Source organism: Miniopterus natalensis, chromosome 9 (assembly GCF_054644295.1).
Source record: "Miniopterus natalensis isolate mMinNat1 chromosome 9, mMinNat1.hap1, whole genome shotgun sequence".
Lineage (NCBI taxonomy): Eukaryota > Metazoa > Chordata > Mammalia > Chiroptera > Miniopteridae > Miniopterus > Miniopterus natalensis.
Window position 1 is genome coordinate 31,060,496 of NC_142089.1, and position 1,133,006 is coordinate 32,193,501.

General features: G+C 46.8%; 17 protein-coding genes, 1 long non-coding RNA gene and 4 pseudogenes across 26 annotated transcripts; 10 read left to right on the forward strand and 12 right to left on the reverse strand.

The window, feature by feature from the left end:
* The first annotated feature begins 21,848 nt into the window (after positions 1 to 21,848).
* LOC107535423 (transcription factor A, mitochondrial pseudogene) lies at positions 21,849 to 22,537 on the forward strand (annotated as a pseudogene).
* Positions 22,538 to 31,939: 9,402 nt separating this feature from the next.
* CPT2 (carnitine palmitoyltransferase 2) lies at positions 31,940 to 43,693 on the forward strand. The gene is made up of 5 exons (XM_087820444.1): positions 31,940 to 32,091; positions 37,893 to 37,973; positions 39,564 to 39,670; positions 40,733 to 42,037; positions 42,952 to 43,693. The coding sequence occupies exons 1-5, from the start codon at positions 31,940 to 31,942 to the stop codon at positions 43,281 to 43,283; spliced, it is 1,977 nt and encodes a 658-aa protein (XP_087676570.1). The 3' UTR covers positions 43,284 to 43,693.
* CZIB (CXXC motif containing zinc binding protein) lies at positions 40,224 to 50,087 on the reverse strand. Its single transcript, XM_087820445.1, has 8 exons — positions 49,895 to 50,087; positions 49,598 to 49,681; positions 48,796 to 48,852; positions 48,367 to 48,448; positions 48,141 to 48,172; positions 46,858 to 46,935; positions 45,997 to 46,062; positions 40,224 to 45,093 (listed from the first exon to the last, which is right to left on the reverse strand). The coding sequence occupies exons 1-8, from the start codon at positions 50,072 to 50,074 to the stop codon at positions 45,016 to 45,018; spliced, it is 657 nt and encodes a 218-aa protein (XP_087676571.1). The 5' UTR covers positions 50,075 to 50,087; the 3' UTR covers positions 40,224 to 45,015.
* Positions 50,088 to 53,007: 2,920 nt separating this feature from the next.
* Positions 53,008 to 59,730, reverse strand: MAGOH (mago homolog, exon junction complex subunit). Its single transcript, XM_016210877.2, has 5 exons — positions 59,610 to 59,730; positions 57,322 to 57,380; positions 56,039 to 56,149; positions 54,584 to 54,666; positions 53,008 to 53,266 (listed from the first exon to the last, which is right to left on the reverse strand). Exons 1-5 carry the CDS (start codon positions 59,695 to 59,697, stop codon positions 53,167 to 53,169), a joined length of 441 nt encoding a protein of 146 aa, XP_016066363.1. The 5' UTR covers positions 59,698 to 59,730; the 3' UTR covers positions 53,008 to 53,166.
* A 7,494-nt stretch (positions 59,731 to 67,224) lies between these two features.
* LRP8 (LDL receptor related protein 8) lies at positions 67,225 to 136,845 on the reverse strand. Of its 3 annotated transcripts, XM_087820446.1 has the most exons (20): positions 136,740 to 136,845; positions 135,854 to 135,973; positions 102,619 to 102,741; positions 94,757 to 94,885; positions 91,340 to 91,714; positions 90,416 to 90,538; positions 89,528 to 89,650; positions 86,217 to 86,336; positions 86,017 to 86,142; positions 84,263 to 84,437; positions 81,979 to 82,206; positions 80,921 to 81,039; positions 80,529 to 80,668; positions 78,727 to 78,868; positions 77,720 to 77,872; positions 76,447 to 76,671; positions 74,770 to 74,838; positions 71,191 to 71,363; positions 70,030 to 70,206; positions 67,225 to 67,815 (listed from the first exon to the last, which is right to left on the reverse strand). In XM_087820446.1, the coding sequence occupies exons 1-20, from the start codon at positions 136,843 to 136,845 to the stop codon at positions 67,777 to 67,779; spliced, it is 2,985 nt and encodes a 994-aa protein (XP_087676572.1). In that variant the 3' UTR covers positions 67,225 to 67,776. The 3 variants fall into 3 exon arrangements, with proteins under 3 accessions (XP_087676572.1, XP_087676574.1, XP_087676573.1); XM_087820448.1 differs by lacking the exons at positions 89,528 to 89,650; positions 91,340 to 91,714; XM_087820447.1 differs by lacking the exons at positions 70,030 to 70,206; positions 89,528 to 89,650.
* A 67,967-nt stretch (positions 136,846 to 204,812) lies between these two features.
* LOC107535421 (solute carrier family 25 member 3 pseudogene) lies at positions 204,813 to 205,814 on the reverse strand (annotated as a pseudogene).
* A 12,610-nt stretch (positions 205,815 to 218,424) lies between these two features.
* Positions 218,425 to 224,949, forward strand: DMRTB1 (DMRT like family B with proline rich C-terminal 1). Its single transcript, XM_016210872.2, has 4 exons — positions 218,425 to 218,947; positions 220,952 to 221,157; positions 223,317 to 223,521; positions 224,885 to 224,949. Exons 1-4 carry the CDS (start codon positions 218,431 to 218,433, stop codon positions 224,947 to 224,949), a joined length of 993 nt encoding a protein of 330 aa, XP_016066358.2. The 5' UTR covers positions 218,425 to 218,430.
* A 26,035-nt stretch (positions 224,950 to 250,984) lies between these two features.
* On the reverse strand, positions 250,985 to 820,658 carry GLIS1 (GLIS family zinc finger 1). Its single transcript, XM_087820001.1, has 10 exons — positions 820,400 to 820,658; positions 326,678 to 326,855; positions 323,245 to 324,124; positions 273,445 to 273,606; positions 268,425 to 268,535; positions 264,710 to 264,842; positions 259,409 to 259,562; positions 254,620 to 254,795; positions 253,840 to 254,007; positions 250,985 to 251,506 (listed from the first exon to the last, which is right to left on the reverse strand). The coding sequence occupies exons 1-10, from the start codon at positions 820,656 to 820,658 to the stop codon at positions 251,349 to 251,351; spliced, it is 2,379 nt and encodes a 792-aa protein (XP_087676127.1). The 3' UTR covers positions 250,985 to 251,348.
* A 21,076-nt stretch (positions 820,659 to 841,734) lies between these two features.
* On the reverse strand, positions 841,735 to 882,617 carry NDC1 (NDC1 transmembrane nucleoporin). Of its 2 annotated transcripts, XM_016219813.2 has the most exons (18): positions 882,513 to 882,615; positions 880,891 to 881,011; positions 877,969 to 878,070; positions 876,090 to 876,264; positions 874,409 to 874,547; positions 871,739 to 871,847; positions 871,114 to 871,165; positions 868,389 to 868,524; positions 867,021 to 867,113; positions 864,911 to 864,992; positions 862,942 to 863,100; positions 860,565 to 860,810; positions 860,363 to 860,472; positions 858,414 to 858,464; positions 856,560 to 856,623; positions 855,445 to 855,545; positions 847,404 to 847,564; positions 841,735 to 844,453 (listed from the first exon to the last, which is right to left on the reverse strand). In XM_016219813.2, the coding sequence occupies exons 1-18, from the start codon at positions 882,567 to 882,569 to the stop codon at positions 844,390 to 844,392; spliced, it is 2,022 nt and encodes a 673-aa protein (XP_016075299.2). In that variant the 5' UTR covers positions 882,570 to 882,615; the 3' UTR covers positions 841,735 to 844,389. The 2 variants fall into 2 exon arrangements, with proteins under 2 accessions (XP_016075299.2, XP_016075300.2); XM_016219814.2 differs by lacking the exons at positions 841,735 to 844,453; positions 855,445 to 855,545 and having other exon boundaries at positions 847,480 to 847,564; positions 882,513 to 882,617.
* On the forward strand, positions 869,219 to 869,392 carry LOC148092434 (U2 spliceosomal RNA; annotated as a pseudogene).
* A 7,709-nt stretch (positions 882,618 to 890,326) lies between the features above and the next one.
* YIPF1 (Yip1 domain family member 1) lies at positions 890,327 to 914,873 on the reverse strand. The gene is made up of 10 exons (XM_016219824.2): positions 914,670 to 914,873; positions 914,224 to 914,303; positions 909,971 to 910,131; positions 906,442 to 906,522; positions 906,124 to 906,211; positions 902,443 to 902,559; positions 899,333 to 899,499; positions 898,713 to 898,895; positions 894,069 to 894,166; positions 890,327 to 890,467 (listed from the first exon to the last, which is right to left on the reverse strand). Exons 2-9 carry the CDS (start codon positions 914,252 to 914,254, stop codon positions 894,077 to 894,079), a joined length of 918 nt encoding a protein of 305 aa, XP_016075310.2. The 5' UTR covers positions 914,255 to 914,303; positions 914,670 to 914,873; the 3' UTR covers positions 890,327 to 890,467; positions 894,069 to 894,076.
* Positions 914,874 to 918,703: 3,830 nt separating this feature from the next.
* On the forward strand, positions 918,704 to 931,284 carry DIO1 (iodothyronine deiodinase 1). 3 transcript variants are annotated; one of them, XM_016219810.2, is made up of 4 exons: positions 918,704 to 919,025; positions 924,662 to 924,805; positions 929,031 to 929,230; positions 931,200 to 931,284. In XM_016219810.2, the coding sequence occupies exons 1-4, from the start codon at positions 918,704 to 918,706 to the stop codon at positions 931,266 to 931,268; spliced, it is 735 nt and encodes a 244-aa protein (XP_016075296.2). In that variant the 3' UTR covers positions 931,269 to 931,284. The 3 variants fall into 3 exon arrangements, with proteins under 3 accessions (XP_016075296.2, XP_016075298.1, XP_016075297.2); XM_016219812.2 differs by having other exon boundaries at positions 918,704 to 918,845; positions 924,659 to 924,805; XM_016219811.2 differs by lacking the exon at positions 924,662 to 924,805.
* A 4,565-nt stretch (positions 931,285 to 935,849) lies between these two features.
* IFT25 (intraflagellar transport 25) lies at positions 935,850 to 955,623 on the reverse strand. Of its 2 annotated transcripts, XM_016219819.2 has the most exons (7): positions 955,536 to 955,623; positions 949,700 to 949,770; positions 948,871 to 948,983; positions 943,681 to 943,787; positions 941,529 to 941,597; positions 937,707 to 937,750; positions 935,850 to 936,060 (listed from the first exon to the last, which is right to left on the reverse strand). In XM_016219819.2, the coding sequence occupies exons 3-7, from the start codon at positions 948,966 to 948,968 to the stop codon at positions 935,947 to 935,949; spliced, it is 432 nt and encodes a 143-aa protein (XP_016075305.1). In that variant the 5' UTR covers positions 948,969 to 948,983; positions 949,700 to 949,770; positions 955,536 to 955,623; the 3' UTR covers positions 935,850 to 935,946. The 2 variants fall into 2 exon arrangements, with proteins under 2 accessions (XP_016075305.1, XP_016075306.1); XM_016219820.2 differs by lacking the exons at positions 941,529 to 941,597; positions 955,536 to 955,623 and having other exon boundaries at positions 949,700 to 950,483.
* On the forward strand, positions 945,029 to 945,506 carry LOC107542500 (large ribosomal subunit protein uL15 pseudogene; annotated as a pseudogene).
* Positions 955,624 to 956,160: 537 nt separating the features above from the next.
* On the forward strand, positions 956,161 to 975,581 carry LRRC42 (leucine rich repeat containing 42). The gene is made up of 8 exons (XM_087820450.1): positions 956,161 to 956,316; positions 961,559 to 962,045; positions 967,431 to 967,562; positions 968,765 to 968,883; positions 970,127 to 970,215; positions 970,387 to 970,500; positions 973,734 to 973,818; positions 975,083 to 975,581. The coding sequence occupies exons 2-8, from the start codon at positions 961,573 to 961,575 to the stop codon at positions 975,355 to 975,357; spliced, it is 1,287 nt and encodes a 428-aa protein (XP_087676576.1). The 5' UTR covers positions 956,161 to 956,316; positions 961,559 to 961,572; the 3' UTR covers positions 975,358 to 975,581.
* Positions 975,582 to 983,037: 7,456 nt separating this feature from the next.
* Positions 983,038 to 991,634, reverse strand: LDLRAD1 (low density lipoprotein receptor class A domain containing 1). 2 transcript variants are annotated; one of them, XM_087820003.1, is made up of 6 exons: positions 991,614 to 991,634; positions 991,190 to 991,244; positions 988,429 to 988,554; positions 986,611 to 986,748; positions 984,566 to 984,694; positions 983,038 to 983,389 (listed from the first exon to the last, which is right to left on the reverse strand). In XM_087820003.1, exons 1-6 carry the CDS (start codon positions 991,632 to 991,634, stop codon positions 983,241 to 983,243), a joined length of 618 nt encoding a protein of 205 aa, XP_087676129.1. In that variant the 3' UTR covers positions 983,038 to 983,240. The 2 variants fall into 2 exon arrangements, with proteins under 2 accessions (XP_087676129.1, XP_087676128.1); XM_087820002.1 differs by having other exon boundaries at positions 988,429 to 988,557.
* Positions 991,635 to 996,934: 5,300 nt separating this feature from the next.
* On the reverse strand, positions 996,935 to 1,018,876 carry TMEM59 (transmembrane protein 59). Of its 2 annotated transcripts, none has more exons than XM_016219817.2 (8): positions 1,018,647 to 1,018,876; positions 1,013,547 to 1,013,652; positions 1,011,923 to 1,012,017; positions 1,010,252 to 1,010,404; positions 1,008,018 to 1,008,099; positions 1,007,071 to 1,007,149; positions 1,003,045 to 1,003,153; positions 996,935 to 997,561 (listed from the first exon to the last, which is right to left on the reverse strand). In XM_016219817.2, exons 1-8 carry the CDS (start codon positions 1,018,833 to 1,018,835, stop codon positions 997,406 to 997,408), a joined length of 969 nt encoding a protein of 322 aa, XP_016075303.1. In that variant the 5' UTR covers positions 1,018,836 to 1,018,876; the 3' UTR covers positions 996,935 to 997,405. The 2 variants fall into 2 exon arrangements, with proteins under 2 accessions (XP_016075303.1, XP_016075302.1); XM_016219816.2 differs by having other exon boundaries at positions 1,007,071 to 1,007,152.
* Positions 1,018,877 to 1,019,314: 438 nt separating this feature from the next.
* On the forward strand, positions 1,019,315 to 1,050,821 carry TCEANC2 (transcription elongation factor A N-terminal and central domain containing 2). Its single transcript, XM_016219821.2, has 5 exons — positions 1,019,315 to 1,019,404; positions 1,019,998 to 1,020,141; positions 1,029,261 to 1,029,402; positions 1,042,170 to 1,042,363; positions 1,049,785 to 1,050,821. The coding sequence occupies exons 2-5, from the start codon at positions 1,020,040 to 1,020,042 to the stop codon at positions 1,049,971 to 1,049,973; spliced, it is 627 nt and encodes a 208-aa protein (XP_016075307.1). The 5' UTR covers positions 1,019,315 to 1,019,404; positions 1,019,998 to 1,020,039; the 3' UTR covers positions 1,049,974 to 1,050,821.
* A 6,756-nt stretch (positions 1,050,822 to 1,057,577) lies between these two features.
* LOC107542494 (uncharacterized) lies at positions 1,057,578 to 1,059,205 on the forward strand. The gene is made up of 3 exons (XR_001603720.2): positions 1,057,578 to 1,057,759; positions 1,058,806 to 1,058,832; positions 1,058,932 to 1,059,205. It is a non-coding gene; the product is annotated as an uncharacterized LOC107542494 (long non-coding RNA).
* Positions 1,059,206 to 1,073,903: 14,698 nt separating this feature from the next.
* On the reverse strand, positions 1,073,904 to 1,088,295 carry CDCP2 (CUB domain containing protein 2). The gene is made up of 6 exons (XM_016219808.2): positions 1,088,217 to 1,088,295; positions 1,083,584 to 1,083,931; positions 1,081,414 to 1,081,749; positions 1,080,066 to 1,080,419; positions 1,076,877 to 1,077,055; positions 1,073,904 to 1,074,230 (listed from the first exon to the last, which is right to left on the reverse strand). The coding sequence occupies exons 1-6, from the start codon at positions 1,088,293 to 1,088,295 to the stop codon at positions 1,073,904 to 1,073,906; spliced, it is 1,623 nt and encodes a 540-aa protein (XP_016075294.2).
* A 10,092-nt stretch (positions 1,088,296 to 1,098,387) lies between these two features.
* CYB5RL (cytochrome b5 reductase like) lies at positions 1,098,388 to 1,114,462 on the reverse strand. The gene is made up of 6 exons (XM_016219809.2): positions 1,114,186 to 1,114,462; positions 1,113,141 to 1,113,289; positions 1,110,475 to 1,110,562; positions 1,106,968 to 1,107,072; positions 1,104,271 to 1,104,474; positions 1,098,388 to 1,100,380 (listed from the first exon to the last, which is right to left on the reverse strand). The coding sequence occupies exons 1-6, from the start codon at positions 1,114,378 to 1,114,380 to the stop codon at positions 1,100,177 to 1,100,179; spliced, it is 945 nt and encodes a 314-aa protein (XP_016075295.2). The 5' UTR covers positions 1,114,381 to 1,114,462; the 3' UTR covers positions 1,098,388 to 1,100,176.
* Positions 1,114,463 to 1,119,505: 5,043 nt separating this feature from the next.
* Positions 1,119,506 to 1,131,941, forward strand: MRPL37 (mitochondrial ribosomal protein L37). Its single transcript, XM_087820451.1, has 7 exons — positions 1,119,506 to 1,119,872; positions 1,120,686 to 1,120,869; positions 1,120,963 to 1,121,078; positions 1,124,404 to 1,124,589; positions 1,126,826 to 1,126,983; positions 1,129,880 to 1,130,083; positions 1,131,747 to 1,131,941. Exons 1-7 carry the CDS (start codon positions 1,119,527 to 1,119,529, stop codon positions 1,131,822 to 1,131,824), a joined length of 1,272 nt encoding a protein of 423 aa, XP_087676577.1. The 5' UTR covers positions 1,119,506 to 1,119,526; the 3' UTR covers positions 1,131,825 to 1,131,941.
* The last annotated feature ends 1,065 nt before the right edge of the window (positions 1,131,942 to 1,133,006 follow it).

Below are 1,133,006 nucleotides of genomic sequence, written 5' to 3' on the forward strand. Positions count from 1 at the left end.
TGTGCATAAGGGGATGGAGGGGGTGGAGGGGATGGAGAATGGAGAGCACGGGTGGGGGTGGGGGGGTACAAGGAACTGAGGGGGGCTTGGGTGGAAGGGTTAGGGTACAGGCCCTGAAGCCCTGGGCAGAGCTTCCGACTCAGAAGGGACCCTCTGATTCTAGTCCCACCTTAACCAGTTCTGTGGCATTGCCCTCTCTGGGCCTCAGTCTTGCCCTCCTTAGAATGAGAGGAATTGGCCAGGTGCTTTCTAACAAGCCAACCTTCCAAAGCCTTTATTTCTTGCCAGTAGCTTTGGGGGTGTGAGGGTGGGGTAGATACAAGTCTGAGAGTTTTATTTTTTTCCCTCCAACTCCAACTCTTAAAACCAAGAATTTTCTGAGACACATTCAACTCCAACAAATGCCTTATTTTCCGATTAACCAGGTGGCTTAGTTACTGTCTAGAAGAGAAAACATTCTGAGTATATATTTGAATTTGCATTTAGAGCAAATGGCCTTTAGCCTCGCCATGAAGTCCTGCTTTCCAGTTGGACTGCAATACTCTGTTCCCATGGCGCCCCCACAACTGTTCCTGCCTCCTGTCCCTCCCACTCCAACACTACCACCATCTGCTTCCCAGAATATAGGCCTTTCTTTCTATTGCTCCCACTGTCTTCAACAGGGGAAATTACAACTCATTCAAGCAAATGTTCTTGTAGCAACATCTCATGTCACTCCTTACTGGGGACCCAGCAGTGAATAGATATAGTACTTGCCCTCAGGGAGCTTAGAAGAAAATGAGGAGGGGCTCTAAGAAAAGATGAATTCACACTAAGGTGTAAGTGACTGATAATGAGCTTACTAAGGATATTTGCAAATCAAATCAAAAGCCTCCTGGATAAGAAGCCTTTAATAGTTCCCCATTTCCCACAGAATCTGTTGCTTTACAGTGTTATAAGATATGCAATTTCCCCCCATAATTAAAAATAAGTTGAGAAATGCTGGATGAAACAAAGTTAAGCAGGTTCTTTATTCCAGGACAGCTCAAAGTCAGACTGCTCAAGTGCAAATCTTAGCTCTACCACTTACTAGCTGTGTGACCTTGCGCAAATTCTTAACCTCTCTATAAAACAGGAATAATGCGACAGTACTGTTTGTAGGGTTGTGATGTGGGTTAAATATGGTGAAACATGCGAAGTGCTAAAAGCATTGCCTGTGCCTTGCAGACATTCACATGTAGTTACTCTTCATTTTGGCAGAGCCTTTACAACACTAACATATTTTGGAGGAAGTCTCCAAGTGAGGGACACAGAATCCCAGCCCTCTTCTGCAGCAGAGAATTCCATGGGTCTGGTGTTTGGAGAACTCACTTTGGAACACTCCAGCCTCTAAAATGAAGTCCCTGCTCCTTCAGGAAGTGTTGAGCTCCTCAAGGACTTGCATTTGCTCACCTCTCCAACACACCACCTTCTCTCTCTCATCATATCTTGAGTTTCTACAACACCAAAGACTTCAAGTTCCTTAAGTCCTGCACCCTCTCTCAGGCCTCCACACCTGTCCCATGCTGTTCCCTCTACCTAGAAGGTTCTTCTCTCTGTCTCTAAAGCCACAGGTCAAATGCCCCATCTTCCCCGAAACCTTCCCTGACTACCCCAGACACAGCAACCCCCCTTCTCCTCCAACTCAGCCCCTTCAGCAATGCCACCTGGGGACAAACCTCAGTTCCCTTGTAAATGGCTCTGATAGGAAAATAAAAATCTATGAGAACCAATTTAAGCCTCTGTCTGTTCCCATGTCATCTGAAAACACCTTGATGGGTCATCCTCAAAGTTGGAGGTTATATTGGGGGGACCTGGGGAGCACCCCAAGGATCAAGGAGTTGCCCTCCAGAGCAGCTGAAACTGATGGGAAGCAGGAGGCCCAGAGGCGCTCCTTGGGAGACTTGCGCTGCACAGAATAAGATGCTGTAGGCAGAGAAGAGAAAGAGCGTTGTTGAAAGTGAGCCCCAAATCACAGCTCGCAGGTGCAGCCGCCCCACTCTGCAGAAGTGAGTTTGCAGCCAAGCTGTTGCAGGCTGTGCGGGGGGAGAGAGCAGGGTCCATTTCTCTGCCAGTGATGAATGACTCTCCAGGGCTCAGCCCGGGAGGAGGGTGGAAGAAGGCTTTCCAGAGGAGGGGCCATGCCGTCGGAGACCTGGATAAGCCAGGAGTTCACCCAGAGCAGAGGGTGCTGCTCAAGGGGGAGGTGAGAGGAAAGCTTATTCTGAAAGAGGGGCCCAGGCTGGAGGCGCTAGCACTGGTCTGGGAACCTGCAATGGGTCCGTGGGCTGGAGCGGCAGAGGCCTGGGGCCTCACCCCTTCCACTGAGCATCAAAAGGAGTTTAGGTCAAGCTGTCTGAGCTCCCAGCTGGGCTTATGGTGATGACAGCTCTGAGTTCCTTGGCTGCTTTTCTGACACATACCAGAGGCGCCTTGATATCCTCCCGACATGTCTCCTAAGCTCACTATAGGCTGGGCCCTTACGGGAAGGTTTTCTGTGGACAACGGCCGCGGGTGTGGATTCCTTTGAGCCTTAGTCACCAAGGGGCTGTCCTGACCTCCACTGAGGCGGGCTCTCTCCCACATTGGTCTCAGAGGATGGGATAAGGTAGCTCTTGTGGTGGGCTCTCATGTCACCTTCCTTCTTCCTTTTCCTGCCCCTCTTGTCTAGATTTTTAAGCTATTGAAACTGGGCCTGGGCACCCATGAAACTACTGAGCTGCTGTTTGTTGAGCACCTAGTATGTGCCAGACTCTGTTGAAAAGCCACATGCTGGAGGGAGCCAGTGAGTGATTCAGCCCCTCCACAGGCACTCTCGGCAGCAGCCAAGTGTCCAGGGTGCAAAGCAGGGCACAAGTTCTGGATTTGTGCATCCAATACGTCAGCACTAGTCACACTGTTTAAATGAAAATGAATGAAAATAAAATGTTTAAAATGTAGTTCTTTTGCTGCACTAGCCACATTTCAAGAGCTCAATAGCCACACATGCCTAGTGGCTACCATATTGAACAGTGCAGTGATGGGACATTTTCAGAATGTTCTAGCAGACTTTCTAGAGTCAATGAGCCAGATTTAAATCTCAGATCTTTTCCTTGGGATCTATGTGACTTTGTCCAAACTAGAGACCTTTCCTGAGACTCTTTCTGCACCTATAAAAGCCTGTGTTCCTTACATTGCATCACACTTCCACTCATTTGAATATAATAGTCGGAGCAAAGTATAAAGTGGAAATCCCCAGCAAGTTCAAATTACATTTTCAAATAAGTTAGGACTCTTGTTAGCAAATAACAGGAAAGTAAATCAAGCTGGTTTAGGTACATAGGGAATTTATAAGCAAGGCTGACTATAATTTGTGGGGCCCAGAGCAAAATGAATGTGGGGATTTTTGTTCAAAAAGCAGGAAAAGCCAGGCTGGGTAGCTCAGTTGGTTAGAGCGTCATCCGGATACACCAAGGTTTTGGCTTGGATCCCCAGTCAGGGCACATATAAGAAGCAACCAATGAATGCATAAAGAAGGTGTTTAAAGAATGCATAAAGAATGCAAAATGGTGTTTTTCTCTCTCTGTCTCTCTCTGTCTCTGTCTCTCTCTCTGTCTCTCTTCCCACAGTCCCCTCTTCTAAAAAAAAAATCAATAAATTTTTTTAAAAAGTGCATTAAAGGTACTAAAATGTGAAGTTTTTTTCTTTCTTCCAGTCTTTTTCTCAATTTATTATGGTATGTTTTTATTTGCTACTTGATGTCATTAAGTAAATAAAAAATAAAAATTTTCAATTACTAGTATGAATTTTCCCAGTCATCTTTATATTTTTAATGTCAGTTTTAAATGCAAATGTATAAGCATTTAACTTGTATGCAGAGCCACCAAAATCACACAAGTTGTGTTTAGTAGCTCATGCATTTGTATGTATTTTGTTCTTTACCAGAACAGTGGAAATGCTGCCCCGAAATAATTCAACTGTTTTTATTTCACTTCTTGGTACATATGCATCCTACGAGTACATTCTCTGCCTTTGGCTTACTGGTGAGTAAGGAAGGACTGAAAAGAAAAGAAACTATGGATAGCCCTGTCTTTCCTTTGTCTTCGATATCATTGTCAGTGTAAGTGGTTGGCTAATACAGAAAAGTTACACCAGTAAGAAAGGATGTTCTAAGATTCCTGGGCCATTTGTGTTTCCTAGAATTCCATTGTCTCTTTTCTGTGTTTGAACCATTTCTGGTTCGAGGAAAGTGTGGTTTCTCGTGGCTGTCAGCACCCCTGGTTACTCAGTTGCAGACATAACATGCTTTCCTTGTACCGCCTTTGAGTCTTGCTGAACTCCCAGGACTCTGCAGCTTGCCTGAATTCTGAGTTCGTGGGGCATCGCATATACTATATGCAAATGGAGTGGCGAGGACCAGTGCGGGACATTTCTATTGCATGTATCTTGTTTGCTCACATGCATACCCCATTGTCTTGTCAAACTTTGCTTATAAAATGCAAGTTCAAAGAGAAAATTAATAAGAATTTAGAGATGGCGAAAGCACAGCATTAAATCAATCAAGGGACCCTTCTGATGTCCATGAAACAAGTCCTGTTTACAAGACTGGTTGGTGACGCTTTCACAGAACTCAGGGACAAGACTGGGACTGAGCTGCAAAGACCATCTGAACTAGGAGCTCAACCATTAACATAGTTTTCTCTCAGCAGCTCTCCCTTTTGTGAGCCTGCTTCATTCATTCCTTCTTCATTTAACACTGTTCAGTAAGAGGTGGGTAGGACAGCGATTAAGAGCACAGACTCTGAAACCAGATGACTTGTGTTTGAATCCTGGCTCCTAGACCAACTATCTGTGTGAATTTAAACAACTCACCCACTGTCTCAGTTTTCTCATGTGAAATATGGGAATAATAATGTCCTACCATATAGGGTTGTTAGAGGATTAAATGGACGACGTGTGTGAAGCACTTGGTATAGGTGTCTGATCACTATTCACATGTCCCTATTATTATGATTTTTACTCTGCACCAGGCATATTCTGGGAATACAGCAGTAAACAGAAGTAGGCAATCTCTGCTCTTGTAGAGCTTACATTTTGGCGGGGATATTTGTGCTACCTTATTATTTCTCTAATGGAGAAATGGAGCATTTCTGCCACTGCTCTGCTCCACGTGGAGGAAACACGGAGTGATTTTTGTACCTGGATCTTGTATCCTGTTGGCTTCCTAAATTCCCTTAAACTTTTGAGGTGTTCTGTGTACACAAGCATATTGTCAGCAAACAATGATAGCTTTGCTTCTTCCATTTCAGCCCTTACACATTTTATATCCCTGCCTCCCCCCAATGCCATGGTTAAGATCTGTAGTATAAAGTTGAACATAAAATCATGATTTGAGGCATCCATATCTAATTCCTGATCTTAAAGAGAAATACTCTCAACATTTTACCATTAAGTATTGTTATTGTTATGGGTTTATTTTTGTGTACATACTTTTTATGGGATTAAGTTGTTCTCTTTTATTTTTAGTTTGGTAAAAGGGTTTTTGCTTTTTAAAATATGTATGGCCCAGCCAGACGTGGCTCAGCAGTTGAGTGTCGACTTAGGATCCAGGAGTTTGCGGTTCGATTCCCGGTCAGGGCACATGCCCTGGTTGCGGGCTCGATCCCCAGGTGGGGGCGTGCAGGAGGCAGCCGATCAATGGCTCTCTCATCATTCATGTTTCTATTTCTCTTCCCTCTCCCTTCCTCTCTCTGAAATCAATAAAGATATATTAAAAAAGAAAAAAAAGTATGTTTCTAACTCCCTATCATAAAGTTTTCCTATTTATCTTGTTATTTTTTAAAAAGCTTTTTTTTTAGTATAATTTACATACCATATGATTCACCCATTTTAAGCATACAATTCAACGGTTTTTAGTAAATTCATTGAGTTTTGTGATCCTCACCACAATTCAATTTTAGAACATTTTCATGTTCCCAAAGAGACCCTGCAGGCCAATGTTTAGTCAATCCCCATTCCCACCCATTCCCAGGCAAACACCAACCTCCATAGACTCTGCCGTTCCCATGGACTTGCTGTTTCTAGACATTTTCTATAAACGGAATCTACAACATGTGATCTTTTTTTTCTTTTTTAAATATATCTTTATTGTTGAGAGTATTACAGGTGTCCCATTCACCCCACCCACCAATTGACCCTCTCCACTTCGCTCCCACCCCCTCCACAGGCCTTCACCCTGTTATTAACTGTGTCCATGGGTTATGCATATATGCATACAACTTCTTTGGTTAATCTCTTCCCACCCTCCACCCCCCTTCCCTCTTTCCTCTGAAATATGATCATCTGTTACATGCATCAATGTCTCTGGATCTATTTAGTTCATCAGATTCTTTTGTTCATTAGCTTCTTCTTAAAGAAGACCCTTAAACTTTTCCTGTAGTGCTGGTCTGGTGGTGATGAACTTCTTTAGCTTTTTCTTATCTGTGAAGCTCTTTATTTGACCTTCAATTCTAAATGATAGCTTTGCTAGGAAGAGCAATCTTGGTTGTAGTTCCATGTTTTTCATCACTTTGAATATATCTTGCCACTCCCTTCTGGCCTGCAAAGTTTCTGTTGAGAAATCAGCTGACAGTTGTATGGGTGCTCCCTTGTAGGTAACTAACTGCTTTTCTCTTGCTGCTTTTAAGATTCTCTCTTTGTCTTTAACCTTTGGCATTTTAATTATGGTGTGTCTTGCTGTGGGCCTCTTTGGGTTCCTCTTGTTTGGGACCCTCTGTGCTTCCTGGACTTGTAAGTCTATTTCTTTCCCCAAGTAGGGGAATTTTTCTTTAGTTATTTTTTCAAATAGGTTTTCAATTTCTTGGTCTCTTTCTTCCCCTTCTGGTACCCCAATAATATGAATGTTGGGCCCCTGGAAGTTGTCCCAGAGACTCCTTATACTATTTTCATATTTCTGGATTCTTTTTTCTTTTTGCTCTTCTGGTTGGGTGTTTTATGTTTCCTCATGTTCCAAATTGCTGATTTGATTCTCAGTGTCCTCTACTCTACTGTTGGTTCCATGTAAATTATTCTTCATTTCAGTTCGTGTAGCCTTCATTTCAAATTGGTACTTTAATATGTCATTGATTTTCTCAATTATTTTCATCATACTCTTACTAATATCCTTGAGCATCCTTATAACCATTATTCTGAACTCTGTATCTGTTAGCTTGCTTGGATCTATTTCATTTAGTTCCTTTTCTAGAGATTTCTTCTGTTCTTTCCTTTGTGACATGTTTCTTTGCCTCCACATTTTGGCTGCTTCCTGGTGTTTGTTTCTATGTATTAGGTAGAGCTGCTATGTCTCCTGGAATTTATACAGTGGCTTTGTGTAGTAGGTGCCCTGTAGGGTCCAGTGGCTCAACCTCCCCAGTCACCTGAGCTGGGCCTTCTAGATGCTCCCCTGTGTGGGCTGTGTGCACTCTCCTGTTGTAGTTGAGCCTTGGTTGCTGTTGGCATCACTGGGAGGAACTGACCCCCAGACCAATCAGCTGTGAGGACCAGCTGCAGCTACAGCCAGAGAGCTGCTGTGCTGGAGACACCCCTATGGAGCAGGATTTACTTCAGTGGGGCTTTGGTGTTCACCAAGTGCGCCTCTTGAGTGTCACTTGTGGATGTGGTAGGGCTGTAATCCAGCGTGGTCGAGTCTGACCACCAGGTACACTGTCTCTGGGGCCTCCTGGGAGGTGCAAAGTCAGCCTGTGCCAGTGCCTTGCCCAGGGCCACCCAGCATGAGCTAGACAGCAAACCGTAGTTGGCTGCTACTTGTGCTGGGCTTGGTGTTGTCCAAGAGAGGCCAAGCTATGAGCCAGTGCAGCTGCCGCTAGTGCCAGGCCTGGGGCTGCTTATCAAGCCGTATGGGGCCCGCTGCTGCTTGTTTGGGAGATTTTAGGAAAAGTCCTAAGCATGAGGCTCGAGAGGCCATTTGCACAGAAAAGCCCCTGGAAATGGCCTGGATGAGCTGCAGGTGGGGAGGGCGGGGCCTCCGGGAATCACGGGGCGGGGCCAAAGGTGGGAGTCAGGTGCTGGCGATTCAAACATGGCGCCTGCCTGCCGGCTGTGTGCGGGGAGGACTCGCCACAGGAGCCATGGCCTCCGCCAGCTCCTCTGCCTGGGAGGAAGCTGCCCCTCCACCTGTTACCCAGATTCCAGGCAGGTTAGTTCCTCCCCGAGTGTCCCAGGTCCTTTCAGGCTGCTCCCGGCGCTGGGCTCAGAGGGAGCGTCCGAGTGAGTCCGCGCCGGGCCCTTTAGAGGAGCTGCTGGGGCTCCCGCAGCCTCCGCGACCCTCAGCGACAGTCCCCGCTGGTTTCACAGCCTGGAGTTGTGGGGACGTCTCTTCCCGACCCTGGAGCCCTGGGCTGGGGGCCTGCTGTGGGGCTGGGACCCCTCACTCCTCCGGAAACCTCCACTGCCGAGATTCCCTCCAGGGTTTAACCCGCAGCACCGGGTGTGGGCCACCGCCCGCGTCTCCGCCCCTCCTACCGGCCTCGGTGCTCCTTCAGCTCCCTGGCTGTAGGGCTTCTGTTCAGCCAGATGTCAGGAGGCTCTGAGTGATGGTGGTTCTGTGTTTTAGTTGTGATTCTGATGTGTTTGCGGGAGGCGGTGGGTGCATCTGTTACCTACGCCGCCATCTTGTTTCTCTCTGGTCTTGTTTTTTATTTGACTTTTTTCACTTAGCATAATGTTTTTGACGTTCATACGTGTTTGTAGCATGTAGTGGTAGTTTGTTCCTCCAACTGATTGAAGGGTGTTACGTTGGACAAATGTACCGCATTTTGTTTTTCCCACTCACCAGTTAATAGACATCTGTATTGGTTCCATTTTTTGACTTTTATGAATAATATTGCTATGAACTTTCATGTACAAGTCTTTCTGTGGACACATGTTTTCATTTATATTGAGTAGATATCTGTGAGTCAAATGACTAAGTCGTTAAACATAAATTTATGTTTAACTTTTTAAGAAACTGCCAAGCTGTTTTCCAAAGTGGATACATCATTTTACATTCCTGACAGCAATGTACGAGGATTCCAATTACTTTACATCTTTTCTTAGTTATTGTTTGCCTTTTTTATTAAAGCCAACCTAGTGAGTATGAAGTGGCATCTCCTTGTGGTTTTAATTAGCATTCTCCTAATGACTGGTGATGTCGAACATCTTTCAATGTTCTTATTAGTTATTCATATACAGTAGTTCCCCCTTATCTGCAGAGAATACATTCCAAGGCTCCCAGTGGGTCCCTGAAACCATGGATAGAGCCTAATCCTACATATACCATGTGTTTTCCTATACGTACATATCTATGATAAAGTTCAATTTATAAATTAGGCAATTGCATAGATAGAAGTTTTGTTCTTACCATAGATCTTAGCGAGCTCAGCATACAATTTTTGTCTTTCTTTACTAAGTTAATAACTTTCACCTTTTCACTTAAAGGAAGCACTTGACAACTTCTCTTTGGTGTATCTGAATTGGGCATCTCTACTCTTGTGCTTTGGGGCCATTATTCAGTAAAAAAGGGTTACTTGAACTCAAGCACTGTGATACCACGACTGCTGATCTGATAACCTAGATGGCTATGGAGTGACTAAAGGACAAGTGGTGTATAAGCCTGGATATGCTAGACAAAGAAATGATTTGCATGCCAGGCGGGACAGAGCAGGACAGCAGGAGATTGCATCATGCTACTCAGAATGGCATGCAACTTAAAATTTATGGATTGTTTATTTCTGGGATTTTCCATTTAATATTTTCAAACCGAGGTTGACCATAAATAACTGAAACCGCAGAAAGTGAAACGGTAGACAAAGGGAGATTACTGCATCTTCTTTGGTGAAATGACTATTCAAATCTTTTGCCTATTAAAAAAATTGGGTTGTTTGTCTCCTTGAGTTGTAAAACTTCTATATATTATAGGCCTTTATTAAAATTATGATTTGCAAATATTTTCTCCCAGTTTGTGGGTTATCTTTTCATTTTCTTAACTGTGTTTTAAAGTAAAAAAATTTAAATTGAGTTCAATTTAGCAATTTTTTCCCTTATGGATCATGCTTTTAGTGTAATATCTGAGAACACTTTGCCTAATCCAAAGTTAAGAAGATTTTTCTCCTATGTTTCCTTCTAAAAGTTTTATAGCTTTGGCTCTTAATTTTTGTCTATGACCCATTTTGAATTAATTTTTGTGTGTGGTATGAATTAAGGGTCTAAATTCATCTTTGCATGTTGCTATCCAACTGTTTTAGCATTGTTTGTTGAAAAATTTTATTATTGATTTCTAATAACCCTATCGTGGACAGAGCATGAGGACATGTGATAGCAATCTTTTGAGGTTAGTGGAGGTTTGCTTTATGACCCAGTAAATGTTCGATTTTCATAAACAGTCCACATATGCTTGGAAAGGATGCTTATTCTGCAGATGATGGATGCAGTGTTGTGATACATCCATTAAATCAAGTTTGAGAACACGGTAGTTCAAATCTTCTATATCTGTATTCTATCATTTTTGTGTCTTCTATCAATGACGGATTGAAGTATGTTAAAAGCTACTGATAAGATAGTGGATTTGTCTTTTTCTTCCTGTCATTCTTTCCATTTGTAACATATATTTTAAGGCTGTATTATTAAGTTTTATACAAGCTTCTTTGTGACTTGATTATTTTATCATTAGGTAGTGACCCTCTTTATCACTAGCACTATATACATATTTTTTGCCTATTTTGTCCGATGGTGATATCTTTCAGGGAGAAAGTCCATGGGCCATATACTTGGGAGGTTTGCACAGCACCTTTCTCCCCTCCCCCTCACCCCACAGGCTCGTTTCCTTTCATTAATCTGAGGACATCTTCACCGAGTAGTCAGCAGCCTCTCCATGGGATGCCAGAGCACACTAACACTTTTAACAGGTTGTTCAGATCACTTGCTGTTTGATATAAGGAAGCAAAAAATATGACAGAGAAAGAAGCTCTGCCTTTCAAAGCCAGGCAGATGCAGGAAACTTCAGTTTGCAAATAGAAGTAGATGTATGTACTAGAGGAATGCGAAACGTTTTGGGTTCTAGATTTCTTTTCTACAGTTCGAGATTTCTTCTTCACATTTATAGAATGCAAAGCACAGAAACTGATGCCATTGCCAGCTTCTCCTGCAGTCAGACCTGAGAAAAGGCATATCCAGCCATGTTTTCATAGACTCCAAGGCAGTCAGACCAGTCAGGTAAGTGGGGATGAGACTTTCTCCCTACCCAGACATCATCCCCTACACAGCTAAGGAGAGGGCGCCTCCTCCTTCCCCCTGCTTGATGCTGAATTTTTTTTGCGGGGCAAGGGGAGGGCTAGGAGAGGAGATATCGCACCCTTAGAGAAATAATCACCTCCACTCTGAATGAAGGCTTTGGTCTCAACCAGCACACCAAGAGAAAACCTACTATTCGTCACCTATTCTCTGCTGAGTCTTTGGCAATACATGATTTTATCCGATCTATACAACAACCCCATGAGGAAGATATTATTATTTTACAAATGAGAACCATTATTTTACAAATGAGAACACTTAAGCGGAAATAAATTGACTTTCCAGTGTACACTTAGTTAGAAGTAGAAGAGCCAGGATTTGAACCCCAGCACTTCTTAATTTCCCATTTGAAGGCAAAAACAGAGAACCTGACTTCTGTAGGGAAACATTTTCAATCTATATGGAGCAGCCAGGAGAGCAGGTGGGGGCGGGAGGGAGGTGTGGTCACTTTTCCTCTCATTCCACTCTGAACCCTGGTACTTGGTATAGTGGGACATCAAGGTGGCACATGGGCCCAGGAGAGACAGGAACCTAGGTGTAAATCCTGCTCCACCACCCTCCCAGCTGGATGACATTGGGCTAGTCACTTACGTGCTCAGGAGCCCAGTTTCCTCATCAGTAACTAGTGGGGCTAATAACAGTTCCTTGTTCAGAGGACAATATGAGCATTAGATAGCATTACAAATGAAAAACACATGTTCTGTGTTTTCTTAGGTTCTGTATTTCTCTGTTTGGCATCCGTTCATCACAGGGCCAATTAAATGAACTCAATTTTCCTGTTTTCTTGATGCTCTGGCATCAGCAGCTTTACAGACTCAGGGAGAGACCGCCCCCCCCCCCCCCCCCATGGCTAGCTAATTTCTAAAGGCAATAACAACCTGCTCAGGAGCACACCTTTCTCATGCAAACCAGCCAATCTTGAGTCTATACTCCCTTCACCACCTCTGAATCTAACTCACACACACACCAAGCCAGCATTTCCCCTGCCCTAAATCATCCCAGGGTCAGGTACCAGGCAACTAGAGACCATCAGAACACTGAGCTGCAGACATAAAATGCACCAAACCACTGTTGAAGCTACAAATGGGCTGCATCCCAGAATTTCACGTGTGAATCCGTATTTGGTTCTACAAAAATTTGTTCTTTGGGGGATAAAAAGTTATACACTCTACTGTATTTTATATTCCTTTCCCCCTCAATGGAAAAATATTTAACACATAATTATATATAGTGACATATATTCATAATAAAAAATTGTTAAAAAATGTACAGGCTCAATAAATAAATAAATAAAATGCTTTGCTCCTGACACATGGTAGATACTACATAAATGCTGGTATACAAATATTGCAGACAAAAACTAACTTTTTTTTGGTCTCCTCTGCCTTCGTCAGGACTTGGTCACTGATAAGCCCTGGTGAGCTTTGCAATTAATTTTGGATGAGTTACTAAGTTCAGATTTTCAAGAACAAAATTTTATGTAGAAAACAACTTTAAGAATTAAAAATGAAAGTAAAACAAAACAACTCAATAAAGGCAAGGAACAAACTGGGAAAAATTATTTCAACTCATATCACAAAGGATTAATCCCCCTAGTATATAAAAAGCTTCTAGACATAGAGGGAAAAAAGATGGGCAAAGACAAGAATGGCTAGTTCACAGTTAAATACAGATGGCTCTTAAATACATGCAAAGGTGATCAACTTCATTCAAAATAAGAGAAATATAGAAACTACACTAGGCTACAATTTTTTACCTAACAGAATGGCAAAAATCTGATACATTCTGTTGATGAGTTTGTGGCGAAGCAAAATATTCTCATTCACTGCAGATGAGAAAGCAAAAAGCTCTGTGAGCAGCAAACACTGTCTTTGAAATGTCCAAGTTCATTTACCCTTTGATCCTACATCCCACGTCTAGGAATTCATCCTCTGAGTTGCATCAATGTGAAATGACACATGCACAAAGTCATTAACTGTGGTGATAACAAATAGGAATAGCAAAAGATAAAAATAACCTACAATCATTGGGTGGGAGTAGGTTAAGTATTCTCTGGTATATCTACGCAATGAAGTGATAGGAATGTATAAAAAATAATAAACTTTTTACCTATATGGAAAGACCTCTAACATATATTAAGTAATAAAACTAAGGTGCAGGATAGTGTTTGTGAAAGAAGGGAGAAAAGAAGAATGAATATTGGTGTTATTGGTATTTACAAAGAGACACCGGAACGATACATAAGAAATGAAGAGAAATGTTTATTAGACTGGAGCGGTGGTTCTGAGACTTCAGCATGGTCCAGAATCACCCGGAGGGCTTGTTAAAACACAGATCACTGGCTCCCACTCCCAGAGCTTCTGACTTTGTAGGTCTGGGATGGAGCCTGAAACTCTACATTTCTAACAAGTTCCCAGGCTGCCAGACAGGGGATCATATTTTGAGACCTACTGGGTCAGAAAATGGGATAGATAGGGTCAGTGACTGGATCAGGTCGTCTCAGAATATATCTTTTTTATCATTTTGATTTTTGAAAAACATGTGCATGTACTAAAAAACAAATCTTAATCTAAAACAAACAAGTAAGTGTTCAATTAAATAACTTGTTCCTCCAGCACTCTTTATCCCATTAAACGGTTTTATTTTTCTTGATAACAACTGTTATACCTAAAATGATGTTATTTATTTTATTTGTTTTTCTTTCTTGCCCCACTAGACTAGGGTAAGGACATTGCCTTTTTATTGCCTGCTGTATTTCCAACACTAATATTGCATCTGACATATAGTAGGTGCTCAAGAAATAGCTGTTGATTAAATAAAGTACCTGCTGAATTCTCCTAGTATACAGTAGATCAGTGATTGTTAGTTCATCATCTGGGGAGCTTTTAAAACTAACCGGTGCCCCCATCGAATCCCCACTTTTGATGTAATTGTTTGGGGGCGGTGGGACCCCGTATGGGTTGAGGATGATGGGAGCCACAGTTCTAAACCACAGCAATGTAGAGACTTATGGTTTGGATTATTAACATAAGTGCTGCATTTTTGTACACTGCTTTTGGAACTGGTTCCGAGACCCTTTTTGATTTGGAGCCTCTGGTGGCCTCTCTCTCCTTTCTCTTTAGGCTGCTTATTCCAGATTTGGAAGCCTTACTGAAAAGATACCCTAATGCCCAAGACCCTCTTTTAAGCAAGGACTAAATCAGGCATTGACACTAATGGCCTTCATGTAGGTTTCCACACTTGTGGAGCATGGCAGGGCGACAAGTCTGAACACTGGGCCCTCTGCCCATTGTTTGGCATTTTAGTTCTGCAGTGAATCCAGGGGCTTGTGGGCACAGCTGAGACCATGCTGCAATCTTTCCACACCATCAGAGTGAAGAGAAGTTGGGTCTGGGAGTCAGCGAGACATGGCATCCACCGTTCAGCTACTCACCAGTTTTGTGACCTTAGGCATCTCTGGGCCTTAGTTTCCTCATCTGTAGAATGGGGATGCTAACGCCTATCTCTTGGGATTGCTGAGAGAATTAAACACTATAATGTACACAATACATAGCACCCAATTACTGTTAGTTACTTCTTGGCTTTTCAGTTTTGTTATTGCATCAGCTGTTTTCATCGTTTCCCCCCCGCTTGGTTTATTAAGTAATAGTTGTAAAAGTTTGTAACAAGACACAGATTGGCGACCTGAACCCTTATGTTGATTGGCTCTCAAAGTGTTTTATAAGAATCTGACTCAATTGCCAACATTTAAAAACTAGAGATCATACATAAAAGCCTGGATTTGTGGCTTCATTGAAAACATCTGTGTGACCGCAATCGCTGGAGCTAAGTGCTGGCTTCTCACTCCGCTCAGTCCCCGTGACTCTCTACCACCTTCCCCCTCATCCCCCCTCATCTCCCTGGGTTCCCTGCGCCACTGGCCGCTAAAGGCTTTGAGTCACAAGCCTGAAGCCCCAGTTCGTACAGTGCTTTCACTTACTTCATCTCACTTGAACTTTACCCATGAGGGAGATGTTACTATTACCCTGTTTTACAGGGGAGGAAACTGAAGCGGAGCTGTTATGTGACCGACTTGGGTTGTTAATATCAGCAATAACAATAAATAGCTAACCTTTACTAGGCATTCAACATGTGCCAGACATTATTCTAAACACTTTACATCTGAGTTAGTTTCATCCTCATGATAATTTTACTAGATCTTTTTATTATCCCTATTTTACAGATGAGGAAATTGAGGCACAGAGAGGTCAAGTGCCTTTCCCATGGGCATACAGCTAGAAAGCTCAAAATAAGCCCAAGCCTTCTGAGTCCTAATCTGCACTTATCCCACTGTATTGCAACACAGTCTTCCCTTCCTGCCTCCCTTTCTTTTTTTAAAAATAGACAAATCTATGGGCCCCAACTTTCCGTAAGATTTTATAGTTTTTTTTGGGGGGGGTAGGTAGGGTTACATTTTGTAACATTTGTTCCCTGCTGTATCCCCAGTACCTAGCACAATGCCTGGCATGTAGCTTAAGCATAAGAAATATTGAAAGAATTTAGAAATAAAGGCATTATCATCAGTCAGTAATACCCCCAGTGTCTATAAATAAAGTAATTGGTTAATTAATTAGCATAAAGACGAGGACCTACTATGTGGGCATATGGTGGTTCCCTGCTCTTGAGTAGCTCAAGTCCAGGTGAGAAATATTGATACATAAAATTCAAATACAAGATATATGTGAATGTAAGTCACTTGCCAAGAAAGTTACTTTTCCCCTTAGAAATGATCAGTGATCCACTTGTGCTATTTTCATCAATTTAGTTGGCTTACTTCTAATTTTTTGCTATTCTATATAACGCTGGAATAACCTTGTGAGTAACATCTTTGAAAACATGACTGATTATGACCTGTAGATAAGAGTGTGTACAGTGTTTGGGCCTTTGGTACATGCCCCTGGGCCCTTTTTACAAGCAGCCTCCCCACTCCCTCCCACCGCCCGGACAGTAGGCCTGGACCTGAGCAGGTCGCTGCCCAAGCACCGGCCCCTTAAGACCAGAGAGCACCGTGATGACCAGGTGTCCCTGCACCTCCTAGGTGTGAGCACTGCAGGGCTCCTGTAACAGAAGCTGCTCAGATCTCACACCTGCTCACCTGTCCTGGGGTCCTTGCTTGGGGCTCTCCCCAGGAGGCCAAGTTGAACCTCTGTGCCATGTGGCAAAGGAGTCTTCACCAGAGAAAATTGGCTTAAACAGAAATATGCTTAAACTAGATCAAACAAAAGTGGGGGACTTATGAGAGGGGAAATGGAGATCCGTCAGAGACCCTGAGGACAAGGCCGCTTGGGCTTCACAAGGGTCTAGAACCAAGAACTGAAAAGTGAGGAGCTCTCCATCTTCTAGAGCCATCTGCTCTCTCACAAGTTTCTCTCTGTGTGTCCCCTTCAGTTTTCTCTCTCTTTCTGTACAAACCAGGTTATTTTCTCCAGCATGCCCTGGTGGACCATTGGTTCCAGACCCAGTGGAACCTGAACTCTCCACTACAGCATCATCATGAGGAATAGTGGTCTCTGGGTCCCAATCCCAAATTCCTGGGAGAGGGCGCCCTTCCCTAGATGAGGCATCCACCTGGGGAAAGAGGTCAGGGTCCACGGAAGCCCAGCCCACTCCTCACACAGAAGTCACGGCTGGAGGACTGGACAGGGGCTCAGAGAGGTCTGCATCCTGCCTGGCAATTCTCTCTTGTACTTTCAGATCTCAGGCCGAGGAGGACAGAGAGTGGATGCAGTCGGGATGGTACAATGGAAAATAACCAGCCCAGGTGGTATGATGCTACGTTTTTAGGACACGATAGGCATTTTACCCCTGACTTTTTCATCTCACTCCTGGGGACATAATTTGAAGATATGGTGCAACTTAAAAATTTTATTTGTTAAAAAAAAAAAATTTATTTGTACTAACTTTTGGGAGGCAGTATGGCTTAATGACAAAGCCTAGGTTTTGGAGTCGGACAGATCAAACTGCAATCCAGGCAGGCATGTCGATTTACCCCTCAGAGCCCCATTTTCATTATCTGTAATATCCCTAGTCTCCTTCAAACACACTCTTTTCTGCTTCAAAGAATTACTGATTGAGAGACTTAAATAAAACCATGTAAAGTGAAGTGTCTGAGTGTGGGCTGTCATAGGCGCACCACAAATGGGGTTATTATTGCTGTTATTTTTCATTGCAACATTGTCTGTAACAAAAGGTTTGGAAATAGCCTAGATACCTAACAATAGAGGAATGATTGCAGCTCCACTCCATGAAATATAAGCGTGAATACAATGTTGAAGACAATGAAGCCACATGGGACAATGTCTCCATTTTAAAGTTAAATGGACATGGAGAGTTGCAAATACTAGTTTTATAATACGAATTCATAAATATAATAAATGGAAGAGAATATTAAAAAAAATAGAAATTATCAATGTTCCTAGTGAGGATCTGGGGTTTGTTTCTTTTGGGAAAATAATTTAGGTGATTTTGACAATGTTTATATAAACATAGCACTCAAAAGTCACACAATTATTTGACCCGACCAAAAGTAATTTCCTCCTATGGAAGATTGTATTTGCTTCCTGTGGCTTCCATAATAAATTACCACAAACTTGGAGGCTTAAAACAACAGAAATTTATTCTCTCACAGTTGTGGAGGCCAGAAGTCCTAAATCAAGGTGTCAGCAGGTCCGTGCTCCCGCCGGAGGCTCTGGGGGAGAACCCGTTTCATGCCTCCATCCGAGCTTCAGGAGACTCTAGCAGTCCTTGGTGTTCCCTGGTCTGTGGCTGTGTCGCTCCAATGTCTGCCTCTGTCTTCACATCGCTTTCTCTGTGTCTGTGTGGTCCCCCTCTGACTCACTCCTATAAAGACACTTCATTGGGATTTAGGGCCCACCCGGATAATTGAGAATGATCTCCTCATCTTAAGATCCTTAATTACATCTGCAAAGACCCTTTTACCAAATAAGGTCACATTCATAGATTCCAGGGATTAGGATGTGGACATAAACTTTCTGGAGGGGCCACCATTCAACCCGTTACAACCCATTTAAGAGAATTCAGAAACTGGAGGGAGGAAGACCAGGCTAAAACATGAGAGCAGATGATGGTCGCTGGGGGAAGAACTAAGAGGAAACGAAGACAACGTGAACACAACAACAAATGAAAATATCTGTTGAATGAACGGAATGAGTTGAATCGAGGATGGGCTATAATGGAAGTCTGAAGTCCTAGACGGTCCGAGACGGTCTCCCAGCTTTGGTATGGGCTTATTAAATGTTAGCTTTCTGCCAAACTCACCTCTTCACTTCTTAACCCAGTTTTGCCTCTAGTGTGTGTCCTGTTTGGTAAAGGTATCCAAGAGTCTAAAAAATGACTATGAAAACCAGGGATGTGTGTGTACTGAGAGACTGAATATATAAATAGGCAATGGCCAGATTATACATGACAACTGAATTCTCACCCACGATCTCTGCAGCAACCAGCTTGGGAAGCAAAACCACAACCTCTGCAGTAATCAGCCCAGACGGTGGGGACTTGGTCAATGACAGTCAGCTTTCCTAGTCTTTGCTCCCATTTCTAACTCAGGACTTGCCAGAGAAAGCCAAGTAAGCTCCTCAAACCCATCACATAAAGATGCCTTCTTCAAATCATCTGTTTCCAGCTTTCCGTTGCCAATAATCTCCTATCAGAGCAGCCCTGAATCCTCTCCACTCCTTTTTTTTTTTTTTTTTAATATATCTATTGATTTCAGAGAGAGGAAGGGAGAGGGAGAGAGAGAGAAACATCAGTGATGAGAGAGTCATTGATTGGCTGCCTCCTGCAGGACCCCAACTGGGGATGGAGCCCGCAACCCGGGCATGTGCCCTGACCTGGCATCGAACCGTTATCTCCTTGATCCTAGGCCGATGCTCACCTGCTGAGCCATACTGGCTGGGCTGTCCTTGGGCTTTTTTTTTTTTTTACTATAAAGCTTCCCTGCTCCCCCCGCCTCCCTTGTCTGGGTTTTTTCCCACAGGGCAGTCTTTCCATTCTGCTCAACTGAGTACACGTAGGCTCCTACCCCTTGGCTATGACCATTGGCTATGAAGTTGAACCACAACAACCAATGCAGTGCCTGGCACATAGTAAATGCTAAACAAATTATTGTCAAGTGAATGAACAACCCTCTAAATTAAGATGGAGTGTGTTGCTGTAGCTCCAAGTTCTTAGATTACGTTCAGGAGAGTAAGTCCAAAAGACTTGCTCTTAGGAAGATTCCAGTGAATGCTCGGTTGTTCTGAATTCTTTGGAGAGGGTCCAAATGTCCTCAAATATGCCCCTCACTGAACAGACCATAGTGTTTTTTTAATTTTTATTTTTTTAAGTTTTTCATTGATTTTTTTTTTAGAGAGTGGAAGAGAGGGAGAGAGAGAGAGAAACACTGATAAGAGATAGACACATAGATTGGTTGCCTCCTGCAGGTGGCTGGAACCTGTGACCCTTGGGTCCGAGGGCTGAGGCTCTAACCACTGAGTACACCAGCCAGGGCAACCTTAATGCTTTTTAAAGATGCAGATGGTGTGTTATAATTTCACAAATATTGTTGTGAAAAGTCTCTAGTGCCACACAAAATGGGGACAAGTCGGATGGTGCTGGTTGTGGGGCTACATCGGCCCTGGGGGCTGTGGCTGAACTAGATGCCCAACAGGAGCCTGTTTTCCTATTATTTATTGCTCATAAAATTGAATGCAAACTACTCTCATACCACCCCCACTCCATGGGGTTCCTTGATCCTCTTGGGTGTTTAGATTATGGATAAACAGTCTGTGGCTGTTGAGTGGTTACTGGAGGGAAGGGCTGGCGGCAGCAGAGATGAGGAAGACAGTGGCCTGCAGGAAGAAGACTCAGAGGCTCCTAAGAGGCTGTTGTGCCCAGGAGATGCTGGGACCACAGGACCCCTTACTTGTGTTAACTGCAATGTAGAAAGCACTGTTCCCAAAGCATGGAGTAGACAGTTCCCCTGAAAAGAGCAAAAAATTCTTCTGACTTTGCCCCCCCCACCCTTTTTTATTTATAATTCAAAACATCTTCCTTTTCAAGCTCTGTTTAGGTCTTTTCATAGCTGTGTTTAGACAAGCCGAACCAATGAAATTTACTTAACACTTCAATTGCAGGGCCTTTGGTCCATCACTGCATATTCTCTTTTGAATAAAATTTTGAACTTGCACATCAGCAAGAATTCTGCCATGAGAATTTACTTGCCACAAAAGCCAAAGACTATTCTCCTTGCCTCCCCCTCTCTTTACTTTCCCTCCCCTTCTCCCTCTTGCCCTTGCCCCATCTCATCATTTCTCCTGCACACACCCTTCCTGTCTGAGTCTTTGCACATGCTGTTCCCACCTGGAATGCCCTCTCCACTCACTCCATCTAGTGAACCAAACAACCCTTTAAGACTAAACACAAGAGGGGCCTGGGAAGACAGTATAGTAGGAAGCACCTTGTAGACAACAAGTATGCTGGCAGAATCTATCTAATGTAACTACAGTTGACCCTTGAACAACTGCAGGAGTCTATTTATACGCAGATATTTTTCAATAAGTATACAGTTGAGCCCTCTGTATCCCTGGGCTTTGCATTTATGGATTCAACCAGCCACAGATCAAACACTATTTTTGATCTGTGGTTGGGAATCCCAAATGCAGAGGGCCACCTGTACACATTGTTCTATGCCATTTTATACAAGGGACTTGAGCATCTGTGGACTTTGGTATCCGTGGGTGTGGCGGAGGTCTTGAAACCAATCCCCTGCAGATACCGAGGAAGACTGAAGTTAAGTTTTGGGGGAGTCAAAAGTTATATGTGGATTTTTTATTGCACGGGGGGTGGGAGTTGGTGCCCCTAACCCCTGTATTGTTCAAGGGTCAACTTTATTTTGGAACTCTGGAGTCTGTTCAAGGCTTGCAATATCCAGGAGAAAGACTGGATGGTAAATTGCAATTAATTTTAGTTAATTTCAGCTCTTAGCACAGTAGCAGCTGCCCATCCACCATCCGTGGCCACATGGCCAGCAGCTGTGCATGCATTCCCAGAGCAGCCTGCACACAGCTTGCAGGAGCCAGAGTGGGCAAAAAGGATCCTGTCCTCCAAATATCTGGGATCTGCTCTGATTGCTTCTTCTGATCATAGAGGTGCAGACAAAGAGGTGGGCCACAATTTTTGTCACACCTCACCCCACTGTTGCAAGCCCCCACCCACCAGGTGAAATGACTTCCAGTGAATTTAAAGAACTGGTGCCCTTTCCTCCCTACACACCCCTCTTAATTTTTCTTTTTTTCCTCTTTTATGTGACAAACATTAAAGACTAGGACATTCAAAGACAACTGTATATCATTGAAAGTTTTGCATGATAGCAAACTTGGGAGGCTCGCATGCGGGTTCAGGTTGTCACTGTTAGGGTTGTTCTGTTGGGCCAGAGGGCTGCCTGAGATTGGGGCCTGGTCACTGCCTTGTCAGCAGGTGCAGTGGCGCTTCTCTAAGGCATGTGGGGTGTGCTGAGTGCCCTGGGAAAGTTGGGAGCAGATGTCTGCACACGCCGTGGGAGTCAACTGCGCTCTCCTTTCATTTTTGTATATGTACCGAGATAGTTTTCACCCACCTTGAATAGTTATCCAAAGAAACCTATGACTTCATACATTCAATTTTCTAAAGAACAATTACCCATATTTAAAGCTCAGAACTCAGATGTGAAAATTTCAGAACTGATTTTTAAAAAATCACTGAGCTATGGAGGGAACTTCCTGATTTGGAGAAAGCAAGGCAGACTGGCAGGCTTACAAAGAGGAGATAAATAGAATTCGAGAACAGCTCACTCACTCCAAGTCAGAGGGTATCTATGGGAAAAGAAATCATGCAAACATATTTTAAAAAGAAAATGATAATAAAAAAGAGTTACCAATGCTTGAAAAAACCAGAAAGACCTTGCTCAGCTTATAACATTTTTATATCTGAAAGCTTCCAGGAAGCTAAGGATGGTACATCACAGTTAAAGCTTAAGACTATAAATGAAAACTAGAAAGATCTCTCTACTTCTCAACAGCAAGTATATATTCAACTTGCTGAGGATGATAATGGTTGTTATTACAATGAAATGAAATCTTCTGAAAAACAAATGGATGAAGTTGGACAAAGTGATCTCCATCACAAAATGCAGCCCTGAGGAGTGTTAAATAAAAGATTTATAATGGATATAATGGATAAACACAAGAAACCAACTAGAATTCAATACCTGAGGCTGTTGTACAATTGGAAAGAATAAAGTTGGTAAACATTCCATACTTAATTTTTCTTTAGCTCATGCACTTCTGCCAGTTCAATACATATTGTCATAGTATTTTGTTTTGGAAAACCCAACCAGATAAAAGTTCATGTGAATTTTACTTTGTGTTTAGGAACTACTGAGGATCAAAATAACCCATGAAGTGTGGCAGTAATCATTTTACCTTTGATAAAGGTAAATCAGACAGTGAAGTTTTTTTATACTTGATGACTGTGGAAAGAGTATTCTCGTTTCCCTAAATTATGGAGGCAGATTTTTCCTATTCAAAAGTGTCTCAAATTGTAGAGCCACAGTATTCTATGATATAATTGTGCTTTTCTAAAGAGCACCCCAAACTCGTGCAGGTATTCCAAATCCTAGGTATAATTCATATTAAAGTCAGAGTTGATGGTTGTACATCCAAGGCATTGCTGGTTTCAGTAGCAAATTTTTATAAAAGGGATGGAGAGATTAATAGATCTTTTCCTCACTGCCTTTTTTCCTAAAGTAAAAACTAAGAAATTATATACCAAATCTATGCATATTGTTTCATATTGCATAGAATAAACATTTTGTGCTTCCTAATTACATGTTAGTATCATCACAGCTCAGCTAAATATCATCTCTCTACTCAGTAAAGCCTACTGTAGCCTCCACTGCTCTCTCCAGAGGCCATTCACTGCTCCCTCTCCAGGGATACCTAACATTTCACACTTACCACTTTCCTCATTTATCATACTGAGTAATAGCACCGACACCACTCATCAAGCGTTTACTCTGCTGAGCATGTGCAACCACCCTGTGGGCAGATTCTGTGGTATCACCATTGGCTCGGGGTCAAGTACCTCTCCCAGCCTCTCGTGGCTCAGGAACTTAATCACTTACAACCTCAGTGCTGGGCACCTACCTGACCCAAAGTAGATCGTAAATGTTTGTCTCGTGGAACTACATTTTTCAAAGTGCGTGACTTTGCAAGCTGAATGGAATGGAATCAAATAAACTAGAAGAATCTGTCAGGGAAGGCTTCACAAGCAGAGGGCATTTGCTTCTCTTCTGTCACCACTGACGTTTCTTACTGTCTGGGAGAGGCCAGGAGGGGGACGCCAGGCTGTCTCCTCCTCGGTACAGGTCCCAGCGCCTTACTGCCACCAGATGACACAGAGTGGAACTCGGCAGCTCAGCAGTCACCCGTGTGAGCAGCTCTCCCGGGGCCCTGTGCCTGTCCCTTCTGTGTGCCAGCTGGGGTCTCTCCTGGCTGGAGCTGGCCCTGCTGAATGCCAAACATCTGCAGACGGGATTTTCAAACAACTGGCTCAAAGTTCTGAGCTTTTGTGGTCTCATCCAAGTGCCCAGCCGTGGGGGGCAGGCTTGCTTTCCTCGGCTACCAGCTCCAGGGTGATGGAAAGTAAACTAGACTTGGACTCAGAAGTTTGGGTTTGGGTCTCAGCCCTGCCACTTTTCAGCTAAATGACACTAGACCTCAGTTTCCTTCATTGTAAAGTGGAAATGATGAGTGTTCCTACCTCACAGGGTTATTAGAAGTAAGACGATACATGTGGGATGTGCTTTTAACTGCCTTTTGCTGTAACGTGTGAGAGACTGTCGGTAATTCAAAGAAGCAAGAGTTCCTCAAGCCTCAGTCTCATGGTGATGTACCCAGCATGGTGAGTACGCCCTTAAAACGGCAAATGCCAAGCTGTCTAGACAACCCGGGCAGTTTATCTGAGTTCATTACTGAGATCACATAACAGGAAAACTACTTGTTGAGCTTATTGGACCAGATGGAGTTATATATAGAGTCACCTTGGAACTAGCCCAGGATGTGGAGGCAAAAATTCTGGAAATAAATTCTAGACCCTCAGTTTCAATGTGTGTGACCTAAGCATTATTTTTTCAGCTCTAAAACTGGAACTATAATCTCTGCTTTGCATGAGCCCTGCGACCCAACAATCCTGCTCTGGGATTATATCCCAGAGAAGTTTTCTTACAGGTGTGCCAGGGGACATGGGGGAGGCTGTCCATCGTGGCGGTGTCTGTGGGGGCAGACAGCAGAGCTACTGAAGGTTTTTGCCACCAGAGGAATAGATGGGTGGTGGTGGATCTAATTATGGAATTCTGACAGCAGGCAGAGGCAACGGGCCAGATGTACATGCAGCAACATGGATGAGGCTTCCAATGTTGGGTAAAAACAGAAGAGGCAGAACCCATGTGTCACCACACCATGGACATAAATAGAAAACACAAGCACACACAAACCAAGAGAACGCACTCTACATAGGTACATGCTTATTCATAGACCTATATCACATGCATTAGAATGGATGCCTATGAGAGCTGAGGAAGAGGGGTGAAGTTTAGTGATGAGGGGGAAAAATAAAGCCAGAAAAAAGCATTGCATGGACCAGTGACAATAGTGGGCTATTAACCAAGAGGCATGATCAACTCAATTTCCTGCATCAGGAGTTTAAAAAAAAATCCCTACCCCAAGGTGTTGTCAGAATTATACGAAACATTCGCAAAGGCCCCTGGCACAGCACTTGGCACATGGTAGATGCCCCAGACATGGCAGCTTTTTTTGTCATTTACTCATTGAGCACATAATGTACCAGGTGTCTACTTTGTGCTGGATGCTGTGCAAGGAGTTACAGAAGAGACGAAGTCTGGGCGTCTTTCAGGGCCTTGAGCACGGCAGGAGGGGCATACTGTCAGCAGAAGGAAGAACGCACCTGGGATTGCAGAGATCCTGCTGTCAGACCCCCTCATTGAGGCTGAAAGAACTGACTTGCTCAGGGTCACACAGCCAATTAGTGACTGGGTTAAGGACAATTGTCCAGGTCTCCAGGGCCCTTTCCAGATCATGATCCAAGCCAGTACCTCAGTATCCTAGACCGGTGAGAGGCATGTATTTCCTGTCCTGCCTTTTACCCCAACAATCTTCCCTGAGGCCCCTCCTTTGTTTATACACCCAACCATGTGTGTGTTTGTGTATTTAATGGAGAAGTGAATTAATTGATTGTTTTAAAAATGCAGTTTGATAGCTAAAAACCTTTCAGAACTGGAGGTTGATGGGGAGCAGGTGAAAAGGTGACACAGAGTTAATGACTCGCCCAAGATTACATTACTGGGAAGTGGTGCGAGCAGGAGGATTTGAATCCAGTGTCTCCATTCATAGTCCATGTGCCTAACTGCTAAACAAAACAGCTGCTGAGCCTTAGTCTGGTCTTCAGGAATCTCCCAGCACGTGGCTGATTATGCAAGATAAACAAATGCTTTGCACTCAGGAGGGGAATCCAAGCACCCATGGATCAGTGCTCATTTTTCCTTAGGAATATTTCTTAGGGAAATGCATTCTAAAAAACATCAATCTACAGCCTCTGTAGCATACTTTTGCTTTCTATATTCTTAGTATTATCTTTAATATTTTATGGTGTGCCTGGCCGGTGTCGCTCAGTAGTTGAGCACTGACCTATGACCCAGGAGATCGCGGGTTCGGTTCCAGTCAGGGCACGTGCCGGGGTTGCAGGCTCCGTCCCCAGTGAGGGGCGTGCAGGAGGCAGCTGGCCAATGATTCTCTCATCATTGATGTTTCTCTCTCTCTCTCCCCTTCTTCCTTCCTCTCTCTGAAATCAATAAAGATATATTTTAAAATATATTTTTCATGGCGTGCTTTCTGCTAGTTAAACCACAGAGCAAATCGTGGGGTTTTATCACATCTAACTTCCCTTCCATTGTAATTAATTTTCAGCAGTGCTTTTCAGCACTCTCAGTAGCACCACCGCTAATGGAATGTTTGGATAACATTGTTGTAAGATATTTTAAAAGATTTTAAAACTCAAAAACTTAATAAAAGCCACCACAATTTTCGAAGAAATTCTGGTGCCTGTAAACCACAGCCTGGTTCACGCAATACTGACAAAAACCCGGCTCGGATTTCTGTTTACCGGCTGAAGTGGCGCCACCGTGTGGCAAGAATGTAACACCGTTCACCATGTACTTGGATACCAGCTTTAAAATTGTGTCCTGATTAATTTTTTTTAATAAGGGAGGGTTGCATTATTTCAAAGTTGTACACATAAAGTCAGGATTTATTATCATCTCATATTACACTATTTCAAATGATCAGGGAAGCTGTGAAGCCTCCTTCAGTTGATCAAAGAAGCCATGTGAGGTAGATAGAAATTTTGATAACCTGAGATTAGGTGTATCACAGGGCCTTGGTTACAACCCAGCTGGCAAGTCTTCAAAAATATGGTAACAGACTGACGTTAAGTGGCATTCTCAAATTGAACCAAAGAACCTTGGGATCTCTAGGCTGAAAAGAATGTGAAAAATAGTACAGTGGCCCTTCAGGAAGGGTACATATTTAGTCATAGTCATAAACTCACTCTGGCTGGACAGAGCATCTTTACATATATCTGATTTGAGAGCCCACCGTGGATAGATGTCACTGGTCAGGCAGAGTTCTGGGAGCATCAGCTATTACCCAAAGCCTATCTCATGAGGATTAAAGAATTTTTTATTGCTTTTACTTTTACTATTTAAAATGTGCTTTGTAAATTACAAACTGACAAATGTACAAATATCATTAACAAATGTTCCTTGTTAGTATGAGGTGGATGAAAGACCAGTGTTTTCCAAAAGCTAACATATCTTTGAATCACCTGGGGATCTTGTTAAAATGCAGACTCTGTTTCAGCTGACCTGGGGTGGTGCCTGAGAGTCTGCATTTCTAATAAGCTCTCCGGTGATTCCAGTCCACTGACAGCACTTTGAATAGCAAAGGTATAGAACAATGCTTTTAACCAGACTGCACATTAGAACTGCATAATGAGATTTGTAAAATATGGACTCTCAGCCCCTACACTAGATCTACTGGATCAGAATTTCCAAGGGTGGGGCTCAGGCATTTATAGTTTTAATAAGCAACCCCAGTGATTCTGGTGCTCAGCCAGGGCTAGTATTCTTCTTAAATCTGCTCTCCAGCTAATTCTGGTTCATTCAATCAGCTGACATTTGTTGAGCTTCTACTTTGAGCCAGGCATTGAATTTGATGAGAAGGACAAACAGAAGAGCCAGCATTGACAAGCATGTGATAAATTCTGGGCATGAGTGCTCTATGCGGGAGCCCAGGATGGGAGTGTGGGATTCTGGCAGATTGTTCAGTCAAGGGCAAGGAAGGCTGCTTGTGGGAGGTGAAGTTAGGACCAAGTTAAAAAGATGAATAGGACTAAGTTAGAACAAGAAGTATAAAATAACATAGCACGTTAGGAAAGCCCTGGGTTCACCCGTGGGAAGGGGAAATAAATAGGTTAGAGCAGAACATAGGATTAAGAACACACGGGGCTGCTAGGCTAAAGCGTTTGACCTTAAATCTGAAGTCTGGGGTTTTAAGAAGACTCAAAGTTCCTGGCAAATATCAGACACAATAAATATTAGCCCTCATCATTATCATTGTTATAATAATATTATTATTGCTAGATTTGTGGTTTAGAAAGATGAGACTAACAACACAATGGAGAGAACTGGAGGAGTTCTAGACTGGAAACAAATGGTCACAAACTATTGTGTCATCCAATTAAGAAATAGGAAAGATATGCCCAGCCAGGGTGGCTCAGCGGTTGAGCATCGACCTATGATCTAGGATTCCTGGTCAGGGCACATGCCCGGGTTGCGGGCTCAATCCCTAGAAAGGGACGTGCAGGAGGCAGCTGATAAATGACTCTCTCATCACTGATGTTTCTCTCTCTCCCCCCCTCCCTTCCTCTCTCTGAAATCAATAAAGATATATATATGTACATATTTTCACTATATTTATAAAAAAAATAAATAGGGAAGATATGAAGGAAGTAGATTTTATGACTTGGAAGACTTGGTTCCTGCAATAATTTAAAAATTCATAAGTGCATGAGGGATTTCACAAATTCCTTTCACAAACAAACTTGAGGAGGAGTCAGTGTAAGGATTAGTCCAATTTTACTAATAAAGGAAACTGAGGCTAAGAGATAAACTGCTTGTTTAAAGTCACATGATAAGTTTGGGGGAGAACCTGGTCTATCTGATTTCACACCAGGCACTCCTGCTGCTGCTGCCCACAAAGTGCAGAAGATAGAAACCTTATATGAACACTGGGAAGGTTGGGGACATTCCTCTTGGTGTGTGGAGTTGACTGGCATGGCCTCGAAGGGCCCCAGAGTTCAGTTCTTGCTGCCATTAGCTCCATATTCCCAGATATGAAAATCGTGGGGAGCTCGAGTTCCCAACATGAGGATCCTCAGACACTTTTGAGAGGTACCCAGATGCGGCTCTCAGCTTTTCCAAACACGGTCTTGGATCTGATGGGATAGTCACAGCAAAGCAGCAGTAGCGGAAGTACAGGTACGGAGCAGGTGGCAGAGGTGAGTGGTGAAGTTATCTTGACCCATCCTTGTCTTCTGCCTTTCAAAGACACGCCCCTTCCTCTAACCCATTCTCCCTCATTTCCTCCAGAACTTCCTCCATTAATTTCCACCTGTCTTTAATCTCTGCCTCTCCACCGGCTCTTTCCTCTCAGTCTTCAAATTTGCTCCAGCATCGCCCATCTTTAAAGGGTCATCCCACTTGAGTCCTGCATTATTCTCAAGCTACTGCCCTGTAGAGTTAACAACTCCACCCATGTTGCAGAGAGGAATGAAGCTGCAATCTGGCTTTCACCTCTGGCATTTGGGTAAGTTCTCTGATTATCCTTAGTTCAGAGTTGGCTTTCTGACTACTATGGCTCCTCTTTAGAACTGAGAGTGGCTTACAAATTGATCCCTATAGCCACACATTTGTTCATTTGGTGTTTCATGGACTATATCTATGTAAACTTAGTGATACATTGCCTTACTCTGAGGAACAGTGCATCAATTAGGAATCAGTTTGGTTGCTATTAACAGAATAATGCAATTCCACTGGCTTGAGCATAATATGATATAGACAGATTGATACCCTAACAGCTGTTTGTATTCACCCCTCCTACCTGTCCAGGGGTCTTGGCAAAGAGCCACAAAGAGACTGGGGCCCAAGGACCCAGTGAAGAAACAAAAGTTTCCATTGGAAAATGGTCTTTTATAACAATCCATCACACCTTGTAGGCTGGGCCAGGCCGTTATTTCTGTGTCTTAAGAGTTGCCCTACTTCTCTCTGTCCAGTGCTGACTTGGGGCTGTAGGTGGAGAGGCCTGCCCCACCAGAGAAGTCCACAAATGAAAATGGTGACAGTTGGAGGATGCTGGAGTTGAGGTCAACCTTGATCACTTGGAAGAGCTGAGTACAAACAGGAGTAGAGCAGAAGAAAGGAATCTATTGCCACAGGGTCCAGAGAGGGGCCAGTGCCTCCCCAAGGAAGTGTTCTGAGCTGTGGGTGAAGTCTGTACCCCGCCCCCTGCCACACACACACACACACACACACACACACACACACACACACACACACATTTCACAGCCTCATTCTCCATCGCATCATTTTAACCAGGGATCCAGAGGCCTTCCAGCTCAGATGACCAGAACTCATGTCTGAGATGCATGAACTTGGTCCTTCGGATCCCTCAAAAGTGCACCTTCTACCCCTGTAGACTTTCATGCAGTAAGCTCTCTATGCTCTGGCCATTAGTTCTTTTTCGCCAATAGTTCTGAGTAATGCTTCAAAAAGTGAATTCAGCTTAGTTGTAAGTTAAAAAGAACAGATTTTTTTCACATATGAATTCCTCATCTTTTGATTTAATCAAATTTCTAGTGTATTCATAAGTGCGTTTTTTTTGGTGTATTAGTCAAGGTTCTCTAGAGAAAGAGAACCAATAGGAGATAGATGATAGATAGATAGATAGATAGATAGATAGATAGATAGATGATAGATAGATAGATAATTAGATATTTATTATGAGGAACTGATTCAAGATTATACAGGCTGCGAAGTCCATCTGCTGGCTGGACTCCCAGGAAAGCCCTGAGTTTTAAGTTCAGGTATTAAGGATTTGTAGTCAGCACTGAATGAGTGTCAGAGCTGGCTAGTGATCTTCCTGTTGAACCAGTGGTTACCAACTAGATAAGAACAGAGCTGAGACCAAAACTCAGGTCTCCTGACTCCCAGTCCAGTGCTTCCTCCAGTGTGCTCCAGCTTCTGGCTCTGCTTAGCTAGTTATGGGTCAGACCAAATGTACTTGGTACCTCAAATCCACAGAGCCACGATAGAGGGCTGGAGCTAAGGGAGGGCTGTTTCCAGAATGGAATTCTGTACCTCAAGCCAGACAGCATGTCTTAATGTCTTTTGATACCTCCCTTTCTTCTTCTGTAAAATGGGAGCAGAGCTTATTTAATCCTTTGGCTGCAGCTGACAGCAGGGATTAGTGTGTGGCGGGGTTGTTTGTTTTGTGGTGGTTAAGGGATGATGAATCTTTGTTCAAGTTGTATAATCTTAAAGTCAGAGTTGGAAGGAAACTTAAAAGTGATGTGTGGTGGTGACAGGCAGCTTCATATGGTCCAGTGAGCATGGAAGGCTCCCTACAGCCGAAGGCCGAGCTTCCTGTCCCTGGAAATGTTCAAGGTGAGAAAGGTGTTCAAGCAAAAGGGAGCTGCGCTCTAAGGGGTCTTTCTGCACAGAAGAGGTGACTGCATGGGAGACTCCCTGGTTTCTGGCACATTTTCTCTAATGATGGCCCCGGTGAGCTCGCGGGGCAGCTGTGCCGCGTTAAGCAGGTCAGGCGTCCTCTGCTGGGTACACGGAACCCGTTGCTTAACAACAGCTGCCACCTTTTACTGCCCACAGCGCCGGGCACTGTCCATCCCACGTTAATTCATTTCATATCTAGGATCGTGGAGGTACGCGGAACGGTCATGATCTCTGTATCTCAGCCGAGGAAATAGAGGTTTAAAATTTTGCCCACGATCTCCTAGGGACGGAACCTGGATCAAATTCCGGTTAATCAGATTCCAAAAGCTTTTTCCGGCTTTTCTTCAGCTCTGGATTCTATCTTGCTCCAAACAAGGAGAAGGGAGTGGTTTCGGAGCTGCGTTTCCCGCAGCCGGGAAGCGGCGCCGAGACGGCGGAGCGGGCAGGGAGCAGCCACACCCGCCGCGCGGAGGGACCCGCGCTCGGAGCTCCGGAGACAGGCGCCCGGGGCGGCCCGGGACTGAGCTTCCCGTGGGCGGGGCCGGAAGTGGCTCTGAGACCTCTGGGAACTGGGCGGGAGTCCAGACGCTGCGTCGCGGGCGCCCGAGGGGGCGGGGCTTGTCGCTGTTCAATCCGAGCCCCGCACCCCGCGTCCCGCCGCCGCAGTCTCCGCGGACGATGGCGGCCCGCCTGCTGCTGCGCGCCCGGCTCCGGGGCCCCGCCGTGGGCCCGGGAGCCCCCCGCCGGCCCCTGAGCGCCGGGGCCGGGCCGGGCCAGTACCTGCAGCGCAGCATTGTGCCCACTATGCACTACCAGGACAGCCTGCCCAGGTGAGCCCGGCCTCCCGGCCCCCCCCCGTCGGCCCACTCTCACTCCAGTCACTCCTGACCCTTCTCCTGACCGCGCCTGCCCCCAGCCTCCTACGTGGGACGCTGCCACGTCCCCGGTCTGGAAATCCTGTAACTTTCAAAATCTCCTATTCTAGAACGCTCCATTGCTCTCTCAGATTCTCCATCCTGAACCCTTCTCGGACTCTCTCCAATAACCCAACTTCCAACTTCCGGGTACCCTAAGAGTTCCTCACCTTTCCCCCCTGAAAAATACCCAACCTGCATGTCTCCAGCTCCACTCTAACCCCTCCACCTGGGGTGTTCCCTGGAGTACTTTCATGACTGCCCCACATCCCTGCCCAAAATATGGACAGGCCAGTTTCCGATGCATAATAGTTATCCCTCAACTTCTCCCAGCACCGCGTCTTCATCGCTGTTGCGCAGAACCCTCAGCCCACTCACATGCCAACAGTACCGTGCTCTTTTAGCACCCCCATCAGTCCGCCAAGCACAGTCGAGTGTTCATCTTACTCTCCCCTAAGTTCTAAGCCCAGTCTTCACCTGAAAACTTTTCACCACTATTAAACCTTCCTCAACACTCCCCCTAAAATATCCCTAACCCCCATTACTCTCCAATTTAAGCCCTTCCTCACAGAATTCTAGGCACCACCCTCAATACCCCTCCCAGAGTCTTATTCAGATTAGATCCGGAGCCCACCCAGATCCTATCTATTCCTTCACTCTGTAGGCTACCCCGGCACCTAAAACACTTCACCTAGAATCGGCTTCCCCTAAGAAAACAGCCCCTGCATTCTGCCTCCGGGGAGCACTCCGGAGCCTTTCCCCTCCCCCTCTTCTTCCTCCCGACTCCTTACCTTTACCCTTTTCTCTCCTAAGTTCCAAGGGCCCTTTGCCTCTGTAACTTTATAAATAAACTTTCTCTTATATATATAAAAAAAAAGACAGTTCCAATAAATCTTTACCTTTCCCTCACCCAGTATTTTCTTTCATTAAGTTTCCAGTTTTCCTAGCCTTCTCAGCCTTTATCTGAGCTGCCAGATATCCTTCTCCAATATTAGAAATTTCCCCAAATTCCTTTACCCTCTAAAATCAGACTTTACCTTCTCTGCTCACCAGTTAGTTAGCTCCTGGGGCCATATTCCAAATTTGTATCAAAGATTTTTCTCTCTTTCTCTCCAAACTGCCATCAGGAATCTCCTGGTCCGGGGGCTGGAGGCTAGCGCTCCCCAGCACATAAATAGAACAAAGATTATATCCCAGGCATCGCCCCAAACTCCTAGGTTGCTGTTTTTCTTCACATACAGCAACCCCTGAACCTACTGTCATCACTGCCTACCCCACCCTCTTAGGAAAATCAACCAAGGTGATTCTTGTGAAATTACACTGTGAAGGCATCTAAACAAAAACAAATTAAAATGAGATTATCTAGCCTCAAACTCGTCGTTTAAATTTGTCAAGAGGTAGGGGGAGAGGAAGAAAAAAGTATCTTTGTGCCTGTCATTATAAGCCTGGGACACGCCTCCTCCTTGACAGCCTGTGTGTGAGCTGAGCCTGTAAGTGGGGCAAAGGTGAGGAATGACATAACCTGTCTACATTTGCCAAGTCCTGCTGCAGGTGGCCCTTGACTTTGCAAGATCAGAGAGATTTTCTCTATTTTAGAATTGGAAAGCTGGGAAGAATATTCAAGATCATTTCCTGCAACCTATAGTACAAAAATATGTAGGAATTTGAAGCTACAAACAGTAGCACCGAGTCATCACCCATATGTAACTTTAAACAAGGACTCCTCACAGGCCTCCATTACCTCAGCTGTAAAGTGGGCTTTAGGTAAAATGAGATTCCTTTTATCCCTGAGATTCTAGACTGGTAAAATGTGTTATCTCTGACACTCATTTTGTTGTAACACTTGGTGAAAAGCCCTGGCCTTGAAGTCTGGTAGAACTTGATTTCAGAGTCTGGATCTCTGTAACTTCAGGCAATTTGATTAACTTCTTTGAGCCACAGCCCTTACCTGCAGGGTAGGAATGGAACACAAACTTCATTCGGCTGTTGTGGTGATAGAGTGAGATAAGATGCCTAAAATACGGAACTATCCCAATTAGTTGGCCAGAGTGGTCGGTCCCTTTGTATTAAGCGGTCCAACTGGATCTCCCTCCCCCTTCTTATTCCTGTGATGTTACTGCTGCCTATTGACCAAGTGGCCTTGGACTCACTTTTTTCTAGGAACTCTTGCACTAGCATTTGTTTGTTTTTTAGAATGTTATGTATTTTTCTTTGCTCTTTTTTTAGTGTGGTAAAATATACATAAAATAAAATTTACCATTTTAACCATTTTTAGGTGTACAATTCAGTTAGGTGTGTTTTTTTTAATGGCTATGTTTATATATACTGAACAGTTAATTTCAGAATATAAAACTGGAAGTTCTGAGGAGACAAAGGGTGGGTCAGCCTCACCTACTCATTCACATTATTAGTTTGATAAACATTGATACGGATTTGGAGACTGATCAGTCACGGTGAGGAGCTTACTATGTAATGGGGGAGATTTGACAGGTAGACAGATAGTTCAGATGTATTATGTAAGTGGAAAGCCACATTTTATGGTGGTTAAGATCATGAAACAGGAATCAGATGTGATTTTTAATCCAGCTTCTCTTCGTACTGGCTGCATGGCTGTGAGCAAGTCATCCAATCTAAAAACTGGGATTGATAGTATTTGTCTCAGGATTGTTAGAATTAAATACCCTGATATAAAGCACTTAGTACAAAATCTGGAACAAAGTAAGTACTCAGTAGATAAAAATTCTTCCTGCAAGAGCGCAGCTAAAAAGCCTTTTGTATTTTTATACAATATAGTTATCATTGGGATAAAGTCATCCTAGATGTCAAGACAGTCTATCTGAAGGGCATGCCTTTGGGGCCAGAATATTACTGTTTTTACCTGTTATCCTCTATATATTGGTAACTCTGGCCTTACTTTTGAACTCTAGAGAACCCGTCCATTATATCTGGAATACAAGTTATATAAAGCAGCGATTTTCAATCTTTTTCATCTCATGGCACACATAAACTAATTACTAAAATTCTGCAGCACACCAAAAATATATTTCTTTGCCAATCTGACAAAAAAGATAGGTATACTTTTGATTCATTCACACTGGGCAGCTATTGTTTTGTTGGCTGTCATCATTTTTTTTTTATTTGGGAATCTAAAGTCTGTGCCCCTGACCAAATAGGTATTTCGTATTTTAAAAATTCTTGAGGCATACCTGTTGAAAATTGCTGATATAGTGATTAGTCAGAAGAGGGTAGAGGATCCAGTCTTGAGAAAATGTGCACTTTTAGGCCAAGAGGATATAAAGGTGACTCAGAAGAAGATGGATCAAAACCAACAGGGTGGGAAGAGAATTTCTAACTGCATCTTCTACATTCTTTAAGGATATAACAGCCTGCAGTCTGATGAGGGAAAGAGACACAAATACATAAATGCCACTAAATGTAATAGAGAAGAGTGCGGGGTCCTGGGACGGGTAGTGGGTTGAAGGAAGGAGTAATCAGCTAATTCATTTGACATACATTTATTAAGTACCTATTCAGTGCCGGCCTTGTGCCCGTGGAGGTCAGAGAGGTTTTAGAGGAAGACTCCCCTATTTGTACATTACCATAATCATGAGAGCCAACTCTGTGCATTTCTTCCCAGCTCCCCCGTCAGTGACATAATGTTAGTACCTTGAAATTGGCCTGGTGGGAGATTTATAGAAATTGATAAATGCTACAAATCAGGGCTTCACCCTCTACCCACCAGGGAGCTGGTTTATTAACCCACCACCCCTTGGAGTAATAACAGATGAGGATGCGGATAAGGTGGTACAATTGACTTGGAGAGGAAAGAAACTTGTTTAATGTTGATGGCGGGTGGTGGGGGTAAGCAGGGTGCTAGTCCTTCCTAGAAGTTGGGGAGTGGCTTTCTATGGAGAGAAATTTGAAAGCAAGTGGTATTTTTAGAATACAGTTGTCTCAGTATCTGCAGGAGATTGGTTCCAGGACCCCTTGTGAATACCAATGTCCACAGATGCATAAATCCTTTATGTAAAATGGGATAGTATTTGCATATAATCTATACACATCCTCCCAAGTAATTTAAATCATGCCTGGATTACTTACAGTACCTAATACAATGTAAGTGATATGTAAATAGTTGTTATACTGTATCGTTTAGGGACTAATGACAAGAAAAAAGTTCTATATGTTCAGTACAGATGTGAAACCATCATAGGCCTAACTACAGAGTACATTTCAGCAATGTTACTTTTTCCCCCCAAATATTTTTACTCTGTTGTTGGTTGTGGAACCCGCAGATAAAGAGAGCTGACTATAGTCAGAATTTAAGAGAGGTGAGGAGGTAGGTGAAGTACTGAAGAAATTATAGAATATAATTTTGAGAACAGAACGGGGGTTCTAAAGACATAGTGGCAGCAGCTAGTGAAGAATAATAGCTACATGGGACCAAACTGGATGTTGCTGAGCAGATGGAAGGAAATAGTAGCAATAGGCTTTGTGCCTAAGGTGGAAGCAGGAAACTAAGAGGGAAATGGAAAGGAAATAGAGTGAGCTATTTACAGATATGGATAGATACCTGGATGTCTCTAAATATATATTCAGTGTCTTTAATGCTTACTGTATGTCAGATACCTTCCTAAATTCATATATATGTGTGTATACATACATATATACATATATATGTATATATATATAATTTCATTTAATTCTCATAATAGCCCAGTGAGCTATTATTTAACAAATTGAGAAAGGAGGACCAGAGAGTTAAGAAATTTGTCCAGGATCACATGGGTCATAAGTGACAGAATTCAGGCTGCAAACTCAGATCTGTGAGATTCCAAAGGCTGTGAACTTAACCTCTCCATACACTAGGTGTGTTAGTGATAAACTTGTGCTAGGTGGGGTTGGAACTTGACAGGTAGGATTTCAGATCTCTCTGTGAGGCAATTCTCTCCAATCCATAGATCAGAAATGGAGTGTGAAGACCATCGAGTAATTTGCCACCTATAACCATATAACTAGAAACTAAGTGGCAGAGCTGAGACTCAAGCCTAGGAGGTCTGATTCTAAATTTCTTTCTCTTTTACTGTGTTAGTAGTTCTTATACTTTAGACTTCACAGATCATTACAATTATGGGGAAAAATGGTTATCAATGCTGTTTCTTAAAAGAACTGACCTTTAATGACTCTCATCCCCCATCAAAAAAAGGGGGACACTCTCAGCCTTAAGGACAGACTTCTAAATTAAGCAAATTAATCTTTATGAAAAGCTCACTGTTCTATTCCTGTTTTTCATTTCACTGTAAACTAGTAACTTCATAACCATGGCCATTGTCTACTAAGTATAGGTATTAGATAATCCATTGATGTGGACTGCATTGCTGTTTGGTATTTACATTTGAGACATTTTACATAAAGCAAAAATATAGACTTGGTAAGTTTATCATATTCATTATGTTATCTTTAATTTGTTTTTATAGAAAACAGGTGGTTTTTGTATCTATGATAAACATTTTTATACAGAATCTATACTGCCTCAGTGTAATTTCATCGATAACTTACATTAGTAAATCCATCAATTCTGATTTGTCTGTGGCTTCCCATTGTTGGTTTTTTTTGGAAGGTAATTATCCAGTAATCAGCTTACTAGTTTGGGTTGTGAAGCTAATAAACCTGTTTCACATATTGTCACCCTTACATTGACTTTGCTATCTCCTCAGGCTGCCTGTTCCCAAACTTGAAGACACCATTAGGAGATACCTCAGTGCGCAGAAGCCTCTCTTGAATGATGAGCAGTTCAGGTAAATGCTGAGAACCCTGAATGACCATGGTTGGGTGGTTCAAGAGAAGCTGACAAGTAATGGTAGACTGTGCTTCAGGAAGTATCTGTGATTTGATTGGGTCTCCAGGAACCTGAGGCCTAGTCTCTATATTTGCAAATTCAGGAAATAGTTTTTACTCAGGAAGGGCTGACCAAATCTCTCTAACCAGACTCAACAGGTGATGGTTTATAAGCCTGAATGCCAAGTTTGTACTGTATCTTGGCAGGCCTACCTGGTACTGGTACTGGTCATTTGCAGTAGGCATGTGCTTCTGGTAGGGAGATCCATTGAGGAGAGCATATGGCAGACCAGAAGTTTGCTTGGTGAGCGTGTGTACTGGGTTGGATAGTGTGCCCCCAAAATTCATGTTCTTTTTGGAACCTCAGTATATGACCTTATTTAGAAGTAAGGTTGCCCAGCTGGGCGTGGCTCAGCAGTTGAGCATCGACCTAGGATCCAGGCGATCGGGGTTCAATTCCTGGTCAGGGCACATGCCCGGGGTTGCGGGCTTGATCAATGACTCTCTCATCATTGATGTTTCTATCTCTCTCTCTCCCCCTCTCGTTTCCTCTCTCTGAAATCAATAAAGATATATAAAGAAAAAAAAAAAAGTAAGGTTGTTACAGATATAATTAGTTAAGATGAGATTAATTCTGGCCAATGTGGCTCAGTTGGCTGGAACATTATCTGGTGCACCAAAAGGTTGTGGGTTTGATTTTTCTGGTCAAGGCACATAACCAGGCTATGGGTTCAATTCTTGGTCGGGGTGCATACGGGAGGCAACCGATCGATGTTTCTCTCTCACATCGATGTCTCTCTTTCCCTCTTCTCTCTCTAAAATCAATAAATAAATAAAAAAAGATGAAATCATACTGGAGTAGGGTGGATCCTTAGTCCAAGGTGACTGATGTCCTTAGAAGAAGAGGAGACACCGAGACAGCCATGTGATAATGGAGGCAGAGATTGGAGTGTGTCAACAAGCCAAGGAATGCTGGGGATAGTTGGTAACACCAGAAGCTAAGAGAAAGGCATGGAATAGGTTCTCCCCTAGAGTCTTCAGAGAGAATATCGTCCTGCTAACACCTTGATTTTGTACTTCTAGCTTCCAGAACTACAAGAGAATAAATTCCTGTTGTTTTAAGCTGTCCAGTTTGTGGTACTTTGTTATGGCAGTCCTAGGAAACTAATACAGCCTGGGATTGGAAAATAGTACTAGATATTGTCAAAAAGTGGATTGCGTTAAGCTCTTACATCCTAGGATAGTACTCTCTTTTACACCTGAAGAAACTGAAACTCATATCAAGTAACTTGTTTAATGTCCTTTTCTCCATGCCAAACTGCCTCCTAGATTACAGATAGTTTTGAGATGTTGATTTTCCCAATCATCATTTGAAAAAGATACCCTAGATTTATTCATTTTAGATTTATCCTTCTTGTTCTTATCAGTCCTAGGTTCTAGGAATATACTATAGGGGACTGAAAGCTCTGTGTATGAGTTTTGGGCCATGAATCTAAAAATCATGAATTTTTCTGCCATTATTTGATTCTATCTTTTCTCAAACATTTTAGGAAAACAGAAGAGTTTTGCAAGAGTTTTGAAAATGGAATTGGAAAAGAATTGCACGATCAGCTCGTTGCTCAGGATAAGCAGAATAAACATACAAGCTACATTTCAGGTAGGTAGGCTGGGCTGTGGGTATAATTTTCCCCAGAGCCCTCCATAATTGAAAGTAAGGCAGCTCTCTCCTGTTTAGGTCCCAAAAATATTTTTGATGGGACAGCACTGAAATAATGTATCATTCTCTCTTCCTGAGGTAAACACTAAGGCTGAGTGGTTCCTCCTCCACTAAGATGTTGACTGGAGTTATGCCCAAGAGCAATGGCTTGTTTCCTCTGTAGGTGGGATCAAGCTGGAACCTAACCATTGGTTCTGTCTGGAAGGGATGCAGGATTAAATCCCTGTGCGTACCATTCTCGATCCTTCACAGTCTGCCCTCTCCAGCCTTTTCTCTTACCATTCTCTCTGACACACTTCATGTTTCAATAAAACGGAACAACTCATTCCCTCCCTAAGGAGATGGGATGGGAATTAACAGCTGTTCTGTTCCAGTATGAATGCAAGTGAGGTGTTATTTTATTTTATTCCTTTAAGAGTCAAGAAAGGAAACAGAATGAGGAAGAAAAGGCAATTAATAAACCTTAGGGAAATGCAAATCAAAACCACCATAGTTATCCACCAGGCTGGTTTCAATCAAATAGACAAATAACAAATGTTGCCAAGGATGTGGAAAATTGGAATCCTCATGCACTGCTGGTGGTAATGGAAATTGGAAGATACCACAGCAGTTCCTCAAAAGGTTAAACGTAGATGTACCACATAACCTAGCAATTCCACTCCTAGCTATATCCCCAAGAGAATTCATAATAACCAAAAAGTGGAAACAACCCAAATGTCCATCGACTGATGAATGGATAAACAAAATGTACTATATCTATATAATGGAACATTATTCAGCAATAAAAAGAAATGAACTGATACATGCTACAACATCCATGAACCTCAAAAACATTATTGTGATAGGAACCAAATGTAAAAGACCACATAGTGTATGATCCTGTTTATATAACATGAATTATTGCAGAACAAAAGTAATCAGGAAATTCCTCCCTCTGGAGGTTGATGTCATTTCTTCTGCGTCAACTTTTTATGTTGTTCTTTTTTTATTTTTATATTTTAGGCCCCTGGTTTGATATGTACTTAACTGCCCGAGACCCCATTGTCCTGAACTTTAACCCATTTGTGGCATTCAACCCTGACCCAAAGTCTGAGTATAATGACCAGCTCACCCGGGCAACCAACATGACCGTTTCTGCCATTCGGTTTCTGAAGACACTCCGGGCTGGCCTTTTGGAGCCAGAAGTGTTCCACTTGAACCCTGCCAAAAGTGATACTGATACCTTCAAGAGACTCATACGCTTTGTGCCTTCCTCTCTGTCTTGGTATGGTGCCTACTTAGTCAACGCATATCCATTGGATATGTCCCAGTATTTTCGGCTTTTCAATTCAACTCGTTTACCCAGACCTAGCCGGGATGAACTCTTCACTGATGACAAGGCCAGACACCTCCTGGTCCTAAGAAAAGGACATTTCTATGTCTTTGATGTCCTGGATCGAGATGGGAACATTGTGAGTGCCTCTGAAATCCAGGCTCACCTGAAGTACATTCTCTCAGACAACAGCCCTGCCCCTGAGTTTCCACTGGCCTATCTGCCCAGTGAGAACCGAGATATATGGGCTGAGCTTAGGCAGAAGCTGGTGAGTGGTGGTAACGAGGAGACTCTGAGGAAAGTGGACTCTGCTGTGTTCTGTCTCTGCCTAGATGACTTCCCCATTAAGGACCTTGTCCACTTGTCTCACACCATGCTGCACGGTGATGGCACAAACCGCTGGTTTGATAAATCCTTTAACCTCATTATAGCCAAGGACGGCACTGCCGCTGTCCATTTTGAGCATGCTTGGGGTGATGGTGTTGCAGTGCTCAGGTTTTTCAATGAAGTGTTTAAAGACAGCATTCAGACCCCTGCCATCACTCCACAGAGCCAGCCGGCCAGAACTGATTCTTCTGCTGCTGTGCAGAAACTCAACTTCAAGCTGAACGATGCCTTAAAGACTGGCATCACTGCTGCTAAGGAAAAGTTTGATGCCACCATGAAAACCCTCACTGTTGACTTCATCCAGTTTCAGAGAGGAGGCAAAGAATTCTTGAAGAAGCAGAAGCTGAGCCCTGACTCAGTGGCCCAGCTGGCCTTCCAGATGGCCTTTATGCGGCAGTATGGGCAGACAGTGGCCACCTACGAGTCCTGCAGTACTGCAGCATTCAAGCACGGCCGCACGGAGACTATCCGCCCCGCCTCCATTTTCACAAAGAGGTGCTCCGAGGCCTTTGTCAGGGAACCCTCCAAGCACAGTGCTGGAGAGCTTCAGCAGATGATGGCCGAGTGTTCCAAATACCACGGCCAGCTGACCAAAGAAGCAGCAATGGGTGAGATGGGTGGGGAGCATTCCCTTGGGTCTTGTTGCCCTCAGCACTGGGGGTAGGCTTCAGTAATATTCTACCTCACATCTCATTTCCACCCTTTCGCTAGGTTTAATCCATCTGCCAGCTCCCAGGGATGGGGAAGTGCATCTAACTGTATCCTCATTGAAGGTCAATTTCAGCTGTGACACATGAGTCTCTATTATTTATTGGTCATTAAATTCAGTTTGACAGTTTAGGATTTCTAAGCCTGCAGCCCCTCTTCACCTCAGATGTAGCATGTTGTGTCCCTGTAAACAGGTCATCTCAGAACTCTTTCCCAAATCTAAGTGTCATCCTTTTTTGCCTCTTTGTGGCAAAACTTGATACCTGGAAAGGACCTGGAGGATCACATAGTCCAATCCTTTCATGCAGCCAAAAGTCCTGGAACTAAAAGGTACCTCCAAGACATTCTGGTCTCATCCTTCCCCATTTTATAGGGAGGCAACTGAGGCCACAGGCCCAGGGCTACATAGCAAATTAGCAGTAAAGATGAGATTAGAACTCTTTCCATTTTCTTTTACTGACTCATTGCTCTTTTACACTTGACTTGGACTTTGGGTTTTATCTTAGTTTTTGAGTCCATAGCTCTCTTCATGTACTTTTCTTGACTGATTAAATTGACTTAGTTTCAGACTTTTAAAAATCATGCTTTCATTTTAGGCTCACTTTTGACTCAGCCATTTACAGTTTTTTCTTAAGAAAATGCTCTAGAATGAACTGCTCCAGAGGTTAGTGAGCTGGAGGTGTGCATGCAGAGGTAGACCTTCCTTCCAATCTCAAGGATGCTGTTCAGGGGATTCCTACATGGGTGGGAGGTTTTACTAAGGCTCATTTCAGTTAGAGTCTGAGACTCTGTTTTTTTGTTTTGTCTCTGACAGGCCAGGGCTTTGACCGACACTTATTTGCTCTGCGGTACCTGGCAGCAGCCAAAGGAATTGTCCTGCCTGAGCTGTATCTGGACCCTGCATATGGGCAGATAAACCACAACATCCTGTCTACTAGCACGCTGTCCAGCCCAGCAGTGAACATTGGTGGTTTTGCCCCCGTGGTCCCTGATGGCTTTGGTGTTGGGTATGCTGTTCATGACAACTGGATAGGCTGCAATGTCTCCTCCTACCCAAGCCGCAATCCCCGGGAGTTTCTCCAATGTGTGCAGAAGGCCTTAGAAGACATGTTTGATGCCATGGAAGGCAAATCCATCAAAACTTAGCTTCTAGGAGGGTTAAAAGCCTCCATCACTTCATTGACATGAAAATTGAGGCCTATGTAGCCAACAGGTGCTATTCTGTGACTAATTGAACTAATTAGGAGGTGCCTGAGCAGCCAGAGCTCTGAAGCCTAAGCTTTAAAATTGTGGTTTTAAAACTAAACATGCAATTTCCAAGTGGAATTAGATCACAGTTAAAGATAATGTGAGATTTCAATTTTGAGGGCATTTGATCAGAAGGGTAGGATTTGGAAAATTAACTCAGGTGTATTTATTGTTGAAGCAGAAATAAAATTTAATTGTATCTATCGACATAATCTTTATTTTTTTCCTTTTAATTAATGATTTTTTTTGGTTTTTACCTCCTGAAAGATGAGATGGTAATTTAAAATATAAACAAAACCTATAGATCCTTTTGGTGTTTATCTTTATGAGCTTAACACACACCGACTGGAACAGAGACTGAAAACTAGAAAGGCTGCTTACCCAGCCCATTACTTCTACTTACTTGCTTTCAGGCTGGGCAGTGGACTAGACCCAATGGGTAGGGGGCTGGAAGGCCTGCTGGCTGAGTGAGGGTTGAAGTGCTGCTGTCAGGTACAGAGAAGAGGCTCACAGGGAACCGGGAATACAAGACCTACAGGAAAGGAGATGTAGCTGCCAGACTGGAGAGGGCACAAAGTAGGCGTACCTCTTCACCACTCTTGGACATGACCCCCTTCCTAGTACCCCACAACCAGCCATTCAGAAAATGAAGATATTAATTTTACTTCCAAAGAATTCCAGGCCCCAGCAGAACACTGGAGAAATAAGGTCTCTTATAACAGGTTTTCCAAATGGATTCACTAGTGAGAAGGCATGAACATGCCCTCATGACCTAACTGTGCATTAAACAACTCTGTCCACTATGTAGGGGGTCTTCAGACCTATGGAAACAGGCCCATGACTGTTGTCTTTACACCTCCACAGGGCTGTCTGGGGGCAGCACACAGAAGTGTGACCACAAAGGGGATAAACCAGGACCAGGAGCTAATGGGGGCATAGAGGCTTACGTAGAGTAAGAACTTTCATATTGACTTCTGTGATGGGAGGAGACAGCTCCATCGCAGCCAGTAAGCAAAGACCTAAGGACTACCTGGTTGGAATTTTATAGAGCAGATTCATGATAGGACTGGATTCTATACTGACTTCTATAGTATAGTCCCTTCTAGCCCTAGAATATGAAGTGACACCAGCTAACAGAGATGCCTGCATTTACTGAAGAGCCAGGCTAATCAATGCAGTATTTTGGCTCAGGATAATTGGGCTCATGGCATCATTGCACAGCTCAGCTGCACTTCATACCATTGGCCTTGACACCTTTGGTTCTTCGGATTGATCTGCCCACCCATGAGCTAGACAGCCCTTTGAAGCTGTGTGCTCCTGCATATTTTGCAAATTGAACTGTGTAAGACTCCATGTTGTGGGAAGCTGTCAAAAAGCAGTAAAAGACCTCCAACATGAATTCTTATTTGTGTTAGGAGTGGCTGTTACCTGACTACCTTCACGCATGAGTACAGCACAAACGGGCTTTATTGGTGGGGCTTGGGAAGCTGTAAGAGCCCAGCATGCAGACGGTGAGGGCTTGGACGGCTGCCAGGAGACAAGGGGTGAGGAGACCAGCCTTAGTGGGCTCTGCTGCTTGGGGCACATTGTCCCTTCTCAGTTCTTAGAAGCAAGTGTGCAGGAAGAGGGTTCAACACTTTACAAACTGGTGGGTGACCTCGTAAATTCCCACAGACTCCTGAGCCTTTTCATCATAGTCAGTCCAGTCCTGTGGGGGAAAAATGGCAGTGTTAGACTCATGAGGCAGCCTAGGACAGTGTGGAGAACTGGGACTTAAAAGGCCCATTTCAGGCTTTGACTCCGCCATTCATGAACATGTATGACCTAGAACAGCCAGACCGCTCAGGCCTGAATTTCAGCTCTTCCAGCTTTGTGATTTTGGGCAAGTCGCTTAACTGTTCTGATCCTCAGTGCTATTCTGTTTTTTTAAAACGGACAATAGATTTCATGTTGAATGCTGAAAGAATGAAATGAGGTAACACATATAAAAATACTTAGCACAGTGCTGGGTACATGTAAGAGCTCAATAAATTCCTGTTACTGCTATTATTATATGCTGTGCAAATGGAAAGAAGTTTTCATCCTTCCTTTGAGGCCTGGACATACGTAAGGTTTCCTTATCTGCAAGGCAGTGCCATGTCCAGCAATACAGCTGGTTCTGATTATTTGTGGTAATTATGTTCTGCAAAGTTATTACTGAATTAGTGAATAATGAACTAATGCTCGCAGGGAAAATACAGGGTTAGGTTCTTGGGAGCATCTGATCACAACATGCTCTTCAACCAATCAATACATAACCTTGTTTCATGTATGATTCTGTTTAAAACACCTTTTTAATATATTGTTGATTCATTAAAATTGAACTCACAGCCAACAGCATTATAACTCATGCCTGAACAAGGCTTATCTGTTACATATTTTCTCCAGCAGGCACATCCCAGTGTTCTTGCATGTGGAACACTAGACAGAACTTCAGCGTTATCATGGGACCATCTTAAACACCAAAATCACCAACAAAATGCACAAAGATGTGCAGTCAGCTTTCCATTGATGAGCCTTGTTCACCAAAAAAGGTAATTTCCACACCCTGCAAGGCCCCCAAGTCCCGTACCTTCTCCTGCAGATTAACATCACTGAAGACTGTCCCCGATTCCACACCCTCAGCAGCAAACCCAGCCTGTAAGGGACAGGAAGGCAGCAGTGAGTCTGAGGGAAAGGAGGCACTGGACTGGACTGACATGTGAGCCTGGCCAGGGAACTGGCTTTTCTCACAACACATTTGGGAAGGGAAAAGTGAGATGCAGTGTGGGCAGCTGTTCTGGAATAACTACTGAGCTTCCAGGGCCTGGCAGCTGCCCTAGGATTAGAGAGAGTGGTTCCTCCAATTAGAGCCTTGACCAGAAGGCAGGAGGTACAAGGTAAACCTTTCACTATCCCTGATTGTCTAAAAGACAATCTAAGCTATAAAGTCTCCCAGGAGCTGCAGCCTTTTGCTAACCATCAGCCATCTGGGCATGTCGCTTCCCTCTCTGGACCTTAGTTTTCTTATTTATGAAATGGGGATGATAATACTGTCTCTTCTGCCAACCTCACAGACTTCTCGTGAGGTGAAAATGCTGCACCAATAAAGTGGGATGAGTACTGGCTCTAGAGTCAGAGACACCTGCATTCAAATTACAGCTCCATTGCTTAATAACTGTGTCACTCTGGGCAAGTTGCAAAACCTTTGAAGTTCTTTCCTTGTCTGAAAAACAGTACAAATAACTTCACAGCATGACTGTGAGAATTAAATAAGGTAACATGTAAAACTGACCAGCATGGTGCCCAACATATAGTAGCACTTAATAAATAAAAACAGTAATTCTTACAAAGGAGAATTCCTAGTCCATGGTCTCTGTAGGAAGCAAAGTTCCACTATTACTTCCTATATGCCCTCCCCAAAGATACAGGGTCCCCAAGAAGACACACACACCTGGGGCTGGAAATCAACTGGTTCAAGGCCCCGGCACTCAAACTCTACTATTGTCTTGAACTTCTCATTGTCTTCAGCCTGGAAAGGAAGTATATTGAGGAGGCAGGCCCAAATGGGCCCTCAGGATAACCCCATTGCCCCTACGCTTCCTGCCAAGCAGGTCCTTATTGCTCCTGTGAACCCAGAATGGGACTCGGGACCAACTCACCCCTTCTGGAAGAAGCCTGCCTTAGCCACTTGCTCCCCATAAGACCTTGGACATGGATACTACAGAACAAAGAGTGTGGACTCTGGGGTCAGCCTGCCCCAGATGTGAGGCAGAGCTCTGCCTTTCTTCCCTTCTGGGCCTGAGACTATCAAATAGAGGTGAGGAAACCACTGCAGGTTTATTGTAAGAACTTGAAATATGTGTAAAGTGTCCAGCACAGTACCCAACACTGCTCAGTAAATGGTAGATATAATTATCGTCACAACTATGAATAAGAGTGTTAAGCTACAAAGTCTCCAGATCATCCAAATGTCCCTAGTACACTTAACTGTAGTCTTTTGCTAACCATCTGCTGTGAAGGCAGGGGCCTAACTTAAAGCCTTTGAAGTGAGATTTACTTGTAGAGGAAGCACCTATAAGTGGGGTGGTATAGCCAGGAAATTCATGCCTACCTGACCTGTGGGCCCAGACAGCCCAAGGGCCATAGCCACACATTCACTCTCATTCTGTCAGTCACTGTAAAATCATTTCCTGCACACCACCATGTGCCCCGCACTGCTCTGCTGACCCTAGTTTGTTTTTTGTTTGCTAGTCTGTCTCTTCCACTAGATTACGATTTACTTAAGGGCAAGTCCTCATTTGATCTCTAACTTCGGAACAGAGCTGAGAATTTGGCATAAATCAAACACTTTTCAAAAATACCAAATAAGGAACGGATAAATACAATTTAAATGCCCTTCTTTAAACACACAGACCCAAAGCACACATACCCTCCCTCACCTTTGGACTCATCTGTTGTACAGCAATGTATAACTACCTAATAACATGGACAATATCAAGGGTGGAAGGTACCATTTGAAGGATTCTCCCACCCATGGTTTCAGAGAAGGCTCACTAGACCCATTAAGATGTAGATAAGGCAAGTGTTCCCAATGATGGAAACTGAGTGGCCAGGTTGGGTCAGAGGGTCCTCTGAGCTCCCATAGCCTACCACTTATAACTCTAGAACCCAGGTCTCCTAGCTCCCAGCTTGGAATTAATTCCACCATGCCTGCCACTACAGGAGGCAACTTACATTGTAAGATTTGATGGTGCTGCTCAAAATCTCTGAAACATAAAAGAGAGGGCAAAATTGACTTGAGTCCATACCTTGGCCCTACCCCAGGTCCCCAGATGTGGCTCTGAGAAAGAGTCTGCTGCAGAAACTTGGGCACCTTAGGTAATATGAGCCTGCTTTGGGGTCTAGTATCAGGAAGGTAGGGGCTAGCCTGGCAGAGCTCCATATTCATGGCCTGACCTACCAATGGAGTTTTCCCTTGCACACAGCTTGCACTTCTGGACCATGGAGGCGCTGCCACGGCCCCCCTTCAGTGCCACACTGTCCTAGCAAGGAATAAACAGAACCTCTTGTCACATATCTATTAGAAGAGATCCAGTCCCACCACTTATTAGCCAATTAAAGAGACCAAGAGAGGGTGACTTGCTAGGACAAGAATCCTGGGGAGGCTTCTTGAGACCAAGGAAAGGGCTTCCCCTTGATTTTGAACTCTTGTCTCATATCCCAAAGAAGCCTGTTCCCATTGTTGATCACACTAATGCCTGCCCTCCCAAACCACAAAAAGCAAGGTCCAAAGACCATATAGATTAGGGTCACAGATTCTCCAAATTCCAGCCTAGAGGTGTACGTGTGTGGGGTGGGTATGGTGGGTAGGGGGGGCAAGAGCAGTTACCATCAGCCGAATGTATTGCCACTTCTCTGAAATCTCACCACAGTTGCCACATTTCATCTTGGGGGAGAAGAGAGTATTAGTAAAGTAGTTAGCTTAGTTAGGAGACAATGAGGGAAGGGTAAGAAGGCAGGCTCACAACCTACTTCCCTGTCAGCAGTCTCATCTCATCCTTACAACCAGTCCCACCAAGGACATAACCAGACTTACCTCTGGGCAAAGAACAGGCCCAGGTGCTTCTCCTGCTGGCATCCCCATTCCCCTTCAAGAAGGGCCCAGTCTAACTGCTTATGTGGTGTAGAAAGGGTCTCAACAGGCCCCCCACCCACTCTGCTGTGTTCCTACAGGCCCTGTAGGCCCCTGTTGTATTTATGTATTTGCTCTTATTTCTGGGTCTCCTTCCCTAGACTCTGTGTGGTTTTTTAAACCAAAGAACATAAGTTCCCCAAATAAGTCCTGGCACTTGGGCTTCAAAATATATGGAATTACAAGAGGTCAGAGACTTCCTGAAAGAGAAAAGGCTTTTGCCAGGTACTGAAGGATGCTGAGATTTAGACCAGGAGAGAAACAGGATTACGCAATAAACTTTAAAAAGCAAACATAAAATTGTACCCAGAAAAAAAAAAAGAACGTGTAATGGTTAAACACTTCTAATCCTGTTGGAGAGAGCTGTTAACACTTAGATCAGGCTGGGAAACCTTTTCCCGGGCCCGGCCGCTGGCGCCCCCTCCCGGAACCTCGAAGTGCCCACAGCCTCTCGGGGCTCCTCCCCTTCCCCTTCAGGGGCCCGCCCCTGCAGCCGCACCTTTAGGTACCACCGGAAGTCCTCCCCGACAGGCCGGAGGTTAGTGACATTCTCCAGGGTGGCTTTGAGCTGCAGCGCGATTTTCTGAGAGGGGAGGGAGGGCCAAAGCGACGACATTAACCGCGCCTGCGCAGCCCCACGCCTAGCCCCGCCCCGCCCATCCCGGCTGGAGCACCGCCCCTCCACTTCTTTCCAGCGCGCTCACTCCCCTCATTCTCTACAGGAGCGGGGCTTCCGCACCCCAGATCCGCGCCACCGCCCCGTCCCTGCCCCGCCAGCGGTTCGGCCTCGTCTCACCCCCATTGCGGCCCGACTCAACCCGGCGCTAGCGGCGCTCGCTCCTTTCCGGCCTGTCGTAAACCGAGGGCGCCGCTTGCGCACCCTTCGTACGAGCCTCGGAGTAGCGTGGGGCGGGGCGCAGGGCGTGGGGGCGGACCTCCGTGCGCCGCTCCTTCCGGCGCACGCAGGTTTTATCATCTATCATCTGTCTGTCCTATCTATCATCAATCTATCATCTATATCATCTATCTATCATCTATCTATCTATCTATCTATCTATCTATCTATCTATCTATCTATCTATCTATCTATCTATCTATCTATCTATCTATCATCTGTCTGTCTGTCTGTCTGTCTGTCTGTCGTCATCATCATTCATCATCTATCATCTATCTCTATCATCTATCTCTATCATCTATCTATCTATCTATCATCTATCTATCTATCTATCATCTATCTATCTATCTATCTATCTATCTATCTATCTATCTATCTATCTATCATCATCTATCATCTATCTATCTATATCATCTATCTATATCTATCATCTATCTATCTATCTATCTATCTATCTATCTATCTATCTATCTATCTATCTATCTATCTATCATCTATCTATCTATCTATCTATCTATCTATCTATCTATCATCTATCTATCATCTATCTATCTATCTGTCTATCATCTATCATCTATCAATCATCTATCTATCATCTATCTACCATCATCTATCTATCGGTCTGTCTGTCATCTATCATCATCAACTATCATCTATCTACTTTTGCATTAGTTGAAGAAAACGTAGGTAACCTGAATTCGCAATTAGCCTGCCTCCAGTCATCCGTAATTCCAGGTATTGACTGAACGCGGGTCTGGTGCCAGCACTAAGCTAGTCTGAGGGACAGTGCAGCAAACGTCTTCCTGCTCCTGTTTTCCTTCCTGGCTCTTCAGTACTCTGCCTTCCCTTATTCAATTCCCCGCTTGGTTCCTGCCTGCTCTGAGACTTATTAGATCGGTTCTCCCTGCCCAGGGCCAGCTTCACAGATTTGGGGCCTTTTTCTTCTCTAACTGCTGCTCCTTCTTTCCTCCTCGGGACCTGCTTTCAGTTGTCCCGTGCCTCGTCCTCATTGTGGTCCCCAAGACTGGTCACCCCTTCACTTGACTCTTCTCTGGGCTCCCATCTCGTTTATCCTTATACATTTACTGAACCTTGTTTTAGTTGCCCTCTTGTCCAAGGCACATCTGAGACCATACAGGCACTATGAACATTACAAGGAACACCTCATTTGAAACTCTTATACCCTTCTGAGCTCCTCACTGTCATTTCTTTAAAATTTGGAGTGACTGTTTTTGATAACTACTTTACCAACTTGCCTCACTGCCCACAGTAACCTTCTGAAGTCAGAAACCCTGACATATCAGGTGCCAGATCTGCACCTAACCTGCTGTCCTGGTATCTTTGAAGGAGGCAGAGTAGGATGTGTATATGCTGGGAGTGGTAGGAGCACTGGCCTAGGAGTCAGAAGAGTTGCAACCTTGTCTGAAGTTGGCCTATCTTGAGGGATTCGAGCTTTGCCCAATCACTTCCCCTTAGTCAAATGACTTAAGGCCCTGCTCTGTCAGTGCCCACAATCTATTCAACCAGCAATCTGCCTAAGGAATTTAGCATCAAAAGTTCCTACATAATTACTTAACAAATTTCCATACTGTCTGTACCCACTAGGTCTCAATTCTTAATGGCTGTTGGTATTTTTTAAAATGTATTGGAAAATTTTACTGAGACTAGGTATTTTATCCCTTGTAATACATTACTTTCTTCCATACTGAAATAGCTGTAAGTATATCTATAAAAGATGATTTTTAAAAACCCAGCCTTGCTTGGTGCAGTGGTTGAGTGTCAACCCATGAACCAGGAGATGGTGGTTCGATTCTTGGTCAGGGCACATGCCTGGTTGCAGCCTTGATCCCCAGGAGGGGGCGTGCAGGAGGAAGCTGATCAATGACTGTCATCATTGATGTTTCTCTCTCCCTTTTCCTTCATCTCTCTGAAATCATTAAAAACATATTAAAAACATATTAAAAAACAAAACAAAACCCAACTTCAATTATATCCCAATAAAGCTGGAGGAAAACAACCCCAACCACAATACCATTTTACACTTAAAAAAATTAACAATACTTCATTAATATCAAATATCCAGTGCTCAAACTTCTGTAATGATGCCAATTTAAAATTTTTTTGAATCATTATCCAAATGGGATCCATTGTATTGATTATGTCTCTTAAATCTTTTAATCTATAGGCTCCTGCTCCATCCCTATTTTGTTTGCAATTTATTGAAGAAACCAGAGCCCCTGCCTTGGATTTTTCTCTTGATATTGCTGATTAAACTCCCACTGTATTTTCTAACATGTTTCTCTATTTTTAAAATATTTATTTATTTTTTTAAATATATCTTTATTGATTTCAGAGAGAGGACAGGAGAGGGCGAGAGAGATAGAAACATCAATGATGAGAGAGTCATTGATCGAGCCCGCAACCCAGGCATGTGCCCTGACCGGAACTGAACCCCAATCGCCTGGATCCCAGGTCGATGCTCAACCGCTGAGCCACGCCCGGCCAGGCTAAATTTTTATTTATTGATTTGAGAGGGGCAGGGGAGACAGGGAGAGGAAGGGACATCGATTTATTTCACTTAATTATGCATTATTGGTTGATTCTTATATGTGCCGATTGGGGACTGAACCTGCAACCTTGGTGTATTGGGACAACGCTCTAACCAACTGAGCTACCAGGCCAAGGCTCTATTTTCTTATTTCCTATGAATTGGTAGTTTTATCTACAGAGTTGATTCAATTAGATTTTGGGGCAATATTTTACACATAGTGTTTTAAAAAGTAACTGAGCCTTGGCCAGGTAGCTCAGTAGTTGGAGTGTTGTCCTGTACACCAAAAGGTTGTAGGTTTGATTCCCGGTCAGGGCACACACCTAGGTTGTGGGTTTAATCCCCAGTTGAGGCACATGCAGGAGACTGCTGATCAATGTGGTTTTTTTTCCCCTCTCTCTCTAAAAATTAATAAAAACATATCCTCAGGTGAGGGTTAAAAAAAAAAAGTTCACACGTTCAGATCTTTATAAAACAAGAACCACATTTTGTTATGTATTTATTAAAGACAATCATTTACAGTTTATAAAAAAGAAATATTGGCCTGATATACACAAAAATTTCCTGATAATGGTAATTAAAAACAGCTACTCCCATCCCCCTTGTGTCCACACCAATATTCAATCTAGATTGGTTTAATCTTGAAGTGTAATCCAATAAGACTGAAGACCAAACACTTCAGGTCCTGGACAAGATAATAAAATACTCGTAAGCCTTCTGGGTCCCTAAAATGTAAAAGGAAAAAAATGTTTAAAAAGCTGAGAAATACTGGCAAGATAATATCATTTAATAATGCAGATTATGTACCGAGATATTACTCATAAAGGTATTTACAGAATTAAAACTTTGAAAACAACAGTGTCCAAAAAGGAGAAAAAGGCTACATGCTATATATTAAAACAGAATATTGCTCAGCTGGGAGTGGCTCAGCGGTTGAGCATCTACCTAGGATCCAGGAGATCAGGGTTCGATTCCCGGTTGGGGCACATGCCCGGGTTGCGGGCTGCAGCTGATCAATGACTCTCTCATCATTGATGTTTCTATCTCTCTCTCTCTCCCCCTCCCTTCCTCTCTCTGAAATCAATAAAGATACATTAAAAATAAATAAATAAATAAATAAATAAAATAAAACAATATTATGAGGTCATTTAAAATGTTACGGTTTTTTAAAATGGGAAAATGCTTGTTAAGTGAAAAAAATCATTAAAATAACGTTGATCTAAATATTTTTGTGCTTTTAAAAAAACTATATATTCTTTAATGCACAGAAAAAAGAAAATAAATACTTTAAGATATTAATGGTTGTCTAATTGACAGGTTTGTGGGTGATGTTTCCCCTAACTTTTGTTTCCTTTATTTTCTGTAATGAGCATGTGTAAGTTTCAGATTTAGGAAAACTTTTTTTAAATAGTACTCGTCAGGATCAAGAGGCTGAAGATTACTGTAGCATAACCAGCTAAGAAAAAAGAGACTGTCCAAAGGAAGACAATTATGCCTACCATGTACTGAAAGTAAGATATATCTAATCCAAAATCCTCAAAACACAAGAGGCAAAAAGGTTTTCAAATTCTGGGGACTCTGTAGCATACAGATTCATGTCCCAATTTTATAATTTTCCCTACTACAACATGAATTTTTAAATTTATATTCCAAATTTCAAGTTTCACCCAATCAGACTTTAAGATGCGCTAGTCTGAATGACTTAACACTGAGGAAGGTATTTAGAGTCAGTGACTCTACAGTTTATCTCAAGTTTGTATTGGCATATTTCATTTTTCTGTTCCAGACAGATTCTTACCCACTTCGGCTGCTCCTATGGCATTACTGTGTGTGTCACTGAGAAGCTCTTATTAGTAATAATTGGACAAAACACCAAAAGCAATAGGAGCAAGTCCTTGAAAATAATTCAGTCTCTCTCCAATGACCCCCTTCTGTCTTGCATCTGTATCAGATCTTACCATAATGGTCCCAATTTGGTTAAGGTTTCATATTTATCTGCTGTAAAGCAGACCCATCAGGACATAACGATCATGTACACTTACTTGGATTGATTAACATCAATAAGGGAACCAATTTTTGATGTTGTGAAAGAAATGTGTTCATCTCCAATGACGATTTCAAGCTCCTAGAAACATTTAAAAAAACTAAGTCAAGCCAAATTGGATTCATTAAGCACATAGGAGGAGGGTTCATCTGCCAAATCACACAACTCTACCATGCGTAAACAACACCAATTCACTCTGAGCACTAAACTGTGCCAGGCACTAGAAACAAAGAGATGAATTAAATACTGGTTTAGTCCTTGAGTACCTCATACTCAAAGGAAGTTGTGTCTGTAAGGCTCCACCATCTGAGATTTGGAAGAAATTACATAATTGTTTTGTACATGAGTTTTCATTGTTAACAGTGTGGAATAATAAGTATAAATCAAGTTTTACAAATACCAAGAATCTAACTTTTCTGGGCAACACGAGACAATTTCGGACAATGATAAATGTTATGAAGACAAACAGATTTTTTTTAAATGATGGGGAGGGGTGTTTTAGATTTGATGGTCAGACTTCACTGAAGAAGTGACAAATGAAGACCTTGATAATAAAGTCTTGGGTAGAATATTCCAAGCAGCATGTAGCAAATACAAAGGTCCTAAACTAAGAACAACAGGTATGTCTGAAGGACAGAAATAAGACCAGTGAGGTTTGAACACAGCCAGAGATTGTGAGAATGGCAGAAGATAAGGTGGGAGTTTGGATTTTAAATGCAGTGGGAAACTACTGGAGGGTTCAAAATCAGTGGAATACAGTAAGTACTTACTTAAAATTCTGCAACTTTAAGCAAAGCGATGTAGTATAACAAAACCAACTTTATCATAGGCTAATTGATAGAAACAACAGTTAAGCTGATATGGCATCTCATCAACATTATGACGAAGTCACATTGAACAGAATGATGTTATTTGAAGAGCTGCTATACATAAGCAAATTTACATTTTACAAGATTATTCTGGTTTCAGGATGGAAAAATGGGCTGTACACGACAAGAGGAGAAACAAGGAAATCAATTAGAAGTTTGGCTTAGGACAGAAGCAGATGAGGTTGAAAGAAATCTCTCTCATATATTTAGTTGCTTGCATGATTTTCCTTCTATTACACTGTTAAAATAACTATGTTCCTTTTATCTTTGTATCCTCACAATGCTTTCTCTATAGCAGTTAGTAAGTAAGGTGGGCAGCAAAAACTCTGAGAAAATGGGGAGAGGGGATCTCAAGAAGAAATTCAGGGCTGGGCTTAGGTGGTCAGAAGCACTTGCTCTCTCTGTTCCTCCCTGCAGGATTACTGCTTCCTTAGACCAAGGTGCTGGTAATCTGCTTTGTGTAGGGCTCCATAATACATGCAAGCACAGGCACCACAAGTGGAGGATTCAATGTCATATGCAAAGTAGTCAACTTATCTTTTTTGTAAGATTTCTGCACTGTGGATAGCTGCTAAAACACTCACCTGCCGGCCCACTCGGTCAGGAGGAGGCCACAAAGCATCATCCTCTTTGGTAATTTCACTGTCATCAATTATTCTCTTCAGTTCCTCCATCACACTTTTATGTACATAAGCCTGAAAGCCAGTTAAAAAACAGAATTTAAGTTGTATTGCTAAGCAGCATTCTGCCTCAGACAGCAATTAAAGATTCAAAAAAGACAGCTCCTGAAAACTTATTTCTGGCACCTCTGCAAATGGGAAGACATTCAGGCTTGACCTCAGCATGTGAAGAAGGCAGGGTCAGAAGTGCCCAATGCCTACACCTCAGTCCCTCATATAGTTGTTTCTACTTCTTGGCACATCCTATTCACATGGGCCTTCTCCTTGCCTACACACTCAACCCAGATCTAAACCCAAAACAAAAGATCTGTGAGTAACCCTGGTTATTCTTAACTAGATGACATGCTTCTGAAGAGCAGACTCATGTCTTTTAAATATACTTTACATATTAGTTTACATTAAAAAAAAAAAAAAAAAAAAGGATGTTGACATGTGGGTAAGCATAAAACTGACTGCAATGAAATATAATAGTATGAAAATATATTGACTAAGATATTTTCAAATGTGACAAAGTGGTTAAAAGGAAAGTGTAGCTTTAATGAAGACTTAATAGTATGATAGAAACCACACCAAAAGGTTTGAATTCCTGCTCTATCCCTTACAAGCAGGGGTGACTTTGAACAAGTCCCCTAATTAATATCTGGGCCTTCATGGTCTTATCTGTAAAGGGTATTTAATACCACCCATCACCCAGGCTTACAATCAGGGTTAAATAAGATCTTGTATGTAAATATCTAGTGTCCTGCCTGGCATCTAACATGTAATCAATATGTTAACTGTTTTCCCATGCTCCCATTCAAATGCAAATTAAAAAGCTTTATTGAGTGCTGTGTACCAGGGAATATACCAAACACTATGAGTGGGCAGTAGCTCTTATTTGGTTTTGCAGATGAAGAAATGAAATTTACCAAGTTCAGCTGAGGAATTTGCCCAAGGTGACATGGTTAGTTAGCAGCAGACTCATGGTTCAAGCCAAGATCTGCAAGACTTCAAATGATTACCAGTAATTGATTCACGGCTGTGAAAGAAAATGTATACTAAAAGATTTGAGAAAAACTTTAGAAGCTGTCTACAGACATGTCTATAATTTCCTAGTCTTTATCTTTTAATACTCCTCCCAGGAAGAACAAAAAAAGACAAAAGGCTAAACTGTAGTGAATGAGAAAGGCTCTCAGAAGGCTCATTACCTCTTTTCTGATCATGACATCGTTTTTGTAATTGCTGTTGTTGGCATATCTCAATTTCCCTGTGAGGAGCAAAAAACAAATTCAATATACAATAAAAACATATGAACAAACCATAATTAGCCTACTAAGACTATTAGCTGTTGCTTAAAATGTATTCTAACTCCCCCCTCAAGGTCTAACATTTTAATATTTGTATCTTTAGTGTTTCAACAATACATTTTTTCAGTTCTTCATTTTAGGCTATTAAATAGCCTCACAGCCAAAAATACAGCTGATGCTGAATTACAGTTCTTGCAAAAGGTAGCTCAGGTGTGATAAAAGAACAGGCAGATTCTTTTGTGACTCTGGCAAATCCTATCTCTGCAGGTTAATGTCCTTAGCTGAAAACAGGAATAGTAATTGGTAACTTTCCTGCACACAGGCCTGCTGAGGCTCAAGAGAGTTGTGAAAGCCTTTTGCAAACCATAAAATGCTGTTTATGTACATTATCTTGTGACTGTGTAACATTCTGATCCATTCCTGTGATGGAAAAGTTGTGGTTTTAGCCCTGGCTGGTGTGGCTCAGTTGGCTGGAGTGTCATCCTGTGCATGGGAGGGTTTTGGGTTCAATTTCCGGTCAGGGCTGGTACAAGAGGCAACTGATCAATGTTTCTCTCTCTCTCCTTTCCTCTCTCTCTAAAATCAATGAACAAGTCCTTGGGTGAAGATTGAAAAGAAAAAAGTTGTGTTTTCTTTATTTAGCACATTTGGTATACAAGGTCCTCTGTGCACACATGCATTCAATAGGCTAATTTGGGTACATGGTGCGTACAAAGAAGATAAAAGAGCCAAATTAAATGATACCTCACTACACTCTCTACCTCAAGTCTCCTTCCTTTCAGTTCATTCTCCACACAGTGATTAGTAACAGACAGATCTGATTATATTACTCTAACACTTTGATACTGACAATAGCTTCCCATTGAATTCTTGACAAAATCCAAGTTCAACATGGCATACTACTAAGCTGAGCCTCTGCCTGTGTTTCCAGGCTCACTTCTGCAACAGTCATCCCTCTCATAGCTTGAGTTAGACTACTTGGTTTCTACCTGAAACATCCCATGCACTTTTTGGTTTTCAGCCTCTTTGCCGTTAATGCTGTCCAAAATGTCTTAACTCTCATCTGCCTAAACAACTCTGAATCCTCAGGCTAGATTAAGTGCCTTCTTACTGCTCCCATAGTCCCTTCTGTTTCTACCACAGCACCTAATATACTGTCTTGTCACTGTTTACAAATCTATTTCCTTCACAAATGCAGCTTGTGAGATTCATCTTTGTGTCCCCATTCAGTGGGAGTTTTCTATCATTTTAAATTCCTTTTCCTTCACCACTGTGTCCCCTCCCTAAATCCTATAACTGACAGTCATATTGGTTCTGCCTCTAACAGTAACCTAAATCTTCTCTCCACTTTTACTATCACCCTAGTCCCAGCCAACATCCCTTTTGTCTGAATAACTGTTAACTGTCTCCTAATAAGTAGCTCTTTTCCACTTTTACATATTCTGTACCCAATAATTAGAACTTTTTTTCAAGAACAGATCACATCTCTTCTCTGCTTAAAACTTTTCAATTGCTTCCTGTTGCATTAGAATAAAATCCAAACTCTTTACCATGGCCTACAAAGACCTACATGTTGTGACCGCTGCCTACTTATCCCACATTATCTTCTACTATTCTCCCCAGAGCTCACTATTCTTCAGCCATGTTGGCTACCAGGGATGCCTAGCTCATCCCTGCCCGGTGGCCCCTGAGACTTGTTACTCCCTCTGACTGGAATGCTCTTTTTTGAGCTTCACAAGGCTGGCTCCTTCTTGTCAATCAAGGTTCAGTTCAAACATCACCTTTTCAGAGGGCTCTCCAATGGTCACTCTATTTAAAATCAGCCCATCACTTTGTTTTATTTCCTGACTACTCATCCCTATCTGGAATCTTTTTTGTTTATGATTTCTCTCCCAGCCCTAGAATACAAATTCCACGAGAGAGGAAGCTTGTCTATCGTTCATTCCTGTATCCCAGATTGTGAAACAAAGTGGTAAAAATGGGCGTTCAATCAAAGTTTGTTAAGTATTCTGGTCAAAAATGTCACTATACAGAAGACCCTGCACCTGGACAAAAAGAACCAGTTGGGGGGGGGGACACAGAAATGTTCCTTCCAGATCCGTCCCTTCCTCTAGTTCCCCGCAATTCCAGACCCCTGGCCTCCCCGCGCCCGCCCTAGGCCTAGTTCCCGCTCCCGAGAGCGCTCTCACCATCCGGTCGGAACTCAAATTCCAGGAATTCGTGGCCGAACTTGCCCTTGTGACCCACGTAGTAACGCAGATAAAAGTCACTCTCCATAGCTAGCGAAAGGCCTCGGAGACCGAACTTTAATAGCAACACGTACCGGGCTGTACGCGCCCAACAGTGACGTTTGGTGGCGCGCGGAAGTGACGTAAGGCAACGCCGCCGCCGGTAGCGAGGGCGCTCCTCTCCCGCCCCGCCCGGAGGTGGGAACAAGGCTGCCCCGCCCCTCTCGGCGGAAACCCGGCCCCTTGCACTTGGAGGCGGGGTCCGTGTAGCCACGCCCCTCAGCCCGGTGCGGGGACGAGGCTGAGGGTTACCAGCGCCCCTTCTCCCAGCCGTGAGGCCGGAAGTCACGCAAGGTATTGAGGGCTTAGCAAAGGGTTTCTAGACCTCTGTTTAAAACTTCGGGCTAAAAACACACACACACAAAAACAAAAACAACAACTTCGGGCTGAACATCCTGAGCTCTGCGACCCTCCAGGCCCAACCTCCATTTAAAGGACGTTCCACTTGTGTGAGGCAGACAAAGCCCCTCACTGTCTCTGGACCTAGGTTGTCTCAACAGGAAAATGGGGTTAAATGACCAGACCCCACAGAAGAACTGAGTGCGTGATAGTACATGTGTCCAAAGTTGGCTCCGGGCCAGCCGGTGTTGCTCGGTGGTTGAGTGTCAGCCCTTGAACCGGGAGGCTACGGTTTGATTCCTGGTCAGGGCACATGCCTGGGTTTCAGGCTCCAGCCCCTGCACAGGATGTGGAGGAGGCAGCCATGATTCTCTCTCATCATTCATGTTTCTCTCTCTCTCTCCCTCTCCCTTCCTCTCTCTGAAATCAATAGAAACATTAAAAAAAACAAGTTGGCTCCGACCTGACTTTGCTGATTAAGAATCAGTTCGAGAAAAACCTTCTCAGGGTGCTTTTCCTGAATCCACAGTGGTGGAGATTACCATTTCCCTGGAATTAACTTGCCCGCATTTATCCCCCATTTTCTCTCTACCTTTTCTTTCTACCTCTCCCTTTCTACTACACTGGTCTCTAGAGTAGGGGCCATGAGTAGAAGTTGGGTTGAATATTTTATCTCCCGCTCCCCAGCCATCTATGCACTGCTTACTCAGCAGTGATCTCTCAGCCCTGGCTGCACAATGGAGTCACCTGGGAGCATTTAAAAAATACCCATGTTGGGCCCCACCCCAAACCCAAATCTCTCACGGTGGACCTGCGCATTGGTGTTTTTTATTGTAAAATTCCCCAGATGAGTCAGGGTTGAGAACTACCTAAGAGACTCTTATCTTTTTAGGCCTAAGTGGTTGACTCTGTGAAGGCTTTCTGGCTGTGGAAAAAAATTTTCTTCTTGATTAGGCCAAGAACAATCAAAATCCTAATTATAAGAATCCTGCTTTAGCTCATCTAAGTTCCAGCCAGAGGGGGAATGGAATTGGTTCTAGAGATAATGTTGACATGGTATCATTCTTGGGTCTTGGTAACTATAACTGTATATTATTCTGTGTTCAGACCAGTGGTCTCTGATTCTCATTCCTAATCTTGCCATTATTCCTTTTCTGCCTGAAAAAGCATTGATAACAAAGTGTAGAGTGGGTGTGATGGAGGAAAAAATCACTGGTGACTTGTATTAAAATAATCCTCTGTGTGACAATGATTCACTGTGCTCAGAGGTGAACTGAATGAACTTTTTGGACCTCAGGTTTCTTATCTTTAAAATGAGCATAATAATGTTATACATCTGGCAGAACTGTTTTAAGGATAAGAAACAATGTTTAAGAAATTGGAAAATGCTTTCAAACTGCAAATTACTTTGAAACCATATGGCATTTTATTTAAAAACAACAACAACACCGGATATGGGTGGTAACAAAGGAATTGTATAAAAAAGAGAAGGGAACTTCCAGGTATTAAGCACCTAATAACTGTCAGCCCTAGGGCTGAGCCCATTTATTAACGCTTGTTCTTTGAATCCTCACAGATGGTAACTGGAGCTAAGTAGAGACATTGGATAATAACCACAAGGTTATTTTCCAAGAATGAAATTATAAAAATTATAATGTAACTGGTGTATCTGGGTATCTGCAGGTGTGGCAAATAGCAAAAGTGCTAAAAAACTTAAAGGACACCAGCCATAGGGTTTTATAGTAAAGCAGGCTGTGAAGTGATCCAGGTTTGGGGGTATGAGACAGCGTGTTCTAGCTGAAAGAGCATGATCTCTGTGGCTGATGTGCTGGAACTCAGCATAATATACTGAGCATGTACTGTGTGTCATGTGCTGGGACTACCACAATGAGCAAGGCAGATCTTTATAGAGCTGAGCACACAAGCAGTTATAATGTAGGGATAAAGGTTACAAATAGGGGAAGCACAGAATACTGTGGAAGCACATGGAGTGGCTCCTAATCCAGTCTAGGGGCTTTAAGGGAAATCTCCTGAAGGAAATGTTCCAGAGAGAGGGCCCAGAACTGTGTGGTCAGAACGCAGAATGAGGTTGTGAACATGGTAACAAGGTTGGAGAGGGGGCAGAAGCTAAATTATGAAGGACTTTACAAGACATTAAGGATTTGGGGCTAAAACTCAAGGGTATTGGATTTTAATGCAAGGGAAACAGATAAAGGCCTTTCAGCAGGAAAGTAGAGAGGGGTGGTTGTGACATGACCTGTTGCATTCTAGAAAGATCGCTCTGGCTACAGTGTTGTAGATAGGATTGGAAAATGGAAAGATTAGAAGTATGAAATTCAGATAAATAGTTTTAAAGTAACCTATGATGGTGACAATCCAAGATGATGGTAATATATACTCTGGTAATAGCAATGGCGATATAAAAGTAGATGGGTTTGAGATGGAATACCATAATTTAAAGGGTGGACAAAGGATATTAAGATGTGGCCAGAGAGGTAGAGAGAAAACCGGGTGTATGGTGTCAGGTAAACCAAAACAAGAGTATCCCAAGAAAGGTGTGTGAACAATGTTAAATACTCCTTCCAAGGTCCAGGAAGATAGGACTAAAAGTATTTACAAGATTTATAATCAAAGAGGTCCTGGGTGACCTTGATAAAAGCAACCTTAATGAGAAGTGGGAGTGAGAAGTAGGGCAGAAGTATTGGGATACAAGTAGGCCAAGTTTATTGTGGAGTTATCTAACCCTATGAGTCAGGTCTGGGTCTGAGAGAATAGACAGTGCTTCCTGGAGGACTCAAGGACAATCAGGAGTAGGCCCGATGAAGAGCAGAGAAGGAAAATCTAGGCAGAGAGTGCCCGGTGTACATGAGCACATGTGCTACATGTTCTTTGGGGACATAAGCATAACTGTGACTTTGGGCAGTTCCTTCACCCATTCCTCATCTATAAAGTGGGAATTATAATATTGATAGTATTTACCTCACAGGATTGTTGATGAAGATTAAGGTAATTTATGTGGAATACTGGGTACACCTTAGGGACTCAATCAACGACTGTTCGTTCACTCTCCCCTCCTTAAAACATCACAATGAAACAATACTTTCGGATTTTAAAAAATGAATTTAATCTTTCTCTAGAAACAGTGCACTGATTTTACAAATGTCCACATTTGGTTTTTAGTTCACCGAGATGATGCCAGTACAGCTAGTGAGATGCAACACACCACCCTTTGCCTCTGGAAGAGAAACCAGACTGCAAAGGTGACTGAGTACAGAGTCAACGGAACTCGGAATGATGAGACAAAAAGAGCAGGAATGGTTAGTGTGAGCCAACATTCTAACATGCCTGTTATATCACATCAAATATGGTAGTTTTGGGGCATGTGTGTGGGAGGGTGGGGGGCAGACAAACAAGAAAAATTCATTTGGGTACAGTGTGATGGAGTTTGCAAATGAGTACTTCACCCCCAAACTAACAGCTTGTATAGAACAAAATGCTATTTTAATTTTAAAACACATGGTTTGTACAGGTATTTGTTTTCTCTTGTAATTTTTGTAAAAAAGTATCAAAACCTTCATGTCTTTAAATATATATATACATATACAGGTGGCTCTTTTAAAATTACTTTTTATAGCACAAAGTGTTTGCAGATACAGAGGGTTTCTGCTGATTCCTGACTGTGCACATCGTTCATAGCCTGAATGAACAGTGTGTCCTGATTTCTTTTATTAACTGAAAATTTGAAGCTGTAATTTTTCCACCCCGAAAGTCTCCATATCCTGAAAATCTCCAATACCCTAAAAATACAGTGTAAGAAGACTGCAATACTTTATTTTCATGCACTGAAAGGAGATAGTTTACTCTGAAACGTTTAACTGCTAACCATCTCTATTCTGTGAAATGATGAGTGTATGGCTGAAGTTAGGGAGTGAGGTGGGGAGGCTCACACTCCTGTGCCCTCTCCCCATTCCCATCAGCGCCTAACTGGATAGTGGTTGGGGCCCCCTCTGCAGACTCCACGTCATCAAAGTTTCCAGTTTTCTTTCTCACAGTTGAGAAAAATCTCAGAGGCTCTTGACAACATGGAACCTTCTGTGAAAGTCCCACTGCCCTTATATTAGTTTTCATTGACCATATCAAAGAACTTCAACTCAAATATATGAAAAGCAGTCACTGTTTCTCTTTGGCCACTGGAAAGCTTGAGGCTGAAGCCTGTCATGTCTGCAAGTGCTGGCAACGCATCCTGATGAATTTCCCATGCACCTGGTGCCTCGTCCACAGTGAACGACCAAGAAGTGTTTGCTTAATGGAACCAGAAGTTAAACAGAACATTCTATAAAGTGCTTATACTGAACCTGTCTTTCCACCCAGCCACATCTCTTGCTAAGTCCCCAAGAGCTTTTTGTTCCTTATAATGAATTACATGCAGTTAAAGTCCCCATGCTCTTTCATGCCTGTCTTGGTTCAGTGTTTCCTCTGCCTGAAGCAGCCTCACATCCCTACTTAATTGTTAAGACTTAGCTTAAGGTCACTTCCCCTATGATGGCTTTCTTGACCCCATTCTTCATCTCCTTCGGGAGAAATGATGACTTCGTACCACAGCTGTTCTCTGGAAAGAATCTATTCCTTTTTTGTTTCCACATATGTCTTCCTCCACTGCTACTGTGAGCTCCATAAGGACAGAAAACATTCAGTTGACCTGTACATCTGCAGTGCCTGACACTTAGTTGGTACCGAGCAAGTGGTTTCAGTGAATGAATATATTGCAATCGCAAGGAGAGAATTGGAGGGATCAATAGTGCGTATTGCCGTAAGTTTAAATCCAATCTCATTCTGACATTACAGGTTATCTCCATCTGTTTTATAAATAATCATGCTATCGAAAGTGAATAAATGAAATTTTAGTTTCCACTGTTTCTGGAAGGCCATTTCTGCCAGTGCCTTCATAATTCCATTGGAAACATAGGTAGCAGGTTTGGTACAGTGTAAAGCAACTTGCTATTGCAGAGTTCAGGCAGTGCAAAGTTGTCAACTGGAGAAGAAAAGGGAGGAAAAGGACCGGGACCAGTTTGTTTTAAATAGAGAAAAATTGTCTGATAAAATTTCTCCCCTCCTGGAGTCATCTCTAAGCTCCCTTCCAGCTCTACAGTCCGATGACTGACCCATTCTTGACTGTCGATATATGAATGCACAGGGGCAGAAAGCAACAGAAATGCAACTAAACCTCAGAATGGGGCTTAAAAGCCTTAAGGACTAGAAGATGGACCTGGCTCCTCAGATTTCACCTATTTTAGTACCATCCAACATGTATTCCACAATTTTGTTTTTTGTAGGTTGCTCCCATAGCTGCCTCTTTCAAACTGCAGTTGTAGCATAGTCAGAAAATATGAGTGTCTCTGAGAAAGCTGTATCTTGTCATCATTTTGAGATCTCAGGCTGAATCATCCTGACCTTATTCATTATTTTTTCTGTAAAGGCCAGGATCTGACTGAAAGTTTAGATATTATGCATTAGTCACTGTTATTATTTCCACAGGAAATTCTATTTCTTTGGAAGCAGATTGCAGAAAAAGTTGCTTTTTTTGTGTACATTTCAATGATTTTTCACTTTCATCGTTTGTCTTCAGTCAAAAATTATTTTACTTTTTATTCTTGAAAGAATAGTAGTAAGTGATTAAGCTCCATAGGAGCTGGCCAGCTGTTTTTACAATTCTATTTGGTAATGGTCATTCTAGGTCAATTGCATTTTCCTTCTTAATTGGTGTTTCAGGACTGTCAACACGTACATATCATGAGGAAATTGCTGGTCTGTTCCCAGGCTCCAGAATACAGTTGTTTTCTCAAGATTTAGGAGACCATGAGTGACGTAGAAAAAGGTCCTAGGAACAGGGTGATAAGCTGATGAGACATCCAAGCTTCATTGAGTTGGGGGCAACCAGGAAGCAGGAGAGAGAAATTTGCTTAAATGTGTCAAGTTCCAGGTATGTTAAGGTTAAATACATGTCCTCTGCTCCTACTTAAGCCAAACACTTCTGTGTCACATCTTGTCCTTCACTCCAGTGGGGAGTGAAGTGGTAGAACAGCAGAGTTAAGAAAAGACCTCGGATGAGAGAGCCAGTGGAGACTGAACTCCTTCTGGGACTGTCCGATTATTTTCCAATGGTAGACCCCACAAAGGGGTCTACCCGCCTCCCCCAAGGCCCAGGAGAAGCAAAGAAAGTGTCCATATGGGGAAAAAAAAATCTGTACATATACCTAGAGTTTTTCCTTTTATTTACAAAGCAGTAAACCAAATCCCTGTGTGAACATATATATCCAGTGTACTATAATATTGCGTATGCCATTTCCCCCTCAAATAGGACTTTAGGTTTGGCCACTTTTTCTGACTTAAGCCCCAAATTAGTTTCATCTATGTGAACACATGAAGGCAACAAACCTGTGTATTACACTTCCCCGCCTAAAGGAAATGGTAGAAGGAGGAAGGAAGAGATGGAGATGTAGCAAAACCTATTCCACTATCTTTATCTTCATCCATAGCATTATTTCAGGGATTCTGTACCTAAGCCAGTCCCTAGAGTAAACTTGGGCGGTTCTGGAAACATCTCCACTTAGCTCTCTATAAGTAGGTACCCGCAGGGTGCTTCAGAGGAACCTTGATGAATTCAACCAAAGTGTCCTGAAGGAAAATGAAGTTACTTGAAATGCTGAACTTTAAAACAAGGAGTAGCCAAGGTTCAGGCGTGTTCTCACCTGAGCTCACGAGGATTTCTGACATGGTGTAAAGTCTGTACCCTGGCCTTAGCCACACAAGAGAAAGCCCAGGTAGAAGTCACAGCAGCCATGGGTGAGCTGGAGGGTTTTTCCTGACTGATTGGGGCCCAGGAATAGCCAGAGGTGGAAAGATTCTGCCTCTTCTGCTACACGTTTGCACAAACCACAGTATCTGTTTTCTGAGCCAAATTTCCAAAGGCTTCTCTGAAAACTCCAGATACCCTCTTGTGGACTGTCTTAATGTAGGTTTATGTCTATGTACTTGAACAACAGCCATAGGTGCGCCTCCTCTCTCGATTTTTCTCTTGCACACACATACAGACAAACATAAATGCATACAGAGTCTGTGTGGTGGGCCAATCATACCAAAAATAAATACTCTCATGTCTCTAAATTATTTATATAACTAACCTTATTTTTGAAGTTTGTTAATAAATAATCTAAATTGGGGAAGGAGTTGAGGTGTTTTTTTCTTATGTTGATGGATAGCCACAAAGCATAATCATTTTATTTACAAAAAAAACAAACTCCAAAACCTAAGAAAGCCCCCCCAAATCAAATACTCTCTCTGTAAATATAGGTTTTAAGTGATGAGTAAGCTACTGTACCATCGGCCCCATTTGGTTATGTACATCATGTTAGTCACTCAGCAGTAGCCATTCCATGAATTCCTCATGGGTAGTGCAACCAGTTAAAAAGTGTATAAAACATTATACATATAAAAACTCTCACATCCTTTGGATGTTTGCAGTTCATCATAACTTTGTGGTTACCTTTCTGCAACATAAATTAAAAAAAATTACACACACGCGCGTACACACACACACACGCACGCGCATGCATGCGCGTGCGCTCTCACAGACCCATATACAGAAATCCTTCCATCCAGGCATACACCATCCAGAGAGTGTAGTGCATGGAACTGAATTCCGTGAGGCATGAAGGGAATGGTCCCATCCTTAGGGCAGTCCATCATCTTCAAGGCTTAATGCCACTCGCTGGGGAGACACAGCAAAGAAACCATCATTAGACCCATAGGAGTTATTTATTGAGTATGCCTGAGGTACCAGAGAGAATTCTATTACTTTACAGGCGTTAATTCATATAATCTTCAAACTACCCCAAGAGACAGGTTTGTCATAGTTATTTTATAGATGAGAAAATTGAGACTCAACAAGCTTAAACATTTGTCCTGGATCACGTAGCAAGTGGGTGAACTAAAATTTGAACCCAGATCTGTGTGAATCCAGAGTGTTAGTTTTTCCATCATTCTGTTCTGCCTCTTTGTAAAGGAGGGCTGCAGGGATCTAAACTTTCTCAGTCCTTTCTTATAGGATTTTAGGTTTGCATATGTTTTGGCATATGTTTAATCCCACGTCATTAGCTGCTTGTCTCTAGCATGCTAGTCACAGTTAGGAAGGTGATCTGCTGTACCCCTCCCAAATGATTAACAGAATCGGAAGGCAATGCAGGTCAATGAAATTCAATACCTCTTCCCTTCACACCGCTACTTTCTAGTCATTAGATGCTAGACTTCCCTTTGTGACAAATGGCTGACCACTGGATGGTGAGCCCACTAATCCCTGGGCCAGTCTATTCCATTGTGGACAGTGGACTTAAATTCTCTCCTATATTGATATGAAATGTTTCTTTGTATCTTCTGATGTTCCCTGATTCTCTCTCTTAGACTCAGAGAGTTCTACACAGACAACACTTGAAATTTGCAGTGTTTGAGTTCCTTCCTTCAGAATGTTTTCTTCTCCAGGCTACACATCTAGCCTTCCCCAACTGGTCTAGTTGTAATCCTGTTTCCCACCCATCCATTTCCTGGATACCCTCCTGTGGACAGATCCGTGTTTCAATATCGTCTCACGGCAATTGAATGTGGGCTAACCGCTTCACCTCTCTGAGCTTTGATTTCATCATCTGTCAAATGGGAATAATAATAGGACCTACCTTCTAGGGTTGTTGGGAAATTAAATGACATAATGTATGTAGAATGCTTAACACACACAGGTCCAGAGTATTCTAGGTCAACCTAACCAGCACGAAATACAACCAGACTAGCATTTTCCACCTCTGGACAATCTACACATAATAAAAGGTAACTCCACTGCCTTTCAAATCATCTTTTGGTTATTTGTGGTTTTGCATGAATGCCATGGCCTTGCTCCACTAGTATAGATATTTGAGAGTATCTTTTTCTAATCCAGTTACCCTCCCACTCTCTCCAAGACAGTATAGAGCTACCTGAGAAAGGGACAGAGAGGTAACAGGTTATTGAGAATACTGGTTTCCAGAGCTTCAAGGCTATTTACCCCATGATAGAGTGGGAAAAGCATGGGCTTTGTATATATACAGACTGGAGTTTGAATCCTGGTTCTGCCACTTCCTGGTTGTGATCCTAGGCATTATTTAATTTCTGAGTCTCAGTTTTCTCATCTGCAAAATGGGGCTAATAATATCAACTTTACAAGGCCACTGTAAAAACTAAAGGAGAAGAGGCATGTAAAACACTGAGTGGTGTCTGATACATGGCTGATTTCCTCACTGTCCTTCTATTTCTCTGCAACTGGCAGGAGGTTATTCCTTGGTTCTAGATTCCTCAGGAATAGCCCCTCCTGGACGGTTTCTTCCTTCTCTGGAAACAATGCTACCTCCCATGTACGGAGTGCTTTATAACTCACAAAGCTCTCTCACGTGTGCTGTCTAGCTTGAACTTTATAAACTTAAGAGGCAGATAGAGGGGGGGGGTGTGTTATTCCCATTTGACAAATAAAAGCAAGCAGAGAAGTGACTAAGATCACAGGGCTGTGGAACAGTGAAACTGGGAGTCATCTCCTTACTCCAAGCTCAACATTTCTTCCACTGTGCCCTCTTTGATCTTTAAAAATTGGTTAAGCAACTATTTGCTTTGATTGGCCCAGGCTAAGGATCCTCAAGGCCACCTTCTAGCCCTCTTCACTTGCTCAGCCTCATTTCCCGTGTCTCCCCTTCATGAACAATTTGCTTCAGCAGCAGTTCTGTCTGCCCTGCTCATACTCAATCATTTCTTCCACATGCCATTTCCTCAGTCTGCAACTCACCCAGCTTTTCTCTTTGTGCCAATACCCAGCCTTCCAGAACCAGAAAGCTTTCTAGCATTGGCTGTACCTGCCTGGGTTCACACCCTCACTCATCAGCCCCTCAGACTCAGAGTGGCACTGCCCTACCTTGCACTTGACGACAGGAAGCTCGGAAAGAGGGTTCTTCGGGAGTTGGTGCAGCTGTGACCTTGGTTCTCCCGGCAAGACAAAAAGCTCCTTGAGGGCAGGGGCTGGGTCTTCCAGTTCTCTGGTCTCCCCAAGACAGGGCTCTGCCCACAGTGGGCGGTCAAAGCTGCTGATTGCCTGACAGGGGGATGGACTGGGTGACCTATGAGGTTACACTCAGCCCCCTGACTGCTAGACAACCATGACACCTGCTTCAGCCACTTTGCAGTCCTGCTCCCCCAACAAGCCATGCCCTGTGGCGCCTCTCAGCTTTTGCATGTGCTTCTTTCTGGAATGCCATTCTCTTCCTTCTCTTTCAAGGACGTGGTTTATCTGTCACCTCCTCTGTGAGGCCCTCCCTGCCAAATTCCCCAAACAGAATTAACAGCACCCTTGTTGATTTGTTCAACAAATATTCACTGGGAGCCACCTATGCTGTGCTGGGCATCAGGGAAATAGATTAATCAGATAGTCCTGCCCTCAAGGAGCTCACGGTCTAGTGGGAAGACCAAAGAGTAAAAAGACAAGTTGGCCAGAGTGTGACAGGTGCTGTGATGGAGAGAAGCTGTGGGAGAACATAGAAAGCCAGGGAAAGTTTCTTAGAAGAGAGGACTCCTGAGCTTCCACCATGGCACTTGGCACACAGCTGTACAATAGGAAGTGACGATCTCTAACCCCCGCCAGCTCCTTGGGAGCAAGCACATTCCTTCCTTCCTTTTGAACACTTAATACCTAATGTGGTGCTTGGCTCATAACTGGCATACAGTGCTTGTTGCAATGAATACATTTGAATTGAATGGCCCTAGGTCAAAGGTTCTGAAAACTTACTCAGCAGAAAGACAGACATTTGGTCTTTACTTCCAGGAAGAGCCTCTAGGTACAAGATGGTCCTGATACCCTTCTACCCCAACTGCCTGCCTCAACGCTTCTGTGTCCCCAGGGCCTAGAACAGTGCCTGGCACATGGTAGGTTCTTGATAAATGTTTGAAGGAAGGGAGGAAGGAAAGAAGGGAGGAAGGCAAGGAGGGAGGGAGGAAGGAAAAAGGAAGGAAGGAAGGAAGGAAGAAAGGGAGGGAGGGAGGGAGGGAGGGAGGAGGAATTCTTTGAGCAAGGAGTGCTTACCGCGGGGTAGACGTGGCCGACCTGGGCAGCCCTCCCTATGTGGAGCTCATCTTCGTCATCCTCTTCTGTTGTTTTCCTGTACACGGGGTTGTCGAAGTTCATGCTTTTGGTGTTCTTGCGCTTCCAGTTCCTCCAGATCAGGTAGCCACTCGTGCACAGGAGGGCTATTACCGCTGGAGGGAGACACCATACACTGACCTCCAGCAGCCCCAGCCCGCTGCTCAGAAGTCAGTGTGTCTCTTGCCACCTCTTATTTTACTGCCCTTGTCCCTTGGGTTCTGTTTCTACGTGCTCTCTCTGCTGCTTGGAAGCCCTCTTCCCATCTCTTCTTTCATTAACTACTCACCCTTCAAATCCAGCTGAAAGTGAAGTCTTGCCCAGCCTCTCAAGGTAGAGTCAGTTGCTCCCTCACATGCGTTCCCAGGCCATGGTACCATTATTTTACATACATGTACCCCAACCAGACTGAGCTCTTTGAGGGCAGGGACTATGTCTTTTTCTCTCTCTGTGCCCAGTGCCTTGCACCGAGTAGGTGCTCAGTGACGTGTGCTGACTGAATGAGTGAATTTCTTCACCACAGCTTTGCCCTAATGCCGCTGCTTCCCTGGGTTTCTCTGAGAAAACCATTCTCTCCCCAAATAGGAGGGACTCTGCAAGAAGAGGAGCATCTCTAGAAGAAGACAGAGCAGGGAAATATAGGCTCTGAGTTAGAATAAATGAATATATTAAGTGTAAAGGAGGAAGTTCTCAAACAGAGCTGGGCACAAATGGGGCAAGCATCTTCATAAGATAGTAAGCAGTCGCCCTGAGCATTCACGTATGGGCTGGATAATAGCTATCCAGGATGCCACAGAGAGGGTTTCTTACTTTGGTAAGATTAAAATAATTGATACCCATTAAAGACACGAACAAGGCAAGCATGCTTATTACCACTGCTACTACTTATTGTCCTGGAGCTCTAGCTATGCAGAAGACCAGATAAGGAATTGAAGGATACATATATGGGAAAGGGAAAACCAAACCGTTATTCTTAGCAGATATTGTATGCTTGGAAAAATCTTAGGAAAGCAGATGGAAAACTTTTAGAAATAATTTTGGTTAATCAAGAATCCACATAAAAAAATAAATAGCTTTCATATTAATCAGCAGCTACTAATTAGAAAATGGAATGGAATAAGAATACATTCATAATGGCCCAAGAAACTATAAAATACCTGGGATAACCCAATAATATACATGCAAATCCTACATCACCCACAAAATTATACCAAAGGAGGTTTGAATAAATAGAGAAGCTTTCTGGATGGGAAGCTTCAACGTTGTAAAAACGTCATTTCTCTCCACACCAATTTATACATCCAAAAAATAAGATTCTATCTTACTTTTTACAGATTAACAATATGATTTCATCTCAAAGAGAAATACAAATAGCTAGGAAAATGTTGCAAGGATATTATTGCCCTATTAGATATGAAAACCTAGCACAAAGTTGTGCTTCTCGTATATGGGAATGGACAGGGAACCGGTGGGGGAGACTAAACAGCCTAGGAGCAGATGGGGTGTGCACGGGCATGTAGCTTATAGTAAGGGTGACAATTCAAGTCAGAAGGAAAGCACCAACTACTGAGCAATGGTCTTGGCAAACTAGACAGGCGTGCGGAAAAAATAAAGTTAAATCTCTACCTCACACCATACTCTAAAATAAATCCCACGTATAAATACTAAAAAAAAAATAAAAATGTTTAAAGTAGCAGAATAACATGTAGGGAGCTATTTTAATATTTTAGAGGGAGGCAAACCTTCCTAAGCAAGACTCAGAAATCATAACACAAAAGATGAACATATACTTAAAATTTTCAGTTTATGCACTGCAAAAGATACTATAAACAAGGTTCGAGTGGTATTATGGGAGAAAATATTGGTAACATGTTTAACATTGATTATGTATAAACATCTCTATAATTAAGAATAAAACAAAAAACCAATAGAAAAATTTTAAAAAGACTGTGAATGGGCAATTCATTAAGGATGAAATATAAGTGGCCAATAAGCTTATGAGACAGAAAAATATCAGGGAAAGAATACTCATCATTTACCCCTCAGATTAGCAGAAATTTAAAATATTGACTATATTGGAGTGGGTTATTGTCAAGGAAACGGCACACATGTGCCCTTCTGCAGAGCAGAGGATGCAGGAACGGGGTTGAATTCTCTCTCACTAAACAATGCTCAGAGCATTTTCCTCTTAGTCCACTCAGTATAAGCCTGGAACAACCTCACCATCATCTTTACTGTTGAACACTTTCAAGGCTAATTCAAATGCCATCTTCCCCAGAAGCACCATTCCCTCTTCTCCACAGGCACCAAGCCTCTATTGCAGCACATAATATGTATTAGTACGTCTTGTGTAATCACTTTTTTATGACTAAGTCTGATTAAGGACTGAAAGCTCTTAAAGTCTCTTTTTCTTCCCTGGGTCCTTGGCACTTGGCACAGCCCCTTGCTCACCGTAGAATTTTTAAAAAACATTCACTCACTAACTCACCACCATATTGGGGATTCCCAGGATAAGTGGGCAAAGTCCTTGTCCTTGAGGTACTACTCATGGGCAAGTGAGAGAGATAAACCTATGATGGACAATCACAATCCAAAGATCCCGCCAAAAGATGACAAGGATGAGAGACAGGATGGACAGGATGCTATGTGAACTCCAGGGTGGGAGGGAATGAATCAGCCCCTGGGGTTCTTCGTGAGATTTAACCAAATGTTATATATCCTGGCCACACTGAACTCCTTCTAGCCCCCCCCCCCCCCCCCCCCCGCCCATGCCATTTCCCATTCCTGGCTTTGCTCATGCTGTCTTCACTGCTTGGCTGACTCAGCTCAAACGTAATTTCCACCTGGAAACCTTCCCTGCCTGCTTCTCCTCTCTCCCAGTTCTAAGTTAAATGCTTCCTTGGCTCTTCCACTGCACTATAAAGGGCTTAATTGCAGGACATACCACATTATAATCAAATTATCTGTGTAAGTGTGTCTTTCTGACCAGACTATACACTTGGAGGGCAGGATCCATGTCTTATCCACTTTTAACCACCTTCCCTCCCCTTATCACAGAGTCTGGTACATCATAGCTGTTTGATAAATGTTTGTTGAAAACCAAACAGAAAGAAGCAAGATGGCCTGATTACAGCAATGGCAAGCAACTCTACTCATTAATTCAATAAATATTTCCTATCATGTGCGACACTGCTGGGAGCTGGGGAGAGTGGGGAGCATGAGAGACGTCACCCGTGTCCCACAGAGCCTACAGTTCAGCTTCCCATGGCTGGATGCAGAGTGTGAATGAGGGGGTCGTGGGGGTGCATCTGGAAGGTTGCCTGGGGCCAGGCCCTAAAGGGCCTCGTGTGCCAAACTAAGAAACCAAATTATATCAGGACTGGGAGGTGGGCAGGAAGGCCGCCAGGGCAGAAAAAGGTCATGGGACAGGTCAGCATGCTGAGTGCTCTATCCTTCTAGTGCTTTTCCCAAACCCTGAGCAGGTTCTCTCTTTTCTCCCCAGTGACTTGGGGCCGCACTCACCCATGGGCACAATTATTCCAATGACAGCAGCAGTGACTGTTGAGCCCATCTTGCCGCCTTCGTTCCCATCTGCAAAACACCAACATTTGCAGGATGATGTCTCTCATTTCTGGTGGTCTTTCTGGCCATCTGTATCATCAGTTCATTTGTAAAAAGTAATTAAAATGGGACACAGTATCATGTAGTAGAATCAAGAGCACAGGCCCCTGAATCAGACTTCTCGGGTTCAAGTCCAACTATGCTACTCATTATTTGTGTGCCATGGGCAAGTTATTATATATTATAAATATATTTCTTTACCTTTAAAATGGGACAGTGATATTATATACCTCCTAGGGATACTGTAAAGATTAGATGCGGTGATTCATGTAAAATGCTTACTTAGCTCCATGCCTGGCACAGCCTTGCTTAGTTCAAAGAGGGCAGGGAGGGCGGTAGGGTATTGTGAAGCCTAAATAAAGTCGGGTATATAAAAGTGCATTCTAAATGGAAAAGTGCTTGGAAAGTGAACCGTAGTTTTTAAAAAGTATGTCGTGTCATCTTTTCCACTCTCACAGCTATCTTCATTGTAACATTTGTACAGCACTTTGTAGCTTAGAAGGCATTTCTCCCTTGGATCCTCATGACAGCCCTCTGAGCATGAAGAGAAGCTATCATCTACTTTTGCTCCAAGAGGGGAGATGACTGTCGCCTAGCACTGGCCCAGAAGCCACCCTCTCAGTGTGTCTATTTCTCCAGGTCACTCTGAGGGAGCCTAGCTATTAAGGGAGAACAGAGCTGCACTGCTTACAAAGCAGCTTCTGTGGCAACACGGCTGTCCTCGCCCTCGGGGCCCAGCAAACACTGGATAAGCAACATTAAAGCCTGGAGCATGAAGAAGCCGGTGGGGACTCCTGCTCAGAGGCCTTGCCCTGGGTGAGAGGAACGGGAATTCACACATGGTCCACCTGCCTCTCAAACTTCCAGGTAGACGCTCAACTCTGAAAGTCCAGCTTGTGCTGGGAGGACAGGCCCAGTTAGAAAGGCTGCCGAGCTGCTGGGTTTCTGGGCCATGCGTGCATGGGGAAGTTTATTCTCTTAAATAAACTCCCCTTGGCAGGTAACTCAATTAAAAAGGTGTTTGCTGGTTAATGAGATAGAGCTTTTCTAGCAGTGATAATTACTGCTCCTGATGATTTAACAAGTGGTGAACTTAATTACTTTCATCCCAGGGTTTGGGAAGAGGCACGAGCAGACTAGTTACAGATATTACTATTGAGGGTGCTGAGAACTAGACCAGAGCTTCTGAAATTTCCAACTCTAAGGGACACTCCCTCATATATGATTACATGTCAGTGACATGTGATACAGACACATCAGCAGAGGCTGTGGTGAGTACTTCCATTTACACGGTCTCCTTCCCTCTCCTGGCAATCTCGTGAAGCAGGTGGGAGAAGGGTTATTATTATTTTGCTCTGTAGATGAGATTGAGGCTCAGAGACAGGAGTAGCTTCCTTCAAGACCCTCTGTAAGTTAGGGGCACCTAAGACTCCTAAATCGCAGGTAGGCACACTCTACCTCCTGTTGCTTCCTCCTTGGAGATTTCCAATATTCAGCTCTGGTATGATCTCTCCTTCCCACACATTCCCCCATTGTGACTTCCCACATCAGGAAAGAAGGCAGAACTCATTTCCTTACAGTGCTGGGAATGGTTGCTGGTTGCAGGGCTTGGGGTAGACGGGGGGATGCTGGAAGCGCTGGGGACATTAACTGAGCTCGGGACTGCAGCTGTCAGGCTTGGCGTCTCTGTGCTGTGATTCTGGTAGGTGGGGCTGTGGATGGTGGTTCCAGGGGCTCTTGTGGAGTCGGCTGCTGTCCTCGTCGTGGTAGAGGCTAACATCGTAGTTGAGGTAGATTGAGGTGCTGGAGGGGAAATACCATGGAGGTCACTTGGACAGAGAATTTTGTTGATTTAGTGCCTAAATTATTGCTTCTGTGGACTATACGTATGAACTTATCCTCATGGCTCAGCTCACGTGCGACATCTGTGAAGCCTTCCCTAATCCCCCTGCATGGGCTAAGATCTTTTCTTTAGCTGAATCCCAAGCACTGTGTCTGTATTTCTACTGCATGCTGATTTGATAAAGGCGAGTGATTGTAACAATGCTGTAGAATCAGGTGTGGGCAAGACCACTGTAAAAGCCTGGGAGGAGGGGAAATCATATAAATCTAGAAGGATTTTACACACATACTATTATATCCTTAGGGTTAAACTCTCACTCCACTTTAAACAATTGAATCTGGAAATTATAAATGATATAGCAGACTTATGCTCAAACAAAAGGCCTTGGCCCTTCATCAAGACTCAGGAATGAATATGAATTTATAAGGTTGAAGTATGAACCATTAGTCCCAATCATGCCACAAAAGGGCTTCTATGTAGTGTGTTAAGTTCTGGGCAAGAAATAAGAAAGCTCATGGTCACCTGCATATAAACAGTGACTAATGCCATGTGGATCAAGGTTGCTGTTTTTAAAAATTTATTTATTTGAGAGAGAGAGAGAGAGAGGGAAACACTGATTTGTTGTTCCACGTATTCATGCATTCATTGGTTGCTTCTTGTATGTTCCCTGACCAGAGATCAAACCCGCAACCTTGGTGTATTGGGATGATGCTCTAACCAACTGAGTTACCTGGCAGGGCTGATCAAGGGTTCTTAATTTGAAGCCCTGCAGGGGTCCCAGAAAGCCCCTGAAATGAATCTAAAATGGCTGTACATGTGCATTTTGGGGGGAGTGAGAAGAGGAAAGCCTTGGAAGGACCCTGAGGGACACCAGCATTCAAGGAAGGTAAAGGAGAGCAGCCTGCAAAGGCAACAGATAGCCAGAGTAGATGGAGGGAAACCAGGAGCACAGTGTCCCAGAAGTCAAGGGAGGATTTCAGCAGGATGGGCCCTGGTAGGCCCACTTACCTCGGTAGCACCTCTTCATGTCTGGGCCCAGCCACATTGTGTCAGGACAGGCACAGGTGTACTTGGGAGAGTGGCTGGAGGTCTGAGGAGCAGGAAGGCACAGGTACTCACAGCCGCCATTGGGCTGGGCACTCAGCTCGCAGGCATCTCCAGCTAACGGGAGGGAGGGAGAGAGGAGGCACCTTCCAGCACTGTACCTGGTGTTTATCCCACTTTCATTTAATCCCAACACCAGCTCTCAGAGGTAGGTATTAGGCCCCAGATTGACAGATAAAAGACACCTAGGCTCTCAAGGAGAATAAACTTGTCAAAATACCTCTAGGAATTTTGGAGAGAGAATTTAAACTGAGGTCTATTGGACTCCGAAGTTCATGTTTTTCCCCCATGCCACATGCCATTTCTCTTATTTAAATTCCTAGATCTGGAATCAGGCACCAACCTTATCTCCTTACCTCCCTATGTTTTCCCACCTTCCCCTGGCAACCAACCCCTCAGTTACAGTTAGATTTAGTATCTCCTAGTGACAGAGGAGGGGACAACCAAGTACCAGGAGTCCTGGCTTCTATTCCCAGCCAACAAACTGAATTACTGTCTGGCCCTAGGATGCATTATACTACTGTCAAATGGGTACAAATAATAAATGAGAAGCGATGTGCTCCCATAGCAGAAGGAGCTCTGGAATCTGAGTTTAGATTTGAGTTCTGCCACCTGCTAACAATATTTTACCTCTTCCTCAATTGTTAAATGAGAACAGTAATACTCACACTTTGTAGGACTGGCAAAGAGGGCATTTATGTTTTCATTTCTTTATACCCAGGCTTATTTCACCAAAAGCTTGCTTGAGATAAAATGAAATAAAACGTGTGCCAGCAAAGCACTCTGCCACTAAGAGGGGTTGCTGTCACTGTTCCCGGGGGGCTAAGACCTCACGTCACACAAACGTGAACCAGTCTGCCCAGTGGAGGGAGAGGACATGGGCAGGGGACCTAGGGCCGGGGAAGGCTCACCTCTGGGCTGCTTCAGCTCATGGAAGATGACAATGTCATGTGGGTTATTGAGATTCTCAGCCAGGATGGAGATTTCCAGGCCATTGAGCCGATTCGCACTGAAAATGGCCTCATTCTCCAAGTCTGTCCAGAACACCTTGTCCTGTGGGGTACAGATGCAAAGGATGGGAGGCCGACAGCCTAAACCCATGACCTGTCTGAGGGTTCAGCCCCATACTGTAGTCATAAGAGCTGCCCTGCCATCTCCCCTGAGCTCTCCTGTCCACCGGTTCACAGGGGGACTCTCAGCCTCTGACCAGTGGCAAGTACTCTGGTTCCCTCCGTCTCAGAGGGTTATTCAGTGATTTTGTGCTTTGGCCTGGAGGCTGCTCATTAATGCTTAGCTAGGCCCGCTTCCTGGGGCCCAGCAGTAACTCAGGTTTGGGTCTCTATTAGTTGTTATCATTACTGGGGCCCAGAACCATGATTGGAGGGAATGGGTGAGCTACTGAGGACTATTCCCTGCTGGGCCTCCTACAGCCTCTGGGTGTAACACATATGCATCCAATGGTTAATCCATATAAGCCTGGATGTGCATCTGCAGACATACCCACATTGACAGGCACAACCATGCAGCCTCGTGCACAGATCTGGACACATACCCACGTGCTCATCTACACACACAAAGACACACTTGTACCTAAATAAGCACTTGTCTAAAAATTGGTATATATATTTTCACACCACAAGCACCACCATATACAGGAACTCACGCTTTCTTTTTTTTAAAATTGATTTTAGAGAGGGATGAAAGGGAGAAGAGAAAGAGAGAAATATCGATGTGAGAGAGATGCATCGATCAGTTGCCTCCCATACGTGCCCCAACTGGGGACCGAACCTTTGACCTAGGTATGTGCCCTGACTGGGAATCGAACCCACGATCTTCCGGTGCAAGGGACGATGCTCCAACCAACCGAGCCACACTGGCCTGGGCAAGGAATGCATGCTTTTAAATGCATTCATGTACACACATGCACATACATATATTCTACACGTACGTGCCACAAATACGCACAAGCACATACACATATCCGAACACACCTGTCTCTTGAAGCAGGGGCTGGACTTGCAGGTGGGGCTTTGCCCATAAATTCAGAGCATTGCTGGGTGATGTCGCTCCAAGCAAATATTGCCAATGCCCACCAAAGACCACTGTCCCTTTGCCTTCCCTCCCCTTGTAGTTAGTTTTGGGGAAGAGGTAGGTGTGTGAGACTTTGGGTGGTTCTCACTTCCTCATTCCCAGAGGAGAACGGTTGTTAGGGTCAGAGCACAGGAGGGTTTTAACTCTCACACTCCTGGGAGCTTCTTGGACTGGGATGATGTTTGATTCACTTCCATGACCCCAAGGTCCAGAAAAGGTCAGTAAAAGTATGCTGAGCTGAATAGCATCTCTCAGAGCATTTCCAACAATAAATGATTGTAAGGAAATATAGATTCCTTTCCTCCCTCCCTCCCTTTATTGGGTACCTTCTGTATATGTGGGCACAGTGCTGGGTGCTGAGAGTTCCAAGAGAAAACATACGTGGTCTAGCAACTTACCTCTGAGCATGCTTGGGAAGGGAGCACAGGAAAGGCTGCCAGGTGGACAACGGGCTGCAAAGCCTTTGCATGAGGCAGCTCACAATGTATACACAAACAGATCAGTTGGCCTCCCTGTCCCTTTGTTTCCATGTGGACAACTCTCAGGGAGCCATCCTATCTGAATAAACCTTTTCTAGGCTTCAGCTTCTTGATGGGGCCATGCCTCCCCTCATAGGGCTCACCTCAAACACAGCTACCCCAAAAGGGTGGCTCAGGAAGTCGGGGGAGGAAATCAGCATCTTTCTGTTGCCTCCGCTGAAGTCAATGCTGGATAGCTGGTGCAGCTTGGAGTCTACCCAGTATAAGCGCTGGTTCAGCAAATCTTAGGGAGGGAAAAGGGGACAGGGGATCAGGTCACGAGCCTGGGACCACAGCCTTGATCTCTGCTCTTCTGTGCCCTGTTCCTGCCCACATCTCTGGGCCAGGCCTCCAGCTGAGGCCATCTGGGGGCAACCAACAGGAAACACAGGCACTGGTACTGTGAGGGGATGTAGAAACGAGACCCATAGGGCTCAGGACAGTGCTCAGGACCAGGTGCTAGAACAGCCTCCAATCTAGGGAAGGTGGAGCTCACCCAGGGTGATTCCGTTGGGCCACTCAATATTGTCTGACACCAGTGTTTGCCGTTCCACACCGTTGAGCCCCGACTTCTCAATCTTGGCCTGATACCCCCAGTCAGACCAATACATGAACCTAAAAGAGAGAAGAAACCAATAGGGCTTCTTGTCAGGGACATGATTGGGGTGGTCTGGATCACAAGGGCTCAATGACCTACTGAATGTTGAAGATTATGCTTAGTAAGGACTGAGAAGACCTCTGAAATCTGTTGGAGCCATCAATCTTAGCATTGGCAGGCACTTTAGCCTTTACCTCATCTGAGTCCTGGGAAGCCTGTATCCCTCGAGTGTCCACCCAGCCTCTGCTGGAAAGCCTGGGAGCCCATCTCTCCCTTCCAGCAGCTCCAGCTGGAGCCCTAGCACTTCAGAGTGGAAAGGGCCCTTGTCCACCTTCTCTTACTATTCTGGTCTACAGAGAACGTGGATGATCTATCAGGGCCACACAGCTAGAACTGTCCAGGGCTTCTTTCTTTTTCCTGAACATTTATTGAATACTGACTGGGCTGAGTGGTTTCACCTCATGTACTAACATCAGGACTATGGAGGAAGTCAAAGGGAGGAACATTTGGGAACATGAGAAAACAGACCAAACAAAACAAAATAATACTTTCCAATGGGCAGAACTATACTGAAACAAAACAGGCCCCAGGGGAAAGAATGAGCTCCTGTCGCTGGAAGTGTGTGAGCAGCCACCAGATGCCCACCTGCAGTGTGAGTCCAGACTTCCTGCCCAGGGGCTTCTACCAGGCAATCTCTAGAGCCCTATTCTGTTCTGAGATGCTCTGATCCTGATATGATGAGTGAGTGGTAGAGTCCCGGAGAACCCCGAAACCAATGCCGGAAGATCCCTTGGTCAGTGGTTAATAGGCTAAGGGGCCTGCACGAACTTTCTTCCCATGGGCTATGTCTATAGCTTTCCAAAGTCCTCAAGATAGATCTTGTGACAGACACATGAGGCCTGAGTAACTGCGTGCCTGCAGTGGGAGAATGGGAAGTTCCAAGTGAGGACACTCACCCTTGCAGGGGGTCAACAGCGATGGCCCGGGGTTCACTGAGGTCATGGCTGAAAAGAGTGCGTCGGCGGCCGCCATCGACTGTGGCCACTGAGATGGTCTTGTTGCCTGAGTCAGTCCAGTAGATGTGCTTGTGGACCCAGTCCACCGCCAGGCCCTCTGGCGAGTGCAGCTGCTCATCAATGAGGACCTCCTGCTCTGCCGGGTCGCTGGCCTTGTCCATGTACGCACTAGGAGCAACCAGAGCTGGCCATGGGGTAGGTGCTCTGCACATGCACCCCTCTGGAGCTGCCTGTGCACTCTCCTGATCTCTTGCCTCTGGGTTATGGCAGTGGGTTTTAGAGGAGCTTAGCTAACTTTTATTCAACACATTCCCTGGGCCAGCCACCAGAGTGAGCATATAGGCCTAAATCAGCCAGAACCTCTGGCCCGGAGGAGCTCATTTTAGTGGGGGACAGAAATCTATAGCCAGGTAATTACAGTATAATGTGATTACAGAAACTACTCGGGGCTATAGCAGCAGAGAAATGAAGACAACATCATCCTGGAGGGTTGCAGAAGGCTTTGTAGTTGAGTCCTAAAGGACCAGTTCATTAAGAACACAAAGAACAGCATGTGCAAATGCCCAGAGGTCTGTGCTCTGGAATACGGAATATGATGAGACATTCAGTGGGTTATAAGACTAGAAGTGAGTGTAAGAAGGGGCCAGATCAGGACCGGCTCTGGGTGGCATGCTAAGAAGCTGGGATTTTCTCCTGGAGCAGGAAACTGAACAGGTCAGAAGACAGGGTCAGATAGGCATGCTAGATCACCGTGGCACCTGTGGACTATGAGGTGGATCGGAAAGGGCGGGAATGAAGGCAGGGCAACTGGTGAGGAGGCTGTTTACTGCATCCAGGTGAGATGAAGAGGGTCTGCAGGAGGGTTGTGCCAGTAAGAATGGAGAGAAGGGGCTGAGAACATAGGAGACACTCTGAGGGCAGCATTAACAGCCCTTCTGTCTCCCAAATGCTGTTTCTCACAAGGTTTTCTTCTCCCCATAACCTTTCTCTGGGCAGTTAGTTCCACAGTGCCTGCCGCCATCCATAACTCTGACTCTCCCATCCTGATAACCCTCTTAAGCTCCAGACTGTAAAGCCAACTGGCCCCCCTTGGATGTCCATGGACACCTTAAACTCATCAAAATTCCTCATCTCCACTCCCTTCCCTTGGCCAGCCAGCCAGACTGCCCTCCCCTGCTGATACTCCTCCACAGCTCCCACATCAGAGCAGCATTGTCCGCAGAACCTCCTGAGCCAGAACCTAAAACTCCCAGAATGAACCTGGGAGTTCTTCCTCCTCAGCCCCATTTTCAGTCGGTCATCAAATCCTGCCTCTTTCAGTAACAACTGTTGGGCAGGTACTGCGCCTTCCGTTTCTCTGTGTGTGTGTGAACTGAGTGTGTGTCTGTGTGTGTTGGGGGGGTGGGCACTGAGTTGTCAGTGAGTAGCACTTGATATATTTGTTTTTACCTATCCATCCATCTGTCTATCTGCCCATCTACACACCCATCCCATCATTCTTCCAACAGTCTCGCCAGAGCCTGGTCATTGGCAGGTCTGCTAAGTGGCTGGATCTCAGAACAAAGAAAGGCTATGACTGCCCAAAGGGGCCCAGGACATGCAGGAAGGCAGGCCTGCGGTATCTGAGAAAGAGCGAGGAGAGAACTTTGTGTGTGAGGAGCCTTCCTGAGAGCTGAAGTCCACTGGCTGTGGTGTCACAGACACAGTGAAGGGCTGGACTGGGGGTATTGCAACTGGGAAGATTTCCCTGACCCCCAGATTGGGTCAGATGCCTCCTCTATACTTCTCCCTCATGATCATCACAATGGATGTCACTATATTATGAGTGAGCCTCCAGGCAGTCTGAGTCATCTTTGAGCCCTCAGGATCCAACACACAGATGTGTGAAGTGTTTTGAAAGTCCTCACCAAAGCCAGACATTTCTTTCTTCGTGCCCCGATTTCCTGTGTCTTGTACTGACTGCCCCACTAGGCCGCCAGAGGGCAGTCAAAGCCCAGGCATGTGGCGCTCAAAGCTGCTCTCCCAACAGAGCTCACGGCCTAGGCGTCAAGCAAGTGAAGTCCTGGCAGTTCCATAACCACTGTGATTCTGTGTCCCTTCCTAAGCCCTAACTCTGTCCTGGGGAATTCTAGGGGCAGAGGGGGCACAGAGGCCACCCTTCCTCTCTTCCTCTGTCAGGCCCTGCCCCGCAAGGCCTGGCTGATGGACACCTGTCACTGCTCACCTGTAGATCTTGCGGTAAGAGAGGTCACACCAGTAGATGCGATTGGTGGCGACTTCGACGTCTAGTGCCACAACGTTCTTGAGCATGGGGATGAGGCGCGAGTAGTCCCGCTTCACCAGGTCTATCCTCCGCACTTCATGCCGGTTGGTGAAAATTAGGGACGGGCTTCTGCCAGCTGCCATGCAGGGAAGGTTGAGAGAGAAAAGGTCAGCGCAAGAGGTGGGGAAGTGGAGACTGAGTCTCTGCCACTGTTTTGCTGGGTGATGCCTCATTTTCCTGTAGAACAGAGGTGACAATTCCTACCTCACAGGTTAGAGGAGCCGACGAAACAATTGTTACAAAAAGCGTAAGATGCAAAAGAACCAAACATAACAAGGAATCTTTGTCTTTTTATTAGATACAAACTCTCCCAAATCTTTTATGACTCCCCATTTCCTCCTTACGCTTTTCCTGAAGGCAGTGGGACTCCAAGTGTCATCACTCATCCCTCTAACACACCTCAATTCCAGCCACCAGATTACTGTCATTACCTGGCCGCGGCAGAGCTTTGCTGCCTCAGGGCCTTTGTTCACATTCCATCTACCTAGAATGCATTTCTCCACAGCAACTACCACCTCCTCTGCTTAGGGCCCCACTGCAATAGTTCAAGAAGGGGCAACATGAGCATTAAGTGTTTCAGAAAGATGACTGAGGATGGAGGATGGAGGACAGACATCGGAGCTGGGGGTGAGACTTGAGGGAGGAGATTCAGGGAGGTCACTGTGAGTCTTTAGTTTATGCAGAGTGTATCTGGGGACATGAGAGATAAGGCTGCAGAGGCTGGCAGGGACTAGACCATGAAGTGTGCTGTCAGCTGTGTGAAGAGTTTGCATTTCTTTCTGAGCCAACAGCAGGGGTGGGATGTGTATAATATATGACACAGATTATGTATGTGCAATGGGACAGCACGCAGCTGCCTGTGTACACACAAAACCCACTTATGGACTTCGGATTGGATTTCAGGAAGGTCATCAGTGACCTAGACATTCCTGGCTACTGAGAGGCCCCCCGCCTGTTTTGAGATGTATCAGGCCACTCTCAGGCACCCACGCTGTCTGAGTGGTGACACCTGTACCTGGAGCTGCCTGTGCCTCCTCTCCTTCTTGTTTTCCGGCTGACACTTCTGTAGGCCACCTGGTTCCTGTCACTGTGCATCTGTGCTAGGCTAATGTGTCCCCAGGGGCAGGGTGGGACCAGCACAGAGCCATGTGGGGCCCAGGGCTCCTGTGTGACCGGTATGTAATGATGGAGACTATTTCAGAGCAGGGTGGGGTGAGAAGGAAGGAGTGGCACAAACAGAGTATAGGAAAACAGGGCTGCAAGTGCAGATGAGGATTTGTGTCTGTTTTGCTTACTGCTGAATCCAGTGCCTACGTTAGGCATCCAGTATAAAGGATTAAATAAAGTGAATGAATTTAGTTGGCTGAACTGACCAGTTCGGTCTGCACATGGCATGCTCTTTGTGTGGGCTGCCTATGGTGTATGTGTAGTCTGCATGGCCCCGTTTGTCTATATGTTGTGTGTTGTGTGGGTGCAGTTTCTGTGGGCTGTACTGGGTGGCTCTGTGTAGTGTCCATGTGGGTGTCAGTGTGCAGTGTTGCGTGTCTGTGTACACTCCGAACACTGTGTGTGCACATTCACTCCTCACACATATGGAAGCACACTGCTTTCTCTACCTCCTCAGAGCCCCCCGCCCCCGCTTGGGGTATCCATACCGACAGCCTTGCAGTTCTTGGTCAGTGTGTCCATCTCATAGCCTTGGTGGCACTCGCACTTAAAGTAGCCCTTGTAATTGACACAGATCTGGCTGCAGGCATCTGGGTCCTCGCATTCATCAATGTCTGTGGGGAGGAGCAGAGGTCAGAACTGGCAGGAGGGTCTGCCTCTGCTTGGGGGCGTGAGGGGAGGGTCTCACCGCCGCAGGTCTTCTGGTCCAGGAGCCGGTAGCCTGCTGGGCAGGTGCACTCAAAGCCGATTTTGAGGTCAGTGCAGATGTGGGAGCAGCCACCGTTGTTGTGTAGACACTCGTTTAGCCCTGGAAAGGGACACGGGCTCCTGAGGGTCCAGGAGCCCAGCCCGGGTGGTGGCCAGACAGAGGTGGGCCCGGAGCTGAAGCAGAGACTCAGGGCAGCGGGACTCCCATGGAGCCAAGATGCTCTGTGGCCTCACTGAGCCTCAGCCTCATTAACCAGGTGACTGGGCAAGAGGGGGGTCAAGAGGTGCTTAAGGCCAGACACGCAGACAGGGAAAGAGTGGAAGCAGAACTCAGGTCCTTTGCCTCCCAGGCCAGAGCTCTGCCCACCGCCAGGCTGGAGGCAGCTAGGCTGCCTAAGGTCTTTCCTTCACAAACAAGTTTCTTCCAGCTCCTCCTTCCTCGTGACCTTGGAGTTGAAGGGGCCTGCATGCACTACGTCTAACCCTCTGGATACCCCAGTAATCCCTTCTGAAACACCCTTGCTTCAACGTCTGCAGCCTCAGAAGCCGTCTTCCCTCCTGAGGCAGCTGGCTCCACCTGAACAAAGTTCTTCCTCACAGGATCGGCCTCCCTGTAGTTCCTGCTCCCCCTCCCAGCTCTGCTGTGTGGGGCTGACAGGAGTCAAATGGCTTCCTCAGAATCTCCTTAAAGCGCTGATTTCTGATTCCCTACTGATCAGGTACCTTTTTCTGGATATGCTCCCTTTGTCCATGCCCTGCCCTGGACCAGGCCCAGAGCTAGCCCACCACGCAAAAGTCTGAACAATCTTCCTGCATTGAGCTTGTGGTTATCTAAGACTCCCAGGCCTTCTACACTGAGCTGTTGCTAAGTCACTTCTCTCCTACCATGAACTACGATGGATTTTCTCACCTCTCCTCTCAGCACCTGTCTATTCCCACACTTAGTCACAGGCCTGGTCCCAGGACTACCAACTGCTGCAAGGGATGAAGGGATGCCAGGAGGCCATCTGGTCATCCATTCCTGCATCTCCTTCTGGCAGGGTCTTAGAGGAGGTCAGAGAGGCCAGGACCAAGGCTCACCAAGTTCCCACAGCATCTTCTGAGCTTTAGAATCACAGAGGTTAATTCTGCAAGCCAAGGGAAGGTGCCATACCACCCTCTGCCCTCCAGGCTCATGCACCGCCACTCCAGCCAAGCCAAGCAGAGGTGAGCGGAGCCAGCCATGGCCATACAAACAGCTTGTGTGAGCTGCCTACCCCAGGCCATGCACAGCTGTGGGTGCCCCACCTCCAGCCTAAGCCATGCTTGGGGAATGTTCCCCTTTACCCCTGGGCCGCCTCCTGTTTCCCTGAGATGCTGGCAGAACTGAAAGAACAAGACCACAGCAACCCCATGACTGGGGAGGCCTGGGGGTGACTCAACTAGGCCCAGCCCTGGAAGCCCCAGCCCCTTGGCGTGGGCTGAGCCATGGTACCTTTGGGGTGATCTCTGTGGGGCACCACCTCCAGGAATCTGTCACTCCAAGCCCTCCCTGACCTCTCCCATACCATATTATTCCCTCAGTGCCATCCATTTGTTTGTTCACCCACTCACTCCTTGCCTCATGCATGCACCCACTCACTTCCTCTTTCTCCTTTTGCAGGTAGCAGCAACTCAACACTTGTATTTACTGAACACTGATAGAATGGCACATGTAGGATGGCTTGGAAAAGGGAAAAGGGAGAGCCCAGAGTCCTCCAGGGCTGAGGTGGTCAAGGCAAGAATGGGTAGTGGGTCTGGACCTATCTATCCCTGTCCACCCTTCCCGGAAGGCTAGCACCAAGGTGGAGGCTAAAGGGGGATTTCTGGGTCTCCCCAGTTCTATCTAGCCTGGAGGTAATTCTTCTGGGGAACCTGCAGGGAAGGAGAGGGGCATGTGGTCCAGAGAGACCTGAGCAGCACCAGGTCTCCCATGGAAGGAAGGGGCTGTCACTTCCCCAGCACATGTACACACCTGCATGCACACACACACCAGCTTACATGCAGAGGCACAGACAGGCCATGGGCTCCACAGACACATCCACACAGACGTGGGAACACACACAGAGACCATGATGCAATTCCCTTGCCTGACTCCGAGACTGGCCTCTCACCAGCACAGAGACACAAACACATGCGTACATACTTCTCTTTGGTGTGTCATGCAAAAGACAAGAGAGAAGAGAGTTTAGTAGGTTAGTAGTCCTTGGCTAACTCCAAGTCTGGGTGGTGATGAGGTGGGGCTTCGCTCAGTAGCTCCTGCTTCCCCATCCTCTCTTCTATAGGTTTCTTCTTCTAGAACTTTTCTTGGCAGGGTCTTGGGTGGGGGGAGTCTGTGACCTGCAAGCTCAGGTGTAGGCTGTAACCTTTACCCAGCTACTCTTCCTTTCAAAATTGATTTTAAAATCTTCAACAGAAGCAGAAACATGCTGTTCCTATGGCGCTCCAAAGAATGAAGCTCCCCTGAGTGCCCAGGAGGGGAGATGCTGGGTGAAAAGGGGCCTGCCAGGCAGGGATGGAGGGAGGGTCTGACCTAGGCTCTGTCCTCCCAGGAATCCTCTGTCCAAACCTCTGACCTCAGAAATGAACGTTCCTGGAGCCCACACTGGGTTTTCTGCATGTTCCCTGGGATGCCCATCCACCTATAGCCCAGACTCTCCTGTTCTTCCAGCATGGAACCTACCCTGACAGCTCTGGTCATCAGGACAGCCATCTCCTTCTGCTCCTCACTCTTGTCCAGCCTATGAGTCTGGGTCCCAGGAAGTCTAAGCTCCTCAGGGCTCAGGATGAGGCCACCCTCTGCTGCTGGTTCTGTTCTCCCCTCCCCCAGGCCTAGCCTGAGCCAGATGGCCTTAGCATGTGCCTCCACTGGCCACCTGCCTGCTCTTCCCCACCTGTCCCTCCTGTGGGGGGGTGGAAGGCCTCAGAGGCCAGGGTCCTGGCTAGGTCAGCAGGGCAGAAACACTGAGTTAGAGAGAAGGTTCCAGAGTGAACACACACTCAGAGGTTGGAATGTGGAAGGAGTGAGGAGGAGAGGCTGGGTTTGTGAGAGGAAGCATAATCTTTGAGCTTCTGGGCTGGAAAGGAAAGGCCCTTATATTTGTAGAGATGCAGAACATGGAGGCCCCAAAGGCAAAGAGCTCCCTCAAAGGCCACAGGACAGTGCAAGAGTCCAGGGAGAGGGTAGGAGCAGGCGAGGGCCTTGGCCTGGCGGCTAGGAAGGGGCATGGAGGGAGGGTTAGTCCAGCAGTTGGATGTAGACAGGTACTGTACCACACTCTTTCAGAGGCTCATCTGACCAGTCCCGGCAGTCCCTCTGAGAATCACACACTTTCCCGCCGTCCACGCACTCGCCACTCTTACACTGAAATCTGCGGGGACCCTCACATGTTGACTCTGTCAGGCCAAACAAGAGAGTGGACAGCACCTGTGAGACCTTCAGCAGGAAGGGCTGGGCTGGGCCCATGGAAGGTTGGAGAGCTCCAGCCCCAGCGTCTCTGGAGGGTGGCCCAGGACAGACAGCTGAATGCAGGGCTGGTGGGAGCTCTGCTCATAGGACAGGACCCCAGGGATGATCAGGATGCCCAAGCATCATGTAGCTGGGCAGGGCTGGGGGTCTGTGTCTGATATGGTAGCACGGAGGCCCAGGGAGGGAAAAGCAGCAGCTCAGCAGAGACCCTGGGGCTGGACTGATCACCTCCTGAGGGAGATGTATGTCTCAGGGGCCCTGGTTAGGGGAAGCTGCCTTCCTGCCCATTTCCCCAGATGACCAGTAGGTTAGGGTCCCTGCCCCTGCAGGGGGTGAGTGATGACTAGAAGAGCCATCTGAGAATTAAGACCCCTTAGGACAGCCTCTGCTCAGTCTGGGAACTAGTGAGGAAAGTCCCTTGGAGACTTGGACGTGGACAAATGGTGGGGCTGGACTTCCTGCAGTGCCCTTTCATGATCCTCTAGGCTTTTTTCAGCTTTTGCTAAGTCCTTAAAAATCTAGGATCCCAGGGAGGGGATCCAGGTGGTTTGGGGGCAGATGCTGCTCTGGGGAAAGATGCATCTCAGGCATCAAGGGGAGGCAGCTTCCAACTCTGCTCTCCCTGTTGGAGTTAGGGGAGAGCCTGGGATTCTCATGGAAGATGCTGCCCCTCTGCCTTTGACCACACGCACCCTTTAGGCAGCCAGCTTCATCACTCCCATCCGGACAGTCCTGTTCCTGGTTGCAGCGCTTGATTGCAGGGACACAGGTCCCATCCCCACACCGGAATTCGTCTCCACCGCAGGTCCCCAGTGCTGCCAGGAGAGGGCAAGGAGAGAGGGTCAGGGCCACATGGTGTTGGGACAGTTCTCCTGCCCCCAACTCCATATCCACCCCTGGCAAGAACAGAACCAGTGGCTGAGCTTGGGAGTCCCTGAAGGACACCTGACCAAGGCACTACCAGTGTATAGATGGGGAGACTGAAGCTCAGAGAGGGGGAAGGCCTCACCGAGGGTCACACCCAGAGCCGGGACTAAAACAGGTCTCCTGTTTCTCCACTGACTGCCTCCCCAGGGCTACCCCTCCAGCGCGGACACATGGCCTTCTTTTCAGTCTTAGTGCTCACCTCTGAATGACCGTCCCTTCAGCAAACCCTTCCCGCGCCCCCCTGTGTGCCAGGCGCTGAGAACCCAGAGACTACTAAGAGCTTCCCCATCGTCTAGGAGATCGAGGGTGAGGGTGCAGAGGCGGGCTGAGGAATGGGGGGGGGGCGCACCACAGCGAGCCCAGGGTGGAGGCCCCGCTCGGCTGGGAAGGTTGGAGGATTCGGGGAGACCCAGCGGGTAAGGGGGTGGCGCGGGTTCCCGAGTGTACCAAGGTCTCCCCGCGCGGGAACCGTGGTGGCTGCCCGGGACCGAAAGGGGCGGGGTGGGAGGGATGACGGGGAGGGCATCCGCCCAGGACACGGGTCCCACTGAAGACCTTTGACCCTGCAGTGAGACCTGAACTCCGCAACTTAGCAGCCACGTGAACTCGGAGAAGCCGCTTCACTTTCCCAAGCTCGGTCCCGCCACGAGGGGGAATCCGGGCGGGCGCGGGCGCGGGCGCGGGCTTACGGCAGTCGGCCTCGTCGGACCGGTCCTTGCAGTCGCGGTCGCCGTCGCAGCGCCAGCCCCGGTGCACGCACTCGCCGCTGCGGCAGGCGAACTGGGCGGCGGCGCAGGCGGCGGGCGTGGCCGCGGCCCCCGGGCCCGCGCGGCCGCAGCGCTCGGCCGCCTCGTCCGAGCGGTCCTCGCAGTCCAGCTGGCGGTCGCAGACCCAGCGCTCGGGGATGCAGGCGCCGCCGCCGCAGCGGAACTCGCGGGGCCCGCAGGCCGGCCGGGCGCAGCCGCGCTCGTCGCTGCCGTCGCCGCAGTCGTCGTCGCCGTCGCACACGAACACGGCGGCCAGGCACGAGCGGTTGCCGCACTGGAACTCGTGCGGGGCGCACACTGCGCGGGACAGAGAGCCGGTCGGCCCGCCGGCCCCGCCCCGGCCCCGGCCCCCCGGCCCTGCCACGGGGCCCCGGGACCCTCGCCTCGGGGCAGAGTGAGCCCTGCTGGGGGGCTGAATGGTGGACGGGACGTCAGGGACAGCCCAGGCGGCTTCCACTGCGGGCACTGCCAGGGTCGCGGCGGGCGGGCACTGCCAGGGTCGCGGCGGGCGGGCCCTGGGCAACGCACTTGCCCTCCCTGGGCCGCCCCAGCCTCCCTGGGAGGGGGACGCCTGTCCTGCTGCCGGCAGGGTGGTGGCACTAGGAGAGTCTCTAAAGCTGCAGAGGCCACCTGTCGTAAAGGACTTTGCGATGTCCCTGGGAGGTGGTAGGGACCGTGACACTGACGCTTCCCCGGAACAAGGCCTGGGACTGTTTCCTTATAGCACAGCTCAGGTTCCTCCCCACCCTCCCATTTGCCTGCACTGTACCATCTAAGTCCCCTGGCCCGGCACCCAAGGCCACTGGCATGGAGCCCTTACCCACTTCACTCCCGCACACCCCCCGGTTTCAGTCATTCTAGACCGTTTGCACACATTCCACCTCTGGGCCTTGGCGCAAGCTGTTCCATCCGCTGGGTACATCCCTCTTGCCCACCACTGTCTCTGCACTTTACAGTGATGAGTTCTCATCAGTTGAGGGCCCAAGTTCCACCTCATACTTCCTGCTCCCGATTGGGAAGCCGCCTTCCTAGTCTTCTGCCCGGCACCTCTCACATCGTGCTCAGGTGTCTGGGTCTCATATCCTTCTCCGTCTCCCTGTGACCACAGGTGGCATGGGACTGGCTCTGAGATTAACCCAGCATTGTCCTGAGGGCCTGGCACAGAGCTCCCTGCAGTGGGTGGGTGTGTGGTGAATGGGTGCTGGACCAGCTCAGGTGTGAGGACTAATTTAGGGATGTGTGGTAGTTAAGGGCAAAGGTCACTGGCCCTGCCTGGGGTCCTGGGCTTCCCCTCTCTGGTGGGTTGCTCAGAGGCTGGGAGGGCCTTAGAGATCACCAGCCCAACTTCCAGTTTACAGATAGTGAACCTGAGGCCCAGGGAAGGGAGCAATTTTCTCAGGGTCACACAGTCCAGGGTGACAAGGGAAACAGAACTCAGGTTTGGGGCTCTTCCTACTCTAATTCCTCCCAGCTTTCAGGTTTTCTCCTGGAGTGTAAGCTGTTCCTAGAGCAGTGACCTCCTTGCCTCCTTCCTTCCTTCATTCCTACACAGAGGTGGTAGCACCAGATCTCTCCACCTGGGGGCACCAAGAGTCTGTGTTTTTAATTTCAAATGGAAAAATGTCATTTTTTCATTGCTATTGAACATAAAATAGAATGATACCTTCAGTTTCACAATATAGACAGCTCATGTCACATGTTGCTGACAGTTCTGCCAAATTTCTGACAGATGCATTTTTCCCCCTTCTGGGCTTTGGGGATGTTGGGGCATTGGTGGGAAAAGCACACACCATCCTGTGATGTCTGCCCCTCAAGATTATGCTGATTAGCTCCCCTTCTTCCTGTCCAGACTCAACTTGTACATGTTCAAGGGAGGACTCACTGTGTTCAGAGTTCTGGGAGAAAGTACTTTATACTAAATTCTCTCCAAGGTTTTGAAGCTGACAGCAACTTTAAGATCTATAATCTCAGGCCTATGCCCAGAGACCCCACTCACAGCATTCACAAGTGGAAGAAACTCTGAGGGATGGAAGAGGGGAGCATTCTTTTTCCTTTGCCCAGGTGGTTGGTTGGGAGCTGTAGCAGAGAAGCCCACTAAAACCTTCCAACACTCCTATGTATGATTAACAGGGAACTTTCCTGCTACAACATGCCCTTAGTTAGAGCTGTTCCCACCCCTGCAATAGTGGCCAATGGCCTTTATGACCGAGGAAACACCTGACTATGGCGAGAGAGGATTCTCATGGGCAGTGAGGCCCCACAAAATTATCCAGCTGAAGAAAAGAGCCAGTGTCATCATTGGGGCTTTGAAACTGCTGGCCCCAGTCAGTATCTTTTCCTACCCCCAGATGCCTCCTGCTTCAGACACATCAAACTGCAGACTTAGAATCTCACAGAGCTGTGACTCAGAAACCCCCTGAGGAGATGGCATTTCCCCTGGGCCTGGAAGGATGGGTAAGATGCAAATACAGAGGTTGGAGGAGGGAGTGGGGTGGAAGACAGTGGTGGGTAAGTGCCTGGCAAAAGCTTCAAGTGACCGCCCAACCTCACAGCCTAGTTATTGTCAGCTAGTCTCTCTCCCCTTTTAGTCATGAGTTCCCAGAGAGAGGACTGTGTAGGGCTCGCCTCTCGTCCCTTCCAGAGCCTGGCTCAGGCCTTGCACACAGTAGGTGCCCATCAAACTGAAACCAGCGTGGCCCAGCCACACTCCCCACTGGCCCAGGACCTGCTGGCCTGCTCCCGGGGATGGAGATAATCCTGTGTTTGAAGCTCAGTGATGTGGAACCGTCCCAGTGACCACTTCCATCTGTCCCTGCCGAGGCCGCTGGGAATGTCTTCTCCACCCTGTGACATTTGTGCTCGCATCTGAGATTTCAGCAAGAGTCCTTCACACCTCAGGAATCTGTTCTCTTCCCCACCCCACCCCCATCTCCTCCTCTGCCAGTGCCCTGACCCAGGCCACCACCATTTCTTGCTACAGCCCCATCTGTTCTCCCTGCTCTTGCTTGGAGACCAGTAGAGAGATGGAATGGATGAGCAAATGTCAGGCATGGTAAAAAAACTCATGGGCTTTGCTGTCCAGACCTGAATTTGAATCTCTTTTCCATCATTCAGCCTTGAGTATTTTCCCTCACTTGTCTGAGCCTCAGTTTCCTCACCCATAAAATGGGAATGATAATGGCTGTCTGTGAGGTGGTTGTGAGGATGAAAGAAGAAAATGTCTCCGAAGTGCCTGGCATCACTAGTGTCCTGATCATCGCCCTTCCCTCTCCACCGACCAAGCCCCCGGGGGCTGCCTGACTATGTGGGGCAGACCCTAGGGATCTGATCCCGACTCACAGGTGGCACAGCCGGCCTCGTCCGCTCCACTCTCGCAGTCCTTCTCCCCGTCACAGCGCCACGAGGCAGGCACACACTTGTGGCTGGTGGGTCCACAGCTCAGCTTCTCTGCAGGACACACCTGCTTGGCTGTGGAGACAGACACATGTGCATGGCTTGGCCAAGGAAGACACAGGGCATGGTGCCAACCAGTCCTACTGCTTGGCCCCAGCCATCTGGCCTGAGGCCCTGGGAATCCACCAAAGCCTTCCTATTCCGTGTCTAGTTTCTTCATCTGAGAAACCCCTGTCTGCCGTGAGACTTTCTGAATCTTATATCTGACTCCACTGCTGCCCTGCTTAACTCCCTTTCATGCCGCCCTCGTCCCTGGCACTCAAACCTCCTTGATATGGTCAACCTCTGCCTGTCTCACCAGCCTCACCTCCCACCCCTCCAAATCTCCCCTTTAAGCTCCAGCAACATGGAGCTGCCATGCCCTGGGTGCATCTCTGCCATTCCCCAGCTGTGTGTCCTTGGGCAAGACATGCCCCATTTGGGCCTCAGTTTGCCTTCCAGATCAGTGACTCCATGATCTGAACTTGCAGATCTGAAGGATTCACCAAGGCCTCAACAGCTCCCCCAGTACAACCTACCCCCTCCAAGGCCCTCTCCTGGCGGTGGTGCCAGCCGGCTGCTAAGAGCAGCCACTGCGTGGCAGGGCCCAGCGGGACCACACAGCTATAATTACTGCAGCTGCAATCAGAGACTGACTCAATCAGGGGCCTGAAGCCCCAGGGTTGATTCTCAATTTGGAAGAAAGAATGAGAACCCCGATCAGGGCTGGGGATGGCTCTCAACCTGAGCATCTCAGGATGACCCACGTGGCAGACCCAGCCAAGGCAGACGCCTCTGAGACCGTGGCGGCTGTCTCCTGACTGCCTTTCAGTGTGTACCGGAGGCCTGAACGCAACGGTCTCTAGGATGTGCCAGGCAGTCTTCGTCTTCACAATAACTCAGGGGGTAGGGGGGCGGATTATCTTGTGGCCTCCAGCATGGGGATCAAGGGCATGGGCTCTGGAGCCTGGCTGCCTAGGTTCAATCCTAGCTTGGTCACTCATTGGCTCTCTACCTTAGCCAACAATCCTCATCTCTGTGCCAATAAGTGGGGACAATACTATTCCTTACCGCATAGGATTGTTACGATGACTAAGTTAATGTCTGGAAAGAACTAAAACGCCCAGCCCTGTGTGCACTAATGTTACCTAATCCACATGTAACAGATGAGGACTGGTTTATTCTCTCAGTGAGTATCTATTGAGCACTGCTGTGCACCAGACACAGTGGTAAGTCACACAGCTGGTTAAGAAAGGAGAACTCAGAGCCAGCTGTGTCTGATACCAGCGACTGGGAACAGTCGTTATACCTGAAGATTACCGTTGCCAGACCCTCAGCTCTTCTCTCTGATCTCAGACCTGTTTGCTCTCTCTTTACTTTCATAGCTGGGATGAGAGGTCACAAGGGATGAGAGGCCATAAAGGGCATAAACAAGATGGAGTGGGGTCTCAGGTGTCTGAATCCAGGCCTGCAAACATTACTATGCCATGAGAGAGGAGTTCCTTGGACCCCAGGATGGACCCCAAAGTTATCCTAGGAATACATTTCTTGAAATAGAAGGCAACCCATTGGCAATACAGGATTCACAGGATTCATTTTACAGAAATTTCCCTTAAGAAATAACTGTGGGGTTGAGCCTGGGGCAGCCTTGGGATTGCAGTGCAAGGTGGTGGAGGGCCTGGGGTTGGGGAGTGAGGCTCCTCCAGAGCACCTCTATCACAAAGCACCATGGGACCTCAGTAAGCACTTTTCCTTTGGGCCCATCAGAACATGAGGGAGCTGCAGCTGACCAGCATTTCCCAGAGTCCTGACTAAGGGGTGAGGGTGTGGGGGCTGTTGGAAATGCCCCAGCCCATACTATACTGAATCCAGACTTTGAGAGCAGAGCCAGGAATCTGTATTTTAGCAATTCCCCCACCTCAGTGATTCCCATCCACTCCCTTTGAGAACCCCCAGGTTATCATTCTACAAGTCCAAAAGATACAGGATATTTCATCTCTTTTAAATTTACTCCCAGAAAAGTGATAGGGTTGTTGTTTAAGTCTGCATGCCCCTGAGAGAGCAATGGGATGCAGGGGCAAGCAGACCGTATATCCCTGAGCCAGGCCTCAGGAAACTCCTGACTCCAACACACAGGGGAGTTGGAAGGAAGTCATGCTCCCTGAGCACCCTCAGTGTATCAGGATGTCCACGCAGAGCATTTGATGTTTTCCCATTTGACTGCTGCCAGGTAAACAGGCCCTGCAGGCATAAGCATAAACTCCAGGGACACCATTCATACAAATCATTATGTCAGTGTTGCCCATAGAGTGCAGCAAGGTAGCAGTCCCTCATTCATGTTGCAGATGAGGCAACTGAGGCTCAGAGAGACCAAGTAATGGCCCAAAGATGCACAGCAGTCAGAGGCAGAGTCCAGGTTCCTCTGATTAGAGCCCTTCCCTTCCCATGAAATCTCAATGTTCTTGTGGTTGGAGAAGTGGCTCAAGAACCAGTTCCAGACTCTGTCCCAAAGCCCAGGTGACTGGCATGTCCCTTGACCATCCGCACCACCTCAGGGAGCTTGGTTCTGCAGACCCCAGTGCAGCAGGCAGCTGCTTGAACTTTAAATGAATATTTATACAGTTAATTGCATAACCTTTCAGCAAGGACAATGATTAAACAATCCGTCTGCTTCCTTTCTTTATAATTAATAAGACGTTTGCTGTGTCCCTAAATAGACAGCTCTAATTACAGGCTCTTGGGGATTCAACAGTGCCTGACAGCAGCCCTCCTGCCCTCAAAGAGCCAAGGCACCATCTTGGAATGCTAGGACTCCTTGGGGTCACCTGGAGGAGCAGCCATTAGAGTGACAGGAGAGAGGAGCCTGGAGAGGGGAAGGGACCTACTGAGGATACTGGATGCTGGCTGTTCCAACTGCCTCTCTCTCCTGGAACCTCCCTGTCTCTGTTGGGATGTAGCTCTTCCCCAAAGCCAGGACTCGCACCTCCAGGCTCCTGGGCCAGGCCTCTTACTGTCTTGCCCTGGGAAGTGCAGTGTCTCCTTATGAGGCGGGTACCATCATTACTGACATTTCATGAATGAGGAGAGCAAAGCCTGGGGAAGGTAAGCCATCTGCTCAAAGTCTTGCAGTGAGGGGCAGAGCTGGACTCCATCCCAGGTCTCGACCCCAAATGCAATGCTTGACTTTTTTGCACTTAACCCTTTACCACTGCAAGAGAAAAGCCGGCCCCATTGGTCCCCACCATGTCAGTCTCCCTGGCATTCCAGGGATCGAGAGGGGTACTGGAGGAAGGAGGCTCGCGGAACCTCTGCCCAGGCAGCATCCGCAAGATGGCAGATGGCCGTCTGCTGTCCACTTTCAGGATGACTGAAGCCCAAGGCCTCAGGCAGCACGAGGCAGGAGATAGAGCGTGGGTTTCTCTAGTTGGACAGACGTGGGTCCAAATCTCATTTATTAACATGAAGGTCCCTTCAGCAAGTCACCTAACCTCTCTGCACTCTGGCTCCCCTCATCTGAAAATGGGGTTACATAGTCGTCTAGAGTTGGTGAGTGGTTTAGGTGGGGAAACAGGGAAATCCCTACACTCAGAACCTGGAAGACACTCTAAGCTCAAAAAACAATGGCCCTTGCTTTAGTTCACAAAACGCAAAGGGCTGGAAGGGCCCTGGTCTCAACCCCTGGGGATGCATGTTATCAGAGTCCACAAGGCCCTCGCTCTAGCCCCCACCCCGGAACACGTGTGTCTGTCTCTGTCTCTGTCTCTGCCTTTCTCTCTCTCTTTCTCTTTGAGACAAACACCTGAGGGAAGCCTCTGGCCTGCTGTCCAAGTCTCCCCAGGTTCCAAGAAGCAGGAGTGAGGAACCCACTGTCTCAGATGTTGGGAATCCTGCACAGTCAGTAAGGGCCCGGCGCTGCACGCTGGAGTGGCTGTAGGCATTGATACATTTCCAGAGAATCCTGCCCTAGAAATCCAAACCCATGGGTACTTTCTCTAATTCATAAGCTCACAAATTAATAAAAAGGGAAATGTCTGTTGAATAAAAGAATGAAAGTACTTGGCGGCTGCTTATTGAGCGAGTGCGTCTGCCGTGTTAGGTCACGTGAGGCTCAGGGGCAGACAACCTCCAAATGGGGACTGCCAGCTCCAAGGGGCCCAGAGCTCAGCTGTGGGAACTATCAGTGTCCAGCTGCTGCCCAGCGTGGAAGCACAGCATGGGACCATCCACCGTGCGGAAGGGGCAGTTAATACCTGCTCCTTGACATGGGGTCAAATACTTGTAGCTGCATCAACCCCTAACTTGCCGGGTGATCTCAGAAAATCTCTAGGCTTCCACTTCTTATCTATAAGAAGGTGCACTTGGTTAATCAGTGAGGTCCTCTTCCAGGTGGAAAGGTTTTAAGATTCATGAATAAAATCTTGTTTTCAATAAGCAGCACCCAGAATCGTAACTCATTCACCTCGAACCAATCTCCCCACCCCCGCCCCTCCAGAGGCCTGAAGGTGGGTCAGAACCATCCCCAATCAAGGGAGCTATAATTAGAGCTGAAGTGCTACTTTCATTAGGCAAATGTCCCAGACTTTCCTACTGTGACTCCTGGCTATATTTGATAGACACAGAATCCAGAACCAGCAGGAAACAGAGCTGGGAGCAACTCCAGCAAGCTAGGGGAGAGGACATAGTGGAGGAACGCAAGAATGGGGAGCTGCTCCCAAATCCCTTTCCCTCTCGATGCAACCCACCTCATTTATACTATTCTAAGATTTTAAACTGGTGTATGTGAGGGAGAGGCCGGAAATCAAAATATAATAATGAAAATAACACTGCCCATTGTTCCAGCACTAACACTTTGCGTGCATTTTTTCACTTGCTCCTCATGTCCTCGGTAAGGCAGGTAGCATTATCCTCATTTTAAAGATGCAGTGCCCGGCCGGGCGTGGCTCAGCAGTTGAGCGTCCACCTAGGATCCAGGCGATCGGGGTTCGATTCCCGGTCAGGGCTGCAGCCGATCAATGACTCTCTCATCATTGATGTTTCTATCTCTCTCTCCCTCTCCTTTCCTCTTTCTGTCATCAATAAAGATATATTTTAAAAAATTAATTAATTAATTAATTAATTAATAAAGATGCAGTAGGCCAAGGCCCAGGGACATTGGGCATTTTGCCTGAGGCCTCACAGGTTAGAGGACCTGAACCCAAATATATCAAACACCATACGCACCATACTTTAATACTGCCTATAATCTTTGTTTGAGGGTGGGGAGGGGGCTCAATCCTGGGAGCTGGCACAATCCCCAGAAAGCTGGTAGGCTGTGAAGGTTGCTATGACAACACCAATTAAATGGGCAGTGGGTTGGCTGCGGGGTTCCTGCTAGGTCAGGAAGCTGTGAGCAAGCCTGCTACCAGATCCTGCTGCCCCCAATTCTGCCTGACCCTAGAGGTGCCACCCCGGCCAGCCTCCTCCAGGCATCCTTCCCCACCCATAGGCCCTGTCCGTCTCATGGCTCTGACCATGGAACTCTGCCTGGGAAGTGGGGTCCTGGGCCTTGGGTCCCAGCTGGGCACAGGCAAGGGAGAAATAGTGTCTCAGAATCCTATGGGTCTAGGAATCTTAGAATCATGGTCTTTGGAATTCTGGGATGTTAGAAACCAGGGCCCACAGAAGGGCAGGAAAGTATGCAGTACCTCATAGCAAATCACTAGGAGAGCCCAGAGAGCTGGGCCTCCTGACTCCCTGGATGCAGCCTTGGCTGTGCTCCCATGGGTGCTCTCTCAAGCCTCAGAGAGCCTGTTGAGCCTGTTGTCACGGAAAGCAGATGAGCCATGAACAGCCTTGTGTGTCTTGGAAGCAAGGCCCTGCACTCCTCTAGGCCTCCAGTTACTTGGCTGTCAAACAGCAGTGCCCAGAGCTGGGTGTGAAGCAAGCCTGGGAGGCAGGAGGTTGAGAGCCGAAGGCCCCTGCACAGCCCCAAAGATGGGAAGGCAGCAAGTGCTAAATGGGCAAAAGGGACACGGACAGGGAAATATGGGGCAGGGCATGAAGAAGAGGGGCAGGCATTGCAGGGAGGCAGCCCAAGAGAGCAGGGTAGGGCAGGAAGGACCCTGGTGGTGGGGTTGGGGGGCAGGTGAAAAGGGGCACCAACACAAAGAGTTGTGGGGAGAGAGGAGCACAGCTCTCAGCAAGACAGATCCCAATAATAAGAGTGATGAGGCTCCCTCCCCTCCCCTTCTGCCCCCAGTGTGCAGGGTAACTGCTGGCATGAGGGCTGGATGGCCCAGCTGGCTGACTGCAATGGTAGAAAAGCCCCCTGTGGCCACAGCCCCCTCCCCAAACACACACCAGGCTACTGTGGCTGCAAAAGACTGTCCTGCTTTAGTTGGGTAGCCTTGGGCAAGTAGGTGAACCAGTCCCAGCCTGTTTTCTTTTCTCTAAATGGGGATCCACTCCCACCTTTGTGAGGATGAGAGTCACAGTGGGTGTGGCCAGGCTTTGTTCCTTCTGAAGCTCAGGGCAATGCTCTGGCTGCCCCCTGCCCAGGCACCTCCGGGACAGCGCTGGATCTGGCTACCTAGTGGGCTAGTGGGCAAAGAAAGGATAGGGCCTGGGGCGATGCAGGGAAGGCAGGGGCAGCCGTGCAAGGGACTGAGGGGGCCCCTGTCTCAGGCAGGGTTGCTCTCCCTCTCACTCTTTCTCTCTCTCCCCCTTTCTCTCGCACTGGAGACTGGTAGCTCTGTTGCTAGGAGACAAGGAAACCCAGTTATCACTAGCTGCAGCCCTAGATGGGACTAGATGGGACGATGGCCTCCATTGTCCCTGCCTCTGCCTTTGGGGCAACTGTGACCCCTAACAAGGACATGGGGTTGTGACTCGCAGGTCTCCCCCCAGCCCCACCATCCTCCACGTGCTTTACTATCCCCCCCCACCACCTTTTGTCTCAGGCTCACTCTGCTGAAGCTCCGCTTCCAGGACCACTGGGTCCTTCCCCACCCCCTTCTCATCTCCTTTTTAATTTAACAAATGTCACAGAATGACCTGCCTGGTGTAAGTTTGCTTTGAGGATTAGGGCCTAGAAAAGAAATCATGGAGAGACAAAGCCCTGAGTGTGGGAGGCAGGCCTGGGGCTCAGCTCTGGCTTTCCACCTCACCTCTGGCTACTTCGGTTGCCCCCCAGCCTGTCATGGAGGCTGGGGCTCCTGGGCACCTGCCCAGGGCAGAGTAAAGAACTGAGGCCTTAAAGTCCTGGCTTGGGAGCCTTAGGCCACTCACTTAACCTCTCTGAGCCTCGGTGTCCTCCTTTGCGAAATTCAGTAAGTGCCAGTACCTGCCTCACGAGGCTGCTGTGGGGATAAGATGAATTATGCACCCAGTACATGCTGCACAAGCACCAGCTATCACTAGTACTATCAGAATTAATATTAGAGTCCTCAAAAAATAGTGGAGGCGGGGGGGGGGGCTGGGAGGATGTGCTACGGCTACTTCTGGGCAAAAGGCTCAAAGGGGCTATTTCTAGCTCTTGGTACTACAGGAGCAGGGCCCAGTGTGGAAGAGAGCTGTGAAGAAAGCCCAGAACAGGTCACTGGACACCAGCTACTAGATCCACCTGCTGTTGGCCAGGAGTCCCCGAGGCCGCAGCACCGAGTGAGCCCGGAGCTGTGTTTGACAGGTCACCTCACTCGAGCCTCAACCTCCCAACAAGGAAGATGTGTGATGAGGAAACTGAGGCCCAGAGAGCCCCCCACCCCCACCCCAGCCTGAGGGACAGGACTCACTGCAAGTGGCCTCGAACTCATCAGAGCCGTCAGAACACTCCTCTTCGCCATCGCACTTCCACCGCTCTGGGATGCAGTGGCCGTTGTCACAGGTGAAGTCACTGTCCATACAGGTCTTCTTGGCTGTGGGGCAAGGAGAAGAGCGTGAGGGGCCTGGTGGGCACAGGAAGCTCTTCTAGGACAGGTCACTACGGGGTGACCAGAAAGTCCTGGATGACATGGCCTTCCATGGCCCCGCTAGGACACAGGGCATCCCGCCCCATTGACCAAGAGGAGAGAACAAGAGAGAAAGGCTTTTACTGAGCACCAGGTGGAGACAGGTGACACCTGTCCTGCCCTCCAAGTTCAGAGCTCAAGTCCAACAAAGGTGACAAGATCCATCCACAAAGGGAATGCCTGTCCCCTTATCACACCTCTCTCTTCCCCCAAAGTCCAGTTCCGCTGTCAAAGCCTCCAAGAAGCCCCGATCACCCCTTCCACCACTTCTCAGTCCCTTTACCTGCCTGTCCTGCTCTCCATAACCAGACCAAAGTCAAGGCCTCTTCTGTAAGCACCAGAAAGCTGGTGATAATAAATCATAAAGGGAAATGATCTTGTGGTAAGATTAATGAGGCATCCTCTGTTCAGGGTGGTGGAAATAGAATCTACCTAACTGGCAAGACACCCAAACCAGTCTCTGCCCCCAGGGAGTTTCCAGTCCGGAGAGTGCTTCCAGCCTCCACATGGGGGGGGCGGGGGGGCGGGGTCTGAATCCCAGCTGTGCCTCTTTCTGTCAACCTGACCTTGGGGGTTGTTACTTAACTTCTGAGCCTCCGTTTTCTTATCTATATAATGGGAAGAAGGAAACAAAGGACTCTGAGGGGGAGTAACAAGAAGTTATAATGTATGAAGAATACGCAGCAGAGATCCTGGCACACAGCAGATGCTCGGTAAGTAGCAGCAATTGCTGTTTTTATGGTCTGAAGTCTTAATTAGAAGCAAAGGCAATGGGGTGTTCCGTGGTCTCCCAGGGGATGTATGTAGCAGGCTGAGCTCTCACAGCTGGTAGCAGAACTGGGACAAGAACACCGGGTTCAATATGGTTTGCTCTTCCCCCTGCCCCTCCACTGGCCTGATGCTCCCCCAGTGTAGGTGCCATGTCACATGTGGCACAGGACCTAACTTGGGGTAGCTCTCAGTGGGGGCACAGAACTCAATGGAAACATAGCTGCCCAGCCTCTGCTCACACACATCCAGGCCCGGGGCTGCCCTTCCCAGGAGCTTCTTCCCAGTGCCAGCCCTGGATCACATACATCCTTCCACAGGTGCTCTGGCTGTCTCTGGAGTGACGTGACTGGGTCTCCTGAACCCCTTCCTTTTCTGCCTTTGTTTTCAATGGAATCCTTGCAGTACATCTCCATTCTAAGACGAGTTTTCTTCACACTTTCTATAGAACACCTTTGTCTATGCAGGGCTAGAAGAAACTTGAGGAATCAGAATCCACCTACAGATAGGGAGCCTGAGGCCCAGAGAGGGGAAGGGTCAGCCCAGGGAAATAGCAAGGCAGGGAGCAGAATCAGCCATGCTGACTCCCAAGGCGGGGTCCTGAGCAGCCCTCCCTGAGCCCTGCACTGAGGGGTCATGGCAGGTCATAGATACCAATACTGCTTGTTGGCAGATCATGGCCCATAACCACCTGAAAGTAAGTACAGTTATGAACCACAGCACCTGGGGCTTTTCCCAACATGGACAGCAGAGTTTTTTCTCCACCAGAAGCCCAGCATCCAAAAGAGAAACGTATTTTTCCTGTTCTACATCCTCTGAGTGTATCCTGTGTGCCAGTCTCTGTGTGAGGTAACCTTACCAGGAAACCCCATGACAGAGGGACCATATGTCCCACTTGTCACACGGAAGATCCTGGGGTGCTAAGTTACATGCCTAAGGTCACATATGGGCCACAGTTTGACCTCACAGTCAGATACCCTGGTAGCTGCGGTTAATTCCTTTTTACACAAGAGGAAATTGAGGCTCAAAGAGGTGAGGGTGGTAGGTGGCAGAAGTAGGATTTCAATTCCATGTGGCAAGCTTAGGCTCCCTCCACTAAGGCCCTCAGCCACCTCAACAATGCCAGGCTGAGAGTAAGGACTCCAAAGAGGCAAATGCAGTGTGACGAGGTCCTAGAGCCTCCACACGAGGCAAATCAACCATAGTAGGGAGGTGCCTACACGAGGTGCTCCCCTGGAATGTTGCCATAAGTGTACAGCAGAATAAACCTGGGCTTATGATGACGTGAGCCCTGCTAATGGACTGTCCTGGGGAAACTGAGGCAGGCAACTTTCAGGTTGGGGCCTGTCTGAAGTATAACCATGTGAAAGGATTTGGAGTCAGACCTGAGGCTGAATCCTGGCACAGCCACCTCCTCTCTGGGTGACTCTGGGCAAGTTTCTTCCCTCTCTGGGCAAGCGGGGGGGACGGTGGCTTTCCCGTGCAGCACTGACACAGAACAAAAGGCAAAAAGGCTCTCCTGGGGGATCTGAGCAAGCATCCTGGTGCCAGGTTGTTCAGGGAATTGAGTCCGACAGCCCCTCATCAAGAGGCTACATCTGCACTGCCAAGTAATGAGGGCTGGGCAGTCTTTCGAGGCTGTCGGAGCAGGCCATGCCAGCCCCCACTCTCTTGGCCTTGGCAGCCTTGGCTCCAGCTCCCAGGGTGATTCCCCAGCTGGGCTGGAGGCCGTGGCTCCGTTTCTAGGGATTCATGTCCCTCCATGCTAGTCGCCCCTTGGACAATGCCCACCTCTGTGAATCCCTGTACTCCACAGCCCAGGAGCAGTATATAGTCATCCAGGGTCTGCGACATCATAATCTGGTGCCATGGCAACAGATGAGCTACCACAAAGGACTTGGGATTCCAGAGGGCGGTGGGAGGGGCTGACACCAGGGCAGAAGTGGGGGAGAATGGGAAATCCAGGACAAAGGAAGCGGGAGTTGCTATTTATAACAAGAACCCCGGCCAAGGAAAGTGTCAGACAGTCCATGGTTAATCGAACTCTGCTCTGCCACGGTGGGCTGTGTGACCTCTTGCAAGTTACAGAACTTCTCTGAGCCTCCTTTTCTTCATCTGCATTCAGGGATACTATCCCTGCTTCACCACACAGGATTGTTGTGAGGAGCCAAGGGGCTAAGGATGGTGCCAGTGCATAAACTGAAAAGCATAAAGGTGTAAGTTTGAGGTGCGTGAAGTCAGCAGCCCCAGCTGCTGTGTGTGTGGCATTGGGCCCATCAGTCCCACTGGGCCTGCCTCCTCATATGGAAATGCAGGTGTGGTGCTGACTGAATCTTAAGCCCCTCTCTGCACCCAGTCTACGATCTTGTGAAATTATTATGATCACTCACACCTGCCAGCTTCCCCAGAGCATCCTTCCCTGAGACAATATGCATCCTTCATTCTGTTGCTCCCCACCCACGCTCACCCCACAGCCCCAGTACACACAGGGGGCTTCAAAACAAAGATTAGTCGGGGCTGCCAGGTGGAACTGCTTTGTGTGGCTTCCTCTTAGCAATCACAGTGCTTCATGTCAGAGCCCTAAGGCCTCCATACAGCTCTCCCGTTCTATAAGCCAGAAGACCAGGGACAGGGAGAAGTGGCTGCTCAAAGTCACAGCCACCCGTGGGAGGGCTGCACCTGAACCTAGGGATTCTGACTCTCGGTCCCACCATGTCTAGGGGTCAGAGAAGGCTTCCTGGAGGAGGGGACTGTATTCAAGGAAGAGGAGTCAGCCAAGCTGTGGGAGTGAGGAGAGCAATGAAGGGCATTCAGGGTAAGGGATAGCAGGGCCTGAGACATGGAACAGAATGGCCAGGCAGGGTTGGGGACCTGGGAGCTCCACTAGGCCAGGGGCCAACTCGCCCTGCCTGGCACAAGGCTACTCCTACGAGGCCCAGCACAGGGGCCTGGCTTTTCCTGAGCTCACCCAGAAACTCACCCAACCTCTGCTAAGCCCAGGGTTGCTTTCTAGCAGCCAACAAAACCCATGGCTCTAAGCTGCTGGGGCTTCCTTCAGGGTTTCCTAGCAGAGCAGGAGAAAGGCAGAGGTAGGAACTGAGAGCAGGTGGCCATCCACCCAGATGTTTGGGATGAAACACTTATTTCGCCCTTGGAAAGATGCATGATTTCCCCTGGCTTACGAAAGGCCCTGAAAAAGCCTACAGAAAAGGCACTGAATTAAATTTGTTTCTCCAGCACTTGCCAAACTTATTTAGCGACGAAACTTCTTTTTTGATTGCCATGTGTGTTAATTTCTCAAGAAACAAGTGGTCCAATGAACCACACCCAAAATACCGCTGCAGATAAGATGAAGACCAGAGAGGGGAAGGACTAGTCTATGGTCACACAGCAGAGGTTCGTACTCAATTTTCTGTCTCGGGCCAGTTCCACCAAGCAGTGAAAATAGGGGAGTGTGTTCACAGAGTACTCTGCCCAGAGTGAAGCTGAGGGGATGCCCCAGTCCTCAGAGCAGGGACATGTCTGGAGGAGAGCCCAGGATTGGGGAGGGGATTGATACCAGGCCACCTGGGACAGGGAGATGAGAGAGATGTCACGGATGCAGCCTCTGTCTGCTCTCAGGCTTCTGCAGACAGGTTGTGGGCGCCAGAGAATACTGTGAGGGCAGAGACCCATAGGCAAGGTGGATGCCCATCAATATTGTTGCAGAGCCAGCTGGGGCATGTCCCCTCCGCTCCCAGGGCAGGCGAGAATCTGTGAGGGCAAAGATGTAAAGCCTAAACTTGGCGGTCAGCGCACAGAAGGGACTCATCTGCTCCCACGTCCTCTCCCAGGCCTGGACCAGCACTGGGTAGCCTGGCTCCGGGTGGCCTGGCTCTGGCCCTGCAGCCCAGCCCTAAGACAGCTGGGCCACTTGTACCCGAATCGGAGATGAAAGGGCTGCTCCCCCCATGGTTACCCTTCTGCAGAGCTCCGCGGGCACTGGCGTTGCCAAGACAACGGCTGCCAGCAGAATGAAGATCCGGGGTGGGGGCAGGGGGCGTGCCAGCCCGCCTCTGGCCTACTAACCTGGCAGGCAGATTTAAATGACAGCCCAGGAAGCTACTATTAAACTGTCACCCCAGTCAACGGACGACAGACCCGGAGTGTTCTCTGGCTTGGGCAACAACACAGCAGGAGTGAGCGGGGGAGGAGCCGGTGGCCCAGAGCAACCTGCACCCCCTCTTGGGAACCCCGCCCCGCCCCCGGGCCTGCTCACCCACCACCAGAGCCAGCCGGCCTCTCGGGCTGCGGCAGGGCTGGCATGGGGCTGCGGCACAGCGCAGGGCCCAGAAAACTTACTCTATTTTTAAGCAGAGGAATTCTTTTTCCAAGTGAAACCCAACATAAAAGTGAAGCTGCACTACTGGAAGCAGGGTGAGGGGAAACCCATCAGCTGTTTCCCCATTATCCCCCCACCAGGCCTGGTGGGACCATGAAACCCCAGGCTCACCCCCTATCACCAGCAGCTCTGGGTTCACACCCTGACCCTGATGCGTATCGGATGTGTGATGCTCCTAACAACCCGGGTTTAAAGATCCGTGGGCCTAATAGAACATTTAGAACAGCTGCCCTGCGTCAAGGTTCTCACTCTCTCATAACCCAAGATGCTAAGACTGCGCTTCTCTGATCCGCTCACCCTCAGCCCTGCGATGGGGCTCATCCTCGAGCTGTGACGGGGCTCCAGGATGGTCACTGCACGAGTCAGACCTATCAGTGAGCTGTGGGTGCCCCCCTCACCGCCCCCCATTCCATCTCTTCAAGGGACTGTGTCCCTGAGTACACACGGACAGACTCAAGGTTCTTTTCGGTGCCAGAGAGGCGAACAGTTCCCACAGTGTCCTGACACCCACAGAGTGTAGTGGGCGGGGCTCAGCTCTCCGTTTTGTGGGGCTCAGCGGGCTCTGGGGCTCAGGCCACCACCATCCATCAGCAGGTGACATCTGAGTCTGCTTCCTCAGCCACCCTCTCACCCCACTTAGGGGGAAAGAGGAAACAAAGATGAAAGAGTGAAGGGGTTAGTGTGAGGACTGCTCTGGTGAGGGCATCTTTGCTTCTAAATCAGGCAATGTTCTCAGCCTCGGGGTCCACCTGGCCCCACAACGGTGCTTTCCCATCATTTCCTTCATCTCAGTGTCCCCCTCACATGGCCTCACACAAGAAGGATCTGACCCCAAGTGGGTGCTCCAAGAATACCTACGGCCCCACACCTCTTACAGACCGTGTGACCTCTTCCCACTCTGGGCCTCAGTTTCCTCATGTGAACAAATCTTCCCCACCAGCTGACATTCTGGGTGTGTGACTTTAAGACACAGATGGGTTGTGGTTCACGGTGCTGCCTGAGGCCCCTCCAGAAAGGTCACCTGGGGCTTCCCACAGCCAAGCCCCTCCTCCAGACCCAGCACATCCCAGCTGCTGTCGGATGCTGCCCGACCCCAGCCCTGCTGTCACCAAGGGAAGTCCAAGCCCTCGCTGGGGTATGTGGGACACCCTGTCGCCACGGGGAAGAGGAGCGTCTCCGAGGTACAGACGACAAAGGGGTCTTCCTGTCGCAGTGATTTGTGGATGCAGGGGGTATTGAGCCAGTGACAGCTGTGAGGGGGTGGGGGAAATGGGTGTGGGGGAGATGGATGGAATCAGCAGGGGTCCCTGGCTGGTGTCTGCAGAACGACCAAGCACCACGCAGGGGTGCTGCTTAGAGGAGCGGGCAGCACACAGAGGGTACCCACGGCCCTGCCCATCTTTTAGGCTAGGACTGCCCACCCTGGATTTGGGTCACCCACTTGGAATTAGGATTTTAGGTCCCAAGGAAACAGCTAGAGGGAAACTCATGGTCCTCAGAGTGGAAGCCTCCAGAGGACAAGTGGCTCCCACCACACACATTGCCCCTTCACTTGGGCCGGAGCACTTGCTGGCCCCAGTGGAGACTCAGCCTCCTGTAACCAGGGGACCTTCCTATCTAACCCCAGGCAGACCACCCGAGCTAGGGCGGCAGGGGGGCGATCCATGGCTCCACCTCCCTCGAGCAGACCTGAGAGCCTGTCAAGGACCCCCACCTTCCAGACCCTGTTCTCCTACCCCGGCAGCCCCCGGTGGGAGGAGAGGCAGCTCTTCTACCTCCTCTTTTGCAGTAGAGGAAAGAGCTCCAAGTCTCATCATTCCAGCCCGGCTCTGCCACCAGCATGCCAGGTGACACAGGGCAGGCCTCTCTGGGCTCTGCTATCTTCCTCCTTACTGACTTCAAGTGGGAAAACCAGGACTGCCTGGGCAGAACTCTGCATTCAGGAGCAAGGAGGTCAGACCAGGGGGGCCTGAGAACCCATGCAGGGCAGACACTGCCTCAGTCAACAGCCTGGATGGGGTTTGCTGAGGGAGCAGGAGACCAGTATTTCATTCATGCCCCACAGCCAGGAGGCCTGAGGAAGTGAATGATGAAGAGATGACCCTGTCTGTCTGGGGGAATCCCTCCTCTCACTCCACGGGCAGTCAGGGCACTGGCCCTGCAGAAATGTCCATGCAGCACCCTCTGGCCATGAGGCAACGGCTGAACATTGCTGGGAAGCAGTGCTGGCTAAGTGTAAAATGCAAATGATTTTACCAATTAGGCTGGACAGAGAAGCGTTTCTGGGAGGAGCCCTACTGGGCCACCCTGGTGATAAATGGACAGTGACACCCTATCATTGGGAAATCCATCTCCTGGGACTGGATGGGTCTCTCAGGGGCACCCCTGCTGACTGGCCCTGGGCTTCTTGCTTAGGAGGCTGGTATGAGTTCTCCACTACCCCCAGCTCCTCAGTGGCCAGCCAGGGAGCCTGGGGCCCAATGTGTGCCCAGCAGGCCTGAAGGTTAGGCCATCACTCTGTGAAGCTTCTCAGGCCTGTGCCAGGGAGGCTGCTGGCTTTTATTTGGAGAAAGGTTAAGATTATTTCACTGTGAACTGGATTAGCATTGGGTTCTCCCACCCCTGGCCTGGGGCCCTGGCTCTACTGTGCAATCTTGTGTAAGTCCTCTGCCTTCTTTGTGCCTTTCTCTCTTCCTCTGTGACATAACTGGATTGGACAAGATGATCTCTAAGTTCATTTCCTTTTGAGGTTCAGGGTGAGGTTGACAGAGGGAGGGAACCATGGCTCAGTCCCCAGGCCCTCCCAGTTACTCCTGCGGCTCCAGCTGGGGGTCTATAAATCCAGAGTTAGTAGCCACTGTCCTGCTGAGGCCTCCCCATAATCTGAAAGCCATTTTTCTTTATTCTGCTGGGTTCCCATCTCCCCTAGAATGTGATCAAGTGTCTTAGCAGGTACTCAGGAACATGTCAAGCTGCCCTGATGCCTGGACCTGCTCTGGCCCACCCTTGGCTACCACCGCGTCCCATATTCACTCAACGGTCATGGACAAACCGTGGGCCTTCCCACCAGGTGCAGCTCCACCAGGCAGGAGACTTCTTCCATCTCCACTGGAAAAACTCTCTCCACTCCTCCAGGCCAGCTGAAACCTCAGTTGTTGATAGTGTCTGAAAACACGCTCCACTTTCAACAAGGCCAGAAGGAGTAGAGCCCCTGCCCCTGGTCTGTGGGGCCCAGACCACCAAGGGCATGACATTGGCAAACTCAGTTCTCCACAAGGTGCTTATTCTGTTGCCATAGTTTTGGCAGGTCAGACCTGGGCTGTGCCCGCAGCAAGCCCTTCCAGGCTGCGCCCACCCTGGCTGTCACCGCTGAGGTGAAGATCTATAGCCCTGCTGGACAGCACTTGTCTCCCTGTTGGCAGCCTGAGGAGGCCCTGGGAGCCCTCCACCAGACTGAGCAGGCTCATAAGTCATCCCAACAGCTCTGGGAACTGGGGACACATGGCCTAGCTACCACCTCAGAAGATGCAAACCTTCCCCTCTCATTGTAGCTGGGCTCTGGGTTGCGGAAAGCCCTTCATAGAGCTCTGGGGGAGTTCCACAAACTCAGGCTGGGTGTGTGTGAAGGAGCCTCTAAATGGTATGGGCCTCAGAGTCCTGGGCACTGCTCCAGGCTGCCCTTGACCTCTGAGTGATCTCAGAAAAGTCCCTTACCCTCCCCGTGCTGTATGGGGGAATGACTCAGCACAGGAATCCAGACAGCTGCCCTCCAAGCTGTATCCCCGGAGCCAGCACCCCTAGATTCTCCTCACACAGCTCCAATTCACTCTGCTCTCCCTCTACCAGAGCTCAAGGTGAGTGGCTGCATACGAAAACTTTGTATGTTGGCCCTTTAAGAGGGTGCCTGCATTTCCAGCCGTCTCTTTCTGGCAGACAGAAACCTCTTCTGCTTTTCACAGCCACATATTATGTGGGTACCTTTCTCAGTTCTGGTGCTCTGGGCTCACGAGCCCAGCTTGAGGTTTTAGACCCCAGAGTTCTCAGTGGGAAACCTCACAGCTGAGATATCCCTCCAGACCTTCAGCAGCTGCCCGTGGGAGCCCAGCCAGCCCTCTCATGCTTCCACACTTCCTACCACTCTCTATGCAGCCTCCACTTTAGGTCCTTAGTTATGAGGGTGCTCTCTAGCTAGTCTTCAGTTGATTATTCAGGATGGTTTTTCTACTTTAGTTGTAATTCCAGTTTGGACCTGAGTGTCCGTGTAGCTTCCATTTAATCTGCCATCTTGGAATCTCCGAGTTAACCTCTCAGAGCCTCAGTTTCCTCACCTATAAAATGGGGTTAACAACCAATAACTACACCCCCAGGGGGGTGAGATTAAAGAATACTATAGATGTTGAAATTGTATGGTGAACTGTAGAGCACACAAAGGCACTAGAGCTCTTGTCAATGATCTGGTTTGTTTTTTATCATTGCCCCACTGGCTTTCCTACTGGGACTTTGGAGGAGAGCGGGTTGCCTTCCTGCTGGAATCAGAGAGGGCTGGGGGCAGGTGAACAAGGGACTTGGCTCAGATGGGAAAAGCTTCTAGGTCCCCTGAAGTGCTAGGGGGTGGCCAGTGCAGATGGGGTGGGGGTGCTCAGAAGGTGCCAACAAGGGCGGGAGGTCAGACCCTGGAGGCCTTCTGGTCCAAATCTTATATTTCATAAATGGGAAAAAACTGAGGCTAGAGAAGGCCTGGGCTGGCCTGAGGCCACACTCCCAAGGCAGCCTCAGCAAAGCAATCACACTCCCTTCCAAGAGCTAGTCACAGAGCAGAATTGCAGCTTAGGAGGCTCACGGAATCATAAAATAGCCTTAGAATCACAGAACAGAATCTCCGATTCCAGGAGAGGATCTTGGAATCTTAAAACGCACAATTTAAAAGTACTTAAACTGCCCGGCCAGGTGTGGCTCAGTGGTTGAGCATCGACCTAGGATCCAGGAGATTGCAGTTCAATTCCTGGTCAGGGTACAAGCCGGGGGTTGCAGGCTTGATCCCCAGTCAGGGGTGTGTAGGAGGCAGCCGATCAATGACTCCCTCATCATTGATGTTTCTCTCTCTCTCTCTTTTCTTCTCTCTGAAATCAATAAAAGGTGTATTTTTTTTTTTAAAAAGTACTTAACCCTAAATGTCCCAATGTTAGGACCGTGAATTCACAGAATCTTTCCAACTTTGAAATCATAGGGAGAATTGTAATCTCACAGGCAGAAAACAGAACCCTAGAAGCTTCATGTCACAGACTCTAATCCAGGCACCAGGAGTGGCAAAGGCCTCCTCCTTCCTCCCACCCGTGTAGGAATCCTCTGTTCCCACTGCTGACATATGGCCATCCCGCCTCCTTGAATGCTCTCAGCGACAGGGGACTCAGTCAGCTGTTCCTGCTGGAGGCTGGACACGTTCCTTCCTCTTGTACAGGGAGGGAAATAAGTTCTCAACAGGAGATCCCCACTTCGTACAAATGGATTTTTCACCCCTCCTTGTTCTTTGGCTCTGATCGGAAAGATTCCTAGGGAAGTGGAAAGGAGCCAAGAGCTGCCACAAAATGACTTGAACCAGCAGACAGGCTGGTAATAGGTTTCGGTGGGAAAAAGGAGGGAGAGGGACGATTAATTCCAACTTGCTATGCGGTAAAGGAAATTAAGGCATAATACTGAGGAGGCAGCAGTTCTATTAACCTGTGGGGGATACCAATTACTCCAGGCTTCTCAAAACTGCTAGAAATAAAGAGAAAACCCAAAAAGGGACTGTGATTGTGGCCCCGGGCTCATCTGGACCAGGCTGTTTGTTTGCCCTGGCACCCTAATGATGGGAATGAGGGAAAAGTCCCTGTTCTTGGGAGACAGCTATGCAAGGGGGGAGGAAAGGCAGGCCCATGCATTGCCACTGGACTGCTTGGCAAGTGCTCAGGGCAGAGGAGGTCCCCAGGCCCTGTGCAGGGAGAGCTTAGTGTAGGGGCCATCGGGGCCTCCTCTTGCCCAGCTCACACCCTTAAGTCCTGTGTCCTGGAAGGGAGCAGGGAGGGTGGAGCTTCTGATGACCCCTCTTCTAATTGGAAAGTCTCAGGTCTCTGCTGCTGGAAACCAAAAGAATCAAGTAGGTGGCCTACTGTGTGCCTGGTGCCCTACTGGGTGCTAGCAAACCATGCAGTTAGGTAAGAACTTAAGAGGTGGCCATATCCTGCAAGGCTGGGGCTCAGGGCTCTGGCAAGAGACTCCCCACCCATGAGGCAGGCAGTGTGGGCAGAGTCAATGGCTGTGGGCCACAGCTCAGTGCCTCTGGCGAGGTCCCAGCAGGATGGCTGTGAGACTCCAGGACAGAGCTGGGCAAAAAGAAACAGACATAGCTGTGGGAGGTGAGCAGAGGGAGGGAGGTGCCAGCAGATCCTCACTTCCCAATGGCATCCTGGCCCAGACCTCGGCCACCCCTGTCACTTCTAGGAGCGCCTAAGACTGGGTGCCCATCACCCTGAGGTTCTGAGTCAGCGTGGTTCCCCCAACAAGACAGGTCCACAGCTTGGATGAAAGAAAAGCCACTTCTGAAACAGCTGGTTCGAAAGCATGCCTGTTACCCTATGACAATCCCACCCACATCGGGCTTTTCTTCAAGTGACCATTTTCTCCCAACCCAGAGGTCTGGAAGATGCTAGTCTTCTGGCCGCTGTGGTCCTCCTCCCACCAGGAGCAGGTTAAGAAACCAGGGCTCAAATCCTGGCTTTGTCCCTTACTGGCTGTGTGACCTCAGGCAGCTTACTTGACCATTCGGAACCTGCGTTTTCCTCACCTAAAACCGTGATGATGAATTCTGACTTGCAGGATAGTTGGTTGTGAGAGAACATATATATCAGTGTCCAATGTAAGGCCTGGTACTTAGAAAATAGTGATAGAAGCTCCTCCCAACTCTTCTTGGTTGCTCCCCAGCCCCAGGCTTTGCACATAGCAGGCCCTCAGGAAGTTTTTGTTTCAATTGTTAAAGGCCATCAGGAGGCCCGGCCCGGTGGTCCTTCCTAACATGGTTTCTCCAAGCATAAAGTAGAAGGGCTGTTCCTTGGAGAAAAAGGTCCAGGTAGAGCTGTTGCCAGACAGCCAGCTGGGTTCACAGGACAAGCTGTTTTAGAAGTGGTGTCCCCAGCTAATCCCTCAACGATTATAAACCTTGGCAGAGCCAAGACTGGCCCACCTAGACGTACAGTTGGTGAGTGGAAATCACAGGGAGGTCCAGCCACCAACATTCCCTGCCACCTCTGCCCCTGCCCCCACACTGGTCTCTCCTGAGCCCTACTGAGAACCAGGGTCCTCAAGGGGGGCCTCTCCTCCACTCGTGTGTGGGCCAGAGCCCAGGAGAGCTGTGTGGGGGAGTAGAGGGGAAGTGAAGCTGGAAGGTAGCCACTCCCCATTTCTGGGTGAGTGGTGAGGCTGTCCAAGGTCGAGCCCATGTGAGGCTGGGGGCCCAGGGAGTGTGGTAAGCACATCTTCCTCACTGGGAGTTGAGAGTGGAGGGCTCCCTCCCTGATTCCACTGGGAAGGCTTCAGTGACCCCTGTGGGATCTGAGACCTCTTCTGGCTACAGCCTTATCACCCTGTGTTACTGTCACTCAGCTCCCTTTCCCCACTAGACTAGCAGCTCACTGGAAGCAGGATGAGGTCTGCATGAGGCACTGGGGGAATGCTTGGAGTGCGTGCTGAAAGAATAAATGAATGAATGCAACTTTGAGGCTTGGGGCTTTTCTATTTATACAGAACGTACCGCCCAAGGTAGAAACCATAATCACCATCCTGCATTCCACATACATATTAAAAACAACAATCATCAAAACATTGCTTTAAAAATCCTTCATTCATGCATAATGATTTGGGGTTCCAGGGGGTCCCACGTTCTCTACAGTTGGTTGGCACTGCCACATCCTTCCCTCCAGGCACAGGAACCACCTCTTTCTCCCTTTCCCAAAACTCAGCAGGGCAGCACCAAGAACAGAGCCGGGGCCGGCTGGTCCCAGATGTACCCTGAGCTGCTGTGTGGCCTGGAGCAAGCTATTCACCTGTTGGATAGTGGTGGGTCCCACTGCTCTCTGAGCCCCAGTCTTCCTCTAGTTCATGACGAGCCACATGTGGAAGACTGGAGCTGGAGGGCAGTGCCCGCACCAGGCAGATGGTTCTGGGAAAGGTTCACGGTCCGAAAGGCTGGGGAGGGCATGAGACTGTCTGGGACCCCACATCCTGGCCTGTTCCTCAAGGAACCTCGAGGACACGTGGCCCTGATCGTAGTGCGGTGGCACCTCTGGGACAGGGCCTCATCTGTCCACTGCATCTTGAGGTTTATGAAGCCCTTTGTATACACCTCCTCATTTAGTTCTTAAAACCACCCTGTGAGGGTTAGAAAGGGACAGGATGGGCTCAGGACCATTCATCAGCCCAGTATTCTGCCTTGACACCATGACCGTGGGCCAGGCCAGCAGCCCAGCTGCCTCCTCCACGAAACAGGGAGGATCTGCAGTGCAAGTCCTGACCTTGCCCTCTGAGCAACCCTGAGAAAGGGGGGTGACAACCTCTCAAGAACCTCTCTGAGTTGCCATGAAAATCCACCAGCAAAAAGGTGGCAAAGGCATGAAGCACTGGCTGGGGCAACAGTCCACTGGAGCAGAAAGAGCACTGCACAGGGAGCCCCAGTCCTGGCTGACCTCCAGTCCTGGCCCCTTCACACCCTGGTTCTGTGCTTTGGGGAGCCTGGGTTTCTCCATCTGTCAAACGGGACAAGAATCCTGCCCTGCTTGCCCCTTGCAGGCCTGCCATGCACTTGCTAAATTTAACCCTGCCCCACTGCTGGTGGTTTGTGACCACCACCTGAGCCAGGAGGGGACGAGAGGCTGCCCCCTCTCTGCACACAGCGCAGCCTGACTCACTACACCAAAGATCCAGGCCTAAGCACAGAAGTGGCTCAAGCAGACGTGTAGACACTCAGGCCCATGCATACAGCATACATATGTGCAGATGGGCACACACATTTGCACACTCAGATGTGCACAATATACTGCACTGTGTACACATTGCAGCACATGGACCACACACCCACACATGCACAGGTGGCTTCATATGATGCTCACACACTACAGTCAAATATTCATAGATTTTCCTGCCTTTCCTGTGACAAACAGATGGTGGGATTCTCCCAGAGGGCTACCATTTAATGCTCTAATTAATTTAAAAAATATTCTAGGAACCCAGGGCATGGGTTTGTTCCAAATGTCCCAGGCATGGCCAGCCTGAGGCCAAGGAGAGAAGCAGGTCCTGGGGGGGGGGGGGGGGGGGCAGGGAGAGGGAGGGGCTCCCACTGCACTCAGGAGAGGCTGAGCACTCATCTCTGAAGGATCCACAGGGTTGATGCCTAGTCTAGCAAGGAAGGCTGGACTCAAGATGTGGGCCTGATCCTGATTCCAAGAGTGCCCCATGACCTCAGACAGAGAGAGACCCCTTAGTGGCACCCTGGCAGGGTTGTCTGGCCCAGCCTGCACACCTCAGCATACAGGGAGCTCAGTCCCTGCAGGGCCACCAGGGCTCCTGTCAGACTGTAGTTCTGGGCTTACGACCAGATCCAAACCTGCCCTTTATGAGCCCTACTGTGTGACTTCAAGGCATTGTGAGAGCAAACAAAGCATAGAGCCACCTCAGTCTGCTGTGTGAGATGGATGAGTTGGAAAGATGATGGGCTGGTCCAGAGGGACTTGCAATGCTCCCTGTCCTCCTGTTACATGCTTCCTGTGATGGGGAGCTCACTACGTCTCCAGGCAGCCTGTTCTGATTGGACCAAAGTCCAGCTTCACCCAGGTCTCTGGGTGAGCTCTGGCCTGTTCTCTGGGCCACGAGAGCATGGTGGTTCCGGTTGGCAGCACTTGCCTTCCAGGCCTTGCCTCTGCCTTCTCCAGGGGTGCATTCTTTGCTGCTGAGTGTTTGGGGAAACACAGCAATAAATTTACCGCCTCACTTATGAGTAATTTGCTGTCAGGAGCTCTGCGTAAGCAGAGGGCTGAATTAACAAGGCTTAATTAACATTAATGTTGTGACAGATCTAAACCAGAGCTGGGAAATCCCCCATCCTTGCAGCACAGGCCCTCGACTGCCACTTCCCTGCTCCCGTGGGAGGTGAGAGGCCTGGGGAGGGCTCTCAGAGCTGCTGACAGACGTGACCACAGGGGCTGCCTCTCTCCCAGGATTAGGAGAGATTTGGGATCTGGGGGATCAGCAAGGGAAGCCAGGAGCCTCTGCAACTCTAATTCCAAAGGAGCGTTCAGGCTGAGCTCTTTGCTCCCACCTGGCACAGTGGCAAATGCACAGGCTTCAGAGTCTGAGAGACCAGGGTTCAAATCTGCCACTTTCATGCTGAGGAATCTTGGAGTCACCTCACCTCTCTGTGCAAAGAGGACAGGACAAATCCCCTCTCGAAGGGCTGTCAGAGGATTCTGGAGTCACGTGTGAAGAGCACAGGTGCTCTGAGATCCGCATTTCCCTCCCTCCCCCGTCATAAGCATCAGGGCAAACACTGATGATCACTGTCCCTGTGCTCATCATCTCAGTAAATCTCCCAGTAGCCCTTGGGGGAAGGGACTATTATAACCTCATTGTACAGATGAGGAAACCAAGGCACTGAGAAGGGATGCGATTTGCCCAAGGCTGCATGGATAGTCAGTGGGGGTGAGGGGAACACAGCCCCCACTGCATTCACTGGAGAGCCTCTGGAAGGATCCACAGAGCCAAGGGGAGGGCTCTATGTGGAATCCATCTGTGGATGATGAAGGAAGGGGAGAAGTGTGTTTTTTAGCAGTGAGTATCCCACCAGAGAGGTCTAGGCACCTGTTTTTCAACCACTGAGATTTTATTAAGCTTCCCGCAAGTGCCCTGTCAGGCCCTGAGGAAGAGATAAATGCATGGAAGGTGCAGCCCTACTCTCAAGATTGGTATCATCTCTTACTTCTCTCAGCTTTTTCCAGGGTACCCAGCCCAGCCCTGGCATGGGGCAGGCACACCACAATTCATCATTAATGATTGCCATTATTAATATTAATGAGGAAGACACCTCTGACCTGAGCCAAGTGTAAGCGGCAGCAGGAAGGAGGCCCAGCTCCCATCCCCCCATCCCAACACATCAGGCCCCAGCCATCATCCTGCACACATCTTGGGTCACTGAACAGGTCAGGCTGTCTTAAGGTCCTTGGGCTCCACCAGGAGCACCCCCATGCCCTGGTCTCCAGGGGGCAGGAGGGGCTCTGGGTCCCAGGGCCCTAGGTCTCACCTGAGGGAAGAATCTGCTTGCGAATCACGTGGGGAAGGAGGGGGCCGGCTGGGGCATATCTATCTCTTGGCTGTGACTGCTTTTCATCCCTGCCAAGCCATGTACCCCCAAGCCCTGCCACAATCCCCTGTTCCAGGAAGCCTTCCTGGCCCCCTCTGCCAACCCCCACCTCCTGACTCAGACACTAGCCATATGACCTTGAGGAAGCCACTCATTACCTCTACCTCATGGCTCTCCTCTGTAAGATGGGGAACAAACAGTACCTATCTTATGGGGCTGATGTGAGGATCAAATGAGAGACCACCTGGCACTGAATGAGGGCTCAGTGACTGACAACTGTGACTGCTGACAACCGGAGATTAGTGCATGAAGACCCAGCCTGCCAGGCACCACCGAGGAACAAGGCGGGCTCAGGGGGTTTCCAGTTGCTACAAGGCTGCTCTAAGGCAGAGAATTGGCCAGGGGGTCTTTGTATGGCTCCAGTGATGGGCCTGGGACCCACAGGACCTCTCAGAACAGAATCAGAAAGAACTTTGTCTCTGGAAATAGAAAGAACTTCCTTAGAAAAAATGAAGTCTCCATCCCAGGAGGTGTGCAGGCATTGGATCCTTCTATTAATTCAGCAAGTATTCATTGTCCCCTCCTCTGTGCTGAGCCCTGTGCTGGGCACTGGGGGTGGGGGGCAGTTGGGAAAGAGAGCATGAGATCCAATCCTGCCTGGAAAAACCTACACTCTAAAAAGGCAAGAGATGCTAAAGATGCCAAACAGACGCCGAGTCAGGCCTGCCTCCCCCCTACCCGGTAAATGTGTGAGAGCCTGGAGAAAAAAGAAGAGGCACTTTGCCATGAAGGAGGCTTGGGAAACACCCAGGGCAGCTCACAGAGGGGCTGAACTCTGGCCCAGCAGACATGAGGCTGGGTTCTACCCTGCTCTGAGCCCCCCATGGCCTGTGACTCCAAGGGTCTCCTAGTGCCCAGTGCCACCCAGTGTCTCCCAGTGCTCGTGCTCTCCGGGCTCTGGTCCACCTTGACCACACATCAGTGCCAGCCCCCAGGGCTCCTGCCTACTCCTGATACCCAGTGAGGGACAGGTAGGAGATATCCTTGGAGGGAGGGGCCTGCTAGCAGCAGCGTGTGGAAGAGGGAGGGGTGGCTGTCTCTGCAAGGGCACGGCCAGTCCCAGGCAGGTGGTGGGCTCACCCCTTGCCCACTTTTCTGCCCCACAGTATCCATGCCCCCCCAACCATGGTTCCCGGGGAGCACGCTCCAAGGAGGCCCAGCAGCCAGACCACCAGCTGCTGCCCCCTCCCCATACAAACCCTGGTAACAAAGCACCCTCCCCCCAACTCTGCCCGCCTGCGGTGACAGCCTCTTGGCACCAGCTCTCCCCTACCCTCCATCTGTCAGGAATCGGTGCAGACAGACTGTGAGAACCACAAGAGTAAGCAGCAACTCTGCTTGGACCCCTCCCCCCGCCTTCCTAGCACTCTCCCCCAATCCCACGTTCCCTCTCTCCCCGCACCCCTGTGCCTTCCTTTCCCTTCTGTGTATCTGCATCTTTCCTGCTGATGAAGACATTGACAAAGTGGGAGTGGGGAGGGGAAGAGGGCCAGCCAGCAAGTGACCACCCACTTACTTGTAACCCCCACATACCACGGCCACAGCAAGCCACCCATCTGTCTTCATCCCTTACCTCTCCCTGCGCATTAAGGGGTCAGAATCTTGTGGGATTGTGGGCTCAATGTCCCCATCTGTACAGCTGAGCAGTAAATTCTGCTGGGCTGGCCTCCAAAGGACTACCAGGAGCCCAGAGGCAATATGTGGCAAGGGCTTTGTGAATCACAGAGCCTTATGCAAGCAAATGTTTGGTGTCCCCAGCTTCTTTCTGTTTAATGTGGAATTAAGATCCAGCCTGCCCTCCTCCTGGAAGTGGAAAGGTCAGAACGGTATAAGAACTGGCAGAAAAATGTCCTGAGGGATAAATGGCAGCAAGAACACAAGGCAGGGCCACCAAGGTAATGATTCTCCCCATGTTAATGTGAGGTGCGCAGGGCAGTGCTGGGGAAGCTGAGGCCCAGAGAGCAGTCACACAGCTGTGCTAGAGGCAGGATCGGGACAGTGGCCAGGCCTCCTGGACCTGTCCACACCAGCACCCCAAACAGGATGCTCGGCCCTGATTCCTCCACACCTTCCTTTCAAAGGGCTCTGTTTCTCCCTGAATTTCTCCAGAACATGAGGAAGAAACCAGTTCTTTACCTTTTGGGAAGTTTCCTGGAAATGGAGACTCTTGAGGTAAAGCAGGGTCAGACAAGCAGAGGAAGGGCCTTAGGCAGAGGGGAACCACATGTGAGAGGGTGACGCTTCTGTGACATTTGTTCTCCTTTGAGGTAAGGCTGCAGCACAGAACTGTGAGGTCTGGGACTAGAGAAATGTCAGGTGCATGTTAGGTCTTGAAGGGCCCTGAATGGCAGTCAAGCAGACTCGGCCCTATGAGCGGCGGATGTCACTGTGGGATGCTGAGCAACAGCAGGGTGGAACTGTGTGTCCTGAAGAGCACTCAGCTGCAGAGCGGAGCATGGTCAGTGCTGCTGCAGGGACCAGAGAGGCTGCAGCGGGATGGGGAAGGGGCTTGGACTGGCAGGTAGCAGGAGAGGAATCTAAGGATTTGGTGGCTATTATAGGTGAGGAAGAGAGGGGCTGTGACAACTCCCATGTTCCTGACCAAGGCCCAGGTGATATCCATGCTGTGGACTGGTGCCAGAGGCAGAACTGGTCCATACTCAGCCCCCGAGTGCCTGTGCACAGGTCATCGTAGGGTCTGGGCACTGCCACCCTGCTGACCAGGAAACCACGCTGTCTACAGAGATGTCACCTTTACCTTAAGGCACGGCACATCCGTCTTCCCTGGCAAGTAGGTTATAGGAGGCAGCTAGTGTTTATAGAGCCCAAGAGTGTGCAGCCCACCAGCCCCTGAGAAGCAGTGGCTTGAGAGAGGATGGGCCTTACCCAAGGCTACACAGCATGTCAGCTGTCACAGGCTGGGAAAGGACCTGAAGCAGGCTTGGGGTGAAGGTGGGGGGCAGTCTCTGTGAGCACAGGCCCCAGAAACAAAGGTGGGACCAGAGAGGGACAGGACACTCATAGGAGGCAGATCTGGGATGGAAAGGAAGACAGATTTTCTAACAGGAAGAGCTGTCCAGGGACAGAAGAGGCTATCTGGCCAGTTAGTGAGTTCCACATCCCTGGAGGTATTCAAGAAGAAACTGGAAACCCCTCCACACACCCCACCCTGGGGCTGCCAAGGGAATTCCTGCATTGGGATGAGAGTGGGGAGGCTGCTTTGGCCAAATGAGGATGCTGCTCCAGTCCCAAGAGCCACAGTTCATTCATTCGCTCAACACACTTTCACCAAGGCCTGCTCTGCCAGGCTGGGGACAATGGGCAGAACCAGAGAAGCCTCCTCTCTCAACTTTCCCCACCCCCATCAAGTGGGCAAGGCAGGAGCAGGGCAGGGGACAGAGGATGGAGGCGCTGGCTGCCCACGTTCCATGTCACAGGTGTATCCTCTCCTCTAAAGGAGCGAGCACAGGGCCAAGGGCTGGGCAGGGGCAGGCACAATGCAACCTCCTCCTGCACCCCACTCCTTCCAGAGGTCCCTGAGGCTCTGGGCTCATTTCCTAATGAGGTCCCTGGAAGGACTCTTCCTAATTAAACGAGGACAGTAAGTTATGGCCTGGGGCCTCAGGGAAGAAGGGGAGACAAAGGGGGGCCCTAGCCCCTCCCATTCTACCCAGCAGTGAAGAAGCAAGGCCTGGAAGGGAATTCCTGAAGTGCAGACAGGAAATGAAGGTTCACAGAAGGTCAAATGAGCTTAGCTAACCTTGACTTGAGCACCGATCTTGAGCCAGGCACTGCTCTGAGTGCCTTTTGTAAATTAACTCACATATCCTCCAGCCACCTTGAGGGTTAGGCATTGATGGCTCCAGTTTACAGATGAGGCAAGAGCTCAGAGAGGTGAAGCAACTTGCCCAGGGTCCCACAGCTAGGAAATAGTGACCCCAGGCAGCCTGGTTAGAGGCTTGGCTGTTATCTGTGCCACACAAGGAGGACTCTTATGGGTGAGGTGACACATACAGGAGCAGTCAGGGGCAGGGGAGCTGGGAGGGAGAGGAAGGTGTCTTCACATCTATAGCTCCCACCTGGCTGCACAGCAAACAGAGGTTTGGAGTCAGGCCTGGAAAGAGTCCAGGAAATCTGAATTTCAAAAGCTGCCCAAAGTGACTCAAATTCTGCATCCAATCCTAATATCTTCCCAGTACAGGTGAGGAGGCTGAAGCCCAGAGAGGAGCAGAGACCTGATCAGGTCACTCAACAAGTCAGTGACAAGGTGAGGCTACCTGGTTCCTGGTGGGGCTGAGAGCCAAGAGTGTGGGTAGGAGTGGCAACAGGGTTCAGTTAACCCACAGAGATAAGGGGGGAGACTCTGCAAGTGTGGGAGGGGTCCAAAACCATGGAAAGAGAAGAGGAGGGGTCTAGGAGACGTGGGGGCACAGGGAACAGGGCTGCAACCACAGGCTGGCAGACCTGTGTGCCCTGGTGTGGCCCAATTCCTGGTGTAGGGTTAGGGTTAGGGTTACTGTGGGACCCAACAAGGTTTTAGGTACTTTATACACACCAGAAATGACCACATCTGGGGTTCAGGTTCAAGGGACTTGCCCCAGGCCCCCCAACTAGGATGCGGAAGAATTGCAGTGGCAACCTAGGTCTGGCTGACACTGGGAGGCCACACTTGTCCCTGCTCCTTCTGCTCCCCTGAGAAGGAGACAGTTGTGGCCTGTGGGGGTGAAGGGTTGGTGGGGGTGGGGGGGGGGGTGCAGGAAAGGGAGACAAAAGAGTGTCACAAGCACAGCTGATATAAAGTTTGCTCTGCTGGCCTGGTCAGACTTAGCAAAAAAATAAACAGGTAGAAACCTTTGAGTGAAGGTAGGTTCAGCTAATAAGTGGTTGGTTCCGGCTCTGCGTGTAAGTTTAGGCCATGTCCCCTGTATAAGCGGTTGGATTTCACAGTCCCTGCCCCCTGCTCCAGGCCTCCTTTCACCTCCCCACCCCCACCTGGGGTTTGACTGTGGGGGACTCCTGGAATGCCCTGGATCTCACGGAAAAACAAAAGAATCCCAGAGAATTAGGCCAAAAGAGGCCTGGAGATGCCTGGCTCCCCATGAGCAGAGGCCCCAAGAGGGACAGAGGTAAAGCAGAGGTGGGTCTGTGTTCTGGGCCTTGGTGATAATATCGACCTCAGCTTTCTAGGTGGGGGCTAGGTAGTGGGCTCAGGCCGTGGCTTGATGGGGAGAGGCTGCTGTGGGGGGGAGGGCCAGGCTGGGAACAGAGATTGCTGGTGCCTCTCCAGCTACAAATAATTCCCCATCACAAACGGCCAGTGGGGGGCTTTGGCTTTGGCTGGGCCGCCTTGGCCAGTGTGGGAGGAGGAAGAACGTCACCTTGGCCCTACAGCCTCCATGTGTCCATAAGTCACCTCCCTCTTGGAGCACCCTCTTCGAGCACGCACACACATGCATGGTGCTGGGGCACACAGTTGAGAGGGCTCTGAGGTGAGGTCGGCAGCAGATGGCAGCTCGGGGTCCAGGAATTGGAGAGGGAGAGAGGAGCCCTTGCCTGCAAGTCCTTGGATTCAGGCCACCAGGAAAGCCCAGCCTTGGTCTCCAGCTATTCACTTGAGCAGCTTAACCTGGGCCTGGTGGGGCCTTCCTGCCTCTTATCAGCTGCCAACTCTGATGTGAATTTGGACCCACTGGTAAACCACGATCCCTCCTAGATAGCCAACCATGCCAGGTCTGGCTGGTTAACCAGTTCTCCTTGGCTCCCTCTGCGGAACTAGCTCCCCCAGGCCACCCGAGAAGCAGCCACCCTGGGGCTCCCAATGCAGATGGGATGCTTCCTACAGTCCCTTCCAACTGGAGCAGCTGCTGTTCTCCAGGCAGCCAAGTTCTCCCAACTGGCCAGTTGACCTACATCTCTCCTGCTGCTATTTCAGCAGCTGCCCTCTTGTTGTGTCCTTGGTGGCAGAGGAAGAAAGCTGCTGCCGGTCCCTTCTAGTCAGCTGTTCCCCGTGCAGGGTCACAGGCTTGGGAAGGGGAACGACGATGCTCACTTTCAGGACCAGGGGCTGTGCAGAATGCTTTGCGTCAGCCTGCGCACCTTCCCGAGCTGGGCTTATCCCCTTTCACAGACCAAGGACCTAAGGCTCAGAATCTAAGACCCACACCAGGGCCCCTGGCCCAGTGGGTCATGGGGCTGAAGGACCTGACTCTTCTTTTCTCCATCACTCCACTGCATCCAGCCCAAACATGGGCATGGGAAGAAGGCAGAAGGGGAAGTAGCCCAAGGAAACTGGGCCTAATGACTGAGTTCTGGAAGTGGACCCTAAGAAGTCCAGCTACCCTCCCTCTCTGCCTGCCCAGAATCCACCCACCAAGCCAGCCAAGCTCCTCCAATCCTCACCAGGCAGTAAGGAGCTTGAGGGCCACAGGTCACCCATCCCCAGGCCAGGACCGGCCCTGAGCCCAGCTCCAGGGAGAAGGAATCTGCTCAGGGTGCTGGTTGCAGTGTAGGTAGAGCAAGGACCAATGGCCAAAGGGGAAACGAAATTCAGAGCGAGCGAGCTGTTCGCCTAGGGTCACACAGCAGCTTGAAGGTAGAGACAAAACAAATATAATGCTGTGGAGGAGATGAATTCTACAAACATCTTAAGAAGGACGAAGGCCAATTTTGTTCCCTTTTGTTTTCTTCAGTGGGGGCGGGTAGTCCTTGGGGCCAGAACACAATTGTCCTTTCTCTTTGCTTTGCTTTGTGCAGATGAGATCTGGTTACTTTGTCTGCCCTGTGAACCCAGGACAAAGTGGCCCTGTGCTCAAGGAAGAAGGAAGTCCTGTGGGCCGCCTGGCTGGAAAGGGCCATGGGGCTTTAGGTGGTGTTGTGAGATGGGAAAACAGTCTCCTCGAGAGAGCAATGCGGCTTTCTTCAAACATGCACACATTCAGCAACCCCTTTGGTAAGAATTTATCCTAAGGAAAGAATCAGACAAACGCACAAAGATGTAGCTCAAGGATGGTAATCCCAGCACTGTGTGGAAAAGAAAAACGGCCAACCAGACACACGCCTGTCAGCAGGAGACGGTATCATTCGCTTGGAATGACTCATGCAACAGAATACTACCCAGTCCTTTAAAACGATATGAATCTACTGTTGTTGACGTGGAAAGACATGGATGACGTGGGGAGAAAGAATTGGCATAGTACATCCTCATTTTTGTTTAAAAAAATAACACGTGTTCCCATCAGCTCACATGCAGAGGAAAACCTCTGGGGAGATATGCCACCTCCATGGCGGTGTAACCAAGGGTGATTGTTACCATCCTTTTTGCCTTTCTGTATTGTCTGTGTGTTTTTTTTAATTACAAGTATGAAATTACTCTTATATAATCATAGTTACTTCCTCTGGAAAAATAAATAAATAAAATCAGCTGGAGCGAGTCTTAGCATCAGCACTTCCGAAATTAGCTGTGTGGCCCTAGGGGAGCCCTGTGCCCTCCCTGAGCCTCAATTTCCTCATCGGGAAAATGGGGGTAATAATGAACTCCTGTACCACCTGCCTCCCAGGATGACTGTGAGATACAAACTGGAAAAGGCTGAGAGGGCTAGAAACTGAAATAGTCTCGAGTGACTGGCCTAAAGTCCCTTGTGGCAACTGAAGTGGCCACATGACCACTCCCATGGACCCCCAGACCCTAGAGAGGCTTTGGGCTGTCTGTCCTGCCACGTTCCAAGAGGCGAGTATGTAGAGGCCGTGAGGGATCATGGGAACAGAAAGCCCCATGACTCTGGCTTGCTGGGTGATCCTCTCAGTCACCAGAGGGCATTCTGAGGGACCTGATAGTTTGCTGGGTTCCACACCCCCAAAGAGGCCAGCTTGTGGGCATCTGTGTGAGGCCCTGCTAGGGACACAGAGGTCCGACCAGGTGCAGTGGATGGGGAGCTCATAGTAGGGGCTTTTCCCGAACCACTCCAGCTGAGAGGCTATGCCTGGGGTCTGTGACATACAGCAGCTTCGAGAGGAGCCAGGTGAGCATGGCTGGGGATTAAAAATGGTTGAGGGCACACAGCCACTGACCAGCCAAACCACCTGGAGCGAGTGAGCTTTGGCTCTTTCCTAGCCCTGGTTGAAAAAGTTCTTCTATGAGAAAGCCCCTAGCAGAGCTGCTCAGGAGGGAGCCAGTATACCCACTGGTGGGCTGGCTAAGAGGGACACCTGGAGTGGCTGGACAGGAAGGGAGGCCACAGCTCATCCCGTGCACCACTCACACTGTTGTGACCGCGATGTGTGAATGTGGAGTGTGTATGTCTTTCACCTGCATCAGACTTTACAAGCAGATAGGCCTGGCCCAGTCCTGCCACTGACCAGCCAAACCACTTGGGCGAAGTGAGCTTTGGCTCTTTCCTGGCCCTGGCTGAAGAAGTTCTTGTATGGGAAAGCCCCTAGCAGCCAACATGCTCGTTAAATCATTATTATTTTAGATGAGTTCCTGGCAATTCAGGGGTGCGTAGGTAGGGCCAGCCAGGGGTAGTGGTGCACCTGAAGACCCCCAAAGCCCTTTCTGTGTGCAGAAGCCTGTGCCCAGCCTTTAGCCTGGGAACACCTTGTTCAGGGAAGAGAGAGGGCAGGGGTGGTAGGTGGGTGCTACAGGGGGAAGGTGGAGGGAGCATACTGTTCTGATTTGAGTCCTGCCCAGGAACTGAGGACACCCTGGGTCTCTGTTGACACCTGGAGCCATTTCCAGTCACCAGGCCTTGGTTACACCTTCTGAAGCCTGGGGCTGGAGAAGCTCACAAGTCTGCAGGGTGAGCTCTGAGAAGTCCACGTGCCAAGAGGCAGCCCAGGCCCTGTGTGACTGCCAATAAGTCGCTTGTGCTCTCTGGACTTCAGGTGGCCTAAGAGGGAGCCTGACTATGTATGGTCTCTAGGATACCCAGCTCCCTTCTCCAGCCTCAAGGGCCCCTCAGGGCCTTCTCAGAAGCTCCTTGGCCCCCACACCTGATCTATCAGCTTTTCACCCTCAAAAGTGATTAACATTTCCTCAGTCCCATTTATTCATTCATACGTCATTCCCCAAATGCCGCCTCTGTGAGAGGCCCTATGGTCCTGGGGTCCCTACCTCAAATTGCTCACAGACACTCCCAAGGCACCTGGAGCTCCTATGATGGGCTATGACAAGGGTGCACAAAGCCATAGGCATCCAGACACGGGAGAGGTGAGATAACACCAGGAAGATGAGGAAAGCCTCATGGAGGTGGAGATGAGCCAATTTTGAAGGATGGATAGGAATCAGGGAAGGGATGATCCTAGCAGAGGAAACAGTATGTGCAAAGACCTAGAGTCAGGGAATTGCATGGAGGAGCGAGGGGAGTCAGAGAAATGAAGACTACACTGTGAATAGTCTCGATGACTTGGGTTCTTGGGCTTTTCTGAAGGAAGGATGGTAAGTAGGGAATGACACTCCTAGTACAACTGGGGCTGATCCTCCTTGAGGTCACTTGCATCAGTGACGTATTGTCGGGTCCCCAGTTCCCCTATCTGTACCATAGTTGGAAGAGTAATCACCATAAGCAATGGCCAAGAGAGGCCTTCAGAAATGGTGGAGAGTCATGCCCCGGGAGGCTAGAAAAGGGGGGTTTTATGTTGGGGCTCTGAGGGGTCTCCAGAGATAAGAGTCCCTCCCAACCCTATTCCCAGGCTGCAAACCTGTAGCCCAGGGAGGCACAGCTGGACACTGTGGCCACCTACCCACTTCCTCCACACCCTCTGAGCCCCAGGCCTCTGATCCCAGCAGGGTAGTCAGAGAGCTTGGGAGGAAGAGCCTGTCCCCAGAGCAGACAGGCCTGGGTAAAATCCTGGCTCCACCACTGAGGGATTAATAATAAAACATTCTCACAGGGTTGTGAGGAACAAAGCTAACAAATGCTCATTGCCCAGCATTGTGCCAGGCATGGGTAAGTAGCCAATATCTGCTATTATTAATTTTTTGGAGGGAATTATTTATTTTGGAATCCCTAGTGCCCAGCACAAGGTAGGCAGAGTGGACAGTGTGGAGTAGAAGGGTCTGAGGCTGAGGGAGGAACAGGGACTTGTTTTGGGAACTGAAGAACTAGGAGGCTAGAGGACAAGGGGTCAGGGAAGGCCACCTGGAGGAGGTGGCATCTCTACCAGGCCTTCAAAGACTGGGTGATCTGGATGTAAGGCATCTGTGAGCAGGTGTTATCAATGCTGCTTAGAACTGGGGCCCCAGGGTCTGGCTCCACAGCCCCCAGAACACAGCCAATGCCCTCCCATAGGCCCAGGACTGGCTTCCTGGGGGAGCCTCGGGGCATTACTTCTCACCCTGGGGCCAGGAAAGCTTCCACTTGGTTATATCCCTTGATGGGCACAAAAAGTCCACACAGTCCTGCTCCATCAGCCCTCTGGGTTCTCCCTCTCCTTATCCTCTCCCTGGGGACAACTCTCTGGCTTCACCTGCAGCTGACATTTCCCCAAGGAGGGAAAATTGTCAAGTCAGTGACCTAAAGACAACTGGGGAGGAGGGGGCCAACCAGCCCCGAGGCTTGCTGCACTTAGGATCCCCAGCAGGCCTGAGAAAGCCCAGGAACTCAGGGAGGGGAACTGTCCCAGGAGGGTCCGTGGGAAGGCCCATTGGGCAGCCTTCAGCGAGCACTCCCAAGGCCTGCCAGGGCCAGCCCTGGGGGCACAGACCTGGGCCTGGAAGAGAGGGAAACTTGGGGCCTGCTGGGTAGAGCCCTGGGGGTGTTGGGCTTCCCCAGGCACAGCCAGTGAAAAAGGAGCAGAGGCCAGATAGGACAAGAACCAGCCTTGGGACAAGCACAGGCCTGAGGGAAGCCATCCTCTGCCCCTCCTAGGGCCCTGTTCACCGAAACCAACCAGGCCTACTTGGCACATTTCTTCCTTCAGCCCCTCCCTGGGCACCTTTCTCCCTTCCAGGTCCAAAGCTGAACGGCCTTCGGGCAACCTCCACTGGGGCCGTACAGCCCACTGGCTGAGGACAGCCCCAGCTGCAGGAGCCTTCAGACGTCTGGGAAGCAGGGGCGTCTCGTAGTCAAGAACCTAGACTTCAGTGAAAATCCTCCCTCCAAGAACAATGATACTAATCGCCATTCATTGAACACCTACTGCTTACCAGGCACATTATCTCATTTAATCCTCACATCATCTCTGGGAGGGAGAGACTGTAATCATTCCCAAGCCCACTCAGCCAGAGGCGACAGCAGCATAGAAAACCAGGTACATCTGATTCAGGGCCCCACTGAGCTGTGACTTCAACACAGGTCCCTAAGTCCCTCTCCCGACTCCTGTATCTCAGCTTTGGGGAGAGAGGGTAGCAGGGAGGGCTTCCCTGAGGAGGTAATATCTGAGATGAATCTTCTAAGGTGACAAAAAAGAAGGTAGCCAGGAGAGGAAGCAGAAAGAGTATTCCAGGCAGACAGAATGGCACGTGCCTCAGCTGGAGGTGAGAAGCAGTGGGAAAGCGAGAGTGAGACAAAAGTTACAGTGTGGTGTCACGGGCTCATAGAAGAGACAGGAACGGGCCAGAGGAGAGTGGGCAGCAGGAGCCCGTCAGAGTCTCAGAAGGACTGTGAATGATGGAGTTGCCTGGTCAGATGAGGAAACTGAGGTTTAGAGAGGAGCAGCATTATCTATCAGATGACTCCATCCAAAAAAGGAGATGAAGCTGGGCCTGATGTCAGGGGTGTGAGAATGGGGCCAAGGCCGGGCGGCACACTGAAGGGCAGATGCAGGCCGCAGCCCCAGCTGGGAGCTGTGGCAGAGTTTTAATTATTTACAAGGCTGCTTCCCAGCAGGGCTCAGCGCTTCTGCAGCCTGGCCTTGCCCAGCTAATGAACTCTCAGCCATGGGAGAACTCGCTGCGGCCACTCTTTATTAAACCTGGGATGGTGGGTGATGGGGGCTGGGAGAACATGGCAGCTTAAAGGAGCCAGAACAAGGGAGAGGAATCTGAGCACAAAACCAGTCCACTGGACACCCAGCCCCTCAGCCCATCCACAAAGAGAAACACAGAGTTCTTCCCAGAGCAGGAGGGACAGAGGGGGGTTTGATGTCATCTCAAGATGGGGAAACAGGCCTGGAAAGACTTGCCCGAGGTCACCAGCTAGTGCTGGTGAGACAGCACGGGTTCCATAGTCGGGTGCCTGCATTCACTAACCGGCAATTTCACTAAAATATCGTATACCCTGAGCTGGTTACTTAACTCCTCTGTGCCTTTGTAAAATGGGAATGATGCAGGTACTTCATAGAGTGACCCCATTTTACAGAATCAAGAAGCATGCGGTAATGCACATAGAAACTCAGCACAACAAGTGCTGCCTGGTCCACAGCAAGTGCTCAGTAAGTGTTCACTGTTGCTGTTACTCTGGGAGCAAAGGGCTGGCCAGAAACCAGAGGCCCCATGTCTGCCCCCAGACACTAAGGAGCAACAGGAAACTGAGGCCAAGGGGCCAGCTGGCCTACGTGACCCAGGTCCACAGCTAGGGACCCACCCAACTTCCCCTGGCTGGGCCACCCCTGGGCTTCCAGCTTCCAGACTCTTCCTACACTTTGAAGGCCCTTTGAGCTGGGAACTGAAGCTCCGGGAGACTTTCCTTTCCCCAGCCCGCCCGCTCTATCCCGTATTTCCAGAGAGCCAAGTCCCACCTGCTGTGGCTGAGGATCAGGGTTTAAAAGGCCTTAGTTTGAGTGCTGCCTCCAACCCTGAGAAGCTGTGTGACTTTGGGAGAGTCATTTCACCTCTCTGACCCCAGTTTCCTCCTCTATAATATGGGGATTATACTATCTATTTTTAAATGGTAAGCTCCAAAGGGATGGTATTAGTTACTATCTTTCAAGGCTTGGCCTAGCTGACTCCTCCTCCAGGAAGTCTTCCTATGCTTCCTATTATATAAGCTCCCTTCCTCAAGCCTCCATCAGCTCTTGGTATTCACAGGCTGCATTCTGGGTCCCCCAGGAGCTTGAATTCATTTTGCCTCACACAGACTTCACTTACAAATTGCAACCCCCATTTTGCAGGTCAAAAGGTACAGAAGTGGGGCAGTTCTCAAGGAGTGGAAGGACTGAAGTGCCAAAGAAAGGGGTCAGATATAAGGCAGGGAGAAGCCAACAGCATTGAGGGGAGGATAGTTCAAAGAAATGCAGTTTGGGCAGGTGGCCCAGAATGGGAGGAAGTCCCAATACAGGGAAGGAAGGCATGAGGAAAGATACTTTCAAACAGCTGGCCCAACACAGCCACCCAAAGGCCCCAAGCTCTTTCTTCAAGATTTCTCTTTGTGGCTCCTAGCGGCCCCTTTCTAAAGACCTTGGAGATGTGAACAGTCATCCATTCCCTTCCCTTTGCCAGCCCTGTGTGAACACTTTTTACGCATGTAACCTATGATGGAGGAACAGCTACTCCCATGTGGCAGATAAGGAGGAAACAAGCTCAGAGAAGACAAGTGTGTGGAACTAATAGTTGCTACTAACTGAAAGCCCCAACCCCTTCCACTCCAAGCCGTCAATGTTATTTGTTTTTGTTCACTCTCTGCCTATGATTCCACTCCATCTATCTCAGAATGAAAACAGGAACTCAGATTGGCCATCAGAGCTCCCTTGGTCCCATGTGGGGTTGTAACCAAGCCACCCACTACTTCACACCTTCATCTTACCCAGAGCCTCTCATAAAGATGAAAGGACAGGCTTAACATTCAGAGTATGACTTTATAGATCCTGGATCACTCTCCTAGATCCTTCCACACCATGCCCCCCACTGAAACAAATAGTGCCCCTGAGCTGGGAGGCAGGCAGATGTCCTGACCAAGTTCTATCATTCTCTGCTGTGTGACCTTGGGCAAATCACTCAGCTTCTCTGAGCCAGATCCTTATCTACAAACAGGATGACAAGAAAAATGTCTGCTCTTCACAGCCACTCTTGACAGACTGCTGTTACAAAGAATCAGGGAGGTAAGTTTAAACTAGCCCAGAAACAAAGGTTTTTGTTTTTGTCTTTTAATTGATTTGAGAGAGAGAGGAAGGGAGAGGGAGAGAGAGAAACACTGATGTGAGAGAGAAACACCATCTGTTGACATGTGCATGCACCCCAACTGGGCACCAAACTTGAAACATGGCCATTTGCCTTGACCAGGAATTGAACAGGCGACCTTTTGGTGCAGGGGACAACGCTCAACCAACACCAGACCAGGGCTGGTTTTTTGGTTTTGTTATTTTTAAATCCTCACTTGAGAATATATTTTTATTGATTTTTTTTTTTAAGAAAGAGAGAGGAAGGGAAAGAGAAACATCGATATGAGAAACATCAATCGGTTGCCTCCCAATTGTGCCCCGAAGGGGCTTGAACCTGCAACCTATGTATGTGCCCTGATCAGGAATCGAACCCACAACCTTTTTTGTATGGGAGGATGCTCCAACCAACTGAGCCACCTGTCCAGGGCCAGAAGTGCAGTTTTTATTTCCTGCCTCACCCTCAGCACTCCTGCTGTAAGGGGACCACAGAGAACAATTCCGTGATGAGACTCATAATCTTTTACCCCAGCTCAGCCATATTCATAACTTCAACAGCACTGGGAAATAGTTGAATCATGATTAGTCTAAGAACTCTGGAGTAAGATGCTTCAATTTAAGTTTCTACTTAGCAACTCAATAGCTGTGGGGCAAGTAACTTCATCTCTCAGTGCCTCAGTTTGTTTAGTCTGTAAAACAGGACTATTCTGAAGATTAAAGGAGTTTATATAGGATAAGCACAACCATAGTAGTTGGCACACAGCTAACAGTCAGCACCTGTTAGTCTCATTATTTCCAATTACATTTCTAGAACTGGTCCTCAAAACCAGAGCAGGAATCATTAGCCCGGTGGTCAGGTGAGGAAACTGAGGCAGGAGGAAAAGATGTGCCCCAGTCACAGAGCCTACTCTGTGTTGAATCTGAGAAAAGGAACCCGGAGGCTGGCTGGCAAACCCAGTTTAAAAACCAACCAACCAACCAACCAAACAAACAAACAAAAACCTTTCCGTGGCCGGTGTGGCTCAGTTGGCTGGAGCGTCATCCCACGAACCAAAAGGTTTCGAGTTCCATTCCAGTCAGGGCACATACCTAAGTTGCAGGTTTTATCCCTCGTTGCTTGTCTTTCTTTCTCTACCCCTCCTTCCTCTCCCTCTAAAAACCGATGAACATGTCCTCCAGTGAGGATTTAAAAAACACAAAACCCTGAGGTCCCAGCAGACAGTGCCTGTCTAGGTGCTCCCTCGACCCCACCCCACCCCCGCCGCAGTGTGGAGCTGTGGGTCTGTGCACCCATCGCTCTCCTCCCTCAGCCCCGGTCCCCCTGGCCAGTGGGGTGGGCCTGCTCTCCAAGCGCCCCAGGGCCTGCCCGCAGGAGGCGCCCAGTAACGGAGAATGAATAACCGCCTGATTCTGTTTCCAAAAGGTCCTGATTTTCTATTCCTGGAACTACACTCCACCGTGGGAACTGCCTGCTAACTCGCTTCTGGTCCCGCAGACATCCGACACTGTGTGCACCCCGAGAAGGGACTTCCAAAGCAGTCGCCCCCGGGGTGCAAACACCATACTCAGAAAAGATCGCCAGCAACCAACACACAGCCGGGGGTTCACACGCGGCCTCGGGGTCCTCGGGTCCCTTCCGGGGAAACAAACTTTCCTCCTGGCTCGCTCTTTCCTGGTCTGCCCCATGGCTCATGCCCGGCTCGGTCTGGCTGGAGATCGCGGTCGGCTAACCCGCGTGGCACAAAAGGGCTTCACCGTGACTAAGCGGAAAACCAGCCGCTCCAGCTCGCGGGTCCCGCCCACACCCACTGCCCGCGAGGTGAGCGTAGGGGTGTGGCCGGGGCGGGGCCAGGGCCAGGCCCGGGCGCCCACAGAGCCGGGAAACTACACACCCGTCGGCACCACGATTGGCCGCTCCGGCCGCGGGGGCTATGGGGTGGTCCTCGCCCAGCCAATCAGGGGCCCCGGGGAGCCCATTCATTCACAAAAAACGAGCAAGAAAAGGAGCGAGCGGGGCTCTGCGCTGCGTGGAACTTTGAAAAACACGCGCGTTCCGTGGAGCCGAGGCTGGAGTGCGGGAAGGCAGAATCGCAGGCAGCTGGACGCGCGCAGGGACAGTCGCGTCCTCGCCCGCAGCTCCCGCCCAGCCGCCGGGTGCGGCGTGCCCTTCTCCCGGGCCACCCCGTCCCGGGCTCCGCCCCCGGCCCCTTTAGGACGCGCCTGCAGCCCGGCTCCCACCGGGTCGCTGAGGGCACACGGCCCCCGGAGAGGCTGTGCGGGGCTGGGGCTGCGGCTGCCCGGCCGAGGTCCCCGCGGGTGGCCCGGCGGCAGCTGCCACCACGTGCGCGCTGAGTATGGCGCCCCCGCCGTTCCCTCCGCCCCCGCTGGCTACTCACGGCAGTCGTCCTCGTCGCTGTTGTCCGTGCAGTCGTCGTCCTCGTCGCATCTCCACACAGAGGGGATGCAGCGCTCGTTCTGGCACCGGAACTGGTCCTCTTCGCATTCCTTGACCAGCCCTGCCCCGGGGGGAGGGGGCGTGAGCCGGGTCCGCGGGCCATGCAGGCCCGGCAGCGGGTGGGGGTCTCCTGGGGTGAAGGAAAGGGGGTGATGCAACGACTCCGGGGACCTCGGGCACCTTCGCTCAGGAAGGAGGGGAGGAGCGTTCCTGGGATGGCGGGCAGTTCCGTGGCACGACGAGGCCAGGCACACACAGTGGGTGTCCCACGACTTAGGCACACCCTCCATTCCGTCACACTCGCCCGCACCCTCGGCCCATAGTCAGGGATCCACGCGGACACCGCGCACAGGGAGCCCCCAAACACGCCGAGACACATGCACTGGGCGCCGCGGGCACATCTCTTGCACGCAGCCCCTCTTTCTCCGCGGCGCACAGGGGTCCCCGGAAACGCATTGTCAGGCGGAGAAGTAGCCTGGTTCCGCTCCCCGCCGCCGCCGAGCGCGTGTCGAAGACGAGAATCATGTAGCTCGCCCGAAACCATCAATGACTACCCCCGCCTCACACCTCCCAGCAAAGTTCCCCGCCCGCCGGGCCCCCACTGCGCCCAACCCCCAAGGGCAGGTGCGGTTGGACAGAGCCCACAATACAGAGCCGCGAGGGCGCGAGGCAAATTAAAAGATGGGTCCCGAGGAACCTCTCCTACCGGGGCGCCTCTGCCAGGCCCGGGCTGGGTGACCCTGGTGCAACCAGCTCCCTGGCCGGGGGCCGCGCTTTGTTGGAGGCTGCGGTGGCTCAGAGCCTGGCCGGGGACCGGCCGCACGCACCTTGGCCGCCGTGCAGTGAATCCGCCGCCGCCGCAAGATGCTGGAGTCGCAGCAGCAGCAGCAGCAGCGCCAGCGGCCGGAGCGCGCCCCATTGGGGGCGGCCCATGGCGGGCCCCGGGCTCCGGCCGCCGCGCCCCGCACACCCCGTGTCGCCGCCGCCGCTGCGCTTCAGCCCACCGAGTTCTTGCCGCGGCGCCGGGGCTGCCGCTGCCCCCGCCGCCGCCGCCGCCGCCGCCCGCCCTGGCTCCTCGGCTGCATTTCAAGCAGGTTCCGTGACGCTCGGCGGCGGGGCGGGCTCAGGCTGGGCGCGCGGCCCCGGCCTTGGGCGGCCGCCTCCGGCGCGCGCGCCCCCTCCCGTTGCCGCCTCCGCCCGATGTCCCTCTTGCTGCTGCCACCTCTCCCTCCTCCCTCTTGTCCTTGGTCCACTCCTCCCTCAGCAGGCTCTCGGTGACCCTGCTCAGGCCGCGTGCTGGGCGCTGCAGAAGCTGGGTGAGCCAGGCGAGGCCACTGTCCCCAGAGGTAGCAGATGGTCCAGGGGAAGTAGCACAGGCTGCCTGGAGGAGGTGACAGGCTGATAGGAGGCTGATGGAAGCCTAGGGGCGGAACCTGGGGGAGAAGGGAGATGACGTTCCTGGGTGCACAGGTGCACATGCACATGGTGCTGAGGTGGTGGTGGATAGGAGTTTAGGCACCAGGGTGTGCATGATGGGAAGAATGGGGGAGTGGGACTGGATCTCTGCACCCCTCATGGGCTCCAACCTGGATATGACACATCTGAGTAGCTCGTTAATGAGCCCATGTATACAGCAGATACTCAGGCCATTACCTCTTCTATCCTTGTTCCTTCGGTCATACAACAAACGTATTTCAGCCCTGCTCTATGCCAACCCTGTCTTGGGCCTAGAGGTGGTGCCAAGGTGAATAAGACATGGTACCAGCCCCTGTGAGGTCCCTGACTGGTGGGGAGACAGACCATCAGCAGACAATGAAATACAGGCATGTTTTCAACAAAAATTTATGGAGCACCTACTGTGTGCCAGGCATTGCCTGAGGCCGGGAGATACATTGTAGAAATCTTTCTCTCCTGTAGCTGATATTTTAGTTGGGAGAGGCAGACACAAAAGCAAGAAGAAGAAAAAAAGAATTTCAGATAATCATAACTACTCTGGAAAAAATAAAACATGGTTATGTGAGAGTGATGGCAGGTAGCTTTAGAGAGGTAATCAGGGAAGGCCTCTCTGAGGAGGTGACATTTCACTGAATGGCAAGAAGGGGCCTGCTATAGGTTGAATGTTGGTGTCCTCCCAAAATTCATATGTGGAAACCTAATTCTCAGTGTGAGGGTATATGGAGGTGGGGCCTTTGGGAAGCAACTAGGACATGAAAGGGATTCGTGCTTTTATAAGAGACCCCAGAGAGATCTCTGCCCCTTCTACAGGAGAACGCAGTGAGAAGAGGGCTGTCTGTGAACAAAATATTGGGCTCTCACCTGACACCAAATCTGCAGGCACCTTGACCCTGGACTTCCCAGCCTCCAGAATTGTGAGAATTAAATTTCTGTTGTTTATAAGCCACACAGTTTATGGTGGTTTTTTTATGGCAGCCCAAAAAGACTAAGACAGAGCCCTGTAGTGACAGATCCAAGAGCAAGAAAGACAATAAGGAAGAAATGATGTCTTTTATGACCTAACTGTGGAAATCACAAAATCATTTCTGCCATGTCCTATTAGTTACACAGGCCCGCCCTATTCCATGTGGAAAGGGACTCTACAGGGTTGTGACAGCCAGGAGGCAAAAATCATGTGGTCATCTTGGATCCTGGTTGCCACGCTATCTCATAGGATTTGTGAGAATGAAATAAGTTAATATATATAAAGTGCTCAGAAGAGTTTTCTATACATAGCACACCCTATATAAGTGTTCGCTTATTATATTATTATGTTGTCTCTGGTACATTGTAAGCACTCCACAAGGATTATCTATAATTACCATGAACATTACTGCTAGTAGCTGCAGAACCCCTTCACTATACAGAGGGAGACACACAGGAACTGAGAGGGTGAAGGTGTCACAGGGTTTCAGAGCAGACTAGAGGCAGAGCAGGACAAACCCAGCCTTGATTTCCTGCCTGTTGGCCATGTGCTCTCAGGAGAGCTGGTGTCACATCTGCCCCCTTCACTGCCTGGGCAGGTCCCTTTCCCCGTCTGGGCCTGGGGTACCCATCCCTAACACAAGTGGTTGGACTAGGTCCATATTTTCCCCTGGAACTGCCATACTATGTTCTTATCGCCATTTCTACTCACCTCCTCGACTGCCATCCTACTATTTTTCTTTAAATCCTTTCACTTAATAAGCTTAGCTTTATCCTAAGCAATAACCTCCATGAAATCACATGTTTGATATGCTAATTATATTTTTCCAATGCACATTAAAGTAAATGTGTGCTTATGCAAATAAACAATGCTCCTTTGTCTATCCAGATGTGTCTCACTTCTCTCAAGGCCTCCAGCTCTGTGTCTCCCATTTAATCTGGGGGAAAGGATGGAGGGCAGGAGCCCTGGCCACTCTGCCCTTGATGACAGGTTCCTCAAGGTGACTTGGAGGCCACCAGGCCCTGGGTGCCCATTGCCTGAGTCACAGGGCCTTCTAGGGGAGGTTCAGCAATTTTCCATATGCTTTTGTTTTGGTTTCATTTTTGTTTTATATTTTCTTATCAAAGTTTTAGTTCACATAGTTTAAAGAATCAAATAGTTCTGCAAGGCTGGTTATGTAAAACTTAAGTCATTCACTCCTCACCTCCATTTCCTTCTCCCCAGAGGCAAACATTTTCAACTCTTTGGGCTGATTCTTTTCGTATTTACCTCCTTATCATGAAATAACACATTTACTTCTATTTCTTAATCTTTTGGTTTTAGGCACTGTCTTTTGACTCCCACCATGAAGACAAAGATTTAGCTCTCTCACACACACCCCAGGGCCCCGAGCACATACACATACAGATACCCACACACTCAACTGTCTGTGTGTCAGCTCTGCCCATCCTTCCAATGTGGTTGCAATTATGTGATTTTAAATGTCTTTTTATTTTTAACTGTGGTAAAATACACGTAACATAAAAATGACCGTCTTAATCATTTTTAAGTGTAAGCCCAGTGCCATTAAGTACATTCACATCACTACCACCCATCTCCAGAACTCTTTTCATCTTGTGAAGCTGAAACTATGCCCATTACACAACAACTGCCCGTTTCCCTTTACCCCAGCCCCTGGCAACCACATTCTACTTTCCGTCTGAATTTGACTACTCTAGGTACCTTATAGAAGTGGAATTATACAGTATTTACCATGTTATGATTGGCTATTTCATTTAGCATAATGTCCTCAGTGTTCATCCATATTGTAGCATATGTCAGAACTTCCTTCCTCATTAAGGATGAGTAATATTTCATTGTATGTATATTCCACCCTTTGTTTATCTATTCATCCATTGATGACACTTGGGATGCCTCCCTCTCTTGGCTACTGTGAATAGTGCTGCTGTGAACATGAATGTACAAAAATCTCTTCTAGTCCCTGCTTTCAGTTCTTTTGGGTATATATCCAGAAGTGGAATTGCTGGCTCAGATGGTAATTCTACTTCTAATTTTTTGAGAAACTACCATACTATCTTCCATACTAATTGCACCATTTTCCATTCCCACCATCAGTGCACAAGGGTTCCATTTTTTTCACATCCTTGCCAACACTTGTTACTTTCTGTTTTGTTTTGGTTTTGATAGAAACCAGATGGGTACGAGGTGGTATCTCATTGTAGTTTTGGCTTGCATTTCCTTGAGGAGTGATGTTGAGCATCATTTCATGTGCTTATTGGCCGTTGTATATCTTCTTAGGAAAAATGTCTGTTTCAGTCCTTCGCCCATTTTTTAATTGAGTTGTTTTGGGGTTTGTGGTTGTTGTTGAGTTGTAGGAATTCTTTATATATTCTGGACATTAACCCCTTATCATATATATGATTTGCAAATATTCTCTCCTGTTCTGTGGGTAGCCTATTCACTGTATTGATTGTGTTCTTCGATACACAGTTTTTATTTTGTGTAGTTCAATTTATTTTTATCTCTTGTTGTTTGTGCTTGTATGTTGGTGTCATATCTTGAAAGGGCTTTTATGTGATCAGAGCAAAATAAATGCTATTCACAGTGTGCTGTAATTAATATTTTTCCCTGTACAACTTTGTGTTTTTCCTGGACTTGATATTTTTCTTATATTTTTTGCTTAGTTTTCTATGTATTTATCCCTTATTTCCAAACTCCCTCATTTGTGTAAATCTCCTCTTAATACAATTACTCATATTAAGTATACTACTTATTCACTTGTCCAGAAGTCCCAGCAGATTTCTGACTGCTCCATCCTGGCCAGGTCAATGGCAAGGTCAGCTGCCCAGCTCTCATTGTTGGCTCTCCCTTCACCATCTCCTGGAAGTGTCTTCTTCTTTGTTGAATCTCTTACTGCCTAGATCCCATGTCTTCCCTCTATACTCACTACCTTATTTGGGGGAACATCTACTTGTAGCTTTCTAAAAGTTGATATTTTAGGTAAATTTTTAGAGACCTTGCATTTCTAAAAGTGCCTCACATTTCATTGATAGTTTGACTAGTTACAGAATTCTAAGTTGGAAATAATTTTCCCCCCTGAATTTTGAAGGCTTGCTCCATTGTCTTCTAGTTTCTGTTGAAAAGTCCAATGCCATTTTGTTTCCTAATCTTTTCTAGAAACCTTGTTCTTTCTCTTTGGAAGCTTTCAGGCCCCTATGTCCTGAGTGTGTCTGAGAGTAAATCTCTTTCCATTCATTGTGCTGGGCATGCAGTGGGTCCTCTCATTCTGGAAACAAATCTTCAGTTTGGAGAAAATTTTCTAGAAATACCTTTATAATGATTTCCTCACCTCCATTTCCCCCTTGTTTTTCCTTTCTGGATATCCTTAATAATTTTAATACTGGCCCTCCTGGACAGTTCTTCTACATTTCCTTCCCCACCCCACCTCACACTTCTTCTTGTTCTCCATTCTAGAAAATTTCTTCAACCCTCTCCAGTTTTCCTTTTTCTCTTATCATATTTCCAAGAACTCAATGCTTGTTTGCTGACTATTCCTTTTTTTCTCTTGCTTTTTTTTCATGGATGCAATATTTTCTCATTTCTCTGAGGACATTAATAATGTTTTGTCATTGTTTCTGTTAAAGTGTTTATCACCATTCATAGTCTCTGCTTCCTCCAAGTTCATTTTTTTCTGATGGTTGAAAAGACTAGCCACAAATCGGGAGACTCTATTACAGCACAAATAATGAACAAAGCATTACTACCCACAATATATAAAGAACTCTTACAAATCAATAAGACAACTCAATTAAAATTAGCAAAAGATATGAACAAGCATTTCACAGCAGAGGAAATATTAATGGAAAATAAACCTAAAGAAAAGGTGCCGAACCTTATAGTAATCAGGAAAATGCAAATTAATACCACATGAGATGTTTTACAGAAAGGGAATCTGACAGTGACAAGTATTGGTGAGGATGTGAAGCAGCAAGAATCCTCCTGTGCTCCTAAAGCAGTGAAAATTGTTACAGCCACTTTGAAACTTGTGATTTCATTACTAAGTGGAAACCCTAGAGAAAGCCTTGCATAAAAGCACCAGGAGACCCATACAAGGATGTTCATAGTAGTGCCATTTATAATGGCAAAAACCTGGAAACCAAGCTAATGCCTTTAGCAGGAAAATGAATTAATAAATTATGCCCTCTCCATATACTGAAATCCTATACAGCAGTGGAAACGAATCAAATATAGCTGCAGCCAACTAAGAGAAGGAATCTTAAAAATATAATGCTGAGTGAGAAAAGCTTGCTGCAGGAGACTACATACAATATAATCCAACATTTATAAGGCTCAAAAACAAGCAAAATAATTAATATCGTTTAGTTTGTCCTACATATGTGATACAAGTTTGTTTTTTCTTATTGAGGAAATGATTCACACAAAATTTGAAATAGTGTGTAATATTCTAGGGGAGAGGGGGATGAGATAAAGAAGAAGCCCACAGTATTAGTCACACACTTATGATTAAATTGGGTTCAAAGGTGTCTGTTATTACGCTTCATATCCAGGGTGGCCATACATCTGGTGTTCCCAGGACAGTCCCTATTTATACCTATTGTCTGAACCTAATTATTTATTACAACCATTTCTTTCTCAGGAAAGTCCTGATTTGGATAATAAATGATATGACTTGTCTATTTAATTCTTATAAAAATGCAACATGCATCTCTTTTGTATGTATCTATTATTACATAATATATGTAATGTTTAATGCCAGGGCCAGGGCCAAGTCACGGTCAAATAGGATGTTTGTGGTTTGGCCCTAGCATTCTTCTGAACCCGTCTGGATATCTGTTCTTGGGGCCTCAGTTGAACACCTCTGGCCATTCTGACCTCCCTATGCACTAGTCCTCACACCCTACTCTACCCTAGGTCCCACCCTATCCTCTTCTCCACCTGTCACTCTGCGTGGGGCCATCCTCCAGTGGTCCCTGAAATCTTGCCTCTAATCCAAGCCTGTGCATGTTCACTGATGTCCCTTCTATGCCAGATTTTGTGTTGGGGACCCTGTCTGGGCCCTGCCTTTGAGGAACTGTCAAGGGTCAGCTGGAGATGGAGACTGTGACAACCCAGAAGAGCAGGACAGTGACAGAGCTTGGGCTGTGGCAATGCCGGGGAGAGAACATAGCCCAACCCAAGGACCAAGGGAAGGCTGCCTGGAGCTGGGTGGGAAAAGTGGGGAAGAGTGCTCCAGGTAGAGAGAAGAGCATGTAGAGTCATGGCGTGGGGAGGAGCCAGCTGGGCTCAGGGAGGGCTGCTCACATGTTCAAGCTAAGCAGAGCACAGAGCACAGGGCAGCACAGAGGCAGGAAGCAAGATCACGAAGGGCACCCCTTGGGGGCCTTGAATGCCAAGCCTAGGATCTTGGGCTGTATCCTGAGGGCAGTGAGGAGGCACTAAAGAATTAAAGCAAGGCAAAGAGAACTGTGAAGTCAGGAAGAGTCGTATCAACTGAGGTTAAGGAGGAAACTGGGGAGAGACTGTCCAAGAGACAGAAGGAGACAAGGCAACAGAGAATTTTACTATTCTGCTTAGGCTTGGAAGCCCACTCCCCTGCCAGCCTCCCCTCCCCCATCCTGCACCCACCACCCACACACCTACACATACGCACAAGATCTGAATAGCTCTGTGGTCTTATGTGCAGGCACCGGGATAGGACTTCCTGGGTTCAGACTCCAGCCTTTCCACACGTCCTACCTGCATAGCCTTGGACAAGTCACTCAACCCTTCTCGGCCTCCAGTTTCCCACCCTGAATAAAGAAGATATATATATTGATCTATAGGATATATATATTATATAATAATCTACCTCACTGAATCTGAATTAAATCATAAAGGGCCTGGAACACAGTAAACTCTCAGTGAGTATGAACTGTCATTGTTATTGGGGCAGACACCACCCCTTCTCCTCCAAGACAGAAGAGAAGGTCTGACTGCACTGACTATCCTTGTGGCCCAGGATCCAGCACAAGGCAGGATGTGTTCCCACCAGTACATACACCCTGAAGCAATGACTTTGGTGTGTTGCTGCTGGACCCTGTGCCACTAGAGCAGTGACAATAAATATTATTGCTTAGTAAATGAATGAATAAAATTTTATGACTTCCAGGGGCCCCCCTTGAAGTCTCTCTTGTGTTCTTGTCTGGAGCGGGTGTCATGGGTAGAATGTGCATCGTGATGTCAGTGTATCCCTGAAGCACAATCTCCTCACTTTACAGTTTGCAGTTCCTCGTTGATCCTCACAATACCCTATAGGTGAAGCATCACTGCCTCTTCTTTACAGTGAGGACACAGAGGCTCAGAAAAGTGGGAAGTCTGCCCAAGGCCACGCAGCCAGGATATATGACCAATAAGACTCCTGGCTTCCACTGCCCACAGCTGCCTGGATAGGGCATCTCAGGGCCGCAGGGCTGGGAGGCCCAAGAGAGGGCATTTCAGATGTGGGATTTTAGTCACAGAGTTCTTTTTTCAGTAAAAATCCATGTGAAACCTCACAATGTAACATCCATCAAAGGGGAGTATATTAGCTATGCTAGTCTGGGCCCTGCTGAGGTAACAAATAAACCCTGAAATCCCAACGGGCTGACACAATAAAAGTTTATTTCTCGCTCACACAGATACAAAATGGGTCAGTGGCTCTCCTGAGCATCTGTTTCTCAGTAGATGCTCAGGAAAGCCTCTCCTACGTGACTACTCAGGGACCCAAGTTCCTTCCATCTTACAGTGCCACTGAGTAATGTGACTTCAGTACATAGTCACTGTGGGAGGCAGAGGAAAGAGCCGAATGCCACACTAGGGACTTCAAAGCTGGGCCTGGGGACAGTGTACATCACTTCTGCCTACTCCTTCCAAAGAACACTGTAAACAGCTTTTGTCACTTCTGCAAGATAGGTGAGAATGCATTCCTGTGGGCTCCGGAAGAAGAAATAAGGCTGATGAGCCTGTTGTCACACTGAGTGCTTCTGATTGATGAAGGAGGGAGAGGAATCCTAGAGCCCCATAGCTGGCAGCATTCCACCCAAGCCCCCACTCCAAATGGGGAACATACATTTAAAATCTGCGCTCAAGTTCAGTGACCAGGGAGGCTGAGGCCCAACTATGGGCAAGATTTGTCCGGTCTCATTTAAAGAGTCCCAGGACAAGTGTCCTCAGGGTCCTGGGAGGGTTGAGGGGAACACAGGGCCCAGGCCGGGTTGGGCCTGGAGTAGTTTCACGCTTCTACTAAACCTGAGTTCTGTCTTCTCCTGGTTGTCTTGCTGAATTCTCAGCTAATCAGCCTGGCGTGGAGCTTTCTTAGTTTTAAGCTTTTCCTGTCATAATCTCTTAAACCCTTGGCGCCGGCTCCAGCTGTTGTCCGGCTGTGCCCAGGATAGCCTGAGACACTCAGCTCCTTTAGATCAGGACTTCAGGAGCCTGGGCTCCCACTGGGACAGGCAAGGGCTCACTGGGCCCAAGGGGGTCTGAAAGCACAAGTGGCAACAAGGAACCAGGAGCCAGGAATCAGCCCAAGAGTCCCCCTCCCACACAGGACCCTCCACCCAGGAGCCCAGTAGACACATCATTTATCTTCCCCTCCAGGCATGAGCTCCAGCCGGAGGTGGTGGCCTGGTTTCCCAGGGCCTGCTATGGGGGCCAGCCTGTCTCCAAGGAGATGAGGAGACGTCCTCCCAGCCTCAGGCCAGAGCCAGCTGACCCTGGGGACTGACTCTAGTGTGTGTGCTGTTGGGTGATGCAGCATGTTTATGCGTGGTTATACATTTGTATGTGTTCAGGAGAGTAGAAGGCTATGTCTGCAAGTATATTATTATGTGTGGATAGCTGTGTCTCTGTGTGCTGGGAGGTATGGTGTGTGTGTGTGTGTGTGTGTGTGTGTGTGTGTAAACTCACAGACATTACACTGTTGCTTGTTGAGTATACATGGGTATCTTGGTTAGTGGGTGCATACGTGTGTGCATGTGCCTTTGTGTAGTTTGGGCCTTCAGATGTCTAGATGTACTTAGGAGAAGAGGGCAGTGTATATATTTTGGTGGAGGGATCAAACCATTTTATTGAGGGTCTTCGGGGGAGGGTCAAAGGGCTGGGAGGACAATGAGAGCCAGGCCGGATCTCCCCAGCTTCACAGCTACGGAGAAAGGAGAGAGCAGTGGTATGTTTCTGTGTGGCCGCATGTTTCTGAGTGTGCTGCTGTATGTGTGGAGGGGATGGTGTGCTTGCGTAAAACTACAGGTGCACAAGCCAGGGTTGAGACAGGCTCATATCCAATGACAATAATGTGTGATGGGGGTGTGACAAGGGCCTCGGGGCAATGAAGGAAGGCAGGACAAACTCTACTTTCAAGGAAAAGAGAGCTTTTTCCCGAGGGGTGTGGGAGAGCCTTCAGGCAGAGGGAATAGTCCCAGCAAAGGCCCAGAAGTTGCAAAGAGCATGTTGAAACAATGTTGTAAAATTGTCCTCACTTAAGGGGACTTGGAGGAGCCGGATATAGGACAGGAAAAGGCAAAGAGTATGGTCATGGCCTCCATGGGGCCTGCTGTAAGGTCCCAGGTCTAGGCTCAAGGAACTGAGAGGGAGGGAGGCCTGGGGATGCAGAACAGGAGGAACATGCCTCCTCCTTCCCCACGTGGCTGGGCCAGCCCTGCCTCTGGCTTCACGGGAAACGAATGGTGTGGCTCCTGCATTGTCCTTGGCCTGTTAATTCTCCGTCCTGGTGGTTATGTCTTGTGCACCAGACCAGACCCTGGGGTGGGGCTGGACTGATGGGGGTGGGGAGCAGTCTGGGACAGGCACGCCTGGGAACTTATCCTCACTTCTGGCTCTGCCGCCAACATACTAACGGAGGAGATGAGCCCATGCCGGTTTAGGGTCCAGCACATACCATCACACACAGTGCTCTGTGTTTATAGGGTTGTGAGTGAAAACAAGGACTCTGGAGCCGAAAGCCTGGATTCAAATCCTGACTTCACCACTCACTAGTTTGTGACCTTGGGTATGTCACAACCTCTCTGTGCCTCAGTTTTCTGATCTATAACAGGGAGATGATGACGGTAGGACCGATGCCTGCTGATAGTGCTAATGCATGGGTTGGACAACTGAATATGGTAAAATACTTAGAACAGCAGCTGGCACCGTAGTTAACAGCTATGAAGGCATTAACTACTATTTTATCTTTATTATCTCAGGACGGATCCATATTATTTTCTTCATTTCAAGAATGCAGGCTTTGGACTCGCCCAGACCTGATTCTGAATTCTGACTCTCAGTCCCGCTCCAGGTGTGTGACCTTGGGAAAGAAATGGGACTGAATAAATAGAATGATACATACAAGGCTTTCAGCCCAGTGCCTGGTGCAGCATAAACACTTTAATGGGTCATTAAAGATGAGAAAACAGAATCAGAGCTGTTAAAAGACTTGGCCAGGGTCACAGAGCTAGTAAGTGGCAGGGTAGGGATGAGCGTGATGGGTCTGATCTGAAACCCATGCACCTCCACACCAGGCTGCCTCTCTCCTGGGCCTTGGTTTCCCCATCTGTAAGGTAAGGGGTTAAACTGAGAGGGTCTGCTGGGTGGGTCAATGGGGATGGAGGCCCCTGAGCTCAGGCTGCAGGATGGCAGCCTCCAGACACCAGCCGCAAACCTGGGAGGGAATGGCAGAGCCCTTTGCCTGACTAATTGCACGACCACCCCACAGTTCTCTCTCTTCCACTCTTTCCCCCACGGTCCTTCCTCCGACCCAGCCAGAAGGATCTTTCTAAACCTAGATATGACCTTGTTGTTCACCTGATACCCTGCCATGCCCCCCCCCCCCCCCAACCCTTGTTCACATTCAAGACCCTTCTCAGTTTGGGCCTTACTACATTTCCCCAGCTCCCCTTCCTGCTCGAGCCTCTCCCTTTAGGAATCCTACATTCTGAGGCATCTTCCTCCTCCCCCTTCCACACCCCTGAGCCTTTGCGTATGCTGTGCACCCTTTCTTTTATTCATTCTTTGTTTAGCCAATATTTGAGGTTACTGTTCATAGGTACTATTTAGGCACAGAGATATAAAAGCAAACAAAAAGGACAGGCCCTTCCCTCATGGAGCTTACATTAGTGGTAGAGCCAGAAAATAAACAAATTTAAAGTACATCAGATGGTAATAAGGACTATGTTAAAAAATAAAGCAGGGATTGGGACTGGAAGTGCTGGGGCAAGGAGGATGCTGGGATCTTGCACAGAGTGGCCAGGGAAGATCTTGCTGGGCTCAGCCTAGGACCTTCTCACCTTGGGAAAAACCCATGTGCCTGAGAGTCAGGAGCTGAATCTGCGCCATTCCAGGAGGGCTTCCTGGAGTATGTGTCCTGATGCTGACCTTGAAGGATGGGTAGTCACTATGCAGAGTAGAAGGGGGATTCTTGATGGAGCCTGGGAGTTAATTCACATCTGAGCCATTAGATGCCAGGCACGAGGCAGCCTTCACCCCAACACTGAGTCTTAACCAGGCTACTGGTTAGGGCACCTCATCCCCAGGAGTTCCTCAAGTCCCACCAGACCCAGTTCTTCTGAATCAGAAAATGTGGGGCTGAGCTGGGGTGGGGCGGTGGGGCGGGGGGAGCACATCAGGTAGGAGCATGGCCTAAGCGAAGCCTGGTGCCCAGGCTCTTTGTGGCCTGTGGGTAGGGGAGGTGGACAGTGGGCCTTCCAAAGGCCCCTCTGGGCCTGCCAGCCCCCAGCCAAAATGGCCAAGGAGGAGTTTGAAGCCCAGTTGCCACAGCCCACTCCGACAAATATGTAAACTTATTTTGTCTAATGCATCCCTCTGACAGCTCAGAATGAGGCTGCTGCAGGGTCCCTCACCTGGTTCCTCCTCCAGAGTTCTGCCTGTGCTTAGGCAAACTGGGCCTGGAGGTGTTTCTGTGCTGCTGATTTGTGCCCGAGGCCTCTGGAGATGGGGTGGTACAGTTGCTATTTGCAGAAGGCCCCTGGGACTTGGAAATCTGACCTAGTACAATTTCTTATCCCGGGATTCAGAACAAGTTCACCGTCCCCATTTTACAGGTATGGAAGGCAAGGCCCAAGGTTACACAGTGAGTCCATGGCAGAGAGCCCAGCACTGAGGCATCTCCCTCATCCCGCTCAGGATCCTGTCAACAAGGCCTCCCAGCCAAGAGACGTTCTCATCTCCCCACCAATAGGAATGGATGGAGTGAGGAATAAACTGGAGGTGGGGGGAAGGCAGTGAGGACCCTATGGGCCCAGAGCCTGATGGAAAACTGGGTTCTTGCTCAGAAGTAATGTATAATGGGGGTCCAGAGAAAGCAGAGGGTCCTTGCCCTCCCTGAGTCTCATTTCCTCAGGGAGTTACATTACTGTTTGAAATAAACATAAGTTTCAGGTTTTGGAGGGACATAAAAAATCATATCTATGGAAAAATCTAGAAACTCCCCAAATGTGGTCCCCTTTCAGGAATGTAGGGACTGAGATCGCCGTCACAGAGTGCATGCATTCAGAGGCTGGATTGCCCCTGGTGATGGCATCAGGCCTAGAGTCTGAATCTGAACCCCATGCCACTGATTCATTCATTAATCCACTCATTCAATAATCATTTATTTAGCATGTGCTTGTATTGGGTTCTATGCCAGGCACGTGGGTGTAGCACTGAATAGAGACATGTCCCTGCCCTTAGGGAGTTAATAGGTGAGTATAGAAAACACTGTCATGATTTGAAACACTTTGATGAAAAATGAAGCAGGTTAAGCGGCATGGGGGACACTGTAGTTTCGTGGTCAGCTAGGCTTCTTTGAGGGACATTTGAGCAGATACCCAATTAAAGGGAGGGAGGATAGCTCCAAATATGAAGGAAGAGTGACCAGGCTCAGGGAGCAACCAAAGCAGAGCCATGTCTGCACTGCACCATGGCCTCCTTCTCAGTCTAGGTGGTTAACCCTAGGACACCTCTGTCTTCCCCACCCAAACCCACAGTATCTTTTCCACACAGTCCCCAACCCTGCCACCAGAGGGACCTGGTGGGTCTAGGTGGCATTCTTGTTGAAAATAACCAGAGATCTCTGGAGATCCCCCCACTTTGGGACCTAATTTTCCCAGCATGTGGTGATCATACCAGTGAGGGTGCACAGGGTGATTTTAGGAGGTACATGAAGAAACATCTCCTTATTTTCACAGTAATGTATTTATTTTAAAGTGTATTTAGAGAAAACAAACAAAAAACAAGCACATCAAACCTTGTATTATAGCCAAGGACACATGGAGAAAGGCTTCGTTTGTTTTCATTCAAAACATAATTCGTACACATAGAGAGGGAGGGTTGACAATTGTTGAATCTTGGAGGAGATAGGGTTTTCATTTTCTACTCTTTCACCTTTTCTTTGTAATTAAAAAATTTCAGAGTACAAAGTTGGTGGGGGTCAGGGGATAAAACTGAGAAGTTCTCCCTTGAATTCCCTTCTGAAGATAGTCCTGTTCTTTCTGTAGCAGAATACAGTGATTATAGGTGCAGGCTTGGGAGCCCCACTGCTTGGACATGTCTCTCAGCTGTGACCTTGAATCGGCTACTTAACCTGCCTCAGTTTCTCCATCAAAAAAGTGAGATGATAACAGTACGTACTAGCTTGTCAAGTTGTCCTGAGGCTCTGAGGAGTCAATAGATTAAGTCATCAGAATGGCGCCCAGCAGAGGCGAGTGCTCCATGGACAGCGGCTGTGCTGTGGCTGGCCCACTCTCTGGAGAACGCTTGGCAGGGCAGGGGCATTGACATGGGTCCTGGTGGAAAAGCACCTGGCGATGACCCTGCGCTGGGAGGGCTTCACGTCCCGCCTCCTCTTTTGCCAAGAACACGCATGCACACACACACACACACACACACACACACACCAGCCAATTTTGTACAGAATGTATTTTATAAATCAATCAGATTTATTACTACTTCTATTGGGCTGTTAATTTTTTATTTCAATTTTAAAAATTTAATAACATTGTTTTGTTTTCACTGTTCATTTTCAAGATTAAAGTCTATTTGAGGCAAGTCACGCTTGTTTTTCATTTGCAGGAATAATGAAAACTTTCCGTTTAGAATAAAGTTTAAGAAGTGAGTTGGTCTCTGAATTACTTTCACAATATTTCCATAAATCTAAAACTGTTCTAAAATTTAAAAAATTAATTAAAGAACCCCAGAATCGATGTTTTTTAAAAAGTTTTTACATAAAAGAGAGTTGACTAAAGGGAAATATTAAACCCTGGCTCTGGAGGTCTGCAGGGACCGTGGGTGGGAAACTGCTTTGCCGGGAACCAGTTTGATTGGCCTTTGCTGCCAACCCTGACCTGCCGCGTTCGCAGGAGAAGGGCGTAGGGGGCAGGGAGAGAGAGGGGAGAAACTGTGGGTGATGGAGCACGGAGAGAGCTCTTTGGGGGCAGGAGCAGCCTGTGGGTGGGTGTCTCTGCGAGGGTCCCTCTCAGTTGTGTCTAATGACAGAGTAAGAGATGGTGAAACACCTGAGAGTAGCAACAGTGGGGAGCAGTCAGCAGCCGAGGGGCTAGGCAGGCAGTTCTTGCTGGAGTCCCCTGAGGGCAGAGGTTCTGGGGGAGGGCCACCCGGAGGAATGCCACTGGCCTCACGGAGAAGCACCAGGGAGCAAACTCCCAGCCTCTCTCTCCTCTCACCCTCCAAGCTGCTGCCTCCCCCTGGCTGAACCAGCCAGGGGCAGAGGGCCAGGGAGCTGATGTGGTGCAGACTGCGCAGCAGAGAGAAGGGCAGAGCGTGAACCTGCAGGGACAAGTGGAGAACAGCCGGTCCAGCCTGGGCAGTGGGGCTGGGAGGGCTGGTGCAGGCATTCAGCAGATGTGTGGAAAGAGCCTGGGAGCCGCAGTCAGACTGCTGGCCTCCCACCTACTCACACCTGCTGCATCGTACAGGACAGTCACTTCCCCCTCTGTCATGGGGGAGCAAACACTCCAGGAGTGCGGAGAAGCTGAAGTCAGTCAGTGAGACTAAATATAAGGGGCACAGTAAGTAGGCTTGTTGGTCAAACCAGAACATCGCCTGCCTTTTCCAAGAGAGGACAGAGCCCCTCCCATCTCCTTTCTGCTCCGTGGTGCCCAGCTGGCTCCCCACAGCCTCTTCTGGGGTTATAATGTCCTTGGCACAGCTCATGGTTGGTCCTGTTACTGCCAATTTGCTCACACCAGGCCTCCTGGCTGTCTCAGATCCTGCCACACGGCTTCTGCCCGGGCCCACCCCCTCACAGTATAGACCAGGGGCAGAGGCCCAGAGAGGGGAGCAGTTAGTCCAAAGCCACACAACAAGTTAGTGGCAGTCAGTGGATTTAAAGGGGCCTGGTTGGCCAGGACATATAAGCAGGGAGACCATTTCCTGGGACTGGCCTGATTTCCTGGCCTGAGGAGCCTCTCCAGGAGGCAGGGAATCCTGGTCAAGGCTTCTGGCTGTCTATAATTTTCCAGCCTAATTAAACACCTGCAAATCCATTTGCTACTAATGATATAGAGGGAGCTCAGGGAATTTTTGAAGGAAAAAACCCCCACACTAATCATTCAAATTGAAAGAATAAATAAACCCAGTTCTGCATGAATGTAGGCGCCAAGGGGAGTTTTCATGATTTCAACACATCCGTCTCCATCAGGTCATCCCTCCCCATTCTTTTACGGATACTTGATGGCCTCTTGGTCTTAAGTAAAGAGGTTGCAAAAGTACCTTTAAGCCCCCCTTCCTCCCATGGCCTTCCTGGGCCCAGCAGGAAAGCCCTGGTTTTAATCCCTACCCGTGCTGACTGGCTGTGTGGCCTTGGGCACATGTCTGCCTTCTCTGGGCCCCAGTTTTTCTCACCTTATATAGGTCCCTCTCCTGTTCTCATCCTGCCAGGTCAGGAGATGAGAAAACACTTAGACCTAGCCATTCTTATCTCTCCCCCACTTTCTGACAGCCCTGCCATGCTCCAGTCGCGCTGAGCTTCCTGCCACTCTCCAGCTAGACCCCATGAACTGGAGAAGGTGTCTCAGTTTGATTTGTGGTATAACAAACAACCTCCCCAATGCAATAGTTGGTTTAAAACAATAAGCATTCACAGATCAGCTGGGCTTATTGCTGTACCTGACTCAGAACTTTCCTTCTGTGACAGGTTGATTACAAAATTGGCCCCAGTTCTCCACCCTTGGCCCCCACATCTGTGCCCCATGCGATGTGACTTTACAATTCCTCCCATCAGGAGGGGAGGCTATTTCCTACCTCCTTAATCTGGCTTGGCCTTATGACTTGCTTTGACCAATAGAATGTGGTAGAAGTGATGATGGGCCAGTTCTGAGCTTGGCCTTAAGACTTCTTGCAGGCTTCTGCTCGCTCTGGGACCTTTGTCACTGCTACCATGACAACAACCTGGGCTAGCCAGCTGGCGGATGAAAGGCAGGAAGGAGAGGGGCCCCAGCCAGCCTAGCCCAGGCTGCCCAGACCTGACAGCCCCAGTCAGCTAGGGTGACCAGCGTTTCAGTTTGCCCAGGCTCTAGGGGTTTCCTGGAATAAGTGTCTTTCAGTGCTGTCCTTGGGACAGTCCTCAGCAAACCAGGATGGTTAGTCACCCTGCAGCAGGCTGAGCAGCTGAGCCAGGTGCAGGAATTAGCAACAACAATTGTTCCTTCCCCTGGGCTCTAAGAATTTCTTTTCTCTCAAAACTAAATCACCTCCTCACTGGCCTCCTGCCCTCCAAAGGGACTTTCTTTTTTGAGTTTTTATTTTAAAAATTATCATACAGTAAAATTTACTTTTTTCCTTTGATGTACAGTTCTATGAATTTTAACACATGTGTAGATTTGTGTAACCACCACCATAATCAGGACATAGAACAGTTTCATCACCCCAAGGGACGTTTGTCCAAATATGTATTTCTTTATTTTAAAATTTTGTAATAGATAATACATATACTTTGTTAAAACAATATTTAAAAGTATAAAAGTTACTCAGTGAGAACTGTCTCCCACTCCCTATCACTCCTCAGATGCAATCTCTAGTCTCTGGTGCCTTCTTCTAGAGATATTTTATGTATATGCAAGCATAAACATGTAGGGCTCTCTCACACATCCTGGTTTTATACAACTGGAATTGCATTTTGTTTTTTTTTATACTTATTATATTTTGGAGATTGCTTCAGATCAGTAATAATTATAATCTACACATACATGGTACTTACCATGTGCCTGGCACTGGTCTAAATGTCTTAAGGCCAGGTTTTTTTAACTTATTTACTCCTCAGCACAATATTTTAAGGTAAGTGGCATTATTACCACTGCTACTAATCCCATTTTAGAGATAAGAAAACTGAGGCTCACAGAGGTTAGGTTAGGCAACTGGCCCAAGGTCACATAGCCAGTAAGTGGCAAAGCTAGGGTTAGGACCAAGGCATTCTGGGCTCCAGAGTCCATGTGTGAGTGACCACATTAATCTGTTGTGGTGCACTTCAGGCACCTTCATGGAATCCCATTATATCCAGACATGGTCATTTATTTAACCAGCTTCCTCTTGATGGCCATTATTTGCCACTGTGAACAAGGCTGCATTGGGTATCTCTGTCATTCGTCTTTCTGGACATGCAGAAGTGTATCTGCTGAATTAATTCCTAGAAGTTGAATGCCTGAATCACAGGGTAGGTGCAGTTTTATATTTGATAGATATTTCCAGATTGTCTTCTCAAGAATTGTAACAATTTATACTCCCATCAACAATGCATGAGAGAGCTTGTGCCCTACACTCTCACCAACACAGGATATTATCAAAACTTTTGGTCTATGCCATCTAATATGGAAACAGTAACTCGATGTAGTGATGTAGTTTTTATTGGCATTTTTCTTACTGTAATTGAGCATGGACATTTTTTCATATATTTAGAAGCCATTTATATATACTTTCTGTGAACCATCTGTCCTTGTCTTGTGCCCATTTTTATTTTGGGTTATTGATCTTTACAAAAAAAATTGGCATGTGGTCTCTTATATCTATAAGATAGTTTGTTCATTTTTTAAAGATTTCATTTGTAGCATTTTTTAAAATTGGACATATTCAGTTTTAGCGGCTATATTCACATTTTCTTCTATGGTTTCTGGGTTTGAATCATTTTGACAAAGTCTTTCCCATTCCCAAACCATGAATCACAAAAGAATTATCCATATTTGTTTCAGTACTTTCATGCTTTATTTATTTACTTTAAAATTTTTGATCCATCCAAAATTAATGTTGGTGGAAGCAATACCATGTGGTCCCAACCTATTTTCTCCAGATTCTTCAACATCATTTATTAAGTAATCCATTTTACCCACTCATTTGAAATGACACCTTTATCAAATTAAAATCTCATGTGTTTGTGTCTAATTGTCAATTATTTTTTATCATCTTACCAGCCATTCTTTTCATTTTTGTGTAAGTGGCATGTAATAAAATACATAGAATTTAAGTGTTCAGTTCAGTAAATTTTGGCAATTGTATCCATGCATAACCACCACTCAAAACAAGACAGAAATTTCCATCATCCTAGAAGTTTCACTCATTCTCCTTCCCAGTCATTCGCCACCTTAACCGACCCAGAGGCAACAACTTTAAGTTTTTCCATCTCTTTAATAGATATAAGGCTATTTAGGTTTTCTATTCCTTCTTTAGTCAGTTTTGCTACAGTTGCATTTTCAGAAGCCTTGTCAATTTCATCTAAGTTGTCAAATTTTGCATAAAATAGTTTATAACATTCCCTAGCTCTTCTCGAATGGTTTTCATGTAAACTTTAGAATCTGTCAATTTTCCCATGACAAAGTGTATTTCTAACTTAATTCCATCATTCCCTGAGCACCCAGATAAACCACTTACACTAGCTTTTTTTTGTAGTTAAATATGGTCATATGATGGAGTTCTAGCCAATGAAATGTGAGTGAAGGTGATGTGTACCACTTTGAGGATTGGCCCATAAAAACGTCCCATGCTTAAATCATTCATGTTCCTCTGCCAGCTGCAGGCAGATGATCACAGTCGCCTTGGAAAACATATGTTGAAAATAGCAGAGGAAAAGATTAAAGAAGTCTGATTGAGAGACACACACACAGATGCCCACCAATCAGGAACATCTATTTGGGGCTTAATGTAAGCTAGAAATAAGCATCTGTCATGTTCTAGCCACTATTTTCTCCTAGTCTGTTTGTTAAAGCAATTAGCCTATACTAATTAATACACACTCCTAAGAACCCTATTTTTATTTTTATTGGAATTATTCTGAATGTACATATTAATGTAGGGAAAACGTATGTTTTTTTACTGTCTTCCTAGCCAAGAACAGAGACTTTCTTTCCATTTATTCCTGGTTGTGTGTTTTTTTAGGTGTCCAGTAGTATTTAATTTTTTTCCATATAGATCTCGAATTTTTCTTATTAAATGTGTTGCTAGATATTTTATCTTCTATATTTTGGTATTTTGTGGGGTTTTTTTTCTTTCTATTTTAGGATGAGCTTTTTCTTTACCTTTTATAACTCATTGTTCTTGTATAGGGAAGTTATTTTTATATTTTAATTTTGTACCCACTTATCTTACCAAATTATCTTACTTGTAATAATTATTCTATTTTCTTGGGTTTTTCAAATAACAATACTTTTGTCTTTTGTCTCTTTCTAATATTTATGCCCCTTATTTCTTGTGAAATTATAGTGCTAATATCTCCAGAGTAATGTTAGATAAGACTGGTAAGAGGGGACATCCTTGTCTTGTTCATGAATTTATCGGGAATGCTTTAAGTTGCTAAGCATTATACATACTGATAGTGGCTTTTGCTTTGATATGTATTATCCCATTAAGGAAGTACCCATCTATTTCTATTTTATCAAGAGTTTTAAATAATCAAGAATTAATGTTGAGTCTTATCAAATGCCTTTTTCACTATCTCTACAGAAAATAATATACTTTTCTTCTTCTTTTGATCTATTAATGATGACATTTTGTAATATTGCATTCTTGATATTAACCTACATTAGTAGGTTTTCTAAAATTTAACCATGCCAAGATTAGTTATAAACTTGTGCTATTTTCTTAATGTGCTTTTGGATTTAGAACGATATTCCTGTGTTAGTCAGAGTTCTCCAGAGGAACAGAAGAAAGAGAGAGAGAGAGGGAGGAAAAAGAGACAGAGAGAGAGAACTGGCTCATGTAATCATGGAAGCTGAGAAGTTCAGAACCAGGAGAGCAGATGGTGAGGTTTCAGTCTGAGGCCAAAGGCCTGAGAATAGGAAAGCTCAGGGTGTAAGTTCCAGTTCTAGTCCAAGTGTGAAGGCAGGATTTCAGTGTCCCAGCTCAAAGACAGGCAGAGAGAAGTAATTCTCCCTTCCTTTTGTTCTGTTGAAGCCCTCAGCAGATTGGATGAGGTCAATGCGGTGGGCAATCTGTTTTACTCGGTCTACTGACTCAAGTGCTAATCTCATCCAGAAATACCCTCAAAGACATACTCAAAATAATGTTTGACCAAATGTCTGGGCACCCTGTGGCCCAGTCAAACTGGCATGTGAATTACCCATCACAATTCCTAAAACTATTATTTTACTTAGGATAGTCACTTTCCCAATATTTATGTGAGATTCATTTATTGTTTTTTATTTGGTGCTTGGTTGTGTTTTGTTATCAATATTAAACTGTCTTCATGAAAATAATTGAAAGCTCTCCTTCCCTATGCTCCAGAACAGTTTCCTTAGCACTGGAGTTATCTCTACCTATAAGAAAATTCACCTGTCCAGAGCTCCCCAGGCCAAGATAACCAAGGCCAAACTCTTTGGACTGGTTGCTGCCCACTTGGGGGCCCCTGCTAGGACCTCAGTTCTACCAGGCCCTGTGTGGAGATTCCAACCTGCCATGTCCAGTCATCCTCTACCCCTTTGCTCAGGCTGCTGTGCTCACAGGTGACAGCTTGCCTTCACCTGAAGAGAGTGGTATTTAACCTTCAAAGACAGCTCATGTGTCTCTCCAGCACCTCCTCCAGGAAGCCTCCCTTGACTGCCCTAGCATACAATGACCTCCCCTTCCTCTGAGTCTCCTGTATCTCACTCCCTGTGTGTCTCAGCCACTAGACAGTGAGTGCCATGAGGGTGGGGACAGGGTCTGGCTCAGTTAGAAGACCCAGTACTCCAAGAAGGCCTCTTGGGCCAGCACTGGGTTTAAATTGTATCTCAGTCACTTTTAAGAGTTTTAACCAGTCTGAGTCTCAGTTTCTCATCTACACACAATGGGAATAATATCAATGATCTGTTCCAGATTGATTGCACAGAGGGAGTTGTACTTCTTGAACTCCTTGCACTTGAGCTAGCACTAATCAGCAAAGATTTGGGCTTGGAGCCCAGAGCCCGGAGCTTGGCCCCGGATATTAACTTATTAAACCTCAGCCTTATCACTGAGTTTTACAGCTGCTCCCTGTGAAGTCCCTTGTCACCATAATCTTCCTTAGTCCCCACCTTTTTCCCAGAAAGGGAGGGGCTATCCCACTCTAAGGCCTGGCCTTGGGTGCTGAGCAAGCCGAGCCCTGGGAGCCTGGAGGGAGGTGCTGCGTCTGGGAGAGCCTCTGATCCACCTACCACCCAGAAAGGCTTCCCTCCCAGGGCGGTGGGGGCTGGGACCTAAGGGATAATGGGGGGTGGTGGTGGGGGGGTGGATGTCACCAGGTGAAGGGAAAGAGGAATTACAGCACTGAGCCAGCTTCCTGAGGCCTGTGCATTCACATAGGGCCCTGCAGTCAGAGGGGTGCAATGCTCTGCAGTCACCACCTTGAAATTCTTAATAATGTTTTGACGGGGGAAGGGGTTACATTTTCATTCTACACTGCGTCCTGCCAATTATGCACTAGTCCTACGTGGGGTGGGGATGAGACGCACCAAAGGGGCTGGGAAAACAACAGAATAAGGGCAGGATTGGGGTCACGACTTATCCCTGACACTGTGTGACCCTGGACAAGTCCCTTTTGCCCTCTGGGTCTCAGTTTCCCCCATAGGAACAGCAGGAGGGCAGTTAGATGGTGAGATGTAAAAACTTTAGAGTGGGGTGGTGGGGAAGACTAGGAGACTTCAGATGGAGGCCTTTTCTTGCCCACTTTCCATCCTCACCCCATCCTCTCACTCCTGGGCCCTCCTGCAAGCTGCTCTGATTAATCCTGTGGAATGTGCTGATAGTGCCAATGGGTCCCCAGGTCTCCCTGCAAACACTGTTTGCATGATTCAGGGGTCTTCATTCCTCTGGGGACTTGGTTGCCATCCTGGAGGGACTGCAGTCCCCTGCAGGCTGTGCAACAGTGCCCCTCCCTGCCTCTCCCACAGCTAAGCCCTCCATGGAAAGCCAATCTCTAAAGATCTCCCCCTGTCTGGGAACAATGCTGTGGCCCAAGACCTCCCTAGGCTGCCTTCATAGAGCCTGGTCCCATCCACAGATTCCGTGAGTCATACAACAACCAACCTGGTGGCCCTGAAGAACTGGGAGAAGCCCAAAACCCCTGGTCCAACACAGCTTCAGCTACTCTTGGAGCCCACAACAGCCCATCTAAGTTATCCTGTGGTGGGTGAAAATGTCTGGACCTTTACATCCTAGCCATGATCAGTCACTGGTCTGCCTTTCTAGAAAGTAAAGGGAATGACAGCTCCCACCTCCTAGGTTAAAAGGTTAAATGAAAAGCTCTGGGCTCACATCTGCCATCTATGATGACCCCAGGATGCAGTTCTTTACATAGGGGGAACCAAGGCTCAGAGAGGGCAAGCAGCTTTCCAAGGCTGCACAGTAAGTAAGGGCAGAGCCAGGACTCAAACCCATATGTGCCTGCTGCTGGAGTCTAAGCCCAAGACAACTGGCCCAGCTGAACTCAGGAGCCCTACGGGTGCCTCCCTCCTTACCCCACTCTTCCCCTCTCGCTTCTCTGGCCTACCCCTGTTTGTCTCCCTCCCAGCCATTTCCCATTGGCCTTCCCCTGCTCCAAACCTCAGAAAGGCTCTCCATATCCTGTGGGACCCCCAGGGGGCTGCCTTGCCTCCCTCCCCTCCCTACTCTTATGGCTGATGCCCCAGGACACCTCACAATCCTCTGGGCACTGCCCTGACCCACTCTGCCTCCACGCCCTTGCTCCTGCTTTTCCCATGCCTGGAATGCCCGCCCCTCATCTCGCCTTTAACCTGGTGCACAACAGCCCAGATGTCCTGGTCAGACACTTTCTTCTCCCTCTTCCCGAGATACCTTTGATTGGAATCTCCATCTCCCAAAGAAAACAGTTTATATCTCCATCACAGCTGCCTTGGGTCTGGTATGAATCTGTTTCCTCCAACTGATTAAAACTTCCAGGAGGGCAGAGGACTGCTTCAAGTTAGCTCTGACAAGGCCAGCTGTGTGGCCAGGGCCGGCCACTTTCTCTTTTCTGAACCTCATTTCACTTACCTGTAAAATCGAGCTAATGGCCCCAGCACGTTACCAGGCACAAAACAGGTGCTCAGTCAATGCTGGCTCTAGCCTTTAGCCTGTATGCAACTTGTATCACCCACAGGGCTTAGCCCAAAGCCTGTGAATTCTCCATGCTCAGCTGGCCCCACGGCTTTCAATTGTACCTTTTCTTCCCACACTCTCCAGGCCTCAGTTTCTGCTCTGCAGAGGGGCAGTCATAACAAGCTCACACTGCTGGTTTTGTGAACATGAAAGGAGGCGGTGCTTTCTGGGCCTGGTCCAGCAGAGGTTTTGTACGAGTGTTGCTTCCTTCTTTCCACCCTTCTGACCAGAAGCCAGGTGGCCCTGACACCGCGACCTCCCACGTGGCATCAGCCTCCAGCATCCCTCCCAGGGCAGCAGCTGCTCTTTACCAGAGAAGGTTCTGGCAGGGGGTGGGAGGAGGCCCCAGTGACAGTAATGCAGATCTGTGCCTCCACGGGGCTGGAGGCAGGGCAGCTGCTGCGTGCTGACAGCCTGTCCTCCCCACCCCAGCCCGCTCCCAGACCTCCCCTCCTCCTCCACAATCCCACCCATAGCTCGAGCATCCTGAGTCCTCAGGTTCAGCCTCCTTCAGGTCCACTTTGCCTGGGGCCTTGGCAAGTCTTTCCAGTGCCTGGGCCTTAGAGGGTAGCCAGGGCTAGCTTTGACAACCCAAGAACTTGGAAAGCAAATCTTCCCCATCTCCCGTCACTCACAGTTGTGAAGAGTGTTGACTCTGAAGCCAGTTTAGCCACTATTATCCACAATTGACCCTCTGTGCCTCTGTGTCCTCATCTGTAAAATGGGATAGTATTACCTACTTCACAGGGCTGCTGTGTGACCTAAACGAGGCTACAGATATGGCTTTTAGGGCAACAGGGCCCCAGGAAGCACTCTATAAGGATGAGCTGTTATTATTTTATCTGTATCCTGTGAGTGGGCAGGGCAAGGACTATGATTCCCACTGATGGTAGGAAAGCTGAGGCCCAGGAAGGGGCCACGGCTTCCTAAGATCACAAAGCACCACGAACTGTGGCTGGACCTCACTCGTAGCCTCCTCACTTCCTAGACCAGTCCATCTACAGCCACAGCAGCTCTCCACCCTGCAATCCTCTGGGTCTCAAGAATGCCTCTAATTTGCTGCGTGCTGGAGGGACTCACACCAGCCTAAGACTGGGCAGGTCTAAGGCCATGGGAGGAGGAGCGTCAGGAGAGTGTACTTTACATGAAAGTTACAGATGAGATGGGGGAGGCTCACGGAGGTCAGAATACTGGTCCAAGGTCACACAGTTGGCACATGGCAGCCAGTGAACCCATTTCCCTTAAGTTCTTTGCCCCAAAACAGAAGCTTTTCAAGGATACCCTAATCAGAGTCCACCAACTAGGCACCCACTTTCCCTGAGACTCAGAAAGAGACCCAAGACTCAGGTGCCCATTCCCCAGCCAAGAATCTTCCTCCGTTACTCCTGCCCAGGGCTATAGGCCCTGCCCCACCCCTTGCCCTTACCTTGATGTGGAGGAGGAATAATCTTGGTAGCCCCTAAAGAATGCTGCTGATTACAGAGGGCAGGAATATCACTTGAGACAACACTTTCTGTTTTCCTCCTGGCATTTCCCCCTCTCTTCCCTCTTTCAAGCAATAGCTCTGTTCTCCTGGCCCAGGGGAGTTTGTGGCAGGGCCCAGAGCTGAAGTTGTCTGCTAGACACTTCCCTTCCCTGTTTAAATTTTGAAAGTTCATTATGCTTGTGAGGGGGTCCCCTGAGGAGAGCTTGGGGAGAGAGAGAAGACAGCAGCCCTGGAGGTGAGGCGGGGGAGGAGATACGTGAGCCCTGAAATAACAGGACTTGCCAGCACCAGGGGCTGGGGACAGTAAGACTGGGCAGTGACTGGTTGCACCCACCTGTGCTTTAGCCTTGGCCACAAAGCCCTTCTCACCATCTTGAGCAGATTAAGTCGATTCTTAGGAAAAAAACAGGAAAGTACTCACGCCTACAGGACTTGCTTTCCTTTCCTCCCCACACCTGGTGACATGAGGAGGCTGTGCTGTGATCCTCCACGGAAAGAGAGCAAGTCACTTGCCTGAAGCCTCTGCCCGGTCGTGTGGAAGGACTGTTGGCATTTCACAGACACAACCGGGACCCAATCTGCCCCCAATTCAAAGGTGTTTCTTCAGGCAACAATCACACCCTGTAGGAGGTCCTCCACTCTCCACAGAAGCTCCCCCATCCCAACCCAGACCTCCCTCCACCTTGTCTCCACAGGATCCCCCACACCTCTCCCTGCACTCTGCTCCACAGGGACCCCCAACCCCGGTTCCTCAGGAGCCTGCAACGCCGATGGGCCAGCCCTGCCTCTATCAGGAACCCTTTCCCCTTGGGGAGCTCCTGGGGGGCTAGCTCTCCCTCTGGTCCACTCAGCCTGTGACCCCGGCCTGTTTTCCCTGCCCCATGGTTTCCTGCGGTCCTTTGAGCCCAAAAAGCAGGGCGATCCCCACGCTGCCACCCCCACACACTACCACCCGCGTTGTCCGCTCCCCCCAGCACTGCCCGGTGTAATGAACAGAGATTGCGGGGCAGGCACCCAGAGGGAGCCCCTTGAAACGGTCACAGCTGGTGCAGGGTGGGGGAGCCGTGAACCTCCTCCAGCCCCCACTCGGTTATCAGCCTCTAGTTTCATCTCCACCTCGCAGAAAGTCGCTTAAATAATTTATTCGGACGTTATCACAAACCCACTCCCGGCGCGGCGGGAAGCACCAGAGAGAGGAAGCTGCGGCCGAGGCCGGAATGACAAGCAGGGCAGGCAGGCTCCCCCCGGGGGCCAGGCACCGGCGGGGGGGGGGGGGGGGGGGTGCAGAATGCCCGGTGGTGGAGAGAGGGGCCTCCGATCTCAGGGCCTGTCAGTCTTTCCCCAGGCTCACCTGCAAAATGGGCAAAGTCATACTCGTCCTATTCCTCTCACGAGATAAAGAGACACCACAGGCCCGGGCCACAGTGGGTCCTGGCACCTGCAGCGCCCTTCTCTCCCCTTCCAGCAGTCTCTGCTGGCTACGCACTCTCAGTGGTACCCCCAAACCCGCTCAGGGCTGGCAGACAACCTGCTTGGTCTGTCTTCCTCCCTCCCTTTCGTCTTCCCTTCAGCAATGCCAGGCATGACTGTGCACACTCTGGGTACAGCAGTGACCACGACAAGGCCCTTTCATCACGGGGCTTTGCAAATAAGTAAATTACTAAATAAGATAATTTATTGAGTAACTAAAACAGGGTGATGGGGCAAAGTTACTCCAGTAGGGAGGCCACCTCAGCTGCGCTGAGACTGAAAGATGATGGGAAGGTGTGAGGAAGGGAGTTTTCGACAAAAGGAACAGTAGATGCTAATGGAGAAACAGAAAGACATCAGAGAGATAGGCCAGGGAGGATTATTTAGAGCCTTATAGGACAGGTAAGGAGTTTTTCTGTTCCTCTCTCCCTATAGCTGAGGCTGGGCAAGGAGCAGGTGGTAGAGACCTGGGACTTGAGCCAGGGCAAGAGGAGCCTGGATATATGAATGTGGAGTCCCAGGCAGCCCCCGAGCCTGGGCCAGGCTCTAAATCTGGAATGAATGATCAAGGTCTGTGGTCAACCTCCTGACTCCTTAGTTGAGTCCCTAAGCCTCTGTTTCCTCATCTGTAAAATGGGAATAATGATCGTACCTCCCATAGAGAATTGAGATAAAAAATAATAACAAATAAATAAATGCTATCATTTTTTTGTTATTATTTTAATAGCTAACCCTTTTGAAACACTATGTGCTAGGCACTGTTCTAAATGCAATTAAAATAATTACTGCAAGGTGCGTAGCTTGGAGCCTAGTACTCAGCAGGTGCTTAGTAAGTGGTGGGCAAGTGAACTGAATGAACATTCCCAGTTTTCAAGGACAAGTCATCCACTTACAGACCAACATGCACAAGGGCCTACTGTGTGCCAGACATTGGGCTGTGTGTTATAAACCCCACTTTTGCCTCCCCCGCAGATGGCAGGATGCTGTTGCAGGTTGTCAGATGTGGGATGTAAAGAGTGAATGCTGAGGCTGCTGTAATATGTCATAATTGTTTTAACCGGTCTTCCCCACAGTTATTTGCTCAACAAAGACAACTGACCACATTATCTGCTGTTGGCCAGGCCTCGCGCAGCTTTGGGTACTGCAGAAGGGGAGGAGGGCCATTCGCTCCGAATATGGCTCACTGGCAGCCTGGCACACACTCTGATCAAATATTTAGGGCCTCAGGTGTCCTGTCTGCAATATTAATGTGGTGGGCCAAAGGCCTCGGCTGCAGCCGTGCTGAGGGCTGGGGCTTCAATAATGAACGAGGGCTTCACCTGGAGAAACGCGAGCTGCTCTGGCCCGTGAATAGGACACAGACACCGCCGGAGAACGTCTGAGATGACCCCTCAGCGCAAACTCACGCACGCGGGGCCATCCCATGGCAGGCGGCGGCATGGCGCTTGGTAACAGGCAGCTAGAGACTTTTTAGAGGCTTTTTAAAAGTTCGTACAACTTTACCCCTGGGTTTTCCTTGGAGCCTAGATAAAGGGAATAATAAAACATGTGGGAAAAGCTTTATGTTTAAGAATGTTCATTTATTATTTATAATAATAAAAATTTAGAAATATCCGAAATTCTAAACAATAGGGGTTAGAGAAATAGTAGTATAACCTCTGGGCAGAATATTCTGTAGCCATTAAAAATTATGTTTAAAAATACTTATAGTGACTTGGAGATGTGATCATGATATAGTTAAGTGAAAAGGGCAGGATAAAAAAAATGCTACATGCAGTCCACACAATTATTAAGGTAATTGTTTAAACTTGAGCAAATTTCTTCATCCCTCTGGACCTCTGTTTCCTCATATTAAAAACACGCACGATACCTGCCACAGGGACTGTGAAAAAGAAAAATATGAATTTGAAAATGGCCTAGGACAGTGTCTGCAGTGGACAAACAATACCTGGTTCTTGCCATAAACATTTTAACACAAGGGACTAGAAGACACTATCCCAAAACATTAATGATGAGCTTTTTTTAAGTGGTAAGACCATAAACTATTTAGATTTTCATCTTTCTTTTCTGTTTTCCATATTTTTTACAACATGGTAGATAGACTATTTTTACAGTGAGAACATTTCTAATGACTTAAAACTCATTCAGCAAAAATGTATTGAGTGTCTACAATGTGCCAAGCACTGTTCCAGGCTTTGAGATGCTGGATGAACGAGACGGACAAAACCATCTGCCCCTGCCTTCCTAAACAGGGGAGCACTGAGCAGTGGACAGTGAATAAGGAATCACGTAGCTGTGAGAAGGTAGCAGGGGCAGTGGGGAGAAAAGGAGAGGAAGGGAAGGAGACCAGGTCTGCTTTGCTGGGGAAGGCAGGTTGCAGGGCTGAAGAGGGTGGTGGGGTTCCAGGCAGAGGGAACAGCCAGGGCAAAGACCCTGAGGTGAGAATGTGCCCGAGGGCACCAGGAGCAGGCAGGAGGCCAGTGAGGTGAGAACCAAGTGAGTGGGGGAACCAGAGAGAGGACTGGACCTGGTCAGGTGGGACCTGAGGGACACAGGAAAGACTTAGGTGAGCTGGGAGCCATGCAGGCTCCTGAGCCCGAGGGCCTGTAACCTGGATTTGCCCAGGCTCATTCTCAACACTGAGCTGAGAAGAGACTGCAGAGGGCACGGGTGGAAGCAGGGAGACCAATGGGCAGTCACGGCGAGTGGGGTGCCTGGGTGGGGTGCTCAGGCCAGGGTGGGAATGTGGGAGATAACTGAACCTGAAGGAGGACCCACAGACCTGATGACTGAATGTGGGTGGGAGAGGCAGAGAGTCTCCCAGGATGTTCCAAGGTTTCTGGCCTGGGCACCTGGCAGGAAAAACCGTCCCTGCAGGTGGATTAGGAGGTGAGGAAGGAAATGAGTCTATTTGAAAATAAAACAGAGCACACACAGCAAGAGAAGTTTGGTGTGCAAGGCGGCCAGGGTGAAAGGAGCGGGGCAGGAGTGGCCCTGGGCGAGTGTGCATCTGGGGGAATGCCCGGGCGGCTGAATAACAGAGGAGGCTGCGCCTTTGATGAGGAGAAGCTGCTGGCAACCAGGATGGAAACAGTTCTGTGATGGGCCACTCCAGGACTCCCAGGGGACCCTTTCCCCCGAGGGGGCTTCCTCTGTTTCAGCAGGAGTAAGGCTGTGACTATTCAAGGAGCCTGGAGCTTCTCTAACACAACTTCCACCCAGGCAGGACTTCCCGCTACAGCTCTCCTGCCAGCCTGTCCTCTATCCTTCTTGTCCCCACCCTCACTGCTCCCCAGGGGCCCACCCAGCTTCCTGGAGACTGGACCCAGGTAACGGCCTCTCCTGCCCTCGACTGGAGGCCCTGGGGAGCCCAGGCTGGGGAAGTCCAGTAGAACACTGAGCTGGAGGGATGAAGCCTGACTCGGTCTTCTGCTATTAACTTGTGCCTTAACCTGCACCCTCCCAATTCCTTCCCTTCATGACCCTTCCATACCCTTCTCACCTGTCTGTATATCCACATAGTTAAAACCCATCCAGTTGCCTTCTGTTCCCCCATCCACCCACCCCCACCTCAGACAGAGTAGATCTGAATACTTGGCCTGACCACCTGCTGGACTGCCCTTTTGGGGTCTCAGTTTCCCTCTGTGAAATGGGGGTATTAATACATATTTACCCAGCAGTGATTGTTGGGAGCATCACATCACACCTTGTGCAACACCCAGCACACACCTGGGAACAGCCAGCACTTGAGGGTGACATTTCCTTTCCTTTCTATCCGCTCTGCAGATGCTTCCTCTGTGGCATCCCAGACCCCCTGTCCTGGCCCACCCCCCACCCTACCCTGCCCCCACAGGGAGGTCCCCAGCGCGTTCCTGTTCCTCCCTAAACCTACCCAAAGACAGAAGGAGGCCAGCAGGGTGTCGAGGAGAGGAGGAGCCATGGGGTGGGCACCTGCTGCTTCTGTTCCCGAACATTCCATTCTGGGAAGGGACAGGAGGAGCCCAAAGGCTTAAGATAAAGAAACTGGGCTCTCACGGTGGCATTTTAGGCAGCAGTTCATAGGTGAGGGGAGGATATTGACTGAGTCATATTCCTGGCAGGGAAAGGGCCTTTGTTAGCTGTAGAATTCTGTGCAAATGCAAGCTGTTATTATTGTAACGACTTCTGTTTGTTTGATCCTCAGAATAATACAGTGAGGTGGGAGCGGCCACTGCACTCATCTGAGATCAGAGGAAGCCAAAGCTCAGAACTAGCAGCAGGCAGCTGGCACTGGTCCCTTCAGGGTGCGCCGCCCACCTCCACCCGTGCCTCTGCCGCACTGGAGCCCCACTGGCTGGTGCACTCGGCCTGGCCTTGGTACAGGACCCGCCACTGCTGCGGGTTCTTCATGCCAGGCAGCCCCAGTCCCGCCTGTGCAGAATGAAGATTGCACCTTACGAGTGTCGCTTGTCATGAGGCAGAGGTTCCCTCTGGACCGCCTCCTGCCTGAGTTTATAAAAAGCAATTTACAATGTGTCAAGTAATGGCAGGCAGGAGATAGGAGGAAGGCACCGCTCTGCACTGCCTCGGGCATCTGGCTGAGATGGTAGGCTGCCAAGCAGGGGGCTCTGCATTTTTGATTAAAACTGGGAAGGAATGGTGCCCGCGGGCCCAGCTGAGCAGGGAACCAGAAACCTTGAACAGCTCTGCAGACTTTGAAAGGGCCCATCCCAGTCACACTTGCCAGCAGGGTACCCTCCCAGAGATGCCTCAGCTCTAAGTGCTGAGCCAAGGGCAGGGCTCCCGATCCCTACCAGAGCCATCCCTGCCCTCCACGGAGCCCCCAGCTCAGGGCCTGGGCACACAGACCTGACCCTAGTGGTCTGAGTTAAATGCTAAGGATTTTGGACTTAATGAGGCAGAAGGTGAGGGTGGGGAGGCCGGAATCTGTGTAGTCCTACTGAGGTTCTGGATAGGTTTGGAAAGAATTCAGGGAAATTCTTAATAGTAGATAAGCAGTGGGTTCCTGAGGGAAGCAGAAAATGTCACCTTTGAGACTGACATCAGGGAGGCCAAACGTGAGCCTTCTCAAACCCCTGCTTTGATGTCCTCTGTGCCAGAAATAAAACCTACTCAGACATCCATCCATCCATCCATCCATCCATCCATCCATCATCCATCCATCCATCCATCCATCCATCCATCCATCCATCCATCCATCCATCCATCCATCCAATACAGAAAGACTCTTGGCATATTGTAGCATGAAGTGATTCTTCGAGATGCCAGATTTAGTGTTTCCCAGGTTGGAGAGAGGCAGCCATGGCACATTAAAAATGACAGCGAGGAGTGTAAATTATCAGGCACAGCTGCTTAGGTTTATGCACTTTGTCCATAATTCTTGCTCCATCCTGGTGTGATCAGAAATGAAATACGTCCAAACTTGCCCGTTGTGGTGTGTGGGCCTAGCATCTTCTGGCTTATTTATCGTTACTAATCCACTTGGCAATTTACGGGCCTGCTAAAAAGCCACCTGCCACTTCACCTGCTGGAGTTTTTCAGCTGAGGATCATCTCTCCTCCTCACCTGCCACGTGGCAGAGAATGGAGAAAGGTGAGAGTTCACCTGCTATGGGAGCAGCACCCCATAGGCTCTGACACAACCCCTCTGCAGTCGGTTCCCTCTGTGACTAAGAGCAAGGAGGCAGAAGATTAACTTGTTAAATGACCTACAGCGCCCCTGAGCCTGAGTCTCCATTTCCCCATGTGGGATTGGATTTAGTAACACGCCTGCCACTCCAAAGGCACCCGGGGTTCTCGGGGAAAGATGCCTGTTTGTTCAGTAGTGCCCAACGTGGTCACCACCTAGGAGGAGTGATGCTATACACTCCATGCATTTACCATCCCTAACAGGTGCCTGGAGGGGCCTTCCACGTCTGACACCCGGGCCCCTGTCAACTTCTCTGTGTAACAGAAGTGATTGTATTCCTTTACTTGTAAATTTGAGGGTTAGACCAGGACAATCAAAGTTTTCCTCTGTGCTCCTGTAGCATTTTGCACATGCCACTGTTAGCTGATGTGAGCCACACGTTAGACTAGGGATACTTTGAGGCTGGCATCTGATTTGTTTCTGGGTCCCTGGCATCCAGCACAGAGCTTGGTACAGAGTGGGCAGCAGTGAATGTTTGATAAATAAACAGATAGATCAGTGAATACTTGGAAAAATGAATGAGTGAATGAATAAATAACTGTTCATTCAGCCTCACAGGGTGTTAGCGAAGATTGACTCCACATTGTTAAGGGTCATGGGAATGGGGAAGGGAAATGGAGTGTGAAAGATAAGATGTGCAGAGTGTTCAGAGCGGTGAGCAGGAGGAACAAGGACATGAGAGCAGGACGTGGAGGGAGTGTGCGTGGGCCTGCGCCCTGTCTGGGAGATAAGCAGGCCGGGGCTCCAACAGAGGGCCAGCTAGCAGCGGGCTGCCTGTGTCACAGGGCACTGGGACAGGACACAGATGCTGGTGATTTGGGTTTTGTTTAGCAAAGTGTGATTGCCCTTGTTGATTTCTCTGATAATCTACATAATAGGTTCTCCTGGTAAAACATTTATGCAAAACAGAGAAAGTACACAGACCCTCCCCCCAAATCAGGTAGCCACTGGTAAGATGCAGGTGAAGCTTTTGCAGATATATCTTTATGCACTTAAATAGATACCCGCATGCACATATATCACATATGAACACAAAGCTGCAAAAATGAGATGCTACTCTGCATGCTGTGCCGTAACCCAATTTTGTCACCCAACAACAGCATGTTAAAACGTATTCATCTGTGCCATCATTTTAAAAGTGGAGAAACTTCAGCTCAGAGATGTGAGGCCATTTGACATGTCCACCCTCTGGGCTCTTTCCCCTTCCTTCCTTCCTTCCTTCCTTCCTTCCTTCCTTCCTTCCTTCCTTCCTTCCTTCCTTCCTTCCTTCCTCCCTCCCTCCCTTCCCTCCCTCCCTCCCTCCCTCCCTCCCTCCCTCCCTCCCTCCCTCCCTCCCTTCTTCCTTCCTTCCTTCCTTCCTTCCTTCCTTCCTTCCTTCCTTCCTTCCTTCCTTCCTTCCTTCCTTTCTTCTCCACCCCCCCTTCTTTTCTTCTTAGAAGAATGGATTCCTGGAAGCATGTATGCAAGTCTTGCCATAGAGCATGTAGATGGATGATTTTTAAGTGCTGTATTTGACTCCATACCCAACGAGCAGTCTGAATGGATTTGCACTGCTGCTGTGCAGACAGGCACAGGTCTGTCTCTTTCCTTCTGAAGAGCCCAAAGCCTTAACTGAAAGAGCAGCAGTGCGTCCCCATGACTTGGGAGCTGGCAGATGTGATGCAAGCAGGACCTTGCAATGTGCTTCGTAGTGGGGCTTACATGCCCTGCCACTGATAGGAAAAGTGTGTGTCCCAGCTGGCCTGATGTCCCAGGACGAGGGAGAGACATAGAGCAGAGCCACTCCAGCCAACCCACAAGCTGTGAGTGAGAGATAAATGCTTATTGTTTGGCTCCGCTGAGATTGTGAGACCACTTGTTCTGCAGTAGCGGTTGACCAGTATGTCAGGGATTCGCTGCTGAGTCACTCAGACTCTCCAAGTCTCAGTTTCCTTCATCTGAAAAACAGGGAGAGTAAGGACCTACCTAATCGGGTTGCTGCATGAGTCCAATGGGCTCCTGCCTGCACAGTTGGTAGTGAGTGCTCAGTTAATATTAGCTAATACATGACGTTAGAGTGAAGTATTTCAAATCACACAGCCCACTCATGGGCCATGGAAGCAACTTAGTGCTTCACCACTGGCATTTTCTTTTGATAGACTAGAATAGAAAGCTATCACAATGTTTTGAAATTCAAAAGGGTGAGTATTGTTTTTGTGGGACTGTTGTTTCAGAGTGTGTATACAAAACAAGTTTCTTTCTGTGGTCACAAACAGATTTAAAAGCCTTGCCTGAGCATGGTCAGGTCATTTCCTTCCCTGCTGGCTGGCTCTTGGTGATGAGGCAGGAGTGGAGGAAGGGGGACACCGAGGGCACCGATACACTCCCCATGCCTCCCCCAGGCTGCCCCTCTTGTCACCGAGCAGCCAGGCAGAGAAAGCACTGGACATGCATGGAAGAAACCCAGAGGCTGCCCCAGGCTGGCCTCTTAACCTTCCCTTTTTCAGCAGCTTGAGGGGGTTCCCTGGGCAGGTTAACCAGGACCCCCCCCTCCAGGTTCCCCTCGCTGCACTCTCCCCCAGTCCTCCCATGGCACTTAGGTCAAATCCAGAAGGGTGGTATTTGCATCAGACTTGGGCACAGAACCTGGCTCTACTCATTGCTAACAGAGGAAACTTGGCCCATTCTCCCCTTGATAAAATGACGCCATGTGGTTCTTACCTCAGGGGGAGATTGGATGAGTATTTATTGAGCTTCTCCCACGCAGTGGTGGTGGGACCACGTCTGGCTTACAGTGAACACTTAAGACATGCCAGGCATCATTATCATCATTATTACTGTGTTGTTTCTAGTGTTTTTCTAGTTTTCACTTCATTCATTCACTCATTCACTCATTCATTCATTCATTCATTCATTCATTCATTCATTCATTCATTCATTCACTTATTCAGCAAACATTTAGTAAGAGCAGAGTGCTGGGGACATAAAGATGACCCAGGGGTGGCCCCTGCCTCTATCCAAAGGTAGATTCTTTGTTGACTGACCTACATCCTAGTGGGGGGTATGAGCTCAGAGTCTGGAACCTGACCACCTGAGTCTGAATCCAAACTCCACTAGCTTCCAGCTGTATAACTTTGGCCAAGTGACTTACCCAGTTGTGCCTCCTCCATAAAATGGGGCCATCAGCAACAGGTCGTTGAATGGATTCAGTAAGTATTCATGTGGGCTGAGTACTCAGAATGCTCTGACCCACAGCAAGCACAGAGCAAGGGTCTGTGGGGTGTTACTAAGACTCTCAAAGTTCAAGTGTGTGACCTGGAAGGGACCCAGGAGACTGCTCTAGCCCAGGGCTGGCAACACGCTTCATCTCCAGTACCAGTTGCCTAAAGTGCTCTGTTGAGAAGGATCCTGAGACCAAACCTGGGCTCAGCAAGTAAAAGCTTTGAGTGATTAGAGATGTAGTCATGGGCAAGAGGGGGAAGAATCAGGGTGCAGGTTTCATATATTTGCCATCCCTGACCCAGCCTGACTTCTGATTTTACAGAGAGGAAACTAAGTCCCAGAGACAGGAAGGGACATGCCTCAGGTCCAAGTGGTACTTAGGCCAGGACTTTTGACTCAGTTCAGGGCTCCTGCTGACTGTCCTCCTGCCCTGGGGGGAACCAGAAAAGCCAGATGGCATTTTCTAGGGTGCCGCTGCAGCATCTCCCCTCCATGCTTGCTCTGCTGGGGTTCAGTAGCTTGCACCTGGCTTAATTGGGCTTGGGAACATTTGAGGTGAAACATAGGCCTGTGGAAAGCATTCACTTAAATGGCACTTTTTGTGATGATAAATGTGCTTGTTTGGTTTTGAATGGACCGAATCAGCAGATACGGTATTGCGCTGGAAACCAAAGGGGTGGAGAACTCTCCTTTTTTCCCTTGAAAAAGCATGATTTTTTTATATTGCAATTAAACAGTCCTTTGGGCTGATTTTGCTTCTCTCTTGCTGACATTGAAAAATGCCAAACAAAGATAGCAGCTCTGCTGTCCTTGAGATGCGACTCCAGGGATGGGAGGCAGCCATTCCCTCTCTCAGGAACACAGGGTGAGGGATGCTGACACCGTCCTGGGAGAATGTGGCTTCCAGCCTGTATGGAAATGGCCCCTGGGCATCTGGGGGACCCCACCCAGCGGTCCCCACGAAGGACCACCAGCCCATGCCACAAGTTACCCATTCTACCCTGGAACCCAGGACTGAACCTGTTTGCTGAGGATTCCAAAGTCTGTGTATCTAGATTCCTATCTGTGGGTCTAAAATTTTAACTAGACATGGCAGACAGCCCTCACTAGGTGTCATCTCAGTCTGTAGGGACACTAACATTTGAGGGTTACCCAGCATCTAGATCTCCTTCTGCATGGGGTGGGGGAGGATCTCAAGATAGTCGAGACGCAGGGCATGCCTCCCACCTTGGAAACTGAGGCAGAACAGATGGTCTCCTCTCCCTGCAAGCTGAGACATGGGCTTGGCTCAGAGCTGTGCTAGGACTGTGGACCCTGAAGGGGGGACACAGAGCAGAAAGGACCATCAGAGATGGTAGCACCGTGGTGGTTGAGAACGTGGGTTGCAGAACAAGCCAGCCAGACGGACCCCTGGCTCTTCCATTTACTGGCTGTTAATCTCGGGCAGCTCTCTTCACCTTTCTGTGCCTGTTTCTTGTCTATAAAATGAGTTAGTTCAGGTAAAGCACGTGGCCTGTGCCTGGACCTGCGGAGGGCCCAGTGAAGGTTTGGTGGCGACTTCAGAGTCCTGCCAGTGGGGTGGGTGTTCCGTGGGACTCCCGATGGTGGTGCAGGGCCACCAGGCGGCGTGGCTGTGTCTGGGTCCTCAGCGGCCTGGCCTCCCTCGGCTCGAGCCAGCACCCTTCCGACAAGCCCGTTTCTGCTCAAGTTGCTTACGTCCAGTTTTGTTGTCCTTAATCAAGGCCCCTGTCGGGGACACACCACAGAATGGCTTGGAGGGAGCTTTGGGAATCAATCTGCGTGGTCAGGGCTCCCTGGATTAGGGGTGTAATCTCCGTTCTCTGCCTGGCCCTTGGCTCACCCCCCCGGGAGAAGAGGGGCACCTCCTGTCTCCAGTCGCTCAGCAGGCGCTTCCAGATTCACAAATGAGATACGGGACGCGAAGGCTCCTTATCACGGTGAAGAATTTCACCACCGGCAGTGTGACAGGACCCTCCCCTCAGACTCAGTTTCCTCCTCGGTGAAGCTGGGATGCGAGGCCAGGATTCGGGGAGACACTCACACCCGTGGAGCGTGGGCTGGAGGCACAGCCACGGCCTCACCGACGGATTTCCTGCTCCTTCAGCGTGGGCAGGAAAAGGCCCTGGGACTTGGGGACAGGCATGGGCGTGGGGCAGGAGAGACCTGCGCTGGGCAGAGCCTACAAGGCTGCGGGGTGGCACGGGCGCCGTGTGGCTCTTCACGTTAGGTGTGCTCAGGCCGGGCCGGGATGAGTTCCAGGATTGCAGTTTACTTGGGGCTCAGCACTTTTCAGGCTGTGCCACCCACCCAAGCTCCCTTTTGCTCCTTGTGGAGAGAAGGGTGGAAGGGAACTGGGGGGAGGGGCCTTCTACTAGCTAAACAAATTATAGCGGTTAAAAGAAATGTTTTTGGAGTTCAGAGTATCCAGGTTAGAATCCCAGTAACACCACCTGTGTGACCTTGAGCAAGTCTACTCACCTCTCTGAGCTGTACTTTCCCAATCTGCCCCTCACAGGGTTTTTGTGAGGACTGAGAGCTTAGCACTGAGTCTTAATAAATGGCAGTAGTTAGTATTACCCTGTTGCTGAGTTTATCTTGTCAATCCCTTTGTAACATGTTCCATGTATCTCCTCCCCCAGGTCTCTGCCAGCACCAGAGAAAAGGAAGCCTGGTTAGGCAGGAGTTCAGCTAACAGACCTTGGCCTGCTCTGGGGTCCCAGGAGAGGCCTTCTTGGGGTTCACCGGTCTCTGGAGCAAACCACAGACTGGGTCTGGTGCCCAAGAGGGTGCTTGGTGTGCAGACAGCGAAGGCTCCCCAAGTGGGAGCTATAGTTATTATTTTGGGCACATGGCTTCATGCACAAAGTGGATGAGTTTAATTACAGAAACATTGTGAAGAGTGTGATCTTTTCAGTCCTGTAACTGTGACTTTCAGACACCTGCTCCATTCAGGAAAAAAATAGGTTTAAATTGAAAAGCGCTTCTTCTGCAGCCCTTAATCACCACCTCATTGAAGTCTGCATACAAAACGTCTTCCTCTGAGGACGTGCATCAGAGTGATGGGCAAAGTCTGAGGAGGGAAAGCAGAGCTCCCCGCATGGGAGGGGCTGCACCTCCTCTTACTTGGCTGGGATAGGGGCTGTCCAGAGTGAGGGGTCAGGTTAACGCCCTCAACTGGATATTTTGAATCCCTCACGATGACATCTGTGGAAAGTTTACAGTCCTGTGAAAACATTTATGTTAAAACGTTGAGTGAGAAAAACAGATGATCCTAACTACCAAACACTGACTAAATTTCTCAAGTTAAAAAAAGCCAAACTGGAACTTCACTTCCATCCAATGTGGAGTAGCAAGGACCAGATTCACTTTTCTGCCTGAAACAACTAAAACACTAGACAAAATATATGAAACAATGGATTTCAGGCATTGAACAACAGGTAGCAGAGAACAGTGACCCCTGAGAGAGGAGACACCCCTGAGGAAGGAGCGTTTATTGCCCCAGTCTCCTGACTGCAGAGAGTTTTCAGACTGCTGTGCAGGGCGGGGTCCCAGGTGGAGCCTGTCCCCTGAGTTGAGGAGACAGAGCGAAAGTCAACAGAGCCAAGAGTTTGCAGAGAAGAGGTAGCTGCCCAGAGGGAAAGCTCTGGAGATTCACCTCCCTCATGCCTTAGCTGAGAACTGATCAGGCCATGTGGTGAGGAGAAAGAGCCACCCAAAGGAGCAGGGACACAATGTCCAGGCTCACACACGATAGTGTTCCCTACCCAATGTAGAGGTAAAATTCTCAACACAATTTTCCCAAATGGAATTTAACAATATATAAAAAGGATAACATATCATGACTAAGTAGAGCTTATCCTAGGAATGAGTTTATTTTAATATATAATATAAAAACAAATTAGTGTAACTCACCATATTAACAGATTAAAAAATAACATATGATCATCTTGATAAAAGAAAAAAGTTTTGACAAAATGTAGTCTCCATTCATGATAAAAATTGCTCTCAGAAAACTAAAGATAGAAGGAGATTTTCTCAACCTGATAAAAGGAATCTATTATCTATCTATCTATCTATCTATCTATCTATCTATCTATCTATCTATCTATCTATCTATCTATCTATCTATCATCTACCATCTATCTATCATCTAGAGACCTTTACCTACTATACTTAATGGTAAAAGACTAAATTCTTTCAAGGAAAACTAAATGCCTTCTAAGGTCAGGCACAAGGTAAGGATATTCTCTCTGTCACTTCTGTTCAACATATGCTGGAGGCTCTGGCCAGTGCAATAAGGCAAGAAAACAAAATAAAATGCTTACAGATTGGAAAGGAAAAAAAAAGACTTCTTTATTTATAGATAACAGGATCATTTATGTAGAAAATCTTATACCTTCTACAAAAACTACTAAAATAATAAGGGAGTTTAACAAGGTTTGAGAATACAAGGTCAATATACAAGAATCAATTCAATTTCTATGTACTATAAACAGTTGGACATTGACATTACATGTATCACATGACAAACATAGTATCACATGCCATAGCATCAAAAACATGAAATACTTAAGGATAAACTTGTCTAAAGGTATTCAAGATTCAAACATTGAAAATTACAAAGCATTGCTGAAAGAAATCGTAACCTAAATAAAAGGAAAAATGTACTATGTTCATGGATCGTAAGACTATATGGTTAAGATGTCAATTCTTCTCAAATTGATCTATAAGTTCAATGCAATCCCAATCAAAACCCAGAGGCTTTTTTTTTTTTTTTTTTTTTTGCAAGTATGTGGGAATTGACAAGCTGAGTCCAAAATTTGTATGTAAATACAAAGGATTTGGAACAACCAAAACAAATATGAAAGAGAACAAACTTAGAGAATGTATACTACCTGGTTTCAAGACATATTAGAAGGCCACAGTAATCAAGACAGCATGGTATTGGTATAAAAATAGACAAATCAATGAGACAGAATAGCCCACAAAAAGACCCATACATATACGGTCAATTGATTTTCAACAACGGTGAAAAGATACTCTTTTCCACAAATGGTGTTGGAACAATTATGTGACCAAAATGACAAAAAAAGTGAACCTTGGTTCTTACCTCACACCCTATACAAAAATTAACCTGAAAAAGATCATGAGTATAAGAGCTAAAACTATAAAACTTCTATAAGAAAACACAGGAGAAAAATCTTCATGACCCTGGGTTTTGCAAAGATTTCTTAAATATAACACAAAAACTACAAGTTACAAAATAAAAAAATAAATTGGACTTCATCAAAATGATAAAGGTTTGTTCTTCAAAAGAACGTTAAGAAAATGAAAAAGCAAACCAGACCCTGGGAGAAAATATTTGCAAACACGTATCCAACATGATGATCAACGCACAACTTTGTGAATATACTAAAAGCCACTGAATTATACATATTAAATGAGTAAACTTCATGGTATAAGAATTATATCTCAATAAAGCTGAAAACAAAAAAAAAAAAGCATATATCCAAAGAAGAGCTTGTATCTAGAATACATAAAGAACTCTTGCAACTTAAGATGAAAAAACTCAATTTTAAAAATTGAGCAAAAGATTTGAACAGACACTTTACCCAAGAAGACATACAAAAGACAAATGAGTTCATGGGAAGATGCTTAAGGCCATCAGTCCCTAAGGACATGCAAATTAAAACCACAAGGTGATACCACACTCACTAGGATGACCCCAATTTGAGTTTCCTTATGTTGGCTCCCAGGAAGTTCAGTCAGTTTGACTCACCAGCTCCTGGTGGTTTGAAAGAGTCTGTCTGCCCCTCTTCTCCACCTGTGGCTTCCATCCTGGCACCCCAAATACCCACCTGCCATTTACAGGAGTTCACTTAACTCGTTTGGGCAGGAGTGTCTGGATCCCAGGCAGGTGGGAAAGGAGATGAAATAACAAAGGCAGACCCTGCAGTCCAGGGACCAGGGTGGGAGTGGGGGGTGAGGCTGATTCCTACCTCTCACCTCTCACCTCCCACCTGTAGTGTCATCCAGGGAGCTTGGGGGCCAGAAGAAGAGGAAGGGCAAAGAGTGAGTATGAACCCACCAGATTCAAGGGCCTGAAGTCAGACAGGGACTGAGGAAGACTGAAGTGGGCAGATCTGAGAACTTTGCAGGCAGCATCAAAGGGGCTGGATGAGAAATTGAATTTGGGTGGGTGGTGGGTAGGGAGAGGAGTGAGGATAAGCCAGGGGGCCAGGGTCATACTATTCGCCAAGGCAGAGTACAAGGAAGAGCGGGTACATGGACAGACACTTTGCAGCTGTGTGGTTTGGGTACCCCTGGGCATCTGGGCATTTGCCCAGTGGGCTGCTGGCCGTGTGGGTCTGAGCAGGCACCACAGTGGTCAGCAGAAGGGAATATCTGGAAGCCTGGAGAAGGGAGACATTGTCCGCGGAGTAGCGAGAGGAGCACAGAGGAGCTGGAGCCAAGCGCTGAGGGGCACCTATGTTAAGGGAGAACCAAGCCCTTGGAAAGGAAAATGAAAACAAGTGGCCTGTTACCCTGCCAGCTCCTTCCTGGCTGTGACTTGAGATGGCATAAGGGAGGTGGGGGGAGGGAGGAGGACTCTGGTCCCCCAGTTGGAAGAGACAGCCCCTCTCAGAGGTGTCAGACAGAAGTGCCCACCCCAAGAAACAAGCCAACCTGGTGTCCTAATGTCCCAATCTGATTTTTTTGGTAAGAAGTTGGACCAAATTCATATCTGTAGTCCTCCAGCTCCACTGCTTTTTCCTTTTTCATCCACTCACTCATCCAGCAGCCAGCTATGAGCTCCCATCGTGTGTCAGGTGTAGGCTGGTGCTGAAGGAATGGTTCAGACACAGCCCCTGCCCTGGGACAGGCTGGTGCAGCCAGGTCACTGCAGGACTGGCAATGACTCTGGCGGGGCTCTCTGGAGTTTTCACCTCCAAACTCTCTTCTTTTTCAAACCCTCTGCCCCCCTTCATGTAGGTGCCCCTCGGCACCTGGCCCTGGCCGCTCTATCTTTGTCTCCTCTCTGGAGAGGAATTCTCCAGACCTCCCTGACCCTCAGACCCACATGGCCAGCAGCCCACCAGACAAGTGCCCAGATGCTCACAGGTACCCAAACCACTCATTTGCAAAGGGGAAGCTGCTGGTGGTGGCATACATCTCTCTTCCTCGGACTCTCTGCCTTAGCGAATAGCACCTGCATCCCTGGCTCATCCTCACCCCCTCTTTCCATCTCAACAAATCCAGTCCCTCAAGGAGTCCCACTGATGCCTGCTAATTCTTCTTGGACCTGTCAACTTCTTTCTCCCTGGTACCTGTTCAAGTTCAGGCCCTCATACCTGACTGGTTCCCTCTCACTCCTCACCTATTTTTCTTTGGGCTTAATCTTTCCTAATATACAGCAGACAGGAGATTTTTAGTTGCCAGTGACATAAACTCAACTCAAATTGGCTTAAGAAAAAAAATTGAATTTATTGGTTCACATACCTAAAAAGTTCAGAACTGGCTTCAGGCAAAGTGAATCCAGGAGCCCAAACAATGTCGATAGGACCTGGTTTCACTTTGTTTTTTCACCTCAATAAGTACAACTTGGGTTGGCCTTTCTCCACATCAAGGCCAGCAGAAAGTTTCTTTCTTCCCTACAGATCCAACCAGGGTCCTAGAGTTGAGTTTCTTTGACTGCGACTAGGTTGCATGCCCATCCCTACACTAGTCACTGGGGCCCAGGTGTGTGCAGTGTTCTAACTGGGCATGTCTGAGGTTGGTCATGGGGCCCACACCATGTAAACCACATGGGCTGCAAGGAGAAGGAAGGTTCTTCCAAGAGAATCAATGTGTCTGTCAGGATGGGTAGGATAGATATGAAGCTGATGTCAGGAGAAACCATCCACCCTGCCTCAGGAAAGCACGAACAGGGGACAGGAAGCTGTAAAAAGGTTGGCTGAGCAAAGCAGCGTTAATTATAGTCATTTACACAACGCATTTTCTATTTCTGCCCAACTATCATGCCGCACAATCACCATCACACGTGTCTTTAAGGAGGTGTGGGATTAACTTTGTTGTATGTAGTGTTTAATTACAGCGCTGAACTCTGCTCATAGGATGCTTATCTGCACAGCTCATTGACAGTCCTGAGCAAGGCTGTCTGCTCACACCCTAAAGTAACTAGAGACCATGTCCCGCCAGGCCCTCAGTACCCTCTGCCACCCCAGGGCAGTTCTGGAACTATCATGAGTGGAGGGTCCCAAGATTCTGACATTCCTCCCGACAGGCAGATCCCCTGAGAGTGAGGGGCTTAATGAGGGAACGGGCTGAGTAGGCTCCAAGAAATGGCTCTGGTGAATGCTAACAGGGCCCCCTGGGAACCCCTTCCAATCAGCATTCTCCCAGCCCTCTTTCTAAGATGATCTGTCCTGCTTTCTTGATAAATGGAACTGAATATTTTGGAAAAAACTGCTGGTGGGGGCTTTTCAAGGACCTCTCACTCTAAAGGGCTGGGCCTGGTCAAGTGTATTAGGTGCAGAAGGCCTAACATGATTTCTGACCACCTGGGCTTTGGGAAGAAGAGGGAGAGCAAGGACACTGGTTGAGAGATCCCATTCCCGGGTGAGGCGTTTGGTAGCGCCCAAAGTAGTCGTCTGTCCTGCGGCGCCCCCTGCTGGCTATAGGAAAACGGCTTCCTGCCAAGCTCAGGTCTCTGTGGTGTGGACAAAGGCTTAGAGGGTGGACGCTGACCTGCTCTGCTCTTCAGGCCTGGGGCCTTCCAGACAGGCCAGGCAGTCCTCCTCAGCATGGGCAAGAGGCACCCTAGGGGCTACGGCACCAAACTACAGAACACAGAAGTGTGTGAATGACATTTCCTCTGCCCCTTTAGCAGACAGGATGGAGAGGGACATACCAGGCTCCAGCCTTGGTCCACACAAAATGACTGGGACCCTGGAAAATCTCTCCATCGTCTGTCTACCCACGAGACAGGGTTCAAACTCTTGCCAACTTCACGGGGTTGTCCGAGGTAGGTCGTCATAACTGCATAATTCACAAAGTGCTTCTGTGTTTGTTACCTGAATAAGAGGGGACTCTCACAGTTCTTAGTGGTAGGCACAGCTAGCATATGGAAGACCTGAGTTCAAGTCCCAGCTTGTACTCGCTGTGGGGACCTGGCCAAGTTGTTTAGCTCCTCTTGACTCAGTTTCTTCATCTGTAAAGTGTGAGGTCTCTCAGGTGTTCTGAGAGCAGAAAAACCAAGGAGTCGCCCCATACCCCCTGTTTGGTCTGGGCGTCGTGGGCCCAGCTCCTCACTTCTCTTTTCTGAACATCTTTACAAGGGTCATGATGTGCATCTCATACATGCACTAGTTGAGTGTTCCCAGGCCGGTATCCTTCTAGAGATTAGGGAGCCAATATCCTTAAAACCAAAATTTTAGATTAGTGGTCCATTAACAATAGCACTTCTCTATTGATTCCTCTTGCCAGCATCTCAACTCTCTCCCCCCTCCCCAACCATGTATGTATGACTTCAAGCAAGCTACTTAACCCTCAATGCCTCAGTTTTCTCACCTGCAAAATATGGATTATATTATATCCCTCATAAATAGTACTAAGCTTCATAGGGCTTTTGTGAGGATTAAACAGGATGTACATGAAAGATGGGAAGTGTTTCAAACATTGCCTAGCACAAGGCGAGCACACGACAGAAGCTTGCTGCTGTGACGATGATGGTGGTAGTGAGGACCGTGGTGGTGGTGATGGGTTTGTCCTTCAGCAACCTGAACAGATCCAAGATGGGGCCTATACCTGGGCAACCAAGAGAGACTGGAGGACTCGTCACCTGCCATCATGCAACTGTACCTACACCTATTGGAGACACCCGACCCTTACCCCTGTGCAGCCTCTGAGAGCACCTTCTCACACCACATCACCACTCTCTGCCTCCACTGGGAATGGCAGGTACTGGTTATGAAACCAAACCCTCTAAAATCAAGAGAACTTGGGTCTATATTCTAAAAGTTAAAAACTCAACTAACAAAACGTGTCCTTAATGTTTTACTCCCTCAATGTCATACTCTCCTTTGTTCTGGGTCAATACCATGACTTCCTTTCTTTTCAAATGAGTATCTGCATTTCCTTTCCAATATATATTTATTCTACTGTTTATTGTTCCTCCCTGCTTTCAAAATGTATATTCAGAATGCCTTTCAAACAGTTAAAATTTGCTTGTGAGAAAAGGCCTCTCTCCCCTGGGAGGTCACAAAACAATTTCTGGGAAGGGGGTGAGGATGGGCCCACCTTGGGCTGGACTCATGAGCAGGAGGCTTGAGCACTGCGGTGGGCTCGTCCCTGCAGGCAGCGGGTGCCTTGGCTTTTCTTGCACACAGGACTCGAGAACGGCACCCTTCCAGGAACCGTGTCTGTCTTCTCAGGATCCGGCTGCTAAGCAGTACCTGGTGCGCAGAAGGTTCTCAGGAAAGGTGTGAGGAATAATCCTTTTCTCATCGTTACTATCTATGAAGGCTCCACTTTGCCGTGAACACCTCACTCTTATTCCTTTTCACCCTAACAGCAGCAGTCAGGGGTGTTACTACATTCATTTCACGGTTATCCTCATTTTGCAAAAAAACAGGCTCAAAGCCCAAACACAAGTAGCCCAGTTGCAACCGCAGGCAGAGACAGGGTGAGAGCTTGGGGGAATTCTGGATTCCAGAATCCACTGTCACTGAGTAAATCTGTGTGGGAGTGAGTGATGGGCCATCACTGTGTCTCCCCATCTGCCACATGCCTTTCCATTTCATGTCTTGCTCCCTTGTACCAAGTCTTGTACACTCGACTGCATTAATAGATTTCTTAACCATGGAATCTTCTGTGATCTTTTTGTGTGTGTTCTTTGATGTTTGGCATGTGCATGCCCTCTGTGAAACCATCCCCACCATCAAGAGAGAAAACATATCTATCATCCCCAGACGTTTCTTCCTACTCCTTTGAAATCAATTCCTCCTGGCCCCTCCCAGCACCCCCTCCTCAGGCAACCACCAGTGTGCTCTCTGTCACTATTGATTAGTGTGCACTTTCTAGAGTTTTATACGTATTCTTGTTTTGTCTGGCTTCTTTCACTCAGAATAATGATTTTGAGATTATGTATTAATGGTTCATTTCTTGGAATCTTTCTTGATGCCTGTGATAAGCGCTACTTGGTTGTGGCCCAATAGTCTTTTAACACTCTGCTAGATTTGGTTTGCTAATTGACTACCTAGGACTTAAGCATCTATATTCCTTAATGAGGGCATTGAACCAAGATTTGGATCCAGAAGAGACCAACCAGATCGAAAGGAGCAGCCTAGAAAAAACCTGGTAGAGGCTTCAGGCACTGGCAGCGAAAATTTAGGAAATGGTGCAATTGCGTGATACTGTGGTCCCTGCACAAACACATGGCCGTGGCAGGCCTCTATTAGCAAGGGACCAACAATTGTCTCCTCCACTGGGCATGGAGTGGACTCAAGCTGAATTAACTAACTCATCTCAGTTTGGGGCTTCCTTAGAAGGAAGAAACAACCAGGGTTGCTTTTTAAAAAAACAAACAACTTTATTAATTCCAGAGAGAATTCAGAAGGGTAAAAGGCCAAATAATTGTTATGAAATGCTTAAAGAAAGCAGAGCCAATCCATGACAAGCTGGGAAAGAAAGCTGTCTTGTGGTCCTGGAGCAAAGCAGAGACTCAGGATTTTTCTAGTTCTTCCTGATCGTTGCATCTGAGAAAAAATGGTGCCCTCTGGGCAGATGCCTAAACAAGGAGGGGGAGGCAGGACAGGGGTTGGGGTGAGGGGAGTGGGGAAAGAGGGGACTAAGAGGCAGAGCAGAGAGACAAAAACAACAGAGGTCCAGGGAGAAGGGGGAGAAGAAAAAAAAGAGGGAGAGGAAAGGGGATGGGAAACAGAAAGATGTTAGTCATTTACAAAAGCATTGAGCAAGGAAAGCCAGTTAGCACCCTCTCTCAACCTTTAAGCAAAATAATGGACCCTAGCAGCTCAGAGGGCAGGAGAGTAATGAGAAGGGGTCAGTTGGGGGTTGGATTGTGTCCCCCCCAAAAATATGTTCAAGTCCTAAATCCCACTACTTGTGACTGTGACTTTATTTGGAAGTAGGGTCTTTGCAGATATAATCAAGTTAAGCGAGTCCCTATTGAATTAAGGTGGGTCTTATCAGAAGGAAGTTTACACACAAAGGTGCACAGAGAGGCGAATGCATGTGAAGATGGAGACAGGGGTTGGAATGATGTGTCTACAAGCCAAGGAATGCCACGCATTGCCAGAAAACCCCAGAAGCTGGGAGAGGCAAAGAAGGAACCTCCCAAGAGCCTCTGGAGAGAGACTATGGCCCTGCCAACACCTTGATTTTGGACTTCCAGCCTCCAGAATTGTGGGCCTAATCAGTTTTGGTTGTTTTAAGCTACCCAGTCTGTGGTCATCTGTTATGGCAGCCCTAGGACACTAATACAGGGTCCTCATCAGAATAAAGCATCAACAGGCCCCAGTTATAGGCTGAATTGTGTCTCCCCCAAATTCCTATGTTGAAGTCCTCACCCCCAGGACCTCAGAATATGACTATATTTGGAGATAAGACCTTTAAAGAAGTGTTCCAATTAAAACGAGTCTATTAGGCGAGCCCTAATCTACCTTATAAGAGGAGGAGATTTGGATACAGACAGACAGAGGGAAGACCATGTGAAAACAGAAGGTGGCCATCTGCAAGCCAAGGACAGAGGTTTCAGAAGAAACCCAACCTGCTGACTGATAGCTTGATCTTAGAGTTCTAGCCTCAAGAACTTGAGAAAATAAATCTCTTTTGTTTAAGCCACCCAGTCTGTGGTATCTTGTTGTGGCAGCCCTAGCAATTAATATACCTCCCACAAACCCCAACATTCACCAGCCCTGCTGGGTAGGAGAGCAGTTGGAGCCTTGTCTGCTTCCTGGGCTGGGCCTCATTGGCTTCCATGAGCTCGCTCAAGTTGGGGTGGGGAGTGTTAGCGCGCAGGGTTGTGGACTCTGCCTGGCACCTGCCCAGCTCTTTCAGGAGCACAGAGGCCTCATCCAGAGCCCAGGAAATCAGTCCAGGGGGCTGAACAGCCTGCTTCCCTAGGCCGCTCCCTTGCCAGGTACCCTGCAGTGCATCAGCCCCCTGTCCCTACCCACTCAGTGACCTGGAGATTCCCACACATGGCTTTGGACAATCTTTGACCACTAACATGATGTGAGGTTGAAGTTGGTGTCCACCAAAGGGCAGGGTAATAATGGTGACAAAATAGGGCTTCTACACCTGGGTAAATGGTTTCATGTTTCAATTCTGGGTCATTTTCTTCAAGGTCTGGGAAGTCATCTCTCAGAGCTGCCAGCTGTTGAGTGAAGCCATATTCCTGAGGACAAGGTCGGAGCAGAAAGATCAGCCTCCTTGTATTTTTGTTTTGTTTTAAACAGATGAGGCTATCAAGGCCCAGAGAAGGGAAGCGACTTGCTCCAGGTCACACAGCTATTTGGGGTCTAATTGAATCCAGAACACTAGGCTCTTGAAGTCATCCAAGCCCTCTGCATGCTTAAGCTAAGGGCCTTTCAAGTTCTCAGACAATCCAATTAAGTCACTGTTTTTCCCTGCCTAATAGTCATATTAAGATTTGGGATGGGCTGCAGAGTTTTTTTTTCCTTTCCAATTTTAAAAGCACTTCAGCATCTTATTTATCACAGAAAAATCCAGTTCACACCACTGTTAATAAAACTGTGATTTAACAAAGAGATTTTATTACAAAAATAAATTTCAGTAATAACTGCTCAACCAGACACTTTGCAATTAAAAATAAAACTCTGTAGTAAAGGGAAATGCAATTCACAATAAACAAAGTTGTTCCCTCTCTTGCCCTTCACCTCCTGAGCTCACAATATTGCTTCTCAATTTCAAACCATTTGTTGGTATTAGGCTGTTCAGTACTGCTCTGTTCTCCAAATAATTGGAAAATTTCATATTTTTAGCTCAAGACTGATTCCCCAACTCATAGTCACAAGTCCTTTCAATCCATAACAGCAAGCTCTACCAAGAAAACAGGGAGACAGTGATGCCAGGCCTTACCAGCTGGTCAAAGGCAGTATTGTCACTGCCTGCTTGGCCACTCGAATGTGTGTCTTTGTTTAATGTAACCCCAAATTCTGATCTCATCACTATAAGATGAAACTTCAGGGTGTGAGTACCCCATTGTATTTGTCTGCTCAGGCTGCCATAGCAAAATACCATAGACCAGGTGCCTTAAACAACAGACACAACTCTGGAGGCTGGAAGTCTGAGAGCAGTTTTCAGCATGGCCGTGTCTGGTAAGGGCTCTCTTCCTGGCTTGCAGATGGCTGCCTTCTCACTGTGACTTCACAGCAGAGAGAGGGGAAGCAAGTTCTCCAGTCTCTCCTTACAAGGTTACTAATCCCATCACAAAGACTCTACCCTCATGACCTCTTATAAACCTACTTCCCTCCCAAAGGCCCCATCTCCAAATAGCACCACATTGAGGGGTAGGGCTACACGTGTGGATTTGGAAGAGAACATCACCCACCTACTAAAATGATGACTGGCTATTGATTGGCATAGTGCTCATATTTGCAAGAATAGTTTTTCCTCCTGCATGTCTCCCATGCAAAACTCTTTTTCCTCCAAGCTATTTCCCCTTGGGTATGCTGGACACTTGAAAAGGAATGAACTATGTTTAAATTCCATTAGTTAAAAGCATTCAGAAGAGTTAATTGCCATTCACAGCTCTGGAACTGCTTTTTTTTTTACCTACAGAGGCTCTGAACCACTCCCAGTAGGAGAACCCCAGGGACCTCTGATAATTTCCCCTGATTATTGCTGTATTAATCCCTCACTTCAGTAACCTTGCTGTAGTTTATGGGTGAAATAGCTCTTAAAGAAGTGAAGATTTAGGCAAATGCTTTTGACCATAAGCACAGATAATACACAGCCCACAGACTTTCTTTTGTGTGTTTTTCCTATACATACTGACACAGCTAATCTTCGCTTCTGCAGCATGTACATAAATATTACCCAAAATGATTGGCATATGGTACTGTTATGTGTCTTTTAAGAAAACCTCTAACCGAATCCAATATTTCCCATGTGGCACCTGATACACTGTGGGCGTGGGATATTTATAGAACAGTAATGATGATATTTGAAAACACTGAAATGTCTAAAGGCTCTGTTTTCCTGCAAATTTCATCTAGAAGGCTGCATTTTGCAGACATAAGCTTCTGCCAGCCATTCACAAGGATTGCTGAGATGCCAAGCATTGTCAGGATTCACAAAATGGTCATTTTGAACATTGTTGCCTCTAAACCCTTCAGAAGAGAAGTCACCTTCCCCTGTGGGTGGAAATATTTGCAAGCAAGGACTTGCCACATGATTTGGTCTTCCAATACTGGTCTTTTGCCCTTCAATAGAATTAAGTTTTGGATACAAACTAAAAACCTCAGTAGAGCTTCATGAAATTGTTGAATCAAAGACTCTTAGGATAAGATGATCTGTGAGCTGGGAACAAACCTCGTTGCCATTGAAACCAACCCCCCCTCTTTAAACCAATGAGGACATTGGTTTGGTGACAGAGGTAGAACTGGGTCTTTTTGTTTCTATCCCAGTGAGCATTCCATTACTCCTCTTGTTCCTACAGCTAATATAATAGCGCATCTTTTCATACTCAGTCCTGTTCTGTTTAATTTGATATGTGTTTACCTAAAAGCCCACTGGAATAATAGATCCTACTTTTAAGTGTCTGCTATGGGCAGACCCACCAGGTCCTTATCTGAATCACCTCATTTAATTTTTATCAGAACCATATGAGGGAGGCATTATCATCCCCATTTCATGTGCAGGAAAACTAAGGCTCAAAGAGGCTGATCACAAGTGCAGATGATACACATCCCACAGACTTTCTTTTGTGGGGGTTTTCTATGTATATTGACACAGCTAATCTTTGCGTCTGCAGCATGTACATAAATATTACCTAAGATGACTGGCATATGGTACTGTTATGTGTCTTTTAAGAAAACCTCCAACCAAATCCAAAGCCCCAAAACTAGTAAGTCATTGAGTCAGTCTTTGAAGTTGAGACTGTCTGACCCTGGAGCCCTGCTCCTGCCATCAGAGTTGAAAAGGAGCAGAAGATGAAGTTGGGGTAAGGTCCTTCCATGTGAGCAGAAAACGTGATTCCTTCTGGCCAGCCCAGCAGTGTGGGCATTGGATGTTCACATTCCAGCCTGAGCTCCATCATGAATTAGCTGCTGGCCACTCACTATGTGCCCCTGCCTTGGAAGTACACTCCAGCTATGTGAGAGACAGACATGTAAACAGATGACAATAGCACCTTGTGATCCAGGCTGGACAGAAAGACAACCTAGAAGTTGCAGATGGCTCTGGGAAGTGGCAATGCAGGAGCTGGGTCTAGAAGGATGGCAAGAAGTCAGCCAGTTGAGGAGGGGCCTGGGAAGGGGAGGTAGGCCTGCCAGGTAGGGGAACTGCATGGAGATTGCCCCAGGAGGTCAGAGGGATAGAGAGGGATGACTAGAGTGGTTGGCAGAGACCAGATCACAGAGGGGAGGGTCATGTATATAATGCCAAAATCAGGGGTAGAGTCCACCCAGGAGGACAGGGCAGCACTGAGTCATAGATGGGGAGGGACATCTGACTTAGACAGATAACCCATTCAATGCAGGGGGAGGATGGGTGAGAGGGTCAGGCTGGGGCAGGATGCCCATGAAGGCTAGTATAGGAATCAGGGCCAAAGGTGATTGTGTTCTGAACCAGGGTGATCGTGACCATGGGAACCAAGGGAAGGTAGTCTGTCAAGGCCTCTTTAGAAGAGAGAATGCACAGAGGTTGAGATTTCTCAGGGATAGCTGGAACCAGGGGGTGGAGGGGGTGAGCAGCGGGTTCAGGAGAGGAGTGAGGGGTTGAGCTGGAGTTTGGGTAGAACAGGGAATGACAGTTCTGAACAGCCCAGCAGTGCTGAGAAGCCAGCATTGCTCAGCAGTGGGGGTAGGCATGGAGGGGGGATCACTGGACTGACCTTGGGTAGGTTTTGCCAGGTGGGCAAGAGGAAGGACTAGACACAGGTGTCTGGGCCTGGTGAGGAGAGGAGTGGGGCCAGGATGTGCTCACAGGCTATGAACTTTGAGGGATCTGAAAAAAGCCAGAGATGATGCTCATGTCACGTAAGTCTCCAGACAGCAAGTGTGGGTGCCAGGACAATTTGTATTCAACCTGCTAGGGAGCTCCCCAGTCAACATGGGCCGGACCCCCAAAACAGCTGCTTTAAGCACAGCATTTGCTGTCCACCTTCCTTCCTGTGCAAGGCTGGCAGTGTTTCTGGGGCAGCAGGAGCAGCATATCTGAACAGTGTTTCCCTGGGCAACCACACTTCAGGACATGCAAGCCCAGGGCAGCATGGAGAACAGAAGGAGCACTGGATCAGGAGTCCAGGGACATCGTACAGAGCTCTGCCATGGCCCTCATTACCCCATCCGGGACCCAGATGACCAGTACAGTTCCTTCTGGCTCTTTGAAACCATTGATGGCAACTATGAAAGGTGCACACACAAAAGGAGAGGGATTTTAAGAGAAGCAGTCACTAGGCAGACTGCAAGCTCTCTCACAGGGTAAGCTAAGTGGATCCGCAAGGGAGTTTAGGCCCATGTACTTACTAGGACCTGGCTGGGAGTTTCAAACTGTTGGAGAGCCCAGTGAAAGGTGAATCCCTGGGCACTCGGGAGTCAGGAAGGCCTCTCTCCCTGAAGGCCATCTGTTTCTGATTTCAGTAGTCTCTTAAATACCAGGCAGGTGGCCTTCTTTGAGACCTTGATAATAGAGTCCAGTATATAGGACACCTAGAGTGCACCAGGTGCCATCATAGGTGCTGTCCGTGTGCACATCTGAGTCTCACAATCACCTTTGGAGGTGAGTAATATTATCTCAGTTTTTCCTATGAGGAAATCGAGGCTCAGAGAAGTTAGGGAGCTTGCCCAGTGGCTATGCTGGAATCTGAACCCACCGCTGTCTGGCCCCAGATCTGTTTGTCCCACAGGGAGGCCCAGGGACCACAGGAGACTCATCAACCTGTCCAGGCAGAAGAAAGATCACTGCTGCTGTTGTATCAGAGGTTCCAATGTATGCACCAGATGCTGATTCACCTGGATGGGCCAGCCATCTACCCTCAGGGAACTCAAAGTGTGAGAAGCAACCTTGGGGACATTTTAGGGAAACTGCTTCTATGGGGTTTAGACCCTTGGGAGAGGTGAGCCCTCTAAATACCCAGTGTCAGGGCCAGCCTTGCAGCTACTGATAGACCGTCACCCTTTGCAGAAGCTCGCCCCAGCAGCCACCCCATTGTGGCAGCATCTCAACTGTCTGTCCACACACACATCTGCCCGCTTGCTCTGCTGCTGACAATGGGTATGACAGGTCCAAGCCGGAGGGAGTGTGAGCCCCATGTGTCTGGAAGGAGAGGCGGCGTTTGGCTAGGGGTGCTCCTCCTCTCCTCTCACAGGCCCCCCAGAGCTGGAGCACGCAGACTTCCATCTGTGCCAGCATCACTCATTCCTAACGCAGCCTGGCAGGTGCTCTGGCTGAGGGGAAGTAGGATTAGGGTCTGGAAGTGGCGTTGATTCATTTTTGTGGCAGGAAATTGATGAGATGTTTGAGGGTGACTGGATGCACTCCTGTCTGCCGCCTTCAGGAAAGGATCAAGCTGGTGGAAATGAATTCAGTCATTCTGATTTAGGAAAAGGTGTTTTGAGGCCTTTCCTTTCCTTTTTGTATCATTCCTGGAGTCTTAAACCCTAAATTTTTATTCAAAATGAATTAATTTCTGAAGTGTTGGCCCATTGTCATTTTAGAAACTTTACTCAGAGTTGAGTTTAAGGAACTGGTCAGGTGCCTTCTAAACACAACTTGGGACTGCAAATGACCTAGTGCACTGCCTGATTTTGGTTTTAGAAGGATGTGTTTAATGTTCAGACTTTATCTGACTGTCATGCCCACTACAATTACAGATAATTATTATGTCTTGCTGAGAAATCACAGTGGGATATGGGCTATGCAGAAGAAGACAGACTGACACATACGTCCCTGCTTGGTACTTCAGACTCTAAGTAGTCGAGATCTCAGTAATGGTGTGGAACAGGAGGAATGTTCTCATGCTGTGTGTGGGGGTGGGAGTAGAGTCACTAAAATTATTTCTAAAGGGAAAAAGTGCTTTCCCAACAGTGCAAGTAGAGGTAATCAGTAATCTAAAAGGAGGTAAGAGACAAGGAAATAAATAAAGGGCTGAAAAATCAGGACATTTTAAAGCTGAAAATGGGGCTTTGTTTGTAACATGCACACAAAAAGAATGTCAATCTTTCAACAAAGGCTGCAATTACCAGAATGACAGGTCTCTGGTTCTCATTCCTTAATGTGGCAAATATTGATCAGGCGCCATGTACCAGATTCCAAGCATTCCCGTTTTTTAAAGTAATAGAAATTTCTTAATGTCAAATTCTATTGCTACAATATTGCTATCACTGATTGATAAGGCACATTTTAAAATTAGATACATTAGATTTATAAAGGTTGATATGCTCTTTTACTTAGTGATTCAGATCTTGGAACAGATTCTCCCAAGGACAAACTGTTTTTTAAATACAATGTAGGGATTTGTCATGTAGAATAATCCTGGCATTTGGCATCGTGGTGCATTTCTGATTTGGACCACACACTCTTGGTGAACCAGAATTATGTAAGGGAGGGGCCTGCACAGACAGATGGAGGTGAGAAGGCTGGGGCAAGGGCCTGGATGGACGAAGCGGCTGAGGGAGTTGGTGGGCCTGGAAGCAAAGCAAAAAGGGGCCCACAGGAAGGAGAGGAGATAAGAGGTGGGTACTGGGCTGAGCCAGCTAACACGAGAGAGGCTCATCTCAGGTGAGGTTCACATGTAGCTTCCATAGCCTCAATGGACAATGTCTGACCTCTTTCCAAACCCCCACAGTGAAGCCTGACTCATAGTCCTGTAGCTTTCTAGCTGTGTGACCATGAACATGTTACTCAGTTCCTTGTACCTCAGTTCTCATCTGGAGAATCAGGCCCTTTCTTATAGGCCTGTTGTAAGGACTCAATGAGTTCATCCATTTAAAGTGCTTGGCACAGTGCTCAGTAAATGTTAGCTATTATTATTCAGAGGGATAAAGTGGATATTTTTGAATTTTGGAGCACCCAACATCCGAATCTCTTCCTTTTGCATGGGTCCTGGTGGAGGGCAAGGCTTACCTTGCACTAAGGAAGAGGAGGGTGGGCCTGGGGGCAGCCAAATACATGCCCCCTTCCGGGATTTTATTCCTGAGGGAGTGAGATGAAGGTGTCGGACCATGCTTACAGATGACTTGCAGAGCTGGTGACTGTGGGGAAGGGTTGGCTGGGCCAATGTGGTGAGGTAGCCAGACTGTCCCTGTGTTAACCTGGCATAGCCACAGCTGCCTAACCTCCCTGGCTCTTGCACTAAATTCTTTTTCTGCTGAGTTAGCCAGAGGCAGTCCAATGGTGTTGTTGAACACCACTGCCCCCTAGAGGCCAGGAGGAGGGGAGCACAGCCCTCTGGAGTCCCCTCAGACTAAAGCAAAAAGACAGCCAGCCCTAAAATCCACCACAGAATCCAAAACAACTGCAGAGCCTCCCAGCAAGACTCCAGTGCAGAAATTCTGCATAGGGAGATCTTGGCAGACTGCCCAGAATGCCAGAAGCAACGTGACCATGGCCATGGAGGACAAGACTGGGAGAAACCACACACTATACCTCTGAACTTGGAGATGGCAGGTGGCTGGGAGGCCAGGGGGTAGGGGAGATGAGCAAACATTTACCCAGGACCTACCCCACAGTGTTTTGGTCTCTAATCCTCTATTACTGTTTTCTGTCAACAGCTTCCTTGCAGGGAGCATGAGATTTTTCTGCAAGTGGGGCAAGGGTGTGTTTATCAGCTTGTTGCAAATTACATGGTAAACACTGGTCCCCCTGGTTGAGGCAGTTACTGAGTCTCTTTGTTAGATTAATAAGATTACAACAATCTGGGCAGACATTCAAGTGTTTATTTTCAAAACTAGTAACACAGTACCAGGCCTGACTGGATTTTGGGGGTTGGATAGAGAGAATTTTTGTTCTAAGAGTGTATTTATTCACATATTGGGGGGGGGGGGAGTCAGTACCCTACAGCCCATTTTGTGAGCAATGGTTAACTTTTATTTTAACACCTGCAAGATTGTGGGCCTTGTCCCACAAGACCCTAAAGGGCTTTGAAAGGGGTCACCACTACAGGGAAGCATTTCTTGCACTTTAAAGCTTTTGGGCAGCCTGATTGACAGTCCTTCAGTTTGTAATTACATGCATATCAGCAAAACTTACTCGAAGTGAAATTCTGTCACATAAGTACTAGTTTCCTGTTGATTTATTTTATTACATTATGGATATTGTAGCTCCTTGGCAAAAACATGCTGCCTCCACTCCTCAGTGCCGCCAGGAGGATTCAGGGGACATAGAGGCACAGCATGGTGGTGGCCGGGGTGGCTCCCCTTGCTGAACTCTAGAACTTCCCAACAAGACCTCTCCTCCAGACTCACTGTGCAGCGATGTTCCCTTCATGCTGCAAGGATATGACTGAAAACCTTCTCTGCCTTCAAGGAGCTTTCAGCCCACCTGGGGCCACAGAACACTTTGCACCTCCCAAGCACACAGGCACTGAGAACCTTTGCCCCCAGGCCCAGTCTGCCTCTCCAACCTCTTGTCCTGCTGCAGTCTCCCCAGGCCTGCCCCTCCTCACCCCCTGTATCCTTCCCTCTAACTCACAGCCCCAGGTGCTCATGTCCTTGTTCCAACACTGCCATTCCCCCACACTCTAAGCTGCCTCATGCCCCCTGGTCCAGGTTGACCCAGGTCCCTCCAACTGCCACCTGTGTCCCCACTTGGTCACATCCTTCCAGACTTAAGCACAGGGCAGTTCTTCCTAAACTCATCCCTAAGCTCTCAGCCTTTCCTTATTCCACAGCACCCAACTTGGTCCCAGGGTTCCCCACATGGCTTTGGACTTGCCTCCCTTCCTGTCTGATTCTCCCATGGGCCTGTGTTCAAATTCATCTTTCTATTCTCCATGCTGAGGTTAGGATGCACCAAATACTGGGAATTTAGTGAGTGTTAAACGAGCAAATAGATGAATGAATATTACTAGATACAAATAATTAGCTTTATCTAAAGGGCTTTTTGATTTACAAGAATTACGTACTTATCAGTTACATGATTTTCATGGCAAGTTAGAAAGGTAGTTACTATGCCTGAATTTCATGAAGGGGTTAAATTATAACAATAATAATAGCACTAATGTCTGGGGACCGGCTCGGCGTCAGGCACTCAATAAACCTGCTCCGTTAATCCCAGAGCAACTGTGCAAGGTAGACAGTCATCTTCTACAGTTGGGGAAACTGAGTCTCGGAAACTTGTCTAAAGACAGAGCCAGGGTTTGAATGCACATCCTGGAACTCCAAAGCCTTCCTTTACTCCCTGTCACCATGGTGACAGGCAGGAGGGTGAAGCCAACCCCAGGCAGACAAAGGGTGTACTAACTAAAGCTTGAAGGACTGACGTGGAAATTGGTAAAGATCAGTGGACAGCCTGGCCAGGGGGGATGACATGGGCAAAGGCCGGGAGATAGAAGCAAGCAGGCCAGGCTTGGGCCTGGGATCTGAGGGACAGCGTGAGGTGTGGGTAGTGGAGCGGGAATTGATCAATGCCAGTGGCCAGGAGGGACTGAGTCAGAGAGTCCTCAGATGCTCTGGGGTAAGGTGCTTTGACTTTATTTTGTCCACAGTGGTACTGATATAAGTGGGGGGTGAGTTCTGCAGGGGCCTTTGAAGTATTCTTCTTTGTTAGTGGGGGGAGAGGCTAAAACCGACAAGACCAGTTACAGGCTATGGCAATAATTTGAGAAACCATAAGGTAACCTACCCTGGATAGTGGAATAGAAATAAAAAGGGGAAACAGATACATGAGATGTTGAGAATATTTCCCATACATGTTCCCTTCTCTGTTCTTAGGCCGAAGAAATTTCTCCATTGAAAAACTTCCCTCTCCTTTGCTGGCCTCTATGCCTCTGCACTTATGTTCCCTCTGCCTCAAGTGCTCTTGGCCTCCCCACACCCCACATATCTGGACAACACCTAGGCATCCTTCAAAAGCTTGCTCAGATGTAATCCCTCCAAAAAGTCCTTCCTCACTACAAGCATGATGGAATTAATGGAATCGCATCTTTGTACCACCTTTATACCTCGTACACACTTCTGCCGGGACATCAGTGTCTGTGTAGCTTGTTTACATACCTGCCTCCCCTGGTACAGTGAACTCCTCAGTGGTTGAAACTATTTTCATCTTTGTGTTCTTGTGCCCAGGGCAATGCCTAACATACCAAGCAGGATGTGAATGAATGAATGTATGAATGAGTAGAGTAGATGACTGAAGACATTACCTAGTCTCTGCACTCTTTTCCAGCTATTTGTGATGTCCAATAGAAGCAAGTTAAACTTGTCATTCTCTCTCAGATGAGGTACTTGGTTTTGAAGAATACCTTCAATTTAAGATTTGTTTCTGTAAAATTAATGAGTGTCTCATTTGGTAAGTTTGAAACACCTAAAACAAGAAGAAAAAAAATCCTGGGTGGAAGGGACAGGAAAGAAGAGGAGAGAGGGGAAGCATGATAGGGCCATTGGCCTACACGTGCTGTTTTTTCCTGAGCATGATCAGGAAAAGCGAAACACCCAGGGCTGGGATCCTCTGTTATAAGGTACCTCAGACAAAGTTTTTACACCTCCTTCCATTAACTCACAAAAGGAACCAATTGAAAATGGTAAGGAACACCATGAAAGGGACATATTATTAATTCTTCCCTGATGGAAAAATACGGTCTTGTGAATAAAATGCTAGCTTCTCATGCTCCCCCCCCCCAAAAAAGATGATTTTAATATCAAATGTATTCCTTTCCCTCACTAAGACATACGTTAATTAGGAAGAAAACGTTTTCAAACGTATAAACGTCAATCTGTTAATAAGCACAAATCTTCACAGAAAAGTAGGAAGTATATGGAGGCTAGCAGCCTAACCTTAGAAGCCATCTGTGACTTTCAAACAGGCATTTTTACTAACTGGAGGTGGCACACTGTTGTGAAATGCTAAATTAAATACCACTAAACATTATTATGGCTTCAAAAAGTAGATATAGGCTTCAGTAAGCACACTTTTATCACAAGAACGCACAATCTAAAGCCAAAATAGTTAAGTTTAATGTGCCAAAAATATGCTCAGCCCATACATTGTTAGGAAAAGAAATCTAAAATTTGCTGCTAATTCATTTGATGGCAGCCAACATCTCCTATCTTCCTTGGCAAGAGGGCCATTTTTCTATGCTGTATTTTGCACACAGAAATCTGCATGGAGTGATTTGCATACCAAAAACACGTTTGTAAAAGAAACGTTTTCATAGAAGTCAGGGAGGGATGGGGTTGCCACTGTTGGCTTCTATACACACAACATCCCCAGGCTACTTGCTTTTCATTGCCTATGTGCTGCATTTCCCACAAAGGGCTATGTACTTTATGATGCATTAAAAATTAAAGCAAATATATCTTGTATATATCCAAGAACAACCATAACAACAATATCAACACAGGCTAAATCTTTCCATGTTAACAGCCTTCAACTTTTTACTAAGGGGCTGGTACTGTGTTATAATATATTGAGCTTTTGTTTTACATTATGTGTTTTATATAACTTATTGCTAATTATCATAACCAGTCTTCAAGGTAGGTGCTGTGGCTCCCCATTTTACACATGAGGAAACTGAATCTTGGGGAGGTAAGGTAACTTGCCAAAGCCATGCAAGCCAGCACTGGTGAAGCCTGATTTGGAAGCCAGGTCTGATTGCTCAGTCCTTTCTTGCACCCCTCTTCCCCACCCCCCCCCACCCTACTGCCTCTCTTTTTACTCAGTTTTGCCAAATACCATTGTTTCATAACCAAGGGTAGAGTCTACTAGTCTGGGGATGGGGGTGGGGAGCCATGCTGGGAGGGGTGTACCACTTGGTTTCCTGGCATTATTTTTCTGACCAGAGCTTGAAAGCAGCCAGTCCCAAGGCTCAGTGACGGTACCCAATAAACTAGCTCAGTGACAGACATGGGGTAAACGGGCAATGGCCTATGATTCAGAGGGTGTCACGGGGGAGAGACGGATTGGTCGCTGCACAAAGAAGGTACATGGTAGTTGAGATGCAACGGAACCCTCCCACTCGGTGCCCATGTGCTATCACCAATTCAGTGCCAGCCCAGCTGTATTCTTGGAAACACAGAATGGTTTTGTGTGTGCTTAATTATAATGCTACTTACAGAGAATTTATCAGCAGCAAATCAGATGCTTGATGCATTTCTTAAGGAAAAAAGTTGGTAGTGGCTCTTTGAAATTTGTTCATCTGATGAATCCTTTGGATTATTCCAGTGTATTGCATTTGAAAGAAATCAGCCATTTCTGGAAAGTCAATGGGGAGAAAAGTGCACAATGAAAAGGCTGAAGATGACTGTAAAAAAAGGATTAGAAACATTTGCTTTCTTTTAAGATGTTTGTCTCTGGGTGTTTTCTTCTCAGCTATTTTCTCTTTTTCAGGGCATGATAGCAACATTTTTAACTAATCATTTCTCATTACCTATGTATCACCATTGTCCAGAGATTCCTGGCTTTAATACTTTATTATGTATTTGTCTCTGTTAGAAAGCAGTTTTCCTGACACTTTTAGTAATAAATCCCTTTTGATATGATCTATAGCAGCTCTGCCTCATAGTAAGTTCTAAGCTAAAGCAAACTGTTCTGGAGGCAGACAGGTCTGGTTTAAATCCTGGTCTCATCACTACAGTTTTACCTTCTTAATCTCTCTGACCCTCAGTTTTCTCACCTGTAAAATAAGAATAAAAGGGCAGGCCCTGATTGCCTGCCCAACAGCCATGTCCCTTTTCTTCCCTGCTAACAGCAACAGCAACAACAAATCCTGATTTTGTTCAGGTCTGGATGTACCTAATCCCAGCAAATGCTACACTGATCTAAATTCTCCATACCTGTTGTCAGTGACTGGCTTACAGGGTCTACAGGAAACTATGGGACCTACCTCTGGACAAATGGGAAATCTTCCAGAAGCTTCTGAGAAAGATTTTCCTCTCTAATAAAGCACATGAAGAGAAAGCCTGTCTTCCTTTGCCCTGCACAAACTCCCTGATCTGGATGCTGTGGTTGGAACGTGACGTTTGGTGTTACAGCAGCCATCTCTTGAACATGAGAGGAATCAACACTGACACACTAAAAATGGCAGAGCAGAAGGACTGAAAGGGCCTAGGTTTTTGGGTACAACACTGATCTATTAACAACTTTGGTCCACTATCTCCAGATTTCCTGTTAGCAATAAATAAATGTCTTTTTGGTTTAACCTGTTGTGCATTGGGTTTTGTGTTGGCTGCAGCCCCCCCCTCCAAAAAAAAAAAATCCTTATACAAATACCAACCTCACAAGATGGTTGTAAATAAATGATACGTTGTTTGTAAAATACTCAGCACAATACCTGGCACAGTAAATGGTTGTTAGAAATATTAGTAACATTTACAGAAATAGGTAATGATCTAAAAGATCAAATGTTTCAAAACACAACAGAAAACTAAGATGAATGGCACTGACTCAACACAGCGATAAAGCTTTATATTCTTGGTAAGGATGGGGAGAGACACTGAGGTAAAAGACAATGATTACAGCAATGAATCCTCATATCTGGGAATAAGACATAACTACAGCTAGAATACAAATGCTATTGGGAGATGAAAGGACTGTGGTTCTTTGCCAGGTTTTCATCCACCCTCTTACAAACGGACAATCACCCTGTCAGCAGCTCCAATTCATGTCTGAAGACTAACAATTATGTGTATGTGAATTACCAGCCTTGCAGAGGGGCAGAGTTCTTTCAACCCACATCATGTCTTTCTAGAATAACAAAATTTACTACTATTTTCTAAAAACATGGTTTATTTCTTTATGGCAGGAAAGATAGATACACTGACGTACACTAAAAATACTCATTGAGGAATATAATTTTCTTAGATATAGCCTACCATTTTGGAGCAGCGTGGTAAACTCACAGGACTACGTATAATTTACAGATGAAATCACTAATTTTTGAAACAGCCTTCTACAACACAAAGTAGGAATACAACAAGATGAGTGAAAGATCTAGCATGATAGATGTAATATCATCCAGTAGATAATAAATAATCTTAAAGTAAACCAGATTTTTTCTTCACTTTATATTTCAGCAAAGATGCAAATGACAAGATTTCCAACTAACACTGAAGATTAAACACACACATACTCACGTCCGTATCCACTAGGGTCACTGTACACCCATCCAAAAGCCCTGCACCTTCCACAGCCATGGCACCATACAACAAGCATTGATTTTCATGACTGATGGCTATGTGGCTCTGTAAGTCCCCAAATTATTAATCATATTCAGCATATTGTAAAAGACAAGTAATCAGACAGACAAAAATTCATCAAGAACTGAAAACAAAAGGGGATTTCTGGTTACCCTGCAGTTAAGATTAAGTAAAACCACCAATTCCTGAACATTTTGGTTAACAGATTTTTCTTGTATGCTCTACACACCACATACTCGCTTTTTTCAAAATCTATGTTTCCTTTTCTTTACAATAAAGGGCAAAATTGTTGGTAGCTCAACTTCTCACATTGTGAAATGATTCTCCCAAATTTAGACATCTCTGCATCTCTGAAGATTAAGATCGCTTTCATTCCTTAAAGGCAATTTCCAGACTTTACAACTTGGTAGATTTTTCTTACTCATTGGTATGAAATTTAACACGACGATGTCAGAGCCAGGAGTTTACTTTTGCAGAGCTAGTCTTAACTTGAACTGAATGAACTGCAAAGCCTAGAGCGATCCCCTTCCTGTTTACCTTTCTCTCTTCATTTCATACCATCCTCTCTGCAGCTGAGTGGCTCCAGCCAAACGGAACTTCTCTCAGTTCCCTGAAACCATCAGGCTTGGTCTTTCTTCAGGGCAGGTGCACACACTGTGTCCACTGCCACGTGCATTCTCTAGGCCAGTCGAACTTCTGCTTATCCTTCAGGTCTCATCTCAGACATCGCTTGGATGTACAATCTTAAACACCCTGTACTTCTTTGCAGCACTTCGCATAACTGTAATTTATTTTTCCTACTAGTCTGTGAGTCCCACAAGGGCAGAGCCATGTACAGTTGACTCTTGAACAACATGGGTTTGGACGACGTGGATCCACTCATACACGTATTTTTATTCAATAAGTACTGCAAATGTATTTTCTCTTCCTTATGGTTTTCTTAATAACATTTTCCTCTCTCTAGCTTACTTTATTATAAGAATACAGTATATAATACACATAACATTCAACATGTGTGTTAATTGACAGTTTATATTATCAGTAAGGCTTCCAGTCAACAGTAGGCTGTTAAGCTTTGAGGTAGTCAAAAGTTATACATGAATTTTTTGACTGCATGGGAGGTGGGCACACCTAACCTCCATGTTGTTCGAGGGTCAACTGTATTATGCTCACTACAAAAACCCTTCTGCATAGCACAGTGCTTGGCACATGGTAGATGTTGATCTATAGCGTTAATAGGTGGACATGGGCAGAATTACCGATTGCCTCTAAAATTTTAGATACTCTTATCACTAAAGGTCTCAAAATATGGTAACCAAAATGGACACGCACACACACAAACCTGAATTTTAATTACATTGTTAGTACCTTCCCTACTCACCCACCCACCCACCCAAATAGTAGCATTCAGGTAAACAAAATAAGGCCTTGTAAATAATAATGAAACTGAAATTTCCTTTCAAACAGTTCTTTGCTCATGATTTAAAAAAAGCATTGATCTTTAAGACCACATAAAACAAGCATACTATAATTGAATGGCTGCCCATAAAAATGTGATCATCTGACTTCTATGATTATTCTTGCCTTTGACAGGCTCAAAAGAAATACTTCCTAAGGACGCCCTTGTATAGCAAAAAAAAAAATACTCATAACATTAATCCTTGATTGTTTTCTGTCTTTATCGGTGTGGTACTAACATGTAAGTATGGCCTTTGTTTTTCAAGATTTTACCTACTCTCTCTATTCACTTCTCAAAGGACAGATCAATGGATGAGATTACAGTGCCCTATCATAAAATTAATTTCATTTTGTAAAGGAGCTTGAAAAAGCTACTTTAATCAGCATCTGGGGGAATAAATAACCTAAGCCAGCTTTTTTAGCCATAGGAACTAAAGATTAGGAAAAAAAAGAAAATGTGATAGAATAAATCCTCTTGTTAAAATGGCAGTACCACAATTTTCAAAAAATTTAAAAAGCACAGTTTTTATGATCATCAGTTCCTTTAAGTTAGGACTGAGACACTGACCTGGTGTGGAAAATAATTTAAATATTAAATTAAATGTATTTAAGTATTTTGCAGTTTGATTACTTCTAAGTAATTATGACATAGGTTTTTCACAATTGAGACATACAGTACAAATTTTCCATTAGTGAAAGGTTAGGAAAGTTTATAGTATATACAAATAGAAAAATTAAAAAAAAGTAATTTGGAGGTACTATAAAAAGCAATTTATGAAAAGGATAGTCATTGGTTAAAAAGTTGGACTAGAGTAATAAAAATGCGAACCCTTATTCAGACTCTATCACTTATCTGACTTTGAGCAAGTTACCTAGCCTCTGAGTATATAAAATGGACCACTACAATGACTGAGATTATGAGAAAATGAGTATGTCTGACAATACAAGATGTATACTATGGCTTTTCTAATTCTAATAGAAATGCATGATTTCACAGAGTGGTTATTATAAACAAGGTAAAGCACTGAATAAAAATTTAAATTGTCCCAAAGGAATAACTTAGGAAAAAATTCCTAGTGATTCTGAGCTCACATTTTCTTTATTTAAATTACCTTTTATTCTTGTTAGTTGTCCTGGTCCCTATTTATTCAAACATTTGTAAACTACCACAAACAAAAAATGGTGAAAAGATATCTGGTGACTAAACATGAAAACTGTTGACACAAATTAAGCAAGCCCATTTTCTTGACCATGTCCATGACCGTCAGAATCATGGCAAACAGTTCTCCTTAGATTATACTTCCCTATACACAGAAATTATCTGGTATTGTTAACAGAACAATCATGAAATACCCACACACCAGAACAAGTGGTCTCTTACTACTTTGAAACCCCATAGATTTTGCAGTAATCCCCTAAATTATATTACTGAGAGAAAATACTTTAGTTAATAAATTGTTGACCAAAGAAACTTCCTACAGCTTACAAGACTACACTAGATGGAAATATATTTGTTTTAAAGTCTTGCAAAAATGAACCTGCACAGTTTAGTTCCTTGAAATGTTTATCATTCTTCTTCATTGAAAACTATTATTTTCAATAAACCTGAACACTAACCACTTATGAAAAGGTAATGTGTCTTAACTGCTAATTACCTTTCCCCTGCATCTTCCCCCAAAATAAAGAAAATAGAAGCACTAAATATAAATTTAATTCCACCTCATTCACAAGTTATTTTCTCCAAGCTCTTTATTATCCAACCATGACAGTTCAAACATACTTACTTAAATCTAGACACTTTTTAACTTCTGTTAACCATTAAGCAACTTATCACATAGTTGGAACACTAACATATTCTAAGTTTGTAGTCTTTAACACATATTGTTAAGGCAATCATGTAACATTTTGGTAAATTATATCAAATGTAATGTTTATTTCTTATTCACATTTTACAAACATCTCTAATTCACAGAATTTCACTTGTTTTATAATTTTCCCAGAGATGTGAAGGTTACAGAAAACTGAACATGTGCCTTATGAACCTCAATCACTACAAAGATCACAGAAATATCTACCAAATTAAATGAATGGCATTTGTTACATTAAAAGTGAGATTTTTTCCTTCCCAAGTCACCAAAACCATTCTTTAATATTCAATAAAAAATAGTTGGAATTTGTAGGGTTTTGTGTGTGTGTTAATGTTAGGATGGTATGATCTTCTTTGGATGTATGGCTGTTGAAAGCTGAATTATACAGAAGAAATAATAGAGAACAGAGGCTTTTCTTTACATATTTATTCCCATTTTGGTTTTCACATTGATCCAATTGTAGCACTTCCTGGAGAGAGCTATGTCCTAACTAGCAACATCAGGAAGAGAACTGGACAAAGCAAAATGAAAAAATGCTGATCGTCTCATGTCATGTCTCTGAAAACAATGAATACATTCTAAGCTATCAAGCACTATAAGCCACAATTTAACCTTTAATAATTTTTACCTGTAACTGACATGAACAGGAAATATAGAATGAACCCTGTATCTACTCAATAGGTGCACGGTTTCTATTGAGATGAATACCATGTAGCAGAATTTTACTTTGTTCCCTCTCCTGCATAGTTGTGCTGACCTTAAAACCTCATCAGCAGGCTATTCAGCAGTGATGCTTGGACAATCTCCATGGAATGGTGAATCAAAGGAGATACAATGTAGAGACATGAAATTACCTAACATTAATTCCTGTTAAGAGATCCCCCCCCCTATAATTGTTGAAAAACAATATATTGAGTTAAAGCAACCATGCCCGCTCTTGAAAGATAATGGTTCAAACCCCCAAATCAAACGGTTGCAATCCCCTTGGATTGTCGAAAAGGAATCATTTAAAGAGAACTAGGACTGCATAGTAAATCCCTCTCCAAAAACGTTAACGTTTTACACACTAATAATGTCTGAAAGCAGTCCTCCCACTGGATCGAAATACGGGCCAATGGTGGGGCTATAACACTTGGCAATATCCACACCTATTTCTGCTTCCCGTGGGATTCTGGCGCTTGAGCGACCGGAGGGCGAGGCAGCTTGAAATAGACCTTGACAGAGTCGTAGATGAACCACTGCAGCGCTGTCAGGGTGCCAATCATGATGATGCGGGCGGACAGGCCCTTCCACACGCCCCCAAACCCCAGCTTGCGGAGAACTCCAAAGGCTGTGCTGCCTTTCTCTTTGTTCAAAACGGAAACTACGGAATCGGCCGGGTGGGACACGACGGCGCAGAAGACGCCAGCGACGTAGCCGGCCACGAAGGTCACGGCGAGCTGCTCGGCTTTGGTGCACTGGCTCTGGGGCTTGGGCACGACGTACTTGTAGAGGGCCTCCACGGTGCGCTCGAAGCAGGCGAACTTCATCATGGTGTAGGGGATCTGCCTCATCCAGAGCGGCGCCACGCCTTTGTAGAAGGCCCAGAGGCCCTCCTCGCCATACATCCTGGGGGCCGCAGCCCGCAGCGTGCGGGCGTAGCCCGGCTGCGTCTGGATGCGGACCTTCACGGCCTCCATGGGCGCCAGGGCCATGTCGGCGAAGAACTCAGCGCTGGCCGAGGCGGCCAGGTACAGGCTGGTTCTCCACTGGTAGGCCTTCTCCGGGCCCAGGAGCTCCGCGTAGCGGATCTTGAAGACCTCATAGAGGCCGAATTTGAAGAAGCCCTGCATGGAGTAGCCAAAGAAGGTCGGGGCCCAGCCTCGGGCCAGGCCGCGCAGCCCGTCGTCCCGCACCGTTACACCGAAGCCGCTCAGGATACCTTTGTACTTGCCGGGGTCCACCTGCATGCGGCACTTGACCAGGTCCAGGGGCACGATGGCCGTGTGCGTCAGGCCGCAGCTCAACATCCCGCCCAGGCCGCACAGCAGCAGGTATCTGGTAGAGCCGTATTCGTAGCTTTGTTCCTCCCAGGCCGCCGCAGTCCCCTTGCTTCCGCGCGTGCTTCTTGCCTGCAAGTCTCGGCTACAGTCATCGTCGCAGTCACACATGGCCACTCTCCGTCTCGCCACACAAGTCCCTTAGCCTGGGCTCTTTCCTCCCTCAGCGGCCGCGGCACAGGTGCGCGTACGTAGTGAACTTCCCCCACGCGCCCGCCAAACCAACGGTCAGGGAGAGCCCGCTACCCAGCCTGCACCCACGGGTTTACTGCCAACGCTTCAACGGCGCAGGCGCAGCGCGTACCGGCAGGGTTGTGAAGGCCGAAGCCCCTCGCGAGAGTTTAAGTAGGAGAACTGCCCTGCCCTTCGCCCCCGGGACTGCACTGCGCCCCTCCCTCACCCTTTCCGGCGCAGGGGCTTCCGGTAACGGCTGGAACCCCGCCCCTCAGCCCCTCTTGCTAACGGCCCGCGGTACCTGGGTCTTCCTCGGGCGGGCGTGAGGCTTCCCGTGCCCAGGTGGCCGCCCTGTTACTTAGTCCTCCATGAAGATGCTAAAAAAGTAAACTAACAGGTACAAACACGAGTAAACGCAGGAATAGGCGAGTAAATAGATGAGGAGGTTGTCGAGAGGGCGGAGGGTCGCCATGCGCCGCTGCCTTCCTGAGAGGCCTTTCTGGGGCCCTCACCCAGCTGTGCCCACTTCAAGCAATGGCCATCTCCATGGCAACAGTATTCTATTGGGGGAACCGGCGGAGAGAACTAAGAACCTGGCGCTGGAGGCCCTGCCTTGAGGCTTCAGGCCTTACATAATACTCCCATCTGGCAGGTGGGGGTGGCCTTTTCCTCGCCCCAGCACTCATACTTCATTCCTGTTTTCCCTCCAAGAGCTTAGTGAGGGCTTAAGAAGCATGCAGGTAAACTGAGGGTGGAGGGGGTGGGGATTATTTTCATTCCTTAGGTATTTTTTCATTGACTACTGAGTCCCTGCCATGATTTTCGATATTATGAAATAAGTCAGAAATCCTGTCTTCTCCAGAGGGGGCCTGCCGTCTCACTGGCCTGGAAAGGGAGAACCAAGCGGCTCCAAGTGCACATCGGTGGCCCGCGCTCAGTTCGTCACCCACCGTGGGCTGGACTGTGCAGAGCTGGGGGATTAGGAAAGAGCTAGACATGCTGCTACTTACTTCCGAACAATGAGGTTTTTTAAAAATAGGTATTGTGTGGTCAGTATTGTAACAAGAGTTTGAATAAAGTTCTGGATAAACAATGAGGGGGCAACCGATTCTGCCTGATGAGGTTAGGAAGACTTCCCAGAGGAGAGGACAGCATGGCTAAGCCTTGAAGGATGCAGAGGCATCTGCCCTGTACATAGGAACAGGAAGGTAATTCCAGATAGGGGTAACCCTGAGTGCACGACCTGTGGAGGAGAGTGAGGAATTGGACAGGGTGGAAACCAGCAAGGGTGGAGTCTGGAAAAAAAAGAATTGGGTCAAATTAGGAAAAGCCTTACTGCCTTGTTCAGGACTTTGACTTTTACTCTGTAGGGAGGCCAGTGATTTTCAGAAGTGTGTCCCATCAGAATTACCTGGGACGCTTTATTTAAAATCCTAGATTATATCCCAAACCCTCTGAATAAGAATCTCCTGAGGGTAGGGATATACAATTTTAATAAGCTCGCTTAGGTGTATCCTTCATTAAACTTCACTAAAGTTTGAAAACCACGGTATGTGGATGACAGGAGGTCAAGAATTTAAGTTTCTCTGATCAAGAATTCAGTAATTAAATACCGAACTAGTTATATATACAACTCCGAAAACTCATCAAGCTGTACACTGAGGATTAGTGCACATTATGTGTATTTTACCATAATTTTTAAACATGGCTGGTATAAAATTCTAGCCACAAACTAGGGACGATGGCCAGAGCAGAGGCAGATACAAACTGTCTCAACAAATTTTATTGAACTCATCTCCTTATTGTAGTCTCATACAAGTGTTAAATTAATTAAATGAGCAGGGCATTCGATTGAGGTGGTTCTGATGCCCTAGTAGGCTACATAAGAGAACCAAAACCTACGTCTGTAAACTCCTCAAGGTTAAGAAATTGAAACCTAAGGACAGCCAACGAAGGCAGCCAGCTGCAAGCAGCCAGTGAGGCTTCCCCAAATAAGGCAACCACTGAAGCTATAGCCAGTCAAATAATTTCCTTGCTTTCCTTCGGCATCTTCTCTGTCCCCAGCTCCTGTCAGTGGAGCACTTCTAACTATTTCCCATTTGGTGCTACTTGATTGGATTAGATTTTTGTTCAAATAAACTTAAAAATTTTAAAAATATGTTTCAGTTTATCTTTTAACACCAGGAAGTTCAGTATTAAAGAAAAGACACTCTCCTTGAGTTATAAGGGAACAATTAGAGGGCAAAAAATTTAGTACAATAGTTTGTGGTGCTACAAAACTCAACTCTACCCAACAAAATCTCATTTCTTAGTATTTAATTTGGGGCAAGGGGAAGGAAAGGGGGACAGAAAGGAGTGATTAGAAAAAATGTCTAAAAAGGCTCCTGGGGAAGGAGGGCCAATAATGACTAAAAGGTTGAGAAACACTGCACTACAGCGTCCTCTTGGAGATTCACAGGGCACATGAACATATTAAAGAGAAGTTCCATAGTTAGGGTTTCCTAATTTTACTGGATCTTAAACCCCCTTTTTTATATGATACCTATTCACATTTTACAGACATAATCTTCCATGGAGCATATTTTGGGAAATGCTCAACTCTATCAAAAATAGAGTTTACAGAAAACAAGGAGCAGGACTACAGTAATAATAGCAGCTACCATTTACTTAGGCCTCTATTTCCTAAAGGTACAACTTGTACAGTTTGCTGGCATATAATACAGATCACTGGCTATTTTATGAAAACAGAGGTCAAATCACTTTATCTCATTTGTATGAGATACTTGTTCTGTGCCATTAAAATATTGTGAAATAAAATGTAGAAGTTGAAGAAAACCACCTAGGAATCTTTAGGATCAAAATTTTCTCGGACAATTCCTAGTTCAGTAACCTGACTGCAATACAGCCATACGATCTGTAAAAACTGAAAATAGCCTAGAAGAATGTTTTGCCATTACAGTGAACACATCCACCACTATGAAGTTTATCTCCTTGGCACTTATGTAATACAGGGCAACATTTATGTTTTGAAATCATTATTTCACTTTTGCTGTGTTCTTCCTACTAATTTGAGTTAAAAAGTAGAACCTTTCCACAGGGCCACATGGAGACTTTTATGTTCTCTTTTTTGTTATACTTGAAGAGAGTTAAAATATATTCATCCATTCTTTCAACAGATTTTTATTAAGTTCCTATTATGTGCCAGGCACATTTTGAATAAATATACCAAGGCAGAGCTAATAATATTCCATATTGTCCCCAAACAGAATTTTCATAAGCTCTAAAACAGAATCATAGAGTGCTCAGATAAAACAAGAGCAAATACTTCTTGAGTACATACTGTTTGCCAGGTGATTTAAACAACCATACACAACAGATATTCTTTCCATTTTATAGATATGACGTGGCAGACAGTGTTGTCGACCCAAAAGCCAATTCCCTATTCCTCTTTGCTAACAGAACCTCTGCCTGTTCAAGTATCTGGCAGACATTTTTTATCTCTATATCATATTTACTCGCTTCCTTCTCATCACATTTTAATTTACATGTAGGGTATTTGATTAATGGGCCATAAATACTTAGGCCCATTAATGGTGTCTCCACTCCCATTACACAAATATATATATGCAAGATGTCCTTATTCCTGTCCATGTATCTGCGTGTGTCCTTCCACTTTCCTCTGCCATTTCAAATTGTCTTTCAGAATCAGGGGCAAAGCATGTATGCCAGAAAACTTTCCTTTATTAACCCACTTCTCTTGTGTTTTTCTGATAATTACAGTATTTAAGTAGTATGCCTGACATTCATTTGTATTTAACCTAGACTGGTAAATTGCCATTAAAAAAAAACAGTGTAGGAAGTACTTCAGACAAACCTGTAAAAGCATTGCTTACTTTGTTTATGTTTCATCTCATTGTTCAGTGTTCTGTCTAGTCTCAGTGAGTACTGGCCAACTCATCAGTGAGAGTGAATTGGAGTAGTTACCTGAATTATTCTCTGAGCTTAAGCAGGAAACTTCATCTCCCATCATGAATCTCTATACCCATCATAAGAGTTTGGAGGATATAGTTTTTGGTATGTTATTTTATTTTGAAAAGCAAATGAAGAACATTAAGATTATTAAATATAAGTTATTAGGAACTTAATGGGAAGGGGAACTCAATGTTTATTGAGCACTACTATGTGTCATACACTATGATATAGTGGAAAAAGTCATAGCTTTGGGCAGAAATAAATTCTGAGTTCACTTTTTTTTTTTTTTTTCCTAACTGTGTGACCTCAGACAAATTATTTAGCTCTTTCTGAGCTTCATTTATTTCATTTAAAAATCTGTAATTAGGGTTAATTATAACCTTTTAGGGATATTATAAGAAGAGATAATGTGCACACAATACCTAGCCCTGTGCCCTGTGTACATAAATGAATATTCTATAAATGTTGATTATGTTACCTCCCTTTTCTGGCCTTCCTTAATCCTCATAGAACTCATATTTCTGTGATGCCACAGTCTCTGCTCTTTCCCTCCAGTTAATGAAATTCCAACTGACTTTGATGACTTAGGACAGGAACTGAAGAAGTCATAACTGGCAGAATTGTAAACTTCTTTGACAATGCCCCAGATGTGTCATGGTATAAAACAAGTAGGAGAGAGATTGCTCACCTGTGGCACAGAGAAGAACAGGACAGACAACTGGACAACCTTCTTCCCTCCCCCCCAAAATAACCCTTCCAGCCTGGTTCCTTATTCAGTTGAATTCCAGCTAGGGTGACCAGCTCAACAAGGCTTGCCTCGGACTCTCCCAGCTATCACACTGAAAGTCCAGTGTCGCTGAACCCTCTCAATCCCAGGCAAATCAAAATGTTTGGTCACTATACTTTTAGGAATCTGAACTGTGCCCACACACTTGTCACTGCCAGCATACCACAGTATAAGAATCACTGGCTTTGGAGCTAGGCATACCTGGGTCCAAATCCTGGCTTATTCCACATCTAGCTATGACTCTTGTAAAGGTTATTTAACTTTCTTGAACCTCAGTTTCTTCATCTATAAACTTTATCCTAGTCTTTCCTGAATTTGTAATGAAATTCATATTATTATTAAATTAAATTATAGCACAGTACTTGCAGTGTTGTAGCCCTCAATGAATGTTAGTTCTTTCCTTCCTGACTTCCTTATACTTAATAGTTTCATCATCGCCTAGGGTACCATACCTCAAAAAATCCCTGAAATTTAGGGAAGGTGACCATCAGGCAGCAGGGGGCACTGTTGCCACTATTCCTTTCTCCAGGCTTCTCCATGCTCCCCTATCCTCACGCCAAAGCAATAAAGCTTTAGTAAACCAATGATCAAAGATGCTAAACTCTAAACCCACACTTGGTTTTAACTTATCTAAATGTGTCCCACATGCCTGCAATAATGTTCAGGGTGTATCAAGACCATTTTAAATCTTGTACATTTATCATCTTTCTCATTCCAGGAGGTTTATGATGTGCCAGGGGGTCAAATGTTTATCCCTAGAATTATTTAACCCCAATCAACTAATTATTCTGATGAATTGTATACTTTTTTTTTCTTTTTTCTTGACCAGATTGGAAACAATGACAGGCATTCAACTGGGATTTATTTGTAAAACTCTGACAGATTGGGAATTACGGAGTTCCTTAAACTGTCTCCTAAAATAAATATTCCTGGCAAGTTAAAGGGGAAAAAGCAACAATCTCCAAACTCATTAAACTAAGTGTAACCACGTTTAAAGAAAATGTTGTGGTACGTAATGATCCTGCATGATTAGATGAAAACTGTTCATAAGAAATCCTCATGCCTTTTTTGTTTGTTTGTTTAGGGAATTATTTGTGCAAAGTAACATTAGTGCTCCTAGTGGTAATGGTTTACCTGGGGTGGGTTCTGGGGAAGAAGGGCATAAATCAAATAATTTTTTATTAATTTTCTAGAGTTCCTAAAATATTAAATGTCCAAAGGACTACATTTATCAAGCAGTATGTAAATAATCAACCCATGCCCTCTGGTTGGGATCTTAGGAGAATCTGATGGTTTATGTATCACAGGAATGGTGTAACCTTAGTATATGACATCCTTCTTTTATTTCTAGCTTATACATTATTTTACTGGTAATTACCTAATAAGATAAATATGAATATATTCCTATAAAAATAACATCAGTGCATTTGAAGGTTCAAAATGCAAACTGAGTTTTATTAGGTCCTTCTAGCTAACATAATTTAGTAGTTAGATAAATATTTCCATTTCTAAAGCATGAGACAGTGTTGTGATTCCATTAGAAAGGCCCTAAATTGCAGAGTACATTCAAGTTAGTGAAGGTAATCTAACTAACATGAGGAAAGGACCTGGGAAGGTGGTATATTTCCCATGGCAACAGTATAACAGCTTGAATTTGAGCTGCTATTGAAAACCTGGTCTTTGAAAGTCGAAGGAGGACTGTGCAGCCAGGTCTCTAGTTCAGTGCTGTCTAATAGAATACAATGCAAAACATATATGTAATTTAAAATTTTCTGGTAGCCACATTTAAAAACTAAAAAATAAACAAACTAAAAAACACATTAAAAATAGTGTTATTTAACTCAAAATATCCAAAATATCATTACTTCAATATGTAATCTACATAAAGTTATTGAGATACTTTAATTTTTTTCATAACATGTCTTTAAAATCTGATGTGTACTTTATACTTTCAGCACATCTTAATTTGAATTGGCCTCACTTCAAGTGGTCAATAGCCACATGGGGGTAATAGCTATGGTATTGGACAGTTTAGGGCTTAATCTATGGGTGGAGAGCCTGACTCTCCCCAGAAAGACTGTGCACCTTAAGCAAATCTTTTGGTTGGAGGTAGCCTTGGGCAAATCATAGATACCACTTCTTTCTCTTCATTTCCCATTCCTTTTCCCCTTTCTCCTCCTTGATACCATGTACTACATGCTAACCATGTGCCAGATACTGGACACTGTGCCGGGCATTCTAAATGCATTATCTCATTAATTCCACAAGAACTAGAGATCTTTATAAAGTAAATGAAATAACTAAATGATGGTAATACAGTGTAGTGGTTAAGAATACAGGCTTGGAGACTATTCATACATGTTTTTGCCACTTCCTAGACACCTTGGGTAAGAAATTTCTTAACTTCTCTAAGCTTCAGTTTTACCATTTGTCAGATGGACACAATAAAAGTACCTCCCTTATAGATGTTGTTTTGTAGTTTAAATGAGACCATGCCTGCAAAGCTGTAAGCATTCATGAAATATTAACTGGAATAAATGTGGGGCACTGGAATTTGCAGTACCATGTACAGATATTTTTACTATTGTTACTACTACTGAGACCCAAAGAAGTTAAGTGATTTAGCCAAGGTAACACAGCTAATAAGTACTGATCAGGCTCTCACCCAGTTTGCCTGTCTCTAGAGCAGTTTTTCTTGCCATCTGTTTATAGTTGTAACATGGACTGAGTTTTTACTGACTCTGTGACATAAAATGAAACGGTCTCTTGAAAGATAAATTCCTGATATCTGCTTGCCATTTTCATAAAAGCAGAATTCAGGGGGGAATTCTGGGCACTCTCTCACTCATTCTCTCTTTTTAATAAATAGGAATTTAATGGTTTCTCTCTTAATAAATAGGAATTTAGTGTTCTAAGAAACTAGATAATGAACATACATAGAAAAAGGGAGATTAAATTTAATTTTCTTTGTTCCTTTGTTCTTTTTGACTCTTAATTTTACTAGGAAATAGTGCCCTGCATATATTGGCATTAAATTTATACATGCTGTGTTAAATTGAATTTGCATTTGAACAAAGAACAGAGATATTAAAGCTATTATTCCCTTTTAATAATGTATTTACAGGACATGTGCCTTGTATCTTTTAAGATAAAAAATTCTTGATATTTACAGAAATTTGATAGTACTATCAAAAGTACACATATTCTAATATATATTTTGTGAACGTTTCTGTGTGTAAAAATACTTTTTTCATCAAATTAGCAAGTAAAAACAAAACCAAACAAATATCAGTACTATTGAGTCTAATTCAGCTAACAATATCACTTTGAGCATGCCCTCTCTGCCCTGATGTTGTACTTTTTATCTGCTCCACATAATTGTTTGTTCCAGTCTTTACCTATATATAACCACTTCAACTGCTTTCTGTTTGATTTCATCTCTTCTTTTCTCTCACTCCTTTGTCTTCCATCACTGCTGCTTTGTGCCTAGCCTCTTTATGATTCCTAGGAGGCTCATATGAATCAGTCAGCAAGGGTTAGGAGGAACAATCCTGTCTACCATTGAACTAGTTCAGGGCTATAATTAACCTTGACTATGTGCCCCACCTGGGCCACCCATCTCCCCAAACCCCCACTCAACTCCATTTTAATAATGCAATACCTATGCAAGTCCTAGTTACTTATTGTTCCACTTTCTGAAAGAAAAACCAAGGGCAGGGAATAGAAGTCTGGATATGTGGATTCTAGTTTGGCTGGCTCTTGCCATGTCATTTTCTCTCCTTAGTCTTAGAGAGCAACTCCTATCTTTTTCCCCAAAGATTCCCTCCAAGACCTGGCTACTGCTTAACCTCTACACCTCATCTCTTTCCAGTTTCCTGACCTCACTGTATTATAGCAGGCCTTCGAATATGCTGTTCCCTCTGTCAGAAACACACCTTTCCTGATCCTGTACCTGGCTAATTCCTGCTCAACCTTTAGACCTCAGCTTAGAAATCAGCCCTTCAAGGAAGTCTTCCTTAATTTCTTGATCCAGGTTAGGACTCACATAGTATCCTGTTCCCTCCTCTACCCCTGCCATTCCCCTTTCATTTGGAATTATTTACTGTATGGTTTGCCAGCTAGAATGTATGCCTAAAGGTAGGATCCTGTCTTTTTATATACTTCGGTGTCCCTTATGATTAGCACATAGTTGGTATTCAATAAATATCAACTATGGGTGGAGGAAAACAAGTAAGCAGGGTGTCCTACAAACTTTCCCCAGGCTGCTACCACATTCACCCCTTTTTGCCCCAACTGTAATGGAGCATATAATACAACAGACATTTCTATTCACCAAAGTTTTCTTAAGGAGAGCACTGTGTTTGTTTAAAAGAAATATTGAGTTAGCAGATATATGGTTAAGAACATGGAATTTGAGGATAGATTTTCTGGTTTTTAATCATGGTTCTGCCATTTAATGGCTGTAAAACTTTGGGCAAGTTACCTAACTTCTCTAGACCTCAATTTCTTATGTATAAAATAAGGGTAAAAATAATAGCACCTGCCTTCGAGGGTTGGTGTGGGGATTAGATGAATTAATACACATAAAGGACTTAAGAATTATTGGCACATATAGACACAGTGCTAGCTATTACTATTGCTGTTATAAAAACATCAGGAATAGGGGTGAATTTAAGGAACCAAAGTTTTCCCCCAAATTCTGCTTGTCAGGAAAGTGGTCCTATTCACTCTGGACTTTCTGTTTTTTTCAATGTTTGGGAAAAATGGCTGAAGCCAACTTGATTTGCTTTGCCAATTATAACTTTGACATTGGCAGGAGAGGGAGGCAAGATTCATATAATCATTCAACAAATATTAACTGAATGTCTATTTTGTGCTAGACATAAAGGAAAATAAGATAGTCACAGCTGTTACAGAGTTCTCAAAGATTCAGGAAAGAGAAGCTAGAAAGGCTGGGTAAGGGAAAGGAGGAGGAGAGGGAAGACACCAGTGTCTCTCCAATGGGTGTGGCACAGCAGAAGAGGATCTTGAGAAAACAGAAATGCTTAGGCAGGATTTTAAAGCATCGACTATAGGATGTGACATTCCCCTCCATTCCCTACAAAATCTTCAGTAAACTTCATTGCTCACTCGAGAGAGCCTGAAGAAGGGGAAGATAGCAGATACCTGGGTTATAGCTGCTATTAGCAAAAAACGCCTTCCTTACTGTGTGCTAACAGTAAGGAAACATCACAGTGCATGCAATATTTAATGATTATAAATGATACCCCATGTATTGCATAATACAGGGTTCTTTAAAATGAATATGAATTAAACAGTACCAATAGCAACCATATTAACCAAAGAGAAGAGACAATTCAAGGTAGGAAACTTGGGACTCTGAGGGAAAAGGGGCCACTACTGAAGCTGGGAGTCAGTCAGACCACAAACCAGACCTTTTATAGTTAATTAGTGAAACTGCTGATTTCCTCAGCAACTATAACTTGTTGTTTTATAAACCATTGCTTAGGATGATGTAAACTTTCTTAAACATAAATTTCCTAAGGTTTAGGTGTGGGGAAGGAAGGAGAATGTTGTGTACTTATTGCTCCCATCCTTTTGACTTCCAGTTTTTCACTTATATGTCATTACCATCTGTTACCATCTTTTTAAGGAACAATTTAAAGAAATGTGTATATTAGAAAAGCAGCAGCCTAAGAAGTAATCAGTCCTCAAGCTAAATAAAACAAAACTACCCATTTGCCTCAATTTCCAAGAGTGAAATAAATAAAGCTCTGTTGGAATTTACCTACACAAATTGAGATTTTTGTCAAGGAAGAGAAATAAACTAGTCTCTTTTTTTCTTAGATTTATTTATTGTATAAACCCTGGGGTTTCTACATCTTACAATGTGACTACTGATTAAAAAGATATATGGTTGTTTGTTAATGTTCTCAAAGCACTATGCAAATTCACATCATCTTGGGTATATTTTGTCCCTAAAGCTATGAAGTAAATATGGAAGCATTTTGTAGTTAACAAGGCTAAAATATGTTAATTCAAATAGTTGGCTTTGAATAGGATTTTACTTTAAATCATTAATAGGAAAATGAAGAGCGCTTGGGTGGTCAAGTATAAAATATAAATGAGAGTGCTTTTCTTTTTTAGGTCTTATCATCTGATGTCACCTGATGTTAAAAATTTTAATTTGATAATGCAGAAAATTACCTTATAAAACAATGAAGCTTATGCCCCAGATTTTTTGACAGAAGTACTGAAACTATGATTTTTAAGTACCACTTTCAAATGACAGGGTCAGTTAAAAAATTAGATATTTTGAATTGGGTAGAGACAGAAAAGAGCTTGCCTGTCCTTTTATCTATGGGACCATGCTTTTTAAATAAAAAATTAAGACAGAGGATGTTAGAACAAAGCAGAGACAAACCTAGATCTCTTTAAATGGATGTAAAATGACTAGTGAAATTCCTGAAGGGCCAAATAATAGAGAAGGATATACTCCTGCCCTCTTAATAAGATAGGAATATATTTTTTTAAATCAGAAAAAGAGGCTTTACAAACCCCTTTTCAGCCTTCCAGTACATAATCAGCCTCAGAGTGGCAAACATTTCCTGTTCTCAGGCAGCTGGTGAGATATGCATAGTTCTGCTGCAACCAGAGGCACAGGAAAATAAAGGTGGACATTAGGCCTTAGCTTCTACTATTCTGCGACTAGAGAGAGTTTCAGAGAAAAGGCAATTTAAAGTGCACATGTTTTAATCAGGTGTTAACCATAGCTACCTCCTTAAATATGATTGATTCTATGATTATAAGCTTTCAATTTGGGGTATGAGTGGCCCCTTTTTTTTCTTTTTCTTTTTTGGGACCTGAAACAAACAAAAAACAAACACAAAACCCTAGGGTGTTAAAATTTTCTATCAAACAAGAAAATGAAGTAATTTAATGGCCTTGGGAAACTATGAAATTTATGCCAGCTTTTTAGGCGTCCCAAGATTTGGGTTGTTTTACAGGTATAACTAAATTCATGGCAAAGTTAAGCAATGATTCAAACTAATGCTAAAATATCCTATTTTACTTTAAAGCATTCTAAATATGCTTTACTTGGGAAGACATCAACACACAGCAACACGCCATCTTCCAGAAATGAACTCCTATACCAACAAGACTCTTAAATGGGAACTACTAACAGGACACACCCTTGAGCAACTATCACTCTGCACTGAGCTCTTGAGAATATTCTAGAAGCATCACTGTGAATGGCTGCTTCTCTGCAGGGGAGAGAAATGAAATGTTGCAGAAGCAGCAGCTTTTGGAAGGAGAAACACTGTTTTCATCTTGGAATGCTTTTCTCCTGGAACGGGTTTACTGAGAGCGACGTTCCTCTGGAGCTTTAAATCTGTGGACCACTGAATATCACTCCCCCTATTTTGAAGTTACAAAATACCGTGTCTCGGGGGTAACAAGAATAGAAACTTTGGAAAATTAAATGCCTAAACCTTCAGATAACCCAGATGACATACATGCAATAGCATTCCATGTAGAACTTACTCAACTCAATCCCTTGCATACAATTAAGGCGCAGAAACTCCAAATTGTGCACCCCCCCGAAGTTGGGAAAATGCAAGGGTCTTGCTGCAGTTCCGGGGATGTACTGAGAACCACTTTGTTACAAGTGTATCCAGTGTCCCCTGCACCAGGGACTTCTGGGGCTCTGCTCCTCCCCGCCTCACTTGCTCTGCAGCTCCCAGAGGCGGCGGTTGTGTTACGATGGCAGACCCCGCCAAGCTGGCCGACAAGATGCTGCGCACCCCCAACTGCTCGCGGTGCCGGAATCACGGTTACCTGGTGGCAGTCAAGGGCCATGCAGGCAAGTGCCGCTGGAAGCAGTGCAATTGCGAGAAGTGCTACCTCATCACCGAACGCCAGAAGATCATGGCCGCGCAGAAGATGCTCAAGAAGCAGGCCTCCGAAGAGGACCAGGAGCTGGCCTCCCGGGCCGCGGCTATCGCCCCGGCTTCCAGCCTCCGCCCGCTGCCTCCGCTTGCCGCTTCCGGAGAAGTGGAGCCGGGCCCCGAGGGCCGTGCGGCCGCCTACTTGCTGGAGAGACCACCGCGCGGCCCAAGCCCGGGCCCTAGTGCCTTCCAGCCAGTTGTGGCCGGTCGCGGCCACACGGGTCCAAGCGACCGAGCTGCCGTGGCCATGCCCGGTTTTGTAGGGCCCCAGCTCGGGGCGGAGGCCGCAGGCAGGGGAGGCCCTGGCCACTTGGAGATGCGCAGGCCTCTGCGGCCCGTGCCCAGCCCGCCGTTCGCCTTCGGTAAGAGTCCCAGGCCCCACACGGCCTTGTCCCGCCGTGGGTTTCTCTCAAGGCTGCAGTCTCCCGCACCCCATGCTGGCGTCCCTGGAGGGACTTCGGGGTTGGGGGTGGGGAAAGTACTTTCTGAGGTAAACTTGCTTTGAGAAACCTTCCTCAGAATACGGATTGGGGTTGAGAACCTTTTTGCAAAAAGATAAAAGAGATAGGAAGGAGTGGGTGGTGCAGACGGCTTTCAATATTTAGCTACAATTTTTGCCTTTCATCTTGCAAGAAAAAAATGGCCTCCAGCCCGCTTCCCTGGGGCTTCTTCTTGCAGAGACATTGGCCCTACTGCGTTTGCGCACCTCTTCCCGCCCTTTTCTTGGGCCGGAGGCGCCTCCTCCCAGAACGTCTCTGTGGGTGGGCCAGCGCAATTATCACCGCGCCTGCGCACTCCCGCCCCCCATTTCCAAGGGCTGGAGGCTTTTCCCAGAGGCCCTCCGTTCCACTGTGCCTTGCTCCCATCCGCCTGCGCGCCTTTTCCCGCTCTTTTCTTGGCCCCGCAGCTCCGCTCACATGACTTCCTGCGGAAGTGCTTTCTCGACCGTGACTGCGGCTGTGTGCGCCCTGGAGGCCGAGCCCTGGCTCAGTGCGCCTGCGCACATCATTTCTACCCTTTCCCACTCTTTCCCCGGGCGTGGGTGGGAATGGTACAGCTTTTCTGCTCCACGGAGGAGAGAGTTGGTTCTTTGAGTTACTATTTTTCTCCTTTGCACCGTGTGTATAAGTTACATTGTTCCTTATGTAACAATGTAAATTATACTTTCATTCTTAAAGTAAAACTTCAAGTCACATGTAGGTCTGAGGCTTTTAAAAAATGGCTGTTTTTGCCCTAGCCTGTTTGGTTCAGTGGTTAGAGCATGGGCCTGCAGACTGAAGGGTTGAGGTCAAAGGCACCTACCTGGACTGCAGGCTCCCCTGGTCCCAGGCACCTGGGGGAAGCAACCAACCCATGTGTCTGCTTCACATTGGTATTTCTATCTATCTCTCACCCCCCCTTCCACTGTCTGAAAAGCAATGGAAAAAAATACCCTCAGGTGAGGATTTAAAAAATAAAATAAAAACAAAACAACAACAAAATAACGGCTGTTTTTGAGTACAGACCCCTGTTGGTTTTCCCTATGGTGTGTGATACAAAGAGCACAAGTCTGAGTCAGGAGACTGGGGGTTGCTCACTCTGTCACCTTAGGCAAGTTGCTTCTTTCTGTGTCAGTCTCTCTCCTGTATGTGCTAAGGAAATTGGCTTGGATGCTCCCTGAAGGCCATTTCCGTCTTTTGGGGTAGTCTAGGAAAATTTGGTCCCTAGGGAATTTAGATGAGGAAGACAGATCTGAAACAGCCACCCTATAAGAGAAGAATACCTTTGCACCGACACAGTGCCTGCCTTTGTTCCCCCTCTCCATGAACAGAGACTGAGCACTTAACTGTGTGCCAGACACTAGTGATGAAAAGGTGTGTGGGGGGGTCAGAGTCTTTGCCCTCAAAGGTCTTGTCCTTGTGAGAGGAACAGCACTAATCAAAGAATCACACAAATCAGTGTATGGAACTCTGATAGTTAATGGCTTAGGTGTGGTCTTAAAGAAGAGTAGAAACAGTACTGAGGACTTCAAAGGCAAAATGGGTTTAGGGGAGAAAGCCTTCCTAGACTAGGGAACAGCATCTGCAGAGGCTTTGAGGTGGATGAGAAAGAAGGAACTGCTAGGTTATAATACTGGAGGAGGCTGGAGTGAAGGCAGGAATCAGCCCTCATGGGGCTTCATGACTGTGCTGAGGACTTTTTCTAAGAACAGTGGGACATGGTTGAAAGGTTTAAAAAGCAGGGAGCGTCAAAAGTATAATGGATGTGGGAGTTCTTTGTAAACGGATCTGAGTGTTTACTATACTGCTGTCTTTGGACAGTATTGCGATGCTTTTCCCCCCAGCTCTTTGTGTTTTTAATACTTCCCTCATTGCCTTCCTTTTCAGGGCTCTCTCTGAGCATCAACTCAGATACTGTGGTGGGGTCTGAGTACCTGGAGAGAGAGCCTTCTAAGCTGTATCCCAGCTGCTCCAGCATGTATTCCTATCGCTCATTCCCGATGGGCTACCAGGATCCATCCCCGGGCCTGGGGATCCCCCTGCAGCAGGGCTTCCGGCATGTGTCCTTCAGCCACTACCATGGAGGAGGCTCGGTGAGTCCCATCCTGACTGCTTTCCAGGTTCCTCTTTATTCCACCTGCCCTGCTGCTCTTACATATATATGCTCAATCCCAGTTGGTGTGCCCACTCCGTGTCAGGCCCCTTGGTCTTGATCATTTCTAGGGTGCCCACTGACCCTTATTTGAGCCTTCAAGGCATGTGTTATTATTCCATTGTAGAGTAGAGGAAGGAGGCTCAGAGAAGTTATGTATTTGTCCAAGGTCACAAAACTGGTGAGTGAGGGACTGGGATCAAAATTGCACAGAAGGTCAGTGACGGAAACAGGATGTATACCTGGGTTCCCCTGACTCTGGAGCCCAGGTGCTTTCTGCTACCCTAAGCCTGTCTCTCAGACAGAGGTAGAGGAAACAAGACTCTCACCACCACCCTGCCCCACCTGAAATCTGTGGGTGCTGGCCACCCCCTTGCAGCCCAGGGACAGCATGGTGGCTCTAGCCTCCACACAAAGAGAGGGGTTCTGGCCAAGTGGAGCACACACACACCGTCTGCTCACACAGAAGCCTGGAGCCCGGGGCCCAGAGCAGGGCTCTGATTGACAGGCCTGCCAGACGGCCATTGTTAAGAGTGTGATCTCAGTTGGTTTCTCTGGGCCTGAGCTGCCACCACGGGCCCCAGGCAGGAGCTGTGATCCAGGGAGAAACTTGGCCCAGTAGCTTGGAATTAAAGCTCTAATAATCCCCCTCCTACCCCCTTTATGTCTGGATAGAGGATCCAGTATTTATTTGTAAAGCCGTTTCAAACCCAAGAGCCTATGAAATGCTTTCCTCCTTGTCTTGCTCCCCGTGCCCAAGCTCCCAGAAACTCCCAAGAGACGTCTTCCACCTTCTCCTGTCTCTGTGCCACCTGCTGCTGCTTTGCTTCCTTTGTTCTCTTCCCACAAAAGATCGCAGGCCTGGAGTTGGACAGACCCGGGGTCCAATCCTACTTCTTTTTATTAGCTATATGGCCTGCGGAAGTCACCTACCTCTAAGGACCTCAGGTTCTTTGTACAGCGGGGGTAAAAGTACCTATCTTGTGGGGCCATTGATAGATTAACTAAGGTGTAATGCATGTAGGGTGCCTGGCACAGGGTCTGGCATACAGTAGGTGCTTAAAAATAGTCTTTCTTCCCTTCTTTGTGGTCAAATTAAATTAGGAAATGCTGGGTTAATCTAAGGAGATTTTTGCATACTGCCTCGAAGCTTTAATATGCTCAAATGTGACTCACCATTGTGGAGGCAGTATGTGAGTTTTCTCAAACTACCCTGACAAAGAACACTTAAGAGCTCTTAATATCTTGGAGGACTACAGGGTTCTCCGGAACACAGCTTGTGAAGTGCTGCTGTAAAGTATCTGGATGGAGAAGTAAATAATAGGAACTACATCTGAAATTCATTACTATTTTTTATTACATTCATGTCTTTCTCTGTTAAACTTTGAGCTATTGAGCTATGTAGTCATCACCCCTCCAGATCCCTTCCTTCCAGCCTTGAGATCCTGTGGCATGGAGTTAACTTCCGTCTTCTGAGGAAGTAACAGAAGCACAGAATGGCTGATGGCTGAAGCCACTTTTCGTGAGGTCACCCAGCTTTTCTGACTCAGTAACAGCTGCACTGCACCCAGGCAAAGGCCCCCTGACTCTTGAGACTATGTCATTACATGTGCCAGGCAATGGGACCACAAGTGATTGGGAATGCATTCAGACCCTGGCCCAGCCCAGAGCAGTAGGGTCAGGTAGACTTGGGATCCAGTTCTGCCTCAGTCACTCATCAGCTCTGTGGCCCTGGGGCTGTAGTTTATTCCACTGACCCTGTTTTTCATCATTATAATGAGGATGGTAAGAAAACCACCCTCCTTGGGTCATAAGGATGAAATGAGGTAATGTGTCTAAGCAAAGATAGAAAGGCTCAGTCAGTGTGACTAAATGGCTGTTCCCCAGGCTTATATGAGGTGTGCCTGTGTTCCTTCTTGCCTTCAATCATTTGGTGGATGTTTGCTGAACGCCCCATTTCAAGTGCCTTGTGTCCAGGTGTTTGGGCCACATAGGCAGATCTAGCCCATGGGAGCCCCCCCATTTGGGAGAATGGGTCAGGTTTGATCAGCGCATCTGGCTAACCTCCTGTCTGGCTTCTCTGCTGAGTGTACCATGCAGGAGCCAGTTGAAGACTTCCAGCCAAGCTACCCCCCGCCGCCGCTGCTGCCGCCACCACTGCTGCCACCACCGCTATCACCACAGCCCCAGTTCCTCCCACCAGGCTTCCTCTCTGGGATCCATTTCCTTCCACCACTGCCACCACCACCACCACCAGCGTCTTTCTCGCTGACTGTCCTATCTGATACGGACCAGGAGACCACTGGTAAGTGAGCACCAGTCTTCTAGTTTGTGAGGGAGCCAGGAAGACTTTCTGGAGAAAGCGAGGCTAGTCAAAGTAGATGTGGACGGGAAATTGAGAACAGAATTAAAATGTGTCAGACCTGGGATAAGCTCTTTCCTTATACCCCTCCCCTAAATGCCATAGGCAAGTGTCAAGGAGGTGGGACCGCATTCTCAAGTGGGGAAACCAATAGAACCCTAAGGGATTCTTGTAGATGTAAATGGCAGAGCTCAGATTTCAACAGAATTCTCTGGCTCTATCAGTGCTCATGGACAAAGACGTAGAGGAAGGTGTGTATGCAGTGTGCTCAGAACAGGTACCAGGCCTTTGACTGGAGAAGCAGCAAATGCTGAGCCTAGAGCAGCAGCAGGAACTGGTTTGGGTCTGGTAGGAATGATTCCTCTCTTCAGGGCATTCTGGAGAGAGAACCTCATGAGCTAGAAACCCTGTCCTCAGCTCTGCCACTGGTGTACTGGGTGATCTGGGTCACTTACATACCCTTCTCTAGTCTTCTCATCTGTAAAATGGGCCCCTTCATAGGGTTACTGTGAAGGTCAGCTGAAATTTCAGATGTGAAAATGCTTTGGGTGTTTGTTTGTTTTTTGAGGGCCCTTTGCATTGCAGAATGAATTTAACCATCCCTAGGTTGTGTTACTTTTACATTCAAGGATTTTTTTTCCTTTCAATCTTCCCCTGAGGTTAGTCTGGTGATATCATTCTCATTTTACCGAGGCGAAACTGAGGCCTGTTGCACACCTGCTGTGTATGAGATGCTTAGATTTGTTAGCTGGAGAGATGGCCTAGTGTGGCTTGAAGCATGCTGGTTCTGGTGCTGGACAGCCTGGGCATAAGCCTTGGCTCCAGCCCTTACCAGCTATCTGACCTTGGGCAATTTAATTCATTCCTTAGTGCCTCAGTTTCAGTATCTGTAAAAGTGGACTAATAATGCTCCCTACCTCATGAGGTTATTCTGAGGATTAACCAGAGTCTGAAACAATGAAGACATTAGTGAAAGTTAGTTCTCACTGTCTCACCTGATCCCCACACTGACTGGAAGTTGCAAGGTAGGTAGGTATCATCTCATTTGACAGGAGGAGCTGTGGTTCAGAGCTTTGGGATAGCTTGTTTCATGCCACCAGCTGGTGACAGGCAGAACTGGAGTTTGTACTTGAGCCTGTATCATATGAGGACTAGAATTACCTCCTCCTGGCACCTAGCAAATTCAAGGCAAATTAATTCTCTTTAGGGCCTGGGAATGATGAGAATGCCTTGTAGAAAACTTACACCTGAAAATAGATAATTTTTCCTATTTCTAAATGCAGTGCCTCTCTTTTGTTCTTTGCAGATGACCAGGATGCGGAGGTGCCTCGTGAGCCCAGCCAGCCATCGTCTCAGGAGCAGTCCAACTAGGCCCAGGCCCTCGGGCCAGCAAAATGGGGCATTGGGAGGGGTGACAGCAATGATTTTCTTGTCTGTGTTCAGTGATGTGCAGGGAAGGAGGATAGTGATAGATATAAGATAGAGTTAATTCCCATTTCAAGATAGGAAAGAGGGTGGCTTCTAAGTTTCAATCCTGAGATGTAGGCTGGAACTGGAAAATGGAGGAGGAAGCTATCAGGAGAGGGCCAGGACTCTGAGGGGTGGGGAGCTGCTGGAAACTCACTTTTAGGAATGAATTTAACCATCTTTGGGCTGTGCTACCCTTTATGCGACTCTCCCTCAGAGGAGTTCTTTGATTTCTTCAGACCCCACTGCAGGGCAGGAGGCACCATGTATTTCAGCCTTCTGCCCCTGCCTGGCCCCCGGCTGGGGGCAGCACAAACATCAAGCTTCCAACACATCCAGTGGCTAGTGCGAGCAGCCAGGACCGGGGCACTGACAGCAGGTTCTGGAGTGTCCGTCTCTGCTGCCCTGTCTCCCATGGCCTACCTGGCCACTGCCCCTCGTCCCTTCTCCAAGGGGCTTTACTAGTAAGCATTGTGACCACTGGGCTGCTTCACCTCCCCTCCATAAAGTTTAAGCCATTTATAGGCATTATTTCTGGTTTTAAGAAAAATGTATTAACGTTTTATTATTTGGTGTTTTTATAGTGATTGCCAACTTAAAAAAGTAGGCTATTTGTAAGCACTGATGCAGTTCTCACAGAGTAGGATGGTGCTTCCAAAGCACCTATGATGTCAGCAATTTCTTCTCTGGGGACAGTTGACTGTTGAAATAAAATGAGCAATGGAAATCCTTGTGGAAGGTTTATTCTCTCTTTAAATCCTTGCAGAAGGCCTGGGTTTGTGGCCTGTCAGCCTGCTTCTATGTGTTTGCTTAGGCAAGTCCTTCCCTGCTCCCCCTTCCTTTCCCTTCCCTTCACCTCAGTTATCAAGTGAGAGACTTAGGGAGGAGTTAGTTCAATTATTGTTGTTATTATTTTAAGAAATGGAAAACTCTTAAGGTAATCTGATGCAGACACTAAAATGTAAACGTGTCTTTTTGTTTCCCTTCCCCAGCTCCTTTCATGGTCCCTGCAGAGGGACATGGTTTTAAAAAACAACTTGGTCCCATTCTGCTGATTTAGGATCTTGGGCCTCTTTCTCTGATTTCATTTGCTCCTTCACTTAAAAATCATCCTCCATCTCTACTAGATTCTGAGCCTGGCAATCACCAGCTCTGCCCACGGGGAGTGTGGAATTTAGTAGAAACAAATACTGTCCCATGGCATTGGGACTGGGACGGGGGGGGGGAGGGGGGTGTAGTTCAGAGAAAGCCTGGAGAAGTCAAGGCCTCATCTGCCTTTTAAAGGACAAGAATGAGTTAGGTAAAATAGACACTCCAAGTAGGTGTCAGAAAGAGGGTAAGGGACCTGGAGTGAAGGATTCCAGGGTGAGGAGCAGCATCCTGCTCTCTGTCCAGGAGAACAGGCTGACCTTCCTGTCCTGCCTGTGGGCATGGGTGCCCAAGCATCCTCCTAGGACAAGTAGCAGTAGGACCACTGCGAAGTAATACTCTGTTCCCCTCATCAGTGTGGTGGCTGGGGTCCAGGGCCTGCTCTGTTGAAAGGCATTGGTGCAGGTACAGTCATGGGAATTTTTCAGTTACTGCATTATAGACACAAAGTAGTTTCAGCAGGGCAAAACCAGGCATTGGCTTCAGTCTGGACTTGATGGTGCAGTGATTTTGTACTAGCCTGGCTTAGAGGGTGAAACTATCAGCCACCCCAATGTTGGTCCTGCCCCCAGGGCAATAATGATACAGAAGCCCCATTTGGGTGGAAGGCCTGACTTCTGGTTCCACTTAGCCTCATTCACACTGCCTTCACTGGTGTCTGACCTGTCAGGATGGCCAGGTGGGGCTGATCAGCCCTTGCTTATTTTTTTAAAATCATATATATTTTTTAATCCTAGACTGTTTTGAAATATTTTTCAACCAAGCTGCGTTAATAAAGCTATTTTTCCATTTCTGATGAAGGCACACAGAGAGGTATAAGACAGTCTGTGACCATTCCAGACGAATGTAAGAAAACAGGATGTTTAGTTAGCCTATGAGGTTTGAGGTGGGAAGCTCTGGCCTGGTGAGAAGAATGTCTTGTTGCCCTGTTGTAGGGATCCATATCCCCTTCGAGGAATGGGAAGATTGCTCAGTTCTCCAATAGGCCTGTTAGCTGATGAATCTCCAGAGGCTGGTCCTCATCTTTCCTAGAGCCTTGAATGTGCCTGCTGGGCTGAAAAGACCCAGCTGTGGGGCAGGGTGGGAGGCCTGCCTTCCTTACCCCTGGTGTGAAAGGCCAAGTTCTGTCCTTTCCTGTGGGCTCTCACCATGGTTACCCTGGTGGGGTCAGTGGACCCCTGATCCCTATAGCCTTTCCAGTTAATCCAACCCAGCTCCTGAACAGCCTGCTCTTCCAGGCTGTTCTCCAGCCACAGAACGGGCATCAAAAGAACAGATCTGCGCATGTTACTTCCCTGCTCACATGTGTTTCATGGCTCCCTACTGCTCTCACAGTAAAGACCAGCACCTTCAAACCAACCTGCCTGTCCACCTTTCCAGCCTCTTCTCCCCCGCTGGCTGGCCCAGCCTAGGTTCTTCAGGGGTGGAGTCAGCCAGGCTCAGGCAAAAAAAGATGGACAGCAAAGAGAACGGTGGCCAGGGCGGGCATTGCTCATCCCAAATGACCGAGGTGTGGCTGTGAGCCAGGAGGATGTTGGAAAGGCCCCAGGCTGGCATTCCCAGACTCCCATGCACTTGCACGGCGCGGCCAGGAGAGGGCGTGAGCAGCAGCTGTGGGCGGGCCCACGGAGGCCAGGCCACGGTGGGGGCGGGGCCTTTGCCTAGCAACCTGCATCCAAGGAGAGGCTGGGAGCCCGCCTGACTGGAGGAATAGGTTTCTAAAGCCCGGGCTTGAAGCGACCATCCAAGACCTGTGCTCTTCCTGGAAAATCAAAATGATAAGCCTGTAGGCTAAGCCAGCAAGTTTTCATCTTTTTCATCTTGGCACATACAAACTAATTACTAAAATTCTGCAGCACACTAAAATATTTTTTGCTGATCTGACAAAATAGGTATAATTTTGACTGTTGTCATTTTTTTTTTATTTGACAGTCTCAGGGAAGAGAGGTCAGTTCCCCTGACTAGTCAGGTATTGAATGTTTTAAAAATTCTTGCAGCACACCGGTTGAAAATCATTGGGCTAGGCTAACCTCTCAGCAATCACCGATGCATTGCCCTGTCTGTGAAATCGATGCCCTCCCACCTGTCTTCAGACACCAGCCCCAACCCCAACCCCTGTGTCCCATGACATATCCCCGGCTTTCTCTCCTTTGCACTTTTGCACACGCTGAGTCTTCTGCCTAGATTCCTACCTTCACCGACTCTCCTGCTCGTCTTTTCAGACTAAGGCCAGGAGCCCCCTCCTCCAGACCTCCCCTTCCTGGATTAGGAGGCTCTATAGATATCCCTCCTACAAGTCTGTGGGCTTCCTGGAGGCAGTGACGACAAGGTCTCACTTGCCTCTGTGTCCCCAGCTCCCATCTGTGGAGCTCAGCATTGGTTAGGTTGGTAGTTACTGAGTGCCTATTGCAGAATAAATGGCTGAATTTCTGGGCCAGCTTGTGGATTTTGGGGTGGAGGGTTGACTTGCTCTGCCTCTGGCCACGCACACAGCATCTTTTGCCTTACATTTGTGCTCTGTCTGCTGGGACCCCACACAGAGTCAGCCTTCATTGAACCCTTCCCTCATTTGATCCTCACAACGACCCAGGGAAGGCATGTGTTGTCATCTCTATTTTATGAAGGAAAGTGACACATAGAGAGGGGTAGTAATTTGTCCAAAATCACACTGCTTGTAAGTGACCAAGGGCATGCAGAGGCTAACATACGTCCCTGGGCACCAGTTCTAGAGTTTTAAACATCCGTTTTGCCCTGAGTTTCCATCTTGAGATTTTTTTGAACATGGGCCGAGTGAATGCACTCTAGATTCTAGGCAGATTCTAGAACAGCACAGGGAGAGCAGCCTACAGACATTTGCCTCCTGAAACCACTCCCACTCCACTGCCCACAGCAGGCAGCCTCCTGAGAGAAGGCTGAGATAGGCGTCCTGGTGATCAGTGAGGGTCTCCTAGCGCCTGAGCTCCCACCATGACATGGGCTCACCACAGGCCCCACTGTGCAAGCTGGAACTGAGAGTGCTTGTCCTTGTGGCCAGAGTGGAGCAAGAAGGTGCGTCTTCTAAGGCTGCACCTCTAGGTTTTTGCCCCCCAAACCCCCCTGAGAGAAGCCCTCCAAACCATGATGCCCCTGGTTGTTCTTCAGAGTGGGGTGGGGGTGTTCTGCATCCTCTTGGAGACAAAACATACCTCTCTGGGCCTCGGGCAGGGGATGAGAGTCTCTGCAGCCCCGAGGCTTCTTAAAGCCCCTTCTACTTCTGGACACTGTGGCTTTTGTGGACTTGGGCCCAGGCCTCTGTTACTGCGGAGCTGCTCAGAAACCCAAGAAGGAGCCGTGGTCTCTCCTCCTGGGCCCTGCTCTTCATCCTTGCCTCTTCTAGCCATGTGTTCCTGGGCACATCTCGTAACCTCTCTAAGCCTCACTCTGCCCTTGGTAACATTGGCTCAGGGGTCTGCTGAGGATGCAGGGAGTTCTTGTGTGAAATACCACCTCCGATGTCACCTGTCAGTGCACAAAATATGGTACCTGTGTTGTCATCCATGTCAGGAGGCTGAGGCCCACAGCGTGGTTCTTTATTTCCTGGTGCTTCCCACATGCCAGGCACTGTGCTGAGTGCTTTCCACAAATTCTGTGAATGCTCATCATGACCCATCCAGGCAGGCACCATAATGCTCCCATCTTACAGACGGTGAGACTGAGGCCTACAGAGGTTAGATTCTTGCACTTGGGATGCTGTCTATAAGTGGCAGAGCTGGGATTAAATCCAAGTTCCCCGACTCCAGAGCTAAGTTTCTAACCACATTGTGCTCTCCTGCTTCTCAGGGAGGGTGAGTTGTGAGCCTTGGGGACGTTGTGGTCCCTCAGGACTTGCTACCCTACTGCAGTCCACCCAGCCCAGCCGGATTTCAAGGCATGTGGGCAGGCTAAATAGAAAGAACCTAGCTCATGTCTTATACAAGGAATGAAATCATTTTTTAAAAAAATTCCAAACCCTTTTTGTTTTGAAAATAAACAAAGCATGAAGCTGATTTTTGAAAAAAATGAGTATTAATAGTATATTAAAATTTAAATCTAAGCCTTCTCATAAGGTAGATGGGAAATTTATCAATAATAATGTTCTTGACTCAAATGTAACCTAGGAGACAGTTTTGATTTTTACTGAGCTAGTTTCTCCTTAGGCTCATTTCTTCCTCTTTCTCCAGACCTTTTGTTTTTGTTTAAAAATAATTGTGAATATAAGTAATGCATGGAAATGGTAAACGATTTAAAAGGACAACTCTCCTCTGTTACCCATTCTCATTTCTCTCCTTGGAGGTGTCTCCCTTTTTTGTGATGATTTGTACAAGCTCAACTTGTTTTACTCATCTTTAGTTTTGAGATAATTCTAGATTCACATGTGGTTGTAAGAAATGATACAGAGAAATCTCATGTACCCTTCACTCAGTTTCCTCTAATGATAACATTGTACAAAACTATAGTGCAGTATCACAACCCAAACACTGACATTGATGTGACCCATCCAATTTATTCAGATGCAGTTTAACATTTTGCATTTGAGTTCCTTTTTGTGTAAGATATGAAGTTTAGGTTAAGGTTCATTTTTTTTGCCTCTGGATGTCCAAATGCTGCAACATCCATGTTGAAAGCTATCCTCCCTCTACTGAATTGTTTTTGTGCCTTAGTCAAAAATCAATTGAGCCTGTTTGTGTGGGTCTATTTTTGTTTTCTAATCTGTTCCATTGACCTGTGTTTTTTTTAAACACAAAACAAATAACAACAACACGCAAACAGTAGCACATGATCCACACTGTTCTGCACAATTTTCTTTTCATTAACACCAGGCCAGGGTTTCTGAGCCTTTTTTGTGCCATGAATCCCTTTGTCAATCTGGGAAAGCCTATGACCTTGTTTCCAAGCAGTGCTCTAAATGCATAAAGTGAAACACATAAGGTTGCAGAGGAAACCAATTATGTTTCATATATTTGTCAAAACTGAGAATACATTTGTGGGTTAGTAATACATGTACTTCTTCACGGACACATTAAATAACAAGATCTAGTGGTGAGTGCAATCACTCTTAATAGTTTCAAAGTAGTGATGTCACTGATGTTTTGAGATACCTGCGACAACTGTCAGGTGATAGGAGAAAACCTGTGATTTCTATCGGTGACCAAGTCACTGCCAGTGCTGCTGGGGCTGGTGGCCTACATTCATAATGGAAAGAGACACTGAATTTAGTTAGAGGTTAGTGAAAATCAAGATCTGATTTTCCCTGGCCAACTTCACGAACCCTTCATTCTCTTCAGGACCCCAGTTGTGAGTTTCTGCAGTAGAGCTTGGAGATCTTCGTTCCTGTCAGTTGCTGTCTAGTATTTCTTTGAATGGATACACCTTTATTGATTTAACCAGTGCCCCAGGAAGAGGCTTTTAGGTTGTTTCTGATCTTTTGCTATTACTGCTAATTTAATTTTTAAAAGCTCTTCTGCTCAGATTTTATTCTCTAGCAGGGCCACCAAGCTGGCCCGTCAGCCTTCAGAGACGTCCTTGGGTGGCGATCCATACACAGCCCATCTGCAGAGGGGACCTAGCAGAGCAGGCCCCAGCGCCACCTCTCCCGCCTCTGGGGCTGTCCACCCTCCACACCACGACATCCTTTGCCCCTACTCCCCAAAGCCCACGCTGGGGATTCCACGCCAGCCCTGGTGAGTGAGCAGTAGGTGGGCGGGGGGGGGGGGTGTCCCCAGGCTGTGCAGCATCCTGTGAGCAGATGTCCAGCTTCTCTGTGCCTTTGTGCTACATTTTATTAACAGCAGATTGCAAGATGCTAACATTCTATCATGTCAGCTCTTGCATTTGAGCTAGCACAGGCACTGGCCTGTCAGTAATTAGCTGCTGGGTGGTGTCTTTTCTTCATTTTTTTTTTCTTCTTTTTTTAATTGGAATCAGAACATCTTTTTCCTTTCTTCCTTCCTTTCTTCTTGGTAGTAGATGCAGTCCACGGAACAGTGTGTGTGGACTTGGCTGTTTTTCCACATTCATGGGTAATTAATTTCCAGCTATAATCCAGTTACCCAGCAAACACGGAGTCGCCTCCCAGCACCGCCAGCCATTTGCTGGAGCAGTTGTTCCCCTGCCGCTCTCCACTTGGGCCAACAAGACAATAACACCTCATTCTGCCGTGTGTGAAACGTACCTGGTTTTGAAACCCTTGCCATTCTGATTGTTGGTCTTTAATGAAGTCAGTGTTTTTGAACATCTGGCTTTTGTATCTTTTTTCCAATTTGGAGTGAATTTTTTTTTTTTACCACTACATATATTAACACCAGTCATGGGGTGATGTCCACCATCATCTTCAGCATCAGCAACGGCCCATATTCTGTCCACAGGGTCAGTCAGCATTTACTGGGTACCTAACGTGGCCCAGGCTATGTGCTGGGCTCCCAAGGATGAGGCGGATATTTCCCTCCTGCATCCAGGCCTGGGAGTCCTTGTACCCCCATCTGAGCACTTCTCCCACAAAAAAACCCTCTCTGGCTCCCACTGCTCTGGGAAAGCCCCAGCTTCCCAGGCTGGCCTTTCACAACCCACAGCCCAGCTGCCTGTTCCATAATCTGTGCCTCTTTGTGTCCATCACACTAGAATGTCCCCAGATGCCTCCAGGCCCTGTCCATGCAGGGCTCTCTGCCTCCCCCGCCCCATCCCCTGCCTTGTCGGCACCTCCACGGAGCCTGCTCTGAGCCTCCCCATGCAGTCCAGCCTTGCTCTTCTTTGAGGCCAGGTGTGCCCCAGAATTACCCCTCCAAGACTTACTGCACTTACTTGCCTTTTCTGTGGGTTCATTGCAAGTCAGGATGACATCTGACTCACCCACCCATAGAAGTCACCAGATACGACCTCATGGCCAAATCCAGTGGTCAGTTCTCTGTGCTCTGCTTCCTTGGTCTCCTAATATGTTTTACACACATCTCTCTAGACTTCTGGACACTCTTCTCTCCGGATTCCTGCCTCACACCTTCCTCCTTCCATTGGCCCTCTTCTCCCTTCTCTGCCTGCCTTCTGGGTGCCAGTGCTCCCCAGGTGGGCCCTGGACACTCTTTCTTCTTGCCAGGGCTCTAGCTGCTCATCTAGGTCCATGTCTTGGCACTCCCCTTGGCATGCAGGAAGGGCTCCTGTAGGACATATGTTGGACTTTTGCAACCACTCTAACTGCACGTCCAAAAGGTGTCCTGGCAGTGAGAGTTCTGGCAGGAAACAGAAACCAACTTGGAAGGTTCAAGAGATTTTAATGAGACATTTTTTCTCAGAGGTGTGAGCAGGGTTAAGGAACCAACAAGAGATACTGAGGTGCTCAGAGACTAGCAACATGGGAGCAGTTACCATCCCAGGGAGGAAGGGACAGGGGAGAAAATAGTGTTCCTGGATCCCGGAGTGAGCTGGAGCCTGTGGAGGAGGGTGGGCCATGCAGGGGTTGTGGTCCTGGAGGATAGAACTGCAGCCAAAATAAATAGCTCAGGAGTATGGAGGAAAATGGGTAGAAATAGCCCTGCCTTGCTCTCCTCCTGCCCTCTGATCTGCTAGGGCTTTCCATTGACCGACCCAATGGGAAGCCAGAGGCAAAGGAGCCTGGGTAATGCAATTCACAGCACTCTGGCTGGGCTCCTTGGGCACAGATGGGGCACGGAAGAGGTCGGGAGGGGCAAACAGAGAGCTACTATCGCCGTCCACCCCTGTGCCACTCAGCATCCTTGCCCTTGTCTCAGAGCAGGAAACTCTCATCTCCAAAGTGGGGGAAGGGACGCAAAGCCCATCAGTGCTGTGTGGTCACAGAGCAGTACCGGTTCAGTCACGCTCCCAGCCGCAGCCTCGACTAGGACATTAGCTAGATGGCAGGAGAGGGGAAGGAAATGAATCAACACAAGGCTTAGACAGCGGCTGCGGTCACCATGCCCGCGCTGACGGACAGGCAGAGTCAATCGTCATTACTTCTGTTTCCTCGCGCTCAGTCTGCGTCCACCCCCGCCCCGGACTCTGCGCACCTCCGCTGCTGGAGTCCTGTCGTCCAGTGGTCATTAGAGGACACGGAGGCACCTCTCCCTGGCCTTCCCGAGTGGACCCCAGGTTCCTGGCAGAGTCCTCCTTTCCCTGATGCGCAGCAGAGCCGCTGCCCTCGGTAATGAAGGTCACCCTGCCAGGCCAGCAGGGCAGCTCTGACGGTCAGTTCCACCTGCGAGGAGCTCCAAGCGGCCAAGAGGAGGCTGCAGCTGCTAGTTCAGTGGAATCACGCCTTTCCCGGTGGAAACCCTGGACAAACAGCACCTCCGTGGTTTCTGTTGCAATTTGGCCTCAAGAGCAGATGCCGAGGTGAGGTTCTGTGAAGGAAGCGCTTTCTGGGGAAACCAGGGAGGGAGAGCGGGGAGCAGGACAGGGAGGGGAGAGGAGCCGGAGCACCCCCGGGCTTGCCGGTCCAGGCCAGCTCTCGGCCTGAGTCTGACCCCACCGAGGGCTCTGCCGTGTATGCGACATCTTGAAGTGACCTGGACTTGAGGCAAGAGACCTGGGCTTCCACACCTCTTCACCCTCAGTCACTGACTATGGGCTGCCCCAGGCGTGGTGCAAATAAATTCCCAGGCAGCTCCAGCTGTCTGAGCCTATGGGCCAGGCTCCGGCAGCCCGGCGGACATTCTCTGAAAAAGAGCCTCAGGTGTGCCTGTTGGAAGCAAAATCACACCGAAGCCAGGAAGGGCCCAAATCTGGAGAAAAGGAATCCGAAGGAATCTGGGCAGAGCTCCAGCACAATCTGTTATATCGCAGGAACAGGTAACAAAATCCCGTAAGCACATTATTAAGGCATGAGAGTGAGTGGGCTGTGGCGATGGTTGCACAGCTCGGTGCACTGAGAACCACTGTGCACGAGAAGGTGAATTGTATGGCCTGTGAATTATCTCTCAACAAGCTTCTATTTTTTTTTTTTTTTTAATGGGGACATTCCTAGTGACTAATTAAGGCACATACCCCATCCCATGGGATAGACCCCCTACCTTCCAGGGTGCTGTCTCCCAGCGGCGCTGTCGCTGAACTCCCATCAGGCCGTTCTGCCACCCCCTCAGGCGAGCTGCTAGACGCAAGCTCACGGCCACACTTTCTCCCCATTCATTGCGTTCCTGGGTTGGAGGCACTGGAGTGAGGCATGCCATGGGGATGGGTGAAGCATTCTGAATGGCCACAGATGGTGGTACTGGCAGAGTACACAGCAGAGAAGGCAAATCTATACCAGACTCCATGAGGATTAATTTATACGCTCTCCATGATGGAGGACATCCAATATTATCGACTTGCCATCCTTGTGGTTTCGTGGGGAATGGTGCCGTTTGGGTGCCATTGGGCAGCAGTGGGCTGTGTTTATTGGCAGTTTGGGCACACAACAGTAGCAGTGACCGGATCAGCTTTGTAAGGGGAAATCCATGTTGTTGAGCCTGTGAAAAGTCTCTATTCTTGCTGTTATGGACTGAATGGTTGGCCATCCCCTAAATTCATATGTTGAAGTCCTAACACCCAATGTAGCTATATTTGGAGATGGGGCCTCTAAGGAAGTAATTAAGGTTAAATGAAGTCATAATGGTGGGGCCCTGATCCAACAGGATTAATGTCTTTATAAGAGGCAGCAGAGAGCTCCCTTTCTCTTTCTCTCCATGCATACGAAGGAGAGGTCATGTGAGCAGCCAGCCAGATTGTGCCACCTGCAAGACCAGAGAAGAGGCCTCAGGATGAAACCTACCTTGCTGGCGCCTGAATCCTGGACTTCCCAGCCACCAGAGCTGTGAGTAATAAATTTCTGTTTTTTAAGCCACCCAGTCTGTGGCATTTTGTTATGACAGCCTGAGCAGACTAACACACCTGTTGTCACAGTCACTTTTAAAATGAGCCATTGAGCAAGGGTAGAATTAGCTGGGGAAAGAGAGGAATGATGCCCACAGGATGGGTCATCTCATGCCCCTCGTTACTAAGTGTCTCTGCTGTGCATTTACAGGGCACATGAATATCTTCGCACATCACTTATTTTGAGAATCCAGCCACATACCTGCCTCCTTGTCACCAGTTTTCCAATCTCGTTCTTTCCAAGTCCCTGAGCAGCCAGCTAACCCATGGGCTGTCTCGCACCTCAGGCTGTCTCTCCTTCCACTGACATGGGCAGTCAGGTACCAGTAGCAGTTCTGCCCCCAGGAGGATCTCCTTGTACCACCGCCTTTCAGGGCCGCCCCTGAGTGGGACTGGAGTGCAGCCTCCACCCACCTCTGGCTGTGCTGGCGAACCATGTGCGCCCCATGCATAAACCAGGATCCCAGTGGTTTCCCCTTTGCTAACTGGTCAAAGGGAATTCCCCAAAAGAGACGGCAAAGCAGCAGCAGCAGGCTCCACGGGCTGCTAAGTGTAGTGTTCATATGATTTACATGTGCCTGGACCTACTCCGCCCAGTTTCGCGGGAGCATTTGCTTTGAACACGGGGCATGCTGCTGCGCACACCCAGCTTTATGATTGGGAGAAGCAGATAAACCCAGCGTGCTCACTTTCTATGACTGCTCAGCAAATGACTACAGATGTAGTGGCTTAAACGGCACCCATTTACTATTTCAGTTTCAGCGTAACTGTGTGACTGGGTTCTCTGTTCGGGGTCTGGCCAGGCTGAAATCAAGGTGTCGCCAGGCCTGCAATGTCATCTGAGGCTTAGGGTCCTCTTTCAAGCTCTTTCAGGTTGGTGGCAGAATTTGGCTCTGTGCAGGTGTAGGACTAAAGTCCCTGTCTTCCTGCTATTGACTGGGAATCACTCCCAGCAACTAGCCTCTCACTTCATGGCAGCTCACCTCTTCAAAGCCAGCAGGAGAGTCTCCAGTCTGCTATGACAGTCTTACCTACCGTAACCACAGGAGTAATGGCCCCATCAGATTTAGACTCAAGGGGACAGGGTTGGTTATACAGGGCATGTACACCAGGGAGCCGCGTCCCTGTTTCTGGAGCTTCTGACTTTTTCAGGTCAGTGTGAATGGAGGACGACATGCCAGGCACAAGGGACACAAAATCTTTCTGCTTTCTTGACTTTGAAGGCAGGAATAATGTTATGGGGGAAGCACCAGCTTTGGAGCCAGGAGACCTGAGTTCTAATTGTGAGCTTGCCCGCTAAATCAGCTGTGTGACCTTGGTCAAGTCCTGTCTCCCCTCTCTGAGCCTCAGGATACTCTGCTGAGTAGATGGATAGTAGTGCCCTGTCCTAGTATGCTGTGAGGCTCCAGATTCTGCATAGTGGGGAGGGGGTCATTCCTTGGAGTGTGGGAGCCATGGCTTGAAGGGGTGAGAGTGGGGGTGGGAGATGTGGAGAAGAAGCTGGCCCTCTCTCCAGTGGTCCAAGCAGCAGCCGGGGTGTGAACCGGCTGGGTGCCTGCAGGGCTCAGAAGGGCAGGACTGGGTGGTTGGGCCGCTGTGCTCACAGCCCTCTGCCCAGCAAGTCCAATGACTGTCACCACGGGAACATGTGTTTGCCACTATGGGCCTCGAATGTCTTGTAAAACTCACAATTTGTTCAAAAGAGTAAACAGCATGAAAGGGGATGCGGAGCCTTCACCCAGGGCTAGGGCTAGGGGTGGGGGTAGGGGTGGGGATGGCAGTGGGGTGGGCAGGGAGCTGCTCAGAGGCTGGTTTCCATTTAAAGCAGATTTGCAGGAGTTGGTTCTCAGCTTTGGGAAGCCCTGCCTGGTACAGACTGTGTGCTTGGCTCTGGCCTTGGATGAAGGACACAGGCCTCACTTTCTCCATCTATGAAACAGGAATAACAATAGCATTATTCTATACAACATAGGATTAATACACTCAAAATGTTTAGAACAGTACCCGGAGGATGAGCCATTACTCTTATAGGAGACAGACATGAATGCATTTCATGACACCCAGAGGGATCAGCACTGGGGCAGAAGAAGGCTGGGACCTGGGGGACCTGGGAGGCTTCTGGCCAGATTAGAGAGGTGGAAGTTACCTGGAGAAGGGCACACCAGTTTCCTGATATAAACTGGGGACAGGTTAAACAGTGTATCCAAGGGGCATGCAGGCCTCTGTCCCCTTCCTCCACCCAGGGTAGCCTCCTGTAGCTTGTCAGGACCTAGGTCTCCTCCTACCAGCCCTTTAGACACAGCAGGCTGGCCAAGTGCTGGTGGCAAAGCTGGAGGAATGGCCACTAGGGGGCGCCAGGACCCAAGCCAAAGAGATACTCTGAGGAGAGTGTGCTCCCTAGTCTATTTTTAATTTTAATTTTTGTTGTTGTTAATCCTTACCCAAAGATACTTTTTCCATTGATTTTTTTAAAGAGAGTGGAAGGTAGGGAGGGGGAGAGAGGGGAGAGAGAGAAACATCAATGTGAGAGAGACACATTGATTGGTTGTCTCCCACATTCGCCCTGTCAGGGGCCTAGGAACTAACGTGCAACCCGGGTGGGTGCCTTTGACCAGGAATTGAACCTGCGACCCTTCGGTGCATGGGCCAACGCCCTAACCACTTGCACACTGGCCACGGCCTCCCTAATCTTCTTGCAATTGGAAGGGGCTATTAGCTGTAATGAGAATCTCAAAATTTGTCATGCCGGAGGGCTTATGCTGTCCTTGAGAGGAGGCAGGAGGCCCACCTCAATCCCCGGTTCTGCCAGAGACTCTGGGAAAGTCTCCTGCAGTGCTTTTTGGGCCTGTTTCCCATTGGTCAACAGTGGTGCTGTCTTCACTTAGGGGTGTGTGGGAAGTAGAAGCAGGTGCCGGTGCCTCCCCATCACGCAGTGATCCAGTGCCTGGCCCCCCCACCCACTGCCCCGGAGGCCTCCTTTAGTGCTCTCGGTCATGAGGCTGCCTCCCTGCTCTTCAGCTGAGGATGTTTCCACATTGGCCTAACCCTCACTACCCTGTGGGAAGTCAGGGCAGGAGCCCTGGCTGCTGGTATGGAAACTGAGGCAGAGAACTGAATGCTTTCAAGTCCAGCAGGCCTGAAAATGCCCACAGCAGGGGAGGTTGAGCTCTGGGCCTTGGGGCCAGTGCCCTGGGCTCTGTTTCTTCCCCATTTGCCATGCTTCAGGGAGGCAGAAACCCCTGGGACCAGGGTTAGCGGCCACTAATATACTCCTCAGTCCTGTGGAAGTCTGCCAGGCTGGAAGAAGGGTGCCGAGCCCAGAAAAGCCCTGGAGCATGGGCTGCAAAGCTTAGAGGGCCTTGGGGGGTGGAGAGGAGCAAGAATCTGCATTTGTACCAGTTCCCCACGTGGCTGTGAACAAGGGCCCCCAGACAATCCTACGAGAAACCACTCTGTAGGCTCAGGTGGCTTGTCCAGGGGGCACCAGGCTGGACACACCTCCTAGCCCAGCCTTAACCGACTCTGCTCCAGGTAAGGCCCTCAGTGCCACCACCCCTGGTCCAACCTCTGAGAGACTCACAGCATAAAGGGAAACATGCCCACATACAGCAGACGATGCAGGATGCTGTGACCAGTGCTGTGGCCTGGGAAGCTAAAGAAAGAGTGTTCCACAAAGAGGGAACAGCATGTCCAAAGACCTGGAAACAAGAGACATAACTGAAAATAATGGGGGCTGGTGAGAGAGGAGGGTGTGATGGGAGGAGGGTCAGGGCTGTGATGTGGAGGGGCCTGAGGCCTCACTAAGGCCTTTGAACTTTATACTGGGGATGGGGGAGCTTGGATGTCTTAATTGCCCTTTTACTTGAAAGTCCCTCACCAGCTTGGGGGCTCCCTTGCTGATTAACTTCATGAGCTCTCCTCTAACAGAGGCTCTGGCATCCCCCAAACATTACACCTTAGTACTGAGCTGCCCTCACCAGTGTGCAGATTGGGAGGGGGGCAGTGGAGTGGGGCGGGTGGGAGCTAAGATTGCAAAAGTAGGTGGTGGGGGGGCTGGAGGGGAAGGGGGAGGGCTGGGCAGGGAGCAGCTGATTTGTTTTAGAGCAGAGGCTCTGGGCTGCTTTCTAAACTGTAGCATCAAAGGCTGCATGGAAACGTGTACAGAATAAGGTGGAATATTATGGAAATTGTCTCCTCTGCTTTGTGGCCTGGGAATTCACGGTCATCGAGAAGAATTTCCCCTGGTCCCATATTTCTCCCTCTTTGAAATAAAGCTTTTGGATCAAATAAATACAAGTTATGGTCATACGGTTCTTCTGAACTCAACTGGCTTCACCAGCCATAACATAAATGGACTGAACTTTTTTCAAACTGCTCTTCCAGCAGTGGTGGAGGGTCAAGCTGGCTTGCCTTTGAGATTCTATATGATAACATTCTAGTTTTCACCTTTCCCGTGACCATTGCTTATAGTCATTGGCACCTGAGAACCACCTGGCCCTGGGGGACCCAGCTCCTGTCCTGACTTGGCTGCACTAGGGTCTTGGGCATGCACCTTAGACTACGGAGCATGTGTCTTCACCTACCAAGAGGAACTAATTACACTGACTGCTCACTCATTTTTATTTTTCTCAAAGAGATACAAACATATTGTTTCAAAAAGTGAATTAGTATACTATGGGCTGAGAACCAAAAGGAATCAGCCCAGTCTCAGGCAGCCCCAATCCCAGTTACACTTTCCGGAGGCAGCTGCATTCAGCCCCTGAAGCTGTTTTCTTCTGTGTTCACTTTCATATTTCAACCTAGAATTCTAATTGCTGTTTCTCCGCTCCTCACTTTGAGATAGTTTCCATTGGCTTCCTGGGGAGGGCGGTGATAACCTTTCTTCCCACGTCCCCGCCACTTCCCTGTTCCCCAAACTCCCAGTAGTTAGAGTACATACATTAAATAGATATTCATTAAATAGATATTCTTGCATTTATGTTATCACGACTGTGTAAATATGTACAAATCCAAGTACCGTACTATATTCTGGTTAGTTTCTTTCTCTCATACTTTTACCATTTGTTGGAATGAATAATTCACTTGTTTCTCATTTGTCTAGTTTCCTGTTCTTATTGCTAATTCTTCCCAAACCCTTCCAATACCATGTAAAACACCTCTCTCTGTCTCCGTGTCATCAGCCACCTGCCAAGCGCATCGGTGTCCCCGGTTCAGCTCTCTGCCCCCTCGCCCTGCTGCACAGCTGTCCCCTTGGCCTCCCCTTGGCCTCTCCTCTCTGGATTCCTTGTTGGCAACGTCAGATGGTTCCCCTTCTTGCTTTAATTCCTCCGTTTAGCGGAGCTCATCCTCCAGTAACTTTTTGAAAAATACTGCACAAAAAATATTTTTTCTGTAGTTCTGGCATGTCTGAAAATCTCTTTTACACTCACCCTTGATTAATAGTTTAGCTGGGCATAGAATTCCAGGTTGAAAACTGTTTTCATTCAGAATTTTTAAGGCTTTTGCTGTACACTTGTCTGTCTTGCTGCGTTGCTCTGAGAAATTCAATGACATTTTGATCCATGTCTCTGTACTTTCTGTTTCTTTTTCTCTTCCTCTTCCTCCTGCCCTTTGAAGGCTCCCTCCTTTATCCCTGGTCTTCTGGAGTTTTCAAATGACATGTCCTGGTGGGGTCTTTCGTTCACCTTTCTACTGGGCTCTTAGTGAGCCCTTTTGAGGTGGATGCTCACATCCTTCTGTTTGGAAATTTTTCATGTTTCTTTGATAACTTCCTTCATTTACAGTAAAACCTTGATATGACAGACAAATTTGGGTGAGGGGGTGTGTCCATTAAAGCCGAAAGTCAGTTATATAATTAAGTAGGTTTTCCAAATGCGCATGTTAAAAAATTGACAATTTAGTTTACCTGCTTTTACTTATGTAGACACGTTTGTGTAATAAATTAAGTATATATGAAAAGTTTAATTTCACAGAAGTTTTCTAGATGTGTTACAGTAATTTTAAATTTATACTGAAATTTATTACATATGTTGGTGAAATTACTACAGTGTTTTTTCCAACATATGGCCTGTTCACTAAAATTGTTAAAATTAACAGTGAATTAATAACAAAAAAAACCCCCTATTATTTCATTATAAGCAAATCTTGGTTAAAATTAAAATTTAATTTTAATTTTAAAATTAACAGGGTGTTAACTTACACATATGACATACAGATCGGAAATCTTTGTCCATTAAATCTGAAGTCTGTTAAATTGAGGTCCGCAGAATCCAGGATCTACTGGACTTTGTTTCTGGAACTTTTATTTGTCAGATATATTGATCCCCTGGATTGATCCTCAATCCTTATTTATTTTCTCCTGTCCTCTACTTCTATATCTTTTTGCCTGCTCTCTGAGAGATTTCCTGGACGTTACCATTCACATCTGTCACAGGTCTCAGTTACCTTGTTGGTTTGTTTGCTTCAGTTTCTCTCAGTTGCCTGCATTCTCTGTTTCCTCCAGGGTTTTTTTGTGTTTGTTCCTGGTGATCCTTACAGGCACTAAAAACCAGTGGGAAGCTGTGTACCTGATGGGGGTGGGGGGGGCCTAACGGGGTGACCTGGTGGCAAGTCAGCTTTATTAGGGGAGGCTCCCAATGCCTATTTCCAGAGGCCTGTCACTCCATCCTTCTGTCCTTTGGGGGCTCAGCTGCTCAGGGTTTCCGGGTCAGGACCCCTCTGATTCTGTGTCTCTGGAGAATCTCCTAGTCTCCTGCGAGGGGGCAGAGAGTGGGAGGGGAGGACTAGTTAGTGGTCTGCATGGGTTGGGAAAGGGGTACTAGGGCATCTATCAGGTCCCACACTGAGTTTCCACCAGCCTCCTTTTTTAAAATCCGCTCCCCACCCCCACCTTCCTTAACATCTGGTGCCTCTGAGTCCTGAGCAGTTCTGGGGCTCCGTGGGAGACCCTCTCACATCTGGCAGTGCGCCCTCCACAGACACTGAGCTGCTTCCGCCCGGCTAGCTCAGGCTCCACTCCCCCACCAGCCACTGGCTCCTCTCCTGTTTTCACGGTCATTTTTAGTCCTGTACTGTCACCTTAATGGAGTTTCAGGAGGAGATGAGGTCAATGCTTATGTCCGGTCTCTCTCTACCATTTCAGTTAGACTTTGCTTGTGTCAGGCAATCAGGGGAAGCCAACGAAACATCATCCTCATTATAACAGCTAATATTTATCCAGTGCTTGCTCCATTCCAAGAGCCCTGTTAAGCACGTTACAATGTATTATTCTCATGGGATTCTTACTGCCGCCATGTGAGGGCAGACACAGATGTGCAACTGGGCTCAGATCTGTGGGTGACTTGCCCAAGGTCACCCATCAAGACTACCCAAATTCCCCGTCAGGAGCCAGAGCCCTGGGTGGTCCCGGACCTGACCCCTCCAGCCTCCCTCCCTCCCCACCCCTGCCCGCTGCCGGGGACTGAACTGTCCTCAGGGCTCTGTCCCCCGTGCTCCCCTCTCACTTCCACACCTGTGCACAGGCTGGGCCCCCGGAGAAGGCACGAAGGGCACTGGGGGGAAGCTTGCTTGTAAGAACAAGGATTATCCAGGGTCCAGGGGCAGCGGCGAAGCCTCGACGCACCTCCCATCAGCCCTGGTCTGTAAGACGCCTTTCCAGGTGTTTTTTTGTGGTTTCTCTATACACAGGACCCTTTCCATTAATTATTCTGCTTTGTATAGAAGGTTTGCTTCAGCCTGTGCCTGAGATGTACACCCTTCCTGGACATACCTTTTTTGCTTTTTTAACTTGACAAGGGCTGGGTTTTTGTTTTTTAAAAAATAATTAGTGCCTTACCTGTCAGCTTCCTGCCTCTGAGGTGAGAACGCTGACCACACAGGGACACGGGTGCACACGGATGAGAAACGCAGCGTCAGCGGGAAAAATAGATTAGTCATTTAGTGCAGCTGCCAAGACAGTCACTTAATTGGACTGCATGGAGTCTGTCACCAGAAGGACAAATTCAGCAACAGCCTCTCAGTGGCTTTATTGAGATGTAATTTACATATCATGCAATTGACCCATTTAAAGCGCGCGACTCAGTGCGTCTAGCATGCTCACAGAGACCCCACACCCGTTAGCAGCTACCCCCAAGCCCCTCAAGCTCCCATTCCTGGACAAACAATAATCTACTTTCTTTCTCTGGAGATCTGCCTCTTCTGGACATTTGATATAAAGGGAATCACAAAGCATGTGGTCTTTTGTGACTGACTTTTCCCCCTCAGCCTGTTTTCAAGGTTTGCTCGCGCTGGGGCAGCACTTCTCCTTCCTGCTGAATGGACATACCGCATTTTGTTTATCCATTTGTCAGCTGACGGACATTGAGTTGTCTTTGCCTTTTGGCAGTTACCAATAACACTGCTATGAACACTCGTGTAAGATTTTGTGTGGACATATTTTCATCTCTCTTGGGTTTTTCTTCCACCTAACAGTAGAATGGGCAGGTCAAATGGCACATCCACGTTTAACTTTACGGAGCTGCCAGGCTGTCTTCCAAGCGGCTGCCCTGTTAGGTCCCACCAGCGGTGTCTGCGGGCTCCGACCTCTCCACTTCCTCCCCAGCACTTGTTGTCTGGCTTTTTGAGGACAGTCATCCTAGTGGGTGTGAAATAGTATCTCACTGCGGTTTTGATTTGTTATTAAGTATTTTATTCTCTTCAATACTATCGTAAATGGATTTTTTTTCTTAATTTCTTTTTTGGACTGCTTATTGCAAATGCATAGAAATTCAATTAATTTTTGTGTATTGGTCATATATCCTGCAACCTTGCTGTATTTATTTATTAGCTCTAATAGTTTTATTGTGGATTTCTTAATATTTTATTTATACAAGATCATGTCATTTGAAAATAGAACTAGTTTTACTTCTTTTCCAAACTGGATGCCTTTTATTTTGATTTCTTTGCCTAATTGGCTCACATCTTTTGAGAGCCACAAGCTTCCTCAACCTCAGTTTCTCCATCAGTAAAAATAGAGCAGTGTGTGCCACATTCCAGGCCTCTCTGGGGCATGTAACCACTTGTAAAGCCAGTTCCATGGAGACAGCTGCACAGCACACGGTGCCTTGCTCGGGAGGGACTGTGTCCAGGCCCCAGGAAGCCTGTGGCCCTGGCAGTCTGCCCCTCTCAGGACTTAGTGACTTCACCTGGGGCCTACTCTCCACCTCTGCCCTTTGCTTTTTAATAGGAGACCCCACCTCACTTCCCTGGGCCTCAGGTTGCTCAACACCTGGTGGTGGAGGCGTGACTGACGGGATAAATCTTAGGTGAGATTAAAGGCCGAACTTCTGGTGAAAATACAGCCCCCCTGGGCGCAGCCTTACCTGGTTTGCAAAGTAGATCTGCTCCACTACAGCTCTCTATTCCCCAGGAGCCAGGAGGGCTGGTGTATGGTTCCCATTCTACAGATGAAGAAATTGAGCCCCAAGTGTGAAACAATTTGCCACAAGTCAGTGGTAGAGACAGGTTGTAAATGGGGTTGACACCTGATCCTGCGATCTCATCTCAACGTGGCATGTGCCCCTTTCTTTAGGAGTCTGGAGACAGCAAACTGCTGAGGTTCAGAGGTTGGCCAAGGGCTTTGCAGTCAGGAGGACACTAGTCCAAAACCTGGCTTGGCCATGTGTGATCCTGGGCAATTTCCCACATCTCTCTGGCTGTCAGTTTTCTCATCTGTAAAATAAGCTGGGTAAAGATTAAACAAGTTACACGTGTAAATGGTCACCATCAGCGTCACCTCTGGGCTGGAGAGGCCATTAGAGGTTGTGCAGTCCAGCCCTGACCCAGTATCAGGACTGCTTCGTAGCTCCCTGACCACTCCTGCTGCACACCCTCAGGGATGGGGAGCTCACTCCATTCCCAAGGAGTTGTCCTGCTTTAGAAGACTCTGCCTTTCAGAAATATGAGATTTGGTCCCAGCCTGCTTGGGGAGGGGTTCTCCCAACATAGTCAGCTCCCTCTCTGCAGGCACCCTGCAGAGTTTGGGATTTGGGTCAAGGTCCCCTGAGTCTCTTGTGCTTCCCGGCACACCTCCAGCACCTGCAGCCACCCTCAGCAGACCTCTCTCTGTCCTGGCCCTTGTTCTGTGTAGATTCTTACTTGTCACTGGCAAATTCACCCATACAGAGAAGCGTATATTAAACCCCAATTGTGTGCCAGGCCCTGTTGCTGGGCACTGGGGACACAGGGCTACCAACATGGTCCCTGCTGTGATGAGGCAGTCACAGTAAAAGTGAACTCGGGCCCCAGATTTGCTGAGCTGAGCCTCCTGTGCCCATCCAGGCTGCCAGGCCAGCAAGATAGTCCCAGCCTGGCAACGCTAGGACCACGTCAGTTTTTTCTGGAAAATTTCAAACATACACAAAAATACAGAGACCAGTATAACAAACTGCAGAGAATAGTATCGCGGGCTCATCCTCCAGTTTCGGCATTTTCAACTGGAGGTGAGGCCTGTATACACCCCTCTGCTCCCCCACCTCCTCCAAATTAAGTTGAAGCCTGGCTGGCTGCTCCAGTTCTTTACTCTGCCCTAGAAATCACCTGGGGGACTCAAGTCCAACACCAGACCTTGCGCCCTCAGCCCCACCCTCCTGCACAGATGAGCACATCTCCTTGGTGGCAAAGCCCAGCTCAGGGCTGCCTGGAGGCCCGTTTTCTCGCTGGCCTCTTGCTGGCCCTTCTGCAGGGTTGCTTGCACCACGGGGCCCCTGGGAATAAATCGAAGAACTTTGGCTCTGCAGCCACAGGGCTGACAGGGCTGGCAATTCCTTCCCAGTTCATGTTCAACTTGCGTTTCCCTCCAGAGACAGGATCACTTAGAAACCTATAAACCCTTGGCAGGGCTTTCGGCCCAGGCGAGTATATAAACCGGGACTTGTAAAAGCATAATGGCCCCCTCTGGATGGTGGGGGAGAGGGGTGTGTGCCAGAACTCCTACGGACCAGTCCTGGTCATGTAAAGATCAGCAGGGGCAGGGGTGGGACTGGGGCCGGGGGCTGCCCTGGAATTCCAGCTCTGCCCTCTCTTGGTTTCAGGCAAGTCACCTCTCTGAGCCTCAGTTCTTTCCTCTGTGGAGTGGGGCGATCACGCTTACCTCACAGATGTTGTAACAACATCACGTACGTCTGTAGGAGTCATAAGCATGGGATGCAGTAGTTCTTCAGGTGACTGACAGGATGAAAAGAGCGTGGCTGGGCACCAGGAGGCCCGGGTTCTCCACTGCTGGTCACTGGCCTGCTCTCTAGCTGTGGGCCCGTCTCATTTGGGAAACAAAGGTTGCACAGGGCGACCAGTTCACAGGTACTTGCTGTGGCCCCCACTGTGCATGAGGTGCTATGCAGACAAGTCCTTGTTTCCCCGGCTTCCGCCTCTCCTGCTCCATTGAGGTATTTAACAAACAGGCACCGGGCGCCTGCAGTGTGCAGTCAGCAGCGAGAACAGATCAGGACCTGCCCCCATGGGTGTACATCCCAGTGGGAGCTTCTCGATCCGTTCCCTCCACAGCAGTGGGAGGGAGGGGGCGTCCTCAGGTATGAATCTGCCAGGCCTCTCCCCACTGCCCCCTTGCCTGGCACCCCATTTCTCATCGGTTTCCTCCCCCGTGAAGTGAGAGGGGTGGATGTGGTGGCCTCCAAGGGCCCTCTCAGCCCCCACAGTCTGGGTGTGGGTGGGCATGGGGGGAACACAGTGCCAGAGGAAAAGAGAATTGGGAGGCAGAGGGAGTCCCTAGAGGGCAGATCCAGGTATGGGGAATCCCTGTGCCCTGCATCAAGGGGACCGTGGGCCTGGCCATGAAGGGCAGGAGCAGAGATCCTAATACTCGTTCACCCTAAGACCAGTGGCAGGTGGAATTCAGGCGGAGGAGGGGTCACCCTGCCCTACGGCCTCTCCCACCAGCACTTCAGCCCTCCGCTGCCCCAGCCACCAATGCTCTGTGTCACCTTGGGCAAGGGACTGTCTACCTCTGGGCCACAGAGGGTTAGGGAGACTGAGCAAAGAGGAAGCAAAGAGGCCAGTAAGGGGAGAGAGAAGAAAGATTCCTTATTTTGGATCTGACCGTGCAGTTGAAAGAGGGCAAGAGAAAGAGGAAATGGAAGAATAGACAAAAGGAATGAACTGGGAGGGGTGGGGAGAGGGAGGAAGGAGAGATTTGGGAGGGGAGGAGGGTCAAAAGGGTATCAGCAGAGAAACCGCGAGACAGAGACAGGGAGGGCAGAGAGACAGAGACGGAGACAACCGCAGGGGAGCGAGAGGGAGAAGCGAGGGAAGGCAGAGAGGCTCTGGAGACCAAACGGGACAGGGAGACGGAAGGTGGGACTGGGTGATGGAACACAGAGGAACAGGGAGACAGAGGCAAGGCAGCGGGGAGACGCCGGCCTCGGCCTGGGCTGGGCAGACTGGGGCCGCAGGGGCCGCCTGGAGCGTCTGGCTTGGAAGGGCAGCGTGGGCACCTGGTCGGCCCGGGCGCTGTTCCTGCACCTGGGTCCCCCCAGTCTTGGCCAACACCCAGAAGCTCTCCGGGTGAGAAATACCAGCCCCCTCCACCTGCCGCCCAGCCCTCTCAGCCACGCCTCCTGCCAGTGAGGAGCAGTAATCACCATGCCCCCTGGGATGGTACGAACTCCGGCTGCAGTGTCCCTAGCAATTGTCAGAGTTCAGGAGGGGCTGCGGTGTTTTCTAAGTAGTGGACTAAGAGAGCTCTGGCTGGGAAGGAAGCTGAGGTCCAGTTTCCCCGTGGGACCTAACCAGGGGCCCTGCCCGCTGATGAGCTGAGCCTAGACTAGGAGGGAGACCAGGTGGGCTTCAGAGCGTTGGGGCGGGGGGTCCAAGTATGTCAAGAGGAGGAGCGGAGGCTCAGAGGCCCGGCGGAGGGGCACAATCACATTTCCAGCTCTGGGGCATAGCGAAAGCTAAGGCTTACTGAGGCTAGTGTGCCGGGCTCCAGGCTAGGCGCCTGCCTTCATCTCCTACTCACTTGTCTGTCGTCTCTCTCTCTCTGTCTCTTTGTTCCTCTTTGCCTTTGTCTCCTTTCTCCCTTTCTCTGTCTCTCTGAAATTAAATGGGATCCAACTGCTGGCTCCCTGTGTGTTCTGCTCATGGATCAGCCCTTTTCATTATTAACAGAAATATGTCCTCATTGTACAGCTTAATTCTGCTTATCTGGAGTGGATTAAGTGCTCACAATGACATGCAGTATTGAATCCTGAGCATCCCTGTTAAAGGAATTTTGCCACAACCTAATTAGTTCCATAAAACCAGTGGGGGATGGGATGAGGGAGCAAGGGAGCCCGGGTGGGAGTCAGGAGCCCGGGGTCCTCAACCCAGATGCTGGGACTAACGTCCGGTTAGTCCCGCCCCGAGGGGCTCGCACAGGCACTGCTCTGGGAGGCTGGGGCTGGGAGAGGAGGTGTGATCCAGGTCACCCCCAGTCTTCAAGGGGTAGGCAGTGCAGTGGGTGAGAGCCTGAGTGCTGGAGCCAGAGGCTGGGGTTTGAACCCCAGCTCTACTACTTGAGGCTGTGCCTTACTTTACCTTCCCTCAGTCTCTGTATCTGAAAAATGGAGTAACTGTCCAAACAGCCCTCTAACTCGGGCAGTTGAAGAGGGTGAAGAACAGGGTATCAGGCAGAGGAGGGGAGTGCAGTGCCCTGACTTCCCTGAGACTAGGCTGTGCGGAGAGGGCCACCTGGGGAACCATCAGTCCCTCTTCTCCTCCATCCCATGCTAAGCTCTGCCTTGGCTGCAGCCAGCCAGGAGCCAGAGGAAGGGAGCCCCAGACACAGTCCCCACGGGTGGGCCTGGACACAGAGAGGGGTGGAACATGTACCTGGGGGGTGAACAGGCGTTGGAGAGCTGAGCCACGTGAAGCATACGCAGGACTGACAGAGTTGCACTCCCTCGGTTAGGTGTAGTCGGGGCCTCCCTGGATTGTGGGGAGGGACCAGGTTCTTATCACCTGGTTCTTTCACTACATGGCTGGGTGGCCTTTCTGAACCTCAGGTCCTTCTCTATAAGGAAGGGGTTGCCTAGATCTTTCCATCTCACTTTGCCTACCTAACCCAGCTATGTGCTACAAAGAGGGGATAAAAAAATGCCTTCGACAGGGTTGTTAGGAGCACAGGGGAGGGCCTGGCACACAATAGGTACTCCATAAATGTGATCTCTCTTGAGGAATTTTTTCTACCAGGTGACCTTCAGGGCAATATGGTGAGATGCAATATGGTGAGACACTGTCCAGGGTCCCTGCACAGGTCTGGATGGTGGGCCTGTTCCCGGTGCTGGTCACTGGGGAGGGAGACAGGGAGAGGAGGGCGGCAGCCCCATGGGAGCCTTGGTGTCCTCGAAACTGGCCTCCTCCCGCCTCCCTGGCCATTTGGGCTGGGGTGAGGCTCTGCATGCAAAAGGTGCTCTTTGCACCCTGGGCCATCTGCAGGGACCCTGCCTCTTCCCCTTGCCTTTGGAGGCTGTTTGGGCTCTGTCCCTGGGAGGCCCTCTCACGGCCTGCCTGCTTTATCCAAAGCTACACCAGAATTGGAGCACATTTCCCACCCACTGAGAGGTCAGTGCAGGTATCCAAGGTCTGGGTCAGATGGATCTGGGTTCCAATTTCAGTCCCAGCCTTGGCCATCCTGCCCACTAACGGGGATCAGCCTGTCTTTCATTGAGGCCCTGAGACTAGTGTGGGTGTCTACAAGGCTCACAGCATGTTGGTGGGGCCACGTGACTCAGGCACCTATCCCCACCGGGAACCCAGGGCCCGAGCTGGTCTCCAAGTGTTGTGAGCCCCCCATACACTGCTGCACATGCCTCCATTACACACCCCTCCACCATCCTCCTGCTCTCAGCCTCTAGGCTGGACCACTAATGCAGAACCAGGCCCCCAGTCTCATTTCCAGTTTTTAATGTTTTTCTTGTAAAACCAAAAATATAAAACTGGCAGGGGAATGGAAAACAAGTTCTGTACACTTTATATACACTATACACGAGGTCTGTGATTTTAAAACAATTGGGGAGGGAAAAGGAAGACACAGTCAAGGGACTGGCACAGGCTGTGGATCCTGCTGGCACCTCTGAGGGCCCAGCTGGGGCTCAGACGACTGCTCCCAGCCAGTGCTGGGCGGCCGCAGACCCAGACCCTGCATGTGTGGAGAGCTCCGATCTGGCTGCTCAGTCTGGGTGCAAGGAGGGTGGGAACACACTGGGTGGGCAAAGTGGGAGAGGGTGGACTGGTGTGGGCAGGGCCTTCCTTTAGGTGTCCGTGTAGATGGAGGGGATGTGACTCAGGCAGTGGTCAAAGGCCCCACTGGGGAAGAAGCTGCAGTCCTCAGGGCCACTGGACACGATGTCTTCAGATGGCTGTGGTGGCAGTGCTGTAGGGCAGGAGGCCTCGGCCAGAGCCTCGTAGCCTGTGGGGGTACAGGGTTGGGGCTAGAGAACTCAGGGTTATGCCTTGTCATCTTTACCTAGCTCCCAGACCCCACCCTCCTGCCCAGGGTCCCTCAGTAGGGCCTGATCTGAGTCCTCTGCCCTTCCAGGTTGGGACTGGGGACAAGGGGCTTGGGAGGAGGTGCCCGAGGCCTTGCATTCCCAATGGGCCCAAGCTGGGGAGATAGGCACAGGCTGGCTTGGGGAATTCATCACCCAGTTCTGGGCTGTGGGGCAGACTGTGGGAGGCAGCTCTTGCCTGGAGGGGCTAGTCTCCTCCTGGCAGATGGACCTCAGCCCACCCCACTGTTTCAGGTTCCTTCACCCCGCCAAACAAAAGAAACCCAAAGAAGGGACCAACACTCACTGGGCACTTAGTAAGGGCTTGGTGAAGCCTTATCTCACATAAGCTTCACAACAATCCTGGGAGATGGGACTCATTATCCCATTGTAGAGCTGAAACGACAGCTCAGCGAGGGCAATACACCTCCCCAGGTTCAGTGGGAGAGGTGAGCTTCAAACCCAGGTCCACCTGGCTCTTCCACTGGACATGAAATCTCAGAGTGGAGTCCTCAACCCGGGAAGGGCCTGGAGAGGTCGCCTTATCCAGTCCCTGCCCTAAGGACTCTGCCTGAGCTGTTGACATGAACTTTTGCAGCCTAAGACAGGTGGGCCTCTGTCTTCCCATCTGTGCAATGGGATCAGGCTGAACTATTCCTGAGGCCCCAAGGTGCCACCTTGTTCAGTCCTGCGTGGTTATTCTCAGTTTGGCAGAGGATATGTGGGCAGCTGAGCAGGGCCTGGAATGGGCACTGGATGCTGGGCTGCCACCCATATAGCAGGGGACAGGGGAGGTCAAAGACCCCCTTGCCTTGCTGTGGGGGCATGAAAGCCACCTCTCAACCCCTCAGAACTATTTATTATTTCAGGCCTTGCTGCTAAACCAAGAAATCCCACCTTGGGCTGGCTGGGGGCTGGGTGGAGGATGGGTCGGTGAGAGCTAGCAGTGCTGGGGACAGTGGCCAGTGCCTAATCACACACCAATCCATGTGCTCTCAAACATGGTACACACCTACCCTGTGACTGTGCACATATGGTGCATGTATGTGACATGTGTCCACCCCAGACATACTTACACCACACTTGAACACAGTCTGTGTGCACAGACAGGGTTACAGGATGGGGAGCACATGTGTGTGTACATGGATGGGTCACATGGGAACACAGGTGTGTGCACAGGTGGGGCATGAACATCAGCACAAGCATAATGTGAGCACATGTGTGTATACATGAGCACATGTGCCCTGCAAGCTCCTTACACACTCATGGGGCTCACACTGCCTGGAATCTACCTGTGCCGGCCCCACATGCACACACACATAGACATGCTCCACAGACACGTGAAGAAAGAAGACATACATAGACATGGGAGCATGTGTGTGAACAGGAAACATGGCCCACAGCTTTGTGTGTGCTTGTCTGTGGCCTTGGTGCTTGTCCCTATGTCTTTATGCCTCCAAGCCCAGCTGCCCAAGGGGCTTCCAGAACAGGGTCTCAGGCTCCCCTCTGTCCCAGGATCCCCACATCCTGCCCTGGCCTTGTAGCTTCCAGCTGGACCTGGGCCCTGGGGCTGATCTGGGGCGGGGCTTAACTTGGAGAACTCAGGGAGGGTCCAGCCCCACCCATCTGTGCCCCTTCTCCGACCAGGACTGGCACTGCTGGCCTGAGCCTGACTGGACCTTGGGCCTTGCACGGCCCTCCCCTCTCACTGGGCTTCTCCACCCCAGCCAAGGGCACTACCTGGGGAAGGCGCAGGGCCCTGTAGGGGACACAGATGTGGCACAAGAACAAGCATGCCCTCCAGGCTGTCCCTTCCTAGCAGTGTGGCCCCTCTGGGCCTCAGTTTTCTCATCTGTTAAATGAAGATCACTGTTTGTCTCATTCTCTGCTGGATCCCCAGGGCCTACAACTGTGCCCGCACATAGTAAGTGCACAGTAAATATTCAAAGGGAGCATCAACTAGACTGTGAACTCCAGTCTGGTTCTTCTCCATGTCCTCAGAAACCTGCCAGAATCCAGACATATGAGCTGTGTGAGACTGTGGGGAAACACGGACTTTGGGTCAGGCAGGGTGCAAATCCCCATTCTGTGGGGTCCTGGGACCTCTCTGAGCCTTCCATTCCCCTCTGTAAAGTGGGGATGACTCTGTCTCATGTGGCTGTCCCAAGGCTGTGGGACAGCGGGCATATAGCACCCAGCACAGGTTGGGCCTTGGTGGGCGTTCAGGGAAGGGAGTCATGCAGGTGGGGCTTACCTGTGGCAGGCAAAGGTGCACTGAGGCTGTGGTAGCCATTGGGCCGCAGGGGGTTGAAACTGTGGGCCTCTCCAGCCAGTCCGTCCCCACTGGTTGCTGGCTCGGCTATCCGGTAACAGTCGCCATAGGGGAAGCAATTCTGGATGGAGTGGAAACTGCCCTGGTACCCTGAAGAGGGAGGCGGCAGGGGCTGCATTAATGAAGGAAAAATGCCCAGGGTGGGGAGGAGACTGTCTCTGCTATACTGTGTAGCCTCCACTCCATGCTGTCCTATCCAGGCATGATGGGTGTGACAAAGAGGGAAGCCCCAGGTTGGAGAAGGTGCCAGGGGTCCTGGGCCCCTCTCCCAGCTCTGCCCTGCACCAAAGGGAGTGGGTGACACCTGACTCAAGTCATTTGTGGCTGATGAGAGTGCTCTGGGAGAAGGGACTATAGGTCCTCCACCCTCTTCCCCTCTGAGATAACCAATCACTCACTGCTCCTCCAAGCAGCAGGCTGTTCCCTGCCACTGCTGATGCTGTTCCCTCTTCTGGGAGAGCCTTTTGATGCCTTATCCATGGAACAAACTTTATCACTCACCCCTCAGAATGAATTTCCTCCAGGAAGCGCCCCTGACTAGGTGTGTTGGGTCACCTGACTCAGGCTTCTTCCAGTGTGGCCCTCAGTGTCCGCTATCGCTCTGTTACCCACCTGCCTCCTATAGGGCAGTGTCCCATTCCTCTTGGGCACCCTAGCAGGAGTCGGTGTGTGTACAGGAGAGGGCCCCCGGCCAGAGCTTACCTTGTGGGCTGGGCAGAGGGGGTGGAGGGCTCTGGAAGGGCGGGAAGGGTGGCTTGCTGGGGAGCATGGGGAAGGCCTGGCCCCCCGGAGAATGGCTCTGGGAGGATGGTAGTAGTGGTGGTGGCCCAAGCCCCTTCAGTGGGCTGACCATGGGTGAGAGGAGGCCGGGTCCCAACCTGGAGAAAACAAAGACAGCTGTGAGCGGGATGGGTTCTGGGGGATGTGGGGGCCAGAAGCATGGCTACCGTTGCTTGCTTCCCTCCAGCAACGGTGAGCTCACTAGATGATCTCTAACTTGTGACAGAAGGTTTTATTTCTGATTATGGTCAAACTGGAATGAAATTTTTAAAATCTTATAAACATTAGAGCCCCCAGAAATCAGTAAAGAAAAACTCCTGTTTTTTAGGACTGATAGCAAGGAATGCTGGTTACAAGCATAACCTTTGGAGTCTCAGAACTGTGTTTAAAGCCGTATCTGCTCTCACTGGCCAAGTGACTTCAGGCAAGATGCTTAATGCCTCCGAGCCATGGCTTCCCCAAAGGGTTGTTATGTCTTCTACGTGACACGCTGCATCTCTTATTACTCAGGGCTAAATACCAGCCACTCCTGCTGGATCCCGACCCTAACTACATGCAGCTCTGGTGCCTGGAGCATGAGTCCAGGAACAGTCACAGTGAAAGTCTCAGCAGTTCCTTAGCAGGAGACCATCCCACAGCACTAACAGTCACCATTTCTTGAGCCTCTGCTCCACCTTGTGTCCTCCCAGATCAGAAAACCAAGGTTGAGAGAGGTTGCCTAAGTTAGTCTGGCCACACAGCACTGACATACACAGTTACAGTGAGAGTAAAATAGATAAAGCAATGTAGACAAAGTACCAGTATGATGTCAGGTACATTCTCAGCCACTCTATGAATCATCATGATTATCAAGATGAAGGGAAGGAAACCTAGCAGGTAGGTCTGATGTCCAAGTTGGCCCCATGCCCTGCACAGTGCACTTTTAGTGACCTCTGTGTCCACTCCTGGCCATCTCTCCTGCACTTGCATACATCCCGTGATGGGGCACTCATCGCCTTCCCTGAGGGGATGCAGGCCTGTGCTCGGGAAGCTCATGTTCCGAATCAAGGCTGCAACGGTGAGCTATGCAGTCACCGGAACCCAGCAGAGCCTGGGTGGGCCATCTAATGGGACTGCACATCACCGTAAACCAGGTTCCTTCCTTCTGCCGTCTTCCTAAGGGGTGGTGGCCTGTTCACAGGAGTCTAAATGACCGTGGGCTCAGCTGGACTCAGGGACTCTTGGGACCAGGCTGAAGGGTCCCAGCTTATAAGCATGTATGTGCAACTGCGGAAAGAGGGAGAGAACTTGGGCTCCATTTCCTTGTTTGCATTTGTGGATTTTTTGGACCAATCACATTAAAATTCACTGCAAACTCAATGTCACAGCTCCAGGTGACCTTTGCAGGCTAGCGTGTTATCCTGGCCCACCTCCAAGACATGAGGCGTTAATGGGACAGATCAGTGCCTCTCTGGGGAAGCAGGACTATCTTCAAATGGGGAAAGGGGATTTGGGGAGAGATTGGGGGGCTCCATGTCTGTAGCTCTGTCCCTGTCTGCTCCCTCCAACCTGGGCATCCCGCCGCCACTGCCCTCCACTGTGCTGTCCACTCATGTCTGGGACCCTCACCGCTGTGAGTGCCCTGAAGGCGCTGCGTGCCAGGTCCCAAGCCCAGCATACAGCACCTGTCGGCACAGCCTCCTTAAGTTAATGACCTCATCGAGGCTCCATGAATGAATTATCATCATTGTCCACAGTAATATTTTTAGGCCTGTCTCACAGGGCCATCAGGTGGGCCAGGGTCTTTCGCTGTGCTCTATAAACTGTGGAGGGCTGTACACAAGCTGTGTGCCCTCATAACCAGTTCTCCCGGCTGGGCCGGGCGGAGGCGTGGCCAGGAGGTTGAATCCTCCTTCGGGCATGCTGGGTGGTTCCTGCCTGCCTGGCACCCACACTGCAGCTCATCCCTGATTTCCTGCGGGACCCCTCCTGTGTGGAGAGCCAGGTCTCAGTCCTCTGTGACGTGGTGCTCAGCCCTGGGCCTGGCACACAGCAAACAGCTGATAAACACTAACAACAGGTTTCTGAATTGCTCAGCTACAAAACCCAGAGATTAACGGCACTGCAGAATTAAGGAGAACCAGATCTGAAGGGGGAAAAACATGCGTTTCCAAAGTTTGTTTTTCCTGTCTCAAACCTGCCATAAATCCACATTTGCCACCTTCACAGCCAGTGAAATTAAACAGAACACGCTCTCTCCGAGCAGACGTGAGGGCTGGGGTTACGCTGCTCTACCTGAACCCTTTAAAAGGAAAAAGATCATCTGGAGCGCCTCTTCTGAGTCATGCAAATGACTCCTAAATCAAATATTTTTGCTCCAATTGGAACCTATAAAAATTAATATGAAACCTCACTGGCCTGGCAGACTTAGGACTTCATACCTTGTGCTGGGCCAGGGTAAAATACCACCCTATTTGGCGTCTTCTCTGAGCCAGAATAAATAAATTTGGTCATGAAGTCAGGCCCTCTTAGCATATTTTTGAGTGAATCAGATAATTCTGTCAGGCTATTTAAACGTCCCAGCAAACCGCTGGGGAACCGCGAGTGGCCTTCCCTGTTGACTTTGGCAGGAAGGGGAGGCTGAAGGCCTTCCCCCCACCTCTTCTCAGGGGTTGAAAGAAGAAACCCATTCAAGCTGAGCCTGGGCCTGGTGTCAGGCGTGAGGGCCCCTCTCTCCTGCAGCCCAGAGGAGCCTGGGCGCCTGGTGGTGGGGATGACTCGAGCCCGGGCTCCCGCAGGCGCGGGTGGGCAGGCGAGCCGGGGGTCCGTCTCGGTCTTGTCATCACTCTGCCTCTCGTTGCAGGAACTCTTGACGGGCACTTACGCAGGCGGCAGGCAGGTGATGAATGAGGCAGAGCAGGGCGCACATGCCCGAGGGGGAAAGGCCTCTGTGGTTTGTTTTCTTTGGTTGGAGATGTTCTGGGCTGGTGGGTGAGCAGGTGGCCTGAGCTGGTGGGAGGGGGCTGGTGTCCATGGAAGCTGTACCAGGTGACACATACGGTGTCAGCACATGCAGGGATCTCACCACCTCCTCCAGGAGGGCACTTTAATGCTCCCTTTACAAAGAAGAAACTCAGGCTCCGGAAGGACTTGGTTCTCTGGGTTCCCCTTTGCACCTCGCCAGGCTGCCTCTTGGTGGTCCTTCATGCCCTCACCACCAGTCTGCCCTTGCTCCATGAATGGCACTTCTGCCCACCCAGGGGCTCCCCACTGACAGCCCCTCCTCTCTCCACCAGCCAGAGATTCCCTAAATCCTGCTTGTTTTATGTCACTAATGCCTTCTGGGGGTCCTTCCTGCCCACCCAGCGGCCCTGGCTCACGCTGCCATCCACCCCACATCCGATGCTGTGCCCCACAGTCTAGGCTCACACTGCAGGCCGCATGTTCTCATCCCCAGACCTGACTGCATTACTGCTCAGCGCCCTTCACGTAGAGTCCCATCACAGGTCTTGTGATCTGGCCCCAATGACCTCTCTCTTGAGCTTGTCACCCCACACGAAGATTCCAGTGTTCCAGAACACACAAAGCTCTCACCACACTTGCCTTCACTCCTGCTGCTCTTTCCTCTCAGCCTCCACTCTGCTAACTCCTACTTAACCTTGGAGGCCCGGCTTAGCATCACCTCCAGGAAGCCTTCCCTGCCAGCCTCCCCCACCACGCTGGGTTCTCCTCTGGGCTTCCACAGTTTCTTCTGCTTCTTTCTCTCAGAGTGCATGTCTGTATAGTTAATCTCTGCAGGGCTGTCCCTGTCTCCTCCTCTTGGGGTTCTTCTCCAGGGTGGGAGGTCATCAGTGGTGCAGGGCCTGACCACACCAGGGGCTTAAATGGACTTTGAATAAAAGGGTGAGTGAGTAGGAGGAGCAGAGTTAGGGGCCCTGGAAAATAAATTGGTAATAAAGCCAGGTCAGCCCCAGGCATAAGTAGGCCAAGACTGCGGCCTTGGGGAAGAAGGTCAGGGGAGGAGGAAGGCTCTGGAGCTAGGCCCTGGGGGCAAGTTTAATCAAGTCCTGCTGGAGATAAGCAAAAGTGGCAGGGAGAGCAGGAGGCAGGGCAAGGAAAACAGATTTTGGCAGCATTAGAGGCCAGCAATTAGCACATTCACCATTTCCAACCAATTAGGCAGCCACAAAGGGAACCACATTGAATGCAGGAAGAGGGCACCCCTCCCTACAGTGATCCTACAGTAAGTAAGGGCTCCTGGACAGTCCCACAGGCCCGGCAATGGGTCACAGCTGCAGTGGCAAGAGGTGGGGCGAGGCCCAGGTGGGCATCTCTGGAGTGGGCAGAGGGTAATCTGTTTACCAAATGCAAGGAGCGAGCCAAAGGGAAGCCAGGGTGAGGCTCCCAAAGAGCCCTGGGTGTGGCAGCCCAGAGGCAGGGGCTGGGTGAGGACACAGGACCACCCCCACAGGAGAGGACAGCTTACACAAGGTGAGGCATCAAGAAGTCCAGGAGGCAATATCATCTACCTGGTAGGGTTACTGTGAGGCACCAGAGAAATCGTGCACAAAAAGAGTTTGATACAGACGTAGTACATAGTTAAGCACTACCTAAATGTTGGCTATTTCACGATTAGTAACAACCATTTATTGTGAGGGACGCCTGCCCTCACCTGCCTCCCATGCAGGTGCCCACTTACTGCCTTGGAGGAGGGCTGGCTTGCTGTACATACCCATCCCTGGTGCTCTCAGCCATGGGCAGAGGGGACAGATGGTGGGAACTGATGGTGGCGTCCAGTGGGTGGTGCCTGGAAGGGACATCGTGCGTGGAGGGCAGAATGCCTGGTGCAAGTCCATTATGGGGGGTGATGGAGCCAGGATACACGCCTGCAGGGAAGCAAACAAATATCACTGGGCTTCAGCCACTCCCTAGAGATGGCTGTGGACGACCCAGAAGCTGTGTGCCTGCTACAGAGAGACAAAGACAAGGAGGGGAACCAGGGAGGTTGTGTTAATAGGTTAGGGGCCCAAACAAGGGAGAGGCGATGGATCCACTCTGCCTTCTTGAAGGGCTGTGTGCAGAGCTGAGGCCGCCCTGAGAGCAGAGGTCTGACAAGGGCTGTCAGAGGTCCCGTGTGTGTGTGTGTGTGTGTGTGTGTGTGTGTGTGTGTGTGTGTGTGTTTTTACAGGGACAGGAGGACTGTATGGAGCAGGCTGCCTCAAATCTCTGGGGCTATTCTGGGAAAGAAGGGGCTTGCTTTGTGTGTCTGTGTAGCCCCAGAAGCAGACAGGGATCCTGGAATGGAGAGAAGCAGGCTGTGGCTAGGCCAAGCTGCTGTAGGGTAATGGGCTGCCTTTGGGAAAAATGAACTCCCCATCATCCCGGAGATGTGCGAGCAGAATCTGGATGTTCAGTGTGAGGCGTTCCAAAAAGAGGACGATGGAGCTAGCTGATGGCAGGCCAGCCTGGGAGACCTCTGAGAAAGGACGTCACGGACGAGTGAGCAGGCTGCACACTGCACAAGCGTCCCACCGAGGAGAGGGGTCAGCTGGGCTCTAGTTGATTCTGAGCCTCTAGAGACACCTGCAGGTGGACACCACTTTTTATCACCTTTTACTCCCAATAGCCTTACCCTGGTTAAGAAGGTAACTGGGCACATGAATCAGATGGGCACTAGGTCAGTCAGATCTTGCTCCAGGGGCCCAAGTGAGGGCCTGAGTGTAGTTGCTGAGAACAGTGATTCCCAAATGCTTTCACCAAGGAACCCCAATTAGAGAAGAGAATGAACCCCTCTGGGACTGGAGCCTGAGTGGGACATAGCAAGGGCTGCAATTTTTTGATATTCCTATTTTATCTGAAAAAATGGGGCCAAATTTATTTTTTTTAATCCTAACCCGAGGATATGTTTTTTTATTGATTTTAGGGGGAGTGGAAGGGAGAGAGAGAGAGGGAGAGAGAGAAACATCTGTGTGAGAGAGAAACATCAATTAGTGGCCTCCTGTATGCATTTTGAGGGGGGATCGAACCCACAACCTGGGTATGTGCCCTGACTTGGAATAGAACCCATGGCCCTTCAGTACAGGGAATGATGCTCCAACCAACTGAGCCACACTGGCCAGGGCAGTGAGGCCACTTTTGTACCCCTTCTTTAATCTGGCCATGTTTATTTGACTTTTAGTAGAAATTGACATCATTTTCCCAGAAACCAATTCATCATGTTGATGCCCTGGGAGGACTCTGTGGACCTGAGGGCAGTGCCCAGAGCTGTACTGATGCTGTGTCAACTCTGATTAGTCAGAGCTTACGCTGGGCCAGCTGTTACATTTTAAGTATCAATCTGGTCATAATGGACCAGACGCCATGCTTTTTTATCACCTCATGAGGACCACCTGAGAAGACATCACACTCTTTCACGGATGGGGTAAAGGAGGAACTTTTACTTCCTTGGCTGTTTAGGGTTCCAAGGCTAGCCCATCCCAGGCTGGCCCCTATGGCCCAGGCCTGCAATTCAGGGAGCTACTACAAGGAATGGAGCAGGGCTGTGGTAGAGATTGTGGTCTCAGTGCCTCAGGTGGCATGGCAGGGAGCAACACAAGTGAAACTGTGGAGGTTACAATAGGGAGTAGCAGAGACTGTGGCAAAGTGGACAGACTGTGCCCCCTAAGTCCTTTACATTGAAACTGTTAAAAAACAAAAGTGAAATACTGTGCCTATGAAACCAAACAGTTTACCACCCCTGGCCTGAAGTTAGAGCAGCAGACATCCTATGGATGGGTTTTACTAGGTAAAATTCTACTCTTACAATAAATGTGTATAATTAATAACAGAATATTAAGAATATACTAACAGTTAATATACTAACAGTTAATTAAGAATATACTATGTGAGCTATTTTTCCACACTGGCTTAACCATCTCAGTAACTCAATTATGGGGAGATAATACGATCCCATTTTAAGATGAAGAAACTAAGTCTTAAGAACTTCAGTGATTCGTTGAAAGTTACACAGTAGACAGCTAACCAGGTCTCCCAAGTAATACCAAAAGAAAGTCCATTTAAAGGCAGGTCCAGGAAATGGCCTGGCTCCAGATCAGGTTATGGCCTGGAAGCCTCTAGTTCAGGCTGCACTGAGGGCTGAGTGTGGGACCCCAGGGCTGTGGATGGGATCCTGAGGGCCCTCTGCCTCTTTGCCCCAGTCCTTACCCCCATGGCAGCACAGCCTGCCCACCCACCCATGGCCTCCCTCGGCCACACATCCTTCCCCAGCTCGGTCAGGAAGGACCTGGAGGGGATTTCTGTGGATGGAGCTGGCTTGGCGCTGCTTACGGCTTGCTCTGCTCACCGCTCTTGCTCACCTCACCTGCCATCTTGAACCAATTTGGGGGCCTGACAGCTCGGAAGACCTAGAATCCTGATAAATCCTGCTCCCTCTCCCTCAGCCATGCTGACCTCATGCTTCTCACGTCCTCACTGCCCTGGATCTGTGAAAGGAGGCCTGCCAGACAAGCTGCCGAGGGTTTCCTATGAAGACAGCAGGTTCTTCCTGATGAGACAAGCTCGAGGGAGCTTCCTATAGTCAGACAATGAGAATTCAATGTCACCCTCACCAGCTCCTGCCTTGCCCTCACCCTTCTGTTCGGGACTCTTCTATCCTAACACTGCTTGAATCTATCCCCTGCTTCCCCAGTCTTTGCCCTGCCCTGGTCCAGGTCCCTGCTTGTCCTGCCCCCTGAGGATGAACACATGAATGAGACATGTTGAACATGTGGACAGACAGAGGATGGAAATGAGGGCATCACCGCATCATGATGGGCGGCGAGAGTGGGGACGCCATGGGGCTGGCCCAGCCTCTCCCCAAAATGCATCACTTCAGGCTGTAAATCAGCATCATCAATCATCAGCCGTGAGCGCTTAACCTCTGGCCCTAGCATCTGTTGCCAACTGTGCTTCAGGCATCTGCCGGCGGCCCGCAGCAGACTTTGGCAGCCGATCCGGGACTCCTGGGTTTGCCTGGTTGGTCCTTCCAGGCTGCACGAGAAGCTGCTCCAGGTCGGGGACCAGCACAGGGCCTGGCACACAGTAGGTGCTCAATTTGGCAAGGTGTAGTCTTAGCAGCAGACAGGCAGCAGACTATTCAGTTAAGGGCACAGCCTGCAACCAGACGGCCTGGGCCTCTGCCATTTACTGGCTGTGGAAGCTCAGCAAAATGTGACTTGACCTTTCAAGAACTCAGTTTCCTCACTGGAAAGGAAAGCGCACATGAGCACGTATTTTCTGAGGATTGTTAGTTAACATGTGCGTGTCTAGTACCTAGAACAGCTCCTGCACACGCTCCATAAATGCTGGCTGTGGCATGACTATGAGATGGATAAGTACATAGTTACTCCTCTCATTCACCGTGAGCCACAATAATGATGACGATGACAAAGTCATCAGTCACATGGAGTTTATATAAGTGACCACGTCCACAATCACATTTGTCATCACAGCAGGTCCGGGGGGACCTGATGCTCAAGGCAGGGAAGACACAGCTGTCAGACAGGCCTGGGCAGGCTGCTGTTACCTCAGTGCTGCCTCCTCAGTGGTGTCACCTCAATGACTTTGTTTCTCGTCTGTAGCCTGGACTTACTGGGAACTGAATGAGATGATGTTTGTAAAGTGACCAGCCCAACCCAGTGCTCAAGAGATGGTTATTGCTGGCCCTGGCCCCTCCCTCTGAGGTAAGCCCTGGGCTGGCATTTGGGAGAAGCAGCTTCCAATCTGGATCTGCTAAGGATGTCTGATGACCTTGGATCAGTCCTGCTGCTGCCCAGGCCTGAGTCCTCCCAGGGTAAAAACAATGGGGCTGCGGGATCTCTGTCCAAGGCAGCTACTGCTAATCAGTCACAGCCCTCCTTCCTGATGAGCCTCAGAATCCTTCCTAACACAGAGCTCCATGTAGTCACTACCAGTGTAGGGAGCTGGCACTTGAGATGTAAACCTTCATCCCTGGGCTGGGTTACCCCTATGGTCCCTTCTCACCCTGCCCTTTCAGCAACTCTGACCCTGTGAGAAGCAGCCCTTGGCTGGAGGGAGAAAGGTGTGGAGCCATCCTGAGGCGTCCTTGCCCTTGTGGGCCTGTCTGTGCGCACACTAAGTGTTTCGATAGTTTGAAATCTACTGCTACTTCAATGCTGAGAGGAAGGAATAAAAAATTGGAAAATAAAAAATGTTCAAAATGGTTGGCGTAATTCAAGAAATCCCAGATGGTGGAAAGAGCTTTCTGCTCTGATACTGTGGTTTCTTTGTGGGGAGGGGAGAGCACAACTTTGTCAGTTGGGATCCATAGGCCACACTGCCCTCCATAGATTCCTAAGCCAAGCAGCCAGGAGCTCCTGTCGGGCCTGAGACTTGCCCCATGGCTTGTGGCTGTGGGGAGGGACATACAGGCTGCCTCGGCTGGACCAGAGGCTCTGAGTGTCTGGCTGGCTGGGCCTTTAGGGATCCAGGGGTTTGGGGGGGTATCTCTGGGCCAGAGAGTTTAGGAAGGAGCTGGAAGTGATTATGGCCAAGGTGCCCACCCTCTCAGAGCCTCAGCTTTCTCCTCTGAGAGAAGGAGTCATGGTGAGGAGCACATGGGGCTTCAAGTTGAGGCCCAGGCCTGAGCCCTAAGGTGGGTCCTGAAGGAAGGGAAGGAGCTGCCTTAGTGGAGAGGAGGAGAGAGGAGGCTGGCAAAGTGTGTACAGTGGCTTGGAGGAAAGAGGGAGCACAGGGTGTTCAGGAAACTGTGTCCAATGTGCCAAGGGTGGGCCAGGAGGCTTCCAGGAGAGCCTAGGCCCCTCCAGGCCTCGGAGGCCAGGCTGGGAGGAGGAGCCTGGGCTTCATCCCTTGGGCAATGGGGAGCCACAGAAGAGTGTGAAGGAGGGTACCCCTCAGCAACTCATGCCTACATGGCCTCTGCTGGCCCACAGAGCATCACTGTCTTCCTATGGGACTGGGGGCAGTGAAGGACCCTACAGGCTGTGAGCCTGGCCCTGCCTCCCAGCACGCATACCTGGGAGCAGCTCCTGGCCCAAGGCTCGGCTGCCCTTCCCGTCGCTGGCAGCCAGCTGTGTAGACGCATGAAGCTGCTGCAGGGCCAGACACTCTGTCAGGACGTCGGCCTCAGTATCAGGGCCCGCGTGCATCTGGGGAACAAGCACAGGGAGAGAGGGTGTTAGCATGAGACAACCTGCCCTCTAGCAACCCTCGCTTTAGGGGAGACAGGGCAGGAAAGACAGTGGCCCCAGGGCAAGACCCTTCACCTCACTGTGCCTCAGTTTCCTCATTTGTAAAATGGAGCTAACTGTGTACCTTTTGAAGGTTGTGTTAATTTGGGTGTGAGAAGCAGATGCTAAGACAAGACTAAACATGCAAGGGTTTTAACAGGGAATGTTTATGTGAGAGTGTTGGGCAGGCTGCGAGAGCCATCAGACTGCGTTACAAGTCTGACCCCAAGGGAAGGAGGGAGGAAAAGGAGGTTGGTCCTCAGGGAGCCAAAGTCTGCTGGAAGTTAGGGGGGGTCCTGTGTCTTGCAGGAAGGGGTCTTGCCTCAGCACAAACATTAAGATGGGTGTCCCAGTGCAGCTGGAGGTCTGTGAGGCATGGAGGCTGCCAGGAGAGCCTGTGACAGGGGTGAATGAATGCGGTGCAAGCAAAATACAGTAGGTACAAGGAGTCTTTCCCTCCTTCCTCTACCCGCCCCTACCATTTTCTTTCTTTCTGACATAGGTGCAGTCAAAATAGTCCAAGGCTAGGGACAGAAGACCTGGGTTTATATCCCATTCCATCTCCTCTTCCTCCCTGTGTGACATTGGACAAATAACCTCTCTGGCTCTCCCCTCCCTGCCTATAGCAACAATCATCCCCTTGCCCCCAGCTGCTATGAGGAGTAACAAATGATGGGTGCAAACACCCTTGTTGAATGTGCTGTGTGAAGGGCTAGCTGACTCCGGTTGGCCAAGTCTCGCCTGGTCCCATGACAGGGGGCATGCTCGATACATATATGGACCTGAGGTCATTGACTAAGAGCAAGGCTGGGCTGGCACAACCCTCAGCTGTCCCTTAAAGACAGACGAGAGCCTGACACCTCAGAATGTCTTCTGCTCTCCAGATGGGGCCAGATGGGGCCAGGGAGGAACTGATTGGGGCCCTAGGGACATTGGGTGAGGAGAGGGCATGCACCTGGATAGGAAGGGCCCCTTCTCCCAGGGAAATTCCAAAGCCTGACTGCCAGAGCCCTGAAGATTGATTTGTCCAAATCCTCATTTTACCCAGGACAAAACCAGCTCAAAGAAGGTGAGAGCCTTGTCTCATGTCACACAACAGCTGAGAGTCAGCCCTGAGGGTTCTTGCACCCTTTCAGCCCAGAAGGGCCAGCACCCAGGTTTGGGGAAGGCATGCCCAGCCTTGCAATGGGCTCTCAGCTCCTTGACCCAGCAGCTGTTTTCCATGTAAATTAAGTTTCTGGCAAAAGAGGGCCCAGGCATGCCTCTCAGACCGCAATGTCGATCGGATTAGGAGCAGCAGGAGAGGAGAATTAGGGAAGGAAAGCATTTCTAATTCTCCCTGAAACGCAGTGGGGCTGCCAAGGAGCTGTCATAATACAAGGGTCGCTTACCCAGAAAGATACACCATCCCCGATGGCTCTTAATGGATGCTTATTGTTGGGAAGTTTGCAGATCCGTGGCTCCAGGTCCCTGGGGCTCAGTGTGAGCCAAGCATGGGGCCTGGGAAAACCAGGGCAGGATTCTGATCCTCAGGCACCAGTCCGCCGGGGACAGAAGCATCCCTGGCATGGAGCCTGGGCTATTCTCTGTCCTCACTCAGGCCCCTGAACCTGAGAGCGGTGTAGAGAGCTCAGGCTCTGAAGACGGTCTGAGATGGCACCCTGGCTCTGTCACCCCTGTGCTGCACAACTCTGGGCAGATTTGTGAACTCTCCAAGCCTCAGTTTCTACATCTCTAAAATGGGGGAAAACAGTGCCCACTTCCTAGGACTGAATGAGATACCGCCTGTGAAGCAACAGCTGAGCCTTAAACTCAGCCCTCCGTGCTCTTCTGCTTCCGATGGCACCACTGCCTGCAGGATGAAGACCAAAGTCTCAAGCCCGGCTGTCTCCCCACCACTATCTTCTCCATCGAAGCCTGCCTGCTCCAGGACCCTATCTCTGTACCCCAACCCATGAGACTAAAGAGGTCTGCTTTTTCCAGCTTCCAGGCCTTTCTCTGCCTTATCTTCAGCCGTCCCCACAGTTCTGAGAACAGTGCCTGGAAGACTGGGTGCTCCACAAATCTTACTGAGCAAATGAATGGGTTCTCCCCCCTGTCATGTCAATGCCCCTGGATTGGGCCCTGATGTTTCTCTTCACCCCCATACCCTCGCTGGCACTGAGGTGTGCCAACTCCCATGGCCCCAGCAGTCCCCAGGAGTACAGGTTAATCCCAGCCAGCTGGCTCTGCCCCAAGTTGCAGTCCTGTCCCCCCAGCTGCACTGGGTCTCTCAGCAACTCACACACTCCTTGTCCCAAACAGAACCCGCTGCTTTCTCCTGCAAACCTGCTTCTTTCTCAGATTCTCTGTCCTGGTGAGGGCAACCACCATCCATCCTGCCTCTCAAAGTCTGACACTGGTGCTCCTCTGCCACTTCCCACCCAGCTTAGCTGTCACCAAGCCCAATCCCTCCCTCCCACTCTGGCCCAGGTCAGCCCCCACCATCTCTCCTGCTCCCAGCACTGGCCTCCCTGCCTCAGATTTCCCTCCAACCACCCCCAACCCATTCTCCAAGTGGCCCCCAGAGCCACCTTTCAAGGTGACATGTCCCTCCCTGGCTTAAGACCCCTCGATGGCACCCACTGTCTTCAGGGCAGCCCAAACTCCTCTGGCCTCTCATGTCTGTCCCACCCCCCCACCTCTCCTCCTTGCCCACTGGGCCTCACACAGTGTTTCACCCTTTAGCCACTCTGAGGTGCACTCTTGCATCCTTACCCGCCCAACGCTTCCTCCCCCTTCAAGACTTAATGACAAAATGCACCACCTTTTGTTCTGAGCTTTTACTTTGGGCCAAGTGTTGTTCTAAATCCTTAACATATATTTACTCATTTAATTCTCATGACAACCCTTTAAAGCAAGTCCTCGATTGCCCCACTGAACAGCTGAGGAACATGAAGAATGAAGGTGCTAAGAAACGTGCCCAAGGCCACGGGGTAGGGGTGGTAAGCCTGGCAGGCTGGCTCCAGAGTGCACACCACTGTGTCTACTGCTCTTGGTATCATTTCTTCCATGATCCTCCTGTTCCCACCCTGATGGGCTAAGGCCCTTGACTATTCTCTGCACATCTCTATTGCATTCTTTATTATGTTATCCTGAATTACCTCTTTACATCTGTGTCTCACCCTCCAGGTCCCCATTGAAGGTGGGGACCACGGTTTTCCATTTTTGCATCTTCAAGCCCTACACAGTGCCTGACATCAAATGTTTAATAAGTGAACCACAGTGAGTGGGCAGATGGATGAGAGAGGGGTTGGGAGGTCTGTCTGGCTGTCTGGGGGTGAAGTCGTACACTCAGGGGATGGGTGGGAGGCAGATGGTGGACGATGGGCCTCAGCATCCCCAGTGTGTGGAAGGGTGAGTGCATGCAAGGAGTGTGGGTTCCTGGCTTGATGCTGGACATGGGCTGAGAGGCCAGCAGGGGTGTCTGCAGAGGTGGGCCTGGAACAGAGGCCGTCTTACCTTCTTACGCACCTGCTGCTCTTTGGCGGAATGGGCCTTCACGTGCTTGCGGAGGGAGCTGGGGTCCGTGTAGCGCTTGGAGCAGCCAGGAATTTGACAGGCGTATGGCTTCTGCAACATCAGAGGGCAGAGGGTGAGTGAGGGGACACCTGCCAGGCCCAAGGTCCTGCTGTGCGGCCTGTGGTGGGAAGGATGACTGGGCAAGGGGCAGGCTGCAGGCTCACGCCCTGTCCCTCCCTCCATGTCCCCAGCCAGTAGGGGTCTGACTCAGCCAGCCCTGCTCGTGAGTGTGGGGAAGGTGCCTGGCCTAGGAGTGAAGGAGGGGATCTGTGTCTTGATTCCACCCTCATGTGGGGACCTCAGGTACGTTTCCTCTCCTCTCTGAGTCTTGCTTTTCTCCTCTGCAGAATGGGGCCCACTGAGGATTCTCCCAGCTCTGACACTGACTCTTAGAAAGAGCTGCAGGGAACCAGCAAGGGGACACGGAGTGAAGTGAGGTGGGTGCCTTGGAGAGGAGGAGAGGGGAACAGGGAGGGACAGCATGGCGCAAGGGGGCACGATCATGGGGTTAGGCTGGAGGATGGCAGGACTCCTGGCCGGGAGCAGCTGACCACACCCGGCAGTGGTGCCAGAGTCCCCAGGCTCCTCTCTGGCCTCCGACAATCACGGGAGGCCAGAAAGGAACTGGGTCTCAGACACAGACCTGGGGAGGTTGGGTGTCTGTGCCCTTTGTTTCCCCTACCTATCACTCTTCTAGAACAAATCCATGCCTATTGCCTCCCTTGGTTCCTGCCTGGGCCCCACCCTGCCCTCTGTGCCTCCACTCTTCCCTCGCACTCAGAGCCGGAGGGCCTTTCTCACAGAGGCAGCCATGCTCTTCCAAACTCTGCATGACTCCCTGGTGCCCTGGGATACGGCCCATCTCTGGCCAACAAAGGCCCTTTGTCACTTGGGCCCTGCTTAAGTTTTCACCCCTCCTCTTGCCCCTGCCTCTAGCTCTCATCACATCCTCTCCAAGCCCTCCTCGAATCTCCTTCCCACCTCTACCTCCTGAGCTCCCCAGGGCCAGCCCTGCCCACCCTGCGCTGCTGCGTTCGTCCACTGTCCACCAGGTGGTGAGTCTTCCTCAGGGAGGGTCCTTGGTTCCTCTCAGGTCCCAGAGACTGAGCCAGGGCAGGGGCTCCGTGGACATAACCGGATTCTAAGCTCTCCCACGGGGGCTTCCACACACCCTGCTTAAGGACTCCAGCTGCTATTGGGCTTGAGCTCCCTATGGCTTCCCTTTTTGAACATGTCCAGTGGCTCCGATTTCTCAGAGCCCTCTGGCCTCCAGGGACTGTGGGGGTCAGGAGAATGTTTGCAGTAGGTGGTACCTCTCAGATTAAGTACCAGGGAATGCTGTGCCCCCCCAACCACTAGGTAACTCTGCCTTCTGGACTGAGGTGAGGTAGGTTGACCTCAGACTCAGGGACCTTGTGGGGAGAGGGAAGCAGAAAGACAACCATACCTTGGTGCTGCCACGGAGAGTTGCCAGTTAAAGAAATGGAGGAGAGCAAAAAGAGAGACAGAGCAGTGAGCACTTGCCTTGCCGGAAGGGAGGTATGGGGTGGGAGGGTAGACAGTACTCGTCAGACTGACACCCACCCAACCTCACAGAGAGGCAGACATTCATGCACGTGCAGACAGACACACACACGCACACACACACAGGGCTCCTCTCCCACAGGCTCGACCCCCCCGCACCCCAGCATATGCAGAGATACACTCACACAGCCCCTCTCTCATGGGCCTCACCCCCACCCCAAGTCCCTTCCCCCCCTTCTCTCGCTCTCTGGCTCTGCCCTGCATGGCCCTGGGCCCTGTTCCTTGGGGATGCTGATACAAATCCACACGCTTTTGTCAAAAAGCAAACAAACAGCTCCGTGTGTGCAGGCACACTTGCCGGAAAGAGGGCACAAGGCCCATCTCCGTGTTTGTTTTTCCAGGGCTTGACGTGTGTAGAACATTCCTCCGGCCCAGCTCCCCCGCGAGCCCTCAGGAAACCCTGCGGGTGTCCCAGCAGCAGCCAAGTCCCAGGCCTGGAGTCACTGCACAGGCTCCAAAGCCTGGTTACTAACAAGGGCTCTCAGGGTCGTGCTAGGAGGCCGAGCAGTGCAGGTCACAAAGCCCTCCAGGTCTGTGCTCCAGAACAAGAGCCCCCCCTCCCCCCCCAGCAGGTCCTGTGCCGAGCACCTGCCATCCCTGGTCTTCCAGTCTCACACCCAGCCTGGGAGAAGCATCTCCACTTGGCAGGTGAGGAAATTGAGGTTGATGCTTTGCCCAGGATTTCAAAGTAGGAGTGCCCGTGACACTCCACTGGGTGCCTTCTCTCGAGCTCATAGCCCTGAACAGTCCAGGGAAGTGGGCAAAGGAGAGATGATCAGCCCCATCTTGCCGATGGGGAAACTGAGGCCAGAGTAGGACAGTGGCCTATTTAGGGAATCTGTGCAGTCAAGAATTGAGCCTTATACTGGGTGCCTGGGATGTGGCCATATTTGGACAGCATTCTGTCAGCGAGTCATAGGACGGGAAAGGAGGGACTTGTATTTGCTGTGTAGACTGTGTCAGGCCTATGTGTCTGTCATTGCTGCCGATTCCCATTTCTCTCTTATAAGGCAGGTATTTGAGGAAACTGAGGCCCAGAGAGGCTAGATGACATTTCTTGGACCTCTGGGGTAGATGGAGGGCCAAGGTTAGGACCCAGGCTGGTCCTCTCTAGTCTGTTCCACCACTTTCCTACCCATGGAGAGAATCCCATGTTCTCTGGTGCCACAGAGGAGATGGAGACAGACCAGGTTCCCTCTGGAAAACAAGGCCCAGACTTCAAGGGGCTAACTAACCCTCTAGGCTCTGAATCCCAGGTGCTGGGAAAGCAACCTAGCCCCTTGGAGCTGCCTGTGATGTTTGTGGAGATGGGTGCAAGCAGGGGCCGAGTTTGGCAGCTGTGTCTCCCAGGCTTCACCAGGACCTTCTGGGACAATGAAGGCCTGAGATGACCCTGGGGGCTCATTCTGGGCCTGACCTGACCTAGTCCTGGAGCTCTGTTCACACACCAGTGGGGGCCAGAGGCCTGTTGCTTTGGGGCTGGGTCCAGGAAATGCAGTACAGAGGGAGGGAGGAAAGGGGGTAAGTCAGGGTGGGTGACCCTGAGAGGCCTGGAAAGACATTGCCTGAGCCTGGGGGGAAGGGGCTCAGGGAGGCCTAGTGTTGTTGGTACTCCCTGTGGCCTCTGGGAGACATAACCAGGGTGCTGGGGCAGATAGCGCCTCTCAGGGCCTGGGCTTGGCCCCAAGGGGAAGGGCTGGGTATACGAGAAGGTAATGAAAGTGGGGGATTTGTTAGCATACTCCCTCACTTCATGTCCCCAACACAACCTGTGTCTGTGCAGCCTGAGAGGGGAGAGGTGGTGAAAGGGGTCAGGTTCAGGTTGGGGACAGGGCTCTTTCTTCTTACCCTCATCCCCTCTGCTCAGCTCCACCTCTCCAGGGTGGCTGACAGCCCTACTTTTCCAACAAGGGCACTGGACTTGGAATAAGACAGACCCAGGTTGCATCCCAGCTCTGCCACTTACCGGCTGGGTGACAGTCAATGCCTTCATCTCTCTGAGTCTCCGTTTCTTTGTTTATGGTAATGGCCCCTACCTTGTGGATTGTTACCAGGATTAAACTGGGGGAGGGTTTGTGTGATATGGGGTTCCGGGGAGATGTGTAGGACATTCTGCTCAGGGCCTGACCTGGACCCAAACATGACATCCCTGCTATTTTCTGCTATCCTCTCCCATCTTTTTTGCTTTTGTTTTCCTAGCTATAAAGAAATGGCTTGGACCAGAAGGCCTCCAGCTCTGATCTCTGTTGCTTCATGGACTCCAGCTTTCCCTGAAGGGGTCAGTTGCCCTCTGGGGCCTCTGTTTCCTCATCTGCATATCTCTGCACTGGACAGGCTGAGCTGGATGGCCGGCTACTCAGGTATCCCAGCCACCCACCTGCAGAGTTCCCCAAACATCTGCATGAAGTGCAGAGACAGGCAGGCTGGGGGCCCAGATGTGGAATCTGGCTACAGACCCATCTTCTGCAGCATGCGGGGGCTGGGGTCCCCCAGGCTGTGTGCACCCTCTCACACAGGCCCTGTGGGACTGGTGTGAGGCCCACTCTGAGTCAGCTCTGCCTCTTTCCAGCTGAGCAGGCTCTGAAACTCCCAGAGTCCTGCTTCCCTCATCTGTGAAATGGGTTAATGACCCCTGACTGGCAGTTAGTATGAGATCTCAGAAGAATATAGGAAGTGCTCTGTTAACCGCTGAGGTCTGTAGGTACAGAGAGAATGCTGGGACCCACCCTGTGAAAAGCTGCGGGTCATCTCACTGTTCAGCACAAACAAGGGAAAGGAGGAGATGTACAGGCACCTGGGGCCAGGTCACTATTCCAGGAGCCCAGAGTCTTAGGCCCTGCTCACCTCAACTCTTCACCCACTCAAGGGGCTCAAGGGGTAAAGAAAGGCCTGGAAAGCCTCTGGTCTGTCTCCACAGAGGGGTTGGGGTGGGAAGAGCAGGGAGGGCCTGTTCTGGGGGTGGCTTGACCACTCAGGCCTGGGGAGAGGATGTGGGATGCCAAGCCCACCCTCTCCGTGGGGAGATGCAAAGATGCTGGTGCCTGGTGGCACCCACAGGCTAAAGCAGCGGTTCTCAACTGGGAGAGACTTGACTATCTCCTCCCCAGGACATTTGGCAGTGTCCAGAGAAACTGTGGGTTGTTACAGTGGGAGATGGGAAATCACTATCTAGTGGGTAGAGTCCAGGGATCTGCTAAACATCCTCTAATGACAGGATGTCCCTCTCCCCACAAACAATCACCCTGCCCAAAATGTCAATAGGGCTCCAGGATGAAGGTGGGGTTTCTGCACGGACTCTGGCTCCCGTTCTGCATTAGACAAGTTGGGGAGCATGCACACGTCCCCTTTTCCCACTGTCCCCCACCCTTGGGCCTACCGTATCGAGGTGGGTGCGCTGGTGCTTGGCGCGGTCACTGGAGTTGCTGAAGGCCTTCTGACAGCCTGGGTGCTGGCATAGGTATGGCTTCTCGCCTGTGTGGCTCCGCAGGTGGATCTTTAGGTTCTCCAGCCGTGAGAAGGCCTTGCTGCAGCCTTCAAACTGTGGGAGAGGCTGGTGAGAGGTGCTCTGCAGCCCCTGGAGGGCCCACCACCAGCCTGGACGTGGGCCCCAGCATCCTCTGCCCTCCCCACCCCCCTCACCCCACCCACCTCATCCGACGTCTCCAGGCACCCCAGTTAGATCCCCATGAAGTGGTCAGGGCCCAGACACTATCTGGGAAGCCTTGGCAGGTGCACCCCTGGCTTAGAAATGGCCACCTGGGCTGGAGAAGACAGTGGTCTTTCCATCTGTGGATCTGGAAGGATTCCCTCCCCAGCGGCCCCTGGAAATGATGGCTGCTCTGACAGCAGCCCAGCCCAGAGTGGACCGATGGCAGGGACACCTTGTAGTGCACACAGCCCTGGGTTTGACAGCCTTTGACCTCCCTGTGCCTTATTTCCTTGTGTGGCCACCACTCAGGGCTGATACAAGGGTCCCAAGGAGCAGGACATGGACTGTCAAGGGCCTTGTCCATCTGGAGCGCAGACCAATGCTGACTGAGGTCAGAACAATGACCACGTTGTAAACTCAGTGTCTTTGATTAATCGTTTGGCCATTTAGCTGTCCCATGCCCACCATGTACCAGGCCCCATGCTGGGCATGGACATGCAGTGGGTATAGCACAAACGCACGATGCCTCTGGTCAGAGATGGGGGTGGGGATAGACAGAGAGCAACAAACACAGCACCCTCCTCCTGTGGCCCCAGGCTGTCCTGCTCCGGGCAGTCTCTGCCCAGCTCCGATCTCCCTCCTAGATCCTCCCTCCCTGTTCTCCACACTGCCGCCCAGAGGAAGGCTCTGATGCAGAAATGCATCTGGCTGAACTCTGCTTAAAACCCTTTGGGCCTGGCATTTGAACCCCTTCTTGCCCCTCCTGACTCCACCCCACACTTTGGGAACAACAGGAGTCTACCAGACAACTTCAAGCCTTTGTTCACGCAAGTCCTTGAGCAAGGAATGTCCTCTCTTAACAGTTCATCCAATCGGCCCTCAGCCTTCAAAGTCCAGCTCAAACACTGCCTGGCAGAGGCCAACTGTGGTCCTCTGGGGTGACTGGCTGCCCCTTTTGTTTTCCCCCACTATCTGGCTATGTTCCTCGTGGTCCATGCCGTGGGTAAGGGGACACCAACACTGACCCGCACCTGATCTGTCCATCCAGACCTGGTGTTGGATGTTTAACAACTAACCCATGAAGTGTGTGGCCTCAGTGTCCCCACCTCAGAGATGAAGGCTTCCTGTGGTGACCACAGGACTGTGACAAGGCAAAGGCAGGCCACAGGCCACATCTGATGCCAAAGTCCAGATAGGCAGGGGGAGGCGGCCCTTGAGGAGTATAAGACCAGAGGAGGCCAGTTCCCTCGCCAGAGTGATTGGTTTTAGCCCCCAGGCTAGGGCTGAACTGCCAACCAGATCAGAACCCAGGCGCCCCACGGCTCTGAGCCAGGCCAGCTGTGTCCCCGAGGGCTAGCACTTCCACAAAGGCTCCTCCCCACCCCTTCTCCAGGCTTATGGGGGGGGGGGGGCGGCTGATAGCTCCTGCCCATGTCCACACTTGGAAGACATGACTTCCCTCTTCTGAGCTGGGCACTGGGCTCCTTTTGCCCCCACCTCCCAACTTTAAAGGTACCTTATGTGTTCGTGAATTTACGGGTGGGAGCCTGGAGGGGACTGTGGGCAAATTCAGACCCAGCAGTCTACCCAGCCTATTTTCTCAGCCCTGAGAGGTCAGTGTCCCATCCAGGGCAGTTCAGAATATTTGGTGATTTTCAGTACACGCTGTTCAGTTGGACAGATCGGCTCCAGCCTTGTGCTGGGTAAGGCAGAGACAGGGAGAGAACCCAGACAAGGGTCCTACTCCACAAGGGGGCAGAGCCCACGGGGAGGCGCACACACATCCACACACCCTGTCAGAACAGATCACAGCCGCCAGAGCTGTTGCGGAGGGAAAATGGGGCCTGCAGCAGCACAGAGGGAGCAGCCAACCCAGCCTGGGGAAGGAGAGGGGTGGCAGACTGGGGGGGCAATATGAGCTGGGGGAGACATGTAGTCGGTCATGCTAACACTGACGCATTCACTTCATTCAGTCCCAGCTGAGCCCTGAGCAATGACCAGGACACCAAAGAAGAGTGGGGTGACCAATGTTGAAGGCCTAGGGGAGGCAGGCCTAGAGCCACCACAGTGCCGGTAAGGCAACGAGTCCCTGTGGGGGCCCCTCTAAGGCTGGGTGTGGGGTATACGGTAGGGATGTGGGGTGTGCTCTAGTGGGTGAGGAGCCTACAGGGAGATGGGAGGCCAGGGAGTGGGGGCTCAAACAGCAGGCTGAAAAGTCTGGACTCCACCCCAGGGGGAGGGAGACCATAAAAGGGCCTTAAGAAGGGAGGGCACAGGGTCAGACATGCACTTGAGGAAGCCTCCCCCCCCCCCCCCCCGCATGCACACTGGTGACAGCTGGGGCTGGGAGAGGAGCCCGGGGAATGGTGGGGAGAAGGTAGGTGTAGCATCACAGATGAGGGCGAGTGAGGCTGGACCCAAGGCAGAGGTGGCGGGATGGGGTAGAGGCCAGGCCAGAAGTGCCAGGCCAGATGTGAGGACAGGAATCAAAGGCAACAGCCAGTCTGGGGTGAGCCCCCTTCACACCTCACCCTGAAGGCGCAGCCGCAAGTGCGGGTCGTGCCCTTTTGGGGCTGGTCCAATGCAAGCTGACCACAGCTGGATTTTAGAGGCTGTTCTGCTTCCTGCTTCCAGATGTTATGCCTTTTCCATGCATCAAAACCAGAAGAAAATCCTTTTTGAGGAGTAGATAAGCCACAAGCTGCCCCGTTGCTCTTCCACAATGGCCTTATGCCAAGGTTCACCCCAAAGAGAGGTGGGGGAGCCTCTCTGGAGAGAGGGCTGCCTCTCAGCACCTGGCTGGTCCCTCTGCTACTCTCTGGCCGGAGCCAGGAGGGTAGACACCTGAAGCCAAAGGGCAATAACTCTGCACATGCTGCATGATTTCTGAGTTTGGGAGGGTCCACCAGACACTAAAGATCAGTTATCATCTCCCCACAAGGGTCTGTAAGCTGGTCTGGCCAACCCCCTGTTTCAGCACTGTTGCTCCCAGATCCCAGGCTGTGCCCCTTCTCAGACACCTTCCCTTCTGACTCACTGACAATTTAATTCATACATTTTTCAAAAGTCCTGGATCTATAGCTTGGTGTTCACAGTCTTCCAACACCTCTCTCATCTGCATACAGCCAGGTGTCATACTTAAGCCACAGGGAGTGAATGGCTGAACCTGTGCTGAACTGTCATGCCCAGGCCTTTGTGGAAGCTGTTCCCTCAGCCTGGACACCTTTCCTTCCTTCATTCATCAGACTTGCTCAACCTTCCCCAAGCTCCCGGCTCCTCCTTGGCCACACCCTGAGCGTGCGGGTTAGGTTTTCACTGCACACCCACTGTGCTCTTCTTCCCACACCTCCAAGCTGAGGGTTCCTTGAGTGCAGGGCTGGCGTCTCATTCAGGGGGCAAAGGGTGGGTTAGAAATGTGATTGAATGGGGGTAAGAATAGGGGTGGCAGAGCCTGGGGTGCACTTCCTCCCTCCAGTGTTCAAGGTATCCCATACCTGTGCATGTGCCCTGTGCCCATCCACGCCCAGCCTTGTCCTGCCCCCTGAAACTTCCCAGAGCTGAGTTACAAGCTGGGATACAAGAAGCAGGCTGTCCTGATTTGGGGGACTGTCTCTCTAGGTAGAGCCAGGGGTAGCAGCAGGTGGAGAAGGGGTGCTGCCCACTGGGACTGGTCTGGGAAGAGATGCTGCAGGGACTTCCGGCAGAGCCATGCCCCCATCAGGGCCAGTCTCCCAGCCACACCAGGGGCCCTGAGGGTGTGTGGGCTCCGCTTGCAGCGGCCTGCCAGGGTCCCCGCAGTCCTCCCGGTTCAACAACCACACAAATGGGCTAACAAGCAGAGATGGGGACAGGAACGCTCATGGGGTCAGCACCCGTGTGCGCTCGCTCATCCTCACTCTGCTAGGCCTGAGGCCATCACTAGTGTGCTCTCTCTCCACCCCCCAGCCTGTGTGACAAATACTCCTCCCCCACTGTTAGGAGCTGAGGCTGGGGGCAGGGGGAGCGATCAGCACCGTGGTTACAGACATGGACTCTGGTGTGGGATGACTGGGCTTGTGTTTTGGCTGCTCCACTTGTGAACTATCTGAAGCAAGTCCCTTCAACTCCATGAGCCTCAGTTTCCTCATCTGTAAAATGAGGTGAGTTCTACCAAGCATGGACAGTGGTTGTGAGGACTGAATGAAATAATGCACAGTAAGTGCTTATCTTGACACCAGGTTCCTGCGCAATATCATCACTGTAACTCATTTAAGGTCACAGAGCAAGTAAATAGTGGAGCGACGTTCTCCCTTAGCTGACAGCTCCCAGCTGCCCCTCTGCAGAGTTGGAGGGGGCATGTGTGTGATGTCCCACTGGCATGATGGGCTCCCATGTCCCCCCCATGTCCTGTTTCCACCTCTTACTCCTTAACCCCTCACCTCATTCCCCAGTTAGCCCTGGGCTGTTCTAGTTCCACCTCTGGAGGACACCAGTGTGGGTCAGGTTTCACTGACCCCACAGTGAAAGAAAAGGGACCCTGGTTGATGTGTTTGCCATTGATTGGTCTGGCCCTAATGCCTTTGCCATGCCAAGTCCATGGGGCGCCCTTTGGGTACCAGGAGCAGCCTCTACCTCCAATGAGAGTGAAGCAGCCTTTTGGGGTGGGAATGGTTTGAAGGGGCCCATCCATCAGCTGTGTGGGGGCTGGGTGGCAGCAGGGAGAGGGGTCCCACCACTGCTGTGTTGTGGGGGTACAGAGGCTGCCAGAATGGAAGTGTGGGTCTTGAAGTAGACGTGGAGCCAATAGGCACATTCTTGGCTTTGGGCCTGAGGGGGATGGTGGAGGATGGGCCCCTCAGGCAATGCCACTGTGACCCAAGGATGTATTGATGCTTCCATGGAGTCTGTACCCCAGAGGGCGGGGCCTTCCTGACATTCTTCTCCCATCCCCCAGTCCCCTGAGTTTCTAGGGCAGATTTTGCCCTGGACAGACCCCTTCCTCCCTGCTGTTAGTGTCCAAGTGCAAAACCTCCTGGGATGCCCCCCACCAATCGCAAGGGTTTGGTATCTGTACATAGGGGTCAGGGAGGGGAAACTGCTCCCACTGAGCCAGAGGGCACAAAGCCTGACTAAGTCACAGTCAGACTCACCGTCTCCTCCAGAAAGAAGTGATCCATCACCTTCAACGCAAGGCAGCAGTGCTGGACCAGCCTGCAGCTCTGTAAGCCTCTGGTGCTCTCCCTTCCACGACCCCAACCTCATCACATGCCCCCCCACCCCTGCCTTGCATCCCTCCATCCTTCCAGCCGCCCGCTTCTCTAATTCGCTCCCTCAGCCTCGCGTCTTTTTGCCCGTTGGTTCATATCGATGCCCTTGCCTCATGCAGCTCCCCTGTGAGCCTGGCAACATGCTAGGGGCCGAGGCTTTAGGGCAGCAAAGACCACAGGGCAAGAGAGGACGTATTAAGTCCTAAGAAGGGGCCGACTGCCACACAGGGGCTACCACAGGGGAGGACAGGGGGTCACTAAAACTTCCTTGGGGGAGCCAGGCCTGATGCCTAGGCAGGGTTTAGACAAACAGGTGGAGGGCACAGGGGACAGGGCAGGGTGGCGAATGTTCTGGAGGCAGCTAAGGATCTGCTGAGCCAGAGTGAAGGGAAGCAAGGAAAGGAGAGGAGGAAGTAGAAATGGGAGTTTTGGGGGCTCCTCCCATTGGAACCCAAAGGTCGTGATTCCAAAAGACTCCACAGGAACCACCCTGAGCAATCACTGATGTGGCCCAGCAAGTGGGGTGACCTGAGGCTTTGCATTTGAGGGACTCGTGCTGGACTCCCCAGCCCCTGACCTCCCACCTTCCACCAGAGTCAGGAGCCTGTTCCCTCCTTCCAGGTCCTTGCATCCAACCAGCCACCAAGCCAGGGAAATGCCACCTCTTAAATATCATTCACACCTGCCCTCTTCTTACCTGCCTGCTCCCCTGGTCCACTCTTGCTGCCCTGCTCACCACGAGATGGTGCCAGCCGCTATGCCGCCTCTCGCCCTGTCCTGCCCTCCCCTCCCCACTCTCTTCCACATGGTACCAGTTTCCAGACCAAACACTCAAACCTACGGTCTGTCCAAGTCCCTCTCTAGCTGGTGGACTGGCCCCTGATGATGTCTTGGTAGTGCCTGTCCCCTCCAACTCCCACACAGCTGTGTTTCAGCATGAGAGAGGGCTGGATGCAAGTATGGCCTCCACGCTTCCCAAGTGAATGACCTTGGGCAAGTTCATCAACTGTCGGAGCCCAGATCCCTCATCTGTAATGGGCACACCTGTACCCAGGTGTGTGAGTGGGGTGCTCTCTGTGAACTGCAAGGTGTACACAGCATCCTGCAGCCTGGGGCCCTAATGCCATCTGCGTTCACCCAGAGAATTTCCTGGGCACCTCTTACTCAGGTTGAATTTGAAATGCACTGGCTCCAATAACCAAACACACAATAGACTTATGTGGCCAGAAGCCGAGGCTCACATGCTGTGGGTAACAGAGAGGGTGGCTACTGTGGGTAGGGGGCACACAGAGAGAAGAAAAGAAACAGAAGGGACATCTAACAGTCCAGAAAAAATGTAAGAATGGGTGTCAGGTTTTTATTATTTAGCTTAAAATGCATAAACATTAAAATAAATCCTCAGATGAAACTGGGGTGAATTCAGACAGATGTAAGTGACTGGATGACACCCTCTCAACACCCATCAGGGGCGGGGGCTGTGTGTGCTGCATTTAATCATGTCGACACTCCCTTTCGATGTCGAAACTGAGGTGATATGACTGGCCCCAGGTCACACAGGCAGTAAGTGGCTGAGCTGGGATTTGATATCAGGTCTGACTGGTGTGCAAGGCTGTCTGTATGTGTCCCTAACCACTCTGGCACTGCCTTAGAGTCCCCTGCACCAAAACCAGGACTGGCGCTCAGAGGCCATTACTGATTTCCAACAGAGCCCACCTCTAAGGTTCCCTTCCCAGGCAAAGGCCAGCCCATCAGATGCAGAGCCAACACCAAGAAAGGAGGGTGCCCTCCTTCTGCCTGGCCCCTGCCAGAGAGGCGATGCCACCACCCTGAAAGGAAACTCGGGGCGGCACAGCAGAGAAGAAAGCCCCACTGAGGCACAGAACGCAGAGGCTCGAAAAGCCCCCTTCCCACATGTGGGGTGTGTTACCAAAGAAGATTAAAATAATGGGGGAAAATACCCCGGGAACCGTGAAGCTCTAGACCATCTGGAGTTTTATAGTAACAGGCAGGGGAGAATCAGAACCTAATTGAAAAAAGTCCACTGCAATCCATTACTGCTGCGTGCAGCTCAGAGAACCAAGGGCAGGAGATGAAAGACAGAGGGGAACCATCCCGGAGCTGGGGAGCAGGCACCCTCTTCCCCTCCAGGCCAGGCCCAAGGACCCTTCGAACTCTGGCTGGGGGAGGGGAGGGCACTGGGTCAGATGTCAGAATGTGCCCTCCCTCAGCCTTTCCCTCATGAGTGGAAGGGCTCTGCGAGATCATTCAGGGAAGCCCCAGCACGGTGCCAGCTGGTGCTGGGCATGGCCCCGCTCTGCCTGTGGGCCCTGGGGAAGGGTCCAGGGCCCTGTTACACAGGCGAGGTGTGGGACACTGTGCTGTAAGCTGAAGGTCATGAGGCCACACTGAGGTTTGTGCTGGGGCTCCACCAACAGCCACAAACTCGCACAAGTCACCTCCCACCTCTGTCCTCATTTTTTCTCTCTCTAAAGTGGGGGCTACCACAAAGGGCTGTTAGAAGTAAATGAGAAGACATGCCCAGCCTAGGAACTGGCACACAGTGGGTGCCTAATGAATGTCAAGTTTCCTCCCTGCGGCTGACATGGCCCAAAGAGGAGGGAGGCCCTGGTTTCTCATGCTCTGCCTAAGGATCTCGGCACAAAGGGCAAGGAGGGGGTTTGGGGAGCGGGGCACGGGTGGGGACAGGGGAGGAAATGCCTCCAGTTTTGGCATTTGCCAGTGACTTGCTTCTAAACAAACACATTTCTGGTTTGAGGGCAGAATATATTGGGTTACAACAGTCTGGCAGGCCATTCGGGGATCAGCTTCCCATTTTTGTACACTTTTAACTTACTTTGCAACAATGATGTGGATGGGAGAACCATGTGGTGCCAGATCCTTCTCCAAGATGTCAAACAAGCCTATGTTTGGCCAGCTCGAAAGGCCAGCCAGCCGGAAGCTGTAGTCCATTCCTCAGCCCATGTCCTGGGAGGGGGACACTGGCCCTGAAGTTATTGTCCAGTGGGCCCCTAAGGGGTTTCCACAGGGTTCTCCTTGGAGCTTTGTGCTTTGCCAGCCCTCGGGGGAGGTCGAGGCAGGAAGGGGAGGGACAAATGTGGAGAGAGTCCTAGGAGGTGAGGCTGGAGGGCACTGGCCCATTTGCTCTATTCTTGAGGGTCTGGCCCAGCTTTGGGTACACAGAACCATCTGAATAAGTGAATGATGGGGCAGATGTGTGCAGGAGGGAGATTAAGACCGTAGCAGCAGTGATCACATTTACTGTGTACCTGAGACTGGACCAAACTCTCCTTAAACACAATCTCCTCCATGCCATTAGGCCAGCACAACATCCTCCTTGTACAGAGGCAGAAAGCTAAGCAGGTGGAGTTTATGTGCGAGAGTCCCAGAGCTCATGAGGGAAGGAACTTGGGCTTGCCTCCAGCACTTGAGTTCTGTGCTCTGGGCCACACCAGTGTCCTCAGCAGCTACGACTAAGGGGGTGCTGTGAGATCCAAGGCCGATGCCAGGAGCTCTTTGCATCGGTTCAGCTCTCTAGGCCTTTATGCCATCTAGAGGAGCTAGAGGCCAAGGGGCAGGGTGGCGACACAGAGACAAAGGGAGGAGGGGCCAGAGGCGTGAGCACAGATGTACCCTCCCAGAGCAGGTCAAGCTGTGCCTGCCCTTGGAGGGGGTTTCCAAGGCTGGTCAGAGGGACTGCAGACCTCTTGTCCTTCTTCACCAGGACTACACTGAAGGCTCTAGGCTGGTCCCTTCTCCAGTAGAAAGTCCTGTCCAAGCAAGAAATGGGTTCCCGTTCCCAGCCATCAAGGGCCAAGTGGGCTAGGTCACCCTTCCAGGCATGTGTGTAGTCTCCCAAGGTAGGAGTTGCAAGTGGAGGCTGAGTCTGCTCACCAAGCAGACTGGTGGAATTCAGGGGAGCTCCCAGGGCTGAGTGGTGGCTGGACATTGTTTGAGACGTGGAGAGAAGTTCCGCTGGCAGCCAGGGCCCAGCAGAAAGCAGGCTGCACAGAGTGGCTGACACATACACGGGCCAAGCCACCAGCCACAGACCCGGAAATGCAGACACACACAAATCCTGACACCTCCCTCCCAGCCAAGCCACACATCTTAGATACAGTCCCAGGACACCAACACACAGCACCGACTCCCCCACACATGACTCACGTCACAGGGGCACACAGGCCAGCACACACATGCTCAAGCATAGACCCAAGGGCACTCAAACCCCAGGCCCCACCATAGGCACAAACATACAAACTCCCTAGACCCCAGATACACTGACACATAGTCCAAGACACAGCACAGCACAACCTCATGGTGGTTTGGGTGCACACGGAGAAGACAACCTGAGACAACCAGAAAAGGCTTCCAAGAGGTCAGTGGATAGAGACATGTCCTTACACCAACATCTCGGCACCCAGCACAGCCAGATCTGGGGACAGATGTGGAGAGAAGCTCGGCTGGAAGCCAGGGCCCAGCAGAAAACACCAGAGTGTGGCCTTGGTACTCGGCACAGGACAGTTAGTCCCCTTTTAGCTCTTCTCTTGAATTCCAAAAATAAACATCATGATGTGATGAACATCCAGGTCTGAGACCTGATTCTAGCCCTGGCTCTGTCACAGGTCGCTATGTGACCTTAAACCAGTCACCTGCTTTCCCTGGACTTAATTACCCCAGGGTCACCTGCCCCAAACCTGGGGGGGGGGGGAGTGGGGTGAATATGCACCAGGGTTGAACAGGTGGCAGCTGCATTAATTCCCAGCCCTGCACGACCCACAGCATCCTGGGGCTGCCAGAGGAAAGAAACCCAAAACATTACCACCATCACCTCACATCAGGAAAGAAAACCTCACATCAGGTCATGGGAATCGCTGCAGACGTACAACAGGCACGGTTCTCGTGGGAGGTCGTGAGTGGGTGTAAGTAACCTGTCCAGTGTGCACCTGGGGCTCAGACTCCCACCAGGATGTCCCAGGAGGCTCTGGGCCCCGACCTGGTGAGGGGACAGTGTTCAGACCAGGCCTGTGAGGGGCAAGGCAGGGCTGGGTCAGACCACCAGTGTGGGCAGCAGGGAACTGTGGAGGTCATGATGAGGGTGGAGAGAGTCACAGAGGCCTGTGTTCAGTGTCAGGAGCACGCTATTAGGGGAGGAGGGGAGAAACCCGTTCCCAGGTGCTCAGGTACAGAGCCTGGGTGATAACATGCTCATCAGGGCAGTTTGGAGGGTGCAAGATGGTTCCTAAGTTACCTTTAGAGCCATCCAACGGGTGTAAATTGGATTTGACCTACCACCTGGGCCCAGGGGGATAAACAGTCAGACTGACCTGCTTCGGCATTTTCACCACTCTGCCATCCACCACAGATCAACTGGGGAGCCCCAAGGTGGGTGGCCCTGGGCCAGTGACTGGATTTATGCTTAGTAATGGTGAATGGCAAGAATGGTGACAGCCCAGCTTCCACACTCGACCTAATGAAGTAAGGTCAACTGCAACTAGGAACCAATTATACAAACAGCAAAACAAATGAAATCCAACCCATGGAGAGGATGAGAAGTGGGAAGAGACAGAGGCAAACCTCTCTAGTAGCAAGTGCCTCAGTCTGCAGAACAACTCTCTTCCCCGGTCCCACCAGCATCTCAGCAACCCCAAGAGAGGCAAGACCAGGTCACAGAGGCTCACGCTGGGCCTTCTCAGCAGCCAGAACATGCTGCAAATGCCTCTCTGCCCCAGGGTGCAAATGACATCCATTTACAAGCGAGCAGCTGGCTGGTTCAGACATGGAGGCGCCCCCTGGGCCAAGTATCCTGGGAAAGTCCCTTTCCCTGCTGGGCCTCAGTTCTCATCTCTCAAATGGGTATATATGGAAGAGCATTGTTCCTCTACCCAAGTGCCTCAAGGAAGAGATAACTTAGAAATTAGAGCAGACAGGACTGAGTGCCTGGCTTTTGGATTTCAAAATCCCAGGCTTCAGGGCCAAATGGAAAGAACTCTGGAGACAGAAATGAGTCACACACAGTTAATATTTCAAATAACTTTTTTGCCATAACCCATCTGAGAGTGCCCAACACTGGGCCTGGCACAGAGCAGGCTTTTGTGAATATCTGTTAATGAATGAAAGAACCAAGCAACAAACAAATGAGCCTTGAGGGAAGCATGGTGCAGGGCGGGGAGCCCCTCAAATTAGTGGAGGCCAGGAGAGGCCTTGTGGGGAGGAAGGGCCAAGCTCCCTGGGCTCCTGCCCCTGGAACGATGCTCCAGTTGGGATAGGGACACCAAGGGGAAGGAACATGCATGTAGACTGCAGGGGTCTCTAAAAGTGGGGAGGCTCTGAGCGTTTTTGCCCCTGGGGCCAGGGCTTGGGGGTACTGCACCCCCAGCTAAGCCTGTGGGACCTGAAGCAGGGCTCCCTCCAGGTGGGGCTCATGCCCTTTGTGGGCAGGGCTCCGACGTGTCAGGAGGTCCCATGGTCAGCACAGTGGGAGAGACGTTGAGTCCGTCCTGGCCCTGAGGCAGCCTTTCAGATGGATGGAGCCAGGTGGACTTGGGACCCCTCGGTTCCGTGTAAGCCCCCCACACTCCAGGACTCAGATATAACTTAAAGAAAAAATGGACAGTGGTCTGTGACCTGCCTGTAATTTGCTACCCAGCATTTGGGCGCTTAGAATAGGAAGCGAGTCAAGGAAAACATTCAAGTTACTCTTTATTTTTCTCTCACTTGAGTTCGTGGATGTCAGGTTCAAAACTGACCTCAATGAATGAGACTGTTGTCTGTATCCCCTTACAGGGACGTGGAAAAGGGAGAAGGGGGGAAACTGCCGCTGAAAGGCGCACCTGGATCAGCCTGAGCGGCACCCATCTGCCCTGCCTCGAGGAGTCGGGGGCACCCTGGAGGGAAGGTGCTGTGTCATCCCCTTGCACAGAGGAAACAGAGGCTCCCACAGAGCCTGGGCTCAGGGCACCCAAGGAGTAAGGGCAGCATATTCAACGAAAAGCAGGGTGGCCTACAGACTTGGGAAACATCAGGCCATGGGAAATGAATGACTAGAAACAAAGAATGAAATGTTTCACGTCACCAGAAAATAACAACACTACCAATAACAGCCACTGCATCATTTTTCATATATTCTCTGAGTGTATTTCCCTTAAGACCTAAATTCTCCGGCTGTTCAGATCAACACCATTGGAAAACTCTGGAAGAGTGTGGGGGAGGCATCCCAGCCCTTAACTGTGCCCGGGATGCCTGGGAAGGCCTGAAAGGGAAGCTGTGCCTTCTGCTGGGACAGGCAGGCCCTCCCTCTGGCCCTCGTGGGAGCCTTCCACCCCTTGGGCAAGGGAGAAATACCCTGTGGTCACCACATAAGAGAACTGCCATGTAAACTGGAAAAAAGTTATAACTAGATGATAAACGAGAAGGGGTCCTTAAGGAAAAACTCACTGCAAGGCACTTCTCTGAGAGCCAAGAAGGTGGCAGGAGGGCATTCTGGGGAGCAGATGCCTGGCCTGGCCACACTGCACCGCCCACTCAAGGCAGCACCTGGAACCCATTAGCATATGTCAGGAATAATGTAAAATTAAAACATTTAGCTTTGGCTTCTAAAATTAAGGACAAAAAGAAAAGGATGCCATTGTGCTGAGCCACTTGGGCACCAATAATTTACAGAAAATAAATGGCTGCTTTGCACTTGGGCCCAGCCAGGGCCCTTGGTTGCCAGCAGAGGCTGAGGACTGAGAACGAGCCTATAGCTCTGTCCTGGGGGAAGCAAGTTGGAAGCCTGAGTGGGGGCCAGGGGCCCAGGGCCCAGATGAGGCTTTCCAAATGCTTTCTGCCCATGGCAGTGCCAGTTATATGCACCCCACCCCGCACTTCTCTTCACTGGCCTCCCTGTTTCTACCCTAGCCATTGCCCCCAATCATCCACCCTGCAGCTAAAGAGATTCTTAAGTTGAAAACATGTCCTTGTCATTGCTCAAAACCCATCGATGGCTCCCTACTGCCCTTAGGATACAACCCAAGGCCCCCAGCCTCCCACCATCAGACTCTGTGGGCCTTCCAGCTGTGGCTGGCTCCCCAGGCTCCTTTTTCCTCTCTAGGATCCAGTTACACTGACTCCTTGGGCTATCAGAACTTCCAGTACTTTTTGTGCTTTTGCATATGCTATTCCCTCAGCCTGGACTTCCTTGAGGCGTCAGGGCTCAGTTCTAATAATGACACCCCTGCAGAGGCTCTGGGCTTTGGGGCAGGCCCTGGGCCAGACTCCTCTCTGAGTCTATTCTGGTCTTGGGGTAAAAGCAGGGTGGTTGGGCCAGGCTGCACGGGAACCTGAGACTCATACAGTGACAGGACTGGCAGAATCTCAGAGGCCCTTGTGTTACAGATGGGGACATTGAGGCAGCCCAGAGGGGGCAGGACTGATTTAGGTTTCTCCTGCCTTCTCCCCAACTTTTTAGGACTCTTCCCATTCTCCCATGTTCATTCTGGCATATAGAGTATTCCAGAGTCACCCAGGCCTGAGTTCAAATCCCAACTCCCTCCAACTCTATGACTAGCAGAAACTCCTTAACCCCTCTGGGAGTCAGCATCTTCATCGGTATTATGAGGATGGTAAGGAAAGCAGTGTCGGCCCCACCCAGGGCTGTGGAGAGTCAGCGTGAGGCACCCACAGTCCCCTGTGCAGATGGAGAAACAGTGCCAAGGCTAGAGGACAGGGGGTCAGTGACAGGATAGAGGAGAGGGAGGCTCCTGGTTCTGGGAGGGCAGGCTGGGCAGTTCACAAAGTCTGACTTGTCCAGTGGCCAAGAGAGCAGCCTGCAGTTCATTCATTCACTAGCCATTCATTCATTTCTTCACTCACTCTCACTCACTCAGCACATTGCCAGATGTCCAAAACACTGTTAGAGAAAAAAGAAAGTTACCAAACAGTAAAAGTATTATGATTTCATTCTAGTAAAGAGTATAATTATCATACACACAGAGGAAAGTCTGGGAAAATACTCTAAAATGTTCCATACTGGTCATTTCTGCACAGTATAGTTAAGGGTAACTTCTCCTTTCTTCTTATGCTGTGCTCACTACTTTCTACTTCTTGATACTTTACACTTATTGCTTTAATTTTATACTACTCTGTTTTGTTGACATTTTTAAAAAAAGTCACAGAGGGCAGTATAATACTTCCTAGAGAATCTAGGCTGCAGAATCAGATTTCCTTCTTAGTTCTGCACGTGACTCTGGGTGAGCTGTCCTGTGTAACAGGACGTTCCCACCCTTCCACATGGGCCAGAAAGATCTGAGTCAGGTCTGAACTGACGCCTGCTCCTGTCCTATGTGACGTGAGCAAAGGACTCCTCTCTGAACTCGGCTTCTGCATAAATATATGGGGACAATCTGATGACCTCCAGAGAGGATCTGAAGATCAAAGAAGACAAGGATGGTGGCCAACTTTCAAAATGTCTGGGGATGAAGCCCATGACGATGACAGCTGTGTACTTGCATCAAGGAACCTGAGTCCCACCCCATTGAATGCACTGGGGACACAGATGACTGACTCCTCACAGGGTTCCACAAGTGGTGACTAGTGATGACTGAGGAGTCTCAGGAGACAGAGTGGCTGGTTTAATGAAATAGTGGTGGTAGATGGGCTCATTCCCAGGGCAGAGAACATACTGGCAGCTCTGAGCTACAGGCCTGGACCAGGCTGCATTTTACTCCCCAGCAGCAGCTATAGGCACAGAGTGCCAGGAGGGAGCAACTGCTCCTTCAACACCCATCTCCACAGCCTCAGCCAAATGCTTGGGGACACATCTCTGAACCAGCTGGATGGGGTGTGGGCTTTGGATCAGGCAGATCTGGGTTCAAATCCCAGCTCTGTTTCTTACTGGCTGTGTCCTTAGGCATGTTACTAGCCTCTCTGGTCTGCTGCTGTCTTCTGGAAAACAGAGTTAACACTCCTTCCTTGTAGGTTTATTGTAAGGGCCAAATGAGATAAGAGATGGCAGGGCCCACCACCTCGAGTTGGGACAGGGCTCCACCCAGCAATACAACATGCCAGAGATGGGTGTCACACCCCATGCAGCCTACACCACAGTGCCTCTGCTCCTGTCACTTTCTACCTAGAGTGCCCTTCTCCTGTCACTTGACTTGATAAAATCCTGCTCATCCTCCAAACTTTAGCTCATATGCCATGTCTTCCAGGGAGCCTTCCTTGATTTCCTTATTATTGGGGCTAGGCTCCTCTGGGGTCCCATAGCCCTGTCCTTCCCTCATCACAGCCACTAGGACTTTGGATTCTAAGTGTCAGCATCTGTGTTCTCTCCCACCAGCTAGGGGTGTGAGTCAGACATGAGATGGTGCTGGTCCCACCAACTGGCCTCTCACTATAGGGCCCAATGGACTAGAGACACAATAGGGACTTAGGGCATGTTTGCTGACTAGAACAATCTGCTCAGTCAGGGTTAACCACTCTTGCCCCATCCCTCCCTTGGGTAGGGGAAAGGTTCTTTTTATTTAAAATCACAGGTCTGAATTGGAAGGGGTGTTGAGGAAGCTTGCCCACTTTACAGATGGGTAGACTGGGGCTGCAGAAGGAGAAGAGACTGGCTCAAGACTGCCCATTAAGTCAGTGGTGACATCAAGACAGGGAGCCAGGTCTCCAGGCAACCGCCCTTCCCAGTGCTCCATGACCTGTGGCCTCGTTGTCACACTCTCCTCCTCACATCCAGAGAAAGGGCAGCAGGGTCATCTTCTCCTACATCCTCACAGAAGTACCTCTTGACTGCTGGGTCCTGAGCTTTGCAACTTTTCACCGCCTGTTACTGCTTTTACTGTGAGGTCCTATTTCTTAGGCCTTGACCCAGACAAAATCCCCCCTAATATACCTCTCCTCCCAAAACTTCAGTAGCCACAGTTCTCTGGTGGACCCTGCAGGACCGCTCAAGCCTGGAAACACAGGGCCCTGCTTTAGAACACATTTGTTAACTGCATGCACCACAGTGGGTTTCCATCATCTTTGGAATGACTATACTTTCTGGAACACAAACTTGCTGAGCTGAGCTCAGACCAGGTCTGACAAAGTCTATTTCCCTGCCTCTCTCTTCGTGTTGAGCCAAACCTGGGCTACCAGGGATGGCTAGAGCAGGATGATGGTAATTTCTCATTAGAGATATGCTTCATAAAGTCCATTTCTATTTTACTCAAGGAGCCAGAAGCAGCCCTAAGAGGTCCACTTGAGGCTCTCTTTATGAGGGGGCAGTAGGAATGACCTTTGTTTTCTTCTAAATCTATGTGTATTGTGTTTTCCATATTTTCTGCAATAAGCATATAAAACTTCCACAAATATTTATTTTTTAAAAACTTAATAACAGAATCTTCCTGCTTTTCTGATTCTTCCCTGCTGGCCTGCCTCTCTCTTTGCTTCTTTACATAGAGGCAGCTTCTGTTGAGCACAGACAGACTCTCCCCTCCTGGGCCTGCACACTTTACCTTCTCAACAACTCCACATTTTAAAGAAGGCTCTTGCCCAAGGCCACCAAGGAGTCCTGGCTTACTGGGACCTGAATGCAAGCCTCTCATTCCAATGTGTTTCTTCTTTTCTACTATACCTTTCTGGGCCTGAGTTTCCCTAGCCATAAAATAAAGGGAGAGGACCAAAGATGGTCCCTCAGGTCTCTTCTGGCTCTAGTATGGTACATCTAGCGTGACTGGCTTCTTTCATTTAGCATAATGATTTCAAGGTTCATCCATGTTGTAGCATGTATCCGTATTTCATTCTTTTTCTTAAATATGTTTTTTTAACTGATTTTTAAAAAAATCTATCTTTATTGATTTCAGAGAGGACAGGAGAGAGAGAGAGAGAGAGATAGAAACATCAATAATGACAGACTCATCATTGATCGGCTGCCTCCTGCACACCTCCAATTGGGGATCGAGCCCACAACCCAGGCATGTGTCCTGACCAGGAATCGAACCACGATCTCCTGGATCCTAGGTTGATGCTCAACCACTGAGCCATGCCTGGCCGGGCTAATTGATTTTTTTTTAAGAGAGAGGAACGGAGAGGGAGAGAGGGAGAAGCATCAATGCAAGGGAGGAACATCGATCAGCTGTCTTCTGCACGCCCCCCAACCAGGGATCACATCGGCAACCTAGGTATGTACCTGGACTGGGAATCAAACCGGCAACCTTCTAGTGCATGGGACTACACTCAGCCAACGGGGCCTCACTGCCAGGGCGTGGTTCCTTCCTTATGGCTGAGTGATATTCCATTGTGTGGACATGCCACATTTCATTTATCCATTCATCAGTTGATGGGTATTTAGTTTGTTTTCACTTTTTGCCTATTATGAATAATGTTGCAATCAACATTCATGTACAAGATTTTATGTAGACATATGTTTTCATTTGTTTTGGGAGCATACCTAGGAGCAGAATTGCTCAATCATATGATAACTCTATGTTTAATTGTTTTCAGACCTGCCAGGCTATTTTCAAAATCAGCTGCACCATTTTACATTCTTATCATCCGTGTATGAAGGTTCCAATTTCTCCATGTTCTTGCCAACACTTATTACCCCATCTTTTTTATTTTAGCTATCCGAGTAGGCATGAAGTAGTATTTTACTATGGCTCTGATTTGCATTTCTCCAATAGCTGATGATGTTGAACATCTTTTCATGTGCTTTTAACCACGTTTTTTCATTGGAGAAATGTCTATTCAAGTCCTTTGCCCTTCTAAAAATTGGGTTATTTCTCTTTTATTATTAAAATGTAAGAGTTCTTAACATATTCTGGGTACAAATCCTTTATCAGAAATGTGACTGAAAAAGTAAAGTCATTTTTGAGCTAAAAATAACAATAGCTAACATTTATTGGGAGCTTACTATATGCTGGGCCCTGTTTCAAGTGCTTTACATGTAGTGTGTTTTAATCCCCACAGCAACTCCACAGGTAGGTCTTCTTGCTGTTGTTACTGTTTTTATCATCCCCATACTACAGACAACTAAACGAGTCACAGAGCAGCACCTGCTCAGGTTACCCATCCAAGAAAGGGCAAAGTGGAAACTCTCGGGCATTAAGGGAATGCCCCGTGCCTTCTGGAGCTCACCCGACAGGAGCTAGGGCCACCACATTGAGCCCACCTCATGAGGTTTTCAGTCTCTTTTGCAAACCTCGGGGGATCTGGGTTAAATTTATTCAGGAAAGATTCAGTTCCCATACAGCCGCACATGCTCAAATTGGGTGAAAAGGGAATTTTCTCCCAGGAGCTTCCAGACTCTGGCTCAGGAACCAACCCACTGCAAATCACGGACGATGATGTTTTCAAGAAGCCAGCACCAGAGGAAGCCTAGCCCATTAACACATTAGCAAGCGAGCATCCTTGGCCTTTCTCTGCAGTCAGCCTGGGCCAGGAGGGAGCAGGAGGCAGTGCTGGAGGAATGTCAAACCCAGAGGGGAGGAAATCTTGCCCCAGGGGCTGGAGGGTTAGATATGACTGTACACAGAGCAAACGCGGACTCACACAGAGAAGGTTCCAATCGCCCTTTGACATTCCAGGCTGGAGATCAGAGAAACTTTATGCAAGGAGATGGCTGACGAAATATTTTTGTTAAGAACTAGGAATAGTGGAAGTTCAGGGACAGCCTAGGTATCTAACAGTATGAGCACAGCTGGGTACACTGTACCCCAGTCTGCATGATGGACTGCCTGCAATACTGCTACAAAAAAAGATGGTCGTGATGTTCCATGGAATCCTGGGAAATTTCTTAGATATAGTGCTAAACTTATCAATGCTAATTATCGTCAATAATCCTCTTCACAACCCCACTGGGAACTTGAAGCACAGAGAGGTGACTGCCTCACCTGAGATGATGGCTGAGCCAGGATCTGGACCCTTTTCACTTTAGACTCCTGGCAATGAATTTTAAGTCACCCTTGCTGAGCACTTACTATGTGACAGACATCATGCTCAGCACTATGCCACACAGGACAGGAACTGGCCCAAAGAAAACATCCCTCTCTGGTGGTTTAGAGTCATCTGCTCTCTTTTTGGTTTTGCAAAATTTCTAGCATATGTCACATTCATACAGAGAAATTCAAAACACCGGCAACTTGGGGAGACAGTGAGGCCTGGGGACATTATGAGGCAGCACGTTGGGAACTGTGGGGTCTACCTACACTCAGCACCCCATGCGCAGGATGGAGGCCTCTCTCAGATGGTGGAAGACACCAGGTTGAAGAGGAGGAGGCCCTCCACGGAGACCCAAGCCTTAGGCTGCTTCCTCCCTCGGGTCCCGTGTTCTCATCTGTCAAATGGGATAACAATCCCTGCCCTATGGCCTCCCTGGGTGCTGGGAGAAAGCCAGGTCAAACAGCCACTCAGAGCCTGGGGGAACCAACTGAGGCCTCAGAGACCCTATGAGTACTTCACAGAGCCCCTTTTGTGATATTGCCCTTCCAAGGGCCTCTTCCATCCGTGAGCTCTGCAGTCTGGCTTGTTCTAGCTCTTCCTCCCTCAGTCTGCAGAGTTAAGTCCTGTTCCTTGGCCTGACAAGCCCCCCACTTCCTCTGACCTCCCTTACCCTGCCCTCCACTCTCATGCCACTGCTTTGCCTGGACGAGCTGGGTGACCTCCTGCCTCCTGGCCCCTCCGCTTGGAAGGTCCTTTGACACTGGTGCTCTCTTCACCCCTCCAGGCCCTGCTTGCTCTCATTCCTTCCCAGGAATATCCCCAGATTGTCCCTTGACTTGAGGAGAAAGGAATGGGGGCTACAGGCTCCTGGGTTCAAATCACAGCCTGGGCTGGGCCTGAAAACTCATCTCCCCTAGCCAGTGTGAGCTCTACTCTAACACCTATACACCCAACACACACACACATCCAACATCCCACACCACATATGAACACACACAAACCCAATGCCCACAGGCATTCCCATTCCCAATGCACATGTACATACAAAACAGATTCTCCAAACACATGCATGCCAATGCAACACCATACACCCAACACACACCACACATACAACACATACCCAGACACCCAACCACACTCTCAAACTACCTTCCCTTCATATAGGCACATACCTAATGTGCCCCCCCCAAACTCAAATTTCAACACACACACATACACATTCAGTCAGTCATACACAATATGAGTATCTATAGAGAAGTGTGTCTGAGAGTGTGGTATGGGAGTACTGGGTGTGGGTGTATTGAGTGTGGGGTTGTTGAATGTGTGTCTGGGTGTGGTGTTGAGGGTTCTGGGTATGCTTTGGGTATAGATGTATACAGGGGTCCATGGGGTGTGCAATGGGTATATGTCTATCTCCAACATACACTCTCCCAAACACATCCCCAATATACACATACCAATTGCATAAACTCCCCCATCTCACGCCAAACCTCATACACACTCCAGTCACATCCCAAACATGTACATGCAACTGTACATGTTCCAATCACACTGCAAACAACTCCCATACACACCCTCACAGAACTGATTACACACACACACACACACACACACACACACACACATACCTGCTCTCTCCTATTCCCCCCAACACTTCATACACACCCAGGCATAGTCAATCACACACATCACACTCCCATGTCCAAAGATGAAATCCCCAAACACTCCTCTACCAGCTCCCCAGGCCTTACCGCATACCCCAACATTAAAGTTTATGAGAGGAGAGTGCATCCCCATGGGAGTGGGACCAGGCAGGCCCCTGTGATCCTGCAACAAACCCTGTGTATGGGCCGGCTCCACACAGGGCTGGGGGGGCCCAGGTGGCAGGCGGTAGCCCCACCAGGCTTCTCCTCAGGTCCCCTGGCCACATTCCTGCCTGCTCCAGGGGCTTATTCTTCCCTTGTTCATTGGTGATTAAAATACTTTTAAGCCAACCACAAAGATTGTTGTCTTTCTTTTCTTTTCTTTTTTTATAAAAACCAACAGATGCTTTTGGGGACCCTCTGATTTTCCTCCAGGGTGATTTACATGACCACAACCAGCTCTCGGAGAAGAAAAGCAAACATTCCGGGGCCTAATAGGAAATTCCCTTCAACCACCCATCCTCTCGGCCCCTCGCTCCATCCCGCCTGAAGGCCCAGGGCTGGAGGAGGAGCTGGCTGGACTATGGCCGCAGCCTCACGTGAAATTATCTCTAGGAGGGTTTTTCTGTTTTTATTTTTATCATCAGCCCTGGAGGAGGAAGTTGGCCAGGCAAACTACCCCAGCAAAGGAAAAGGAGATGAACATTTAATCAACAACCCTGGGCGGTAGGTACTAATGTTATCTCCATTTTATATACAAAGAAACTGAGCTTAGAGGTAATAAGCAACTTGTTCAAGTCTTCAACTGGGGACAAGTCCCAACCAAGTCAACGCAGAGCTGGCATTCAAGCTGAATCCACAGCCCGAGCAGGAGGACCACTGACCTTCTCTGGGCCTTTCTTCTCTGTTTCTTTTCACCCCACCCTGGTCCACACTGGCTGGTCTGGCAGATACAGCCAACCCCACCAGTGGAAGCCCTGCTGAACACAGGCTGTGCTTCAGATCTGGGTGCACCAGGAAAGCACAGCCAGGTCTGCAGGGACTTGTGGGAATCCAGTCCATGGCTCCCTGCCAGGGACCATTCCCCCTGGCTTACACACCTGCTGAGTTGGTGCTCCCACCGGAGGCAGCCTCTCCTATCCATCCACCAGCTCTCCATCCAACTGTACCTGTGCATCCACACACTCACCCACCCATCATCTATCCAATGTGAAGTGCCTGCAAAATGCTGGGGACAGAGTGGTAAACAAAACATGTAAGGCCTCTGTTCTTATGCAGCTCACATGCTGGGGTGACACAGATACCAACCAAGTAAGCAAATAAGTAGGGTAATGTCTGACCATGTGAGTGCTGTGGGGAAAAGCACTTGGCCTTGAGATGTGACAGGAGTACTGTGGTGGGGAAAGGGGTGGCCAAGGAAAACCTCTCTTAAGTGGCATTTGAGCTGAGATCTCTAGGATGACAACTTCCTTTTGTCAGATGAGGAAAAAGAGGCACAAGGAAGTGACGCATCATCTGAGATCACATGGTGAGCAAGACTTGAACACAAGCCCTTTCTTCAGGGTGTCCAGACGACTCCACCAACCCCACCACAGTCCTGTGGTTAACGTTTGGATAACTGAGGTAGTGGCAGGCAGTAGGGGCCAGGCTATTTACATAGCTTATAAATAGGGGTAGTTGACCTGCCCCTATTTACAGTTGCCCTGCCCCTCCACAGCAAATCTGAGGAGGAGCCAGGACTTGACTCAAGTCTGACACCACAGGACTAATCAAGCAGCTCATTAGTTCAAGCAAGTTTCCTCTTCTGATGCTGATTTGCACTCAGGTTTGAGCCTGTTGGTGACAAGGGCTGGATAAAACATGTGGGTGTGGGTGGGTCACATCAGGTAAGCAGTGACATAGACCCCTCCAATTCTGACCTGTCATCAGGCCCCGGGGGCCCAGCTCTGAGAAGCTGGGGATACTTTTCTGAGAGCCACAGCCTTGGGGGGCTCAGGAAGGCTCCCCACTTTGACAACCCAGCTGATCCTGCTGAAGCCACCACTAAAGGACATTCTGCCATCCTCCCAGCCCCCATTAGGGTCTGTAAGGCTTGAAGGGGACATGCTTTGGGGTGCAGAATGGAAAAATGACAGAGGACCTAGGGATCTGAGAGGGGCTGGCAGTTCCCAAGCTCCTGATGCAGATTTGAGTGCTGCCCACTGGTGGCTTCTCTAGGCTCAGCGGCCTGCAGGTCTGGCATGTTCCAGAAAGCTCCACAGGGACTCTCAAATCCAAAAACTAACAACCCCTTCTCCCCCCTCAAGTGACTAGATCACTCCCTGCCCCAGAAAGCAGTGTGTGTGATAAGATGGTCCACAATGATTCTGTAAATCCTCTATCTCAAACCTTGCTTGTGGCTCTGAAGGCTGCTGAAAGAAGCAGGGCACTGCCACCCCGGCCGTAGCACAGAGCAGGGATTGAACGGGACCAGGAGAAGCCGTGCAAGCGTATTGTGTGTGCAAGTATATTGTGTGCATGTGTGCATGTGGTCTGTGGTACTGTGACTATGTTGCTGGGCTTCAGGAGACACCCAAGAAATGAAAGCCCTTGACCTGCTGGGTGGCTCACACTAAACTCTGCAACCAGGCCCACGGGGAAGCAGCACTCAGCCAAAATGCGGAGAATTTACTTCCAGGCTGGGGAGGAGAGGGCTAAGCTGCAGACCACGCTCATCCACCACCCACAGCCAGTGTGACCACCCTCAGAGACAGCGGCCCGGAGTTCAGCGTGGTGTGTGCACAGCACAGGCCAGCACCACAGCCCTGCTCACCTCCCTAACCCCCAAGGCGATCCTGCAACCAGGACTGGGACTGGAAACAAGTGAATCATTCAGCCACACTCATGCCTTATATGCTGGATAACCCAGACACTCTGTACATTCTGTCATCAAGTCCCCAGAACAGCCCCCGTGGTGGGCGTTAGCACCAGGACCCCCATTTTACAGATGAAGAAACTGACGCACAGAGCACTATGTAACTGCCATGTCCCTCAGACGCAAGTAGCAGTGATAATTGGGATTTGACTCAAGCAGCTTGGCTCGAGACAGGTTTAGGAGGCCAGGTCATTGGCACTTGGTGACCGGATGTAAGGAAGCAAGGGAGAGTCCGCACAGCCTCTTGGGGTTCTGGAGGAGTGGGGAAGGGCGGCTGAGGCTGGCTGGGGAAGGACAGCCCTTTGGCCCCTTCAGGTGTGCCCTGAAACAGACACAGAGCAGATTTCAAGGGCTTGGGGTACCGTCAAGCAGCTACCATGAAATATCTTGTCACTCCAATTCCATTTCTTAATACCTCCCTAATTCACTTCCTGTAAAATCATACAGACTAAGTAAATATATATATATTTTTTAATGAAGCACGTTATAGTACCTAAATGGTTTTTATCAAGTTCTTTCCAGTCTCTTGCAAAATTTCTGATTTCTAAATAATCCCTTATTCGTTCCATATGCTCCTCTGAAGTCTTTGTTAACAGAACAGCAGAAAACACATAAATAATCTTCCCTTTTGCATGAGCTTATGGTTTACTCTAGTTACTGCCAATCAAACATCCTTAGGAGAGCCCCAAATCAAAGCAGGACGGAGCCAAAACTGAGATGGGGACTGGGGCTCTGGATGAAGAGGGATGGGGCCGGTGGGGGCTGGCAGTGCCAGGACCGCATGGGCGCTGCTTGTCAGGCTAGAGGGGCACACTGTCAAATGCACACAGTGTGTCAACAATGTGACGGGAGCCTCAGTTCAGGCAGTGCAGCAGCATGTGGGGGTAGTGAGCCAAAGGGACACACTCAAAGGGCCCAATGCAGGGAACGTGGTCCAGAGTCATGCCGAGTGCTATCCCCCGGGGTCTAGCCTCCTTCTGTCACTACCAGTGATCTTTTGAAAAGCCACTGATGATAGCACTTCTTCGTGGATCTCCAGTGTCCCCTTCCTCTGTGTGTAGTCTAGGCTCTGTGTGCCCCAGCCCAGCGGGCCTTTCTAGTCTCCTATCTGCTGCTCTCCGCCACACGCCATCTAGTCTGACCCAGCAGACTCCTAGTCTTCCCAGAACATGGCACTCATTCCTTCACACTGTCCCCACCTCTTCCTAACAAACTCCCACCCCTTCGGCCAATCCACATGTCCACTTCCCTTGCTTTAGTGTGTGGCTTCCCCACCAGACTTGGGGCAAGGTCGCGAAGGCTGTCCCATCCACGTCATGGTGCTCAGCACCAGCTCACAGCCTGGCCCAGGGGAGCTCTTGGTAAAGGCTGAGTGAGTGAGCCAATGGATGGCCACCTTCCCCTCAGGTGAACCATTTAGTTACGGGGGTCCATTCAGGACCCTGTATGTGCAGCACATCCGTAGCGTGTATTTCTTTACTCTTCTGTCCTGGGCCATGAATCCCCTCGCAGCACCCAGCCCGCTCCCTACCTCAGTGTTGGGAGCTCACTCCCTGCTTATGGGACAGAGCTTCCACTGTTGGACAGTTCTGATTGTCAGAACCCTGTCCTCAAGCTGAACTGAGTGAGCTTCCCTCCAGTGCCCCTGAGGGCAGACGCTGCGGTGGAGAGGGCATAGGGGTCATAGGGAAGACTGGAGACAGGGTCTGGGTTTTCTGGTTGGCCTAAGGGCACATCAGCACAGCTGGCTTTACCACGACTGCAGCAAACTTTTGTTGAGGGCCTGCGATGAGCCCAGCACTGTGCTAGGCACTGGGGCAGCTGTGCACACAGAAGGTGCTTCAAGAAGGCCTCAACCACACAACCTGTTCAGCAGACTGCTCAGAAACAGTCCATGGTGGTGGGGACGAGTCTGTGGTCTGACTACATGGTGGAGCACCCACCCAGCCTGCCCAGCACCCACTCTAGGCCCTACTGGCTGAAGGAACACAGGGAATATACTACATTCTACTGCCCCCTGCTTCTCCCCTGCCAGGCAGCTGGGCAGCCAGACAGAGTACCAGGAAAGAGGCCAGTTCCCAGCTGGATTTTTGTTGCTTTCAGAAACTCCAACATATACTCCATTACTGAGCACCTACTATGTACCAGGGCCTGTGATGAATATCTATAGCCATTACCTAGTTTGATTTCCACAAAGCAGTGTCCACTACTCTTCCTAAGTCACATTCTGCCACATTAGTCAAGTTACAGATGAAGAAATATAGGCTCAGAGAGGTTAAACAATTTGCCCAAGGTCACACAGCAAGTAGTAGAGAGCCAGGATTGAAACCAGGTCTCCCTTTCCAATAATCTCCTGGGGTCACTTTAACAAAGAGCTAGGCCATGAGGGCTCCAGGACTTGCAGGTAAGCTGAGCATCAGGGCAGCTAAGAATATACTGCATTTATAAGTGGTGCACGACTTTACGAGCCTTCAGCTATAATTTCATCATAGCCCAGGCCCTGGAAAGTCTGCATAATCCTGGAAGGCGCTGGGTTTCAGCTAAAAGACGGCTGTGAACACTAATTGGGTCCTCGGCCTACACTGTAAATCAGACCAAAGTGTGGGCACCTAAATGCAATCCTTTTTCAAACAGGCACTGTATGTCTTTACATTACTGTTGGCCAACCAGGGCCTTAAATAGTTTCTGTGTGACCAAGTTCATAAATCTGCCCTCACTCCACGGCTGGCAAACGCTGCCGGAGAGGAGACCATGCTCCCAAGGTAAACAGTTGGCTGGCAGCTGCCTCCCAACCAGCCAAGAACTAGAGCAACGGGCCCGCACTGGGGAAGCCTAAGAACATGCTGGGCTTGGCAGAGGCTGAAGGAAACTGGTGGACTCAGCAGTCCACGAAGTTATCGCCCTAAGGTGCGGAGCCAAAGGAGCTCAGGCACGGGGGAGCCAGAGAGGTCTGGTGGTGGAACATGCCGGCAAATAGAGCAAGGCCAGAGGCTAACCAGGGAAACCATGAACCTACTACAGGGTGCAAATCTCTCTACACTCCTGGGAGGCTGGCTTCACTCCCTCCATTTTAGAGGTAGGGAGACTGAGGCTGGCAGAGGTTACACCATTTGTCCACAGAGCCAGTTACAGAGATCACATTTACCAAACCAAAAACCTGTCTACCAGGAATGACAAGGACAAGTGTGGTCATGAGGGAAACGCGACAGTTTGAATGTGGGATGATGCCAGAACACAATACTGGGGGGAGGAGGAGGAGTGCACTTCCCAGGTGAATGAGCAGAGGCTTACAGGATGCTGCTGGTTCCCGCAGGATGCGGTAAAGAACATCATTGTTCAGTCCTGTGTCCATCCTCTGCCAAACAACCGTGGTGTGCCCAGCCCTCACCAGGTGACAAAGGCCCAAGAAGAGTCAAGTGCCTGCCTTCAAGGAGCTGAGTGGTGTACAGAAAACACGCACCAAGAATTTCACTGCACACAGAGATGAGACACAGAAGGAGCCTGGGACTTCACAGAAGGGTATCCCACCAGGGAAACAACTGGGGCTGCACCTCTGTGGTGACTCACGATGTGCAGAAATACACTCCTGCACCCACAGCTCACTCCTCTGCTCCTAAGAGATGAGCAGACTGAGATTCCTGTAGCCGGCACCCCAGACCGTGAGCTGAGCTGGCTCAAAATCACCCAGCAAGAACCTGTCAGAGCCACAGTCCTACCCTTTCTCCTGAGTCCCAGTGCAGCGCTCCCCATTGCACCACACTGCCCTCAACCAATGGGCAGGCCCCCACTCACTCCCTCAGACCCTGGTTTACCCACAGGGTCTCATTTCTACCTCCTCCAACAACATAGCAATAATGATTGTAATAACCATGATGCCGATGAACCTTTACCACTCAAAACCTCAATTTCCTCATTTGTAAAATGGAGGTGATGAGAGAACCAGATCTGGTAGAGGATTAGAAGATAAATTGCATGTAAAGCACTCAGCATCATAAAATAGCAACATGTAGCAATTATTCTTAAAATAACACTTTTATGATGCTTTGCTGTATATAATTTCCTAGTATTCTTATGACAGCTTGCGGGGCAGCTGTTGTTATTACTGTTATTATTCATGACCATTTTATAGATGAGGAAACTGAGGTTTCCAAAATGACTAGATTATGTATAAAACATAGTTTTTGTTGAGTTGCTTGTATCCTGAAAGGTAAGGGAAATCTCAGAGGCTAGGGGAGAAATGAAAGGAGGAAGCCGTGAGCTAATACTAGACTGGTAACGGGGTGGAGGGGTTACCCTGAAGCAGGTGTTGACCTCAGGCCTGCAGCTCCTAGGCTGGTTCTAGGTGCTCCCTGACTTCTGGCGAAAGCCAATGCTAATCCTCTAGGGAGGAAACCAGGCCTCCCTCATGCCCAAAGACAGAGATCAAACACATCACCTCACACTCAAAATTACCCCGCACACAAGGAGAAAAGCAGAGGGGAACCTGAAGAAACAACAAAACACAAAATAAGATGGCCTCCTTTCAAGGAATTCAAATTTTAATACTATCCTCTTAGAATATAAACTAATATGGGCAAAATGCTTAAAGAAATAAAGGATGGAACCACAAAATATGAACAAGTAATAAGAGACTGTCAAAAACAACCAGTGAAATTTGGAAAGGGTCAAACAGAATTTCTAAAAATTAAAAATATAATTGTTGAAATAAATTTTTAAAAACCTAAATGGGTGGAACAGCAGATTAAGCACAGCTGAACTGGAAGAGCTAAAAATGTTGCACACAATTTAGATCAGAGAAACAAGCAGCCAGAAAATAAGAGCTGTGGAGGCCAGAATAAGAAGGCATGCTGTACCTTTAATCAAAGCCCCAAAAGCAACAAAGAAAGAATGGAAGAAGCAAGATTTGAATTTCCCAGAGCAGCGAGGAGGAAAAAAAGAAATCTGCACTTACAGAGCAGTGAAAATTCAGAACACCAAAGGAGAAGATCATAAAAGAAATAGAGAGAAAACATGTCAACCCACAAAAGAGTGACAATTGTATCAATAGGCTTCTCTACAACAAAATGGAAGCCAGAGGCAATGGAATAATACAGGGTGTCCCCCAATATTCCCATGGGTTAGATCTGAAAAGAAAGAAACACAATTGAGCTATCAGCTGTTAAGTTTGTATACATTTTTGGGGGACACCCTGTATTTTCAAAGTGCTGACAGAAGATAACTGTCCACTCAGAGCTGGGTATGCTAAAGACTATCTTTCAAAAAAAAAAGGGGTGGAAAAAAAGATATTTTCAGATACAGAAAGATGCCAGGCGGAGGCTGACTGACTCAAGAAATTTCTAGAGGATGAACTTTAGGAAGAAGAAAAATGATCCCAGAAGGAAGGTCTAAAATGTGCAAGAACTAATGATGGGCAAATATATTTGTTAATATGTAAATATGTAGGTAGAGTTAAATAACCATTGTCTTTTAAAATAATAAAACTCTCTAATTTGTGGTTGAAACAAGGACCGAACTAGAATGCGAACTGTACCACAGCAGGTATAAGTTTGGAGGGAGGAATTAGAGACAGTGTTCTGAGGTTCTTGTACTGCTGGGGCAGAGGTTAAGGTATTAACTTTAGGCTACTTTAGGTTAATAACACATGATAAAATTGTAACAAATGTACCACTCTGGTGGGGGATATTGCTAATGGGGCAGGCTATGTGTGGGGGTAGAGGATATATGAAAACCTTTAAAACTTCCTCTCAATTTTGTTTTGAACCTAAAAGTGCTCTAAAAAAAAATATTAAAGTCTCTAGAAAGAAGAAAAAAAACAATGATAAAAATTCAAAGATAATCACTAAAAGAAAAGATTTGGAGTGCATAACTTCTAAACCAGCAGAGGAGGAAAAAGTAATAAGGAGGGAGGGGGGAACTTTCCCTTAATCAATCATAAGAGTAAAATAAAACAAAACAAATAACAACAATGCTAAACCAAAATAAACAAATAAAATAAGGAAGCATAGAAAAAGCAAAAGTAGAAAGCAAAGTGTAAGCTATAAGAAACACATCCAAATACACTGTAATCACAATAACCGAAAATGGACTAAACTCTAAGAGAGCTTGTCAGAATAATCTAAAGAAACAAAACAAACCACACCTCCCACTATTTGTTAGTTATAACAAACACACCTAAAGCATAAGGACATGAAAATGTTGAAAGTAAAATGTTGAAAGTGAAGGAATAGAATAAGATATGCCTTGCAAATGCTATCCAAAACAAAGCTGGCATAACCATATTAACATCAGAGTAGAATTTAAACAAAAAATGATTAAGGATATTTATTTAATGATAAAAGTTTTACACTTCTAGGAACCTAATGATGTTTCAAATATAGACAGAAATGCAAAACCTCCCATCTTGGTGGGAGATTTCAACATCTTTCTCTCAATTATTAATAGGTCAAACAAAGAAAAAATTAGTAAAGCTACAGAAATTTTGAATAATACAAGACTTTTGATCTATTGAACAAAAATAGAGTGTACATATTCCTCTTAAGCACATTGGAACATTTACAAAAAACTTCTTTATACAGTCATAGTGACTGATATTATATAAATAAATGTTCAACTACAGTGAAATTAAATTAGAAGTCAATAACAAAAAGGGAAAAATATTTCCCTAAGTTTGTAAATTAAAGACTCACTGGGTCAATCAAAGCATTATAATGGATATTTAAAATACTTAGGACAGAACAATAACGTCAACACTACATATAAAAAGTTCTGAGATGCAGTAGAAGTAGCATTAAAAGAGAAATTAATTTTGCAAATGATTATAGTACAAAAAGAGAAAGTCTGAAACTTAATGTGCTTGGCGACCCATTTCAGAAATTAGAAAAGAGGCAGAAAAATAAAGTAAAAAATATAAAAGGAAGAGGATAATAAATATAAAAGCAGAAATTAATGCAGTATAAAACAAAGATACAATAGAGAGAACCAACAAAGCTAGGAATTAGTTCTTGAAAAGACTAATAGAGAAAAACTTTCTGGTGAAGTAAGTTTTAAAAAAATAGAGAAAAGGCACAAAAAAGCGTAATATTAGAAATAAAAAGAAAACATAACTACAGATCCAACAAATATTTAAAAAATAAAAAAGAACATTGTAACTAATTTTATGCCAATAAATTTGAAAGCACACAAAATGGATAAATTCCTAGGGGAGGGAGAAATGACTTCAGAAGAAGTAGAAAGCCTTACTAGTTCTATGCTAATTAAGGTAATTGGAAGAGTAGTTTAAATTTTTTTCACAAAGATAACACCAGACTCAGTTTTATAGGAAAGTTCCACCTGATATTTAAAGAACATGTCATTCCAATGTTATACAAACTCTTCAAGAAATTAAAAAAAGAGGAATACTACCCAACTCAATCTATGAGGCCAATAAAATCCTGATACCAAAATCAAATGAGCAAAGTATGGTAAGGGAGAACTATAGGCAAATACCACTCATGAATAAAGATGTAAAAAATTAGGATCTTCTATTCCAGAAAAGCACTATAAAGAAAGAAAATGGAAGTCACAAACTGGCAGAAAACATAAAGAATCCCTATAAATCAATAAGAAAAAGACAACCAACTAATAGAAACATTGGCAAAGGACATTAAAGGCATTTCACAGAAGAGGAAACAGGAATGGCCTACAAACTGTGAGAAGGTGCTCAATCTCATAGTAATCAGCTAAAGGAAAATTAAGACCACCACCAAATACCGTTTCACACCCACCAGACTGACAAAACTATGCAATGTTTTTTGAGGAATTGGAACAACAGAACTTCTATATACTGTGGGTGGGGGTGAAAATCAGTACAGCCACTCTTGAAGAAAAAAAAAAAATTGGCGCTATATTACATTCTCCGAGCCAGCAATTCCATTTCTAGGCACACATTCTAGTGAAACTCTTCCACTGGTCCAAAAAGACACACGAAGAATTTTCACAGCAGCACTGCGAGCTAGCAGAAACAAACAACCCAAACGCCCATCAACAAGGGAATGCTTAAAGTTTTAGATTATTCACACAATGTAATACTGCACAGTAGTGAAAATGAATGAATGGCTACACACAATAATATGGGTGAAATCTTAAAAACATAACATTAAGTGAAAAATTACAAGGACCACATACAGTAAGATACTATTTTTGTAAAGTTTTAAACCAAGCGAAACCAAACAATACATTGTTTATGGATATGTATGTGTGATGAAACCATGTTAAGAAAAGCAGAGAATGCTCAACAGAAAATGGGCAGCAGTTCCAGAAATTCACGGATGTTCATTTTGTTATGCTTTATTACTTACACATATCTGCATGTATTCTTTAGAGTGTATCAAATATGATATAATTTTTAAGGAAGGGCTCTGGGGCTAAACAGTGTAGTTTGAATCCTGATGTCTCTACTTTCTGGTGTGTGACCTTGGCAGGTCTCTTCCCTTTCCTAAGCTTCAGTTTCTTTGGCTATAAAATGGGGATAGTGACACCCCTCGTGGGGTGTTGGGAGCCAATCCTAACTTAGCAGTGTCTGGCATGTATTAAGCACTAAGTAAATGTTTGTTATTTTCATTATTACTATTAATAATGAGAAACATAATGGCAGGGCAGGGATCCAGGCCACCCCCATCTCTCAATCCGGGTGCTTCTTCTACCTGATGCCCCCAAGTGGCTAAGGCAGGGTGACTCTTTGCAGCCTTGTCAGAGGAGCAACTGCACGAGGCAGCACCATGGTCAACGGCCCCCATGCAGTCAGCAGATGTTTACATTCCTGGTGGATTAAACTCCTCAGAGGGCACTGCAGTGGCCTCCGGACCTTGGTGATTAATAACGTGGCCTGGTGCTAAGAGCTCTCAGAGGATGCCTGGCAGGGAACAGGCCGGATGGCATGGGCACCTCGTGGATTCACATGAGCTCTGGGGACAGAAATGAGTCTCTCCAGGCCCTGTCCGGCACCATCACCTGGAGCTAGGGCAAGGCAGGGGGGCCAGCAGATCGAATCCTGACTCGGGGATGGGGTTCCACTTCTAGCCTTGCCTCTGCTTGCTTTAGGGGCCCCAGCAAGTTGCTTCAATCTCTCGTTTGTAAAACAGCACCTGGCTCAAATGCATTAGTGAGCTTAGATTAGGGCTGCCACAATACACGCTGCATCCTTTTAGCTCCATCCTTTCAGCTATTATTATTCCCTTGGGGATCCAGTCTCAAGGATTATCATCATTAATTTATGGGCCCTGGAACTCAACCTGAATTATGTCTGTGTCCCAGGGCCCAGAACAAGGCCTGATGCAGAATAAGAAGTTTTGGGGGATGTTTGCTGAATACAATTGCCAAGTGGCAGGCCAGCCTCTGCTCCCACACTCGGGGGTGAGAACCGCACCCTTCCCTTCACTGAGGAGGGAAGGTCTTGCCTGTTAGAAAGGCCTTCCCGGTACTGAGCTGAACCCTGCTTCCTGACACCTTCCTCCTTCTGAGTTTTGAGAACGGGGGCAGGAAAGTGGGAAGAGAAGCCCCCACCCCCATTTGTACCCCCCCTCCAGGGCCCGAATCCAGCCTGCCCTTCTCAGTGGTGCTCCTTCAACCCCCATTCACAGACACATATTGTATGGACACACAGAGATGTGCAGACATGCAGTCACACAGTCACAAACCAAACCACTGTCAGCAACACACAGGACACCTTGGCCCCCAGAGACACATTCAACCACACAAAAGTGCCCACAGATACTAGCATGCAGACATACACCTACGCACACATTCCCATGTGTGTACTCACCCCCCCCCCCCCACACACACATACCCCGCGAGCATATATAGAGACATGGTGTTGAGCACACACGGGCAGGCAAACGCATTCAAACATGGGCCTTCAGAGGCATTTGGGAACTTCAGCAGCCAGAGAGCCAGGGTCAGAGCTTCTCAGGGAAGGAGGGCTCTGTGTTTTCCTAGAAATGGACTTGGCTAACCCTGAACACATCCCCTTTAGGGCAGCTCAGGGTAATGCTGGTGATCACAGGTCTCCCCTTGGTCACTCAGCAAGCCTGACATCTGAAGGGCTTTTTAAGAAATGGAATAAATATTCAAGGCATAATGTCTGCTCCATCCATGCGATTCAAATTACCACACAAATTGCAAGGCAATGACAACTATAGAGCAATTGTTGCAGGCCAGTTTGCTTGTGCAGAGGCCTCGCTACCCCCTACACCACCCTGTAGCCTGCTCCAAGCACTCCAGACAGCAGGATGCTGTGATATGGGGCAGGCCTCACCCACCCGAGGCCATCTGCACTTCTGACCTCCATGTCTGCGGTCCTGGCTCTGAGTTCTGTCAAGGTCACTCTCCATGGGGCCCTGGTCAAGCACAGCTCTGAGCCTCAGTTTCCCCAGATGTCACTGGGCCTTTGGTCAGCTTCCCATGCAACCTATCCACCCAACTACCTTTTTCCCAGGTCCCATTAACCTCTGACCCTTGTACTTCACACATTGCTGGGCATATTCCAAGGACTCAATAAAGAACTGTTGAAAGAATGAATGAATCCCTTCTTCCCCCTGGAAGACACTTGTGGCGGACCCTCCCTTCCGGTCTCCCCTGGGAGACCACCTGTACACAAATCCTCCTCCAGGCCTGCTTCTGGGACACTCACCTAAACACCATTTCACAGACAAGGAAACAGAAGCTTCAGAAAGGTAAAGTAACTTCCCAATGTCACACAGCACAGCCTGCCCTTGGAGGTTAGTTCTAGGGAGGGAGCTCCCCCATCCCTCATCTGGGGATGCTGGTGAGGTCTGGATGTCTGTTGGTCCCTAATGTGGGTGAAGGAAGCAGCCCCACTCAGCCCTTATGTCCAAGCCACATTCTTGGTTCCAGCTGTACCATTAACGAGGGGCACTGTGATCCTTGCCTGGCCGTGGGGTCTAGAGGTGAATGTAGTTAAGAGGAGGGGAGCTGAGTTCAGCCAGGGTTTGACCACAGGCCTGCTAGAGGGATGACACTCACCCCACCCAAAGCTTGGGCCCCTACCCTCTCAACAAATGGTGCAATCACTCCAGGGGCAGAGTGGGTGGCCCCGTCTGGACCTGACATCTTGTCAGGGGTCCTCACTGGACACCCTGGCGCAGCACAGAGGATTCTTGGGCCAAGTTGGAAAACCGCATGCAAGCACAGTGCTCTCTAGCAACCTATCTAATCTAGAGCAAGGGGTATTAAACCCTGGGAAACTGCAACCAAAAACACTAACCATGTTCTTGGAAAAGCCTCTAGAATCAAGTAATTACCTGTTAGTTACCAAGGGGGGGGGGGCAGCGATTTTAAGTAATCCTCTGGCATGAGTGTGTGCACGTTGGCCCTCATGAGGCACAGGAAGCACACACACACCTTTGTTCACACGCACTCACGCCCCTCTGGCTTCAGCCCAAGCTCGGGGCTCAGCCACCCTCAGACAAAGTTGGAGCTCCCCATCCGACACATAACGTCCTCTGTTACCAGTCCGCTCACCTCCCCATCGCTGTCCCCATCACCCAGTGTTCTAAGCCGCTCACAGCTCTCCAGGCCTTTCCTTATGCTGCGCTCTCCTTGGGATACCCTTCCCATCCTTCCGCTCCTGGATAACTTACCTAGCTTCCTTCCAAAAGCCTCCCTACGCTGAATTAAGTCCTCTTCTCTGGGTCCCCATTTATTTTCCTTCAAGGGATTCAGCACGGGGTCCTGTAACTCAGGCCCTTGAGTCTATGCCCACTGTAGACCATGAGCATGTCCAGGGCAGGACCCCTCGCTGTGTGGCCAGCGCTCAGCCCCAGGTAGGCACAGAGAAGGTGCGTGGCGGTGAATGAACACACACCAACAGCTGCACACACACAGAAGCTGTTCTTAGCTGGCCCTTGCGCCGGCCTAGGGTACTAAGGATGGTGCGGCACCAGCCACACAGGAGGACTTCCTCAGGGCCCGGTCTGCCGGTCTGCTAGCTCTTCTTGGAGACAAGGGTAAGCTCAGGCGGTGGGAGATGGATGAGAGTCCAAGAGGGCCCAGGAGAATGAACAACCTGAAACATCCCTACGGTGGGTCTACCGGGAAAGGACAAGCAAAATCGTCACCCCACAAGGCTCTCAGTGCATTGTTAGAAATACAGTCTCCTCCAGATTCCAGGTTCAGCCTTTTGTTTGTATTTTCTCAGTGAGTCTTTTGATGTTGGTATTATCCATTTTACAAATGCAGAGACTCAGGCTCAGAGAAGTGCTGGGATTCCAAACCTTGGCCTCCCACCACTTTAGGATAATCTTCTAGGGATTTGGTATCCAGACAAAACTGGCTCTAATGCACAAGCTGGCTGGCCTGCTTCCTCTCCCAGACAATAAGAATTCTGCAGTTCAAAAAGTTGCCTTCTTTGCCTTGGTTCTTAGGAAGCTCCAGGAAAATGCAGGGTTCAATCACAATAACGAAATAAGCTTAGGTTTTTTTCATGTATTTATGTCCTTTTCTCTGTCAGTTTAATTACATATAGATTTTTTATTGTAAATCCCCATGAGTTCATTTTTTATTGATGAGAGAGAGAGAGAGGAAGGAAGGAAGGAAGGAAGGAAGGAAGGAAGGAAGGAAGGAAGGAAGGAAGGGAGGGAGGGAGAGAGAGATTCGCTGCTCCATCCACCCATGCATTCATTGGTTGCTTCTTGTTTGCACTGTGATTAGAGATCCAGGCCAGTGTCTCATGAATTCTTTTTTTTTTAATCCTCACCAGAGAACATGTCCTTTAATTTTTATTTTTAGAGAAGAAGGGAGAGAGAAAAACATCAATGTGAGACATAAATATCGATTGGTTGCCTCTGGAACATGCCCCAACCGAGACCAAACCTGCAGCCTAGGTATGTGCCCTGACGGGGAGTTGAATCGGTGACCTTATGGAGTACAGAACGACATCTGACCAACTGAGCTACCCAGCCAGGGCCCCATGAATTCTTAATAGAAGACAAGAGCTCAGTAATAAAGAATAAAATGGACTAGAACAGAAGGGAACAGACTAGAACATCACAGGGATTTTCTGGTGTTTCCTCCACCTATTCTCCTTCAGGGAATGAAACTCAAGCTCAGAGAAGGGAAGAGGGGGCAACACATCCACTGTACCTCAAATACTCCCAGCCGCTGTGGGCCTTGTTTCTGGGCTGACATCCACTGGGCACAGCAGCCATGGTACCTAGAGTTCACATACAGTGACCCTTGAACTACACGGATTTAAACTGCAGGGGTCCACATAATATAAGTGGACCCAAGCAGATCACACCCGAGTTGTTCAAGGGTCAACTGACTCATGAAAGTGTTTTATTTTAAAATAAAAAAATACCTTTTAAGTCAAAGAAAATGCTGTCCTTACACCAATGCCATTATAAAATGTAATTTTTAATATTTTTTATGGAGGAAGGGGTCAAAGCCAAAAGTGCTAACGTCATGAGTGTCACAGGAGGCCATCGCACATGTTCTCCATCTCCCCTTGAGTATTGGAAGCTCCTACTTCCCACCTGCTGGCTCCCTGGGGTGCAGGCCTACTCTGCACTTTCCTCTCTGTCAGGATCCAAATGGAGTGTTTTCTCGAACATTCCAGGGGAAGTCGGGCCTTGCCAGGTGAATCTAATTTATACCCTGCAGTAACCACCTCAGACAGCTCCTGAAAGGCTGAAACCAGCCGGCTGTGGGAGGGGATCTCCTGGCTGATTTCACCAGCCAGTTGTCAGGACAAACCTTCCTGGCTTCACAATGTGGAGACAATTAGAGAGCTGGAGCTTTGAAGGCACGAGTCGAGAACTTCCTGACAGAGGTGTTGACTGCGGGCGGCAGACCCTCCGTTCCTCTTGCCTGAGGACCACACCTCATCTTCCTCAGCCCAGAGCTGGGCTCACTGTGGGGGTAAAGGGGGAGCAGAGCTGGCCTGAGAAACAGGGACAAGTGGCAATGGAAGAGGAGAGGTATGGCAGGGGAATGGCCTGAGTTGGGCATCACTGCTGACCCCGAGTGACCCTCTGCTGGCTATCCTACCTCTCCAGGCCCGTGTCCTCACTGGGAAGATGTGGCCATTGCCATAAGGCTGTCTTGAGGATGATATGGGGTGAAGGACAGTAAACAACCCCAGGCGGATGAGACAGAATTATAATTCCCACTGAACAGATAAAGAAACTGAGACCAGAACAAGGAAACAGCTTGCCCAGCCAAGGTCCCAGTGAATAAGGGGTCAGGCCAGGCCTTGGGTCCAGGTCTTCCTGAGGACTGGCTTACTTGGATGTAAATCCCCACAAAGTTCTTACTGGTTGTGGGACATCCCTGCATTCTGTCTTCTGCCCAGTGCATGTAGTCACAAGCCACAGAGTCCCTCCATCCTGGCCTGGTTCCCTCACCCTTTCTCAGGGCTGGAGCCCTAAGCAGCTGTCCCCAAACCCCTCCCTTCCTCTGCCTTCCCCAACCTGTGAGGTCAGATATCTTCCTGTAGGCAGAAGCCAGGGAAGTAAGGGACCCATGGTGCAGAGTCTTGATTCAGCAACTCCCACCTGGTACAGGTTAAGTGGAAGGACTGGTTCCTGAAAGGCTCAGATAACATGTGATTGCTCCTGAGGAGTCACAGTAACTAATTAAAGTAACTTGTCAGGGGTTCGTTGGGGTGAGCCCAATGGAAAGGGAGTAATCAGCGCATGCTCGGTTACAGAAACTCACGTTGACACAGGGTATCCTGGAGCAGTGGTAGGCAAGGATTTTGAATCCCAGCACTTAACTTCTCTGAGCCTCAGTCTCCTCATCCATCAAATGGGAGAGTAATGCCAACATCAAAAGAGTCACTGAGACGACACGGACCAAAGAGAGCACATTCCTAACAAATGCCACTTTCTTTCCTTCCCCACACTCTAACGTAGCTGCTCGGGGTAGTTTAATCATTTCCCCTGCTGCATCCTTGGATGTAATAGTCTTTTTGTCGTCAATTAATACAAAATTGTACTCTTGCTCTATCTTTGAGTCATGATCATAAAAATTGAGTGTGTGGAGGCAGAATTAATAATAAACAGCTGCAGGGACAGCAGCTAATTACTGAACATCTATATGGAGGACTTGACTATAAATTTCTCTCCAAGCCCCAGAAATAGCGTGGGAACCTGGATGAGAACTTCTCCTTTCTGGGCCTCAGTTTCCAAATTCATAAACGGATTGAGCCAGATGGTTTCTAAGTTCTTGTCTGGGCCTGAGGTTCCATGAGCTGGTGGACTCCAGGTGAGGCCTCTCCTTTACCCTAATACTACAGATTAAGGAGGAAGGTTAATCAGGATGAGGGATGAGGTAGGAGGAGTAAACTAACATGTGCTGAGCACCTACTGTGTACCAGGTGCTGTGCTGGGCTCTCTGGGCACATTATCCATCTGCCCTACCCCAGAAATGCCTCTTGGACAGCAACCTGTGAACTCCTCACCATAGCCCTCTGAGTTTGTTTAAAAAAACCTAATTTTACAGAGCAACTCCTGACTCTCAACCTGGGCCCAATCCATCGCTTCTGCCCCGCTGAGCCAGACTCTCCCCATCTTCATTCAATCATTTAGCAGTTGTTGGCCATATTACTTCCAGACATTAAAGATGCAGCAGGGGAACAAAACCTAAAAAGATTTAGAGTTCATAGAGCTTACATTTGAGTGGAGGAAACAGATCACAGATAAACATGTCAGGTAGTATGAGGGGCAGAAAGTGGCTGAAGATGCTGCTTTATAGACAAGTGGTCAGGAAAACCTCCTGAAGGAGGTGACATGAACTTCCATGAAAACCTCTATGGGCCTGCGTAAATGGAGGTGGGGCTGGGGCAAGGGCATTCCAAGCAGAGAGAATGGCCATACACAAAGAGCCTGAGGTGGGAATGAACTTAGTATGTTTGAGGAACAGCCTGGGCTGGGAGGCAAGGGACTGAGCTCAGTTCTTGAGATCAACTTTGTTCTGTAGTCTTCCATGAGCCACCTCCTCCTGTCCTGGATACCTGGTGAGAAGGGATGGGAGCTGGCGGTGTGGGGTGAGGGGGAGAGAGATCTTGAGGAAGTATCTGAGGCACAGACTGGTTTTTCTCCCTGGGGCCAAACCTCTTGACTTCCAACTGCTATGTTCATTGGCAACCAAACCCGGTCAGAAATGACCCCATAAGGCCAAAGTGACTCCTAAAACTTGGGGTTCAGCAGATTCTGGGAAGCACAGGCTCATGGTTAAATGGGGGTACAGAAGGCAACTTTGGGCAGTGGGGCAATCACAGAGCAGGGAGCAAGGGATATAAAGTGAAGTTCCAAGTGTGACAACTGGACAGGTAGCTTCTGCTCTGTGGATTTCAGTGGCCCCACTGAAAGCACGGATCCTGCCATGGCCTTGTGTGTTCCTGGAGCACAGGAACTACCCATCCAAACTCCGCATCCTGGGGCCCTGCCCAGGGTCTGGCCACACCTGGTAAGGTGCCAATGTTATTTTCAGCTCAAAAACTTATGCACTTTGGCTCCGATAAAACAAAAGAGGCTGGTGGATGGTTCATCAGTGGAACCTACACTCACTGGGTGCTTGCCTTGCTCCATGTGCAGCAGAGAACTCCTGGTCTTGCCCCCAGAAACGCACAGTCCTGCAGAGACCTCCAGTCCCATCATCCCATCTGCAAGAAATGCACAGCCCAGCACCACCGTGCCATCTGCCTTCTGAGGTTTAAGCCCTCACCATGCAGATATATCAAGGGAGGCTGGGGGGGTACGTGGAGGGAGAAAGAGCAGACTGTGCTTCTTCAGACAGCCACCTCCCAGTCCTTTGAAAATTGCCACTTGCAAGGTCACGGAGTCCCAGTGACAAACTCATTTTATCATTAGCCACGCCGGAAGAATGCATGGTGAGGAGGCAGCGCTGCACGAGTCAGTCCGTAATCACTTGCAGACCACGCTGGCCCCGGTCTTGGCAGTGGAGGAAGATTTATTGTGGGGACGGATAGCAAACAAAGAACAGTTGTGCAAACTTTACGGAGCTACATTATGGGAAATGCCTTTCCTGTTTCCCACTGGTAAATGTGCTGGATGCTATTTCCAAAGGGAACTGGGCTCCGTTAACCAATGGGGTGCAGACACTGTGCCCCAGCATGGCTTGCTGGGCTGAGCTGCCTGGCCCATGGTGCCAGGCCCTGCTGTCTGAGGGGACAGATGACCGCTCCTTCCTGGGCCTCCATGTCCTCATCTGCCTACTGTCATTCCCCCACCAACGTAGCCTCCACCACATGACCAACATTCTAAATGTTAACAACGATTGTGTCGCTCTCCTATACAGAACCCTTCCACCACTCTCCCCACTGCCCTCAGGGTAGAGTCCAAGCTTCTCATACTGAAGGCTCTTTAAGGTCCAGTTCCAACTGCCATCTCTGTTCCCAGCTCCCATGCATGTAATGCACTGCAAGCACAAAAGGATTCTAATGTTTTCCCCAGGGGTCAATGCTGTCTCCTCAGAACTTTTACATATGTTGTTCCCTTTCCTTGAAATGCCTTTCCTTGTGGTCTGCACCTAAAAAGGTCCTTCCCTCCCCTCAAAGCCCAGCTCTGATGACGTCCTTGGGAAAGTCTGTTCCCTCCTCTGCGTGTCTGCAGCGTTGGATTAATTCCCTCACCACCAGATCCTTCCTCATTTCACGCTGCACCCACCCCCTGCTTCTAGTGCAGAACCTGGCACAGTGTGTATCCATAAAGCTGTGTTGAAAAGGTGGCCAGAAGGAGGGGGTGACAATACAGATGACCCCAGGGCTGAATCATGGGGCTGGTGCTCGGGCAGTGGGGGGAGGGCCTGGAGGGAGGGACACAGGATTTGGGTCTTAGGGTGTCCGAGGTGACTGAGGCCATAAGGGCTGTTTGACATATCACCCACTTAGCAGATGAGGACAGGACGCTGAGGTCTGTCTCTGCAGCAGTCCAAGTGAGGCACATAAAGTTAGCTCAGCTGACCCATCTGCCATCATCGGAGACAGAGCCTATTAATTCTCAATATGAAGTTTACCATTTCCAGGATGTCCCTCTTAGAAAACATGGTCTGGACGCTTTCTTAGAGTCACTGTTGATTTTATCTGACTTTCTCATTCCAGTAAGAGAATCATTTCAATTCCATTTACATTGAACTCAAAAGCTCTTCCCTCCCCTTTATTATTTTAAATTCAATTCAGAAGGTTGTGTGTTTTTATCCTTAATTTTTTTCATATTCCATAAAGCAGTGTTCATAAAACTTGGCCAGTGTTCCTTAAGTGTGGTGCTCCCAGGAATTCTCATCTTGTGGAGAGCTTGGGTTTGATGACTCAAAAAAAAAAAAAAAAAAAAAAGAAAAAGAAAAAAAAAGGAACAAGGGCTCCTGTTTTCAAGCACCAAGTATTTGCCAGGCATGAGGTAAGTGCTCCATATACATGATCTCATTTAATTCTCACGACACTCCCCCCTTTACACAGACAGGACACTAAGTCTCAGAGAGGCCTTTGACTTATTTGTATCTCACAGTTGGTTAAGGAGCAGAGTGGGGATTTGAAACCCAGCAGTTATCCTATGTGCTTGGCAATTGGTCCACCCTGGCTCACCAATTCCCAGCTCCAAATTTAAATAAGATAGGAAGGGAGGGGTCAGGGATGAAGAGGAGGTAGGACTGGGGATGGGAATGGGAATGGAGTGGGGTGGGGTGAAGGTGAAAGTAAGGGGGTGGGGGCTGGGGGCTGGGGTGGGCTGTAGGGCAGGGAAGGAGGAGAGGGCAGGAGAGCTGCAGGCACAGGTCTAAAGGCCAGAAACTGCACTACATACCTAACAGGAAACCCATCTGGTAAGAACACACTTAGGGTGACTGTGTACTCCGAGGGAAGAGCACTGGACTGGGAGTTGGGAACTCAACTTCATCCCCTCTATGGAGCGCTCTGCAGTGTGCAGAGCACAGCCCCTCCATCCCTTACAGAGACTCTTCTGGGGTAAGCAGAACAAGCCCCATTTTACAGATGCATACACTGAGACTCGGGAGTGAAGGGGCTTATCCGAGATTGCATAGCTAGTGAGCAGCTGAGCCATGACGAGTCTCCAACTCTACCTATCTTCAGTTCCTCTGCTTTTCCCAGGCATGCCATTTCCATCTGTACTCAGTTTCCCCCTCATACACTGACAAGAGGGGGCCCTCAGGGTTGTAGGCCAAAGCTTCAGAAAGCTCAAATTTGATTTTTAAAAACTAGAGGCGAGAAGGAGGCATCCCAATATAAGCCAAGATCTGTGGAGCTGGAACCTTGGCTTCAGTAGGGGAAAAGGCATTTGCATCTGAACATTATCCCATTTCACAGCTCAGGACACTGAGGCTCAGAACAGCCAAGCCCCATCCAAGGTCATATAGCCTATCCATGGCAGAGCTGGCACTTACAACAGTCTTTTCTGTTCTTTTGGCGACACTGCCTACTGCATGGCCACTGTCCATTTTTATTCTTCCTTTTCTCCTTTCCTAATGCAAACTGCCCAGAACAGTCAGACCCATCCATTGTGCATTTACTGTATGCCAGGCACTGTATGAGCACCTCATGTATAGTGCCGCATAGAAGCCTGACCACAGTTCAATTCCCTCCACTCGACAGGTAAGAAGACAGAAGCTTGCAGAAGCCAATTTACACACAATCACAGGCTGATAGATAGCAAAGTCAGATTTCAAGTGAAGGCTTTTTTTGCAGAAAAACTTCAAGCCTCAAATTAGGGGGTGACCATGACCATTTTTAAAGTCCCTCTAATTTTGTGACTTCACAGAAAACTACTCTGGAGGATAGTATTCAGGCAACTTTACAGCCTCAGAGCAGAGAGGTTGGATGGCCACCACAGCCTCGACTAGGGAGCAAGCTCAGCTCCTCTGCCTCCACGGCCAGGCCAGGTGTCAAAGAGCATGTGGTCCCCAAGACATTCAGCCACACCAAGAAACACTATTATACAGGGGGCAACACATTCTGAAAGAGCAGGAGACACGGAGACATGGGGAGCAGAGGATGGAGACACTGGACCGGGTTGTGAAGGATGGTTAGAAATTTTCTGCCCTGGGAAAGGCATTCTAGACAGAGGGACCAGCAAAAGCCAAGGCCCAAAGGAGGAAAAGGAGCTGGAGTGTGCAAAGACTCTCAAGGAGTCTGGGAGGAGAGGAAGCCTTGGGCAGGGAGAAATAAAGCAGGCATTCCAGGGCTACTGTTAACTCCAGGTGACATGGGGCCATTGGCACCGCTCTCTGGGCTTCAGCTTGCCCACCTAATAATGAGTGGACCTGAGAACTGACGTGATCCCAAGAGAGATCCCAGAGGGGTCGTTAAAGAGGCACATCTGGATGCCAACTTGAAGGCTGACTTTGCCCAGAAAGGTTTTCTTACCCAGACCCTTCCTCCCTGAAACGAGGCAAGGCTTAAACCCCCATTTCCAAAGCGGTGGACTTGACAGACAGCCTGAACGGGCTGGGCCAGCCTGGCCTCTCTAGGCTCATTTACAACAGGATTTTCCAGGGGTTTAAACCATGTTCCACTTTGCACTTTTTTAATCTCTCCAGAAACCCCAGCCTCCACAAAGAAAGCTTGTTTTCAGGTGACTTATTTTAAATGTGAAATGTCTTACCCCTCACCTCATGAGCACTCTCTATAGAACCTCAGGATGGAGCCTGAGATGTTGAGGTAAGTCAGGGGTGGCTGCCGGCCTAGAAATATGCCCCACCCACAGGGCTGGTCTCGGGCCATGAGGGGCAGGGAAGGAGCAAATGCCCAGGGACTCGTCCACCTCTATTTAAAAAGCACAGAGGGCTCTACTCTTTGGAAGGAAAGGGCTCTACTCTTTGGGCAAAGGAGGGCAGGTGGAAGGCAGCGTGGCCTGTGGAACGGTCCAGGCAGCTGAGCCAGGGGATACAGAACAGGCCATTTGGTCTCTGAATGTCAGTTTCTTCTTTGTAAAATGGGCTTGATAACTCATGGCTGGGCGTAGCATGTCTCAGAATATTTTAGTTCTCTCACAGGACTTCCTATGAGATAGGATCCCAGACCGCCAGTCAAGGCTCTCTCTCTCAGCTCAAACCCTGGCTAGGCAGATATGGTCAGTATCTATCCCGACAGGTGGCAGACTATGTGACCTTGGGAAATGATTTAGCCTCTCTGGGCCTCAGAGTTTTGACCAGTTTTGTTCTGAAGACGGAATGGGGATTGCCAACACTGAGCCAGAATTTAAGAATCTCTAAAGCTCAATAAACTAGCAACTCCCTCTATCACCTCCACCCCTCCCAGCACCCAGAATTTTGTTTCTCAGGGGGGTGGGAAACTGGGGCAAAGTAAAAAGAGGAAGCCAGAAGCCCCAGGATTATGGAAAATGAAAATAAGCTTGGCTTGGTCTGGCCGTCTGGGATATGAACAAGGCCCTCCCAGGAGGTCTAGCCAGGTGGCTGGTGTTCCGATTGTCTTGTCTGGTTAAGACCAATCAATAATGCTCAGCTTTTGGTCGGATGCATTTCCCTGGCCTCAGGTCCAATGGCACCAGAGATAGAGTGTCAAATAACAGAGAGGGACGAGGACCAGTCACCAGTGTGACTGCAGCTGCCAGAGGAACCTGAGCAGGATGCAAGTCCAGCCTGGAGGCTCCAGCTATTCATCAGGATGGGAAGGGCACAACCAGAGCCTCCTCCTTGCACCTCCGCCCCATCAACCCTTCCACTCCAGTCGCCCTGGACAGGCACTTGGGCACAGAGCAGGCGCTCTGCATCACTAGCAGACACCACACAAGGCCAACGGCATGTGTGACAGCCCTGCCCACCTCACCAACAGCAGAGGCTGCTGGAATCAGCCAATGTCAAGTCCAGGCTCCATCACTGACTGCCTACCAAACCTGTTCCCCCATTTGCAAAAGAGCCATAAATGATCCTGTCCTAACTCCTAGGGCCAAAAAGCTCCTGAGATGATCAGTGTGGAAGAGTGTGACGCGGGAAGGAGAGAATTAACTAAGCACGTCCCCAGATCATCTCTTCTAATAACAATAATCCTGAAGGCACGTACTATTATCGCCCCATTTTATAACCAAGCGTGCTTCAGTTCAGAAAGGCCACCTCGCCTGCCTGAGGTCACAGAGCTGGTAAGTGTCAGGGCCAGGCAGGGACTTGTGACTCCAGACCCAGGCTTTTCACCTGTCTACACACAGTTTCCATGCTGCACTCACAGCTTTAGTGAAAGCTCTTCACGAAAGTCAGGGGCTGTTGTCATTATTTCTTACAAAACCCAAGGCTGTGAGAGGTTTTTCTTTTCACTCTGCCTCTCTTTTTCTTGATGTGAAGAAAAGCAAACTACAGTCTGCTAATTTCTGCAGTCTCAGACAATCAGAATTCCAACCGTCTGGGAGAGCCAACCTAAGAAAGCAAGAATTAATCTTTTCAAAGCTAACGTCTTGGAGGCGTCACATTAGTATTTGGGTTGGATGTAACCTTGCTATCGTAACGCAGATGAAACCCCAAATTTAATAAGGCTAAGACAACTCCGACAACATAAGAAACATAACAGGATATTGCAAAGAGATTAGGGGGCTTCCTCTGGACTGCGTGGACGAGCTGGGGTGGGGGATGGATGTTGTGGTCTACTCTGGAAGCCAGTGAGGTGGGTCCAGGTCCCAGGCCTGGCTGAGGGCTAAGAGGCCTGGGCAGAGAGGAGCTGGGCTCCTCCTGACACCTCAAGGCCCGAGGCCTGCCTGGTGCGGGAGTGGAGGCTTCACACTTAGCTAAATGTAAACCAGCTGCAGGACCGGAGTGCTACAGTTGGATGGGGTGGGGAAGGCTTACCTCATGAAAGGACTGTGGAAACGGCTGCTGGAAAGATAATAAAAGGATTAACTGCTATTTTAGTGGGCCATTTACTCTTCAATCAAAGTGTCTCATCTATTTCCTGTTCTCCAGAGGCTCTGGGTCCAAAATTCCTTTGTCTATTACAGCACATGGTAGCAGAGGCCTGTCATGAGAAATTAATAATTTTACAGGGAAGGATGATTTTATTTATCTGGGTGCAGGCTGGAGGCCGCCCCTTCCCAGGGGTTGCCCGCTGTGCCAGCATCTTAGGAAAGGGGGCGCGCTCCCATAGCGGGCAGGGAGGAGCTCAGGGGAGACCTCTGCTACCATCTCCAGACGGTGGGACCTAGAAGGTCTGGCCCCACGACCCCAGAGAATAATCAGTTGAACAGGAGAAAATCTACAAAAATGAGAGCAACACAGTTTAGAAAGATGCGGTTCAAATTCCACTCCAATGGTTACTAGCTGGATAACTTTGGGCAGGTGATATTTATTTATTGTTGTTATTATTATTACTATCATGATTACTAGCCACTATTGTTGTTGTTGTTATTGTTCATCTCTAGCTGTGTGACCTGGGCAAATTATGCAATCTCTCTGAGCCTCAGTTTCCTCATCTGTAAAACGGGGGCTCTAATAGTATCTACCCTAGAGGGTAGTTGTAAGGACAACACAGAGTTACTGATCAGAAGAGCCCCTGAAACACGGTCAGCACTCAGAAGCTGCTTGCCAGTATTATCACCATAATCCCAAACTCCAAAGAGGCAAGACAAAGTGTTCTTATAGTAGCAAGTGGAAGGCCAGCTAGACCCCATTGAACCTTTGTTTCTTCACCTGTAAAAAAAACTTGGTTTCACAGGATTCTTGTGAAGATGACATGGGTGAGTATAGTCACAGCTTTAACATCACTTCCTTAAAGCCCTTCTGGGCCTCCCCTCCTTGAACCTAGGCAAACTCCATCCCAAAACCTGTCACTGATCTCCACACCCATCTCCCACCCATCCCTGACTGTGAGTGCCCCCAGGGCAAGAAACTTGGCAGGCCTGGGTCTGGGTACCCAAAGCCAGGCATGAGCCAGGTGTAAGCCAGTGTGTTCTGTGGAGTCCCCTGAATCAAACGAGATCCTGGCAGGCTGGCCCAGAAGAAAGAACTCTAGAGAGAGATACAGAGACTACACTGAGTGATCTGGGTTTCTCTGACCCACTTGCTGGTCCTCTATTTACCAAACTAGAAAATGGGCAGTGAAAGCCTCAATCATTTCCAAGGGTCCTAATGTGCAGCACAAATACTCCTGGATGCTGTGGTTCCACCAGAAAGCCCTACTGTGAGAAGGCCACCGACCGCACCATGCCAGGGATTAGGCCATGTAGCCTCCACAGAGGTCCCCACATACACCAGTGGGATCACCCACAGGAAAGAAGACATGAAGGAGAACTGTAGCTCAGCAGCTGGCAGCTCCAGGGTCTCAGAGAGAGACAGGGTCCTCTGTCGTCCAGCAGCCCTGGGCTGTGATGTCTATTGGTCCTCTCCTTCCAAGCAGAGACATGCCTTTCAGTAAGCTACATGTCATGACACCCCAAGTGAACTGGAGCATCCCCAGAGTGTAGCCCGGTCACCAGCTCTCCCTCCAGCATACTCTTGGGCCAAAGGCATGTGATAAACTCAAATTCTCAGTCTGCTCACTCCAGCCTCTCCCCACAATACCAGCACAACAACCACACAGGTTGTTCACTGCCCCTCACTTGTCTATAAAGTGACCCCCTCATCCTCAAGGCCCAGCCTCCTTGCAGCTGAATAGCCTGGGTCAGTGGATGCCCCCCTCACAGCAACACAAGCAGGCAGGGACCAAAGGGCAAATACCTGATCCCAGTGGGATGGAGTTTAGGCTGCCAGTTGCCAATGCTTCCTGCCTCCTCCTTGGTCCCTTCAAATGCTGCCCTGGGCTTTGAGCAGGGACAGATATGTGCCCGTTCCCACTGCACCCATTCCCATAGAGTGCCTGAGGCAGGGCCCAGTGACAGTGACAGTGACAGTGACAGCACAGTGTGGAGGAACTCAGTCTTGGCTATGACACTGGCCTACAGACAGACACACTGCTTCCTCCCTCTGCCTCTCCAATGCCCTAAACGGTGGGTACTGGTAGTTCCACCAGCCCTTCGACTCCAGGCAGGTGCCTCTCCTGGTGGGCTGTCTGGGCCTTGGTGATAGTGGCCCAGCTGATAGTACCAGGGACTCAGCCTGTATACTTCTGATATGGATTTCCACCACAGTGAGAGCAGATATAGAAATGGTTAGTGGGAATGACCAGAGGACCAGGTGCCTGCAGTTGTGTGTGTGTGTGTGTGTGTGTATGTGTATGTGTGTGTGTGTGAACCCCAGCCAGAACACTGCAAGTGCTATCCAGGGCCTCATCTGTTAACCCTCGGCCATATCCCAAAGCCTGACCCAGAGACCCACAACTCTTAAGCTGGATCCCTATGAGGACCTGGTGCTCCTTACAGGAAGCCCGTCAAGCCTACAGGCTTCTCTAGGAAGCCCAAGGAGCCTCCCTGGGAAGGAAGCTGGGTGAAGATCCAGCAGGACAGCTTGCTCCCCACAACTCATTTGGCCATCAGCACATGAGACACTGAGCAAATGCATGTAAGAGAGAGTGCTGGTGAGCTTACCTTGAGCTCAGAGCATGTGTGTCACCACTTAACCATGTGTGTGCAACACCAGGCCACGTAGTATGCCTTCGGGTGGGGGATGGGGCACATGGTAAGTACGAGGGGCCCTCTGCCAAGCTTCCCAGTAATAGGTGCACTGACCGCCCTGACCAGTGGCCACAGCCATAGCATTCTTCCTTCCCTCCTTACTCAGCCACAGGGGATCTCAGCCAGGCCCCTAGGTAAGGAGGCCCAGGTATGCCTCTCAGGCAATGAGATGGGTGCTGCTCTGCCAGGGTCGGGCTAGACATGGCCTAGTGGCCATGGGAACTCACCATGCACTTGTTGGGCTTCTCACCGGAGTGCACCCTCATGTGGATGAGCAGTTTGTAGCGGGCGTTGAAGGGCTTGTAGCGGCGCACACAGCCTGCCCAGAAGCAGGTGAAGTCCTCACCCTTACGCTGGTCGATGTGGCTCTTCTCAATGTGCCGCACCAGCTCCTCCTGTTGCTCGTAAGCTGCACAGCAGTCCACCCACCTGCATGCCTGCCGCCCAGCCACCCTCCCTGCCAGGCCCAGCCCCAGGCCTCCAAGGCCAGGGCCTGATGGCAACTGGGGCAAGGGGTAAGGGGGCGGCAGGCCGGGCTGGTGAGGCCCAAAGAGCTCTGAGAACTCATCCGCAGGCTCCTGCTTCAGGAAACCGGACTTCCGGCAGGATTCAAGTTGCAAACTGGCCTCATGACTCTCAGTGGTTGCAGGGCCTGGCTGGGTGCGCTTGGAAGGGCCCCCCAGGTCTCCCGGCAGAGGGGGGCTCCGGAGTCCATTTATGCAGGTGACCAGAGCAGTCTGGGAGGAGCGGATGATGGAGGTGATGTCGGAGGAGGCACAGGGTGAGGAGGAGGCCGAGGAGGTGGCGGGCAGGCCCAGGAGGCAGCAGCGCTTCAGGCCGCCCTCGGAGAGGTGGGCCTCAGGTGGGGGGCCCAGGCCAGAGCCGGGTTCGCTGCCTAGAAGGTAGCAGGAAGGTGCGGGGTTGGTGAGGCCTCGGCCTGGGAGGTCCAGGTCTGTGTGCGGGCCGGCGGCTGGTGGGGCCCGGCAGTGGGCAGGCAGGGGTACCCGAGCTTCCATCATGGCCCGGTAGACCGGCAGGGATTCCTGCTTGATGTGCTGTGTGGCCGGGAGGCTGCCATTCACATATGTGGCCTGGGGTCTGGGTGACCTGGAAGACAGTGGCCAAGAGGCCATGAGAGGGTGGGCACTCCACAGCGGGGAGGCCCAGGCAGGGGATGGTAAGGAACCTGAGGGTTGGGGGAGGGGAAGCCCAGAGCTGGAGAGGGAGGAGGAGGGGATGGAAGTTGGGGGGGGGGGGTGAAGGAGGGAGAGAAGGGAAGGAGGACAGAGATTGGTTGTCTGACCAGCAAGGAAAAGTATGGAGGGAAAGGGGAAAGAGAGGAAGAGGAGTTGGGCTGGGGAGACGTTCTAAAGAGGCAGGCGGTCTGAAGAGGAGAATGCCGTAAAAAGCACCATTTCACCCTTTTACGGAGTCTAGCCCAGATGCCATCCTGCCCTGCGACTCCGGCCTCCCTGACCCCCTCCTTCTGACCGGCTAGTGAGTTCCAGAGGAAGAAGGCCGAGGCTGCAATATCAAGATATTGCTAGTTTCTTAAAACTCCTCACCACTTGCTGGGTGACCTCCAGGTAGTTTTATAGCCCCTCTGGCCTCAGTTTCCCCACCCTACTGCAGTTGTGGGCTGAATGAGTCAACACAGGTAAGTGCTTGGCCTGAGGTGTGGCGAATAGTAAGTGCTCCAGGATTGCAGCTTATGAGCAGTAGGACCTGGGTCTCCTGGGGCTGTGTGGATTAAATGAGAGAAACTGCACAGGCAGCAGTCACTAATAATAAGCTATTGTATTAGTATTAATTAGTATTAGTATTAGTACTAGTCTAGTACTAGTATTAGAAAGCTGGGCTGGAGGCAAGGAGGTGGCTGGTGTGTCTGCTGCAGGAACCCAGCAGTGGGTCAAGGCGCCAGAGAGCAGGAGGGGACACAAGAATGGAGAGGAGGGGCCCCAAACACAAGGCAGTCCTGTGGGAGGGAGAAGGGGCAGGATTTGCCTGGTGTGGAAGAGGGGCTGGACCCCCTTTTTGTTTAGGAAAATGCGGGAGTCTGAAAGTGCCACGTTAAATTCAATCACTTCGGTGGTCGGATAGCAGCCACTTAGACTGATGCTGGTGTAGGGCTCTGGGTACAGACTCTCCTATGCCTTAAATTGTCAAAATCACATTCAAAATGACAAGTGATATTTCTGATGGTCTCTATCAAAAACCAAAACACTTGCCTAGCTTTCCCTAGTTTATCATAGCTTCTACCCTGAAATAGAAAGAATTTCACTGGAGAAACTGGATGCTGCTGGGAGCCTCAGTGATAATCAAGCAGGCACATGTACTTGACTGTTGCCAAGCAATGCACAGCTTGAAATCTAAAGGATGCTTGGTCCTGCTATGTGCTGAATTGATATGTTGAAGCCTGAGCCCTCAATGTGACTATATTTGGAGACAGAGGCTTAAGGGAGGTGATTAAGGTTAAATGAGGTCATAGGGTGGGACCCTAAACTGAAAGGACTGGTATCCTCATAAGAGGAAGAGACACAGAGAGTGTGCACACAGGGAAAGGCCATGGGAGGACACAGCGAGAAGGCGGCCGTCCGCAACCTGACAGAGGCCTCGGGAGAAACCAGACCTACTGACATCTTGATCTTGGACTTGTAGCCCCCGATCTGTGAGAAAATAAATGTCTGTTGTTTAAGCCACCCAGTCTGTGGTGTTTTGTCATGGCAGCCAAGCAGACTAGTACACTATCAATCAGAAGTTTCACTGACATCAAGGAAGGCCAAAGGGAATCTAAATTCTCAAAGGAAAATGGTTCCACATGAAGAAAAAGCTATTTAGTAATATCTCCCATGTGGAGCTCCCACTGGAAAGTAACCTCCATCAGGGAGATCTCTGCTTCCTCTGCCAGGGAACCCCCAGCTCCCCACAGTGCCTGGCTCATAGTAGGCTCTTGATAAATGGGTGGTGAAGGGATACATTGTGAACAGGCAACTGGGCCAGTTTTTAGACTCTCTCATCTGTGAACAGGCCTCAGGTCAGCAGTGGGGTGAGGGCCCTTGGGGCCCAAGGGGTAGGTACGGAGGCCTGCCTGAGGTTGGCCTCCACCTGCCAGCAAACCAGAGAGCACAGAGGCACGGGTGAGACACCAGGAGAAGCCGCAAGAGGCAGATTTCATGTAATCTAATGGAACATTTTGCAGGGGCGGACGTCACTGGAAATGTGCAGGCCTTGGATGATGCTGGTTACTTGGCAGGGTTCTGAGAGGCAATGGCTCCCTGGGGCGGGAGATGGCCCTGTGGAGGAACCCGTCTCCGCTCTGTAAGTAGCCCAGGGTCTGACAGTGTGAACCCTGAACTGAGGTTTCCCTCCCCAACTCCCTCCAAATCTTCCTCTTCTAAAATGACTTATTCTCTGTGAAAAGCCACCTCAGCTGCTGCAATGGGGAAACACACCTCAATAAAACCATCTTTGTCTCTCATGAGGCCCTGTAACTCAGGAGGTGCGGGGCCTAGACAAGGCAGCCATCATTGTGCTACTGGGCTCTGGCTGGTCCCTGGCAATCCTGGGCCAGGCAGAGTAGGTGAGGTCTGGAGGCCCTCAGTCCTTGGCCCCCAGGGAGTGTCCACAGAGGGCAGCTGATGGTGGGGATGGGGCACATACCTGCTGGCGTGAGGAAAATGAAGCAGCCTCTCACAGGCTGGAGGGTGGCCCCGGGGTGGTGGGGTTCCCGCCGGGAGAAACAGGCCCTGGCGGCAGGCGGGGCCAAGGCCCTCGGCAAGGTCCAGGTCCAGCAGGCTCTTCTCCGTGCCCGGCGTGCAGTGGCCGTAGCTCCCGTTCACTAGGCAAAGAAAGACAGGAAGAGGAGACAAAGTAAGTGGGGAGAGCCTGCAGGGGTGTACAGGGAGAGGGCAGTCATTGGGTACAGCATGCCACAGAGCACCCTTGAGCCAACACTAGCTGAACCCCTGCTACGTTCCGAGGCAAAGGGATACCTCATTTAATTCCCATAATCACCAGCAGGATCAATAATAGTACCAGACACTACTCTAGGTGCAGGAAACACTTGGGAACTAGACAGACAAGCTCCTGTCTCTGGGAAGCTCAGCATCTACGATCCTCACATTGATCACCTAATGCTCATTTGACAAGCTGCACGGCCCTGTGCTGGAGCTGCCAGGCTAGAGCTCTGCTGCCCAGCAGGCTGAGTGAGAGTCATTGACATTATACATCAAGGAGCAGGTGTTGACTGAACAGCACCCATTCTTGTTATCGCCAAAGCTCAATCTACATTGTTTTCCAAATTGCATTATGCCATAGAAACACGGTATACAGTTTTCACACCTCTGTGTCCTCCATGGTTCTTTGACAGACCAACTATCTGCCTGGCCCAGCTACTGGGTTTCTGTGAAGACTAATTGAGGCAGCAGCTGTGAAAGTCCTTGAAAAACTACATAACATGTAACAAAAACGTCAGGCATGATTGTTAAGTTACTTCCGCTCCCTGGGCCTCAGAGTTTTCTAACCTATAGTGTGAGGAGGGTTGATCCGGAAACTCTACTTCTTAGGCTTTCTGCCCTGGCACCTGGCCTGCTTATGCTAAGGAGGAAAGGATATACATGGGCTTGGGGGCCCTATGGACCTCAGTGTGAGCCCCTACGGCTGCCCCCACCCCCGACTGGGACTGACCCTCCCTGAAGCTGACCCTCAGCCCCCGGTGTGAGATGGAGAGCCACACCAGTTCTCCAGAGACGCTGTGAGGTTCTGAGCACTGAGTTGCAGAGCCACTGGCACAGTGCTGGCACCAAGTAGGTGTGCCGGGAGTAGAAATTGTTCTTACTGTCATATAGCACTTTGAAAAGCATCAAGTACCCTAGAGAGGTAATAAAGCATTATTAACAGGCCCAAGTGCTGTCCAGGTACTGTCAACACTTGAGCAAGCTACACCATTAAGATGAAAAAAGAACTGACACCAGAACGCCCTGAAGGTAAGGACCAGGAGAATGACAGAGCACCGCTTGCAAAGTAGTGTGTGCAGGCCCTGGCTATCCACTGGCCTCTGAGGGAGGTATGGGTATATTACCCCCATTGTACAGAAGAGAAAACAGAGGCTCGGGGAAGTTAAATTATTCCCCCAAGATCACACAGCTAGTAAGAGTCTGGGCTGGATCTCTGACTCAGGCCTGCCAGACCCAAACCCCACATCGTAATTTCGATGTAATGAAAAGTGGCCTCTTAGCCAAAAGTCCAACCCCACCCTAATTCTAGCCCACCCCCAAGGCCAGACACTCTGAACTAATTCAACATGTGCCCATAGCTCTGGACAGGCAACAAGCATTCACCTGCCAAGCACTTTACAGTTTGCAGATGAGAATGCAATGCTCTCAAGATCTTAGGGCAGGTAAGGGGCTCAGACAAATTTCCAGGTTCCCAGACAAGCCTGCTGGAGAGGGCTTGGAGGAACATTTGTTCAGAAGCTGCCCTCTGGGTCACCTTCCCAGCCAGAGCCTGGACCCATGTCCTGCTGTGAGGAACGCTCTCTCCCACTGGCTTTGACTGCTGCTCAGCCAGCCTCTCACAAGCTTATTTTTTAATAACTTGGTTGTTTTTTAATTAAAAAGAAATCCCTGGTAACAAATGTGAATGGCCTGAGCTAATGAGAGCAGGCTGCCGCTCATTTAACTCTGTCTCTGCTTGGCGGTCTTTGCCTTTTCCAAATCGTTTCTGCATGGGATTTTATTGTCCCAATGAGGCAAACCATGGGACTGGGCCTCAGAAACTGTGGATAATTTTATGACCATTAATAGTATTTGGAGCAGAGAGAGCTTAATCATCATGTAGGGCTGTTTGGCCAAGGTCTTTCTCCCAGAGTCTTTGGGTTGTAAGGCAGTTCTGAGCTTCTTTCAAAGACCCACCAGGCCCATTGGGGACCTCTGAGTCACTTTACCCTCCTTCACTTAGGAGAATGTGTGGAACGATGGCCAGTGAGCCCCCGGGAAGGCGCCGGGGAGCCCAGCATTCCTCAAGCCCTTATTCATCCATCACTTCCTAGGCCCAGGCACATTCAGTACTTTTGAATGTCCATCCCTGTGAGGTGGGCCCATTACAGCCATTTTACAGATGAAAAAAGTTGAGGTTTGGAGAGATTAGGGGCCTTCGAGGGGAGATTAGGGGTCTGGGTTTGACTTATGGCCCCACCCAGGTCTCTCAGACTTTAAAGCCCAAGTTCAGTCCTGCTGCCCCTCAGCCAAGTGATGCACAACTGGGCCCCCCCGCCTGCACAAACATCCCCACCTGTGACTCCAGTGAGGATCATATTGGGAGGCCTTTGGGGAAGTCGAAGCACCACCATTACAATGACTCCTAAACTCTGCAGGTGGCAGGATCACTCCATCTACAGACGAGCACACAGAGGCTCAGGGAAGTTTAATGGTTTATCCAAAGCCACACATGCAGCCAGTGGCTGAGCTGAGATGTGGGAAGAGACAGTCATTTCTTGATGAACAATTGAGGCCTGTTGGCTTCTGCCTGATACATTTAGAGGTTTTTCTATAATAAATAAGCAAGCCGGCTCTGAGAGGGAGGAAGGAAGGAGCCCCTTGGGTCACAGTTTGGCACTGCTTAGGGCTCCAAGCCCATCAAACGCTGTCTTGTGTAACCCTTGCAGATTCCGGACGAAAGCATGGGCCTCCCTACCTTGCAGAGGGACTTAAGCACCAGGGCTGGCAAGTAGCTGCCCAAGGTCACATGCTAATTGTTGGCATAGCCAGGGCCCAAACCCAGGTATCCCAAGGCCTATGCCAAACCCTACCCAGGGCCACCTGCTTTCTCAGAGGCTGAAAATTAAACTGGAAACTGTAATATGTTTCCCAGAGATGCTGCCACCACTAGAAAGACATGGGTACTGACACTGCTGTCCACCCCAGACCCAGGTCAGCCAGGAGACCCACTGCTGTCCCGTCTTTTGGCGTCTTGCCTCTCTGTCCCCAAGTGCATCACAGGACCCACTCCCACTCACTCTCCATCTCCAGGGAGCAAGGGTGGAGTCTTTCTCAAGGAAGGCAGGGGAAGGAGAGGGGCACATCAGCCCTGCTGCCCTGAGGCAGGCTGGGGATGCCCTGGGACGGGGCTACACCCAGTAGCCATGCCTCCCTCTGTGCCACAGGGGACCAGACCCTGAACCTGGCTTTGCCCATGTAAATGAATCTTTTTTGGAGGATTGGAGGGTGAGGGGGTCCTGTGTTCATTTTTACTAGTTGATGAGAAAACCTAGAATATCAGGGCTGGGACTGACCGACCATTTGTTTCACTAATAGATGAAGAAACTGAGGCTCAGAAAGGGAAAGGACCTCTTGGTCACACAGCAAATCCATAATAGAGCCTGGACTGGCACCACAGGGACTAGGTAAGAGTTTGGTTTAGCTTCCTCTTCAAGTCTCAGTTTTCTTATCTGTAAAATGGTGCTAACACCTACTTCACAAGGTTCTGTAGACAATTAGGTGAGATGATGAACACAATGTGTTTGGCATGGTGCCTGGCTCACAGTAAGTACTGTGTAACGGTGATGATAATGATAATTCTCTCCCATTTATCCTTGAGCTTGGGATGGGGCCAGGAGGCAGGGCCCTGTATGAGAAGTATTCTATCCCCAGGAAGGTCAGGTCTGAATGACCTTTAATCCAGATTCAAAAGGACAAGCCCCCAAGGCTCAGGGGTCACTAAATGCAGGACCAGACAGCCTGAATGAGGTCACAGCCAGCAAATCTGAAGCAAATGTCTCCAGTTACACACCACAGAGCTTTGCAAATTACCGTAATGACTTGGCTATAAAGCGGTACCACATATAAGGTGACTCCCCACAGGAATTTTAATGTACGCTGAGACCTGCCAAGTCTGCATGAGAGGGACAATGATGCATTCAGCATCTCAGGCCCAGATGCCGCCTCCTTGCAGTCCCAGGAGCAGTCAGAGGCCGGGTCTAGGACGGCCTACACAACTGTTCCTCGTTCACGGACAAGCAGAGCAGACTTCTAGGTCCCACCAGGCGCCAGACTGCTGACAGGGCACTGCACCTTACAGTCTACAAAACATTTTGCAGCCATCACCTATGAGCTTCACTGCAACCCTGAAGAGTAGGGTTGGGCAGGCTTGAGAGGGTGGTCACACAATTTGCTCAAGCTTTCAACAAATGTAGGGCTCAGAGTTACACTGGATCCCCTGACTCAGCCACCTTGTCTGCAAACTTTCTCTATAAATGGCAAGACAGTAAATATTTTAGGCTTTGCAAACCATACAGTCTACTGTCATAATTATTCAACTTAGACTGTAAAAAACAGCCATAGACAATATGTAAACAAATGAGTGGAACTGTGTTCCAATAAAACTTTATTTAGAAAAAACAGCTCGCTAGCCCTGGCCAGTTTGGCTCATGGTTAGTGTTGGCCTGAGGACCGGAGGGTTGCAGGTTCGATTTTCCACCAAGGGCACACGCTTCGGTTGCAGGTTCAAACCCCAGCCCCGGGAGGAGCGGTTTCGGGAGGCAACCAATCGATGTGTCTCTCACTTTGATGCCTCTCTCTCCCTCCCCGCTTCCACTCTCTCTAAAAATCAATGGAAAAAATATCCTCGGGTGAGGATGCATTAAAAAAAGAAAGAAAGAAAAACAGCTCATTGGCTCTTGGACTGTAATCTGCCAACCCCTGAGCTAGTACAGCAGATAGAGACAGGGCTTTGCAGTTAGAAGGATTTTCCCACATCTGTAAAATGGGGAGAATTTTACAGGGTGGAGTTGATGGTGTGAAAACCACTGTCAGTATCTGAATGCAGGGCTGGCCCCTGGTGGGCATTCAATAAATGGAAGTGCCTGAACATGTCTCAGGGCCCCAGAGCCTGGGCTCACCCCTCACCTGGGCGTTACATCACACTCCCACGATGCTCTGCTGCTGTGCTGCACATGTCCTCACCCATCCAGCCAGGGTGGCCTGACACCTCAGAAACCCTCTGAGTACTCAGGGCTCAACAGAAGTGCATCTCCTTCTGGAATGTTCCCTGGTCTCTCCTGCCCTCCCTGAGCCCCCCACCTCAGCTCACTGCAGTCTGTGTGAATAGCTGCAGTTTAAGGGGCACCTTCTTGCTGCACACCCAGCATATGCCAAATACTCCACATGTTTGATCTCTGAATCTCCACGACATCACCACAAAGTCAGGACTATAACACTCCGTGCTGGCACATGAATGCTTTTAAGTGCAATAAGCTCCTGCTTCCCCCCGGAAGCAGTGAAGTCAGTCCTTCAGGACAAGGGTCTTGGGCCCCCAGAGCTGCTCAATGTCAGAGCATCCAGGACATGATTTTGCCCAATTTACTTTACATACAAAACACGGGGGCCCAGAGGGGGAAAGACTTGTCCTAGTCGCATAGCGAGCAGATTCTTTAGACACCTGGGCCCCACTGGCAATACTCCCCTCATTCCTAGCACATGGTTAGACCCACGGGAGGCGCTTGGAGACACTGGGAAGGTAGGTGGCTGAAAGGACTGTCCGAAGTCCAATTTCATGCCTACTACATGCCAGATGCTGCCACTTAGGGAAATGGACCAACCTTTTGTCACACACACACCTGGGTTGAAGACCTGGCTCCACCATTAACTTTCTGGCTGTTTGACCCTAAATGAAGGTCACCCTTCTAAGCCTTAGTTTCTTCATCTGTAAAATGAGAATATGAAACCCAGCTCCAGGGGTGGCTATATTAAATGAGATAATATATGCAGAGGCATAGTCCCTGGCAGTCAGCACTTTAGTAAGGTGCCTAGTTTTACTTTCTTGGCAGGTGGGGAGACAGGACCATGGCCTCCCTGGGGTGATCTGTGTCTCCAAAAATGGAGACTTGCTTTCCCAGGCAGTGAGCACCAGTGGCCACAGAGGGCAGCCTCAGTCTAATGGGGCCTTGAATCTCAGCCTGGGCTCTGCCGGCTGGGTCTGTGCAGAGCAGGCCCTCAGCCCTCTCTGAGCCTCCCCAGCTTTCCCCTCTGAGCAGTGGGAGTGCCAGGCAGGGCAGGAAGGAATCTAGAGACCCCAGAGAATGGGAGACACAAGGCTCTGCTTCTCAGGCCCAGGGAGAGTGAACAGCTTTCTAAGGATACACAGCAGAGTCTGAGCCCACGCTGACCCACACTCCAGGCTCTCTGCCTCACCGCACTGCCTCATCATTCCCTTTCTCCCTTCCCGACCAAACCCAAATGTCTGGCGGCCTCAGCCTGGTGAAACAAACTAACTGAGGCCCACTCACTCAGCCTGGAGCAGACTTGGGGGGTTCACAGTCACTGGGGGGTGGGGGACTATAAGCTTGGCAGGGCCTCCAGAGCTACAGAGCCTGATGCTCAAGGCCTCATGCCAGGTTTATGGCCCGTCGTCTCTCATCCTAGATCACAAAAACTCCATAAATTCTCCTTTAAAGCTAAGCTAGATTTACAGGGACTGAGGCCAGTAAAACCTGAGCAGGCTCACCTCAGGAAGGCACCACAGAGAAACCAGAGGGAGCCCTCTGCTCTGACCCAGTCCAGGGCCAAGACGTGAGCAGCCCAGGGCCGGTTTCACATGTAGGTGCAGGCAGCTATGTACAGAAACACACATATTGGCTGAGTTTTTCTTAGACTCTGGTATTGCTACCAAATGAACACATATTTGTTGGATGAAAAAATTAGAAAATATACCTAGGCAACTAACTATTAGAAAATAAATGTTACCTATAAAACCAACAACCGGAGAGAGCCACTGCAGGCATGATGACACACAAACCCGTGTATTTCCATACGCATATCTATATATTTTTGACAAAAACCAGCCAACCAACCAAACAAAACAGGAAGACATACTTATTTTCTTATACTCTGCTTTTTATTTTTTTAGTACTGTATCATGAATACTAAAGTTCATAGAGTATCTGTTATATGCCAGGCCCAGTACGAGGCTCTTTCCATGCCAGTATTGCTAATGCCATTTTCCAGAGGGAGAGTGACTTGTCTAAGCTCATGCAGCTGGTAAACGGTGCAAGCCCAGCTCTCTCAGGCTTAGAGGGCACTGCTGGCCCAGACACTGTTCCACATCATTAAGGGATTCAGAGATGGCACAGCTGATTATTTTCCTAGTGTATGGGTCTGCTTGGGCTGCCATCACAAAATACCATAGACTAGGTGGCTTAGACAACACATTTATTTTCTTACACTTCTGGAAGCTAGAGGCTAAGATCAAGATTGCTGCTGGTTGGGTTTCTGGTGAGAGCTTGCTTCCTGGTTTGTAGATGGCCACAATCTCACTATGTCCCTCATATGGCCTTTTGTTGTGCATGCATGCAGACAGACAGCAAGAGTGCAATGTACTCTGGTGTCTCTTTTTATAAGGGCACTAATCCTATTGGAGGATCGGGGCCCCATCTTTAACCTCATTTAACCTTAATTTAACCTAATAGAGGTCCCATCTCCAAATAAAGCCACACCGGAGGTTAGGGTTTCAACATATGAATTTGGTGGGCAGGTGGGAGGGGGCACAAACTACAAACATCAAGTCTACAGCAACTCGTATTCATTCCTTCCTTTCCCCCCACAACAGGGCCCCATATTTCCGTATCTACCTATAGGGCTTAAGAAGGAGAGACAGCATGGTATAGCAGATAAGAGTGCAGATTCTGAGGTCCGACCAACTAGGTTTGATTCTGGTTTTGCCATTTACTAGCTGTGACCTTGTCTAAGTCACATGACTTAGCTTCTCTGTGCCACAGTTTATTGAAGTGGGTTCATATACCATATGTAAAGCATCAAGAACAGTACATCTGGCACATAGTAAGCACCATGTGTGCTGGCTCTCATGGTTGTTCTTGTTAATCCCACTCCAGGTGAGCTTCAGAAGCCTGGACCAATTAGCATGATCTCATCCCCCCAGTCACAGGGCCACAGTGACTGGCTCTGAGATAGGCACACAACACAAGTTAGTTAATTAGACAGAGGCCTGGAACTTCTGTTTGATGACTGGGGTGAGAACAGCCTCTCATTCTCTATATGTGAATGAGAAAGCATGTGGCCCTGGTAGCTAGTAGAAGCCATCTACTTTGTCATACCAAGGGAAGTTGTTTGGGGACAATGTCAGTAAACCAAGGCATCTCAATCAGGACAGTAGGGAAATTAAGTCACAGCACTGGTTGCATCAAGAACCTCTTGGTGAATAGTAAAATTTCTGCAGTGTATTAAGCTTGTCTCAGAAGTATTTTAGGCCACTTACAACCAAAAGCATCCTTATTAATGCAATATTCTTCCATAAAATAAATTCTATCCACTCTGACAATTTTGTTTTTAATTTGAGTATTTAATCCATTTATACCATTTACCTTTAATTAAATGTAACTAACTTATATTTGGGTTGAAATCTACAACCTTACTATCTGCTTTTTTTTTTTAATCCTCATCCAAGGATATTTTTTCCATTGCTTTTCAGAGAAAGTAGAAGGGAAGAAGGGAGGGAGGGAGAGAAAGAGATAGAGAGGGAGAGAAACATCGATGTGAGAGAGACACATTGATTGGTTGCCTCCTGCACATGCCCTGACTGGGGCCAGGGATCAAGCTTGCAACCTTGGCCGGAATCAAACCCAGGACCCTTCAGTCCTCAGGCAGATGCTCTAACTACTGAGCAAAACCAGCTAGGGCAGCTATCTGCTTTTTATTTGCCCCACCTATTCTGTATGCTTTTTCTCCCTTTTTGTGCCTTCTTTCAGATTAATCAAGTATTTTTTATTATTCTATTTTCTCTATTAGCTTGCTAAATACACATTCTTTTTATTAGTAGTAGTTATCCTAGCAATTATAGCATCTGTCCTTGACTTATTACAGCCTAATATAGAAGAGTACACTTACTACTTCTTGAAAAGTGCAAGAACTTCAGGACTCTTTGACTCTATTTTCTCTGTCTCTCTCTCTCTCAATTATTATTGTTGTATATTTCAGTTCTACATATTTTTAAACCACACCACATATTATCCATGTTTTGTATAGTCAATATTTATTTAAATATTTTCCCTTCTTCCTGCTTCCATACAGAATCCTTTTCCTTATGCATGAAGATTTTTTAAAAACTGTGAGTCTACTGGCAAAGAATTCTCTCAATTTTTGTTTGTTTTACAATGTTATTCTTTCACCTTTATTTCTGAAGGATATTTTCACTGGGTATAGTATTCTAGGTTGGCAGTTATCTTCTTTCAGTATATTACAGATTTTTTTCACTGTCTTCTAGATTTCACAATTTTTATTGAAAAGTTATCTGCAAATCTTTTGAAGACACTGTATCACTCCCCTCACTCCTGACTATTTCTAAGATTTTCTCTTTCTGTTTAGTTTGCAGTAGATTGACTATGACATGCCAAGGTGTGATTTTCTTTGTATTTATTCTGCTTGAGGTTCATAGGGCTCTTTTTTTTTTTTTTTTTAACTCCTCACCCAAGGATTGATTTGAGAGAGAGAGAGAGAGAGAAAGAGAGAGAGAAACATCAATCAGTTGCATCCCCCACCAGAAATCAAACCTGCAACCTTTGGTGTATGGGATGACACTTGAACCAACTGAGCCACCTGGCCATGTCCTATATATCTCTTATGGTCTTTTCTGAATTTTCCATCCTTTCTTAACTTTTTGCTTCGGTCTAGACATTGTCTACTAACCTATTTTCCTATTCATTAATCTTCTCTTCAGTTAGCTGTTAAGAGGAAGGACACCCAGGAGTCACCACAGCCCTAAAGGAGATAGGCACATTCACATGAGATAAGGTGGCTGACAGGAGGGATGCTCTGTCCATTGTGTCTCAGGACTCAGGGCTCCCTCTCCTCACGGTGGGTCTGAGGGAGCCTCTGCCCTCTCCCCTCTCCTACTGCCTCCAAGGCCTCTCTCACTTCCCTAGCTCCTAACCTGGAAAGGCTGCACCCACACCAGGTGTAAATGACTACTAGTGTGCCTCCTGGGGGAGAAGGAGAACAGAGATTCTATGTTGAATCAGGGAGGGAACAAAACAAGCTGTGGCTCAAGGGCTGGCAGAAGAAAGCACTGCGCATATTTAGCTGATTTAAGTATCTCCCACGGGTGGGGAAGAGTAGCCTAGTAAAGAAATTCTGATATCCCTTAAAATTCTCAGATTCTACATTTCATCATACTGAGCCATCATGATTCTAAAATTTAAGGTTAGAAAGTTCCACGCATCTGGGATTCTAAAATTCCATGATTCCCTCATTCTGAGATGATGCAATTTTATAAAGCTAAGCATTTACATTACTATGGTTCTAAGATTCTCTGATGTCCTGGATCAGACATGAGATTCTCTGATTCTGAGACTGTAAAATCCCAGACCTCTCTGATTAGAGATCCATCACTTCTTAGGGTGCCCTGAGTCCCACAGGAACCTGTGCCTGGCCCAGTTCATCAGGGAGCAATAGTGATGGCCACCAAAAACCCTTTGTTTTTGTCCAAGCCCAAAACAGCCAAAAGAGTAATGAAAGACAAGAAATCCAGAGGAAATGGCTGTTGAAATCTATAAAAACTTCTCAAAGACAAACATTTCCATCTGTGTTTTTTCAGTAAATACAGAACCATAAATGTTTATGTCAGGCATATATTTATTATTTCATGTTTGGCCTTTTTTTTTAACATCCTCCACTTAAATCAAGCTAATTAGTTAACTCCTATTCATGGCCATGCTGCTCCTCCCCCTACCCTCCCCCGTTCCCTGCTAAAAAATATATAAAGAAGGAAGACATAAGGGCAAGGGAGGAAATTCACAGCTCCAGCACCGAGGGGGGGGGATGGTGGTACACATGAGATGACAGCATCTTAAAATCCCTTCCCTCCATTTTGAGTCTCTCTGGAAAGGATCAGTTGTTCTGAGAAAATACCACCGTTCTTCGGAAAGACACCTCAACCTCCAGGAAAGGGCACCATCAGAAATACAACACAGAGCAGGCAGTAGAAACGGTTCCTCATCCCTCAGAGAGGCTCAGAGTCTCTAGACACTGTAGAAAAGACAATTTGTTCCACAGTATGGCCAGAAAGGCTGGCAAAGCCTACCAGGAAAGCCACAGAAGTTGTTTTGGTTTTAGGGAAAAAAACCCTTCCCAGGGCCTCAGCTCTGAAAACACTCAGTTCCCAGAGCCCCTGGTCCAGGAAGCCCTCCTTGACCAGCCCTGTGCCAAGAGCTTTTTGTTCTCTTCCTCTGCCCTCCTTAAGGACCTTTAGCCAGTGCTCCAGTCGGCCTCCTCACCTACTGGGGCACAAGGGGCATAATGGCAGCGAGGGTTTTCTAGGGTGGGAGTTCTATCCCAGTGGGTATACTTAAAATCATTGCAAGGGGGTGAGGTTGGGAATTCTGGTGGTCACAATGACTGGGAGCCACTCATGGAAGAGCCAGAGATGGACAACTCACGGCCAAGGTTGGTCAGCCCTACACTAACTTTTGAATATCTTGCCAGGTATTCAAAATAACTGTAAACAAGCAACCTGGTCAGCTAAGCCTGAACACAGCTCCATTTACACATAAACACAAAGTACTTTTTTCATGGTTTTAACATATACTGAATTTTCCAGGAATGGAACTACCATGTAAATTGAGGAGAGACTATACTGTGTTTTGTTTGGAACTTAAACAGGAGGGGTTCACCATTTCAGAAAATCACGTCACTCTTGGTGACTCTGCTTGTGACATTTGTGTGTCTGTAGCTGACAAGTTTGGGGATGCTGCACACAGGGTGCAAGCAGCTGACGACTTTACCCCGCCTTCGGCACAGTTATGCCTAAGCACTTACATGGGGAACACACATTACCTATGAGTTCTTTCCCTTGTATTTCTTCTTTATAATGCAACTGAAACATTATATAGAATTTTTAAGAATTTGGGTGAAGGCGGGTTACATTATCCATGAATTTTACTTCAGGGGGGTAAAGGAGGCCCTGTTAGAAAAGGAAACACTCTGAGAACCATTGGCCGAGGCCAACTCCTCATTTTTCAGATGGGAAAGTGAGGTGTCATCCCAAGTCACACTGTGGGGTGATACGGGAGAGCCAGGACTTGGTCAAGTGTATCTGACTCAACAGCATTGAGACACTCCCAGGGCAGGGCTGTGTCTCTTTTTTTTCCCATTTTTTAATATCTTTAAGTCACAGTTGGCATTCAGGTATACAGCATAGTGGTTAAACATCTATATAACTTATGAAGTGATTTCCCCCAAAAGTCTACTATCCACATGATCAGGCCCTTGTCTCGATATCTTTGAATCCCAGGGTCTGTTTGTGCATTCAGTGACACACAGAGAGCCCTGAGCTCAGAAGGACCCGTGAGAAGGCAGGCACACGATCCCCACACGGGCTCTCTAAACTGCAGCCCCCAGCGGGTCCACCAGGCCGCAGACCCCACTCCAGCCATTACAGCTTTATTGGTTGAAACCCACTGACTTCCCTGGAGAGATGGGGGATGGAAACGTAACGAACATTTCCACAAATATGTTGGAGGGAGCATGAAGCAGCACCTAGCAGTGTTTTCATTCTACACAGGAACAGGCCCCTGGAAGGCTGGGGACAGCAGACTTAGCCAGGCCCAGCCTAGGCTCCGCTCTGGGCTGCACTGGCCCAAGCAGGACCACACTGCTCTGACATCTGAGGCTGTAAGGGAGGATTTCTAGGCAAATACAGCTGATGAGGCACCCCATCCAGAGAAACTCACGCTGGGCAGATGCAGAGGAGAAAGCCTGGCCAGAGGTCACATCTTGCCTCCATGGGAAGGGAGTCTGGTTCTCACCAAAATATATGAATCAATACTCGTGTGTTTTGGTCCAGTAGCTCCCATGTTCAGTCCCAGCCCCCTTTTTCACACTTTGGTGTGAGAGTCCTAGCAAAGGCCCCCTGGGCAGGAAGCAGAGCCCAGTGTTCCAGGCTTCCCTGAAGACTCACTATATGTCTTGGGCAGCCCCCAGTCCTTGGGACTCAGTCTCCTTTGCTGTAAAACAAAAGAAGTAGACTGGGAGTGTGGCTAAGTGTTCGTGTTCTCTTCTAGGCCCAGATAGCCTTCATGAATCCCCTGTCAAATCCTCATGACCCAGAGGAGCGGCTGGTACTGGACAGAACCTACCTCTCTCCCTCCCCAGGTCCCAACATTTGGGATGCCTCACCACCTGACAGGCCTGCTACTCCCTACAGAAACCTAATGCTTTCTCTAGAATAGCTGAAGACAGACCTGGGCTCTGGGCCACAGAGATGAGCCAGGCACCTGTGCTCTCCTCAGGAGCCCATAGTCTGGTAAGTGACACAGACCCTTAAACAGAAAAGGATGTCAGAATCCATCGGTGCTAGGGCTAAAATTTCCCCTCCCTCCCCAGGATGAAGGAGCATACCTCCCTTCCCTTATCTCTCCTCCAGTGCAGTCACTGCCTCCATGAGGCTTTCCCTGGCCCTGCCACCCTTTCCCCACATGGTTGGCCACTCTCGTGCAGGCTGGAATCCCTCCCTTGCAGCCTTTACCATGTGACGCAAGTGTTGTGTTTGTATCTCAGAGGGCAGAGCACTATGCTATGTTCATCTAAGCCTCTCAACAGTCTTGCTAGATAGATCAAATAGCCCATTTTACAGATGAGAAAACCAAGGCCCAGGAAGATGGACTTCCTCTGAGTAACACACAGAGAAAAAAGTAGACCTGGCATTCAATCCCAGGACCAGTCATTCCAGACTACAGTCCTTAAGTGGGGTTACACTGATCACCCCATGACTCACCCACAGGGCTGCTCAAAGGCCCAGATTCCTAGGGGAACAGCACACTTCCTGAGGAGATTCCCTCAATCATTCTATTGTAAGATGTCAGGGCTAAAATGGCCCTGAATGATAATCTAATCTCAGCCTCCTATTTTACAGAAAAGGGAGACTGAGGCCCACAGAGAGCAAAAGGCTTGTCCAAGGTTACACAACCAGTAGCCAAGTCAGGACCATGTGTCTGGATCCCCGTCAGTCATTCACTCCAAAGCACCTCGCTGATGCCTCATACAGGCGGTCAGAGAGGGTAGCATTTTCCTTGGCATCCTGGAAGAGATGGGACACTTATAGGGACTTGGTTTATGAGAGCTTTCCAAAGGCTCTCCATCAGCTCTGCAAGGCAGAGGTCATCGTTAGCCCTGCTAGAGAGATGAGAAAATTGAGTCTAGCAGGTGATGGGGCCATGCCAGAACTCAAGCCAGGTCTGTCTGGGATAAAGCTGGGGCTCTCTCCAGGATGCCCTGCCAACCTTCATGACACTTCACATGTACATAGGTGATCTATCTCATCAGTCCTCACCAAGGCCTGTGGGCAGCCCTGATCTGTGCTTCTGATGCCAGCTCAGGGCCCAGCATCTTTTCTTCAGACCAACTCTGACGTCACAGAGCACCACCTTAATGGAGGCATTTGATTAGAGACTAGGATGATTAGAAAATGGGCCGGAGGGCCGCCCAAGCTCAGGGCATGATTTCCCCAAAGTCTGCCTGCCTTCTTCTCGCTCTTCTCACTGCCAGGTTTTGCCGGGTGAGCTGTGGCAGCTCACTGCCAAGCACGGGGACCCTGTCAGCGGCTGGCCATGAATGAGTGCAGTGTTTGGGACCAGTCAACAAGATGGATGTTGTTTCGTTTCGGCTCCGCACACCGTAAACATTCTGGGGCAGACGAAGCTCCAGGTGGCTCGCTGGCTCGCACTCGGCAGCTGGGCCGGTTTGCAAAGGCCCATTAACAGGGACATAAACATGGAGAGCTGGGGGATGGAAGGCAGGGAGGCCACTGGGGTCTGTCCCACTTTTGGAGACAAGAACACAAAGGAAGAAATCCAGAAGCCAGGCTGGAGGTGGAGGCAGCGGAGCGGGAAGGAACGAGGCCCCACCTGGTTCCAGTCCTAACTCTTACACGGATTCCGTATGGCCTTTGACAAATCTCATGCCTAGCCCAGGCCTCAGTTTCCTCTTCTGGAGAAACAGGAAAGGGCACCACTGTCAAGTTGCAATGAATGCGCTGACGGCACCAGCAGTTGCTTGAGTACAAGGACTACATCTGATCCATTTAGGTCCAGCGGTTAATAGCATGGACTTTAGAGACAGACACCTACGTGGTCTGGAATCAAACTTTGCCATTCACCCTCTGGTTGCCCTTGGCCAGGTAACCTAACCTCTCTGAGCCTCCCTTCCCTTATCTGTCAAATGCAGACTGACCGAGCTTATTGCAGGGGGTTGCTGTGAGGGTCAGATGGGATAATGCCCAGAGATTGCTTCACTCAGGGCCCAGCACACGGTAAATAAAATTCACTCTCTTTCTGTTAGTATTTCTATATCCCAAATCTCACACAGCCTCTTCCGGAGGAGCAAGCTCTCAGGATGAAGTGGATGGCCAAGGCTGAGCAATGGCCAGGTCTTCTGGGATTCTCCCTTCCTGGTCTAAGATGATCTTTGAATCCCAGACCAATAGCTCAGCCTGCCAGGCGCCCATGTGTGCCTCAGCCTGGCCCCAGACATCAAGCCCCAGGCCCATGTGGGAGGCAGTCCAACTAGACAAACATCAAGTCTCCAAGAGCCAGTTGGCTAAAAATCAATGTGTCAAATGACCAATTCATCAAAAGCCAATTAGCCACAGATTACCTCGCCAAATGGCTACATTCCCAAATTAGCCAAACAGTTACCCAAAACTTGTTTATTTGAACCATTTATAAAGATGACAACAATTTGTGTTGCAGGAGATGGTTCTGGTTTTAGGGAATTTGGGAAAAGGGTCTTTGCAGATGTAATTAACTTAAGGATCTTGAAATGAGGGGATCTTCCACGATTATCCTGATGGGCCCTAAATCCAATGAAGAGTGTCCTTATGAGAGATACACAGACAGAGAGGAGGAGACAACAGAACCACAGAGGTAGAGGCTAGAGCAATGCGGCCACAAATCACAGATGCCAACCACCACAGGAAGCTGGAAGAGGCAAAGAATAGATTCTTCCCTGGAGCCCCCAAAGCTAGCACCTTGATGCCAGATTTCTAGCACCGGGAGAGAATGAGTGTCTGTTGTTTCTAAGGCACCAAGTTTGCGGTCATTTGTTACAACAGCCTCAGGAAACTGGTTTACATTCTTAAGTGATTATTTTATGCCATTTGCTACTTTGCCAACTCTTACCTTTTTTTAAAGGGCTCCTCTGCTACTTTCTCAAGGAACTTATTAACTTTAGGTTGTTTATTTCCAGCAATTAACACACAACTGTGATATGGCTGCTTATACAACTTCTTCATTTATGTATTACTTTGCCCATCATTTCGGACTTCTTATGGTTTACAACCAACTTTTAAAAATTATTTCTTTAAAATTTCATATTGATGGCTAAAATATATAAAATTTGATATCTACTCTTTTTTAATAAAGTATAGTTGACATACAATACTATATTAGTTTCAGGTGTACAACATAGTGATTCGACATTTATATACCTTATGATGTGATCACCATAGTAAGTCTCTTACCCATCTGTCACCATACAAAGTTATTACAATATTATTGCCTATATTCCCTGTGCTGTACATTAGATTCCCATGACTTAGTTATTTTATAACTGGATGTTTGTACCTCTTTTTAAAAAATTAATAAAATGCAGCAATATATAAAAAAGATAATTCATCATGACCAAGTGAGTTTTATCCTCAGAATGCAAAGTTCCAGATCTGTCAATATAATTCACTAAATCAAAAGAATAAAGAAGAGCCATATGATCAGTGAAACAGATGCAAAAAAAGCAATACCTACTCATGATAAAAATTCTCAGCATACCAGGGATAAAAAGAATTTTCTCAGTATAATAAAGCACATCAATGATAAATTATCATTAATATCATGCTCAATGGTGAAACACTGAATGCTCTCTCCTAAGACTGGGACCAAAGTAAGGATGCCCATACCCACCACTCTACTCAGGATTATATTAGAGGTCCTAGCTAGTGTGTTTAGGAAAAGAAAGAAAAAGGCATGACAATAGGAAAAGGAGAAGCATGACTCTTTATTCTCCAATGACATGGCTATTTACATGGAAAGCTCTAAGGAATCTCCAAAAACAAAAACACAAAGAGATAAATTAACTTATCAATGTGGCGGGATATAAAGTCAACATAAAAATCAATTGCAATTCTATATCCTAGAGAAAATAATGGGAAAATGGAATTCAAAGAGCAATACCACATAAAATAACACCAGAAGAAATATAAAATGCTTAAAAACAAAGTTAACAAAAGTTGTGTAAGACCTTTACAATGAAAACTACTAAACCCAGCTGAGAGAAAGAAGACCTAAATGAATGGGGAGAGATGCTATGTTCATGAATGGAAAATTCAATATTGTTAAGATGTTAACTCTATCCAAATTGATCTATAAATTTAATACCATCCCAACCAAAGTTCTAGCAGACTTTTTGGTACAACTTGACAGGGTGACCCTAAAATATATATGAAAATATTAAGGATTTAGAATAACCAAAACTATTGAAAATGAAGGACAAAGTTGTAGGACTCACACTATCTGAATTCAAAACTTTCTATAAAACTACAGTAATCAAGACAGTGTGGTGTTGGCATAAGAATAGACATATAGATCAATGGAACAAATGCAAAGTCTACAAATAAACCCACACTAATAGGGCGAATTCATTTTTCTCAAAGGTGCCAAGACAAACCAAAGACGGGAAGAAGTCTTTTCAACAAATGTTGCTAGAACACTAGTGGGCAAATTTTGAATCAGTCCAATTCAACAGCTTTTTCTTTTATGTTTTCTGCTTTTTGTGTTCTATTTAAGAAATACTTGCCTATCCCAAGGTGTGCTCTCTTCTAAAAGTTTTACAGTTTTAGCTTTAAGTTTAGGTTGATGATGCTTTGTGAATTGATTTTTGTGTATGCCTGTGACTGTCTCTCCCATCAGAAGTAGAGCCACCGTCCCTTATAGTGGTACAGGCAGGCCACAGATGCCCAGGCTGAGTGACCTTGGACTTGGTCTCACTGACTCCCTTTTCTAGGGCTCATGACAATAGATGTTCTGTCCCTTTGCCTCCTGGTAGAACTACCAGGCCCAAAGTGGGGCAGTTCTTGGGAATGGCAAAGGGGACAGGGCACGGTGCCAAAATCCAGCCCCTCCACTCTAAGCCTATACTCCTATTTGGCATAACCAGACCCTGCCCAAGTACTAAAGTTGCCATTATTGCAGCTAGTGGGGTCATTAATCCAGTTAGAGGCAAGTCAAATAAACAAACAGCTGATACAGCCCATATCTTCCCCAGGAGCCAGCCTCCCCACACTCGTTTCTGGAGCTCCTGCCAAGTCTATCCTCGAGAGCCTGGCAGCCACATGCTCTGCACACTGCCACCTCACCCCCAGGCACCTCCATCTCTGCTCCAAACACTCTTCAGCTGTCCCCACTCCCCAGGCCCGATGGCCCTCACTTACAATGTAGGGGATCCCCGAGCTGGCTGAGCTAAGTTTTCTGCCTCCTTATCAGCGCCTCATTGCTCTGCCTCTACCACACTCACTGTTATGGACTAAATGCCTGTGTCTCCCCAAAATTCACATGTTGAAACTTTACTCCGATGTGATGGTATTAGAAAGTGGGGCCTTTGGTGGGATTAGGAATAGATGAGGTCATGAGGGTGGAGCCCTCAGTGCCCTTATAAGAGTCAAGAGAGCTTGTCCCCACCAGACACTGAGTCTGCTTGTGCCTTGACCTTGGACTTCCAGCCTCCAGAACTGTGGAAATAAATGTTGGCTGTATTTTTGTCACAGCAGCCTGAATAGGCTAAGAACCCCACTTCATCCTCCAAACACTCCTCAGGAGCTTTGCATCTTCCAGTCTCTGGCCTTTCCTCTCCCAGGTCTGAGCAGTTCCTTGTCACTATTCAAGTCTTGGTACAAATGCTACCTCATCTTGGAGGCCCTCCCTGACACTCTGGGAATCTCACCATCACACACAGCACTTATCATTATTTAGAAGCATCTTGTTTCTTTGTTCACATCTTTATTTCCTACTCTCTGAGGACATGGACTTGGTCTGTTTTGATCACCACCCAGGCCCAAGAACACTGCTTGGCTCATAATAGGAATTCAACAAACATCTGTCCCATGCATGAATCCTCAAGATGTTGCTTAAATGACACCTCCTCGGTGAGACCTTCCTGTACACCCTTGCTCGGCTCCCTCAGAGGTGCAGACCTCACCATCCCCCTCCCTCATCTCTCTCAGTTCTCCTGGTGCTTGAGGGCAGGGCCATGGCTGATTCATCCCCACAACAGGCCGCTAACACAGGGACTGGTATGCCACGGGGGGGCTGACTACATTTTCACTGAATAAAAGAACGCAATTCAGCTTCCCCACCTGCATTAAATGTGGAAGGGCTTTGTAAACTGTAGAGTGCTATATGCACACATACACTCCAGGGCCTGGCAGTCCCAGGACCTTAACACAAGTCTGCTGGACTGAATTCTGGGCAGTTTCTGCCTGTGCCCTATCTCCGAGTCTCACAACCACAGCCACAGTTTGCGTGAGTCTTGAACCACTCGTTCATTACCTGAGCGGCCCAGGAGGCAGAGGTTAAAAAAACCACAGAGCTGAGTGCCCCCCAGTCCTGGGAGGGGGAGGTGCGGCGAGCCGCCTGAACATGTGAGCAGCAGATGGTCAGCTCTGCGATCGGGAGGGTTCTATTTCAGTGACAATTCATTTTCAGTAATTATCCCTCTCTCCTTTAAAGTCACCTAAGGCAGCTCTCGTGGGCACAGTGGACCTCTTCCCTGGGCGAACCTTCAAGTTATTTGCACTTTTGGAGATGCGTAGAATTAAAAGCAGATGTGCCAAATTGAGCCTCCCGCTTGCCGCTCCATCTCTGACTTTTTTCCCTGCCGGCCCACTGTAAATGTTTTTAAAATGGGACCCCAGTACTAGACATGTCAAACAGCTGAATTCAAGGTAGAGGAGGCTGCCAGCAAGGAAGACGGATGAAATTTAAAATCTTTTTCGACAGATTAACTAGAGACACTTTGAAGCCATAAATCATGCAGACAGTCTAGAAGAAGCTAATAATGGATTTCGGTTTTGTTCGTATTTATTATCTCAAAGAGATAGCAGAATGCAGGGCCACTATGCCTGGCTGGGAAACCCACTGGGGACTTCCTAAGGCTGGTATCAGCCAGAGAAGAGCCGGGACAGGACAGGAGGAGGGACATAAGAACTAGCATCAGTTTTGTTCCTGCCTGCTGTGTGCCAGGTACTGAGCTTGGCATAATTTGTTTTGTTTAAGCCACAGTGCCAACCATGTGAAGAAAACAGTATTGTCCCCACTTAAGGATGAGGTCTTTAAGATGCTATAAGAAAACTTGTTCCAGGCCATATAGTTCCTGGACTTTAAAGCTCTTCTCTCTGCACCCAAGAAATGAAGGAAAAGAGACGGCCCAACATGAGAGCACCGAAGGTCTGGGAGAGACAGTCAGACAGACAGTCCACGAGCCCCGCGCCCACCTGTGCACTTTCCCGCCGTTGGTCCTTTAGCCTTGCTGTGCCCCTACCTGGGGCGCCTTCAGTGGTCATTTTCTGAGCTCATGCTCATGACAGACCTTGGCCTCCTCTCAAGACGTGCCCTGAATTACAGCATGTTTTTGTTTGTCTTATTTATCCCTAAATTTATTTGCCTCAAATAAATATGACCTTATCCATCCCCATATCCTCCTGTGGCCACACAGAAAATGTTCAATGCTGTCGAGAGAATTCTCTGATGCCCCAGTACCCCGAACACCAGCATCACATCCGCCAAGGGCAGGGGAGTGGCTAGGGGAAGGTTATATTTACAGGGTACCTCGCTGACTCATTCAACTCACATTTTTTGAGTACCCACTCTGTACCAGCACCACGAATCTAACCGTGAACCAGACAGAGTGCCCATAGGGAGCTTATACCCGAGTACCAGGCACTTTGTAAAATACTAACTTATCCTTAACAACCCTAGGGGGCAGGAATAATTACTGCCACCTACCAGACAAGGAACTTGAGGCTCAGAAAGTGAAGCAGGTGATCAAGTAAGAGGCACACCCAGGACACCTCTGCCCCAGGCCCTCCCTGCCCCATCACCAACCCAGTAGGTCTAAGTGCATCTACTGTGTGCTTAGCATCAGGGGGCCAGTAGTATGAGATGCAGGATGGGGACAGAATGGATTTAATGACCAAAGGCTCAAATCCAGTGGCAGGAAATAACCCCCTGAGAGGCCAGAAGGGGTGACCATCGGGGAAGGCTCCCAAAGCAGAGGACAAAGTCCTCCCTGTTTGCAATTCTCCGTGATTCTTTGTCCACAGCAGTGGGCCCCAAACTCTCTGACACACCAGAATCACCCAGGGAACCTCTGAAAAATATACCTGGGCCCTGCCCTAGACAGATCAATCAGAGTCTCAGGGGATGTAGGCCGGGAAGCTGTACTCTTACGAGTGCTCCCGAGTATCCTGCTGAGGCCCGCCTGGTGCCAGCCCTACCTATTATTTGGCCACCACTAAACTTCAAGAGAAGGTCTCACCTGTTTGGCCAGCAGTGGCACATTCAATGCCCTTCACAGCCTGACTCCAAACTACCACCTCTCTGGTCTGATCTGCCAGGGCTGCATGCATGTGAGTACACACACACACACACACACACACACACACAGTCAAATAGTTCAGGCCTATCAGCTATTTACCATTGGCCCAATATGCCTGAATGTGCAACCCCATCCCCACCTCAGGCTTCATGCTGCTCCCTCTCCTGCAATGCCTTTCCACCAGCTTCAACCTGGTGAACTCATTTCTACTTATCTTCAAAGCACAGGCACACACGCCCCCCCCCCCCCCCCCCCCCCAGTTCTCCTCTGTACTTCACAGCCCCACTGTATCCCACCCAGCCTGCTGTCCCCATCACTGGATGGTTGGCTCCTCAGGGCCTCTCTCCAATCCTCCCTCCAGTCCTCCCTCTAGCCTGGCTGCCCGGCCCAGCACCTGGCTTAGCATGGTGCCCTAGAAACGAATGAGGCATGTGATGGTCTTGGAGAACAGACCATGACCCAAAGATAAAAGAGGGGAGGGAGAGGCCTCCCTGGGATTCTTGTTCCACTCTCCCCACCACGCTGCAGCGCCCTGGCCTCGGCCCACACCGGGAGCTTGCTCTTCCTGCTGGGCCTCCGCACGAGCTGTTTCCTCTGCCTGAGGTGCTCTGCCCCCAGACAGGGCTTGAGGATGGCTGCTCGTGGTCCTTCAGATCTCACTTCCTGTGAGAGGCCTCCCCTGACCTCCCCCAGACCCTCTCGCTCACCGTTCCCTCATCTGCTTTGTTTTTCTTCTTAGCACATGCCATTACCTACAGAGCATTCGGTCTGCTCATGGCCTGTCCGCTCCGCTTGAACACAAGCTCCCTGAGGGCAGGATTCTCCCTGGACTCAGTAAACAATGGCTGAGTCAACCGGACCCGATTATTCCCGCACACACAGGCCTGGAGAAAGCCGCCCTAGACCTCGGTATGTGAGGCTTCCCTTTGATATACATGCAGAGGTGGGCAAAGGGAGGTTTACGGTTGTGAGTAGGTGACGCACAGAGTTAAAGTTATCGTAATAATCATAATCTGCATGTCTTTTTCCATACGAGTAACTGTAAACCTACTCTTGCCCACCCCTGTATGCGACTGACTATACATGTTCATTTGTGGTGAATTTTAGGACAGAAAAAGAAAACTCCAAAATTTTTTTTAAATCTCATCATTCCATCTTTCAGAATGCTTAGATTCTGATATGTTCATTTCTTTCACTATACCTATGTGTGTGTATATATATACACACACATATACATATACAAATATTTATCATCTTACTGCATTTTGACATTTGTTTAGTATTTGTTCCACTCAATATCAAATTATGATCATTTTTCCCTTGTCACCAAGAATTCTTTTTAAAAAATCCTTTTGAACAGCTGCATAGTATTCTGTTATGGGACTACACCACAATTTATTTAGCAATTCCCTGTTGTTAGACATTTTGGTTGCTTCCCACTTTTTGCTATTATAAATAATGCTGTGGTGAGCACCCTTGAACATAAATCACCGTCTGCATCTCCAAATGTTTCCTCAGGATAACTTCCAAGAAGAGGAATTCCTGGGTCAAAGGGACTGAATATTTTCCAGGCTCAGGGAACACATGGTCAGAGTGCCCTCCAGAAAGACAGCCGGGTTTACACTCCCCCCAGTGACTGGTCAGAGGGCCAACGTCGCTGCACATCGCAGCAACACACAATAGGCTTTCCTTCATCTTCGCAAATTTGTGAGACTGAAACGATACTTTCATTTGGATTTTATTACTGGTAGGGGTACATACTTGAAAATATTTTTGGCTCTCTGTCTTTCTTCTTCTGTCAACTGCCTATTCCTGTCCTTTCTCTCTTTTTCGTATCATTTTGGGGTTGCTCTTTAATATAGTAAAGATACCAGTGAGCTCTCTGTAGCAAACACTTTTCTCAGTTGTTGACTGCTTTTAATTGATGTTTCTAAATTTTTACACGTAGAAGTGTTCTAAGATTTCACATAGTCGTATTTAATAGTCTTTAGCTGCGATCACTTCCATGGGCTTTATGTGCAGCTAGTCCTTTTCGAACCAGACGTAAGATAACTATTTCCCTATAATGCCTTCTAATTTTTTGTGTGGCTTCATTTTTCACTCTTAACTCCTTAATCCATCTGGAATGTATTTTGCAGGATAATGTAGGTGAGGATTTAACTTTATTTTTTCCCCCCGATAGTTAACCAATTGTCCCCATCTGTGTGTTTTTTCAAGACCCTTATGGCAGGGTTTCTACCATCTCCTTTAGTAGCACCATAGTGTAATAATAATCACAAGTATCACATGTATGTACTTATACTTTATAAAACATTATTCATTCATCATTCATTCATCACATTTTTGTTGAACGCCTGCTATGCACTAGGGACTATTCTAACTGCTAGGAATACAGCAGTGAGTGAAACAGATAATACTCTCTGCTCTCATGGAGCACCCCTGCTAATGGGAGAGTGTGTGAAATAAAGAAAATAAATAAGTAAATTATACAGAATGCTAGTGATATGGAAAAAATAAAACACGGAGGGGGATAGGAAGTATTTGTGGGAAGGAAGTACTTCTACACAGGATGTTCAGGGAAGGCCTCATTGGGTAAAGTGTCACTTGGGTAAAGACCTGAAGCAAGATGTGAATGTCTGGGCCTTCCAGTGACTCCATCCAGGATGGAAGTGTCACCATCCCCTCTGTGAGCCCCACCATAACTATCAGAATTGCTGAGCACTCACCATGTGTCAAACAATGATGGACAGATATGTGCCAAACAGGCAGGGGAGAGAAGGGTGATCCTGAAACAGGACACGTGTGAGCAGAGGACATGGGCATGAAAAAAACTGGTGTTTCAGGGGCCTGGCAGGAGGGTCCAACGCCAGGACACTGACTGCACATGTTGGGAGAAGCTGGCCCCTGGGCCAGATGCCAGAGTGTGAACACTCCTGAGGGCAGGAGAGACCCAGGATCCAATGCAGGTTTAGAGGAATCCCTCTGGTTGCATGTGAAGATGGATCCATAACTGTATCGTTGACTGCATGCTGTTCAAGGGGAGTCCGACCTGAGAGAGGCAATATCTATGGGAGGGGCACCAGGCAGGGCATCTCTGTGGAAAGGGGGTTTTCTTGTTTCTTTACATTTTGACAGACAATAACCACAGGCTGCCTTGGTGTTAGACATAAAAAATGTAAAGGCAAGGGTGCCACCCACTCATTACCATCACAGCCACCGAAATGGGTGTTGGCTGCAGGAAGAAAGGGCTGAGCAAAATAGATATGGGCCCAAAGGACGGGCTTCATCCAGGTCAGCCTAGGCCCAGAGCATCAGGAGTCCAGGGCCCTCCCTCAGCCGGCAGATGACAACTAGACCTATACAGGGTTAACCAGGGGCCACTGGAGTCATAGCATCTAGAAGTGGCCACGACCATCCTGAACCTGGTCTGTCCTCTCCCTTTCCCCACCTAGGCTGCCTCCCAGCTCCAGAAGGGCCACTGAGTCAGTGTGGAGCAGCGGCAAGGACCCAGGAGTCCCGTATCCACGTCCCAGCCGCACACTGCTCTGTGCTCCTGGCCAGCTCACCTCACTGCTGCCTCAGATCAGACAGCTGTCAGGAAGCCCCTTTCTAACCCCACAATGTCACTCACCAGAGGACAAAGAAGGACACACTGGGAGTGACCCTGGAAGGGAATGGTCAGGGAGGCCATGGGAAGAGGTGGGCCTGACCAGGGAGCTAGAAAACAGCAAGGCCAGCAGGAAGGGGGCTGCTGGGGTCCCGGGTTTGCCTCGACCCAGGGGAGACTACAGGCAAGTCACGGACCCCCTCGGCGCCTGGACTTTCTCACCCACAAATTGGGGGCAGGGAGTGGAAGGTGAGGGAGAGAGTTGGACCAGATGCTCCCAAGGCCTTTCAGCTTCATGCTGACAGCACAACCTCTACATGAAAGGATTAAAACCAGGATCTGCCACTGGGAGCTGTGTAACTTGATGCAAATCCTTACTCTTTCTGAGCCTCAGTTTCCTCATCTATAAAATGGGGATAACAACGCCATCCCCTTAAGGTTGTTCTAGAAATTAAACTTCACCAGATGACACGGAGGAAGATGGGGATGCCCAGGGAGTGTGTGGCCAGTGGGCTCCTCCAGGCCTGGCTGCCTCTCTGAGTTGTACCAAGTCTGCTGCCATCAAAAGCCAGGCTGCCGGGGAAACCTCTCGGGCTGCAGCCAGCTTCCCCCTTCATTCAGAGGAATTCTCCTTGGTCCCCAAGGATTGCTCTCCCTCTCTTCTCCCCTTGGTCCTCAGGATGACAGCTCTGAGAAGGCCAGTCCATCTCCCCGGGGCTGGCAGGACCGCCCTATAAATCAATCAATAAATTCCAAGCAGACGCGCACACGTTGTTTGGGTTGGAACCCTTGTCCTTTTCTGCGGTTGCCGTGAAACCAGACTCTCTCAGGTGATTCACAATTTGACGGGGCCGGGCCTGGATCCACCAGAGGGTGACGATAATATTTTCTTTCCTGTCTTACCTCGGAGACAGGGTGGGGTTTTTTCCAGCCCTCTCTCCTGGGCCGACAGCAAACCCAGGTTTACTCAGTGCATATTTATAGACCCCCGGGCTTGGGGAAGCCAGTCACCAGGACAGCCAGCAATGCTGTGGGCTTCCAAGCCTGCAGACGTCTCCCACAGGGCTCCATTTTCCTTGCAGCTACCCCTAAAGCCCTGCCTGAGGCAACTAGTAGAGTGTGGATGTGGTGAAAGGCTGGGGCTTTGCTGCCGATGGTCCTGGGTTCCAATCCCATGTCTGACACGTCACTGAGCCTTAGTTTATACTTCTGTTTTATAAATAGAGATAATATGTATACTTAACAAATCATAATGAAGTAAGGTTTAAATTAAAATAAAATACATGACTAGCTTACACAGGGTCCAGCACATTTTAGATATTTGATAAATCGTCACCATTAATATTAATAATATGAGCGCTCAGAGAAGGGGCACAGCTAGCCCTGTAACAAGGTCAGTGCAGTCAGTAGTTCAGACATCTGGCTCCTAGATCCACGCTCCTTCTCAGCTTTCTCCATCCTCTACTGGGTGGATCAGCCCTCCCCCAATACAGGGAGCACCAGGGAGCAGTCAAGGAGGGAAAAAGGAAAGAAAAATGCACTGCAACCGGAGAGCCTACGTGCTGGCCCCACCCCCATGAAGCAGGGATGTGACCCCACAGTCAAGAGTTGGGGAGCTGTGCCCAGTACCAGTCAGCTGGTTCCCGGGCAGCCAGGTTTCAGACAGGGCAAACACTGACCTTTCTAAAGTCCCACAAACCCCCTTTATGAAGAATGCCCAGAAAGAAAGAAAAATATCTGAGTCTGCATCCAGAACAAATTAGCAACCAAATAGGAGTGAAAGGGGCCATGAGTCTGGTTTAAAAACAGGCCAGTTACTCAACACATCTTTTGGCTAAAATCCTGACCTGCCCTTCCTCTGGTCTCACTGTTTTGTTTGATGGCAGGATCTCTGAGGTCCCCAGTGCTCTGGGGCCTTCTCTGGGGCTTGGATCTGAACCTGTTTGTCTGACGGGTGTGTGGAACCCAGCAACCAGTCATTGCTGAGCACGTACTTGGACTATCGCTTACTCCCCACCACAGCCCTGGGAAGCAGGGAGCACCGCCACTGTGCCCACTGCACAGAGGGGGAAAGTTCTGCCGAAAAGTTAAGTACCCTGCTCAAAGTCATCAGAGAGGTAAGGGCTGGATTTGAAACCCAGGCAGTCTGGCCCCTGAGCCCTCTGCTGCCCTGTCCCCCTACACACACACACACACACACACACACACACACACTCATGCCTATGCTGGGGCAGCCCCCGGAGCCTGGGCTAGGGCTGTCCAGATTAAACTACATCAGATGACATAGCTTCAGAGGTGAACCCGACGCTTCCTCCCCAGCCTTAGGAGTTAGTGGGACAGCCAAATATGGAGAATTATGATGAGATGCAGGCGGCACAGGTCTCAGCCTGGCCCTCAAGGCCCTCTATAGCTTGACCTCTGCCTGCCTCTCACCATGACCTGCTCTCAGGATGCAGTCACACCCAATCACCTACCGAGCAGTCTGGCTCTTTGCTGCCCCTGGGCTTCTGCTCTCTGAGCCCTCTCTGCCAGGAATGTACTTCCTCACCCCCTTCCTTGGTAAACTCCTACTCATCCTTCAGAAGTCAGTTCAATAGCCACCTCCTCCAGGAAGCCTTTTCTGACTACTACAGGCTATGTCAGTGCCTCTTCTGGTGCTGGCCACTCTCAGCCCCTCTCCATCCCAGCTCTGCTCACCCTGGGTTGACAGAGCCGTTACACACTCTCTCCCACTACACCAGGCTCTTCCAGGGCTGATGTTGTATCTGTTCACCTGGGATCCCCAGCATAGGGCCTGGCCCAGAGCAGGTGTTCAGTGGACGTTTATGTCATGAATGAGCCCGTAACTCAACAGATGGATGAAGCAGGGATGGGTGGCCAGAGCGCCTCCCTGAAGACCTGGCTCTGTGCCTCCCCCACTGTGAAGCCCTCTCCACTCCCTGACAGCATGTGACTCTTCCACCTCCCATGCACTTCTCCTTAGGGCACCTGCACTGACACCTTCTCTGGGCTGGGAATGTGGAAATGAACCAGAGGGATCAGAGGGTCTGTAAACTGCAGGTAATAGTGTTCCATTAGGCTTCCACATCAACCACCAGCACTGGGAGGGCGGTGCCTGGGACTCCCGCTGGCCACCTGCTCAGCCGCACAGTGTGGCCAGGCCGGGCTGCCAGAGCTGACTCGGCAAAGAGATAAAAGCCGGGGAAACAAGAGCGCACAAGGGAGGGAAGAGAAAGGGAGAGAAGAGAAAAAAATAATAAAAAAGGGTTCTTTTGGTATTTGTTTTCAAAGCCACTGACAAAAACCAGATTTGAAGTTTAGGGGAAAAAAGGGATTTAGGCCTTTCAAATTCCACTCTCCACTAATTGACTGCAGTTTCCTTTGAAAGAGCCCCCAGCTCTTCTGAAAAATCAGCGGCCCAGCTGGGACTCGACAACCAGCGGCATCCAGGCCTCCTGGCTCCAGAGGGTTGCCCCGGCTTTGTGAGCTCTGGACAGACAAACGGTCACTGGGGCACTGGGACCCTCAAAATGAACACCTAGAGTAAGACCCTGTGCAATGCTCTTTCCATGGAAAGAGGCCAGACCAGGACTCAAACTCAGATCTGTCTGACACCAGATCTGTCTGCTATCATTTTGCCATTTCGATGCCTGCCTCTCTAGGCGCTTGAGGTTTATATGAGGCAGTAGGGAGCCATAGCAGGTTCAAGCACAAAACTCCTAGAGAGTGTGTTTTCTGGGAGGAACAGAAAACTGCCTGATCCAATGCCTGAATGAAAATCTTTACAGGGTTATTCATTTCATCACACACATATGCACACGCTCGTGCACACACGCGCACACATACACACACACAGTGCTTCCTCTGCACTCAGCCAGTGAAACTGCTCTGTTCCCTGTTCTTCTTCTCCCACCAAAGTCAGGAATGCCTCCCAAATGAAGCCTGTTAATCCCCTGCCGCCCCTTGCCTGGTCTTAGAGCATTTGACCAACAGCTTCTCTTTTTTTGGCCAAATGTCCCTACTTCCAGTTTGCACTCAGAGGAACCTAAACCCAAAGGCAGGAGAATCCCAGACACCAGGCGTAGGAAAATCCAGGGGCCTCACACCGAAAGGCAGCTCAGACCATTCACAACCCCCTACCTCGTGTCTCACACAGAGGTCCAGAGGGGCAGAGGGACTTTCCCAAAGACACACATCAGTGCTTGAGTTAGTGGGATCTAAACCCAGACCTGCCTGCAAACCCCACACCCTTTTCGCTGGTCCAGCCCATCCATCTGGACAAAGAGCCTCACTTGCCTTCCTGAGCCATTACCCAAAAGGGATCTATGAGCAGCAAAACCAGAATATCCTGGAAATGTCAGCAGCACTACTACAAATGAATAGGGCTGCCATCCTTCAGCAAAAGTGGGCCTCCTGGCTTTTGCACATGCTAGTCCCTCTGCCTGGGAAGCCCCTTTGGAGAACTCATACGAGGTTTGCTCTGATACTCACCTCCTCCAGGATGTACTCCCTGACCCCGTCCTGTGCTCCTGTGCTGTCCTCTCTTGTGCCCTGCCTGGCACAGTGTGGAATGACTCTGCCCATCTGTTGACCCCCATGGACTAGCTCCTCTAGGGCAGGAACAGCTTTCCTATCGCATGTCCCACTGCTCACAGTAGAGGCTCCAGCAGTGTCTGGTGATAGAGGAAGGCTGGGAGGGCCAGAGGAGCCAAGCACTATGGGAAGAGTCCCAGGTGCAAGTCTTGACTCCATAACCTGTTGACTATGTGACCTTGGGGAAGTCACTTCCCCTCTCTGGGACTTGGGCTCCTCACCTGAAAAAATGTGGGTAACAAACTCTGCCCTGTGGGGTAGTTACACATAGAAAATGAGATTAAATATGAAAATACTTTGTGAATTATAAAATTTAAATAAATAATGACAATGGGGGGTAGTGATGATGATGGGGAATGGGCAACCTCAGTGGTAGAGTGAGGGTGATAGTCCTGTCTTTCTGATACATGTCCACCTCTCCTCAAGCTTCTCGAGAAGGAATAGTCTGTCCATCTGTGCTGGGCATTGCCACAGCTAGCACCTCAGTTAATCCCCCAGTCCTGAGGAGGTGTGGGTGCCCAAAACCTCCCTTTCTCAAGGGGACTACTGAAGCCAAGGAGTGAGGTGCTTGGCCCAGATCTCACATTTAGGGCAGTTTCACCCCAGAGCCTGTACTTTTCCATGCCTCCCACCCAAGGCTGAGCCCAAAGCTGTCAGGTATGGGGCCTCACAGGCTGCTCCTGGGGCCAGCTGGCCAGAGTCAAGACATCGTAGGGGCTGGGCAGGCCCTGAGTCCCTAGGGCTAGGCCCCACCCACCCTGGTGAATCCCCAGGCAGCACAGTGCCTGCTTCTGTTCCCTATTATGAATGAGGACCATTGCCCGTCAAATAAATCAGGCTTATGAAGTCTGATGAACAAAGATTCTGATGGTGGGATGCTGTAATTATAAACATCAGCAGCTCAGCAATCTGGGATCAGGGAGTGCCTGACTTTGATGGGGGCAAGCAGCAGAGCAGCTCGATTTAGATCGTTCCAGACATCGCAGGCAGGAGTCAGGGTCTTCTGCACCAACTTCCCAGCACTCGGCTAGGGGGTTTCAGGTTGCTGCATGGCCTTCCTCCATGGCCACCCCACCTCTCCGTCCCACCTCTGCAAGACCTCACTGGAACTGCTCATCACTACCCACACTTGCCATGCCATTTCACATTTCCAGGACTCTGCAGAGGTTATTCTATGGCTAATGAAGTCCTATCGATCCTATAACACCCAGCTTAAATGCCGTCTCCTCCAGGAAGCCTTCCGTGTGTCGCACATAGTAAAGCACTCCCTCCTCCTGCTCTCAGGCTTGTCTCTCCAGCCTCACAGCAGCTAAGCTCCATCTTTTCTCTTGTCTTTGCATATCCCATTCCCTCTGCCTTCCTTGCAGCTTTAACTCCAACTCACATTTCTCATCTCAGATTAGATGTCATATCCTCTAGGACATCCTCCCCGATCTGCCATCTGCCTGTCTTGGGTGCTCCCCAGGTACCCAATTCCGTGCACCTGTCCCCTGGACTCCAGTTGTCAGTTTGTGCCCCATCCCAACCTGGAAGCTCTGTCCCTGGTGCTCAGCACAGGCCCCCAGTAGGTTCTCAGAGAATGTGTGCTGAAGAAATGTGTTCAATCACTATCAAACAGCCAAGGGGCAGGGCAATCCACGGTCCACAGACTGTGATCTGGGTCCTCAGCATTCTGTCTTCTCAGACTGACAAGAAAACCCAGTTTCTAGTAATTAAATAAATGAAATGACCAAGAACTGCCAAGACCCAAAGGCAGAGGGCTTCATACGGAAGGAATCAAGAGGACTAAGGAATGAAGTATCCGTTGGAACAGACACTTTATTATCCAGGCCATAAACCTGATTTACACTCAGGTTCCTTCTTTCCAAAAGCTCTGTAAAGTTTTACCTTTGCCCCAGCAAGCCTTGGAAACAAACCTTCAGGGCAACAGGAAATCACCCACTCCTCTGGGGAAGGAAAAAGACTCTCCCTGATGCTCCTATCCTCCAGGTAACCCTACAAGCCAAGCCACCGGAACAAGTGCATCAGATGGGACCTAGAGACCTGGGTTCAAGTACTGACTGTGCTATACACATGGGTGTGGCTTTGACAAGCTACTCCCCCATCTGGGCCTCAGTCTCCCCATCTGCAATGACCACAGGTAAGGAGGTAAGGTTAGGCCAGATCTAGAGCTCATGTCCAAAGAAGCAGTGTAACACAGCAGCTGTGGGTTCGAATCTTACCAGCTGCATGACTTGGGCAAGTCTGCACATCTCTAACACGGGGAACTGTGTCAGGATGGCATCTACCTCCGAGAACTGCTATGAGCACTGAAGGGCTCACGCTGGAGAAGGTGCGGACCAGCACTTTGCACACGATGGTGAGCCCTCTCCACTCTGCTCCTGTGCGTTGTCTCCCACCACCGCAGCCATCAGATGCTGACAAGTGGAGATAAGGCCCTTCCAAATCCATTGTCCAAATTCATCCCTCAGACAAGCTAGGAGGTACATAATGTTACCTCCACATTAGAGATGAGGAGGATGAGGCTTAGAGAGCCCTTAACTTGCCTGTAATTCAGTGATTTGGGAGCCTGGCCCTGGACTCCCAATGCCAAGCCCAGTGTTCCTTCCCTGACAGTTAATGTTCTAGACCAACTTGTTTTCAAAAGAATGGGGGCAAAGTGGAGGGGGCGAGGGGGCGGGGGAGAATCCATCTTAGGGTCAACTCACATATATTGAAAAATATATCTAAAAGACACTGTTTAGAGTCAGCTCATTTGCCTCTATTTCTCTCTACCCACCCACCCCAATCAGTAGCTCCCACTGGAGTCAGGCTGCCTGGACACCCTCCCTCACTCCACCCAGATCTCTGCTCAGATGATACCATCCCAGAGGGCCCTTCCCACGCAGCTAAAACAGCACCCGCACCTCTCAGTCTCCAGCCTCTCACCCTGCTTTTTATAAAATCACCATATATCATACTACCAGACACTATCAAATTTTCCTTCACTAAACAAATATTTATTGAGCACCTATTATGTACCAGAAGCTGTTGTAGATGTTTGGGAAATGCCAGTGAACAACAGACAAAAACCTCTGTCTTCCTGGAACTTACATACCAGAAGGGGTGGTAAATCATAGATAATCATAATAAATAAATAAAATATATAGTATGGGAGAATGTGAAAATTATTTGAAAACGTTGAGCAGTGTAATGGGATTAGGTATACCAGGGTGGGACAGGTACAGCACTTTTAAATCAGGTGTTTAGGTGGGCACCATAGATAAGGGGAGGAGTTGGTCCAGCAGACATCTAGGGGAAGGGAATTCTAGGCAGAGGGAACAGACAGTGTGAGGGCCCTGAAGAGAGAGACCTCTAACTAGCAAAATTTTTAAAAATTTTGATGACTTAAATGAATTGAGGGATATACATATTCATGGGTCAAAAGATTGCAAATGTGACTTTGGAAATTCCAAATTTATCTTCCCAAATGTATCTAGAGATTCAATGCAATCAAAATAAAAGTCCCAGCAGATTCTTTTCGTGTGTGGAAATCACCAAGTTAATTATAAAATATATATTAAATCCAAATAGCCAAGAATAGCCAGGGTAATCCTGAAGAAGAGCAAAGGCGAAGAGCTTTCACTACTAAATATCAAGCCTTATTGTAAAACTGCCATAATTAAGACTGAAACTGGCACAAAGATAAACAAATTCACCAATAAATGGAATAGAGAATTCAGAAATAGACTCGCTCACTGAACTGATTTATGGCAAGAGAGAGTGGAGAAAGGACAGTGTGTTCAATAAAAGCTGCTGGCTAAATCCGATTTCTATATTTAAAAAAAAAAGGATACTTGACCCCTACCACACACCATACACAAAAATCAAATCCAGATGGATTACAGATCTAAATACAAAGTGTAAAACAAGCAAGGGTCAAGAGGAAAATTCAGGAATTTTCACAATTTGAGGCAAAGATTTCTTAAATAGGATATAAAAAGCACTAACCGTAAAAATAAGGATGAATAAAGTAGACTGTTTTAAAACTAAGAGTCTCTTTTCATCATAAGGCACCAGGAAGAGAAGGAAAGGAGAAGCCAGGGTGGGAACAGATATTTGTAGGACACCTGACTAACAAAGGGCTCAGATCTAGAATAAAGATCTACACATTAAAAGACAAATAAAAGAATTTTTAAGGGCTTGAAGAGGCATATCACAAAAGAGACTATTCAGTGGTCAAAAAAACATATAAAATGGTGCTTCATATAATCGACCGTCAGACAAATGCACATCAAAGCTGCAGCGTACCACCACATCTCCACCGGGACAGCTAAGATCTAGAAGACAAGCAGCTCCAGGTGGGAGCAAGGATGAGGCAACGGAGCTCGCTGCTCCGCTGGTGGAGGGTTACGACGGCCGGTCGCCTTGGAAAACTGCTTGGTATTACACCCTGAAAACGCACAGACCCATACTGTACAGCTAAGCAATTCCATTCCTACCCAGACACCCCACGGAAGTGCAGGGACAGACGTATTCATGGGAATGGTAGTCATAATGGTCAAAAACTAGAAACAATCCAAATGTTCACTCCCGGAAGAAAAGGTGAGCTATAACACTATAAATACATCAATGAAAATGAATAAGCCATAGCCATACAGCATCACAGATCTCAGGAACATGGTAAAAGAAGCTAGACACGGAGAGTATGTTCAATATGACCCTGGCTATATAAAGTTCAAAAACAAGCAAAACCACTCTGCAGTGCTAGGAGCCCGGCCTACGGCTTCCTTAGGGAAGGAGACAGAGAGCAGACAGTGGGAGGAGGTGTGAGCAGATCTGTCTGGGGTGACAGTAATATTCTATTTCTTAACCTAAGTTATGTTCACACCGTGATGTTCATCAAACTGTACACTTATGACTTATGCACTTTCTATATATAAGATTTACTTGAATAAAAAGTATAATTAAAGTAGAATAACAGAACAGAAGTCGGTAAAGTGTTTTACAGACTGGAGACAGTGAAAGCATACAGGAACATGTGTTTTCTTGTTAGTTGTTCAAATGAGGGAGTGGGGTAAGAGAGGTGGACACATTCATGGACCAAAGAAGACAGTGACACAAACTAATAATTGTGCTAATTCAATTCTATGCATTTACGATTAAAAACATAAATACATATAAGGACCACACTCCAGGGAGAAATCACTGGAATCAGAACACCATGACCCACCTCATGGAGCCAGAAGACAAGTAAGAGGTGCAGTGCACTGTCAAAGCTAAAACAAAATAAATATTAGTTTCTTGAGTTTTATTCAGCATCTAGAACAAAGCAGACCTCCAATAAATAATTACTGAATGAAGAGATGGATGTTCCAGTTATAAGATTAATGAGTTCTGAGGATGTAATGTACATATGGCAACTACAGTTAACAATACTGGACTGTGTATTTGAAAGTTGCTAAGAGAGTAAATCTAAAAAGTTCTCATCACAAGGAAAAAAACTTGTAACTATGGATGTTAACTAAACTTGGTAATCATTTCATAATAAATACTTATATCAAATCATTATGTTGTACACATAAAAAGAATACAATATTGTATGTCACTCATATATCTCAATAAAACTAGAAAAAACAGATGAATGAAGAAATGAATAGGTGGGACAGGACATGTCTCACCCCAACCATCCACCAACAACCTCTTCCCATGCTTACGTTCCTTTTTGGCTGGCCCTGGCTCAATTAGGGCAGCCTCTATTAAAACCTCTTTACCACCCTCTCTCCGGCATCACACACTGGCCCAGGGAGCCCTGGACATTGGGCCAAATGAGTTAACAATTTCCTTTCAGCCCTATGGCATTTCTCAAATGTGAGTCCATTTTTTCACAGTCTGAAAGAGCCGGAGACTTTTTTAACAGTCCGGTTCTGGGCTGGATCTGTCACCACGACAGTAAAAAATAAATTTAAAAAAAAAAATAGTTTAAGTGCATCGTGTGCTTATAATAAATAGTTTGCACAAAATTATTCATTCCACATATGGGCAGAGTGATGCCTTTAATGTGCACACTGTGAAAAGCCGGGAACCAAGGCTGTTACTAGGCAGAATGTGGAAGTCGTTTTCTACTATTAAATAAAGAAAACAAGGTTCTCATTTTAAAATTAACTCAATGAAAACTATTAAGCAGTTGGCCATGAATGCCTCAGTATTTTTTCCAAACTGATACTAATAAGGGCTCCCACTCCTAGTCCTGTCTAAACAAAAACACAAAATTAACCACATAATTTCCAAGAACATTTCCCCAGTCTTGTTGTTGTTCAGAAACACATAACCAGGAGGAGTGTGCAGATCCTACCAAAACTGAGACCCTAGTTCCCAGGACACTGTCTCTAGGTGGGTTTGGATGGGGTGGCTGCCTCTTGGTGCCACTGAGTGGAGTGTTGTTCCCTCTTTGCTCAACAATCAGTTGTGTGGGGTGTGCTAGGCCCTGGGCTCCACCTGAGTGTTGAGGGTCGGAGGGACCCAGGGTGAATGAGACAAATGTAAGTCCCCAAGGCCTTCCAGAGAAATGTGGTCAGCAAGTACTGACAGTGAGCTGGTAAGGAAAAAAGACTGCAGGACTAGAAGTCCAATAGACACAGATTTAAATCTCAGGCCACTTCATAGCTTGATGGTTTCAGTGTCTTCATCTGTAAAATGAGGCTGTTTTGTGAACTGGATATGACACTGCTTGTAAAGAATCTAGCACAGGCTTGGCACATAGCAGGTGGTCCTCTGATGCTGGGCCCCTTTGTCCCTTCTGTGCCAGCTCTGCACTGAGGATGCAGAGACCAGAGTCAGCCACTGTCCCCCATGGAAAGCCAGCTCATTAGGGCAGAAGCACAGTAGGCTGTGGGGGCTCGGGGCAGAGGAGGCTGGATATGAGGCTCAGGGGTGAGTCCCGCATGTGCCTTTCCTAAAGGGGGGGGGGTCCTTAGCTGCCAGCCACTCAGACCAGTGATGACCAGGAAATGGGGTGGCAGGACCAGCTGAGGAGGCCAGGCCAGGATGACATGGCCAAGCTCTCTCTGGGATCCCCAGACCATCCTGGGATAGATAGTTTATATGTCCATGTCCCCCAGGCCCTGTGACCATCAGCTCCCTGAGGGCAGGGATAGTGTCTGACTCAGCTCTGAGTCCTCAGCACCCAGACAGTCTGGGAACAGACCAAAACTCAGTGAAGGTTATAGATAAACAAATAAGTCCTAGACAATATCTTCCATATGTTTCCTGTGGTTCAGGAGGGAGGTCATCTTGGGTAGAAGCCTTGATCCCTGTGTAATACAGGCCTCCCACATCTCCCCTCTTAAAACTGAGATCCAGGGAGTCATGGGAAGCCAGGGGGAGGGGGACCTCTGGGGCCAGGATAACACAAGGACAGGCTACTGCCACCAAAAAGGAGAAGGGAGCCTCCGTCAGTGAGCTTCCTCTTCCTCACTATAAGTGGGGTGATGAAACAGCATTCCTGCCTCCCAGGGCTGCTGAGAGGATTGAGTGACAGAACAGAAGGGAATGGCCAGTGCTGGATATGCGCGAGGCTCCCCATTCCCCTCTCTGCTGTCTCTCTGTCTCTCGGCTGATTCTGATTGCGAACCTACTGTGGGCAAGGCCCTGGGGCCCACAGGGAAGAGCCCAGGCTAGAGGTCGGGCTGGAGGTGAGCATCAGGGTCTTAAGAGGAGGGGAAAGAAAAAGACACACAGTGCCTGGCACAAATGGCAGCTTAGTAAATATTGGATTGATAGGCAAACAGATGGGAATAAATGGGAACAAGGGAACGGGGGAATACATTCAAGCATCTACTGTTCCGTTCCTTTCCTCCCGTGAGGTGGTTTGCGGTGCCCGGCCCCAGGTCCACACTCTTCCCGTAGCACTCACCCCCACCCCGCAATGCCCGTGAGGCCCCCCAGGCCTCTGCCCTCCCTCTCTGTCTCTGCTTGTCTCTGCCTGAAGGTCGCTCTCTTCTGTCTTTCCATCTCTTTCTCCGGGTCTCCGACTTTCTGTCTCACTCTGTCTTTCTCTGCAGGTGGGTATCTTTCTCCTCTCTCGAGTCTCTCCCTCTCTTTCTGGCATCTCTTCCCCTTTCGTTTCTTCTCTCCTCCCCTCGCCCCCTTGCCGCCTGTCTTCCCGGTTCCCCTGTGAAAGCCGTGCTTCCCACAGGCACAGGTGTGCCTGCAGATGTTTTATCCAGAGAGACCCTGCTTGTAAGCAGTGAGAGAAGATGGGGTGAGACAGACACCCCTGTTGAAAGGGGGCGTGGCCCAAAGCCCAGCTGTGAGCCAGGTCGCCGTCAGGAGGAAACCGGGTATCCCTGCCATGCTCCCCTCCGTGCATTTCACCTCCTCCCCATCCCTGTGTCTCCCTTGGCCAGCCCTCCCGGTGCCAGCAGGGGGGGAGGAAGAAGAAGGGCACCCGGGGAGAGGTCTCCACCTGGATCAGACCCTAATGTATGGGTGCATGGGACCACTGGGCTTCGTTTTCACGAAGGGGCTCCCTGAGTCAAAGTGCTGCCACCCCAGCCGTGGGACACAAGCATGGGGCTCTCTCTGTGAGGGACAAATTCCACCTGCTTTGGGACTGAGACCAAGACATGCAAGATACCCTAGAACAACAGCAATGCAGGTCACCTGAATGTGTGGAGCCCAGCGCTTCTCAGTTCCCAAGGTCCTGACAGCCCAGCCGTCCATTAGACAGATACTTCCTGAGCACTCACTACTCTGTACCAGGCACAATTCTAGGTCCTGGGACAGAGGAGGAATAAGATGGACAAAAGGCCCTGCCCACGTGGAGCTGACACCTTAGTGGGGAAAGTGAACAACAAGCAATGTACGTCATCAGAATGCACAGGACAGTGATGATGGGGCTGACGTTACTGTGAGGGGAGCAGGTCTGGGGGCCAGAGTATCCCTAGCTTGGTTTTTGTTGTTAATACTCACGTGAGGATATTTTTCTTTTTCTTTAACATATCTTTATTGACTTCAGAGAGAGGAAGGGAGGGGGAGAGAGAGATAGAAACATCAGTGATGAGAGAGTCATTGATTGGCTGCCTCCATGCCCCCCACTGGAGATCAAGCCCGCAACCTGCGCATGTGCCCTGACCAGGAATTAAACCATGATCTCCTGGATCATAGGTTGATGCTATGTGACTGAGTCATGCCAGCCAGACCCAAGGATATTTTTCCATTGATTTTTAGAGAGAGTGGAATGGAGGGTGGTGAGGGGGGCAATGAGAGAGAGGGAAACACCAATGTGAGAGAGACAGAGACACATCGATTGGTTGCCTCCTACACGAGGGATCAAACCTGCAACCCAGGTACATGCCCTTGACCAGGAATCGAACCTGTGACCCTTTGGTTCAAGGGCCAAAGCTCTCATCACTGAGCAACACTGGCCAGGGCCCAAGCTTGGTTTTAATCACATTAAATCTGGGGTGCCGCCTGGACATCCACGTGGGGATACAGGGAAATCAGCTGGAAGTATAAGCCTGAGCTCCAGGGGAAGGTCTGGGCTGAGAGGACAAATTTGGGAGTCATCAACAAACAGATGTTCCTCAAAGCCACATCCTGAATGAGATCACTGAGGTGAGAAGGTCAGATAGATGAGATGGACCCAGGGAAGGGGGCAGGAGGAGCAGAGAGGTGGGGAGATGGGGAGAGTGTGGTGTCAGTGAGGAGGGCAGTTGAGCACAGGCAAACGCTGCTGATAGGCAGAGGCTGAGCAATGATGGCGGCCTGGGTGACACAGAGGCCACTGGGACCCTTATAGGAGCAGAGTCAGAGCAGTGGTGGACGTGAAAGCCTAGCGTGGGCTCAGAAGAGAACAGAAGAAAAACAGGACGTAAAAGTGGAGCCTTTCTTTCAAGGGGCTTTGCTCTGAAGGAAGGAAAGGAAAGAACGGAGCAGTATCTGAAGAGGGAAGCGGGTCGAGAGGTTTGTTGTGTTTTGTAATGTGGTAGAAATAACAGCTTGCTTATGTGGGGACAGGAGTGACTCAGCAGAAGGGAAGCGCTGACGCCCGGGAGCAGGCCATGCCCTCCGGCAGGTGAGCAGCACCTGGCGCCTGGTCCCTCCGATGCGCGTGCACCACAGAGGCTGGCGGGCCTGTTCTTTTTTCAGATGAGGACACTGAGGCTGAAAACGTTAGCCCGCACCTCCAGAACACTCAGCCCGGGGTCTCCCTCCCCACCTGCCCTGTTTAAAAATCTCTTATACCCCCACGGTGGGGCAGGAATCTGCACTTTAGCCTGCTCCTTAAATGCTTCTCATGCACGGTAAAGTCTGGCAATCACTGCTCCAGACCGGTGGCCTCCAAACTTGCTTGATCACATATCCCTATCAGGAGAAAACGTAGTCATTTACAAATCACAGATATAAACTATTATTTATATATATTATCAGAAACACTCTACCACATGCTAGGTATACGGCCTTGGGCAAGTTGTCCAAGTAACCGCTCTGTGTCTCAGTTTCCCCATTCATAAAATGGAAGATAGTAAGAGCACCCACCTCATGGTGTTGTTGTGAAGACCACATGAGTTAAAAACACATGCAGCACTCAGATCGATGCCTGACGCTTAAGATCATTATTACTCCTATCACACTAAAAATGAGATAGGCCATAAATATAGACTACATTCTAATCTTGTGCCCCAGCTTAGTGATCACTGGTCCACACAGTGAGGTCCTCAAGAACAAGGACCAGGTGTTTGTTCTTTTTATGTTCTCAGAATATTTTTTAATTTATTTTATTTACTTATTTATCTTTTATTTCCAGTGCCTAGCCCAGGGTTTGGCACACAGCAGGTAGTCAAAAAGCTGTTGCTGGAATAAAGAACCACCATTTATTGAGGCCCAACCGTGAGCTGCACATCACTCAATCCTTGCAACAACCACTGAGGTGGGGGATCAATATTTCCTTTTACAATGGAAGAGACTGAGGCTCTGAGGGGTAATGTGATTTGTCTAAGGCCACAGAGCAAGTTATAGCAGAGCCTGGGGCCCACACCAGAGCAGATAGGTGTCTAGTCCCATGGCTAATGGCCTCCCCCCATCACCAGGGGTGTAGCCAGCATATACAGCTGGAATCTGGCTGCTTGGGGGCAGGGATTGACTCTCAGCTTAATTGTCCTCCTGCCCCTAGCAGAAGAGGAGGGGATAGCTGGCTGGGCAGATGCATAACACCTCATAATTAGCAGAAGCACAGAGGAAAATAGAGCCTAGGTATAGCCAGGAAAGGCGGGTCAGACCCAGCCCACCCCCGCCCAGCCCCAGAGCTGAGCCCAGCCTGAGCCAGAGCAGCATTGCTGCCATTTGGGAATCTGCACCTTCCCTTCACCTCACGCCTCCCTCCCAGCCAAGCTGCAGATCAGCCGGCACGGCTACATTAACGGATTTCTGAAATGTCACCAAGAACAAAGCTCCTCTTTCTGCCAGCCCCTAGTATTTACAAGCAAGCACAAATCTGTGAGAAAATTCAATTGAATGCAGATGGCAGGAAATTCCTCTAAAATGACAGTGGCCAAATTCAAACCACAAGACATGAAAATAACCCAACATACTAGACATGAAGAACATATCTTATAGACTTCTCCTCGTGCGATTTGCAATCTGTGATTGATTACCAGGAAGACAGACTGCAGATTTATTGGACTTCTGTAGAACACGGATTCCATTTGCAACAATTAAACCTTCCGTGGTTGAGAAAGGGGTCGGAGGGGGCTAACGGGAGATGGTGAAGTTAAGGAATGTGGTGTGAGGCTGATAACGGCTGGTGTTAGCACCACAGAGCTGGGCGTCTGTGGCTCAGGTACCGGCTGGCAGGGAAGTGTCCAGGTGTGCTGTGCATCGGAGACCCAGGCACATGTCATTGGGTTGGACGTCCAGCTTGTGGCATTGGGTTGGGAGCAGAGGCATGCTGACAGGTTTCTGAAGGGATGAGTATATGCAAATCTGCTGACCCTCTGGGTCTCCATGGCTAGACCAGAGCTATGGAGGGAACTTATAATGGCAGTGGTCCTGGAGGTGCTAAGGGGAAATGAACCACAGAGTCAGTGAGTGGAGGGACAGTGACAGCGCCTCTCCTCATGCCTTGGACAAAACAAATATCACTAATAAATCACACCATCTCCTTCCTGCTGAGCTTGAAATCCTTCTCAACATAATTCTCCAGGCAGCACTAGTAAGTAGCCAAAGCTGAGCTAAGAGCAGAAACCTGTTTGCCAGCCCTGGGCTCATGCACTGGGTGGGACCTGTGGTGTTTTGGGGGCTGGAGCACCAGCAGTGTGCATTAAACTCTTAATGATCTTGGTGGATGCTCAAAGCTGGAAGCTCGGGGATGTGTAATGGGTCAGCAGTTGAGGTGAGTGCTAACAGTTCAGAGATTCAAATCTGTGCTAGAGAGCTAATTTTCTTTAGCAAGTGGCTGATACCCACCCTCTGGATGATTCCACCTCTCATTCCTCAGAGGGGCTCAGATCTCTCGAAGGCAGATGGGGCAGGGGTTGCATGTGGATTAAAGATGGCCACAAATTCTTTGACAGTCCTCCCATGAAGAGATAAGTCTGTGCCCCTCTCTGCATCTGAGATGGCTTGTAACTGCCTTGACAAATGGGGCATGGTGGAAGCGATGCTGGGCCTGTTTATGACCCTGCCTTTCTAAGCCTTCTCTTGGTCTGCTGGAGCCCTGAGCCACTGAATGAGATGTGTGACTACCCTGCTGGAGATACCCCATGGAGACTGCATGGAGAGGGAGAAGGGCCCAGCTGAGCCCAGCCTTCCAGCCACCTGTGTGCTAACATATGATCAATCTGTCCTGGACTCTCCAATCAGACCAGCCCCCAACTGAACACCACCAAAGTAACCCCAGTTAATGTCCCATGGAGCAGAAGGATCACCCAGAAGAGCCTTGCCCCAAATTTCTGACCCACAAAATTGTGAAATATAGTGAAATTTTTAGTGATTTAAGCTGCTAAATTTTGGGGTATTAATTGGATTATCCACCCTTGCCCCCTTCCTCCCCATCCTCACTGTTCCCTCCCTCTCAGTCTCATCACCTCAGCGCGGGGGACCACCCTGGCCTGATTCCCAGCTTCCCACTTGGTCCCCTACTAGTCACACTCTCCCTGGCCTCCAGTGACCTTGCTAAACAGAGGCTCTAATCACACCCAACTTCAAAGCCCTGCGGAGTCATGACCACCTCTCTAGCCACCCGGCCCACCACTGCCCTCCCCACCCCTGTGCCTACCATTCCCCAGATGGAGCACACTCTTGAAAGGCCCCTGTGCTGTTGTATATGCTGTTCCCTCTGCCTAATGCCCTGCTCCCTACTGTCTGCTTAACAAACTCCTATTCAACCTTCAGTGCCCAGCTCAAATTCAATGTTTTCCTCTGGGCTTTTTTAGTCTTCACCATCTTGTATTGTTGTTTTTCTACATTAGGTGGGGAAGCAACTTGAGGAGAGGACAGAAGCTCTTGGGTTTTTGTCTGCCCAGTGCTAACATGGTACCTAGCATAGAATCCAAGAGAGTTTCATTGAATAAGCTAATAAAATAACATGTATGATGCAGGAAATTCAATGCAGGTCCTGGCTATCTATAGGAAAGGAAAACACGAAAAGTTGAATATCAACAAACAATTCTGACAAGCAGCACAGCAGTGATATGGACCCAAGGTCAGCGAAGGGAAAAGCCACTGGGGCCTGGATTGTCAGGGAGGACTTCCTGGAGGAGAAAGTCTGAGTATCCTCCTCCAGGAGTTCTCCCAGAGAGCCCCCTGGGCTGAGGCTACAGCTTGCACTCCCACTAGCTGCACTCACCTGACTGCATCACAGGGGCTACTCACATTTCCTGCCCCCCACTCACTGCTACATCCACAGTGCCCAGTCAGGGGCTGAGAGTCAAGCTGATCTCTCCCATGGCATCATAACTGTCTTTCCTCCCTCTGAGCACTCAGTTTGGCTCCACGTGGAGGAGAGCTGTCCAGCATGGGGATGGGCTGATGAGACAGGTAGTGGTCTGCCCATCATGAGACATTCAACAACTGGGTAACCTCTTAAATTGAGACTGTCGGGGCTGGAGGGACTTTCAACCTTCCTCATTGTACACATAGGGAAACTGAGGCCCAGAGAAGCAAAAGGACTTGCTCAAGGTTACATGGTAAGTTGATGACAGAGCAAGGCTTGCACTCTGGTCTCCCTACTCCCAGTCCAGACACCACTTCACACAGGCTCTCCTCAGCTGACCCAGAGCCAATGGCATTTCTGAGTGGGCCTATAGGCAAAATCCGCCTCCAGATCCCTCCCAAAGCCCCCTTCCCACTAATGCTGAATCCTAACCCCAAGGCTCTGCGGCACTGAGAAAGTTGTGCCACCCTGGGAAAGTTGTTCAGCTACTTCAAGCCTCAGTTTGCTCACCTGTAAAATGGAAATAATAGGCCCCACCTCAAAGGGTTTATGCGAGGATTAACAAGATAAAATGTACTCGGAACAGGTCCAGTATGTTTCAAGGGCTCAATAAATGTCAGTTATTAACTTGTTTGTTTTTTTTAACTGTTTGAGGCCCTGGAAGAGGAAGGATGCAGCTCTGCTCCCTTCTGGCTGGGTGACCTTGGGAAGGCCTCTTTTACTCAGTCCTTTTGCTCCATCTAAAGTGAACAATTAGGCTAAGTGACTGCAAAGGTCCTGGCCAGCTCAGAAGTTGTTCACATCCACTTTAGATTTCCCCAGATATTCTCCAAGTTGGGGAGCCATCTCGTTAGCATGTGAGAAGCCTCACCCCTTTTCCAGACACCTCAACATCCGAAAGGCATTAGGGCCTCCCTCAAGAGGCCAGGGATCTGCTGTCTCATTTCTATCTTCCAGATGGAAGTCTTTCTTGGCTCACTTCACCACAACCCCCACCCCCAATACCTTTCTCACCCCCAGTCTTCCTCCCTTCTCAGCATGGAAGGAGCTGGTTTCTCATCAATAGAGTAAGGAGAGCTAACCTGTATTCAGTATCTATTAAGTGCCAGGTAAGGCACCAGGCCCTTCACCTATGTAATATCACCTAATCACAGTAACTCAGGGATGGGAATAGCATGCTCCATTTGTGCCAGCTCAGAGAGGGGACATAACCAGCCCTGATCACCCTGGTATGTGGCAGAAAAGTATACACTCCACCCTTAGGTGCCTTCCAGAAACCCTAAGCTGAGTAAGGGTAGAGGAGGGAGAGAGCTTGGAGCAAAGCCTCCTTAACTTGAGCCCTGGCCTGGGGTGGGGAAAAGGGGAGAAACTGAGTGGTTCTGGAGTGGGACAGGGAGAGGGGAAAAGCACAGCCCCAGGGTCTGCATGCAGATTGGGACCCCTGAACTGAGCCCAGCCTAGACAGTCTTCCCTCTCATCTTCTCATCTGACTGGATGGGGGAGGTGAGGGCTTTCTGCTGTGCTTGGGTTTATAGGAATGTGTCCCTCAGGGCTCAGTGGGGAGAAGCAACTACAAAGAGCAGTGGGTCACTGCAAATCAAAGCACAGTCCACCAACAAGGCCGCTCACCCAGCTGGGCAGCGTGGACCACAGTCAGCAGCCACAGCAGGATTCACTGGGGGTGGAGGGGGTGGGATGGGGCTGGCTGGGTGGCATGGAATGCGCATTGGCAGACTCATGTTTGAACTGTGGCTCTATGATCCATCTCCTGAGTGGCCTGGGCACAGGGTTATAAGATTAAGCAGGGAGATGCACACATATGTTTGCGTACATATTTTTTTGAGTATTGCCTGGCTTATAGGACAATCAGGAGAGGTCAAAGTGAGAAATGTTAATTTCTTGGGGATCTGGGACAAGGCTGGGGTCCAGGCATGTTAGAAAGACAAAAAAGCAAATGGTTGGTGACAGAGATGCCTGAGGACTATAGGAGCCCAGAAAAAGGCCTCTCATCCCGTCAAGAAAGTCCAAGAAGGCTTCCTGGAGGAAACAGTATTTGAGGTGGGCAGGAGGGCAGGGGGTGGGGAGATTGAGGGCAGTGTATTCAAGGCAGGGGGACAAAGGATTGGCTGAAGAGGCAGGCCAGACCCACCATGTAGGACTTGTTTGCTCAGCTATACATTTGGCCCTTGTCCTGGAACAAAATTCTAATTTGCTTTCAAAAAAGTCTAATTTTCTTTCATCAAAAACAATCCCCCAACACTGAAAACCCCCAAAATGCATGGTCTTCTAAGCTCCCCTAGACTACTCCACACAGGCCCACACAATCAGAAGGATCTTAAAAGGAAGGAGTTGGGGAGGATATGACTGAGTTTCTAGGAGTCTGGGAGGGCTAGTGAGGCACTTTAAAGACTTTCTAATTCAAGGAGGCCTAGGAAGGTGCTGAGTTGTCAGGAACAAACTGAACCCAGACCCCTAGATGCCCAGCGCAAGGCTACTTCTCACCGTCACTCCCCACATGGTCTCTACTCTGTCCCTCTCTGAGGAAGCCCCAGGATGTGCCCCAATGGGGGGCAAGAGAGCAGAGACAGTGGGACAAAAACAACACAAAGCTGAGAACTAAGCTGGGGAGGGGAAGCCTGGACATCACCTGGTCATTTGAAAGGCCATTCAATTCCACACAAGACTGCACATCAGAGGAGACATACCTCCTGTCTGGATGTCTCACCAGACCACACAGCTAGGACCAGTGGGAGGAACAGAGAGCCATGCATTGGGGGACAGACCTCTGCTCAATCAGATGGTGAGCTTCCCATCCCTGGAGCTATGTAATCAAGTGGCTGAGCTTCTGCTACAGAAGGGAGGCCTGCCCTGTAGGAAAGACTAAACTGAAAATGAAGATGCTATAAGCCCCCATTCTACCACTTAAGTCCCAGCCTCATAAACTGGGACACCTCAAGCAAGTCACTGGAATTCTTGGGATCTCAGATTTTCTTGTCAAATGCGATGTTCATTCCATCAGGGTTGATGTGCCCTGTAAGGAGCCCATAGTGAGGGCTGAATGCGAGCAGGGACATGAGGGCACTTTGCTAAGTACAAAACACTGTAAAAATGTGCAGCATTATTATCATTTGAAACAGACTTTCAGCGGAGTGGGCCCCACAGGACCCCAGAGAAATGCATCCTTTGCCTTCTATTGGAACCATGTGTTCCCAATGAGGTAATGGATGAGAAAGCACTTTGTAAGAAGTAAATCCCCACACAAATGGTAGTTGTTATCATTGCTATTATCATGATGATGATGGTGATGATGATCACTGCTTTCCCATCTCCTGTCTCAGGGACCCCGAGGGAACAAAAATTATCAACCCGTGGACCCTGAAGGCGGACCTGTCACCTGTGGGGTGCCATCAGCCTCCTGGTTCGGAGGCGGTTGGGAGGCAGTTTCTGGCAGTCCCCAGAAGGGCCTCCTCATCTCCAGGAGATGCCCCACAGGCACCCTGGATTCAGCCAAGCTCCTTCCCTTGCCACCCCTATACCTTCTCCTCCTTTCTCACCTCCAGCCACCCAGAGGGACACCTCTCTCTGCCCCAGTCCCCCACCTAGGGAGTCACCAATAATAGTAATAGCAACAACTGTTTACTGAGCACCACACATGTGCTGAGACTGTTCTAAGCCTATCTCAAGGCTATCTCCTCTAGCCCACAAAGAAAGCATGGTTAGCACTCCCACTTTATGGATGAGGAAACTGAGGCACAGAAAGAATAAGTAACCTGCCCACAGTCACACAGCCGGTAAATAGTAGAGCCAGGGTTTGAGCTCAGGCAATCTATAGCCAACAGATTGCCTCTTCCATCTCCTAAATGTCTCTCGCATCTCTCCACTCTGCTCCATGACCACTGGCACCACCCCAGTTCAGCACCTCTCATCTCAGCCCATATGACCACCTGTTTGCCACACCCACGGTGAGTAGTGCAAGTGCTCAGACCTGTCTGGCTCTTTTCTAGGTTTCTAAATTCTGACATAGGGCTGGGCCCAAAGCAGGCAGGCATTAGTGAGCGCTGAGTCCAAGGAACCAAACCAAACCCGCTCAAGAGGCCTGGGGGCTGCTGAAGCTGATGAGGGGGTCGCAGGCAGCAAACAAATGGCTCCTGGGTGTCAGGCAAGGGCTGAGCACTTTCATGCATTACTCTGCATTTCATTCACACAAGGACCCCTCCAGTTACAATTGTGCTACTGGACAGATCAAGGCTCCTTCTACTCTACCAGCTGGAGATTTCTCCTCTAGACCACAGGGGTGAGTGATGGGCATGATTTAGGATGGGAGTTGAAGCTTATCTCGGGGTCCCCCTCACTGCCCTTTCCTGCTCTGTGCCTCAGTTCCCTTATCTGTCCTGTGGGGCGAGCCATCCCTTCCCAGCTGGGTGGTCAGGGCAGCCTGAGGAATGAACATCAATGAATTGCAGGCTGGCTTCCCTTCTCACTCACTTCCCTTTTGGCTTCTCCTGCCCAACTGATTGGGAACGGAGCAGGGAACACAACTCAGAAAAAGAAGGGCAACCCAGCATGCTCTTCACCTTGTCAAGCCCCTGCCAGCCAGAGGGTCTGAAACAGCCCTTCTGAGTTCTGCACAGCATCCATTCCAGGGGAGAGTCCAACCCCACCAGAGACTCTGCTGGGCAGCCCCTGGAAGGTTCTGAGCAGAGCAGTGGGCTTACGTCAGAACAGGACGCCAATTGCAGGGAGGCCGGATCAGAGGCAACTTCAATCATCCAAATGGGACTGGTGGAGGTGCGGACCAGGATGACCTCAGGGAAATGATAAAGGGATCAGATTCTCCTGTGTGGTGAAGAGAGAACCAATAAGATTTGGGGATGGATTCGATGTAGGACTTGGGAGAAAGAAAAAAGAAGGGACCTCAAGGATTCAGGCCTGAATAACTCATAGAAAAATGGAGGAGCCTGGGGCTAGGCTGTGGGGCGTTACCAGGAATTCAGCTCTGGATGTGCTAGATTTGAGATAGCTGTTTGGGCATCTGGTTGAAAAACAGGGCTCAGAGGCGAGGTCCCAGCTGGAAGTATATATTTGGACCTTCACCAGGTGATAGTCAAAGCCATGAGCATGGAGGAGAGCCCCAAGAGGGTGCATGCAAACAGAGACTGGAGCCCTGGGGCACACAAACATCTAGACGTCAGGAGAAGGAGCAGCAACAGGCAAAGGCCAGTGAGAGGCAGCTGCCACGGAGGCAGGAGGAGAACCAGGAGATGTCCTCAAAGCAAATGCAGAGGGAGGAAATGTTTCAGGGAGGAAGGAGCGCGCAGCTGCATGAGACACTGCTGAAAGGACCCCTGCATCCAGCAGCTCAGAGGGCACTGATCCCCCTGATTGCGGTGACCTCCATGATGGGGCTGAGAGTCTGCGTAGAGTAGATTTAAGGGAGAGCAGGAAGAGAGGAAGTAAGTATTAACTCACTCCTCAGGGCAATCCTAGGAGGTCAGTATGACTTTTCTCATGGTTATGGTTATAAATTAAAAACAACAAAATAAAAGAGAGAGGGCTAACCACAGGGTCCAAGGCCGCCCAGCCATCAGGCGGCGAAGCCAGGCTTTGAACCTGGGCAGGCTGGCCCTAGGGCCGCTGGTCGCAACCGCTGTGCTCTGCTGCCCCTTACTCTAGGCACACACAGCCGCCTGTTTACTGAGCCCCTGCTGCGTGCAGGGCTAGGCTTCCCAAACACCACCCAAAAGCTTTGTGTCTCCCCTCCACCAGCGGCAGGTCGTTTCTTATTTCCCTACCTTGCAGCTGGGTTTCTCAGACTCAGACTACTGATATTTGGGGGCCCGGGAATTCTTTATTGTGGGGTTTGTCCTTTTGTCCTGTGCACTACAGAATGTAAGCAGCACCAAGACTCACCATATATATGATGAAAGTTAGGATCGGGTCTGGGTCCCTCTGCAGCCCTCACTTCCAAAAGGCACACTACATTTTACACGGTGCTTCCATAATCCCCCTCAAACCCCTTTTCCACATTGTAGATGAGGCACAGATGAGGGAAGCGACCTGTCCAACGTGACACAGCTAGTCAGGGGAAGAACCAGGACTAGGGGCTGATATTCTCCCAGCCAGTCTTCAGTTAACACTAGTCTTTCCTTGCTCAATACTTTGGTAGCCATTTATCTGGGCCTCCTCTCACATGTTCACAAGGGTCCTTGAACATGTCCTCTGTCCTTGGCCCTGTGCTGGGGGCCTTCCCATCCTGGAGGAGCTCTAGGTAAGAGGCATGGACAGAGCTGTGCACTGAAGCGTCATGGGGGCCATGATGGAGAACCCACAGGAATGGCGTGGGGTATGGACAGAGCTCCATGTCCTCCCTGGGGGCCCATGAGCAGCCCTCTGTATATCCAGTTACCAGCGTGGGGCCTGGATTTCAGCAAGTGCTCAGTAAGGGAGAGATTGGAGAAAGAAAAGACAAAGGGAGGGAAGGAAGATTTTTTTTCTACCAGGTAAGACTAGGTGATGACTGATTCCCATTCAACCTGGATACTCAGGCTGGGTCACACACTGCCCAGTCATTCATTTCACAGATATTTACTGAGCATCTACTCTGTCTCTGGCAGCATGCTAGGTGCTGGAGGTACCTAGAGAACAGGCTAGACACAACCCAGCCTCTGTGGATCCTACGGGCTGCCCAGATGTCTGGGCTTCATAATTCCCTGCTTTCCTTGATCCCAACCTCTCCCACCACAGTCACAGTCTCTGTCCTGGGTAGACTGAGAGCTCCCTGAAAACAGAGGCCAGTCTAACTCCTCCCTGTGTCCTCACACCCAGCATTCAGCACGAGCCTGGCTCTGAGTGGACCATTTACTGGTAGAACTGAACAAGTGGTGCATCCAAGGCTTGGGCTGAGGGCTATTCGTTTGCTTTAGAGAGGACGTCCGGACAGGGCAGCCTACAGCCCAGCACTGTCTGTCAGGCCAGCAGCAGACACATGAAGTCACACAGCCTCATAACAACACATGGAGATGACTGGTCTGGCTTTTTATCTGCCTTTATCTAAGTGACCCAGAGCATAAAACAAAAGTGGCTCAGCAGCCACAGCCCAGGTGGGAATCCTATTTCTGGACTGAATCTCTCTCTGGATTCAATAAAGACATTCAACCTGGCCAAGAAGGGCTCAGCTGACAGGAACTGAGTGCTCTCCCAGCCTGAGCCCACATCTCCAGCGAGGGGAGACGGCTTCCAAGTCACACAGCACCTGGCCAGAGGTGAACAGAATAACTCGGGCAGCACGAGGTTTTCCAAATGAGGCAACAACTCTTTAGACTGTAAATCCCCCCAAAGTGAGACTCCCTCCCCCAAGCCCCAATCCGATGCTTCCCTTTTCTAAGCCTTCTAACTTCTTAATAAGTCAACTTAGATAACCACCTGTTTTACCAATAAGACTGTACAAAGACAGGGGTGAGTCTTGTTTATTTCTTTTCTGCTCCAGATCCTAGTACACAGAAGTGCTTGATAAAAATTTATGGTTTCCACATCTTAGCAATTCTCTAAAAGGAAGACACCTGCCATCCAACCCCTCAGACACCAGCCAGATAAAATCCTAAAGTGATAAACGTCAAGTCCCATGGTGAGGTTCAAATTGCTACATGCTGGGCCTCCGAGGCCTCCAAGCAGGGACCCAGCCCCTGTGAACACTCCCAGGGAACCTACCAGACTTCCCTCTGTTCACACATCTGTCTCCCCCACCCTGCTCCTCCAAAGTGCCGTGTTCATCTTTGCTCCCCAGCACCCAGCACATCACCTGGCCCACAGGAGTTTACTGTTCCTTTTAAAATGAATACGTTCATCACATTAGTATTTACAGTAGTGAGTGAAGAGCAGGAAACAACCTAAATGTCCAGCGATGGAGGAAATATTCCATATATCAGGGTATGTCCGGGTAATGAAACACTATGGCCATTATTTTGAGAGGATGTAGCTCATGAAAAATTAATTTTAAGTCGCAGAGAGAAGTATCATTGATGCCATGATTCAGACTTTTAAACCATGCATTGTGGACAGAGGTCAGAAAGGGTCAATGAGCAGGGGAAACTGCTGATTTTTGGTGAGGGTGAACCTGTGGAAAACTCATCTCACTTTGAATTAGTTATTGCTATAGTGTTATCCGTGAAGAATAGTTTTAAAATAATTGACAGAAGGACAGGGAGGCAGAAACCTGTGTTAATTGCAGAGGATGTTTGTAAAGGACAGAGGGTTTCGAAGGATGGGGATGTTTGTATACACTGAGTCATAAGCTGATGAGATCTGAAGCTGCATTGCCTGGGAAAGTTTGGGTGTAAAAACTCCTCCCAGTTGGGCCCTGCAGGGTCACCTGGGGCACTAGGCTCAGCTCCTGGCACCAAATCCTAAAAGGAGCTTAGTACCTACTTTCTGAGAAGAGCCCAGGGCTGACAGCTCCGAGAAGTGAGAAGGGTCACCCCCCCTCCAATGCCTGAGGATCAATGCAAAAGGCTACAAGGGGTCAGATTTCACAGTATAAGAACTATCTTTTTTTCAATTACATACAATATTATATTAGTTCTTTTCAGTTGACATACAATATTATATTAGTTTCAAGTGTATAACATAGCAATTAGACATTTATATAACTTACAGAGTGATCCCCCCATTAGTCTTGTACCCACCTGACACCGTACATAGTTATTACAACATTGGCTATGTTCCCTATGCTGTACTTTACATCCCCATGACTGTTTTGTAACTGCCAATCTGTACTTCTTAATCCCTTCACTTTTCCACCTAGCCCCCCAACCCCCCTCCCATCTGACAACCATCAATTTGTTCAGTGTAAGAACTGTATTGAAGGTAGAGAGCTCCCCATCACTAGGTGTATTCAGGGACAGACTGGAGCCTTCCATCAGGAATATTTTAGGGAGATGGGCAGATGAATTTCATGTATGCTATGGAAAATAAAACATTTATCGAGCATCTATATAAATTGGAATGTACTTTAAATATGTTATTTCATTGAATCATCACAGATTTTCACAGATGAGAAAACTGAAACTTACGAAGGTGAGGTGGTTTGCTCAAGCTTTCAAAGCCCACCAAGGCAGAGCAGGGATTCAAACCCAGATCTGCCCTACTCCAAAGCTCCTTCCCTACTCCTTCCCCACTCCCGACTTCTAACTTAAATATTTCATTCATTAGCAAGAAGAGACTCTGAATCCTCATGCAGACTTCCTCCTACTGTAAGATGAGGGAATTCTCAACCTCTCTGTCAGTGAGCTGTGGCCTGGAGAAAACAGAAGCCCCTGGCCAAGCTGGTGGAGTAGGACGGTCAAGGTCAACGAAGTCAAGCCCTGCCTCCAGGCAGCTCTGACACCACCCTACCCAGCCATTCCCACCAGTCCAGGTGCTAAAATGGAACAGAAGCCCAGGGCACATCCTAAGCTTTCCCAGGGCTACTGTGGATATTTGAGAGTAGACCCAGAAAGCAGTGTGGTGCAGTGGGAAGAGCACCAGGTGAGAAATCAGGAGAAGGCCTGGCCGCCATGACCGTGAGCAAGCCACTCTACCTTCCCAAGCCCAGCTTTTCCTTTGTGCAAAATGGAACCATTCTACCCACCTGGCTCAACTCAGAGCTGCATGGGGTTCTGCCTGCAATGCCCTCTCACCATCCTGTCTATGAACTCTAGATAGCCTTTGAGGCCCAGCCCCAATGTCACATATTCTGTGAAGCCTTCCCTGATCACCTTCTACCCCTGGGCCCAGAGTGAGTTATTCTGTGCTTCTCTAGTATTCAAAACATCCCCAACCCTTGGACTATTTATTTGACTATGGGCCTTGGAGCAGGTGCCATGTGCTGCACAGACTGGTGAGCTGGATTGACAACAAGGCCTCTGTGCCAACCCAAAACCAATGCGGCCTTTAAGGTCTTGCATTTGCAGATCTCTGTGAAGTCCAGCTGCTGCCTCTGAGAGCAGGTTTTCCACCTGCCCCTCCTACCCACCTCCCTCCCACAAGCCTGTTTACTCTCTCCTTCCTATGCCACAGGGTACCCAGCTCAGGGCCAGCCACCTAATAGTACCACACCTCCCGAAATCTATCTGTCCACAGCAGTGAGAGTGCCCTGGAGCTACTGCAGCCCCACCCTGCTCCCTGCTGGGACTAGCTGCCAGGTCCTTCACAACTCATTACCCCAGCCACCAGGTAGAGGCAGTGTAGGCCTGCCCCCAGGCAGAGCCCAGCCAGACTGTCCCCAGGTCTCTGCCCAGCCGGGTTACTCCAGTGTTGAGCACATTAGTCCCTGAGCTGGCAAGCACGCCATGTTCCCCACAATCTCGTGCCTATAAAGGCCAGAACGGCGCCTGTGGTCATGGAAGCCTCGTTCCAGTCTGCATCCCCATGTGCCCCCCCTCCATCTCCCCAAGCCCACAATTTTCGACCATAAGCATTATGTCTTTAACTTCTCGTCCACACTGTCCCCACAGAATTTTTTTATTAGTGGAACATGTGAGTGGTTTAGAGAGATAGCAGTGATAAAATGACTCTAAAAGGGCCTGGATTAACATTGGGGCCACTTGCCCAGGAAAAACCTACCCCAGATACAGAGGAAAAACAAAGTAAATCCATGCCTCCAGTTAGACCGTGTTGAGAAAATGAACCAGCATGGAGAGGCAGCACAGTGCAGGGCAGAATTGGCTTCAAGCCCTGATTCTATCCTTATCAGCCACATGGTCTTGGGCAAGTCACTTCCTCCAGGGAGCCTTCCCTGATTCTGCCCCCACTGGCCTTTATCTGTGGGAACCCACTACCCCTGAGCTTCTCATGCATCTCTTACTATACTGGGATTTCTTCCCAGTCAGGACACCCAGCTCAGGGTGGGGGCAGAGGAGCACCAGTGGGCATTTGTTGGATGAACAGATAGTTAGATGGATAGAAAAGCAAAAGAACAAAGTTCAACCCTATGGACCTGTTTTTTTATCTTTAGAACAAGAATTAAGCCTGCATCCACTATATTCCTAGTGCCAAGCACAATGCCTGGTGTGAGGTAGATGCTAATGACCAAATGAGGGCAAGAACGAACAGAAACCTGTGTCTCGTGGCTCCTCAGGGCTGTGGCAAGGATCAGCTGAGATGGGGGTGAAAACATTGAAAATACCTGTATGAGGGTGGTTTGGATCAGGGCCACCCAGAGTGTGGGCCACAGGCCAGCAGCAGCATAACCTGGGTACTTGCCAGAAATGCAAATTCCCAGGTCCTACCCCAGATCTACTGAAGCAGATTTCTGGGCACGGGGCCCAGAAATCTGGATTCTAACAACCCTTTCAGGTGACGTTTCTGCACAGGAAAATTTGAGAAACGCTGGTTTCGATCATAGGTCTAAATTCCTTACATTCTCTGTGCCCCTATTTCCTTCTTGGCAAAATGATGACAACACACGTACACATGCTCAGGACAGTCACAGGCATGCTACTGTCACTAAGTGCCTACACCAGGAGACCAGCACCCAGGAGAGACACAGACGCAGTGGACACAGCTCAGGCTCCGGATAAAAGCATGTTACACCCAAGGGGGATATATGACGTGCTCAACGGTGTGGCTGGGGTCACATGAGTGAAACTTCAAGGCTGCCCCAGAGGCCGTGGAATTGAGCTGAAGCTGTTCTCATAAGGGATACTAGGAACCTACAGGAACCTGGAAGCTTCATTCTACACAGGGGGAAACTGAGCCCAGAGAGGGGCAAGCCTGGTCTGAGGTCACCCAGCAGTGTGGGTAAGCCAAGCAGGAGTGCCCACTGAAGGACGTCTCACTCACCTCTGCCCAAGAGCAGTGAGGACAGGCTGCCTGCACGCAGTAAAGGCCAACTCAGTACCCTCAACTTGCTCCTGGCCACGAGCCTCACATGGGCTGACGTGCCAGGTGAGGAGTCACAGCATCTCACCTGGCAGTGGTTGTTGGTTCTCTTGGGCCTCCTGTTTTGCTAGACTAGGGTTAACGGGAGGGGTCCACAAATTCCAGCAAGCTGGAATCCCTCAAAATAGCCTCTTTCCCCAACCCTGACTCTTAAACTCACATTCATTCTTCTACTCATTCGACAATTATTCCCTGAGCATCTCCTGTGTGTCAGGCTCCGTGCAGATGGCTTTAACCCCAGCAAAGACAAGAAATTTGTTTATATGAGATTATTATTCTGCTTTTAGAGACGAGGCTCAGAGAGGGAACGTGACCTGCCTGAGAGAGGCAGAGCACAGCTTGAGAGAGGCAGAACAGGGTGGGCTGGCACAGAAGCTCGTTCTCCACCGGTGCTCTTGCTGCTTCCCCGAATTAGAAGGTTGGGTCTGTGCCTGGCTGAGCCCCAAATTAGATCCCAGATTAGGCAAGTCACAACCCCACTTTGAGTGAGCCCAGATTCCCCAAAGCCAGCAGGGAAAATATCATCTACTCCTAGGGCTTGTCTGGAGAAATCTAACAAAAGGTGGAAACAAGGAAATGTGCAAACTATGGGTGTCATTGTCTGGTCACTGCTCACTGCTGGCTGCAAGACACTTTCAGGGGATAGCTCCTCACAACTCCGTACGCAAGGGGATTGTTTTCCTCGATTTAACAGAGATTTAGAGATGTGTAGCTCTCACAGAGGCACGCAGCAGCAAAACCTGGATTTGAATCCAGGTCTTCTGGCTCCTGGGCCAGAGCCCCTTCCACCTCACTGTCCTCACACCTCGTTCACCACCTCCCCCACAACCACCTCCGGAACAGCACCCCTTGCCACCCCACTCGACCCCACCTCTCTCTACCTGGCCCGGAGAGTCCAGCCTGGAGCCAGCAGCCACCAGGACCCTGTCCAAGAATCCCCAGGCAAAAGCAGAAGGGGAAAAAGAGGCACAGTTAATATTTAAAATTTCTTGAACAGACCTTCTTTTATTTTGAGGAAGAAATTGTCGACTTGGTTCACAGTTCAGGAAAAAAAATAATTCTTGGATTTGGTTTGGGATTCAGCAAATTAACACCATTTGCTCTGGTCTGGGGTTTGAGGTTTTTGGTCAAGTCTGGGAAGCAACAATTGGGGAACCTCATTCCACAGACCCCAAAGGCATCGGTCTCAGTGGCCTCATTTGAGGAACAGGGACTACGAAAAGACCGATTAGGCAGTAGTCCTGGCTCTCCTTAGAGCTCTGAGAGCAGTGGGCCCAGGCCTGGATAGAGAAGCACCCTTCCTGGCCCAGCTTGATCTCCCCTACAGCCTGGCTATGCTGGACCAGCCCCCCAGCTGCTGGGGGACAGCCCAGTGTCACCCCCCACACACACTCTGGCACCTTCAAGCTGAAGACTTCCAATCGCTCCCCCATCAGTAGGCCCTGATCTTCCCCAATGATCTTTCTATCTCCCCTCTGCACCCCGGGGCCCCTGCGGGCAGGCCCCCATGCCAGGCACAGGTGTGGCCACAGGAGGTCCTCAATTAGATATCACCTACCCACTGGGCCTGTCACAGACATGTTCTTTAAGGAAATTCAGACAGAAGCAAGCAAGGCACCAGTCCTCCAATAATCAGGCTGAGCCTTCCAGTGTTCAATGTTTGTGTCCTGGGGCCAGGGCATCATCCATCCCAACCTTCCCGAGTGCCCTGTACCACCCTCTACAGCTGAGCCATGCCTGTATCCCCCCTCCTTGGCCTCATTTAGGAACTGGGAGCTTTAATAACCAATTGAAGTTATTAAAATTTATCTCTCACTCTTGCCTCACACCAGAAGGAGCATGGGCTCTGGACAAACGTGCCTTTGAATCCCACTTAGTGGTCATGCAACCTTGAGCAGGCCCTCTGGCCTCTCTGAGCCTTATCCGCAAAATGGGAATATCAAAAATACCTATTCTTCAGGGTGTCAGGGGTTAAGTGATGTGACCTCAATCTCAAGGATTAAGTGATGCTCACAGTAACCCAAGCTCTTTTTCCTCCCTTCCCCTCCCCCAGGGTGCAATCCTTGTTTCTCCCTGTGAGGACAAGGCACACCCCTATCCACAGCTCAATTATAATGCACGTAAGGAATATGAGCTTCATGCTGGGGTGAATGGTGTCATCAACAGGGTGCAGTTTGTAGATTCTTCAAAATGGGAGATAATGATGGCTTTTCACCAATAAGCCAGACTGGTGGCACCAGAGAGGCTCTGTCCATGCAGGGCACATGGTCATCCCCATCTTCCGGGTGAGAAAATGGAGGCGCAAAGCAGCCAGAAAACTGGCCAAAGTTGCCAGCCAGTGGTGACGGAGCTGGGACTGGAATCCGGGTCTGCTGGCTCCAGGGCCCACCGGGGAGAAACACCCTGTAAATGACAGCCGTGCTTCACCAACACCTCAGCCTGTTCCCAAAAGTTCTGCTCCCGAGCCTGGCCGTGCAACGCTCCACGGCCAGCGGAGGAAAAACAGCTCCGTTTGGAAGGCAATAAAAATGTGTTTTTTCTTGCTAAACAAATTAGTTTACATCTGGTGATGTACAAATAAATAGAGGGGCCTTGGCCAGGCCTAGACCAGACGTCTCCCAGGGCCTGGGCCCCGCTCCGATTGGACTTGGCCCCGGCTGCGAGGAGCACCCTCACTTCTCACTTGCTCTCACACCATCTCTGGGATCTGCATGCCTGCTTGCCTCCTCTCTTCTCTGTCATCACCTCAAGAAACTGACCTTCTGTAGGAGTGCCTCCAGTCCTTCCTCTCCCTCAGGGGAGGAGCAAGGTCTCAGGGAGGTCCCTCCCTGCTGCGAAGCCTCAGGGTATTACTTTTCCCCTCTGAGCCTCAGTCTCCCTGTGTGTGAAATGGGGATAATAGTGTCTTCCTGCCAGAGCTGTTGTGAGAATAAAAACACCTGAAGTCCCTACCACTGTGCCTGCCACGTAGAAAACAACCCCAAATGTAGTATTCGCCCAGTGATCCATAGCACCATAGGCTCCTTGGGGAACACAGTCTGTGGAGGGCCAGGAGCTCAGCTGAGCCTGTTCCCCCCATGCTCCTGAGGCAGTGAGTTCCCACCATCTTTTTATCTGCACTCCCCACCATATCAGTCCCTGGAGATGCCCTGCCACCCCTTCCTGGAGATCAACACTATGTACCAGTACACCACACTCCTGAGGGAGCCTATGGACAAGAGCCTCACTACAGAGTTGTCTCCAAAGCACAAAGACAAATGATCAGTTCTCTGACAGCTCAGCAGATACTGACCTGAAATGGGCTGAGGCTGTTCAACCCCCAAAGGATGCAGAAACTGAAGCCCAGAGAGGTTAGATCTCTTGCCTGGCATAACGCAAAACAACAGGTCTCTGGACCCCAGCCCCAATATCTTCTAATTCATACTCATGAGACAGAGCTGGGACCTGCCACCCAAGCCATGATGGAGAAGCCACTGTGGGGAGGCAAAAAGGGCACAGAAACATCAGGCCACGGCCTGTCCAAACATTCACATCCACCAGGAGTGCCCAGTTCCCCAGGGACTTAGAGGTTTCAGACTTCCAGAACCACTAATTTAAATGCACATCACTGAGGAGGGGTGGGTGGGGTGGGGGGTGTTAGCTGGTACTACTAGCCAGGACTCAGACAGTAGTAGCTGGGGGCAGAGCAAAAGCGAAGCCTCAGGTCTGGGGGAGGTGAGGAGGGGAAGTGAGCCCCCTCCCTCTCTGGACCTGTCTCCTTAACTGTAAAAGAAACGCACTGAACAAGATGACCCCCAGGGTCATTCTTCTAGTCAGAAAATCTGACTTATTTGGATCTAACTCTGCAGACCATTTCGGCTGTAAAGTGGGGTGTGCCTGTGGTCCCGGTAACCAGTGTGAATCTAAAGCCAGGCTCTGTGGCTCCTTTCCTAGTGACCCTTCCTCAGCTTGCAAGATGATGCCCCTACCTCCAGGTCTCCCTCTGGCCAGGCCCACAACTGAAGCCGGCCTCTAGGTCACCGCAGCCAGCAGGTTCTTAGACATAGTGGCTGGACATGGGAGGGAGTGGCCTTACACCTCATTCTATCTCCCTCACGACCCCAGGCCACCCTGGGCCTCTGGTGGGAGGGGACAGGGTCCACGGTCCACAGAGGGGAGGGAGGCAACAGACACAAATGCCCCCAGCAGCAGCTGGATGACTGTGGGAGCCGGGCCCGTAATTAAAATAAACCCCCAAACAGCCTTAAAATAACTACAAGGCATTTCAAGAAGATTGTATTGTTGAATTTACTGTTTGTTTACTGAGACAATCTGAGTTGGGTTTCAGATGAAAGGAGGCGGGAGACCAGATGTGAGGCTGAACATCTGACCTGCAGCATCTGCTGCTCCAGCAGGAGCCCTGGCATGCTCAGGGGGAGGGGGCTGCCCAGAAATGAAGACCCAGAGACCCAGAACCCTGCCGCAAACCACAGGGCATGGGTGCCCAGCTCTGAGTAACTGGACTGGGTGATGGGCACACAGCACACCCTTTACCAGTCTCTCTGGGTCAGGGCCCAGAAAGCCTGCATTCTACCTCCATTTGTCTACCTCCTGCATTTATGCAGAACCTCGAGGGGGCTACTCAGAGGCAAGGTGTCCAGACAGTAAATCTGGGCTTCAGAATCACAGAGATAAAAGCTCAGTGCCAGCTGTGCAACCCTGGACAAGTCACTATGCTGCTCTGAGGCTATTTCCGCAGCTGTAAAACCTGGACAGCACATGCCTGCCTTCTGCACTGCTGTGAGGAGGAAATGGGAGGTCTGGAAAGCCCCTGGCACAGTGCTGGCCACAGGGTGCCTCCGTGAGGGCAGGGCCAGCCCCACTTCTCTGCTTCTCCCCACAACTTGTCAGTCTTTTCTTTCTTTCTTTCTTTTTCTTTTCTTTTTTTTTTAATTGATTTGAGAGAGAGAAAGGTGGGGGAGAGAGAGGTGGCATTGACTTGTCGTTCCACTTATTTATGCATTCATTGGTTGCTTCTTGTATGTGCCTTCACTAGAGATCGAACTCACAACCTTGGTGTATGGAGATGACGCTCTAACCAACTGAGCCATCTGGCTAGGGCTTGTCAGTCTTTTTTTGTAAAGAATGATATCCAAGCTGCTGAGGCAGGCTGGCCTGGGGATGGCCACGGCCAAGTTCTATGAACTCCTCAAGGTCAGGTACCAGGTCAGAGTCTCTGAGCCCCAGTGCCCAGCCCAGAGCTGGACACAGAGCAGTGGTTCCCAGACATCTGTTGAATGAAGGAGGGAGGTGGCAAGGAGGGAGAGAGGGAAAGAGCCTCCACTGGCTCCAGGAAGGGTCTAATGGCACATTCTGTCTCACCTACTAAAAGCATTAAAATCTTTTCATATCAAATACAGCATTTGTCCTTAATGTCCTCATAAGGGAAGGCAAGGAGAGAGATTTCCACCACATTGATTTCAGAGGTAGGAACACTATGAGACTCAAGCAGACTAAGGAAACGGACTCCCCTTTATACAAATCTCTGCTCTTTGGCAGGAGGTGGATGCTCTCCACGTTATGAGCATGGGGCCTGCCATCCATGCCACCAGTCCCAGATTAGGGCACTGCGGAGAAGACAGCCACAGAGCTCTGCTATTGGCAAAGCTGTGTCACCTTGGGCAAGACACTTAACCTCTCTGAGCCTCTGTTTCCTTCTCTTATAAAACAGAGATAAAATTCCCTTACCTCATGGACATTAGATGAAATAATGGAAGAAAAACGTGAATGTGAACTGTAAACAACATGGAAATGTGAGGGCTTATCATCCTGTTGTGATCAAAGAAGGTTTTAAAACTCACATGGTCAGAAAACAGATCAATCCTATTTGGGAAGGAGTTAGGTGTAGGCAAGTGTGTGTGTGATGCTCCTGGCACATGCCGAATAAATGAACAAAAGACATTCCAAAACCAAAGCTGCTCAGGCCATTTGAACATATGTTAAGACCTATTAGCCCTAATAAGCAAACAATAGGAATAAAATATCAGACCAATGTCACTGCTATAAATGATCATGGTGAGACATATCTGAAGACTTGAAATTGACCGTGGGCGACAGCTTTACCCCTTATACCCAAGGAGAACTTCTCTGAAAGGTGATGGCACACATATCTGCCACCATCTGACACCTCCACTCTGCAGCAGACATTGGCCAGATAATCTCAACCCTGGACACAGCTGGGTAAACATTTCCTGGGCCCTGGGCCCAACTACACTGATACCATCTGCCAGTGTCAGAGGGAGGTCCTTTTTCCCAGCCCTGGGCCCATACAAGCCTCTGAGTCTCCAAAATTAAGTCACAGAGTAAAATGAAAGCACTCTTCTGGGTGCCCTGGGATCCACACTCGCAGCGGGAGAGCAGGGCTCTCTCTCTCGAGTTTGTGGCTGCATGAAGACGTGTGCCCAGCTCTGAGCAACTGGACTGGGTGATGGACACATGGCACTCTCTTCCTCAGAACCAGGAACGCAGCCCTTGGTGGGCAAAGACCATCAAGGCAGGAGAGGGGCCTGGACCCGGTAAAAAGAGTTGGGAAAATTCAGGTAAAAAAAGAACTGCGAGCAAAATGAGAGAAATGGACCCTGCTGGCCTGGGCAAGTGTGTCCAGTCAAAGGTAGCCCAGAAAGAGAACATTCACATTCTCTTTGCGCTGACAAAGCAAAGGATCAGGCTTCCTGAAACCTCCACAGCTCCAAGATGGTGACAGCTATGCAAGGACTACCAGGAAGGGGCAGATGAAAGGGCCCGAGCCCACCAGTGACCACCTGTCCCATTATACATGTGGGTGCCTAGGACCTAGACATGGCCCCTGCCCTCAGGGAGCTTATGATGAACATCTCACCTTCTCCCAAATGGCTCACAAGCTAAATAACGTGCTATGGGCCACGCTGCTGGTAGGTGGCAGGGCTTGGACTCAAACCTATTTTCTGATCTCCCTTTATATCCTTCCGTAGAGCCACAAGCACCCAATCAGGCATTTGTTCCTTGTCTCAGGGACCTTTCCTGACCCTCCCCCTCACACACACACACACACACACACACACACACACACACACACACGCTCCTATGCTGAGTTTATACTACACTAACTTAAACCACTTTGTCAGCTACTTTGCAAGTGTTCTTAATCTTTCAACTAATTCATCGGTTCTTGGAGAATAAAGGAAATTTGAAATTGCTGTGCTGCATGCAATAAAGTCTTGGCATCTGGCCGGCTAGGGCCATTCCAGCCGGATTCAGCACCAGCCCTGCACAGATGCTTCCTGCTGTAAAGGTAAGCACTCTCTCCCTCTCTACAGCCCTTCAACAACCCCGAGCCCGGGACCCACTCTGCAACCATTCATTCTCTCCTTCAGCTGTTCAGCAAACAGTCACTGACAGAGCTGACACCTGGCGGCAGGCCCTGGGCTAGGCCGGAGGATGAGAGGTCAATCGGGTACAGTCCCCATGTCCCTGAGCGAGGAGCTCACAAGCTGGTGGGGCCAAGGGCCATTTACCTCTCACCCTGCAGCTGTGACTGAAATAAACTGAATGTAATCAGAATAGGGCCTTCCTCTGTGGATTACCTTTCAACATGGGTCCCATAAAGAATGCAGGGACACAAGCAGATGCCAAGGACCCAAGGGTGGATTTGGCATCACTCATTAGAACACACCCACGCTTTCTGAACTGATTCTTCAAGAGCAATAATTTCGGAGCCACAGATGGCAGTCAAGGAGGAAAAGAATTAGGAGAGGTCCTTTTGCCATCAGTCAATCTATGAGGATCTGTCTTTGACCAAAAAGGGAGGGTGAGCAGTAACACATTAAATCATATGACCAGAGAGTAGAAAGGGACTTCAAGATCTCCTCAGACAGCCCTGCCATTTTACAGATGGGGAGACTGAGGCCCAGAAAAGAGAAGGGGCGGCCCCAAGGCCTCACAGAGAAGCAGGAACAGGACCTGGACAGGAAGCCAGGTGTGGTGTCCAACAGAAAGGCTGGCTTTATTCATCCAGTCTGCCCTTGCCTCCCAGAGAGCTGTCGTGGAGGCTGAAGGAGGATGTCAGCTGACCCAAAGAAACCCATAACTGGTGAGCTTTCCAGCCAAATGTCACAACGAAGAGGAGCTCTTGCAGGGAGGGTCCCTGGAAATGCTGACCATCTTCAGGCCAGGTCTACTGGAGTCTCTTCCTCTCCTCCCAAAGCCCCCAAGTACCTTGCCTTTCTTTCCTCTGAACTTTCAGTCAACAGGGATTTGCTGTGGACCTACTATATGCCAGGCACTGTGGACATAATGATGAGCTAAAGAGATGTCCCTGCCTTGAGCTTAGCACCTAGTGAGGGTGCTAAATAAATGCATCATAAACTCTGTTAGCGGCATGAGAGGTGTGTACAGGGAGCTATGAGAACATAGGAGAGAAGTCAGGGAAGGCTTCCCTGCAGAAGTGACATTTGAACTGAGATATGAATTGTGAGTAATTATTAAGTGAGCAGAGGAAGGAAGGGCATTCCAGGTCAAGGGAATAGCCTGTGCAAAGGCCCTACGGCAGAAGTAACTGCTTTGGAAGGGAAGGAAAGAATGTTAGTGTGATTAGAGTATGGACGGCCATCAAGGTATAACGTCAAAGAGCAGTCGGGGCCAGATCTCACAGAACCCTGTGGGCCAAGGTATAAAATGTGAGTGCTATTCTGAAAACAACAACAGACTAGTAAAGTCTTAAGCAGGGTAAGAGTATGTGATGGGATCTGATTTGTGTTATAAAAAGGTCACCCTAACTACAGGGTGGGAAACAGCTTAGAGGGAAAACAGGGAGACCAGCTGGGAGGTCAGTGCAGTTGGCCAAGATTGGACTTGGACAGTGACAGTGTAGATGGAAAGATGTGGACACACTCAAGTAAGACCCAAGAGGTCAAAATGGCAGGGCTTGCAGACAGCCTACAAGTAAGGAGTCAGAGCTGTCATTAAGAATAATTCCAAGGGAATCCTTCACCCAGCCTGGGACACCAGGTGAGGCTCAGTCTTGGTATGTGGAGTCTGGGGTCCCACTTCCTCACTCCCCCACCTTCACTGCTAACAACCCCTGAGCATTTATCAAGGGCTGGGCCCTCCTCTGAGCTCTTATGGCCATTAATTCCATTACAATAGTCCTCACATCCCATGGATGTGACTAAAAACCCAGGCAGGCAGTCTCCAGAGCCTGAGCCCCTCACCGAAGGCCCCCTCTCAGCAAGCCATGGAACACAGTGACCAAGAGCAGAGACCATGGGTATGAGTCCTGGGTTCAATCCCCCAGCTCTGCTTCTTATTTCCTGTGTGACCCTGGGTGAGTTGCTCTACCTCTGTGGGGCCCATCTGTGAAATGGGAATATGATGGTACCAACTACCATGAAGAGTCCCTGCGTGAGTCAAGTGACATCAAATGGTACAGGTGAGTCAGCACCATGCCTGGCTGGCAGCGAGCACACAGGATGGAAGCCAGTACTCACCTTAGCAAACCCGTGTTTCCAGCACTGCCAGGAGGCCTGGCAGCGGGCAGGAATGTGGAATGAAGGAACGACCCAGGTGCCCAGTGAATGCATGTTTCAGGTAATGAGTGTTACGATCCAGACGTGGGTACACGGCAAAGGTAGTGAGCACCTGTCTCAGAGATACTTGAGAACACACAGGGTGGTCACCTGCTGGAGATACTACAGAAGGGATCAGGCATCAGGAGGGCCTGGATTGGAATGATGAGGACTCTGTACAGTCCTTTCCAGGCCTAAGGTTAGGTGACTCTCCCAACCCACCAGCATGCCAGAGCGCAGACAATTTTATGGAGCTCAGTTTCTTAATCAACCGTATTCTGTCGGGGCTTAGTGCTGCATCCTTTCCCCAAATTGGACATTTATGGGGCTGGAGGAGGGACAGAAGAGTAGGCTGGATGAAGTGTCCACATTCCAGCTGGGAGGTTAAGGGCTTTTGTGTTCCTTCTTTCTAAACCCCAAATTTTCCCAGCCAGGCCTGGAGGCATCCATGTCTCACTCAATGGGCACCCTCCCCTCCCAGACCTCTGTAGTCTAGCTCCTCCTCCAGTCCCCAGAGGGAGCCAGGCTGCCAGAACCCCAGATCATTCCCAGGGCTCAGCATAGAGCTGGCACACAGTAGGTGTATGTTTGTGGAGTATGTAAACCAAATTCAGCCTGATTTCAGACTAGCCCAACCCTGCTCCCTCTCATTCCTGGGCTGATGTGGCCTCTCGGTGGTCAGGACCAGCCTGGGCCCCCTGGGATCATGTATGGGGCCAGTGCAAGTATGCCTCCCACTACTGCAAGGTGAAGCAGCTAATCCAGTCAGATCCACCAGGGCAGCTGGTTGTTCTGAGATCCCATTCTCACAGAAGAAGAAACTGAGCTCCGTTTCTGTCAGTGCCCCCGAATCAAGAACCTTCAGTGGCTCCCCAGTGCCCAGAGGATCAAGTCTGCACTCTTCAGCCTGGTACTCATTCCGATCTTCCCTTCCAATGAATCTTCCTTATGCACCCCAGCATGGTGGAGCAGAATGCCTCTCCTCAGCTGGGCAGCAGGTGAGTGAGATACCTGGGGACTCCTTAGCCTGGCCAGCAGACTCCCAGCACCCCACCCCCACCCACGAGCTCCTCTCAGTTGAAGTCCTGGGGCTGCTCCCAGGACAGGCAGAGCCCGCCCCTGCTTTGCTCTTCCCAGCCGTGTAGCTTCAGGGACTTGGCTCTGCCCAGATCAGTGAACACAGCCTGACATCTGCTCTGTGCCTGGACCTGAGCTGGACACACAGGACATGGAGAGGCACACTGCCAGTGAGGGACTCACACGGAAATAGACCATGACAACCCCTAGTGATAGGGTCTGTGGGGACTTAGAGGAGACACCTAACCCAGGCTGGGGGTCAGGGAAGGCTTCTGGGAGGAGGTGCGAGCAATCAGTGTCCTGGAGAGAAACAGAAGATAGAAGAGGGTGAGGGAGGCATTTAACACAGCAGGAAGGGCAAGAGCAAGCATGCAAAGGTGGAAAACAGTGACCTCAGCCAACACCCAGCTTGCAGGAGCAGTCCTGTCCACAGGGGCTGCGGAGAAGGAAACAGAGATCACAAAGAGGGAACTAGACTTCTACACACGCCCCTGCCACCTTCATTCCCATTGCAGCCCACGGACATACCATTCCTTGTGGCCGCCCTGCCGCGGAGCACCGCGTCCCCAGAGCGCCGCAGTGTCTGCGCTGCCGGGTGCGATCTGTTATTATCCCCCGTCAGCGCTGCCGGCCTGTGTACATTCCTGGGTAATGAGTCTGACCCTCCTCGGCAATGTTTAATCAGAGCCTAATCGACCCTGGCTTTGATCTGCTTCATTCTCTGCAAAAACCCCAGTACCTGATTTTTACAATCTGATTAGCAGGGCTGGCTCTCCAAAGCCAAAATTACCCTGAGTTACAGAGATCCCTGCTGAGTTCTTTGTGTTTTTCTCCTCTCTTCCAACGAGTTATTTCCTGAAACAACTGTCACTTCCCCACTTGTCCGTGACTGTCTCCCTCGCCCTCATCTTTCACATACAATCAGTCGCCAAGTCTCAAATAGCAGAGCCGGATCCACTCCTCCTCTCCCTGATGCCACCACCACAGCCAGATCTGATCACAGCCACCTCTATCCCCGACCATCTGGCCACAGGAACTGCTCCCTTGCTGACCCCTCCAGCCTGACCTGTGACCTTCCCACCCCACCATGGACACATCAACTCTCATCTACAGGTTCTGTTGGAAACATGCCCATTCCTCTGCCCGGACCATTCATCGAGCTCACATCTCTCCATCGGTCATATGCCCAGCTCAGGTGCACTCACACCACACTGCTGGGCTGGCTCCTCTCAGCTCTCAGGCCCAGGGACTTCCCTCCATCATACCAGTCACCCCTTCCACTGTCACTTTTCCCTCCATCTCTCCCACCAGACTGCAGACCCCTTCAGGTAGGGTCTCTCTGATCCTCCACTGATTACTTGAGGACTAGAGCAATGAAGCTGGGTTCTCACTAAATGATGGCTGGGTGGATGGACAGACAGATAGACAAACAAATGAAAATTCCCTTGCAGCCCATTTTGGAAGCAGAACATTAGCAGGTCAGTTCTCCCCTGGCTCAGACCCATTCTACTTTCCACCAGCTCCTCGGTCTCTCCGAGAAAGGGCACTGCTTTGTTCTCACCCTCAGTACTGTCTTTTCCCTTCAACATGGAAGAGAAGAGCAGGTGGGGAATGGAGCAAAACTCAAGCACAGGAAAATGATACTTGCTTGGTCTGTGCCAGACCCTGAGACATAGACGAAGCTGACTCTTCTTCTCCCTCTCCTTAGGAAGCTCAGAGCAGGGAGCAGATAAACTAAAGCACAGGGTAAGAATGCTGGTACCTGGTCAAAGTAACTCTACTGGAAAGAGATGGGAAGGATTCAGAGAGGGAACATCTGAGCTGGGTTTTGAGAGATAAATAGGAGTTTTCCAGCCAAGAAAAGAGAGACTATGTAAAGGCACCGAATCATAAGAGAACATGGTATGTTCAGAGGATGAGAAAAGTTCAGGGTGGCCAAAATAGAAGCAGGAAAGAAGCAGTTTATTGGGGCCAGGTCATAAAAGACTTTGTCCACCTGCTCAGGAGGTCAGACCATATCCTACAGGATCACCGTGTCTGTCACCTAACTGAACTTCCAGACAGTGTTAAGTGCTTCCCTGGCTTTGATATGCAAAGGATACAGCACTGTGTGTAGGAGGCTCTGAAGAGCTATTCCAATGCTAGGATTTTTCCTGTGGGGATACAGGCTCAGAGAGGCCAAGTGATTTGGTTGAGGTCACACAGACTCTGAGAAGCAGAGCTTGGGTTGAAACTCAGCATTTCTTGAGTTATGAGATCTTTACAGGATGGAGACAGATGAGCAAAGGGAGGTGGAAGCCAGAACCAGAGCCAGGCAGGAAAGCTGGACTTGGGAGGGGGCCACTCACTTCTTTTGCAGTCACAAGAGGGAAGTGAGTCCCAGCTCAACACCTTTTATACCCCTCAAGCTCCCACCCACTTGTGGCTCTCAGACACTCTCTTGAGTAGGGGGTAACAGGCAGGAGCAAAGGAAGTAAAGGTCTCCTGAAGGCTTCCCATGGAGTTCTTTTACTACTTATTTATTCCCAGAAATTTTAAGACTTTGAGGCAACACCTACCTCAAACCCTCCAACCCTGCTTTTACCCAAATTCAAAGCACTAAGTTCTTGTGTCAGGCCTTGCATAGTTTAATCCTCATAATGATGCCTCTTGGGAGATTCTATTATATCCCTGTTACCCTTTCCTTCCTAAAGGTCACCCAGCTACAGTGTGTTTACTTTCCTCCTCAATACGTGAGATTTGCTCAACAAATGATGGGTCCACCCAGCTAAGAAGTGACAGCGCTGGACCAAAGGCCTGCCTCCTGCCCCCCCATTCCAGGAGTCTTTGCTATACCATCTGGCCACCTCCTCTGAACTGCGAGGACAATGAGGCTGGAATTCTGGATAGTGAGGGTTCCAGTTAACTGGGATTATCAGCCCTAGGCCCTGGTAGCAGAGCCACGTCAGCAGGTGAAAGGACAACTGCCCCCATATGTCAAGGCTCCCAGGTGCAGGCTCCAGTCTAGCTGCTCACCTCCCTATATCTGCCTTTCCTTCCAGCTCAGGAGGCCAGTGACATCCATCTGCCACAGACTAGGAAACAGTCACAAAGGAAAACTAGACCACCAGTGGCCACACAGCTCGACCAACCTCAGGCATGTGGGATTCCCACCCTCCTTCATGCCATCAGGACCACTGTTGAGGCTAAGGACCCGGGGGGCTCCCCTACTAGAGACCAGACTGGCCCCACTGCAGATAAGCAGTGTTTCCTGCACCCGTGTGTGTGGCAGGCGATGCCTGCTCCACCCCTGGTTCATGGCGAGCACCTCATCAGACTCTCATTAGGCTCTGTTTTCTCTGCAAACACCTCCACGAGCCGGGCCCCTCGTGTGCCCAGGAATGCGACCATGGGCTCACAGGGGATAAATCCGTCTGAGTCTATATTTTGACTAGTCCCTACAACACGTGCTCTGAGCACTTAGCAAGGGAAAGGTGGGGAAGTGGGAGGACAGGAGGGTTGGAGCGGAGAAGGATCTCTTTCCTTCCTGGGGCAGATGTGCCAGTTCCTGCTGAATTGAGTGAGCAGGCACCAGCCTTCCTCCACACCTTTGTGCCTGCCTTTCCCACCACCCTCTCTGCTCTCCCTCCCATCACCACCACTAGAACCCTTCCCATTCTTTAAAGTCCAGGGCAAATGCCCCCTCCTCCAGGATGTCTTCCCTGGTTTGCCCTCACTGGGGAAGAGAACTTCCTTCTCTGAGTTTCTACAACATGTGCCTCTCCCTTGTCTGACTCTTCCTTTCCCCACTAAACCATAAGCTCCCCAAATGCAGGCCCAGAGCACCCATAAAGTATCATGTACCACAGTAGGTGTTAAAGGAAAATCTGCTAAATGAGTTAGTCAATAAATCAGTGTTCTCACTTTGACAATATTCGAGTTTTACTGAATAGTGGAGAATTCACTCGGTGAGCACTTTCAGAATTCTAGAGGGGCACCTGTTGCAGAGTCTCCCAAGACCCAGGAGTTGGCAGATCTGGTACCAGCCACATCCCCCCAGGTCAGAGGCCAACTCTATGCTAGACATTGACTAGGGGAGAGGAGAGATAAAACACAATCATGGTGATTTTAGAAATGGTAGCACTGCCTTTACTTTTAATAGCACTTTGTGGATAATGAGCACTTTCTCTCGGGTTATTTGATTGTCTCCATAGACACCACACTTGTGAGATGGGGGAGGTTAACAAACCAGCTCAAAGTTACAGTCCATCCATTCATTTTATCATTCAGTCAACAGCATGAATTAGAAAGACACAGAGAAAGGAGAAGGGGTGCTAGGAGCACAGAAGGGCCACAGGCCCAGTTGGAGAGAAGGCGGTCCCAGGGGAGGCATCACAGAGGTGATATCTGAGCTGAATTTTGAAAAGCAGGTAGGAAATGTTAGGCACAAACATAAAGAAGGGCAGCCCAGCAGAGGGAACAGCAGAGGCGAAGGCACAGTGCTGTGAGGAAAGAGTTCATGGTTCAGTATGTCTGGAGTTAAGGCAGCAAGACACACATGGCAGGGGGCAGTGGCACTATGACAGGCCTGGTCCTTGCTCTAAGGGGATAGGGCAGAGGGGGCGTCCAGCAGAGGCAGGCCGGGCCTGAAGGTACAGACATGGGCAGGAAGGGGAGGGCAGAAGGAGGGTTCCTGGCTGTCCAGGCAGCACACCCCTTTGGGAATGATGCTCCCTCTGGGCTCCCCAACCCTGAGTCACTCTATGTGGTCATTATCTCATACCCGGCTGCCTGACCACTCAGCTATGAGCTCCTTGAGACAGGCCTGGACCTGAATCATCTCTGGGTCCCCAGCGTTCAGCACTGGCCAAAAGGAGCAGAAAACAGGAATCAAACAGCAGCTGGTGCAGCTGGAGCCTGAACCAGGGGCAAGTAAGTCTCACCCCTCAGCACCCACTCAGTACCACGTTGAAGCATCTTCAAGGCCACAGGCAGAGATGAGCTGTCTGAAACACACACACACACACACACACACACACACACACACACACACACACACACACCTCTCCAGCTCCCATGATGGGGAAGGGGCTGATCACCAAGGCCCCGTGAAGGTCTGTGATCAGACCTTCCGGGACAGCCGGGACAGCTCCAACCAATCTCACGTGGGGCATGGCAGAGTCTCCTCCCAGAACCCAACATCAGGTGGCCTCTGCCTAAACTAACTGGCTAGACGCTGGATGCAGGGAAGACTCTTTAACACAGTAAGTGCTTCTCAGCCTCCACCTCTACATCGTAAAATGGACTCAATAAAACAAACAAAAGACTGGAGAGAAGCTTACAGTGCACACTGCTGCTCAGGGGGCCAAGACTGTCTCTTTTTCCCTTTGTCACCCAGTGAGGCAGGCAGGGCAGGAATGAGTAACCCCTTTTTACAGCTAAGAAAGAGAGAGTCAGAAGATGGCATACTTGAGCTGGGCCTTAACAGGCAGAGATGGGAGGAAAGCGCATTCTGACAGAGGGAATGGCGTGAGTAGGAACAAATGCTGGTGATAGTGCGTGGCATGGACTGTCCAAGGGTGTGGCTGGAGCAAGAGTAATAAAAACCAGGTACCATTCTAACCACTTTGTATTTAGACATTTAATCATCATGACAACCCCCTGAGGTGGGCAGAATTATTTCCCCCTATTCACAGATGAAACACAAAGATTAAGCACCTTTGCCAAGGCTGCCCAGCAAGCAGATAAAGGACCAGGGAGATGCAACCCCAGGCTCTAGGGCCCCATTCTTTATTAACCACCAGGCAGCACTGCTTCTCAAAAAGGAAGGGAGCATAGGAAAGCTGCCTATTCAGCGCCTGGCTCTTGATTCATATTTGATGAGCTAACAGTGGATGAATGAATGGAGAGTCTGGGCATCTCTCCCCACCTGTAATACTAGCTCCCTGGTCTGCAGCCCTCACCAGTGCTGGGACCACTTACCCCTCACAGCACAATGTACTCATCCCCAGCCAGGCTCTGGGCCTCACCAGTCACTAGCTGGAAGATCTGCAGGGATTTCAAGGGACCCAGAGTGAGGTGCTCAGGGAGGTTACTGGTCTGGCTCTACCTTGGCCCTATCTCTCTGGGAAGGACCCACTGTAGCCTCACCGTCCACACTACCAACAGCTTGCTCTGGCCCTCCTTTGTCTCCCTAACGGTGAACCCTTACTTCTGACCCTTCAGTTTGATTTCCGGGACTGATGCCCTGTCTAGTCCCCACCCAGCTCGTGGATCCCCATGTACCCTCAATTTTACCATCGATCATGGCAAGCTTTTAAACAAAGCTCTCCAAAACTTCACTCCCAGCCACCCAGGCCAGGGTCCCCCACCCAGGCCAGGCTAGGGCCCACCTCCTCTCACTCTCCCTGCACTAGCTTCATCCCCACGGAGTCCCTCCTACCCTCATTCTAGGCCCAGCCCCTCTCACCAACTGCTGCCTGTTGCATCATCCCTTCTGCCCACCATGGGAGCTGGGGGTGGACCTAAATCAGTGTGCTCAGAGCCTGTTCCTTTGCCTTCTATCCACGGACTCTTGTTTAAAATGCTGATTTTTGGGTCTGCCCAGGACTCCTCAAGTCAGAATCACTGGGGATGAAGCCTGGGAAGCTCAAATGCATACACATTCAGAGGAGCTGAGTGCCCTATTCACCCACACTCCCCCATCTCCCTGAACTTCCCTGCTCTACCAGTTCCTCTCCCCCCTCCCATCCCCCAGTCTCCCCTCTAGCTTTTCCTCTGGCCACTCCCTGAGGCCACTCAGCCAGCATCAAATCATATACTGGCTGAGCTCCGGATTTGCTAAAAAAGGGTCCTTCATCTGTGCACAGCTCCACCTTATCGAACTTCCAGTTTCTCTAAATGGCCTCTGTCCTTTCATGGTCAATCCCAACCTCACTTCTCCCTTCCATCCGAATCCAGAGTCACACCCATCAGCATTACCAAGTTCCACATTCAAACCAGTCCCACCCTGGAGGCTGGCCTCTCTGAAGGCACAGAGATCATCTATATCATGATTACTCTCAAGTCCCACATGAATGGGGTGAAGGGATAAGGCCATCTCCATACCCACAACCTGATCTGGGGACACTGTCTGGCAACCCCAGATCTGCTCTACAGACCACTGTTCCTATCTCTGTTAAATACCTCACTCCCTCCAACTGCCTCCTTTTTCCTTAACACAAGTTTTCTTTTCTTTCTCATCCAACCTCTCTTTTCCCCCCAGCTAAAGAGGAAAAGAATTGAAGAGTCATTTTTTAAAAATCCCATAAAACAATAAATCCTTTTTGGAGCTAATCATACCTCTTAATGAGGCTAAAACCCATTTCCAGATTAATCATCCCGGAGCCCAGCTCTATGCCATACCCTTACTCAAAAGCTCTCCATGGCTCCCCATTGCCTAAGGGATACAAGTATTCAGCACAACCATAAAACAGCAAGTGGTATCCAATGTACTCTACTCAATGTACTCGGGAGGTCTGGGAAAGAATGGAGTAATGTGAAGAATGTACCAGTAACAATAGGAATATCATCTATCAGTTACAGAGCACTTTCTATGACTTTACACGTATTAAGACTTCCATTACTTATATTATCTCACAGGGTTATAGCAACTCTCATCACAACCTGCAAAGTGGGTATTAGTATTGCCCCTGGGGTTGTGACGAGGTACAGGGCTGAGGAGTTAGAGAACGTCAGCCTTCCTCCCCCATCTTCAGCTTTCTTTCTCCCCACTGGGCTGGAATCACACACTGACCTGGTACCGCCTGCAAGCCTGGTTCTCTGGACCAGCACAGCCACCTTCAGAAAACCCTGTAGCTCTTCCTGGACCCCTCCAACTACTTGCCTGTGCTCTGGCTGGAGATGCTTAGCCTTTGATGGTCACACTGGCCCATTTGTCAGCACGGCCCTGGGTTGGCTTCTTGGGGCCTACCCACTCCTGGAAGCAAACTCAAGAACCAAGCTCTGTCTCTGCATCCACCTCCCCTCTTTCTGAGAGAAGACAGGTGTACAGAACTTTACAGTGTGCAGACTGCTGCATCTGGACCTCCCATCAGCCCAGGGAGATAAGCAGAGTAAGGTACAACTCCATTTCACAGAGACACAAGTAACTGTGGTACTTGGTTTGTTACAGGCACTGTTTATGATTTAATTCTCCCCAACCCCTTTGGAGACTATCATTATCCCCCTTTTATAGATGAGAAAACTGAGGCACAGAGAAGGGAAGTGACTTGCATGGCCCCAGTAAGTTCATGCCTCCTGGTCCCTCAGAACTGCCCCTAGCATCTGCCTAGGAAGTCTTCCCCAGTGCCCCAGGCAGACAAGGGGCCCACCCTGGCTACTCTTTACCACCACAATTCATCCAGCCCTCTGGGAGCTCCCTGAGGGCTGGGGCCTGTCTAAGTCACAGGCTCTCGGTGCCAACACACGGCAGACACAGAGCTGGCATCAAGGAGAACTGCCCAGCATTGTGGAGGGGTCAGGCTGAGTGGGGCCACTCCCCTCCACCTAGTTGCACAGGGAGGGGGGTGGGGATGGCCCTTTGAGCAGGGTCCCAATAGGCAAGAGTTTGGAGCCTGGAGCCGAAACAAAGGAGGGTACTGGAACTCATTAACTGGCATTTATCAAGCACCTACTGAATACCAGAGTATTCAGTGTCTCATTTAGCCTAGAAACTACTCCTAGGAATGAAAACTCCCCATCTGTAAAACAGGAGATTAAGCCAAGTTCACTCATCTTATAAGAGACTCAGGCTTGACCCAGGTACAGGGTCCTTTCCTCAAGACAAGGAAAGAAAGAGAGTTAAGCCCAGTGTCAAGTACAAGATGTCTGAAATGCAAGTGTCCCCAGGGTCACTCAGATCCCACCTTGTAACCCTGCTTTACAAGGTGGGACGATTCTGAGGGTTTTCCTCCCCTCAGGGAGCTGGCGAGCTCCAAGTGGCTAATGCTGTGCTCGGCAGAGGGTTGAGTTTAATAAAACTAGAAGCAGCTAATGGCTAACAATAAAAAATAATATTTTTCCTTCAAGCAATTAAATCGTAATATAGAGCTCACTAATTCTTTCCTGTTCTTTCCCAAGGGATCTCAGATCAAGCACTAGGAGAAATAAATTATGTGTCGCTATTCCCCCGCTTGAAACCCAAGTTTTAAAAAAATCTATGGGAGAAAAATTGCCTCCTTCATTAAGACAGAAATCTCTGAGGATTTTTATAATGGCTTCATAATAAGTTACCTTTCTGCAAATACAGGATCCACAACCCACCCCCATCTTAAAGACCGAAAAATTCACTCTGTGCCCCTTCTCCAAAGAACCACAGTGTGTAAAAATCAAGGGCACCACAGCAAAGCTAAAAGCTGACAGGGAAACAAACAAAACTCCCCGGCTCCCTGCCCCACCTGGCCTGGCCCTCAAGGCCCTCCGATATTATTTCTCTCCGTTCCCTCCAGCACTGAAAGCTCCAGCCAAGCAGAACTCACTGCTGCATCTCACATGTGCCCTCTGCTTTCCCACCTCCGGGCCTTAGCCCACGCTGATGGTGCTGCCTGGAGTCCCCTCCCACCCGTGCTCCAAGGCCCACCTCCTCCACTAGCCTGACCCAATTCCCCAGCTGGAACAGGTCGGCCACTTGTGGAACTCTTTGCCTCCTGAGTGGTAGCCTTCCGACCTTGAGTGATATAGCCTCTTGGGAGAGCCACCTTAGACTAGGAACAGAACACCTTCGACATGGTATTGCCACGAAAGTCTTCTTTGTGCACCCTTCCACTGTGCCTAGCGTGGTGCCCAGGGTTTTACAGGAGGTGGATCCAGATGAATTAGGTCAACTAACAAATGAGCTCAGTAATTCCTGAGGCCTGCTTTCCTCAAGACCAGGAAAGAGCTGGGAGGAAAAAGGATATAAACCTTCCGGGCGCTAACCAGGTAATGGGGAAGGCAGTCAGTAGCATGTCATACAACCCCGAGAATGACGCAATGACAGGTTATGAAAGAAAATTGAGGGGTAAGGGGAGACAACGCCTGAAACCTTGCCATTGTTCCCCCTGTCTACTGAGCAGAGTTCAGACTTCCTTAGCTTGGCATTCAAGGCCCTTTGTGAGCAGGTCACCAACCACAGTGTGTCACCCCGTTGTCCACTTTCACTTTCTACTCTAGTCGCTTTACACATGCAATTGCTCCCCACCACTCTGCCTAAGGAACTCCTATTCGTCCTTCAGAACACAGTCCCGTGTTGCCTTTTTGATTCTCCCCTCCTCTGGGAGGCCAGAATCTGATCTTGAGAACTCCTCTGCCCAGGCTGTGAGCATTCCTGGGATAGGCTCAGAGAACTGGACCTATTCCCAGTAGGTGGCTTGGCCATACAAAGGGCTCGGTGAGTGTCAGTGGAGCTGAAGGAGAAACAGTTTTCTGGAAGGACCTACCCATCCTCCATGCCTCTTGCACAGCCCAGCTAACATTTATTTAGCCCTTACTCTGTGCTTTTCCACGTTAGAGCTTCACTTTATCCTAACAACAACCTGTGAGGTAGGTGCTACTATTATTATTTCACAAATGAGAGAATGGAGGCACAGAGAGGTTGAGAAATTTGCTGAAGTCACACAGCCCATCAGAGGTGGAACTGGGCTCAGGCCCAGTGGTTCAAACCACAACAGCCAACGCACCTCTCTGAAATACACAGGCCTACAGGATGGGGACAGACCAGAGTTATTCTAGCAACCAACCCCTTACTCTTTACATTTGAAAACCTCCCTGTCTCCACATCCATTTTCTGATGTCTGCCCTCCTCTGCCCCAGAGAGGCCTCTGTGTTGCTCAGGCCAACATTCCAAGGACTCCCCACCCCACCACCCCAGACCAGACAGCAAACAAACAGGACACGATTAAAGAACCAACCAGAAAATCCCATAAACTCTCCCGGAACATGCCCCTCCCTCCACTCCAGTACGGGATGTCTGGGCTGGGGGAGGACAACCTCAGCCCACAGCTCTGAAGACAAATGCAACAGGCAACAGCCCCTTGAGACACACACCAGAGGGTGACGCGGAAGGAGTTCCAGACGGTGATTTTCCATTGGAGACTTCCGAGTCCCTGATGTCACGGAGCAGGAACAGGAGCCAACTGGGCTCGTGCTTCGAGGTCTCCTCATCTCCCCAAGGGCAGCTATTGGCCAGAGCCAGTGAGGTTTCTCTGTTACCGAAGGTTCTCCCTTACTTAGGGTCTGACATCGCCCACCAAAAGGCAAGGTCATGAGCTGTCTGCGGGCTGTCCTCCCCCTCCCATGTCTGAGCACACACACTGCCTGTGGGCACTGGCCCCGCTTCCTCTTCCTCTCCTCCTGGCTCTCCATTCAGTGATGAGACACTTGTGAGCCCAGGACACCAGCCCACGGAGTCAAGCCTGGGGACCTCTGTTCAGCCATTGCCACCTGGGCACTGGCAGACAGGTGCTGCTGCCAGTAACCTCTGGAGAGGGTGACATGGAGAGCTTCCCAGCCAGGAGTGCCCTCTGAAACTGCTGTCATCAGCATGGTGCTGCTCACACTCACACTTGGTTCACACTTCCCTGCAGGGCTTACCCATCACTCCCATTCCATAAACACCCAGTCCCTTCCACAGGCACGCCGCTTCGGTTTACAAGCCCTAGATTATCTCATCTGACCCTTGGTGCTGCCCTTTGTGGACAGCATCTCGACCTCATTCTACCGAGAAAGAAAACAGCTCAGAGAGTGAAGTGACTTGCCCAAGGTCCCACAACTACGAATGACCATCATAGTCATAAAAGGAGGCACCCAACAGTAATAGCAGGTATGCTTACCACATGCCAAGCACTGTGCTCCAAGCTTTACATCCATTATTGTTTTTAATGCCTTGTTTTAGTCACAACTAAACTTTAGTTTGGGCTGCCACAACAAACTGCCATAGACTGAGGGCTTTAAACAACAGACATTTATTTCTCACAGTTCTGAAGGCTGGAAGTCTGAGGTGAGAGTGACACACGGTCAGTTTCTGGTGAGGGCTCTCTTCCTTGCTTGTAGATTGCCACCTTCTCAATGTGTCCCCATATGGCAGAGAGAGAGACAGCTCTCTGGTATCTCTTCCTATAAGGGCACTAATCTCATCATGAGAGTGCCACACTCATGACCTCATCTAAACCTAATTATATCCCAAAGGCCCCATCTCCAACCAAATACCATCACACTGAGGGTATGGCTTTGACATATAAATGGGGGGGGGGGGCACAATTCAGTCCATAGCATGCCTACCACACACAACCTGCGTCTACTGAAGATGACAATGAAGCACAGAGAAGTTTAGTGATCTGTAAAGGTCACTCAGCTAAAAAGAGAGGAGCTGAGGTTCAAATCCAGGTCCCCCTGACTTATAGCCAGGAGTCTGAGCTGGGCTGCTTCTGCCAGGTAACAGCAGAGCCCAGCTACATGTTCAGCCAGCCTTGGGCCCTACTACCCCAAACATCCTGGAACACCTACTGTGTGCAAGGCACTCAGCCTGGAGGAACTAATGCATAATGGAGACCTCAGATGCTTCCATTCTTGATACCCATCCCAGGCCCCTGCCTGCCCTCACTGCCCCTCACAACAGTCCTACACCACATTTTTAGGTAAGAAAACCAAAACCCAGAGGAAGGACGGGAATGGAAGAATGCAAGGTTCAGCAGCTGCAAAGTTCCAGGTTTCTCCGTGAGATCTCATCTTTGAAGTGCGAATTCTTGGCCCCAGACAGCCTGCCTGCAATAAACAGGACAGAGAAGCACATGAGCAAAGGCTGGGCTGCACTGGGTGTTACTGCCTGAAGCTCAGAGGGGGTTGCACATCCCCAAAGTAGGTGGAGGGGTTACCTCAGGCAGGGTTTTCATTTTTCTTAATATTCTAAGTTGACATATAATTCCTACACCATAAAATTCACCCTTTTACAGTGTACAATTTAATGATTTTTAGTATATTCACAGAGCTCTACACCCATCACCACTACCTAATTACAGAATTTTTTTTTTTAATTTTTACTTACTGATTTGAGAGAGGAGAGACACAGAGAGAGAGAGAGAGAGAGAGAGAGAGAGAGAGAGAGAGAGAGAGAGAGAGAGAGATTAAGTTGTTATTCCAGTCATTCATGCATTCATTGGTTGCTTCTTGTATGTGCCCTGACCAACCAGGGATTGAACCTGCAACTTGGACGCATCAGGATGACACGCGAACCAACTGAGCTACCCTGCAAGAACATTACAGAACATTTTCATCAGCCCAAAAATAAACCCCATACCTATTAGCAGTCACTCTCTATTTCCCACTCCCTTTCAGCCCCTGACAACCACTAACCTACTTTCTGTCTCTATAGGGTTGCCTATTTTGGGCATTTCATATAAATGGAATCATACACTATGTGGCCTTTTGTATCAGGCTTCTTTCACTCAGTATAGTATTTTTAAGGTTCATCCATGTTGTAACATATATCAGTATTTCGTTCCTTTTTCTGACTAATATTCCATTGTGTGGATAAATTACCTTTTATTTATCCATTGATCAACTGATGGACATTTTGGGTTGTTCCCATTTTTTGGCTATGATGAATAATATTGCTATTAACATTCACATATAAGTTTTGTGTAGATGTATGTTTTCAGCTCTCTTGAGTATCAACCTAGAAATGGAATTGCTGGGTTATATGGTAACTCTATGTTTAAACTTTTGAGGAACTGACAGTCTGTTTCCACAGCAGTTGCACGATTTTACATCCCACCAACAGTATATGAGGAGTCCAGTTTCTCTGCATCCTCGCCGACACTTGTTATTGTCTGTCTTTTTTATTATAGTCATCCCTGTGGGTGTGCTGGGGCATCTCATTGTGGTTTCGCAGGGTTTTGAACTCCTGACTCAGAGATAGTCTTCTCCATATAGAAGAATTTTAGGATTTAGCCTACAGAGTCTACAGTGGGCTCCACCTCCTGTCCCCCCTGTCCCACACCCGCCTCCCTTGTTGAAAGGAACACTTACTGAGAGGACTCATTATGTGTCAGGTCTTGTTCTAAGCCCTATTATTACCCCCATTTAATGAGTGCGGAAACTGAGGCACAGAAAGAAGTGACTGCCCCAAGCTGGGTAAGTGGTGGAATCGGGGTTCACACCATGGAGTCTGGTTCCAGATCCTGGCTCTTACCCATCAGAATCTTCTGCCTCCTGAATCCAAAAAGGTAATGCTGGGAACACACTTTCTTTGAAAACTAAAGGATTGCACTACCATAAGCTATTACTGTTATCAGGAATCCCAGCTTCCCACACAATCAGTCGTGTCCCACCCCCTGGGACAACGCCCAGAAAACAGTAAGCATTGAATAAATGTTTATAGGAGGTGACCAGGCAGGTTTCACATACTCTCCCTCCCTGCATTTGCTCACATAGGTGACTTCTACCTCAAATCCCTTTCTACGCCCTTCCATCAAGGGCAGCTGGGCACTACAGGGTCCAGATGGGGCTGGAGCTGGAACTCCAGTCCTGGCTCCAAGGTAAGTGCTCCTCCCCCTAGCCAGGCTGCCCCTCCAGGAGGATGCCAAGCTTCTTTCCTGCCTGTAAAATGGGGATAATAATAGTACCCACTTCATAGGGTTAAGTGAATTAATAGAAAGGAAGAGCTTAGAGGAGTGCCAGGTGCAGGATAAGTGTACAATAAACATCAGCTCCCATGAGGGGGCCTTCCTCTTGCATCTGGCCCCTTGCCAAAATATGGGAAGCACGGATATGTGGCCTGTGGCATGGAGTAGCAGGGCTTCCTGGCTGGGGTGGGAACAGGGAAAGAGATGGCTGACCCTGAGCCACCCGGCAGTGGGCCAGAGCTTTCGTCTCACCCTCCTGAGTCATACTCACAGCCCAGGCCCAGGGCACCCTTGCGGGCAACCCAGGTAGCAGGGTTGCGAGAGTGGGGGCTACCCCCAAACTCAACCCAGCCCAATTAATGAGGAACAGTTGTGCCAGCAAGGGACCATCTACCTTGGGATTCAGCCACAAAAGATTCTGGCCACATTCTCTGCATGGCCATAAAACCCTAAGCCAAGAGCCACCCCCGGACAGTTTGCTAAACTCTCCCACAGTCCTCAGGATCTTGTCCTCAGAAGCCTGACCTGTCCACAGGGCTGATGGGAGAAAGTGGCCTTGGAGGCCACTACAGCTTGTCCCCTTGTGGGGATGCTCCTGCTGCCTGAAGAGTATAGTGGCATCAAGGCTCTTGTCTTTTAACAGACCTCTGGCTTCAATTCAAAGTCAGACAGACCCAGACTCAAACCCCTGCTCTGCCACTCACAAACGCTGGCAAGTGACTTTACCTATAAGCCCCAGTCACATTCAATGTAAAAAGAATTTTCAACCCTTGCTAGCAGGGTCCTCACAGGAGCTGACGTTTACTGTGCATTACCCTATGCCTGGCCCTGTTCTAGGCTCTTTCTATATATTTCCTTCACTCTACTGTCATTATCCCCATGTTACAGAGGAGGGAACAAGACAGAGAGGTGTACAGGAGACACCTACACAGGGCACCTGGTTCAGCCCCCAGCGTGCTAAAAAGCATGAGTCCTCCACCCCCTGAATAGATGGAAGCAGAGCTGAGGGTCTCGGAGAGTAACAGGACAGCCTTTGTCCCAGAGTCCAAGGAGCAAACATCCCCACGCAGCCCTTAACACAAACCTCCCAACCTGAGGCTACTGGAGCCAGGGGAGGTGCTCTGGACTCTGCCTGCCCAGGGCAGGAAGGCTTTCCGACTCCGTACTGGTAAAACGAGGTGCTGGATGGGCCGGTCACTGCCACAGACCCTCTGTGGCCTCACAATTCTATAACCACGGCCCAGGAGATGCAAAGCAGGGCAAAGCACTCCAGATCCCTCCACAACCCAAACCGCACACATTTAAGCCTCTTAGATTTTCCGATTTTAATCAAGCTTAGCCCCAAGCAACATTCTTCAATAAGGGGGGATTTGTTTAGCTTGTTCTGAGAATCAGTGTTACCTACTAAAGAAGCAAAATCCTCTCCCTCAGTCCCACTTGTGCCTTTAAAAATCCTTCTCTCCCCACAATGTTTGCTCAGAGCTGAGGCTGCAGAATACAGGGCCTTCTCCCAGGATCACCTTGCTCATAACAGCACTTTGCCCGACAGCACTTTTAACTGGGTCTCCTCTGCTCATGGTCAGCACTACTTTTAAATCCTTATAACAAATTTGTGGCAGGGATAAAGCAGGTATTATCAAGCCTGTCTTATTGATGGGGAAATGGAGGCACAGAGAGGGAAAGTAACTTGCCCAAGGACACACAGAATTAGTGGCAGAGTCATTCACTTGTTCATTCGCAAAGCTTTTAATTCAGTGGACGTCCCCACCTTACACCACTCATCCACACCACCCTAAGCCCAAGCAAGGAGAGAAACTGTCATGAAGAAGGGGGAGGGAAGGGCAAAGAGGGGAAGGGGGAAAGTTCATTGAAGACAGAGGGAGCTAGAGGAGCCTCCTGCTTCATGAGCCATTCTGACCACAGGAGTCCAGGGTCTCTCAGAGAGTGGGGCATCAGGGCAGGTGTGGAACAGGCCTGACCTGCAGTGGGACAGACCACAGTTTAAATTTAAATCCTGGCTCTGTGAGACCTAGTAGCCCCCAAATCTTAAGCAAGTCACCTACTATCCCAGCAACTGCCTCATGGTGAAAAGATGACAGCGACCCCAGAGGAGCGCTTGTGAGGTTAAAGGAGGCACTGCTCTTTGTAACCTTCCACGTGAGGCATGATCACTGCTATTACTGTGATGTGCATGGTCTGCAGCTTCCCAGGTGCTTTCACATGCACTACCTCATGGGAGGCAGAGAAGGGATTCTCTTCCTCATTTTACAGATGAGTAAATGGAGGCCAGGGGAGAGGAAATAAGCAGGGGGAGCTTGAACTCATGCCCACTGTCAACATGCACCTAACAGGACACCAGGCAATGAATGAAGGAGGCCTTTTGGTTATTGGGGCTCTTCTTAGGCCTTGTGCTGCCTTCTAAGAAAATATGGGAGATTCTAGCTCGTGTGGTCCCCAGTCCAGAACCTTCACATCTACTACAGCATCTGACTCCTATGGCAACACTTCATCATATGAGGACACCAAGGCCCAGAGGGAGAACAACCTGCCCAAGGTACCCAGCTGGCAAGTGGCAGATCCAGGGGGTGAGTCCAAGCTGGTTGACTCCATAGCCAGTTTCCCCAGAACTCCACAAAATCCTGCCTTACCCCTGCCACTTTATGAAAATAAGATGTCCCATCTCCAGGGAAATGGCTGATGATGGTCAGTAAAGGTTCTTACACACAGAGGAAGTCAATGTTTCCCAAAGCAAACTTTTCCTTTCAGGGAGGTGGAGGGGGAGGCATCTTTCTGGCTCCTCTTTTTCAGTCTCTGCTCCTATAATGCTGCTAAGCTAGAGGTCCTAAAGAGACATTTTAAATATAAAATAAATAATAAATAAATAAATAAATAAATAAATAAATAAATAAATCCATCCCTGGCTGGTTTGGCTCAGTGGTTAGAGCGTTGGCCTGTGGAACTAAGGGTCTTGGGTTCTATTACCAGTCAAGGGCATGTACCTGGGTGGCGGGTTCACTTTCCACCCCTGGTCTGGGCACGTGAGGAAGGCAGCCAGTCAAAGTAGCTCTCTCACATCGATGCTTCTCTCTTTCTCTCTCTCTGTCTCCCTCCCTTCCACTCTCTCTGAAAAAGCAATAAAAAAAATATCCTCAGATGAGGATTAACCAAAAAAATAAGAAAAATCTAATTTGTTCTCATTAATTCTCAGGTCACCTGCCACCAGGTGTCCAGAAAAAGGAAAATAAGGGGTCTTTTGGCCAACAGCACCCCCAGGCCCCTTCTGAGACAACAGGGGAGGAAATGCAGGGGAGGAAAGGGAGGAGGAGCCAGAGAGAGGGAGACAGGAGGGCGGGGGAAGCCTTCCATCCCAAGCTGTTTCCACTTTTTATATTTACCCAAATCCTTTAATTGACCTCCATGGAAAGACTCCCGATTAGGCTAATCCTGCCTACCGAGCTTTCCCATTAATGCTCCTGGGAAGTCTGAGGAAGGCCTAGGGAATACCCCACATCCTGGTGTAGGAGTCAGCAGGCTGTCCTCACCGGGTCATCTGCTGCGCAGCACAGCCCCCCGGGGGCAGCCTGAGCAGCATCGGGAAAGGCTTTGGAAGCTGAAGACCTGGGTTCTGGTTGTAACCCGCTGTGGGCAGCGACCTTGGTAAGTTACTCAGTCTCTCTGTGCCTCCATTTCATAACAATAACAACTATGGCTAATGTACTATGGAGCACATATAATAAAAGATATTATTATTATCCCCATTTTGCATGTGAAGAAACCAAGACTTAGTGAGGTTAACTAACTTACCCAGAGTCACAGTGAATGGCAGAGCCAGCCAGGACCTGAAAGTGTCCCTGAGGATTTAGTCAACGTTCCTAACCCCATGCCACTCTGACTACCCTTCAAGAAGCAACCTCAGGTTGTTGCAAGGTTCAGCTAGACTCTGTAGGAAAGCACTTATGTGACAGAGCCTGGTATACAGTTGGTGCTCTGAAAAGGACCATTCTTTCCCTTCCCTCTTCCCCAGGCAGTTGAAAGTAAGAAGGGCTATTCGTGTCCATCTTTTCAGACCTCTTTGCAGCCTAGGTCCAGTGACCAATGGGTCCCATCCAAGCAAAGGAATGGCCTGCCACCTTCCGCATTTCCTGCAGCCAGCTTGGGGCAACTCCACCATCGAGGCCCCACCAGGGACTGACTCCTTCTCTCTGAACCTAGCCTTTCAAAGGGCCTTTCATTTATCGGGCTTTAATGTCTCACATGATTTAATCGGAAACACGTGCCTTGTAAATATCGTCTGTCATGTTCCATTAGGTTCACAGGGAAAAGTACAAGTCAATAAACAAAGGTTGTAGCATAAATCTACCTTGAACACATAATACCTCAAATAAGAAAATCAAAACATGTGTGGCCTCTGACCTGGGGAGTTTCACAAGCAGGAACGCTGGGTATAGTCGGGAACATTTCTAAATGTTCATAATTAATAGGGAGGCTGGAGCTGGTCCCGTTTGCATAGTGTGAGTGCATGCAGAGCCCTTCAACAAAAGAGTCTGCCCCTGCAGCACCTGTTAAATCACAAAGCATGCCTAACTGGACCGAAAACGGCTCTCTCCCACCAGAAAGGACTCAGTGAGCCCAAGGAGCTTATTTTTAAAAGAGGAGTGCCCCCCACCCCCATTTTCCACATATGGAGGATGCAGGAGAGGAGGGTGTGATAAAAGCCCTCCCTCTTCCCTGTAAGTCTCCTTCTTCCCTGGCACTCTACCAGGCTGTTTAGAGAGCCCTGAAACAGAGGCAGGGAAAGGGAATGAGGATGTCTGAGGAGTCAGGCAGCCTTGGGTTCAAGTCCTAGCTCTGTTGTTTAGGACCAAGTGGCCACTGCCAGAGTCTTGTCTGACCCTTTTTAAAAGGAAAGCAGTTAATTATAGTATGTTCTGTTCCAGTGTTCTGGCTACTAAAGACGTCAAAACCATTTATTGAATTTTTTCCTCAAAAATAAATAAAAATGAGCATTTGCCATCTTAGGTGGACAAAGATAGGGCTCATATACCTCTAATATGTTACCCTGTTCAGGGCTGGTGCTTTCAGACTCACACCTCCATCCACCCCCAGAGAAGTTTTCCCCGGAGCTTTCAAAGGAAAGCAAAGGCTGAGTGGGAAAATTCAGTTTTCTCATCTGCAAAATGGGAGTAGCAACTCCTCCCTCACAGGACTGTTACTCAAAATGGTATATTCAAGAGCGCCACTATAAAACAATTTATAAACATTATGTCTCCCCTTTTAATTAAATTCACAGATCTTAGAGTCATGGTCCAGGAAACATTACAGCTCATCTGATCCAACTCCTTCATTTTGTGGTTCTGGGAGAGGGGCTCAGAGTATGTAAGGGACCAGCTTCACCCAGCAAGTTGGGAGCAAAGCCAACACTGGATCCAGGCATTAGGATGGCACTTGGTCAGAAGGCACTTTGCATGCTTCAACAGGTTACCTGGTCCTGTGACCTCCTAGGCTGAACTCTGGCTTCCTTTCCCCAGGAAGTCCTCCTTGGCTGCACTCTGACCACCTGTAGTCCTTGCTGCATAAGTGCACTCCAGTTTGGAACGCAGCACACACAGAGGCTGGGAGTGTTATCTCTGCTCAGACCTGTCTCACCTCCAACTAGACTGGAAGCTCCCTGAGGAAGCCTAGCCCACATCTAGCACACAGAGACACATACTATAATCTCTACTTGTTTACTAATTACTGTCTGTCTAGAATGTAAACTCCATGAGGTCAAGGATTGATTGTCTGTCTTGTTCACCATGGTATCCAAGTATGTAGAAAAGTGTCGGGTAGACAGTAGGCATTCAGTAACCGCTGGGCATACAAATTTGTTGAAATGAGAGAAGGATCCCTGTCTAATGCTTCTGTGTATTACAGAATATCAGAGGTTTAAAATCAAGTCCCAATAACTCAACTGCCCCAGGTCATACATATATCAGGCTAGTATTCCAGAATCTGATACATGCCTCATACATATGATGATCATAAAAATATATACCTTATTTGTTGATGGTGTGAAGGTGAATGAGCTGGTGGGTAGTTGGGTGGCCAAACAGGTAGTAGGGTAGAGTTGGGTGGTTCCTGGCAGTTAGATGGGTTCATGGTTGGTTATATAGATGGGTGGGTAGGTAGGAGGGTGGGTGGGTAGATGGTTAGATGGATGGACACATGAATGGATAAATGGGTGCAATGAGTAGATGGACAAGTAAATAGAAGGGAAAGGAAAGACTCATTCAAATTTACTCTCTGATATGATTCATTTTAAAGGAGAGTCTGCATTTATGGCCCTCCTTGATGCCAAAGACAGTAAGCCACACCCACCTCCAATGAACCATCACACACAGGCAGCTCTGACTCATCTCAGTGTCATCTAGTGCAGAGAAAGCACAGGAGATATGATGGGGCCTGGTGAATGTTGGCTGATGGGTGGATGGATGAAAATACTGATGGGTGCTCATTCAAACGGGCATGAAGATGGGTTTGGGGCTGGATGGACTAAAGAATAGTGAACATCTGGCCCAGCTGGTGTGGCTCAGTGGTTGAACGTTGACCCATGAACCAGGAGGTCACAGTCAATTCCTGGTCAGGGCACATGCCTGGGTTTTGGGCTGGATCCCCAGTAGGGGGTGTGCAGTAGGCAGCCGATCGATGATTCTCTCTTACCATTGATGTTTCTTTCTCTCTCCCTCTCCCTTCCTCTCTCTGAAATCAATAAAAAAATAGCCCGGCCGGGCGTGGCTCAGTGGTTGAGCGTCGACCTAGGATCCAGGTGATCAGGGTTTGATTCCCGGTCAGGGCACATGCCCGGGTTGTGGGCTCAATCCCTAGTCAGGGGCGTGCAGGAGGCAGCCGATCAATGACTCTCTCATCATTGATGTTTCTATCTCTCTCTCTCCGTCCTTTCCTCTCTCTGAAATCAATAAAAAGATATGTTTTAAAAAAATAAAAAATAAATAAAAATATATATATATATTTTAAATCTTGTTTCAAAAAAAAGAACAGCCCGGCGGGCGTGGCTCAGCAGTTGAGTGTCGACCTAGGATCCAGCCAATCGGGGTTCGATTCCTGGTCAGGGCACAAGCCTTGGTTGTGGGCTCAATCAATGATTCAATCAATCATTGATGTTTCTATCTCTCTCTCTCCCTCTCCTTTCCTCTCTCTGAAATCAATAAAGATAAATTAAAAAATTAAAAAAATTTAAAAAAAGAACAGTGGACATCTGGATGGGTGAAAGCCTTGTAGTCAGGGGAGGGGGCAGGGGCGTGACCAGATGTGGAGGCACACAAGAGTATCCAGAGATACAAAGGATGGGAAGGAAGCCTATGGACAGAACAGGAAGGTTGGACAGGGAAGCACAAGGCACAAGAGACATTTATCTATGTCATAATTTTTCCTAAGGATGGCATACCCCGTCATCCAAGCCTAAAGGAGTGGGGAGACACTGACAGTTCATGAGCTGCAAGCCCCCACAGGGTCTGTCCAGTCCACTCAGATGAAGGTTCCTTCCTCCTGAAGCTCCGGAGTCCTGGGAGCTGTGCCATGCTCCTCCAGGCCCCCTAAATGCCATCCCTCTCCATCTCCAGGGCTCAAGGGCGTATCCCCCACTAGACTGCACATGAAATAAACAGCCCATGGCCTCTTACATTTCAAATGTAGGAGCTGCGCACAGCTACAGAGCCTGTGTACTGACACTGTGAGTGGAGCTGTGCAGTCCGGCAGTCCGGTCATACAGCCCTCAAGTCCTCCCACGGGTGCTCTATCTCATTTCATCCTTATAGCAAGCCTGAGAGGCAGGCGATTTTAGACCAGGAAACCGAGACTCAAAGAGGTAAGGGCATTTGCCCTAGGTTACAGAGTGAGAGGACCAGTCTGCTGACTTCGAATCACTGCTCTGTGACTGGTACCTTCCCTAAAGGCTCGGCATCATCCGTCACAGGGACAAGACCACCTACTTCACAGGGAAGGTGAGAGGTTCCAAACAAGCTCTCTCCTACAAGCAAGTGCCTGTACCCATCTGCATGCAGGCCCCTGGGAAGAACTCCGAGCTCATCCTGCAGGATCCCCCATCCCCGGGTGGCTGTGGAGCTCCAACACGGTGCCGGTCATGCTCGTGCAAACATGGTGCCTCCCCGCAGACCCCCAGCACATGTGGAAAGCCAGTGCCAGGCACCCTCCCACGCATGTGAATGTTCCTAAACAGAGTAATTAGAGTGGTGTTTAGGTAACTTTGACACAGGCCCCCTAATCAGAATCACATGTGGGATGGAGTCAGCCATGGTGGCCAAGCTGGGGGAGGCTGGTCAGTCTCCTCCCCTAACACAACTGCCACCCTTTCTGCCTTCTTTAAGCCACGTTTCAATGACTACACACCCCCTACTTCCCACTTCAGGACTGAAACTGCCCACACCCTATTACAGAGCAACAAGAAAACACTTCTGGGTCCAAGGCCAAGCCAACCCCCAGCAGCTCTGCCATCACAGCCAGAGTCAGGATGAACCAAGACGCTCTATTAGAAATGCCATGGAAGCTCAGTAGGTGAGAAAACAAAGATGAAGGAACCTGGTCACCCAACGCCACTCAAAGAGTTTAGTTATCGATGCACCAGGGAAATTTCCAAATACCTAGCCTGACCAGGTCCTTCCCCTGCTCAAAAGCCTCTCGTGGCTTCCCATCACCTGTAGGATAAAGCTGGCATTTCTTGGCCTGTCCTCTGGGTGAGTAGAGCACAGTGGCCCTGGAGTCAGCTAAACATAAGTTCTGAGCCCAGCTCTGTTCTCAAGTCACTTGTCCTTAGGCAAGTGACTTTACTTCTCAGCTTTAGTTTCCTATCTGGTAAATACACGTCACAATAGGGAAATTACTGTTTCATTAGCCCAGTGGGAAGCTCTTGGTTCCATGCATGGCCTGTAGTGTGACCTTAATAAGTAGCAATCATTCTTATCATGAATAAGCATGTTTCCAAAAGGGCACCAGCTGTGGAGTCAGAGGAGCCATGTTTTTTAGTCCCACCCTTCCTTTTATTCACTGTGTGACCTTAAGCAAGTCACTTAGTGTCTCTGGGCTTCAGTTTCCCCATTCAGCTTATAAGAAGATAAGGCCTGATGATTCCAAAATGTCTTTGCTGACAAGGTGGTTCGTGGGGTCTGTGAGTCTGGCAGGTACTGGGAAGTGGCAAGCAGAGCCCCAGCTCCATTCTCATCCTTAGTGGGTCATTCAAGGTCCAGCACAGTTTTAGTTCAATCTTCTTTTCTAGCTTCATTCCAGCCACTTTCAGCCACATCATTGCTCCTGCAACACCAAAATCCCCCCCACGGCCCAATACAGTCTTTGCCTAGACAAGTGCCTCTCCAGTTTTGGTGTGCACACGAATCACCTGGGAATCTTGTTAAAAAGCAGATTCTGATGTAGTAGGTCTGGGTGGGGCTGAGATTCTGTATGTCTGGCAAGCCCCTAGGAGATGCCCATGTTGCTGGTCTGCAAGCCACACTTTGAGTAGCGAGGGCCTAGAATGCCTTCTCCCTGTTCACCTAGTAAAGGGCCTCCTCACCCTTCAAAGCCTGGCTCAGGCGAGCGCTGTGCTGAGAAGTCGGCACCCACAGCAGGTCTCCTGTATGTGTAACTAATCATCACCTGCTCACTATCGCAGTGTCCGAGTCCGAGTCCATATCCCCACTTTGAGCCCCTGAGGGTGGGCAGTGTCCCAGTGCCCAGCACAGAATTTGCGTAGGGCCACATGAGGCTTCAACTGGTTCTACCAGGGTTTGCTTCTAGGAAGTTCAGGTACAGGGAAGGCCACCAGGGCCATGGGCTGCCACACAGATTCTTCTCCAACACAACCGCAAAAGTGGCACTTGCCAAAAATTGAAGGTGGGGGGGCCTAAATGTGAATATGGACCCAGAAAGGCAGAAACAGAGAAAAGGAAGAAAAAAAACATAGAGAAAAAAAATAGGCAGAGAGAAGCCAAGATAGAAAGACATGGAAAGCTCCAGAAGGAAAAAAAAAGTGAGGAATAGAGACAGTACAAAGAGAGGCACCAAAAGGAGGGAAACAGAAGGAAGAAGTCATCAAGTATAAAGAGAGCCAGAGAACGCACAGGCCAGAGGATGAGGGAGCAGGAAAGAAGAAAGGTGGGGAGAAGGGAGGGGGTGGGGCTGGCCCCAGGGCAGCAGTTCACTCATCCTGAAGGGCATTCATCCACAGAATGATGACAGCCTCCCCACAAAACATCACCCTGGTCCCCTGAGGGCCTCAGTCTCTTCATGCCATTTCAGCCACCTCCACCCCCCGTTTGGGGGTATGTGGCTGGACAGGGCAAGCCCTAAGCCCTTTTCTCCACTTTCCTCTACCTTCCCCATAAAGTTACTCAATGAAGAAAGAAACTGGAAACATCCGTTTGGAGTGGGGGGAAGGGGTGGTCAAAAACATGCAGGAGACCAAGCTAAGCCTAAGAAAGCACGCATCACAAGTGCCACGGATTCCCAGCAAGTCATTCATCTCCTCCAAGTCTCAGCTCTTTCAGGTGCAGAATCACCAGGAGTGTTGAAAAGGTTAAATGAGTTTCGTAAACATGAGAGTAGCACCTTGTTCCAGCACATAGTAGGTGCTTCATAAATGGTCACTGCATTTGAACTGCAGGATGGGTTACACAAACACCCTCTTTATTAGTGTGGGTTTTTTTTTTTAAGTCTGTTCCTACTCTGTATCTCCCCTAAGCCTCATAGGAACCCGGGCATAGATTATCACCCCATTTTACAGAAGAGAAAACAGAGATTTTAGGTGGCAGCCCAATGCTCAAGACAGTGTAGAAAATCAGGTCCACAATGCCCACCCCCACTTTGTCTACTATACTAGCTGCAGGCAGCATCAAAACTAAGGCCCACACAAGATTAACAAGAAATGCATTTTGTTCCTACAAGAAGTAACTGAGCCTCTACTGACACTGTGTCAGGCTCTGTGCCGAGATGGATGAAGCCTCTCTGGGGAGATGGACAATGCAGTGTGACATCTGCTGAGATGGACAGGAGCAGTGGGAGGCACTCCACTAACCCTGCATCAAGGGCCTACTCTTTGCAAGCACTGCTCTAGGCCCTGGCAAGAGCCCCACTTCTTACGGAATTTCTATTCTTAAGAGGGAAGGATGACTGTGAACAAAAAAAACAAAAAAATTCAGTAATGACAAGTGGTCAGATGGAAATGCAATGGAGTAAAATAACACAAATTAACTGGATGGTCAGGGAATGCCTCTCTGAGAGGTGACACTTAAGCAGCCACCTGGGTCCACCATGCAAAGGTGAGCTAGAAAAGCCCACCAGGCTGTGCAAAGGCCCTAACAAGAGGACAAGCTTACATGCTCACAGACAGAAACGTCAACATGGCCGAAGCAGAGGAAGGGAGGCAAAGAGGGATGGAGAAGGTGGGGAGCAACACCATGTCATCCCAGAACAGGACAGGAGAACAGGAAAACGAAGGAGGGCTTTAAACAGAGAAGTGTCGTGGTATGATTTACATTTTAAATCATACTTATACAGAATGGACTACAGAGAGGCGAGGATGACAGCAAGGAGACCAATGAGGTGACTTCAAGCCACCAGGAGAGAGGTGCCGGAGAGGCACAGACCAGGTGGTGCTGGTGGAGAAGCAGGACTGAGCCCGGAGGCCAGTGACACTGGAATGCGGGCAACTGCAGAGGGAGAAGGCAGCCAGGGCAGTGAGAAGGGACAGCCACTGCAGAGAGGCCGCCCAGGAGAATCAGGAGCAGTCCCTGCCAAATGATGCTGTGAGGGCACTAAAATGAAGATGGACGTGATGGCTAGATATGGCCACGCAGAGGCCAAGGGCACCTTGACAAGGGCAGTCTATGGATAGGTGAGGACATAGACTGAAAAGAAGAAAGGCTGCTAACTGAGGCTACTCCTTGAAGAAGCATCACCCTCAGCAGAAGCAGAGAAATGGAGCAGTACTGGGAGGGAGGGGGAATCAAAGAAGAAATGCTGACTCGGAGGTTCCGGAGCACGTGGATGCTGATGGGATGTCCCCTGGAGAGGGTGAAATTTACACTGCAGAAAAGGTAACTGCAGAGGTAATGTCTGGAGGAGGGGAAGGGGATGGGTAATAAGGATGGCTTTGCCTTTGACGAAAGCAGGGGCACTTTGAGGCCCCCAGGAGCTCTGAGATGACCGTTGCAGGGAGAGAAGACCATTGACTGGGCTTGTTCAGCACAGCTGTGTTTCCTTCAGTACCATGTGACAGGCAGGAACTATGGGTCTTCATCAGGCTCTGGGCCTGACAATGAGAAGTGTGGCTGTTTGAAAACGAGTGATCATAATGATAGTCTCACAGCTGGGTAATGAGGGCAGGGAGGACCTAAGGAGCAAGGCGCAGCAAAAAGCAGTTGTTTGCAGATGTGACACCTTTGTCAGATCAGATCACCACCATGTGAGGAAAGCCCTCAACCTGAAAAAATGAGACCAAACACAGGAAATTGGACAAAAGATGGCTTCAAATCCTAAAATCTCCTCAGACACGTATGATAAGGTTTTGCATCCAGACATAAAATGCATAAAAAGAAGCCATTAGAGACCAAGAAGGTGCTCTTATAAAATAAAAATAACTGAAAAATTAACAATTAAAATGGGTGGTAAAGTGAAGGATAACCTTAGAAAACAGACAAAAGACAAAGGCAGTAAGAAAATTAGAAAATCAATACACAGAGCAAAATATGCAACTAGTGGGGTTTCCAGAAAAAGACAATAGAAAAATGGTATGGGGAAAAAAATTTCCAACTAATACTACACAAAATGTACAGAACTGATGGTCGTGAATATCCAGCAACAAAGGGGCGACCAAGTAGTCAGTCCAATTAATGGGGGGAAAATCCCTAACCCTATGTCTAATCCGAACGCTAACCACCTCCCTAACGCTAGCCTTCAACATAAGCCTAACCATAGGTCTACTCCGAACCATAACCACCTCCCTACTGCCAGGCCTGAACATAAACCCAACCATAGGTCAAATCAGAACCCTAACCACCTCCCTAACCCCAACCCTCAACATAACCCTAACCGTAGGTAGAATTTGAAGCCTAAACACCTCCCGAACCCCAGCCCTCAACATAACCCTAACACTAGGTTGAATCCAAACCGTAATCACGTCCCTAAATCCAGCCCTCAACGTAACCCGAACCCTGGGTCAAATTGAAACCCTAACCACCTCCCTAACACCAACCCTCAACATAACGCTAACCATACTTGGAATCCGAACCCTAACCACATCCCTAAACACAGCCCTCAACATAAATGTAAACCTACGAAGAATGCGAACCCTAACCACCAACCTAACACCAGCACTCAACATAACCTTAACCCTAGGTCGAATGCAAACCCTAACCACCCCCTACCCAAACCATCAACAAAACTCTAACCCTAGGTCGAAGACGAACCCAGACCACGTCCCTAAACCCAGCCCTCAAAATAACTGAAACCCTAGATCGAATGTGAGCTCCAACCACAACCCAAAACTCACCACTCAAAAAAACCCTAACGATAGGTCGAATCCGGAATGCAACCACCTCCCTAACGCCAGTCCTAAACATAACCCTAACCCTAGGTCCAATCCGAACCCTAACCGACTCTCTAACCCTAGCCCTCAACATAACCCTAACCCTAGGTCCAATCCCAACCCTAACAGTCTCTCTAACCCTAGCAGTCAACATAACCCTATCCCTAGGTCCAATCCTAACCCTAATCGTCTCTCTAACGCTAGCCCTCAACATAACCCTAACCCTAGGTCCCATCTTAACCATAACCGTATCTCTAACCCTAGCCCTCAACATAACCCTAACCCTAGGTCCAATACTAACCCTAACCTTGTCTCTAAACCTAGCACTCAATATAACCCTAGCCCTAGGGTGAATCTTAACCCTAACCGACTCTCTAACCCTATCCCTCAACATAACCCTAACCCTAGGTCCAATCCTAACCCTAACCGTCTCTCTAATCCTAGCCCTCAACATAACCCTAACCCTAGGTCCCACCTTATCCCTAACCGGATCTCTAACCCTAGCCCTCAACATAACCCTAACCCTAGGTCCAATCCTAACCCTAAACGACTCTCTAACCCTAGCCCTCAACATAACCCTAACCCTAGGTCCAATCCCAACCCTAACCGTCTATCTAACCCTAGCCCTCAACATTACCCTAACCCTAGGTCCAATCCTAACCCTAACCGTCTCTATAACCCTAGTCCTCAACATAACCCTAACCCTAGGTCCAATCCCAACCCTAACCGTCTATCTAACCCTAGCCCTCAACATAACCCTAACCCTATGTCCAATCCTAACCCTAACCGTCTCTCTAACCCTAGCCCTCAACATAACCCTAACCCTAGGTCCAATCCTAACCCTAACCGTCTCTCCAACCCTAGCCCTCAACATAACCCTAACCCTAGGTCCCATCTTAACCCTAACCGTCTCTCCAACCCTAGCCCTCAACATAACCCTAACCCTAGGTCCCATCTTAACCCTAACCGGATCTCTAACCCCAGCCCTCAAAATAACCCTAACCCTAGGTCCAATACTAACCCTACCTTGTCTCTAACCCTAGCCCTCAACATAACCCTAACCCTAGGTCCAATCCTAACCATAATCGTCTCTCTAACCCTAGCCCTCAACATAACCCTAACCCTAGGTCCAATCCCAACCCTAACCGTCTATCTAACCCTAGCCCTCAACATAACCCTAACCCTAGGTCCAATACTAACCCTAACATTGTCTCTAACCCTAGCCCTCAACATAACCTTAACCCTAGGTCCAATAAGAACCTTAACCGTCTCTCTAACCCTAGCCCTCAACATAACCCTAACCCTAGGTCCCATCTTAATCCTAACCGTCTATCTAACCCTAGCCCTCAACATAACCCTAACGCTAGGTACAATACTAACCCTAACCTTGTCATTAACATTAGCCCTCAACATAACCCTAACCCTAGGTCCAATCCTAACCCTAACCGTCTCTCTAACCGTAGCCCTCAACATAACCCTAACCCTAGGTCCCATCTTAACCCTAACCGGATCTGTAACCTTAGCCCTCAACATAACCCTAACCCTAGGTCCAATCCTAACCCTAACCGTCTCTCTCTATCCCTAGCCCTAAAGATAACCCTAACCATAGGTCCAATCTTAACCCTAACCGACTCTCTAACCCTAGCCCTCAACATAACCCTAACCCTAGGTCCAATCCTAACCCTAACCATCTCTCTAACCCTAGTCCTCAACATAACCCTAACCCTAGGTCCAATCCTAACCCTAACCGACTCTCTAACCCTAGCACTCAACATAACTCTAACTCTAGGTCCAATCCTAACCCTAACCGACTCTCTAACCCTACCCCTCAACATATCCCTAACCCTAGGTCCAATCCCAACCCTAACCATCTATCTAACCCTAGCCCTCAACATAACACTAACCCTAGGTCCAATCCTAACCCTAAGCGTCTCTCTAAACCTAGTCCTCAACATAACGCTAACCCTAGGTCCAATCCTAACCCTAACCGTCTCTCTAACCCTAGCTCGCAACATAACACTAACCCTAGGTCCAATCCTAACCATAACCGTCTCTCTAACCCTAACACTCAACATAACTCTAACCCTAAGTCCAATTCTAACCCTAACCGTCTCTCTAACCGTAGACCTCAAAATAACCGTAACCCTAGGTCCAATCCTACCCTAACCGTCTCTATAACCCTAGCCCTCAACATAACCCTAACCCTAGGTCCAATGGTAACCCTAACCGTCTCTATAAAAATAGCCCTCAACATAACCCTAACCCTAGGTCCAATCCTAACCATAATCGACTCTCTAACCCTAGCCCTCAACATAACCCTAACCCTAGGTCCAATCCCAACCCTAACCGTCTATCTAACCCTAGCCCTCAACATAACCCTAACCCTAGGTCCAATACTAACCCTAACATTGTCTCTAACCCTAGCCCTCAACATAACCTTAACCCTAGGTCCAATAAGAACCTTAACCGTCTCTCTAACCCTAGCCCTCAACATAACCCTAACCCTAGGTCCCATCTTAATCCTAACCGTCTATCTAACCCTAGCCCTCAACATAACCCTAACGCTAGGTACAATACTAACCCTAACCTTGTCATTAACATTAGCCCTCAACATAACCCTAACCCTAGGTCCAATCCTAACCCTAACCGTCTCTCTAACCGTAGCCCTCAACATAACCCTAACCCTAGGTCCCATCTTAACCCTAACCGGATCTGTAACCTTAGCCCTCAACATAACCCTAACCCTAGGTCCAATCCTAACCCTAACCGTCTCTCTCTATCCCTAGCCCTAAAGATAACCCTAACCATAGGTCCAATCTTAACCCTAACCGACTCTCTAACCCTAGCCCTCAACATAACCCTAACCCTAGGTCCAATCCTAACCCTAACCATCTCTCTAACCCTAGTCCTCAACATAACCCTAACCCTAGGTCCAATCCTAACCCTAACCGACTCTCTAACCCTAGCACTCAACATAACTCTAACTCTAGGTCCAATCCTAACCCTAACCGACTCTCTAACCCTACCCCTCAACATATCCCTAACCCTAGGTCCAATCCCAACCCTAACCATCTATCTAACCCTAGCCCTCAACATAACACTAACCCTAGGTCCAATCCTAACCCTAAGCGTCTCTCTAAACCTAGTCCTCAACATAACGCTAACCCTAGGTCCAATCCTAACCCTAACCGTCTCTCTAACCCTAGCTCGCAACATAACACTAACCCTAGGTCCAATCCTAACCATAACCGTCTCTCTAACCCTAACACTCAACATAACTCTAACCCTAAGTCCAATTCTAACCCTAACCGTCTCTCTAACCGTAGACCTCAAAATAACCGTAACCCTAGGTCCAATCCTACCCTAACCGTCTCTATAACCCTAGCCCTCAACATAACCCTAACCCTAGGTCCAATGGTAACCCTAACCGTCTCTATAAAAATAGCCCTCAACATAACCCTAACCCTAGGTCCAATCCTAACCCTAACCGTCGCTCTAACCCTAACCCTCAACATAACCCTAAGCCTAGGTCCCATCTTAACCCTAACCGGATATGTAACCCTAGCCCTCAACATAACCCTAATCCTAGGTCCAATTCTAACCCTAACCGTCTCTCTCACCCTAGCCCTCAACATAACCCTAACCCTAGGGCAAATCCTAACCCTAACCGTCTCTCTCACCCTAGCCCTCAACATAACCCTAACCCTAGGTCCAATCCTAACCCTAACCGTCTCTCTAACCCTAGCCCTCAACATAACCATAACCCTAGGTCCAATACTAACCCTAAACGTCTCTCTAACCCTAGCCCTCAACATAACCCTAACCCTAGGTCCAATCTTAACACTAACCGTCTCTCTAACCCTAGCACTAAACATAACCCTAACCCTAGGTCCAGTCCTAACCGTAACCGTCTCTCTAACACTAGCCCTCAACATAACCCTAACCCTAGGTCCAATACTAACCCTAACCGTCTCTCTAACCCTAGCCCTCAACATAAACCTAACCCTAGGTTAAATCCTAACCCTAACCGACTCTCTAACCCTTGCCCTCAACATAACCCTAACCCTAGGGCCAATCCCAACCCTAACCGTCTATCTAACCCTAGCCCTCAACATAACCCTAACCCTAGGTCCAATCCTAACCCTAACCGTCTGTCTAACCCTAGCCCTCAACATAACCCTAACCCTAGGTCCCATCTTAACCCTAACCGTCTATCTAACCCTAGCCCTCAACATGACCCTAACCCTCGGTATAATACTAACCCTAAACTAGTCTCTAACCCTAGCCCTCAACATAACCCTAACCCTAGCTCCAATCCTAACCCTAAGCGTCTCTCTAACCCTAGCCATCAACATAACAGTAACCCTAGGTACAATCCTAACCCTAACCGTCTCTCTAACCCTAGCCCTCAACATAACCCTAACCCTAGGTCCCATCTTAACCCTAACCGGATCTGTAACCCTAGCCCTCAACATAACCCTAACCCTAGGTCCAATCCTAACCCTAACCGTGTCTCTAACCCTAGCCCTAAACATAACCCTAACCCTAGGTCCAATCCTAACCCTAACCGACTTTCTAACCATAGCCCTCAACATAACCCTAACCCTAGGTCCAATCCTAAACCTAACCATCTCTCTAACCCTAGTCCTCAACATAACCCTAACCCTACGTCCAATCCTAACCCTAACCGAATCTCTAACCCTAGCACTCAACATAACCCTAACCCTAGGTCCAATCCTAACCCTAACCGTCTCTCTAACCCTAGCCCTCAACATAACCATAACCCTAGGTCCAATACTAACCCTAAACGTCTCTCTAACCCTAGCCCTCAACATAACCCTAACCCTAGGTCCAATCTTAACACTAACCGTCTCTCTAACCCTAGCACTAAACATAACCCTAACCCTAGGTCCAGTCCTAACCGTAACCGTCTCTCTAACACTAGCCCTCAACATAACCCTAACCCTAGGTCCAATACTAACCCTAACCGTCTCTCTAACCCTAGCCCTCAACATAAACCTAACCCTAGGTTAAATCCTAACCCTAACCGACTCTCTAACCCTTGCCCTCAACATAACCCTAACCCTAGGGCCAATCCCAACCCTAACCGTCTATCTAACCCTAGCCCTCAACATAACCCTAACCCTAGGTCCAATCCTAACCCTAACCGTCTGTCTAACCCTAGCCCTCAACATAACCCTAACCCTAGGTCCCATCTTAACCCTAACCGTCTATCTAACCCTAGCCCTCAACATGACCCTAACCCTCGGTATAATACTAACCCTAAACTAGTCTCTAACCCTAGCCCTCAACATAACCCTAACCCTAGCTCCAATCCTAACCCTAAGCGTCTCTCTAACCCTAGCCATCAACATAACAGTAACCCTAGGTACAATCCTAACCCTAACCGTCTCTCTAACCCTAGCCCTCAACATAACCCTAACCCTAGGTCCAATCCTAACCCTAACCGTGTCTCTAACCCTAGCCCTAAACATAACCCTAACCCTAGGTCCAATCCTAACCCTAACCGACTTTCTAACCATAGCCCTCAACATAACCCTAACCCTAGGTCCAATCCTAAACCTAACCATCTCTCTAACCCTAGTCCTCAACATAACCCTAACCCTACGTCCAATCCTAACCCTAACCGAATCTCTAACCCTAGCACTCAACATAACTCTAACCCTAGGTCCAATCCTAAACCTAACCATCTCTCTAACCCTAGTCCTCAACATAACCCTAACCCTACGTCCAATCCTAACCCTAACCGAATCTCTAACCCTAGCCCTCAACATATCCCTAACCCTAGGTACAATCCCAACCCTAACCATCTATCTAACCCTAGCCCTCGAGATAACCCTAAACCTAGGTCCAATCCTAACCCTATCCGTCTCTCTAACCCTAGCCCTCAACATAACCCTAACCCTAGGTCCAATCCTAACCCTAACCGTCTCTCTAAACCTAGCTCTCAACATAATTCTAACCCTAGGTCCAATTCTAACCCTAACCGTCTCTCTAACCCTAGCCCTCAAAATAACCGTAACCCTAGGTCCAATCCTAACCCTAACCATCACTATAACCCTACCCCTCAACATAACCCTAACCCTAGGTCCAATGGTTACCCTAACCGTCTCTCTCAACCTAGCCCTCAACATAACCTTAACCCTAGGTCCAATCCTAACCCTAACCGTCTCTCTAATCCTAGCCCTCAACATAACCCTAACCCTAGGTCCCATCTTAACCCTAACCGGATCTCTAAACCTGGCCCTCAACATAACCCTAACCCTAGGTACAATGGTAACCCTAACCGTCTCTTTAAACCTAGCCCTCAACATAACCCTAACCCTAGGTCCAATCCTAACCCTAACCGTCGCTCTAACCCAAACCCTCAACATAACCCTAACCCTAGGTGCCATCTTAACCCTAACCGGATCTTTAACCCTAGCCCTCAACATAACCCTAATCGTAGGTCCAATTCTAACCCTAACCGTCTCTCTAACCCTAGCCCTCAACATAACCCTAACCCTAGGGCAAATCCTAACCTTAACCGTCTCTCTCACCCTAGCCCTCAACATAACCCTAACCCTAGGTCCAATCCTAACCCTAACAGTCTCTCTAACCCTAGCCCTCAACATAACCCTAACCCTAGGTCCCATCTTAACACTAACCGTCTCTCTAACCCTAGTCCTCAACATAACCCTAACCCTAGGTCCAATCCTAACCGTAACGGTCTCTCTAACCCTAGCCCTCAACATAACCCTAACCCTAAGTCCAATAATAACCCTAACCGTCTCTCTAAACCTAGCCCTCAACATAAACCTAACCCTAGGTCAAATCCTAACCCTAACCGACTCTCTAACCCTAGCCCTCAACATAACCCTAACCCTAGGGCCAATCCCAACCCTAACCGTCTATCTAACCCTAGCCCTCAACATAAACCTAACCCTAGGTCCAATCCTAACCCTAACCGTCTCTCTAAACCTAGCCCTCAACATAACCCTAACCCTAGGTCCAATCCCAACCCTAACCGTCTATCTAACCCTAACCCACAACATAATCCTAACCCAAGGTCCAATACTAACCCTAACCTTGTCTCTAACCTTAGCCCTCAACATAACCCTAACCCATAGATCCAATCCTAACCACAACCGTATCTCTACCCTAGCCCTCAACATAACCCTAACCCTAGGTCCAATCCTAACCCTAACCGTCTCTCTAACCCTAGCCCTCAACATAACCCTAACCCTAGGTCCCATCTTAACCCCAAGGGGATCTCTAACACTAGCCCTCAACATAACCCTAACCCTAGGTACAATCCGAACCATAACCGTCTCTCTAACCCTAGCCCTCAACATAACCCTAATCCTAGGTCCAATCCCAACCCTAACGGTCTATCTAACCCTCGCCTTCAACATAACCCAAACCCTAGGTCCAATACTAACCCTAACCTTGTCTCTAGCCCTAGCCCTCAACATAACCCTAACCCTAGGTCCAATCCTAACCCTAACCGTCTGTCGAACCCTAGCACTCAACATAACCCTAACCCTAGGTCCCATCTTAACCCTAACCGTCTATCTAACCCTAGCCCTCAACATAACCCTAACCCTAGGTCCAATCCTAACCCTAACCGTCTCTCTAACGCTAGGCCTCAACATAACCCTAACCCTAGGTACAATCCTAACCCTAACCGTCTCTCTAACCCTAGCCCTCAACATAACCCTAACCCTAGGTCCCATCTTAACCCTAACCGGATCTGTAACCCTAGCCCTCAACATAACCCTAACCCTAGGTCCAATCCTAACCCGAACCATCTCTCTAACCCTAGTCCTCAACATAACCCTAACCCTAGGTCCAATCCTAACCCTAACCGACTCTCTAACCCTAGGACTCAACATAACTCTAACCCTAGGTCCAATCCTAACCCTAACCGACTATCTAACCCTAGCCCTCAACATATCCCTAACCCTAGGTCCAATCCCAACCCTAACCATCTATCTAACCCTAGACCTCAACAGAACACTAACCCTAGGTCCAATCCTAACCCTAAGCGTCTCTCTAACCATAGTCCTCAACATAACGCTAACCCTAGGTCCAATCCTAACCCTAACCGTCTCTCTAACCCTAGCTCGCAACATAACCCTAACCCTAGGTCCAATCCTAACCCTAAACGTCTCTCTAACCCTAGCACTCAACATAACTCTAACCCTAAGTCCAATTCTAACCATAACCGTCTCTCTAACCCTAGACCTCAAAATAACTGTAACCCTAGGTCCAATCTTAACCCTAACCGTCTCTATAACCCTAGCCCTCAACATAACCCTAACCCTAGGTCCAATGGTAACCCTAACCGTCTCTCTAAACCTAGCCCTCAAAATAACCCTAACCCTAGGTCCAATCCTAACCCTAACCGTCGCTCTAACCCTAACCCTCAACATAACCCTAACCCTAGGTCCCATCTTAACCCTAACCGGATCTGAAACCCTAGCCCTCAACATAACCCTAACCCTAGGTCCAATTCTAACCCTAACCGTCTCTCTAACCCTACCCCTCAACATAACCCTAACCCTAAGGCAAATCCTAACCCTAACCGTCTCTATCACCCTAGCCCTCAACATAACACTAACCCTAGGTCCAATCCTAACCCTAACCGTCTGTCTAACCCTAGCCCTCAACATAACCCTAACCATAGGTCCAATCTTAACACTAACCGTCTCTCTAACCCTAACCCTAAACATAACCCTAACCCTAGGTCCAGTTCTAACAGTAACCGTCTCTCTAACACTAGCCCTCAACATAACCCTAACCCTAGGTCCAATACTAACCCTAACCGTCTCTCTAACCCTAGCCCTCAACATAAACCTAACCCTAGGTTAAATCCTAACCCTAACCAAATCTCTAACCCTTGCCCTCAACATAACCCTAACCCTAGGGCCAATCCCAACCCTAACCGTCTATCTAACCCTAGCCCTCAACATAACCCTAACCCTAGGTCCAATCCTAACCCTAACCGTCTCTCTAATCCTAGCCCTCAACATAACCCTAACCCTAGGTCCAATCCCAACCCTAACCGTCTATCTAACCCTAGCCCCCAACATAGCCCTAACCCTAGGTCCAATACTAACCCTAGCCTTGTCTCTAACCCTAGCCCTCCACATAAACCTAACCCCTAGGTCCAATCCTAACCCTAACCGTCTCTCTAACCCTAGCCCTCAACATAACCCTAACCCTAGGTACAATCCTAACCCTAACCGTCTCTCTAACCCTAGCCCTCAACATAACCCTAACCCTAGGTCCCATCTTAACCCTAACCGGATCTGTAACCCTAGCCCTCAACATAACCCTAACCCTAGGTCCCATCTTAACCCTAACCGGATCTGTAACCCTAGCCCTCAACATAACCCTAACCCTAGGTCCAATTCTAACCCTAACCGTCTCTCTAACCCTACCCCTCAACATAACCCTAACCCTAAGGCAAATCCTAACCCTAACCGTCTCTATCACCCTAGCCCTCAACATAACACTAACCCTAGGTCCAATCCTAACCCTAACCGTCTCTCTAACCCTAGCCCTCAACATAACCCTAACCATAGGTCCAATCTTAACACTAACCGTCTCTCTAACCCTAACCCTAAACATAACCCTAACCCTAGGTCCAGTTCTAACAGTAACCGTCTCTCTAACACTAGCCCTCAACATAACCCTAACCCTAGGTCCAATACTAACCCTAACCGTCTCTCTAACCCTAGCCCTCAACATAAATCTAACCCTAGGTTAAATCCTAACCCTAACCAAATCTCTAACCCTTGCCCTCAACATAACCCTAACCCTAGGGCCAATCCCAACCCTAACCGTCTATCTAACCCTAGCCCTCAACATAACCCTAACCCTAGGTCCAATCCTAACCCTAACCGTCTCTCTAATCCTAGCCCTCAACATAACCCTAACCCTAGGTCCAATCCCAACCCTAACCGTCTATCTAACCCTAGCCCACAACATAACCCTAACCCTAGGTCCAATACTAACCCTAGCCTTGTCTCTAACCCTAGCCCTCCACATAAACCTAACCCCTAGGTCCAATCCTAACCCTAACCGTCTCTCTAACCCTAGCCCTCAACATAACCCTAACCCTAGGTCCAATCCTAACCCTAACCGTCTCTCTAACCCTAGCCCTCAAGATAACCCTAACCCTAGGTCCCATCTTAACCCTAACCGGATCTGTAACCCTAGCCCTCAACATAACCCTAACCCTAGGTCCAATCCTAACCCTAACCGTCTCTCTAACCCTACCCCTCAACATAACCCTAACCCTAGGTACAATCCTAACCCTAACCGTCTCTCTAACCCTAGCCCTCAACATAACCCTAACCCTAGGTCCCATCTTAACCCTAACCGGATCTGTAACCCTAGCCCTCAACATAACCCTAACCCTAGGTCCAATCCTAACCCTAACCGTCTCTCTAACCCTAGCCCTAAACATAACCCTAACCCTAGGTCCAATCCTAACACTAAACGACTTTCTAACCATAGCCCTCAACATAACCCTAACCCTAGGTCCAATCCTAACCCTAACCATCTCTCTAACCCTAGTCCTCAACATAACCCTAACCTTACGTCCAAACCTAACCCTAACCGACTCTCTAACACTAGCACTCAACATAACTCTAACCCTAGGTCCAATCCCAACCCTAACCATCTATCTAACCCTAGCCCTCAAGATAACCCTAACCCTAGGGCCAATCCCAACCCTAACCGTCTATCTAACCCTAGCCCTCAACATAACCCTAACCCTAGGTCCAATCCTAACCCTAACCGTCTCTCTAACCCTAGCCCTCAACATAACCCTAACCCTAGGTCCAATCCCAACCCTAACCGTCTCTCTAACCCTATCCCTCAACATAACCCTAACCCTAGGTCCCATCTTAACCATAACAGGATCTCTAACCCTAGCCCTGAACATAACCGTAACCCTAGGTCCAATTCAATCCCTAACCGTCTGTCTACCCCTAGCCCTCAACATAACCCTAACCCTAGGTCCAATCCTAACCCGAATCGTCTCTATAACCCTAGCAGTCAAAATAACCCTAACCCTAGGTCCAATCCTAATCCTAACAGTCTCTCTAACCCTAGCCCTCAACATAACTCAAACCCTAGGTCCAATCCTAACCCTAACCATCTCTCTAATCCTAACCCTCAACATAACCCTAACCCTAGGTCCCATCTTAACCCTAACCGGAACTCTAATACTAGCCCGCAACATAACCCGAAACCTAGGTCCGATCTTAACCCTAACCGGATCTCTAACCCTAGCTCGCAACATAACCATAACCCTAGGTCCAATCCTATTCCTAACCGTCTCTCTAACCCTTGCTCTCAACATAACTCTAACCCTAGGTCCAATTCTAACCCTAACCGTCTCTCTAACTCTAGCCCTCAACATAACCCTAACCCTAGGTCCCATGGTAACCCTAACCGTCTCACTAAACCTAGCCCTCAACATAACCTTAACCCTAGGTCCAATACTAACCCTAACCGTCTGTCTAACCCTAGCCCTCAACATAACCCTAACCCTAGGGCCAATCCTAACCCAAACCGTCTGTCTAACCCTAGCCCTCAACATAACCCTAACCCTAGGTCCCATCTTAACCCTAACCGTCTATCTAACCCTAGCCCTCAACATAACCCTAACCCTCGGTCTAATACTAACCCAAACCTTGTCTCTAACCCTAGCCCTCAACATAACCCTAACCCTAGGTCCAATCCTAACCCTAACCATCTCTCTAACCCTAGCCCTCAACATAACCCTAACCCTAGGTACAATCCTAACCCTAACCGTCTCTCTAAACCTAGCCTTCAACATAACCCTAACCCTAGGTCCCATCTTAACCGAAACCGGATCTGTAACCCTAGCCCTAAACATAACCCTAACCCTAGGTCCAATCCTAAACCTAACCGACTCTCTAACCCTAGCCCTCAACATAACCCTAACCCTAGGTCCAATGGTAACCCTAACCGTCTCTCTAAACCTAGCCCTCAACATAACCCTAAAACTAGGTCCAATCCTAACCCTAACCGTCGCTCTAACCCTAACCCTCAACAATACCCTAACCCTAGGTCCCATCTTAACCCTAACCGGAACTGTAACCCTAGCCCTAAACATAACCCTAACCCTAGGTCCAATTCTAACCCTAACCGTCTCTCTAACCCTACCCCTCAACATAACCCTAACCCTAGGGCAAATGCTAACCCTAACCATCTCTCTCACCCTAGTCCTCAATATAACCCTAACCCTAGGTCCAATCCTAACCCTAACCGTCTCTCTAGCCCTAGCCCTCAACATAACCATAACCCTAGGTCCAATCCTAACCCTAACCGTCTCTCTAACCCTAGCCCTCAACATAACCCTAACCCTAGGTCCAATCTTAACACTAACCGTCTCTCTAACCCTAGCCCTAAACATAACCCTAACCCTAGGTCCAGTCCTAACCGTAACCGTCTCTCTAAAACTAGCCCTCAACATAACACTAACCCTAGGCCCAATACTAACCCTAACCGTCTCTCAAACCCTAGCCCTCCACATAAACCTAACCCTAGGTTAAATCCTATCCCTAACCAACTCTCTAACCCTTGCCCTCAACATAACCCTAACCCTAGGTCCAATCCTAACCCTAACAGTCTCTCTAATCCTAGCCCTCAACGTAACCCTAACCCTAGGTCCAATCCCAACCCTATCCGTCTATCTAACCCTAGCCCACAACATAACCCTAACCCTAGGTCCAATACTAACCCTAACCTTGTCTCTAACCCTAGCCCTCAACATAACCCTAACAAATAGGTCCAATCCTAACCCTAACCGTATCTCTACCCTAGCCCTCAACATAACCCTATCCCTACGTCCCATCTTAACCCTAACGGGATCTCTAACCCTAACCCTCAACATAAGCCTAACCTTAGGTCCAATCCTAACCATAATCGTCTCTCTAACCCTAGCCCTCAACATAACCCTAACCCTAGGTCCAATCCCAACCCTAACCGTCTATCTAACCCTTGCCCTCAACATAGCCCTAACCCTAGGTCCAATACTAACCTTAACCTTGTCTCTAACCCTAGCCCTCAACATAACCCTAACCCTAGGTCCAATCCTAACCCTAACCGTCTGTCTAACCCTAGCCCTCATAATAACCCTAACCCAAGGTCCCATCTTAACCCTAACCGTATATCTAACCCTAGCCCTCAACATAACCCTAACCCTAGGTCCAATCCTAACCCTAACCGTCTCTCTAACCCTAGCGATCAACATAAACCTAACCCTAGGTACAATCCTAACGCTAACCGTCTCTCTAACCCTAGCCCTCAACATAACCCTAACCCTAGGTCCCATCTTAACCCTAACCGGATCTGTAACCCTAGCCCTCAACATAACCCTAACCCTAGGTCCAATCCTAACCCTAACCGTGTCTCTAACCCTAGCCCTGAACATAACCCTAACCCTAGGTCCAATTCTATCCCTAACCGTCTGTCTACCCCTAGCCCTCAACATAACGCTAACCCTAGGTCCAATCCTAACCCGAATCGTCTCTATAACCCTAGCAGTCAAAATAACCCTAACCCTAGGTCCAATCCTAATCCTAACCGTCACTCTAACCCTAGCTCTCAACATAACCCAAACGCTAGGTCCAATCCTAACCCTAATCGTCTCTCTAATCCTAACCCTCAACATAACCCTAACCCTAGGTCCCATCTTAACCCTAACCGGATCTCTAATACTAGCCCGCAACATAACCCTAAACCTAGGTCCCATCTTAACCCTAACCGGATCTCTAACCCTAGCTCGCAACATAACCATAACCCTAGGTCCAATCCTATTCCTAACCGTCTCTCTAACCCTTGCTCTCAACATAACTCTAACCCTAGGTCCAATTCAAACCCTAACAGGATCTCTAACCCTGACCCTCAACATAACCCTAACCCTAGGTACAATGGTAACCCTAACCGTCTCTTTAAACCTAGCCCTCAACATAACCCTAACCCTAGGTCCAATCCTAACCCTAACCGTCTCTCTAACCCTAGCGATCAACATAACCCTAACCCTAGGTACAATCCTAACGCTAACCGTCTCTCTAACCCTAGCCCTCAACATAACCCTAACCCTAGGTCCCATCTTAACCCTAACCGGATCTGTAACCCTAGCCCTCAACATAACCCTAACCCTAGGTCCAATCCTAACCCTAACCGTGTCTCTAACCCTAGCCCTGAACATAACCCTAACCCTAGGTCCAATTCTATCCCTAACCGTCTGTCTACCCCTAGCCCTCAACATAACGCTAACCCTAGGTCCAATCCTAACCCGAATCGTCTCTATAACCCTAGCAGTCAAAATAACCCTAACCCTAGGTCCAATCCTAATCCTAACCGTCACTCTAACCCTAGCTCTCAACATAACCCAAACCCTAGGTCCAATCCTAACCCTAACCGTCTCTCTAATCCTAACCCTCAACATAACCCTAACCCTAGGTCCCATCTTAACCCTAACCGGATCTCTAATACTAGCCCGCAACATAACCCTAAACCTAGGTCCCATCTTAACCCTAACTGGATCTCTAACCCTAGCTCGCAACATAACCATAACCCTAGGTCCAATCCTATTCCTAACCGTCTCTCTAACCCTTGCTCTCAACATAACTCTAACCCTAGGTCCAATTCTAACCCTAACAGGATCTCTAACCCTGGCCCTCAACATAACCCTAACCCTAGGTACAATGGTAACCCTAACCGTCTCTTTAAACCTAGCCCTCAACATAACCCTAACCCTAGGTCCAATCCTAACCCTAACCGTCTCTCTAACCCTAGCGATCAACATAACCCTAACCCTAGGTACAATCCTAACGCTAACCGTCTCTCTAACCCTAGCCCTCAACATAACCCTAACCCTAGGTCCCATCTTAACCCTAACCGGATCTGTAACCCTAGCCCTCAACATAACCCTAACCCTAGGTCCAATCCTAACCCTAACCGTGTCTCTAACCCTAGCCCTGAACATAACCCTAACCCTAGGTCCAATTCTATCCCTAACCGTCTGTCTACCCCTAGCCCTCAACATAACGCTAACCCTAGGTCCAATCCTAACCCGAATCGTCTCTATAACCCTAGCAGTCAAAATAACCCTAACCCTAGGTCCAATCCTAATCCTAACCGTCACTCTAACCCTAGCTCTCAACATAACCCAAACCCTAGGTCCAATCCTAACCCTAACCGTCTCTCTAATCCTAACCCTCAACATAACCCTAACCCTAGGTCCCATCTTAACCCTAACCGGATCTCTAATACTAGCCCGCAACATAACCCTAAACCTAGGTCCCATCTTAACCCTAACCGGATCTCTAACCCTAGCTCGCAACATAACCATAACCCTAGGTCCAATCCTATTCCTAACCGTCTCTCTAACCCTTGCTCTCAACATAACTCTAACCCTAGGTCCAATTCTAACCCTAACAGGATCTCTAACCCTGGCCCTCAACATAACCCTAACCCTAGGTACAATGGTAACCCTAACCGTCTCTTTAAACCTAGCCCTCAACATAACCCTAACCCTAGGTCCAATCCTAACCCTAACCGTCGCTCTAACCCTAACCCTCAACATAACCCTAACCGTAGGTCACATCTTAACCCTAACCGGATCTTTAACCCTAGCCCTCAACATAACCCTAACCCTAGGTCCAATCCTAACCCGAATCGTCTCTCTCACCCTAGCCTTCAACATAACCCTAACCCTAGATCCAATCCTAATCCTAACCGTCTCTCTAACCCTAGCCCTCAACATAACCATAACCCTAGGTACAATCCTAACCCTAACCGTCTCTAACCCTAGCCCTCAACATAACCCTAACCCTAGGTCCCATCTTAACCCTAACCGGATCTGTAACCCTAGCCCTCAACATAACCCTAACCCTAGGTCCAATCCTAACCCTAACCGTCTCTCTAACCCTAGGCCTAAACATAACCCTAACCCTAGGTCCAATCCGAACACTAACCGACTTTCTAACCATAGCCCTCAACATAACCCTAACCCTAGGCCCAATCCTAACCCTAACCATCTCTCTAACCCTAGTCCTCAACATAACCCTAAACCTACGTGCAATCCTAACCCTAACCGACTCTCTAACCCTAGCACTCAACATAACTCTAACCTTAGGTCCAATCCTAACCCTAACCGACATTCTAACCCTAGCCCTCAACATATCCCTAACCCTAGGTCGAATCCCAACCCTAACCATCTATCTAACCGTAGCCCTCAAGATAACCCTAACCCTAGGGCCAATCCCAAACCTAACCGTCTATCTAACCCTAGCCCTCAACGTAACCCTAACCCTAGGTCCAATCCTAACCCTAACCGTCTCTCTAATCCTAGCCCTCAACATAACCCTAACCCTAGGTCCAATCCCAACCCTAACCGTCTATCTAACCCTAGCCCACAACATAATCCTAACCCTAGGTCCAATAATAACCCTAACCTTGTCTCTAACCCTAGCCTTCAACATAAACCTAACCCATAGGTGCAATCCTAACCCTAACCGTATCTCTACCCTAGCCCTCAACATAACCCTAACCCTAGGTCCCATCTTAACCCTAACGGGATCTCTAACCCTAGCCCTCAACATAACCCTAACCCTAGGTACCATCCGAACCATAACCGTCTCTCTAACCCTAGCCCTCAACATAACCCTAACCCTAGGTCCTGTCCTAACCGTAACCGTCTCTAACACTAGCCCTCAACATAACCCTAACCCTAGGTCCAATACTAACCCTAACCGTCTCTCTAACCCTTGCCCTCAACATAACCCTAACCCTAGAGCCAATCCCAACCCTAACCGTCTATATAACCCTAGCCCTCAACATAACCCTAACCCTAGGACCAATCCTAACCCTAACCGTCTCTCTAATCCTAGCCCTAAACATAACCCGAACCCTAGGTCCAGTCCTAACCGTAACCTTCTCTCTAACACTAGCCCTCAACATAACCCTAACCCTAGGTCCAATACTAACCCTAACCGTCTCTCTAACCCTAGCCCTCAACATAAACCTAACCCTAGGTTAAATCCTAACCCTAACCAACTCTATAACCCTTGCCCTCAACATAACCCTAACCCTAGAGCCAATCCCAACCCTAACCGTCTATATAACCCTAGCCCTCAACATAACCCTAACCCTAGGTCCAATCCTAACCCTAACCGTCTCTCTAATCCTAGCCCTCAACATAACCCTAACCCTAGGTCCAATCCCAACCCTAACCGTCTATCTAACCCTAGCCCACAACATAACCCTAACCCTAGGTCCAATACTAACCCTAGCCTTGTCTCTAACCCTAGCCCTCCACATAAACCTAACCCCTAGGTCCAATCCTAACCCTAACCGTCTCTCTAACCCTAGCCCTCAACATAACCCTAACCCTAGGTCCAATCCTAACCCTAACCATCTCTCTAAACCTAGCCCTCAACATAACCCTAACCCTAGGTCCCATCTTAACCCTAACCGGATCTCTAACCCTAGCCCTCAACATAAGCCTAACCTTAGGTCCAATCTTAACCATAACCGTCTCTCTAACCCTAGCCCTCAACATAACCCTAACCCTAGGTCCAATCCCAACCCTAACCGTCTATCTAACCCTAGCCCTCAACATAGCCCTAACCCTAGGTCCAACACTAACCTTAACCTTGTCTCGAACCCTAGCCCTCAACATAACCCTAACCCTAGGTCCAATCCTAACCCTAACCGTCTGTCTAACCCTAGCCCTCAACATAACCCTAACCCTAGGTCCCATCTTAACCTTAACCGTCTATCTAACCCTTGCCCTCAACATAACCCTAACCCTCGGTATAATACTAACCCTAAACTTCTCTCTAACCCTAGCCCTAAACATAACCCTAACCCTAGGTCCAATCCTAACCCTAACCGTCTCTCTAACCCTAGACCTCAACATAACCCTAACCCTAGGTACAATCCTAACCCTACCATCTCTATAACCCTACCCCTCAACATAACCCTAACCCTAGGTCCCATATTAACCCTAACCGGATCTCTAACCCTAGCCCTCAACATAAGCCTAACCTTAGGTCCAATCCTAACCATAACCGTATCTCTAACCCTACCCCTCAACATAACCCTAACCCTAGGTCCCATCTTAACCCTAACCGCCTATCTAACCCTAGCCCTCAACATAACCCTAACCCTCGGTATAATACTAACCCTAAACTTGTCTCTAACCCTAGCCCTAAACATAACCCTAACCCTAGGTCCAATCCTAACCCTAACCGTCTCTCTAACCCTAGCCCTCAACATAACCCTAACCCTAGGTCCCATCTTAACCCTAACCAGATCTGTAACCCAAGCCCTCAACATAACCCTAACCCTAGGTCCAATCCTAACCCTAACCGTCTCTCAAACCCTAGCCCTAAACATTACCCTAACCCTAGGTCCAATCCTAACACTAACCGACTTTCTAACCATAGCCCTCAACATAACCCTAACCCTAGGTCCAATCCTAACCCTAACCATCTCTCTAACCCTAGTCCTCAACATAACCCTAACCCTACATCCAATCCTAACCCTAACCGACTCTCTTACCCTAGCACTCAACATAACTCTAACCCTAGGTCAAATCCTAACCCTAACCGACTCTCTAACCCTAGCCCTCAACATATACCTAACCCTAGGTCCAATCCCAACCCTAACCATCTATCTAACCCTAGCCCTCAAGATAACCCTAACCCTAGGGCCAATCCCAACCCTAACCGTCTATCTAACCCTAGCCCTCAACATAACCCTAACCCTAGTTCCAATCCTAACCCTAACGGTCTCTCTAACCCTAGCCCTCAACATAACCCTAACCCTAGGTCCAATCCCAACCCTAACCGTCTATCTAACCCTAGCCCACAACATAATCCTAACCCTAGGTCCAATAATAACCCTAACCTTGTCCCTAACCCTAGCCCTCAACATAACCCTAACCCATAGGTCCAATCCTAACCCTAACCGTATCTCTACCCTAGCCCTCAACATAACCCTAACCCTAGGTCCCATCTTAACCCTAACGGGATCTCTAACCCTAGCCCTCAACATAACCCTAACCCTAGGTACAATCCGAACCATAACCGTCTCTCTAACCCTAGCCCTCAACATTACCCTAACCCTAGGTCCAATCCCAGCCCTAACCGTCTATCTAACCCTAGCCCACAACATAATCCTAACCCTAGGTCCAATAATAACCCTAACCTTGTCTCTAACGCTAGCCTTCAACATAAACCTAACCCATAGGTGCAATCCTAACCCTAACCGTATCTCTACCCTAGCCCTCAAGATAACCCTAACCCTAGGTCCCATCTTAACCCTAACGGGATCTCTAACCCTAGCCCTCAACATAACCGTAACCCTAGGTACCATCCGAACCATAACCGTCTCTCTAACCCTAGCCCTCAACATAACCCTAACCCTAGGTCCAATGCCAACCCAAACCGTCTATCTAACCCTCGCTCTCAACATAACCCTAACCCTAGGTCCAATACTAACCCTAACCTTGTCTCTAACCCTAGCCCTCAACATAACCCTAACCCTAGGTCCTGTCCTAACCGTAACCGTCTCTAACACTAGCCCTCAACATAACCCTAACCCTAGGTCCAATACGAACCCAAACAGTCTCTCTAAACCTTCACCTCAACATAACCCTAACCCTAGAGCCAATCCCAACCCTAACCGTCTATCTAACCCTAGCCCTCAACATAACCCTAACCCTAGGACCAATCCTAACCCTAACCGTCTCTATAATCCTAGCCCTAAACATAACCCGAACCCTAGGTCCAGTCCTAACCGTAACCTTCTCTCTAACACTAGCCCTCAACATAACCCTAACCCTAGGTCCAATACTAACCCTCACCGTCTCTCTAACCCTAGCCCTCAACATAAACCTAACCCTAGGTTAAATCCTAACCCTAACCAACTCTCTAACCCTTGCCCTCAACATAACCCTAACCCTAGGGCCAATCTCAACCCTAACCGTCTATCTAACCCTAGCCCTCAACATAACCCTAACCCTAGGTCCAATCCTAACCCTAACGGTCTCTCTAATCCTAGCCATCAACATAACCCTAACCCTAGGTCCAATCCCAACCCTAACCGTCTATCTAACCCTAGCCCACAACATAACCCTAACCCTAGGTCCAATACTAACCCTAGCCTTGTCTCTAACCCTAGCCCTCCACATAAACCTAACCCCTAGGTCCAATCCTAACCCTAACCGTCTCTCTAACCCTAGCCCTCAACATAACCCTAACCCTAGGTCCAATCCTAACCCTAACCATCTCTCTAAACCTAGCCCTCAACATAACCCTAACCCTAGGTCCCATCTTAACCCTAACCGGATCTCTAACCCTAGCCCTCAACATAAGCCTAACCTTAGGTCCAATCCCAACCCTAACCGTCTATCTAACCCTAGCCCTCAACATAGCCCTAACCCTAGGTCCAATCCTAACCTGAACCTTGTCTCCAACCCTAGCCCTGAACATAACCCTAACCCTAGGTCCCATCTTAACCCTAACCGCCTATCTAACCCTAGCACTCAACATAACCCTAACCCTCGGTATAATACTAACCCTAAACTTGTCTCTAACCCTAGCCCTAAACATAACCCTAACCCTAGGTCCAATCCTAACCCTAACCGTCTCTCTAACCCTAGCCCTCAACATAACCCTAACCCTAGGTACAATCCTAACCCTGACCGTCTCTCTATCCCTAGCCCTCAACATAACCCTAACCCTAGGTCCAATCTTAACCCTAACCAGATCTGTAACCCAAGCCCTCAACATAACCCTAACCCTAGGTGCAATCCTAACCCTAACCGTCTATCTAACCCTAGCCCACAACATAATCCTAACCCTAGGTCCAATAATAACCCTAACCTTGTCTCTAACCCTAGCCCTCAACATAACCCTAACCCATAGGTCCAATCCTAACCCTAACCGTATCTCTACCCTAGCCCTCAACATAACCCTAACCCTAGGTCCCATCTTAACCCTAACGGGATCTCTAACCCTAGTCCTCAACATAACCCTAACCCTAGGTACAATCCGAACCATAACCGTCTCTCTAACCCTAGCCCTCAACATTACCCTAACCCTAGGTCCAATCCCAACCCTAACCGTCTATCTAACCCTCGCCCTCAACATAACCCTAACCCTAGGTCCAATACTAACCCTAACCTTGTCTCTAACCCTAGCCCTCAACATAACCCTAAACCTAGGACCAATCCTAACCCTAACCGTCTGTCTAACCCTAGCCCTCAACATAACCCTAACCCTAGGTCCCATCTTAACCCTAACCGTCTATCTAACCCTAGCCATCAGCATAACCCTAACGCTAGGTCCAATACTAACCCTAACCTTGTCATTAACCCTAGACCTCAACATAACCCTAACCCTAGGTCCAATCCTAACCATAACCGTCTCTCTAACCCTAGGCCTCAACATAACCCTAACCCTAGGTACAATCCTAACCCTAACCGTCTCTCTAACCCTAGCCCTCAACATAACCCTAACCCTAGGTCCCACCTTAACCCTAACGGGATCTCTAACCCTAGCCCTCAACATAACCCTAACCCTAGTACAATCTGAACCATAACCGTCTATCTAACCCTAGCCCTCAACATATCCCTAACCCTAGGTCCAATCCCAACCCTAACGGTCTATCTAACCCTCGCCCTCAACATAACCCTAACCCTAGGTCCAATCCTAACCCTAACCGTCTGTCTAACCCTAGCCCTCAACATAAACCTAACCCTAGGTCCCATCTTAACCCTAACCGTCTATTTAACCATAGCCCACAACATAACCCTAACGCTAGTTCCAATCCTAACCCTAACCGTCCTTCTAAACCTAGGCCTCAACATAACCCTAACCCTAGGTACAATCCTAACCCTAACCGTCTCTCTAACCCTAGCCCTCAACATAACCCTAACCTTAGGTCCCATCTTAACCCTAACCGGATCTGTAACCCTAGCCCTCAACAAAACCCTAACCCTAGGTCCAATCCTAACCCTAACCGTCTCTCTCTATCCCTAGCCCTAAAGATAACCCTAACCCTAGGACGAATCCTAACCCTAACTGACTCTCTAACCCTAGCCCTCAAAATAACCCTAACCCTAGGTCCAATCCTAACCCGAACCATCTCTCTAACCCTAGTCCTCAACATAACCCTAACCCTAGGTCCAATCCTAACCCTAACCGACTCTCTAACCCTAGCACTCAACATAACTCTATCCCTAGGTCCAATCCTAACCCTAACCAACTCTCTAACCCTAGGCCTCAACATATCCCTAACCCTAGGTACAATCCCAACCCTAACCATCTATCTAACCCTAGCCCTCAACATAACACTAACCCTAGGTCCAATCCTAACCCTAAGCGTCTCTCTAACCCTTGTCCTCAACATAACGCTAACCCTAGGTCCAATCCTAACCCTAACCGTCTCTCTAACCCTAGCTCGCAACATAAGCCTAACCCTAGGTCCAATCCTAACCCTAACTGTCGCTCTAACCCTAGCACTCAACATAACTCTAACCCTAAGTCCAATTCTAACCATAACCGTCTCTCTAAACCTAGACCTCAAAATAACCGTAACCCTAGGTCCAATCCTAACCCTAACCGTCTCTATAACCCTAGCCCTCAACATAACCCTAACCCTAGGTCCAATGGTAACCCTAACCGTCTCTCTAAACCTAGCTCTCAACATAACCCTAACCCTAGGTCCAATCCTAACCCTAACCGTCGCTCTAACCCTAACCCTCAACATAACACTAACCCTAGGTCGCATCTTAACCCTAACCGGATCTGTAACCCTAGCCCTCAACATAACCCTAACCATAGGTCCAATTCTAACCCTAACTGTCTCTCTAACTCTACCCCTCAACATAACCCTAACCCTAGGGCAAATCCTAACCCTAACCTTCTCTCTAACCCTAGCCCTCAACATAACCCTAACCCTAGGTCCCATCTTAACCCTAACCGGATCTGTAACCCTAGCCCTCAACATAACCCTAACCCTAGGTCCCATCTTAACCCTAACCGGATCTGTAACCCTAGCCCTAAACATAACCCTAACCCTAGGTCCAATACTAACCCTAACCGTCTCTCTAACCCTAGCCCTCAACATAAACCTAACCCTAGGTTAAATCCTAACCCTAACCAACTCTGTAACCCTTGCCCTCAACATAACCCTAACCCTAGGGCCAATCCCAACCCTAACAGTCTATCTAACCCTAGCCCTCAACATAACCCTAACCCTAGGTCCAATCCTAATCCTAACCGTCTCTCTAATCCTAGCCCTCAACATAACCCTAACCCTAGGTCCAATCCCAACCCTAACCGTCTATCTAACCCTAGCCCACAACATAACCCTAACCCTAGGTCCAATACTAACCCTAGCCTTGTCTCTAACCCTAGACCTACACATAAACCTAATCCCTAGGTCCAATCCTAACCCTAACCGTCTCTCTAACCCTAGCCCTCAACATAACCCTAACCCTAGGTCCAATCCTAACCCTAACCATCTCTCTAAACCTAGCCCTCAACATAACCCTAACCCTAGGTACCATCTTAACCGTAAATGGATCTCTAACCCTAGCCCTCAACATAAGCCTAACCTTAGGTCCAATCTTAACCATAACCGTCTCTCTAACCCTAGCCCTCAACATAACCCTAACCCTAGGTCCAATCCCAACCCTAACCGTCTATCTAAACCTAGCCCTCAACATAGCCCTAACCCTAGGTCCAATCCTAACCTTAACCTTGTCTCTAACCCTAGCCCTCAACATAACCCTAACCCTAGGTCCCATCTTAACCCTAACCGCCTATCTAACCCTAGCCCTCAACATAACCCTAACCCTAGGTACAATCCTAACCCTAACCGTCTCTCTAACCCTAGCCCTCAACATAACCCTAACCCTAGGTACAATCCTAACCCTAACCTTCTCTCTAACCCTAGCCCTCAACATAACCCTAACCCTAGGTCCCATCTTAACCCTAACCAGATCTGTAACCCAAGCCCTCAACATAACCCTAACCCTAGGTCCAATCCTAACCCTAACCGTCTCTCAAACCCTAGCCCTAAACATAACCCTAACCCTAGGTCCAATCCTAACACTAACCGACTTTCTAACCATAGCCCTCAACATAACCCTAACTCTAGGTCCAATCCTAATCCTAACCATCTCTCTAACCCTAGTCCTCAACATAACCCTAACCCTACATCCAATCCTAACCCTAACCGACTCTCTAACCCTAGGACTCAACATAACTCTAACCCTAGGTCCAATCCTAACCCTAACCGACTCTCTAAACCTAGCCCTCAACATATACCTAACCCTAGGTCCAATCCCAACCCTAACCATCTATCTAACCCTAGCCCTCAAGATAACCCTAACCCTAGGGCCAATCCCAACCCTAACCGTCTATATAACCCTAGCCCTCAACATAACCCTAACCCTAGTTCCAATCCTAACCCTAACGGTCTCTCTAACCCTAGCCCTCAACATAACCCTAACCCTAGGTCCAATCCCAACCCTAACCGTCTATCTAACCCTAGCCCACAACAGAATCCTAACCCTAGGTCCAATAATAACCCTAACCTTGTCTCTAACCCTAGCCCTCAACATAACCCTAACCCATAGGTCCAATCCTAACCCTAACCGTATCTGTACCCTAGCCCTCAACATAACCCTAACCCTAGGTCCCATCTTAACCCTAACGGGATCTCTAACCCTAGCCCTCAACATAACCCTAACCCTAGGTACAATCCGAACCATAACCGTCTCTCTAACCCTAGCCCTCAACATTACCCTAACCCTAGGTCCAATCCCAACCCTAACCGACTATCTAACCCTCGCCCTCAACATAACCTTAACCCTAGGTCCAATACTAACCCTAACCTTGTCTCTAACCCTAGCCCTCAACATAACCCTAAACCTAGGTCCAATCCTAACCCTAACCGTCTGTCTAACCCTAGCCCTCAACATAACCCTAACCCTAGGTCCCATCTTAACCCTAACCGTCTATCTAACCCTAGCCCTCAGCATAACCCTAACGCTACGTCCAATACTAACCCTAACCTTGTCATTAACCCTAGCCCTCAACATAACCCTAACCCTAGGTCCAATCCTAACCATAACCGTCTCTCTAACCCTAGGCCTCAACATAACCCTAACCCTAGGTACAATCCTAACCCTAACCGTCTCTCTAACCCTAGCCCTGAACATAACCCTAACCCTAGGTCCCATCTTAACCCTAACCGGATCTGTAACCCTAGCCCTCAACATAACCCTAACCCTAGGTCCAATCCTAACCCTAACCATCTCTCTAACCCTAGTCCTCAACATAACCCTAACCCTAGGTCCAATCCTAACCCTAACCGACTCTCTAACCCTAGGACTCAACATAACTCTAACCCTAGGTCCAATCCTAACCCTAACCGACTCTCTAACCCTAGCCCTCAACATATCCCTAACCCTAGGTCCAATCCCAACCCTAACCATCTATCTAACCCTAGCCCTCAGCATAACACTAACCCTAGGTCCAATCCTAACCCTAACCGTCTCTCTAACCCTAGCTCGCAACATAACCGTAACCCTAGGTCCAATCCTAACCCTAACCGTCTCTCTAACCCTAGCACTCAACATAACTCTAACCCTAAGTCCAATTCTAACCCTAACCGCCTCTCTAACCCTAGACCTCAACATAACCCTAACCCTAGGTCCAATGGTAACCCTAACCGTCTCTCTAACCCTAGATCGCAACATAACCCTAACCCTAGGTCCAATCCTAACCCTAACCGTCTCTATAACCATAGCCCTCAACATAACCCTAACCCTAGGTCCAATGGTAACCCTAACCGTCTCTCTAAACCTAGCCCTCAACATAACCCTAACCCTAGGTCCCATCTTAACCCTAACCGGATCTGTAACCCTAGCCCTCAACATAACCCTAACCCTAGGTCCAATTCTAACCCTAACCGTCTCTCTAACCCTAGCCCTCAACATAACCCTAACCCTAGGTCCAATGGTTACCCTAACCGTCTCTCTAATCCTAGCCCTCAACATAACCCTAACCCTAGGTCCAAATCTAACTCTAACCGTCTCTCCAATCCTAGCCCTCAACATAACCTTATCCCTAGGTCCAATCCTAACCCTAACCGTCTCTCCAATCCTAGCCGTCAACATAACCCTAACGCTAGGTCCCATCTTAACCCTAATCGGATCTCTAAACCTGGCCCTCAACATAACCCTAACCCTAGGTACAATGGTAACCCTAACCGTCTCTTTAAACCTAGCCCTCAACATAACCCTAACTGTAGGTCCAATCCTAACCATAACCGTCGCTCTAAACCTAACCCTCAACATGACCCTAACCATAGGTCCCATCTTAACCCCAACCGGATCTTTAACCCTAGCCCTCAACATAACCCTAACCCTAGGTCCAATTCTAACCCTAACCGTGTCTCTAACCCTAGCCCTCAACATAACCCTAACCCTAGGGCAAATCCTAACCCTAACCGTCTCTCTCACCCTAGCCCTCAACATAACCCTAACCCTAGGTCCAATCCTAACCCTAACTGTCTCTCTAACCCTAACCCTCAACATAACCCTAACCCTAGGTCCAATCTTAACACTAACCGTCTCTCTAACCCTAGCCCTCAACATAACCCTAACCCTAGGTCCAATCCTAACCGTAACCGTCTCTCTAACCCTAGCCCTCAACATAACCCTAACCCTAAGTCCAATAATAACCCTAACCGTCTCTCTAAACCTAGCCCTCAACATAAACCTAACCCTAGGTCAAATCCTAACCCTAACCGACTCTCTAACCCTAGCACTCAACATAACCCTAACCCTAGGGCCAATCCCAACCCTAACCGTCTATATAACCCTAGCCCTCAACATAACCCTAACCCTAGGTCCAATCCTAACCCTAACCGTCCTTCTAACCCTAGCCCTCAACATAACCCTAACCCTAGGTCCAATCTCAACCCTAACCGTCTATCTAATCCTAACCCACAACATAATCCTAACCCTAGGTCCAATACTAACCCTAACCTTGTCTCTAACCCTAGCCCTCAACATAACCCTAACCCATAGGTCCAATCGTAACCCTAACCGTATCTCTACCCTAGCCCTCAACATAACCCTAAGCCTAGGTCCCATCTTAACCCTAACGGGATCTCTAACCCTAGCCCTCAACATAACCCTAACCCTAGTACAATCCGAACCAGAACCGTCTCTCTAACCCTAGCCCTCAACATATTCCTAACCCTAGGTCCAATCCCAACCCTAACGGTCTATCTAACCCTCGCCCTCAACATAACCCTAACCCTAGGTCCAATACTAACCCTAACCTTGTCTCTAACCCTAGCCCTCAACATAACCCTAACGCTAGGTCCAATACTAACCCTAACCTTGTCATTAACCCTATCCCTCAACATAACCCTAACCCTAGGTCCAATCCTAACCCTAACCGTCCTTCTAACCCTAGGCCTCAACATAACCCTAACCCTAGGTACAATCCTAACCCTAACCGTCTCTCTAACCCTAGCCCTCAACATAACCCTAACCCTAGGTCCCATCTTAACCCTAACCGGATCTGTAACCCTAGCCCTCAACAAAAGCCTAACCCTAGGTCCAATCCTAACCCTAACCGTCTCTCTCTATCCCTAGCCCTAAAGATAACCCTAACCCTAGGACCAATCCTAACCCTAACCGACTCTCTAAACCTAGCCCTCAACATAACCCTAACCCTAGGTCCAATCCTAACCCGAACCATCTCTCTAACCCTAGTCCTCAACATAACCCTAACCCTAGGTCCAATCCTAACCCTAACCGACTCTCTAACCCTAGCACTCAACATAACTCTAACCCTAGGTCCAATCCTAACCCTACCAACTCTCTAACCCTAGGCCTCAACATATCCCTAACCCTAGGTACAATCCCAACCCTAACCATCTCTCTAACCCTAGCCCTCAACATAACACTAACCCTAGGTCCAATCCTAACCCTAAGCGTCTCTCTAACCCTTGTCCTCAACATAACGCTAACCCTAGGTCCAATCCTAACCCTAACCGTCTCTCTAACCCTAGCTCGCAACATAACCCTAACCCTAGGTCCAATCCTAACCCTAACCGTCGCTCTAACTCTAGCACTCAACATAACTCTAACCCTAAGTCCAATTCTAACCATAACCGTCTCTCTAACCCTAGACCTCAAAATAACCGTAACCCTAGGTCCAATCCTAACCCTAACCGTCTCTATAAGCCTAGCCCTCAACATAACCCTAAACCTAGGTCCAATGGTAACCCTAACCGTCTCTCTAAACCTAGCCCTCAACATAACCCTAACCCTAGGTCCAATCCTAACCCTAACCGTCGCTCTAACCCTAACCCTGAACATAACACTAACCCTAGGTCGCATCTTAACCCTAACCGGATCTGTAACCCTAGCCCTCAACATAACCCTAACCATAGGTCCAATTCTAACCCTAACCGTCTCTCTCACCCTACCCCTCAACATAACCCTAACCCTAGGGCAAATCCTAACCCTAACCGTCTCTCTCACCCTAGCCCTCAACATAACCCAAACCCTAGGTCCAATCCTAACCCTAATCGTCTCTCTAATCCTAACCCTCAACATAACCCTAACCCTAGGTCCCATCTTAACCCTAACCGGATCTCTAATACTAGCCCGCAACATAACCCTAAACCTAGGTCCCATCTTAACCCTAACCGGATCTCTAACCCTAGCTCGCAACATAACCATAACCCTAAGTCCAATCCTATTCCTAACCGTCTCTCTAACCCTTGCTCTCAACATAACTCTAACCCTAGGTCCAATTCTAACCCTAACCGTCTCTCTAATCCTAGCCCTCAACATACCCCTAACCCTAGGTCCCATCTTAACCCTAACAGGATCTCTAACCCTGGCCCTCAACATAACCCTAACCCTAGGTACAATGGTAACCCTAACCGTCTCTTTAAACCTAGCCCTCAACATAACCCTAACCCTAGGTCCAATCCTAACCCTAACCGTCGCTCTAACCCTAACCCTCAACATAACCCTAACCCTAGGTCCAATCCTAACCCGAATCGTCTCTCTCACCCTAGCCCTCAACATAACCCTAACCCTAGGTCCAATCCTAACCCTAACCGTCTCTCTAACCCTAGCCCTCAACATAACCATAACCCTAGGTCCAATACTAAGCCTAACCGTCTCTCTAACCCTAGCCCTCAACATAACCCTAACCCTAGGTCCAATACTAACCTTAACCTTGTCTCTAATCTTAGCCCTCAACATAACCCTAACCCTAGGTCTAATCCTAACCCTAACCGTCTGTCTAACCCTAGCCCTCAACATAACCCTAACCCTAGGTCCCATCTTAACCCTAACCGTATATCTAACCCTAGCCCTCAACATAACCCTAACCCTCGGTATAATACTAACCCTAAACTTGTCTCTAACCCTAGCCCTCAACATAACCCTAAACCTAGGTCCAATCCTAACCCTACCGTCTCTCTAACCCTAGCGATCAACATAACCCTAACCCTAGGTACAATCCTAACGCTAACCGTCTCTCTAACCCTAGCCCTCAACATAACCCTAACCCTAGGTCCCATCTTAACCCTAACCGTATATCTAACCCTACCCCTCAACATAACCCTAACCCTCGGTATAATACTAACCGTAAACTTGTCTCTAAACCTAGCCCTCAACATAACCCTAACCCTAGGTCCAATCCTAACCCTAACCGTCTCTCTAACCCTAGCGATCAACATAACCCTAACCCTAGGTACAATCCTAACGCTAACCGTCTCTCTAACCCTAGCCCTCAACATAACGCTAACCCTAGGTCCCATCTTAACCCTAAACGGATCTGTAACCCTAGCCCTCAACATAACCCTAACCCTAGGTCCAATCCTAACCCTAACCGTGTCTCTAACCCTAGCCCTAAACATAACCCTCACCCTAGGTCCAATCCTAACCCTAACCGTCTCTCTAACCCTAGCCCTCAACATAACCCTAACCGTAGATCCAATCCCAACCCTAACCGTCTATCTAACCCTCGCACTCAACATAACCCTAACCCTAGGTCCAATACTAACCCTAACCTTGTCTCTAACCCTAGCCCTCAACATACCCCTAACCCTAGGTTCAATCGTAACCCTAACCGTCTTTCTAACCCTAGACCTCAACATAACCCTAACCCTAGGTCTAATCCTAACCCTAACCTTCTCTCAAACCCTAGCCCTAAACATAACCCTAACCCTAGGTACAATCCTAACCCTAACCGTCTATCTAACCCTAGCCCTCAAAATAGCCCTAACCCTAGGTCCAATCCTAACCTTAACCTTGTCTGTAACCCTAGCCCTCAACATAACCCTAACCCTAGGTCCCATCTTAACCCTAACCGTCTATCTAAACCTAGCCATGAACATAACCCTAACCCTCGGTATAACACTAACCCTAAACTTGTCTCTAACCCTAGCCCTAAACATAACCCTAACCCTAGGTCCAATCCTAACCCTAACCGCCTCTCTAACCCTAGCCCTCAACATAACCCTAACCCTAGGTACAATCCTAACCCTAACCGTCTCTCTAACCCTAGCCCTGAACATAACCCTAACCCTAGGTCCCATCTTAACCCTAACCAGATCTGTAACCCAAGCCCTCAACATAACCCTAACCCTAGGTCCAATCCTAACCCTAACCGTCTCTCAAACCCTAGCCCTAAACATTACCATAACCCTAGGTCCAATCCTAACACTAACCGACTTTCTAACCATAGCCCTCAACATAACCCTAACCCTAGGTCCAATCCTAACCCTAACCACCTCTCTAACCCTAGTCCTCAACATAACCCTAACCCTACATCCAATCCTAACCCTAACCGACTCTCTAACCCTAGCACTCAACATAACTCTAACCCTAGGTCCAATCCTAACCCTAACCGACTCTCTAACCCTAGCCCTCAACATATACCTAACTCTAGGTCCAATCCCAACCCTAACCATCTATCTAACCCTAGCCCTCAAGATAACCCTAACCCTAGGGCCAATCCCAACCCTAACCGTCTATCTAACCCTAGCCCTCAACATAACCCTAACCCTAGTTCCAATCCTAACCCTAACAGTCTCTCTAACCCTAGCCCTCAACATAACCCTAACCCTAGGTCCAATCCCAACCCTAACCGTCTATCTAACCCTAGCCCACAACATAATCCTAACCCTAGGTCCAATAATAACCCTAACCTTGTCCCTAACCCTAGCCCTGAACATAACCCTAACCCATAGGTACAATCCTAACCCTAACCGTATCTCTACCCTAGCCCTCAACATAACCCTAACCCTAGGTCCCATCTTAACCCTAACGGGATCTCTAACCCTAGCCCTCAACATAACCCTAACCCTAGGTACAATCCGAACCATAACCGTCTCTCTAACCCTAGCCCTCAACATTACCCTAACCCTAGGTCCAATCCCAACCCTAACCGTCTATCTAACCCTCGCCCTCAACATAACCCTAACCCTAGGTCCACTACTAACCCTAACCTTGTCTCTAACCCTAGCCCTCAACATAACCCTAAACCTAGGTCCAATCCTAACCCTAACCGTCTGTCTAACCCTAGCCCTCAACATAACCCTAACGCTAGGTCCCATCTTAACCCTAACCGTCTATCTAAACCTAGCCCTCAGCATAACCCTAACCCTAGGTCCAATCCTAACCCTAACCGTCTCTCTCTATCCCTAGCCCTAAAGATAACCCTAACCCTAGGTCCAATCCTAACCCTAACCGTCTCTCTAACCCTAGCCCTCAACATAACCCTAACCCTAGGTCCAATCCTAACCCTAACCGTCTCTCTAACCCTAGCCTTCAACATAACCCTAACCGTAGGTCCCATCTTAACGCTAACCGGATCTGTAACCCTAGCCCTCAACATAACCCTAACCCTAGGTCAAATCCTAACCCTAACCGTCTCTCTAACCCTAGCCCTAAACATAACCCTAACCCTAGGTCCACTCCTAACCCTAACCGACTCTCTAACCCTAGCCCTCAACATAACCCTAACCCTAGGTAAAATCCTAACCCTAAAAATCACTCTAACCCTAGTCCTCAATATAACCCTAACCCTACGTCCAATCCTAACCCTAACCGACTCTCTAACCCTAGCACTCAACATAACTCTAACCTTAGGCCCAATCCTAACTCTAACCCACTTTCTAACCCTAGCCCTCTACATATCCCTAACCCTAGGTACAATCCCAAGCCTAAACATCTATATAACCCTAGCCCTCAAGATAACCCTAACCCTAGGTCCAATCCTAACCCTATCCGTCTCTCTAACCCTAGCCCTCAACATAACCCTAACCCTAGGTCCAATCCTAACCCTAACCGTCTCTCTAACCCTAGCTCTCAACATAACTCTAACCCTAGGTCCAATCCTAGCCCTAACCGTCTCTCTAACCCTAGCCCTCAACATAACCCAAACCCTAGGTCCCATCTTAAGCATAACAGGATCTCTAACCCTAGTCCTGAACAAAACCCTAACCCTAGGTCCAATTCTAACCCTAACCGTCAATCTACCCCTAGCCCTCAACATAACCCTAACCCTAGGTCCAATCCTAACCCGAATCGTCTCTATAACCCTAGCAGTCAAAATAACCCTAACCCTAGGTCCAATCCTAATCCTAACCGTCTCTCTAACCCTAGCCCTCAACATAACCCATACCCTAGGTCCCATCTTAAGCATAACAGGATCTCTAACCCTAGCCCTTAACAAAACCCTAACCCTAGGTCCAATTCTAACCCTAACCGTCAGTCTACCCTTAGCCCTCAACATAACCCTAACCCTAGGTCCAATCCTAACCCGAATCGTCTCTATAACCCTAGCAGTCAAAATAACCCTAACCCTAGGTCCAATCCTAATCCTAACCGTCTCTCTAACCCTAGCCCTCAACATAACCCAAACCCTAGGTCCAATCCTAACCCTAACCGTCTCTCTAATCCTAACCCTCAACATAACCCTAACCCTAGGTACCATCTTAACCCTAACCGGATCTCTAACCCTAGCCCGCAACATAACCCTAACCCTAGGTCCCATCTTAACCCTAACCGGATCTCTAACCCTAGCGCGCAACATACCATAACCCTAGGTCCAATCCGATTCCTAACCGTCTCTCTAACCCTTGCTCTCAACATAACTCTAACCCTAGGTCCAATTCTAAACCTAACCGCCTGTCTAACTCTAGCCATCAACATAACCCTAACCCTAGGTCCCATGGTAACCCTAACCGTCTCACTAAACCTAGCCCTCAACATAACGTTAATTCTAGGTCCAATACTAACCCTAACCGTCGCTCTAACCCTAGCCCTAAACATAACCCTAACCCTAGGTCCCATCTTAACCCTAACCGTCTATCTAACCCTAGCCCTCAACATAACCCTAACCCTCGGTCTAATACTAACCTTAACCTAATCTCTAACCCTAGCCCTCAACATAACCCTAACCCTAGGTCCAATCCTAACCCTAACCGTCTCTCTAACCCTAGCCCTCAACATAACCCTAACCCTAGGTACAATCCTAACCCTAACAGTCTCTCTAACCCTAGCCTTCAACATAACCCTAACCCTAGGTCCCATCTTAACGCTAACCGGATCTGTAACCCTAGCCGTCAACATAACCCTAACCCTAGGTCAAACCCTAACCCTAACCGTCTCTCTAACCCTAGCCCTAAACATAACCCTAACCCTAGGTCCAATCCTAACCCTAACCGACTCTCTAACCCTAGCCCTAAACATAACCCTAACCCTAGGTCCAATCCTAACCCTAACCGACTCTCTAACCCTAGCACTCAACATAACTCTAACCCTAGGTCCAATCCTAACTCTAACCGACTTTCTAAACCTAGCCCTCAACATATCCCTAACCCTAGGTCCAATCCCAACCCTAAACATCTATCTAACCCTAGCCCTCAAGATAACCCTAACCCTAGGTCCAATCCTAACCCTATCCGTCTCTCTAACCCTAGCCCTCAACATAACACTAACCCTAGGTACAGTGGTAACCCTAACCGTCTCTCTAACCCTAGCTCTCAACATAACTCTAACCCTAGGTCCAATTCTAACCCTAACCGTCTCTCTAACCCTAGCCCTCAAAATAACCGTAACCCTAGGTCCAATCCTAACCCTAACCATCTCTATAACCCTACCCCTCAACATAACCCTAACCCTAGGTGCAATGGTTACCCTAACCGTCTCTCTAAACGTAGCCCTCAACATAACCATAAACCTAGGTCCAATCCTAACCCTAACCGTCTCTCTAACCCTAGCCCTCAACATAACCCTAAACCTAGGTCCAATCTTAACACTAACCGTCTCTCTAACCCTAGCCCTCAACATAACCCTAACCCTAGGTCCAGTCCTAACCGTAACCGTCTCTCTAACACTAGCCCTCAACAGAACCCTAACTCTAGGTCCAATACTAACCCTAACCGTCTCTCTAACCCTAGCCCTCAACATAAACCTAACCCTAGGTCCAACCCTAACCCTAACCGTCTCTCTAATCCTCGCCCTCAACATAACCCTAACCCTAGGCCCAATCTTAACACTAACCGTCTCTCTAACCCTAGCCCTCAACATAACCCTAACCCTAGGTCCAATACTAACCCTAACCGTCTCTCTAACCCTTGCCCTCAACATAACGCTAACCCCAGGGCCAATCCCAACCCTAACCGTCTATCTAACCCTAGCCCTCAACATAACCCTAACCCTAGGTCCAATCCTAACCCTAACCGCCACTCTAACCATAGCACTCAACATAACTCTAACCCTAAGTCCAATTCTAACCATAACCGTCTCTCTAACCCTAGACCTCAAAATAACCGTAACCCTAGGTCCAATCCTAACCCTAACCGTCTCTATAACCCTAGCCCTCATCATAACCCTAACCCTAGGTCCAATGGTAACCCTAACCGTCTCTCTAAACCTAGCCCTCAACATAAAACTAACGCTAGGTCCAATCCTAACCCTAACCGTCGCTCTAACCCTAACCCTCAACATAACCCTAACCCTAGGTCCCATCTTAACCCTAACCGGATCTGTAACCCTAGCCCTCAACATAACCCTAACCATAGGTCCAATTCTAACCCTAACCGTCTCTCTCACCCTAGCCCTCAACATAACCCTAACCCTAGGTCCAATCCTAACCCTAACCGTCTCTCTAACCCTAGCCCTCAACATAACCATAACCCTAGGTTCAATCCTAACCCTAACCGTCTCTCTAATCCTAGCCCTCAACATAACCCTAACCCTAGGTCCAATCTTAACACTAACCGTCTCTCTAACCCTAGCCCTAATCATAACCCTAACCCTAGGTCCAGCCCTAACCGTAACCGTCTCTCTAACACTAGCCGTCAACATAACCCTAACCCTAGGTCAAACACTAACCCTAACCGTCTCTCTAACCCTAGCCCTAAACATAACCCTAACCCTAGGTCCAATCCTAACCCTAACCGACTCTCTAACCCTAGCCCTCAACATAACCCTAACCCTAGGTAAAATCCTAACCCTAAAAATCACTCTAACCCTAGTCCTAAATATAACCCTAACCCTACGTCCAATCCTAACCCTAACCGACTCTCTAACCCTAGCACTCAACATAACTCTAACCCTAGGTCCAATCCTAACTCTAACCGACTTTCTAACCCTAGCCCTCAACATATCCCTAACCCTAGGTCCAATCCCAACCCTAAACATCTATCTAACCCTAGCCCTCAAGATAACCCTAACCCTAGGTCCAATCCTAACCCTATCCGTCTCTCTAACCCTAGCCCTCAACATAACACTAACCCTAGGTACAGTGGTAACCCTAACCGTCTCTCTAACCCTAGCTCTCAACATAACTCTAACCGTAGGTCCAATTCTAACCCTAACCGTCTCTCTAACCCTAGCCCTCAAAATAACCGTAACCCTAGGTCCAATCCTAACCCTAACCATCTCTATAACCCTACCCCTCAACATAACCCTAACCCTAGGTGCAATGGTTACCCTAACCGTCTCTCTAAACGTAGCCCTCAACATAACCATAAACCTAGGTCCAATCCTAACCCTAACCGTCTCTCTAACCCTAGCCCTCAACATAACCCTAAACCTAGGTCCAATCTTAACACTAACCGTCTCTCTAACCCTAGCCCTCAACATAACCCTAACCCTAGGTCCAGTCCTAACCGTAACCGTCTCTCTAACACTAGCCCTCAACAGAACCCTAACTCTAGGTCCAATACTAACCCTAACCGTCTCTCTAACCCTAGCCCTCAACATAAACCTAACCCTAGGTCCAACCCTAACCCTAACCGTCTCTCTAACCCTCGCCCTCAACATAACCCTAACCCTAGGCCCAATCTTAATACTAACCGTCTCTCTAACCCTAGCCCTCAACATAACCCTAACCCTAGGTCCAATACTAACCCTAACCGTCTCTCTAACCCTTGCCCTCAACATAACGCTAACCCTAGGGCCAATCCCAACCCTAACCGTCTATCTAACCCTAGCCCTCAACATAACCCTAACCCTAGGTCCAATCCTAACCCTAACCGCCACTCTAACCATAGCACTCAACATAACTCTAACCCTAAGTCCAATTCTAACCATAACCGTCTCTCTAACCCTAGACCTCAAAATAACCGTAACCCTAGGTCCAATCCTAACCCTAACCGTCTCTATAACCCTAGCCCTCATCATAACCCTAACCCTAGGTCCAATGGTAACCCTAACCGTCTCTCTAAACCTAGCCCTCAACATAAAACTAACGCTAGGTCCAATCCTAACCCTAACCGTCGCTCTAACCCTAACCCTCAACATAACCCTAACCCTAGGTCCAATCTTAACCCTAACCGGATCTGTAACCCTAGCCCTCAACATAACCCTAACCATAGGTCCAATTCTAACCCTAACCGTCTCTCTCACCCTAGCCCTCAACATAACCCTAACCCTAGGTCCAATCCTAACCCTAACCGTCTCTCTAACCCTAGCCCTCAACATAACCATAACCCTAGGTTCAATCCTAACCCTAACCGTCTCTCTAATCCTAGCCCTCAACATAACCCTAACCCTAGGTCCAATCTTAACACTAACCGTCTCTCTAACCCTAGCCCTAATCATAACCCTAACCCTAGGTCCAGCCCTAACCGTAACCGTCTCTCTAACACTAGCCGTCAACATAACCCTAACCCTAGGTCAAACCCTAACCCTAACCGTCTCTCTAACCCTAGCCCTAAACATAACCCTAACCCTAGGTCCAATCCTAACCCTAACCGACTCTCTAACCCTAGCCCTCAACATAACCCTAACCCTAGGTAAAATCCTAACCCTAAAAATCACTCTAACCCTAGTCCTAAATATAACCCTAACCCTACGTCCAATCCTAACCCTAACCGACTCTCTAACCCTAGCACTCAACATAACTCTAACCCTAGGTCCAATCCTAACTCTAACCGACTTTCTAACCCTAGCCCTCAACATATCCCTAACCCTAGGTCCAATCCCAACCCTAAACATCTATCTAATCCTAGCCCTCAAGATAACCCTAACCCTAGGTCCAATCCTAACCCTATCCGTCTCTCTAACCCTAGCCCTCAACATAACACTAACCCTAGGTACAGTGGTAACCCTAACCGTCTCTCTAACCCTAGCTCTCAACATAACTCTAACCCTAGGTCCAATTCTAACCCTAACCGTCTCTCTAACCCTAGCCCTCAAAATAACCGTAACCCTAGGTCCAATCCTAACCCTAACCATCTCTATAACCCTACCCCTCAACATAACCCTAACCCTAGGTGCAATGGTTACCCTAACCGTCTCTCTAAACGTAGCCCTCAACATAACCATAAACCTAGGTCCAATCCTAACCCTAACCGTCTCTCTAACCCTAGCCCTCAACATAACCCTAAACCTAGGTCCAATCTTAACACTAACCGTCTCTCTAACCCTAGCCCTCAACATAACCCTAACCCTAGGTCCAGTCCTTACCGTAACCGTCTCTCTAACACTAGCCCTCAACAGAACCCTAACTCTAGGTCCAATACTAACCCTAACCGTCTCTCTAACCCTAGCCCTCAACATAAACCTAACCCTAGGTCCAACCCTAACCCTAACCGTCTCTCTAACCCTCGCCCTCAACATAACCCTAACCCTAGGCCCAATCTTAACACTAACCGTCTCTCTAACCCTAGCCCTCAACATAACCCTAACCCTAGGTCCAATACTAACCCTAACCGTCTCTCTAACCCTTGCCCTCAACATAACGCTAACCCTAGGGCCAATCCCAACCCTAACCGTCTATCTAACCCTAGCCCTCAACATAACCCTAACCCTAGGTCCAATCCTAACCCTAACCGCCACTCTAACCATAGCACTCAACATAACTCTAACCCTAAGTCCAATTCTAACCATAACCGTCTCTCTAACCCTAGACCTCAAAATAACCGTAACCCTAGGTCCAATCCTAACCCTAACCGTCTCTATAACCCTAGCCCTCATCATAACCCTAACCCTAGGTCCAATGGTAACCCTAACCGTCTCTCTAAACCTAGCCCTCAACATAAAACTAACGCTAGGTCCAATCCTAACCCTAACCGTCGCTCTAAACCTAACCCTCAACATAACCCTAACCCTAGGTCCCATCTTAACCCTAACCGGATCTGTAACCCTAGCCCTCAACATAACCCTAACCATAGGTCCAATTCTAACCCTAACCGTCTCTCTCACCCTAGCCCTCAACATAACCCTAACCCTAGGTCCAATCCTAACCCTAACCGTCTCTCTAACCCTAGCCCTCAACATAACCATAACCCTAGGTTCAATCCTAACCCTAACCGTCTCTCTAATCCTAGCCCTCAACATAACCCTAACCCTAGGTCCAATCTTAACACTAACCATCTCTCTAACCCTAGCCCTAATCATAACCCTAACCCTAGGTCCAGCCCTAACCGTAACCGTCTCTCTAACACTAGCCCTCAACATAACCCTAACCCTAGGTCCAATACTAACCCTAACCGTCTCTCTAACCCTAGCCCTCAACATAAACCGAACCCTAGGTTAAATCCTAACCCTAAACAACTCTTTAAAACTTGCCCTCAACATAACCCTAACCCTAGGGCCAATCCCGACCCTAACCGTCTATCTAACCCTAGCCCTCAACATAACCCTAACAATAGGTCCAATCCTAACCCTAACCGTCTCTCTAATCCTAGCCTTCAACATAACCCTAACCCTAGGTCCAATCCCAACCCTAACCGTCTATCTAACCCTAGCCCACAACATAACCCTAACCCTAGGTCCAATACTAACCCTAACCTTGTCTCTAACACTAGCCCTCCACATAACCCTAACCCCTAGGTCCAATCCTAACCCTAACCGTCTCTCTAACCCTAGCCCTCAACATAACCCTAACCCTAGGTCCAATCCTAACCCTAACCATCTCTCTAACCCTAGCCCTCAACATAACCCTAACCCTAGGTCCAATCCCAACCCTAATCGTCTATCTAACCGTAGCCCTCAACATAGCCCTAACCCTAGGTCCAATACTAACCTTAACCTTGTCTCTAACCCTAGCCCTCAACATAACCCTAACCCTAGGTCCAATCCTAACCCTAACCGTCTGTCTAACCCTAGCCCTCAACATAACCCTAACCCTAGGTCCCATCTTAACCCTAACCGTCTATCTAACCCTAGCCCTCAACATAACCCTAACCCTCGGTATAATACTAACCCTAAACTTGTCTCTAACCCTAGCCCTAAACATAACTCAAACCCTAGGTCCAATCCTACCCCTAACCGTCTCTCTAACCCTAGCTCTCAACATAACCCTAACCCTAGGTACAATCCTAACCCTAACCGTCTCTCTAACCCTAGCCCTCAACATAACCCTAACCCTAGGTCCCATCTTAACCCTAACCAGATCTGTAACCCCAGCCCTCAACATAACCCTAACCCTAGGTCCAATCCTAACTCTAACCGTCTCTCTAACCCTAGCCCAAACATAACCCTAACCCTAGGTCCAAACCTAACCCTAACCGACTTTCTAACCATAGCCCTCAACATAACCCTAACCCTAGGTCCAATCCTAACCCTAACCATCTCTCTAACCCTAGTCCTCAACATAACCCTAACCCGACGTCCAATCCTAACCCTAACCGACAATCTAACCCTAGCCTTCAACATAACCCTAACAATAGGTCCAATCCTAACCCTAACCGTCTCTCTAACCCTAGCCCTCAGCATATCCCTAACCCTAGGTCCAATCCCAACCCTAACCATCTATCTAACCCTAGCCCTCAAGATAACCCTAACCCTAGGGCCAATCCCAACCCTAACCGTCTATCTAACCCTAGCCCTCAACATAACCCTAACCCTAGGTACAATCCTAACCCTAACCGTTTCTCTAACCGTAGCCCTCAACATAACCCTAACCCTAGGTCCAATCCCAACCCTAACCGTCTATCTAACCCTAGCCCACAACATAATCCTAACCCTAGGTCCAATAATAACCCTAACCTTGTCTCTAAACCTAGCCCTCAACATAACCCTAACCCATAGGTCGAATCCTGACCCTAAATGTATCTCAACCCTAGCCCTCAACATAACCCTAACCCTTGGTCCCATCTTAACCCTAACGGGATCTCTAACCCTAGCCCTCAACATAACCCTAACCCTAGGTACAATCCGAACCGTAACAGTCTCTCTAACCCTAGCCCTCAACATAACCCTAACCATAGGTCCAATCCCAACCTTAACCGTCTATCTAACCCTTGCCCTCAACATAACCCTAACCCTAGGTCCAATCCTAACCATAACCGTCTCTCTAACCCTAGACCTCAACATAACCCTAACCCTAGGTCCAATCCCAACCCTAACCGTCTATCTAATCCTAGCCCTCAACATAACCCTAACCCAAGTCCAATACAAACCCTAACCTTGTCTGTAACCCTAGCCCTCAACATAACCCTAACCCTAGGTCCAATCCTAACCCTAACCGTCTCTCTAACCCTAGCCCTCAACATAATCCTAACCCTACGTCCCATCTTAACCCTAACCGTCTATCTAACCCTAGCCCTCAACATAACCCTAACCCTAGGCCCAATCCTAACCCTAACCGTCTCTCTCTATCCCTAGCCCTAAAGATAACCCTAACCCTAGGTCCAATCCTAACCCTAACCGACTCTCTAACCCTAGCCCTCAACATAACCCTAACCCTAGGTCCAATACTAACCATAACCTTGTCTCTAACCCTAGCCCGCAACATAACCCTAACTCTAGGTCCAATCCTAACCCTAACCGTCTGTCTAACCCTAGCCCTCAACATAACCCTAACCCTAAGTCCCATCTTAACCCTAACGGTCTATCTAACCCTAGCCCTCAACATAACCCTAACCCTCGGTCCAATACTAACCCTAACCTTGTCTCTAACCCTAGCCCTCAACATAACCCTAACCCTAGGTCCAATCCTAACCCTAACCGTCTCTCTAACCCTAGCCCTCAACATAACCCTAACCCTAGGTACAATCCTAACCCTAACCGTCTCTCTAATCGTAGCCCTCAACATAACCCTAACACTAGGTCCCATCTTAACCCTAACGGTATCTCTAACCCTAGCCCTCAACATATCCATAACCCTAGGTCCAATCCTAACCATAACTGTCTCTCTAAACCTAGCCCTCAACATAACCCTAACCCTAGGTTCAATGGTTACCCTAACGGTCTCTCTAAACCTAGCCCTCAACATAACCCTAACCCTAGGTCCAATCCTAACCCTAACCGCCACTCTAACCATAGCACTCAACATAACTCTAACCCTAAGTCCAATTCTAACCATAACCGTCTCTCTAACCCTAGACCTCAAAATAACCGTAACCCTAGGTCCAATCCTAACCCTAACCGTCTCTATAACCCTAGCCCTCATCATAACCCTAACCCTAGGTCCAATGGTAATCCTAACCGTCTCTCTAAACCTAGCCCTCAACATAAAACTAACGCTAGGTCCAATCCTAACCCTAACCGTCGCTCTAACCCTAACCCTCAACATAACCCTAACCCTAGGTCCAATCTTAACCCTAACCGGATCTGTAACCCTAGCCCTCAACATAACCCTAACCATAGGTCCAATTCTAACCCTAACCGTCTCTCTCACCCTAGCCCTCAACATAACCCTAACCCTAGGTCCAATCCTAACCCTAACCGTCTCTCTAACCCTAGCCCTCAACATAACCATAACCCTAGGTTCAATCCTAACCCTAACCGTCTCTCTAATCCTAGCCCTCAACATAACCCTAACCCTAGGTCCAATCTTAACACTAACCGTCTCTCTAACCCTAGCCCTAATCATAACCCTAACCCTAGGTCCAGCCCTAACCGTAACCGTCTCTCTAACACTAGCCGTCAACATAACCCTAACCCTAGGTCAAACCCTAACCCTAACCGTCTCTCTAACCCTAGCCCTAAACATAACCCTAACCCTAGGTCCAATCCTAACCCTAACAGACTCTCTAACCCTAGCCCTCAACATAACCCTAACCCTAGGTAAAATCCTAACCCTAAAAATCACTCTAACCCTAGTCCTAAATATAACCCTAACCCTACGTCCAATCCTAACCCTAACCGACTCTCTAACCCTAGCACTCAACATAACTCTAACCCTAGGTCCAATCCTAACTCTAACCGACTTTCTAACCCTAGCCCTCAACATATCCCTAACCCTAGGTCCAATCCCAACCCTAAACATCTATCTAATCCTAGCCCTCAAGATAACCCTAACCCTAGGTCCAATCCTAACCCTATCCGTCTCTCTAACCCTAGCCCTCAACATAACACTAACCCTAGGTACAGTGGTAACCCTAACCGTCTCTCTAACCCTAGCTCTCAACATAACTCTAACCCTAGGTCCAATTCTAACCCTAACCGTCTCTCTAACCCTAGCCCTCAAAATAACCGTAACCCTAGGTCCAATCCTAACCCTAACCATCTCTATAACCCTACCCCTCAACATAACCCTAACCCTAGGTGCAATGGTTACCCTAACCGTCTCTCTAAACGTAGCCCTCAACATAACCATAAACCTAGGTCCAATCCTAACCCTAACCGTCTATCTAACCCTAGCCCTCAACATAACGCTAACCCTAGGGCCAATCCCAACCCTAACCGTCTATCTAACCCTAGCCCTCAACATAACCCTAACCCTAGGTCCAATCCTAACCCTAACCGCCACTCTAACCATAGCACTCAACATAACTCTAACCCTAAGTCCAATTCTAACCATAACCGTCTCTCTAACCCTAGACCTCAAAATAACCGTAACCCTAGGTCCAATCCTAACCCTAACCGTCTCTATAACCCTAGCCCTCATCATAACCCTAACCCTAGGTCCAATGGTAACCCTAACCGTCTCTCTAAACCTAGCCCTCAACATAAAACTAACGCTAGGTCCAATCCTAACCCTAACCGTCGCTCTAAACCTAACCCTCAACATAACCCTAACCCTAGGTCCCATCTTAACCCTAACCGGATCTGTAACCCTAGCCCTCAACATAACCCTAACCATAGGTCCAATTCTAACCCTAACCGTCTCTCTCACCCTAGCCCTCAACATAACCCTAACCCTAGGTCCAATCCTAACCCTAACCGTCTCTCTAACCCTAGCCCTCAACATAACCATAACCCTAGGTTCAATCCTAACCCTAACCGTCTCTCTAATCCTAACCCTCAACATAACCCTAACCCTAGGTCCAATCTTAACACTAACCGTCTCTCTAACCCTAGCCCTAATCATAACCCTAACCCTAGGTCCAGCCCTAACCGTAACCGTCTCTCTAACACTAGCCCTCAACATAACCCTAACCCTAGGTCCAATACTAACCCTAACCGTCTCTCTAACCCTAGCCCTCAACATAAACCGAACCCTAGGTTAAATCCTAACCCTAAACAACTCTTTAAAACTTGCCCTCAACATAACCCTAACCCTAGGGCCAATCCCGACCCTAACCGTCTATCTAACCCTAGCCCTCAACATAACCCTAACAATAGGTCCAATCCTAACCCTAACCGTCTCTCTAATCCTAGCCTTCAACATAACCCTAACCCTAGGTCCAATCCCAACCCTAACCGTCTATCTAACCCTAGCCCACAACATAACCCTAACCCTAGGTCCAATACTAACCCTAACCTTGTCTCTAACACTAGCCCTCCACATAACCCTAACCCCTAGGTCCAATCCTAACCCTAACCGTCTCTCTAACCCTAGCCCTCAACATAACCCTAACCCTAGGTCCAATCCTAACCCTAACCATCTCTCTAACCCTAGCCCTCAACATAACCCTAACCCTAGGTCCAATCCCAACCCTAATCGTCTATCTAACCGTAGCCCTCAACATAGCCCTAACCCTAGGTCCAATACTAACCTTAACCTTGTCTCTAACCCTAGCCCTCAACATAACCCTAACCCTAGGTCCAATCCTAACCCTAACCGTCTGTCTAACCCTAGCCCTCAACATAACCCTAACCCTAGGTCCCATCTTAACCCTAACCGTCTATCTAACCCTAGCCCTCAACATAACCCTAACCCTCGGTATAATACTAACCCTAAACTTGTCTCTAACCCTAGCCCTAAACATAACTCAAACCCTAGGTCCAATCCTACCCCTAACCGTCTCTCTAACCCTAGCTCTCAACATAACCCTAACCCTAGGTACAATAATAACCCTAACCGTCTCTCTAACCCTAGCCCTCAACATAACCCTAACCCTAGGTCCCATCTTAACCCTAACCAGATCTGTAACCCCAGCCCTCAACATAACCCTAACCCTAGGTCCAATCCTAACTCTAACCGTCTCTCTAACCCTAGCCCAAACATAACCCTAACCCTAGGTCCAAACCTAACCCTAACCGACTTTCTAACCATAGCCCTCAACATAACCCTAACCCTAGGTCCAATCCTAACCCTAACCATCTCTCTAACCCTAGTCCTCAACATAACCCTAACCCGACGTCCAATCCTAACCCTAACCGACAATCTAACCCTAGCCTTCAACATAACCCTAACAATAGGTCCAATCCTAACCCTAACCGTCTCTCTAACCCTAGCCCTCAGCATATCCCTAACCCTAGGTCCAATCCCAACCCTAACCATCTATCTAACCCTAGCCCTCAAGATAACCCTAACCCTAGGGCCAATCCCAACCCTAACCGTCTATCTAACCCTAGCCCTCAACATAACCCTAACCCTAGGTACAATCCTAACCCTAACCGTTTCTCTAACCGTAGCCCTCAACATAACCCTAACCCTAGGTCCAATCCCAACCCTAACCGTCTATCTAACCCTAGCCCACAACATAATCCTAACCCTAGGTCCAATAATAACCCTAACCTTGTCTCTAAACCTAGCCCTCAACATAACCCTAACCCATAGGTCGAATCCTGACCCTAAATGTATCTCAACCCTAGCCCTCAACATAACCCTAACCCTTGGTCCCATCTTAACCCTAACGGGATCTCTAACCCTAGCCCTCAACATAACCCTAACCCTAGGTACAATCCGAACCGTAACAGTCTCTCTAACCCTAGCCCTCAACATAACCCTAACCATAGGTCCAATCCCAACCTTAACCGTCTATCTAACCCTTGCCCTCAACATAACCCTAACCCTAGGTCCAATCCTAACCATAACCGTCTCTCTAACCCTAGACCTCAACATAACCCTAACCCTAGGTCCAATCCCAACCCTAACCGTCTATCTAATCCTAGCCCTCAACATAACCCTAACCCAAGTCCAATACAAACCCTAACCTTGTCTGTAACCCTAGCCCTCAACATAACCCTAACCCTAGGTCCAATCCTAACCCTAACCGTCTCTCTAACCCTAGCCCTCAACATAACCCTAACCCTACGTCCCATCTTAACCCTAACCGTCTATCTAACCCTAGCCCTCAACATAACCCTAACCCTAGGCCCAATCCTAACCCTAACCGTCTCTCTCTATCCCTAGCCCTAAAGATAACCCTAACCCTAGGTCCAATCCTAACCCTAACCGACTCTCTAACCCTAGCCCTCAACATAACCCTAACCCTAGGTCCAATACTAACCATAACCTTGTCTCTAACCCTAGCCCGCAACATAACCCTAACTCTAGGTCCAATCCTAACCCTAACCGTCTGTCTAACCCTAGCCCTCAACATAACCCTAACCCTAAGTCCCATCTTAACCCTAACGGTCTATCTAACCCTAGCCCTCAACATAACCCTAACCCTCGGTCCAATACTAACCCTAACCTTGTCTCTAACCCTAGCCCTCAACATAACCCTAACCCTAGGTCCAATCCTAACCCTAACCGTCTCTCTAACCCTAGCCCTCAACATAACCCTAACCCTAGGTACAATCCTAACCCTAACCGTCTCTCTAATCGTAGCCCTCAACATAACCCTAACACTAGGTCCCATCTTAACCCTAACGGTATCTCTAACCCTAGCCCTCAACATATCCATAACCCTAGGTCCAATCCTAACCATAACTGTCTCTCTAAACCTAGCCCTCAACATAACCCTAACCCTAGGTTCAATGGTTACCCTAACGGTCTCTCTAAACCTAGCACTCAACATAACCTTAACCCTAGGTCCAATCCTAACCGTAACCTTCTCTAATCCTAGCCCTCAACATAACCCTAACCCTAGGTCCCATCTTAACCCTAACCGGTTCTCTAACCCTAGCCCTCAACATAACCCTAACCCTAGGTCACATCTTAACCCTAACCGGATCTCTAACCCTAGCCCTCAACATAACCCTAACCCTAGGTCCAATCCTAACCCAAAACAACTGTGTAACCCTAGCCCTCAACAGAACCCTAACCCTAGGTCCCATCTTAACCCTAACCGGATCTCTAACTCTAGCCCTCAACATAACCCTAACCCTAGGTCCAATCCTAACCCTAACCGTCTCTCTAATCCTAACCCTCAACATAACCCTAACCCTAGGTCCCATCTTAACCCTAACCGGATCTCTAACCCTAGCCCTCAACATAACCCTAACCCCAGGTCCAATCCTACCCTAACCGTCTCTCTAACCCTAGCCCTCAACATAACCCTAACCCTAGGTCCAATCCTAACCCTAACCGTCTGTCTAAGCCTAGTCCTCAACATAACCCTAACCCTAGGTCCAATCCTAAACCTAACCGTCTCTCTAACCCTAGCCTTCAACATACCCTAACCCTAGGTCCAGTCCTAATCCTAACCGTCTATCTATCCCTAGCACTCAACATAACCCTAACCCTAGGTCCAGTCCTATCCCTAACCGGCTCTCTAACCCTAGCCCTCAACATAACTCTAACCCTAGGTCTGATCCTAACCCTAAACGTCTCTCTGTACCTAGGCCAGAAAATGACCCTAACCTTAGGTCCGATCCTAACCTTTACCGTCTGTCTAACCGTAGCCCTCAACATAACTCTATCCCCAGGTCCGATCCTAACCCTAACCGTCTCTGTATAACTACCCCTCAACATAACCCTAACCCTACGTCCGAACCTAACCATAACCTTCTCTTTAAACCTATCCTTCAACATAACTTTGACCCTAGGTCCAATCCAAACCCTAAAGGTCTCTCTAAACCTAGCCCTCAACATAACCCTAACCCTAGGTCCAATTCTAACCCTAACCGTCTCTCTAACCCTAGCCCTCAACATAACCCTAACCCTAGGTCCAATTCTAACCCTAACCGTCTCTCTAACCCTATCCCTCAACATAACCCTAACCCTAGGTCCAATCCCAACCTTAACCGTCTAGCTAACCCTAGCCCTCAACATAACCCTAACCCTAGGTCCAATACTAACCCTAACCTTGTCTCTAACCCTAGCCCTCAACATAACCCTAACCCTAGGTCCAATCCTAACCCTAACCGTCTCTCTAACCCTATCCCTCAACATAACCCTAACCCTAGGTCCCATCTTAACCCTAACCGTCTATCTAACCCTAGCCCTCAACATAACCCTAACCCTAGGTCCAATACTAACCCTAACCTTGTCTCTAACCCTAGCCACAACATAACCCTAACCCTAGGTCCAATCCTAACCCTAACCGCCTCTATAACCCTAGCCCTCAACATAACCCTAACCCTAGGTCCAATTCTAACCCTAACCGTCTCTCTAACCCTAGCCCTCAACATAACCCTAACCCTAGGGCAAATCCTAACCCTGACCGACTCTCTAAACCTATCCCTCAACATAACCCTAACCCTAGGTCCAATCCTAACCCTAACCGCCTCTCTAACCCTAGCCCTCAACATAACCCTAACCCTAGGTCCCATCTTAACCCTAACCGGATCTCTAACCCTAGCACGCAACATAACCCTAACCCTAGGTCCCATCTTAACCCTAACCGGATCTCTAACCCTAGCCCTCAACATAACCCTAACCCCAGGTCCAATCCTACCCTAACCGTCTCTCTAACCCTAGCCCTCAACATAACCCTAACCCTCGGTCCAGTCCTAACCCTAACCGGCTCTCTAACCCTAGCCCTCAACATAACTCTAACCCTAGGTCCGATCCTAACCCTAAACGTCTCTCTGTACCTAGGCCAGAAAATGACCCTAACCTTAGGTCCGATCCTAACCTTTACCGTCTGTCTAACCGTAGCCCTCAACATAACTCTATCCCCAGGTCCGATCCTAACCCTAACCGTCTCTGTATAACTACCCCTCAACATAACCCTAACCCTACGTCCGAACCTAACCATAACCTTCTCTTTAAACCTATCCTTCAACATAACTTTGACCCTAGGTCCAATCCAAACCCTAAAGGTCTCTATAAACCTAGCCCTCAACATAACCCTAACCCTAGGTCCAATCCTAACCCTAACTGTCTCTCTACCCCTAGCCCTCAACATAACCCTAACCCTAGGTCCAATCCAAAACCAAACCGTCTCTTTAACCCTAGCCCTCAACATAACCCTAACCCTAGGTCCAATCCTATTCCTAACCGTCTCGTTAACGCTAGCCTTCAACATAACATAACCCTAACCCTAAGTCAAATCCTAACCCTAACCGTCTCGTTAACACTATCCCTCAACATAACCCTAACCCTAGGTCCAATCCTAACCCTAACCGTCTCTCTAACCCTAGCCCTCAACATAACCCTAACCCTAGGTCCAATCCTAACCCTAAGCGTCTCTCTAACCCTAGCCCTCAACATAACCCTAACCCTAGGTCCAATCCCAACCCTAACGGTCTATCTAACCCTAGCCCTCAACATAACCCTAACCCTAGGTCCAATCCCAGCCCTAACCGTCTATCTAAACCTAGCCCTTAACATAACCCTAACCCTAGGTCCAATACTAACCCTAAACTTGTCTCTAACCATAGCCCTCAACATAACCCTAACCCTAGGTCCAATTCTAACCCTAACCGTCTCTCTAACCCTAGCCCTCAACATAACCCTAACCCTAGGTCCAATCCTAACCCTAACCGTCTCTCTAACCCTAGCCCTCAACATAACCCTAACCCTAGGTCCAATACTAACCCTAAACTTGTATCTAACCATAGCCCTCAACATAACCCTAACCCTAGGTCCAATCCTAACCCTAACCGTCTCTCTAACCCTAGCTCGCAACATAACCCTAACCCTAGGTCCAATCCTATCCCTAACCGTCTCTCTAAACCTGGCACTCAACATAACTCTAACCCTAGGTCCAATTCTAACCCTAACCGGATCTCTAACCCTAGCCCTCGACATAACCCTAACCCTAGGTCCAATACTAACCCTAAACTTGTATCTAACCATAGCCCTCAACATAACCCTAACCCTAGGTCCAATCCTAACCCTAACCGTCTCTCTAACCCTAGCCCTCAAAATAACCGTAACCCTAGGTCCAATCCTAACCCTAACTGTCTCTATAACCCTAGCCCTCAACATAACCCTAACCCTAGGTCCAATGGTAACCCTAACCGTCTCTCTAATCCTAGCCCTCAACATAACCTTAACTCTAGCTCCAATCCTAACCCTAACCGTCGCTCTAATCCTAGCCCTCAACATAACCCTAACCCTAGGTCCCATCTTAACCCTAACCGGATCTTTAACCCTAGCCTTCAACATAACCCTAACCCTAGGTCAAATTCTAACACTAACCGTTTCTCTAACCCTGGCCCTCAACATAACCTTAACCCTAGGGCAAATCCTAACCCTAACCGACTCTCTAACCCTATCCCTCAACATAACCCTAACCCTAGGTCCAATCCTAACCCTAAACGTCTCTCTAACCCTAGCCCTCAACATAACCCTAACCCTAGGTCCCATCTTAACCCTAACCGGATCTCTAACCCTAGCCCTCAACATAACCCTAACCCTAGGGCAAATCCTAACCGTAACCGACTCTTTAACCCTATCCCTCAACATAACCCTAACCCTTGGTCCAATAGCAACCTTAACCGTCATTCTAACCCTAGCCCTCAACATAACCCTAACCCTAGGTCCAATACTAACCCTAACCTGGTCTCTAACACTAGCCCTCAACATAACCCTAAGCCTAGGTCCCATCTTAACCCTAACTGGATCTTTAACCCTAGCCCTCAACATAACCCTAACCCTAGGTCCAATTCTAACCCTAACGGTCTTTCTAACCCTAGCCCTCAACATAACCCTAAACCTAGGGCAAATCCTAACCCTAACCGTCTCTCTAAACCTAGCCCTCAACATAACCCTAACCCTAGGTCCAATCCTAACCCTAACCGTCTCTCTAAACCTAGCCCTCCACATAACCCTAACCCTAGGTCCAATCCTAACCATAACCGTCTCTCTGACCCAAGCCCTTAACATAACCCTAACCCTAGGTCCCATCTTAACGCTAACCGTCTATCTAACCCTACCCTCAACATAACCCTAACCCTAGGTCCAATACTAACCCTATACTTGTCTCTAACCCTAGCCCTCAACATAACCCTAACCCTAGGTCCAATCCAAACCCTAACCGTCTCCCTAACCCTATCCCTCAACATAACCCAAACCCTAGGTACAATCCTAACACTAACCGTCTCTCTAACCCTAGCCCTCAACATAACCCTAGCCCTAGGTCCCATCTTAACCCTAACCGGATCTGTAACCCTAGCCCTCAACATAACTCTAACCTTAGGTCCAATCCTAACCCTAACCATCTCTCTAACCCTAGTCCTCAACATAACCCTAACCCTAGGTCCAATCCTAACCCTAACCATCTCTCTAACCCTAGCACTCAACATAACTCTAACCCTAGGTCCAATCCTAACCCTAACCCACTCTCTAACCCTAGCCCTCAACATAACACTAACCCTAGGTCCAATCCCAACCCTAACCATCTATCTAACCCTAGCCCGCAACATAACCCTAACCCTAGGTCCAATCCTATCCCTAACCATATCTCTAACCCTAGCCCTCAACATAACCCTAACCCTAGGTCCAATCCTAACCCTAACCGTCTCTCTAACCTTATCACGCAACATAACCCTAACCCTTGGTCCAATCCTAACCCTAACCGTCTCTCTAACCCTAGCTCTCAACATAACTCTAACCGTAGGTCCAATTCTAACCCTAACAGTCTCTCTAACCCTAGCCCTCAAAATAACCGTAACCCTAGGTCCAATCCTAACCCTAACTGTCTCTATAACCCTAGCCCACAACATAACCCTAACCCTAGGTCCAATGGTAACCCTAACCGTCTCTCTAATCCTAGCCCTCAACATAACCTTAACTCTAGCTCCAATCCTAACCCTAACCTTCGCTCTAATCCTAGCCCTCAACATAACCCTGACCCTAGGTCCCATCTTAACCCTAACCGGATCTTTAACCCTAGCCTTCAACATAACCCTAACCCTAGGTCAAATTCTAACCCTAAACGTCTCTCTAACCCTGGCCCTCAACATAACCTTAACCCTAGGGCAAATCCTAACCCTAACCAACTCTCTAACCCTATCCCTCAACATAACTCTAACCCTAGGTCCAATCCTAACCCTAACCGTCTCTCTAACCCTAGCCCTCAACATAACCCTAACCCTAGGTCCCATCTTAACCCTAACCGGATCTCTAACCCTAGCCCTCAACATAACCCTAACCCTACGGCAAATCCTAACCGTAACCGACTCTTTAACCCTATCCCTCAACATAACCCTAACCCTAGGTCCAATCCCAACCTTAACCGTCTAGCTAACCCTAGCCCTCAACATAACCCTAACCCTAGGTACAATACTAACCCTAACCTGGTCTCTAACACTAGCCCTCAACATAACCCTAACCCTAGGTCCCATCTTAACCCTAACTGGATCTTTAACCCTAGCCCTCAACATAACCCTAACCCTAGGTCCAATTCTAACCCTAACGGTCTTTCTAACCCTAGCCCTCAACATAACCCTAACCCTAGGGCAAATCCTAACCCTAACCGTCTCTCTAAACCTAGCCCTCAACATAACCCTAACCCTAGGTCCAATCCTAACCCTAACCGTCTCTCTAAACCTAGTCCTCCACATAACCCTAACCCTCGGTCCAATCCTAACCATAACCGTCTCTCTGACCCAAGCCCTCAACATAACCCGAACCCTAGGTCCCATCTTAACCCTAACCGTCTATCTAACCCTAGCCCTCAACATAACCCTAACCCTAGGTACAACACTAACCCTATACTTGTCTCTAAACCTAGCCCTCAACATAACCCTAACCCTAGGTCCAATCCTAACCCTAACCGTCTCCCTAAACCTAGCCCTCAACATAACCCAAACCCTAGGTACAATCCTAACACTAACCGTCTCTCTAACCCTAGCCCTCAACATAACCCTAACCCTAGGTCTCATCTTAACCCTAACCGGACCTGTAACCCTAGCCCTCAACATAACCCTAACCTTAGGTCCAATCCTAACCCTAACCATCTCTCTAACCCTAGTCCTCAACATAACCCTAACCCTAGGTCCAATCCTAACCCTAACCATCTCTCTAACCCTAGCACTCAACATAAATCTAACCCTAGGTCCAATTCTAACCCTAACCCACTCTCTAACCCTAGCCCTCAACATATCACTAACCCTAGGTCCAATCCCAACCCTAACCATCTATCTAACCCTAGCCCTCAACTTAACCCTAACCCTAGGTCCAATTCTAACCCTAACCGTCTCTCTAACCCTAGCCCTCAACATAACCCTAACCCTAGGTCCAATTCTAACCCTAACCGTCTCTCTAACCCTATCCCTCAACATAACCCTAACCCTAGGTCCAATCCCAACCTTAACCGTCTAGCTAACCCTAGCCCTCAACATAACCCTAACCCTAGGTCCAATACTAACCCTAACCTTGTCTCTAACCCTAACCCTCAACATAACCCTAACCCTAGGTCCAATCCTAACCCTAACCGTCTCTCTAACCCTATCCCTCAACATAACCCTAACCCTAGGTCCCATCTTAACCCTAACCGTCTATCTAACCCTAGCCCTCAACATAACCCTAACCCTAGGTCCAATACTAACCCTAACCTTGTCTCTAACCCTAGCCACAACATAACCCTAACCCTAGGTCCAATCCTAACCCTAACCGCCTCTATAACCCTAGCCCTCAACATAACCCTAACCCTAGGTCCAATTCTAACCCTAACCGTCTCTCTAACCCTAGCCCTCAACATAACCCTAACCCTAGGGCAAATCCTAACCCTGACCGACTCTCTAAACCTATCCCTCAACATAACCCTAACCCTAGGTCCAATCCTAACCCTAACCGCCTCTCTAACCCTAGCCCTCAACATAACCCTAACCCTAGGTCCCATCTTAACCCTAACCGGATCTCTAACCCTAGCACGCAACATAACCCTAACCCTAGGTCCCATCTTAACCCTAACCGGATCTCTAACCCTAGCCCTCAACATAACCCTAACCCCAGGTCCAATCCTACCCTAACCGTCTCTCTAACCCTAGCCCTCAACATAACCCTAACCCTAGGTCCAATCCTAAACCTAACCGTCTCTCTAACCCTAGCCCTCAACATACACTAACCCTAGGACCAATCCTAATCCTAACCGTCTATCTATCCCTAGCACTCAACATAACCCTAACCCTAGGTCCAGTCCTAACCCTAACCGGCTCTCTAACCCTAGCCCTCAACATAACTCTAACCCTAGGTCCGATCCTAACCCTAAACGTCTCTCTGTACCTAGGCCAGAAAATGACCCTAACCTTAGGTCCGATCCTAACCTTTACCGTCTGTCTAACCGTAGCCCTCAACATAACTCTATCCCCAGGTCCGATCCTAACCCTAACCGTCTCTGTATAACTACCCCTCAACATAACCCTAACCCTACGTCCGAACCTAACCATAACCTTCTCTTTAAACCTATCCTTCAACATAACTTTGACCCTAGGTCCAATCCAAACCCTAAAGGTCTCTCTAAACCTAGCCCTCAACATAACCCTAACCCTAGGTCCAATCCTAACCCTAACTGTCTCTCTACCCCTAGCCCTCAACATAACCCTAACCCTAGGTCCAATCCAAAACCAAACCGTCTCTTTAACCCTAGCCCTCAACATAACCCTAACCCTAGGTCCAATCCTATTCCTAACCGTCTCGTTAACGCTAGCCTTCAACATAACATAACCCTAACCCTAAGTCAAAACCTAACCCTAACCGTCTCGTTAACACTAGCCCTCAACATAACCCTAACCCTAGGTCCAATCCTAACCCTAACCGTCTCTCTAACCCTAGCCCTCAACATAACCCTAACCCTAGGTCCAATCCTAACCCTAAGCGTCTCTCTAACCCTAGCCCTCAACATAACCCTAACCCTAGGTCCAATCCCAACCCTAACGGTCTATCTAACCCTAGCCCTCAACATAACCCTAACCCTAGGTCCAATCCCAGCCCTAACCGTCTATCTAAACCTAGCCCTTAACATAACCCTAACCCTAGGTCCAATACTAACCCTAAACTTGTCTCTAACCCTAGCCCTCAACATAACCCTAACCCTAGGTCCAATTCTAACCCTAACAGTCTCTCTAACCCTAGCCCTCAACATAACCCTAACCCTAGGTCCAATCCTAACCCTAACCGTCTCTCTAACCCTAGCCCTCAACATAACCCTAACCCTAGGTCCAATACTAACCCTAAACTTGTATCTAACCATAGCCCTCAACATAACCCTAACCCTAGGTCCAATCCTAACCCTAACCGTCTCTCTAACCCTAGCTCGCAACATAACCCTAACCCTAGGTCCAATCCTATCCCTAACCGTCTCTCTAAACCTGGCACTCAACATAACTCTAACCCTAGGTCCAATTCTAACCCTAACCGGATCTCTAACCCTAGCCCTCAACATAACCCTAACCCTAGGTCCAATACTAACCCTAAACTTGTATCTAACCATAGCCCTCAACATAACCCTAACCCTAGGTCCAATCCTAACCCTAACCGTCTCTCTAACCCTAGCCCTCAAAATAACCGTAACCCTAGGTCCAATCCTAACCCTAACTGTCTCTATAACCCTAGCCCTCAACATAACCCTAACCCTAGGTCCAATGGTAACCCTAACCGTCTCTCTAATCCTAGCCCTCAACATAACCTTAACTCTAGCTCCAATCCTAACCCTAACCGTCGCTCTAATCCTAGCCCTCAACATAACCCTAACCCTAGGTCCCATCTTAACCCTAACCGGATCTTTAACCCTAGCCTTCAACATAACCCTAACCCTAGGTCAAATTCTAACACTAACCGTCTCTCTAACCCTGGCCCTCAACATAACCTTAACCCTAGGGCAAATCCTAACCCTAACCGACTCTCTAACCCTATCCCTCAACATAACCCTAACCCTAGGTCCAATCCTAACCCTAAACGTCTCTCTAACCCTAGCTCTCAACATAACCCTAACCCTAGGTCCCATCTTAACCCTAACCGGATCTCTAACCCTAGCCCTCAACATAACCCTAACCCTAGGGCAAATCCTAACCGTAACCGACTCTTTAACCCTATCCCTCAACATAACCCTAACCCTTGGTCCAATAGCAACCTTAACCGTCTAGCTAACCCTAGCCCTCAACATAACCCTAACCCTAGGTCCAATACTAACCCTAACCTGGTCTCTAACACTAGCCCTCAACATAACCCTAAGCCTAGGTCCCATCTTAACCCTAACTGGATCTTTAACCCTAGCCCTCAACATAACCCTAACCCTAGGTCCAATTCTAACCCTAACGGTCTTTCTAACCCTAGCCCTCAACATAACCCTAAACCTAGGGCAAATCCTAACCCTAACCGTCTCTCTAAACCTAGCCCTCAACATAACCCTAACCCTAGGTCCAATCCTAACCCTAACCGTCTCTCTAAACCTAGCCCTCCACATAACCCTAACCCTAGGTCCAATCCTAACCATAACCGTCTCTCTGACCCAAGCCCTCAACATAACCCTAACCCTAGGTCCCATCTTAACGCTAACCGTCTATCTAACCCTACCCTCAACATAACCCTAACCCTAGGTCCAATACTAACCCTATACTTGTCTCTAACCCTAGCCCTCAACATAACCCTAACCCTAGGTCCAATCCTAACCCTAACCGTCTCCCTAACCCTATCCCTCAACATAACCCAAACCCTAGGTACAATCCTAACACTAACCGTCTCTCTAACCCTAGCCCTCAACATAACCCTAGCCCTAGGTCCCATCTTAACCCTAACCGGATCTGTAACCCTAGCCCTCAACATAACTCTAACCTTAGGTCCAATCCTAACCCTAACCATCTCTCTAACCCTAGTCCTCAACATAACCCTAACCCTAGGTCCAATCCTAACCCTAACCATCTCTCTAACCCTAGCACTCAACATAACTCTAACCCTAGGTCCAATCCTAACAATAACCCACTCTCTAACCCTAGCCCTCAACATAACACTAACCCTAGGTCCAATCCCAACCCTAACCATCTATCTAACCCTAGCCCTCAACATAACCCTAACCCTAGGTCCAATCCTATCCCTAACCGTATCTCTAACCCTAGCCCTCAACATAACCCTAACCCTAGGTCCAATCCTAACCCTAACCGTCTCTCTGACCTTATCACGCAACATAACCCTAACCCTTGGTCCAATCCTAACCCTAACCGTCTCTCTAACCCTAGCTCTCAACATAACTCTAACCCTAGGTCCAATTCTAACCCTAACCGTCTCTCTAACCCTAGCCGTCAAAATAACCGTAACCCTAGGTCCAATCCTAACCCTAAGTGTCTCTATAACCCTAGCCCACAACATAACCCTAACCCTAGGTCCAATGGTAACCCTAACCGTCTCTCTAATCCTAGCCCTCAACATAACCCTAACTCTAGCTCCAATCCTAACCCTAACCGTCGCTCTAATCCTAGCCCTCAACATAACCCTAACCCTAGATCCCATCTTAACCCTAACCGGATCTTTAACCCTAGCCTTCAACATAACCCTAACCCTAGGTCAAATTCTAATCCTAACCGTCTCTCTAACCCTGGCCCTCAACATAACCTTAACCCTAGGGCAAATCCTAACCCTAACCGACTCTCTAACCCTATCCCTCAACATAACCCTAACCCTAGGTCCAATTCTAACCCTAACCGTCTCTCTAACCCTAGCCCTCAACATAACCCTAACCCTAGGTCCAATTCTAACCCTAACCGTCTCTCTAACCCTATCCCTCAACATAACCCTAACCCTAGGTCCAATCCCAACCTTAACCGTCTAGCTAACCCTAGCCCTCAACATAACCCTAACCCTAGGTCCAATACTAACCCTAACCTTGTCTCTAACCCTAGCCCTCAACATAACCCTAACCCTAGGTCCAATCCTAACCCTAACCGTCTCTCTAAGCCTATCCCTCAACATAACCGTAACCCTAGGTCCCATCTTAACCCTAACCGTCAATCTAGCCCTAGCCCTCAACATAACCCTAACCCTAGGTCCAATACTAACCCTAACCTTGTCTCTAACCCTAGCCCTCAACATAACCCTAACCCTAGGTCCAATCCTAACCCTAACCGCCTCTATAACCCTAGCCCTCAACATAACCTTAACCCTAGCTCCAATTCTAACCCTAACCGTCTCTCTAACCCTAGCCCTCAACATAACCCTAACCCTAGGGCAAATCCTAACCCTGACCGACTCTCTAAACCTATCCCTCAACATAACCCTAACCCTAGGTCCAATCCTAACCCTAACCGCCTCTCTAACCCTAGCCCTCAACATAACCCTAACCCTAGGTCCCATCTTAACCCTAACCGGATCTCTAACCCTAGCACGCAACATAACCCTAACCCTAGGTCCCATCTTAACCCTAACCGGATCTCTAACCCTAGCCCTCAACATAACCCTAACCCCAGGTCCAATCCTACCCTAACCGTCTCTCTAACCCTAGCCCTCAACATAACCTTAACCCTAGGTCCAATCCTAACCCTAACCGTCTCTCTAAGCCTAGTCCTCAACATAACCCTAACCCTAGGTCCAATCCTAAACCTAACCGTCTCTCTAACCCTAGCCCTCAACATAACCCTAACCCTAGGTCCAATCCTAATCCTAACCGTCTATCTATCCCTAGCACTCAACATAACCCTAACCCTAGGTCCAGTCCTAACCCTAACCGGCTCTCTAACCCTAGCCCTCAACATAACTCTAACCCTAGGTCCGATCCTAACCCTAAACGTCTCTCTGTCCCTAGGCCAGAAAATGACCCTAACCTTAGGTCCGATCCTAACCTTTACCGTCTGTCTAACCGTAGCCCTCAACATAACTCTATCCCCAGGTCCGATCCTAACCCTAACCGTCTCTGTATAACTACCCCTCAACATAACCCTAACCCTACGTCCGAACCTAACCATAACCTTCTCTTTAAACCTATCCTTCAACATAACTTTGACCCTAGGTCCAATCCAAACCCTAAAGGTCTCTCTAAACCTAGCCCTCAACATAACCCTAACCCTAGGTCCAATCCTAACCCTAACTGTCTCTCTACCCCTAGCCCTCAACATAACCCTAACCCTAGGTCCAATCCAAAACCAAACCGTCTCTTTAACCCTAGCCCTCAACATAACCCTAACCCTAGGTCCAATCCTATTCCTAACCGTCTCGTTAACGCTAGCCCTCAACATAACATAACCCTAACCCTAAGTCAAATCCTAACCCTAACCGTCTCGTTAACACTAGCCCTCAACATAACCCTAACCCTAGGTCCAATCCTAACCCTAACCGTCTCTCTAACCCTAGCCCTCAACATAACCCTAACCCTAGGTCCAATCCTAACCCTAAGCGTCTCTCTAACCCTAGCCCTCAACATAACCCTAACCCTAGGTCCAATCCCAACCCTAACGGTCTATCTAACCCTAGCCCTCAACATAACCCTAACCCTAGGTCCAATCCCAGCCCTAACCGTCTATCTAAACCTAGCCCTTAACATAACCCTAACCCTAGGTCCAATACTAACCCTAAACTTGTCTCTAACCCTAGCCCTCAACATAACCCTAACCCTAGGTCCAATTCTAACCCTAACCGTCTCTCTAACCCTAGCCCTCAACATAACCCTAACCCTAGGTCCAATCCTAACCCTAACCGTCTCTCTAACCCTAGCCCTCAACATAACCCTAACCCTAGGTCCAATACTAACCCTAAACTTGTATCTAACCATAGCCCTCAACATAACCCTAACCCTACGTCCAATCCTAACCCTAACCGTCTCTCTAACCCTAGCTCGCAACATAACCCTAACCCTAGGTCCAATCCTATCCCTAACCGTCTCTCTAAACCTGGCACTCAACATAACTCTAACCCTAGGTCCAATTCTAACCCTAACCGGATCTCTAACCCTAGCCCTCAACATAACCCTAACCCTAGGTCCAATACTAACCCTAAACTTGTATCTAACCATAGCCCTCAACATAACCCTAACCCTAGGTCCAATCCTAACCCTAACCGTCTCTCTAACCCTAGCCCTCAAAATAACCGTAACCCTAGGTCCAATCCTAACCCTAACTGTCTCTATAACCCTAGCCCTCAACATAACCCTAACCCTAGGTCCAATGGTAACCCTAACCGTCTGTCTAATCCTAGCCCTCAACATAACCTTAACTCTAGCTCCAATTATAACCCTAACCGTCGCTCTAATCCTAGCCCTCAACATAACCCTAACCCTAGGTCCCATCTTAACCCTAACCGGATCTTTAACCCTAGCCTTCAACATAACCCTAACCCTAGGTCAAATTCTAACACTAACCGTCTCTCTAACCCTGGCCCTCAACATAACCTTAACCCTAGGGCAAATCCTAACCCTAACCGACTCTCTAACCCTATCCCTCAACATAACCCTAACCCTAGGTCCAATCCTAACCCTAAACGTCTCTCTAACCCTAGCCCTCAACATAACCCTAACCCTAGGTCCCATCTTAACCCTAACCGGATCTCTAACCCTAGCCCTCAACATAACCCTAACCCTAGGGCAAATCCTAACCGTAACCGACTCTTTAACCTTATCCCTCAACATAACCCTAACCCTTGGTCCAATAGCAACCTTAACCGTCTATCTAGCCCTAGCCCTCAACATAACCCTAACCCTAGGTCCAATACTAACCCTAACCTTGTCTCTAACCCTAGCCCTCAACATAACCCTAACCCTAGGTCCAATCCTAACCCTAACCGCCTCTATAACCCTAGCCCTCAACATAACCTTAACCCTAGGTCCAATTCTAACCCTAACCGTCTCTCTAACCCTAGCCCTCAACATAACACTAACCCTAGGGCAAATCCTAACCCTGACCGACTCTCTAAACCTATCCCTCAACATAACCCTAACCCTAGGTCCAATCCTAACCCTAACCGCCTCTCTAACCCTAGCCCTCAACATAACCCTAACCCTAGGTCCCATCTTAACCCTAACCGGATCTCTAACCCTAGCACGCAACATAACCCTAACCCTAGGTCCCATCTTAACCCTAACCGGATCTCTAACCCTAGCCCTCAACATAACCCTAACCCCAGGTCCAATCCTACCCTAACGGTCTCTCTAACCCTAGCCCTCAACATAACCCTAACCCTAGGTCCAATCCTAACCCTAACCGTCTCTCTAAGCCTAGTCCTCAACATAACCCTAACCCTAGGTCCAATCCTAAACCTAACCGTCTCTCTAACCCTAGCCCTCAACATAACCCTAACCCTAGGTCCAATCCTAATCCTAACCGTCTATCTATCCCTAGCACTCAACATAACCCTAACCCTAGGTCAAATTCTAACACTAACCGTCTCTCTAACCCTGGCCCTCAACATAACCTTAACCCTAGGGCAAATCCTAACCCTAACCGACTCTCTAACCCTATCCCTCAACATAACCCTAACCCTAGGTCCAATCCTAACCCTAAACGTCTCTCTAACCCTAGCTCTCAACATAACCCTAACCCTAGGTCCCATCTTAACCCTAACCGGATCTCTAACCCTAGCCCTCAACATAACCCTAACCCTAGGGCAAATCCTAACCGTAACCGACTCTTTAACCCTATCCCTCAACATAACCCTAACCCTTGGTCCAATAGCAACCTTAACCGTCTAGCTAACCCTAGCCCTCAACATAACCCTAACCCTAGGTCCAATACTAACCCTAACCTGGTCTCTAACACTAGCCCTCAACATAACCCTAAGCCTAGGTCCCATCTTAACCCTAACTGGATCTTTAACCCTAGCCCTCAACATAACCCTAACCCTAGGTCCAATTCTAACCCTAACGGTCTTTCTAACCCTAGCCCTCAACATAACCCTAAACCTAGGGCAAATCCTAACCCTAACCGTCTCTCTAAACCTAGCCCTCAACATAACCCTAACCCTAGGTCCAATCCTAACCCTAACCGTCTCTCTAAACCTAGCCCTCCACATAACCCTAACCCTAGGTCCAATCCTAACCATAACCGTCTCTCTGACCCAAGCCCTCAACATAACCCTAACCCTAGGTCCCATCTTAACGCTAACCGTCTATCTAACCCTACCCTCAACATAACCCTAACCCTAGGTCCAATACTAACCCTATACTTGTCTCTAACCCTAGCCCTCAACATAACCCTAACCCTAGGTCCAATCCTAACCCTAACCGTCTCCCTAACCCTATCCCTCAACATAACCCAAACCCTAGGTACAATCCTAACACTAACCGTCTCTCTAACCCTAGCCCTCAACATAACCCTAGCCCTAGGTCCCATCTTAACCCTAACCGGATCTGTAACCCTAGCCCTCAACATAACTCTAACCTTAGGTCCAATCCTAACCCTAACCATCTCTCTAACCCTAGTCCTCAACATAACCCTAACCCTAGGTCCAATCCTAACCCTAACCATCTCTCTAACCCTAGCACTCAACATAACTCTAACCCTAGGTCCAATCCTAACAATAACCCACTCTCTAACCCTAGCCCTCAACATAACAGTAACCCTAGGTCCAATCCCAACCCTAACCATCTATCTAACCCTAGCCCTCAACATAACCCTAACCCTAGGTCCAATCCTATCCCTAACCGTATCTCTAACCCTAGCCCTCAACATAACCCTAACCCTAGGTCCAATCCTAACCCTAACCGTCTCTCTGACCTTATCACGCAACATAACCCTAACCCTTGGTCCAATCCTAACCCTAACCGTCTCTCTAACCCTAGCTCTCAACATAACTCTAACCCTAGGTCCAATTCTAACCCTAACCGTCTCTCTAACCCTAGCCGTCAAAATAACCGTAACCCTAGGTCCAATCCTAACCCTAAATGTCTCTATAACCCTAGCCCACAACATAACCCTAACCCTAGGTCCAATGGTAACCCTAACCGTCTCTCTAATCCTAGCCCTCAACATAACCTTAACTCTAGCTCCAATCCTAACCCTAACCGTCGCTCTAATCCTAGCCCTCAACATAACCCTAACCCTAGATCCCATCTTAACCCTAACCGGATCTTTAACCCTAGCCTTCAACATAACCCTAACCCTAGGTCAAATTCTAATCCTAACCGTCTCTCTAACCCTGGCCCTCAACATAACCTTAACCCTAGGGCAAATCCTAACCCTAACCGACTCTCTAACCCTATCCCTCAACATAACCCTAACCCTAGGTCCAATTCTAACCCTAACCGTCTCTCTAACCCTAGCCCTCAACATAACCCTAACCCTAGGTCCAATTCTAACCCTAACCGTCTCTCTAACCCTATCCCTCAACATAACCCTAACCCTAGGTCCAATCCCAACCTTAACCGTCTAGCTAACCCTAGCCCTCAACATAACCCTAACCCTAGGTCCAATACTAACCCTAACCTTGTCTCTAACCCTAGCCCTCAACATAACCCTAACCCTAGGTCCAATCCTAACCCTAACCGTCTCTCTAAGCCTATCCCTCAACATAACCGTAACCCTAGGTCCCATCTTAACCCTAACCGTCAATCTAGCCCTAGCCCTCAACATAACCCTAACCCTAGGTCCAATACTAACCCTAACCTTGTCTCTAACCCTAGCCCTCAACATAACCCTAACCCTAGGTCCAATCCTAACCCTAACCGCCTCTATAACCCTAGCCCTCAACATAACCTTAACCCTAGCTCCAATTCTAACCCTAACCGTCTCTCTAACCCTAGCCCTCAACATAACCCTAACCCTAGGGCAAATCCTAACCCTGACCGACTCTCTAAACCTATCCCTCAACATAACCCTAACCCTAGGTCCAATCCTAACCCTAACCGCCTCTCTAACCCTAGCCCTCAACATAACCCTAACCCTAGGTCCCATCTTAACCCTAACCGGATCTCTAACCCTAGCACGCAACATAACCCTAACCCTAGGTCCCATCTTAACCCTAACCGGATCTCTAACCCTAGCCCTCAACATAACCCTAACCCCAGGTCCAATCCTACCCTAACCGTCTCTCTAACCCTAGCCCTCAACATAACCTTAACCCTAGGTCCAATCCTAACCCTAACCGTCTCTCTAAGCCTAGTCCTCAACATAACCCTAACCCTAGGTCCAATCCTAAACCTAACCGTCTCTCTAACCCTAGCCCTCAACATAACCCTAACCCTAGGTCCAATCCTAATCCTAACCGTCTATCTATCCCTAGCACTCAACATAACCCTAACCCTAGGTCCAGTCCTAACCCTAACCGGCTCTCTAACCCTAGCCCTCAACATAACTCTAACCCTAGGTCCGATCCTAACCCTAAACGTCTCTCTGTCCCTAGGCCAGAAAATGACCCTAACCTTAGGTCCGATCCTAACCTTTACCGTCTGTCTAACCGTAGCCCTCAACATAACTCTATCCCCAGGTCCGATCCTAACCCTAACCGTCTCTGTATAACTACCCCTCAACATAACCCTAACCCTACGTCCGAACCTAACCATAACCTTCTCTTTAAACCTATCCTTCAACATAACTTTGACCCTAGGTCCAATCCAAACCCTAAAGGTCTCTCTAAACCTAGCCCTCAACATAACCCTAACCCTAGGTCCAATCCTAACCCTAACTGTCTCTCTACCCCTAGCCCTCAACATAACCCTAACCCTAGGTCCAATCCAAAACCAAACCGTCTCTTTAACCCTAGCCCTCAACATAACCCTAACCCTAGGTCCAATCCTATTCCTAACCGTCTCGTTAACGCTAGCCCTCAACATAACATAACCCTAACCCTAAGTCAAATCCTAACCCTAACCGTCTCGTTAACACTAGCCCTCAACATAACCCTAACCCTAGGTCCAATCCTAACCCTAACCGTCTCTCTAACCCTAGCCCTCAACATAACCCTAACCCTAGGTCCAATCCTAACCCTAAGCGTCTCTCTAACCCTAGCCCTCAACATAACCCTAACCCTAGGTCCAATCCCAACCCTAACGGTCTATCTAACCCTAGCCCTCAACATAACCCTAACCCTAGGTCCAATCCCAGCCCTAACCGTCTATCTAAACCTAGCCCTTAACATAACCCTAACCCTAGGTCCAATACTAACCCTAAACTTGTCTCTAACCCTAGCCCTCAACATAACCCTAACCCTAGGTCCAATTCTAACCCTAACCGTCTCTCTAACCCTAGCCCTCAACATAACCCTAACCCTAGGTCCAATCCTAACCCTAACCGTCTCTCTAACCCTAGCCCTCAACATAACCCTAACCCTAGGTCCAATACTAACCCTAAACTTGTATCTAACCATAGCCCTCAACATAACCCTAACCCTACGTCCAATCCTAACCCTAACCGTCTCTCTAACCCTAGCTCGCAACATAACCCTAACCCTAGGTCCAATCCTATCCCTAACCGTCTCTCTAAACCTGGCACTCAACATAACTCTAACCCTAGGTCCAATTCTAACCCTAACCGGATCTCTAACCCTAGCCCTCAACATAACCCTAACCCTAGGTCCAATACTAACCCTAAACTTGTATCTAACCATAGCCCTCAACATAACCCTAACCCTAGGTCCAATCCTAACCCTAACCGTCTCTCTAACCCTAGCCCTCAAAATAACCGTAACCCTAGGTCCAATCCTAACCCTAACTGTCTCTATAACCCTAGCCCTCAACATAACCCTAACCCTAGGTCCAATGGTAACCCTAACCGTCTGTCTAATCCTAGCCCTCAACATAACCTTAACTCTAGCTCCAATTATAACCCTAACCGTCGCTCTAATCCTAGCCCTCAACATAACCCTAACCCTAGGTCCCATCTTAACCCTAACCGGATCTTTAACCCTAGCCTTCAACATAACCCTAACCCTAGGTCAAATTCTAACACTAACCGTCTCTCTAACCCTGGCCCTCAACATAACCTTAACCCTAGGGCAAATCCTAACCCTAACCGACTCTCTAACCCTATCCCTCAACATAACCCTAACCCTAGGTCCAATCCTAACCCTAAACGTCTCTCTAACCCTAGCCCTCAACATAACCCTAACCCTAGGTCCCATCTTAACCCTAACCGGATCTCTAACCCTAGCCCTCAACATAACCCTAACCCTAGGGCAAATCCTAACCGTAACCGACTCTTTAACCTTATCCCTCAACATAACCCTAACCCTTGGTCCAATAGCAACCTTAACCGTCTATCTAGCCCTAGCCCTCAACATAACCCTAACCCTAGGTCCAATACTAACCCTAACCTTGTCTCTAACCCTAGCCCTCAACATAACCCTAACCCTAGGTCCAATCCTAACCCTAACCGCCTCTATAACCCTAGCCCTCAACATAACCTTAACCCTAGGTCCAATTCTAACCCTAACCGTCTCTCTAACCCTAGCCCTCAACATAACCCTAACCCTAGGGCAAATCCTAACCCTGACCGACTCTCTAAACCTATCCCTCAACATAACCCTAACCCTAGGTCCAATCCTAACCCTAACCGCCTCTCTAACCCTAGCCCTCAACATAACCCTAACCCTAGGTCCCATCTTAACCCTAACCGGATCTCTAACCCTAGCACGCAACATAACCCTAACCCTAGGTCCCATCTTAACCCTAACCGGATCTCTAACCCTAGCCCTCAACATAACCCTAACCCCAGGTCCAATCCTACCCTAACGGTCTCTCTAACCCTAGCCCTCAACATAACCCTAACCCTAGGTCCAATCCTAACCCTAACCGTCTCTCTAAGCCTAGTCCTCAACATAACCCTAACCCTAGGTCCAATCCTAAACCTAACCGTCTCTCTAACCCTAGCCCTCAACATAACCCTAACCCTAGGTCCAATCCTAATCCTAACCGTCTATCTATCCCTAGCACTCAACATAACTCTAACCCTAGGTCCAGTCCTAACCCTAACCGGCTCTCTAACCCTAGCCCTCAACATAACTCTAACCCTAGGTCCGATCCTAACCCTAAACGTCTCTCTGTCCCTAGGCCAGAAAATGACCCTAACCTTAGGTCCGATCCTAACCTTTACCGTCTGTCTAACTGTAGCCCTCAACATAACTCTATCCCCAGGTCCGATCCTAACCCTAACCGTCTCTGTATAACTACCCCTCAACATAACCCTAACCCTACGTCCGAACCTAACCATAACCTTCTCTTTAACCCTATCCTTCAACATAACTTTGACCCTAGGTCCAATACAAACCCTAAAGGTCTCTCTACACCTAGCCCTCAACATAACCCTAACCCTAGGTCCAATCCTAACCCTAACTGTCTCTCTACCCCTAGCCCTCAACATAACCCTAACCCTAGGTCCAATCCAAAACCAAACCGTCTCTTTAACCCTAGCCCTCAACATAACCCTAACCCTAGGTCCAATCCTATCCCTAACCGTCTCGTTAACGCTAGCCCTCAACATAACATAACCCTAACCCTAGGTCAAATCCTAACCCTAACCGTCTCGTTAACACTAGCCCTCAACATAACCCTAACCCTAGGTCCAATCCTAACCCTAACCGTCTCTCTAACCCTAGCCCTCAACATAACCCTAACCCTAGGTCCAATCCTAACCCTAACCGTCTCTCTAACCCTAGCCCTCAACATAACCCTAACCCTAGGTCCAATCCCAACCCTAACGGTCTATCTAACCCTAGCCCTCAACATAACCCTAACCCTAGGTCCAATCCTAACCCTAACCGTCTCTCTACCCCTAGCCCTCAACATAACCCTAACCCTAGGTCCAATCCAAAACCAAACCGTCTCTCTAACCCTAGCCCTCAACATAACCCTAACCCTAGCTCCAATCCTATCCCTAACCGTCTCGTTAACGCTAGCCCTCAACATAACATAACCCTAACCCTAGGTCGAATCCTAACCCTAACCGTCTTGTTAACCCTATCCCTCAACGTAACCCTAACCCTAGGTCCAATCCCAGCCCTAACCGTCTATCTAAACCTAGCCCTTAACATAACCCTAACCCTAGGTCCAATACTAACCCTAAACTTGTCTCTAACCGTAGCCCCCAACATAACCCTAACCCTAGGTCCAATCCTAACCCTAACCGTCTCTCTAACCCTAGCCCTCAACATAACCCTAACCCTAGGTCCAATCCTAACCCTAACCGTCTCTCTAACCCTAGCCCTCAACATAACCCTAACCGTAGGTTCCATCTTAACCCTAACCGGATCTCTAACCCTTGCCCTCAACATAACCCTAACCCTAGGTCCAATACTAACCCTAAACTTGTATCTAACCATAGCCCTCAACATAACCCTAACCCTAGGTCCAATCCTAACCCTAACCATCTCTCTAACCCTAGCTAGGAACATAACGCTAACCCTAGGTCCAATCCTATCCCTAACCGTCTCTGTAACCCTAGCACTCAACATAACTCTAACCCTAGGTCCAATTCTAACCCTAACCGTCTCTCTAACCCTAGCCCTCAACATAACCCTAACCCTAGGTCCAATGGTAACCCTAACCGTCTCTCTAATCCTAGCCCTCAACATAACCCTAACCCTAGGTCCAATCCTAACCCTAACCGTCTCTATAACCCTAGCCGTCAACATAACCCTAACCCTAGGTCCAATGGTAACCCTAACCGTCTCTCTAATCCTAGCCCTCAAAGTAACCCTAACCCTAGGTCCAATCCTAACCCTAACCGTCGCTCTAACCCTAGCCCTCAACATAACCCTAACCCTTGGTCCCATCTTAACCCTAACCGGATCTTTAAACCTAGCCCTCAACATAACCCTAACCCTAGGTCCAATTCTAACCCTAACCGTCTCTCTAACCCTATCCCTCAACATAACCCTAACCCTAGGTCCAATGGTAACCCTAACCGTCTCTCTAATCCTAGCCCTCAACATAACCCTAACCCTAGGTCCAATCCTAACCCTAACCGTCTCTCTAACCCTAGCCCTCAACATAACCCTAACCCTAGGTCCAATCCTAACCCTAACCGTCTCTCTAACCCTAGCCCTCAACATAACCCTAACCCTAGGTCCAATCCCAACCCTAACCGTCTATCGAACCCTAGCCCTCAACATAACCCTAACCCTAGATCCAATCCCAACCCTAACGGTCAATCTAACCCTAGCCCTTAACATAACCCTAACCCTAGGTCCAATACTAACCCTAACCGTCTCTCTAACCCTAGCCCTCAACATAACCCTAACCCTAGGTCCAATCCTAACCCTAACCGTCTCTCTAAACCTAGCCCTCAACATAACCCTAACCCTAGGTCCCATCTTAACCCTAACCGGATCTTTAACCCTAGCCTTCAACATAACCCTAACCCTAGGTCCAATTCTAACGCTAACCGTCTCTCTAACCCTAGCCCTCAACATAACCCTAACCCTAGGGCAAATCCTAACCCTAACCGACTCTCTAACCCTAACCCTCAACATATCCGTAACCCTAGGTCCAATCCTAACCCTAACCGTCTCTATAACCCTAGCCCTCAACATAACCCTAACCCTAGGTCCCATCTTAACCCTAACCGGATCTCTAACCCTAGCCCTCAACATAACCCTAACCCCAGGTCCAATCCTACCCTAACCGCCTCTCTAACCCTAGCCCTCAACATAACCCTAACCCTAGGTCCAATCCTAACCCTAACCGTCTCTCTAAGCCTAGTCCTCAACATAACCCTAACCCTAGGTCCAATTCTAAACCTAACCGTCTCTCTAACCCTACCCCTCAACATAACCCTAACCCTAGGTCCAATCCTAATCCTAACCGTCTATATAACCCTAGCCCTCAACATAACCCTAACCCTAGGTCCAGTCCTAACCCTAACCAGCTCTCTAACCCTAGCCCTCAACATAACTCTAACCCTAGGTCCGATCCTAACCCTGAACGTCTCTCTGTCCCTAGGCCACAACATGACCCTAACCTTAGGTCCGATCCTAACCTTTACCGTCTGTCTAACCGTAGCCCTCAACATAACTCTATCCCCAGGTCCGATCCTAACCCTAACCGTCTCTGTATAACTAGCCCTCAACATAACCCTAACCCTAGGTCCGAACCTAACCATAACCTTCTCTTTAACCCTATCCTTCAACATAACTTTGACCCTAGGTCCAATCCAAACCCTAAAGGTCTCTCTAAACCTAGCCCTCAACATAACCCTAACCCTAGGTCCAATCCTAACCCTAACCGTCTCTCTACCCCTAGCCCTCAACATAACCCTAACCCTAGGTCCAATCCTATCCCTAACCGTCTCGTTAACGCTAGCCCTCAACATAACATCACCCTAACCCTAGGTCGAATCCTAACCCTAACCGTCTCGTTAACACTAGCCCTCAACATAACCCTAACCCTAGGTCCAATCCTAACCCTAACCGTCTCTCTAACCCTAGCCCTCAACATAACCCTAACCCTAGGTCCAATCCTAACCCTAACCGTCTCTCTAACCCTAGCCCTCAACATAACCCTAACCCTAGGTCCAATCCCAAACCTAACTGTCTATCTAACCCTAGCCCTCAACATAACCCTAACCCTAGGCCAATCCTAACCCTAACCGTCTCTCTAAACCTAGCCCTCAACATAACCCTAACCCTAGGTCCCATCTTAACCCTAACCGGATCTTTAACCCTAGCCTTCAACATAACCCTAACCCTAGGTCCAATTCTAACGCTAACCGTCTCTCTAACCCTAGCCCTCAACATAACCCTAACCCTAGGGCAAATCCTAACCCTAACCGACTCTCTAACCCTAACCCTCAACATAACCGTAACCCTAGGTCCAATCCTAACCCTAACCGTCTCTCTAACCCTAGCCCTCAACATAACCCTAACCCTAGGTCCCATCTTAACCCTAACCGGATCTCTAACACTAGCACGCAACATAACCCTAACCCTAGGTCCCATCTTAACCCTAACCGGATCTCTAACCCTAGCCCTCAACATAACCCTAACCCCAGGTCCAATCCTACCCTAACCGCCTCTCTAACCCTAGCCCTCAACATAACCCTAACCCTAGGTCCAATCCTAACCCTAACCGTCTCTCTAAGCCTAGTCCTCAACATAACCCTAACCCTAGGTCCAATCCTAAACCTAACCGTCTCTCTAACCCTAGCCCTCAACATAACCCTAACCCTAGGTCCAACCCTAATCCTAACCGTCTATCTAACCCTAGCCCTCAACATAACCCTAACCCTAGGTCCAGTCCTAACCCTAACCAGCTCTCTAACCCTAGCCCTCAACATAACTCTAACCCTAGGTCCGATCCTAACCCTAAACGTCTCTCTGTCCCTAGGCCGCAACATGACCCTAACCTTAGGTCCGATCCTAACCTTTACCGTCTGTCTAACCGTAGCCCTCAACATAACTCTATCCCCAGGTCCGATCCTAACCCTAACCGTCTCTGTATAACTAGCCCTCAACATAACCCTAACCCTAGGTCCGAACCTAACCATAACCTTCTCTTTAACCCTATCCTTCAACATAACTTTGACCCTAGGTCCAATCCTAACCCTAACCGTCTCTCTAACCCTAGCCCTCAACATAACCCTAACCCTAGGTCCAATCCCAACCGTAACCGTCTATCTAACCCTAGCCCTCAACGTAACCCTAACCCTAGGTCCAATCCCAGCCCTAACCGTCTATCTAAACCTAGCCCTTAACATAACCCTAACCCTAGGTCCAATACTAACCCTAAACTTGTCTCTAACCCTAGCCCCCAACATAACCCTAACCCTAGGTCCAATCCTAACCCTAACCGTCTCTCTAACCCTAGCCCTCAACATAACCCTAACCCTAGGTCCAATCCTAACCCTAACCGTCTCTCTAACCCTAGCCCTCAACATAACCCTAACCGTAGGTTCCATCTTAACCCTAACCGGATCTCTAACCCTTGCCCTCAACATAACCCTAACCCTAGGTCCAATACTAACCCTAAACTTGTATCTAACCCTAGCCCTCAACATAACCCTAACCGTAGGTTCCATCTTAACCCTAACCGGATCTCTAACCCTTGCCCTCAACATAACCCTAACCCTAGGTCCAATACTAACCCTAAACTTGTCTCTAACCCTAGCCCCCAACATAACCCTAACCCTAGGTCCAATCCTAACCCTAACCGTCTCTCTAACCCTAGCCCTCAACATAACCCTAACCCTAGGTCCAATCCTAACCCTAACCGTCTCTCTAACCCTAGCTAGCAACATAACGCTAACCCTAGGTCCAATCCTATCCCTAACCGTCTCTCTAACCCTAGCACTCAACATAACTCTAACCCTAGGTCCAATTCTAGCCCTAACCGTCTCTCTAACCCTAGCCCTCAACATAACCCTAACCCTAGGTCCAATGGTAACCCTAACCGTCTCTCTAATCCTAGCCCACAACATAACCCTAACCCTAGGTCCAATCCTAACCCTAACCGTCTCTATAACCCTAGCCGTCAACATAACCCTAACCCTAGGTCCAATGGTAACCCTAACCGTCTCTCTAATCCTAGCCCTCAAAGTAACCCTAACCCTAGGTCCAATCCTAACCCTAACCGTCGCTCTAACCCTAGCCCTCAACATAACCCTAACCCTAGGTCCCATCTTAACCCTAACCGGATCTTTAAACCTAGCCCTCAACATAACCCTAACCCTAGGTCCAATTCTAACCCTAACCGTCTCTCTAACCCTATCCCTCAACATAACCCTAACCCTAGGTCCAATGGTAACCCTAACCGTCTCTCTAATCCTAGCCCTCAACATAACCCTAACCCTAGGTCCAATCCTAACCCTAACCGTCTCTCTAACCCTAGCCCTCAACATAACCCTAACCCTAGGTCCAATCCTAACCCTAACCGTCTCTCTAACCCTAGCCCTCAACATAACCCTAACCCTAGGTCCAATCCCAACCCTAACCGTCTATCGAACCCTAGCCCTCAACATAACCCTAACCCTAGATCCAATCCCAACCCTAACCGTCAATCTAACCCTAGCCCTTAACATAACCCTAACCCTAGGTCCAATACTAACCCTAACCGTCTCTCTAACCCTAGCCCTCAACATAACCCTAACCCTAGGTCCAATCCTAACCCTAACCGTCTCTCTAACCCTAGCCCTCAACATAACCCTAACCCTAGGCCAATCCTAACCCTACCCGTCTCTCTAAACCTAGCTCTCAACATAACCCTAACCCTAGGTTCCATCTTAACCCTTACCGGATCTCTAACCCTAGCCCTCAACATAACCCTAACCCTAGGACCAATACTAACCCTAAACTTGTATCTAACCATAGCCCTCAACATAACCCTAACCCTAGGTCCAATACTAACCATAACCGTCTCTCTAACCCTAGCCCTCAACATAACCCTAACCCTAGGCCAATCCTAACCCTAACCGTCTCTCTAAACCTAGCCCTCAACATAACCCTAACCCTAGGTCCCATCTTAACCCTAACCGGATCTTTAACCCTAGCCTTCAACATAACCCTAACCCTAGGTCCAATTCTAACGCTAACCGTCTCTCTAACCCTAGCCCTCAACATAACCCTAACCCTAGGGCAAATCCTAACCCTAACCGACTCTCTAACCCTAACCCTCAACATAACCGTAACCCTAGGTCCAATCCTAACCCTAACCGTCTCTATAACCCTAGCCCTCAACATAACCCTAACCCTAGGTCCCATCTTAACCCTAACCGCCTCTCTAACCCTAGCCCTCAACATAACCCTAACCCTAGGTCCAATCCTAACCCTAACCGTCTCTCTAAGCCTAGTCCTCAACATAACCCTAACCCTAGGTCCAATCCTAAACCTAACCGTCTCTCTAACCCTACCCCTCAACATAACCCTAACCCTAGGTCCAATCCTAATCCTAACCGTCTATATAACCCTAGCCCTCAACATAACCCTAACCCTAGGTCCAGTCCTAACCCTAACCAGCTCTCTAACCCTAGCCCTCAACATAACTCTAACCCTAGGTCCGATCCTAACCCTGAACGTCTCTCTGTCCCTAGGCCACAACATGACCCTAACCTTAGGTCCGATCCTAACCTTTACCGTCTGTCTAACCGTAGCCCTCAACATAACTCTATCCCCAGGTCCGATCCTAACCCTAACCGTCTCTGTATAACTAGCCCTCAACATAACCCTAACCCTAGGTCCGAACCTAACCATAACCTTCTCTTTAACCCTATCCTTCAACATAACTTTGACCCTAGGTCCAATCCAAACCCTAAAGGTCTCTCTAAACCTAGCCCTCAACATAACCCTAACCCTAGGTCCAATCCTAACCCTAACCGTCTCTCTACCCCTAGCCCTCAACATAACCCTAACCCTAGGTCCAATCCTATCCCTAACCGTCTCGTTAACGCTAGCCCTCAACATAACATCACCCTAACCCTAGGTCGAATCCTAACCCTAACCGTCTCGTTAACACTAGCCCTCAACATAACCCTAACCCTAGGTCCAATCCTAACCCTAACCGTCTCTCTAACCCTAGCCCTCAACATAACCCTAACCCTAGGTCCAATCCTAACCCTAACCGTCTCTCTAACCCTAGCCCTCAACATAACCCTAACCCTAGGTCCAATCCCAAACCTAACTGTCTATCTAACCCTAGCCCTCAACATAACCCTAACCCTAGGCCAATCCTAACCCTAACCGTCTCTCTAAACCTAGCCCTCAACATAACCCTAACCCTAGGTCCCATCTTAACCCTAACCGGATCTTTAACCCTAGCGTTCAACATAACCCTAACCCTAGGTCCAATTCTAACGCTAACCGTCTCTCTAACCCTAGCCCTCAACATAACCCTAACCCTAGGGCAAATCCTAACCCTAACCGACTCTCTAACCCTAACCCTCAACATAACCGTAACCCTAGGTCCAATCCTAACGCTAACCGTCTCTCTAACCCTAGCCCTCAACATAACCCTAACCCTAGGTCCCATCTTAACCCTAACCGGATCTCTAACCCTAGCACGCAACATAACCCTAACCCTAGGTCCCATCTTAACCCTAACCGGATCTCTAACCCTAGCCCTCAACATAACCCTAACCCCAGGTCCAATCCTACCCTAACCGCCTCTCTAACCCTAGCCCTCAACATAACCCTAACCCTAGGTCCAATCCTAACCCTAACCGTCTCTCTAAGCCTAGTCCTCAACATAACCCTAACCCTAGGTCCAATCCTAAACCTAACCGTCTCTCTAACCCTAGCCCTCAACATAACCCTAACCCTAGGTCCAATCCTAATCCTAACCGTCTTTCTAACCCTAGCCCTCAACATAACCCTAACCCTAGGTCCAGTCCTAACCCTAACCAGCTCTCTAACCCTAGCCCTCAACATAACTCTAACCCTAGGTCCGATCCTAACCCTAAACGTCTCTCTGTCCCTAGGCCACAACATGACCCTAACCTTAGGTCCGATCCTAACCTTTACCGTCTGTCTAACCGTAGCCCTCAACATAACTCTATCCCCAGGTCCGATCCTAACCCTAACCGTCTCTGTATAACTAGCCCTCAACATAACCCTAACCCTAGGTCCGAACCTAACCATAACCTTCTCTTTAACCCTATCCTTCAACATAACTTTGACCCTAGGTCCAATCCAAACCCTAAAGGTCTCTCTAAACCTAGCCCTCAACATAACCCTAACCCTAGGTCCAATCCTAACCCTAACCGTCTCTCTACCCCTAGCCCTCAACATAACCCTAACCCTAGGTCCAATCCAAAACCAAACCGTCTCTCTAACCCTAGCCCTCAACATAACCCTAACCCTAGCTCCAATCCTATCCCTAACCGCCTCGTTAACGCTAGTCCTCAACATAACATAACCCTAACCCTAGGTCGAATCCTAACCCTAACCGTCTCGTTAACACTAGCCCTCAACATAACCCTAACCCTAGGTCCAATCCTAACCCTAACCGTCTCTCTAACCCTAGCCCTCAACATAACCCTAACCCTAGGTCCAATCCTAACCCTAACCGTCTCTCTAACCCTAGCCCTCAACATAACCCTAACCCTAGGTCCAATCCCAACCCTAACCGTCTATCTAACCCTAGCCCTCAACGTAACCCTAACCCTAGGTCCAATCCCAGCCCTAACCGTCTATCTAAACCTAGCCCTTAACATAACCCTAACCCTAGGTCCAATACTAATCCTAAACTTGTCTCTAACCCTAGCCCCCAACATAACCCTAACCCTAGGTCCAATCCTAACCCTAACCGTCTCTCTAACCCTAGCCCTCAACTTAACCCTAACCCTAGGTCCAATCCTAACCCTAACCGTCTCTCTAACCCTAGCCCTCAACATAACCCTAACCGTAGGTTCCATCTTAACCCTAACCGGATCTCTAACCCTTGCCCTCAACATAACCCTAACCCTAGGTCCAATACTAACCCTAAACTTGTATCTAACCATAGCCCTCAACATAACCCTAACCCTAGGTCCAATCCTAACCCTAACCGTCTCTCTAACCCTAGCTAGCAACATAACGCTAACCCTAGGTCCAATCCTATCCCTAACCGTCTCTCTAACCCTAGCACTCAACATAACTCTAACCCTAGGTCCAATTCTAACCCTAACCGTCTCTCTAACCCTAGCCCTCAACATAACCCTAACCCTAGGTCCAATGGTAACCCTAACCGTCTCTCTAATCCTAGCCCTCAACATAACCCTAACCCTAGGTCCAATCCTAACCCTAACCGTCTCTATAACCCTAGCCGTCAACATAACCCTAACCCTAGGTCCAATGGTAACCCTAACCGTCTCTCTAATCCTAGCCCTCAAAGTAACCCTAACCCTAGGTCCAATCCTAACCCTAACCGTCGCTCTAACCCTAGCCCTCAACATAACCCTAACCCTAGGTCCCATCTTAACCCTAACCGGATCTTTAAACCTAGCCCTCAACATAACACTAACCCTAGGTCCAATTCTAACCCTAACCGTCTCTCTAACCCTATCCCTCAACATAACCCTAACCCTAGGTCCAATGGTAACCCTAACCGTCTCTCTAATCCTAGCCCTCAACATAACCCTAACCCTAGGTCCAATCCTAACCCTAACCGTCTCTCTAACCCTAGCCCTCAACATAACCCTAACCCTAGGTCCAATCCTAACCCTAACCGTCTCTCTAACCCTAGCCCTCAACATAACCCTAACCCTAGGTCCAATCCCAACCCTAACCGTCTATCGAACCCTAGCCCTCAACATAACCCTAACCCTAGATCCAATCCCAACCCTAACCGTCTCTCTAACCCTAGCCCTCAAAATAACCCTAACCCTAGGTCCAATTCTAACCCTAACTGTCTCTCTAACCCTAGCCCTCAACATAACCCTAACCCTAGGGCAAATCCTAACCCTAACCGACTCTCTAAACCTATCCCTCAACATAACCCTAACCCTAGGTCCAATCCTAACCCTAACCGTCTCTCTAACCCTAGCCCTCAACATAACCCTAACCCTAGGTCCCATCTTAACCCTAACCGTCTATCTAACCATAGCCCTCAACATAACCCTAACCCTAGGTCCAATTCTAACCCTAACCGTCTCTCTAACCCTAGCCCTCAACATAACCATAACCCTAGGTCCAATTCTAACCCTAACCGTCTCTCTAACCCTAGCCCTCAACATAACCCTAACCCTAGGGCAAATCCTAACCCTAACCGTCTCTCTAACCCTAGCCCTCAACATAACCCTAACCCTAGGTCCCATCTTAACCCTAACCGGATCTCTAACCCTAGCCCGCAACATAACCCTAACCCTAGGTCCCATGTTAACCCTAACCGGATCTCTAACCCTAGCCCTCAACATAACCCTAACCCCAGGTCCAATCCTACCCTAACCGTCTCTCTAACCCTAGCCCTCAACATAACCCTAACCCTAGGTCCAATCCTAACCCTAACCTTCTCTCTAAGCCTAGCCCTCAACATAACCCTAACCCTAGGTCCAATCCTAACCCTAACCGTCTCTCTAAGCCTAGTCCTCAACATAACCCTAAGCCTAGGTCCAATTCTAAACCTAACTGTCTCTCTAAACCTAGCCCTCAACATAACCCTAACCCTAGGTCTAATTCTAATCCTAACCGTCTCTCTAACCCTAGCCCTCAACATAACCCTAACCCTAGGTCCAATCCTAATCCTAACCGTCTATCTAACCCTAGCCCTCAACATAACCCTAACCCTAGGTCCAGTTCTAACCCTAACCGGCTCTCTAACCCTAGCCCTCAACATAACTCTAACCCTAGGTCCGATCCTAACCCTAAACGTCTCTCTATCCCTAGGCCACAAGATGACCCTAACCTTAGGTCCGATCCTAACCTTTACCGTCTGTCTAACCATAGCCCTCAACATAACTCTATCCCCAGGTCCTATCCTAACCCTAACAGTCTCTGTATAACTAGCCCTCAACATAACCCTAACCCTAGGTCCGAACCTAACCATAACCTTCTCTTAAACCCTATCCTTCAACATAACTTTGACCCTAGGTCCAATCCAAACCCTAAAGGTCTCTCTAAACCTAGACCTCAACATAACACTAACCCTAGGTCCAATCCTAACCCTAACCGTCTCTCTACCCCTAGGCCTCAACATAACCCTAACCCTAGGTCCAATCCAAAACCAAACCGTCTCTCTAACCCTAGCCCTCAACATAACCCTAACCCTAGGTCCAATCCTAACCCTAACCGTCTCTCTAACCCTAGCCCTCAACATAACACTAACCCTAGGTCCAATCCCAATCCTAACCGTCTATCTAACCCTAGCCCTCAACATAACCCTAACCCTAGCTCCAATCCCAACACTAACCGTCTATCTAACCCAAGCCCTTAACATAACCCTAACCCTAGGTCCAATACTAACCCTAACCTTGTCACTAACCCTAGCCCTCAACATAACCCAAAACCTAGGTCCAATCCTAACCCTAACCGTCTCTCTAACCCTAGCCCGCAACATAACCCTAACCCTAGCTCCAATCCCAACCCTAACCGTCTATCTAACCCTCGCCCTTAACATAACCCTAACCCTATTTCCAATACTAACCCTAACCTTGTCTCTAACCCTAGCCCTCAACATAACCCAAACCCTAGGTCCAATCCTAACCCTAACCGTCCCTCTAACCTTAGCTCGCAACATAACCCTAACCCTACGTCCAATCCTATCCCTAACCGTCTCTCTAACCCTAGCCCTCAACATAACCCTAACCCTAGGTCCAATGGTAACCCTAACCGTCTCTCTAACCCTAGCCCTCAAAATAACCCTAACCCTAGGTCCAATGGTAACCCTAACCGTCTCTCTAATCCTAGCCCTCAACATTACACTAACCCTAGGTCCAATCCTAACCCTAACCGTCTCTATAACCCTAGCCCTCAACATAACCCTAACCCTAGGTCCAAAGGTAACCCTAACCGTCTCTCTAATCCTAGCCCTCAACATAACCCTAACCCTAGGTCCAATCCTAATCCTAACCGTCGCTCTAAACCTAGCCCTCAACATAACCCTACCCTAGGTCCAATCCCAAACTTAACCGTCTAGCTAACCGTAGCCCTCAACATAACCCTAACCCTAGGTCCAATACTAACCCTAACCTTGTCTCTAACCCTAGCCCTCAACATAACCCTAACCCTAGGTCCAATCCTAACCCTAACCGTCTCTCTAACCCTATCCCTCAACATAACCCTAACCCTAGGTCCCATCTTAACCCTAACTGTCTATCTAACCCTAGCCCTCAACATAACCCTAACCCTAGGTCCAATTCTAACCCTAACCGTCTCTCTAACCCTAGCCCTCAACATAACCCTAACCCTAGGTCCAATTCTAACCCTAACCGTCTCTCTAACCCTAGCCCTCAACATAACCCTAACCCTAGGGCAAATCCTAACCCTAACCGACTCTCTAAACCTATCCCTCAACATAACCCTAACCCTAGGTCCAATCCTAACCCTAACCGTCTCTCTAACCCTCGCCCTCAACATAACCCTAACCCTAGGTCCCATCTTAACCCTAACCGTCTATCTAACCCTAGCCCTCAACATAACCCTAACCCTAGGTCCAATTCTAACTATAACCGTCTCTCTAACCCTAGCCCTCAACATAACCATAACCCTAGGTCCAATTCTAACCCTAACCGTCTCTCTAACCCTAGCCCTCAACATAACCCTAACCCTAGGGCAAATCCTAACCCTAACTGACTCTCTAAACCTATCCCTCAACATAACCCTAACCCTAGGTCCAATCCTAACCCTAACCGTCTCTCTAACCCTAGCCCTCAACATAACCCTAACCCTAGGTCCGAACCTAACCATAACCTTCTCTTTAACCCTATCCTTCAACATAACTTTGACCCTAGGTCCAATCCAAACCCTAAAGGTCTCTCTAAACCTAGCCCTCAACATAACCCTAACCCTAGGTCCAATCCTAACCCTAACCGTCTCTCTACCCTTAGCCCTCAACATAACCCTAACCCTAGGTCCAATCCAAAACCAAACCGTCTCTCTAACCCTAGCCCTCAACATAACCCTAACCGTAGGTCCAATCCTATCCCTAACCGTCTCGTTAACGCTAGCCCTCAACATAACATAACCCTAACCCTAGGTCGAATCTTAACCCTAACCGTCTCGTTAACACTAGCCCTAAACATAACCCTAACCCTAGGCCCAATCCTAACCCTAACCGTCTCTATAACCCTAGCCCTCAACATAACCCTAACCCTAGGTCCAAAGGTAAACCTAACTGTCTCTCTAATCCTAGCCTTCAACATAACCCGAACCCTAGGTCATATCCTAACCCTAACCGTATCGTTAACACTAGCCCTCAACATAACCCTAACCCTAGGTCCAATCCTAACCCTAACCGTCTCTCCAACCCTAGCCCTCAACATAACCCTAACCCTAGGTCCAATCCTAACCCTAACTGTCTATCTAACCCTAGCCCTCAACATAACCCTAACCCTAGGTCCAATCCCAACCCTAACCGTCTATCTAACCCTAGCCCTTAACATAACCCTAACCGTAGGTCCAATCTCAACCCTAACCGTCTATCTAACCCTAGCCCTCAACATAACCCTAACCCTAAGTCCAATACTAACCCTAACCTTGTCTCTAACCCTAGCCTTCAACATAACCCTAACCCTAGGTCCAATCCTAACCCTAACCGTCTCTCTAACCCTGGCCCTCAACATAACCCTAACCCTAGGTCCAATCCTAACCCTAACCGTCTCTCTAACCCTAGCCCTCAACATAACCCTAACCCTAGGTCCAATCCCAACCCTAACCGTCTATCTAACCCTAGCCCTTAACATAACCCTAACCGTAGGTCCAATCTCAACCCTAACCGTCTATCTAATCCTAGCCCTCAACATAACCCTAACCCTAAGTCCAATACTAACCCTAACCTTGACTCTAACCCTAGGCCTCAACATAACCCTAACCCTAGGTCCAATCCTAACCCTAACCGTCTCTCTAACCCTGGCCCTCAACATAACCCTAACCCTAGGTCCAATCCTAACCCTAACCGTCTCTCTAACCCTAGCCCTCAACATAACCCTAACCCTAGGTCCAATCCTATCCCTAACCGTCTCGTTAACGCTAGCCCTCAACATAACATAACCCTAACCCTAGGTCGAATCCTAACCCTAACCGTCTCGTTAACACTAGCCCTCAACATAACCCTAACCCTAGCTCCAATCCCAACCCTAACCGTCTATCTAACCCTCGCCCTTAACATAACCCTAACCCTAGGTCCAATACTAACCCTAAACTTGTCTCTAACCCTAGCCCTCAACATAACCCAAACCCTAGGTCCAATCCTAACCCTAACCGTCCCTCTAACCCTAGCTCGCAACATAACCCTAACCCTACGTCCAATCCTATCCCTAACCGTCTCTCTAACCCTAGCCCTCAACATAACCCTAACCCTAGGTCCAATGGTAACCCTAACCGTCTCTCTAACCCTAGCCCTTAAAATAACCCTAACCCTAGGTCCAATTCTAACCCTAACCGTCTCTCTAACCCTAGCCCTCAACATAACCCTAACCCTAGGGCAAATCCTAACCCTAACCGACTCTCTAAACCTATCCCTCAACATAACCCTAACCCTAGGTCCAATCCTATCCCTAACCGTCTCTCTAACCCTAGCCCTCAACATAACCCTAACCCTAGGTCCCATCTTAACCCTAACCGTCTATCTAAACATAGCCCTCAACATAACCCTAACCCTAGGTCCAATTCTAACCCTATCCGTCTCTCTAACCCTAGCCCTCAACATAACAATAACCCTAGGTCCAATTCTAACCCTAACAGTCTCTCTAACCCTAGCCCTCAACATAACCCTAACCCTAGGGCAAATCCTAACCCTAACCGTCTCTCTAACCCTAGCCCTTAACATAACCCTAACCCTAGGTCCCATCTTAACCCTAACCGGATCTCTAACCCTAGCCCGCAACATAACCCTAACCCTAGGTCCCATGTTAACCCTAACCGGATCTCTAACCCTAGCCCTCAACATAACCCTAACCCCAGGTCCAATCCTACCCTAACCGTCTCTCTAACCCTAGCCCTCAACATAACCCTAACCCTAGGTCCAATCCTAACCCTAACCTTCTCTCTAATCCTAGCCCTCAACATAACCCTAGCCCTAGGTCCAATCCTAACCCTAACGGTCTCTCTAAGCCTAGTCCTCAACATAACCCTAAGCCTAGGTCCAATCCTAAACCTAACTGTCTCTCTAAACCTAGCCCTCAACATAACCCTAACCCTAGGTCTAATCCTAATCCTAACCGTCACTCTAACCCTAGCCCTCAACATAACCCTAACCCTAGGTCCAATCCTAACCCAACCGTCTCTCTACCCCTAGGCCTCAACATAACCCTAACCCTAGGTCCAATCCAAAACCAAACCGTCTCTCTAACCCTAGCCCTCAACATAACCCTAACCCTAGGTCCAATCCTATCCCTAACCGTCTCGTTAACGCTAGCCCTCAACATAACATAACCCTAACCCTAGGTCGAATCCTAACCCTAACCGTCTCGTTAACACTAGCCCTCAACATAACCCTAACCCTAGGTCCAATCCTAACCCTAACCGTCTCTCTAACCCTAGCCCTCAAAATAACCCTAACCCTAGGTCCAATCCTAACCCTAACCATCTCTCTAACCCTAGACCTCAACATAACCCTAACCCTAGGTCCAATCCCAACCCTAACCGTCTTTCTAACCCTAGCCCTCAACATAACCCTAACCCTAGGTCCAATCCCAACCCTAACCGTCTATCTAACCCTACCCCTTAACATAGCCCTAACCGTAGGTCCAATCTCAACCCTAACCGTCTATCTAACCCTAGCCCTCAACATAACCCTAACCCTAAGTCCAATACTAACCCTAACCTTGTCTCTAACCCTAGCCCTCAACATAACCCTAACCCTAGGTCCAATACTAACCCTAACCGTCTCTCTAACCCTGGCCCTCAACATAACCCTAACCCTAGGTCCAATCCTAACCCTAACCGTCTCTCTAACCCTAGCTCGCAACATAACCCTAACCCTAGGTCCAATCCTATCCCTAACCGTTTCTCTAACCCTAGCACTCAACATAACTCTAACCCTAGGTCCAATCCTAACCCTAACCGTCTCTATAACCCTAGCCCTCAACATAACCCTAACCCTAGGTCCAAAGGTAACCCTAACCGTCTCTCTAATCCTAGCCCTCAACATAACCCTAACCCTAGGTCCAATCCTAACCCTAACCGTCGCTCTAAACCTAGCCCTCAACATAACCCTACCCTAGGTCCAATCCCAAACTTAACCGTCTAGCTAACCGTAGCCCTCAACATAACCCTAACCCTAGGTCCAATACTAACCCTAACCTTGTCTCTAACCCTAGCCCTCAACATAACCCTAACCCTAGGTCCAATCCTAACCCTAACCGTCTCTCTAACCCTATCCCTCAACATAACCCTAACCCTAGGTCCCATCTTAACCCTAACTGTCTATCTAACCCTAGCCCTCAACATAACCCTAACCCTAGGTCCAATTTTAACCCTAACCGTCTCTCTAACCCTAGCCCTCAACATAACCCTAACCCTAGGTCCCATCTTAACCCTAACTGTCTATCTAACCGTAGCCCTCAACATAACCCTAACCCTAGGTCCAATTCTAACTCTAACCATCTCTCTAACCCTAGCCCTCAACATAACCATAACCCTAGGTCCAATTCTAACCCTAACCGTCTCTCTAACCCTAGCCCTCAACATAACCCTCACCCTAGGGCAAATCCTAACCCTAACCGACTCTCTAAAACTATCCCTCAACATAACCCTAACCCTAGGTCCAATCCTAACCCTAACCGTCTCTCTAACCCTAGCCCTCAACATAACCCTAACCCTAGGTCCGAACCTAACCATAACCTTCTCTTTAACCCTATCCTTCGACATAACTTTGACCCTAGGTCCAATCCAAACCCTAAAGGTCTCTCTAAACCTAGCCCTCAACATAACCCTAACCCTAGGTCCAATCCTAACCCTAACCGTCTCTCTACCCTTAGCCCTCAACATAACCCTAACCCTAGGTCCAATCCAAAACCAAACCGTCTCTCTAACCCTAGCCCTCAACATAACCCTAACCGTAGGTCCAATCCTATCCCTAACCGTCTCGTTAACGCTAGCCCTCAACATAACATAACCCTAACCCTAGGTCGAATCCTAACCCTAACCGTCTCGTTAACACTAGCCCTAAACATAACCCTAACCCTAGGCCCAATCCTAACCCTAACCGTCTCTATAACCCTAGCCCTCAACATAACCCTAACCCTACGTCCCAAGGTAAACCTAACCGTCTCTCTAATCCTAGCCTTCAACATAACCCGAACCCTAGGTCGAATCCTAACCCTAACCGTCTCGTTAACACTAGCCCTCAACATAACCCTAACCCTAGGTCCAATCCTAACCCTAACCGTCTCTCCAACCCTAGCCCTCAACATAACCCTAACCCTAGATCCAATCCTAACCCTAACCGTCTCTCTAACCCTAGCCCTCAACATAAACCTAACCCTAGGTCCAAATCAACCCTAACCGTCTATCTAACCCTAGCCCTCAACATAACCCTAACCCTAGCTCCAATCCCAACCCTAACCGTCTATCTAACCCTAGCCCTTAACATAACCCTAACCCTAGGTCCAATACTAACCATAACCTTGTCTCTAACCCTAGCCCTCAACATAACCCAAACCCTAGGTCCAATACTAACCCTAACCGTCTCTCTAACCCTAGCCCTCAACATAACCCTAACCCTAGCTCCAATCCCAACCCTAACCGTCTATCTAACCCTCGCCCTTAACATAACCCTAACCCTAGGTCCAATACTAACCCTAACCTTGTCTCTAACCCTAGCCCTCAACATAACCCAAACCCTAGGTCCAATCCTAACCCTATCCGTCCCTCTAACCCTAGCTCGCAACATAACCCTAACCCTACGTCCAATCCTATCCCTAACCGTCTCTCTAACCCTAGCCCTCAACATAACCCTAACCCTAGGTCCAATGGTAACCCTAACTGTCTCTCTAACCCTAGCCCTCAAAATAATCCTAACCCTAGGTCCAATTCTAACCCTAACCGTCTCTCTAACCCTAGCCCTCAACATAACCCTAACCCTAGGGCAAATCCTAACCTTAACCGACTCTCTAAACCTATCCCTCAACATAACCCTAACCATAGGTCCAATCCTATCCCTAACCGTCTCTCTAACCCTAGCCCTCAACATAACCCTAACCCTAGGTCCGATCTTAACCCTAACCATCTATCTAACCATAGCCCTCAACATAACCCTAACCCTAGGTCCAATTCTAACCCTAACCGTCTCTCTAACCCTAGCCCTCAACATAACCATAACCCTAGGTCCAATTCTAACCCTAACCGTCTCTCTAACCCTAGCCCTCAATATAACCCTAACCCTAGGGCAAATTCTAACCCTAACCGTCTCTCTAACCCTAGCCCTTAACATAACCCTAACCCTAGGTCCCATCTTAACCCTAACCGGATCTCTAACCCTAGCCCGCAACATAACCCTAACCCTAGGTCCCATGTTAACCCTAACCGGATCTCTAACCCTAGCCCTCAACATAACCCTAACCCCAGGTCCAATCCTACCCTAACCGTCTCTCTTACCCTAGCCCTCAACATAACCCTAACCCTAGGTCCAATCCTAACCCTAACCTTCTCTCTAAGCCTAGCCCTCAACATAACCCTAACCCTAGGTCCAATCCTAACCCTAACAGTCTCTCTAAGCCTAGTCCTCAACATAACCCTAAGCCTAGGTCCAATCCTAAACCTAACTGTCTCTCTAAACCTAGCCCTCAACATAACCCTAACCCTAGGTCTAATCCTAATCCTAACCGTCACTCTAACCCTAGCCCTCAACATAACCCTAACCCTAGGTCCAATCCTAATCCTAATCGTCTATCTAACCCTAGCCCTCAACATAACCCTAACCCTAGGTCCAGTTCTAACCCTAACCGGCTCTCTAACCCTAGCCCTCAACATAACTCTAACCCTAGGTCCGATCCTAACCCTAAACGTCTCTCTATCCCTAGGCCACAAGATGACCCTAACCTTAGGTCCGATCCTAACCTTTACCGTCTGTCTAATCGTAGCCCTCAACATAACTCTATCCCCAGGTCCGATCCTAACCCTAACAGTCTCTGTATAACTAGCCCTCAACATAACCCTAACCCTAGGTCCGAACCTAACCATAACCTTCTCTTTAACCCTATCCTTCAACATAACTTTGACCCTAGGTCCAATCCAAACCCTAAAGGTCTCTCTAAACCTAGCCCTCAACATAACCCTAACCCTAGGTCCAATCCTAACCCTAACCGTCTCTCTACCCCTAGGCCTCAACATAACCCTAACCCTAGGTCCAATCCAAAACCAAACCGTCTCTCTAAACCTAGCCCTCAACATAACCCTAACCCTAGGTACAATCCTATCCCTAACCGTCTCGTTAACGCTAGCCCTCAACATAACATAACCCTAACCCTAGTTCGAATCCTAACCCTAACCGTCTCGTTAACACTAGCCCTCAACATAACCCTAACCCTAGGTCCAGTCCTAACCCTAACCGTCTCTCTAACCCTAGCCCTCAACATAACCCTAACCCTAGGTCCAATCCTAACCCTAACCGTCTCTCTAACCCTAGCCCTCAACATAACCCTAACCCTAGGTCCAATCCCAACGCTAACCGTCTATCTAACCCTAGCCCTCAACATAACCCTAACCCTAGGTCCAATCCCAACCCTAACCGTCTATCTAACCCTAGCCCTTAACATAACCCTAACCGTAGGTCCAATCTCAACCCTAACCGTCTATCTAACCCTAGCCCTCAACATAACCCTAACCCTAGGTCCAATACTAACCCTAACCTTGTCTCTAACCCTAGCCCTCAACATAACCCTAACCCTAGGTCCAATCCTAACCCTAACCGTCTCTCTAACCCTGGCCCTCAACATAACCTTAACCCTAGGTCCAATCCTAACCCTAACCGTCTCTCTAACCCTAGCTCGCAACATAACCCTAACCCTAGGTCCAATCCTATCCCTAACCGTTTCTCTAACCCTAGCACTCAACATAACTCTAACCCTAGGTCCAATTCTAACCCTAACCGTCTCTCTAACCCTAGCCCTCAACATAACCCTAACCCTAGGTCCAATGGTAACCCTAACCATCTCTCTAATCCTAGCCCTCAACATAACACTAACCCTAGGTCCAATCCTAACCCTAACCGTCTCTATAACCCTAGCCCTCAACATAACCCTAACCCTAGGTCCAAAGGTAACCCTAACCGTCTCTCTAATCCTTGCCCTCAACATAACCCTAACCCTAGGTCCAATCCTAACCCTAACCGTCGCTCTAAACCTAGCCCTCAACATAACCCTACCCTAGGTCCAATCCCAAACTTAACCGTCTAGCTAACCGTAGCCCTCAACATAACCCTAACCCTAGGTCCAATACTAACCCTAACCTTGTCTCTAACCCTAGCCCTCAACATAACCCTAACCCTAGGTCCAATCCTAACCCTAACCGTCTCTCTAACCCTATCCCTCAACATAACCCTAACCCTAGGTCCCATCTTCACCCTAACTGTCTATCTAACCCTAGCCCTCAACATAACCCTAACCCTAGGTCCAATTCTAACCCTAACCGTCTCTCTAACCCTAGCCCTCAACATAACCCTAACCCTAGGTCCAATTCTAACCCTAACCGTCTCTCTAACCCTAGCCCTCAACATAACCCTAACCCTAGGTCCCATACTAACCCTAACCTTGTCTCTAACCCTAGCCCTCAACATAACCCTAACCCTAGGTCCAATCCTATCCCTAACAGTCTCTCTCTAACCCTAGCCCTCAACATAACCCTAACCCTAGGTCCAATTCTAACCCTAACCGTCTCTCTAACCCTAGCGCTCAACATAACCCTAACCCTAGGTCCAATTCTAACCCTAACCGTCTCTCTAACCCTAGCCCTCAACATAACCCTAACCCTAGGGCAAATCCTAACCGTAACCGACTCTCTAAACCTATCCCTCAACATAACCCTAACCCTAGGTCCAATCCTAACCCTAACCGTCTCTCTAACCCTAGCCCTCAACATAACCCTAACCCTAGGCCCAATTCTAACCCTAACCTTCTCTCTAACCCTAGCCCTCAACATAACCCTAACCCTAGGTCCAATACTAACCCTAACCTTGTCTCTAACCCTAGCCCTCAACATAACCCTAACCCTAGGTCCAATCCTAACCCTAACCGTCTCTCTAACCCTAGCCCTCAACATAACCCTAACCCTAGGTCCAATCCTAACCCTAACCGTCTCTCTAACCCTAGCTCGCAACATAACCCTAACCCTAGGTCCAATCCTATCCCTAACCGTCTCTCTAACCCTAGCACTCAACATAACTCTAACCCTAGGTCCAATTCTAACCCTAACCGTCTCTCTAACCCTAGCCCTCAACATAACCCTAACCCTAGGTCCAATGGTAACCCTAACCGTCTCTCTAATCCTAGCCCTCAACATAACCCTAACCCTAGGTCCAAATCTAACCCTAACCGTCTCTATAACCCTAGCCCTCAACATAACCCTAACCCTAGGTCCAATGGTAACCCTAACCGTCTCTCTAATCCTAGCCCTCAACATAACCCTAACCCTAGGTCCAATCCTAACCCTAACCGTCTCTCTAACCCTAGTCCTCAACATAACCCTAACCCTAGGTCCCATCTTAACCCTAACCGGATCTTTAACCCTAGCCCTCAACATAACCCTAACCCTAGGTCCAATTCTAACCCTAACCGTCTCTCTAACCCTAGCCCTCAACATAACCCTAACCCTAAGTCCAATCCTAACCCTAACCGTCTCTCTAACCCGAGCCCTCAACATAACCCTAACCCTAGGTCCAATCCTAACCCTAACCGTCTCTCTAACCCTAGCTCGCAACATAACCCTAACCCTAGGTCCAATCCTATCCCTAACCGTCTCTCTAACCCTAGCACTCAACATAACACTAACCCTAGGTCCAATTCTAACCCTAACCGTCTCTCTAACCCTAACCCTCAACATAACCCTAACACTAGGTCCAATGGTAACCCTAACCGTCTCTCTAATCCTAGCCCTCAACATAACCCTAACCCTAGGTCCAATCCTAACCCTAACCGTCTCTCTAACCCTAGCCCTCAACATAACCCTAACCCTAGGTCCAATGGTAACCCTAATCGTCTCTCTAATCCTAGCCCTCAACATAACCCTAACCCTAGGTCCAATCCTAACCCTAACCGTCTCTCTAAACCTAGCCCTGAACATAACCCTAACCCTAGGTCCCATCTTAACCCTAACGGGATCTTTAACCCTAGCCCTCAACATAACCCTAACCCTAGGTCCAATTCTAACCCTAACCGTCTCTCTAACCCTAGCCCTCAACATAACCCTAACCCTAGGTCCAATGGTAACCCTAACCGTCTCTCTAATCCTAGCCCTCAACATAACCCTAACCCTAGGTCCAATCCTAACCCTAACCGTCGCTCTCACCCTAGCCCTCAACATAACCCTAACCCTAGGTCCCATCTTAACCCTAACCGGATCTTTAAACCTAGCCCTCAACATAACCCTAACCCTAGGTCCAATCCTAAACCTAACCGTCTCTCTAACCCTAGCCCTCAACATAACCCTAACCCTAGGTCCAATCCTAACCCTAAGCGTCTCTCTAACCCTAGCCCTCAACATAACCCTAACCCTAGGTCCAATGGTAACCCTAACTGTCACTCTAATCCTAGCCCTCAACATAACCCTACCCCTAGGTCCAATACTAACCCTAACCTTGTCTCTAACCCTAGCCCTCAACATAACCCTAACCCTACGTCCAATACTAACCCTAACCGTCTCTCTAACCCTAGCCCTCAAAATAACCCTAACCCTAGGTCCAATCCTAACCCTAACCGTCTCTCTAACCCTACCTCGCAACACAACCGTAACCCTAGGTCCAATCCTATCCCTAACCGTCTCTCTAACCCTAGCCCTCAACCTAACCCTAACCCTAGGTCCAATGGTAACCCTAACCGTCTCTCTAATCCTAGCCCTCAACATAACCCTAACCCTAGCTCCAATCCTAACCCTAACCGTCTCTCTAACCCTAGCCCTCAACATAACCCTAACCCTAGGTCGAATCCTAACCCTAACCGTCTCTCTAACCCTAGCTGGCAACATAACCCTAACCCTACGTCCAATCCTATCCCTAACCGTCTCTCTAACCCTAGCCCTCAACATAACCCTAACCCTAGGTCCAATGGTAACCCTAACCGTCTCTCTAATCCTAGCCCTCAACATAACCCTAACCCTAGGTCCAATCCTAACCCTAACCGTCTCTATAACCCTAGCCCTCAACATAACCCTAACCCTAGGTCCAATGGTAAACCTAACCGTCTCTCTAATCCTAGCCTTCAACATAACCCTAACCCTAGGTCCAATCCTATCCCTAACCGTCTCGTTAACACTAGCCCTCAACATAACCCTAACCCTAGGTCCAACCCTAACCCTAACCGTTTCTCTAACCCTAGCCCTCAACATAACCCTAACCCTAGGTCCAATCCTAACCCTAACCGTCTCTCTATCCCTAGCCCTCAACATAACCCTAACCCTAGGTCCAATCCCAACCCTAACCGTCTATCTAACCCTAGCCCTCAACTAAACCCTAACCCTAGGTCCAATCCCAACCCTAACCGTCTATCTAACCCCAGCCCTTAACATAACCCTAACCCTAGGTCCAATCCCAACCCTAACCGTCTATCTAACCCTAGCCCTCAACATAACCCTAACCCTAGGTCCAATACTAACCCTAACCTTGTCTCTAACCCTAGCCCTCAACATAACCCTAACCCTAGGTCCAATCCTAACCCTAACCGTCTCTCTAACCCTAGCCCTCAACATAACCCTAACCCTAGGTCCAATCCTAACCCTAACCGTCTCTCTAACCCTAGCTCGCAACATAACCCTAACCCTAGGTCCAATCCTATCCCTAACCGTCTCTCTAACCCTAGCACTCAACATAACTCTAACCCTAGGTCCAATTCTAACCCTAACCGTCTCTCTAACCCTAGCCCTCAACATAACCCTAACCCTAGGTCCAATGGTAACCCTAACCGTCTCTCTAATCCTAGCCCTCAACATAACCCTAACCCTAGGTCCAATCCAAAACCAAACCGTCTCTCTAAACCTAGCCCTCAACATAACCCTAACCCTAGCTCCAATCCTATCCCTAACCGTCTCTTTAACGCTAGCCCTCAACATAACATAACCCTAACCCTAGTTCGAATCCTAACCCTAACCGTCTCGTTAACACTAGCCCTCAACATAACCCTAACCCTAGGTCCAATCCTAACCCTAACCGTCTCTCTAACCCTAGCCCTCAACATAACCCTAACCCTAGGTCCAATCCTAACCCTAACCGTCTCTCTAACCCTAGCCCTCAACATAACCCTAACCCTAGGTCCAATCCCAACCCTAACCGTCTATCTAACCCTAGCCCTCAACATAACCCTAACCCTAGGTCCAATCCCAACCCTAACCGTCTATCTAACCCTAGCCCTTAACATAACCCTAACCGTAGGTCCAATCTCAACCCTAACCGTCTATCTAACCCTAGCCCTCAACATAACCCTAACCCTAGGTCCAATACTAACCCTAACCTTGTCTCTAACCCTAGCCCTCAACATAACCCTAACCCTAGGTCCAATCCTAACCCTAACCGTCTTTCTAACCCTGGCCCTCAACATAACCCTAACCCTAGGTCCAATCCTAACCCTAACCGTCTCTCTAACCCTAGCTCGCAACATAACCCTAACCCTAGGTCCAATCCTATCCCTAACCGTTTCTCTAACCCTAGCACTCAACATAACTCTAACCCTAGGTCCAATTCTAACCCTAACCGTCTCTCTAAACCTAGCCCTCAACATAACCCTAACCCTAGGTCCAATGGTAACCCTAACCATCTCTCTAATCCTAGCCCTCAACATAACACTAACCCTAGGTCCAATCCTAACCCTAACCGTCTCTATAACCCTAGCCCTCAACATAACCCTAACCCTAGGTCCAAAGGTAACCCTAACCGTCTCTCTAATCCTAGCCCTCAACATAACCCTAACCCTAGGTCCAATCCTAACCCTAACCGTCGCTCTAAACCTAGCCCTCAACATAACCCTACCCTAGGTCCAATCCCAAACTTAACAGTCTAGCTAACCGTAGCCCTCAACATAACCCTAACCCTAGGTCCAATACTAACCCTAACCTTGTCTCTAACCCTAGCCCTCAACATAACCCTAACCCTAGGTCCAATCCTAACCCTAACCGTCTCTCTAACCCTATCCCTCAACATAACCCTAACCCTAGGTCCCATCTTCACCCTAACTGTCTATCTAACCCTAGCCCTCAACATAACCCTAACCCTAGGTCCAATTCTAACCCTAACCGTCTCTCTAACCCTAGCCCTCAACATAACCCTAACCCTAGGTCCAATTCTAACCCTAACCGTCTCTCTAACCCTAGCCCTCAACATAACCCTAACCCTAGGACAAATCCTAACCCTAACCGACTCTCTAAACCTATCCCTCAACATAACCCTAACCCTAGGTCCAATCCTAACCCTAACCGTTTCTCTAAGCCTAGCCCTCAACATAACCCTAACCCAGGTCCCATCTTAACCCTAACCGTCTCTCTAACCCTAGCCCTTAACATAACCCTAACCCTAGGTCCAATACTAACCCTAAACTTGTCTCTAACCCTAACCCTCAACATAACCCAAACCCTAGGTCCAATCCTAACCCTAACCGTCTCTCTAACCCTAGCCCTCAACATAAACCTAACCCTAGCTCCAATCCCAACCCTAACCGTCTATCTAACCCTAGCCCTTAACATAACCCTAACCCTAGGTCCCATACTAACCCTAACCTTGTCTCTAACCCTAGCCCTCAACATAACCCTAACCCTAGGTCCAATCCTATCCCTAACAGTCTCTCTCTAACCCTAGCCCTCAACATAACCCTAACCCTAGGTCCAATTCTAACCCTAACCGTCTCTCTAACCCTAGCGCTCAACATAACCCTAACCCTAGGTCCAATTCTAACCCTAACCGTCTCTCTAACCCAGCCCTCAACATAACCCTAACCCTAGGGCAAATCCTAACCGTAACCGACTCTCTAAACCTATCCCTCAACATAACCCTAACCCTAGGTGCAATCCTAACCCTAACCGTCTCTCTAACCCTAGCCCTCAACATAACCCTAACCCTAGGCCCAATTCTAACCCTAACCTTCTCTCTAACCCTAGCCCTCAACATAACCCTAACCCTAGGTCCAATACTAACCCTAAACTTGTCTCTAACCCTAGCCCTCAACATAACCCTAACCCTAGGTCCAATCCTAACCCTAACCGTCTCTCTAACCCTAGCCCTCAACATAACCCTAACCCTAGGTCCAATCCTAACCCTAACCGTCTCTCTAACCCTAGCTCGCAACATAACCCTAACCCTAGGTCCAATCCTATCCCTAACCGTCTCTCTAACCCTAGCACTCAACATAACTCTAACCCTAGGTCCAATTCTAACCCTAACCGTCTCTCTAACCCTAGCCCTCAACATAACCCTAACCCTAGGTCCAATGGTAACCCTAACCGTCTCTCTAATCCTAGCCCTCAACATAACCCTAACCCTAGGTCCAAATCTAACCCTAACCGTCTCTATAACCCTAGCCCTCAACATAACCCTAACCCTAGGTCCAATGGTAACCCTAACCGTCTCTCTAATCCTAGCCCTCAACATAACCCTAACCCTAGGTCCAATCCTAACCCTAACCGTCTCTCTAACCCTAGTCCTCAACATAACCCTAACCCTAGGTCCCATCTTAACCCTAACCGGATCTTTAACCCTAGCCCTCAACATAACCCTAACCCTAGGTCCAATTCTAACCCTAACCGTCTCTCTAACCCGAGCCCTCAACATAACCCTAACCCTAGGTCCAATCCTAACCCTAACCGTCTCTCTAACCCTAGCTCGCAACATAACCCTAACCCTAGGTCCAATCCTATCCCTAACCGTCTCTCTAACCCTGGCACTCAACGTAACACTAACCCTAGGTCCAATTCTAACCCTAACCGTCTCTCTAACCCTAGCCCTCAACATAACCCTAACACTAGGTCCAATGGTAACCCTAACCGTCTCTCTAATCCTAGCCCTCAACATAACCCTAACCCTAGGTCCAATCCTAACCCTAACCGTCTCTCTAACCCTAGCCCTCAACATAACCCTAACCCTAGGTCCAATGGTAACCCTAATCGTCTCTCTAATCCTAGCCCTCAACATAACCCTAACCCTAGGTCCAATCCTAACCCTAACCGTCTCTCTAAACCTAGCCCTCAACATAACCCTAACCCTAGGTCCCATCTTAACCCTAACCGGATCTTTAACCCTAGCCCTCAACATAACCCTAACCCTAGGTCCAATTCTAACCCTAACCGTCTCTCTAACCCTAGCCCTCAACATAACCCTAACCCTAGGTCCAATGGTAACCCTAACCGTCTCTCTAATCCTAGCCCTCAACATAACCCTAACCCTAGGTCCAATCCTAACCCTAACCGTCGCTCTCACCCTAGCCCTCAACATAACCCTAACCCTAGGTCCCATCTTAACCCTAACCGGATCTTTAAACCTAGCCCTCAACATAACCCTAACCCTAGGTCCAATCCTAAACCTAACCGTCTCTCTAACCCTAGCCCTCAACATAACCCTAACCCTAGGTCCAATGGTAACCCTAACCGTCACTCTAATCCTAGCCCTCAACATAACCCTAACCCTAGGTCCAATACTAACCCTAACCTTGTCTCTAACCCTAGCCCTCAACATAACCCTAACCCTACGTCCAATACTAACCCTAACCGTCTCTCTAACCCTAGCCCTCAACATAACCCTAACCCTAGGTCCAATCCTAACCCTAACCGTCTCTCTAACCCTACCTCGCAACACAACCGTAACCCTAGGTCCAATCCTATCCCTAACCGTCTCTCTAACCCTAGCACTCAACCTAACCCTAACCCTAGGTCCAATGGTAACCCTAACCGTCTCTCTAATCCTAGCCCTCAACATAACCCTAACCCTAGCTCCAATCCTAACCCTAACCGTCTCTCTAACCCTAGCCCTCAACATACCCCTAACCCTAGGTCGAATCCTAACCCTAACCGTCTCTCTAACCCTAGCTCGCAACATAACCCTAACCCTACGTCCAATCCTATCCCTAACCGTCTCTCTAACCCTAGCCCTCAACATAACCCTAACCCTAGGTCCAATGGTAACCCTAACCGTCTCTCTAATCCTAGCCCTCAACATAACCCTAACCCTAGGTCCAATCCTAACCCTAACCGTCTCTATAACCCTAGCCCTCAACATAACCCTAACCCTAGGTCCAATGGTAAACCTAACCGTCTCTCTAATCCTAGCCTTCAACATAACCCTAACCCTAGGTCCAATCCTATCCCTAACCGTCTCGTTAACACTAGCCCTCAACATAACCCTAACCCTAGGTCCAACCCTAACCCTAACCGTCTCTCTAACCCTAGCCCTCAACATAACCCTAACCCTAGGTCCAATCCTAACCCTAACCGTCTCTCTAACCCTAGCCCTCAACATAACCCTAACCCTAGGTCCAATCCCAACCCTAACCGTCTATCTAACCCTAGCCCTCAACTAAACCCTAACCCTAGGTCCAATCCCAACCCTAACCGTCTATCTAACCCCAGCACTTAACATAACCCTAACCCTAGGTCCAATCCCAACCCTAACCGTCTATCTAACCCAAGCCCTCAACATAACCCTAACCCTAGGTCCAATACTAACCCTAACCTTGTCTCTAACCCTAGCCCTCAACATAACCCTAACCCTAGGTCCAATCCTAACCCTAACCGTCTCTCTAACCCTAGCCCTCAACATAACCCTAACCCTAGGTCCAATCCTAACCCTAACCGTCTCTCTAAACCTAGCTCGCAACATAACCCTAACCCTAGGTCCAATCCTATCCCTAACCGTCTCTCTAACCCTAGCACTCAACATAACTCTAACCCTAGGTCCAATTCTAACCCTAACCGTCTCTCTAACCCTAGCCCTCAACATAACCCTAACCCTAGGTCCAATGGTAACCCTAACCGTCTCTCTAATCCTAGCCCTCAACATAACCCTAACCCTAGGTCCAAATCTAACCCTAACCGTCTCTATAACCCTAGCCCTCAACATAACCCTAACCCTAGGTCCAATGGTAACCCTAATCGTCTCTCTAATCCTAGCCCTCAACATAACCCTAACCCTAGGTCCAATCCTAACCCTAACCGTCTCTCTAACCCTAGCCCTCAACATAACCCTAACCCTAGGTCCCATCTTAACCCTAACCGGATCTTTAACCCTAGCCCTCAACATAACCCTAACCCTAGGTCCAATTCTAACCCTAACCGTCTCTCTAACCCTAGCCCTCAACATAACCCTAACCCTAGGTCCAATCCTAACCCTAACCGTCTCTCTAACCCTAGCCCTCAACATAACCCTAACCCTAGGTCCAATCCTAACCCTAACCGTCTCTCTAACCCTAGCTCGCAACATAACCCTAACCCTAGGTCCAATCCTATCCCTAACCGTCTCTCTAACCCTAGCACTTAACATAACACTAACCCTAGGTCCAATTCTAACCCTAACCGTCTCTCTAACCCTAGCCCTCAACATAACCCTAACACTAGGTCCAATGGTAACCCTAACCGTCTCTCTAATCCTAGCCCTCAACATAACCCTAACCCTAGGTCCAATCCTAACCCTAACCGTCTCTATAACCCTAGCCCTCAACATAACCCTAACCCTAGATCCAATGGTAACCCTAATCGTCTCTCTAATCCTAGCCCTCAACATAACCCTAACCCTAGGTCCAATCCTAACCCTAACCGTCTCTCTAACCCTAGCCCTCAACATAACCCTAACCCTAGGTCCCATCTTAACCCTAACCGGATCTTTAACCCTAGCCCTCAACATAACCCTAACCCTAGGTCCAATTCTAACCCTAACCGTCTCTCTAACCCTAGCCCTCAACATAACCCTAACCCTAGGTCCAATGGTAACCCTAACCGTCTCTCTAATCCTAGCCCTCAACATAACCCTAACCCTAGGTCCAATCCTAACCCTAACCGTCGCTCTCACCCTAGCCCTCAACATAACCCTAACCCTAGGTCCCATCTTAACCCTAACCGGATCTTTAAACCTAGCCCTCAACATAACCCTAACCCTAGGTCCAATCCTAAACCTAACCGTCTCTCTAACCCTAGCCCTCAACATAACCCTAACCCTAGGTCCAATGGTAACCCTAACCGTCACTCTAATCCTAGCCCTCAACATAACCCTAACCCTAGTTCCAATACTAACCCTAACCTTGTCTCTAACCCTAGCCCTCAACATAACCCTAACCCTAGGTCCAATACTAACCCTAACCGTCTCTCTAACCCTAGCCCTCAACCTAACCCTAACCCTAGGTCCAATGGTAACCCTAACCGTCTCTCTAATCCTAGCCCTCAACATAACCCTAACCCTAGCTCCAATCCTAACCCTAACCGTCTCTCTAACCCTAGCCCTCAACATAACCCTAACCCTAGGTCCAATGGTAACCCTAACCGTCTCTCTAATCCTAGCCCTCAACATAACCCTAACCCTAGGTCCAATCCTAACCCTAACCGTCTCTATAACCCTAGCCCTCAACATAACCCTAACCCTAGGTCCAATGGTAAACCTAACCGTCTCTCTAATCCTAGCCTTCAACATAACCCTAACCCTAGGTCCAATCCTATCCCTAACTGTCTCGTTAACACTAGCCCTCAACATAACCCTAACCCTAGGTCCAACCCTAACCCTAACCGTCTCTCTAACCCTAGCCCTCAACATAACCCTAACCCTAGGTCCAATCCTAAACCTAACCGTCTCTCTAACCCTAGCCCTCAACATAACCCTAACCCTAGGTCCAATCCCAACCCTAACCGTCTATCTAACCCCAGCCCTTAACATAACCCTAACCCTAGGTCCAATCCCAACCCTAACCGTCTATCTAACCCTAGCCCTCAACATAACCCTAACCCTAGGTCCAATACTAACCCTAACCTTGTCCCTAACCCTAGCCCTCAACATAACCCTAACCCTAGGTCCAATCCTAACCCTAACCGTCTCTCTAACCCTAGCCCTCAACATAACCCTAACCCTAGGTCCAATCCTAACCCTAACCGTCTCTCTAACCCTACCTCGCAACATAACCCTAACCCTAGGTCCAATCCTATCCCTAACCGTCTCTCTAACCCTAGCACTCAACATAACTCTAACCCTAGGTCCAATTCTAACCCTAACCGTCTCTCTAACCCTAGCCCTCAACATAACCCTAACCCTAGGTCCAATGGTAACCCTAACCGTCTCTCTAATCCTAGCCCTCAACATAACCCTAACCCTAGGTCCAAATCTAACCCTAACCGTCTCTATAACCCTAGCCCTCAACATAACCCTAACCCTAGGTCCAATGGTAACCCTAACCGTCTCTCTAATCCTAGCCCTCAACATAACCCTAACCCTAGGTCCAATCCTAACCCTAACCGTCTCTCTAACCCTAGCCCTCAACATAACCCTAACCCTAGGTCCCATCTTAACCCTAACCGGATCTTTAACCCTAGCCCTCAACATAACCCTAACCCTAGGTCCAATTCTAACCCTAACCGTCTCTCTAACCCTAGCCCTCAACATAACCCTAACCCTAGGTCCAATCCTAAACCTAACCGTCTCTCTAACCCTAGCCCTCAACATAACCCTAACCCTAGGTCCAATCCTAACCCTAACCGTCTCTCTAACCCTAGCTCGCAACATAACCCTAACCCTAGGTCCAATCCTATCCCTAACCGTCTCTCTAACCCTAGCACTCAACATAACACTAACCCTAGGTCCAATTCTAACCCTAACCGTCTCTCTAACCCTAGCCCTCAACATAACCCTAACACTAGGTCCAATGGTAACCCTAACCGTCTCTCTAATCCTAGCCCTCAACATAACCCTAACCCTAGGTCCAATCCTAACCCTAACCGTCTCTATAACCCTAGCCCTCAACATAACCCTAACCCTAGGTCCAATGGTAACCCTAATCGTCTCTCTAATCCTAGCCCTCAACATAACCCTAACCCTAGGTCCAATCCTAACCCTAACCGTCTCTCTAACCCTAGCCCTCAACATAACCCTAACCCTAGGTCCCATCTTAACCCTAACCGGATCTTTAACCCTAGCCCTCAACATAACCCTAACCCTAGGTCCAATTCTAACCCTAACCGTCTCTCTAACCCTAGCCCTCAACATAACCCTAACCCTAGGTCCAATGGTAACCCTAACCGTCTCTCTAATCCTAGCCCTCAACATAACCCTAACCCTAGGTCCAATCCTAACCCTAACCGTCGCTCTCACCCTAGCCCTCAACATAACCCTTACCCTAGGTCCCATCTTAACCCTAACCGGATCTTTAAACCTAGCCCTCAACATAACCCTAACCCTAGGTCCAATCCTAAACCTAACCGTCTCTCTAACCCTAGCCCTCAACATAACCCTAACCCTAGGTCCAATGGTAACCCTAACCGTCACTCTAATCCTAGCCCTCAACATAACCCTAACCCTAGGTCCAATCCTAACCCTAACCGTCTCTATAACCCTAGCCCTCAACATAACCCTAACCCTAGGTCCAATGGTAAACCTAACCGTCTCTCTAATCCTAGCCTTCAACATAACCCTAACCCTAGGTCCAATCCTATCCCTAACCGTCTCGTTAACACTAGCCCTCAACATGACCCTAACCCTAGGTCCAACCCTAACCCTAACCGTCTCTCTAACCCTAGCCCTCAACATAACCCTAACCCTAGGTCCAATCCTAACCCTAACCGTCTCTCTAACCCTAGCCCTCAACATAACCCTAACCCTAGGTCCAATCCCAACCCTAACCGTCTATCTAACCCTAGCCCTCAACTAAACCCTAACCCTAGGTCCAATCCCAACCCTAACCGTCTATCTAACCCCAGCCCTTAACATAACCCTAACCCTAGGTCCAATCCCAACCCTAACCGTCTATCTAACCCTAGCCCTCAACATAACCCTAACCCTAGGTCCAATACTAACCCTAACCTTGTCTCTAACCCTAGCCCTCAACATAACCCTAACCCTAGGTCCAATCCTAACCGTAACCGTCTCTCTAACCCTAGCCCTCAACATATCCCTAACCATAGGTCCAATCCTAACCCTATCAGTCGCACTAACCCTAGCCCTCAACATAACACTAACCCTAGGTCCCATCTTAACCCTATCCGGATCTTTAACCCTGGCCCTCAACATAACCCTAACCCTAGGTCCAATCCTAACCCTAACCGTCTTTCTAACCCTAGCTCTCAACATAACCCTAACCCTAGGTCCAATCCCAACCCTAACCGTCTATCGAACCCTAGCCCTCAACATAACCCTAACCCTAGGTCCAATCCCAACCCTAACCGTCTATCTAACCCTAGCCCTTAACATAACCCTAACCTTAGGTCCAATACTAACCCTAACCTTGTCTCTAACCCTAGCCCTCAACATAACCCTAACCCTAGGTCCAATCCTAACCCTAACCGTCTCTCTAACCCTAGCCCTCAACATAACCCTAAACCTAGGTCCAATCCCAACCCTAACCGTCTATCTAACCCTAGCCCTTAACATAACCCTAACCTTAGGTCCAATACTAACCCTAACCTTGTCTCTAACCCTAGCCCTCAACATAACCCTAACCCTAGGTCCAATCCTAACCCTAACCGTCTCTCTAACCCTAGCCCTCAACATAACCCTAACCCTAGGTTCCATCTTAACCCTAACCGGATCTCTTACCCTAGCCCTCAACATAACCCTAACCCTAGGTCCAATCCCAACCCTAACCGTCTATCTAACCCTAGCCCTCAACATAACCCTACCCTAGGTCCAATACTAACCCTAACATTGTCTCTAACACTAGCCCTCAACATAACCCTAACCCTAGGCCAATCCTAACCCTAACCGTCTCTCTAAACCTAGCCCTCAACATAACCCTAACCCTAGGTCCCATCTTAACCCTAACCGGATCTTTAACCCTAGCCTTCAACATAACCCTAACCCTACGTCCAATTCTAACGCTAACCGTCTCTCTAACCCTATCCCTCAACATAACCGTAACCCTAGGTCCAATCCTAACCCTAACCGTCTCTATAACCCTAGCCCTCAACATAACCCTAACCCTAGATCCAATGGTAACCCTAACCGTCTCTCTAAACCGAGCCCTCAACATAACCCTAACCCTAGGTCCAATCCTAACCCTAACCGTCGCTCTAAACCTAGCCCTCAACATAACCCTAACCCTAGGTCCCATCTTAACCCTAATTGGATCTTTAACCCTAGCCCACAACATAACCCTAACCCTAGGTCCAATTCTAACCCTAACGGTCTTTCTAACCCTAGCCCTCCACATAACCCTAACCCTAGGGCAAATCCTAACCCTAACCGTCTCTCTAAACCTAGCCCTCAACATAACCCTAACGCTAGGTCCAATCCCAACCCTAACTGTCTCTCTAACCCTAGCCCTCAAAATAACCATAACCCTAGGACCAATCCTAACCCTAACCGTCTCTCTAACCCTAGCCCTCAACATAACCCTAACCCTAGGTCCAATCTTAACACTAACCGTCTCTCTAACCCTAGCCCTCAACATAACCCTAACCCTAGGTCCAATCCTAACCTTAACCGTCTCTCTAACCCTAGCCCTCAACATAACCCTAACCCTAGGTCCAATCCTAACCCTAACCGTCTCTCTAAACCTAGCCCTCAACATAACCCTAACCCTAGGTACAATCCTAACCCTAACCGTCTCTCTAAACCTAGCCCTCAACATAACCCTAACCCTAGGTCCAATCCCAACCCTAACCGTCTCTCTAACCCTGGCCCTCAAAATAACCATAACCCTAGGACCAATCCTAACCCTAACCGTCTCTCTAACCCTAGCCCTCAACATAACCCTAACCTTAGGTCCAATCTTAACACTAACCGTCTCTCTAACCCTAACCCTCAAAATAACCATAACCCTAGGACCAATCCTAACCCTAACCGTCTCTCTAACCCTAGCCCTCAACATAACTCTAACCCTAGGTCCAATTCTAACCCTAACCGTCTCTCTAACCTAGCCCTCAACATAACCCTAATCCTAGGTCCAATGGTAACCCTAACCGTCTCTCTAATCCTAGCCGTCAACATAACCCTAACCCTAGGTCCAAATCTAACCCTAACCGTCTCTATAACCCTAGCCCTCAACATAACCCTAACCCTAGGTCCAATGGTAACCCTAACCGTCTCTCTAATCCTAGCCCTCAACATAACCCTAACCCTAGGTCCAATCCTAACCCTAACCGTCTCTCTAACCCTAGCCCTCAACATAACCCTAACCCTAGGTCCAATCCTAACCCTAACCGTCTCTCTAACCCTAGCTCGCAACATAACCCTAACCCTACGTCCAATCCTATCCCTAACCGTCTCTCTAACCCTAGCCCTCAACATAACCCTAACCCTAGGTCCAATGGTAACCCTAACCGTCTCTCTAATCCTAGCCCTCAACATAACCCTAACCCTAGGTCCAATCCTAACCCTAACCGTCTCTATAACCCTAGCCCTCAACATAACCCTAACCTTAGGTCCACTGGTAAACCTAACCGTCTCTCTTATCCTAGCCTTCAACATAACCCTAACCCTAGGTCGAATCCTAACCCTAACCGTCTCTCTAACCCTAGCCCTCAACATAACCCTAACCCGAGGTGCAATCCTAACCCTAACAGTCTCTCTAACCCTAGCCCTCAACATAATCCTAACCCTAGGTCCAATCCCAACCCTAACCGTCTATCTAACCCTAGCCCTCAACATAACCCTAACCCTAGCTCCAATCCCAACCCTAACCGTCTATCTAACCCTAGCCCTTAACATAACCCTAACCCTAGGTCCAATACTAACCCTAACCTTGTCTCTAACCCTAGCCCTCAACATAACCCAAACCCTAGGTCCAATCCTAATTGTAACCGTCTCTCTAACCCTAGCCCTCAACATATCCCTAACCATAGGTCCAATCCTAACCCTAACAGTCGCTCTAACCCTAGCCCTCAACATAACCCTAACCCTAGGTCCCATCTTAACCCTATCCTGATCTTTAACCCTAGCCCTCAACATAACCCTAACCCTAGGTCCAATTCTAACCCTAACCGTCTCTCTAACCCTAGCCTTCAACATAACCCTAACCCTAGGTCCAATGGTATCCCTAACCGTCTCTCTAATCCTAGCCCTCAACATAACCCTAACCCTAGGTCCAATCCTAACCCTAACCGTCTCTCTAACCCTAGCCCTCAACATAACCCTAACCCTAGGTCCAATCCTAACCCTAACCGTCTCTCTAACCCTAGCTCTCAACATAACCCTAACCCTAGGTCCAATCCCTACCCTAACCGTCTATCGAACCGTAGCCCTCAACATAACCCTAACCCTAGGTCCAATCCCAACCCTAACCGTCTATCTAACCCTAGCCCTTAACATAACCCTAACCTTAGGTCCAATACTAACCCTAACCTTGTCTCTAACCCTAGCCCTCAACATAACCCTAACCCTAGGTCCAATCCTAACCCTAACCGTCTCTATAACCCTAGCCCTCAACATAACCCTAACCCTAGGTCCAATCCCAACCCTAACCGTCTATCTAACCCTAGCCCTTAACATAACCCTAACCTTAGGTCCAATACTAACCCTAACCTTGTCTCTAACCCTAGCCCTCAACATAACACTAACCCTAGGTCCAATGGTAACCCTAACCGTCTCTCTAACCCTAGCCCTCAACATAACCCTAACCCTAGGTCCAATCCTAACCCTAACCGTCTCTCTAACCCTAGCCCTCAACATAACCCTAACCCTAGGTTCCATCTTAACCCTAACCGGATCTCTTACCCTAGCCCTCAACATAACCCTAACCCTAGGTTCAATACTAACCCTAAACTTGTATCTAACCATAGCCCTCAACATAACCCTAACCCTAGGTCCAATCCTAACCATAACCGTCTCTCTAACCCTAGCCCTCAACATAACCCTAACCCTAGGTCCAATCCCACCCCTAACCGTCTATCTAACCCTAGCCCTCAACATAACCCTAACCCTAGGTCCAATACTAACCCTAACCTTGTCTCTAACCCTAGCCCTCAACATAACCCTAACCCTAGGTCCAATCCTAACCCTAACCGTCTCTCTAACCCTAGCCCTCAACATAACCCTAACCCTAGGTCCAATCCTAACCCTAACCGTCTCTCTAACCCTAGCCCTCAACATAACCCTAACCCTAGGCCAATCCTAACCCTAACCGTCTCTCTAAACCTAGCCCTCAACATAACCCTAACCCTAGGTTCCATCTTAACCCTAACCGGATCTCTAACCCTAGCCCTCAACATAACCCTAACCCTAGGTACAATACTAACCCTAAACTTGTATCTAACCATAGCCCTCAACATAACCCTAACCCTAGGTCCAATCCTAACCATAACCGTATCTCTAACCCTAGCCCTCAACATAACGCTAACCCTAGGTCCAATCCCAAACCTAACTGTCTGTCTAACCCTAGCCCTCAACATAACCCTAACCCTAGGCCAATCCTAACCCTAACCGTCTCTCTAAACCTAGCCCTCAACATAACCCTAACCCTAGGTCCCATCTTAACCCTAACCGGATCTTTAACCCTAGCCTTCAACATAACCCTAATCCTAGGTCCAATTCTAACGCTAACCGTCTCTCTAACCCTAGCCCTCAACATAACCCTAACCCTAGGGCAAATTCTAACCCTAACCGACTCTCTAACCCTATCCCTCAACATAACCGTAACCCTAGGTCCAATCCTAACCCTAACCGTCTCTATAACCCTAGCCCTCAACATAACCCTAACCCTAGATCCAATGGTAACCCTAACCGTCTCTCTAAACCTAGCCCTCAACATCACCCTAACCCTAGGTCCAATCCTAACCCTAACCGTCGCTCTAAACCTAGCCCTCAACATAACCCTAACCCTAGGTCCCATCTTAACCCTAACTGGATCTTTAACCCTAGCCCTCAACATAACCCTAACCCTAGGTCCAATTCTAAACCTAACGGTGTTTCTAACCCTAGCCCTCAACATAACCCTAACCCTAGGGCAAATCCTAACCCTAACCGTCTCTCTAAACCTAGCCCTCAACATAAACCTAACCCTAGGTCCAATCCCAACCCTAACCGTCTCTCTAACCCTAGGCCTCAAAATAACCATAACCCTAGGACCAATCCTAACCCTAACCGTCTCTCTAACCCTAGCCCTCAACATAACCCTAACCTTAGGTCCAATCTTAACACTAACCGTCTCTCTAATCCTAGCCCTCAACATAACCCTAACCCTAGGTCCAATCCTAACCTTAACCATCTCTCTAACCCTAGCCCTCAACATAACCCTAAACCTAGGTCCAATCCTAACCCTAACCGTCTCTCTAAACCTAGCCCTCAACATAACCCTAACCCTAGGTCCAATCCTAACCCTAACCGTCTCTCTAAACCTAGCCCTCAGCATAACCCTAACCCTAGGTCCAATCCCAACCCTAACCGTCTCTCTAACCGTAGCCCTCAAAATAACCATAACCCTAGGACCAATCCTAACCCTAACCTTCTCTCTAACCCTAGCCCTCAACATAACCCTAACCCTAGGTCCAATCTTAACACTAACCGTCTCTCTAACCCTAGCCCTCAACATAACCCTAACCCTAGGTCCAATCCTAACCCTAACCGTCTCTCTAAACCTAGCCCTCAACATAACCCTAACCCTAGGTCCAATCCCAACCCTAACCGTCTATCTAACCCTACCCCTCAACATAACCCTAAAACTAGGTCCAATACTAACCATAACCTTGTCTCTAACCCGAGCCCTCAACATAACACTAACCCCCAGGTCCAATACTAACCCTAACAGTCTCTCTAACCCTAGCCCTTAACATAACCCTAACCCTAGGTCCAATCCTAACCCTAACCGTCTCTCTAACCCTATCCCTCAACATAACCCTAACCCTAGGTCCCATCTTAACCCTAACCGTATCTCTAACCCTAGCCCTCAACATAACCCTAACCTTAAGTCCAATCCTAACCATAACTGTTTCTCTAACCCTAGCCCTCAACATAACCCTAACCCTAGGTCCCATCTTAACCCTAACCGTCTATCTAACCCTAGCCCTCAACATAACCCTAACCCTAGGTCCAATACTAACCCTATACTTGTCTCTAACCCTAGCGCTCAACATAACCCTAACCCTAGGTCCAATCCTAACCCTAACCGTCTACCTAAACCTAGCCCTCAACATACCTCAAACCCTAGGTACAATCCTAACACTAACCGTCTCTCTAACCCTAGCCCTCAACATAACCCTAACCCTAGGTGCCATCTTAACCCTAACCGGATCTGTAACCCTAGGCCTCAACATAACCCTAACCTTAGGTCCAATCCTAACCCTAAAAATCTCTCTAACCCTAGTCCTCAACATAACCCTAACCCTAGGTGCAATCCTAACCCTAACCGACACTCTAACCCTAGCACTCAACATAAGTCTAACCCTAGGTCCAATCCTAACCCTAACCGACTCTCTAACCCTAGCCCTCAACATATCACTAACCCTAGGTCCAATCCCAACCCTAACCATCTATCTAACCCTAGCCCTCAACATAACCCTAACCCTAGGTCCAATCCTATCCCTAACCGTATCTCTAACCCTAGCCCTCAACATAACCCTAACCCTAGGTCCAATCCTAACCCTAACCGTCTCTCTAACCCTAGCTCTCAACATAACTCTAACCCTAGGTCCAATTCTAACCCTAACCGTCTCTCTAACCCTAGCCCTCAAAATAACCGTAACCCTAGGTCCAATCCTAACCCTAACTGTCTCTATAACCCTAGCCCTCAACATAACCCTAACCCTAGGTCCAATGGTAACCCTAACCGTCTCTCTAATCCTAGCCCTCAACATAACCTTAACTCTAGCTCCACCTAACCCTAACCGTCGCTCTAACCCTAGCCCTCAAAATAACCCTAACCCTAGGTCCAATCCTAACCCTAACCATCTCTCTAACCCTAGCCCTCAACATAACCCTAACCCTAGGTCCAATCCCAACCCTAACCGTCTTTCTAACCCTAGCCCTCAACATAACCCTAACCCTAGGTCCAATCCCAACCCTAACCGTCTATCTAACCCTAGCCCTTAACATAACCCTAACCGTAGGTCCAATCTCAACCCTAACCGTCTATCTAACCCTAGCCCTCAACATAACCCTAACCCTAAGTCCAATACTAACCCTAACCTTGTCTCTAACCCTAGCCCTCAACATAACCCTAACCCTAGGTCCAATACTAACCCTAACCGTCTCTCTAACCCTGGCCCTCAACATAACCCTAACCCTAGGTCCAATCCTAACCCTAACCGTCTCTCTAACCCTAGCTCGCAACATAACCCTAACCCTAGGTCCAATCCTATCCCTAACCGTTTCTATAACCCTAGCACTCAACATAACTCTAACCCTAGGTCCAATCCTAACCCTAACCGTCTCTATAACCCTAGCCCTCAACATAACCCTAACCCTAGGTCCAAAGGTAACCCTAACCGTCTCTCTAATCCTAGCCCTCAACATAACCCTAACCCTAGGTCCAATCCTAACCCTAACCGTCGCTCTAAACCTAGCCCTCAACATAACCCTACCCTAGGTCCAATCCCAAACTTAACCGTCTAGCTAACCGTAGCCCTCAACATAACCCTAACCCTAGGTCCAATACTAACCCTAACCTTGTCTCTAACCCTAGCCCTCAACATAACCCTAACCCTAGGTCCAATCCTAACCCTAACCGTCTCTCTAACCCTATCCCTCAACATAACCCTAACCCTAGGTCCCATCTTAACCCTAACTGTCTATCTAACCCTAGCCCTCAACATAACCCTAACCCTAGGTCCAATTCTAACCCTAACCGTCTCTCTAACCCTAGCCCTCAACATAACCCTAACCCTAGGTCCCATCTTAACCCTAACTGTCTATCTAACCGTAGCCCTCAACATAACCCTAACCCTAGGTCCAATTCTAACTCTAACCATCTCTCTAACCCTAGCCCTCAACATAACCATAACCCTAGGTCCAATTCTAACCCTAACCGTCTCTCTAACCCTAGCCCTCAACATAACCCTCACCCTAGGGCAAATCCTAACCCTAACCGACTCTCTAAAACTATCCCTCAACATAACCCTAACCCTAGGTCCAATCCTAACCCTAACCGTCTCTCTAACCCTAGCCCTCAACATAACCCTAACCCTAGGTCCGAACCTAACCATAACCTTCTCTTTAACCCTATCCTTCGACATAACTTTGACCCTAGGTCCAATCCAAACCCTAAAGGTCTCTCTAAACCTAGCCCTCAACATAACCCTAACCCTAGGTCCAATCCTAACCCTAACCGTCTCTCTACCCTTAGCCCTCAACATAACCCTAACCCTAGGTCCAATCCAAAACCAAACCGTCTCTCTAACCCTAGCCCTCAACATAACCCTAACCGTAGGTCCAATCCTATCCCTAACCGTCTCGTTAACGCTAGCCCTCAACATAACATAACCCTAACCCTAGGTCGAATCCTAACCCTAACCGTCTCGTTAACACTAGCCCTAAACATAACCCTAACCCTAGGCCCAATCCTAACCCTAACCGTCTCTATAACCCTAGCCCTCAACATAACCCTAACCCTACGTCCAAAGGTAAACCTAACCGTCTCTCTAATCCTAGCCTTCAACATAACCCGAACCCTAGGTCGAATCCTAACCCTAACCGTCTCGTTAACACTAGCCCTCAACATAACCCTAACCCTAGGTCCAATCCTAACCCTAACCGTCTCTCCAACCCTAGCCCTCAACATAACCCTAACCCTAGATCCAATCCTAACCCTAACCGTCTCTCTAACCCTAGCCCTCAACATAAACCTAACCCTAGGTCCAAATCAACCCTAACCGTCTATCTAACCCTAGCCCTCAACATAACCCTAACCCTAGCTCCAATCCCAACCCTAACCGTCTATCTAACCCTAGCCCTTAACATAACCCTAACCCTAGGTCCAATACTAACCATAACCTTGTCTCTAACCCTAGCCCTCAACATAACCCAAACCCTAGGTCCAATCCTAACCCTAACCGTCTCTCTAACCCTAGCCCTCAACATAACCCTAACCCTAGCTCCAATCCCAACCCTAACCGTCTATCTAACCCTCGCCCTTAACATAACCCTAACCCTAGGTCCAATACTAACCCTAACCTTGTCTCTAACCCTAGCCCTCAACATAACCCAAACCCTAGGTCCAATCCTAACCCTAACCGTCCCTCTAACCCTAGCTCGCAACATAACCCTAACCCTACGTCCAATCCTATCCCTAACCGTCTCTCTAACCCTAGCCCTCAACATAACCCTAACCCTAGGTCCAATGGTAACCCTAACTGTCTCTCTAACCCTAGCCCTCAAAATAATCCTAACCCTAGGTCCAATTCTAACCCTAACCGTCTCTCTAACCCTAGCCCTCAACATAACCCTAACCCTAGGGCAAATCCTAACCTTAACCGACTCTCTAAACCTATCCCTCAACATAACCCTAACCCTAGGTCCAATCCTATCCCTAACCGTCTCTCTAACCCTAGCCCTCAACATAACCCTAACCCTAGGTCCCATCTTAACCCTAACCATCTATCTAACCATAGCCCTCAACATAACCCTAACCCTAGGTCCAATTCTAACCCTAACCGTCTCTCTAACCCTAGCCCTCAACATAACCATAACCCTAGGTCCAATTCTAACCCTAACCGTCTCTCTAACCCTAGCCCTCAATATAACCCTAACCCTAGGGCAAATTCTAACCCTAACCGTCTCTCTAACCCTAGCCCTTAACATAACCCTAACCCTAGGTCCCATCTTAACCCTAACCGGATCTCTAACCCTAGCCCGCAACATAACCCTAACCCTAGGTCCCATGTTAACCCTAACCGGATCTCTAACCCTAGCCCTCAACATAACCCTAACCCCAGGTCCAATCCTACCCTAACCGTCTCTCTTACCCTAGCCCTCAACATAACCCTAACCCTAGGTCCAATCCTAACCCTAACCTTCTCTCTAAGCCTAGCCCTCAACATAACCCTAACCCTAGGTCCAATCCTAACCCTAACAGTCTCTCTAAGCCTAGTCCTCAACATAACCCTAAGCCTAGGTCCAATCCTAAACCTAACTGTCTCTCTAAACCTAGCCCTCAACATAACCCTAACCCTAGGTCCAGTTCTAACCCTAACCGGCTCTCTAACCCTAGCCCTCAACATAACTCTAACCCTAGGTCCGATCCTAACCCTAAACGTCTCTCTATCCCTAGGCCACAAGATGACCCTAACCTTAGGTCCGATCCTAACCTTTACCGTCTGTCTAATCGTAGCCCTCAACATAACTCTATCCCCAGGTCCGATCCTAACCCTAACAGTCTCTGTATAACTAGCCCTCAACATAACCCTAACCCTAGGTCCGAACCTAACCATAACCTTCTCTTTAACCCTATCCTTCAACATAACTTTGACCCTAGGTCCAATCCAAACCCTAAAGGTCTCTCTAAACCTAGCCCTCAACATAACCCTAACCCTAGGTCCAATCCTAACCCTAACCGTCTCTCTACCCCTAGGCCTCAACATAACCCTAACCCTAGGTCCAATCCAAAACCAAACCGTCTCTCTAAACCTAGCCCTCAACATAACCCTAACCCTAGGTACAATCCTATCCCTAACCGTCACGTTAACGCTAGCCCTCAACATAACATAACCCTAACCCTAGTTCGAATCCTAACCCTAACCGTCTCGTTAACACTAGCCCTCAACATAACCCTAACCCTAGGTCCAGTCCTAACCCTAACCGTCTCTCTAACCCTAGCCCTCAACATAACCCTAACCCTAGGTCCAATCCTAACCCTAACCGTCTCTCTAACCCTAGCCCTCAACATAACCCTAACCCTAGGTCCAATCCCAACCCTAACCGTCTATCTAACCCTAGCCCTCAACATAACCCTAACCCTAGGTCCAATCCCAACCCTAACCGTCTATCTAACCCTAGCCCTTAACATAACCCTAACCGTAGGTCCAATCTCAACCCTAACCGTCTATCTAACCCTAGCCCTCAACATAACCCTAACCCTAGGTCCAATACTAACCCTAACCTTGTCTCTAACCCTAGCCCTCAACATAACCCTAACCCTAGGTCCAATCCTAACCCTAACCGTCTCTCTAACCCTCGCCCTCAACATAACCTTAACCCTAGGTCCAATCCTAACCCTAACCGTCTCTCTAACCCTAGCTCGCAACATAACCCTAACCCTAGGTCCAATCCTATCCCTAACCGTTTCTCTAACCCTAGCACTCAACATAACTCTAACCCTAGGTCCAATTCTAACCCTAACCGTCTCTCTAACCCTAGCCCTCAACATAACCCTAACCCTAGGTCCAATGGTAACCCTAACCATCTCTCTAATCCTAGCCCTCAACATAACACTAACCCTAGGTCCAATCCTAACCCTAACCGTCTCTATAACCCTAGCCCTCAACATAACCCTAACCCTAGGTCCAAAGGTAACCCTAACCGTCTCTCTAATCCTAGCCCTCAACATAACCCTAACCCTAGGTCCAATCCTAACCCTAACCGTCGCTCTAAACCTAGCCCTCAACATAACCCTACCCTAGGTCCAATCCCAAACTTAACCGTCTAGCTAACCGTAGCCCTCAACATAACCCTAACCCTAGGTCCAATACTAACCCTAACCTTGTCTCTAACCCTAGCCCTCAACATAACCCTAACCCTAGGTCCAATCCTAACCCTAACCGTCTCTCTAACCCTATCCCTCAACATAACCCTAACCCTAGGTCCCATCTTCACCCTAACTGTCTATCTAACCCTAGCCCTCAACATAACCCTAACCCTAGGTCCAATTCTAACCCTAACCGTCTCTCTAACCCTAGCCCTCAACATAACCCTAACCCTAGGTCCAATTCTAACCCTAACCGTCTCTCTAACCCTAGCCCTCAACATAACCCTAACCCTAGGTCCCATACTAACCCTAACCTTGTCTCTAACCCTAGCCCTCAACATAACCCTAACCCTAGGTCCAATCCTATCCCTAACAGTCTCTCTCTAACCCTAGCCCTCAACATAACCCTAACCCTAGGTCCAATTCTAACCCTAACCGTCTCTCTAACCCTAGCGCTCAACATAACCCTAACCCTAGGTCCAATTCTAACCCTAACCGTCTCTCTAACCCTAGCCCTCAACATAACCCTAACCCTAGGGCAAATCCTAACCGTAACCGACTCTCTAAACCTATCCCTCAACATAACCCTAACCCTAGGTCCAATCCTAACCCTAACCGTCTCTCTAACCCTAGCCCTCAACATAACCCTAACCCTAGGCCCAATTCTAACCCTAACCTTCTCTCTAACCCTAGCCCTCAACATAACCCTAACCCTAGGTCCAATACTAACCCTAACCTTGTCTCTAACCCTAGCCCTCAACATAACCCTAACCCTAGGTCCAATGGTAACCCTAACCGTCTCTCTAATCCTAGCCCTCAACATAACCCTAACCCTAGGTCCAAATCTAACCCTAACCGTCTCTATAACCCTAGCCCTCAACATAACCCTAACCCTAGGTCCAATGGTAACCCTAACCGTCTCTCTAATCCTAGCCCTCAACATAACCCTAACCCTAGGTCCAATCCTAACCCTAACCGTCTCTCTAACCCTAGTCCTCAACATAACCCTAACCCTAGGTCCCATCTTAACCCTAACCGGATCTTTAACCCTAGCCCTCAACATAACCCTAACCCTAGGTCCAATTCTAACCCTAACCGTCTCTCTAACCCTAGCCCTCAACATAACCCTAACCCTAGGTCCAATCCTAACCCTAACCGTCTCTCTAACCCGAGCCCTCAACATAACCCTAACCCTAGGTCCAATCCTAACCCTAACCGTCTCTCTAACCCTAGCTCGCAACATAACCCTAACCCTAGGTCCAATCCTATCCCTAACCGTCTCTCTAACCCTAGCACTCAACATAACACTAACCCTAGGTCCAATTCTAACCCTAACCGTCTCTCTAACCCTAGCCCTCAACATAACCCTAACACTAGGTCCAATGGTAACCCTAACCGTCTCTCTAATCCTAGCCCTCAACATAACCCTAACCCTAGGTCCAATCCTAACCCTAACCGTCTCTCTAACCCTAGCCCTCAACATAACCCTAACCCTAGGTCCAATGGTAACCCTAATCGTCTCTCTAATCCTAGCCCTCAACATAACCCTAACCCTAGGTCCAATCCTAACCCTAACCGTCTCTCTAAACCTAGCCCTGAACATAACCCTAACCCTAGGTCCCATCTTAACCCTAACGGGATCTTTAACCCTAGCCCTCAACATAACCCTAACCCTAGGTCCAATTCTAACCCTAACCGTCTCTCTAACCCTAGCCCTCAACATAACCCTAACCCTAGGTCCAATGGTAACCCTAACCGTCTCTCTAATCCTAGCCCTCAACATAACCCTAACCCTAGGTCCAATCCTAACCCTAACCGTCGCTCTCACCCTAGCCCTCAACATAACCCTAACCCTAGGTCCCATCTTAACCCTAACCGGATCTTTAAACCTAGCCCTCAACATAACCCTAACCCTAGGTCCAATCCTAAACCTAACCGTCTCTCTAACCCTAGCCCTCAACATAACCCTAACCCTAGGTCCAATGGTAACCCTAACCGTCACTCTAATCCTAGCCCTCAACATAACCCTACCCCTAGGTCCAATACTAACCCTAACCTTGTCTCTAACCCTAGCCCTCAACATAACCCTAACCCTACGTCCAATACTAACCCTAACCGTCTCTCTAACCCTAGCCCTCAACATAACCCTAACCCTAGGTCCAATCCTAACCCTAACCGTCTCTCTAACCCTACCTCGCAACACAACCGTAACCCTAGGTCCAATCCTATCCCTAACCGTCTATCTAACCCTAGCCCTCAACCTAACCCTAACCCTAGGTCCAATGGTAACCCTAACCGTCTCTCTAATCCTAGCCCTCAACATAACCCTAACCCTAGCTCCAATCCTAACCCTAACCGTCTCTCTAACCCTAGCCCTCAACATAACCCTAACCCTAGGTCGAATCCTAACCCTAACCGTCTCTCTAACCCTAGCTCGCAACATAACCCTAACCCTACGTCCAATCCTATCCCTAACCGTCTCTCTAACCCTAGCCCTCAACATAACCCTAACCCTAGGTCCAATGGTAACCCTAACCGTCTCTCTAATCCTAGCCCTCAACATAACCCTAACCCTAGGTCCAATCCTAACCCTAACCGTCTCTATAACCCTAGCCCTCAACATAACCCTAACCCTAGGTCCAATGGTAAACCTAACCGTCTCTCTAATCCTAGCCTTCAACATAACCCTAACCCTAGGTCCAATCCTATCCCTAACCGTCTCGTTAACACTAGCCCTCAACATAACCCTAACCCTAGGTCCAACCCTAACCCTAACCGTTTCTCTAACCCTAGCCCTCAACATAACCCTAACCCTAGGTCCAATCCTAACCCTAACCGTCTCTCTAACCCTAGCCCTCAACATAACCCTAACCCTAGGTCCAATCCCAACCCTAACCGTCTATCTAACCCTAGCCCTCAACTAAACCCTAACCCTAGGTCCAATCCCAACCCTAACCGTCTATCTAACCCCAGCCCTTAACATAACCCTAACCCTAGGTCCAATCCCAACCCTAACCGTCTATCTAACCCTAGCCCTCAACATAACCCTAACCCTAGGTCCAATACTAACCCTAACCTTGTCTCTAACCCTAGCCCTCAACATAACCCTAACCCTAGGTCCAATCCTAACCCTAACCGTCTCTCTAACCCTAGCCCTCAACATAACCCTAACCCTAGGTCCAATCCTAACCCTAACCGTCTCTCTAACCCTAGCTCGCAACATAACCCTAACCCTAGGTCCAATCCTATCCCTAACCGTCTCTCTAACCCTAGCACTCAACATAACTCTAACCCTAGGTCCAATTCTAACCCTAACCGTCTCTCTAACCCTAGCCCTCAACATAACCCTAACCCTAGGTCCAATGGTAACCCTAACCGTCTCTCTAATCCTAGCCCTCAACATAACCCTAACCCTAGGTCCAAATCTAACCCTAACCGTCTCTATAACCCTAGCCCTCAACATAACCCTAACCCTAGGTCCAATGGTAACCCTAACCGTCTCTCTACCCCTAGGCCTCAACATAACCCTAACCCTAGGTCCAATCCTAATCCTAATCGTCTATCTAACCCTAGCCCTCAACATAACCCTAACCCTAGGTCCAGTTCTAACCCTAACCGGCTCTCTAACCCTAGCCCTCAACATAACTCTAACCCTAGGTCCGATCCTAACCCTAAACGTCTCTCTATCCCTAGGCCACAAGATGACCCTAACCTTAGGTCCGATCCTAACCTTTACCGTCTGTCTAATCGTAGCCCTCAACATAACTCTATCCCCAGGTCCGATCCTAACCCTAACAGTCTCTGTATAACTAGCCCTCAACATAACCCTAACCCTAGGTCCGAACCTAACCATAACCTTCTCTTTAACCCTATCCTTCAACATAACTTTGACCCTAGGTCCAATCCAAACCCTAAAGGTCTCTCTAAACCTAGCCCTCAACATAACCCTAACCCTAGGTCCAATCCTAACCCTAACCGTCTCTCTACCCCTAGGCCTCAACATAACCCTAACCCTAGGTCCAATCCAAAACCAAACCGTCTCTCTAAACCTAGCCCTCAACATAACCCTAACCCTAGCTCCAATCCTATCCCTAACCGTCTCGTTAACGCTAGCCCTCAACATAACATAACCCTAACCCTAGTTCGAATCCTAACCCTAACCGTCTCGTTAACACTAGCCCTCAACATAACCCTAACCCTAGGTCCAATCCTAACCCTAACCGTCTCTCTAACCCTAGCCCTCAACAAAACCCTAACCCTAGGTCCAATCCTAACCCTAACCGTCTCTCTAACCCTAGCCCTCAACATAACCCTAACCCTAGGTCCAATCCCAACCCTAACCGTCTATCTAACCCTAGCCCTCAACATAACCCTAACCCTAGGTCCAATCCCAACCCTAACCGTCTATCTAACCCTAGCCCTTAACATAACCCTAACCGTAGGTCCAATCTCAACCCTAACAGTCTATCTAACCCTAGCCCTCAACATAACCCTAACCCTAGGTCCAATACTAACCCTAACCTTGTCTCTAACCCTAGCCCTCAACATAACCCTAACCCTAGGTCCAATCCTAACCCTAACCGTCTCTCTAACCCTGGCCCTCAACATAACCCTAACCCTAGGTCCAATCCTAACCCTAACCGTCTCTCTAACCCTAGCTCGCAACATAACCCTAACCCTAGGTCCAATCCTATCCCTAACCGTTTCTCTAACCCTAGCACTCAACATAACTCTAACCCTAGGTCCAATTCTAACCCTAACCGTCTCTCTAACCCTAGCCCTCAACATAACCCTAACCCTAGGTCCAATGGTAACCCTAACCATCTCTCTAATCCTAGCCCTCAACATAACACTAATCCTAGGTCCAATCCTAACCCTAACCGTCTCTATAACCCTAGCCCTCAACATAACCCTAACCCTAGGTCCAAAGGTAACCCTAACCGTCTCTCTAATCCTAGCCCTCAACATAACCCTAACCCTAGGTCCAATCCTAACCCTAACCGTCGCTCTAAACCTAGCCCTCAACATAACCCTACCCTAGGTCCAATCCCAAACTTAACAGTCTAGCTAACCGTAGCCCTCAACATAACCCTAACCCTAGGTCCAATACTAACCCTAACCTTGTCTCTAACCCTAGCCCTCAACATAACCCTAACCCTAGGTCCAATCCTAACCCTAACCGTCTCTCTAACCCTATCCCTCAACATAACCCTAACCCTAGGTCCCATCTTCACCCTAACTGTCTATCTAACCCTAGCCCTCAACATAACCCTAACCCTAGGTCCAATTCTAACCCTAACCGTCTCTCTAACCCTAGCCCTCAACATAACCCTAACCCTAGGTCCAATTCTAACCCTAACCGTCTCTCTAACCCTAGCCCTCAACATAACCCTAACCCTAGGACAAATCCTAACCCTAACCGACTCTCTAAACCTATCCCTCAACATAACCCTAACCCTAGGTCCAATCCTAACCCTAACCGTTTCTCTAAGCCTAGCCCTCAACATAACCCTAACCCAGGTCCCATCTTAACCCTAACCGTCTCTCTAACCCTAGCCCTTAACATAACCCTAACCCTAGGTCCAATACTAACCCTAAACTTGTCTCTAACCCTAACCCTCAACATAACCCAAACCCTAGGTCCAATCCTAACCCTAACCGTCTCTCTAACCCTAGCCCTCAACATAACCCTAACCCTAGGTTCCATCTTAACCCTAACCGGATCTCTTACCCTAGCCCTCAACATAACCCTAACCCTAGGTCCAATTCTAACCCTAACCGTCTCTCTAACCCTAGCCCTCAACATAACCCTAACCCTAGGTCCAATTCTAACCCTAACCGTCTCTCTAACCCTAGCCCTCAACATAACCCTAACCCTAGGTCCAATCCTAACCCTAACCGTCGCTCTCACCCTAGCCCTCAACATAACCCTAACCCTAGGTCCCATCTTAACCCTAACCGGATCTTTAAACCTAGCCCTCAACATAACCCTAACCCTAGGTCCAATCCTAAACCTAACCGTCTCTCTAACCCTAGCCCTCAACATAACCCTAACCCTAGGTCCAATGGTAACCCTAACCGTCACTCTAATCCTAGCCCTCAACATAACCCTAACCCTAGGTCCAATACTAACCCTAACCTTGTCTCTAACCCTAGCCCTCAACATAACCCTAACCCTACGTCCAATACTAACCCTAACCGTCTCTCTAACCCTAGCCCTCAACATAACCCTAACCCTAGGTCCAATCCTAACTCTAACCGTCTCTCTAACCCTACCTCGCAACACAACCGTAACCCTAGGTCCAATCCTATCCCTAACCGTCTCTCTAACCCTAGCCCTCAACCTAACCCTAACCCTAGGTCCAATGGTAACCCTAACCGTCTCTCTAATCCTAGCCCTCAACATAACCCTAACCCTAGCTCCAATCCTAACCCTAACCGTCTCTCTAACCCTAGCCCTCAACATAACCCTAACCCTAGGTCGAATCCTAACCCTAACCGTCTCTCTAACCCTAGCTCGCAACATAACCCTAACCCTACGTCCAATCCTATCCCTAACCGTCTCTCTAACCCTAGCCCTCAACATAACCCTAACCCTAGGTCCAATGGTAACCCTAACCGTCTCTCTAATCCTAGCCCTCAACATAACCCTAACCCTAGGTCCAATCCTAACCCTAACCGTCTCTATAACCCTAGCCCTCAACATAACCCTAACCCTAGGTCCAATGGTAAACCTAACCGTCTCTCTAATCCTAGCCTTCAACATAACCCTAACCCTAGGTCCAATCCTATCCCTAACCGTCTCGTTAACACTAGCCCTCAACATGACCCTAACCCTAGGTCCAACCCTAACCCTAACCGTCTCTCTAACCCTAGCCCTCAACATAACCCTAACCCTAGGTCCAATCCTAACCCTAACCGTCTCTCTAACCCTAGCCCTCAACATAACCCTAACCCTAGGTCCAATCCCAACCCTAACCGTCTATCTAACCCTAGCCCTCAACTAAACCCTAACCCTAGGTCCAATCCCAACCCTAACCGTCTATCTAACCCCAGCCCTTAACATAGCCCTAACCCTAGGTCCAATCCCAACCCTAACCGTCTATCTAACCCTAGCCCTCAACATAACCCTAACCCTAGGTCCAATACTAACCCTAACCTTGTCTCTAACCCTAGCCCTCAACATAACCCTAACCCTAGGTCCAATCCTAACCGTAACCGTCTCTCTAACCCTAGCCCTCAACATATCCCTAACCATAGGTCCAATCCTAACCCTATCAGTCGCACTAACCCTAGCCCTCAACATAACACTAACCCTAGGTCCCATCTTAACCCTATCCGGATCTTTAACCCTGGCCCTCAACATAACCCTAACCCTAGGTCCAATCCTAACCCTAACCGTCTTTCTAACCCTAGCTCGCAACATAACCCTAACCCTAGGTCCAATCCCAACCCTAACCGTCTATCGAACCCTAGCCCTCAACATAACCCTAACCCTAGGTCCAATCCCAACCCTAACCGTCTATCTAACCCTAGCCCTTAACATAACCCTAACCTTAGGTCCAATACTAACCCTAACCTTGTCTCTAACCCTAGCCCTCAACATAACCCTAACCCTAGGTCCAATCCTAACCCTAACCGTCTCTCTAACCCTAGCCCTCAACATAACCCTAAACCTAGGTCCAATCCCAACCCTAACCGTCTATCTAACCCTAGCCCTTAACATAACCCTAACCTTAGGTCCAATACTAACCCTAACCTTGTCTCTAACCCTAGCCCTCAACATAACCCTAACCCTAGGTCCAATCCTAACCCTAACCGTCTCTCTAACCCTAGCCCTCAACATAACCCTAACCCTAGGTTCCATCTTAACCCTAACCGGATCTCTTACCCTAGCCCTCAACATAACCCTAACCCTAGGTCCAATCCCAACCCTAACCGTCTATCTAACCCTAGCCCTCAACATAACCCTAACCCTAGGTCCAATACTAACCCTAACCTTGTCTCTAACCCTAGCCCTCAACATAACCCTAACCCTAGGCCAATCCTAACCCTAACCGTCTCTCTAAACCTAGCCCTCAACATAACCCTAACCCTAGGTCCCATCTTAACCCTAACCGGATCTTTAACCCTAGCCTTCAACATAACCCTAACCCTACGTCCAATTCTAACGCTAACCGTCTCTCTAACCCTATCCCTCAACATAACCGTAACCCTAGGTCCAATCCTAACCCTAACCGTCTCTCTACCCCTAGCCCTCAACATAACCCTAACCCTAGATCCAATGGTAACCCTAACCGTCTCTCTAAACCGAGCCCTCAACATAACCCTAACCCTAGGTCCAATCCTAACCCTAACCGTCGCTCTAAACCTAGCCCTCAACATAACCCTAACCCTAGGTCCCATCTTAACCCTAATTGGATCTTTAACCCTAGCCCTCAACATAACCCTAACCCTAGGTCCAATCTTAACACTAACCGTCTCTCTAACCCTAGCCCTCAACATAACCCTAACCCTAGGTCCAATCCTAACCTTAACCGTCTCTCTAACCCTAGCCCTCAACATAACCCTAACCCTAGGTCCAATCCTAACCCTAACCGTCTCTCTAAACCTAGCCCTCAACATAACCCTACCCTAGGTACAATCCTAACCCTAACCGTCTCTCTAAACCTAGCCCTCAACATAACCCTAACCCTAGGTCCAATCCCAACCCTAACCGTCTCTCTAACCCTGGCCCTCAAAATAACCATAACCCTAGGACCAATCCTAACCCTAACCGTCTCTCTAACCCTAGCCCTCAACATAACCCTAACCTTAGGTCCAATCTTAACACTAACCGTCTCTCTAACCCTAGCCCTCAAAATAACCATAACCCTAGGACCAATCCTAACCCTAACCGTCTCTCTAACCCTAGCCCTCAACATAACTCTAACCCTAGGTCCAATTCTAACCCTAACCGTCTCTCTAACCCTAGCCCTCAACATAACCCTAACCCTAGGTCCAATGGTAACCCTAACCGTCTCTCTAATCCTAGCCGTCAACATAACCCTAACCCTAGGTCCAAATCTAACCCTAACCGTCTCTATAACCCTAGCCCTCAACATAACCCTAACCCTAGGTCCAATGGTAACCCTAACCGTCTCTCTAATCCTAGCCCTCAACATAACCCTAACCCTAGGTCCAATCCTAACCCTAACCGTCTCTCTAACCCTAGCCCTCAACATAACCCTAACCCTAGGTCCAATCCTAACCCTAACCGTCTCTCTAACCCTAGCTCGCAACATAACCCTAACCCTACGTCCAATCCTATCCCTAACCGTCTCTCTAACCCTAGCCCTCAACATAACCCTAACCCTAGGTCCAATGGTAACCCTAACCGTCTCTCTAATCCTAGCCCTCAACATAACCCTAACCCTAGGTCCAATCCTAACCCTAACCGTCTCTATAACCCTAGCCCTCAACATAACCCTAACCTTAGGTCCACTGGTAAACCTAACCGTCTCTCTTATCCTAGCCTTCAACATAACCCTAACCCTAGGTCGAATCCTAACCCTAACCGTCTCTCTAACCCTAGCCCTCAACATAACCCTAACCCGAGGTGCAATCCTAACCCTAACAGTCTCTCTAACCCTAGCCCTCAACATAATCCTAACCCTAGGTCCAATCCCAACCCTAACCGTCTATCTAACCCTAGCCCTCAACATAACCCTAACCCTAGCTCCAATCCCAACCCTAACCGTCTATCTAACCCTAGCCCTTAACATAACCCTAACCCTAGGTCCAATACTAACCCTAACCTTGTCTCTAACCCTAGCCCTCAACATAACCCAAACCCTAGGTCCAATCCTAATTGTAACCGTCTCTCTAACCCTAGCCCTCAACATATCCCTAACCATAGGTCCAATCCTAACCCTAACAGTCGCTCTAACCCTAGCCCTCAACATAACCCTAACCCTAGGTCCCATCTTAACCCTATCCTGATCTTTAACCCTAGCCCTCAACATAACCCTAACCCTAGGTCCAATTCTAACCCTAACCGTCTCTCTAACCCTAGCCCTCAACATAACCCTAACCCTAGGTCCAATGGTAACCCTAACCGTCTCTCTAATCCTAGCCCTCAACATAACCCTAACCCTAGGTCCAATCCTAACCCTAACCGTCTCTCTAACCCTAGCCCTCAACATAACCCTAACCCTAGGTCCAATCCTAACCCTAACCGGCTCTCTAACCCTAGCTCTCAACATAACCCTAACCCTAGGTCCAATCCCTACCCTAACCGTCTATCGAACCGTAGCCCTCAACATAACCCTAACCCTAGGTCCAATCCCAACCCTAACCGTCTATCTAACCCTAGCCCTTAACATAACCCTAACCTTAGGTCCAATACTAACCCTAACCTTGTCTCTAACCCTAGCCCTCAACATAACCCTAACCCTAGGTCCAATCCTAACCCTAACCGTCTCTATAACCCTAGCCCTCAACATAACCCTAACCCTAGGTCCAATCCCAACCCTAACCGTCTATCTAACCCTAGCCCTTAACATAACCCTAACCTTAGGTCCAATACTAACCCTAACCTTGTCTCTAACCCTAGCCCTCAACATAACACTAACCCTAGGTCCAATGGTAACCCTAACCGTCTCTCTAACCCTAGCCCTCAACATAACCCTAACCCTAGGTCCAATCCTAACCCTAACCGTCTCTCTAACCCTAGCCCTCAACATAACCCTAACCCTAGGTTCCATCTTAGCCCTAACCGGATCTCTTACCCTAGCCCTCAACATAACCCTAACCCTAGGTTCAATACTAACCCTAAACTTGTATCTAACCATAGCCCTCAACATAACCCTAACCCTAGGTCCAATCCTAACCATAACCGTCTCTCTAACCCTAGCCCTCAACATAACCCTAACCCTAGGTCCAATCCCACCCCTAACCGTCTATCTAACCCTAGCCCTCAACATAACCCTAACCCTAGGTCCAATACTAACCCTAACCTTGTCTCTAACCCTAGCCCTCAACATAACCCTAACCCTAGGTCCAATCCTAACCCTAACCGTCTCTCTAACCCTAGCCCTCAACATAACCCTAACCCTAGGTCCAATCCTAACCCTAACCGTCTCTCTAACCCTAGCCCTCAACATAACCCTAACCCTAGGCCAATCCTAACCCTAACCGTCTCTCTAAACCTAGCCCTCAACATAACCCTAACCCTAGGTTCCATCTTAACCCTAACCGGATCTCTAACCCTAGCCCTCAACATAACCCTAACCCTAGGTACAATACTAACCCTAAACTTGTATCTAACCATAGCCCTCAACATAACCCTAAACCTAGGTCCAATCCTAACCATAACCGTCTCTCTAACCCTAGCCCTCAACATAACGCTAACCCTAGGTCCAATCCCAAACCTAACTGTCTGTCTAACCCTAGCCCTCAACATAACCCTAACCCTAGGCCAATCCTAACCCTAACCGTCTCTCTAAACCTAGCCCTCAACATAACCCTAACCCTAGGTCCCATCTTAACCCTAACCGGATCTTTAACCCTAGCCTTCAACATAACCCTAATCCTAGGTCCAATTCTAACGCTAACCGTCTCTCTAACCCTAGCCCTCAACATAACCCTAACCCTAGGGCAAATTCTAACCCTAACCGACTCTCTAACCCTATCCCTCAACATAACCGTAACCCTAGGTCCAATCCTAACCCTAACCGTCTCTATAACCCTAGCCCTCAACATAACCCTAACCCTAGATCCAATGGTAACCCTAACCGTCTCTCTAAACCTAGCCCTCAACATCACCCTAACCCTAGGTCCAATCCTAACCCTAACCGTCGCTCTAAACCTAGCCCTCAACATAACCCTAACCCTAGGTCCCATCTTAACCCTAACTGGATCTTTAACCCTAGCCCTCAACATAACCCTAACCCTAGGTCCAATTCTAAACCTAACGGTGTTTCTAACCCTAGCCCTCAACATAACCCTAACCCTAGGGCAAATCCTAACCCTAACCGTCTCTCTAAACCTAGCCCTCAACATAAACCTAACCCTAGGTCCAATCCCAACCCTAACCGTCTCTCTAACCCTAGGCCTCAAAATAACCATAACCCTAGGACCAATCCTAACCCTAACCGTCTCTCTAACCCTAGCCCTCAACATAACCCTAACCTTAGGTCCAATCTTAACACTAACCGTCTCTCTAACCCTAGCCCTCAACATAACCCTAACCCTAGGTCCAATCCTAACCTTAACCATCTCTCTAACCCTAGCCCTCAACATAACCCTAACCCTAGGTCCAATCCTAACCCTAACCGTCTCTCTAAACCTAGCCCTCAACATAACCCTAACCCTAGGTCCAATCCTAACCCTAACCGTCTCTCTAAACCTAGCCCTCAGCATAACCCTAACCCTAGGTCCAATCCCAACCCTAACCGTCTCTCTAACCGTAGCCCTCAAAATAACCATAACCCTAGGACCAATCCTAACCCTAACCTTCTCTCTAACCCTAGCCCTCAACATAACCCTAACCCTAGGTCCAATCTTAACACTAACCGTCTCTCTAACCCTAGCCCTCAACATAACCCTAACCCTAGGTCCAATCCTAACCCTAACCGTCTCTCTAAACCTAGCCCTCAACATAACCCTAACCCTAGGTCCAATCCCAACCCTAACCGTCTATCTAACCCTACCCCTCAACATAACCCTAAAACTAGGTCCAATACTAACCATAACCTTGTCTCTAACCCGAGCCCTCAACATAACACTAACCCCCAGGTCCAATACTAACCCTAACAGTCTCTCTAACCCTAGCCCTTAACATAACCCTAACCCTAGGTCCAATCCTAACCCTAACCGTCTCTCTAACCCTAGCCCTCAACATAACCCTAACCCTAGGTCCCATCTTAACCCTAACCGTATCTCTAACCCTAGCCCTCAACATAACCCTAACCTTAAGTCCAATCCTAAAAATAACTGTTTCTCTAACCCTAGCCCTCAACATAACCCTAACCCTAGGTCCCATCTTAACCCTAACCGTCTATCTAACCCTAGCCCTCAACATAACCCTAACCCTAGGTCCAATACTAACCCTATACTTGTCTCTAACCCTAGCGCTCAACATAACCCTAACCCTAGGTCCAATCCTAACCCTAACCGTCTCCCTAAACCTAGCCCTCAACATACCTCAAACCCTAGGTACAATCCTAACACTAACCGTCTCTCTAACCCTAGCCCTCAACATAACCCTAACCCTAAGTCCGAACCTAACCATAACCTTCTCTTTAACCCTATCCTTCAACATAACTTTGACCCTAGGTCGAATCCAAACCCTAAAGGTCTCTCTAAACCTAGCCCTCAACATAACCCTAACCCTAGGTCCAATCCTAACCCTAACCGTCTCTCTACCCCTAGCCCTCAACATAACCCTAACCCTAGGTCCAATCCAAAACCAAACCGTCTCTCTAACCCTAGCCCTGAACATAACCCTAACCCTAGGTCCAATCCTATCCCTAACCGTCTCGTTGACGCTAGCCCTCAACATAACATAACCCTAACCCTAGGTCGAATCCTAACCCTAACCATCTCGTTAACACTAGCCCTCAACATAACCCCAACCCTAGGTCCAATCCTAACCCTAACCGTCTCTCTAACCCTAGCCCTCAACATAACCCTAACCCTAGGTCCAATCGTAACCCTAACCGTCTTTCTAACCCTAGCCCTCAACATAACCCTAACCCTAGGTCCAATCCCAACCCTAACCATCTATCTAACCCTAGCCCTTAACATAACCCTAACCCTAGGTCCAATCCCAACCCTAACCGTCTATCTAACCCTAGCCCTCAACATAACCCTAACACTAGGTCCAATACTAACCCTAACCTTGTCTCTAACCCTAGCCCTCAACATAACCCTAACCCTCGGTCCAATTATAACCCTAACCGTCTCTCTAACCCTAGCCCTCAACATAACCCTAACCCTAGGTCCCATCTTAACCCTAACCGGATCTTTAACCCTAGCCCTCAAAATAACATTAACCCTAGGTCCAATTCTAACCCTAACCGTCTCTCTAACCCTAGCCCTCAACATAACCCTAACCCTAGGTCCAATGGTAACCCTAACCGTCTCTCTAATCCTAGCCCTCAACATAACCCTAACCCTAGGTCCAATCCTAACCCTAACCGTCGCTCTAACCCTGGCCCTCAACATAACCCTAACCCTAGGTCCCATCTTAACCCGAAACGGATCTTTAATCCTAGCCCTCAACATAACCCTAACCCTAGGTCCAATCCTAAACCTAACCGTCTCTCTAACCCTAGCCCTCAACATAACCCTAACCCTAGGTCCAATGGTAACCCTAACCGTCTCTCTAATCCTAGCCCTCAACATAACCCTAACCCTAGGTCCAATACTAACCCTAACCTTGTCTCTAACCCTAGCCCTCAACATAACCCTAACCCTAGGTCCAATACTAACCCTAATCGTCTCTCTAAACCTAGCCCTCAACATAACCCTAACCCTAGGTCCAATACTAACCCTAACCGTCTCTCTAACCCTAGCTCGCAACATAATCCTAACCCTAGGTCCAATCCTATCCCTAACCGTCTCTCTAACCCTAGCCCTCAACCTAACCCTAACCCTAGTTCCAATGGTAACCCTAACCGTCTCTCTAATCCTAGCCCTCAACATAACCCTAACCCTAGGTCCAATCCTAACCCTAACCGTCTCTCTAACCCTAGCCCTCAACATAACCCTAACCCTAGGTCCCATCTTAACCCTAACCGGATCTTTAACCCTAGCCCTCAACATAACCCTAACCCTAGGTCCAATCCTAAACCTAACCGTCTCTCTAACCCTACCCCTCAACATAACCCTAACCCTAGGTCCAATGGTAACCCTAACCGTCTCTCTAATCCTAGCCCTCAACATAACCCTAATCCTAGGTCCAATACTAACCCTAACCTTGTCTCTAACCCTAGCCCTCAACATAACCCTAACCCTAGGTCCAATACTAACCCTAACCGTCTCTCTAAACCTAGCCCTCAACATAACCCTAACCCTTGGTCCAATCCTAACCCTAACCGTCTCTCTAACCTTAGCTCGCAACATAACCCTAACCCTACGTCCAATCCTATCCCTAACAGTCTCTCTAACCCTAGCCCTCAACATAACCCTAACCCTAGGTCCAATGGTAACCCTAACCGTCTCTCTAATACTAGCCCTCAACATAACCCTAACCCTAGGCCCAATCCTAACCCTAACCGTCTCTATAACCCTAGCCCTCAACATAACCCTAACCCTAGGTCCAATGGTAAACCTAACCGTCTCTCTAATCCTAGCCTTCAACATAACCCAAACCCTAGGTCGAATCCTAACCCTAAGCGTCTCGTTAACACTAGCCCTCAACATAACCCTAACCCTAGGTCCAATCCTAACCCTAACCGTCTCTCCAACCCTAGCCCTCAACATAACCCTAACCCTAGGTCCAATCCTAACCCTAACCGTCTCTCTAACCCTAGCCCTCAACATAACCCTAACCCTAGGTCCAATCCCAACCCTAACCGTCTTTCTAACCCTAGCCCTCAACATAACCCTAACCCTAGCTCCAATCCCAACCCTAACCGTCTATCTAACCCAAGCCCTTAACATAACCCTAACCCTAGGTCCAATACTAACCCTAACCTTGTCTCTAACCCTAGCCCTCAACATAACCCAAACCCTAGGTCCAATCCTAACCCTAACCGTCTCTCTAACCCTAGCCCGCAACATAACCCTAACCCTAGCTCCAATCCCAACCCTAACCGTCTATCTAACCCTCGCCCTTAACATAACCCTAACCCTAGGTCCAATACTAACCCTAACCCAGTCTCTAACCCTAGCCCTCAACATAACCCAAACCCTAGGTCCAATCCTAACCCTAACCGTCCCTCTAACCCTAGCTCGCAACATAACCCTAACCCTACGTCCAATCCTATCCCTAACCGTCTCTCTAACCCTAGCCCTCAACATAACCCTAACCCTAGGTCCAATGGTAACCCTAACCGTCTCTCTAACCCTAGCCCTCAAAATAACCCTAACCCTAGGTCCAATTCTAACCCTAACCGTCTCTCTAACCCTAGCCCTCAACATAACCCTAACCCTAGGGCAAATCCTAACCCTAACCGACTCTCTAAACCTATCCCTCAACATAACCCTAACCCTAGGTCCAATCCTAACCCTAACCGTCTCTCTAACCCTAGCCTTCAACATAACCCTAACCCTAGGTCCCATCTTAACCCTAACCGTCTCTCTAACCATAGCCCTCAACATAACCCTAACCCTAGGTCCAATTCTAACCCTAACCGTCTCTCTAACCCTAGCCCTCAACATAACCATAACCCTAGGTCCAATTCTAACCCTAACCGTCTCTCTAACCCTAGCCCTCAACATAACCCTAACCCTAGGGCAAATCCTAACCCTAACCGTCTCTCTAACCCTAGCCCTCAACATAACCCTAACCCTAGGTCCCATCTTAACCCTAACCGGATCTCTAACCCTAGCCCGCAACATAACCCTAACCCTAGGTCCCATGTTAACCCTAACCGGATCTCTAAACCTAGCCCTCAACATAACCCTAACCCCAGGTCCAATCCTACCCTAACCGTCTCTCTAACCCTAGCCCTCAACATAACCCTAACCCTAGGTCCAATCCTAACCCTAACCTTCTCTCTAAGCCTAGCCCTCAACATAACCCTAACCCTAGGTCCAATCCTAACCCTAACCGTCTCTCTAAGCCTAGTCCTCAACATAACCCTAAGCCTAGGTCCAATCCTAAACCTAACTGTCTCTCTAAACCTAGCCCTCAACATAACCCTAACCCTAGGTCTATTCCTAATCCTAACCGTCTCTCTAACCCTAGCCCTCAACATAACCCTAACCCTAGGTCCAATCCTAATCCTAACCGTCTATCTAACCCTAGCCCTCAACATAACCCTAACCCTAGGTCCAGTTCTAACCCTAACCGGCTCTCTAACCCTAGCCCTCAACATAACTCTAACCCTAGGTCCGATCCTAACCCTAAACGTCTCTCTATCCCTAGGCCACAAGATGACCCTAACCTTAGGTCCGATCCTAACCTTTACCGTCTGTCTAACCGTAGCCCTCAACATAACTCTATCCCCAGGTCCGATCCTAACCCTAACAGTCTCTGTATAACTAGCCCTCAACATAACCCTAACCCTAGGTCCGAACCTAACCATAACCTTCTCTTTAACCCTATCCTTCAACATAACTTTGACCCTAGGTCCAATCCAAACCCTAAAGGTCTCTCTAAACCTAGCCCTCAACATAACCCTAACCCTAGGTCCAATCCTAACCCTAACCGTCTCTCTACCCCTAGGCCTCAACATAACCCTAACCCTAGGTCCAATCCAAAACCAAACCGTCTCTCTAACCCTAGCCCTCAACATAACCCTAACCCTAGGTTCAATCCTATCCCTAACCGTCTCGTTAACACTAGCCCTCAACATAACCCTAACCCTAGGCCCAATCCTAACCCTAAACGTCTCTATAACCCTAGCCCTCAACATAACCCTAACCCTAGGTCCAATGGTAAACCTAACCGTCTCTCTAATCCTAGCCTTCAACATAACCCAAACCCTAGGTCGAATCCTAACCCTAACCGTCTCGTTGACACTAGCCCTCAACATAACCCTAACCCTAGGTCCAATACTAACCCTAACCTTGTCTCTAACCCTAGCCCTCAACATAACCCAAACCCTAGGTCCAATCCTAACCCTAACCGTCCCTCTAACCCTACCTCGCAACATAACCCTAACCCTACGTCCAATCCTATCCCTAACCGTCTCTCTAACCCTAGCCCTCAACATAACCCTAACCCTAGGTCCAATGGTAACCCTAACCGTCTCTCTAACCCTAGCCCTCAAAATAACCCTAACCCTAGGTCCAATTCTAACCCTAACTGTCTCTCTAACCCTAGCCCTCAACATAACCCTAACCCTAGGGCAAATCCTAACCCTAACCGACTCTATAAACCTATCCCTCAACATAACCCTAACCCTAGGTCCAATCCTAACCCTAACCGTCTCTCTAACCCTAGCCCTCAACATAACCCTAACCCTAGGTCCCATCTTAACCCTAACCGTCTATCTAACCATAGCCCTCAACATAACCCTAACCCTAGGTCCAATTCTAACCCTAACCGTCTCTCTAACCCTAGCCCTCAACATAACCATAACCCTAGGTCCAATTCTAACCCTAACCGTCTCTCTAACCCTAGCCCTCAACATAACCCTAACCCTAGGGCAAATCCTAACCCTAACCGTCTCTCTAACCCTAGCCCTCAACATAACCCTAACCCTAGGTCCCATCTTAACCCTAACCGGATCTCTAACCCTAGCCCGCAACATAACCCTAACCCTAGGTCCCATGTTAACCCTAACCGGATCTCTAATCCTAGCCCTCAACATAACCCTAACCCCAGGTCCAATCCTACCCTAACCGTCTCTCTAATCCTAGCCCTCAACATAACCCTAACCCTAGGTCCAATCCTAACCCTAACCTTCTCTCTAAGCCTAGCCCTCAACATAACCCTAACCCTAGGTCCAATCCTAACCCTAACCGTCTCTCTAAGCCTAGTCCTCAACATAACCCTAAGCCTAGGTCCAACTCTAAACCTAACTGTCTCTCTAAACCTAGCCCTCAACATAACCCTAACCCTAGGTCTAATTCTAATCCTAACCGTCTCTCTAACCCTAGCCCTCAACATAACCCTAACCCTAGGTCCAATCCTAATCCTAACCGTCTATCTAACCCTAGCCCTCAACATAACCCTAACCCTAGGTCCAGTTCTAACCCTAACCGGCTCTCTAACCCTAGCCCTCAACATAACTCTAACCCTAGGTCCGATCCTAACCCTAAACGTCTCTCTATCCCTAGGCCACAAGATGACCCTAACCTTAGGTCCGATCCTAACCTTTACCGTCTGTCTAACCGTAGCCCTCAACATAACTCTATCCCCAGGTCCGATCCTAACCCTAACAGTCTCTGTATAACTAGCCCTCAACATAACCCTAACCCTAGGTCCGAACCTAACCATAACCTTCTCTTAAACCCTATCCTTCAACATAACTTTGACCCTAGGTCCAATCCAAACCCTAAAGGTCTCTCTAAACCTAGACCTCAACATAACCCTAACCCTAGGTCCCATCTTAACCCTAACTGGATCTTTAACCCTAGCCCTCAACATAACCCTAACCCTAGGTCCAATTCTAAACCTAACGGTGTTTCTAACCCTAGCCCTCAACATAACCCTAACCCTAGGTCCAATCCTAACCCTAACCGTCTCTCTAAACCTAGCCCTCAACATAACCCTAACCCTAGGTCCAATCCCAACCCTAACCGTCTATCTAACCCTAGCCCTCAACATAACCCTAAAACTAGGTCCAATACTAACCATAACCTTGTCTCTAACCCGAGCCCTCAACATAACACTAACCCCCAGGTCCAATCCTAACCCTAAACGTCTCTCTAACCCTAGCCCTTAACATAACCCTAACCCTAGGTCCAATCCTAACCCTAACCGTCTCTCTAACCCTAGCCCTCAACATAACCCTAACCCTAGGTTCCATCTTAACCCTAACCGTATCTCTAACCCTAGCCCTCAACATAACCCTAACCTTAAGTCCAATCCTAACCATAACTGTTTCTCTAATCCTAGCCCTCAACATAACCCTAACCCTAGGTCCCATCTTAACTCTAACCGTCTATCTAACCCTAGCCCTCAACATAACCCTAACCCTAGGTCCAATACTAACCCTATACTTGTCTCTAACCCTAGCGCTCAACATAACCCTAACCCTAGGTCCAATCCTAACCCTAACCGTCTCCCTAAACCTAGCCCTCAACATACCTCAAACCCTAGGTACAATCCTAACACTAACCGTCTCTCTAACCCTAGCCCTCAACATAACCCTAACCCTAGGTGCCATCTTAACCCTAATCGGATCTGTAACCCTAGCCCTCAACATAACCCTAACCTTAGGTCCAATCCTAACCCTAAAAATCTCTCTAACCCTAGTCCTCAACATAACCCTAACCCTAGGTGCAATCCTAACCCTAACCGACTCTCTAACCCTAGCACTCAACATAAGTCTAACCCTAGGTCCAATCCTAACCCTAACCGACTCTCTAACCCTAGCCCTCAACATATCACTAACCCTAGGTCCAATCCCAACCCTAACCATCTATCTAACCCTAGCCCTCAACATAACCCTAACCCTAGGTCCAATCCTATCCCTAACCGTATCTCTAACCCTAGCCCTCAACATAACCCTAACCCTAGGTCCAATCCTAACCCTAACCGTCTCTCTAACCCTAGCTCTCAACATAACCGTAACCCTAGGTCCAATCCTAACCCTAACTTTCTCTATAACCCTAGCCCTCAACATAACCCTAACCCTAGGTCCAATGGTAACCCTAACCGTCTCTCTAATCCTAGCCCTCAACATAACCTTAACTCTAGCTCCACCTAACCCTAACCGTCGCTCTAACCCTAGCCCTCAACATAACCCTAACCCTAGGTCCCATCTTAACCCTAACCGGATCTTTAACCCTAGCCTTCAACATAACCCTAACCCTAGGTCCAATTCTAAACCTAACCGTCTCTCTAACCCTGGCCCTCAACATAACCTTAACCCTAGGGCAAATCCTAACCCTAACCGACTCTCTAACCCTATGCCTCAACATAAACCTAACCCTAGGTCCAATCCTAACCCTAACCGTCTCTCTAACCCTAGCCCTCAACATAACCCTAACCCTAGGTCCCACCTTAACCCTAACCGGATCTCTAACCCTAGCCCTCAACATAACCCTAACCCTAGGGCAAATCCTAACCGTAACCGACTCTTTAACCCTATCCCTCAACATAACCCTACCCTAGGTCCAATCCCAACCTTAACCGTCTAGCTAACCCTAGCCCTCAACATAACCCTAACCCTAGGTTCAATACTAACCCTAACCTTGTCTCTAACCCTAGCCCTCAACATAACCCTAACCCTAGGTCCAATCCTAACCCTAACCGTCTCTCTAACCCTATCCCTCAACATAACCCTAACCCTAGGTCCCATCTTAACCCTAACCGTCTATCTAACCCTAGCCCTCAACATAACCCTAACCCTAGGTCCAATTCTAACCCTAACCGTCTCTCTAACCCTAGCCCTCAACATAACCCTAACCCTAGGTCCAATTCTAACCCTAACCGTCTCTCTAACCCTAGTCCTCAACATAACCCTAACCCTAGGGCAAATCCTAACCCTAACCGACTCTCTAAACCTATCCCTCAACATAACCCTAACCCTAGGTCCAATCCTAACCCTAACCGTCTCTCTAACCCTAGCCCTCAACATCACCCTAACCCTAGGTACCATCTTAACCCTAACCGTCTATCTAACCATAGCCCTCAACATAACCTAACCCTTGGTCCAATTCTAACCCTAACCGTCTCTCTAACCCTAGCCCTCAACATAACCATAACCCTAGGTCCAATTCTAACCCTAACCGTCTCTCTAACCCTAGCCCTCAACATAACCCTAACCCTAGGGCAAATCCTAACCCTAACCGACTCTCTAAACCTATCCCTCAACATAACCCTAACCCTAGGTCCAATCCTAACCCTAACCGTCTCTCTATCCCTAGCCCTCAACATAACCCTAACCCTAGGTCCCATCTTAACCCTAACCGGATCTCTAACCCTAGCCCGCAACATAACCCTAACCCTAGGTCCCATGTTAACCCTAACCGGATCTCTAACCCTAGCCCTCAAAATAACCCTAACCCCAGGTCCAATCCTACCCTAACCGTCTCTCTAACCCTAGCCCTCAACATAACCCTAACCCTAGGTCCAATCCTAACCCTAACCGTCTCTCTAAGCCTAGTCCTCAACATAACCCTAACCCTAGGTCCAATCCTAAACCTAACCGTCTCTCTAACCCTAGCCCTCAACATAACCCTAACCCTAGCTCCAATCCTAATCCTAACCGTCTCTCTAACACTAGCCCTCAACAAAACCCTAACCCTAGGTCCAATCCTAATCCTAACCGTCTATCTAACCCTACCCTCAACATAACCCTAAACCTAGGTCCAGTCCTAACACTAACCGGCTCTCTAACCCTAGCCCTCAACATAACTCTAACCCTAGGTCCGATCCTAACCCTAAACGTCTCTCTATTCCTTGGCGACAACATGACCTTAACCTTAGGTCCGATCCTAACCTTTACGGTCTGTCTAACCGTAGCCCTCAACATAACTCTAACCCCAGGTCCGATCCTAACCCTAACAGTCTCTGTATAACTAGCCCTCAACATAACCCTAACCCTAAGTCCGAACCTAACCATAACCTTCTCTTTAACCCTATCCTTCAACATAACTTTGACCCTAGGTCGAATCCAAACCCTAAAGGTCTCTCTAAACCTAGCCCTCAACATAACCCTAACCCTAGGTCCAATCCTAACCCTAACCGTCTCTCTACCCCTAGCCCTCAACATAACCCTAACCCTAGGTCCAATCCAAAACCAAACCGTCTCTCTAACCCTAGCCCTGAACATAACCCTAACCCTAGGTCCAATCCTATCCCTAACCGTCTCGTTGACGCTAGCCCTCAACATAACATAACCCTAACCCTAGGTCGAATCCTAACCCTAACCATCTCGTTAACACTAGCCCTCAACATAACCCTAACCCTAGGTCCAATCCTAACCCTAACCGTCTCTCTAACCCTAGCCCTCAACATGACCCTAACCCTAGGTCCAATCCTAACCCTAACCGTCTTTCTAACCCTAGCCCTCAACATAACCCTAACCCTAGGTCCAATCCCAACCCTAACCATCTATCTAACCCTAGCCCTTAACATAACCCTAACCCTAGGTCCAATCCCAACCCTAACCGTCTATCTAACCCTGGCCCTCAACATAACCCTAACACTAGGTCCAATACTAACCCTAACCTTGTCTCTAACCCTAGCCCTCAACATAACCCTAACCCTAGGTCCAATCCTAACCCTAACCGTCTCTCTAACCCTAGCCCTCAACATAACCCTAACCCTAGGTACAATCCTAACCCTAACCGTCTCTCTAACCCTAGCTCGCAACATAACCCTAACCCTAGGTCCAATCCTATCCCTAACCGTCTCTCTACCCTAGCACTAAACATAATTCTAACCCTAGGTCCAATTCTAACCCTAACCGTCTCTCTAACCCTAGCCCTAAACATAACCCTAACCCTAGGTCCAATGGTAACCCTAACCGTCTCTCTAATCCTAGCCCTCAAAATAACCCTAACCCTAGGTCCAATCCTAACCCTAACCATCTCTATAACCCTAGCCCTCAACATAACCCTAACCCTAGGTCCAATGGTAACCCTAACCGTCTCTCTAATCCTAGCCCTCAACATAACCCTAACCCTCGGTCCAATTATAACCCTAACCGTCTCTCTAACCCTAGCCCTCAACATAACCCTAACCCTAGGTCCCATCTTAACCCTAACCGGATCTTTAACCCTAGCCCTCAAAATAACATTAACCCTAGGTCCAATTCTAACCCTAACCGTCTCTCTAACCCTAGCCCTCAACATAACCCTAACCCTAGGTCCAATGGTAACCCTAACCGTCTCTCTAATCCTAGCCCTCAACATAACCCTAACCCTAGGTCCAATCCTAACCCTAACCGTCGCTCTAACCCTGGCCCTCAACATAACCCTAACCCTAGGTCCCATCTTAACCCTAAACGGATCTTTAATCCTAGCCCTCAACATAACCCTAACCCTAGGTCCAATCCTAAACCTAACCGTCTCTCTAACCCTAGCCCTCAACATAACCCTAACCCTAGGTCCAATGGTAACCCTAACCGTCTCTCTAATCCTAGCCCTCAACATAACCCTAACCCTAGGTCCAATACTAACCCTAACCTTGTCTCTAACCCTAGCCCTCAACATAACCCTAACCCTAGGTCCAATACTAACCCTAATCGTCTCTCTAAACCTAGCCCTCAACATAACCCTAACCCTAGGTCCAATACTAACCCTAACCGTCTCTCTAACCCTAGCTCGCAACATAATCCTAACCCTAGGTCCAATCCTATCCCTAACCGTCTCTCTAACCCTAGCCCTCAACCTAACCCTAACCCTAGTTCCAATGGTAACCCTAACCGTCTCTCTAATCCTAGCCCTCAACATAACCCTAACCCTAGGTCCAATCCTAAACCTAACCGTCGCTCTAACCCTAGCCCTCAACATAACCCTAACCCTAGGTCCCATCTTAACCCTAACCGGATCTTTAACCCTAGCCCTCAACATAACCCTAACCCTAGGTCCAATCCTAAACCTAACCGTCTCTCTAACCCTACCCCTCAACATAACCCTAACCCTAGGTCCAATGGTAACCCTAACCGTCTCTCTAATCCTAGCCCTCAACATAACCCTAATCCTAGGTCCAATACTAACCCTAACCTTGTCTCTAACCCTAGCCCTCAACATAACCCTAACCCTAGGTCCAATACTAACCCTAACCGTCTCTCTAAACCTAGCCCTCAACATAACCCTAACCCTAGGTCCAATCCTAACCCTAACCGTCTCTCTAACCCTAGCTCGCAACATAACCCTAACCCTACGTCCAATCCTATCCCTAACAGTCTCTCTAACCCTAGCCCTCAACATAACCCTAACCCTAGGTCCAATGGTAACCCTAACCGTCTCTCTAATACTAGCCCTCAACATAACCCTAACCCTAGGCCCAATCCTAACCCTAACCGTCTCTATAACCCTAGCCCTCAACATAACCCTAACCCTAGGTCCAATGGTAAACCTAACCGTCTCTCTAATCCTAGCCTTCAACATAACCCAAACCCTAGGTCGAATCCTAACCCTAAGCGTCTCGTTAACACTAGCCCTCAACATAACCCTAACCCTAGGTCCAATCCTAACCCTAACCGTCTCTCCAACCCTAGCCCTCAACATAACTCTAACCCTAGGTCCAATCCTAACCCTAACCGTCTCTCTAACCCTAGCCCTCAACATAACCCTAACCCTAGGTCCAATCCCAACCCTAACCGTCTTTCTAACCCTAGCCCTCAACATAACCCTAACCCTAGCTCCAATCCCAACCCTAACCGTCTATCTAACCCAAGCCCTTAACATAACCCTAACCCTAGGTCCAATACTAACCCTAACCTTGTCTCTAACCCTAGCCCTCAACATAACCCAAACCCTAGGTCCAATCCTAACCCTAACCGTCTCTCTAACCCTAGCCCGCAACATAACCCTAACCCTAGCTCCAATCCCAACCCTAACCGTCTATCTAACCCTCGCCCTTAACATAACCCTAACCCTAGGTCCAATACTAACCCTAACCCAGTCTCTAACCCTAGCCCTCAACATAACCCAAACCCTAGGTCCAATCCTAACCCTAACCGTCCCTCTAACCCTAGCTCGCAACATAACCCTAACCCTACGTCCAATCCTATCCCTAACCGTCTCTCTAACCCTAGCCCTCAACATAACCCTAACCCTAGGTCCAATGGTAACCCTAACCGTCTCTCTAACCCTAGCCCTCAAAATAACCCTAACCCTAGGTCCAATTCTAACCCTAACCGTCTCTCTAACCCTAGCCCTCAACATAACCCTAACCCTAGGGCAAATCCTAACCCTAACCGACTCTCTAAACCTATCCCTCAACATAACCCTAACCCTAGGTCCAATCCTAACCCTAACCGTCTCTCTAACCCTAGCCTTCAACATAACCCTAACCCTAGGTCCCATCTTAACCCTAACCGTCTATCTAACCATAGCCCTCAACATAACCCTAACCCTAGGTCCAATTCTAACCCTAACCGTCTCTCTAACCCTAGCCCTCAACATAACCATAACCCTAGGTCCAATTCTAACCCTAACCGTCTCTCTAACCCTAGCCCTCAACATAACCCTAACCCTAGGGCAAATCCTAACCCTAACCGTCTCTCTAACCCTAGCCCTCAACATAACCCTAACCCTAGGTCCCATCTTAACCCTAACCGGATCTCTAACCCTAGCCCGCAACATAATCCTAACCCTAGGTCCCATGTTAACCCTAACCGGATATCTAACCCTAGCCCTCAACATAACCCTAACCCTAGGTCCAATCCTAACCCTAACCTTCTCTCTAAGCCTAGCCCTCAACATAACCCTAACCCTAGGTCCAATCCTAACCCTAACCGTCTCTCTAAGCTTAGTCCTCAACATAACCCTAAGCCTAGGTCCAATCCTAAACCTAACTGTCTCTCTAAACCTAGCCCTCAACATAACCCTAACCCTAGGTCTATTCCTAATCCTAACCGTCTCTCTAACCCTAGCCCTCAACATAACCCTAACCCTAGGTCCAATCCTAATCCTAACCGTCTATCTAACCCTAGCCCTCAACATAACCCTAACCCTAGGTCCAGTTCTAACCCTAACCGGCTCTCTAACCCTAGCCCTCAACATAACTCTAACCCTAGGTCCGATCCTAACCCTAAACGTCTCTCTATCCCTAGGCCACAAGATGACCCTAACCTTAGGTCCGATCCTAACCTTTACCGTCTGTCTAACCGTAGCCCTCAACATAACTCTATCCCCAGGTCCGATCCTAACCCTAACAGTCTCTGTATAACTAGCCCTCAACATAACCCTAACCCTAGGTCCGAACCTAACCATAACCTTCTCTTTAACCCTATCCTTCAACATAACTTTGACCCTAGGTCCAATCCAAACCCTAAAGGTCTCTCTAAACCTAGCCCTCAACATAACCCTAACCCTAGGTCCAATCCTAACCCTAACCGTCTCTCTACCCCTAGGCCTCAACATAACCCTAACCCTAGGTCCAATCCAAAACCAAACCGTCTCTCTAACCCTAGCCCTCAACATAACCCTAACCCTAGGTTCAATCCTATCCCTAACCGTCTCGTTAACGCTAGCCCTCAACATAACATAACCCTAACCCTAGGTCGAATCCTAACCCTAACCGTCTCGTTAACACTAGCCCTCAACATAACCCTAACCCTAGGCCCAATCCTAACCCTAACCGTCTCTATAACCCTAGCCCTCAACATAACCCTAACCCTAGGTCCAATGGTAAACCTAACCGTCTCTCTAATCCTAGCCTTCAACATAACCCAAACCCTAGGTCGAATCCTAACCCTAACCGTCTCGTTGACACTAGCCCTCAACATAACCCTAACCCTAGGTCCAATACTAACCCTAACCTTGTCTCTAACCCTAGCCCTCAACATAACCCAAACCCTAGGTCCAATCCTAACCCTAACCGTCCCTCTAACCCTAGCTCGCAACATAACCCTAACCCTACGTCCAATCCTATCCCTAACCGTCTCTCTAACCCTAGCCCTCAACATAACCCTAACCCTAGGTCCAATGGTAACCCTAACCGTCTCTCTAACCCTAGCCCTCAAAATAACCCTAACCCTAGGTCCAATTCTAACCCTAACTGTCTCTCTAACCCTAGCCCTCAACATAACCCTAACCCTAGGGCAAATCCTAACCCTAACCGACTCTCTAAACCTATCCCTCAACATAACCCTAACCCTAGGTCCAATCCTAACCCTAACCGTCTCTCTAACCCTAGCCCTCAACATAACCCTAACCCTAGGTCCCATCTTAACCCTAACCGTCTATCTAACCATAGCCCTCAACATAACCCTAACCCTAGGTCCAATTCTAACCCTAACCGTCTCTCTAACCCTAGCCCTCAACATAACCATAACCCTAGGTCCAATTCTAACCCTAACCGTCTCTCTAACCCTAGCCCTCAACATAACCCTAACCCTAGGTCCAATCCTAACCCTAACCGTCTCTCTAACCCTAGCCCTCAACATAACCCTAACCCTAGGTCCCATCTTAACCCTAACCGTCTATCTAACCCTAGCCCGCAACATAACCCTAACCCTAGGTCCAATTCTAACTATAACCGTCTCTCTAACCCTAGCCCTCAACATAACCATAACCCTAGGTCCAATTCTAACCCTAACCGTCTCTCTAACCCTAGCCCTCAACATAACCCTAACCCTAGGGCAAATCCTAACCCTAACTGACTCTCTAAACCTATCCCTCAACATAACCCTAACCCTAGGTCCAATCCTAACCCTAACAGTCTCTCTAACCCTAGCCCTCAACATAACCCTAACCCTAGGTCCGAACCTAACCATAACCTTCTCTTTAACCCTATCCTTCAACATAACTTTGACCCTAGGTCCAATCCAAACCCTAAAGGTCTCTCTAAACCTAGCCCTCAACATAACCCTAACCCTAGGTCCAATCCTAACCCTAACCGTCTCTCTACCCTTAGCCCTCAACATAACCCTAACCCTAGGTCCAATCCAAAACCAAACCGTCTCTCTAACCCTAGCCCTCAACATAACCCTAACCGTAGGTCCAATCCTATCCCTAACCGTCTCGTTAACGCTAGCCCTCAACATAACATAACCCTAACCCTAGGTCGAATCTTAACCCTAACCGTCTCGTTAACACTAGCCCTAAACATAACCCTAACCCTAGGCCCAATCCTAACCCTAACCGTCTCTATAACCCTAGCCCTCAACATAACCCTAACCCTAGGTCCAAAGGTAAACCTAACCGTCTCTCTAATCCTAGCCTTCAACATAACCCGAACCCTAGGTCGTATCCTAACCCTAACCGTATCGTTAACACTAGCCCTCAACATAACCCTAACCCTAGGTCCAATCCTAACCCTAACCGTCTCTCCAACCCTAGCCCTCAACATAACCCTAACCCTAGGTCCAATCCTAACCCTAACTGTCTATCTAACCCTAGCCCTCAACATAACCCTAACCCTAGGTCCAATCCCAACCCTAACCGTCTATCTAACCCTAGCCCTTAACATAACCCTAAACGTAGGTCCAATCTCAACCCTAACCGTCTATCTAACCCTAGCCCTCAACATAACCCTAACCCTAAGTCCAATACTAACCCTAACCTTGTCTCTAACCCTAGCCCTCAACATAACCCTAACCCTAGGTCCAATCCTAACCCTAACCGTCTCTCTAACCCTGGCCCTCAACATAACCCTAACCCTAGGTCCAATCCTAACCCTAACCGTCTCTCTAACCCTAGCCCTCAACATAACCCTAACCCTAGGTCCAATCCCAACCCTAACCGTCTATCTAACCCTAGCCCTTAACATAACCCTAACCGTAGGTCCAATCTCAACCCTAACCGTCTATCTAACCCTAGCCCTCAACATAACCCTAACCCTAAGTCCAATACTAACCCTAACCTTGACTCTAAACCTAGGCCTCAACATAACCCTAACCCTAGGTCCAATCCTAACCCTAACCGTCTCTCTAACCCTAGCCCTCAACATAACCCTAACCCTAGGTCCAATCCTATCCCTAACCGTCTCGTTAACGCTAGCCCTCAACATAACATAACCCTAACCCTAGGTCGAATCCTAACCCTAACCGTCTCGTTAACACTAGCCCTCAACATAACCCTAACCCTAGCTCCAATCCCAACCCTAACCGTCTATCTAACCCTCGCCCTTAACATAACCCTAACCCTAGGTCCAATACTAACCCTAAACTTGTCTCTAACCCTAGCCCTCAACATAACCCAAACCCTAGGTCCAATCCTAACCCTAACCGTCCCTCTAACCCTAGCTCGCAACATAACCCTAACCCTACGTCCAATCCTATCCCTAACCGTCTCTCTAACCCTAGCCCTCAACATAACCCTAACCCTAGGTCCAATGGTAACCCTAACCGTCTCTCTAACCCTAGCCCTTAAAATAACCCTAACCCTAGGTCCAATTCTAACCCTAACCGTCTCTCTAACCCTAGCCCTCAACATAACCCTAACCCTAGGGCAAATCCTAACCCTAACCGACTCTCTAAACCTATCCCTCAACATAACCCTAACCCTAGGTCCAATCCTATCCCTAACCGTCTCTCTAACCCTAGCCTTCAACATAACCCTAACCCTAGGTCCCATCTTAACCCTAACCGTCTATCTAAACATAGCCCTCAACATAACCCTAACCCTAGGTCCAATTCTAACCCTAACCGTCTCTCTAACCCTAGCCCTCAACATAACCATAACCCTAGGTCCAATTCTAACCCTAACAGTCTCTCTAACCCTAGCCCTCAACATAACCCTAACCCTAGGGCAAATCCTAACCCTAACCGTCTCTCTAACCCTAGCCCTTAACATAACCCTAACCCTAGGTCCCATCTTAACCCTAACCGGATCTCTAACCCTAGCCCGCAACATAACCCTAACCCTAGGTCCCATGTTAACCCTAACCGGATCTCTAACCCTAGCCCTCAACATAACCCTAACCCCAGGTCCAATCCTACCCTAACCGTCTCTCTAACCCTAGCCCTCAACATAACCCTAACCCTAGGTCCAATCCTAACCCTAACCTTCTCTCTAAGCCTAGCCCTCAACATAACCCTAACCCTAGGTCCAATCCTAACCCTAACGGTCTCTCTAAGCCTAGTCCTCAACATAACCCTAAGCCTAGGTCCAATCCTAAACCTAACTGTCTCTCTAAACCTAGCCCTCAACATAACCCTAACCCTAGGTCTAATCCTAATCCTAACCGTCACTCTAACCCTAGCCCTCAACATAACCCTAACCCTAGGTCCAATCCTAACCCAACCGTCTCTCTACCCCTAGGCCTCAACATAACCCTAACCCTAGGTCCAATCCAAAACCAAACCGTCTCTCTAACCCTAGCCCTCAACATAACCCTAACCCTAGGTCCAATCCTATCCCTAACCGTCTCGTTAACGCTAGCCCTCAACATAACATAACCCTAACCCTAGGTCGAATCCTAACCCTAACCGTCTCGTTAACACTAGCCCTCAACATAACCCTAACCCTAGGTCCAATCCTAACCCTAACCGTCGCTCTAACCCTAGCCCTCAACATAACCCTAACCCTAGGTCCAATCCGAACCCTAACCATCTCTCTAACCCTAGCCCTCAACATAACCCTAACCCTAGGTCCAATCCCAACCCTAACCGTTTTTCTAACCCTAGCCCTCAACATAACCCTAACCCTAGGTCCAATCCCAACCCTAACCGTCTATCTAACCCTAGCCCTTAACATAACCCTAACCGTAGGTCCAATCTCAACCCTAACCATCTATCTAACCCTAGCCCTCAACATAACCCTAACCCTAAGTCCAATACTAACCCTAACCTTGTCTCTAACCCTAGCCTTCAACATAACCCTAACCCTAGGTCCAATCCTAACCCTAACCGTCTCTCTAACCCTGGCCCTCAACATAACCCTAACCCTAGGTCCAATCCTAACCCTAACCGTCTCTCTAACCCTAGCTCGCAACATAACACTAACCCTAGGTCCAATCCTATCCCTAACCGTTTCTCTAACCCTAGCACTCAACATAACTCTAACCCTAGGTCCAATCCTAACCCTAACCGTCTCTATAACCCTAGCCCTCAACATAACCCTAACCCTAGGTCCAAAGGTAACCCTAACCGTCTCTCTCATCCTAGCCCTCAACATAACCCTAACCCTAGGTCCAATCCTAACCCTAACCGTCGCTCTAAACCTAGCCCTCAACATAACACTACCCTAGGTCCAATCCCAAACTTAACCGTCTAGCTAACCGTAGCCCTCAACATAACCCTAACCCTAGGTCCAATACTAACCCTAACCTTGTCTCTAACCCTAGCCCTCAACATAACCCTAACCCTAGGTCCAATCCTAACCCTAACCGTCTCTCTAACCCTATCCCTCAACATAACCCTAACCCTAGGTCCCATCTTAAACCTAACTGTCTATCTAACCCTAGCCCTCAACATAACCCTAACCCTAGGTCCAATTCTAACCCTAACCGTCTCTCTAACCCTAGCCCTCAACGTAACCCTAACCCTAGGTCCAATTCTAACCCTAACCGTCTCTCTAACCCTAGCCCTGAACATAACCCTAACCCTAGGGCAAATCCTAACCCTAACCGACTCTCTAAACCTATCCCTCAACATAACCCTAACCCTAGGTCCAATCCTAACCCTAACCGTCTCTCTAAACCTAGCCCTCAACATAACCCTAACCCTAGGTCCCATCTTAACCCTAACTGTCTATCTAACCGTAGCCCTCAACATAACCCTAACCCTAGGTCCAATTCTAACTCTAACCATCTCTCTAACCCTAGCCCTCAACATAACCATAACCCTAGGTCCAATTCTAACCCTAACCGTCTCTCTAACCCTACCCTCAACATAACCCTCACCCTAGGGCAAATCCTAACCCTAACCGACTCTCTAAAACTATCCCTCAACATAACCCTAACCCTAGGTCCAATCCTAACCCTAACCGTCTCTCTAACCCTAGCCCTCAACATAACCCTAACCCTAGGTCCGAACCTAACCATAACCTTCTCTTTAACCCTATCCTTCAACATAACTTTCACCCTAGGTCCAATCCAAACCCTAAAGGTCTCTCTAAACCTAGCCCTCAACATAACCCTAACCCTAGGTCCAATCCTAACCCTAACCGTCTCTCTACCCTTAGCCCTCAACATAACCCTAACCCTAGGTCCAATCCAAAACCAAACCGTCTCTCTAACCCTAGCCCTCAACATAACCCTAACCGTAGGTCCAATCCTATCCCTAACCGTCTCGTTAACGCTAGCCCTCAACATAACATAACCCTAACCCTAGGTCGAATCCTAACCCTAACCGTCTCGTTAACACTAGCCCTCAACAAAACCCTAACCCTAGGTCCAATCCTAACCCTAACCGTCTCTCCAACCCTAGCCCTCAACATAACCCTAACCCTAGGTCCAATCCTAACCCTAACCGTCTCTCTAACCCTAGCCCTCAACATAAACCTAACCCTAGGTCCAAATCAACCCTAACCGTCTATCTAACCCTAGCCCTCAACATAACCCTAACCCTAGCTCCAATCCCAACCCTAACCGTCTATCTAACCCTAGCCCTTAACATAACCCTAACCCTAGGTCCAATACTAACCATAACCTTGTCTCTAACCCTAGCCCTCAACATAACCCAAACCCTAGGTCCAATCCTAACCCTAACCGTCTCTCTAACCCTAGCCCTCAACATAACCCTAACCCTAGCTCCAATCCCAACCCTAACCGTCTATCTAACCCTCGCCCTTAACATAACCCTAACCCTAGGTCCAATACTACCCCTAACCTTGTCTCTAACCCTAGCCCTCAACATAACCCAAACCCTAGGTCCAATCCTAACCCTAACCGTCCCTCTAACCCTAGCTCGCAACATAACCCTAACCCTACGTCCAATCCTATCCCTAACCGTCTCTCTAACCCTAGCCCTCAACATAACCCTAACCCTAGGTCCAATGGTAACCCTAACCGTCTCTCTAACCCTAGCCCTCAAAATAATCCTAACCCTAGGTCCAATTCTAACCCTAACCGTCTCTCTAACCCTAGCCCTCAACATAACCCTAACCGTAGGGCAAATCCTAACCTTAACCGACTCTCTAAACCTATCCCTCAACATAACCCTAACCCTAGGTCCAATCCTATCCCTAACCGTCTCTCTAACCCTAGCCCTCAACATAACCCTAACCCTAGGTCCCATCTTAAACCTAACCGTCTATCTAACCATAGCCCTCAACATAACCCTAACCCTAGGTCCAATTCTAACCCTAGCCGTCTCTCTAAACCTAGCCCTCAACATAACCATAACCCTAGGTCCAATTCTAACCCTAACCGTCTCTCTAACCCTAGCCCTCAATATAACCCTAACCCTAGGGCAAATTCTAACCCTAACCGTCTCTCTAACCCTAGCCCTTAACATAACCCTAACCCTAGGTCCCATCTTAACCCTAACCGGATCTCTAACCCTAGCCCGCAACATAACCCTAACCCTAGGTCCCATGTTAACCCTAACCGGATCTCTAACCCTAGCCCTCAACATAACCCTAACCCCAGGTCCAATCCTACCCTAACCGTCTCTCTAACCCTAGCCCTCAACATAACCCTAACCCTAGGTCCAATCCTAACCCTAACCTTCTCTCTAAGCCTAGCCCTCAACATAACCCTAACCCTAGGTCCAATCCTAACCCTAACAGTCTCTCTAAGCCTAGTCCTCAACATAACCCTAAGCCTAGGTCCAATCCTAAACCTAACTGTCTCTCTAAACCTAGCCCTCAACATAACCCTAACCCTAGGTCTAATCCTAATCCTAACCGTCACTCTAACCCTAGCCCTCAACATAACCCTAACCCTAGGTCCAATCCTAATCCTAATCGTCTATCTAACCCTAGCCCTCAACATAACCCTAACCCTAGGTCCAGTTCTAACCCTAACCGGCTCTCTAACCCTAGCCCTCAACATAACTCTAACCCTAGGTCCGATCCTAACCCTAAACGTCTCTCTATCCCTAGGCCACAAGATGACCCTAACCTTAGGTCCGATCCTAACCTTTACCGTCTGTCTAATCGTAGCCCTCAACATAACTCTATCCCCAGGTCCGATCCTAACCCTAACAGTCTCTGTATAACTAGCCCTCAACATAACCCTAACCCTAGGTCCGAACCTAACCATAACCTTCTCTTTAACCCTATCCTTCAACATAACTTTGACCCTAGGTCCAATCCAAACCCTAAAGGTCTCTCTAAACCTAGCCCTCAACATAACCCTAACCCTAGGTCCAATCCTAACCCTAACCGTCTCTCTACCCCTAGGCCTCAACATAACCCTAACCCTAGGTCCAATCCAAAACCAAACCGTCTCTCTAAACCTAGCCCTCAACATAATCCTAACCCTAGGTACAATCCTATCCCTAACCGTCTCGTTAACGCTAGCCCTCAACATAACATAACCCTAACCCTAGTTCGAATCCTAACCCTAACCGTCTCGTTAACACTAGCCCTCAACATAACCCTAACCCTAGGTCCAATCCTAACCCTAACCGTCTCTCTAACCCTAGCCCTCAACATAACCCTAACCCTAGGTCCAATCCTAACCCTAACCGTCTCTCTAACCCTAGCCCTCAACATAACCCTAACCCTAGGTCCAATCCCAACCCTAACCGTCTATCTAACCCTAGCCCTCAACATAACCCTAACCCTAGGTCCAATCCCAACCCTAACCGTCTATCTAACCCTAGCCCTTAACATAACCCTAACCGTAGGTCCAATCTCAACCCTAACCGTCTATCTAACCCTAGCCCTCAACATAACCCTAACCCTAGGTCGAATACTAACCCTAACCTTGTCTCTAACCCTAGCCCTCAACATAACCCTAACCCTAGGTCCAATCCTAACCCTAACCGTCTCTCTAACCCTGGCCCTCAACATAACCCTAACCCTAGGTCCAATCCTAACCCTAACCGTCTCTTTAACCCTAGCTCGCAACATAACCCTAGGTCCAATCCTATCCCTAACCGTTTCTCTAACCCTAGCACTCAACATAACTCTAACCCTAGGTCCAATTCTAACCCTAACCGTCTCTCTAACCCTAGCCCTCAACATAACCCTAACCCTAGGTCCAATGGTAACCCTAACCGTCTCTCTAAACCTAGCCCTCAACATAACCCTAACCCTAGCTCCAATCCCAACCCTAACCGTCTATCTAACCCTAGCCCTTAACATAACCCTAACCCTAGGTCCAATACTAACCCTAACCTTGTCTCTAACCCTAGCCCTCAACTTAACCCAAACCCTAGGTCCAATCCTAACCCTAACCGTCTCTCTAACCCTAGCTCGCAACATAACCCTAACCCTACGTCCAATCCTATCGCTAACCGTCTCTCTAACCCTAGCCCTCAACATAACCCTAACCCTAGGTCCAATGGTAACCCTAACCGTCTCTCTAACCCTAGCCCTCAACATAACCCTAACCCTAGGTCCAATTCTAACCCTAACCGTCTCTCTAACCCTAGCTCTCAACATAACCCTAACCCTAGGGCAATCCTAACCTTAACCGACTCTCTCAACCTATCCCTCAACATAACCCTAACCCTAGGTCCAATACTAACCCTAACCTTGTCTCTAACCCTAGCCCTCAACATAACCCTAAACCTAGGTCCAATACTAACCCTAACCGTCTCTCTAACCCTAGCCCTCAACATAACCCTAACCCTAGGTCCAATCCTAACCCTAACCGTCGATCTAACCCTAGCCCTCAACATAACACTAACCCTAGGTCCCATCTTAACCCTAACCGGATCTTTAACCCTAGCCCTCAACATAACCCTAACCCTAGGTGCAATCCTAAACCTAACGTCTCTCTAACCCTAGCCCTCAACATAACCCTAACCCTAGGTCCAATTATAACCCTAACCGTCTATCTAATCCTAGCCCTCAACATAACCCTAACCCTAGGTCCAATACTAACCCTAACCTTGTCTCTAACCCTAGCCCTCAACATAACCCTAACCCTACGTCCAATACTAACCCTAACCGTCTCTCTAACCCTAGCCCTCAACATAACCCTAACCCTAGGTCCAATCCTAACCCTAACCGTCTCTCTAACCCTAGCTCGCAACATAACCCTAACCCTACGTCCAATCCTATCCCTAACCGTCTCTCTAACCCTAGCCCTCAACATAACCCTAACCCTAGGTCCAATGGTAAACCTAACCGTCTCTCTAATCCTAGCCTTCAACATAACACTAACCCTAGGTCGAATCCTAACCCTAACCATCACGTTAACACTAGCCCTCAACATAACCCTAACCCTAGGTCCAATCCTAACCCTAACCGTCTCTCTAACCCTAGCCCTCAACATAACCCTAACCCTAGCTCCATTCCCAACCCTAACTGTCTATCTAACCCTAGCCCTTAACATAACCCTACCCCTAGCTCCAATCCCAACCCTAACCGTCTATCTAACCCTAGCCCTCAACATAACCCTAACCCTAGGTCCAATACTAACCCTAACCTTGTCTCTAACCCTAGCCCTCAACATAACCCTAACCCTAGGTCCAATCCTAACCCTAACCGTTCTCTAACCCTAGCCCTCAACATAACCCTAACCCTAGGTCCAATCCTAACCCTAACCGTCTCTCTAACCCTAGCTCGCAACATAACCCTAACCCTAGGTCCAATCCTATCCCTAACCGTCTCTCTAACCCTAGCACTCAACATAACTCTAACCCTAGGTCCAATTCTAACCCTAACCATCTCTCTAACCCTAGCCCTCAACATAACCCTAACCCTAGGTCCAATGGTAACCCTAACCGTCTCTCTAATCCTAGCCCTCAACATAACCCTAACCCTAGGTCCAATCCTAACCCTAACCGTCGCTCTAACCCTAGCCCTCAACATAACCCTAACCCTAGGTCCCATCTTAACCCTAACCGGGTCTTTAACCCTAGCCCTCAACATAACCCTAACCATAGGTCCAATTCTAACCCTAACAGTCTCTCTAACCCTAGCCCTCAACATAACCCTAACCCTAGGTCCAATTCTAACCTTAACCGTCTCTCTAACCCTGGCCCTCAACATAACCCTAACCCTAGGTCCCATCTTAACCCTAAACGGATCTTTAATCCTAGCCCTCAAAATAACCCTAACCCTAGGTCCAATCCTAAGCCTAACCGTCTCTCTAACCCTAGCCCTCAACATAACCCTAACCCTAGGTCCAATTGTAACCCTAACCGTCTCTCTAATCCTAGCCCTCAACATAACCCTAACCCTAGGTCCAATACTAACCCTAACCTTGTCTCTAACCCTAGCACTCAACATAACCATAACCCTAGGTCCAATACTAACCCTAACCGTCTCTCTAACCCTAGCCCTCAACATAACCCTAACCCTAGGTCCAATCCTAACCCTAACCGTCTCTCTAACCCTAGCTCGCAACATAACCCTAACCCTAGGTCCAATCCTATCCCTAACCGTCTCTCTAACCCTAGCCCTCAACCTAACCCTAACCCTAGGTCCAATGGTAACCCTAACCGTCACTCTAATCCTAACCCTCAACATAACCCTAACCCTAGGTCCAATCCTAACCCTAACCGTCGCTCTAACCCTAGCCCTCAACATAACCCTAACCCTAGGTCCCATCTTAACCCTAACCGGATCTTTAACCCTAGCCCACAACATAACCCTAACCCTAGGTCCAATCCTAACCCTAACCGTCTCTCTAAACCTAGCTCGCAACATAACCCTAACCCTACGTCCAATCCTATCCCTAACCGTCTCTCTAACCCTAGCCCTCAACATAACCCTAACCCTAGGTCCAATAGTAACCCTAACCGTCTCTCTTATCCTAGCCCTCAACATAACCCTAACCCTAGGTCCAATCCTAACCCTAACCGTCTCTATAACCCTAGCCCTCAACATAACCCTAACCCTAGGTCCAATGGTAAACCTAACTGTCTCTCTAATCCTAGCCTTCAACATAACCCTAACCCTAGGTCGAATCCTAACCCTAACCATCACGTTAACACTAGCCCTCAACATAACCCTAACCCTAGGTCCAATCCTAACCCTAACCGTCTCTCTAACCCTAGCCCTCAACATAACCCTAACGCTAGGTCCAATCCTAACCCTAACCGTCTCTCTAGCCCTAGCCCTCAACATAACCCTAACCCTAGGTCCAATCCCAACCCTAACCGTCTATCTAACCCTAGCCCTCAACATAACCCTAACCCTAGCTCCAATCCCAACCCTAACCGTCTATCTAACCCTAGCCCTTAACATAACCCTAACCCTAGGTCCAATACTAACCCTAACCTTGTCTCTAACCCTAGCCCTCAACATAACCCAAACCCTAGGTCCAATCCTAACCCTAACCGTCTCTCTAACCCTAACCCTCAACATAACCCTAACCCTAGCTCCAATCCCAACCCTAACCGTCTATCTAACCCTAGCCCTTAACATAACCCTAACCCTAGGTCCAATACTAACCCTAACCTTGTCTCTAACCCTAGCCCTCAACTTAACCCAAACCCTAGGTCCAATCCTAACCCTAACCGTCTCTCTAACCCTAGCTCGCAACATAACCCTAACCCTAGGTCCAATCCTATCGCTAACCGTCTCTCTAACCCTAGCCCTCAACATAACCCTAACCCTAGGTCCAATGGTAACCCTAACCGTCTCTCTAACCCTAGCCCTCACCATAACCCTAACCCTAGGTCCAATTCTAACCCTAACCGTCTCTCTAACCCTAGCCCTCAACATAACCCTAACCCTAGGGCAATCCTAACCTTAACCGACTCTCTTAACCTATCCCTCAACATAACCCTAACCCTAGGTCCAATACTAACCCTAACCTTGTCTCTAACCCTAGCCCTCAACATAACCCTAACCCTAGGTCCAATACTAACCCTAACCGTCTCTCTAACCCTAGCCCTCAACATAACCCTAACCCTAGGTCCAATCCTAACCCTAACCGTCGATCTAACCCTAGCCCTCAACATAACACTAACCCTAGGTCCCATCTTAACCCTAACCGGATCTTTAACCCTAGCCCTCAACATAACCCTAACCCTAGGTGCAATCCTAAACCTAACGTCTCTCTAACCCTAGCCCTCAACATAACCCTAACCCTAGGTCCAATGATAACCCTAACCGTCTATCTAATCCTAGCCCTCAACATAACCCTAACCCTAGGTCCAATACTAACCCTAACCTTGTCTCTAACCCTAGCCCTCAACATAACCCTAACCCTAGGTCCAATACTAACCCTAACCGTCTCTCTAACCCTAGGCCTCAACATAACCCTAACCCTAGGTCCAATCCTAACCCTAACCATCTCTCTAACCCTAGCTCGCAACATAACCCTAACCCTACGTCCAATCCTATCCCTAACCGTCTCTCTAACCCTAGCCCTCAACATAACCCTAACCCTAGGTACAATGGTAACCCTAACCGTCTCTCTTATCCTAGCCTTCAACATAACCCTAACCCTAGGTCCAATCCTAACCCTAACCGTCTCTATAACCCTAGCCCTCAACATAACCCTAACCCTAGGTCCAATGGTAAACCTAACCGTCTCTCTAATCCTAGCCTTCAACATAACCCTAACCCTAGGTCCAATCCTAACCCTAACCGTCGCTCTAACCCTAGACCTCAACATAACCCTAACCCTAGGTCCCATCTTAACCCTAACCGGATCCTTAACCCTAGCCCACAACATAACCCTAACCCTAGGTCCAATCCTAACCCTAACCGTCCCTCTAACCCTAGCTCGCAACATAACCCTAACCCTACGTCCAATCCTATCCCTAACCGTCTCTCTAACCCTAGCCCTCAACATAACCCTAACCCTAGGTCCAATGGTAACCCTAACCGTCTCTCTTATCCTAGCCCTCAACATAACCCTAACCCTAGGTCCAATCCTAACCCTAACCGTCTCTATAACCCTAGCCCTCAACATAACCCTAACCCTAGGTCCAATGGTAAACCTAACCGTCTCTCTAATCCTAGTCTTCAACATAACCCTAACCCTAGGTCGAATCCTAACCCTAACCATCACGTTAACACTAGCCCTCAACATAACCCTAACCCTAGGTCCAATCCTAACCCTAACCGTCTCTCTAACCCTAGCCCTCAACATAACCCTAACCCTAGGTCCAATCCTAACCCTAACCATCTCTCTAACCCTAGCCCTCAACATAACCCTAACCCTAGGTCCAATCCCAACCCTAACCGTCTATCTAACCCTAGCCCTCAACATAACCCTAACCCTAGCTCCAATCCCAACCCTAACCGTCTATCTAACCCTAGCCCTTAACATAACCCTAACCCTAGGTCCAATACTAACCCTAACCTTGTCTCTAACCCTAGCCCTCAAAATAACCCAAACCCTAGGTCCAATCCTAACCCTAACCGTCTCTCTAACCCTAGCCCTCAACATAACCCTAACCCTAGCTCCAATCCCAACCCTAACCGTCTATCTAACCCTAGCCCTTAACATAACCCTAACCCTAGGTCCAATACTAACCCTAACCTTGTCTCTAACCCTAGCCCTCAACTTAACCCAAACCCTAGGTCCAATCCTAACCCTAACCGTCTCTCTAACCCTAGCTCGCAACATAACCCAAACCCTACGTCCAATCCTATCGCTAACCGTCTCTCTAACCCTAGCCCTCAACATAACCCTAACCCTAGGTCCAATGGTAACCCTAACCGTCTCTCTAACCCTAGCCCTCAACATAACCCTAACCCTAGGTCCTATTCTAACCCTAACCGTCTCTCTAACCCTAGCCCTCAACATAACCCTAACCCTAGGGCAATCCTAACCTTAACCGACTCTCTCAACCTATCCCTCAACATAACCCTAACCCTAGGTCCAATACTAACCCTAACCTTGTCTCTAACCCTAGCCCTCAACATAACCCTAAACCTAGGTCCAATGCTAACCCTAACCGTCTCTCTAACCCTAGCCCTCAACATAACCCTAACCCTAGGTCCAATCCTAACCCTAACCGTCGATCTAACCCTAGCCCTCAACATAACACTAACCCTAGGTCCCATCTTAACCCTAACCTGATCTTTAACCCTAGCCCTCAACATAACCCTAACCCTAGGTGCAATCCTAAACCTAACGTCTCTCTAACCCTAGCCCTCAACATAACCCTAACCCTAGGTCCAATTATAACCCTAACCGTCTATCTAATCCTAGCCGTCAACATAACCCTAACCCTAGGTCCAATACTAACCCTAACCTTGTCTCTAACACTAGCCCTCAACATAACCCTAACCCTAGGTCCAATACTAACCCTAACCGTCTCTCTAACCCTAGCCCTCAACATAACCCTAACCCTAGGTCCAATCCTAACCCTAACCGTCTCTCTAACCCTAGCTCGCAACATAACCCTAACCCTACGTCCAATCCTATCCCTAACCGTCTCTCTAACCCTAGCCCTCAACATAACCCTAACCCTAGGTCCAATCCTAACCCTAACCGTCTCTCTAACCCTAGCCCTCAAAATAACCCTAACCCTAGGTCCAATCCCAACCCTAACCGTCTATCTAACCCTAGCCCTCAACATAACCCTAACCCTAGCTCCAATCCCAACCCTAACAGTCTATCTAACCCTAGCCCTCAACATAACCCTAACCCTAGGTCCAATACTAACCCTAACCTTGTCTCTAACCCTAGCCCTCAACATAACCCTAACCCTAGGTCCAATCCTAACCCTAACCGTCTCTCTAACCCTAGCCCTCAACATAACCCTAACCCTAGGTCCAATCCTAACCCTAACCGTCTCTCTAACCCTAGCTCGCAACATAACCCTAACCCTAGGTCCAATCCTATTCCTAACCGTCTCTCTAACCCTAGCACTCAACATAACTCTAACCCTAGGTCCAATTCTAACCCTAACCATCTCTCTAACGCTAGCCCTCAACATAACCCTAACCCTAGGTCCAATGGTAACCCTAACCGTCTTTCTAATCCTAGCCCTCAACATAACCCTAACCCTAGGTCCAATCCTAACCCTAACCGTCTCTATAACCCTAGCCCTCAACATAACCCTAACCCTAGGTCCAAAGGTAACCCTAACCGTCTCTCTAATCCTAGCCCTCAACATAACCCTAACCCTAGGTCCAATCCTAACCCTAACCGACGCTCTAACCCTAGCTCTCAACATAACCCTAACCCTAGGTCCCATCTTAACCCTAACCGGGTCTTTAACCCTAGCCCTCAACATAACCCTAACCATAGGTCCAATTCTAACCCTAACCGTCTCTCTAACCCTAGCCCTCAACATAAACCTAACCCTAGGTCCAATGGTAACCCTAACAGTCTCTCTAACCCTAGCCCTCAACATAACCCTAACCCTAGGTCCAATTTTAACCCTAACTGTCTCTCTAACCCTGGCCCTCAACATAACCCTAACCCTAGGTCCCATCTTAACCCTAAAGGGATCTTTAATCCTAGCCCTCAACATAACCCTAACCCTAGGTCCAATCCTAAGCCTAACCGTCTCTCTAACCCTAGCCCTCAACATAACCCTAACCCTAGGTCCAATGGTAACCCTAACCGTCTCTCTAATCCTAGCCCTCAACATAACCCTAACCCTGGGTCCAATACTAACCCTAACCTTGTCTCTAACCCTAGCACTCAACATAACCCTAACCCTAGGTCCAATACTAACCCTAACCGTCTCTCTAACCCTAGCCCTCAACATAACCCTAACCCTAGGTCCAATCCTAACCCTAACCGTCTCTCTAACCCTAGCTCGCAACATAACCCTAACCCTAGAACCAATCCTATCCCTAACCGTCTCTCTAACCCTAGCCCTCAACCTAACCCTAACCCTAGGTCCAATGGTAACCCTAACCGTCACTCTAATCCTAACCCTCAACATAACCCTAACCCTAGGTCCAATCCTAACCCTAACCGTCGCTCTAACCCTAGCCCTCAACATAACCCTAACCCTAGGTCCCATCTTAACCCTAACCGGATCTTTAACCCTAGCCCTCAACATAACCCTAACCCTAGGTCCAATACTACCCTAACCGTCGCTCTAACCCTAGCTCTCAACATAACCCTAACCCTAGGTCCCATCTTAACCCTAACCGGGTCTTTAACCCTAGCCCTCAACATAACCCTAACCATAGGTCCAATTCTAACCCTAACCGTCTCTCTAACCCTAGCCCTCAACATAAACCTAACCCTAGGTCCAATGGTAACCCTAACAGTCTCTCTAACCCTAGCCCTCAACATAACCCTAACCCTAGGTCCAATTCTAACCCTAACTGTCTCTCTAACCCTGGCCCTCAACATAACCCTAACCCTAGGTCCCATCTTAACCCTAAAGGGATCTTTAATCCTAGCCCTCAACATAACCCTAACCCTAGGTCCAATCCTAAGCCTAACCGTCTCTCTAACCCTAGCCCTCAACATAACCCTAACCCTAGGTCCAATGGTAACCCTAACCGTCTCTCTAATCCTAGCCCTCAACATAACCCTAACCCTGGGTCCAATACTAACCCTAACCTTGTCTCTAACCCTAGCACTCAACATAACCCTAACCCTAGGTCCAATACTAACCCTAACCGTCTCTCTAACCCTAGCCCTCAACATAACCCTAACCCTAGGTCCAATCCTAACCCTAACCGTCTCTCTAACCCTAGCTCGCAACATAACCCTAACCCTAGAACCAATCCTATCCCTAACCGTCTCTCTAACCCTAGCCCTCAACCTAACCCTAACCCTAGGTCCAATGGTAACCCTAACCGTCACTCTAATCCTAACCCTCAACATAACCCTAACCCTAGGTCCAATCCTAACCCTAACCGTCGCTCTAACCCTAGCCCTCAACATAACCCTAACCCTAGGTCCCATCTTAACCCTAACCGGATCTTTAACCCTAGCCCTCAACATAACCCTAACCCTAGGTCCAATCCTAACCCTAACCGTCTCTCTAACCCTAGCTCGCAACATAACCCTAACCCTACGTCCAATCCTATCCCTAACCGTCTCTCTAACCCTAGCCCTCAACATAACCCTAACCCTAGGTCCAATGGTAAACCTAACCGTCTCTCTAATCCTAGCCTTCAACATAACCCTAAACCTAGGTCGAATCCTAACCCTAACCATCACGTTAACACTAGCCCTCAACATAACCCTAACCCTAGGTCCAATCCTAACCCTAACCGTCTCTCTAACCCTAGCCCTCAACATAACCCTAACCCTAGGTCCAATCCTAACCCTAACCGTCTCTCTAACCCTAGCCGTCAACATAACCCTAACCCTAGGTCCAATCCCAACCCTAACCGTCTATCTAACCCTAGCCCTCAACATAACCCTAACCCTAGCTCCAATCCCAACCCTAACCGTCTATCTAACCCTAGCCCTTAACATAACCCTAACCCTAGGTCCAAAACTAACCCTAACCTTGTCTCTAAACCTAGCCCTCAACATAACCCAAACCCTAGGTCCAATCCTAACCCTAACCGTCTCTATGACCCTAGCCCTCAACATAACCCTAACCCTATCTCCAATCCCAACCCTAAGCGTCTATCTAACCCTAGTCCTTAACATAACCCTAACCCTAGGTCCAATACTAACCCTAACCTTGTCTCTAACCCTAGCCCTCAACATAACCCAAACCCTAGGTCCAATCCTAACCCTAACCGTCTCTCTAACCCTAGCCCTCAACATAACCCTAACCCTACGTCCAATCCTATCCCTAACCGTCTCTCTAACCCTAGCCCTCAACATAACCCTAACCCTAGGTCCAATGGTAACCCTAACCGTCTCTCTAACCCTAGCCCTCAACATAACCCTAACCCTAGGTCCAATCCTAACCCTAACCGTCTCTCTAACCCTAGCCCTCAACATAACCCTAACTCTAAGTCTAATGGTAACCCTAACCGTCTCTCTAACCCTAGCCCTCAACATAACCCTAACCCTAGGTCCAATGGTAACCCTAACCGTCTCTCTAACCCTAGCCCTCAACATAACCCTAACCCTACGTCCAATCCTATCCCTAACCGTCTCTCTAACCCTAGCCCTCAACATAACCCTAACCCTAGGTCCAATGGTAACCCTAACCGTCTCTCTAACCCTAGCCCTCAACATAACCCTAACCCTAGGGCAATCCTAACCGTAACCGACTCTCTAAACCTATCCCTCAACATAACCCTAACCCTAGGTCCAATACTAACCCTAACTTTGTCTCTAAACCTAGCCCTCAACATAACCCTAACCCTAGGTCCAATACTAACCCTAACCGTCTCTCTAACCCTAGCCCTCAACATAACCCTAACCCTAGGTCCCATCTTAACCCTAACCGGATCTTTAACCCTAGCCCTCAACATAACCCTAACCCTAGGTGCAATCCTAAACCTAACGTCTCTCTAACCCTAGCCCTCAACATAACCCTAACCCTAGGTCCAATGGTAACCCTAACCGTCTATCTAATCCTAGCCCTCAACATAACCCTAACCCTAGGTCCAATACTAACCCTAACCGTCTCTCTAACCCTAGCCCTCAACATAATCCTAACCCTAGGTCCAATCCTAACCCTAACCGTCTCTCTAACCCTAGCTCGCAACATAACCCTAACCCTACGTCCAATTCTATCCCTAACCGTCTCTCTAACCCTAGCCCTCAACATAACCCTAACCCTAGGTCCAATGGTAACCCTAACCGTCTCTCTTATCCTAGCCCTCAACATAACCCTAACCCTAGGTCCAATCCTAACCCTAACCGTCTCTATAACCCTAGCCCTCAACATAACACTAACCCTAGGTCCAATGGTAAACCTAACCGTCTCTCTAATCCTAGCCTTCAACATAACCCTAACCCTAGGTCGAATCCTAACCCTAACCATCACGTTAACACTAGCCCTCAACATAACCCTAACCCTAGGTCCAATCCTAACCCTAACCGTCTCTCTAACCCTAGCCCTCAACATAACCCTAACCCTAGGTCCAATCCCAACCCTAACCGTCTTTCTAACCCTAGCCCTCAACATAACCCTAACCCTAGCTCCAATCCCAACCCTAACCGTCTATCTAACCCTGGCCCTTAACATAACCCTAACCCTAGGTCCAATACTAACCCTAACCTTGTCTCTAACCCTAGCCCTCAACATAACCCTAACCCTAGGTCCGAACCTAACCATAACCTTCTCTTTAACCCTATCCTTCAACATAACTTTGACCCTAGGTCCAATCCAAACCCTAAAGGTCTCTCTAAACCTAGCCCTCAACATAACCCTAACCCTAGGTCCAATCCTAACCCTAACCGTCTCTCTACCCCTAGCCCTCAACATAACCCTAACCCTAGGTCCAATCCAAAACCAAACCGTCTCTCTAACCCTAGCCCTCAACATAACGCTAACCCTAGGTCCAATCCTATCCCTAACCGTCTCGTTAACGCTAGCCCACAACATAACATAACCCTAACCCTAGGTCGAATCCTAACCCTAACCGTCTCGTTAACACTAGCCCTCAACATAACCCTAACCCTAGGTCCAATCCTAACCCTAACCGTCTCTCTAACCCTGGCCCTCAACATAACCCTAATCTTAGCTCCAATCCTAACCCTAACCGTCTCTCTAACCCTAGCCCTCAACATAACCCTAACCCTAGGTCCAATCTCAACCCTAACCATCTATCTAACCCTAGCCCTCAACATAACCCTAACCCTAGGTCCAATCCCAACCCTAACCATCTATCTAACCCTAGCCCTTAACATAACCCAAACCCTAGGTCCAATCCCAACCCTAACAGTCTATCTAACCCTAGCCCTCAACATAACCCTAACCCTAGGTCCAATACTAACCCTAACCTTGTCTCTAACCCTAGCCCTCAACATAACCCTAACCCTAGGTCCAATCCTAACCCTAACCGTCTCTCTAACCCTAGCCCTCAACATAACCCTAACCCTAGGTCCAATCCTAACCCTAACCGTCTCTCTAACCCTAGCCCTCAACATAACCCTAACCCTAGGTCCAATCCTAACCCTAACCGTCTCTCTAACCCTAGCCCTCAACATAACCCTAACCCTAGGTCCAATCCTAACCCTAACCGTCTCTCTAACCCTAGCCCTCAACATAACCCTAACCCTAGGTCCAATTCTAACCCTAACCGTCTCTCTAACCCTAGCCCTCAACATAACCCTAACCCTAGGTCCAATGGTAACCCTAACCGTCTCTCTAACCCTAGCCCTCAACATAACCCTAACCCTGGGTCCAATACTAACCCTAACCTTGTCTCTAACCCTAGCACTCAACATAACCCTAACCCTAGGTCCAATACTAACCCTAACCGTCTCTCTAACCCTAGCCCTCAACATAACCCTAACCCTAGGTCCAATCCTAACCCTAACCGTCTCTCTAACCCTAGCTCGCAACATAACCCTAACCCTAGAACCAATCCTATCCCTAACCGTCTCTCTAACCCTAGCCCTCAACCTAACCCTAACCCTAGGTCCAATGGTAACCCTAACCGTCACTCTAATCCTAACCCTCAACATAACCCTAACCCAGGTCCAATCCTAACCCTAACCGTCGCTCTAACCCTAGCCCTCAACATAACCCTAACCCTAGGTCCCATCTTAACCCTAACCGGATCTTTAACCCTAGCCCTCAACATAACCCTAACCCTAGGTCCAATCCTAACCCTAACCGTCTCTCTAACCCTAGCTCGCAACATAACCCTAACCCTACGTCCAATCCTATTCCTAACCGTCTCTCTAACCCTAGCCCTCAACATAACCCTAACCCTAGGTCCAATGGTAACCCTAACCGTTCTCTTATCCTAGCCCTCAACATAACCCTAACCCTAGGTCCAATCCTAACCCTAACCGTCTCTATAACCCTAGCCCTCAACATAACCCTAACCCTAGGTCCAATGGTAAACCTAACCGTCTCTCTAATCCTAGCCTTCAACATAACCCTAACCCTAGGTCGAATCCTAACCCTAACCATCACGTTAACACTAGCCCTCAACATAACCCTAACCCTAGGTCCAATCCTAACCCTAACCGTCTCTCTAACCCTAGCCCTCAACATAACCCTAACCCTAGGTTCCATCTTAACCCTAACCGGATCTCTTACCCTAGCCCTCAACATAACCCTAACCCTAGGTCCAATACTAACCCTAAACTTGTATCTAACCATAGCCCTCAACATAACCCTAACCCTAGGTCCAATCCTAACCATAACCGTCTTTCTAACCCTAGCCCTCAACATAACCCTAACTCTAGGTCCAATCCCAACCCTAACCGTCTATCTAACCCTAGCCCTCAACATAACCCTACCCCTAGGCCAATCCTAACCCTAACCGTCTCTCTAAACCTAGCCCTCAACATAACCCTAACCCTAGGTCCCATCTTAACCCTAACCGGATCTTTAACCCTAGCCTTCAACATAACCCTAACCCTAGGTCCAATTCTAACGCTAACCGTCTCTCTAACCCTAGCCCTCAACATAACCCTAACCCTAGGGCAAATCCTAACCCTAACCGTCTCTATAACCCTAGCCCTCAACATAACCCTAACCCTAGATCCAATGGTAACCCTAACCGTCTCTCTAAACCTAGCCCACAACATAACCCTAACCCTAGGTCCAATCCTAACCCTAACCGTCGCTCTAAACCTAGCCCTCAACATAACCCTAACCCTAGGTCCCATCTTAACCCTAACTGGATCTTTAACCCTAGCCCTCAACATAACCCTAACCCTAGGTCCAATTCTAACCCTAACGGTCTTTCTAACCCTAGCCCTCAACATAACCCTAACCCTAGGGCAAATCCTAACCCTAACCGTCTATCTAACCCTAGCCCTTAACATAACCCTAACCTTAGGTCCAATACTAACCCTAACCTTGTCTCTAACCCTAGCCCTCAACATAACCCTAACCCTAGGTCCAATCCTACCCCTAACCGTCTCTCTAACCCTAGCCCTCAACATAACCCTAACCCGAGGTCCAATCCTAACCCTAACCATCTCTCTAACCCTAGCCCTCAACATAACCCTAACCCTAGGTTCCATCTTAACCCTAACCGGATCTCTTACCCTAGCCCTCAACATAACCCTAACCCTAGGTCCAATACTAACCCTAAACTTGTATCTAACCATAGCCCTCAACATAACCCTAACCCTAGGTCCAATCCTAACCATAACCGTCTTTCTAACCCTAGCCCTCAACATAACCCTAACTCTAGGTCCAATCCCAACCCTAACCGTCTATCTAACCCTATCCCTCAACATAACCCTAACCCTAGGTCCAATACTAACCCTAACCTTGTCTCTAACCCTAGCCCTCAACATAACCCTACCCCTAGGCCAATCCTAACCCTAACCGTCTCTCTAAACCTAGCCCTCAACATAACCCTAACCCTAGGTCCCATCTTAACCCTAACCGGATCTTTAACCCTAGCCTTCAACATAAACCTAACCCTAGGTCCAATTCTAACGCTAACCGTCTCTCTAACCCTAGCCCTCAACATAACCCTAACCCTAGGGCAAATCCTAACCCTAACCGTCTCTATAACCCTAGCCCTCAACATAACCCTAACCCTAGATCCAATGGTAACCCTAACCGTCTCTCTAAACCTAGCCCTCAACATAACCCTAACCCTAGGTCCAATCCTAACCCTAACCGTCGCTCTAAACCTAGCCCTCAACATAACCCTAACCCTAGGTCCCATCTTAACCCTAACTGGATCTTTAACCCTAGCCCTCAACATAACCCTAACCCTAGGTCCAATTCTAACCCTAACGGTCTTTCTAACCCTAGCCCTCAACATAACCCTAACCCTAGGGCAAATCCTAACCCTAACCGTCTATCTAACCCTAGCCCTTAACATAACCCTAACCTTAGGTCCAATACTAACCCTAACCTTGTCTCTAACCCTAGCCCTCAACATAACCCTAACCCTAGGTCCAATCCTACCCCTAACCGTCTCTCTAACCCTAGCCCTCAACATAACCCTAACCCGAGGTCCAATCCTAACCCTAACCGTCTCTCTAACCCTAGCCTTCAACATAACCCTAACCCTAGGTTCCATCTTAACCCTAACCGGATCTCTTACCCAAGCCCTCAACATAACCCTAACCCTAGGTCCAATACTGACCCTAAACTTGTATCTAACCATAGCCCTCAACATAACCCTAACCCTAGGTCCAATCCTAACCATAACCGTCTCTCTAACCCTAGCCCTCAACATAACCCTAACCCTAGGTCCAATCCCAACCCTAACCGTCTATCTAACCCTAGCCCTCAACATAACCCTAACCCTAGGTCCAATACAAACCCTAACCTTGTCTCTAACCCTAGCCCTCAACATAACCCTACCCCTAGGCCAATCCTAACCCTAACCGTCTCTCTAAACCTAGCCCTCAACATAACCCTAACCCTAGGTCCCATCTTAACCCTAACCGGATCTTTAACCCTAGCCTTCAACATAACCCTAACCCTAGGTCCAATTCTAACGCTAACCGTCTCTCTAACCCTAGCCCTCAACATAACCCTAACCCTAGGGCAAATCCTAACCCTAACCGTCTCTATAACCCTAGCCCTCAACATAACCCTAACCCTAGATCCAATGGTAACCCTAACCGTCTCTCTAAACCTAGCCCTCAACATAACCCTAACCCTAGGTCCAATCCTAACCCTAACCGTCGCTCTAAACCTAGCCCTCAACATAACCCTAACCCTAGGTCCCATCTTAACCCTAACTGGATCTTTAACCCTAGCTCTCAACATAACCCTAACCCTAGGTCCAATTCTAACCCTAACGGTCTTTCTAACCCTAGCCCTCAACATAACCCTAAGCCTAGGGCAAATCCTAACCCTAACCGTCTATCTAACCCTAGCCCTTAACATAACCCTAACCTTAGGTCCAATACTAACCCTAACCTTGTCTCTAACCCTAGCCCTCAACATAACCCTAACCCTAGGTCCAATCCTACCCCTAACCGTCTCTCTAACCCTAGCCCTCAACATAACCCTAACCCGAGGTCCAATCCTAACCCTAACAGTCTCTCTAACCCTAGCCCTCAACATAACCCTAACCCTAGGTTCCATCTTAACCCTAACCGGATCTCTTACCCTAGCCCTCAACATAACCCTAACCCTAGGTCCAATACTAACCCTAAACTTGTATCTAACCATAGCCCTCAACATAACCCTAACCCTAGGTCCAATCCTAACCATAACCGTCTCTCTAACCCTAGCCCTCAACATAACCCTAACCCTAGGTCCAATCCCAACCCTAACCGTCTATCTAACCCTAGCCCTCAACATAACCCTAACCCTAGGTCCAATACTAACCCTAACCTTGTCTCTAACCCTAGCCCTCAACATAACCCTAACCCTAGGCCAATCCTAACCCTAACCGTCTCTCTAAACCTAGCCCTCAACATAACCCTAACCCTAGGTCCCATCTTAACCCTAACCGGATCTTTAACCCTAGCCTTCAACATAACCCTAACCCTAGGTCCAATTCTAACGCTAACCGTCTCTCTAACCCTATCCCTCAACATAACCGTAACCCTAGGTCCAATCCTAACCCTAACCGTCTCTATAACCCTAGCCCTCAACATAACCCTAACCCTAGATCCAATGGTAACCCTAACTGTCTCTCTAAACCTAGCCCTCAACATATCCCTAACCCTAGGTCCAATCCTAACCCTAACCGTCGCTCTAAACCTAGCCCTCAACATAACCCTAACCCTAGGTCCCATCTTAACCCTAACTGGATCTTTAACCCTAGCCCTCAACATAACCCTAACCCTAGGTCCAATTCTAAACCTAACGGTCTTTCTAACCCTAGCCCTCAACATAACCCTAACACTAGGGCAAATCCTAACCCTAACCGTCTGTCTAAACCTAGCCCTCTACATAACCCTAACCCTAGGTCCAATCCCAACCCTAACCGTCTCTCTAACCTTAGCCCTCAAAATAACCATAACCCTAGGACCAATCCTAACCCTAACCGTCTCTCTAACCCTATCCCTCAACATAACCCTAACCCTAGGTCCAATCTTAACACTAACCGTCTCTCTAACCCTAGCCCTCAACATAACCCTAACCCTAGGTCCAATCCTAACCTTAACCGTCTCTCTAACCCTAGCCCTCAACATAACCCTAACCCTAGGTCCAATCCTAACCCTAACCGTCTCTCTATACCTAGCCCTCAACATAACCCTAACCCTAGGTCCAATCCTAACCCTAACCGTCTCTCTAAACCTAGCCCTCAACATAACCCTAACCCTAGGTCCAATCCCAACCCTAACCGTCTCTCTAACCCTAGCCCTCAAAATAACCATAACCCTAGGACCAATCCTAACCCTAACCGTCTCTCTAACCATAGCCCTCAACATAACCATAACCCTAGGTCCAATCTTAACACTAACCGTCTCTCTAACCCTACCCCTCAAAATAACCATAACCCTAGGACCAATCCTAACCCTAACCGTCTCTCTAACCCTAGCCCTCAACATAACTCTAACCCTAGGTCCAATTCTAACCCTAACCGTCTCTCTAACCCTAGCCCTCAACATAACCCTAACCCTAGGTCCAATGGTAACCCTAACCGTCTCTCTAATCCTAGCCGTCAACATAACCCTAACCCTAGGTACAAATCTAACCCTAACCTTCTCTATAACCCTAGCCCTCAACATAACCCTAACCCTAGGTCCAATGGTAACCCTAACCGTCTCTCTAATCCTAGCCCTGAACATAACCCTAACCCTAGGTCCAATCCTAAACCTAACCGTCTCTCTAACCCTAGCCCTCAACATAACCCTAACCCTAGGTCCAATCCTAACCCTAACCGTCTCTCTAACCCTAGCTCGCAACATAACCCTAACCCTACGTCCAATCCTATCCCTAACCGTCTCTCTAACCCTAGCCCTCAACATAACCCTAACCCTAGGTCCAATGGTAACCCTAACCGTCTCTCTAATCCTAGCCCTCAACATAACCCTAACCCTAGGTCCAATCCTAACCCTAACCGTCTCTATAACCCTAGCCCTCAACATAACCCTAACCCTAGGTCCAATGGTAAACCTAACCGTCTCTCTAATCCTAGCCTTCAACATAACCCTAACCCTAGGTCGAATCCTAACCCTAACCGTCTCTCTAACCCTAGCCCTCAACATAACCCTAACCCTAGGTCCAATCCCAACCCTAACCGTCTATCTAACCCTAGCCCTCAACATAACCCTAACCCTAGCTCCAATCCCAACCCTAACCGTCTATCTAACCCTAGCCCTTAACATAACCCTAACCCTAGGTCCAATACTAACCCTAACCTTGTCTCTAACGCTAGCCCTCAACATAACCCAAACCCTAGGTCCAATCCTAATTGCAACCGTCTCTCTAACCCTAGCCCTCAACATATCCCTAGCCATAGGTCCAATCCTAACCCTAACAGTCGCTCTAACCCTAGCCCTCAACATAAACCTAACCCTAGGTCCCATCTTAACCCTATCCGGAACTTTAACCCTAGCCGTCAACATAACCCTAACCCTAGGTCCAATTCTAACCCTAACCGTCTCTCTAACCCTAGCCCTCAACATAACCCTAACCCTAGGTCCAATGGTAACCCTAACCGTCTCTCTAATCCTAGCCCTCAACATAACCCTAACCCTAGGTCCAATCCTAACCCTAACCGTCTCTCTAACCCTAGCCCTCAACATAACCCTAACCCTAGGTCCAATCCTAACCCTAACCGTCTCTCTAACCCTAGCTCTCAACATGACCCTAACCCTAGGTCCAATCCCAACCTTAACCGTCTATCGAACCCTAGCCCTCAACATAACCCTAACCCTAGGTCCAATCCCAACCCTAACCGTCTATCTAGCCCTAGCCCTTAACATAACCCTAACCTTAGGTCCAATACTAACCCTAACCTTGTCTCTAACCCTAGCCCTCAACATAACCCTAACCCTAGGTCCAATCCTAACCCTAACCGTCTCTCTAACCCTAGCCCTCAACATAACCCTAACCATAGGTCCAATCCTAACCCTAACCGTCGCTCTAACCCTAGCCCTCAACATAACCCTAACCCTAGGTTTCATCTTAACCCTAACCGGATCTCTTACCCTAGCCCTCAACATAACCCTAACCCTAGGTCCAATACTAACCCTAAACTTGTATCTAACCATAGCCCTCAACATAACCCTAACCCTAGGTCCAATCCTAACCATAACCGTCTCTCTAACCCTAGCCCTCAACATAACCCTAACCCTAGGTCCAATCCCACCCCTAACCGTCTATCTAACCCTAGCCCTCAACATAACCCTAACCCTAGGTCCAATACTAACCCTAACCTTGTCTCTAACCCTAGCCCTCAACATAACCCTAACCCTAGGTCCAATCCTAACCCTAACCGTCTCTCTAACCCTAGCCCTCAACATAACCCTAACCCTAGGTCCAATCCTAACCCTAACCGTCTCTCTAACCCTAGCCCTCAACATAACCCTAACCCTAGGTCCAATCCTATCCCTAACCGTCTATCCAACCCTAGCCCTCAACATAACCCTAACCCTAGGTCCAGTCCTAACCCTAACCGGCTCTCTAACCCTAGCCCTCAACATAACTCTAACCCTAGGTCCGATCCTAACCCTAAACGTCTCTCTATCCCTAGGCCACAACATGACCCTAACCTTAGGTCCGATCCTAACCTTTACCGTCTGTCTAACCGTAGCCCTCAACATAACTCTATCCCCAGGTCCGATCCTAACCCTAACCGTCTCTGTATAACTAGCCCTCAACATAACCCTAACCCTAGGTCCGAACCTAACCATAACCTTCTCTTTAACCCTATCCTTCAACATTACTTTGACCCTAGGTCCAATCCAAACCCTAAAGGTCTCTCTAAACCTAGCCCTCAACATAACCCTAACCCTAGGTCAAATCCTAACCCTAACCGTCTCTCTACCCCTAGCCCTCAACATAACCCTAACCCTAGGTCCAATCAAAAACCAAACCGTCTCTCTAACCATAGCCCTCAACATAACCCTAACCCTAGGTCCAATCCTATCCCTAACCGTCTCGTTAACGCTAGCCCTCAACATAACATAACCCTAACCCTAGGTCGAATCCTAACCGTAACCGTCTCGTTAACACTAGCCCTCAACAAAACACTAACCCTAGGTCCAATCCTAACCCAAACAGTCTCTCTAACCCTAGCCCTCAACATAACCCTAACCCTAGGTCCAATCCTAACCCTAACCGTCTCTCTAACCCTAGCCCGAAACATAACCCTAACCCTAGGTCCAATAATAACCCTAAACTTGTATCTAACCATAGCCCTCAACATAACCATAACCCTAGGTCCAATCCTAACCATAACCGTCTCTCTAACCCTAGCCCTCAACATAACCCTAACCCTAGGTCCAATCCCAACCCTAACCGTCTATCTAACCCTAGCCCTCAACATAACCCTAACCCTAGGTCGAATACTAACCCTAACCTTGTCTCTAACCCTAGCCCTCAACATAACCCTAACCCTAGGCCCAATCCTAACCCTAACCGTCTCTCTAACCCTAGCCCTCAACATAACCCTAACCCTAGGTGCAATCCTAACCCTAACCGTCTCTCTAACCCTAGCTCGCAACATAACCCTAACCCTAGGTCCAATCCTATCCCTAACCGTCTCTCTAACCCTAGCACTCAACATAACTCTAACCCTAGGTCCAATTCTAACCCTAACCGTCTCTCTAACCCTAGCCCTCAACATAACCCTAACCCTAGGTCCAATGGTAACCCTAACCGTCTCTCTAATCCTAGCCCTCAACATAACCCTAACCCTAGGTCCAATCCTAACCCTAACCGTCGCTCTAACCCTAGCCCTCAACATAACCCTAACCCTAGGTCCCATGTTAACCCTAACCGGATCTTTAACCCTAGCCCTCAACATAACCCTAACCCTAAGTCCAATCCTAACCCTAACCGTCTCTCTACCCCTAGCCCTCAACATAACCCTAACCCTAGGTCCAATCCAAAACCAAACCGTCTCTCTAACCCTAGCCCTCAACATAACCCTAACCCTAGGTCCAATCCTATCCCTAACCGTCTCCTTAACGCTAGCCCTCAACATAACATAACCCTAACCCTAGGTCGAATCCTAACCGTAACCGTCTCATTAACACTAGTCCTCAAAATAACACTAACCCTAGGTCCAATCCTAACCCTAACCGTCTCTCTAACCCTAGCCCTCAACATAACCCTAACCCTAGGTCCAATCCTAACCCTAACCGTCTCTCTAACCCTAGCCCGAAACATAACCCTAACCCTAGGTCCTTCCCAACCCTAACCGTCTATCTAACCCTAGCCCTCAACATAACCCTAACCCTAGCTCCAACCCCAACCCTAACCGCCAATCTAACCCTAGCCCTTAACATAATCCTAACCCTAGGTCCAATCCTAACCGTAACCGTCTCTCTAACCCTAGCCCTCAACATATCACTAACCATAGGTCCAATCCTAACCCTAACAGTCGCTCTAACCCTAGCCCTCAACATAACCCTAACCCTAGGTCCCATCTTAACCCTATCCGGATCTTTAACCCTAGCCCTCAACATAACCCTAACCCTAGGTCCAATCCTAACCCTAACCGTCTCTCTGACCCTAGCTCTCAACATAACCCTAACCCTAGATCCAATCCCAACCCTAACCGTCTATCGAACCCTAGCCCTCAACATAACCCTAACCCTAGGTCCAATCCAAACCCTAACCGTCTATCTAACCCTAACCCTTAACTTAACCCTAACCTTAGGTCCAATACTAACCCTAACCTTGTCTATAACCCTAGCCCTCAACATAACCCTAACCCTAGGTCCAATCCTAACCCTAACCGTCTCTCTAACCCTAGCCCTCAACATAACCCTAAACCTAGGTCCAATCCCAACCCTAACCGTCTATCTAACCCTAGCCCTTAATATAACCCTAACCTTAGGTCCAATACTAACCCTAACCTTGTCTCTAACCCTAGCCCTCAACATAACCCTAACCCTAGGTCCAATCCTACCCCTAACCGTCTCTCTTACCCTAGCCCTCAACATAACCCTAACCCTAGGTCCAATCCTAACCCTAACCGTCTCTATAACCCTACCCTCAACATAACCCTAACCCTAGGTTCCATCTTAACCCTAACCGGATCTCTTACCCTAGCCCTCAACATAACCCTAACCCTAGGTCCAATACTAACCCTAAACTTGTATCTAACCATAGCCCTCAACATAACCCTAACCCTAGGTCCAATCCTAACCATAACCGTCTTTCTAACCCTAGCCCTCAACATAACCCTAACTCTAGGTCCAATCCCAACCCTAACCGTCTATCTAACCCTAGCCCTCAACATAACCCTAACCCTAGGTCCAATACTAACCCTAACCTTCTCTCTAACCCTAGCCCTCAACATAACCCTACCCCTAGGCCAATCCTAACCCTAACCGTCTCTCTAAACCTAGCCCTCAACATAACCCTAACCCTAGGTCCCATCTTAACCCTAACCGTCTCTCTAACCCTAGCCCTCAACATAACCCTAACCCTAGGGCAAATCCTAACCCTAACCGTCTCTATAACCCTAGCCCTCAACATAACCCTAACCCTAGATCCAATGGTAACCCTAACCGTCTCTCTAAACCTAGCCCTCAACATAACCCTAACCCTAGGTCCAATCCTAACCCTAACCGTCGCTCTAAACCTAGCCCTCAACATAACCCTAACACTAGGTCCCATCTTAACCCTAACTGGATCTTTAACCCTAGCCCTCAACATAACCCTAACCCTAGGTCCAATTCTAACCCTAACGGTCTTTCTAACCCTAGCCCTCAACATAATCCTAACCCTAGGGCAAATCCTAACCCTAACCGTCTATCTAACCCTAGCCCTTAACATAACCCTAACCTTAGGTCCAATACTAACCCTAACCTTGTCTCTAACCCTAGCCCTCAACATAACCCTAACCCTAGGTCCAATCCTACCCCTAACCGTCTCTCTAACCCTAGCCCTCAACATAACCCTAACCCGAGGTCCAATCCTAACCCTAACCGTCTCTCTAACCCTAGCCCTCAACATAACCCTAACCCTAGGTTCCATCTTAACCCTAACCGGATCTCTTACCCTAGCCCTCAACATAACCCTAACCCTAGGTCCAATACTAACCCTAAACTTGTATCTAACCATAGCCCTCAACATAACCCTAACCCAAGGTCCAATCCTAACCATAACCGTCATTCTAACCCTAGCCCTCAACATAACCCTAACTCTAGGTCCAATCCCAACCCTAACCGTCTATCTAACCCTATCCCTCAACATAACCCTAACCCTAGGTCCAATACTAAACCTAACCTTCTCTCTAACCCTAGCCCTCAACATAACCCTACCCCTAGGCCAATCCTAACCCTAACCGTCTCTCTAAACCTAGCCCTCAACATAACCCTAACCCTAGGTCCCATCTTAACCCTAACCGGATCTTTAACCCTAGCCTTCAACATAAACCTAACCCTAGGTCCAATTCTAACGCTAACCGTCTCTCTAACCCTAGCCCTCAACATAACCCTAACCCTAGGGCAAATCCTAACCCTAACCGTCTCTATAACCCTAGCCCTCAACATAACCCTAACCCTAGATCCAATGGTAACCCTAACCGTCTCTCTAAACCTAGCCCACAACATAACCCTAACCCTAGGTCCAATCCTAACCCTAACCGTCGCTCTAAACCTAGCCCTCAACATAACCCTAACCCTAGGTCCCATCTTAACCCTAACTGGATCTTTAACCCTAGCCCTCAACATAACCCTAACCCTAGGTCCAATTCTAACCCTAACGGTCTTTCTAACCCTAGCCCTCAACATAACCCTAACCCTAGGGCAAATCCTAACCCTAACCGTCTATCTAACCCTAGCCCTTAACATAACCCTAACCTTAGGTCCAATACTAACCCTAACCTTGTCTCTAACCCTAGCCCTCAACATAACCCTAACCCTAGGTCCAATCCTACCCCTAACCGTCTCTCTAACCCTAGCCCTCAACATAACCCTAACCCGAGGTCCAATCCTAACCCTAACCATCTCTCTAACCCTAGCCCTCAACATAACCCTAACCCTAGGTTCCATCTTAACCCTAACCGGATCTCTTACCCTAGCCCTCAACATAACCCTAACCCTAGGTCCAATACTAACCCTAAACTTGTATCTAACCATAGCCCTCAACATAACCCTAACCCTAGGTCCAATCCTAACCATAACCGTCTTTCTAACCCTAGCCATCAACATAACCCTAACTCTAGGTCCAATCCCAACCCTAACCGTCTATCTAACCCTATCCCTCAACATAACCCTAACCATAGGTCCAATACTAACCCTAACCTTGTCTCTAACCCTAGCCCTCAACATAACCCTACCCCTAGGCCAATCCTAACCCTAACCGTCTCTCTAAACCTAGCCCTCAACATAACCCTAACCCTAGGTCCCATCTTAACCCTAACCGGATCTTTAACCCTAGCCTTCAACATAAACCTAACCCTAGGTCCAATTCTAACGCTAACCGTCTCTCTAACCCTAGCCCTCAACATAACCCTAACCCTAGGGCAAATCCTAACCCTAACCGTCTCTATAACCCTAGCCCTCAACATAACCCTAACCCTAGATCCAATGGTAACCCTAACCGTCTCTCTAAACCTAGCCCTCAACATAACCCTAACCCTAGGTCCAATCCTAACCCTAACCGTCGCTCTAAACCTAGCCCTCAACATAACCCTAACCCTAGGTCCCATCTTAACCCTAACTGGATCTTTAACCCTAGCCCTCAACATAACCCTAACCCTAGGTCCAATTCTAACCCTAACGGTCTTTCTAACCCTAGCCCTCAACATAACCCTAACCCTAGGGCAAATCCTAACCCTAACCGTCTATCTAACCCTAGCCCTTAACATAACCCTAACCTTAGGTCCAATACTAACCCTAACCTTGTCTCTAACCCTAGCCCTCAACATAACCCTAACCCTAGGTCCAATCCTACCCCTAACCGTCTCTCTAACCCTAGCCCTCAACATAACCCTAACCCGAGGTCCAATCCTAACCCTAACCGTCTCTCTAACCCTAGCCTTCAACATAACCCTAACCCTAGGTTCCATCTTAACCCTAACCGGATCTCTTACCCAAGCCCTCAACATAACCCTAACCCTAGGTCCAATACTGACCCTAAACTTGTATCTAACCATAGCCCTCAACATAACCCTAACCCTAGGTCCAATCCTAACCATAACCGTCTCTCTAACCCTAGCCCTCAACATAACCCTAACCCTAGGTCCAATCCCAACCCTAACCGTCTATCTAACCCTAGCCCTCAACATAACCCTAACCCTAGGTCCAATACAAATCCTAACCTTGTCTCTAACCCTAGCCCTCAACATAACCCTACCCCTAGGCCAATCCTAACCCTAACCGTCTCTCTAAACCTAGCCCTCAACATAACCCTAACCCTAGGTCCCATCTTAACCCTAACCGGATCTTTAACCCTAGCCTTCAACATAACCCTAACCCTAGGTCCAATTCTAACGCTAACCGTCTCTCTAACCCTAGCCCTCAACATAACCCTAACCCTAGGGCAAATCCTAACCCTAACCGTCTCTATAACCCTAGCCCTCAACATAACCCTAACCCTAGATCCAATGGTAACCCTAACCGTCTCTCTAAACCTAGCCCTCAACATAACCCTAACCCTAGGTCCAATCCTAACCCTAACCGTCGCTCTAAACCTAGCCCTCAACATAACCCTAACCCTAGGTCCCATCTTAACCCTAACTGGATCTTTAACCCTAGCTCTCAACATAACCCTAACCCTAGGTCCAATTCTAACCCTAACGGTCTTTCTAACCCTAGCCCTCAACATAACCCTAAGCCTAGGGCAAATCCTAACCCTAACCGTCTATCTAACCCTAGCCCTTAACATAACCCTAACCTTAGGTCCAATACTAACCCTAACCTTGTCTCTAACCCTAGCCCTCAACATAACCCTAACCCTAGGTCCAATCCTACCCCTAACCGTCTCTCTAACCCTAGCCCTCAACATAACCCTAACCCGAGGTCCAATCCTAACCCTAACAGTCTCTCTAACCCTAGCCCTCAACATAACCCTAACCCTAGGTTCCATCTTAACCCTAACCGGATCTCTTACCCTAGCCCTCAACATAACCCTAACCCTAGGTCCAATACTAACCCTAAACTTGTATCTAACCATAGCCCTCAACATAACCCTAACCCTAGGTCCAATCCTAACCATAACCGTCTCTCTAACCCTAGCCCTCAACATAACCCTAACCCTAGGTCCAATCCCAACCCTAACCGTCTATCTAACCCTAGCCCTCAACATAACCCTAACCCTAGGTCCAATACTAACCCTAACCTTGTCTCTAACCCTAGCCCTCAACATAACCCTAACCCTAGGCCAATCCTAACCCTAACCGTCTCTCTAAACCTAGCCCTCAACATAACCCTAACCCTAGGTCCCATCTTAACCCTAACCGGATCTTTAACCCTAGCCTTCAACATAACCCTAACCCTAGGTCCAATTCTAACGCTAACCGTCTCTCTAACCCTATCCCTCAACATAACCGTAACCCTAGGTCCAATCCTAACCCTAACCGTCTCTATAACCCTAGCCCTCAACATAACCCTAACCCTAGATCCAATGGTAACCCTAACTGTCTCTCTAAACCTAGCCCTCAACATATCCCTAACCCTAGGTCCAATCCTAACCCTAACCGTCGCTCTAAACCTAGCCCTCAACATAACCCTAACCCTAGGTCCCATCTTAACCCTAACTGGATCTTTAACCCTAGCCCTCAACATAACCCTAACCCTAGGTCCAATTCTAAACCTAACGGTCTTTCTAACCCTAGCCCTCAACATAACCCTAACACTAGGGCAAATCCTAACCCTAACCGTCTCTCTAAACCTAGCCCTCTACATAACCCTAACCCTAGGTCCAATCCCAACCCTAACCGTCTCTCTAACCCTAGCCCTCAAAATAACCATAACCCTAGGACCAATCCTAACCCTAACCGTCTCTCTAACCCTATCCCTCAACATAACCCTAACCCTAGGTCCAATCTTAACACTAACCGTCTCTCTAACCCTAGCCCTCAACATAACCCTAACCCTAGGTCCAATCCTAACCTTAACCGTCTCTCTAACCCTAGCCCTCAACATAACCCTAACCCTAGGTCCAATCCTAACCCTAACCGTCTCTCTAAACCTAGCCCTCAACATAACCCTAACCCTAGGTCCAATCCTAACCCTAACCGTCTCTATAAACCTAGCCCTCAACATAACCCTAACCCTAGGTCCAATCCCAACCCTAACCGTCTCTCTAACCCTAGCCCTCAAAATAACCATAACCCTAGGACCAATCCTAACCCTAACCGTCTCTCTAACCATAGCCCTCAACATAACCATAACCCTAGGTCCAATCTTAACACTAACCGTCTCTCTAACCCTACCCCTCAAAATAACCATAACCCTAGGACCAATCCTAACCCTAACCGTCTCTCTAACCCTAGCCCTCAACATAACTCTAACCCTAGGTCCAATTCTAACCCTAACCGTCTCTCTAACCCTAGCCCTCAACATAACCCTAACCCTAGGTCCAATGGTAACCCTAACCGTCTCTCTAATCCTAGCCGTCAACATAACCCTAACCCTAGGTACAAATCTAACCCTAACCTTCTCTATAACCCTAGCCCTCAACATAACCCTAACCCTAGGTCCAATGGTAACCCTAACCGTCTCTCTAATCCTAGCCCTGAACATAACCCTAACCCTAGGTCCAATCCTAAACCTAACCGTCTCTCTAACCCTAGCCCTCAACATAACCCTAACCCTAGGTCCAATCCTAACCCTAACCGTCTCTCTAACCCTAGCTCGCAACATAACCCTAACCCTACGTCCAATCCTATCCCTAACCGTCTCTCTAACCCTAGCCCTCAACATAACCCTAACCCTAGGTCCAATGGTAACCCTAACCGTCTCTCTAATCCTAGCCCTCAACATAACCCTAACCCTAGGTCCAATCCTAACCCTAACCGTCTCTATAACCCTAGCCCTCAACATAACCCTAACCCTAGGTCCAATGGTAAACCTAACCGTCTCTCTAATCCTAGCCTTCAACATAACCCTAACCCTAGGTCGAATCCTAACCCTAACCGTCTCTCTAACCCTAGCCCTCAACATAACCCTAACCCTAGGTCCAATCCCAACCCTAACCGTCTATCTAACCCTAGCCCTCAACATAACCCTAACCCTAGCTCCAATCCCAACCCTAACCGTCTATCTAACCCTAGCCCTTAACATAACCCTAACCCTAGGTCCAATACTAACCCTAACCTTGTCTCTAACGCTAGCCCTCAACATAACCCAAACCCTAGGTCCAATCCTAATTGCAACCGTCTCTCTAACCCTAGCCCTCAACATATCCCTAGCCATAGGTCCAATCCTAACCCTAACAGTCGCTCTAACCCTAGCCCTCAACATAAACCTAACCCTAGGTCCCATCTTAACCCTATCCGGAACTTTAACCCTAGCCGTCAACATAACCCTAACCCTAGGTCCAATTCTAACCCTAACCGTCTCTCTAACCCTAACCCTCAACATAACCCTAACCCTAGGTCCAATGGTAACCCTAACCGTCTCTCTAATCCTAGCCCTCAACATAACCCTAACCCTAGGTCCAATCCTAACCCTAACCGTCTCTCTAACCCTAGCCCTCAACATAACCCTAACCCTAGGTCCAATCCTAACCCTAACCGTCTCTCTAACCCTAGCTCTCAACATGACCCTAACCCTAGGTCCAATCCCAACCTTAACCGTCTATCGAACCCTAGCCCTCAACATAACCCTAACCCTAGGTCCAATCCCAACCCTAACCGTCTATCTAGCCCTAGCCCTTAACATAACCCTAACCTTAGGTCCAATACTAACCCTAACCTTGTCTCTAACCCTAGCCCTCAACATAACCCTAACCCTAGGTCCAATCCTAACCCTAACCGTCTCTCTAACCCTAGCCCTCAACATAACCCTAACCATAGGTCCAATCCTAACCCTAACCGTCTCTCTAACCCTAGCCCTCAACATAACCCTAACCCTAGGTTTCATCTTAACCCTAACCGGATCTCTTACCCTAGCCCTCAACATAACCCTAACCCTAGGTCCAATACTAACCCTAAACTTGTATCTAACCATAGCCCTCAACATAACCCTAACCCTAGGTCCAATCCTAACCATAACCGTCTCTCTAACCCTAGCCCTCAACATAACCCTAACCCTAGGTCCAATCCCACCCCTAACCGTCTATCTAACCCTAGACCTCAACATAACCCTAACCCTAGGTCCAATACTAACCCTAACCTTGTCTCTAACCCTAGCCCTCAACATAACCCTAACCCTAGGTCCAATCCTAACCCTAACCGTCTCTCTAACCCTAGCCCTCAACATAACCCTAACCCTAGGTCCAATCCTAACCCTAACCGTCTCTCTAACCCTAGCCCTCAACATAACCCTAACCCTAGGTCCAATCCTATCCCTAACCGTCTATCCAACCCTAGCCCTCAACATAACCCTAACCCTAGGTCCAGTCCTAACCCTAACCGGCTCTCTAACCATAGCCCTCAACATAACTCTAACCCTAGGTCCGATCCTAACCCTAAACGTCTCTCTATCCCTAGGCCACAACATGACCCTAACCTTAGGTCCGATCCTAACCTTTACCGTCTGTCTAACCGTAGCCCTCAACATAACTCTATCCCCAGGTCCGATCCTAACCCTAACCGTCTCTGTATAACTAGCCCTCAACATAACCCTAACCCTAGGTCCGAACCTAACCATAACCTTCTCTTTAACCCTATCCTTCAACATTACTTTGACCCTAGGTCCAATCCAAACCCTAAAGGTCTCTCTAAACCTAGCCCTCAACATAACCCTAACCCTAGGTCAAATCCTAACCCTAACCGTCTCTCTACCCCTAGCCCTCAACATAACCCTAACCCTAGGTCCAATCAAAAACCAAACCGTCTCTCTAACCATAGCCCTCAACATAACCCTAACCCTAGGTCCAATCCTATCCCTAACCGTCTCGTTAACGCTAGCCCTCAACATAACATAACCCTAACCCTAGGTCGAATCCTAACCGTAACCGTCTCGTTAACACTAGCCCTCAACAAAACACTAACCCTAGGTCCAATCCTAACCCAAACAGTCTCTCTAACCCTAGCCCTCAACATAACCCTAACCCTAGGTCCAATCCTAACCCTAACCGTCTCTCTAACCCTAGCCCGAAACATAACCCTAACCCTAGGTCCAATAATAACCCTAAACTTGTATCTAACCATAGCCCTCAACATAACCATAACCCTAGGTCCAATCCTAACCATAACCGTCTCTCTAACCCTAGCCCTCAACATAACCCTAACCCTAGGTCCAATCCCAACCCTAACCGTCTATCTAACCCTAGCCCTCAACATAACCCTAACCCTAGGTCGAATACTAACCCTAACCTTGTCTCTAACCCTAGCCCTCAACATAACCCTAACCCTAGGCCCAATCCTAACCCTAACCGTCTCTCTAACCCTAGCCCTCAACATAACCCTAACCCTAGGTGCAATCCTAACCCTAACCGTCTCTCTAACCCTAGCTCGCAACATAACCCTAACCCTAGGTCCAATCCTATCCCTAACCGTCTCTCTAACCCTAGCACTCAACATAACTCTAACCCTAGGTCCAATTCTAACCCTAACCGTCTCTCTAACCCTAGCCCTCAACATAACCCTAACCCTAGGTCCAATGGTAACCCTAACCGTCTCTCTAATCCTAGCCCTCAACATAACCCTAACCCTAGGTCCAATCCTAACCCTAACCGTCGCTCTAACCCTAGCCCTCAACATAACCCTAACCCTAGGTCCCATGTTAACCCTAACCGGATCTTTAACCCTAGCCCTCAACATAACCCTAACCCTAAGTCCAATCCTAACCCTAACCGTCTCTCTACCCCTAGCCCTCAACATAACCCTAACCCTAGGTCCAATCCAAAACCAAACCGTCTCTCTAACCCTAGCCCTCAACATAACCCTAACCCTAGGTCCAATCCTATCCCTAACCGTCTCCTTAACGCTAGCCCTCAACATAACATAACCCTAACCCTAGGTCGAATCCTAACCGTAACCGTCTCATTAACACTAGTCCTCAAAATAACACTAACCCTAGGTCCAATCCTAACCCTAACCGTCTCTCTAACCCTAGCCCTCAACATAACCCTAACCCTAGGTCCAATCCTAACCCTAACCGTCTCTCTAACCCTAGCCCGAAACATAACCCTAACCCTAGGTCCTTCCCAACCCTAACCGTCTATCTAACCCTAGCCCTCAACATAACCCTAACCCTAGCTCCAACCCCAACCCTAACCGCCAATCTAACCCTAGCCCTTAACATAATCCTAACCCTAGGTCCAATCCTAACCGTAACCGTCTCTCTAACCCTAGCCCTCAACATATCACTAACCATAGGTCCAATCCTAACCCTAACAGTCGCTCTAACCCTAGCCCTCAACATAACCCTAACCCTAGGTCCCATCTTAACCCTATCCGGATCTTTAACCCTAGCCCTCAACATAACCCTAACCCTAGGTCCAATCCTAACCCTAACCGTCTCTCTGACCCTAGCTCTCAACATAACCCTAACCCTAGGTCCAATCCCAACCCTAACCGTCTATCGAACCCTAGCCCTCAACATAACCCTAACCCTAGGTCCAATCCAAACCCTAACCGTCTATCTAACCCTAACCCTTAACTTAACCCTAACCTTAGGTCCAATACTAACCCTAACCTTGTCTATAACCCTAGCCCTCAACATAACCCTAACCCTAGGTCCAATCCTAACCCTAACCGTCTCTCTAACCCTAGCCCTCAACATAACCCTAAACCTAGGTCCAATCCCAACCCTAACAGTCTATCTAACCCTAGCCCTTAATATAACCCTAACCTTAGGTCCAATACTAACCCTAACCTTGTCTCTAACCCTAGCCCTCAACATAACCCTAACCCTAGGTCCAATCCTACCCCTAACCGTCTCTCTTACCCTAGCCCTCAACATAACCCTAACCCTAGGTCCAATCCTAACCCTAACCGTCTCTATAACCCTAGCCCTCAACATAACCCTAACCCTAGGTTCCATCTTAACCCTAACCGGATCTCTTACCCTAGCCCTCAACATAACCCTAACCCTAGGTCCAATACTAACCCTAAACTTGTATCTAACCATAGCCCTCAACATAACCCTAACCCTAGGTCCAATCCTAACCATAACCGTCTTTCTAACCCTAGCCCTCAACATAACCCTAACTCTAGGTCCAATCCCAACCCTAACCGTCTATCTAACCCTAGCCCTCAACATAACCCTAACCCTAGGTCCAATACTAACCCTAACGTTCTCTCTAACCCTAGCCCTCAACATAACCCTACCCCTAGGCCAATCCTAACCCTAACCGTCTCTCTAAACCTAGCCCTCAACATAACCCTAACCCTAGGTCCCATCTTAACCCTAACCGTCTCTCTAACCCTAGCCCTCAACATAACCCTAACCCTAGGGCAAATCCTAACCCTAACCGTCTCTATAACCCTAGCCCTCAACATAACCCTAACCCTAGATCCAATGGTAACCCTAACCGTCTCTCTAAACCTAGCCCTCAACATAACCCTAACCCTAGGTCCAATCCTAACCCTAACCGTCGCTCTAAACCTAGCCCTCAACATAACCCTAACACTAGGTCCCATCTTAACCCTAACTGGATCTTTAACCCTAGCCCTCAACATAACCCTAACCCTAGGTCCAATTCTAACCCTAACGGTCTTTCTAACCCTAGCCCTCAACATAACCCTAACCCTAGGGCAAATCCTAACCCTAACCGTCTATCTAACCCTAGCCCTTAACATAACCCTAACCTTAGGTCCAATACTAACCCTAACCTTGTCTCTAACCCTAGCCCTCAACATAACCCTAACCCTAGGTCCAATCCTACCCCTAACCGTCTCTCTAACCCTAGCCCTCAACATAACCCTAACCCGAGGTCCAATCCTAACCCTAACCGTCTCTCTAACCCTAGCCCTCAACATAACCCTAACCCTAGGTTCCATCTTAACCCTAACCGGATCTCTTACCCTAGCCCTCAACATAACCCTAACCCTAGGTCCAATACTAACCCTAAACTTGTATCTAACCATAGCCCTCAACATAACCCTAACCCAAGGTCCAATCCTAACCATAACCGTCATTCTAACCCTAGCCCTCAACATAACCCTAACTCTAGGTCCAATCCCAACCCTAACCGTCTATCTAACCCTATCCCTCAACATAACCCTAACCCTAGGTCCAATACTAAACCTAACCTTCTCTCTAACCCTAGCCCTCAACATAACCCTACCCCTAGGCCAATCCTAACCCTAACCGTCTCTCTAAACCTAGCCCTCAACATAACCCTAACCCTAGGTCCCATCTTAACCCTAACCGGATCTTTAACCCTAGCCTTCAACATAAACCTAACCCTAGGTCCAATTCTAACGCTAACCGTCTCTCTAACCCTATCCCTCAACATAACCCTAACCCTAGGGCAAATCCTAACCCTAACCGTCTCTATAACCCTAGCCCTCAACATAACCCTAACCCTAGATCCAATGGTAACCCTAACCGTCTCTCTAAACCTAGCCCTCAACATAACCCTAACCCTAGGTCCAATCCTAACCCTAACCGTCGCTCTAAACCTAGCCCTCAACATAACCCTAACCCTAGGTCCCATCTTAACCCTAACTGGATCTTTAACCCTAGCCCTCAACATAACCCTAACCCTAGGTCCAATTCTAACCCTAACGGTCTTTCTAACCCTAGCCCTCAACATAACCCTAACCCTAGGGCAAATCCTAACCCTAACCGTCTATCTAACCCTAGCCCTTAACATAACCCTAACCTTAGGTCCAATACTAACCCTAACCTTGTCTCTAACCCTAGCCCTCAACATAACCCTAACCCTAGGTCCAATCCTACCCCTAACCGTCTCTCTAACCCTAGCCCTCAACATAACCCTAACCCGAGGTCCAATCCTAACCCTAACCGTCTCTCTAACCCTAGCCCTCAACATAACCCTAACCCTAGGTTCCATCTTAACCCTAACCGGATCTCTTACCCTAGCCCTCAACATAACCCTAACCCTAGGTCCAATACTAACCCTAAATTTGTATCTAACCATAGCCCTCAACATAACCCTAACCCTAGGTCCAATCCTAACCATAACCGTCTCTCTAACCCTAGCCCTCAACATAAACCTGACCCTAGGTCCAATCCCAACCCTAACCGTCTATCTAACCCTAGCCCTCAACATAACCCTAACCCTAGGTCCAATACTAACCCTAACCTTGTCTCTAACCCTAGCCCTCAACATAACCCTACCCCTAGGCCAATCCTAACCCTAACCGTCTCTCTAAACCTAGCCCTCAACATAACCCTAACCCTAGGTCCCATCTTAACCCTAACCGGATCTTTAACCCTAGCCTTCAACATAACCCTAACCCTAGGTCCAATTCTAACGCTAACCGTCTCTCTAACCCTAGCCCTCAACATAACCCTAACCCTAGGGCAAATCCTAACCCTAACCGTCTCTATAACCCTAGCCCTCAACATAACCCTAACCCTAGATCCAATAGTAACCCTAACCGTCTCTCTAAACCTAGCCCTCAACATAACCCTAACCCTAGGTCCAATCCTAACCCTAACCGTCGCTCTAAACCTAGCCCTCAACATAACCCTAACCCTAGGTCCCATCTTAACCCTAACTGGATCTTTAACCCTAGCTCTCAACATAACCCTAACCCTAGGTCCAATTCTAACCCTAACGGTCTTTCTAACCCTAGCCCTCAACATAACCCTAAGCCTAGGGCAAATCCTAACCCTAACCGTCTATCTAACCCTAGCCCTTAACATAACCCTAACCTTAGGTCCAATACTAACCCTAACCTTGTCTCTAACCCTAGCCCTCAACATAACCCTAACCCTAGGTCCAATCCTACCCCTAACCGTCTCTCTAACCCTAGCCCTCAACATAACCCTAACCCGAGGTCCAATCCTAACCCTAACCGTCTCTCTAACCCTAGCCCTCAACATAACCCTAACCCTAGGTTCCATCTTAACCCTAACCGGATCTCTTACCCTAGCCCTCAACATAACCCTAACCCTAGGTCCAATACTAACCCTAAACTTGTATCTAACCATAGCCCTCAACATAACCCTAACCCTAGGTCCAATCCTAACCATAACCGTCTCTCTAACCCTAGCCCTCAACATAACCCTAACCCTAGGTCCAATCCCAACCCTAACCGTCTATCTAACCCTAGCCCTCAACATAACCCTAACCCTAGGTCCAATACTAACCCTAACCTTGTCTCTAACCCTAGCCCTCAACATAACCCTAACCCTAGGCCAATCCTAACCCTAACCGTCTCTCTAAACCTAGCCCTCAACATAACCCTAACCCTAGGTCCCATCTTAACCCTAACCGGATCTTTAACCCTAGCCTTCAACATAACCCTAACCCTAGGTCCAATTCTAACGCTAACCGTCTCTCTAACCCTATCCCTCAACATAACCGTAACCCTAGGTCCAATCCTAACCCTAACCGTCTCTATAACCCTAGCCCTCAACATAACCCTAACCCTAGATCCAATGGTAACCCTAACTGTCTCTCTAAACCTAGCCCTCAACATATCCCTAACCCTAGGTCCAATCCTAACCCTAACCGTCGCTCTAAACCTAGCCCTCAACATAACCCTAACCCTAGGTCCCATCTTAACCCTAACTGGATCTTTAACCCTAGCCCTCAACATAACCCTAACCCTAGGTCCAATTCTAACCCTAACGGTCTTTCTAACCCTAGCCCTCAACATAACCCTAACACTAGGGCAAATCCTAACCATAACCGTCTCTCTAAACCTAGCCCTCAACATAACCCTAACCCTAGGTCCAATCCCAACCCTAACCGTCTCTCTAACCCTAGCCCTCAAAATAACCATAACCCTAGGACCAATCCTAACCCTAACCGTCTCTCTAACCCTAGCCCTCAACATAACCCTAACCCTAGGTCCAATCTTAACACTAACCGTCTCTCTAACCCTAGCCCTCAACATAACCCTAACCCTAGGTCCAATCCTAACCTTAACCGTCTCTCTAACCCTAGCCCTCAACATAACCCTAACCCTAGGTCCAATCCTAACCCTAACCGTCTCTCTAAACCTAGCCCTCAACATAACCCTAACCCTAGGTCCAATCCTAACCCTAACCGTCTCTCTAAACCTAGCCCTCAACATAACCCTAACCCTAGGTCCAATCCCAACCCTAACCGTCTCTCTAACCCTAGCCCTCAAAATAACCATAACCCTAGGACCAATCCTAACCCTAACCGTCTCTCTAACCATAGCCCTCAACATAACCATAACCCTAGGTCCAATCTTAACACTAACCGTCTCTCTAACCCTAGCCCTCAAAATAACCATAACCCTAGGACCAATCCTAACCCTAACCGTCTCTCTAACCCTAGCCCTGAACATAACCCTAACCCTAGGTCCAATCCTAAACCTAACCGTCTCTCTAACCCTAGCCCTCAACATAACCCTAACCCTAGGTCCAATCCTAACCCTAACCGTCTCTCTAACCCTAGCTCGCAACATAACCCTAACCCTACGTCCAATCCTATCCCTAACCGTCTCTCTAACCCTAGCCCTCAACATAACCCTAACCCTAGGTCCAATGGTAACCCTAACCGTCTCTCTAATCCTAGCCCTCAACATAACCCTAACCCTAGGTCGAATGCTAACCCTAACCGTCTCTCTAAACCTAGCCCTCAACATAACCCTAACCCGAGGTGCAATCCTAACCCTAACAGTCTCTCTAACCCTAGCCCTCAACATAACCCTAACCCTAGGTCCAATCCCAACCCTAACCGTCTATCTAACCCTAGCCCTCAACATAACCCTAACCCTAGCTTCAATCCCAACCCTAACCGTCTATCTAACCCTAGCCCTTAACATAACCCTAACCCTAGGTCCAATACTAACCCTAACCTTGTCTCTAACCCTAGCCCTCAACATAACCCAAACCCTAGGTCCAATCCTAATTGTAACCGTCTCTCTAACCCTAGCCCTCAACATATCCCTAGCCATAGGTCCAATCCTAACCCTAACAGTAGCTCTAACCCTAGCCCTCAACATAACCCTAACCCTAGGTCCCATCTTAACCCTATCCGGAACTTTAACCCTAGCCCTCAACATAACCCTAACCGTAGGTCCAATTCTAACCCTAACCGTCTCTCTAAACCTAGCCCTCAACATAACCCTAACCCTAGGTCCAATGGTAACCCTAACCGTCTCTCTAATCCTAGCCCTCAACATAACCCTAACCCTAGGTCCAATCCTAACCCTAACCGTCTCTCTAACCCTAGCCCTCAACATAACCCTAACCCTAGGTCCAATCCTAACCCTAACCGTCTCTCTAACCCTAGCTCTCAACATGACCCTAACCCTAGGTCCAATCCCAACCTTAACCGTCTATCGAACCCTAGCCCTCAACATAACCCTAACCCTAGCTCCAATCCCAACCCTAACCGTCTATCTAACCCTAGCCCTTAACATAACCCTAACCCTAGGTCCAATACTAACCCTAATCTTGTCTCTAACCCTAGCCCTCAACATAACCCTAACCCTAGGTCCAATCCTAACCCTAACCGTCTCTCTAACCCTAGCCCTCAACATAACCCTAACCCTAGGTCCAATCCCAACCCTAACCGTCTATCTAGCCCTAGCCCTTAACATAACCCTAACCTTAGGTCCAATACTAACCCTAACCTTGTCTCTAACCCTAGCCCTCAACATAACCCTAACCCTAGGTCCAATCCTAACCCTAACCGTCTCTCTAACCCTAGCCCTCAACATAACCCTAACCATAGGTCCAATCCTAACCCTAACCGTCTCTCTAACCCTAGCCCTCAACATAACCCTAACCCTAGGTTTCATCTTAACCCTAACCGGATCTCTTACCCTAGCCCTCAACATAACCCTAACCCTAGGTCCAATACTAACCCTAAACTTGTATCTAACCCTAGCCCTCAACATAACCCTAACCCTAGGTCCAATCCCAAACCTAACTGTCTATCTAACCCTAGCCCTCAACATAACCCTAAACCTAGGTCCCATCTTAACCCTAACCGGATCTTTAACCCTAGCCTTCAACATAACCCTAACCCTAGGTCCAATTCTAACGCTAACCGTCTCTCTAACCCTAGCCCTCAACATAACCCTAACCCTAGGGCAAATTCTAACCCTAACCGACTCTCTAACCCTATCCCTCAACATAACCGTAACCCTAGGTCCAATCCTAACCCTAACCGTCTCTATAACCCTAGCCCTCAACATAACCCTAACCCTAGATCCAATGGTAACCCTAACCGTCTATCTAAACCTAGCCCTCAACATAACCCTAACCTTAGGTCCAATCCTAACCCTAACCGTCGCTCTAAACCTAGCCCTCAACATAACCCTAACCCTAGGTCCCATCTTAACCCTAACTGGATCTTTAACCCTAGCCCTCAACATAACCCTAACCCTAGGTCCAATTCTAACCCTAACGGTCTTTCTAACCCTAGCCCTCAACATAACCCTAACCCTAGGGCAAATCCTAACCCTAACCGTCTCTCTAAACCTAGCCCTCAACATAACCCTAACCCTAGGTCCAATCCCAACCCTAACCGTCTCTCTAACCCTAGGCCTCAAAATAACCATAACCCTAGGACCAATCCTAACCCTAACCGTCTCTCTAACCCTAGCCCTCAACATAACCCTAACCCTAGGTCCAATCTTAACACTAACCGTTTCTCTAACCCTAGCCCTCAACATAACCCTAACCCTAGGTCCAATCCTAACCCTAACCGTCTCTCTAAACCTAGCTCTCAACCTAACCCTAACCCTAGGTCCAATCCCAACCCTAACCGTCTATCTAACCCTAGCCCTCAACATAACCCTAACCCTAGGTCCAATACTAACCCTAACCTTGTCTCTATCCCTAGCCCTCAACATAACACTAACCCCCAGGTCCAATCCTAACCCTAACCGTCTCTCTATCCCCAGCCCTTAACATAACCCTAACCCTAGGTCCAATCCTAACCCTAACCGTCTCTCTAACCCTAGCCCTCAACATAACCCTAACCCTAGGTCCCATCTTAACCCTAACCGTATCTCTAACCCTAGCCCTCAACATAACCCTAAACTTAAGTCCAATCCTAACCATAACTGTTTCTCTAACCCTAGCCCTCAACATAACCCTAACCCTAGGTCCCATCTTAACCCTAACCGTCTATCTAACCCTAGCCCTCAACATAACCCTAACCCTAGGTCCAATACTAACCCTATACTTGTCTCTAACCCTAGCCCTCAACATAACCCTAACCCTAGGTCCAATCTTAACACTAACCGTCTCTCTAACCCTAGCCCTCAAAATAACCATAACCCTAGGACCAATCCTAACCCTAACCGTCTCTCTAACCCTAGCCCTCAACATAACTCTAACCCTAGGTCCAATTCTAACCCTAACCGTCTCTCTAACCCTAGCCCTCAACATAACCCTAACCCTAGGTCCAATGGTAACCCTAACCGTCTCTCTAATCCTAGCCGTCAACATAACCCTAACCCTAGGTCCAAATCTAACCCTAACCGTCTCTATAACCCTAGCCCTCAACATAACCCTAACCCTAGGTCCAATGGTAACCCTAACCGTCTCTCTAATCCTAGCCCTCAACATAACCCTAACCCTAGGTCCAATCCTAACCCTAACCGTCTCTCTAACCCTAGCCCTCAACATAACCCTAACCCTAGGTCCAATCCTAACCCTAACCATCTCTCTAACCCTAGCTCGCAACATAACCCTAACCCTACGTCCAATCCTATCCCTAACCGTCTCTCTAACCCTAGCCCTCAACATAACCCTAACCCTAGGTCCAATGGTAACCCTAACCGTCTCTCTAATCCTAGCCCTCAACATAACCCTAACCCCTGGTCCAATCTTAACCCTAACCGTCTCTATAACCCTAGCCCTCAACATAACCCTAACCCTAGGTCCAATGGTAAACCTAACCGTCTCTCTAATCCTAGCCTTCAACATAACCCTAACCCTAGGTCGAATCCTAACCCTAACCGTCTCTCTAACCCTAGCCCTCAACATAACCCTAACCCGAGGTGCAATCCTAACCCTAACAGTCTCTCTAACCCTAGCCCTCAACATAACCCTAACCCTAGGTCCAATCCCAACCCTAACCGTCTATCTAACCCTAGCCCTCAACATAACCCTAACCCTAGCTCCAATCCCAACCCTAACCGTCTATCTAACCCTAGCCCTTAACATAACCCTAACCCTAGGTCCAATACTAACCCTAACCTTGTCTATAACCCTAGCCCTCAACATAACCCAAACCCTAGGTCCAATCCTAATTGTAACCGTCTCTCTAAACCTAGCCCTCAACATATCCCTAGCCATAGGTCCAATCCTAACCCTAACAGTCGCTCTAACCCTAGCCCTCAACATAACCCTAACCCTAGGTCCCATCTTAACCCTATCCGGATCTTTAACCCTAGCCCTCAACATAACCCTAACCCTAGGTCCAATTCTAACCCTAACCGTCTCTCTAACCCTAGCCCTCAACATAACCCTAACCCTAGGTCCAATCCTAACCCTAACCGTCTCTCTAACCCTAGCCCTCAACATAACCCTAACCCTAGGTCCAATCCCAACCCTAACCGTCTATCTAACCCTAGCCCTTAACATAACCCTAACCTTAGGTCCAATACTAACCCTAACCTTGTCTCTAACCCTAGCCCTCAACATAACAGTAACCCTAGGTCCAATCCTAACCCTAACCGTCTCTCTAACCCTAGCCCTCAACATAACCCTAACCCTAGGTCCAATCCTAACCCTAACCGTATCTCTAACCCTAGCCCTCAACATAACCCTAACCCTAGGTTCCATCTTAACCCTAACCGGATCTCTTACCCTAGCCCTCAACATAACCCTAACCCTAGGTCCAATACTAACCCTAAACTTGTATCTAACCATAGCCCTCAACATAACCCTAACCCTAGGTCCAATCGTAACCATAACCGTATCTCTAACACTAGCCCTCAACATAACCCTAACCCTAGGTCCAATCCCACCCCTAACGGTCTATCTAACCGTAGCCCTCAACATAACCCTAACCCTAGGTCCAATACTAACCCTAACCTTGTCTCTAACCCTAGCCCTCAACATAACCCTAACCCTAGGTCCAATCCTAACCCTAACCGTCTCTCTAACCCTAGCCCTCAACATAACCCTAACCCTAGGTCCAATCCTAACCCTAACCGTCTCTCTAACCCTAGCCCTCAACATAACCCTAACCCTAGGCCAATCCTAACCCTAACCGTCTCTCTAAACCTAGCCCTCAACATAACCCTAACCCTAGGTTCCATCTTAACCGTAACCGGATCTCTAACCCTAGCCCTCAACATAACCCTAACCCTAGGTACAATACTAACCCTAAACTTGTATCTAACCATAGCCCTCAACATAACCCTAACCCTAGGTCCAATCCTAACCCTAACCGTCTCTCTAAACCTAGCCCTCAACATAACCCTAACCCTAGGTCCCATCTTAACCCTAACCGGATTCTTAACCCTAGCCTTCAACATAACCCTAACCCTAGGTCCAATTCTAACGCTAACCGTCCTCTAACCCTAGCCCTCAACATAACCCTAACCCTAGGGCAAATTCTAACCCTAACCGACTCTCTAACCCTATCCCTCAACATAACTGTAACCCTAGGTCCAATCCTAACCCTAACAGTCTCTATAACCCTACCCCTCAACATAACCCTAACCCTAGATTCAATGGTAACCCTAACCATCTCTCTAAACCTAGCCCTCAACATAACCCTAACCCTAGGTCCAATCCTAACCCTAACCGTCGCTCTAAACCTAGCCCTCAACATAACCCTAACCCTAGGTCCCATCTTATCCCTAACTGGATCTTTAACCCTAGCCCTCAACATAACCCTAACCCTAGGTCCAATTCTAACCCTAACGGTCTTTCTAACCCTAGCCCTCAACATAACCCTAACCCTAGGGCAAATCCTAACCCTAACCGTCTCTCTAAACCTAGCCCTCAACATAACCCTAACCCTAGGTCCAATCCCAACCCTAACCGTCTCTCTAACCCTAGGCCTCAAAATAACCATAACCTTAGGACCAATCCTAACCCTAACCGTCTCTCTAACCCTAGCCCTCAACATAACCCTAACCCTAGGTCCAATCTTAACACTAACCGTCTCTCTAACCCTAGCCCTCAACATAACCCTAACCCTAGGTCCAATCCTAACCTTAACCGTCTCTCTAACCCTAGCCCTCAACATAACCCTAACCCTAGGTCCAATCCTAACCCTAACCGCCTCTCTAAACCTAGCCCTCAACATAACCCTAACCCTAGGTCCAATCCTAACCCTAACCGTCTCTCTAAACCTAGCCCTCAGCATAACCCTAACCCTAGGTCCAATCCCAACCCTAACCGTCTCTCTAACCCTAGCCCTCAAAATAACCATAACCCTAGGACCAATCCTAACCCTAACCGTCTCTCTAACCCTAGCCCTCAACATAACCCTAACCCTAGGTCCAATCTTAACACTAACCGTCTCTCTAACCCTAGCCCTCAACATAACCCTAACCCTAGGTCCAATCCTAACCCTAAAGGTCTCTCTAAACCTAGCCCTCAACATAACCCTAACCCTAGGTCCAATCCCAACCCTAACCGTCTATCTAACCCTAGCCCTCAACATAACCCTAACCCTAGGTCCAATACTAACCCTAACCTTGTCTCTAACCCTAGCCCTCAACATAACACTAACCCCCAGGTCCAATCCTAACCCTAACCGTCTCTCTAACCCTAGCCCTTAACATAACCCTAACCCTAGGTCCAATCCTAACCCTAACCGTCTCTCTAACCCTAGCCCTCAACATAACCCTAACCCTAGGTCCCATCTTAACCCTAACCGTATCTCTAACCCTAGCCCTCAACATAACCCTAACCCTAGGTCCAATGGTAACCCTAACCGTCTCTCTAATCCTAGCCCTCAACATAACCCTAACCCTAGGTCCAATCCTAACCCTAACCGTCTCTATAACCCTAGCCCTCAACATAACCCTAACCCTAGGTCCAATGGTAAACCTAACCGTCTCTCTAATCCTAGCCTTCAACATAACCCTAACCCTAGGTCGAATCCTAACCCTAACCGTCTCTCCAACCCTAGCCCTCAACATAACCCTAACCCGAGGTGCAATCCTAACCCTAACAGTCTCTCTAACCCTAGCCCTCAACATAACCCTAACCCTAGGTCCAATCCCAACCCTAACCGTCTATCTAACCCTAGCCCTCAACATAACCCTAACCCTAGCTCCAATCCCAACCCTAACCGTCTATCTAACCCTAGCCCTTAACATAACCCTAACCCTAGGTCCAATACTAACCCTAACCTTGTCTCTAACCCTAGCCCTGAACATAACCCAAACCCTAGGTCCAATCCTAATTGTAACAGTCTCTCTAACCCTAGCCCTCAACATATACCTAGCCATAGGTCCAATCCTAACCCTAACAGTCGCTCTAACCCTAGCCCTCAACATAACCCTAACCCTAGGTCCCATCTTAACCCTATCCGGATCTTTAACCCTAGCCCTCAACATAACCCTAACCCTAGGTCCAATTCTAACCCTAACCGTCTCTCTAACCCTAGCCCTCAACATAACCTTAACCCTAGGTCCAATGGTAACCCTAACCGTCTCTCTAATCCTAGCCCTCAACATAACCCTAACCCTAGGTCCAATCCTAACCCTAACCGTCTCTATAACCCTAGCCCTCAACATAACCCTAACCCTAGGTCCAATGGTAACCCTAACCGTCTCTCTAATCCTAGCCCTCAACATAACCCTAACCCTAGGTCCAATTATAACCCTAACCGTGGCTCTAACCCTAGCCCTCAACATAACCCTAACCCTAGGTCCCATCTTAACCCTAACCGGATCTTTAACCCTGGCCCTCAACATAACCCTAACCCTAGGTCCAATCCTAACCCTAACCGTCTCTCTAACCCTAGCTCGCAACATAACCCTAACCCTACGTCCAATCCTATCCCTAACCGTCTCTCTAACCCTAGCCCTCAACATAACCCTAACCCTAGGTCCAATGGTAACCCTAACCGTCTCTCTAATCCTAGCCCTCAACATAACCCTAACCCTAGGTCCAATCCTAACCCTAACAGTCTCTATAACCCTAGCACTCAACATAACCCTAACTCTAGGTCCAATGGTAAACCTAACCGTCTCTCTAATCCTAGCCTTCAACATAACCCTAACCCTAGGTCGAATCCTAACCCTAACCGTCTCGTTAACACTAGCCCTCAACATAACCCTAACCCTAGGTCCAATCCTAACCCTAACCGTCTCTCTAACCCTAGCCCTCAACATAACCCTAACCCTAGGTCCAATCCTAACCCTAACCGTCTCTCTAACCCTAGCCCTCAACATAACCCTAACCCTAGGTCCAATCCCAACCCTAACCGTCTATCTAACCCTAGCCCTCAACATAACCCTAACCCTAGCTCCAATCCCAAACCTAACCGTCTATCTAACCCTAGCCCTTAACATAACCCTAACCCTAGGTCCAATACTAACCCTAACCTTGTCTCTAACCCTAACCCTCAACATAACCCAAACCCTAGGTCCAATCCTAACCCTAACCGTCTTTCTAACCCTAACCCTCAACATAAACCTAACCCTAGCTCCAATCCCAACCCTAACCGTCTATCTAACCCTAGCCCTTAACATAACCCTAACCCTAGGTCCCATACTAACCCTAACCTTGTCTCTAACCCTAGCCCTCAACATAACGCAAACCCTAGGTCCAATCCTAACCCTAACCGTCTCTCTAACCCTAGCTCGCAACATAACCCTAACCCTACGTCCAATCCTCTCCCTAACCGTCTCTCTCTAACCCTAGCCCTCAACATAACCCTAACCCTAGGTCCAATTCTAACCCTAAAAGTCTCTCTAACCCTAGCGCTCAACATAACTCTAACCCTAGGTCCAATTCTAACCCTAACCGTCTCTCTAACCATAGCCCTCAACATAACCCTAACCCTAGGGCAAATCCTAACCGTAACCGACTCTCTAAACCTATCCCTCAACATAACCCTAACCCTAGGTCCAATCCTAACCCTAACCGTCTCTCTAACCCTAGCCCTCAACATAACCCTAACCCTAGGTCCCATCTTAACCCTAACCGTCTATCTAACCATAGCCCTCAACATAACCCTAACCCTAGGCCCAATTCTAACCCTAACCTTCTCTCTAACCCTAGCCCTCAACATAACCATAACCCTAGGTCCAATTCTAACCCTAAACGTCTCTCTAACCCTAGCCCTCAGCATAACCCTAACCCTAGGGCAAATCCGAACCCTAACCGACTCTCTATACCTATCCCTCAACATAACCCTAACCCTAGGTCCAATCCTAACCCTAACCGTCTCTCTAACCCTAGCCCTCAACATAACCCTAACACTAGGTCCCATCTTAACCCTAACTGGATCTCTAACCCTAGCCCGCAACATAACCCTAACCCTAGGTCCCATGTTAACCCTAACCGGATCTCTAACCCTAGCCCTCAACATAACCCTAACCCCAGGTCCAATCCTACCCTAACCGTCTCTCTAACCCTAGCCCTCAACATAACCCTAACCCTAGGTCCAATCCTAACCCTAACCGTCTCTCTAAGCCTAGCCCTCAACATAACCCTAACCCTAGGTCCAATCCTAACCCTAACCGTCTCTCTAAGCCTAGTCCTCAACATAACCCTAACCCTAGGTCCAATCCTAAACGTAACCGTCTCTCTAACCCTAGCCCTCAACATAACCCTAACCCTAGGTCTAATCCTAATCCTAACCGTCTCTCTAACCCTAGCCCTCAACATAACCCTAACCCTAGGTCCAATCCTAATCCTAACCGTCTATCTAACCCTAGCCCTCAACATAACCCTAACCCTAGGTCCAGTCCTAACCCTAACCGGCTCTCTAACCCTAGCCCTCAACATAACTCTAACCCTAGGTCCGATCCTAACCCTAAACGTCTCTCTATCCCTAGGCCACAACATGACCCTAACCTTAGGTCCGATCCTAACCTTTACCGTCTGTCTAACCGTAGCCCTCAACATAACTCTATCCCCAGGTCCGATCCTAACCCTAACAGTCTCTGTATAACTAGGCCTCAACATAACCCTAACCCTAGGTCCGAACCTAACCATAACCTTCTCTTTAACCCTATCCTTCAACATAACTTTGACCCTAGGTCCAATCCAAACCCTAAAGGTCTCTCTAAACCTAGCCCTCAACATAACCCTAACCCTAGGTCCAATCCTAACCCTAACCGTCTCTCTACCCCTAGCCCTCAACATAACCCTAACCCTAGGTCCAATCCTATCCCTAACCGTCTCGTTAACGCTAGGCCTCAACATAACATAACCCTAACCCTAGGTCGAATCCTAACCCTAACCGTCTCGTTAACACTAGCCCTCAACATAACCCTAACCCTAGGTCCAATCCTAACCCTAACCGTCTCTCTAACCCTAGCCCTCAACATAACCCTAACCCTAGGTCCAATCCTAACCCTAACCGTCTCTCTAACCCTAGCCCTCAACATAACCCTAACCCTAGGTCCAATCCCAACCCTAACCGTCTATCTAACCCTAGCCCACAACATAATCCTAACCCTAGGGCAAATCCTAACCCTAACCGACTCTCTAAACCTATCCCTCAACATAACCCTAACCCTAGGTCCAATCCTAACCCTAACCGTCTCTCTAAGCCTAGCCCTCAACATAACCCTAACCCTAGGTCCCATCTTAACCCTAACCGTCTATCTAACCCTAGCCCTCAACATAACCCTAACCCTAGGTCCAATTCTAACCCTAACCGTCTCTCTAACCCTAGCCCTCAACATAACCATAACCCTAGGTCCAATTCTAACCCTAACCGTCTCTCTAACCCTAGCCCTCAACATAACCCTAACCCTAGGGCAAATCCTAACCCTAACCGACTCTCTAAACCTATCCCTCAACATAACATTAACCATAGGTCCAATCCTAACCCTAACCGTCTCTCTAACCCTAGCCCTCAACATAACCCTAAACCTAGGTCCGAACCTAACCATAACCTTCTCTTTAACCCTATCCTTCAACATAACTTTGACCCTAGGTCCAATCCAAACCCTAAAGGTCTCTCTAAACCTAGCCCTCAACATAACCCTAACCCTAGGTCCAATCCTAACCCTAACCGTCTCTCTACCCTTAGCCCTCAACATAACCCTAACCCTAGGTCCAATCCAAAACCAAACCGTCTCTCTAACCCTAGCCCTCAACATAACCCTAACCGTAGGTCCAATCCTATCCCTAACCGTCTCGTTAACGCTAGCCCTCAACATAACATAACCCTAACCTTAGGTCGAATCCTAACCCTAACCGTCTCGTTAACCCTAGCCCTCAACATAACCCTAACCCTAGGTCCAATCCTAACTCTAACCGTCTCTCTAACCCTAGCCCTCAACATAACCCTAACCCTAAGTCCAATCCCAACCCTAACTATCTATCTAACCCTAGCCCTTAACATAACCCTAACCCTAGGTCCAATCCCAACCCTAACCGTCTATCTAACCCTAGCCCTCAACATAACCCTAACCCTAGGTCCAATACTAACCCTAACCTTGTCTCTAACCGTAGCCCACAACATAACCCTAACCCTAGGTCCAATCCTAACCCTAACCGTCTCTCTAACCCTAGCCCTCAACATAACCCTAACCCTAGGTCCAATCCTAACCCTAACCGTCTCTCTAACCCTAGCTCGCAACATAACCCTAACCCTAGGTCCAATCCTATCCCTAACCGTCTCTCTAACCCTAGCACTCAACATAATTCTAACCCTAGGTCCAATTCTAACCCTAAACGTCTCTCTAACCCTAGCCCTGAACATAACCCTAGCCCTAGGTCCAAAGGTAACCTTAACCGTCTCTCTAATCCTAGCCCTCAACATAACCCTAACCCTAGGTCCAATCCTAACCCTAACCGTTTCTATAACCCTAGCCCTCAACATAACCCTAACCCTAGGTCCAATGGTAACCCTAACCGTATCTCTAATCCTAGCCCTCAACATAACCCTAATCCTAGGTCCAATTATAACCCTAACCGTGGCTCTAACCCTAGCCCTCAACATAACCCTAACCCTAGGTCCCATCTTAACCCTAACCGGATCTTTAACCCTAGCCCTCAACATAACCCTAACCCTAGGTCCAATCCTAACCCTAACCGTCTCTCTAACCCTAGCTCGCAACATAACCCTAACCCGACGTCCAATCCTATCCCTAACCGTCTCTCTAACCCTAGCGCTCAACATAACCCTAACCCTAGGTCCAATCCTAACCCTAACCGTCTCTCTAAGCCTAGTCCTCAACATAACCCTAACCCTAGGTCCAATCCTAAACCTAACCGTCTCTCTAACCCTAGCCCTCAACATGACCCTAACCCTAGGTCTAATCCTAATCCTAACCGTCTCTCTAACCCTAGCCCTCAACATAACCCTAACCCTAGGTCCAATCCTAATCCTAACCGTCTATCTAACCCTAGCCCTCAACATAACCCTAACCCTAGGTCCAGTCCTAACCCTAACCGGCTCTCTAACCCTAGCCCTCAACATAACTCTAACCCTAGGTCCGATCCTAACCCTAAACGTCTCTCTATCCCTAGGCCACAACATGACCCTAACCTTAGGTCCGATCCTAACCTTTACCGTCTGTCTAACCGTAGCCCTCAACATAACTCTATCCCCAGGTCCAATCCTAACCCTAACAGTCTCTGTATAACTAGCCCTCAACATAACCCTAACCCTAGGTCCGAACCTAACCATAACCTTCTCTTTAACCCTATCCTTCAACATAACTTTGACCCTAGGTCCAATCCAAACCCTAAAGGTCTCTCTAAACCTAGCCCTCAACATAACCCTAACCCTAGGTCCAATCCTAACCCTAACCGTCTCTCTACCCCTAGCCCTCAACATAACCCTAACCCTAGGTCCAATCCAAAACCAAACCGTCTCTCTAACCCTAGCCCTCAACATAACCCTAACCCTAGGTCCAATCCTATCCATAACCGTCTCGTTAACGCTAGGTCTCAACATAACATAACCCTAACCCTAGGTCGAATCCTAACCCTAACCGTCTCGTTAACACTAGCCCTCAACATAACCCTAACCCTAGGTCCAATCCTAACCCTAACCGTCTCTCTAACCCTAGCCCTCAACATAACCCTAACCCTAGGTCGAATCCTAACCCTAACCGTCTCGTTAACACTAGCCCTCAACATAACCCTAACCCTAGGTCCAATCCTAACCCTAACCGTCTCTCTAACCCTAGCCCTCAACATAACCCTAACCCTAGGTCCAATCCTAACCCTAACCGTCTCTCTAACCCTAGCCCTCAACATAACCCTAACCCTAGGTCCAATCCCAACCCTAACCGTCTATCTAAACCTAGCCCTCAACATAATCCTAACCCTAGGGCAAATCCTAACCCTAACCGACTCTCTAAACCTATCCCTCAACATAACCCTAACCCTAGGTCCAATCCTAACCCTAACCGTCTCTCTAAGCCTAGCCCTCAACATAACCCTAACCCTAGGTCCCATCTTAACCCTAACCGTCTATCTAACCCTAGCCCTCAACATAACCCTAACCCTAGGTCCAATTCTAACCCTAACCGTCTCTCTAACCCTAGCCCTCAACATAACCCTAACCCTAGGGCAAATCCTAACCCTAACCGAATCTCTAAACCTATCCCTCAACATAACCTTAACCATAGGTCCAATCCTAACCCTAACCGTCTCTCTAACCCTAGACCTCAACATAACCCTAACCCTAGGTCCGAACCTAACCATAACCTTCTCTTTAACCCTATCCTTCAACATAACTTTGACCCTAGGTCCAATCCAAACCCTAAAGGTCTCTCTAAACCTAGCCCTCAACATAACCCTAACCCTAGGTCCAATCCTAACCCTAACCGTCTCTCTACCCCTAGCCCTCAACATAACCCTAACCCTAGGTCCAATCCAAAACCAAACCGTCTCTCTAACCCTAGCCCTCAACATAACCCTAACCCTAGGTCCAATCCTATCCATAACGGTCTCGTTAACGCTAGGCCTCAACATAACATAACCCTAACCCTAGGTCGAATCCTAACCCTAACCGTCTCGTTAACACTAGCTCTCAACATAACCCTAACCCTAGGTCCAATCCTAACCCTAACCGTCTCTCTAACCCTAGCCCTCAACATAACCCTAACCCTAGGTCCAATCCTAACCCTAACCGTCTCTCTAACCCTAGCCCTCAACATACCCCTAACCCTAGGTCCAATCCCAACCCTAACCGTCTATCTAACCCTAGCCCTCAACATAACCCTAACCCTAGGTCCAATCCCAACCCTAACCGTCTATCTAACCATAGCCCTTAACATAACCCTAACCCTAGGTCCAATCCCCACCCTAACCGTCTATCTAACCCTAGCCCTCAACATAACCCTAACCCTAGGTCCAGTCCTAACCCTAACCGGCTCTCTAACCCTAGCCCTCAACATAACTCTAACCCTAGGTCCGATCCTAACCCTAAACGTCTCTCTATCCCTAGGCCACAACATGACCCTAACCTTTGGTCCGATCCTAACCTTTACCGTCTGTCTAACCGTAGCCCTCAACATAACTCTATCCCCAGGTCCGATCCTAACCCTAACAGTCTTTGTATAACTAGGCCTCAACATAACCCTAACCCTAGGTCCGAACCTAACCATAACCTTCTCTTTAACCCTATCCTTCAACATAACTTTGACCCTAGGTCCAATCCAAACCCTAAAGGTCTCTCTAAACCTAGCCCTCAACATAACCCTAACCCTAGGTCCAATCCTAACCCTAACCGTCTCTCTACCCCTAGCCCTCAACATAACCCTAACCCTAGGTCCAATCCTATCCCTAACCGTCTCGTTAACGCTAGGCCTCAACATAACATAACCCTAACCCTAGGTCGAATCCTAACCCTAACCGTCTCGTTAACACTAGCCCTCAACATAACCCTAACCCTAGGTCCAATCCTAACCCTAACCGTCTCTCTAACCCTAGCCCTCAACATAACCCTAACCCTAGGTCCAATCCTAACCCTAACCGTCTCTCTAACCCTAGCCCTCAACATAACCCTAACCCTAGGTCCAATCCCAACCCTAACCGTCTATCTAACCCTAGCCCTCAACATAATCCTAACCCTAGGGCAAATCCTAACCCTAACCGACTCTCTAAACCTATCCCTCAACATAACCCTAACCCTAGGTCCAATCCTAACCCTAACCGTCTCTCTAACCCTAGCCCTCAACATAACCCTAACCCTAGGTCCAATTCTAACCCTAACCGTCTCTCTAACCCTAGCCCTCAACATAACCATAACCCTAGGTCCAATTCTAACCCTAACCGTCTCTCTAACCCTAGCCCTCAACATAACCCTAACCCTAGGGCAAATCCTAACCCTAACCGAATCTCTAAACCTATCCCTCAACATAACCTTAACCATAGGTCCAATTCTAACCCTAACCGTCTCTCTAACCCTAGCTCGCAACATAACCCTAACCCTAGGTCCAATCCTATCCCTAACCGTCTCTCTAACCCTAGCCCTCAACATAACCCTAACCCTAGGTCGAATGGTAACCCTAACCGTCTCTCTTATCCTAGCCCACAACATAACCCTAACCCTAGGTCCAATCCTAACCCTAACCGTCTCTATAACCCTAGCCCTCAACATAACCCTAACCCTAGGTCCAATGGTAAACCTAACCGTCTCTCTAATCCTAGCCTTCAACATAACCCTAACCATAGGTCGAATCCTAACCCTAACCATCACGTTAACACTAGCCCTCAACATAACCCTAACCCTAGGTCCAAACCTAACCCTAACCGTCTCTCTAACCCTAACCCTCAACATAACCCTAACCCTAGGTCCAATCCCAACCCTAACCGTCTATCTAACCCTAGCCCTCAACATAACCCTAACCCTAGCTCCAATCCCAACCCTAACCGTCTATCTAACCCTAGCCCTCAACATAACCCTAACCCTAGGTCCAATACTAACCCTAACCTTGTCTCTAACCCTAGCCATCAACATAACCTTAACCCTAGGTCCAATCCTAACCCTAACCGTCTCTCTAACCCTAGCCCTCAACATAACCCTAACCCTAGGTCAAATCCTAACCCTAACCGTCTCTCTAACCCTAGCTCGCAACATAACACTAACCGAAGGTCCAATCCTATCCCTAACCGTCTCTCTAACCCTAGCACTCAACATAACTCTAACCCTAGGTCCAATTCTAACCCTAACCATCTATCTAACCCTAGCCCTCAACATAACCCTAACCCTAGGTCCAATGGTAAACCTAACCGTCTCTCTAATCCTAGCCCTCAACATAACCCTAACCCTAGGTCCAATCCTAACCCTAACCGTCGCTCTAACCCTAGCCCTCAACATAACTCTAACCCTAGGTCCAATTCTAACCCTAACCATCTCTCTAACCCTTACCCTCAACATAACCCTAACCCTAGGTCCAATGGTAACCCTATCCGTCTCTCTAATCCTAGCCCTCAACATAACCCTAACCCTAGGTCCAATCCTAACCCTAACCGTCTCTATAACCCTAGCCCTCAACATAACCCTAACCCTAGGTCCAAAGGTAACCCTAACCGTCTCTCTAATCCTAGCCCTCAACATAACCCTAACCCTAGGTCCAATCCTAACCCTAACCGTCGCTCTAACCCTAGCCCTCAACATAACCCTAACCCTAGGTCCCATCTTAACCCTAACCGGGTCTTTAACCCTAGCCCTCAACATAACCCTAACCCTAGGTCCAATTCTAACCCTAACCGTCTCTCTAACCCTAGCCCTCAACATAACCCTAACCCTAGGTCCAATGGTAACCCTAACAGTCTCTCTAACCCTAGCCCTCAACATAACCCTAACCCTAGGTCCAATTCTAACCCTAACCGTCTCTCTAACCCTGGCCCTCAACATAACCCTAACCCTAGGTCCCATCTTAACCCTAAATGGATCTTTAATCCTAGCCCTCAACATAACCCTAACACTAGGTCCAATCCTAAGCCTAACCGTCTCTCTAACCCTAGCCCTCAACATAACCCTAACCCTAGGTCCAATGGTAACCCTAACCGTCTCTCTAATCCTAGCCCTCAACATAACCCTAACCCTAGGTCCAATACTAACCCTAACCTTGTCTCTAACCCTAGCACTCAACATAACCCTAACCCTAGGTCCAATACTAACCCTAACCGTCTCTCTAACCCTAGCCCTCAACATAACCCTAACCCTAGGTCCAATCCTAACCCTAACCATCTCTCTAACCCTAGCTCGCAACATAACCCTAACCCTAGGTCCAATCCTATCCCTAACCGTCTCTCTAACCCTAGCCCTCAACCTAACCCTAACCCTAGGTCCAATGGTAACCCTAACCGTCTCTCTAATCCTAACCCTCAACATAACCCTAACCCTATGTCCAATCCTAACCCTAACCGTCGCTCTAACCCTAGCCCTCAACATAACCCTAACCCTAGGTCCCATCTTAATCCTAACCGGATCTTTAACCCTAGCCCTCAACATAACCCTAACCCTAGGTGCAATCCTAAACCTAACCGTCTCTCTAACCCTAGAACTCAACATAACCCTAACCCTAGGTCCAATGGTAACCCTAACCGTCTCTCTTATCCTAGCCCTCAACATAACCCTAACCCTAGGTCCAATCCTAACCCTAACCGTCTCTATAACCCTAGCCCTCAACATAACCCTAACCCTAGGTCCAATGGTAAACCTAACCGTCTCTCTAATCCTAGCCTTCAACATAACCCTAACCATAGGTCGAATCCTAACCCTAACCATCACGTTAACACTAGCCCTCAACATAACCCTAACCCTAGGTCCAAACCTAACCCTAACCGTCTCTCTAACCCTAACCCTCAACATAACCCTAACCCTAGGTCCAATCCCAACCCTAACCGTCTATCTAACCCTAGCCCTCAACATAACCCTAACCCTAGCTCCAATCCCAACCCTAACCGTCTATCTAACCCTAGCCCTCAACATAACCCTAACCCTAGGTCCAATACTAACCCTAACCTTGTCTCTAACCCTAGCCATCAACATAACCCTAACCCTAGGTCCAATCCTAACCCTAACCGTCTCTCTAACCCTAGCCCTCAACATAACCCTAACCCTAGGTCAAATCCTAACCCTAACCGTCTCTCTAACCCTAGCTCGCAACATAACACTAACCGAAGGTCCAATCCTATCCCTAACCGTCTCTCTAACCCTAGCACTCAACATAACTCTAACCCTAGGTCCAATTCTAACCCTAACCATCTATCTAACCCTAGCCCTCAACATAACCCTAACCCTAGGTCCAAAGGTAACCCTAACCGTCTCTCTAATCCTAGCCCTCAACATAACCCTAACCCTAGGTCCAATCCTAACCCTAACCGTCGCTCTAACCCTAGCCCTCAACATAACTCTAACCCTAGGTCCAATTCTAACCCTAACCATCTCTCTAACCCTTACCCTCAACATAACCCTAACCCTAGGTCCAATGGTAACCCTATCCGTCTCTCTAATCCTAGCCCTCAACATAACCCTAACCCTAGGTCCAATCCTAACCCTAACCGTCTCTATAACCCTAGCCCTCAACATAACCCTAACCCTAGGTCCAAAGGTAACCCTAACCGTCTCTCTAATCCTAGCCCTCAACATAACCCTAACCCTAGGTCCAATCCTAACCCTAACCGTCGCTCTAACCCTAGCCCTCAACATAACCCTAACCCTAGGTCCCATCTTAACCCTAGCCGGGTCTTTAACCCTAGCCCTCAACATAACCCTAACCCTAGGTCCAATTCTAACCCTAACCGTCTCTCTAACCCTAGCCCTCAACATAACCCTAACCCTAGGTCCAATGGTAACCCTAACAGTCTCTCTAACCCTAGCCCTCAACATAACCCTAACCCTAGGTCCAATTCTAACCCTAACCGTCTCTCTAACCCTGGCCCTCAACATAACCCTAACCCTAGGTCCCATCTTAACCCTAAATGGATCTTTAATCCTAGCCCTCAACATAACCCTAACCCTAGGTCCAATCCTAAGCCTAACCGTCTCTCTAACCCTAGCCCTCAACATAACCCTAACCCTAGGTCCAATGGTAACCCTAACCGTCTCTCTAATCCTAGCCCTCAACATAACCCTAACCCTAGGTCCAATACTAACCCTAACCTTGTCTCTAACCCTAGCACTCAACATAACCCTAACCCTAGGTCCAATACTAACCCTAACCGTCTCTCTAACCCTAGCCCTCAACATAACCCTAACCCTAGGTCCAATCCTAACCCTAACCATCTCTCTAACCCTAGCGCGCAACATAACCCTAACCCTAGGTCCAATCCTATCCCTAACCGTCTCTCTAACCCTAGCCCTCAACCTAACCCTAACCCTAGGTCCAATGGTAACCCTAACCGTCTCTCTAATCCTAACCCTCAACATAACCCTAACCCTATGTCCAATCCTAACCCTAACCGTCGCTCTAACCCTAGCCCTCAACATAACCCTAACCCTAGGTCCCATCTTAACCCTAACCGGATCTTTAACCCTAGCCCTCAACATAACCCTAACCCTAGGTGCAATCCTAAACCTAACCGTCTCTCTAACCCTAGAACTCAACATAACCCTAACCCTAGGTCCAATGGTAACCCTAACCGTCTATCTAATCCTAGCCCTCAACATAACCCTAACCCTAGGTCCAATACTAACCCTAACCTTTTCTCTAACCCTAGCCCTCAACATAACCCTAACCCTAGGTCCAACACTAACCCTAACCGTCTCTCTAACCCTAGCCCTCAACATAACCCTAACCCTAGGTCCAATCCTAACCCTAACCGTCTCTATAACCCTAGCTCGCAACATAACCCTAACCCTACGTCCAATCCTATCCCTAACCGTCTCTCTAACCCTAGCCCTCAACATAACCCTAACCCTAGGTCCAATGGTAACCCTAACCGTCTCTCTTATCCTAGCCCTCAACATAACCCTAACCCTAGGTCCAATCCTAACCCTAACCGTCTCTATAACCCTAGCCGTCAACATAACCCTAGCCCTAGGTCCAATGGTAAACCTAACCGTCTCTCTAATCCTAGCCTTCAACATAACCCTAACCCTAGGTCGAATCCTAACCCTAACCATCACGTTAACATAGCCCTCAACATTACCCTAACCCTAGGTCCAATCCTAACCCTAACCGTCTCTCTAACCCTATCCCTCAACATAACCCTAACCCTAGGTCCAATCCTAACCCTAACCGTCTCTCTAACCCTAGCCCTCAACATAACCCTAACCCTAGGTCCAATCCTAACCCTAACCATCACGTTAGCACTAGCCCTCAACATAACCCTAACCCTAGGTCCAATCCTAACCCTAACCGTCTCTCTAACCCTAGCCCTCAACATAACCCTAACCCTAGGTCCAATCCTAACCCTAACCGTCTCTCTAACCCTAGCCCTCAACATAACCCTAACCCTAGGTCCAATCCCAACCCTAACCGTCTATCTAACCCTAGCCCTCAACATAACCCTAACCCTAGCTCCAATCCCAACCCTAAGCGTCTATCTAACCCTAGCCCTCAACATAACCCTAACCCGAGCTCCAATCCCAACCCTAACGATCTATCTAACCCTAGCCCTCAACATAACCCTAACCCTAGGTCCAATACTAACCCTAACCTTGTCTCTAACCCTAGCCCTCAACATAACCCTAACCCTAGGTCCAATCCTAACCCTAACCGTCTCTCTAACCCTAGCCCTCAACATAACCCTAACCCTAGGTCCAATCCTAACCCTAACCGTCTCTCTAACCCTAGCTCGCAACATAACCCTAACCCTAGGTCCAATCCTATCCCTAACCGTCTCTCTAACCCTAGCACTCAACATAACTCTAACCCTAGGTCCAATTCTAACCCTAACCATCTCTCTAACGCTAGCCCTCAACATAACCCTAACCCTAGGTCCAATGGTAACCCTAACCGTCTCTCTAATCCTAGCCCTCAACATAACCCTAACCCTAGGTCCAATCCTAACCGTAACCGTCTCTATAACCCTAGCCCTCAACATAACCCTAACCCTAGGTCCAATCCTAACCCTAACCGTCGCTCTAACCCTAGCCCTCAACATAACCCTAACCCTAGGTCCCATCTTAACCCTAACCGGGTCTTTAACCCTAGCCCTCAACATAACCCTAACCATAGGTCCAATTCTAACCCTAACCGTCTCTCTAACCCTAGCCCTCAACATAAACCTAACCCTAGGTCCAATTCTAACCCTAACAGTCTCTCTAACCCTAGCCCTCAACATAACCCTAACCCTAGGTCCAATTCTACCCCTAACCGTCTCTCTAACCCTGGCCCTCAACATAACCCTAACCCTAGGTCCCATCTTAACCCTAAACGGATCTTTAATCCTAGCCCTCAACATAACCCTAACCCTAGGTCCAATCCTAAGCCTAACCGTCTCTCTAACCCTAGCCCTCAACATAACCCTAACCCTAGGTCCAATGGTAACCCTAACCGTCTCTCTAATCCTAGCCCTCAACATAACCCTAACCCTAGGTCCAATACTAACCCTAACCTTGTCTCTAACCCTAGCACTCAACATAACCCTAACCCTAGGTCCAATACTAACCCTAACCGTCTCTCTAACCCTAGCCCTCAACATAACCCTAACCCTAGGTCCAATCCTAACCCTAACCGTCTCTCTAACCCTAGCTCGCAACATAACCCTAACCCTAGGTCCAATCCTATCCCTAACCGTCTCTCTAACCCTAGCCCTCAACCTAACCCTAACCCTAGGTCCAATGGTAACCCTAACCGTCACTCTAATCCTAACCCTCAACATAACCCTAACCCTAGGTCCAATCCTAACCCTAACCGTCGCTCTAACCCTAGCCCTCAACATGACCCTAACCCTAGGTCCCATCTTAACCCTAACCGGATCTTTAACCCTAGCCCTCAACATAACCCTAACCCTAGGTCCAATCCTAACCCTAACCGTCTCTCTAACCCTAGAGCGCAACATAACCCTAACCTACGTCCAATCCTATCCCTAACCGTCTCTCTAACCCTAGCCCTCAACATAACCCTAACCCTAGGTCCAATGGTAACCCTAACCGTCTCTCTTATCCTAGCCCTCAACATAACCCTAACCCTAGGTCCAATCCTAACCCTAACCGTCTCTATAACCCTAGCCCTCAACATAACCCTAACCCTAGGTCCAATGGTAAACCTAACCGTCTCTCTAATCCTAGCCTTCAACATAACCCTAACCCTAGGTCGAATCCTAACCCTAACCATCACGTTAACACTAGCCCTCAACATAACCCTAACCCTAGGTCCAATCCTAACCCTAACCGTCTCTCTAACCCTAGCCCTCAACATAACCCTAACCCTAGGTCCAATCCTAACCCTAACCGTCTCTCTAACCCTAGCCCTCAACATAACCCTAACCCTAGTTCCAATCCTAAGCCTAACCGTCTCTCTAACCCTAGCTCGCAACATAACCCTAACCCTAGGTCCAATCCTATCCCTAACCGTCTCTCTAACCCTAGCACTCAACATAACTCTAACCCTAGGTCCAATTCTAACCCTAACCATCTCTCTAACCCTTGCCCTCAACATAACCCTAACCCTAGGTCCAATGGTAACCCTAACCGTCTCTCTAATCCTAGCCCTCAACATAACCCTAACCCTAGGTCCAATCCTAACCCTAACCGTCTCTATAACCCTAGCCCTCAACATAACTCTAACCCTAGGTCCAAAGGTAACCCTAACCGTCTCTCTAATCCTAGCCCTCAACATAACCCTAACCCTAGGTCCAATCCTAACCCTAACCGTCGCTCTAACCCTAGCCCTCAACATAACCCTAACCCTAGGTCCCATCTTAACCCTAACCGGGTATTTAACCCTAGCCCTCAACATAACCCTAACCCTATGTCCAATTCTAACCCTAACCGTCTCTCAAACCCTAGCCCTCAACATAACCCTAACCCTAGGACCAATGGTAACCCTAACAGTCTCTCTAACCCTAGCCCTCAACATAACCCTAACCCTAGGTCCAATTCTAACCCTAACCGTCTCTCTAACCCTGGCCCTCAACATAACCCTAACTCTAGGTCCCATCTTAACCCTAAACGGATCTTTAATCCTAGCCCTCAACATAACCCTAACCCTAGGTCCAATCCTAAGCCTAACCGTCTCTCTAACCCTAGCCCTCAACATAACCCTAACCCTAGGTCCAATGGTAACCCTAACCGTCTCTCTAATCCTAGCCCTGAACATAACCCTAACCCTAGGTCCAATACTAACCCTAACCTTGTCTCTAACCCTAGCACTCAACATAACCCTAACCCTAGGTCCAATACTAACCCTAACCGTCTCTCTAACCCTAGCCCTCAACATAACCCTAACCCTAGGTCCAATCCTAACCCTAACCATCTCTCTAACCCTAGCTCGCAACATAACCCTAACCCTAGGTCCAATCCTATCCCTAACCGTCTCTCTAACCCTAGCCCTCAACCTAACCCTAACCCTAGGTCCAATGGTAACCCTAACCGTCTCTCTAATCCTAACCCTCAACATAACCCTAACCCTATGTCCAATCCTAACCCTAACCGTCGCTCTAACCCTAGCCCTCAACATAACCCTAACCCTAGGTCCCATCTTAACCCTAACCGGATCTTTAACCCTAGCCCTCAACATAACCCTAACCCTAGGTGCAATCCTAAACCTAACCGTCTCTCTAACCCTAGAACTCAACATAACCCTAACCCTAGGTCCAATGGTAACCCTAACCGTCTATCTAATCCTAGCCCTCAACATAACCCTAACCCTAGGTCCAATACTAACCCTAACCTTTTCTCTAACCCTGGCCCTCAACATAACCCTAACCCTAGGTCCAACACTAACCCTAACCGTCTCTCTAACCCTAGCCCTCAACATAACCCTACCCCTAGGTCCAATGCTAACCCTAACCGTCTCTCTAAGCCTAGCTCGCAACATAACCCTAACCCTAAGTCCAATCCTATCCCTAACCGTCTCTCTAACCCTAGCCCTCAACATAACCCTAACCCTAGGTCCAATGGTAACCCTAACCGTCTCTCTAACCCTAGACCTCAACATAACCCTAACCCTAGGTCCAATTCTAACCCTAACCGTCTCTCTAACCCTAGGCCTCAACATAACCCTAACCCTAAGGCAATCCTAACCTTAACCGACTCTCTAAACCTATCCCTCAACATAACCCTAACCCTAGGTCCAATACTAACCCTAACCTTGTCTCTAGCCCTAGCCCTCAACATAACCCTAACCCTAGGTCCAATACTAACCCTAACCGCCTCTCTAACCCTAGCCCTCAACATAACCCTAACCCTAGGTCCAATCCTAACCCTAACCGTCGCTTTAACCCTAGCCCTCAACATAACCCTAACCCTAGGTCCCATCTTAACCCTAACCGGATCTTTAACCCTAGCCCTCAACATAACCCTAACCCTAGGTGCAATCCTAAACCTAACGTCTCTCTAACCCTAGCCCTCAACATAACCCTAACCCTAGGTCCAATGATAACCCTAACCGTCTATCAAATCCTAGCCCTCAACATAACCCTAACCCTAGGTCCAATACTAACCCTAACCTTGTCTCTAACCCTAGCCCTCAACATAACCCTAACCCTAGGTCCAATACTAACCCTAACCGTCTCTCTAACCCTAGCCCTCAACATAACCCTAACCCTAGGTCCAATCCTAACCCTAACCGTCTCTCTAACCCTAGCTCGCAACATAACCCTAACCCTACGTCCAATCCTATCCCTAACCGTCTCTCTAACCCTAGCCCTCAACATAACCCTAACCCTAGGTCCAATGGTAACCCTAACCGTCTCTCTTATCCTAGCCCTCAACATAACCCTAACCCTAGGTCCAATCCTAACCCTAACCGTCTCTATAACCCTAGCCCTCAACATAACCCTAACCCTAGGTCCAATGGTAAACCTAACCGTCTCTCTAATCCTAGCCTTCAACATAACCCTAACCCTAGGTCGAATCCTAACCCTAACCATCACGTTAGCACTAGCCCTCAACATAACCCTAACCCTAGGTCCAATCCTAACCCTAACCGTCTCTCTAACCCTAGCCCTCAACATAACCCTAACCCTAGGTCCAATCCTAACCCTAACCGTCTCTCTAACCCTAGCCCTCAACATAACCCTAACCCTAGGTCCAATCCCAACCCTAACCGTCTATCTAACCCTAGCCCTCAACATAACCCTAACCCTAGCTCCAATCCCAACCCTAACCGTCTATCTAACCCTAGCCCTCAACATAACCCTAACCCTAGCTCCAATCCCAACCCTAACGATCTATCTAACCCTAGCCCTCAACATAACCCTAACCCTAGGTCCAATACTAACCCTAACCTTGTCTCTAACCCTAGCCCTCAACATAACCCTAACCCTAGGTCCAATCCTAACCCTAACCGTCTCTCTAACCCTAGCCCTCAACATAACCCTAACCCTAGGTCCAATCCTAACCCTAACCGTCTCTCTAACCCTAGCTCGCAACATAACCCTAACCCTAGGTCCAATCCTATCCCTAACCGTCTCTCTAACCCTAGCACTCAACATAACTCTAAACCTAGGTCCAATTCTAACCCTAACCATCTCTCTAACGCTAGCCCTCAACATAACCCTAACCCTAGGTCCAATGGTAACCCTAACCGTCTCTCTAATCCTAGCCCTCAACATAACCCTAACCCTAGGTCCAATCCTAACCGTAACCGTCTCTATAACCCTAGCCCTCAACATAACCCTAACCCTAGGTCCAATCCTAACCCTAACCGTCGCTCTAACCCTAGCCCTCAACATAACCCTAACCCTAGGTCCCATCTTAACCCTAAACGGGTCTTTAACCCTAGCCCTCAACATAACCCTAACCATAGGTCCAATTCTAACCCTAACCGTCTCTCTAACCCTAGCCCTCAACATAAACCTAACCCTAGGTCCAATTCTAACCCTAACAGTCTCTCTAACCCTAGCCCTCAACATAACCCTAACCCTAGGTCCAATTCTAACCCTAACCGTCTCTCTAACCCTGGCCCTCAACATAACCCTAACCCTAGGTCCCATCTTAACCCTAAACGGATCTTTAATCCTAGCCCTCAACATAACCCTAACCCTAGGTCCAATCCTAAGCCTAACCGTCTCTCTAACCCTAGCCCTCAACATAACCCTAACCCTAGGTCCAATGGTAACCCTAACCGTCTCTCTAATCCTAGCCCTCAACATAACCCTAACCCTAGGTCCAATACTAACCCTAACCTTGTCTCTAACCCTAGCACTCAACATAACCCTAACCCTAGGTCCAATACTAACCCTAACCGTCTCTCTAACCCTAGCCCTCAACATAACCCTAACCCTAGGTCCAATCCTAACCCTAACCGTCTCTCTAACCCTAGCTCGCAACATAACCCTAACCCTAGGTCCAATCCTATCCCTAACCGTCTCTCTAACCCTAGCCCTCAACCTAACCCTAACCCTAGGTCCAATGGTAACCCTAACCGTCACTCTAATCCTAACCCTCAACATAACCCTAACCCTAGGTCCAATCCTAACCCTAACCGTCGCTCTAACCCTAGCCCTCAACATGACCCTAACCCTAGGTCCCATCTTAACCCTAACCGGATCTTTAACCCTAGCCCTCAACATAACCCTAACCCTAGGTCCAATCCTAACCCTAACCGTCTCTCTAACCCTAGAGCGCAACATAACCCTAACCTACGTCCAATCCTATCCCTAACCGTCTCTCTAACCCTAGCCCTCAACATAACCCTAACCCTAGGTCCAATGGTAACCCTAACCGTCTCTCTTATCCTAGCCCTCAACATAACCCTAACCCTAGGTCCAATCCTAACCCTAACCGTCTCTATAACCCTAGCCCTCAACATAACCCTAACCCTAGGTCCAATGGTAACCCTAACCGTCTCTCTTATCCTAGCCCTCAACATAACCCTAACCCTAGGTCCAATCCTAACCCTAACCGTCTCTATAACCCTAGCCCTCAACATAACCCTAACCCTAGGTCCAATGGTAAACCTAACCGTCTCTCTAATCCTAGCCTTCAACATAACCCTAACCCTAGGTCGAATCCTAACCCTAACCATCACGTTAACACTAGCCCTCAACATAACCCTAACCCTAGGTCCAATCCTAACCCTAACCGTCTCTCTAACCCTAGCCCTCAACATAACCCTAACCCTAGGTCCAATCCTAACCCTAACCGTCTCTCTAACCCTAGCCCTCAACATAACCCTAACCCTAGTTCCAATCCTAAGCCTAACCGTCTCTCTAACCCTAGCTCGCAACATAACCCTAACCCTAGGTCCAATCCTATCCCTAACCGTCTCTCTAACCCTAGCACTCAACATAACTCTAACCCTAGGTCCAATTCTAACCCTAACCATCTCTCTAACCCTTGCCCTCAACATAACCCTAACCCTAGGTCCAATGGTAACCCTAACCGTCTCTCTAATCCTAGCCCTCAACATAACCCTAACCCTAGGTCCAATCCTAACCCTAACCGTCTCTATAACCCTAGCCCTCAACATAACCCTAACCCTAGGTCCAAAGGTAACCCTAACCGTCTCTCTAATCCTAGCCCTCAACATAACCCTAACCCTAGGTCCAATCCTAACCCTAACCGTCGCTCTAACCCTAGCCCTCAACATAACCCTAACCCTAGGTCCCATCTTAACCCTAACCGGGTATTTAACCCTAGCCCTCAACATAACCCTAACCCTATGTCCAATTCTAACCCTAACCGTCTCTCAAACCCTAGCCCTCAACATAACCCTAACCCTAGGACCAATGGTAACCCTAACAGTCTCTCTAACCCTAGCCCTCAACATAACCCTAACCCTAGGTCCAATTCTAACCCTAACCGTCTCTCTAACCCTGGCCCTCAACATAACCCTAACCCTAGGTCCCATCTTAACCCTAAACGGATCTTTAATCCTAGCCCTCAACATAACCCTAACTCTAGGTCCAATCCTAAGCCTAACCGTCTCTCTAACCCTAGCCCTCAACATAACCCTAACCCTAGGTCCAATGGTAACCCTAACCGTCTCTCTAATCCTAGCCCTCAACATAACCCTAACCCTAGGTCCAATACTAACCCTAAACTTGTCTCTAACCCTAGCACTCAACATAACCCTAACCCTAGGTCCAATACTAACCCTAACCGTCTCTCTAACCCTAGCCCTCAACATAACCCTAACCCTAGGTCCGATCCTAACCCTAACCATCTCTCTAACCCTAGCTCGCAACATAACCCTAACCCTAGGTCCAATCCTATCCCTAACCGTCTCTCTAACCCTAGCCCTCAACCTAACCCTAACCCTAGGTCCAATGGTAACCCTAACCGTCTCTCTAATCCTAACCCTCAACAAAACCCTAACCCTATGTCCAATCCTAACCCTAACCGTCGCTCTAACCCTAGCCCTCAACATAACCCTAACCCTAGGTCCAATCCTAACCCTAACCGTCTCTCTAACCCTAGCCCTCAACATAACCCTAACCCTAGGTCCAATCCTAACCCTAACCGTCGCTCTAACCCTAGCCCTCAACATAACCCTAACCCTAGGTCCCATCTTAACCCTAACCGGGTATTTAACCCTAGCCCTCAACATAACCCTAACCCTATGTCCAATTCTAACCCTAACCGTCTCTCAAACCCTAGCCCTCAACATAACCCTAACCCTAGGACCAATGGTAACCCTAACAGTCTCTCTAACCCTAGCCCTCAACATAACCCTAACCCTAGGTCCAATTCTAACCCTAACCGTCTCTCTAACCCTGGCCCTCAACATAACCCTAACCCTAGGTCCCATCTTAACCCTAAACGGATCTTTAATCCTAGCCCTCAACATAACCCTAACCCTAGGTCCAATCCTAAGCCTAACCGTCTCTCTAACCCTAGCCCTCAACATAACCCTAACCCTAGGTCCAATGGTAACCCTAACCGTCTCTCTAATCCTAGCCCTCAACATAACCCTAACCCTAGGTCCAATACTAACCCTAACCTTGTCTCTAACCCTAGCACTCAACATAACCCTAACCCTAGGTCCAATACTAACCCTAACCGTCTCTCTAACCCTAGCCCTCAACATAACCCTAACCCTAGGTCCAATCCTAACCCTAACCATCTCTCTAACCCTAGCTCGCAACATAACCCTAACCCTAGGTCCAATCCTATCCCTAACCGTCTCTCTAACCCTAGCCCTCAACCTAACCCTAACCCTAGGTCCAATGGTAACCCTAACCGTCTCTCTAATCCTAACCCTCAACATAACCCTAACCCTATGTCCAATCCTAACCCTAACCGTCGCTCTAACCCTAGCCCTCAACATAACCCTAACCCTAGGTCCCATCTTAACCCTAACCGGATCTTTAACCCTAGCCCTCAACATAACCCTAACCCTAGGTGCAATCCTAAACCTAACCGTCTCTCTAACCCTAGAACTCAACATAACCCTAACCCTAGGTCCAATGGTAACCCTAACCGTCTATCTAATCCTAGCCCTCAACATAACCCTAACCCTAGGTCCAATACTAACCCTAACCTTTTCTCTAACCCTAGCCCTCAACATAACCCTAACCCTAGGTCCAACACTAACCCTAACCGTCTCTCTAACCCTAGCCCTCAACATAACCCTACCCCTAGGTCCAATGCTAACCCTAACCGTCTCTCTAAGCCTAGCTCGCAACATAACCCTAACCCTAAGTCCAATCCTATCCCTAACCGTCTCTCTAACCCTAGCCCTCAACATAACCCTAACCCTAGGTCCAATGGTAACCCTAACCGTCTCTCTTATCCTAGCCCTCAACATAACCCTAACCCTAGGTCCAATCCTAACCCTAACCGTCTCTATAACCCTAGCCCTAAACATAACCCTAACCCTAGGTCCAATGGTAAACCTAACCGTCTCTCTAATCCTAGCCTTCAACATAACCCTAACCCTAGGTCGAATCCTAACCCTAACCATCACGTTAACACTAGCCCTCAACATTACCCTAACCCTAGGTCCAATCCTAACCCTAACCGTCTCTCTAACCCTAGCCCTCAACATAACCCTAACCCTAGGTCCAATCCTAACCCTAACCGTCTCTCTAACCCTAGCCCTCAACATAACCCTAACCCTAGGTCCAATCCCAACCCTAACCGTCTATCTAACCCTAGCCCTCAACATAACCCTAACCCTAGCTCCAATCCCAACCCTAACCGTCTATCTAACCCTAGCCCTTAACATAACCCTAACCCTAGGTCCAATACTAACCCTAACCTTGTCTCTAACCCTAGCCCTCAACATAACCCAAACCCTAGGTCCAATCCTAACCCTAACCGTCTCTCTAACCCTAGCCCTCAACATAACCCTAACCCTAGCTCCAATCCCAACCCTAAACGTCTATCTAACCCTAGCCCTTAACATAACCCTAACCATAGGTCCAATACTAACCCTAACCTTGTCTCTAACCCTAGCCCTCAACTTAACCCAAACCCTAGGTCCAATCCTAACCCTCACCGTCTCTCTAACCCTAGCTCGCAACATAACCCTAACCCTACGTCCAATCATATCGCTAACCGTCTCTCTAACCCTAGCCCTCAACATAACCCTAACCCTAGGTCCAATGGTAACCCTAACCGTCTCTCTAACCCTAGCCCTCAACATAACCCTAACCCTAGGTCCCATCTTAACCCTAACCGGATCTTTAACCCTAGCCCTCAACATAACCCTAACCCTAGGTGCAATCCTAAACCTAACGTCTCTCTAACCCTAGCCCTCAACATAACCCTAACCCTAGGTCCAATGATAACCCTAACCGTCTATCTAATCCTAGCCCTCAACATAACCCTAACCCTAGGTCCAATACTAACCCTAACCTTGTCTCTAACCCTAGCCCTCAACATAACCCTAACCCTAGGTCCAATACTAACCCTAACCGTCTCTCTAACCCTAGCCCTCAACATAACCCTAACCCTAGGTCCAATCCTAACCCTAACCGTCTCTCTAACCCTAGCTCGCAACATAACCCTAACCCTAGGTCCAATCCTATCCCTAACCGTCTCTCTAACCCTAGCCCTCAACATAACCCTAACCCTAGGTCCAATGGTAACCCCAACCGTCTCTCTTATCCTAGCCCTCAACATGACCCTAACCCTAGGTCCCATCTTAACCCTAACCGGATCTTTAACCCTAGCCCTCAACATAACCCTAACCCTAGGTCCAATCCTAACCCTAACCGTCTCTCTAACCCTAGAGCGCAACATAACCCTAACCTACGTCCAATCCTATCCCTAACCGTCTCTCTAACCCTAGCCCTCAACATAACCCTAACCCTAGGTCCAATGGTAACCCTAACCGTCTCTCTTATCCTAGCCCTCAACATAACCCTAACCCTAGGTCCAATCCTAACCCTAACCGTCTCTATAACCCTAGCCCTCAACATAACCCTAACCCTAGGTCCAATGGTAACCCTAACCGTCTCTCTTATCCTAGCCCTCAACATAACCCTAACCCTAGGTCCAATCCTAACCCTAACCGTCTCTATAACCCTAGCCCTCAACATAACCCTAACCCTAGGTCCAATGGTAAACCTAACCGTCTCTCTAATCCTAGCCTTCAACATAACCCTAACCCTAGGTCGAATCCTAACCCTAACCATCACGTTAACACTAGCCCTCAACATAACCCTAACCCTAGGTCCAATCCTAACCCTAACCGTCTCTCTAACCCTAGCCCTCAACATAACCCTAACCCTAGGTCCAATCCTAACCCTAACCGTCTCTCTAACCCTAGCCCTCAACATAACCCTAACCCTAGTTCCAATCCTAAGCCTAACCGTCTCTCTAACCCTAGCTCGCAACATAACCCTAACCCTAGGTCCAATCCTATCCCTAACCGTCTCTCTAACCCTAGCACTCAACATAACTCTAACCCTAGGTCCAATTCTAACCCTAACCATCTCTCTAACCCTTGCCCTCAACATAACCCTAACCCTAGGTCCAATGGTAACCCTAACCGTCTCTCTAATCCTAGCCCTCAACATAACCCTAACCCTAGGTCCAATCCTAACCCTAACCGTCTCTATAACCCTAGCCCTCAACATAACCCTAACCCTAGGTCCAAAGGTAACCCTAACCGTCTCTCTAATCCTAGCCCTCAACATAACCCTAACCCTAGGTCCAATCCTAACCCTAACCGTCGCTCTAACCCTAGCCCTCAACATAACCCTAACCCTAGGTCCCATCTTAACCCTAACCGGGTATTTAACCCTAGCCCTCAACATAACCCTAACCCTATGTCCAATTCTAACCCTAACCGTCTCTCAAACCCTAGCCCTCAACATAACCCTAACCCTAGGACCAATGGTAACCCTAACAGTCTCTCTAACCCTAGCCCTCAACATAACCCTAACCCTAGGTCCAATTCTAACCCTAACCGTCTCTCTAACCCTGGCCCTCAACATAACCCTAACCCTAGGTCCCATCTTAACCCTAAACGGATCTTTAATCCTAGCCCTCAACATAACCCTAACTCTAGGTCCAATCCTAAGCCTAACCGTCTCTCTAACCCTAGCCCTCAACATAACCCTAACCCTAGGTCCAATGGTAACCCTAACCGTCTCTCTAATCCTAGCCCTCAACATAACCCTAACCCTAGGTCCAATACTAACCCTAAACTTGTCTCTAACCCTAGCACTCAACATAACCCTAACCCTAGGTCCAATACTAACCCTAACCGTCTCTCTAACCCTAGCCCTCAACATAACCCTAACCCTAGGTCCGATCCTAACCCTAACCATCTCTCTAACCCTAGCTCGCAACATAACCCTAACCCTAGGTCCAATCCTATCCCTAACCGTCTCTCTAACCCTAGCCCTCAACCTAACCCTAACCCTAGGTCCAATGGTAACCCTAACCGTCTCTCTAATCCTAACCCTCAACAAAACCCTAACCCTATGTCCAATCCTAACCCTAACCGTCGCTCTAACCCTAGCCCTCAACATAACCCTAACCCTAGGTCCAATCCTAACCCTAACCGTCTCTCTAACCCTAGCCCTCAACATAACCCTAACCCTAGGTCCAATCCTAACCCTAACCGTCTCTCTAACCCTAGCCCTCAACATAACCCTAACCCTAGTTCCAATCCTAAGCCTAACCGTCTCTCTAACCCTAGCTCGCAACATAACCCTAACCCTAGGTCCAATCCTATCCCTAACCGTCTCTCTAACCCTAGCACTCAACATAACTCTAACCCTAGGTCCAATTCTAACCCTAACCATCTCTCTAACCCTTGCCCTCAACATAACCCTAACCCTAGGTCCAATGGTAACCCTAACCGTCTCTCTAATCCTAGCCCTCAACATAACCCTAACCCTAGGTCCAATCCTAACCCTAACCGTCTCTATAACCCTAGCCCTCAACATAACCCTAACCCTAGGTCCAAAGGTAACCCTAACCGTCTCTCTAATCCTAGCCCTCAACATAACCCTAACCCTAGGTCCAATCCTAACCCTAACCGTCGCTCTAACCCTAGCCCTCAACATAACCCTAACCCTAGGTCCCATCTTAACCCTAACCGGGTATTTAACCCTAGCCCTCAACATAACCCTAACCCTATGTCCAATTCTAACCCTAACCGTCTCTCAAACCCTAGCCCTCAACATAACCCTAACCCTAGGACCAATGGTAACCCTAACAGTCTCTCTAACCCTAGCCCTCAACATAACCCTAACCCTAGGTCCAATTCTAACCCTAACCGTCTCTCTAACCCTGGCCCTCAACATAACCCTAACCCTAGGTCCCATCTTAACCCTAAACGGATCTTTAATCCTAGCCCTCAACATAACCCTAACCCTAGGTCCAATCCTAAGCCTAACCGTCTCTCTAACCCTAGCCCTCAACATAACCCTAACCCTAGGTCCAATGGTAACCCTAACCGTCTCTCTAATCCTAGCCCTCAACATAACCCTAACCCTAGGTCCAATACTAACCCTAACCTTGTCTCTAACCCTAGCACTCAACATAACCCTAACCCTAGGTCCAATACTAACCCTAACCGTCTCTCTAACCCTAGCCCTCAACATAACCCTAACCCTAGGTCCAATCCTAACCCTAACCATCTCTCTAACCCTAGCTCGCAACATAACCCTAACCCTAGGTCCAATCCTATCCCTAACCGTCTCTCTAACCCTAGCCCTCAACCTAACCCTAACCCTAGGTCCAATGGTAACCCTAACCGTCTCTCTAATCCTAACCCTCAACATAACCCTAACCCTATGTCCAATCCTAACCCTAACCGTCGCTCTAACCCTAGCCCTCAACATAACCCTAACCCTAGGTCCCATCTTAACCCTAACCGGATCTTTAACCCTAGCCCTCAACATAACCCTAACCCTAGGTGCAATCCTAAACCTAACCGTCTCTCTAACCCTAGAACTCAACATAACCCTAACCCTAGGTCCAATGGTAACCCTAACCGTCTATCTAATCCTAGCCCTCAACATAACCCTAACCCTAGGTCCAATACTAACCCTAACCTTTTCTCTAACCCTAGCCCTCAACATAACCCTAACCCTAGGTCCAACACTAACCCTAACCGTCTCTCTAACCCTAGCCCTCAACATAACCCTACCCCTAGGTCCAATGCTAACCCTAACCGTCTCTCTAAGCCTAGCTCGCAACATAACCCTAACCCTAAGTCCAATCCTATCCCTAACCGTCTCTCTAACCCTAGCCCTCAACATAACCCTAACCCTAGGTCCAATGGTAACCCTAACCGTCTCTCTTATCCTAGCCCTCAACATAACCCTAACCCTAGGTCCAATCCTAACCCTAACCGTCTCTATAACCCTAGCCCTAAACATAACCCTAACCCTAGGTCCAATGGTAAACCTAACCGTCTCTCTAATCCTAGCCTTCAACATAACCCTAACCCTAGGTCGAATCCTAACCCTAACCATCACGTTAACACTAGCCCTCAACATTACCCTAACCCTAGGTCCAATCCTAACCCTAACCGTCTCTCTAACCCTAGCCCTCAACATAACCCTAACCCTAGGTCCAATCCTAACCCTAACCGTCTCTCTAACCCTAGCCCTCAACATAACCCTAACCCTAGGTCCAATCCCAACCCTAACCGTCTATCTAACCCTAGCCCTCAACATAACCCTAACCCTAGCTCCAATCCCAACCCTAACCGTCTATCTAACCCTAGCCCTTAACATAACCCTAACCCTAGGTCCAATACTAACCCTAACCTTGTCTCTAACCCTAGCCCTCAACATAACCCAAACCCTAGGTCCAATCCTAACCCTAACCGTCTCTCTAACCCTAGCCCTCAACATAACCCTAACCCTAGCTCCAATCCCAACCCTAAACGTCTATCTAACCCTAGCCCTTAACATAACCCTAACCATAGGTCCAATACTAACCCTAACCTTGTCTCTAACCCTAGCCCTCAACTTAACCCAAACCCTAGGTCCAATCCTAACCCTCACCGTCTCTCTAACCCTAGCTCGCAACATAACCCTAACCCTACGTCCAATCATATCGCTAACCGTCTCTCTAACCCTAGCCCTCAACATAACCCTAACCCTAGGTCCAATGGTAACCCTAACCGTCTCTCTAACCCTAGCCCTCAACATAACCCTAACCCTAGGTCCCATCTTAACCCTAACCGGATCTGTAACCCTAGCCCTCAACATAACCCTAACCCTAGGTGCAATCCTAAACCTAACGTCTCTCTAACCCTAGCCCTCAACATAACCCTAACCCTAGGTCCAATGATAACCCTAACCGTCTATCTAATCCTAGCCCTCAACATAACCCTAACCCTAGGTCCAATACTAACCCTAACCTTGTCTCTAACCCTAGCCCTCAACATAACCCTAACCCTAGGTCCAATACTAACCCTAACCGTCTCTCTAACCCTAGCCCTCAACATAACCCTAACCCTAGGTCCAATCCTAACCCTAACCGTCTCTCTAACCCTAGCTCGCAACATAACCCTAACCCTAGGTCCAATCCTATCCCTAACCGTCTCTCTAACCCTAGCCCTCAACATAACCCTAACCCTAGGTCCAATGGTAACCCCAACCGTCTCTCTTATCCTAGCCCTCAACATAACCCTAACCCTAGGTCCAATCCTAACCCTAACCGTCTCTATAACCCTAGCCCTCAACATAACCCTAACCCTAGGTCCAATGGTAAACCTAACCGTCTCTCTAATCCTAGCCTTCAACATAACCCTAACCCTAGGTCGAATCCTAACCCTAACCATCACGTTAACACTAGCCCTCAACATAACCCTAACCCTAGGTCCAATCCTAACCCTAACCGTCTCTCTAACCCTAACCCTCAACATAACCCTAACCCTAGGTCCAATCCCAACCCTAACCGTCTATCTAACCCTAGCCCTCAACATAACCCTAACCCTAGCTCCAATCCCAACCCTAACCGTCTATCTAACCCTAGCCCTCAACATAACCCTAACCCTAGGTCCAACCCTAACCCTAACCGTCTCTATAACCCTAGCCCTCAACATAACCCTAACCCTAGGTCCAATGGTAAACCTAACCGTCTCTCTAATCCTAGCCTTCAACATAACCCTAACCCTAGGTCGAATCCTAACCCTAACCATCACGTTAACACTACCCTCAACATAACCCTAACCCTAGGTCCAATCCTAACCCTAACCGTCTCTCTAACCCTAGCCCTCAACATAACCCTAACCCTAGGTCCAATCCTAACCCTAACCGTCTCTCTAACCCTAGCCCTCAACATAACCCTAAGCCTAGGTCCAATCCCAACCCTAACCGTCTATCTAACCCTAGCCCTCAACATAACCCTAACCCTAGCTCCAATCCCAACCCTAACCGTCTATCTAACCCTAGCCCTTAACATAACCCTAACCCTAGGTCCAATACTAACCCTAACCTTGTCTCTAACCCTAGCCCTCAACATAACCCAAACCCTAGGTCCACTCCTAACCCTAACCGTCTCTCTAACCCTAGCCCTCAACATAACCCTAACCCTAGATCCAATCCTAAGCCTAACCGTCTCTCTAACCCTAGCCTTCAACATAACCCTAACCCTAGGTCCAATGGTAACCCTAACCGTCTCTCTAATCCTAGCCCTCAACATAACCCTAACCCTAGGTCCAATACTAACCCTAACCTTGTCTCTAACCCTAGCACTCAACATAACCATAACCCTAGGTCCAATACTAACCCTAACCGTCTCTCTAACCCTAGTCCTCAACATAACCCTAACCCTAGGTCCAATCCTATCCCTAACCGTCTCTCTAACCCTAGCTCGCAACATAACCCTAACCCTAGGTCCAATCCTATCCCTAACCGTCTCTCTAACCCTAGCCCTCAACCTAACCCTAACCCTAGGTCCAATGGTAACCCTAACCGTCACTCTAATCCTAACCCTCCACATAACCCTAACCCTAGGTCCAATCCTAACCCTAACCGTCTCTCTAACCCTAGCCCTCAACATAACCCTAACCCTAGGTCCCATCTTAACCCTAACCGGATCTTTAACCCTAGCCCTCAACATAACCCTAAGCCTAGGTCCAATCCTAACCCTAACCGTCTCTCTAACACTAGCTCGCAACATAACCCTAACCCTACGTCCAATCCTATCCCTAACCATCTCTCTAACCCTAGCCCTCAACAAAACCCTAACCCTAGGTCCAATGGTAACCCTAACCGTCTCTCTTATCCTAGACCTCAACATAACCCTAACCCTAGGTCCAACCCTAACCCTAACCGTCTCTATAACCCTAGCCCTCAACATAACCCTAACCCTAGGTCCAATGGTAAACCTAACCGTCTCTCTAATCCTAGCCTTCAACATAACCCTAACCCTAGGTCGAATCCTAACCCTAACCATCACGTTAACACTAGCCCTCAACATAACCCTAACCCTAGGTCCAATCCTAACCCTAACCGTCTCTCTAACCCTAGCCCTCAACATAACCCTAACCCTAGGTCCAATCCTAACCCTAACCGTCTCTCTAACCCTAGCCCTCAACATAACCCTAAGCCTAGGTCCAATCCCAACCCTAACCGTCTATCTAACCCTAGCCCTCAACATAACCCTAACCCTAGCTCCAATCCCAACCCTAACCGTCTATCTAACCCTAGCCCTTAACATAACCCTAACCCTAGGTCCAATACTAACCCTAACCTTGTCTCTAACCCTAGCCCTCAACATAACCCAAACCCTAGGTCCACTCCTAACCCTAACCGTCTCTCTAACCCTAGCCCTCAACATAACCCTAACCCTAGCTCCAATCCCAACCCTAACCGTCTATCTAACCCTAGCCCTTAACATAACCCTAACCCTAGGTCCAATACTAACCCTAACCTTGTCTCTAACCCTAGCCCTCAACTTAACCCAAACCCTAGGTCCAATCCTAACCCTAACCGTCTCTCTAACCCTAGCTCGCAACATAACCCTAACCCTACGTCCAATCCTATCGCTAACCGTCTCTCTAACCCTAGCCCTCAACATAACCCTAACCCTAGGTCCAATGGTAACCCTAACCGTCTCTCTAACCCTAGCCCTCAACATAACCCTAACCCTAGGTCCAATTCTAACCCTAACCGTCTCTCTAACCCTAGCCCTCAACATAACCCTAACCCTAGGGCAATCCTAACCTTAACCGACTCTCTAAACCTATCCCTCAACATAACCCTAACCCTAGGTCCAATACTAACCCTAACCTTGTCTCTAACCCTAGCCCTCAACATAACCCTAACCCTAGGTCCAATCCTAACCCTAACCGTCGATCTAACCCTAGCCCTCAACATAACCCTAACCCTAGGTCCCATCTTAACCCTAACCGGATCTTTAACCCTAGCCCTCAACATAACCCTAACCCTAGGTGCAATCCTAAACCTAACGTCTCTCTAACCCTAGCCCTCAACATAACCCTAACCCTAGGTCCAATGATAACCCTAACCGTCTATCTAATCCTAGCCCTCAACATAACCCTAACCCTAGGTCCAATACTAACCCTAAACTTGTATCTAACCCTAGCCCTCAAAATAACCCTAACCCTAGGTCCAATACTAACCCTAACCGTCTCTCTAACCCTAGCCCTCAACATAACCCTAAACCTAGGTCCAATCCTAACCCTAACCGTCTCTCTAACCCTAGCTCGCAACATAACCCTAACTCTACGTCCAAGTCTATCCCTAACCGTCTCTCTAACCCTAGCCCTCAACATAACCCTAACCCTAGGTCCAATGGTAACCCTAACCGTCTCTCTTATCCTAGTCTTCAACATAACCCTAACCCTAGGTCCAATCCTAACCCTAACCGTCTCTATAACCCTAGCCCTCAACATAACCCTAACCCTAGGTCCAATGGTAAACCTAACCGTCTCTCTAATCCTAGCCTTCAACATAACCCTAACCCTAGGTCGAATCCTAACCCTAACCATCACGTTAACACTAGCCCTCAACATAACCCTAACCCTAGGTCCATTCCTAACCCTAACCGTCTCTCTAACCCTAGCCCTCAACATAACCCTAACCCTAGGTCCAATCCCAACCCTAACCGTCTATCTAACCCTAGCCCTCAACATAACCCTAACCCTAGCTCCACTCCCAACCCTAACGGTCTATCTAACCCTACCCCTCAACATAACCCTAACCCTAGGTCCAATACTAACCCTAACCTTGTCTCTAACCCTAGCCCTCAACATAACCCTAACCCTAGGTCCAATCCTAACCCTAACCGTCTCTCTAACCCTAGCCCTCAACATAACCCTAACCCTAGGTCCAATCCTAACCCTAACCGTCTCTCTAACCCTAGCTCGCAACATAAACCTAACCCTAGGTCCAATCCTATCCCTAACCGTCTCTCTAACCCTAGCACTCAACATAACTCTAACCCTAGGTCCAATTCTAACCCTAACCATCTCTCTAACGCTAGCCCTCAACATAACCCTAACCCTAGGTCCACAGGTAACCCTAACCATCTCTCTAATCCTAGCCCTCAACATAACCCTAACCCTAGGTCCAATCCTAACCCTAACCGTCGCTCTAACCCTAGCCCTCAACATAACCCTAACCCTAGGTCCGAACCTAACCATAATCTTCTGTTTAACCCTATCCTTCAACATAACTTTGACCCTAGGTCCAATCCAAACCCTAAAGGTCTCTCTAAACCTAGCCCTCAACATAACCCTAACCCTAGGTCCAATCCTAACCCTAACCGTCTCTCTACCCCTAGCCCTCAACATAACCCTAACCCTAGGTCCAATCCAAAACCAAACCGTCTCTCTAACCCTAGCCCTCAACATAACCCTAACCCTATGTCCAATCCTATCCCTAACCGTCTCGTTAAAGCTAGCCCTCAACATAACATAACCCTAACCCTAGGTCGAATCCTAACCCTAACCGTCTCGTTAACACTAGCCCTCAACATAACCCTAACCCTAGGTCCAATCCTAACCCTAACCGTCTCTCTAAACCTGGCCCTCAACATAACCCTAACCCTAGGTCCAATCCTAACCCTAACCGTCTCTCTAACCCTAGCCCTCAACATAACCCTAACCCTAGGTCCAATCCCAACCCTAACCATCTATCTAACCCTAGCCCTCAACATAACCCTAAACCTAGGTCCAATCCCAACCCTAACCGTCTATCTAACCCTAGCCCTTAACATAACCCTAACCCTAGGTCCAATCCCAACCCTAACCGTCTATCTAACCCTAGCCCTCAACATAACCCTAACCCTAGGTCCAATACTAACCCTAACCTTGTCTCTAACCCTAGCCCTCAACATAACCCTAACCCTAGGTCCAATCCTAACCCTAACCGTCTCTCTAACCCTAGCCCTCAACATAACCCTAACCCTAGGTCCAATCCTAACCCTAACCGTCTCTCTAACCCTAGCTCGCAACATAACCCTAACCCTAGGTCCAATCCTATCCCTAACCGTCTCTCTAACCCTAGCACTCAACATAACCCTAACCCTAGGTCCAATTCTAACCCTAACCGTCTCTCTAACCCTGGCCCTCAACATAACCCTAACCCTAGGTCCCATCTTAACCCTAAACGGATCTTTAATCCTAGCCCTCAACATAACCCTAACCCTAGGTCCAATCCTAAATCTAACCGTCTCTCTAACCCTAGCCCTCAACATAACCCTAACCCTAGGTCCAATGGTAACCCTAACCGTCTCTCTAATCCTAGCCCTCAACATAACCCTAACCCTAGGTCCAATATTAACCCTAACCTTGTCTCTAACCCTAGCCCTCAACATAACCATAACCCTAGGTCCAATACTAACCCTAACCGTCTCTCTAACCCTAGCCCTCAACATAACCCTAACCCTAGGTCCAATCCTACCCCTAACTGTCTCTCTAACCCTAGCTCGCAACATAACCCTAACCCTAGGTCCAATCCTATCCCTAACCGTCTCTCTAACCCTAGCCCTCAACCTAACCCTAACCCTAGGTCCAATGGTAACCCTAACCGTCTCTCTAATCCTAGCCCTCAACATAATCCTAACCCTAGGTCCAATCCTAACCCTAACCGTCGCTCTAGCCCTAGCCCTCAACATAACCCTAACCCTAGGTCCCATCTTAACCCTAACCGGATCTTTAACCCTAGCCCTCAACATAACCCTAACCCTAGGTGCAATCCTAAACCTAATGTCTCTCTAACCCTAGCCCTCAACATAACCCTAACACTAGGTCCAATGGTAACCCTAACCGTCGATCTAATCCTAGCCCTCAACATATCCCTAACCCTAAGTCCAATACTAACCCTAACCTTGTCTCTAACCCTAGCCCTCAACATAACCCTAACCCTAGGTCCAATACTAACCCTAACCGTCTCTCTAACCCTAGCCCTCAACATAACCCTAACCCTAGGTCCAATCCTAACCCTAACCTTTTCTCTAACCCTAGCTCGCAACATAACCCTAACCCTAGGTCCAATCCTATCCCTAACCGTCTCTCTAACCCTAGCACTCAACATAACTCTAACCCTAGGTCCAATTCTAACCCTAACCGTCTCTCTAACCCTAGCCCTCAACATAACCCTAACCCTAGGTCCAATGGTAACCCTAACCGTCTCTCTAATCCTAGCCCTCAACATAACCCTAACCCTAGGTCCAATCCTAACCCTAACCGTCTCTATAACCCTAGCCCTCAACATAACCCTAACCCTAGGTCCAAAGGTAACCCTAACCGTCTCTCTAATCCTAGCCCTCAACATAACCCTAACCCTAGGTCCAATGCTAACCCTAACCGTCGCTCTAACCCTAGCCCTCAACATAACCCTAACCCTAGGTCCCATCTTAACCCTAACCGGGTCTTTAACCCTAACCGTCAACATAACCCTAACCCTAGGTCCAATTCTAACCCTAAGCGTCTCTCTAACCCTAGCCCTCAACATAACCCTAACCCTAGGTCCAATGGTAACCCTAACCGTCTCTCTAACCCTAGACCTCAACATAACCCTAACCCTAGGTCCAATTCTAACCCTAACCGTCTCTCTAACCCTAGCCCTCAACATAACCCTAACCCTAGGTCCCATCTTAACCCTAAACGGATCTTTAATCCTAGCCCTCAACATAACCCTAACCCTAGGTCCAATCCTAACCCTAACCGTCTCTCTAACCCTGGCCCTCAACATAACCCTAACCCTAGGTCCCATCTTAACCCTAAACGGATCTTTAATCCTAGCCCTCAACATAACCCTAACCCTAGGTCCAATCCTAAACCTAACCGTCTCTCTAACCCTAGCCCTCAACATAATCCTAACCCTAGGTCCAATGGAAACCCTAACCGTCTCTCTAATCCTAGCCCTCAACATAACCCTAACACTAGGTCCAATATTAACCCTAACCTTGTCTCTAACCCTAGCCCTCAACATAACCCTAACCCTAGCTCCAATACTAACCCTAACCGTCTCTCTAACCCTAGCCCTCAACATAACCCTAACCCTAGGTCCAATCCTAACCCTAACCGTCTCTCTAACCCTAGCTCGCAACATAACCCTAACCCTAGGTCCAATCCTATCCCTAACCGTCTCTCTAACCCTAGCTCTCAACCTAACCCTAACCCTAGGTCCAATGGTAACCCTAACGGTCTCTCTAATCCTAGCCTTCAACATAACCCTAACCCTAGGTCCAATCCTAACCCTAACCGTCGCTCTAACCCTAGCCCTCAACATAACCCTAACCCTAGGTCCCATCTTAACCCTAACCGGATCTTTAACCCTAGCACTCAACATAACCCTAACCCTAGGTGCAATCCTAAACCTAACGTCTCTCTAACCCTAGCCCTCAACATAACCCTAACACTAGGTCCAATGGTAACCCTAACCGCCTATCTAATTGTAGCCCTCAACATAACCCTAACCCTAGGTCCAATACTAACCCTAACCTTGTCTCTAACCCTAGCCCTCAACATAACCCTAACCCTAGGTCCAATACTAACCCTAACCGTCTCTCTAACCCTAGCCCTCAACATAACACTAACCCTAGGTCCAATCCTAACCCTAACCGTCTCTCTAACCCTAGCTCGCAACATAACCCTAACCGTACGTCCAATCCTATCCCTAACCGTCTCTCTAACCCTAGCCCTCAACATAACCCTAACCCTAGGTCCAATGGTAAACCTAACCGTCTCTCTTATCCTAGCCCTCAACATAACCCTAACCCTAGGTCCAATCCTAACCCTAACCGTCTCGATAACCCTAGCCCTCAACATAACCCTAACCCAAGGTCCAATGGTAAACCTAACCGTCTCTCTAATCCTAGCCTTCAACATAACCCTAACCCTAGGTCGAATCCTAACCCTAACCATCACGTTAACACTAGCCCTCAACATAACCCTAACCCTAGGTCCAATCCTAACCCTAACCGTCTCTCTAACCCTAGCCCTCAACATAACCCTAACCCTAGGTCCAATCCTAACCCTAACCGTCTCTCTAACCCTAGCCCTCAACATAACCCTAACCCTAGGTCCAATCCCAACCCTAACCGTCTATCTAACCCTAGCCCTCAACATAACCCTAACCCTAGCTCCAATCCCAACCCTAACCGTCTCTCTAACCCTAGCCCTCAACATAACCCTAACCCTAGGTCCAATGGTAACCCTAACCGTCTCTCTAACCCTAGCCCTCAACATAACCCTAACCCTAGGTCCAATTCTAACCCTAACCGTCTTTCTAACCCTAGCCCTCAACATAACACTAACCCTAGGTCCAATCCTATCCCTAACCGTCTATCCAACCCTAGCCCTCAACATAACCCTAACCCTAGGTCTTGTCCTAACCCTAACCGGCTCTCTAACCCTAGCCCTCAACATAACTCTAACCCTAGGTCCGATCCTAACCCTAAACGTCTCTCTATCCCTAGGCCACAACATGACCCTAACCTTAGGTCCGATCCTAACCTTTACCGTCTGTCTAACCGTACCCCTCAACATAACTCTATTCCCAGGTCCGATCCTAACCCTAACCGTCTCTGTATAACTAGCCCTCAACATAACCCTAACCCTAGGTCCGAACCTAACCATAACCTTCTCTTTAACCCGATCCTTCAACATTACTTTGACCCTAGGTCCAATCCAAACCCTAAAGGTCTCTCTAAACCTAGCCCTCAACATAACCCTAACCCTAGGTCAAATCCTAACCCTAACCGTCTCTCTACCCCTAGCCCTCAACATAACCCTAACCCTAGGTCCAATCCTAACCCTAACCGTCTCTCTAACCCTAGCCCTCAACATAACCCTAACCCTAGGTCCAATCCCAACCCTAACCGTCTATCTAACCCTAGCCCTCAATATAACCCTAACCCTAGCTCCAATCCCAACCCTAACCGTCTATCTAACCCTAGCCCTTAACATAACCCTAACCCTAGGTCCAATACTAACCCTAACCTTGTCTCTAACCCTAGCCCTCAACATAACCCTAACCCTAGGTCCAATACTAACCCTAACCGTCTCTCTAACCTTAGCCCTCAACATAACCCTAACCCTAGGTCCCATCCTAACCCTAACCGTCGCTCTAACCCTAGCCCTCAACATAACCCTAACCCTAGGTCCCATCTTAACCCTAACCAGATCTTTAACCCTAGCGCTCAACATAACCCTAACCCTAGGTGCAATTCTAAACCTAACGTCTCTCTAACCCTAGCCCTCAACATAACCCTAACCCTAGGTCCAATGATATCCCTAACCGTCTATCTAATCCTAGCCGTCAACATAACCCTAACCCTAGGTCCAATACTAACCCTAACCTTGTCTCTAACCCTAGCACTCAACATAACCCTAACCCTAGGTCCAATACTAACCCTAACCGTCTCTCTAACCCTAGCCCTCAACATAACCCTAACCCTAGGTCCAATCCTAACCCTAACCGTCTCTCTAACCCTAACTCGCAACATAAGCCTAACCCTAGGTCCAATCCTATCCCTAAACGTCTCTCTAACCCTAGCCCTCAACATAACCCTAACCCTAGGTCCAATGGTAACCCTAACCGTCTCTCTTATCCTAGCCCTCAACATAACCCTAACCCTAGGTCCAATCCTAACCCTAACCGTCTCTATAACCCTAGCCCTCAACATAACCCTAACCCTAGGTCCAATGGTAAACCTAACCGTCTCTCTAATCCTAGCCATCAACATAACCCTAACCCTAGGTCGAATCCTAACCCTAACCATCACGTTAACACTAGCCCTCAACATAACACTAACCCTAGGTCCAATCCTAACCCTAACCGTCTCTCTAACCCTAACCCTCAACATAACCCTAACCCTAGATCCAATCCCAACCCTAACCGTCTATCTAACCCTTGCCCTCAGCATAACCCTAACCCTAGCTCCAATCCCAACCCTAACCGTCTATCTAACCCTAGCCCTCAACATAACCCTAACCCTAGGTCCAATACTAACCCTAACCTTGTCTCTAACCCTAACCCTCAACATAACCCTAACCCTAGGTCCAATCCTAACCCTAACCGTCTGTCTAACCCTAGCCCTCAACATAACCCTAACCCTAGGTCCAATCCTAACCCTAACCGTCTCTCTAACCCTAGCTCGCAACATAACCCTAACCCTAGGTCCAATCCTATCCCTAACCGTCTCTCTAACCCTAGCACTCAACATAACTCTAACCCTAGGTCCAATTCTAACCCTAACCATCTCTCTAAACCTAACCCTCAACATAACCCTAACCCTAGGTCCAATGGTAACCCTAACCGTCTCTCTAATCCTAGCCCTCAACATAACCCTAACCCTAGGTCCAATCCTAACCCTAACCGTCTCTATAACCCTAGCCCTCAACATAACCCTAACCCTAGGTCCAAAGGTAAACCTAACCGTCTCTCTAATCCTAGCCCTCAACATAACCCTAACCCTAGGTCCAATCCTAACCCTAACCGTCGCTCTAACCCTAGCCCTCAACATAACCCTAACCCTAGGTCCCATCTTAACCCTAACCGGGTCTTTAACCCTAGCCCTCAACATAACCCTAACCATAGGTCCAATTCTAACCCTAACAGTCTCTCTAACCCTAGCCCTCAACATAACCCTAACCCTAGGTCCAATTCTAACCCTAACCGTCTCTCTAACCCTGGCCCTCAACATAACCCTAACCCTAGGTCCCATCTTAACCCTAAACGGATATTTAATCCTAGCCCTCAAAATAACCCTAACCCTAGGTCCAATCCTAAGCCTAACCGTCTCTCTAACCCTAGCCCTCAACATAACCCTAACCCTAGGTCCAATGGTAACCCTAACCAACTCTCTAATCCTAGCCTTCAACATAACCCTAACCCTAGGTCCAATACTAACCCTAACCTTGTCTCTAACCCTAGCACTCAACATAACCATAACCCTAGGTCCAATACTAACCCTAACCGTCTCTCTAACCCTAGTCCTCAACATAACCCTAACCCTAGGTCCAAACCTAACCCTAACCGTCTCTCTAACCCTAGCTCGCAACATAACCCTAACCCTAGGTCCAATCCTATCCCTAACCGTCTCTCTAACCCTAGCCCTCAACCTAACCCTAACCCTAGGTCCAATGGTAACCCTAACCGTCACTCTAATCCTAACCCTCAACATAACCCTAACCCTAGGTCCAATCCTAACACTAACCGTCGCTCTAACCCTAGCCCTCAACATAACCCTAACCCTAGGTCCCATCTTAACCCTAACCGGATCTTTAACCCTAGCCCTCAACATAACCCTAACCCTAGGTCCAATCCTAACCCTAACCGTCTATCTAACCCTAGCCCTCAACATAACCCTAACCCTAGGTCCAATCCTAACCCTAACCGTCTCTCTAACCCTAGCCCTCAACATAACCCTAACCCTAGGTTCCATCTTAACCCTAACCGGATCTCTAACCCTAGCCCTCAACATAACCCTAACCCTAGGTCCAATAATAACCCTAAACTTGTATCTAACCTTAGCCCTGAACATAACCCTAACCCTAGGTCCAATCCTAACCCTAACCGTCGCTCTAACCCTAGCCCTCAACATAACCCTAACCCTAGGTCCCATCTTAACCCTAACCGGGTCTTTAACCCTAGCCCTCAACATAACACTAACCCTAGGTCCAATCCTAAACCTAACCGTGTCTCTAACCCTATCCCTCAACATAACCCTAACCCTAGGTCCAATGGTAACCCTAACCGTCTCTCTAATCCTAGCCCTCAACATAACTCTAACCCTAGGTCCAATCCTAACCCTAACCGACTCTCTAACCCTAGCCCTCAACATATCCTTAACCCTGGGTACAATCCCAACCCTAACAATCGAACTAACCCTAGCCCTCAACATAACCCTAACCCTAGGTCCAATCCCAACCCTATCCGTCTATCTAACCCTAGCCCTCAACATAACCCTAACCCTAGGTCGAATACTAACCCTAACCTTTTCTCTAACCCTAGCCCTCAACATAACCCTAACCCTAGGTCCAATCCCAACCCTATCCGTCTATCTAACCCTAGCCCTCAACATAACCCTAACCCTAGGTCGAATACTAACCCTAACCTTGACTCTAACCCTAGCCCTCAACATAACCCTAACCCTAGGGCAATCCTAACCCTAACCGTCTCTCTAACCCTAGCCCTCAACATACCCCTAATCCTAGGTCCAATCCTAACCCTAACCGTCTATCTAACCCTAGCTCACAACATAACCCTAACCCTAGGTCCAATCCTATCCCTAACCGTCTCTCTAACCCTAGCACTCAACATAACTCTAACCCTAGGTCCAATTCTAACCATAACCGTCTCTCTAACCCTAGCCCTCAACATAACCCTAACCCTAGGTCCAATGGTAACCCTAACCGTCTCTCTAATGCTAGCCCTCAACGTAACCCTAACCCTAGGTGCAATCCTAACCCTAACCGTCTCTCTAATGCTAGCCCTCAACGTAACCCTAACCCTAGGTCCAATCCTAACCCTAACCGTCGCTCTAACCCTAGCCCTCAACATAACCCTAACCCTAGGTCAAATCCTAACCCTAACCGTCTCTCTACCCCTAGCCCTCAACATAACCCTAGCCCTAGGTCCAATCCAAAACCAAACCGTCTCTCTAACCCTAGCCCTCAACATAACCCTAACCCTAGGTCCAATCCGATCCCTAACCGTCTCGTTAACGCTAGCCCTCAACATAACATAACCCTAACCCTAGGTCGAATCCTAACCGTAACCGTCTCGTTAACACTAGCCCTCAACAAAACACTAACCCTAGGTCCAATCCTAACCCAAACCGTCTCTCTAACCCTAGCCCTCAACATAACCCTAACCCTAGGTCCAATCCTAACCCTAACAGTCTCTCTAACCCTAGCCCGAAACATAACCCTAACCCTAGGTCAAATCTCAACCCTAACCGTCTCTCTAACCCTAGCCCTCAACATAACCCTAACCCTAGGTCCAATCCCAACCCTAACCGCCTATCTAACCCTAGCCCTTAACATAACCCTTACCCTAGGTCCAATACTAACCCTAACCTTGTCTCTAACCCTAGCCCTCAACATAACCCTAACCCTAGGTCCAATTCTAAACCTAACCGTCTATCTAACCCTACCCCTCAACATAACCCTAACCCTAGGTCCAATCCTAACCCTAACAGTGTCTCTAACCCTAGCCCTCAACATAACCCTAACCTTAGGTTCCATCTTAACCCTAACCGGATCTCTAACCCTAGCCCTCAACATAACCCTAACCCTAGGTCCAATAATAACCCTAAGCTTGTATCTAACCATAGCCCTCAACATAACCCTAACCCTAGGCCAATCCTAACCATAACCGTCTCTCTAACCCTAGCCCTCAACATAACCCTAACCCTAGGTCCAATCCCAACCCGAACCGTCTATCTAACCCTAGCCCTCAACATAACCCTAACCCTAGGTCGAATACTAACCCTAACCTTGTCTCTAAACCTAGCCCTCAACATAACCCTAACCCTAGGTCCAATCCTAACCCTAACCGTCTCTCTAACCCTAGCCCTCAACATAACCCTAACCCTAGGTCCAATCCTAACCCTAACCGTCTCTCTAACCCTAGCTCGCAACATAACCCTAACCCTAGGTCCAATCCTATCCCTAACCGTCTCTCTAACCCTAGCCCTCAACATAACCCTAACCCTAGGTCCAATCCTAACCCTAACCGTCGCTCTAACCCTAGCCCTCAACATAACCCTAACCCTAGGTCCCATCTTAACCCTAACCGGATCTTTAACCCTAGCCCTCAACATAACCCTAACCCTAGGTGCAATCCTAAACCTAACGTCTCTCTAACCCTAGCCCTCAACATAACCCTAACACTAGGTCCAATGGTAACCCTAACCGTCTATCTAATCCTAGCCCTCAACATATCCCTAACCCTAGGTCCAATACTAACCCTAACCTTGTCTCTAACACTAGCCCTCAACATAACCCTAACCCTAGGTCCAATACTAACCCTAACCGTCTCTCTAACCCTAGCCCTCAACATAACCCTAACCCTAGGTCCAATCCTAACCCTAAACGTTTCTCTAACCCTAGCTCGCAACATAACCCTAACCCTAGGTCCAATCCTATCCCTAACCGTCTCTCTAACCCTAGCACTCAACATAACTCTAACCCTAGGTCCAATTCTAACCCTAACCGTCTCTCTAACCCTAGCCCTCAACATAACCCTAACCCTAGGTCCAATGGTAACCCTAACCGTCTCTCTAATCCTAGCCCTCAACATAACCCTAACCCTAGGTCCAATCCTAACCCTAACCGTCGCTCTAACCCTAGCCCTCAACATAATCCTAACCCTAGGTCCCATCTTAACCCTAACCGGGTCTTTAACCCTAACCCTCAACATAACCCTAACCCTAGGTCCAATTCTAACCCTAACCGTCTCTCTAACCCTAGGCCTCAACATAACCCTAACCCTAGGTCCAATGGTAACCCTAACCGTCTCTCTAACCCTAGACCTCAACATAACCCTAACCCTAGGTCCAATTCTAACCCTAACCGTCTCTCTAACCCTGGCCCTCAACATAACCCTAACCCTAGGTCCCATCTTAACCCTAAACGGATCTTTAATCCTAGCCCTCAACATAACCCTAACCCTAGGTCCAATCCTAAACCTAACCGTCTCTCTAACCCTAGCCCTCAACATAATCCTAACCCTAGGTCCAATGGAAACCCTAACCGTCTCTCTAATCCTAGCCCTCAACATAACCCTAACCCTAGGTCCAATATTAACCCTAACCTTGTCTCTAACCCTAGCCCTCAACATAACCCTAACCCTAGCTCCAATACTAACCCTAACCGTCTCTCTAACCCTAGCCCTCAACATAACCCTAACCCTAGGTCCAATCCTAACCCTAACCGTCTCTCTAACCCTAGCTCGCAACATAACCCTAACCCTAGGTCCAATCCTATCCCTAACCGTCTCTCTAACCCTAGCCCTCAACCTAACCCTAACCCTAGGTCCAATAGTAACCCTAACGGTCTCTCTAATCCTAGCCTTCAACATAACCCTAACCCTAGGTCCAATCCTAACCCTAACCGTCGCTCTAACCCTAGCCCTCAACATAACCCTAACCCTAGGTCCCATCTTAACCCTAACCGGATCTTTAACCCTAGCACTCAACATAACCCTAACCCTAGGTGCAATCCTAAACCTAACGTCTCTCTAACCCTAGCCCTCAACATAACCCTAACACTAGGTCCAATGGTAACCCTAACCGTCTATCTAATCCTAGCCCTCAACATAACCCTAACCCTAGGTCCAATACTAACCCTAACCTTGTCTCTAACCCTAGCCCTCAACATAACCCTAACCCTAGGTCCAATACTAACCCTAACCGTCTCTCTAACCCTAGCCCTCAACATAACACTAACCCTAGGTCCAATCCTAACCCTAACCGTCTCTCTAACCCTAGCTCGCAACATAACCCTAACCCTACGTCCAATCCTATCCCTAACCGTCTCTCTAACCCTAGCCCTCAACATAACCCTAACCCTAGGTCCAATGGTAACCCTAACCGTCTCTCTTATCCTAGCCCTCAACATAACCCTAACCCTAGGTCCAATCCTAACCCTAACCGTCTCGATAACCCTAGCCCTCAACATAACCCTAACCCAAGGTCCAATGGTAAACCTAACCGTCTCTCTAATCCTAGCCTTCAACATAACCCTAACCCTAGGTCGAATCCTAACCCTAACCATCACGTTAACACTAGCCCTCAACATAACCCTAACCCTAGGTCCAATCCTAACCCTAACCGTCTCTCTAACCCTAGCCCTCAACATAACCCTAACCCTAGGTCCAATCCTAACCCTAACCGTCTCTCTAACCCTAGCCCTCAACATAACCCTAACCCTAGGTCCAATCCCAACCCTAACCGTCTATCTAACCCTAGCCCTCAACATAACCCTAACCCTAGCTCCAATCCCAACCCTAACCGTCTCTCTAACCCTAGCCCTCAACATAACCCTAACCCTAGGTCCAATGGTAACCCTAACCGTCTCTCTAACCCTAGCCCTCAACATAACCCTAACCCTAGGTCCAATTCTAACCCTAACCGTCTTTCTAACCCTAGCCCTCAACATAACACTAACCCTAGGTCCAATCCTATCCCTAACTGTCTATCCAACCCTAGCCCTCAACATAACCCTAACCCTAGGTCTTGTCCTAACCCTAACCGGCTCTCTAACCCTAGCCCTCAACATAACTCTAACCCTAGGTCCGATCCTAACCCTAAACGTCTCTCTATCCCTAGGCCACAACATGACCCTAACCTTAGGTCCGATCCTAACCTTTACCGTCTGTCTAACCGTACCCCTCAACATAACTCTATTCCCAGGTCCGATCCTAACCCTAACCGTCTCTGTATAACTAGCCCTCAACATAACCCTAACCCTAGGTCCGAACCTAACCATAACCTTCTCTTTAACCCGATCCTTCAACATTACTTTGACCCTAGGTCCAATCCAAACCCTAAAGGTCTCTCTAAACCTAGCCCTCAACATAACCCTAACCCTAGGTCAAATCCTAACCCTAACCGTCTCTCTACCCCTAGCCCTCAACATAACCCTAACCCTAGGTCCAATCCTAACCCTAACCGTCTCTCTAACCCTAGCCCTCAACATAACCCTAACCCTAGGTCCAATCCCAACCCTAACCGTCTATCTAACCCTAGCCCTCAACATAACCCTAACCCTAGGTCCAATCCCAACCCTAACCGTCTATCTAACCCTAGCCCTCAACATAACCCTAACCCTAGCTCCAATCCCAACCCTAACCGTCTATCTAACCCTAGCCCTTAACATAACCCTAACCCTAGGTCCAATACTAACCCTAACCTTGTCTCTAACCCTAGCCCTCAACATAACCCTAACCCTAGGTCCAATACTAACCCTAACCGTCTCTCTAACCCTAGCCCTCAACATAACCCTAACCCTAGGTCCCATCCTAACCCTAACCGTCGCTCTAACCCTAGCCCTCAACATAACCTTAACCCTAGGTCCCATCTTAACCCTAACCGGATCTTTAACCCTAGCGCTCAACATAACCCTAACACTAGGTGCAATGCTAAACCTAACGTCTCTCTAACCCTAGCCCTCAACATAACCCTAACCCTAGGTCCAATGATATCCCTAACCGTCTATCTAATCCTAGCCGTCAACATAACCCTAACCCTAGGTCCAATACTAACCCTAACCTTGTCTCTAACCCTAGCACTCAACATAACCCTAACCCTAGGTCCAATACTAACCCTAACCGTCTCTCTAACCCTAGCCCTCAACATAACCCTAACCCTAGGTCCAATCCTAACCCTAACCGTCTCTCTAACCCTAGCTCGCAACATAACCCTAACCCTAGGTCCAATCCTATCCCTAAACGTCTCTCTAACCCTAGCCCTCAACATAACCCTAACCCTAGGTCCAATGGTAACCCTAACCGTCTCTCTTATCCTAGCCCTCAACATAACCCTAACCCTAGGTCCAATCCTAACCCTAACCGTCTCTATAACCCTAGCCCTCAACATAACCCTAACCCTAGGTCCAAAGGTAACCCTAACCGTCTCTCTAATCCTAGCCCTCAACATAACCCTAACCCTAGGTCCAATCCTAACCCTAACCGTCGCTCTAACCCTAGCCCTCAACATAACCCTAACCCTAGGTCCCATCTTAACCCTAACCGGGTCTTTAACCCTAACCCTCAACATAACCCTAACCCTAGGTCCAATTCTAACCCTAACCGTCTCTCTAACCCTAGCCCTCAACATAACCCTAACCCTAGGTCCAATGGTAACCCTAACCGTCTCTCTAACCCTAGACCTCAACATAACCCTAACCCTAGGTCCAATTCTAACCCTAACCGTCTCTCTAACCCTGGCCCTCAACATAACCCTAACCCTAGGTCCCATCTTAACCCTAAACGGATCTTTAATCCTAGCCCTCAACATAACCCTAACCCTAGGTCCAATCCTAAACCTAACCGTCTCTCTAACCCTAGCCCTCAACATAATCCTAACCCTAGGTCCAATGGAAACCCTAACCGTCTCTCTAATCCTAGCCCTCAACATAACCCTAACCCTAGGTCCAATATTAACCCTAACCTTGTCTCTAACCCTAGCCCTCAACATAACCCTAACCCTAGCTCCAATACTAACCCTAACCGTCTCTCTAACCCTAGCCCTCAACATAACCCTAACCCTAGGTCCAATCCTAACCCTAACCGTCTCTCTAACCCTAGCTCGCAACATAACCCTAACCCTAGGTCCAATCCTATCCCTAACCGTCTCTCTAACCCTAGCCCTCAACCTAACCCTAACCCTAGGTCCAATGGTAACCCTAACGGTCTCTCTAATCCTAGCCTTCAACATAACCCTAACCCTAGGTCCAATCCTAACCCTAACCGTCGCTCTAACCCTAGCCCTCAACATAACCCTAACCCTAGGTCCCATCTTAACCCTAACCGGATCTTTAACCCTAGCACTCAACATAACCCTAACCCTAGGTGCAATCCTAAACCTAACGTCTCTCTAACCCTAGCCCTCAACATAACCCTAACACTAGGTCCAATGTTAACCCTAACCGTCTATCTAATCCTAGCCCTCAACATAACCCTAACCCTAGGTCCAATACTAACCCTAACCTTGTCTCTAACCCTAGCCCTCAACATAACCCTAACCCTAGGTCCAATACTAACCCTAACCGTCTCTCTAACCCTAGCCCTCAACATAACACTAACCCTAGGTCCAATCCTAACCCTAACCGTCTCTCTAACCCTAGCTCGCAACATAACCCTAACCCTACGTCCAATCCTATCCCTAACCGTCTCTCTAACCCTAGCCCTCAACATAACCCTAACCCTAGGTCCAATGGTAACCCTAACCGTCTCTCTTATCCTAGCCCTCAACATAACCCTAACCCTAGGTCCAATCCTGACCCTAACCGTCTCGATAACCCTAGCCCTCAACATAACCCTAACCCAAGGTCCAATGGTAAACCTAACCGTCTCTCTAATCCTAGCCTTCAACATAACCCTAACCCTAGGTCGAATCCTAACCCTAACCATCACGTTAACACTAGCCCTCAACATAACCCTAACCCTAGGTCCAATCCTAACCCTAACCGTCTCTCTAACCCTAGCCCTCAACATAACCCTAACCCTAGGTCCAATCCTAACCCTAACCGTCTCTCTAACCCTAGCCCTCAACATAACCCTAACCCTAGGTCCAATCCCAACCCTAACCGTCTATCTAACCCTAGCCCTCAACATAACCCTAACCCTAGCTCCAATCCCAACCCTAACCGTCTCTCTAACCCTAGCCCTCAACATAACCCTAACCCTAGGTCCAATGGTAACCCTAACCGTCTCTCTAACCCTAGCCCTCAACATAACCCTAACCCTAGGTCCAATTCTAACCCTAACCGTCTCTCTAACCCTAGCCCTCAACATAACACTAACCCTAGGTCCAATCCTATCCCTAACTGTCTATCCAACCCTAGCCCTCAACATAACCCTAACCCTAGGTCTTGTCCTAACCCTAACCGGCTCTCTAACCCTAGCCCTCAACATAACTCTAACCCTAGGTCCGATCCTAACCCTAAACGTCTCTCTATCCCTAGGCCACAACATGACCCTAACCTTAGGTCCGATCCTAACCTTTACCGTCTGTCTAACCGTACCCCTCAACATAACTCTATTCCCAGGTCCGATCCTAACCCTAACCGTCTCTGTATAACTAGCCCTCAACATAACCCTAACCCTAGGTCCGAACCTAACCATAACCTTCTCTTTAACCCGATCCTTCAACATTACTTTGACCCTAGGTCCAATCCAAACCCTAAAGGTCTCTCTAAACCTAGCCCTCAACATAACACTAACCCTAGGTCCAATCCTATCCCTAACTGTCTATCCAACCCTAGCCCTCAACATAACCCTAACCCTAGGTCCAATCCCAACCCTAACCGTCTATCTAACCCTAGCCCTCAACATAACCCTAACCCTAGCTCCAATCCCAACCCTAAAAGTCTATCTAACCCTAGCCCTTAACATAACCCTAACCCTAGGTCCAATACTAACCCTAACCTTGTCTCTAACCCTAGCCCTCAACATAACCCTAACCCTAGGTCCAATACTAACCCTAACCGTCTCTCTAACCCTAGCCCTCAACATAACCCTAACCCTAGGTCCCATCCTAACCCTAACCGTCGCTCTAACCCTAGCCCTCAACATAACCCTAACCCTAGGTCCCATCTTAACCCTAACCGGATCTTTAACCCTAGCGCTCAACATAACCCTAACACTAGGTGCAATCCTAAACCTAACGTCTCTCTAACCCTAGCCCTCAACATAACCCTAACCCTAGGTCCAATGATATCCCTAACCGTCTATCTAATCCTAGCCGTCAACATAACCCTAACCCTAGGTCCAATACTAACCCTAACCTTGTCTCTAACCCTAGCACTCAACATAACCCTAACCCTAGGTCCAATACTAACCCTAACCGTCTCTCTAACCCTAGCCCTCAACATAACCCTAACCCTAGGTCCAATCCTAACCCTAACCGTCTCTCTAACCCTAGCTCGCAACATAACCCTAACCCTAGGTCCAATCCTATCCCTAAACGTCTCTCTAACCCTAGCCCTCAACATAACCCTAACCCTAGGTCCAATGGTAACCCTAACCGTCTCTCTTATCCTAGCCCTCAACATAACCCTAACCCTAGGTCCAATCCTAACCCTAACCATAACCCTAGCCCTCAACATAACCCTAACCCTAGGTCCAATGGTAAACCTAACCGTCTCTCTAATCCTAGCCCTCAACATAACCCTAACCCTAGGTCCAATCCTAACCCTAACCGTCGCTCTAACCCTAGCCCTCAACATAACCCTAACCCTAGGTCCCATCTTAAACCTAACCGGATCTTTAACCCTAGCCCTCAACATAACCCTAACCCTAAGTCCAATCCTAACCGTAACCGTCTCTCTACCCCTAGCCCTCAAAATAACCCTAACCCTAGGTCCAATCCAAAACCAAACCGTCTCTCTAACCCTAGCCCTCAACATAACCCTAACCCTAGGTCCAATACTAACCCTAACCTTGTCTCTAACCCTAGCCCTCAACATAACCCTAACCCTAGGTCCAATCCTAACCCTAACCGTCTGTCTAACCCTAGCCCTCAACATAACCCTAACCCTAGGTCCAATCCTAACCCTAACCGTCTCTCTAACCCTAGCTCGCAACATAACCCTAACCCTAGGTCCAATCCTATCCCTAACCGTCTCTCTAACCCTAGCACTCAACATAACTCTAACCCTAGGTCCAATTCTAACCCTAACCATCTCTCTAACCCTAACCCTCAACATAACCCTAACCCTAGGTCCAATGGTAACCCTAACCGTCTCTCTAATCCTAGCCCTCAACATAACCCTAACCCTAGGTCCAATCCTAACCCTAACCGTCTCTATAACCCTAGCCCTCAACATAACCCTAACCCTAGGTCCAAAGGTAAACCTAACCGTCTCTCTAATCCTAGCCCTCAACATAACCCTAACCCTAGGTCCAATCCTAACCCTAACCGTCGCTCTAACCCTAGCCCTCAACATAACCCTAACCCTAGGTCCCATCTTAACCCTAACCGGGTCTTTAACCCTAGCCCTCAACATAACCCTAACCATAGGTCCAATTCTAACCCTAACAGTCTCTCTAACCCTAGCCCTCAACATAACCCTAACCCTAGGTCCAATTCTAACCCTAACCGTCTCTCTAACCCTGGCCCTCAACATAACCCTAACCCTAGGTCCCATCTTAACCCTAAACGGATATTTAATCCTAGCCCTCAAAATAACCCTAACCCTAGGTCCAATCCTAAGCCTAACCGTCTCTCTAACCCTAGCCCTCAACATAACCCTAACCGTAGGTCCAAAGGTAACCCTAACCGACTCTCTAATCCTAGCCCTCAACATAACCCTAACCCTAGGTCCAATACTAACCCTAACCTTGTCTCTAACCCTAGCACTCAACATAACCATAAACCTAGGTCCAATACTAACCCTAACCGTCTCTCTAACCCTAGTCCTCAACATAACCCTAACCCTAGGTCCAAACCTAACCCTAACCGTCTCTCTAACCCTAGCTCGCAACATAACCCTAACCCTAGGTCCAATCCTATCCCTAACCGTCTCTCTAACCCTAGCCCTCAACCTAACCCTAACCCTAGGTCCAATGGTAACCCTAACCGTCACTCTAATCCTAACCCTCAACATAACCCTAACCCTAGGTCCAATCCTAACACTAACCGTCGCTCTAACCCTAGCCCTCAACATAACCCTAACCCTAGGTCCCATCTTAACCCTAACCGGATCTTTAACCCTAGCCCACAACATAACCCTAACCCTAGGTCCAATCCTAACCCTAACCGTCTCTCTAACCCTAGCTCGCAACATAACCCTAACCCTACGTCCAATCCTATCCCTAACCGTCTCTCTAACCCTAGCCCTCAACATAACCCTAACCCTAGGTCCAATGGTAACCCTAACCGTCTCTCTTATCCTAGCCCTCAACATAACCCTAACCCTAGGTCCAATCCTAACCCTAACCGTCTCTATAACCCTAGCCCTCAACATAACCCTAACCCTAGGTCCAATGGTAAACCTAACCGTCTCTCTAATCCTAGCCTTCAACATAACCCTAACCCTAGGTCGAATACTAACCCTAACCATCACGTTAACCCTAGCCCTCAACATAACCCTAACCCTAGGTCCAATCCTAACCCTAACCGTCTCTCTAACCCTAGCCCTCAACATAACCCTAACCCTAGGTGCAATCCTAACCCTAACCGTCTCTCTAACCCTAGCCCTCAACATAACCCTAACCCTAGGTCCAATCCCAACCCTAACCGTCTATCTAACCCTAGCCCTCAACATAACCCTAACCCTAGGTGCAATCCTAAACCTAACGTCTCTCTAACCCTAGCCCTCAACAAAACCCTAACCCTAGGTCCAATGATAACCCTAACCGTCTATCTAATCCTAGCCCTCAACATAACCCTAACCCTAGGTCCAATACTAACCCTAACCTTGTATCTAACCCTAGCCCTCAAAATAACCCTAACCCTAGGTCCAATACTAACCCTAACCGTCTCTCTAACCCTAGCCCTCAACATAACCCTAACCCTAGGTCCAATCCTAACCCTAACCGTCTCTCTAACCCTAGCTCGCAACATAACCCTAACCCTACGTCCAATCCTATCCCTAACCGTCTCTCTAACCCTAGCCCTCAACATAACCCTAACCCTAGGTCCAATGGTAACCCTAACTGTCTCTCTTATCCTAGCCTTCAACTTAACCCTAACCCTAGGTCCAATCCTAACCCTAACCGTCTCTATAACCCTAGCCCTCAACATAACCCTAACCCTAGGTCCAATGGTAAACCTAACCGTCTCTCTAATCCTAGCCTTCAACATAACCCTAACCCTAGGTCGAATCCTAACCCTAACCATCACGTTAACACTAGCCCTCAACATAACCCTAACCCTAGGTCCAATCCTAACCCTAACCGTCTCTCTAACCCTAGCCCTCAACATAACCCTAACCCTAGGTCCAATCCCAACCCTAACCGTCTATCGAACCCTAGCCCTCAACATAACCCTAACCCTAGCTCCAATCTCAACCCTAACGGTCTATCTAACCCTAGCCCTCAACATAACCCTAACCCTAGGTCCAATACTAACCCTAACCTTGTCTCTAACCCTAGCCCTCAACATAACCCTAACCCTAGGTCCAATCCTAACCCTAACCGTCTCTCTAACCCTAGCCCTCAACATAACCCTAACCCTAGGTCCAATCCTAACCCTAACCGTCTCTCTAACCCTAGCTCGCAACATAACCCTAACCCTAGGTCCAATCCTATCCCTAACCGTCTCTCTAACCCTAGCACTCAACATAACTCTAACCCTAGGTCCAATTCTAACCCTAACCATCTCTCTAACGCTAGCCCTCAACATAACCCTAACCCTAGGTCCAATGGTAACCCTAACCGTCTCTCTAATCCTAGCCCTCAACATAACCCTAACCCTAGGTCCAATCCTAACCCTAACCGTCTCTATAACCCTAGCCCTCAACATAACCCTAACCCTAGGTCCAAAGGTAACCCTAACAGTCTCTCTAATCCTAGCCCTCAACATAACCCTAACCCTAGGTACAATCCTAACCCTAACCGTCGCTCTAACCCTAGCCCTCAACATAACCCTAACCCTAGGTTCCATCTTAACCCTAACCGGGTCTTTAACCCTAGCCCTCAACATAACCCTAACCATAGGTCCAATTCTAACCCTAACCGTCTCTCTAACCCTAGCCCTCAACATAAACCTAACTCTAGGTCCAATGGTAACCCTAACAGTCTCTCTAACCCTAGCCCTCAACATAACCCTAACCCTAGGTCCCATCTTAACCCTAAACGGATCTTTAATCCTAGCTCGCAACATAACCCTAACCCTACGTCCAATCCTAAGCCTAACCGTCTCTCTAACCCTAGCCCTCAACATAACCCTAACCCTAGGTCCAATGGTAACCCTAATCGTCTCTCTAATCCTAGCCCTCAACATAACCCTAACCCTAGGTCCAATACTAACCCTAACCTTGTCTCTAACCCTAGCACTCAACATAACCCTAACCCTAGGTCCAATCCTAACCCTAACCGTCTATCTAACCCTAGCCCTCAACATAACCCTAACCCTAGGTCCAATCCTAACCCTAACCGTCTCTCTAACCCTAGCCCTCAACATAACCCTAACCCTAGGTTCCATCTTAACCCTAACCGGATCTCTAACCCTAGCCCTCAACATAACCCTAACCCTAGGTCCAATAATAACCCTAAACTTGTATCTAACCTTAGCCCTGAACATAACCCTAACCCTAGGTCCAATCCTAACCCTAACCGTCGCTCTAACCCTAGCCCTCAACATAACCCTAACCCTAGGTCCCATCTTAACCCTAACCGGGTCTTTAACCCTAGCCCTCAACATAACACTAACCCTAGGTCCAATCCTAAACCTAACCGTGTCTCTAACCCTATCCCTCAACATAACCCTAACCCTAGGTCCAATGGTAACCCTAACCGTCACTCTAATCCTAGCCCTCAACATAACTCTAACCCTAGGTCCAATCCTAACCCTAACCGACTCTCTAACCCTAGCCCTCAACATATCCTTAACCCTGGGTACAATCCCAACCCTAACAATCGAACTAACCCTAGCCCTCAACATAACCCTAACCCTAGGTCCAATCCCAACCCTATCCGTCTATCTAACCCTAGCCCTCAACATAACCCTAACCCTAGGTCGAATACTAACCCTAACCTTGACTCTAACCCTAGCCCTCAACATAACCCTAACCCTAGGGCAATCCTAACCCTAACCGTCTCTCTAACCCTAGCCCTCAACATAACCCTAACCCTAGGTCCAATCCTAACCCTAACCGTCTATCTAACCCTAGCTCACAACATAACCCTAACCCTAGGTCCAATCCTATCCCTAACCGTCTCTCTAACCCTAGCACTCAACATAACTCTAACCCTAGGTCCAATTCTAACCATAACCGTCTCTCTAACCCTAGCCCTCAACATAACCCTAACCCTAGGTCCAATGGTAACCCTAACCGTCTCTCTAATGCTAGCCCTCAACGTAACCCTAACCCTAGGTGCAATCCTAACCCTAACCGTCTCTCTAATGCTAGCCCTCAACGTAACCCTAACCCTAGGTCCAATCCTAACCCTAACCGTCGCTCTAACCCTAGCCCTCAACATAACCCTAACCCTAGGTCAAATCCTAACCCTAACCGTCTCTCTACCCCTAGCCCTCAACATAACCCTAGCCCTAGGTCCAATCCAAAACCAAACCGTCTCTCTAACCCTAGCCCTCAACATAACCCTAACCCTAGGTCCAATCCGATCCCTAACCGTCTCGTTAACGCTAGCCCTCAACATAACATAACCCTAACCCTAGGTCGAATCCTAGCCGTAACCGTCTCGTTAACACTAGCCCTCAACAAAACACTAACCCTAGGTCCAATCCTAACCCAAACCGTCTCTCTAACCCTAGCCCTCAACATAACCCTAACCCTAGGTCCAATCCTAACCCTAACAGTCTCTCTAACCCTAGCCCGAAACAGAACCCTAACCCTAGGTCAAATCTCAACCCTAACCGTCTCTATAACCCTAGCCCTCAACATAACCCTAACCCTAGGTCCAATCCCAACCCTAACCGCATATCTAACCCTAGCCCTTAACATAACCCTTACCCTAGGTCCAATACTAACCCTAACCTTGTCTCTAACCCTAGCCCTCAACATAACCCTAACCCTAGGTCCAATCCTAAACCTAACCGTCTATCTAACCCTAGCCCTCAACATAACCCTAACCCTAGGTCCAATCCTAACCCTAACAGTGTCTCTAACCCTAGCCCTCAACATAACCCTAACCTTAGGTTCCATCTTAACCCTAACAGGATCTCTAACCCTAGCCCTCAACATAACCCTAACCCTAGGTCCAATAATAACCCTAAGCTTGTATCTAACCATAGCCCTCAACATAACCCTAACCCTAGGCCAATCCTAACCATAACCGTCTCTCTAACCCTAGCCCTCAACATAACCCTAACCCTAGGTCCAATCCCAACCCTAACCGTCTATCTAACCCTAGCCCTCAACATAACCCTAACCCTAGGTCCAATCCTAACCCTAACCTTGTCTCTAAACCTAGCCCTCAACATAACCCTAACCCTAGGTCCAATCCTAACCCTAACCGTCTCTCTAACCCTAGCCCTCAACATAACCCTAACCCTAGGTCCAATCCTAACCCTAACCTTGTCTCTAACCCTAGCCCTCAACATAACCCTAACCCTAGGTCCAATCCTATCCCTAACCGTCTCTCTAACCCTAGCACTCAACATAACTCTAACCCTAGGTCCAATTCTAACCCTAACCGTCTCTCTAACCCTAGCCCTCAACATAACCCTAACCCTAGGTCCAATGGTAACCCTAACCGTCTCTCTAATCCTAGCCCTCAACATAACCCTAACCCTAGGTCCAATCCTAACCCTAACCGTCGCTCTAACCCTAGCCCTCAACATAACCCTAACCCTAGGTCCCATCTTAAACCTAACCGGATCTTTAACCCTAGCCCTCAACATAACCCTAACCCTAAGTCCAATCCTAACCCTAACCGTCTCTCTACCCCTAGCCCTCAACATAACCCTAACCCTAGGTCCAATCCAAAACCAAACCGTCTCTCTAACCCTAGCCCTCAACATAACCCTAACCCTAGGTCCAATCCTATCCCTAACCGTCTCCTTAACGCTAGCCCTCAACATAACATAAACCTAACCCTAGGTCGAATCCTAACCCTAACCGTCTCTCTAACCCTAGCCCTCAACATAACCCTAACCCTAGGTCCAATCCTAACCCTAACCGTCTCTCTAACCCTAGCCCGAAACATAACCCTAACCCTAGGTCCAATCCCAACCCTAACCGTCTATCTAACCCTAGCCCTCAACATAACCCTAACCCTAGGTCCAATCCCAAACCTAACCGCCAATCTAACCCTAGCCCTTAACATAACCCTAACCCTAGGTCCAATACTAACCCTAACCTTGTCTCTAACCCTAGCCCTCAACATAACCCTAACCCTAGATCCAATCCTAAACCTAACCGTCTATCTAACCCCAGCCCTCAACATAACCCTAATCCTAGGTCCAATCCTAACCCTAACCGTCTCTCTAACCCTGGCCCTCAACATAACCCTAACCCTAGGTTCCATCTTAACCCTAACCGGATCTCTAACCCTAGCCCTCAACATAACCCTAACCTTAGGTCCAATAATAACCCTAAACTTGTATCTAACCATAGCCCTCAACATAACCCTAACCCTAGGTCCAATCCTAACCATAACCGTCTCTCTAACCCTAGCCCTCAACATAACCCTAACCCTAGGTCCAATCCCAACCCTAACCGTATATCTAACCCTAGCCCTCAACATAACCCTAACCCTAGGTCGAATACTAACCCTAAACTTGTCTCTAACGCTAGCCCTCAACATAGCCCTAACCCTAGGTCCAATCCTAACCCTAACCGTCTCTCTAACCCTAACCCTCAACATAACCCAAACCCTAGGTCCAATCCTAACCCTAACCGTCTCTCTAACCCTAGCTCGCAACATAACCCTAACCCTAGGTCCAATCCTATCCCTAACCGTCTCTCTAACCCTAGCACTCAACATAACTCTAACCCTAGGTCCAATTCTAACCCTAACCGTCTCTCTAACCCTGGCCCTCAACATAACCCTAACCCTAGGTCCAATGGTAACCCTAACCGTCTCTCTAATCCTAGCCCTCAACATAACCCTAACCCTAGGTCCAATCCTAACCCTAACCGTCGCTCTAACCCTAGCCCTCAACATAACCCTAACCCTAGGTCTCATCTTAACCCTAACCGGATCTTTAACCCTAGCCCTCAACATAACCCTAACCCTAGGTCCAATCCTAAACCTAACCGTCTCTCTAACCCTAGCCCTCAACATAAACCTAACCCTAGGTCCAATGGTAACCCTAACCGTCTCTCTAATCCTAGCCCTCAACATAACCCTAACCCTAGGTCCATTACTAACCCTAACCTTGTCTCTAACCCTAGCCCTCAACATAACCCTAACCCTAGGTCCAATACTAACCCTAACCGTCTCTCTAAACCTAGCCCTCAACATAACCCTAACCCTAGGTCCAATCCTAACCCTAACCGTCTCTCTAACCCTGGCTCGCAACATAACCCTAACCCTACGTCCAATCCTATCCCTAACCGTCTCTCTAACCCTAGCCCTCAACATAACCCTAACCCTAGGTCCAATGGTAACCCTAACCGTCTCTCTAATCCTAGCCCTCAACATAACCCTAACCCTAGGTCCAATCCTAACCCTAACCGTCTCTATAACCCTAGCCTTCAACATAACCCTAACCCTAGGTCCAATGGTAAACCTAACCGTCTCTCTAATCCTAGCCTTCAACATAACCCTAACCCTAGGTGGAAACCTAACCGTAACCGTCTCGTTAACGCTAGCCCTCAACATAACATAACCCTAACCCTAGGTCGAATCCTAACTCTAACCGTCTCGTTAACACTAGCCCTCAACATAACCCTAACCCTAGGACCAATCCTAACCCTAACCGTCTATCTAACCCTAGCCCTCAACATAACCCTAACCCTAGGTCCAATACTAACCCTAACCGTCTCTCTAACCCTAGCCCTCAACATAACCCTAACCCTAGGTCCAATCCCAACCCTAACCATCTATCTAACCCTAGCCCTTAACATAACCCTAACCCTAGATCCAATCCTACCCCTAACCGTCTATCCAACCCTAGACCTCAACATAACCCTAACCCTAGGTCCAGTCCTAACCCTAACCGGCTCTCTAACCCTAGCCCTCAACATAACTCTAACCCTAGGTCCGATCCTAACCCTAAACGTCTCTCTATCCCTAGGCCACAACATGACCCTAACCTTCGGTCCGATCCTAACCTTTACCGTCTGCCTAACCGTAGCCATCAACATAACTCTATCCAGGTCCGATCCTAACTCTAACCGTCTCTGTATAACTAACCCTCAACATAACCCTAACCCTAGGTCCGAACCTAACCATAACCTTCTCTTTAACCCTATCCTTCAACATAACTTTGACCCTAGGTCCAATCCAAACCCTAAAGGTCTCTCTAAACCTAGCCCTCAACATAACCCTAACCCTAGGTCCAATCCTATCCCTAACCGTCTCTCTACCCCTAGCCCTCAACATAACCCTAACCATAGGTCCAATCCAAAACCAAACCGTCTCTCTAACCCTAGCCCTCAACATAACCCTAACCCTAGGTCCAATCCTATCCCTAACCGTCTCGTTAACGCTAGCCCTCAACATAACATAACCCTAACCCTAGGTCGAATCCTAACCGTAACCGTCTCGTTAACACTAGCCCTCAACATAACACTAACCCTAGGTCCAATCCTAACCCTAACCGTCTCTCTAACCCTAGCCCTCAACATAACCCTAACCCTAGGTCCAATCCTAACCCTAACCGTCTCTCTAACCCTAGCCCGAAACATAACCCTAACCCTATGTCCAATCCCAACCCTAACCGTCATCTAACCCTAGCCCTCAACATAAACCTAACCCTAGGTCCAATCCCAACCCTAACCGCCTATCTAACCCTAGCCCTTAACATAACCCTAACCCTAGGTCCAATACTAACCCTAACCTTGTCTCTAACCCTAGCCCTCAACATAACCCTAACCCTAGGTCCAATCCTAACCCTAACCGTCTATCTAACCCTAGCCCTCAACATAACCCTAACCCTAGGTCCAATCCTAACCCTAACCGTCTCTCTAACCCTAGCCCTCAACATAACCCTAACCCTAGGTTCCATCTTAACCCTAACCGGATCTCTAACCCTAGCCCTCAACATAACCCTAACCCTAGGTCCAATAATAACCCTAAACTTGTATCTAACCGTAGCCCTGAACATAACCCTAACCCTAGGTCCAATCCTAACCCTAACCGTCGCTCTAACCCTAGCCCTCAACATAACCCTAACCCTAGGTCCCATCTTAACTCTAACCGGGTCTTTAACCCTATCCCTCAACATAACCCTAACCCTAGGTCCAATGGTAACCCTAACCGTCTCTCTAATCCTAGCCCTCAACATAACTCTAACCCTAGGTCCAATCCTAACCCTAACCGACTCTCTAACCCTAGCCCTCAACATATCCTTAACCCTGGGTGCAATCCCAACCCTAACAATCTACCTAACCCTAGCCCTCAACATAACCCTAACCCTAGGTCGAATACTAACCCTAACCTTGTCTCTAACCCTAGCCCTCAACATAACCCTAACCCTAGGTCCAATTCTAACCCTAACCGTCTCTGTAACCCTAGCCCTCAACATAACCCTAACCCTAGGTCCAATGGTAACCCTAACCGTCTCTTTAATGCTAGCCCTCAACGTAACCCTAACCCTAGGTCCAATCCTAACCCTAACCGTCGCTCTAACCCTAGCCCTCAACATAACCCTAATCCTAGGTCCCATCTTAACCCTAACCGGATTTTAACCCTAGCCCTCAACATAACCCTAACCCTAGGTCCAATCCTACACCTAACCGTCTCTCTAAACCTAGCCCTCAACATAACCCTAACCCTAGGTCCAATGGTAACCCTAACCGTCTCTCTAATCCTAGCCCTCAACATAACTCTAACCCTAGGTCCAATCCTAACCCTAACCGATTCTCTAACCCTAGCCCTCAACATATCATTAACCCTAGGTGCAATCCCAACCCTAACAATCTACCTAACCCTAGCCCTCAACATAACCCTAACCCTAGGTCCCATCTTAACCCTAACCGTCTATCTAACCCTAGCCCTCAACATAACCCTAACCCTAGGTCCAATTCTAACCATAACCGTCTCTCTAACCCTAGCCCTCAACATAATCCTAACCCTAGTTCCAATCCCAACCCTAACCGTCTCTCTAATCCTAGCCCTCAACATAACCCTAACCCTAGGTCCAATCCTAACCCTAACCGTCTCTATAACCCTAGCCTTCAACATAACCCTAACCCTAGGTCCAATGGTAAACCTAACCGTCTCTCTAATCCTAGCCTTCAACATAACCCTAACCCTAGGTGGAATCCTAACCGTAACCGTCTCGTTAACGCTAGCCCTCAACATAACATAACCCTAACCCTAGGTCGAATCCTAACCCTAACCGTCTCGTTAACACTAGCCCTCAACATAACCCTAACCCTAGGACCAATCCTAACCCTAACCGTCTATCTAACCCTAGCCCTCAACATAAACCTAACCCTAGGTCGAATACTAACCCTAACCGTCTCTCTAACCCTAGCCCTCAACATAACCCTAACCCTAGGTCCAATCCCAACCCTAACCATCTATCTAACCCTAGCCCTTAACATAACCCTAACCCTAGGTCCAATCCTACCCCTAACCGTCTCTCTAAACCTAGCCTTCAACATAACCCTAACCCTAGGTCCAATACTAACCCTAACCATGTCTCTAACCCTAGCCCTCAACATAACCCTAACCCTAGGTCCAATCCTAACCCTAACCGTCTCTCTAACCCTAGCCCTCAACATAACCCTAACCCTAGGTCCAATCCTACCCCTAACCGTCTATCCAACCCTAGCCCTCAACATAACCCTAACCCTAGGTACAATCCTAACCCTAACCGTCGCTCTAACCCTAGCCCTCAACATAACCCTAACCCTAGGTTCCATCTTAACCCTAACCGGGTCTTTAACCCTAGCCCTCAACATAACCCTAACCATAGGTCCAATTCTAACCCTAACCGTCTCTCTAACCCTAGCCCTCAACATAAACCTAACTCTAGGTCCAATGGTAACCCTAACAGTCTCTCTAACCCTAGCCCTCAACATAACCCTAACCCTAGGTCCCATCTTAACCCTAAACGGATCTTTAATCCTAGCTCGCAACATAACCCTAACCCTACGTCCAATCCTAAGCCTAACCGTCTCTCTAACCCTAGCCCTCAACATAACCCTAACCCTAGGTCCAATGGTAACCCTAATCGTCTCTCTAATCCTAGCCCTCAACATAACCCTAACCCTAGGTCCAATACTAACCCTAACCTTGTCTCTAACCCTAGCACTCAACATAACCCTAACCCTAGGTCCAATCCTAACCCTAACCGTCTATCTAACCCTAGCCCTCAACATAACCCTAACCCTAGGTCCAATCCTAACCCTAACCGTCTCTCTAACCCTAGCCCTCAACATAACCCTAACCCTAGGTTCCATCTTAACCCTAACCGGATCTCTAACCCTAGCCCTCAACATAACCCTAACCCTAGGTCCAATAATAACCCTAAACTTGTATCTAACCTTAGCCCTGAACATAACCCTAACCCTAGGTCCAATCCTAACCCTAACCGTCGCTCTAACCCTAGCCCTCAACATAACCCTAACCCTAGGTCCCATCTTAACCCTAACCGGGTCTTTAACCCTAGCCCTCAACATAACACTAACCCTAGGTCCAATCCTAAACCTAACCGTGTCTCTAACCCTATCCCTCAACATAACCCTAACCCTAGGTCCAATGGTAACCCTAACCGTCACTCTAATCCTAGCCCTCAACATAACTCTAACCCTAGGTCCAATCCTAACCCTAACCGACTCTCTAACCCTAGCCCTCAACATATCCTTAACCCTGGGTACAATCCCAACCCTAACAATCGAACTAACCCTAGCCCTCAACATAACCCTAACCCTAGGTCCAATCCCAACCCTATCCGTCTATCTAACCCTAGCCCTCAACATAACCCTAACCCTAGGTCGAATACTAACCCTAACCTTGACTCTAACCCTAGCCCTCAACATAACCCTAACCCTAGGGCAATCCTAACCCTAACCGTCTCTCTAACCCTAGCCCTCAACATAACCCTAACCCTAGGTCCAATCCTAACCCTAACCGTCTATCTAACCCTAGCTCACAACATAACCCTAACCCTAGGTCCAATCCTATCCCTAAACGTCTCTCTAACCCTAGCACTCAACATAACTCTAACCCTAGGTCCAATTCTAACCATAACCGTCTCTCTAACCCTAGCCCTCAACATAACCCTAACCCTAGGTCCAATGGTAACCCTAACCGTCTCTCTAATGCTAGCCCTCAACGTAACCCTAACCCTAGGTGCAATCCTAACCCTAACCGTCTCTCTAATGCTAGCCCTCAACGTAACCCTAACCCTAGGTCCAATCCTAACCCTAACCGTCGCTCTAACCCTAGCCCTCAACATAACCCTAACCCTAGGTCAAATCCTAACCCTAACCGTCTCTCTACCCCTAGCCCTCAACATAACCCTAGCCCTAGGTCCAATCCAAAACCAAACCGTCTCTCTAACCCTAGCCCTCAACATAACCCTAACCCTAGGTCCAATCCGATCCCTAACCGTCTCGTTAACGCTAGCCCTCAACATAACATAACCCTAACCCTAGGTCGAATCCTAGCCGTAACCGTCTCGTTAACACTAGCCCTCAACAAAACACTAACCCTAGGTCCAATCCTAACCCAAACCGTCTCTCTAACCCTAGCCCTCAACATAACCCTAACCCTAGGTCCAATCCTAACCCTAACAGTCTCTCTAACCCTAGCCCGAAACAGAACCCTAACCCTAGGTCAAATCTCAACCCTAACCGTCTCTCTAACCCTAGCCCTCAACATAACCCTAACCCTAGGTCCAATCCCAACCCTAACCGCATATCTAACCCTAGCCCTTAACATAACCCTTACCCTAGGTCCAATACTAACCCTAACCTTGTCTCTAACCCTAACCCTCAACATAACCCTAACCCTAGGTCCAATCCTAAACCTAACCATCTATCTAACCCTAGCCCTCAACATAACCCTAACCCTAGGTCCAATCCTAACCCTAACAGTGTCTCTAACCCTAGCCCTCAACATAACCCTAACCTTAGGTTCCATCTTAACCCTAACAGGATCTCTAACCCTAGCCCTCAACATAACCCTAACCCTAGGTCCAATAATAACCCTAAGCTTGTATCTAACCATAGCCCTCAACATAACCCTAACCCTAGGCCAATCCTAACCATAACCGTCTCTCTAACCCTAGCCCTCAACATAACCCTAACCCTAGGTCCAATCCCAACCCTAACCGTCTATCTAACCCTAGCCCTCAACATAACCCTAACCCTAGGTCCAATCCTAACCCTAACCTTGTCTCTAAACCTAGCCCTCAACATAACCCTAACCCTAGGTCCAATCCTAACCCTAACCGTCTCTCTAACCCTAGCCCTCAACATAACCCTAACCCTAGGTCCAATCCTAACCCTAACCTTGTCTCTAACCCTAGCCCTCAACATAACCCTAACCCTAGGTCCAATCCTATCCCTAACCGTCTCTCTAACCCTAGCACTCAACATAACTCTAACCCTAGGTCCAATTCTAACCCTAACCGTCTCTCTAACCCTAGCCCTCAACATAACCCTAACCCTAGGTCCAATGGTAACCCTAACCGTCTCTCTAATCCTAGCCCTCAACATAACCCTAACCCTAGGTCCAATCCTAACCCTAACCGTCGCTCTAACCCTAGCCCTCAACATAACCCTAACCCTAGGTCCCATCTTAAACCTAACCGGATCTTTAACCCTAGCCCTCAACATAACCCTAACCCTAAGTCCAATCCTAACCCTAACCGTCTCTCTACCCCTAGCCCTCAACATAACCCTAACCCTAGGTCCAATCCAAAACCAAACCGTCTCTCTAACCCTAGCCCTCAACATAACCCTAACCCTAGGTCCAATCCTATCCCTAACCGTCTCCTTAACGCTAGCCCTCAACATAACATAAACCTAACCCTAGGTCGAATCCTAACCCTAACCGTCTCTCTAACCCTAGCCCTCAACATAACCCTAACCCTAGGTCCAATCCTAACCCTAACCGTCTCTCTAACCCTAGCCCGAAACATAACCCTAACCCTAGGTCCAATCCCAACCCTAACCGTCTATCTAACCCTAGCCCTCAACATAACCCTAACCCTAGGTCCAATCCCAAACCTAACCGCCAATCTAACCCTAGCCCTTAACATAACCCTAACCCTAGGTCCAATACTAACCCTAACCTTGTCTCTAACCCTAGCCCTCAACATAACCCTAACCCTAGATCCAATCCTAAACCTAACCGTCTATCTAACCCCAGCCCTCAACATAACCCTAATCCTAGGTCCAATCCTAACCCTAACCGTCTCTCTAACCCTGGCCCTCAACATAACCCTAACCCTAGGTTCCATCTTAACCCTAACCGGATCTCTAACCCTAGCCCTCAACATAACCCTAACCTTAGGTCCAATAATAACCCTAAACTTGTATCTAACCATAGCCCTCAACATAACCCTAACCCTAGGTCCAATCCTAACCATAACCGTCTCTCTAACCCTAGCCCTCAACATAACCCTAACCCTAGGTCCAATCCCAACCCTAACCGTATATCTAACCCTAGCCCTCAACATAACCCTAACCCTAGGTCGAATACTAACCCTAACCTTGTCTCTAACGCTAGCCCTCAACATAGCCCTAACCCTAGGTCCAATCCTAACCCTAACCGTCTCTCTAACCCTAACCCTCAACATAACCCAAACCCTAGGTCCAATCCTAACCCTAACCGTCTCTCTAACCCTAGCTCGCAACATAACCCTAACCCTAGGTCCAATCCTATCCCTAACCGTCTCTCTAACCCTAGCACTCAACATAACTCTAACCCTAGGTCCAATTCTAACCCTAACCGTCTCTCTAACCCTGGCCCTCAACATAACCCTAACCCTAGGTCCAATGGTAACCCTAACCGTCTCTCTAATCCTAGCCCTCAACATAACCCTAACCCTAGGTCCAATCCTAACCCTAACCGTCGCTCTAACCCTAGCCCTCAACATAACCCTAACCCTAGGTCTCATCTTAACCCTAACCGGATCTTTAACCCTAGCCCTCAACATAACCCTAACCCTAGGTCCAATCCTAAACCTAACCGTCTCTCTAACCCTAGCCCTCAACATAACCCTAACCCTAGGTCCAATGGTAACCCTAACCGTCTCTCTAATCCTAGCCCTCAACATAACCCTAACCCTAGGTCCATTACTAACCCTAACCTTGTCTCTAACCCTAGCCCTCAACATAACCCTAACCCTAGGTCCAATACTAACCCTAACCGTCTCTCTAAACCTAGCCCTCAACATAACCCTAACCCTAGGTCCAATCCTAACCCTAACCGTCTCTCTAACCCTGGCTCGCAACATAACCCTAACCCTACGTCCAATCCTATCCCTAACCGTCTCTCTAACCCTAGCCCTCAACATAACCCTAACCCTAGGTCCAATGGTAACCCTAACCGTCTCTCTAATCCTAGCCCTCAACATAACCCTAACCCTAGGTCCAATCCTAACCCTAACCGTCTCTATAACCCTAGCCTTCAACATAACCCTAACCCTAGGTCCAATGGTAAACCTAACCGTCTCTCTAATCCTAGCCTTCAACATAACCCTAACCCTAGGTGGAAACCTAACCGTAACCGTCTCGTTAACGCTAGCCCTCAACATAACATAACCCTAACCCTAGGTCGAATCCTAACTCTAACCGTCTCGTTAACACTAGCCCTCAACATAACCCTAACCCTAGGACCAATCCTAACCCTAACCGTCTATCTAACCCTAGCCCTCAACATAACCCTAACCCTAGGTCCAATACTAACCCTAACCGTCTCTCTAACCCTAGCCCTCAACATAACCCTAACCCTAGGTCCAATCCCAACCCTAACCATCTATCTAACCCTAGCCCTTAACATAACCCTAACCCTAGATCCAATCCTACCCCTAACCGTCTATCCAACGCTAGACCTCAACATAACCCTAACCCTAGGTCCAGTCCTAACCCTAACCGGCTCTCTAACCCTAGCCCTCAACATAACTCTAACCCTAGGTCCGATCCTAACCCTAAACGTCTCTCTATCCCTAGGCCACAACATGACCCTAACCTTCGGTCCGATCCTAACCTTTACCGTCTGCCTAACCGTAGCCCTCAACATAACTCTATCCAGGTCCGATCCTAACTCTAACCGTCTCTGTATAACTAACCCTCAACATAACCCTAACCCTAGGTCCGAACCTAACCATAACCTTCTCTTTAACCCTATCCTTCAACATAACTTTGACCCTAGGTCCAATCCAAACCCTAAAGGTCTCTCTAAACCTAGCCCTCAACATAACCCTAACCCTAGGTCCAATCCTATCCCTAACCGTCTCTCTACCCCTAGCCCTCAACATAACCCTAACCATAGGTCCAATCCAAAACCAAACCGTCTCTCTAACCCTAGCCCTCAACATAACCCTAACCCTAGGTCCAATCCTATCCCTAACCGTCTCGTTAACGCTAGCCCTCAACATAACATAACCCTAACCCTAGGTCGAATCCTAACCGTAACCGTCTCGTTAACACTAGCCCTCAACATAACACTAACCCTAGGTCCAATCCTAACCCTAACCGTCTCTCTAACCCTAGCCCTCAACATAACCCTAACCCTAGGTCCAATCCTAACCCTAACCGTCTCTCTAACCCTAGCCCGAAACATAACCCTAACCCTATGTCCAATCCCAACCCTAACCGTCATCTAACCCTAGCCCTCAACATAAACCTAACCCTAGGTCCAATCCCAACCCTAACCGCCTATCTAACCCTAGCCCTTAACATAACCCTAACCCTAGGTCCAATACTAACCCTAACCTTGTCTCTAACCCTAGCCCTCAACATAACCCTAACCCTAGGTCCAATCCTAACCCTAACCGTCTATCTAACCCTAGCCCTCAACATAACCCTAACCCTAGGTCCAATCCTAACCCTAACCGTCTCTCTAACCCTAGCCCTCAACATAACCCTAACCCTAGGTTCCATCTTAACCCTAACCGGATCTCTAACCCTAGCCCTCAACATAACCCTAACCCTAGGTCCAATAATAACCCTAAACTTGTATCTAACCGTAGCCCTGAACATAACCCTAACCCTAGGTCCAATCCTAACCCTAACCGTCGCTCTAACCCTAGCCCTCAACATAACCCTAACCCTAGGTCCCATCTTAACTCTAACCGGGTCTTTAACCCTATCCCTCAACATAACCCTAACCCTAGGTCCAATGGTAACCCTAACCGTCTCTCTAATCCTAGCCCTCAACATAACTCTAACCCTAGGTCCAATCCTAACCCTAACCGACTCTCTAACCCTAGCCCTCAACATATCCTTAACCCTGGGTGCAATCCCAACCCTAACAATCTACCTAACCCTAGCCCTCAACATAACCCTAACCCTAGGTCGAATACTAACCCTAACCTTGTCTCTAACCCTAGCCCTCAACATAACCCTAACCCTAGGTCCAATTCTAACCCTAACCGTCTCTGTAACCCTAGCCCTCAACATAACCCTAACCCTAGGTCCAATGGTAACCCTAACCGTCTCTTTAATGCTAGCCCTCAACGTAACCCTAACCCTAGGTCCAATCCTAACCCTAACCGTCGCTCTAACCCTAGCCCTCAACATAACCCTAATCCTAGGTCCCATCTTAACCCTAACCGGATTTTAACCCTAGCCCTCAACATAACCCTAACCCTAGGTCCAATCCTACACCTAACCGTCTCTCTAAACCTAGCCCTCAACATAACCCTAACCCTAGGTCCAATGGTAACCCTAACCGTCTCTCTAATCCTAGCCCTCAACATAACTCTAACCCTAGGTCCAATCCTAACCCTAACCGATTCTCTAACCCTAGCCCTCAACATATCATTAACCCTAGGTGCAATCCCAACCCTAACAATCTACCTAACCCTAGCCCTCAACATAACCCTAACCCTAGGTCCCATCTTAACCCTAACCGTCTATCTAACCCTAGCCCTCAACATAACCCTAACCCTAGGTCCAATTCTAACCATAACCGTCTCTCTAACCCTAGCCCTCAACATAATCCTAACCCTAGTTCCAATCCCAACCCTAACCGTCTCTCTAATCCTAGCCCTCAACATAACCCTAACCCTAGGTCCAATCCTAACCCTAACCGTCTCTATAACCCTAGCCTTCAACATAACCCTAACCCTAGGTCCAATGGTAAACCTAACCGTCTCTCTAATCCTAGCCTTCAACATAACCCTAACCCTAGGTGGAATCCTAACCGTAACCGTCTCGTTAACGCTAGCCCTCAACATAACATAACCCTAACACTAGGTCGAATCCTAACCCTAACCGTCTCGTTAACACTAGCCCTCAACATAACCCTAACCCTAGGACCAATCCTAACCCTAACCGTCTATCTAACCCTAGCCCTCAACATAACCCTAACCCTAGGTCGAATACTAACCCTAACCGTCTCTCTAACCCTAGCCCTCAACATAACCCTAACCCTAGGTCCAATCCCAACCCTAACCATCTATCTAACCCTAGCCCTTAACATAACCCTAACCCTAGGTCCAATCCTACCCCTAACCGTCTCTCTAAACCTAGCCTTCAACATAACCCTAACCCTAGGTCCAATACTAACCCTAACCATGTCTCTAACCCTAGCCCTCAACATAACCCTAACCCTAGGTCCAATCCTAACCCTAACCGTCTCTCTAACCCTAGCCCTCAACATAACCCTAACCCTAGGTCCAATCCTACCCCTAACCGTCTATCCAACCCTAGCCCTCAACATAACCCTAACCCTAGGTCCAGTCCTAACCCTAACCGGCTCTCTAACCCTAGCCCTCAACATAACTCTAACCCTAGGTCCGATCCTAAACCTAAACGTCTCTCTATCCCTAGGCCACAACATGAACCTAACCTTAGGTCCGATCCTAACCTTTACCGTCTGCCTAACCGTAGCCCTCAACATAACTCTATCCAGGTCCGATCCTAACCCTAACCGTCTCTGTATAACTAGCCCTCAACATAACCCTAACCCTAGGTCCGAACCTAACCATAACCTTCTCTTTAACCCTATCCTTCAACATAACTTTGACCCTAGGTCCAATCCAAACCCTAAAGGTCTCTCTAAACCTAGCCCTCAACATAACCCTAACCCTAGGTCCAATCCTATCCCTAACCGTCTCTCTACCCCTAGCCCTCAACATAACCCTAACCATAGGTCCAATCCAAAACCAAACCGTCTCTCTAACCCTAGCCCTCAACATAACCCTAACCCTAGGTCCAATTCTATCCCTAACCGTCTCGTTAACGCTAGCCCTCAACATAACATAACCCTAACCGTAGGTCGAATCCTAACCGTAACCGTCTCGTTAACACTAGCCCTCAACATAACACTAACCCTAGGTCCAATCCTAACCCTAACCGTCTCTCTAACCCTAGCCCTCAACATAACCCTAACCCTAGGTCCAATCCTAACCCTAACCGTCTCTCTAACCCTAGCCCGAAACATAACCCTAACCCTATGTCCAATCCCAACCCTAACCGTCATCTAACCCTAGCCCTCAACATAAACCTAACCCTAGGTCCAATCCCAACCCTAACCGCCTATCTAACCCTAGCCCTTAACATAACCCTAACCCTAGGTCCAATACTAACCCTAACCTTGTCTCTAACCCTAGCCCTCAACATAACCCAAACCCTAGGTCCAATCCTAACCCTAACCGTCTATCTAACCCTAGCCCTCAACATAACCCTAACCCTAGGTCCAATCCTAACCCTAACCGTCTCTCTAACCCTAGCCCTCAACATAACCCTAACCCTAGGTTCCATCTTAACCCTAACCGGATCTCTAACCCTAGCCCTCAACATAACCCTAACCCTAGGTCCAATAATAACCCTAAACTTGTATCTAACCGTAGCCCTGAACATAACCCTAACCCTAGGTCCAATCCTAACCCTAACCGTCGCTCTAACCCTAGCCCTCAACATAACCCTAACCCTAGGTCCCATCTTAACCCTAACCGGGTCTTTAACCCTAGCCCTCAACATAACCCTAACCCTAGGTACAAACCTAAACCTAACCGTCTCTCTAACCCTATCCCTCAACATAACCCTAACCCTAGGTCCAATCCTAACCCTAACCGACTCTCTAACCCTAGCCCTCAACATATCCTTAACCCTGGGTGCAATCCCAACCCTAACAATCTACCTAACCCTAGCCCTCAACATAACCCTAACCCTATGTCCAATCCCAACCCTATCCGTCTATCTAACCCTAGCCCTCAACATAACCCTAACCCTAGGTCGAATACTAACCCTAACCTTGTCTCTAACCCTAGCCCTCAACATAACCCTAACCCTAGGTCCAATCCCAACCCTATCCGTCTATCTAACCCTAGCCCTCAACATAACCCTAACCCTAGGTCGAATACTAACCCTAACCTTGTCTCTAACCCTAGCCCTCAACATAACCCTAACCCTAGGTCCAATCCTAACCCTAACCGTCTCTCTAACCCTAGCCCTCAACATAACCCTAACCCTAGGTCCAATCCTAACCCTAACCGTCTATCTAACCCTAGCTCACAACATAACCCTAACCCTAGGTCCAATCCTATCCCTAACCGTCTCTCTAAGCGTAGCACTCAACATAACTCTAACCCTAGGTCCAATTCTAACCCTAACCGTCTCTGTAACCCTAGCCCTCAACATAACCCTAACCCTAGTTCCAATGGTAACCCTAACCGTCTCTCTAATGCTAGCCCTCAACGTAACCCTAACCCTAGGTCCAATCCTAACCCTAACCGTCGCTCTAACCCTAGCCCTCAACATAACCCTAACCCTAGGTCCCATCTTAACCCTAACCGGATTTTAACCCTAGCCCTCAACATAACCCTAACCCTAGGTCCAATCCTACACCTAACCGTCTCTCTAACCCTAGCCCTCAACATAACCCTAACCCTACGTCCAATACTAACCCTAACCCTCTCTATAACCCTAGCCCTCAACATAACCCTAACCCTAGGTCCAATTCTAACCCTAACCGTCTCTGTAACCCTAGCCCTCAACATAACCCTAACCCTAGGTCCAATGGTAACCCTAACCGTCTCTTTAATGCTAGCCCTCAACGTAACCCTAACCCTAGGTCCAATCCTAACCCTAACCGTCGCTCTAACCCTAGCCCTCAACATAACCCTAACCCTAGGTCCAATGGTAACCCTAACCGTCTCTCTAATCCTAGCCCTCAACATAACTCTAACCCTAGGTCCAATCCTAACCCTAACCGACTCTCTAACCCTAGCCCTCAACATATCCTTAACCCTAGGTGCAATCCCAACCCTAACAATCTACCTAACCCTAGCCCTCAACATAACCCTAACCCTAGGCCAATCCTAACCCTAACCGTCTCTCTAAACCTAGCCCTCAACATAACCCTAACCCTAGGTCCAATCCTAATCATAACCGTCTCTCTAACCCTAGCCCTCAACATAACCCTAACCCTAGGTCCCATCTTAACCCTAACCGGATCTTTAACCCTAGCCTTCAACATAACCCTAACCCTAGGTCCAATTCTAACGCTAACCGTCTCTCTAACCCTAGCGCTCAACATAACCCTAACCCTAGGGCAAATCCTATCCCTAACCGACTCTCTAACCCTATCCCTCAACATAACCCTAACCCTAGGTCCAATCCTAACCCTAACCGTCTCTCTAACCCTAGCCCTCAACATAACCCTAACCCTAGGTCCCATCTTAACCCTAACCGGATTTCTAAACCTAGCCCTCAACATAACCCTAACCCTAGGGCAAATCCTAACCCTAACCGACTCTCTAACCCTATTCCTCAACATAACCTTAACCCTAGGTCCAATCCTAACCCTAACCGTCTCTCTAACCCTAGCCCTCAACATAACCCTAACCCTAGGCCCCATCTTAACCCTAACCCGATCTCTAACCCTAGCCCGCAACATAACCCTAACCCTAGGTCCCATCTTAACCCTAACCGGATATCTAACCCTAGCCCTCAACATAACCCTAACCCTAGGTCCAATCCTAACCCTACCCGACTCTCTAACCCTAGCCCTCAACATTACCCTAACCCTAGGTCCAATCCTAACCCTAACCGTCTCTCTAACCCTAGCCCTCAACATCAACATAACCCTATGTCCAACCCCAACCCTAACGGTCTATCTAACCCTAGCCCTCAACATAACCCTAACCCTAGGTCCAATACTAACCCTAAACTTGTCTCTAACCCTAGCCCTCAACATAACCCTAACCCTAGGTCCAATCCTAACCCTAACCGTCTCTCTAACCCTAGCCCTCAACGTAACCCTAACCCGAGGTCCAATCCTAACCCTAACCCTATCTCTAACCCTACCCCTCAACATAACCCTAACCCTAGGTCCCATCTTAACCCTAACCGTCTCTCTAACCCTAGCCCTCAACATAACCCTAACCCTAGGTCCAATCCTAACCCTAACCGTCTCTCTAACCCTAGCCCGCAACATAACCCTAACCCTAGGTCCTATCTTAACCCTAACGGGATCTCTAACCCTAGCCCTCAACATAACCCTAACCCTAGGTCCAATACTAACCCTAACCTTGTCTCTAACCCTAGCCCTCAACATAACCCTAACCCTAGGTCCAATTCTAACCATAATCGTCTCTCTAACCCTAGCCCTCAACATAACCCTAACCCTAGGTCCAATCCCAACCCTAACCGTCTATCTAACCCTAGCCCTCAACATAACCCTAACCCTAGGCCCAATACTAACCCTAACCTTGTCTCTAACCCTAGCCCTCAACATAACCCTAACCCTAGGTCCAATCCTAACCCTAACCGTCTCTCTAACCCTAGCCCTCAACATAACCCTAACCCGAGGTCCAATCCTAACCCTAACCGTCTCTCTAACCCTAGCCCTCAACATAACCCTAACCCTAGGTCCCATCTTAACCCTAACCGGATCTCTAACCCTAGCCCTCTACATAACCCTAACCCTAGGTCCAATCCTAACCCTAACCGTCTCTCTAACCCTAGTCCTCAACATAACCTTAACCCTAGATCCAATCCTAACCCTAACCGACTCTCTAACCCTAGCCCTCAACATAACGCTAACCCTAGGTCCAATTCTAACCCTAACGGTCTTTCTAACCCTAGCCCTCAACATAACCCTAACCCTAGGGCAAATCCTAACCCTAACCGTCTCTCTAAACCTAGCCCTCAACAGAACCCTAACCCTAGGTCCAATCCCAACCCTAACCGTCTCTCTAACCCTAGCCCTCAAAATAACCATAACCCTAGGACCAATCCTAACCCTAACAGTCTCTCTAACCCTAGCCCTCAACATAACCCTAACCCTAGGTCCAATCTTAACACTAACCGTCTCTCTAACCCTAGCCCTCAACATTACCGTAACCCTAGGTCCAATCCTAACCCTAACCGTCTCTCTAACCCTAGCCCTCAACATAACCCTAACCCTAGGTCCCATCTTAACCCTAACCGGATCTATAACGCTAGCCCTCAACATAACCCTAAGCCTAGGTCCAATCCTAACCATAACAGTCTCTCTAACCCTAGCCCTCAACATAACCCTAACCCTAGGTCCCATCTTAACCCTAACCGTCTATCTAACCCTAACCCTCATCATAACCCTAACCCTAGGTCCAATCCTAACCCTAACCGTCTCTCTAACCCTAGCCCTCAACATAACCCTAACCCTAGGTACAATCCTAACACTAACCGTCTCTCTCACCCTAACCCTCAACATGACCCTAACCCTAGGTCCCATCTTAACCCTAACGGGATCTGTAACCGTAGCCGTCAACATAACCCTAACCCTAGGTCCAATCACAACCCTAACCGTCTCCTAACCCTAGCCCTGAACATAACCCTAACCCTAGGTCCAATCCTAACCATAACCGACTCTCTAAACCTAGCCCTCAACATAACCCTAACCTTAGGTCCAATCCTAACCCTAACCATCTCTCTAAGCCTAGTCCTCAACATAACCCTAACCCTAGGTCCAATCCTAACCCTAACCGACTCTCTAACCCTAGCACTCAACATAACTCTAACCCTAGGTCCAATCCTAACCCTAACCGACTCTCTAACCCTAGCCCTCAACATATCACTAACCCTAGGTCCAATCCCAACCCTAACTATCTATCTAACCCTAGCCCTCAACATCACCCTAACCCTAGGTCCAATCCTATCCCTAACCGTATCTCTAACCCTAGCTCTCAACATAACCCTAACCCTAGGTCGAATCCTAACCCTAACTGTCTCTCTAACCTTAGCACGCAACATAACCCTAACCCTTGGTCCAATCCTAGCCCTAACCGTCTCTGTAACCCTAGCTCTCAACATAACTCTACCCTAGGTCCAATTCTAACCCTAACAGTCTCTCTAACCATAGCCCTCAAAATAACCCTAACCCTAGGTCCAATCCTAACCCTAACCGTCTCTCTAACCTTAGCCCTCAACATAACCCTAACCCTAGGTCCCATCTTAACCCTAACCGGATCTTTAACCCTAGCCTTCAACATAACCCTAACCCTAGGTCCAATTCTAACGCTAACCTTCTCTCTAACCCTAGCCCTCAACATAACCCTAACCCTAGGGCAAATCCTAACCCTAACCGACTCTCTAACCCTATCCCTCAACATAACCCTAACCCTAGGTCCAATCCTAACCCTAACCGTCTCTCTAACCCTAGCCCTCAACATAACCCTAACCCTAGGTCCCATCTTAACCCTAACCGGATCTCTAAACCTAGCCCTCAACATAACCCTAACCCTAGGGCAAATCCTAACCCTAACCGACTCTCTAACCCTATTCCTCAACATAACCCTAACCCTAGGTCCAATCCTAACCCTAACCGTCTCTCTAACCCTAGCCCTCAACATAACCCTAACCCTAGGCCCCATCTTAACCCTAACCGGATCTCTAACCCTAGCCCGCAACATAACCCTAACCCTAGGTCCCATCTTAACCCTAACCAGATATCTAACCCTAGCCCTCAACATAACCCTAACCCTAGGTCCAATCCTAACCCTAACCGACTCTCTAACCCTAGCCCTCAACATTACCCTAACCCTAGGTCCAATCCTAACCCTAACCGTCTCTCTAACCCTAGCCCTCAACATCAACATAACCCTAGGTCCAATCCCAACCCTAACCGTCTATCTAACCCTAGCCCTCAACATAACCCTAACCCTAGGTCCAATACTAACCCTAACCTTGTCTCTAACCCTAGCCCTCAACATAACCCTAACCCTAGGTCCAATCCTAACCCTAACCGTCTCTCTAACCCTAGCCCTCAACGTAACCCTTACCCGAGGTCCAATCCTAACCCTAACCCTATCTCTAACCCTACCCCTCAACATAACCCTAACCCTAGGTCCCATCTTAACCCTAACCGTCTCTCTCACCCTAGCCCTCAACATAACCCTAACCCTAGGTCCAATCCTAACCCTAACCGTCTCTCTAACCCTAGCCCTCAACATAACCCTAACCCTAGGTTCCATCTTAACCCTAACCGGATCTCTAACCCTAGCCCTCAACATAACCCTAACCCTAGGTCCAATACTAACCCTAACCTTGTCTCTAACCCTAGCCCTCAACATAACCCTAACCCTAGGTCCAATTCTAACCATAACCGTCTCACTAACCCTAGCACTCAACATAACCCTAACCCTAGGTCCAATCCCAACCCTAACCGTCTATCTAACCGTAGCCCTCAACATAAGCCTAACCCTAGGTCGAATACTAACCCTAATCTTGTCTCTAACCCTAGCCCTCAACATAACCCTAACCCTAGGTCCAATCCTAACCCTAACCGTCTCTCTAACCCTAGCCCTCAACATAACCCTAACCCGAGGTCCAATCCTAACCCTAACCGTCTCTCTAACCCTAGCCCTCAACATAACCCTAACCCTAGGTCCCATCTTAACCCTAACCGGATCTCTAACCCTAGCCCTCTACATAACCCTAACCCTAGGTCCAATCCTAACCCTAACCGTCTCTCTAACCCTAGTCCTCAACATAACCTTAACCCTAGATCCAATCCTAACCCTAACCGACTCTCTAACCCTAGCCCTCAACATAACGCTAACCCTAGGTCCAATTCTAACCCTAACGGTCTTTCTAACCCTAGCCCTCAACATAACCCTAACCCTAGGGCAAATCCTAACCCTAACCGTCTCTCTAAACCTAGCCCTCAACATAACCCTAACCCTAGGTCCAATCCCAACCCTAACCGTCTCTCTAACCCTAGCCCTCAAAATAACCATAACCCTAGGACCAATCCTAACCCTAACCGTCTCTCTAACCCTAGCCCTCAACATAACCCTAACTCTAGGTCCAATCTTAACACTAACCGTCTCTCTAACCCTAGCCCTCAACATTACCGTAACTCTAGGTCCAATCCTAACCTTAACCGTCTCTCTAACCCTAGCCCTCAACATAACCCTAACCCTAGGTCCAATCCTAACCCTAACTGTCTCTCTAAACCTAGCCCTCAACATAACCCTAACCCTAGGTCCAATCCCAACCCTAACCGTCTATCTAACCCTAGCCCTCAACATAACCGTAACCCTAGGTCCAATACTAACCCTAACCTTGTCTCTAACCCTAGACCTCAACATAACACTAACCCCCAGGTCCAATCCTAACCCTAACCGTCTCTCTAACCTTAGCCCTCAACATAACCCTAACCCTAGGTCCAATCCTAACCCTAACTGTCTCTCTAACCCTAGCCCTCAACATAAACCTAACCCTAGGTCCCATCTTAACCCTAACCGGATCTCTAACCCTAGCCCTCAACATAACCCTAACCCTAGGTCCAATCCTAACCCTAACCTTCTCTCTAACCCTAGCCCTCAACATAACCCTAACCCTAGGTCCAATCCTAACCCTAACCGTCTCTCTAACCTTAGCCCTCAACATAACCCTAACCCTAGGTCTCATCTTAACCCTAACCGGATCTCTAACCCTACCCCTCAACATAACCCTAACCCTAGGTCCCATCTTAACCCTAACCGTCTCTCTAACCCTAGCCCTCAACATAACCCTAACCCTAGGTCCAATCCTAACCCTAACCGTCTCTCTAACCTTAGCCCTCAACATAACCCTAACCCTAGGTCCAATCCTAACCCTAACTGTCTCTCTAACCCTAGCCCTCAACATAACCCTAACCCTAGGTCCAATCCTAACCATAACCGTCTCTCTAACCCTAGCCCTCAACATTACCATAACTCTAGGTCCAATCCTAACCTTAACCGTCTCTCTAACCCTAGCCCTCAAAATAACCATAACCCTAGGACCAATCCTAATCCTAACCGTCTCTCTAACCCTAGCCCTCAACATAACCCTAACCCTAGGTCCAATCTTAACACTAACCGTCTCTCTAACCCTAGCCCTCAACATTACCGTAACCCTAGGTCCAATCCTAACCTTAACCGTCTCTCTAACCCTAGCCCTCAACATAACCCTAACGCTAGGTCCAATCCTAACCCTAACCGTCTCTCTAAACCTAGCCCTCAACATAACCCTAACCCTAGGTCCAATCCCAACCCTAACCGTCTATATAACCCTAGCCCTCAACATAACCGTAACCCTAGGTCCAATACTAACCCTAACCTTGTCTCTAACCCTAGCCCTCAACATAACACTAACCCCCAGGTCCAATCATAACCCTAACCGTCTCTCTAACCCTAGCCCTCAACATAACCCTAACCCTAGGTCAAATCCTAACCCTAACCGTCTCTCTAACCCTAGCCCTCAACATAACCCTAACCCTAGGTCCCATCTTAACCCTAACCAGATCTCTAACCCTAGCCGTCAACATAACCCTAAACCTAGGTCCAATCCTAACCATAACAGTCTCTCTAACCCTAGCCCTCAACATAACCCTAACCCTAGGTTCCATCTTAACCCTAACCGTCTATCTAACCCTAGCCCTCAACATAACCCTAACCCTAGGTCCAATCCTAACCCTAACCGTCTCTCTAACCCTAGCCCTCAACATAACCCTAACCCTAGGTACAATCCTAACACTAACCGTCTCTCTAACCCTAGCCCTCAACATAACCCTCACCCTAGGTCCCATCTTAACCCTAACCGGATCTGTAACCCTAGCCGTCAACATAACCCTAACCCTAGGTCCAATCACAACCCTAACCGTCTCCTAACCCTAGCCCTGAACATAACCCTAACCCTAGGTCCAATCCTAACCCTAACTGACTCTCTAACCCTAGCCCTCAACATAACCCTAACCTTAGGTCCAATCCTAACCCTAACCATCTCTCTAACCCTAGTCCTCAACATAACCCTAACCCTAGGTCCAATCCTAACCCTAACCGACTCTCTAACCCTGGCACTCAACATAACTCTAACCCTAGGTCCAATCCTAACCCTAACCGACTCTCTAACCCTAGCCCTCAACATATCACTAACCCTAGGTCCAATCCCAACCCTAACCATCTATCTAACCCTAGCCCTCAACATAACCCTAACCCTAGGTCCAATCCTATCCCTAACCGTATCTCTAACCCTAGCCCTCAACATAACCCTAACCCTAGGTCGAATCCTAACCCTAACCGTCTCTCTAACCTTAGCACGCAACATAACCCTAACCCTTGGTCCAATCCTAACCCTAACCGTCTCTCTAACCCTAGCTCTCAACATAACTCTACCCTAGGTCCAATTCTAACCCTAACCATCTCTCTAACCATAGCCCTCAAAATAACCGTAACCCTAGGTCCAATCCTAACCCTAACTGTCTCTATAACCTTAGCCCTCAACATAACCCTAACCCTAGGTCCAATGGTAACCCTAACCGTCTCTCTAATCCTAGCCCTCAACATAACCTTAACTCTAGCTCCAATCCTAACCCTAACCGTCGCTCTAACCCTAGCCCTCAACATAACCCTAACCCTAGGTCCCATCTTAACCCTAACCGGATCTTTAACCCTAGCGTTCAACATAACCCTAACCCTAGGTCCAATTCTAACCCTAACCGTCTCTCTAACCCTAGCCCTCAACATAACCTTAACCCTAGGGCAAATCCTAACCCTAACAGACTCTCTAACCCTATCCCTCAACATAACCCTAACCCTAGGTCCAATCCTAACCCTAACCGTCTCTCTAACCCTAGCCCTCAACATAACCCTAACCCTAGGTCCCATCTTAACCCTAACCGGATCTCTAACCCTAGCCCTCAACATAACCCTAACCCTAGGGCAAATCCTAACCGTAACCGACTCTCTAACCCTATCCCTCAACATAACCCTAACCCTAGGTCGAATCCCAACCTTAACCGTCTAGCTAACCCTAGCCCTCAACATAACCTTAACCCTAGGTCCAATACTAACCCTAACCTTGTCTCTAACCCCAGCCCTCAACATAACCCTAACCCTAGGTCCAATCCTAACCCTAACCGTCTCTCTAACCCTATCCCTCAACATAACCCTAACACTAGGTCCCATCTTAACCCTAACCGTCTATCTAACCCTAGCCCTCAACATAACCCTAACCCTAGGTCCAATACTAACCCTAACCTTGTCTCTAACCCTAGCCCTCAACATAACCCTAACCCTAGGTCCAATCCTAACCCTAACCGTCTCTATAACCCTAGCCCTCAACATAACCCTAACCCTAGGTCCAATTCTAACCCTAACCGTCTCTCTAACCCTAGCCCTCAACATAACCCTAACCCTAGGGCAAATCCTAACCCTAACCGACTCTCTAAACCTATCCCTCAACATAACCCTAACCCTAGGTCCAATCCTAACCCTAACCGTCTCTCTAACCCTAGCCCTCAACATTACCGTAACCCTAGGTCCAATCCTAACCTTAACCGTCTCTCTAACCCTAGCCCTCAAAATAACCCTAACCCTAGGTCCAATCCTAACCCTAACCGTCTCTCTAAACCTAGCCCTCAACATACCCCTAACCCTAGGTCCAATCCCAACCCTAACCGTCTATCTAACCCTAGCCCTCAACATAACCCTAACCCTGGGTCCAATTCTAACCCTAACCTTGTCTCTAACCCTAGCCCTCAACATAACACTAACCCCCAGGTCCAATCCTAACCCTAACCGTCTCTCTAAACCTAGCCCTCAACATAACCCTAACCCTAGGTCCAATCCTAACCCTAACCGTCTCTCTAACCCTAGCCCTCAACATAACCCTAACCCTAGGTCCCATCTTAACCCTAACCAGATCTCTAACCCTAGCCCTCAACATAACCCTAAACCTAGGTCCAATCCTAACCATAACAGTCTCTCTAACCCTCGCCCTCAACATAACCCTAACCCTAGGTCCCATCTTAACCCTAACCGTCTATCTAACCCTAGCCCTCAACATAACCCTAACCCTAGGTCCAATCCTAACCCTAACCGTCTCTCTAACCCTAGCCCTCAACATAACCCTAACCCTAGGTACAATCCTAACACTAACCGTCTCTCTAACCCTAGCCCTCAACATAACCCTCACCCTAGGTCCCATCTTAACCCTAACCGGATCTGTAACCCTAGCCGTCAACATAACCCTAACCCTAGGTCCAATCACAACCCTAACCGTCTCCTAACCCTAGCCCTGAACATAACCCTAACCCTAGGTCCAATCCTAACTCTAATCGACTCTCTAACCCTAGCCCTCAACATAACCCTAACCTTAGGTCCAATCCTAACCCTAACCATCTCTCTAACCCTAGTCCTCAACATAACCCTAACCCTAGGTCCAATCCTAACCCTATCCGACTCTCTAACCCTAGCACTCAACATAACTCTAACCCTAGGTCCAATCCTAACCCTAACCGACTCTCTAACCCTAGCCCTCAACATATCACTAACCCTAGGTCCAATCCCAACCCTAACCATCTATCTAACCCTAGACCTCAACATAACCGTAACCCTAGGTCCAATCCTATCCCTAACCTTATCTCTAACCCTAGCCCTCAACATAACCCTAACCTTAGGTCCAATCCTAACCCTAACCGTCTCTCTAACCATAGCCCACAACATAACCCTAACCCTAGGTCCCTTGGTAACCCTAACCGTCTCTCTAATCCTAGCCCTCAACATAACCTTAACTCTAGCTCCAATCCTAACCCTAACCGTCGCTCTAACCCTAGCCCTCAACATAACCCTAACCCTAGGTCCCATCTTAACCCTAACCGGATCTTTAACCCTAGCGTTCAACATAACCCTAACCCTAGGTCCAATTCTAACCCTAACCGTCTCTCTAACCCTAGCCCTCAACATAACCTTAACCCTAGGGCAAATCCTAACCCTAACAGACACTCTAACCCTATCCCTCAACATAACCCTAACCCTAGGTCCAATCCTAACCCTAACCGTCTCTCTAACCCTAGCCCTCAACATGACCCTAACCCTAGGTCCCGTCTTAACCCTAACCGGATCTCTAACCCTAGCCCTCAACATAACCCTAACCCCAGGTCCAATCCTACCCTAACCGTCTCTCGAAACCTAGCCCTCAACATAACCCTAACCCTAGGTCCAATCCTAACCCTAACCGTCTCTCTAACCGTAGTCCTCAACATAACCCTAACCCTAGGTCCAATCCTAAACCTAACCGTCTCTCTAACCCTAGCCCTCAACATAACCCTAACCCTAGGTCTAATCCTAATCCTAACCGTCTCTCTAACCCTAGCCCTCAATATAACCCTAACCCTAGGTCCAATCCTAATCCTAACCGTCTATCTAACCCTAGCCCTCAACATAACCCTAACCCTAGGTCCAGTCCTAACCCTAACCGGCTCTCTAACCCTACCCCTCAACATAACTCTAACCCTAGGTCCGATCCTAACCCTAAACGTCTCTCTATCCCTAGGCCACAACATGACCCTAACCTTAGGTCCGATCCTAACCTTTACAGTCTGTCTAACCGTAGCCCTCAACATAACTCTATCCCCAGGTCCGATCCTAACACTAACTGTCTCTGTATAACTACCCCTCAACATAACCCTAACCCTAGGTCCGAACCTAACCATAACCTTCTCTTTAACCCTATCCTTCAACATAACTTTGACCCTAGGTCCAATCCAAACCCTAAAGGTCTCTCTAAACCTAGCCCTCAACATAACCCTAACCCTAGGTCCAATCCTAACCCTAACCGTCTCTCTACCCCTAGCCCTCAACATTATCCTAAACCTAGGTCCAATCCAAAACCAAACCGTCTCTCTAACCCTAGCCCTCAACATAACCCTAACCCTAGGTCCAATCCTATCCCTAACCGTCTCGTTAACGCTAGCCCTCAACATAACATAACCCTTACCCTAGGTCGAATCCTAACCCTAACCGTCTCGTTAACACTAGCCCTCAACATAACCCTAACCCTAGGTCCAATCCTAACCCTAACCGTCTCTCTAACCCTAGCCCTCAACATAACCCTAACCCTAGGTCCAATCCTAAACCTAACCGTCTCTCTAACCCTAGCCCTCAACATAACCCTAACCCTAGGTCCAATCCTAACCCTAACCGTCTCTCTAACCCTAGCCCTCAACATAACCCTAACCCTAGGTCCCATCTTAACCCTAACCGGATCTCTAACCCTAGCCCTCAACATAACCCTAACCCTAGGTCCAATCCTAACCCTAACCGTCTCTCTAACCCTAGCCCTCAACATAACCCTAACCCTAGGTCCCATCTTAACCCTAACCGGATCTCTAACCCTACCCCTCAACATAACCCTAACCCTAGGTCCCATCTTAACCCTAACCGGATCTCTAACCCTACCCCTCAACATAACCCTAACCCTAGGTCCAATCCTAACCCTAACCGTCTCTCTAACCCTAGCCCTCAACATAACCCTAACCCTAGGTCCAATCCTAACCCTAACCGTCTCTCTAACCCTAGCCCTCAACATAACCCTAACCCTAGGTCCCATCTTAACCCTAACCGGATCTCTAACCCTAGCCCTCAACATAACCCTAACCCTAGGTCCAATCCTAACCCTAACCGTCTCTCTAACCCTAGCCCTCAACATAACCCTAACCCTAGGTCCCATCTTAACCCTAACCGGATCTCTAACCCTACCCCTCAACATAACCCTAACCCTAGGTCCCATCTTAACCCTAACCGTTTCTCTAACCCTAGCCCTCAACATAACTCTAACCCTAGGTCCAATCCTAACCCTAACCGTCTCTCTAACCTTAGCCCTCAACATAACCCTAACCCTAGGTCACATCTTAACCCTAACCGGATATCTAACCCTAGCCCTCAACATAACCCAAACCCTAGGTCCAATACTAACCCTAACCTTGTCTCTAAACCTAGCCCTCAACATAACCCTAACCCTAGGTCCAATTCTAACCATAACCATCTCTCTAACCCTAGCCCTCAACATAACCCTAACCCTAGGTCCAATGATAACCCTAACCGTCTATCTAATCCTAGCCCTCAACATAACCCTAACCCTAGGTCCAATACTAACCCTAACCTTGTCTCTAACCCTAGCCCTCAACATAACACTAACCCTAGGTCCAATACTAACCCTAACCGTCTCTCTAACCCTAGCCCTCAACATAACCCTAACCCTAGGTCCAATCCTAACCCTAACCGTCTCTCTAACCCTAGCTCGCAACATAACCCTAACCCTAGGTCCAATCCTATCCCTAACCGTCTCTCTAACCCTAGCCCTCAACATAACCCTAACCCTAGGTCCAATGGTAACCCCAACCGTCTCTCTTATCCTAGCCCTCAACATAACCCTAACCCTAGGTCCAATCCTAACCCTAACCGTCTCTATAACCCTAGCCCTCAACATAACCCTAACCCTAGGTCCAATGGTAAACCTAACCGTCTCTCTAATCCTAGCCTTCAACATAACCCTAACCCTAGGTCGAATCCTAACCCTAACCATCACGTTAACACTAGCCCTCAACATAACCCTAACCCTAGGTCCAATCCTAACCCTAACCGTCTCTCTAACCCTAACCCTCAACATAACCCTAACCCTAGGTCCAATCCCAACCCTAACCGTCTATCTAACCCTAGCCCTCAACATAACCCTAACCCTAGCTCCAATCCCAACCCTAACCGTCTATCTAACCCTAGCCCTCAACATAACCCTAACCCTAGGTCCAACCCTAACCCTAACCGTCTCTATAACCCTAGCCCTCAACATAACCCTAACCCTAGGTCCAATGGTAAACCTAACCGTCTCTCTAATCCTAGCCTTCAACATAACCCTAACCCTAGGTCGAATCCTAACCCTAACCATCACGTTAACACTACCCTCAACATAACCCTAACCCTAGGTCCAATCCTAACCCTAACCGTCTCTCTAACCCTAGCCCTCAACATAACCCTAACCCTAGGTCCAATCCTAACCCTAACCGTCTCTCTAACCCTAGCCCTCTACATAACCCTAAGCCTAGGTCCAATCCCAACCCTAACCGTCTATCTAACCCTAGCCCTCAACATAACCCTAACCCTAGCTCCAATCCCAACCCTAACCGTCTATCTAACCCTAGCCCTTAACATAACCCTAACCCTAGGTCCAATACTAACCCTAACCTTGTCTCTAACCCTAGCCCTCAACATAACCCAAACCCTAGGTCCACTCCTAACCCTAACCGTCTCTCTAACCCTAGCCCTCAACATAACCCTAACCCTAGGTCCAATTCTAACCCTAACCATCTCTCTAACCCTAGCCCTCAACATAACCCGAACCCTAGGTCCAATGGTAACCCTAACCGTCTCTCTAATCCTAGCCCTCAACATAACCCTAACCCTAGGTCCAATCCTAACCCTAACTGTCTCTATAACCCTAGCCCTCAACATAACCCTAACCCTAGGTCCAAAGGTAACCCTAACCGTCTCTCTAATCCTAGCCCTCAACATAACCCTAACCCTAGGTCCAATCCTAACCCTAACGGTCTCTCTAACCCTAGCCCTCAACATAACCCTAACCCTAGGTCCCATCTTATCCCTAACCGGGTCTTTAACACTAGTCCTCAACATAACCCTAACCATAGGTCCAATTCTAACCCTAACAGTCTCTCTAACCCTAGCCCTCAACATAACCCTAACCCTAGGTCCAATTCTAACCCTAACCGTCTCTCTAACCCTGGCCCTCAACATAACCCTAACCCTAGGTCCCATCCTAACCCTAAACGGATCTTTAATCCTAGCCCTCAAAATAACCCTAACCCTAGATCCAATCCTAAGCCTAACCGTCTCTCTAACCCTAGCCTTCAACATAACCCTAACCCTAGGTCCAATGGTAACCCTAACCGTCTCTCTAATCCTAGCCCTCAACATAACCCTAACCCTAGGTCCAATACTAACCCTAACCTTGTCTCTAACCCTAGCACTCAACATAACCATAACCCTAGGTCCAATACTAACCCTAACCGTCTCTCTAACCCTAGTCCTCAACATAACCCTAACCCTAGGTCCAATCCTATCCCTAACCGTCTCTCTAACCCTAGCTCGCAACATAACCCTAACCCTAGGTCCAATCCTATCCCTAACCGTCTCTCTAACCCTAGCCCTCAACATAACCCTAACCCTAGGTCCAATGGTAACCCTAACCGTCACTCTAATCCTAACCCTCCACATAACCCTAACCCTAGGTCCAATCCTAACCCTAACCGTCTCTCTAACCCTAGCCCTCAACATAACCCTAACCCTAGGTCCCATCTTAACCCTAACCGGATCTTTAACCCTAGCCCTCAACATAACCCTAAGCCTAGGTCCAATCCTAACCCTAACCGTCTCTCTAACACTAGCTCGCAACATAACCCTAACCCTACGTCCAATCCTATCCCTAACCATCTCTCTAACCCTAGCCCTCAACAAAACCCTAACCCTAGGTCCAATGGTAACCCTAACCGTCTCTCTTATCCTAGACCTCAACATAACCCTAACCCTAGGTCCAACCCTAACCCTAACCGTCTCTATAACCCTAGCCCTCAACATAACCCTAACCCTAGGTCCAATGGTAAACCTAACCGTCTCTCTAATCCTAGCCTTCAACATAACCCTAACCCTAGGTCGAATCCTAACCCTAACCATCACGTTAACACTAGCCCTCAACATAACCCTAACCCTAGGTCCAATCCTAACCCTAACCGTCTCTCTAACCCTAGCCCTCAACATAACCCTAACCCTAGGTCCAATCCTAACCCTAACCGTCTCTCTAACCCTAGCCCTCAACATAACCCTAAGCCTAGGTCCAATCCCAACCCTAACCGTCTATCTAACCCTAGCCCTCAACATAACCCTAACCCTAGCTCCAATCCCAACCCTAACCGTCTATCTAACCCTAGCCCTTAACATAACCCTAACCCTAGGTCCAATACTAACCCTAACCTTGTCTCTAACCCTAGCCCTCAACATAACCCAAACCCTAGGTCCACTCCTAACCCTAACCGTCTCTCTAACCCTAGCCCTCAACATAACCCTAACCCTAGCTCCAATCCCAACCCTAACCGTCTATCTAACCCTAGCCCTTAACATAACCCTAACCCTAGGTCCAATACTAACCCTAACCTTGTCTCTAACCCTAGCCCTCAACTTAACCCAAACCCTAGGTCCAATCCTAACCCTAACCGTCTCTCTAACCCTAGCTCGCAACATAACCCTAACCCTACGTCCAATCCTATCGCTAACCGTCTCTCTAACCCTAGCCCTCAACATAACCCTAACCCTAGGTCCAATGGTAACCCTAACCGTCTCTCTAACCCTAGCCCTCAACATAACCCTAACCCTAGGTCCAATTCTAACCCTAACCGTCTCTCTAACCCTAGCCCTCAACATAACCCTAACCCTAGGGCAATCCTAACCTTAACCGACTCTCTAAACCTATCCCTCAACATAACCCTAACCCTAGGTCCAATACTAACCCTAACCTTGTCTCTAACCCTAGCCCTCAACATAACCCTAACCCTAGGTCCAATCCTAACCCTAACCGTCGATCTAACCCTAGCCCTCAACATAACCCTAACCCTAGGTCCCATCTTAACCCTAACCGGATCTTTAACCCTAGCCCTCAACATAACCCTAACCCTAGGTGCAATCCTAAACCTAACGTCTCTCTAACCCTAGCCCTCAACATAACCCTAACCCTAGGTCCAATGATAACCCTAACCGTCTATCTAATCCTAGCCCTCAACATAACCCTAACCCTAGGTCCAATACTAACCCTAAACTTGTATCTAACCCTAGCCCTCAAAATAACCCTAACCCTAGGTCCAATACTAACCCTAACCGTCTCTCTAACCCTAGCCCTCAACATAACCCTAACCCTAGGTCCAATCCTAACCCTAACCGTCTCTCTAACCCTAGCTCGCAACATAACCCTAACTCTACGTCCAATCCTATCCCTAACCGTCTCTCTAACCCTAGCCCTCAACATAACCCTAACCCTAGGTCCAATGGTAACCCTAACCGTCTCTCTTATCCTAGTCTTCAACATAACCCTAACCCTAGGTCCAATCCTAACCCTAACCGTCTCTATAACCCTAGCCCTCAACATAACCCTAACCCTAGGTCCAATGGTAAACCTAACCGTCTCTCTAATCCTAGCCTTCAACATAACCCTAACCCTAGGTCGAATCCTAACCCTAACCATCACGTTAACACTAGCCCTCAACATAACCCTAACCCTAGGTCCATTCCTAACCCTAACCGTCTCTCTAACCCTAGCCCTCAACATAACCCTAACCCTAGGTCCAATCCCAACCCTAACCGTCTATCTAACCCTAGCCCTCAACATAACCCTAACCCTAGCTCCACTCCCAACCCTAACGGTCTATCTAACCCTAGCCCTCAACATAACCCTAACCCTAGGTCCAATACTAACCCTAACCTTGTCTCTAACCCTAGCCCTCAACATAACCCTAACCCTAGGTCCAATCCTAACCCTAACCGTCTCTCTAACCCTAGCCCTCAACATAACCCTAACCCTAGGTCCAATCCTAACCCTAACCGTCTCTCTAACCCTAGCTCGCAACATAAACCTAACCCTAGGTCCAATCCTATCCCTAACCGTCTCTCTAACCCTAGCACTCAACATAACTCTAACCCTAGGTCCAATTCTAACCCTAACCATCTCTCTAACGCTAGCCCTCAACATAACCCTAACCCTAGGTCCACAGGTAACCCTAACCATCTCTCTAATCCTAGCCCTCAACATAACCCTAACCCTAGGTCCAATCCTAACCCTAACCGTCGCTCTAACCCTAGCCCTCAACATAACCCTAACCCTAGGTCCGAACCTAACCATAATCTTCTGTTTAACCCTATCCTTCAACATAACTTTGACCCTAGGTCCAATCCAAACCCTAAAGGTCTCTCTAAACCTAGCCCTCAACATAACCCTAACCCTAGGTCCAATCCTAACCCTAACCGTCTCTCTACCCCTAGCCCTCAACATAACCCTAACCCTAGGTCCAATCCAAAACCAAACCGTCTCTCTAACCCTAGCCCTCAACATAACCCTAACCCTATGTCCAATCCTATCCCTAACCGTCTCGTTAAAGCTAGCCCTCAACATAACATAACCCTAACCCTAGGTCGAATCCTAACCCTAACCGTCTCGTTAACACTAGCCCTCAACATAACCCTAACCCTAGGTCCAATCCTAACCCTAACCGTCTCTCTAAACCTGGCCCTCAACATAACCCTAACCCTAGGTCCAATCCTAACCCTAACCGTCTCTCTAACCCTAGCCCTCAACATAACCCTAACCCTAGGTCCAATCCCAACCCTAACCATCTATCTAACCCTAGCCCTCAACATAACCCTAACCCTAGGTCCAATCCCAACCCTAACCGTCTATCTAACCCTAGCCCTTAACATAACCCTAACCCTAGGTCCAATCCCAACCCTAACCGTCTATCTAACCCTAGCCCTCAACATAACCCTAACCCTAGGTCCAATACTAACCCTAACCTTGTCTCTAACCCTAGCCCTCAACATAACCCTAACCCTAGGTCCAATCCTAACCCTAACCGTCTCTCTAACCCTAGCCCTCAACATAACCCTAACCCTAGGTCCAATCCTAACCCTAACCGTCTCTCTAACCCTAGCTCGCAACATAACCCTAACCCTAGGTCCAATCCTAACCCTAACCGTCTCTCTAACCCTAGCTCGCAACATAACCCTAACCCTAGGTCCAATCCTATCCCTAACCGTCTCTCTAACCCTAGCACTCAACATAACTCTAACCCTAGGTCCAATTCTAACCCTAACCGTCTCTCTAACCCTAGCCCTCAACATAACCCTAACCCTAGGTCCAATGGTAAACCTAACCGTCTCTCTAATCCTAGCCCTCAACATAACCCTAACCCTAGGTCCAATCCTAACCCTAACCGTCTCTATAACCCTAGCCCTCAACATAACACTAAGCCTAGGTCCAAAGGTAACCCTAACCGTCTCTCTAATCCTAGCCCTCAACATAACCCTAACCCTAGGTCGAATCCTAACCCTAACCGTCGCTCTAACCCTAGCCCTCAACATAACCCTAACCCTAGGTCCCATCTTAACCCTAACCGGGTCTTTAACCCTAGCCCTCAACATAACCCTAACCCTAGGTCCAATTCTAACCCTAACCGTCTCTCTAACCCTGGCCCTCAACATAACCCTAACCCTAGGTCCCATCTTAACCCTAAACGGATCTTTAATCCTAGCCCTCAACATAACCCTAACCCTAGGTCCAATCCTAAATCTAACCGTCTCTCTAACCCTAGCCCTCAACATAACCCTAACCCTAGGTCCAATGGTAACCCTAACCGTCTCTCTAATCCTAGCCCTCAACATAACCCTAACCCTAGGTCCAATATTAACCCTAACCTTGTCTCTAACCCTAGCCCTCAACATAACCATAACCCTAGGTCCAATACTAACCCTAACCGTCTCTCTAACCCTAGCCCTCAACATAACCCTAACCCTAGGTCCAATCCTACCCCTAACTGTCTCTCTAACCCTAGCTCGCAACATAACCCTAACCCTAGGTCCAATCCTATCCCTAACCGTCTCTCTAACCCTAGCCCTCAACCTAACCCTAACCCTAGGTCCAATGGTAACCCTAACCGTCTCTCTAATCCTAGCCCTCAACATAATCCTAACCCTAGGTCCAATCCTAACCCTAACCGTCGCTCTAGCCCTAGCCCTCAACATAACCCTAACCCTAGGTCCCATCTTAACCCTAACCGGATCTTTAACCCTAGCCCTCAACATAACCCTAACCCTAGGTGCAATCCTAAACCTAATGTCTCTCTAACCCTAGCCCTCAACATAACCCTAACACTAGGTCCAATGGTAACCCTAACCGTCGATCTAATCCTAGCCCTCAACATATCCCTAACCCTAAGTCCAATACTAACCCTAACCTTGTCTCTAACCCTAGCCCTCAACATAACCCTAACCCTAGGTCCAATACTAACCCTAACCGTCTCTCTAACCCTAGCCCTCAACATAACCCTAACCCTAGGTCCAATCCTAACCCTAACCGTTTCTCTAACCCTAGCTCGCAACATAACCCTAACCCTAGGTCCAATCCTATCCCTAACCGTCTCTCTAACCCTAGCACTCAACATAACTCTAACCCTAGGTCCAATTCTAACCCTAACCGTCTCTCTAACCCTAGCCCTCAACATAACCCTAACCCTAGGTCCAATGGTAACCCTAACCGTCTCTCTAATCCTAGCCCTCAACATAACCCTAACCCTAGGTCCAATCCTAACCCTAACCGTCTCTATAACCCTAGCCCTCAACATAACCCTAACCCTAGGTCCAAAGGTAACCCTAACCGTCTCTCTAATCCTAGCCCTCAACATAACCCTAACCCTAGGTCCAATGCTAACCCTAACCGTCGCTCTAACCCTAGCCCTCAACATAACCCTAACCCTAGGTCCCATCTTAACCCTAACCGGGTCTTTAACCCTAACCGTCAACATAACCCTAACCCTAGGTCCAATTCTAACCCTAAGCGTCTCTCTAACCCTAGCCCTCAACATAACCCTAACCCTAGGTCCAATGGTAACCCTAACCGTCTCTCTAACCCTAGACCTCAACATAACCCTAACCCTAGGTCCAATTCTAACCCTAACCGTCTCTCTAACCCTAGCCCTCAACATAACCCTAACCCTAGGTCCCATCTTAACCCTAAACGGATCTTTAATCCTAGCCCTCAACATAACCCTAACCCTAGGTCCAATCCTAACCCTAACCGTCTCTCTAACCCTGGCCCTCAACATAACCCTAACCCTAGGTCCCATCTTAACCCTAAACGGATCTTTAATCCTAGCCCTCAACATAACCCTAACCCTAGGTCCAATCCTAAACCTAACCGTCTCTCTAACCCTAGCCCTCAACATAATCCTAACCCTAGGTCCAATGGAAACCCTAACCGTCTCTCTAATCCTAGCCCTCAACATAACCCTAACACTAGGTCCAATATTAACCCTAACCTTGTCTCTAACCCTAGCCCTCAACATAACCCTAACCCTAGCTCCAATACTAACCCTAACCGTCTCTCTAACCCTAGCCCTCAACATAACCCTAACCCTAGGTCCAATCCTAACCCTAACCGTCTCTCTAACCCTAGCTCGCAACATAACCCTAACCCTAGGTCCAATCCTATCCCTAACCGTCTCTCTAACCCTAGCTCTCAACCTAACCCTAACCCTAGGTCCAATGGTAACCCTAACGGTCTCTCTAATCCTAGCCTTCAACATAACCCTAACCCTAGGTCCAATCCTAACCCTAACCGTCGCTCTAACCCTAGCCCTCAACATAACCCTAACCCTAGGTCCCATCTTAACCCTAACCGGATCTTTAACCCTAGCACTCAACATAACCCTAACCCTAGGTGCAATCCTAAACCTAACGTCTCTCTAACCCTAGCCCTCAACATAACCCTAACACTAGGTCCAATGGTAACCCTAACCGCCTATCTAATTGTAGCCCTCAACATAACCCTAACCCTAGGTCCAATACTAACCCTAACCTTGTCTCTAACCCTAGCCCTCAACATAACCCTAACCCTAGGTCCAATACTAACCCTAACCGTCTCTCTAACCCTAGCCCTCAACATAACACTAACCCTAGGTCCAATCCTAACCCTAACCGTCTCTCTAACCCTAGCTCGCAACATAACCCTAACCGTACGTCCAATCCTATCCCTAACCGTCTCTCTAACCCTAGCCCTCAACATAACCCTAACCCTAGGTCCAATGGTAAACCTAACCGTCTCTCTTATCCTAGCCCTCAACATAACCCTAACCCTAGGTCCAATCCTAACCCTAACCGTCTCGATAACCCTAGCCCTCAACATAACCCTAACCCAAGGTCCAATGGTAAACCTAACCGTCTCTCTAATCCTAGCCTTCAACATAACCCTAACCCTAGGTCGAATCCTAACCCTAACCATCACGTTAACACTAGCCCTCAACATAACCCTAACCCTAGGTCCAATCCTAACCCTAACCGTCTCTCTAACCCTAGCCCTCAACATAACCCTAACCCTAGGTCCAATCCTAACCCTAACCGTCTCTCTAACCCTAGCCCTCAACATAACCCTAACCCTAGGTCCAATCCCAACCCTAACCGTCTATCTAACCCTAGCCCTCAACATAACCCTAACCCTAGCTCCAATCCCAACCCTAACCGTCTCTCTAACCCTAGCCCTCAACATAACCCTAACCCTAGGTCCAATGGTAACCCTAACCGTCTCTCTAACCCTAGCCCTCAACATAACCCTAACCCTAGGTCCAATTCTAACCCTAACCGTCTTTCTAACCCTAGCCCTCAACATAACACTAACCCTAGGTCCAATCCTATCCCTAACCGTCTATCCAACCCTAGCCCTCAACATAACCCTAACCCTAGGTCTTGTCCTAACCCTAACCGGCTCTCTAACCCTAGCCCTCAACATAACTCTAACCCTAGGTCCGATCCTAACCCTAAACGTCTCTCTATCCCTAGGCCACAACATGACCCTAACCTTAGGTCCGATCCTAACCTTTACCGTCTGTCTAACCGTACCCCTCAACATAACTCTATTCCCAGGTCCGATCCTAACCCTAACCGTCTCTGTATAACTAGCCCTCAACATAACCCTAACCCTAGGTCCGAACCTAACCATAACCTTCTCTTTAACCCGATCCTTCAACATTACTTTGACCCTAGGTCCAATCCAAACCCTAAAGGTCTCTCTAAACCTAGCCCTCAACATAACCCTAACCCTAGGTCAAATCCTAACCCTAACCGTCTCTCTACCCCTAGCCCTCAACATAACCCTAACCCTAGGTCCAATCCTAACCCTAACCGTCTCTCTAACCCTAGCCCTCAACATAACCCTAACCCTAGGTCCAATCCCAACCCTAACCGTCTATCTAACCCTAGCCCTCAATATAACCCTAACCCTAGCTCCAATCCCAACCCTAACCGTCTATCTAACCCTAGCCCTTAACATAACCCTAACCCTAGGTCCAATACTAACCCTAACCTTGTCTCTAACCCTAGCCCTCAACATAACCCTAAACCTAGGTCCAATACTAACCCTAACCGTCTCTCTAACCTTAGCCCTCAACATAACCCTAACCCTAGGTCCCATCCTAACCCTAACCGTCGCTCTAACCCTAGCCCTCAACATAACCCTAACCCTAGGTCCCATCTTAACCCTAACCAGATCTTCAACCCTAGCGCTCAACATAACCCTAACCCTAGGTGCAATTCTAAACCTAACGTCTCTCTAACCCTAGCCCTCAACATAACCCTAACCCTAGGTCCAATGATATCCCTAACCGTCTATCTAATCCTAGCCGTCAACATAACCCTAACCCTAGGTCCAATACTAACCCTAACCTTGTCTCTAACCCTAGCACTCAACATAACCCTAACCCTAGGTCCAATACTAACCCTAACCGTCTCTCTAACCCTAGCCCTCAACATAACCCTAACCCTAGGTCCAATCCTAACCCTAACCGTCTCTCTAACCCTAACTCGCAACATAAGCCTAACCCTAGGTCCAATCCTATCCCTAAACGTCTCTCTAACCCTAGCCCTCAACATAACCCTAACCCTAGGTCCAATGGTAACCCTAACCGTCTCTCTTATCCTAGCCCTCAACATAACCCTAACCCTAGGTCCAATCCTAACCCTAACCGTCTCTATAACCCTAGCCCTCAACATAACCCTAACCCTAGGTCCAATGGTAAACCTAACCGTCTCTCTAATCCTAGCCATCAACATAACCCTAACCCTAGGTCGAATCCTAACCCTAACCATCACGTTAACACTAGCCCTCAACATAACACTAACCCTAGGTCCAATCCTAACCCTAACCGTCTCTCTAACCCTAACCCTCAACATAACCCTAACCCTAGATCCAATCCCAACCCTAACCGTCTATCTAACCCTTGCCCTCAGCATAACCCTAACCCTAGCTCCAATCCCAACCCTAACCGTCTATCTAACCCTAGCCCTCAACATAACCCTAACCCTAGGTCCAATACTAACCCTAACCTTGTCTCTAACCCTAACCCTCAACATAACCCTAACCCTAGGTCCAATCCTAACCCTAACCGTCTGTCTAACCCTAGCCCTCAACATAACCCTAACCCTAGGTCCAATCCTAACCCTAACCGTCTCTCTAACCCTAGCTCGCAACATAACCCTAACCCTAGGTCCAATCCTATCCCTAACCGTCTCTCTAACCCTAGCACTCAACATAACTCTAACCCTAGGTCCAATTCTAACCCTAACCATCTCTCTAACCCTAACCCTCAACATAACCCTAACCCTAGGTCCAATGGTAACCCTAACCGTCTCTCTAATCCTAGCCCTCAACATAACCCTAACCCTAGGTCCAATCCTAACCCTAACCGTCTCTATAACCCTAGCCCTCAACATAACCCTAACCCTAGGTCCAAAGGTAAACCTAACCGTCTCTCTAATCCTAGCCCTCAACATAACCCTAACCCTAGGTCCAATCCTAACCCTAACCGTCGCTCTAACCCTAGCCCTCAACATAACCCTAACCCTAGGTCCCATCTTAACCCTAACCGGGTCTTTAACCCTAGCCCTCAACATAACCCTAACCATAGGTCCAATTCTAACCCTAACAGTCTCTCTAACCCTAGCCCTCAACATAACCCTAACCCTAGGTCCAATTCTAACCCTAACCGTCTCTCTAACCCTGGCCCTCAACATAACCCTAACCCTAGGTCCCATCTTAACCCTAAACGGATATTTAATCCTAGCCCTCAAAATAACCCTAACCCTAGGTCCAATCCTAAGCCTAACCGTCTCTCTAACCCTAGCCCTCAACATAACCCTAACCCTAGGTCCAATGGTAACCCTAACCAACTCTCTAATCCTAGCCTTCAACATAACCCTAACCCTAGGTCCAATACTAACCCTAACCTTGTCTCTAACCCTAGCACTCAACATAACCATAACCCTAGGTCCAATACTAACCCTAACCGTCTCTCTAACCCTAGTCCTCAACATAACCCTAACCCTAGGTCCAAACCTAACCCTAACCGTCTCTCTAACCCTAGCTCGCAACATAACCCTAACCCTAGGTCCAATCCTATCCCTAACCGTCTCTCTAACCCTAGCCCTCAACCTAACCCTAACCCTAGGTCCAATGGTAACCCTAACCGTCACTCTAATCCTAACCCTCAACATAACCCTAACCCTAGGTCCAATCCTAACACTAACCGTCGCTCTAACCCTAGCCCTCAACATAACCCTAACCCTAGGTCCCATCTTAACCCTAACCGGATCTTTAACCCTAGCCCTCAACATAACCCTAACCCTAGGTCCAATCCTAACCCTAACCGTCTCTCTCACCCTAGTTCGCAACATAACCCTAACCCTACGTCCAATCCTATCCCTAACCGTCTCTCTAACCCTAGCCCTCAACATAACCCTAACCCTAGGTCCAATGGTAACCGTAACCGTCTCTCTTATCCTAGCCCTCAACATAACCCTAACCCTAGGTCCAATCCTAACCCTAACCGTCTCTATAACCCTAGCCCTCAACATAACCCTAACCCTAGGTCCAATGGTAAACCTAACCGTCTCTCTAATCCTAGCCTTCAACATAACCCTAACCCTAGGTCGAATACTAACCCTAACCATCACGTTAACCCTAGCCCTCAACATAACCCTAACCCTAGGTCCAATCCTAACCCTAACCGTCTCTCTAACCCTAGCCCTCAACATAACCCTAACCCTAGGTGCAATCCTAACCCTAACCGTCTCTCTAACCCTAGCTCTCAACATAACCCTAACCCTAGGTCCAATCCCAACCCTAACCGTCTATCTAACCCTAGCCCTCAACATAACCCTAACCCTAGCTCCAATCCCAACCCTAACCGTCTATCTAACCCTAGCCCTTAACATAACCCTAACCCTAGGTCCAATACTAACCCTAACCTTGTCTCTAACCCTAGCCCTCAACATAACCCAAACCCTAGGTCCAATCCTAACCCTAACCGTCTCTCTAACCCTAGCCCTCAACATAACCCTAACCCTAGCTCCAATCCCAACCCTAACCGTCTATCTAACCCTAGCCCTTAACATAACCCTAACCCTAGGTCCAATACTAACCCTAACCTTGTCTCTAAACCTAGCCCTCAACATAACCCTAACCCTAGGTCCAATACTAACCCTAACCGTCTCTCTAACCCTAGCCCTCAACATAACCCTAACCCTAGGTCCAATCCTAACCCTAACCGTCGATCTAACCCTAGCCCTCAACATAACCCTAACCCTAGGTCCCATCTTAACCCTAACCGGATCTTTAACCCTAGCCCTCAACATAACCCTAACCCTAGGTGCAATCCTAAACCTAACGTCTCTCTAACCCTAGCCCTCAACATAACCCTAACCCTAGGTCCAATGATAACCCTAACCGTCTATCTAATCCTAGCCCTCAACATAACCCTAACCCTAGGTCCAATACTAACCCTAACCTTGTATCTAACCCTAGCCCTCAAAATAACCCTAACCCTAGGTCCAATACTAACCCTAACCGTCTCTCTAACCCTAGCCCTCAACATAACCCTAACCCTAGGTCCAATCCTAACCCTAACCGACTCTCTAACCCTAGCTCGCAACATAACCCTAACCCTACGTCCAATCCTATCCCTAACCGTCTCTCTAACCCTAGCCCTCAACATAACCCTAACCCTAGGTCCAATGGTAACCCTAACTGTCTCTCTTATCCTAGCCTTCAACTTAACCCTAACCCTAGGTCCAATCCTAACCCTAACCGTCTCTATAACCCTAGCCCTCAACATAACCCTAACCCTAGGTCCAATGGTAAACCTAACCGTCTCTCTAATCCTAGCCTTCAACATAACCCTAACCCTAGGTCGAATCCTAACCCTAACCATCACGTTAACACTAGCCCTCAACATAACCCTAACCCTAGGTCCAATCCTAACCCTAACCGTCTCTCTAACCCTAGCCCTCAACATAACCCTAACCCTAGGTCCAATCCCAACCCTAACCGTCTATCTAACCCTAGCCCTCAACATAACCCTAACCCTAGCTCCAATCCCAACCCTAACGGTCTATCTAACCCTAGCCCTCAACATAACCCTAACCCTAGGTCCAATACTAACCCTAACCTTGTCTCTAACCCTAGCCCTCAACATAACCCTAACCCTAGGTCCAATCCTAACCCTAACCGTCTCTCTAACCCTAGCCCTCAACATAACCCTAACCCTAGGTCCAATCCTAACCCTAACCGTCTCTCTAACCCTAGCTCGCAACATAACCCTAACCCTAGGTCCAATCCTATCCCTAACCGTCTCTCTAACCCTAGCACTCAACATAACTCTAACCCTAGGTCCAATTCTAACCCTAACCATCTCTCTAACGCTAGCCCTCAACATAACCCTAACCCTAGGTCCAATGGTAACCCTAACCGTCTCTCTAATCCTAGCCCTCAACATAACCCTAACCCTAGGTCCAATCCTAACCCTAACCGTCTCTATAACCCTAGCCCTCAACATAACCCTAACCCTAGGTCCAAAGGTAACCCTAACAGTCTCTCTAATCCTAGCCCTCAACATAACCCTAACCCTAGGTACAATCCTAACCCTAACCGTCGCTCTAACCCTAGCCCTCAACATAACCCTAACCCTAGGTCCCATCTTAACCCTAACCGGGTCTTTAACCCTAGCCCTCAACATAACCCTAACCATAGGTCCAATTCTAACCCTAACCGTCTCTCTAACCCTAGCCCTCAACATAAACCTAACCCTAGGTCCAATGGTAACCCTAACAGTCTCTCTAACCCTAGCCCTCAACATAACCCTAACCCTAGGTCCCATCTTAACCCTAAACGGATCTTTAATCCTAGCTCGCAACATAACCCTAACCCTACGTCCAATCCTAAGCCTAACCGTCTCTCTAACCCTAGCCCTCAACATAACCCTAACCCTAGGTCCAATGGTAACCCTAATCGTCTCTCTAATCCTAGCCCTCAACATAACCCTAACCCTAGGTCCAATACTAACCCTAACCTTGTCTCTAACCCTAGCACTCAACATAACCCTAACCCTAGGTCCAATCCTAACCCTAACCGTCTATCTAACCCTAGCCCTCAACATAACCCTAACCCTAGGTCCAATCCTAACCCTAACCGTCTCTCTAACCCTAGCCCTCAACATAACCCTAACCCTAGGTTCCATCTTAACCCTAACCGGATCTCTAACCCTAGCCCTCAACATAACCCTAACCCTAGGTCCAATAATAACCCTAAACTTGTATCTAACCTTAGCCCTGAACATAACCCTAACCCTAGGTCCAATCCTAACCCTAACCGTCGCTCTAACCCTAGCCCTCAACATAACCCTAACCCTAGGTCCCATCTTAACCCTAACCGGGTCTTTAACCCTAGCCCTCAACATAACACTAACCCTAGGTCCAATCCTAAACCTAACCGTGTCTCTAACCCTATCCCTCAACATAACCCTAACCCTAGGTCCAATGGTAACCCTAACCGTCTCTCTAATCCTAGCCCTCAACATAACTCTAACCCTAGGTCCAATCCTAACCCTAACCGACTCTCTAACCCTAGCCCTCAACATATCCTTAACCCTGGGTACAATCCCAACCCTAACAATCGAACTAACCCTAGCCCTCAACATAACCCTAACCCTAGGTCCAATCCCAACCCTATCCGTCTATCTAACCCTAGCCCTCAACATAACCCTAACCCTAGGTCGAATACTAACCCTAACCTTTTCTCTAACCCTAGCCCTCAACATAACCCTAACCCTAGGTCCAATCCCAACCCTATCCGTCTATCTAACCCTAGCCCTCAACATAACCCTAACCCTAGGTCGAATACTAACCCTAACCTTGACTCTAACCCTAGCCCTCAACATAACCCTAACCCTAGGGCAATCCTAACCCTAACCGTCTCTCTAACCCTAGCCCTCAACATACCCCTAATCCTAGGTCCAATCCTAACCCTAACCGTCTATCTAACCCTAGCTCACAACATAACCCTAACCCTAGGTCCAATCCTATCCCTAACCGTCTCTCTAACCCTAGCACTCAACATAACTCTAACCCTAGGTCCAATTCTAACCATAACCGTCTCTCTAACCCTAGCCCTCAACATAACCCTAACCCTAGGTCCAATGGTAACCCTAACCGTCTCTCTAATGCTAGCCCTCAACGTAACCCTAACCCTAGGTGCAATCCTAACCCTAACCGTCTCTCTAATGCTAGCCCTCAACGTAACCCTAACCCTAGGTCCAATCCTAACCCTAACCGTCGCTCTAACCGTAGCCCTCAACATAACCCTAACCCTAGGTCAAATCCTAACCCTAACCGTCTCTACCCCTAGCCCTCAACATAACCCTAGCCCTAGGTCCAATCCAAAACCAAACCGTCTCTCTAACCCTAGCCCTCAACATAACCCTAACCCTAGGTCCAATCCGATCCCTAACCGTCTCGTTAACGCTAGCCCTCAACATAACATAACCCTAACCCTAGGTCGAATCCTAACCGTAACCGTCTCGTTAACACTAGCCCTCAACAAAACACTAACCCTAGGTCCAATCCTAACCCAAACCGTCTCTCTAACCCTAGCCCTCAACATAACCCTAACCCTAGGTCCAATCCTAACCCTAACAGTCTCTCTAACCCTAGCCCGAAACATAACCCTAACCCTAGGTCAAATCTCAACCCTAACCGTCTCTCTAACCCTAGCCCTCAACATAACCCTAACCCTAGGTCCAATCCCAACCCTAACCGCCTATCTAACCCTAGCCCTTAACATAACCCTTACCCTAGGTCCAATACTAACCCTAACCTTGTCCCTAACCCTAGCCCTCAACATAACCCTAACCCTAGGTCCAATTCTAAACCTAACCGTCTATCTAACCCTAGCCCTCAACATAACCCTAACCCTAGGTCCAATCCTAACCCTAACAGTGTCTCTAACCCTAGCCCTCAACATAACCCTAACCTTAGGTTCCATCTTAACCCTAACCGGATCTCTAACCCTAGCCCTCAACATAACCCTAACCCTAGGTCCAATAATAACCCTAAGCTTGTATCTAACCATAGCCCTCAACATAACCCTAACCCTAGGCCAATCCTAACCATAACCGTCTCTCTAACCCTAGCCCTCAACATAACCCTAACCCTAGGTCCAATCCCAACCCGAACCGTCTATCTAACCCTAGCCCTCAACATAACCCTAACCCTAGGTCGAATACTAACCCTAACCTTGTCTCTAAACCTAGCCCTCAACATAACCCTAACCCTAGGTCCAATCCTAACCCTAACCGTCTCTCTAACCCTAGCCCTCAACATAACCCTAACCCTAGGTCCAATCCTAACCCTAACCGTCTCTCTAACCCTAGCTCGCAACATAACCCTAACCCTAGGTCCAATCCTATCCCTAACCGTCTCTCTAACCCTAGCCCTCAACATAACCCTAACCCTAGGTCCAATCCTAACCCTAACCGTCGCTCTAACCCTAGCCCTCAACATAACCCTAACCCTAGGTCCCATCTTAACCCTAACCGGATCTTTAACCCTAGCCCTCAACATAACCCTAACCCTAGGTGCAATCCTAAACCTAACGTCTCTCTAACCCTAGCCCTCAACATAACCCTAACACTAGGTCCAATGGTAACCCTAACCGTCTATCTAATCCTAGCCCTCAACATATCCCTAACCCTAGGTCCAATACTAACCCTAACCTTGTCTCTAACACTAGCCCTCAACATAACCCTAACCCTAGGTCCAATACTAACCCTAACCGTCTCTCTAACCCTAGCCCTCAACATAACCCTAACCCTAGGTCCAATCCTAACCCTAAACGTTTCTCTAACCCTAGCTCGCAACATAACCCTAACCCTAGGTCCAATCCTATCCCTAACCGTCTCTCTAACCCTAGCACTCAACATAACTCTAACCCTAGGTCCAATTCTAACCCTAACCGTCTCTCTAACCCTAGCCCTCAACATAACCCTAACCCTAGGTCCAATGGTAACCCTAACCGTCTCTCTAATCCTAGCCCTCAACATAACCCTAACCCTAGGTCCAATCCTAACCCTAACCGTCGCTCTAACCCTAGCCCTCAACATAATCCTAACCCTAGGTCCCATCTTAACCCTAACCGGGTCTTTAACCCTAACCCTCAACATAACCCTAACCCTAGGTCCAATTCTAACCCTAACCGTCTCTCTAACCCTAGCCCTCAACATAACCCTAACCCTAGGTCCAATGGTAACCCTAACCGTCTCTCTAACCCTAGACCTCAACATAACCCTAACCCTAGGTCCAATTCTAACCCTAACCGTCTCTCTAACCCTGGCCCTCAACATAACCCTAACCCTAGGTCCCATCTTAACCCTAAACGGATCTTTAATCCTAGCCCTCAACATAACCCTAACCCTAGGTCCAATCCTAAACCTAACCGTCTCTCTAACCCTAGCCCTCAACATAATCCTAACCCTAGGTCCAATGGAAACCCTAACCGTCTCTCTAATTCTAGCCCTCAACATAACCCTAACCCTAGGTCCAATATTAACCCTAACCTTGTCTCTAACCCTAGCCCTCAACATAACCCTAACCCTAGCTCCAATACTAACCCTAACCGTCTCTCTAACCCTAGCCCTCAACATAACCCTAACCCTAGGTCCAATCCTAACCCTAACCGTCTCTCTAACCCTAGCTCGCAACATAACCCTAACCCTAGGTCCAATCCTATCCCTAACCGTCTCTCTAACCCTAGCCCTCAACCTAACCCTAACCCTAGGTCCAATGGTAACCCTAACGGTCTCTCTAATCCTAGCCTTCAACATAACCCTAACCCTAGGTCCAATCCTAACCCTAACCGTCGCTCTAACCCTAGCCCTCAACATAACCCTAACCCTAGGTCCCATCTTAACCCTAACCGGATCTTTAACCCTAGCACTCAACATAACCCTAACCCTAGGTGCAATCCTAAACCTAACGTCTCTCTAACCCTAGCCCTCAACATAACCCTAACACTAGGTCCAATGGTAACCCTAACCGTCTATCTAATCCTAGCCCTCAACATAACCCTAACCCTAGGTCCAATACTAACCCTAACCTTGTCTCTAACCCTAGCCCTCAACATAACCCTAACCCTAGGTCCAATACTAACCCTAACCGTCTCTCTAACCCTAGCCCTCAACATAACACTAACCCTAGGTCCAATCCTAACCCTAACCGTCTTTCTAACCCTAGCTCGCAACATAACCCTAACCCTACGTCCAATCCTATCCCTAACCGTCTCTCTAACCCTAGCCCTCAACATAACCCTAACCCTAGGTCCAATGGTAACCCTAACCGTCTCTCTTATCCTAGCCCTCAACATAACCCTAACCCTAGGTCCAATCCTAACCCTAACCGTCTCGATAACCCTAGCCCTCAACATAACCCTAACCCAAGGTCCAATGGTAAACCTAACCGTCTCTCTAATCCTAGCCTTCAACATAACCCTAACCCTAGGTCGAATCCTAACCCTAACCATCACGTTAACACTAGCCCTCAACATAACCCTAACCCTAGGTCCAATCCTAACCCTAACCGTCTCTCTAACCCTAGCCCTCAACATAACCCTAACCCTAGGTCCAATCCTAACCCTAACCGTCTCTCTAACCCTAGCCCTCAACATAACCCTAACCCTAGGTCCAATCCCAACCCTAACCGTCTATCTAACCCTAGCCCTCAACATAACCCTAACCCTAGCTCCAATCCCAACCCTAACCGTCTCTCTAACCCTAGCCCTCAACATAACCCTAACCCTAGGTCCAATGGTAACCCTAACCGTCTCTCTAACCCTAGCCCTCAACATAACCCTAACCCTAGGTCCAATTCTAACCCTAACCGTCTTTCTAACCCTAGCCCTCAACATAACACTAACCCTAGGTCCAATCCTATCCCTAACTGTCTATCCAACCCTAGCCCTCAACATAACCCTAACCCTAGGTCTTGTCCTAACCCTAACCGGCTCTCTAACCCTAGCCCTCAACATAACTCTAACCCTAGGTCCGATCCTAACCCTAAACGTCTCTCTATCCCTAGGCCACAACATGACCCTAACCTTAGGACCGATCCTAACCTTTACCGTCTGTCTAACCGTACCCCTCAACATAACTCTATTCCCAGGTCCGATCCTAACCCTAACCGTCTCTGTATAACTAGCCCTCAACATAACCCTAACCCTAGGTCCGAACCTAACCATAACCTTCTCTTTAACCCGATCCTTCAACATTACTTTGACCCTAGGTCCAATCCAAACCCTAAAGGTCTCTCTAAACCTAGCCCTCAACATAACCCTAACCCTAGGTCAAATCCTAACCCTAACCGTCTCTCTACCCCTAGCCCTCAACATAACCCTAACCCTAGGTCCAATCCTAACCCTAACCGTCTCTCTAACCCTAGCCCTCAACATAACCCTAACCCTAGGTCCAATCCCAACCCTAACCGTCTATCTAACCCTAGCCCTCAACATAACCCTAACCCTAGGTCCAATCCCAACCCTAACCGTCTATCTAACCCTAGCCCTCAACATAACCCTAACCCTAGCTCCAATCCCAACCCTAACCGTCTATCTAACCCTAGCCCTTAACATAACCCTAACCCTAGGTCCAATACTAACCCTAACCTTGTCTCTAACCCTAGCCCTCAACATAACCCTAACCCTAGGTCCAATACTAACCCTAACCGTCTCTCTAACCCTAGCCCTCAACATAACCCTAACCCTAGGTCCCATCCTAACCCTAACCGTCGCTCTAACCCTAGCCCTCAACATAACCTTAACCCTAGGTCCCATCTTAACCCTAACCGGATCTTTAACCCTAGCGCTCAACATAACCCTAACACTAGGTGCAATCCTAAACCTAACGTCTCTCTAACCCTAGCCCTCAACATAACCCTAACCCTAGGTCCAATGATATCCCTAACCGTCTATCTAATCCTAGCCGTCAACATAACCCTAACCCTAGGTCCAATACTAACCCTAACCTTGTCTCTAACCCTAGCACTCAACATAACCCTAACCCTAGGTCCAATACTAACCCTAACCGTCTCTCTAACCCTAGCCCTCAACATAACCCTAACCCTAGGTCCAATCCTAACCCTAACCGTCTCTCTAACCCTAGCTCGCAACATAACCCTAACCCTAGGTCCAATCCTATCCCTAAACGTCTCTCTAACCCTAGCCCTCAACATAACCCTAACCCTAGGTCCAATGGTAACCCTAACCGTCTCTCTTATCCTAGCCCTCAACATAACCCTAACCCTAGGTCCAATCCTAACCCTAACCGTCTCTATAACCCTAGCCCTCAACATAACCCTAACCCTAGGTCCAAAGGTAACCCTAACCGTCTCTCTAATCCTAGCCCTCAACATAACCCTAACCCTAGGTCCAATCCTAACCCTAACCGTCGCTCTAACCCTAGCCCTCAACATAACCCTAACCCTAGGTCCCATCTTAACCCTAACCGGGTCTTTAACCCTAACCCTCAACATAACCCTAACCCTAGGTCCAATTCTAACCCTAACCGTCTCTCTAACCCTAGCCCTCAACATAACCCTAACCCTAGGTCCAATGGTAACCCTAACCGTCTCTCTAACCCTAGACCTCAACATAACCCTAACCCTAGGTCCAATTCTAACCCTAACCGTCTCTCTAACCCTGGCCCTCAACATAACCCTAACCCTAGGTCCCATCTTAACCCTAAACGGATCTTTAATCCTAGCCCTCAACATAACCCTAACCCTAGGTCCAATCCTAAACCTAACCGTCTCTCTAACCCTAGCCCTCAACATAATCCTAACCCTAGGTCCAATGGAAACCCTAACCGTCTCTCTAATCCTAGCCCTCAACATAACCCTAACCCTAGGTCCAATATTAACCCTAACCTTGTCTCTAACCCTAGCCCTCAACATAACCCTAACCCTAGCTCCAATACTAACCCTAACCGTCTCTCTAACCCTAGCCCTCAACATAACCCTAACCCTAGGTCCAATCCTAACCCTAACCGTCTCTCTAACCCTAGCTCGCAACATAACCCTAACCCTAGGTCCAATCCTATCCCTAACCGTCTCTCTAACCCTAGCCCTCAACCTAACCCTAACCCTAGGTCCAATCCTAACCCTAACCGTCGCTCTAACCCTAGCCCTCAACATAACCCTAACCCTAGGTCCCATCTTAACCCTAACCGGATCTTTAACCCTAGCACTCAACATAACCCTAACCCTAGGTGCAATCCTAAACCTAACGTCTCTCTAACCCTAGCCCTCAACATAACCCTAACACTAGGTCCAATGTTAACCCTAACCGTCTATCTAATCCTAGCCCTCAACATAACCCTAACCCTAGGTCCAATACTAACCCTAACCTTGTCTCTAACCCTAGCCCTCAACATAACCCTAACCCTAGGTCCAATACTAACCCTAACCGTCTCTCTAACCCTAGCCCTCAACATAACACTAACCCTAGGTCCAATCCTAACCCTAACCGTCTCTCTAACCCTAGCTCGCAACATAACCCTAACCCTACGTCCAATCCTATCCCTAACCGTCTCTCTAACCCTAGCCCTCAACATAACCCTAACCCTAGGTCCAATGGTAACCCTAACCGTCTCTCTTATCCTAGCCCTCAACATAACCCTAACCCTAGGTCCAATCCTAACCCTAACCGTCTCGATAACCCTAGCCCTCAACATAACCCTAACCCAAGGTCCAATGGTAAACCTAACCGTCTCTCTAATCCTAGCCTTCAACATAACCCTAACCCTAGGTCGAATCCTAACCCTAACCATCACGTTAACACTAGCCCTCAACATAACCCTAACCCTAGGTCCAATCCTAACCCTAACCGTCTCTCTAACCCTAGCCCTCAACATAACCCTAACCCTAGGTCCAATCCTAACCCTAACCGTCTCTCTAACCCTAGCCCTCAACATAACCCTAACCCTAGGTCCAATCCCAACCCTAACCGTCTATCTAACCCTAGCCCTCAACATAACCCTAACCCTAGCTCCAATCCCAACCCTAACCGTCTCTCTAACCCTAGCCCTCAACATAACCCTAACCCTAGGTCCAATGGTAACCCTAACCGTCTCTCTAACCCTAGCCCTCAACATAACCCTAACCCTAGGTCCAATTCTAACCCTAACCGTCTTTCTAACCCTAGCCCTCAACATAACACTAACCCTAGGTCCAATCCTATCCCTAACTGTCTATCCAACCCTAGCCCTCAACATAACCCTAACCCTAGGTCTTGTCCTAACCCTAACCGGCTCTCTAACCCTAGCCCTCAACATAACTCTAACCCTAGGTCCGATCCTAACCCTAAACGTCTCTCTATCCCTAGGCCACAACATGACCCTAACCTTAGGTCCGATCCTAACCTTTACCGTCTGTCTAACCGTACCCCTCAACATAACTCTATTCCCAGGTCCGATCCTAACCCTAACCGTCTCTGTATAACTAGCCCTCAACATAACCCTAACCCTAGGTCCGAACCTAACCATAACCTTCTCTTTAACCCGATCCTTCAACATTACTTTGACCCTAGGTCCAATCCAAACCCTAAAGGTCTCTCTAAACCTAGCCCTCAACATAACCCTAACCCTAGGTCAAATCCTAACCCTAACCGTCTCTCTACCCCTAGCCCTCAACATAACCCTAACCCTAGGTCCAATCCTAACCCTAACCGTCTCTCTAACCGTAGCCCTCAACATAACCCTAACCCTAGGTCCAATCCCAACCCTAACCGTCTATCTAACCCTAGCCCTCAACATAACCCTAACCCTAGGTCCAATCCCAACCCTAACCGTCTATCTAACCCTAGCCCTCAACATAACCCTAACCCTAGCTCCAATCCCAACCCTAAAAGTCTATCTAACCCTAGCCCTTAACATAACCCTAACCCTAGGTCCAATACTAACCCTAACCTTGTCTCTAACCCTAGCCCTCAACATAACCCTAACCCTAGGTCCAATACTAACCCTAACCGTCTCTCTAACCCTAGCCCTCAACATAACCCTAACCCTAGGTCCCATCCTAACCCTAACCGTCGCTCTAACCCTAGCCCTCAACATAACCCTAACCCTAGGTCCCATCTTAACCCTAACCGGATCTTTAACCCTAGCGCTCAACATAACCCTAACACTAGGTGCAATCCTAAACCTAACGTCTCTCTAACCCTAGCCCTCAACATAACCCTAACCCTAGGTCCAATGATATCCCTAACCGTCTATCTAATCCTAGCCGTCAACATAACCCTAACCCTAGGTCCAATACTAACCCTAACCTTGTCTCTAACCCTAGCACTCAACATAACCCTAACCCTAGGTCCAATACTAACCCTAACCGTCTCTCTAACCCTAGCCCTCAACATAACCCTAACCCTAGGTCCAATCCTAACCCTAACCGTCTCTCTAACCCTAGCTCGCAACATAACCCTAACCCTAGGTCCAATCCTATCCCTAAACGTCTCTCTAACCCTAGCCCTCAACATAACCCTAACCCTAGGTCCAATGGTAACCCTAACCGTCTCTCTTATCCTAGCCCTCAACATAACCCTAACCCTAGGTCCAATCCTAACCCTAACCATAACCCTAGCCCTCAACATAACCCTAACCCTAGGTCCAATGGTAAACCTAACCGTCTCTCTAATCCTAGCCCTCAACATAACCCTAACCCTAGGTCCAATCCTAACCCTAACCGTCGCTCTAACCCTAGCCCTCAACATAACCCTAACCCTAGGTCCCATCTTAAACCTAACCGGATCTTTAACCCTAGCCCTCAACATAACCCTAACCCTAAGTCCAATCCTAACCGTAACCGTCTCTCTACCCCTAGCCCTCAAAATAACCCTAACCCTAGGTCCAATCCAAAACCAAACCGTCTCTCTAACCCTAGCCCTCAACATAACCCTAACCCTAGGTCCAATACTAACCCTAACCTTGTCTCTAACCCTAGCCCTCAACATAACCCTAACCCTAGGTCCAATCCTAACCCTAACCGTCTGTCTAACCCTAGCCCTCAACATAACCCTAACCCTAGGTCCAATCCTAACCCTAACCGTCTCTCTAACCCTAGCTCGCAACATAACCCTAACCCTAGGTCCAATCCTATCCCTAACCGTCTCTCTAACCCTAGCACTCAACATAACTCTAACCCTAGGTCCAATTCTAACCCTAACCATCTCTCTAACCCTAACCCTCAACATAACCCTAACCCTAGGTCCAATGGTAACCCTAACCGTCTCTCTAATCCTAGCCCTCAACATAACCCTAACCCTAGGTCCAATCCTAACCCTAACCGTCTCTATAACCCTAGCCCTCAACATAACCCTAACCCTAGGTCCAAAGGTAAACCTAACCGTCTCTCTAATCCTAGCCCTCAACATAACCCTAACCCTAGGTCCAATCCTAACCCTAACCGTCGCTCTAACCCTAGCCCTCAACATAACCCTAACCCTAGGTCCCATCTTAACCCTAACCGGGTCTTTAACCCTAGCCCTCAACATAACCCTAACCATAGGTCCAATTCTAACCCTAACAGTCTCTCTAACCCTAGCCCTCAACATAACCCTAACCCTAGGTCCAATTCTAACCCTAACCGTCTCTCTAACCCTGGCCCTCAACATAACCCTAACCCTAGGTCCCATCTTAACCCTAAACGGATATTTAATCCTAGCCCTCAAAATAACCCTAACCCTAGGTCCAATCCTAAGCCTAACCGTCTCTCTAACCCTAGCCCTCAACATAACCCTAACCGTAGGTCCAAAGGTAACCCTAACCGACTCTCTAATCCTAGCCCTCAACATAACCCTAACCCTAGGTCCAATACTAACCCTAACCTTGTCTCTAACCCTAGCACTCAACATAACCATAAACCTAGGTCCAATACTAACCCTAACCGTCTCTCTAACCCTAGTCCTCAACATAACCCTAACCCTAGGTCCAAACCTAACCCTAACCGTCTCTCTAACCCTAGCTCGCAACATAACCCTAACCCTAGGTCCAATCCTATCCCTAACCGTCTCTCTAACCCTAGCCCTCAACCTAACCCTAACCCTAGGTCCAATGGTAACCCTAACCGTCACTCTAATCCTAACCCTCAACATAACCCTAACCCTAGGTCCAATCCTAACACTAACCGTCGCTCTAACCCTAGCCCTCAACATAACCCTAACCCTAGGTCCCATCTTAACCCTAACCGGATCTTTAACCCTAGCCCACAACATAACCCTAACCCTAGGTCCAATCCTAACCCTAACCGTCTCTCTAACCCTAGCTCGCAACATAACCCTAACCCTACGTCCAATCCTATCCCTAACCGTCTCTCTAACCCTAGCCCTCAACATAACCCTAACCCTAGGTCCAATGGTAACCCTAACCGTCTCTCTTATCCTAGCCCTCAACATAACCCTAACCCTAGGTCCAATCCTAACCCTAACCGTCTCTATAACCCTAGCCCTCAACATAACCCTAACCCTAGGTCCAATGGTAAACCTAACCGTCTCTCTAATCCTAGCCTTCAACATAACCCTAACCCTAGGTCGAATACTAACCCTAACCATCACGTTAACCCTAGCCCTCAACATAACCCTAACCCTAGGTCCAATCCTAACCCTAACCGTCTCTCTAACCCTAGCCCTCAACATAACCCTAACCCTAGGTGCAATCCTAACCCTAACCGTCTCTCTAACCCTAGCCCTCAACATAACCCTAACCCTAGGTCCAATCCCAACCCTAACCGTCTATCTAACCCTAGCCCTCAACATAACCCTAACCCTAGCTCCAATCCCAACCCTAACCGTCTATCTAACCCTAGCCCTTAACATAACCCTAACCCTAGGTCCAATACTAACCCTAACCTTGTCTCTAACCCTAGCCCTCAACATAACCAAAACCCTAGGTCCAATCCTAACCCTAACCGTCTCTCTAACCCTAGCCCTCAACATAACCCTAACCCTAGCTCCAATCCCAACCCTAACCGTCTATCTAACCCTAGCCCTTAACATAACCCTAACCCTAGGTCCAATACTAACCCTAACCTTGTCTCTAACCCTAGCCCTCAACATAACCCTAACCCTAGGTCCAATACTAACCCTAACCGTCTCTCTAACCCTAGCCCTCAACATAACCCTAACCCTAGGTCCAATCCTAACCCTAACCGTCGATCTAACCCTAGCCCTCAACATAACCCTAACCCTAGGTCCCATCTTAACCCTAACCGGATCTTTACCCCTAGCCCTCAACATAACCCTAACCCTAGGTGCAATCCTAAACCTAACGTCTCTCTAACCCTAGCCCTCAACAAAACCCTAACCCTAGGTCCAATGATAACCCTAACCGTCTATCTAATCCTAGCCCTCAACATAACCCTAACCCTAGGTCCAATACTAACCCTAACCTTGTATCTAACCCTAGCCCTCAAAATAACCCTAACCCTAGGTCCAATACTAACCCTAACCGTCTCTCTAACCCTAGCCCTCAACATAACCCTAACCCTAGGTCCAATCCTAACCCTAACCGTCTCTCTAACCCTAGCTCGCAACATAACCCTAACCCTACGTCCAATCCTATCCCTAACCGTCTCTCTAACCCTAGCCCTCAACATAACCCTAACCCTAGGTCCAATGGTAACCCTAACTGTCTCTCTTATCCTAGCCTTCAACTTAACCCTAACCCTAGGTCCAATCCTAACCCTAACCGTCTCTATAACCCTAGCCCTCAACATAACCCTAACCCTAGGTCCAATGGTAAACCTAACCGTCTCTCTAATCCTAGCCTTCAACATAACCCTAACCCTAGGTCGAATCCTAACCCTAACCATCACGTTAACACTAGCCCTCAACATAACCCTAACCCTAGGTCCAATCCTAACCCTAACCGTCTCTCTAACCCTAGCCCTCAACATAACCCTAACCCTAGGTCCAATCCCAACCCTAACCGTCTATCGAACCCTAGCCCTCAACATAACCCTAACCCTAGCTCCAATCTCAACCCTAACGGTCTATCTAACCCTAGCCCTCAACATAACCCTAACCCTAGGTCCAATACTAACCCTAACCTTGTCTCTAACCCTAGCCCTCAACATAACCCTAACCCTAGGTCCAATCCTAACCCTAACCGTCTCTCTAACCCTAGCCCTCAACATAACCCTAACCCTAGGTCCAATCCTAACCCTAACCGTCTCTCTAACCCTAGCTCGCAACATAACCCTAACCCTAGGTCCAATCCTATCCCTAACCGTCTCTCTAACCCTAGCACTCAACATAACTCTAACCCTAGGTCCAATTCTAACCCTAACCATCTCTCTAACGCTAGCCCTCAACATAACCCTAACCCTAGGTCCAATGGTAACCCTAACCGTCTCTCTAATCCTAGCCCTCAACATAACCCTAACCCTAGGTCCAATCCTAACCCTAACCGTCTCTATAACCCTAGCCCTCAACATAACCCTAACCCTAGGTCCAAAGGTAACCCTAACAGTCTCTCTAATCCTAGCCCTCAACATAACCCTAACCCTAGGTACAATCCTAACCCTAACCGTCGCTCTAACCCTAGCCCTCAACATAACCCTAACCCTAGGTTCCATCTTAACCCTAACCGGGTCTTTAACCCTAGCCCTCAACATAACCCTAACCATAGGTCCAATTCTAACCCTAACCGTCTCTCTAACCCTAGCCCTCAACATAAACCTAACTCTAGGTCCAATGGTAACCCTAACAGTCTCTCTAACCCTAGCCCTCAACATAACCCTAACCCTAGGTCCCATCTTAACCCTAAACGGATCTTTAATCCTAGCTCGCAACATAACCCTAACCCTACGTCCAATCCTAAGCCTAACCGTCTCTCTAACCCTAGCCCTCAACATAACCCTAACCCTAGGTCCAATGGTAACCCTAATCGTCTCTCTAATCCTAGCCCTCAACATAACCCTAACCCTAGGTCCAATACTAACCCTAACCTTGTCTCTAACCCTAGCACTCAACATAACCCTAACCCTAGGTCCAATCCTAACCCTAACCGTCTATCTAACCCTAGCCCTCAACATAACCCTAACCCTAGGTCCAATCCTAACCCTAACCGTCTCTCTAACCCTAGCCCTCAACATAACCCTAACCCTAGGTTCCATCTTAACCCTAACCGGATCTCTAACCCTAGCCCTCAACATAACCCTAACCCTAGGTCCAATAATAACCCTAAACTTGTATCTAACCTTAGCCCTGAACATAACCCTAACCCTAGGTCCAATCCTAACCCTAACCGTCGCTCTAACCCTAGCCCTCAACATAACCCTAACCCTAGGTCCCATCTTAACCCTAACCGGGTCTTTAACCCTAGCCCTCAACATAACACTAACCCTAGGTCCAATCCTAAACCTAACCGTGTCTCTAACCCTATCCCTCAACATAACCCTAACCCTAGGTCCAATGGTAACCCTAACCGTCACTCTAATCCTAGCCCTCAACATAACTCTAACCCTAGGTCCAATCCTAACCCTAACCGACTCTCTAACCCTAGCCCTCAACATATCCTTAACCCTGGGTACAATCCCAACCCTAACAATCGAACTAACCCTAGCCCTCAACATAACCCTAACCCTAGGTCCAATCCCAACCCTATCCGTCTATCTAACCCTAGCCCTCAACATAACCCTAACCCTAGGTCGAATACTAACCCTAACCTTGACTCTAACCCTAGCCCTCAACATAACCCTAACCCTAGGGCAATCCTAACCCTAACCGTCTCTCTAACCCTAGCCCTCAACATAACCCTAACCCTAGGTCCAATCCTAACCCTAACCGTCTATCTAACCCTAGCTCACAACATAACCCTAACCCTAGGTCCAATCCTATCCCTAACCGTCTCTCTAACCCTAGCACTCAACATAACTCTAACCCTAGGTCCAATTCTAACCATAACCGTCTCTCTAACCCTAGCCCTCAACATAACCCTAACCCTAGGTCCAATGGTAACCCTAACCGTCTCTCTAATGCTAGCCCTCAACGTAACCCTAACCCTAGGTGCAATCCTAACCCTAACCGTCTCTCTAATGCTAGCCCTCAACGTAACCCTAACCCTAGGTCCAATCCTAACCCTAACCGTCTCTCTAACCCTAGCTCGCAACATAACCCTAACCCTAGGTCCAATCCTATCCCTAACCGTCTCTCTAACCCTAGCACTCAACATAACTCTAACCCTAGGTCCAATTCTAACCCTAACCATCTCTCTAACGCTAGCCCTCAACATAACCCTAACCCTAGGTCCAATGGTAACCCTAACCGTCTCTCTAATCCTAGCCCTCAACATAACCCTAACCCTAGGTCCAATCCTAACCCTAACCGTCTCTATAACCCTAGCCCTCAACATAACCCTAACCCTAGGTCCAAAGGTAACCCTAACAGTCTCTCTAATCCTAGCCCTCAACATAACCCTAACCCTAGGTACAATCCTAACCCTAACCGTCGCTCTAACCCTAGCCCTCAACATAACCCTAACCCTAGGTTCCATCTTAACCCTAACCGGGTCTTTAACCCTAGCCCTCAACATAACCCTAACCATAGGTCCAATTCTAAACCTAACCGTCTCTCTAACCCTAGCCCTCAACATAAACCTAACTCTAGGTCCAATGGTAACCCTAACAGTCTCTCTAACCCTAGCCCTCAACATAACCCTAACCCTAGGTCCCATCTTAACCCTAAACGGATCTTTAATCCTAGCTCGCAACATAACCCTAACCCTACGTCCAATCCTAAGCCTAACCGTCTCTCTAACCCTAGCCCTCAACATAACCCTAACCCTAGGTCCAATGGTAACCCTAATCGTCTCTCTAATCCTAGCCCTCAACATAACCCTAACCCTAGGTCCAATACTAACCCTAACCTTGTCTCTAACCCTAGCACTCAACATAACCCTAACCCTAGGTCCAATCCTAACCCTAACCGTCTATCTAACCCTAGCCCTCAACATAACCCTAACCCTAGGTCCAATCCTAACCCTAACCGTCTCTCTAACCCTAGCCCTCAACATAACCCTAACCCTAGGTTCCATCTTAAGCCTAACCGGATCTCTAACCCTAGCCCTCAACATAACCCTAACCCTAGGTCCAATAATAACCCTAAACTTGTATCTAACCTTAGCCCTGAACATAACCCTAACCCTAGGTCCAATCCTAACCCTAACCGTCGCTCTAACCCTAGCCCTCAACATAACCCTAACCCTAGGTCCCATCTTAACCCTAACCGGGTCTTTAACCCTAGCCCTCAACATAACACTAACCCTAGGTCCAATCCTAAACCTAACCGTGTCTCTAACCCTATCCCTCAACATAACCCTAACCCTAGGTCCAATGGTAACCCTAACCGTCACTCTAATCCTAGCCCTCAACATAACTCTAACCCTAGGTCCAATCCTAACCCTAACCGACTCTCTAACCCTAGCCCTCAACATATCCTTAACCCTGGGTACAATCCCAACCCTAACAATCGAACTAACCCTAGCCCTCAACATAACCCTAACCCTAGGTCCAATCCCAACCCTATCCGTCTATCTAACCCTAGCCCTCAACATAACCCTAACCCTAGGTCGAATACTAACCCTAACCTTGACTCTAACCCTAGCCCTCAACATAACCCTAACCCTAGGGCAATCCTAACCCTAACCGTCTCTCTAACCCTAGCCCTCAACATAACCCTAACCCTAGGTCCAATCCTAACCCTAACCGTCTATCTAACCCTAGCTCACAACATAACCCTAACCCTAGGTCCAATCCTATCCCTAACCGTCTCTCTAACCCTAGCACTCAACATAACTCTAACCCTAGGTCCAATTCTAACCATAACCGTCTCTCTAACCCTAGCCCTCAACATAACCCTAACCCTAGGTCCAATGGTAACCCTAACCGTCTCTCTAATGCTAGCCCTCAACGTAACCCTAACCCTAGGTGCAATCCTAACCCTAACCGTCTCTCTAATGCTAGCCCTCAACGTAACCCTAACCCTAGGTCCAATCCTAACCCTAACCGTCGCTCTAACCCTAGCCCTCAACATAACCCTAACCCTAGGTCAAATCCTAACCCTAACCGTCTCTCTACCCCTAGCCCTCAACATAACCCTAGCCCTAGGTCCAATCCAAAACCAAACCGTCTCTCTAACCCTAGCCCTCAACATAACCCTAACCCTAGGTCCAATCCGATCCCTAACCGTCTCGTTAACGCTAGCCCTCAACATAACATAACCCTAACCCTAGGTCGAATCCTAGCCGTAACCGTCTCGTTAACACTAGCCCTCAACAAAACACTAACCCTAGGTCCAATCCTAACCCAAACCGTCTCTCTAACCCTAGCCCTCAACATAACCCTAACCCTAGGTCCAATCCTAACCCTAACCGTCTCTCTAACCCTAGCCCGAAACATAACCCTAACCCTAGGTCCAATCCCAACCCTAACCGTCTATCTAACCCTAGCCCTCAACATAACCCTAACCCTAGGTCCAATCCCAAACCTAACCGCCAATCTAACCCTAGCCCTTAACATAACCCTAACCCTAGGTCCAATACTAACCCTAACCTTGTCTCTAACCCTAGCCCTCAACATAACCCTAACCCTAGATCCAATCCTAAACCTAACCGTCTATCTAACCCCAGCCCTCAACATAACCCTAATCCTAGGTCCAATCCTAACCCTAACCGTCTCTCTAACCCTGGCCCTCAACATAACCCTAACCCTAGGTTCCATCTTAACCCTAACCGGATCTCTAACCCTAGCCCTCAACATAACCCTAACCTTAGGTCCAATAATAACCCTAAACTTGTATCTAACCATAGCCCTCAACATAACCCTAACCCTAGGTCCAATCCTAACCATAACCGTCTCTCTAACCCTAGCCCTCAACATAACCCTAACCCTAGGTCCAATCCCAACCCTAACCGTATATCTAACCCTAGCCCTCAACATAACCCTAACCCTAGGTCGAATACTAACCCTAACCTTGTCTCTAACGCTAGCCCTCAACATAGCCCTAACCCTAGGTCCAATCCTAACCCTAACCGTCTCTCTAACCCTAACCCTCAACATAACCCAAACCCTAGGTCCAATCCTAACCCTAACCGTCTCTCTAACCCTAGCTCGCAACATAACCCTAACCCTAGGTCCAATCCTATCCCTAACCGTCTCTCTAACCCTAGCACTCAACATAACTCTAACCCTAGGTCCAATTCTAACCCTAACCGTCTCTCTAACCCTGGCCCTCAACATAACCCTAACCCTAGGTCCAATGGTAACCCTAACCGTCTCTCTAATCCTAGCCCTCAACATAACCCTAACCCTAGGTCCAATCCTAACCCTAACCGTCGCTCTAACCCTAGCCCTCAACATAACCCTAACCCTAGGTCTCATCTTAACCCTAACCGGATCTTTAACCCTAGCCCTCAACATAACCCTAACCCTAGGTCCAATCCTAAACCTAACCGTCTCTCTAACCCTAGCCCTCAACATAACCCTAACCCTAGGTCCAATGGTAACCCTAACCGTCTCTCTAATCCTAGCCCTCAACATAACCCTAACCCTAGGTCCATTACTAACCCTAACCTTGTCTCTAACCCTAGCCCTCAACATAACCCTAACCCTAGGTCCAATACTAACCCTAACCGTCTCTCTAAACCTAGCCCTCAACATAACCCTAACCCTAGGTCCAATCCTAACCCTAACCGTCTCTCTAACCCTGGCTCGCAACATAACCCTAACCCTACGTCCAATCCTATCCCTAACCGTCTCTCTAACCCTAGCCCTCAACATAACCCTAACCCTAGGTCCAATGGTAACCCTAACCGTCTCTCTAATCCTAGCCCTCAACATAACCCTAACCCTAGGTCCAATCCTAACCCTAACCGTCTCTATAACCCTAGCCTTCAACATAACCCTAACCCTAGGTCCAATGGTAAACCTAACCGTCTCTCTAATCCTAGCCTTCAACATAACCCTAACCCTAGGTGGAAACCTAACCGTAACCGTCTCGTTAACGCTAGCCCTCAACATAACATAACCCTAACCCTAGGTCGAATCCTAACTCTAACCGTCTCGTTAACACTAGCCCTCAACATAACCCTAACCCTAGGACCAATCCTAACCCTAACCGTCTATCTAACCCTAGCCCTCAACATAACCCTAACCCTAGGTCCAATACTAACCCTAACCGTCTCTCTAACCCTAGCCCTCAACATAACCCTAACCCTAGGTCCAATCCCAACCCTAACCATCTATCTAACCCTAGCCCTTAACATAACCCTAACCCTAGATCCAATCCTACCCCTAACCGTCTATCCAACCCTAGACCTCAACATAACCCTAACCCTAGGTCCAGTCCTAACCCTAACCGGCTCTCTAACCCTAGCCCTCAACATAACTCTAACCCTAGGTCCGATCCTAACCCTAAACGTCTCTCTATCCCTAGGCCACAACATGACCCTAACCTTCGGTCCGATCCTAACCTTTACCGTCTGCCTAACCGTAGCCCTCAACATAACTCTATCCAGGTCCGATCCTAACTCTAACCGTCTCTGTATAACTAACCCTCAACATAACCCTAACCCTAGGTCCGAACCTAACCATAACCTTCTCTTTAACCCTATCCTTCAACATAACTTTGACCCTAGGTCCAATCCAAACCCTAAAGGTCTCTCTAAACCTAGCCCTCAACATAACCCTAACCCTAGGTCCAATCCTATCCCTAACCGTCTCTCTACCCCTAGCCCTCAACATAACCCTAACCATAGGTCCAATCCAAAACCAAACCGTCTCTCTAACCCTAGCCCTCAACATAACCCTAACCCTAGGTCCAATCCTATCCCTAACCGTCTCGTTAACGCTAGCCCTCAACATAACATAACCCTAACCCTAGGTCGAATCCTAACCGTAACCGTCTCGTTAACACTAGCCCTCAACATAACACTAACCCTAGGTCCAATCCTAACCCTAACCGTCTCTCTAACCCTAGCCCTCAACATAACCCTAACCCTAGGTCCAATCCTAACCCTAACCGTCTCTCTAACCCTAGCCCGAAACATAACCCTAACCCTATGTCCAATCCCAACCCTAACCGTCATCTAACCCTAGCCCTCAACATAAACCTAACCCTAGGTCCAATCCCAACCCTAACCGCCTATCTAACCCTAGCCCTTAACATAACCCTAACCCTAGGTCCAATACTAACCCTAACCTTGTCTCTAACCCTAGCCCTCAACATAACCCTAACCCTAGGTCCAATCCTAACCCTAACCGTCTATCTAACCCTAGCCCTCAACATAACCCTAACCCTAGGTCCAATCCTAACCCTAACCGTCTCTCTAACCCTAGCCCTCAACATAACCCTAACCCTAGGTTCCATCTTAACCCTAACCGGATCTCTAACCCTAGCCCTCAACATAACCCTAACCCTAGGTCCAATAATAACCCTAAACTTGTATCTAACCGTAGCCCTGAACATAACCCTAACCCTAGGTCCAATCCTAACCCTAACCGTCGCTCTAACCCTAGCCCTCAACATAACCCTAACCCTAGGTCCCATCTTAACTCTAACCGGGTCTTTAACCCTATCCCTCAACATAACCCTAACCCTAGGTCCAATGGTAACCCTAACCGTCTCTCTAATCCTAGCCCTCAACATAACTCTAACCCTAGGTCCAATCCTAACCCTAACCGACTCTCTAACCCTAGCCCTCAACATATCCTTAACCCTGGGTGCAATCCCAACCCTAACAATCTACCTAACCCAAGCCCTCAACATAACCCTAACCCTAGGTCGAATACTAACCCTAACCTTGTCTCTAACCCTAGCCCTCAACATAACCCTAACCCTAGGTCCAATCCCAACCCTATCCGTCTATCTAACCCTAGCCCTCAACATAACCCTAACCCTAGGTCGAATACTAACCCTAACCTTGTCTCTAACCCTAGCCCTCAACATAACCCTAACCCTAGGTCCAATCCTAACCCTAACCGTCTCTCTAACCCTAGCCCTCAACATAACCCTAACCTTAGGTCCAATCCTAACCCGAACCGTCTATCTAACCCTAGCTCACAACATAACCCTAACCCTAGGTCCAATCCTATCCCTAACCGTCTCTCTAACCCTAGCACTCAACATAACTCTAACCCTAGGTCCAATTCTAACCCTAACCGTCTCTGTAACCCTAGCCCTCAACATAACCCTAACCCTAGGTCCAATGGTAACCCTAACCGTCTCTCTAATGCTAGCCCTCAACGTAACCCTAACCCTAGGGCCAATCCTAACCCTAACCGTCGCTCTAACCCTAGCCCTCAACATAACCCTAAACCTAGGTCCCATCTTAACCCTAACCGGATTTTAACCCTAGCCCTCAACATAACCCTAACCCTAGGTCCAATCCTACACCTAACCGTCTCTCTAACCCTAGCCCTCAACATAACCCTAACCCTACGTCCAATACTAACCCTAACCCTCTCTATAACCCTAGCCCTCAACATAACCCTAACCCTAGGTCCAATTCTAACCCTAACCGTCTCTGTAACCCTAGCCCTCAACATAACCCTAACCCTAGGTCCAATGGTAACCCTAACCGTCTCTTTAATGCTAGCCCTCAACGTAACCCTAACCCTAGGTCCAATCCTAACCCTAACCGTCGCTCTAACCCTAGCCCTCAACATAACCCTAATCCTAGGTCCCATCTTAACCCTAACCGGATTTTAACCCTAGCCCTCAACATAACCCTAACCCTAGGTCCAATCCTACACCTAACCGTCTCTCTAAACCTAGCCCTCAACATAACCCTAACCCTAGGTCCAATGGTAACCCTAACCGTCTCTCTAAACCTAGCCCTCAACATAACCCTAACCCTAGGTCCAATCCTAACCCTAACCGTCTCTCTAACCCTAGCCCGAAACATAACCCTAACCCTATGTCCAATCCCAACCCTAACCGTCATCTAACCCTAGCCCTCAACATAACTCTAACCCTAGGTCCAATCCTAACCCTAACCGACTCTCTAACCCTAGCCCTCAACATATCCTTAACCCTGGGTGCAATCCCAACCCTAACAATCTACCTAACCCTAGCCCTCAACATAACCCTAACCCTAGGTCCAATCCTAACCCTAACCGTCTATCTAACCCTAGCCCTCAACATAACCCTAACCCTAGGTCCAATCCTAACCCTAACCGTCTCTCTAACCCTAGCCCTCAACATAACCCTAACCCTAGGTTCCATCTTAACCCTAACCGGATCTCTAACCCTAGCCCTCAACATAACCCTAACCCTAGGTCCAATAATAACCCTAAACTTGTATCTAACCGTAGCCCTGAACATAACCCTAACCCTAGGTCCAATCCTAACCCTAACCGTCGCTCTAACCCTAGCCCTCAACATAACCCTAACCCTAGGTCCCATCTTAACTCTAACCGGGTCTTTAACCCTAGCCCTCAACATAACCCTAACCCTAGGTACAATCCTAAACCTAACCGTCTCTCTAACCCTATCCCTCAACATAACCCTAACCCTAGGTCCAATGGTAACCCTAACCGTCTCTCTAATCCTAGCCCTCAACATAACTCTAACCCTAGGTCCAATCCTAACCCTAACCGACTCTCTAACCCTAGCCCTCAACATATCCTTAACCCTGGGTGCAATCCCAACCCTAACAATCTACCTAACCCTAGCCCTCAACATAACCCTAACCCTAGGTCGAATACTAACCCTAACCTTGTCTCTAACCCTAGCCCTCAACATAACCCTAACCCTAGGTCCAATCCCAACCCTATCCGTCTATCTAACCCTAGCCCTCAACATAACCCTAACCCTAGGTCGAATACTAACCCTAACCTTGTCTCTAACCCTAGCCCTCAACATAACCCTAACCCTAGGTCCAATCCTAACCCTAACCGTCTCTCTAACCCTAGCCCTCAACATAACCCTAACCTTAGGTCCAATCCTAACCCGAACCGTCTATCTAACCCTAGCTCACAACATAACCCTAACCCTAGGTCCAATCCTATCCCTAACCGTCTCTCTAACCCTAGCACTCAACATAACTCTAACCCTAGGTCCAATTCTAACCCTAACCGTCTCTGTAACCCTAGCCCTCAACATAACCCTAACCCTAGGTCCAATGGTAACCCTAACCGTCTCTCTAATGCTAGCCCTCAACGTAACTCTAACCCTAGGGCCAATCCTAACCCTAACCGTCGCTCTAACCCTAGCCCTCAACATAACCCTAAACCTAGGTCCCATCTTAACCCTAACCGGATTTTAACCCTAGCCCTCAACATAACCCTAACCCTAGGTCCAATCCTACACCTAACCGTCTCTCTAACCCTAGCCCTCAACATAACCCTAACCCTACATCCAATACTAACCCTAACCCTCTCTATAACCCTAGCCCTCAACATAACCCTAACCCTAGGTCCAATTCTAACCCTAACCGTCTCTGTAACCCTAGCCCTCAACATAACCCTAACCCTAGGTCCAATGGTAACCCTAACCGTCTCTTTAATGCTAGCCCTCAACGTAACCCTAACCCTAGGTCCAATCCTAACCCTAACCGTCGCTCTAACCCTAGCCCTCAACATAACCCTAATCCTAGGTCCCATCTTAACCCTAACCGGATTTTAACCCTAGCCCTCAACATAACCCTAACCCTAGGTCCAATCCTACACCTAACCGTCTCTCTAAACCTAGCCCTCAACATAACCCTAACCCTAGGTCCAATGGTAACCCTAACCGTCTCTCTAATCCTAGCCCTCAACATAACTCTAACCCTAGGTCCAATCCTAACCCTAACCGATTCTCTAACCCTAGCCCTCAACATATCATTAACCCTAGGTGCAATCCCAACCCTAACAATCTACCTAACCCTAGCCCTCAACATAACCCTAACCCTAGGTCCCATCTTAACCCTAACCATCTATCTAACCCTAGCCCTCAACATAACCCTAACCCTAGGTCCAATTCTAACCATAACCGTCTCTCTAACCCTAGCCCTCAACATAATCCTAACCCTAGTTCCAATCCCAACCCTAACCGTCTCTCTAATCCTAGCCCTCAACATAACCCTAACCCTAGGTCCAATCCTAACCCTAACCGTCTCTATAACCCTAGCCTTCAACATAACCCTAACCCTAGGTCCAATGGTAAACCTAACCGTCTCTCTAATCCTAGCCTTCAACATAACCCTAACCCTAGGTGGAATCCTAACCGTAACCGTCTCGTTAACGCTAGCCCTCAACATAACATAACCCTAACCCTAGGTCGAATCCTAACCCTAACCGTCTCGTTAACACTAGCCCTCAACATAACCCTAACCCTAGGACCAATCCTAACCCTAACCGTCTATCTAACCCTAGCCCTCAACATAACCCTAACCCTAGGTCGAATACTAACCCTAACCGTCTCTCTAACCCTAGCCCTCAACATAACCCTAACCCTAGGTCCAATCCCAACCCTAACCATCTATCTAACCCTAGCCCTTAACATAACCCTAACCCTAGGTCCAATCCTACCCCTAACCGTCTCTCTAAACCTAGCCTTCAACATAACCCTAACCCTAGGTCCAATACTAACCCTAACCATGTCTCTAACCCTAGCCCTCAACATAACCCTAACCCTAGGTCCAATCCTAACCCTAACCGTCTCTCTAACCCTAGCCCTCAACATAACCCTAACCCTAGGTCCAATCCTACCCCTAACCGTCTATCCAACCCTAGCCCTCAACATAACCCTAACCCTAGGTCCAGTCCTAACCCTAACCGGCTCTCTAACCCTAGCCCTCAACATAACTCTAACCCTAGGTCCGATCCTAAACCTAAACGTCTCTCTATCCCTAGGCCACAACATGAACCTAACCTTAGGTCCGATCCTAACCTTTACCGTCTGCCTAACCGTAGCCCTCAACATAACTCTATCCAGGTCCGATCCTAACCCTAACCGTCTCTGTATAACTAGCCCTCAACATAACCCTAACCCTAGGTCCGAACCTAACCATAACCTTCTCTTTAACCCTATCCTTCAACATAACTTTGACCCTAGGTCCAATCCAAACCCTAAAGGTCTCTCTAAACCTAGCCCTCAACATAACCCTAACCCTAGGTCCAATCCTATCCCTAACCGTCTCTCTACCCCTAGCCCTCAACATAACCCTAACCATAGGTCCAATCCAAAACCAAACCGTCTCTCTAACCCTAGCCCTCAACATAACCCTAACCCTAGGTCCAATTCTATCCCTAACCGTCTCGTTAACGCTAGCCCTCAACATAACATAACCCTAACCCTAGGTCGAATCCTAACCGTAACCGTCTCGTTAACACTAGCCCTCAACATAACACTAACCCTAGGTCCAATCCTAACCCTAACCGTCTCTCTAACCCTAGCCCTCAACATAACCCTAACCCTAGGTCCAATCCTAACCCTAACCGTCTCTCTAACCCTAGCCCGAAACATAACCCTAACCCTATGTCCAATCCCAACCCTAACCGTCATCTAACCCTAGCCCTCAACATAAACCTAACCCTAGGTCCAATCCCAACCCTAACCGCCTATCTAACCCTAGCCCTTAACATAACCCTAACCCTAGGTCCAATACTAACCCTAACCTTGTCTCTAACCCTAGCCCTCAACATAACCCAAACCCTAGGTCCAATCCTAACCCTAACCGTCTATCTAACCCTAGCCCTCAACATAACCCTAACCCTAGGTCCAATCCTAACCCTAACCGTCTCTCTAACCCTAGCCCTCAACATAACCCTAACCCTAGGTTCCATCTTAACCCTAACCGGATCTCTAACCCTAGCCCTCAACATAACCCTAACCCTAGGTCCAATAATAACCCTAAACTTGTATCTAACCGTAGCCCTGAACATAACCCTAACCCTAGGTCCAATCCTAACCCTAACCGTCGCTCTAACCCTAGCCCTCAACATAACCCTAACCCTAGGTCCCATCTTAACCCTAACCGGGTCTTTAACCCTAGCCCTCAACATAACCCTAACCCTAGGTACAAACCTAAACCTAACCGTCTCTCTAACCCTATCCCTCAACATAACCCTAACCCTAGGTCCAATCCTAACCCTAACCGACTCTCTAACCCTAGCCCTCAACATATCCTTAACCCTGGGTGCAATCCCAACCCTAACAATCTACCTAACCCTAGCCCTCAACATAACCCTAACCCTATGTCCAATCCCAACCCTATCCGTCTATCTAACCCTAGCCCTCAACATAACCCTAACCCTAGGTCGAATACTAACCCTAACCTTGTCTCTAACCCTAGCCCTCAACATAACCCTAACCCTAGGTCCAATCCCAACCCTATCCGTCTATCTAACCCTAGCCCTCAACATAACCCTAACCCTAGGTCGAATACTAACCCTAACCTTGTCTCTAACCCTAGCCCTCAACATAACCCTAACCCTAGGTCCAATCCTAACCCTAACCGTCTCTCTAACCCTAGCCCTCAACATAACCCTAACCCTAGGTCCAATCCTAACCCTAACCGTCTATCTAACCCTAGCTCACAACATAACCCTAACCCTAGGTCCAATCCTATCCCTAACCGTCTCTCTAAGCGTAGCACTCAACATAACTCTAACCCTAGGTCCAATTCTAACCCTAACCGTCTCTGTAACCCTAGCCCTCAACATAACCCTAACCCTAGTTCCAATGGTAACCCTAACCGTCTCTCTAATGCTAGCCCTCAACATAACCCTAACCCTAGGTCCAATCCTAACCCTAACCGTCGCTCTAACCCTAGCCCTCAACATAACCCTAACCCTAGGTCCCATCTTAACCCTAACCGGATTTTAACCCTAGCCCTCAACATAACCCTAACCCTAGGTCCAATCCTACACCTAACCGTCTCTCTAACCCTAGCCCTCAACATAACCCTAACCCTACGTCCAATACTAACCCTAACCCTCTCTATAACCCTAGCCCTCAACATAACCCTAACCCTAGGTCCAATTCTAACCCTAACCGTCTCTGTAACCCTAGCCCTCAACATAACCCTAACCCTAGGTCCAATGGTAACCCTAACCGTCTCTTTAATGCTAGCCCTCAACGTAACCCTAACCCTAGGTCCAATCCTAACCCTAACCGTCGCTCTAACCCTAGCCCTCAACATAACCCTAACCCTAGGTCCAATGGTAACCCTAACCGTCTCTCTAATCCTAGCCCTCAACATAACTCTAACCCTAGGTCCAATCCTAACCCTAACCGACTCTCTAACCCTAGCCCTCAACATATCCTTAACCCTAGGTGCAATCCCAACCCTAACAATCTACCTAACCCTAGCCCTCAACATAACCCTAACCCTAGGCCAATCCTAACCCTAACCGTCTCTCTAAACCTAGCCCTCAACATAACCCTAACCCTAGGTCCAATCCTAATCATAACCGTCTCTCTAACCCTAGCCCTCAACATAACCCTAACCCTAGGTCCCATCTTAACCCTAACCGGATCTTTAAACCTAGCCTTCAACATAACCCTAACCCTAGGTCCAATTCTAACGCTAACCGTCTCTCTAACCCTAGCGCTCAACATAACCCTAACCCTAGGGCAAATCCTAACCCTAACCGACTCTCTAACCCTATCCCTCAACATAACCCTAACCCTAGGTCCAATCCTAACCCTAACCGTCTCTCTAACCCTAGCCCTCAACATAACCCTAACCCTAGGTCCCATCTTAACCCTAACCGGATTTCTAAACCTAGCCCTCAACATAACCCTAACCCTAGGGCAAATCCTAACCCTAACCGACTCTCTAACCCTATTCCTCAACATAACCTTAACCCTAGGTCCAATCCTAACCCTAACCGTCTCTCTAACCCTAGCCCTCAACATAACCCTAAACCTAGGACCCATCTTAACCCTAACCCGATCTCTAACCCTAGCCCGCAACATAACCCTAACCCTAGGTCCCATCTTAACCCTAACCGGATATCTAACCCTAGCCCTCAACATAACCCTAACCCTAGGTCCAATCCTAACCCTACCCGACTCTCTAACCCTAGCCCTCAACATTACCCTAACCCTAGGTCCAATCCTAACCCTAACCGTCTCTCTAACCCTAGCCCTCAACGTCAACATAACCCTATGTCCAACCCCAACCCTAACGGTCTATCTAACCCTAGCCCTCAACATAACCCTAACCCTAGGTCCAATACTAACCCTAAACTTGTCTCTAACCCTAGCCCTCAACATAACCCTAACCCTAGGTCCAATCCTAACCCTAACCGTCTCTCTAACCCTAGCCCTCAACGTAACCCTAACCCGAGGTCCAATCCTAACCCTAACCCTATCTCTAACCCTACCCCTCAACATAACCCTAACCCTAGGTCCCATCTTAACCCTAACCGTCTCTCTAACCCTAGCCCTCAACATAACCCTAACCCTAGGTCCAATCCTAACCCTAACCGTCTCTCTAACCCTAGCCCGCAACATAACCCTAACCCTAGGTCCTATCTTAACCCTAACGGGATCTCTAACCCTAGCCCTCAACATAACCCTAACCCTAGGTCCAATACTAACCCTAACCTTGTCTCTAACCCTAGCCCTCAACATAACCCTAACCCTAGGTCCAATTCTAACCATAACCGTCTCTCTAACCCTAGCCCTCAACATAACCCTAACCCTAGGTCCAATCCCAACCCTAACCGTCTATCTAACCCTAGCCCTCAACATAACCCTAACCCTAGGCCCAATACTAACCCTAACCTTGTCTCTAACCCTAGCCCTCAACATAACCCTAACCCTAGGTCCAATCCTAACCCTAACCGTCTCTCTAACCCTAGCCCTCAACATAACCCTAACCCGAGGTCCAATCCTAACCCTAACCGTCTCTCTAACCCTAGCCCTCAACATAACCCTAACCCTAGGTCCCATCTTAACCCTAACCGGATCTCTAACCCTAGCCCTCTACATAACCCTAACCCTAGGTCCAATCCTAACCCTAACCGTCTCTCTAACCCTAGTCCTCAACATAACCTTAACCCTAGATCCAATCCTAACCCTAACCGACTCTCTAACCCTAGCCCTCAACATAACGCTAACCCTAGGTCCAATTCTAACCCTAACGGTCTTTCTAACCCTAGCCCTCAACATAACCCTAACCCTAGGGCAAATCCTAACCCTAACCGTCTCTCTAAACCTAGCCCTCAACAGAACCCTAACCCTAGGTCCAATCCCAACCCTAACCGTCTCTCTAACCCTAGCCCTCAAAATAACCATAACCCTAGGACCAATCCTAACCCTAACAGTCTCTCTAACCCTAGCCCTCAACATAACCCTAACCCTAGGTCCAATCTTAACACTAACCGTCTCTCTAACCCTAGCCCTCAACATTACCGTAACCCTAGGTCCAATCCTAACCCTAACCGTCTCTCTAACCCTAGCCCTCAACATAACCCTAACCCTAGGTCCCATCTTAACCCTAACCGGATCTATAACGCTAGCCCTCAACATAACCCTAAGCCTAGGTCCAATCCTAACCATAACAGTCTCTCTAACCCTAGCCCTCAACATAACCCTAACCCTAGGTCCCATCTTAACCCTAACCGTCTATCTAACCCTAACCCTCATCATAACCCTAACCCTAGGTCCAATCCTAACCCTAACCGTCTCTCTAACCCTAGCCCTCAACATAACCCTAACCCTAGGTACAATCCTAACACTAACCGTCTCTCTCACCCTAACCCTCAACATGACCCTAACCCTAGGTCCCATCTTAACCCTAACGGGATCTGTAACCGTAGCCGTCAACATAACCCTAACCCTAGGTCCAATCACAACCCTAACCGTCTCCTAACCCTAGCCCTGAACATAACCCTAACCCTAGGTCCAATCCTAACCATAACCGACTCTCTAAACCTAGCCCTCAACATAACCCTAACCTTAGGTCCAATCCTAACCCTAACCATCTCTCTAAGCCTAGTCCTCAACATAACCCTAACCCTAGGTCCAATCCTAACCCTAACCGACTCTCTAACCCTAGCACTCAACATAACTCTAACCCTAGATCCAATCCTAACCCTAACCGACTCTCTAACCCTAGCCCTCAACATATCACTAACCCTAGGTCCAATCCCAACCCTAACTATCTATCTAACCCTAGCCCTCAACATCACCCTAACCCTAGGTCCAATCCTATCCCTAACCGTATCTCTAACCCTAGCTCTCAACATAACCCTAACCCTAGGTCGAATCCTAACCCTAACTGTCTCTCTAACCTTAGCACGCAACATAACCCTAACCCTAGGTCCAATCCTAACCCTAACCGTCTCTCTAACCTTAGCCCTCAACATAACCCTAACCCTAGGTCCCATCTTAACCCTAACCGGATCTTTAACCCTAGCCTTCAACATAACCCTAACCCTAGGTCCAATTCTAACGCTAACCTTCTCTCTAACCCTAGCCCTCAACATAACCCTAACCCTAGGGCAAATCCTAACCCTAACCGACTCTCTAACCCTATCCCTCAACATAACCCTAACCCTAGGTCCAATCCTAACCCTAACCGTCTCTCTAACCCTAGCCCTCAACATAACCCTAACCCTAGGTCCCATCTTAACCCTAACCGGATCTCTAAACCTAGCCCTCAACATAACCCTAACCCTAGGGCAAATCCTAACCCTAACCGACTCTCTAACCCTATTCCTCAACATAACCCTAACCCTAGGTCCAATCCTAACCCTAACCGTCTCTCTAACCCTAGCCCTCAACATAACCCTAACCCTAGGCCCCATCTTAACCCTAACCGGATCTCTAACCCTAGCCCGCAACATAACCCTAACCCTAGGTCCCATCTTAACCCTAACCAGATATCTAACCCTAGCCCTCAACATAACCCTAACCCTAGGTCCAATCCTAACCCTAACCGACTCTCTAACCCTAGCCCTCAACATTACCCTAACCCTAGGTCCAATCCTAACCCTAACCGTCTCTCTAACCCTAGCCCTCAACATCAACATAACCCTAGGTCCAATCCCAACCCTAACCGTCTATCTAACCCTAGCCCTCAACATAACCCTAACCCTAGGTCCAATACTAACCCTAACCTTGTCTCTAACCCTAGCCCTCAACATAACCCTAACCCTAGGTCCAATCCTAACCCTAACCGTCTCTCTAACCCTAGCCCTCAACGTAACCCTTACCCGAGGTCCAATCCTAACCCTAACCCTATCTCTAACCCTACCCCTCAACATAACCCTAACCCTAGGTCCCATCTTAACCCTAACCGTCTCTCTCACCCTAGCCCTCAACATAACCCTAACCCTAGGTCCAATCCTAACCCTAACCGTCTCTCTAACCCTAGCCCTCAACATAACCCTAACCCTAGGTTCCATCTTAACCCTAACCGGATCTCTAACCCTAGCCCTCAACATAACCCTAACCCTAGGTCCAATTCTAACCCTAACCTTGTCTCTAACCCTAGCCCTCAACATAACCCTAACCCTAGGTCCAATTCTAACCATAACCGTCTCACTAACCCTAGCACTCAACATAACCCTAACCCTAGGTCCAATCCCAACCCTAACCGTCTATCTAACCGTAGCCCTCAACATAAGCCTAACCCTAGGTCGAATACTAACCCTAATCTTGTCTCTAACCCTAGCCCTCAACATAACCCTAACCCTAGGTCCAATCCTAACCCTAACCGTCTCTCTAACCCTAGCCCTCAACATAACCCTAACCCGAGGTCCAATCCTAACCCTAACCGTCTCTCTAACCCTAGCCCTCAACATAACCCTAACCCTAGGTCCCATCTTAACCCTAACCGGATCTCTAACCCTAGCCCTCTACATAACCCTAACCCTAGGTCCAATCCTAACCCTAACCGTCTCTCTAACCCTAGTCCTCAACATAACCTTAACCCTAGATCCAATCCTAACCCTAACCGACTCTCTAACCCTAGCCCTCAACATAACGCTAACCCTAGGTCCAATTCTAACCCTAACGGTCTTTCTAACCCTAGCCCTCAACATAACCCTAACCCTAGGGCAAATCCTAACCCTAACCGTCTCTCTAAACCTAGCCCTCAACATAACCCTAACCCTAGGTCCAATCCCAACCCTAACCGTCTCTCTAACCCTAGCCCTCAAAATAACCATAACCCTAGGACCAATCCTAACCCTAACCGTCTCTCTAACCCTAGCCCTCAACATAACCCTAACTCTAGGTCCAATCTTAACACTAACCGTCTCTCTAACCCTAGCCCTCAACATTACCGTAACTCTAGGTCCAATCCTAACCTTAACCGTCTCTCTAACCCTAGCCCTCAACATAACCCTAACCCTAGGTCCAATCCTAACCCTAACTGTCTCTCTAAACCTAGCCCTCAACATAACCCTAACCCTAGGTCCAATCCCAACCCTAACCGTCTATCTAACCCTAGCCCTCAACATAACCGTAACCCTAGGTCCAATCCTAACCCTAACCTTGTCTCTAACCCTAGACCTCAACATAACACTAACCCCCAGGTCCAATCCTAACCCTAACCGTCTCTCTAACCTTAGCCCTCAACATAACCCTAACCCTAGGTCCAATCCTAACCCTAACTGTCTCTCTAACCCTAGCCCTCAACATAACCCTAACCCTAGGTCCCATCTTAACCCTAACCGGATCTCTAACCCTAGCCCTCAACATAACCCTAACCCTAGGTCCAATCCTAACCCTAACCTTCTCTCTAACCCTAGCCCTCAACATAACCCTAACCCTAGGTCCAATCCTAACCCTAACCGTCTCTCTAACCTTAGCCCTCAACATAACCCTAACCCTAGGTCCCATCTTAACCCTAACCGGATCTCTAACCCTACCCCTCAACATAACCCTAACCCTAGGTCCCATCTTAACCCTAACCGTCTCTCTAACCCTAGCCCTCAACATAACCCTAACCCTAGGTCCAATCCTAACCCTAACCGTCTCTCTAACCTTAGCCCTCAACATAACCCTAACCCTAGGTCCAATCCTAACCCTAACTGTCTCTCTAACCCTAGCCCTCAACATAACCCTAACCCTAGGTCCAATCCTAACCATAACCGTCTCTCTAACCCTAGCCCTCAACATTACCATAACTCTAGGTCCAATCCTAACCTTAACCGTCTCTCTAACCCTAGCCCTCAAAATAACCATAACCCTAGGACCAATCCTAATCCTAACCGTCTCTCTAACCCTAGCCCTCAACATAACCCTAACCCTAGGTCCAATCTTAACACTAACCGTCTCTCTAACCCTAGCCCTCAACATTACCGTAACCCTAGGTCCAATCCTAACCTTAACCGTCTCTCTAACCCTAGCCCTCAACATAACCCTAACGCTAGGTCCAATCCTAACCCTAACCGTCTCTCTAAACCTAGCCCTCAACATAACCCTAACCCTAGGTCCAATCCCAACCCTAACCGTCTATATAACCCTAGCCCTCAACATAACCGTAACCCTAGGTCCAATACTAACCCTAACCTTGTCTCTAACCCTAGCCCTCAACATAACACTAACCCCCAGGTCCAATCATAACCCTAACCGTCTCTCTAACCCTAGCCCTCAACATAACCCTAACCCTAGGTCAAATCCTAACCCTAACCGTCTCTCTAACCCTAGCCCTCCACATAACCCTAACCCTAGGTCCCATCTTAACCCTAACCAGATCTCTAACCCTAGCCGTCAACATAACCCTAAACCTAGGTCCAATCCTAACCATAACAGTCTCTCTAACCCTAGCCCTCAACATAACCCTAACCCTAGGTTTCATCTTAACCCTAACCGTCTATCTAACCCTAGCCCTCAACATAACCCTAACCCTAGGTCCAATCCTAACCCTAACCGTCTCTCTAACCCTAGCCCTCAACATAACCCTAACCCTAGGTACAATCCTAACACTAACCGTCTCTCTAACCCTAGCCCTCAACATAACCCTCACCCTAGGTCCCATCTTAACCCTAACCGGATCTGTAACCCTAGCCGTCAACATAACCCTAACCCTAGGTCCAATCACAACCCTAACCGTCTCCTAACCCTAGCCCTGAACATAACCCTAACCCTAGGTCCAATCCTAACCCTAACTGACTCTCTAACCCTAGCCCTCAACATAACCCTAACCTTAGGTCCAATCCTAACCCTAACCATCTCTCTAACCCTAGTCCTCAACATAACCCTAACCCTAGGTCCAATCCTAACCCTAACCGACTCTCTAACCCTGGCACTCAACATAACTCTAACCCTAGGTCCAATCCTAACCCTAACCGACTCTCTAACCCTAGCCCTCAACATATCACTAACCCTAGGTCCAATCCCAACCCTAACCATCTATCTAACCCTAGCCCTCAACATAACCCTAACCCTAGGTCCAATCCTATCCCTAACCGTATCTCTAACCCTAGCCCTCAACATAACCCTAACCCTAGGTCGAATCCTAACCCTAACCGTCTCTCTAACCTTAGCACGCAACATAACCCTAACCCTTGGTCCAATCCTAACCCTAACCGTCTCTCTAACCCTAGCTCTCAACATAACTCTACCCTAGGTCCAATTCTAACCCTAACCATCTCTCTAACCATAGCCCTCAAAATAACCGTAACCCTAGGTCCAATCCTAACCCTAACTGTCTCTATAACCCTAGCCCTCAACATAACCCTAACCCTAGGTCCAATGGTAACCCTAACCGTCTCTCTAATCCTAGCCCTCAACATAACCTTAACTCTAGCTCCAATCCTAACCCTAACCGTCGCTATAACCCTAGCCCTCAACATAACCCTAACCCTAGGTCCCATCTTAACCCTAACCGGATCTTTAACCCTAGCGTTCAACATAACCCTAACCCTAGGTCCAATTCTAACCCTAACCGTCTCTCTAACCCTAGCCCTCAACATAACCCTAACCCTAGGTCCAATCCTAACCCTAACCGTCTCTCTAACCCTATCCCTCAACATAACCCTAACCCTAGGTCCCATCTTAACCCTAACCGTCTATCTAACCCTAGCCCTCAACATAACCCTAACCCTAGGTCCAATACTAACCCTAACCTTGTCTCTAACCCTAGCCCTCAACATAACCCTAACCCTAGGTCCAATCCTAACCCTAAGCGTCTCTATAACCCTAGCCCTCAACATAACCCTAACCCTAGGTCCAATTCTAACCCTAACCGTCTCTCTAACCCTAGCCCTCAATATAACCCTAACCCTAGGGCAAATCCTAACCCTAACCGACTCTCTAAACCTATCCCTCAACATAACCCTAACCCTAGGTCCAATCCTAACCCTAACCGTCTCTCTAACCCTAGCCCTCAACATAACCCTAACCCTAGGTCCCATCTTAACCCTAACCTGATCTCTAACCCTAGCCCTCAACATAACCCTAACCCCAGGTCCAATCCTACCCTAACCGTCTCTCGAACCCTAGCCCTCAACATAACCCTAACCCTAGGTCCAGTCCTAACCCTAACCTTCTCTCTAACCGTAGTCCTCAACATAACCCTAACCCTAGGTCCAATCCTAAACCTAACCGTCTCTCTAACCCTAGCCCTCAACATAACCCTAACCCTAGGTCTAATCCTAATCCTAACCGTCTCTCTAACCGTAGCCCTCAACATAACCCTAACCCTAGGTCCAATCCTAATCCTAACCGTCTATCTAACCCTAGCCCTCAACATAACCCTAACCCTAGGTCCAGTCCTAACCCTAACCGGCTCTCTAACCCTAGCCCTCAACATAACTCTAACCCTAGGTCCGATCCTAACCCTAAACGTCTCTCTATCCCTAGGCCACAACATGACCCTAACCTTAGGTCCGATCCTAACCTTTACCGTCTGTCTAACCGTAGCCCTCAACATAACTCTATCCCCAGGTCCGATCCTAACACTAACCGTCTCTGTATAACTAGCCCTCAACATAACCCTAACCCTAGGTCCGAACCTAACCATAACCTTCTCTTTAACCCTATCCTTCAACATAACTTTGACCCTAGGTCCAATCCAAACCCTAAAGGTCTCTCTAAACCTAGCCCTCAACATAACCCTAACCCTAGGTCCAATCCTAACCCTAACCGTCTCTCTACCCCTAGCCCTCAACATTATCCTAAACCTAGGTCCAATCCAAAACCAAACCGTCTCTCTAACCCTAGCCCTCAACATAACCCTAACCCTAGGTCCAATCCTATCCCTAACCGTCTCGTTAACGCTAGCCCTCAACATAACATAACCCTAACCCTAGGTCGAATCCTAACCCTAACCGTCTCGTTAACACTAGCCCTCAACATAACCCTAACCCTAGGTCCAATCCTAACCCTAACCGTCTCTCTAACCCTAGCCCTCAACACAACCCTAACCCTAGGTCCAATCCTAACCCTAACCGTCTCTCTAACCCTAGCCCTCAACATAACCCTAACCCTAGGTCCAATCCCAACCCTAACCGTCTATCTAACCCTAGCCCTCAACATAACCCTAACCCTAGGTCCAATCCCAACCCTAACAGTCTATCTAACCCTAGCCCTTAACATAACCCTAACCCTAGGTCCAATACTAACCCTAACCTTGTCTCTAATCCTCGCCCTCAACATAACCCTAACCCCCAGGTCCAATCCTAACCCTAACCGTCTCTCTAACCCTAGCCCTCAACATAACCCTAACCCTAGGTCCAATCCTAACCCTAACCGTCTCTCTAACCCTAGCCCTCAACATAACCCTAACCCTAGGTCCCATCTTAACCCTAACCGGATCTCTAACCCTAGCCCTCAACATAACCCTAACCCTAGGTCCAATCCTAACCCTAACCGTCTCTCTAACCCTAGCCCTCAACATAACCCTAACCCTAGGTCGAATCCTAACCCTAACCGTTTCTCTAACCCTAGCCCTCAACATAACCCTAACCCTAGGTCCCATCTTAACCCTAACCGGATCTCTAACCCTACCCCTCAACATAACCCTAACCCTAGGTCCCATCTTAACCCTAACCGGATCTCTAACCCTAGCCCTCAACATAACCCTAACCCTAGGTCCAATCCTAACCCTAACCGTCTCTCTAACCTTAGCCCTCAACATAACCCTAACCCTAGGTCACATCTTAACCCTAACCGGATATCTAACCCTAGCCCTCAACATAACCCTAACCCTAGGTCCAATACTAACCCTAACCTTGTCTCTAACCCTAGCCCTCAACATAATCCTAACCCTAGGTCCAATTCTAACCATAACCGTCTCTCTAACCCTAGCCCTCAACATAACCCTAACCCTAGGTCCAAAACTAACCCTAACCTTGTCTCTAACCCTAGCCCTCAACATAACCCTAACCCTAGGTCCAATCCTAACCCTAACCGTCTCTCTAACCCTAGCCCTCAACATAACCCTAACCCTAGGTCCAATCCTAACCCTAACCGTCTCTCTACCCCTAGTCCTCAACATAACCCTAACCCTAGGTCCAATCCCAACCCTAACCGTCTCTCTAACCCTAGCCCTCAAAATAACCATAACCCTAGGACCAATCCTAACCCTAACCGTCTCTCTAACCCTAGCCCTCAACATAACCCTAACCCTAGGTCCAATCCTAACCCTAACCGTCTCTCTAAACCTAGCCCTCAACATAGCCCTAACCCTAGGTCCAATCCCAACCCTAACCGTCTATCTAACCCTAGCCCTCAACATAACCGTAACCCTAGGTCCAATACTAACCCTAACCTTGTCTCTAACCCTAGCCCTCAACATAACACTAACCCCCAGGTCCAATCCTAACCCTAACCGTCTCTCTAACCCTAGCCCTCAACATAACCCTAACCCTAGGTCCAATCCTAACCCTAACCGTCGCTCTAACCCTAGCCCTCAACATAACCCTAACCCTAGGTTCCATCTTAACCCTAACCAGATCTCTAACCCTAGCCCTCAACATAACCCTAAACCTAGGTCCAATCCTAACCATAACAGTCTCTCTAACCCTAGCCCTCAACATAACCCTAACCCTAGGTCCCATCTTAACACTAACCGTCTATGTAACCCTAGCCCTCAACATAACCCTAACCCTAGGTCCAATTCTAACCCTAACCGTCTCTCTAACCCTAGCCCTCAACATAACCCTAACCCTAGGTACAATCCTAACACTAACCGTCTCTCTAACCCTAGCCCTCAACATAACCCTCACCCTAGGTCCCATCTTAACCCTAACCGGATCTGTAACCCTAGCCCTCAACATAACCCTAACCCTAGGTCCAATCACAACCCTAACCGTCTCCTAACCCTAGCCCTCAACATAACCCTAACCCTAGGTCCAATCCTAACCCTAACCGACTCTCTAACCCTAGCCCTCAACATAACCCTAACCTTAGGTCCAATCCTAACCCTAACCATCTCTCTAATCCTAGTCCTCAACATAACCCTAACCCTAGGTCCAATCCTAACCATAACCGACTCTCTAACCCTGGCACTCAACATAACTCTAACCCTAGGTCCAATCCTAACCCTAACCGACTCTCTAACCCTAGCCCTCAACATATCACTAACCCTAGGTCCAATCCCAACCCTAACCATCTATCTAACCCTAGCCCTCAACATAACCCTAACCCTAGGTCCAATCCTATCCCTAACCGTATCTCTAACCCTAGCCCTCAACATAACCCTAACCCTAGGTCGAATCCTAACCCTAACCGTCTCTCTAACCTTAGCACGCAACATAACCCTAACCCTTGGTCCAATCCTAACCCTAACCGTCTCTCTAACCCTAGCTCTCAACATAACTCTACCCTAGGTCCAATTCTAACCCTAACCATCTCTCTAACCATAGCCCTCAAAATAACCGTAACCCTAGGTCCAATCCTAACCCTAACTGTCTCTATAACCCTAGCCCTCAACATAACCCTAACCCTAGGTCCAATGGTAACCCTAACCGTCTCTCTAATCCTAGCCCTCAACATAACCTTAACTCTAGCTCCAATCCTAACCCTAACCGTCGCTATAACCCTAGCCCTCAACATAACCCTAACCCTAGGTCCCATCTTAACCCTAACCGGATCTTTAACCCTAGCGTTCAACATAACCCTAACCCTAGGTCCAATTCTAACCCTAACCGTCTCTCTAACCCTAGCCCTCAACATAACCTTAACCCTAGGGCAAATCCTAACCCTAACAGACTCTCTAACCCTATCCCTCAACATAACCCTAACCCTAGGTCCAATCCTAACCCTAACCGTCTTTCTAACCCTAGCCCTCAACATAACCCTAACCCTAGGTCCCATCTTAACCCTAACCGGATCTCTAACCCTAGCCCTCAACATAACCCTAAACCTAGGGCAAATCCTAACCGTAACCGACTCTCTAACCCTATCCCTCAACATAACCCTAACCCTAGGTCCAATCCCAACCTTAACCGTCTAGCTAACCCTAGCCCTCAACATAACCTTAACCCTAGGTCCAATACTAACCCTAACCTTGTCTCTAACCCTAGCCCTCAACATAACCCTGACCCTAGGTCCAATCCTAACCCTAACCGTCTCTCTAATCCTATCCCTCAACATAACCCTAACCCTAGGTCCCATCTTAACCCTAACCGTCTATCTAACCCTAGCCCTCAACATAACCCTAACCCTAGGTCCAATACTAACCCTAACCTTGTCTCTAACCCTAGCCCTCAACATAACCCTAACCCTAGGTCCAATCCTAACCCTAAGCGTCTCTATAACCCTAGCCCTCAACATAACCCTAACCCTAGGTCCAATTCTAACCCTAACCGTCTCTCTAACCCTAGCCCTCAACATAACCCTAACCCTAGGGCAAATCCTAACCCTAACCGACGCTCTAAACCTATCCCTCAACATAACCCTAACCCTAGGTCCAATCCTAACCCTAACCGTCTGTCTAACCCTAGCCCTCAACATAACCCTAACCCTAGGTCCCATCTTAACCCTAACCGGATCTCTAACCCTAGCCCTCAACATAACCCTAACCCCAGGTCCAATCCTACCCTAACCGTCTCTCGAACCCTAGCCCTCAACATAACCCTAACCCTAGGTCCAATCCTAACCCTAACCGTCTCTCTAACCGTAGTCCTCAACATAACCCTAACCCTAGGTCCAATCCTAAACCTAACCGTCTCTCTAACCCTAGCCCTCAACATAACCCTAACCCTAGGTCTAATCCTAATCCTAACCGTCTCTCTAACCGTAGCCCTCAACATAACCCTAACCCTAGGTCCAATCCTAATCCTAACCGTCTATCTAACCCTAGCCCTCAACATAACCCTAACCCTAGGTCCAGTCCTAACCCTAACCGGCTCTCTAACCCTAGCCCTCAACATAACTCTAACCCTAGGTCCGATCCTAACCCTAAACGTCTCTCTATCCCTAGGCCACAACATGACCCTAACCTTAGGTCCGATCCTAACCTTTACCGTCTGTCTAACCGTAGCCCTCAACATAACTCTATCCCCAGGTCCGATCCTAACACTAACCGTCTCTGTATAACTAGCCCACAACATAACCCTAACCCTAGGTCCGAACCTAACCATAACCTTCTCTTTAACCCTATCCTTCAACATAACTTTGACCCTAGGTCCAATCCAAACCCTTAAGGTCTCTCTAAACCTAGCCCTCAACATAACCCTAACCCTAGGTCCAATCCTAACCCTAACCGTCTCTCTACCCCTAGCCCTCAACATTATCCTAAACCTAGGTCCAATCCAAAACCAAACCGTCTCTCTAACCCTAGCCCTCAACATAACCCTAACCCTAGGTCCAATCCTATCCCTAACCGTCTCGTTAACGCTAGCCCTCAACATTACATAACCCTAACCCTAGGTCGAATCCTAACCCTAACCGTCTCGTTAACACTAGCCCTCAACATAACCCTAACCCTAGGTCCAATCCCAACCCTAACCGTCTCTCTAACCCTAGCCCCCAACACAACCCTAACCCTAGGTCCAATCCTAACCCTAACCGTCTCTCTAACCCTAGCCCTCAACATAACCCTAACCCTAGGTCCAATCCCAACCCTAACCGTCTATCTAACCCTAGTCCTTAACATAACCCTAACCCTAGGTCCAATACTAACCTTAACCTTGTCTCTAACCCTCGCCCTCAACATAACCCTAACCCTAGGTCCTATCCTAACCCTAACCTTCTCTCTAACCCTAGCCCTCAACATAACCCTAACCCTAGGTCCAATCCTAACCCTAACCGTCTCTCTAACCCTAGCCCTCAACATAACCCTAACCCTGAGTTTCATCTTAACCCTAACCGGATCTCTAACCCTAGCCCTCAACATAACCCTAACCCTAGGTCCAATACTAACCCTAAACTTGTATCTAACCATAGCCCTCAACATAACCCTAACCCTAGGTCCAATCCTAACCATAACCGTCTCTCTAAACCTAGCCCTCAACATAACCCTAACCCTAGGTCCAATCCCAACCCTAACCGTCTATCTAAGCCTAGCCCTCAACATAACCCTAACCCTAGGTCCAATACTAACCCTAACCTTGTCTCTAACCCTACCCCACAACATAACCCTAACCCTAGGTCCAATCCTATCCCTAACAGTCTCTCTAACCCTAGCACTCAACATAACTCTAACCCTAGGTCCAATTCTAACCCTAACTGTCTCTCTAACCCTAGCCCTCAACATAACCCTAACCCTAGGTCCAATGGTAACCCTAACTGTCTCTCTAATCCTAGCCCTCAACATAACCGTATCCCTAGGTCCAATCCTAACCCTAACCGTCTCTATAACCCTAGCCCTCAACATAACCCTATCCCTAGGTCCATTGGTAACCCTAACCGTCTCTCTAATCCTAGCCCTCAACATAACCCTAACCCTAGGTCCAATCCTAACCCTAACCGTCGCTCTAACCCTAGCCCTCAACATAACCCTAACCCTAGGTCCCATCTTAACCCTAACCGGATCTTTAACCCTAGCCCTCAACATAACCCTAACCCTAGGTCCAATCCCAACCCTATCCGACTCTCTAACCCTAGCCCTCAACATAACCCTAACCCTAGGTCCAATGGTAATCCTAACCGTCTCTCTAATCCTAGCCCTCAACATAACCCTAACCCTAGGTCCAATCCTAACCCTAACCGTCTCTCTAACCCTAGCCCTCAACATAACCCTAACCCTAGGTCCCATCTTAACCCTAACCGGATCTTTAACCCTAGCCCTCAACATAACCCTAACCCTAGGTCGAATCCTAAACCTAACCGTCTCTCTAACCCTACCCCTCAACATAACCCTAACCCTAGGTCCAATGGTAACCCTAACCGTCTCTCTAATCCTAGCCCTCAACATAACCGTAACCCTAGGTCCAATACTAACCCTAACCTTGTCTCTAACCCTACCCCTCAACATAACCCTAACCCTAGGTCCAATACTAACCCTAACCGTCTCTCTAAACCTAGCCCTCAACATAACCTTAACCCTAGGTCCAATCCTAACCCTAACCGTCTCTCTAACCCTAGCTCGCAACATAACCCTAACCCTACGTCCAATCCTATCCCTAACCGTCTCTCTAACCCTAGCCCTCAACATAACCCTAACCCTAGGTCCAATGGTAACCCTAAGAGTCTCTCTAATCCTAGCCCTCAACATAACCCTAACCCTAGGTCCAATCCTAACCCTATCCGTCTCTATAACCCTAGCCCTCAACATAACCCTAACCCTAGGTCCAATGGTAACCCTAACCGTATCTCTAATCCTAGCCCTCAACATAATCCTAACCCTAGGTCGAATCCTAACCCTAAACGTCTCGTTAACACTAGCCCTCAACATAACCCTAACCCTAGGTCCAATCCTAACCCTAACCGTCTCTCTAACCCTAGCCCTCAACATAACCCTAACCCTAGGTCCAATCCTAACCCTAAAAGTCTCTCTAACCCTAGCCCTCAACATAACCCTAACCCTAGGTACAATCCCAACCCTAACCGTCTATCTAACCCTAGCCCTCAACATAACCCTAACCCTAGCTCCAATCCCAACCCTAACCGTCTATCTAACCCTAGCCCTTAACATAACCCTAACCCTAGGTCCAATACTAACCCTAACCTTGTCTCTAACCCTAGCCCTCAACATAACCCTAACCCTAGGTCCAATCCTAACCCTAACTGTCTCTCTAACCCTAGCCCTCAACATAACCCTAACCCTAGGTCCAATCCTAACCCTAACCGTCTCTCTAACACTAGCCCTCAACATAACCCTAACCCTAGGTTCCATCTTAACCCTAACCGGATCTCTAACCCTAGCCCTCAACATAACCCTAACCCTAGATCCAATACTAACCCTAAACTTGTCTCTAACCATAGCCCTCAACATAACCCTAACCCTATGTCCAATCCTAACCATAACCGTCTCTCTAACCCTAGCTCGCAACATAACCCTAACCCTAGGTCCAATCCTATCCCTAACCGTCTCTCTAACCCTAGCACTCAACATAACTTTAACCCTAGGTCCAATCCTAACCCTAACCGCCTCTCTAACCCTAGCTCGCAACATAACCCTAACCCTAGGTCCAATCCTATCCCTAACCGTCTCTCTAACCCTAGCACTCAACATAACTCTAACCCTAGGTCCAATCCTATCCCTAACCGTCTCTCTAACCCTAGCCCTCAACATAACCCTAACCCTAGGTCCAATCCTAACCCTAACCGTCGCTCTAACCCTAGCCCTCAACATAACCCTAACCCTAGGTCCAATCCTAACCCTAACCGGATCTTTAACCCTAGCCCTCAACATAACCCTAACCCTAGGTCCAATCCTAAACCTAACCGTCTCTCTAATCCTAGCCCTCAACATAACCCTAACCCTAGGTCCAATGGTAACCCTAACCGTCTCTCTAATCCTAGCCCTCAACATAACCCTAACCCTAGGTCCAATACTAACCCTAACCTTGTCTCTAACCGTAGCCCTCAACATAACCCTAACCCTACGTCCAATACTAACCCTAACCGTCTCTGTAACCCTAGCCCTCCACATAACCTTAACCCTAGGTCCAATGCTAACCCTAACTGTCTCTCTAACCCTAGCTCGCAACATAACCCTAACCCTCGGTCCAATCCTATCCCTAACCGTCTCTCTAACCCTAGCCCTCAACATAACCCTAACCCTAGGTCCAATGGTAACCCTAACCGTTTCTCTAATCCTAGCCCTCAACATAACCCTAACCCTAGGTCCAATCCTAACCCTAACTGTCTCTATAACCCTAGCCCTAAACATAACCCTAACCCTAGGTCGAATCCTAACCCTAACCGTCTCTCTAACCTTAGCACGCAACATAACCCTAACCCTTGGTCCAATCCTAACCCTAACCGTCTCTCTAACCCTAGCTCTCAACATAACTCTACCCTAGGTCCAATTCTAACCCTAACCATCTCTCTAACCATAGCCCTCAAAATAACCGTAACCCTAGGTCCAATCCTAACCCTAACTGTCTCTATAACCCTAGCCCTCAACATAACCCTAACCCTAGGTCCAATGGTAACCCTAACCGTCTCTCTAATCCTAGCCCTCAACATAACCTTAACTCTAGCTCCAATCCTAACCCTAACCGTCGCTATAACCCTAGCCCTCAACATAACCCTAACCCTAGGTCCCATCTTAACCCTAACCGGATCTTTAACCCTAGCGTTCAACATAACCCTAACCCTAGGTCCAATTCTAACCCTAACCGTCTCTCTAACCCTAGCCCTCAACATAACCTTAACCCTAGGGCAAATCCTAACCCTAACAGACTCTCTAACCCTATCCCTCAACATAACCCTAACCCTAGGTCCAATCCTAACCATAACCGTCTTTCTAACCCTAGCCCTCAACATAACCCTAACCCTAGGTCCCATCTTAACCCTAACCGGATCTCTAACCCTATCCGTCAACATAACCCTAACCCTAGGTCCAATCCCAACCTTAACCGTCTAGCTAACCCTAGCCCTCAACATAACCTTAACCCTAGGTCCAATACTAACCCTAACCTTGTCTCTAACCCTAGCCCTCAACATAACCCTAACCCTAGGTCCAATCCTAACCCTAACCGTCTCTCTAATCCTATCCCTCAACATAACCCTAACCCTAGGTCCCATCTTAACCCTAACCGTCTATCTAACCCTAGCCCTCAACATAACCCTAACCCTAGGTCCAATACTAACCCTAACCTTGTCTCTAACCCTAGCCCTCAACATAACCCTAACCCTAGGTCCAATCCTAACCCTAAGGTTCTCTATAACCCTAGCCCTCAACATAACCCTAACCCTAGGTCCAATTCTAACCCTAACCGTCTCTCTAACCCTAGCCCTCAACATAACCCTAACCCTAGGGCAAATCCTAACCCTAACCGACGCTCGAAACCTATCCCTCAACATAACCCTAACCCTAGGTCCAATCCTAACCCTAACCGTCTCTCTAACCCTAGCCCTCAACATAACCCTAACCCTAGGTCCCATCTTAACCCTAACCGGATCTCTAACCCTAGCCCTCAACATAACCCTAACCCCAGGTCCAATCCTACCCTAACCGTCTCTCGAACCCTAGCCCTCAACATAACCCTAACCCTAGGTCCAATCCTAACCCTAACCGTCTCTCTAACCGTAGTCCTCAACATAACCCTAACCCTAGGTCCAATCCTAAACCTAACCGTCTCTCTAACCCTAGCCCTCAACATAACCCTAACCCTAGGTCTAATCCTAATCCTAACCGTCTCTCTAACCGTAGCCCTCAACATAACCCTAACCCTAGGTCCAATCCTAATCCTAACCGTCTATCTAACCCTAGCCCTCAACATAACCCTAACCCTAGGTCCAGTCCTAACCCTAACCGGCTCTCTAACCCTAGCCCTCAACATAACTCTAACCCTAGGTCCGATCCTAACCCTAAACGTCTCTCTATCCCTAGGCCACAACATGACCCTAACCTTAGGTCCGATCCTAACCTTTACCGTCTGTCTAACCGTAGCCCTCAACATAACTCTATCCCCAGGTCCGATCCTAACACTAACCGTCTCTGTATAACTAGCCCTCAACATAACCCTAACCCTAGGTCCGAACCTAACCATAACCTTCTCTTTAACCCTACCCTTCAACATAACTTTGACCCTAGGTCCAATCCAAACCCTTAAGGTCTCTCTAAACCTAGCCCTCAACATAACCCTAACCCGAGGTCCAATCCTAACCCTAACCGTCTCTCTACCCCTAGCCCTCAACATTATCCTAAACCTAGGTCCAATCCAAAACCAAACCGTCTCTCTAACCCTAGCCCTCAACATAACCCTAACCCTAGGTCCAATCCTATCCCTAACCGTCTCGTTAACGCTAGCCCTCAACATAACATAACCCTAACGTTAGGTCGAATCCTAACCCTAACCGTCTCGTTAACACTAGCCCTCAACATAACCCTAACCCTAGGTCCAATCCCAACCCTAACCGTCTCTCTAACCCTAGCCCCCAACACAACCCTAACCCTAGGTCCAATCCTAACCCTAACCGTCTCTCTAACCCTAGCCCTCAACATAACCCTAACCCTAGGTCCAATCCCAACCCTAACCGTCTATCTAACCCTAGCCCTCAACATAACCCTAACCCTAGGTCCAATCCTAACCCTAACCGTCTCTCTAACCCTAGCCCTCAACATAACCCTAACCCTAGGTCCAATACTAACCCTAACCTTGTCTCTAACCCTACCCCTCAACATAACCCTAACCCTAGGTCCAATACTAACCCTAACCGTCTCTCTAAACCTAGCCCTCAACATAACCTTAACCCTAGGTCCAATCCTAACCCTAACCGTCTCTCTAACCCTAGCTCGCAACATAACCCTAACCCTACGTCCAATCCTATCCCTAACCGTCTCTCTAACCCTAGCCCTCAACATAACCCTAACCCTAGGTCCAATGGTAACCCTAAGAGTCTCTCTAATCCTAGCCCTCAACATAACCCTAACCCTAGGTCCAATCCTAACCCTATCCGTCTCTATAACCCTAGCCCTCAACATAACCCTAACCCTAGGTCCAATGGTAACCCTAACCGTATCTCTAATCCTAGCCCTCAACATAATCCTAACCCTAGGTCGAATCCTAACCCTAAACGTCTCGTTAACACTAGCCCTCAACATAACCCTAACCCTAGGTCCAATCCTAACCCTAACCGTCTCTCTAACCCTAGCCCTCAACATAACCCTAACCCTAGGTCCAATCCTAACCCTAAAAGTCTCTCTAACCCTAGCCCTCAACATAACCCTAACCCTAGGTACAATCCCAACCCTAACCGTCTATCTAACCCTAGCCCTCAACATAACCCTAACCCTAGCTCCAATCCCAACCCTAACCGTCTATCTAACCCTAGCCCTTAACATAACCCTAACTCTAGGTCCAATACTAACCCTAACCTTGTCTCTAACCCTAGCCCTCAACATAACCCTAACCCTAGGTCCAATCCTAACCCTAACTGTCTCTCTAACCCTAGCCCTCAACATAACCCTAACCCTAGGTCCAATCCTAACCCTAACCGTCTCTCTAACCCTAGCCCTCAACATAACCCTAACCCTAGGTTCCATCTTAACCCTAACCGGATCTCTAACCCTAGCCCTCAACATAACCCTAACCCTAGATCCAATACTAACCCTAAACTTGTCTCTAACCATAGCCCTCAACATAACCCTAACCCTAGGTCCAATCCTAACCCTAACCGTCTCTCTAACCCTAGCCCTCAACATAACCCTAACCCTGAGTTCCATCTTAACCCTAACCGGATCTCTAACCCTAGCCCTCAACATAACCCTAACCCTAGGTCCAATACTAACCCTAAACTTGTATCTAACCATAGCCCTCAACATAACCCTAACCCTAGGTCCTATCCTAACCATAACTGTCTCTCTAACCCTAGCCCTCAACATAACCCTAACCCTAGGTCCAATCCCAACCCTAACCGTCTATCTAACCCTAGCCCTCAACATAACCCTAACCCTAGGTCCAATACTAACCCTAACCTTATCTCTAACCCTAGCCCACAACATAACCCTAACCCTAGGTCCAATCCTAACCCTAACCGTCTATCTAACCCTAGCTCGCAACATAACCCTAACCCTAGGTCCAATCCTATCCCTAACATTCTCTCTAATCCTAGCACTCAACATAACTCTAACCCTAGGTCCAATTCTAACCCTAACTGTCTCTCTAACCCTAGCCCTCAACATAACCCTAACCCTAGGTCCAATGGTAACCCTAACTGTCTCTCTAATCCTAGCCCTCAACATAACCCTATCCCTAGGTCCAATCCTAACCCTAACCGTCTCTATAACCCTAGCCCTCAACATAACCCTATCCCTAGGTCCATTGGTAACCCTAACTGTCTCTCTAATCCTAGCCCTCAACATAACCCTAACCCTAGGTCCAATCCTAACCCTAAACGTCGCTCTAACCCTAGCCCTCAACATAACCCTAACCCTAGGTCCCATCTTAACCCTAACCGGATCTTTAACCCTAGCCCTCAACATAACCCTAACCCTAGGTCCAATACCAACCCTATCCGACTCTCTAACCCTAGCCCTCAACATAACCCTAACCCTAGGTCCAATGGTAACCCTAACCGTCTCTCTAATCCTAGCCCTCAACATAACCCTAACCCTAGGTCCAATCCTAACCCTAACCGTCGCTCTAACCCTAGCCCTCAACATAACCCTAACCCTAGGTCCCATCTTAACCCTAACCAGATCTTTAACCCTAGCCCTCAACATAACCCTAACCCTAGGTCCAATCCTAAACCTAACCGTCTCTCTAACCCTAGCCCTCAACATAACCCTAACCCTAGGTCCAATGGTAACCCTAACCGTCTCTCTAATCCTAGCCCTCAACATAACCGTAACCCTAGGTCCAATACTAACCCTAACCTTGTCTCTAACCCTACCCCTCAACATAACCCTAACCCTAGGTCCAATACTAACCCTAACCGTCTCTCTAACCCTAGCCCTCAACATAACCCTAACCCTAGGTCCAATCCTAACCCTAACCGTCTCTCTAACCCTAGCTCGCAACATAACCCTAACCCTACGTCCAATCCTATCCCTAACCGTCTCTCTAACCCTAGCCCTCAACATAACCCTAACCCTAAGTCCAATGGTAACCCTAACCGTCTCTCTAATCCTAGCCCTCAACATAACCCTAACCCTAGGTCCAATCCTAACCCTATCCGTCTCTATAACCCTAGCCCACAACATAACCCTAACCCTAGGTCCAATGGTAACCCTAACCGTATCTCTAATCCTAGCCCTCAACATAACCCTAACCCTAGGTCGAATCCTAACCCTAACCGTCTCGTTAACACTAGCCCTCAACATAACCCTAACCCTAGGTCCAATCCTAACCCTAACCGTCTCTCTAACCCTAGCCCTCAACATAACGCTAACCCTAGGTCCAATGGTAACCCTAACCGTCTCTCTAATCCTAGCCCTCAACATAACCCTAACCCTATGTCCAATCCTAACCCTATCCGTCTCTATAACCCTAGCCCTCAACATAACCCTAACCCTAGGTCCAATGGTAACCCTAACCGTATCTCTAATCCTAGCCCTCAACATAACCCTAACCCTAGGTCGAATCCTAACCCTAACCGTCTCGTTAACACTAGCCCTCAACATAACCCTAACCCTAGGTCCAATTCTAACCCTAACTGTCTCTCTAACCCTAGCCCTCAACATAACCCTAACCCTAGGTCCAATGGTAACCCTAACTCTCTCTCTAATCCTAGCCCTCAACATAACCCTATCCCTAGGTCCAATCCTAACCCTAACCGTCTCTATAACCCTAGCCCTCAACATAACCCTATCCCTAGGGCCATTGGTAACCCTAACTGTCTCTCTAATCCTAGCCCTCAACATAACCCTAACCCTAGGTCCAATCCTAACCCTAACCGTCGCTCTAACCCTAGCCCTCAACATAACCCTAACCCTAGGTCCCATCTTAACCCTAACCGGATCTTTAACCCTAGCCCTCAACATAACCCTAACCCTAGGTCCAATCCCAACCCTATCCGACTCTCTAACCCTAGCCCTCAACATAACCCTAACCCTAGGTCCAATGGTAACCCTAACCGTCTCTCTAATCCTAGCCCTCAACATAACCCTAACCCTAGGTCCAATCCTAACCCTAACCGTCGCTCTAACCCTAGCCCTCAACATAACCCTAACCCTAGGTCCCATCTTAACCCTAACCAGATCTTTAACCCTAGCCCTCAACATAACCCTAACCCTAGGTCCAATCCTAACCCTAACCGTCGCTCTAACCCTAGCCCTCAACATAACCCTAACCCTAGGTCCCATCTTAACCCTAACCAGATCTTTAACCCTAGCCCTCAACATAACCCTAACCCTAGGTCCAATACTAACCCTAACCTTGTCTCTAACCCTACCCCTCAACATAACCCTAACCCTAGGTCCAATACTAACCCTAACCGTCGCTCTAACCCTAGCCCTCAACATAACCCTAACCCTAGGTCCAATCCTAACCCTAACCGGATCTTTAACCCTAGCCCTCAACATAACCCTAACCCTAGGTCCAATCCTAAACCTAACCGTCTCTCTAACCCTAGCCCTCAACATAACCCTAACCCTAGGTCCAATGGTAACCCTAACCGTCTCTCTAATCCTAGCCCTCAACATAACCCTAACCCTAGGTCCAATACTAACCCTAACCTTGTCTCTAACCCTAGCCCTCAACATAACCCTAACCCTACGTCCAATACTAACCCTAACCATCTCTGTAACCCTAGCCCTCCACATAACCTTAACCCTAGGTCCAATGCTAACCCTAACTGTCTCTCTAACCCTAGCTCGCAACATAACCCTAACCCTCGGTCCAATCCTATCCCTAACCGTCTCTCTAACCCTAGCCCTCAACATAACCCTAACCCTAGGCCCAATGGTAACCCTAACCGTTTCTCTAATCCTAGCCCTCAACATAACCCTAACCCTAGGTCCAATCCTAACCCTAACCGTCTCTATAACCCTAGCCCTCAACATAACCCTAACCCTAGGTCCAATGGTAACCCTAACCGTCTCTCTAATCCTAGCCCTCAACATAACCCTAACCCTAGCTCCAATCCTAACCCTAACCGTCGCTCTAACCCTAGCCCTCAACATAACCCTAACCCTAGGTCCCATCTTAACCCTAACCGGATCTTTAACCCTAGCCCTCAACATAACCCTAACCCTAGGTCCAATTCTAACCCTAACCGTCTCTCTAACCCTAGCCCTCAACATAACCCTAACCCTAGGTCCAATGGTAACCCTAACCGTCTCTCTAATACTAGCCTTCAACATAACCCTAACCCTAGGTCCAATCCTAAACCTAACCGTCTCTCTAACCCTAGCCCTCAACACAACCCTTACCCTAGGCCTAATCCTAATCCTAACCGTCTCTCTAACCCTAGCCCTCAACATAACCCTAACCCTAGGTCCAATCCTAATCCTAACCGTCTATCTAACCCTAGCCCTCAACATAACCCTAACCCTAGGTCCAGTCCTAACCCTAACCGGCTCTCTAACCCTAGCCCTCAACATAACTCTAACCCTAGGTCCGATCCTAACCCTAAAAGTCTCTCTAACCCTAGGCCACAACATGACCCTAACCCTAGGTCCGATCCTAACCGTTACCGTCTGTCTAACCGTAGCCCTCAACATAACTCTATCCCCAGGTACGATCCTAACCCTAACCGTCTCTGTATCCCTAGCCCTCAACATAACCCTAACCCTAGGTCCGAACACAACCATAACCTTCTCTTTAACCCTATCCTTGAACATAACCCTAACCCTAGGTCCAATCCAAACCCTAACGGTCTCTCTAAACCTAGCCCTCAACATAACCCTAACCCTAGGTCCAATCCTAACCCTAACCGTCTCTCTACCCCTAGTCCTCAACATAACCATAACCCTAGGTCCAATCCAAAACCTAACCGTCTCTCTAACCCTAGCCCTCAACATAACATAACCCTAACCCTAGGTCGAATCCTAAACCTAACCGTCTCAACACTAGCCCTCAATATAACCCTAACACTAGGTCCAATCCTAACCCTAACCCTCTCTATAACCCTAGCCCTCAACATAACCCTAACCCTAGGTCCAATCCTAACCTTAACCGTCTCTCTAACCCTAGCCCTCAACATAACCCTAACCCTAGGTCCAATCCTAACCCTAACCGTCTATCTAACCCTAGCCCTCAACATAACCCTAACCCTAGGTCCAATGGTAACCCTAACCGTCTCTCTAATCCTAGCCCTCAACATAACCCTAACCCTAGGTCCAATCCTAACCCTAACCGTCGCTCTAACGCTAGCCCTCAACATAACCCTAACCCTAGGTCCCATCTTAACCCTAACCGGATCTTTTTCCCTAGCCCTCAACATAACCCTAACCCTAGGTCCACTCCCAACCCTAACCGTCTATCTTACCCTAGCCCTCAACATAACCCTAACCCTAGGTCCAATCCCAACCCTAACCGTCTATCTAACCCTAGCCCTTAACATAACCCTAACCCTAGGTCCAATACTAACCCTAACCTTGTCTCTAACCCTCGCCCTCAACATAACCCTAACCCTAGGTCCAATGCTAACCCTAACCTTCTCTCTAACCCTAGCCCTCAACATAACCCTAACCCTAGGTCCAATCCTAACCCTAACCGTCTCTCTAACCCTAGCCCTCAACATAACCCTAACCCTGAGTTCCATCTTAACCCTAACCGGATCTCTAACCCTAGCCCTCAACATAACCCTAACCCTAGGTCCAATACTAACCCTAAACTTGTATCTAACCATAGCCCTCAACATAACCCTAACCCTAGGTCCAATCCTAACCATAACTGTCTCTCTAACCCTAGCCCTCAACATAACCCTAACCCTAGGTCCAATCCCAACCCTAACCGTCTATCTAACCCTAGCCCTCAACATAACCCTAACCCTAGGTCCAATACTAACCCTAACCTTATCTCTAACCCTAGCCCACAACATAACCCTAACCCTAGGTCCAATCCTAACCCTAACCGTCTATCTAACCCTAGCTCGCAACATAACCCTAACCCTAGGTCCAATCCTATCCCTAACATTCTCTCTAATCCTAGCACTCAACATAACTCTAACCCTAGGTCCAATTCTAACCCTAACTGTCTCTCTAACCCTAGCCCTCAACATAACCCTAACCCTAGGTCCAATGGTAACCCTAACTGTCTCTCTAATCCTAGCCCTCAACATAACCCTATCCCTAGGTCCAATCCTAACCCTAACCGTCTCTATAACCCTAGCCCTCAACATAACCCTATCCCTAGGTCCATTGGTAACCCTAACTGTCTCTCTAATCCTAGCCCTCAACATAACCCTAACCCTAGGTCCAATCCTAACCCTAAACGTCGCTCTAACCCTAGCCCTCAACATAACCCTAACCCTAGGTCCCATCTTAACCCTAACCGGATCTTTAACCCTAGCCCTCAACATAACCCTAACCCTAGGTCCAATACCAACCCTATCCGACTCTCTAACCCTAGCCCTCAACATAACCCTAACCCTAGGTCCAATGGTAACCCTAACCGTCTCTCTAATCCTAGCCCTCAACATAACCCTAACCCTAGGTCCAATCCTAACCCTAACCGTCGCTCTAACCCTAGCCCTCAACATAACCCTAACCCTAGGTCCCATCTTAACCCTAACCAGATCTTTAACCCTAGCCCTCAACATAACCCTAACCCTAGGTCCAATCCTAAACCTAACCGTCTCTCTAACCCTAGCCCTCAACATAACCCTAACCCTAGGTCCAATGGTAACCCTAACCGTCTCTCTAATCCTAGCCCTCAACATAACCGTAACCCTAGGTCCAATACTAACCCTAACCTTGTCTCTAACCCTACCCCTCAACATAACCCTAACCCTAGGTCCAATACTAACCCTAACCGTCTCTCTAACCCTAGCCCTCAACATAACCCTAACCCTAGGTCCAATCCTAACCCTAACCGTCTCTCTAACCCTAGCTCGCAACATAACCCTAACCCTACGTCCAATCCTATCCCTAACCGTCTCTCTAACCCTAGCCCTCAACATAACCCTAACCCTAAGTCCAATGGTAACCCTAACCGTCTCTCTAATCCTAGCCCTCAACATAACCCTAACCCTAGGTCCAATCCTAACCCTATCCGTCTCTATAACCCTAGCCCACAACATAACCCTAACCCTAGGTCCAATGGTAACCCTAACCGTATCTCTAATCCTAGCCCTCAACATAACCCTAACCCTAGGTCGAATCCTAACCCTAACCGTCTCGTTAACACTAGCCCTCAACATAACCCTAACCCTAGGTCCAATCCTAACCCTAACCGTCTCTCTAACCCTAGCCCTCAACATAACGCTAACCCTAGGTCCAATGGTAACCCTAACCGTCTCTCTAATCCTAGCCCTCAACATAACCCTAACCCTATGTCCAATCCTAACCCTATCCGTCTCTATAACCCTAGCCCTCAACATAACCCTAACCCTAGGTCCAATGGTAACCCTAACCGTATCTCTAATCCTAGCCCTCAACATAACCCTAACCCTAGGTCGAATCCTAACCCTAACCGTCTCGTTAACACTAGCCCTCAACATAACCCTAACCCTAGGTCCAATTCTAACCCTAACTGTCTCTCTAACCCTAGCCCTCAACATAACCCTAACCCTAGGTCCAATGGTAACCCTAACTCTCTCTCTAATCCTAGCCCTCAACATAACCCTATCCCTAGGTCCAATCCTAACCCTAACCGTCTCTATAACCCTAGCCCTCAACATAACCCTATCCCTAGGGCCATTGGTAACCCTAACTGTCTCTCTAATCCTAGCCCTCAACATAACCCTAACCCTAGGTCCAATCCTAACCCTAACCGTCGCTCTAACCCTAGCCCTCAACATAACCCTAACCCTAGGTCCCATCTTAACCCTAACCGGATCTTTAACCCTAGCCCTCAACATAACCCTAACCCTAGGTCCAATCCCAACCCTATCCGACTCTCTAACCCTAGCCCTCAACATAACCCTAACCCTAGGTCCAATGGTAACCCTAACCGTCTCTCTAATCCTAGCCCTCAACATAACCCTAACCCTAGGTCCAATCCTAACCCTAACCGTCGCTCTAACCCTAGCCCTCAACATAACCCTAACCCTAGGTCCCATCTTAACCCTAACCAGATCTTTAACCCTAGCCCTCAACATAACCCTAACCCTAGGTCCAATCCTAACCCTAACCGTCGCTCTAACCCTAGCCCTCAACATAACCCTAACCCTAGGTCCCATCTTAACCCTAACCAGATCTTTAACCCTAGCCCTCAACATAACCCTAACCCTAGGTCCAATACTAACCCTAACCTTGTCTCTAACCCTACCCCTCAACATAACCCTAACCCTAGGTCCAATACTAACCCTAACCGTCGCTCTAACCCTAGCCCTCAACATAACCCTAACCCTAGGTCCAATCCTAACCCTAACCGGATCTTTAACCCTAGCCCTCAACATAACCCTAACCCTAGGTCCAATCCTAAACCTAACCGTCTCTCTAACCCTAGCCCTCAACATAACCCTAACCCTAGGTCCAATGGTAACCCTAACCGTCTCTCTAATCCTAGCCCTCAACATAACCCTAACCCTAGGTCCAATACTAACCCTAACCTTGTCTCTAACCCTAGCCCTCAACATAACCCTAACCCTACGTCCAATACTAACCCTAACCATCTCTGTAACCCTAGCCCTCCACATAACCTTAACCCTAGGTCCAATGCTAACCCTAACTGTCTCTCTAACCCTAGCTCGCAACATAACCCTAACCCTCGGTCCAATCCTATCCCTAACCGTCTCTCTAACCCTAGCCCTCAACATAACCCTAACCCTAGGCCCAATGGTAACCCTAACCGTTTCTCTAATCCTAGCCCTCAACATAACCCTAACCCTAGGTCCAATCCTAACCCTAACCGTCTCTATAACCCTAGCCCTCAACATAACCCTAACCCTAGGTCCAATGGTAACCCTAACCGTCTCTCTAATCCTAGCCCTCAACATAACCCTAACCCTAGCTCCAATCCTAACCCTAACCGTCGCTCTAACCCTAGCCCTCAACATAACCCTAACCCTAGGTCCCATCTTAACCCTAACCGGATCTTTAACCCTAGCGTTCAACATAACCCTAACCCTAGGTCCAATTCTAAACCTAACCGTCTCTCTAACCCTAGCCCTCAACACAACCCTTACCCTAGGCCTAATCCTAATCCTAACCGTCTCTCTAACCCTAGCCCTCAACATAACCCTAACCCTAGGTCCAATCCTAATCCTAACCGTCTATCTAACCCTAGCCCTCAACACAACCCTTACCCTAGGCCTAATCCTAATCCTAACCGTCTCTCTAACCCTAGCCCTCAACATAACCCTAACCCTAGGTCCAATCCTAATCCTAACCGTCTATCTAACCCTAGCCCTCAACATAACCCTAACCCTAGGTCCAGTCCTAACCCTAACCGGCTCTCTAACCCTAGCCCTCAACATAACTCTAACCCTAGGTCCGATCCTAACCCTAAAAGTCTCTCTAACCCTAGGCCACAACATGACCCTAACCCTAGGTCCGATCCTAACCGTTACCGTCTGTCTAACCGTAGCCCTCAACATAACTCTATCCCCAGGTACGATCCTAACCCTAACCGTCTCTGTATCCCTAGCCCTCAACATAACCCTAACCCTAGGTCCGAACACAACCATAACCTTCTCTTTAACCCTATCCTTGAACATAACCCTAACCCTAGGTCCAATCCAAACCCTAACGGTCTCTCTAAACCTAGCCCTCAACATAACCCTAACCCTAGGTCCAATCCTAACCCTAACCGTCTCTCTACCCCTAGTCCTCAACATAACCCTAACCCTAGGTCCAATCCAAAACCTAACCGTCTCTCTAACCCTAGCCCTCAACATAACATAACCCTAACCCTAGGTCGAATCCTAAACCTAACCGTCTCAACACTAGCCCTCAATATAACCCTAACACTAGGTCCAATCCTAACCCTAACCCTCTCTATAACCCTAGCCCTCAACATAACCCTAACCCTAGGTCCAATCCTAACCTTAACCGTCTCTCTAACCCTAGCCCTCAACATAACCCTAACCCTAGGTCCAATCCTAACCCTAACCGTCTATCTAACCCTAGCCCTCAACATAACCCTAACCCTAGGTCCAATGGTAACCCTAACCGTCTCTCTAATCCTAGCCCTCAACATAACCCTAACCCTAGGTCCAATCCTAACCCTAACCGTCGCTCTAACGCTAGCCCTCAACATAACCCTAACCCTAGGTCCCATCTTAACCCTAACCGGATCTTTTTCCCTAGCCCTCAACATAACCCTAACCCTAGGTCCACTCCCAACCCTAACCGTCTATCTTACCCTAGCCCTCAACATAACCCTAACCCTAGGTCCAATCCCAACCCTAACCGTCTATCTAACCCTAGCCCTTAACATAACCCTAACCCTAGGTCCAATACTAACCCTAACCTTGTCTCTAACCCTCGCCCTCAACATAACCCTAACCCTAGGTCCAATGCTAACCCTAACCTTCTCTCTAACCCTAGCCCTCAACATAACCCTAACCCTAGGTCCAATCCTAACCCTAACCGTCTCTCTAACCCTAGCCCTCAACATAACCCTAACCCTGAGTTCCATCTTAACCCTAACCGGATCTCTAACCCTAGCCCTCAACATAACCCTAACCCTAGGTCCAATACTAACCCTAAACTTGTATCTAACCATAGCCCTCAACATAACCCTAACCCTAGGTCCAATCCTAACCATAACAGTCTCTCTAACCCTAGCCCTCAACATAACCCTAACCCTAGGTCCAATCCCAACCCTAACCGTCTATCTAACCCTAGCCCTCAACATAACCCTAACCCTAGGTCCAATACTAACCCTAACCTTATCTCTAACCCTAGCCCACAACATAACCCTAACCCTAGGTCCAATCCTAACCCTAACCGTCTATCTAACCCTAGCTCGCAACATAACCCTAACCCTAGGTCCAATCCTATCCCTAACATTCTCTCTAATCCTAGCACTCAACATAACTCTAACCCTAGGTCCAATTCTAACCCTAACTGTCTCTCTAACCCTAGCCCTCAACATAACCCTAACCCTAGGTCCAATGGTAACCCTAACTGTCTCTCTAATCCTAGCCCTCAACATAACCCTATCCCTAGGTCCAATCCTAACCCTAACCGTCTCTATAACCCTAGCCCTCAACATAACCCTATCCCTAGGTCCATTGGTAACCCTAACTGTCTCTCTAATCCTAGCCCTCAACATAACCCTAACCCTAGGTCCAATCCTAACCCTAAACGTCGCTCTAACCCTAGCCCTCAACATAACCCTAACCCTAGGTCCCATCTTAACCCTAACCGGATCTTTAACCCTAGCCCTCAACATAACCCTAACCCTAGGTCCAATCCCAACCCTATCCGACTCTCTAACCCTAGCCCTCAACATAACCCTAACCCTAGGTCCAATGGTAACCCTAACCGTCTCTCTAATCCTAGCCCTCAACATAACCCTAACCCTAGGTCCAATCCTAACCCTAACCGTCGCTCTAACCCTAGCCCTCAACATAACCCTAACCCTAGGTCCCATCTTAACCCTAACCAGATCTTTAACCCTAGCCCTCAACATAACCCTAACCCTAGGTCCAATCCTAAACCTAACCGTCTCTCTAACCCTAGCCCTCAACATAACCCTAACCCTAGGTCCAATGGTAACCCTAACCGTCTCTCTAATCCTAGCCCTCAACATAACCGTAACCCTAGGTCCAATACTAACCCTAACCTTGTCTCTAACCCTACCCCTCAACATAACCCTAACCCTAGGTCCAATACTAACCCTAACCGTCTCTCTAACCCTAGCCCTCAACATAACCCTAACCCTAGGTCCAATCCTAACCCTAACCGTCGCTCTAACCCTAGCCCTCAACATAACCCTAACCCTAGGTCCCATCTTAACCCTAACCAGATCTTTAACCCTAGCCCTCAACATAACCCTAACCCTAGGTCCAATCCTAACCCTAACCGTCGCTCTAACCCTAGCCCTCAACATAACCCTAACCCTAGGTCCCATCTTAACCCTAACCAGATCTTTAACCCTAGCCCTCAACATAACCCTAACCCTAGGTCCAATACTAACCCTAACCTTGTCTCTAACCCTACCCCTCAACATAACCCTAACCCTAGGTCCAATACTAACCCTAACCGTCGCTCTAACCCTAGCCCTCAACATAACCCTAACCCTAGGTCCAATCCTAACCCTAACCGGATCTTTAACCCTAGCCCTCAACATAACCCTAACCCTAGGTCCAATCCTAAACCTAACCGTCTCTCTAACCCTAGCCCTCAACATAACCCTAACCCTAGGTCCAATGGTAACCCTAACCGTCTCTCTAATCCTAGCCCTCAACATAACCCTAACCCTAGGTCCAATACTAACCCTAACCTTGTCTCTAACCCTAGCCCTCAACATAACCCTAACCCTACGTCCAATACTAACCCTAACCATCTCTGTAACCCTAGCCCTCCACATAACCTTAACCCTAGGTCCAATGCTAACCCTAACTGTCTCTCTAACCCTAGCTCGCAACATAACCCTAACCCTCGGTCCAATCCTATCCCTAACCGTCTCTCTAACCCTAGCCCTCAACATAACCCTAACCCTAGGCCCAATGGTAACCCTAACCGTTTCTCTAATCCTAGCCCTCAACATAACCCTAACCCTAGGTCCAATCCTAACCCTAACCGTCTCTATAACCCTAGCCCTCAACATAACCCTAACCCTAGGTCCAATGGTAACCCTAACCGTCTCTCTAATCCTAGCCCTCAACATAACCCTAACCCTAGCTCCAATCCTAACCCTAACCGTCGCTCTAACCCTAGCCCTCAACATAACCCTAACCCTAGGTCCCATCTTAACCCTAACCGGATCTTTAACCCTAGCCCTCAACATAACCCTAACCCTAGGTCCAATTCTAACCCTAACCGTCTCTCTAACCCTAGCCCTCAACATAACCCTAACCCTAGGTCCAATGGTAACCCTAACCGTCTCTCTAATACTAGCCTTCAACATAACCCTAACCCTAGGTCCAATCCTAAACCTAACCGTCTCTCTAACCCTAGCCCTCAACACAACCCTTACCCTAGGCCTAATCCTAATCCTAACCGTCTCTCTAACCCTAGCCCTCAACATAACCCTAACCCTAGGTCCAATCCTAATCCTAACCGTCTATCTAACCCTAGCCCTCAACATAACCCTAACCCTAGGTCCAGTCCTAACCCTAACCGGCTCTCTAACCCTAGCCCTCAACATAACTCTAACCCTAGGTCCGATCCTAACCCTAAAAGTCTCTCTAACCCTAGGCCACAACATGACCCTAACCCTAGGTCCGATCCTAACCGTTACCGTCTGTCTAACCGTAGCCCTCAACATAACTCTATCCCCAGGTACGATCCTAACCCTAACCGTCTCTGTATCCCTAGCCCTCAACATAACCCTAACCCTAGGTCCGAACACAACCATAACCTTCTCTTTAACCCTATCCTTGAACATAACCCTAACCCTAGGTCCAATCCAAACCCTAACGGTCTCTCTAAACCTAGCCCTCAACATAACCCTAACCCTAGGTCCAATCCTAACCCTAACCGTCTCTCTACCCCTAGTCCTCAACATAACCCTAACCCTAGGTCCAATCCAAAACCTAACCGTCTCTCTAACCCTAGCCCTCAACATAACATAACCCTAACCCTAGGTCGAATCCTAAACCTAACCGTCTCAACACTAGCCCTCAATATAACCCTAACACTAGGTCCAATCCTAACCCTAACCCTCTCTATAACCCTAGCCCTCAACATAACCCTAACCCTAGGTCCAATCCTAACCTTAACCGTCTCTCTAACCCTAGCCCTCAACATAACCCTAACCCTAGGTCCAATCCTAACCCTAACCGTCTATCTAACCCTAGCCCTCAACATAACCCTAACCCTAGGTCCAATGGTAACCCTAACCGTCTCTCTAATCCTAGCCCTCAACATAACCCTAACCCTAGGTCCAATCCTAACCCTAACCGTCGCTCTAACGCTAGCCCTCAACATAACCCTAACCCTAGGTCCCATCTTAACCCTAACCGGATCTTTTTCCCTAGCCCTCAACATAACCCTAACCCTAGGTCCACTCCCAACCCTAACCGTCTATCTTACCCTAGCCCTCAACATAACCCTAACCCTAGGTCCAATCCCAACCCTAACCGTCTATCTAACCCTAGCCCTTAACATAACCCTAACCCTAGGTCCAATACTAACCCTAACCTTGTCTCTAACCCTCGCCCTCAACATAACCCTAACCCTAGGTCCAATGCTAACCCTAACCTTCTCTCTAACCCTAGCCCTCAACATAACCCTAACCCTAGGTCCAATCCTAACCCTAACCGTCTCTCTAACCCTAGCCCTCAACATAACCCTAACCCTGAGTTCCATCTTAACCCTAACCGGATCTCTAACCCTAGCCCTCAACATAACCCTAACCCTAGGTCCAATACTAACCCTAAACTTGTATCTAACCATAGCCCTCAACATAACCCTAACCCTAGGTCCAATCCTAACCATAACTGTCTCTCTAACCCTAGCCCTCAACATAACCCTAACCCTAGGTCCAATCCCAACCCTAACCGTCTATCTAACCCTAGCCCTCAACATAACCCTAACCCTAGGTCCAATACTAACCCTAACCTTATCTCTAACCCTAGCCCACAACATAACCCTAACCCTAGGTCCAATCCTAACCCTAACCGTCTATCTAACCCTAGCTCGCAACATAACCCTAACCCTAGGTCCAATCCTATCCCTAACATTCTCTCTAATCCTAGCACTCAACATAACTCTAACCCTAGGTCCAATTCTAACCCTAACTGTCTCTCTAACCCTAGCCCTCAACATAACCCTAACCCTAGGTCCAATGGTAACCCTAACTGTCTCTCTAATCCTAGCCCTCAACATAACCCTATCCCTAGGTCCAATCCTAACCCTAACCGTCTCTATAACCCTAGCCCTCAACATAACCCTATCCCTAGGTCCATTGGTAACCCTAACTGTCTCTCTAATCCTAGCCCTCAACATAACCCTAACCCTAGGTCCAATCCTAACCCTAAACGTCGCTCTAACCCTAGCCCTCAACATAACCCTAACCCTAGGTCCCATCTTAACCCTAACCGGATCTTTAACCCTAGCCCTCAACATAACCCTAACCCTAGGTCCAATACCAACCCTATCCGACTCTCTAACCCTAGCCCTCAACATAACCCTAACCCTAGGTCCAATGGTAACCCTAACCGTCTCTCTAATCCTAGCCCTCAACATAACCCTAACCCTAGGTCCAATCCTAACCCTAACCGTCGCTCTAACCCTAGCCCTCAACATAACCCTAACCCTAGGTCCCATCTTAACCCTAACCAGATCTTTAACCCTAGCCCTCAACATAACCCTAACCCTAGGTCCAATCCTAAACCTAACCGTCTCTCTAACCCTAGCCCTCAACATAACCCTAACCCTAGGTCCAATGGTAACCCTAACCGTCTCTCTAATCCTAGCCCTCAACATAACCGTAACCCTAGGTCCAATACTAACCCTAACCTTGTCTCTAACCCTACCCCTCAACATAACCCTAACCCTAGGTCCAATACTAACCCTAACCGTCTCTCTAACCCTAGCCCTCAACATAACCCTAACCCTAGGTCCAATCCTAACCCTAACCGTCTCTCTAACCCTAGCTCGCAACATAACCCTAACCCTACGTCCAATCCTATCCCTAACCGTCTCTCTAACCCTAGCCCTCAACATAACCCTAACCCTAAGTCCAATGGTAACCCTAACCGTCTCTCTAATCCTAGCCCTCAACATAACCCTAACCCTAGGTCCAATGGTAACCCTAACCGTCTCTCTAATCCTAGCCCTCAACATAACCCTAACCCTAGGTCCAATGGTAACCCTAACCGTCTCTCTAATCCTAGCCCTCAACATAACCCTAACCCTAGGTCCAATCCTAACCCTAACCGTCGCTCTAACCCTAGCCCTCAACATAACCCTAACCCTAGGTCCCATCTTAACCCTAACCAGATCTTTAACCCTAGCCCTCAACATAACCCTAACCCTAGGTCCAATCCTAACCCTAACCGTCGCTCTAACCCTAGCCCTCAACATAACCCTAACCCTAGGTCCCATCTTAACCCTAACCAGATCTTTAACCCTAGCCCTCAACATAACCCTAACCCTAGGTCCAATACTAACCCTAACCTTGTCTCTAACCCTACCCCTCAACATAACCCTAACCCTAGGTCCAATACTAACCCTAACCGTCGCTCTAACCCTAGCCCTCAACATAACCCTAACCCTAGGTCCAATCCTAACCCTAACCGGATCTTTAACCCTAGCCCTCAACATAACCCTAACCCTAGGTCCAATCCTAAACCTAACCGTCTCTCTAACCCTAGCCCTCAACATAACCCTAACCCTAGGTCCAATGGTAACCCTAACCGTCTCTCTAATCCTAGCCCTCAACATAACCCTAACCCTAGGTCCAATACTAACCCTAACCTTGTCTCTAACCCTAGCCCTCAACATAACCCTAACCCTACGTCCAATACTAACCCTAACCATCTCTGTAACCCTAGCCCTCCACATAACCTTAACCCTAGGTCCAATGCTAACCCTAACTGTCTCTCTAACCCTAGCTCGCAACATAACCCTAACCCTCGGTCCAATCCTATCCCTAACCGTCTCTCTAACCCTAGCCCTCAACATAACCCTAACCCTAGGCCCAATGGTAACCCTAACCGTTTCTCTAATCCTAGCCCTCAACATAACCCTAACCCTAGGTCCAATCCTAACCCTAACCGTCTCTATAACCCTAGCCCTCAACATAACCCTAACCCTAGGTCCAATGGTAACCCTAACCGTCTCTCTAATCCTAGCCCTCAACATAACCCTAACCCTAGCTCCAATCCTAACCCTAACCGTCGCTCTAACCCTAGCCCTCAACATAACCCTAACCCTAGGTCCCATCTTAACCCTAACCGGATCTTTAACCCTAGCCCTCAACATAACCCTAACCCTAGGTCCAATTCTAACCCTAACCGTCTCTCTAACCCTAGCCCTCAACATAACCCTAACCCTAGGTCCAATGGTAACCCTAACCGTCTCTCTAATACTAGCCTTCAACATAACCCTAACCCTAGGTCCAATCCTAAACCTAACCGTCTCTCTAACCCTAGCCCTCAACACAACCCTTACCCTAGGCCTAATCCTAATCCTAACCGTCTCTCTAACCCTAGCCCTCAACATAACCCTAACCCTAGGTCCAATCCTAATCCTAACCGTCTATCTAACCCTAGCCCTCAACATAACCCTAACCCTAGGTCCAGTCCTAACCCTAACCGGCTCTCTAACCCTAGCCCTCAACATAACTCTAACCCTAGGTCCGATCCTAACCCTAAAAGTCTCTCTAACCCTAGGCCACAACATGACCCTAACCCTAGGTCCGATCCTAACCGTTACCGTCTGTCTAACCGTAGCCCTCAACATAACTCTATCCCCAGGTACGATCCTAACCCTAACCGTCTCTGTATCCCTAGCCCTCAACATAACCCTAACCCTAGGTCCGAACACAACCATAACCTTCTCTTTAACCCTATCCTTGAACATAACCCTAACCCTAGGTCCAATCCAAACCCTAACGGTCTCTCTAAACCTAGCCCTCAACATAACCCTAACCCTAGGTCCAATCCTAACCCTAACCGTCTCTCTACCCCTAGTCCTCAACATAACCCTAACCCTAGGTCCAATCCAAAACCTAACCGTCTCTCTAACCCTAGCCCTCAACATAACATAACCCTAACCCTAGGTCGAATCCTAAACCTAACCGTCTCAACACTAGCCCTCAATATAACCCTAACACTAGGTCCAATCCTAACCCTAACCCTCTCTATAACCCTAGCCCTCAACATAACCCTAACCCTAGGTCCAATCCTAACCTTAACCGTCTCTCTAACCCTAGCCCTCAACATAACCCTAACCCTAGGTCCAATCCTAACCCTAACCGTCTATCTAACCCTAGCCCTCAACATAACCCTAACCCTAGGTCCAATGGTAACCCTAACCGTCTCTCTAATCCTAGCCCTCAACATAACCCTAACCCTAGGTCCAATCCTAACCCTAACCGTCGCTCTAACGCTAGCCCTCAACATAACCCTAACCCTAGGTCCCATCTTAACCCTAACCGGATCTTTTTCCCTAGCCCTCAACATAACCCTAACCCTAGGTCCACTCCCAACCCTAACCGTCTATCTTACCCTAGCCCTCAACATAACCCTAACCCTAGGTCCAATCCCAACCCTAACCGTCTATCTAACCCTAGCCCTTAACATAACCCTAACCCTAGGTCCAATACTAACCCTAACCTTGTCTCTAACCCTCGCCCTCAACATAACCCTAACCCTAGGTCCAATGCTAACCCTAACCTTCTCTCTAACCCTAGCCCTCAACATAACCCTAACCCTAGGTCCAATCCTAACCCTAACCGTCTCTCTAACCCTAGCCCTCAACATAACCCTAACCCTGAGTTCCATCTTAACCCTAACCGGATCTCTAACCCTAGCCCTCAACATAACCCTAACCCTAGGTCCAATTCTAACCCTAAACTTGTATCTAACCATAGCCCTCAACATAACCCTAACCCTAGGTCCAATCCTAACCATAACTGTCTCTCTAACCCTAGCCCTCAACATAACCCTAACCCTAGGTCCAATCCCAACCCTAACCGTCTATCTAACCCTAGCCCTCAACATAACCCTAACCCTAGGTCCAATACTAACCCTAACCTTATCTCTAACCCTAGCCCACAACATAACCCTAACCCTAGGTCCAATCCTAACCCTAACCGTCTATCTAACCCTAGCTCGCAACATAACCCTAACCCTAGGTCCAATCCTATCCCTAACATTCTCTCTAATCCTAGCACTCAACATAACTCTAACCCTAGGTCCAATTCTAACCCTAACTGTCTCTCTAACCCTAGCCCTCAACATAACCCTAACCCTAGGTCCAATGGTAACCCTAACTGTCTCTCTAATCCTAGCCCTCAACATAACCCTATCCCTAGGTCCAATCCTAACCCTAACCGTCTCTATAACCCTAGCCCTCAACATAACCCTATCCCTAGGTCCATTGGTAACCCTAACTGTCTCTCTAATCCTAGCCCTCAACATAACCCTAACCCTAGGTCCAATCCTAACCCTAAACGTCGCTCTAACCCTAGCCCTCAACATAACCCTAACCCTAGGTCCCATCTTAACCCTAACCGGATCTTTAACCCTAGCCCTCAACATAACCCTAACCCTAGGTCCAATACCAACCCTATCCGACTCTCTAACCCTAGCCCTCAACATAACCCTAACCCTAGGTCCAATGGTAACCCTAACCGTCTCTCTAATCCTAGCCCTCAACATAACCCTAACCCTAGGTCCAATCCTAACCCTAACCGTCGCTCTAACCCTAGCCCTCAACATAACCCTAACCCTAGGTCCCATCTTAACCCTAACCAGATCTTTAACCCTAGCCCTCAACATAACCCTAACCCTAGGTCCAATCCTAAACCTAACCGTCTCTCTAACCCTAGCCCTCAACATAACCCTAACCCTAGGTCCAATGGTAACCCTAACCGTCTCTCTAATCCTAGCCCTCAACATAACCGTAACCCTAGGTCCAATACTAACCCTAACCTTGTCTCTAACCCTACCCCTCAACATAACCCTAACCCTAGGTCCAATACTAACCCTAACCGTCTCTCTAACCCTAGCCCTCAACATAACCCTAACCCTAGGTCCAATCCTAACCCTAACCGTCTCTCTAACCCTAGCTCGCAACATAACCCTAACCCTACGTCCAATCCTATCCCTAACCGTCTCTCTAACCCTAGCCCTCAACATAACCCTAACCCTAAGTCCAATGGTAACCCTAACCGTCTCTCTAATCCTAGCCCTCAACATAACCCTAACCCTAGGTCCAATCCTAACCCTATCCGTCTCTATAACCCTAGCCCTCAACATAACCCTAACCCTAGGTCCAATGGTAACCCTAACCGTATCTCTAATCCTAGCCCTCAACATAACCCTAACCCTAGGTCGAATCCTAACCCTAACCGTCTCGTTAACACTAGCCCTCAACATAACCCTAACCCTAGGTCCAATTCTAACCCTAACTGTCTCTCTAACCCTAGCCCTCAACATAACCCTAACCCTAGGTCCAATGGTAACCCTAACTCTCTCTCTAATCCTAGCCCTCAACATAACCCTATCCCTAGGTCCAATCCTAACCCTAACCGTCTCTATAACCCTAGCCCTCAACATAACCCTATCCCTAGGGCCATTGGTAACCCTAACTGTCTCTCTAATCCTAGCCCTCAACATAACCCTAACCCTAGGTCCAATCCTAACCCTAACCGTCGCTCTAACCCTAGCCCTCAACATAACCCTAACCCTAGGTCCCATCTTAACCCTAACCGGATCTTTAACCCTAGCCCTCAACATAACCCTAACCCTAGGTCCAATCCCAACCCTATCCGACTCTCTAACCCTAGCCCTCAACATAACCCTAACCCTAGGTCCAATGGTAACCCTAACCGTCTCTCTAATCCTAGCCCTCAACATAACCCTAACCCTAGGTCCAATCCTAACCCTAACCGTCGCTCTAACCCTAGCCCTCAACATAACCCTAACCCTAGGTCCCATCTTAACCCTAACCAGATCTTTAACCCTAGCCCTCAACATAACCCTAACCCTAGGTCCAATCCTAAACCTAACCGTCTCTCTAACCCTAGCCCTCAACATAACCCTAACCCTAGGTCCAATGGTAACCCTAACCGTCTCTCTAATCCTAGCCCTCAACATAACCGTAACCCTAGGTCCAATACTAACCCTAACCTTGTCTCTAACCCTACCCCTCAACATAACCCTAACCCTAGGTCCAATACTAACCCTAACCGTCTCTCTAACCCTAGCCCTCAACATAACCCTAACCCTAGGACCAATCCTAACCCTAACCGTCTCTCTAACCCTAGCTCGCAACATAACCCTAACCCTACGTCCAATCCTATCCCTAACCGTCTCTCTAACCCTAGCCCTCAACATAACCCTAACCCTAGGTCCAATGGTAACCCTAACCGTCTCTCTAATCCTAGCCCTCAACATAACCCTAACCCTAGGTTCAATCCTAACCCTATCCGTCTCTATAACCCTAGCCCTCAACATAACCCTAACCCTAGGTCCAATGGTAACCCTAACCGTATCTCTAATCCTAGCCCTCAACATAACCCTAACCCTAGGTCGAATCCTAACCCTAACCGTCTCGTTAACACTAGCCCTCAACATAACCCTAACCCTAGGTCCAATCCTAACCCTAACCGTCTCTCTAACCCTAGCCCTCAACATAACCCTAACCCTAGGTCCAATCCTAACCCTAAAAGTCTCTCTAACCCTAGCCCTCAACATAACCCTAACCCTAGGTCCAATCCCAACCCTAACCGTCTATCTAACCCTAGCCCTCAACATAACCCTAACCCTAGCTCCAATCCCAACCCTAACCGTCTATCTAACCCTAGCCCTTAACATAACCCTAACCCTAGGTCCAATACTAACCCTAACCTTGTCTCTAACCCTAGCCCTCAACATAACCCTAACCCTAGGTCCAATCCTAACCCTAACCGTCTCTTTAACCCTAGCCCTCAACATAACCCTAACCCTAGGTCCAATCCTAACCCTAACCGTCTCTCTAACCCTAGCCCTCAACATAACCCTAACCCTAGGTTCCATCTTAACCCTAACCGGATCTCTAACCCTAGCCCTCAACATAACCCTAACCCTAGGTCCAATGCTAACCCTAAACTTGTATCTAACCATAGCCCTCAACATAACCCTAACCCTAGGTCCAATCCTAACCATAACCGTCTCTCTAACCCTAGCCCTCAACATAACCCTAACCCTAGGTCCAATCCCAACCCTAACCGTCTATCTAACCCTAGCTCGCAACATAACCCTAACCCTAGGTCCAATCCTAACCCTAACCGTCGCTCTAACCCTAGCCCTCAACATAACCCTAACCCTAGGTCCAATGGTAACCCTAACCGTCTCTCTAATCCTAGCCCTCAACATAACCCTAACCCTAGGTCCAATCCTAACCCTAACCGTCGCTCTAACCCTAGCCCTCAACATAACCCTAACCCTAGGTCCAATCCTAAACCTAACCGTCTCTCTAACCCTAGCCCTCAACATAACCCTAACCCTAGGTCCAATGGTAACCCTAACCGTCTCTCTAATCCTAGCCCTCAACATAACCGTAACCCTAGGTCCAATACTAACCCTAACCTTGTCTCTAACCCTACCCCTCAACATAACCCTAACCCTAGGTCCAATACTAACCCTAACCGTCTCTCTAACCCTAGCCCTCAACATAACCCTAACCCTAGGACCAATCCTAACCCTAACCGTCTCTCTAACCCTAGCTCGCAACATAACCCTAACCCTACGTCCAATCCTATCCCTAACCGTCTCTCTAACCCTAGCCCTCAACATAACCCTAACCCTAGGTCCAATGGTAACCCTAACCGTCTCTCTAATCCTAGCCCTCAACATAACCCTAACCCTAGGTCCAATCCTAACCCTATCCGTCTCTATAACCCTAGCCCTCAACATAACCCTAACCCTAGGTCCAATGGTAACCCTAACCGTATCTCTAATCCTAGCCCTCAACATAACCCTAACCCTAGGTCGAATCCTAACCCTAACCGTCTCGTTAACACTAGCCCTCAACATAACCCTAACCCTAGGTCCAATCCTAACCCTAACCGTCTCTCTAACCCTAGCCCTCAACATAACCCTAACCCTAGGTCCAATCCTAACCCTAAAAGTCTCTCTAACCCTAGCCCTCAACATAACCCTAACCCTAGGTCCAATCCCAACCCTAACCGTCTATCTAACCCTAGCCCTCAACATAACCCTAACCCTAGCTCCAATCCCAACCCTAACCGTCTATCTAACCCTAGCCCTTAACATAACCCTAACCCTAGGTCCAATACTAACCCTAACCTTGTCTCTAACCCTAGCCCTCAACATAACCCTAACCCTAGGTCCAATCCTAACCCTAACCGTCTCTCTAACCCTAGCCCTCAACATAACCCTAACCCTAGGTCCAATCCTAACCCTAACCGTCTCTCTAACCCTAGCCCTCAAAATAACCCTAACCCTAGGTTCCATCTTAACCCTAACCGGATCTCTAACCCTAGCCCTCAACATAACCCTAACCCTAGGTCCAATCCCAACCCTAACCGTCTACCTAACCCTAGCCCTCAACATAACCCTAACCCTAGGTCCAATACTAACCCTAACCTTGTCTCTAACCCTAGCCCTCAACATAACCCTAACCCTAGGTCCAATCCTAACCCTAACCTTGTCTCTAACCCTAGCCCTCAACATAACTCTAACCCTAGGTCCAATCCTAACCCTAACCGTCTCTCTAACCCTAGCTCGCATCATAACCCTAACCCTAGGTCCAATCCTATCCCTAACCGTCTCTCTAACCCTAGCACTCAACATAACTCTAACCCTAGGTCCAATTCTAACCCTAACCGTCTCTCTAACCCTAGCCCTCAACATAACCCTAACCCTAGGTCCAATGGTAACCCTAACCGTCTCTCTAATCCTAGCCCTCAACATAACCGTAACCCTAGGTCCAATCCTAACCCTAACCGTCGCTCTAACCCTAGCCCTCAACATAACCCTAACCCTAGGTCCAATCCTAACCCTAACCGGATCTTTAACCCTAGCCCTCAACATAACCCTAACCCTAGGTCAAATCCTAAACCTAACCGTCTCTCTAACCCTAGCCCTCAACATAACCCTAACCCTAGGTCCAATGGTAACCCTAACCGTCTCTCTAATCCTAGCCCTCAACATAACCCTAACCCTAGGTCCAATACTAACCCTAACCTTGTCTCTAACCCTAGCCCTCAACATAACCCTAACCCTAGGTCCAATACTAACCCTAACCGTCTCTCTAACCCTAGCCCTCAACATAACCTTAACCCTAGGTCCAATGCTAACCCTAACCGTCTCTCTAACCCTAGCTCGCAACATAACCCTAACCCTATTTCCAATCCTATCCCTAACCGTCTCTCTAACCCTAGCCCTCAACATAACCCTAACCCTAGGTCCAATGGTAACCCTAACCGTTTCTCTAATCCTAGCCCTCAACATAACCCTAACCCTAGGTCCAATCCTAACCCTAACCGTCTCTATAACCCTAGCCCTCAACATAACCCTAACCCTAGGTCCAATGGTAACCCTAACCGTCTCTCTAATCCTAGCCCTCAACATAACCCTAACCCTAGGTCCAATCCTAACCCTAACGGTCGCTCTAACCCTAGCCCTCAACATAACCCTAACCCTAGGTCCCATCTTAACCCTAACCGGATCTTTAACCCTAGCCCTCAACATAACCCTAACCCTAGGTCCAATTCTAAACCTAACCGTCTCTCTAACCCTAGCCCTCAACATAACCCTAACCCCAGGTCCAATGGTAACCCTAACCGTCTCTTTAACCCTAGCCCTCAACATAACCCTAACCCTAGGTCCAATCCTAACCCTAACCGTCTCTCTAACCCTAGCCCTCAACATAACCCTAACCCTAGGTTCCATCTTAACCCTAACCGGATCTCTAACCCTAGCCCTCAACATAACCCTAACCCTAGGTCCAATACTAACCCTAAACTTGTATCTAACCATAGCCCTCAACATAACCCTAACCCTAGGTCCAATCCTAACCATAACCGTCTCTCTAACCCTAGCCCTCAACATAACCCTAACCCTAGGTCCAATCCCAACCCTAACCGTCTATCTAACCCTAGCCCTCAACATAACCCTAACCCTAGGTCCAATACTAACCCTAACCTTGTCTCTAACCCTAGCCCTCAACATAACCCTAACCCTAGGTCCAATCCTAACCCTAACCGTCTCTATAACCCTAGCCCTCAACATAACCCTATCCCTAGGGCCATTGGTAACCCTAACTGTCTCTCTAATCCTAGCCCTCAACATAACCCTAACCCTAGGTCCAATCCTAACCCTAACCGTCGCTCTAACCCTAGCCCTCAACATAACCCTAACCCTAGGTCCCATCTTAACCCTAACCGGATCTTTAACCCTAGCCCTCAACATAACCCTAACCCTAGGTCCAATCCCAACCCTATCCGACTCTCTAACCCTAGCCCTCAACATAACCCTAACCCTAGGTCCAATGGTAACCCTAACCGTCTCTCTAATCCTAGCCCTCAACATAACCCTAACCCTAGGTCCAATCCTAACCCTAACCGTCGCTCTAACCCTAGCCCTCAACATAACCCTAACCCTAGGTCCCATCTTAACCCTAACCAGATCTTTAACCCTAGCCCTCAACATAACCCTAACCCTAGGTCCAATCCTAAACCTAACCGTCTCTCTAACCCTAGCCCTCAACATAACCCTAACCCTAGGTCCAATGGTAACCCTAACCGTCTCTCTAATCCTAGCCCTCAACATAACCGTAACCCTAGGTCCAATACTAACCCTAACCTTGTCTCTAACCCTACCCCTCAACATAACCCTAACCCTAGGTCCAATACTAACCCTAACCGTCTCTCTAACCCTAGCCCTCAACATAACCCTAACCCTAGGACCAATCCTAACCCTAACCGTCTCTCTAACCCTAGCTCGCAACATAACCCTAACCCTACGTCCAATCCTATCCCTAACCGTCTCTCTAACCCTAGCCCTCAACATAACCCTAACCCTAGGTCCAATGGTAACCCTAACCGTCTCTCTAATCCTAGCCCTCAACATAACCCTAACCCTAGGTCCAATCCTAACCCTATCCGTCTCTATAACCCTAGCCCTCAACATAACCCTAACCCTAGGTCCAATGGTAACCCTAACCGTATCTCTAATCCTAGCCCTCAACATAACCCTAACCCTAGGTCGAATCCTAACCCTAACCGTCTCGTTAACACTAGCCCTCAACATAACCCTAACCCTAGGTCCAATCCTAACCCTAACCGTCTCTCTAACCCTAGCCCTCAACATAACCCTAACCCTAGGTCCAATCCTAACCCTAAAAGTCTCTCTAACCCTAGCCCTCAACATAACCCTAACCCTAGGTCCAATCCCAACCCTAACCGTCTATCTAACCCTAGCCCTCAACATAACCCTAACCCTAGCTCCAATCCCAACCCTAACCGTCTATCTAACCCTAGCCCTTAACATAACCCTAACCCTAGGTCCAATACTAACCCTAACCTTGTCTCTAACCCTAGCCCTCAACATAACCCTAACCCTAGGTCCAATCCTAACCCTAACCGTCTCTCTAACCCTAGCCCTCAACATAACCCTAACCCTAGGTCCAATCCTAACCCTAACCGTCTCTCTAACCCTAGCCCTCAACATAACCCTAACCCTAGGTTCCATCTTAACCCTAACCGGATCTCTAACCCTAGCCCTCAACATAACCCTAACCCTAGGTCCAATCCCAACCCTAACCGTCTACCTAACCCTAGCCCTCAACATAACCCTAACCCTAGGTCCAATACTAACCCTAACCTTGTCTCTAACCCTAGCCCTCAACATAACCCTAACCCTAGGTCCAATCCTAACCCTAACCTTGTCTCTAACCCTAGCCCTCAACATAACTCTAACCCTAGGTCCAATCCTAACCCTAACCGTCTCTCTAACCCTAGCTCGCATCATAACCCTAACCCTAGGTCCAATCCTATCCCTAACCGTCTCTCTAACCCTAGCACTCAACATAACTCTAACCCTAGGTCCAATTCTAACCCTAACCGTCTCTCTAACCCTAGCCCTCAACATAACCCTAACCCTAGGTCCAATGGTAACCCTAACCGTCTCTCTAATCCTAGCCCTCAACATAACCGTAACCCTAGGTCCAATCCTAACCCTAACCGTCGCTCTAACCCTAGCCCTCAACATAACCCTAACCCTAGGTCCAATCCTAACCCTAACCGGATCTTTAACCCTAGCCCTCAACATAACCCTAACCCTAGGTCAAATCCTAAACCTAACCGTCTCTCTAACCCTAGCCCTCAACATAACCCTAACCCTAGGTCCAATGGTAACCCTAACCGTCTCTCTAATCCTAGCCCTCAACATAACCCTAACCCTAGGTCCAATACTAACCCTAACCTTGTCTCTAACCCTAGCCCTCAACATAACCCTAACCCTAGGTCCAATACTAACCCTAACCGTCTCTCTAACCCTAGCCCTCAACATAACCTTAACCCTAGGTCCAATGCTAACCCTAACCGTCTCTCTAACCCTAGCTCGCAACATAACCCTAACCCTATTTCCAATCCTATCCCTAACCGTCTCTCTAACCCTAGCCCTCAACATAACCCTAACCCTAGGTCCAATGGTAACCCTAACCGTTTCTCTAATCCTAGCCCTCAACATAACCCTAACCCTAGGTCCAATCCTAACCCTAACCGTCTCTATAACCCTAGCCCTCAACATAACCCTAACCCTAGGTCCAATGGTAACCCTAACCGTCTCTCTAATCCTAGCCCTCAACATAACCCTAACCCTAGGTCCAATCCTAACCCTAACGGTCGCTCTAACCCTAGCCCTCAACATAACCCTAACCCTAGGTCCCATCTTAACCCTAACCGGATCTTTAACCCTAGCCCTCAACATAACCCTAACCCTAGGTCCAATTCTAAACCTAACCGTCTCTCTAACCCTAGCCCTCAACATAACCCTAACCCCAGGTCCAATGGTAACCCTAACCGTCTCTTTAACCCTAGCCCTCAACATAACCCTAACCCTAGGTCCAATCCTAACCCTAACCGTCTCTCTAACCCTAGCCCTCAACATAACCCTAACCCTAGGTTCCATCTTAACCCTAACCGGATCTCTAACCCTAGCCCTCAACATAACCCTAACCCTAGGTCCAATACTAACCCTAAACTTGTATCTAACCATAGCCCTCAACATAACCCTAACCCTAGGTCCAATCCTAACCATAACCGTCTCTCTAACCCTAGCCCTCAACATAACCCTAACCCTAGGTCCAATCCCAACCCTAACCGTCTATCTAACCCTAGCCCTCAACATAACCCTAACCCTAGGTCCAATACTAACCCTAACCTTGTCTCTAACCCTAGCCCTCAACATAACCCTAACCCTAGGTCCAATCCTAACCCTAACCGTCTCTATAACCCTAGCCCTCAACATAACCCTATCCCTAGGGCCATTGGTAACCCTAACTGTCTCTCTAATCCTAGCCCTCAACATAACCCTAACCCTAGGTCCAATCCTAACCCTAACCGTCGCTCTAACCCTAGCCCTCAACATAACCCTAACCCTAGGTCCCATCTTAACCCTAACCGGATCTTTAACCCTAGCCCTCAACATAACCCTAACCCTAGGTCCAATCCCAACCCTATCCGACTCTCTAACCCTAGCCCTCAACATAACCCTAACCCTAGGTCCAATGGTAACCCTAACCGTCTCTCTAATCCTAGCCCTCAACATAACCCTAACCCTAGGTCCAATCCTAACCCTAACCGTCGCTCTAACCCTAGCCCTCAACATAACCCTAACCCTAGGTCCCATCTTAACCCTAACCAGATCTTTAACCCTAGCCCTCAACATAACCCTAACCCTAGGTCCAATCCTAAACCTAACCGTCTCTCTAACCCTAGCCCTCAACATAACCCTAACCCTAGGTCCAATGGTAACCCTAACCGTCTCTCTAATCCTAGCCCTCAACATAACCGTAACCCTAGGTCCAATACTAACCCTAACCTTGTCTCTAACCCTACCCCTCAACATAACCCTAACCCTAGGTCCAATACTAACCCTAACCGTCTCTCTAACCCTAGCCCTCAACATAACCCTAACCCTAGGACCAATCCTAACCCTAACCGTCTCTCTAACCCTAGCTCGCAACATAACCCTAACCCTACGTCCAATCCTATCCCTAACCGTCTCTCTAACCCTAGCCCTCAACATAACCCTAACCCTAGGTCCAATGGTAACCCTAACCGTCTCTCTAATCCTAGCCCTCAACATAACCCTAACCCTAGGTCCAATCCTAACCCTATCCGTCTCTATAACCCTAGCCCTCAACATAACCCTAACCCTAGGTCCAATGGTAACCCTAACCGTATCTCTAATCCTAGCCCTCAACATAACCCTAACCCTAGGTCGAATCCTAACCCTAACCGTCTCGTTAACACTAGCCCTCAACATAACCCTAACCCTAGGTCCAATCCTAACCCTAACCGTCTCTCTAACCCTAGCCCTCAACATAACCCTAACCCTAGGTCCAATCCTAACCCTAAAAGTCTCTCTAACCCTAGCCCTCAACATAACCCTAACCCTAGGTCCAATCCCAACCCTAACCGTCTATCTAACCCTAGCCCTCAACATAACCCTAACCCTAGCTCCAATCCCAACCCTAACCGTCTATCTAACCCTAGCCCTTAACATAACCCTAACCCTAGGTCCAATACTAACCCTAACCTTGTCTCTAACCCTAGCCCTCAACATAACCCTAACCCTAGGTCCAATCCTAACCCTAACCGTCTCTCTAACCCTAGCCCTCAACATAACCCTAACCCTAGGTCCAATCCTAACCCTAACCGTCTCTCTAACCCTAGCCCTCAACATAACCCTAACCCTAGGTTCCATCTTAACCCTAACCGGATCTCTAACCCTAGCCCTCAACATAACCCTAACCCTAGGTCCAATACTAACCCTAAACTTGTATCTAACCATAGCCCTCAACATAACCCTAACCCTAGGTCCAATCCTAACCATAACCGTCTCTCTAACCCTAGCCCTCAACATAACCCTAACCCTAGGTCCAATCCCAACCCTAACCGTCTACCTAACCCTAGCCCTCAACATAACCCTAACCCTAGGTCCAATACTAACCCTAACCTTGTCTCTAACCCTAGCCCTCAACATAACCCTAACCCTAGGTCCAATCCTAACCCTAACCTTGTCTCTAACCCTAGCCCTCAACATAACTCTAACCCTAGGTCCAATCCTAACCCTAACCGTCTCTCTAACCCTAGCTCGCATCATAACCCTAACCCTAGGTCCAATCCTATCCCTAACCGTCTCTCTAACCCTAGCACTCAACATAACTCTAACCCTAGGTCCAATTCTAACCCTAACCGTCTCTCTAACCCTAGCCCTCAACATAACCCTAACCCTAGGTCCAATGGTAACCCTAACCGTCTCTCTAATCCTAGCCCTCAACATAACCGTAACCCTAGGTCCAATCCTAACCCTAACCGTCGCTCTAACCCTAGCCCTCAACATAACCCTAACCCTAGGTCCAATCCTAACCCTAACCGGATCTTTAACCCTAGCCCTCAACATAACCCTAACCCTAGGTCAAATCCTAAACCTAACCGTCTCTCTAACCCTAGCCCTCAACATAACCCTAACCCTAGGTCCAATGGCAACCCTAACCGTCTCTCTAATCCTAGCCCTCAACATAACCCTAACCCTAGGTCCAATACTAACCCTAACCTTGTCTCTAACCCTAGCCCTCAACATAACCCTAACCCTAGGTCCAATACTAACCCTAACCGTCTCTCTAACCCTAGCCCTCAACATAACCTTAACCCTAGGTGCAATGCTAACCCTAACCGTCTCTCTAACCCTAGCTCGCAACATAACCCTAACCCTATTTCCAATCCTATCCCTAACCGTCTCTCTAACCCTAGCCCTCAACATAACCCTAACCCTAGGTCCAATGGTAACCCTAACCGTTTCTCTAATCCTAGCCCTCAACATAACCCTAACCCTAGGTCCAATCCTAACCCTAACCGTCTCTATAACCCTAGCCCTCAACATAACCCTAACCCTAGGTCCAATGGTAACCCTAACCGTCTCTCTAATCCTAGCCCTCAACATAACCCTAACCCTAGGTCCAATCCTAACCCTAACCGTCGCTCTAACCCTAGCCCTCAACATAACCCTAACCCTAGGTCCCATCTTAACCCTAACCGGATCTTTAACCCTAGCCCTCAACATAACCCTAACCCTAGGTCCAATTCTAAACCTAACCGTCTCTCTAACCCTAGCCCTCAACATAACCCTAACCCCAGGTCCAATGGTAACCCTAACCGTCTCTCTAATACTAGCCTTCAACATAACCCTAACCCTAGGTCCAATCCTAACCCTAACCGTCGCTCTAACCCTAGCCCTCAACATAACCCTAACCCTAGGTCCCATCTTAACCCTAACCGGATCTTTAACCCTAGCCCTCAACATAACCCTAACCCTAGGTCCAATCCTAAACCTAACCGTCTCTCTAACCCTAGCCCTCAACATAACCCTAACCCTAGGTCTAATCCTAATCCTAACCGTCTCTCTAACCCTAGCCCTCAACATAACCCTAACCCTAGGTCCAATCCTAATCCTAACCGTCTATCTAACCCTGGCCCTCAACATAACCCTAACCCTAGGTCCCATCTTAACCCTAACCGGATCTTTTTCCCTAGCCCTCAACATAACTCTAACCCTAGGTCCGATCCTAACCCTAAAAGTCTCTCTAACCCTAGGCCACAACATGACCCTAACCCTAGGTCCGATCCTAACCTTTACCGTCTGTCTAACCGTAGCCCTCAACATAACTCTATCCCCAGGTCCGATCCTAACCCTAACCGTCTCTGTATCCCTAGCCCTCAACATAACCCTAACCCTAGGTCCGAACACAACCATAACCTTCTCTTTAACCCTATCCTTGAACATAACCCTAACCCTAGGTCCAATCCAAACCCTAACGGTCTCTCTAAACCTAGCCCTCAACATAACCCTAACCCTAGGTCCAATCCTAACCCTAACCGTCTCTCTACCCCTAGTCCTCAACATAACCCTAACCCTAGGTCCAATCCAAAACCTAACCGTCTCTCTAACCCTAGCCCTCAAAATAACATAACCCTAACCCTAGGTCGAATCCTAACCCTAACCGTCTCAACACTAGCCCTCAACATAACCCTAACCCTAGGTCCAATCCTAACCCTAACCCTCTCTATAACCCTAGCCCTCAACATAACCCTAACCCTAGGTCCAATCCTAACCCTAACCGTCTCTCTAACCCTAGCCCTCAACATAACCCTAACCCTAGGTCCAATCCTAACCCTAACCGTCTATCTAACCCTAGCCCTCAACATAACCCTAACCCTAGGTCCAATCCCATCCCTAACCGTCTATCTAACCCTAGCCCTCAACATAACCCTAACCCTAGGTCGAATACTAACCCTAACCTTGTCTCTAACCCTAGTCCTCAACATAACCCTAACCCTAGGTCCAATCCTAACCCTAACCGTTTCTCTAACCCTAGCCCTCAACATAACCCTAACCCTAGGTCCAATCCTAACCCTAACCGTCTCTCTAACCCTAGCCCTCAACATAACCCTAACCCTAGGTTCCATCTTAACCCTAACCGGATCTCTAACCCTAGCCCTCAACATAACCCTAACCCTAGGTCCAATACTAACCCTAACCTTGTCTCTAACCATAGCCCTCAACATAACCCTAACCCTAGGTCCAATCCTACTCATAACCGTCTCTCTAACCCTAGCCCTCAACATAACCCTAACCCTAGGTCCAATCCCAACCCTAACCGTCTATCTAACCCTAGCCCTCAACATAACCCTAACCCTAGGTCCAATACTAACCCTAACCTTTTCTCTAACCCAGCCCTCAACATAACCCTAACCCTAGGTCCAATCCTAACCCTAAGCGTCTCTCTAACCCTATCCCTCAACATAACCCTAACCCTAGGTCCCATCTTAACCCTAACCGTCTATCTAACCCTAGCCCTCAACATAACCCTAACCCTAGGTCCAATACTAACCCTAACCTTGTCTCTAACCCTAGCCCTCAACATAACCCTAACCCTAGGTCCCATCCTAACCCTAACCGTCTCTCTAACCCTAGCCCTCAACATAACCCTAACCCTAGGTCCAATCCTAACCCTAACCGTCTCTCTAACCCTAGCTCGCAACATAACCCTAACCCTAGGTCCAATCCTATCCCTAACCGTCTCTCTAACCCTAGCACTCAACATAACCCTAACCCTAGGTCCAATGGTAACCCTAACCGTCTCTGTAATCCTAGCCCTCAACATAACCCTAACCCTAGGTCCAATCCTAACCCTAACCGTCGCTCTAACCCTAGCCCTCAACATAACCCTAACCCTAGGTCCCATCTTAACCCTAACCGGATCTTTTTCCCTAGCCCTCAACATAACCCTAACCCTAGGTCCAATTGTAACCCTAACCGTCTCTCTAACCCTAGCCCTCAACATAACCCTAACCCTAGGGCAAATCCTAACCCTAACCGACTCTCTAACCCTATCCCTCAACATAACCCTAATTCTAGGTCCAATCCTAACCCTAACCGTCTCTCTACCCCTAGCCCTCAACATAACCCTAACCCTAGGTCCAATCCAAAACCTAACCTTCTCTCTAACCCTAGCCCTCAACATAACCCTAACCCTAGGTCCAATCCTAACCCTAACCGTCTCGTTAACGCTAGCCCTCAACATAACATAACCCTAACCCTAGGTCGAATCCTAACCCTAACTGACTCGTTAACACTAGCCCTCAACATAACCCTAACCCTAGGTCCAATCCTAACCCTAACCGTCTCTCTAACCCTAGCCCTCAACATAACCCTAACCCTAGGTCCAATCCTAACCCTAACCGTCTCTCTAACCCTAGCCCTCAACATAACCCTAACCCTAGGTCCAATCCTAACCCTAACCGTCTTTATAACCCTAGCCCTCAACAAAACTCTAACGCTAGGTCCAATCCTAACCCTAACCGTCTCTCTAACCCTAGCCCTCAACATAACCCTAACCCTAGGTCCAATCCTAACTTTATCCGTCTCTCTAAACCTAGAACTAAACATAACCCTAACCCTAGGTCCAATCCTAACCCTAACCGTCTCTCTAACCTTAGCCCTCATCATAACCCTAACCCTCGGTCCAATCCAGCCCCAACCGTCTTTCTAACCCTAGCCATCAACATAACCCTCACCCTAGGTCCAATATTAACCCTAACGGCCTCTCTAACCCAGCCCTCAACATAACCCTAACCCTAGGTCCAATCCTGACCCTCACTGTCTGTCTAACACTAGCCTTCAACATGACCCTAAACCTTTGTCCAATACAAACCCTAACATGTCTCTAACCCTAGGCCTCAAAATAGCCCTAAGCCACAGTCCATTCCTAACCCTAACTATCTCTGTAACCCTAGCCTTCAACATAACCTTAACCCTTGCTCCAATACTAACCCTAACGCTCTATCTAACCCTAGACCTCAACATAACCCTAACTTTAGCTCCAATCCTAACCCCCACCATCTCTCTAACCCTAGTCATCAACATAACCCTAATCCTAGGTCCCATCCTAAGCCTAAAAGTCTCTCTAACCCTAGCCCTCAATATAACCGTAACCCTAGGTCCAATCCTAATCCTCACCATCTCCCTAACCGTAGCCCTCACCATAACCCTATACCTAGGTCCAATGCTAACCCTCACCGTCTCTAACCCTAGCCCTCAAGATAAGCCTAACCCTAGGTCCAATGCTAACCCTAACAGTCTTTGTAACCCTAGCCCTAAACATAACCCTAAACCTACGTCCAGTACTTATCCGAGCCGTCTGTCTAACTCTACCCCATAACATAACCCTAACCTTAGGGCAACTCCTAACCCTAACCATCTCTCTAAACCTCCCTCTCAACATAACCCTAACCATAGGTCGAATCCTAACACTGACCTTCTCTCTAAATCTACCCCTCAACATAACTCTAAGCCTAGGTCCAATTCTAACCCTAACTGTCTATCAAACCCTACCCCTAAACATAACCCTAATCCTAGATCCAATCCTAAGCATCACGGTCTCTCTAACCCTAGCCCTCAACTTAACCCTAACCCTAGGTGCAATTCTAACCCTAACCATCTCTTAAACCCTAGCCCTCAACATAACCCTAACCCTAGGTCAAATACTAACCCTAACCACCTCCCTAACACCAGCCCTGAACATAACCCTAACCCTATGTCGAATCCAAACCCTAAGCACCTCACTAACCCCAGTTCTAAACATAACCCTAACCCTAGGTCCAATGTGAAGTGTAACCACCTCCCTAAAGCCAGCCCTAAACATAACCCTAACCGTCGAATCCAAACCGTTACCACCTCCGTAACCCCAGCCTTCAACCTAACCCTAACCCTAGGTCAATTCTGAACCCTAACCACCTCCCTAACACCACCCCTCAACATATCCCTAACCGTAGGTCCAATCCGATTCCTAACCACCTCCCTAACCCGAGCCCTCAACTAAATCTTAACCCTAGGTCCAATGTGAACTCTACCTACCTCCCTAACGCCAGCCCTCAACATAATCCTAACCCTCGGTTGAATCCAAACCCTAACCACTTCCCTAACCCCAGCCGTCAAGATAATCCTAGATTCATTCAACATTTTTAAAAGAGTGTCTGCCGCATGCAGGAAAGGACATTTCCTCCCTACTGCTATAGGAAAAACTGAAGTCCTAAGAAAAGTAACCCGTCCCTCGGGTGGTAGCCAAAGAAAATAAAATGTGGGGGGACCTTAAGATGGAGGCACTGTGAGAAGTGGCAGAGCAACTGGGCTCCCATCCAGGGACTCGATTTAATCCTAGTCCTACACAATCAGCTTGAAAAAAACAGAAACACACCTGAGTGGATGTAGTGCAAGTGGGGAGCACTAAAGACACATCATGGAGTTCGGTAAGAGAGGGGGGGCATAGGAAGGGGGAGACCCCCTGAAGCCTGTGCTGGGCTCTGAGCCCAGAGGCTTGGAGGCGGGAAAGCTCCCTCCCCTTGGGAGTGCAGACGGCATCCAACAGCGGGGACCCCACACCTGGAGCGAGGAGGGGAAAGAGCGCCCCGCGCACAGGGCAGGGGATCCCAGGGGAGCGCTGAGTCTGGGAGGGGACGGCACCTTCCTAGGAAACAAAGCCTCTAGTGGCGGCTTGGAACAGCGTCTGGCGCTCGGGGTGCCGACCATAGGGAAGGCTGTCCCAAGGGCTGTGGCACTCCAGTAGTAAGGGACCAGAGGACTGCGCTGAGCAGCCCCACACGGGGACCCCCTGCCTCCCTGAGGGGCATTGTGTTGAGCCCCTAAAGCACGGAATCTGAGAGGTGCAGGGGAGGGGAGGAGCCCTCCCCGCCCTGAGCTCCAGGTGCCAGGAAGCTGGGACCCGCGACCAGCCCTGAGGGGCGCCATGGTGGCACGTGAAGCCGCTCCAGTTTTGCTGAGACCAGCAGCGCAGGGAGCTGCGCGGAGCTGACTTTGGGTCCCCTCCCGCTGGGTGCCTCGGAGCGAGGGCGGCGGGACCCTGCAGAGCGGACTCTCTGCCTGTGTGTTGCTTTGTGCGTTTGCAAGTTTGATCGCTTGCAAGTTTGATCGTTTGCAAGTTTGATCGCGGAACCGGTTCCCACCTTCCCAGATGGCACTGCACTGGACAGACTGGCGGAGGCTGGGGTCGGGCTCTGCACTAGAGACGGTCTGAGGGGCGGGCCTGGTGCGACCAGCCAACCAGACCTGAGCAGGGAGGGGCGGAGCCCTCTGACCTCTCCAGCATTCAGGAGCGCCCCTCCCAGCAGGAAAGGGGCGGGTACCGCTCACTGACGCCCCAGACATCCCCCAGGGCACAGTCCTGAGGGGGAAGGGAGAGCAGCTCACAGGAGGAATTTATAAGAATAAGACTCTCTGGGACTGTTGTTTGGGAACTGGAGGAAATGCTGAAAACCCCTGCAGGGGGCTGGGCAGGCAAAGGGCCCACCAGAAGGTATTTTTAATCGAACCCACTGAGCTCAGGCTGCTGAAACGGCACATACAGAAAAGGCAACAGGCTGAAATCAATCTGAAGCTGCAGCAGACCAGAGCCTGGGGAACTAGAATCAGAGGACGGGGTAGGGACTGAGGAGCTGGCAGTGGAGCAGAGACTAACCCCCGCAGAATGAGCGCCTGGCAGCAACATCTCTAGGGGGAGTGATACCCTGAGCTACACTAGCCACCATGCACCCTAAAGACTCTACAGAAGACTTTGGAGTAAGACCAGGCAACTACAAGATTGCAAAATAGCTGACAAGAGGAGGTGGCCCACGGAGAGACTCAGATCAATCATCTACCTAAGGGCATCAGAGCCAGAACTAGATGGCGCCTCACATTGGGTGATACACAAACACCTCTCAGAAGAACTGAAATCAGCACACAAAACAGTCACCCTCAGACAACATAAGTTGCCCAGAAAAAAAACTCACCTGATTGACTAATGTTTTTTTTGTTGTTGTTGTTTTTTCTGCTGTTTTTTTTTTTCTTTTGTATGGTTTTGTGTTTTTTTGGTTTTGGGGACTTTTTTGTTTGATCTTTGTTTGTGGGCTCATTTATTTTTTTCTCTTTTTTCCTTAAGAAGAAAAGAAAGGGGAGAAAACTTGTTTTTTTCCTACATTTTTTTTAACTAATTTTTTTTTCTCCTTTTTATAAAAGAATTTTGTTTTGCTTTGCTTGTTTTTCAGTTTTGTTTTGGATAGTTGCTTTGTTTTCTTGTATCCTTGCTTCTAATATCAAGACTTTCTTGATATCCCTGCTCAACGACTGGGACTTTATCATTATATCCAAGTTTACTGCTTCCCTCTATAGTTTCCCCCAAATCTCTTACTGGACTCCCTCCCTGCCGGGCTTTATCTCTCTCTCTCTTCTCAATCCATTGGCATAACGTTTTTCTTCTGTTTCTTCTTTCTTTTTCTACTTTTCTTTCATTCTTTCATTAGGCTCCCTTCTGTCTTCCTGTCTGATTGTTAGTTTCTCCTATTCTCTTTATTGTATTTTTGTTTTCTCATTTTCAACTACTATCCTATTTCTATTCTCTCTCTTAATTCTTTGCTGGCCCTTCTTTCAGAATATTTTCTCTGCTTCTATTACCTCCCAGTAGCTTCTCTATTTTTTACATTTTAGTTTATTATTAGTTTCTAGATTTTCACCAGTATCAACAACTATATACATCTCCCTCTCTCTAAGCGTTACTTTTCTTTTTGTTCGTTTGTTTGTTTTTGTTAAGCACCTTTTTTTTTCTTTCTTTTTTTTTCTTTCTCTCTGTATGTGTATGTGTGGGGGTGGGTGTGTTGTGTTCTCCCTTCACTCTCCCAGTTCTATTTTCACGTGTGTTATTTTCATTGTTACTGTCAAGATATTTTGTAAAATACCTCTTGTTTCCTGGAATTTTAGTTGTGCATTGGCCTGCCTTGCCAGCACCCGTACAACAGCTTACACGTCGAGGTTGGGGCTGTGACACAGTTAGCCAACTTGAGAGAAAGGTCCTCCCAAGGACTGATCAACAACAATCTAGACCCAACCACAACAGGAGAACATAAAGAAACCACAAAAGGGGCACCCACAAGAGGGTCACGGCTAGAGCAAAGAGCTCAGAGGTATAAGAAAAACACACCTCTGGGCTCCACTGGACCCACAAGACAAAATCCCATCCCACAAGACTGGGGGTCAGCAAATATATCTAATATATAGATACAAACACTAAGACCTACCAAAATGGGGAGAAAAAGAAACAACCCCAAATTAAAGACAAGGAAACATCGCCAGAAAAAAACTTTGATGAGATGGAGTTAAGCAAGCTATCAGAAATGGAGTTCAGAGTATGGATGATGAAGATGTTCAAGGAACTTAAGAAGACTCTAGATGATAAGATCGAGGACCTTAGTGAAAATATGAAAAAGGAGATACATACCATAAATAAAACTCAGACAGAGATAAAGAATGCTGTATCTGATATCAAGAATGCACTGGAAGGAATTAAAAGCAGGCTCAATGAAGCAGAAGATAGAATAAGTGACTTACAAGACAAGGTAGAACAAATCACACAATCAGAGCAGCAAAAACACTTAAAAAACACGAGGACAGTCTAAGGGAACTTTGGGACAACATTAAGCGAAACAACATTCGCATTATAGGAGTGCCAGAGGGGGAGGAAAGCGAACAAGGGATAGAGAACTTGGTGGAGGAAATAATTATAGAAAACTTTCCTAGGCTGTCGAAGGAGAAAGCCACACCAATTCAGGAAGCACAAACAAGAGGGATCCAAAGAGACCCACTCCAAGACACATCGTAATTAAAATGGCAAATGGCAAGGACAAAGAGAAAATATTAAGGGCTGCAAGAGAGAGACAAGCAGTGACCTACAAGGGAACCCCCATAAGGTTGACAGCTGATTTCTCAACAGAGACTCTTCAGGCCAGAAGGGAGTGGCATGAAGTTCTGCAAGTAATGAAAAGCAAGAACATGCAACCAAGATTGCTTTATCCAGCAAGGCTATCATTTTAATTTGAAGGTGAAATAAAAAGCTTCCCCGACAAAAAAAAAGGCTAAAGGAGTTCAGTTCCACGAAACCAGCATTGTAAGAAATGCTAAAAGGACTGCTTTAAGAAAAAGAAGGAATAGTGAGAGAAAGGTACATCAGCATAAAGGGGGAAAATGGCATTAAATAAGTTGATATCAATAGTAACCTTAAATGTAAATGGAATAAACGGTCCAATCAAAAGACATAGGGTAGCTAAATGGATAAGAAAACAAGACCCAAATATATGCTGTCTACAAGAGACCCACCTGAGAGCAAAAGACTCACATAGGCTAAAAGTGAAGGGATGGAGTAAAATATTCCATGCAAATGGAAAGGAAAGGAAAGCTGGAGTAGCAATTCTTATTTCAGACAAAACAGACTTCAAAATAAAGACCATAACGAGAGACAAAGATGGTCACTACATACTACTAAAGGGATCAATCCATCAGGAGGAAATAACCCTTATAAACATTTATGCACCCAATACAGGAGCACCTAAATATATAAAAAATTTCTTGGGGGACTTTAAAGGGGAGATTGACAGCAACACAATCATAGTGGGAGACTTTAATACCCCACTGTCAGCACTGGACAGGTCATCAAGACAAAAAATGAACAGGGAAACGCAGACCTTAAATGAATCACTAGACCTAATGGATTTAATTGACATTTACAGAACATTTCACCCCAAAGCAGCAGAATACACATTCTTCTCAAGTGCACATGGAACATTCTCAAAAATAGACCACATGTTAGGGCACAAGGCAAGTCTCTACAAATATAAGAAGACTGAAATCATATCAAGCATCTTCTCGGATCACAATGCCATGAAGCTAGAAATCAACCACTATAAAAAAACTCAAAAATATTCAAGCACATGGAGGCTAAATAGCATGTTATTAAACAATGAATGGGTTACCAAGGAGATCAAGGAAGAAATCAAACACTTCATGGAAAGCAACAAAAATGAACAGACGACAACCCAAAACCTATGGGACACAGTGAAAGCAGTCCTGAGAGGAAAATTCATAGCATCACAGGCCCATCTCAAGAAACAAGAAAAAGATCTAATGAACCATCTAACACAACAACTAAAAGAACTAGAATGAGAACAGCAAGAAAAGCCCCAAGGAAGCAGAAGGAAGGAAATAATAAAAATCAGAGCAGAAATTAATGACATAGAGACTAAAGAAACAATACAAAAAATCAATGAAACCAAGAGCTGGTTCTTTGAAAAGGTAAATAAGATTGATGCACCTTTAGCCAGACTAACTAAGAAACAAAGAGAGAGGACCCAAATAAATAAAATCAGAAATGAAAGAGGCAATATAACAACTGACCCAACAGAAATACAAAGCATTGTAAGAAAATATTATGAGCAACTATATGCCAACAAATTGGACAACATGGGGGAAATGGACAAATTCCTAGAAGCATACAACCTTCCAAAGCTGAATCAAGAAAAGGCAGAAAACCTGAATAGGCCATAACAACTAATGAAATCAAAGCAGTAATCAAAAAACTCCCAGCAAACAAAAGTCCTGGACCAGATGGATTTACAGGCGAGTTCTACCAAACATTCAAAGAAGAATTAACACCTATTCTATTCAAACTATTCCAGAAAATTCAAGAGGAGGGAAAACTCCCAAACTCTTTTTATGAGGCCAGCATCATCCTAATCCCAAAACCAGATAAAGATACTATAAAGAAGGAAAATTACAGGCCAATATCCCTGATGAACATAAATACTAAAATCCTCACTAAGATACTAGCAAACTGGATCCAGCAATACATTAAAAAGATCATACATCATGACCAAGTGGGATTTATTCCAGGGATGCAAGGCTGGTACAACATCCGCAAATCAAAAAATGTGATACATCACATAAACAAAATGAAGGACAAAAATCATATGATCATATCAATAGACACAGAAAAAGCATTCGACAAAATCCAGCACCCATTTCTGATAAAAACTCTCAGCAAAGTGGGAATAGTGGGATCATATCTCAACATAATAAAGGCCATATATGACAGACCTACAGCCAACATCATACTCAATGGGCAAAAACTAAAACCATTTCCATTAAAAACCGGAACAAGATAAGGATGTCCACTTTCACCACTCTTATTCAACATAGTACTGGAAGTCCTTGCCATAGCCATCAGACAGGAAGAAAACATGAAAGGTATCCAAATTGGAAAGGAGGAAGTAAAACTGTCATTATTTGCAGATAACATGATACTGTACATAGAAAACCCTAGAGACTCCATCAAAGTACTACTAGATTTGATAAACGAATTTGGCAAGGTAGCTGGATACAAAATCAACATCCGGAAATCAGTGGCATTCTTATACACCAATAATGAACTTTCAGAGAGAGAAACTAAAAAAGCAATACCATTTACCATTGCAACTAAAAAAATAAGATACCTAGGAATAAACTTAACCAAGGATGTAAAAGACCTGTACTCAGAAAACTATGTGACACTGAAAAAAGAAATAGAGGAAGATTTAAACAAGTGGAAGAAGATACCATGCTCATGGATTGGAAGAATTAATATCATTAAAATGTCTATAGTACCCAAAGCAATTTATAAATTTAATGCAATTCCTATGAAAATACCAACAGCATATTTCACAGACCTAGAACAAGCACTTCGAAAATTTATATGGAACCAAAAAAGACCCCGAATAGCTGCAGCCATCTTGAGAAAAAAGAACAAAGTGGGAGGGATCACATTACCAGACTTCAAACTGTATTACAAAGCCACTGTAATCAAAACGGCCTGGTATTGGTACAACAACAGGCATATAGATCAATGGAACAGAACAGAGACCCCAGAAATAGACCCACGCCATTATAGTCAGTTAATATTTGACAAAGGAGGCAAGAGTATCCAATGGAGTAAAGACAGTCTCTTCAATAAGTGGTGCTGGGAAAATTGGACAGATACATGCAAAAGAATGAAACTAGACCACCAACTTTCTCCACACACAAAAATAAACTCAAAATGGATAAAAGACTTTAATGTAAGTCACGAAACCATAAAAATCCTGGAAGAAAACATAGGCAGTAAAGTCACAGATATCCCACGTAGTGGACTTTTCACTGATACAACTCCTAGGGCAAGAGAAACAAAGGAAAAAATAAATATATGGGACTACATCAAACTATAAAGCTTCTGCACAGCAAAAGAAAACAGCCTCAAAATACAAAGGAACCCCATGGTCTGGGAAAACATATTTGCCAAGGATGAATCTGATAAGGGGTTAATTTCCAAAGTGTACAAAGAACTCATAGCACTCAGCAAGAGAAAGACAAACAACCCAATTAAGAAATGAGCAAAGGACTTAAATAGACACTTCTCCAAAGAGGACATACGAATGACCAAGAGACACATGAGAAAATGCTCGATGTCACTAATCATCAGAGAGATGCAAATTAAAACCACAATGAGGTATCACTTCACACCTGTCAGAATGGCACCATCAACAAATCAACAAACGAAATGTGCTGGCGACGGTGTGGAGAAAGGGGAACCCTAGTACACTGCTGGTGGGAATGCAGACTGGTGCAGCCACTATGGAAAACAGTATGGAGGTTCCTCAAAAAATTAAAAATGGAGCTGCTGTTTGACCCAGTGATTCCGCTACTAGGAATGTATCCTAAGAATCCTGAAACATTCATCAGAAAGGATTTATGCACCCCTATGTTCATAGCAGCACAGTTTACAATAGCTAAGATCTGGAAACAGCCCAAGTGCCCCTCAGTAGATGAGTGGATTAAAAAGCTGTGGGACATTTACACCATGGAATACTACACAGCTGTAAAGAAGAAGAAGCTCTTCTTGGGAGCGCGTATGGATGGTCCTGGAGAATATTATGCTAAGTGAAATAAGCAAGGCAGCAAAAGGAAAATATAACATGATCTCACTTATACGTGAAATCTAAAGAACTTAATAAACTGACAAGCAGAACAGATTCAATGACATGGAAGCATAGTTGAGACAGACGAAATGTCAGAGGGATGGAGGGGAGCAGGGGGGTAGAGGGGCAGAGAGTAACCAAAGAATTTACATGCATATATGCACAACACAAGGACACGGACAATGGTGGGGAGAGTGACTGGTGAGGGGGAAGGAACGTGGGGGAATGGGTCATTGGGGAGAAAAAGGGACATCTGTGTACTTTAAACAAAAATAAAAATTATAAAAAGTTAAAAAAAAAAACACAAACATAACCCTAACCCTAGGTCGAATCCGAACCCTAACCACCTCCCTAACCCGAGCCCTCAACATAACCCTAACCCTAGGTCCAATGCGAACTGTAACCACCTCCCTAACGCCAGACCTCAACATAACCCTAACCCTAGGTCAATTCTGAATTCTAACCACCTCCCTAACAACAGCGCTCAACATAAACCTAACCCTAGGTCGAATCCGAACCCTAACCACCTCCCTAACCCCAGCCCTCAACATAACCCTAACCCTAGGTAGAATCTGAACCCTAACAACCTCCCTAAACCCAGCCCCCAACATAACTCTAACTCTAGGTCGAATCCGAACCTAAACCACCTCCCTAAACCCAGCCCTCAACATAACCCTAACCCTAGGTCGAAACCGAATGCTAACCACCTCCCAAACTCCAGACCACAACAAAAACCTAACCCTAGGACCAATGCCAATTGTAACCACCTCCCTAACGCCAGCTCTCAACATAACCCTAACCCTAGGTCGAATCCGAAACCTCACCACCTCCCTATCCCCAGCCCTCAACATAACCCTAACCCTAGCTAGAATCCGAACCCTAACCACTTCCCAAACACCCCAGACCTCAACATAACCCTAACCCTAGGTCGACTGCGAACTGTAACCACCTCCCTAACGCCAGCCCTCAACATAACCCTAACCCAAGGTCGAATCCGAACGCTAACCACCTCCCTAACCCCAGCCCTGTTTGGGAGGCAGGAGACACAGAACTAAGATAACCTGATTATCTGAGCATTTAGAAAACTATGAAGAAGGCATTGACAAAACTGATGGACTAATTAGGGGAAAATGGTAATAGATACCATCCTGAAAATTTTAAAAGAGGTTGTATTTAACCCCAGGAAAACAACAGGCTGTAATCCAAAGGAAAAGTTTCCGAAGTGCATGACTTGATTCAACCTCCTGTTCCAAACATAATCACTATGCTAAAAAAGTGGACTCCAGAAGGTGCTACAGAAACAATTTATCATTACCCCCTTCCCACTCCATCCCCTCTACCCCTTTTAAAACCCAATCTGCAGACTTGTTCCCCTGTGAAGTCTATGGCAGTTCCTTTAACTCTTTGGCCCACTCTTAGATCATAATACATCTTCCAGACAGTTTTAGTCCCAAGAATGGTCTCAGTTTAATAATTAAAATGTCCTGTCCAGATTAATAATCTCAACTCCAAACATCATTTACAGTCAAGTTCCTCCCCTTCCCCAGCTCTGCCCGGCCTCAGGCTGGGGACCTTGGGTAGGGTGGAAGGGCAATGTCTCCGGTCCTTTACTCTGTCTACTGGAGTGGCAGGAAGGAGCTCTCTGGACTCAGAGGTTCAGTGCCTACTTCTGTGGGTTCCCAGGAGAGCTCCCCCCTCCTCCGTTGTCAGGCACCTCCCATCCCACTGCATCCCTTGGGACACCTCCAGTCTCTCTGATCTCTGCCTAGCAGGAAGCCCTCTTGGGAAGGGTGGGTCACTCTGAAAACGACTGCCTGGCAGGTTCCTTGGGACACAATCCTCTGTCCCATCACAGTACAACAGTACAGCTGTCTCTCTTCACTCTGCAGTGGTGCAGGGGCTCTGGCCACAGCTTTCATTGTTTACTCCTTTGGGCATGGATAAACACAGTCATTCCTGCAGCATCAAGGGGTGTACCCAGCTCTGAGATGGCCTCTTAGAGACGCTCTCAACTTGAGTGAGAAGAAGTACAGGGGTGGGGAGGACCTCCCAGCTTTCCCACAGCTCTCTCCAAGGAAGTCTGTCTTACACCACAACACTTTTACATCCTTGAAGCACATATGGGGTTAGGATCTCAAAACCAAAGTTAGTCTAAGCACCTAAAGTCCCACTTTAGAAGGGAGCATCCAATGCCTACTGTCAACACGTATTGTCTTGGGGCTCAAACGGAATCGAGAGAGCAAATTCCCACAGTGGCATCCTGTTGAACACAGCCTGGCCTGTGCACTGGCCAAACCAAAGAACTGTGCTTCAGCCAGAGCAGGAGGGAGGGGTGGGGCAGTGCAAGCAGGATAAGAACTGGGGTGCAAGTAGGGTTTAAGAAAACTTAATCGCCATCTATCCCAACAAAAAGCCAGTGGGCAGTGAGTACAACTGATCCAGAAACAGCGGCATAAGTCTTACTCAGAGTCCGTGTAGCATAGTGGTTAAGGCTTCACCACTCACCAGCTGTGTAACCTTGGACAAGTCACTTTCCCCTCTGGGTCTGTTTCTTCATCTGGGAATCAAGATTAACAGTAACTCCTTCCATAAGGTTGTTGAGAGAATTAAAGGAATTATGTTTATAATGTGCTTAGAGCATGATTGGACCATGGTAAGCACCATGTTTAGCTATTATTGTTTTTATTTTTGTAACTGAAACAAATGGGGAAAAAAATACTAGAAAAAGACAACTAAATGACTTGAAAGCAGGGCCACCATGTTGCACATGTCCGGCGTAGATGGGGTGTAAGTTGTGCCCCCTAGAAGTGGGTATCCCAGCAGTTCTGAATTAAGGTAGCTGCCTCTCAGTATGACAATGAAGGAAAGGGGACAGACTGAGTCTCTTTAAAGTCTTATAATATTAGTGATTTTAAAACTATGTTTAGCATTATTTTGTTAAAAATAAAAATTTATTTTCAGAATGTTAGTAAAACAAGCTCCCCGAAATAGTAATAACAGCAAAAAATAGGACTTGGTGAAGGACAAATAGAAAAGCAATAAAGGAAATGACAAAGGAAAATCTTGGAAATATGACTATATAAAAAATTTTTAGTTTTGTTTCAAAATCACCATAACAAATTTGATTGAACAGCAAATTCATAAAAATATTAGCAACAAATATGATGAACAGAGCATTAATATTCTTTACTAAATTGAGCACTTTAAAAGATGTAAATGTTTAATTTTATAAGTAAAATATTCAGACCCCACATAAACACCAACTTGCAAAAGAGGTGCTATGAACTGTGAGTCAACACACAATATACGTTCAACTACACTAATAATCAAATAAATGTAAAACGAAATGATAACCAGATGTCATTTCCACCTTCGAATTAGGAAATTATTTTGGAAACACTGGTGAAGATGCAGGAAAGTAAATTCTCTAAGACTGATTGCAGTTGTGAAAATTTGTGCAACCTTCTAAAGAGCTATTTGGTAATGTGTCAAATGTTACTACCCTTTAGCCCAGTAATTTTCATTTCTGGGAATCTAGCCTAAGACAATAATCAGAGATGCAAATAAAGATTACTGCATAAAGATAGTCACTGCAGCATTATCTATAGTAGGGGAAAAGTGGAAAAATCCTAAGCATTATGCACATACAAGTAGTACGGATACATGTTTGTGTGAGCATAAACAATCACTGAGAGGCCAGACAAAGACATGAGCATTACTAGTTGCCTCCAGCAATGGGAACCAGGGATGGGGGGGGGGGGGGGGAGAAGAGGAAGGCTTTTTGGGTCTTCTCGATTTCAAACCATTTCAATGTATCACCTATTCAGAATAATTTAACAAATTTAATAAAATGTGGTATATTTTTGAATGGTTACAAAGAATTTTAATAACATGGAAAGGTTTATTATGTTAGGATGTTAAGTTTAAAAATAAGTACACAAGATTTTATATTCAGAATGATCTCAATGATATAAAAAAATAGATTATAAACACAGAAATATATATATAAGCACAGAAAAAAGACAGAAATGAAATACACCAAAATGTAAATGGTCATTACTGAGGGGTGAAATAATGAGCAAATACTATTTCCATCTTTATATATTTATATAGTTCCCAAATTTTCTACAAAAAGTATGTGCCACTGACAAAAGTGAACAAAAGAAAGATTATTAAATTATCTTTAAAGAATCAGCCATCTTGCAAAGAAGGATTAAGAGTGAGACCAAGGATTTCATTGGGAGTCAGGAACCCATTCCTGTCTAAGCAGCTGTGCAGGGCACTGTCAGGAGCCCTGAGCATGATGCCAGTTGCAGAGATGGCACATGCATGAACCATCTGCTCTCTCTGTGCTGCTGCCCTAGGGAACTAGCAGAACCCACTCATCAGGGCCCAGCCCCTCAAATGTCCCCTCTGAAGGAAGCTTGCTCTGATCTCTCCCATCGTTGCTGGACGGTGAGTTCTCTGAGAGCAGGACAAACCCTAGGACTCACATCTGCATCCCTAACAGAAGCCAGACCTAGTAACCAGCATGCTAGCCCCACATCCAAGCTGGTATGTCCATCTGCCTGCCCTCTCCACTGGATGCTCCCCAAGGCAGAGGCCAGGCCTGGGTTACACTTACTTCTCCAGGGACTAGCATACATCAGTCAAGCATATGGTAGCATATCCAGAAACAGCAGCATAAGTCTGGATGGTCGGGCTCCAGGAAATGTTTACTGAACAAATGAACAAATTAAAGAATGTACTGTCCAACTGAACTTTCTGTGGTAAAGGAAATGTTCTATATTTGCTCTGTCCAATATGGCAACCACTGGGCACATGTGTTTACTGAGTACGTGGAATGTGTCTGGCATGACAGAGGGACTGAATTTTTAATTAATTAATTAACTAATTAATTGTATTGTGAATTAATTAACTGTAATTAATTTAAATTTAAATAGCTATAAGTTCTTCCATAACAACATTTATGTCACAGGGTAGTTATAGGATTACACAAGATATCAATTTAAAAGAAAAAAATGATCCAGTGTCTTATAGTCCTCAACAGATGATCACCGCAGGATACTAAAAATGAAGAGGGGGAGGAAAAGGAAGAGGAGGGCCCCTAGCAGCCCAGAGGCCCCCCCCCCCCCACTGGGCCAGAATCACACAATGGGAATTTACTTGTCTCCTAAATCCCTAGCAAATAGCTCTGGTGTATTATGCGTGCATAAGCAGCCTGAGTTATTGAGAGAGTGAAAGTCTGGCGAGAGAGGAAAGGGGGCAGTGTGAGGCTGGGACAGGAGAGACTTGGAAGATTTTGCAAAAGCCAAGCTCTTGGCTTGTATTGCCAGAGACAAGGAGAGAGGACATCCCCTCCGAGGGGAAAGCTTAAGCAAGCAGGAACTGGCAACAGGTGCAAGAAAAGGGCTGACTAACCCATGCGGCTCCACCAACAGTGTCCTGCAGAGGGCTGCTCTACACACCCGGGTTTCCCACTGTCCCCAGAGGCCTAGTAGTCAAGTCCTTTCCTACCCAGACCACAGTGATTCTCTCACTAGCCTCACAAGGGGAGCTAGCTAGCAAATATTTCCATTTCATAAGCTGGCAAATCAAGGCTCAGTGAGATTGTCCGAGGTCACAAGGCTTGGACTGGCTGGAGCCCAAGAGTCTGCTTAGGACAGTGAGCCTGGTGATAAGGTGGTGAAGCTGCACAGTGGAGGACTGCGCACCCACCAGGCTGTGAACACTCTCCCAGTATCCACCTGCCCTTTAGACTGCAAGCTCTGTTAACCCATCACAGTGTCCCACGACCCAGCCCAATACCTGGGACATAGCAGCCATTCAATACACAGTGATGAATGAACCAAGCAACAACCGCACCCAGGTGTAGCCCTTCCCAATTTCAGGATTTTTTGAGCACACTTCATCCTGTATACTCCTGACAATTGACTGGGCAGGGATCACTCTCACCGCTTTACAAATGGAAAACTGAGGCTCAGAAGTACAAGGCCACTCTGGGTTGCTGTCCTGAAAATCTGTTTGGGGAACTACCCAGGAAGTGCACCTTGACTGGAGAGGGACAGACCGATTCTGCTGTGTTCGTTCTGCTCTCTGGTCCACACTTCCTCTGCCAGTCAGAGACTCGTTCATCACAGACCCTGCTCCAACGAGCCCAAGGTCTCATCAGGGAGAGAAACAGAGAGTCAAGCGTCTCTAATACCTGACTATTCAGTGAGAGAAAAGGGACAAAGGGCAGTCAGAAGATGAAGGAGGGGGTATTGGTAATTCTGGCCAGAGGAGGCAGTTTGTTGACTATGATGAATGGGTAAGATTGGACCCCAGGCAGCAGAGGTCCACAGGACCTGAGGGAAAGCCCACAGAGGAGGTGAGAAAGGGCAGGGTCTTGGAGTTAGACAGGCCTGCAGCTCTCACCTATTAGCTCTAGAAACGTGGGCAGGTTATTTAGCCTCTCTGGGCCTCAGTTTTTCTCATCTGTAAAATGAAGCTGGTATTACCCCCCCCACACACACAAGGAGTAAATATAGGAAGAATTCAATGGTTGACAGGATATCTACTCACAGCAAGGTTCAACAAACAGAAGACTATAGTACTATAGAGGGCCACCAGCATGGGGAAGCGGAAAGCAGAACAGTAACAGCATCACACATTTGGGAGGGACAACCAAGGTAATTCAGCCGGATATTAAAGTCAGAAGGCAACTCTCAACCCAATAAACCAAGGACTTGGGGAGGTCTGAGCTGTACCACAAACATCCGCCTCCTGCTGGACACAGAGCCACCACAGGCGGAGTGAGTGCCTTGGACTGACCCCAGGGCCAGGACCTGTCAGAGAGTTGTGCTGAGGCAGCCCACCCCAACCTCAGCAAGGGACATGGCTCCTAACCTTCCCCTAGCCCTAAGTAAAGTCAAGATGCCAGCCAATCAGATCTGTGTCCTCCAGCACTGGGATTAGAACCTCAGTTTCTCTGACTCCAAAGTCCTAATTCTTTTAATTATACCAAAAAATAAATTTAAAAAACAGAGTAAGAGAACAGGATGCTGCAGTGCAGAGGAGAAATAACATCAGACGAAGTCAGGCCTAGAGACCTAGTCCCAGCTCTGCACTCAGTAAGACCAAAAACAACAGTTTAGCTTTGTTATATACCTACTGTGTGCTAGCCCCTGAGCTAGGTGCTTTGTAGACTTCTCATCTTGATCCCCACATCAACCCTATGAGATAAGAATTATCTCCATTTTATGAATTTCCTCCAGGGGGGAAACGAGGCTCAGAGTTCAATGAACTTGCCCAAGGTCCAACAAGTGGTATAGTTGGGATCTGAAACCAGTTCTAACTCCAAAAGCCATATGGCCACCTTTGCACAAGTATCATGGCCTCTCTGAACCTTAGTCTTCCCATTTGTTAAAAGGGAGACTGAATGACTAGTAATGATTTGAGCTTTACAGTTTATAAAGCTCAAACCACAATAGTGCCTGGAGAGGAGCCAGGAGGCCAATACTATCCCCCCAGGGGCTCTGTCTAAACTGTCCTGGAGTGGGAATCCGGATTGCATACCTCCAAATCCACCCAGGAGGGCTGCCGAGGGGTGGCTACTAGCTCTCAGTTCCAATACTTGGTCCAAGGTCCTTCTTCATCTTAAAGAAATGTGGGTCTGATGTGTTACAACCACCAATATCTGCTCTTTAAACCACAACACGAGACACATTTTACAGTGCCTGGGACTTTGCCTAGAAGAGAGGGCAGGTGCGCAGGAGAGAGTGCCTACCGTCCTGGGCCAGTCACACTGGGATGGCCATCAGGCCCTAGTTCCTCCACCTGGCCTGGCCTGGCAGCTCTGAGGCTTACAACCAAGGAGGGCCTGTGATCACTAAAGCCAACTCTTCCCAGGAGGGAAGATAAGAGAGGCCCAGATAGGTGAGAAGACTTGTTCAAGGTCACCTTGCAAATAAGGGTCAGACCTCACTATGAAGAGCCTCAAGGTGATGCTAGAAGGAGAATATGATTACATCTGCATGTGAGAACTCATTACACATTTTTTGGAATCTCATATATACTGAGAGCTTACTGTGTGTTCAACCTTGTAGAAAAAAAGAACATAAAACTCAGCTCCTCCTTTGCAGGTTATATGTTCCTTAAGGGCAGAGACTGGGTTCCCAACCTTCCTGGACATCCACTCTGACCCAGGCCTTGTCCTGGGCACATGGAATGCAAGGAGAATGAGACTCTGCCCCTGTCCTCAAGGACACTTAAGAAAATAGAAAATCGCCACAGAGAGTAACCAGTGCTATAGCAGAAGGATGGATAGGGGTTGTGGGTGCCAGAAATGGGGGAAGGCTCCTGAGAGGAGGTGGTACTTGAGTTGATTCTTAAAGAATAAGTAGGAGTCAGTGTGGTAGAAAGAAAGGGAAGGAGGACCCTTCCAAGGGTTATGTCTACCAAACATATGGTAGCAATAACAACAACAATAATAACCCCAACATTAACTGAGCATTTTTTCATGTGCTAGTCTCTGTATTAAAGCACTTACATGTACATGTATTAACTCATTTTGTCCTCATAGCAGTCTTTTGAAATAAGTGATTATTCTTACTGCCCCCATTTTAAAGATAGGGATACTGAGACCAAGAGAGCTCAATAACTTGCCTAAGATCTCCAAGCCGGTACCCGCAGCCAGATTTAAACCTAGTGGCCTGGTTCCACACCCACAGCCTCAATGAGCACCCTATATACTTCTCACATGTGTACTTTGCGCCAGACCTGATACTGGACACAAAGATACAAAGATGAATATTTGAATATTCACTATTTCTTTCCCAACTTGTTCTAAAAATGATTTTTAGGAGGCACGAAGATGAATAAAAAGAAGTTCAGAGAATATAAGGAGAGAAGGACAAGAGAAAATTCCAGGTCTGGGGATACATAAGGAAAAGTCCGAGAACAAGCCAAGCAGGCATTAGCTGGACTGGCGGGAAAGCCTTAACTGCCAGATAGAAAGGCTCAGATTTTTCCCATTGGCCAACTGGTTGCCAATCTACAAACCAAGTTGTAGGTCAGGGGAGAGCGTTAAAGCATGTACCAACACTGTCCGTAGCACAAATCAATGTCTCTACAGACGTATGAGTAGTTGATAAAATACAAATCTATTTAAAAGAGCTCTTAAAACTAGTAACCTCATTCAAAATTTTTTCTATCAACAGATACTAAAAACATAACTAATGTCACCCCAATAAATTTAATTTTTTAAAAAAAGAACATCTATAAAAAACATACTAAAAACATAACTGCTATCATGTGGACAGGGGAAATATTTTTGTCCTTGCATTTAGAAAACTTGAATACCCCTGCTGTCAGGGATGGAAAGTAACAGAAAGGTTTTAAGCAAGGAGTGCTAGGATTCAAGGTCTGAGGGATATATTCTCTCCACCCACCCCTCTACCCCAACCTCTCCAAGCCCTGGATCTACTGGAAATGAACCATCTGAAGGCCCAAAGATGAGCCTACCCCAGCGAGAAGTTCCAATGCAGAGATATTCTCACAAAGAGCGCTACGTAAGTACAAATGACTGTTTGATCAATCATTTGGCCTCAGCATGGGATTTGGTTAGAATTAAAGCCATCTGGCTGGGGGGGTAAGGGCTGGGGGGGGAGAGTGATGGGGGAGGAGACAAGCAGGCGGGAAAATGACCCACTCCCTCCCTCAAAAAGCATTGTTAAAATATAACGGGGGGAAACAGTAAAGTCTGCGCTGTTATTTCAGCCTAAGCCACTTAATCCTTCAGCACATAAAGCAACTTATTTTATGACCTTTTCCCTTTAAAAAGTAAATCAGAAGACGCTGCCTTGAATTCAGATATCTCTGAAACACACCACTCATTCCTCCCAGAGAAATATCCTGTTTCATAAACCTTCTTCGAGATACTTGAAACTGCAGATCACTAAATGCCTAGCTTTAGGCATCTGACATTCCAGAGAATTAATATTTAAACTTATTATAGGAAAAAAGAATTGCGTTTGGTTGAAGCATGAAATATTTAATAGTGTTCTCCAAATTAGAAACCCTATTTTGTTTCACACTGGAAATGCCAACGTTATTACCTGGGCTTTACACTCAAATAAGATGAAATGCACAGGCGGTCTTGAGATTACATACACAATTACGGCCGATTTCTCCCGAGAGAAGGGGAGTGAGACAGGTTTGGGGAGTGGAAGCGATTGAGTTTCATTTTTACGATATACTTAAAATTATATTATCATTCTCTGCCTGCAGGGCTGGACTCGAGAGCGCTGAAGCTACTTAACCACTGAAAACTGTGTCAAGATCGGTGAGTCCACGGAGGCCTGGTGAAGCCGGCTGTCCTGGAACATGCCCACTGCTGGGCAGAACCCTGTAACGTTCTCTGCTTGCTAGGACAAAAGTATTAAGTGGTTTGGGATAAAAATTAAGCTTCATTTGACACAGTGGAACCTGGCAGCCTCTGCCGGCACGTGTAATTTATTTACAGGGTTGGAAAGTCGGCAAAATACATCATCAACTCTTACACAAACTTCTACTAGGTATTAAATACCCAAGCCTCAGAGAAGTAATTCATATAGTCTAGCGACGTTCCAAAATAAACTCAATCCCCAGTCCTCCTGAGAGCTTAAAACAGCAAATGGGATCTGTATTTTTTAAGTCGGGTTTATAATACTCCCGGGTTTCTTGCTAAAGCCTTATTTTCCATCAAACTTGTTATTTAAAAACAAAAGCAACAATATCTGAAAGAGTAATCTTGTTGCTAAAAAGACACAAATAGGAAGAGGCTGGGCCACATCGCAACCAGGAACTTCCCGATACTTCTTCCCACTCTCCTTTCCAGCCCAGCCTCTGCTCCAAAGGCAGAGAAGCCGTGGGCAATAAAGACTCCTGCAATTTCACCTTCAGAACACGTGTGATTCCTTGAGAATACCCATACATACGTTCTCATGAGTGCACTTGCCCTCGTGCAAGGCCACAGATACAAGCCAGCAAGGGGACCTTTTCCTTCCAAAGGGGGTCATTTGGTTCATTCATCAAAAGACCCATTTCCCACAAACTCTCAAGTTCACTCTGATCTCTGGCCTGTTCTCCCTCCCAAGCCCTTTACATCCCACCAAGCGTTTAAGAGGAAATTATTATTTAATAGATCTCGAGCAACCACGCCCAGTGAAGCATGCATTCTACACGCCAGGAGTGGTAGGGATCATGAGATGTCTCCAGAAGCAGGAGAAGGGAGACTGCAATCAGGTCCTGGGCCTGGAACCTCCCAAACTACATGGAAGACTCAAATAGGGATTAGAACCCACCTTAACTGATGGGGAGGTGCCACTGCTTCTGAGAAGGAGTGCTTCTAGGGGGCCCCTCCATAGCCTCAGAGAATACTTGCCTGAGAATCTTATGTCACAACTGGGAACCACTGTCCTTCCCTCATTTCACAGCAGGCCAGTGGGGAGAGCCCTAAGGGAGGTAGAGAGTCTCCCCTGAAAGTCACACCTTGGCCTGTTAGCTGAGAGTCAGGAAGTGCTACTCCGGGGAATGGGTGTCTGGACCAAAGGCCTTCTGTTGCTTTTCCCCCCACTTCAGGGCATACTCTGCAGCCACAGCAACCTGTTGCCACTGCTTGGATTTTAAAGGCTGTCCTTGAGAGCACTGTGCTTTAGGCTTTGCTGTCAGGCAGAACTGGGTTCCAATCCCAGGCTCTACTACATCTCACTTGCACGGCCCCAAGTCGCTGTGAATTAAATAGTAGCTCATTAATAGGACAAATCACTTAAACTTTCCAAGCTTCAGACCCCCCCACTGTAAAATTACAATAAGCCCTTCTGTCCTCTTCGGGTTGTTATTATTAAATGCAATCACAGCTATATAGTACCTGGCCTGGCACAGAGTAAGTACTCATAAAGGTTAGCTGACCTCCCTCTTCCTGTTCCTTCTGTGGTCAGCTACAGGAGTCCCAAGGAGAGGTCAAGTCTGTAACCTGGCCTGAAACAAAGGTGGCCTCTGTCCATACCCTAGATCCTTACCAACCTTCCCAGCCCAGTTCTTGTGGAATCCTGGAGCATCGGAGCAGGAAGGACACTGGATCATCCCAACAAACTGCTTCCCATTTTACAGATGCGGAAACCGAGGCTCAAAGGGAAGGGCATGGCCCTCATGCACTGAGGCTGTACAATGGCGCATGTGTTTGCTTCAGACAGGCCCAACCATAACCACCAAATAAATTCAGGCCATACAGGAAATGCATTATTCAGTTAGCGGGCTGAAGGTCTCTTCTCAGTGCATCTGACTCAAATGCTGACTTTAAAAACACAGCCCGTAATGCTAACACAATCCGCCTCAGCCCGCCGGAAACCTTCTGAAGGAATAACCCTTTGGAGTTTAGGGGAAGACGGGGAAAGAAAAAAACAGATGCTTTAAGTGACTTTAAACTGTAAGACCACTGGGTTAGGGCTGTATTCTCTCCACCCCTACCCCATCCCAAGCCTCTGTTTTCTTACAGTTTTTTTATAAATAAGACTCTGGGAGACCAAAGCAGCCACAAAACATCCCCCCTCCTTGTTTGTTTGGGTTTTTTTTGGTGTTTTTTTTTTTGTTTTTTTTTTTTGCTTTTCTTACTCAGTAACTCAGCTATTAGTCCCGGACTTTGCTTCTAATGCTGAAAGCATTTTTTTTTTTTCTCATTGTAAACTATTAATTTGGGCAGCGGCTGTTAATAAACAAGAAGTCCGTTCTTAAACTGCTAGAATCATTAGCACAGTGAAGGCGAGCAGCAGAAATATTTCAGAGTGTGCTCTTTTTCCTGGCCCTGGTACTACAGCTGCGCTCTTTGCATAAGGCCCGTTGAATTTTTCAAAGCCCACTGCAGAGTTTGTTTCATTTCTTCTCCCTCTTGCACTAAGTATCTTTGTTTCTTTAAACACAAAAATAAACTACCCCCTACCAAAAGAAACAACACAACCCTCTAGGTCCAAACTAACTGCAACTAAACTCTGTATTAAGAAAAATAATTAGCAAACCACACATTATAATTTAACTTTGAATATAACGATATTTATATTGAAAGACCACCATATGGGCTTCAATACAGGGAATTCTTTTCCAAGAAAATTGAGAGAAAGAAGGGAAATTACTCTCTCTATACAAAAGCCACAGTTAGCGAGAGTCACTGGTCAACTTACAAATAAAATTGGTATTTATTTGCTTGTTGTTTTTTCCCCTAATCCTATCCAAAAAGGGATGGCAAACCCTATTCCAAACTTTGGTTTCTCCCCTTTTCTCGGATGCTGGCCAAACTCCACGAAATAAAACCCAAGAAAATGATGATAATTATGCAACATTCAGAACAAAGAACATAAGAATATATTTTTTAAATGATTCATTGCACACTTATGCCTATAATGAGATTTTAACGCACTGTAAAAATAAGTGCGCTGGCTCACTTAGCTTCTCACGCAAACGTTACGCAGGGAGATGAATAATCAAAGATGGGGTGGGTTTGGGTTTTTTCCAGAAGTGTGAAGGAAAACCATGAAGTATAAAGAAACTTACGGATCTGTTTGGGGTTTTTTTAAATCCTCACCTGAGGATACGTTTTTATTGATTTTAAAGAGGGAGAGAAACATCTATGTGAAAAACATCAATCAGTTACCTCCCATAGACACCTCGACTAGGGAACCAAACCTGCAACCTAGATATGTGCCCTGACTAGGAACAGAACCCGCAACCTTTTTGGTATATGAGATGATGCTCCAACCTATTTAGCTACCTGGCCAGGACAAGAAACTTACGTTTTTTCATCGCAGACAGAGCAACACAGCCTATCAATATGATTCCACAGCTAAGAGGGTCTTAAGTTACGATCTCATATGATGGTAATCCTTCCATTCTGCTTCTAGAGAGCTGGGGAGGTAAGAAGGAGAGAGAAATTCTAGCCAAACAAGATTCTTAGGGAATCTTTGGGAATTACATTTCCACTATATGTCTACAAAACATTTGTCAGATATGTAACTCTTACCACTGTAGACACAACATGTTCCTATCTCGTTTGTGTACCCACACACATACATGTTTCTCTTTGTCTCACTGAGCCTGACATTTGGCCAGCAGGTTTTTCTCCCCCTTATTTGAAATCTCAAGCACTGAAAAAATTTGGATCTGATTATTTCCGGATCACAGGACCAGCACTTTAAAATGGATGAAATGCAAGCAAATTGCCCACCAGAGCCGGAGGGGGTAAATGCTTTCAAAATAACTCATACCTTTCTGCTACGGATGTGCTAGCCCCTCCAAGGCTCTCCCAGAACATCAGGGTGGCTTCTGATTCCGACGAAGAAACTCTACCAGGTAACACCACCAAAACCATCACGTTTACTTTCCACCACCAGCAGCCCCTACCTTCCATGCACACAACCAACAGTTGCTTCCCTTTTTTGTTTTCCTTTAAAAATGTGTGTTGTGTGTGTTCTAGCTTTTTTTATTTAAGTTACAAGGTTGACTCCTTTTTGGCATTTACAGCCATGTTATGATGGCTGTTTACTAATGGCAGAGTCCACATTTGTCATGATCATCAGCCCCCTTTTGATTGCTAAGACGGGTCTAGTCTCAGTACATGATGAAAAGGGCCCAGTGAGTCTCCGTGAATTAAAAAGTATGCTTATTATCCGGTTTGGTCTGGGAACAGCAACTCTGGACAAACAGAAGCATCTGGTAAACTAAGACGTTTTCTAACGATGGCATAAATACCAGTTACCAATATCCAAAGATTCAAGACAGAAAAAATACCAAAAGCAAAAATATTTTAAATTCTCTGGGAATAATTGGGAGAGCATGAACACCAGTTCTTGACCGACAACACACACATGTAAAAGGTACAAGTTGTAGAACCAGAAACAAATATTCAGAACAGGAAACCTTAAATAATGCCACTTACTGTCTGTAGCTTTGAGCATTTTCCTTGAACCTGAATATCTTCATCTATAAAATGGGAATCGCAGTAATAAGAGCCAGTCTCTGCCCAGCACTCTACAGCCTGCAAAGCGCTTCTACGTCTGCTCCCTCGGAACAGCCCACAAGATAGGCAGAGCACAGCTGGCGTGAGGGCAGATGAGACAGTGTGCGGGAACACACACTGAAAACTAAAGCTTCGTGCACAGGGAACGAGAGTCATCAAGCCATCGCCACAAAGCTGACCGCCTCCATAAAGCCCAGATGTTTACCTTCTTTCCTTGTCAGGACTTCCAAAAGCAGAGTGTCGGGTGTTTAATAATAAAAAAGGAAAACGCAGCATCTGGTAATTTGGCCTTTCCAGCTGTTTGGAATCTGGATAAACGGGACTCTGCCATAAACAGATCGTGATTCTTATTGTAAATGATGATAATGTTAGTCCATGACGTCGCACCATCCCCAGTGCCTCCTGACTCCAGATCTGGAAACACAGAGGACCTCAACATTTACGGAGAAGCTGCCGGATTCAAGAGCTCGCTCCCTTCCTCAGCTTAGGGTCTGTCCCAGGCAGAAGGCAGATCATCTGAAACCTGATTCCAGACCAAGCAATACTGTCTTCTCTCCCGTCACTGGGCAGCAGTGGCCACAAAAGATCTGAAGCTTGGCTCCTCTCAGTTTCCCCTGGCTAGCACACCAGTTAGTGCTCTTCACATTCAACATTTTAAAAATCAAACCTTTCTCCCTCTTCGTCCTATCCCCTTTATCTCAAGGATCGCTGACTCCAGCTTGGTGCCCTGCATGAATTAATAAAAGAAATTCCTTTCACCTTTTTAATAAAGCATCCTTACAACCATTGTTTCATTTACCCTGGCAGGTAAGCATTATTACCTCTCATGCAAATAAAAAGCCAGAGGTTGAGGACATTAAACACATTACAAGAGTAAACCCCCCAAATAATCAGGCACCGAGGCGTCCCTTTCACACTTTCACTAATGCTCTCCTCAGTCTTTCAAAGCAAGTCTCCCTGTAGGTTAATAAATGAGGAGACTAAGGGTCAGAGAGTGAAATAACTTCCCGTAAGGTCCCACAGATCATCCGTGGCAGGGTCTTACAATTTCCAGCACAGTCAATAAATATTTTTCAATTGGTATTTCTATCTGTTTCCAATAAGCCTCAGACTTGGAGCTAAACGCCAAACATTCAAAGGGTTACGTGGTCTGGGGAATATTTTGGTGGGAATAGGGACAGTAACAAGGTGCCGTTTCCTTACGGCGCTCTAAGAGGGCGGCCGAAACTCTGGTTTTCTCTCAGGTCAATTGTGAGGAAGAAGTTGCCCAGACGAACAGAGGCTGGGTCAAAAACCTCTAGAAACCTCTTTAAGCCCAGGTCCATGGGCAATGGGTTGGCCAGAGAACCCCACCCAGACCTGCTGGGTAGCCTTTTAACATGAGACACTTCCCCCAACCTCAGGCCTCAGTTTCTTCATCTTTCAAATGGGTGTGATAAATCCTACCCCACCAGCCTGGCCAGAGACTGAAGAAACAGTTTAGAAGCCTCTTACAAAAAGCGTAACCAGAAAGATCATCCTATAGTACCAAGAAAGAGGTTCTTCCTCCCACCCCTTTATTCTCTTCTGCCCTTTCCAAATACAGTCCTAACATAAGGATCTCATATTTTAGACCTTGGCGGGAAGGTGTATGGATAAAAATAACTAGGGTTTGGAGAATGGAAGTGGAAGATCACACACAAAGCATCTAGATGAAAGATCTCTAGCCACGGCTGGGAACAAAGGCTATGTTTGATAGACATTCACTAGATCTGTGGAGACTCCATCTTCAGATGACAACAATGATTTTTTTAAATCCAAAACGTTGCAAGAGGGTATCTGTTTAAGGGAGGATTGTGTATGGAGTGGGGCAAGCCAAGGAGCTCAGGGCAGCAAATATTACTCACGTCTTGCTGCGCAGCACTCCTCTCTCTCTAGTATAAGAGAACCTCTTATGTGTATTCCAGCAATAATACTCCAAAGGTGGTTTTTCTATATCTTCCCTCTAAAATATAATCCCTGTCTCTTGAAAAAGAGACTGACATTTAAAACAATAAGAAATCGCTCTCTCCTACAAAGTCAGGTGTTTTCATTAAAAAAACCAAAAACAATATTTACGTTTATTTCATCTTGCCTGTTCCTGAACTAGAAGTAGGGTATTTTTTACCCAGAAGAAGCTCTCATCTCTAAAAGTAAGCTGCCCTACCTTTTTGAAGTTGCTGGGGCTGATGCTAAAGGAGTGATAAAATATACTGTTTCTGTCTTCCTTGAGAATCACCTGGAAATAGAACCAAGAGGTCCCAAACGCCAAAATAATTAAAGCCCAATGCTTTGGTTTTTTCCTCAGGGAGGGAAGAGGTGGGAGGCAGGGGGCACAGCACCTTAACAATTTCCCCAATTTCTGGTTAATTATCTGTCAGCATGAAACTTATAAATAATGGCTCAATAATAATTAACTGTGATGAGAACATGTTCATGAGAATCCTGGCATCATCGCTGACTTTGAGCCCATAAACCGTACTGGGGCATGTATCTTAAACCCACTGGCCTTGCTGGGTAAAGGAAGAGTACTGCAAAGTAACTTTTTACCAAAGACTGTGCTTCTGAAGCATCAAGTACAGAAACCCATTTTTCAAGTCAGAACTTAACTCAGGCTATGTCATAGATTCATAAAATTTTTCATCAGGAATCCAGAAATCATCTGGTATAATTAATTCCTTCCTTGATATATGGGGAAACTGAGGTCCCAAGACGGGAGGGATCTTGCTGGTGGCCGTTGTTATTTAGGGAGACCGGAATACTTGAAAATATGCCTTTAGCCAGCTCAGAGAGAGAGAGAGAGACACTCCAGTGACTACTCACTTCAATTTATAAGATTTTGACAAGTTTCACTCAACTTTTATCAGGAACATACATAAGCAAAATTATGTAATCTGACCTTCCTAGACACACTTCCCCATGATAAGCTTGTTGAGTTTAAATCAGATGCATCATCAACAGGCATCGCTTTAGAATGACAAGCTAGTATCAAACTACTAGAGAGAAAATGATGACCTCCGGAGAAGTTCCACCACGCTCTCCGGAGGATTCCTGCAAAGGCGTGCGGCGGCTCGCGGCCCGCGTGTTGGCAGGGCCAGACTCACCCTTCCCCACTGCGGCGGCTTTGGACGAACCATAGTCTCGGGGGCTCCGCGACCGGAGGAGGTCCTGGGCCCCAGGCGGTAGCGCGGACGGCCTGGGCAGCTGGTCACGAGGGTCCCCATCCCCACAGCCGCCACCGCCCACGGTGACCCTGAAGGCCACGTGCGCGCCGAGGCCTGAGGGCCCGCGGCCGGGACAGGGCGCGCAGGGGGCCTCCTTTGGCCTCTTGTCTGAGTGCGCTTGGGCCACCTCGCAGTGCATGGCGCCGGGGCGGGGCGCACAGATGGGGGTCGCGCCGGGCTCCTGCGGAGAGGAGACAGCACAGGAGCGTTAGAATGAGGGGGGCGGCTCCCTTCTTCTCCTGGGGCCTCGGTTTATTCCTCACTTTAAAATGGACTAGCGACACCACACTTAACATAACCTGACAGACCTACCTGACCCAGGGTGAAAGCCCCTTCCTGTGAGCACGGGCGGCTCGCACTTTCTTCCCCGGCTACTAGAGGGTCCCCGCTGCCAGCCGCCACAGCGCAACCTCCGGAGCCCCTATACCGCCCCCCTCGAATCCGCCTCCACCCACACCGGCCCTCCTTGGATGAATGGGGAAACTGAGGCCTGGAGAGGGAAGAGTGCGGAGTCACCCGGTGAGACAGGGAGTGGGCGGCGACGGGGATTCCTGGGACGGGGCCTGGCCTCGGGGGCGCTCTGGGACCAGGGTGCGCGCAGGGACCGGGGACTGCGCACCCGCGGAGCCCAGGAGCAGAGGCTCACCCACGAACACCTACGCTCCGATGGGCGCTCGCTCCCACGGGGCGAACCCGTCACAGGCACACTGAGACTCGCACACTCCCACGCGCAGCCAAGAAACTGAACCCACCGCGCTCACAAACCCGCACAAAGTCAGTAACGCCCATACGCGCACACTCCCACGCACCCCCCCCCCCCGCAAATGTACACTCGGGGACACAACGTACCACACCAGCTACTCTCTCATTCACCCTCTCAGACACTGAGGGACACTTGCAGCCACACTGTCTCACACTCCACACCCACACGCACGCTGGGTCCCCCTCCACCGAGCCTCGGCCCTTCCATCATCCCTCCTGGGGACCCCAAACTCTCCTTTCCCCTTGGTGCTCCCCGCGCCATCCCAAAGCTCTTTAGATATGAACGTCGCTGGGACAGCAGCCCCGGATTTCCCGGCCCGGGCGCCGGCCCCCCTCGCCCCGCGCCACGGGCCGCGCCCCCTCTCACCTCGCCGGGACCGCAGCAGCTCGCGGGGCTCACCGCTTGCGGCGCCTCTACTGGCGCCGCAGCCCCCGCAAGCAGCCGGGACCGCTGCGGCGTCCTGCTGGGCGGCACCCCGAGTGGGGGCGGGGCCAAGGTCTGCCCGACAGCTACTCCGGCCACTGGCTCGCTGAGGCCGCCCCGCCAAGGCCAATCGCGGTGCGAGGGCGGGACCTTCTCGCCTGGGGGGCCTGGGCGGGGCTCGGAGGAGAGTTTGACAGGCCGTAGTGGCCAGAACCCTGCGCTGCCCGCCAAGGAGCGGGCCAGGCCCGTGGGGCCGCGCCGTGGGTGACAGGCCGGGCTCTGCCGTTGGGACTGGGCGGCCTGAGCAGTGGGGAGAATTGGACGTCAGGAGACCCGGCTCAGCCCGACTCTGTCCCCGTCTCTCCTAGCGGCTGGGGCAGGACCCTTCCCCTGTCCCTGGTCAGTTTTCTTCTCAAAGGAGCAGAGTGAAACCTTCTAAGCGGGAGGTAAGAGATGTGAAAGTGCTCTAAAAGTTTTCTTGCAGAACCCAACCAGCTCACTTGAGAGCTCACACAGATTTCTCAGTGAGTTAGATGCAGAGTTGGGACCCAAACTCAGGTCACTTTTCTTACGTTCCTGTTTTTGTGATTTTTTTCACTGGAAAAACACCTGGCTAGAGGCTCTCAAACTCCAAAGATAAAAGGTAAACAAGCAAAAACAGAAACCAGGATCTCAACTAGAAAATATTCCAATTGAATATGACTGCGGTGGAGCTCCAGCGCCTAGATTTTTAGTGAATTCCTAAGAGAGCCTTACAGCTCCTGAGGGTTGAGACCTGCTCGTCTAAGTTCCTCCGGATCCTGGAACCAGGTTCCCCTGCATTCTGGGCTCCCCTCACCAACAGCAGTGTCTCAGAGACCACTGGACAAATAACAAGACTTCAGGGCGACTGGAAACAGTGCTCAGTTCCCTTCTCTGCCTCTGGTGCAAACCCTGATTGTCCACCCAGGCCCAGCATATCTGCCAGGGCCACTGGAGGACCCAGGAGGACCCTGAGATGGTCCCTGCATTTCATCTCGGCCTGCCTCCTGCACTGTTTGCTGGTGACTTGGGTGGGCTCCAAAGTTTCTGTCTGGCACTCTTTGGCCTTGATCTCAAATTGAAAAATGTATATGAACAGGTCTCACAAAACAGGATTCGGCACCTTAAGCAGCATCCCTGGGACCTTCAAAATCCAGGACTTTAGAATCACAGGATCCTAAAACCTGATTTCCTATAATTGATTAAATATAGCATCTTACATTTAGAGAGTGATAATGGTAGGAAGGACCTTGGAGACTGAGTTAGACCCATCCCACAAACAGAGGAGAGAGGATATGACTGGCCCACAGCAGTATGGTGGGTGTTGCAGAGCTGGCACTGGAATCCAGGCTTCCCCAGTCCCAGTCCAGTGCTCTTCCTCCTATACCAGCCATGCTGCCTCTAATACGTACAAGATATCAACCAACTCTGCCCATTATACACAGGCCAAGGGCCAAGGCCTGCATAGGGCATCTGAAAGATCTTGGCTCTCTCTGGGATTTAGAATTGAGCATTGTTGCTACTTTTATGGCAGGAGGGGAAGGGGTAGAAAGGAACAAAAGTAGCTTACCAACCCCTCCACATGCCACCAGGTGCTCCTCCCCCTCCCCCCCCCCCACACTTCTGAAGTTCCAGTGCTAGCTTATATACTTCATAGCTTTGTATATGACATTTCCTATGCTAACCCTTTTCCCTCTTGTCCATCTTCATACTCCTTCCCATGAATCGTTCAAGCTCTTGTGATTTTAGGCAAATCATAACCTTAACTTGGAAACTCGGTTTTCCCCTCAGAAAGTGAGGTGATGTAAGATTGCTGGCCTTTCTAGTTCTACTCTTCATTGAGTCCAGGAGCTGCCCTTCCTCCCTCACCACACATACATGCCCACAACACTACACACTTAGCCAGGACTTGGAAAACATTTGCTGAATAAGTCACTTAGCCAACAGGAACTGCAGGCAAAGGCCTCCCAGGTTCCAAGATGCAGCAACAGCTCATTCACTTATTCTTTACTGAGCACCCTACCCGAGCTAGGGATATGGAGATCCTGTCTTCCCGCAGTGAGTACACAGATCTTCCCCACCAGGACAGATGGGTTTGTGAAGCCTGGCAAAACAATGAGAGAGTTAACCTGCTCAATAAACTGGACTTTTTTTTTTTTTAATATATCTTTATTGATTTCAGAGAGAGGAAGGGAGAGGGAGAGAGAGAGGTAGAAACATCAATGATGAGAGAGTCATTGATTGGCTGCAGCCCGTAACCTGGGCATGTGCCCTGACCGGAATTCGAATCCTGATCTCCTGGATCCTAGGCCGATGCTCAACCACTGAGCCACGCCCAGCTGGGCAATAAATGGGACTTCTTAAATGCAGTATATCGCAGGACCCCTTTGGGGACATACAGATTCCAGTGGGTATATGCATTTTGTTTTCCTAGAAGGAAACACAAGAAAATGTGCACAGTGATTAAGAGAATGGAGGACTAGGGGAGGCCTGTATTTTCGGATAATATATATTATCCTCCCTCCCTTTCAACAGGGGTTATTTAAGTAGTAGGATTATGGGCTATATTTTTCTTTATACTTTTGGTATTAAAATAAAACTCATTAATATTTTAATTGTCAAGAACAAAACAAAACAAAACAAATGAAACGCACTTCTCCCTTTAGCAGACCAGACAATGTGTGCTTTTTTACACACCCATGTTCCAGCTCAAACTCTCTTTTGCCCTCCAATCCCACAGACAGTCCCTCTCCTCAATATCTCCAGCTGGATCCACCTGCAAAACAAACATCATGTTTTCTTCTGACTTTGCTCCTCATTCTGATGTCTCCACCTGGGTGAATGGTCCCATGGCCAAGTCCCCCAGGTCAGAAGCCTGAGAATCATCCAAGGCCCCTGCTCTCTCACACTCCCACATCTGATGTGCCATAAGTCCACCCGTTGATCCCCATCTTCTTTACCTTCTCTGTTGCATCTCCTCCCAGCTCTTCTCCTTGCCTCCAGACTCACCCTCTTCCCTATCGATCATTTTCCACACTGGTCTCCCTATTAAATCTCTGAACTATAGATCTGACCATATCACTTCCTTGTTCAAGCCAATTATCCCAATGGACATCTAACAGATCCCAATAGCCATCTAAATAAAATAAAATCATTTCCTCACCCTAACACTTAGCCCTAGCCTATGTCCCAAGCACCCTAGAATATTTTTCATCTCCTAGAACCCAGAACATATTTATGCCTTCATGGCTTTGTGTATGATGTTTCCTGTACTAACACTTTTCCCTCTTGTCCATCTTCATACTCTTTCCTACGAATCATTTAATACCTAGCTCATGTGTCACTTTTCCCCAGAAACTTTCCCTGAACCCTCTGGCTAGAATTATTTTCTTCCTACACACTCTCACAGCAATCTCTGCTTCATTCTACCCCAGAACTTATTATACCATTTTATAACTACCTATTTAACAGTCTATCTCACCTCTAGACTGAGAGCTCTCTAAAAGCAGAGGCAGCTTTTTCCTTTGTAACTCCAGAACCTAGAACAGATTCTGGCACAAAGTCAGCACTAGGTAAAAGTTTATTGAGTGCTGACTGAATTATTAAGGACTGGCCAGTACTTCATTTGTTCGCCTGAATTTCTAGCTAAGCACTTCTTCACCCTATCATGTTCTCCTCCCCATCATTGTGAAAATGTAAAAAATAGACATTTCTGTATGTCCAGGAAGAAGAATAAAAAGAGGAGATGGATGTTATACTGCTTACCCTGCTTCTATTTCTTGCAGCAAGGAAAGAATTCACATTCATTGGAGAACCTACTATGTGCCAGGTAGTATGGCTGACACTCTCCATCTGTGATTTCCTTTCATCCTGACAACTTGAGAGAAAGAGGTTGTCTCCCCCATCTTATAGGTGAAAAAACAAAAGTCCAAAATTAAGTGATTTGCTAAAGTTCTCAGTCAAGAGTGCCTGCCTTCCAGACATCTATGGCAAACTGAATTTTGGTAAGAGTGCCAAGACCACTCATTGAGGAAAGGATAATCTCTTCAGCAAATGGTGTGACGACAACTGGATAGCCACAGGTAGATGAAGTTAGACCCCTATCTCATATCTTATACAAAAAGTAACTCAAAATGGGTCAACTTCCTAAAAACAAAAGAGCTAAAAACCATAAACTCTTAGAAGAAAAAAGAGGTGTAACCTTTGTGACCTTGGATGTGTAATGGATTCTTAGATGTGATACCAAAAACACAAGCAATGAAAGAAAAAAATAGGACTTCATCACAATGAAAAACTTTTGTGCATCAAAGGACATTATGAAAATAGTGAAAAGACGACCTACAGAATGGGAGAAAATATTTGCAAATCATACATCTGATAAGGGTCTAGTATCCAGAATATATAGAACTCTTACAACTCAACAACAAAAAGACAAACAACCCAATCAAAAACTGGACAAGGGACCCTAGCTGGTTTGGCTCAGTGGTTAGAGCCTCTGCCCGAGGCCTGAAGGGTCCCGAGTTTAATTCTGGCCAAGGGCACATACCTCGGTTGCCGGCTTGATCCCGGCCCCGGTGGGGAATGTGTGGGAGGCAACCAGTAGATGTGTCTCTCTCACATCGATGTTTCTCTCTCTCCCTTCCACTCTCTCTCTGAAAAGCAATGGAAAAAATATCCTCGGGTGAGGATTTAAAAAAAAGGACAGGGATCTTGATTAGACATTTCTCCAAAGAAGATACACAAATGGCCAACAAATATATGAAAAGATGCTCAACATTATTAGTCAATAGGGAAATGCAAATCAAAACTACAATGAGACATTACTTCACACCCACCTGAATGGCTATAAAAAAGAAAATAACAAGTGTTGGCAAGGATATGAAGAAACTGGAACCCCCATACATTGCTGGTGGGAATGTAAAATGGTTCAGCCACTGTGGAAAACAGTTTGATGGTTCCTCAAAAAATGAGAATTACCATACGACCCAGCAATTCCTCCCCTAGGTACACACCAAAAGAACATTGTCATGGAAACAATCCAAATGTTCACCAGTGGACAAATGGATAAACAGAGTGTGGTATATATATCCAATATTCTATTCTAGAATATTTTCAGCCATAAAAAAGAATGAAATACTAATACACGCTACAACATGAAGGAACCTCAAAAACATTATGTTAAGTGAAAGAAGCTAAGCACAAAAGTTCACATATTATATGGTTCCACCTATATAAAAGATCCTTAATAGGTAAATCCATAAGGTGGAAAACAAATTGGTGGTTGCTAGGGGCTAGAGGACGGACCAATGGGGAATATCAATTTAATGGCTAAAGATTTTCTATAGGAGTGGTAAAATTTCTGTATTGAAATTTGGGGAGAATTAGAGATGGTGGTTACACAACATTTTGAATATACTAAATGCCACTGAATTGTCCACTTTTAAATGGTTCATTTTATGTTATGTGAATTTCACTGCAATAAAAATTTTTAATTTAATTAAAATTAAAAAGATTGCCTATGCTGGCTGGTGTGGCTCAGTAGTTAGAGCATCAGTCTGTGGGTCAAAGGGTCTCAGGTTCAATTCCTGGTCAAGGGCATGTACCTGGGTTGCAGGTTCGATCCCTGGCCCCAGTTGGGGCAAGTACAGGAGGCAGCTGATCAATGTGTTTCTTTCACATCGATGTTTCTGCTTCTGTCTCTCCCTCTTTCCTCCCTCCCTTCCACACTCTAAAAATCAATGGAAAAAATATCCTCAGGTGAGGATTAAAAAATATATATATAGTTCAATATAAATCTAACAAATATGTGCAGAATCTGTATGCTGAAAACAACAAAGCTTTGATGAAAAAATCAAAAAAGATCTAAAGAAATGAAAAGGAGTATCATATCCATGGTTGGGAAGGTTGAATATAATTAAGATGTCAGTTCTTCCCAAATTAGTCTATAAATTCAACACAACTTGAATCAAATCCCAGCAGATTTTTTTCAATAGAAACCAACAAGTTGATTCTAAAATTTATTTGGAAAGGCAAAGGAACTAGAATATCCAAAACAATTTTGAAAAAGTTGGAGGACTCACTACTTGATTTTATTTTATTTTTTAAATATGTTTTTATTGATTTTAGAGAAAGGAAGGGAGGGAGAAAGAAACATCAATCGGCTGCCTCCTGCACACCTGCTACTGAGGATCTAGCTCGCAGCCAGGCATGTGGCCAGACTGAGGACTGAACCATTGACCTCTTGGTGCATGGGATGACACTCAATCCACTGAGCCACACCATCAAGGCAGTGTGATATTGGCAAAAGGATATACACATAGATCAATGGAACAGAATGTTCCATAATATATGGAAACTCACATATGGCCAATAGATTTTGTCAAAGTTATGTCTTTCAACAAACAATACTGGAACAGCTGCATGTACATATGCAAAAAAAAAATAAACTTTGACCTATACTTCACATGCTATACAAAAATTAACTTACACTGGCTCAAAAAACAAAGCTACAACTTCTAGAAAAAAAGCCTAAAAGAAAATCTTTGACTTTGGGTTAGTTAAAGGGAATTTAGGCCCTGGCCAGGTAGCTCAGTTGGTTGGCACATCACTCCAATGCCACAAGGTTGCGGGTTCGATCTCCTGTCAGGGCACATACAAGAAGCAACTAATGAATGCATAAATAAGTGGAACAACAAATTGATGTTTCTCTCTCCTCCCTTCCTCTCCCGCTCTAAAATCAATCAATAATTTTTATTTTATTTTTTAAAGAGAAATTAACCCAGCCAGTGTGGCTCAGCAGTTGAGCATTGACCTATGATCCACGAGATGGCAGTTCAATTCCCGATCCAGGCACATGCCTGGGGTTGGGGGCCCAATCCCCAGTGGGGGGGCATGCAGGAGGCAGCCAATCAATGACTCTCATCATTGATGTTTCTATCTCTCTCTCCCTCTTTCTTCCGCTCTGAAATCAATACATATTTTTTAAAAAGAGAGAGAAATTAGACATGATGCCAAAAGCACAATCCACACCAGAAAAAAACTGTTAAATTGGACTTTATCAAAAATTTAAAGTTTTTGCTCTGCAAGAGATGCTGACTGTTAAGAGAATGAAAAAAAAAGGAAGAAAATATTTGCAAATAATATATCCAACAAGTGGCTTATATTCAGAAATATAAAGAATTCTTACAACTTAATAAAAAGAAAACAAAGTTTTTAAATGGGCAAAAGATTTGGACAGATACTTTACCAAAGAAAATATGCAGATGAAAGATAAGTGAATTAAAAGATGCGCAGCATCATTACTGAATGCAAATTTTAAGCACACTGAGGTATCACTACATACCTATTAGACTGGTTAAAATTTAAAAATAAAAAACTATCACATGCTGGCAAGGATGTAGAGCAACTGTGACTCTCAAACATTGCTGGTAGAAATGCAAAAAGGTATAACCACTTTGGAAAACAGTTGGATATTGTTTCATAAAGTTAAACATAATACTTACCATACAAGCCAGCAATCACACTCCCAGTATTTACCCAAGTGAAATGAAAATCTATGTTTACACAAACACCTGTACATAAAGAACTTTATTTGTAACCCTCAAAAATGGGAAACCCAGTGTCCTGCAACTGCAGAACAGATAAACTGTGGTAAATCCACAGAATGGAGTACTACTCAGCAAGAATATTGACTTAACTACTGATATACATAACAACATGGGTGAACCAAATGCATTATGGTAAATAAAAGAAGCCAGATCCAAAAGACTACACACTGCATGATTCCATTGATGCAATATTCTGGAAAAGGCAAAATTACAGATCACTGGTAAAAGTTAAAGATGGGAAGAGAATTGACTACAAAGGAATGAGGGAATTGGGGGGAGGAAGGGGCCATGACAGAACTGTTATGTATCTTGATTCTACGCATTTTTCAAAACTTGAGATCTGCACACTGTGATTTTACTAAGTGTAAATTTAAAACAAACAAGAATCAAGGTGGCCTGGCTGGTGTGGCTCAGTGGTTGAGCCATTCAACCCATGCACCAAGAGGTTGCCAGTTCGATTCGGGTCTGGGCACATGCCCAGGGGTGTGAGCTCAATCCCCAGTGGGGGGCGTGCAGGAAGCAGTCAATTGATGTTTCCCCTCTCATTGATGTTTTTATCTCTCTCTCCCTCTCCCTTCCTCTCTGTAAAAATCAATTTTAAAAAATCTTAAAAAATTAATTAAAAACATTTTTAAAAGAGTCAAGTTGATTATTTTTAATATTAGAGTCTCTCCTGAATGAAACTTCAGATTAATCACTCTAGAAATAGAAACTGTTAAATGGCAAGTTCTACTAAACTCATTTCCTCTGTCTCTCCTTCCTTTCTCCCATCGTCATCAGTGTTTTCTCTTACATGAATGATCACACCACCAAGCTGGGATCCTAGGGGTTGTCCTAGGCCCTTTTCTCTCCCTTCACCCACATTCAGACTCCCAGGCCTGAGACTCCTACCTGCGTACCCTTCTGTAAGTACTTCTCTCTACCTCCACAGCTGCGGCCCACATCAGGCCTCATTACTTCTTGTCTGAATCACTGTACCAACTTCTCATCTGGGTCTCCCTGGCTCCAGCCTGGCCCCTCCAATCTATCCTCCTGTCTGCAGCTAGAGTGATCTTTCTAAATCACTGATCCAACCCTGATGCCTCCTACTTTGAAGTCTTCTGAGTGCCCCTGGCTCTTTGGTGGCAGGTATTGTTTTATTTGCCACTATAGCCCTAGTCACAAGCACAGTCCTTGCTGTCCATGCACACTCAGTAAAAGATGGTTGAATAAATGCACAAGTTAATAAAGTAGATGAAGGAGTTGTGAAAGGGTGTGCGGGCCCTCTAGAAACTCATTCAGAGAGGTGAGAGGACAAAGGCTAAGAGGGGCAGGAGGAAGCACCAAGGTCTGTATCCCAGAGCCGCCTCCATCCTATTCAACAATGTTGAATGAGCACCCACCACGTCCCAGGCACTGTCCTAGGTGCCAGAGATTCACAGTTCTTCCAACTGGGGGTAGACACTTAGTATTCAACTAATCATACAAATGAGTGCATACTTACAAACAAGGAAAAGGCCCTGACGGAGAAATGCTCCATGCCATGAGAGGACATGAAGCAGGGAGGAGGGTCAGAGGCTTGATGGAGGATGTGATAATTAAAATCTCAGAGGACAAGAAGTTACTGGTTGCAGAGCTGAGGAAGAGCATTCCAGCAGATGGAGGAGTACGTGCCAAAGTCCTGAAACGAGAGGAACGAAGATCCCTTCCAGGCAGCAAAAGAAGGGCGAGGGTGACTGGAGCCACAGAGCAAGGAGAGAGAAGGCACCAAATGTGACCCGGGAAGCCAGATGTAGCCATGTGACTACACTTCAGCCAATGAGATACAAAGATAAGTGTGTGGACTTTTAGGAAGTCTCCTAAAAAAGGGAGGGGTACAACATTTTCCCTTCAATTCTTCCTTCTTGTTGCCTGGAATGCAGATATGGTGGCTGTAGACCAGCAGCCACGTGGGACCATGAGGATGAGAACCACACCTCAGGGGCAGTTGAGCAGAGAACCTCTATAGAGTGAGCCTGGATCCCTGATAACCCTCCTGAGACTTGCTGGTGGAATGGTTGTGGAGTATGAAAAAAATGAGTCATTAATATTGACTCCAAGGTTTTTGGCCTGAGCAATTGGTAGAATAAAATTGCCATTTCCTGAGATGGGAGAGGAATGGGCTTACAAAGGGGCTAGAAGTTAGACGGGTTAGTTAAGTTTGGCTGCATATAACTGAAAAACTCTAAATAATGGTGGCTTAAATAACATAGATATTTATTTCTCACAATAAATAAGATCCAGCAATAGGCTGCCTCATCCACTCTTTCTTCATAATAGACCCAAACCCACCTGTTTCTCTTCCCTTTCACTGCTGTCACTCTGGTCCCAGGCACTACCCTCTCTTACCTGGTTTACAGCAGTAGCCTCCCTGCTTTCATCTTACCCACTACCCCCTCCCTCTCCCCAGTCTATTTCCCATAGAAGAGCCAGGCTTAATTTTTTAAAACATAAGTGGGCCCATGTTACTCCTTTGTTCAGAACTGGCCAACGGCTGCCTCCGACTCTGAGTAAGAGCGAAGTCCTTATCATAACCTACAAGGCCTGACGTCATCTGGTCCCCTCCTATGTCTCTGACGCCTCCTACCCCTCTTGCCCTCAGCCACTGTGCCCAGCCACGCTGTCCTCTTTGCTACTCCTTGAACTTGTCAGGCACACTCTGGTCTCAGGGTCCTTCTGCTTTTGTGAACTCTGCCCCCAGATATCTACTTACGCTCTCTCTTATCTCACTCAGGCCTCCGGCCAAACATCGCTTAATCGGGAAGGCCTTCCATGACCACCATATCTAAGACAGATCCCGCTCTTCAGAGTACTCACCACCACGGGCCAGTTGTTTATATCCACTGTCTACCTCCCCCCATCTAGTTTTGTTACTCTGAGCTACTTGCCATCCCTGTGAAAGCTTGTTAAATATTTGCTGACAACAACAAAAATAAGCCAACTCCATCTTATTAGTTAACCAAGAAGATCTAAAAGGGTAATATGGTTTTCTGTTCTAATAATAATAAATACAGTTAATAATGACCACAAAACATTAAAACTTTAGAAATAAGAATAATAGCCAGCAGTATGCCAGGCCAATTTGTAAGATGGCCTCCAGAACCCAATGTCCTTTTACAGCAGCCCAGAAGAGACAAAGCCTTTTCTTACTGTTCTCACATGACCTCTTCAGCGAGAACAGGGGGGTCGAGCTGACCACTCATTATCTGGTGATGAACACAGCTGTCCTCTCATAACTCTCCAGCCTTATGGAAAATCCTGGTGATTTATTCATGTTTTAGAGCACGAATAAATAAAAGTCCACTAACAGATTTATCTTTTCATTCACAAACAGTCTATTTCTTTCAAAGTTAGGAGGTTTTCTGTTGAACTTGTAAAGTGAAATAAGAAATCTCTGTAATAAGCTTGACTCACTAAATAGGTCTTCAGCTTGAGACATTTCTGGAGACAATATATGACTAATATTTGTTTTCATGTGGAGAAGGAGCAAAGCCTGACACGACTTCACAGTTCCTATTTTCAAAGAAGACTCAGGAGTAAAGTCTAGCTCCTTCAAGAAAATAACAGGTTGGAATTCGCAAAGGAAAAACAGCAAGCTATTTCTAAGGTTTTGCTTCAAAAAATACATACTCCTCTCATACATTCTTGGTGATTGTTGCTTCAAGCTGCTAAATCATTCCTTCTTTGAGAAAAAAGTACAGTTCCCTAGAAAATGAAGAGCCTGGCTGTGAAAATAGATCTCCCTACATCTGAATCCCATCTCCATTTAGCTGTGTGTCCTCAGGCAAATCATCTCACTTCTCCTGCCTTGGGCTCCTCTTCCAGAAAACTGAGGTAAATTTCACAAGCCTGGAAGATAAATGGCTATTAAAGATAATGTGTGTAGAGTGTGGAGCACAGTGTCCAGGACCTAGTAGGTGCTCAGTAAATGGTAGCTGTTATTAATCCAATAAGCAATGATCTACTTATAAGCTCATAAGCCCACTCAAGCCATCAGCACTTTAAACAAAATATACAAAAACAACTGACTTTTAAAGAACATTTGAAAATACCAAAAGTGAGAATCACAAAATATCTCCCACTAGTACTATGAATAAAACCTCCCCCAAACAAAAGAGGTGTGGACTGGAGGCAATTTTTCCTCTAAGAACTTTGAAATAGTGACCTCTGCTGGCCCGTGGAAAACATGAGCTTTCCAACGAATGCTTTCATGATTGAGCAAGGGTTGAGTTGAGTCAGCCAGGCTTGGTCCCCATCCCTGGAACAAAAACCAGGTGTTGTTGCATTACAAGGGACAGAAATCGTCACAAGGGTTACTACGATGTAATTGGGATGTTAACAAAATTAAAGGCTGGCCTTTCCATTTGCTCATCCGCCCAGAAGATTCTTTTTTTCAAACCCCGTTGTCTCCTATTTTTAAAATGTCATAATTGCATGCAAATGTTACAGCTGAAAAACAACACAAGGGGCATTAAAAATCAATCTTCCATGTAAGCCTCAGATTTTCCAGCATGGAGATCCAAAAGCAGAAGTGGTGACAAATGTGTAGAAAACAGAGTGAAAAAGTCAGAATGCATCATTAAGAATATTACAATAAAAGGAGGGGGGAAATCTTTGGGAACACATGTCTAATTCAGCTGGGGTAAACAGCCAACTACAAAGAAGGCTTTAAAAAACCCTGCAAACCTCTTACAGATAGGACCCAGAAATCCAATTAGGAAGCAGTCACGACCCTTTTCTTCAGGCAGAAATATGCTTCATGGAAGAGGCTGCTCGAGTCTATTGGCTGGGATACTTAGACATGAAACACATTCCCACCTCTTAAAGGTGTGAAATAAAACAGAGGTTGCAAATTGGCAGCCATAGGACCATGTAGTTTGGTTTGGCACCCGCCATATTTTTTTTTTAATTAATTAGTTTCCAACACTTTAAAAATGGAGATTTCACATCAAAATCTGAATTTCTGCCTTCTTATAAACAAATGGGGAGATCTAGACATGCCAGACAAGCATTCTCCCATAGCAACGATCAACTAGGGCTGAGCAGCAGCACGATCATTCCTTTAGCAGGAGGCACGTGCTCTCCAGTCGGCCACATTCCCCATTCTTTGGCCTCACCCATATCACCTGCCTGGTTATTGTAGACACTTGAGTTTGAGACCATGGGTTTCTAACAGCCCTAAGGCACTGAACTGAATTCAGTTCAAACAAGTATCAACAGTGGCTAAGGTACTTTAATAGGCACTGGGGATATAAAGAATAAATCATTATTCCTGAACCCAAAGAACTCATAGATCCCTGTTTCCCATGAGATCAAGCAAACGTAATTATAATATGTTAAGATACATGTATAGAAGGGGCTAAGACTAAAGTGATTAAATTCGTTTTCTATCTTTTTATGATGATACTCAGCTTACTGGTGTTCAGCTTTTTTTCTTCTCTAATATATGCATTTAAGGGTATACATTTCCCTCTAAGCTTGGCATTAGCTGTTTTTCACAAGTTTCCACACGTATATTTTTATTATATTTTTATTATCACTCCTTTAAAAACATTTTTCTAATTCCCACCTATGTGGTTTCTTCTTTGGCCTGTGGGCAATTTAAAATGTATTTCTTAATTTCCAAACATACAGAATGTTCGTATTACCATTTTTAACTGATCTTTACCTAATTGTCTTACAAACAAACTCTAAACTATTTTAATCCTTTGAAATTTTTTGAGACTTGCTTTATGGGCCAACATATGGCTGGATTTGTAAATGGTCAATGACAGCTTGAAGAGAATGTCTGTTGTTCAGTTGGTAGGGGCAGTGTTCCTTCCAAATGTGTCCATTTAGGTCAAGTGTGCTGATCACGTCATTCAAATGATCTACTCTACATCATTACTGATCTCTAAAATCTACTTGTTCTATCAGTTTCTTAGTGTAAAATATCTTGTTATAATTGTGGATTTGTCTGTTTCTCCTTGTAAGTGGTTCTTTCCATTTTTGCTTGATGCATTTTATTATGGTATAACATTCATAGAGCACATAAATCTTACATATACAGTTTGATGCATTTTTATACGTATATACCCACATAATCCAAATCAAGATAGAGAACAATTCCAGCACCTCAGGCTTCCCCATGTCCTTTCAAGTCAATATGCTGCTCCTCTCTCCATTACCACTATCGTGACTTGAGGGTGACAACCTATTCCTGAAATGCATGCAAATGCAATCATACAGTATCTAGTCCTTTGTGTCTGTCTTCTTTTGCTTAATATTATGTCTATGAGCTTCATTCATGTCGTTACACATAGCAGTAGTTTATTCTTTTGATTGCTATTTAAAATTGCATTGTAAAAGTATAGCACAATTTATCTGTTCTATTAATGGACATTTGAATTATCTCCAATTTGGGAGCTATGGTAAAAATCTTGCTCTAAGCATCCTTGTAAACATGACTTTTGGCGGGCATATAAACTCATTTCTCTTAGGTATATACCAATTAGTGGCAATTGGAAGATTCTAAGATAGGCATGTTTAGCTTTAGCAGATATTGGCTATTTGTTCACTCCTTCCAGCAATTTTATGAGTTTTAGTTGCTCTGCATCCTCACCAACACCTGTCATTGTCAGTCTTTATTTTTAGCCCTTCTGATGGGTGTGCAGTGGTATCTCAGTATAAATTTGTATTTCCCTAATAATTAATGGTGCTGTCCTGACCAGGTAGCTCAGTTGGTTACAGCATCATCCCAATATGCCAAGGTTATGGGTACAATCCCCAGTCAGAACACATACAACAATCAACCAATGAATAACTAAGTAGAACAATAAATTGATGTTTCTCTCTCTCCCTTATCTCTCTCTAAAAAAATCAATTAAAAAATAATTAATGGCGCTGAACACCTACCTTCCCTTACAAGCCATTGGAATACCCTCCTTTTTGAAGCACCTGTTTATCTTTTGCCCATATTGTTTTAATGTACTTTGAGGCTATGTTATTAGGTGTATTAACATTTAGAACTGTATGTTTCTCACCCAGCTGGCATTGCTCAGTGGTTGAGCATCGAAGTATGATCCAGGAGATCTGGGTTCAATTTCTGGTCAAGGCACATGCCTGGGTTTCGGGCCTGATTCCCAGTAGGAGGCATGCAGGAGGCAGCTGATCAATGACTCACCATTGATGTTTCTATCTCTCTTACTCTCCTTCCCTCTCTCTGAAATCAATAAAGATATATTTAAAAAAAAAAAAAAAAAAAAAAAAAACCGTATGTTTCTCATGAATTGAATCTTATACTATTTTGAAGTACCCCCTTTTTATCTCTAGTAAGACTTTTTGACTTAAGTTATACTTTGTCAAAAACTAATACAACCTGGAGGAGGAATCAAGACAGCAGCGTAGGTAACAGCTGCACCCGCCACCTCCTGCAACCACATCAAAATTACAACTAAAATACAGAACCATCACTCAGAGCCTCCTGAAATCTGGCTGAACAGAAGCCCTACAACCAGGGACCTGAAGAAGCACCAAGACCAGTAGGAGGGGCAGAGACGGGGGGCGGATCGGGGCTGAATCACCTTGCAGGCCAGAAGGGAGTGGCAAGAAATATTCAAAGTGATGAAAAATATGGAACTACAACCAAGATTGCTCTACTCAGCAAAGCTATCAAGTAGAATTGAAGGTCAGATAAAGAGCTTCACAGATAAGAAAAAGCTAAAGGCGTTCACCACCGGACCAGCACTACAGGAAAAGTTGAAGGGTCTTCTTTAAGAAGCTAATGAACAAAATAATCTGACGAACTAAATAGATCCAGAGGCATTGACACATGCAATAGAGGATCATATTTCAGAGGAAAGAGGGAAGGGGGTGGAGGCTGGGAAGAGATTAACCACAGAAGTTATATGCATGTATGCATAACCCATGGACACAGTCAATAACGGGCTGAAGGCCTGGGGAGGGGGTGGGAGTGAAGTGGAGAGGGTCAATTGGGGGTAAAAAATGGGACACCTGTAATACTTTCAACAATAAAGATAAATTTTAAAAAAAACAATAACTAATACAACCACATCAGCTTTCTTTTAGCATTTGCTTGTTTATCTTTCCTATCCTTTTATTTTCAATATATCTATCCTTATGTTTTAGATGTGACTCTTATTAAGAGCAGTTGGATTTTTTAAATTTAGTTTGATGAACTTCGCTCTTTTATCAGAACACTTAGTCCATTTATATTTAAAGTAATTAGTGATATATTTGAGTTTAAATCTGCATCTTACAATGTCCATTTTCCTTGTCCTGCGTATTACAGATTGTTTTCCCCCCTGCTTACTTTCTTTTATTTTTTGTTATTTCATTCTTTTCCTGTCTCAGCTTGAAACTTTTACTATTCTTTTAGTAGTTATCCTTAAGTTACAATGCACATCTTTAATATACCAAAGCCTATTGTTGACCCTTTTACTCGCTTCCCAATGTAAAGACCTTAGGATATTTTAACTCCCAAATACTCTGACCTGTGTTCTATACTTTCTATAGTTAAAACCCCCTCAGACATTATTGTTTCATAAGTCAACAGTCATATTTACCTTATTAATTTCCTCCTGTTTCTCTGTCCTCCCTTCTTCTCCCTGAAAAAAAAAGCCTTTATAAATTAAGTTCCCTTTAGTGTAACTCCTGTTGAAATCTCTCATCTTTTGTCTGAAAATGTTATTTCCCTACCATTTTTGTAGATTAATGCAGGGTATGGAATTCTAGGCCAGTAAATTTCTTTTAGCCCTTTGAAATTCCCATTCCATTGTCTTGAATTTTTTTGTTGTTGAGAAATTAGCTGTCTAGTTGTTGCTCAAAGTGGTCTTTCTTCTCCTCTGGCTACTTTTAAGATTCTGTCTTTAGTTTTTAGCACTTTTATTATTATGTACCTCAGTGTGCATTTTTATTTATCTGTTTAGGGTTCACAGAGCTTTTCCAATCTGTGGCTTGACACCTCATCGATTTTATAGTTATTTCCTATTAAATTTCAAAATTGCTTCTGCACCATTAAATTTCTGTTTCCTTACAGGATTCCAACTAATTACACTTATAAACTTTCTCAATCATCTTGTCTCATGCTGCCTTCTGTATTTTAATATTTACTTTCTATGCTTTATTCTGGATACTTTCTTCTGATCTATCTTCCAAGTCATTTTTTTCAGCTATGTCTAATCTGCAGTAAATCTATCCATTGGCTTCTTAATTTTAGTTATTCTATTTTTGTCCTAGAATTTTCCTGTGGTTCTTTTTAATATATATATATATATATATATATATATATATTTCATATGTGTAGTTTATACATGTGTGGTTCCCACTATATACATGTAGTTTCTAGTTCTCAAATACATTATAAGTTCACTAAAAATGAAATTCATTTTTAACTCATTGAACATAGTAATAATGACTATTTTTAAATCTGATAACTCTAATATATGGAGTCCCTATGGATCTATTCTAGTCTGTTGCTTTTGTCATTCTCATTCCTGTTGTCTTGCCTCTTGCTGTGCCTGATTATTTTTGTGTGCAGACAATGTATTTGAAAACTTGTTTGTAGAAATATTGAGGCCCAGGGTGTTGTTTTCCGCCAAAGAGATACATGCTAGCTTATCCCAGGCCCTAGAAACACTGGCAAACACAGATTACTGCAATTCCATTTAATGAAGATTCTAACTCAACTACAGTTTATGCAATCTACTTCCTCTTCACCCTTTCTTCTAGGGTGTGGCCCTCTGGGGTTCCAACGCAAAGCAAGGGGAGTAACTAGTCCTTCTTTGCAGGTGCTGAACCCCAAACTTTGTCCCGTATCTTGGGAGGCTCTAGGGATTGCCCATACCCTCCACTTTCTCTTGATCAACAGAGGTAAGCTCTCAGAAACCATGCTGACACTGCATGACCTTGTTCCTGAAGCCTAATTAGACCCTTGACACTTGATCCATTGGGCTAATTTCTTTCAATCAAGAATTTGGTCTATTATATATAAACTCAGGAGCTAGTGAGCAGGTGGAAAGAGTGGTCGGAAGCCAGTAGACATAGGAGAACTACAGCATTGATACACAAAGGAGCAGAGAAGACCCGTTTAGGTATCCCAAGGGCTTTTCCGGTTCTTCATGGGATCCAGCAGCAAATCTGTACTTGTGCTCACGATGACTTTCCTGGGCCCTTAGGGTTAACTTGCCTTTTTATGCTCAAGCTAAACTGAGGTAGGGGACTGTGTCCTTACAAACTAAGACTCATAATATAGTTAGGGAGGGACTATTTATTCAAGCTATAAAACAGTTTATAATAAATTGAAAGATAAAAAGGATAAATTAATCAATAGTCAACATATCTTCAAGACTATCGAAGTAAAAGGTCTTCGATTTAGAGGTCACCTTCCAGTGTTTCTCTGCCAGAGGCATCCCACAGGTCTTCCAGAACTACCTGACCAGCAGGATCAAGTGTCTGGCAAGATGTGTGTGTGCAAGAAGAACATTTGAGGGCAAGGTAGAGCGACACAGCTCCTGCAAAATAACGCAAGTGACAAAGCGGGCTAGCACCAGGACATTAAGAAGATGCAGTTAGTGCAAGCTGGGAACTGAAAAGATGCTCAGTGAACAATGAGAAAGCAATAACAGGACACATCAATTTTGTAAACAAGTAGAAAAAAAGGTCTGTGCAAAAAATGGTTGCCTCCACCTATGTTAGCCATCCAAGGTGGTGAGCTCCTTCCTGGCAACATCTGTGACACCACCACCAGAGACTATCACAGAGCCTAGTATACAGCAGGCAGTGAGTGAATGTTGACTGAATTAAGTATAAGAATTAACAGCATTCTACAAAAGCAAGTCTACAACACCTTGTCTTAAACTCCTGGGGCCAGTTGTTTCAAAATAAAAAAATTTTCAGGTTTTAGAACAATAATAATGATGCCTATTAAATACTACCTCAGTGGGGTCTGGACAGTACCTCATAATCAAACATGCTACAGAGAATGTAAGCATAGTCATACTACATGGAATAAATTAAATTTACAAAAAGTCTCACGTTAAGGTCAGATTTATCTTAATAAATGTTAACAACGCCCCCCCTCCCCCAATAACCTCTGGGTTTCACAATTGTAGATGAAGGTCTGCTAATTTTCACTTGTTGGGAAACTATTTAGTGGAGCTCTTAGTCTATGTGACATTCATTGATGGAAAGTCAAAAATATTAAAATAGAGAAGACAGGTTAAGACACAGATAATATACTGAGAAAGTGTAACTGGAATCTTGGAAGGAGGGGATCTCACAAGGGGACGCATTAAGTTACAATTCAATGTGATAAGGTCCAAAACAGGACTGACAGAGCATTGAAAAAATGAAATCTCTGAGAGTTTGTGGGAAGGCTAAGCTCATTGTGAAGAATGAGAAGTTTGCCAAGACAGAAAATCAGGCAAAGGGAACAACACGAACACGTAGTGGTGTGAAGAGCAGCTCATGTCAGATCACCTGCTGCGATTTCAAAAGAAGCAGATGAACTTCTCAGCATTTCTGCCTTATCAACAGGATCTAAGCATATTCTTCAAGCTTTCCAGTTAGTGAACCAGATGGAAGAACTCTACCTTATAGCAAATGACAGTTCAAATGCTGAGACCACCACCGACGAAAACCCACCAGAGCAGTGGTTCCCAAAGTGTGCTCTTCTGACTAGCAGCATCACCTGAAAGCTTGTTAGAAATACAAGTTCTTGGGCCCCAACTCAGATTTACACAATCAGAAACTCTGGAGGTGGGACGGTTTTAACAAGCTTTCCAAGTGACTTTGATGCATGCTAAATTTGATAATTCCTGATCTATTTTAAACCCGGCTCATGGTGTGATTCTGGTCAGCAGCTTGCTAAGAACAGCTGGATTGTTAACTGATAAATTAAAGCCATCTTTGTTATCAGCTATTTGGTCTTAAAGAAAGATGACTGGGTTGGGTGAGAAAAAGCGGGATTTGAGGGCCTTAATACAGCACCTCAACCACCTTGAGGTTAGGTTCAGACTAACTTAAGTCAAGCTGACAGACATAACTGTTAACCTGGGGAATTATGATCTGTTCAGAAACACTATTCTGGCAAGAAAAGAAACCTCTGTTAAAAGATGGCTTTCAGCACCTGCTTTCTTTGTTTAGTTTTGGAAGAAAGGAAGCCAAGACAATGAAGAAAAGAGACTTTTAAAATTCAGGCTCCTTAGAGTTACCATTAAATACTGATCACCCACCAAATTAGTCTAGTTAAGGGCAAAAGCTGATTTCTCAAGAAGTTAAACCTTTTCAGGTTTTATAAGCAACAACAGCGGAGACGGAAATGAAATGGCTAAGGAAACACACACCAGAAATTAAATAATTGACCCTGTATATACACATTTCAATTAATAGTCCCATTTTTTTAATGTCGATTTATTTTTCTACCCAGTTCAGGGTCAGTGATATACAAAAGGATATAAACAGATTACCATATTTACAGGAAGACATACAAAACAATTACCAAGAAACAAATCCAGCAAAGTAACAAATTGTAGATTATCCATGTCCACTGAACGGTGCAATGTTTATCCTAGGACAGCTTCGCGGTTCTCCGGGAAAGAAGTTATGTGGATTTATAGCTTCCATAAGGGTCAAGCAAACATTACAAGAGCTGATAGAATCATGCTTTATACTGACAGTCAGAGAAAAGCTTTTAAAGAACACTCTAATTTTCAGACCAATGTTAGAGCACCAGTGGGCTCATAACCAAGATGTGACTTCATCAAAGGAAATGCCTCTCTCCTCTTATACACAGGAGAAGGAGCTCTTTTTAATAACAGGTGATTGAGCCACACCCTACCCCGACAGATGGTGCAGTTATCGACACACAAAGGGGAAAAGGAACTGACTCCTTACCAACCAAATACAATCCAGACTTGGGGAGACAGTTTCCAAACTCCGCCAAGCAAACTTTGTGTGACCCATATTTTGTACAAAGCACATTCTCTCTGGAGAGAAAACAGGAATGAACACTGCAAAAATTTTCACATTGCTCATCAAATATGCCTTTGCCCAGAGTATTTGGGAAATGGCAAAAATCTAAACTTAGCCAGACATTTTATCTAAGAGTTTAAAGGAATCATCCCATCATCAGTCTCGGGATCAAATGGGTTAAATACCACAATTCTTTAATGGAAGCAGAAGATTAAGAGTCCTTTTCCCCTACAATGTCTCAGCCAGGGGAGCACAGAGAATGGAATACAAAAAGTTCAATGGCTTTAAAACATGAAACTCAACAGTTCTCAGTCAACCTAGCCACAATTTTCTGCCCATCTGTAAGTAACTACCACATTCAAAATTCAACTTTCATATTCAAAAACGCGATCAACTCCACTTCAGGGGAAAAAAGCAAAACCAATGGCAATAGCCTAAACCCTTCACACACTTGACAACAGGGGAACTGTATCATAAAGACACTTTAAAGGTCAGCAGGATTCATTTATAATTTGGCAGGTGCTGGCTGAAGGGGCAACAAACAGAGGGTTATAAAGATGTAATATATGAAGTAATCAAACAAATTGTAGACATATATACCACATTAAGACAGACTCACAGTACTGTGCTGACTAAAGAAAAAATTGGGGGACACTAGAGGGGAAAGATAATAGAAAAAATTACAAGGAAGCATTTCAGTCCAAAGTTAGTCCAGTGGATATCTACTTGTAGGATTTCCAATCTTTCATCTCCAAAGAAGTTGAGCAAATAAATTACAAAATTACCTCCCTTACTTTTGGGACATACAACATGCTTCCAAGTAATCGTAATCCCTCTGACGTCTTGGTCTCACTTGCTATTTGATGACTAAGTTGTTTCTGGCTGTAAAGATTTTCCTATTTTATTTTTTTATTTCAGAGCGAGGAAGGGAGAGGGAGAGAGAGAGAGAGAGAGAAAAACATCAATGAGAGTCATTGGTTGGCTGCCTCCTGCACACCCCCTGCTGGGGATCAAGCCCACAACCCAGGCATGTGCCGGAAATCGAACCCCGATCTCCTGGATCATAGGTGGATGCTCAACCACTGCACCACGCAGGCTAGGCCCTAATAAATTTTAATTAGCCAGTTAACACAGTGAAGACTGCTCCCTCTAAAGCCAAAAAAGCTTCACAAAATAATTTCATCTAATGAAGATGAACGGTGGGAAAAAAGGGAAAGTTTCCTGGTTTTTCTTGCAAAACTTTTTCTCTCACTTGAAAAACTCTACAATCACTTAATGTTTTGTTCCAGAAAAAGAAAGTAAAACTAGATGGGAAAATAGTCATACACTTATTGTTTACTAGCATGATACAAAATAAATTCATAAATGTCAGTTGATTGTCTTTCAAAAACCAAATGTGAATGTTTAATCGTGTAACTTAAGAACTGAATTTTTCCACATTCCTTTATAGAGAGTTAGCATCTGTAAATTGAGACTTTTTTTAGACAATCATGCAAATTTAATTTGTCTCTGGAAACAAAAACACAACCTAACAGATTAACAAAATATGTCCTTTAGACAATATTTTTTTCTGTGAACTTTTCTCCAGTGTTACCGTTTTTACCCTTCAGTAAACAGAAACATCTCTTTAAAAGTTTATGTATTTCAAGTTTACAGAGAGCTAAACTCTCAGCACGATTAGGAAGGAGGAAGGAGTCAGGTCAACCTATTTTACCTTCTGAACTGGCTCTACTCTCAAAAATAAATTCTAAAAATTTTCTAATTATTATTAGGCTATATAAGCTAGAGACATGTCTACTGCCATAGATGCATCTTGTGAAATTGAACAAAGATTTTATTATACCACACACACAACGAGCAACTGGTACAGAAAAGGCCGTTTTCAGTTATTCTGTTGAGAATTTCTTTCCATGATTTCTTCCATTAAAGTATAGTTTTCAAAGCAACCACCACGACAAAGGAAGCATCTAATTAGTCCATTTTCTTCTGATCCAAGAATGCTGAACATTTACTGTCCCATCTGTAGTTGTATCAGCAGTGTAATGAACACAGTTTATATTACTTAACTATTCTTTGAACTCCAAGAACTGTTGAAGTCTTTTCTGATGTTCTGCAGATGCTTGCACAGCACTAAAATGAAACATAAATTCAAAGCATAAGCTTTATTTTACATTAAGCATATTAAGTGAACCACAGAGCACAGAGTAAATATTTTTCAAAACAATTAAAAATGAAGAGAAATCTTCACTTATTTAGTACTTCTGAAAAAGTTGGATGAAAACTCTGCTTAATCTAATGAGGAGGAGGGCTTGCATTCAGTAATGGCATGCTTCCACCTTCTAAAAGACCAAAGCAAATTAAGACTGACAAGTGAAGGCATCGATTTTAACCTGCTCTGCTGCGGAACCTGCTGTGCAGAGTTCCAGGCCTTACAGATTTTCTGGATTTTATTATTTTATTTAAACCAGATTCCAACATTATCTTTGAGTTGTGGAGTATTTGAATTGCTTTTAATATAAAATCCTTTAAACTAAAATGTTTGGTTAAAACATAATAGACTCCACTAATCGTTTTCAAAGGTAACAGCTTGGTGGTTTAGATTTACTTTTCCCTTTGAAAATAAATTATGTCTTGGATGGGGAAATTGAGTTCTCTCCCAACCCTCACCCCACAAAAATATATTACCTGGACAAAATTACAGCAAACATATACTAAAACTAGTATAAAACTTGCACAGTTTCTGGTTTTCTAGTTGTTGAACAGTAATATATCATTACTAAATGATAAAACTCCACTAACTGAAGGTCACCACTTTTAGAAGTGCCAAAGAGTCTTACTATAACAATTTTGCTACAAGTCATTCTAAAAGTCCTTATACATACTGATCTCTGCTTTCTTAAACCACATAACTGCTTCTAATTGAACCACTTCAAGTATGTTACTGTGCAGATTCCCACCTAGGGGCTAGTGAGGCTGTCGTCTCCAACTAAATGGCTGTGAACTCTCTCAAACACCAAGTCTGCAGCCTTTTTCATTAATCTTCTCTCTGCTGGTAGGTACTTCATTATCTCCTACCACTGTCAGTACTCCTGACTAATACCTGTCTCTTCCCCTCAAATTTTATTATAGGCTAGAAAACCAGTAAATCAAATTTACTTAATTTAAACCTGGTTCGCAGAGGTGGAGCTCTGGATAATGAATAAATTAGGTATTTTACAGTAATAACAGATTTCCAAACAACATATAATGTACAGTGTGGGCTTTATATATGGATGATCCTATTTTCTCTCTATTTACAACAATTGAAACAAAGTGGGATGAGTAACAACGTTTTCATGGGAGAATAAACTGCAGCAGGAAGGTTCAAAGGTTAGAGGAGACAACGCAACCTACTGGTTAAGAATACAGACATTGTAGATAGAACTCTAGGGTCCGAAAGTTCTGAGTCTGAATTCTGGCTCTGCAACTTATTACCTACAAAACTTCAGGCAAGTTACTCAAATCATTAGGTAAAACTTGCCCACAACCACAGATAGTCAATGACATACCCAGACATAAATCTAAATGTTTTAATTCTAACATTTCCCCCCCATACCATTCTGTCCTATATTTGTACAAATAGTCTCTATTGTCCTCATCAATTTTAATACACATATAAGATTTGGCTCTCCTTAGAGAAAAGAAAGAAGCTAAGGCAGAGTTTAATTTTCATAATTTTTTTTATCAGTCATCAAGCTCCTTCTTTTCTAAGGAATCTCTATTTTCCACTTTCCTCCCTCTTTTTGCACTATCATCAGTATACACCGTAGCTAAGCTATTTCATTCTCTAAATTCATCAGGTGGTTTCTAAGAGTGTTCTGCATGGCAGTTTACATCTCAGAGGCAGTCTAGTGGTGTACAGGGAAAGAAGGTCGAATTTTAAAAGCAAGAAAGACCTGATTTCAGGTTCATATTCTAACACTCATTGGATTGTGCTACTAAGCAAGTTCTTAATCTCTCTGAGCCTCAGTTTCCATATCTGTACAATTATGATAATCCCTATACCTCACAGGCTCTCTGAGAAGAGTAAATGAAAAAACCATATAATATTAACAACAGAACTTTCTGCAGTGATGAATATGTTTTGTATCAAAGCTGTCCATATAGTAGCCACTAGCTACTACTGAGGACTTGAAATGAGGCTAGTGTGACTAAAAAACTGGATTTTAAATTTTATTTAACTTTAATCAATTTAAATAGCCATACATGGCTATCATATTGGAGAGTATGGATGTAAGAGGCCCTCAATTATAGATTGTTTCTTTTTAAACAAGTAAATAAACCTCTCAGGGACAGAGGATTATCTACAGCTCTTTGGTGCTCCCACTCAGAACCAAAGTGTTCCGTAAAACTTGCTATTGTTGCTGCCTAGTTTTATGGAAGTGAAACATACATACATCTGTTTCTAAAAGCAGGTGTATGAGAAAGTTCTAAACTATTAACTGATTGCACATAGAAAAGGCAGAGTAATCTCTCTTGTCCTCTAACGTTCATTTTTAGTTAATAAACTAGTATTCCTTATTCTGCCTAGCTAAATTAATCCATAAGAAGAAAGCAGTAAACATCAATGAAACTAAATATAAACAGGTTTGGCATTTGTGGTTTTCTTTCTGGCTCCGTGTCTGAAGGTGTGATCTGTCACTGTTTTTCCAGCATGATTCACAAAGCACCAAGGACTCACTTATGGAATACTCTGCTCACCCCAAGTCTTAGTTTGCTGACCAAGATGCAATAACAGATTTTTTTTTGCCATTTTTTCTCCCTGAAGGGTGTTTTGGTAATTTTTAAAAACAGTATGTAATTACACTTGTGGCTTTTATGACTTTCTATTCCCTTTTTTGGTTCATTTGAAAGAAGGACCCAAAGCTTATATAATAGGCCATATTTTAAAATATAAAGTCTAAATCCAAGCTGTTAATTCCCAGTAGGAAGGTCCCAAAAAAACATTTTCAATGTGTGAGCCTTTATAATTTTCATACCTATTTCTCAGGAGAATTCCTGAAAATGGACTATCATCAGGGATCAAAACAGGTAAACTTACTTCAGATGTTCACCAAATGTAGTAGTTATTCGATAGATGGCAGTTTTCAGTGATGCTCTAAATGCAAACCTTAATGTTTTATAGGAAGTGTCCACAAGGGTTCCTGAAATCCGAGGTGGTTTACTGGAAGCATGAGGAAGCTTGAAGTACTTGTCAACTGCCTAGATCAAAGAAAGAAAACACATTACAGCAGACTTCCAAGAAGGCCTACTAAGTCCAAAGGATTAAGGAGACTACTTCAGATAGATACATACTATAAAGTATTTTGGATCACAAACAGTTTGAAAAACAACACAGTAGAGGTTCAGCTACTTCAGCAGTTACCTGGAAAAAGTCCTTTCCTCTAAAAAAAAACAAAAAAAAAAACAACTATACTTCACAACACCCTTGAAAATGCAAAGCTGGAAAGTGAAATAGATGTCCTACTCTGCTTAAGTGTGAGACAGTAAGAGTCCTATATTTAAAAACTCAGCAAAAAAAGACCAAAACTTTATAGTTTACATAAATAAAAGTTATTTACTAAACTATCTTCCTTTTCAATTCTAGATGATAAAACATCTATGAGCAAGAATGGATGGGGGAGAGAGAGAATTCAAAAGTGAAACTGATTTTATTTATAGCTGACAGAATAAGAAACAGAGATTTAAGTTTATCTTTACAGGCCAAAGGTAAATAATATCATTTAAAAATGATATAAATATATTAAGGGATGACAGAGTGAAAATAGAGAACTGTAGGTGTATTAATCTGTTACAGCAAGATGTCTAAATTGATAAGAAGTAGTGTAAGTCTATTATTTATAATGGATATAACCACCAAAAGAAATAAAACAAATTATGGTGATTTCTGCATTACGTTTTTAATTTCAAGTGCTCTTTTATGTCATCTAGGTGATTTTTTAAATTTTAGCATCCTATTTTTGTTTCAAGAATGTAATATCCTCTCTTATTTCTGAGGATTTTGATTTTTGCTTGTTGTAGTTTCTTCCACACTACTTTTCCCCCTTTGTCTCTTCTGTCTTTATCTTCTGCATTTTAGACGTTCATCAGAAATCTAGTGACCCTTGGCTCAGGACTGAGAGTGGGACTTCCTAAAGATCTGACCAAGAGCTCTGAGGACACAGCTGGAGATTACTGACAACAGCCTTCACAATAAGCGATTTGTGTGGATTTCTGCAGGGTGAGTGCACCCAACTCAGTAACTTAGATATTTCATCTTGGATTGCTCAGAGTTCCCAGAGAGGAATTTTCCAGTGTCCTGGTCCCCAGTGCTCAGGGAGCCAAGTGGGAAACAGAGCTACTGAGCTTTTAGTACAGTACCCACAACTGTATCTGGACTCTCTCTGTCCTGAGACCCAGTGTTCTACCCTCTAGAGGATAAAGTTCGACTGCTGCTAAAGTGAGGGGGAGTACCAGCAGCAGACAATCTGGATGAAACAGCTCTCACCTAAACCTCTTTATTTTGGTACCTGTCTCTTTATCCTTGATTCCAGAGGTACTTGCTGCTTGCCCCACTAACAACTTCAGATTTGCCTCTGGATCTGCTAATTCATTTATCTCAACCATCTGCTTTCCAGCTTTGAAAATTTTGTTGCTGTTGTCTCTTCTCCTGTTTATGAATTTATGACTTTTTAAAAGTCCTTTTACTGTAGTTTAGCAGAGTTTGGAGGAAGGAACAAGATTTGATACGTGTGTTCAGGCTGCCATAATAACTTCAAGTCCAATCATTTACTCTTTCAATGGTAACTTATAAGAGTATTTCCCAAGACTGGGACATACTTGAGATAATTTTAGGCAGTATGGAGGTGGTATTTAGTGGCATACTCAAGCAACATTAAATAGCACTCAATCAAAATGGAAAAGTTACTTCCTTTTCAGTTTTCTTGCAAACCTTCTGATTTAACTCAGTACACCAAGAAAAATGGCCATCATCATTTACTGCCTTGGTCCAATGGACCCTTTTTATAGATTAAGTTCATTTTACAAACAATTTACAGAAGTAAGAATGACAAGATAATGTAAAATAATTCTATAGAAAGTTAAGTAAGAATATAAACATTTTCCAGGTTTTGAAGACCTATACATCTGAAATGGGCAATGTCCTTTGAATGCAACTCATCAGCTATTATGCATAAACCTAGAACATATCCATTTTGAAATAATGATTTCAAAATGAAAATATATCTCCAATAGGTTCTAGCTTATTATTACTTCTGATTCTTTTCCTTGTATTTGTACCATCAAAATGCAGTATTTTAAAAAACTTTTGACAACTTATCATTTTGTTGACGAGAGTTCAACCATTTTCTTTGTACCATAATTGCAAAACAGTCATTCTTCGGTTTATAAAGACAAATTCAAAAGATTAACCCACTGACTTTTTTCATTTTGCCACCATCTATGCCTTCCAATCACCTTTGTATACCTTAAGCATTTATCCACTGATGAACTGTATAAAGTAAATTTTGTTGCATATATATAACAGAAGATGAAGGAATATACTGTTTCATGTACTTTTAGCAAAATGGGATGATTCAGGTTCTTATTTACAATGTGAGACCAAGTCCTTCCTGTTGAATGACTTAACAAGATGAGACTATCACATATATTTCCTTTTTCTCCTTAAAAATATATTCTTCTGTCATCAATTCTTGAGTTTTGGAAAACATATCTAGAAAATTATCATTTGAAGATTTAATCTGAAACTCCTCTTGTATGATTAATTTCACCATCATTATTAAAGACTATAACTGTTCTGTCCAATATGGTAACCACTAAGACATAGGTAGCTCTTAAGCACCTGAAATGTGGCTGGTCTGAATTCAGATATTCTGTAAGTAAAAAATACACACCAGACTTTGAATACTTAATATAAAAATGTAAAATATCTCATTCATAATTTTATACTGATTACATGATAAAATAATATTTTAGGTATGCTGAGTTAAATAAAATACATTAAAATAAACTTTACCTGTATTTTTTTAATGTAACTACTAAAAAATGTAAAGTTACATATGTGTACTGCATTATATTCCTATTGAACAGAGGTGGGCTAGAGTACTGTTATCTGTCTCTTTGCATTCATCTTATTATTTATATAAATGACTAAAATTATGACAACAGTATGGTGTAATAAACAGTTATGGCAAAAACTATGAAGACAGTATATAAATAACTTAAATCCAGGAGACACTAGCTTATATTTAATGATGTCCTCCATGGTTAGGAGGACTGAAGTACTTAATTAGATTAAATAAGTATCTACTGAGCCTCATTTCATGCATGACACATGGTTCCTGCCCTGAAGACTCACATCACACAACTGGAATCTCAAATATCTAATTAAGAATTACCTCAAACAATGAAGAATAAGCGGTGAATATAACACACCACTGAACAACATACTCTCCAGGAAAAATAAAAAATTCCATTAAGACAGATACTTTTGGCTCATTTATATTTATATGCAGTAGTATATGCACAAGATCCAAATAAAGAGCAAAGTCCAGTTGCTCTCCCTTAATATTTACCTACCAGTGTCATTAACAAATGTCCAATGTGCAGAGCCTTGAAAGTCCCTAGTCACAAGGATCCTACTTATAACCTAGTTAAAACGTAAGTTTACTCTACTAAGGCCAGAATCCCAAACAAATGCTAAGGATAAGAGCAGACTTTGTTATTGGAAATCATAACTATAGAGCAGAGTTTCTCAACCTCAGTACTACTGACATTTTGGACTGGATAACTCTTTATCATGGGGACTGTTCCTGTGCACTATATGCTGTTTAGCACCACCCCTGGCCTCTATACAATGGATGACAGTAGCACTTTCCTAGTTACGACAATAAAAATGTCTCCAGATATTGACAAATGTCTTCTGGGGAATAAAATCACCCCTGGTTGAGAAACACTGCTATAGAATAATAATAATATTAGATGATGATAATAAGCCAAGTACCAGTCAGATGCTACTGAGACAAGGTCCTGCCTCTACTCCAACAAAGACAATAAAAGTAAGTGGACAGTTAAAATGCAATGCAATAAAGTATTGAGATGGGGGTTATATAGGGCAGAGCCAGACAAAAGGAGAAAAATGTGTTCTAGGCAAAGAAGACAAGACATCATGTATAGAGTTAGACTTAGGTTAAGAAAACATATTTTAAGGAAAAACTAAATAGTCCACGGTGTCAACTACAGCAGAGGGCTCATGGGAAGAACAGGGAGTGACTGGAGTCAGAATGTAGAATCTCTATTAAGAGTTAGTAGGCGCTTTCTCTGCCTGGCTTATTTCGCTTAGCATAATCTTCTCCAGGTTCATGATCTCACTCATATGTGGAATCTAAAGAACAAAATAAACTGATGAACAAAATAGATCCAGAGACACAGAAGCATGGAACAGACTGAGGAATCTGAGAGAGAAGGGGGGGGGGGGGGGGGAGATTAACCAAAGACTCTATATGCTTATATGCATAACCCATGGACACAGACAACAGTGTGCTGAAGGCCTGGAGCAGGGGGTGCGGGGTAGAAGGGGTCAATGGGGGAAAAAAGGGGACATCTGTAATTCTTTCAAAAATAAAGATAAATTTTAAAAAAATAGAGTTAGTAGGGGCAAGAGGCCACAGCAATAATTCAGGTCAGGAAGGCCATAGGCCTGCAATAAGGCCAATGCAGGAGGGATAGGCAAAAGAGAATGGATGGGTGATGAATATGGGAATGATCCCTTGGGGTTTTGCCACATGGGTACAACTGAAGAACACGGCGACAGGAAGATGAAAGAATTAGTAATAAAATGGTTGTGACAGACATAAAGTCTAAGCTGGACAGGGAATGACATAAAAGGAATCAGGAGGAAGCTGAAAGACAAGAGAAGTGAAAACACTGGTCAAGACAAAGTATATAGAAGAAGCAAGGGCATGAGAGGGCTGTGCTTGGAGCAAGCACATAGGCCCACAGATCTATGGGTAAAATTCAGGAGGATGAACTTTAGGATAAAAATTACTTTTAAAAATATGTTTTTATTGACTTCGGAGAGAGGAAGAGAGAGGGAGATAGAAACATCAATGCTGAGAGTCATTGATCAGCTGCTTCCTGCACACCCCCTACTGAGGATCGAGCCCGTAACCCGGGAATGTGCCCTGACCAGGAATAGAAGCTCGACTTCCTGGTTCACAGGTTGACGCTCAACCACTGAGCCACGCTGGCTGGGCAAAAATTGCATATTTATCTTCACTAAGCTCTAATTAAAATTTAGCATTTCTTTTGATTATGAATGCAAGCAACAAATCACAATAGCATTAGCAGTTCCTGTGACTTTGTCACCAACAGAAATCACCAATATCTTCATATCATGTTACTATTGTAGTTATCTTGAAATACCATTCATCTTATCACTATTTTAAAATGAAGCTAGTTATTAGACTCACTCATTATTTAATGCATTGATTAAAAGGCACACATTACTGTATTATAAATACTTTCATAAATCAAATATAATTTCATAATTTCAAATATAACTGATTTCCTTTCTAATTCTAAGTACTTTATTTTATGCATTTAAGAACATTATTTTGAAAAAAAGTCCAGGGGCTTCCTCAGACTCCAAAGGGATCTTTGGCACAAAAACATTTAAGGATTCTGCCTTAGAGGGCAGAATCCCAGAGTTTTAAGCTTTGGAGGTGGAGAATTCAGGGGATAATGAGGCCCAGGTGACAGCCATGGGATGAGACTGAAGGGTATATGAAGAGTAACAAAGAGGAGGAAGTTAAAGAACTGTGGCACCAAGGTGTGAGACAAATATCCATCCATGTGGACACTGAATTACTCATTTTAATCAATCTCAGGATGTGGGATGGAAAAGGAAAGACTGGAAGGTAGTTTGCAAAATCTATGGACCACCAAGTATGATAAAAAACCAGCTGTGATGTGGCTTAGGGGAGAAAAGATGCCACAAGCCTCACAGAGGGAAACGTTTTTATACTCAGAAGCTAAGTACCAAATCACTGGAACTGTTCTTTGTTCCTTTTACCTCCTCCAACTCTCAAAAATATACCTCTGTCTCCTCAAAAGTATTCTTTCCAACTCCTGTTTCAAAGTAAATAGGGCCTGACCTTTTGACAAGTCTGTAATCCCTACCTTCCTAACAGAGGTATGAATAACCCTAACCAAATGCCTGCCCCTAGCCAACTACAAAGAAGAATTAGGAATATTATGGTGAGGAGGTGAGAAGAAAGTAATCTGGGGAAGGAGTATCTCTAGGGCAGTGTGATCCTTATGAAATCAATTCAGTTTTAACCAGCATTTTAAAAAAATGAAATAGAATGGAAAACATTAGAATGCAATGCACATATAAAAAGGTAAGTACTGTTCTAAGAACCTTAAGTTTCTGTTATATATACACACACACTGAATCTAATGTAAACATAGTGCAGATCATGGCTGAGAAAGTTTGAAAGCCATGGTTCCAGAGGTAGAACCACTTTCTCTGAAGAGAACCCCATGTGAAAATAAAAAGCCCCCAATGAGAAATAAGGGATATGGATCTGTAGCTTTCCCTAGGGTCTACTACATGGCTGATGCCCTGCAATCAGCTTGGGGTTCAGGTGTCAGCTCTGCCACCTAAAAGACTTGTGTGTAAGAAAGTCACTGCACCACCAAGCCTCCCTCATCTGTAAAGTAGAGCTAAAATACCTCCATCTTCATTACTTCACAAGATAGTTGTGAGGATCGAAAATGAAATGAAACTGCTCTGTTGACTATGAAACATTTTACTGTTATTGTCATTTTATTTTAAACTACATAGCCAGAGTGATGAAAAGCAAACTATACTGCAAGTACTGAAAATATGCCCAAATCATTGTTACCCAATTGTGTAGTTAGAGAAGCCAAATATCAGAATTTGTTGGGAAATACTAGGAAATTATTTCTTTAAAGAAAGGTAACTACGAAAAGACAAATAATGAAACTATGCATGTGTACATATACAAGAAAGTGGTCACAAAGAGGACTCAAAGCCAAAAAAAAAAAAAAAAAAAATCTCTGGTTTTGATGGGTAAGACTTTCTTAGAGATAAAATGAACTGAGATGAAGAAACAGTGAAACGTGTTTTCTCTTCATACCTTAAATTGCCTCCCAAGGCCAAAAGATGCACCAATTGTTATCCTTCAAGCCTAGTTCAGTATCACCTCCTCCAGGAAACCTACTACACACACCAGCTCCTATCTCTAAATGTCTCTAGCACTCAGTGTTTATCTCTCTCATCTGACATACAACTAGTATCACTAGGCGGTGTAAAACATATTGCCCAACATGAAGTCAGGAAAGGCAGCCTACTGGAAAGCAAGAAGTATACAATTTATTTTTCTGCCTTTAAGTCTAGGACATAAAAGATCTATTAGTTTAAAACTATGTACCCATCCTGATGGGTACAAAACCAGTGATTTTATTGTATTTTATTTTGGCTTTGAGTCCTCTTTGTGACCACTTTTTCATGTACGTACACATGCATAGTTTCATTATTTGTCTTCTTTTCCTAGCTACCTTTCTCTAAAGAAATAATTTCCTAGTATTTCCCAACAAATTCTGATATTTGGCTTGTCTAACTACACAAAGGGGATCCACTGGCCTCAGCTCTATCATTTTTAGCCTTTGGCCAAGAGGTAACTTAGTATCTTCATGGATAATTTAACTACAGGTCACTTTTAGTAGATACAGACTGTGTAAGGATCCAAACTTCTATCATTGAACAGAACTGCAATATCCTAAATAATCTGATTAATACCAGAGGTATAGCCTACAGGTTTAATATACTTTCTTCTTCTGTTACTATAAGTTATTTAAAAGTGACTTAATCTCTTTCTAGTCTCTCTTAGATTGTAATTTCCTAAGGGTGAGAACAGTACCATTATTTTAACTTCCAACATGTTTTGTGATTCAATAAATATCATGATATATAAAAAACAAACTCAAAGACTGGGGTGGGGTAGGATGGGGGAGGAGGAAAAGGACATTTACCTCCACCCAACCCACATATTGCCTACCTCTTGCAGTGTCAACAAAGTATTAAGAATTGCTGGTAGTGTAGTCTGGACAACTCCAAATCTATCTTCTGTAAATGATGCTGCTACTAAGTGAGACAAACCTCAAGGGCAAAAGAAAAAAGTTAAAAGTGAATTAAAAGTAGGCAAATCTATTTGCAATATATCTATTTGACAAAGGACTGATCTTCTGAATATATAAAGAACTTCTACATAAAAGAGAGGAGGTAATACAATAGAAAAATGGGTAAAAGGTCAAAAGAAGCACAGGAATGACGCTCAGCTGCAGCAGTCATGAATAAGATAATAGTGTGCTTTATGCTGTAGTAGGGGAAAGTTTTTAAAAATGATATTTGCGTTTGGTAGTGATAAGGGCTAGGAAGAAAAACAAAGAGTGATAAGGAAATAGAGCGAAGGTTGTGAGTATACTTTTCATTAGGGGTCAGGAAAGGCCTCTCTGAAGAAGTATCATTTAAGCTTTGAGAAGGCAATACCTAAAATATAAATATGTAAGTTATTTAACAACTAAGTTTTCATGTTTAACCTAAGTTAAATATGTTAAAATATATTAAATATGTTAAATAAGTTATGTCCAGATAAACTGACTGCTAAAAACAATCTATTAATTGTACTTTTTTTGAAGGCAAGAAAGTTATGCAAGAATCCCAGGATCAGTTTCTCTGCTTATATAAAAGGAAAATTTCTGCCCAGATTAAAGTACACCTAAAGCCCTGGCTAGTGTGGCTCAGTGGTTAGAGGGTTGGCCCAAGCACTGAAGAGTCGCAGGTTAGATTCCCAATCAAGGGCAAGTACCAGGGCTGCAAGTTCTAACCCTGATTAGAGCACATGTGGGAAGCAGCCAGCAACCAATTTGTATGTCTCACATTGATGTTTCTCTCTCCCTCCCTCTCTAAAAATGAATGAATGAATGAATGAATGAATGAATGAATGGTACACCTAAATATTTAAGAAAAATTACCTACATAAAACAAAGATATAAAAATGTATCTGAAAATTCAAAGATTGAGATCAAAGTCCAGAACTGACCTTTCATGGATTATACTTCAATATTTAACTGATAATTAAAATCATAGTTGCAATTTACTGAAATTGCTTACCTTCCAAAGCCCAAATATGCATTTGGGCATCTGAAAAAACAGCCTGAATGGAGGCCTCTGGGTGCTACAAATACAACAAAAACATTTAAGTAAGCTCCCTGGGCAAAAACTCTTATTATTTCATCTCATCAACTATGTAAACTATAACAATAGAAAATTCACAGCTGCCTCTCAAGAATTAAAATCTAAAATTCTTATACAATGTGACCTAACTGCAATAAAGCATTCTGCCACCAACTTACTATGTGACCCTTGCCAAGTCTCTAAATCTCTATGTGCCTCATTTCTCATTTAAAATAAGAGTTACACAATACTCAACTCACCTTAGAGGATTAGTATACAGATCACTTAAGAGAATGGTTATAAAAGCTTTTTTCAAAACAAAAAAGCTACTTAAATACATATTACCTCTCTTGAACTGTCTACCCTCAACCCCCCTCCAAAGAAAAATCACCCAACCTTCTTTAATATAATAGAGCCATATAGTATGGAGCAACAAACAATAATAGGTCCATTTAAATAAATGCTGGCTTTGGTAATGCGCCCAATGAAGCCTATTAAGTACAACAGCATGTTAGATTTCTCAACATCAAAGGGCAATGTCTATAACTCCTTAACATACAATAGATCCACTTGCAAAATTAGAATCAAAAGGTCACTTCCAAGGAAAAAGGAGATCTCGTCCAGGGTCTGCTAGGCCAGTTACCAGCTATATGCCCTTAAGCTAGCAACTTGACCCCTGGGCCTCAGGTTTCCTTATCTATAAAATGAGGACAAAAAGACAGCTCACAAGAACGCTGTTAGAATTAAATGAGGGAACTTAAGTGAAAAGAGCATGGGGTACAGGACACAAGGGTGAGTTCTCTCCATCCTTCTGAAACAAAGCACTAAAGTAAAACTTCAGACAACCACCCTTCCTCTTGGTGGAAGACACCTTCCTCAGGGGTCGCATAGTTTTCCCAAAGCTCTAAATGGATAGCCTAAGGTAAGTTATTTTTGATAAAGGTACTTGCCAAAGGGGTGGATCTTCCCTGCCACCATAGTGAAAAAAATGTTTCAAGAACTTGAAGTGCTTCTTTGTTATGTATATCTATATTCTATCAGCTACTCAGCTCTCTCCCCCGACCAGAGTATAACTCCCAAAGAATAAAGTTAAATAATGTCAATGCAAACTCCCACTTCAAGGCATAACTGAGTGCAGTATTAGCTAATAGTGCAGTATCTTCATAAAGAGAGAAGCTAGATTAAAAAAACTGAAACAAAACAAAAATTCTTTCCCCTACATATGGACAAAGGTTTTGTTCATCAAAGGACTAAACACACAACAGCTGTAGCCAGTGAAAACAGGAATGAATTTTTAGCTTCTGCAATTGAGAATTTACTCTACTACGGCAGCTGGGGCAAGAAGCTGAGAGACAAGTTGAAACATCCTTTAGTTTGTGGCCTGAATTACAGCTTTTAATTCAACACAAGGTTAACATCTGCAATGTAACCCAGTCATTTCTCTTCTGAAGAGCCAATTGGCCACAAAGATGTTAGCAGGACAATTAGCCATAAAGGATGGCCACAGATTTGCTCATTTTGCAGGATGGGGTTATAGATCAGCACCGAGCTTTCTACAGCCAAGAGACTCAGGAGGCCAACTACAGTCAAGCCCAGGAAGCCACTGAGGCAAGATGTGAGGTAAGAATGGGCAACTATTGTTAAAATGTAGGTTTAGTACAGCACTAATGCAAAGCTGTTTGGTTTGCTAGGATCAGGCTAAGTATTTAGAAATCATATCCTACCTGCTACTTAATTTCTTATTTCATTTCCTCTTCCCCCATTCCCAATGCTGTAATGACATATTCTTACCTTACTGAAAAAATACATTATCAGCACCCGTTTTGACAAGAAATTCTTAATCTGAGTTGAAAAAAAAGAGAATTAGCACATTTACAGTTTTCAAGTCTATTCAAATATAGTATCACACATTTCCAGGTTCTTCCTAACATTATCTTAAATAAAACACCTCCCATCTTACTGAGAGAGAACATTATTTACAATAAAGAAATACATTAGTACTATAAATTGGGTAATTGAGATGAGCCATCTAACCTAAATTGCATTTCCATATACATGTCTAACCCCCAAATTAGAAACCTGTCACAATAAAAGGGAATCTAAGCGGTTCTGGTAATATTTTCTAAGACCATATTCTTTCTCAATTCTCCACAGCTGTCTTGCCCTTACCTCTCAATACCAAAAAGAACATGCTTCTCCTACCCCATCTTCAAATCTAAAGATGTGAAGGGGTTTTCTATTAGTTGACATTTATAGAGATAATTTCTTAGTATTATAAACTGACAGTATTTATGGCATATAGAGCCATATGGGATAATGAAGTCTATAAAATGCCTTCAGATCTTCCCTCTATTAACTGATCAGCAAACGTTATTATTCTTCCCATCTTAAAAAGTAAAACCCTTCCTTGACCCTTCAACTGCCCCCATCATATACCCCATTTTTCTGCTCCCTTACAGCAAAACTCCTGAACATATCTGGCTTTTCTTGTGGTCTCCAATTCTTCTCAGTCTCTCCTGACCCCATGCCAATCAGGCATTCATCCCCCCTACTCCATCCAATAGCTTTTGACAAGGACCCAACTACCTCCACGTTGCAATAGTTCATTACCAGTCTGAACCTCATGCTGCTTATTAGCAGCAGTATCTGACACTCACTTCTCCCTGAACACTTTTTTTTCTTGGTTCTCTTCTCACCTCAATAGCCACTTAGTCTCCTTTGCTATCCCTCATCTCCCAGACCTTTGGTCATAGGAGAGTCCCAGTTCTTGCATCTCTTCTGCATCTACACTCCCCAAGAGTTTTCATGGAGTTTGATGGTTTTAAATACTGTCTATAATACTGTCTATATTCCGATGACCTCCAAATTTACATTTCTAGCTTAGAAATTCCCCCTACACTCCAGGTATATGTCTAATTTCTTACTCAGTATTTTCACTTGGCTATGTCCCAAGGATCTGTTTAAATTAACATGTTTAAAATCAAATTCCAGATTTCCCCACCTCACTTCCATCAAATCCCTCACTTCCATCAAATTCCAGAATCATTAGCAAATTGCACTCAATAAATTGTAACTATATTATTTCAGATTCTTTGGGCCAAAATCTGTACAGTCAACATTTACTCTCTCTTACATACCACAACCAAATCATAAGCAAATCCTATTGCACCTACCTTCAAAATATAGCCAAACATGATCATATCTTATGGTCTCCACCACAACCACTCTGGTCACAGATACCACCATCTTGCACTAGATTACTTCAAGAGCTTTCAGAGGGCAAGAGTCTTTCAGAGAGGGTCTCTCTGCTTCTACTCCTACCCTCTGAAAATACAGTCTCAGCACAGGAGAGAAAGCAGCACTTTCAAAATATAAGGTTACATCATGTCATTCTTGTGGGAAAAACCACACAGTAGCTGTCCATTTCACTCACAGAAAATGTCAGTCCTATACAACCCTAATGAGCCTGATGAGCTCTGGGTGCCTGCTACCCCTCTGACCTCATCACCCACCTACCTGCCACTTTCTCCTCACTCTGCTCCAGCCACACTAGTGTCCATGTTCCTCACACAAACCACGCATAGCTCAAAACCAGTTAACAACTGGAAATTTCATATGGGACAACTCAATATAAGAAGCATCAAAAAAAGCCCTATTTATTCCTAACAGCTTACTCATGTGAGATCCTTGATGTTGTCAATGTTTCATGCAAATATAAATCCTATACCATATCATCATACCTGTTCATGTTTATTCTGAATCCATGAATAAATCACACTGGGCTGTCTCATTGCCTTACCCTCAGCACTAACTGTAGATGGAAGATTAGAAAATTCATTCGTTTGCTGATCTATTAAAAAACAAAACAAAACAAGAAGGTGAAAACAGGCTGATTCTCTGCAACTCTGATATTTCGAATTTTAGAAAATAAATAGTCCTCACCAGAAGCAGAAGTCCATAATCTTGGCCCTCTTCTTATTAGCTGAGAACTTTGAGGTGACCCACAGCAGATGTTTGCATCAAAAATTCCAGCCATCCGACTCATTACACTAGAGCCAAATGGAGATCCAAGAGGACTTATAACATCGGGTGTAGATAATTTTGAGGAAAACAGTGGTGTCTTAACTAATGGTGGCACTGAAGATCGAGGCATCTGACTAGATTTTGGGGTCTGAAAAGTAGTCTCTTCTGCAAAAGAACAGATCAAGTGCTAAAGGGGCAACCCGACACAAACAGGCCAGCATGAGTGTTCTCAAATTTTATACACTTCAATTTTTTGTTTAATACATTACTCAAGGCTCAGTAGGTTTTTTCCATTTAGGTTTTACATTCTCAAGATCCTGTTTTCACTACTGCAACTCAATGACCACTCAAGTAGGTTTAAACATCTTTTTCTGTCAGACTGGGACAGCCTCTCATTTTTCCCCCTCCATGAATATTCTCATCTTCAAGGTCAGTTTCTGTTTTGAATAAACTTCTCAATTTCTATTTTATTTTTATATGGCAACAACTTTAATTATTGCATTTGAATCTATCCAGTTTTACTGTATGCTCCTACTGTAACTATTATTTGGCTAAACATAACTGAATTTATATACAGGTAAGAGTGCTAACCTTATCCCATTTTCCCGAGTTCTTTCAAATTAACAGAAGTCACACCAAAGACCAATTTGCCCAGGATATGTACACATCTGACTCTACAAATCTGATCTGCAAATAGCTTCTTCACAAATTATAACTCTACCAATTTAGTTATAGAGTCTGTTGTATAAAAACAAAGGAATATTTTCCCTGCTACTCCAATCAGTACAACGCACAAAGACAAATTATACACTAGTATTCTGCCTTAATAAAACCACAATAAGACATTAAACATTTAAAGTACTAAATTTTCATTACGTGACTCTTTAAGAGTTGGTGGCAGTTAGAAATCTTTGAATAATCAATTTAAAAATTTAGACTGAAGTTTTTTAAGTTTTGCAGTAAGTCCTCAAAATTAGAGGCAAATTTTCTCTATGCGATGGGATATGACAACAATTTAAAATAATGAAAAAACCATTTAGACACATGATCCTTCCAATCCAACATTACAACGATCTTTGCGAGATGTAAGTAGCCTATTCAAAATCCTCTACTATTTCCATAACCCTATGGGATAAAATCTAAACTCTTTTTTATAACATACAAGACCACCTTTTATTATCAAGCATCATCTTACCCATGTGCAGGCTCCTTTTTGACACATTTCTTTTTGCTAATTACATTTTCTTATCATTATTTGTGTGCCTCCCACTAAAGAGTCAGTTCCAAGAGTGTTTTGTCATCTTTGATTCTCTTGTTTCTAGAACATTGCCTGGTATGTGGTAGGTATTCAATAATATTTGTTCAATACATAAATGCCAACCTAAAAGTTGATAACATCTAAAACACTCTAGAATCATTTTCAACTGTAATCTATTTGTTTTGGGTATATGGTCTCTCCAGAGTAATAAAGTAAAAAACACAGACATGTTTGTGCTTTGGTCACATAGGAAATTTCTGAATATCAAGATTAGTTGCCAACATTTAAAAAGTGGAAGATTTCACATAACCATTTTTTAGATTTCAGGCTTTGGATGAAGCCTGTGCTCCCAAGTTTACCACCATCTCACCTAGCCAATTTCACCCACTTTTACTAAATGCTTTGCTCCAAAAGGCATCTGAACATTAAGTGCTTTATCAGCTTTACATCTCTAGGCATTTTCTATTTAAAGGATTTGGTAAAACAGCGTAAGTTCCTCCACCTGCACGTCTTGTCAATTTTCACCTTTCAAACTGAAGGAGTACTAACATTATATTAGGCTATCTTATAATGATGAATGTATTTAGAACATTAGGATGTAATCTTATGTATAAGAATGTATCTCAAAGCAATGAATGTATCTAAAAACAATGAATGCCCCCACTGCCACATCACTCAATCATTTTCAGTTGCTCTTGGACATTATCCAGCAACTTTTTGTGTCTGGGATACCACAATCAGAAAAGCTTCCAGTATTATTATAAACATTTACCTGGCTTTGTATTAGGGTAAGCTGAAGTCCTCTATTTGATGACCAACATTTTTTAGCCATTTTACCACCACCATCACATTGGACTTAAATTTTCCTAATCTATAATGATACTGAGTTCTTATTCTTGGTTCAGAACAATATCCCATAAACTGGATAAATTTTCCCTAAAAAAATATATCTCACACTTATACACATATCTTTAGATTAACAACTATCATCTTTCTTAGGAAATAAAATGTAAATGCTCTCCCCTCTCTTAGAGTTACCTGGGGAATTCAATTTCTTAGACTCCACCGCGTATGATGAAGACATTACTCTTCCATTCGTAGCAGCAGCTTCTTGGTGGAGAACTAGTTTCTGAGTCATATCATTTAAAAGATTCAAACACTCCCTTGAAATGGCTGTCCAATTGTGGGGATGTCCACCTACAAGGTCCAAACACCAACTTTTAAAATGTAGATAATTGTATAGTCTCTCGAATGAGGAGAAAAATCAACTAGAAGTGCTACATTACACTTTGCATCAGGGCCCACTTTTCTCAAGTAAGCTACTATTTATACTTATACCATCTAATACATAGCAATATTTGGATGAAATAATTTCCCCAAAAGTCTACAAGCAAAATGTTTCTATTTTACCATAAAAAAACCTCTCAAACTGATCACTAAAATAAAGCCAAACACTAGAGTATGGTGCAAACACCCAGGATTATTTTACTAGCAGTACCAAACAGACTGAACACTACAACACTAGCATGTGTAATAAGATCCATACCATGGCCCCTGGTGACCTCTAAATTGTTGTGTCTGACCCACTGTGCTTCCTTTTATTTTCATTTGTATAGTAATCCCTATTTGCTATTATATCCATAGGAGTTACACATTATTTGGTAATAATCATGCTTTATACTTGAAGGGTCTACATGTCTGCTGATTATTTAACTTAAACTACTATGATCCACACTTATTCCCTTACTTCTCATTATCTTTTGATTTTCTAAGACTTTTATCTCCTAGGGCTGTCATATAAAATCAACTGTGCTTCATTATGGGTTGAGAATATCAGGAGTCCACTGAAAATTGGTTTCCCCATCCTGGGTGCCAAATAATCATTCTCTTTACTTAGATCCTTCCTTAAACATTTCCCCTTTACAACTCAAGAGGAATACCACTTCACCTACAAACAAAATACTCCATCAGTAGGCCCCAGATGTACTGCTATAACTCAGGACCACTAGGGAACTACGTAATGGTCCAGTTAAATTTTAATAATATGCCCTAGAATGCAAGTACTCTGGCAGAGAACATGCCATTCTGTTAGCTTACTTGAACATCTGGTAAAAATATTTAACATACAGAGAATTCCTAAGTGAACCTAAGTCTGAAGGAAACTATGGCTACGGTAATTCTCTACAACATCAGCTCTGAGTTTTTCATGTTACTGAAAGGACAGTGGCTTCAATCATTTATATTTTTATATAACTGGGTTTTATTTCCATGTAACATTTAACTATACAGAAGGTTTATTTTACAATGTGGGAATTGTTAAGTTTGGCAAAATAACGAAGAGCTGATTAGAGAGAAAATGGAAGGATGCCCGGTTCTCTCTTCCCAATGGTGGTTGGGGTTGGGATACTGTTTCCCTAGGAGTAAGGCAGAGCACTGGCACCATTACAGTCTTGAAGAGGTTGGCAAGTAAGAGTCACCAACAGCACTTCTGGGTCACCGTTAAATCTAGTTCCTTTCTACTTTTTTCTTAAGGAAGGCAGAGTAGCATGGCAAGCTCTGCACCTGGAGTCAAATAACAGAATATCTTATTCCAACTCTGGCATTAACTTTATTTAACCCACTTACTCTCTCTGAGAATTAGGTCCCCCCATCTAGAGATTAGACCACTTGATACACCTGATACATCTGATATTTAAGACCCCCTGTAGCACTGAAACTTTTAGGACCCTTAAACCGCTTTCCTGCTCTAAAATTGTCAACCCACCTCAGTTTCTTGAAGTTAGGGGAATGAGGAGGCTGAAGGAAATAATATAAAAGTTTAAATATACCTTTCCTTATGACATAAGTCTAACCACAACACAAACACTTTGTTTTATGAGATTTAGATCATAGCTTAATTTAGTGGGCTCACTGATGTGTGATACTTTATTAAATACACCTATCTCACCAAAAACTTTAAGACTTCCTTCACACATAAGCCTAGTCAGGCTATTACTTTTAGCATTACCTGGTTGGCTAAGACTAAAAACTTCTTGTCTTCGTGAAGGAGAATACTGAGAAAGCAACATCAGGTCCTGCAAGGCCAAATACTAAAAGGGGAAAAAATACATAGTTTAAAATTTTAATATTTATATAAAATCTTATTTATGAATTGGGCTCAGCATGATATATCTAAGGGGAAATTAGTGGAAATTTTTCATGAAGAAAATAGCATTTAACCTTCCTTTTTAGATTTCAAGAACTTTCCTGCCTCTGCCCTCTATAGGCTACCCGACCCACTATAGGTTCATTATAGCAAACTAGAACTCTCTGTGTTCTTTCCCACCTCTGTGGTGGGAAACTTAAACATCACTTCCTCCTGGAACTTTCTCAGGCCTCCCCACACTAACATACACTCACACAGTTCTCAACTGTGGCACTTAACAAAATTTATTATAATTGCCTGTTTACTTGTCTCATCTGGTTCCACCCACCAAACTGTGAGGCAGAAGCAAAGTCTTGCTTGCTACCAAATTCAAAGTCAGGGCCTAGCACACAGTAGACATGCAATGTCTGTGGAATTTTTTTTTTTTTAATATGTCTTTATTGATTTCAGAGAGAGAGGAAGGAAGAAGGACGGAGAGAAAGATAGAAACATCAATGATGAGATAGTCATTGATCAGCTGCCTCCTGCACACCCCCTACTGGGGATCGAGCCCACAAACTGGGCATGTGCCCTGACAGGGAACTGAACCTAGATCTCCTGGATCATAGGCTGATGCTCAACTGCAGAGCCACACTGGCCAGGCTCTGTGGTATTTCCTTATCAGAAATCTTCATTTTGTTCCCTGGCAAACCTCTTCACTCATCATTCAAGAGATCATCCCTTCTGTGAAACTTTCTTATATTGGTCCCAAGCAGAATAAGTGGTTCCCACTGTACTTACCCTAGTAAATTTTCATTACTTTGCATATCTGCCTTTTCCATTAGGCTGTGCTACATCTCATTCATCATTATACCCTAAGTAACTAGCAGTGACTGGCACCTGGCCAGTAAATAAAGATTTGTTAAATAACCAAATGAATGATAGGTATTTTTGTTTATCTATTAAATTAGTCATAACTGATACTTAAAAGTAATAAAAATCTCAGTGGTTCATTTTCTTATTGGTTTATACTTTTCCAGAGTGCAATCAAAACTATGGATTTTAACTACTTCAATTCTTTTTTTTAATCCTCACCGGAGGATATTTTTTCCATTGAGTGGAAGAGGGATGGGGGGGAGGGGAGGGGGAAGGGGAGAGGGAAGGGAGGGGGAGGGGCAGGGAGGAGGGGGAGGAGCAGGGGGAGGGAGACATCAACGTGAGAGAAACACTGATTGGTTGCCTCCCGATCTTGCCCCAACTGGGGCGGAGCCTGAAACAGAGGCACATGCCCTTGGCCAGGATTGAACTCAGGACCCTTCAGTCCACGGCTAATGCTCTAACCACTGAGCCAAACCCGTAAGGGCTCAATTCTTTTTTAATTACTATGACCTCTTCACAGGATCACATATAATATAGATCTACTTTAAAATTTCAAAATGCAATTTAAATCAAAACAGTTTATTTTCACTTAGTTTGATTTGCAGATTTATTGCAATTTCTTTAAACTCTTGATTAAAATTTGTTTTAGGATCATTATCATTATTCATATCTCTGAGAGTTCACTGAATGTCTACACACTACCAAGCATTACCTTTACTCATAATGGCCAACAATACTACATGAGTGAAAATACATACTGATCCAATGATTAAAAAAAAAAAATCAACAGTGCTTTGTTTTGCTACCATGAGTTTGTGGAAAAACTGAATATCATATTTCATGCATGGAAATATTTTTATATCTATTTTGAATACAGAACTAACTTAACTTGTACACATATACTGCAATATATACTTTCATTTTAGTCATTTGGAAAGAAACCTGAAAAAGTAAACAGCATACAATGTAGCATGTAATCTTTTACAATAACAGTACTAGAATATTCTAGGCCTTCAAAAAATATATCTAAATACCTAAATATACTAAATATTAAGTCCTTCCATAAGATAAGTTAGAGATGACTGTAAACATACAAAATGCACAGTTCTGATACCTTTATGATGAGGGGTGGATTGCTGTTTAAAACTTTTGGGAGGCATTCATCTGACTCTTCTGCAAATGGTGGTTGAACAGGGAACAGGTGAGCCTATCAAACATAATCAAATCAACATACTATGAAAATGAGTATTTTCATGGCTTTATTACATTCAGTAAGTACTAACAAATTAATTATAAAAGGAGACAATACAACCAAATTAACATCTTTAGTGTTCCTTGCAAAAACAGGTTGTATTAAAGTTACATATATACAAACATGTTATTTTCTAAAATGTTACTCTCCCACTTTCATTAGATCTCTGGCTTCCAATAATGGAAACAAATTTTAGAAGTAAAGATTCTTTGAAGCCACTAAAGGATATAAACCTACAGAGATAGTAAAATGAAACAGAAACACTCATTTTCCAAGGCAAACACTTGGATTATAAAGACAATGTAAATCCCATTCATTTAAAAACATTTCTTCAACCATGGCTGGATGGCTCAGTTAGCTGGAGCATCGTCCCGTAAATTAAGAGGGGTTCGATTCCCAGTCAGGGCACATACCTAAGTTGCGGGTTCAATCCCCAGACATCAATCTTTTTTTTCTCTTTCTCTCTCCCTTCCTCTCTCTCTAAAAATCAATAAAAACATATCCTCGGATGAGGATTAAAAATATTTTAAAAGCCTGGTCAGGCATTGCTCGGCTGTTGGGCACTGACCTAGGATCTAGGAGATCACAGTTCAATTCCCGGTCAGGGCACATGCCCAGGTTGCAGGCTCGATCCCTGGTTGGGGGCATGCAGGAGGCAGCAGGCCAGTGACGACTCTCATCATTGACGTTTCTATCTCTCTCTCTCCCTCTCTCTCTTTCTCTCTCTGAAATCAATAAAGATATATTAAAAAAAATTTTTAATGTATATGTAAATAAAAACATTTCTTCAATATAAATTTTTAAAGCTTCATTCAACGAATATTTTATTGCCTTATATTTAAATATTTTAATAGTATCTATATCAATAGCACATAAAAATATTTTAAAATTCAGGCTCATCTAGTATGTACTCAACAGAGAAATGAAAACCTTCAGAAGAGAATTCGATTGTAGATAAAGCATAGTAAATAGATACCATTAAAAGTCCATTCTGTTTAGTTTCCAATACTTAAGAATACTAACACTTTTTTCCTCATTAAGAAAACACACACAACAACAAAGTAAATAATGGTTAATAAATTATGCATCCCTAATGAAGTCTCAGAAAAGAGACCAAACCCAATTTACCAAAATGGCTTTGGGAATAATAGCATGCTGATCAATGCTCTATTAAAAATAAATCTGTGTATTCCAAAATACAAACGTAGTAACAAAAAACTCAGTACTAACCTCTGTGGCATAGATTTTGAAGAGTATCCATGAGATGTACCAAGTCATCAGAAGAAAGACTCCACATAACCAGACATGGTAGAGCAATGATAGATTCAAGAGGCCACTCACAGTATCAAGAGGCCTATGAAATTGCCTATGAAAGCAAAAATTACTATTTAATCCTATGGGGGAAATACAGTCTAAGCATTTAGCAGACTTGGGGCTCAACACTGAGAAACAAATCCTATTTGTAAATAAAAATGGCAAGAGACTCCTCTCATTTTGTGCCCTATAGAGTTCTTTCCCTAATACCTTCTAACAAAGAACATAAAGGGAAACCTAAAGGGAAGAGGAGACCTAAACTGGCCCTCAGTTTCTGTGTTCAAAATCTTCACTGCCGCCCTAGGCGGTTTGGCTCAGTTCAATTCCAGCCAAGGGCATGTACCTCAGTTACATGCTTGATCCCCAGCCCTGGTTGGGAGGGGTGTGGGAGGCAACCAATCAATGTGTCTCTCTCACATCGATGTTCCTCTCTCTCTCTCTCTCCCTTCCACTCTCTCTGAAAAGCAATGGAAAAAATCCTCAGGTGAATATTAAAAAAGCAATCTTCACTGCCATTTACTATGGAGGAAGAATAAGCCAAGCCTATAAGCCAATCCCTACAGGCTGGGTAGAAATTCATTATTGTTGCTCTGTAATCTGATACTTAAAAATCATTCAACATAACAAGCACTTCATCCCGACCACATTTCAGCTCTATCTGTATACCCCATAAACAGCTTCATAGTAGTTAAAAGTACAAAGTACTAACTAAAAAGAACAACATTTACTTTTAAAATAATTTAGGAATCGCCTCTCAGCCTTTATCTGTTTCTTATCAGTTTAATATATGAAAGTCATTAACCCAAAGACAACATATTACATGGATTTTTGAAACAAGGAGGTAGATGGAATAGGAGCTTGCTCCGTCCATTCTGTGCATCGACTGGGTATTGCAGTACTTCTGGGACTGTGCACCCCCCTTGGGGGATTAAAAAAAATTTTAAGCCCAGTGGGTGTGGCTCAGTTGGTTGATCACTGTCCCATTACACCAGGAGGTTTCTGTCGGGGGCACATAACCAGGTTTTGGGCTCGATCCCCAGTAGGGGGCATGCAGGAGGCAGCCAATCCATGTTTCTTTCTCATAGATTTTTCTCTCTCTCTCCCTTCCTCTCTCTGAAATCAATGAAAACATAGTTTTTAAAAAAATGTAAGATACTCTATTAGAATGCAAAATAAAATGAATGCTATCTTACCAAAACCTTGAATAGAACAATTAGCAAAGTCATCACAACCCTACAATCACACAAGGAGCAACTGTAAAAATAGGATTTGAACCTTTGACTCTGCCATTTGTAAGTGTGCTTAAATACAACTCTTGACCCATGCCACTCTCAGTTCCTCACCCATATAATGTAAGCATAATCTCTTTATTCTACCTCTTAGAGCTATCACAAGATTTAAAACACCCAGCCTAGTACTTGACATTCCCTGTGGAGTGGTGGGCACAGTAAATGGAGTTATTTTCGGCTTTTAAGTAAATATTTACTGAGGACCTGAAATACATTAAGGACAGAATACTAGGCACATACAAACAAAACATTTTTTAAGTGAAAGGAGGAAAAAAGTATTATGTTAAATTTCTACTGAATATCATTATTTTTCTCTTTCCATTTGACCCAGTTTAAATCTGGGCTACCATAATAAATGACCATGCATTAGGTTTCACATCTAGCAATTAAGCAGAAGAAAAAACTAAATTTTACCTAGGAACTTTTAAAAGCTAGGGATTGAAATTTACACTGTGGAAACCATAATATCTCATAAACACCCATATATGCCAATATTCCCACTCCCCAAAACTGATACATATATGACACAAAAAGTCTCACAGTAGAATAACTAATAATTAAAAGAACAGCCCTAGCTGGTTTGGCTCACTGAGTGTTGGCCTGCAGACTGAAGGGTCCCAGGTTCGATTCCAGCCAAGGGCATGTACCACAGTTGCAGGCTCAATCCCCAACCCGATAGAGGGGAGTGCAGGAGGCAACCAATCAATGTGTCTCTCACATCGATGTTTCTCTCTCTCTCCCCCTTCCACTCTCTCTGAAAAGCAATGGGAAAAAATATCCTTGGGAGAGGATACAATAAATAAATAAAAGAACAAACACTAATAAATTTACATTTATCCGCAAAATAGAGATTAAAGTTTTATCTATGTGCAAAATGGATGGGGAATAACTAGAACAGAAAATCCAGTTGCCACTTATGATCACGTAACCCTTCTCAATTTTAGTTTCCCCATAGGCAAAATCTGAATAATGCCACAGCACTGTTTGTCTAGCACAAAATAGCACAGAATGATTATTGAGGAGAAAAACAAAAAAGAGGCACACCATGCAACTCAAGAAGTCGACTTTTATACAATATAAAAGCTGTATCTAACAAAAAATGAATTATTGCTTACTTCTGGGGACAATAACTGTGTGACTGGAGACAGGGGCAAAAGGAATCCTCTTCATCGCATACTTTTTTATACATCACTGGAATTTTAGACTATGTGAACTATGCATATGCAAAAATGAATACAATTCTTAAAAATCTTAAAGGCTAAACCAGTCAAAACACATGGAAAGAAGCAAACATCTAAAAGAATGAAAACATCTATTAAGAGTTAATATTAGACTTTCAATAGAACACTTACTCATCTATCTGAAGGTCCATAGCAGTGCTAATCCAAGCTTTGGGAATATGGCCTGAGGGGGGAAAGTACAAAGGCATGAACAGAAAAAGTTATAAAAGCAAACCTTAATCATGCTTTGAAATATGTACATATTTCAGTTACCATGGTTTAGTTACTAACACCAGTCCAACAACACAATTCAAATTTCAGTTACCACAGCATATTAACTGTGAGCAACCCAATATAGTACTTCTAGCTTTTCAGTACACAAATCAGTAGGTGCAAACCATGACCTATGTATGACCAATCACATCTCCTCTTTGAAAGTCCATTGGTAATTGGTCACTCACATCAGTTATTCGGTTCAGGCACAGACAACAAAGCGTATAGTTGTGTGTCCTCCTTGTCTCCCATGGTAAACCCCATAACATTTTACAAAAATGAAAAACTGAAAGAGGAAACTGGCCAAAAAAACCCAAAGTACAAAAAAATGAAAGGTGGTAGCAATGGGAATGAAATTTGAAAGAAATGGCCATGGAAATGCTGACATGGCTGCCTTGTCAGCCCAACATAAAACTACAGGCATACCTGACATTTTCTGAGCTATGAGGTAACACATACACTACCAAAAAGCATAAATTCTTACCAAGAAAATAATAGACAATGCAGAAATTTCTGATCAGGAACAGTGATTCCATACAACTGTGTTTAACTAGTAAGAGCAAAGATCTCCTAAAGCGCAAGAATTTGTATTGCTGTGGGGGAAAAAAAAACACAGAATCAAATAACACACCCAAAGGTTCTACTTCATTCTAAAGCAAGCACATAACTATAGTAGTCCACATACAAACTATGATCATTGCATAAAAGACAAAGTTCACCCTAGAAGCAAAATATCAACTATTTCATATTTATCACTGCTATAACATCAGAAATGAGAAAATTAACAGTATCAAGCTATACTTATACTAAGGACTACGGAAATAAACAAAGTAAAGACCATAATAATAATAGCAGCTAACATTCTTTGGGTGCTTATCATGTACCAGGTACTATTCTAAGCACTTTACATACATTAATCCATTTAAACCTCACAAAAACCCTATAAAGGAGGTTCTATCTTTATCCTCAATTTGCAGATGAAAAAACCGAGGAGGCACAGAGAGGTTAAGTAACTTAACCAATATTACCAACTAGCAAAAGGAAAACCTGAGATTTTTAATCCAGGTAGGCTGGCTTCACAGCCTGCAATCTTAAAGATAATGTACACTGCCTCTACACTAAAAGTTTTTTAATGCTATTTTCAGAAAAACAGGAGGCAGTGAGATGACACTAGCCTAAGAATCAGGAGACCTGAGTTCTAGCACTCTCCTCTATCTGTTCAACACTGAGCAAGAAGGCTGAACCAGTAAATAGTTCCTTAGTGGGTATCTTCCAAGTCTATTAATCTAAGAGAAAGGAATCATATAAGAAAAAAAATATGAACTTTTCCTGAAAAAACTATATTTCTTATGAAACAAGAGTTGTTTGACCCTCTCCCATTCTTGGCCCTAAAATGCCAATGAAAAAAATATTTGAAAATTATTGGAAAGAATCTAAGGAAATCTAATGAGCAAAAAAGCCATCATTTCAATTACTCTTACCAAAATCCTACCTCCCTTACTCCACTGCACCTACTCAGAAAAACCCTGCACCAACCATCCCCCTTCTGGAGAACAGCACTCAACTGGGCAGACCAAACACCATTGTACACTCATGGTTACAAGAAGACACCCCCAAATTTTGGCCAAATACTAAATGGCCAAAAGTTAAAAATCAACATCCTGCCAAAGTTGAACCTGAAGCCATAGCTGAATATTACCACCAGAGAATAAACTTCTGGGATATAAGAACAAATCTAAAATATTATCAAAAGAAATTACAAAAAATTTTAGTCAAATTTTACAAACGTGACATTACCTGGTAGAAACAATGATTTATTAGCACTGTCAATTATTGGACTGCTCCTATATTCACACCACTGCACATTTGTGGTGTTAAATAATGGTCTCTTTCAACTGAGACCCATAGAAGAGCAACAAACTTTGGGGTATCTCATTTGTCTCTAACGCTTTCTTTTCTTCATTGGCTTTACTCTTAATTATGTTTGGATCAAAGATAATTTACCATTGATATTTCTGTACAGAATTTTGGAGTTTTTCTCCTTGTGAATCTTGGAAGTGGCAAAGCTGATACTCTATTATTATTTTTTTTATGATTTTTAAATTTTTAATGTACTCATCCAATAATTAATATGTTTGACACTCTACTTTTAATTCATCTTCATAAGATGTGAAGAATTTCTCCACAAGACTTTTTCTTCATACACACACAGACTGCAGGGAGGTAAGGGCCAGATCCTTTTCTGTGAGCACTACCTCCTTGATGTATGTGAATTTTTATCAGATTGTTCTCATGGATGCAACAGGCATAAAAGTATAGTTAAACAAGAGTACCCTAACCCACCACATTCTCATACTTTATACTCTCATGACACGATTTGTTTACACATCCCTCCCTCCTCTAAAGGCTGGGTTCCAGTGGGAAGAGGCTGGTTCTCATATTTTTGCTCCAAAGCCCAGTCCTCAGCCTGCCAGAGAGTGGGAATGAAGCAAATAAGAGCATGTCAGGAAATCATGGGAACAGACTGGGAAGAGCCTTACTGCCACAGTGAGAAACCTCAAGTGATCTCTCTCTCACCTGCCAGAAGAAGTGGTTCTGAGTTCCAGAGACAGCTCCTACCCAATTAGTAGACTTTTAAAAACCTAACTGAAACATAGTCTAAACTGTCCACTCAAACCAATAGAAACTGTTTTATTTATACTTATACACATCATGCCTTGTTCTGAAAAGGATTTGAGACAATAACTGGCATATTCTATACTTACTTGCACATCCTCAAGCTCATGGAGGTCTTAGGTTCAAAAAGCTGGCAGTTGCACAGAGGTACTTTGCATGAATGTCATCCTCATCCTCCCCCAGCCCTGCTAGGTCACAGCAACTGCCACTACCTAGCAGGGAGGGAAAGAGTGGAGCAAAGCGGTATTTTGAGAGTGGCAGCGGGAAAGGTGGCTACAGCTCTCAAACATATGCTACAGTCGCATGAAGATAAATCTCTCCTCTACAAATGGCATTCTGAGGATCGAAGTTTTAAGTCCTAAGTTTCACTGATCAAATCTTGAACTAATCAGATAAGGCCAATTATATACACATACAGCAAGGCAATTTGAAGTCTGCCGAATTCTGACATTAAGGTAATGCTCAAACGATAGCTTACCTGTATGATGGGAAATGGAAGATAGTTCATGTTGTTAATAAAATACCGGAGGCTATAGCTATAGCCCATAAATGCTCCAGCCAGTAGGAAAAAAAGATGATATTCGTTTAAGCAGGTTTGTGCAGCAGGGCTATCTAAGCTGAAGGGGAAAAATTAGGTTATTAATTCAACAGTCAGGGACACATATCACTGTTCGAGGCTCAATATTTCCTGAAAGCAAAGCTTTGACTTAATCACTTAAGAAATGCCTCAAATTCTTGCAAAATGGTTTGTTTTAAGTAAGTGTAGGCAAAAGATTAGCAAAACCCTTTTCCCTGATACATGAGAATTTGACCTTTTGTTAACTCTCTAGCTTTGTCCCCTGGAAATCTGATATGGATAAGAATGTGTCCCGTGATAGTAAGCAATGCTAGTTACAAACTGGTAAACTGTACCTGGACTAAAAGGAACTATAAAGAAACACTATGTACCTGATAGAGATGCCACAACTCTGGGCTTCTCTCTGTGTTTTCTCTTACAATTGGGCAATCTCTCATGGGGACCCTTTTCACTAAACAAAATGTATCACCATTAGGAAAAAAAATTCCCCTTAGATGATAGTAGCGGGGGCACAAAAGGAAATCAAGTATTTAACAGTACTCATGAACACTGTTTTAAGGTCAGTGGGGACTAGGAAACTTAAGATTACTTCAGTAATCTTTTCTGATTTTTAAAGTCACAATATCAATTTGCAATTTTTATCAATGCTGTGTGTTCAAGAACTATATAAATTTCAGTGAAAGCAGTTTACTAGAGGGGGTAGTTATAATTACTTAAATATTTTTCTTCATTCTTCCCATACTATCCTTCCTTCTAACTCCAATGTCAATGCCACCTCCTTGGTTCCTCAGAGAATTGAAATGGAAGACCCAACTGTCTCTACCTTCTCCAAACCCAAGAAAAGAAATATTTTTCCAAGGAGGAGCTGGTTAGTAGTGATCCTGAAGAAACAGCTGGCTGTCGAAGTCTTCCCCAAAGGAAAAAATCTTTCCCCAAAGAGGAACCAGTTAGCGATCCTGAAGAGGCAGGTAACAGGAGTGTGTCCAAGAAAAAGAGGACCTTTTCTTCCAAGGAAGAGTCAGTCAGCAGTAGAGCTGAAGAAGCTGCTGGCAGCAAGAGCAGCAGCTCCAAGAAAAAATTCTAGACACTATACCAGGAAGATTAGAATGGACATTTCTCTAGTGGGGTGCTTCCCATCCCAACACATCTCCTATGCCTCAATAAAAACAAATTCATAAGGAAGAAAAAAGCCACCTCCCTGCTTTCTGAACTCCCCTCTGGTTTTGTTTGCACATCTCACTTTCTTCCCAGTACAACCTATGTCTCACGCATTCCTATTTCTATTATATCCATTTGTGTCCATGGCTTAAATCCCCTATTGTTCTCAACTCTCAAGGAGTTTATAGTCTATGTGTGAATCACACTTATAAATCCAATAGCATCTAGTATAGCACCATGCATAGAATGGTTCTAAAAATTGTTGAATCCAAAACATAAAACATCAGAAACATTTGATGTATGTAAAAAAGCACCTCTATAAAAGTCTAGAAAGCATAATAACGTCCATAACTATTGAACTATACAAGTCGTATTTGGCTTAGTAACTAAATAAAATTCCTTAGAAAAAAATATTTAATATTACCTCTCAGTACCAGTGCAGGGAACCACAAGAAAACTGTATCGGCCCTTGGTTATCACTGCAGCACACCAAGCCACCATCATTCCCATTGCAGCATGAATAAATGAGTGCATGAGCTGCTGAGGATGAATGATCTTCCCTATCAGTTCCAGTCTGGAGCAGGGAATGGAAGGCACAACTGCAAACAGAACACATTAATGTGGCTTTATAATCTGTAGCATATGACATCAGATGACCTAAACAAGTCCCTCTCATCCTTGCACAAATACTCCAAAGGGCAGGAAGAAACCTAGAGTTAATGTAAAATACAGTACAGAAGAAGTCCTAGTTAAAAAGCCTAAGTTAAAATAATTTGAGGAAAGATTAAATACAAAGGGATGCATGCAAAAAAAGAAAAACCAAAGAATCTACAGAGATGAAATCTAAGGACATTATGAGTAACTTTTTTCTTTTTTTAAAAATTTCCTAATAGTTCAAATAGTGCCTACTCCTAGCACTCTCCTAATGCTTGCCCTCCAGCAAGTTATCTGTATTTCAGCAATTGAAAATTAGTAATGTACAGTCCATTTGTGAAAAATAAACCACAAACCAGGTAAATGTTGACAACAGTGAATACAAAAACTAACATCTGTATAGGAATTTCTAATACCTTTCTGATAATCCAATAAAGTTTTCTGGAAGTAAGCTGGGGGAGATGAGCTTGATATGAGGTGAGGGATGTTGACCATTTAAACAACTATTATAGGGTTCCCTAACCCATCTATGCAGGCATTCTTCTTTTAATATACTCAAAGTGAAGAGGTTGTGGGAAGGTAGAAAATTACGTGTGAAAGGAAAGGCTCAGGTGCTTTACACTTTGGGGAGGCTGCTATCACTCCTCCCTCTCCACCAGAAATGCCCACAAAGGGCAGTGTGAACGAACGCATGCTATCAGCCAAGGAGCTCTGTACACAGTTTGAACAGAAAAAAGATCTATCAATAGTAGTGAGGGATTAGGAAAGCAAAAGAAAAGGGTATGTATAGTAACATCCAAAGTAGGATTTGAAAATTTATACCATATCTAACAAGAAACTACAGAAGAGCTAAAAAGAGGAATAATGCTATAGTCAAAACAAGTAGTGTCAGAAAAAGCTTCTTATTGTATCATAAGGAGAGATTCAAGGAATCTGAAAGGCAAGAAGAGTGAGATGAGAAACTGAGGAGGGAAAATGTTCTGGAATTTAGCAGGTGATTCTCCCATGGCATAATATTTTTAAGTTTTGGGGAAAATCTTAGAATTATAGACTTTTATATTTGAGAAAGACCTAAGAAATAACCTGTCCTAATCTCCTACCCTATAAAGGTATTATTTTTATAATACATCTGCTGAATCACAACTTGAACACCAGCTGTGAACCATTAAAAGATCTAAATTTTTTAATTGTGGTAAAATATACTTAAAGTTTATCGTTCTGACCATTTTAAAGTATACAGTTCTGTGGCATACGTACATTCACATCATTCTCCAAACATCACCATCATCCATCTCCAGACTTTCTGATCTTCCCCAGCTGAAACTCAGTCCCCATTCAACAATTCCCCAAACCCTCCTCCCCAAAGCACCTGGCAGCCACCATTCTATTTCTGTCTCTATGAATCTGACTACTGTAGGTATCTCATAAGTGGAACCACATAATATTTGTCCAAAAAGGTCTAAATATTTTTTTGAAAGAGAAATTAGCACTCAAATCTTAAGACATTCAAAGCGTATGATTCTGTACACATCTGTAAAACTTTGACATAAAACACAGCCTCTATTATACACACTCATATACAAAATGCATTGAGTGTAACCTTAATAAAATAAATTCAGACATTTTTATGATAACTTTTGAAAACTCACCTGAATAGAACTCCACATTGAAAATACTTATTATTATTACTACCACTGACAGCAGCAGGAGGTAGAAGATTATATAGGAACTATATAGATCATTGAAAGAATCTAAAACACAAGAGAGAAGAATTAGTAAAGATCATTCAGTGATGCAGTCATATTCAATATACTACAACAGAAAAGGGGTTTGAATCACAACTCTAATTTTAATTTTAAAAGTTATCCTTTTGTTGAGTCCAGGGCTACTATGTATAACAGTCTGAAAGGTTAAAGTAACAGAGAAGAATACTTAATATTCTCTGTAGAGACTGACAAATCTCAGAGGGAAGGTGGGGGTGGGTGGGTGGGAGGGGAGGGATTAACCAGAGAACTTATATGCATGTATGCATGAACCATGAACACAGACAATAGTATGGTGAAGGCCTGAGGCTGGGTGGGGTAGGAGGGGTCGATGGGGAAAAAACAAGGACATCTGTAATACTTTTAACAATAAAGATAAGTTTTAAAAATAAAAAAAAAATAAAAAGTTACCCTTTTTTTAAGAATGTCCTCATACACTGCTGACAAGTCCTATAGGACACCCACTTAAGAACTACAATGTGAATTATTTGGAACAAGCTCTGGGTCCTTTAAAATTATACTACCATATGCAAACATATTTCATCATGTGAAACAGAGAAGTACCACATTTATTAATATACCAACAAGTTTCTTAAATGTAAGTATTTTTCAGATCTCTTAAACAATGCAATTAGGCCCTATAAAAAAAAAGTAACATTTCTGGAAATAGTATAATACATAAATCATCTAAATTAGCTGAATTAAAAAACAAAAACAATGAGGATGTCCCTGTGAAATACTAATACATTCACATTTTACAGTAGTTCATCAATAATCCATTTCGAAAATATGGCAAACTTTAAAATATGTATGCATTATGCCTAAAAACATGAACAAAAGAAATAAAAACAGCAAGGACATGTTTGCTGAATAGACTAACACAATAATATAACCAGTTATTTTAAAATATATAATTCATTGACTAAAATTAATAAAAAAATATTTATTAAGCACTCACAATTAAACCCAAGCATTGTACTGATGAGCTAAAAGAATGAACCGATCCATTTGATTGGAAATAAGTAAGGAAAGGCTTCGTGAAGCAAAAGTTGAAGAGGACAAGTAACATTTGATGGAAAAAATGGCATAAATCAAATCCAACTTGAGATTGGAAAGAAAGTATTATTAGGATTAAAGAACAGTTGGCCGTGAAATGGCAAGAAGTTTTTATCTTAAGTTCCAATTCTGAACAATTGATAAGGGCTCTAGATTACAATGCTGAATATTCTGAGGCTGTGACTAGACAGCCAAGATCAAAAGATCAATGAGTAATAGATTCCGGCAAAATGGTTACAGAAATACTTGCCATCCCTGCACTAGTTTATGGCTTCATTTCATCTGACCTGTGGGATCCATCCAAGTGATAGATATGTCTCAAGAAAAACACTTAACATGATTTTAATTCTTTTTCTTTTTTTTTAAAAATATATCTCTATTGATTTGAGAGAGAGAAGGGAGAGAGAGAGAGACAGAAAGATCAAAGATGGCCTCCTACACGCCCCCCCACTGGGGATCGAGCCCGAAATCGGGGCATGCACCCTGATCAGGAATCCAACCTGATCTCCTGGATCCTAGGTCGATGCTCAACCACTGGAGCCACACCTGGGGGGGGGGGGGGCATGACTAATTCTTTAGCTGCAACATCACCAAAGGCCACAAAGTAAAGCTTCAAACTCCCTGAAAACTGGCATTTTCTTCTGAAAAATTAAATTAACATACTTCCCACTTTCCAAAGCAAAAGAAATTTGTTATTGTTGTTGAAAGGATATAAAAAGTATTTCAAGAGTACTTGTTCTTCTTAGCCTTAGGAAAGGCTTTAAAGACTTCAAAACCTAGTCTGGCAACATTTTTCTTTTTCTTTTTTTAATTCTAGTGTGGTGTAGTGAAAACATAGGTTTTGAAGTCAGACCAATGTTCAAATCCTAGTTCAGTTACTCACCAGCTATGTCTCTCTGAAGACTTTAACCTGACTCAGTTTCTTCATTTATAAAGTAGGGTTAATACCTCTTTATTACACGGGGTTGTAGGAAGAATAAGAGGTAATAATATACTTAAGGTGCTTAGCACAGTGCCTGGCACAGCTGATAGTAATAACTGATAGCTCCTCATCAATCCTCACATTTAACTCTATGTTCCTTAGTCTTTAACTCTTTCCTCCCCTTCTCTCTTCTCATCTTTCTTATTAGCCACAATACAGAAATGAAGTATTCTTAATTTTAGACAGGTTTTTTAAGATATCTCATATTTTCTATCCACAATTTTTAAACAGATAAAAGGAACAGTTTGCCTTAAAAAGACAATCTCAATAAAGCTGTCAAAAAGAGGCAAACAAATAAACAAAAATTAAGTTTTCATTTACATGGTCTTCTAATGATTTTTTTTGTTCCTGTGATAAAGTCTGACAGTTTTACTAATCTTATTATTATATAATGAAAAGGTGGTAAGTTAGGAAGGGAATGCCTTAAGATTACCTCAAAGTGAGTGTTTTGCCATGTCAAATCAGCAGTAATTAAAAACAAATTTGAGCCCAGTGGGGCATGGCTCAGTGGTTGAGCGTCAACCTAGGATCCAAGAGATCGGGGTTCGATTCCCAGTCAGGGCACATGCCCAGGTTGCGGGCTGCAGCCAATCAATGACTCTCTCATCGTTGATGTTTCTATCTCTCTCTCCCTCTCCTTTCCTCTCTCTGAAATCAATAAAGATATATTTAAAAAAAAAAACAACAAAACAAATTTGAAACATAATGCCATTTTTATGTTGAGAAGTAGGTCCTATAAATGTATTTTCCCCAAACTGAATATCACTTACCAGATAGCCACTGTACAGGATGAAATAAATCAATGCTGCTAAAGATTATAAATACTGTGGTACAGATGGGTAGAAGCAGCACTGACCAGACAATACTTGTAACTATCCTCCAGCCCAAAACCTGTAACAAGCAAAATCAACAAAACTGCTCAATCATGAAGTCAGTTAAACTATTTCAGTTATGCAAATCCTATCTTCTCATACAGGATGCTAATCATTAATATTTACACACAGATCATAGTCCATGCAGGTATACATAAACATCAGTGGTTACTATTAATAGCTTTAATTTACATACCACCATAGAATCTTGTCATATCAGTGAACTAATGGTTGTATTAATCCAGAATCAGGTGCCACGTTAAATACCCAAGGGGGAGTGGTGTTACAACTGTAATTTACAGCAACTTATACTTGTCTCTCTAGGTTTAATTTGATGGATATATCAATATCTAGAAGCTACATATTTTATGGGAACCATCTGTATTCTGTAACTAAGTTTACAATTATTAGATACACACTCCTTGTTGGGCAACTGACACATGGTATTCATGTCTGAAACACCAGTGACTACCACATAAGAGGCACTTGACCTACTGTGGAGTAAGGGAATATAAGAACAAAGCAAGTACTCAGGGGTATTAAGCATGAAAGTGACAATCGGATTTATGTTTTGGGAAATAAAGCACTCTTGTGTTTGTAACGTGGCTATGATGACGATGGATCAGAGGGGGACAAAACCCAACAGGGGGCAGTCCACCGCAATTGCCCAAGTCAAAGATTATAGTCAGTGTATGAAGGAAGGAAGCGGCAATTGGAAAGGAATAAAGGGGGGGGCGGGGAATTGTAGCCACATTTGTGAAACACAATCTACAGGACACAGGTGACTGATAATACATGTGGTGAATAATAGGTAAGATTTAAGGACTCAAAAGTTTTTAGCTTGGGACACAGCCTAGATGGCTGTACCGTTGGGGTAGCCTAAAAGAGATATTACTTCTGTTTCTCTTTGCCCTGCACAGAATGGATGCAGAACTTGAAGCTGAATGCTGATTCAGCTTCAAGGAAGTATCTCATCTCAGTCCCACAGCGCACACATTCCTCTAACTTAACAAAGAATACTTGTCCTGCTTACCTAGTCCCCAACCCCAGCCTCTGTAAGGCCGCGCACTCACTCTTTCCAATTCTTCGCACTTTTAATCCCAAGTCATCAACAAGTCATTTACTTTGCACCTACTAGGTACACACCCCTGAATACTCCTCCTCCATTCCCTGCCCCAATTCCCACGCAGGTCAGCCCTCCCACCCACTATGACCAACTTCCACTCTGAACTCCCCTTACCACCACCACCCGTGACAAGTTTGCACTCAGGACGTCCCGCACATACACACCCTGTACCCAGCTTTCCCTAGTACACTCCTCCCACCCTGTAATCAGCTTCCACTCAGGACGCCCCCCACAACCCTGTAATAAGCTCCCCGTTAAGGAGGTCCCTTCCCCACGCGCTCCGCACGCTACACTCGCACCGGCCCCTCCCCCGCCCGGCACGCACGCGCGGTCAGCGACCCCAGCCCGACCCCAGCTGCGGTCGAGTTCACACCACAGGGAACGCAGCACTCACGCGCCACAAGATGTCCCGCGACCCGCCGGAGCAAGGCCAACTCGCAACCGTGGCCATGGTGATGGCGGGCCCTACTCTGAGGGGTACCGGAGACGGTGAGCCCGCCCGCCACCGCAGTTCAAAGGGAGGAAGACCCCAGGAAGACCCCGTTGGGGCTGTCTCAAAAGCCGCCTGAGCGAAGCCCGGCCCGGGCCCCAACTCGTTCCTTCGAGGTTTCGTCTGGACAGACTCAGCAGGCCAGACTTGCCCCGCAGACACCTGCCCCAAAGGGGCCTGGGACTCCAGAACTCGCCCTCTGGAATCGAAAATGTCTTTCCGAAGCAGGGTCCAGCGAGGCGCCAGAAATTGGGGACTGCGCTGCTGCATGCTGGGAACTGTAGGCTCTACGGCCCTCTGGAAGCAAGGACGAGCGTTGCATTCTGGGACTCGGAGTTCCAAAGTACAGCATGCTGGGAGACGAAGTCTTCCCCAATGTAACTCGCGGCATGCTGGGAATCGTAGTCTTTTATAAGGCCTCTACTACCCACAGTGTTGATGGATTGGAATTTTAGTTAGAAAGATTCTTCATAATAATTTGCCCTCATTTCTCCGGATTTTACTTTTTTGACCGCCTGAAAGTGAAATCAAAGGATATTTTGGCCCTCTCCACAAAGGTACTCACTAATTTCACCAAAATGGAAAATTCTCTTTCCTTAGAGGTACATTTTGTTTTGTAAAATCTGGTTTCTAGTTCCATCGACCTCAGCCACTTGCTAAGTGAAATATCTTGACCCTCTGTGAGCTTCCATTTCATCTATAATATAAGAATAACAATAAAGGTGGCATCCGGTGAAGATGTAATAAAATGCTATATAAATCTTACCATTAATTTCCTGCCAGTAAGGAAAAAGACTTTTCACCAACCCAAGCCCCACTTAATGAAGTCTTCTCTGATTGCATTAGGCCTCAGTGAGATACCTGGAGGCATCCTGCTAACGCCTTTTAATACCCAAATACATACCACAATCAACATGCAGTACTCTAAAAAGAGAGAGAGATTCGGTGATTTACTGACTCTGAAGAAACTCATAGTCTAGTGAGACAAATTGGCACCACACTGCTCTGCAACATTTGCTAATAATGGTTTCCTGAGTTGCTTTAAGATTACATCATATTCTCTTCTAAAACCATGTTAATATCACTCATGTCTGAAGCAAGGAAGGACAAACTGGGAATACAAAGACAGATCAAGTCTCTGCCATGAAGAAAACTTCTGTCTGGTGGTGGAGAAACATTATAAAGAATCACACTAAGTGAGTGTCGATAAACAAACCTGAGGTTGCTTGCAGTAAGATCACCTGGTTAAGTTCCTTTGAAGAGAGTATTATAGTTGTATGTCCTAGTATCTATCCTCCTCTTCTTTCTTAGTAATAAAACCCCCAATTTTTAACTAGGCATGTGGCTACATTTTCTAGTCTCCCTTGCAGCTAGGTGGAGCTAGGTGACTGAGTTCAGGCCAATAAAATATAATCAAAGCATAGCATGGTTATTCCCAGAACCCCCCCTTAAAAGAGAGCTAGCACATTTTTTTTGCCCCTTCTCAATTCCTTTCTCCATCCAACTGCATGGAACTTGGATGCATTCCTAGATCTCTAGCACCATACTCAGGAAGAAGTTCATGTTCTAGGCAAAATCAAGGGCTGAACTAAAAGAAGACTTAATTATTGGGAGCAGCCATATCAATCCCGGTCTATCTGCCTTTACTTCCTGACATCATTTACCCAAGAGAGATGATTATTTATTGTTTAAGCCACTTCAGTTTTTATAACACATAATCTGAAATCATCTTGTGTAATTACTTATTTATTGTCTGTCTTCTCACTGGTATACAAGCTTCATGAGGGCAGGGATTTTGTCTATCTTATCATTGTTTCCAAAATGCCCATAACATTAGTACGTAGTCAGTAAATGTTTATTACATGAACAAAAGAATGAATGAATGGAAGAAAGGAACTGCATCAGACAGTATCTATTCAGGACAACAAACTTTGTTATTTAAATCAAAGAGGGATTTCATGTAGGGAATTGATAACAAAATTATTGGAAGAGCTGAAAGGGCATAGGGGAGAAAGGACAGGGTTGAAGTAGCAAAAGGGAGAAGGGAGTCATTACCCAAATATCAGGAAGATGCTACTCCCTCTGCATTAGAGCCCGTAAGCCCACATACAATGCTAAACAGCTGAAGGTAGTGCCACTGCTGCTGTTAGAAACACACCATTGCTGTTGAGCAGGAACTGAGGAGCTAATACCCTGTAGCTGTTGAAACCACAAGTACCCATAACCATCTATAGTTGTTCTGTGAGCCTTAGTTTATTCATCAATAATAAAACAATCTTGCAAGATTTTGTTTGTAAACTGTCTGGCACACCATAGACATTCAATATATCATAAGTATTACTAGTAGAAAGATTATAGCTTTGGAGTCAAACATGGGTGTGAATACTTGCTCTGCCACTTAGTAGCTGTAGGATATTGGGAAAGTCTTTACTTTCTAAACTGATACAAAAATAAGATTTAAAAACATTCCTACAGACAATGAAAGCATGCCAGGAAAACATGCACTAAATAGGTGAAACTATAACCTAATCCTTCAAACTGGAAATAAGATAAAGAAAATCACACAAGATATGAAAGAACAATACTAATTAGTATTAGAAAAACTCAGAAATTGTGAGATAGAGCTCAGGGAATACATATAAAGGAAAAATCATTCTAGAAATGAAGGTGGAAGTAGAAGGAACTCAAGAGCAAAGAAACACAACAGTAATGCCATAACAAAGGAAGGGCATTTTATTTTTTAATTTTTGTTTAAAGTATTACAGATGTCCCTTTTTCTCCCCATTGACCCATTCCACCCCATCAGGAAGGACATTTTTTAATCAAATAAAATAAAAAGAATAAAGCAAGAAACAAAAAAGGATTTTTAAAAGTAATAAATAGAGAAGACAGGCAAAAAAGAACTAACATATGAATAACGGGAGTCCCTGAAAAATCTACTCTCATTTTAAACCACCACTCTCCCAATAAGGCACAGGGATGTGGGAATTACTCTGTTCTCAAATTGTTCTAATATTGTTAATGAGCCATTTTCCTAAAGTTTTCATTTCAAAACCTTCACTAATTTTATAGTCCTGGGCATCTTATATCCTAAAAAATATTAGGGGGTAGTGGTGGCAAATAAGCCTTCTTTCTCTCCATCTGTAACCTGTTTAGTGTCAAATTCAGTCCTTCTAAGAGAGAAGGCTGCTGATTCTTGATAAAATGTGATTAGCCATTTCCAAAGGAAAAATGTTTATTTTAAAAGACAACTCCTTGGACAGATCCAGTCTCTTGTGCAACAGAATTTTGATGAATCAAACAAAAAAATAAATTTAAAACACGTGGATAATATTTCCTAGGAGGGGTCCATGGAGAACACATACTCCCCAGGATAAACCTGTCTTTTTTTTTTTTTTTAACCAAACTCCAAGACTTGGGGAAGAATTTGAAATGTTCAGCAAGTTGAAAATAAGGCTCAGGATCATCCTCCTTCCTTGCTGTACCTCCTTGGCTGTTGGGTGGGGCAGTCCTCTGCTGCTTGTTTCTTGGGGGTCAGATTTCAAAGGAAAGAAGGGAGATCCTTAAGGGAAAACCTACATAGTAAAAAGCAAAGTATGTAACCCAGGCTTCAGAAATGTCTTTTACTCCCTTTTAAACTGGCCTAGGTTGTCTACAAAGCCTTTTGCCTATGATAAAGAGACAGTAAAATGAAGTCTATGGGTAAAGGTGAGACTACTTGGTGCCTCATCTCCAAATATGAGGAAGAAGCAGGATCAAAGGAATACTTAAGTGCCTGGGAGGCAATAGGTAAAGGCTTTAGAGTCAGACAAATGCAGATTTGAATCCTAGCTCCCCTAATAGCAGGTTAGTGTAAGCAAGTAACAACTTCTTAGTGCATAATTTCCCTAAACTGTAAAGAGGGACAACAGTGTGACTGTTCTGTTTCTCTACCTGTCTAAACTGAGCTCCATTACCCACCTTTCAAATGTGATAGTCATTAATACTGTTCACTAAGTATTTCCAGATCTCTGCTTTCTAAACATATAATAGGATTGCACTTCCTGGCCCTTTTTAAAGTTAGGTATAGCCGTGTGACCGTCCTTCCAATGAATTGTGAGCAGAAATGACATGTGTAGCTTATAGGTGAAAGATTTAATTGCCATTGTAAGACCCTCCACAGCTCTCTTTTCCTCTAGCACAGTGACCAATAGTTGAGATAGTGGTTGCTCCACTGACCCCAGGACCTGAGTGAGTAGAATGAGCAGAGTTTCCCTGCTAATCTGTGATGAACTTGTAACATGAGCAAGAAATAAAACAATTTAGACTGCTGATATTTTAAAGCTTTGTTACTGCAGAATAACCTAACCTATCCTGGATGATACAAATAGTAAATCAACAAACGCAGTTACATAAAGAGGGGTTGAAAAGTCCCCATGGACACAGACAATAGCGTGGTGAAGGCCTGGGGTGGGTGGGAGGGGGAAGGCAAGTGTGGGGTGGAGAGAATCAGTGGAGAGAAAAAAGGGAACACCTGTAATACTTTCAACAATAAAGTTTTTTTAAAAGTTCTTGAAAACCTCTGTTTATGTTGCCTTATTCATTCACCCCACCAGCAGTTTCTCTGCACTGAGTATGGGCAGGCACTTCGCTGGGCCCTGTGGGGTGTATATCGGAGCAGAGCCCCTGCTGTCAGGACCTTCCTGTCTGGGACACAAGCCCCATCTTTAGACACTCACTCTCCTAAACCATACTCTCAACTAATTCATCTCGTAGAAGGGGCTATCAGTTTTTAGTTTATAAGTTTTTCTTGGGAAAAGGATGAGTACAGGTTTAGAACTGATCTGCTAACAGACCCCTCACCTCCTCAACAGCATGACTTGCTTTTTCTCCTTAAGCAAGCTCTGCTTACGCCACACTCTCTGCATCTTCAAACACCATGTCTCCCATGAAGGCTTTCCTATTCGATCTCTCCTTCTTCCTAGAATTCATATAATTCGTCCACTCAGTGGATATGTCCTGCCTTAAGTAGCACAGTAGAGAAAGAGCAAACTTCAGAGCCAATCATATGTTCAAGTCCTAGCTTTGCCCCTCCCTCCCTGGCTGAGAAGGCTAGAGATCTTGTTTTTTGTGGGGGTTTTTTGTATTTTGGGCTTTTTTTTAATCCTCACCCAAGGACATTTCTTCCATTGATTTTCAGAGAGAGTGGAAGGGAAAGAGAGAGAGAAACATCGATGTGAGAGACACATCAATCGGTTGTCTCCTACATGTGCCCCAATCAGGGCTAGGGTGGAGCCTGCAACCAAGGTACGTGCCCTTGGCCAGAATCAAACCCAGGACCCTTTACTCCGAGGGCCGATGCTCCAACCACTAAGCCAAACTGGCCAGGGCTTGTGTGTTTTTTTAACTTAGTATATATTGGATACTGGAAATCATATATAAATTTAATTCTCATACTTGCCCGTTAAGACTGTGTGTATCTATATGTATGTGTGTATATATATGTGTGTGTGTGTGCAGATATACATTGATGTTTCTCTCTATCCCTCTCCCTAAAATCAATAAAAACATTAAAAAAAAAAAAAGTTTGATGATAATCTGACTTTCCCTTATAAGTGAGTTTGTCTTTTAGCCTGGATGCACCAAGTATTTTTTCTTTAAAATCCACTAATTTTATTAGAATGTGTCTCAGTGTTGATATTCCAGGTTAAGTTCCCCAGGTATGAGGAACGCTCTTTCTATAAGAAGTCACAAGTCTTTTTAACTTGGGGGGCCAAGTTTTTTAATTAGCTTTTGCATTCTCATCTTGTTCCTTCAAGGACATGTATAATATGCCTTTAGAACTTTTTGGCCTATTTTCTGTATTTGTCATTTTCTCTTTGGTTTCTCTTTGTTCATTCTGAAATTAAAAATTTCCCTTTTCTTCACTTCTTATTCCCTTAAGGCATTATCTGTTGTGGAAACACTATGTTACTCTAATATTCCTTCTAGTTCAGTCTTCATTTGTGAAATGAGTTTTCCCTTTTCTTTCCAATTCTTTCCTAGGTTTTACTACCTAATTTCTGCTTTCTTTGTGCTTTTCTTTCTTATCTTATACTATTTCCTTAATTTACTTTAGCTTATTTTGATATATTGTTATGGTTTTTATCCGGTTTTGAGTGCATGTCTTTCTGGAATGCTTTCACTCATTAGGAATGTTATTCTACTCCTTGTTCTCATTTTTTTATAACTTCATTATGAGATTTGGCTGCAATCCTTTTTCGGTTGCTCATTTTTACATTAAATTAGTTTTTCTGCACATTTAGGAGGGAGAGGTGAGTCAGGACAGCTTTGCTAAATTCAAGGCTCTACAGCTTCCTTTTCTATGTTTTCATGAAGTGTTCAAAAATACGGCTTCAGATGTTCTGAGATCTCCTGGCTCTGTTTCCATCCCTACTCTCATCTGGACTTCCCTTTCCTTTGCCCCAGATATCCCTGGCCTGCCCTACTTGTATTCTGTTCCTGGCCTTTTTCACTCTGGTGTCCTGGAATTGAGAGGTCACAGGACCTGGACAGCTCCAGCTTCTTCAGACCTTACTTTGGACCCCTTGTACTCATCAGCTGCCAACTAGGTTGTACAAAACCAGCTGCTGCTCTATTGGTCCTCTGTACTTCCCAGGGAGTACTTGCTGGCTATTTTGAGATTCTCTTATTTTTAGCTTTCTCAGACACCCTGTTGCTTCCTTCTGCTTCTTTGCACAAAAATGCTGATGCCCTGTAAGTCTTCAAACTGACAGTGGTTTCCCCCTTCTTGAATTCTGGTGCTTGTGGTGGTATCTTCTCACCCAGTTCTACTGTAGATGCTGTCCATAGGTTTGCCAAGGTGACCTTTAAGCTCACTGTCACCTGAATTTGTGTGCATCTTCCTTTATCTGCTCAGTCAGCCTTTTAAATCCAATGTGTCTTTGAAGCCTACTCACAAATACATAGGGAACTCCTGTCCTGAAGAGGACAGCAAAACAGTAGGGAATCAGCAATCTTGGCCCAGCAGCTCAGCCTCCCGGATGGTGTGCATTTGGAATACAAAGTATTAATAAATATCTTTGAGGTTTCTCCCTTGAATGCACTCTAGCCAGGAAGTCACGCCACCTTGAAGAGACGCTCAAAGTGCCCCTAAAGAAATTTCTAAAATCACTGTCAAAATAGGTTGTAAGAGGGCATGTTCTCTAAACCCACTATTCCATACTTACAGGAGGAAAAATGCAGATGTTCAGTTTAACCCCCATATCACAGCAGCTAGCACACGAAATCAAATTCTCAGCAGCCTCCAGCATGCTGAAGTTAAAACATCGAGGAAGCACTTGAGGTCAAAGTCATGAGTGTAGACACAGATGATGTGTGAGGTATTTATTCTGCAACCATTAGGTTCAGTTGCCAAGAATCAGGATGCCAAAGACAAATTTTCAGGTACCCAATGAATCCCAAACAAAGTTCACACTGTTTGGCCACTTAAGGATGGCAAGCATTTGGAGAAAAGAGGATTGCCTAGGTAATCTGTACAAAATCCAGAGAAAAGACATCAGAAGTTAGGATGGATCCATTTCAGGAATTTAGTACACGCCTGACGTGAGGCACATCACTTGACAGTGAGAGGCAAATGGCAGGGCACCTGAGCATGCCTAACCCAGCCCATGTTTCCTTCCAAATCAGTGCTTAGTCACAATGGTCTCGGATAGGCGAGAAAGAAGAGTTGAAAGACATGAGTGCTGAACAACATTTAATTTTTGTTTGTTAAATAAGTAATTAGGCTTCAGTGTGGCACCATCCAGATGTTAGAGGTTGGTTCCATTCCATCAGTAGTTTTCCTGCTGGCTTTGGTGTCCAAAAAACATAAAAGAGGACTGAAAAACAGACACACAAAAGAAGAGTAACTTTCAAGATAAAGGCTCCCTCACACAGAAAGGAGCTAAATTGTACAAAAGCATATTATTATGTATAGAGATAAAACTTTAACACCAAAGTGGTCTGCCACCAGCAGACTGCTTTTCTTATATAAATTATATTACTGGATAACCAAACAGTAGATGAAGGGAAATTTTGTAAATGAAGTATTCCAGTTAGTAAACAAAGAAGGAAAGATAGAATTGAAATATCACCATTTTGAAACCCCTAATAAATTATTGGATTTAGTCATTGCTTATTAATGGCCACTAATATCAAAAAGGTAAAGCTAATTAGGCATTATGAGTTTATGGATGGAAGAATTTAACAGCACATACCAAGTAGTCTTGCCTTCCCCCACCCCCCAAATAAAGCAAACCCTGAATCTGATCAAATCTTTAGATACAACCAACAATTTGCAGAAAAAAGACAATAGGGCAACAAGTTAGATAACACTATGGAGATATAATCAGCAAAGTCCAGATAGTGAAACTATAGGATAAATAATTCTTCAACAAATAAATGTCAAAGGGAGAGAGGGAAACGGAGTAGGATTCTACAATTTAAAAGACACCTAAGAGACACATCAACTAACTTCAATATGAAGTTCAAACATTGAATACATTTGATATTAAGGAGTTATAATTTTTATTATTTTTTAAATATACATCTTTATTGATTTCAGAAAGAGGAAGGGAGACGTGAGAGAGACAGAAACATCAATGATGAGAGAGAGTCATTGATCGGCTGCCTCCTGCATGCCCCCAACTGGGGATTGAGCCCGCAACTTGGGTATGTGCCCTGACCAGGAATCGAACCACAATATCCTGGATCATAGGCCAACGCTCAACCGCTGAGCCACGCTGGGCCGGGCAAGGAGTTATAATTTTTTAGATGTGACTATAGTATTATGGTAATGTTTTAAAGAGTGTCTTTTATAGATACAGAATTTAAATATTATGGATAAAATAACAGGATGTCTTATGTCTATTTCAAAATAATGTGGGCCCGGCCAGGCGTGGCTCAGCGGTTGAGCGTTGACCTAGGATCCAGGCGATCGGGGTTCGATTCCCGGTCAGGGCACATGCCTGGGTTGTGAGCTTGATCAATGGCTCTCTCATATTGATGTTTATCTCTCTCTCTCTCTCTGAAATCAATAAAGATATATATTTAAATAATAATAATAATAATAATAATAAATAATAATAATATGGGGGAAAGAGGTGGGTGTATGGATGAAAAGAGATCAGCCAAGAGTTGACAACCACTGAAAGTGAGTGATGAGTACATGGGGAGTCAATATACTATTTACTCTATTTTTGCCTATGTTTAAAATTTTCCACTAAATAAGTTTTAAAAGAATAATAAGTTATGTTGATGACTTGCCACCCCAGGTTCTCCCAATTTACCTCAAAGAAAGGGAACAAAGAAGAATATTGAGAAAGAAATAGGCCAGGCACTGAAAATGGATTCTCTGGGAGGGGACATTTCAGACACAGTGTGGAAAGAAGGGGCTGGTAGAAAATATTGTTAGCCACGGTGCAAAGTCATGCAGTTTGGGTGCTGTGTTAAAAGGATTATAGCATTGAGTTAAATCTGACTTCGGAATAAAAGAATTGATGTGTAAAAACCTAGTAAAAAGGTATATAACTTTGGCTTATAAAATAAGCACTCTTGACATAAGTGAGTGAATGGATAATTGCATATAAACCCTGTGTTAGGTCAGGAGGATTTTAATTATAAAGGAGTCTCCTGAAGCCCTTATTAAAGCCCTTCTCACACTGCAGTATAATTATCTGCTGGCTGCACTGCTCTGGACAGACCCACTTATCACTGCCCCTGGGAAGGCAGCCCCAGTCTGGATGCAGCCCTTCTGATATTCCGTCCCTCAAGCCAAAGTAAGGCTTCCTAGGTACAGTTTCCAGTCTTTACCAGGGTTTGGGCTCAGGGAAGAAATAGCATTAGCGCTCAGGTGCTAAGATAATGTTTTAAAAGGAAGGAAAGAAGGAAGTAAGATATTCTTAATAACATCAATGACATGTAAGGGTAGCTTCTCTGATTACAAGTAATGGGAGGCTCCCCTATGATCCTGAGGTTTCAGGGAGAAAAGAGGTTAATGGTCTCCCAGTGATCCATTCCAGGCCAACCCCTCCAATGCACAGATTTACATGAGGAAGGTTATCTGCGGGATTAGAAGCCATACTTTTTCAGTGAAAGCTGGGAGTCCAGAGATTACAGTAGAGGGCACAGCCGGCTCATAAATCTGCAGTGACTGGAGCTCTGGTCAGCCCCTCTTACTGGCAAAGCGATTGATGCTTCTGCCAGGGAGGCTCCAGAAAAACTGTTCATCACTATCTCATTTGGAGACTTGACACTCAAATGGAGGCACTGACACCCAAGTTTATAGATCTGAGCAAAGCCCAGAGGCATCAAATCTGTAAATCAAGATGGGAGGTCTACAAGGGTCCTGTGAGCCAGTCTCTTCTCAGATACCAGCTTCTGACTCTTAAGGTCTACAGCACCTGGGACACTTGGTTGGAACCTTCATAACCGAAATATAAGGAAGGAACTGAAGTCTCAGCTCAGGAAAAGGCTGAGATAGCCCCCACCAGGGCCTCACCAGATTGATGTCAGGTATCCTGGGCCAGGGCAGAGACCCAGGCAGCTGTCAACATTATATTCTCTACCTCTGTCCCTCTCCAGCTGGGCTCAGATTTTCTTGTTCTCAGTGATACAGCATCACTGTGCCCCAATGAACAGCCTATGTCTTCACTTTCAAAAAAGCCATGGGAAGCTAGCTAACTACTCTTTTCAGAACAATGGGTAACTGATTATTTCTGCTCAATCTTCAGGACCCAGTTCAAACAAGAATCCCTCTGTGATGTACAACACAGGTGTAATGGGATGACCGTGGGAAGGGAAGGAATGCTTCAGACATTTGAAACAGCAAGTGCAAAGGCATGATGTGTGTGGCAATGGCAAGAAGTTCAGCATGGCTGCAGCCTTGGAATACTGATGAGGTTGATCAGGGAGGCCATGGAGGAACTGACATTTTTTTCCCTGTATTCTGACCCACTAAACTAACCATTGACAGTGGAATCATCAGAGGCTCAGAGAACATACCAGTCAAAAGAATTTGTAAGCTTGGGAGAACCCATGAATAATTTAAGAGAGGTCACACCCAGAGTCTGAGGCCAGGTTCAGAAGTCAGAGGGAAACTAGCAAAAAACCACTAGGACTATAAACAAATGGAACAAACCTATATTATGCTGCTGGGAAGGGAACAGGGGGGAGCGGGGATGCTGAGACCAAAAGGGAGGAGCTCTTCTACAAGAATCTAAGAGCTTGTGTTTCCCAAATCTTTACAGAGTCAGATTACATGGATTTCACAATTGAAGACTTCAGCAAGAGGGACATGCATGTACACACACACCACACTAAACTGTGCAAAAAGATGAAAGGGTTTGGACCTTTCTGTTCTTATGCTGACTGTAGCAGAACTGATACACCTGCCCATTTTTTCCTGTACCACACAGCAAGAAGATATATATAATCTCTTACTTTCCTCTTCAGCTGGACTTGGCTGCTACAACTGTTTGGTTTGGAACAACTGCAGTTGTTGGAAGATGGTCCATCTCTGGTGCATCAAAAAAGTATGCCTGCAGAAAAAGAAGACCCATATGGGGAGTTACAAAAGAGTGTTCTAGACTCCATGCGAATGGTACTTCTTGGTTCTCATGGGCTCAATGTTTCCTCATAACACATCGGTCATCACACTGAACTACAACCACTTCTGCTTCTGTCTGTCTCACTCGACTATGAGTACCCTTTTAAATTTCGTTACCATTTATTGAGCATTTACTACATATAACTTAACAACCCCCTGAGGTTGTTATTATTATCCTCATTTGACAGATAAAGAAACTGAGGTTCAGAGGGGCTGTCATGCAATCAGGTGCATACGGCTAATGAGTGGTGAAGCCAGGACTCAAAGCTGGGTCTAACTCTAAAGATCAAATCTCTCCTCCAAAGACTGTATCCTGCCTGTTCAGTGTCACCAGCCCCTCATACAGGGCCTGGCACACCATGTAAACAATCAATACTTAATGAATTGAACTACTATAGATTGCTGCTAAACCAGGCGGCTTTCTGTAAAGACCTGTAAAAGAAAGTGCTAGGCAGGCCATACCATATAATTCTTCAGCTTGGAAACAAAATGTTTGGTAACTGCTTCCACTCATCATCTACAATTTAATTAACTGTCAAAAGTCAGAAGGTGGAAGAGAGAAAACATTAAGGAGGATCTTCTCACCTGTGTCAAGGTCTGAGAATGCTAACTTTAGCCCAGGAAAATACCAATCTCACTAGCCTTGAATATGGAATGGTGAACACGTTAATAAATCAAGGACCACTGCATGCCCATGACACCCCCCTGGAGTCAGGGTGTTAGGAAGGTAAAAGGTAAAAAGCTAAAAAGCCACTAAGTCAGGAACCATTCCACCTGCTTTGCTCTCTATTGGCCAGAAGGGGGCACCAACACAACACACTGGAGCTTTCCCAAGCAGGTTCCCAGTTAACTCCACCATAGTCCATTTCAAAGTTTCTAACTGCAGACTCCCTCTAGTTTATCGCATATCCAGAGTAAATTCATTCTAAAAGTCTTCCTCCCCAGGATCCCTTCCAGTAACTTTTTTCTGAGGCAGGGAAAGAACAGTCCCTAGCTTAAGACAGGGGCCAGAGTATTAAGATGGTGCTAGTATTTACTTGCCCTCCAGTAAACTGGTAGGAGCACTGGGCCACGGAGCCGCCATGAGGCAGGAACAATGTTTTTCTAACAACTACTGGAGGAAACCCTCATCAGATGGAATGAGGCAACAGCCCAGATTCTAAACCAGGCTCTGCTAGTAACTTGCACTGTGACTTGGACAAGTCACTTCACCCCTGTGGCCTCAGTTTTGTTTTTTGTTTTGTTTTTTAAGAGCTGGAGATTTGGGGGGAGGTACTGTTCAATTTAATAGTTCAGTTTAACTTTACAGATTAAGCTGAGGAATTCTCTCTCTTAAAAGAAGAAAATATATTTTTCCCCACTGATTTTAAAAGTAAAACATAGTGTAACAAATTCAAATAATACAAAAACGTGAAAGTACCCTGTTATAAAAAACAACACCTTTTAGCCCTTTTAGTCTCCCCCCCCCCCAAAAAAAAAAAGACTGAGGCATATAGGTGTCAGTTTTCTTATCTATAAAACAAAAGGATTGGGGAAAATGACCTCTAAGGGCAAGTTATAATTCTGATCCATTAGTTCCACAAATACTAGGGTGCAGGATCCGTGGCCATCAGCAGTAACCACCTCAAATGTAGGTTCGTGTATCTCCAATCATACCAGCCAAGGACTCACCCTCTGCTGCTTCCTTAGTCATCCCTGCCAGGTGTGTGTGAGTACCAACTTAGAGACTGAGTACAGGGGCAGCACCGAGGGGACATCAGCAGGTGCAGAGCTGTCATATGCTTCACTGCACTAAAGGGAAAACATCGATCCATGCTCCCCAGAAGAGAGTGAGAAGGCCAAGCTGTCTAATTCAGCAGGTGTCCCTTGGTTCAACTAGCTCCCCTGCCAATTCCTCTCCCTGCCTTTCCAATAATGTCTTCATTTGTACAGCTTGTCCTGTTTTTCATGTTGCAGATATCATTCAGTCCTTACAACAGTAAAGATGTTACTAGAGATCCTTTTTCTAAGTGAGGAGGAGGGGTCCAGAGAGGGGAAGTAACCAGGGCAGGGAGTGATGGAGCTGGGACTAGAACACGTCTCCTAGCTTCTGCTTCAGCCCTCTTACATTGCACATTTCCTCCAGAACAGAGAGGAGGAGGCGGTCTCCAGTGTGGAGAACAAAACCCCAGGCTCCGTGGGACCCTGGCCACATACCTGATCACGGATGGTTCCCTTCTCTGAGGAGAAAACTGCTCCCCTCCAAGAAAAAGTCCTACACCCACATTACCTCCCTGCTCCACCATCCAATCTGCCCTGCTCCTCAACCCCTTTAGAATCCAACATAGCAATGCCTTTTCTCCTGCCTCCCTCTCTCCTCCAACTTCTCAACCACGTATATCATGGGTAAGAAGTTCAGGAGAGAAAGGAAGATGCCAGTGAGAGGCACCAATGAAAGGGCACAGTCTTTAGAGTTGTGTGGCCTTGGACAGCTCTGACTGGGGCGCTCAGAAGGAATAAGCAGCAGAGTGGCTCTGGCAGTTTCTGATACACAGGGCTCTTTTAATAACTTCTTTACATCTGAAGAAACTGCCGCAGTGTGTGAAGGGCTTTCACAGCCATTTAATTGAGTCTCACAAAAGCCTATGAAAATAAGAATCTCCCTAACTGATGAGGAAACCAAGGTTCCAAGAGTTAAGTCACTTGCCTGGGCTCACAGTGCTAAGCAGCTCCCAGTCCAGTGCTCTTTCCACCTCATTATAGTGGTCTCTTTTTAAAAAGTTCCTGAGTAGCAAGATGGGCAGGGAAATCCTAACTTTAGTGTCATTTACCCCTAGAGGGAGTAATAGGCACAGGAGGTACAAGAGCCTGGCCACGGGTACCAGGTGAAATGGGCTAATAATAATAACAACAACCACAACCACACCTCCCTGCCCCATTATCCAATCTGCCCTGCTCCTCTCTCTTCTTCAGAACCAAACAAGGCAATGCCTTTTCTCCTTACCAACTTCTCAACCAGGTATATAAATGAGGGGAAAAATTCAGAAAAGAGGTGGAAGATGCCAGTGAGAGGCGTTACAGTGAGAGAGGCAGTTACAATGAAAAGGGCATTCTTCTTCAGCAAACAGGAGGGTCACAGCAGCATTTCAAGGGATCAGCCAGAGATTTCAAGTGTCAGGAACGAGCAGTGTCACTCTCCCAAGCGTCAAACCCACAGTCCTCTGTCTCAAGGGTTTAAAGTGCAGGCACATGTAGAGTGCATGTAAACCAGGTCTGTGTTTCAGAACATAACACTTTTTATGAGACTTGTTCAATGACAAAGTATTGGGATCTTATTAATATATTAATGAGACCATGGTCATCTACACAAAAATATTAAAGACCAAACGATGCCAAAGAAATATTTCCTCCCACAGCTGCAAAACTTGACCAAGGGTCTGGACGTGGGCTCTGTGGACGACTTCCCACGGGCATATCCTTTCCCTCATCAGTGACCTTATTAACATTCTTGGACTTGGAGATTTTTCAAAACCTGCGCCAGGCCTCGTTAAGGCCATGGATAGCAATTTTGAGCACCATGTGTACAAAAGATATAAACCCACGTCTCCTTAGGATCAAAGGAAAGGGGCCTAATTTATGGGCACTTATGGGATAAGGTCTAGGTCCTGTGCTTTATATGTATTATTTTATTTTGTCCTCAGAAATCCCTCTGAGGCAGAACCTATTATACCCACATTACAGAATCAGAGTTCACATAGCCAGTGAGTGACAGAGCTGGACTTCAGTCTGGGCCTGACTCAAAAGTACATGCTCTCCCTAAAAAGACACCTAAACACATGAACTCAAAACTGTTTTAAATGTTGTCCATATTAAAAATAACTCTCCCCTTTTCTGTATTGGACTTCATTCTTAAGCTTTCCACCTAGGAAACTTTAAATTTCAAAACTCCTTCTAGTTCTATGCAGAAAACTAGCAAAGGCATCCAAAGCAGAAGAGCTCCCAGTCTTATTTACAGACACTCATCTACCCCCACCTCCTCTAGCCAGACACCAAATCTTAATCAAATATTAGAAATCAGGGAAAGCTGGAGATTACGATTAAATCCTCATGACTTTGTCCTGGCCAGTGTGGTTCAGCTGGCTGGAGTGTACCAAAAGGTTGTGGGTTCGACTCTCGGTCACAGCACATACCTAAGTTGCAGGTTGGATCACTGGTCAAGGTGTGTATAGGACACAACCAGTGGATGTTTCTCTCACATCAATGTTTCTCTCTCCCCCCAACCCCCCGCCCCGCTCCCACTCTAAAATCAATAAAACATATCCTAGAATGAAGATTAAAAAAAAAATCCTCATGACTTTACCACTTGTCATCCAGGAGAGTCTATCTAAAACATTTATTTCATGAAGCCAGTTTTTAAAGAACCACCAAGTCTAACAGTTTGAGGCTTTTAGGTATTTGCATTTAAATCACACCATAAGGACATAGGAATGAGATCATACCAAGCAGCCCACAGAAAGCAGCGTGTGAAGCAACACAATTGTCACAATGGTGGCCAATGCAACACGCCGGTTATCCTCACGAACGGCTGGCCAAAATGTCATTGCCAAGACAGAGCCTGAGATGCCCAGGGCCATCACGACTAGAATCCAACGAACAGCTTTCTGGGGGATAATCCACAGTATCTGAAAGGAGAGAGGGAGGGGAGGGGGTTTTGGAGGCATTTCAGAGAGGCATGTGTTCATTCCGTGTTTATAAAGGCCTGTGAGCCAATCAGCACTGGGCCCCCACTGCCTCTCTGGTTTCTCAGCACAGCCTGGAGAAACCGCACCAGCATGCAGACTGAGGGGAAGGCTTCCAAAGGGAAGGGCACTAGATCCAGTGGAGGCACTTGGCTCCCCAGCCCCATTCACATTGAACTTCTAAATTTGCAGGGTATTTTTCAGGTGCACATCAGTGTTAGGCTAGAAATAATGATGCTTGTTGAAAATTCAACCAAGAATAGGGCATCACTCAGAATAAGTGTGGTTCAGGTGCACATCAGTGTTAGGCTAGAAATAATGATGCTGGTTGAATATTCAACCAAGAACAGGGCATCACTCAGAATAAGTGTGGTACTTACTGCTGTGGGGATATAAATGAAGAGTGAATATCCATAGACGCACACAATCTCCAAAAATGAATAGGAAACGATGTTCATAACTTTGCTGTTTCTCCACAGGAGGAAACCCCAGAGTGTGAGAGGAACCAGCCAGGCGTAGGCGTAGATGATCGTGGCTGCTATGGACACTGAGGATGACAGGACACAGTTTTAAACCCCATGCACTATCAGAGCATTTCCACTACCTCACTGGACCTATTTCCTAACATGTCCATCTACTCACCTGGACTGTGGGATTGTGTCTTACTGGTCTTCATAGATCCTGAGCCTGGCACAGCACTTGACACATAGTAGGTGCTCTGTAAATGTGCTGAATTGATGAATCTTTAGCATTTGTCTTTGTGATGAAGGCCAGTAGTCTCTCATATGGTTTTTAAAATTTGTTTAATAACTAACAATATTATTAAATTAGTTATTAAAAATTGAATTATGCGCCCGGCCGGGCGTGGCTCAGCGGTTGAGCGTCGACCTAGGATCTAGGCGATCGGGGTTCGATTCCCAGTCAGGGCACATGCCCGGGCTGTGGGTTTGATCAATGACTCTCTCATCATTGATGTTTCTATCTCTCTCTCTCCCTCTCCTTTCCTCTCTCTGAAATCAATAAAGATATATTTTAAAAAATAAAATAAATAAAATAAATAAAATAAAAAATAAAAATTGAATTATGCTTCTAAAACACTTCAGAGGGCCACACTACAAGTATTTAAATATACAAGCGTTTCAATCAAATAAAAGCCAACTATCCCCTTGGAAGAACACGTCCTCTTTTCTAGTATAACAAGAGCTGACAGTGATTTCTTCAGCAAATTTATTAAAATGCCCTGGGTACAGATTAACTTGCTCTGCATGCTATTTAGGGTTCCTTCTGTCTCCAAAATAGGGAGTTCCAGATCACTGATGAATTGCTTAAAATATTCTTGTTTCACTTCCTTCTTTAAATAATTCTGTCTCTGTGGTGGAAAAGCTATTTAGCGGCTCCTCAGAACAGCAATGTTCAGTATATTTCTGTACCTCCCTCCTCCTCTGGCAGCAGCACGCCCTAGAGGATTCGTTCTCCCTCTCCTGGAGTGGAGGATCGTAAAGCGTGGCTAAGTCCATGGCACCAGCCCTTCCTACATGGAAATCAGCAGGTAATTCACTTAACACTTCTGGCAAGAACAAAGGCACCCCTAGCAATTATAGTCGGACTCTGTTTGAGACACGTGATTGTCCAAAACATTGTCAGCTCCCAGAGCAGCTTTTTGACATTGGAAACTCCCTGATTAAGCCAGGGATTTTGCTGATATACTGCTTTTTTCTTGGATAACTAAGAGAGGAGGAAAAGAATTACTACTATGGCTACAGCTAGGCACTGGGTGTCAGGCATTACACTGAGTGCTTTATGGAGAGGCAACACAGTATAACAGTCAAGGGCACAGACTCTGGATGCAGACCCCATGGGTTCTAATCCTAGCTATGCCACTTGTAGCTAAGTAGCCCTGGGTGGAAGTTACTTAACCATCCTGCCTCAGTTTCTTCATCTGTAAAATGTGAATAATAATATATACTACCCTATAAGATTATTAGAATTCAATGAATACAAACGGGTATACCTAGAACATAGATTGATAAATAATAACCAATAATTAGCTTTTGTTAATAGATATGTAAACACATTATTTCATATATTCTATATCTTCATTTTGGAGGCAAGGAAACAGGATCAGAGAAGCTAAATGGTCAAGGTAAAATAATAAGTGGTGGAAGCAGGATCTGTGACTTATACTCTTTACATAAAATGGAAAACTGTTTATTGATAGAGGCAATGACTATTTTACTGGTACATACATCCCATGACTCCCTGATACTGGGATGCCCAGCCAAAGAGGATAAGAACAGATGAAGACCATCCTGAGCTTCCAGACCCTCAGGCAGGGTGATTCATTCCTTCTTTTCTGTCAATACCTACCCCGATATAGAAATTATCACAACCTATTTACAGCAATATGCATTTACCTGTCTTTCTTTCCTTAACCACTGAAGCTACTGGAAGGCAGGGTCTATATCTCATAGATAAGATTGAGTTAAACTCTACATATATCAACTCTTTATTCATACAATAGCCCTATAATAAAGGTATTATTTCCATTTCACTGATAAAGACTCTGAAGTCAAGAGAGATGAAATAACCTGACCAACGAGGTAGAAGTTAACGAGTGGTGGGGCTGGAACTTGAAGCCAGTGACCCAGTTCCAGAGACCACGCTTTTATACAGCCTAGATACAGCTTCTCAACAGGAGAGCAGGCGGGCAGGGAAAGGAGGGGAAATTGAGGAAAACGGTACAGGGCAATCTCCTACAAAGCCAAACTCGCTCATTCTGGAGTGGCTCTCACCTGCAAGTCCCTAAAAGCTGTTTTTGGTTTTGTTTTTAATTGGCTAATACTACCACAAGAAAGGAAGTTTTAGAATAGGAATGCCATCCATAAGCCCATCACTAGGACACACCCATTTCTGCATTTTCCCTTCTAGGCCCTGACCCTTTGCCGATTTCTCTTTAACAAAGTCGCTGACAGCACAGGCATAAGCTTGGATGATCACTCTAGAGCTTCATAATTAGTGGCTACAGGCCCGGCTAGGTGAGTCATCATGACTTAAATAACAACGCCCCTATTGTTTCCAATATTTGGATAACACAACTAATGCTACAGTGGAAACTTTTATGTACACTGCTTTTTGCTTATTTTGTACATTTTTCTTTAAATAAATTCCAATTGTTATTGGGCGTTCCCTTCGTTTTCCAGAAGATTATGTGAATTCACAATATTGTGACTATACTTAATACCACTGAATTGTACACTTAAAAATGGTTAATATGATAAATTTTATGTTATGTATATTTTACAATTAAAAAATTGTATGTGGATTTATACAGAGGGGTGGTAAATTCTGAGACACTAGGTATGCTTGAACCCTGAAATACAGAAGGCAGGGGATGTGGTACCTAGAGACAGGGACCCAAGAGCTCCATGGGTAAAATGAACTCATGGTTACAAACTGACAGCATTTCAAATGAGTCAAGCTATTCACCAACCTTTTCGGAATTCGGGTACATAATGGTATGTCTTCTCTCCCAGATGGATTAAGAAGTTGGAAAGATTCCCACTGATTGCTATGGCAAAGACCAACGTGGCGCATATCCAAAAGGGGCCTGCAAAAGAAACCAGAAAATTCAGAGACAAAAAAACGAAGCACCAGCCTTTAGACTCTTGAAGAGTATTTTCTTATCTCCCTCACCCTATTCACGAAGAAAGGGACAATGATTTTTAGACGCATTCAATACTTGTTTAGTGGGGATTTTCTTTTTTAAAAGGTCAAACACAGAACTCAGTAATTAGCTGCCTTAAAGACAGGGGGAGACTGAAATGCAAAAGCCAAAACACCTCCCATAATTAGGTGAATAAAAACACTGATTTGTTTATAGCTTCTTTTATTGGACAATCGCCAAAAAAAAATTCATTTTGTTAAACCTTTACCATCAGGACACAGGAAGCAAGTTACTTCCCTTATCTAAGTGCCAAATGTTAGTGCCAGAAAAAAAAATAAGTTAAATCAGACAGGTCCTTCTGCAGTCTTAACGGAAGAGCAGGGCAAGCAGAATGCTTCACGGAAGAGTTAATGTAATCCACCAGTTCACTATGGGTGTATGGGTGTGTGTTTAAGGCTTTATTTTCTTCTTTCTTTTTAATAAAAAAGCAATACAGCCTGGCCGGGTGTGGCTCAGTGGTTGAACGTCGACCTAGGATCCAGGCGATCGGGGATCGATTCCCGGTCAGGGCACATGCCTGTGTTGCGGACTCGATCCCCAGACGGGGGAGTGCAGGAGGCGGCCGATCACTGATGCTTCTATCTCTCTCTCTCTCCCTCTCCTTTCCTCTCTCTGAAATCAATAAAAATATATTTAAAAAAAACACAAAAAAAAACAACAAAGTAATACACACACATAGTTCAGTGTTCAAAAGGTACAAAATGGGAAATAGAGAAAAGCAAATTTTATTTCCTCCCTATACTCTAGCTATGCGTTTGCCCTCCCAGACCTCACTATAGTAACCAGTTTCTGGTAAATCCTGCCAGAGATTTCTATATACATATAAGCAAATGCATGTGTATGTGTGTGTGTGTGTGTGTGTGTGTGTGTGCTTGTTTTATACAAATGGTAACATACATATATATGTATTTTCACCTTAATATATCCTGGAGATTCTACCATAGCTATTCATAAAAATCAGCTTTATTCTTTTTTAGTGGTTATAAAACATCCCACTGAATGGATGATACACCATGCTTTGCAAATCCCTTTCATCATTTCACTTGATTTTGTGAACACTATCTTTGTTTCTCCCCAACTAGAAAAAGTACTACTGGAACAAATATAATTTTTAATCTAGAGATTTTAATAAATTTTATGAATTCCATTTTCAGTTTCACTAATATTTTGCAACACCTTCTGGGATAATTGCAGGCACCTTGACATATCATAAAATTAAGAGGATTATTGTGTTGGGGGAGATAACTAGCAGTAATGGATTAAGCACTTTTCCAAGCCACCCTGGATCCTGAAAGGGAGCACAAACACTCAACTGGGTGCTCCAAAGAGTCACCATCAGCTTTCCACACATTGCTGTTTACTCACTATCCTGTAAGCTCTCTGTTATAGCCAAGGGCTAAATCTTGTTCACTGTATTATTCTAAGAGCCTAGCACCTTAAGATGCAACAAACAAAAAAAGAATTAAAAAAAACAAAAACCCTACAACCAACAACAACAAATTCCCAAAAGCTTTGTAGAACAAATGAACAAAACTGACCATGTGTTGTTGGTGAGCGATGACCATCCAAATATATGACAATAAGTGCCCACAATATTATAGCACTCATAATTAGAAAGCAGAGAATATAGAATTATCAGCCATTATTTACTAAGTAACCACTACCCTCTGCGCCCTGGGCTAAGTGCTGGAGACACAACAACGCACAGCAGACACAGTTGCTGCCTCTGGTGCAGCAGGCACAAAGGAAGCTTGGACTCCAGGGACACACCCACCTCTTCATCCCAGGAATGCACACTGCTTCATCCTGCCTTCTCTCTTCCTGCTTCCTGCCAAATTCCTACTCTTATTATGGGGTAGGGGTGGGGGGGAGCTTTAATTTAGTTTGTAGTATATATTTTTATATTATGAAATATTTCTAACATCCAAAAAAGCATAAAGAATAATAAAACAAACCTCAATTTTTCTCTTTTGATAAGGCTACCTTGGAGTGTGGGAAATAAAACAGTATAAATTAGCACTGAACTCTATGCTTGGCACTTGCAGGGTGCTCAACACATTAGTTCTCTCTTCTTCCCTCTTGGGGGTGGAGGCTATGACTTTATCTTTGAACCTTCAGTCTCTAGCACAAAATAAGGTGCTCACAAATTGTTTGAGCACTTACTCTGTGTCAAGCCCTTGCCAGGCAGTGAAGACATGGATTACTCAGACACAGAGCCTGCCTCTCAAGAAGTTCTCAGGCTAGAAGAATGAATGAGAGAGCTAAAAAGAAACCACTTGGCAACCCTTGGATGAGGGGCATGGGCCAAAGCACTGGTTTTCACGCCATGCTCACTGGAGCTCCAGGAATTCCAGGATCTCAGGATGGAACTCTGGTACTGTCACAGAGCGTGGCAGATGAACAGAGGGGGTCTCTCCTCAACCTCCAGAGCAGTTACACTTTTACTGGTTTTAAATGTTGGACATCTGTGCCATTTGACAAAAAGGTTCTGTAGCTTAAAACCTGCAGTCTAATAGAATAAATCTGGGCTTTACATAAACTGAACCTAGGTTCTAGTTCTACTTTTTTAGTTTGACAACTCTCAGCCTTAGTTTCCTCACATAGAAAACACGCATAATAGCGCTTACTATATAGTCTTGTTGTAAGCATGAAAGTATATGTAGTAATTGGCACCCAGAAATTTCTCATGAATTTTTTCTCTTACAATCAACATATATAATCACTCTAAGACTTACTGTTTAGGACTGAACACATATATAACTAAGCCTCACTGAGCATCAGCTTCCTCTTTTGACAAATGGGGATAACATTACCTACCCCGAAGGCCATTGCGAGAATTAGATGTGACCATGTACACAAAGTCTTTTATAGAGCACCTGCATATGAAAGCACTCAGAGCCACTGGCTCCCTTCTCCCTTCAGACACAGAAACCCACTGATGTTGGAGCCCTCTCCTGCAGAGTACTGGGTGGACGTCTGACCTTTCTCAGATAGCAGAGACATCAAGAATGGCAGTCATCTCCTGGCCCATCCCTCTTACAGACTTCCAGTGCTGCTGCCTGGGTCCCAAGGGGGGCCAGCCTGTCTGAAGGCAGAGCTGGGACTCAATAAAATGTAAGAATACTTCTCCACATTCCTCCAAACCAATTCCTCCAAAATTAAAATCAACAATCTCCTCTTAGACAAAGTAACTTAATTTGTCTCGAGTTTATAAGGTCATTTGAAGAATTTCAAAGGACAAACTATTACTTATAATCATGGCATTAATGTAATAGATAATTGCATTTTCCAAAATTCTTTGCAAGGGTTGCTCCTGAAGCTCAGAAAAGTCAAATAAAATGCTGCATGCCTTGCCAAGAGTGCACTTCCCCAACTTTCCAGGTAACCTGAACAATCACCTGAGTTCAATGGACATATAGTAAAGAATCAAAACAGCACTACACATACCGTAGAGATCTGGATTGCTGCGGATATATAACCTCACAAAGTTTTTTCCTGGTATTGGCAAAAGAGACCCTTTTATTCTGTCAAAGACCTGAAAAATAACATAGCAATGAGTCTACTGAAGATTTTTTTAAGATGAATAAATTTAACTACCGCAAAACTGACCTTTTATGATGGTAGTATTTTCAAAAACTAGTAACCCTTTTACTTTTGTAAGACTGTATCCAGTATACAAAAACTTTTACATTATTTCATTGCTTAGCCATAGAAGAAACAAGTATCCATTACATGTAAAAGGAAAAGTGAAACTGCTTTACATACCTGGTAAGTGTCTACATCGAAAAATGTTTGATAGTATTCAAATGTCCAGAAAGGGGAGCTTTTCTTCTGTCCAGCAAGTAACTGTCAGAGGTAAAATAAAATATAATGAACACAAGTGATTTCCTTATTCCAGATACACAGAGAGAGAGGGAGCTGACCTAATGTAAAACCAAGATGCACAAAAGACCGAGCTCTTATGCATCCATCATTCAACTTTGCAACAGCCATGCCCAACTCTCAGCATGATATAAAATAAGCATGGCTTGTTTGCATGTTTGTTTCTAATCCTCACCTGAGGATATTTTTTCCATTGCTTTTCAGAAAGAGTGAACGGGAAAGAGAGAGAGAGATGGACATCGATGTGAGAGACACCTCGATTGGTTGCGTCCCACATGCCCCAGGACCCCAACAGGGGCTGGGGACCGAGCCTGCGCCCTTGGCCAGAATCGAACCCGGGACACTTCAGTCCGCAGGCTGATGATCTAACCACTGAGCCAAACCGGCCAGGGTCAAGCATGGGTTTTGAAGTCACACCAAAAGGCTTCAAATTCTGAGCCCTCCATTAGGAAAAGCTTCATCAAATCACTACACTCCTCTCAGTCTTAGATCTTTTACCTACAAAGTAGTGCTAACGAAATCTACCTCAGAGGAAGATTATATCTATAGATATATAAATCATATAGATTATATTAATCCTTATAGGATTATAGAAAAAATTAGATTATACATAATATATGTATTATGTATAATAACATACATATGGAAGGCAGCGTAAATATCTTTTCTTCTTTCACCCCCTCAAGATCCTTACTACTGTTGCCACCTGAATTCTCAAAGATCTGATATACTGAGTCACTTTAAAGTACTAGAAACTTAAAATATACTCCTCTGACAAAAGAAAGAAAATTCCAGTTTAGAAGAGGCTCCCACGGAGGGCCACACCTGTCCCAACAGCATAGCAGAACGCAGGCTGCATGCCAGGAATCGTGACTGCTGTTTTCAAGCCAGTTACCTGAAGAGGATTCATACAGCAAGTGGAAAAGATAGACTCTGAGGAACTTTGAAGAACAAGGGAAGATACTCCTGGCAAATATTTTTTGTTCGTTATAAAGGAAAAAATTTTCACAATTCAAGTTGTCCAACAGTGGCAGTGGCTGCTTTACATGGTAATGAACAGCCTGTTTCTGGATGTATTCATGTGCTGTCCTTCCAACATACCACGAACAGCATTATCTTGTTAAAGAAACTGAAAGAGGAATTGGAAGGTTCTTTCCAGCCCTAATATTACAAGATGTGGAAGAGCATAGACCCATGATCTATAAGCTAGTCCAAGGAATTGTAAGAATATTGGTAACTTCTTCCCAATACACAAATTAAAATAATGGACAGAATGTTTTCGATTTTAAGATTTTTTTAACTTAAACTTCAGAAGCCTGCTGTTTGTTGCTCAATGTGATGATTAATTATGTGTATCAATTTGTCTGGGCCATAGTGCCCAGCTATTTGGTCCAACATTCTTCTGGATGTTTCTAAAAGGGTGTTTTGGATGAGATTTACATTTAAATCAGTGGACTTTTTGGGTAAAGCAGGTTGCCCTCCAAAATGTGGGTGGACCTGCCCTGGCTAGTGTGGCTCAGTTGGTTGAGCATTGTCCTGTGCATCAGAAGGTCGCCAGTTCAATTCCTGATCAGGGCACATGCCTGGGTTGTGGGTCAGGTCCCCAGCCTGGACGCGAGGCAACCAATCGATATTTCTCTCTCTCCCCCTCTCCTTTCCTGTCTCTCTCTAAAATCAATAAAAACACATTTTTTTAAAAGTGTGGGTGAACCTCTCAGCCAATCAGGTGAAGGCCTGAATAGAACAAAAGGCCGACCAACCTCCTGAGCAAGAGGGAATTCTCCAGGAGACTGCCTCAGACTTCACCTGCAACATCAGCTCTCCCTGGTTCTACAGCAGAATGCCTTTGGACTCAAACTCCAACTTTTTCCTGAGCCTCCAGCCTACTAGCCTCTCCATCAGATTTTGGACTTGCCAAGCATCCACAATCATGTAAATCAATTCTTTTTTTTTTTTTTTTAATCCTCACTGAGGATATTTTTTCCATTGCCTTTCACAGAGAGTGGAAAGGAGGGAGGGAGGAGCGAGAGAGAGAAAAAGAAAGAGAGAGAGAAAGAGAGAAACATCGATGTGAGAGAGACACATCAATTGGTTGCCTCCCGCATGCGCCCTTGACTGGGGCCGGGGATTGAGCCTGCAATTGAGGTACGTGTCCTTGGCCAGAATTGAACCTGGGAGCCTTCAGTTTACAGGCCAACACTCTAACCACTGAACCAAACCAGCTAGGGCTGAACCAATTCTTTAAAATAAAATAAATTTCAGTTTCTATGTACAGATATCCTATTGGTTCTATTTCTCTGGAGAACCCTGACTAATACATTTAACTATACTAATAATTAATCACACCTGTCTCCCGAGGGTGCTGACCACTTTAATAAGACTTAACATATACTAACTCCAGTACAGAGGGGTGGACACAGGCTCTGGACTCAGACTGCCTTGGTTTAAAGTTCCACCTGCTACCTGGCAGTTGTGTGTACTGGGGCAAGTTACTTAAGCTCTGTGTCTCAGGTTTCTCATTTGTAAAATGAAGATAAGAATAGTTCCTGGCATTCAGGGTTCTTTTGAGGATTAAATAAGAAGATCCAAGTTAAGAACTTTAAATGGTGTCTGGCAGCTATTAAACACTGAATAAACATTAACTATTGTGCTGATAATGATGACAGTCAACATACTATCTTCTTGTATTTCAGGTGAGGAAACCTAGGCTTGAGGAAATTAACGTACCTTACCCAAGACCACACAGCTATTACTCCTGACCCAGACCGGCTTCATCACTTCTAGCCTAGACCACTTCAACAGTCTCCTACATCGTCTTCTGGCCTCCAGTCCATCTCCCTCCAATTTATATTCCACACAACCACCATATCTTAAATATCTTTAGACATATATGGTCATATTGTTCAAAATCTTTTAGGAGTCCCCTATAGTTTTCAGAATATTTATATTCATTGGGTTGAGTCCTTGTCTGTGTAGCCCCATCTCCTATTGACCTATTATTTTGTCCCCAGTGTATGTGGAAATGGGAGATGTGCTGTCTGTGCCATGTTCTTTCACGCTTGTGACTTCGCCAAAACTACTGCCTGCATCATCCTTCCCTGCCTTCATCCCTCAGCTACCACCTACTCTTTCATCAAGACCCAGTTAAGTGTCACCGTTTCCAGGAAGCCTTCCAAAGCCCCTTTCTCTCTGCTCCCACAACCCTCATTCTCCCCCACACAGTGTGCTTCCCGTGAATGACAACGGTCTGTTTGCCTGTTTATCCCCCCAAGGCAGAGACCACGTGGGACGCCACTATGTATTTCCTCTGCCTGGCACTATCTGGCACACAGGAGACAGTGAATAAACGCATGCACAAGTTTTTTCAAAATTAAAAAAAAAAAAAAAAACAATTTCAAAGACAAGTGCAAACCTCAGTTTTGTCAGAGTCATTTCCAAGTAACTCATCATCCTCTTCTCTCCCAGAGCCTCTTGGGGATCCCAGCTGATGTCTGGGAGTTTCACCAGGACTCTCGATGCTTATCGTGGTGGCATCTGGGTGTGCTGCTAGGGAAGTGGCTACGTCACCAAATTCTGAAATCAATGAGAGCAAAGACCTTACCCACACTGGAAATGCTACACTTTTCATTTATTTTTTTAAATTCTTTTTTTTTAATATATCTTTATTTTCAGAGGAAAGGAGAGGGAGAGAGAGAGACAGAAAGATCAATGATGAGAGTCATTGATCAGCTGCCTCCTGCACGCCCCTGACTGGGGATCGAGCCCGCAACCCGGGCATGTGCCCTGACTGGGAATCGAACCCCAATCGCCTGGATCCTAGGTTGACACTCAACCACTGAGCCATGCCCAGCTGGGCTACACTTTTCATTTAAAAACAAGCTGTTATAACCTCAACTTTGCTACCGACCCTGTCTAAAACAAATGGCAAAAGGCTCTGAAAAAAAAAATCTCATCCAGGAATCAAGCTGACATAGAATAATGACTAGGAAGATAACAAAAGTTGGAGACAGATCTAGATTTTAGTACTTGCTCAGCTACTTACATGAACCTGAGTAAGTAACCAACCTCTGTAAGCCTCGGTGTTTATACAATGGGGAGAATAATATTTACTTTAAAGAATTTGGGGCAAGTTAGGAATATTGTCTAGTAAAGTCCTTAGCAGGGTGCCTGGCCCACAGCAAGGACCCAATCGAAACCTTTCTCCTTTGATTCTAGTACAAACATTTAATAAAGTTATTTTTTCCAATAAGGACTATGTAATCACTATAGAAAATATGGGGACAAAAATTAAAGTTGAAGCCACAGAATAAAAATCACTCTTAGTCCCACCACATAAATGCAACTACTATTAACTTTTGGTATAGTTCCTTTTCTCTATATAGTAAGATTCATACTAATGAAGATCATTCATTCAACAAACATTTACTGCATGTCTACAATGTGCCAAGTACTAATTTAGGATGTGATGGTACTATGTAAACAATTTTGTATCCTGTTCTGTCTACTGGGGATTATATGAAAATGATTTTTTTCATTTTATATCAGTTTTTACAATGATCCTTTATGTGGGTACATAATAGTCTATCAACCGGGGGTAAGGAGAGTAGGTGAGAGACACCGTAAGTTAATACGATTATTCAACCGTTATTGGATGTCTGGGGTGTTTACAACTCTTTGTTAGTACAAATAACACTGTGAGGAGTGTCTGTGTAATGAAAGCTTTTTGGGTTATTGCCTTAGGATGAACATCTCTGTGTGATCACTAGGTCAAAGGTGCAAATCATTTTTAAGGCTCTAAGCCATATTGTTAAACTGCTTTCCAAAAGAACCTCACCTATTCATGTCCACAAGCAATGACTGAGACTTCCTGTCCCTGGGTATCTTAATGAACTTTATTTAGCGGCTCTTGAATGTAATTCAGGACATCTCTAGAACTTGGCAAGACTAAGACAGGATACCAGCAGGGCACCATTATAACACTACAAGCATGGCATGAATCCTACAACTGACAATAGGATGGGGCTGTTGGATAGCCGAGCCCACTCTTATTGCCTTCCAGCTCTGCAAATAGTTTTATGGAGAGAACTAAAGTGACTGAAATTAATTAGGTGGCTGATATGTTACAATTGCTTAGGCTTCAGTCTCCAGTGTTTGGCTGTTGAAGCAGCATGAGGCTCTGGAGCATGAGGTCCTTTGTTTAAGTTAAGACTCTCTCTAACACTCCATGACCCTGGGCAAATTACTCCATATCTCTGAGTCTCTGTTTCTTCAACTATAAAATGTAGATAATATCTATCTTACAGAGAGATGTGGAGGATGACATGAGATAAAAAAATACTGTTATAGCTATCATTTATTGACTGGGCACTACACTGACATTTAAAAAGACAGTCACAACTTTGCCTAGGGAATCAGACCAAGGAAGGTATACTTAAGTCTTACATTTAAAAGCAGTAGTTTACCAGGGATAAGGGGGTGCCAGCAGGAAGAACAGAGTGTGTCAGATTAGAGGTACAAAAGCCTGAGGTTCAAAGGAGGATGATAACTCATCCAGCTGATGGGATTTGGAAAGGTTTCTTGGAGAAGTTGCCATGTGAGAAGGATGGTCAAAATGGTGGGGATGGCATCTCATGCACAGCAAATGGGATGAGCAAGGCTGAGATGGAAAATGTGTCCTATGTTGGAGGAATAGCAGGTGGCATAGTTTGACTGAAATGTAGAATGTGTGCTCCTCTCACATGATAACTATTCACACATTCTGCTCTCTACTAGTTATTCTTGCCCATTTCTGCTCCTAAGGGCAAGATTGGTATGTTTCTTATTTCTGCCACCAACATTCTTTGCTTCTACATCTGGGCATATTCCTTGCTGTTTTGCCTCTGTTCCTTTCCTGACACAATGTCTTTCACCTGAAAGGTCCTGAACTACACTTGTTCATGTAACATTACCACTCCTCCTCAGGGAAGCCTTCCATGACCTCCAGAGCATCCTGTGTTCTTTTTTAAAGAGAAAAGTCCTTAACATAGTTTATAAAATCCTGTGAGATTTGGCTCCTCTCCCCTTTCAAACCTCACCTTGTAACAGCTTCTCTCACCATCTGTGCTCTGGTACTTTGGCCTTCTTTCAATCATTTGAGGGGGGAAATTAAGCAAACTTCCTCCCTCCGCAGGTACTTTGTATGTGCTGTTCTTTATGCTTGAACGTTCTCACATTGTACTGAGATAGGATGGCCAAGGAAGGTCTCTCTAATGAAGTGAGATCTGAGCAGAGTGAGGGAACAAGCCATGTGGCTATCTGGAGTAAGAATGTCCCAAACAGAAAAATGGCACAAAAGCCCTAAGCTGTGAGTGTACTTGGTGTCCATGAGGAACAGTGATGGGGCCTGTGTGGATACAGCAGAGACAGGGCAAGAGTAGTAGGAGATGAAATCAAGCCGTGGAGGGCTGGATCATGTAGAGCCTCCTAAGTACAGAATGAGCTCTGGCTTACACTCCTAGTGAGATGAGAGCCACTGGAAAGTTCTATAGGAGTGACATGATCTGACTTAGTTTTAGAGGACTCTCTGCTACCTACTGCAGCAGAGCAAAGGAGGAAGCAGAAAGACCAGAAGAAAAGGGCTATAATCCAGACAAGAGGGGGTCATGACCTTGAGCATGGTGGGAAAGTAGCAGAGGTGGTGAGAAATAGTCAGATGCTGGATGTATTTTGAAGACAGAGCTGACAGTATTTGCTGATGAAATGGATTTCTCATCATATCTCTTCCTCAGATAATAGTGAGATAGCACTGGCTGTAAAGGTAGGCTGCCTGGGTTCAAACCCTGCTTTAGCACTTATTAACTATATGACCTTAAGGAAAATTACTCTATTTCCTCATTGGTAAGTAGGGAGAATAAAATACCTATTTCATAAAACTGACATAAGGATTAAATGAATTAATATTTGTAGAGCACTTAGAACAGTGTCTGCCATGTAGTAAGAACTACACAAGTGTTTATAAGACAAATAAGCATTTGTCAATCCCTAGTCTAGATCAGCTCTGGGTTATGAGTTAGGAACTTTTCCTCCAGCATTTCCACAGCTTGTAGATTATTTAACACTGAAATTAGATATTTAAATGACCATTTAACAAGTAAGTGTCTCCCTCACTAGACTGAGAGCTTCATAAGGGAAGAATCCAGCTGTTTGTTCACTCTTTTATTCCTGATAACTAGAACAATGACCTGGTTCATGGTCCCACTCATGGGATACTTAATGATTCAAAGAAGAAATGACCTGATCATATTTCATCATAATTATCTTTTTATACTTTTATCTACTCCAGCAGAAAATACTTCTCCTTTATCTTTTTATCTCCTGTATCTAGCATAGTTCTAAGCACAAAGTAGGTGCTCAATAAATGTTTGTTGAACTAAAGCAGGAACTCTATTCACATTTTCTGTAATCACTGTACTAAATTTATGATGTTACCATACCTTTATAAAGGGTTATTTGGCAAAAAAGAACGGCTGGTGTGGACAAACAGAAAAACCTGGGTGAGCCAACATTCTTTTACCAAGATGCTTGAAATGATCTTTAATGTATGTGCCAGCATTGCAACGAAAATCTGTTACTGTGACTGCAGAAATACCGATCGTAAAGACAAAGGTGGGTACCCAGTTGATGTACCTTGAAACTGCAAGTCATCTACAGCTGCCATTCAGCCAGTGGGTCTTCTCCCAATTATTAGGAAGCAAATTTGCAGAGGTCTAAAAGGAAAAAATGAATAAACTTAATAGGATACAAAAATAGAATGTCTGCAAACAAATCTTACTTTAGCATTTGAAATGGTATTCCATTTTCTCTTTAGTGGGGTTTGATAGGTTTATATAAAGATAACCGTTTAGCATTAGATATTATTAAAACTGTTATAAAGAAACTGGGGGGGGGGGGGTGTCCAAAGGGGTTCCATCCAATTTCACTCACTGTGTGTTTAGGGGCCAGGTGCAGAGTGGAGATGGAAGGACGAGGAAGGGGAATCTGGGGGTTGAGGATGGTGGCTATGAGGACAATGAAGAGCAAAGGCCGTCAGCCTAGCCCGTGGTTAAGGCCATAGGCTCTGGGGTCAGACAGACCTGGGTTTCATTCCTGATTCTGCTGCTTCTGGCTGTGTAACTGTGGGCTCCTGGGGCCTCAGTTTCCTCATCTGTAAAATGGGTTCATAATGGTACCTACTCATACGGTGTTGGGGGGGTCATTAAATAAGACAGTAAGGCGCTAATGCAGAGCCAAGCAATTAGCAGGCGCAGGAGTGAAGGCGCCCCTGCAGCCTGGGATACCCTGAGCCAAGGAAGGTCTGGGAAAGAGCTGCCCAAGAAGCCGAGGCGGTGTTTTAGGTGGAGGCGCTGGGCGGCAGCGGCCTGGGCGGGCAGGGGGCTCCCAGGTCCCCTCTGTCGCGGGCAGGCCGCACACCTGCCGCCTCACCTCGGGGGCCCGGCGTCCAGCCGTCCGGGAAGGCTGGGGCCGCAGATGCTCCGCGCAGGTTCCGGTCCCTCCGAGTTGCCGGAAGTAGGAGATCCGGGGGGCGGGACATCTCCGCCTTCTCCTGGTGGAGCGCAGCCTCCTTAAAGACACAGCATCACGCGAATACAGAGGCAGGCAGTGGCGCCCTGAACCCACAGGCTCCCTTCGCGGCCCCTTTTAAGTGCGAGGCTCTGTTTCTTAAAGAGACAGGCGGAGAGGTGGGCGCGCCGCGTAGGTCCCCCTTAGCTCGCCTCGCTCCGGCGGGGCGCAGAGCGTTTTCAGGAGTGTGGGGCTTACTTTCTGTTTGTTTATACCTCTTTTCCTATTGAACTATAAAATAGCGTAACGAAGGACGATTGTGAAAATAAAAAAGTCATCAATCCTCCCCTCCCCTAATTCTTTTTGGCCATACAAATTTAATTAGCCAGTGAGGAAGTGAATAAGTTTGTGCGTTGATGGAATGAATGATCCAAGTCAGGGTGGTGTCTGTTAATAAAGACACCCGCCGGTAAGTGTGGTCATTTGTTCCTTCACCCCCACGACAGTCTCTGCCTTTGCGCAGGGGCGGGGTGGGGAGGGGTTGGCCAGGGCGGGGGTAAGAATCGGCTCACTCGCCCCAGTGTCCCCTTGAGCGTCGGACTGGCTGACGGCCAACTCGGACACCACGGGGCCGGTAACCCGCCGCGGCGCGACGGCTCCGGGGGGACCCGGTGAGAAACGCTTCGCCCCGGCTCCCGCCCAGGGTTAACGCCTGCGCGGCCCTCCAGACTTTGGCCCCGTGTCCTCCTCTAGGGGGCGCTCGCCTTCTCCTCCCAGGACATTTGCTCCTTTAGTCCCGAGCTTTTCTCTAACGCCACAATTGTTCTTGTGTGTCCATCTTTGCCAGCCTGTGAGTGCTTTGAGGGCAAGGATCAGGAGTGATTCTGGTCTCTGGGACCCCGGTGCCCAGTCTAGGGTGGGGCGCACAAAATAGTTGCTCATGAAAGCTAGTGAGCAGGTTCTGGCTGTCCAACCAGCATAAGCCAAATTCACAGATCACATAAGGCGGATCCTGTAACTTTGGCCTCACCACAGTGGGCCTTTGTGGTCAGTTGGAAAGACTTACACCTACTACTACTACTACTATATGTGTGTGTATACACATAAATATAGTGTATATATTGAACTGGCATTTTGAATAGGCTTTACAAATGCAAGATCTCTAATTCTCAGAACAATCCTGTAAGATTGAGGTGATGATCCTCAGTTTATAAAGAGAAAGCTGAGGCTTAAAGTAAGTGCAGGGTACTTTGGTTGAATAGGTACCAGGAATGTATCTCAAATTCAGGTGTGGAAGTGTATTAGACACCTCTTGTGCCCCATTTCAGATCCTCTTGGATCTATTTCACCACCACTGATCTTATTCTGGCTTCAGCAGGTATAACCTAAGTGAGCTTCACCTCCAGACCATATCTCAGGCTTCTCACCTTCTGCTTTAGGGCTTGTGTCTTGATACTATGGGATCAGGGGACTGCCAGAACCGCTCAGCAGCCAGACGGTTACAACCCAGGGTGCAGGTCTGGGGAGTAGTTAATGCCTCAGGGGGCAAATCTTTGACCAGTGGTTTCAACACCTGATGAGTACATGCTTCTTCCTTTTTCTGCTCAGACAGATGCTCCTCAGATAGCTCATATAGCTTTCAAACTATTTCACAGGATCAAGCAACCAAATGCCTTTGGAAGTGGCTGATTTGGTAATAGGTCCTTACAAGGACTCTCCTTCCTCCCCTGCTTTACAACCCCTTTCACTTCTAGTCCTTGGAATCACACTTGAAAATACAGTATGAGGAACCCACACTAAGGCATGTTGGTACCAAGAGTGGCCCCAGAAAGTAGCCCTCAGGCTGGAATTTTGAAACTGGACTTCTCACCAGTCAGATGGCAACACCACCACCATTGCTAATGATAAGTGTGTGTGTGTGACGAGAGGAGATAACACCTAAACTACATATTTCTTCTCTTAGAAACAGAAGTAAAAGTTATATTGATATATTTGTTATAATGACGTGTAAGATTTGGCTCAAAATGAGACAAGAATCAAAGATAACTGTACTGGTTTAACTAAAACAGTGATTCTCAACTGGGAACTACTTTGCTTCCAGGGGATATTTATTTGGAAATGTCTGAAGACATTTTTGGCTGTCTTGACTTGTGGGGTACTAGGGTCAGGGTGCTTCTAGACATCCTATAATGCACAGGATAGCCCCCTCATAACAAAGAAGTATCTAGTTCAAAATATCAATGGTGTCAAGGTCGAAAAACTCTGAGCTCAAATGTTCACATTTCCTTAACTTGTCTGCCCAGGTATGGTAAGGTAGGTGAGCCCAGCTGAGGATACGAATCAGACCTCTACTGCTCTGAGGGGAGAATGAACCCACCACCCTCACTTAGAATGGGGAAAGGGTAAGGGGAGGAAGGGAAGCTGATGAGTTTGCTCTGATGAGGGAGTGAAAAGTATGAGCTTTGGTTAGATGCTGCATGTGATCCTGACGGAATCCCCGGCCTTCTGTGAAGACGAAAGCTGGAGAGCACACAGCTGAGCCATGCTCCAGAAGGTGTCTTCAACACCCCATGAGCAATATTCATCCCAAAAATAAGGTTCCTGGTACAGCGGGAGCATCTCATCCTGGTTCCAGGGGTTGCAAGTAAGGGATGGGTAGTTGGTACCACTTTAATCTTTTTCTTTTGGAGTCTCAGCAAACAGGCCTCTTTTCCCTCTTTTAAAATGTACCTGGTGTTAAGAGCTAAGATTGTCTGAGGCCATGTGTGGGCAAGGGAGAACTGAAATAGGCTGCACTTTATATCCCTGTGACTATTTTGTAACTGCCAATTTGTAGTCCTTAATCTCCTTACCTTTTTCACCCATTCCCCTAGCCCCCCTCCCATCTGACAACCATCAGTTTGTTCTCTGTATCTGTGAGTCAATCTATATACTTCTTTAAAGACAAAACAGTAGACTTCAAAGACTGTGGTGGTCATTTTCTGACTGTCTCTTCCCCACTCCAGACTACCACACCACTGAGGTCAGAGAGTGCTGTATCTATTCTCTGCCCCTGCGCGAAGGGAAGTCGAAGGCCCAGTTTTCCCTGGGGATCGCCCCAGCTCTGCCTTTGCCTGGGGAGCTTCCAGACCCAAATCCTCCAGGGATGGCTCTGCCTCCAGAAACACTCAACCACCAGCTAGAAGCTGTGAGTGGGAAAACCATCTTTCATTAGTAAAAGAAGTATTTACTTTATTAAAAGAATGATTAACATTAGAACTTACTTGCTTGTAACAGAACCTTTTTAAAGGACCGCAGAGTCCCTTTAAGTGTGATCTTTTAAAGTGTTTGTTCTTAAAAATGTACCAGAGGGAGAATTTAAGATCTAAAGTCTTCCAGTCCAAGAATCTCTCAAAGGTTAAGGCAAAGAATCAGAAATAATAATTAGAACAGATCTTTGAGCACCTGGTTTGGTGACAGGAAGGCAAACACCTTCTGTCCTGGGACCTTCCTCTTGCCCGGGGTTGGCTACTCCCACCCTGCACCTTTGTTCAGCTCCGCCCAGTGTGGCCCAGCTGCCGAGTCTCTGTCCCTCGGTCGGCCTCAGTCAGGCTCTGGCTGTGCCGAGATGGGGCTGCCCCAGCCAGGGCTGTGGCTGAAGAAGCTCTGGGTACTCTTGCAGGTGGCCCTCCATGTGATCTTAGGCAAAGTACAGCTGAAGCTGTTTCCCAGGAGAGTGAAGCAGCATATCTTGGCCATGAACCGGAAGAACCCGCACTTCTCCTATGACAACTGGGTTCCGACCCTCTTTGGCACCCAGTATTTCTGGTTCATCCTGAAGGTCCGTTGGCAACGATTGGAGGACAAGACTGAGGAAGGGGGTCTAGCCCCCAACTGCCCCGTGGTCCGCCTGTCCGGACAGCGGTGTAACATCTGGGACTTCATGCAAGGTCAGGAGGCTAATGGAACTTGAGAGGTGCTTGGAATGGGGATGCTCGAAGGGGTGGGGGGCGCGTTGGAAAGTCCTGAATTCTTCTTCTAACTACTCCAGCTTCCCCTTTTTACTTCTTGTCTTCCTTCTACTTCCTAAAACCAGGACTTTTGGATTCTGTTTTCTGAGTGTCGTCGGCACCTTTGCAGGCACTCAAACCACAAACCAGACACACTGGCCTTCGGCTCCTCCAGCACGGCCTTACCACACCGTCACTCTGCCTGAGCTGCACGTCACCCCACTCGCTGTCCCGTCAACTCCTAGGCATCCTTCAGACTTTCTGCTCAGTGACACTTCCTGCGACAAGCCACCCCCAACTACCCCCCAGACTAGGTTACCCTCTCCTGTATACTTAGCATCCTAAACTTTCCTTTGTTATCACACCTGTCCTGGTCTGTAATTATGTGTGGTATGTGGTTGAGGTCTGTTGCCCTCACTAGCCTGCAAGCTCTGTGCAGGCGGAGACCATGGTTCTAACCCACAATTGCACCCTCATGGCTGCTCCTGACTCATGGGAGTTGCTCAGTGAATATTTTTTGGAGATCTCGCATGTGCTCTCTGTCTCTTCCAGGCAAACCAGCTCAACCCATTCGGGTTCTTAAAGACCTCTCCGATCAGTTTTCTCGTTTTTCCTCATAGCTGCTCTTCCTGCCAGGTCTTCCTCCTCCCCCTCCTGCCCTCTCTTCCCACCTAACTTGCAAATGCCTCCCAGATACCCTTCCATAAGCATATCCCTGACCCATCAACACCCAGCTCACCAAACTTCCACACCTTCCCCCCCATGCATTCAGAATGAGTGCTCAAGGTCCCCCCTGGGCTACGCTTTGTGCTCAAGGTCCCTCCTGGGCTGACTCCAGCTTTTCTTCCCAATTTCACCTGCAAGCTTCCCCTCACGTTCGTTGCCTGCAGACAACTGCTGGACCTTGTACATCCCTTGCGCTTTTCCTTCTCTGACTTTGCTGAAGTTGTTGGCTGTTCCACTCCATCACCAACAGTTCAAATCCCCCTCATTATGAGGGCCCTGCTCTCCTGCCGCCCCGTCTGTGAAGCCATCTCAGATGCTTACAACTGGGCATGTGTTCTCTCTTTTCTTAATTCATGGCTCGCCATCTCCACCTCTCCTCAGTCACTAATTGTTCCTACCCAGCCTCGGGTTGCCTAAGCACAAGCGTTTTCTTCTTGCCCAATGGGAAGCCATGCAACAGGCTGTGTCTGCTTCATCTCTGAATTCCCAGGGCCTAGATACAGCGGGTAGAGAAGGTCCCTGAGGCAGTTGGCTAATCTAGTGCTCTTCAAAGTGTTCTTTTGAACCCAAATCTCACAGATATGCTTTATTACATAGAGTGCCCTGGTCAAAGTAGTTTGGGAAACATTGCACACTATACCCTCCTCTTGGAAATTCACAGTGCACATGAACATATAACAGGCTCTGAGAAGACCCGATGCCTAAAAGCAAACAAACAAAACTTGACAAAACTTTAACACAGTATTGACAAATTTTCCTACTACATCACACACACACACACACACACACACACACACACACACACACACACACACACCCCTCCCCACTCTCCACCAGAGGAAATGCCTATCATCATATTGGTTCCAAAGAACACCCTTTGGGAAATGTTGACCTAATCCAGTCCTCTCATTTTAGAAAGGAAATGGAGAAAACTAAGAGGCAAAGGTAACAGAGCCAGTGACTGACTCAGATCCAGAACCAGGGCCGCTTCTTCCTGGGTTTTTCACTGCACCTCAACAAACATTCATGAGTACCTCCTACGTGCCAGGCCCTCAGCTAGAGGCCAGGGACGCAGAGCTAGGTAAGAGCTTGCTCCTTTGCTCAAGGAGCTTATGGTTCTACAGGACAGGTGGATGTGATGAACAAATCCTTACAGGTCTGTGAGATGGGGGAGGTCATGCAGGTAGGACCTTTGCCTGCAGGGCTTGGAAGTTTTCCTGGAGGAGGTGGTTTTGGAACTAGGCCTTGAAGAATGAGTAAGAGTTTTGTACCTGAAAGCGGAAAAGGGGAAGTGTTTGAAGCAAAAGGAAAGCCAAGAGGTTTTTGCTCATGGCCGTAAACCAGGGTGCACAAATGACCTCTATTTATTCAACAAACATTTGCCAAGTGACCACTGAAAATAAGAGCAATGAGAATAGCAACTAACTCTTATTTGTGTCTACTATGTGCTAAGAACTGTGTAGAGCCAGGCTGATGTGCAGAATATCAACCATCTAGCAATCAGTTCCATGAATGCCAACTTGCCTCATGGTAGCTTCACAGAATTTACTTGTCTCTTTTAATTGCTCACTTTCAGTGGGCCAGGTCAGATTTTAAAGACTATTCTATTTATCTCTGTTTTCTGCTATTATACCTGAGACTGAAGAAAGAAGAGGGGAGACTAAAATACAAAAGAAAACTCTACTTATGAAATAGAGTTGGATTTCAGCACATTGACGCAGAATCCCCTGAAATAATAGATTTTGGTGGTACAGAAATCAACACAACTGATCTCTGTGCTGGTAGACCTCATACCCAGAGAGGGAGACAGTGTAGTGAGAGAGGGGAACAGAAGGTTCTGGAAGAAGGGGGGTGGAGTAGGGAGGTATTCAGAGGAAGCCTTCCTGGAAAAGAGGAAGGTGAGCTGATTGTCTAGGGACAATGAAGCCTTGGGAGAGGTGAGGAAGGGGGAGTGAGAACAGAGAAGGGCAGATGGGGAGGAGCATCAGTGAGTTTGGCAAAACTGGGGTGTGGGAGGCATAAAGGGGTGAAGGATGAAGCTGGAGACACCATCAAGGACTAGAACTTGCTGGGCGGGGGGAGCTATGTGTCTTAACAAAGAGTAGACTTTATCCTCAGAGTTCTAGAAAGATTTTTCAAGCTAGGAGTTAACTCAGTCAGGTTTGCTTATTAGAAAGACCTCCTGTAACTGCTCTGGAAACCCATGAAGCTACTGAAAAGCTCTGTTTTATGCTTTGGATATATATCTGCACTCATTTTAGAGCCACAGGCCAGAAGGTCTAGAAGAGTCTTTATCGATAACCCAAAGCAGCTCTTTCTGGTTTTAGATACAAAGGCCCAGAGAGGTAAATTATTCACTCAGTCACACAGCAAGTTCTTTTAGAGCCAGACTAAAACCTGTGCCTCTGACTCTCATTCAGTGTACTTTCTCTTACTGAGTAAGACAACAGAGGCTCAGATAAATTCTCAGCCACTGCCTGTCCTCTGTAGGTACATGCACATGCACACACATGACATATACATGCCTTTGACACACACACAGCCAAACATTCATTAACTGGTATATTGTGGTAGAAGGCAAGTTTGATTATTTATTTTCTAGGTACCTAGGAGTTAATCTGAAACCAGATTTATTTCAGCCCTTGTTTAATATCATTTAAAATCTCTCCAAGCACATTTTTGAGGTGTGATCTAAAATGTAATTATAAATGGGCTTTCTCTGCTGAGAGGGCCTGGCGTGCGGTTAATTTACTGGTCTGGGGGGTCATGATGGTAGGTTTGAGTCCAGCACTACTACAGAGCTGTTTTCCCACTTATACAGATGAGTTGAATTTGACAGTCCTTGCCCGGCACTCTTTTTTTTTTAAATCCTCACCCAAGGATATGTTTTATTTATTGATTTTTAGAGAGAGAGGAAGGGAGAGAGAGAGAAACATTGATCAGCTGCCTCCTGTATGCACTCTGGCCTGGGATCAAACCCCACAGCCTGACTGGAAATGAAACCAGCCACCTTTTGGTGCCTAGGACAGCACTCCAAATGAGCCACGGGGCCAGGGCATTGCCCGACATTCTTGAAATGGTGTTCTCTGCACCATGGCCTGTGGACACTGGCAGGGTGTCAGCCCTCACCACTGCTACCTCCTTGTGTCCATCTGTCCTCTCTCTGCTACCAGGAAAGTAGGGAACTGAATTTAAACTTTGTCCTCAATACTGATCACTGCACCCAACCACCCTACAAATAAACAAATGGCTCCGTCTCTTCAAAGGTCCTAATCAGTAGGTGCTGAATCTTTTTTGTTTTCCCCCAGTTAAAAACAAATTCCCAACAGCTAATATTTAACTCTGGTCCTGACCTTAAGTCTTTTGGATTAGAGGCCAGTGGCCAGCCACTTGTCCGTGATTGGCTCTGGGCTTCTACTGAGGCCTGGGCAACCTGTCTCATGGGCGAGGACTCATTGTGCAATCCACCAACAGCAACCGAGGCCCACTCAACAACCTCTACGGCTCCTAGGAGAAAATCCATGAGCCAAGGGCAAGGAGAACTAGGTGTCTTCAGAGAAACTGGCCTGCTTTCTCTTCTACTGAAACATGAGGAATATATAACATGAGGCCTTTTATTTGGCCACCAGGAAACTCAGAGTCAAATATCAGCTCAGTTATAATGAATGTAGGCACCTTAAAGCCTATTTATTTGTGTTCCACATTTCACTCCTCTTCTGTGCCTCCCAGAGGGACATGATTTTTTTTAAATTTCTATCTAATATTTTATATGTGCAAGCTGCTTCAAATCCTTTACAGAAGTAGATGACGGAATAACTAACCAGCTAAACCACAAGCAAGTTAAGGTGCCTCTGCTCCTGTGTGCCTGGCTGGGGCATGGTGCATTCATTGGTCTGGTGGCTGGAGGGAGAGAAAAGCCAGGAGCCAGCGGCCACAGACACACATACACATGCACACTGAATTTGGGGGCTTCTGTGAGAGTCTGCATTCACCCTACGAATATCCCTGTGCCCAGGGGTGCACAACATTAAATAGCAACTAAAAAGTACCATGCCAGAGTAAGAGAGAGGCCACAGAAGATTTTTAAAAATCTTTATATTTTAATATACTAAATAGTGCTTTTCCCCACTTTTTGAACAAGGGGCCCTGAATTTTCATTTTGCACTGGACCCAGCAAATTACGCAGCTGGCCCTGTTCCCACCCTTCACTGCCATTCTTGGAGTCCCCCCATCATAGCTCAGGGAGCAAATAATAGCTAATAACAACAGCTTACATTTGTTGAGCACCTACTATGGGCCAGGCACCATTTTAAGGCCTTATTTGTATTAACTTCTTTAATTATCATAACAATCCTATAAAGTATTATTACTGTACCCATTTGTGGATGAGGAAATTGAGGTGCTTTGAATGGAAAGAGCATTGAATTGAGAGTCTAAGAGCCAGAGTGTTAATTTTAGCTCCACTACTGAGCTGCCGTGTGACATGAGATAAGCCTGTAAAGCTCAGTTTGTCTATAAAGGGGAGGATTATCTACCTTGCAGTATACTAATCACATCACCTGAGAGAATGGGTGTGTGCTTGCCTTATAAACTGCACTAAAGGGACCCTTCATTCCCACACAGCAACTGCAGGTGGTCCAGTAAGACCGCCTGATAAAACCCTGCGCTTTATAGAGGAGTAAACCGGCCACAGCTTCTGCTAAGTCATGCTCTCCAAGCTTCAGCTCCTCACTGTGCCCTCGACCCATCGTAGAGGGGAAATAAAGATACAAGTGGAAGCGAAGATGGTGCTTGCGAAACAAACGCTGGGTGTAGATTATTGGTCGGTGATGGTTCCATTTCCGTTTCAGGCAAGAGGCCACTGGTGCTGAATTTTGGAAGCTGTACCTGACCTTCGTTTCTTTTCAAATTTGACCAATTCAAGAGACTTATTGAAGATTTTAGTTCCACAGCAGATTTCCTCGTCATTTACATTGAAGAAGCACATGCATCAGGTACACGAAGCTTCCCTGCCTCTACCTCCTCCTGCCCTCCTTTCTTGCTGCTCTTCCCCCAAGGTTGGGAGTGGGGAGAGGTATAGGAGGAGAAAGGGAAAGGCTTGCTGTTCACCCATCATCTCCCAGTCCCTGTGAGGTTTACCCACCACTTCTAACTTCAGTCTGTGCTTTCAACCAGGTACACAGAGCAGAAAACCTGGAGTGCCAGAGTCTAACTGGGGGAGCATCTAACATTCTGAATGGATAAATAGGGGAATCAAGGGGGAGGAGCTAATATGAGCACAATTATAAGGAATTTAGAGCTGAAATGTCACAATTTAGCTACTTGTGAAATCCATCCTAAGACCTTCTGGGCTCAAAGGAACATCGTGATTCATCTCCCTCAGTGGTTCTCAAGCTTTAGAGACCATCAGAAGCACCTGGAGGGCTTGTTGGTTTTTTTAAAAATATATATCTTTATTGATTTCAGAGAGAGGAGAGGGAGAGAGAGAGATAGAAACATCAATGATGAGAGAGTCATTGATCGAGCCCACAACCCAGGCATGTGCCCTGACTGGGAATCGAACCCCGATCGCCTGGATCCTAGGTCGATGCTCAATCGCTGAGCCACGCCCGACCGGGCTGGAGGGCTTGTTAAAACAGACTGCTGGACACCCCCCAGAGTTTGAGTCCAATCTGGGGCGGGGCCTGAGTATTTGCATTTCTAACAAGCTCCAGGTGATGCTGAAGGGACTTATCTGGGGACCACACTTTGAGAATCACTTCCCCAGGTCAGATTTTACCTGGGACAGGAATCCTTTCTTCAGTCCCTAACAGGTGGCCACCCATCTTTATTACTTCATGGGAAATCTCATTCCTTTACCAGACACCTCAGTTTGTGAGAAAGCCCTTCCTTGTGATGTGCAGACATATCCCTCCCTGAAACTTCTACATCTCGGTCTAAGCCCCACAAACTACAAAATGGTCAGATAGACTTCTATCTTCCTGGTTTTCATGGGGATCAAACCCATGAATTTGGCCCAACTCTCAAACCCAGAGACTGAAGAAGGCAAGAAGAGGAAATGATGCCCTGGTGTCATCACAGCTCACAGCTGGAGCTCAGCCAAGGCTGATTTAACTGTTTGGGGCCAGCACTTCTCAAATTTCAATGTTTGCACTTAAATCACCTGGGATCTCAGTAAGCTGCAGATTCTGGCTCAGTAGGCGTGTCTCACCAGCCCCCCTCCCCCCCAGGTGATCTGAGACTGCTGGTTCAGGGACTACACTCGAGTAACAAGGTCATGGAGGATTTAGCTTTAATCTCTAAAAAATAATTTGCAAACTGTGACAACAGTGGTCAAATCATCACAACTGAAGTGCACAGAGCCAGTGTCCACCAATCCTAGGAGGTCTGTGGCCCAAATCAGTTCGCTTCCTTCTTCACAGACACTACATTTGTCCAGGTATATTATAAGGAAGCACAAGGTGTGATGTGAGGAACCGACTCTGGAGTTTCAGGCCTGAATGTGAGTCCTGGCTCCATCAGGTGCTGGCCATACAACCTGGAGCAACTTAGATTCCGTGCCAGCTCCTGTGCCACCAAAATGGGATGACAACACTGATCTCACAGAATCACTCATTCAGTAATACTTAACATGTGCCTGGTATATGCCCAGCCCTATTTTGGACCTGGAAATATAGAGACGAAAGGTACATACAATTCTTGCCTCTGAGGAACTGAGGACAGTTGAAGTTAGGAGTCAAGTTAGTGCTCCCGTCTGGGCTCCATGTTCTCAGCTGCAGGATGGGGACGAGCCCCTCTGCCCGGCCTCCCACAGGAGGCTGCCGTGAAGCTCCACAAGACTGACTGCCCAAACGTGATACAAGTATAAGCTGGTGTTACTGTCATCTACAAAGTTTTGATGTCTTGGGCAGGTAATAAATTCTTTAGATACTGGTTTTTCTTGGGGGAAGGGTACTGAGCAGAGGACTTTGAAGCACTGAGAAAGTGAAGCGAATTCTGCTGATGGACTTAAGCAACTTATATCAACCTGGGAGATACTATTATTGTAAACACAGGCCACGTGGCTTCCAAAGGAACCCATGACCATATTACCTGGGCTCCAGGCTTCCTAGAAATGGGGCAAGTAGAAGGGGGTGTAGCAATTTCTAGTTACTTTTTTCCACCTGTGGGCCCATGAGCTAATGAGTGCCACCTCCTGTAAGTCGGCAGAAGGGCACCCTGGCAAATGAGGTGAATTGAAAAATCTCCTTCCATTTAAAGTTAAGCAGCTTTAAATGGTTTTGTTTGGAAGGGGATGGGGGAAACATCTTCAGAGCAAATTAGCAGAAAATCTGCAGTATATAATAAAAACTGGGTTCTTTCCCACCTGTCTGTTATTTTGGGGCAGACAGACAAAGGAAACCAAAATTTTTGAGTAGCTTCTATGAACCAGGCAGAGTACTGGGAATTCCATACATGTTTTCCCATTTAAGCCTCACAACCATCTGCGTAATAGGTTCTATTAACCCCATTTAACAGATAAGAAAACAGAGAATTTAGAGATTTTAGAAAACTTGCCCAATACTGCATGGCTTAGTGTGTTAGGGAAGGCTTCCTGGAGATGATGTTAGAGCTGTGGTTCTCAACTAAGGGGGATTTTGTATTCCAGGGGTCATTTGGCAATATCTGGAAACATTTTTGGTTGTCACAAATTGAAGTGGGGACGGGGGGTGGGGAAGCTACTGACAGCTAGTGAGTAGAGGCCAGAGATGTAGTTCAACATCCTACAACACACAGGATAGCCCTCTACAACAAAGAATTATCTAACCTGAAATGTCAATAGTGCCAACTTTGAGAAGCCCTGCATTAGAATTGAGCCTTAAAAGAATAGGTAGGATTTCAAACATGGAAGAGATAGTAACAAGAAAGGGCTGAGAGGTGTCAGCATCATTTGAGGAGTCCACTCTGGCTAGATGTGGAACAGACTCTGGAGTTTCAGGCCTGAATGCGAGTCCTGACTCCATCAAGTGCTGACCACACAACCTGGAGCAACTTACCTTCCATGCCAGCTGTGACTGGAAATGTAGGTGAGGAAAGATGACAGGGATCATTAAATGCTGTGCTAAGGGATTAGTCTTATAATTGGAGTTTAAGCAGAAAAAAATATGATCAAATTTTATTTTTGGATGTCAAGTTAGAAGGCAGTAAGATCAGGAGGTCATTGCCAGGCTAGCAGTTGTACTTGGCTCTAAGCTCACCCTGAGTGGCTTATCATGATGCTGTCAGTAGAGCTAACACATTAGCTACAGCAGCAGAAGTCACAGTATCCAAACAAGGAAAGAGAAAGTCCACCTCTACTCACACTATAGCTGGAGACAGGAACTGTGATGAGAAGTGGGGAAGTGAGAGGCAGCTTGGGGGTGAGTGGGTCAAGGAACTCCAAGAATTACACCCACCTGGCTGGAGCAAAAAGCTGAAGGAAGACTGGAGAGATGGGCCAGGTCACTAAGGACCTGGTAGACCATACTGAGGAGGGATTTATCCTGAAGGTAATAGGGAGCTACTGAAAGATCTAAGCAGGAGAGTGACATAGTCAGATTTGCATTTTGGAAAAAACACTCTGGTGGAGAATGATTAGAAAAGGGAAATTGTCTGGACTCGAGAGCAGTAGATCCCAAACATCAGCATGTGTTAGAATCATCTGAAAGGCTCTGGAAGCAGATTGTTAGCCCCATTCTTGGTCAGTCTAGGGTAGGACCTGAGAATTTGCATGGCTAACAAACTCCCAGGTGACGCTGACGTTGCTGGTCTGGGCAGCTCACACTGAGAGAAATACTGCTCTAGACCCTTGCCTCTCTAAGTGTGGACCAGGCATCAGCAGCCTTGGCATCCTGGGAGCTAGCTGGAGTCAGTGCCACCCTAGACTGACTGAATCAGAATCTTCCTTTAATGAAGTCCCTGAGTGATTTATCACATTAAAGTTTGAGAAGCACTGGTCTATTGGACCCTCTCACATTGAAGAGCCGAGGTCTGGAAGTCAGGAGCCGCAGGCTTCAGTTCTGGATCAACCATTAATTCCCTTTGTGATCTCACGCATCTACCCATGATAGGAAGCTGGGCCAAATCATGGCCAAGGGCTCCTCTGTATGAGACCCCCAGTTGAAAGTGTAGGGGGGTATTTAGTCTGAAGGAAATGTGTGCCATGCTTGTGGGGTGCACTGCTTGGCCTTTCTCTTGTAGATGGCTGGGCTTTTAAGAACAACGTGGTCATCAGGACTCACCGGAACCTCCAGGACCGCCTCCAGGCAGCCCGCCTGCTGCTGGACAGGAGCCCCGGGTGCCCTGTGGTGGTGGATGCAATGAAGAACCAGAGCAGCCAGCTCTACGCGGCACTGCCGGACAGACTCTATGTGCTCCAGGAGGGCAGGATTCTCTACAAGGTGGTGACCAGCCCCCCCCCACCCCCCCCAGGGGCAAGGGCCCAGGGAGGGCAAAGGGCAGAGAGAGGCTTCCTGTCAGGCAGACCTGGATTCAAATTGCTGCCCAGCCATGTGACCATGGGCAAGTCTTGTCTTTTCTTAGAGTTTCAGTTTCTTCTTCTGCAAAATGGAGATGTTGGCTCTCATGTCTCAGGGCATGAAATAATGCACAGGGAAGGCCCTGGCATTTAGACCGGAGCTGGAGCCTACCCGCAGCCTTCTGAACCCAGAAGACTGGGCCCAGCCCTGGTTTAGTTTGAAGCTGAGAGATAGTTTCCATTTTCTAAACAGTGTTCAGAGAGGGTGACTTGCCTGAGGTCACTGCACAAGGCTGATTTTAATTCTAAATCCTCTGGATGGTGAGTCAGAAGTGGGAGGGTCTGAAGCAGCTAACTCTGAGGCAAGCCTGAACCTGGAGGGGCTGAAGGAGGCTGGATGGAAGAAAGCAAACTCTGAAGCTCAGAGCTGGAAATGCTGAAGCAGGAATTCAGGACAGGAATTGAGTCCTGGCTTCTTTCTGGAAGGATTGTGTTCCTCTTGAGGCTCCCAGCTGGCCAGGGTGAGGGACATAAACACAGCCTCTGACACCCTGGGCACTGCTGGCCTCCTCTGAGAGGGCAGAAACTAAGTTTGATAGCTGCTAAAGGGATTTCCAGCCTTGGAGAGCACATGAAGTCCAACCATGCGGATACTCCTCTCCCCAGTGGGTGAGCTGCCCTGTGTATCCAAGTGAAACAAGAAACAACTTGTACATGAATCCCCAGGGTCCCAAGCGTCACAGCGCAAGGATTCATGTCCTTCTTCCTTTCCTCTCCCCTGAGACATGATTCTAAGATGGCATGATTGAGGTAAGTTGGGCACTGTGTCCCTACCCTGGGTTAGGCCCTGTGGGAACACTGGAAACACAAAAATGAGTGAAAAATGGCCCGCATCTTACTTGAAGGTGCTCCCAGTCTGGGGAATAAGGAACACCCAAAATAGAGTGTCACAGTATCCCATGTGCTGTGAGACTCCAGAGCAGGGGTCAGCAAACATTTCCTGTAAAGGGCCAGATAATAAATATTTTCAACTTTGTTGGCCAAACAATCCTTGTCGAAACAATTCAGTTCTGCTAGTATAACACAAAAATAGCGTTGATAAAATGTAAACAAAAGGGTATGGAGGCATCAGGATAGATTTAGCTCTCAGTTTTCCAACCCTGGGGAAGGGTAAGCTTTTCTGAGGAGGTGGCAATTGCTTTGCTAAGGGATAAGCAGCCAGCCATGTGAGCATGGTGAGTGAAAATCATTGCAGATATTGGAATCATTGCAGACGTTGGAAAGAGGGTGGGCAAAGGCACTGAGGCATGCTAGGGCAGGATGTGAATGGAGAACTGAGGGCACTTGGGTTACAGGGGTTTCATTCTGGACCAAGGAGTTTGGCCTTCATGGTAGGGCAAAGGAGAACAATTGAGGAGTTTTGAGCAGGGGAGAGGCATGATTTAGATCCTTACTTTAGAAAGATTGCTGGCTACTGGGTGAAAAATGGAGTGGAGAGAGCTGCCCGAGTAGGAGAGGAAGAGGGCTGAACTAGGCAGTGGGATTGGAGAGGCAGAGGTGGTTCTGATGTAGAATGGATAGAACTTGATGTGAGGGGTGGAAAAGATAAGGCCAGTCTGCAGGTATGATTATGGCAGAAAACTGTATTTGTAAAGACCCATTTCTCCTTTTGAAACTGTTCACTTTACCCCACTCTGGTTTTCTTTCTACTTCTGTCCTGTCTTCCTGTTAAATGTTGGTGCCACTCCACACACTCTCCCTGGGAGATCTCCAACACCTCATGGTTGTATCTGCCACTGACCACACCATCCTGATGACTCCCACATGGATATCACTAGTCCAGGTCTCCTGCAAGTCAGAATTCTCGGAAAGCTGATTTATTTCTCTTGCAGGGTAAACCTGGCCCTTGGAACTATCATCCAGAGGAAGTTCGTGCTGTTCTGGAAAAGCTCCACAGTTAATTTGGACAGATCCCCCAGTTCCAAGTGACCAGGAAGAGGGTTCCTCAAGGCTTGGCTCTCCCCCCAACCCAGTTGGCTTTTACCTCTTGACCTGTGTCCCCAAGTGAATTACCAGCTCCGATGTTCTGACCTAAGCAAACAATTGTTATAATCAGAAATGAAGCAGCCAGTGAGCTGTTAAAGAATGTGCAGCCCCACGCTGCCTCCACTGCAGGGACCACTTTCATGTCACGATGTCTCAGTGTGAGGGCAGTCGCAGGTCATGGGTGCACTTCTGAAATGTGGTCTCTCGCCAGTCACTCTAATACCAAGTTGCTAGATATGGCAACCCTTACATTAGGTAAATGCATTTTACCAAATTTATCATTTATGGAACTGATATTTAAGGCACAAAACTGGTTTTCAAAACCAAGCATGGAGAGAACACCAGGTGTTTAGAGAGAGATGAGGAATTGGAAAAGGAGGGAGGAGAGGAGACAGTAAAGATGGTAATCCTTTCCCTGCCAAAAAACTGGAACAAGTCAATGGTGGTGGTGGTGAGGGGTGAGTTTTCATGGTAACACATCTCCAATTCTACTATAGAAGAGGTGGGTACTTACTTTACAGTCTTTGAATATCTATCTTGGAAATCTAGCTCTCTGTACTCTGGAATCTTCTACTATCAACAGTGTCACTTGGGAGGGGGAGGACTGACCAAAACATTTTAACCTTGGCCAAACTAGACAACAGGCACCGGCAAAGCTGTCACTCAGTTATGCAGAAGCTCATATTTGAAGTTCTATTTCTCAGATTTTTTTTTTTGCAAGTCTCCTAATGGTCATTTGTGTTCAATTATATCCGACTAATGGATAATCATTGGTACTCATCTGTTTTAACTCTGCTTCTTTTCATATTTGTTTATGATGGCCACAGCCTAAAGTGCACACAGCTGTGACTTGATGTGAAAACAAAATATTTTAAGATGCAGCAGGCTAATACAGAATGATTAAAATACATCAGCCCATTTAGGATGGCTTCAGTGTGATCTTTCTATTTTCTTTTCCAATTTGTGTCAGCCTGTTCTGTCTTTTATTATACCCCAATGTACAGTAATCTGATCAGCTAAAATACCATATGCTGGAAGGGCCTCATTTGATGGGAAGAACACTCCGTCTCTGTTACGTGTCAAATGTGGCTTTGTCTGGTGAACTGCTGGAGAATTTTTCCACATTGGAATCAAACTACCTTCACAACATGACATAAAAGAATGAGCTTGGGAGACATTTTTCTAACATGAAAACACATTCTCCTTGGCTCTGCCTTAATTGCTACAATGTTAACATTATTAATGTGTTATTTTACACTTTTAAAAATTGCTATCTTTAGTCATCTACCAGACACAGGCACTTTCAGACATGTTATCTCATTTAATCTCTATATATCTTAAAGAGGAGATTATTATCTCCCTTTTACAAATGAGGAAATCAAGGCTCAGTGTTAAGTAACTTGTGGAGGGTCTCAAATTAGTAAGTAATAAGCTGAGATTCAAACCCCATCTCTAACTTCAAGGCCAGAGTCCTGCTCTAGTCCCTGCTGGCTGTGTGACTGGTTAAGCTGCCTTGGTATCTCCAACTATAATGGAATATCAACAATGCCTACCCCATAGAGAGGATTCATGAGAAAAGCAGTCAGAACTGGGCCAGCCATGGAAGCATTGGCTGTTATTATTATCATCATTATTGTTCTACAACTGCCTCCTTGGGCTCCCTTTAAGGGGCAAGGATGGAAAGACGACAGCATCTTGGCAGTCAGAAGTTAGTGGGCAGGTGGAGACATGGCCAGATGAGGGGGTAGAGGAAGTCAATTGGGCACAAATGAGACTTTAAAAAGATGATGGGGATTCAGCAGTGCAAAACAAAACAAAGGATAAAGCCACATGATTATATCTATTGCTTGAAACTTGCAGTAGTTTTGTAAGGTGAAAATGAAGGTTTAAGAACTCTATTTTCAATATAAAGTTACAGTATTACAAGTACTATATGAACTTGTTCTGGGCATCCACAGAACACAGAGAAAGAGAAAAAAGATTTAGAGATAATTTACTAGGCCTGTGCCAAAGAGATCAATCAGATAATCTCTGAAGATCCCTTCCAGCAATCTCTAAGGCTTAACACAGTGTTTTTCACACAAAGAATTATTGACATTTCAGTTTAGGAAGCTGGCAAAAAGAAAATCCTTAGCATTTCAATGTATTGAACATGAACACAATTGGTCTAACTCACCTTCCTTCTTAGAAACCTTAAATGGCTCCAGTGTTACAGAAAAATATCTGAAAGCATTAAAGGCTTTCTGTGATCTGGCTGAAATGTATAGTTTTAGTCTATTCTTTGCTTGAGTCCAATTTATATATTTATCATCCCCAAATGTATGTTATGGAAAAGTACCTACCTTCACATCTGATCACACCAATGTTGCTATTGGAATACCTTTCCTACTCTCTTCCATTTATCTAAAAGCAACCTTTCCAAGAGTAAATTTGTGCAACAAATCTTGGTAAGCAATTTATCAGGAAGTATCGAGAGGCTTAAAATTGTTCCTAACTTTGACTGAGTAATCCCTTTCTGGAAATCTCTTCTACAGAAATCATCTGAGAGGCAGGCAAAGGATTTATGCACAAAGATGTCATTAGTAGCATTATTTATTTTTATTTTTCTATTATAAGAATTTCAAGCATACATAAAAGTAGAGAAACTAGTACAATGAAGCCCATTTATCCATCACTCAGATTCAACAATTTTTTGCTATATTTGCTTTCAACTAACACTTTTTCCTTTAACAAAGTATTTGCTTAAGTATTTTAAAGCAAATCCCAAATATCATGTCATTTCTCCCCTACATACTTCTGTGTGCATCTCTGAAAAATATGGGCATTTTCTTGCATAAGCTTAATGCTAGTATCACACCTAGCAAAATGAACAATAATAACAGTCCATAAGCAGATTTTCTAATTCTTAAAAATGTCTCTTTTCATTTGCTTTGCCCAAATCAGCATCCAAATAAGAAGTACACTTATTTGGTTACTGGAACTCTTGCATCTCTTTGGATCTGGAGCAAACCCCATTCTAGATTAACATTTTTCATGACCTGACTTGGAGACCCAGGGAAGAGCTGATGTTGCAGTACAAGTCTAAAGGCCATCTGGAGGCAGAATTCTTTCTTGCCCAGGGGAGGTCAGCCTTTGTTCTGTTAAGGCTTTCAAGTGATTATGAAGCCCACCCACATTATAGAGGGCAATCTACTTTACTCAAACTCCTCCCAGTTAAGTGTTAATCCCATCCAAAAACGCCCACACAGAAACATTCAGAATAATGTTTGAGCAAATATCTGGGCACTGCGGTCCAGTTAGTGTGATACATAAAATTAAATGACAAATATATCTCAGTAAGACTGTTGTGAGTCCAATTGTCTCTCCAAAAAGATATGTTCAAGTCCTACACCCAGTACCTTTGAATGTGACCTTACTTGGAAAAAGGGTCATTACAGATGTAATTATTTAAACTGAGGTCATTCTGGAGTAGGGTGGGCTCTTAATTCAATATGATTAGTATCCCTATAAAAAGATAAAAAGACACACAGAAACAGATATGCACAGAGAAAGATGACATGAAGACACACAGAGAGAATGCCATGTGATGACAGAGACAGAGATCGGATCTATGGTGCCGTAAGTCAAGGAATGCCAAAAATTGCTAGCAATACAAGAAGCTAAGAGAGAGGTAGAAACAACCCCTGCCAATACATTTATTTCCAACTTCTAGCTTCAGAACTGTGAGAAAGTAAATTTCTATTGTTTAAGCCACCAAGTTTGTGGAACTTTATTACAGCAACCCTAAGAAACTAATACAGACTACACAGACAAAATGTATTCTCATGTCATTTCTTTCCTGTGTGTTTATCAACTTGTTAAAAAGTCAGGTTCATTTCTATTTGTTTTCAATGTTTTGGAATTGCTTTTTTATTTTAATTTTTGGCTATATTAGTTATTTATGTTTACAAAGTCAATCTCTATAATAAAATATAACTTCCCCCCAATCTGTCCCATTCAGTTCCTTTACCACCAAAAATACTTTTAAAATAAAATAATATCAATAATGGTTGTCCCTGGAAACTAAGATTATGTGTTTTCTAACTCCTCTCTGAGGTTTTCAAATCAGGACAAAATAAAATTAAAAGAAAAAGAATAAAATGATTTTGTTCTACAGGGGCCAGTTCAAGTTCCATGACCTCAATGAAACCTTCCCATAAGTACTTTCTCTTTTCTAAATTAATACATTGTTTATTGTCTACACTGCTCACTTAGCCCTTTGCATCAATCAATCAATAAATTTAAAAATTAATGCACTGATAACAAGGGCACCATGTTAGATGCTGTGGGGATACAATATATTATCAGTTAAGTTTTCATGTACAGTCACTTCCTTGATTAGGCTACATATTGAAGCAAGAGCTTTCTTATATCCTCCATGGTGCCATCACTGCTGACCAATGATACCAAATTCCTTTGCACAAAATGTTAAAGAGAAAATAAAAAACTGAAACAGACTGATTCAAGTCCTTTAATAAAGTATGTCAATGACAACTTTATTTTTAAATAAATATAGTGTTTAAAAAATCATACAAAAGCATTTTGTTATAATTATTAAGAAAGATTTGAGACTGCTATTCCCTCTGCAGAAATGCTGTACACAGATGCAAAGTGATCAAAGGCTGATATAATAATGAATCTCAAGTAAGTGGCATGGCCATCATGTGCCTGTAGAGGAAAAATCAGTAAGAATGCTCTTAGTAATTCTAGTTAACTGTTAGCAGTTAGCAGAAAAAGGGGTTTGATGCAAGAGTAATAGTCTAAATATATAACAATATATAAGATAATGTTCAGAAGAGAAGCCAGTCACATATCACAGTACAGTTGTTCGAGTGTGTATTAGCCAAATATCAGCTTTGGTTTGATGTAAAGTAGCTGATGGAGCTAAAAATTACCACTGTACATTTCTATACAATTTTTTCAAAGTGTCTTTCTAAAGTAGTTTTCATGATAAAAGATTTCTTTTGGTTAACGATGCCTCGGAATATATTACCCTGAAACATTACTATACTTTTACATTTCTGTAATTTCTCTGGAAAGCAATTTGGCAATATATAAAGAAGCTATAAATATGTTTATATCCTTCAACCCAGTAATTCCATTCCCTGAAATTTAATCTTAGAAAATAATTTAAAAGGTGAAGATCATGGTAAGATGTCCCTTGTAGTGTTACTTATAATGACAGAGGGAGGAAAGAGGAAACTAGTTTGTGTTTGCCTATTTGCATATGTTTAATCTTAAAACTATAATTATGAAGCTTGTATATAATACTATGTTTTAAAAATGATGCAAATTGTTCATACATTACTATTATAACTATATGTGATGCATATGGTCAACAACTAGAAGAAAGTAGATATAGAAAAAGCTTTTGTGACAAGGTGATAAAATTATGAGTGACTTTCAGCCTCCCATCCCCCCTTATTATTTTCCAAATGTCCTATAATGATGTGAGTCTCCCTGATCCTTAATGAGTCCTGAAACAAAATATTCAGCAGAGACTTACTAAACATAACCTATTGGTTATGTGCACTGACCCAGAATCGAACCCACAATCTTTTGGTGTGCCTCACAATGCTCAACCAACTGAGCCACACTGGCCAGGGCCAATTAACATTTCTCTCTCACATTGATGTTTCTCTCTCTCTCTTTCTCCCCCTTCCTTTCTCCCTAAAAATCAACTAAAAAAACACACACATTCACTTTTTTCACGTTTTTGTGTTTGTCTAAAGCCAGAGCATGACAAGCTAGCAGGAACAGAGAAACTCCTGATGAGGCAGCAGCTTCCTCATCAACAGGCATTCATTCCACTTGACAAGCAAAGCCCAATGGAATGTTGTCGACAAATGCTTGTTCTCTTTCCACCTCATCTCTCTTTGGCTTATTTGTTGCTGATCCTATGCTCCAGTTCCCCTTATCTGAATCTCCCTTGTCCTTTCATGCTTAAATTAACATCCAGTTTTGGCATCTCGACCTTTTTCGATTTCTATTCTAAAAGGCCTACAGAATCAAATGAAAGAACACAAAGCAAGTAATTACTTCCAAATAAGTTAATGAACACAATTAAAGCTAAAACAAGTGAATTCTGTTTTATCCTTACTGTCATTCTGTCTGTAATAAATAAAAGACTAATTTACAAATGCTACATTTAGATTACAATATTATTGAGAATAACCTCTATTGATTGATTAAAATAGAACATATAATATTCTGAGAGTATTTATTAACTTTATGGCTCTAGAGATAGGTTTAAAATTTAAATATATTGTGCTGGCTAAAAATAATATTTATCTCTACACAGTATATCTACTTACCATAATTTCTTCATTTTGAAGTTGCCCCTCTGTGTGAACTAGATCTAAAACATAAGTTTAACAGAAATGAGTTAGGGCTTAAAAGACATGAGGATAGCTACTAAAATTTATGTTCAGCAAAGCATGATTATCTGGTAAACTATAGTTAAACCAGATTTACCAGTGCTTTGGGGTTAAAATTTAATATACAAATAGAGATATTTGATATAAAATGTATGAAAGATAAACTGTTTATGAGCTATAAAATATCTCCAGTGAGTATAAACATAAGGAAATCCAAATGTAAATTATAGAAATATAAAGTGAAGAATTGATAAAATGTGAAAATCCCTTTTAAGGATCAAGCTACTAATAGCAATTGCAGGCCTGAAAGGAGCCACTTTATTGTTCCCATGGGCAACGACTAGAGCTCAGTTTCTCACAATAAATTTTTACTATGATGCAGAATTATTCTACCCCTGAATTGATCTTTTCTGGTATCTAACTTTAGGAAACCTTTACTCGTATAATTTTAGGACATATTAATTTTTTTGCTCATGAGTTAATCACATCAAACAATCCTTTGGAACCATGAAATATTTAATTGACATAATAAAAATATTGACATTATTTAGAAATTAATTTTATTTGTATTAAAATAGTAAGTGTACATAATTTTATTTATTTTTTTTAATTTTTTTTAGTGTACATAATTTTAAAAGGCACATACTATGAAAAGGGCAGTTTCTGGGAAGTGAGATTACATGTGACTTTCTTTCTGTTTCCTAACCTTTCTCTGGGGTAATGAAAAATAGTAATCCCCAGCTCAACCTCTCCTTTGTCCTCCAGTCCTGCTCCGTACAGGTAAACGTTTTTGACTCTTTAAGCGGGTTTTCCTGGAATGATATTATGTCTATATTCCTTTTATTGAAGTATCAATTTTTTACTGACTTTATCTTATGGTAGGTGAAAATTTAGATCTCTTAAACTAATATCCTCTTACTACTCCTCTGGCAACTTTCCCCTCCTGCCATCCTCTCAATTTTGAAATCAATACCTGATGGCTAAATGACACATCTGATAAAGGGTTAATATCCAAAATATATAAGGAACTCCTACAACTTAACAAAAGGAAGACAAACAATCCAATTTAAAAATGGGCAAAGGACCTAAACAGACACTTTTTCAAAGAAGACATATGGATGGCCAAGAGACATATGAAAAAATGCTCAGTCACTAATCATCAGAGAGATATAAGTTAAAGTGACAATGAGATACCACCTCACACCTGTCAGAATGGCTGCCATCAACAAATCAACAAAGGACAAGTGCTGAAGAGGGTGCGGAGAAAGGGGAACCCTAGTACACTGCTGGTGGGAATGCAGACTGGTGCAGCCACTACGGAAAAAAGCATGGAGTTTCCTCAAAAAATTAAATATGGAGCTGCCTTTTGATCCAGTGATCCCACTTCTAGGAATATATCCTAAGAAACCCGAAACACCAATCACAAAGAACTTATGCACCCCTATGTTCATAGCAGTGCAATTTACAATAGCTAAGATCTGGAAACAGCCCAAGTGCCCATCAGTAGATGAGTGGATAAAAAAGTTGTGGGACATTTACACCATGGAATACTATGCAGCTGTAAAAAAGAAGGATCTCTTACCCTTTGGGACAACATGGATGGAACTGGAGAGAATTATGCTAAGTGAAATAAGCCAGTCATAAAAAGACAAGTATCACATGATCACACTTATATGTGGAATATAATGAACAAAATAGATCCAGAGACATAGAAGCATGGAACAGACTGACAAATCTCAGAGGGGTGAGGGAGCGGGTGGGGAGAGATTAATCGAAGAACTTATATTCATAAATGCATAACCCTTGGACACAGATAATAGTATGGGGGAGACCGGGGGATGGGGTAGATGCAGGGTAGAGGGGATCAATGGGGGGAAAAAGGGGGACATCAGTAATAATTTCAACAATAAAGATAAATTTAAAAAAATACGTGATGGTTACATTGTCTGTATACATGTTATTTGCTGCTGAAATAAGTAACAAATTATTTTCTTATTCAACTCCTCCCCGACCAGGAGTAAATAATAACCTCATTCCATTTGCTAAGTTTTTTAAATTATGAAACATAGGAAAATTTCAAACAAACAAAAGACAGAACATAAACTCCTATATATAAATCATCATTTAGATTTCACTATTACTATTTCACCATACTTGATTTTTCTAACTTTTTTTGCTAAAATGTTTTAAAGCAAATATAAGACATCATGATATTTCACTTCTAAGTATTTGATTATCCATCTCTAAATAATAATGATATTTTCTTACATAACCAAATACCATTATCATAAATACACTTAAAATAATGCTTTAATATCATATGGTACCCAGTCTGTATTCAAATTTCCCCGTTGTCCCCAAAATGTCTTGTTATAGTTGATTTATTCAAATCAGAATTGTCTCTTTTAAACTTGAACAGATTTCTCTCTGCCACGTACACATTTTTCCCCCCATGCCACTGAGTTCTTGATGAGACCAAGTGAGTTGTCCTGTAGAATGCCCCACATTTTGTCACCTTGCTTCCTCATGGTTTCACTTAATTTGTTCCTCTATCCTGTGTATTTCCTATAGTTTGGAAATTAAAGCTAAAGGCTTGATTATAGTCAGGACTTCATCAAATGTCTGACGGTCTTTGTCTTTTGTTACTTATGAATAAGTCTTCTGAATACTATGTGCATGAGCCAGGCTTGTTGCTAGTAGACTTCAATAGGGTGACCAGGAATGAGCTAGCCTTTGTCAACATCCATAGATCTTTTTTCTAGGGCCATTCAGTTTCTCCAAAGATGAGTCCTCCCATCTCCTGGCTGGGGCTATATTCTTGGTTGCTGTCATAAACAGCAGAGCATAGGAGGAATTCCCACTATTCAATATGCAGGCTTCCACCTAAATCCGTTTTCAACTCCAGGTCGCATTCACTCTCTCTACTATGCCTGGTCTCCCTGAATTCTGAGCCTCAATATTCAGTGTCCCTTGGGGAGGACACAGTCCTTGGAGGTGGTTTATTGGAGGAAGGATTGGTCACCTAGCTTTTGGGGGTAGAAAGTACCTAGGGTCCAACCACTTTGTATATAGATGTTCAACTAATGACCTTTTTTTTCTGGCTCATGCCTCACTCACATTTCCATATTACCATTTGCCTTCAAGTTCTAGACCTTTCTGGGGTTCTGTTGGGCAAACTGGCTTGCTTCTCGTTAATTTTCTCTTTGGCAGGCACTTAGGTTATAGCCTACTCCATTCAACTACAGAAGTTACTTCTCCATTGCATCCTCTCTTCCATAACATATATTGATCTCTCATGTCTGCTTTGGTCTCCTGTTTTTTTGTCCTTCTAGGTTTATGCTTTTTATCCCTTTACTATTATTTTCATGGTGTTTTGGGAAGGAATGGAGATAGACACATGAAGGCAGTATGGGTTTAACAAGAGGCTACCAGTTCTGCTGGAAAGACAAAACTAATATTTATTGTCTGTCTACCATATACCAGGCATTTTGTTCACAAAAACCATAAATGATAGGTATCATCTCCATTTTTCAGATGACTCAAACTCAGAAAAATTAAGTAACATGTTACCAGTTACATAACGAGTGAGTAAAGAAGCAGTCTTGTATTCAAACTTGGGTTTTTCTAGGCTCTAAATATGTCATGAGACTCATTCAGGTCATCATTTTTCATCTAAATGTAGACTGATTGGAAATACAGTCAAAGGACAATTCTCTACTCCCTCATGCTCAGAACAATGCTGGTGAAACTAGCACATACCTCTTTCAATCCACTGCTCAAAATCAACTGGCTCTTTAGATGTGCTCTTTTCAATCCGCAAAGTCCGCACTGACATTGTAAATAAACAAAATAAAGTATTAATTATCTAATTGATTCTATGTTGTTGTTCCTTATTCCTTTTTTTCCTCTGAGACTGTCAGGCTTTGATGGAAATGCATGGAGAACTGGGATCAGCCCGACTGGCGTGGCTCAGTGGTTGAACATCAACCTATGATCCAGGAGATCTTGATTCGATTCCCTGTTGGGGCACATGCCCAGGTTGCAGGCTCGATCCCAGGTGGGGGGCGTGCAGGAGGCAGCCAATCAATGATTCTCTCATCATCGATGTTTCTTGCTCTCTCTCTCCCCCTCTCCTTTCCTCTTTCTGAAATCAATAAAGATAAATTTTTTTAAAAAGAACTGGGATCAGGAATGCCATGTTATGAAAGTCACTCACTCTTTTTCCAGAAGTCCCTAAGGTGAAATGCAGTGTTGTGTCACTGTAATCTTACAAATGTTTGCAAACATACAACATAGAACTAGTGGAGTCTTTTTAAAATATATATATATATATATTTATTGACTTCAGAAAGAGGAAGGAAGAGGGAGAGAGAGAGATAGACACATCAATGATGAGAAAGTCATCATTGATCGGTTGCTTCCTGCACACCCTTGACTGGGGATCAAGCCCAAAACTGAGGCATGTGCCCTGACCAGGAATTGAATCGAGATCTCCTGGATCCTAAATCGATGCTCAACCGCTGAGCCATGCCTGGCCGGGCTAGTGGAGCTTTTTTGAATTTGGTATCATTCAGATTTTCTTGTATATTGGTAACAATAATAATAATATCAGTATTAGTAGTCTTGGTCATAAATCTTTATCTTTAAGGAGAATCTCCTATTAGTCAGTCATACTTACTCATTCACTCTTGACTATAACCTTACAAGAAAAGTATTATTAACCTACTTTACTGGTGGGGAAACAGACTTAGAGAAATCAGGCAACTTAGAGAAGTCAGGCAAAGTGTTCAATGATAAAGAATTAGTAAGTGCCAGAACTGGAATTCAAACTTTAGGTCTGTCTGACTCCAGAGCATCTACAATTAATGACAGAAGAGAGACTTAACAGTCTCTTCCTTCTGCACTGTTTCTTCTCTATTACCCCTAACCCAGTTCTGGCCACCCAAGATCCATTCTTCCCCTTCTGTGTTCTGTGCCCTGGGGCGATGATGCCTGTAGACTGCATCACCTGGACCCACTTGCTCACTGGCTACTGGACATATCTGGCCAATGGGAGGCACTGGGATGAAACTGGAGGGCAATGGGGAAGTGAGATCAGGTTGTTTTTTCTCTAGTCCCTTCCTGCTTCAGTGCCATGTCTTTGACAGTGGTTATGTTCCTTCGTGATTACAGCTCCTGCCAGGCAAGCCCTTATTTACCGGCTCCAGCTTTTACTGGGCTCCCATAACACTATTTCCTTCACTTGGCCCAGGGGTGGTAATGGCATCCTGCTGTAGCCAGTTCCTGGGTGTCTCACCATCCCTGATTGAGTCCCTTAAGCTAGAACATAATTTTGTAAGTAGACCCATCAATAAAGTCTCTTCATTTGAACCATCTGGAGTGTATTCTGTTTCCTGCCATGATTCTGTCTAATATACTTTATCCTTATATAAATATAAGGCAGGATTAGAAAGCTATTCCAATGGGAAATTCTCCTCCTAAATCCCACAGAAAAATGTCATTATTAATAGAAGAATCTAAATTATCCAATGCAAATAACCAGAGTTATCAGATTTTCAGAAAGAATTTGACAAAGAACCCCAAGCCAAACAATCTGTAATAAATATGTCAAGGAATCTAGCGTTCTGGCAAGCTGGCTTCTTACGTTCATGATAGGGTCTTTTGCCAAAGACTTTCACATAGTAAACTGCATGGAAATTATTATGTGCTTTGGAAGGGCTTCAAATTTGCAGTTTCATAGAGCCTAACTGTGCTCAAGGCAGTTAACCCATACTCCCCACTCTCCCACCCAGCAATAAGCCTGGATTCCATGTTGCAAAGAAAAATTAGTGTTTTGCCAAAAGTTTACATATGTGCCCTCTGCCTATGGAAAAATGAAAAGATGATGAAAATTAATGTATGATTTGCTTACCAAAGTAACTCTGGATTACAAGCTTTTCAATTCTCACATGTCTGTGAAAAAAAACAATGAACTCTTGGGGAAACATTCCTGTGGTGGTCCAAAATGTTTCTGGATTCCTATTGTTAATTATGGAAAAAAAGAGAAAAAAATAACCAAATAAAAATTAAACATTCACAAATACTTATTCTAGTGAATAAGTATTTAAAAAAATAAACAACCCCTGGATTCTTGCAATCTCTTTCTAACTGTTCATTTTAACTCTAATTTCTCCCCAATTTTAATAATTCTTCTTTACTACTACCACATATATTTTCTAAAAGCACAGAAACATAGAATTTATGTCACTCTTCTCTAAAGCCTTCAGTGACCCCTTACTGCCTATAAATCTAAATGCCTTAGTATGGCATTTTACAACTCTGTAGATAATAATCTGGTCCCATCATTAAAGTACTATATCCTTATCTTTCATACTATCACCTCCCATTACATAGTCACATTGGGCAGTTAAAATTCTGCAAACATGCCATGCAAGCTCATGCTCCTATGCCTTTATATGTAATAAATCCCACAGTGCAATGTGGTTTTTTTTCCCATTAAGTGGTTAGTTGTCGTTCAAAAAACTTAAAGAGTTGTGGGTGTTTTGTTGTTGTTGTTGTTTTTATCTTTATTGACTTCAGAGAGAGGAAAGGAGAGAGAGAGAGACAGAAACATCAATGATGAGAGAGTTATTGATCGAGCCCGCAACCCGGGCATGTGCCCTGACCAGGAATCGAACCCCGATCGCCTGGATCCTAGGTCGATGCTCAACCGCTGAGCCACGCCCGGCCAGGCAAGAGTTGTTTTTTTATTTTATTCAAATATTTACTATTTCCAGTGAACTTAATTTCTTTCTGTAGGTTTGAATTTCTTTTTTAAAATTTTATTTATTGATTTTTAGAGAGAGGGAGGGAAGAAGAGGAAGAGAAGGGGGGAGGGAAAGGGAAGGAGGGGGGAGACAGAGAGGGGAAAACATGGATTTGTTGTTCCACTTATTTATGCATTCATTGGTTCCTTCCTGTATATGCTCTGACTGGAGATCAAACTCACAACCTTGGCATATTGGGAAGACACTCTAACCAACTGAGCTACCTGGCCAGGGCTGGTTTGAATTTCCATGTATTATATCACTTTAACCTATAGAACTTTCTTTAGCATTTCCTGTGATGCAGGTCCACTTGTGATGAAGAAAATCTCTTTATCCTCCTTTTTTATATTTTACCTAGATACAGAATTCTGGGTTGACAGGTTTTTTTGTGGGGGGAGAGTCTCTTTTTTCCAGCATTAAAAATATTTTTCCACTTCCATCTCAGCCGCCGACATGCCATCCAGACTAAGGAAGACCCGGAAACTTCAGGGCCACATGAGCCACGGCCAGGGCCACATTGGCAAGCACAGAAAGCACCCGGGAGGCCGAGGTAATGCTGGGGATTTCCATCATCACAGGATCAACTTTGACAAATATCAACCAGGTTACTTTGGGAAAGTTGGTATGAGGCATTTTCATTTAAAGAGGAATCAGAGTTTCTGCCCAACTTTCAACCTTGATAAACTGTGGACCTTGGTCAGTGAGCAGACATGGGTAAATGCTGCCAAACACAAGACTAGAGCTGTGCCCATCACTGATGTGGTGTGACAGGGCTACTACAAAGTTCTGGGGAAAGGAAAGCTCCCAAAGCAGCCCGTCATTGTGAAGGCCAAATTCTTCAGCAGAAGAGCTGAGGAGAAGATTAAGGGTGTTGGTGGAGCCTGTGTCCTGGTAGCTTGAAGCTACATGGAGGGAAGTTCATTAAAATGTCCATAGGTGAAAAAAAGAGAAAAAAAATTTCCACTGTTATCCGGATTTCACTGTCTGTGATGCAAAGTTAGCTGTCGCTGGTACTACTGTTCCCCTGTATTAAATGCATTTTTTTTCCTTCCAGCTGTTTAAATTTTTTTTCTTTATATCTATTTTTTAGCAGATTATAATATAGTCTCTTTATATTCATCCTGCTTGGGGTTTGCTGGGTTTCCTGGACCTATAAGTTGGCATTTTAAAATAAGATTGGGGATATCTGGCCCAAAAGCAGAAACAACCCAGATATCTATTAGCTGATAAATGGATAAATAAAATATGCTATATACATACAATAAAATATTATTTGGCAATAAAAAGGAACAAAGCACTGATATGTACTGTAACATAGATAAACCTTGAAAACATGTAACTGAAAGAAGCAAAAGACCACATATGTATAATTCCATATATATGTGAATAGGCAAATCTATAGAAACAGAAAGTAGATTAGTGGGTGCCGAGGGGTGGTAAGGATAAGAGAAAAACAGGGTGACTACAATGAATTGCAAGGTTTCTTTGGGGGTGATAAAATGTCCTAAAATTGGTTGTGCAGATTGTTGCATTACTCCATGAATGTACTGGAAGCCACTGAATTGTATACTCGAAATGGGTAAATTGCATGGTGTGTGAATAATAAGTCAATGAAGGAGGAGGAGGAGGAGAAGAAAGGGGAAGAAAAAGGAAGAAGAAGAAGGAAGAAGAAGGAAGAAGGAGGAAGAAGAAAAAGAAGAAGAAGAAGCCGGGTTTCCTAACTCACAATTCTGGGTTTTTAATACAATGCTTAATATTTGACAATTTTTAAAATTTATATTTCTATAGTTTTAAATATTATTTATTTAAATTAATTAAATGACTTTTAATTGCCCTATTTTTTTCCTTGGGTGCTTTTAATGAACACAACTAATATAACAACATCAAATAGTATGTATACACATGGATTTCAAAATGACATATAACTGAATCCTCATATTTAATGAAGTCATCAAAATAGTTTTCTTTTAAAGAAGGCTTTATAGCTAATGCCTGTTTAGTATCTATTATCTCCCATGATTTTTTCCACAACTCTGAGCTAGTCAAGGAAGGTGGTATTATCCCCATTTTTCAGACCAGGAAACTGAGGCTCAAAGAGTAACACATATACTCTCAGCCCAAGGTAAAACATATAGTTCACTTCTCAGGAATTTTAACCGTAAATCTAGTATTCTTGTACAGTACCCCAAAAAAGCTAATTCTCTTCTTTTTCTCTTAATTCATTTTTTTTTTCTAGCGAAGAACTTTTTCTCCTTTTTCATTGATATATTAAATGCCAGAGGAAAAAGTAGAGTTAAGAACAAGTAGAAATATAATCACTTTCTTTAAGTCCTATTTCTGGGAAATGGAGAGTTGGGAAAACTGCCCCGTTGGGGCAAATTTATAGCACTGTTTACTCCAAATAATTCCATGGTTACTTCCATTTAGACAAACCAATTTATGAGCAGAGACTAATTTTTAATATCTGCTATATAAAATCTAATTGTATTTGTTGGAGTTGAATATGGATTTAAAAGTATCCGATGTGCTCTATTCAGTTACCAGGTCAGTAACTACTTTTATTCCATGTGGTTTTTGTACTAAGGGTTTTGTCTAGTCTAAAAAATATGATCTCCTTAGTCATTCATTAATATGGAGTGATATGGAAAGATCTCTATTTCTGGCAAACAACTTAAGGTGAATCTTTATAGGTCTATGTATTCTTACAGCAGTTCCCACGTTAATTTTTCTACTCCAAGGCAAAGCAGGATAACTATTACCTGAATTTTAGCAAGCAAAAAACTAGAGGATTCAGAGGCAGAGGCAAAAAACAGATACCAAATTTTTGATGTAAACCTTAAGTTTGGGTTATAGTGTAGTACAAAGAACCCCAAACCAGGAGTTAGAAGATATGAGTATTAATCTTGAGTCTGCCACTTGGTTGGTTATCTGTGTGATTTTGAGCAAGTCATTTTACCTCTGATCATCCTTTTCCTCATCTTTACAATGAGGTTGAAAATACTTTTTTTTGCCTCTTATTCCCCAAGCTTACAGTGTGTGTCAAATAACAGCGTCTATGAAACTATAAACTCCTATGCAAGTGTAAAGTAACACATGAACATATACATATATATGTATATTTGTATATGTGTGTTGTGTGTATAAATACTCAGCTACTCTCCAATACTAGTTAAGTCTGACTAATATTTGATGGTCAAATTCAATAAACTACTCAACAAATATTTTAAGACATTATGGAGTTAAAGATGAAGATCATAGTCTTTGAATTCTAAGAATTCACAGTTAAGAAATGAACATTAAAGATAAATAATTATACAGTAAAGAAATAAGGTAATAAAGGTATCAACCAAATTCTACTGGAGTCCAAAAAAAAATGTAAACTCATCCTACCTGAGAGAAAGGGGGAGATGTCAGAAAGAAGATAACAACTAGGCTTAAAGGAAGAGGATGAGTTGCACATATTTATCCAGATACATGGGCTTCACAACAGAACTCAAAAAACCACAAGATCTGTATTACAATTGGCTCTGCCTTCAATAGTTCAAACTAGTATCTGACCTCTTTAGACCTGTCTTACCACAAGTCTAAAATGAAAGGTTTAGATAAGATGAACTCATTAAGTCCTTCCAGTTCTAAGATTATATTATTCTATTAATCAAACTCTGGTCATTGTACAAATACCAAGAAAGAGAACTCAAGAGAGTGATAAAATAGCCAGAGTTCTCCCATTAATTACTTTTTCTTGGAATTTAAAAGTCTGAGAACGATATTCATCTCTACCTAGAATAAACTCTAGCATGGTGAAGAGTAGAAATTGGAATAATATCAAGAGGCCAAGAACCAAATAGGCAGGTAAATAGCAGATAGTGAAACATTCAGTTTAGCAAAGATGTTGCTTAGGCTAATAAGGAAATAGGTAGTGGCAAGAAAGTTACAAAGATTATATTTCTATTTACTAAGAAAAACTTGCAATAAAACCATAACCAGATATTAAAATGTATACTTCCATCAAATGATGTGGTTGCTGTTTGAAGATTTGCCTTGTTAAACTACTTCTTAAAAACCATTTGTAAAGGTCAGTTTACGAATTTTTAACAAAAGAATCAAAACCTAAACATATACAACTGAATTAGTTTCAGAAATGGGACCAAAGGTGGATATTGTGAGGTAATCTACTTCACCAAAAGTTTATTAAACTAAGTTTAACAGTGTTGTTGTAAAACACAGTCCTAGTACTCAAGGGGTTCACTGACCTACTATCAAGACTTTAAGGAAGAAAAAATAGAAACTCTTACCCATCAATAATATTTTCAGGGGGGTGTTTTTCATCACTTGAGGTAGCTAAAATCACTTCAGTCCCTTCAGAGCTCAAACAGAGATCAACTTTTCTCATTTTAAACTGTTTAACCTGAAACACACACACACACACAATAACAAAAGAGTAATGATAAAAGACACTTCTTGATTCTGTGTACTTCATCTGAGAAAAGGAAAAGAGAGAAAGCCTGTTGCTTAGCACACAGCTTAACAACCAACTATTCAACAAGTGGGAAGGATTCTAACATGTTTATTTACATAAGTAAACTTCAGACGTCTCCCAGGAATAATCTATATGAGTATTTCTACTATACTACTCCAGAAAACAAGTCTTTGACTACTCTGACATAATTTTTCTGCTTCTAAAATTAAAAGCCCTCAATAATTCTATAGGAACAGCTAACAAGCTAAGGTGACATAAATGAATGGGTTAATTTTTAAAAATTACTTAAATTATTATATTTCTGAAATTATTTTTTAAAACCCTGGAGCATAAAAACAGGTTCTTTGTGACTATTTATCTATATATTTATCAACTGAAGTAGCAAACCATATTATTTATATCTTAAACACATCATCTTTTTTTTTTTTTTTTTAAATAGGAACGTTAAGAGAGGACATCCTTTTACTTATTTTCAAATTCTAAACCACTCACTTGGGTCATGGGCTTAAAGACATTTATGTTGTATGGTAATATTTTAAGTTTAATAAAAGTATCCTGAAAAGATAAATTACTGAGCCTCTACTATGAACCCTGGTGGGTAAGACAGAAGGAAGACATAGGCCATTTTGTCAGATCTCACTCACTTTCCTCCTTGATCTGGCGGTGACAGGGTGAAAACTAATATATAGATGCAAAGTGACTGGAAAAGCTGTATCTACAAAGAATTAAAAGAGTGTTTAGAAAACTAGGAAGACTTCCAATACCCTTCACAGACTGATCTCAATCTAACTTTTTTAAAAAATGAAGCAATTTCAAACAACCAAATGACCAACTACAGAGAATGTTATATATATTAAACGCCTATGTACCACAGCCCTGATTGAATAAATGTTAACATTTTTGCCATATCTACTTAAAAAAATTTTTTTGAGAAATATGTAACCCCTCACTGGCCCATTCCCTTCTTGGCCCAGAAGTAACAGCTATTCTGAAGTTGATGAATATCCCTCCTGACTGTATTTTACACTATTATATATATGTCTCTATAAACAATATGTACTGTTCTTTGAAAACTTAGATGGTTTCATAGGTATATATCCTTTTGCTACTTGTTTTTTTTTCATTGAATATTATGTTCTCAAGGTTTTATCATGTTGATACATGTAAATCCACTTTATCATTTTAACTGCTGTAAGGGATTTCTCAGTTTCTCTAATGGTGGGTAGTTAGGTCAGTTTCCAATTTTGCTATTATAAACAAATTCGCAATGTACATCTTTGTGCCGTGTATCCTTATGCACATATGGAAGAAAGTTTTAATTTAAAAATTTTTTCTTATTTATTGATTTGAGAGAGAAAGGGGGAGAGTAAGAGAGAGAGAGGGAAATGGATTTTTGTTGTTTTACTTATTTATGCATTCATTGGTTGACTTTTGTATGTGCCTTGACCAGAGATCAAACCAGCAGCCTTGGTATATTAGGACAATGCTCTAACCAACTGAGCTACCTGGCCAGGGCAGAAAGTCTTTATGATAAAAGAATCTCTTTATAGAAATAAAACTGCAGAAACTTAGAATCAGCATATCTCCAAGTCAATAATTGATCAATTTGATCTCTAAATTATAGCAATTTACATTGCCATCAGCATTGTACAAGAGTTTCTGCTTCCTCATAGTCTAATCATAATCTATGTGGCATTGTTAGACTTTTGGCTTTTGTCAACCTCACTGGTGTGAAATGGTATCTCAATAAGGTTTCAATTTGTATTTCCATGATCATTAGTGAGGCTGAATACCGTACCATATGTTTATGGGCCATTCAGGTCTCTTCCGTTATTTGCTTTTTCTTATCCTTAGCTCATTTTCATATCAGGTTGGTTGTTCTAAAATAATTTTTTTTGTCCATTTCTTTTTGATTTGTAGGTATTTTTAAAATAAAATATTCAGGATAGAAATCCTTTGTTATGTGTTATAAGTATCTTCTACTCTGTGGTTTGATTTTTCTTTGTAACTTTGGTTTTTTGTGTAAGAGTCCTTAAGTTGTTTTAAAGTTTTCCCCTCTTACTGTTCACCTCTTACTGTTCAATCTACTCTTATATACCTATGGCTGTATTTTAAATGGGATCTTTAAAAAAAAACACACACAAAACCTTTATTTAAAAAAAAAATCTTGGTCTTGGCCTGGTAGCTCAGTTGGTAAGAGCATTGTCCCCATACCCCAAGGTTGCAGGTTCAATACTGGTCAGGGCACCTACAACAATCAACCAATGAATGCATGAGTGGGTAGAGCAGCAAATTGATGTTTCTCTCTCTCTCTCAAATAAATTTTAAAACAATAGGAGTTATTTGATCCTGTAAACCTGATAAAGTGTTTGTAGGTAGATTTTTTTTTTTTACTATTTCAAGTTCAATAGTTCTTTCAAGTTTTCTACACTTTTTTTTTTTTTAATTGGCTTTAGAGAGAGGAAGAGAGAGAGAGAAACATCAATTTGTTATTCCAATATTCATGCACTCATTGGTTGATTCTTGTATGTGCCCTGACAAGACATTGAACTTGTTGCATTCGGACCACGCTCTTAACACCTGAGCTGCCTAGCCAGGGCAAGTTTTCTACACCTTCTTGACACAATTTTGAAATTTATTATTTTATAGGAAATTATCCGTTTTGTCTTAGTTTTTATATTTATTGGCATAAAATTCATTTTTATTGTAATTGTAAAATCTAGTATGATAGAATTAAAATTGTGGTTAAGGTTGGTCAAGAAGGCATATATTCTAATATATATATATTTAATATGTTTTTATTGATTTCAGAGAGAGGAAGGGAGAGAGAGAAACACCAATGATGAGAGAGAGTCATTGATCAGCTGCCTCCTGCACGTCCCCCACTGGGGATCGAGCCCGAAACTCAGGCATGTGCCCTGACTGGTAATCGTACCTCCATCTCCTGGATCATAGGTCGACGCTCAACTGCTGAACCATGACTGCCAGGCTAATATTTTTTTTATTTGTGCATTTTTCTTGCTTTTATTACTACTGGTACCAGAGGGCTGATATTAGATAAACATTAACCCTTAGTTTGAGGAGAAGATTGTGAATTCCTAGGAATAACAGATTGATGAACTTAGATGTTAATACTCAAAAAAATTATTAAATTTCATTATTAAAATGATGGCCTTGAAAAGGTAAATAAGAAAGTAGTAAAATAAGTAGCCGTAACATTAGGTCACAAAAGTTATACCATATTTATACATTTCCTTTGTTTGTTTGATAGAGTTACTACCAATTAGGGACATGTTCTGAACATTTCAACAAAACTTCGGACAAAGCTTCTCAAGATACCCTGTAGACTAGACAGATGAAGAAATGTGGGTTGGCTGACAGGTAGTACTTTAAGTAGATATTTATAACTCTCTGAATGGCTATGCTAAAAGAATGATGAGTAATGGAATGAAATAAACTGTGAAAGACCTCCATCTTTAGCCCATTCAACATTTTTATCAATTAAGGGCGGGAATAGTATGCTTATCAATTTGCAGATGACACAAAACTGGCTAATATGCCAGATGACACAATCAGCACACAAAAAGATCTGAGCAAGCTAGAAAGATGGGCTGCAATCAATAAGATATTTAATAAGGCTAATAGTAAAAGCCTATGTAACCCAGACTCAAAAAATCAATCACACAAGGATTAGTCTAGATAGGAGTTGGCAAACTATTGCTTGAGAGCCAAGCCTAGCCTGCTACCTGTTTTTGTATGGCCCATGAGCTAAGAATGCTTTTTATAACATATAGGTTTGGTTCATAACCTATAAGGCAAAAGCATACTGTATCTGCCCACAAAGGTAGAGAACTGCACTCCATCAAAATTTTTTAACTTGAACTTAGTGCCAGGCACTGTGCTGATAATGTAAAGATAACAACCTAAGACAAAGTGACTAAACCTTGGTTCTTGCCTTCAAGCTCAGTTAAGGAAGATGGACAAGTGTGCAACTAATAATATAACGTTATATGCTAATAGTGTGATCTACATCGAGAATACTGTGTTCAGTTCTGGGTAGTACATTTTAAATAGGACATCATCACGCTTGATATTGTTCAGAGGAGAGCAAAAAGTTCTGATAATCTATAAACTGTGTTACATGGATAAAGCTAAAAGAATACAGGCTGAAAATTTCAAGAGAGTTGAGAGATATATGACTACAATTTTTAATATCACAAGTGTTCCGAAGTGGAAAAAGGATTAGAATTTTTCTGTGACAACTTCAAGAGGGAGAACTAGACTCAACAAATGTGAATTTTAAGCAGGAAGACATCATAGATATTAGAACTTTCTGGAAAAATAAAGATTTTAAATCTTTTCCATCCCTGCAAGTGTCCAAGACTAGGTAATAATTTATGAAGGAAACTAAATAAAGAGTTCCTGCATTTAGTGGTTCTTTCAGATGCAATCAAATTCTAGAAAAGGTAGATTCAGAACAGATAATGAAGAGTTTTAAAGCCAGGTTACAGACAATGGGTTTTATCCTGTAGTCCAGTTGTTCTCAACTGTACTAAGGGTGATTTTGTCCCCCAGGGGACATTTAACAATGTCCAGAGACATTTGAGCTGTCACAACTTAGTAGGGGGTGTGATGCTATTGGTATATAATGGGCATTTTGTGATGCTGCTAAATATCCCACCATGCACAGGACAGTCCCCCGCAACAAATAATTATCTGGCCTAAAATGTAAATAGTGTAGAGGTGGAATAATGGTATGGTAATCTATCTGGGAGTGGAAATGTAGGGGTTGGAGACTTAGGGAGAGAACTTGCTTTAAAAAAGAGTTATATTTTAGGGCAGCGATTTTCAACCTTTTTTATCTCACGGCACACATAAATTAATTACTAAATTCTGTGGCACACCCAAAAATATGTATACTTTTTGCTGATCTGACAAAAAAAAAAAAAAAAAAAGGTATAACTTTGATTCATTCACACTGGGAGGCTACTGTATTGGTTGCTGTCATTTTTTATTTGATACTCTAAGGGAAGAGGTCAGTGACCCTGACTAAACAGCCAGGTAGTTCATGTTTTAAAAATTCTTGCAGCACACCAGTTGAAAATCGCTGTTTTAGAGGAAAGTATCTAGATGCGTAACATATGAATAAGGAAGAAAGTGTACTACTTTCTAAATATTCAGTTCTTTTCTTACCTCACATGCTTATTACCTCAGTGCTCTAAGGGAAGCAAACATGTCCTTAATACAAAACTCATTTCATACCTCCTATATCCATTAATATCCTTCCTATTTCCTGTGTTGGGTAGAATTATTTAAATAACAATAAATGGCAGAAGTTGGGTTCTCTTTCAGGTTCCTTTGTTGTGGTTAATAAGAAAGAGGCAAACCAACCCCAAAGAAACCCATGGAACAACTCAGTTGATATATTGCTTCCACAACTCCAAAATGTAGGTTTGGGGGATGTAGTCTAATCTCAACCTGGGGTGCCTTACTCTAAATACACTTATTCCCTCAGGGCCTGTTTATCACAGGTTGTACACTCTGGGGCACTATCCTTTGCATTTTAAAAATCCCTGACCTGCACAGCCAGAGGCTCAGAAGTTGAGCATGGACCTATGATCCAGGAGATCGGCCCCAGTATGGGGCGTACAAGATGCAGCCAATCAATGACTCTCTCATCGTTAATGTTTCTCTCTCTCACTCTCCCTTCCTCTCTCTCTCTAAAAAAAAAAAAAAAAGAAAGAAAAGAAAAAGATCCCTGACCTGGCCTTCTCTTATGTATTGTCCACTTAACTACCCATTCACCTCCAGTTCACATACCCTTTCAAAGACCCTTCTTTCCAAAAACCTCTCCAGTTAGTTCTCAGTTCACTTTCTCCTTAAACAGCCCCTTTTCCGTAGCATCCACTGGGAAATTAGAAAACAGCCATTCTCTGTCCTTGATATCACTAGAAAGGCAAACCTGCCCTGACACTCTCACTTCCATCCCAAACAAACCCTCCTCCTAAGTCCCAGGCCATTTCAAGACCTCCAAGGGCCCTAAACACTCATACTTTTTTGGACTCCCCGCCACAAATTATATAAAATACGTTAAATGAACCCACAGCCTACATTAAAATAGGGGTTACGTTGCAATAGTCATGTTACATTCTGGTAGATTTATTAATTGCAATAGTTTTTCCTTTTAGGGGGTGAAAACATTATTTCAGAACTCAAAAAAGTTTGTGGACTGGCGCTGGTGTCTCTAGGGCTAAAGACCCGCGTCAGACTTTCCCCATCACAGTCTCCTCACCAGCCGCCCCTCAGAGCCCTCCTGCCACCCGGCTCCGGGCCACGCGTCCCCTCACGACCCCCTCCACTCTCGCTCGCTTCCCTCTCCACCAGAGCCTCCTCCGCCGGCCTCGTCCACAAGGCTCCCACCTCCCCCAGGTGCCTGCCTAGTCCCCCGCGCCACCCCGCTCGCCTGGGCGTCCGGCCCACCTTCGCGACTGGACCTCGGGTTAGCTCCGGGAGGGTAGACAGTAGCCAAGGCACCAGCCTTCAGCCCCGCCCCCACCTCCGGGTCTCCACGGAGTTCCCAGGAGCGCGCACTTCTTACCCCCGAGTCTTCGCTCCACCCCGCCAGCAGGCCCCGCCCCGCGTGTCCCGGCCCCCCCCAGCCCCGCCCCCCACCCGCCCCCGCCTCGTCGGAATTCCCGGGCAGGCACACAATTCGGCTCTGGGCTCTTCACTCCACCCCGCCCTCACGCCCACCCCGGGCCACGCCCCCATGCTCAACATTACTTCGCCTGCGGAGCGGCGCAGTACCGCCCCAGGGCCTTTTCACGGACCCGAGCCTGAGCACTCGCGGCCTCCCCCTCCCCCAGCTCAGCGCGAACCCTGGAGCCAGCGGGACCCAAGGGACCCGCCCCCGCGCGAGCACGCACGCGCAGTCCCCACCTCTCGGAGATCTGAGCCCTTGGCCCCTCAGGTTGCCTGACCAGGGCCCGGCCCCGCCTCCAGGCCCGGCCCGGCCCCGCCCCTCATGCCGGGTCCCGCGCACGCGCGTCTCCCTTGCCCAGCCTACCCCCCGCCCCTGTCAGCCCCGCGGTCCCACGGCTCTAGGTCGCCCCGAGCCCCCTCCCTCCTCCCATCCTTTCTCTGTCCCACCCTCCTTAGCTTTGTGCCCGGGGAGCCAAGCCTCTTCCCCTCTCAGCCCCGCCACGGGAGGAGGGAGCCGCCACAGACGAGCTGCAGCTAGCTGCCCCGGGCAGGGGCACAGGTAGGTGGCGGCCGCGGGCTGGGCCGCTTACTGAGCCCTGGGCCGTGAGTGGGGGCGGGGGCGGGGTGTGAGGGAGGGGCGGAGTGGGGGAGGGGAAGACCCGGAGGGATGCGGTTGGGGTGTGGTTGGGTGAAATGTGTGAAGATGAGGATGTAGGAGTGTGGAAGATGGGTTTAAGGGTGAGGTAGTGGTGCTGGGGTTGGGTATGGGGGGCGTGTGAGAATTGGGGTTCGGGGAGGGGTAGGGGAAGAGAACAGGGTTTTTTTGGGTGGACTCGGGGAGGGGCATGCGTGGGAATTTAGAGAAATGGAGAATTGCAGTGCTGGGAAAGGAGCTTTGAGGAGTGCAAGGAGGAAGGGATCTAGGATTGTCAAAGGAGAAAGGGTGGGGTCTTGAGGGTAGGGAAGAAAGAAGTTGGGGCTGTGGATTGTGAAGTTGAGCACAGAGAAGCCTGAAGGAAGGGGATTTTGAAGGTTGAGGACAGAAGACAAGGAAAGAAATGGAGAGATATGGATCCTAGGAGAAGGAATCCCAGAGAGGGGAGGAAGGGAAGAATAGGTGGTAATGACCGAATAGATGTGCCTGGGGATGAGAGTGGGTGGAGATGAATGATGTGGGGAAGGACAGGGAGGCTGGTGGTCGTGGGATTGGGTCTAGGGGTCAGGGAGCCAGATTTCATTCAGAAGGGCCATGGGAGGATTAGAAGGGCATAAGGTTTGAGAGGTGGGGACAGAGCTGAGAGGGGGTGAAGGAAAGAGGGTTTAGGATTTTTCATGTGGAAATTGGATTTTGTGTGAGAAGCTCTAAAGTTAGGTAGAAAAGCTAAACTGTAAGTCTCAAGGTGTGGGAGAGATTGATAATGTTCCTGGAGGAAACTAGGGAGCAGGGTATGGTACCAACCTCTGGAGCTTGGGAGAGGAAAGGGTATGGATGAGAAGGCAGGTAGGAAAATGCGAGTTACAGGAAAAATAAAGGGTGAGGGAGTTGAACATTGAATAATGATGGCTGACACAGAACAATGAAGGTAAGATTGTTAGTTGGTTATTCATGGTTTAGAACTAGTTTCTGTTCAGGTTTTTATGTTGGAAATTTTCTCAAGAATTCTGCATTTTCAAATTAACCAAGGGTGTCTGCAGCCTTGGGATGAAGGCCAAGAGTTGACAGATGTTTTCCTGGTGTGTGGATGTGGGTAATTTCTGCCCTGGCAGAAGGAAGAAGGGAGGCCTCAATGTAGCGCTCTGTCCTGGCTCTGTTCCCACCAACTCTTTCCTCAAATGTTCACTGTTTTTTTGTGTGTTTTTTAAAATCTCCCTGTCCCTCCCTCCATCCCCCCAGCTTGAGCAGTGAATACCAGAGGAATCAAACAGGTGGATGAGATTAATTTTTAACATATTTTTTTTATCCTTAAGGCTTATGCCATATTTTTATTCTTGAGAGACAGCATCATGCAGTGGAAAGAGCTTGAACTTTGGAGTAATACAGCCTTGAGATTGAATTCTAGCTCTGCCACTTACTAGCTCTGTTCCTTAAATAAGTTACTTTACTTGTCTGAGCCTAAAAACCTGTTAAATGGCAATCCTGACCTAATAGACTTGTTGACCATTACTTGAGACCATTTAATATATAGTACCTAGCACAGTGCTTGGCACCTGATAGGTGCTTAATAAATGGTAGCTATCATACCCACTATCATCATCATAATCTTTACTATGATTTATTATGGGGATTGTTAACTTACTTTACCTACTAAAGTTAGGTGTTTTCTTCTCTTTCTCTTCAAATTAGATATCTATAGACTGAGCTCCCAATTTTAATCCTGTTGCCTCCAACCCTCCAACCCCCATGACATAAGAATAAAGCATCTCCGTATTCTCATGCTTCTTGCCTGGTAAACTGGCTTCAAGTTCTAAAAAGCTATCATGTTTAGTTATCAATTCTTTTATTTTGCCTCTTATTCAAGGAGGCTGTAGAGAAGTGAGTTATTAATGTAGTAAGGTTATATCTTATTCATTTGATGAAATTACCTGGCTTCATGGTATTGGTTCATTTATGGTGGCCAAATACTAGAACATGCACTATTGTAATATTTTTCTACAATGTTGTATGGGTTACCAAACTCTGTAGGGAGCTGGGAGACTATTAGAATGTCCCTGTTACTCTGTTCATCTTATATAAAATATAGCTAATGGAGATCTACACAGAACATTGTTATTCTTACAGATACTGAGTATTTTCATTTTCTAGTTTGTATGGGGTTTTTGTCATGGTATGTCTCCTGAGAGGAATAGACCACCCTGTGCAACAGCCAGGCAGAAGCAAAAACTAAGTGCAGAAGCTTTGTATGGAATTCTCTTGCCTTTATGCTTCTTAATAACCTTGAAAGGTTTAAATGCTACGGGTTATAATTCTTAGATCATTTTATAGTACCTCACAAGCTCTCAGGAAGCTCCTTATTGGGAGAATGCAAGATGCGCAAATTCAGTAGCAGAAATCAAAGGTCACCAGGATACCCTGAACCAAGATGAATTCCTCAAGTGCCATAGTTGAAGAAGAGACCTTGGGGTTTCTGGACAGATGATGTAGGTTTACTCTTTAGGAGATATTGGATCTCTTTTCATTATTTAGAAAGAGGACTAGCACTTGATGAGTAATTTAAAGCTAAAATAGAGCCATAACTGTGCCCCTTTTTGAAAATGATCCCTGGAACCAGAAGCTGCCAGGATTTGGAGCAGCCTGGGTTAACATCCTTACTCCTGTCCCAAGCTGCTGTGCCCTCTGCTGGATAGAATCAGACTTTTCTGAAATTTATCCGAAGTAGTCATCCATTCATCCATTTGTCCATTTTACTCCTGAGTTTGTGGAAGGCACTATTGGGAGTGAGGATTACAGGTAATACAGATGCACAGACCCTATTTCTTTGCCAAGGAGCTTATAGTGTGCTAGTCCATTATAATATGTTATCTTCCATTGAATTTGCCTTTCTGTTAAAATCAAGTCATTCCTTTTTAGGACCATACTTAGTGTCTACTTTCTCATTTATAGGTAGAGTAGGATTCTGAATGTCCAATCACAGGGATAAAGACCAAAGAGGATCTGCTTTATCTTCTCATCAAGATTAAAATCTGTGAGATTGAAAGGGCCAGACGCTTGCTTCTGCTGGAAGAAGAGTGTAGAATAAGTGAGGCATCTCCTTAGCAGCAAGCTGAACACTAGCAAGACTATGAATTATAAGAGCTGGCACTGTGACAGGAGTTTTTCTTCTGGTTGGTAGATTTCTCCCCCTGGTAGTACCAGTAGCAGTATACTCCCATCATCTGCTTTGCTTCTGCCACCTGCAGAAGGGTCTGGCAAGTGGGGGAGGAGCTGCAGCTGTTGCCTGGAAGAGGAGCTGGCTCCTAGCAACAATATCAGCAGACCCTGCAGCTCAGAGCACTAAGCCTATCCCTTTGAGGTCTTACCCTTCATCTCAGCAAATATCTGTTGAGGGCTTACTCAGCACTAGGCACTATGTTAGGCCTGGGAAAGAGAAACAAATAAGTATCTTGCCTTCAAAGAGCTCACAACTCTGGAAACATTAGTAAGAGAACAGGCATAGTACATGGTGTTAAGTGCTATGTAGGAAGAGCCAGTGGTGCTTTGGGAAAAAACAGACAGGCATGCACTGGTACAGGGGTTAGGGAAGGTTCCCCAGGAGAGGGATGGTGGCGTTAATGATGAGTAGGAATTAGCTAAGTCAGAGAAGGTTGTACCAGCCAAAGGGAGCCAAATGGGGAAAGGCCAGTGGGAAAAGAGCCCAGCCAGTTTACCTAGGTAGTATTGCATGGTTAGAGTAGGGCATAAGGAAATGAGCAGGAAAGGGTGAGGCTCTCAGCCTAAGCAGGGCCCTCTTTTCTCGTGTGTTTTACACACATAATTATCCTTGGGAGAAACATGGATTGTACTGATGCCTGCAAACAGAATCAACTGTTTGATCTCCAGAGACTCAGCATTTTTTATCATTGACTTGATTGTTTGTTGATACTTTTCAGTGTCATCATAGCTACATCCTAGCCCTGCATTGATGCAGAAGAAGCTGGGTTGGTTCACTATAAAAGTCAATGAGAGTCTTTCAGAGATAATAGCTTTTAAATCTATATTATATTAAATTTTACCTTTCTTCTCCCTTTAAATTGTTATAGAAATGATAATCAAATACTTTCATTTAATGTAGCAATTTCACATGTATATTGAAATCTCACAGTTCCTCAGGAAAACAAGTATTTATTCCAGTTAGTGCTTTGGCACAAAAATGTCACCCATGTGATGGCATAAATAACCAACTGGTTTTGATATTTCATCTTACCTCAGAAGTTCCCTAAAAGAGCCTTAATAGAAGTGGTGCTTCCAAGGGCCAGAATGGCTTTTATTTAGCTCTTATGATAGACATCTTCATTTGTAAATCCAATAAAAACCCTGTTGCTTGTGTTCTGTATAAGGTTTAGCAAATGAGTAAACTGCAGTTCTCCCAGTATCTGCTCAGGGACTATTACATGCCAGAGCACTTTGTTGGGAAGTCTGGTTGAATTAAGCATGATCCCTCCTCTCAAGGAGCTCAAACCAGCTGAACACAGACCCAGAAACAAATCAGTAGCAGAACAGTGAGCCAAGTACAACAAAGAAGTGTGTGGAAGGTGCCACGGTAGCAAGGGAATTTTTCATTTCGAGTCTTTGTTCTATGTATAAACCTGGTTTTAAAAACAGAAGTAAATTCCAAATGTACTATTTGTAACTTGAAAATCAATAAAAATTTGACAATTTTAATGGCTGTGTAACATTCCATGGTTTGGATGTATCATAATTTACTTAATAACATCCCTGGTTTTGGACATTTAAGTTGTATCCAGCTCTGCTAACATCAACTGCTGCCATGACTTTCCTTGTGAGATGATTCTTTGCCCACTTCTGTGATGAACTTCCTTAGGGTGAATTTTAAAAATGACATTTGAACTGGATTTTGAAAGATGAATAGGAGATCACCAGATATACAAAAGGGGGAGGGAAGGAAAGGGCATTCCAGGTAAAGGCAATAGAGGCAACTTCCAGTGCCAGAGTTCACAGGCAACTGGTAAGCTTCATTTACCCAAACCAGCCACAGGGCCTGCCCGGTAGGCTCATAAAGTTCTGGGCACAGCAAGATGAAGTTACATGTTACAGATGGCATTTTAATTGGATTTAAAGCTTCCCTTGTGCTTTGCTTTTACAGTCACAAGCAAGGCAATGTCTTACTACCTCAACTCAGAAAACCACCTGGACCCAGGTCCCATCTATGTGCGAGAGAATGGGCAGCTGCACATGGTCAATCTGGCCTTGGATGGCGTCAGGAGTAGCCTGCAGAAGCCAAGGCCTTTCAGACTGTTTCCCAAAGGCTTTTCTGTGGAGCTTTGCATGAACAGGGAAGATGATACTGCACAGAAAGAGAAAACCGATCATTTTATCTTCACGTACACCCGGGAGGGGAACCTTCGGTACTCCGCCAAATCCCTCTTCAGCCTAGTCCTGGGCTTCATCTCTGACAATGTTGATCACATTGATTCCCTTATTGGCTTTCCTGAGCAGATTGCTGAAAAGCTATTCTCTGCTGCTGAAGCCAGACAGAAATTCACAGAGCCTGGTGCAGGGCTGAGAGCTTTACAGAAATTCACCGAGGCCTATGGAAGTCTGGTGCTCTGCTCCCTGTGTTTGCGAAACAGGTGGGTATTCTGATTAGGATATTGAATGTTTTATTGGCTATGTTATGTCAAGCTCTGGAGCTTAGTAGACTTGGGGGCTTTCCCCATCAAATAGCACCTCAGTTTAGAACTTTCAGACACAAAGTGGTGGGCCATTTTAAGGAAAATCACTGTCTTGTCTTCCACCCTCATTCTCCCAAACAACTTAGCTTTATTTTGAAAACATTTTACAAGGATTAGTTGATTGCCACAGTTCCATTAGGCTGAAAATACCCTTCTACCAACTTTCCTAGTAAGAGAAAATAGAAAAGACAAGATGTGATCTGCCACATATTTCTTGGTATGCTTTTGGGGATGTGAAAATTAGTAACAGAGTTCTCAGCCCTGTGCTAGTTTTCAGACCACTAGATATTGAGCACTAGATAAAAAGAAATTTTAAAAGAATGAGTGATTAAAATTTCCAGTACCCTAAAGTGTGGAAAATTTCAAATAAGGTCCCAACACTATCACCAAGGTCTGTCTTTCCTAACAGAGCAGCTGTTTTCTCTTGTGACTTGCCTTTGCTCCTGTACTTTTATTGATTTATTTAAAATTTTTATTCCACCATCATGTAAAATGACTTTTAAAGCATCTACAAATTTAAAACTAACTTTTAAAAAATGTACACAGAAAAGAATTTAAAACAAGCAAAAAATGTAGAAAGGCAAACACAAGCCTCCTTCTCATGTCCTATTTTTTCTCTCCAGAGGCAACTACTATTACCAATTTCTTTTATATCATTTCATAGATATTCTATATATACACATGCATATATAGTTCTACCCTTTGTCATGCAAATGGAAACACTGCTTACACTGTTGCGCACCTTGCTTTCTTCACATATTTTGAAAATCATTTACCATCAATACTTATAGTTTTTTTGTTTTTAATCCTCAGCTGAGGGTATTTTCTTCATTGCTCTTCAGAGAGAGTGGAAGAGAAAGAGAGAGAGAGACATTGATGTGAGAGAGATACATGGACTGGTTGCCTCCCGCACACACCTTGACGGGGGCTGGGGGTTGAGCCTACAACTGACATATGTGCCCTTGGTCAGAATCAAACCCAGGACCTTTCAGTCCACAGGCCGATGCTCTAACCATTGAGTCAACCTGGCTGGGGCTACTTATAGGTTTTTTAAGTAGCTGTATAGTGTACCACTATATCACATTTTCTGTGATAATGTGAAAGGCAGCTTAGTATTAAGATGCACAATCAATATGATCATTTAGGCCCTGGCTGGGTAGCTGTTGGTTAGTGCATTGTCCCAATATGCCAAGGTTGCTAGTTCAATCCCTGGCCAGGGCACATACAAGAATCAACCAGTGAATGCATAAATAAATAGAACAACAAATAGGTGTTTTTTTCTCTCTCCCCCCTCCCTCTCTTCCCTTCCTCTCTCTCTAAAATCAACTTAAAAAAAAATATGATCATTAAAACAAGGCTAAACAGAAAGCATGTAGTAAAAGAAGAGAAAGTCATAACAGAAAGCATAAGCTAAGCTCATATGCTTGGAAAAATAAAGAAGCAATTTTTATTTAATTGGCTCATAGAATTAATGCTTTTACCCGAGGCCAAATATTGTACTTTAAAAAGAAAAGACATAAGCAGATGCAGACAAAAATAGAACTGTGGACTCATGAACTGTACAGACACCTTATGAAAGCTCTGTCTTTGTGCTGTGGTCTCAGTCATGGCTGGGCCTGGGGCTGCTGCCAGTGGAAAGGAAAAAATTACCTTGCCTAATGAAAAAGTCAGGCAATATTTCATTGCAGCTCATACATTTGAAATACATTTTACTTCTTTATTTTTTATTCCAAGTTATCTGTTTATTGTAGAAAAGTTTGAACATTGAAAAATAGAATTATGATGTATACCTCATTTTAAAATTTTATAAAGGCAATACATACTATTTGTGAAATACATAAAATTATAATATTAAACACTTAATAGTCCACCATTCATGGTAATCATTTTCAAATATATATCTTTCTGCATTTTGGAATATACCCTAATCTACAACTCGTATTCTGTTTTTTTCATCTACTTAACCATTATGGCTTAAGTAATTTCTTGTGATAGTGAAAATGCTTTTTATACATTTGTGATGTCTGCATACTGTTCCAGTGGTCAGATTGGATGAGAATAGCACTTTTATTCATGTTTGATGAGTGTATAAATTAATGTAGCATTTCTGGGAAGCAGCTTAGTAATATGTATCAAGAGCCTTAAGAAAACATCCATGCCATTTGTTAGCCTATTCCATTTATTAAGAATCTGTTCTAACTTCTGCTGTAATAATCACATATAGGAATAAGTATTTTAAAATAAGGGTTTTCATTATAATAGTAGTTGTAATAGTGAAACCTGAAAATTGACTATCCAACAATAGGAAATTAGTTAAGCAAATTATGGTATATTCATATGAGATATATAACTATTAAGATAATATTCAAAGAACATTTAAAATGATGTGACATGTTCATTATATACTAAATGAAAAAATAAGAATTAAAGTTACATACACCATATGATCCCAGTTTTGTTTTTTAAAACTGAAATTTTTATATGTATTGCATATATAGAAAGAAAAATGAGAAACCCACTGAAATATAATCTAATTAGTGGGATTGAAACTGGGTTTTAATTTTTTTAATAATTTTTCATATTTTCTTAATTTTTTCTCCAAGGAGGTACTATTTTTATAATCAGAAAAAATATAAGAAACATTTTTAACATAATCTTTTGGCTCAGATTTTTTTGCAACAATTCCAAACTTTGCTGTCTTATTCAGATACAAGAATAAGATTTTTGGCTGTGATTTTAAAAACTTCCCTTCTCCTTTTGAATTCCCAAAGGAAAATAGGAAGAAGGCAGGAGATTTGGGTTTGCATTTGCAGTCCAGGGCTGAAGCTGCAGCAGCAAAGGTTGTGCCAGCACAAAAGCATTCAGGTCAAAGGGAAAGAGCTTGAGAAAATAATTGAAAATAAGATAATTCTGTAGGTGCAGGTGCTTGCTGTCTTGGGATTGAGTCACAAAGCTGCCTGCCAGAAGGAGAAGCTAGTGTCTTTGTAACTGAGTTCCAACTCTCCAAAACTGTCTCCTCCCTGTGTTGAAACCCCAGTGATTTTTAATCCCACTGGTGGTCACAGGGAGGCAAATATGTTTTCCTTAATATGTCACGCTGTGTAACTGAAGTAATTATAATAGCCACCATTTAATGAGAGCCTTAATAATCCTAAAAAGAAGTAATCATCAGCCCTGTTTTCTAGCTGGAGAAATTGAGGCTCAGAGAGGTTAAGTAACTTTTTCATAATCATACAAGTAATTAGGGTTGTTAGAATCCAAACTCAGGTCTGGATTCTAAAATATGTGCTCATTCTGTTGCTTCTTCACTCGCTGTTCTGAACTCTTTAAGGGGCAAATTGGTAGACTAGTTTTGAGCAAGACCTAGAACTTTATGTTCTAGATCAGTGATTTTCAACCAGTGCACCACAAGAATTTTTAAAACATGCAATACCTGACTATTTAGTCAGGGGCACGACCTCTTTTTCCTTAGATTGTCAAGTAAAAAAATGACAACAGCCAACACAATGGTAGCCTTTCTGTGTGAATGCCCTGTCTTGAACCATAAGTATATAGGTCATATAATAGAGTTGCATCTTTTTGGTCACATCATATAATAAGGCTGTGTCTAATTGGTTAATTCTTGGTACCAGAAATCCTTATATATAAGTATAGGCACCTGACTTTTTTTTTTTTTAAAGTCACTTTGGAGCAAAAGGGGTAGGTAATTGCTATTATTATTATTTTGTAAATCAAAATTATGCCTATTTTTTTTTGTCAAATGGGCAAAAAATACATTTTTTGGTGTACCACAGAATTTTAGTAATTAGTTTGTGTGCCATGAGATGAAAAAGGTTGAAAATTGCTCTTCTAGATAAACATCTAGTAAGATCTGTGGCTTTGCATGTTGGTTTCTCAGCTTTGAATTTTGTAATGTATGTTAATCATATTATACATTGTTGTGTCCTTCTTGGATAACGTGTTTCAGAATTACTAAAAATCTTTTGATTAATTTATCAAAGGATGTGTGTTTTTCTTTGATTATAGTAATCCCCATTAACCCGCTTCAACTCAGTGATTGTAAAATGGAAAACAGCAGCTTTATTTACAGTTCAATTAAAATACATCTGAGGAAATAGGGCTCATTTGTGTACGCATCTGAGCTCAGTCATCAGGCAGCTTAGAGGGGTGTCAGTGCCCCAGGTTATCTGTATGTAGCAGTCCAGTGACAGCTTCAGTACATCTTTTGTTGCAAGTAGGAAGAAAAGAGATCTAACTTTCCTCTTACTGTCGGATTATTCCATCCTGTTTTTGGTAATTATGATCCTGCTGACAGGATAGAGATGTGCCACATTTTAAGTATAACCCCACTGGTCCTGGCATGCCATCTCTCTGTGGAAATATCTAGACACCCATGAGAAAAGTGGATGAGAAAGGCACACTTTTGCCACAAGTCAGTATCCCTGTTCTTTTAGGATCCTCTTCCTCTGTCACACCTAATCCCTTTTCATTTTTTTCTCACTGATGTCATCTAAAAGAAATGAATGACTAGAAAGCAGGGTGGGGGCCACGGCCTGGGAATTGGAATGCCTTTTTGGTCTCCTTTTCCTCTTCAGAGGCCTCCCTGATGCCTCCTGATAACAGTTTGGCAAGGTGCTAGTGTAATTAAATTGGTGGTTGTGCTCACAGGTTTATCTTAATAACCGTCTAGATTAGAGTGAGTTCTCTTAGTGGTCATGCTGCACATGCTTTCAGAGTAAATTTAGCATGATAACAGAGGCACAGAGGAGTGGGCAGCTACTCCAACTTGGGTTTGATTAGAAAAGATCAAATATGATCTGCAAAATACTTCTTGATATGATCTTGGATATGAAGATTAGAACCCAGAGTTCTTGGCCCTGTTCCAGTTTTCAAACCACTAAATATTAAGCATTAGATAAAAAGCAACATTAAAGGAATGATTAAACAATTTTGAGTACCCTAAAGTTTGGAAATTCTCTGATAAGGTCCCAACACCACCAAAGTCTGTCTGTCTGCTAACAAAGCAGATATTTTCTCCTGTGACTTATCTTTGCTCATATACTTTTATTTATTTATTTAAAGTTTTTATTCCATTGTCATGTAAAAAGACTTTAAAGGCATTTACTAATGAAAAAAATTCAACCAGTGCCCACATAGTAATTAGTAAAGTCTGCTTATTACATAGTACTTTGTCCTGATGGAATGTTTACTGTGTGGCATGAAGCCACAAATGATAATGTTGTAAAATAAGGAAAAGAAAAACTGTTAATTGTTGCCCCACAGATATCTGGTGATTTCGGAAAAACTTGAGGAGATTAAGTCTTTCCGGGAGTTGACCTGCCTGGATCTTTCCTGTTGCAAGCTTGGAGATGAACATGAACTTCTAGAGCATCTCACCAATGAGGCCCTATCTAGGTATTGCCACCATTTGCAGATGAATTGTTTTAGTATTTTTTAAAAGGATAATCCAATTTGATCATCTTGAAGAATGCCAATTACTTCCCAATCTTATGTTTATTTGCTAATTTTTTTGAAAACCTTTTCAATTTCCATTTACTTGATAGAACAAATATAGGTTGGACAACTCTTATGAAAGTAAGTCAGTTTCATTTTTCTAAATAACCTTTATTTCAACATGTAGTACTTGAAGCTACCTGGTTTGAAAAATGATTTTGCCCTTTATTTGTCTAGTCCTAGTTTATTCTAGCAAGAGATGAGGAGTTATATAATTTTCCATAATCATCACTTTCTATTTTAACTGTCAGTGAACTATAAATTATTTAAAAAGTCAACTATTAAAGACAGCCAAGTACATCCTTTTCAAGAACCTTAATTTAAAGAAATCACTCAGTTCATACCATTCACAAATATCTGACTGATCTCAGTCTGGCCAGCAGAGAGGAGGCCGAATGGATTCCTTTGTGGTTTTATAAACACCCAGAGGGATAACAGCATTACAAACCTGAGTCTAACCCACTTCCTGGGGCCTTCCTAGGACAGACACCTACATACTGCTCTGTACAAAGGTATTTTTGTGTGAGGTTAGTAAAAGTTCAGATTTCCTCTTGTGTGTGGGACAGTGGAGCACATTAATACACCAGTTTCAGGTAAGCTGGATGGATTGGGTTATGGGTATTTCTTAAAAACCCATTCTGAAAATCTGGATTTATAAAGCTAGTTAAACTTAGAGGATTGTTTGCTTTGCCAAAAGAATTCTCATAGGAGTTCTTTAGCAGACTTCCCTCACATAATCTAGAGTGTTTTTGGTTTCCACACAGCATTTGTCAGAAATGCAGCTTTTGTGTTTAACAAGGTATATTTATCTTCCTAATGGAGTCCATTTATCTCATTCCACCATATACTATTAGTGCCTTCTGCCATCTGAGATTAATGCCACATGACACTTTGATCCCTAAATTAACCCTCACTTAGTGACTGAAATAGCACCAAAATATCTTTAGCTCCATTAAATGCATTGGGTGTGAAATAGCAGGGTGGGGAAGGAGGCAGTGTAGAGGATATTTTACATTTTATATTTTTAAATGAAATTTATGAAAGTGTGTTATACCTAGACTTTCTCAAACTCTCTAATTTATTTATGGACTTTGTTTCCCTAGTGTAACTCAACTCCACCTGAAGGATAATTGTTTATCTGATGCTGGGGTACGGAAAATGACAGCACCAGTTCGAGTGATGAAAAGAGGCCTTGAAAATCTATCATTATTAGACCTATCTTGTAAGTGTTATTGGAAATAGATTATTAATGTTGGAAGGATGGCCTTAGAAATCACCTAGTTCTTCCGTTCATTTTAGAGGTGATAAAGTGAGAGGACTTTCCTAGATGCCACAGCAAGTTAGTGACAGAGCAGGACTAAAGCCAGAGGCTCTTGACTCCTGGCCAGATACCTCTCCTGGCATGCTGGCACCTCTTCACTGTAGGAAAAGTCCTCACAGATTCATCAGTGCCACTCACTGTGTGCAAACAGGGCAGCCTTTCATCATATCTGTAGCATCTTTAAGGCACATTTGGTTCATCTTTACTTTCTTTTAGTTGCTGATCCATAGTGTCTGTCATCTAGGTCTTTTTTCTAATACGAATATTTGCTTGATGAAAATCTAAATGAATCCACAGTTGTGATAACTTACTTAGAATTAGCCAGATACTGACACCAATGTTAGAAAGTTGATAGAGATCATTTACAATTTAACTGAGCATCCATTGAATGTATGGCAGGATGGTACAGTATCAGAAGAAGAGAAGGAGCAAGATTCAGAGGACACTCCTTGCTCTGCTACTCTTATTAGCAGCTGTGTGCCCTTCAGCAGGTTATTTAGCCTCTCTGAGCCTTGGTTTTGGCTTCTGTAAAATAAAGATAATAATAATGTCCTGCCTTCCTCTCAGGAAAGTGTATTCATTCAACAAATATCTTTTGAGCATCTACAATGTGCCAGGCACTGTGCTCATGGCCTTGAGGACTCAGTGCTAAATGTACTGTCTGATGTGAGAAGGTAATATGTAAGAAAGGCTTCTGAAAAAAAAGCAAGTTAGTAATAGTAGTAATAGCCCCTGTGTCTAAGTACCTTTGAAAACCTTTTCAAAATAAATCTTTTTACTCTGGAAGTGAAACAGCCATGAACAAAGTCTGATGAACCATTTAAACACATGTTTATATATGTTGTTTCCTTATGGTTGCAAGTTAAACCCTTTGGAATACCTACCTGGTTCATTTATTTTTCTGCTAACCCCCCAACTCCTAGAAAGTTAGAGCTATAAAGGATCTTAAGGTTCATCTTGTGTGTGGCTCCTTCATATTACAGGTAGAATACAGAGAAGATCCCTATATTTAATTTACTCTGAAAAGTTTGTTCACTCAATATTTTATATTTTATCATTGTTTGCCCCTTTTTCTGACCTTATTGTTGGCATTTTAGCAATAGTGATACTGTAACTGAGCACTACCTATGTTTTTGACATCTAGGTAACCCTGAGATCACAGATGCAGGAATTGGATACCTCTTTTCTTTTAGAAAACTAAACTGCTTAGATATCTCTGGAACAGGGCTCAAGGTAGGACTTTTACTCCCTTCTCTTATTTTTCCACACTCACAATTAGATATTTTGCTTCTGTTAATTGGTGTTTAGAAAAAACTGGTATGTATGATGGTGTTTATTTCCTACTGAAAGCAAGTACTAATTGACCAGATGTGTGGGCTTCCTGTTCTGTCTTTCCCTCACTAGGACATCAAAGCTGTCAAACACAAGCTCCAGACCCACATAGGCCTTGTCCACTCCAAAGTGCCTCTGAAGGAATTTGATCACAGTAACTGCAAGACTGAGGGCTGGGCTGACCAGGTACTGCATATTTTCCCCCCACACAATTAATGTGGCTTTTCATTTTCGTTCTAAGTTTCATATTCAACACTTTGAACAAACATTAATCCTCTTGGTATTTCTTGACTGAATTGTCATCTTCATGTTAAATCAGACACACCGATGGCCTATAATTGACCCAACTACTTCAAGAAAGATATTAGATGCTGGTCCTTAAATCTCATGCTCTGGTCACTAGACTGTGCCTCATCCTTATTGGACCTAGGAGAAAATTCCATCTTACAAAGATTCTGAAAATAAATGAACTTTGGCTTACTTTGAAAAAAGCAGTATGACCCACTTCTGAAGGACAGTTTCTCTTAGCTGTCTAGAAAGAGAGTAAGTCACACTGATAATGATCCAAACCTCTTCCTCTTTGGGGGACAAATTTCTTACATCTTAGAGCCTAAATGAGGAAAGGTCTTTTTGTCCTCTCACTGGACATTCCCATTTTTATCTTGACTCTGTCTTGTTGTCTTGATGGTCTCCCTCAACTTCATAAAGTACAGGCTTAAGTGGGAAGCCAGAAGGTAACTAAGTATACAGCACCAGTAGATGCCAGCTTGACTATGGCTGGTGCCTTTCTCCTTCAGACCCTTTAAATCAGTGTTTCTTGGTAGAGGCCTAGAGGACTCCCCAAACTGTTTTGTTCTGTATTCTTCCTTGGTTCAAGCTGTAATGTATGATGGTGGACCTATCCAACTGCCTGATTGTAGTATCACCTCCCCATAGATAAACAGGAAGGGGTGCCAGTGAGTCAGTCTTTCAGAAGCATTTTGAAGTTGGTCCAGAAAATGCATGCTGAAATAATTATCATAGTGCATTGCCAGACACAGTTTGTAGCACTGGATGAATCCTAGACATAGCTAGTAGTGGACTTGGGGCAGGTAGGTGTGGATGGTCATATAAAGGCTGATGTAGTTTGGTAGCAGGTTGTCATGGTGGAAAGAGCTATGGAGTCAAAGAGACCTGGATTTGGGATCCTGGCTTGACAACCCGACTTAAGGCAACTTTGAGTCTCTGTATCTTCATCTGTAAAATGCAGAAACCAGGAGCTCTCCTTCAGAGCTTGGTAAAGGTAAAGTAAAGTACCTAGCAGCCTGGCCTGGAAGTAAGTGAATTAGACTCTGTGCAGATTCAGCCTGGCCCCCAGGACTTGGCTGCAGAGCTTTATCTGTCTCTTGTTGATCCCTTGTTAAAACTGTTTCAGGCAGACTCTGTGCTCCTCCTGCCTCATTTTCAGCATGCGACAGAAAAAATGAGGCTAACAGGAGTCTCCTTACTTCCCTATCTCTTTCTTAAATTGTCTCCATTTCTTCTGCTGTATTCTACTTCCCTCCTATCTAAGGGGAACAGGGATGTGACTATTTTAGTGATAAGTCCTTTTGGTATGTTTTTTCAGTTCTGTTCCCTAAGATCACCAGCTTCCTCTGTGATATTTTACTAATTATTTCCCTCCACTGCCCCACCACTGCACCTTCAGTCTCACCCTGTATTGGCTGTTTTCTTTCTGTGTATAAACATACTTGAGCTACTCTTACTCTAACATGGTCCTCATCCCCCAACAGAATGGTGAATTGTTTTCTGTTATCTCTCTCACCTCCTCACTACCTACTCAGTTCTTAATCCTTTGTAATCTAGGTCTGGCCTTCACTTCTCTACTGTAGGTGTTCTCTTAAAGGTAGCATGTGATCTCATGGTCACCTCCTTGGATTTTCTGCAGCATCGATAGAAACATGCCTGCCTTATGCTTTTTCTCTCTTGGCCTTTCTCCTGGTTCTCCCCTAACTTTTTCACTTTTCCCTCTATTTCTTGCTGATTCCTCACCTCTTTTCTGATACCTCCACTCGCTCTCCTGGTGATCTTAACTGTTCTCAGAGGTATAACTGTCCCTGTGGATCCACCTTCTCTCTCACACGACCCATTCCTAAATAACATCCATAAATCTCCACCTGGTACCTCAAATTCCCCTTTTCTAGAACCTAACACATACTCTTCTTCCCTATCCACAAGCTCTTCTTATGGACATTCTAATTTCTTAGTTGCCCACTGAGTCACCAGATTCAGTTCATCCATCTTGGCATTTTCTTCGATCTGTCCACATTTTCCATAATCAGGAAAGTATTGTAGAAGGGTTGTCAGTTGATATTTATTGAGTGCTTTTTGTGTGCCAGACACTGTGCCGCACCCTTCATGTATGTTATCTCATTTAACAAGAAATTGAGACTCAGAAATTAAATCACTTGCCAAGGGTCCCCCTGGCTAGTAAGTAGTAGCGCAAGCTCTGGAATTGTATTCTTTTTTTTTTTTTTAAATATATCTTTATTGATTTCAGAGAGAGGAAAGGAGAGGGAGAGAGACAGAAACATCAGTGATGAGAGAGTCATTGATCAGCTGCCTCCTGCACGCCCCCGACTGGGGACTGAGCCCGCAAACCAGGCATGTGCCCTGGCTGGGAATTGAACCCCGATCGCCTGGATCCCAGGTCGATGCTCAGCCGCTGAGCCACGCCCGGCCAGGCTGGAATTGTATTCTTAAACTGTGTACTGAAATATTTTTCAGGACATACTGGCTCTGTGTCCTGAAATATTTTTCTTTATGATCATTTCATTGCATACCATAATGAAAAATATTAAGTTTAGTTCTTGTTACTCATGGTATATGTGAAATAATCGTTTATTTATATATAGTTTCTACTCGGCCAGATTTCCTAAAGAATTTGTAGTCGCTTATAATAAAAATACATTTGTGATGGTGTTAAAAATGGAAGTTGATCATGAAGTGTCTTAAGAATATGGAAATGTGGGCATTTTACACACATACAAGAGTTTTGAGTTATAGTTGGTGCATTTTGAGGCATGAGAGTGAGACTAGGAATGTGTGAATAGTAATGACTAAGGTTTCAAATTTTAGTATTTAGTTTAAGGATATGCAGTTCATTTCTAGCTTGGATGAGAGATGAGAATAGGGAGTGAGGTTCCAGGTGTTTCCTGAGTCATGCAGACATACGTACCCCACAGGCTTGTATCTGACCAGCTCCCGCATTAACACAGGGACCAGGCCTGACTTGATCCTTGTTCTTAACCACAGTCATCTGAAGTGAGACTACTGCAGGAGTTTGTGATCACGGACAGGGAACAAAGGGCAACAAGGAAGGTTTGTGATTAAAAGCTTGAGATTTTGTTCAGATTCACATCTTTTCAAATACATTTTAGATTGTCCTGCAGTGGGAGCGTGTGACTTCGGAAGCTGTGAAGCCACGAGAAGCCTTGGAACCTCGAAAGGCAGCTCAGCACTTCTGTGAGGAATTCTATTTCCTTTGGAATTTTTGCTCTTAGGTTTTTTGCACCCATAAAGCAGTTAGCTTGTTTTCACAAAGTGGAAAATGAATTCTGATAGTACCGACTTAATTAAATCACCAAACCTTGTGTTCTTCAACATAGCTTACAGTATAAGTTCGCACTTAGCTTTGAGCACCAGTACTGGGAAAATAGCTTATTAAATGTATATATGTATTTACTTATCCCATCTTGTTCCAAAAATGATTTGCAGTGGCACAAAAGTAGATAGATTACAGAAGATTAAAAGGAATTAAGCATAGCCAAAGGTAGAAGCAACTCAAGTGTTCATCAATAGATGAATGAATAATCAAAATGTATTATTTACATATGGTGGAATATTATTAAGCCTTAAAAAGGAAGGAAATTTTAATACATGCTATAACATAGATGAAACTTGAAGACATGCCAAGTGAAGTAAGCCAGTCAAAAAAACCCAAATATTGTATGATTCTTCTTATATGAGGCTCCTAGAATAGTTAAGTTCATAGAGGCAGAGAGTGGAAGGTGGTTGTCAGGGACTGGGTGGGGTGTAATAGGGACTTATTGTTTAATAATAGGTATGGAATTTCAGTTTTGCAAAATGAAAAACTTATGGAGTTGGATGGTGGTCACAGTAGCACAGCAGTGTGAATGTACTTAATGCCACAGAACTGTACACTAAAAAATAGTTAAAATTGTAAATTTAGTTATGTATATTTTACCATAATTTTTAAAAACAGGGTTAAATGATGAAATCTAAGTGAAGGAAAAATAAAGGTAACAAAATAGGAAGTGAAGGCATACCAAAACGAATACATGTCATATCATTTGCTAGAGTCGTGCCATAAATTTGGCTCTTAGAAGATAGTCAAGTCCAGATTTTTAATAGTAATAGCCAACATTTTTTAGCTTTTACTATGTGTCAAGCATTGTGCTAAGCATTTTATGCACATTATTTCATTTATCTTCACATCACCCTTAAGAAACAGGTTTTATATCCCTATAAAGATGAGAAAACTGAATCTCAGGTCATTTACCCAAGGTCTCTAATCCAGAAATTAGAGTACATGCCTTCAACTTGTGCTTTTGCATATGCCACTGTAACTCAAAGGGAATAAAATTAATCCAAACATCACCCTGTTTGGGCCTTTGTCATTTTCTTTGGATCATCTTTCTAGACCTGGGCAGGCATTAACATGCCAGTGTAGTAAACTCCTCACCCTTCCCTTCTGTCTCTCTTACAGATGGGAAGCAGGCTCGGACAGAAACCCCAGTGAAGTATCCCCTGGCAGACACCCACATGAACTCTTCTGAGAAACTCCAGTTCTATAGAGAGAAAGCCCCAGACTGCCATGGGCCAGTGTTGAAACTCGAAGCTGTCTCAAGCCAGGAGTCAAAGAAGAGCAAGAAAAGAGGTTTTGAGGAACCAGAAAAGGAACAGAGTAACTCTTCACAGTCTTCAAAGCAGAAATACGTGTGTCTCACTGTGGAAGACTGGGACTTGTTAAATTCCTATTGATTGGCAGATAGAAGTTGACCTTTCCCCCTGCCAACTCTAATGTACGAGAAAAGGGGGCTGATGTTTTCCTCTTTGTTTGAATTTACCTATGATATTAGCATAGCAAGCAGATATTTCTACTTTTGTGGTGGGGGAGGGGAATGCTATGGACGTATGTAATAATTTCTAATGTATATTTTCAATACATAGTAATTTTTTCAAATAAACATTTTTGCTGTCCTTAAGTTATGCTTATGATATATGGACTGAGCCATAGGAAATAACACTGGTTTGGGATGAAAGGCCATCTAAAATAACAAGGCAGCTTAGCATGATTTGTTACCACCTCAATCTGGCCTGGCCAATTACATGTATATCTACCATATTGAGTGTTTACTAGGTGCCAAGCCCTGTCCTCCGTGGAAGAAAGGTATTAGCCCCAATTTAGAGTTAAGAAAACTCAGCCTTAAGTGAGTTGTTCAAGGTCACAGAGCTTATAAGTGACAGAACCAGAATTTATACTCCTTTTTGTCCGACTCTAAAGTCCACTCTGTTAGTGCCTTTTAAATAATAATTATCATTTATTAAAATCCCAACTACTATGTCTATGAAGTAAAGCAGCAGGAATCTTCACAGCAGTTCTGCAAAGTAAGTATTATCACCTCTGTGTTACAGATGAGGAACCTGAGACCGACGACTTGCCTTGGACCAGTGCTTCTCAATCTTTGTTGTGCATGCAGTCACCTGGGGGTTTTGTTAAAATGCAGATTCTGATTCAGTAGGACTGGAGTGGGGCCTGAAGTTCAGCTTTGGTAACAAGTTTCCGGATATGCCAGTGTTTCTAATCTGTGGACTGCACTTTGAGTAGCAGGGCTCTAGACCTTCACTGTCTAATATGGTAACCCCTAATCACTTACGGCCATTGAACATTTGGTATGGGTCTAGTCCAAATTGAGATGTGTATAAACTAACTACCAGATATCAGACATCAAAGTACAAAAGTATGAGTGAAAAATATCTGCATTTTAAAGTATTGATTACATGTTAACATGGTAATTTGGGGTTTAAAAATGTGAATTTCACCTGGTTTTGTTTTTCTGATGTGGCTCCTAAAAAGCTTAACATGGCTTGCATTTGTGGTTTGCATTATATTTCCACTGGACAGTGCTGCTCTAGACCATATTCCATCCTTAAACAGTAGCTTAAAGCCAGACCTGGCAAGTATAAGGAAGGAAGAGAGAATACCTTAAGGAATTAAGAAAGTTGGTGTGACAGGTTTGACATTTGGAAGTACTCTGGAGTTTAACTGGGATTTTAATAAAGGTAGAGCTTGGATCTGATATGGTGCTAGCCTGCTTCCCAGCATCATATCAGAAGCTCTGATTTGTGAAATTTATGAAATGAAAAGGCAGCATAGGTTGTTCTTTTTGTAGAAGTAAACTTGAGTTTTACAATGTTATTTGGGTGGACAGTAGCACACCTTACCAAATTCCCAGTGCAAATAAACAGCCTTGTCAAACTTGGCATATATTGAAAGTCAAACTTGAGTCTAATTTGATCACCCCCCACTGCCACCCCCCCATAGTGTGGTGCAATGCTGTGTCAGAAAGTGGCATCTAGAATTACTTCTCAAACATTCCACCTGTTTAGATCATTTTGGAAGGCAAATCTTCCTTCAAATCAACGTCTGATTACTTCTTTTATAAACACAGTTTTCTTTTAGAGCTAAGGTTTCATTTTCTTTAATTCTTTTTTTTTTTCTTTCAAGGATCTCATTTTTGTCCACTGGTGATTCCCCTAAACAAATATTTCTTGTTTGAGCTGAACAATTTATTGTAGTCATTCAAATGGAGTTATGAAAGTCTAAGGTTTGTTTTAACGATTGAGATGAAGGTCAAGAATTTGGCATAAAATAGATGGAGTGTGTATGTGTGTGTGTGTATGTTTAACTTACATGTGAGGATTAAGCTATTTTTAAATTATAGTTTATTTCTTAGGATTCACTTGCTGATTTATGGACTTTGGGCAAGTGACTCAATTCTGTTAATCCTCAATTTACCTCTTGAAAACTGCCACCTACCTACATAATGCTTGTAAAAATAAATAAATCAATGTTTCTCATAAGTATGGTCTGTGGACCTCTACCCAGAGTCTCCTAGGGTATTTGTTAAGATGAAAATTCCTACACTCCACCCATATTCAGTGAATCAGAATCTTTTAGTTTGTTTGAATTACAGAAGATTCTTCCATTGGGCCAAGTTTTCTTCTCATTTACTTACTATAGGGAGCCTGTAATAAAAGTGCAAATAACCCCCACCCCTCCATTCTGATTCTGGAGCACTGGTTGGCCCCAGGAACCTGCGTTTTCATCAAGCAACACTCCTCTATGCCACCCCCAAGAATCTGATGTGGAAGATCCCAGGACTTCTCTTTGAGAAACTAGATGAAGAAGATGAAATGAGGATGACAAGGACTCCCCAAATAAAGTACTCTAAATCTCAGTGTGCTTTGCAGATGAGAAACTGCTTGGGTGTGTGGGGGACTTGCTGGGAAAGTCAGGGTATAAGTCTCAGGTTGCCCCGCCAGGCGTGGCTCAGCGGTCGAGCATCGATCTAGGATCCAGGAGATCACCTTTCGATTCCCGGTCAGGGCACATGCCCGGGTTGTGGGCTCGATCCCTGGTCGGGGGCGTGCAGGAGGCAGCAGATCAATGACGACTGTCTCATCATTGATGTTTCTCTCTCTCTCTCTGTCCCTTTCTCTCCCTGAAATCAATAAAGATACATTTTTTTAAAAAAATCTCAGATTGACTTCAGGTCCAGTATTTCCCTGTGGCATCGAGCAGGCTAAATGGAGAATTTTACAGGCCTTAATCTCATTTACTCCCCCACTCCCATCCGAGGAAATAGGAGGCTCAAGTCACTGCCTCCAACTCAGCCTATAAAATAAAATAATGCCAGGCCAGTGTTGCTCAGTGGATTGAGTGTTGTCTCATGCACCAAGAGGTTGCTGGTTCAATTCCCAGTCAGGGCACATGCCTGGGTTGCTGGCTCAATCCCCAGTAGGGGGTGTGCAGGGGGCAGCCAATCAATGTTTCTCTCCCTCTCCATCTCTCTAAAAATCATTTTTTTTAAAAAAATGAAATGATGGTTGGGTCCTGCCTTCTCAATGAATGAGGTAGAACAAATATCCAAGTTTAGACTCCCCCCCCCACCTCCCCCAAGCCTGGCTGGTCGTGGAAGACTTCTGGGAAAGCGCCTCCCTCTGCTTTGCTCAAAGGATTCAGAAAGCAGCCAAGATGGAGTAATGGGATCAGCTTCACCTTCCTGCCTGGAACAAACAAAAAGTATATAAGGACTATTGGGCCCTGGGCTCTGAGTGACTCTCCAGCTTTGATGTCAGCAGTTCAATCAATCTAAGGATGAACGGAGAGTCCCAGGCAAACAGTGATGGCAGAGGGTTAAATCAGACCAGATTTCCAGTCCAAACCCTGGGGCAAAGGCTGAGCCACTTTAAATTCCATCCATCTATCCCTGCGTGTTTGCTCAGCAAAGAGTCTGTTGTACTTAAGTACTGATCTTGGAGCTGGGGCCAGGGATGCTGGGAGATGGCAAATATTGATGCTGGCTGCCTGGATTCTCCCTGCAGGCTGTGGCATCAAATCCCCTGCTCTGCAGATGAGAACCAAGGGAGGGCCCTGGCTGGCTGTGCTAGGCACTGTCTTTCTGGGCCTGGTTTATGGAGTGCTGTTTGGGAAGTTGCTAGGACATCTGCTTTGTTCTGAAAGGAAGAACCAGTAAGTAAGAAAAGAAAAAATGCTGTTCTGCTAATGCCAGCGACCTTCTGGCCTGGGCTCCAGTTTTCTCTTCTAGGGAGTCCTGGCAGAGAAAGGGTGAGACATTAGGGAGGGGTATGGTGGGCTCTGGATTTGGACCTATCAAGGTTTGATCCTGAGTAAGTCCTTTAAAAGCTGTGTGACCTTGCCCTGACCAGCGTGTCTCAGTGGTTAGAGCGTTGGCCTGGGCACTGGAGGGTTGCGGGTTCAATCCATGTATGGGGGAGGCAACCAATGTGTCTCTCTCACAATGATGTTCCTCTCTCTCTCTCTCTCTCTTTCTCCCCCCCTCCCCCGTGTCTCCCCCTCCTTCCCTACCTTACACTTTCTAAAAAATCAATGGAAAAAATATGCTCAGATGAAGATTAACAAGAAATAAAAGCTGTGTGATCTTAAGCAATTTCATGCCTCTGTAAATGTGCATAACCAAACCAGGTTCCTGGAAATGAGATCTAAGAGATAAGACATACAAAAGTTTGCCATGATGCTTGGCATGTACTAACTGCTCACTAAATATTGTCTGTTAATATTCATTAATCTCCTAACACAGCACTTGACACTCCCCTTTCTTCTGCTTGAAGCTTTACTGTTTCCAAGTGTTGTTCCCATGCCAGATCTCACTTTTTCCTCTCCATAAGCCTGCAGATAGTCTGGCCATGACGTCCTTATTTCTAATGTACAGAGGGGGGAGCCTTCTTTACAGCCCCTCCTCAGAAGGAGGAATCCAGTTTGTTCTTCCTGCTGAACTCCTCTCCAGCTCCCTGCAGCCTTGAGTCAAGTTCACTCCCTGCAGCCCAGAGTCTGAGGCTCTTCCTCACGCTCCAGCTTCAGCCAGGGGGGACTGCTTCACACTCCTCGGCTAGGACACCCCTGTCCCTGCTTCCCACCTGGCTCCATCACTGCCTTGCTCAGGCATCATCGCCACTGGAAGCTTCCAGACCTCATGAGACATAGCATAAAACAGTGAACTACCATTGCTAAGTGCCCAGACACCTGGCTCTGAGCCCCACCAGTCGTATGCCCTGCAACCAGCTGCCTGGCCTGTCTAAGCCTCGTGTAAAAACAGTACCTCCTTCGGAGCGCTGCAGCGAGGATGAGAGGTAAAGCTCTTAGCGCAGTGCCTCGTTCGCAGTAAGTGCTCGGCACGGGCTAATGTGTGCACCTAGAAACCTGGCTTTTATATTTGTGACAGCTTGGATCTTGAGAGTATTACGCTAAGTGAAATAAAGGAGACAGGAAAGGACAAGAGCCATATGATTTCACTCGTGGGATATAAAACAGCAACAAACAAACTCATAGACACAGACAACAGTGTGGTGGTTACCAGAGGGGAGGGGGTAGGAGGAGGCTGAGGAGGGTCAAGGGGGTCAAATACATGGTGACGGAGAAGACTAGGCTGGGGGTGCCGAGCACGTGCTGCATGCAGTATGTGTGTGTAATAGAATTGTGTGCCTGAAGCTTACATAATGTTAGTAACCAATGTCATCCTGATCAATTTAATTAATTTTTTTAAAAAAAAAGAAACCTGGCTTTTAGTCCCCTACCCTGCTATTGACACACTGAGTGGACTTGGACAAGTTGGTCTCAGCCTTGGTTTCTCCGTTCTGTAAAATGAAGCTTTGTACCCAGGGGCCTGTGGACGGGCTTGGTTGAGAGGGGCGGGTAAAAAGTACAACCGTGATGCTGGTGCCTCCAGGAGCTTTTCTGAGAAGCCACGGGCCACTGAAGAGGCCTAGGACTGGGTGACCACCAAGGTCCTCCTGGCTCTCTCCCACGGGGCCCAACTGATGCACCACCAGCCCCTGCCGGGAACGGGGCTCTCTCCTGTCACGAGAGCCACAGAGCCTGACTGGTATGAGCAAACATAGGCTCACGTTCCTGTGGTCTGTCTCCAGCGACTTTGTTTTCAGCAACCGATGCTCAGGGTGTCAGGAACATGTTGGCATTTGATTGCCAGAACGAGCTCCTTGTTCCTCAGAGACCAGCTCAGCCCTCTCCCCCCTTGGAGACTGGTGTCCTGTTGAAGAAGGCATGGCCCAGGGCAGGGGGCCAGGTGCCTCTCAGGCCTCTGGACTCCTCCGTCTTCCTCTTCACCCACATAGGTCCCTGAGGCCCATGTGTTCTGCCAGTAAGTAGCCCTTGACATCCCTTCTTCTCTGCCCACCTGGTTCAAGTCCTGGCATGTCTTTCTTGAACTGTTGTAATTAAAGGCCATTGTAGCTCCAGATAGTGTTGTTTATCGTGCCTTATCACCATTGTCCTTAGGATGAAGTGTGACATGCTGTGCCCTCCAGGATCATGTCCCTGCTTACCTCCTCACCTACCATCTCTCCCCCACCCCATCGATGTTTTAGCTGTCCTGACCTGCTGGCATTCCCTGGCTGAGCCATACCCTGGCACACATCCAAGCCTTCGTGCATGTGGCCCCTCAGCTGGGAATGCCCTTTGCTTCCACCTGTACCACGGGAAGTTCTGCCCTCCAGAGCCTGCCCAAATGCCCCTCCTCTGGAAAAAAGCTCCTCTAGATCGGTGGTCAGAACCCAGGATGCCCCAAGTGTCCCTGCAGCTCCTCACTTGTGGTGCAGTTGGAGAGAAACTCAGCCAAAGCTGCTAGAGACCAGGGCTGACCATCCCTCAGGCAGGATCCCTGAGGAGCCCTGTTCTAGGAACTGGTCCTCAGTTCATCAGGGTCAGGAACACGACCATGTCCTGGCTCCCAGAGGCCCTTCTTCAGTACCCTCCACCTGGCATTTCCTGCTGTCCCCCCATCCATCCATGGTGTGAGGTGCCTCCTCCATGAGATCTCGCTTTCCTCATGTGCTGGGATCCAGCTCTCCTCACTTCTGGGTGCCTGGTACCCAGACTGGCCCAGAGAGGTGCACTGAGACTCTTGAGTGAGTGATGAATGAACCAGAGCTCGCCTGTGTGTCAGATGACCATTTTCCGTTCAAAACTCACATGAGATTGATAGATAAAACTGATTTTATTACTTTCCAATGGGGATATGCCTGTCTCCCTTAACAGGAACCCTCTTGTTGGCCAGATTCCAAGTCTCTCTTTCAGAATGAGGGTGGGACACTTTCTGACCCTCAAGCTAATTTTTAAAATACCCCATATGGACTCTGCACACCCCCTTCCCACACATGCCAAGATATAATCATATTGGTAGCAGGAAAGGTTCCAAGGTTGGGACACCATAGACTATGTTTGAATTCCAGTTTCAGCACTGACTTTGCTATATGATCCTGAGCAACTCGTTTCTTCTTCCGGGCCTCAGTTTCCTCATCTGTTTAATGGGAGCTTCCACCCTTGTCTGTCTGGGTGTTGTGAAGCAGAGAAACAGCTCATTCACTCAGGCTCTGGGATCAAAATACTATCCCTACTATAAGAACCCTAGGCTGCTTGTCTGGGCGCTGGGCACGGGGTGGAGGGTGGGGAGTGGTAGGGTGGAGAATGGGATGGACAGAAGGGCTGCTCTTTCTTCAGACCTTCTCTTCTATAGCTCAGAGCCTCCTGGACGGCTTCCTGCTGGCAGGATGACAAAGCTCCTTCTCAGGTGCAATTTCATGTGATCAGTCAGTTGCACCTCCTAGGATTACTGAGATGAGAAAAATGCCAAGGCTATAGCCAAGCCCAGCAATATCTGCCTCTGGTACCAAAGGGATGGCATACACTCTACATAAGAGCTAAACTCCTCAACCCGGTGTTTGAGCTCCAGACTTGTCTTTTCTCCAAGAGGTGATAAGGTCAGGATCTGCAAGTCCAACTTGGAGGGGAGGAGATTTGCTGCGTGTGGCCCCGGAGGCAGCCTAAAATCATGGAAGCAGATTCCTCTCATCTTTGTTAGGAGCTGCCAAACATGATAGTGAGCTCCCTGTCCCTGGAGGCATTCAAGGAGGGGGCTGAACATCTTGAAAGCAGGAGAGGCAAGTCCTATTCAGACACAGTCAGTAGATCTCACTAGATGATCTTGAATGCTCTTTCCTGCCCTCATGCTCTTCGATTTGATGCTCATGTGGAGGACTACCACTGCCATTCAGCCAGCCTCCTGTTCTGGCGTGGGTGCCACTCAGGGTCCAGGACAGGAGTACTCGTCAGACCAGTCGGAGCAGTGCTGCACACGGTCCCGGCAGAGGCTCATCGGGATACAGTCACAATATTTGAAGACAGTTGGGGGGCAGCGCCACCACCCAGGGCCACAAGGTGGGCATGCAGTCACTAGAGGGACAAGAGCCAACAAAAGAGCAGCGGTAGTGTCCTGGAATGCCCAAGGCACCCCTTGCTCTGACACCTGCCATAGCTCCCCAGAGCCCCGTCCATCTGACATGGTTTAATGTATTCCTTATTTCCCTGTGGGAGAGAGAATCTAGATCCCAATTCATGGGCTGTATTACCTCAAGCAAATCTCTTACCCTTTCTGAGCCTCAGTTTCCTCATCTGTTACTAAGAAATAGTGCCAGACGCATGGTCCATGTTCAAATATTAATGGGTCTACCCCAGCCCGTCCTCCCTCCCTCCCCCTGACTCAGCCACACCAGCCCACTTAGGACTCCCTGAGGGTGCCCCATAGACTTCCCTCCTTGCTCTGTATCCTGGGCCTCCAGCATTCTTCCCTGCATGCCCAGCCTCTGCCTGTTGAAACCCTGTCCACCCTCTAAGGCCTGCTTGAATACTGCCTCTTCTGAGAAGTCTCCTTTGATTCTTATGCCCTTCCTTCCCAAGAAAAACCTCCCCAGGTCCTCGTCACTTCCTTTTGGCATCAGCGTGATGTGAATCCTATAGATAGGACACATGTTTGACTCCTAACTGTCCTCCAGCAGAACCCGGCAGAGGCCCAGCCCCAAACAGTGCTCAGACCGTTTGTTGATTGAACACTAGGGAAGAGAATGAACGGAAACTGGGGCAGTGAAAAGATACTGGACTTGGAGTCAGGAGACCTGGAGTTAGGGAGGGTGTACCAAGCTTCCTATCATTCATTGTATTAAATCCCTTTTCCTCTCTGGCCTCAGTTTACCTACATATAAATTGGGGGCAGTGATTCCTGCCCTACTTTCCTCACAGGGTTGTTGGGAGCTGCAGAGGAGATGAGGGAAACGCAGGTTCAGTCCCCAGTTGGGCCACATACACACTTCTTGCATGATCACCCTCTGAGCCCCATTTTTTTCCTCATCTGTGTTCTTGAAAGTAAGTTCCCACCACAGAAGAATAAACCTCCAGAAGGAGCTACTTGGTGTGGTAGTGAGCACCCCACCACTGGAGGCATCCAGGCAGGGGTGGAAAGCTTCTTTTTAGGATGCAAGGAGTGGGGGCAGAGGGAGCCTCAGAGATTCCCTGGTCAACCTTTGCCCTCTGCCTGGCCACCTACCCCAGCCCAGTCTGTGCCTAGACCCCCACCTGGGCTCCGTTCATCCGAGCAGTCCCCGCAGTTGTTGGTTCCATCACACTTTTGGTCTGAGTAGATCCAGGAATCTGGGTTTCCACAGTGGGCCACAAGGAATCTGGGGAGACTCTGGGGCACATCTCCTACAGAGGACAGATGAGGCAGGGGGAAGTCCACATCTGGCCACAGCTGTCTCAGGGCTTTCTGGAGGTGAACTGTCCTGGTTACCCTAGGCAGTTGCCAAACTCAGGATCACCATGCATCCATCCCAGGAAGGGCATGAGGGGAAGATTTCCCTGGGAAGAGGTTGAGTCAAAAAGAGAGAAATGTTCTTTCCATGTATATCCAACAAGATGCCCATGGAGCCACCTCTCCCTTCCTCTCTCCCTATTAGCTCATATGCACCCCCACCCTATACCATTGTCTGCCCTTTCCTCCCTCCAAAAATGTCTTCCTTGACACCTATTCAAAACCATTTCACTTCAAGTCCAGGTTCAAGCTCCTTCATCTCCAGGAAGCTTTCTCCAACTGGGACATAACAAGAATAAATGTGGCCCGGCCGGGCGTGGCTCAGCGGTTGAGCATTGACCTAGGATCCAGGCGATCGGGGTTCGATTCCCGGTCAGGGCACATGCCCGGGTTGCGGGCGAGGCAGCCGATCAATGACTCTCTCATCATTGATGTTTCTCTCTCTCTCCCCCTCCCTCTCCTTTCCTCTCTCTGAAATCAATAAAGATATGTTTAAAAAAAAAAAAGAATAAATGTGAAGTCTTGCACCTGGGTCCCATAACTCAGACGATATGAGTTCACATACCTTGTGAGGAGTCAGAGCACCTTTCTTGAGAGTGGGTTCTGTTAGGCAGCAGTGTGACAAGGCTGCCAAAAATTAACACAAACTCAGGCCACATCACTAGAGGTATAACCCAGACCTGGGAAGGGAAAAGCCTTTGTTCTTTAGACTAACCGGAACCAGTCAGAAGTGTCCTGAATGCTTCTGGAGCCTGTCTGGGGAGACAGGCATGGGCAGTTGGTATGTGTTTGTGGAGTGCTGGTGGAGTGGAGAGTGTGGCCCAGGGAAGGAGACACTTAAGTGGGGAGAAATTCAATCTCCGAATTCATGCAGTGCCACCATTATGGAGATAAAGATGTGGTTCTTGGGGTCAAGTGTTGATGAGAGGGCAGAGGTGGAACCAATCAAGGATGCTAGTGAGAGAGCAACCATGCAGTGAAGGGAGCAACTGCCTCAAGTTGTAGTGAGCTCCCCACCCCGGAAGTATGCAAGCAAAGGCTGGGTGGCCTCTGTTGGGTTTGTAATAGAGGGGATTTGGGCATGAGCTGGGATATAACTAGATGACTTTCAAGATCTCTTCTAGCCTTGAGGGTTGATGATATAATGACCTTCCCCCTCATTAGCTCCCCTATTCCTTCCACTCCAACTTACCAAGTTCTCTCCCTCCTACATGGAAAGTGTCCTGGCTCCTCTCTACTGAGAATTGTCAGGTCTTTAAGGTCTGGAACAAGATCTTTCCATTCATTCATTCATTCACTCACTCACTCATTCAGCAAATCATTCCAAATACCCTTCTGTGTCATGCCCTGTGCCAGTCACTGGGGTCCCAAGGTCAAGCAGATCAGGCCTGCCCCCAGGGGAGTTTACAGTCTGATGGCCATGGAAAAATGCCAATTGAGAGTGACAGCCAAGGTGACTAGGACTGGGACACAGGGAAGCACAGGACTGTGGGAGCCCAAAGGAGGGACTTTAACCTAGTCTGAGAGTCAGACAAGGCTTCCTGGTGGAGGTAACACTTGAACTTTTCCATGAAGTTTGAATACAGGTTCTCTGGGCAAGGAGACGCATTAGGCATCCCCTAATGTGGGCATGTACATATGCGTGCGGGTGGGGCAGGTGTTCTGGCTGAGGGCCATATAAGCAAAGGCCTGAGGACACAAAAGTGCCTGGTAATGTCAGGGACGATTGAGCCTCATTTTGGCTGCAGGGGTAGTTGGAGCTGGGGGGCAACCCACGTGTAGGGCAGGGGCAGGACTGAGCAGTACTCACGGCACAAGGCCTCATCCTCGTCATCGCCGTGGGGACAGGTGCGGACACCATCACAGACCCCGCTGGCCGAGATGCAGCTCCTTCGGTCATGGCATAGGAAGCCTGTCCTGTTCGTCAGTGTCACACAGGCCTGGGCTCCTGAGTGGGCAGGGCGAGGCCCCGGAGGGTCAAGGGTGGCCCTCACAAGGGCATCACCTGTTTCCCACACCTGAGACCCACCCTGAGCTGGACTGAGGGGCTGGGGCAGTGAGGAGGACACTGGGCTTGGCACCGGAGGCCAAAGTCCCAGCTCTACCACCTGCCAGTTGAGTGACCTTGGGCAAATTATTCAACCTCTCTGAGCCTCAGATTTCTTGTCTGCAAAATGGGGATTACAATACACACCCATAAGACTGTTGAGATTTACATAATCCCATAACGTAGAACGTGCAGAGTAAGTCATGGTTCCCCCCGTTACTGAAAGCTTGTGGACAGTCTCACAGGAGGCTCCTGAGGACAGGGCCCAGTCAGTAAAGTGGTTTTAATGGTGGGCTCCTGCCACCAGCTTAGGTTCTCAGAAACAATATATTGGGCCTGGCCTGGGGACCGTTATGCCATCATTCCTTACATCTGGGCATTTTATTCTATTTTTTCCCTAAACCCCTTTGAAGTATCATGATTAGCCCCTTTTATAGGTGAGAAAGGGAAGGCTCAGAGAGGTGTGACGGGCCCAGTCGCGCAGCTAATAACCCAGGCCAGCTGACTCATCTCTTTCCTGAGGCTGGGACTGTCTCCCCAGTGTCCAGGAAGCACGGGTCGCCATCTGAATGTGTCTGTCCTTCCGAGAGTCCTCCCTCCCATCCCACTGAATGCAGCTCCTCTTGTGTGCACCCCTGCCCGAAGAGCCTGCGTTTCTGCACAGGCCTGTAGAGAACTGTGGATTCACCCCTCCCTACCTTGTCCCCTTGCACCCCTAGCCTGGCTACAGAGCCATCTGTCAGAAAGGTAGATGTGGTGACACCCTCCCCCCAGCTCAACCCCCTTCCATGGCTCTCTGGATAGTGACCTCCCTCCCCAGGGCAGCCTTTGAGGCCCTAAGCCCCGAGCCCTGCCCACTGCCCCAGCCCTCATTGTCCACTAGCCTTCTTGCCATCTCTCCTTCCCCTCATGTTTCCTCCCACCCCAGGGACTCTGCACATGGTGTTTCCGGTGCCTGGGATGCTTTTCCTGCCACCCCCCCACTAACCAATTCCCACTTTCCCTTCATGCTCCCTTTCCCTTCTCAAGGTGCCAATTCTGACTCCTGGACTGGGTCAGAGGCCCTATTCCAGATCCTCAGAGCCCCGTGAACTCTGCCTTAACGTGCTTATCTGATTAATGTTTATGTCGCTCTCCTAACTGTTAGTTCCATGAAGGCAGGGACCATGTTGGGGCTCACCACTGAAGCTGGGGCCACATTCCTATCCTGCGTGGTGGAGGCAGACACACAGATGGATGGCACCACCCAGGACAGCCAGGCCAGGGCAAGAGGAAGTCAGGGGGTTGTGGGAGCTGAGATGAGGCTTCTAACCCAGACTGGGCGTCAGGGCAGGCTTCCTGAAGGAGGTGTGTCATCAGAGCTGGGTCCTCTCAATAGCTCATATTACAGAAGTGTACATGGAGGCTCAGAGACATGTTAATGTCAGGGTGTGTGCATGAGTCTAAGCACACACCCTAAGGAATTGTCCAAAACTCACTTCGTAGAGAAGCCAGGCAGGGTCAGGGTTCCCCCATTTCTCTGTGCCACCCATCCCCTCCCCTCCCAGCAAGTTTGATCCACCTTCTATTGACTACCCTGACCTGGTGTACTTGGTGGGAGTCCAAAGATGGCAACCAAGGTGATCAGGGCAGCAACAGTTGCCAGCAGGAGCAGCACAAGAGTCGAAAGGCAGGCCCCTCGGCGAGAGCAGCAGAGGGCGCTGCAGCCTGCTGTGTGGAGCAGGAAACCAGTGATGGAGCAGCCAGTGCTGGGGCCCAGGGACCCCCCTCCTTTGGCCCTTCTTATTAGTGGCCTGCCCCACCAGGGGTCTGGGGGCAGAAAGAGGTTCCCTGGAGGTGGGGGCTCCTAAGCCAGCCCTGATGCTCTCATTTCTGCCTGTGACCCACCCCCACCAAGCACCGGTCCCTGTCCCCAGTCCTGTAGCTAGTGAGTGGCAGTTGGGATGAGGGTCCCAGGTCTCTGCTCCACCACTCTCGCCCTCTAGTCCTTCCACAAGACGGTCTCCTTGGGAGGCAAGGAAAGATGGGCACCTGCTTTTCGAGCTCCTATCATGAGGCAGAAACTATAACAGGTTCTTCATAGCCATTCTTTTTATTTTTTAAAACAACATTTTATAGATGAGGAAACTGAGGCTCAGAGAAGACAAGGTTCAGCTCACCTTATGTGGAGCTGAGATGTGAGTTCACACCTATTTGCTGCCCAAACCAGAGCCCTTTCTGTGATGCCAACTGATTGTCCATTCTGCAGCCCACCAGGATGCTGGTTGGAATCCCAGCTCCCCCACTTCCCAGCTGGGCCCCACTGAGACATCACTTTACTTCTCTGTGCCTGTCTCCTCATGTGGAAAATGGGGGTCATAATACCTATCATAGGGTTGTCGAGAGGATTAAGCTAGATAATGTATCAAAACAGTGCTTGGCACTTAGTAAGTGCAACAAAGGTTTTAGCTATTGTTGGTGTTTATTGAGCACTTACTATGTGCCACGCTATATCTTAAGCACTGTGGGAATATAACAGTAATAGGAGACATCCTTCTCCTTTAACTTACTTGGCTCCTTTAATTTTTGCTTAAAAGAAAGCTTTATTGAGGACCTACTAGGTGTCGTGCTCTGTAGAGGACACAAAAACAATCATAGCTCTGGTCACTGGCCTCTGAAAGTTTGTAGTTCCTTTTAGAAGGCAAAGCATGGACAGGTTAAAAGGAGAGTCTGGGTACAGCTGCTGTCCTCTGGGTCCAAGTTATTTCAGAGAAAGAAGCAGGACAGGTCTGATGCATCTGTGTCCCTAGGCTCCAGCCCAGAGGCAGGCACATAGTAGGTGCTTTGTGAGTACTCTGACCCGGAGCTCCAGGAGACAAGGAAAGGGTCCCAATTCAGGTCAGTTCAGGTCATCTTCATCCAATCCACTCATATTTGTGGAGCTGCCTATTCTGCTCGCCTCCTAGTCAGATCTGTCCCTGTGCAGCTCACAGAGCCATGTAGTAAATGTGGTAAAGGAAATGTGAGAAAAGTGCCATAGGTGCTCGAAGGAGGGTGGGATTTCTACAGGCAGGTGAGGGGAGGGTGCAAGGAGAGGACATTCCAAGTAGAGAGTGTAGGAGGAGTAAAGGCCTGGTGGGTGGTGGGTAGTGGACAGCAAGTGGCTGGTGTGGCTGGAGCCAGGGATGGGTGTCTATTGGAAAAGCAGACAATAGGAGATTTAGCATAAATCTAAAACCAATAATCCCTACAAGTCCTTGTCAGTGGTTTCCTTGTTGTAAGCAAACACAGGGTAAACTCAGGTAACCCGGGAGACAAGACAATGTGAGGCTGGGCAAGAAGAGTGTCCTGGTCAGCCAAGCAGCTGCTCCTCAAATATTTGTACAGCACAGGCCATGGGCAGGATAGGGTCCGAGGAGAGACTCAAGCAGAACTGAGGCCCATGCCCAGATGAAGATGCTGCACCCCAAAGCTGAATGCCCTTAGGCACCAATCCCCCTATGGACAGATGGGGAAAAAGAAACCATTTGTTCCACCACCATGCCCACCATGAACCAGGACTTGAAAATAAACAAACACCAATGTGGAGCAACACAGGCACTGGGGCTTTGCAACCAGAGGGACCCCAATTTGAATATGAACCCTGTCTCTCCCACCTCCCAGCTGTGTGGGATCCCAGCTTGACCATCCTGTCTTAGCCTCAACTGCCTCATTTGTTATTGCCCCATAACAGTACCCTGCTCTTAGAGTTGTCCTGAGGGTTAAGAGACCATGCATTTCCAGGCACGTAATAGGGCCTTGATCCTTTGGAGCTATGATTAGTATCTGCCTCTCTGGGTCTGCTTCCCCATTGATCAAATGTGGGTCAAGACACAGCACATAGTAGATGCTCAATAAATGTGTGTTCCTCCCTTTCAACTGTCTGATTGCATAAGTCAGTGGCACAAAGTAGGTGCTAAATAAGTTTGTGATCCTGCCTACTTTATCCCTCAGTAGTAAAGAGAATTGCCCAGGTGACCCATTGGGTCAAGTATTTGACTCCAGAGCCCTTTCCTTTATAGGTTACAGGTGGACTCTGTATGTTGTGCAGTGCCTGTGAGGTAGGCTGTATACAGTAGGTGCTCAACAAATGCTTGTGCATGGAGAGAATGAATAACCGTATTAAGCAGGTGGCTGTCAGCATGGCCAGCCAGGAAGTTGGCAGTAAAGAGTGAATGGCATCAACGTAGGGGGCAGAGGTCTTTGGGAGAGTGGCAGCCTTAGGGTGCCCTCTATGTGCCTCTATAGCAACAGCTCAACCTCCGGGAACCCTGCCTGGGGAGGGGGCCTGCAGGGCACTGGCCCCAGGCCCTCCATCTTTTACCTTCTTCTCCAGGGAGGACTTTGGTTCCAGCGGCAGCTCTGCCATTGATGTCCTGCTGCCCAAGAGAACAGAGTCGGGGTGGGCGAGGGTGAGGTAAAGTCCAGCTTCACGGAGCCACACCGAAGTTTTTACAGTCATGGAGAGCCTTAGATGGAACGGCCCGCCCCTCCCGAGAGAACTCGCCAGGCCTGCCCACATCCCGCACCCTCGCCTGCGCTGCGCTCTGCCTGGGCTGCCTTTGCCCCGCTGTCCGCGTGGTAAACTTTCATCCTTCAGCCCAGCTCAGGCGGCTCTTCCTCCGAGAGGCTTTCCCCCACGCCCCCTCCCCTTACCTCCAGAGCAGTGGGGGGCTAAGCCGCCTCAACATCTCTCTTACTCCAGGTTGGCTCCCCCGGGTCAGGAGCCATCTCAGGGCAGATCTTACCTGGGGGAAGATCCTGTTCATGTTTCCAGTTCTCAGCTCCCAGCTCTAGTCTCTGGGCACTGGGGTGCGTGCGTAGAACTCAGATCAGGTTCCCTGCCTTGTCACCAGGGGCGGCCTGGAGGAGGGAGGGCAGGAGGCCCCCCGGGCCACACCCTCCCTGTGGGCCGTCCCTTCCCCGGCAGCCTCCCAGGTGGAGGGAGAGGCGGGAGAGCCCCGCTCCTGCCCAGCCTTGCCATCTCGCAGGCCCATGGCCAGGCCCTGAGGTCGCTGAAATCCTCACCCCCAACCGACAGCCTGAGGTGCGGAGAGAGACGGCCCTCAAGTCACACAGTGCGGGTGGGGGTGCAGGTTTGAACCCAGGGGCTTTTCAGGACATGATTTTTCCTCGATGTCAGTGATGAGACTGGAGGATCTCAGGCCCCCAGTGGCATGAAGATCCAGCCAGAAATACCCAGAATTAATATTCCAGGGGCTAAAAAGCAGGGGTCATTTTCTCACTGATGTTCTGTTCAATTAAATAGGTAATCTAGGTTGAAAGAATATGCATTTTCCACTAAAATTATAAAGTAAATATAATTTTAAATTATTTTCTTTTTAAAAGTGGCCATGTGCATTTAAATTTTTCCTGAGATTGTGCCTGTGATGGGGAAGGGGTGGGGACAGGTTGCTAACCCGACTAACCCCTTCTACCCACTCCATGAGTTGTGAGCTCCCTTGCAGCCGGATGCCTTTGTCTCCCCAGCCTTGAAATTGTCAGGCTTTCTGACATCTGCCAGTCTGGAGGTGTGAAATGGCATCTCAGGGTGGCTAGTTTGCATTTCTCTAGTGATTTCTCCTGCTAGGACCAATCACTAATATTTATTGAGCACTTACCTTTGCCATGTGCTGTTCTACATACTTTATTATTATATTAATTCATTTAGTCTCCCCAACCACAGAAGATAGGGACTATTATTGTTTCCATTTTACAGATGAGGGAACTGAGGCACAGATACATTAAATTGCTTGCCCAAGGTTTACATTTGAAAAGTGGCAGAACCAGGAGACAGACCTGGCTGGCTGAAAGGTTCACACCCTTTCCTCTATCCATGCCCTCACCACTCAAAAGTGTGGTCCTCGGACCAGTAGCATCCGCATCATATGGGAGCTGGTCAGAGGTGGGTCTCACCCCAGACCTACCAAACCAGAACCTGCATCTTAACAAGATCCCCAGGAGATTCTAATGCACAATTTGAAAAGCCCTGCCCCACCCCATGCTGCTAGGCTGCCCTTTTAAAAATATATTGGTTATATGGATTTCCCACCTGGTGAATTGTTTTTTTCACATCTTTCCCACTTTTTTAAATGGATGGTTTGTCTTTTTCTTACTCGTTTATGGATTTCTTTATGCTGAATTAGAATCATTTGTCACATTGGTTATACATCTCTCTCCCAGTCTGTAGCTTGTTACTTGCTTAGTGACTTTTGCTGGCTCCCTCTCTCTAAATCTTTCTTGCCCACCAGGTAAAAGTCTCACTTCACGAAGCCTTCTTCGACTCTCCCTGCTCCCCTGGATTTACCTTTCCCCGAATTTCTTGTGGTGTGGGACTCCATCTTAGCCTGGTCGTAGCTAGGAGACCCTCTGAACATGAGATCAGCAAATCCCAGCTTGAGTCAGACCTGTTTTCATCCCAACTCTGCCAAATTAATACCTATCTAATTTAAGGTGGCCAATCAGAGCCTAAGTCTGTTTCCTCATCTGAAGAATGGGGATAAGAATACTTACCTCAGAGTTGTGAGGATGAAGTGACCGCACACATGGGAACATTTTTTTGCATCCTTTGAAGGTGCAATATTGTTTCTGGGCGCCTTGGCTTGTTTACAATTACAAAGAGATCTGCTTGAGGGCTGGGACTGCTTCTAACTTCAGGGCCCAACTCTGAGCTGGAGAATGCTAAGTGGAGACCACAATTAGACTGACCCAGGGACCTGGAGATCTGCTTCCAGACCAGGCTAGAGGTGAGGCACAGTCCCTGCCTCAGCATTTATCACTCCTCCCCTGTGCTTTCCCCAACTCTGGGAGCCCTGACTAGCTACCTCTCCTCGCAGAGACTCTGCTTCCTCAACTCCAAAATGCAGATATTAAACCCCATCCTGCTCTCCTAGGGTCGTGTTGCAAGGACTCATTTAAGGTGAAAGCGGGAAGTGCCATAAAGGGCTTTGCAAAAGTCATGGGACTCAATGGAAAAAATCCCTCGTGAAATATCTAAGTAGACACTTTTACAGATAGCACTAAAATAATAGTTTAATGCAGATGATCCGAATTTTATTGAAGTTTATAGACTTAAGCATTATGAAATTAACAGAGGTGGGGTTCCAGTGAATGCATGATGATCTATCTTGAGGTAACATTATCAAGAGCTTTTGTTGAAACTTCTCATTTCTAATCAGTTGCTAATTTCTTTCCACCCAAGCCTTCAATTATTGCTGCTCCAATGTTGCAAAACAATTCAAGTACAAAAAGCACACAAGAGGTAGTAAAAGAAGCCCAAATAATTTAGAATTGAACAAACTGAAGTATTTTACTCATAAAATGACAAAGTAAAATCAGGCAACCTCTGAACCAGGGGTTCAGTGAACTTGGACGGGAAAATAATCAAATCCTTTTTTTCACTAACTTCTAACTGAAATATAGCATTTCCTTCAATTAGGAACATAGGCAACAATTGAGAGTGGTATTCGCAGTACCTGTGACTTTATCACCAATAAAAATCACATTTAGGTATCAAATTGTGGTTGTTGCATTCGTTTCAAAATAATAATGTGAAATTGCAGCTGTTTTAGAATGAGCACTAGACCTTGTTGCTTTATGTAGTAATAAAACACGTATGTAACTATCACAAAATTTTGAAAATATCTGAATAATTGTATTTTATTTTTTGAAGGCTTTTTATTGATTTTTAGAGAGAAAGGAAAAGAGAGGGAGAGAAACATTGATGTGAAAGCTAAGTATCTGTCAGCTGCCTCCTGCACGCCCCCTACTGCGGATCAAGCCTGCAACCTGGGCATGTGCCCTGACCGGGATGGAACCGGCAGTCTTGTGCATAGGATGACGCCCAACCAACTGCTCTACACTGGCCAGGGAAGTAATTGTATTTTAGTATAATTAGTTTCCTTTCCAATCCTTCACATTTAGTTTGTGCATTTGAGAACAGTATTCTGAGAAGCAGGTCAATAGGCTTCACCAAATCGCCAAAAAGGCCCATAAAAAAGGTTAAGAACACTAAGAGAATACTTAATAGCGTAATATATGAAGCCCACTTTACAATTACAAATTTCAGGAAAGTTATATAAACTGTGCTTCAGAATTAACACAAGAAGTTGGAAAATCCACACTATATAATCTAGCTTTCCACAGAAGACTGCATTTTCCACTATCTCAATCTTTTATCTCCTTTACTCTACATACCTCCCCACCCAGTCTAGAAAAAGTGGTCAAGGAAAGGAAGATAAATAAGGTAACATATCCTGATGATATTCAAATATAAACATGACGCATTTAGGAATAGGAAACCTGGTGGGAGGCGCTCAAGAGCACACCCAGTTGGGAGAGGCTGGGTTGACAAACCTAGAATTTGAGGATGGTTGACCTAGCATTATAGCTTCAAAATTTAGCCCAACATGGAACAACCTTCCGAGTCTGCTTGGCAACACTCAGATTGTGACCAGGTCCCAGAGATCAGTCCTAGGCTTTAGGAGAAGGGGCCTAGAGGCTGTTTTGTTAGAATTTTCAAGTCAAACATTTTTCTCAATATATATATTTTTTAATGGGGAAGATAACTTTTCTTTTTTAAAGTAAAATTCTTTTTGGAAATGTCAGTCTGGTTTAATCATGCTAAAATAAAAAGAGGGCAGGACACAAATATCTGAGTGCCTACTAAACACCAGGAATGATTGAGTTGTTTTCAGATAGAAATTATCTCGCCTGGCCAGCGTGGCTCAGTGGTTGAGCATCAAGCTAGGATCCAGGAAATCGCAGTTTGATTCCGGTCAGGGCACATGCCCTGGATGCAGGCTCGATCCCCAACAGGCGGCATGCAGGAGACAGCCTATCAAAGACTCTTGTCATTGATGTTTCTGTCTCTCTCTCCCTTTTCCCTTCCTCTCTCTGGAAAAAAAAAAAAAAAAAGGGAAAAAAAGGAAATTATCTCATAAACAAAAGGGGAAAGTTTGCACTTGGATCAATACTTTCAAAACAAATGAGATCTCAGGAGAACCTTATTCGGGAAGCAAAGAAAAACAAAACCAAGGGTAGGTGAGAAAATATAGGGCAGTCATACAGCTATTCCTTCTTATCTAGATATTCCTTTTATCGTTCTGTTTTTCTAAGGGAGGGCTTTCCTAACAGTAGGCTGACTCCTATAAATCTGCAGCATTTTGTGAATTTCCCCCTCAGCTTGCTTCACTGGATGTATTTCAGTTAAACCTGAACCTGATACTAAATACGCACCATGGGTGGGAAATAAGACAACCAGGCTTTTTTTTAAAGCTGTACTCCAATCCAATCCCTATGTTCTATTACTGCTTTCTCACAAAAAATAAGACGACTGCTTGACAACTCCTTAGTAATTACTCCTCTCTTTTGCATCTGGATGTGCTCATTATCTTCTAACCCTCTATCTTCCAAATCCAGACAAACTATTTTAAAACCCGAAACCTGTATTTTGTGACCAACGTCTTAATTAGTTAATTGTATGGGTTTTGACTCAGAGAAAGCTGATGACCAGGCTGTAAGGTAAGTGTGTGACCCACTCTTTAGTCAAAAAGCACTATTTCAGTTGCCAGCAATGCCCCTGTGTGTAAGGAAAGTATTGGTGTGCAAAGTTATTTAATATTTCATGGTAAAATAACACCAAATCATGTTAAGATTCTGGTATCTATGTTACCTGATATCACTGTTTTTAAAAAATCTGTATTATTATAGGTAAAAGAATGATAATAGTAACTTTGCCAAATGAAATCTGTACTTAATTTTGCACCACAGGAGTCTTACTGTCAAAATGAAAAGCTTTTTCTGAAAATATCTTTAAACTTATACTTGATACATTTTCTAACAGAGAAAAATAGTTCTTTGGAAAGACTAACTCAACAAAAATCTACAGCCTATGCAAATAACATAAAATGCACTTCTGACTCCATCATTTTTGTTTCAATTTGTTTCCTGATCATCACATTATATGGCAATAGGTAGAAACATTTCATAATTTTTGTCCAGGTTGGGTAGGGGTGAGAGGAAAGAACTGGAAAATCAGGAATATATTAACTCAAATTTCAGCACATAATTATTCAAATAAAATTTTAATGATTTCAGTTCAATACAACTGAAAAAGTAGTGTAAGGGCATTTCCTGCTAAATTTCAAATTACAGGTTGTGGGCCATTGCTGAGCAGAAGCATCATATCCTACTGAGCATTCAGCTTATGAACTAAAGTGATTGACGGTATCATGGTGAGAAGTGGGGAAAAACAATGATCAGCTCATAGAATGTGGCTAAAAAAAACAAAAACAATGTAAATAAAGTAGCTACAGATATTAAAATAAAAATACAATCCCAAATATCCATCTCTTATTAAATTACTAGATAAAAAGTACAAGCACGTTATAGCAAATACAGTCTTCACAGATTTGGGTAACTTTATTTTCATTTTATAGTGATTTTTAAGCCCTATATCCAATGAAACCAATTTTAAAAGCTCTATGAGAAATGAATATTTAGATAGCTATTACACTTTTCTTTAAAAAAAACCAAACACTTAAATTTCTGAATGAGCAAGATTCACTTTTGCAGGCAGAGGCCCTGCTTCTTCATGATCTTCAGCTTGAGATCTAACAACCACAAGAGAAGAAGCTGGATATCTGTTTAGCTTTTGTTCATTCACAAATTCCAAGTCACCATAGATACTCAGTTTCTGCAAAAGAAAATCAATGCACATTAGAATCTGGGTAATTAGAAACCTCACTAAATAAGTCTTCAACTAACAATTTAATCTATGGACATTTTGTAAAAAACAAAATTCTATAAACATCCTCAAGAATAAAGAATGCTTTCACTCAAAGTATTACAGATAGGTGATTCAGCTGCCAGTGATGGCCAAAGAAACTTTTCCACATGTCCCAACTTAAAATATTTAGAAGCATAACAATGGAGTATCAAGAAAAATTGCTCAGGTTTAAATATAGGGTGGTCATACCAAGAGCACTGATTTGGGATGTTTGATTCTTTAAGTGATCAATTCCTTTAAGATCTTAGCTCTCTGACCAGCTTGTCAAATGATTTGGAATACTTTCTCTGCTACTAAATATTTTAACTTAATACATTTGGAAAACATGCTATTTTAAAAGCTGTGAGAACAAATAATTTACATGAAACATTTTAACACTGATAGGTCTTCACAAACATATAAAAGCTCCTTAAATTATTATCATATCCAAGACAACAGTAAAACAAAAGAATGAAAGCACAGAGTCACTGGAAATGTCATAAAACTCATTGAAATAGAATGGTAATGGTTAATATCTTTTGAAAGTAGGTCTACTTCCTAAAGGCAGAAAGCCAAAGTGGAAAATATTTACTAAGAAATGGTTAGATTTTGTTGTTAACTCCTACAGCAATACATCACTATATCATGAGTTAAACACTGAAGTGCTGACCATACTGAGAGGACAAGTGACTGATGATAGAGCAAGAACCACATAGAAGTACTTAGTTGGAAAGGTGCATTTAAAATATGTTGAATTAAGAGCACTTTCAAGATTTTAAGTAACCATCAATACTGATACATACTACGACATGGATGAACCTTGAAAATATGCTAAGTGAAAGAAGCTAGTCACAACATGTAATGGTTGTCTATGGCTGGCAGGTGGTAGCGGTAGTGGTGGTATGGTTGGGAAGAAATGGGGAGTGGCTACTAATGAGTATGAGATTTCTTTTGGGGATGATAAAAATATTTGAAAAGTGATTGTAATGGTTGCTTCCTTGTTTCATATGTTTCAGATTTGATTTGCTGACTACTGTTTCAAGGCAACAACTATCCTGCAGCAACAAGAAGATGGCCTAGTACCTTATACTACATTCAGTGGTTGATGGACTAGACCTGGATCTGATATGGGGTGGCCTCCTTAAAACCCAGAATTAATGTGATAATTTTCTCTGGGGCATTGTGAAAGAAAAACTTTCACAACTCTACCTAGCAACATTTAAAGACCTTGAAACAGCAACCAAGAACTGTTTAAATGAGTTCAAACATCAACATGGAAGAAAGTGAAGAGATGGAGGTGGGGCGGGAGGTGGTTATAAGGGAACTAATTCCTCATTCTTTAGTAGGAAGACATTAGATAAAGTCTAAAGTTGATAAAACAAAAAAAAACAGAAGTTAAAATTAAAAAACGGTAACTACTCAGAAAAAATTTAAACACTATTGGCTATAGTTTATCTGAGAAGTGAGGAAGAGAAAGATTTAATTTATATTACATGTATTACTTCTAAAAGTTAAAAATATATAACTTTAATTAGTAAATATATATTTGGGCTTTAGGCTTGGCTCTGCCACTAACCAGTTATGTAATCTTGGATAAGTTGCTTAAATCTTTTCTAAAACCCAGTTTCTTAACAGAATTTGGATTAAAAAGCTATGGCACTTACATTGTTTTCTGACTGCTTGTCTCTTTTATGAGACTTAAAACTTCTAAATGGCAAGATTCTTGTTTTTTTTGTGTGTGTTTTTTTAAGACAAAGAAAATAATGTTTATTATAGTTTAAGACATGTTTCACACTACTTCTTGAGTCTTAGAAACCTTAAACTTTGTTCTATCTTGATCTTATTTTTCATTGTATCTTTAATTTCCTGAACAGGGCCCAGCACATAACAAGTTATCCATAAATGTATGTGGTTTTCTTTAATGTTATTAGGAGTCTTCTAAAGCCCTCTTTAACTGAATACATGAAATCAAATGATCATGCTCGTGCTCAAGAAGGAAAAAGGCAGCACACACAAAGATAACAATGAGGCAGTGCACACCAACACCTGCTGCTGTAGCAGATTTCTGAGGCTGCCTGGTTTCTAGGAAGGAATGTCCGATACTGCTAAACCCTGTCCTTATGTCAAGTTTGACCTGCCTGACAAGGATCAGTATGAATGCCAACTCTTTATTATCTTAAATAGATAACTCAACAAGAGAAAATGTAATCCCATTAAGTTTCAAAAATGACAGCATGAATGTGAAATAGAGGAAAAAAATGTGGATTAAAGAAGATAAAAATCTTTATACATCAAGTCACTCAAAATGACACTGCTTTAAGATCAACCAAAGAAGTAAAATTCTTTGCCAGCTCTTTCTGGCCATTATGATCAAATGGCATATGATGAATACTTAACTATGTGCAAAGCAGGCTAAAAATAAATTATCTCAGAGCTTTCCTAAATAAGAAAAATAAAGCTGCTCATAAGTTTCTAAGACCACATTCCGGACATTTATTACCACCATTTTAAGCTTTGTTTGTGGTGACTGAAAGGAAGCTTTTTATATTTCTTGTTTAAATGCCAAGATACCAGGTCCATACTTAAGAGACACACAGTCTCAGCAGGCTTATGATTTCCTACAAACACACAGGGTCATATATGTAAATAACATAACACAATCTAAATAGCTGCTCACAGATGAATTATACTTGTGTAATTAAAATGGAATCTCATGTTACTATGGAGAAGGGTCAGAAATAACTTATATTCCAATAATAAAATCAATGAAAAAGCTTTGTGAATAAAGTAAAGTTTAAAAATAGGTGGCTTTTGGCAAAGAAAATCTGAATAACTCTCTGCTAAGTTCTCAGTTATTTTTACAGTAAACAAATAAAACACCAGGGAAGGAGTACTTATACTGCAATATTTTTAAACAAGAAACAAAACCTTAATATGCATTAAAATTATTTATATTAAAAAGAAATCCACTCAAATGGCAACACAACAATAGTTCTAGATAGAATGATTTTTTTTTCTGCTTCTTTATATGTACTTTACAAATTTCTACACTAAGTATACAGTATTTTTATAATAAAAAATATGGTTGAAAACGACATTAATATCTAGCTAAAGTGTGGTTTCGCATACAAAGTAAAGCCCAAGAGGAGTGATTCCAAATGGCTGCTTTCCACACATTTTTATAGAAAATATATCTCCTTAGAAAAGTCTGGGCTCTTTGAGATTATAGCCATAATTTTAATTGTTAAGGATAGGAAGAAGAGATCTAGAGAGCGGCAAGAAAGTAACATCCATAAGTCAGATAGTTTTATATGTAACAGGTGTCAACAGGACTCCACATGGATGCTGATGCCTTAGACTTTATGATCACAGGAGCCTAGGGGGCATATGTGGGAAAAGTGAGTTGTTCCCCAAAGAATGAGAGAATTTCTCACAGAATTAAGCCTATATAATCAAAAAAAATTTTACCACAACACAGGCAACATCTAAAGGGAAAAGAAAGATCAAGAGTCATCTGAAAGTTTCCCAAATCTATAAGATGAAACCAAAACCACAATGAGAGGCATTGATATGTCTAAGCACCACCAGAAGAGATCACTTCCATAAGTCAAGTAAACAGGTAAGAGAGGAAAAACAATGAAATGTCCATCTAAGAACTATTTGGATAAGAGAGAGTTTGCGCATCCTGGCTCAAAAACATGAACCATGTGCTCCCAGTGATATTCATCTTCCTAGTGTAAGAAGGCACACACAGGAGATCAGCTCCTGATATGAATTACACAAGCAACTCTGGAGTCAGGCTACCTGGGTTCAAATTCTGGTTCTACCAACTTACTGGTATGTGACACTGGGGCAATTATATACTCTCTCTTGCAGTTTTCATATCTGGAAAATTGGGATAATAATATCAGCTATCTCCGAGAATTAGTGAAAGGACTAAATGAGCTAATTTATATAAAACACTTAAAGCAGTGCCTAGTAGAAAGCGTTCAAATTAGTCAGTAGGCCTGGGTACCAGAATCCTTAACATTTTAAACATTTATTATTTGTGCCACTTAAAATCCTTATCAGCAATAGCAAAGATAGTATACAGGAAAAAACACAGGAATTGTGAGTCAAAAGATAAGAGCTAATTCCAGCTTCAATACTTTCATTGCTGTGCAATCCCAGGAAGGTTAACTGGACTTTGTAAGCCTGCTTATCCATCTATAAAACGGACTGTAAAACCTGCTGTAGAATACTGCTGGACATGTAAGATATATGAAAATACTTTGTAAATTTTAAAGAACTATATAAATGTTAGTTATTAGCATTATCTTGTCCCAATTTCTAGCTGCCTGTATCACATATCATCTTAAAAAATAAAATATAATATTATCTTAATTACTGATGCACAAACCTTATATTAAAACATATCTTTATAGTCTACTAAGGTAAAACTGCTCAAGCACCATGCTAGGCACATACCAATTATTAGATTCTACTTAACTTCCCTCCTTTCTTCTTTTCATTCTTTTTCCGTTGCACTTTCGAGGCGCAAGAGAACTACAAGTTTATTCTATTTGGAGTTGAGATCAACAGACATTATCCCATATTTAGTTATATAAATAACTTTCTTTCCTTGAAAGCTAAATTCAATCATCAAATTACAGACTTTTCCAAAATAAAAAAAACTACTTTACCTTAAAAGTTATGTTCATTGGGTCAGTTAAATTTTATTTTATTTTTTAAAAATATGTCTTTATTGATTTCGGAGAGAGGAAGAGAGAGAGAGAGAGAACATCAATGATGAGAAAGTCATTGATCGGCTGCCTCCTGCACGCTCCCTACTGGGGATCGAGCCTGCAACCTGGGCATGTGTCCTGACTGGGAATCCAATCTCCATCTCCTGGATCATAGGTAAATGCTCAACTGCTGAGCTATACCAGCCCAGCTCAGTTAAATTTTAATTACCAAGGGAGTCACAACAGTTTTCCATCTCTTTCAGGGTTAGATACCAGAACAAATTAACTCAAAATCAAACACTCTAGCCTTGCTGCTTCTAAAGCAGCAATTACTCTGTAAGTGGTTCTACAAGTCTTCTTTCTTAAGTATCACCTTAGAAACTGATGTCAACAGGTTCTTTTTGGTCCCAAAGAACCAGGGAGAGGGAGAAACACTTTATTTAAACCAGCCAACATATATGTAACTATGGTAGTTAGCTTTACAGAAAACTGGAACAATGATTCTTGTGCTGCAAACCTGTAATTTTCATGTGTGCCATCCCTCAGGTGTGTGACTGAAACCACCAAATCTTCTCTCATTCTATTGGTAGAGAGGTCTTGATTTTTTCATTTAAAAAATAGGCATTTAAAATGACTAATCATGGCTCAGTCTTCAAATGGCCTGAGTAAATTTAGAATTAAATTTACCTCAGAGGGAACATACTGCTCCACAGCTGTAGCAACAGTTGCACAACAAATCCAGAGCAATACCATCACCGAGAGGACGAGAGTTGTGGTTAAAATCCACCCAGAGTTACTGAAAAAATAAATAAATAAATAAATAAATAAATAAATAAATAAATAAATAATTAGTCATGTTAAAATTTCATAAGAAATAGGAGATTCTTAATAATTGAAGTCAATCACCCTTATGTATTTAAGTTTAATATTATCATTAAAATTTTATGGTTACTACCTTTAAAACTATTTTTAAAAACATACTCATAGAAGGAAATATTATAATAGGTGTAATATTAGGGTGGTATTAAGCCCTTCCCTCCAGTTCTCAAGTTTTTGTAACATGACTGTATCACTTTTATAACTCAAATAATCAGGCATACTGGCTTTTTGTTGAATGTATTAAATTAAAACAAATTACTGTCAAGGGTAATTTTAAATTACTAACTGAGATAAGGCAAATAAAAGTGTCCTATAAATTATAGACTGCTATAAAAATGTCATATATACTATTCTGCAAGGTATTACAATGATACTTGCTTTAAGAAAACCCAGTATCCCAGAGTTAAGGTATAGACCAGGTAAATTATAAAATGATCATGTTTTATAAAGGGTTCACATCAGACTTTGAGCAGCCAGCTTCTCTAGAACATTTCAAATACTGAATCTGCCATAACTTACAGCTCCATTTACAAGAGTACATCCATCCATCTATCATGAGGCATTCTGTACCCGTCACAGCATATCTTGGTAAAGACGTAGTTATGTGTTTCTTATGATTAAAATATGTATTTTTAAAATGTGTTTTTATTGATTTCAGAGAGAAGAATTAAGAGGGAGAGAGAGAGAAACATCGATGAGAGAGAAACATTGATCAGCTGCCTCCTGCACGCCCTCTACTGGGGATCGAGCCCAAAAACCCTGAATGTGCCCTTGACTGGGAATTAAACATGACCTCCTGGTTCATGGGACATGCTCAACCAACTGAGCCACACCAGCTGGGCTCATTAAAATATCTTAATGTAGAAAACCAGTTACAAGAATCAGCAACTAAAGCTTTTTCTATAATTGACTTAGTCAAGCTATTTTTAAATATTTAAGAGTCTAATTCTGAAAAACTATGTAATTAGGTAGTTTAATTGGGCTAGGTAGTACAATTTCCACATCTGTGCTCATCTAACACTGCCTAATAAAAGATCTGAAGTTACCACCATAAACCAGTCACTTGATGGTTTGCCAACACTTGAACATGCTAAGGAAAAAACATGCAGTCATTGCTTGTCTCTTAGCAAAAGAGGTAGACTTTGGAAAATGCATTGTATATAAAAGCAGGGAATTCCTGTATGATTCTTTAAGTATTCTAATGTAGAAAGAGAGTAATGAAAAATTACATAATTTACATATTCCAGCCCTAACCTGGTACTAAGGAATTCGCTTCCATGAAGTAAGGATATATTTGGTATCTGGAGTCCAGTCACAACTAGTTAGGCCAGAAAAGTAGGACTCATTTTATAGTCAATCCATTTCTTCAACCTCTACAACAAAAAAATCCTACAAGATTCTCAACTATCTCCGTCATCTCCTGTTCTCATCAACTACCCCAGTTCAGACCTCGTAATTTTTTGCCTGGTTTTACCCAAGTCTTCAATGTGATCCTCTACCCTTCACAGAGACCTCTTCCTGATATTAAAATGATTACTTTCCTGCTCCTATCTAGCTCCTGCCTCCCTGGTTTGGTCAAATCTCTTAAACAAATGTGCTACAACTAGCAACAATCTTCACTCATCATTTAAGACATTTCTATTTCTGTAAATCCTCCGCCTGAAACCTCTGACAGACTTAGTACTCCTTGTCCTCTATACATGAGAGGTATGTGTGCTTGTATAATATGCAGCAGTCATTATTGTGTTGTTCACTATCTGCATGTCTGTCTCTGCCATACCACACCTGAGAACTCCATAAAGGCAGAGACTGAACATCTTTTCTTAGGTCTCAAGTCCCGAACACAGCGCCTGGCACGTAAGAGGCCCTCCAAAATGAAATGGCAAGTGAAAAAACGAGTGTGACCTCAATTTCCATTCTGGAGGCCAAGGGTAACTTCATAATAACTACATGATATAATAAAAAGAAGCAATGTAGTAAGGGTCAAAAGACCAGATTCCACTGACCGGTTAGGTGATCTTATATGCAAATCATGGAAAAATCATGACTCTTTAAAAAGCATACATTTATGGCAGAATAGAATGAGTAGAAGACTTAGAATTAGCAAACCTAGATTTGAATTTTAACATAGTAGATATATAACATTAGGGGCAACTGATTCACCTTTCTGATTTATCTACTTATCACAGGATACACTGTTCTAAGAGTCAAATTAGATCACTGAGGGGGGAAAGCATTTAAAAAAGATTTTTTAAAAATTAAAATGTAGGATACTATTATAATAACTCATGTTTGTGCACAGAAACTTAACAGGATTAAATCTCTAGTTATAAAGTTAGTTGCTCCCTAAGTTAAACATTTACAAAAATAGTTTTAAAATGTTAGATTTAAAAAACAACATAAAATATAATGACAAAATGTTAAATAGCAATAAATCAGCAATAAGATACCAGGTAGTGAAGTAGTGAGAATAAATTTTAACTTAAGATTGGGTGATTACTTAGCTTTCATAAAACTATCAAATTGCAACAAAAATCCTAAATACTGGAGAAAGACAAACTGTCCTTTTTTGCACAATGTCAAAAGCAGGTTTAGAAATGAAAGAAAAGGAAAATTTAAAGTTAAATCCTCATTTTCTCACTCAGTCTTTAAAGACTGTGTTCAGTAAAAAGCACTAATTTCTAGTTTCCGATATGACCCTACTGACATTGATAAAAAAAACCAACCTGTCAAGAAACTATCTTTATTGCAAGACATTACAGGAAGCATGCAGTTTGGACTACTGTAGTGTTACACCTGAGACGGAATAGTGTGAAGACTGTGAGGGCAAGCACTTGTTTGCTGTTCCACTCAAGTGCTTAGCCTGGTATCTGACACAGAGTAAATAGTTACCAATAAGTGTTAAGACCAATTTTCTTTCTCCTTTTCTGTTTTTTTTTGGGGGGTGGGGGCTCATATCATAATGCCTTGGAGGAGTGCAAGCACACATACTTTGATAAAACCCTCTTCACCCTTAGAAGGCTTGACATTCCTTCCTAGGAAGACGTAAGGTACCCATTCCCCCGTGTGCCACTTTTCCCAGCCAGCCTTAAGAATACTTGGCATAGAGTTGATACTCCTTAGTACAGAACGTGAAGCCCTTAATCTATAGCCTTGTCTACCTCCCCAGCCTCATGTGTGGTCATGCAGCTAAAAACAAAAATCTGATCCTCAAAACACTAATATATACTTAATTTAAATGGCTGGAGAAGCACATTTCTTAACATAAATCAAGGAATCCTAACAATAAAATTTTGTACTGTGAAAGGAAACTACCTGCTTGGGTTTTATTAAGCTAGTATGCACATTACCTTTCATTTACTGTTAAATCCTCACCCTAGGATATGTTCACTGATATTAGAGAGAGGAAGTGAGGAGGAGGGAAAGGAAGGGGGGGGTAGAGGGAGAGGGAGAGAGAGAGAGAGAGAGAGAAGAGGGAGAGGGGAGAGGGAGAGGGGAGAGGAAGAGGAACATCAATGTGAGAGAAACACTGATCAGCTGCCTCCTGCATGTGCCCCAACCGGACCAAACTTACAACCTAGGCATGTGCTGGAATCAAACCTGAGACCCTTTGGTGCACAGGATGACGTTCCCACCAACAGAGCCATGCTGGACAGGGCTGTATGCTATCTTTTGAATAAACTAAAATATCCAAAAGTACAGGTTTGGTAAGGCAAAGGTAATTTTTTTTTTACTTTTGAGCAGCTAATAAAATTCTAAAATAAAAAGGAATGTATCTCTCTGATATAAGCTATATTTTATCTCCTATACCCATTAATAAAGAGGAATACGTACAGAGAGAGGCATCTTAAAAAGCCATCACTTTCTCCATCTTCAAGATAGTTCTTGCGTGCTTGTGAACTTATTTGTAGATCTGCTGAAATAACAAGGTACATATTTATGATATCCTGTACTCCAAAAGATAGTCTCAAATGACTACTTCTAGATCTATACACTTTACAGACATCCAGTTGTTTTTATAAGTAAAATGTGATACATATAATAATAATTGCAAGTTCCTGTGGCACATCAAAAACCAAAAGGATATTCTACTACATTAAGGATTTCCTATTTTATTTCACTGACATTAAAGCTTTCAGTTTAATTACATGTGGGCTTGAATAATATAATTTGGTTTATTCTAAAGTAACGTTAGAGATGGCCTTATGTGCTGTCATTATTCACCCAGCAAAATAATTAGAAAGCTAATTATATCAATATCTAAAATAAGGCATGAGCTTACATTTTAAAAGGTAAGCTCAGCTTTAGCTTGATGTTTTATATTCCCATGAGTTAAAATTCACTTCTAGTATGGAAATAAAAATAGAATAGGAACTCATACTTTTAGGGTAGTTTCACTATTTGGTTAGTTTACTGGGATGTATCAGAATATTTCATCAGTTGATACACAACATCCTTCAATACAAACTAAAATTTTAGAATAGTGGTTTTCAAAGTGTGGTCCCAGACCAGCAGCATCAACAGAATCTGAGAACTTGTTAGAAATGCAAATTCTCAGGTCCTGTCCCAGATCCAGTAAACTGGAAACTTTTAAGTGGGACTCAGAAATCTGTTTTAACAAGCTCTCCAGATCCTAATGGACATTAAAGTTTGAGAACCACTGTTTTAGAAATTATTTGTTCATCTTCCATTAGTGTAAAAACAATTGCACAACCAACTCTACCACAACCAGATTTGACTGCTAATGTTTTTATCCCCAAGCTGCTTAAAATAAAACTTACAGGACATTTTGCTTAGAGATGAGTCTTTCAAATTTGTAGGCTCCTGCTCCAACTGTGGTGCATACTGGATTTCTGGCTTAGACTAAAATTATAATGAAAGCAATTAAGTCATTTGTACTCCTTAAGCCTTTCTCAGTATCAAGTTCTGTAACACATCATCTCTATAAACATTCAAATTGAGAAAGAGTAACAGAAGTATGGCATAAAAAATAAAACATTAACCACAATGTATTTTAATTGCACTTCCTAAACATCAGATCCAGTGCCTTGCAAACAGACAGATTTCTGTCATCATCAAGTATTTAGTTTAACTTCCTGAAAACATTTAAAAAAAGAAAAAGAAAAAAGGACAAATTATAGCATACTGCATTAAATATCAAACCCTGCAAAAATGAGTTCTAACTCTAGTTGATCGGGAATAATTTAGCAGACTGCCAACATTTTTGACTCAACGCTTATTATCTCTAATTTTTTCTCAATTGAAATATTCCATTCTTCCCTAAGTGTGAGTAATTCATAAATTACAGCTAAACACTCCATCCATACTTTACATATAGCACTGACTCTCTGGAGTGTGGGCTTCTCCATCCTAGTTATACTCTAATTGACACAAAGAGGGAAACAGGGCTAATCTCCCATCTAATCAGGAATGAATGAGGACTCCACTCTAAGAGTCAACTTATGCTTTAACATAAGTAGCTTTAGGACACAGAACTTATTCATGAATTTAAAAGAGAAAATTCCTTATGTTTTACTTTCATAAGTAAAGGCTCAGGATAGTGCTAAAAACCACATAACCAGCCCTATAGTAAGCCACTCAGCAATAATAATTAAAGGTTTATTTTAATTACCACCTGAGAGAAAGACAGTATCACAACAGGGCTGATAAATTTAAGGAATTTGCCCTGGCAGGTGGCTCAGTTGGTTGAAGCATCATCCTGTACACCAAAAGGTTGCAGGTTTCAACCCTGGTTGAGGCACATACAGGAGGCCACTGATCAATGTTTCTCTCTCTCAAAAAAAAAAAAAAATCATGCCCGGCGGGGCGGGGCTCAGCGGTTGAGCGTCGACCTAGGATCCAGGAGATCGGGGTTCGACTGCTGGTCAGGGCACATGCCCGGGTTGTGCACTAGGCAGCCGATCAATGACCTCTCATCATTGATGTTTCTCTCTCTCTCTCTCCCCCTCCTTTCCTCTCTGAAATTAATAAAGATATGTTTAAAAAAAAAAAATCAATAAAATCATATCCTCAGGTGAGGACTAAAAAATAAAAATAAAAACATAGCCTTGGGTGCAGATTAAAAAAATTTAAATTTAAGGAATTTAGCTATGGAATTAAAAGGAAGATAGTATAGTAGGGGTATATGAGCCTTGGAGCAAAAGTGATCTGAGTCTGAAGCCTATTTTTGTTACTCACTGGCAGGGTGACCTTAAACAAGTTAGCGTCTCAGTTCCCTCATCAATAAAATAGGGAAAATACAACCTCATGAAGTTTTCTGAAGATTTGAGATAAAATACGTAAATCCCTAGTACATAAGAACTTAAAAAAACAGCTACTATTATTATCACATTGCAATGAAGTAGGAGAAAAGTTACTTCTCTAGGAGGCAATATGCTTCCTCAACAAGCTCTCTTATAAGAATTATAAGAGGCCCGGCAGGGCATGGCTCAGTGGTTGAGCGTCGACCTAGGATCCAGGCGATCGGGGTTTGATTCCTGGTCAGGGCACATGCCCAGGTTGTGGGCTCGATCAATGACTCTCTCATCATTGATGTTTCTATCTCTCTCTCTCCCTCTCCTTTCCTCCCTCTGAAATCAATAAAGATATATTTAAAAAAAAAAAAAATTATAAGAAAAAGCACTAAAAACTAAAAATTACATCATATTGCTTTTCTCTAATGTCCATATGTAATATAAATATATGCCACTATTTATATTCAAAGTATTTTACTTATTCTTATTTCCCATATCTAGAGGTTTCATTTAGTCAATTTAACCACTATAAAATTTAGAAGATTCAGAGTTCTTGTTAGATAAGGACTGATAGGCTTCCAACGGGCAGACGGAAGAGTAAGTCACATTGTGTCGTCACGCCCAATGTTTTTGTTAGGCTAAATAAGTATTATTTGATGATAATATTTGTAAGTGACTGGCTCTATGCCAACACGTTCATTCAAGACATACACATTTACTGTTGCTGGTATTTAGATGAATATATGAAGCACAGCTGTCACCTGGAATATAACTAATTTTCCATCATCAGCTTGCAGATAGAAAGTCCATGAAGAGGTTATGAAGCTCTGTGCAGAGTCCATCACATCACTCCAGAATGACCTTACCAGAGTTAGAGGGAAGAGTAGATGCATTTTTGGCATCAGGGACATGAGCTTTAAAAAAAAATTAAGTCATGACAAATATATTATTATTTATATATGTATATTCAAGAGAGCAACATAATCAAGATTCTGCAAATTCTTATTAGGACAGGGTATAAAGAATTAAGTGAATCTAATATAACAATTAGTATTCAAGTAAACTGTTAGTCATCTATGAAAACTGACTACGGTAAAGCTGAAAATCCCTTTAATTTCCACCAAACACATTTGTAAGCTACCTGTCACATATATCAGAATAAAAGGCTTTTGAATCAGACCCAAAAATATGGAGAATCTTAAGACTTGATTAAATAAGACCTAGCAAGGCCTCAATAGGTAAAAGGGAAAGGGATAAATCACACCATTCTCATCTTTAATGCTTTCAAGTAAAATAAATCACACCACAATGAACATCAATGGTAAAGAGGAAGGAAAAAAAAAATCAATCAAAAGAATGTATGCATAAAATGTGAGACGTCTGATAACAGGGCAGGGTGAGAGAAGTATTTATGGGCTGAATATATATATAGTAAGCTACTGATAAGATTTAATACTAACTGACATCTACCTTCCAATTCTGACTCATTAATGTACAAAATATGCAGTATCATTTTTAAATGAAAGATTAGAAACCTGCATGTCCACAAATAAGGGAATACTTAAATAAATGATACATCCATACAATGCAATATTATGTAGTGAAAAAAGAGTAGACATTCATTATGTATACTTTAATTAAAAAAATAAAAGAATGCGTGTATCCTTGTATAAACATTAAACATATCTGTATTAGTAACTCTGGCTACTTTAATGGAGGAAATAGATACAGGGGTAGGAGATTTTTCACTATTTACTCTTTTTACTTTTTCAGTTTTGTATCATGTGGCTGTATTTTCTATGCAAAAGTTAATCAAATTAAGAAAATTTTCCCACTATATATGGAGTTCAGAGTATGAGGGGTGGGAAATTACAACCAATGACATAGGAGAGGTAATCAGGAGCCAGGTTGTGATAAGTGGTTTGGATTTAAACCTGTATGTAATGAGGAGCAACTGAAATACATAAGACAGGAGTATGACATGAGATTTCCACTTGGAAAATAAATATCTGGACACAGACTAAAAGATAAACTAGAGGAGGTTAAAGTGGGAAAATAGTTTGGAAGTTAATTTAGTAATGCAGATGAGAAATGATGATGGTCTGAGTAAAGGTAACTGCAGCTGGGATGAGAAAAAAAGGACAGAGAACTATCAATTTCCCTGAGCCTCAGTTTTCTCATATGTAAAAGGAGGATAATATCTTCACTAGACCATGAGAGAAAAAAATGAGATTATGTATGTGAACATATTTTTAACAGTAAAGCATTATACATAAATATAATTGATTTTTCTATGTGCAAACATATAATCTGTTTGCTGGAAACTAATTTAAAATATAACACGAAAATAGGATCAAGTGGGTGATAAATACTTCAATACAAGTGAGTACAATCTAAGCAGGCAATTTTGAAAGGTGGTTTTGATCTCGTACTTGTTCTTGTCGCAATTCAGCAAATGGCAGCTGACTCTGGCAACCAAGATGGCAAGCATACTGCTCATCAGATTGGGAATATGCTTCTGTACATGCTGTAAGAGAAAAGCAGTCAGATTATAAGAGAGAGAAAGAGAGAAAGAAAAGGGGGAAAGATAGAAAAGGGATTTGGCATTTTATGAAGAAATTTATTATACTAAAAAAAATTTCATCAATATGAATTTCCAAGTTTGGTAATGGTAGCAAATGTATTACTTTAATAAAACCCCTATCTTTTATCTCCCACACATCAAATGTTTCAGGTATAAATCTATTAATTACATGCTCAGGCTCTGGCTATATGATGACAATCATAAGAGGGGAGCCTCATAGCTAAGGTTTGTACAGTGGAAAAAACATTGAACAGACAACTTCATTCAACATGAAACCTCAAGTTTTGGCTCCATCATTTGTTGGCTGTATATGTGACCTGGGCTGACTGTTTAACGTCTCTGACTATTGAATTCCATATGTCTAAAATGGAAATACAACCACCTATTTCATGAGGTTGAACAAAATAATGCATTTTAGTGATTTACACAAATATATGATAATACTGTTCAGAACTGGATCACTTAGTTGAGAAGCAAGAGTATTCACATTACAAGGAAACATAGAACAAAGCAATTAGTCTAGCACTCTAAATTCTAAGAAAATGGAACTTAGAAAATGTTCTGCAGCAGGATTCTCAAGTTGAAATGGGTCTCTACCAGATATAATCTCTTCTTTTAGTTCACCAGAGACATTTCTTTCTTGTGATAGAACACTTCACCACTATAACAATCTTATCTTTTTTCTAACCCAGCCATGTATTTGTAATATACTTCTCAAAGATGCTAGATAATAAACTGAACAGCATTACGCACATCTATAACAACAGCCAGTTAGGAGACTGAGCCATAAAAAAATAAGGTTATGATATCACAGAGGCTGAATGTTAGTCATGGCATAGTGACAGGAAGTAAGACACCACCTGCTACACTGAATAAACAGTGTAATGTAATGAATAGAGAAAATTCCATTATAGTTCTTTAAAAAGTTAAATGTTAATTTTATCCTGATTACAGGTTTCTTTTATTAAACACATCTCTTTCAGCAAAAGATAAGAATAGTGGTTTAAACGATGACAAAGACTCTGGTTACTTCTTTTATTGGCATGACCCACATAAGAATACACTATTAAATACTGAGTCAAAGGCCTGATTCAGTAAAAGAAAAACTTGGAGCTAAGCCAACTAGCCAGTGACTGAAAGGCTTAGGAAAATTATACTATCTCTTGAAAAGGTAGTGATGAATGATGAGAAGGCTAATTACTACTGTATTTGTCTAAACCAAACACTTGCTTAAACAAAGGTGTCCTATCCACAGTACAAAATAAACACTGTCTCAACAATTAGATTAAATTTAAAGACCATAAAATTTCTAGCAGCAGCTACTAAAACTCTAACTTCATAATAATTAAAATATGCTGGATGACTAAACATTATGCTTGTCATTTTCTGAGGAAAATACATTAAAAGTATAACACAACCCAGAGAAAATAACAATATTATATACTGCTGATGTCATTAACATAGCATCTTACCAGATTCGCATTCCAACTTGGTCCGATTTAAATCAATTCCGTCATCCACAAACTGACAAATTGAAAACAGCCTGCAACCTCTCTGACATGCGTACAACTCCTCTTCCTAGGGAATTCAAGAACAGGGAGGATTACCAAAAATAGTATATTTCCCTCAGGGAGAACAAGGTCAAAAGAAAGCAAAGTTAGTAGGATTTATTATAAACTGTCCAATAAAAAATTTTATAACTGAAAGAAAAATTATAGGAGTCAGGTAATACCCAACACCTTTGCCATATGAAGAGGTTTAGTTTCTTGTTCATAAAGTGATTATCAAAGAAAGAAGACTAGTGAGTAAAATCACTTTTTCCATATTTCGTGGGGGAAAAATTGAAAATAAAAATAACAATGACATAATCAGAACTTTAGCAAAAATAGAAATGCGTAAGCAAGTACCTTAGGACCAATAGCATACTTCTGCCACATGAATATACAAATCATCGAGCTTATCAGGAAAAGTATCATGATTAGCTTCATATGGTAAATAGTGCTATAAAGGCCCCCAGAAAGTGAGGTGTACATCTATAAAAATACTTACATTAAAGGATTTTTAAAACTTGGTTTATTTACTAAAAACACAAACAAGAGCAACAGTGTGCCATATGGGAAAGTCCAATGGAATTAGCCAGACCTGGATGGAAACCTTTTAGGTCAGTGACCCAGCACAAGTTACTTTACCTAAATCTCAGTTTTTCTCATCATAAAAGGAGATAATAGCAATAAATTATCTACAATCCCCTCAAAAATGCTGGAGATAGCTATTCCTAGCACAGTGCCCGAATATAGCAGGTGCTCAATAAATGGTAATAGTGTTAAGCATAGAGTTAATAATAGAGTTTTGAGATACAAAACAACAGTCATAGGCATCATTGCATATGTGTGTGAGCCCGATAGGATATATTCTTCATTACTGCAAAATGTGACCTATATAGTAAGACTAATGACAATGTCTTCAACAGGCTTTCCTTCAATAAAATTCATATAGTATTTGAAACAAACCAGTATATGTAGGGGAGCCCCCTCTACTTACTATGTGATCCACTGTATACAAACTGGCAGGCACCTAGTATGGAAGGAAACAGCATGTGCATGTACCAGTTAGCAACCAATGGAATACAAAGGTATGCATTTCTTTACAGCAGAGGATTAGTAAAATTTATGTAGCAGCAGCAATCCATTAGGAAGAGATGGCTGCAGTTTAATATTAAGCAAGCTTTATTATACAGCTTTGAAGGCAGCATATTTTTGGAACCTCAGTCCTAGTTGCATTTATTGTTAAAGTGAAATTAAAAGAATTTTAGCAATTAAAATAAATTTCATACCTGAGTAGCTTTTGCAGACTTTGTACAACAATGAAAGAATTCTCATGTCTTTGGAGCACCACATATTTCCTTATATTGCACAGAGGAAGCATGAGCTCATTAGTATGAGCTTTACTGAATGCCATTTCATTTTCAGATATGTTTTCTTCTGTTAAACCAACCCAATAAGCCCTCCAGAACCATTTTTTAAAAAATCCTCACTGGAGGACATACCATGCATAGAGAGAGGAAGGGGGAGAAAGAGAGAGAAAGGGAAGGAGGGAGAGAGAAAAACATTGATGTGAGAGTGAAACATCGATCGATTGCCTTCCATAAGTGCCCCAATGGGGGACTGAACCCACAACCCAAGTATGTGCCCTTACCAGTAATCAAACCAGCAACCTTTTGGTGCACTCAACCAACTGAGGCACTCCCACCGGGTCCCAGTACCATTTTCAAAATATGTATGGCATGGTGAAAAGAGTCTAGATTTGAACCTCAGTGTCACCACTTATTTTGTACAACCTTGGGCAAGTAACTTAATCTCTCTCGGCTTCAGTTTCCTTAGTTATAAAACAGAGACAATAACTTATGTCAATTTTGAATATGAGGATTATATATTTTTTATTCACAATATTGAATATAATTGATTATAATCAATTATAATATTAATATTGTTCTATACTATCTAATAAATAGATATAACATTAATAACATACTTAATGAGCACTCACAATGTGCCAGGCACCATACTAACACTTAACATCTGATACAATACTTGGCATAGAGTAGGCACTCAGTGGGTAGTTATGAAGAATCACATCCTTATTCCAAGTGTATGTTTCATATTCTAGGTAATATTATTACTCCAAGTAAATCATTCATGCTCCAGATATCACAAATGACTGGAAAGCTTTTATAAAAGATATCTCCTCTGATTTAGAGCACAAGGAAATGGGGCTCCCCACCAAACACAATTACCAGCTAAATATAAGTAATTATAATGAATCTCGCTAATACTATTTATAGATTTTATATGCATTTTCCTATCCTAAGCTAAGTTGCTAACTATTCTCTCATTATTCAGCACTACTAGTACTGTATGTACCAAACTGGTTTCATGACATGTAATAGAACTATTGACATATGTTAGGAACTGTGCTGAGAATGCCACATATATTATTACCTTTAATCCTCACACTAGCTCTGCAGGGTATGAAGGTTTTTTTCTACAGCTGACAAAACAAAGTCAGGAGAAGTTAAGTGATCAGCAAGGACACACAGATAGTAAAAGTGGAGCTGTGGATGGAACCCGGGTTTGTATGGTTCCGGAGCTCACACTTTGTAAGATATATGACCAGGATCTAGTCATATATCAAGTCATAGTCAAGTTTATGTTATTAACATAAACTTATGTCTCTTGTATTTAGACCCAGGCAAATTATGCAATTGCACTTTTAAGGAAAGTTAAAGGGTAAAATATAATAAGTTAAAAACAATTACTTACAAACACTTAAGGTATTCTACTTCCTTACAAGAAATAATTCTTTTTTTTTCTTTTTTTTTAATATATCTTTATTGATTTCAGAGAGAGGAAAGGAGAGGGAGAGAGAGATAGAAACATCAATGATGAGAGAGTCATTGATTGGCTCAGCCTGCAACCCGGGCATGTGCCCTGGTCGGGAATCAAACCCTGATCACCTGGATCCTAGGTCGATGCTCAACCGCTGAACCACGCCCGGCTGGGCACAAGAAATAATTCTGAAAGTCATTAAAATAAGATTTCTATCTGCCAGTTACAAATACCAGACCAAGAGAGGCTATGTGAGCTTTATACTCATCTAAATTCATTTCTTATAACACCCTGCTTTTTCCTGTACTGCAAAGTACAATAATTGGGAGGAAGGCCAACAGAAATCAGTGAAATAAGTAAATCAATTATTTTTAAAACAACTTTATTAATAGAAGGCAGAACAATGTAGCCAATTTTAGGATGAATTCCAACTGCTCCACTAGTTCCTGGCCATGTGACCTTGGACAAGTCACTTAACCTTTCAGAGCTTCAATTTCCTGAATTGTAAAACCCAACTTTGCAGGGTGGTTGTGAGAATAAGGGATAATGGGTATAAATCTCTCATCATACTAGCTAACAGAGGATAAACAGTTAAAGTCCAGGATTTACAGGGAGCCAGATGATTTAGAGTTCCTGGTGAGAACAACTTTAAAGAATAAGTGAAAATAGCTTAGACATCATACAGATGTTTAGGAAGCAGTGGATATTATAAAAGTACCTAAAAGTTCCAGAAATGTTTATCTTTTTGAATTACTTAATTATTCTCCCAGGATTCTGGTTCCTACTACAAATTTGCTAGGAAAATCTCAAAAATAAAATCCAAAACCAAACAAAGATACAAAATAAGTCTCCACGTCAAACCATGTCAAATAAATATTAATGAGTTTCCCCATACAATCCTCTTAAGATGAGAAATTTATAAAAAGAGAAGAAAATAATGTCTTTAGGGGCAGTATACATTGATTAAGTCTGGAAGTCAGAATTTCTTATTTCTCTCTCTTGCTATATTAGTCACTGACTGAAAATTTTAGGATAACACCCTCTCCCACATTTTCTCTTGAAAACTGATAATCCTCATGCAATGTAAAATGTAAACAGACATATGGAAAGTGATAGTATTTAGTACTTTTCATTTCAAAGACCTGAAAACACTTGCAATAAGGAACATCCTAACTTCACTGGATCTGTCCTCGTGGTCACTTTGTAATTTGAGAGAGCAAAACGGGCTAGCCACACGGTTGAACAAACAGCAGAGATATGAAGGAAACACAAGGCGAAAAAGACCAGCAACGTCAGCAGAAGCTCTTGTAAATAAAGGCAGTGGGGTGAGGAAGGCATATGCCCAAATTATATATGGGAAAGGGTGGGAGAGTCACCACGCAATCTAGAATGTTGAGTAAACAGAGTTCTCAAGAAGCTGAAAAAAACCCTTCAGAAGCAGAATGGAATGAAAGGAAAGGCAGCACCTGCGCGGGGGCACGGAGCGCAGGTAGGGTCACTCCCCTCCGTAAGCTGTGAGCCGCCCTCCCCTGAGGGGCGGTATCATTTCTGTACTCGCTCCACGGATCCTGTCTTCTGCACTGAATGGTAAATTCTTTCAATGCAGATACATCAACAGCTTCTTTTCTAAGCCATCCCAGTCCCTAGTGGCGGTGCCTTATACACAGTAATTCAACACAGGCGGAAAGCCCTTCCTGTGAGTCTCACAACTCCGGCTGACTTAATACATTTCATACCATAGTGGGATTGTCTACTCCAGGCAGACTGTGAGCTCCAGGCCCAGAGAGGTGCCCAGTAAACGCGGTTTATGAAGTAACCCTTTCTGGGCTTGCGTATCTGCTCCTGTCCCCCGCTCCCGCCGTTCCTTACGCTCCCTGAAGCTGAGGACCCGCATTAATAATCAGCATCCTCTTCCAGCTTAGAGCGCACCGCAAGCTCCCAGGGGAAGGGGGTCGTAGCGTTCTCATCTTTGATTCCCCCAGCCCATCACAGGGCAGGTGCAGCACAAACTTCCGACAATTACAGCGGGAGCGGGTAGGATTAGGGAGGAAAATAGGAGCGACCCTGGTGGGAGGCAGCGGTTGAATGGAGGATTCAACGGCCAGGTTCCCACAGCCGACAGAGGGGCGGGGAGGCGGAAAGACGAGCGACGAGGGAAGGGTTGTAGCCCGGTTGGACGGGCCCTACCTTGGGGTAGGTGTGCAAGGGGTAGGTCAATTGACAGGCCCGGTGGCAAGACGCAGTATCACCCAAGACCGAGTCAAACGCTTCAGCCGAAGCGGTCCCGGAGCCTCCGGCCAGGGCCACGGTCAGCAGCAGCAGCGGCGGGAGCCCCAGCTGGGCCCTGACCCAGAGGCTCCCTTTCGGCACCGCCATTTTGTTTCCTTCTGTCACAGCAGCTCCGCTTGTTGCTGTTTTCTTTTCAGGATTTCCTCCTCCTTCCGGGGCCAGCCCGGTCCCCGCCCCACGGGCCGCAGCTGCAGCTTCCGTCTCTGCTGCCCCCACCCCCCTCAGTTCCGCCCAGGCCTGAGCGAAACTGCCGCCTCCGCCCCAGCTGTGGGTCTACGAACTTCTAGATTGGAGAGAAGAAGCGGAGCCAACCCTCGCGAGTACTACAGCGACCGGCACCCCCCCTGACTTTGTCCTTCCCGTTGAGAGGCACGCTGGGACACGTAGTTCTCCGGAGGCTGGAGGCGCACTGGCCTGTCGGGAAAGCTGTTCTCCGAGAACTACCTCCCCCCTGGGCGCGACCTCACGCGCTCCCGTCGCAGTGCATTCTGGGGAGTGTGGTTTGCGGTGGGGCTGAGGCACCCTGCGGACGGACGAGTCCTCTTCCCGGGAAACCACCACCCTGGAAAGAAGTGTCTGTTTAGCTTCATCGGGATTGGGGGGCCTCAGAGGGTGTTCTCTGAGGGGCCTGTCTGCTGCCAGAGCTGCTTTTCCTGGTGGGTTTCTCGTCAGGCCGTTGCTAGGTTCCCCTTCTTGGCTCAAGACCACTGAGGGCAGAGGAAAATGGTGTTTTATTTTTGCTCGGGGATCCAGAAGACTATAGTTGTGGATAGGGTCCTCTGACCTCCAAGCAGTTCAGGGAGATGACTGCTTGATCTCCTGCTGAGATCGGGAGATGGTTGTTGATTGCTGGTAACTAGGGGAACCCTTGGGATTGCAGCTACGATGGGGTAGTTGTTAAGAGAGTTTCATTGATCCCAGTGGAACTTTAACACTGCCACAACCCAATGTAAATTGGAATGAGCTTGCCACTAGGTTCAGCGCCTGGCCCAGTATTGGAATTCCCTCCACAGCGTGCTCTTCTGAAACCTAGGCACTTTCTGACTCAGGAAGTAGACCCATCATTGTACAAGTTTCAGTTCTTAGGCAGACGGTTCTTTTTCAAGAGAGAATGTTCCTGTAAATCACATTCGATAGTCATAATTCAGGAATGCTTCCAAAGTGTGTAGAACCCAGTTGTGTCACTTTAGGGAACACACATCCCAGCAGTTTTGATGCCATTTTAGAATCTGCCCTCTCTCTTGAGCAGAACACACTGCAAGCACTTGAAGATAGTTGGAGTCCCCTAGAAATGGATAAATTCGTCATTCGAACGCCTAGACTCCAGAATAGTCCTCAGAAGCAAAATCCTGGAGGAAAGATTTACAAGCAGGCCACGATTGAATCTCTGAAGGTGAGAGGGGATCTGGGACTAGAGAAAATGTGCAATGGACTGTAACAGCAAGGTGGTGTGGAGTTCTTTGGAAGACCTATGAATTATTTCTAATGTGCTTCCTCCCCAAAGTGTCCCTGACCACTCCTAATCTGTTTCCCCCCTGTACTGACTTCTATTTATCAATTCCAGTACTTGTCTTACACTCTTCTAATTACTTTGGCTTTATGGTATATTTTGCTAGCTGGTAGGACAAGCCCCCAATGTTATTCTTTTGCAAAATTTTGTCTATTAGTAATGTTAAAGTACCAAGTATGATTCTATGTACCCAGTACAAACTCAGTAAGGCTGGGTGGTGATACTGTATTCTCCTGTCTTATTGGCCAGAACTGTATCACATGACCTCCATAGCTACAGCTGAGTCTGGGAAAGAGAATTTAATGGACTCTGCAACCTGAGTGTTATCAAGAGTCAAGAATAGATACAGGTTAGACAACCAAGAATGAGTCAGTCAACATAAATACCCAATTAATGGTAAAGTAACTTATTTCACTAAAAACAACAACAAAAAGTGCTCTTAATTAGTTCCCTTTGTCTTCTTGAACCTCTCCTCCTACATATCTGACTTTTTATTTTCTGTTTCCTTTATTGCTTCCTCTTCCTCCAGTAGACTCCTAATGTTTGTGCTTCCAAGAGTTTTTTCACATTTTATGTATTTGGCCATTGTGACCTTATTCATCTTAAGACTTCCCATGCTATGACTACCTACTTGGGCCTCCAGCCTAGATTTCTGAGGGTGAGAGTGGAATCTGGAGAAAATGCAGAGAACTGTGATAGCAAGCTGGCATTCTGTGTACTTACATACTCAGATGAACTCTTGTAGATAAGCCATAGGCTTAACAGATCCAGATCAGAAAGCAGTGAAGGGGGTATAAACAGAAACCCTTGATTCTAGTCTTTACTGTGTAACTGGATTATCTTTAGCAGGTCATGTCCTTCTCTGGGATCTCAGTTTGTCCTCATCTGTAAAATGTAGGGTTGAGTCATATCAATGTTTCTTTAAAGGAGCACTGTCGTCATTTGGGGTAAGATAATTCTTGATTATTTGGAACTGTCCAGTGAGTTGTAGGAAGTTTAACATTCCTGGCCCTTGGGCACTAAATGCCAATTTAGTGTTGTAATGCCCTCACATATTTCCAAGCAGTCCTTGGTTGAGACCTACTGAACTCTAGATGATCTTTAAAATCTCTCCTTGTCTTGCAGTTCTGTGACTTCATGCAACACATTCAAGATTTTCAGTTGTCTCTGGTTTTTCAGAGTATTCACAGATAATTGTACACAGCAATGATTCTCATTGAGGGATGGTGGTGGGCAGGATTGTGATATCAGACTCTCTGGAAGAAAAAGAGGATGGTAATAATTAAACTATACCTACACTCATACCAACACCCAGATTCTAACTTCTACCTGCCCCTTCTCCCCTCTATATCTCTACTTGTATCCAACTGAGAATTACTGTATTATGATGAGAATAAGTCATATGAAGATTATGAAATCAGAATGAACAGTAGATATATAGAATAACATTTCTATGAAATGTAATAGCTTTTCTTTCAAGTTCTTTATTCTCCTGTATTTACTTTTATATCCATATACCAAGTAACCAGGACTAGAAACAGAAACCATCCTTAACTCTTTTCTCTCTTGTATTCAGTTTTTCAATTCTGCCTCATAAAAATCTTTCTCTTTTTTTTAAATATATCTTTATTGATTTCAGAGAGAGTGAAGGAGAAGGAGAGAGAGAGAGATAGAAACATCAATGATGAGAGAGTCATTGATCGGCTGCCTCCTGCATGCCCTGACTGGGGATCAAGCTCGCAACCCTGGGCATGTGCCCTGACCGGGAATCCAATCCCTGTCGTCTGGATCCTAGGTCGATGCTTAACCGCTCAGCTATACCCAGCTGGGCTGCCTCCTAAAAATCTTTTTTGTCCTTCTATCTCCTATAAATTCATAAATCTTTGCTCTTATCTAGAGCAGTGCCATATTCTGGTTACTTAGCATCCCTGCCATTCTTACTCCACATTTAAGCCAGAGAAGTAAGTCTTTAAAAAATGAAAATCTACTCAAGTTATCTCCCTACCTAATCCTTAAGTGGTTTCTCATTACCTATCATCGATAAAGACATTTCTTTACATTGACACCCAAGGCCTTCCATGGGCACCTTCCTGCCACATCCCCTGCCGGCTCTTCTTAGTGTACATTTCTTCCAGTGTCAACCACTCACAATTTACCAAAGATGTGCACTTTCATACCTCTGTACCTTTGCATATGTTTTTCTGTTTGCCTAGAATGGCTTTACTCCCTTGTCTTGGTGATGTTATGGTACAGTAATTAAAAACACAGACTCTGGAGCCAAACTGCCTACGTTAAAATCCCAGCTCTGCCATTACTACCAGTGTGATTTGGACAACTTATTTAACCTCTCTGTGTCTTTCCTCATCTATAAAATGGAATTAATAATAATATCTACTTTATAAGTTAGTTATTAAGTTTGAGTGAATCAATATACAGAGCAGGGCAAAAGTAGGTTTACAGTTCATATGAAAAATAGTAATTTTATTAATAATATTAATAAAAATAATACAAGAATAAACTGTGCACTACTCAACTGTAAATCTACTTTTGCACTACTTGGAACAGGGTCTGGCACATTCTAAGCACTATGCAAGTGTTTGCTATCATCATCTACTTTATGAAATCCTGTTTGTTCCCCATGACTTAGTTCAAGAGTCTCTGATCTTCCCTGACCACCTTTGTGTCTCTGAGATACAGAAACAATCTAATCACTCCCTTCTTGTTTACCTTAAAACTAAAACAGCCAGTTATTTTTACTAGCAAAAATGGGTTTATTCAGGAATGGCAGAGAATTGAAATTCAGCACCAGCATGCTATGGAAAAACTATAGGCAAGTCCAGCAAACAAAGGAGAGGAAATTTTATAGAGGAAAAAGGATGTTGAGAGGGGGTGGTGCTTTGAAGGTAAATCCTTTGGAGGAAAGAGAGTTTAGAGTGTTGATGACTTCTAATTGGCTGAGTTTTGAGGGTTCCTATTGGTTGGGCTTGTTGCTGGGCAAAATAGAAAATCTTCCTCTTTCTTAGGTAGTAAAAACACTTTTTGTTGAGAATGCAAGGTATGGTCCCTTCCTGTTGGGGTCTAGTGGTAGTGGATGACAGCTCCTCCTTCTGGCCTCCCAACTTCATTTTAAATGAGGTTTCCTTTATTCAGTTTTACATTCTCTCTAAGCCATCCCAGTTTATTAACATTGCCCCTATCATTGTATTTGTTTGTGCTTAACTGTGTTTCTTTACATGCCTGTGCCCTGCTACACTCTAAGCTTCCTGAAAGAGTATGTCTTACTGATTTTGTATCCCCTGTGCCTGGCAAAGGGCTTGGCATATAGAAGTCTGCAATACATTTTTCTGAATGACCAAATGAACTAAAACTCCAAAAGCCTTGGCATGGCATATGTGACCCTTTCTGTTCTGAGCCAGTGAGCCTTGTCATCTCATCCCTTGTAGCTCCCTATTCACAGGACTACTTTCGAACCACACCCCATTTCTTGCTGTTCTCAGTATCAGCTATTCTCTTTCATGGTCGAAAGCTTTGAATGACTCTGGTCCCTTTTCATGGAAAGCCTTTTTCCTTTTACAAAGTGAATTCCTACTCATTTGTCAACCCACTTAATGCAACTTTCCCTGTGAATTCTAGATTATAAATTTCATGAGTACAGGGACCTTGGGTATTTTATTTACCTCTGTGTTCTTGGACCTATCACAGTGCTTGGCACATATTAAGCAGTCAATAAATATTTGTTAAATAAGTGAATTTTGAAATGCTTTCTGTGTCCGTTGGGGGAGTTAATCCTTCCCTCTTCAATACTCAGCAATTGGCTCAAATATCTGGTATAGCACTTACCTCACTATACTATAACTATCTGATTACCTGTAGTTTTTCCCAGTCTACTATGAACTCCTGAGGACTGGGACCACAGTGTGTTATTACGTTCTAATTCTGCTCCAAGACCTAACAGTGTCTGCTGCATTGTAGGTAAACATTTATTGAATAAATAAGAATCTCTTTATTTGGAAATGCCCTTGCAGGGTCTGTATATTAAATTATTCTATAAATATTATTGTGAAATAACTTTATGCCCAGCACTATGCTCGGTACTCTAGGGAACATATGAGAAATTTAAGATCAAAGTATGAGCCCTTGTGGGGCTTCCTATTATAGGATCATAGCATAAGAAATTTTTAAGTAATGATGCAAAATCATATATGATCCATTACAAAATTGTTTTTTGGACAATAAGGGTTAAGAGTTAAGAGAGGAGAGAACTCAGTGTCTATTTTAATGGTCAGAGCACCCTGAAGGGATGGAAAGATTTAGCTAGGTAGAGGGAAGTAGTGACAGATTACCATTCAGTAAGTGGTACTTGCTGTTCTCTTTCTTTTATGCACACATACATGCTCACCTTCATGTGTACACAATGACAAGTTAAAATCAAGATGAGTTACATGTGAGTTCTAGAGAGTTAACTAGTTCTATTCTTTGCCAAATGACTTATTCCCACACACTAGCATCACATTTTAATGTCAAGAATCATCTGAATTCAAGCCTTAATTTCCTCATCAGTAACACAAGAAATAACAATATCTAACCTGCAGTGTTGTTATGAGGGCTAAATAGATAAATGTATGTTAAAAGGGCTAAGCATTGTTTCTGGAAATGATCGTTTCCTCTTTTCGTGTACAGAAAAGGAGAGGCTTGTGTAGTAAAACTAGAGCTGAGAATGATGATGATGGCGGTGATGATGATAGTAGTAATGATTACTACTAACATTTATTGAGCCTATTTCTATGGGTTAGGCCTTGTGTTAAATGTTTTTCATATATTAACTCTTTAAATTCTAATAACAGCTCTGTGAAATAGATACTTTTATCATTTATTTTATTTATTTTAATCCTCACCAGAGGATATGTTTTATTAATTTTTAGCGAGAGAGAAACATCAATGTGAGAGAGGAATATTGCCCTGACCAGGAATTGAACCTGCCACCTTTTGGTGTACAGGACAATGCTTCAACCAACTGAGCCACCTGGCCAGAGCTATCATTTATATTTTACAGATGAAGAATCTAAGGCACAGCCCAGCTGGCATGACTCAGCATTTGAGGGTCAACCTAGGATCCCTGATCAGAGCACATGTTCAGGTTTCGGGCTTGATCTCCGGGGGGGGGCGTGCAGGAGGCAGCTGACCAATGATTCATCATTGATGTTTCTATCTCTTTCTCTCCCTCTCCCTTCTCTCTGAAATCAATAGGCATATTAAAAAAAAAAAAATCAAAAAAAAAAAATCTAAGGCACAGAGAGATTTAGCAGTTTGCTCAAGGTCATGCAGGTATAAGTTGCAGAGCTGGGATTTGAACTACACAATCTGATTCTGCAGTCTGCCCCCTATAGGGTGAACTATTTAAAAAAAAGTGGAGGTTTCTGAATGCCATGCAGAGGAAGTATAAAATCTTAGAATATTAGGACCATTGTACTTCTGTTATCAGTATAGTACAAGTAATTTGCCATATCCTTATCACATTCAATGAAAGTAATACTCAATAGAGCTCATGTAGTGTACATTTGAATGGTAAAGGTTAATTTGGTTAATCTCTTTTTACTCTCTTAAGGGAGAGTGGTTTCTTCTGTTGGTTGCAATAGGAGATTTTTTTAATTAAAAGATTCTAGAATATGCTAGTTCTTTTAAGTTCAGCAGTTGAGAATGCTCTATAAACCTTTCTTCTCTTTGTAGGATTGACTAGCCCAGTATGTGTCCCCTGCCCCCACCAGTGGAATGGTACCCACATTACTGCATATGAGAGAATTATTGTCTCTAATTGGTTTTGTCAGACTTGATATTTCAACCATCCACAACCATAAGACCAGATAGTATTTTGGAGAGCGCCTCTTCTTTCTGGCAATAACCATTCCATTACTAATTGTAGCTACCCCATTGATATTTCATGTTCACTTTCCTGTTCCTCTCCATAATTCTGATAAAAACTGGAAATATTTGTTTTTGGGCCCACATTTGAACAGAAATAAGGAAACATTCTTTGATATTTATGGAGTTCTTCTGCTCTGAAACTGACTGCTATGTTTTTCTATTTCTGCCCTAAAATTTCAGATCTGAAAAACTATGCTGTACTTAGTCCTTGAGGGTAGAAATGGCTTTGTTCAGTTACACCTACTGTGCACTGGGGATAGAGAGAAAAATGAATTGTTCCAGCCCTCAAGCTGCTTGTAGTCCAGGGGAAGACAGTCTTATAGATAAGTATAAGCAGAAAGCAGATACACAGTAGTGAAAGTCTGTACAGATTACAAAGGGACCCAAAAAGGAGTATGGTCAAATGTGGTTGGAGAGAGGCAAGAATGACTTTATAGAGGAGGTGATGCTTGAACAGCATCTTAAAAAATAAATAGGCAAAGAAAGAACATCCCAGACAAAGAGTGTGAAATACTTTGATTCATTTAGGCAGCTTTAAATAGTTTGGTGTATCTGGAGCAGATGATGAAGCTGATAAGGACATCAGGAACCAAGTCATGGAAGAAGGCCTTTTATGCCATGCTAAAGAGTTTGGGCTTCTGTAGTTCCATATGCTGGAATGAGCTGAGTGGAACCCTGAACCTCATTCTAACCATGTAGAAATGCTTGATAAAAAGTCTCCAATACAGAGCTGAAATTAAAAGCAAGAACAAGAAATCCTCAGGTGCCAGGAAAAAGGGGAAATCCAAACCCAGAGCTGCAAGTGGGAGCTTAAGTCAAATAGTTCTGTTGAAACCAGATGTAATGCTTAGGGGCTGGGGTTTTAGGGCCAGTATGGGTATTGCACATAAGTCCTCAGATTAATAACCCCCATATGAAACAGCCAAAACAGGGCTACCATGCTTGAGAAAAATGAACTAGAAAAATTTCATTAGTCCAAGGAAACAGCATGAAGATTGTGGTCTTCTCAGGGTTTTGGATAAAAAAGTTGACTATAATAAAGTAGAACCTCACACTTATTACTGTGCACGGAGATATATATATCTATATTTACATTTATATGTACCTATATATCTATATAGTTTAAATTCACACTATATGCAACCCTGAATATTAATTAGGGGAATAGATTTTAAAATTCTAAGACATTTGTATATAAAAACAATGGAATACTATCCAACACTATTAAAGTGGATCATCTTGTCCTAGGTGGTTTGGCTTAGTGGTTAGGGCATTGGCTCTTGGAATGAGGGTTCTGGGTTCGATTCCAGCCAAGGGGCACGTATCTCGGTTGCAGGCTCAACCCCTGGCATGTGCTGGAGGCAACCTATCAATGTGTGTCTCTCACATCAATGTTTCTTCTTCTTCCCCCCCCCCTTTCCATTCTCTCTCTGAAAAGCAATGGGGAAAAATATCCTTAATTGAGGATTAAAAAAAAAAAAGTAAAGTGGATCATCTCGCTTTATATGTATCAGTATAAATAAATCAAGAAAATATATTGATGAAAACGCAAATTGTAGAATATGATATTTATACCTTCTTCCTGTTGAAAATATCCCTCCCACCACTGCCTGCTAGGCTGGAAGCAGACCCCAGCCAGGGAAGAGAGTTGAGACTTTATTTTTTTGGTTGCTTTTTATTGAACTATCACATGCATATAGAAAAATGAATAAGTCATGAGTATACATCAGGACAGATTTTCACAAAGTGAACACATCTGTGTCACCAATATCCAGATCAAAAAACAGAATGCTATCAGAATTCCAGAGCCCTCAATACCCCCTTCTCTTCCTTAACTGGGCCCCCTCCCCAGAATAATAACCATTGAGAGGATTTTTTTATTATAAAAACTTTATTATTTTGTCTCTGTTTACTTTTTAAAAAAATTTTTTATGGCCTGAGTGGCTCCGTTAGTTGAGGGTTGTCCTGGGCACTGAAAGGTTTTGGGTTCAATTCCCGGTCAGGGCACATACCTGGGTTGCAGGTTTGATCCCTGGTTGGGCATGTATAGAAGGCAACCGATCGATGTTTCTCTCCCTCTCTTTAAGCATGTCCTTGGGTGAGAATTAAAAAAAAAATTCTTTAGTTGAAATAATTTCAAAACTACAGAAGAGTTGCAATACAGAATAAAGAACTTTCCCATCCCTTCACCTAGATTTCTTAATTTAAAATTTTACGCTTAATGGAAGTATGGTAGTTTCTTCAAGGAATAGAAGAGGGGGACGGATGAGTTTGGTGGAGGGAGTAAATAGACTTGAACTTTCTAATATTTTATTTATAAAAATGGTAAAATGGCCTGGCTGGTGTGGCTCAGGGGTTGAGCATTGACCTATGATCCAGGTGATCGAGGTTTGATTTCCAGTCAGGGCACATGCCTGGGTTGCGGGCTCGATCCCCAGTAGGGGGTGTGCAGGAGGCAGCCCATCAATGACACTCCCATCATTGATGTTTCAATCTCTCCCCCTCTGCCTTCCTCTCTCTGAAGTCAATAAAGATTTTTTTTTTTAAATGGCAAAATGTTAACTTTATTATAAATAGTGAATTACTCTACTTTTCTATGTATTTGAAGTTTTAAAAAATTCTTCAAACAAGAGACAGTTTGAGTTGTATCATCGAGGAAGTGGGGAGCTGTTAAAGTGTGCTTTTACTGTTGAAATAAATATGTCTTTATGACATTTCTGCTCTCTGTCCTCACCTATGAATTAAAACACTTAAGTGAGCTATAGGATTGATTCACCTCAGCATCGTTTTTCTTTTCTTCTCATCCTTATTGCATCTCACTGCTAAGTGCCCAGTGGTGTCTGACATGGTAAGATTAAAACTTGCACTTTTCCTAATAGATGTAACTCTCTTCCTGATTTGCAGTAAGCAGGACCTGCTTTTAAGCAATTACCCATCATTTGGGGCTATCACACACACTGCTTTGGTTCAGGTCATAATCAATAATTCATATGTCAATAGGAGCCCCATTAGCTCAGGTGAAGTCAGATGTCTTTCTAATGAAAATGTTCCATTTTCCAAATGACTTTTCTTTTTCCCAGAGAGTTGTGGTTATAGAAGACATAAAAAGATGGAAAACTATGTTGGAGCTTCCTGGTCAAACCAAAGAGAATCTAGTTGGAACCTTACGAGAATTAAAGAAGAAAATACCCTCCAGGGAAGTGTTAAAATCAACACGGATAGGTATGTTCCTTTTGAATGTTATGCAGAATGCTTATATTTTGTCTCCTTCCTCCTTCCTTTCCTCCCTCACTCACACATTATCTTCATATCAGTGCTTCTCAAACTATCCATGATAAGGGACCATTGTTCTAAAAAGTTTCCATTGGTTGCAGACCAAGACTTTCATAATATATAATAAAAATTACCAGAAAAATAAAATTAAAATATACAAAATACAAGCCCCAGTTTATTGTTTTATTTTTAGGGTTTTTTTAAAGATTCAACAGATGTAGAATTACTCTTATCAAATTGCTATAAAAGTTTCTAAATGCTTCCGTTTCAGTGCTTACTGCCTGGACTGGTAACTGGCAGTAACCTATGGATAACACTTTGAGTGTGTTTGATGCTGGGTGTGCAAAAATTAATAACATGGTTCATGATCTCAAGGAACTTCAGAGAAATAAGCATGTAGACAGATGTTAGCAGTAAGAAATTATAGGTTATAAATAAAAACATAGAAATAATATCCTGGGTACCATTCTGATCTATCCAAGGTATATGCTGGCATAAAGAAAAGAGTAGTCACTTACATCTGGGGAGTTCAGAAAAGGCTTCATAGAAGAGGTGACATTTCAGTTCAGTATTGAAAGAGACTTGGCTTTTCCCTCTCTAGTAGAAATAACTTGCTAAGTATGGTTTATAAAAACAAAATGATAGCATCCTTTGCTGCTGTATCATTTGTTATAGCATTGGAGATATTTAAAAAGTAAGTCAGGGACTGCCTTGAATTGCCATTTTAGTACAGTACACAACTGTGAATAATATGCAAGGGAGGACCAACATGTGTTCCTCAAGCTGCTCCTAACTCTCCAGGGAGTCCAGGGTAGTCATTCACAGCTGCTGTTCTTGCCCTCACTAGTGCAGCCATTGCCTTCTCTGCCTCCCCTTGACCTCTCATTCATGAGAAGTAGGAGAGAGAGCAGCTTCACACTGGCGCTAACAGCTGGCAAGAGCTGTGGAAATCCCCCAGAGAACCCCCCAAGAGTCTTGAGAGTTGCACCCCTGTAATATAAACCAGAATCTGAGAAAATTAGATGCTTAAAGAACATAAAACCCTATCATTATAGCCAAGGAAATGCTCCCATCTGCTGGCGGATTTTCTCTTTATAGGTTGCGGTCACTAGAGGGCAATAAGACCATTCATATAAGCAGATAAAGTATTTCCACCAGTAGAGGGTACTAGTGATTAATATTTTATGACATGTATATATTTACATATATGTATATATATGTTCATATTTAGGCACATACCACAGTTACCATTTATGATCAAATCTTAAATATCAACATAATAGGCTGGAATTGTTCTACAAATACAGAACACAATAATTTTTTAAAAATCATTTCTATTCTTTGAGTAAATTGTGAGTATGCTTTTAAGAATGGGTGTGTCTGATCAGAGATTTCAGTTCAGGGATCATAATGAAACCACACAAGGGGGCTTGACTTGAGAGGAGCTGGAAACCATCCAACTTTTGAGTCTTGACCCTACCCTAAGCCTTCCCTAAGCCTGAGGTATGGAATATAGGGGTTTCTTGATTTCTTTGTAGTTACAACAATTGCTGAGCTGAAGATTCATTTGGATCATTGCCTGAGCATGTTTACATTCTTCCACCTTTAGCCTCCTGCCTATCCCTATCCTGTGGGCTATAAGAGACAAATATTTACTGAGTGCTTTCTTCGTGCTAGGAACTGTGCTGGTATAATAATGGAGACAGATATTGTCTACGCCTCTTTGAAGCCTGCAGTCTAATGGAAGGACAGACAATTTAACAAGACATTATCAGACAGTGTGATGAGTGCTCTGATGATCGGGAGAAGTTAGCCTAAGGAGTATGTGTGTTGGGAGTGGAGAAGAAGATATTGAAGAATGTGTCAGGCAGGAGGGTATATCCTGTGAGCTGTACACAGAGCTGGAGGTGGGAGAGAACAGGATACATTGCAGAAACTAAAAGGAATTTGGTGTGTTTGAAGTGAAGCTGGAGAGACAGTCTGAACCAGATGGAGAAGGTCCTTTGTAAGCCATTCAAAAACTCTTTGGTCTTAGCATGTGTATTAGTTATCTATCCCTGTGTAAAAATTACCCCCATATTTAGCAGCTTAAATATGGTTATCTCATAGTTTTTCTGTGAGTCAGGAATCTAGGAGATGCTTATCTGGGTGATTCTGGCTCTTAAGATGTTTCAGTCAAGCTGTTGGCTGTGTCCATAGTCATCTGAAAGTTTGACCAGGGCTTAAGGATCTACTGAAAATGGCTCACTCCCAGGATTGGTGGTAGGAGGCCTCAGTCCTTCATTAGATGGGCCTCTCCTTAGGGCTGCTCATGACATGGCAGCTGTCTTTCCCCAGAACAAGTGATCCAAGAAAGAACAACCAAGATGGAAGCTACAGTGTCTTTTATAACCCAATCTCAGAAGTGACATACCATCACTTCTATCATATTCTGTTGGGCACACAGACCAACCCTGGCACAGTTTGGGAGGCAACTGTACACAGGTTATGAATACCAAGAGGTGAGGATCATTGGGGCTATCTTATAGACTGGCTGCCAAAACATGTATTTCTTTTTATTTAACCTAGATACATTACACTTCTTGGACATGCAAATTTGTGTTCATTTGTAGGAATTTTACAGCCATCCCTTTAAAAGTACCTCTTTTTCATTCTATTTCTTCGTTCTGGGATTCTGCAATTAGAAATCTATTAGACCTTTATCCCCCCCATATCCCTTAGCTTGTTTGTCATATGTATGTATTTTTTATCTCCTTGTCTCTCGTAATTATCTGGGCAGCTTCTTCAGGTATATATCTTTGAAGTCAGTAATTCTCTTTTTAGCTGACTCTAATCTGCTATTCAACCCATTCATTGAGTTCTTTATCTCAAACACTATTTTTCATTTTTTTAAGTTTCCTTTTCCCCCTAAATCTATCTCTTTTAAATATTATTTGTACATTCTTATGATTGTGCCTTTTATTTCTTTAAACACTTAATGTATAGTTCTGTATTTTTCATCTGACTTCTAGTATTTGGAGTCCTTGGGGTTTTAAATCTGTTGTTTATTGTTTCTGCTGACTCTCATGGTGCTTGCCGTCCCATGTTTTTGTTGATTTTTAATTGTAAGTGCATTATTTTCTTTCAATCTATGGGAATTTAGTCTGACTAAGTTGGAGAAGCCTCCCTCAAAAGGGGATTTGCTGCTTTTCTTTTTTTCTTTCTGCTAATAGTGAAGGGTCACTTCTGACCTGGAATACCTTAGCATACTTCTCAAGGATCCCAGTTCAATATGAGAGTCCCAGGATTAGCTCTCCCACTTCACCACTGGCCCAAAAGTATTTCAGCAGCATTGCTATTTACGTTAGCCCTTAGTTTAACCCTACCCCTCCCTGAGCCTATCCCTTTAGCTTCTGCTTACTTTTTTGGAAGATACAATGAGGTAGATTTTATTTAGAATCTAGTTTTACTTCAGGGAAAGGGTAGCTTTTATCCATAATAAAGCCTGAGACCCTAAAGATAGTAAGTAATTATTATTAGAGGATTTTGACTGGAGGAATGACATACTCACATTTGCATTTTAGGAAAAAATCTATCTGGCTGCCATGTGGGAAAGTATTGGAGAAAAGCAAATCTAGAGGTAGGAAGCCCAGTGAGGAAGCTACTAAAACATCTGGTTGAGATATGAGGGTGGGTTAGTAGTTGTGGAGATGGAGAAGTGTGGTTGGAATCAAGAGACAAAAATGGAATAAAATCCCAGAGGATCTAGAGATTTATTGCATGTTGGGAATGAAGATAAAGGAGTTAAGGCTGAGCTTAGATTTGTTACGGCCAAGTAGGTGGGTGGCAGTACCGCTCATTAAGATAGGGAACAGCAGGTTTGGAGATGGAGAGATTAATAAATTCAGTTTTAGACTTACTGTGTTTGACATGCTGTGGGACATCCAGGAGGAAATGTCCAATAGAATGTTGGGTGTACAAGGCTGAAGCTAAGGAGAGACTATAAGTATATACTTGGGAGTCACCATCAGCATATGGTTAGAAATTGAGGCAATGGAAATAGATAAGTTTGCCCAGGGAGAATATTTAAGAAAGCATAGCTAAGTCCAAAATCCTGACGCACACCAATATTTAAGAGACGTATAGAAGGAGACTGAGAAGGTGTCACAAGGGAAACAGGAGAGAATGCTGTCATGAAATGGAAAGGAGTATTTCTAGGTGAGCAGTGTCCATTGTTCTCAAAGGGCCAAATATGCTAAGCCTAAAGATTGCACATTAGATTTTGCAAGTTAAGGTCAGAAAGGATTTTGGTAAGGTCAAAGGCAGGGTTAGGGGCAGAAGGTTGAGGAATGAGAAGGAGGTAAGGAAATGAAACTGAAAATTAACTCTTTCAAGAAGTTTGGTATTGAAAGAAAAGAGAGGTGGCAATATCAGAAAGAGAATGTGGGGTTGAAGAAAATTGTCATTTTTAAAATAGGAGAGACTCTAACCTGTTGGTTGACAAGTTTGTAGAGACCTTATCAGGGAGAATGGACTAGACTTAGCAAGGATTAGACTGTGGTGACAAGGAGGCCAAGATGCTTTTTATTTTGTTGCCACCAGTTCTTTCTGCCTTCAGACTCAGATCTTTCCCTTTAAATGTCTTTGCCATCTCTTACAGACACCTTGTTTCTCTTCTTCCCTTTATAGCCAGATTCCTTTAAAAATGATTGATAATCACAACTGCCATTTCTGTACCTCCCATTCCTTCATTCAACCCTTTCCATGCTGGCTTTTCTTCACAACCACTATTCTCTCTCAGGACATGAGTTATTTCATCCTATCCAAGCCCAATAGTCTTGTCTCATTTCTCTTCCTAGAACCATGAATTTGAGACTATTGATTAATCTTTTTTCTGTCAACATAAATGACACTGAACTTATTGCCAAATTCTTTATCTATTTTTTAAATGTATATTTCCTTCATAGCCCTTACCGAGTATGTAATTACTCATTTAATTATTTACTTCTTTATTTTTTATTTGCTAAACAGTAACCCTAGGCCAGCAGGACCATGCATCACATTTTTTTTAGTGATCCATTTCAAGCATTAGTATGGCATGTAGCAGGAGCACAGGATGTATTCACCAAATGAATGCAAATGACAAGATCAAATAAGATTGTCTCCATGACTTTCTATTTTTTTATATTCCTGTTTCTTGCCTTTCTCTGTTTCTTCAGTCCTTGTCCCCTGTTCCCTAACATGGGGTGCTTTTCCATAAAATTCTGACCTCCGACTTGCTGCTGCTTTAGAGTACTTCAGCAGAGAGCTTGTCCCCTCTTGAGCTTAACTGAGGCCTTAATTCAGACAGCGCTTGGATATGTATCTCCCTTCCTGATCCATTTTTAAATCTTAGATTTTTAGAAATGTTGTTTCAATTTATATTTCTACCATTTTCTTAAAATCTTACTAATTAATAGGTTAAAATAGCATCTAATTTTCATTTGCTTCAGAGAATAAATTGTTTTCTATGTGTTTATTGGCACTTTGTCCTTTTTGTGTGAATTGTTTGTGTTCTTTGTCCATTTATTCTTGAGATCTTATCATTTTTGCTATTCTTGAACTTTGTAAATGTCAGTGTCATAACACTTTTAAATCCATTTAGCTACCTAAATTTATAAAGAAGGAAACGGACCCAGTGAGATGAAGTGACTTATCCAGGCCCACATAGTGAGTTAGCATCAGAGATATAATGAGAATACGGTCTCTTGGGGCAATGTTCTTTCTTGGTTTGCAGCAGACTGCCATTGTGTCCTGGACCCTAGCCATATGTGCCTTTATTTTATTGGACCATCTCTGTGTGTTCTGCTATCTGCTCAAACTCACCTCTTTTAAACAGAATTTAGTACCTTTTCTTGTGTACCTCAAATGTAAGTTTTCTCCTAGCATTCCCATTTCAGTCAGTGCCCCTAGCATTTTACTCTGACATGAACTCTCCAGGTAGAAATGTCTAGCAGGCAGTTGGAGATATGGGACTGAAGCTCATATAACAGATGTAGACTAAAAATACGTATTCGGAAGTCATTTGCCTAGAAGTATTTGCTTAAAATCACCTAAGTGGATGAATTCTCTGAGTGAAAGAAAAGATTAAAGGGCTGAAGGGTAGAATTGGAAGATCCATGGTTTCAAGTTGTGCCATAGATTCCCATTTCTTCAGCAATCTCGAACTATTTATAGGCTCCTGTATTCTTTTTCTATGAATAATGCCACAACAAATTGCCACAAAATTAGTGGTTTAAAACAACACAGATTTATTATCTTATAGTTCTATGGGTCAGAAGTTCAGTATGGGTCTTAGTAAGCTAAAATCAAAGTGTGGGAAGGCCTCCCTTCCATGCTGGAGACTCTAGGGGATAATGTTTCCTTGCCTTTTCCAGTGTCTAGAAGCTACCTGTATTCCTTGGCTCGTGGTTTCCTTCCTCCATCTTCAGAGCTGGAGGGTCAAATTCTTCTCACTTCTCATCTTTCTAACCCACCCTTCTGTCTCTTCTACCTTTAAGAAGTGTGATTAAATTGGTCCCATCAATAATCCACCATATCTCAGGGTCCTTAACCTTAAATCACATCTACAGAGTCCCTTTTTACATGTAAAGTAACATATTCACAGGTTCTGAGGATTAAGGCTGTCTTTGGGGACCATTATTCTGCCTACCACAAGCCCTCAAATTATGCCATGCTGTTTCAGGTTTTATGTTCTTGTTCACTCTTCTTCTGTGAGTCCTGTCTCCTTGAGCCATTGTCAAGACTCAGAATGAGAATTTGCCTCTTTTATGGTATTTCCTGGCCCCTTTGCCAGCTGAATTGACTCCTCTGTCCTTTTGGCCCTCCCTGGGATTCCCCTTTCAGTACTGTTTAGGACCTGTAACACTTTCATGCATTTGTTTCTTTAGGTGTCTTCTGTGCTTAGACCTACCTGGAGCTCCTTGAGTACAGGGCTGCATCTTGGTCACATTCTATCCCGATGTCTAGCGCAGGGTCTGGTACATACCTAGCATTTGGTAATGTTTGTTAAATGAGTGAAAGACTGCTTCCTGCAGGGAATTTAGCTTAATGTGCTGGGATGCAGAAACCCCCTACCCTTATGCCCAGGAGACTTGACCTAGATCATAAGACCAGCCAGTGGCACTGCTTGCTTGAAAACATAAACTTCATGAAGCAAATAATGACATTTTGCAGATCATTAACTTCCTTGATGTAGCTACTGACCAACTTGTGACCTTGGGGAAAGGTCATGGATCCTCATTCTTTTCATCTCAATCAGGAGGAGGTAGGACTGTATTATCAACAGAAGCAATAGTATAGGGTTAATGCATGAGCTCTGGAGCCACACTGCCTACATTTGAAACCTGGCTCTGCTTTTTACTTGCCATGTCCTTCACAAGTTACCTAACCTCTTAGTTCCTCAGGTTCTTTACCTATAAAATGAGGAATCACAACAGCACCTACCTCATAGGGTTTTCCTGAGGATTAAATGAATTAAGGTATGTAAAGCATTTAGCACAGTGGTTAACTGTCATTGTTATCACGAAATTCCTTTTGTGATCTAAAATTTATTATTTTTGCCTTGTTTTTTCTAGTAGAGGTTTCCCTAGACTGTCCTCTCCTCCTGTTTTGTTGCCCAGACTGCCTTTCCTGCTGATACTCTTTTTTTGGAGACTCCTTCTTCTTGCTAACAAATCTTACAGCCTTGCCCTTCCTGGGATAGTTTCCTTGGTATTGGCAGGGGCTCCTGAGAGAGTTATCTATGGGATGTATTGCCCCATGCAGGCCAGAAGCATTGATTCCACTGCTCTGGCGTGAGAGATGGAGCCTTAAGCCCTATGGCCACCTCCCAAGTCCTGTGCTCTTCTGACCTGGCAATACCAAGAAGGTGAACAACATTGTCTTAGCAGAGCCTCATTGAACACTCCCTGTGTTCCAGTCCCTAATAACAGAGAAATACAGGGTATTAGGGGTTAAGTGTGCAGGCCCTGGAGTCACGCCACTGGTATTCAAATCCTGGCTTCCACACTTGCTAGCTGTGAGACCTGGGGCACATTACTTTGCTGACCTTCAGTTTCTCATTTGTAAAATGACATATACAGATATTATTTAATTCATTATTTAGTTACAAAAATTAGAGGAGATAATTCATATAAAATCTGGAGTAGTAAGCAGAAAGAATTCTTAGCAATGGGTAAGAATTAGAAGCTTTTGATTTCCCCAGCACCTTTGGATTCAGTTCTTTACAGTATCTTTCCATTATTTTGTTTGCAATTGTGTGATTTAACCAATCAACTGCATCCATATTTAAATATTAGTACAAAATCAATTCGAAAGCTAAATGTAAATTTTTTTAATTTAGCTGTAATTTAGTTCAGCAAACATTTATTGATTATCCTGTCCTTGGCACTACCCTGGGAGCTAGGAATATAGCTTGGAGTAAGGTATGACTTCTGCCCTCCAGATGTTTGCAGTTTAGAAGGGAAAGTGAGCATTTAAAACATTCTAGGCAGAAGGAACAGTGAGCTAAGGCACAGAAATGTAAGAAGGCCAGATAGCCTGAACCAAAACAAGGATGTGCAAGCTGCTCTCTATGGCTTGAACTTAGTGCATGGAGATAAAGGGGTAGGAGGGCTGGGTGTGAGGGGAGGGACAAAAGAGGGCGACCTTGTGAGAGGTAAGGCCAAAGAGGTTCAGGTCATTCAGAGCTTGAATGCTATACTTAGAAATTAATTTGAGGGCAGTGGAGAGAGCCACAGAAGGGTTTTTGGTAAGAGAATGATGTGATCTAATTGTTTTTAAAAGGTTATTTTTTACTTCAGTATAGAGGATAAATTGGAGAAGGCCAGACTGGAAACAAAGATTGGTCAGTAAATCATTGCAGTAGACCTGTGGAGAGGTTATGAGGACCGAGTCAGGGCAGCAGTGAGAAGGAAGAGGGAACTGAGGAGGAAAAGGGAAAGATATAATAAATGTTAAGGAGCCTAACATGATGAGTGAATGGTGGTGCCATTGTGTGATAAGAAATACAGGAGGAGGGACTGAGAGGGATAATAATGAATTCCATTCTCCATTTTAGAAATGTTGAGTTAGAGGTGCCTGCAAAGTAAGCATGTAGAGATGTCCAATAAGGGGCCTGGATATTTTCGGTCTTGTGCTCCAGGAGAGCCTGTGGGCTAGAGATACATATTTGGTAGTCATCTGCTTGCAGAGGGTAGCTGGACCACAGGAGTGGGTAGGGTTACTCAGGGAAGGCAGGTGAAGAAAGACGAGAAGAGGCCAAAGACAGCGCCCCATCTGGGGTTCACAGATAAAGGCTGAGCAAGGCACGTGCCACCAGCGAGAAAGAGAAGGAAGAGGACAACCGGGAACAGGTGGTGCTGCAAAAAGCAGCGGAAGAGAATATTCCAGAAGGAAGAAGGCAGCAGTATCAGATGCCCTTGAAGGATTAAGCAACATGAGGATGGAGAAGGTCCATTGGTTCGACAAGTAGAGAGCTCTCTTTAAGAGACTCCTGTGTCTTCAGTTCTCGTACCAAGGCTGGATCAGCAGTGCCTCCTTGGAGAGAGAAAAGGAAAAGGTGGGAGCACAGAGCCAGAGGGATCCCTGTTCCAGAGCAGCCTGAATGCACCCGCCACAGCACAGCCTGCGCTGTTAGAATCGCTTACAGATCGAGCCAACCCGCAGGACTGTGAGCCGGACAGCATAGACACACGCGGTCCCACTACTCAAAGGAGACCCATTAATAACTTCATTATAAATTCTTTTAGACTTTTCCTCTGCATATAAACAAATATGTGTTTATAAGTGTATTTAAAAATAAATATTGGCTCATACTGTGCATTTCTTCTGAGAACCTGTGTCTTTTTTTTTTCTCACTTAACTGAATAAAGTAATCATCTTTCCATGTTACTACATGTTGAGCTATTCTAGTCTTTAATGACTGCAAAATATGTATTGTTTGAATGGACTAATTTATTTAACAAAGTAGACCCTTAATGATGAGCTTCTAGGTTGTTTTTAGCTTTTCACTACCATAAACAGTACTGGAATGAGTATTTTGGTACATGTATCTTATTTGCACACCTTGGCACAAGGTGAGTATAGGTTAAATTCCAGGGACTGTGTCTTTTTCATCTCTGTACCCTCAGCACCAGGCCTAAAGCAGGTACTTAGTAAAAGTATTAAAATGCCCTGAATTTAGGTCTTAAGGTCCTCCCGTGTCTTGTTTATCTTTGTATTTTTTAGCATCCAGAACAGTGACCAACAAAAATTTGCTTGCTGAATGAATGATCTCAAGGATGCAGAGAACTGTACTCAGAAAAGGAAAGTATTGAGTAGTGACCAGCTTTTAAGTGATGTGTGTATTTCAGAACACCTCGCTCAGCACTGCCAGCTAGGAAGCACCTGGAGACAGTTCTTACGAGTGCTCTGTATTTCCCTCTTCCTCTGCTTGTGATGAGTGCTGATGTATTCCTTTCCCTGGGCAGTAGAAAGGCTAGATGAAATTTCTTGATAGATAATTGGTTAGAGTGAGAAGTTAAAGACTCTTGTCTTCCCTTCAAGGTTACATTTCTTTTTCACCAGCAGGATGCTCTTCATAGAATCTTAAAAGTAAGGACATTTTCTTGTTCAGCCCTGCATGACTGGTGCCTAGCATAGTACCTCCTCTACAGAGAGTGGGCCTTCAGCAAATGTGTGGAGAGTAAATGAATCATTAAGCATTGGGCTATCCAGTTGGCATAAGTTGATACACTTTCTAAATGGTTTTGACCATATCTTCAAATTTAAATCCTTTTTCTGCTCCCCTTTGTTCAATGATTCTTATTATATATTAAATTCTTGTATACAATAGGATCTATTCCCAGGCTTCATTTTTTTAATTCAGTATGTGTATGTTTTTGGTACTAGACCATATAATTTTAATTAGTTTTGCTTATAATATGTTCTAATACCTTATACCTGATAATTCCTCTTTTTTAAAATAGTATTTTAGACTTTTGCCCATTTATATTTCTATAATAAGTCTAGAAATAGTGGTTGTATTCTAATACAAATAGCCTATTGAGATTTTTGATTGAGATTACATTAAGTCTACAAATTAACTTCAATATATTGGCATTCTTTTATTAATTTTCCATCCTATAATATGGTATTTTCCCCCTTGTTTTGTATATTTTAGTAAAAATATGTTACTCTTCATATGGGCCTGTCATTCCACAACATTTACTGAACATCCACTCTCCTGATTCCTACCTCCTGCCACGTGCTGTCTGCTAGAGATACAGAGGTGAACATGTCACAGCTCTTACCCTCAGGGAGTTCCCTCTGGTAGACAAGAGAGATAACTGATCTAATTGCAACTAATTATAATAATTATTGTAATGAACAAAAGCCCAAGGTGCTAAGGAAGCACAGAAGAGGTGTACCAACCAAGACTAGGGGTATTAAGAAAGACTTCCTAGAGGACGGACTCCTGTACTGAGTCTTAAAGATAGAATAGAAGTTAACCAGATGAAATGGGGAAAAAAGAGTATTCCAGGCAGACAGAAAGTTTATTGGAAAATACGTTCAAAAGTAGAGACTTTGAAAATATTGAAGTGTTTTAGGAGCTGGACTATAGGATGATGGTGGGTTAGTAGCTGGAAATGAAGCTAGAAAGCAGGTGGGAGGGTGGCAGATGATTGAAGGGACTTGTGTGACAAGATATGAATTTGGATATAGAACTGAAAGATTTAAGTGGAGTAGTGAAATGGTCAGATTTATGTTTTAGAAAAAATATCCCCCAAAAGAATAAAGTTAAATAAAGGCCACTCTGGCTACTGTAGAAGATGGCATTACGGGGTTCCAAGTGTATTAGATTTGGTAGTTCGAACTCAAAAGACTTTTAATCTATAGTAGTCTGTGACCTTATTCCCATTTTTAAAATGTGATTGACTGTTGCAGAAACCAGGTCTGTTGTCCTATAGAACGCCACATTCTGAATTTGTCTGTTTCCTCATACTATAACATTCCTCTTCCTCTCACGTTTTCTATAAACTGGAAGTTAGCTTTGAATGATTCATTGGGTTCTGGTTCGTCTTTTCTTTGGGAGGAGGGTGCAAGAATACTCCATAGGTAGGGCTGTGAAGTGCTACCTGTGTCCACTCTCAGGGACGCTGATTGATCAGAGGTGCAGGTAATGACATCTCATCCCTCTATTATAAATTTCCCCATCAACCTGTCATCAAATGAGTTCATCTACTGATGATTACCACCTGAGTGAATCATTTCATCATGAGGTACAAATTTTTAAAAATTCTGTCAATCTTTTCACATATTAGCTGAATAAAGAACATTCCCTCAATAGCTAGAGCGATTTGGTGGTTCTGCAATATAATATGCACGAAAAAGATAAGAAAAATGCTTAATTCATTTTATTTTATTGCAATATTTGGATTAAGGACTTGGTACCTTAGTTGTTCCGTTTTAAGTGTCTGTTGGTCATGCTTCTATTTTGTGACTTATTCCATTGGCTAGTCCATTGATTGATTCTCCCCCAGTGATTATCTTGTAACCTTAGTCTTTGAGAAATGGTCTTCGTTTGCACAAGAGCCTTAAAATCCTTAGGGATGTGAATGACTTTCTAAGTGCCATATACACATCAGTCCATCTAAGTCCTGTACTTTTCAGCAGACCGAACAACCTTTCCTTTGGTTTCTCTTCTCTTGTTCCAGGTCACACCGTGAACAAGATGCGTCAACACTCAGATTCAGAAGTGGCTTGTCTTGCCAGAGAAGTTTACACTGAGTGGAGGACTTTCATTGAGAAACATGCAGATAGACCTTCTATTGAAGTCCGAAGTGATTCCAAAACTGAGGCACTCAGGAAAAATGCCCAGAAGTTACTCTCAGAGGCGTTGGAATTAGAGGTAATGTCTGGTTGGAATGTGATTACTAGGAGCTCTTGGTTGAATGTTATCCTCACATTTTCAGAATGAACTTTCATAGTCTTAGTGCTGTGCTTTATCTGCTTTTTCTTTAAGGGTTCTGAATTTGTAATCATTCTGGGAGACAGAGTTGTAGAAAGGAACTAGCAAGGCCTGTATTAAAACCCTGGCTCTAGTACGTATTAGCTGTGGCACTTTAGGCAAATCCCTTAACATTTCTGAGACTTGATTTTTTTTTTTAAATCTGTAAAATTATTATTATCCCTACTACCTAAGGTTATTGGAAAGAGTAAATGGACTGTTTATACAAAAGAATAGTATAATGCCTGGTGATTAGAAATCACTTAATGAATGCTGGCTCCTTCCATTTAAAATTCATTCCCTTCCCATTGAAGCAAAAATTCTGGGGTAGGCTTTGTTATGGAATATCAATGGCAAAATAAATAGTTGTCTATTGAAAAGACTTTACTCCCCCATTTTTTGCCCTAACTCATACCTTTGGTTTTAAAGATATAATCAGTTGGCTAAACATAATTCCTATCATCTTCATAGCCAACAGTTCAGATGACTAATAGGGTTTGAGATACACATGCTAGAAAGATTTTTGCTCCTTAACAATAATACTAATCACCATTGTCAAACAAATCTTATATGTCAATTTATACTCTGGAAAAATCAGACATATAACACCTATATTTTTTCTTCTTAGGGTATCCCTATTAAAGTTTCTTTAAGAATTTAATATTGTTTACAAAGGAAGCAATTCAGAAGTCTGATTTAAATACTAGATCTGTTACTGTATTCTCTGAAAAAATATTTTAACCTTTCTGTCTCAATTATTCATCCACAAAAGAAGGGTGGATGAACTTGTGGTATATTATTTACTTTTAAAAAATATAGTTTGGGATTTTTAAATACAAACTTATGATAGAAAATGAGAAGAACATAGAAAGGAAAAATAAGATCACCATTGAACTTACCACCCAGACATAATCTTGTTAACATTTTGGTACATTTCTGTTTGGTAAATTATTATAGCTTTTTAAATGAATGCTATAAAGTTGTGATTATCCCAGATTATTAAGAGCCAATTATATGCCAAATGTTCCATGAGATAGTTTTATTGATTATTTAAACAACATTGCAGAAAATTGACAATAATTTACATTTGTGTTGTCTTTTTCATCTTGATCAATATCAGTGTCATTTTGAATATCCTTTTCTATATATGCTTATTTTTTCATTTTTATAATTTTTAATGTTATTTGATAATTTAGCATATTGCTATGCTGTTAAGTTTGCTTTCCTTTCCTAAGGAAGCTTTAATATGAATATTAAATGCTTGGAAAAGAGAAAAATATATGAAGGTTGTAAATCTAAATAACTTTCCAGAGTATTGATTAGCCAACAAGATTTGCTATTTGATATTTTAAATAAAGTTTATTTTTTAAATAAACCAAAATTACTACAGAAACATAGAGTGTGGGTATATAATATGTAGTTAATGTGGTGGTAAATTCCGGTTCCCTGTGGTATCTTTTTAAGTAAATGATAATAACGAAGCAGTGCTTGTAAGGATTAATGAGCAGTTTGCCTACTATATTAAACTCCATAATAATTATCCTTTTAGTTTATCCATTAATTATCCTTTAAATGGCACATCAAGTGGTAAGCACTCAAGTGTTACAAAGCAAAGTTAAAAAAGTGATACATTCGTGAAGTGCTTTCCAACATAATTGGAAAAAATATCAGATTAAGCATAGTTGAGTGGTTTTGTTCCCAAAGAGTAAATTTTAAAAATTAAAAGTATGCATCTTACTCTCTTCCTTGGCCAAAAAAAATCAATCTGTATTCCTTGCATAAACAGAATTTGATAGCAATTTTATCAGTTTGATATGTCAGAGAATTATAAACAGTTTTGCATAAAAGTTAACTCTTAGCACCTATAATCATCTGAAACATTTCCATATTAGGGTAAATCAACGACCCATCTAATTGAGTATCTGGTCTTTGGCAGTAACCAATGTTGAGGGCATTCAAGCCACATCTGATCTCTCCACAAATGTACTTTAACAGGCCAGTAGTAAACCATTGGGTAAGTTGTTGGCCCAGTGACTAAAACGCCCTTACAATTTGAGCCTAGCATGTGTTTTTGCAGATCTAGTCATTACATTTTTGTAGAAAAAAATTATTTTCATGTTACTTGTTTTGGTCATATTCTTTAGTAGTGAAAGCCACAGATGAGGAATATGCACACACAGCCAAATGTATCTCTTTATTACTGTATATATCTTGCTTTCCAGATTCATAGATTGCTTCCTTGTTCATGAAATAATGGAATAGATGAATAAAAACTCCATTGTTGAGACCCTGGCTCCATTCCCCTTTACTTTCTCCCTTCTGGATCTTCTTTGTTCTTCCCTGTATTTTAGATCTTTCCTCATATGAACGTCCCCTGTGGTGTCATTCTCTTACTTCCCCTTCCTCATTATCCACTCTCCTTCCTACCTCATGGCCTGTGATCATTTTCCTATTATGTCATTAAAAAAAAATGAACCCGATTCTCAAAGTGAGCCTGTATCATTAAGAGTTATGAAACACTGGCTGGTTGGCCCAGTTGGTTGTCAGATGGTGCTAATGAGATCCAGGTCAGGGGTACTTCCCCATATGGGACTGTTAGTTTTTTCTTTGTTTAATGGCCTCAGACTGCACCTCTGGCTTTGACCAGCTCTTTCATAAATGTATTTAAGTGGTCAAAAAGGAGTGTGGTTAGATAGATACAAATCCAGTCATGCTATGTGTGCTAAAACTCACACAAAGTTTGCTTCCAGTGGATATTCAGTTCAACAGATGTTCAGTATTACTGCTGCTAGTGCCAGGGGAGAATGCAAATATAAGTGAGTTGCATTCCCTATCTTAAGAAAGCTTACTGTCTCCTGGCTGAGGGCCTATAAATGACTAGCTAATAGAAGGCAAGATGAAATACGTCTGAAATAGTGGTACTAGCAAGTGTTGTAGACAAACAGAAGACAGAATGTGAAACCTGATGGGGGAGTCTGGGAAGGTTTTACAGAAGAGATGGCCTTTGCAGGAGGGGTAGGATTTTGCTAACTAGGAAATACATATAAAATAGAAACATCATATGTCATATCTTATCTGCAATGTGTAGGATATTATTGAAAGAGCAGGAAAGGAGGGAGGTTACATGGGGGAAAAGGACATTCATTTAACACATATTTACTGAGCTCTTGCCATGTGCTAGTATCTATGCTAGGTATGGGGAATTTAGAAATGGATCCAACACAGTATCATCCCTAGAGGGGCTTCTAGTCTTCTGAGAGAGATAAGCAGATAAACAGTTACAGTACAATGTGGGGAGTTCTGTACTTAAGGTATACATGTGAAGACGACCTTGTTTCCCTGCTTTTAAAGGGCTTACAGATGTGGCAGACATAACTAATTGATTATGGCACCATTTCCCACTGAGGCCAGAATCCTTGATGAAAGACAGCTCTAGGTGGTCATGTTTTATATCTTCTGCCAGCTATAGCCAGTTTGTCCAGGATCGGACAGCTGAATAAAACAGGTACAAATAGACAGGGAAGGTAAACCAGATTTTCTGTCCTGAGAAATGCGAACTAGGAAATTCTCAGAAAACAACAGTGGGAGTGTTGAAGCAGAATGCTGGAGGAGTTATGAGGAAGCAGAAGCTGTGGGTAGAGATGTGTAGATTATGGGGAGAGAATAAGGCAGTTAGAATTGATAGTGAGTAAGGCATATGGAGAGGAGCAAAAACCTGTGAGGAGGAGACCAGGCAGATCATAAGAGACACAGAGAAGGGATATGGTCCCTAAATAAATCCCTAGGATCCCTAGGTTTCTTACAGCATTCTTATTCCCATTCCTACAGGTGCATCTTACAGTAAAACCCATTTTTCTCAAGGTCTCAGTGAGACTCTGGTCCGTTAGATAAGTCCCAAAAGGGCTTACCTAAATCACTAGGTTAGGACCCATTGGAAAGGACTCAACAACTTGGGTAGGTTTGGATTATCCAAAGGCAGTTTATAAGATGGGCATTCTTCACTTTGTGCAATGAACTTGTTATACGAAAAGGTGATGAATCATTTTCTCACATAATTTATATTTTAATATCACTGATGCTTTTCTTCATTTTGATAGGCCTTCATTTAATAAGGTATGCATGAGAATTGTTAGATGCCTGCTCCTTACTCCCATCACATTGCTGGTAGAACACCCCTTCCACTACCCAACGTTTTCTGTGTACGTGCTATCTCCTTTCTAGGCTGTAAATTCCTGGAGGGCAGGGTCAGGTCGTTTCTGCTCAGTCTCCCTAATACCCAGGTCAGACTCAGAATAGCAACTCAGTAACTATTTGCTAAATGAAGTATGTATGAATACCCAGTTATGTGAATTCCAAGGCACTTTCAGAATTCTTTTTTTGTTTGTTAATCCTCACCCAAGGATATTTTTTCCATTGATTTTTAAAAAATATATCTTTATTGATTTCAGAGAGAGGAGGGGAGAGGGAGAGAGATGAAACATCAATGATGAGAGTCGTCATTGATCAGCTGCCTCCCACACGCCCTCGACTGGGGATCGAACCCGCAAGCTGGCCATGTGCCCTGACCAGGAATCAAACTGTGATCTCCTGGATCCTAGGTTGATGCTCAACTGCTGAGCCAGGCCTGGCCAGGCTCCATTGATTTTTAAAGTGAGAGGAAGGGAAGGAGGGAGGGAGAGGGGAGAGAGAGAGAAACATTGATGTCAGAGAGACATAGATTGATTGGTTGCTTCCCACACATGCCCGGATTGGGGCTGGGGATTGAACCTGCAACCCAGGTACGTGTCCTTGACCGGAAATCGAACCCAAGGCCCTTTGGTGCCTGTGCCAATGCTCTAACCACTGAACCATACCAGTCAAGGCAGAGTTCTTTTTTTTTTTTTTTTGGTATGTATATACTACAGTTTGATGGAATGGCCATGACCTGTTTTGCAAAAGCACATATACCTTTTTTCTCCAAACAACCACTCCCCAGAAAAAAAAAAAAAAAACCACCCTTTTCTTGATTGTTAAACTAAGTGAACCTCTAAACAAACAGTGACTAACCATCCTCACACTGGATTGAAGAGCCTCTCTCGCACATGTTGCTGAACAAATGCTGGGCACACAGCTAGCTACCCTTCCAGCCTCCTAAAGTAATCTGCTACCAGGGCTGCCTCAGGCCAGGGGCTAGTTCAGTGCCCACCAGGAGGCCATGAAAAGCTCAAGGAGTCTGGGTTCTAGAGAGCCATGGTGCCAAGTCCACTCGCTCCAGCACAAGCCTAGATCATCAGTCAGGCATCAGGACCACAAACTTCCCTGAACGTCTTTCGTCTGCTATACCTGGTAGATGTCTGGGCCTGGAGATTCATCCTCTGTCTCTCTCCTTCTCTCTCAGTCCTATTCTCCCTGCATGGTCCTTATTTCTTCCAATTTTTTTTCCCCTCTATTTGTTTTGGTCTGTCTATTCCTTATATTAGGATATTTTATCAAATGTTAGGTGATCCTTTTATATTTTTGGTGCATTTTTTCCTTAAACTTTTAAATAGTAGTATAGCCCTGGCCGGTGTGGCTCATCTGGTTGGAGTGTCATCCCGTACACCAAAAGGTCGCACATTCGATTCCCAGTCAGGGCACATTCTCAGGTTGCAGGTCCAATCCTCAGTCGGGGTGCGTATAGGAGGCAACCAATTGAGGTTTCTCTCTCACATATCTCTCTCTGTCTCTCTTCTCCCCCCCTTCACTAAAATCAGTGAAAACATATCCTTGGGTGAGGATTAAAAATAAATAAAATAAAAATTTAGTAAAAGTGCACAAAAGATATATGTACAGCTTAGTGAATTTATCACAAAGCACATGCCTACTTTACCTAGGCAGCTCCTACTCATTCTCTAGCTCTCAAGTTAAACATCATCTCCTTCCAAAGCCAGGCACTGCCCTCCTGGGTCGCATCCCTTTGCTGTAGCTCTGCGCCCGGCGTGAGTTCCTGTCCTCTTTCCTAGCGCACAGTGCCCTTAAATCCCTGTTCACTACCTGTTTCTTACTGGACTGTGCTCTCTATGGAGTCAGAGACGGTGCCGGCCTTATCCACTGCTTTTCCTCTCCCCAAACGTAGAGCCGGCACATAGTAAATGCTGAAGAAATATTTGAATGCAGGGGGAAAGGGAAGTGGGAGAGAGAAATTTGTGTTCTGTATTCAAGGAACTCACCATCAGGGAGTACAAACAAAAAATGGGTGCTATATTATGACAGTGACTAAGGGAAGCTCAGGACATTGTGGCAGCCCAAAGGAGAACTTTCAGTCCTCTAAGCTAGGGTTTGATTTTTGGCTAAGTTTTGACATACAAATAGGAATGTATTGCCTAGGGAAAGTGTACCTTGCTGAAGGAACATATACCTGTGCAGCAGCATAGAGGTGCATGAAAGCAGCTTAGCTGGCTCATGCTGGCCAGTGCTCAGGACTGGGGAGGGGGAAATAGGCCTGGAGAGAAAGGTAAGGCTGAGGGGTTCCCTGACCAGCAGCCCAGTCTGGACTGGATCCAGGTCATATGGACAAAGTCCCAGACCTGTCCTGTTTTGATTATGCCTGTGACCTTAGGAGGACTGGGGCCTGAGCCAGAGCACCCCAGAATTGCCCTAGGTCCCATCCCCTAGGCCTGCTCTGCTTAGCTGACCCCACAAGTGTCTCTTCAAATTCTGCTGGCCTCTCAGAATGTTGAGGGATCAGTTAGTATAGTGAAAGGGAAGAAACATGAACTTTGGGGTCGGGGCTCCAGGTCAGAGTCTCAGCTCTGCCTCTTAATAGTTGTAAGACCTTGAACCTTTCTTTACCTTTGAACCCATTTCCTCATATGTAAAATGAGATAATAGAAGTTGTGAGCATTAAATGTGAAAAGTGATTTATAAACTGCTCTATACACATATTAGGATCTGGACCCAGTGTTTCTGAAATGCAGTAAGGGGTTAAAAGGCACTTTTAAAACAAACCAAAAAAAAGTATAAACTGTTACACTGATTTATTATCCTTGGTCTTTGTTTCCTGGCTGGTAAAGTACAGGGCCCAGTACCCGTTGCTTAGTTCAGGCCAGTTTCCTGTTATAATGGCAAATATTACCACCCGGCAGGGGTTGTGAATGAGGTCCCTGTCACAAAGCACATGGCCTTGTTCCTTAATTGCCAGGGTGGAATTAATTTGCTCTTCCTGTTTCTCTTGTGACAGGAAGTAGATGTCCTTGAATTTCAGTTGATTAATGGAAGCCTCTGAGCAGAGTGCTTCAGCCTCTCTTGTTTTTAATCCTTAAGCAATGCAAGGCCCTAATTTGATAATTTTGCTGTTTTTTTAGATGGATCACCTACTGGTTGAAAATATTGAGCGGGAAACGTTTCATCTCTGCTCCCGCCTCATTAACGGGCCATACCGGCGGACGGTGAGAGCCCTGGTCTTCACATTAAAGCACCAAGCTGAAATCCGGGCTCAGGTGCAGGACGGCTCGCTGCCGGTCGGCACGTTTGTACAGACCCACAAAAAATGACCTGAGGATGATTCTAACCCTGGGCCGGGCAGAAAAGAAAATGTGCCCCTTTCTGCCATTCAAAGACTCTTTTGAGTTTGGCTGATGGCTGATGCTGGCTGTGCTAAATTTTCCCATGGTGCCATTCCTTCAGACGGAGGCTGCCGAGAGCCCTGGGAGACAGGCCCGCAGGAAACGCTTCATTAGCCGTAGTGCGCTGGTGCTGCCTAACAGGACGTGCACAGGCTGTCACTAGGAAGCACGGTACGGTTGCCATCACCCAACATAGCAAAAGGTGACGGATTTCACTGTGCGTATGCCAAGAACACCTCTAAACTTCCCCCCCATGTCAGGCAGATGAAGTTAGTACTTTATTTCGCCACCCTGCAGGTAACTGAAACTCAATTACTGCTGCCACTCACTCGGTTCCATCCCCCTGAGTTTAGATAGCTCTGGTGCCTCTCAGAACTCCCCTGTCTGTTCTCTTTGCTCTACCCCAGGGGTGAGCCTGCCGGAGCCAGCCAGCTACCCCTTCTTTCCAGAACTCACTTATCTGAACATTTCAGCCCTCCCTGGAAGACCTGGGTTGGTCTCTGGAGCCCCCATGCTGAGGCTCCTAATGAGGAACTGGCCTGAAGCATCCCCACACCTTGGGGTTTATTTGAATACGTTGGCACTCATTTCAGGGCTCTTTAGCAGATACATATGAAATTCCTCTTGAAATGAACTACCATAGTAGAAAAATTACATACACATGTATTGTAAAATGAAATACCTCTGTAGGTAGGCCTGCTTGAACGAGTATGTAAATGATATTTGCTTTTTTAAAAGTAATAATAAACTGGGACTTTTTGCCCCCTAAAACAAAAGATTTGGCTTGTTCATTGAAAAATGTTTTGGGTTGAGAAAAAGTATAGCTGGTGAAAATGAAGAATAATTGGAAAGAATTTGAGAGAGAGAGCAAGACCCAAGGAAGGGTTTTTAGGTTAGGGAAGACTGGAGTATGTTTATAGTCTGAAAAGGAGGAGCTAATAAAAAAGAAGAGATTTAAAATACAAAAAAAAAAGAGGGATGGGTTAAAAAGCAAGGACAGACAGGAAGAGACTAACAGTGTCTGGTGCTAGATAATTTATTAGTATTTACATTCATCTTTATGTAGTGTTTTTTTTTAATCCTGTTTAAGCCTCTCACCTGTTGTGTTAGTAAGTATTGTTTCAGTTTTTTCAGATTCCTTCATTTACTCAGCAACCATTTATTGAGCACCCATTCCACAGGTACTGTGGATACCTAGGCAGGAGCTACAGATGAGACCCTGCGGCTCACCAAGCAGAAGTCGCTTGTTCGGTTTCCCACTGTTAGGAAGTACTGGAGGTAGAATAACAATTAAGCACCTATCATGTGCTCGGCACTGTGATGGACATTTAAAGAATAATATCCAGTTAAAGATGAGAAAAGTGAGGCCCAGAATGGTTTAGTAACTTGCTCAAAGTCACACAGATAGTGAATGGCAGAGCTAAGATTCAAAACACAGGTCTATTTGATTGATATAGCCTCCCTGGTTGATTTCATTCACTCTCATGGTTACATGTGGATGACACTCCAATTTGTATCTTCAGACCATACATGGTCCCTCAGTTTCAGATAATATTTCCAAGAAGTTCAATGGGCATCTCAGATATGAGATGTCTTCTCTCACTTGGTAATACTGGCAACAGACACTCTAGCTAGGAGCCTGAGGGTCAGCCTAGACACCTCCTCTATCCTTACCCAACCAAGTCCTAGTGGTTTTACTTGTCACATATATTTAGAATCTCTTGCCTCTTCTCCATCTCTAGTACCACACTTCAGGACCTCATCCTCTGTTGCCCAGATTGACTACTTGACTTGCTAACTGGTCCCTTTGCGTCCAATCTTAACCTCTTTAAATTTATCTCTCTATGCTAGAAACAAAGTGACATATCAAAATTGGAAATCCCACCATGTCACTCCCCCTCTAAATATCTTCACATGCTATATTCTCTCTCTGAAATGCTGCTCTCTACCTAATTCCCTATCCTGCCCCTACCATAATATTCTGTGTATTCTATACATATCCACATGTTCTGTGGTTGTCCTTTTGATTCTATCTCCCCATTAGAATGTAACAAAAACTCATAGACACAACAGTCTGGTGGTTACCAGAGGGGAAGGGATGGCAGGGGGAAGAAAAAGAAGATACAGGGGGTCAAATATATGGTGATAGAAGGAGATTAGACTGGATGGTAAGCACACTGCAGTATACAGGTGATGTATTATAGAATTGTATACCTGCAACTTACATAATGTTAGTAACCAATGTTACCCCAATAGATGTTATTGAATTTAAGCTTCATGAAAGCAGAGCCTTTGTTTTGTTCCCTGCTGTACTTCTCGCACCTAGAACAAAGCCTGGCACAATCTAGGTCTCCATAACTATTAAACAGTCGAATGACTAATTGTCAGTGTACAGGAAAGACATCTAATCCAATCAGGTAATCCTTCCTTGAGGAAGTGATACCTGTGTGCAGTCTTAAAGGGCAGAAGTAGTTAATTGGGTGGTTAAGGTGTATGCCTGACAGAGAAAGCAAAGTATAGAAAGACTCAGACCTGTGAGATATCTGGAAGGTGATTGGTATGGCTGGGGTAGAGGAGAGTAGCTTGCGGAATAGCTGGAAATGAGGCAGGAGAGGAAGGCAAGGACCAGGACCAAACCTGAAGGGTCTTCAACAACAGGTGAAGGTTGTATGGACTGATTCTACGCAGAAACTGGTTGGTTTTTTGTTAACAGGCTGTGGAAGAGAAACTGCAGCAGGGAGAGAGACTAGGAGTAGGAAGCTTCATTTATAAGCAACCAAAAAGTTCTAACTTAAGAACTCAGAGTAAGTCGAAAACAAATTGCTCTGTGGCTGAAAGGCTTCAGTGGTGTTAGTTAGAAAGTAAAATGATTGCAGAGATGTGCTTTGGAGATTTGGAAAGGAGGCTGTGTTATTTGTGGCTGTTTTCTCCTTGATGCATGTGCAGAATTTCCATGAACACTAATGGAGCTCTTCTGAGTGCTCGCTGAGGGGAAGGAGGCGTGCAGACATCCATCTAGCTGACCCACCCACTAAGAAGCACCTCTGAGCTCCAGCCTGTTAAAAATGAAAGGTTCAGCTCCTGAAATGGGGTGAGGAAAGGTCCTAGGACTTCTGAGTCACCTATAAATCTAGGCATGAATATGTCTTTTAAATGTGTTCGGTTGCTAGAGAAAGTTTTGGGAAATTAAATACCGCTAGAGTCTGCTTCACAGCTTATTGCTCCTTTTCTTCTGGTGGTTGAATTGGAGGTCCTGGTCCTTTGGGTAGGGACTGAGTCTTAATTTTCATTCATTCACTCAACAAACTAATGTTGCCTGTCTGCTATGTGCCAAGGACTAGACTGGCACTAGGGAAACTGCAATAGATGAGATATAATTTATACCCTTGAGGAGCTCTTAGTCTGGTGGGGAGACAGACACATAAGTAAATAATTACAGTACAGCATACTAGGTGTTTATGGTAGATATTTATTTAAAATGTTGAGAAAGTGGCGAAAAGAGTGATTGATAGCATTCTAGGGGAAGGAAAAGTCTTCACAGAGTTAATGTTTGAACCAAGTCTCGAAGGTTAATTCTAAGCAAAGGGATCAGTATGTATACAGAAGCCCAAAGGTGTAAAGTGTACACCTTGTGTCAGTAAAGGCAAGTGATACGGAGTGGTGGAGGCATAAGGTTCTTAGGAATGGTAGAGAGAAATGGGGCAAAACAATTAGCCAGGGACTTAGAGGCCTTGTGAAGGAGTTTGGACTTTGGCCTTCAGATAATGAGAGGCCATGAGAAGTTTTTGAGGAGGCAAGGGAACTACTAAGATATGTGTTTTAGAAAGATAAAAATGTTCCTACATAAACATATTTTAGAAAAATTTTTTAAATTTACAACTCCAACAATTTATGGCAAAGGAAAGAAACACTCAAGATTCTGTAAATTAGAGATTTATTTATTTATTTATTTATTTTTTGACAAATGAAGTTTAGAGTTGACCAAACAGATATCATTAGAGAGTCCCAGGTTTGAAAAATGGCAGGAAGCTCAGATAATGCATTTACTGTGTTCATTGATGAAGGAACAGGCAGCTGGCCTTTTTTTATTTTAAGAATATCAGGTTCTTACACTTGTGCCTGTCAACCTTGGTTTTCTTTTGCTGCAGCCTCAGGCCTCAGAGCCTCATTCTGAGATTTGTAATGTGTTTTGGATGTGTTTATCACAGCCATATGGGATGAAGGCTCAGTTTGTTACTGCCCATTACTGCTATGGAAGGGAGTCCATCCAGAAAACAAGGCTTTGGGAACTTCTCTTAGTTCAGTGACACTGCCTTGATTTCAAAAGAGCAATGGTTTGATTGGATGACATTGTATTTTCTTTTAAATCAACCAAAATTATATAATTGCTGTCAGGGATAGGCTTACCCATAAGCTAAGGAGGTTAGTTTCAAGATTCAAGAAGACCAGGATGTCCAATCAACTGCTGCTTTTTCTTCTTGTTAAAATCACTCATTAAGTGTGTCTTTATTGAGTTTTTATGGACCAGATCCAAGGGCCACAGGAATAAATAAGACATAGTCTCTGGCCCCAAGAAGTTCTCAGTCTAGTGAAGGTGAGTGCCAAGGACTAGATAAACCACTTTAAAAAGGCAAGTGATTATGATTCATGGCAATTCAGAGAAAAGGAAATAAGCCACTAAACATGTTAGAAGATGCTCAACCTCATTAGTAATCAGGGAATGGCAAAGATAAGTACCATCCTTAAAGACCTAAAGAATGCAGGGATCGTGATCACCATTATGCCTCTATTAATTCATTAAATAGAATGGTGATCACTACAAAAGTCAAATGGATCCTGGAAGGTAACAGGGAACTATAGCAAAATCAACCAAGTGGTAGTTTTAAATTGCAGCTGCTGTGCCAGTTGTGGCATCTTTCCTGGAGCACATTAACATGTTCTCAGGTACATGGTATGTAGCCATTTATCTGGGGAATGTTTCTCTTTATCTTCCCTATCAGAAAGGAAAATCAGAGTTCATATTTGCTTGGAACAGACAAAAATATACATGTACAGTCTTGCCCCAGGGCTGTTAACTCTTCAACTCTCGCACAACCTAGTCTGAAAAGACCTGAACTGCCTAGACATCTTGCAGAACATCACAGTAATCCACTGCCTTGAATATATCAGCTAATTGGGCTGGGTGAGCAAGAAACGATGAGTATATTGGAAGCCTCACTGAGACACATGCATTGCAGAGAGTGCAAGAAAACACTATGTAGATGCAGGGGGTCTGAATATCAGTGAAATTTTTAGGGGCCAGTGAAATTTTTAGGGATATACCAGGGATAGTCCCTCCAAAGTAAAATACAAATTATTGCATCTCCCACTCCCCCATTAAGTAGGAAGCACAATGCCTGGTAGGCCTCTTTGGGTTTTGGAGGCAACATATTCTACACCCAGGATACTGCTCCATCCCATATAGGGGATGACACAGAAGGCTGCCAGTTTTGATGGGAGCCCAGATCAGGAAAGGGCTCAGCAGCAGGTCCAGACTAGTACAAGTAGCCATGCTGTGTGGACCGTATGATCAGGCAGAATCCATGGTATCTGAGGTATCTGTGGTGGGGAAAGATGCCTGTGGAGTTTATGACAAGGCCCAGGAGGAGGGTCACTATGTAGACCTCTAGGGTTCTGGAGCAGAGCCATGCCATCTGTAGCCAGGAATGACACACTTTTCAAAACACAGCTCCCAATTTACTGCAGAGTTCTGGAAAAGACAGATCGTCTGAGCATGAGATGATTAAGTTGACCAAACAGCCAAAGCTGCTCGTCATGAGCTGGAGTCTATCAGATCCACCAGGTCATAAGGACAGAAAGCCCAGCAGCAGTTCATCATAAGATGGATGTGGTACAACTGGCATTGCGCATAGCAGGACCAAAGGCAGAAGGCAGCTGCATGAATAGGTGGCCCAGACATCTATGTCACCCACCACCTTTGCACCAGTGCCTCTCCCTCAGCTCACCTATGGCTGCCTGAGAAGCTTTTTATATCCACCTTGAGGTGAAAAGAACCAAGCTTTGTTCCCAGGTAAGTCGGCTCAGTATGAGTGAGCAAGCCAAAAATAGACTGTGGCTGCACTGCAGTCCCACACAGCGGTGTCCTTGAAAGACAGCAGAGGGGAAAATCTTTCCAATGGAGAGCTTTGGATAGTGCACCTAGTCATCCACATTTTGTGGAAAGAAAAGAGGCCCAAGCTTAGAATATACATGGATCTCATGGGCAGCGGTGAATAGTTTGTCTGCTTAGCTAGGCATCTGGAAGGAATAAGATTGGAAAATTAGGGGACAAGGAAATCTGGGGTAGAGGCATGTGGTTCGGCCTATGAGAGTGGACACTAAGTGTGAAGGTCATTATATTCCATGTTAATACCACCAGGTTACATACCACAGAATAAGCACTAAACAGCCACAGATATGCAGTTGACATCAGCCAGCCTCTATTGAAGAGCTGGCACAGTGGGTGCATAAACAGTAACCATGGACGCATAGAAAGAAAGTATGTCTGGGACCCATAGTGTGGGCTCACACTCGCCAAGACTGATCTAGCTATTGCTGATGCTGAGTGTTCAGCCTGCCAGTTCCAGAGACCAACTATGAGTCTCAGATACATCTCCATCCCTTGAGGAGAACAACCAGCCACTTGACAAGTTGATTATATTAAACCCTTTCCACCCTGGAAAGAGCCGCAATTCATTTTCACTGGAGTAGACGTAGTCCAGATATTGCTTTGTTTGTAGGGCTTTATCCAGCACAACTCTCTAAGGGTTCACAGAGTGATCTGCTGGCTTGGGATCCTATGTGACTACACCACGAGAGGTGAAGCAGTGGACACAGGCCATGCAATCCACTTGTCCTTCCATGCACTGCAGTGTCCTTAAGCTGCCAGTTTGGAACTAGCTGTTGAAGGCACAGTGAGGCACCAGCTCAGAAACTGCAACAATAGGGTGCCATCCTTCAGGATGCAGCATACATTCTAAATCAAAGACCATTATGCAGAACTTTGTCTCCAATGGGTAGAATACGTGGGTCCAGGAACCAGGGGATGAAAGCAGGAATGGCCTCACTCTGACCATCACTCCAGAAAGCATTTGTGCTTTCTGTTCCACAGTTCTGGGTTCTGTAGGTTTAGAGATCCTAGTTCCCAAGCAATATTACTGTTGAGCTTTTAGCTGTGACTGCACCTGGGTACTTTGAGCAGAGTCACCATTCTTTCAGGCATAATTAATGCTGTTTATTAGGAGGAGGTAAGGCACTTTTAAGCAGTGGAAGGCAGAGAGATATATCTTTGATACTCAGTTGATCCATTTGGAGATGTCTTGGTACTCCCTTGTTGAATATTTATGGTAAATCAACAAGAGCGAGGGCCATAGCCTAGAAAGATGTGGTAACCACAGGCTCAGACCCCTCCTCAGGTTGGATGGTCTAGATCATGCCACCCTGTAAGTCACTAAGGCAAGAGAGGTGCTGGCTGAGGGTAAGGGGGATTGAGAATGGATAGTAGGAGAGGGAGATGATGAATATCAGGTGTGGCCTCAAGACCAGTCATGGTGGTGGGGGGTGTACTTTGTCCACTAACTTTTCTCTGTAAGTTTCCCCCAGGAAAAGAGGCCCTCCAGAACCCTGGAAGCTGCCCTCAGAGCTTAAACGAAGAAGTGGAGCTCTGTGGCACAAGGTATGGACTATAATCGATGCCATCCTGCACTGCCTAGACTGATCCCCTACCGCCAGTACTGATGGACCTGTTCCCTCTCAGCCAGCTACCCTCACTGGGAATTTCCCTCAGCTGAAATTTCTTCATCCAGTTTCCCTTATTGTTAACATCTAACATTAATATGGTATATTTTTCAAAATTAAAAATCCACTATGGGTACATTCTGTTAACTCCCAAACTTCATTCAGACTTCACCAGTTTTTTCACTAATGCCCTTTTTCTGTCCCAGGATTCAATCTAGGATCCCACATTGCATTTACTCCCAGATTGTTTTTTCACAGCGAATATAAATATCACACACACATATATATTTTTTAATGCAGAAAACATAAAAACAACTGTGCTGTGTGAGAACAAATTATATGATTCGCAAGATTTTTCTCTACAGCCCTTCATGACTACCTCTGAGTAGGATAATCATTGGCTTATTACTATTCAACTAGTAACTTGAGACAAGCTATTTTAGCTCTTCAGGCCTCAATTTCCCCATGTGAATAAAAGAATGAATGCGCCCAGCAGGGTGTGGCTCAGCGGTTGAGCACCGACCTAGGATCCAAGCAATCAGGGTTCGATTCCCGATCAGGGCACATGCCCAGGTTGGGGGCTTGATCCCCAGTTGGGGGTGTCCAGGAGGCAGCCGATCAATGACTCTCCCATCATTGATGTTTCTATCTCTCTCTCCCTCTCCTTTCCTCTCTCTGAAATCAATAAAGACATACTTTTTTAAAAAAAAGAAGGAATGCATCATGAAATAGTCTCAGAGGTGAAGCAGGGAATGCTTATAGGAGTACAGGTATCTCTTTTGACCTATTAATAGACCTTAAGTTCTTAATGGCAAGGGTTATCGTCTCTTATTTATATTGGAAAATGAACCTGGAGCTAATAGCCTTTGAGAACATCACATAAACATAATCAATATTTATATCCCCTATCACAACCCCAAATAGTTCCCTGGCCCTACTCTTTCACCTAAGGGGATTTGATGTTCCTGTTCATTTCTGTTCCAGGATTCAGTCCAGGATACCACATTGCACGTAAGTCACCATGCCTCTCCAGTCTTCTCTGCTCTGTGACAGTTTCTCAGTATTTATTTGTTTCCCATGATCTTGACAGTCTTTTCCCATTTTCCTCAGATTTTTCTCCAGTGTCTGAAATCTACCCTGAGGCCTGGCATTCAAGGCTCTGCCCTATGAAGCATCTGCTGACCTCTTTGGCCTCATTCTAATCCCTCTCATCTGCCTATATACTACGGCCACACTGGTGTCCTATCACCACCATGAATGAAAATGCTTCAGGAATAGCTCCCTCCTCCATGTGATGCCCTGTGATAGGCTCCAGGCCACTGAGATGAACCAGGTAAGGACTCCGTATCAGGGCTCACAGTCAAGGATCCATAGCAGTCTGGCATAATGAAGGGATGAGTAGGGGACTGTGGGAGCAGAGTGGAGGGAGGGCCTAACTATGCGTAGAGGGGCCTGGTCTGGAATCAGAAAGGCTTTGCAAAGATGCTGCTTTTTAAGCTGGGCTTTGACAGGGGTATAGGAGTTTAACAGGTAGTGAATGGGAGAAGTGGTATGTCAGGTACAAAGAAAGGTATGTGTGTGCAAGCCGGAGGCATGTCAAAGAACAGGACAATAAGAAATATAATGTGCCCGGCCGGGCATGGCTCAGCGGTTGAGCGTCGACCTAGGATCCAGGTGATCGGGGTTCAATTCCCGGTCAGGGCACATGCCTGGGTTGCAGGCTTGATCAATGACTCTCTCATCATTGATGTTTCTATCTCTCTCTCTCTCCCTCTCCTTTCCTCTCTCTGAAATCAATAAAGATGTATTTTAAAAAAAAAAAGTATAATGTGTCTGGAGCTGTGGTAGGCAGTTAGACAGACATGAACAGAGCAAGGACAGTGGACCAGGTACAGAATGTCACCAGGGCTGAAAGCCCTGGGTGCCTAGCAAAGGACAATTATAGGGTGGGACCTTGCCCCAGGGTGACTTTTCCTCCCCTAGCATATCACTAGCCCCGAGGTTTGGATCCCCTGACCTTTACTCCCTATAGATAACATCTAGGCCTCAGTTGTATTTCAGCTCCAGGCCCAGAAAAGGAAAAAACGAGACCAGCAACCCCATGGCTGACCTCAGGACCAGCTACGTTGGATAATGACCTCCTGCCCTGGCACTGACCAATCAATCAGTGGAGGTGTAGACCCTGAAAGGACACATCTGGAACAGTGCTCAATATTCTATTGAGGTCCTGCCTTGGGACTGCCCCTAAAATCTCCACCCTTAAAACCCCCTAGGACAGAGGACTCAGTGTGCTTTCCCTCCCAGGAGCATGCCCCCCCCCCCAGCTGGTTGAGTTACCATTACCTTCCTCAGTCCCAAGCTCCAAGGGCCCTTCCTTTGCCTCTATAACTTGTTTCTTCAGCCCATTTCTTCTATGGATTACTTCTTCTACCTCTATGATCTTCTAAATAAACGTTCTCTTATAGTTTGGGTCTTCACTGTGAATTCTTTCCCGCCAGAACTCAAGTACTGAGGTTTGAACCCGGGTTTGGCCTTACCCCACCAGTCTAGCATGTGGTGCAGTTCCCACCACCTACAACAGAGCCAAAGTGCAGGAAGGAAGAATGTGAGACAGGAGAGCGAGGTGGGGGCCAGTCTGTGAGGGGCCTGAATTCTGTGCTGGGAATTTCTACTTGGGAAATTTTAAAGATTTTGAGATAAAGAAACACCTAAGTAAAATAGGTGCAGTATCAGGGCTTACTACGTGGGTAACTTCATCAGCAAATACTGAGTAACTGTAACACATCGGGCACTATTTATTTGTTTCCCCCTCTACCTTAATGTGTACTCCAGGGTGGGGACTGTGTCTGAGTCATTTCTGTGTCCCCAGCACAGAGTCTGGCACAGAGCAGGAATTCATTACATGTACACTGAGTGAATTAGAAGACCAAGTGAGACTCATGCCTGGGTCCTGCTCAAGATCTCACCATGCAGGAAAGCCCTCCCCCAGCCATGGGTTTCTCATGGTTCTGAATTTGGTACCCGGGCAGGAAATCTCTATACATGCAAGAGGCTGTCCCCTCCTGCCTGACTCAGAGAGCACGGCTCCCTGAGGAAGCACTATAGATTTGATTGCTTCAGAGCCAGAAAATGCATGGCCCACCAGAGGTGCACTTCAGAGGTAAGCAGCCCATGTGGCCATGGGGGACATGATTGGAGGGCAGCCCACAAGGCAAAATGCATCTCACATTGTCACAGGGGGACCCAGGCCAGTACTTGAGCTGATAAAATATCAAGATTTTTGAAAGGTATTTTGGGGAGGATGTTTGGCACAGAAGAGTCAACACAGTCAAAACCCCAACCACCAGGTAATGAGCTCCTGCTACATCCTAGAGACTAGGGTAGGTACTCTACCCTCTTTATCTTACTCTCACAGTTACCTCCAAAATCCATACTCATCTCCTGCCCCCAGTGCCAGAGCCTCTTACTTCGTCTCCTTGGAGGTGCTCTTGTCCCTCCTGTGATCAATTCTCCACCTAGCAGTCAGAGTGAACATCTAAAACACATTTCAGGTCATCTCGCTCCCTGCACTTCGTCTCCTTGGAGGTGCTCTTGTCCCTCCTGTATCAATTCTCCACCTAGCAGTCAGAGTGAACATCTAAAACACGTTTCAGGTCATCTCGCTCCCTGCACAAAGCTCTCCAGTGGCCCACATCACACCAAGTCCTTACAGTGGCCTACGAGGTCCTACATGGTTTTGTTTTTTTTTTAATGTATCTTTATTGATTTCAGAGAGAGGAAGGGAGAGGGAGAGAGAGAGAAACATCAATGACGAGAGTCACTGATGGGCTGCCTCCTGCACGCCCCCGGCCGGGAGCTGAGCCCACAACCCTGGCATGTGCCCTGACCGGGAATCAAGCCGCGATCTCCTGAATCCTAGGTCGATGCTCAACAGCTGAGCCATGCCTGGCGGTCCTAACATGTCTTGACCTCTGGTACTGTCTCCATCTTCACTCCTACCCCTGGCTAGGCCTGCTCTGGCCCCTGTCCCTCAGACTTGCCACTGTTTCTTATGCTTGGCACACTGCCGATCCCGTGCTGACTCCTTGTTTTTCATGTGTCACCTCCTCAGATAGGTCTTCCCTGGACTTCCTCTCTAACGAGGCCCTCACCCCCCCAACTCTCTCTGAGACATCAGTGCTTGCTTTCTTCACAGGATTTAACACCATCTGAACTCATCATACTCATTTATTTTTCTGCTTCCCCCACCAGAGCACACCCTTCATGGGAGCAGCAACCTTGTCTGTGTCGTCTCCCCTTGCTCCCCTGGGAGGACCCCATACATATGTGCTGAATGAATGTGTGAGTGAACAAATGAATGACTCCCTCTCCACACCTCCAGGCTGGCCCACAAGGACCCATGCAGCCAAGCAGCACAGTCTACGATACCAAGCAAAGCTAACCCCACGTGTGTGGACTGACAGATGGTGCAGAGTCCTGTGAGCTGAGGCTCTGCTTTTATTAGTCTGAGTTGCTTTTGCTTGAAATAGGATTAGCATAAAAACCATCCCAGACAAGTGGATAAGGTAAAGCTCTGTTAGTTACATTCAGATTTTGTTTTCCTGCCACAATCCAGAACCATACTTTTGCTGGGTTAGTCCAATTCATGGCTAAGGGTGCTGCTCAGAGAGGTCAAATGGGATGGGAGTGGGCAGGGTCACACACAAAATCCTCAGTTCCCTGTTCTTCCAGTCCTCGCTCCCAATTGACCTCCAGAGTGACCTCTTTAACCCATAAAATCTAACCTTACCACACCAGGCAGAAAGCCTTTTACCGGCCCCCATTGTTCCAGGATAAAGCCCAAATGCCTTTTAACAATGAAAATAAAGATGTGACGGTGGTAGCTGCCACATACCTCCTACAACTCTCACAGCAGCCCTGGAAGGCAGATGAGTATCATTATCCTCATTTGTCAAATGAAAATCTGATGGCTCAGAGGTTCAATGACTTGCCCAAGGTCACTCAGCCAGCGGGTTGCAGAGACAGGTCTCAAGACAGGCTGCGGACTTACGTGCATTCAAGGCCCTTCCTGACCAGGCCCTCCTCCCTCCCCAGCAGAGGTGCCCTGCTGCCCCAGGTGCCCAGGCATCAGCCTCGCCTGACTCAGCGAGGAGCCAAGTCAAAGGCAGGTGTTTCCCCTCGAAACTCCTAGTTTCTAACTAAGAAGCATCACTTGCTTTAGCCTCTTCCTCTTCAGCTCCATCAAGGAGCATTTAGCTTTTGGGGGGAATCATTTTCCAAAAGAAACAGTTCTTAAAAACTGCTTTAGAATAATATGTATAATAATGAAAACTAACATTTATAGAGTATTAAGTGTCAAGACTCTGCAAAGTACTTTACATGCATTTCTCAGGTTTTGAAATTCCATTTATTTATTTGAATAAAGAACACCCTACACATGACTTTTTAAATAATTACAAAGAGGGCCCCGGCTGGTGTGGCCCGGTTGGTTGGGCATCGTTCCGTGCACTGAAAGGCTGCAGGTTCCATTCCTGGCCAGGACACATGTCCAGGCTGTGGGCTCAATCCCCGGTAGGGAGCGTGCAGGAGGCAGGCAATCAATGTTCTGCTCTCACATCAATATTTCTCTCTCCCTCTCCCTTCCTCTCTCTCTAAAAAAATAATCAATAAACAAATCTTTTTTAAAAAAATTACAAAAAGGTATATGGTGGAAAGCAAGTCTCCCTCCACTGGACTCCTGTCTCCCATTACCCCCTCTACCCTGAACCACACTGTGACCAGTTCCTTGGATGTCCTGCAGAATCCATGAATTACTGCTCTTATTTAATCCTCTCAATAGCCCTTTGAGATAGGTATTATTATCCTTGTATTATATATCAGAAAGCAGGTTCAGAGACAGGAAGCCACTTATTCAAGGTCACACAGCTTCAAGTGGCATGGCTGGGATTTTGCCCCAGATGGGCTACCCCTAAAGCTCATGTGTGTTCTCACCCCAGTCCCCCTGCCTCCCACAGGAGGGGAGAATTGGAAAGTTGAGCTGAGAATCATATGCTGGGCAGTCGGCTAGAGCTGCTTGCAACAAAGAATTCAAACTTGGGCCTCAGTGATAAATTATGACCTGCCACAGACCTTCGAGGCTATTGACGAATCGTCGAGACCTGAATATTCCAATCCCTCTAGTCATCAGTTCTGTTCTTTCCTGCTTTCCTGCACATTCATGCCCTTGGTGTGTCCTTCGAAGGCACCAGCTCTGACAAGCTCCTCAGTGTAAATAAGGAGATGAGAGACGGAACAGAGAGAACACACTGGGCAGCTGTAAAGCCCAGGTTATGTCAACTCCGCCCCTCTGGCCTGCATGGCTGGGGTGGGTCATGTCATCTCTCTGTGCCTCAGTGTCTTCACCTGTAAGATTTTCATAATTACATCTAACTTAAAAGGTCTGAGGATCCTCAAGTGAGGTAATGGAGGCCAAATGACGAGTTGCAAAGCACCATGCAAATAGTATGATTTCCAATAACAATAAAAAGCTGGGGTGAATCTGAGAGCCTCTATGGAGAAACAGCTGACTAAATTAACACCTATTGACCGTTCACGTCTTTCCGTCCAACCCACCAACCTGCCTTTGCCAAATCTTTCACAGTTTACCAAATCCTTTTTGTCTGTTGCCTTGTTATCCTTGCCCAAGCCCTGAGAGGCAGAATTTGGCAGGAATTGTCACCCCTGCTTTACAGATGAGGAAACTGAGGTTCTAAGAGGGGAAATACCTTGTCCAAGGTCCCAGAGCGAGTGAGAGGCGGTGTGGTCCTCACCCGGCCCTGTCACTGCCCTGCCCTCACCCATGGGATAGAGCCTATGCTTCTTAGCCTGGCATTTGAGGCTCACCAGGATCTGGCCTTACCTCCCTCCTCAGGTCCATCTCTCAGCACTCAGCCCCTCCAAGCGTATCATCATTCCTCAAACATGCAATGCCCTTTCTCAGCCCCTTGTCTTCTTACCCATGTTCCCCCTGCCAAGCTGCCTGGGGGGTCTCCTGTCCATCCTTCATCAATTCCTCCTACAGTCCCCATGACAGGTTTCTGAGACGTAAGTTTTTGTTGTTTTCCTCACTGCCATATTGACCAATTTGCAGAGTGATTCAGGGCCCAGGCTCTGGAGTCAAATGACCTGAGTTTAAATCCTGGCTCAGCTACTTACTAGCTGAGTGATACTGAGGGAGTCACTTAACCTCTCTGTGCCATGACATATTCTCGACTATATCCTGGGATTGTTGTGAGGAGTAAACAATACATGTAAAACAATAATCATAGGGTCTGGCCCAGAATTAGTGCTCAGTATTAGCTACTGTTACTTTCTCTTATTTGTATTCCGGGATGCCTACCCTCTCCCAGTCCCTGAGCCCCAAGCTGACTCAGATTCAGCATTTCGCCTCAGAACCCATGGGAGGAGAGAGGCACATCAGCACTCCATGGCAACACATTCATTCAGGCTAAGTCACTGTTTTGCTTAAACCATCCTATGCCCCTCTTCATGGGCTCTGAGGAGCAAACCCCATTCTGCAACCACTCCTTTCCACCCCCAGGGGTGGCCTGGGTCCTTGTGCCCCCCACCCTGTTGAGTGTCTCCTCGATGGGGAATGGCTTTGCCAGCTCCCCCTCCTCTCTAGAGATAGGCTGCTCCCAGAGAGCAAGGAAGAGCAGCTGCCGTACAATTTATCTCCCTGGGCTGCTTCCCCAGCAGAGATTTACAGGCCATGCCTGTCACAGTGACCCTGCAGGCTCAGTTACAGATCTGCTTCCAGGCTAGACTGGGGCAGGCACTTGTGTAGGTTTGCCAAGCAGTCCCGAGAGAGCCACAGGGCCTGTCAAGCCTGAGACCTCAGCACGGGACCCATTCAGCTGCCTTGCTTGTCACCCATGAGGAAACAGGCCAGAGATGGGGAGACACATTCAAAGTTCCCACCAGGGAAAATGCATCCAGTGTGAAGTCTAATGCGGGCCTCCGAGTACCATCGAGGGAGCTTATTTTACTGTATGTGAGTGTTTGAGGGTCTGTAGCCAGCAAGACCCTCCACTGGGTGAGGCACAGGGCGTCCTCTGACCCTCCGGGCTAAGCTAGGTTCCCAGGAAGTTGTCTCCACAGCACCTGTCGTTTCTCCTCTGTCACACTCACTCATCTAGGGAGACTTGACTAGTCCAGTTCACCCAGGACCGCCCTAATTTTAAAACTGAAAGTCCCATGTCTCGGGAGCCCCTCAGTCCTGAGCAAACCAGGACAACTGGTCGCCTTTCACTTACCTCTGTCTTAAGGATGTAGTCGGTGTCTGTCCCCCCTAGCCCATGGCAGTAGGTTTAAAGAGTCAGGGGAAGGAGAGGGATGCCAGGCAGATTTAGGGACTGGTTAGGGATGTTGGAGGAGAACCTCAGGGAAGCATTTTGGATCTTTTTCCTGCTGGGAAACTGGCACAACCCAGATGTAGGGGCTCAGTCAGGCTCCGGGTGGTTTGGCCCCTGGGTCCCCCAGGCCACTCTTCCGCATCACCATGGCTTTCTCTCCAGGGAGGCCCTGGGTTTCCTGCGATGCCGTGGATCCCTCCTCCTGGCCCCACAAGGTGGCGCTATGCCCAACACCAGCCCAGGCCTCTGCCCAGCGGGCAGAGGGACCTGGAGAGCTGTCGGCCAACCCTCTCTCCAAAGCCTGGGCGTTCAAAACCCAGCTGGTGGAAGGAGACACTCCAAGCCACCCACAGCACACAAGAGCTTTCTCTCTCACTAGGCATATAGAGACCCTGACACACTCTCCTGCCCACACAGACCCCTAAATACCCCAACACTGACAGCCCTGCAGGAGCAAGCTCTATGGAGCTGGGAGAGACCTGAGGGATCATCACTCCTGGTCCCCTCCAGAGAGAGAGCACGCACACACACTCACACACGCACATGCACATGCATACACACGGGAATTCCCCTGCACATGAGCACACGCACTAGCTGCCCCTGCAGTGAGGTGACCCTTTCCCTCACCCTGCCTGCATGGAGGTCCCAGCTCCCTCTCAGCCTCCCTTTCTCCACCACCCCAGCCGTGCCTCCTCACAGCCCTGTGGTGGGGATCAAATGAGATCCTGGAGGAGATAGGGTTTCATAGCGAAGCAGGTGGGGCACACATGAAGGTACAGTGGGTGTAACATTAGACACACACATGTAAGTATGCAAGCACACCTGCACAAGCAGCAACACAAGCTCCTCGCACCTGTGCCCCAGCCACACTCAGGGGAACTCCTGTCCAGCCCACATGTGTGAAAGTCAGCACAGGAACACACAGCATACAAATTCGCATGCTGCCCAGAACTGCTGGCCTAGTCTGGACACCAGACAGACACCCAGTGGGCCCCTCCCTTCCAGCATCTCTTTCTTCTATGAAAGAGCTGGCAAAGAGGGCCAGCGCCCAGACAGGGTTTCCCCAAACCTCCAGACTGGCCCCCAGCCATCCTCAAGTTCAGCTCTGGCTGGAAATTCTCACCCTGGCCGTGGTTCTAGCCCCCTCTCCACTGAATGTGCAATCTCAGACCAGTCCTTTCCCTTGCTGGTCCCTCCCCTGCTCCTGGACCATCCTCTCTCAGACCTGAAGGTGTCTGGGGGTAGGGCTTCCAGTAAGAGACTTGGGCAGTGAGGGGCACGCTGGGCGAGAGGGTCTAAATTGGAACTCCCTCTCCACCTCTGCCTCTGGGCGACTTGGGCACCCTGATGAGCCTCCAGGGGTGACCCTGTTCGTAAGGAGCCAGCACAGGGCCTGCTATGCCAGAGGGACATAGGAAATCTTTGCTTCCTTTAGGATAGTCATAATTTGTGGTGGAGATCACATGGAGCAGACAGACTGTGTGAAAGAAAGGGTTTCCACACCCTGACAGAGCTGGAGACTCCTGGTGACAGGGAGCTGCATCCCCAGGGAAGGAAGGGCCAGTCTCAGAGCCGACCTGACTCCCCCCCACCTACCCTACCCTTGGCCTGGCTCCAGCACTTCAAGCCCTGTTTCTCTGCTGGGTGTAAGCAAGTCCAGGAAGGAGTGGGCTTCCAGGAACACAGGGCTGTGGCCTGGACTTATTTGTGTGTGCATCTGTGTGCCCCTGTGTGTGTGTGCACACATGTGCAGGAGGGCATCTCTCTATGTAGCCGAGAGTGTGTGCAAAATCTCTTAAACGAGCCTGTGGCTTAGGTCTGAATCCCAAAGACACTTATGGGCTTTGTGAGCTTATCCAAGTTCTTCACCTCTCTGTGCCTCGGATCCCTCATTTATAAAATGGAGATTATGATGGTAATAAAAACGAGATACTAGAACAGGCCTCACAGGGTAAAGAGACGATGCAGGTAAAAGCAGTTAGCAGAGCACCTGTGGCACATGGTAGGCGTTCAGAAAACTGTTAGCTGTTGTTTTATGTAATGCAGCTGGCACTGAGCACTCATTCATTCATTCCTTTTTCTTCATTCACTAACTCCACCTCTGTGCTGGACGCTAAGGACACAGAAATGATCTACTGTAGGCAGGGTCGCTGACCTCCAGGAGCTTCCAGATAATGGGGGAGACTCCGAACACCAACAGTGACAGCAGAGATGTTAGGAGAGGCAGCTGGGAGACAAAGCAAAGGAGAAGGGGGCCCCTGGGAAAGGAGGATGACAACTCCGCATGTCCCCACACTCCCTGTGCACCAGCCACGCTGTAGTACTCCCTGTTCCTGAACTGTCCACCTGCTTTCCTACCTCCAGGCCTTTGCTCACGCTGTTCCCTCTGCCCTGAAAGCCCTTCTCCCCAGCCCCCTCCTTTCTGCCTGGTGACTCTTTTGCATCTTTGAAAGACTCGGCTCAATGGCACCTCCTCTGTCCCACTCAGACCTAATGGCTCTTGGCTTTACCCACCGCATTCATCAGAGACTAGCTATTTAACTGATGTGTGGTCAACACGTGCAGCTTCCTGGGGCTACTTGCTTCTAATTTTAGTCACACATCGCTGTGTGACCTTGAGTACATCGCTTCACTTCTCAGGCCTCAGTTTCCCCCTCTGTAAAGTGGGTGACATCTTCTCAGGACAGGTGTGAGGATCAAAGGGCAGAATGTTTGTGGGGAAAGCACTCTGCAAACTGTAAAAGGCTGGGCACCTGTCCAGGGGAGTTTTTATTCAAACAGCTTCCTGGCCTATCCTGCATATGAGCCAAAAGGTGTGTGCACCCCACAGGCCCGGGCTGCATGTACCTGGAGCTCAGGAGTGGGGCAGTTTCTGTTTGAGGTTTGTTTGTGTTTGATTTCAAAGACAGGGAAACTCCCTGGCCCAGGTGATATGGGCGGGACCTGGTCAACATTGTTGCCAGGGGAATCCCTAGGGTGGGGGGCCCTGACTACCACCCTAGGTGGTCAGGTGGAAACTCACCCCCCAGAAAGGAGACAGGGCAGTGAAATTGTGCTGCAGGGACAGAGTGTCCTTTGGAGTTAGGTGGCATGAATGTGATTCTGGCTCTTCTGGGTGACCTTAGACCAATCCCCTTCTCTGGGGCTTCAGCTGTAAAGCCAGCGTGCAGGAGTTAGGATTTTGGGGAGCCCCTTATACCCCAAAGGAGACCTGGGGGCACCAAATGGGGACCAAGAGCTCACATGGCCACTGTGAGCCAGACCCTGTCTCTACCTGCCTTTCTGGCCTTGTCACTTCCATGCTCTCGTCCCACTCTGTGCTGACCCATGTGGTGAGCTTAGGGTTCCCTTGAGACTCCCAAATCTTTCATCTCCAAATGTGCCTTGCCTGAAATGCCCTTCCTCCCCTCCCTCTCTCCCCTTGAATGCCCTGTTCTATGTCTACTCATCCCCCAGGACTCGCCCAGCATCACCTCTGATTCCTGATTTCAGCCGGCTATCTGCTGGTTCCTGCAGAACCCCAGTGATACGGTCCCTTGTGTGCCTTAAGGCTGGTTTTTCACCCCCAGACCATTAGCTCCTGGAGGGAGGGGCCGTGCCTGAGCCTGTCTACATGTCCATGAAGAGGGCAGCTCAGAGAAGACACTGGGAAACGTCCCAAAGTACCAACACCGCCACACTCGCAGGGTTGAAGGAATGGAATTGCACCAAACTCACACATTCATTCGCGGGCTTGCTCCCGCATTCACCCACACTCAGGGAGGGCTCGTGTGCCAGGCTCTGGTGGGGTGGACAAGGGGAAAACTGCCTTCATGGAGCTAGCACCACAGTGAGGGGACCGGGCATGAAGGAGCAAAAGCGAACACAGCCGTCACACCGTTTCAGATGGTGGTACGTTCCATGAGGGAGATAAAGTAAGCCCAAGGGGGAGCAAAGTGACAGGCGTGGGGTGTGAGGATACGCGGTCAGGGGGCCCGTGGTCAGAGGAGGATGTGGAGCCAGGCCGGGCAGTGCTCCAGCGCAAGGACATTCCACCAGAGGGCCCAGCAGGTGGAGAGGCTGGGAGAGGGTGGGACAACCTCAGCCCATGAGAAGCAGCAGGGAGCGGGAGGCTGGGCAGGCTGAGTGTGGGGACTCGTGGGAGATGGGGTGGGGCTTGCTTTCTTGTCAGGCCCCTTCCAGCTCTGGGACTTGAGGACTCCTCAGCGAAGCCCTTGTCGGCCCGGCCTATCAGCCAACCACTTCCTGAGTGGCCCAGGTGAAGGCACCATACAGGGTGCTCTCCCCGTGTTCCCTCAGTCCTCATAATGACCTTGTGAGGAGGGTCTTTCTCCCCACATTCCACATATAAAGAAACAGAGGCTCAGAGAGGCTGAGCAACCTGCCCAAGGTCACACAGAGTCAGGGAAAGAACTGGAAATGAACCCAGGTCTGCCTGATCTGCAGTCCAGAGGTGCTTTCCCAGGGCCAGCACATCCATTTGCCAAGGGCTTCCTCATCAGTAACACTGGCCCGAGGGGATAGGCTGGAAGGAGGACCCCAAGCTCCCAGCTGGGAGTAGGCATGTCCCAAGACGACACAGCCAATGCGGAGGGAGCTGGGATTCAAGCCTGGCTCCTTCCACGGCCCCCACTCTCTGAAAAGGGAAAATTGACAGGTGAGCAGGAAAGCTGTGCCATGCTCGCCATGGCCCCGGCACTCTCCCAGGGCCAGGGCGTGTTGGCTAATGGGTATCATTTCAGACCTCTCATTTCTAATAGACACTGTGCTGTCACAAAGACTGTTATTTCCTGTGGCTCACGCAGGATAATCAACATGCTGGCTGCCTGGAGGGCAGGGAATGGCAGTACCTGGGCACGTTTGTGACGATAAAACCATCCTCTCCCTCTCAGCCATTCCAGTTCTTTTCCAACCAGGCACAGCTGTGAGGTTTGAGAGCATTGGCCTGGGGTCCCAAAAGGACCTAGCTCTCTGCATAGCGCCCCAGCTCAGGGAGGAGCTGGCTCCTTTCAGACTAGCATCAACATTTCCTAGCCATGCAATCTTGGGTACAGCACTTACCCTCCCCAAACCTCGCTTCCTCATCTGTAAAATGGGGGCAATTTATGTCAGCCTCACAAGGTGGCTTAAGTGAGTGAGATGACAGACACATCTTAAACACCTGCCACACAGTCGATGCTTAGGAGGTGGTAACTCTGACAGTGACAGTGCTGGAGGTGACAATGATGCTTCTCACATTTTGAAAATAGGGAAAATGAGGCCAGAGAAGAGAATGGGCTCTCCTAAGGTCACACAGCAAGTCAGTGGGGAAGCTGGGCGGAGAACTTGGGTTTTTAGGCCAGAGCTTTTGCATGGTCAGTGGTGACAACTGAGTTTTTTGCATCTTCCCTGTGTCCTGGGCACTGTCACCCATGATCTCACTCAATCCACACAATGAACTGATGAAGAGGTGTTATTACTGTAGAGATGAGGTAACTAGTTCATGATGACATAGCTAGCAAGTAGTGGCGCCCTGGTGGTCTAGCTTTATCTTAGGTGGTCTGGCTGCAGAGTCCGAGCTTCAGCTCTGGCCTCTGTGCAGTGGCCCCTGAAGATTGGCTGCTGAGAGTACAGATGGAGGCCTCCAACTTTTCCACGTGTGCATGTCCACATACACACAATCACACACTCAGCTTTGAGAACTAGGCTTAGTGCAGGCTGAGCTATTGTCTCCCCCACCATGATGAGCTGACAAGGACAAGGCCAGTTTGGGCCCACCTGTCTCGGGTCCCACCAGCTGTACCCCAAGGCCCACCCATGGGTTCTGGAGGACAGAACCTGGGGGTCACCCACAGAGAGTATCTGGTGTGTGACCAGTCCTTCCCAGACAGGGAAACTGAGACCCAGGTAGTTTGTGAGGTGTTCACAGTGCAGGCTGGTGACGGCAGCTTGGCTCACTGGCTGGAGGTGTCTGAGAGTGAGAAGGTGGGTGGGAGAGAAAGAGGAAGGGGCCTCTGCTCCAGTACCCTAGGTAGCAGTCAAGGTTCTCTCCTGCTGTCACATTCATTACCCTGACAGACCTCCCTGCATCCTCACAGCAGGCTATGACCTAGGGTCCCATTTTGCAAGTAGAGATATCAAGGCTCATAGACTTGCCCAGGATCACAAAATTAATAAGAAGAACGTGGACTTAAACCCAATTCTCCTAATGCCCAGGCAACTCTTTTTCCATTAACTCATTTCTGACATTGTTGGCTCTCTTCTCTCTAGTTTTTTACTCTGCAAGTTACCCAGGCACCTGCCCTCCCTTCCCTGATTTTGCTACACCAGACCGTAAGCACCTTGGAGGCAGGAGTTTCTGTGACATGTTGACTGTTGTGTGCTTGGAGCCTGTCACAACAACACATACAAAGCTGGAAACCAATGAATGTTTGTTGGGTGTTGAAGGAATTGTAGCTGGGCTACAGTTTTTAAAATTGATACCAAGGGTCAGCATGGTCAATTTAGAGGTTTCTGTTATTGTGGAAGGACTCAATTGAATGATTTATTATGCAAATATAAAGGTGAACAAGAGAAAGTGGTGTGTTATAAAAGTATTTTTTTGTTGGTTTTTTGTTGTTTTTTCATTAACAAGAAGATTGCTCCACTTCTTGGAACGTAGAACTCTGGGAAGGGATGTACCAACTCACATAAGGAGGCCTGAAGTCTTCTCACAGGTCAGCATTCAGGTCCCAGGCCCTGATCCCTGTGGTGGGAAATTAGAAAATTGCGGGTGGACTGGAGTAGCTCTGAGTAGACTGGAGTAGCCTTGAATGAAGCCCAATGGCAGGAGAAGGCCCAAAGAGCTCCAAGAGAACTCATCTGGAGGGAAGGGTGGGCTGGTGATCTGCACTCAACATCAGGGGTAAGGAGAACAGAGACACATGGGACTTCATCAGCTTTTCAGTCAAGGGTCACAAGATATTTTAGGAAAAACGCCAACATGAGAGAGACACCAATCCTCAGCTTCCAGCCTCACTGCGGAGCGTAGTGTGGGTCTGCCCATGGTTTATACCATACTGGGATCTGAGCCAGCAGGCATCACCACCTCAGTGGGCAGACATCCACCAGGGTGCATACGGCCAGTCTTCAACAGTGACACCATGTGGCAGGGCCGGAAATGACAGTACTAGCTGGGGTTTCTGCTCCCTTTCTGTGTTCTGGAGTTTGGAGGCAGGACTGCGCTGCTTTAGACCAAGTCTTCAGGGTTCTTGGGATGGTTCCGGGAGAGTGAAGGCCCCTGGATGGATACTGAACTTTCTGCTAATGAAGGCTGGGGATGCGTGATTAGCTGGAAAAATAAGAGATGCCCTTATTTGTACCTTGAGTCAGTAAAACACTCTTATACGTTACAGAACAAGTCAGCTTTATCCACTATGAACAAGGCAGTGACACATTGTTCTTCTATATCTTTAAAATTAATAACAACAATTGCATACACACACACTCCATGCTATAGTTTACAAAGCTCTTATCCATTCATGCTCTTCTCTGAGCCTCATGCCAGCCCTGTGAGATAGGCATGGCAGAGTGATGGTCCTTAGGAAACAGGCTCAGAGAGGGACAGTGACTTGCCCATGGTCACCAGCAAGTCAACAAGGCCCCGCCCCCATTGTAGGGTTCCTGAGCTGCCTCCCGGGATGTCAGGTGCCAGGTCCCTACCTTGCCCGCTCACAGCAGCATCAGGACCACAATGGCAATGACCATGAGGACTCCAGCCAGGATGCAAAGGCCCAGGAAGACAATATCACTGGTGTCCTGGGCCACCATGGCCAAGGGGCCCTCCAGTGCCTCTGCCTCGTCCCTGGGTGGTGCTTCCTGAAGGTGCTCAGCCGTGGCAGCATAGGGCCCAAGCCAGTCGGAGCCGGACAGCAGGTGGACAGAAGCTTCCTTGCGCCGGGGCTCACAGAGGACCTCGTACTCATGGATGTCCTCCTGCCCACCAGCCGAGAAGTCGATGTACAGTATACTGACGATCACTGAAGTGTTGTTCCTTCTCTGTAAGGGTCACAGGGTACTGACTCACGCTTGAAGGGGCCCTGAGCTAGCCCTGTCCCCCTAGATATGTGGGGACTTGGTACCAAGGGGATAGAACCCCAGGAACTTGGGCTCTAGTCCCAGCTTGGTCACTGACATAGAGCCTCAGTGTCCCTACCTGTAGAAGTTCACAGGATCAGATTTGATGGGTCAATGTTTGCTCTGGCTTCAAAGAGGCAGGGTCTTTAACAGATAGTGACAATAATCACAGGAACATCGGCCACGCTCCAGGCTTTGCATCTTAAGTGCGTTATCTCATTTAATTCTCACAACAACTCTCTCTTATTGGTACCATTAATATCTCCACTTTACAGATGAGGAAACTGAGGCCCAGGGGTTAAATTCTTTGTCTGAGGTCACACCGCACACCAGTGACAGGGACCATATTCTCACCCAGGCCTGCCCAATTCTTAACTGTGCTTGTAGCCATCACGCCTCACTCTAATCAAAGAATGTGGAGCCAAAGGGAACACTCACGGTATCTAGTTCAATCTCCCTTCCTCGGCAATTTACAGACGCGATTGCTGAGGCCTTGCAAAGGCAGTAACACACGGAGCTAGGTCCAGAAGCCAAGCCTCCTGCCTCCCACATAGAAGCTCTGTCCCTGGTGTTATGTGACCTTCCTTCTGGAATCTTTTTTCCCAGCTATGTCTGCAGCAATTATGTGTCCCTACTGTCAAGTCCCTGGTCACCAGAGTGGCTGCACCTTAAGACTGGGAAGAGCCATTGAGAAATAAGATGTGAGGTTTGGCACAATGCTGCCCTCCCCACCCTGAGACGGGAGGTGTTCCGGCGGCGAATGGGGCAGTAACTACATGGGCAGACTGATGTGGTTTGGAGCAGGGGTTGGGGGGCTGCCGTGAGACAGGGCTACTCTCCCCACCCACCTCAGATCTGCAGCAGCCATGCGCTCCTCAGGTTGCCCAACTGTCCCTGCCCAGTGGTGGCCCCTCTGAGATGAGGCTTCTGAAATCAAAGCTGCCTAAAACGCAGCGAGCAGTTCTAGAACCTGCTGTCACTGGACACTTCAGAGGAGGGCGTTTTATAGGCCAGGTGACCTCGAGGGTCTCTCCCAACTCTGGGTTTCCAAAGGCTCTGAATTCATGTCCCCAAGGAGCCTTGGCATTTGTGCCCTCGGCCTGTCAGCCACCACACCTCTGAAGAGGATGGCACCCAGGATCTTTGTAACGTAGAATCGGGACACTGGGCCAGAAAAAGGACCTGAGAGTGGAAAGGGACCCAGTCAAAGGGCTGAAGTGAATCTATATAATAAGGGAGAAAAGAATTATAAAATGGGGAACAGGAAAGTTTTGGTGAGTGAGAGGCTTGAGGAGGAAAGAAAGGCCACAAGAGATGCTACAGTTAAGAAACCAAGTCTGTGATGTCTTCTGAGATGCACGGAGAGGCTGCCATTGCTTTTAGCCCTTTGAGCCAAGCACCTTTGAAAGCCACTTGTGCCGAGACTGGTTCTCTTGGGTCTAAGACCTAAAAGCATTACACTAAGAATCCATGAGTCTAAGGTTCTCCCCTTCTGTGTTTCCATGATACTGACTCCAAGATTGTACGATTCTGTGGTTCCAAGTTCTGGTGGTGGTTCCAAGACTCGAGACTGAGTGTGTGTGAGTTCTTCCTTCCAGATTACACGATTCCCTGTTTCTAACATTCCCTGTCTCCATCATTTCATGACCCTATGGAACATGATTCTGCCCCAAAGAGAATCCCTGGGGGGTTTAGAGGGCATGGAGTAGGGGTCCGGGCAGATTATCTCAGCAGCCAAGACTGACCCCCTCTTCTCTTCCTCTCAGGTCAAAAGGACAGTGGCTGCCAGGAGGCTGGGGAAGCAGAGGGGTGGGCTGGAGGGCCCAGAGGCATATATCTGGCTAATGTTGGGGGTGGGGAGTACAGTTTGCTGGAAAGCATGTGATTTCTGCCAGGCCAGTCTGGCAAATCCCCAGATACCAAGACAGGGCGGCCGCCCTGATGGAGGCCACTGTTCCTTCTCCCCTTTCCCCTGCCTAACCTGTCCCTGAGAACACAAACACCCAGGGTGCCTGGGGCACTGCTCAGCGACTCTGAGGGCCCAAGCCTGGGTTTAAGGTTTCCGAAATACAAGGATAGTAGAAAAAATGTACTTGCAAGCCTCACTGCCTTTGGAGGGAGGTGGATCCTGTTACTTGAAGGGCCCTTTTGTTTTGCGGAGCCCAGGGGAGGATCTGGACCACAAGGCTGGGGGAGGAGTGGGCAGGAGGCAGCAGGGCTCCCATAGCGCTTCGTTTTGAAGGGGTGAGGACTGGGTGGCCCTGGGAGGAGGGGCGAGAGCACGAAGGCCTCCAGAGATGCTCAGACCATAGGGCCTTGTGGGAGGAGCCTCCACTAGGGGCTTTGGGTGGGGCCAGGCTGTGCAGGGGGCCCTCCTTCTCTGTCTCCCTTGAGTCCTTTGTTGTGTCTACACTGAGCAACTTCTCTGAGGTAAAGCCAAGAGGGGCTGAATTTTGTATCAAGACTTGTGTAGTCACCAGAGCCAGGAAGAGAAGGTGAATTCTCAGGAATGGCAGGTGCCTTTCAGGGCCCCTCCTTCACGTCTGCCCTCCTCTCCCCTGCCCCTACCTGAGACTCAGTGCCGCAGGTGTCAAAGCGGGCCTGGATCCGGAAGGTGCTGCCGACTTCCTGCGCAGCACAGCGCCGGCTGCCCAGGTAGACCTGGGTCCGCCCCAGTGGGGCCAGCGCCTGCGTGGAGATCAGGATCTGGAAGTCCATGCGGGAGCAGCTCACGTTCATGGGCACGACTGGGGACAGGAGGGAGGAGCTGGAGGCCTTAGGGGTAGGTAATCTGACCCAGACCCTCCCAAGCTCCCACCCAAGGGGGGTGAATGGGAAAATGGAGCCCAGAGTGGGAATGGCTCTTATGCAGTCCTATGGAGATGCATTACTCCATTTAACTCCATCAGACAAAGAGCTGCCCAGGACAGACACCATGCTGCTTCTCAGGATCCTCTGAGCCACACACAGAGCTTGGCAAATGCAGTGGATGCTGAATGAATGATTGATTGAATGAATGAATGAATGAATATTCTTAATCATAATAAAAGCTACTATTTGCTGATTACTTTGCCATATGCCAGGCAATTCATTCAATCAGTTAACAAATATTTATTGAGAACCTACTATGTGCAGGCACTATTCTAAGCACCACAAAGAAATGGGGGAGGGGGGGAAGACAGCCAAAAATTCCTGCCCTCTTGGAGCTTACTCTGTAGTTGGGTGAGGGGACCATAAATACGTAAAATATACCTAAGCATTGAAGTGGTCTTCAGGCAAACCAGTCAAAGGATAAAGACAGAGAGCAGAGTGTGGGGGTTAGGGGGGTGAGGGGTAGGGTTGGGGGCTGCATTTTTGAAAACGGTGGTGAAGATAGCCTCACTCCCCTGCTCTCCCTGACAACAACCCCATGTGGTGAATGTGACTGAACCCTCTCTATGGTTCTGAGAACTGAAGCTCTGAGAGGTGAAGTTGTTTGCAGTGGTTTAGTTGTGATTTTACCATTAAGTCTACAGGACTCCAGAGATCCGATCTCTTCACCCTACCTGGAGCCCCTGCTCCCTCCGGGCCACATTGTGACTCAAGTGTAGGGTCTGTTCAAGTGTGTGTGTATGTATGTGCGTGTGCATGTATGTGCGTGTGCATGTGTGTGCATGCATGTGTGTGCATGCATGTGTGCACGCATGTGTGGGAGGGCAGTGCTTACTGGGGCAGGGGTGATTATAGGGGGAAGGAAGGGGGGCGACTGGTGGGAGGAAAAGGAAAGAGCTGGCAGGCAGAGGCCTGGAACTCTCAACGCCTCCTCGGGAAATGCCTCAGACATATTTCAACCGCTGGTGTCTGGGCAGCTGGGGATTTATGGGCCCGCCGTCTCCCACGATGATCTCGGTGGCGCTGAACTGTGTGTCACCTCTGATTGATGCTGAGGCTGTCCTCCAGCCAGGAGGCCGCCTGTAGCCTGGGCCACATCTGGCACCTCGCCCAGCATGAGTGCCCCTGTCTGACCCTGGGCTCCCACAGGGACCTGGAGAGGGAGGTGGGGGTAGGGTGGGAGTGGGGGCTCCTGCCCCTGAACAGGAACCAGGATTACAGCTGCCCCACCCTCAGTCTCTGGGGGCACCAAAAGGAGAAGGGGCTTGTCCGAGAGCCCACAGGGCTGGGAGAGGACCCAGGCCAAGAACTAAGACTATGGGAGCCAAAAGAGACTTTAAAGATCCTTCAGCCAATGTCTTCATTTTACAGGTGGAAAAACTGAGGCCTGCAGAGAGAAAGCAACTTGCCAGCTAGCTGTGGCAGCACCCCATGGCACATGGCTCTCCAAAGTGCAGCCTGAGAAAGGGATCCCTCCAACCCAGGGACAGTTTTCCTCTCCCAGTTTAGGGATGGAGCTGACTGAGGCCCAGAGAGGGTGGGTCTGCCCACGTCACTTCTCTGCCGCTAGCTCGCTGCAGCTCTGCTCTTTCTTTCCCCATTGCTGGGGCACCCAACTCCTCTTGCACATGAGGTAAGGAGAGAGGGAAGATCTTTCGAATGCAGAACAGGCCTGAGGCACATGAGAGAAAGAAATCCACCCTCATCAAGGATGTCCTCAGAGCCAGGCACTGTGACCTGTGTCACCGCATTTCATCTTAATGACCGCCTGTCTAGGGCATTCATCAACCCCTTTTACAGATGAGCCCAGATGGATGGTCACAAATGGCAGCATTTGGATGTGACCCTGGTCTATCTGAGCTCAGCCCTGGGCCCCCTCTCCCGGGGCCCTGCTCAGCCACACAAGGAGGGAGGGGAGTGAGTTCTAGCCTTGGCTGTGCCACCCACTGCCCATGTGACTCCAGTGAAGTCCTGTCCTCTCCCTGCACCTTTGATTTCATACCCGCACAACAGAGAGCTTCAGCCTGGTCAGGCAGAGGGCAAAGTGGACCCAGAACACAGCTATTTCTGGACCCACGGTCCAGGGAAACGTGGTAAGAAGATGGAGAGACGATGAACACTGTTGGCTGGCAAATCTAACTGGCATTCTGGAGGCTGGAAAAGTTGAGTAGCAATTTTCCCAGCCTGCTCTGCAGGTAGGAACGGCCACCTGACCAAGTTCAAACCAATGAGACCAGGAAAAAAAATCTCTTGATGGCTTCTGAAAATGCTTTTGCTTTTCTGATAAAAGGACATTTGGGGCTGGCACCCCTCCTACCCCCTTCCATACTTGAACATGGACATGATGCCTGGAGCTGTGGCAGCCATTTTGCAGTAATGAGCTTAAGAGAATCCCAGCGATACGAGCTGGGACAGGGTTGAGCCCCTGAACCAACAACACAGAAGCTGCCTAGCTCCAGACTTCTTGTTACGTGAGGAAAACAAAAGCCATTTGTTCACACCACTGCCAGTCAGGATTTGTGACACAAGCAAGGCTGTCTTCCATCTACGTGGTTATACCAATTGTTTACCATAAATAATATTACCATATTTGCATATGACCCCTGGAAAGATGTATAGTATAAAAGAGGCCAGGGGCCCATGCAGGGAAAAGCCAGATGAGGAGGGATTAGGGATTGCAGAGCTGGAAGCTGGAAAAGTAGGTGCCTGCAATAGTGGAAATAAGCAGGGGCCACACGGTACAGTCTCAAAGGTCCCAGAGGAGGAGTCGGTGTTGGTGGAGCCACCAGGGGAGAGGGTGGGAGAGCAGTTCATGGGATGGAAAGACCTGGGACCCCAGCCTCACCTTCCCCCTCCAGCACACCCTCCCCCTCAGCCCCAGCTGACCTCCAATGTAGGCCACAGAGAAGCCCCTGCGGGTGGTGCTGCGATCTGTGTGTAGCAGGAGCAGGAGCTGGTTGTGGCTTGAGATGACCGGTGGTGGCAGGTGGCGACCACACCAGTTCCCCAGCAGGGGCGCCTCCTCACTGGCCCCATCGAAGGCCGCCAGATGGTCAAAGTCACAGGTCTTGGTCAGGCTGTTGGGCTCTTCCAGCTCCAGGTCCAGGAAGAACACCTTGACCCGGTAGCCAAGAGGCAGGCGGATGGTCCAGTGGCATCGGATGTTGTTGGGGTAGGAGCTGGGGTACTGTGGGCTGGAGAAGTTGCCCTGCACGGCTGTGTACACCTCCTGGCATTCTCCTGGGGAAGGGTGGGTGGAAGGAGCAATGATTTGAAGGGTGGAGACTGTCGTTTTCTACAGCTACAGTTGGGTAACAGTTGCTATAGTGGTCGTAGCACCACCCTGGCAGGTTGTGGGCACCATGGCCTGAAAACCAGACAGTTGATCCCAAAGCCTGCTTTAACCTGAAACTAGCTGAAAGCTGGGACTCTCATTGGCGCTCCCCTTCATGAATGGTGGCTGTTCAAAATTCAAAAACAGTGCCTAATACCTGTCCTCAGAGTTGAGGTCAAACTTGGACTTGACACTGTGGTTCAGGACCTGACCTTGCCCCCTTTCTCACTGCCCCTCACCCACCCCTACCTTCCAGCCTCATCAAGCATCTCCTAGTTCTACAAGCATACCCAACCCTCTCTGTCCTCCATGCCTTTGCACATGCAGATCCCTCTGCTTGGAACATCCTTCCCTTCCTTCTGCCTATGACTAACTCATTCAAAGCATTGCCTAATTCTCTCCTCTTCCAGGATGTCATCCATGATTCTTACTGTCACATAGCATAGGTCACAGTGAGTTGTCATTGTTTCCTTTCCCATCACCTCCTATAGATAGTGCACACCCCAAGAGCTCATTCATTCACTTGTACAAACATTAAGTGCCTATTACAGGGCAGGTACAGCAATAAGCCTATAGGAACTCACGGTCAGGCGGGGGGCGATCGACATGCAAACCACACATAGGAGTGATTGTTAGATCACTGCTTTGAAAAAGCTTCTGTAAGGAATTGAAGGAAGGGATGAATTCTGAGTGAATCAGGAAGGCTTCACAGAGGAGGTGACATGCTTATGCCTTGGCATTGGCCAGGCAGGGGGTGTGCTGGAGCATTCCAGGCAGAGAGAGAGCAGAAAGTGCAAAGCCCAGAGGCAGGAACGTGTGCCCTCTCTCCCCACAAGCATCCCGGGGAGACAGGAGCCCAGCACGTACAGGGGCCAGGGGTGGAACTTCTGTTCCTCCTACCTGAGAAGTAGTAGGCCTTGAAGCCCCGGCCTCCGATGTTAAAGTCCGACTTGAAGACCACCTGCAGCTCATGGCCCAGTGACACAAGGTTGGAGGGCCTGGAGCTGCCACAGTAGTGGTGCCCACGGGCGGGGCCAGGGCCTCCAAGCACAGCCACATAGTCATAGGCGCACTCCTCACTGCCCTCCACCTGGAAGTCCACGAACACCAGCTTGATGGTTGCGGAGCCGATGGCCCGGATCACCCAGTGGCACTCCACATTGTTGGGGTAATTGTTCGGGTACTCAGGGCTGGTGAGGACCCCTGACAGGCCCGTCAGGACACCACCGCATACATCTGTAAGGGAGCCCGGTTGAACCAACCTTTCTCCTTTCCCGTGACTCTGAGATCCCCTCCCATGGGAACCAAACACCCCCCAATGTGCCACTCCTACAGGCATCTCATGGGAACCTCGTCGCCATCCACTGAGCATTTGCCAAGTGGCAGTCCCAGGCCAGGTGCTTAGCACCTGCACCATCTTTTAAACCCGTTACCATAACCCTATGAGGGACGTGTGGTGGTCTTCCCATTTTACAGTCAAGAAAATGGAGGCCCAGAGAAGCTAAGTAACTTACCTGTGTGAGCTTGGGCTCACCTGGACTCTGAGATGAGGGTCTGAGCACAATGAGTTTATGTGAGAGATGCAGGGGTCCGGTGTGGGGAGTGAGGGAGTGAAGGCCACTAAAAGAAGGGGAGAGCCACTGAAAGGCATTGCCAAACCAGCTGTGGAGCCCTGCAGGGGGACTCTGGGGAATGGTGTAAAGTACACACCTCAGACTTATGTCACCTAAGATCAAGGAAGCTGGGCATTCACACACCAGTTCCCAAGAGTCCAGGCTGAGGGCTGGTGGGCATAGAGAAGACCGGCGAACTTCAGATAAAGCCCTCGAACAGAGATGAGGAGGTTGGCAGGAGCCTTTGAAGTGGCAGGGCCCAAGGGACACGGGCAGGGCCCTGGCAGCAGGTCAGTCCGCTGGTATCATGGAAAACAGGGTCTGACTGAGGAGCCTGTGCACTTGACCTTGTGACGCTCACTGTCCCCTCCTACCAGGCCAGCGGGGTACAGAGGCTGAGGTGCCTGAGTTCAGAAATGTTATTAAACCTCCCTAACAGGTGAGGAAACTGAGGCTTAGAGAGAGGATCTGAGTAAGTAGAGATGGGCTTGAAGTCTAAAGATGAGTGTCCTCCCAACTCTGCCTTACATTAGCTGTGTAACCCTGGGCAAGTCACTCAGGCTCTCTGAGCCTCATGGGAATATTAGAAATCATAAGGCCTGCCCAGCCTGGTCCACTGGGCTCAGACTCGTGCCGTCTGAGAAGATGCTGGTGAAACCCCTTCGGAAGCCTGTGTGACCGATACAACCAGGAGGTGGTTGATGACGAATTGCTGGGACTAGCCAGAGGCTACCTGCTGGGAGCGGCACACTCAGGTGTATTTCCTGAGACTCCAGAATGTTGCCCCATGGCTACTGGTGGACCGTGTGCCAGGAGCCTCGGGCTGGTCTATTACTTGAGCTACCATGAAGAAGGCCTTTGGCTTTGGCCTTGGGAGAAGACAGGAGGTTTGAGTTTGTGCTGAGGAGCCTAGGACAGAAGGAATGAGTTAAGGAGAAAGGCAAGGAGAGCAGGGCCTCTGCTTCCCCCACTAGACTGGGGAGGAGGCTGCCAGCCTGGCTGAAGGAGGGGGGTTAAGGACCCCAGATACAAGAGACGAGTGCAGGAAAGGCTTTGGGAGGGAGAGCGTCACCAGCTCCACACAGACCCTTGTGCCCTTTCCACCCAGAGGACCTGGGGGGGGGGGGGTCATGAGCCCATAAAGTAACGGGATGCCACAGAGGATCAGCAGCAGTGGCAGCATGGCGTGCCCTCCTGTGCCCCGATGCCAGGGCAGGGATAAGAAGGATAAGAGCAGAAGAGGATTCGAGGCCTTTTTCCTGAGCACAGTGAGGCTCGGGGCTCCCAGGAACAGTGGAGGGAGACGTGGAGATTGTCGCCATGAAGATGGAAACCCGCAGCTACCAAGACAGCTGCCTCCGCCCCACGCGCTGTGGGAGCCCCTGCAGGCCTCAGCTCCGCCCGCTGCCCTCCCCTCCCTCCCCCAGGCCCACCCTGTCCGCCGCCAGGCCCCTTGCCTTTCTGATAGCCTGCGGAAAAGCCGCGGCTGGCCACGTGCTTGTCCGAGTGGAAGATGACAGACATGACGTGCCAGGAGGAGGTGAAGGGGGGCGGCGGCACCTGGCCGCAGAAGCGCCCCAGCAGGTTGCCCTGGTCCGCCGCGGCCCCGTTGTAGATCTCCAGGAAGTCGAAGGCGCAGGCGTCGTGGTATTCCAGGTCGAAGGCGTGGAAGGTGAGCAGCACCGAGGAGCCCTCGGCCACCACGATCAGCCAGCTGCACTCCGTGTTGTAGGGATAGAGCCTGGGGAAGTTGGGGCTGGAGAAATTTCCAGAAGGTGCTGAAAGCACCCCCCCACATTTGACACCTGGAGCAAGAGGGGAGGGTGGCCTAGAGTCAGCACTGGGGGCTTGGGTGGTGGGCCCAGCTACAAAGCTGGGTCTTTGAGATGGGATGAGGGAGCGTGAGGCCATGGTTCTAAATTCATTTATGCATGTAGCTGTTCATTTATTTACTTCTTTGAGTATTTATCAAGCATTATTTCATTCATTCAACAAGTATCGTTTGAGTGCTAGGCATTGTTCTAGGTGCTGGGCTATGGCAGGAACAAAACATGAAAATTCCTGCCCTCGTGGAATTTACATTTTGATGGGAAAGGCAGACAATAAACATAATAAGTAAAATATAGAGCATATTAAGTAGTTATAAATACTATGGAGAAAAAGCAGGGGAAGGAGACAGGGTGTCAGGGTGAGCCTATAATTTTAGATAAAATAGTGCCATGTGTCAGGCCCTGGACATGTGCAGGAGGGAATTTTAAAATTTAAAGAAATAATAACCCCTCATCCTCACCTTAAGTGAAAATGTGCACAATCTATTATAATATTAAGAATATATTCTCATATGTACATATCTGCTTATAGTTTAAAAAAGAAAACAATGGAAGAAAATGAATAAAAATGATTCGCTGTCAGGGGAAGAAGCAACTGGGGGGAAACAGTCATGACTGTGGACCTCTTTAAATTCAACTTGTTTTATAATTTTGACTTTATAATTATGAATAATTTAATGTAATTTTAAATTATCAAAAAAATTTAAGTACAGTAATCCTTAAATATCTCAAACTGAAAGAAATATCCAGCTGGAGGCACATTCCCATGGAGAAAAATTGTTTCAAATGACTTTGAAAGACACTGTGTTGCCTGTACATTCCTGGTGGAATATGTCCCAAGGACAAAATAAACCACAAGTAAACCTTAAAGTATATTTGGTAATGGACTATTAGTAATAATAGTAAATACTGTTACTGTATTTTATATATTGAAATAAAGCAAGTATGTTGATATTGATAGAAACTAAGGTTTTCAGTGTAGCTGAAGGGTGATACAAATATAAAATATAAAAATTAAGTAAAACCCTTGTGATCCTTAATTTGAATTGAAAACATCAGTATTTTTTTATTCCTAAAAAAATAATTTCCTAGTTCTGTTCGCTAAAAAGTCCTAAAAGTAACGATATTACAGTAGGATTTTGCACCTAGGCCTTAGATTAGGATTATTATGTCCAACTAAAATGAGCCATGGCTCCTGAGAGAAATGGTGGGTTTAGGACAGGAAATATACAAAATACACTTGGGACATCTTGTCACACCAGAAAGCAAAAAAGCCACCGAAGACTGTTGGGATTGTGCCAGAAGACACGGGGACCTACCTGAAGGGGATTCTACTGGCTGAACAAGGTACAATTTGAGCATCAAAAGAGTATAACGATTGCAGTGGATTGGAACACATTAAATACAGAAACACTGAGGAATTCATAATGCAACTCCAAAGGGATAAACAGAAACTCATTGGGACACAAATTCAGTTTTTTGAAAGTTAATATGTAGAAAGAACTGAGCATCTACTTTGCCTTTCCCGTTGCAGACTGTATTTCAGGATAAGCAAAGAGCTGATGAAGGGAAATTGTTATTCATAGGTGACTGCAGACAGAATAGCCGCATTAGGAAAATCCAATTTAGCAAACCTGAAAGAAATAATCATCTTTGGTGTATGTTCTAATCCCTGAGTTAAAGGGTAAGTAAGGTAAAACTTAGGTGGCTGGGTAGATAGGTATTCCCTATAAAATTCTTTCAACTTTGCTAAGTATTTGAAAATTTTTATATTTAAAAAATACCAAACAAAAAAGTTATTTTCTTAGGCAATAAAATGAAAAGGCAACCTATGGAATCGGTGAAAATATTTGCAAATCATAATTCTGTTAAGGGTTGACTATCCAAAATATATAAAGAATTCAACTTAAAAAAAAAACACAAAACAAAAAAAAGCAAGCCTGGCCGGGCATGGCTCAGCAGTTGAGCGTGGACCTGGGGATCCAGGTGATCGAGGTTTGATTCCCGGTCAGGGCACGTGCCAGGGTTGCGGGCTCGATCAACGACTCTCTCATCATTGATGTTTCTATCTCCCTCTCTCCCTCTCCTTTCCTCTCTCTGAAATCAATAAAGACATATTAAAAAAAAAATTCATACAACTCAATAACAAAATAAAATAGAAAACATAATCTAATTGAAAATGGGCAGAGAAACTGAATAGACATTTTCCAGAGAAGACGTACGGATGGCCAACAGGTGCATGGAAAGGTGCTCCGCATCACCAATCTTCGGGGAAATGCAAATCAAAACCACAGGGAGATATCGCCTCACACCTGTTAGAAAGGCCATTATAAAAAAGACAAGACAAGTGCTGGTCAAGTGTTGGTGAGGATGTGAAGACGAAACAGTGCGCCGTTGGTGAGAGTAAAATGGTGCAGCGGCCATGCAAACAGTATGGAGGCTCCTCAAAAAAATTAAAAGCAGAACTACCATATGATCCAGCAATCCCACTTCTGGGTATATATCCAAAGGAAATGAAAACAGGATATTGAAGAATTATCTGCACTTCTATGTTTATTGCAGCATTATTTCTAATAACCGAGATATGGAAACACCCAAAGTGTCCATCAACAGATGAACGGATAAAGAAGGTGTAATGTATGAATATAGCTACACAGACACACACACAATGGAATTAAAAGTAGACCATTCTTTCATTTGCAGCAATATGAATGGACCTTGAGGACATCATACTAAGTGAAATAAGTCAGAAAGAGAAAGACAAATACTGCATGTTATCACTTATATGTGGAATCTAAAAAAAAGGCAACCTTATAGAAACAGAGTAGAAAAGTGTTTGCCAGGGGAACACTTTCTCTGTTAGAGATATATTATGAAATATTTATGGTAAAATAATATATCTGAGATTGGCCTTAAATTTGCCCAGACCCCCAAAATGGACGTAGGGTAGGATAGAAGAAACAAGACAGGCAGAATGTTGATAATGTACTGAATGAGTGAATGATCTTATATCATCCTCACAAGAGCACCATAAAATAGACAAAGCAGGTGTTATTGACTCCATTTTACAGATGAGAAAACTGAGGCCCAGAAAAGGAAGTTACTTACTGTAGTCGTCATCTATTGCTTTGGTCTGCCCAGTACCCATTTCTCCACCTCTTGCAACAACATGCCCCCTCTTTTAGATACTGGCTCCCCTGCCTCCATGTGGTAACACCCCTGCCACAGGGGTTGACACATGACCTAGCTAGGCAATCCTGAGGCTCTCATCACCACAGTGACTGGCCTGCAAGGTGGGCCTGTGCTCTTGGTCAGGCCAGAGTCCTGCTGCAGACCTGGAGGAGAACCCCGGCCCAGAGGCTACAGAAAAATGAGGCACTGATGGCTGTTGGCTGAGCCCCGACTGTATGCACGCCCCTTAAAGGTGGAATGATATTGCCTTCACTTCACAGACATGCACACAGACATTCAGCTCAAAGGGCTATAGCAGTACTGAGTGGCCTGGGACCAGGGTGCTGGCAGAGGATTCTGGGAGCTCCAAGGAGGGTGTATCTGAGGACGATGAAGGGACATGGAAAGCTTCCTGGAGGAGGTGGTATTTGACCTTAGTTTGATGGATGCACCAACTGTTCTCAGGTGGAAAAAGACCAAAGGGACCCTCCAGGCAGAGGAGCCTGTGGGTGAAAGCCATAGAGTGAAAACTCTCTAGAAGGGGGTGTGACCCTCTGTCAGAGCACAGAATGCCCTGGGGCCACAGGAACGGGAGGCTGGATATTATATGGAAATTGGAGCCAATGCTGAGGGAGCTGAAAACCATAATAAGGAACTTTGATTTCACTTGGCTGGCTGTGGGACCTACAGCAGGCTCTCAGGGGCAGAATGAAGACTCCTTCCAGCAACAAACCTGTAATATTTCTCTGAGCCTTTCCTTTGCCCTTGGCAACCATGCAGCCTTGAAGAGGCTGCTTAACCTCTCTTGCCCTCAGTTTCCTCATCTGTAAAGTGGGGGGCTAATACCCACCTTGAAGTTTGTTGTGAAGATTAAATGCAATCATAGACATAAAGCATCCAGCACATAGCCGGCACTCAGTAAATACTGTCTTCCCCATCTCAGAAGCAAACACATCCTCGACTCGGCCGACTTCCCAAAAGGGCCTCCTGCCTTCTGGCCTCCCACACAGAAACCCCCTGAGACCCCTGCTGCTGCCGGCCCACTCTTCTCTGCTCCTTCCCGTTCCTGCCTGTCGCCCGGAGCTCCTACCTTTCATGGCTCGGGCCCTGGGGCCTGGGCCCAGCAGTGCCACTGCCAGCAGCAAACAGGCCCCCAGCTCTGCCAGCATCTCCTCCCCGGGGGCCCCCACAAGTCTGCAGGCCAGGCGGGCCAGGACTTGAGGGTCTGGAGCAGGGGAAAGTGAGGTGAGGCTGAAAGGGCCTCCAAGTTAATGGTAGTATGAATAATTCATCAGCCCATCGAATTAGTAAACTGATCCCCAGGTGCTTCCTTCACTCCACCCTAAGGTGATGGATCTAGTGTCACCCAGTTTACACGTTCTGAGATCTGTACAGGCCACACTGCATCAGGAATGGAAGCAAGCTGGGGCTGGAAGGGAATTTGGTGGTGGAGAAAGGGCATGAGTCTGGGGCTAGATAGGTCTGGGATCCATCGCAGGACAGCCTCTAACTTGTCAGGTGACCTGGAACAAGTCATCTAATTCCTCTGGGTCTCAGTCTTACTAATCTGTCTAGTGGGACCATTCAGCCCTGACAATAGAGTTGTTATGGAAATGAAACGTGGTAACATAAGCTGAAGCACATAGTGGGCACTTGCTACAAGTTTTTCCCATCCCCATTCATGGGGAGACTGAAGGGAACCTCTATTTAGTGCGACAAGTGAGACAAGCATCCCTCAGGCTTAGATTAGCTCAGAGGGAGATCAAAGGAGGTGATAGTGGACAGCTGACGAGGGAGAAGTCTTTTTCATGGAAGAATGCAGCAGGAATAACAATGGGATAATCATATTGTGCAAGTCCTAACACAATCTTGGATAGGGCCACAGTGTAAATTCTGGCCAAGAATATTAAATGTTTGCTCCTTTATTGACTCATAAACCTTGCTTGAACATCCCTATGTGCCGGACCCTGTGCTCGGAGCTAAGCTGCAGAAATGCCCTCCCCGGCTTGGTGTCCAACAGGAAACAGGATCTTTCTATTTCCTCCAGGAGCCCGATTTGGTTCAGTTCAGCCCAATGCTCATTTCTAAGCTCCTCTGCTCAGAGCCTGCACCAGGCACCAGGCATCTGGGGTAAACGTGGCACATTCCTACCTCCCAGTGAGGAGCCTGGGCTCCGGTTAGACAGACGGCCTCTGAACCCCGGCTCTCCCACCGACTGCCAGGCTGTGGGAGCCTGGGGAAGTCACCCAGCCTCTCTGAGGCCCGGCCTCCTGACTGAAACAGGAGTAATGCAATAGCCTGCAGGTGGCCGTGAGCCTTAGATGAGATAAAGTGTGGGAAGTCTTAGCCAGTGCTGGCTCAGTGCTTAGGAGCGAGTAGGATTTTTATTTACCTCAGAGGAACTCTGAGGTCCATCTGCCAGACCACGTGTTGCCTCTGGCCCGTCCTTTTGTCAGGAGGTCCCCAGGGAACCCTTGGTTGCCAGCGTGGGAGGCCACCTGGAAGGTGTTCAGCAAAGAGCATCAGGAATAGCCCAGCATGAGGGATCTGCTTACCTGTGGGGCTTGATTGGCAGGAACAGAAAGGTTCAGGATGAGAAGCCAGTTCAGGGTGTGGGAATGAGCAGCTTGCCATGGTGGGCAAACAAGGCTCAACCCCCACAGGCACCTCCAGAGCCGGTGCAGACTACAACCCCAGTTGTTCCACTGAGGGGTGAGGAAGTGGAGTGTTTATCCACCAGTTGTCACTGTCTTGGGTGAAGGCTGCTGAGGGCATCGCTCCTGGGCCTTTCCAACCTACCCGTGAATGGGACTGTGGTCCGGGGTGGTCGGCACAGCTGTCTGCCTGAGTGGGAATGTGAATGTCACAGGATGCGGGCAGGGCAGTCACAGCATCACCTGAACCGTCCATAAGACTGTTGCTATTATTGTGACAAAAGCTGGGACTTGCTGTCTCTCAGATCACTCACCTCTGAAATGTTCATCCCCACCGCTCCACCCACCCCAACAGCCACCTCTCTTCCCGCACCCTCACACAAACCCCTGCCACTCTGGTCTCTCTTCCCTGCTGCAGGGGGCTGCCTAATGCCTCCCTTTTCCACAAAGGTCTGGGTGGTTGAAAGGGGGTGAGGCAGAGGACAGGTGCAGGGAGGCTGCCACCAGGGGGTTCTGGCTGGGCCCAAGGGAGCCACATCTCTCCATTAACTAGAGCCCTGGGGACCTGGGGATCTCCCTGTGAGTGTGGTCCTGGTGACAGATCTTGGAGGTAGGAACCCACAGGGAGCACCCCCCTCTCTGTCTGCCTGGTGCGAAACGTGCTTGTCGAATCCCAGACTTCCTCTGCGGGGCCTGATGGAAGCCACAGGGGTCAGCACAGTGTGAGGGGTGTGTGGGGGGTGAGGGTGGGGCCCTAGATGATGAGAAGGAGAAAGCGGTGGGAACACAGAGGGGGAACAACAGGAAAGAGGTGAAGGGTCACGGAGAGAGGTGAAGGGTCACGGAGAGAGATGAAGGGTCACGGAGAGAGGTAGAAAGTCAGATGCAGGGGAGGCAGGAAGAAACACTCCCTGACCAAGGGAAGGCTGGTGGGCTGGGGTGGAATCCCTGGGACAGCAGGAGGAGGCCCATGGGGTCTTGCTGGCTCCTCCCAACCCTGGGAGCCCTGGGCCAGCCCCAGGGCTTGGATTTTGCCTGGAGAAGGGAGCTATACCCCCTCTCCTCCCACCATCTCTGAGTCTCTATTTTTCTCTCACAGCCATTCTCCCCATCTCTGTCCCCAAAGGTTGGGGTGTGAAGGCCATACCCAAGAATGACCTCCCAGGAGACCAGAAGGGCCAATAGGAAGGAAGTGAGGACGGGACGGGACGGGACGGGACGGGACGGGACGGGACGGGATGGGATGGGACGGGACGGGATGGGATGGGATGGGATGGGATGGGATGGGATGGGATGGGATGGGACGGGACGGGACGGGACGGGATGGGGCCCTTCATGGGGCTACCTGGCTCCAGGCCCTTCCACACCACGTTCCACTGAACCTCCCAGCTGCCGAAGATGAGGGTGCTGTCCCCACATGACCAACGAGAAAACCAAGGCCCAGCGTGGTGGAGCACCTGCCCTGGAGCAGCACCTGTGCAGTGTGGGCGCACAGTCCAGCACAGGGCAGAGCTGGGGGCCAGGGGCTTCTGGGTCAGTGCTATTATCCACAGGTTAGGAGGAATGATCGAGGGGTTTGGGTTAGAAACTCCCCATTTAGACCCTCATTCCACATCTGACAGGCTGTGTGGCTTCAGGCAAGTCTCTCATTTCCCCCTCTGAGCCTCAGTTTCCATACGTGTGACGTGAGGTCACTACCCCTGCTCTACCTCACCGGCTGCTGTGAGGACAAAATGCAAGAGCTGAGAGGCAAAAGGGCTTTGTAAGATTTGAAGAGCTGTGCACCGTAGGTGCCTGCGTATCTACAGGTGGGTGAGAGCTATGCAACACCTCGAGTGGTAACTACAGCGGCCGTGCATTGAGCTGAGGGTTTAGCTAAGCACTTTATGTAAGTCGCATCATTTAATCTTCACACCGCCCTCAGAGGAGGTATCACCGTTGCCCGTTACACAGATGGAGAAACTGAGGTGAAGTGACTGCCCAAGATCACACGCCCTGTAAGTGGCAGACCCAGGACTGTAGAGCTGCAAGGCTGGTGCTCTGAGTCACCAGGGAAGCCCGACAGAGGAGGTCCTGGAAGATGATCTGCGTGGCCAGGAGGCAGAGGGAGTGAGGGAGGCTCACAAAGGAAGCCTCTTGTTGGCCCAATGGCTCTCCTCCCCTCCTCTCTGATGGACAATTAGTTCTGCTTTGGCTCCGCCAGGATCTTTAACAAGCCAAGGCACGTCAGAGGAAGTTCATGGTTACATAAGGGGAAATTGCCTGGAGTCCTTCCCTGTCTTAGGAGAGGCCCTGGAATGGCTGTCTCAGGCTCATGACCCCCCACGTCACTGTCTGGAGTGCTTTACTGCCTCCTCTTAACCCCTCGGGCCCTCCTGTCCTTACTCCTTTCCACCCTTCCCCCACACCCGCCCCTCACTCACTCCCTTCTGCTCCTTCTTCACATCCAGGTCTCAGGCACCAAGAAGAGCCCAGCATGGGAGCCTTCCAGGGCCCCCTGCCTTGCAGGACCCCGGGCCTAAAACCTTCCTGCCCCACAATAAAGAGGCTATTGACCTTCTATGGTTTGCCAGGCACACTGATATCCAGCCACATCCAAGCTGTGTGACCTCGGGCAAGTTCCTTAACCTCCCCCCCCGCTCCCCCCGTGCCTCGGTTTCCTCACCTGTAAAATGAGAACAATGAGTTAATATTTGCAAAGCATTTAGAAGAAATGTATGTGGCATATAGTAAGCTCTACTTAATTTAAATTCATTAATTTAAACAAAGTTAGAAATCTTTATAACAACTTTGCAAAGTAAGAATTACCAGCTCTATTTAACTGTTTGGTAACCAGGACTCAGAGAGAATTGCTTTTGTTAGTTCATTTATCAATAGGCATTTATTGAGCACCTACTATGTGCCAGGCCAAAGTTTGCTACTTGCGCACATTATCTCAGTTAATCCTCACTATGTCAGGAGGTGTTAGTGTCCCCCAACATTTCCAAACACCCTTGGGGGGCAGTACTACCCTGGTTGAGACTTCTGGCTGTTTATTGTTTGTCTCCCCACCAGCACATGATCAGCTGGAGAGCAAAGATCCCATGTTTTATCACTGCTGTATTTCAGCCCATGGTACAGATTAAGTGCTCAGTAAATATCTGCTGAGAGATGGAATAAAAGTTTCTCTAGTTTACAAGCGAGGAAACTGAAGTTCAGATAAATGAATGATTTGCCCAGGATCACACAGCTGCTTAGTGGCAGAGCTGAAACTCGACTTACATCTGACCGCTCAAAAGCCAGTGTTCTCACCGTGACACTGATTCTTCCCACGTGGAAGCCCTTTGTGGGGAGGAAGAAGAGGTCTGAGCTTGGTGCAGACTCGAGATGGAGGCTTATAGATGCCTGGGGGCAGAGCTGGGGGCCAAGATCCCCATAGCCTTCTTCATTGAGAGCCCTGGTCCCTCCTGCCTCCAACTTACCCCTCAGGCCACTGGCAATTCTGGTCGGGGAAGTGGAACATCAGGTCCCTCATCAAGAAGGGGGGCCAGCCAAGCTTCAAAAAGTCCAGACACAGAAACTGCCATGCTCAGCCTCTGGGCCTCCTGGCTGCATGCAGACTCATGTGGGACTCAAAGTGAGAGAGAAGGGGTCGCTGTGGTGGAGGGGCCAAGGAGCCAGAGAAGGGTGGGCCAGGGCCTTGGACCATCAGAGTTAGAGAGGACTTCAGAGAGCAAGTCCGACCCCTTCTTACTACCCGTTCTCTGAGACCCAGAGAAGGCAGAAAGGAGACAGAGCCCCACGTTCACTGAGTGTCCACTAGGACCAGGCAGAGTGCCGGGCTCTCTCACATTTGTTATAGCAGCAACTGTGCGCCCAGGAGACACCTCCACAGTCAGGGTTCTCGAGAGCCAGAGGAAAGCCTGCACGAGCAGATTCAGAAATGTTTGCTGAGTACCTGAACGAAGGAGTTATTCAGTTCTCAGAATGATCTGGTGAGGTAGGAATTATTATGCTATTGAGGAAACTGAGACTCAGAAAGGAGGGCACTGACAGCAGCATCAAATGCTGCCAAAAAATGATCTCTGGATGCCAGGAACCCTGTTGAGAGCATGTAGGGAGGGGACCAGATGGCAGTGGGTTGGGGAGTGAAGGCGGTGAGAAAGGAGTCTCTGTGAGTTGCACACAGCTCTTCAAGGAGAGGCTGAACACATGAGACAGAGAGTGAGGGAAAGCCTTCTCTGCAATAACATAGACACCGGGCGAGCTATTGCTGTGCTTTGTTAACACGGGGAAGCTTGGACAGGCGTTGGGACTGGTTGGATGGAGCCAGTAGAGACATGCCGGAGATTCCCTGGGGCCCTTTATCTGGGTTCAGGGAGCAGCTCCCTGAAGGTGGTCAGTAAGCTGGGCATGAAGGTTCACTTCTTGGTAGAGACCCCTGCTGCGCTCAGACGAGTCGGAGGAAGGGAATTAACACACACGGAGACCACACTGTGGGCCAGGCACGATGCTGGGCACTTCACTGACGCAATCTCCTGTATTCCTCAAAGCAGCCCTGGGAGGAAGGGAAGTCCCACCTTCGTTTTACAGAAGAGCAGTAACTAATCCACCAGGCCTTCATTCGTTCGTTCATGCATTCGTTCATTCATTCATTCATTCACCAGATGCTGCTTCAACCCGTACTGGTCAGACACGGCACGAGATGGGTGGTGGGTGGAACTGGACGTGCCACGGAGCCCTACCATCCTCCACCAGCTGCTTTACCTCTTGCGCATTTGCTTCTCTGCCTACAAAATGGAGCCGCTACTGCTCTCTGAAGATTGTGAAATTAGGTGAAATAGCATAGTGCACATTGTTGATGTGCCACCTGTGTCCTCCTGCTCACCTGGCAGAACCTGCAGAAAGTAAAAGTTCCTGGTGCACCAGGCTTCCTACGACTCTGCCTGAGGGCATCACTGGCTGCCAGGCACTGAGCCACCGCTGGGAGGCCACCAATGAGGGAGCTGCTGCACTGGGAGGCGACCCTCAGCTCCTGAGGGACAGTGGACATTGGTGGATAAATGTCCCTTGGTGGGAGTCTGCAGGGCATTCAGCGGTTTTATGGCGGGACCCCAGCAGATGAGCTCCAGCTGCCCCGGGGTCACCTGCCCATCAGCACACGTTTGTTGGTGTTCCTCCCCACTCCCTTACCGAATTTCCTTGACTCACCTCCCATATAAACTTCCTTGCTCTGTCAGCTCTGGGGCAAACCCGGCCTCGCACAGGTGATGACATTCAGTGACAGTTGTTTAGCTCCATGATCACTTTCACTTTTACAGAATCAGACATTGAGAGCATGGTCAGCGTAGTCCAAGAGCGGGTGTGGGCTAGTGACCTGGGGGCAGGGGGAGGGGCGGGGGAGGGTGCCGGGAGAGGGAGAGGAAGCAGGACCCCGAGCCCTAGGGCACTTACTGCAGGCAGGGCCACCTGGAAGCCGGGTTAATCACCGCACAGCACTGCACATGAAGTTGTTATGAAGTTATGAAGTTGTCTTGTCTTCCAGGTTCTGTGTCCCATTTTCAATCCGTGTCCCAAATCCCATGCTCCAACTCAGGGTTCCGTGTTCAACATATTAGGCCTCAAGCCCAAATTCTATGTTCCTTGTTGCAAACACCCCCACCATCACCTCCCTCCTCTCCTTCCAGGTTCCTTGCGGTCGGCCAGCCGGAGGTGAAGTTCCCCTGCATCCAGGCAGAGGAGCTGATGCAGGCTCACTGCCCTCCCAGCTGGACAGTGCGGTTCTCCACCCAGCCCAGCGTGCCCACCTGGCTGCGGTGCTGAGCGCTGAGATCCGGACCTGGTCAAGGCTGTCACCCTGCCCCGCTACAAACTCGTGTGGTCTTTCAGCATCAGAAGCAAGGGGCAGGATGGTGTGGTGGTCTCCAGACAGAGCCTATGGGGCCTGTACAGACAGCTTTGCCACCTCCCACTCTGTGAACCCTACGCTCTTCTGCGTGGCGCTGGTGCACACCATCTATGTGGAGTGAGCTCCATGGGATGAGGGGTCTGGGACCCACGTGGGGCCCCATTCTAGAGCCTGGCCCCAAAAATTCAGCCCCTAGCCTACGAGTGACCTGTCAGAGCAGTGCCCACAACTCATGGTCAATGAAAAGAAAACGAGCATGATGCATCTACATTCACCCTCCTCAGGCCACCCAGACCACACACTGTTGAGTGCCTTTGCCTCTGGCTGGAATTATGTCAGCCACGTGTGGCTCCCAGCTGGCTGTACAGATCAGAAGCTCTGGGGGGCAGCTATCTATGTCTTTGATTAATAAAAAATGGGAGATAAATTAATGATGACTTAATACATGCAATTTGGGATCAAAATCTTCCAAAGCATGGGGAAAAATAACAAAAAGGAGAGTTCCTGAAAGTGAAAAGTTTAAGAACACATGCTGCCCTCAGAGGCCAGCCACGGGCCGACACCATTGAGAAGGGCCAACAGGGAGAGGGCAGGAGGGGACCGGGGTGTAACACCCACTATGTGCCAAGTGCTGTTCTTGGGCATTGCACATGCTTCCTTCATCCTCACACAACCCTGGGAATGTGTGTCACACACACACACACCCCATTGTGTAGACGAGTAAACGGCGGCTTGGAGAGGCCAAGTTACTTGCTTTGAATACTTACAGAATCAGTAAGAGATCTGAACCTAGGTCAGCCTCATATAAAAAGGAACACAATTTTTAAAAAGGAGAGAAGAATCCCACCTGTGGTGTCTGGAAAGTCACTCTGGTTTGCGTTTACAAGAAAAAGAAGAGGGACAAGCAGAAGGAACAGCATGTAAGCTACAAGTGCTGGGCATTGTGCTATTGCTGCTGTATCTAGACCAGGCCAGCACACAGTAGGTGCTCACAAATGAGACACTGGAAAGCTTGGAGGCATAAAGGGACATAGCAAATCCTGAGGTGGGGAGAGGGAATGAATGTTTTTAAGCCCCTAGCTGCTGAAGCACTTTGAGCAGGTATATTTAATCTATTTTTTTTCGTCTTTAATTATGGAGCATAATAAAGCAGAATCAGTGTATGAACAGGCCGCAGTACAGGACCCTTGATGTGCTTGCAGGCAAACAAGACAGGCTGAGAAGTGCAGCAACAGAACGCATGAGACTCTCACTAATCTCGCCTGGAGTGGCAGAAGCAGGCAAGGCTTCCGAAAGGCAGTGACACTGAGCTGAGCCCTTAGGAGACAAGGAGGCCAAGGTGAGTGGCAACAGGAGGAGGGCAGGATGGCCCAGGCAGAGGAAGCAGCCAATGTGAAGGAAATGACTGATGCAAGAGAACAAGTTTGGAACATTAAGAGTTGGGGGTGGGGGGTGGGGAGGGCAAGGGGTCAGTATCACGAAACAAGTCTGTAAAGGCAAACAGCTGAGAGGCTATATCCTAAGGGTAGCAGGGAACCACTGGAGGATCTTAAGCAAGGGAGTGACAGGCTCAGATTTGTGTGTGTTAGAAAAAGTGGTCTGAGTGAGCTCGAGGTCTGTGCCTACTATCGACACGAAAGCACTGTACACTTAAACATGTGTTAAGAGGGTAATCTCATGTTAAGTGTTCTCACCACAGTAAAATCGGTCTGGCCACAGTGTGAAGCGGGTGTGGGGGAGAGGCTGGAGGCTAGGAGACCAGTGAGGGGAATGCGTGAGTGGTGCAGGCACAACGTGGTGAGGGCTGGACTGAGGCACATATCATTTTTGTTGCCATGACCCTGACTGCACACCTCCCATGACCTGCTACGGGGGCATTATCAGGAAAGATGGCAGAAATGGGCCAGCTGATGGGAACACCCCCAATTCAAAGAGGCCCATCCTCACACATTCCAACCAGTCCTCTTCTTGGACTCACTTAGCATCTTGAGAGGCATGGCACCAGCAACGAGCTCTCAAATTTCCAGATGATATGAGCCCCTTGGCACCACTGTCCCATGATAAGAGACCCACCAGTACCCAAGCTGCGCAGATCCCACATGGAGTAAGGGGAAGAGGAGGGTGATACTGTAGGGCAAGATGGGCTGCTGGTTATCACTAGGTGGCCTTGTCTAATATCTACACATCAAATACCTAACAGGGGACAAAGACAGACACACAAGAACTGCCCCAGACTCCCCACCCCTTAAGTGGGGACCCCCCCATCACTCTTATGAGTGAGGATATCATCTTTGAAGCCTCTGCCCTCTGTGCGGGCATGTGTCCTGGCCTCTCCCAGGCTGGGCTAACCTTTGCTGTCCAAGCTCCTAGCACCTCACACATTCCTGTCTAGAACACGCATCCCTAGAATTACTGGTTTCATGTCTGCTCTCCTTCCCAGAGGAGCTCACTAGAACTGCACCTGCCTTTCACTGTTGTTTCCTCAGTGCCCAGAACAGAGTCTGGCTCATAACAGGCCCTCCAGCAGTACCTGTGAGGAGAACCAATAAGATGTGCTGAGGGGGAGGAGAGCAAGGAGGAAGACGCCCAGATTTCCAAGGCCCTGAGAGAGGATATATGTCTTGCCCAAGTCACAGGCAAGGCCAAAGGAGACCACAGCTCCTGCTGGAACCTCTGACTCAGGGCAGGGCCTTCCCACACATCACACTGTGCTAAACAGAGGTGCTGCGACCGCCCAGCGTTTCCCAAAGCATATTCCATGGATCGTTGGTCTTAAAAGACTCTAGTGGATAAAAATGTTCTACAGTTAACTTAGCTTGGGACACTCTAGGTTAAACAAAATTAAAAGTTTCTTTACTGCTGGACTTTCAGAGCCTTTAATATACTCATGTACATATATGATTCTCAGTGAAGGTCACAGTCAGTATTCCCCACATCCATTTGACCATGGAATTCCACCTGTGAAACAGTTTGAAACCTTTGGCACCATCCCCAACTGCTTGTCCTGATTATTTACTGGACATGGCACAGCACAGAGATTTGTTGCAACTTTTTGGGCGGTACAAGGAAAGGCTTTTTTCACTAACCAAAATTAATCCAAGCCCAAGACATAAATGGGATAAAAATGAAACTGCTCCGGTTGAAAGGGGTCCTGGAGATCCCACGTGGTCATCCCGTCACTTCTGCCACGCCAGGAACCCTCGTGTCTCATGGAGCCCAGTTTGAAAACCACTGACTGGTACAGGACTCTGAGCACAGGATGCCATCCGGAGATCTGCTTCTGGTGCTGGCCCTGCTGTGAACTGTTGTCCCTTGGTCAGGTTACTTGGCCCTCATTGGGCCTCGGTTTTCCCATCGATACAATGAGTCTAGCAGACTGGATGCTCTCTGGAGTCCTGAACTTCAATCTCTGACATGATGAGGACTGTGATTCTATAACTGTAAAATTCTAACTGGATGATTCTATGGTTCTCTCATTCTGAGATTCCATGACTTAACATTCTGATTCTGGGACTGTCTGTAGCCAGCCTGAGCTGGTGCAGCGCACTGGAGCATGGCTGTGAAAAGCAGAATTCATTAACTGCAGTGCGCTGCCCAGGGGCGCTGGCTTCCCTGGGGAGGGCAAGCCCCTTGCAGGATGGAAGGGGCGGGGTGCGGAGAGGGGTGGGTGGATCAGAATGAGCATCCACTCAGTGGGCAGAGCAGGGAGAAGGACCCAGGTCTCCTGACTCCTGCTCTATCTTTAGATCTCCATAGCAACCGTCGCCAGGGCACCAGAGCTGAAGGGAGGGCAGAGCTGGCTGCCTGCAGGAGGGAGGGGCGTTTGCATCTATGCCTCTTTTGCTGGAAAAAGGATTCTCGGCTGGGCTCTTGAGCCAGGGAAGGGAGACTGAGAGTGAAGCCATTCGAAGCAGGAAAGGCCCAAAAACAAAGGTAACCCAAGGCCCCACCTCGCTCTGGGAATGTGGTCAGGTCACAGAACCCAAGACCTTCCTTGTGTTTGGCTCATGGCACTGGAGGTACATAAGGCCTCCAGAGAGCTCTCAGCCGCCCCTATGGTCATTCCCTGAACATTTAACATACACCTCCTCTGAGCCAGCCCTTTGGGAACACAGGGATTCTCAGCCTCCAGGGGAAGCAGGCATGGTCTGATGGGAGCCCCGCATAACCCTATAATCTAAGGAAGCAGGGGAGCTCTTCTAGCCCCTCTTCCTACCAACTCCTACTCATCCTGGGGCTCAGCCTGGACCAGGATTCCTCCGAGAAGTCCTCCATGACTCCCAGGCTGGTTACTCTCCTCTCCAGGCTCCTGCAGCCCCATCTTCCCTCCACACAACAGGATGCCTGCCTAAGGGAGTCAGAAGATGAGAAACAGGTGCACAGAGGTAAAGAAATCTGCCCAAGGTCACCTGGCAAGTTAGTGGTGGTCTTCTGTCCACGTTTTCTGATTCCAGTCTGTGCTCCTCCATGAGTAGGCCCCTGGCCTGGGCTTTGGGAGGGAGGCCAGGCCTAGAAGAGGAAGTAGGAGTCCTCAGCCAGGCCTGCATGCAGCAGGCACCTGGCCATGTCCTTGGTAAACTCAGCCGAGCCACAGACCAATGCAAATGGCTTTCTCCGACAAGAGCCAACCAGCTCTTCAATCAGGTCCTGGCCCAGGCGGCCAAAGCGGGTCTTCTCCCGGTAACTCCAGGGAAGCTGCTCTGGGGAGTTCTCCTGTAATGATGAGAAACAGTGGGGGTGATGACCGGGAGTCCCCAGAGTTCATGCAGCCAGCTCTCTGCCAAATGAGGAAACTGAGGCAGGGTGGTGGAAAGGCAACCTTCACCTGGCCCTACCACAAGCCAGGTACTTGCTCACACTGGGCCTCAGTATCCTCACCACGAGCCTACGGGTAGCTAGTTACCCTCCTACAACAGGGGAGGCACAGGGAGGAGGGACATTCCCCAGGTCACACAATGAGGCAGGGGCAGTGGCAGGACTAGAACCCAGGACCCAATGTTTCTCACTGCCTCTTGGGGGCCACTGTACTTGTCACCCTGGGGGAGTGTTTTCTCTGCATTGCTGTGGGTCTCCTAGCATCTTTCCAAGGTTGTCTATACCATTCCCCTTGGACCATAACTGTTGTTCATTTGTTTTAAGGTTTCAGTTAACTTGTGGGTTTCTCAGTATCTATTGAGTGATCACTCTGTGCTAGGTCTGGGGACAGAGCAGTTGCTCTAAACAGGAAAGGTTCCTGGCGTCGTCCTGCCTGTGGTGTCAGAGATCCCAGCATCAGTGCCTCAACCAAGAGAGGAGTCTATTCTCTCACAGAAAAAGGCTGGCGTAGTTCAGTGCCCGGGGGACCCAGGCCTCCGGCTCTCTTTCTGCTCTTCCAGCCTCAGTGGTGGCTTCCAGCATCAGGATCACAAAAGAAAAGAACAGCCGCCAGCTGACTTGGAGGACTTTCTTTTAAATAAACATTTCATTGAAGTATAATATATGTACAGAAAATTGTAGAGCTCATTAAGTATACATAGTTTGAAGAACTTTAGCAAAGAGACGAACTCATGTAACCAGCACCCAAAACAAACAAACAAAAAACAGCAGAATGAGACTATTGACTATTCAAACCTGTGCACACCCAGTTAAGGTGGCTTCTAGTTCCTAGGGCTAAGCAGAGGCCAGAAGGGGGGGTGGGGGGTGGAATCTGGGCTTTGCTGCCACTTCCTGGCTGAGTGACAGTGACCTCTCTGAGCTACTGTGATGAGAGTGGAGTGATGGGAAAACCCTGGTAGAGGCTCCATGAGCACAGGCCTCTAATCTCAGGTGCATTCCCAGGGCCTTGGAGCCCACCTCACAGAGCTGACAGGTACTGACAAGGGCATCTTCTCTTGAGGGTCTGGCCCTTTCCAGCTCCCTCCAGGCTCTGACACACCCGATAGGCCCTTGAAGGCAGGACCTCTCCTCCCCATTGCCTCCTTCCCTCAGGCCAGTTAGGTTCACTCAGCCCTTCTCAATTGCACACCCAGAGACGCAATGGGTCTGGTTACCGCTCAGGTGGGGAGAGGACTCAAGTGGGGAGAGGACTCAGGTGGGGAGAGGACTCAGGTGGGGAAAGGATGGGTAAACAATGATAGCTGATGGTGCCCTAGGGTAGGTGCTGGAGAGCCCAGGCCTGTGGCAGCAGAAACATCTACACCAGCCTGGGGGCTCAGGGAAAGCTTCCGAATGGAATTACACCTCCACAGAGAGATGTGAAGGATGAGGAGGGGAGGGTGAAGAAGTGGGGAGAAGTGGTCCTGGCAAGGGGAACGGTGGTGAGCAAAGGCCCACCAGCCAGAAAAGCACAGCACATTTGCAACCACAGCAGACCAGTGACACCAGAACACAGCGAGCAGAGAAGGCAGGCTGGAGTCAGGTCACAGAGGACTGGCACAGCCAGCAGGCTTGAAGGTTGTCCTGAGAGCAGTAGGGAGCCAGGGAAGGGCTAGAGGCAGGGGGGTGGTGTGGTCAGAGCTGCCATTCCAGCCGCAGGATGAAGGACAAATGAACAGGGGGTGTCTGGAGAAGGCAGATGCTTGAAGATGCAAGCTGTCACTGGCTGTCCCTGCAGACAGGCAGGAGAAGGTGTATCCTGAGCGGAGGGAGTGCAGACAAGTAGGAGGTACCTCTCCACTGTCCCTGCCACTGATGGCTAGCCCATTCACCTGCCCCATCCCAGGCCACTGGCATCATTCAAGCCCCAGCCCAGGGCTGAAGGCCCTCTATTGCTAGTGAACTTTAAGTACCCACAAGCCCAAGCTTAGCTGCCATCCCCTCTGTGAAGCCCTGCCTGCTTGCTGCAGCATCCTGAACATCCTCAGCAGCACCCATCCTGTGCTGTATTATACTGATAAGCAGTAGGAGCAGGGCCTCTGGAGTAGGACCACCAGGGTTCACACTCAGTTCTCCACCAACTCATTGTTACCTTGGGCAAGGTTCTTAAATCTCCCTGTGCCTCAGCTTCCACATCTGTACAATAGGCATGATGGCAGGATTAACCTCCTAAGATTGTGGTGGGGAGATACAGGAGTTAATACACGTAAAATGCTTAGAACAGTGCCAGGCACAGAGAAAGTGCTCAGTGAAAGAGAGCCATTGTCAGCCATCCCTGTGGCTGTCTCGCCATATACAGGTGAATACCTGGAGGGCAGAGAGCAGGTCATCTTCATTTTTTTTTTTTTTTTTTAATATATCTTTATTGATTTCAGAGAGAGGAAAGGAGAGGGAGAGGGAGAGCTAGAAACATCAATGATGAGAGAGTCATTGATCGGCTGCAGCCCGCAACCCAGGCATGTGCCCTGACCGGGAATCCAACCCTGATCGCCTGGATCCTAGGTCGACGCTTAACCGCTGAGCCACGCCCGGCCGGGCAGGTCATCTTCATTTTTATATCAGGCACCTGGCATGTGGTTGGGGAAAAGGAAGCCCGGGTGACTCTGCCAGGTGCCAGCTTCCTGCCCCATCATCTCCCACCTTCCTTGACCAGGCCCTTGGGCAGGGCTGAGGGTGCTGCTGGGTAGCAGTGGCCCTTCCCTTACTCCCACCCCCACTTCGGCTACACTCATTCCCCTGTCCTAGGTGCTGCTGCTACCAATGTTCACCAAGCATAAGCCTCTCGATGACTCTGTCCCATGGACAGGCCAGCAGACCCTGGCCAGTGGGGAACCCCAGACATTTGGCACTGGGAAGGGAAATACCTCCTTCCCAGTCACACCCCCACCCAGCCACATGTCAAGGATCACACAAGTCTTTATCTTCAGGGACCGGGTGGTCCAAAGTACAGGGCAATGAGGGTGACTCTGAGCAACAGAGAATGAAGGGAGGCACCAGCAGGGTACCCCAACCCAGGGGGTGCAGGAACAGAAATAAAGCTACCAACCAGGGGATGGCAGGTGAGCAAAGAGAGCTGAGGGCCTGGCTTGAGATAAGGGCATGATGCCCCCCCCCCCCATGCTATGGCTCAGGGGAAGGGGCCCAGAAGGCCTGAGTGAATGAGGGGATGGGGAACCAGAGGGCAGAGGGTCAGAGGCAGAGTCACTTCCAGCTAGAGTACCTGCAGCCCAGAGTTGGAAAGCAGCTTTCCTCCCAGGCAGGGCAAAGTGACATGGTAGAGACCCTAAGAATGCAGTGGACTCAGATGGAGGGAGCATCTACTCTGTGTCTGGCACTGTGCTGAGCACTGAGGGGACTGTGGTGACCCAGACAGGTGGTCCCTGCCTCAAAGAGCTTATCACAGCTTCAAGGACTCTGTGGCCTGGCCCACTGACTCCACAACCCAGCACCCAGCCCATATAACTGATGATGCCAGAGGGCAGATGGCAGGCAGCAAAGCATGATGGGTGAGAGCTAGAGCTCCGGAATCAGAGTCCCAGGCTCAAATCCTGGCTTTACCCCATCAAGCAGCAGACACTGACTGGTACCTCCACCATTCTGAGCATGTTTCCTCATCTGCATGATGAATATGACAAGCACACAGTGGCAATTCCACCAGTGACAGGACTATCACAGCATGGGCGCAAAGGCCACAGCAGGGCTCAGGACAGGTGCAGGGGAGTGAAAAGTCTGTCTCACCCTGCGCTTACCTGGCTGAGAACAAAGAAGGTGCGGATATTCCAGAAACGGGCCTGCTCCTGCAGGAAGGTTTTCAGGTAGATGCTCTCAAAGGTCTTGAAGCAGCCAACCAGGGTGACAAAGGTCTCGTCTTCCGCATTGTCTGTGATGCTGTGCAGGATGGGCACCATGGGGGCCAGGCCAGTACCTGCAGCCAGCATGAGCAGCTCACCGTACTGGGAAACAGGACAGGTATATGGGGATATGACCCCACCCACCCATCATGGGGCCTTTTCTTGGGCGTGCCTGAACCGATGGCACTGCTCCTCCCGGTGGTCATCTACCTAGGTGACCCTCTCTACCTCCTGCAGGAAACCACCCTTGCTTGTTCAAGTCTACAGCTTGGAGGTCTGTGTAACAGAAACCATGGACTCTGGGGGCTGAAAGGGAGCATAAGGGTGTAGCCCATCCTACAGATGGTTTGTTTTCCTTCTGAAGCATCCCCATAATAGCACCTCTCTCGGAACTGTTGTGAGGATTAAAGGAGATGACATAAAGTGGAGCCCAGGGCTTACCAATGAGATCCCTTCCCCTTCCTGAGCCCCTACTGCCGGCCACGCCACCCAGCCCTCTATCCCTGCCCTCCCAGCCTTCCGGTCTTTGGCCTGCCGTGCTCCTCCCTCCCCCATTGCTGCTCGGGTTCTCCTCTGGTGAGCCTTCCCGGAGCCAGGGACAGCTGAGGGCTCCTTGTTTTCCCACAGCCCCCTGTGGGCCCTGACTCACAACACGGGCCATGCTGTGCTTTTGTCATCTGTTTGTGTGTCTGTCTCCCCATCAGATTCTGAACTTTTGGAGGACAGGGGCCTTGTCTGACCCACCTTGGGCCCCCTGGGTCCAGCATGGGCCTGGCCCTGGACGAATACCTGGGCATGTCTGTGGAAGAATGCACAGGTAGATGCTAATGTGTCAGTTCTCTGGGATGACCTGATGTCCATCTGCAATGAAGACAACTGCAGAGCAGCAAGACAGGGCCGGAAAGAGGGCCAGTGCACCCCAGCCTCCTCGGGGGCCAAGTGCCAATGTGAGACCCCATCTTTTCTTCCTCACTGCTGGGCCCTACATCTTCCCTACACAGGACATGCACGGGCTTTTCTGCGGTGCTCTGTGGGTGCAGAGCAGCAGCCACAAGGCACAGAGAGGCTCCACCGGGAAAAGGTGGTCAACACAACCTTCATCAGGTGCACCTCAAGGTTGGGAGGAAACGGACAGTCCTTAGTCCCTGCTCTCAAGGGCCTGGGGGACACAGGGCCATCCTCAGCTAAAAGGCAAGGCTAAGCATGGTTAGTACTAGGAGAATATTGTAGAAGAGTATTAAATTATGCATACCCCATGACTGTAAAACGATGAGGGTACAGTACCTAGGAGCTGCTGTGAGGATTAAACCAGTTACTACACAGTGAGTACTAGAATCAGAGCCTGGCACAGAGGAGGTGCCAGTGACATACATGTTTGATGTTACTATACACACATACGTGTGTGCACTTGCCCCCACTCGTGGAAGGGGATTTGGAAGGATATACGCAAGGGAGTGAGACTGATAAGCCCGGGTAGATGGCCTGCAGGTGTTCTTTATTTTCTTCTTACTGCCTCTCCATACCTGCTGATGTTTTTGGTAATGAACATGTATTGCATTTGTAATAAGGGGAAAAAACAATAAAAGCTATTTTTAAGTTAACCAAAAAAAATGGAGAGGAATGGCTCATTCTTTTCCACTTGCTTTTGTTTTGCTTTGTTTTCCTAATTATAAAGGCAATAGGTGTTCATCGTGGGGAATTTGGAAAGTATAATGAAGAAAATAAAAATCACCCATTATTTCATCACCCAGAGCTGCTATCATTTCATTGCATTTTCTTTTCATATTTTTTTCTGTGCATTTTAACTTAGTTTCCCAGCCTGTTGTCTGTTCAGTTTTGTACCTAGTGTTTGTCACTTGATCTTATAACATAAACATATAAGATCATTTATAAACATAACTTAAAAATCCAGGATAATTCTTTTAAGTACCTGTAACCCAGTGTACTTAACTGCTCCCCTGCTGCTGAATACTCAGCTATCTCCAATGTCTTGCTTTCATAAGTAAGGCTGCAATGAACATGTGCAAGAGTCAGCATTTTGGATTCTTTCCACAGGACAGACTTCCAGAAGTGGAATTACTGGGTTGGAGATTCTTAAGACTCTTCATACTGCCGGACTGCTTTCCAGATATGCACCAACTGATGAGAACTTACTAATTCCTCCTGGGAGCATCAGGAGGCTCTGAACGTAGCATGAAGATAAGGAGAGCATTCCAGGCTGGAAGCAGTGGCCTCCAAGGCAGGGAGTCATGGGACTTATTTAGGGGCAGTCTTTATAGTCTTGCAACTGGAATATGAATATGGAAAGATATCTGATGGTGAGATGGGATAGGGGCCTTAAACACCAAGTGCATGAGTCTGAGTTTTCTAAGCAAAGGGCAGTCATGGACAGCTCTGGAGCCTGGGCAGGCAAGTTTGTTTCTTAGTGCCTATTCCATCTCCTCCCATGTCCAACCCCAAGGATACTCTAGGGCTTGTGTTGGGCTCAGGAAGAACGGCACAGTGAGATTCAGCAACCTGAAGCTGCAGTCCCAGAGGCTAAACTGGGGCACTGGGAGGAGGGGTCTCCTGAGGACCCAGTATGCTGGCACTCACCTGGTTTGGTTTATAGAAGAAGTTTCCAAAAGGTCCTCGCCAGAAAGCCATGTCTCCTGTTCTCAAGGACTCAACATACTGGGACATCAGCCCAATCTGGTAACACTAGGAGCAAACACAGGGAAACCTCACTGGGACAGGCACATGCTGCCAATATAAACCACATCAGCCATTCCCGTGGAGCCCTTTTTGCAATGCCCTGTGCTTTTCACGTGTTATCTCATTTAATCCTCCTAATCATCCCGCAAAATTGGTACTGTCATTCCCAATTTTCAGAGGAGGCCCAGAAGCTTGGACAGAAGGGAAATGGTGAAGCTGGATGAGAATCCATAGGACCTCCAGCTTTAACTACAGAGATCTCAAACCCAAATAACTCAGAGCCCATACAGGTAACATAACTAAGTGAAGAACTGGATATAAGATGATTGATGACAACACTCAGTCTCAGTCTCAGAGGGCAGCAGGGACCAGCGGGGACTGTGGCAAATTAGGGAGTGAATGCTCCTTTTAAAGGAAGAAGCCACTTTGTAGATTCCAGTATATAGTTTGTGGGGCTGATGATGCTACGTCTTCTGATTTTCCATAGGAGCAAAACATCCATATTTTTATGTAAAATCTCCCATTTTTGAAATGTCAGCAATTAAGTCAAAATTTTAGAACACTATACAGGTCAAAATCAAATACATTTGCTGGCTGGAGTCAGTGGGTAGGCCACTGATGTGAAATCTCTGCATTACCCAGCACTGTTTCCTGGCTGGATGAAAAAAATGAAGGAGGTGGAGGAAATTCCTCCATGGGGGGGGGGGGGCAGTCTACATTTCCTGGGGGCCTGCCCACTCTGTGCCAGGCACTATGCTGAGGCTGCAGGGGAGACAGCTGGACCTGAAGCTCCATGAAGGCAGCCAGTGCCTGAACCATGGAAAGGACTTAATAAATATATGAATGAATGAATGAATGAATGAATGAATGAATGAATGAGCGAATCAGTCAATCAGATGTAGGCTCTCCCTTTAAGGAGCTCACAGTCTAAGAGGAACCTGTCTCAGACATACACAAGGTAGAGGCTACCTAATGCTCCATGAGAAGAATAAAGTGCTGGGAGAACACTAAGGAGGTACAGTCACTTCCAATGGAGCAGGACCAAGGATAGCTTCCTGGCAGAGGAAGCATTTGAGCTGGACCCTGAAGACCGGTTAAGATAGAATTCACTGGGAATGGGAGGAAGAGGGCAGAGAGGATTCTGGGCGTTAGGTATGGTATAGTCAGGGGTAGGACGGCCCAGGTCATGTGCTGGGAACAGCAAGTGGACACAGTAGGGTGGGGGTGAGAGGGAAGCACTGGACAATAGGACTGAAAGGGTGTTTGATATGAGATTACAACCAGGCTTGAGATTATAACCAGACTTTGGTCACCCACAGCCACCTCTGGCACCATCCCTGACTTCCGTGGACCCATATGAATAAAGCAAGGAAAGTTCTCGGCTCACCTGGAAGAGGTCTGGGAGGGAGGCTACAGTTCTCCTAACTTGTTGGAGGCTGTGGCTCAGAGCACACCTTGTTTTCTGGCCCCGGTCTCAGGGGAGGCACAGCCCATACAGAGCCTGACTCAATACACACCAGTTAAACAAGACTGACACTGAACTTTTGTTCTTCCACTGAAAATTATACTACCCAAGGAGCCTTGGGACAATGACATATCTGAGCATCAGCTTCTTCATCTATAAAATGGGGATAATATGATCTACTCTGTAGGGTGTTTATGAGGTTGAAACGAAACAATGAAAATAAAGAGCCAGAGGCAGTGCCCGTTTCCCAGAAGGTAGGTGCCTGAGAAATAGGAGTTCCTCCTTCCCGTCTACAAGGGAGGGTAAACCTAAGAAACCCGTCTGCCTTCCCAATTCGCAAAGACATTTCCAGATCTTCCTAGCCAGCGGCTCAGGGATAATTAAGCATCCCTCTAAAGAGAGGCTTTCCGGGAAATGAAAGAGCAAATCAGCCTTGCAGCTGGGAGAGAACTGTCTCCAGGCTTATCCTTTCAACAGAAACACACCCAGACAAGCAGCTTGGGGAAGCAGGCCATTTGGAGAGGATTTGTGGAATCTCCCAGACAAACAGTTGTGCAGAGAAGGGATCCCATCCAAGCTTATGTGTGAGGGAGTAAACACTCAGGCTCTGAAGGCAGGCAGGGAAGGTAGGAGCCAGAGACGCTGCTGGGGTCTTGGAGTGAGGAGGCCAGGGCTCACCACCAGCCACACTTCTTAGTAACTGTGGAGCTTCGGGTTCTCCTGGGGTCTCTGCTTTCTTATCAATGAAATGGGGATAATAATTCCTGTCCTACAGGGGAGATAAAGGGATGTGAAAGCTATTCTTAAACACTGGTGTTCCCTAGGATTCCATTTGGGAAATAATGATCTAGAGCTATATTTTAGGTTGACCCATATGAAACTGCTGTTTCTCTCTGTAAGTCAAAAATATTAGAGAATCAGCAATTCCATGTAGTTCCACCTAATTATTTTTTCCACATAATTGGAACTTCATGACTTCTTATGTATCTGGTGCCTATTCTTTGGGCCTCTGGGGTACTTTGTATCCAACCCACTTTATTCATCTTAGCTCTGCCAACTCCCTCACCACCTTGTGTGCCCCACAAGCACCTTTCCTCCTGCCATTCAGACTGGGAATAGTTCCCACAAGACCCTGTTCTGTTCCACCCTTCCCTGCCTTTGCTTATTCGTCCCCTTGGCCTGGATGCCATTCCCTGCCCCTGCCGATTTCCACTCCTCCTTTAAGACCCAACTCAAATACCCTGACCCTGCCCACCTTCCCGAGGGGACGTCCACAAGGCGCTCTGCATCCCACCCTTTCCTTGCATGCCCCCTTCTGATCCAGGACAAAGGATAAACAGTCCCCCATCACACATGCTGTTCCCGGCACTTAGAGCTTCCGCCCACATTTCCCTCTGGTGCCCACTCCTTTACTTAGACATACAGCTCAAACAAGCACCTTCTGCTGGGAGTCCCAGCCTGCTTTCCCACAGCTCCAGCCATCTTAAGTGGGACTGGGGCCTCCTGCCATGGTGTTTATCACACTGCACTGTTCCGGCTGCTCCTGTCTGAGGACAGGCTCCACGCCAGATGCATCTGGACCCCCGTGCCCAGCACGCAATACTGCTGTGCAGCCTGGGTCCCCCTTCCCCCAGGCTCAGTGCTCACTCTCCGACAGGCAAGAAAATGAGAAGGAGCAGCTTTCACTTGCTCAGTCTGAGCCTCCTTTTCAAAAAATCTGTCAGGAATAAGCCCTCTGTCAGTGGTTGAGCAGCCCCCTTCACCAGGAAAGGAGATGGGAGAGGGCCTTCTTCACTGTCCCCACTCTTCCCTCGAGCCAGCATCCTTCCACGTGAACACTGGCTTTTCCCACATTGGTGGGAACTGCCCCACCCCAACCAAGAGAGCGAATGGGGGCTCCAGTCCACAGCATCTCAATGTGTTGTCCATGTAAGTCAGCTCACCTTGATTAAAACCTCAAAGTATCCTTCTGCATTGGCAGGGCTGATGGGTGTGTAGGCTCTCTGAATTTCTAAGCCATCTACTATCCCCCTGGGAAAGAGAAGCACTCAGTCAGGCAGGCAGGCAATCATTCAACAAACCCATATACGTATCCATTCTGCCAGGCTGGTGAAAGTGAAGGTGGGGCCTGGTCATCCCCAGTGATGCTCACTAAGGGGCAAGCAAGTGGGAGCAGGAAAAAAGATCACTGAATGTGGCCAGAGTGGTTCAGCTGGTTGAGCATAGTCCTGTATACCGAAAGGTTGCCAGATCGATTCCTGGTCAGGGCACATACCCAAGCTGTGGGTTTGATCCCTGGGTGGGGCACATACAGAAGGCAACCAATCAATGTTTCTCTCTCTCCCTTTCTCTTTCCCTCTTTCTTAGCATGTCCTCAGGTGAGGATTAAAAAATGCAAAAGTGTAAAAAGAGCTGAGTTCCCAGGCAGGTCATTAGTACCTCGGTTGCCCCTTTTATAAAATGGGGCCAACCATCTTTGTCCCTGTTGTGCAGTTCCACTGGGATTACAGATGGGCAAGTGCTTCCAGAGTACATTAATGATGTGAGCTGTTTTTAGGACATCACTGTGGGTTTTTCCTGACCTCTTCTCAACCACAAAATCATAAAAACAACTGTTTTTAACAAGTTGTTTATTAAACACTTACCACCATGTGCCAGGATCATCAGAATTGGAAGGATCCTCAAAGTGCCCTAGCCCAAAGCCGGACCCCATGCATAAATCCTCTCCACAATGTTGTCAACAGGGGGCAGGATGATCATCATGATAATAGCAACCTTGTTGTCTTACATGCCTACTATACACCAAGCATGTTATATGCATTATCTTATTTAATTCAAATAACCACCCAAATGAAAAACCCACGGCTTAGAGAAGGAAAGCCACTTGCCCAAGGTCACACAGCTAGAATTCACCGTAGCTCTGACTGCAGAACCAAGTTTCTCACCACTACTCCTCAGAGCTTCCTGGAAGTACCCAAGTGCTCCTTTCTAGAGTCCTATAATGTATGCAAAGATTTTTTAGAAAGGCCCTGTCCTAATACATCAAAAGCTGGGGAGCTGAACAGAAATATTCAATAAATGCTTGTGGAACAAATGAGGAAATAACAAACAGAACACATGATGTGGCTGGGATGCAAACAGCACAGTGACATTTGCTACAACAGAGGCAAAACTGACATGCTACAGAGGGAGCAACCACTCTCACTGGGGGCACCAGGAACCTCAGGAGGCCTCCTCAAGCTGCAATTTAAAGGATTAGCAAGCCACTGACAGGTGAGAATGGGGACAGGAAGGGAAGTAATTCCAGGCAGGGGAATAGCCTGGGCAAAAGCTGAGAGGTAGGATAAGGTAGGGCAGGAACTGGTGAGTGGATCAGGAGGCTGGAACAAGGGGTGCATATGCAGCAGGGGGAGGGGGAAGAACTTGGTGGGAAAGGAAGCTGGGAGCCTGGATTAGGAAGTCATTGTGGAGGCATCACAGAGCACAGAAGGTGTTGCAACAGGGAGTGACATGGTCAGCTGCATGTGTTAGGAATGTCACTAGAGTGGCAGAGAGGGTAGAGGAAGTGAGGGAGTTCCTGATTTATGGGTGATTGGTTGCATGGGGCTGTGATCTGCCCTCTGGCCCCTCTCATCCATTGGAATGGCGAGCTTAAAGGATAGCCAGCCAGGTCACAGCCAGACTGAGCTGGGCACAAACACCAGGGGTCAGTGCAAGGCAAGTGGCCAGAGTGTGACCAGTAATATGCCCTCTCCTGGTTTTCCTCGTCCTCTTGCTACACCTTCTGTCTCCTTTGCTGGCTCTTCCTCTTGCCAATACCATAAATGCTCGAGCAGCCAGGGTTTGATTCCCCGCCCTTCCCAAGTGTTGTCCAGATAGATGCCAATGATCCCATATCCATGTCCGCAGCTCAGGTCTCTTTGCTAGGCTTCATCCCCACAGAGTTGACTGCCTGGCAGAAGCCTCCATCTGGAGGTCCCAAAGGATCTTGTCCCTGGGCAGGTGAAGGTGGGGACAGAGGCAGAAGGACAGTACACAAGAGGGCTGGGAGGAAGAAGGAATTTCAGAGGAGTGGTTAAGAGTATAACTCAGGAGCTGGGCTGTCTGAGTTCAAATCCTGACTCCATGACTTACTAGCTGTGTGATACTGGGCAAGTTGTCAATGACAGTGCCCTTTCTATCAACTGGTGCTAATAATATTAGGTTAATACCACAGGTTCTAGAGCCACATTGCCTGCCTTCAAATCCTGGCTCCAACATTTCCTGACTGTGTGACCTTGGGCAAGTCACAGAACCTCTGGCTTCAGTTTCTTCTCAGGTCTGATAGTGGTACCTAGCACTCAGGATTTTGTGAGAATTAAATGAGTTCATATGCACACTCACACAGAACTCGGGCTTGGATAGTATGTGCTATAAAAGTGTTTGCTGTTATTCTAATTAATTATGAAAATGTATTCTCTAGTTCAATCCCAAGAACCCTCTGAGTAATGTATTACTATGTCTATTTTGAGATGGCTAGTAGGGGGTTAAGCAGCTGTCCTAGGCCACACAGCTAGCAAATGGCAAAGTAGGGCTGCAAAGCTCTGATCCTCCCACTACCTGAGTGTACCGTAGGACAAGGTGCTGGCCAGGCCGCAGGCCGAGTTGGCTGTTCCCGGGTAGTGCAAACCGGACACAGTAGGTGTCCTCAGTGAGTTTGTCCATGGCACTGATGCAGAAAGCCAGGAACGTCTCTGGGCTCAGTTTGGAGGGGTGGCTCTGCAACAGGAAAATAGCCAACAGCTAGAAGCTGGGGCTCAAGAAACATGCAGGCATCCACAGCATCCACTCACTTTCTCCAAGGAGAGGCTATCCCGCTGGTGAGTTTTTTCTTATAATAGAGAGTAGTCCCACCTTCCCTTTCATGCTCTGATCTAAGAATGCCAGAGCACTTTACACTGTGCTCTACCCTACTCTTAAGCCTTCCATGGCTCCCCTCTGCCCAGGATAAAGTGCAGGACTCTTAGCTGGACACTCCAGAGCCCTGTGGATGACCCTCAGGCCCCATTTTACCTCCCATGTGTCAGATGCCAGACTCTTCTCCATTCTCCCAAGAACACCCTGCTGCCTCCTCCCTGTGACCCTTTATTTGCCTAAGCTAGGCCCTCTGTCCAGAACACTCATCTGCAATGTATGAATGACCCACCCATCTTTCAAACCTGCTAAAATCCATATTTGCAAAATTTAAAAATTGATGAGCCCATAAAGATTATCTAACCTAATATCCTTATTTTTACATGTGGGAAAACTGAGGCCTGGGTGGTAGTGACTTCCTTATCCAAGGTCACACCATGAGCAGGGACTCAAAGCCATGTCTTCTAAGTCTCAGCCCACGGCCCTTGACATTCCACCCCACCTGCACCTCCTCCAGGAAGTCTTCTCTGAGTGCCATAACTCATGAATCTCTCTCCTGTAAAATGCCCACACCCAGTTCACTCCTGGAAGTGCCCCACATACCCAGCTCAGGGCCAGGCTTTGAACCTGGATCTGTCTACTTCCACTAAGCACACTCTTTCCTCTGCTGTACAGAGTCAGGGGAAGCTTCCCCGAGCAGGTACACTGCACAGGGCTGAAGCCAGATAGATGCTGCCACTCTTGTCTGAGAAGTCTCTTACCTGGGACTCCTTGCCTCTTAGCAGGCTTCTGTCCTTGCTGGCTTGGGCTGCCTCCCACCTCGCCAGGTCTTGGTTATAGAGGTCAAACACACAGGGGGAGCAGCCACTGCCACAGCACTGGGAGGGCAAGGGCTCCACAGGCCGAAGCTGCAGCCAGGCTTCCTCATCATCGTGCTCCTCCCTCCCGGCCATCATCAGAGGGCTGGGGCAGCCTGCGAGGGACAGCTGGTGCTCTTTCCGGAGCAGGCCTGACTGTGAGAGTCACAGCCCCAGCCACGTTCCCTGGCCAATCCAAAAGACAGAAACATGTGGTTACCGTCTGGTGGCCTCGACTCCTCCCACCCTCCCGAGGCTTGCAGGTGCGGAGCTCTGGGTGAGCCCCGAGGAGGACGGGGTAAATCACCCCGGGGTCTGGTGCCTGGAGAGGGAGGCAGGCAAACAAGACAATCAGAACAGGCAACCACGGTCTCCTGAACTTTTCCTGTGCTGAGGGCTGGATTAAGCACTTTACATAGAAACTCTTGTCGAATTTTTAAAATATTTTAAATGATGAAGTAAAGTATGTATGTATAATGTAATTATTATAAAAATTATAAGAACTAAATTTAAATGTTATCAAAGAACACCTTTGTAACTACCATTCAGTTGAGTAAAAAGAACCTTGCCAGTATCCCAGAAGCCACTTATACGTGTCCCCTCCCGATCACACTCCACTGGCCCTGTAATCACCACCTCGGCTTTTGATGCAGTCATCCCCTTGCTTTCCTCAGTATTGTCTCCTTGTTTGCAGCCCTCACCACTACAGTTCAGCTCTGCCCAGTCTGCACCTCTACAAATCATTTGAATGCTTTTTACCTATACAGAATCACATGAGTGCATTCCTCTGCGTCTGCTTGCTTTCATTCAGCACTGCTGGTGAATCACCCGCCCAACTGCTACATCTCATTTAATCTGTACAACAAGGCCCGTATTAGAGGTGTCATTCTATAGGCAGGGACACTGGGGCCTGGAAAGGGCCACACAGGTCCTACAATGGTGGCACTAGGATTTTAACCTGGTCTGTCTGATTTCAAAGCATATTGTTATTCAGCCACAAGAAAACGGGAGGGGGAGGCTGTGGGGGTCCCGGTGAGAGGTGATGAGGACCTGGACCGGGAGGCTTCAGAAAGAATGACTGGAAAGGGGTCACCTAGAGAAGTACTGAAGAGAGAACTAATAGGACAGAGAGACTGACTAGATGTGAGGTGAGGGAGTAAGAGCAACAGAAAGGCCGAAGAGACATTCAGGCGTCTGGTTTGGATGCCTGGGTGGACAGTGGGCTCTAGAGAAGTTGAGTTTTAGGAAAAAGAGGGAATGGCGGGGAAATGATAAGTTCAGTTTGAGATATGCTGAGTGCTCATGGAGCATCCAAGAGCAAAATCCAGCTGTCAGCTGGATTAAACAGGTCGGAGTACATAAGTCTGGAGATGGAGGTCCTCACACCAAGGGAGGCATGAGTGGGTAGAGGAAGAGAACAGGAGGCTGGGACCTTCTGTGCGGGCCTCCTTGGCTTCCCTTCTGCAAGCACTCACCGCACTTGGTCCTGCCCTGGTCATCATAGGTGTTCAATAAGTATTCTTCAGATGAATGAATCTCTACCTTATAGCATTTCACACTGCTCCAAAATTCATGTCTACATGTCTTCCTCCTTTTTGAAACTGTGAACTCCTTGAGGGTAGAGACTTGTTCTTTATTCATTTTATGAAACAGCCCAGGGTATATTTTAAAGTGTGTGGGAAGGAAGGGAGGGAGGGGAAGGAAAGGGGACAGGGAGGGAAAGGGAAAGGGAAAGGGAAAGGGAAAGGGGAAGGGGAAGGGGAAGGGGAAGGGGAAGGGGAAGGGGAAGGGAAGGGAAGGGAAGGGAAGGGAAGGGAAGGGAAGGGAAGGGAAGGGAAGGGAGTGGAACTTGGTCTCAGGGCTGTGAGGTAAACATAGTCTGAAAGAGTTCAGGGAGAAAAAGTTATATGGCCATGATTTAGAGATGTTTCTGTGAAAGTGGTTTGGGATTCATCAAGGCTATCTGTATTTATATGTGGAGCTCCACAGTCTATGTAGAAATAGACCTGATTGTCTGACCTATTAGCAAACTATTCATTTAAAATTCCACAGGCAAATCAAATCTTGCCTAACAGAACTGAGGGGAAATCTCATGTCATAGAGTATTATTTGATATAAAGATCATTACTCTAAAATGCAACTACCTATAAGAGTTCCAGCCTCTGGCTTCCTCTCGTTCATTCCTGCCATAGACATTTACTAATAGGGGCTGCTGAAGAAGTGCTGGGATGCAGAGGTGAGTGACATTTGTCTCTGCTCTGGAGGAGCTCCTGGCCTAGTGGGAGAGTCATCCACTAAACAGATAAAACCATTATAAGAATAGATGCCACTAACTGAGCCAGTCTATGCAAAGCACTTTGCACTGCCTCTCTCAATCCTTGTTCTTCATTTCACGGAAAAGAAAACTGAGGCCCAGGTTAGGAAGCCAGAAGTGGTGAGGTTAGTAGGTTAGTATGCACAACTGGGTCTCTTATGTCTACAGGCTAGTGCTCTTTCTCACTAGATTTCATACTTCTGGAGAGCAGGGGGAGGGTGTCTTCATCTCCATTTCCCAGTGCCTGGCCACTGGGCTGGCACAGAACAGGGGTCCAACTTGCCAAACTGTCACTGAATTTCATGGGCACCCTGGTGCCTCCACTGGCACTAATGGCACTAACTTCATTCGTGCATAAAGTGCTAGGATCAAGGTGTGGGCCAAGACTATAGAAGGGCAGAGGGCTAAAGCACTAAGTTGGCCACAGGACCCAGAAGTCCTGTTTATTGGTTACCAATTACTTCCCAGGAATCTTAGGGAGAAAAAACCATATTGACTTGTTGTGCCACCCGTTTATGCATTTGTTGGTTGATTCTTGTATGTGCCCTGACCAGGGGACTCAAACCTGCAACCTTGGTGTATTCAGGACAATGTTCTGATCAACTGAGCTACCAGGCCAGGACCTTCCCAAGGAATCTTAATTGTTAGTATCTTTTCCACTTTTCCTGCTTTCCACATCCATTTACACTGAAGCTCCCCACAGGCCCAAAGGATGTGCTTCTAGTCTCTCTACACCATCCATCCGTGCACCTGCCACCAGCTCTAATCACACCAGTCCCCTGCTTAGCAACTTCTAACAGCTCCCCATTGCCTACTGGATGGAATCCAATCTTCTGGCATGATGCCCAAGGCTCTTCCTGATCAGAGCTTGTCCAAATTTTCTTATCACTTACTAATATTGGTTTTAGAAGGGCAGCCCCCCTGTGTGCAATAAATCTCTTATAGAGGAAAGGGTTTGGCTTCAGAAAACCTGGGTCTGCTGCTGGTACTGTGACTTCAGGAAGGCTTAGCAGGCTGGGACCCCCTTGAGGGCAAGGGTGGTGTCTTATTCTTTCTGTATTCTACCACCAAGCACAGGCCTGGCATTTGGAAGACTCTGGTGAGTAGTGAGTGCTCACTCAGTTTAGAAATAAAGTCTGGGAGCCAGGCACAGGGCTAGGTGCTGGGATACAGCGGAGGTAAACAGGACATGGGCTCCATCTTCACAGAGCTTGCAGCCTAGCATGGCGTTACATCAATCTGACCCACTTTTATTGCATGTTATGTGCCAGGTGTCTATATGAAGGAATGAGGTCTGGTCCCCTTTCTGCTGATTTCTTACTCTCTGCGATTTTTGCAAGATAAAGTGAAGTGAAAGAACTCTGTAACTGTAAGAAGCCTATACATTGTGAGGGTCATTCCTATCAGTCTTTGCCTTAAATTTACCTTTTCCATGTTTTAATAATCCCACTTTCTCTGGTATTTTGGAAACTGGTGGAGTAAGTTGGCCATGTCAGCCGCGAATTTTATTATTTTTAATATTTTTTTTATTGATTTCAGAGAGAGAGGAAGGGGGAGGGAGAGAAAGATAGAAACATCAATGATGAGTCATTGATCAGCTGCCTCCTGCACATACGCTGCTGGGGATCCAGCCTGCAACCCCAGCATGTGCCCTCACCAGGAAACGATCCTGGATCTCCTGGATCACAGATTGATGCTCAACTCCTGAGCCACACCAGCCGGGCTCAGTCATGAATTTTAAAGATCTGGTTCATGCCTCCTCTCCATCTCTACCTTTTCAGTCTAAGAGGCACCACCTGTAAGCCATCCTTTGATACATGTTGGTGCCTCTGCTGGATGACTCTCCTCTCCCTTCAGGCCTTGCTTAAAGGTCACCTACCCTCAGAGGCCCTCTGTGAACCTCCCCTTTCTCATTGTCTATCATGTACACTATTTGCTTCTATTAGCACTCATTTATTAAACATGTATTCCCTGTGACAGGCACTGTTCTAGGGGTGGGGGATAAATCAGTGAAGAAACAGACACCCCTGCATTCATGGAGCTCACATTCTAGTGACAGTCATTAAATAACATCAACATGGAAAACATATAGTATGCTTCTGTTAAATGCTAAAGAGGAAAACAGGAAAGGGATAGGAAGTGTATGTTCCAACTGCTTATTTGTTTACTTGCTGTTTCTCCCACTAAACTGTAAGCTCCACATAGCACGTCTATTTTATTCACAAACGCAAACAATGCTCAGCACAGTGCCTGATACGCAGTGGGCATCTGATAAATAGGTGTTGCTCAAAGAGCAAAGGGACGCCTCTCCATCGCTCTGGCCTTGCTTCCAGGAGGCGGAAAGGAAACTCCCGAGGAAAAGGAGGAAAGGAACTCACTCTCGGCGCTGGGGAAGAGGTGTACAGTACGAGCCGTGGCGCTGGTGTGGAGGGAAGGGCCACTCTCAGGCTTAGGACAGGGATGCGGTAAAGTGCCCGCAGCTGAGAGAAGTGGGTGGCGAGGAAAGGAAACTTACAGCGCACCCACTGAGCGCCGGCGCCCTGCACAGGTACGCTGGCGTAGGCACTTCTAGCCCTGTTTCTACAGCAGGGGACTCTGGGGCTCAGAGGAAAGCGCCTTGCCCAAGCTACAACTGCCCATTAGAGGCGCAGGCTCCTCAGAGTTCAGGTTTGAAGTCCAGCTGTCCTCCTAATCCCGTCCCGGTCCCAGTCGCCACCACTCACCTACAGCGCTTCAGTTCCCATGAGGACCCTTTCTGTTCCTTCCCTCCCCCGAGGGTGGGGCAAGACAAGGAAGCCCTGACTTTGATTGGTTCGAGTGGCTGCCACTCACAAAACGAGCTTTGCCGCCCAGCCCCTTTTGTTCCCAGCAGGCCTCGCGCACAGGAAGATGGCGGCGTCCAGGTGGAGGGCTTGAGGAGACGAAGTCGGTATGGCGTTGGCGTTGGGGCCGGCAGGGCGAGCGCTGGCTAGCCCCGGACGGCTCGGCCTTGGGGGCTGTGGGGCCCCAAGACGCGGGGCGTATGAGTGGGGCGTCCGCTCCACGCGTAAGCCCGAGCCGCCTCCCCTTGACCGGGTGTACGAAATCCCTGGAGTGGAGCCCATCACCTATGCTGGGAAGATGCACTTCGTGCCTGGACTGGCGCGGCCGGTCTTCCCGCCCTGGGATCCCGGTTGGAAGCATCCGAAATCCCGCCGATTGACCCCGATTCACGAGCACCCGCTGTACAAGGACCAGACCTGCCACACCTTCCACGCGGGCTGCCGCCTCCTCGAGGGTGAGGCCCCAGGACGGGTGGGAGGGGACCTTGTTCCTCTTCCCAGTACTGACGCCAACCCTCTGTGGCTTTGGGCAAGACCTTGAAACTCCGAGGGTCTCGGTTGCTTCGTCTGCGAAACGGGGCCAGTAGTGATTCCTATTTTCTGACAGTTGTTTGGATTAAGTGAGTTGTAAAGAGTTGTCTACCCTAAAGCTCATGATCTCATTACCCCAGTCCGCTTCTGTAGCTCTGTATCTCTCAGAGTTTTGTTAAAGACTTTACAGAACATTTCCAAGTTTAAGGAGCAATGGCAGTGTCAGTACTAAAACTCAGGTTACCCAACTCCCACTCCAGGGTTTTTTATGCTCCACCACAAAACCCAGAAGTTCCATTTCTAAATGTTTGTATGGGTTTAATCCTAATAAATGAGGTACATTTGGTAGATATGGGCTTTTCCCGTCAGGAACTGGGTGTGGGTTAGTAGAAGAGATATAGGTTTTGAAAGGTTGGCATTCATCTAGGGTCTGTCTGAATGCTGCAGGCAACAGATAGACCCTTATGATCTCAGCCTTCTTAGCCACTGTTTTAATTCCCCTGGTGCCAGGCACTATTTCAGTGGTTAACCATCCATCGCTAGACAGTCATTCCTGAAGTTGAGTTGAAATTTGGCTGTTCTAGCTTCTGTTCCTTATTTTATTTCTGACCTCTCAGATGGCTCTCTCTGCGGCCTTTTCCCCAAGATGCTACCAAGCAGGCTTAAGTATTTCATTCTGAATTGTCTTTTGTGTGTGTGTGTGTGTGTGTGTGTGTGTGTGTGTGACTACCCCAAAGGTGTAAAGCAGGCCCTCTGGCTTACCAAGGCCAAGTTAATTGAAGGCCTTCCCGAGAAAGTGCTTAGCCTTCTTGATGACCCAAGGAACCACATAGAGAACCAAGATGAACGTGTTCTGAATGTGATCTCTCACGCCCGTCTCTGGCACTCCACTGAAGATATCCCCAAGAGACAGACATATTGGTAAGTTTTCCCCAGGTCAGTAGATTTCCAGTTGATGGCTTTTGGAGTCAACATGTTGTTTTATGTCTCCAAATGTTTCTTCTTTTTTCCAAGCCCAGTCATTGTGGACAGTCTGATACAGCTGTGTAAATCCCAGATTTTAAAGCATCCTGCTCTGGCCAGGCGGATTTGTGCCAAAAACTACAGGTTATCCACCACCTGGAACCGAGGTTGGTCATCTTGTATACCAGAAAGCCTTAGTCAGTTTTTTATCTTTCTACTCTTAGCCCTACCACCAGCTCACATTCCCAGCCCCCCACATCCCTATATGTACCCTCACTTCCATCCTTCATGGTCCAGTTTTGTAGGCTTAGGCACGTCCTCAACATTATTAGCCATAACTGGCTTTTTTGGTTTTTAATCACTTCTTTCCAAGACTGTTAATTCAGCCATATCTATTGAGCGCCTGCAAGTGCATAAGTGTTGACGACACAAAGAAGTAATAAAGCACACACAGTGTCTGCCCTCACAAAGCTTATATTCTGTTGCAAGAGCCTTTTTACCCCATGCATGCTTTTCTCCTTTTCCGAATCCATTTTCCACATAGCTGCTGGAATGATCTTTCTAAAGTGCATGTCTCCTTATGTCCCTCTTGTTTCAAATCCTTCACTTAAACCATTTATCATGCTGCCCAAGGCCCTCTGTGATTTGGCCACCACCTAGTCTTTCTAGTCTTGTGTCCTGCTCTACTGTCCCGCCACCCCCCTATGCCCAAATTTACACTTTAGCCGCTTGCAGGGTTTTGGCATCAAGCTTTTACACCTTTGCACGTGCTCTGCATTTTGTCTGGAATGCTCTTTTCTGCTTTCCTCATTTGACTAAATTCTTACCTGCAAGACTCAACTCAGGCCCCCTTCCTATGTGAATCCACAGGTTAGCTATTCCTCCTCTGTGCTCCTTATGCCCAGTATCTTTTCTGTTTGCTCCTCTACACTGTGAACTTCTGTGCACAGTGTCTTAACAGTTCACGGTACATGATAGGTATTGACTGAAGGGACAGGTGAATGAATACCAAATTTCAGGTGTTTCAGGCAGGGATGTTCAGAGTACACAGGAGTTCTGATGAGTGGAAACCTGAAGCAGGGAGACCAGCAATGGAATAATTTGGGATTTTCAGGGCATCTGCTTGGTCAGGCTTCTCCAGCTTGCCCCTTTGAGTATGGACTTCTTGGCAAGGAGTCAGCTTTACAGAGGTAATGGCACCACTAAGGAAATTAGTGAACCTCATTAATAGAGGAGCACTTGTTGGCCCATCATCAAGTATTACCTCTAATTAAACTGCCCCATTTGGAGCTGTCACTGGAGGAGGGATGTGGAGGGAATTGAATTGGAAACCACACTAGAGTGGTCTGTGGGGAAAATCTAAAACCCAAGGTTAGGAGAGGTCCAGGCACATTTATCTTCTTTACAGATTAAATGTGAGGAAACAGGATATACTTTAGAAAACTATTCTTGGGGTATGGGTGTGATTTATTTTAACAAACAGATCAGAGTTTATCTATCCACAGATGTAGTATCCCTTTTTTACATGTAGTAAGGGAGGCCACATGCTTATTAAATGACAGGTTTTCTGTTTGTTTTTGTTAATCCACACCTGTTCACCTGAGGATATTTTTTCCATTGATTTTTTTTTTTTTTTTTTTTTTAGAGATGGTGGAAGGGAAAAGAGAGAAAGAGAAACACTGATGTGAGAGAGACACATCTGTTGGTTGCCTCCTGCATGCTCTAAGACCACGACCTGGGCTCAAACCTGCAACCCTTTGGTGTGTGGACTGAGCAACACTGGCCAGGGCACAAATGGCAGTTTTTAATGGCTACACCATACATAAGTTTGTCATTCTTGATCCATTACCACTGCACAGCTATTTGTGTATTTATAAAAAAACCACGCACCAGCCTGGCCAGCATGGCTTAGCAATTGAGCATTAATCTATGATCCAGGAGATTGTGGTTTGATTCCCAGTCAGGGCATATGCCCTGGTTGCAGGCTGGATCCCCAGTGCGGGGTGTGCAGGAGGCAGCCGATCAATGACTGTCTCATAATTGATGTTTCTATCTCTTTCTCTCTCTCTCCCCCGTTCTCTGAAATTAGTAAAGATATATTTCAAAAACAAACAAAAACCACGCACTTTCAGAGGAAGATTTGCCTGCATGGAGAATTCTCAGGAGACCATTCTCAAGGAGTTTCTTCCATTTTGCCTGGTGGTGGTGGCATGTGGCCACCTGTAGGGACCTCTGTGAAGGGCATTCACATTCAGTGAGGCAGGCTTGCTGATTAGACAGATATGAGTTTTTTCCCCATACAGCTATGTCTCTTTGTAGCAAATATGCTAATCCTGCTTAAATGAGTCTTTCTGACTGGCCTGGTTTTTTTCACTCTCAGTTGTTGAAGACAATCAGTCTGGCCTTTTTCCCTGGTTGAATAGCCTTTCTCCAGAGCCTCTGGTTTCCCTCTGTCTCTCCCTCCCACTGTACCATACTCTAGTCACCTGGATTTGTTTCCCTAGACTCTGCCCTGGAGTAGCACGCTTCTATGCCTTTGCTCGTGCTACTTCTCCTTACCTAGAACGCTTTTCTCCCCTTTGCCTGGCAAACCCTTACCTAGTGGCTTTCAACCAAGGGCAATGTGGCCTGGGGAGATTTGCCAGTGTCTGGAAATATTTTTGATTATGACATGACTTGAATGGGGGGGTGGGGAGTTCTCCCGGCATCCACGGGGTAGAGGTCAGGGATGCTGTTGAAGATCTACAGGACAGCCTCCCTCTCCAAAGAATCATCTGGTCCAAAATGTAAAAAGTGCCAAAGTTGAGAAACTTTGCCCTTAACAGTCCTTCAGAAGCTAGTTTGGAGGCAGTGCCTTTTTTAGGAAGCTTCCCAGGCCTCCTAAAGGAGGTCATTTTCCCACCTCTACAATCTCCGAGTGTGGTTCATACTTTCGCTATAGTGCTTACTACCTGGCGAGCTTCTTGAGAGCAGAGAGTAACTCTCATTTCTGGGTTCCCAGCTTAGCTCAGGGCTTGGGACAGTCTTTATCGGGCATCCCTAAACCCACAGAAGCCACCATGTCTTAGGGGTCACTGGAAAGGGAACACAGGAAGAAAAATGTGCCCTAGTTGGTGTGGCTCAGTTGGTTAGGCATCGTCCCTTGCAACTGAAAGGTTGCCGGTTCGATTCCCGGTTAGGGCACGTGACTGGGTTGTCGGCTCAGTCCCCAATGGGGGGCATGCAGGAGGCAGCCAATTGATGTTATGCTCTCACATCAATGTTTCTCTCTCTCTGTCTCTCTCCCTTCCTCTTTCTCTAAAAATCAGTAACTATTAAAAAAAAAGAATGCATTCATCTCCCAAGAATCCCAGGATTAATATCTTAACCAAAGTTTTGTTTTCTGTGATTAGGGCAATCAGCTTGGAAAGCTATAAAAGACTTGAGTGTGGCAGGATGAAGCTGAGATAAGGTTTTAGAGCAGGTTAGACTAATTGTCTTTCTCCCCTTTAGAGTCTCTTCTCCTTCAGGTCCATGGTACTAGCGGAGCCCGGCTGAATGCCAAGGATCCTCTGCCCCCCATCGCCTCCAGAGAGGAAGTTGAAGCTACTAAGGATCATGTTCTTGAGACCTTCTATCCCATATCTCCCACTATTGGTCTTCTGGAATGCAATGTTTATGACGAGAAGGACGACACGGGTAAGGGTCAACACCTTTGACTTTCAGGCAGTGTGGAGATGAGAAACGTGCTTTTTCCAAGGGGGAAGGGTCTACTGAGTACTTACATGTCCTAGGCACCTCACATGTATTTTCTTCTAAGATCCATGGAGCAGCCCTGTGAGACTGGTACTGTTATCCCCCTTTTAGAGGCAAAGTAACAGGCTTGGGGAGGTTAAATGATTTGCTGAAAGGCTGACTTTGCTTTTGACAACCTGAGAAGCAACTTTGTTACATCAGAGTTTTAATTGGCATCTTGAGGGGCTTTTGATCAAGGGCCAAATGTTTCCTGTATTCATAGCTCCTTTGAAAGACACCCCCTTTCTTTGTACCATGTAAACTCTGGCCGGCCTCCTGGTAGGACTGAGGAAGCTCCACAGGCCTTGAATGGTGCTGTTCATCCAAACTTCATCGAGTAAGGCACCACTGTCAACCTGGTCAGCTCATACAGAGACTAGGGGGTCAGGCTAAGAAGCCCACGACTCCCGCTGTCCCCTCATTCATGAGCGGTAGTGTGTTCTCCTTCACCTCTCTTCATTTCCACAACTGCAACCGATGCCAGTCCCTGTGTCTCTCACCCAGCCTACTGCCACAGTCTCCCAGCTGGTGTTGCCTAGGCTGTTTTCCCTGTAGTCCATCTAGTTCACAGTTTAGCCTTTCTAAAACAAATGTGATCCCATCTCTTTCCATGCCCACCTCCCTGCTGTCTGTTGGACAAAGTTTGGACGCCTTAGCTTATCACATGAAGGCCTTCAAGTCTGGCCTCCGCCCCTTTCTCCAGCCTTATCTTGGTCTGCTCCCCCAGGTGCCCCCTTTATTCCTGCTATACTTACACATCATGCCCTTTCATACTTTCACACTTTAGCATGTTCTCTTCCTTCTACCTGGAACTTTTGACCACTCACCTCATTGATAACTCCTCATCTTTCATAATTCATCTTAGGAATCACCTCTTCCCAGAAATGCTCTGGGCCCTTCCAGTCTCATCAAGGACCTTTTATCGTCCCTCCCATGCCCGACTCATCTTGTATCTTGACATGTCCCTCTATGTGGATATGATCGGTTTTCCTGTCTGTCTTCCCCTCTAAACTGTGAGTTCCTCAAAGGCAATAGTAGGCTCTGCTTGGCCTATTCCTGGTACCTGCCTTAGAGCTTGGCACAGACTGAGTGCTGAGTGTTGGTGTTTACATGTGCTGAGGGATCAAAGCAAGGATCGAGGCAGATGGGAAAGCTATGTCTCTCGTAAGTAGTGCTCTTCTTTGGGATTTTCAGAGCCCACATTCCCAGCCTCTTTCTTCCTCTCTTTCACTCACTTTGACTAATCCAGGCTACTCATTCTAGAAGCCCCCACCTACCAAGGGTTTGCCCAGAGCCCTGCAGGGGAGGAGAATGATGACTGGCAGGGTCATGGTCGAAATGAGCACATGCTGAACTTGGATTCTCAGCACCAGTGTTGTGCACATAGTTGTGAGATATGAGGCAAGTTATTTGTTATTAATAATAAAGTATTGCATTTTGCAAATGATTTGCCCTTTTTTTTAAATTGATTTCCGAGAGAGGGGAAGGAAGATGGAGAGAGAGAAAAACATTGATGTGAGAGAGGAACATCAATTGGTTGCCTCCCGCCTGAACCCTAACTGGGGCCAGGGATCAAACCCACAACCTGGGCATGTGCCCTGACTGGAAATTGAACCCGTGACCCTTAGTGCATGGAATGACAGTCCAACCAACTGTGCCACGCCAGCCAGGGCCAAATGACTTGCTTTTTTAAAAAAATGATTACCATAGATTTCAAGTTAGTTATCCTTCTGCTAGTATCATTGTCATCCATCCGTGTGCTTGAATGAGAGAGAAAGGGGTGGAGTTAGATTCATGCAAGAATCACCTGTAATGGGTTGGCACACATTTTCTATAAAGAGCGAAATAGTAAATATTTTAGGTTTTGCATATGGTCTTTGTCACAGCTACTCAGTAGACATTATGTAAATAAGTGAGTGGGCAGGGTTGTGCTCTAATAAAAAACTTCATTTTCAAAAACAGGTTGGAGGCCAGATTTGGCAGGCAGGCAGAAGTTTGCTAGCCACTGGGCGAGAATGGTAGTATCTGTCTTTCCTGAGTGTCTGTAGTGCCTGTCACTGAACTGAGCTGAGGTGACTTTCCTGAGCTTGGGGCAGGCCAATTAATCTTTTCTGCCTCCATATGGTTGTTTATCTTGCAGGATTCCAGGAGGGTTATCCTTACCCCTATCCTCACACTCTCTATTTGCTGGAGGCAGCCAATTCCCGGCAAAACCGCTTCCAGCCAGATCAGCTGAGGGCCAAGATGATCCTGTTCGCCTTTGGCAATGCCCTGGTCCAGGCCCGGCTCCTCTATGGGGTATGTATGTGGGGAAGACCACCAAGCTGCTTTGCATGGTGATGGTCTCCTGCCTTACGCTGTTCAGAGAAAGAAAGGGCGCAGAGGAAGAAGCCTTGCTTTACTGAGGAATTTCAGGGAGAGGCACCTCCACTCACCCTCAGAGATGAACTGACATCTGCGGGGTGCCCACTTGTGCCTGTCTTTTACATAGGGTGCTTCGTTTGTTGATCACAGTGGCCCATATTGTTCCATTGTGACCCCCAGTATTAAAACTGCGCCAGTGAATCACAGGGAGGCTAAGCCACTTCTCCAGCGTTACACAGCAGTGAGTGCTGGAGAAAGGATGGGAACCAGGTACACCCAGCTCTTATGGCTTCAGTTGTTTGTGTGTCTGCAGTATACGCCTCTGTTCTACCAGAACCTGAACCGGAGCTGCAGGCTCCATCAGGCAGGCAGAGGAAGTGAAGCAGGAGAGTGGCCCGGACCTGCCTACCAAGTCAAGACAGGTTCTGGAGACCCAAGATACCCCTTTGTGGTAGCCCTTGATTCTAAGAAGAGGGCTCAGGGACCTAGATGGTGTAGAAGGCAGGCTGCGTGGCTGTCAAACAGAACTGTTGCAAGATTAGGGGAAAGCATCTTCTGGGAGCAAGAGGTGGAGGAGTGTTTCTGGGAGCTGCTCTTAGCTCCCAGGTCTTGTTTAGATCCTAAGGCCCTCCTAGAGGAGTGAGTACATTAAAAATGGTCTGTTGTACATCCCACTCCTCTAGAAACTAGGTGGGGTTTGGGAGGTGGTAGCATGGACTTTGCCTGGACTGAGCATCTACTACATGCCAGACATTTAATTGTGGTTCTTTATGCCGGTGGTTCTCAATATGTGGTCCTGGATTAGCAGCATAAGCAGCATCTGAGAACTTGTTGGAAGTGCAGATTCTCAGACCCACCCAAGACCTGCTGCAGAGAAACTGGGGGGGTGAGGCCTCCAGGTGATGCTGGTACAAGCTCACGACTGAAACCACTGCACTAAAATTTGAGAACCACTGCATTATTTAATCCTTGTAGCAACCCCCTGTGGCAGATAACCATTAGCTTAATTTTACAGATGAAGAAACTGAGGCTCAGGGAGGCTAAGTAACTGCCCATGGTGACACATCTTTATGACCTTCTTGTGTCTTTCCAGTCCTTGGAAGGTTATCTTTACTTCCATGCTTTGTATATTTCCTGAAGTCTCTGAAAGGTTAGGTAACTTGCCCAACAGCCCACAGCTAATGAGTGAGTCAGCAGGCACGGGAACCCTGATCCCTCCAGCTTCGAAGGACGTGTTTCCTCCCATCTCTGGGGCAGGGGATGGAGGCAAAGATCATCGCTTGCTGGGGTCCAGGTCTGCAGGCTCCTTGTAGCTTCTGAACCAGCTATTACCAGCAGAGCATGGGTAGCAATGCTGCCACTAATTGCCACCCAGTTGGGTAGAAAGGAGGCCCCTCCACCCCCTCCAGGTACAGATTATTCCTGGGGATGTGAAGTTGAGCAATTATGGCAAGAGCCTCTGTGTAAAAGGTAAAATTGCTGAGAAATTTATGTACTACCTGCAGCTTTATTGATCTGTAGAGGGAGATAAGAGTCAATACAGAATCCTCAGCTAACACTTAGAGGTACTTTTCTTTTTATTTATTTCTCATGCAGCTAAGAACAGGTATTTCTAAGGCCAGCAGTCCCAGTGTGGCCCACACTGAGGTCTGACATTAGCTATTCCTGACATTAGATTCAGCCCTGGAGAGGCGAATGTAGGCAGCATTTTCAAATCAAGGCTGCTGTGCTTCATGGGGCCTGCCTAGTGGATCTTTGTCCAGTGGGTAGCAGTCATGAAACTGGATTGCTGCAGAGTCTCAGTGGGTGAACATATGATTGTCACCCAAACTGGGACACTACTGAGGGTGAGAAGAGGTGCTGCTGTTGGACACAATGGGACACTGGGTGTAGATGAGAACAGGAGGGTGTTGAGTGATTTAATAGCATGAGGTCTGGCTTGCATCTCATGGGTGTTCTTGAGCAAATTATAATCTCTGAACCTCTGTTTCCTCATCTGTTAAGTGGGAATATGCCACTAGATTTATGAGATTAGAAGTGACTTTATGTAAAACTGGCACATGCCTGGCATGGGAGAGGCCTTCAGTAAATGGTTGCTGGTGTTATTATTACCAAGTGGCACTAATTGAAAGATAATTAGCCGATGGGTTGACTGGTGAAATGCTGAAACCGACATGTCAGAGTGGACACCAGGAGTCCAGCATGTTTTCAGAGCTGCACTGGGGCATGAAGACCTGGTAAGGTGACTGGCTGCGCTCCAGGATGCCAGCAGAGTAGAAATGAGCATGGCTCAGGGTTAGCCAGTTTAGGTTCTGATGCCACACATCTTTGTGACCAGACAGCCTCTTGCCTCTCTGAATCTCAGTTTCCTCGTCTGCCCAGTGGAATGAGAACTGAACGAGATTATATACATCCATTCACCCTCCAGGCCCACATTTGATAGAGCTGATGTGACTGGTATCGCCATCAGGTAACCCCAGAAATTTGAGGGATTTCCTGTCGTTAACCTCTCAGCTCACCTTCTTGTCCTCTGCTGCTTGCCCAGTAATCACCTCTCAGTGGCAAGAATTATTACTTTAATGTGTTCAGCTTGAAGCGCAGGCACCCTGGGGCCACGAGGCATCAGGCCAGGCAGAGCCAGGCTGGGCGAGGGCAGGAAGGCCTGGCCCTGGTCAGGGCCCTGAACTCATTCATTTTTCATTGTCTTGTGGTGAAACCAGTAAATGGGAGTGGACATTTGTTTTAAAGGCCAGAACTAGAAGCTGCCTGGCCTGTGCTATTCCTTACACTCCACAGTTTCCGATTTGGTTGCTTGTCCCCTTTTCCTCAGAATGATGCTAAGGTTTTGGAGCAGCCGATAGTGGTGCAGAGTGTGGGTACCGATGGACGTGTCTTCCAGTTCCTGGTGTTACAGCTGAACACCACAGATCTGGCCTCTGATGAGGGCGTCAAGAATCTGGTCTGGATGGACTCAGACCAGCTCCTCTATCAGCATTTTTGGTGTCTCCCAGTGATCAAAAAGAAGGTGGTGGTGGTAAGTCTAGCCATCTCCAGACTGTGGTTGGAGCAGGGGCGTGACTTACCCTGCGTAGGGTGAGCAGGGATGGGGTTGAGGGGGTGATCGTGCATGGGACCCTGGCTTTAGGAGCTTGGTGCTCAGGACTTCTGACTGGAGGGCTCCTTCAGCCCTGTCCATCCCCTAAAACAAGACCTTCCACTCCGGGCCCTGCCCAGCTGTTCACTGAACTCCCTTCCCCCTTCCCTCAGCACCCACCATGCCCAGCTCCTCACACCTTCCCAGTGTGCCCTGTGCTTAAATAGCTCAGGATCCTGGTAGATGCTGCAAAGGAGGCTTCCCCCCCCCTCCCCCTACCCCCACTGCCCCTCTGTCTGGCCATCCTCTGCTTTTCCTTCCAGGTTGAGCATAAGGACCCACCAGCCCACTCCCATAGCCCTGTGTTCCTGCATCACACACGATCACATTGCTCTTCTGCTCCATCTATTTACATGTTTTCTCCTCCATCACCGAGCTCCAAGCAGGGTTCCTGAGTGATGCATTCATAATGTAATGTCAGGCAGTGATAAGCACTGAAGGAACATAAAGCAGAATCGGGGTGAGAGAACAGTGTAGGGGCGGTGCTGGATCTCACTAGCTGTGTCCTGTGCCCCACATGGGCAGGAGTAGATTTGCTAAATGGTGGTGTTCAGCCTCTGGACATTGTCAGCATGTCAGTTTTCTAGTTAGTTCTCCAGCATCTCTCAGTTGCTTCTCCCTTGATATGCCTCCTGTGCTTAAATAGGGGACCTTCCCTTTGCCCAGACACCAGCATGTGTCACCTGCACAGCCCCACCAGCCTTCTGCTCTCTCTCCCTCCCCCTGCATGTCTCTCTTCTTTCAACCTCTTCCTTCCAGAACACTTAGTGCCAGGCCGTCCTGGTTTGGTCAGTGGCCCCTCGTTACCTCTTCAGTTCAGCTCCTGCCCCCACCTGCCTCTCCCTCCACCCCCACCAGCATCAGCCTCCTCGCCCTTGCTCTTCCTGCTGTCCTATGAGCCTCTGTACAGTGCATATACTGCACTGGTCTCTGAAGTCTCCTTCCTTTTCTTTTTCTCCTGGCCCTTTCTACTTACCCTTTAAGACTCCCCCCCCTCCCCCCCCCCCCAAGAAAAGACTCATTCATACATGGTCTCTTCTGTGTATGGAAGTCAGTGAGTTAGTCATTTTCTCCCATTTTCTTAGCATCTTTTTCCTACTTTTGTTATAAGACCTGTCATCACCTGGCTGTAAGCTCTTTGAGGGCAGGAGCCAGATTCAAGTCACTGGGTTTCCAGCACAGGACACAGGCCAGTGGAGAGAGAAAAGGTGCCTGATAAATGTGTGTGGAGTGAGTGAGGACTTGTCCCTGGGGGTGAAAAAAAACAACAGACCCTTTGTTTGCGGTGGTTGGAGTAAGAGAGGTCGGGGATCAGGTCGTGTCAACAGGAGATTTAGTGAAAGGAGCTGGTAGTGTGCTTCATGTCCTCTCCCAGCCAACCCCCTCGGGCATCTTCAATGCCAGCTCCCCAGGCCCCTCCTTGGTCCTTGAGAGAAAGAAACAATTATTTTCCAGGTACTTAGATTTGCATAAAACCGACCTTTGTTTTAATTGCTGCCATTAAACCTAGTAGCAGGATCCTAATGGGCTGTGTTCTTTCCAGGAACCTGTTGGGCCAACTGATTTCCAGCCAGAGACATTCAAGAAGTTTTTAGCTCTGTATTTGCATGGTGCTGTGTGAGCCAAGGACCTTTCTGAGGCCTGAAGCCCCTGCCCCACCCTCCCCCATTAAAGATCCTGTATCCTGGGTGGAGCCTGGGGTCCCGCTGACAATAAAGAGTGCTTCCAGTGCACTGGATCCTGTGCATGGTGGGGTGCTGTCTGGAGGCGCCCAGGCCGGGAGCCTGCCTCCGCACTAGTGTAGGTCCTGCAGCTCGGGTAGAGCATCTTCCTGATGCACCCAGGTTGTGGGTTTGATCCTCTGTCAGGGCACATGCAAGAAGCAACCAGTGAATGCATAAATAAGTGGAACAACACATCAATTTCTCTCTCTTCCTTTCTCTTTCTAAAATTAATTTAAAAAAATAAAAATAAAAATTCAATGGAAAAAATATCCCTGGGTGAGGATTAACTGAAACAAACAAAACCAAACTCCAGTGGGTGCTCTGTGATGAACACTGGGCCCTGTGGAATTTAATTTGTGGACACCTCCCACAATGCAGAACAGCTGGGCGGAGTATTTGTTGTAGATTTCTCACTAGTGTCCTGGTTAATGGATCAGTAAGGCCTGGTCAGCTGGTCTCTTATTTGTTCTGGTAACATCAAGCCCTCCTCTGGGCCGGGCACCTATATACAGCCTCCTGTTTAATCCTCACACCACCCTTGTGAAGTAAATGTCGGTTCCATATTCAAGAAAAATGTTGAGTGCTATTGTGTTAGGCATTGTTCTGGGCCCTAAAGATGAGAAAGGGAGTGTAAGGAATATGTCCAAGGTCACACAGCTGGTGCTGTAGGTCAGCTCCCCTAGGAAACACCGAGATGGAGGTTGGCAGGTGAGTGGGGGGAGCCTTGGTCAGCACCTGGGGAGACGGACAGTGGCAGCCCTGGGTGGAGAGACGGCTCAGTGGGTTTGCACCCGAGGCCTTGGCCATATCTGGTTCTGTGGGTCTCTGGAGGAGAGTTGTCCCTCCGGAGGCAAGGTGCTGAGGCTTTCTGCAAACAGCATTGGCCTGTCGCCAGCCAGGCCCCCCCCCCCCAGCTGGGGAGGCCTGGGGTAGGGTGGCTTTGTTGGGCCAAGTGCAGTTCTCAGAGGGACCACTGAGAGCAGTTGGCTGTGGACACTTCCTGCTGCTGGAGGATCTCTGAAGAGAGATGGAGCATGCGTTGCATCCACCACAGCTAGTAAATGGCAGAAAAGAATCTG

What these genes read in the sequence shown, in the direction of transcription:
- CPT2 (XM_087820444.1), top strand. Translation starts at nt 31,940, where the DNA reads ATGGCGGCCCGCCTGCTGCTGCGCGCCCGGCTCCGGGGCCCCGCCGTG. An exon ending in TACCAGGACAGCCTGCCCAG is followed by an intron (nt 32,092 to 37,892) that starts GTGAGCCCGGCC and finishes CTATCTCCTCAG; the next exon opens with GCTGCCTGTTCCCAAACTTG. An exon ending in GACCAAAGAAGCAGCAATGG is followed by an intron (nt 42,038 to 42,951) that starts GTGAGATGGGTG and finishes TGTCTCTGACAG; the next exon opens with GCCAGGGCTTTGACCGACAC.
- CZIB (XM_087820445.1), bottom strand. Translation starts at nt 50,074, where the DNA reads ATGATAAAACCTGCGTGCGCCGGAAGGAGCGGCGCACGGAGGTCCGCC. An exon ending in TGAGTCGGGCCGCAATGGGG is followed by an intron (nt 49,682 to 49,894) that starts GTGAGACGAGGC and finishes CTCCCCTCTCAG; the next exon opens with AAAATCGCGCTGCAGCTCAA. An exon ending in GGCAATACATTCGGCTGATG is followed by an intron (nt 48,449 to 48,795) that starts GTAACTGCTCTT and finishes ATTCCTTGCTAG; the next exon opens with GACAGTGTGGCACTGAAGGG.
- MAGOH (XM_016210877.2), bottom strand. Translation starts at nt 59,697, where the DNA reads ATGGAGAGTGACTTTTATCTGCGTTACTACGTGGGTCACAAGGGCAAG. An exon ending in ATTTGAGTTCCGACCGGATG is followed by an intron (nt 57,381 to 59,609) that starts GTGAGAGCGCTC and finishes TGCTCCTCACAG; the next exon opens with GGAAATTGAGATATGCCAAC. An exon ending in CTGACCGAGTGGGCCGGCAG is followed by an intron (nt 54,667 to 56,038) that starts GTGAGTGTTTTA and finishes AAATGTTTCTAG; the next exon opens with GAGCTTGAAATCGTCATTGG.
- LRP8 (XM_087820446.1), bottom strand. Translation starts at nt 136,845, where the DNA reads ATGGGCCGCCCCCAATGGGGCGCGCTCCGGCCGCTGGCGCTGCTGCTG. An exon ending in CAAGAACTGCAAGGCTGTCG is followed by an intron (nt 84,438 to 86,016) that starts GTATGGATACCC and finishes CCTGCATGGCAG; the next exon opens with CTGGCAGAAGCCCGTCCCTA. An exon ending in TGAGCTGAAGCAGCCCAGAG is followed by an intron (nt 77,873 to 78,726) that starts GTGAGCCTTCCC and finishes CCCTCCCGTTAG; the next exon opens with CTGGAGATGCCTGCGAGCTG.
- DMRTB1 (XM_016210872.2), top strand. Translation starts at nt 218,431, where the DNA reads ATGCTGCGCACCCCCAACTGCTCGCGGTGCCGGAATCACGGTTACCTG. An exon ending in CAGCCCGCCGTTCGCCTTCG is followed by an intron (nt 218,948 to 220,951) that starts GTAAGAGTCCCA and finishes CTTCCTTTTCAG; the next exon opens with GGCTCTCTCTGAGCATCAAC. An exon ending in ACTACCATGGAGGAGGCTCG is followed by an intron (nt 221,158 to 223,316) that starts GTGAGTCCCATC and finishes TGTACCATGCAG; the next exon opens with GAGCCAGTTGAAGACTTCCA.
- GLIS1 (XM_087820001.1), bottom strand. Translation starts at nt 820,658, where the DNA reads ATGCACTGCGAGGTGGCCCAAGCGCACTCAGACAAGAGGCCAAAGGAG. An exon ending in GGGCCAGGAGCTGCTCCCAG is followed by an intron (nt 259,563 to 264,709) that starts GTATGCGTGCTG and finishes GCTTCCCTGCAG; the next exon opens with GCGTGTATCCTGGCTCCATC. An exon ending in GCTGAGAGCACCAGGGATGG is followed by an intron (nt 254,796 to 259,408) that starts GTATGTACAGCA and finishes TGTTTTCTCCAG; the next exon opens with GTTGGGACCCGGCCTCCTCT.
- NDC1 (XM_016219813.2), bottom strand. Translation starts at nt 882,569, where the DNA reads ATGGCCACGGTTGCGAGTTGGCCTTGCTCCGGCGGGTCGCGGGACATC. An exon ending in CTTTGTTGACACTGCAAGAG is followed by an intron (nt 847,565 to 855,444) that starts GTAGGCAATATG and finishes TCTTTGATCTAG; the next exon opens with GCAGTTGACAAGTACTTCAA. An exon ending in ACATTTGGTGAACATCTGAA is followed by an intron (nt 844,454 to 847,403) that starts GTAAGTTTACCT and finishes GTTTCATTTTAG; the next exon opens with TGCTGTGCAAGCATCTGCAG.
- YIPF1 (XM_016219824.2), bottom strand. Translation starts at nt 914,254, where the DNA reads ATGGCAGCTGTAGATGACTTGCAGTTTCAAG. An exon ending in TCGATGTAGACACTTACCAG is followed by an intron (nt 906,212 to 906,441) that starts GTATGTAAAGCA and finishes GTTATTTTTCAG; the next exon opens with GTCTTTGACAGAATAAAAGG. An exon ending in CAGCAATCCAGATCTCTACG is followed by an intron (nt 902,560 to 906,123) that starts GTATGTGTAGTG and finishes TTTCTTTTGCAG; the next exon opens with GCCCCTTTTGGATATGCGCC.
- DIO1 (XM_016219811.2), top strand. Translation starts at nt 918,704, where the DNA reads ATGGGGCTGCCCCAGCCAGGGCTGTGGCTGAAGAAGCTCTGGGTACTC. An exon ending in CATCTGGGACTTCATGCAAG is followed by an intron (nt 919,026 to 929,030) that starts GTCAGGAGGCTA and finishes TTTCTCTTGTAG; the next exon opens with ATGGCTGGGCTTTTAAGAAC. An exon ending in AGGGCAGGATTCTCTACAAG is followed by an intron (nt 929,231 to 931,199) that starts GTGGTGACCAGC and finishes TTTCTCTTGCAG; the next exon opens with GGTAAACCTGGCCCTTGGAA.
- IFT25 (XM_016219819.2), bottom strand. Translation starts at nt 948,968, where the DNA reads ATGAGAAAAGTTGATCTCTGTTTGAGCTCTGAAGGGACTGAAGTGATT. An exon ending in TGTAATCCAGAGTTACTTTG is followed by an intron (nt 941,598 to 943,680) that starts GTAAGCAAATCA and finishes TTACAATGTCAG; the next exon opens with TGCGGACTTTGCGGATTGAA. An exon ending in TTCAAAATGAAGAAATTATG is followed by an intron (nt 936,061 to 937,706) that starts GTAAGTAGATAT and finishes TTTCCTCTACAG; the next exon opens with GCACATGATGGCCATGCCAC.
- LRRC42 (XM_087820450.1), top strand. Translation starts at nt 961,573, where the DNA reads ATGTCTTACTACCTCAACTCAGAAAACCACCTGGACCCAGGTCCCATC. An exon ending in TCCCTGTGTTTGCGAAACAG is followed by an intron (nt 962,046 to 967,430) that starts GTGGGTATTCTG and finishes GTTGCCCCACAG; the next exon opens with ATATCTGGTGATTTCGGAAA. An exon ending in TCTCTGGAACAGGGCTCAAG is followed by an intron (nt 970,216 to 970,386) that starts GTAGGACTTTTA and finishes TTCCCTCACTAG; the next exon opens with GACATCAAAGCTGTCAAACA.
- LDLRAD1 (XM_087820002.1), bottom strand. Translation starts at nt 991,634, where the DNA reads ATGAACAGGATCTTCCCCCAG. An exon ending in TGAACAGGATCTTCCCCCAG is followed by an intron (nt 991,245 to 991,613) that starts GTAAGATCTGCC and finishes TCTCTTGGGCAG; the next exon opens with CAGGACATCAATGGCAGAGC. An exon ending in ACTCCCACCAAGTACACCAG is followed by an intron (nt 986,749 to 988,428) that starts GTCAGGGTAGTC and finishes CTGCCCACTCAG; the next exon opens with GAGCCCAGGCCTGTGTGACA.
- TMEM59 (XM_016219816.2), bottom strand. Translation starts at nt 1,018,835, where the DNA reads ATGGCGGTGCCGAAAGGGAGCCTCTGGGTCAGGGCCCAGCTGGGGCTC. An exon ending in CTGAATTGCGACAAGAACAA is followed by an intron (nt 1,010,405 to 1,011,922) that starts GTACGAGATCAA and finishes TTTTTTTTAAAG; the next exon opens with CTCATGTCCCTGATGCCAAA. An exon ending in TTTTTAAGATGCCTCTCTCT is followed by an intron (nt 1,003,154 to 1,007,070) that starts GTACGTATTCCT and finishes TTATTTTTTCAG; the next exon opens with TAACTCTGGGTGGATTTTAA.
- TCEANC2 (XM_016219821.2), top strand. Translation starts at nt 1,020,040, where the DNA reads ATGGATAAATTCGTCATTCGAACGCCTAGACTCCAGAATAGTCCTCAG. An exon ending in GTTAAAATCAACACGGATAG is followed by an intron (nt 1,029,403 to 1,042,169) that starts GTATGTTCCTTT and finishes CTCTTGTTCCAG; the next exon opens with GTCACACCGTGAACAAGATG. An exon ending in CAGAGGCGTTGGAATTAGAG is followed by an intron (nt 1,042,364 to 1,049,784) that starts GTAATGTCTGGT and finishes CTGTTTTTTTAG; the next exon opens with ATGGATCACCTACTGGTTGA.
- CDCP2 (XM_016219808.2), bottom strand. Translation starts at nt 1,088,295, where the DNA reads ATGCTGGCAGAGCTGGGGGCCTGTTTGCTGCTGGCAGTGGCACTGCTG. An exon ending in CAGGGCCCGAGCCATGAAAG is followed by an intron (nt 1,083,932 to 1,088,216) that starts GTAGGAGCTCCG and finishes CTCTTGCTCCAG; the next exon opens with GTGTCAAATGTGGGGGGGTG. An exon ending in TTCCGCAGGCTATCAGAAAG is followed by an intron (nt 1,081,750 to 1,083,583) that starts GCAAGGGGCCTG and finishes GCTCCCTTACAG; the next exon opens with ATGTATGCGGTGGTGTCCTG.
- CYB5RL (XM_016219809.2), bottom strand. Translation starts at nt 1,114,380, where the DNA reads ATGATGGCCGGGAGGGAGGAGCACGATGATGAGGAAGCCTGGCTGCAG. An exon ending in TAAGAGGCAAGGAGTCCCAG is followed by an intron (nt 1,113,290 to 1,114,185) that starts GTAAGAGACTTC and finishes TTCCTGTTGCAG; the next exon opens with AGCCACCCCTCCAAACTGAG. An exon ending in TCTTCTATAAACCAAACCAG is followed by an intron (nt 1,104,475 to 1,106,967) that starts GTGAGTGCCAGC and finishes CCTGTTTCCCAG; the next exon opens with TACGGTGAGCTGCTCATGCT.
- MRPL37 (XM_087820451.1), top strand. Translation starts at nt 1,119,527, where the DNA reads ATGGCGTTGGCGTTGGGGCCGGCAGGGCGAGCGCTGGCTAGCCCCGGA. An exon ending in GGGCTGCCGCCTCCTCGAGG is followed by an intron (nt 1,119,873 to 1,120,685) that starts GTGAGGCCCCAG and finishes ACTACCCCAAAG; the next exon opens with GTGTAAAGCAGGCCCTCTGG. An exon ending in CCCAAGAGACAGACATATTG is followed by an intron (nt 1,120,870 to 1,120,962) that starts GTAAGTTTTCCC and finishes CTTTTTTCCAAG; the next exon opens with CCCAGTCATTGTGGACAGTC.